Raw genomic sequence first — 869146 nt, forward strand, 5'->3', positions numbered from 1 at the left:
CTCAGAAACTGGGCATCATCTCCACCCTCGCCCATCGAGCAAGATGTCTCATTTCCACAGAAGAAGACCTTCAAACAGAGCTTAACTTCCTGAAAAACACCTTCTTAAATAATGGATATTCGTCTCGTAACATCACTAAACGTTTCAGACCATGCCAACATCCTCGACAAGAAGATGACTCCAATCCTATCACTCATATACAGTTACCTTTTATCAGCACTCTTACCCCAAAACGCTAAGATTCTGAAAAAAATTCAACATAAAGACCGACTATACTACGCTGCCAAAACTTCGTTCTTTTCTGAGTCGACAAAAACACAACCATCTGCATTTTCCTGGTGTTTATAAAGTTTTGTGCAACTGTGGTCGACCTTATTTTGGCCAGACAGACAAATCTGTTTCACTTCGTCTTGAGGAACATAGACGTGACATCTCCTACAGTAGAGCACGTGCGAGCGCCCTTTCCAGTCATGTCCTTTTCTCGGCAAACTCTAACCTTGAAGAACAGCCACATCAAGTTGATTGGGAACGCACTACTAATTTATATATATTTGCGAGGATGAATTAGAAAGAAGAATTATCGAATCAAAAGAAATAGTTCTGGACCCTTCACTAAACAATAATCTTAGCTACAATTTGCCTGATTCCCATAGCGCAGTAATCCAGTACTGGCGCTCAAAAATTAGCTGTCGCACACATTCGACTCATGCCAATGGTAGCACGCGGTCACCTATTCAAATATGACTTACTATTCTGCTTTTTATTAAGCTGTATAAGCTGTATAAAGTTCATTTTTTACCGTGTTATTTTATATCTTATGTTTTTATTTCTCACCTGAAGAAGTCGGAGCACCGATGAAACTAGTTGTGATGTATTAAAGGTTTTTGTTATGTTATACTTTCTCGGGTTCTAGTCGGTTAAATTTATTTTCATATATATATAGTATCTTCTCTCTGCATTGGGAAACTAAATATCACACACATCAAACTGCTACTATATATATATATATATATACACACACACACATATACACACACACATCCTTCTGGTATGCATATTCAAGAAACTGCAAGCTGTTAGTATATATATTATATATATATACATCCTTCTGGTATGCATATTCAAGAAACTGTGCAAGCTGTTAGTATATATATATATAAATGTTGACAACATAACAGCATTCCTGGCAGGTTTGCCCTCCATCCTGCAACCTCTCAGTTTGTCAGTTACAGAAATCTTATACCCCATCATCCATCTACCTGCAATTATTTAATACACACAGAGCAGCACACGCTGATTTCTTGCCGATCTGTACTGATGGTTCATGAACTAACACCTCTGTTGGCTGTGCTACTGTATTTCCTGACATTTCCAATCAGATCCCACCTGACTGCAGTAATTATCCTAGATGAGTCTTTGACTCCATGAGGTCTTGTTTAATAATAATAATTATACAGCAGACTTACATGCCATTCAGCTTGCACTTATGCAAATGCATATAAATATAAAAGAAAACTGCTACAAAAAGGGTATAATGTATAATTTATACAGACTAATTGAGCTCTTTACAGGCTATCTCTTCTCCTATATGTATAATCCTCATCCAGTACTTTATGAAGTGATGAAATTCCTTAAAATTTCAATGTTAAGTTCTGCTGGATTCCCAGCCACATCGGAATCAGGAAATGAGGCTGCAGATGCAGCTGCTAAATCAGTCCATACCTTCTCCACATACTAATTGACAGTTTCATATATATATATACAGTATATACACACAGACAACTTATAAGATCAAAGGAAATTGCTCAGTGGCAGTTAACATGGCAAGAAACATCAACGAACAAATTATATAACATTAAACCTGAAATTAAACACTGGCATTCTAGTCAACATACAAAGAAAAGAGAAGGAAGGAGGTTGTCCTTGCTAGGCTGCATAGGTCACAGTCACATTATGCATTCTCATTTACCGAGGGCTGATGACCCTACCATATATATATATATATACACACACACACCAAATAAATCGCGTTATGGGACTCAGATCACATAGAAAAAGTAGGATTAGGTTCCGAAATAGTTTTTTTTTTTAAATTATATAAATATAAACAACGACATAGCCAACAAAAATATTATTTTTATTTCAGGTAATTCATGTAAGTTAAAACAAATACATAGTATATAAAAATTACAAATTGTACGTCAACATCATTGCACATAATGCATAAATGTTTTAGGCAAAATAAAATAAAGTACAAATTTTATTTTAATCTTCCTCGCTCTCATACAAACGATTGGTTGGTTTATAGTTTATTTGGCACAAAAACTACAAAGGTCATACTGTGCCATACTAAAGGTTACGATATTAGCATTTACAGAAAAATAGTTTTTTGAGAAAAATAGTTTCACAAAGCAGCATCTCTAGCTAAACAGAACTGCTGCAGAGGGCACAGCAACACACAAGGTCAGCGGTTATTACAGTAGTGCAAAAATAGTTTTGCAGTATTTATATATATGTATTCTAAATTCTGTTTCTACTGCATTGCTAAATTTAATTTTCATCCATGCATATTGTATAAGAATCCCTTTTTGTCTATTTTTGTACTGCTATAAAGGCATCTATTATCTTACATGTATGTAAGATAATAGATGCCTATAAACTATAAACCAACCAATCGTTTGGATGAGAGCGAGGAAGATTAAAATAAAATTTGCACTTTATTTTATTTTGCCTAAAACATTTATGCATTATGTGCAATGATGTTGACGTACAATTTGTAATTTTTATATGTTTATATACTATGTATTTGTTTTATAGTTTGTTTTAACTTACATGAATTACCTGAAATAAAAATAATATTTTTGTTGGCTATGTCGTTGTTTATATTTATATAATTTAAAAAAAAAACTATTTCGGAACCTAATCCTACTTTTTCTATGTGATCTGAGTCCCATAACGCGATTTATTTATATATAACGCGGCATTTTTGTGTAACCTAACATCCACATATACGAGGGTTACCTATATTTTTCGAACGAGTCCCTTGGTAACTCGTGCGACGGACAATGCGGTATGACACCATGTTACGGTGTTTGGTAATTCCGTGTTTCCATAAGACGAAATGACAGCAAAATAGGAAAGATTCACCCCTAGCCCTCGACTACTCTAATAGCATTCAGGGGAAGGAGCAAGAAGAGAAGAAATAAAAGGAAGGAAGAGGAGGGACCAGTCTACAGATAATATAAAACTTGTATGTTACATGGAGTAAGGCATAGTCCAGCCTCAGGTCCAGGGCTTTGCCGAGCCCCTACTCGCTGAAGTGATCCCCCTGGGCAATCTGGGACAAATCAGAACATTTTTAGATTCTATGGCGAACGCGAGACAAGTAGAATCTAAGGAAATTGTCCTGCATCCATTACATCTGAAGACGTCTCAACGTGTAATTAAAAATATTTTTTTTAAAAAAAAATTACAGATCACAGCACAAAGAATAAAACCCTATTCAACTTACTTATTATACTTATTATTTTTTCAACAAAAGGACAAACATTTCCAGCAGATACAATAACACCATGCACTGTGAGGTTACTATGTGGTTTCATATACACTTCTGGTGTACTGAATAATGATCTTCACCACAGTTAAGAATATTCCTTGGATTTTTTATTTTATAAATAAAAATACATGTAACTTTTTTTTTACCTAAACTGGTAACATTAACCACACCCTGAACTGGACAAGCTAATTACCGCATCTTTAAGAAGCTACCTCAAGTAAATGGAGAGCCAGTGCCTGGGGTATATAGTCACGTCTCCTTCAGGTGTTGAGCAAAGAGCTAATCACCCACTCCCTGAAAAAAATTATTTCATTACAGAAACTGCAAATCTGGATGAACTCAGAAGATGGTTATCTAGCCTGGTGTGATGTGGATAATGTATATATATATTTATATTTGAGGGCGGTCTGAAAAGTTCTGTGAATGGTCCAATATCTCAATGACAACATGGGCCAGTTGCGCGCGCATGCACATGACTATCTAGAAACACGTCGAGAAGCGCCACCTAGCGTGGAGTACACCTGACGGTCAGGGTTAACCCACTGCGGGCAGTCAAACATAGTCAGTGTGAAAGGTAGGGTCACAGTGCAATGGAACAACGAATGAACAAGTTCTGCCACAAATTGGGGAAAACAGCGATGGATATGCAAGAAATGTTGGTACAAGTGTACGGGACAAGCCGTGAACAGACAATGTTTTTATGACTGGTTCAAACGCTTTCGCGACGGAAAGGAAACGACTGAGGATGAGCCACGTTCTGGTCGGCCGACAACGAATTGGTAACTGGTAACTTTTATGGCTTGATGGACCTCAATCCCATGGATTATTATCCCTTCATCTCTATGAAAAATGGTTTAAATTAATGAGAATTTATCGAGTACTTGGCTCACCCATTTTAGGGCAGTGTGGGAGCATCTGTATCTATCAGCAGAGCCGCTTTCGGACGCTTGTGTTTCCACCTATCGTAGTTAGATTACTCTCGAATGAGTTGATTGGGATGACTAGCTGCTTTGGTGAAATAAGTAATGGCAATATCACGGAGAAACGTGAATGTCAGCGTCTCGGAGGAGGAGAGTATTCCCGACAAACCACGGAGCATTGAATATCATATGGAGACATTTGTTCTGGATGACCTGTAACTTTTTATTGTTGCCAGGAGGAGTGTGACCCCAAGCCGGTGATCCATAACTTAATGTGGGGCTAATGATTGTTTTGTAGATCTGTAGTTTTTTTTTCGGTGCTGACACTGCTTCCTCGGTTGAGAAGAGAGTAAAGCTGCATAATTGCGGAGTTTGCCTTGCTGCAGGCATAGTCAATGTGAGAGTTAAAGTTGAGGGGTTGTCTAGTTGAATACCTAAATATTTGGTGCTGGATTTCCATGGAATAGTTGTGTTGAAAAGTTTGACTTCTCTGTAGTGGGATGCCTTCCATCTTGTGAAGAGAATGGCAGTACTTTTGTTGGCATTCACAGCTATTCTCCATTTCCTGAGCCATTTTTCTAGGTTTGTAAGCGCTGTGTAGCTAAGTTCGGCCTGAGAGATCTACTCAAAATTGCCATGTCATCCGCATAGCAAGCTGTGGTGGTTGATGTTGTGTTAGGGGCGTCAGCAACGAAGATGTTAAAAAGCAGCGGATAGTGCAACGAGCCTTGAGGAACACTTGTGGTGATTCTTTTCAAAGAGGATTTGAGTCCTCTCAACTTGACCTGAAATTTCGGTTTTTTAGAATGGAGTCGATACGTTTGATAAGGTAGAGCAGAACTTTGGCCATAAATAATGTATAGATGAGGCTTTTGTGCCAAACCTTATCAAAGGCTTTTGCTACATCCAGAAAAACCTCCCCTGTATGTTGTCGCCAATTGAATCCAGTAGTGATAAATTCAACCAGTCTGTGAACTTGTATAGTACTGTGCCCGATTCGAAACCCAAACTGCTCTTTCGGTATTGTGTTGTTGTTATTCACCACAACTTGAAGTCGATTGAGGAGGATTTTTTCTGCAATTTTTCCCAAGCATGAAAGGAGACTGATGGCGCTTTTCCCGGCTTATGAATGAGGATTATATCTGCTTGTTTCCATCGGGTTGGAAAATAGTTTAGTCTGAGTAGTGCATTTATGATTGGTACCAAATACATGACAGCTTTGTATGGAAGGGCCTTGATTGTTTTGTTAATTTCATCTGGGCCAGGGACCTTTTCATTGTTAAGCTTCCTAATGATTGAGTAGACCTCTTTAAGCGAGGTGGGAACAGATATTTTCACGGCTGCTAGACTGTCGGAGCGCAGTACGAACTCGACGGTGAATTTTCTCAGTGAAGACCAAATCCGCATGCACATAATTAGGACCACTGAAGTTGAAGAGCTTCAGCAAGAGCTTCATCGTCCCTATAAACCATACATCTTTTTCCGTGAATGGACTGGATATTGGAACGTCCGTGCGGAGAGCTTTTGCCAATTTCCACAAGGAGTTATCTTTAGTTTTCAGGGAACAAAGTTTTCTTTCCCATTGTTGATTTCTGTGATCTTTTAGTGCATAGCGAAGTAAGTTTGATGCGCTGTTCAGCTCTTGGTGGTCTTGAGGAGATAGCGTGTTATGAAAGCGACGTCTGATTTTATTTTTGTTTCTGATTAGAGCAAGGATTTCTTCTGGAAGTAGGTTTATTTGAGCTGAAGTGGAAATAGAAGAGGCTGCAGTTAAGCTAGTTTGAATTTTTCTTTCCAGGTTGTTGACTGCTGCATGAATTTCTTCACAGGAGAATGAATCAATGATAGTGTTGATTGCAACCTTGAATTTTGTGAAATTAGTAAATGACTGACTGGGAATAAGTTCTGGATCCTCTCCCAGTTTTAGAAGTACTGGGTTGTAGTCCGAACTGAGGTCGTTAACTACTTGCAGCTTTAATTGATGAGATGTGTTTTTGAATATGGCTATATCCAATACATCAGGCCTGAAATGTGTTCCATAGTTGTGTTGGTTCAATCGGGCCTGCGATGATAATATTTCTCAGCTTAGCAAAATTGTGAAGGATTTTTCCATTGTAATTGGCACACCTGCTATTCCATAAGAGATGCTTTGAATTTAGATCTCCTGCTAATATTGTTGCTTCCGTAGTGTCAAGCAGCTGAGAAAGATCAGAGGATAGCAGAGTTCTGCCTGGAGGGTTATAAACAGAATATATTTTTAAATTGCCTGCATTAATGGTGTAAATTTCTATGCCAGTTTTTTCCAGATTAGTTGTAGGAATCTTTTTTATCTCATTGTAACGGATGTTTTTCTTGATAAAGATTGCAGTACCTCCACCTCTGGCATTAGGTCTATCATTTGTAATTAAGAAATCCCATTTCTTAGCTTGGGATTATCACAGGACCGCAGATGGGCTCATTAACTAACAGGATATCAATTTTGTAGTGGGCAGCAAATTATTGGGGTTCTAGAATGTTGCTGCTGAGTCCATTAGCATTCCAGAATGATTGCAACCTGTATAGAATTTATTGTGATGGCCGAATTATCCATTAATCAACGAGAATATGACTTGGCTATTTTTGAGAAATCTCTTTGTGTCAGCCTGGTTTGGATTTGATTGGCTAAAAGCTGATAGAATTTCTCCCAAAGTGGTTGAGCATTGCAGCATAGTTTTGGCTCCTTAGTATTATGGTTTCTGCCGATTTGTTGCGGGAGAAAACTACACAGGCATACGATTTCTCAGGTGTAATAGCCTGCACTTTAATTTCCAATTCAAGTTGTGTGACTCGCTTCTGAGTGGACTGGGCTACTGCCTCCCTAGTCCTTGTCAGGTTAGATGTGTGGAATGAACAGCCTTTGTAGTTAGCTGGATGTGGGCCGCCACAGTTGGCACACTTAGCAGGAGTGGTTTTTGGCTTGGCACGTGTGCGAGGGATGATTATTTCCGCACTTTACAAATTTGAATTCCGCCCTACAAAATTTCTGGAATGTGAAATGACCATGACCATACTTTTGACAGCGATGGCATTGTCCAGCAGATGTCTTCCTTCTGAGGGGTTCAGTCTTGATAACCAAGTTACAGACAGTCTTAAGGTCATAAATCTCTCGTTGGTTTTTACTGATCTCCACTAGGAACAGAGGCATGGGCCACTTATCTGCTCTGTACATGCGTGATATTTTTATTGGTTTTAATCCTTGCGATTTGAGATCAGTGGCTATTTCTTCAGATGGTATGGTTTCTATCAAACCTCTGATGACCAGCTTGAGGTTTTTTCAGTTTTAAGTTGAAAAGTGTGATATGGGACTTTCAATTCATCTAAATGTCTGGTGAGCAGATGGTAGTCCGATGCACCTTCAGGCTGAATCCGGACTCCTTCATCGGTGTTCTTTGCTGAATTGAATTTGATGTTATTGTTGTTTTTTACCAACTCAGTGATTGATGACCATTTTTCTTTGGATCATAAGATGACTGGTGAAATTCTCTCTTTAGACTGAGTTACCCTATCCTTCTCTATTATTCTTTCAGTGTGTGTATGTGCTGTAGTGTCCATTGGTGTTGCTCTCTCTGAGGTCTGAGGCAGCATTTCAGGTTCTAGAGACTCCTTTCGCTTCTTCCTACTGACTACTTGAAATCGTCATTATCCTATAGTGTTGAATATCATCAGCTGATGTGGCATTTTCTTTGCTGGAATCTTGAAGAGGGTCAGGGGGTTGGTAGTCCTCTGATTCAACCTCTTCTATTTGGTGAATTGCTACCTTTCCTGGCCATTTCCTTTGCAGCAGGCCTCATACATGTTTCATGTTTGAAGATTGCCAATAGCTGCTTGAAGTCGAGCTAATCATATGGAGAGTCCATAATTTGGCCTGAGAGAAAATAGCGGTTTCTCGGGTTTCCCGAGTAATCCTGTAGACTGAGAGTCTACTAGCTAATCCCATAGACAGCTTAGAGTAAGCGTCTACCAGCAAAAAGTTAGTTTATTATAGGTGACTATCCTAAAAACAAGGAAAACGGAGTTTCGGAAACTTACTTGGACACAGTGCAGAGACCTAACCTCTCTAAATTCTCTCTTTAGACTGAGTTACCCTATCCGTCTCTATTATTCTTTCAGTGTGTGTGTGTGTGTGTGTGTGTGTGTGTGTGTGTGTGTGTGTGAGTGAGTGTGAGTGCTGTAGTGTCCATCGGTGTTGCTCTCTCTGAGGTCTGAGGCAGCATTTCAGGTTCTCCCTAAAATACCATTCATCCACCACTGGTCTTCATTGCGGGTGGGGCCTGCCGGCCATTAGACCTCTGCATATTTCATACAGAGGGGGAGATAGTAGGCCTCGAACTGTGTTAGTTCCACTGCAATACGAGCTTTCCGAAAAACCTTATATAAAATTCAACTAGGCAGAGTCTAAAGGAATACGTCCGATCACAACGACTAACTCACGATCTAATTTGGCCGACAACGAGCAGAACCCCAGATATGATCGAGCGAGTGTGGCAAATGCTGGAGCACTCAATCGGCGACAGGCTACGATTTCTGGCGGAGGAATTGGGCATTAGCAAGGACACGGTTTTTTTTTTGAAAGCAAATAAAGGTAATTTGTATCATCTGTTTTGTTGGTTTCTGATACCATTCACTGAACTTTTTAGATGCACCTTATATATGTATACTCACATGAGAACTATATATATATATATATATATATATAACAGAAAGACCATAATTTATGCTGTCACAACTGATGAAGTCGGATTTCCGACGAAATTATTCATGTGATATATTAAGTTCTTAAAATACTTGGTGTTCAGTCGTTATAACAAAACGCGTAGAACAACTTTATTTCTGATGTACAATTTCACTTCTTGAAATCGGCGATCGTCAGTACACTTCAAAACATAGCTTAAGCATATGTTTAATGCAGGCTGGTTCTTGAATTCTGATGACTCCAAAGGGGGGGGTTCCTGCCCCCCCCCGAGTTCTGGATTGGTAGGCCGGTTCTCCTTGAATTCTGATGACTCGAATTTTGACGACCCAAAAGGGGGTTCCGTCTACTGCGCCTAACCCCACCGAATTCTGGACTGGTAAGCCGGTTCTCCTTGAATTCTGATGACTCGAATTTTGAAGACAAAATTCGAAAGGCGAAGCCCCACTGGCGCCTATAGCGTGCAATTCCCTGAGTTCCGGACTGGTAGGCTGGTTCTCTTTGAATTTTGAAGACTCTACACTCAGGGTAGCCCCTGAGCTTCAAAAAACGTGACGTAAAAAGGCTTATCATTTTATATGTATAGGGTAGTATAATACGTGATGGGAATGATGAGCGACCATTTTGAAATTAAAAAATATCAAAGTTAAACGTTAATAAGCTTCGTACTGTACTATTTTGTTTCTGCCCTACTAAGAAGGACTAGAAAAAGAAAGTGCATATTCATGTAAGCTTTGTACGATACTATTTTGGTTTTGATAGTCGTTAGAGCCCTACTATGAAAGACTACAAAAAGAAAGTGCATATTCATGTCTGCTAAGACAAGTGAAATTTTGTGCTTTTCTCTCAGTTGGAACATTCAGATTTGCCGTGCATAAAATGGAGTTTAATGTGAAAATATTTTGATATTTACACATTATACACATTAAATAAAGTCATTAGAACATTCAGATTTGCGTTAAATGGAGAAGAGAATGGCATTCCACCTTGTTTCTTGTCAGTCTTTTCTTTTTCATCAAATATCGTAGTAATAATAATATTGTACTCTTTGTCCTTTAATAACATTATGGTATATCCAGTTCATTGTCTTTTATACGTTGTCATACATTTTATACTTATATCTTGCATGCTATACATAGAATTACGTTTGTTCATGCAACAACTGTAAATTAAATATTGCCTAAATAAATATTTGTTTTACTGTGAAAAAAAGTTATTTTCATTAATTAAAAATTTATTCGTTGTGAAAAAGGACAAAGGAGTGCAACTTTCTGTGGAAAGATGACGTCACTGCACACGAAGAAAATCTCATGGCATGAGTATTATCGACTTCTCCAGTAATCGACAATATTCTCAAAATAAAAATAAATAAAAAAATCACTCAGCGAGAACAAAATAAGCATATCGAAAGAGTGGGGAACCCTTCTTGCCAAAGGATCACAAAGTTAGGCATTTTAGGGGGGGGGGGAGACCATGAAACTTTTTTATAAAAAAATTATCTTGACCACAATACTGTAGCTGTTTCAAAATTATTCTAACAATCTTTAAATAGATACTGGACCATAACACCATGACACACTTTTTGAATGCAATTAACTGCTGTTTTTCCATCTCTTTTTTCTCATTGTATAAATGATATAAATGATATTATTATTATTATTATTATTATTATTATTATTATTATTACTACTACTACGGGCAACTCCGAGGATACCCATAGAGTCATCGAGGAAGGCCCTAAACATTATGTCAAGCTATTCAACATTCGCACAGTACTGTGCGAATGCTGAATAGCTAGCAAGGTATACTTTGCTAAATATACTTTGCTTTGAACTCATTCACAGTCATGGCACCCACGAAGACTCCTGCAGATTATTCCACTCATTCACCAGTCTGCAAGTAAAAAACATAGTTATAACACATTTGCTAACTAAACTTGCTCAGTTCCCAGTTTCCTGGTTCTCCCACCACCACAACTGTTCTAAAAAGTTCCTCTGAATTTATCTTGTAAAAACCTCTCAGTAATTTGAATGTCTCAATCATATCTCCCATTTTCTTCCAATTAACTAATTGCTGAAACAGGCAGAAATCTTCGTCTTGTTCTCATAAGGTCCGTCCAAAACGTAAGGAACCTTTATCTGGTTCTAACTCACTCTTTCGACGAAAGGTGAGTTAGCCGATCTTATACGGAGATAGGGTTTTTCCCACCTGGAAAACTCTGATTTTTTCTATCCCCAAAACAGGCCAGTGAACACTCTCATCTACAAATATAGGATATGCCTATATCCTATATAGGATACAGGCATAGGACTAATCACCTAATCCTCGATACTGGGTTTTCCTAGTTTAGTATCATAGTAAAGTGGGTCATATAAGAAATTAACATTCTAATAAGTATGTGTCGACTAGATTTTGATCTGTTATCAACCGCTTTTGTGTAATCCATTTGTGATTCTTAACTTAAAATACATTATTTTTTTTAACTTAATTCATGAAGCAGTGCTATCAATTAATGTTATTATGGAAGTTACTTCAAAAATGCTTTGAAATTCGTATCACATAATCAACAGTCTCTTCGCATTTTCCTTAGATTTATAATGAGAACATTCTCGATCTCCTAAACCCTCCTTCTGGAGCTTCGAGAAGATGCCAATGGTAATCAATAAGTTGTAGGCCTTTCCGAAATATCCCCATCTTCCGAAGAGGTACGAAAGTTTGCTGTAAAATGCTAGAATCTTTCAAATCTAAAATTGAAAAATCCATATATCTAGAGAAATCTGTATTTGATTAATGATATACTTTTAAATAATGAAAATAAGCCAGAGTTCTTTATATCGTGAAGACAGGGAGTGGTGCTGCCATCTATGTGTCACTTGGAGATGTAAAACGTTCTGATTATAGCTTCACATAGAAGTAAAACTGAACTGCAGCTTTAATGTACGATGGCTGTGTTGTGTTCCAATTTATGATTATTATTCTAGCTAGTGAAATTCTGCTTATCTATTTACAAGACATCACCCCAAAATACAAATATTGAGCTATTTCTCCCCTTACTTTCTCCAATATTTATATTATAGTGCGCCTTTTGGGACATTTAGTTTGAGATATTAAATACAAAAACAAGGAGCAATCACCAAAATATGTCTGAATGTGAAACAATATTGCAGTCGTGAATATTGCCCGCGTGATTAGGTCCGTACGATTTCAAGTGGTGCATTGGGCAGCAATTTCAAAGAACTGTATTATCAATGAAGAAAGGTTTATTAAACTCATTAGCATGGTACAATTCAAATAATATATATAACTCATTTCAATACTAAGAAAATATTTACAAAATAACATTAATTAATCACAAGTATTTGGCTAAGATTCTATATGGGTATTGCGATCATGCCGCCATAACAATTTCAACACATACTATCATAAATATAATCCCAGATCTAATTAACACTTTAGTTAACCCTATATTAGTCTGAATATTCTATATGCTGTAGCACATGGACATATGTGATCAACTCACTCTATCTAAAACTATGTAGATTAAACTATCCTTTCGCTGTGCTAATTCCTAACTTTGACATTAAAAAAACTTTCCTATAAGTTACAATACACATGCATAAATCTCAGGATACATAATTACTTATATAATTAATATTAAACAAGCATACTCTCAGTATAATCAGTCATGTACTAAAGTCTTAGTATAATTTTCCTTAGTATCTTGAACTGTTCAGTAATAGAACAATGATTATAATTGTAGACGATTTTCAATTAACACGAGATTTTTTTTTTTTTTTTTTTAGTTTTCTATATTGGCCTCTACCTTTTTCCGATTGTACTATCCTGGTATGATCTCTCCTATGATCTATCACTCCTAAGTTTTTTTGGCATTAAACTGTGCTTACGCGATCTTAACTTTTCGTACTCGAATTAAGGATACACTTAGAATCATCTAAACAATGGCTGTGAAACTCACCACGTGGACACCGACTTTTTTACAGATTTCTTTTTCTCGTAGTTGTCACTGGATGATGAAACCCATAGATAATACCTTCTTTCCTTTAGCTAAATGGCATTCCTCGTTTCTTACCATAGGAAATACGGAATCGAAATCCCGCTCACCCTTGTTCCCTTGTTGTGTCGGACGGAGATTTAACTCCAACCCTGCCACTCAGGAAAACCGCGTGAAAAACCTATACGAAAAGCTTGTGAAGAAACTATCCAGGAAAAAGCCAAGCCATGTGTGTGTGTGTGGGGGGGGGGGGGGTTCTAACCCTTTTATACCTTGACTTCTACCGGCACCTTCTTTAATTTCTTTTCTCCGCCCCCTTACTGGATTCGACTTCACCGACTAATTAGGGTGGCGCTTTTCTGCCAAACATCCTGCAGGAGGCGAGCACGCGACTCACACTTGACGACATTTCAATTCGGGACTTGACCCTGAGCGATGGTCTTTTGCTTTTGCTAACCTCAAATTAATTCCCCTTCCAAAATTTTCTAAGAATTTACTTAATATTTTAATCTCTTATTTTGTTAAAACTAGCCTCTCACATACAATTTCTTATGACTAATCCTTTCTGTCTTACATAACTAATTTTTCCCATATCACAACTGTAATATAATCTACCTTTTATTATTTAGTTCAACAAACACAAAAAATACAAGAAATTCGAAACAGTAAACTGTACATGGTGCACTTGGCTGGTTCAGAGAGGGGCTGTTCAAACGCAGGTATGACGTCATTCCCAAATATTTTATGTTCCTTAATATGAATGCAGTTTAGGACAGTTAGTACTTATTTGATTTAGCGAGGAGTAGGTGGTCGTGTGTGTGTTCTTAGGTTGGTTTGCCTAATTTCAATGATGGTAATTAAATAAGCTAACTCAAAATTAAATTTTTTAAAAAATCCGGTAAAATATCAGTAGTATTTTAAAGAGTTATCTATAATCCTTTAAAAGGGACGTGGCTAATATTGTAATCCTATTTTTCAGAACACTGGGAAGAGGCTTGTGGAAGGTGCTCACATCAACAAGCCATTGTTAGCTCTGGGCAATTGCATCAATGCCTTAGGTAACTCGTCGTTTACAACCAAATTATTCTCTGATTTAAGTGTTTATTATCAAAAAATTGTTTCCCCCTCTTTTTACACGTTTCATTGTTCTATCCCCCTTTTTTTTTCAATTTTTATAATATTTTTATTTATATTTGTATTATTTTAATATTTTTTAGCCATTTTACACTTTGCTTATTTAAGTATCATTAAAACTAAATAAATCTACTCTCATCTTTATAGCTGAAGGAAGTTCGAGATACGTCAACTTCCGGGATAGCAAAATTAACACGTCTGTTAAAGGAACCACTTTCTGGTAACTGTCAGACTGTGATGATCGCCCACATCAGCCCTGATGACATCCACTTTGAAGAGTCTCGCAATACTCTCGTATATGCTGATGTGCCAAAAATATCACTAACAAGGTACCCACCCATTCATTCACTTACTTACCTAAAAGATTGTGAAATATATCATTTCGATGTTTCCAATTTTATTTTAATTAGTCACGATAAAAAATGAAATAAAATAAATAAAAATTGAATTATATTTAACAAACCTACGTTTTAGTTAACATTTACGGATAATATTTCATAAGTGCTAACAGTAAACATACCTTTATCAACAATAGTTTGCCAAAATACACCAGGTGTGCATCGTTAACTCCTTATATTCTAGTATAATGTCAAAACTAGATATATTATGTAATGTTCTCTTTATGTCATGTATGAAATATCGCCGTTACGTTAGAAAGAGTGATTTGTTTATTTTGTTTTTATTTCCATTTTATTAGTTTAGTTTATCTTTAATTAATTAATCGAATAATAAAAATAAAAATATTCTTATTTCATTAATAATAAATCCCGCCGTGGGCATGGATGTTTGTGATTGTCTGTAGAAATACCAGTGGTGGTCGGCAGTAGATGGCGTTGGTGTAGTTGTAGTCAGTTGGTGATTGAATGGTGGCGATGTAGTTGTAGAGCTCTCCCTCGATGAATCCTTTGACTCCCGGGAGGTGTTAAATAATAATTAATAAAATCACCTGTTATTTTTGAAATTTATTTATTAAAATTCTTTAGCTGAATATAAAATTAATTATTTATTCATTATTATTACTTATTTATTTGGCAATAGAAACTGCTCCTTATCTGCTGGGCTATGGCCACCTTTGAAATACTTCCTTTTCAATACAGTCTCAAAAAAGGATGTCATTAAATCTCGCTTTCTGTTTTCCATTCTTCTGGATATCAGTATTTCTTCCCATTCATTTTTTGGCATAAAAACACTCCCTATTCATGTTCATGCTGAAAGGTATATCCATGGATTGTAATCGGAGGCAAAAATGTTTTTACAATATATCTTTTGTCTTTATTGTCAAGTAAGAAGCAACATTGTCGATGTTTCCTTCCATGTAGCCCAGTACCAGACCATCATCTCTGAGCTTAGACAAGAAATTCAAAGGTTAAACCAAAAAGTAAAAAAAGAAAGATAACACAGGGAATGAAACTACAAGGAATATGATGGAAGTGGACCATAAGTAGAGTTCTAATATCGTTTGTTTATATTTTAATCGTTTTTTATTATGCAGAAAAATGCATGCTTAATAAAAATGGGAAAAAAAAGACTTTTAATGTGACAAAATGTACAAAATCAGCTAACGCCTTTTTTTTATTCCAGTATAGAGAGTAGGTGACGCCGTTTCAGCCCTATCTAACTTTTTTGGAGACTGAGTGGGCACTTCAATCTCCACTGGTACCAATCAGAGATAGCCGGCCCAAGGCTATCACTAATTAAACGGCACACAGTGAAGAGAGGCAGCACAACAAGTGCCGCCATCTCGTGGTCCTTAACTCTAACACAAAAATGTAAAAAAAAAAAAAACCTCTAAAATTTTAAATTAAAAAAAAAAAGATCATAATACCAAATAGTGCTTTCTAAGACTCCTTTTCACAGGATGGCCATGAGTCGAAAGAGTTTAAATATTTAATATTGTTTCGTTAGTAATTATTTTTATTCCTTTTTTGTTATGAATTACTCACATAACATTTTAAACTCCTATGGGCCACCCTGAGTGAAAAAAAAAGGGGGGGGGGGGAGGGATCTTGAATTTGGACAAGCAAGGAGTAAGGAATAATTCATTTACATCGTGTCTTCTATTTGTACAAAGAAATTAAGAATATAATAATTTATCCGTAGTATAAGAGATAAAAATCACTTACATAAATTCCGATAATGTACATAATAAATAATTTTGTTTTTTGTTTTCAATACAACAAACGTAATGAAGAAATAAAATCTTTTATTTATAAAACGTAATTGGACTTAAATAATTACAAAACGTTTTTATCAACCGAATGTCAGTTATACCGTATAACAATTTTATAAGGGGGAAATATCCATCGAATTTTATTTCTCAAAGGGTGTGTAGGTGAGGTAGTTTAACCCTAACTATTTTCAAGATTGGCAAGTAGTTATTCCTCGCCCTTCACTAACAGCCTATACTATCATTGATTTTGAAAATTTTCTGTGGAGGAGAGCACGCAGATAGCTGCTGCCATCTAGTGGTTCCTAACTCAAACATTATACTCGTATATTACTGTTATCTGAAATAGTGAGTTCTTTAGCTGTTTTTCTTAACTTACGGATTAAAACCCCGAATTTCCTGGAGAAAAATTCAATTTGTCTGTGCCAAAGATCGAATAACTCGGGAATCGGGAGAAAAAGTCCTTTCCTCTAGTCGGTTTTATAAGAATTATGAAAATTTTAAGTGGAGTGTAGTAGGTATGTCAGAGACAAATCAGACAGACGAGACCAATATCTTAACATCCAAAATGAAAGAATATTTTACTAGGGAAAAAAAGGTAGAATACATAAAAATCATAAACATAAAACTGTCAATAAAAAACGGAAAAAAGAATTCCTAAATGTAAAATCCTTAAAGAAAATAGATGTGTATTGTGATCACGAAATTCTATCAGCAAAAATAAAGCACAAATACAAAACAAATATCCCTAAAACTTCACACCTCAAAATTAAAAGACTCCAATACACAAAATGTGTTTCAAAAAAAGACCAAGTAAAATAGCTTTAACCCTAGATAACGCAAATAATTCTGAGAGAGGGGTGAACAAAGCGATACTAGATGCACTGAAATAATAATTACAGAAAATGGAAAGACTAATGAGAATAATTGCCTTACTAGTGAAACAGTAAACTTGTGACATCGAAAGAAAACGATTAAAAGAATATCTTTCCACTCAGAGAATCTGAATTACTAGAAAATCCTAAAGAGTTAAAAAAAATAAAATTGCATCTGAATATAGAGGATCAAAATCAAATTGGATAAGTCAAACAAGAAGATATGTCGGAATACTGATATTATAGCCATCATAATACAAAATGAGTATATAACACGATAAAAGAACGTAAATGTAAATCAGATAAGCGAAGTTTTTTTTAAAACATTGAAATATAGATTTTAAACGGTTTCAGGGCATTTCGCCCAATTCAAATCTCGTCCAATCTCTACATTTCGTCTATTACTTTTCTCGTCCAATACTATTTGTTGAATTCTTCATATTAGTCCAAGAAGTTATAGTAACTTGTGAACATTAATAATAGTCAGTTACACAAAAGAGAAGGGCGCAGGACTATACGCATGGTCCGCCATCACGCGTTAGGTTAGGTTACTCATTTGACACATTGGCTGGTCAGGTTAGTTGGCATAGTAGTAGATTAGTCAGTTGACACAGGTGACAATAATAGTCAGTTGACATTGATGGGACAAATTGAGAGTGGACGAAATATCCGACCGGACAAGTGTTCCGTTGGACAAGCTTATAAAATCACAAAAAATCTTGGACCATCTGCCTTCAAATCTTTTAAACAAATATTTGCCAAAGTTAGCACGGAAAATTATTTTAAAAGAAGACCGTCTATCTCTCCTTTGATAAAAGTGAGGAGACTCTAAAAATATTGAAAATAGGAATGTTTGACGCGATTAGACAAATGAAAATAAGCTCCAGGTAGATGTGGAATATTAATAGAGTTCTGGAAGTATGGAGGAGAAACAGAAAAGCACTACTTCGAGCAGTGATTCAACCAAGTCTTAAGTTCTGAAGAAATTTCTAATGATTGTAAATTGCGAAGAATAATTCTCATGCATAAAAAAGACAGAGGAATGTGCAGGTTATAGCCCAATAACCTTATTAAGTCACACATATAAATCATCTAGAGGGTGTCCCAAAATTCACGCAAGATTTAAACTTAGCGCCAATTTGTGCGGTAAAGTGTTGCCAACGAGAAAAAAAAGACAGCGTGACAGCTGAGAGTTTAGGGTTATTAAAAATGACCACACACAGCGAAGAGAGTTCGTTGAATGAATTATGGATCAACAACAAGTGGATGCTTATTTTTCGAACAAAATCATCTTCAGCGATGATGCTCATTTTCATCTTGATGGCTTCGTTAATCGACAAAATTGTCGCATTTGAGGTTCAGAAAATCCACGAGTGATTGTTGAGAAACAAATGCATCCACAACGTGTCACTGTTTGGTGCGGATTTTGGGCTGGAGGCATCATCGGTCCATTTTTCTTCAAAATGCGGCTGGTAAGGCAATAACAGTTAATGGTGCTCGCTATCGAGACATGATAATCCAGTTTTTTGTGCCTAAATTGCAAAATATGGATGTGGACGATGGTTTCAACAAGACGGTGCCACATGCCATACAGCCCGAGAAACAATTCAATTACTGCATGAGTCATTTCCTGGTCGTGTAATTTCCCGTTTTGGTGATCAGAATTGGCCGCCCAGATCATGTGACTTAACGCCGTTGGACTTTTTTCTTTGGGGTTTTTTGAAGTCTAAGGTTTATGCCAACAAGCCCACGACCACCCACGCCTTGAAGGAGGAAATTGAGCGCTGTATCAACGAAATTCGGCCACATTTATGCAAAACGGTCATGGAAAATTTCGACAAAAGAGTGCGTATGTGCCAGCAAAGCCGTGGAGGCCATTTACTCGATATGCTATTGCATGCATAACCCTATACTGTATACTTTATGAATCAATAAGAAATTACAATTATTAATTAAAAACCTGTGTTTTCTATCCAAATTACTTCTTGCGTGAATTTTGGGACACCCTGTATAAGAATTATATATAATGACATTAAAGCAACTTATGGGCACACTTAAAAGAGCGAATGGAACTGATGCAGTCTATCCTTCCGTTTTACGCCTATGCGTAGGCCACGAAGGCTTTCGAAACCAGATCCGATGGTTTACCTTGTATTATCCAAAATATGTAAATTGCGTGTATTCTTCTAGCCGGTTTGTCTGTATTTCGGGCTGAAAATACTGGGTTTCCGAGAGAGAAAATCCTGCCACCTCCGTATGAGACCGGCTAATTCACTTTCAGTTGAAAATCCTTGATAAAAGTTTTTCATTCCCTAGACAGGATTCGAACTCAGGTCTTTCCAACCAAAGGACATCGTTAAAAACGACTGAGGCTAAGCAGAATCTGTAACGCAGCCACACTCTTTTATGATTATCTTAATTGTTGGGGGATAAAAAAAAACAGAAATCTTTACTTTTACGAAACAAAAGTTTAGAAATTTTAGAACAAAAATAAAAGAAGAAAAAATTAATATCATACTCCAGTACTATAAAAATACTATGGCAACAATAAAATTAGAAGTTGAAACTTCTGAAATACAAGTTGAAAGAGGTGTCCTGAAAAGGTTTCATGAACTAGTAAAATTCTAGAATAATATTCTAGAAAACATGGGAATGACTGTGAATGAACAAATCTTTATTATAAAACATGTATAATATTATTTACAGATAATAAAGGACACGTGAAGTATATGATTGAATATCTACATAAAAACAGAGATAGGTTAAAATTGCGAACAAATTAAAAACTATATCACATTCTCACATGAAAATGGAGAACAAAAATGTACAAAATTATTCTTAAAGTTCTTAAAAGAAAGTTCAAGGACTGAGTCCTTCACTCTTTATCCCGTCATCTGAATGAAGAGAATCTGTGTGGATGGAGTGTTATTGAGCTAAAAGCTCTAGTCATGGCTGAGTAACGGCAATATCCGAGCCTCAGTTAAAGCTACATTGGCTACAGCAATGCCATCCGCTACCCTGAAAGTCCTGAAAAGGACTCTAAGTTAACCTCAATCCTCTCCGCTACTAAATTATTGACAATTGATTGACAATTGACATTTGTGTCTTTAGGGGTGAAGCAAGATGCTTTTCATATTCCCCGCTATCTGTTGTGGTTACAGTTAGGGTAAAATTTATGATCAGCTTGCTCGCCCTGAATGGGCATGGAGATTATGCATCGCTATAGGAGGCCAATATAGATTTTGGTCTTCTATATTTGAATATGTCCGTTGGATCGTATGCTGCAGCTTGCTGAACCAAATCGTTGGGGTGTGTGGATATATTTAGGAAAAACTTGGATGCTAAGGATTGAAGAAAAGAGAAAATATAGGGAATATTTGTGTCTCTATGAAGTTGATTGTTTCTAACATACCACGGGGCGTTCAGAATCATTCTCAAGCACTTGTTCTGCACTCGTTGTATCTTGATAATGTTAGTATTAGAGGTGTGGCTCCAGGCCGGAGATGCATAGGTGATTATAGGACGAATTGTCATCTGATATAGTTGCAATTTGATTCTATGGCTGAGCTTGCTATTTCTATTAATTAGTGGAGAGATCTGAGCTATGGCTTTAGATGCCTTTGCGCACGCAGACTTGATGTGTTGGTTGAAAAATAGCTTTTTGTCGAGAATTACACCCAGGTAATTTGTTTCTGTCTGCCAGGGAATTTTAGTATTGAATAGTAATGCATCTCCTGCAGGAGACATTGGCCTTTTTGAGAAAAGAACTGATGAGTTTTTCTCCAATCTCCACTTGGAGAAACAACCCTCCAGCTTTAGAAGGTTTTCTTGAACCTTTCTGGTAATGAGATGGGGTCTGAGAGATCTGATTATTATTTCCGTATCGTCCGCATACAGGGCCAAAATGGAAGTCATCGGATTGTGCAGGATGTCTGACATGTATATGAAAAACAGCAATGGAGCCAGTAATGATCCCTGCGGTATTCCAGCAAGGATATCGCGCTGGGACGATGAAGAACCATTGAATTTAACTTGCATTGATCTATTCTGAGGATATGAGTGGATTAGATGAACCATTTTTAGTGAGGTACCGGCTCAGATAAGATTGTGCAGGAGTCCAAAATGCCAGATTTTGTCAAATGCTTTGGATAAGTCTAGGAAAACAGCTCCTGTGCACTGGGCCAGTTGTAGCTGGTGGTGATGTATTCGACAATTCTGTGGATTTGATAAGTAGTGCTATGGTGTTGCCGAAAACCAAACTGTTCTTTAGGGAGGATGTTTAGGTCATTTACTGAGGTTTGGAGTCGTGAGAGGACGACCTTCTCTGCAACCTTACCCAGATTGGAGATAAGACTGATTGGACGATAATTTTGCAGTAGGTGTGGGTCTTTGTCTGGCTTATGTATAGGAATTACGTCAACCAGTTTCCAGGTGGAAGGAAAATAGTGAAATCTTAAAATTACATTTATTATACTGGGCAGGTGCACTACGGCATTTCGGGGAAGAAGTTTGATCACCCGATTAGTAATGCCGTCTGGCCCAGGAACTTTTTTGTGCTCTAATTTTTTAATAATGTCATATATCTCAGCAGGTGATGTTGGTGCAAAATGGTCAGTGCTGGTGATAGGAAGTTTGAGTGAATGTCTGACCTTGCTGTGAATCTTATATATGTGGTCAAAGTCAAGGTTTCCATACGAAGGCCTGCATTGCTCCTGTAAATTGTATGCTATAACCTGCTTTGTCTACATCTGTGTGAGCAAGGCCCTGGTCAGAGAATATTGGGGGAAGGGATCTGTCTTTGTTTTTGATATTTTTCAGTAGTCCCTAGATGGAGTGGTCAGTAAGTGAAATGGAGGCTAACTTTTCTTCCCATACTTGGTCTCTATGAGCTTTGAGCGCATCTCTTACTGCCCCATTTAATCTGTTTAGATTTGTTTTATCGTGTGGCGCACACGTGTTACGGAATCTTTTCTTGGCTCTGATCAAGTTCATGATGTCTTCAGGCAAACGATGTGGCTTGCGGGCAGATTTGTAGCAGGTAGCTACCGTTATAGAAGAATTAATTTGTTGTGTGAGATTTTTAACTGCAGTTTCTATTTCTTATTTTGTGCGTATGCTACAAAATTATTCCTTAAAGTCCTTATAAGAACTGGCTTACAGGGGCCAAGCAAGAATGCTTTTCATCCTCCCCGTTACCTGTAGAGGACATTGTAGGGATAAGGTGTTATCAAGGTATTAAAGCTCTGATCGTGGCAGGAGGGTAACAACAATAGCCGAGCCTCAGTTAGAACTTCATTGGCTACAGCATTGCCATCCATTACCCTCCAAGGGTATTCTTTCCACCCTCTACAAAATACAAAATTATTATTTAATTGTTAATTTAATATATTTGCTTTATGTGAGAGAAATTTTGGTGTATTGTTAAATTTAACCAACAACCTAAAAAAGTAGAAAATATTAAGAAAATAAAGCAGAAAAACAACTTAAAATTACAATTAAAAGTTTCTTAGTAAATTATATTAAATTATATAATAAATTCAAAAAAGTTTGCTATAGTTTACTAAGACCGTACATTGAAATATAATCCGTTATCTATTAATGATATAAAAAAGTGTTTTTTAAAGTCATTAGTATTAGCGTTAAATCCAAAGTATCGAAATAAGATTTAAGCCCTTGGTGGTTTCATATAACTATTCACAATAAAAGCCTTCTATTAAAGTAAATAAAAGAACTGTTCGCTATATATTTACGTTAACACGTACAGCCACAAGGGATTATCAGTTATACCAATTTTAATTTCCTTCAAATAAATCACAGACATAGCCAAACAGTACAAAGAGCACACGGAAACATCTAGGACTCTTCAAAGGACAAGACAACAACAACAATTTCCTTCAAATATTGTCCTGGAATTTGTTTCAAGGTATTTGCTGCTGGTCCAACTCCTAATATATTAGCACAACTCCTAATATAAAAAAAAATTTTAAAGTGCTGTAATTATTTTTGATAGAATTTTATATCCATTTTCGGGAAGTTTTCGAGCAAACATCTAATAATATTTCCTCTTAAACCGATAAGAAACTCAGTGAAGATGACATGAGGTAGCTGAAGCGAGAATTGATATCTTCTTTCAACGCACAGATGAAAATCAGGTAAGTAAAGAATATCCAAAACACATCCACAACGCACGCACAAATTAATCTTCTTTCTCTCCCGTAGTCCTAAATGGACCGTTGGGCCACTCATGGCTGGTAGGTGATATTCTTTGTTAGCCTCCCCTCCAATCATCTCGGTCTCTTGTTCTTGATGTCAGTTGAGAAAGGGAGGAATTTTTCCATTTTTTTATTTTATCAGTCCATTTTAATCGAGGTCGGCCCCTAACCCTTCATCCCGAAATGATTCCTTCCAGTGCTTGCTTTGGAATGCCATTAGCCCTCTCCACATGTCCGAACAATTTCATCTGTTGATGACTGTCAGAATATTTTCCATTTTTCTCCCATCTATTGATTCAATCAGTTTTCGGACATTTTCATTGGTTTCGTGTGCGGAGCAGGGAATTCTCAAAAGTCTTCTGTATGTTTTCATTTCGAAAGATAGGAGTCTCCTCTCATCTTCCCTCAATAAAGTCTAGGCCTCACAACCATACAAGAGGATAGAATTCACCAAGGTGTCAATTAGTCTCAGTCTGGTTGTGATTGCTATTCTGTTATCTCCCCACAATGGTTTTAACTTCTGTAGGGCCACGGTTGCCTTAGCAATTCGGTATTGAGCGGCCATCTTGACTGAACGTGCTTCCTAGATAAGAAAACTTGTTTACATTCTCAATTTTGTTATTGCTAATTTATATCTTTAAGAGTTCAATGTCTGATTTTGAGGTTATCATTGTTTTTGTTTTTTGTAAGTTTATGTATAATCCATATTTTTTTAATGTTCCGAAAACGCGGCTGGTTATCTCTTGTAATACTTCTTCGCTTTCTGCTAGAAGATCGATATCGTCAGCGAAACGTATTTTATTTATTCTTAGTCCGAAAACTACTATTCCAGTGTCATATTCATGAAGAGCTTCATCTATGACATACTCCAGAAAACAATTAAAAAAGGAGGGGACAAACTGCATCCCTGTCTTACCCGCGTTCTGCCCGGAACGGTTCGCTGCTGTAATTTTTAATTTCAATTCTCATATCAGATGAGGAATAAAGAGATTTAATAATCCTAATGATTTGGTTGTCAATTCCATAATGTTCTAACATTTTCCATAATGCCTCGTGCCATACTGAGACAAAAGCTTTTTCAAGGTCTAAAAAGTTGTGACAGATTATTATGATACATTCTATGTATTTTTCACCGAGTATTGTCTATTGTAAAAATATGGTCGATTGAACTTCTGCACTTCCGGAAACCCGCTTGTTCATATGACAGTCTGCTTTCAATTTTCTTTTCGATTCTTGACAATAATATTTTTAACAGGATTTTACTTGGATGTCTAATAAGGCTTATTGTTGTTTAGTCGCTATATTTATTGCTGTTTCCCTTTTTAGGAATAGGTACAAGGACAGAAGTCCGCCAATCAGAAGGCCAAGTCTCTGTGTTCCATACGTCCTGGAATAAATTTAGCAAGGTGTTTATGATGATGTCACCTCCTTCGCATATCAGTTCCATTGTAACACTATCAATTCCCGGTGATTTTCCTATTTTTGAGGAACTAACTGCTGCAATGACTTCTTTTAATATCGGATAATCTCCTTCCTCCGAACCTCCTGGCAAAATTCCGTCCAATCAGTCAGTTGATGGTCCTTTTAAAAAAGCTTGCTTGCGTAACATTTCCATCTATCAACTATATTCTGGTTATCCGTGATAGGAATTCCATCTTCATCTTCTATGCTCCAATTAATTGCAGTAAAAGGTTTGGATAACGTATTGATAATTTGAAAAGCACTTTTAGGATTTTTTATTTAATTCCTCTTCTGTATTTTTGCATTCATCTAGTATCCGTAAGTTTCTAGGATGTGTGATTACTTTTTTTAATAATCTTAGTAATATTTTTATACTGTTCTCTATTATCACCGCTAGTAATATGAGTTTTCAAATATCTTCTTCGGTTGCATAGGTCCAAAATATTTTCGGTTATCCATGGTTTATGACCTTCCTTTTGTATCCAAGAATTTCTTCAGCTGTCTCAGTTATCTTTTGTGAGAAGTATTTGGTTTTAGATTCGATATTGTTATATTTTTTGAAGCTTATGTCAAAAATTTGTATTTATATAATGTATTTATTTGGGAATCTTTTAATTTTTTATATTATATCTTTTACGAGTTGACTTTGTATGTAATAGTTCCCTCATTTTCATATTATCAGTTGTAATGACGATATTGTGGTCGCTGTCGATGTCGGCTCCAGGAAATGAGCTGGTTCTTGTGAGGTTGATGGAGTTTTTAAATATGCACAAATTAATACGATCAGTCAAAAGATTTTACGCTGATTATTAATTAATTTATTGTTATCATGTGACCACGGTAAAGCTCGTTTCCTTTCTTTTGCAGACGAAGACTGATGGAAATTGACAACTTGTTATTGGCTCAAACTAAATTTGATAGTCTTAACATCGTTATTATTATTATTTGACGCCTGCTAGGAGTCCAAAGACTCATCGAGGGAGAGTGTGCCAACAGCATCGAAGATTAATTCCCTTCCAACTACTAACCGCGCTCAAACTTACTTAACTGAGACGTTATTAGCAGAGGCTCTACCAGTGCTATAACTAAGCCAATGAGTATTTAATTCATAACTGTTTTCGCCATGCATGACTGTAACACATTCCCGTTCTTAATACACTTCTCCCTAAAGGGCTTTCCTATTCATGAAGGACACACGTTATAATTACTGCGAACTCATGCATGAATCAAGTAGATTGGCGAGGGGGGGGGGAGATCTCCTGCAGAAGACAGTTAACGAAATTAATAGAACCCTATTCAAATCTTTTGGTCTAGCCTACTCACTGATGAAGCCTCAAAAAAGGCTGAAACCGGTCTCGGTAGGGACCTCCCACCATAAAGTAATAACAGCATACATTTCCTAGGAAATAAGTTTTTACATTATGGAAAATACCAAGAATAGCGATCAGAACTTTACCCACCTTTCCAACGTGTTGCCCAAGATTGTACTACGTACTAGGACTACTTGCATTAGCTCACACTAGTCATCGCCGATATTTTTATAGTTTACTATATTCGGCATGAAACTCTCTGATTCCAATCTTTGAATTTCTTATTCGGTTTTGAAACAATGTGGAATTTAATATCCCCTTAATTTAAATAATAGAACCCTATTCTTCTGAATTAATGGTTCGGCTTAACCACACTTCATTTGCATAATGCCATAAGTCGTCCAAATAAAAGTTAAAAGTTGAGTTATGAGATCTAGATTAGAGGGGCCCAATTTATGACCCTGATAGAGTCGATACTGCATGCAACTTTTACTCGACCTGCCAAGAATAAACAGACTAAAGAAATGCATAAAAACCCAAAATTGAATAGAATTTTAAAGAAATATAATAGCTATGGCTCGAGAATGATATTACCATAGTTGAAGAATATTTAACAAGCAGAACTTTATAAGTTTGGAGAATATGCTTATACGTATACGAGACTATGTTTACAAAAATTAAACAAATATTTCGAAAGAGAAACGACATTGAGCACGACTATCTTTGAAAGTGTTTTGACACTTTTAGGCAAAGTTTGCAAGTAAAAAATATGCTTAGAAAAATAACCTTACGATTCACAACTTCGTACTTTTCTTAGAATTATTTTTCAAGCAACACATAAATATTTGTTGCTTGTAAAATTTGATTGATAATAATCAGATATAACTGTAATCAATAATTTGTCCATCGCTAAGTTGGAAATGACTATTATTACAATGTATGCGACTCCATATCACTTCATTTCTTTTTTCCAAAGTCCCGATTAATTATCAGCTTGGTTGCTGAGTGGTCTGTGTATCTGCTCTCCAAACTTCTACAGAAGAGTTTTCAGCAAGAATTATATAATAAATAATAAAGACAAATGAATAAATATTAAAAAGAATCAATTTTTATATATATATATATATATATATATATATATATATATATATATATATATATATATATATATATATATATATATATATATATATATATTACGGTTAAAGTGATAAATCCGGTTATTATTAATAATTACCGATTAAAGTGAATAATTCCTAGAGGAGTCTGGTAAATGTAATAAAAACATGTTTATAGGTTTTGTATATAGGTTTTCATTCTCAATATAAATTATGACAGCTTAGGTTAGGTTAGGTTAGTTTATAATGAAAAAGTAAGGAAAGTACTTTTGCACTCAGTGAAACCAGAAATCATTATAAACTTACCTGGATGTCGCACATCGAACCAGAGTGTAGTCGTAGTTTGTCGTGGGCAGATTAATGGGGATGAAAGATGAACGTTGTTGTGGGCCGAGCTTATTGATTGCGGACAGCTAAATGGGGATAACAAATAAAAGTTGTTGTGGGCAGATAAATTGGGATAATAGATAAATCAGAGAGGAACTGATCCGTGATTTTCTCTATTGATGAGGAAAGAGGTACAGAAACGACGTTCATCTATAAAATTTAAATAAAAAATTTAAATCTCAAAGACTCTGACAGAATGGTGAACTTTGACATTGTCTTGCATTTTACGAATGTGCCAACAGACGAAGTTCTGACTCTTCTTAAGAACAAGGTTTCCAAGAAAATGTTTACTCTACGAACGCACTGCATTAACTCCGGCTATTTCTGCTACGAAGGAAAAATATGTAAACAAGCCAGCGGCATAGCCATGGGCAGCTCTTTATCGCCGATCTTAGCTAATATTTTTTTTTAAAGATTTCGAAGAGAGAGCTATTTCTATCGCTACATTAAAACTTGAACTGTGGTTACGATACATAGATGACGTCTTCCTTATCTGGGAATATTGTCTAGACTCTAGATCATTTAAATAATCAACACCAGAACATCAAATTCACGTCAGAACTAGAGATTAACGGCATACTCCCCTTCTTGGATTTAAAGATTCAGTAGATTGCCTGACTGTTTTAAGTTTTCGATTTTTCGAAAAACCACTCACACTGACAGATACTTGCTTGCCTCTTCGCATCACTGCCCTCCACAGAAACTTGGCATCATTTCCACTCTAGCCCATCGTGTAAGACAGCTTACTTCAACAGAAGAAGACCTTCAAACGGAACTCAACTACTTGAAAAGCACCTTCTTAAATATCGGATATTCGTCTCATATCATCACTAAACCTTTAAGCCCACGTCAACAACCTCGACAAGAAGATGAATCCAACCTGATTACTCACATCCAGTTACCATTTATAAGCTCTCTTTATCCAAAACTAATTTAATTAAACATAAGGAAAACTGGATATTTTCCATAATGTAAAAACACATTTCCTAGGAAATGTATTTTTACATTATGGAAAATACCAAGAATAGCAATCAGAACTTTACCACCTTTGCTGCGAGTTGCACGAGATTGTACTACGTACTAGGACTACTTGCATAAGCTCACGCTAGTAATCGCCGATACTTTTATAGTTTACTATATATGGCATGATGCTTTCCGATTCCAATCTTTGAGTTTCTTATTCGGTTTTAAAACAATGTGGGATTTAATATCCCCCTTAATTTAAATAATGTTTATATTGCCGAAATGAAGCTTCTTGGCTCTTTATATTTAAATAAAAACGTTTATTATTGAAAACAATATGTGGGCACCCCAGAGCCTGTGTAGCTCAGTGGTTGTGGCGTTTGCACAACATGGCGCTTGACTGCACAAGGGAAGACTTTGTTTCGAATCTACTCGTCGAATAGAGGAAATTTTTCTAAGCCTTTATTCGACCGGTTCCCAAGTTAGTCGATCTCTGGGTCGGGCAAGCGGGATTGTTCTCCTGGAAACTGAGGTTTTTCGTCTCATAAACTGAAGAAAATCGTTCGTAGAACCCACGTTATTTCAGACATTAAATTTATTGTGTTAGGGTTAGGGACTACGAGATGGCGGCAGGTGTTGAGCCGCCTCTGTTCACTGCGTGCCATTTAATTAGTGATAGCCTTGGGCCAAACAAAGCTATCTTTGATTGGCTGCCAGTGGAGATTGAACTGCCCACTCAGTCTCCAAAAGTTAGATAGGGCTAAATGGCCTCGCCTACTCCCTATACGGGAATAAAAAGGCGTTAGCTGATTTTTTTTGTGACACCTCCAGGAAGTTTAAAGACTCATCGATGGAGAATGTGCCAACAGCATCGAACAATTGATCCCCTTCCATCTACTAACTGCGCTGAAACTTAACATTTTGGTGAGCCATTAGTAGCAGAGGCTCTACCAATCGTCCAACCTGGCTGTTACCAAAGCCTAAATATAATCCACTACTGGACTCACGTAAGGGCATTATAAATTTGTTCTTCATACAAATGAAGATTTTGGGAATTAAATAAAGGTTAGTACACCTTTACTAGATTCTCTTTCCAATGTGATTCCTGTGCTCGTATTTTCTTTGTGGAATGCAGTACTCAAATCGTTATATTTAATAACTCTTAGTCGTTCTATTCTACTTGCATTCATTTAAATTCATCTTCTCTCCAGATCACACATATCTCTATTTTATTTTTAAATCACTCCTCACTTTCCTGGTTAGTTCATATTTTTTTTTCCAAACTTATTGAGGACAAACAGGTAATGCACTACTCTACTTGAGCAGGTCATCAGAGTAATAGATATTTCCCTAAATATTTCAGCTTACTGACTATTACGTAACACAACCTTGAGTCATTAAATTTCTAAGATAGTCTCTGTATCACGTTGTGTCCTATATGCTGCTGTACTAAACACCATTATATGTATACGAACAAATTCCTAATCCATCTCAATAGAACTGGTTTGCTCATATGTGAAACACTATCAAGGCTTTTGTTTCAAGTTGAATAAATCAAATCAATCTACTGAGTGTTCCTTTCGTAAATTCATGGAAACCAAACAGATTTATCAGAGATGGACCCTTAGCGAAACATGTTTTGGCTTTTTCTCCTCAAAATGTGATCCTTAACAAGGATCGTTAGGGTACGAGTCTGATTATATGAGAAGTATGATCACAGGCACTTAATTTAGATCGTTTAAACTTTCACTAAGTTGATTCTCCTGCTCTCTGCATTCAGCATTACTCATGAGAAATCACGAAATGTTTTAATCTAAGTGAGCAAACCAAAAAATCCAATACCAGATTGGTACAAACTCTTAACTAGGGAACTAACAAGCAAAGTGCGTAGGATTTTAAGATTCAGCATTACTTCAAATCCGAATGTAGAAATTATGAATGTTTCGTAAGTTGACCAGAGAGCTAGTGGGAAAAATATCCCGAGTTGTCTCTGTGTGGACTACGTAAAACACATAGGCGCCGCCCAAGCGTCTATATATTCGCTTTTATTAGTACATTGGCCTGACAGCTGTTTCAAACTGGTTGGTTATCTTCGGAGACCAGGAAGAAACTTAAGAGAGCAAAATTTCTTCAGTAAAGAACTTGAAATGTCAGAGAAATGTGTTTTTCGTAAACGAATGCATAGGCAGCGCCTATTTATTTTATGGTCCAAACTAAGGCAACTCGTGGATGCACAGGTATGTATTCCCACAAACCATCTGGTCAACTTAGAAAGTTTTCATAGTTTCTATATTGTGCTTTGTAGTAATGCTGGAACTATTTTTTTTTTAATGTTAACTCCATAAATGAGAGGTGGTTGACCTACCTGTAGTACATTATTACCATGTGTGGGTGATGGGTTGGGAAAGAAGGTACTAGTTCACATTTGATTTGAAAGACTGTGTATTTTATTCCTTGGGGACACAGCAACGGGAAGGCTGTTCCATAGCACAGCAGTTGAACGATTGAGAAGGAGAAAAAAAAACGTTTGTTATGTGGGTTTCAAGGTGCATTGTGAAGGGATGTTGAGCAGCAGCTGCATGTGTTCCAATGAGTTCAGTATAAGCGGAGGATTATTGCTGCTATTTCAGATGAACATTTCCTTTGGTAATATTTGTAGAATACACAGAATGTGGAGCATTTTGCGGGAGCATTTGTGGGCCCCACCTTATATGTGACAGCACTATTCGATGGTAGGGCAGATTTGTGATTTGTATAAAGTTAACAACTGTTCAGGGGTGAACTCACATCTTGAGCGAAAGAGAAATCCAAGTTATTTAGAAGCTAAGAATAAAATTTTTGTAATGTGTTTATGCCAGGAGAGGCTTGATGCCAAGGTAATTCCAAGAAGAGAAATCTCAGATTGCCTGGAAACTTGGTTGTCAAAATAATACTGGGAGAAAATCGTTATTTTTTTCTGAGACATAAGATAGTACTGGGTTTTATTAGCATTCAATTTGACAGTGTTATGTGAATCCCATTGGAGGACGGCTTGGAGATCAGAATTGAGCGCACTGGTGGTTAAAGTAAGTTATGTGGAGTGAGATATTTATTAAAACATAGGGAGGAGTGCAGTGTGCTGTCGTCCACAAAACAATGTATTGGGTTGTAGGTCAGCTGAAGTAGGTTATTGATATATAGTAGGAAGAGGGTTGGTGAGAAGACAGAACTTTGTGTAACCCCAGCATTAGTTGGATGGTGAGAGAATACGGAACCATACCACCACACATAGTGATCGTCCAACTACAGAGATCTTCAGATAGACCAAACGATGGCAGCTTGCTTAGTAAGCCCTTGTGCCAGACCTGGTCAAACGCCTTGGAGATATCAAGTGCAACCGCTTAAGATTCGCCAAACTTCTACATGGCGTGTGACCAGAGAAGTTTGGCGAATCTTAAGCCAAACCACTGTCAGGCCCTGATGGCATCCCTCCTTTGTCCTAAAGGTTTGTGCACCAGAACTTACTCCTGTCCTATGTCGCCTATACATCTGTCTTACTCCACTGGTATCTATCCCACAGCCTGGAAATTGGCCTCTATATTCAACCCGTTCCAAAAAGTGTGACAAGTCACTGCCATTCAACTACCGTCGTATCTCCCTCAAACTACAGTCCTGTTTAAAATAATGGAAGAATCATCAATTCCAAACTCCTACACTACCTCGAAGCTACCAGGCCAATAAATGACCGTCAGTACGGATTCCGTCTGTGCCGATCAACAGGAGATCTGTTCACATATGTCACTTCCATTATTTTAAACAGGATTGAAGTATGAGGGAGATAAGACGGTAGTTGAATGGCAGTAAGTTGTCACCCTGTTTGGAACGGGTTGAATATAGAGGCCAATTTCAAGGCTGTGGGATAGATACCAGTGGAGTAAGACAGATGTATAGGCGACATAGGACAGCAGTAAGTTCTGGTGCACAAACCTTCAGGACAAAGGAGGGATGTATCAGGGCCTGGCAGTGGTGGACTCAGGATTTAATCTTCGAGGGGGCCGAGCACTCAAGATTTAATCTTGGGCGGGGCCAAGTTGAGTAGAGTATTTGAGAATACACACTTCACATTGAATACGACCTATGAGTGATTATCTGCTGAGATTGCCAATACATGATACCCGTAATCTCCTCTGGCCCTTGTTCTGCCTTAGCACTACTTCGTTCGCCTTGCGTTCACAGTGGCTGTGATTCCGAGAGCTATAGTGTATTCCCACCTTATGTGAGCGCTAATTCATAAGAAGTATAGAAATAGAAGACATGTCACAACATAAATATAAAAATGAATTTTAATTAGGAAAAGATATTTAGAACATTTTCGAGTATATATTTCCTCTATTTTTTCGAGGGGGCGAGGAACCCTTGGCCTCGCCTGGGAGCGCTACTGGGGCCAGAAGACGTTTATGTTCCTCTGCACAATAATCCAGGTGCCATCTTATCAAAGCCTTATAAAGAGGCAAAATATTTTGCTCCAAATTCTTGTTTGACTGCAAAATCTATGCAAAATCTGAAAATTTTCTTTCAGATAATAAATTCCACCATTTACGAAATTATGTTTATATAAATTTTTTACGACTCGGACATATATAGGGCATCAATATTTTACAATTGTATCAAACAGTGAGCTCGGAAATGAACGAAATAATAACTGTATCTTGAGCAGTATTATGACGTGCAAATATTATTATAAAATTCTGCGATCGCAAAGTGAAAAGTGTAATGAAATAATGAACAGACGTCACACTCTCCCAACAATTGAACGCGATGTATAAAAGAAAGCAGGCAATGCTCTGATCCCAGAGGTATCTATGGGTGTTTCCTATACCATTTCCGATACGGACTGTGGTTTATTGGTCTGATGTTTGTCAGGGGAAACACAGATATTAGCGTATAGCGGACGGGCTAGCAACGATAATACGATTTAGACGGGAAGGCGTCAGTAAAATATATATAAATATAAATGCGCAACATATGACATATTCATATGTTGCGCATTTATATATATATATATTTATATATATTTTATTTATTTATTTATATATTTATATATAAATATAAATATTTATATAAATTATTTATATATATTTATATATATTTATATATATATATTTTATTATCTCAATCGTAGTGGATAACATGAACTGAAAAGACAAGTTCAACTATGCTGTAGACAGGAAGGAGGAAGTTTTAACAACAGATGACTCGGAATAATATGGAGATGAAAACATAACTTGCACACGTCTAGAAAGAGTGATAAAGAGGGGTCGGACATAAAGCATAGTTGAATTTGTCTTTTCAGTTCATGTTACCCACTACGAAAATTCTTCATTGCATCGAAAAATCAGACATTTCCTTGTTCCAATATCAAACGTCAAAATTCAAAGTTTCCAAAATGTGGAAACTTTGAATTTTATCTATGGGTGTTTCCTATACCATACTCTTCCTCTAAAGATATATTCTACCTGTTAATCACACACAGATATATATTATGTCAAGCACATAATTAAGATTTACAACAGAACACAGAAATAATTGATAGTGGTTTATTGGTCTGAAGAGCTGCTCTTTTATAGTGTTTATAACGAGTGTTAACGGATAACTGGTTGTAACATCTGGAGATGGAATCATAATTCGAACACTTCTAGAATGGACCATAAGTGAGATTCGGTTATAAAGATTGTTTTCTTGAAATATTCGATACCATTGCTATGGTAATCATTTTTCCCAAAATATATCTCGATCAGTTTCCATACATCCTTCTCGTTCATCACCCTCCATTTTTTCATAAATTTCGAATAGATGGTTGAAACGTTCGTTCACATCAAAGAAATAAGTGGTGGCGGTATATTGTCTAACGACCTGTCTATGAAACTACAGTGTAATCATCCTGTTCTATTACTCACATTCATATGAACCTTCGTTTCAAAATTCAGTTTAATAGTAATTCTGCAAGCAACCTCTTTCACAGAAAATTCCTTAATGAGAAATATATCCTTAAATACCATTTTATTTACAAAAGTTCGAAATGTCTGATCCCAGATGTAAACCTATAACATACGTACTTAGTATTATGTAAAAATGAACACAAAAAGCAGATCGTCCTCAGTTTCTCGGTGCTTGTAGAGAACGTGTGCATATAAGCGTTGTCCTTTCCTCAATGACGTCACTGAATACTAGAGCGCAATCCGAGTATAGATCGCTAATATTGTGTCTTTGTGTTTTCATTGAAGACACAAATATTATCGAATGTGCGGATAGAGGCTAGAAAGGATAATCCGGTTAGTGGATGACAACGGATGGCTCGGTGTGATATTTGGAGATGGAATCGAAATTGCACACTTCTTGATTTCGTCACAGGTGAGGTTTGGTATTAAACTTTGAATTTTTAATTCGAGATCTGCTCGTTATATACAGATATTCTTCCAAGCGTCTACAACTCGTGTAACTTATTGTTTGAATTTCGAACTTCAATACAATCAAAATTTCATATTACGAAAGGGTTTCTTGGTACAATTCCGACCATTTTCACGATAGTTACGGTTTTCCAAAAATGAATCTCCATTTCTTTCTTCCCCTCAGGTTTCTTCTATTCCGTTCATTACCCTTCTTTTCGTGACTTTCGAAAATCGAGTCGAAATTTTCGTACAGAACACAGGAATAGGAGTTGGAGGTTTATTGTCGGACGACATCTCTATGAATCCATGTTATTCACTTCCCCTTCTAATACTCACATTCATATGAAGAATCGTTTCAGTTTTAGTAATTTCGCAAACAACATCTTTTCCAGATAAATTCACTAAAGACAAAAATATACTTGAATTCTGTCCTAGTAACAAAAATTCGAAATCTCTGTTCTGTGAAACGAACCTTCAATGTAATTTTTTAATATCACATAAAATATCCACAAAAAGGTTTGTCATGTATTCTTAATCTTTACAGTGAATCTGTGCATGTCAGCAAAGCCCATTCTTCAAAGAGGTCATTGAGTACTAGAGCGTAATCCTAGTACAGATCGCTAATGTTGTGCCATTGCGTTTATCATTGCAAACAGAAATATTAGCGAATGGCGGACAGGGGCTAGAAAGGATAATCCGGTTTTGGGGGAGTGGTGTTAATAACGGATGGCTCGGTGTGACATCTGAAGAGGGAATCTGTAACTTGCACACTTCTTAATTGGGTTATGGTGAGGTTCGATCATAATGTTTGAATTTTTAATTCGAGGTCTGCTTTCCCCATAGATATTCTTCCATGCGTCGACAACTCGTGGAATTTATTGTTCGAATTTCAAACTTCGATACACTAAAAAATTCACATTACGTAGGGGTTTCTTGGTACATTTGCTAATATTCTCATGATAGTTACTGTTTTCCAAATATGAATCTATAATTGTTTGTTCCGCTTCGCTTTTTTCCTTTCCTTTCATCACCCATCTTCTTTCATACATTTCGAATAGCAAGTTCAACCTTTCGTTCAGAACACAGAAATAAGTGATGGCGATTTATTGTCTGATGACCTGTCTATGAAACCAGGTGTAATCTTCCTACTCTATTACTCACATTCATATGAAAATTCGTTTCAAAATTCAGTTTAATAGTAATTCTGCAAGCAACTCTTTCACAGAAAATTCCTAAATGAGAAATATACCCTTAAATCCCCTTTTACTTACAAGAGTTCGAAATCTCTTATCCCTGATGTAATCCTATAACATACGTTCTTAGTATTAGGTAAAAATGTACACAAAAAGCAGATCGTCCTCAGTTTCTCGGTGCTTGTAGAGAACGTGTGCATATAAGCGTTGTCCATTCCACAATAACGTCACTGAGTACTAGAGTGCAATCCGAGTATAGATCGAAAATTTTTTTTCTCTTTTATTTCTAGACGCAGAGACTAAAATGAGTAAAATGCTCACCTCTCCCCCCACCCCAGAACAAGGACGCTTGGAATGGAGATACCAGGGTTGGAGGAACCCAGAATCCTCACAAAAGTATTAGAGGTGCTTATAGCAGCAGACAACATCATTTTCTCCTTCACCCCATACGGAGGAGGAAGATTCCTTGTTGTCGTTAAAACAACTGTTTCGAGAGACGTACATCTACAAGATTTCCCCGTCCAGGGGAAGCAGGTGATCCCCACCATGTTCGGGTCACAAGTGAGACAGCTGAGAATCGAGCGCTTCCCCATGGAATATCTTGAAGCCAGGGACGATGTACTGATTAAGACCTTCAGCAAATGGGGGAAAGTTTCTAACATCAAGTAGAGCTTCTCTACGGAGGACCCCGCTTGGTACTCCGGCGAGGTAATTTTCAATATGGACATGCGTCAACCAGTGCCCAACCTTGTCACCATCGGCACATCGCGTGTCATGGGAAACTACCCCGAGGTAGAGAGACAGTGTCTGCGGTGTGGCTCGACGGAACATCTGGGCAATGACTGTCCCCATGCCAAGTGCTTCAATTGCTTCGGAGTCGGGCACATCTCCAGCCAGTGCCCACACCCCTGCTGTAAGTGCAACAATATAGAACAAAATTCACATTGTGTCGTCTGAGCACGTTCGCAGCGAGGGCGCGGGCACCAATTGAACCACTTATCCCGCAACCTGTTAGATACAGCAGTGAATTTCCGGTGCTACTTACCACCAGCGGGGAGAACTCTTTTTGACAGGTAGTCTTGGGGAAAATTAAGAAGCGCTGCTCAGCCACATCATCAGCGGGAGGAATTGCTTCATCCTCAGCCATAACATCAGCAAATAAAACTGTTCTACCCATGGCCACAACATCGGCTGAAGACAGTGTTCCCCCCTCAGTTACTTCCACGTTACCACCAATGGAAGAAAAGGCAACAACTGAGCCAACAGAGGAAGACAAGGTCAGCACAACACCAGCGAGATGAAGACGTGACCCTGCCTATGAAAAAGTAGGGGGAAATCCCCACACAGTCACTGCGGGTTACAGTCAACTGGAAGTTCATCTAAGGAATCTCCAGCTCACTGACATCTGGAGGGCTCATAACCCATATCGTCGGGATTATACTTGGACAGGCCAAGGAATCGGTACAAGGCTCGACTGCTTCTACCTATCACTTTCCTTGTTTCCAAAGTCGAGACCATAAGGCACGTCAACATCATGAACATCATCTCCGACCACAAGATGATTGTGCTCACATACCATCTTCTTGAAGCGGTCGAAATTGGTCCGAGCCCCTTGAAATCCTGTTCTTGACATCAGATACCTGAGTAATACCGCATTCCATCTTAACAGGATTGTGCAAACCAACCATCCTTGCAGCTGTCCTGTGTGGTATTTCCTGGGTTTCAAGCTTCCCCAATTTGGGATCCCAGTCCATCAGGTCCCAAAGTGGATATTGTCCTGGAGGACTATAACAAACTCTGCCAGCTTATTCAACAACTCCGCTCATCGGGTATTCTTTAACAGCATCCGTACCGACGTTCCGGATTTAGGGACTAACAGCAGCATCCTGTTCGGCCACCTCGTCAAACATCGAGGCTGCCCGTCAAGAAAGGACCTGGTATGGAGGATAGCCTACGGACATCTTCCAGTCAACGTGATCATCTAGTGGTACCACATGAACAGAAACCCCCACTGTCACTTCTGCTGGGTCCTGGACACTGTCGGCACGCCTTCAACTAGTGTCCTATATCCAACACCATCTGAAGGAGGCTAAGCGACGTTCTCCACATTCCCACCTACTGCGGGAACAAATCCTCTTCCTGCAGTTTGCTCCACCATTCAACAACAAGCAGAGGTTACAGGTATTTATCATCAATGAGTTAAAGTACCACATCTGTAAGATAAGGAAAAAATTTTCTATTAATGCTAATCTTCCCAGTCTGTTAGAGCTCTCTCGAACAGTTTTTTATAAATTCTATTGCTCCTTGAGGTGCTTCTTACATCTAGAGAGAGGCTTTGGGTGATGCCAGATTTAACGTCGAATGGTGTACACCTCCCATCCTGTGTACTAACAGAAATAACACCATCGACTTCTGTTTGCTGCTGCTTTAACATCTCCATCTGCAGCAGCATCTCCGTTTCTAGCCATTTGCATGGTCTCTGCATCCTATATGAGTTTTGTTTTGTTCCCTGGTTTCCCACGGGGAGGAGTCGGACGAAAACCCAGTCAGCGCAGGCCTACTCGAGGTAGGTTGCCCTGAAAGGGCAGGTCACCTGAGCACCGGCTATCATCATGGTCTTTTCGATCATGTGAGCCAGCGGCTTGAACTGGAGGATGAAAAGTTATCAACTGATAGCGTGGAGCTAGCAAGATGTGTGATATGAGCTGAGGCCTACATTTCCTTTCCCTACTCCCCACCTCCCCACCTGCCCTTCCCATCCTATTTCCACTCCTCTCCTTTTTTTCCTCTCCCATCCCCCATTATTTCTCCCACCTTAACCTCTCTACCACTTCCCTTCCCTACTTTCTCCTTTCTACAGGGGCACTCTTACCATGCTATCTTTCAGTAGGCCAATAATGAGTTTGCCCTCTACTTTCACCCTGCCTCAAAATAAGGCTGAAACCGGTGGGTGGAGGGCTATAGGGACCAATTTGATTCTCCCGGGAAATCGTTCTCTGGCACGGCCCGGTGACGGGCTTCGTCGGTAAATGCTTCTCTTTCGAATTTGAGTGGTTCTGCTCGGTGGTGGTGGTGGTGGGTGGAAGGCTATCAGTGAGTGCAGCCAACGCTGAGATCGACGGGCTTTCGCCCACAATTGAGTGTCCTACGGATCGTCCGAATTTTCACAGACGGTTTTACTTATTCATAAGTCTGAAACTGGTCTGCATAGTGACCTCCTACCATAATGTAACAGCAGCATATTTCCTAGAAAATGTGTTTTTACATTATATAAAATAAATACCAAAAATAGCGATCAGAACTTTACCCAGCAACGAGTTGCCTGTGTTTGTACTATGTTCTAGGACTACTTGCAGTAGCTCATGCTAGTATTCGCTGATACTTTTATAGATTTTTATACTATACTCAGCATGAAACTCTCTGATTTCAGTCTTTGAGTTTCTTATTCGGTTTTAAAACAATGTGGGATCTAATATCCCTTTAATTTAAATAATGTTTATATCACTGAAATGAAGCCCGTTGGCTCTTTATATATTTAAGTATAAAAAAAATCAGCCAACGCCTATGTTGTTCCCGTATAGGAAGTTGGCCGGACCGTTTTACCCTATCTAAGTTTTGGAGACTGAGTGGGCAGTTCAATCTCCACTTGTAGCCAATCAGAGAGATAGCTTGCCCAGAGCTATCACTGATTCATCGGTACACAGTGAAGAAGGCGGCAAGCTAGTGCCGCCATCATGTCTGAAAATAGTGTGGGTTCGACTGTCAATTTTCTTGAGTTTACGGGACGAAAAACCCGAGTTTCCAGGAGAAAAAACCCGCTACCCCATGTCAGAGATCGACTAACTTGGAAACCAGCTGAAAAAGAGGCTTAAAAAAGTTTCCTGTGGTCGGCGACTAGATTTGAACCACCAAATCCTTTCTTCATGCAGGCAAGGGCTGTAGAGTGCAAACGACACTTCTACTGAGCTACACAGGCTCTATATATTTGCTCAACATGTTTTAACCTATTTAGAGGAGTTCCTCGATGCCAATTGTAATGAACAGTGATCATGGAAATATTTATAGAAAAATGGGTGCTCCAGAAATTAGTCTTTATAAAAGAGTGTGAAATGACAGGGGATTATTAATTAGTTGCCCCCTCCTTGTACTGAGTGAAGTAGTTTCAAAATGCTGTTAGGGGCTCCGTGCCAAATGTGAGAGTATTCAATGGTTGGATAGATTTGGGATTTGTAAAGAGTTAAGAACTGTTTAATGGTAAAGTAAGGCCTTCAGCAACAGATAAAACAAGTTCTTGCGTTATAGGGGGACAATATTTATAATATGCTTATGCTACCAAACGTTGGGTAATCACTGAATAAGTTACAGAAGATAGACTCCAATCTCCTTGGTTTCCGATACTTTAACTATCTTAATGAATTTGGAAATCCGTTTGGTGTTCTATACATCCAACAGACTTTCTCTCTCTGGAGGTTATTATTAAAATAAATAAATAAATAATAATATGCCTTGAAATTTGTTTTCAGTGCTATACAATGAGTACCTTTAAATAGGGCTGTTTTTCTTTTTTTCTGGAAAGACTTACACAATGGTGGGGACCGATGACAATCCAGGAATCATGGTGAGAGCTTTAAAGGATCTGTTCAGAGTGGTGGACAGGAACAAAGACAATAAAAACTACGAAGTCACCATGTCCTATCTGGAGGTTGGTATTCAATGCTAGCCCTACTTGATAATCTTTATTCACTCTAAAAAATTAATACAATTATTATTAGTCACATGTTCTTCCATATTCACTCTAAAATATTGTTATTATTATTATTATTCAGTATTCTTCTGATGTTAGGTACGGAGAAAAACATCCTCGCCACTGTTTTTCACACCCGAAATAAACATATATAAGTAAAATAATAAATTCATTGCTGTCTTTCTTCATCAGAAAACAAATGTACTCCAGAAATTACTAAATCATTAAAAGAAGTTTCCTACATGTAATTACTTCCTAATTGGTAATTACATGTGACATGCCTGTAGATAAATAACTGTGAATTAATTGTGTCCGAAGAAGGTATCCACGAAAATGTAGAGATGGCCGCCTATTGAAATATAAACAGTAGAGATAGTGAGAAAAGAATTTATATAATGTAACTCTGAATTGAATTGTAAGGCATTGAATTCGTGATTCATTTTACACTTCAATTGAAATTCAAAAGAGTCTATGTTTATATAAGTACACTTAGTACTGCTCTGAGAGAGAGTTGATTTCAATCTTACTAACTTGGATTGTGTTTGTATCCTCAGGTGTAACACAGCATGTATAAACATAGACCTTTTTGCCATTAAAGTTTACCATTATATTTACTTGGTAGGAAAGGCCTAGGTTCGATTCCCGTCCATAATGTAAGGAACCTTTATCTGGTCTCTTTGGACGAAAGGTGAGTTAGCCGATCTTATACGGAGATAGGGTTTTTTCACCCGGAAACTCTGAGTTTTCTTTCCCCAAAACAGGCAAACCGGCCAGTCAACACTCTCATCTACAAATATAGGATATGCCTATATCCTATATAGGGTATAGGCATAGGAATAATCACCTATACTGGGTTTTCCTAGTTTAGTATCATAGTTAAAGTGGGTCATATAAGAAATTAACATTCTAATAAGTATGTGTCGACTAGATTTTGATCTGTTATCAACCGCTTTTGTGTAGTCCATTTGTGATTCTTCACTTAAAATACATTATTTTTTTTTAACTTAATTCATGAAGCAGTGCTATCAATTAATGTTATTATGGAAGTTACTTCAAAAATGCTTTGAAATTCGTATCTCATAATCAACAGTCTCTTCGCATTTTCCTTAGATATACTTTTAAATAATGAAAAGAAACCAGAGTTCTTTATATCGTGAAGACGGGGAGTGGTGCTGCCATCTATGTGTCAACGGGGATGTAAAACATTCTGACAATAGCTTCACATAGAAGTAAAACTGAACTGCAGCTTTAATGTACGATGGCTGTGTTGTGTCCCAAATTATGATTATTATTCTAGCTAGTGAAAGTCTGCTTATCTATATACGAGACATCACCCCAAAATACAAATATTTCAGCTATTTCTCCCCTTAGTTTCCCTAATATTTATATTATACTGCGCCTTTTGGGACATTTAGTTTGTGATATTAAATAAAAAAACAAGGAGCAATCACCAAAATATGTCTGAATGTGAAACAATATTGCAGTCGTGACACTTTATCTCGTTACTCCTCTAAATATTCTCCCCTCCCGCGTGATTAGGTTCGTACATTTTCAAGTGGTGCATTGGGCAGCAATTTCAGACAACTGTATTATCAATGAACAAAGGTTTATTAAACTGATTAGCATGGTACAATTCAATTTCTAATATAATTCAATACTAAGAAAACATTTACAAAATAACATTAGTTAATCACAAGTATTTGACTAAGATTCTATATGGGTACTGCGATAATGCCGCCATAACAATTTCAAAACATACTATCATAAATATAATCCCAGATCTAATTAACACTTTAGTTAACCCTATGTTAGTCTGAATATTCTATATGCTGTAGCACCTGGACATATGTGATCAACTCACTTTATCTAAAACTATGTAGATTAAGCTATCCTTTCGCTGTGCTAATTAATAACTTTGACATTAAAAAACTTTCCTATAAGTTACATAAATCTCAGGACACTTGAATACTTATATAATTAATATTAAACAAGCCTACTCTCAGTATAATCAGTCATGTACTAAAGTCTTAGTATAATTTTCCTTAGTATCTTCAACTGTTCAGTAATAGAACAATTATTACAATTACAGACGATTTTCAGTTAACACGAGATTTTGTTTTACGGTACCTTTTTCTCTTGAGTTTTCTATATTGGCCTCTACCTTTTTCCGGTTGTACTATCGTGGTATGATCTCTCCTATGATCTGTCACTCCAAAGTTCTTTTGGCATTGAACTGTGCTTATACGATCTTACCTTTTCGTACTTGAATTAAGGATACACTTAGAATCATCTATACAATGGTTGTTAAACTCACCACGTGGACACCGACTTTTTTACAGATTTCTTTTTCTGGTAGTTGTCACTGGATGATGAAACACATAGATAATACCTTCTTTCCTTTAGCTAAATGGCATTCCTCGTTTCTTACCATAGGAAATACGGAATCGAAATCTCGCTCACCCTTGTTCCCTTGTTGTGTCGGACGGAGATTTAACTCCAACCCTGCCACTCAGGAAAACTGCGTGATAAACCTATACGAAAAGCTTGTGAAGAAACTATCCAGGAAAAAGCCATGTGTGTGTGGGGGGGGGGTTCTAACCTTTTATACCTTGACCGCTACCGGCACGTTCTTTAATTTCTTTTCTCTGCCCCTTACGTGATTCGACTTCACCGACCAATTAATTTGGCGTTTTTCTGATGAACATCCTGCGGTCGGCGAGCACGCGACTCACACATGACGACGTCTCAATTCGGGACTTGACCCTGAGCGATAGTCTTTTGCTTTTTCTAGCCTCAAATTAATCTCCCTTCCAAAATTTTCTAAGAGCCTCTCAATTACAATTTCTTATGACTAATCCTTTCTGTCTTACTTAACTAATTTTTTCCCATATCACAACTGTAATATAATCCTTCTTTTATGATTTAGTTCACACACTTTCTTTGTTATATATTTTACTTGGATGCAAGAATACTTTTCTTTCTTTAAATAATTTATGAATTAGCTCTTATACAGGGGTTTTATTTTATTTCTCTTCATGTTACACCATGATAACTGAAATTTCCACATAGTGAAGGTTTCAGGGTGCAACAGCTGTAAAGTTTTCATTATTTCATTTAGGTGATGACGAAAGGAAACAAACAACGCACCCAAGAGTCAACAGGTGCAAACAAAGCTTCATCACGAAGCTTCATTTGTCAAATGCTTTGGATAAGTCTTGGAAAACAGCTCCTGTGCACTGGGCCAGTTGTAGCTGGTGGTGATGTATTCGACAATTCTGTGGATTTGATGAGTAGTGCTATGGTGTTGCCGAAAACCAAACTGTTCTTTAGGGAGGATGTTTAGGTCATTTACTGAGGTTTGGAATCGTGAGAGGACGACCTTCTCTGCAACCTTACCCAGATTGGAGATAAGACTGATTGGACGATAATTTTGCAGTAGGTGTGGGTCTTTGTCTGGCTTATGTATAGGAATTACGTCAACCAGTTTCCAGCTGGAAGGAAAATAGTGAAATCTTAAAATTGCATTTATTATACTGGTCAGGTGCACTACTGCATTTCGGGGCAGAAGTTTGATCACCCAATTAGTAATGCCGCCTGGCCCAGGAGCTATTTGTTCTTAAATTTTTTAATAATGTCATATATCTCAGCAGGTGATGTCGTTGCAATATGGTCAGTGCTGGTGATAGGAAGTTTGAGTGAATGTCTGACCTTGCTGTGAATCTTATATATGTGGTCAAAGTCAAGGTTTCCATACGAAAGCCTGCATTGTTCCTGTAAATTGTATGCTATAACTTCTGCTTTGTCTACATCAGTGTGAGCAAGGCCCTGGTCAGAGAATATTGGGGGAAGGGATCTGTCTTTGTTTTTGATATTTTTCAGTAGTCCCCAGATGGAGTGCTCAGTAGGTGAAATGGAGACTAACTTTTCTTCCCATACTTGGTCTCTATGAGCTTTGAGCGCATCTCTTACTGCCCCATTTAATCTGTTTAGATTTGTTTTATCTTGTGGCGCACACGTGTTACGGAATCTTTTCTTAGCTCTGTTTTTGTCTCTGATCAAGTTCATAATGTCTTCAGGCAAACGATCTGGCTTGCGGCAGATTTGTAGCAGGTAGCTACCGTTATTGAAGAAATAATTTGTTGTGTGAGATTTTTAACCGCAGTTTCTATTTCTTATTTTGTGCGTATGCTACTAATAAGGACTGGCTTACAGGAGCGAAGCAAGAATGCTTTTCATCTTCCCCGTTATCTGTAGAGGACAGTGTAGGTATAAGGTTATTGAGCTATTATTAAAGCTCTGATCATGGCAGGAAGGTAACAGCAATAGCCGAGCCTCAGTTAGAACTTCATTGGCTACATCAGTGCCATCCATTACCCTCCAAGGGTATTGGATTGAATGAATCAATCACCGCATCTCACGGTCGATTGATCTTCTCCTCTACTACAAAATTATTATTTAATGGTTCATTTAATATATTTGCTTTATGGGTGAGAAATTTTGGTGTATTGTTAAATTTAACAAACAACCTAAAAACATAGAAAATATTAAGAAAATAAAGAAGAAAACCAAATTAAAATTACATTTAAAAGTTTCTTAGCAAATTATATTAAATTATATAATAAAATCAAAAAAAGTTAGCTATAGTTTACTAAGACCGTACATTGAAATATAATCCGTTATCTATAATGATATAAAAAAAGTGTTTTTAAAGTCATTAGTATTAGCATTAAATCCAAAGTATCGAAATAAGATTTATGCCCTTGGTGGTTTCCTATAACTATTCACAATAAAATCTTTCTATCCAAATAAATAAAAGACTGTTCGCTATATATTTACGTTAACTCGTACAGCTACAAGGGATTATCCGTTATACCAATTTTAATTTCCTTCAAATATTGTCCTGGAATTTGTTTTAAGGTATTTGTTGCTAGTCATAGCACAACTCGTAATATAAAAAAAAAAAATTAAAGTACTGTAATTATTTTTGATAGAATTTTATATCCATTTTCGGGAAGTTTTCGAGCAAACATCTAATAATATTTCCTCTTAAACAGTTAAGAAACTCAGTGAAGATGACATGAGGCAGCTGAAGCGAGAATTGATATCTTCTTTCAACGCACAGATGAAAATCAGGTAAGTAAAGAATATCCAAAACACATCCACAACGCACGCACAAATTAATCTTCTTTCTCTCCCGTAGTCCTAAATGGACCGTTGGGCCACTCATGGCTGGTAGGTGATATTCTTTGTTAGCCTCCTTCAATCATCTCGGTCTCTTGTTCTTGATGTCAGTTGAGAAAGGGAGGAATTTGTCCATTTTTTTAAGTTATCAGTCCATTTATATCGATGTCGGTCCGCAATCATTGATCCCGGAACGATTCCTTCTAGTGCTTGCTTTGGAATGCCATTAGCCCTCTCCACATGTCCGAACTATTTTATCTATCTTCTTCTGATTATTGTCAGAATATTTTCCATTTTTCTGCCATCTATTGAGTCAATCAGTTTTCGGACATTTTCATTGGTTTCCTGTGCGGAGCAGGGAATTATCAAAAGTCTTATGTAAGTTTTCATTTCAAAAGATAGGAGTCTGCTCTCATCTTCCCTCAATAATGTCTAGGCCTCACAACCATACAAGAGGATAGAATTCACCAAGGTGTCAATTAGTCTTAGTCTGGTTGTGATTGCCATTCTGTTATCTCCCCACAATGGTTTTAACTTCTGTAGGGCCACGGTTGCCTTAGCAATTCGGTATTGAGCGGCCATCTTGACTGAACGTGCTTCCTAGATAAGTAAACTTGTTTACATTCTCAATTTTGTTATTGCCAATTTGTATCTTTAAGAGTTCAATGTCTGATTTTGAGGTTATCGTTGTTTTTGTATCTTTATGTATAATCCATATTTTTTTTAATGTTCCGAAAACGCGGCTGGTTATCTCTTGTAATTCTTCTTCACTTTCTGCCAGAAGATCGATATCGTCAGCGAAACGTATTTTATTTATTCTTAGTCCGCCAACTACTATTCCACTGTCATATTCATGAAGAGCTTCATCTATGACATATTCCAGAAAACAATTAAAAAAAGAGGGGACAAACTGCATCCCTGTCTTACCCCCGTTCTGCCCGGAACGGTTCGGTGCTGTAATTTTTAATTTAAATTCTCATATCAGATGAGGAATAAAGAGATTTAATAATCCTAATGATTATGTTTTCAATACCATAAGGTTCTAACATTTTCCATAATGCCTCGTGCCATATTGAGACAAAAGCTTTTTCAAGGTCTAAAAAGTTGTGACAGATTATTTTGGTATATTCTATGTATTTTTCACCGCGTATTGTCTATTGTAAAAATATGGTCGATTGAACATCTGGACTTCCGGAAACCCGCTTGTTCATCTGACAGTCTGCTTTCAATTTTCTTTTCGATTCTTGACAATAATATTTTTAACAGGATTTTACTTTGATGTCTAATAAGGCTTATTGTTCTTTAGTCGCTATATTTATTGCTGTTTCCCTTTTTAGGAATAGGTACAAGGACAGAAGTCCGCCAATCAGAAGGCCAAGTCTCTGTGTTCCATACGTCCTGGAATAAATTTAGCAAGGTGTTTATGATGATGTCACCTCCTTCGCATATCAGTTCCATTGTAACACTATCAATTCCCGGTGATTTTCCAATTTTTGAGGAACTAACTGCTGCAATGACTTCTTTTAATATCGGATAATGTCCTTCTTCCGAACCTCCTGGGAAAATTCCGTCCAATCAGTCAGTTGAGGGTCCTTTTAAAAAAGCTTGGTTGCGTAACATTTCCATCTATCAACTATTTTCTGTTTATCCGTGAGAGGAATTCCATATTCATCTTCTATGCTCCAATTAATTGCAGTAAAAGGTTTGATTAACGTAGTGATATTTTGAAAAGCACTTTTAGGATTTTTTATTTAATTCCTCTTCTGTATTTTTGCATTCATCTAGTATCCATAAGTTTCTAGGATGTTTGATTGCTTTTTTTTAATAATCTTAGTAATATTTTTATATTGTTCTCTATTATCACCGCTAGTAATATGAGTTTTCAAATTTCTTCTTCCGTTGCATAGGTCCAAAATATTTTTGGTTATCTGGTTTATGACCTTCCTTTTGTATTCAAGAATTTCTTCAGCTCTCTGAGTTATCTTTTGTGAGAAGTATTTGGTTTTAGATTCGATATTATTATATTTTTTGAAGCTTATGTCAAAAATGTATTTTAATTTGTATTTATATAATATATTTATTTCGGATCTTTTAATTTTTTATATTATATCTTTTACGAGTTGATTTTGTATGTAATAGTTCCCTCATTTTCATATTATCAGTGGTAATGACCATATTGTGGTCGCTGTCGATGTAGGCTCCAGAAAATGATCTGGTTCTTGTGAGGTTGATGGAGTTTTTAAATTTGCACAAATTAATACCATCATTCAAAAGTTTTTACGCTAATTATTAATTAATATATTGTTATCATGTGACCACGGTAAAGCTCGTTTCCCTTCTTTTGCAGACGAAGACTGATGGAAATTGACAACTTGTTATTGACTCAAACTAGAATTTGATAGGCTTAACATCGTTATTATTATTATTATTATTATTATTATTATTATTATTATTATTATTATTATTTGACGCCTCCTAGGAGCCCAAAGACTCATCGAGGGAGAGTGTGCCAACAGCATCGAAGATTAACTCCCTTCCAACTACTAACCGCGCTCAAACTTACTTAACTGAGCCGTTATTAGCAGAGGCTCTACCAGTGCTATAACTAAGCCAATGAGTATTTAATTCATAACTGTTTTCGCCATGAATGACTGTAACACATTCCCGTTCTTAATACACTTCCCTCTAAATGGCTTTCCTATTCATGAAGGACACACGTTATAATTACTACGAACTCATGCCTGACTCAAGTAGATTGGCGGGGGGGGAGATCTCCTGCAAAACACAGTTAACGAAATTAATAGAACCCTATTCAAATCTTTTGGCCTAGCTACTCACTGATGAAGTTTCAAAAAAGGCTGAAACCGGTCTGGGTAGGGACCTCCCACCATAATGTAATAACAGCATACATTTCCTAGGAAATAAGTTTTTACATTATGGAAAATACCAAGAATAGCGATCGGAACTTTACTCACCTTTCCAACGAGTTGCCCAAGATTGTACTACGTACTAGGACTACTTGCATTAGCTCACGCTAGTAATCGCCGATATTTTGATAGTTTACTATATTCGGCATGAAACTCTCTGATTGCAATCTTTGAATTTCTTATTCGGTTTTGAAACAATGTGGGATTTAATATCCCCTTAATTGAAATAATAGAACCCTATTCTTCTGAATTAATGGTCCGGCTTAACCACACTTCATTTGCACAATGCCTTAAGTCGTCCAAATAAAAGTTATAAGTTGAGTTATGAGATCTAGATTAGAGGGGCCCAATTTATGACCCTGATACAGTCGATACTGCGTGCAACTTTTACTCGACCTGCCAATAATAAACAGACTAAAGAAATGCATAAAAACCCAAAATTGAATAGAATTTTAAAGAAATATGATAGTTATGGCTCGAGAATGATATTACCATAGCAGAAGAATATTTAACAAGCAGAACTTTATAAGTTTCGAGAATATGCTTATACGTATACGAGACTATGTTTACAAAAATGAAACTAATATTTCGAAAGAGAAACGACATTGAGCACCACTATCTTTGAAAGTGTTTTGATACTTTTAGGCAAAGTTTGCAAGTAAAAAATATGCTTAGAAAATAACCTTACGATTCACAACTTCGTACTTTTCTTAGAATTATTTTTTAAGCAACACATAAATATTCGTTGCTTGTAATATTTGATTGATACTAATCAGATATAACTGAAATCAATAATTTGTACATCGCTAAGTTGGAAATGACTATTATTACAATGTATGTGACTCCATATCACTTCATTTTTTTTTCCAAAGTCCCGATTTATTTATCAGCTTTGTTGCTGAGTGGTCTGTGTATATGCTCTCCAAACTTTTACAGAAGAGTTTTCAGCAAGAACTATGTAATAAATAATAAAGACAAATGAATAAATATTAAAAAGAATCAATTTAAAAAAAAAATAATAACATTAGCCCAACCAAGATAGTAATGTACTATATATATATATATATATATATATATATATATATATATATATATATATATATATATATATATATATATATATATATATATATATATATATATATATATATATATATAACTATATATATATTACGTACTTTAACCGTAATATATATATATATTACGGTTAAAGTGATAAATCCCTTTATTATTAATAATTAACGATTAAAGTGAATAATTCCTAGAGGATTCTGCTAAATATAATAAAAACATGTTTATAGGTTTTGTATATAGGTTTCATTCTCAATAGAAATTATAACAGCTTAGGTTAGGTTAGATTAGGTTAGTTTATAATGAAAAAGTAAGGAAAGTACTTTTGCACTCAGTGAAATCAGAAATCATTATAAACTAACCTAACCTAACCTAAACTAACCTGGATGTCGCACGTCGAACCAGAGTGTAGTCGTAGTTTATCGTGGGCAGATTAATGGAGATGAAAGATAAACGTTGTTGTGGGCCGAGCTTAATGATTGCGGACAGATAAATGGGGATAACAAATAAAAGTTGTTGTGGGCAGATAAATGGGGATAATAGATAAATCAGAGCGGAACTGATCCGTGATTTTCTCAATTGAGGAGGAAAGAGGTACAGCAACGACGTTCATCTATAAAATTTAAATAAAAAATTTAAATCTCAAAGACTTTGACAGAATGCTGAACTTTGACATTGTCTCGCATTTTACGAATGTGCCAACAGACGAAGTTCTGACCCTTCTTAAGAACAAGGTTTCCAAGAAAATGTTTGCTCTACTAACGCACTGCATTAACTCCGGCTATTTCTGCTACGAAGGAAAAATATGTAAACAAGCCAGCGGCTTAGCCATGGGCAGCTCTTTATCGCCGGTCTTAGCTAATATATTTTTTTAAAGATTTCGAAGAGAGAGCTATTTCTATCGCTACATTAAAACTTGAACTGTGGTTACGATACATAGATGACGTCTTCCTTATCTGGGAATATTGTCTAGACTCTAGATCATTTAAATAATCAACACCAGAACATCGAATTCTCGTCAGAACTAGAGATTAACGGTATACTCCCCTTCTTGGATTTAAAGATCAGTGGATTTGCTGACTGTCTTAAGTTTTCGATTTTTCGAAAAACCACTCACACTGACAGATACTTGCATGCCTCTTCGCATCCCTTCCCTCCACAGAAACTTGGCATCATTTCCACTCTAGCCCATCGTGTAGGATAGCTTACTTCAACAGAAGAAGACCTTCAAACGGAACTCAATTACTTGAAAAGCACCTTCTTAAATATCGGATATTCGTCTCATAGCATCACTAAACCTTTAAACCCACGTCAACAACTTCGACAAGAAGATGAATCCAACCTGATTACTCACATCCAGTTACCATTTATAAGCTCTCTTTATCCAAAACTAATTTAATTAAACATAAGGAAAACTTGGTATTTCCCATAATGTAAAAACACATTTCCTAGGAAATGTGTTTTTACATTATGGAAAATACCAAGAATAGCGATCAGAACTTTACCACCTTTGCTGCGAGTTGCACGAGATTGTACTACGTACTAGGACTACTTGCATAAGCTCACGCTAGTAATCGCCGATACTTTTATAATTTACTATATTTGGCATGATACTTTCCGATTCCAATCTTTGAGTTTCTTATTAGGTTTTAAAACAATGTGGGATTTAATATCCCCCTTAATTTAAATAATGTTTATATCGCCGAAATGAAGTTTCTTGGCTCCTTATATTTAAATAAAAACGTTTATTATTAAAAAAAAATGTGGGCACCCCCGATCCTGTGTAGCTCAGTGGTTGTGGCTTTTGCACAACACGGCGCTTGACCGCACAAGGGAAGACTTTGTTTTGAATCTACTCGTCGACTAGAGGAAATTTTTCTAAGCCTTTATTCGACCGGTTCCCGAGTTAGTCGATCTCTGGGTCGGGCAAGCGGGTTTTTTTTCCCGGAAACTCAGGTTTTTCGTCTCATAAACTCAAGAAAATCGTTCGTAGAACCCACGTTATTTCAGACATTAATTATATTGTGTTAGGGTTAGGGACCACGAGATGGCGGCAGTTGTTGAGCCGCCTCTGTTCACTGCATGCCATTTAATTAGTGATAGCTTTGGGCCAAACAAAGCTATCTTTGATTGGCTGCCAGTGGAGATTGAACTGCCCACTCAGTCTCCAAAAGTTAGATAGGGTTAAATGGCCTCGCTTACTCCCTATACGGGAATAAATAGGCGTTAGCTGATTTTTTTTTTGTGACACCTCCTGGAAGTCCAATGACTCATCGATGGAGAATGTGCCGACAGCATCGAACAATTGATCCCCTTCCAACTACTAAGTGCGCTCAAACTTCACTTTTTGGTGAGCCATTATTAGCAAAGGGTCAACGAATCATCCAACCTGGCTGTTACCAAAGCTTAATTATAATCCACTACTGGACTCACGTAAGGGCATTATAAATTTGTTCTTCATACAAATGAAGATTTTGGGAATTAAATAAAGGTTAGTAGACTTTTACTAGATTCTCTGTCCAATATAATTCCTGTGCTCGTATTTTCTTTGTGGAATGCAGTACTCAAATCGTTATATTCAATAACTCGTAGTCGTTCTATTCTACTTGCATTCATTTAAATTCATCTTCTCTCCAGATCACACATATCTCTATTTTATTTTTAAATCACTCCTCACTTTCCTAGTTAGTTCATATTTTTTTTCCCAAATTTATTGAGGACAAACAGATTATGTACTACTCTTCTTGAGCAGGTCATCAGAGTAATAGATATTTCCCTAAATATTTCAGCTTACTGACTATTACGTAACACAATCGTAAGTCATTAAAGTTCTAAGATAGCCTCTGTATCACGTTGTGTCCTATATGCTGCTGCTCTGAACACCATTATACGTATAAGAACAAATTCCTAATCCATCTCAATAGAACTGGTTTGCTCATATGTGAAACACTATCAAGGTTTTTGTTTCAAGTTGAATAAATCAAATCAATCTATTGAGTGTTCCTTTCGTAAATTCATGGAAACCAAACAGATTTATCAGAGATTGATCCTTAGCGAAACATGTTTTGGCTTTGTCTCCTGAAAATGTGATCTTTATCAAGGATATTTAGGGCACGATTCTGATTATATGAGAAGTATGATCACAGGCACTTAATTTAGATCGCTGAAACTTTTGCAAAGTTGATTCCCCTACTCTCTGCATTCAGCATTACTCAAGAGAAATCCTGAAATGTTTTAATCTAAGTGTGTAAACCAAAAAATCCAATACCAGATTGGTACAAACTCTTAACTAGGGAACTAACAAGCAAAATGCGTAGGATTTTAAGATTCAGTATTACTTCAAATCCGAATGTAGAAATTATGAATGTTTCGTAAGTTGACCAGAGAGCTAGTGGGAAAAATATCCCGAGTTGTCTTAGTGTGGACTACGTAAAACACATAGGCGCCGCCCAAGCGTCTATATATTCGCCTTTTATTAGTACATTGGCCTGAGAGCTGTTTCAAACTGGTTGGTTCTCTTCGGAGGCCAGGCAGAAACTTAAGCGAGCAAAACTTCTTTAGTAAAGAACTTGAAATGTCAGAGCAATGTGTTTTTCGTAAACGAATGCATAGCCAGCGCCTATTTATTTTATGGTCTAAACTAAGGCAACTCGTGGATGCACAGGTATGTATTCCCACAAACCATCTGGTCAACTTAGAGAGTTTTCATAGTTTCTATATTGTGCTTTGTAGTAAGGCTGGAACTATTTTTTTTAATGTTAACTCCATATAAATGAGAGGTGGTTGACCTACGTGTAGTACATTATTACCAAGTATGGGTGATGGGTTGGGAAAGAAGATAATAGTTCACATTTGATTTGAAAGACTGTGTATTTTATTCCTTGGGAACACAGCAACGGGAAGGCTGTTCCATAGCACAGCAGTTGAACGATTGAGAAGGAGAAAAAAAAACGTTTGTTATGTGGGTTTCAAGGTGCATTGTGAAGGGATGTTGAGCAGCAGCTGCATGTGTTCCAATGAGTTCAGTATAAGCGGAGGATTATTGCTGCTATTTCAGATGAACATTTCCTTTGGTAATATTTGTAGAATACACAGAATGTGGAGCATTTTGCGGGAGCATTTGTGGGCCCCACCTTATATGTGACAGCACTATTCGATGGTAGGGCAGATTTGTGATTTGTATAAAGTTAACAACTGTTCAGGGGTGAACTCACATCTTGAGCGAAAGAGAAATCCAAGTTATTTAGAAGCTAAGAATAAAATTTTTGTAATGTGTTTATGCCAGGAGAGGCTTGATGCCAAGGTAATTCGAAGAAGAGAAATCTCAGATTGCCTGGAAACTTGGTTGTCAAAAGTAATACTGGGAGAAAATCGTTCTTTTTTTCTGAGACATAAGATAGTACTGGGTTTTATTAGCATTGAAATTTGACAGTGTTTTGTGAAACCCATTGGAGAATGGCTTGGAGATCAGAATTGAGCGCACTGGTGGTTAAAGTAAGTTGCGTGGAGTGAGATATTTATTAAAACAAAGGGAGGAGTGCAGTGTGCTGTTGTCCACAAAACCGTGTATTGGGTTGGCGGTCAGCTGAATTAGGTTATTGATATATAGTAGAATGAGAAGACAGAAATTTGTGTAACCCCAGCATTAGATGGATGGTGAGAGAAAAAGGAACCATACCACCACACATAGTGTTCGTCCAACTACAGAGATCTTGAGATAGACCAAACGATGGCAGCTTGGACGAACAAGTGCAAGATATCAAGTGCAACCGCTTAAGATTCGCCAAACTTATCCATGGCATGTGACCAGAGAAATTTGGCGAATCTTAAGCCAAACCATTGCCAAGCCCTGATGGCATCCCTTCTATTGTCCTGAAGGTTTGTGCACCAGAACTGACTCCTGTCCTATGTGGCCTATACATCTGTCTTACTCCACTGGAATCTATCCCACAGCCTGAAAATTGGTCTCTGTATTCAACCCGTTCCAAAAAGGGTGACATGTCACTGCCATTCAACTACCGTCTTATCTCTCTCAAACTTCAGTCCTGTTTAAAATAATGGAAGAATCATCAATTCCGAACTGCTACTCTACCTCGAAGCTACCAGTCCAATAAATGACCGTCAGCACGGATTCCGTCTCTGCCAATCAACAGGAGATCTGTTCACATATGTTACTTCCATTATTTTAAACAGGACTGAAGTTTGAGGGAGATAAGGCGGTAGTTGAATGGCAGTGACTTGTCACCCTTTTTGGAACGGGTTGAATATAGAGGCCAATTTCCAGGCTGTGGGATAGATACCAGTGGAGTAAGATAGATGTATAGGCGACAGAGGACAGGAGTCTGTTCTGGTGCACAAATCTTCAGGACAATAGAAGGGATTCCTTCAGGGCCTGGCAGTGGTGGACTCAGGATTTAATCTTGGAGGGGGCCGAGCACTCAAGATTTAATCTTGGGCGGGGCCAAGTTGAGTAGACTATTTGAGAATACACACTTCACATTGAATACTATCTATGAGTGATTATCTGCTGAGATTGCCAATACATGATACCAGTAATCTCCTCTGGCCCGGCTCGGGCAAAGTAGCGCTTGTTCTGCCTTAGCCCTACTTCGTTCGCCTTGCGTTCACAGCGGCTGTGATTCCCAGAGCTATAATGTATTCCCACCTTATGTGACCGCTAATTCATAAGTAGTATAGAAATAGAAGACATGACACAACATAAATATAAAAATGAATTTTAATTAGGAAAAGATATTTAGAAAATTTTCGAGTATATATTTCCTCTTTTTTTTGGAGGGAGCGAGGAACATTTGGCCTCGCCTGGGAGCGCAACTGGGGCCAGAAGACGTTTCTGTTCCTCTGCACAATAATCCAGGTGCCATCTTATCAAAGCCTTATAAAGAGGCAAAATATTTTGCTCCAAATTCTTCTTTGACTGCAAAATCTATGCAAAATCTGAAAATTTTCTTTCAGATAATAAATTGCACCATTTCCGAAATTATGTTTATATAAATTCTTTACGACTCGTACATATATAGGGCATCAATATTTTACAATTGTATCAAACAGTGAGCTTGGAAATGAACGAAATAATAACTGTATCTTGAGCAGCATTATGACGTGCAATTATTATTATAAAATTCTGCGATCGCAAAGTGAAAGGTGTAATGAAATAATGAACAGACGTCACAGTCTCCCAACAATTGAACGCGATGTATAAAAGAAAGCAGGCAATGCTCTGATCCCAGAGGTATCTATGGGTGTTTCCTATACCATTTCCTATACCGACTGTGGTTTATTGGTGTGATGTTTGTCAGGGGAAACGGGAAACACAAATATTAGCGTATAGCGGACTGGCTAGCAAGGATAATACGATTTAGACGGGAAGGGGTCAGTAATAATATATATATATATATATATATATATATATATATATATATATATATATATATATATATATATATATATATATATATTAGAATGCGCTATCCCGTTTAAACTATTGAACTTGATTGAACGCGACGTTCCCATCAGACCAGATGTTAGATATAATCACGTGTTTCTTCCCTCTCTCTCGTCAGGTAAAGATTATTGGACAAATCAGATATTAATAACATATCTCATTACCAACAAAGAAAAAGGTAGAGTTGAATTATTCAAATCCCCTATCGGCTCATGTTAAATCCATTCTTGGCTGATAGGCCTGTTTATGAATATATTCCCGATATATTCTGATGCATATTTTTATGCTAACCAATCGTCTAATTTGGCAAATTATCATATGGAGTTCCTGTTGTTCCTCATCGTGTTAACCAACCTACTTTTCAAGAAGTTGGAAAGTACAAGTTGGACCTTTCTAATTTGAAGTGATATTCACAACAAAAGACAGAAAAAACGGACTGTGGTTTATTGGTCTGACGATATGTCTAGGTTCTATACAAAATCCTTTAAAAAGATTCAACTCTAATAAAGATGTCAATATCCACCTTCTCTGCAATATATCATCAACGCACATTGTTCGTTTTACAAGTAACTTCATTTTGCATTGCATTCTGAATTATGCGGAAAATCCTAAAATACAGGGAATATGTGGAAGGAAATGTTGCCGCATTGAAAATGTTGATTTCTAGTGCACAAACTGAATATGAATCGTTAATACTCGGCCATGGCGTTTGTCAGGGGAAACACAAATATTAGAGTAAAGCTGACGGCTAGAAAAGATAATACGATTTAGACAGGAAGGAGGAAGTTTTAACAACAGATGACTCGGAATAACATGAAGATGAAAACGTAACTTGCACACGTCTAGAAAGAGTGATAAGGAGGGGTCGGACATAAAGCATAGTTGAATTTGTCTTTTCAGTTCATGTTATCCACTACAAAAATTCTTTTTTTTTTCCTTTCCTTTCATCAACCATCTTCTTTCATACATTTCGAATAGCAAGTTCAACCTTTCTTTCAGTACACAGAAATATGTGATAGCAGTTTATTGTTTGGTGACTTGCCTATGAAACCAGGTTTAATCTTCCCACTCTATTACTTACATTCATTTGAAATTTCGTGTCAAAATTCAGTTTAATTGTAATTCTGTAAGCAACCTCTTTCACAGAAAATTCCTTAATGAGAAATATATCCTTAACTCCCCTTTGATTTACAAAGGTTCGAAATCTCTGATCCCTGCTGTAAACCTAAAATATACGTCCTTAGTTTTAGGTAAAAATGTACACAAAAAGCAGATCGTCCTCAGTTTCTCGGTGCTTTTAGAGAAAGTGTGCATATAAGCGTCCATTCCTCAATGACATCACTGAGTACTAGAGCGCAATCCTAGTATAGATCGCCAATGTTGTGTCTTTGAGTTTTCATTGAAGACACACATTTTAGCGAATGGCGGACAGCGGCTAGAAAGGATAATCCGGTTTTGGGGGAGTGGTGTTAATAACGGATGGCTCGGTGTGATATTTGGGGATGGAATCGAAAATTGCACACTTCTCTATTTCGTCACAGGAGAGGTTTGGTAATAAACTTTGAATTTTTAATTCGAGGTCTGCTTTCCCCATAGAGATATTCTTCCATGCGTCGACAACTCGTGGAATTTATTGTTCGAATTTCAAACTCAAATACACTAAAAAATTCACATTACTTAGGGGTTTTTGGTACATTTGTTAATATTCTCATGATAGTTACTGTTTTTCAAATATGAATCTCTAATTATTTGTTCCGCTTCGCTTTTTTCTTTCCTTTCATCACCCATTTTCTATCAAACATTTCGAATAGCAAGTTCAACCTTTCTTTCAGTACACAGAAATATGTGATGGCGGTTTTTTGTCTGGTGACCTGTATGTGAAACCAGGTGTAATCTTCCTACTCTATTACTCACATTCATATGAAAATTCGTTTCAAAATTCAGTTTAATAGTAATTCTGTAAGCAACCTCTTTCACAGAAAATTCCTTAATGAGAAATATATCCTTAAATCCCCTTTTATTTACAAAGGTTCGAAATCTCTGATCCCTGCTGTAAACCTAAAACATACGTCCTTAGTTTTAGGTAAAAATGTACACAAAAAGCAGATCGTCCTCAGTTTCTCGGTGCTTTTAGAGAAAGTGTGCATATAAGCGTCCATTCCTCAATGACGTCACTGAGTACTAGAGCGCAATCCGAGTATAGATCGCTGATGTTGTGTCTTTGAGTTTTCATTGAAGACATAAATATTAGCGAATGGCGGACAGGGGCTAGAAAGGATAATCCGGTTTTGGGGGAGTGGTGTTAATAACGGATGGCTCGGTGTGACATCTGAAGAGGGAATCGTAACTTGCACACTTCTTAATTGGGTAATGGTGAGGTTCGATCATAATTTTTGAATTTTTAATTCGAGGTCTGCTTTCCCCATAGAGATATTCTTCCATGCGTCGACAACTCGTGGAATTTATTGTTCGAATTTCAAACTTCAATACCCTAAAAATTCACATTATGTATGGGTTTCTGGCTGCATTTGCTAATATTCTCATGATAGTTACTGTTTTCCTAATATGAATCTATAATTTTTGGTTCTGCTTCGCTTTTTTACTTTCCTTTCATCACCCATCTTCTTTCATACGTTTCGAATAGCAAGTTCAGCCTTTCTTTCAGTACACAGAAATATGTGATGGCGATTTATTGGCTGGTGACCTGCCTATAAAACCAGGTTTAATCTTCCTACTCTATTACTCACATTCATATGAAATTTCGTGTCAAAATTCAGTTTAATAGTAATTCTGCAAGCAACCTCTTTCACAGAAAATTCCTTAATGAGAAATATATCCTTAAATCCCCTTTTATTTACAAAGGTTCTAAATCTCTGATCCCTGCTGTAAACCTAAAATATACGTCCTTAGTTTTAGGTAAAAATGTACACAAAAAGCAGATCGGCCTCAGTTTCTCGGTGCTTTTAGAGAACGTGTGCATATAAGCGCTGTCCATTCCTCAATGACGTCACTGAGTACTAGAGCGCAATCCTAGTATAGATCGCTAATGTTGTGTCTTTGAGTTTTCATTGAAGACACACATTTTAGCGAATGGCGGACAGGGGCTAGAAAGGATAATCCGGTTTTGGGGGAGTGGTGTTAATAACGGATGGCTCGGTGTGATATTTGGGGATGGAATCGAAAATTGCACACTTCTGTATTTCGTCACAGGTGAGGTTTGGTAATAAACTTTGAATTTTTAATTCGAGGTCTGCTCTTTATACACAGATATTCTTCCAGGCGTCTACAACTAGTGTAACTTATTGTTTGAATTTCGAACTTCAATACAAATCAAAATCACATTACGAAAGGGTTTCTTGGTACAATTCCAACCATTCTGTCGATAGTTACGGTTTTCCAAAAATGAATCTCCATTTCTTTCTTCCCCTTCGGTTTCTTCGATTCCGTTCAGTACGCTTCTTTTCGTAACTTTCGAAAATCGAGTTGAAAATTTCGTGCAGAACTCAGGAATAAGAGTTGCAGGTTTATTGTTGGACGTCATCTCTACGAAACCATGTTATTCTGTTCCCCTTCTAATACTCACATTCATATGAAGATTCGTTTCAGTTTTACTAATTTCCTAAACAAAATCTTTTCCAGGTAAATTCACTAAAGACAAAAATATCCTTGAATTCTTTCCTATTAACTAAAATTCGAAATCTCTGTTCTGTGAAACGAACCTTCAACGTAATTTTTTAATTTCACGTAAAATATCCACAAAAAAGGTTTATCCACGTTTTCTTAATCTTTACAGACAATCTGTGCATGTCAGCATTGCCCATTCTTCAAAGAGGTCATTGAGTACTAGAGCGCAATCCGAGTACAGATCGCTAATGTTGTGCCATTGCGTTTATCATTGCAAACACAAATATTAGCGAATGGCGAACAGGAGCTAGAAAGGATAATTCGGTTCGGGGAGGGGGGTGAAGATAAAAACGGGTGGTTCGATGTGATATCTGCAGAGCGAATTGTAACTTGCATACTTCTTGATTGAATAATAGGTTAGGTTCGATCACAATGTTTGAAATGTTAATTCGAGGATTTATTGTTCGAATTTCAAACTTCAATACACTAAAAAATTCACATTACGTACGGGTTTCATGGTACATTTGCTAATATTCTCATGATAGTTACTGTTTTCCAAATATGAATCTATAATTGTTTGTTCCGCATCGCTTTTTTCTTTCCTTTCATCACCCATCTTCTTTTATACATTTCGAATAGCAAGTTCAACCTTTCTTTCAGTACACAGAAATATGTGATGGCGGTTTTTTGTCTGGTGACCTGTATGTGAAACCAGGTGTAATCTTCCTACTCTATTACTCACATTCATATGAAAATTCGTTTCAAAATTCAGTTTAATAGTAATTCTGTAAGCAACCTCTTTCACAGAAAATTCCTTAATGAGAAATATATCCTTAAATCCCCTTTTATTTACAAAGGTTCGAAATCTCTGATCCCTGCTGTAAACCTAAAACATACGTCCTTAGTTTTAGGTAAAAATGTACACAAAAAGCAGATCGTCCTCAGTTTCTCGGTGCTTTTAGAGAAAGTGTGCATATAAGCGTCCATTCCTCAATGACGTCACTGAGTACTAGAGCGCAATCCGAGTATAGATCGCTGATGTTGTGTCTTTGAGTTTTCATTGAAGACATAAATATTAGCGAATGGCGGACAGGGGCTAGAAAGGATAATCCGGTTTTGGGGGAGTGGTGTTAATAACGGATGGCTCGGTGTGACATCTGAAGAGGGAATCGTAACTTGCACACTTCTTAATTGGGTAATGGTGAGGTTCGATCATAATTTTTGAATTTTTAATTCGAGGTCTGCTTTCCCCATAGAGATATTCTTCCATGCGTCGACAACTCGTGGAATTTATTGTTCGAATTTCAAACTTCAATACCCTAAAAATTCACATTACGTATGGGTTTCTGGCTGCATTTGCTAATATTCTCATGATAGTTACTGTTTTCCTAATATGAATCTATAATTTTTGGTTCTGCTTCGCTTTTTTACTTTCCTTTCATCACCCATCTTCTTTCATACGTTTCGAATAGCAAGTTCAGCCTTTCTTTCAGTACACAGAAATATGTGATGGCGATTTATTGGCTGGTGACCTGCCTATAAAACCAGGTTTAATCTTCCTACTCTATTACTCACATTCATATGAAATTTCGTGTCAAAATTCAGTTTAATAGTAATTCTGCAAGCAACCTCTTTCACAGAAAATTCCTTAATGAGAAATATATCCTTAAATCCCCTTTTATTTACAAAGGTTCTAAATCTCTGATCCCTGCTGTAAACCTAAAATATACGTCCTTAGTTTTAGGTAAAAATGTACACAAAAAGCAGATCGGCCTCAGTTTCTCGGTGCTTTTAGAGAACGTGTGCATATAAGCGCTGTCCATTCCTCAATGACGTCACTGAGTACTAGAGCGCAATCCTAGTATAGATCGCTAATGTTGTGTCTTTGAGTTTTCATTGAAGACACACATTTTAGCGAATGGCGGACAGGGGCTAGAAAGGATAATCCGGTTTTGGGGGAGTGGTGTTAATAACGGATGGCTCGGTGTGATATTTAGGGATGGAATCGAAAATTGCACACTTCTGTATTTCGTCACAGGTGAGGTTTGGTAATAAACTTTGAATTTTTAATTCGAGGTCTGCTCTTTATACACAGATATTCTTCCAGGCGTCTACAACTAGTGTAACTTATTGTTTGAATTTCGAACTTCAATACAAATCAAAATCACATTACGAAAGGGTTTCTTGGTACAATTCCAACCATTCTGTCGATAGTTACGGTTTTCCAAAAATGAATCTCCATTTCTTTCTTCCCCTTCGGTTTCTTCGATTCCGTTCAGTACGCTTCTTTTCGTAACTTTCGAAAATCGAGTTGAAAATTTCGTGCAGAACTCAGGAATAAGAGTTGCAGGTTTATTGTTGGACGTCATCTCTACGAAACCATGTTATTCTGTTCCCCTTCTAATACTCACATTCATATGAAGATTCGTTTCAGTTTTACTAATTTCCTAAACAAAATCTTTTCCAGGTAAATTCACTAAAGACAAAAATATCCTTGAATTCTTTCCTATTAACTAAAATTCGAAATCTCTGTTCTGTGAAACGAACCTTCAACGTAATTTTTTAATTTCACGTAAAATATCCACAAAAAAGGTTTATCCACGTTTTCTTAATCTTTACAGACAATCTGTGCATGTCAGCATTGCCCATTCTTCAAAGAGGTCATTGAGTACTAGAGCGCAATCCGAGTACAGATCGCTAATGTTGTGCCATTGCGTTTATCATTGCAAACACAAATATTAGCGAATGGCGAACAGGAGCTAGAAAGGATAATTCGGTTCGGGGAGGGGGGTGAAGATAAAAACGGGTGGTTCGATGTGATATCTGCAGAGCGAATTGTAACTTGCATACTTCTTGATTGAATAATAGGTTAGGTTCGATCACAATGTTTGAAATGTTAATTCGAGGATTTATTGTTCGAATTTCAAACTTCAATACACTAAAAAATTCACATTACGTACGGGTTTCATGGTACATTTGCTAATATTCTCATGATAGTTACTGTTTTCCAAATATGAATCTATAATTGTTTGTTCCGCATCGCTTTTTTCTTTCCTTTCATCACCCATCTTCTTTTATACATTTCGAATAGCAAGTTCAACCTTTCTTTCAGTACACAGAAATATGTGATGGCGGTTTTTTGTCTGGTGACCTGTATGTGAAACCAGGTGTAATCTTCCTACTCTATTACTCACATTCATATGAAAATTCGTTTCAAAATTCAGTTTAATAGTAATTCTGTAAGCAACCTCTTTCACAGAAAATTCCTTAATGAGAAATATATCCTTAAATCCCCTTTTATTTACAAAGGTTCGAAATCTCTGATCCCTGCTGTAAACCTAAAACATACGTCCTTAGTTTTAGGTAAAAATGTACACAAAAAGCAGATCGTCCTCAGTTTCTCGGTGCTTTTAGAGAAAGTGTGCATATAAGCGTCCATTCCTCAATGACGTCACTGAGTACTAGAGCGCAATCCGAGTATAGATCGCTGATGTTGTGTCTTTGAGTTTTCATTGAAGACACAAATATTAGCGAATGGCGGACAGGGGCTAGAAAGGATAATCCGGTTTTGGGGGAGTGGTGTTAATAACGGATGGCTCGGTGTGACATCTGAAGAGGGAATCGTAACTTGCCCACTTCTTAATTGGGTAATGGTGAGGTTCGATCATAATTTTTGAATTTTTAATTCGAGGTCTGCTTTCCCCATAGAGATATTCTTCCATGCGTCGACAACTCGTGGAATTTATTGTTCGAATTTCAAACTTCAATACCCTAAAAATTCACATTACGTATGGGTTTCTGGCTGCATTTGCTAATATTCTCATGATAGTTACTGTTTTCCTAATATGAATCTATAATTTTTGGTTCTGCTTCGCTTTTTTACTTTCCTTTCATCACCCATCTTCTTTCATACGTTTCGAATAGCAAGTTCAGCCTTCCTTTCAGTACACAGAAATATGTGATGGCGATTTATTGGCTGGTGACCTGCCTATAAAACCAGGTTTAATCTTCCTACTCTATTACTCACATTCATATGAAATTTCGTGTCAAAATTCAGTTTAATAGTAATTCTGCAAGCAACCTCTTTCACAGAAAATTCCTTAATGAGAAATATATCCTTAAATCCCCTTTTATTTACAAAGGTTCGAAATCTCTGATCCCTGCTGTAAACCTAAAATATACGTCCTTAGTTTTAGGTAAAAATGTACACAAAAAGCAGATCGGCCTCAGTTTCTCGGTGCTTTTAGAGAACGTGTGCATATAAGCGCTGTCCATTTCTCAATGACATCACTGAGTACTAGAGCGCAATCCTAGTATAGATCGCTAATGTTGTGTCTTTGAGTTTTCATTGAAGACACAAATTTTAGCGAATGGCGGACAGGGGCTAGAAAGGATAATCCGGTTTTGGGGGAGTGGTGTTAATAACGGATGGCTCGGTGTGATATTTGGGGATGGAATCGAAAATTGCACACTTCTGTATTTCGTCACAGGTGAGGTTTGGTAATAAACTTTGAATTTTTAATTCGAGGTCTGCTCTTTATACACAGATATTCTTCCAGGCGTCTACAACTAGTGTAACTTATTGTTTGAATTTCGAACTTCAATACAAATCAAAATCACATTACGAAAGGGTTTCTTGGTACAATTCCAACCATTCTGACGATAGTTACGGTTTTCCAAAAATGAATCTCCATTTCTTTCTTCCCCTTCGGTTTCTTCGATTCCGTTCAGTACGCTTCTTTTCGTAACTTTCGAAAATCGAGTTGAAAATTTCGTGCAGAACTCAGGAATAAGAGTTGCAGGTTTATTGTTGGACGTCACCTCTACGAAACCATGTTATTCTCTTCCCCTTCTAATACTCACATTCATATGAAGGATCGTTTCAGTTTTACTAATTTCCTAAACAAAATCTTTTCCAGATAAATTCACTAAAGACAAAAATATCGTTGAATTCTTTCCTATTAACTAAAATTCGAAATCTCTGTTCTGTGAAACGAACCTTCAACGGAATTTTTTAATTTCACGTAAAATATCCACAAAAAAGGTTTATCCACGTTTTCTTAATCTTTATAGACAATCTGTGCATGTCAGCATTGCCCATTCTTCAAAGAGGTCATTGAGTACTAGAGCGCAATCCGAGTACAGATCGCTAATGTTGTGCCATTGCGTTTATCATTGCAAACACAAATATTAGCGAATGGCGAACAGGAGCTAGAAAGGATAATTCGGTTCGGGGAGGGGGGTGGAGATAAAAACGGGTGGTTCGATGTGATATCTGCAGAGGGAATTGTAACTTGCATACTTCTTGATTGAATAATAGGTTAGGTTCGATCACAATGTTTGAAATGTTAATTCGAGGATTTATTGTTCGAATTTCAAACTTCAATACACTAAAATATTCACATTACGTACGGGTTTCATGGTACATTTGCTAATATTCTCATGATAGTTACTGTTTTCCAAATATGAATCTATAATTGTTTGTTCCGCATCGCTTTTTCCTTTCCTTTCATCACCCATCTTCTTTCATACATTTCGAATAGCAAGTTCAACCTTTCTTTCAGTACACAGAAATATGTGATGGCGGTTTTTTGTCTGTGACCTGTATGTGAAACAAGGTGTAATCTTCCTACTCTATTACTCACATTCATATGAAAATTCGTTTCAAAATTCAGTTTAATTGTAATTCTGCAAGCAATCTCTTTCACAGAAAATTCCTTAATGAGAAATATATCCTTAAATCCCCTTTTACTTACAAACGTTCGAAATCTCTGATCCCTGAGGTAAACCTACCATATTCGTTCTTAGTATTATGTAAAAATGTACACAAAAAGCAGTTTGTCCTCCGTTTCTCGGTGCTTGTAGAGAACGTGTGTATATAATTGCTGTCCATTCCTCATTGACGTCATGAATACTAGAGCGCAATCCGAGTATAGATCGCTGATGTTGTGTCTTTGAGTTTTCATTGAAGACACTAATATTAGCGAATGGCGGACAGGGGCTAGAAAGGATAATTCGGTTTTGGGGGGGTGGAGTTAATAGCGGATGGCTCGGTGTGACATCTGCAGAGGGAATCGTAACTTGCAAACTTCTTAATTGGTAATGGTGACGTTCGATCCTAATGTTTGAAATTTTAAATCGAGGTCTGCTTTTCCCATAGAGATATTCTTCCATACGTCCACAACTCGTGGAATTTATTATTCGAATTTCAAACTTGAATACACTAAAAATTTCACATTACGTTGGGGATTCTTGGTACATTTGCTAATATTCTCATGATAGTTACTGTTTTCCAAATATTAAACTATAATTTTTGGTTCTGCTTCGCTTTTTTACTTTCTTTTCATCACCCATTTTCTTTCATACATTTCGAATAGCAAGTTCAACCTTTCTTTCAGTACACAGAAATATGTGATGGCGGTTTATTGTCTGGTGACCTGCCTATGAAACCAGGTTTAATCTTCCTACTCTATTACTCACATTCATATGAAATTTCGTGTCAAAATTCAGTTTAATAGTAATCCTGCAAGCAACCTCTTTCACAGAAAATTCCTTAATGAGAAATGTATCCTTAAATCCCCTTTTATTTACAAACGTTCGAAATCTCTGATCCCTGCTGTAAACCTAAAACATACGTCCTTAGTTTTAGGTAAAAATGTACACAGAAAGCAGATCGGCCTCAGTTTCTCGGTGCTTTTAGAGAACGTGTGCATATAAGCGCTGTCCATTCCTCAGTGACGTCACTGAGTACTAGAGCGCAATCCTAGTATAGATCGCTAATGTTGTGTCTTTGAGTTTTCTAATGGCGGACAGGGGCTAGAAAGGATAATCCGGTTTTGGGGGAGTGGTGTTAATAACGGATGGCTCGGTGTGATATTTGGGGATGGAATCGAAAATTGCCCACTTCTCTATTTCGTCACAGGTGAGGTTTGGTAATAAACTTTGAATTTTTAATTCGAGGTCTGCTCTTTATACACAGATATTCTTCCAGGCGTCTACAACTAGTGTAACTTATTGTTTGAATTTCGAACTTCAATACAATCAAAATTTCACATTACGAAAGGGTTTCTTGGTACAATTCCGACCATTTTCACGATAGTTACGGTTTTCCAAAAATGAATCTCCATTTCTTTCTTCCCCTTCGGTTTCTTCGATTCCGTTCATTACCCTTCTTTTCGTGACTTTCGAAAATCGAGTTGAAATTTTCGTACAGAACACAGGAATAAGAGTTGGAGGTTTATTGTCGGACGTCACCTCTACGAAACCATGTTATTCTCTTCCCCTTCTAATACTCACATTCATATGAAGATTCGTTTCAATTTTAGTAATTTCGTAAACATCTTTTCCAGATAAATTCACTAAAGACAAAAATATCCTTGAATTCTTTCCTATTAACTAAAATTCGAAATCTCTGTTCTGTGAAACGAACCTTCAATGTAATTTTTTAATTTCACGTAAAATATCCACAAAAAGTTTGTCCATGTTTTCTTAATCTTTACAGAGAATCTGTGCATGTCAGCATTGCCCATTCTTCAAAGAGGTCATTGAGTACTAGAGCGCAATCCGAGTACAGATCGCTAATGTAAGTAATGTTGTGCCATTGCATTTATCATTACAAACATAAATATTACCGAATGGCGCACAGGAGCTAGAAAGGATAATTCGGTTTTGGTCGGGTGGAGTTAATAACGGGTGGTTCGGTGTGACATCTGCAGAGGGAATCGTAACTTGCACACTTCTTAATTGGGTAATAGTGAGGTTCGATCATAATGTTTGAATTTTTAATACGAGGTCTGCTTACCCCATAGAGATATTCTTCCATTCGTCGACAACTCTTGTAATTTATAGTTCGAATTTCAAACTTCAATACACTAAAATATTCACATTACGTAGGGGTTTCTTGGTACATTATCTAATATTCTCATAATAGTTACTGTTTTCCAAATATGAATCAATAATTGTTTGTTCTGCTTCACCTTTTTCCTTTCGTTTCATCACCTATCTTCTTTCATACATTTCGATTACCAAGGTGAACCTTTCGTTCCGAACACAGAAATAAGTGATGGCGGTTTATTGTCTGATGGCCTGTCTATAAAAACAGGTGTAATATTCCTACTCTATTACTCACATTCATATGAAAATTCGTTCCAAATTCAGTTTAATAATAATTCTGCAAGAAACCTCTTTCACAGAAAATTCCTTAATGAGAAATATATCCTTAAATCCCCTTTTATTTACAAAAGTTCGAAATTTCTGATCCCTGATGTAAACCTACAACATACGTACTTAGTATTATATAAAATGTACACAAAACGCAGATCGTACTCAGTTTCTCGATGCTTGTAGAGAACGTGTGCCTATAAGCGTTGTCCATTCCTCAATTACGTCACTGAGTACTAGAGTGCAATCCGAGTATAGGTCGCTGATGTTGTGTCTTTGAGTTTTCATTGAAGACAGAAATATTAGCGTATGGCGGACAGGGGCTAGAAAGGATAATCCGGTTTTGGCGGAGTGGTGTTAATAACGGATGGCTCGGTGTGATATCTACAGAGGAAATCGTAACTTGTACACTTCTTGATTGGGTAATGGTGAGGTTCGATCATAATGTTTGAATTTTTAATTTGAGGTCTGCTTTCCGCATAGAGATATTCTTCCAGCGGTCGATAACTCGTGGAATTTATTGTTCGAATTTCAAACTTCAATACAGTAAAATATTCACATTACGCAGGGGTTTCTTAATTAATTTGCTAATATTATCATGATAGTTACTGTTTTCCAAATATCAATCTATAATTGTTTGTTCTGCTTCGCTTTTTTCCTTTCCTTTCATCACCCATCTTCTTTCATACATTTCGAATAGCTTCCTACTCTATTACTCACATTCATATGAAAATTCGTTTCAAAATTCAGTTTAATAGTAATTCTGCAAGCAACCTCTTTCACAGAAAATTCCTTAATGAGAAATATATCCTTAAATCCCCTTTTATTTACAAAAGTTCGAAATTTCTGATCCCTGATGTAAACCGACAACATACGTACTTAGTATTTTGTAAAAATGTACACAAAAAGCAGATCGTTCTCAGTTTCTTCGTGCTTGTAGAGAACGTGTGCATATAAGCGTTGTCCATTCCTCAATGACGTCACTGAATACTAGAGTGCAATCCGAGTATAGATCGAAAATGTTTTTCTCTTTTATTTCTAGACGCAGAGACTAAAATAAGTAAAATGCTCCCCTCTCTCCCCCGCCAGAACAAGGTCGCTAGGAATGGAGATTCCAGGGTTTGGGGAACCCAGAATCCTCACAAAAGTATTAGAGGTGCTTATAGCAGCAGACAACGTTTACTCCTTCACCCCCTACGGTGAAGGAGATTCCTTGTTGTCATCAAAACAACTGTTTCGAGAGACGTACATCTACAGGATTTCACCGTCCAGGGGAAGCAAGTGACCCCCACCATGTTGGGGTCACAAGTGAGACAGCTGAGAATTGAGCGCTTCCCCATGGAATATCTTGAAGCCGGGGAAGATGTACTGATTAAGACCTCCAGCAAATGGGGGGAAGTTTCTAACATCAAGTAGAGCTTCTCTACGGAGGACCCCGCTTGGTACTTCGGCGAGGTAACTTGCATTATGGACATGCGTCAACCAGTGCCCAACCTTGTCACCATCGGCACGTCGCGTGTCATGAGAAACTACCCCGAGGTAGAGAGACAGTGTCTGCGGTGTGGCTCCTACCACCAGCTGGAAGAACTCTTTTTCACAGGTAGTCTTGGGGAAAATTAAGAATCGCTCCTCAGCCACAACATCAGCGGGAGCAATTGCTTCATTCTCAGCCATAACATAACATCTACCCATGGCCACAACATCGGCTGAAGACAGTGTTCCCCCCTCAGTTCCTTCCACGTTACCACCACCACCAATGGAAGAAAAGGCAACAACTGAGCCAACAGAGATAGACAAGGTCAGCACAACACCAGCGAGATGATGACGTGACCCGGCCTATGAAAAAGTAGGGGGTAAGTAAAGAATATCCAAAACACATCCACTACGCACGCACAAATTAATCTTCTTTCTCTCCCGTAGTCCCAAATAGACCGTTGGGCCACTCATGGCTGGTCGGTGATATTCTTTGTAAACCTCCTTCAATCATCTCGGTCTCTTGTTCTTGATGTCAGTTGAGAAAGGGAGGAATTTGTTCATTTTATTAAGTTATCAGTCGATTTTAATCTAGGTCGGTCCCCAATCATTGATCCCGGAACGATTCCTTCCAGTGCTTGCTTTGGAATGCCATTAGCCCTCTCCACATGTCCGAACTATTTTATCTATCTTCTTCTGATTACTGTCAGAATATTTTCCATTTTTCTGCCATCTATTGAGTCAATCAGTTTTCGGACATTTTCATTGGTTTCGTGTGCGGAGCAGGGAATTATCAAAAGTCTTATGTAAGTTTTCATTTCAAAAGATAGAAGTCTGCTCTCATCTTCCCTCAATAAAGTCTAGGCCTCACAACCATACAAGAGGATAGAATTCACCAAGGTGTGAATTAGTCTTAGTCTGGTTGTGATTGCCATTCTGTTATCTCCCCACAATGGTTTCAACTTCTGTAGGGCCACGGTTGCCTTAGCAATTCGGTATTGAGCGGCCATCTTGACTGAACGTGCTTCCTAGATATGTAAACTTGTTTACATTCTCAATTTTGTTATTGCCAATTTGTATCTTTAAGAGTTCAATGTCTGATTTTGAGGTTATCGTTGTTTTTGTATCTTTATGTATAATCCATATTTTTTTAATGTTCCGAAAACGCGGCTGGTTATCTCTTGTAATTCTTCTTCACTTTCTGTCAGAAGATCGATATCGTCAGCGAGACGTATTTTATTTATTCTTAGTCCTCCAACTACTATTCCAGTGTCATATTCATGAAGAGCTTCATCTATGACATATTCCAGAAAAAATTAAAAAAAGAGGGGACAAGCTGAATCCCTGTATTACCCCCGTTCTGCCCGGAACGGTTCGCTGCTGTAATTTTTAATTTCAATTCTCATATCAGATGATGAATAAAGAGATTTAATAATCCTAATGATTTTGTTGTCAATACCATAATGTTCTAACATTTTCCATAATGCCTCGTGCCATATTGAGACAAAAGCTTTTTCAAGGTTTAAAAAGTTGTGACAGATTAATTTGATATATTCTATGTATTTTTCACCGAGTATTGTCTATTTTAAAAATGTGGTCGATTGAACTTCTGGACTTCCGGAAACCCGCTTGTTCATCTGACATTCTGCTTTCAATTTTTTTTTTGAATCTTGACAATAATATTTTTAACAGGATTTTACTTGGATGATTATTAAGGCTTATTGGTCTATAGTCGCTACATTTATTGCTGTTTCCCTTTTTAGGAATATGTACAAGGACAGAAGTCCGCCAATCAGAAGGCCAAGTCTCTGTGTTCCATACGTCCTGGAATAAATTTAGCAAGGTGTTTATGATGATGTCACCTCCTTCGCATATCAGTTCCATTGTAACACTATCAATTCCCAGTGATTTTCCAATTTTTGAGGAACTAACTGCTGCAATGACTTCTTTTAATATCGGATAATGTCCTTCTTCCGAACCTCCTGGGAAAATTCCGTCCAATCAGTAAGTTGAGGGTTATTTTAAAAAAGCTTGGTTGCGTAATATTTCCATCTATCAACTATTTTCTGGTTATCTGTGATAGGAATTCCATCTTCATCTTCTATGATCCAATTAATTGCAGTAGAAGTTTGATTAACGTATTGATAATTTGATAAGCACTTTTAGGATTTTTTAGTTAATTCCTCTTCTGTATTTTTGCATTCATCTAGTATCCATAAGTTTCTAGGATGTTTGATTGCTTTTTTTAATAATCTTAGTAATATTTTTATATTGTTCTCTATTATCACCGCTAGTAATATGAGTTTTCAAATTTCTTCTTCCGTTGCATAGGTCCAAAATATTTTTGGTTATCTGGTTTATGACCTTCCTTTTGTATTCAAGAATTTCTTCAGCTGTCTGAGTTATATTTTGTGAGAAGTATTTGGTTTTAGATTCGATATTATTATATTTTTTGAAGCTTATGTCAAAAATTTGTTTTAATTTGTATTTATATAATATATTTATTTGGGATCTTTTAATTTTTTATATTATATCTTTTACGAGTTGATTTTGTATGTAATAGTTCTCTCATTTTCATATTATCAGTTGTAATGACCATATTGTGGTCGCTGTCGATGTCGGTTCCAGAAAATGATCTGGTTCTTGTGAGGTTGATGGAGTTTTTAAATTTGCACAAATTAATACCATCATTCAAAAGATTTTACGCTAATTATTAATTAATTTATTGTTATCATGTGACCACGGTAAAGCTCGTTTCCTTTCTTTTGCAGACGAAGACTGATGGAAATTGACAACTTGTTATTGGCTCAAACTAGAATTTGATAGGCTTAACATCGTTATTATTATTATTATTATTATTATTATTATTATTATTTGACACCACCAAGGAGTCCAAAGACTCATCGAGGGAGAGTGTGCCAATAGCATCGAACGATTAACTCCATTCCAACTACTAACCGCGCTCAAAATTACTTAACTGAGCCGTTATCAGCAGAGGCTCTACCAGTGAAATAACTAAGCCAATGAGTATTTAATTCATAACTGTTTTCGCCATGCATGACTGTAACACATTCCCGTTCTTAATACACTTCTCTCTAAATGGCTTTCCTATTCATGAAGGACACACGTTATAATTACTACGAACTCATGCATGACTCAAGTAGTTTGGCGGGGAGGGGGATCTCCTGCAGAACAGAGTTAACGAAATTAATAGAACCCTATTCAAATCTTTTGGTCTAGCTACTCACTGATGAAGCCTCAAAAAAGGCTGAAACCGGTCTGGGTAGGGACCTCCCACCATAATGTAATAACAGCATACATTTCCTAGGAAATATGTTTTTACATTATGGAAAATACCAAGAATAGCAATCAGAACTTTACCCACCTTTCCAACGAGTTGCCCAAGATTGTACTACGTACTAGGACTACTTGCATTAGCTCACTCTAGTAATCGCCGATATTTTTATAGTTTACTTTATTCGGCATGAAACTGTCTGATTCCAATCTTATAATTTCTTATTCGGTTTTGAAACAATGTGGGAATTAATATCCCCTTAATTTAAATAATAGAACAATATTCTTCTCAATTAATAGTCGGGCTTAACCAGACTTCATTTGCATATTGCCATAAGTCGATCAAATAAAAGTTAAAAGTTGAGTTATGAGATCTAGATTAGATGGGCCCAATTTATGACCCTGATAGTGTCGATACTGCAAGCAACTTTTACTCGACCTGCCAAGAATAAACACATTAAAGAAATGCATAAAAACCTACAAAATTGAATAGAATTTTAAAGAAATACTATAGTTATGGCTCGAGAATGATATTACCATAGCAGAAGAATATTTAACAAGCAGAACTTTATAAGTTTGGAGAATATGCTTATACGTATACGAGACTATGTTTACAAAAATGAAACAAATATTTCGAAAGAGAAACGACATTGAGCACCACTATCTATGAAAGTGTTTTGACACACTTTTAGGCAAAGTTTTCAAGTAAAAAATATGCTCAGAAAAATAACCTTACGATTCACAACTTCGTACTTTTCTTAGAATTATTTTTTAAGCAACACATAAATATTTGTTGCTTGTAATATTTGATTGATAATAATCAGATATAACTGTAATCAATAATTTGTACATCGCTAAGTTGGAAATGACTATTATTACAATGTATGCTACCCCATATCACTTCATTTTTTTTTCCAAAGTCCTGATTTATTTATCAGGTTGGTTGCTGAGTGGTTAGTGTATCTGCTCTGCAAACTTCTACAGAAGAGTTTTCAGCAAGAATTATATAATAAATAATAAAGACAAATGAATAAATATTAAAAAGAATCAATTTTTTTTTAAAAAAGTAATAACATTAGCCCAACCAAGATAGTAATGTACTATATATATATATATATATATATTACGGTTAAAGTGATAAATCCGGTTATTATTAATAATTACCGATTAAAGTGAATAATGCCTAGAGGAGTCTGGTAAATGTAATAAAAACATGTTTATAGGTTTTGTATATAGGTTTTCATTCTCAATAGAAATTATAACAGCTTAGGTTAGGTTAGGTTAGTTTATAATGAAAAAGTAAGGAAAGTACTTTTGCACTCAGTGAAATTAGAAATTATTATAAACTAACCTAACCTAACCTAAACTAACCTGGATGTCGTGTTTCGAACCAGAGTGTAGTCGTAGTTTATCGTGGTCAGAATAATGGGGATGAAAGATAAACGTTGTTGTGGGCCGAGCTTAATGATTGCGGACAGATAAATGGGGATAACAAATAAAAGTTGTTGTGGGCAGATAAATGGGGATAATAGATAAATCAGAGCGGAACTGATCCGTGATTTTCTCTATTGATGAGGAAAGAGGTACAGCAACGACGTTCATCTATAAAATTTAAATAAAAAATTTAAATCTCAAAGACTGACAGAAAGGTGAACTTTAACATTGTCTCGCATTTTACGAATGTGCCAACAGACGAAGTTCTGACTCTTCTTAAGAACAAGGTTTCCAAGAAAATGTTTGCTCTACTAACGCACTGCATTAACTCCGGCTATTTCTGCTACGAAGGAAAAATATGTAAACAAGCCAGCGGCTGAGCCATGGGCAGCTCTTTATCGCCGGTCTTAGCTAATATTTTTTTTCAAAGATTTCGAAGAGAGAGCTATTTCTATCGCTACATTAAAACTTGAACTGTGGTTACGATACATAGATGACGTCTTCCTTATCTGGGAATATTGTCTAGACTCTAGATCATTTAAATAATCAACACCAGAACATCAAATTCATCAGAACTAGAGATTAACGGCATACTCCCCTTCTTGGATTTAAAGATCAGTGGATTGCCAGACTGTCTTAAGTTTTCGATTTTTCGAAAAACCACTCACACTGACAGATACTTGCATGTCTCTTCGCATCACTTCCCTCCACAGAAACTTGGCATCATTTCCACTCTAGCCCATCGTGTAAGATAGCTTACTTCAACAGAAGAAGACCTTCAAACGGAACTCAATTACTTGAAAAGCACCTTCTTAAATATCGGATATTCGTCTCATAGCATCACTAAACCTTTAAACCCACGTCAACAACCTCGACAAGAAGATGAATCCAACCCGATTACTCACATACAGTTACCATTTATAAGCTCACTTTATCCAAAACTAATTTAATTAAACATAAGGAAAACTTGGTATTTTCTATAATGTAAAAACACATTTCCTAGGAAATGTGTTTTTACATTGGAAAATACCAAGAATAGCGATCAGAACTTTACCACCTTTGCTGCGAGTTGCCCGAGATTTTACTACGTACTAGGACTACATGCATTAGATCACGCTAGTAATCGCCGATACTTTTATAGTTTACTATATTCGGCATCAAACTCTCTGATTCCACTCTTTGAGTTTCTTATTCGGTTTTAAAACAATGCGGGATTTCATATCCCCCTTAATTTAAATAATGTTTATATCGCCGAAATGAAGCTTCTTGGCTCTTTATATTTAAATGAAAACGTTTATTATTAAAAAAAAAAAATGTGGGCACCCCCGAGCCTGTGTAGCTCAGTGGTTGTGGCGTTTGCACAACACGGCGCTTGACAACACAAGGGAAGACTTTGTTTCAAATCTACTCGTCGACTAGAGGAAATTTTTCTAAGCCCTTAATCGACCGTTTCCCGAGTTAGTCGATCTCTGGGCGGGCAAGCGGGTTTTTTCTCCCGGAAACTCAGGTTTTTCGTCTCATACACTCAAGAAAATCGTTCGTAAAACCCACGTTATTTCAGACATTAAATATATTGTGTTAGGGTTAGGGTCCACGAGATGGCGGCAGTTGTTGAGCCTCCTCTGTTCACTGCATGCCATTTAATTAGTGATAGCTTTGGGCCAAACAAAGCTATCTTTGATTGGGTGCCAGTGGAGATTGAACTGCCCACTCAGTCTCCAAAACTTAGAAAGGGTTAAATGGCCTCGCTTACTCCCTATACGGGAATAAAAAGGCATTAGCTGATTTTTTTTTTTGTGACACCTCCTGGAAGTCCAAAGACTCATCGATGGAGAATGTGCCGACAGCATCGAACAATTGATCCCCTTCCAACTACTAAGTGCGCTTTTTAAATCACTCCTCACTTTCCTGGTTAGTTCATATTGTTTTTTCCAAACCTATTGTGGACAAACAGGTAATGTACTACTCTTCTTGAGCAGGTCATCAGAGTAATAGATATTTCCCTAAATATTTCAGCTTACTGACTATTACGTAACACAATTTTGAGTCATTAAATTTCTAAGATAATCTCTGTATCACGTTGTGTCCAATATGCTGCTGCTCTAAACACCATTATACGTATACGAAGAAATTCCTAATCCTTCTCAATAGAACTGGTTTGCTTATATGTGAAACACTATCCAGGCTTTTGTTTCAAGTTGAATAAATCAAATCAATCTATTGAGTGTTCCTTTCGTAAATTCATGGAAACCAAACAGATTTATCAGAGATTGATCCATAGCGAAACATGTTTTGGCTTTTTCTCCTCAAAATGTGATCCATATCAAGGATCTTTAGGGCACGATTCTGATTATATGAGAAGTATGATCACAGGAACTTAATTTAGATCGTTGAAACTTTTTCTAAGTTGATTCCCCTACTCTCTGCATTCAGCATTACTCATGAGAAATCCCGAAAAGTTTTAATCTAAGTCAGCAAACCAAAAAAAAAAAAAAAACTAGGGAACTAACAAGCAAAATGCGTAGGATTTTAAGATTCAGCATTACTTCAAATCCGAATGTAGAAATTATGAATGTTTCGTAAGTTGACCAGAGAGCTAGTGGGAAAAATATCTCGAGTTGTCTTAGTGTGGACTACGTAAAACACATAGGCGCCGCCCAAGCGTCTATATATTCGCCTTTTATTAGTACATTGCCTGAGAGCTGTTTCAAACTGGTTGGTTCTCTTCGGAGGCCAGGCAGAAACTTAAGAGAGCAAAACTTCTTTAGTAAAGAACTTGAAATGTCAGAGAAATGTGTTTTTTGTAAACGAATGCATAGGCAGCGCCTATTTATTTTATGGTCCAAACTAAGGCAACTCGTGGATGCACAGGTATGTATTCCCACAAACCATCTGGTCAACTTAGAAAGTTTTCATAGTTTCTATATTGTGCTTTGTAGTAATGCTGGAACTATTTTTTTTTTTAATGTTAACTCCATAAATGAGAGGTGGTTGACCTACCTGTAGTACATTATTACCATGTATGGGTGATGGGTTGGGAAAGAAGATACTAGTTCACATTTGATTTGAAAGACTGTGTATTTTATTCCTTAGGGAACAAAGCAACGGGAAGGCTGTTCCGTAGCACAGCAGGTGAATGATTGAGAAGGAGAAAAAAAACGTTTGTTCTGTGGGTTTCAAGGTGCATTGTGAAGGGATGTTGAGCAGCAGCTGCATGTGTTCCACTGAGTTCAGTATAAGCGGAGGATTATTATATATCCTTAAATCTCCTTTTATTTACAAAAGTTCGAAATCTCTGATCCCTGATGTAAACCTACAACATACCTTCTTAGAATTATGTAAAAATGTACACAAAAAGCAGATCGTCCTCAGTTTCTCGGTGCTTGTAGAGAACGTGTGCATATTAGCGTTGTCCATTCCTCGATGACGTCACTGAGTACTAGAGCTCAATCCGAGTATAGATCGCTAATGTTGTGTCTTTGTGTTTTCATTGTAGGCACAAATATTATCGAATGGCGGACAGGGGCTAGAAAGGATAATCCAGTTTTGGGGGAAGTGGTTTTAATAATAACGGATGGCTCGGTGTGATATTTGGAGATTGAATCGAAACTTGCACGCTTCTTGATTTCGTCACAGGTGAGGTTTGGTAATAAACTTTGAATTTTTAATTCGAGGCCTGCTCTTTATATACAGATATTCTTCCATGCGTCTACAACTCGTGTAATTTATTGTTTTAATTTTGATCTTCAATACAATCAAAATTTCACATTACGAAATGGTTTCTTGGTACGATACCGACCATTCTGACAATAGTTACGGTTTACCAAAAATCAATCTCCATTTCTTTCTTCCCCTTCGCTTTAATCGATTCCGTTCATGGCCCTTCTTTTTGTGACTTTCGAAAATCAAGTTGAAACTTTCGTACAGAATACAGGAAAAAGAGTTGGTGGTTTATTGTCCGACGACATCTCTATGAAACCATGTTATTCCCTTCCACTTCTAATACTCATATTCGTAAGAAGAATCGTTTCAGTTTCAGTTTTAGTAATTTCGCAAACAACATCTTTTCCAGATAAATTCACTAAAGACAAAAGTATCCTTAAATTCTTTCCTCTGAACAAAAATTCGAAATCTCTGTTCTGTGAAACGAACCTTCAACGTAATTTTTTAATATCATGTAAAATATCCAAAAAAGGTTTGTCCACTTTTTCTTAATCTTTACAGAGAATCTGTGCATGTCAGCATTGCCCATTCTTCAAAGAGGTTATTGAGTACTAGAGCGCAGTCCGAGTGCAGATCGCTAATGTTGTGACATTGCTTTTTCCATTGCAAACACAAATATTAGCGAATGGCGGACAGGGGCTAGAAAGGATAATTCGGTTTTGGGCGAGTGGTGTTAATAACGGATGACTCGGCCTGACATCCGCAGAGGGAATGGCACACTTCTTGATTGGATAATAGGTGAGGTTCGGTCTTATTGTTTGAATTTTTAATTCGAGGTCTGCTCTCCCCATATAGTTATTCTTTCATGCGTCGACAACTCGTGGAATTTATTGGACGATTTTCAAACTTCGATACACTCTGAATTTCACATTTCGAATGGGTTTCTTGGTACATTTGCAACATTCTGATGATAGGTACTGTGTTCCAAATCCTCTTCTTTTGTGCATCAATCCGAAGATTGGAAATTATAGCAGCACATCAGAACATCCTGTCTTGTGATCTCCTTTTATCTCTTCATAATTCTTAGAACCAGTTAGTATCATTATGTTATTTATATATGAAATTCTTTGTCTTCCTCCTCGTCTCTTTCATTCTGCTGTCCCCTCCATCCTTTCTGTAATCAGCCTTGATGATTGTATCCTTCAAATGAGTCCATTTTTCCCCTATGTTTTTTTTTCTCTCTCTCTCCCATTTTGAAGCTTTCATCAGTTTGATTTTTATAATTTCTATGTTTTTCCTCTGTTTTCAGGTTGCTTATGTTCCATTTGGGCCTTTTTATTGGTTGTGACAGCTTTTTAAATTTCAGATTACATTTCAATAAAACCAAATTGTGGTCACTGTCAACATCAACTCCCGGTTAACTTTTGCATGATGTTACTTGATTTTTAAATCTATTTCTTGTCATAATATAATCTATTTGGTACCTTCCTATATCCCCTGGCATTTTCCAAGTATACCTCCTTCATTTTGGTACTTCATACCAGGTATTAGTAATGATCAGATTAAATTGGTGGAAGGGGATGATAGACTTTTGAAGTTCTGCCAATCTACTCTTTCATTTCGGCATCCAAGTCCGTACTTTCACACCTCTCTACCATCTTTGCCTTCACCAATGACTGCATTCCAATCACCCATGACAATAAGATTATCTTCCTTCTTGGTCAGTTTGATTAGATTCTCAATATCTAGGTATAGTCTCTCAACTTCATCACTGTGGTGGTCGCTAGTGGGCATGTAAACTTCTATTATTATAATATTTGTTGGTTTTGCTTCTAGTTTTATCATGATCAATCTGCTACTACATTTTACTGAGTTGATTACTCTTCTTCCCCATTCCTTATTGAGAACAAACGCAACTCCATTTTTTGCTGTCTCATCACTTGAATAAATGATTCTGTAATCACCACTCCAAAAGTCATAATTCTTCCATTCCATCTTATTTCACTAATTCCCAATATGGTTATTTTTAATCAATCCATTTCTGTCTTCAAATTTTCCAATTTACCAATTTGTAGGAGGGTTCTCACATTCCACTTCTCAATGAATGTACAAGGATTTCGCTGGTTTACGACCTGAGAAACCTTGCTTCTTCCCCTAGCTTGCACAAGTATTGAGCCATTGTGAACTTTACTATCTCTTAGAATGTCCATCCATACTGCTTTCTTACTAGGGAAAAATAGAACAAGGTAGTATCCCCTTGCCTTCCTTGTCAACAATAGCCTTCTAGAGATGCTCAGTGTGCTAGTCGTTTCTCATTCTTCAAGATTATCCGCCTACCACAACATCCTTTACACCGTTGTCACTTATGGTGATCTTCCATTGATCAGGATGAAAGTTGTTGCTGCCCCAACTTCCAGCGGGCTGTAACTTATTTAATGGCGGTTACATCTCGCCATATAACCGCCATTCAATATTTTCCTCGTCAGTGAAAATGTGTGACTTTTTATAGAGATAACCATGCCACTGTCTATCCACCACTTCCTGTTGGTAGATACCGTCCCATTGTCTGCCACTGCTTATTCACAGGTTTATTCGTAGCTAACCTCTGTATCCAGAGGCGATTCCCTTGTCCACGACATGGGGACGTGCTTGGTAGCATCGGACCCATGCACCAAGGTTTTCCAAATATGAATTTGTATTTGTATCTTCCCCTTCGCTTTCTTCATTCCCGTTCATCATCCTACTTTTTTTTTCATACATTTCGAATAGCAAGTTGAACAAAGAAATAAGTGATGGCGGCTTATTGCCTGATGACCTGTCTATGAAACTACGGTGTAATCTTCCTATTCTATTACTCATATTCATATGAACATTCGTTTCAAAATTAGGTTTAATAGTAATTCTGCAAACAACATTTTTCCCATAAAATTCAATAAGGACCAAAATATCCCTAAATCCCATTTTATTAAATAAAGTTTGTAATCTCTGTTCCCAGAAGTATACCTTTAACGGAATTTCTTAGTATTATGTAAAATTTACACAAAAACCAGGTCCTCTTCTTTTCTAAAACTTTGTAGAGAATATGAGCATGTTAGCGTTGCCAATTCTTCAATGAAGTCACTGAGTACTAGCGCGCAATCCGAGTATAGATCGCTAATATTGTGCCAATGAGTTGGTCATTGGAGACTAATATTAGCGAATGGCGGACAGGGGTTAGAAAGGATAATTTGGTTTTGGAGGAGTGGTGTTAATAATGAATGGCTCGGTGTGATATCCTGAGATAGAATGGAAACTTGCACACTTCCTGATTGGGTAATAGTTGATGTTCGGTTATAATGTTTGAATTTTCAATTCCAGTTCTTCTTTTCCCAGAGAGATATTCTTCCATATGTCGACATCTCGTGAAATTTATTTGTCGAATTTCAAACTTCAATACCCTCAGCTCTCAAAAGTTCACATTACTAAAGGCTTCCTTGTTACATTTGCTACCATTCTGATGATAATTACTGTTTTCCAAAAATGAATCTCCATTTCTATCTTCTCCTTCTCTTTCGTCGATCCTGTTCATGACCCTTCTTTTCCTGACTTTCGAAAAACGAGTTGAAACTTTCGTACATAACACAAATAATAGATGGTGGTTTATTGACTGACGACTTCTCTATGAAACTATGTTATTCTCTTACCCTTCTAATACTCATATTCATATGACGAATCGTTTCAAAATTAGGTTTAGTAATTCTGCAAAACAACATATTTTCTAGAGAAATTCATTAATGAGAAATATTTCCCTAAATTCGTTTCTATTGACAAACATTCGAAATCTGTGTTCTCTGAAATAATCCTTCAGCGTAATTTTCTAGTATTAGGTAAAATGTCCACATTTTCTCTATCTTTACAGAGAATATGTGCATGTCAGCGTTGCTCATTCTTCAATGAAGTCATTGAGTACTAGAGCACAATTCGAGTATAGATCGTTAATGTTGTGCCAATGAGTTTGCATTGGAGACACAAATATTATCGAATGGCGGACTGGGGCTAGAAAGGTTAACCCGGTTTTGGGGAAGTGGTGTTAATAACGGATGGCTCAGTGTGACCTCTGGAGATGTAATCGAAACTTGCACACTTCTTGATTGGGTCATTGTTGAGGATCGGTTATAATGTTTGAATTTTTAATTCGAGGTCTTAGAGATATTCTTCCATACGTCGACATCTCTTGGAATTTATTTGTCGAATTTCAAACTTCAATATCCTCACTCTCAAAAGTTCACATTCCGACAGGGTTTTTTGTTACATTTCCTACAATTCTGATAATAGTTACTGTTTTCCAAAATGAATCTCCATTTGTTTCTTCCCCTTCGCTTTCTTCCTTCCTGTTCATCACCCTTCTTCTTTTCATGAATTTCGAAAATCTATTTAAAACTTTCGTTCAGAACACAGAAATAAACGATGGAGGTGTATTGTCTGATGACCTGTCTATGAAACCACGATGTGTTATTCCCATTCTAAAGGGGCTAGAAAGGATAATCCGATTTTGGGGGAGTTGTATTAACAACGGATGGCTCGGTGTGACATCTGGAGAAGAAATGGTATCTTGTACACTTCTAGATTGGGTTATATGTGAGGTTCGGTTAAAAAGAATGTTCGAATTTTTATTTCGTGATCAGATTTTCCCATACAGATATTCTTTTATGCGTCGATCTCTAGTGGAATTTATTGTTTGAATTTCAAACTTCAATACTTTCAAAATTATACATTACGAAATGATTTCTTGTTACATTTTCTACCTTTCTGATGATAATGATGTTTTCCAATAATGAATCTCCCTTTGTTTCTTCAGCTTGCCTTTCTTCCTTCCCGCTCATCACCCTTTTTCTTTTCATGAATTTCGAATATCACGTTGAAACTTTCGTTAAGAACACAGAAATAAGAGATATCGGTTTATTGTCCAATGAGCTGTATATATATGAAAACACGGTGTTCTCTTCCCATTGCAATACTCATATCAAGATGCGTTTCAAAATTATGTTGATTAGTAATTATGCAAACAATATCTTTTCTAGCGAAATTTACTAATGACAAAAATATCGCTAAATCCCATTCTCTTAAGAAAAGTTCGATATCTCTGTTCTCTGAAGTAAACCTTAAACTTAATTTCTTAGCATTATGTAAAATGTACACAAAAAGCAGCAGGTCGTCCTCATTCCTATTACATTGTTCATAATATTATTTGTCAATCTTTGTAGAGAATGTCATGATGTAAGCGTTGCCCATTCTTCAAAGAAGAAACTGTTTATTACAGTGCAATCCGTGTATAGATCGCTACTGTTGTTCCATTGCGTATGTCATTGGAGACACAAATATTATCGAATGATGGACCGGAGCTAGAAAGGTTAATCCGGTTTGGGGGGAGTTGTGTTAACAACGGATGGCTCGGTGTGACATCTGGAGATGGAATCTTATCTTGCACACCTCTTGATAGGTTCATATGTGAGGTTCGGTTATAAGGAATGTTTGAATTTTTATTCGAGGTGTGCTTTTCCCCTACAGACAATGTTCTATGCATCTACAACTCGTAAAATTGTCGAATTTCAAACTTCAGTACTCTCAAAATTTCACATTACGAAAGGGTTTCTTGTTACATTTGCTACCATTCTGATTATAGTTACTGTTTTCCAAAATTCAATCTCCATTTGTTTCTTCCCCTCTCATCATCAGCATTCTTTTTTTCATGAATTTCGAAAATGAATTTGAAACTTTCTTTCAGATTACAGAAATAAAAGATGGCGGTTTATTATCTAATTACCTGTCTATGAAGACACGTTGTTCTATTTCCATTCTAATACTCACATTCATATGAAGATGCGTTTCAAAATTAGGTTAAATAGTAATTCTGCAAACAACATCTTTGCCACAGAAATTCACTAATGACGAAAATTTCGCTAGTTCCCATTCCAATAACAAAATTCGATTTCTAGGTTTTCCGATAGAAACCGGTTTTTTTTTTTTTTTTTTTTTTTTTTACAAAAAACATGTCGTTGCCAGAATTCAATGAGGGATCGACTGCGAAAGATGTAGTTCTCACAAGGGCCTCATTTTTATTGCATTGATAATAATATGGAGTGCGAATCGGTGTATTTAAGGTATGGAAATAAACGTTGCCGTTCTTCAATGAAACCACTGAATACTATTAGCATATAACACTAATGTTGTGCCGTGGCGTTTGTCAGTGGAAACACAACTATTAGCAAATGGCGGCTAAAAAGGATAATCCGGTTTTGGGAGAGTAGTGTTAACAACGGTGGCTCGGTTTGACATCTAGAGATGGAATCGTAACTTGGTAACTTCTTCTTTTCATGAATTTCAAAACTTTCGTAATTTGACCTTGAGAACTCAAAAATAAGAGATGGCGGTTTATTGATGACCTCTGATGACCCCTGTCTATGTAAAGCACGCTGTTCTTTTCCAATTCTTATACTCGCATTCATATGAAAATGAATTTGAACACTTGGTTTAATACTATTCTGGAATCAACCTCTTTTCCACAGAAATTCACTAATGATAAAAATTTCCCTACTTTCCATTCTAATAACAAAAGTTCGATATGTATCTTCTCTCCAGTAAACTATCGAAATACCTTGTTAGCATTATCTAAAATGTATTTAAAAAAATACAAAAACAGGTCGTTGATAGAATTCAATGAGGGATCGGTAGATCGGAAAAAAGAAATCGCCCAGTTCTCGCAATATCCTCATTTTTATTGCATTGTTAATAATATGGAGTGCCAATCGTTGTAGAGGATGTATAATTAAACGATGACGTTTTGAAATGAGTCACTGAGTAGTAGAGCTCAATCTGAGTACGGACCGCCAACGTTTTGTCATGACTTTTGTCAGCGGAAACACAAATATTACCATATGGTGGCTAGAAAGGATAATCCGGTTTTGGGGGAAGTGGCTAGAAATGATAATCCGGTTTGGGGGAAGGTTTGTTAACAACGGATGACCCGGTGTGACATTTGGAGATGGAATCGTTACTTGCGCACTTCTAGATTGGTTCCTAGGTGAGGTTCGGTTATAAAGAATGTTTGAATTTATGTTTCCACGTCGGCTTTTCCAATACAGAAATTCTTTGCATCGAAAACTGGGCGATTTCTTTTTTCCAATTTGAAACTTCAAATCTTTCGAAATTTAAGATTACGAAAGGTTTTTCTTCTTACATTCGATACTATTGCTGTTTTAATCAATGTTTCCCCAAAACAATGTGCCTTAGTTTGCTTCCTTCCCTCCCTCTACTTCATTCATGTTCATGATCCTTCTTCTTTTCCAACATTTCGAATATCAAGCTGAAATTTTCGTAAATTGTTCTCCAGTTCACAGAAATAAGAGATGGCGGTTCATTCTAGGCTTTGTATAAGCAGTAGCAATGATGGATGTCTGTTGAGTTGCATAGCGAAAGTTGAAGATAAGAATCTCACACTCGATTCTCTGCGAATATTTACTCCGAAAGAGAGGGTAATTAGTAATTAGCGAACGCTAGATAAAGTATATCAAGAATTCCTGTGCCGCACTTCAATATGAGAATTATATTCCAAATTTAATCTGATTTTTAATCTGCGCAGAGTTGGCATATAACATTGGAAGCACATAAGTGATACCAAATTTTACGAAATGAGTATTTACTCCAAAAGAGAGGGATCAGTAATTAGCGAACGCTAGAAAAAGTATATCAAGAATGCTTGTGCCCTACTCCAATATGAGAATTGCATTACAAATGCTACCAAAACGGAAGCGAACAATACAGATGTTGAAATCCCTTTAATTTCGACACAGATCCCTTTGATACGGTTCTCTTGATTTCATACCTCATTGAAGCTAAAGAGGAATTATCTGGTTTTTCTTTGAAATTGCAGGGATCATTCCTTTAAAAATCTATAACACACAATCATCTGGCCATTCGTTAGTTATCAGCTGAGTAATAAAAGACAATTTATGGCCACAAATTCTAACTGACACTCTGTATGTGCCATGCAAAAGCCTATATGAATCTTGTTACAGATGAACGTAAATTTTTTTGTCTTCTCCTTAGGTGACTCCAGTACAAGTTAATAAACACTAAATATTTCTCTGTAAATATGTTTACTGAGAAATATTTAATTTCTCGGTAAACAGTCATTTAATTGGACATGCAGTTGATAGACGAAAGCATGCAGAGAGAGAGAGTCAATACTCTGTCTCTTGCAAAACCATTCAGAATAATTTTTCTATCGCATCCAAAGTTTGTGCATGTAAATTTCCATGGTGCAGAATTGATGATATATCCAAAGAGCTTGTTATTAATCATAAACCCTTTAATTAATTCGTGGAACGACAATGAAGCAGCTTTAATTAAATCTCCATCTTTTAAGAACTTTGGTGTGGAATAATTTCTTTAAATCGGTTGCATTTATTGTTAAGGATTTCCACTTCTTGTGACAATTTCTTAATTGGAGATTATAAACTCCATTAAGAAATGAAAAAAGTTGGGTTTCAGTGCCAAAATAGGGTAAATTCCTGATCTTAAAAACATTCACCTTTCTTATTTAAGTTGAGGGATATTACATCCCATAATGTTTCATAGCCGAATAGGAAACTCGAAGAGTTTCATGCCGAATATAGTAACTATATAAAGTTCGGCGAGTCCAAGTGTAAGCAGATACCTGGATAGTATTACATCTGATCCCATTTGGGAGTGCAACACTGAGGCAACTCATATTAAGGGTGGAGCAAGCTCCGATCACTATTCTTGATATTTACCTATCATGTAAAACCCAGCTCCTAGGAGCTGTATTACTGTTCAACATTATGAGAGAGAGAGGGTCACTACCCAGACCGGTTTCAACCTTTTTTTTGAGTTCTCATCAGTGAGTAGCTAGACCTAGTAATACCAAGTTTGTAGCGAACAGAACTTACATATACCCTACTATGAGAATTGTCAAGAAGGTGTCCTAATAACTTATTAATTATATGAAGAGCTACAAACTTGGTATTTACTAGGTCTAGCTACTCATTGATGAGACCCCAAAAAAGGTTGAAACTGGTCTGGGTAGTGACCCTCTCTCTCTCTCATAATGTTGAACAGTAATACAGCTCCTAGGAGCTGGGTTTCACATGATAGGTAAATATCAAGAATAGTGATCGGAGCTTGCTCCACCCCTAATATGAGTTGCTCAGTGTTGCACTCCCAAATGGGATCAGATGTAACACTATCCAGGTATTTGCTTACGCTTGGACTCGCCGAACTTTATGTAGTTTCTATATTCGGCATGAAACTCTTTGAGTTTCCTATTCGTCTATGAAACAATATGGGATGTAATATCCCTTAACTTAAATAAGTTCATGTCACCGAAATGAAGCCTTTGGCTCTTCATATAATTAATAATTCACCTTTCTATTTCCAGCTTTATGCAAATTAACGTTTTGGGTCACTGTTCTCGTAACATGCGTTATGATACGCTGATGATATGTAGCAAAGTATACATGCTCTGCATGTATATCACAAATTACCTTCCTCTGAATTACAAAATTACCCCCCCACACACACACACATATTACAGAAGTAAGCAACAGAATAAGACTGATGCCGTTTAGAGTCTTCTTTTTAAAGAGAATCTTAACTGTGACAATGTTAAGAACATTATATTTCACCTGAATGCACGCTGTTATACAGTACGGTATATTAAGCTGTGGAGGAACATATCACACCGCACTGACATCATTAATCTCTTTACAAAATAAATTAACATGCATCTTAACCAACATTAAATAAAGAGGCATTTCAGTGAACACTGAATATTTGCTATTAAATATCGTTCCACTGATACAAATATTCGTATGGGGTCGCCCTTTCTTCCCGCCCCTTAGGTGAATGGGTTGAACCCTCCTAATGAGGGATTAAGTATAGTTTTGTGACTGTAGATGCGTGTGCATTCACGGGGCCAGTTTGCCTGTTCTTAAGAAAAAAAGCCGACCTTCCGTGGACAAACCCTCTACCCCGTTTGAGACCAGCTAACTCACCTTAGTCGACAGAAAGTAGATAAGGGTTCCACACGTCATATATGGGAATCGATCCCATGTCTTTCCGACCACATGATTCGTCTATACCGACGGAGCTACGGAGACTCTCAATACAAGTCACAAGATGCTACTTTTCCTAAAGAGTGATAACCAGTACGTAAGAATTATAAAAGATATTTACTTCTGCAGAAAAGCGAGCTTAAAATATTTTATTGAAAAAGAAATAATACAGAAACAAATATACCTGTTTGGCTCTAAAATTCTTCAACAACTTACTGCTCTAAATACGAAACGAAAACAACATGAACTGATGCATAAAAATTTAAGTACTTTAATCAGATTTATAAGAACATCGCAAATTTGTATAGAATAGTTTGAATAAAAGGAGAAATTAACCAATACAAAAGATTCAAGTAATTACTGAACTGCATTGCTCTTCTTCCACATCCACGTGAGTGTGTTCGCCTGTAAGTAAGGTTGGCAGTAAACCAGGTCTTGCGAGAGGATAAATCCGAGCATGTCAGACCTGGTGGGCTTAGTTCATTGTCTGAAGGGATAAATTTATCGGAAGATTAAAAAGGCTCGTCTTCAAGTACAAAAAAATATTAATGGTGCTTGAATAAGGAATAGATTAAGGTTGGCAGTAAACAACAGAAACACACTTTCCCTTCTAGTAGCAATTTTTTAAGGACTTTTGAATTAAAAGGAGAATTTTCCACTTACATAAAAATGATTTTTTTTTTTCGTAAAAGATTAACCAGCCGAAGAACTGAAATATGCAAACAAGCTATGAATGGACTAGAAGAATCCGTAGATATTCGACATGCCTGTAGTTTTATGATTATAGCAAAATAATTAACTTTAATTAAGTACGGGAACGCATTATAATTCTACAAACATTAAAAAAAAATCAAGAAATGCGCATAAAAGTGTGGTAAGAATAACTGGTTTTTGAGACGACACCTTCGCATGCTTTTGTCTTGTGTACTTTTGTTCGAAGGGAATTTGTTGGTTTATGAAGTTGTGCTCCTGCTGACACAACTTCATCGCCCTCTATTCAAGTAATCATCACTATTATACATGAAAAATTTTAAATCCTCCACTTTGTCTAATAATACTAAAAAGAAATGTGTTGCTGCAGAGTCACTCTTCGAAGATGTGTGGATGAATTCAGGAATTGTATAAACTGCGAACTTGCTTCAGGCGTCTTACACCTAGGAAATGAAAATCATTTAGTAAGCAATGTTTGAATCGAAACACTTCGTTCATTATTCTGTATATGGTAAAAGGGTATCCATAAAAAGGTTTCACACTTGTATAATACATCTCGTTTTTTTTTTTTTGAACAGCAAATACTTGTATATATTATTTGCATGCAGCATTTGAAATAAGAGATATTGAATTCTTCTGTTCTCTGTTTATTATTGGAAATATAAACTTTCATGTCTTTTAAAGTCAGACTTCACTTTTAGCCTTACCACATCTCCTTGACATTTGAATATTGCTATAATATTAGACGAATTAATTTTTACATTTTCATTAAGCATCTACCTCATATGAAAAGCATTTATAGAAGTTCCTGATGTAAACTCGAAGAAAAACAAAATTTATTCACGACTTCCATATGGATTATGGAAGTCGTGAATGGATTAATTTCTTGAATGGATTGAATGGAAGTCGAATGGATTATGGAAGTCTCGTATAATGGATTAATTTCTTACCAATCATTGATCGCAGTAATCTCGTGGGTGATAACGAAGTTAAGGAATGACACTAAGTATTTCCCCCAAAAAAACGTTCCAGAAGACACATTTAACTTAACCTTAGAGAAATTAAAATAAGAAGAAGAGCTATTTAAAAAGAAGAAAAGAGGTTTTGTTTTCTTCAAAACAAATTTTACAACCAAGTAGAAGGAACTGCTATGGAAAGTCCACTTTCCCCTGCTCTAGCCAACATTTATTTGGAGCAATTAGAAGACATCCTTTGTTTCACCTATATACCCTCAACCTTCATTTTGGTTAGATATATAGACGACATTGTTGCAGTGTGGCCTCAGAACAGAGATTCCTTACAACAGAGATTCTTTTTAGCCAAAATCAACACTTTACACCCTCGTATCAAGTCACGTTCACCATGGAAATTGAAAAAGACAACAAATTATCCTTTTCAGACGTCCTTCTCATTCGCTCACCATCAGTGAATTTAACAATATTTATTTACAGAAAACCCACTTTTACTGGACGTTACATTCTCAAACAATCTGCTCATCATCCTTCTCAAAAGACAGGAATCATAAAATGTTTAATTCGACGAGCTAGAACTAATTGTTCGACTCCCCATCATTTACAGAAAGAACTTTCTACTATAAAAAAATACATGAAACTAAATGGCTTCTTCGAAAGGACTACACAACATATGTTCGAATCCTACAAGCCAAACCAAACCAACAAAGAATTAACACGTCGAGTTCCAATCCCATATATATCCGGAATTTCAGAACCAATTTCAAGAATTTTGAAGAAATGTGATCTGACAGCTACTTGTATTCCTCTTAATAAAATATCCATCTATTTCCCGTCGTCTACAGATAAACGCTCAACTATATCTCTTCCTGGTGTATACTAAGTTCCATGTGACTGCAGTCTTTCTTACTTTGGACAAATTGGACGCTATTCTTCACAACAAATCTGATACTGGATTGGCGCAACATGGAATAGAGACAAACCTCACATTCTCTGGTCCAAACCTCTCCTTCTACACAGATGTCGGTATGAATTCGAACGCCTATTTAAAGAGTGCTGAGGCCTTTCTTCAACGCCCTAACTTGAATCGGAATGACCACCTATCCTTGTCAGAAATAGTGGAAAGTTTGATCCGAATAACACACTATTTTTTTTTAATTAAGACCTAGATATTACATCTGTCTAATGATATCTTTAAATGTACGAATTTATAAATTAAGTTTTTTTGGTATGACATTATAAATTTATACATGTAATTTAATCTACGCATTTATGTTTACCTCTATTCAGTGAAATGATGTCGTGATTAGCAATGTAGCATCACGCGGCTCGTTCTAATTTTGAATGATCAATTGTTTGTATTCTGCCTTGTAAAAGAACTCATATTCTCCAAGTGAATGTGGTTTGCTACGCTATTGTAGCATATGGTGATTATTTTTTATTGAGACTTATAAAATTGATTTAGCTTTTAATGGATACAAACGATGTTAACTGGTCAATTCTTCCATTAGTTCCTCTTACTAAAATATTTAATTATTTGGAATGGAATGACAGATTAAGTGCATCGCTTACGTGTAGAAACTGGGAAAAAATATTCCACGAACCACAGTTGTGGAAAAAAATGAAATTTAGCATATGTGGAAAACCGGTGACTTCAGGATTACGAAGAGCAGTGAAACTTTGTACTAGGTAAGTAAACTAATGTTTTTTTTAGTGAAAATTCGCACGTCATTATTAAATTATTCAACGAATTTTCTTCGTATCTTAATTTCATCATTAATAGGAAGGAATGAAATTTCGAAGTTAAACTGCAAATTAGCATATTATTGTTTATTTTATCGACATATATTTATTTAAATTTCCTAATTGTTCAATTGTGATATAAATTAATTAGGCGGTATTTGGATTATTTCACGCTTACCCGGCAAATCTGTTGATCATTAATTCTGTTTTTAGCTTTGCAATGGATTAGAAACGGGGTCTGCTCTTAATTGTCAGATAAGGAGGGATAATTGAGATTGTTTCCATTTTAAAAACAAATACGATAACACAGTATAATTGTATTAAAATAATTCAAAAATGGTGTAAGAACCACATAATGCATTACTTGCTAGTACTTAAAGAAGCCCAATGAAGACTCTTATCATGGTCTCAAAGACATCTAAAATATCACAGTTATACAGACGTTTCTTACATAGCAATTAAATGCCATCGAAAACGATGTCATTTCATTTATTCATGTGATATTCTTGTGTAGTTTCCTAGAATGTTCGTTTTTACAAATTATTGTGCATTTTGCGTATTAGAATATTTTGGATAAAAAGAGTGTTTCACTAAAATTATAAAGTTATAAATTTGACTATAAATCACAGTTATTTTGAACTTGAGCTACAGTCCGTGTTAAAGCTCTATTGTTATACCCTTGTGCGCGTGTGATTTCACGAGTGCGCCAGTATCTAATAGCACAGCTGAAAGAGTCAGGTAAATTATAGCTAAGGTTACTATTTATATGAAGAGGGTCCAAGGCAATGTCTTTAGACTCGATTATGCGGGTTCTACCTCATCCTGGCATATGTGCAGCTTTGAAGTTGTTGTCCAATTTACCTCATGTTGGCGGCTTTCGTTATTTGTGATTACCGAAAACAGGATATGGCCTGAGAGAGCAGTAGCTCTGGTTCTCTTGTAAGCAATGTCTCTCTGGTGTTCCTCGAGACCAGGAGGATAGATTTTTCTGTTTGGTCATAGTATGGTTTCCTGCAGTCACATGCGATTTTGTACACACCTGGAAATTGTAGATGGTTGTGAGCTTGTTTGTAATTGCTTAAACTTGATGTTATTTTGGGAAGAAGAGAGAAGCACGTTTTTATGTTAAACTTCCTTAAAATATTACTCAGTTTCTTGGAGAGTGTGCTGATGTATGGCAAGGAGATATAACCTTTGGGATCGTCCTGTGTTTCTACGTTGTTACGTTGACGGTGGTATAGTTGTTTATTGATACTTTTTGAAGAGTAGTCATTGTTTTTGAAGGGCCTTTTAAGATGTTGTAGCTCTTTCTTTAGTTCCTCTTCATCTGACAGTACAGATCTTGCACGATGCGCTAGAGTTGAGATAATACCCATCTTTTGTGCCGGATAGTGATGTGAGGACGCATGCAGGTATCTGTCTGTATGCATAGGTTTTATAAAGACTGAGATTTTTATCGACTGTAGCTCAAGTTCAAACTCATTGTGATTTATAGTCGAATTTATAGCTTTATATTTTTATCGTTTTATAGTGACTCAATGTTTCTTTTCAGTGTGTTTTATTAGCTTTCTATGTTCTTTAACGCCTGAAGAAGTCGGCCACCCTGACGAAACATGTGGCGTATTTAATAAATTTCATTTTTTTTTTGTTCTCATCCTCGGATCTGAGGCAGTATATAAAAGCATGAACATCCCAATTCCGAGTTAATAATACTAGTCATATATACAGGGTGTTCGGGATAAATTTGACAGTTTCGTAAGGAAAGAGAAAATCTTCTTTGTATCTATTAAATTTAATGAATTGACAAAAAAACATTACAGGCAGAGTTAATTACAATACTATCAACAAGATTTACTCAAAATAACCACCATTAGCATCGATCACAGCTTCAATTCTGCTTCGGAACCTCGAACAAGCTGATGCTACAGTCTCCCTGGGAAGGGCCGCAAAAACTGTTTTAATTTTATCCATTAACTGGGCTTTTGTATTACTGGAAGTGCGATTGGTGTCTTTTTCAACTGCGCCCCATACAAAATAATCCATGGGGTTAAGGTCTGGGGAGTTTGGAGGCCAAACATTTGGACTGGTGAAGTCGTAGAAATTTTCAGACAACCATTTTTGACTTTTCCCAGAGGTGTGGCAAGGGGCCGAATCCTGCTGCCATACATACGGCCTACCATTGGCTACCCTTGTTATCCAGGGCTTGACTACAGTTAGCAACTCCACGAACAAAGCCCGAATTCCAATGCCAGGGTTCTTCAACACCTGTTCCTGCAGATTTGCGAGGAATTCTGCTGTATGAACGCAATCAGATCGTCTGCTAGGGATCTTTCTTCTTGCTACATCCTCGTAGTCACCATTGCAAGTCTCTAGTTCATGCCTGATTGTTTTTACTGTATTCAGGAAGCATTGGGCAGCAGTCGTAATATCCTTATTTTGATGGCGGGCACGAATCATCATGATACAAGTTATTCTCTTCCATGATTCAGGTGGGTTCCAGCTATCCATCCTTTCTGACATCTTGTATATGAATGAAGAAGGGTCCAAACTTTTAAATGAAGAGAAGTGTGTGTTAATACATGTAACTTACGGAAAAATATAATTAATTATAAATATGTCAAATTTATCCCGAACACCCTGTATATATATCTTTCTATGTTTTTAATTCCTGATGAAGTCAATCTCGACGCGTTTCAAATAAACCTCATTTTGTTATAATTCTCGGGTTTTAAGTCAGTTAATATTAAAAATGAATATATATATATAAATTACATTTTGGAATAAACCTTTTATTACTGATTACTGAACTATTTAAGTAATTTGCATAAATGAAACAAATGAAAATGCCAAAAACATCGAAAGGATCTTATATCAACCCACAGCCAGTGTATACTTTTTCTTCGCAATGCTCAAGTGTCTGCAAAAGATTCCATTATCTGACTCAGAGTAAGTACACCCTAACCAATGTGAGATTACTTGTGTTTGCCAGAAATGGTTCAGCATTAGTCTTTAATTGTAAGTTCTTGTTAACTTTCTTCACAATTCGTTAAGTTTTTTAACAGTAATTTATCTGTTGTACGTGACTCGTTGTTAAGTCACTGTACTGTATAATGGTCATTACCATTATAATCATTACTCAAGAGCATATAGAAACTGCGCTGGCTTAAAAAATTACTTTAACTCACCAATCAAGAAATAACCCCCTCCACCTGTAAATCAAGAGGGATGCAAATAGTTAAAGATGAAATGAAAGAAACTGCGCAATACTTGATTCAGTTTAGTATTTTTATCTGCCTTCTGATTCCTATTGTCCGCTTCGTACATTTACGTAATCATTTGATTTCCTGATTTTTTTTTTCTGTTCTCACTGCGCTAACGAGCAGTGGTTCGATCAATATTTTATTTAATAACTTGTAATATTGTATATTACAATGTAATTTACAATGTAATTTACAATATTTTATTTAATAACTTGTAATATTGTATATTATAATGTAATATACAATATTACATTATATTACTGTAACATTGTATAAAACTAACTCCGCTAAAGAGACGTTTTTTTCAGTTTTTTTTTTTACATTTATTTTTTATAACGACATTTCTTCTAGTAAGGCTGTAAATTACTACAAATAAAGGAATTACAACTGGCAAAGACTTACTTCATACATTACGTTTATTAGTTGGTAGGTAGGTTAGCGTATCCGCTATCCTACCAACAGACTGCGAATTCGAATTCCTCCAATTTTTGTGAATGTTTTTAGGTGTGAGTGGATTTCATCACCTGGTGTCATGAAACACCCTTATTGGAGGCTTAAGTGATATGATAATGTCTCGTGAGTGCTTCTAGAGCAGGAGTATGTAAGAAATAAATAAATAAAAAAAAGCCGTATCCCACCAGCGGTACTACGAACGTATTATACTGTAGGTTTAAAGTACATTCTGTTCTATTAACCTCGAAGGTAGAAGCCTCAAAAAATGAATACGAGACCACCGCTCCGCTTACTGAAAACGGCCTGAATTGGCCCGAAGGAGCTTGAAAAAGTTCCTTGTTTTGTCTCTCAAATGCAGGGCTTCCAGATTAAATAAAAGTAATAAAATATATAAAATTAATAAAAATAGAAATAAAAATTCTTAGTCCATCCACAGTACGAAAGTACCACAAAACATTTTGTTGGTGGGAACCACATTAAAAAAAAAAAGAACACTAGAAATGGCCTTTTACGTGAAGCAGATGCATGAATTGATGTACTATGGATCATTTGTTAATAAATCATAAATCCCTCTGCACTCTGATAACCGATAAATAATGATAAATAAATTATCTTTCCTAGGTATTCTACTGCTATGCAGGATGTCACCATCAAATTTAGCCCTATAGGATACTATGGAGATCAATTTACAGTTAACAGGATTAAGAAAGTGTTTATGTTTCTAAAGTCATCCCATCTTAGAATTATGAAACTGCAAAACATAAAATTTTTGTACATGACTATGAAGGACGATCAGATGCTTGATATTATAAAGGAACTGCGAGATGCTGTATATGCACAGAAAATACTTAAAAATGTAACCTTTGAGCAATGTGGGTTTTCCTATAAATTAGGATATCACTTTCTAAAGACTATTGGAAGAACAACTAAGGTAGTAAATGATCTACACGTTCAGACAATGTTTTCGGTCGAAGACGAGGATAATTCTCAGTAAGTTGAAGCAGCTAAAAAGTAACCCCTCTGTCTGTCTGTCTCTCTCTCTCTCTCTCTCTCTCTCTCTCTCTGCAAACATTTTCGTGTTTTCTATGTTTATTTATCAATCGTACATATACTCGTATATTTTTGTGTACAGTTTTTGCTCTGTAAACAATTTCGAACAACAGTCCTTTAACAAAATAAAATACAAGGCGCATGTTAGTAAATAATTCATAAATATAAATTTTGAAATATCTTTGCAGGCCACCATGCTTGGAAACCAACATACCTTATTTTTCAAAATTGGAAAATTTGAGTATTTCTTTTGCATTTCTATCGGTGAATTTATTGAAAGCTTTGGCCGTAAATTGTCCTAATTTTAGAAATATGAGCGTATACTGTGGACCAACAGATTTTCTTAATCCAATAACAGACAAAGAATGGAAAACAGCTAAGATAATTTTACCAGAACTCCACGTTGAGTTAAATCTCCGTAAGTATAAACATTTCTTATTGTTTGCAATATCACTGCTCTATTTCTACTTGATAGTTTCGTTTTTGTTCCTCGTAGCCTTGGGTAGATCAGTAGCACGACCTCGCCTTGTATTTTCTGTTTCTTTCTCTTTTAGATAACATCACTGATGTAAGCATATTAACAAGAATATTATCTCCTGAAATACCATTAAGAAGGTTTTCTTATACGACAACGCTTCCTCACGTTTTGACAAGAATAGGACTGATTAGCCTTCTAGTGCGCCTCAGAGTGTATTTTGCACAATCTTTAGGTAAGTACTGATTACGTAATGTCTGATTCTGATGACAAAGTTCAAGTTTTTCTTTTCTTTGAGGTTAAGTTTTAAATACCGGTCTGGTTGGCTGAGTGGTTAGCGTATACGCTCTCCAGCCAAACGGCTGCGGGTTCGAATCACGCCGTGGGCATGGATGTTTGTTATTGTCTGTGAAAATACTAGTGGTGGTGGTTGGCGGTAGATGGCGTTGGTTTAGATGACGAAGGTATTGTTCTGGAGGTGTTAAGTAATAATAAAAAATACTATGTGAATCTCTAAGATGATTAACTGTGTAAAAACATAATAATTTAAAAGTGTGCTGACACAATATGCAAAAATGTTAAGAATATGCACGCACAGGCCAGAATAAAAAGCAACCAACAGCAGACCGAGTACTAAATAACATAATCTGACAATTATGATGATTTATTCTATGCTCTAAAGTTTACTGTTAGCCTAGGATGTTATGCGAAGCAAAAGAAACGCATCGTTCGACTACTTCCTTTACATTTTGGGAATTAATTACATTTTGACAATTTTTAGAAATTAGCATATTTGAAGGTGAAAAAAAAGATTTTGCAGATACTCCTTGGTTTATATATTCTTAAGAGTATTCTTCATCACTCACCTTCATGTTTTAGTGTAACTGAAGACACATAACTACAGGGAAATAAGTAACATGAGTTTATTTAATTATTAGAACTATGTTTCGACTTAGTGACCAAGATATCTTCAAAGGCAAAAAAGATAAGACTATGCACGTGCATGCAAGAATAGAAAGACAGTTAGCAGTAGACCGAGTACTAAATAGCATAATCTGACAATTAGGAATTCTATATTCGTGGTATCGAGACCTTGAATATTAGACTGTCTTATGATAATGGTATCTTTGATTTTTATTTGATTTTAATCTAAATAATCTTTGGTTATTTAGACTGGGGAATGTGTAGAGCTTTAGAATATTCTAAAATCAAGATCTTTGTTTTGAATTTACATTTATATAACAAAGTGGTTATTTCTTTTACTTTTCCCTTGAATACAATTATCTGAATGAATGGCATGATGTGCAACATCTGAAAACGCTTGTAGTAGAGCACTGCTCATATTTTTTTTAATGTTAATCAAGACAGGTGATGGCAGTTCTTCCGATAAAAAGATCTGCGAGTCGCGAAGAAGCTAGGATGATCAAAGTAATGGATATGATCTTTTGGTGAGCAATATGAGTAGCTTTGTTTTGGTCAGAAAGAAGGAAGTTAGGAAGTTAAATCCATTAATTCTGCTACTATTCTAAACGTGTGCCGATGTACGGAAAGCAAAAAAAAAATCGCCGTGATCTGAGTTCTGGTGGGGTTATGATAGAGTTTCATTAATTCGGATGAGATTATGGCCACTGGCTAACAGTGATCAATATTAATGGTAACACTAGTATGGTATGGTCCTAGCTCTTATTTCCTAATATTTTCATAATATGTCATCCATTTCTCGCCCGACGTAGGACTGAGCCTAATCATTAGGGGTTTTAGGCAAATAATGCAGCGCCAGCTTGCACACTCGGTTGCTGTATCCCTTAAGGGCAACTATTATATTAAGTAAGAAAATATATGGTTACAATCATATTGTAACCATATAAAATATATGGTTACAATATGATTAACTGCATAAACCATCCCAAATATGGTGGAAACATATATAAAAAATGACATTTCTAATTATAAGCTCTGTGAAACCTAACCTAACCTAACCATAGTGTATCTATTATAATATCTGGTTATACTATAACCAACGTGTATAAACCTCCCTTAGCTAAATGGTCTGATCAAGTACTGTCCCAACAACACCATCCAAGCATAATCCTGGGAGATTTTAATAGTCATCACTCCCTTTGGGGCTATAGGAAGGATGACCTAAATGGTACCCTACTAGTGAACTGGATGGAAAATCAGAACCTCTATCTGATCTTTGATGCCAAAGATAAACCGAGCTTTCTCTCCTCTAGATGGGAAAGAGTATATAACCCTGATTTGTGTTTCTGTACTGCAGACGATTATGGGGCCAAATTCCCATCTCTAGGAAAGTATTAGACAGTGTTCCAAATAGCCAACATCGACCTATAATCTATAAAGTAGGCTTAAATATTCCAATCATAAGAACAGTATTAAAACCTAAGTGGAACTTTTTCAAAGCTGACTGGGATTCTTTTAAGAAACAGGTTGACACTGTAATAAGATTTAAAAAGCCCAATGTAAACAATTACAATATATTTGTTGGCATTTTTATTGGTGCTGCCAAACGAACCATTCCAAGAGGTTTTAGGGGAGATTATATTCCCGGCTGGAATAGTGACAGTGAAAGACTGTATAAAGAATTCTTTACTAATAATAACCCTGCAGTAGCCAATGAGCTGCTGAAGTCTCCTGACAATGCTAGAAAAGACAAATGATTTAAAACCATAAACAATTTTAATTTTACTCATTCAAGCCTAAAAGCTTGGTCCCTGATTAGGGAGCTTGACCCTAATACAAGGACGTCTGGTAAACAGCCCGCCATAGATCCAAAACACATTGCAAAGCATACAGTATCAATGACTAAATATCCTCAAGATAGAGTAGCTACGAGAGAGAGGTGAAACAAAAACTAAAAAATTTCCTCAGGCTTTCACTTCCCAGGAACTTACCCAGGCAGTTAACTCATTGAGGACTGGGAAGGCGATAACATCTACCCTGAATTAATTAAAACTGCGGACCATAAACTGTTAAATGGCTTACTGCTATGTACAATAATATCCTGGATTCTGGCATACTTCCATCAATTTTTAAAAGATCTAAAATCATTGCTGTCTTAAAACCTGGCAAAGACCCTACAATTACTTCCAACTACCGTCCTATTGCCTTGTTAAGCATCTGCCTGAAACTTCTCGAAAGAATGCTATAAAACAGAATTTATCCAAGTATACATAACAGAACTCCACAGGAACAGGCTGGCTTCAAACCTGATAAAAGTTGTTGCGATCCAGTACTGGCCTTGACAACCTTTATAGAGAAAGTTATGAAAAACAATTGAAAACAATAGCGGTATTCGTGTACCACTCTGCTGCCTATGACACTGTGTGGGGATAGGGTCTTATCTTAAAATTCCTAGAAACTATCCTATCACCAAAACTAGCCAACCTAATTAATCAAATACTAGCAGACAGATGGATGCAATTATCTCTCAATGAATCCCAAAGTAAATTCTTTAAGATTAAAAATGGCCTACCTCAGGGGTCAGTTCTTGCCCCATTGCTCTTTAACTTATATATTAGTGATATCCCAAAGACAGCGTCACGGAGATTCATGTATGCTGACGATATTGCCATTGCAACTCAACATTCAACATTCCAAAATGCTGAGAACACCTTAACTGAAAATCTGGCTGTACTTGATAAATACTTTTGACGATGGCGATTACAATCTAACCTGAACAAAACTGAAGTAGCATCCTTTCATTTAAGTAATATCCAGGCCAACTATATCCCAAAAGTTTACTTCAGAAATAAACAGGTGAAATTTAACAATCATTCAAAATACCTAGGAGTTACCCTAGACAGAAGTTTGACATTTAAATATCATCTAGAAAATATTGCTGGGAAATTGAAAACTCGTAATAATATAATGCATAAACTTGCTGGTACTTCTTGGGGTGCTGATGCCAACACACTGCATACTACCGCACTCTCTTTGGTCTATTCTACAGCAGAGTATTGTGCTCCTGTGTGGTTGAACAGCGCACACGGGTCTTTAGTAGATTTCCAGCTGAATCAAACTATGAGGATAATCTCCGGAGCTTTAAAATCTACTCCTGGCTACTAGCTCCCAACTCTCAGCAGTATAGCCCCTCCCTCGCTCCGGAGGACCCAATCCTTAAGCAAACTATGGAAAAAATAATCGGAAACAGTTCATTGCCTATCCACCAAGATATTTCCTTCCATACTTCACAATGACTGAAATCCAGGCACCCTGCCTGGAGGAGTGCAATACAAATAAATAACCAGAACTTACCAAATATGACGACCTATGCGAGTCATGGGGAGAGTATTGGTTTCAACGTACCTCCAATCTTCAAATACCCATTTCAAATCTTGTCTGGAGTGCTTCAATCTCCCTAGATATGTATGGATCACTTTAAATCGGATCACAACAGGACATGGGAGATGTAAGGATCTCTTGCATAAATTGAACTGGTCCGATACTTTAAACTGCGATGCGGAAAGGGATCCAGACTATCAATCACATTGTGCTTGAGTACCCTATCTACTCATTCTCGGGTTTTAAAGAGGACTTTGTTAAACTGACCCCAGAATTCCCTGGAGTGGATCCGAGAGGATCACATCTCCTCTGACTCTTAATTTTGATATTTAATCATTTCAACCTAGTGTACCCGTTTTAATATGATTTTTATACTTGTTTTTATGCTGTTTTATGTAATTTGTGTGTATTATTCTGAGACCTGTACATCATATGCTAAATAAAAATAAATAAATATTAAGTAAGGGGAAAAAAACATGAGTTTTCCCGGAGAAAAATCTTCCATCTCATTATGAGACCGGCTAACTCATCTTTACTGGTAAAGCCCTGATAAGGCTCCTCTCGAGTCAGAGATGGGATTCGAATTCAGGTCTTTCCAAATAAAGGGTTCCTCGAAACCTTTATTTGGAAAGACTTAATAATTAAGCGAAACTCTTAATAATTAAGCGAAGCATTGGCTTACTCGCAAAATAAAAGTAATTACTCTTAGACACCTGTTTCTCCCACTGAACTAACGAAAGTAACAATTAGCTTCAAAGCATCCACAATAGATCAGCAACAGTCATTCACTAACATATAATTGTTGTTTGCTGGTAAGTCCAGAGATGATTGATTACATGGCAGCACCTATTTGCATCTGAGAACTTGTCTATAATGAATATGACCATTGCCGCCAATTAGTGAGAGAGAGATCATATGGTCTTGACCTGGGAGGTGGCTAAATGCGTGGAATTTTCTATTCAGAATTCCACGCATTTAGAGAATTCAACGAAAATTCGTGGAATTCCGTTAAGAATTTAATTCTTAACACAATTAAAATGCTGTTAAGAATTCCACGAAGATTCCAGCCCTGTAAATCGACGGATTTGTGGATTACAGGGCTGGTAAATATGACGAGCTTAGATTGCTTGGATCAGTGCCATACGAAACAGCAAGGGCTGGATTTTGGTAGTGCATGGGAAGTGGTAAAGGACTGTTTGGGAGAAGTAATGACAGATTGCAGACCTAGTCAGGAGAGTAAATCAAGTGGGAGTTAAATGAGTGAATATCATCATTAAGCAGGAGCAAAAAATATGGAAGGAATTCAAGGAGAAAGGTGACTAGCAGGAACACGAACAATACAAGGCACATGCCAGAAGGGTAACCAGTGTGGTACGAAAGACAAAAACAGAGTATGAAAGGACGTTAGCAATGCAGGCTAATGATACTCCCAAACAGTGTTTTCAATATGTTGCAAGTAAAAGAAACAATGTTTATTCATTAAAATCAACGTAGAATGATTTTAATGAATACCGATGGTAAGGATGTAACTGAATCAGTCGAAATAGTAGAATTACAAAGTAAACACTTTGCAAGAGCTTATCATGCAGGTAGAGTTATTGCAGTAAACATAGACCCGAAGGCTTGTTATGAGAAATGTGGTAAACGAAATGAGGTGAATGGCTTATTACAGAACCTGAATGTGAATACAGCTATGGGATTAGATGGTATACCAGCTCGAGTTTTACATGAAGCTGCTAGGGAATTATCAATTAAACAATGGTAGTTGTTTAATCTGTCTCATCTCTGTGTTATTTAGTTCCGAGGAAGTGGAATGAGGGGAAAATTGTTCCATTGCATAGAGGAGACTCCCAGAGTGATGTTGCTAATTACCTACTGATCAGCATATCAGGAGTTGTTGTCAATCAAGAGCAAAATACAGGAATGGATAGATGTAAATGGGATACTGTATGGAGGGGCGGGGAAACATGGTTTTGTGAAGGACACATCATGCCTTAGTAATTTGCTCACGTTTTATAATACAGTGAGAGATGAGTTAGATAATGGTAATGGTTTTACGATGATACTGCTGGACTTTGCAAAAGCCTTTGACAGGATACTGCATGAAATTCTAATCAGTAAACTTCAGCACATGGAGATGGATATAGCGTTGGTGAGAATTATACAACGATGGTTGATGGAGAGATATCAGAGAGTAGTTTATTCAGGAGAGAGTCGAAAAGAAGGTCTGACAAGTGGATGCTGCAGGGTTCTGTTCTTTGATCCTTACTGTTTAGTTTGTAAATTAACGATATAGAAAAGGATTCTGAGAGGAACTCTTCAGTTGTTTGGCGATGGTTCAAAGTTGGGTAGAGCAATAATTAATACAGATTGTGTTAAATTTTTGAAGGGTGATTTGAATAGACTGGCAGTCTAGGCTAGGAGAATGGATGTCAGTTTAATTTGGCAAAGTGTAAGGTTATGCATTTGGGGGTGAAAAGATTACCAGCTGTATATCACATTGGTGGAACTGTACTCCAGGAAATTGACGAAGCCAGAGATTTGGTTGTGTTGGTGGATAGGGAGTTGAAGTTTAGGAGGCACATTGCAAAAGTGGCTAAAGCAGCTCATCAGATTATTTGGTTACTGAAGAATATCAGGTTATTGTTCCTCTTGATTGAGCCTTGATAAGACCCCATCTTGACTACTGCGCGCAGATCTGGTCATCTTGGTTTCTTGGCGATGAAGAAGAGGTGGAGAGGATCCAGAGGGTAGCGGGTCTGTGCAATGAAACTTACGAGAACACGTTGAAGAATTGTAGTTTAGAAACTGGTTGATAGGTGGGAAAGGGATGATATGATTGAGACATACAAATTACTGATATACATACAAACGGTTTTTTACATGATTAATTGACATGAAATTTTTCAGAACAAGACTGGTGGTGGGAGAACTAGAGGCCAACCTTGGAAACTGAGTAATGTGTTAGAACTCGGTTTCTTCCTTGGAGAATGGTGAATGAGTGGAATAGGTTGCCAAAGCCAGTTGTGGGTGCTATGACTGTGAATGAGTTCGAAGAAAAGTGTGACAGATAATAAGCAAATGTTCGATAGTGATTGATATGATTTTAGGACCACGCTCAGTGGGTCTAAGGACTCCTCGGTGTAGCCTGTAATAATAATAATAGTATTTAGAAAATGCCCGTGCATGATTCAGCTTAATTTCCGTTTGCTACAACTTTCTCCTAGTACTCTTTGCAGATCGAAGCTTCACTTCCAGTGGCATGAAGAAGATTATTTGGATATCCACGTTCTTCTACAGACTTCCTCTATCATCTCTTTTGCCATTCAAATATAGAACATTTTCTTCTGTCCGGTCAGCAGTTGAGGTCATTTTAATTGTTTTTAATCCCAGTACCTCTTGTTGACCTTACCGTCTACATTTACCCTAGCATGGTACAACAATGGCATGAATACGTAAGCTTATCCACTACAAAAGGGTAACAGGTCATGGGAGGAGTTGGTAAAATTGTAAATAAAGTATTCAGTAGTTAAAGAAAATAAACATAAACGTAATAATTATTTTCAGAAAAAAAAATTTCTTTTGAAACGTATTTTATCTGAAAATAGAACAGCTTTGTACAATCAATATATTGATGCAGTGCAAATTCATTATTATCAGTTAGTCTTGTTTATTATTTGTTTTTTTTTCATGCAGAAAATGTCAAAATTATCTACTTAGGAGGAACAATGTTATCTCTAGCTCCACTACAAACATTGATGGAAGACTGTGCAGCTTTAAAAAGAATTACATTAGGAGGTGTCACCGATATTGATAGTTTATTAGCAATCTGTGAAAGCAGGCTGGAAGATTTCTCCCGTGAGTTGATGTGTTAAAAGCTCAGATGTTTTTATTTTTGTTATGGTTTATTTCATATATACTTTTTATAAACGTCCTTTTACGTATGATTTAAATAAGAGTCATTTATTTTCCAGAATAATTTCGCTTCTAAAAAAAAAAAAAAGTGATCAGTTGAATATTTTGCAAAATTAACAAATCATGTCTCCAACTGTCCTATAGTAATGTATTAATTAAACTGTAGAGGCTTTCAAAACAGAACACGGAAGCCTTGAGTCAAAGCAAATCATATAAAGAATATTCAGGATCTGATAATCTTCTACGCAGTCTCTATGTAGTTGTACAAAATGTCCATTGAGATACGGTAAGGAATAAAAGATTTTGTGCGTAAGTCTATTGAGTAGTAGCAGTAACAGCACATGCTACTGATGTTGGTATTGAGATCCCAGATAAAATCCATGCATAAGATTTTTTCGTGGAATTTTGTTTTTTTGTTGGATTTTCTGTGCATATGTTTTTAGTTTTTTAACATTTCTTGTTGGTTTTGGTGGGAGTTCATTCGGAGGACTCGAGAAGGGTTACTAACTACCAGTTGGCTTCGGTAAACACTGTTCTACTCTCGAATACAGAAACTTCTGGCTCGCTGGTTAATTACATTGTGGAAAGCGTGTACAATGAAGCCGTCATACACATTGTACAGGGTGAACATAAAATAACTTTCTCTTTGGAGGCATCTGTAGCTAAAACCAATAAACGGAATGAGACCAAATTTTATATAGACTTTTAAAGGCATAGGAAGATGATTTCAGAGAAAAAAAGATTTAGTATCAAAAGTCGCCCATGGGGGAAATTTTGGCGCTGGCGGAGCCGAAAGCAGTCAAATATTTGTAGTATGCAAATTTGACTGTGCATACATGAGAGAAGCCAAGTCCAATTAAAAAGGGATTGAGAACATAAAAGGGGCTGTTATGAACATCCAATCCGACTCCTTACGCTCAGCTGTAGAGCATGTCGCACACCGGATGCAATTTGTTGTTCACAAGAAAGATTAGCACATTGAAAATCTTGTATGTAGTCCAGGAAACCCTTATTCTGATGAATAAAACATCATTTCCTGTGAGTTCAATCACTACATTAATTTCTGTGTCTCTCGCAAGTCGTTGTTTTAGTTTAATTATTATTATTCTGTAACGCGCCACATGTCCAGCTGGAATGAGTGACGCAGCTGTCGCTTACACCGTCGAAATGTTATTATTCCATTTTATCTGCCTTTAATGTAATTATCCGCTTGTTTTCGGCTCCGCCAGCGCCAAAATTTCCCATACCAAAAGACTTTTAGTACTAAATCTTTTTTTTGCGGAAATCATCTTTCCATGCCTTCAAAAGTCTCAATATAAATATTTTTTCTAATTCCGTTTATTGGTTTTAGTTACAGATGCCTCCAAAGAGGAAAAGTTATTTTATGGTCACCCTGTATACGTGAAGAGGGGAGAAATCACAAAATGACAATAGCCACTTCTTTCCTACAATAAACCAGTCGGTGATATTTCACTGGTCACCTACCATGTCTATGTATATAGAGTCTCCGTAGCTCAGTTATTTCCCTGATCTTTTCAAAAAGGTCAGGGAACTGAAAGGGAAGTTAAGCGCCAGGGTGACATGAAAAGTAAACACAAAGGTTATCATACAGAAGCTGCAGACATCAAAGAAAGATGGAAAAAGTATACAGAATCTCTTTACAGAAAGGACTCCAAAATTACTGAGAAATTTGAAGATCAGGATTATACTCTTGACCCAGTACCACTGCAGAGTGAAGTAAGGTGGGCACTGCAACAGCTATCCAGTAAAAAGCACGAGGATGGGGATGGAATACCTTGAGCTGCTCAAAGCATTGGGAGAAGAGGCAGTAAAATTTTAACAGCTCTATTTCAGCGAATTTGGATCACAACTGTATGACCTAGGCATTGGAAAAATTAAGTTTATATACCTTTATTGAAGAAAGGCGATGCAAGAGACTGCGAAAATTACAGAACTATAGCACTGATTTCTCATACACGTAAAGTCTTACTTAAGATCATTCAGAAAAGACGGACCATTCATGAAGAGAGAAATGCCAGTGAACAGGAAAAGGATTTCGAAAAGGCAGAGGAACAAGAGATCAAATCGCCAATGTGAGATGGATAATAGAAAGAGCACAGGAATATCACAAGAATGTCTACCTTTGTTTCCTTGACTATAGCAAGGCTTTTGATTCTACAGATCATGTGAACCTGGGGAATGTGTTAAGAACAATGGAAGTACCAGAACATTTCATTATCCTTCTGAGGAATCTTTATTATGAACAAGAACCCACTGTCCGAAAAGATCTTGGAGAAACTGAGTATTTCACTATAGGTAAAGGGGTGCAACAAGGATGTATTTTATCTCCGTACCTGTATAACTTGTACAGCGAATACATTTTAAAAATGGCAGGACTAGAGGAGTCTTCAGCTGGAATTAAAATTGGTTGAAGAAATATTAATAATTTGAGGTATGCAGATGATACCACCTTCCTAGCAGAATGAAAAAAAAGATTTGAATTAACTTATTATGAACGTTAAAGCAGAAAGTGCTAAATATAGTCTTAAACTTAACCCTAAAAAGACAAAATTTATGGCAACATGTGAACTTAATGATTTTGAAGTAGATGGGGAGAAAATGGAAGTAGTTAACAATTTTGTGCTCCTAGGATCCAGAATTGATAAAGATGTATTGTATCGAAGAAATTAGAAGAAGATTATTACTTTGAAAGAAAGCAATGACAAATTTAAGCAAGATCTTTAAAGATAAAGATATTAGCCTCGCAACCAAAAGCAGAATAGTGAGTGCAATGGTATATTCCCTGTGGTACTGTATGAATGTGAAAGTTGGACCCTGAGAAAAAGTGAAAGAAGGAAGATAGATGCATTTGAATTATGGGTTAATTATGTGATTGGAGACGCTTACTAAGAATACCATGGACTGCAAAGCAAACCAATAAATCAGTGATAGACAGAATAAAGCCAGATTGCTCTCTCGAAGCTATGACCATCAAGCAAAATTTGTTATACTTCAGACATATTATGCGAGCAAATGACAGTCTGGAGAAGAAGATGATGATTGCTAAAGTTGATGGAAGCAGGAGAAGAGGAAGACCAGAAATTAGATGAGTGGATGGAGTTAAAGAAGCAACTGGAATGTGCTTGGAAATTCTGAAAGATGTGGCCAGGGGCAGATCTGAATGGAGAGTGTATGTTCATGGAATCACCAGGAGTCAAAAACAACTCGATGGAACATAACACACACACACACACACACACACACACACACACACACACACACACACACACACACACACACACACACACACACACACACACACACACACACACACACACACACACACACACACACACACACACACACACACACACACACACACACACACACACACACACACACACCTCAGTTGGTGCAGACGGAGTTCTTTGGTCAGAAAGACCATGGTTCGATTCCCGACCTAGACGTGAGGAACTTTTATCTGGTCTCCTTCAACTAAAGGGGAGTTAGTCAGTCTCATACCAGGAAACTGGGTTTTTTTCATCCCTTAGAACAGGAAAACCTCCCCCGTGAACACGTAGGCAAGCCGGTCCCGTGATGTTTTATTTATTTTTCTGAAACACTTGTCTTCAGTTTTCTCACTCTTCTTTCTTCATTCTGTATGATAACCCAGGTGTCTGCACCATAAAGAACTACAGGGAGAACTATTAAACTATATTCTTTGATTTTAAGTTTTCCATATATTTTTATGTTTGGTCATAGTACACCATCGTAGATTTATTCTGTTTAATACTTCCTTCATAAATTAAATACAAGTAATACATCACTATAGATAGTGATGTATTACTTGAGAAAATGAATACTTGTGTTGCTATTAATGAACACCTTGTTTTTTTTTCTAGACTTCACTGACCTTAAGTTCTTTATTCGGGTGAATGCATACGAAAAAGTTCAAGCCACAGAGGAAGCAGCCCAGTATATCCAAAGCAGATTAAGAGAAAAGGGAGTAAACTTTGTTTTTACGGTTGTAGCTCACGATTATATTGTGTAAACATTTAACCTGGAATGTGGGCATGTACATATGGCTGTTAATTTGATAAATTTATTCTGACTTGAATGTTAATGTTTTGCATTTCCTTAAAACTCAAGCAATGACGATGTTTTATTCTAAGATCTGTAAACAGTCTTCGTAATTTTTTGCATGTCCAATGAAATCGAATACGGAAGAGAATATATGTAATTTCTCACTTACATTATATTTTACTTTCATTCCAATTATTAGCTCGCGATAATCAATGCTCTCCTGCAGCTATATAGGAAGGCATACTCATTGAGTGCGTTCACGACTGAGGATCAGCATTTTCTGACCAGGAGAATAAAATGTTAGTGGCTCGCAGAGACCTGCTGAGTCGCAGTAATTGCGTTCCCTTTTTTTTTATTCTTAAAAATGCGTTTTCGACCAATTCAAGCCTGCTACTTGTCTACAGCTACACATCCCTACCCATTCATCTCTTAAATTATGGAAACAATTCTTGGTCATGAAGTACCATATAATGAGCAGGTAAGTGCTGACTGCTTATATAATACATCAAGTGGCACGCCAGATAAAAATATAGACTATACAGAAATAAGAAAAAGTGCGGTCCTGAAGATTATGCCATAGATACAAATGGATACGTGCATGCTTCTTGTAACTGAATGTCCCCACGTTCGTAAAATTTTACTCGTGTTTTAAATCATTACATATATTGTGAGGACAAAAGCCACGTACCCAAGTCCTTTTCATGCAGAAAGGGGAGAGACTGATACGTGATCTGGTTAATCGACTATTTTTTTAATCAATATGCAAGTAAACTGCTTATTTTATTTCATTTATATCACATCGTACTTCTCGAGTAACTGTGATATAAATTAAATACAATAAGCATCATCGATTGCAACCTCATCAAGTAGCTGTATATTGCTTATCAAATCCTTCACAATATCATTAATATAACGATTGAATAACAGTGAAACAAGGATTGATTTTAGTGGCAGAACTAGTTACTTTTAATCTTGCAGTCTCATATTATCTGTATACCAATTTTTAATATCTGTCAGTCAGCATTCTTCTTAATAAAGCTGCTATTTTATAATCCAAACCGATATTCTCCAATTTATTCAATAGTCTTCCCTGCTGTGTTCTGTCAAAAGCTTTAGCAAAATTCGAAAGAGTGATGGTGTATCCATTTCCCTTATCTAGTTCAATGGTAACATTTTTATGGAATGTGAGCAAGTTACTAAAACATGACCTTCCCTCAGTAAACCCGTGTTGCTCATTGCAATGTATAGATTCACTGTGAATCTTTTTCTAAATGCGAGCCCTAACCAATATTTTCAAAATCTTCACCACCACCCTGAGATACTAAATGATCGATAGTTGGATGCATTAGTCTTTGCACCACCCTTGTGCAATGTAATTACATATACATTATTTTCATTCCTGCGGTATCTTCCCTGTTCTGAGACTGAAATTATTATTAGCCTGGCCAAAGGAATAGCCAGTTCCGCAGAGCACTTTTTAGCACCCCTGCTGATATCCCATTAATCTCTGTTGTTGAATTGTTATTCAGTTTGTGGAAGAGATCTAATTCTTCCTCTTCATGCACCTGGGGTTCCTTTATTCAGTGAAGAGGAAGCAAAGAACTCAGTGTTGCATACACCAGGTTCATATATTTCAACAATATGGGCATTCGTTAGTTGAACAAACTCTTTTGCATCTATCGCTCTCTCATCACATACATTCAGAAATTATTCTAGACCAACTCCTCAGTTAGTCATAATTTCCTGCTTTCTAGTTCAGCATGTAATCTTTTCTGAATGGAACATTCAAAATTTAGTCACATCGCAAGTGATTATCGCATGATCACTGTTATCAGCCGGAGGCAGAATAGTTACTTCTTTAACTGAAACACCCTCTGACACTATAATCAAATCTAACACTCTTTGACCTTCGAGTTCCTTCTGTCACATGCTGCTTTAGGAAGTTGTCCCGCAACAGCTCAATAAATTCATTTTCATTCTTTTCACGAGATTCTACTGCTACCCAATCAATATTTGGATAATTAATGTCTCCCATTATGATTGCTCTTTTCGTGCTCACCTTTTCTATTTGGTGATACATTTCTTCATCACCAGCAACCGATCCACCAGGTCTGTAACAACACCCCGCTATGTAATTTGTCTTGTTAGATTCCACCTCACACCAGATGGTTTCAAATTCACTGCCACATGAAATAGTGTTAGTAGTAATACTACACTCATAGGTCTGAAGTCTAACTGGATTCAAGTTATCTAATATCATTAGCAGCAAGCCCCTCCTTTCCTATCGTTCCTAAAAATACTGTACCCTTTGCACTCAGTATCAGTTAGTATGTCTGATTCTGATAGCCAGGTCTCACTAATGCCTACAATCTGAGGTCCCAACGTATTGACCAAGGCAACAAACTCAACCTCTTTAAATATGCATATTCTCATATTCAAGGTATTCGCTTATTTAAGAAGCTTCAGCAATCTGCTAAGGCAATGTTTTGATAGCTTTACTTTACCTTGATTAAAATATAACTTAGTGTGCGATTTCTTTTAATGATAATTAACGAAAGACGTCACAAAGACGTTATATATTTCGTGCATACATGTCACAAAAACAGTTTTAGGTTCAAGTATTATGCTGGTGAATCATATTCACCTATTTTTGATTAGTGAATAACTCTACAGGAATAATTAACAATCGTCTGTTAATTATTCCTTGAAAAAATACGTATCGAGCAGGAATATTCCATTTAATTATGATAACTCTTCTAATGAATGTGGCATGAATATTAAAGTTTAACAATTTTCTGAAAGTTACGTATCTGTCGACATATGGCTCTACCACTTCAAAAAAGTGTATAAAGAAATAGTTTGATAAATCAAGGACAACTGGAGCTCATTGGTGTGCAGGCCTGCAAATGAACTCATTTTATAACTTGGATTATAATATACATAAACAGATGAAAGAACACTGATTAAATATCTTGAGTGAATTGCTTCAAGGGAATCATTCATATTATTAGTTATGCGTGTGGTCTTCTTACTAACTTGACATGGGATAGAGAGTTACCCAGCACATTTGGTTTAAATGTCACCTATTAAAACATTGTCAAACAAATTGCTCTACAGGAAATAAATTGATCGGACACTCGATGAAGAGTGCTTCTGTACATTCTAACACAATTAAATCTTTCACTCCTTCCTCACTCTTTGTGGCCTGATTTCTTCCAACGAAGTTGTTTATATTCGAATGCACTCCCTGAAAATGTGAGTGAATGCATTTAAGTCAAGGTGTGATGACACGTGCCTATTAGAGTGACATCTTCCACAATCAGTCTCTTGACTCCAAGTAGCTCTGATGATAATAATAGTAATAATTTGGATCACTGTTTATTTTCAGAAGTTCCACTATCACTATAATTTCTTAAATTGCTAGTCCTCTCGATTAATCTTACACTTTTCTCCAAACAGTATTACGTATTGTGATCATTTAAAGTAGGTTGATTCTTGCTTCTTTTCAGCGATATTTGCTAAGATGAAAACTCAACCTCTGATAAAAATGGTGGGGAGGAGGAGATTTGCTCTCTCAGCTAAACATTATCAATATAATGCCGCTGAAGAATGGTGGTGTAAAATTATGTTAAAACCCTATTCTTTCATTTTTGCACGTTTAAGGTATAGCCTTCATTACGTTAGGAAGCAAACGTCTTTATATCTCTCACCGACGAATATGGAACTGTTTGATACATACTTCAATCCAACTTTAATATAGGTTCAATCTTGAATGCGTCCAGTTGATTCTACAAAGGCCACCTGATTCGCAAAATTTAATTATAAGGCTTTGTATCTTGAGAGGAAACGTGCAATACTTCCATTGCCTTTTCCTCTCTCTCTCTCTCTCTCTTATAACTATAACGCACTATATAAATTAGTGTAATTACATGCCGTCTGCTTTAATATACGTATATACATTTAATGAAGGCACAACATATCCCACAATTTTCAAAACTATAATTAAGGTGGAATTTAATGTACCCATATACTGGACACATATTTCAGGAGCTTCGGATTTTTTAAGACAGTCTCGCTAACAGGAGTAGACTTAAACAATATCCTAAATCCAAGGTGGAATAAATGTTGTCAATCAAGAAGAAATTTGTTTTCTAGACAGAATACTGATAAATGAAGATTATTCTGAAGCATGAAAAATGCACTTAAGACCGAAACGGATTCATTTACGTACTAATGTCTCAAATGGAGCTGTTGAGAGAGGCAGAGAGAGAGAGAGATGGGTGGAATTACAGATGGTAATTCAGATGAACCATTCCATGGAAACATCTGTGAAAAAACGAGTGAATCGAAATTCGGAAACTGCTGCACAATCTGACTGCTCTATAGAATACAGGCTGGTTTTTAAATACGTTTCAAGAGTATCTCGAATCAGAATGTTATAATAAGTTCCGGATGAGGAATATAATATTTGTTTTAACATGTAGCGCAGATGTTTTCATACATGAACAAAAAAGAAATGTGGCCATATATGAAAAGGTGGGTTATTCGTCAATATTTCCAAGATAAGAGCAAATGAAGATTAAGAGGGGTTAAACAGGACCGAACCTTATTATCATTATGTAATCTCGTCCAAGGTTTTCTAGATTTGTCTAGTTTTCTTTAATTAAAGAGAACATGACTTGTGAAATAGATAAAATGTAGTGAATGGTTGTGGCAAATTACTCTCAAAGAGTCCAGAATCACGACTCTATATGCCCCATTTGGTTCTTCCGATGACATAACCGAACATTCTTCAGAACAGACGCTGATTTTCTTTTACTTTATGATGATTTCACTCTACGAAGATTGTAAACCTAGTGTGGACATTTGATACTGTGCGTTATCATCCGAAACCCTCTAATAGAGAGTGGAGTTAGAACCTTTCAAGCTTCTTCCAGAAGTTAGCAGTTGTGTTGTTTTTTCCACCTCGCCGGCAAGTAAAATTCATGCTATTCAAACCAATTAATTCAGTAACCACAGTAAGGATAAATAATGTACTATATTAAATAGGTTGATATCGCATGTGACGAAGAGGGGTGAAGAACGAAGAGAGTTTATCAGTGCCTATTTGCAAAAAAAGCCCTATTGAAATCTTTAATTTGCGTTATTTTGATTTTTGTATCCTCATAGAAAATCAAGACCAAACGTAAGGTTAAATATTGTCAGGTGCATGGAAGAGCAACCCCTTCCATGGAAATCAGAATCTGAAGAGAATCGCACAACTTCGGAATAAAGGAATGGTCTTGCTTGCTTATGTGTGTGTTGGAGTGGTCTGTGTTTACCATAAACAAAAGTTAATGTGCAAATGATTCGTAACAAACAGGTACAATGATATAGACAATTTCATCCTCTGTATATGCACTTCTCTACTAGGGAACAAATATCTGTCAAGGCAATTATGGTACATACGCGTTTCTTCATGTTTCCTAAGCGGATATTAGTTTCAATCCCGTCTCACTTATATTTATGAGAGCACTCCTAATTGGTTTTTACCATCACGAAAATATAAATGCACTTGAATTTCATCGAAATGTTTACTAATGTATTTTTAAGAAACTAAATGCAATATCTCCTTTACGTTGTTATAAAAGGCACTTAAAATATTTGACATGTGCTTATAATCAGTTCAAGAATTAAAAAGATATGGGTGGTTGAAATATATGACAAACTCTAGGTATTAGAAAAGTGATTTTTTTTTTTCAACCAGGAGAACATTCAACAGTCTTAGTTCATTTACAGTTTGTTGATCAATCTTGCTTAAGGAGTATTCTTGTTATACGAAAACAATTAGTTTTAAAAGTGTAGAATCTTTTGATTGAATTTGAAGAGAACTCTTAATTTAGTTGTTTCGTTTTAAGCAGCATATATTAGATATTTAAAATATATCAAGATTTCTGTATTAATTCAATTTCCTTGTTATTATCAGGCACATCGCAGTTTTGCTAACTGATGTATAAGATTAGTTAAACGTTTTTCTGGTTACATTTTGAGCAAATACAAGGCTTTAGAGAAATGAGCCTGAAGTCTAGAAGAGCATCCGAAGGATGAGTGGCGCATAGATTTTTAAGAGATCAAACTCGCGTGAAATATTCCAGATAAAAAGGGAATCCTGTATAGCCAACACAGCTGGTGCACAGGAATTTATATCGATATGGTGGATCGAATCTTGAGATATTTTATTCCTAGCGAAATAAATAAATTGAATTCTTCAGGGATTTAAGAAATAGGCTATTCAGTGATAAAAAAAGTTCCTTCTGGAAATAATCAACTAATAACACTAAAATAAATTACTGGAATTCTCTACATTGTCTGAATTGCTCATCTGAGATTCTACTGGTGAGTAATATTCGGGTTATCTCTCATTGTTTCAGTGCTAGTGATAATAATTTTAATTTGAAACAGGGCTTCAAGATTAACCTCTTCTAACTTGGAAGGATTTCACTTGACAATTAACTGTTTTCGTTTAGATTGCTATTTGTTGTACGAATTTGCGTGAATCCGTACAACAAATAGCAATTTTCTGCACAGATCTGTAGGGAATACTTTCAATAACTACTTCTGAATCTACAAGAGGATAAATAGTAATATAATTTTCCTGTTATATTAATTGGTCTCTTCCCTACCCTGGTATGCGAATTCTATTATTATTCATCATAAATTCACTGTAATATTTTGAAATGATTTTAAGAAACATTTTTATTAGTAACTCTGAGATATTATAAAAGCGAAGTAATTGAAGGGCTAGGACTTCTCGATTCATTTTGTTCTTTAAATATCTATTTGCCTAGAATGTTGTGAGATTGTTTTATAATTGATTTTTCTTCGTAATGTAGGTGGGAGATGGACTTCATCTTCCTGTGCAATACAACAGCCCCTGTTATGGGAAATCTGAGGTGGCTAAAAGTTCCATGCTTGGTCTCTAGAGCAGTGATACTACTTCTGGACCAATTAGAAACCATCAATAACACAGTCCAACACACCTTTTGCTGACTTTTATATGAGACTTGTTTTTTACTAATTTGGGTGCGCTGATTTCAAATGCCAAACCCATTTTTCTCTATCACGTCAGGTTTTTCCTCTATGGCATTTTCTTTTTGCTAATTTACAAGTTTTTGATAGTTTTAAGGAGGCAGTACTATTTATAGGATCAAAAAATCGATTTTTTTAATATTATTTTCTGAAAGTATGTACTTTTAAAAATCTGTTCCTAACTTTTCATCAAGAAATTCGAAAAATTCCCGAAGATATGGCCTATTATTCAAATTAAATTTTGATAAAGCCACTTCACTTTAATCGTTGAATACAATGATACAGGGATTATAGCCTTCTCACCGACCCGAATCGCTAACAAAATTAAAATGAATTTTAATTAAAGTTAAAATTTATTTGAACTAAAGTTTAAAAATTCTTGCATTTTACAAGTTACTAAATTCTTAGTAACTTGTAAAAATGTTTTAATAATTTTTATAAGTGGAACTATCTTTTAGAAAAATAAAAGAAACTCAAAATAGATGAGAAAATAAGAAAAAAAATTCAGGAATAATTAGAACATTTAATATAAGTATTCAAAAAAAATGACATCTTTACAGAATAACAGAAAATAAATTAAATTACATAAATATACTTGAAATTTTTTTATTAAAATTTTAAGGTTTTTGATTTCATATTCATAAAATAAATAATGGTCTTAACGTTTAATTCCGCACATATATCATTTTCAATAGCTTTAACGCCAAACTAACTAGCCTTTTTTTGTGACAAACTTGTTCTTAAGTAGGTTTTAATCAATTTCAACTTGGAAAAGGAATGTTCACCGCTCGCTACACTAACAGGTAAGGTTAATAGCATTCTTAAAGCTATTGAAAAGTTAGGGAAAGATAAATTATTGGACACAATAAAATTAAGAATATTGAAAGGGTTTTGAATATTTAAATTATCCTTCCGAAAAATATCCCGGAAAGCACATAACTCGTCATATAGTTCTATTTCATTTACGTCTTTATTGTCGCCGTCCATCAAGAGAGTCTCTAAATCGTCATAATTTTTTCTTAAATCTTCGTTATTAATTTGTAGTAATCTATACAATAAATTGAAATTATCATAATATGTTTTTAGTTGTTCAAAACGTTCTATTAACGAACACATTGCAACGTCTATAAGTGTATAAAACACACTCATTTGTAGTAAATTTATCTTCTGGCGATTGTGGCGTTTCGTCATGATGCTCGTAGTCAAATTGTCGTGTCTTCTTTCGTCATCGAACTTCCGTACCATTTTTAAATTCTTGTTCTCCATCCACCTCTTCACTCAGTTCTTTTGCCATTTTTAGAACTTCTTTAAAATTTGTATCTGATCGATACTCTTGTAAGATTATTTTTAAGTATTCGATAGATTCTAAAGCAAGTGTAATGTTCATATTTTTGTCTTGAAGCATTTTACTCACAGGCTTTATTCTGTTAAGCAAATCATGCCAAATTATAAGAGAATAAATAAATTTGTTGTCCTTCATTTTAGCACATAATGTTTGTGCTTCATGCTGAGTTTCTTTATTAAAATTTTTATTATTTAAACTTTCGAAAAGTGCATCGTAAATTTCTCCTAACTGATATCGTAGAGGGCGGATTGATTAATTTTACTTTCCCATCGCGTTTCTGATTGTTGTTTCAATGTTAAATGTTTTACAAACTTTAAAAGGATTGCCCAACATTTGTAAGAGAATGAAAAGAAATTATATATTTCTTGAATAATTGCAAAGAATCTAATTGTATTTGCATTCACTTTGGCTGCATCGTTAATGATTAAATTTAGAGTATGAGAAGCACATGGCACGTAAAAAGCTGGAGGATTTTTGTTTAAAAGCAAATTTTGGAGTCCATGTTTTTCCCCTTTCATATTTGCCCCATTGTCATACCCTTGACCATGCATGTCTCCAATGGGGATGTTCCATTTTTCCAGTTGTTCCACTATTGTTGCACATAAACCACGTCCTGTGGAATCTGATATATCTGCAAAACCTAAAAAGTTTTCCCTGATCTTAACAATTCCATTGTCACAGGAAACAAAGCGAATAATAATGATAATTGTCATTTCTTCTGTTTTACTTGCATCAGGTGTGCAGTCTAAAATTATGGAATAATATTTAGATTTTCGAATTGATAATAAAATTGTATCCCTCATTGCATTACTTAAAGTTTCCAATATTTCATTTTGACTGTCTTTACTGAAATAGTGTACTCTATTGTTTCTTTGTGGAGCCCTTTCAACATGATTTTCCATAACGGGATCAAACTTCGCAAACAGTTCGACTAATTTTAAAAAATTGCTGTTATTCCTTTCGTATAATTTATCAGATGATCCGCGAAAAGCTAAATTTTGGCTACCAAAGAATTTTATAATTTCAATCAAGTGTTCTAAAACACTCGTCCAATGTTTCTTTTCCATTTCATACATGCTTTGAGTCTGGCAATCAACAGTAGTTTTGTTTTTTAAATTTTTATCAAGTTCCTTCCATTTTAAGAAATTTTTCATGTGAGCTAAACTAGTCTCATGTCTATGCAAAGTTGTACTTACATTTCTCCAGTCGTTATAACTTTCTACAAGACTACTCGATTCAGTAGGTGCGAAAAGTTCGCAACAAAAGCAAAAAACAGAATTTAAAGTTTCTGAATAAATGAGCCATGTCCTTGGCACGAACTCCCCATTTTCCATTTTTCTATTATAATACATGTCGCCAAATTTACGACCATATGTATCTCTGTTTATTATGTTTTTCTTTTGAACAAGCCCCATTTCAATTAAAATAACTCGTAATTTTGCATCAATATTTTGCCATTCACCTGGATCTTCTAAATTTACAGACTAACAATATGTTAGTTTCATGGTCAACTACAACTAAATCTTCTCCTAACTGTTTTTCACTTAAATCCTGCATCTTGTTATCTTGTTCAATAGTTTTAATAGTACTTTCATTCAAACTGGAGGATGTACACGGTTCGTCAACTCTGATTTCTGATGTATCGAGTTGGTTACAATCTGCATCAGAATATTTTAATATTTTAACAAATTTATTAAGGGCCCCAGTTTGTTTCTTAATATCTGCTTCTTTCGCAGCATGACACTTACGATTTTGTACACTGGATAACTTTTTTTAATTTTTGATTCCATTTCTATTTTATACCCACAAGAAATTATTACACAACACGACACAGAGACGAAACAATAGTCCGCACTGCACTACTGTCAGTAGCCTATTGAGATACATACTGTTATAAATCTACTGTTACTATCCTGTCATTACTGCGACATTGTAAAATTTTATTATTATTTTAACTTTGTATACTTGTAATTTCTATTAATTACTTGTGATGTCTTTGTTCTTTACTTTATACTTTATTCTCCGTTATTCTAATGTAGCTGTGCGCACTTTCTCTCTCCCAGAATCTCTCTTGTTTATATTAGTACGTGCTATGTTTACAAGAAAGTCGAATATTTATTTACATTACTATGAAATGTACACGAATTTAAACATTAGTGACATTGCTTTCTCTATCCTTCTATAAAAACTCTTTTTTTTCTTTAACTTTAAAATACTTTCTTTAACACAAAACGTTATCTACTCTCAGTTTACAAATTTTACTCATTAAACTCCAAGCTTACTCACAAAGAGGTTACCTAAATCTCTCTGTTAAGTTATCTTTACAAATTTGATATCAACTTCTAATATGCCAATTGATTCTCTTAAGGACACTTCTTAACTTTATTAAACATATATCTTAAAAGTCTTTCTAATACAACTATAAGAGGAATTATATAAACGTTTTGAACTTACAAAGGCTCTGTATCTCAGAATTAGTCACAAATCTTTCACTCAAAGTTCTATGGCAATTCTTTCATCTCAGATCTTCATCTGGAACTTTGGCTTCGGCTATATTAATTGGGAATGTAGCGGGACTCGTACAGTTCTGGAAAAATGTTATTCTCCCACGGCGAAAAGAAAAACTTACGAGCGAAGGTACTTCGGGAAATTTGCCTCGCCTTTTCTCCTCTACTTGGGCTCGACGAAAATGCCTGGACGACTGCCGTCTCAAGTAGCTTGAATTGCCGCCTCTAAGAAACTGAAAATGCCACCTCCAAGAAAAATGAAATCTGTTGTCAACTGTCAATCAGGATACCTCTGGACTGGAAACTTTTCTCTTCTATGGCGTTTGGGACTTCTCCTTTTGGCAATTTGAAAGCCCTGTCTGTGTCCTAGAAGGCGTTTCTCTCTAGCGACGTCTCGAACCGAGAAGCTCCTTTCTGGAAGCGGGAAAACTCCTCTCTCAACCTACGTCTGGATCTGGGATGCTCTCTGAAGATGCCTGGAACCGAGCAGCTCTGTCTCTCTTCGGACCGGGCAGCTTTAGGAATGTCTGGAAACGAGCTGCCTCCTCTTTGTCAGCATCTGGAACTGGAGCATCCTCTCTTGTCTCTCTGTGGATGTCTCTGGAACCAGGCCCCCTCTACTTCTGCAGCAATCTATGGATCCATGCAGCTCCTTCTGTTTGCTTTAGTCCCTTTTTATTTTACCTCCTCTAAGACCTTGCATGAAGTTTGGCAACCCCCAAAGAAGTATGATTCTTTCATCTTAAGTTTCAAGTTCAGCACGCCTTTTGTTCTCCTCCGCTTTCTTTTAATTGTAAGTTGCCGGCCGTCGGAAAGTTGTTTGAACCTTTCTGACTGACTTAGCAGATATTTACACTTAGAGCCTGCAAGCCTTTCTCATACAAACAAATTTTAATAACAATCTTTCTAATGCTGCCATGTAGATCTATTACATGCAGCTTTGGCAATATAAATATTGCCTTTGTTTTTAACACTCTAACATATTCTTATTAAAGCAGTATATACAGTTAACTTCCAGAGTGTTATTTACAATAACATCTGAAACAAACTATACAGCGACAAACAAAGTTTATTTTTACAATATTCACATGGAACTTAACCTAAGTAAACAATCGAATGTGATGTGCTTTGGAATATTTAAGCTACAATCGAGTTTTTACAGTATCATATGACTGGTTACGTAGCAACAAAAAATTTTGTACGAAAATTCGTTTCTGTGCATTAAAACCATTCACCGTTTCACTTTAGATTCTGGAGGTAAGCATTTAGCCTGCTCTCGCTGCAAAATTGTAAACAGCTGGCAATATACAATTTTTTAAAAAATTTTAGTCTGTGTATCTGGCCTTATTTTAATATTGATCATTCTAAGAATTTTTGGTTTTTATGATAAAAATTTTGTTTCTTAAAAATGAACTTATGACCTGTGCCCCAGCGCCCCCTTCATTGCGACCCCCGCATGCTCTGCATGCCCGCTTCCGTCGGCCCTGCATATAAAATTCTAAGCAATTAATTCAGCAAAAGAAATAGTCTGCCGAAAAATAGGTTTCTGATCATTCACTCATCTTAAAGCAATACAGAAATAAATAAATAAAATAAAATAAAACGTAACGGAATAACTACACAAAGATGTAGTTATTCCGTTACGTTTCGTATAACTACATAAATAGCAAATTTAATCGTCTAAATATTTCATCTGTCATCACAGAGACATCTTCAGAACACAATGTTCAATTTGCAATTTATAAGTTTATTGATTTCTCAAATCTGCATCTTTGTTTTTTCCCGTTTCAGTGTTCAGTGTAGAATTCTTTGCGATTTTCATGGCCTACGATATCTCAAAACAACGAATTCTATTTTTATAATTATGTCATTGTCCTCCAACCGAAGACTTGGGAAAAGTAATTTTAGTTGAGAACATTCGCGTGGGCCAAAATAATCGAGGAAAGAAATAAAAGTATAAAACCCGTTTGTCTCTACTTATTTGAGGTCATCAGAGACCTAAATATATTGAAAACACACACAATATACATTATATACAAAACGCAGAAATTTCTCTTAGAATTTCAGGGGAAAAAATCTTATCAGTAGCTAGATTCGAGAATTTGGCAGACAAATAAATGGCCTGTGAAATTTTTCTTTCTTCAGACTAGATAAAGTTTTCTATCAAGAAGAAATTCCAAGATTTCTTTCTGGATCGCTCACTGCCATCGATCACTACTCAAAAGGTGAGTAGTGATCGTTTTTAAATTTTTTAAAGCGCATTTCGTATATAGAAAAGTGGCCAATGGAGAACTTTTTGCCACATCTTTTTTCCCTTAATTCTTCCTGCAAGTTTTCATCTCGCGTAGAGGCAAATCGGCCATCAGGAACGGAGGCCACTTACAGATAAAAATACTGTTAGTTATTGTGATAGCCAGTAATGACGTTGGGGTTAGTTTGGTGTATTGGGAGAATTAAGTAGTAGGGAGACGGTTAGACGTGTGTAGCGGAATAGAGTAAAGTGCTCTCCCTCGATGAGTTCCTGGACACGTTGGAAGCGTCAAGTAATAATAGTAATAAGCAATTTCGTCTTTCATGTAAGAAAATCCATGTGGTGTGTTCCATTTGTTATAAAAAATGCCGAATAATCAAAAAGTTGAAACGACCTACTTCAAAAAACGATTTTTTAAATAAACGCAAACCTCAAACTCATAGGCCTATAGAACTCCTTGAGAGCAGGGTTTTACGAACTGGATGCCTTATGAGGTGATTCAAACTCACAGCCTTTAATGTAAGTGATCATTGCATTAATTGAACTGTTGGGGCAGGCAGTATTAATGTCAAGGAATTTCATTCTTATGGTACTACTAGTATTGAAGGTAAGGATTACAACCAGTTCTGATAATTATATTGTTTGTCCTTCTCGAAATTAAATTCTTGTTACTGATTCAGTTTCAGCGTATTACGAAATTTGCATATGAAAATTAGTGTTTAAATGTATTATGTGTGTATTCTGAGGCAGGTTTGTTACTTTAAGAAACGAATTATGAAATCCAGCTAACTCACAAGATACGAGAACTCTCGTCTGAACCTCGATCTTCAGGAGAGAACATCATACAAAGTCAACGTTTTCTCTCACGCATTCTCTCTTGGAAAATTTTTAAAGTAACAAAATGAAAAATTTGTGAATATTCCAACCTAGAAGTAGCAGTTCTATTGATTGAATTGGGGAAAGCATCATCATAACTTATTCAAAATGTGTGCTTGGTCTAAATTTAAAGCTGTCGATCCTAGACAGAAAGGTGGAAAATGTTTTACATTTGTTTTCGAATAAGACAAACAACTGATTTGGGAGATTATCTATTTCCTTTATAAAACACTTCGGTTTAGTGTTATAGCAAGATATTCATCACAAGGATTATGTGCTGAGTAATCTATGCAAATATTATTTGAAGATAAAATTAAAGAGTTTCGTTATATAGATCCAATTTGATGCTACACAAACAAGATAATTTGTGTGAGAGAGAATATTAATATTGCACTTGAATACAATTAAGTTTGAAAATGTCGGAAAATACATGACGGAAGGGTTTGCTGCACATATAACGGAATCAGATAAAGGTAATTCTAATGCTAATTTGGATTTTGACAACAGCAAGATGATATTAGATGATAACTTATTAAAATGTTCAAATTCGTTCGAATATTGTGTAATTTATGCATGCCTTTTGGATAAATTAAGCGCCAATCCATCAGTAATTCCAAACTAATTGTCAAAGCGCCATTTCGCATTCATTGGAAAAGGCGCAGGCATCAGAGTATATGATGCGTGTAGAGTTCAATTATATCGTGTGTCACGCGTCAAATCTTTTATAGATAGCCGCTTATTATAAAAATCCGTGCAAAATCCCCCCCCCCCCCCAATCCTCTCTACAAACGCGTGGGTATCGGATCAATAGCTGAGATCTGCTCTACTGACAACAGTGAAGGAATTCGTTCCTAGGGAAACTGCGTCTCCTGGCCATGGTCATTAGGGCTGTGAATACATCCGGGAATAATCTTTGAAATGCCAGACATTTCACAACCTTGTTGTTGGTCTGCTTCTATGCTCCAGAAACACGAAAAATAATTCCTTCCAGGAATGTGTTACGAGCTTTATTAGCTATTGCGGTTCATCCACTTGTAGTTAAAAGGGTTTACGTGAAACGATTTTGGAGTTAGGAAGGTGTGATTTTGCTTAAAGTACTCCACGTGTGTTTATTATGAGTTGGGATTTGTTTTTTTTTTAATCTTTTCAAAGCAATACAGAATAATTTCTTGAAATGGAAAAGATGTCTTCAAGCAATTTGCATAATAACGGAAAGATAGTTGAAACTACACAGATTGCTGAACGTTTTCAGAAAATATATTAAGAAATACAGACTTTTAAATTACTCTTTCGAATATATTTACTTCACGGTCCATTTATTCGACCAATTTTAATAAATTTTTACATTTGAAAATGAAAGAGTGGAGATACAAAAGCAGTCATATCCTAAATTCAGATTCTTTTCAATGAGAAGCGATTTTAGGTTTACAAGAAACGCACGCTTTACACACTTTCTTGGGAAAGGAATATTACTTTCGTAGAAACTACATTAAAAATTGCTTATCCTTTAGGGGATTGCTGATAGTATGATATCGCTATACATGTGCATTGAAAAAGACTAAAATAGATACCTGAATGCTTCACTTAGAATTGATTAAAAGAAGGCGTACAGTATTTTATATTTTTGGAATATCCACGATAAAAACTGTACATTGTAAGAAAAAATCCTTAATCTCACCAAGGATTTTCCTTTCGAAAAACGAAACTAAACAAGTTAAATACTCTACAATATAGTTTAAAGGAATTGTACATTTTCATAAGCGTAATACACTTAAAAATTGGAAACTGTTATAGGATTTATTAACGCAAACATTTATATATTTTTCATGACTTAAATGTTAAATAATTATTCATTAAAGAAAATTTAATATATCTAAAGAACTAAAGTGTAAATTAGTAGATTAATAAACATTTTCTAATGCTATAGAGAAATAAAAACAAAAATTTCGTTTATGAAATTTATTTTCTTATTAAGATAAAAGAATAGTCGATGTTTATGTCTGTTATTTAATAGTTTCTGATGAGAAAATGAGGCTTTTGGAGCTTCTATTATCAACAGGTATTTCCATGAAGTCAAAAGTCTCACTCGCTTTGAATTATATTAGCTGATGTGAATAACTATTAAGTTTGATAAAAATGGCTTAAATATTTCAATATGATGTGCTCTTTTGGGCATAATGTTTAGATTCATTAATCTCAGATACTAAACTGAGCATTAATTTTCCTGAGCATTTTTCAAACGAGGAAATGTAAATAGGTCTCAGGTAAAGATGGTAGATTTTTTTCCACTCCGGAAAATTGAGTTTTCTCCACCCATCCAATTAGATTAGAATATGTACACAATTCAAGGCTATAAACAGGCACTGCTTTCAACAATCGCCAGAAACGAGAATTAGTAAGGCAAAGGATGGAACTTGTCTATGAAAGTAGAACGTATAAACAGGGGAACTAATAGTGAAGCGTTATTGTTATGTGAGATCAGAAACGACAGTTCCTTCTCATTTCCAGGTTGAGTCTGAAAAAAGATCACAAAAATAATTAAAAAAATAAATAAAAGTGTAATAGGCAATGAAAGTAAGAAAAAGAAAATTCAAATGACCCTCAAAACGAGTGGAAAAAATACTCAAAAAAAGCCTTAAAGCGAGTGGAAAAGACCCTCAGCCTTTTCTCATATTGTGGAATCACCAGAAATCACTAGGGAAATCGGATAACAGCGAACCCCCTTGATACGTAACCTCTGCTGAACTTGTTTATATACAAAAAAATAAAATTATTTCTGGAGGTGCAGAATTGATAGGCTAACAGCAATGATTACTTGCTCTGTTAGTGTACCAATCACTTTTCATTAAACGTTTGTTAGCGTAGCTCTTACACATCGATAGGAGCGATGTTCTTGGAGTCTGCTTTCAAAATTGTTCTGTGAAAGTTTTTAAATAAATGTGCGAGCCTGTTATATTTCTTAAGCAATCATCCCACGAGTATCGTCAGTATTATTTATCGCTACAATTCTTGTCTGGGGCATCTAAACAATCTCCGAAGTACGGCTTAACGGGAACTGGTGATGTTGACAATTTTCAGTATTCAATATTCCGACAATATTTTCTACAAAAATTGCGAACTGTAGCTGCCAAACCTTCATTATTTTTAAAATATTGCTCAACAATGAAAATGCGTTGTTCTTTCGTGTAGCGCTCCATTTTTAATAACCCTGAACTGTCAGCCGTCACGCTGTCTTTTTTTTTTTCTCGTTGGCAACACTTTACCGCACAAATGGCGCTAAATTTAAATCTTGCGTGAATTTTGGGATACCGTGTATTTTATACCAGCACCTTACTTCTTGTGCTCATAATAGTGTCAATTTATTAAGGTTTGTTAATTCTATTTTTCAAAAATTTATTTTTATTAATCTATGATAAATATTATCGATAAAATGCACTTCCTGAACTTTGTTTTGTTTTGCTCCTCCCTAAGAGCAAAATGTTTTTATCCTATTGTCTCGATAGCTATAAATAACATGGCGTTCGAATTTTCGAAGCATGTATAAAGTCGCTTCATTATTCTTATAAGGTTGACTTTGCTACTTTGGACTTCGTGTTTTTCTCGTGTTCAACACAATGGGATCGGTAATTGCGAATTTCATGTCTTCACTTACGACGAAGAAATTCGCGCAACCACTACCAGAGAATATTATGAAAGCCTTCTTAGCAGATAGAGAGAAAAAAGATGACAGAAATAGTTTTGCGAAAATCCACATATTAGTGACTTTTTTTTTGTTGGTTTCATCTCTTCGATGAAGCCAATAGAGTTGGGTTTAGTCAATGTAATAAGTCTTCGGAGTTGTTCTACCAAAGAAGCATCGCTAGATATGGTGAAACGTGATGTTGATAGCAATATAACTAAAGAATAAAATAAATTTATTTCGTGTTATATACTTCAATAGCAAGCAGAACTACGAGTTATTTGTGCTCTAGAATTTTAAATTCTCGGAAACAAGGGATAATTGTAATTAGTCTTTAATTATTAATATTATCATGGCTGCAGTAGAACGAACAGCATTGAGTTCCATCGCAGTGAAGTTGAGGAAATGCGGAGTACATCAGAAAATACTTCTCAGTATTTCCTCAATTCTTATAACCTCATTGAAGATTTCGGATTACAGATCTCAAACAAAAACAAAGCCACACATTTAGACTTATTTCAAATACTAACAAATATCACCGAATTATGCTTATGAAATAATGGGTCAGAGCTCAGACTAGGGTGAGAGACATAACAGCCATTAAAAGATCCAAATGGCAATACCTTAAGAATCGTCACGATTCTTAAGTAAATTGATTTTTCAGTGCTACGTTTTACGATCAATAATCTGGAGGGTGTATAATCTTACTTGGCTATTTTGTAAAACGATTATCCTGACAGAATGTTGACTACATTGTGTTCAGATGGAATTTGAAGTCATCAAATAGGAGACACATTACATTTTCCAATAATCTATTCATTTTTTCCCTGAGATTAGGAAGCTTTTAAGACAAAAAAGCTTAAAAGCATTTTTGTCTTAATGTTATCTCCTTAAAATGCATAAAATGGACACTTGACACTACCGCACCTTTTGATGCAAATGATCAACATACATGCGTGTGCGCAACACAAAATACCTCAAAAGCAAACAATAATTCAAGCGGATATATATTATCTATCATTAGAACATAAGCAGATCATGATAGAATGCAGTTAATAGTTCCGATTATAATCACAGCAATAATAATTGTGTTTTCACATCTCCAAAGAATATGCGTATCACCAATAAACAGAATATATAAAGATTTTAAATGTGTGTTTTACTTTATATTATTTTCTAACCGATTACGGGAAATAATTATGTAAATAAGGTAAAAAACAAAAAGCTGAGTTTAAGAAGAATCATATAGGAACGCCGAGAATGGCACATCTTACTTTTCAAATGATATCAATGCTCCGAGTGAAGCGGTCAACAAGTTAACAAGTTATGTTAACATAATTTCACTTATCGCAAGCAATAAATTAAATAGAAGTACCAAGGAACTCATGGGCTCCAATAGGGCAAGCAATTATCAAATTGCTGGAAAAGTAATGAAAGCTGAGAGCCTTAAATTAATATTTCTGAGTATGGTAATAGTCCGATGAGACCAGTTATCAAAGATACCTCCCTCCCATCAAATTGATTTTAAGAATTGCACATGACTCTTGCTCCTTCGGTGTGCAAAATTCAGATAAGATCTGGAAATAGAATCCATCTTCCCAACAACATGGACATTGTCACCGATGTAACCATACGATCCAAGAATACCAGCTAGTTAAATCTCTTGTACAGAGATTTAACTAGTGCAGGTGACACAACGTACTTGTCAAAATGCAGCTCACTCAAACAGGCCTTAATTTCTCAAATTAAGTGGATATTGAATCCCACATTATTTCTTACCGAATAAGAAACTCAAAGATAGGAAATATAATCTAAGAGTTTCATGCCGAATATAGAAAACTATAAAAGTTCGGCGAGTCCAAGCATAAGCCAACACCTGGTGCAATGTTAGGGCAACTCGTAGTAAAGGTGGTGTAAGCTCTGATCACTTTCCTTAATATTTTCCCATAATGTAAAACACATTTCCTAGGAGATGTATGCTGTTATACATTATGAGAGAAGGTCACTACCCAGACCGGTTTCGACCTTTGTATATGTGAGGCGGGCTCTAAAAATAAGGCGATCCGGAAAGATCACCCAACTCAGCATTGTTTCACTCAGTGACAGGCTCACTCTGTCACCGAGAAGAATTTCTCAACATTGGCTCTACCCCGTGGAAGGCTAACCCCACCACCAAGCAGAGCCATAATCTCAGCGGTGGCTCCACTCAGAGACAGGCAAAAACCTACCCCCCAAGCAGAGCCTCTCATAGTCAGGCCCGCACCGGTTTCAACCTTTTCTGAGGTCTCATCAGTGAGTAGGTAGACCATGTAAATACTGAGGTTACAGTAGTGCAAGAGCTTATAAAAAATAAATAGATTATAAACAGCTTATAAAGCTTATAGCGCCTCCGTAGCGCAATTGGAAGAGCGACGTTACATTGCGCCCTTCGATTGGAATAGGCCTAAGTTCGATTCTCGTTCGATTCCAATCCAAGGTGAGTTAGCCGATCTCATACAGATGTAGCAGGTTTTTCCCCCCCGTAAACTGGGGTTTTTCATCCCGCATACAGACAAATCGGCCCTTCAGAACACACGCAATTTACAGACAAAAAATACTATTTGTGGTGGACGGTAGATGGCGTTTTGATGAAGATGAAAGGTAGTAGAGGTTTGATGTAGTGGTCTAGACCAGCGCTTATCAAACTGTGGGCCGTTGGCCCCTTGGGGGCCATAGGTTTTGTTGAGAGGGCCTTGCAATAATGAAAACAAATTGAAAATGTTTCCAGACTAAGTAGATTTTTTTATCTTAAAAGAAACATATTTCATTTTTATTATTTATTATTTCATTTTTGTTATTTTTTGTATTTTAATGGAAAAATATCACATATTGGTGCGGGTTCACAAATTTTGCTTCCTGCGTATTTCGGCGCTTAATGAATATTAGTAAATATCTGCTTATTCATATAAGTTTCATTTCAAAGCACAAATCTGAGAATTGCATTTTCAAATATTTCACCTGATATTGACTTTTTGTGTAGCAGAATTGAAACACGTCCACCACATTAAATTGTTATTAAACTTCTTTTAAGTTTTTAATTCTTTCTTTATTTCTAATCGTTTTATTTCATGTGCTTGTTCTGCAAATGTACAATAACAATATATCTATAAAAAAATATGAGATAATGTGCCATGTCAAATGTGTATGTCATCATCATCATGAAATACCTGCCATGTACCCTCAAGGGGTGTACAGGATATGATAGTATTACATGAAAAATTTACATCATTACTAACTTCCTATCTACAATTTTCCTCCAAATCAGTCTGTTACTTGTCAAGACTCCAACATTATCAGATCTTATATTTCTATCGTCTAAGGTACTTTGAACCGTATCAATCCACTTATATCTTGGCCTTCCTCTGGTTCGTTTTGCTGCCGACCTGGCAGAGAACTATTGTTTTGCTCATCTTTCCTCACCTATTCTGTTTAAGTGACTATGCTAATATATTCCCGGATGCTGACAATGTCAAATTCTTTCCTAATATCCTCGTTTTTAATATGATATTGCCATTGATGCCATCTGTTCAAAGCTCTATTCTTTCTCAGGACTCTCATATCTGCAGTCTCTAGTCTTTGGTCAAGTGGTTTACTTCTGATCCAGCTCTCAGATCCATAAGTTAAAATTGGTTTGAAAACTGTCTTGTATACAGCTATTCAATTGACTTCAATGCTTACCAACTTTGTTGATTCTGTTGTCCATTTTCATATTTAATTTACCATCTTCAATAAAAGTTGAGCCTAAGTAGCTGAAATATTTTACTTCTTCCACAGGTTCTCCATTCAAAACACAGTTGACATTTTCAATGATTCTACCTATTTTCACTGTCTTTGTCTTTTTATTGCTCACCTTCATACCATATCCATTACAACAGTTATTCATTTTAATCGGGGAATCTTGGAAACTTGTAGCGGATTTATTCAGAACTATAACATCATCCGCATAAAGCAAAGAGCTGACATTAACATCTCTAATTCAGATATCATGTATAATACCGCTTTCCTTCACAATGTGATCCATATAGATAATGTACATCCTTGTCTCACACCAGATTCAACATTAAACCAATTCCTGTATTTCTTTCGATTCTAACTGCTGACCTGCAACTCAAATAAAGACAAAGTATAACTTGACATAATGCCCCATTGACACCATATAACTGTAGTATATTGAATGGCTTCTCTCTCTTGGCACCTTGTCATATGCCTTTTCCAGATCGACAAAACTTAAATACAGATCTTTATTATATTCCCATGCTTTCTCAACTATTTGTCGTAAAGTGAAGATCTGATCCTGACAGCCCCTCTATTTGGGCTGAATCCAGTTTGTTCTTCACCAAGCTTTTCTTCCACAATTCTTTTCAACCGTTTCTGAAGTATACTGGTATAAATCATGCCAGGAACACTCAGTAGGAAAATACCTCTGTAATTCTCACATTCAGTTTTATTTCCCTTTTTAATATGGGTACTATGAGAGCTCTACTCCAATCATCAGGCATTCGTCCCTCTGTCCACGCCTTCTGAACTATGCAGTGCAGCCACTGCAAGACTTTTATACCACCATACTTCAGCATTTCTGGTAGAATATTCAATGAATATTCTACCAGAAATGCTGAAATCCTGCTGCCTGTCCACATTTCAGGCCTTTGATGGCTTTTTCTACTTCAAGTATGGATATGTATTCCTGACTCATTGCATGCTGAGTGTTAATCGCTGATAGCACACTGTTAAAAACAGTGTGCTATCAGCGATTGTTTCACTTAGCAATTTTTCGAAGTAATTACTCCATACTTCAAAGATATCTTTTCCTCCGTTTTCATGTCACCTTTTCATCTCTAATTCCTTTTACAGCACTCTTTCCTCCATTTCTGTCCAGAATATTTTGCCACCTGCTTAATATTTATTCCCTATGTTCTTGCCAAAGTCCTCCCATGACTTTTGTTTAGCTAGTTTTACAGAGTGTTTAGCTTTCTTTCATTTGTCTCTGTATTCTCTAAGAGCGCAAGCTGACTTATTTGCCAGGAACTTTTGATGTGCTTTCTTCTTTTCCTGCACTGCCTCTTTAACTTCCTGTGTCCACCATGGAGTTCTGATTTTTCTATCCTTGCAGACAACCTCACCACATGCCTCTATTGCTGAGTCAATCAAAGTTTTCTTCAAGGCTTGCAACTGAGTCTCCAAGGTTTCACTCCTGTTCTCAAACCTTTTCATTTTTTCTTCAATAATCTTTGTGTATTTTAGTCTACGGTTCACATCTGAGAACTGTTCAACTTTCATTCGATTTAAAGCTTTCTTCCAAGTTATTCTTTTCAATATGAATTCAATTTTATCCTGCTCAAGAACAAATAGTGATCACTTCCAATTTCAAATCCTCTGTTTACTTTGATGCCTGCACCAGGGAGGAAACATCACTATCAGCAATAACATAGTCAATGAGACTTTTCTTATTTTTTGTCTCTTCTCTCCATGTGAATTTGTGCACATTTTTATGTTGGAATATGGTGTTAGTAATAACCAGTCCATGTCCTGAGCAGAAATCCAACAGGTATTTGCCATTATTATTAGCTTTGCTCTTTTCTCCACATTTTTCCAAAATATTTTTGCATGTCTGACATTCATTTCCTACTCTGCTATTTAGATCCCCAACAAGAACCAACTTTTCCTTTTTCATTGAATCTGTTGTTTTCTCTAAAGCCTTAAAAAATTCCTCCACTTCTACCTTAGTAGAACCTGCTGTGGGACCATAGGCACAAATAAGTCTCATTGTCCAGTTCCCCATTCTAATATTTGCCCACATCACTCTACTTGAGACTGCCTGCCATTCAAGAGGATTAGTCTCATATTTAGTGTTGAATACTATGAGTACTCCTTCTTTTCCTTGATTGTCATTGCCTGAATATAACATTTTGTATTTATTGCTTAGAAAGATCTCACCAGTTTTTGTCTTTTTTGTTTCAGTCACCCCTATTATGTCGATCTGGTACTTATTTAATCCCTCAGCTAGCTCCATTTCTTTGCCATTCAGGCTTCTTACGTTGATAGTACCGATCTTTAACTCTGGTGATATTGAGTTGGGGTGTACTTTTAGATTTGTTCCAGTAGCTGACGTTTCGCTGTTTGCCCTGGTTCCCTGGTTCCTTGTTTAACCGGGTGACGCCCCAGCTGGCATAAAATTCTGTCATGTTGTACCATCATTCTATATCTTGGTTTAAGCCAATAAGAATACAATTTGGTCGGCTAAATCCCAAATTGCCAGCCCATCCTCGTTTGTTCAGTATCCAGGTAGATACCCGACAGGGTGCACCACGAGAAGGTGAGGATTGGGCATTAGGTCAGAAGCCCTGATCGATTCTCCGCATTCCTTTAAAGGCTGGGTGGAGGTCTCCTCTCAGTTATACAGCTTTGACCCTTAAGCACCCCAAATGTGTATGTAAGATGCTAAAAATCAAATGCTATTTCATTTGATTTTTGCAATATTCGCTGTGTATGTTTTGTATTGAACATAAATACAATAAATATTATAATAATATTTCTCTATTACAATTTTTTTCGGGGCCCTGATATCCAGAAGTTTGGGAAGCACTGGTCTAGGCAGCTGTATTGTAATTATCCTCCCGCGATGAGTCTTCGGACTCCTTGGAGGTTTCACGAATAATAATAATAATAAATAAATAAAAATGCCTTAGTTTCTCCTTAACGCTTCGGACAATGTGCTTCAGAATATTATAGCTCTCTCAAAAAATAGTACAACATTAAGGAGGTAGTCTTCACTGAGATATGGGCCCAGCCGAAGCAGATGAAAATTTAGGAGTTAAATCCAAATTTAAGTTCACCATTAATTTCAGGTGGAAAAATATAAATAATTCTCGAAGTAATTTACATTTCCTTTTAATTGTTGAAACGATGGAACATTTTTCTAGGAATTCTCCTGTAAATAACCTAGGAATCTCAAAAATGATTTGGTGAAAAAGTTCAGTTTTATCTCTGATCACGGTTTCGGACTATAGAATTTGAGCTAATTTAAAGCTTACAAATATATATATCCTCGATGGGTTTCGTGTCATTGCACTACTTAAGGCAGGAATTCTAAGAGACATTTACAAACTGCAAGAATTGTTGTTCTTAAGTTTCAAATACAACATTTTCACCTATTATATTTGACATAAAATAATGAATATTCTTTTCTAAAATATTCATATTTAATATTTTAAAAAGCGATAGTTTCTCAAATGCTGCCCCAAATTCGAACGTATAAGCAATTCAATTTTTTTTCCATCAAAAGTAATACTTATTTTTTTTTAACAAACTTTATAATAAAACAAGTAAAACTAAAATTGTGTCGCATCATTCTGATAAATTCTGATCAAGTGCTGAGACCCTTCGTTCGCTATGCGGGCAGCCTTTGTGTCCGAGTTGTCTCCACGCTAAACCAGTTGCAATCCTCTTGTTAGCAGGCAGTGATCGATAATGGCTGTCTCAGGTTTTCTTAAATTATAATTAATAGCTGAGTTTCTGTTCGGATTTCTCATATTTGCCGGATTTCTCAGGCAAATATGGGAAAGCGACAATCTAAGGTAGGCTCATTAATTGTTTTCAATTAACCGAAATTGCATATTGTACAACTGTTAGGGATGGAAGATTAAAAATAATAACGAAAACTGATTGTAGAGGATGTGTTAAAGACTGCTGTGTTTATGAAATGTATCTCGATATAGCTAAGCGGGTCTGTTTCTGGTGTGACAACATTTACATGACAACAACAGATTCCGCTTTTCGTAGCTCAGTGATAAGACGTGCGAAACCATTCTGCTTACAACCCAATTATGTGAAGAATATTTGGAGAGGAATAATAAAATAAACAATCGTTAATTCCTTTCACTTTCTTTATTCTTTTGTGTGAGATCAGTATATATTTTTAATGGTCCCGCAAATAAAAAAGTAGGAAATTCTTGCAAGGAATTATAAACAAGTAGGTTTTGTAAACGTATTCCTCAATGGCGACACCATCCATTGTCACAAAAGAATTTGACATGGAAATAGTAACACCGTCAAAGGGAATGCAAAATAACAGAAATGAAGAAAATAGGAAAAGCTCTGATATGTGTAGAACAATGGGCCCTCGTTAATGCAATACTCATAAGTTCTAGATGAGTGAATTTTTAATCCTCAAAGAATTTTATCATTACAATATATTATACAAGACATTGCAGAGCCTATAGCAAACGAATACCTTAGGTTATGGCAAAAATCTCCATCTCCCTGGTGATTAAATCGAAACTCTGTTCTATCGCGTATAAAGCATTTCCAGTTTCGCATGCTTGTTATAGCTATAGTTCGCCCACCGATTACAGATCCTTCGACACTTCTGCGCATCTTAGAAAAAGGAGAATCCATTCCGATAATAGGGTAATCAGTGTCCGTATTGTGGGATGAGTTGTTTATTATTACCGGTCGGAAAATTAACTTCTCTTTTATGATGATTGTAGTTAACTATGTTGCTTGTATAACAGTTGGGAAATTTTACCTATAAAGCACGTGATTTCGCGTGTTGGCGACCAATTCGGACGTCCTTCGTTTTTTTCTCCCCTTCAGCATGAATCAACTATTCTTGGAAAGATGCAAAGCAGGGACCTACAAACGGTAGGCGAACTATATCAGGTGGAGTAATCAATTTAAAAATAAATGCCCGTGAATTTAAGTCTGAACAGTATAATATTATATGAATAGGTTTCCGAAACTATGAGCATAATGCCCTACTCTTATAATAAAATTTATTCAAAGAAATTAATCACAGGGCTTAAAAATAATTCTTTCTATTGTCAATCAGTTGTCCCCACCTACTTAAAAATTTTGAGATTTCTTATTTAATTATATGTTAATCTCACATGAAATAATACCGAACTTATAGCAGGCTACTTCACATGTAAACAAGAGACTTAAACGAGGGAAGGAGAGTACCCTACTGATGTTGCATTTTTGAAGAGCTGTAGCTTTCGAGTAATCTTATAGTACATCTAGGAGAAGTTCGATCGACGGGTTTGAAGTTGGAGTGATACCTGACGTTGAGCTGCTTTCCTTTTATAGGCTTACAGGAGATAAGTGGAATGACAAATCTGTCTACCTTCGCGGGGGGACACTGCCCTTGAAAATATCTGCAGAAACGTACAAGGGAGGAATTTGCGTATGGTGAGAGAAAGAGAGGCATCCATGCTGTACATTGCCCTCCCTTTTGTAGACAGCAAACAAGCATTCTAAGGGAGGTTTGATGCGCAATTCAAACGTGAGAATAGCGTTCGATAACTGGGGAGATTTTGCAGCTTACAGTGTTAGTAGTAGTGAATGAATAAGAACATCCCATTTGGGGGAAGGGAAGGCAGGAATCTATGGATGTGTTTCTACTATATGTGCCAGTGCTAAGAAAAGCTAGAAGTGCAAGTCAACCTAAAAATATAATATAAATCTTATCTTTATAATACATCTCAGTACTGAGAAGGAAAGTGAAATAGTTATTGCGAAAAGGTCACAATAGTGGCATGAGGATTACAAATACCTGTTGACATGCACTTATTCAGTATTAGATTCTTTGGAACATACACTACCTGTAAGAAATGACATCCCGATATATCAGATGTATTTTTAAAAAATATGGAAATGGATTGAAGCATAGAGTAAACGACAGGAAATCTATATTTCAGAAAGTTTTTTTTCTCCTGTTATTTTTGGTTATTTTGGGCATTGAAATCATTTCAGTGCAACGTGTGTGATATAACATCACAAAAAATCCGCAAATCTGTAATTCCAAAATAGCGCGTATTAGATGCAGGATTTTGAAACAAACGCTTAGACCCCAATCAGTTGGGTGTCTATTATTTGTTCAAACTTTCGAACTAATACTCGTTATTGGTCCTTTTTGGAGCATCTAAATGGCATGCGCAGCCTCCTCGAAACTCTGCAACCATCTTAATGTATAGATTTCCTCTATGACATCGTTACAACGATCCTCTTTCAAATGATTTTCAGTGAAGTATATGCTGCACAATGTTTCAATTTTCTAGTTCGAAAGTTAATCTTAACCTTTGTAAAGATTTTTGTCACAAAGACTTGCGAATTCTCTTTAAAACTGTGTACTTTGGCGAGGAGGCGCTGCAGTCGTGACAGAAGCAGACGACGCTTAGGACTTGATTAGCAAAGTTTCCGCTGTGTGTGGTATCCATTTTTTTTAAATGTGCCCGAAGTGAAAGAATAAGTACAACATTAGTGTTTGAAGGCAAATTATAATGTTTTTGTAGTTTCAAGAATCTTGTAAAGCAAGTTTGTGTCAAGTTTTTCAGAAATAAATAACATCACTAGAGTTACATCAGTGAAATGCGTATGAATGTGTTCTAAAAGTATACGTATAAGCGAGCATTCATTCTGCGTAATGATCAAGACTTTCACCAGCTTTACCACTCATCACAAGTCCGAATTTTACTGGCGCAGTCGATAGGATCTACAAGGTGAGAGCAATTCGTTATGTAAATGCATGCTCCCATGTTTTAGAGTTCTATTTTGATTATTTGGGCGAAAGTCTGTTTTAATACAAAACAAAAAAAAATAGTGTTCGGAGTTTGTTCCATCCTGGAACAGTAGTAGTTTTGATTTCTCGCCAGAGAAAGAATACGTCAGTATTCAAATTTTGTTCCATCCTGGAACAGTAGTACAACAGTTTGGATAAATGAAAAACACGCCAGTGTTCAAGCTATATTTTCGTCCCAGATAGTTCAGAATAGTTTTTTTTTTTTTCATTTTAAATTTATTTTGTTCTGCAGTTACTGATTTGTCCTGTTTTGCATGTTAGTTCCATCTTGGAACAGTCAGAACTTGTGATTTCTCGCCAGAGAAAGAACACAACAGTGTTATCATAGTTAATTTTTGCATACTGTTTTGATAGTTCTGTTTCGAGATTTCAGTTATTATATAGTAGCGGTGTAAAATCGGAACTATTTTTTTGTTTTTATATATCCACACATATATATATATATTTGTGTATTTGAAAGTGTAGTAAATTGTGTAGTTGAAGTTTTTATCTGATAATATTGTAAGATTTATCTATGTTTACAAATGATATGTTGAATTTAATTATGAGTCCCATAATCGCCAAATGTATACATCTCTTTTTGGGCTTTTAAAAAAAAAAAAAAAAGTGCAATTGATTCTTTTTTTTAGGGTGATTTTTTTTTTATCAGTAAAGAGAATTATTGTTTAGCACCATGGCTTATTTAACCAAAGGTAGAAAGGAAGATTTACGTAAATTGGCTGAAGAATTGGGAGAGAAGCCAACTGTTGAAATGAAAGTGATAGATCTTAAAATGATTATTACGGGAAGTAAATTTTATGAAGAAGAATTTGTTAAAGGGATGTTGGAGACGATTATTAGTACCAGACTCGAGGAAGAACTGATGAAGAAAGAAGAATTAGAAGCTCAACGGCGGAAGGAAGAACTAGAAGCCCAATGCCGGAAAGATGAATTGGGGGTCCAACAGAAAAGAGAACAAATGGAGTTCGAGTTGAAGAAACTGGAAATTGAAGCGCGTGTTCAACCAACCTCAACTCCAGTATCCAGTGACAATAAACCATATTGTCTTGAACTAATTAAGCTAATGCCTAGGTTTAGATTACAAGAGGATGACATTGTGATATACCTATCCCTGTTTGAAAGACAAGCTAAGAGAACAAAAATAGATGTTAAAGACTGGATATCATGTCTCTTGACTTTGTTACCATTTGAGATTGTCCAATTAATTGGTAGAGAGTCAGAAGAAAATTGCGAAGATTATGAATATATTAAAACAATTCTACTAAAGAGATTTAGACTGAATCCTGAAAGTTTCAGAAAAAAGTTTGTGATGCACCAAAAGGTTGCTGAAAAATCTTGGAGGGATTTCTGTTATGAAATAACTAATTATTTCGAAGAGTGGATTGGTGGCCTTGATATCAAGGATTTTGAAGGGTTAAAAGATCTAGTTATTACGGATCAACTGAAGAAGAAAGTACCACATGAAGTGAGAGAACATCTCTTAGACGACTGGACAAAATTCGTTTCTCCAACCAAGTTAGCTGACAGATTGGACGAATACGACAGTGTTCGTAGTACATCAAGGAAGCCCATCGGAGCTATTCCGAAGGACAAGGTTACTGAAAAGTTTAGACCTTATACTCCACCTGCTGAGCGAACATTCAAAAATAAGTTATCTCCCTCTCAAAGTCCACCGAGATGGTACCAGCCGTGGCGAAATGATGATTCATACAAGCCTCACTACAAACCAACTTGTTTTACTTGTAGAAGGGAAGGTCATATTGCCAAGTTTTGTATGAAAAATAGTCAATCAAAAGGTACTCCTACTACAGTAACCTAGTTCAAACGTCTACCACTGGGAATGACGATAAATCAGGTGTGTTGACTGCCAAAATTTCCATTCCAGTATCCAAATCAGTGGACATTGATCGAAATGTAGATGATTTGAAGGTGGTCAAAATCAAATGTGGAAGTAGGGTTTTAAATGGAATAATAGATACGGGAGCGCAAATATCGGTAGTGCGCGAAGATTTAGTGGCAGATACGCCCCATGATGGAGAAAGTAAGATAGAAATATCTTCTGCTTTCGGAGAAAATGAAATAACACCCTTAAGGATTTTTGAAATGAAAATTGATGATAATTTACATGGTAATGTTCCAGTCACATGTGCTGTCTCAAGAAAACTGGTTACCGATCTGCTACTGAGCTCCTCTGCCTATGAAATGCTGGTCGAAAGCGTCGAGCTACATGAGAGTAGTCATCATTGGGAGACACCGGTTCTGAAATCAAAAGATTTAAGTGATAAACGGTCAGAAGATGATGAAGATGAAGACATGCCTTCGAAAATAACCAGTACAGCATTGGCAGTAAGTACGATAGAGTCCCCACGAGGTGAAGAAAATGAGTGTATACCAGAAAAAACAAAATTCGAATTCGGCAAACTTCAAAAGGATGATGAGACGCTTCGAAGGTGTTTTGAATGGGCAAAAAGACAGAAAAATTCCTATGCGTTTGACAATGGGGTTCTGCTTCATAATGAACATATTTGTGGCGAGAATATTAGACAAGTAGTGCTACCGCGTGTGAAACGAGAGAATGTCTTAAAGATGGCACATGAAATCCCTCTTGCTGGCCATCTCGGCGAAAAGAAAACCCGTCAGCGAATCAAGTACTCATTCTTTTGGCCTACCATTAAACAAGACGTGAAAAAATATTGCGAAAGCTGCAAGGAATGTCAAATGAGAAGGACTGCTACATATAGAGATAGAATCCCCATACGACCTATCGTCAGACCAGAAGCTCCGTTTGAGGTATGGAGCGTGGATTGTATCGGACCGTTAGAACCCCCATCGGGAAGAGGACATCGATTCATAATATGTGCTGTTGATTTATGCACTAGATGGGCCGAAGCCATACCTGTCAAGGAAATAAGTGCTAAAACTACATGTAACGTTCTAATGAGGATTTTTACTCAGACTGGATTTCCTAAAATGGTCTGTACCGACCAAGGTACGAATTTCACATCTAAACTCACTCAAGCTTTTGAAGATCTGCTAGGCATAGCTCCACGTTTTTCCACTCCAGGACATCCTGAGAGTATGGGCGCTGTTGAACGTTGGAACAGAACTTTAAAAGAGATGATGAATAAGAATATACAGGAACATGGAAGAAACGGGGATTTACATCTTCCCTATCTTCTATTCGCATACCGAGAAGTACCACATAGCACTACTGGGTTATCACCTTTCAAGTTGGTATATGGAAGATTACCTCCAGGCCCCTTATCTTTGTTAAAAGAAATTTGGACTGGTGGACGAGTCATCCCAACTGCTGCCTCTCGCTCGGTTGAAAATTATTTACAAGAGCTTCTTGAAAATCTAAGAAAAGCTCATGAAATTGCATCCGAGAATGCCAAAGGGTCTCAAGAAAAATACTCCTCCAGATATAATCTTCGTTCCAAAGAAAAATCCTTCATGGTTGGTGAAAAGGTTTTAGTATTGTTACCTTCATCCTCTCATAAGCTTCTAAATACTTGGACAGGACCTGCTACAGTCGTCCAACTTACTAGACCACATTCTGCGAAGGTTGAGATGAAGGATGGAAGTATCAGGGAGCTCCACATAAATAAGCTTCGACCATATATTCAAAGAATTAATCATGTCGGTCTAGTTTTCGAACTAGATGAAGATTTCGGAACACTCCACTATGCACCTGCTGACAAGATGAATAAATCAGTTGAAGATATTAGGAAACACCTTGAGGATATGAAAGCTCTCTTGAAGGAAGAACAAAAACAAGAACTTTTTGACATCCTCCGGAAATATGCAGATGTTTTTAGTTCCAAACCTGGTCATGCCAAAGTTGATGGACACTCCATCAAAGTTACAGAGAACTGTTCCCCTAAGAGACTCAAACCCTATAGGGTGCCAATCACTCTACAAAAGGAAGTAGATCGACAAGTCAAAGAACTGTTAGATATGGGTCTCATTGAGCCAAGTGTCAGTGAATGGGCTCATCCCGTGGTTTGTGTGGCTAAGAAAAATGGAAGTGTCAGACTATGCATTGACTTTAGATTGCTGAATAGTTTTACTATTCCAGATGCTTATCCAATGAAAATAGCTAGAGATTTATTATTTGAGGTAGGACAAGCAAGATTTATCACTGTAGTTGACCTCACCAAGGGATATTGGCAAATCCCTATGGAAAAGGAAGCAAAGCCCTTCACCGCATTCGTGAAGCATTCTGGTCACTATCAATGGAATGTCTTACCGTTTGGAATGAAGAACGCTGGAAGCACATTCCAGAAATCATTAGATAAAGCACTAGCTCCTCATAAGGCATACTGCCGATCTTATATCGACGATTTGGCTATATTTTCTAAAACATGGTCTGAACATCTCACCCATATAGATGAAGTCTTCAAAACATTAAGAGAGGTGGGTTTAACAGTAAACCTAGAAAAATGCGAATTCGGGAAAAATCAAGTGAAGTTCCTAGGTCATTTGATTGGATCCGGTCAACATTCTCCAGACCCAGAGAAGGTCGAGGTTATAAAAGGTTTAGCGACACCAGCAACAAAGAAGGAAGTAAGAAGTCTACTTGGACTGGCTAGCTACTACCGTGACTACATACCACGATTCTCCCAAATTGTATTACCACTGACAAATCTGACTAAGAAAAGTGTCCCAAACAACATTCCTTGGACTACTGATGCTGATGAAGCTTTTACGAAACTCAAGGAAGAGCTTATAAAAATGCCTTCTTTGCATACTCCAGATCTCGACAAGCCGTTCCAATTGTATACGGATGCATCAGCAACAGCAATTGGCGCATGTTTAGCTCAAAACAACGAACAAGGAAAAGAATTGCCCATTGCTTTCTTCAGTAAGAAACTAAATTCCTGTCAAATGAAATGGTCAACCATTGAAAGGGAAGCTTTTTGCGTCTTGGAGGCGTTGAAAAAGTTTGACACATGGGTATTTGGTGCTGAAATACAGGTAATTTCAGATCATAACCCTCTGACCTATCTAACTAAAAGTGCCCCTCATGGTGCCAAGTTGTCCCGATGGGCTTTAGCCCTACAACGTTATAATCTGACTGTTACATATAGAAAGGGTAGTCGTCACGGTAACGCTGATGCCCTTTCCAGATTAAAAACTGATATAATTAATTAATGCTATTGGCTTGTTTCATAATAATGATTATATATTTTCTTGATGTTTAGTTAATGATAATTATATAGTTTTTTTTTTGTGTGTGTGGGAGCTGCATCGCACCATAAAGCTCTCACCTCATTTCTTGTATTTTAGAGTCAATTACTCGCCTGAGTTTTTTTTTAGATGCAACATCGACACTCCTGTGACGGATGTGCTTCCCCCAAAGGGAGATGTAAAGATTTTTGTCACAAACACTTGCGAATTCTCTTTAAAACTGTGTACTTTGGCGAGGAGGCGCTGCAGTCGTGACAGAAGCAGACGACGCTTAGGACTTGATTAGCAAAGTTTCCGCTGTGTGTGGTATCCATTTTTTTTAAATGTGCCCGAAGTGAAAGAATAAGTACAACATTAGTGTTTGAAGGCAAATTATAATGTTTTTGTAGTTTCAAGAATCTTGTAAAGCAAGTTTGTGTCAAGTTTTTCAGAAATAAATAACATCACTAGAGTTACATCAGTGAAATGCGTATGAATGTGTTCTAAAAGTATACGTATAAGCGAGCATTCATTCTGCGTAATGATCAAGACTTTCACCAGCTTTACCACTCATCACAAGTCCGAATTTTACTACCTTTTATATTAAATTATTCGTGTGCTATTGGGTTAAATTAATCACTAAAACGAATCACAATCCAATATCCAAAATTAATGCATCGTATTACAGTAAGCATTGAAGAGCAAACCTGCATCCTGAGCTCAGCGATTATTAAGTTTGGTGAGAAAAATATTCTGTCAGACAAGAAAAGTGATTGTATGTAGGTTGTGTACTTAAACGCTGAAAAATGACAACGCATAGAAGATAGACGTCTTCCTTAATCAGCTGACGGATGTCTTCACATTTAGAGAATCCAAGCACAGCCAAACCCCTCACTTTTTCCTTTTTCGCAACTCCTTAGAAGAAAACCATTACAATCATCGACTTCCTATTCTTTCATTTAATCTTATGTAGTATTCTGCAGAAATAGAGAAGAGCTGCTCATCTGCTGTAACCCTCTTGCTAGAGGATGCTACCGGACGACGACGACGAGTATTCTGCATATTTCTAATCCTCGAAATGCTGTTAGTATCTTATACCAATACTTTCATGAATACCTTGTTAAATTTTTTTCTTAAATTTTGGTTATGTTCATTGCTAATTTTAAGAGCACCTATTACCATAGCGAGAAGGACATCAGACATTTGTTTAATGACCTACTAAAACATCTTTCTCGAAATACTCTTCTGGATAGAAATATTAACCAAGCGGTTTTAAGTTGAAAACGAACGATAATAACTTTTTGTAGAAAGTTGTCACCGGATTGATCTTGCGAAGTCTTGGTTTTTCATCCCATAAACCAAATACACACAAAACTTATGGATATAAAAGACTGCCAGGATAAGGCCATGCTATCACCCTTTGAGGACCCCATTTTTCGTTGAAAATGAAAAATGGGGTCCTCAAAGAGGGGCTTCAATGAAAAGATGATATTGTGGTTTGTCAGTACTCGAATAGAGTATCTAATACTTGTCTTTTTTTAAGTATCACCTCCTCTGGATCCAGAGGAGATGGTTCTCTTTACTTAAAGTGACCACTACGGTGAACTGTTGATATAAAAATCTCAGATTGGTACCAATATTGAATGCTGTTTTCGCATTTGGGCTTCCTAGTGCATCCTAAACATCCTTCATCTGAAGGAGGCAAAAGGGCAGAGTGATAATAACTGTTCTAAGTTCACTCCACTTTTATGCAAGTTTTTGTTGTATGTGCATTTTATGGAGGCATTTCCACTGGATATTAAAGATAACCAGTTTTGAATTACATTAACCTTTTAGAACATTCATTCATTCATCTCTCTCTCTCTCTCTCTCTCTCTGGTATTTTCTAAGGAAAAGTATCTGCATTTCATAAATTTTAATATATTAATACGTTATGGAGTTCAAAAGAGTATGTTATGGATTCATTACCATACACGATTACTTCAGATATGTTTTTATTCCAAGCAAAACCAAAATAAACCTTATTTATATCGCAGTTCATATTTGACATTAAAATTCCAATTTTCTTTATATTATCTCAGAGTTGTCAGGCAGCAGCTTCAGAAGGGAGAAAGGTATTCAAAAAAGAGGAATATCCTTTTGAATAACTGGAAAAACCTTTTGAAAAACCGCCCTGCAAACTAAGAAGTACATAGCACATTCCAACTCGGCAACATGGGCAAGAAGCTACAAGAATAACCATTTAAAGTCTGTTTTAGACGCTACAAAACCCTTGATATGGTTACTTAGAGATAATGCTGAGTACAGTATATTGGGTCTATTAATAGAATGTACACGAAGTTAGTTTTTATTTTAATATTATTGTTTTGCGGCCTAAACCTTATAAATCTAGCCAAATTTAAAGTCCACACATCCTATGTAGTTCGAGTGATTTAATGTCTCCAACTAAAGAGTACCTATCATTCATCTAAATACACCATGGCCTTGGATTCCTTCCCGAAATATCAAAAATACAATTTTGATATTTTATGTATCATTTTTTCCCATTTACTTACACATTCCTTCAGCCTTCAGTTTCAGATTTTCATTACTTGTCTTTTGATATTTGATCAAATTTTTTAATTTGATCAAATGTTTTACATTTCATCAAATTAAAAATGCATTATTAAATTTGATCAAATTAAAACAAATTATTTGTTTTACATTTTTGTAGTTCGATGTTAATTTTCTTTTCAAAACCTGTGAATTTAAGATTATTTTTCTGGTTCAATTTCCATTTTTTACGTTTCTACTGAATTCACATGAACAGGTACATAATGGCAAATTCCGAAGGCAGAGAAATGGTCTTCGCCAAACCCTAAGAGGTTACAAAACCAACCGAGCACTGTGGGCAGACAAGAGTCACGTAATGTGCAGAATCCAAACATTAAACTTTTAAGCATTTTTAGGTCCATCTTGTTCAGTGGAAGCCTTAATAGGTTGTGGGTTCGAATCCGCCCATGATTGCCGATGGGTGAATGTCTTTAGGTGGAAAATGATTTTGATTTCTGGTGGGAGAAAAATCCACAGCTTGGCAAATGTTTTGCAGGAAACTTTAAAGTCAATTACGACTTACTTTTTTTTTTTGTTAGTTTTCCTTTAAACCGATTATCTACATTAGTTTTTCTTATATCTAAGAGCACAAAATTACCTTCTTTCACTTCGGAGTCTGATACTCATCGATAATTTGTCTCAGATATACGTAAGATTCAGAAAGAGAATTTTTGCGCCTTCACAAACTGATACAGGGAACATTTATGTACCACATAACTCACAGTCTGCTTTACTCTTATGAAACTTTAAGACATGAACTACAGGTAGACATTTTAGCCTTAGTAAATGCTAATAATAAAATTGATGGCTGCAACATGTTTTTATATCCACTTAAACAGTAGGAATGGCATCACATTTGAACATTGTTGATATTTATTTTGCGAACGTGCGTTACTGAGTTTGTAGTCTGTACGACATTTTAATATTCGGCTGATCTTACTGCATGCATATTGCATTGTAATTAGTTACGCAGTACTGAACTGCGCAGACGCACACTATTTCTGTTGTGGAAGGAGCTGAAGAAAGGGTGCCACTTTATGAATTTTGTAACATAATAAATTCTTTATTTCGGCGTATATGTTGACAATGTGTTTGTCTCGTGCGGAAGACGACAAAATGCAAAGACTTATAGTCTGAATTTATATATCGAAAGAATTGCTTTTCTCGAACTTCGTAGGTCCATTTCTTCCTAATCTCCTTTACGAATGATGATTTCTATGAAAGCTGTTCTCATACACCAATCGAGAGCATTGTTCGTGTTGAATGAAGCAAACTTAGTCCAATATTCAAATGAAACAATGCGTGTAGCTCAATGGATGTGGCGTTTGCACACCACGGCGCTTGTCCGCACGAAGGAAGGCTTGGTTTCGAGTCTAGTCGCCGACTAGAGGAAATTTTTCTAAACCTTTTTTCGACCGGTTCCCGAGTTAGTCGATCTCTGGCACGGGCAAGCGGGTTTTTCCTCCCGGAAACTCGGGTTTTTCGTCCCGTAAACTCAAGAAAATCGACCGTAGAACCCACATTATTTCAGACATTAAATATATTGTGTTAGGGTTAGGGACCACGAGATGGCGGCACATTTGAGCCATCTCTCTTCACTGTGTACTACTTAATTAGTGATAGCCTTGGGCCATCTATCTCTGATTGGTACCAGTGGAGATTGAACTGCCCACTCAGTCTCAAAAGTTAGATAGGGTTAAATGGCCTCGCCTACTTCCCGTATACGGGAATAAAAAGGCGTTAGCTGATTTTTTTTATAAAATCTGAATGGACATTAAAAAGAAATGTATCATTAAAATTGAGTTATATTCTTTTGGTTTACTAGTCGACCATAAATATTAAAAGATCTACACAATTGTCAACAAGTTTCACCAGCTATTCTGTCTGGTTTCTTCAAGACAAGAAAGTCGGTACAATACCGTTTACTAGTAAAAAAAACGAAGAATGGAGTAGCACAGTCAAAAACAAGTAAAATTAAAACTGACGCGTAACATCATACGTATGAAGCGTGGAGGTCATTGTTCGTTGAGCGTGTTGCATAGTTGAGAAAGAAATTATATAGGCAATAAGTACATTCTAGTAGCCATAGATATGTTAACTAGATTTCCTGAAGCAGTCTCAATGAAAGATCAAACGACAAAGACAGACTATTACAAGAAAGTTCTTGAATATGATAATTTGTAGATATGGAACTCCTCAGACCTTACTTTCAGATCAAGGAGCAAATTTCACATCTGAACTGTTGTTACAATTATGTAAATTACTTAATGTTAGGAAGATTTTTACTATACCTTACCACTCACAGTGTAATGATATGTGTGAAAGGCTGAATAAAAATATAAAGCAAATACTTTCCGATCTACCAAACAGTAAAAATGAATGGAGGTATCAGGAATAATAATAATAATAATAATAATAATAATAATAATAATAATAATAATAATAATAATAATAATAATAATAATGATTGGGACACATATCTTTCTCAACAATACAACACGCTCAACGAACAATGACTGAGATTCCACGCTCCATGTGTATAATAATGCAACGCGTCAGTTTTAATTTTACTTGTTTTTGACTGTGCTACTCCATTCTCGTTTTTTACTAGTAAACGGTATTGTATCGACTTTCTTGTCCTGAAGAAGCTAGGCAGAATAGCTGGTGAAACTTGTTGACAATTGTGTAGATCTTTTAATGTTTATGGTCGACTAGTAAACCAAAAGAATATAACTCAATTTTAATGTTAATTGACCAAATTATTTAACAATAAAGAAATATTATATCATCTTTAATGATTAACTATTGTGGAAGAAATTTGAACATAATAGATAAAATGAAATTATTAATAAACTTAAAATATTAATAAACCAAATAGAAATATTAATAAGCTTCGAGTACAATGGAGACATCGGGTATAAAATATTCATTATTGAATATGAGTGAAAACAATGGAAGTACTTTCGCATACAAAATTTAAAGAATGATGAAGTAATTAAAAATTCTAAAATATGATTAAAAATTTAGCTGTTTTAATGAGGGAAAAACGAAAACAGAATTGAGAAATGGAAGAAGATTTAAGCGATTTTTTCACTTAAATTCTAAGCCTTAAAAGCACCAAGGTTGTAAAATTTCTAATCTTCTTACATCTTTCCATATTCAAATTCTTTCTTTGGTCAGAAAAAAAAAAAGAGTTTATTGATTGCTCTTACGTGGAAGGGCAAAAGGAAAGTTCTTTGCAAAACCTCCACACACACACACACACACGGTAGAAGGGTCGTAGTGAAGAGCGTTCTTACATCAGTTTACAAATCCTTTTGCCTTCTCTGAATTACATCCTCTACAGTAGCTTCTTTCGATTCGGCATTAAAAAGAACTTACTTTGGTCTTGACAGAACTACTTGGGCATCTCAAAGGAGATGAACCAGAAATGCACATTCGACTTGAAAGAAAAATTCTGATCTTGTACGGATAGTAAATACCACCCACAAAATAAACCTCTGACAGATACTAGATACTATTTATGAAAGGGGAAAACACTTCAAACGGCTGCTTTGTAGATAAGTTTGCGAACAGAAATTAAAATCAGAAACACAAACATTCGCTGTTCGAGTCTTAAATTTCTTTGTAAACTCCATCGTCTTTGGATTTTGCAGTCTCGATGAAACTAAAATTCCTCAGGCAGTGTATTACGTAAATTCAGAGTATATGCTTAGAAAATCTTATTCTAAATAACTGCTTGTATTACTAGCTTCGATATGTCATTTACGATTTCTAGCATCCATATTGCACTTAGATCTTGAACTACACTGCTATGTTATAAGGATGCAAATATTTCTGCAACTAATGAGATAATAATAATTATTATTTTTTTTTTCACCTCCATGGAGTCCTAAGACTCATCCAGGGAAGGCACTATTCTACAATTCTCCGTCTCCACCACTCAACCTCAACCACAAACTTCCTCATCTACGCCAACGCCATCTACTGGTCCACCATCACTACTATTATTTTCACAGACAATCACAAACATCCATGCCCACGGTGGGATTCGAACCCGCAGCCTTTTGGCTGGAGAGCGGATACGCTTACCACTCGGCCAACCATGCCGGAAAGCAATCCAGTTAAAATATTTCGCTTGAAAACTACATTGAAAACTATTACAGATTGTAAATATTGTTTCTTTTTTAATCTGGTGTTAAAAATAAATGGATAAAATATTTCTTGTGGTCCCACATGAAAAAAAGAAAAAGAAATACTGCTTTTCGCCAAGGTAAATCCCCAATATCCAGAATTTCAAAGTATCACCATTGCGACACGTCTAAAACATAATGGAACGAAGGCGAAATTAGTTGGATCGAGGTTAAACAACCCCTTTTCTTTCCTTTATGAAAGGGCTAGTTAAAAACAGTGAAAAAATGTTCTCAGAAAAACGTAAAGAAAAGATTATACCGTAAGGCCTAAAAGAAAGAAAAAAATATTTTTAGAGCCGCTAATGATTAAACATCTGCCACCCATCGATTTTTGTCGTCTCCATACTGTCTACGTCTCCAAGCACGTGTCAGTGTATCGAGGCATTAAACAGTTAATAGCGTTTAGAACATGTGATTTAAGATGAACTGCATCCGTGAGTTCGAAGATCACACAAAAGCATAAAATACCAATCCAAGAATCGACTGATATAAAGAAAAATGTTTGTGTGCTGCAAGATTTTATGCAGTGTTGGTAAATATGCTAGCAAATGACTTCATTGTTTAATAATTAACGCGTGAAAGTGAAATAAAATTCTCGAGAAGTCACGCACAGAATTTAACTGAAACCGAAAGGCAGATGTTATTACTCGTGGAAAATCGATTGTTTTATTCATTTATAAAGGGAAATAAAGGGACAATGCATTTTCTTTATTTCTCAACTACAATGATACAATGCATAGTTTTAGCTGAAAATGATGTAGCTTTGAATATCTTAAAATATTTTAACATTCTAATTAATATCTTACGTATGAAGTGACCACCGTGTTATTCATGTAAAATTTCAAAAAAAAAAAAAAAATAAAACACTAAAAAGTACGAATAAAACAATTATAATGGGAAAAACAGGATTTTTTTTTTTTTTTTTGTCACTCGCAATCTTTTGCATATAACAAAAGGTTATATGCAAAACCTCTAATACATTTTGCCGTGGGTTGGACAAGGTTTTTTTCATTTTATTTTTTATTATTTAAATGTATTTTTATAAATTCCGGTAACAATGTTCTAGAAACCAAAATCCCACCTTTTGCAAGCCACTTCAGGCCTCCAATAAATGGCAGTGGTCTCTCTCTCACCGAGCGATGAGATTCATCTCCATAATGAAATTACTACAAGTTAGCAAAAATTGGTATACGGTTTGAAAAAAAAAGAAAATGAAAAACTAGAAGAAATAATAGAATTTACAATATCATGAGCATGCTTATCGTATTCCATATATTAAAAAAAAATAATAAATAAAGACGAGGAACTAAAAGTGATAGATGAAAGTGATAGATCCTGCCCTTCAATTCATATTCACCAAATTTGTCTCTAATTTCCTGAAGATACATTTTCAGAAACTGAAGAAGATTCATGGCAACAAGTATGCCCAATCTTTTGACTGCTGGAACGTACTTGTTTTGTTCTCTCTTTCAAGAATATCATTCCAAAGAATTGTCAGAAATATTGTTTCCCCCGTTCTCCGTTTTCTCTCAATCCTTTTGCCTCTCGCCTTGCGTTCACTTTCTGGTCAGTGTCAGCTGATACAGAATCAAGTGCATGTTTAATTTTCTCAAAACCTCCATGCAGTGCATGGGCAGCATCAAAATGTGATGACCATGTAATGTCAGACGGACACTTGACGACAACATCATCTTTTCCTAATGATGATGCCAGAACATTCCATCAGTATGTAGAAGCTGAAAAAAAGGAATACAGACGCTTAACAAAGTTAAAGAATTTTACAAACTGTAGACAACCCTCTGACGCTTTTACTCCCACCAAGTAAAGGATGTGTCCAGCACAGGGGACATAGAGGGCGAACTCATTCAGTTGACAGATCCCTGCTTGTAATAGTGACAGATCCCTGCTTGTGATCCAGACATGTCTGACATATTTGAGGCATTGTCATACAACTGAGTGCAGCAATTTGATAGCGGAATTTTGTTCTCATTCAGGAAATCCACAACAGTGTCTGCTAGATTCTTTACTCCATGAGAAAAGATGGGGATGAACTTGATGAAACACTTCACAGGCTCACATCCTGGAATGTACCAGACGGTAAATCTTAGTTGATCAACGTGTGAGATGTCTAGAGTGGAATCCACACGTATTGAATAATACTTTGACTCATTTCTTCCAGAATTGCACAAAGAACATGTTGTCCCATTAATTGAATAAATCCTCATAAATGTTTTCTGATAGATACGATAGATTCCACTTTTCAGTATTTGCATACAATTTCAGATACTCTTCCAAAAAAGGGTCACATTCAACAGCTCTAGAATACCTAAAAAGTTTCAATTTTTTGTCGATCCAATAGTTTGATTCTCTCCACGAAATGTCAAATCTCTGGAGGCAAGAAAGCAAATGAGAGAAACCACATGTTTCAACACTTTATACCAGTACTCCTGCTCTGAGCAATGATTTTGATTAATAAAGAATCTATGCATCCGATTTCTTTATGCCAGATCAAATATGACGTCATGCATTTGCGATGTTCTCCATTTTCGTATTCTACAATAAGATTGCTGTATTTCCAATCATTGAATCCTGATGCAGCAAAGGGAGATTCTTTCTTGCACAATAGGCGACATGCAAATCAGTATAAACGACCTTGGGATGGTGAATAGAGTAGCCATTTGCATTTTACACACTGTGGTGACATAATGGGACCTCCATGAAAAAAATGAATGAACAAAATAAAAATGTGCCTTATGGTGTAAGAGTAAAGGAAAGCTCATCATTGGCCTATTTAAATAAAACAGGCAGAATACCAGTGGCGGCTCATCCATAAGGGCTGCATTGAATGCAGCTCCAGCATTGAGTATACTCACCACTGGAGCTGCATTCAACGCAGCCCGTATGCCCTTATCTGCAGTCCCCACTGCAGAGCCCCCCCTAGAAAGTGGAAGATGTTGAAAATGCCATTTGTTGTTTGCAATAACAAGAGTGAACTAAATTGCTCCATTCCTCAAGGTGTGTGTCTTTGGAGGTCCAAGGTCCATCTGGAGGCAAGATCCAGATTTGTGAGTCCTCCCCCCTAGAAAGTGGAAGAAAGAGGAAAGGAAAGGTGTGGGAAAAGGAAAGAGAGAGAGAATAAGAAAAAAGGAAATAGGAAACTGAATGGAAGCTGAGAGGAAGACCTCAGTTAATGATTGTCTTTCTAGTTCTATGATATTAGGTGTTTAACTCTCACACTCATTCCCACAGGTTTACCAGGTGATAACGACCATGGAAGCAACAGGTCCCAGGTTATCAACCCATTCCATGTTGAATGCCTAGAGTTGGCCATCACTCCCTGGGTTAGTCTGAGTGAACTTCCATGATAGACCATGAACCAAGACTAGAAAATAATGGATCAAAGATGTTGAAAATGCCATTTGTTGTTTACAATAACAAGAGTGAACTTTATTGCTCCATTCCTCAAGGTGCATAGTCCATGTGGAGGTCCAAGGTCCATTTGGAGGCAAGATCCAGATTGGTTTAATTTCTACTCACCCAGAGTCCTTTCAATCATCTGGAAATGTGTAGAATCATAAAAATAGTAGAGAACAATCTGAGAAATATCTGTCATTTGTACATTTTTCCTTACCTTCTGGATGTGGAACTTTAACTCTTTGATGACGAAAATTAGTAACCTCTTCCTGTTGTTTGCTGTGGTGAAAATTGTAGAAATGTATATAGATTCTGCATTAGAGGGGAAATGCTGAGCATGTCATTCAGCCTTCTCCAGATGTGGGAGATTGCACACTTGTGAAAGGCATGCTCCATGTTGTCCACATGGGTTGAAGTCACAAAAGGGGTTCCTGGTGTTATGGAACCGCCAGATGTTAAAAATTGACTGGTTGCGGTATGCTATCTGCCATGCCAAGTTCTTTATCTGTGGGTAACCACAGTATCATAGAAAGAGACCAAAGGAATGTAAAGTACTTCGGCCAGATGGGCTGACAGTGGAATTTTTCAAGACAATGTGGAAGTTCCTATAGCCAATTCTGAAAAGCTCTGTTTAACAATATTTTTGAAATTGAAAATGTTACTTCTGAAATGTGTGCAAGCCATAGTCTTCCTACCAAAAAAAAAGGGGGGGGGGAAATCTAAGAGTAATTGGAGGCCGATTTCACTCGCCAATGGCAAATGCAAACTAACTATAAACAAAAGTTCTCAACAGGCTTAGATTACGATACAATGCATAATCACCAGCATGAAAACAAATGACATCCCTGGCGGGGAGATGGGCTTTAATCTTTTCCTGCAGCGGAATGTCTTACGGTTAGCCAAGGTAAAGAAATATCCTATGGCACTTATGTCCCTAGACATAGAGAAAGCCTTTGACAATGTGCATCATTTGTACCTGCATCATATCCCGAAACTGGAGTTAGTCGTCGAGATGCTGCAGAAAATCATAGAGAACATCTACGCAAATGCAAAAACTAGTTTAATAATCAATGGGTATGTATCAGGCCCATTAAGCTTGGAAAAGTAGTTCAAAAAGTTGTCTGTTGAGTCCACTCCTCTTTGCATTGGCTTTAGAACCTCTGCTAATAAAAATAAGCAAGTCCACCGAAAATAAGAATGATCACCTTACCAACACCATCAATGGTCTAAGACTATCACTTATGCAGATGATCTGATCTGCATACTGAGAGATAACTGCTCTATGGTTGTATTGTTCGGGCTGCAGCTCCCAGTTCAGAGAGGCCAGTGGACTCGATGCTTACCCAGACAAGATCATATTAATGACAATCACAGACTGGAACAATAGTGCCTGCCCAAGGAGCTAACACCCCAAGAAAACCCAGGAGAGCAAAGCTCTACTAAACGATTGAGACATAGGCCTGCAAAAGCAAATATTATTATTAAAGTAGTGGCAGTGCCACTACTTTAATAAGTAGATAGCAGAGATTACAGAAACCATTAAAGAAGCGCTGCAAACCATTGCTCTCTTTTTGGAATCACAAGTCTCATAAAGTAGAACTCTGGCATCTTTATTCTCCAGCAGTCAAAGTGTTGCTAGATTACTAATGCTTCAGCATTGTTATACAGTCAACAGCATTTGGATCATGAAGAATATGCTATCTCCAACCATCTGAGCAACAGTGTTTTGCAATACCTATTAGGTTTTTTGCTATCTGATTTTTTGAGTTTCTAATTATGGATAAAGGCCTAAAGCAGAAACGACACCAGATTATTATCAGGAAATCTGCACAGTTGTTAAGGAAAGTTTACGTAAGGGCATTAACATCATTACTGCCAAGGAAAGGGAGCGAGCTGGTTTTTGCCCAGCACCATTATCACCAGCAACCAGAAATGCAAGCCTTTTCTTCACCAATTTAAGTAAGATCCGGGTGTATCCATCCAAACAACACCTATCCTGGAGAATTGGCCATGGCAAGATCCCAGTGAAGTGGAATCTATTCGAGGGTAGGAAACAGACAAGCTGGCTTACCAAGCATGCAGCATTCTAGAAACAATAGGACACATTTTCTACACTGTCCAATTGCACAAAGGATTTGGCGAAGCGTGGCCATAACCTTAAAGTTCTGGACATTTACAGTCCAGGAAGTAATATTTTTATTCTTCCCACCCTCATTAAATACGAAAATTAAATTATGCATGTTCGTCATTTACTACCAGAGAATTTAATATCACATCTGAAAAACCAGACAAAGAAACTGGATTGATTCTCCAATTAAGATGCACAATGCCTCTATCGGTGCCTTTTCTCATTCTGATTTCAATTTCCTCATATTGGAGAAATCGCTTTTAAGCATATCAGAGTTTCGTAGAGTGGTGTGATCCGCCCATCTTGTGTCAACTAGAACAAGGTAAGATACAAATTCAACTTGCTCTTCTTTCTGTCTAAAGTACTGCAACGACACGATTAAATTCCAGTTTAAGAGAACAAGAGAAATTAAGGGGATAAAAATCCTTGTTGTTTTATAGCCAGTAAGCGAAACTTAAGATCGAGAACTACGATCAATGAGTTTCATGCCGAAAAACTATCGGCGAAGACAACCTTAAGAGAAATTAAGGGGATTTTTATCCCCTTAATTTCTATTAAGGTTGGCAGAAAACTAGCCGTTTGGCTTTTCATCTTAACTATAGAACAAGAGAAAGTGCAACATAAACCTGGGCTGCGAAGGCTAACTCCAGGTGTATTCTTGAAAGGGGGACTCGCATAAGTGTCGAGCCTTCTAATCTCCCCCCAGTAGTGTAGCTAGAGCTTTTGCCGCCTGGGGCAGTCCCCGAGTTTTCCGCCCCTCTCAATACACACCAAAAATACTACAAAAAGTCAAAACAATGTATAGGGAAATAAATTAAAACACTATGTTTGAAGTAAAACTTTAATTTCAACATTCTAAAATGTTATTTTTCTTGCTTTTCTGTTAGCAAAATCGTCGATGACATCGTCGAAGTCTATTTCATAGTAATGTAGGTAATTCTTAATCATTTTTAGAAAACTCATCTCAGAACAACTAGCAACACTTGCAGCAATTGTGAGGAAAATTCGCTGTAGTATTACAATAGTTGGAACTGAATTCTCGAGACTGTATTTTAGAATTAACTGCAAAAGTTCAAAAATGTTCAAAGTGCCACCCAGGGCGGACCTCCCCCCATCTAGCTATGCCTCTGTCTCCCCCTATTATACGAATTAAAATTTCAGCATACACAGATACATATACGAACCAGACCATGTAGGTGAGAGTACAACACAAAATGAAGTTATGCTTTAACTAGTTACTGAGATCTAAGAGAACAGTTCAGTGATTTATTTGTACATGATGTACGTCTCCTAAGTCAAACGGCTCATACATCGTAAGGCACATTTTTATTTTGTTCATTCATTTTTTCACGGTGGTCCTATTATGATACCACAGTATGCATTTCAATGATTTTCAAAATGTTCTGTATATCTTTAATCTTTACCTTATTTACTATTGGTGAAAATTTTTCCCATGCATTTTTAAACTCATTTTATGCTAAAGTTCGGTTTTAAATTCCTCTTATAATTTGTTATCCTTTTGTCAGTTCGACTCCCCTTGTAACTTATTATTCTTTTATGAGTTCAGGTTATGATTTCATTTTTACCAACGATGTCTCATCAACATTTATGTTCCAAGATAATTTTGAAGTTAAGAAGACAAGAACATGAAGCTCTTCCTCAAGGTATGTCTGAACGTACATCATTTATATCATTATGTCGATACACATATATATGTATATCATTTGCTTTAATTTTTATTGATATAAATCATAGGAAAAGCCAGTGTTTTTATAACAGTGTTTTTATACCCTTAAGAATATAAATATTTGCTATATTGCACTGATTTGTATTTTAGAGGAGGGACATAAAAAAATTTCAGAAAGATAACTTCTTTGGGAATTTTTAGTCCATATAAATGAGGAGTCCTTGCAAAATTAGTGCTTAACTTATACAAAAATATTTTGATCCCAACTAACAACTTCATCAAGCATCTTATTTAATTGATTCTGTTTTTGTAATGTTATAACTAATTCCTCGTTAGGTCGAAGTATCCTGAAAAGCAGGCCTGTACTTACACTTTTCTCAAGGCACTAGAGTGCTCCTGGGTTCAATCTCATTGTTTGGGGTACCTTAGATTGGCCCTAATTTTTTGAGGTACCCCAGCTAGAGCCTCGTGCTCCTGCACATAAGTATTGCCCTGTGTATAAGGCAGTTTATCTTCCTCTCATAATCGGCCTTATTTACCACTACAGCTTTTTCTTTATCTGCTTTCGAAATAGATATACGGTTCTTTGGTTTTAATGAAATCTGCACACGGAATTCAGTAGTAGATACCAGTGGCGGCCAGTGAAAATTTTAAGTGGGGGCGCTGCATATACAAAATAAAAATATAAATAAATAAAAAATTCATTTTTTCCTAATTAGTAACCAATTTATTAATAAATAAATTTACATATTCAAAAATTGATGTATTAAAAATATTTCACCCTCACCACGAACAAACACCAATAATAAAGGTTTCATATCTCAGAAATAACGCACGCAAGCATACAATACACTGCCCAAATGAGCAGTGTCGGAATCACTGGTAACATGCAATGAGAAGCGCAAACGAATATCGTTAAGACCAGCTACAATTGGACTAACGTGATAATTCCGACACTGTGTTAGATCACAGTGCAATCTAAAGCGTTAATAGAACAATTCCAATTATTAAGTATTCAATCAATATCAAAACATAAGCTGTAACCTTAAACATGTTGTATTGCATTTATATAACGTTGTAAGCATTGTAAAAAAAATCAGCTAACGCCTTTTTATTCCCGTATACGGGAGTAGGCGAGGCCATTTAGCCCTATCTAACTTTTGGAGACTGAGTGGACAGTTCAATCTCCACTGATACCCAATCAGAGACAGATGGCCCAAGGCTATCACTAATAAAGCGGTACGCAGTGAAGAGAGACGGCTCAAATGTGCCGCCATCTCGTGGTCCCTAACCCTAACACAATATATTTAATGTCTGAAATAATGTGGGTTCTACGGTCGATTTTCTTGAGTTTACAGGACGAAAAGCCCGAGTTTCCGGGAGGAAAAACCTGCTTGCCCGTGCCAGAGATCGACTAACTCGGGAACCGGTCGAAAAAAGGCTTAGAAAAATTTCCTCTGGTCACCGACCAGACTCGAAACCAAGTCTTCCTTGGTGCGGCCAAGCGCGGTGGTATGCAAACGCCACATCCACTGAGCTAAACACAAAATTTAATTTTGTCATTTTTTCCTTGGGGATGCTGTAGTGTCACAGCGCTTATGTATGAGCTGCCACTGATCTAGTAGATACATTACATGGAGGCATGTTTGCTTCTAAAGAGTGACACAGCAACGTCAGTTTATTAGCATCTTCGCTTGAAAGTCTCGATAAATTGCGTTCGATATTATGCAAAAGTTCAAGACAGAATGGATTTAGGTACTAGAGCAAAATCATGGCCTTAAAATACTAGTCTCCGCATCAGACAACGAGCGTCCATAAATTTTAATAACTCATTTATTAACAGGAGTGTTGTCAGCATTAAAACGATTCATATATTTGCATCAGTCTGTATAAATGTCTTTCATAAAAGCGAGTTAATGATTGTTTAGAAACACGTAGAACGAGATATCCAGTATTTCGTCGTCCAGAGTAGGCACAATAATTCTTTCAGGATCTAAAATAGATCACATATTAAATGTTAAATAATTTTTTAGCCACTCGAAGTTGGTTCCACACAGTGACGATCAGTGTTAATTTTAAGCTGCATATACAAAATAAAAAAAGAATTATTTTTTTTTCTAATCATTAACCAATTTATTAATAAATAAATTTATGTATTAAAACATTGCTTTACTAAAAATATTTCACCCTCACCATGAACGAACACCAATAATAAAAGTTTCGTATCTCACAGAAATAACGCGCGCATGCATACAGTTTATCCGTAGCGACACTGCTCAAACGACCAGTGTCAGATTCACTTATTACGTGCAATGACAAGTGCAAACGAATATCAGTGAGTCTGGCTGCAATTGGCCGAACGCGATAATTCCGACAGTGTTAGATTGCAGCATGTTTTGGGTAACGATAATTGAAAAAATATAATTCTTTTCATATTTTCAACGGTGACACTCGTCATAATTCAGCTTTGTATCTATAATAAATAAATAAATATGTTATTTTAGCAGAATAAAATAAGATTTATAGAAAATAGTTCACCCTCACCACGAACACGCACCAATAATAAAAGTTTCTTATCTCACAGAAATAATGCGTGCAAGCATACAATTTATGTGAGCGACACTGCTCAAACGAGCATTGTCGTATTCACTTGTTACATTGGAGGAACTGTACTCCAGGAGATTGATGAGGTCAGGGACTTGGGAGTGTTAGTGGATAGGGAGATGAAGTTTAGGGGGCACATTGCAAAAGTAGCTAAATCAGCTCATCAACTCACTTTGTTGTTGAAAAATACCTCGACGAGCAGAGACAAGCAAGTTATTGTACCTCAGTACCGAGCCTTGATAAGACCTCATCTCGGCTACTGTGCCCAGATTTGGTCACCTAGGTTCCTTCTTGATGGGGAAGGAGGTGGAAAGGATCCAGAGGCAAGTGACTAAGATGATATCAGGTCTATGGAATGAACTATATGAGAATAGGATGAAGATATGTGGGTAACAGAAATTAATTGATAGGCGGAAAGGGGGAGATATGATTGAGACATTCAAATTGCTAAAGGGTTTCTATAGGATTAATTCAGAGCATATTTTTGAGATCAGGACTGGTGGTGGGAGGAATAGGGGACACTGGAAGCTGGGCAAGAGTGTGGTTAGCAGGGGTGTAAGAGCTGGGTTCTTTACTTTTAGAGTGGTAAATGAGTGGAATAAGCTGTCAGAGTCTGTTGAGGGTGCTATGATGGTGAGCGAATTCAAGGCAAGGTATGATAGGTACTGGGAGAATGCCGTATGGTTGTGTGGACATGATGTTTAGGGCCTCCCTCGATGAGTCTAAGGACTCCCTGGAGTCGCCCGAAATAAAAAAAAAAAAAATCAGCTAACGCCTTTTTATTCCCGTATACGGGAGTAGGCGAGGCCATTTAGCCCTATCTAACTTTTGGAGACTGAGTGGGCAGTTCAATCTCCACTGGTACCAATCAGAGATAGATGGCCCAAGGCTATCACCAATTAAGCAGTACACAGTGAAGAGAGACGGCTCAAATGTGCCGCCATCTCGTGGTCCCTAAATAATAATAATAATACATTCAATGACAAGCGCAAACGAATATTGGCGAGTCAAGCTGCATTTGGCCGAACGTGATAATTCCGACACTGCGTTAGATCGCAGTGCATTTATTTTGCAATTAAAGCGTTAACCAAACAATTCCAATTATTAACTATTCAATCAATGTCGAAACATAAGCTGTAACCTTTAACATGTTGTATTGCATTTATATAATGTTGTAAGCATCGTTATTATTTATAAACACAAAAAATTTAATTTTTTCATTTTTTCCTTGGGGTACTGCAGTGTCGCAGTGCTTATGTACAAGCTGCTACTGGTTCCACATCAAAGAAAAACTTCGCAAACATACTGCGCTCCAAGCGACCGAATAATCTCTCTAAATATAGCAAACGAAGGAACAACTTTCGTATCACTGCATTTTTTTTAATCTGTACTTTCATTAATGAAAGTACAGATATTTCATACTGTTAATAACAGCACATCATCAGTGTGTAGCAGATCAAAGAACAGGAATACTAGGTACATGCAGCAATCGGTTTACCGATTAAAAACGGATGCCGCAAGCTAGAAATTAAAATTAATAAATAAATATTATTTATTAATAATAATATAATAAAAACAACTATTTTTGATGTTTACATAAAATGAGAATCTCCTAAACGTTTGGGGAAGAAAGAGAATCGTTGCAATTCAGATTAGGCTGATGAAAAGGGCTTCACAACTTTGAAAAGTCGTTCATATTTAAAACTCCTATGGAGAAGACAAGCTTCATCGTTCTGTGTAAAAAAAGAATCAATGAACATCAGTACTGAATACGTGAATTGTACATCAATATTTTTGATTAATATTTCTAGCTCACAGCAACCGTTTTTAATTAGTAAATCGATTGTATTATTATTACGTAACACCTCCAAGGTATCCTGTAATAATAGTCCACCGCCAAGGACTCATCAAGGGCAGGCACTCTACAACTCTCCGTCTCCACCATTTAATCCAACAACTGCAGAGAACTACATACAACCGCATCTACTGCCCACCGAACATATTTTTTGTTTGTAAATTGCATGTGTCCTCAAGGTCGATTTGCACATTTTTTTTTTTATATAAAAAAAAACCCTGCTACCTTTGTATGAGATCAGTTAACTCACCTTCAGTTATAAAACCTATATAAAGATTCCTCTCATTACGACAAGAATCGAACTTAGGCCTTTTCCAACCGAAGGACACAACGCAATGTTGTTCTTCCAGTTGAGCTACTTTTTTTTATCACTCTTGAGTCTGGCACCTTAAGACCGTTCAGCAATTTTTTTTTTTTTTTCAGCATAGTTTTATTATTACAATTGTAGCAATTACTTACATTGTAATGAATTATATATACAATATATACATTGAATTAGGATTGTTTTACAATCATTTATAGAGAAGTTCCATCTGGTATATTATTACGTGACACTTCCAGACTCACCGAAGGAGGGCACCTATTCCACAACTCTCCATCTCCACCACTCAAGCCACCAACTGCAGCAAACCTACATCATCTGCACTAACGACATGTACTGCCCACCACCACAACTAGTATTTTCACAGACATCCATACTCACAGTGGGATTTGAACTCAGAGCCTTTTGTCTGGAGAGCGGATACACTAACCACTCGGCCAGCAAAAATTACAATGCAGTTGTTACCTTACTGTTCACTTCAATGTTTTGACTTCCTTTTTCCTCACATTTGTTGGGTGTAAGCACTGTTCTTTATTATATATACAGTATATATATATCCACCTTTGCCACGAGTTGCCCTGGTCCTGCACTACCTGTGGGATCAGTTAGGCTTGCATCAATTGCAGGCGCAAACTTGACTTTTAGTCTGTTTGCTTACTTGGGAAATGGAGTAAAACCAGGTTTAAAATTGCTTGGTATCTTTAACATATTTATACCCAAGGTAAAAATACTTTCTACATATATATATATACAGGGTGTTCGGGATAAATTTGACATATTTATAATTAATTATATTTTTCCGTAAGTTACATGTATTAACACACACTTCTCTTCATTTAAAAGTTTGGACCCTTCTTCATTCATATACAAGATGTCAGAAAGGATGGATAGCTGGAACCCACCTGAATCATGGAAGAGAATAACTTGTATCATGATGATTCGTGCCCGCCATCAAAATAAGGATATTACGACTGCTGCCCAATGCTCCCTGAATACAGTAAAAACAATCAGGCATGAACTAGAGACTTGCAATGGTGACTACGAGGATGTAGCAAGAAGAAAGATCCCTAGCAGACGATCTGATTGCGTTCGTACAGCAGAATTCCTCGCAAATCTGCAGGAACAGGTGTTGAAGAACCCTGGCATTGGAATTCGGGCTTTGTTCGTGGAGTTGCTAACTGTAGTCAAGCCCTGGATAACAAGGGTAGCCAATGGTAGGCCGTATGTATGGCAGCAGGATTCGGCCGCTTGCCACACCTCTGGGAAAAGTCAAAAATGGTTGTCTGAAAATTTCTACGACTTCACCAGTCCAAATGTTTGGCCTCCAAACTCCCCAGACCTTAACCCCATGGATTATTTTGTATGGGGCGCAGTTGAAAAAGACACCAATCGCACTTCCAGTAATACAAAAGCCCAGTTAATGGATAAAATTAAAACAGTTTTTGCGGCCCTTCCCAGGGAGACTGTAGCATCAGCTTGTTCGAGGTTCCGAAGCAGACTTGAAGCTGTGATCGATGCTAATGGTGGTTACTTTGAGTAAATCTTGTTGATAGTATTGTAATTAACTCTGCCTGTAATGTTTTTTTGTCAATTCATTAAATTTAATAGATACAAAGAAGATTTTCTTTTTCCTTACGAAACTGTCAAATTTATCCCGAACACCCTGTATATATATATACACACACAAAATATAAAAATGTATATATTATTATTATATGACACCTCCAGGGAGTCCAAAGACTCATTGAGGGAGGGCTTACTCTACAACACCAACTACAGTGAATCATAACTACACCAGCGCCATCTACTGGCCACCACTACTAATATTTTCACAGACAATCACAAACATCCATGCTCACGGTGAGATTCGAACCCACAGCCTTTTGGCTGGAGAGCGGGTATGCTAACCACTTGGACAACCAGGCCAGCAATATTATGATATATATATATATATATATATTGCCAGCAATATTGACAATTATTGCTGGCAATTATTGTATTATTATAAAATACATAGCTTTCATGTACTGTATATTACATAAAATTATATCTTTTATTTTTTCAGTTAAATATGAGACTATTGTTTATATAAGGTGTACCATTCACATGATTGCCCACTTGAAGTGTTATTACAATGAATAGGTAGTCATCACACTGACATTCACTAAAACTGTAGGAGTTACTCTATTGTCAGAGAAATTTTTGAGCTTACATTTCATTTAACCCAGACAGTGGTATGTAGACTGGAGTTGTAGATATCACATTGCTTTGGCTACAGGATGTAAGTTTACTGTTTCTGTTGTGGTCGGCGATCTGTTTCACGTGACTCCACTGAAGTAATGATGCCGTTGTTCTATTCTTGATTGGAGGGTTTGTCTGATGTAAGGTGGGAGGATAAGTGGGCCCATTCCTCTGTAGTCATTCTTCTAGTTTGGACTGAATTTGTCATCACATTCGGAATGTAGTGATGTAGTTTCAATATCGTATGGTGCCCGGACTGACTTCTCTTCCATAAACTCAGTTTCACCTGTGAGCCCAAATTGTGTACATCGTTAGGATGAGAATGATTATTTGAAAAAAAAAAAAAAAAAATATATATATATACATATATATATATATATACATGGGGTGTTTAAGGGTCAAAGCTGTATAATTGAGAGGATACCTCCACGAAATAGAGGAAGTATTAAATTCTGTTTTAATCCTTTCTGAGTGTTGCTAAAAATCCTCTAACATGTTATCCTCACAGCACTTAAGACTCTACACATGGAGGAAAGGAATGCGGAGAACCGACCAGGGCTTCTGAAGTAATGTCCAATCCTCTGTGTGTAGAGGCTTAAGTGCTGTGAAAACATCATGTTGGAGGCTTAATGGATTTTTTACAACACTCAGAAAGGATTAAAACAGAATTTAATACTTCCTATATTTCGTCTCAGTCACTGAGACATCTTCAGGGATTACAAAAAAACTAATGTAACATAAACACAAATAACAAACAATACTAAGCCCAACCACGTGGGTGACACTAAAGTCCTAACAAGGTGGAGTGCCCGCTAAGGGCCATCGTAGGTTGCCTGGAATGTAGGGTGGGACCTCTGGTGATAAGTGTTTCCCAAATCTTAGGAAGCTTAATGCAACCATATTTATTAAGATTTAGTTGATTTCTGAGAGCTGCTGCTGATTCTAAGAATAGTCTCTCTTTTTTGAATTTGCTGTGTTGGAGCATGGTGGCTTTTTTTCAAGAGATCCTATGAGTTGTATCCAAGACATGGTCAGCAAGGCCTGACTGACCATAGTCGTGGTTGCTAATGTATGACCTGTGTTCCTCCAGGCAGATGGTTGCTGATCTGCCTGTTTGTTGAAAGTACATCAGCTTACAGGAACAGGATACTTTATAAACTCCAAGCACTGAGAGAGGAGGGAGCTAATCTTTTGTAAAACAGATAAGGGTAGCAAGTTTGCGATGGGGCTTAAATGCTGTGTGTAGTTGTTTAAAATCTTGGCTATTTTTTTGGATGTGCCACAGATGTAGGGTATGGTGATGACATTTCTAAACTCTTTCTGACGAAAAGACCAGGGAATGGGGGAGGAACTGATTATTTTTTTTGATACTGATTGCTGTAGCCATCAGAGAGGAAAGTGTTGTGCATGTGGTCAAGTTCAGTTCCACTGAAACAAAGATTGTGGGCTCTCTTGGTAAGTTTTCATAATGCCATATTGTTGAGCAGGGTGGTGGTGGGAGAGTTTGTGAATGTATCTGTGTGCGCGTGTAGATTTTCTATATACAGTGAAGGAAAGTGTACCGTTAAGAAGGTGCGTAACTAAGGTGTCTAGGAAGGGTAAACAATTGTTCGTTTCCTTTTCCATCGTAAATTGGATTCTTGGATGTAGGCTGTTGAGGTAACTGAGGAAGGAGTCTAGTGTGTCTGGGCCATGAAGCCAAATAGAGAACACATCATCGACGTATCTTAGCCAGATAGGTTTGAGAGGGACTGAGTCAATGGGTCGTTATTCAAAATTTTCCATATAAAATTTCGCAAGAGGGGTGAGAACCCATAAGCTGTAAGCTGGCATACTTTGGACAAACAGGCAGATCAGCAACCATCCACCTAGAGGAACACAAGTCATACATCTGCAGCCACGACTATGGTCAGTTAGGCCAGGATGACCATGTCTTGGATGCAACCCACAGAATCTCATGGCAAAAAAAAACACCATGCTCCACCACAGCAATTCAAAAACAAGAGACTACTTTTAGAATTAGCAGTAGTTCAGAAATCAACCAAATCTTAATCAATACAGTTGGATTAAGCTTCCTAAGATTTCGAAAACACTTATCAGAGATCCCACCTTAAATTTCAGGCCACCTCCCCCCTTAGAGGGTGCTCCACCTAGACAGGACTTTAGAGTCACCCAAGTGGTTGCGCTTAGTATTGCATGGTATTTGTGTATATGTTACATTAGTTTTTTTGTAATCCCTGAAGATGTCTCAGTGATTGAGACAAAATATAGTAAGTATTAAATTCTGTTTTAATCCTTCTGAGTGCTGAATACAATGCATTAAGTCTCAAACATGATATCCAATCCTCACCTTCTCGTGGTACACCCTGTTGGGTATATACCTGGAACTGAACGAATGAGGATGGGCTGGCAATTTGGGATTTAGCTGACCAAATTGTATTCTTATTGACTTAAACCAAAATTCAAAATAATGATACAACATGATAAAATTTCATGCCAGCTGGGGGCATCGCCCGGTTAAACAAGGCCCCTGTTGTTTTCGCCAGGGAACCAGGGCAAACAGCGAAAAGTCAGCTACTGGAACAAATCGTAAAACACATCCCAAATCAACATCACCAGAGTTAAAGATCGGTACTATCAACATAAAAAGCCTGAATGGCAAAGAAAAGGAGCTAGCTGAGGAATTAGATAAGTACCAGATCGCCATAATAGGGGTGACTGAAACAAAAAAGACAAAAACTGGTGAGATCTTTCTGAGCAATATATACAAAATGTTATATTCAGGCAATGACAATCAAGGAAAGGAAGGAGTAGTCATAGTATTCAACACTAAATACGAGACTAATCCTCTTGAATGGCAGGCAGTCTCAAGTAGAGTGATGTGGGCAAATATTAGAATGGGGAACTGGACAATGAGACTTATTTGTGCCTATGGTCCTACAATAGGTTCTACTAAGGTAGAAGCGGAGGAATTTTTTGAGGCTTTAGAAAAGACAACTGACACAAAGAAAAAGGAAAAGTTGGTCCTTGTTGGAAATCTAAATAGCAGAGTAGGAAATGATTCTGAGACATACAGAAATATTTTGGGAAAATTTGGAGAAAAGAGCAAAGCTAATAATAATGGCAAATATCTGTTGGATTTCTGTTCAGGACATGGACTGGTTATTACTAACACCATGTTCCAACATAAAAATGTGCACAAATTCCCATGGAGAGAAGAGGCAAGAAATAAGAAAAGTCTCATTAACTATGTTATTGTTGATAGTGATGTTTTCTCCCTAGTGCAGGACATCAGAATGTACAGATGATTTGAAATTGGAAGTGATCAGTATTTAGTCTTGAGCAGAATAAAATTGAATTTCATATTGAAAATAACATGTAAGAAAGTTTTAAAGTGAATAAAAGTTGAGCAACTCTCAGATGTGAACTGTAGACTAAAATACACAAAGATTATTGAAGAAAAAAACGAAAGAGTTTGAGAACAGGAAACAAACCTTGGAGATTCAGTAGCAAGCCTTGAAGAAAACCATCATTGATTCAGCCAGAGAGGCATGTTGTGAGGTTGTCTGCAAGGATAGAAAAATCAGAACTCCATGGTGGACATAGAAAGTTAAAGAGGCAGTGAAGGAAAAGAAGAAAACACATCAAAAGTTCATGGCAAATAAGTCAGCTTGTGCTCTTAGAGAATACAGAGACAAATGTAAGAAAGCTAAACACTGTGTAAAACTAGCTAAACAAAAGTCATGGGAGGACTCTGGCAAGAACATAGAAAATAAATATCAAGAAGGTGGCAAAATATTTCTGGATGTTGTTGGAGAAGCTGAGAAATGGAGGAAAGAGTGCTGTAAAAGGAGTTAGAGATGAAAAGGTGACATGAAAACGGAAGAAAAAAATATCCTTGAAGTATGGAGTAATTACTTTGAAAAATTGCTAAGTGAAACAAGTGCTGATAACACACTGTTAAAAACACTCAACAGGCACACAGTCAGGAATACATATACATACTTGAAGTAGAAAAAGTCATCAAAGGCTTGAAATGTGGACAGGCAGCAGGAGTATATGATATTTGACCAGAAATGCTGAAGTATGGAGGTATAAAAGTCTTACAGTGGCTGCGCTGCATAGTTCAGATGGCCTGGACAGAGGGACGAATTCCCGATGGTTGGAATAGAGCTCTCATAGTACCCATATATATATAAAGGGAAATAAAACTGAATGTGAGAATTACAGAGGTATTTCCCTACTGAGTGTTCCTGGTAAAATTTATGCAAGTATACTTGAGAAACGGTTGAGAAGAATTGTGGAAGAAAAATTTCGGTGAAGAACAAACTGGATTCAGGCCAAATAGAGGGTGTCAGGATCAGATCTTCACTTTACGACAAATAGTTGAGAAATCATGGGAATATAATAAAGATCTGTATTTAAGTTTTGTCGATCTGGAAAATGCATATGACAAGGTGCCAAGAGAGAAGCTATTCAACATGCTACAGTTATATGGTGTCAATGTGGCATTATATCAAGCAATACTTAGTCTTTATTTGAATTGTAAGTCAGCAGTTAGAATTGAAGTACAGGAAGATGGTTTAATGTTAAATCTGGTGTGAGACAAGGATGTACATTATCTATATGGATCACATTATGTAGGAAAGTGGTATTAAACATGATATCAAAATTGGAGATGTTAATGTCAGCTCTTTGCTTTATGCAGACGATGTTATACTTCTAAATAAATCCGCTACAAATCTGCGAGATTCCCTGACTAAATTGAATAACTGTTGCAATAGATATTGTATGAAGGTCAGCAATAAAATGACAAAGACAATGAAAATAGTCAGAATCGTTGAAAATGTCAACAACATTGTGATCGGAGAACCTGTGGAACAAGTAAAACATTTCAGCTACTTAGGCACGATTTTTACTGAAGATGGTAAATTAAATATAGAAACAGAGAACAGAATCAGCAAAGCTGGTATGATAGGAAGTCAATTGAATAAATTCATATGTACAAAGTGCCTGAGACGATAGAAATATAAGATTTGATAATGTTGGAGTCTTGACAAGTAACAGACTGATTTAGAGGAAAATTGTAGACAGGAAGTTAGTAATGATGTAAATTTTTCGTGTTGTACTATCATATCCTGCACCCCCCCTTGAGGGTACATGCAGGAATGTGATGATGATATATATATACTTATTTTAATTTTTAAAGTGATCTCTATAAATATCCAGTAAATTCTTAACTTCAGATTTTTTATAGATTTATATAGATTTATATAGCATTTTGTAGTATTCTGTTCTCGATTTCTGACCAATGGTGTAACTAGAATGGCATTAAATCCTGCAGTAGAGGAGAGGCTGAAAGATTAGCGGGACCAATGAATGTTTGCTCTTTAGAAAGATTAGCGGCATGAAAAGATGGTATCAATGGCAATATCATATTAAAAACGAGGATATTAGGAAAGAACTCGACATTGTCAGCATCCAGGAATGCGTTAGCAGAGCTAATCTTAGGTGGTATGGTCACTTAAACAGAATGAGCAAAGAAAGATTAGCAAAACAAGTGTTCTCTGCCAGGTTGGCTGGAAAATAATCCAGAGGAATACCAAGATATAGGTGGATTGATACAGTACAAAGTGCCTGAGACGATAGAAATATAAGATTTGATAACGTTAGAGTCTTGACAAGTAACAGACTGATTTGGAGGAAAACTGTAGATAGGAAGTTAGTAATGATGTAAATTTTTCGTGTAGTACTATCATATCCTGTACACCCCTTGAGGGTACATGCAGGAATGTGATGATAATGATGATATATATACTTATTTTAATTTTTAAATAGATCACTATAAATATTCAGTATATTCTTAACTTCAGATTATTTATATATAGATTTATATAGCATTTTATTCATTTTGTAGTATTCTGTCCTCGATTTCTAAACTTTCAGAAGATTTTTTCACCTCACAATATATGTAAAGTGGAGAAAAGTTATATTTATTCTCAATTTTCCAACAGTTTTGCTTAATTTAACTGTAGAAAGGGTACAAAGGTAAATAACAAAGATGGTTTCAGGACTGCACAATGTTAATTATGAGGATCAGCTGAGGGAATGTGAACTGCAGAGTTTGGTATTTAGAAGGAGAGGTGATATGATTAAGACTTTTAAACTGTTGAGAGGTAGTTACAGGGTTGACACACAGTGTGGAACAGTGGGAAGGAGTGATGACAAGGGACCATCCCTGGAAGTTGCAAAAGGAAGCTGTGAGCAAGAGGGTGAGGAGTGGTTTCTTTGCATGGAGGGTGGTTGAACCATGGAATGCATTGCCTGATGGAGTGGTGAGAGCAAGAACAGTCAGTGAGTTCAAGGAGTGGTATAAGAGACTTTGTTTCCTAGGAAGGACCTCCCACGATGAGACTTTTGGCTCCATGGACAGCTGAATAATAATAATTTTGCAAATGACCAATGGTGTAACTAGAATGGCATTAAATCCTGCAGTAGAGGAGAGGCTGAAAGATTAGTAGAACCAATGAATGTGTGCTCTTATTTTCTGGAACTATATTTAACTTCCTGAGTTCATTATAGTGTTTTTATCAGAGAAATCATTTCATTCCATTGCTCTGAGTTTATCAATGTTTTCTTTAGTTCTTTCTTGTTTTCAGAATTTTGGCTTTTATTATCAAAAAGATTTGAATCTTCAGCTGTTCAAGTTAGATTATTTTTAAAACTTATTTCTCATTTTGATATGATACTTAACTCTATGCTGCTTAAAACTATATGACAATGTAATCACGTCCCATTTCAAATTCCTGATAAACTTTGGACCAATATGCATGTATTACTTTCAAGAATTATGTAAAATAAGATTTATATTTATTTACATTAAAAATAAAGAATTCTTGATTTTTCAGTGGTATGACATCACCATATTTGGTATGATTATATTCTAGAAAAATTTTCTCTCCCAAATATGCATGTACTTTTTAAAAAAAAAAAAAAGTGCATAAATTTATAGCATAGCAGCAATTGTAATATTCTTCCCCTTTCCTTCAGCAAATAGAGAGAGAATTCACCTTAGTTTTTTCCCCTCATATACAAAAACATGTCAAATATATTAATATCCCCCCCCCCCCATATGAGAGAATTCAAGCTATGTATTAAAGAGTGAAGATATAAACAAATGATGTAGGCAGGAAAGACCTGTGACTAGCATTGTATGGGGAATTTGATTAGTAGTTTTGTGGTAAATGAGAAGATACATAATGTTTGTTTTCCTGGAGGTAAAATTAAGAGTGATTGGGCATTGGATATGAGGGGGTAAGCAAGCAAAAGAGTTGATAATGGTAATAGGAACAAATGACTTGAGTGGGTACAAGGAGCATGTAGGACTGGATATCAGGAGGTTGTGTTGAGAAGGATAAAAGATAATAGTGTGATAGGAAAGGCAGTCAGTGGTTGCCCAAATATAACAGTGATGAAATGAAGTGGAGAGTGAAGATTGTGAATGATATGTTCGTGGAAATGTTGAAGAGCAATTTATTAATGTGTGGAATGAAATTCTGATAGATTACTGCATGATAAGTTGATAGTCAAACTAGAGCAGCTAGGGTTAGATATTATTCTGGTGCATTGGATCGAACATTGGCTAGCTGATAGGTATCAGCAAGTTGTGCAAGGGTGGGGGGGGGGAACAATATCCTGGAAGAAGAAAGTCATAGTGGTGTGCATCAAGGCCATTGCTCTTTAACCTGTGTGTTAATGATATTGAGGAAGATATTCAGTTGATTACTGATGATGGAAAGTGGGGCAAACTATAAAGAAATAGAGCAGATGTTTTAGCATTATAAGAAGACTTGAATAAACTGAATAAATTGGTGAGGGAGTGGGAATGTCAGTTCAATGTTGCAAAGTGTAAAGTTTTAAAATTTGGGAAACAAAGATGGGATGCGGAATTTATGCTTGGTGGGGATATATTGTCAGAGGTTGAGGAAATAAGAGTTCTTGGAGGTGATGGTGGATAAGGATCTAAAATTTAGAGAACACATTGTCAAAATTGTGAGGACAAAACACAACGAATTCTGGGTATGATGCATAGGACACTGACTTGTAGAGGTAAGGCGATTCTTGCTCCATTGTATAAGGCCTTGATTACCACATATGGGCTACTGTGAAAAGATTCAGTCACCTGATTTTTAAAAGATGAAGATATGTTAGAAAGGATCTGGAGATGAAAGTAGTTTCTGATCTTTGGAATGTTGTATATGAAGAAAGATCGAGAAGATGCAATTTACAGAGTCTCGTGGATAGGAAGCAAAGCGATGATATGATAAAGATGTACAAGTTGGTAAGGGGTTGTTATAGGATGAATGTTGAAGAGGTTGTTCATAAAATGATGGGAGATCAGAGGAAAACAAGAGGTTATCTCTGTAAGCTCTATAAGGAGGGTGTGAACAAGGAACTGAGAAGCAGGTTTTTTGCATGCAGGCTCTGCATGTGAATGATTCGAATACTTTGCCTGAGAGTATGTCTGCAGAAAATTTGAATGTGTTTAACGCAAGGATGATTATTATTATCAACACCCAACCTCCATGGAGTCGGAGACTCATCGTGGGAGGTACTCACTATTGCATACAATGCTCATCCAACTGAGTCTTAATCACGCTACCGGCCAGAATGTATATATACGTCCACATTTCCATGGATGCGAAATGCATATTAAAATTGTAATATCATTGATATTACATTGAAATTTATGATGGATACGAAGCTTTTGAGGGTGCATATTTGATCTTTAATGGCCAGTAAGGTGGTTAAACTGATTCAATGTGTCCAACATCCACAACACACTCAGGCAATGCATTCCACTCACCAACCACACTCCATGCAAAGAACCTGCTTCTCACTCCTTTGCTCACACCCTCCTTATGCAGTTTCCAGCAATGGCCTCTTGTTCTACTCCCCTCTCCAATTCTATGAAAAATCTCTTCCATGTCTACCTGATAACAACCTGTGACCAGTTTATATGTCTCAATCATATCCCCCCCCCCCACCCTCTCCTCCTATTCACAAAGATCTGCAACTTACATTCTCTCAATCTGTCCTCATACTCCACATTCCAAATACCGACTACCTTTTTGAATCTTCTCTGTATCCTTTCCAACATATCCTCGTCACCATGAAAACTCAGTGACCAAATCTGTGCACAATAATCCATATGAGGCCTGATCAAGGCCTTATACAATGGAATCATAAACTCTCTATTTCTGCATCATTGCCATTATTCGATGTGATGTTTTCACAACTTGTGCAATGTCGTCCCTGAATTTCAGGTCCTTGTCCACCATCACTCCTAGATCTCTCTCATCTCTACTTCTGTTTAAAGTTTCCCCACCAAATGTATACTTTGCATCCCATCGTTGCTTACCAAATCTCAAAACCTTACACTCGGCAACATTGAACTGACAGTTCCACTTACCTGCCCATTCATGCAATTTATTCAAATCCTCTTATAAAGCATTAACATCAGCCTGACTGTGCATCGATTCCCCAGTTTTGCATCATCTGCAAACAGCTGGACATCACTAGTAAAACCCAACCCAATATCATTAACAAACAAATTGAACAACATTGGCTCCAAAACTGACCTCCTGTGGCACACCACTGGTGATCTTTCTCTTTCCAGATACTGCACTCCCCATATACCTCCCTGACAGCCAGTCACTGATGAGTTATGTGTATGCCCTACAGCTAATCAGGTAGTTTCTGATCTCTAGAATGTTATATATGAGGATAGTTTGAGAAGATGCAATTTCCAGGATGTGTCCAATATATTACATTACATTAATATCATGTTAAAGCTACCAAGCAGTTTTATAAGCAAGGTTTTAATCTTTTACCCAAGTAAGCAAACAGACAAGAAAGTCAAGTTTGCACCTGAACATAGTTCAAGTCTGAGGCAACTCGTGGTAAAGGTGGAGTAAGTACTGATCACTTTCCTTAGTATTTCCCCCTAATGCAAAGCACATCCCCTTACAGAGATGTATGATGCTATGCATTAAAGGCAAGGGTCACTACCCAGACCGGTTTCGACCTTTATTGAGGTCTCGTCAGTGGGAGCCAGGCCCAAAAAATGCCAAGATTGAAGTAATGCAGAGCTTATAAATTTTACCTAAACAAGTTGCCACAAGGTGCTTTGACCTTATTAAATAAGAATCTCAGGATGAGAGCAAGATGTAGGAAGTTTTTTTTAACTTGGGTATACTATGTTAAAGATACCAAGCAGTTTATAAGCTAGGTTTTAATCCTTTTTCCCAAGTAAGCAAACAGACAAATAAGTCAAATTTGCACCTAAACATAGTTCAAGTCTGAGGCAACTCGTGGTAAAGATGGAGTAAGCTCTGATCACTCTCCTTAGTATTTCCCCCTAATGCAAAGCACATTCCCCTTACGTAGATGTATGATGGTATGCATTAAAGGCAAAGGGCCACAGTATCCAGACCGGTTTCGACCTTTATTGAGGTTTCGTCAGTGGGGGGAGGAGAAATATTAAGGAAAGTGATCAGAGCTTACTCCACCTTTACCACGAGCTACCTCAGACTTGAACTATATTCAGGTGCAAACTTGACTTACTTGTCTGTTTGCTTACTTGGGAAAAAGGATTAAATCCTAGCTTATAAAACTGCTTAGTATCTTTAACATAGTATATCCAAGTTAAAACACTTTCTACATCTTGCTCTCATCCTGAGATTCTTATTTAATAAGGTCAAAGCACCTTGTGGCAACTTGTTTAGGTAAAATTTATAAGCTCTGCATTACTTCAATCTTGGCATTTTTTGGGCCTGGCTCCCACTGACGAGACCTCAATAAAGGTCGAAACCGGTCTGGGTAGTGACCCTTGCCTTTAATGCATAGCATCATACATCTCTGTAAGGGGATGTGCTTTGCATTAGGGGAAAATACTAAGGAAAGTGATCAGAACTTACTCCACCTTTACCACGAGTTGCCTCAGACTTGAACTATGTTCAGGTGCAAACTTGACTTTCTTGTCTGTTTACTTACTTGGGTAAAAGATTAAAACCTAGCTTATAAAACTGCTTGGTATCTTTAACATAGTATACTCAAGTTAAAAAACTTTCTACATACATTAATATCAATTCATAATATTATTCATAAAATTGTTCTTAACATTTGTAAAAATCAGCTTAAATTGTTTCATAAAAGTGCAAGTTTGATATCTAAGCAATATATAAACCATATAGCATTTAATTGCATAACACTGTCTCGCATACAGTCTGAGTTGAACATTTTGTAATGCTATTTTTAAATTATTATTTCCCCCCCCCTCAGAAAATTTCCAGTCTCTGGTCCTTGAAGACTTCCCACAAAGGCATTAATATACTGTATATGCAACATAATACAGTATAATGCATGTATGTATGATCTATTCCCACATTACATCATAAGTGCATATTGTACAAGCAGCTTCTTTCTAGTATCTGCAGCTAGCATTTCCTTGATTCATAAACACTGAATGCATAAGTTAAAACACATTTTAAGTATGCTTTATTTATACTCAGTGACATCACAAAAATAGAATAATTTAACTCCTAGAGAACAAGCTGCTGTTATTAATGTCTTGGTAAGATTATCACAAAATGCAATATCAAAGAAGTATTGGATGTCACAAATTGATTTATTCAAACTGTAGTTACTTATATAAAGTATTTGTGTTTTTGTTTCTTGAATACATGAAAAGACAGGAAAAATGTATTTATTTATCTTATAAATTTAATAACAGATCATTATATAAACAAATCTCTTATGTACACGAATATAGAAGATATTCGTACGGCTAAAATCTGGTGCCATGATACTAGATGTCCAATCTTTACAGGGTTCACTTTACACCTTACAGGGTCAGTGACCCTGTAAGGTCTGTCCTGATAATTGTATATACAGTATTACATATTACTCAAATACTACTTTGAAAAATATCAACATGCAATTAAGCAGTATGGTCTATATTTAGAATATTGTAAATGTTCCAAGTATGTCTGAGATAGGCAAGAACAGAACACACACACAAATTGTTAAAACTGATTAATTTAACAACAGGAAAAAAAGTTTTAAAATTTATCACCCAAAGTGGTTTATATTTTTTTTACAAAAAATATAATGTAATTTCAACATTAGCACAATTTTATTTAAAATTCAACAACAGAATTTTTGAAAAATGCATTCTGTACAAAACAAAACTATAAAAGCAGATTAACAGAATACAACAATGGCTACTATACATTAAAAAGCTCATTATTACAATGATATGAAAATTTAAAAAAATCAAAATTTCAAAAAAAAAAAAAACATTCATTCATTATATAATGTAAAAATTTTAATCAAGAAAACAAAATTTTTACAAATCAAAATTGGTTTTCTTTTAATCAGATATCTATCATGGAAACAACAGACTACAGACTGTGGTTAAAGATTTCAAGGATGGTTTCATTAAAAAGAAAGGATGGAGATTTTATCTCCATTTCATTTTATCTATTCATCTCAATTTATTCGGTGCTGGTATTTTTGCACATTTTGAACTAGGAAAATAATTTTTTTTTGTTTTGTTTTGTTGGGGGAGAGAGAGATAGACAATGCATCTAACTGAAAGAGAAATAACTTTAGTGATAAGAAATTTAAAAATGTTTTTATAATTATGATTATTACAACCTCAATGGAGTTGGCAGACACACTGTGGGAAGTTCATTCAAATGACAACATATTTATCATACTGAAACTTAAAATCCTTAACACTCCTTGCATTAACAACAATTTTTGGTGAGTGATATGTATTATCTGTCCTCTTGTTACTCAAATATGAGTCTTGACAGACTTTATGTCTTAGGAAGGACCTCCCTCGATGAGTCTTTTGACTCCTTGGAGGCCTGAATAATAATAATAATAATAATAATAATAATAAAATATTATATGCACACAACAGAAATGGCTAGGGACAAAATAAATATATACATATAGAGAGAGTATTGCAAAATGGAACTAAATACATTAACAGAAATTTTTATAATTATTACTATTACATGACACCTCCAAGGAGTCCAAAGGCTCATCAAGGGAGGGCATCCACTCTACAGCTCTCTGTCTCCGCCACTCAATCTGCCAACTAAAGTAAACCACATCATCTACACGAACACAATCTACTGCCCATCACCAGTGGTATTTTCACAGACAATCACAAACATCCATGCCCACGGTGGGATTTGAACCCGCAGTCTTTTGTGCTGGAGAGCAGATATGCTAACCACTCAACCAACCAGGTCAGCTTGGTTTTTGATAAAAGTACAATGCAGAATTAAAAAAAACTTCTACAAAAATTCCTAAATGAGATTTCAAGAGTAACAATGATTGCAAAAATAAGGACATCAAATATCAAATAATTTCATAGATTAACCAATTTGGAAGTGTAAAGAAGAAACTGAAGTTTCTTTGGAAATGATATCTTATACAAATGCTAAAAAAAAACTGCATAAAAAGCAAATTTTATCAACAGCAATCCATTTCAGTCTGTGACATCTGAAATATGAGGAACTACTTTACATCTAAAAAACAACAACAAAAAAAAAAACAGGAAGCTTTTCCTAGCTTGTCTGTCAAAACTTGGTGTTCAATTAATAGAGAGAGAGAGTTCAGTCAAGTTGCACTGCAGACTATCTTGTGTGTAATTTATTTATGTATTTAATTTTTTTCCTGGAATATTACTGATAAAAGGAACTGAATATCAGAATAAAGAAATTTTTATTTTTTTATGTCATAAACCATTTAAAACCAACATTACTTTTTTCTTTTTCCTTTGGAAACTATTTTCTATTCTAAACTTATTAGTTAACACACTGCAGAGGGGGATGAGTGCAACTGCACAGCTAACTAGGTAAGCCCTGCAGTTGCACTCATCAATATGACTAATAGGTTCTGTACCCTCCATCAACAGGCTGTGGATTTCAAACTCATTGGTATGGATGTTTGTGACAACTGTAGATAAGAGTCAATTTTCTTTGCTTGGTGTGGGATTTGGAAAATGTACCATGCTTGCTCTCTAGAGTATGGTTCCCAGACTAATCCTTGGACTACAAACAATGCAAATGTCCTTTACAATCTTTTTGGAAAAAGTTCATATATTAAAACACTTGTGCCCAACCCCAAGGTTTCTATTTATATTTATAATAAGTTAGAGAAATTGAAAACGACATGTTTCAAGAAAATAGAGAGAGGGGGAACTACATAAAGGAAAGGTAACATGAAAATTCTAAGAAGAGTTTGGAGAGTAGACTTAACAGATGGCATAAAATGGTAAGAATATAAAACAGGAAAAAAAAGAATAATGAACAATATCAACAACATGGTGGGACTGGATGAGATTTCATAAAGGAAGGTAGTAAGGAATTTGAAGCCACTGACTTGGTTGTTTAATAAAAAGTCTTGCAAGTGGTCAACTCCTTATGTGTTCCATAAAGTTAATCATAAAAAGAAAGCAAAAGGTTATATACCAGTTTGCATTTCTTCAGTGGTAGTTAAAGTTTTGGAGAAATTGGTATGAGCTCATATACAGCAAAAGAGTCAACAGAGGCCAGCATGGGTAAGTAAAAGAGCAAACTTGTTTTAGTAATCTGGTCACATTTTTAAGTTGCTATTTAAATTGCAGCAAATGGATTTAGATAACTCAGGCTAGATGATTGGTGACCGGCTCTGAGAGACATCAGAGAGTTGTAATGCAGACAGCAGTATTGAAGGAGGAGGTAACAAGTGGATTCTGCAGGACTCATTACTAGAACTAGGACTCATTGCTATTCAGTCTATGTTAATGATAATGGTGGTTGCTGAGGATATGAAGATGGGAAGAGTTATTAGGATTCGTTTTGATGTAGTGGCTCTTCAAGATGATTTGAATAGGCTAGAAATGTGAGCAAATGAGAGAAAATAACAGCTTATATGACTAATTGTAAAGCTTTATCCTTTAAGATTCAGAAATGAATAGCTGTTTTCTACGTGTGGAACTACATAGGTATATTAGAGGAAGTGGAGAAGGCACAGAATCTTGTGATGAATAAACAACAGGAGGAAGTTGATGTTCAGGAGATACATTGCTACAATGGTGAGAAGAAGATACAAGGATGTCATGGCATTGATAAGGAGATAAAGATGTCGTGGTTCTATTGAATAAAGCCTTGATCAAACTGCATTTGGATTATTATGGATAGATCTGGTTACCTGGAGACAAGGGAATGATGAAACTTCAGAAAAGGTGAAAAGGGTAAAGTGGATGACTAACGATATCAAACAGGAACTGCAGATTAAAAGGAGGCGATGAAAAAAGTATAAGGAGAGGGGGTGGAGAGCAGTTGTATGAGGAATATAAGACTCTAGATTGGAAAGTAACTAGCATGGTAATGAAAGCAAAACTTGAATATAAGGAGATTAACCCTGAGATCCGAGGAAAATCCAAAGGGATTCTTTTGTTATGTGGTCAGTACAAGGAGAAATAATTGCAGAAGAATAATGTTATATGAAAATAGGAGTAGATTGACCTGATATAGAAGACCTAGTGGAGTTCTTTATTGGGGTATTTCATCCTAAAAAAAAAAAGGGCTTCATTGCTAGAGGGCTGGGGAGGGTTCAAGGTTTGGAAGTGCAAGAGAAGCGTATGTTACAAATACAGGGTTCTCTGGATGTCAATAAGGCATGGGATTTTGACATGTTTTAACCACCTTACTGGCCATTATGGATCAAATACGCTTCGTATTCATCATATATTTCAATGTAATATCAATGGTATTACAATTTTAATATGCACTTCGCATCCATGGAAACTTGGATGTATATATACATCCTGGCCAGTAGCGTGGTTAAGAGAATGTGCTAGGAATTAACAGCTTCACTGACTTTGCTTTTCAGTGAGAATCTGGCTATGGGAAAGGTGCCCAAGAAGAGGGAGGAGGATAAGATTGTTCTATTGCATAAGCCCAGTGGTAGAATGGAAGGCCAGTCATATCATAGGCAAATCATAGGCCAGTTTACATTTCTTCTGTAGTTGTTAAGATTTTGGAGAAATTAGTAAGAGATCAAATACAGCAATGGGCAGATGAGGGTAACATTATCTGTGAGGGTCAGCATAGATTTGTTAAGGGTCACTCTTGTTTTAGTAATCTAATTGCTTTTTATGATAAAGTAACAAAGGCAGTTGATGTGGGCATATGCTGTGATTTTTTTGGATTTTACAAAGGCATTTGACAGGATGCCACACATGATAAGCTGATAATTAAGTTACAGCATATAGGTTTGGATATCAGGTTTGTGAACTGGATTGAAAATTGGATGTCTGATAGATAGTGTTGTGTATGAGTGAGCAGTATCAAGGGGACAGAAGGTTACAACTGAAGTCCCTCAGAGCTTAATTATTGGGATCGATATATTTTAATTTTTATATGAATGACATTGTTAATGGATTGCATGGAGATATTCGGCTGTTCGTAGATGATGTGAAGCTGGGAAGGATTATTAGTAACAGTGCCAATGTGGTAGCCCTTCAGGAGGATTTAAATAAGCTGGAAATGAATTGGGGATATCAATTTAATGCCACTCAATGTAGTATCTCAAAGTTTGGGATTCATAGATGGGAAGCTGCATATTCTGTTGGAGGGAACTGTACTAGAGGAAGTGGAGAAGGCAAGGGACATCGGGATGATGACTGATAGAAACTTGAAGTTTAGAGTGACATATCATGAAGGTGATGAAGGTAACTAAGAGGGATGCTGCAATACTGAAGATACTCCAGCAGAGATAGAAGAGTTGTGGTTCCAATTGTATTAAGCCCTGATCAGACAACACATGAATTATTGTTCTCAGATTTAATAGATAGGATTTGAAGGGAAGGGGATAAATTAATCTTGTAAAGCATGCAAAGGCAGATAACATAAAAAAAAAAAAGATATCAGGACTATACACTGTTAAGCTATGAGGATAGACCAAGGACATGCAAGACTACAGAGTTTGGCTGATAGAAAAAGGAGAGGATAAAATTGAAACATTACAGTGTTGAAACTGGGGAGTACTTTCATATGGTAAATCAAAAGGAAGGAGCAAGGATAAGTGGGCCATCCCTGGAAATTATAAATGAAAGTGGTGAGTACAGAGGTGAGGAGTGGCTTTTTTTTGCATGCAGGGTGGTTGACCTTGGAATGCACTGTCTAATAGCATAGTAAGAGCACAAACAATAGATGAGTTTAAGGAATGTCATGATAGATTTTGTGTTGTTTCAGATGGGCTTCCCACAATGGGTCTAATGATTCCATGGAGGTCCTGAATAATAATATAAAAAGATAGATGAGAGTTTGACTAAATTGTACTTACCGGGTGCGAAAATTAAGGATGTAAGTGAGGGTATTAAAGAGCAAAAGCAGAGGGTGAAAGAAATGATAATCGTAGCAGGAAATGATTTGAAAGGTTCTCATATCAAATCTGAAATTTGATATGAGAGAGGACTTAAAGGAATTATTAGAGATAGCGAAAGAGTGATAGAGTTAGGATAGTGAGTCTGTTGCCACGGTATGACAGAGAGGAGCTCAGAAGGAGGACTATAATCGCAAATGACTTTATGCACAGGTTTTGCAGACAGTGTGGTGTGCAGTGAGTTTGATGGGCGAAAGGATTTGTACAAGAGGGATGGCTTGCATTTGAATGGATTTGGTGTGCGAAGACTGGAAAAAGTGTTGCTGAGTGAAGTGAGAGTGGATGTGCAAAATCAGGGAAACTAGAACTATTAAGGAGGGGAGAAAGTGGATATACAGCCATCAATGAGGCAGTTGAGTATAAGAATGTATATAATAAGCCAGAACCAGTATGAAGGACAGGAAATCAGAATGGGATAGTTAGTATAACGCATCAAGATAGGGTGGGACAAATGGACAACTGCATTTCATGTATACTAATGCCAGGAGTATTAGGAACAAGAAGGAAGAATGTTTGGCCTTGGTTGGCTCTTCCTGGCCACAGGTTATTGGCATTAGTGAAACATGGCTGACAGAAGATGATATAGTTAGTGGGATAGAATGTGTAGTGTGTTCAGGAGGGACAGAGAGAATAAAATGGGAGGAGGGGGAGGAGTGTTATTGATGATAGCTGATGAACTGAACCCAAGGAGAATAGAAGCTTTATGTTGGAGGTTTAATGGATTTTTTTACAACACTCAGAATGAATTAAATTAGAATTTAATACTCCTATATTTCGTCCTAGTCACTAGGACATCTACGGGGATTACAAAAACAATTAATGTAACATGCACACAAAAACTTACAATACTAAGCCCAACCACGTGGATGACACTAAAGTCCTATCTAGGTGGAGCGCCCTCTAAGGGCGGTAGTAGGTGGCCTGGAATGTAAGGTGGGACCTCTGGTAATGAGTGTTTCCCAAATCTTCGGAAGCTTAATGCAACCGTATTTGTTAAGATTTGGTTGGTTTCTGAGAGCTGCTGCTGCTTCTAAGAAAAGTCTCTCTTTCTTGAATTTGCTGTGGTGGAGCATGGTGGTTTTCTTCCATGATACTCTGTGGGTGGTGTCCAAAACATGGTCAGCCAAGCCTGAATGGCCATAGTTGTGTTTAACGATGTACGACTTGTGTTCCTCAAGGCGGATGGATGCTGATCTGCCTGTCTGTCCAAAGTATGCAAGCTTACAGGAACAGGGTACTTTGTAAACTCCAGGCAGAGAGAGAGGGGGGAGCTGATCTTTCGTAGAACGGATAAGGGTAGCAAGTTTGCGGTAGGGCTTGTATGCTGTGTGTAGGTTATACTTTTTAAGTATCTTGGCTATTTTTTCCGAAGTGCCTCAGATGTAGGGTATGGTGATGGCATTTTTAAATTCTTGTTGACGAGAGGGACGGGGAATGGGGGAGGAATTGATTATTTTTTTGATACTGTGTTCACTGTAGCCATTGGAGAGGAAAGTTCTGTGTATGTGGTTAAGCTCAGTAGTTAGGGTGGTTCCACTGGAACAAAGATTGTGGGCTCTCTTGGTAAGGGTTTTAATGATGCCATATTGTTGTGAGGGGTGGTAGTGGGAGAGTTTGTGAATGTATCTGCCTGTGTGTGTGTGTGGGTTTTCTGTATACAGTGAAGGCAAGTGTATCATTGGGCAGGCGCGTGACTAAGGTGTCTAGGAAGGGTAAACAATTGTTCCTTTCCTTTTCCATAGTAAACTGGATTCTTGGATGTAGGCTATTGAGATGACTGAGGAAGGAGTCTAACGTGTCTGGGCCATGAGGCCAAATGGAGAAAACATCATCTACATATCTTAGCCAGATAGAAGGTTTGAGTGGGGCTGACTCTATGGCTCGTTTTTTGAAATCTTCCATATAGAAATTGGCAAGGGGGGGGTGAGAGCGGGGAACCCATGGCGGTTCCTTCTATCCACTTGTAGATTTTGTTATTCCAAGAGAAATATCCTGAGTTGATAGCAAAGGAAAAGAGATCTAAGATTTCAGAGGGGAAAACGTTTTCTAAGAGAGATAAAGTGTCAGTTAAGGGAATATTGGTAAACAAAAAAGTATCGTCATCACCAGAGTGGATAAGGGTAATGCCACAGTTGTTCTTAATACCAGAGAATACAAACGTAAAATGAACACTATCCTCCACGATCGCGCTACCTACATCCCGCTAGAACACGACCCCACAAAAACACAAGTTAAGAAATTAAAAATCTTACTTAAAAAAGTAACCTCCTGGCCCCCTGACGTGATGAAAAAACTTAAACCTTTCCGCTCCCGTCCCCCCCGAATATACGGTTTACCAAAAATCCACAAACCCAATTCCCCACTCAGACCTATAGTAGATGCCACCAACAGCTGGCCAACTTTCTGTCCCCCCTCATCGGAAATTCAGCTTCCTATATAAAAAACTCGACCCACTTTAAAGCCCTCACAGAAAATTTAACCTTGAACAATACAGGCATATTGGTAAGCTTTGATATCTCCTCTTTGTTTACCAATATTCCCTTAACTGACACTTTATCTCTCTTAGAAAACGTTTTCCCCTCTGACACCTTAGATCTCTTTTCCTTTGCCATCAACTCAGGATATTTCTCTTGGAATAACAAAATCTACAAGCAGATAGAAGGAACCGCCATGGGTTCCCCCTCTCACCCCCCATTGCCAATTTCTATATATTATTATTATTATTACGTAACACCTCCAGGGAGTCCAAGGACTCATCGAGGGAGGGAACCTGCTCTACAATTCTCCATCTCCACCCTGCCACCCACCACCTTCATCATCCATACCAACGCCGCCGACCACCAGCACTAATATTTTCACAGACAATCACAAACATCCATGCCCACAGCGGGATTCGAACCCGCAGCCTTTTGGCTGGAGAGCGGATACGCTAACCACTCGGCCAACCAGGCCGGCAGATTTCGAAAAATGGAAAAAATGGAAGATTTCGAAAAATGAGCCATAGACTCAGCCCCACTCAAACCTTCTATCTGGCTAAGATATGTAGATGATGTGTTCTCCATTTGGCCTCATGGTCCAGACACGTTAGACTCCTTCCTCAGTCATCTCAATAGCCTACATCCAAGAATCCAGTTTACTATGGAAAAGGAAAAGAACAATTGTTTACCCTTCCTAGACACCTTAGTCACGCGCCTGCCCAATGATACACTTGCCTTCACTGTATACAGAAAACCCACACACACAGGCAGATACATTCACAAACTCTCCCACCACCACCCCTCACAACAATATGGCATCATTAAAACCCTTACCAAGAGAGCCCACAATCTTTGTTCCAGTGGAACCGCCCTCACTACTGAGCTTAACCACATACACAGAACTTTCCTCTCCAGTGGCTACAGTGAACACAGTATCAAAAAAATAATCAATTCCTCCCCCATTCCCCGTCCCTCTCGTCAACAAGAATTTAAAAATGCCATCACCATACCCTACATCCAAGGCACTTCGGAAAAAATAGCCAAGATACTTAAAAAGTATAACCTACACACAGCATACAAGCCCTACCGCAAACTTGCTACCCTTATCCGTTCTACGAAAGATCAGCTCCCCCCCTCTCTCTCTCTCTGCCTGGAGTTTACAAAGTACCCTGTTCCTGTAAGCTTGCATACTTTGGACAGACAGGCAGATCAGCATCCATCCGCCTGGAGGAACACAAGTCGTACATCGTTAAACACAACTATGGCCATTCAGGCTTGGCTGACCATGTTTTGGACACCACCCACAGAGTATCATGGAAGAAAACCACCATGCTCCACCACAGCAAATTCAAGAAAGAGAGACTTTTCTTAGAAGCAGCAGCAGCTCTCAGAAACCAACCACATCTTAACAAATATGGTTGCATTAAGCTTCCGAAGATCTGGGAAACACTCATCACCAGAGGTCCCACCTTACATTCCAGGCGACCTACTACCGCCCTTAGAGGGCGCTCCACCTAGATAGGACTTTAGTGTCACCCACGTGGTTGGGCTTAGTATTGTAAGTTTTTGTGTGCATGTTACATTAATTGTTTTTGTAATCCCTGTAGATGTCCTAGTGACTAGGACGAAATATAGGAGTATTAAATTCTAATTTAATTCATTCTGAGTGTTGTAAAAAAATCCATTAAACCTCCAACATAATGTCCTCACAGCACTTAAACCTATACACGAGAATAGAAGCTGTATTGCAGGATAGTGAAAAGAGTTCATTTGAGGCTATTTGTGTGAGATTAAGACTAACAGAACAAAATGTACAGTTGGGTGCTGCTATAGACCAGGTGATGGAATAGATGGTGGAGATAGTATGCATACACAAATTGATGAAATGAGTGGAAGGAGGGTAATTATTATGGGGGATTTCAACTATGGTAACATTGATTGGAAGGAAGAGAGGACACATGTGAGGAAGGAACTGGATTTTATTCAGTTACTAAGGGATAACTATCTGAGACAGTATGTAATGGAAAATACTAGGGTTCGAGAGTGCTTGACCTAGTAATAGTATCTGAGAATTTGACTGTAATGAATATGACCATGTTGCCACCTATTGGTGAGAGTGATCATAGGGTCTTGACCTGGGAGGTGGCTAAATGTGTGAAATTTTCAATTAAGACAGGGTACATGTGGAATTACTGTGCTGGCAAGTATGACAAGCTTAGGATAATGCTTGGTTCAGTGCCATGGCATGTAAAACTGCAAGTGCTGGATGTTGATAGGGTATGGGAAGAGGTCAAGGAGCATTTGTAGGAGGTTATGGTTGACTATATACCAAGAGTCCGAATAGTAATAAATCAAGTAGGGGTTAAATGGATGAATAACACCATTAAACTTGAGTTGCAAAAAAAGAAACAACTGTGGAAGGAATTTAAGGAGGAAGGTGACCTGCAGGCACATGACCAGTATAAAGTGCAGACCAGAAGGGTAAAGAGTGTGATAAGAAAAGCAAAAGCAGATTATGAAAGGAAATTAGCCATGCAAGCTAAAGAGAATCCCAAACAGTTCTTTCAATATGCTTCAAGTAAAAGAAAAACTGTACACAGCAGAATGATTTTAAGGAATGGTGATGGTAGGAAAGTCACTGAATCAGTTGATATAGTGGAATTACTGAGTGAATACTTTGCAAGAGTATATCATCCAGGTGGTGACATTGAAAGAATGAAGGACCCATTAGTTTATATGGGAATCGTGGTGAATGAAGTGGAGGTGAATAGTATTACAGAACTTTAATGTGAATACATCTGTGGGATTGGATGGTATACCAGCACAGGTCTTATATGAAGTGGCTAAAGAATTGTCAGTGCCCTTGACTATATTGTTTAATCTGAGTCTCAGGTCTGGTTTAGTCCCAAAGGGGTGGAAAGAAGGGAAAATAGTTCCACTGCACAAAGGAGGATCCAAGATTACTGTTGCAAATTACCAACTGAACAGAATATCAGGAGTTGTTGTCAAGGTCTTCGAGAAAGTAGTCAAGGGAAAAATACAGGAATGGATTGATGAAAATGAGATACTGTCAGGGGGATAGCATGGTTTTGTGAAGGATAGATCATGCCTCAGTAACTTGCTCAGGTTTTATAACACAGTGACAGCTGAACTTGATAAGGGTAAAGGGTTTACAGTGATACTGCTGGACCTGGCTAAGGCCTTTGATAGGATACCACATGGAATTCTAATCCATAAACTGCAACATATGGGAATGGATATAGGGTTGGTGAGATGGATAGGAGGGTGGTTGATGGAGAGATACCAGAGAGTAGTTTACTCAGGAGTAGAGTCTAAAAGACAGCCTGTGACTAGTGGTGTGCCACAGCGTTCTGTTCTTGGACCACTACTTTTCAGTTTGTTCATTAATGATATAGGAAAGGATCTGAGAGGAAGTTTTCACTTTCTTTTTTCCCAACATATCCAATGGAATCATAGCCTCTGATGATGCAAAGTTGGGTAGAGCAATAGTGAATGCAGAAGATCTGGATAGATTGGAGGTCTGGGCTAAGGAGAATGGATGTCAATTTAATGTGACAAAATGTAAGGTTATGTATTTTGGGGTGAAAAGATTAGCAACAGTATATCACATTGGTGGAACTGTGCTCCAGGAGATTGATGTGGCCAGGGACCTGGGAGTGTTAGTGGATAGGGAGTTGAAGTTTAGGGGGCACATCACAAAAGTGGCTAAATCAGCTCATCAAATCACTTGGATGCTGAAGAATACTTTGATGAGCAGAGATAAGCAAGTTATTGTTTCTCTGTATCGAGCCTTGATAAGACCCCATCTCGGCTACTGTGCCCAGATCTGGTCACCTAGGTTTCTTCTTGATGGGGAGGATGTTGAGAGGATCCAGAGGAGAGTGACCAAGATGATAGCAGGTCTATGGAATGAACCTTAGGAAAATAGGTTGAAGATTTGCAGGTTGCAGAAATTGGTTGATAGGCAGAAAAGGGGGTGATATGATTGAGGCATTCAAATTACTGAAGGGTTTCTGTAAGATTAATTCAGAAGATATTTTTGAGAATAGGACTGGTGGTGGGAGGACTAGGGGACATCCATGGAAGCTGGGCAAGAGTGTGGTTAGTAAGGGTGTTAGAGCTGAGTTTTTTTACTTTTAGAGTGGTGAATGAGTGGAATAAGCTGCCAGAGTCTGTTGTGGGTGCTATGACAGTGAATGAGTTCAAGGCAAAGTATGATAGATATTGTGTGAATGTCGAGGACATGTTTAGGGACTCCTTGGAGTCGCCTGTAATAATAATAATAATAATAATATCAGGACTTTGGAATGTTAGCTGTGAGGCTAGACTGAGGAGATATAATTTGCAAATTTTATACATACAAGGAGGAAGGCTAATATTATTATTATTATCATCAACATTTGACCTGCATGGAGTCAGAGACTCATCGTGGGGAGGTGGTCACTATTGCATACAATGCTCATCCAACCACGTCTTAAACTGATTCAATGTGTCCACATCCACAACACACTCAAGCAATGCATTCCACTCACCAACCATCGTCCAATTCAAAGAACTTGCCTCTCACTCCTTTGCTCACACACCCTCTTTATACAGTTTCCAGCAGTGGCCTCTTGTTCTCCCCTCTCCCATTCTATGAAAAATCTCTTCCATGTCTACCTGATAACAACCCCTGACTAGATTATATGTCTGAATTGTATCCCATCCCCCTTTCCTCCTATTCATGAGGGTCTTCAACTTACATTCTCTCCATCTGTCCTCATACTCCACATTCCAAAGACTACTGACTACCTTTGTGAATCTTCTCTATACTGTTTCCAACATATCCTCGTCACCATGAAAATAAGGCCTGATCAAGGCCTTATACAATGGAATCATAACCTCTATTTCTGCATATCAGGGTTCTCTTCATCATTGCCATTATTTGATGTGATGTCTTCACAACTTGTACAATGTGGGCCCTGAATTTCAGGTCCTTGTCCACCATCACTCCTAGATCTCTCATCTCCTCTACTTCTGTTAAAGTTTCCCCACCAATTGTTTACTTTGAATCCTATCGTTGCATACCAAATCTCAAAATCTCAAATGATTGAGACACAAGTTATTGGGTGCTTTGATATCTTCTAAATAGGAAGCACTAAGGAAAGGGAATGATTTTAAGATATGGTATGATCAGCAGCAAATGATTTTAAGATGGTGCAATAAACTTTGTTTGACACAAAGTGGACCTCTTATGGTGAGGCTCTTGTATTTGTGAAGTGTAGTCATCATAATAATGATAAAAAGCTAAAATCTCTATGAAGATTTTATTATTATTATTTTTTTTACTTTTAATTTTATTTATTTTACAGAGTCTGAAAACCCTGCTCTAGAGACCAAATGTTGTACTTTTTTAAGCCATTTCAAGTTTAGTCTTTCACCAAGTGATAAAATTCATTTCCCACCTAAAAATTTCCAAACATTTATGCCCATGGTGAAATACAAACTGACAGCCTATTGGTTTGAGAATGAACAGGCTAACCACTTAGCCAATGCCAACAAATAAACCAAAAACCTGTTAGATAAAAATTCAACATACCCTATACTGCTTAATGGCAGTAGATGCTTATACTATATTATTATTCACAAATATTCTTAGAGATGGCTATTTCACTTAATCATAACACTTCATTAAAAATAGTAATACAAATTATTTAAATATGTAATATGACTAATAATCTGCACCAAAAAGAATGAAACTATCATTTAAAAAACAAGTGATCATGCTTATTTTAATAAGTGAATAAACAAATACAGAAGCATCATTTGGAAATTATTACTAAACTAAACTAATCGGGATTACCGATCAAGGCAGAAAAATGTAATATGACCAAGTAATTCAAAATGAATGGTTACTTCTTCCTTTTATGCTATAAATGATGTTGCCATAGTGAGTAGCATGTTAAGAATAACACAGTACTCAAATGATGTAAAAATTTGATGCATTAAGAGATTCTAACGTCTATGTAGTTCTTTCCTGACCCAGATAAATACACATAATAATTACATAAAGAATAAAGATACAATTAGTCTGTCCTCGACTAACAATAGAGTTTTGTTCAGACGATCAGGATGTAAGTTGGTAATCATTATATGAATTTATACAATTTTATATCAATATTTTATATCATTACAAGGATATGTTAACAATTAATGTGCCTGAATGCTAAAATAGGTAAGTCTATTTTTGTTATATTTTAACTAAATTTATTCTTTGATTACCATGAAATAATACAATTTTTTCAAATTACAACATAAAATTATTGTATACAGTACTGTATTGTAATAAATAATGAGAATAAATAAATAACGAAACTTGTGTACTTACGAGTAAAATAATTGGAAACACATGGAGCAAGAGTAATTCTTCAGGACTGCTGCTTTATTAAATGGACAATTTATCAGAGGAGGCAAGAAAGGCACTTCAATAACAAATTTTTCCAACTGAGGAATTGCAACAAAGAATTCTGAGGCTCATTCACTGCATGAATAACTTCTGAAAGATTTGGCTCCTCTTCAGTGGAGGATGAGAGCAGGAGTAGGCTTCTTTAAAAATTTGTACATTACATCCAACTTAGTCTGAACAGTTTGCCTTGTTCTGCATAAATTGTTCTGTATAGAACAAATATATACTAATATATTATTAACAGCTTATATTAATCTGTCTAGTTTGCTCAGTTTTTCCTCTTCTCAAACAAATGGATTGCATTATTATTATTATTAAAGAGGCAAACGAATGCCAATTTTTTTAGTTTTTTTTTTCTTTTTTTGCAGGAGCTTGGTTTTTCTTTTTTTTCCTTTTGCAACTTTCTCTGTTTCTAGTTCTATAAGCTCTTCATTTGAGAGCTCTTCTACCTCAGCTTCTAACAATTTTTTTTTAATGCTCCCACCTATCAAAGATTATTTTCCTAACTATAGTGCATTTTGTTCCATGGGAAGGCTAAAGATATCTCCCCCTCCTCTATTTTAATCAATTTTATATATTTTTGTATTTTTTAAATTTATTTTAACATAGTCCAAAAACCCTGCTCTAGAGACCAAACATGGAACCTTTTCAAGCCACTTCAGGCCTCCAAATAAGCAGGACAGTTGTCTCACACTTGTAGATGACATACATCTCCCATCTAAAGACAATCACAAACATCCATGCCCAAGGTGGGATTCAAATCTGCAGCCTATTGGTTGGAGAGTAGGTATGCTAATCACTTGGCCAACCAAGCCAGCTAATCTACTCTATATCTTCATTGTCAATTTTCAACTCCAAACCCTTTATTTAGCAGCACTATCTCCCAAATATCTTCTAAGGCTTTGCCAAATTCTGTGACTATATGAACATATTTTCAGCAGCTTCTTTCAAATGTAGTTCACACAATTTGCTGTCCCCTCACTCTGTGCTGTATCTACATTCTTTGTGCAATGCAAGATATTATATTCATTCTCAAAAGTCTTTGAGGTTTTCTCATTTTCAGTAGTAGCAATGGCCTGAACAAAAGTATTTCTAAAATATGTCTTAAAGGCAGCAATAACCTGGTCTATGGACTCGCAGTGTGGAGGTATTTAATGAATGTGTTGATAGGATGGAAGTTGCAAGTACGAGTGGTCATAAGTGACATATGGTGGCAGGCTTGTGCAAGAATTCTCTGGGTTCAGATAAGTTTTTTGAGCAATTGTAGATTTTATGTGTAAAAAATGCTATAGAAGTTGTGTGCTTGCAGTGTTTATGGTACATGGGCTTGTCTGTTTGAGTTTGCATATAAAACTGTTAAACTTAGAGTGAGGTATACTGCCCAGCACTGAAAGCAAGATGGCAGCAAATTTGTCTATGCATGAGTTTAATTTTGATTTTAGTTGTTTCATGAAATGTGAAGCATGCTACATGTATTCATTTCATTATGTTGATAAATTATGGATTTTTCAGCCAGATTTCTGGGAGGGGGGGAAGAGAGAGTGTGTGTGCAAAGTGTGAGTTGAATGCAGAGTTGATGGGCAGTGATGTATCAGTGACTTCAGATGGTAGTAGTGAGAAATGTAATGAGAGGAATTGGTGCTAATCTTACAGCGAAGAAAGATACTGTGAAAGAGCAGTGGACGAGTAAGAAAGTTATAAAAAAAAATAGCAAATAATCTGGTGAAAGAAGCAATCAATGGTGGCATGATCACAGTGAAAGTCAATAATGTCAAAAACATAGCACAAAGGTGATGAATGACACAGCAGAGTGTAGTAAGACAGAGGAATATGCAAACGATATGAACACAGTGAGGATATTAGAAAAGAATTGGTAAGGTTGAGGAATGGATTGAGGCATTGTAGAGTGAAATAGGATATTTAGAGAAGAGATTGGTAGTTGGAAGTGTAAGAAGGAAGGTGACAGTGGCAAATGAGTCAAAAATGAATGATTGCAGTGGAATGGCAAAAAATTGTGCAGTGCTGTATGAGAACTCTAGTGAAAGATGTGAAGAGACTGAAGCTGTGGAGAGAAGAGGGAATGCAGAGGAGTTGACTGTGCTGGTTGGAATAAATGATTTGCAAGGAAGCGTGAATGAGTTAGTAGCACAGGATTTGCTAGTTTTGCTAGAGGCAGTGATGCAGAAGACTGTATGAGAGGAAGAATTGTGTGTTGCCAAGGCATGTTATTAGAGAGCTGATCGTAAATGTCTTGATATATAGAATGTGCAGAAGATAAGACTCTCTGCACATTCGAGTTTGTGAATGAATGTATGGGATAAATTTGAAGGTGAGAGCTGTTTGCTGCAGATGGTCAGCAATTGAGTGAGAGCAGCAGTGTGAAGTTGGCTAGATTGTTGATGAGAGGAGAAGAGTGTGTAGCCAGAGAAAAGGAGATTTTTTTGCTTAGTCAATGGTTAACGAATGGAATGCATTGCCAGAGTGGATGGTGAGTGCTCCAAGGCTTAATGTATTCAAGGCAAGTTATGACAGGTGGTCTGTGAGTGCTCAATCTCCTGTGATGAGTCTTCTTACTCAATGGAGACTTCGAAATAATATTAATACTATATTTGTATCTTATTTGTGTTACCCATAAATATATATATATATAAACTTACAAATCAGAAAAATAATAAGAGACTTTCATTAACATATAATCAACTGTCACTACAGCAAACTTTTAGTTACCAAAGAAATAGTTATACTGAATTTTATTTAAAAAAAAAAGGTTTCTCTACAGCTCTGCTGAAGTAGCCATTGTAGTTCACAAGATTACTTGGTTACTGTTACTGAGGAACATACTAACAAGCATAGATAAGGAAGTTATCACTCCTCTTTATAAAGCCTTGATACAACCACAACATCTGCATTGCTGTGCTCAGGCTGGTCACCTGGGTTTCTTAGGAATACAAATATGAGTGACCAGGATGGTCAGTGGTCTGTGGAATGCTCCCTATGAGGATAGATTAAGGGTTTGTTGATTGCAGATAGGTGAAGGGGGGGGGGGGATATGATAGAAACATTTAAGTTACTTAAAGTAGGATTTTATACGATTGATGTAGGACAAAATACCTCAGCACTTCAGACTAGAGAGGGGGCAGAACAAGAGGCCACCCCTTAAAGTTGGGTAAGAGTGTGGTTAACATGGGTGTGAGGACTAGATTTTTCACTTGGAGAGTGATGAATCAATGGAATAGGTTGCCTGAGTCAGTTATGAGTACTCTGGCTGTTAATGGTTTCAAGGAGGGATACGATAGATATTGTGGTTATAGTTTGGTTCTCCAATGATGAGTCTAAGGATTCCATGGAGGTGCGATAATAATAATAATATAGGTATTTATTTCTGGGAAAATTTCCATGTTACTGCTCTTAAAAAACTATTATTTTTACAGATATTATAGCCTGTTTTTGTTTAGGAGTGTCCCTTATTTTAAATACATTGGCTTTTTTCCTCCAGAAATTTTTAGGGCATTATAAGTGTATTTTAAAGGAAAATATAGCAGAATAATTTAGGAAGAAAATTTTGTACCTACTTTGTTTAGATGTTAGGATGACCTAATTTTCCATACTTCTGGTGTTAGGTTGTTAAAAAAAAGGGATGGGGGAGAAAATGTGGGGGGGGGGGGGTTGACACAAGGCGGGAAGAATAATTTTTTTGAAAACCCATTTTTTTTTTTTTAAATAATATATATATACAAATATGTATGTATATTATTATACTTAAGGGCGCTTTTTTCGGGAAGGGTTTTATGGGAAAACTGGGTTGGGGGAGAGCGTTAATGGGGTGCGAGTTTCGGTCGTGTGACCATCATCGGAACATTTTCGGATTCCAAAAATTCTTCCTGCCTTGTGTCAAACACTCCCCCCACGTTTTCTCCCCCACCCTTTTTTTTTAATAACCTAACAGCAGAAGTATGGAGAATGAGGTCATCCTAGCATGTAAACAAGGTATGTATAAAATTTTCTTCCTAAATTATTCTGCTATATTTTCCTATAAAATACACTTATAATGTCCTAAAAATTTCTTGAGGAAAAAAGCCAATGTATTTAAAATAAGGGACACTCCTAAACAAAAACAGGCTATAATAGCCGTAAAAATAGTAATATGTTTTAAGTTGAGGACCATACTTTTAACTATAATTCTGGCTGAGCTTTTATCGGTCACTTGACAGTGGCATCACACTACGTTAAAACTAAACAAACACGAAACAAGACTTTTAGAAGTATTACCCTATAAGTAACCACTTACAAATCAGATTCACTAGAAAACCAAAACAATAACAGACTCCCATTAACATACAGTCAACTGTCGCTACAACAAACTTTTTGTTACCAAAGAAATAGCCATACTGAATTTTATTTTTTTAAAAGTCTCTTCAGCTTTACTGAGAGTTCCAGTAGGTGGGTTATTATAGCATCTTTCACCTTATGTGTACACACACACATCCTGAGAACAGGCAGTGGCACAACCTGTAGCATACTGATGATGCTGTGTGTGGGCAAAACTAAGTTACCCAAGTAAGGTATATAGGCACTTACAATTACAAGGATTCATACTTCAAAGAAATTTGCAACTATAAAATTTCTCACCTGCAGCGTTGTTTCCTAATCTTCTAATGTTTAATGCTTCCATAAATTTGTAGACTAATGTTTTGCAATGAAAGTTGCTATAGTGATTTTAGAATATGATAAAGGATAGATGATAACTTGCAGGAATTGATGATGCACTTATAAATTGTTAAATAACATTTATAATTGTATTTAAAAAAATATATATAAAGTATATACAGCAGATTAATCTCTAACATTTTCTTTGCTGTAATTTCCAGAGAGGAAACTACTATGAATGAAATATGGAGTAATATACATGAATTGTTTTATGAAGATTCACTAATGTTAATTCACTAACTGCATTAAAAATTTAAAATTCTGCTAAACATATTATGAGTGTATAGTTGTAAAATGGATGGATATACCATTGTAAAATATATGATTTACATATGGCAACATGTTATTACCCACACACACATCCACACATAAAATGAATTGTATATTACCTATATATAGGTATATAAATTATAGAAGGATCACAGTATCTTTAAATACCTGTTAAAATCACCATGTATTTAACATGGCATTTCCTAGAATTTTTCCAGTTACAAATGTCATTCTGATTTAAAAAAACAAAACAAAACAAAAAAAAAACACATCTTAAAATTTGTGCTGTGTTTAAGACTCTACAACTCTCTGAGCACGAGCAAAGTTTAAAAATATTTGTTCTAGCGTAGTTTGTCCTATGGAATAATCCTCAATATTTAAAATATGCTTTGCCCTCTCCATTTCTCCAAACATCTGAGCCCAGCTCATTTTGGGATCTGGAATATGATAATGTAAAAGACTATAACCATCATGTATGCCTTTTAAAACACTTCCTACAAAAGTTCTCTGCACAAATTTTTTCACCTCATCAATATCTCTTTGTAATGTAATAGATTCTTTAGATGGTCTCAGACAATATTCCCTATCAATGAAGTTGAGGGTTGAAGGCAACGGATGAACATGACCAACTTTGATTAGCAGAGTAAATCCTTGGCCATACTTGCTTTTCAGATGTTGAGGACTTCCTAAACAACAAAATCGACCATTTACCATAATCACTAGTCGCTCACAGAGTGCCTCACATTCTTCCATGCTGAAAGAAACATATGCATTTCAATATATATGCTGCAAATAGAAAAAATTTCACATTATGAGCACCATTTTTTTTAACATGGGTATTTATAAATATGTGAAAAATTTTAATTTTAAAGAAAAACATTTGCTGGATTTCATTTACATAACACTTAATTTGTCTCTCTCTCTGGCAGTCTAAACCAGCTTTTCTGAAGCTTTTTTTTACCCTGTTGGAAACCCCCTTGAAAATAATCTTCAGGTATAAGGGAATCCCTGATAAAAATTATTATATCTTTCCTGTCCTGTCAGGTGTCTTCTCCCTCCAGGAGATTGACTACCATGTGTCTCCACCATGTCCTATTCTGTGCCTCTCTGATATGAGAGATTCCTCATATGAGAGATATAATATATAAAGATAAAGATATAACCTATCTTTATATATCATAATATATATATATATATGTGTGTGTGTGTGTGTGTGTGCAATGTTTATTTTTTTCATGAAACCGCTAGCGACACTATTCTGAGTAATCCTGGTTTAAATTGAATATACAATCACAAATTATTAATATTAAAATAACTTTCATGAATTACACATGCAACAAAAATTATATAGAATTTTATTAAAAAAAAACTCCAATATATTTCGTCCAGCATTACACAGACACTGTCATGGAGATACACCATTAACATTAACTACATTCAAAACATGAATGTAGTTAATGTTAACATGAATCACGCATATATCAGCTAATGTCTCAGTTGCAGCTGAAATATATGATATTGTACTATTCGAGTTCAAAGGAACAATTGTAGAAAGTTGTTCCTTTGAACTCGAAATTGTTCATACTTAAAAAAGTATGAACAATTAATAGCTATAACCTCCACAAATATTGGCTTGTAGTCTGATCAGTTCAGATGCTGTCTTAGCGTTTCACATTTCTAGGCAAAGACAATGAAATCTGAACTTGCTGGAATGACAAAGTTTTGTCTGGTTCCAAAAAAACTCAGTCTAGCGTCAATAGCATGAGAAGCAAAGCCAAACTTGTTGGCTTCTAAAAATGTAATATAGTTTCAATGTTCTTCAATTCTAATCAAGGCAGAATGGCCAGTCTGTCCAAAATAGGAAAGATGACATGAGCAAAGTACTTGATAACATCTGGTAAGGAAAGAGATGGTCATGCATCCTTTATAGATGCTTGGAAGGAAGACAGTTTCCAGGAAGGAAATTGTATAGATTGAATTTATGAAGAAATCATGCTATTTGTTCCGAGGTTCCTTTAAGGTAGGTATTGAAATTCTTTTCACATTAGACTGTTGCTGGGTAGAAGGATGATAATTATCAATATTTTTTGAATGATAGTCTGGCCTTGCTTCTCATACTATTGACACCAGGCACAGAGTTCTTTGGAACAAGACAAAACTTCTTCATTCCAACAAGTTCAAATTCAATTGTCCTTTCCTTGAAATGTGAAATTGTCTGAACCTGAATCCAGATTGCATCCAAGTTTTGGGAAGTGATCACTATTAATTGTTCATAAGTTTGTTTTTAATTAATAATTATTTAATTTTTTTTTTTTTGTAACCTGTGTAGCTCAGTGGAAGTGCTGTTTGCACTCCATGGTGCTTGATCACTCGAAGGAAGTCAGGTTCAAATCTAGTTGCCGAATGGAGTCACTTTTTTCTAAGCCTTTCTTCAACTGGTTCCCAAGTCAGTCGATCTCTGGCATGGGTAAGCAGATTTTTTTCTCCTGGAAACTCAATTTTTTTTTGTCCTGTAAACTCAAGAAAATCAACCATAGAACCACTATCCCAGACAATAAATATACAATGTTAGGATTAGGGACCATGAGATGGCCTCACTTGTCAGCCTCCTCTCTTTACTGGATGCTGGAAATTGTTAGTGACAGTCTTCTTGGATCAGCTATCTCTAATTAGCCTCCAGTGGAAACCGAACCCACTCCCCCATCTCCAAAAAGTTAGATAGGGCTAAAATGACCTCGCCTACTCCCTGTAAGAGAATCAAAGGTATTAGATTTTTTTTTTTTTTTTTTTTTTAAATCTATGCAACTACAGTTCAAAGGAATCGTTGAAGAAAGTTTCCTAAGCAGTGTAAACCATACACACTGCTTGAAAAAAGGTAACAGATATGCCTATAGTCAGGTTGCATCATGCCACGTATCATATTCCTCCAATAAATGAATGAGGAATATGATGCTCCCAAGTCAGTGCAACTGTGTCCAGGTGAACTGGCTGTGAGAAGGGAACTGATGGAGTTTGAAAGAGGCATTCTGATATGCCATGTTGCAGACCTATCTGTTTGGCAAACTGTTGACAAATGCTATTCCAGGTAAACAATCAATGATACCATACTGAGATGGAAGTGCAGTGTCAACTGTAAGTGTTATCTGCAGTGGATGACTCGCCCTAACTAAAGGTGGCGAGTCATCCACTGTTTGTAGGGTGCTACGAAGGATAATATGTAATAACCGCCATTTGGCGGCCAACACACTGAGTGCGGAATTCTGGGCATTGACTAGAACAGGAATCTGCACAAAAGCATTCAAAACTGAGACTCACAACATGAATTTTCCTGGTAGGACCACAATATGCAAGCCCCATTACCGAAACCAACGTACAGTATTATCTTCAGTGGTGTAAAGAGCGTGTGTGTGTGTGTGTGTGTATTGGGGAAGCTTGGAGAGTTGTGTTGTGAAGTGGTGAATCATGCTACTACCAAGGAGATGGATGGGTACAAGTGTGGCAGATTCCCAGTGAATATCTGTTACCAGAATGCATAACCCTAACTATAAAATTTGGAGGTGGTGGTGTGCTGATGTGGTCCCCCCCCCTGCAAGAGTTTAATATACATATGCATGCTGTCAACTGTAAAGAGAATTTATAGACTTTGAAAGAGATATTATCTGAACAGATCGACATCAGTGGCTATCTGTTTGTGACACTAGTAATTTACTTGCTACACTAAACTTGTAGCAAGTAAATTACTAGTGTCACAAACAGATAGCCACTGATGTCGATCTGTTCAGATAATATCTCTTTCAAAGATAAACACTTTCGATTGCCATAAACTGAACAGAAGTAGAGGTTGTACAGTCCTGCACAACCTCTGTTTCTGTGGATGGTCAGTAGCATTAAAAGTCTGTGATAGATGCAGCAGTGAATAATACCACAACCTTTTCCTATCAGAGAAGTGTAGGTAAAGCAGATGACAAGGGAACTCCTTATGTCCAAGTGTGAAGTCTTCCTGTAAAAGGTTTTTTTAGTCTTCCATGTGGTGGGAGACTGTTCCAGAGGGCAGCAGGAATAAACAAAGAAGTTGTTCAGTGAGTGGGTGCTGGTTAGCTGATGCACATGTTTCGATGGATTTGCAAGAAGGTGGGGGAATTATTGATGCCAATTCTGATGAACAGTGGCCATAGAAGTATTTAAGGAAGTGCAAGCTGCAGAGACTGAACACCTGTGCAAACGTGAGTAGAGTGTATTAGTTAGAGAGGGATCATCAATCAATCTAACTGCTCTTTTCTGTATAGAATCCATATTTTCATAGAGCTCTTAGGGGCACTACCCCAGATATGAGAGCATATTTGTGATTCATATAGAATTAAGAGATGTTCAGAGTTAAAGTAATGCCTCAAGCAAAAGAGAAAGCCTAATTTTTTGGATGCAGAAGAGACAATAGTTATATGTTTGTGCCAAGAGACATTTGAGGTTAAAGTTATTCCAAGAAGGTGAATCTCAAATGTATATGCGCAAAATGCAGGCAATGGGAGGAACTTGGTGATTTAGAAATGACCATAACTGACCTCGTTGAGACTATAACTGACCTCGTTGAGTCAGAGATGGGAGATTCTCCAAGTAGAGAGATGACGGGTATGATAGAAGGCGAGAGAAGTATGAGTAAAATAATAAGACTGGGGAGTATGGAAAGGTTGAATGATTCTGAAGTTTTAGGAGATAGTCTCAATTGGGAGGATGAATGGCAAACAAGAATGGCTGACTTACAGAGAGAGATAGATGAGCTGGAAGAGCAGGTGAAATGTCTGGGGAATGAGGAGAAGTGTGAAAGATGAAATTAAGCAAATGGAAGAAACAAATGCAAGGTGAATCAGAGGAGGAGTGAGAGAGAGAGTGTTATGGGAATGAGAGAAGAGGAGAGAATAGGAACAATAGTAGAGGAGAGGGATTGAGAGAGAGTTATGAGAATGGCAGAAGAAGAGAGAAGAGGAACAGTATAAGAGAGGGAATGAGAGAGAGTTGTATGAATGATAGAAGAGGTGAGAATAGGATAAGTGGAAGAGAGGGAATGAGTGTCAGATATAGGAATGATAGAAGAGGAAAGAATGGAAACAGCTGGAGAGAAGGAATGAGAGGACTGCAAGGGAGCACAGGGATTAGAGATAGAGTGATGTCAGGAAGGCAGGTAAGTAGGGGAGCACAGAGAGAAACTGTTACAAGAGAGAAAGAGTGAGGGATGCATGTGAGCTATCGAGGAATATGGTGGTAAGAGGTGTAATGTATAGGGACTCAATGATCCGTGGTGTTCAAGAGGAGTGTTTGCCAGGAGGAATGATAGAAAGTGTGGCTCTGGCAATTAAGAGAGGTGAAAGGGTGGATAAGATGATTGTGATGGTGGGAACAAATGACTTGAGTGGTGGTGTAAATAGGGCAGCGAGAGATATGAGATTCTGGCTTGAGGCTGTACGAAAGAAGACACAGAGAGGAAAGATAGTGTGTGTGTGTTGCCTAGGTATGATAATGTCCAGCTGAGCAGAAGAGCGGCAATATTGAATGGCACAATAGCAAGAATATGTCAGAAGAGAGGATTCGAATATGTGGATGCTTGAAGGGCGTTTGAGAGCAGAGAGGAATTGTATGCGAGAGATCGCCTGCATCTGAATGAGGAAGGATGTAGGCATCTGGTAGGCATTGGTGTTCTGAATGAGTCAGTGTATCCCAGTGTGGATAGTAGCAGGGGTGGCCTCTTCTGAAAATGGGTACTTAGGAGAAGGGGGACGACATCAGGTAACACTGAGCCCAATGGAGTCTATAGGGGATAATGCTGGGTATAGAAACAATGGCATTTTATGCTTTATACCAATGCCAGGAGTATTCAGAATAAGGGAGAGGAATTGGTGGCATCGATATCATCAGCCTGGCCAAAGATTATTGGAATCAGAGAGACGTGGTTGGCAGAAGAGGATATAATAACAGGAATAGAAGTTGCTGGGTATAGCATTTTTCGGCAGGATAGGAAGGGAAAGTGTGGTAGTGGATTACTGCTTATGATAAGTGATGACCTATGTCCTCTAAGAGTGGAGGCTTTGGAAAGCTGTGACACTAATGATTTTGAAAATGATTTTGTGAGGTGGGCAAGACAGGATATTTACTGGGATGTTCCTGCAAGCCAAGGAGCATAGAGGGTGGAGACCAGGAGATGTTGAGACAGTTGAGCATAGCAAGTGCAAAAAGAACGATTGTTATGGAAGATTTTAACTACAGCAGTATAGATTGGGAAAAGGAAGAAGCATGCAGCAATAAGGGAACAGAATTTCTAGAATTCTTGAGGGACAAATGTCTTAGGCAACATGTAACAGAGGTTCAAGAGTTTTGGATTTGGTTATAGCATCAGAGAGCTGATAATAACTGAGATGACATCTCTCCCACCAGTTGGAGAGTGTGACCATATAGTTTTGACTTGGAAAATGAATAGACATGCAGGAGTATCAAAGAGACGGGAACGTATGTGGAATTATAAAGCAGGTGATTATAATAGTCTTAGACGGCAACTTGGGGAAGTTTCGTGGAGGGAGGAATTGAAAGGCCAGGATATCATTAGTGCTTGGGAAATTGTGAAGGAATATTTGTTAGCAGCAATGGTAAGCTGTATTCCACCAGTGAAGAAGAGGACACAATTTGGAGTAAAGTGGATGACAAACAATAGTAAACAGGAGCTACATGCAAAGAAGAGGCTATGGAAGAGATATAAGGAGACAGGTGAAGAGAAGATGCATGAAGAATATAAGACACAGGCCAGAAGAGTGACTAGTATGGTAAGGAAGGCAAAACTGGAATATGAGAAAAGATTGGCCCTTAGATCCAAGGAAAATCCTATGGAATTTTTTAGCTATGTGGCCAGTTAGGAGGAGAAATGACTGTGGAAGAATGACACTGTGGGATAAAAATGGGAATAGATTGACTGATGCAGAGGACATAGTGGAATTGTTCAATGAACACTTTATTGGAGTATTTCATCCTAGAGGAGTCAATTTGTATACTAGAGGAACAGAGCAGGCTTGAGGTTTAGAGGTGCAGGAGGAGAGTGTGTTCCACATACTGAGTACTCTGGATGTTAGTAAAGCTGTGGGTCTGGATGGTATTTCACCACGAGTATTGAGAGAATGTGCTAAGGAACTGACAGCGCCCTTGACCTGGCTTTTCAATGAAAGTCTGGCTGTGTGAAAGGTGCCCATGGAATGGAATGAAGGTAAGATAGTGCCATTGCATAAGGTGAGAGCGGTAGCAGACTGGAAGTGTCTAATTATAGCCAGTTTGTGTTCCATCAGTAGTTAGTAACATCTTGGAGAAAGTAGTGAGGGACCATATACAGCATTGGGCAGATGAGGGTAATGTTATCAGTGAGAGTCAACATGTATTTGTGAAGGGGCGCTCTTGTTTTAGCAATATGCTAGCCTTTTATAATAAAGTTACAAGAGCATTAGATGAGGGAAAGGCATATACTGCCATTTTCCTATACTTAGCAAAGGCATTTGACAGGGTGCCACATGATAAGCTGATATTCAAGTTGCCACACATGGGTCTGGATGTCAGATTGGTCAGCTGGATTCAGGATTGGCTGTCTGATAGGTATCAGAGAGTTGTGTATGATGAAGCAATATCAAAGAGGCAGAAGGTTACAAATAGGGTTCCACAGGGCTCAGTACTGGGACCTATATTGTTTAACCTTTATATCAATGACATTGTCCGTGGATTGCAAGGGGATATTCGGTTGTTTGAAGATGATGCGAAGCTGGGAAGAGTTATTAGTAATAGTGCAGATGTGGTAGCCCTGCAAGAGGATTTGAATAAGCTAGATAGATGGGCAAATGAATGGGGGTGTCAGTTTAATGAAGCAAAATGTAAGGTCTTGAGGTTTGGGACACATCGATGGGACGCTGCATATCTATGGGAGGAGTTAAACTGGAGGAAGTAGGAGAGACCAGAGATCTGGGTTCGATGATTGATAGAAACCTGAAATTTAGGGGATATATTGCAAAGGTAGTGAAGGTAATGCAGAGGATTGCTGTAATAATGAGAAGGACACTGACCTGCAGAGATAAAATGGTTATCATTCCATTGTATAAGACTCTGATCAGACCACACTTAGACTACTGTTCTCAGATCTGGTCCCCAGGATTTGAAGGGGATAAATTAACTGTGGAAAGGGTACAAAGGCAGATAACAAAGATGGTGTCAGGACTGTACAATGTTAGTTATGAGGATCGGCTGAGGGAATGTGGACTACAGAGTTTAGTGGATAGAAGAAGGAGGGGCAATATGATTGAGACTTTTAAACTGTTGAGAGGTGGTTACAGGGTTGACACTGGGGAGTTCTTTCACTTGGTTGAACAGCGGGAAGGAGTCATGACAAGGGGGCCATCCCTGGAATTTACGAAAGGAAACTGTGAGAAAGAGAGTGAGGAGTGGTTTCTTTGCATGGAGTGTGGTTGAGCCATGGAATGCATTGCCTGATGGAGTAGTGAGAGCGAGAACGGTCAATGCATTTAAGGAGTAGTATGATAGACTTTGTGTTTCTTAGAAAGGACCTCCCACGATGAGTCTTTTGACTCCATGGAGGGCTGAATAATAATAACTATAATGATATATGTTATGGAGTAAATAGGTTTATTAGCAAAGAAATATATGTTTACACCCAGTCATCAAAATGAACACCTTGTCTTTGAATAGAAGCTTAATAGTGCATGCAAAAGTTTTCTGTCAGCTTGGAGAACAAGGGTTTAGGAGATCAGACATATTATGTAATTTTATCCCTTAATTCATCAAGGTTAGAAGGTGGGTCATGGTGGAATATCCATTCCTTCAACATACCCCAAACGAAAGCATCAAGCCATGTGAGATCAGTGATGGAAGAACGTGAAGGTACAGAAATTCTCTGATCTTTGAAATGAACCTCCCAGGGAAATGTTCTGATAAACAGGTTCTAGAACCACGTGATGTGTGACATCATCCTATGCAAATCTTGGGTGAAAGGGACCAACACCATCTCAATGTAGCATTCACTATTCAAGGTCAGACTTACACTATCCTCTTCAATGAAGTAGGGCCCAATTATGCCATGGCTGGAAACCGCACATCATGCAGTGGCCTAATCACTGTGAAGAGATTTCTCTTAGACAAATTCAGGTTTGTCTGTAGATTCATGCAGATTCATCTGTTCACATGACTGCTTAGATGATCTTTGTCCAAGAACCAGACATTATGGAGGAAGGACGGATCTTCATAGACATTGGCCAGCATGTGTGGACAGTATTCCCACCACGTAAAGTAATCAGTTGCTGTTAAAACAGTGACCCACCTGAATGACGTACAAAAAAGAACCCAGCTCTGTAAGGATTCTCTGTAGTGATCTCCTTGGCATCCCAAGTTTTACCACTGTTCGGCAATGACTACGTTTTGGAGACTGTAACACTTGTTCCACACACACACACACGTGATTCTCAATTGTGTTAACCGTTCATGGTCTCTCGAATGCCCTTTGCATTGTGGCAGACTGGTGTCGGAACCTGTCAATTAAGGCAATGATGATACCACTGCTTGTGTCTCACTTAAGACAAACAAACTGCTCACAAACATGTCGCAGACTCGGATCATTTGCTCTACCTACAGAGTTGGTAGAGCAATGCTCAGCAATAAACATCTTTTTCATCCAATGTCAACGCCATTGCTATGTTAAATGTAATGCAGTAGACTCTACATGCATTCTTTTATTAACATGCATGCAGTTGAACAGCATATCTCATACCACATGTACTGAAGAGAGTGCCGAAGTTCAGTACTGTTTTGTTTTGTTTTTTTGTTTTTTTTGCACCATACCGTATAATATAATATAATATTAACTTAATAATGAGTTAATTAATCTGAAGCACTTTTTCAGAATAACAGTTAACAATGGTGGTAAGACAAGGTCATCCAGATACATGGCATGGAAGGCAAGTGTGTTGAGTGGTGTGAATTTAACCTAGATCAGTGGTGGTGAGCCTTTTTATGTGCACGCGCCAAAAGTTTACAAATTGAGTTGCTGTCGTGCCGGCGCATGCCAAAAATTTACAAATCAAGTTGCCAACGTGCCGGGCAGTTTTTAGTAGGGGGAAAATTAATAGAAAATTAATTAATTAATTTATAATATTATATAATATTTTATGAATAATATTTATATATAAATTTATAATATTATTCAGCGTAAAGTTGATTATTGTATTATTAAATTGATTTTAAAGATGTTGGTTTAAAAAAGAACACGGTAGTGAGAAAAATATTTATGCACTGTAACTCACCATAGAAGTCAGCTGAGCAGGGGAAGCAGCAGAAGGATGTCAACTTGTAGGCGAAATGCTTACTGTATTTACTCGAATATAAGATGCCCTCTCATATAACTCGCACCCTTGATTTTACTTTATGAAAAAAGACATCAAAATGTTTTGCATATTACCTCGCACAAGAAAAACGTTTAAGCATGTTTATGTCGAGGCGATAGTAACTCGCTCCCCGCAGTAACAACATGCCCTCCCCAACTGTAGATGCAAGAAACAAGTTTAGTTTTATTGTATCCCTGAATAAGGTACAGAGGCTTTTGTAGTCTGTGTAATATATTTCTCAACAAATAGTGTGATTCATTAGTTAGAGCAGCTGTCTTTTATTCCGGCTGTCTCTATTGCACTATTATTGTCCCGTCCCACAGAAACTATGTTGTATAGACTCAAGCAAAACCGGATGTTGCACTTAAACACAGTATCTAACTAAAATCTATTGTCCAATTTTTCAATTACATGAAATAAGTGTTTGTTTTATTGCATTTTGAAATTCTCAGTCATTATGACAGATCACAAAGGCAAACTTCAAATAAAATTCTACCATGAATTGAAACATGCCATATAATTACGGTGCCCATACATCCTTATTTAAGAGGACAGTCCTTTATTTCACTGCTCTGTCCTTTAGATTTTTTTTTTCTTCTAAAAAGGCCATTTTGTCCTTTATTTTGTGAACATATTTAAAGATGCAATTCATAAATTTTACCAAGCCTGCATTGATTATTTAAATAACTGGGACAGCTGTTTCATGGAAATGGAAGTATTTGAATGGGTCCTACTACGAGAAATCCCTCTGCGGGTGAAGATCAAGGAAAGTGTTTTGTTCACTTACAGTCACTGGAACTTAAACATAAATGATGGCGAGCTATTTGATGAAGTTTCGTGTATTAAAAGTTATGTCACCAGTGAAAAGATCGAAGAATGGCAACAAAATAACGAGTCCTGCTGACGCAGATGGGTTGTAATTTTTAAATATTTCGCAGATAAATATGTATCTTTTAAAAACATTTTTAAAAGATACATATATATAGGATAAAGGGAAATAAAACCGAATGTAAGAATTACCGAGGTATTTCCCTACTGAGTGTTCTTGGTAAGATTTATGCAAGTATACTTGAGAAACGGTTGAGAAGAATTGTGGAAGAAAAGCTTGGTGAAGAACAAGCCGTATTCAGGCCAAATAGAGGACGTCAGGATCAGATCTTCATTTTACTACAAAGAGTTGAGAAATCATGGGAATATAACAAAGATCTGTATTTAAGTTTTGTCGATCTGGAAAAGGCATATGACAAGGTGCCAAGAGAGAAGCTATTCAATACGCTACAGTTATATGGTGTCAATGGGGCATTATATCAAGCAATACTTAGTCTTTATTTGAGTTGTAAGTCAGCAGTTAGAATTGAAGTACAGGAAGATGGTTTAATGTTAAATCTAGTGTGAGACAAGGATGTACATTATCCTCTGTGTTATTCATTATCTATATGGATCACATTATGAAGGAAAGTGGTATTAAACTTCTAAATAAATCCGCTACAAGTCTGCAAGATTCCCTGACTAAATTGAATAACTGTTGTAATAGATATGGTATGAAGGTCAGCAATAAAACGACAAAGACAATGAAAATAGGCTGAATCGTTGAAAATTTCAACTGCGTTGTGAATGGAAAACCTGTGGAATAAGTAAAACATTTCAGCTTAGTCACGATTTTTAGTGAAGACGGTAAATTAAATATGGAAATAGACAACAGAATCAACAAAGCTTTTATAGTAGAAAGTCAACTGAATAAATTTATATGGAATAAAAGAGAAATTAGCCAAAACACCAAATTAGCTGTATACAAGACAGTATTCAAGCCAATTTTAGCTTATGGATCTGAGAGCTGGATCAGAAGTAAAACACTTGACCAAAGAATGGAGACTATAGATATGAAGGGCATGAACAGATGGATATTAGGAAAGAACTTGACATTGTCAGCACCCATGAATGCATTAGCAGAGCTAATCTCAGGTGGTATGGTCATTTAAACAGAATGGGATAGGAAAGATTAGTAAAGCAAGTGTTCTCTTCCAGGTTGGCAGGAAAACAACCCAGAGGAAGACCAAGATATAGGTGGATTAATACGGTATCACGCGACCCAAAGACAAAGCAACCGACAAGTGTTGAGTTGAGTCTGCCAGTAATGAGAAGTTCTGTCGGAACAATAAACGACACCCCACGTTGAATGTGTTAAAAATAAGAAATATATAGTGAATGTTGTTATTACAGTTTCAGATGTTATGGACTTCGGTTGAAGAGAATTAGCATTTCAACTCAACACTTGTCGGTTGCTTTGTCTTTGGGTCGCGTGATCTTTTGTTCCGACAGAACTTCTCATTACTGGCAGGATCAACTCACACACACATTATATGTATAGTGACCATATTTTTTTTATCATCATCATCAAATTCCTGCCATGTACCATCAAGGGTTGTAAAGGATATTATAGTACTACATGAAAAATTTACATCATTGCTAACTTCCCATCTACAATTTTTCTCCAAATTAGTCCGTTACTTGTCAAGGCCCCAACATTATCAGATCTTATATTTCTATCATCTAAGGCACTTTATACCGTATTAATCCACCTATATCTTGCTATGAAGACATGCACCAATGATATGCATGTCTTCATAGCTGCTCTCTCGTGTAAAACAAAATTTAACTTGTAAGTATTGTAATAATAAAAAAAAAGTTGAATTTATAAGCGTATAAAAGGATATCACCTGTAAATCGTTGACATGCCAGCAAAATTCTCGGGCGTGCCACCTCTGGCATGTATACAATAGATTCACCATCTATGACCTAGATGGTTTGTTGCTGAGAATGTAATATGTATACATTAAACAAGATTGTTGAGAGATTAAACAAGTGAAGCGAGAGAGAGTGAGGGTCTATAGAGAGTGTGATGTGTTAATGGACTGTGGTGATTTGAATGACAGGAACTGGAAGTGAAGAATACCAGACAAAAGGTTAAAGGAAGGGATGAATGTAAGACTAAAACGGATAGCCAGAAGAGTGAGCATGAGAATATGAGACTGGAGAATGTGATTGTGAATATGGAAATAATTATAAAAAAAAAAGGAAAACCAAGCATAATTATGGAAGCAAAAGTGTGCTTGACTGACCAGGTAAGAGCTGGTGTGTGTATGGAAACAGAAGAAAGTCAGACTAACGAAGCTAGAGCAGAAGCAATTGCTAGCATGCTAGAATTGAAGAATGAAATGATTAAGATGAGAAATAAAATGAGGCATGTGCTGAATAAAAAGAAAGATAGTGGAGACAAAGAAGTAGCAAATGACTTAAGAATATGGATATATTCTTGCATTATATGGATATTCTATCATGAAAGGCATAGTGGATGAGATGGTGCACAAGGTATGTTTTCCAGGATGGAGAATGAACAGGGTGATTGAGGCACTAGATATGAGAAATAAGCATGCAAGGGAATTAGTGGTTGTAGTTAGAACAAATGATTTGATTGGGCATAGGAAGAATGTGAGATTAGATATCAGCAGATCACCGGGGAGAGTAAAAGACAACAGTGTGGTATAAAGGCACTTTTGTGTTGTCCAGATACGACAGTGATGAGTTGCAGTGGAGAGCAAAGATTCTGAATGGAATGCTAGTAGAAATATGTGAAGGTAAAGATAAACATGTGAGTGCAGTTTGTGAACATATGGGATGAGTTAGAAGGATGAATGGAACTGTATACGAGCGATGGACTGCATCCAAATGGTTTTGGAGCGAGTCATTTGGGAAGGTTGCTGCAGGGAAGTGTAATGAATAATGCAAACAAGGTATCAGTGGAAGTCAAAGATGATATGAATGAGCAGGAGAGTAGACTCAATGAGACTGATGTGGTTATGAATGGAGAAGAGAATGTGAGAACAGGCAAGCAAGGTGGACAGAGAAACTGGGTGAAGTGGAAGGTCAGAGGGACATGGTGTAAGGAGAGTGGATTCTGGAAGTGGTAATGAACACACATATGTGAATGGTCAGTACAGAAATGGAATGGCCAGGAATACATGGAGGATTGAGTCTAGGAGGCTATGTTTGGCAAAAGATGAGTAGACAGGAGCAGGTGAGAAGTCACAGATGGGGGAAGTGAAGCATGAGTAGAATTGGCTATAGATCAAAAAATGAATTATTTATGAATGCCAGGAGTGTTAGAAATAAGGGAGATGAAGTTATTTCATTGATTAATTGAATTTGTGTACCCAAAAATAGTTTGAATAAGTGAAACATGGTTGGATGAGAATGACATCTTGATGGAAATAGAAATAGAGGGATATGGTGTTTTTTTTTTTCGAAGATAGGAAAGGCAAAAAGGGAGGGCGAGTGCTGGTGATAACAGCAGGGGAATTATATCTGCACAAGATTGAGATGCAAAAAGAAAATAAGTGGTACTAGTTTTGAAGTAGTTATGGTGTGAAGTTGAGATTGATGGAATAAGATATTTGGTGGGGGTGTTGCTACAAGCCAATAAATGCACACTTTGAAGACAAAGAAATGCATAAACAGCTTGGTTTAGTGAGCAAACAAAGGGTGATCACTATGGGTGATTTCAACTATGGCAATACTGATTGAAATGAAGAGATAGAATCAAGGAATAAGCAGAATGAATTTATTGAGTTCTTAAGGGACAACAATCTTAGGTAGTAGTACTAATGGAGGCACATGAGGGTTAAGAGTCTTAGATTGGTTATATCATCACAGAATGTTATTGTGAATGGAGTGTCTAATCTTCCCCCAATTAGAGAGAGTGACTATGAAGTGATCACATAGGTTGCAGCCAGTCACATGAGAACTTCTATAAAGAAGGGATATATGTGGAACTACAAGGCTGGTGATTATGGGAAGCTCAAGAGAGAGATGCTGCATGGGCATTGACCAAGGGCTATGTAACAATAGCAATGTCTTCTGAGCGTATTCCAGAAATGAAATGGCTACACAGGGGTGGAGTAAAATGGATGAATGAAAAGATTACACATGAAATGTGGAAGAAAAAGGCACTGTGGAGACAACACAAGATGATGTGTTAATGATCAGTTGCATGAGGAGTACAAGGAGCAGGTCAGGAAGATGACTCGGTTGGTAAGGGCAGCAAAAGTGGAGTATGAAAAGCAATTAGCCAATCAAGCTAAGAAAAATATTAGGGAGTGCTTTTAATATGTGACAAGTAGGAGGAAAAATGACTATGGGAGGACGATGCTAGTTGATGTCAATGGTAACCAATGCAGAGGATGTAGTTGAATTATTCAACGATCAGTTTATCAGTGTATTTCATCTGCGTGAAGGCAATACCAGGAGAAACTAGAATGTAGAACACATGGTGTAGGAGAGACTGATGGAGAATGAGCAGAAAGTATACGAGGGATTAAGGAAACTTGATGTTAATAAGGTAATAGGATTTGACAGTATATCGGCACGTGTCTTGAGGGAATGCTCTATGGAATTAATAGTACCTTGGGCGAGTCTAAAAGGAATGGAAGATGCAAAAAATTATTAGGCTTCACAAAAGGGGGGGGGATAAGACTAAGCTACAAATTATAGGCCAACCTGTGTGCTTGGGGTTGTTAAGATATTAATAGGGGACCCCCCCTGCAACAACGTCTTTGACTCCATGAAGATCTTGGAATAATAAAATTGAAAAAAAAAAAAAATAGTTGCAGGACATTCTTATTTTGGACCTACAATAGTAATTCTGACAGGAACCAAATATATGACATAATTCAAAATTATAAGCATAAAAGAAGGAAATGAAAAAGAAAAAAATTAGAAATGAAAAGACAAAATAAAACAGTATTGGAAGTCCAAAGTGCTTGATAAAAGTTCCATGTTTAGTGTCTAAGGAGCAGGGGTTTCAGATTATATAAGAAATAAAAATACAAAAATATATTAAGTGAATGCATTAAGTGAATGAAAAAAAAAAAAAAAAAAAAATTGCTTACAATCTTTTGTGAGTGGAAGTCACATTAAAAAAATACATATAGTAAAAGCTTAAATAAAATAAGAGACATGAAGTAAATGAAAGAAAAACAATATTTAATGTGGATTAAGTAGGACAACATGATACCACACACACACAAAGAGTTTAAAGAATGTATAACAAGGAATAAAATTCATCACTGTCATAAGAAAAGTTTAACAGTGAAGGACTGTAATTACAGGTATCCCTTGATTAACGCAATTAATTAATCCCTCGATGTTACCGAGTATATCAAAATCGCATTAATCAAATATAATAATCAATGCTAAAAATTACAATTCGCCCATGATCAATTACTGTATTAATAATTCGTTTTATATGGTACTCTTTTAGGAAAGATAAAAAATGAATGCAAAGTAAATGTTTAATAAATGCTTGTACCTACATTAGTTACTGCAATTTGTTTTTATCAAAAAAAGTTATCAAGAGTCGTTTGAACAGTTTCAGTTTTTTCTTATCAGCATAAATTCTACGATAGCAAGCAGAATGACTCTTTGGACCTCGGAAAACAAGCATTCTTCAATTAACATCTGGATCCATATCCATTACTTGCTGCTTAAGCGATTCTAAACTGTGAAATATTCCATCCAGTTCTTTGATTGTTATCTCCTTTGGAAACCTCATCTTCACATTCCATTTGTTCATTATATCTTCATATGTGCATTGCTGTTCAATTTCAAAAAAGATAGTTGTCGCTGAAATCTTTTCAATTTTAATCCAATAATTCTTTAACATCTTCTGCATCAACACCATAAAACCAAGGTCTTCACTACTTGCAACGATTTCTTCAAACCATGTTGTTCACAGGATTTTGAAAACCACCTAAGTCATTAGCGCATTCTGGCAGAAAGTTTTTTCAAGCAGCTCTCATGCAGCTAGAAGACACTTGTTCCCACGAGTCATGAATGTTTTCAATTGCATGTTTAATGTTAAAATTTTCTCAAAATTCTTGGAGTAATCACATTTTCTCCTGTTGTTGTTTCTACTGCCATTGAGAATATCTTTTTAAGAAAATAGGCTCTGAAAGTTGCAATGATGTCCATGGGTTGTAGCAATGATGTCGTATTTTATAAAAAAAAAAAAAAATAAAACTTTCACATTCTCAAACAGATCGTTAAGAGAAATTAGATGAAATTCTTTTTTTGAATGAAAAAATTTACGAAGAACATAATTTGTAAGTACAGCAGAACAATTGGAGCCTGTAATATACCCAATCTTAATGCTTAATGGGAGAAATGACGTTATCATACTCACGACTTTTTTCTCTCAGCCAGGAAACACTCCTCGAGGCTTGCATGTTTTTGTGTAGTAAATATAAAGGCGCGTTAATAAAGGGATTGTCGCAATTCATTTCGCTGCTTTAATCAAATCCCACGTTAAGCAAGGGATACCTGTATATAAAAATAAGGGCACTGTTATATGGGTAATACAAAGCAATGTAAGATCGATGCTATTGTGATAAAAGATTATGCAGTACACTATGTTACCAAAAGTGTCTGAACAGCAACTGTTTGTATTTCCCATTGCTACAGCATTGCTGTCACTATGAGTTTCAACCTCCTTTCGCTGCTATTATAGACATTACCTTTTGGGGTAGGCTCTCCACTAAGTTCTGGTAAACTGCTGCTGGAATTAATTTCCATTCCTCCTGTAGTATGACAAACAGTTGATGAGCGTTAGTTGGGTGAGTAGGTTTAGCACGCGACCTTCACTCCAGCTCATCCCAAAGATGAGCAATAGGACTGAGGTAAGGGCTTTGGGCTGGCCATTATAGTTCTTCCACCTCCATGTCTTCAAACCACAGAGCTAGAGCCCTTGCTTTGTGAGTAGGTGTGTTATCATGCTAATACAGGAAAGGGCCTCTTCCAAATTGTTGCCACAATGTGGAAAGAATGAACTTGTCCAAAATGCCATGGTAGGCATCAATGTTTAACCCTTTAACTGCTGACTTTATATTCTATTGACATTGTCCCATATGCTGAATTAATTTTGCAAAAAATTTATAAATAAAATCAATTAAAATTCTTACAAGTAAGAAGTCTGCATTCTTGATATACACTTGTTCACTCACAAAAATGGCAACAATAGTGTTTTATAAAATTCACATAATAATCTGCAAAGGGTGTCCACTTGAGGGTGTCATTTTTTTCTGCGCTCAAGTTAACTCGACCATAGTAGTTAAAGATCCAGACACAGAAGCCAATAGGCCCAGTCAAAACCAGGAAAATCAGCCTCAGAACATTATGCTACCACTTCAGATTTTGGCCAATACAAGACATTCCTGTAACTATTGTTCCCCAGGCATCTGTCAGGTCCATACATATCCATCAGATTGCAAGATTCTATACTGTGATTCATTACTCTACAGGACCCTCTTCCATTGACCAGTTAAATGACGGTGTTGTTTACTATTCCAGATGATCCTGGGCATTGGTAGATGTAAGCCACAGCATGATCATAAAACACTGGCATTCATCCCAGAGCTCATGCTCTGGAATGGATGTCCAGTGGATGCATGCTCAAGTCGTTTGCTATGGTTACTAAGGCTGACTGAAGATTTAATGTGACAGCATGCTTGAGAGTTTGCCAGTCCCAATTTGTTAGTTTCTTGGGCCTAGTTCAGAATATGGGCCCGGCAGTTCCATCATGTTTCCACTTCACAATAACCTTGCTGACAATAGACTGGGCATGTGCAATGTGGCAGAAATAATGGAATGACCGAACTTGTGGACTTTGACTATCATACCATGTTTGAATGAACTCAACTCTTTTCATCCACTCATCCTAATGGTAAAGTGCATCTACAATGCTAATGCCCACATGCCTATGCTTATATAGCATTTTGGACATGTATTTGTCTCATACAGGAGAGGCAACATAAAGCTATGGGTGTCTGGACACTTTTAGCAACATGGTGTATGCAGCAATATAATTCTACCATCATTGAATGTAGATTAAGCTTTCTTCTGGAAAAGAGTGAGTTTTGTATTTACTATTTACTTTATATTGTGGTGTTTTATATTGTGGTAGTCTGCTAGGTAATAATGAGAAATGATAATATAGTAATAATAAATAATAATGAGTGAGATTAGCATAGTGATATAATAGTGAAATCAGCATTTATTATTTATGCTTTCATGTGATGTTTTCCATTTAATCTCCAAGGTAATAATGATAAATAATAATGTTGCAATATAATATCACATAATTATCACCTTACATAATTATGTAATTAGTATTATGTATAAAACTAATTATGTACAAAAAAAATAAATATTACCTATGAGAAGTAAGAATTATGGACTGTCCAGCTGCCATTACTTTAAGAAGAGCATCCCAAAGACAGCGTCTGGCTACAGGATCCATACCTGTTGTTGGTTCATCAAGAAATATTACTGGTGGATCACCAATCAGAGCAATGGCAGCACTCAATTTCCTTTTATTCCCACCACTGTAGATTATAAAACAAAGATTAATTTTTCGAGATGTGAAAAGTGATTTATATGAAGATGTTAATTTATTTATGCAAATATATATATTTTTAATTTGACTGAATATTCAATCAAAATTGAATTTTGATATATTAAGCAGTTTTATGTGTTATTCAAGGATAATAAATACAAAAGATAAAGGGTGATCTGTTTCTCATTCATTAACAAGGACAATAATTACTGCTTTTACATAAAGTTAAACAAAATGAACTGAGGTTGCTAAGTGATGGAAATGCCACTTCCAAATTAAAATTAGACATTTTACATCACAGATCAATTTGTGGTACTGATATATAATAATTTACATTTAAGTTACTATAACCCTCAGTATTCCTCTCTGTGGAGTATGACTATGCAAAGATGCAAAAACTAAATTTTCTCTGATAACTAATCATATGCTCTGTAGTCTCTATGCAACGTGATCAAGGCCTCATGTAAACGATCTGTGCTTCCTCATCATCATAACCATAATCAACTGTGTTATCCTCATAATTCTAGCAGAGTGAACCTCTAAATATCACACCACCCTCAAGTAACTTTTCTTCTTCAATACATACACATCATTTCATCTTTTCCCTTAGATTTCAAAACATTATATTGAATTATACGCGCCATTCATGTGCTCACTAAGCTTGTCTATATAAGTCCTTCAGAGAGCCACACATTCAATTTCATTCTCATGGCTCTCACCAACTTTGCATAATCTGCATACAACTGTACACCCTCATTTAAATCTCTCAATATATATTATAAGATATAAGTTGCACAGCAGTAGACCTAAAACAGAACTGTGTGACACAACTAATCACATTTCTTTTTTTCTGGACACAGCCTCTCCACACACATTTTGTATTATCAGTAAATTATGCTGATTGGTGATACCTATCACAGGCAATTTCTTATCTAGCTCACCAATCTATTTTTAACCTGTCCTAATAGAAGTCATGTAGCAATTTTATTAAAGACCTTTGCAAAATCTACTAAACGCAACCCCTTGTCTAATATATCTCTCACCTTGTACAATATAAGTAAAATGCTAACACATCCTCTTAACAAATGAATACTGATTCTCATAGAACATCATTTATCAATCCAATTCTGTATCCTAGTCCTCAACAACCTCTCTAATATCTTAATGCAACTCTGATACATTAAACAAGCTTAAATTTTAAGTCTCCATTTTCAGATCTCCTTTGTAAAACACTTTTGGAACCTTCCTGTCAAGGTTCTTGCTAAATAAACATGCAACAATATGGTATCAAGTTCTACAGTTGTACTGTACTGCTTTATTAAAACTGAGCTCACTTCATTGCATATACCTCCTACTCACAATTATAATCCCACCTTATTTGAGTTTTCTACAATATCACACCCACCTAGAAGAAATTCGAGTTTGAAGCTATATTGTGAAAGGTCAATTTGTTAAAACTCATGAGAAAGCTCTCCAAAACACTAAATGGTGTAAAAAGGACATTACACAAAGGAATACGTAGTTGATGTTTAAGTAGACAGTTAGAACTGAAGGAGATACATGAAGATACTTTGATATAAAATTAGGCATGAGACAAGGGTGCATATTATCTCCTTTCTACAGCCTTTGAGAATGTCTTTTTTAAGAAAATAGGCTTTGAAAGTTGCAATGACATCCATGTCCATGGACGTCACTGCAACTTTCAATGATTTGATCAACTTTCGTTGATTAAATCATTGCATACTAAAGAGAGACATACTAAAGAGAGACAATGATTTGATCAACTTTTGTTGATCAAATCATTGTCTCTCTTTAGCATACTGTGTGAAATGTAACTAAGCTTGTCCTTGTATATGCTCCAGATGATGATTTTAATATGAAAGTCGAAACGCTGGGAAATTAAAATATTATTTATAACACGGTTGTAAAGTCCATAATTTCTAAAATGAATCATATTGCAGGCCTAATGGATTTTTTACAACACTCAAAAAGAATTAAAATAGAATTCAATACTTACTATATTTCATCCTAGTCACTAAGACATCTACGGGGATTACAAAAACAATTAATGTAACATACACAAATATCATACAATACTAAGCCTAACCACGTGGGTGACACTAAAGTCCTATCTATGTGGAGCGCCCTCTAAGGGCAGTAGTAGATGGCCTGGAATGTAAGGTGGGACCTCTGGTGATGAGTGTTTCCCAAATCTTCGGAAGCTTAATGCAACCGTATTTGTTAAGATTTGGTTGGTTTCTGAGAGCTGCTGCTGCTGCTTCTAAGAAAAGTCTCTCTTTCTTGAATTTGCTGTGGTGGAGCATGGTGGTTTTCTTCCATGATACCCTGTGGGTGGTGTCCAAAACATGGTCAGCCAAACCTGAATGGACATAGTTGTGTTTACAGATGTAAGACTTGTGTTCCTCCAGATGGATGCTGATCTGCCTGTCTGTCCAAAGTACACCAGCTTACAGGAACAGGGTACTTTGTAAACTTCAGGCAGAGAGAGAGAGGAGGGAGCTGATCTTTCGTAGAACGGATAAGGGTAGTAAGTTTGCAGTAGGGCTTATATGCTGTGTGTAGGTTGTACTTTTTTAGTATCTTGGCTATTTTTTCGGATGTGCCACAGATGTAGGGTATGGTGATGGCATTTTGAAATTCTTGTTGACGAGAAGGACGGGGAGTGGGGGAGGAACTGATTATTTTTTTGATACTGTGTTCGCTGTAACCATTGGAGAGGAAAGTGTTGTGTATGTGGTTAAGCTCAGGGGACGGGAGCGGAAAGGTTTAAGTTTTTTCGTGACGTCAGGGGGCAAGGAAGATACTTTTTTAAGTAAGATTTTTAATTTCTTAACTTGTGTTTTTGTGGGTCATGTTCTAGCGGGATGTAGGTAGTGCGATCGCAAAGAATAATGTTCATTTTACGATTGTATCCACTGGTATTAAGAATGACTGTGGCATTACCCTTATCCGCTCTGGTGATGACGATTCTTTTTTCTTCCCTTAGTTTCAGGAGAGCATTGCGTTGGGCATGTGATAAGTTACTTTTTGGAGGCGAAGAATGAGTGAGGATGTTGGCTGCGTCAAGTCTGATGTTGTTGGTTATCGCCGCCGTTGGCTATTTTTTCGGATGTGCCACGGATGTAGGGTATGGTGATGGCATTTTTAAATTCTTGTTGATGAGAATTCTTGTTCCTCCCCCACTCCCCGTCCTTCTCGTCAACAAGAATTTAAAAATGCCATCACCATACCCTACATCTGTGGCACATCCAAAAAAATAGCCAAGATACTAAAAAAGTACAACCTACACACAGCATATAAGCCCTACCGCAAACTTGCTACCCTTATCCGTTCTACGAAAGATCAGCTCCCTCCTCTCTCTCTCTGCCTGAAGTTTACAAAGTACCCTGTTCCTGTAAGCTTGCATACTTTGGACAGACAGGCAGATCAGCATCCATCCGCCTGGAGGAACACAAGTCGTACATCGTTAAACACAACTATGGCCATTCAGGCTTGGCTGACCATGTTTTGGACACCACCCACAGGGTATCATGGAAGAAAACCACCATGCTCCACCACAGCAAATTCAAGAAAGAGAGACTTTTCTTAGAAGCAGCAGCAGCTCTCAGAAACCAACCAAATCTTAATAAATACGGTTGCATTAAGCTTCCGAAGATTTGGGAAACACTCATCACCAGAGGTCCCACCTTACATTCCAGGCCACCTACTACTGCCCTTAGAGGGCGCTCCACCTAGATAGGACTTTAGTGTCACCCACGTGATTGGGCTTAGTATTGTATGATATTTGTGTATGTTACATTAATTGTTTTTGTAATCCCCGTAGATGTCTTAGTGACTAGGACAAAATATAGGAAGTATTAAATTCTATTTTAATTCTTTTTGAGTGTTGTAAAAAATCCATTAAGCCTCCAACATGATGTCCTCACAGCACTTAAGCCTCTACACATGAACACTAAAAGAAAGGACTCTATCTTTCTCCTTCTCACCTTAATGGTTCACCTCAATCCCTTTCTCCTTGACTTTTTTTCTATCTATGCCTCTTCTGTAGATAACTGCATGGATGTTGTTCTACTGAACTGGCTTCTAGCTTTCCTTCACTTCCTCAAAGACTATAAAAATGTTAGCAGCTGCTTCAATGCTGACAATAATATACTAAATTCTGTTATTACACAATATGAATGAAAAAGCGAGGTGAATCCCTTTCTCTTCCTCTAGCTCATGGGTCTTCAACGCATGGCCTACCGGCCATTTTGAAAAAATAACTACTTAACACAATTAAAACACGATTAAATAAAAAATAATTTCGATGATGCCTGCGAGCTACTAAGCTATACTGTGGTATTTAGAATTGCAAGATGCTTTCCAGATTTACAAGGAACGCTGTACATTTGATACTTTACATAAAATCCTATAAAAATAACATTAAACAGACATGCTTCTTCAGCCATCTACCAGCACCAAGCAGTACTTAAGTACTAGTATTAACATCGCAGGTAGATTGAAGCAGTAGTTAACTAAGTGAAAAATAAACTCTCAACATCTTTCTCTGAATCCAGAGTAATTTATAATAAGGCTGCACACCCTTTGGCAACTCCTATAGGTTAGGATGACCTCTCATTGCTTCTGCCTTTGTATCTCCACTACTGGGGCTGGCTCCCACTGACGAGACGTCAATAAAGGTCGAAACTGGTATGGGTAGTGGCCCTTGCCTTAAGCATAGCATTACAGATATCTGCAAGGAGATGTGCGTTGCATTATGGGAGATACTGAGATAGGAGTAATGAGAGCTTTCTCCACCTTTGCAACGAGTTGCCTGGTGTTGCACTACCTTTCCCCAGTCCTGAAGATACTTTCAGGTGCAAACTTTGTTTGCTCACACTTGGATAAAGGATTAAACTAAACTTATTAAAGAAGCAGTAGTTTGCTGTCTAGATACATCTCAAAGGTTCTTGATACTTCGTTATTTTCATATAAATACAAGGGATCTCATCCACAGTCAGTCATGAACAGTGTGATATTTGTGTATAAGCACACGTAGGTTCGTTGTGTCAGCCATAGCCTACTGTGGTTTTATATTGCCAGACTTTTTTCATTAGTGTTCATATTCAGTGAATAATAACCGTTACATGGCCATTTTAGATCATTTTTTGGATTCACCTTCCATCACTATGGTGTCTACAAGTAAAAAGGATAAATCAAGTGATTCTTGTTGGGGTTTTTAATGAAAAGTGGACCAATTTGTACTTTTTTATGCTAATTGACGATAAGCAAGTGTGTTTAATTTGTTGTGAGTCAGTGTCAGTATCAAAAGAATACAATATAAAACGACACTATGAGACAAAGCATGCATCCAGTTTTGATCATCTTCAAGGGCACCTTTGTGTGGGCAAAGTGAACCATCTCCAAATCGATTAAAATGCCAGCAGAGTACATTTAAATAAAACGCAGAGGGAAGAGAACGAGGCGTGCATCAAAGTAAGTTATGTAATAGCTGAAAAAAAATACTAAAAAATCAAAAGCCTTCTTGGACGGCGAGTTTGTGAAAGTGTGTCTCATCGCTGCTGGGGATATTCTCTGCCCAAATAATAAGAAAGTGTTTAAAAAGTTGAGTTTGTCTGGGGTAACTGTAGCACGACGTGTCGAAAAACTGGTCAATGACATTGAAGGAACTTTAAAAAAAACAGTCGTCCGAATTTACATCATATTCACTTGCTTTAGATGAGAGCACAGATGTGAAGGATACAGCACAACTGGCTATCTTTGTCCATAGCATTGATCAACAATTCAATGTGACAGAAGAACTGCTTGCGCTCGTACCTATGAAGAGAACGACGAAAGGCACTGATATTCTTGAAGCCGCCAAGAAAATGCTCCAGCGTGTCGACCTCAGCTTAACAAACTTTGAGGGTGTAGTAACTGATGGTGCCCCTGCTATGGTGGGAAAGAACAAAGGGTTTGTTGCGCTGCTACGGAAAGAACTAGAACTAGAAGGAAAAGATTTCATCCATTGTCACTGTTTAATCCACCAGGAGAATTTGGGTGCTAAAACTATTGGATTTGAGAATGTCATGAAAGTTATTGTGCCTGTCAACATTATTAGGGCAGGAGGATTGAATCATTGTCAATTCCAAGAATTTTTGACCCAAGAGTGCGAAGCGGATCACGGCAATGTGGTTTATTATAGTGATGCACATTTGTTGAGCAGAGGGAAAGTTCTTAAAAGAGTCTTTGACTTAAGGAGCAAAATACAGCAGTTCATGCAAACCAAGGGGAACCTGATTGCAGAATTTAATGATCCAAAGTGGATGACAGACTTTGCCTTTGTGACCAACATCTCGTTGCATATGAATGACCTAAATACCCAACTGTTCATCTCTTGATGAATATGCTACAAAATTAGCCATGTTGTGAAGTGAGTTTGAAGAGAGATTTAGTGATTTTCGTAACCAACAGTCTTCTTTAGATTTATTTTTAATGCCATTCAGTGTCAATGCTGCTGAAATGCCAGGTTCAGTACAAATGGAGCTGCTTGAACTCCAAAACAAATCTTCTGTGAGAGAAATATTATTCAATGTGCCTTTGCTTATATTTTACAAAGACTACATTTCTTAAGACACATTCCCTAATCTTCGCTGTTATGCTTTAAAAATGTGCACTTTGTTAGGAAGCACATACTTATGTGAGTAGTTCTTCTCCAGAATGAAGCATGTGAGGTCCAAGACAAGAGCTCAGATTACGGACCAACATCTCAAGAATACTCTGCACATAGCAACTTCCAATGATGCCAACATCGACAAACTGGTCAAGTAAAAACATTGCCAAGTTGCCCATTGATTTTGTAAAAAATGAATGCTTTCTTCATTAAATTATCTTTTTTTCATGTATTGATTGTATTTACTTATCATGAACCCGACTCTTACCTATGCTCTTAAAGCTGAGTTTGTTTATTTTTATAGGATTTTATGTAAAGTATCAAATGCACAGCATTCCTTGTGAATCTGGAAAGCATCTTACAATTCTAAATACCGCAGTGTAGCTTAGTGGTCCGTGGGCTTCATTAATTTTTAATGCTGCTCGTACTGTCTGAAAGGTTGAAGACACACTGCTGTAGCGGTTCTGTTAAACATCACTTTCTCACAGAGTATTTCTTAAGGACAACAGTTTTCGGTTATTGAAACAAAATATAATTATTATATAGATATTCACACTCTTTCTATCTAAATTCTTGTATGGCACTGCTGAAACTGACTCCTCAGTTTGTCATAATCGCCCACTTTGCAATTCCATATATATATATATATATATATATATATATATATATATATATATATATATATATATTCCTTTTTAACAGAAAATTCTGCATGTATGTCAATTTCGCACATCAAAACTACATGATCACTTGGGGAAGCCCAAACAGACTGGTTACTGTTCTCTGATGCAACAAACAAATCCAAAACTATTGAATCCTGTGTCCCCTCCATTACATGCTGTCTCAGGTAATTATCTCTCGGTAGCTATAAATTCTATTTCCTTCCCTTCCTGTGACCATTCCTCCTCCCAGTCTATGTCTCCATAATTGAAATTACACAAGATAGTTTCTTGACCTGCACTTGTGCTAATTTGCCAATGCATGTTATCTACATGCTCCCTTATACTCCCAGGATTATAGTAGCAACCAATTACATATTTCACCCTGTTGGCCTCTATCACGCACCAGATAGCTTCAAATAAACTGTATTTCCACTCTTTTTGGCTTCAATTCTTCTGCTTTCATTGAAAAATCCTCCTCCCACTCCATCTATTAATTCTGTCCTCTCTGAAGATACTATATTCCTTGAATTATATCATACTCAGTCTACCAAGTCTCATTAATGCCCATAACTTTTGGCCAAGTTCAGCTAACCAATGCCAAATATTCCTTGCCTTTGTTCTGAGTACTTCTGGCATTAGCATACCTAAACTGCAATAACCCTTCGTCCCACAACCTCTCTTACACCTTGTATTACTTAGCCTGCTAGAATTAAGAACCTGGGGAGCTACACTCAGTATCATGTGATTACTTTTCCACTTACTAACTCCTAGGTTGCTTGGACTTATACTCACCTGCATTCCCTTAAACATTCTAGTTTCCTTGACCCTGCACTTCTGAACTCTCACTGAACAACACTTTCTCTTGTGCTCCAAAATCCATTGAAATGCAACCATTCACCTTATATAAATCCTTCCTTCCTTCCATCAAACTACTCCACACAACCACAAACTCCATACCATTCTTCCTGAACAATATGCACACTTACTCATTTGCAGTCATATAGCTCTCCATCTCAGCTCACCTCAATCGTACCAAGGGAACAGACTCAACTTTTATTTTCTCACTTTTTTTTTTTTTTTTTTTTTTGTGCAGGTACTAGAAAATCTTTCATACATTTTTGCATACTATGCCTTCACCTCTCTTTCCTAATCTTTGTCAGAGAGTGAATGAGCAGATTGATCACATAAGAAGTTGTAGATACCTGTCATGTATGAAATCAATATATTAAAAATAAATTTCATTAATTGGTGTGATATGCACATTGCTACTTTTCTTATTGAAGATCTGTAGGAAAACAAAGAATGAAAATAAGTAGCAGTTTTTTCCAGCTTTATTTCATTCTTGGCTCACTTATATGTATACTTATACATCTATGATTGAGCAACCATAGATCTCTCATATTTTAATTTTTATATCGTGTGGAATTTTCAATTAAGGCAGGGTATATGTGGAATTACAGAGCTGGTAAGTATGACAAGATTAGGAGATTGCCTCGATCAGTGCCATGGCATGTAAAACTGCAAGGGCTAGATGTTGATAGTGCATGGAAGTGGTAAAGGAGTGTTTGAGGGAAGTAATGGCAGACTGCATACCTAGGGTCAGGAGAGCAAATCAAGTGAGAGTTAAATGGATGAATAACACCATCAAGCTGGAGCTTCAAAAAAAAAAAAAAGAAACAATTGTGGGCGGAATTTAAGGACAAAGGTGACTAGCAGGCACATCGACAGTACAAGACATAGGCCAGAAGAGTAACTAGTGTGGTAAGAATGGCAAAAGCAGAGTATGAAAGGAAGTTAGCAATGCAGGCTAAAGATAATTATTATTATTATTATTAAGTGACACCTCCAGGGAGTCCAAAGACTCATTGAGGGAGGGCACCTACTTCACAACTCTCTGTCTCCACCACTCAAATCCATCAACAATAATGAACTGCAACTATCATCATCATCTACACCAATGCAACAATAGAACATGAAAAATCATAACAAGTGAATCAAGATTTTTCAGAAAAGTTCTATATGCTTATATGAGGAACAATCAAATCAACCTTGATAATTAGCTGGCCTAGTTGGCCCAGTGATTAATATATCTGCTCTCCAACCAATAGGTCACAGGTTCAAATCTAGCCATGGATGTCTGTGATGGTTTTCAATCGGGAGATTTCATTGCCTAATATGACACAGTTTTCTTGCTTACTGGAGAAGACCTGAAGTGGCGCAAAAATTCTGTTTGATCTCTAGAACAGAGTTTCAGGCCATGTAAAAAATAAATACAATATATATATATATATATATATATATATATAAAGAATAATAAAATCCTTAGTCCACCCAAAGCATAAAAGCACATTAAGAATAAGAAGGCTAAAATAGTACTACCCACCAAGGGTACATTCTAGAAAGGATAAAGATAACAAATGCAGACAGGTAATCAATGTGACATTTACTTCGTGATACAGTTTTTGCAACCCCACCCCATCTCAGTAATTTCATGAATGCCATTTAAACCTTGAAAACTGCATTTTAAAGTAATTAAACACCTCATCTAAATAGATTTTTAGATGAGATTAAACACCTTATCACCCATGCTTTACAACTTTTTGTGGGTGGGAGTCACATTAAAAAATAAATAAATAAAATTTGAAAATAAAAACTTTTTACCAGGATCTATTATATCCATACAAAGTAAGATGACTTGTTAGTTCTTTTTGCACATTTTGCTAGATATCCTCTTCATATATTTATAAAAAATCATTCTCAAGTGATATATAAAATTTACACTTTTAAGATGATCAGTGATTATTTGGACTTTCCATCCCATGTCTCTGTTTGGATTAGCACACGCACATACATATCTGTTAATTCGTTTTTTTTGCTTGTTGTTTGTTTTTTCCTGCTACTATATGAGCTTTCATTAGAGCAGATGCATTGATCTTATCAACACATTTGTGCTTTATTTTACACCAACTTTTTCTTCATCCCCTTGCCCTCAATTCACTTGTATTCAACTTGTGCTTGGCACACTTGCTCTGCTCACCATCCATCAGGTCCTTTACAATGATTGTAATTAAGATATTTCCAATTAGTAAGGACAAAAACTTCAATTTCCTGATTATTTTCCAGGATTGTTGTCAAATTCCAATCACCATCTTGTTCAGCCCAACAATCAAGCAGCTCACGGCTCCAACTAAGATCATAGAAGTTGTCCATCTGACCTGTGTACACTGTCACACAAACAACATGCTGACTAACCAAACACGATCTGACATGCCTCTTGTAATGCAAATACAAATTATGAACAGTTCCTTCGATATGCTGCAAGTAAAGGAAAGAGTGTATGTGGCAAAATGATTTTAATGAATGCTGATGGTAGGCAGGTAACTGAATCAGTCGAAATAGTAGAATTACTAAGTGAACACTATGCAAGAGTATATCATCCAGGTGGTGATATTGCAGGAACAAGAGAGAGAGAGAGAGAGCCAAAGGTTTATATGGGAAATGAGGTAAATGAAATGGAGATGCATAGCATATTACAGAACCTTAATGTGAATACAACTGTGGTTGGATGGTATACCAGCTCAAGTTTTATGTGAAGAGGTGGGAGAAATGTCAGTGCCCTTGACCATATTGTTTAATCTAAGTCTCGGCTAGACCCAAGAAAGATGGAAAGAAAGAGGGGAAAATAGTTCCATTGCATAAAGGAAGCTCCAAGACTGATGTAACAAATTACCAATTGATCAGCATATCAGTTGTTGTCAAAGTATTGGAAAAGTTGGTCAAGACAAAATAGAGGAATGGGTAGATGGAAATGGGATACTGTATGGGGGGGGGAGCATGGTTTTGTGACGTGTAGGTCGTGCCTCAATAACTTGCTCACATTTTATAATATTATTTATAATATAATTATACATATAGTGACAGCTGAGTTGGATAAAGGTCATGGGTTTACAGCGATACTGCTGGACTTTGCAAAGGCCTTTGACAGGATACTACATGGAATTCTTATCAGTAAATTGCAGCACATGGATAGGAGGTTGATGGAGAGATATCAGTGAATAGTTTATTCAGGAGTAGGTTCCAAAAAAAGGCCAGTGACTAGTGGAGTGTCACAGGGGTTCTGTTCTAGGACCATTACTGTTTAATTTGTACATTAATGATTATAGGAAAGAATCCGAGAGGAACTGTTCAGTTATTTGCTGATGATGCAAAGTTGGGTAGAGCAACAGTTAATACAGATGATGTCAAAATTTTGTAGGATGATTTTGGATAGATTGGCAGACTTGGCAAAGGAGAATGGATGTCAGTTTAATGTGACAAAGTGTAAGGTACTTTGACAAGCAGAGACAAGCAGGTTATTATTCCTCTTTATAAGACCCCATCTTGACTACTGCATGCAGATGAGATGCAGATCTTGGTTACTGAAGAATACTTTGATGAGCAGAGACAAGCAGGTTATTGTTCCTCTATATAAGACTCCTTGATAGGACCCCCATCTTGACTACTGCATGCAGATCTGGGGACTATGATTTCTTGGTGATAATGAGTAAGTGGAGAGGATCCAGAGCATTGATCATGATGGTAACATGTCTATGGAATGAACCTTAGGAGAACAGATTGGAGATCTGTGGGTTACAGAAACTGGTTGATAGGCAGAAAAGAGATGATATGATTCAGGCATTCAAATTACTGAGGGGGTTTTTACAAGATTAATTCAGAGGAAATTTTTCAGGTGTGGTGGGAGAACTAGGGGGCAATCCATGGAAACTAAGTTAGATGTAGTTAGCAAGGGTGTTAGAACCAGGTTTTTTTTGTTTGGAGAGTAGTGCATGAGTGGAATAGGTTGCCAAAGTCTGTTGTGGGTTCCATGACTGTGAATGAGTTCAAAGAAAGTAGTATGATAGATACTGCACAAATGTTGGATAGTTATTGATATGATGTTTATGGCCTCCCTTGATGAGTCTAAGGACTGCTTGGAGTAGTCCATAATAAAAATAATATACATGCAAAAATAAGAGAGAGAGAGGAAAAAAAATCCATTTAATAATCATAACATTCAGCTCTCATTAAAAAAAAATTGAGAAACATGTTGTTAATAATTAGTAACATGCTTTAAAGGATGAATACCCTTCATTTTAAATTAAGTAGTAAAGATATACAATTTTTTTTTTTACCTTTTTTTCATTGTAAATCCTTAAACAGTGCCATCAAATGTCATTAAATGTAAGTGCATTCAAACTTATAACAAACTAATGTCAAAATAGGTATAATGATTCATGTGACATTTTTGAGTAGTTACCTGTATTCTTGTACTTGCTTGTCAATATGCATATCAAAGTATAGCATTGTGCTAAGCTTATGAACACGAGATGAGATAAGTGGCTCAGGAATACCTCGAAGGCGAGCGTACATAACAAGAGTTTCTCTTCCTGTGAGCTGATCAATAAGACCATCAAACTGTGGACAATAACCTAACCCTTGTTGAACCTTGTAATTTAAAAATATATATACATATTAGAAATGCATAAACAGGATGAAAAAAAAAACTTTAGCAATAGATAATCAAGTAAGAAATGGGTAAATTTACTTATCTGATAGTCAGTATTTAAACATCAAAGAACAAGTCTATGATTAATTGATTCTAAGGTAAGAATCTGTAATGATCTAAAAAATTGAACAATGCAAAGTGAAAAAAAAAATTCATTAAAGTTCAGAGTAGCACACAACAGTGATGTCACTGATGCTGCTTAATATACTTTAATACTAAATATACTTTAATATTAGATGCTAGAGAATTATTATATTTATTGTTATTGCCATCAGTCCTCCATGGAGTAAAAAATATCACAGGAGATCTTTACTAACAAATAATGCTCATAAAAACATGCCTTAAACTTACTGTTTCCACACTCCCAGACAATACATTTTACTCAGTCACTGTTCTCCAAGCAAAAGACAAACAAAATTGCATTGTATTTGAAGAAATGTAAAATACATACACAGTGGAAAGATATTTAATTAACTGCAATTAAAAACAATTATTCCAAGGAGGAATCAGTGGGATCTGTTCTTGCAAGTCCCTTTACTGGGGTTCAAAAATGCATTTAGTGAAAGGTCAGTTTATTTAGCCAAAGTAAATGAACATGCAATTACATGGAGTTGAACAGACTATGTAGCAGCAATGGTTGTACTCTTTCCTTAGCAATTTGCAACAAAAAGCTGATTGGATTAATAAGTTTAAATGTGACTGAAAGATAACATTTCTTAAAGATATAGGAAACACATTCAAAAGTACCTCTTGATATAAGAAAGATGGAGATTCTACAGGGCCATCTCTTCTTATGGAAGCAAGAAATAAACAGCTGATTATATTCTCAATAATCTTTAGGTCATAGCCATTGAGAGTGGCACTTTGTTTGATGGCTGAAAATCTTTCTGAAGCAGTCTGGATGAAGAATAGAAGACATGGCTTTTGATAGTAGGCATTTAATAACAACAAATTTCTGAGAGGGCTGATCTGCCAATATGTGATGAATATATTAACCATAGAAAAACTATCTGCAGTAGACTGAGGTCGTAGTTTTAAAAAGAGAAACAGATGGTTATTTATCCATTTCAGTCTATCACAAAGTCCTCCTACAGTTGATACATTCGTAAAACATCATCTCACAAATTTGGTATTACTAAATGCTTACTGCCAGCCTGGTTGGCCGAATGGTTAGCGTATCCACTCGCCAGCCCAAAGGCTGGAGGTTCGAATCCTACTATGGCATGGATGTTTTTGATTGTTTTCCACCCTCACACATTCATTCAAGTGTATAAATATAAATACTCTCCCAAGATGGAATGGATCACTGTGGGAGAAGTAGACACAAAAACCTCCCATAATGGGAGAGGCTTTACCCAACAGTGGGAAATATATAGATTAAAAAAAAAAAAAAAATTGCATACTATCAGTAATCCATGTTGTCTGTTCTTTATTCAAATAGCTACAGAAATAAATTTCAAACATAAAAACATGTCTTAAACTTACTGTTTCCACACTCCCAGACAATACATTTTATTCAGCCATTGTCTGAGAGTGTGGAAACAATGTCTGGGATTGTAATTATAATTACCCAAACAAATCACCATTCTCAATGACTATGGCCCAAAAATTAAAATTATTGAGAAAATTGTGAGAGACATTTTTCTCCTACTTCCACAAGAAATGAAATGATGGTTCCTGTAGAATTTCCATCTTCCTTTCTTTTAGTGTTACATGGGGATCAGCATTCATTTTAGAAATTATGGACTTTACAACCGTGTTATAAATAACTCTTTTTAATATCCCGACGTTTCGATCTTCATATTAAGATCATCATCTGGAGTATATACAAATATACAGGACAAGCTAGGTTACATTACATACAGTAAGCTAAAGAAACAATGAACTGATCACAAATTATTCTACTGGTATGACCTCTAGGAAGAATTTCCATCTCTTATACCATTATACTACATACACACCATTCTCCATGCACCTACATTATTGTTGTTTGAATTCTCCAAATTCTATTTTGCTACACTGATGATGGCTTAAGATGCTTACACCAAAATATTTGTATAATTAATTTCAGTTAAATAAACATCTTTTCACTGTGTTCACATATATTTTATGTTTCTTTCTTTTATGGATTCTCAGTTGCTACTATTTCTGTGTTAAGAGCAATAACTTTAACTCCCCAAGTTTCAACCTTCATATTAAAGATCCCTTGGAGTGCATGCACACACATGCACAGTGAAACAAGTTGCATTGTAACTTGTTTCTCACATTTGGTGGGGAAAAAAAAAAAAAAAAACCTATATCAAAGCTTCAGTTCCGTTTTACATGCGACCATAGCTTTGATGTAGTGATGGCATAATCAGTATTTAAAGGAAGTGCCATGTTTGTTATTAATGAACTTGGCATTTTCTTTAAAATGGTTTATTAACCAATATGACTAAGATCCTAGAGTACTACAGTTCTAATTACAATTACCCTGTTAGAACAAAAAACTATGTGGGTTGAATATATGCCATCCATATTCTTAAGATTTTTAGGCCATCATGATTATTGAGATTAGGGTGGTTGATTAGAATTTGTCAAGCTCCTTTAAATTTTCACTCTTATCAGGTTTTGATGTGATGTAAAGAAAGGTGTCTTTCCTGTCAGTTCTGTGTAATGTATCAAGGGTGATCAGAAAGGCCAGATTTACCATAGTTATTAAATTTAATGTATTGTATTGTTTGTGTTCCTTTTCCTGAATAGGAAAAGGAACACAAACAAGTTTCAGCTATATATATGGAAAGTTACTGGTGCAGTGAATATAGCACATTTCTGAGTGGGCCAGAGAATGGAGATCCTTAGAGTAGTTGAACAGGCTTTTTTTTTTTTTTTTTTTTTTAAATTCTGCAGGAATTTAGGGAAGAATTCAGATTGTATTTGTGTAGTATTTATTTATTTTTATCATTATCTGATATCCCTTTAAATGTAGAGAATGGCTACAGTTTCATTGATATCTAATTTATTTTTTATTTTAGGTGCAGTATTGCAAAAAATTTTATGGATAGTATTTTTGTTATAGTTATTTTTTTGGAAAGCATTGCTGATAATTTGTAATTCATGCTTAAGTAATTGCTCATTGGAGCAAATATTTATAGCTCTGTTTTTGAATGTGTTAATGACACTTCCGTGTGGATGGCAATAAGAATTTACATATATTTATCAGATGGTCATGTAGGCTTGCAATAAACAGTGAAGGTTATACTGTCAGAAAAAGGATGTGAGAGGAGGAAAATTAGATTGTAGTTGAAGTTAATTATGGATCCTAAATTTAAATTTTTTAAAAAATAATTCTCTTCTGTGATCTTCCTTTATTGCATTAAAAAAATCAGTTTTTTTTAATGTGTCAGTCCTGATGGAACTATTCCTGTTGCTCTTCACTCAACTTCCAAAATATAGCAATGTCAAATGTACAAACTGATCTGTTGGTGAAAAATCAGCTTAAGCTCATGCTGTACTAAAATTGTTGGATTTTGTCAAATAGGTTTTTCAATGATTCTTTTCTGCAACTTCCACTCAATTCCAAACATATCAAACCGACTTTTCATCCTCTTCTTTAAAAAATTCTGCCTGTGTGCTTTGGAACAGTCTTCTCCAGACAGCTTTACTTAAGGACTACTACTACTTCCAGTTTTTCAAAACATATCAGAGGTTCCTTCTTACTCCTTTACCACTTACCCACATAATGGCACTAATGCAACACAGGTTCTGAAATGTCTTGTGTGTAGGTGTAGACACAACAACACCCACAAAAATTGAGATGATTTTTAGTTTTTTTTATGATTATTATTATTGTTATAGAAGCATTTCCTGGAGATACTTTGTCATGGTAAACATTATTCACACAATACCTCTGTCCAATACCACCATAATACCTCTGTTAAACTCATTCACACAGAGGGGGGGGATGCTCATGACTATCTCTGCAACCCATTCCATTCATTCTCCACTCTCTAGGCAAAAAATCTAGTCCACACACATGTTTATCATGCTACTATAAAATTTCCAGTGGTAACTCATTATTCTCCCCCCCCCCCACCTCTTGTATATAATGAAAAATTTCTTCTCTATCAATCTTATAAAAACCCTTTAATAACTTATGTTTCTACTATGTCCCATGTTTTCGACCTTACTGATCAAAATTTGTAACCCACAAAGCTATCAGCATTTAATTAACAAACCTCTGGATCCTCTCCATCACTTCCCCATCCACAAGAAATCCATGCAGGCAAATTTGTGCATAATCGTATAGATGTGATCATACCAAAGTTTTATACATAATAATCTCTTTATTTCTACTTTCAAGTGATATTTTAAACTTCTGCTACTTTTGCAATATACCATCTGAACTTCAACTCCCTGTTCGCCATCAATGACCTCAGAAACTTCCTGCAGTACAGTTCTGTCAGATAACACAGAGATTGTAATCTTTTTCCCAAAAGTACATAACATTACACTTTGCCACATATATGTTTAAATCATCCTTGGATCTAAACATTATCTTCATTAAATTTATTATCTGATCAGTTGGATATTCCCCATCAAGTTAAAGAGGGGTGGCCCAAATACTGAGCCTTGTGATTCACCATTCATCACCTGTCTTCTCTAAGGTTATACTATACCATCTATTACTCTCTCTCTCTGATTCTGTAAATCAACCATCCTCCTCTTATCCAGTTCATCAGATTCATATCTAACCCTGTTGTACCAATTTACATAATAAGGTCCCATGCAATATTCTGACATGCGTTTTGCAAAGTGGCTGCCACTGACGAGACCTCAATAAAGGTTGAAACTGGTTTGGATAGTGACCTTTCCCATAATGCATGGCATTATACCTACCCATAAGGAGGATATGTGCTTTGCATTATGGGATACTAAGGCAAGTGATGTGAAGTTATAAGCTTCTGTATATGAGTTACTCCAGTCCTGAAAATATTTCAGGTGCAAACTTGTTTGCCTACACTTGGCTAAAGGATTAAACCAAGTATATAATTTCTTGGTATCTAATTTATTTCTAGTGGTATCACTGTATAACAATTTCTTTCATTCAACGTAACTGTAAACTTTACTAGACAAAGTAAGTATATTACTTAGGTAAGATCTATCCTTCACAAAGCAATACTAACCTTCCCTATAGTACCAACTTGGAAATTCTGTCCTCAACAAACTTTTCCAATATCTTATCCATTACTCATGGTACTTTTTTCTTTGCAACAGCACTATTTTCCACTTCCTTGGGACCCTGCCAAAACAAAGATGTAAATAGTGGCCTGGTCAGGAGCATGTGCAATACAACCTGCTCATGGTTGTATTGCTCATCAACATCTTATAATATCCCGTGTCTCCAATTTACGTACATCTATTCTCACATCAATCCCTGTCATATCTATTGTTGCATTATCTTCTTCTGGATAATACACTCTTCACAGTGTATTATCCAGAAGTGCATTATCCTACATCTATATGCATTACATTAGCTCTTCCATAATGATCATATCTTTTATTTACTTATATAACTCTTTGGAATTTTCTTTGGCCAGTTTAGTCAATTTTCTCTCATAATCCGATTTTACTTTTTCCAATACCATAATAGTCATTCTTCTTTCCTTTGTTTTGTACTACTTGTTAGCTTGCTGGATCATTTTTATCTTTATTACCTTATTAATTTACTATTTTTCTATAATACAGTGACAGTTGAGCACCATGATATTTGACAGGATATTTTTTATCATTATTTATTATATGGTTAAAAATACAAGAAATGAATAAGCAAAACTATATATTTATTGACAGTGTTTTGTTGACCAATGGATGACACTATTTGGGAGTAAGTGCAAGTTCTTGAGGCCTCAAAGGTGTGTGTGTGTGGGGGTCATCAATGATACAATGCATAGTCTGCACAATACCACACACATCCATACACCCACAAAATAATGACTGCGAAATTCTTCAAAGATGTAGTAGTAGTAAGTGAGCACAGTGGTCTTGTCTAGTTCTAAATCTGTTTAGCTGGATAGAAGAGTGTTGAGATAGATTAAATCCTGACGGTTTGACAGTTGGATCTGTGATTTGTATTCATTCCAGAGTATTCTCTACCAATTTTCCTTGGGGACCATCATCATCTGGTATCTTCACAAGCCATATGAGAGATCTGGAGGCAAGGTAGCAAGCTGGAGAAATATCTTGATGTATGGAAAGGTTGATGTTATATCTGATTTTATTTATTTCTTTGATGTAGCTTCTTCTCTTCTGAAGGATGGAAGAGTGATGTGAAAAGAACAGTACCTTCTTTTCACATCACTCTATCTCTAGAACCATCTCTAGTACCTTCAGTAGACCTGAAGGTACTAGAGATGGTTCTGTCCACAAGAGATGATGTGTCCACAAGAGTCATGTGGTGATGTCAGCTCTCACCAGTTTAGAGCTGTCATGTGGTGATGTCAGGTCTAAACTGGTGAGCAGTTTTCTGCCATTAGGAAGACTAGAGCTAGGGCTGCTATTCTGAGAGTTGAAACAACCCCAGTTTTGCCTGTGACCTTGTTTATGAAGTTGTTCCTAAGCAATATCTTTAACTTAGTTTTTTCCAAATGTTGTTGGTATATGAAGCTGTAATCAAGTGTGTAAAACCAAGGGAGTAAGGGTTGCTTTCATGAATTAGAGTCCTGTTTCAGAGATTTCTTTTCAGTTTTTTTATGAGCCTCATGGTTCTTCATGGGTGGAAATCTGAAACAATAGTTTTAATGGGGTTAGGGGACAGTCCCCAGGTTTCAAAGTAGTTATGCAATGAGCTCAGATCCTCGCTCAATGTTTCCTCAAGGCCTTGGAAGGGTAATGGCTTGAGTGGTGATTGCTATGTCACAGTTCTCAGGATTTAATCTTGGGGAGGGGGGAGCAAGTTAAGTATACAACCTATGACTGAGCATCCATAGTGATCGCCAATATCATGATCACTTATCATGAATACACCATGATCCCCTATGGCCCGGTCGGGGCAACGAAGTAGTGCTCGGTCCTGGAGCAATACTTCATTTGCCTTGAGTTCACCAGTGGCCATGATTCCTGAGAGGTATAGGATATTCTCACCTTATGTGACTGCTAATTCATAAGTAGTATAGAAATAGAAGACACAACACAATATAAATAAAAAATAATTTTAATTAGGAAAAGATTTTAACATTTCCTAGTGTTTTTTCCTTTTTCTTTTTTTTTTTGGGGGGGGGGCAGGGCCCCTTAGCACCCTCTGCTATGTCATCAGCAATAGATAAACTTTTGATTAGCAGTTAGAGGGATATCATTTGTGTGCATGTTGAATAGAGCAGGGGTAAAGACAGATCTTCGTGACAGTCCACCCTGTAGGATCTGCTTTTTTGTGAATTCAGGTGAATTTTTATTTTTCTATTGGAGCACATTTGTTCTAGTAGTTTTAGTTTTTTGGTAGTTTATTATTTTGGCCACTTTATACATAAACTGATATTAGGTCTATGAAGGCAGTACTTATTTTTAAATCCTTTTAGTGCCCAGCTTCTGGGTGAGTTGTGAGGGTTGTCAGGACGTGGTTGCAGAAGCCTCTGGCATATCTAAAGCCCAGCCTGTTCACTGGGTAAAATGATTTCTATTTTTGGAGAAATCCTAGAAAGGATAATCCTTTTGAAAAGTTTGTAAAGAGTATAGAGCAACCCTATATGGTGGTAGTTGTCAGGGTTATCTGTTGACTTGTTGGATTTTGACAATGATATTATCTTTGATTCATGGCCAAGTTTCGAGAGTCATTTCTTATTGAGGAGAAGAAATTAGATAGCCATAAATTAAAGATACCAAGAAGTTATATACTTGGTTCAATCCTTTATCCAAGTGTAGGCAAACAAGTTTGCACCTGAACTATTTTCAGGACTGGGGCAACTCGTATATAGAAGCTTATAACTCTACATCACTTACCTTAGTATCCCATAATGAAAACTAGATAATGAAAATTAGATAGCCAATCCTTTCTTTTAGGCTTGCATGGTGATCAGAGTACATTTTTGAAAATTATGGAGCCAGCTACCATGTTTAAGTAACACTTTAGTTTAATATAACTAAACTCTACATTCGACGTTTCGACCTTTATATCAAGGTCATCTTCTGGAGCATATGCACTATATACAGAGAACAAGCTACACTACAATCTATCTGGTTTGTTAAAGTTACTGACCAACCGTTACAACAACTGTTGAAATGACCTCCTGACCTTTAACAATCCAGATATGTAGTGTAGCTTGTTCTCTGTATATAGTGCATATGCTCCAGAAGATGACTTGATATAAAGGTTGAAACATCGAATGTAGAGTTTAGTTATATTAAACTAAAGTTTTACTCAACCACGGTAGTTGTCTCCATAATTTTCAAAAATGTAATTAGATAGCCAAGTTTTTGCTTTTTAGGCCAAGGTGAGTAAGAAAATCTGTAAGGATACTATCAACACCCAGGACTTTACCTGTTTAAGTTAGTTTGAGGGCTGCATCAATTTCATTTGGAGTTATTGGACTGAAGTTTGCTGTAGATGTAAGCTGATGAGAAAATGTTTTTGTAAAGACGATGAATCTTTTTTTTTTTTTTTGGTGTCTGTGGGAATTTTGGGTTTAGCTTTATGTGCTAAGATTTTTGTAGTGCTATTTGGATTTACTTTTCCTTTAGTTCTGTTTGGAGTACTAGTGCACCAGTTGATGGAGACAAAACCAAGCCTTACAACTTGACCTGGTACAATTGAGATTGTTTGTTTATTCATGCCTACAATCTCTCTTCTACCATCATCTGAGGAGCTTAAGAGGACAGAAGCAGTATTTAGATGGTGCCATTGACTAGCATTGTATATAGCACTTTCTAAATCCTCTGGGGGATGCATCTTTAACAGATGCAACAATGAGGTTAGTGAATCTTTCATAATTATCAATTTTACATGGAATTATGTTGAGGTTATTTTCAATGCATTCAGTGAATTTTAGCCAGTCTACTTTCATGAGATTCTATCAGGAAGCTATTTATTCTGGGGAATTATAAGTCCTATCGTAATCAAGCAAGGTCTATGCTGGCTGTAGCAAAAAGGAGGAAGCACTTGATTAGGTTGAATGAGAGGAGTTCCTTCCTCAGTGGTAGTAAAGCAGAGGTTAAGAGTTGTCTCTGGTCATCATCTTTCAGATTTAAGGTTGATTCCAAGTTACAGGTTGCTTGTCGTCATAGAGGAGGTGGAGGTTGTTTGTCAACATCTAGTCTGATAGTTGCAGGCCTGGGTTGTCATCATTATTGTAATCTCATAATATACTGTGTGAGCTGAAATCCATGAGGAGATGTCAGGATTGACTGGTTGAGGAAGTGCACGGTTTGACCAGGTGAGTAGAGGAGGCTTATAAACATTGTAGACTGAAAGGCTGCTCAAGTGGATACCAACAAAGCAGTTATTTTGTGAATGTCCCAGGGATTCAGAGATGCTTTCCAGATTTGCTTTTGTGTACATCGAATTCAACAGTATATCAAATGGAACTGCATTATGTAAATTGGAGCAAATGAGGATTTATGAAGCTGGTGACATGGGTAAGAAGATGGCTAAAAGAAAGATATAAAAGAGTAGCATATCATACAACAGAATTCCAATAGAATGAAATAAAGAATTCCAATAGAATGCAATAGTGGCACCTGCCACAACACTATTACTGTTTAATTTCCACATTAATGATTTGGTGGGTCAAATCCAGTTGTTTGCTGATGATAATGATGGTAATACAAAACTGGGGAAGACATTAGTTAATAAAGGTGATCTAGCGATCTGAAGAATCATTTAAATAGACTGACAGTATGGGCAAAGATAATGCTTACAGGCATAATGTGGTAAAGTGTAATGTTATGTGCATGCTAACATGAAAAGAATATGAGATTTGTATTACATGATGGAGAGGTTTGTGAAGCTCAGTGGGCCCACTGCAACAGTGAACAAATTGCAGGCCAATAATTATCTTAGCAATGTGGTTAAGATATTGGAGAAGTTGGTAAAAAATAGAATTCAGTACTAAGTGGAGAGAAATATGATACTTTGTAGATGCAGCATAATGTTGCAAAAGACAGGTCTTGCCTTAGTTATGCTCTTTTAAAATAAAATGACAATAATGGTATGGTAGTGGACTGTAATAATGACTGCAATGTACTGGCAAATTAGCACAATGGGTACAGAATGGGTATTTATTAATTGGGGAAGGGGCTTCAACTATGGGGATAGAGATTGAAAGGCAGAATAATCATAGAGGTGAGAAGGAAATGGAATTTATATAGCTGCTTATAGAAAATTACCTATGTTGTGTCGGAAATAATCGGCCCACTATCAGTCAGCCATTTATTTCGGACCCAACACGAGAAGAAATTGACTTACGATAAAAACATGCTTATACTCTCAAGAGCAGGGATAAAGAAATAATAAAAGAATTGTAATCAAAGAGGGTATATCAATTTAATTAGTAAGATTGTTATAAAATAGTCCAAATTGTATTTTAAAATCATGCCCAGTGTGGGAAAATTATGTTAAGGAGATCAGAATCATATGTCAACCAACCAACGGAAAGTCAAATCACTACGTAAGAGTCCACAGTGACACAGCAGAAAAACAGTATAGCCATCTGGTAACCTCAACTGTAACAGTTTCGTCAAGAGAGGCATGGAGCAAAGAATGTGACATCATCAATACCTGATGAATCAGAGATAGCTAAGTAGGTGACGAAAGCAGAGAAAAAGGGCGCTTGCGAATGAAATATAAGGAGCCGCGCATACTTTAAACACTCTCGTGTTCCTGTATTTCCTGTGTTCCGGTTCAGGCCGCGAAATTTTTCTTCTCATGTAAAGGCTTCATAGTTTATAGGATTTATTACTAATTTTCGTTGCATTTACTAACTTGTTGTTTGTTTGTTTTTTTGTACTAATATTCTAACTGTTGGTAGCACTTCATTGAGAAGTGCTATGAGATCCTTCTTACTCTAATTCACACTCTAATTCTTTTTTATTTTTTTTCTACACGCAGAGACCAAGAATGAGTCGAGTGATCCCCCCCCCCCAGGACCTCAGGAGTAGAGATTCCAGGTTGGAAGACCGTAGGATTCTAACAGAAGTTCTAAAGGAGCCATAGGAGCACAGAATATCTTCTCCTTCACCACCTATGGAGGGGATAGATTTCTGTCCGTCATTGAGAATGTGACGCCGAGGAATAGACGTTTAGAGGGCTTCCAAGTCCAAGGGAAGCAGGTGACCCCTACCATGGTTGGGTCCCAAGTGCACACAGCTAAGAATCGGCTACTTCCCTATGAAGTACATCAAAGCTAGAGACGACGTGCTCATTCAAACGTTCAATAAGTGGGGGAAAGTGAGTAACATTAAGAAGAGTGTCTCCCAGGAACACCCTGCCTGGTATTCTGGTGAAGGTGACTTCACCAGAATACCAGGTGAGAAGGAATTGGGGAAAATTAAGAAGCATCCTGCTACAACACCAGCAGAAAAGACTGTTCCCCCCCCCCCCCAACAACAACATCTGCTGAGGAATCAGTGCCCCCCTCAGCCACTTCTACTACCGTTCCACCACCACCACTGGAACAAGAACATACAGCCGAGGGTAATACAGAAGAAGCAATGGATAGCACAACACCAGCTATTCCCCCCCCCCCCCAACAACAACATCAGAGGCTTCTTCTGTTCACACTTCCCAGACCTCCCTTGCCACAGCCAGCATTCCTCTCCCTACAGAACAAAAGACACAGGAGGGGGTACAAGACCTTCCACCTCCTAAAGAACTTCCCAAAAAAAAAGGAAGGACGTGGCCTCCCCAAAAGCAGAAAAGAAACACCATCGAAGCCACTCCAAAAGAAATATGCACTCAACAACATCTGAGTCTGAAATGGAGGTGGAAACCCCTTCCATACATAAAGTGTCAATTCCAAAATCAAAAAATTTACTGGCTCCCAGTTTAATCTATGATTATGAAACTAAAGACAATAAGATCATCAGTTTCAAGATTAAGAACAATTCACCATGAGTTCGAGGTCCTCTCGAGCTCATGTGTTAAACTGGAAGCTGGTCTGCAGAGAGCTGGATATTCCACCTCCCACCTACAGATTGACAACTTAGTCAAATATGTAAAACAGCTGCATACAAAGATCTAGGCTGGCTATAAAATCATCATAATGCCGCCACCCCCTTCTGTGTTGCCTCCCTCAACACCGGAGGGCTCCGCTCACCATCTAAGCAAGAGGGTGTGGAAGCTCATGCTAGCATTCAACATCTGGCTTTTGTTCCTGCAGGAAACCCACTTTTTCCATTATAGGGACATGTAGGAACTAAGCCATAAGTACCCCATAACATCTTTCTGGAGCTTCGGCACAAGTCACAGTGCCAGGGTCGAGGGTACTTATGCTAGCTCCCCCCCCTCCTCAGAGCCTTCCATAACATCCAGAGGGATACAGAAGGGAGAAGCCTCGCCATCGACTGGAAGTACCGGGGCTGTACCACCAGGTACATTAACATCTACGCCCCGGCAGACCGCCCATCCAGGCCAAGATTCTTCCAGTCGCTACGCAACTATCTATATGGTGCTCATCATGTCATCCTGATGGGGGACTTTAACTGTGTGGTGGACCCGGCCTACGATAAAGTAGGAGGCAATCCCAACACAGGTACAGCTGGCTACAGGAAATTGGAAATTCACCATAGGAATCTCCGGTTGACAGATATCTGGAGGGCTCACATCAAGAACTATTCTATGGCATTGTTGACTATAGATCTCAACCGAGCATTTGACATTCCTTTCTTTTTAACATCCTGGAGAAAGTCAGGGTCAGCAGTGGACTCCTCAACATCATCAGAGGAGGCTACAACAACAGCTCCACTCGCCTCCTCATCAACGGACACCTATCTGACCCCATCACCATCACTTTTGCACTAGCCCTTGAACCATTCCTGTGGGCTGTCAATAACTCTCATGCGATTAGAGGAATCCCACTTCCTCTCACCATGGATGATTCCAAGGTAATCACCTACGTGGATGACATGGTGGGCATTCTTAGGGACAACGACTCCATACTAAACTTTTATAACATTTTAGACAAGTTCAAAGTGTCAGGGCTAACATCCAACCCCGACAAAACCAAGATCAAAACGTATGGAGTCTGGGACCTGAACAGCATCCCTGCAGGTCTTGTCCCTACTGCCAAACCCCCCCTCACCATCTTGGGGGTCCCATTTGAAGAACAGACCGTGCTCAACATAGAACATCTCGATGACAGCACCATCAAGAGTCTCAAGGACTGGAAAAATGGAGAGCTGTTGCTCTCCTCCAGGGACTCTGTCATCAAGACCATCATATGTGCTGCGCTCCAGCACATCCTGAACATTACCAACATCAGTGAGGATCAGGAAATCTGGCTTTACAGGAAGTCCCCTGAAGTTCTTCTGGGGTAGTCTACGCCAGGAAGTTGACATTAAGATCCTCCAACTTCCGGAGAAGCTGGGGGGGGGGCTTCAGCCTCCCCTCCCTTAACATCAGATACCTAAGCAATATACTGTTTTCCATCTAAACAGGGTACTGCAGACTACACATCCCTGCAACTATCTTGTGCGGTATTTCTTAGGTTTCAAGCTTCCCGTTTTTGGGATCCCAGTCCACCAGGGTCCCAAGGCGGACATTGTTCCAGAAGATTACAACAGACTGTGCCAGCTTATGCAACAACTCCGCTCGTAGGGTGTGAACATCACCAGGATCTGGAACAGTTACACATGGTACAAACATTTCTTCAACATCTTTCGTACCGATGTTCCGGATCTGGGGATCAACAACAACAGGATCCTCTTTGGCTACCTGTTGAGAAAGGACCTTTCATGGAGGATTGCATATGGACACCTTCCAGTCAACATCAACGTCTGGCGGTTCCACAACACCCAGAACCCATTTTGTGACTTCTGCGGGAGCCTGGACACCGTAGAGCACACCTTCTACTGGTGTCCCATTTCCATCTTTATCTGGAGGAGGCTAAGCGACATGCTCCGCATCCCCTCCTACTGCAGGAGCAAGTCATCTTCCTACAGTTCACTACCCCAGCTAACAACAAGCAGAAGTTAGTGGTATTTGTAATTAATGAGCTTAAGTACCACATCTGGAAGGTAAGAAAGAAATTTTCTAATCCTACTAATCCTTCCAATCTGTTGGATCTCTCCCGGATCATTTTTTACAAGTTCTATGGTTCCTTAAGAAGGTTTTTACATCTCGAAAAGGAGGCTCTGGGTGACACCACATTTACGAACAAGTGGTGTTCACCTCCAATCCTGTGCAATGTCAGAAATGACACCATCAAGTTCTGCCTGGTGCTGCTTTAAGATCTCCATCTGCAGCAGCAGCTCCACTTCTAGTCATTTCCTTGGGCTCCCACGGAGGTAGTTCGGAGGAAAAACACAGGCAGCACAGGCCTACTCGAGGCGGGCTGCCCTAAAAGGGTGGGTCACCTGGACACCGGCTACCTCCATGGGCTTTTCGATCTTGCGAGCCAGGAGTGCTAGCATCTTGGAGCTAGCAAGATGACATCTTGCTAGCTCCAAGATATCATCTATCAGATGATATATATATATACAAGATACCTGACAGAACACCAGTAGACCAGTAGACAGAGCCACTGGTAAATCTGCTACCAATGTGAGGACGGCGAGAGAGATCTTTCGAGGAGAAAAGAAAGCAACAGACAGCAGAGTGACAAGAGAATCTTGCCACATCCGATTAGAACCTGAGATTAGAGTTAAGGAACCCGCTTCACTAAGGAAATAGCCAGTAAGGTGCAAAACTTTTATTTTCATATATCTTAAGTCACATAGAAAGAGAGGAAACAGAAGGAGAGAGAACTTTCAGCATAGCTCTGCTCGTGCCATCTAAGTGATCCATTTGGACTAATCGTCTGTGATAAAACCTTCCTATGGTAGTTTAATCTTTTGTGTAAAAGAGACATTATAGTAGAACAGTTATGAGATGATTCAGTATTTATGATAATGTGTGAAGGCATTGTTCTTTATATTGAGCCTATAACTTATGCGAAATTTACAAGGAGTTTTAATCCTCTGAATAAGATAGTGACTATTAATTAAGTGAACATATCATGGCATTTAGCTAAAGTTGTAATATTCAAGAATTGCATAACCATGAGAGCATTACTTAATCCTACTGCGAGAAACAGAAAAATGGATGATTAACTAATGTTCTTGACATAGAATTATATGAGCTTGTGTGATAAGTGATACATAAGAGAGATCTTAACGATTAGAATATTTGAGTGATTTTATTACAGTAGTATGAATATTTGTGCATGAGTTTATCTTTATATTTATGACATATCATTTTAGTGTAAATGTCATTAGTTCAAATAAATGTATTCTTTTAATCTAAAACTTGTGAGTTCTTGTGTCTGAGACTGAACTACCGCTTAGAAAAGTTCGAACCTGTATAAGTAAGGGTAAACCGTATTAATAGGGGAAACTGTATAAGTATGGGAAAAGGGAAGCCACAACTGCATACCACATGATCTCTAACCCAAGACAAATTGTCGATATATTTAGTAGTTTAAGCTTTAGTATCAGAAACTGGTTTCTGACTGGTGCAGTCGATCTTAAATAAATTTGTCAGGAACTGATTTTGTGTACATGTAATTTCGTAAGAAAGGGGAAGTAAAGGACGTTACAATATACGTGGGCTGTTCAATAAGTAATAAGATTAATTTTACTGTGGCGAAACCGCTCATCACAATATTAATTTCTGTGGAATAAAGAAATGTTGCTGTATGTATTAACAAAAGAGGTTGATAGATGGCATATACAGGCTGATGTGCTAGTGTCACGTGACTAAACACAAATGCTTATCGGCACGCCTATGAGGCGCGACCAGTCTTCTAAATGGAAGTGTCCTTGGAACAGTGTTATGCGATTAAATGTTGTGTGCATTTGCAAAAATTGGCATCGGACACTTTTAACATGATACGTGAAGCTTTCCGCGATGAAGCAATGTCGAGGGCAAGTGTTTTTTGCTGGCATAAAACTTTTAAGGAAGGAAGGCAAAATATGGAAGATCTTGAACATGAGGGAAGAGCTTCAACGTCCATCACAGAGACAATGATCAACACAGCAGAGATTATCATCAAGCACATCAACAAAAAGCATCCATTGCTGAAGAATGACTTCTTATTGCACCAAGTAAAAGATAAGGCCACATATTGCTGGTTGTGTAGTGGATGGTTTGCAGAAGAACAACACAGATATCCTACCACACCCTCCATACAGTCCTGATCTCGCACCATGAGATTTCTGGCTGTTTCCTCAGCTCAAGAAACCACAATTTCGAAAGCAACAAAGCATGTGTAAAAGCTGCGGAGGCGGTTTTGAAAGAACTCTCAAAAAACGGACTCTCACATGTGTTTAAGAAGTGGATGCAACGTTGGGACAAATGCATTGCATCTCACAGTTGTTACTTCGAAAAAGACCATGTAAATGATGACAATTAAAGGTAATGTGTTTTCTGTATAAATATAGTCTTATTACTTATTGAACAGCCTACGTATATAAGGGATAAAAGAGGAAATAAAATAAAAGATAGAAGAACAAATATAACACCTAAGACAATATCTAATAGAGGAGATTTGAGTTTTCAGTACTAGATCTATCTGGTGACTGCATCAGAGAACTTTGCACTAACCAAGGCAACCACCACAGTGATTCCAACTTGGGAAAAACAATCATGTGGCTGTGAACTAGAAAACATCCAGACAAGTAAATATTTCAGCTAAGAAGGAGTATATGTGGATTACAAAGCAGGAGATAACAAACTGAGGAGTCAGCTTAGAGCATTGCAATGACAGCAGTGTATGGGAGATGGTCAAGAGGTGTTTGAAAAAAGCAGTATCAGACAGTATACCCTGAGTCACTAGGAATAATCAAGTAGGAGTTAGATGGAAGAGCAGAATCATTAATAAGGATTGCAGAAACAGAACTGTGGAAGATATATAAAGAGGAAAGGTGATTAGTAAGCTTAGAAAGTAGTACAACAGAGGCAAATAAGGGTGACTATGGAAGTAAAGCAAAAAAGTAAATTATGAGAGCAAGTTAGCTGATAAGGCTGAAGGAAATTACAAAGAGTTCTCTCATTATGTGGTGAGTAAAAAGAAAGAATGACTAACAAGTGCTAATAGTAGAGAAGTAAAATAAGCAAATGAAAAAAAAAAAGAGTTACTGAGTGATCATTTTGCAAGAGTATACCACCCAAGTGGAGGTATTGCAGTTCTAGATGTGACAGTAACTCATGTGAGAACAAAGACAAATTGGAGGTACTTATGCAACTGCAGAACTTTAATGCAAATACAACCATGGATTAGAGGAACCCACGTATTATGAGAATGTGCACTTGAAATGGCAGCTCCTCTGAGCAAGAGCTGTTTAAGCTTCGGTTCTGGGAAGGCAGTTTGGCAGTGGAGAGAAGGCAAGTTCCAGTGTACTCCAAGACAGAGGTAGCAAACTGCAGTCCAATCATTATCTTAGCAATGGTCATTAAGGTATTGGAGAAGTTGGTAAAAAATAGAATTCAGTACTAGGTGGAGAGGAATATGATGCTTTGTAGATGCAGCATAATTTTGCAAAAGACAGGTCTTGCCTTAGTTATGCTCACTTTTAAAATAAAATGACAACTGATTCGGATAAATCAGTTGTCATTTTATTTTGCAATGCTGGGCTTTGCAAAAGCATTGACAGGACACCACATTGAATCCTATTACATAAACTGGAACAAAGAGATAGATACATGAAGATTAAAGAATATTATAAATAATATTCTTTAATAGGATATATATTATAGAATAAATAATCAAAGAGCTAGATACATTAAGTCATTCTGCAGGATCTCTTCCTGCAGAATGACTTAAATAGACTGGCAGTATGGGTAAAAGATAATGGCTACCAGTTGAACACAAACAAATATAAGGTCATGCACTTTAGGATGAAGTGACCACAAGTTGTGTACTACACTAATGGAAAAGAACTGCAGGTAGTTGAATGATCAGGAATTTGCAGGTGACTGTGGACAGAGAGTTGAAATTTAGATGTCATATTGCAAAGGTGACCAAAATAGCACATAAGATTATTGGTTGTTGAAGAAATGCTAACAAGCAGAGATAGAGAAGTTATTACTCCCCTATAATAAGCCTTAAATAAAGCCACACTCAACTAATACATGCAGAAGAGGTGGTTGTCTGGAAATGAGAAAGTGGCAGTGAAGATCCAGAGGTGAGTGGCATGATTGTGGCTTATCCATGGAATACATCCCTATGAGGATAGTGGCTCTGTGGGTTTCAAAGACTAGTTCAATAGGCAAAAAAAGGAGGATATGATAGAAATATATAAGTTATTAAAGAGAGTTTATTGTACATAATATGGAAGACTTTTTAATGCATAGTTAAAAGAGAAAACAAAGGGCAAATCCTGGAAACTGCATAAGGTTAGCAAGGGTGTTGGAATTAGATTTTTTTTTTTTTTGCTTGGAGGGTAGCAAATGGGTTACCAGAGGTAGTTGTCAGTGCTTCACTGAAGAATGAGTTGACTGAGATGTATGATAAGTATTGTGTCAACTGTTAGTGTGAGCCTTTCATGATGAGTCTCCATTGAGATGCACAAGAAAATAATAAGAAAAAGAATAACTCAGAATACTTAGAAAAATATAACTCAGAAAAATATATACAAATCACTTCTGTATATATTTTTCCAAGAAAATCATATGAACAGAGGCTTAAGTTATTGTTATATAGTGCTGGAATGGTCAGAAGACATCGAAATGGCTGTGGAAGAGCAGCGAGGAGCTTCCAACAAAGTTAACAAGAATGATGAAGCTGGATCAAAGCTTTCTGAAAGTTCAACTTCTGAAAGAGTTAATCTCAGAAGATGCCTCCACTTTACTGATTTACATAAAATAGGAACATGGAACGTCCCTATTCTATGTAAGACGCATGCATCAAGGAAAACTAGAACTGATAAAGATAGAAATGAGAAGAACTCCAGTTAAAATTTTAGGAATCAGTGAACTGAGATAGGAATGAGTCACTTTGATAACAATGATTTCATGATGTATTACTCTGGACATGGAAACCTCAAAAGAAATGGAGTAGCATTCATATTTAAAAGAGAATACAGAAAATACATTTTGGGTTACAACCCAGTATCCGATAGAATAATTCTAATCAGAATAAAGGCATATCCAGTGAATGTTACACTCTAAAAATTAAAGATGAAAAGAAATATTCTTGGTACCATCCTTTATCAAAGTGTAAGCAAACAAAGTTTGTGCATGAAGTAACTTCATGACTGGGTTATTGTATATGGAGACTAACACATGACTGGCAGACATAATACAGTGTCCTCAGAGTATTAGCTGCTTCTGCCATAATTCAAATAATAAATCCCAACCATGACTGAGTAAGTTGGAGAACATAAAAAAAAAATGCTGAATATAGTTGTTTCTCAGATCCCAAAATTGAATGGAATTATTATTATTATTATTATTCAGGCCTCCATGGAGTCAAAAGACTCATCGTGGGAGGCCCTTCCTAAGAACATAAAGTCTGTCAAGATTCATCGAGGGGAGGTTCCCCCTAAGAAACACAAAGTCTATCATACCACTCCTTAAACTCATTGACTGCTCTCACCCTCACCACTCTATGAGGCAATGCATTCCACAGCTCAACCACCCTCCATGCAAAGAAACCACTCCTCACCCTCTTGCTCACAGTTTCCTTTCGTAACTTCCAGGGATGGCCTCTTGTCATCACTCCTTCCTGCTGTTCAACCAAGTGAAAGAACTCCCCAGTGTCAACCCTGTAACCACCTCTCAACAGTTTAAAGGTCTTAATCACATCACCTCTCCTTCTTCTATCCGCCAAACTCTGCAGTCCACATTCCCTCAGCCGATTCTCATAACTATCCTTGTACAGACGGATGACAAAGACCATCTTTGTCATCCGTCTTTGTATCTTTTCCGCAGTTAATTTATCCCCTTCAAATCCTGGGGACCAAATCTGAGAACAGTCACACCATGTGTAAAAGTGGTTGTGACTACAAGGACATACTGCAATTTATGCATTAATAATGCACATCAAGAATAAGATAGAGAAATTTCTGGCTTGGTTAGTTCAACTTGGCCAAAAGGTATAAGCATTAGTGAGCCTTGATTGATAGAGAATGATATCATTCTCTATCAATGATAGAGGCATAGGATATAAGAAGTATAGTGTTTTTAGAGAGGATAAAATGAACAGGATGGGAGAGGAGGTTTTGCTAATCATAATAGAAGACCTATAGCCTACCTAGAGGTAGGCTATAGGTCTTCTATAGCTTCTTGCAGAAGGACAGAGAAGCAAAAGGTAGTGTATTTGCAGCAACTGGTGTGAGGTAGAGATCAATGTGATGAAATATTAGTCAGTTGCTGCCCTATAAGCAATACACAACTAGCAAATTAACACAGTGAGTGTAGAAGGGTGGGCAATTAATTATTATGAGAAAAATCAACTATAAGAATATATATCAGAAAATTGAAGGATCACATGGAGGAAAAGAAAAGGAATATGTACAGCTAATAAAAGGTAATTGCTTGATATAATATGTGATTGAGAGAATTCACTGATTGAGAGTGCTGGTTCAGGTGACAGCATTAGAGGTGACCAAGGAAGACAAACTGCTTCTGATTTATGCAGAATTAATACGTGGAAATAAATGGAATGACAGAGCAGAAGGTGATTAGGACAAGCTAAGGAGACAGACTGAAGAAATGCGAAGACAAAAAGCTTCATGAAAAATATCTTAGCAGAGTATAAGAGATGGTCAAGGAATATTTGAAAGATGCAGTATTATTAATATTACATGGGTATCTCTGTGAAGTCAGAAGACTCATTATTCACACAGTACCTATCATTTCTCTCCTTGAACTCATTCACTAATTAATTGAGTGAAAGGCCATTGAAAGTTTGCTGTTGAAAAGATAAGTTTTATTTTTTTTGTGTGGTAAATTAGATTTGGATTTGCATTTTGGGGTAATCTTTTCATTTAACTGTGTGATTTGGAGCTTTCTGTGTTTGAAACATATACCATTACTATTTTTTGGAGAATGCAGTGAATGACAACAAAATGGCATCTGAATAATATCTGCACAATGCACAGCACAAAAATCAAACATAATTAGCACTGTGGACTTTTCTAGATTGGTTTGTTGTCATGAGCGTAACATGCATAAGCAGAAGTATGTTGAGATTGTGCTTGTGGAGAGACCGAATAGGAGAGGGGGGGGACCAGTATGTATATGTAGCAAGTACGATATTCTGTTGGACTAAGAATTATTGATAAATGTGAAATTAACTGATTGTAGTAAAGAGAGCGTAATTGCTGAACAAATGACATACAAACCATGGAACAGAAGCAAGCATGACACTGTGGAATGAAAGGAATACAGGAATGAGGAAATGAAAGAAACAAATGACAGACTGACAGATAGTGTAATTGCCAGGATGCAAGACTTGAAAGATGAGATGATCAGATTGAGAAGTTTAATGGATAAGAATGAAAGCGTGCAAAAGGACAGGATGATGGAAAGCAGAAAATAAGAGGTGACAAATGACCTGAGAATGATGATTCCGTTATTAGAGATGTGGTAAATGAGAGATTCCATGAAGTGTGTTTCCAGGAGGTAGAATTAGCAGGACAACCCACAAGAATTCTATCGATATGCTGCAAGTAAAAGAAAGCATGAACATGAAACAATAACTCTTTTGAATGAAGATGGTGTGAGGGTGACAGATGCAGAAGAGGTTGTTCAACTAATTATTATTATTATTATTATGGGCAGCTCCAAAGAGTCCTTAGACTCATCGAGGGAAGCTGAACATCATGTCAAGAACAACTATTCAACATTCACACAGTATCTATCATACTTCACCTTGAACTCATTTACAGTCATAGTCATAGCACCCACAACAAACTCTGGCAGCTTATTCCACTCATTTACCATTCTCCAAGTAAAAAACCTAGCTCTAACACCCTTGCTATCCAAGCTTCCATGGATGGTCCCTAGTGCTCCCACTATCAGTCCTATTCTAAAATATCTTCTGAATTAATCTTATAGAAACCCTTCAGTAATTTGAATGTCTCAATCACATCACCCCTTTTCCACCCATCAACCAATTTCTGCAGCCCACAAATCTTCAACCTATTCTCATAAGGTTCATTCCATAGTCCTGCTATTATCTTGGTCACTCATCTCCGGATCCTCTCCACCTCCTCCCCCATCGAGAAGAAACCCTGATGCCCATATTTGGGCACAGTAGTCTAGATGGGGTCTTATCAAGGTTCGATACAGAGGAACAATAACCTGTTTGTCTCTACTCGTTAAAGTGTTTTTCAGCAACCAAGTGATTTGATTAGCAGATTTTGCCACTTTTGTGATGTGTCCCCTAAACTTCAACTCCCTATCCACCAACACTCCCAAATCCCTGGCCTCGTCAATCTCTTGGAGTACAGTTCCACCTATGTGATATACTACTGCTAATCTTTTCATCACAAAATGCAAACCCTTACATTTTTCCACATTAAATTGACGTCCATTCTCCTTAGCCCAGTCCTCCAAACTATCCAAATCATCTTGTAAAATTTTGATATCCTGTGCACTCACTATTGCTTACCTAACTTTGCATCATCAGCAAACAAATAAACACTTCCTCTCAGATCCTTTCCTATATCATTAATGAACAAATTGAACAGCAGTGGTCCAAGAACAGAACCCTACAGCACACCACTAGTCACAGGTCATCTTTTGGACTCTACCCCTGAATAAGCCACTCTCTGATATCTCTCCATCAACCACCCTCCTATCCATCTTGTCAACCCTATATCCATCCCCATATGCTGCAGTTTACTGATTAGAATTCCATGTGGTATCCTGTCAAAGGCCTTAGCAAGGTCCAGTAGAATCACTGTAAACCCGTTACCCTTATCCAGTTCAGCCGTTACTGCGTTATAGAACATGAGTAAGTTACTGAGGCATGATCTACCCCCTCACAAAACGATGCTGTCCTCCATACAGTATCCCATTTTCATCTATTCAATCTTGTATTTTCCTCTTGACAATTTTCTCCAAGACGTTGACAACAATTCCTGATATGCTGATTGGCTGGTAATTTTTAACAGGATTCTTGGAACCTCCTTTATGCAGTGGAACTATTTTCACCTCTTTCCACCCCTTGGGACTAACCCAGACCAGAGAGTCAAATTAAACAAAATGGTCAAAGGCACTGACGATTCTTTAGCCGCTTCTCATATGACACGAGCTGGTATACCATCCAATCCCACAGATGAATTGACATTGAGGTTTTGTAATAGACTATTCACCTACACTTCATTCACCACAATTCCTGTATAAGCTGTTGGTTCTTCCATTTCTGCAATGTCACCACCTGGATGATATACTCTTGCAAAGTGCTCACTCAGTAATTCTACTATATCAACTGTCGGTTACCTCCCCACCATCGGCATTCTTTAAAATCAATCTGCCATATACATTTTTTCTTTTATTTGCAACATATCGAAAAAACTGTTTGGGATTCTCTTCAGCCTGCATGGCTAATGTTCTTTCATAATCCGCTTTTGCTTTTCTTGCCACACTTGTTACCCTTCTGGCCTGGCCTTTATACCGTTCATGTGCCTGCAGGTCACCTTTCTCCTTAAATTCTCTCCACAGTTGTTTCTTTTTTTCAAGCTCAAGCTTAATGGTGTTTTTCATCCATTTAATCCCTACTTGATTTATTATTTGAACTCTAGGTATACAGTCAGCCATTGCCTCCTGCAAACACTTCTTAATAAGTACATATTTTTCTAAAAGCTATCAACCTGGTGTATGCAACATTGAGTTCACTGCTACCTCTTCACTGAATAAAGAGCTGATGCACAAACTGAATAAGAATTCTATAATATAAGCACATACACACACAACAAAGATATTTAATTAGCCAAATATTTCGGTCTGAAAATTGCAGACCATCTTCAGTGGCAATACACAAACAGTTTTAAAATACAAGGTCGAATACTAACAATAGATCATTTATAAATAGAACGAGCCACGTGATGTTATATCACTAAGTATTAAAGAGAAATATTTTTAAGCAGAGACATGATTGAATTAAAAATATTAATTAATAATTTCGATAATTTTAAATAACATAAAATTAATATGAATTAATGAGTTATCCTGATTAGACTTTCCCAGATTTTTGATACAGATATACAGTCATTCTGATTCAGGTTAGGACGATGGAGTAAGGCCTCTACACTTTCTTTGAATAAACATTCAAATTTATAGCGGGATCTATGTAAGAGGTGAGTTTATGACCAAAGGATGTTGTGGTTAGTTTCTATCCCATGCTGAGCCAATCCAGATTTTTTGGGTTTGTTGTGATGAATGGAGGATTGATGTTCTTGGATTCTTTTTTCTAGAGAGCATCCAGTTTGTCCAAAATAGGTGAGATCACAGTTGCAGGGAATTTGATAAACTCCTGGAAGAGACATAGTTTAGCATTTGTCTTTAGAAGAAGGAAAATGGGAAGATAATTTGTTAATAGGTGAATAAGTAGCTGTTAACTCAGCTATTAGGTCATCATATTCTTAAAGAATCTGCCCATCACCTTTGTCAAAAAACAGGAATCATAAAATGTCTAATCAGAAGAGCCCAAACTAATTGTTCTACTTCTAATTTTCTACAGAAAGAACTTTCTACTATCCAACAGCACATGAAACTCAATGGCTTTTCTGAAAAGAGTATACAACATCTTCTCAATTCTTATAATCCACCACTAAACAACAAAGATTCAATAAGTCGAGTTCCAATTCCATACATCTCCGGGATTTCAGAACCTATTTCAAGAATTCTGAAGAAATATGAGTTAACAGCTACTTATTCACCTATTAATAAATTATCTTCCCATTTTCCTTCTTCTAAAGACAAACGCTAAACTATGTCTCTTCCTGGAGTTTATCAAATTCCCTGCAACTGTGATCTCTCTTATTTTGGACAAACCGGATGCTCTCTAAAAAAAAGAATCCAAGAACATCAATCCTCCATTCATCACAACAAACCTGAAAAATCTGGATTGGCTCAGCATGGGATAGGAACTAACCACAACATCCTTTGGTCAAAAACTCGCCTCTTACATAGATCCCGCTATAAATTTGAACGTTTATTCAAAGAAAGCGTAGAGCCCTTACTCCTTCATCCAAACCTGAATCGGAATGACTGTATATCTGTATCAAAAATCTGGGAAAGTCTAATCAGGATAACTCATTAATTCATATTAATTTTATGTTATTTAAAATTATCGAAATTATTAATTAAAATTTTTAATTCAAATCATGTCTCTGCTTAAAAATATTTCTCTTTAATACTTAGTGATATAACATCACGTGGCTCGTTCTATTTATAAATGATCTATTGTTAGTATTCCACCTTGTATTTTAAAACTGTTCTTGTATTACCACTGAAGATGGTCTGCAAATTTCAGACGGAAATATTTGACTAATTAAATATCTTTCTTGTGTGTATGTGCTTATATTATACAATCTTTATGTCACAAGTATCCTTTAAAATATAGAATAAGAATTCCGCAATTCGAACTTATGGGATATCAGAACAGGTGCTAAAAGAGTGTTCAGCTGAACTGGTTATTTCTTTGACCAGGCTATAAAATTTGAGTCTCAGAACATGGAAGATTCCTCAGATATAGAAAAAATGTATGGTAATCCCATTGTACAAGGTAGTGCAAAGACCAATGTATCCAACTATTGATCAATCAGTATCTCAGGAGTGGTGGTGAAGATTTTGGAAAAACTGGTTAGGGCCAGCATTCAGAAAGGGTTGACAGTGAATCTCTACTTTGCAATGAACAACATGGAATTACTATGGGAAGGTCATGTTTTAGCAACTTACTCACATTCTATAATAATGTCAATTTTGAACCAGACAAGGGAAATGGATATATCATGACACTTTTGGATTTTACTAAGGCTTTGACAGAATACAGCATGGAAGACTGTTGCATAGATTGGAGAATATGGGTTTGGATTATAAAATATTAGCATGAATAAGAGGATGGTTGACTGACAGATATCAAAAAGTGATATACAGGGGATTTGAGTCTACATGATTTAAGGTAACTAGTGATGTACCACAAGGATCAGTCCTTGATTCACTGGTATACAATATGCACATTAATGACAATGGAAAGGATTTGACAGGCGACATAAGCAATTTGCAGATGATGCAAAGAGAGGTACGGTAATCAGGAATGTGGCTTCTTCTTCTTTCACTATGCCTTATTCCATGTTAAACGGGGTCAGCGCACTGATCGTTAACCTTCCTCTTCCAAGTTCTCTGGTCCAGGGCGTCCTTTGGACTCCATCCTTTCTCCCTAAGATCCTCTGTCACCTTATCCCTCCACCTGAGCCTGCCTCTTTTCCTCCTTCCCTCCAACTCCATATACTCCACTCATTTACCAACATACTCCTCACCCTTCCTCTCTACATGTCCAAGCCACCTCAGCCTACTTTCTTGTATCTTCTTGCCAATTGGTCCCACCTTAACCGTCCCTCTGATATAGTCATTCCTTATCCTGTCCTTCTTTGTCACACCACTCATCCATCTCAACACCCGCATCTCCGCTACCTCCATCTTCCTCTCCTGTGCCTTGGTTATAGGCCACGTCTCCGCACCATGGAGCATTGCCAGCCTCACCATCATCTTATACAGGTTTCCTTTCCTCTTACAACTCACTCTCCTGTCACACAGAACCTCGCTCATCTTCCTCCAATTCATCCAACCACATGTTATTCGGTGCTGTATTTCCTCATCCAAGTCACCATTCCTCTCGACAACCAACCAAAGGTACTTGAATTTCTTCCCTGAAATTAGCCTTTCACCCTGGAGTCATATGGCCATATCCTCGTCACTCCCCGTTGACATATATTCAGTCTTCACCCAATTAATTCTCATGCCTCTCTCCTCCAATGCCTTTCTCCACTCTTCCAGGGTATTTTCAAGCTTCTCTCAAGATGATTCGCATAGAACAACGTCGTCAGCAAACAGCATGCTCCATGGTGCCTCCTTCTTGACATCCTCCACTAGTACATCCATGACCAGGTCAAAGAGGTAGGGGCCCAGAAATGTGGCTGATATACAGTTTTTTTGCAGAATGATTTGAATAGGCTGGAATTGTGGGCATGGGAAAATGGATGTTAGGTCAATGTTAGTAAATGTAAAGTCACGTACTTTGGCATGATTAGATACCCAATATCGTATTATATTGGTAGCATTACGCCAAAAGAAATTGATCAGGCTAGAGATCTTGGAGTGTGAGTAGATAGCAAGTTGAAGTTCAGGAGACATGTAGCAAAGATTGCAAATACAATTCAAAAGATAACTGCAATGCTGAAATGAACTTTCACATGTAAGGATGTCATTTTGCCTCTTTACAAGGCCATTGTGCACAGTTCTGGTTTCTGTTGTGATTCTGATATAGTGGAGAGAGAGTGCAATGATAAAAAACAATTTTTTTTTTTTTTTCGTGGAGAACTGATTATGAAGACAGATTGAGAATTTGTAGATTGCAGACACTAGCAAACAGGAGACATAGAAAAATATCTGATGTGTCTGGGCCATCAGACCAAATAGAAAAGACATCATCTACATATCTCAACCTGATAGAGGGTTTAAGAGAGACTGAACCAAGAGCTTATGTTTCAAAATCTTCCATAAAAAGTTGGCGGGGGGGGGTGGGGTGGGGGAGATGGGAGATCCCGCAGAGCTACCCTCTATGGATAGCAAAGGAAAAAGAGATCAATGATATCAAGTGGAAAAACTTTTATTAAAAGCAATGAGGTGTCATTTAAGGAATGTTAGTGAATAATGAGGTCAAAGCCCATTAGGATATCAATACCATGAACAATTATATTTTCAATAGAACTTTTAAAATAGGAAACTTTTTTTATGTATGATGTGGTATGACCAGTAATAAGGACAAGAGATTTTGCTGTTTGGATAATTTATAGCAGAAAGAATCAGTGGTATCTATTATGGGTCTTAGGGGAAGGGGATTGAGTTAACAAATCTTAGGCAAGCCATATATCCAGTGGAGTGACAGTGGCTGAAGAGTTTGAGTTTTTTTGTGATGTCAGGAGACCAGGAAGAAACTTTTTTTTTGGAGTAAGCTCTTTAATTTCTTGATTTGTGATTTAGTGGGTTCATAATCTAAAGGTCTGTAGGTGGAGCAGTCTCTAAGAATGATATCTATTTTCTTATTGCCTTCACTACCGTTCAGGATAATGGTAGCACATTCCTTGTTAGGCATAATGATGACCATACTGATATCTTCACATAGTTTATTGAGGACATTAAGCTTGATTTCTTTTGAGAGACAATGATCTAGGAAGTGAACTGACGACATCAAGTCTAATGTTATTAACTATTTCAAGAGCTTAAGTTATGGATACCATATTCAATGTTGAGCATTAGGTCCAATGGTGGTACTTGTCAAGGTGCAACAGCAAAATTGTGGCCGAGACTTAGGATGCTAACAGCAGCTTCATTGAGCCTTTTTGGCGACATGTTAACTATAGTATGAAGAGGTTGCAGTTGAGGAATGGGTTTAAAATCTAGAAGTCTGTTGTACTTTTTGATATGCTTATTTTTTATTTTCAGGAATTCTCTTTGAGCTGAAAATTCTGAAATATTATTATTATTACCCAAGATCCCATGGAGTAAAAGACTCATCTGGGAGGTACTTTTATCATATATGCAGCTCATCATACCATGTTTTAAATGCACTCAAATTCTCTGAAGACACCACACACTCAGGCAAGGCATTCCAATCATTCACAAATATTAAACAGAATAGTACAGACTTCCTTGTTGAGAGCTCATACTGTAAAGAGCTGATGGCTGTGTGTTATATGTCTCATTTTGTACTCCCTGACAATGTCTCTATAACTGAGATAAAATACTGGAAGCATTAAATACTATTTTTAATCATTTCCTAGTGCTGTTTTACTCCATTAAACTTTTATCATGAGTTTTTCCCATCACTTAAGCCTTAACACATGGATGGAAAGGATATTTTGGTAAGTAAATAAAGAAAGCTAATTTTTGGTATAGCTTGAAGGAGATCTATATGTCATACCTTTTTGTAAAACACATTAAAATTTTCCGAAGTATCCCCAGATGTAGGGAACAGCAATGGATTTTTTTGTATTCTGGATTTTAGGGGAATCTGGGTTTGGGAAATGTAGATTTTGTGAAAGGAAAATCCACTGGATAAAAAAAGTGTTGCAAACATGATTATTTTCTGCAAATAGACTAGCATGGTCCAAGAAAATGGTTGGTTCTAGCATGATTTGCTAAGAGTTTGATAACACCATATTGCTGGGATGAGTGGTATTCTGACAAATGATGAATGTACCTTCCAGTCTGCATAGGCTTTCTGTAGATAGAAAAGAATAAGGATCCATTGGTAATCCCGGGAGATAGGGGCATCAAGGAAGGGCAGACAATTATTGTTTTGTTTCAATGGTGAAATAAATCATTGGGTGTAAGCTGCTGAGGTATGTTAAAAACATTTTCAACATATCCCAGCCAAATGGAGAACATGTTGTCTACGTAGCATCATAGCCATTTCGAGGTTTTGAGAGGGGACAGAGTTTAGGACTTATTTTCAAAATGTTCTATGAAAAGGTCAGCAATAGAGAGTAAGCCCATAGCTATGCCTCTAATCAGCTTGTATTTTTTTTCCTTGCTACATAAAGTAGCCTGAGTTTGTGGTACAAATGATAAGCGATGCTATGTCAGCAGACATAGAGTAATCTGAATTACTTCTGAGGTTTATTTCAGGGCTATTCACTAATGTATCCCTAAATGGAGATCTTCAGAAAGATTCCATCACCACACTAACAAAGGATGTCAGCTAGGACTGTAAGGATGATCCTCTCAGTCTGTTTTTGCTTTCCAGCTAGTGTGTTTTGCCTAGAGCATTTTTTGTGTCCATGAAGATACCTTAATGGCCAAGGCAAATACTGGAATATTAATTTATTAGCTAAATAAATTTAGTTACTAATTATTATTTCTAGGTGCATTTTCATCATTAAAAATTAACGAGTGATAATCAACATCCAAGTATCCAACCATTTTGAAAACAGAAGAACTTATATTGTTTTGCATTGGAATGGATTCAGAGTTAGGGAGTCTTGAGAAAGTATTGCTCAGTGAAAGCATGTATTCAGAGAAAAAACTAGAATGTTTAGACTGGATGCAGGTGAGCATGGATCTAGGCAACTGCGACATTTATGAGTAAATGAAGAGTGATCATATGGTGCTGAATGTAGAGCATGAGGTTCTTAACGTTAGCAGGACTGGTGGAATAATCAATATGAAGTTGAAGGAGGTTGTGGGAAGAAGGGGTACTGCAGTTTATATATATTATTGTCAGAAGTGTTGAAATTAACAATGAGAAATTTTTGGCATTGGTCAGTTCAACTTATGCTAAAAATTCCTTGTTAATTGAAAATTCCTCATTGTTAATATATCATAGAAATGGAATTCAAGGGTATAATATTTTCAGAAAGGACAGAGAGGAACAGAATGGCAGAAAGAATTTTGCTAATGAGAGCAGAAGAACTGAATCCAAGAAGGGGATGGAAGTACATCAGGAAGACAGGGATGCAGAAAGCAGTTCATTTGAGGCTAACTGGTGTGAGATATAGGTTAAAAGGATGAAACATAAGAAATAATGTAAATGGCATGCATTAGCAAATTAGCAAAATGAGTGCAAGCTGAATAATTATTATGGGAGACTAACTATTGAGACATAGATTAGAAGGAATAATGGTCAACAGGGATGGAAAGAAATGGAATTTATACAGCTTTTAGAGATATTTACCTGATACAACATGTAACAGAAGGAACATGAAGTTACATGTTGATATAGTTACTGTATCAGAAAAGCAGTAACCAGTGTACCTGCACTGCCTCTACTTTGGAAAAGCAATCACATGGTCTTGACCAGGGTGACTGCCAGATATGCAGAATTTTCTGTTAAGAAGGGTATATGTGGAACAGAAAATTGCAAATATAGTGATTATCACAAACTAAGGAGTCAGCTTAGAGCAGTGCCATGGCATAAGAAGTTGGAATGGAGAGAAGTTAGCAGTACATGGGAGATGGTCAACAGATGTTTGAACAAGGCAGTATCAAACTGTAAACACAGATTCAGGGTTTATAGTTTCATATAAAGAAAAAGGTAATTAGCAAGCTCATGAGTAGTATAAAGGCATAGGCAAGAAGTGTGGCATGTATGGTAAGGAAGGCCAAAGAATCTAATTATGAGAGGAAGTTAGCTGATGAGTCCAGAAGAAATTGCAGACTTCTTTTACTATGTTGCAAGTAAAAGAAAGAATGAGTATGGAAGAGTGACTTTAATAAGTGTTGTGGTAGGAAAGTGACAGAAGAAAAAAAAATAGTTGAGTTACTGTCTGATCATTTTGCAAGTATGTACCATCCAGTTGGAGACATTGCATTGCCAGATGCAATACTGACTGATTAAGATAGTACAAAAAGCTGTTTAAGATAGTACAAAACTTTAGTGTGATCATTGCCATAGGATTAGATACCATATCAGTCCATTTATTACAAGAATGTGCCAAAGAAACTGCCACCTTCTTTGATCAAACTGTTTAATTTAAGCCTTGGTTCTGGGAAGGTACCAAGGGGTGGAACGAGAGCAATAGTTCCACTGCATAAAGGGAGGCTCCAAGACAGAAGTTGCAATTATAGGCCAATCAGTATCTCAGGAATTGTGGTTAAGGTATTGGAGAAGTTGATAACAGACAAAATGGACAAGAATAGAATAGTAATGGGGGAGGGGAATGACATGGTTCTGTAAAGCAGTACTTCCCAAACTTCTGGATGTCAGGGCCCCCTTTGCAAAAATTAAAATATTTCACGGCTCCCCTCGAAAAAAAATCATAATAGAGAGATATATTATTATAATATTTATTGTATTTATATTCAATACAAAACATACACAGCGAATACTGCAAAAAATCAAATGCATATATTACATTTTTTGCCTCTTACCATTTGGTTCTGAAGACGATGCGGGCTGTTCTGGTAAAATATGAAATACTGTCCTTTTTTTGGAGTCTGTTTCTGCTTCTTCTGATTGTTCGGGGGAATTTTTTTTTTAATTTTTTATCAGCCACTTATCCATCTCAGAGTTAAATTTTTTAATGTAGAATAGATCAAATAATATCACCACTTACCGATACTGGCACACCACAGACTGATAACATGAAATTAGTGAATATTACCTGAATAAGGGAATCCCTGGACCAGGAACATTTTTCTCTTTTGTGACTTTTCTCCCTTTAAGGTAATTAAGCCTAACGCGAAACAGACAGCAAAGGCAGGTTATTAAAACGTGCATATGATTGGTGCGGTATTAACAAAAGATTGCGCAACCGAAAGATAAAAGCATAGCTGGCAATTGAGTTGAAATGCTAACTCTCTTCAACCGAATTCCATATGTGAAACTGCCATAACATTCATTATATGTATATATATATTACTTAGTTTTAGCACTTTCACGAATTTTAACACGTTTGGTTGAATTTTATTGCTGCCTTGGGAAATCGAACTCACACACATCTAATTAATAACAATAGTTTTTAGTTAGATACTATGTTTGCCCATGCAACATATGGTTTTGTTTCAGTCTATACAGCATAGTTTCTGTATGAGGGGACATGTGATTCATAATTAGTGTGTTTTTATCCCAGTTGTCTCTAATTGCACTATTTTTTGAGAAATATATTACACAGACTCCTCATACCTTATTCACTGGCATAATAAAAGTACTTGCTTTTATTGCCTCTGCAGTAGAGTGGCTGTTAGGGAGGGCATGTTGTTTACCACTGCAAGCGAGTTACTATCTCCCCACATGAACTTGTTTAAGTTTTTTTTTCATGTGTGAAGTATATGCGAAACTTTTATTAGCTCGGATGACAGTGATAATATAAAACGAGTTTTGATATGTATATGAAGTCAATATCAACAGTCCCTAATTACGAACGCGTGATGAAAGGGACAGGAAGATTTGGAGCTTCCCTGGAGAGCATTCGAAGTAAATACAATTAACCACCGCTTTGAAATGAAACATATGAATAAGCAATATTTACTAATATTCATTAAGTGCCGAAACACGCAGGAAGCAAAGTTTGTGAAACAACACCAATGTGTGAATTTTTCCATTAAAATATAAAAAATAACAAAAAAGAAATAAATAATAAAAGTTAAATACGTTTCTTTTAAAATAAAAAAAATCTACTTAGTCTTAAAACATTTTAAATTTGTTTTCATTATTTCACGGCCCCCCTCAAAAAGGCTATGGCCCCAAGGAGGTCACGGCCCACAGTTTGGGAAGCGCTGCTGTAAAGGGCAAGTCTTAGCTTTAGTAATTCGCTTACTTTTCATAATGAAGTGAATAACTGAGTTAGATAAAGGAAATGGCTATTCAAGTGATGCTGCTGAACTTTGTAAAGGCATTAGATGGGATTCTGCATGTTTCAATTGCATAAATTGGAACAAATGGGAATTTGAAACTTAATTTGATTAAGAGGGTTGTTGATGGACAGTTATCAAAGACTGGTGTGTATGTGTGAGGTGGGGGTTGAATCCAGGAGATGGCAAGTAACTATAGCATATTACAGTACTTGGTACTTTTATTATTACTATTATAATTTGCACAATATCTATCATACTTTGCTTTAAAATCATTCATGGTCATGGCACTTATAACAGACTCTGGTAACTTATTCTTAAGAATATGGTTGCTGCTTAAGTCATAGATCAATGATACAGGAAATGATTTAAGGGAAAATATTCAGTTGTATGCTGATGACAGAAAATTGGAAAGAGCAATAGTCAATAAAGATGATGTAAGATCCTGCAGAATGATTTTAATAGACTGACTATACAGGCAATGTTAAATGGCTGCCAATTTAACGTAGCCAAGTGTAAGTTAATGCACTCTGGGATGAAGAGACCACAAGCTGTGTACTATATTAATGGATCTGATTGCAGGAGATGACAGGGAGTTGAAGTTTAAAGAATATATAGCAAAGGTGGCAAAAACAGAACATCAGATTATGTGGCTGTTGACAAACACACTGACAAGCATGGATAAGGAGGTTAATATTATTATTCCTTTTTATAAAGCTTTAACATCTGAACTATTGCATGCAGATTTGGTCCCCTAGTTGCCTGGCAAATAAGAAGGGATGTCATAGAAGCATATAAATTCTTAATGGGATTTTATAGGATTGATACCAGACTTTTTTCTGTACATAGCAGGAAGGGAAAGAATTGGGGGAGTCACCCCTGGAAACTGCATAAAAATGTAAGAATGTGGTTAGCAAGGTGTTAATGACTAGATTTTTTGCTTGGAGGTTAGAGAACTGATGAAATGACATGCCAGAGCTGATCATGAGTGCTTCATTAGCAAATGAGTTCAATGCAAGATATGATAGGAATTGTTGAATATTGGTTACGGTGGTTGTCCCACAATGAGGTTTTGAATCCATGGAAAGGACCATGAGAAATAATATTCTCACAGGATATCTATATCACTTTATTAGCTACCAGCTCTGGCATGTCATTTCGTCACAAAAAATATATAGAATTTAATTTAAAAAACCCAATTTATTTTGTCCAACATTATGTGGACATCGTCAGGGAGACAGACTGTCAACTACATTCAAAACATGAATCACAATAATCAGTCATAAATCATGCATTACTAGCTCATGTCTTGGTCACAGCTGAAGTATATAATTAATATAATTATTAATTAAAAAAACTTATAAATAATTTATAGTGATGCTTCCCAAAACTATCTGACTTCTTATCTTTAAAGCTTGATTTTATACAAACCAAATTTTCAAACAGTGTTGTCATCCTTCTTGATTTCCTTGTCCATAATTCTAACTGGCTCCCTTTTTGCAAATTACACTGACTAGCTAGAAGAGAGGAAGAGATTTTTGCTGTAAGCAATGACTTAAAATAGATCATTCATCTCCCTACCCAAATTCCTGACAATTCTCTTCACTAATTCAACACTCTAGATCTTTTCTTAACTAGTTCTCCTTCTAGGTACTCTGTTCAGGTGACTGCTCCTCTTGGCAATTCAGACCACAATCTTATCCAAGTTTTGTATCCGACGGAACTTCCTTCCTTCCTTCCTTCCTTCTGCCATTCACAAACTAGCTTGCTCTGGCATTATGACAATGCCAAGTGGAGGACTGGTGTGAGTTTCACTCCACTTTTCCATGGTTCATTAATGTTTGCATTCTTCAGATCCAGATACCTGTTGAGATATAGTTACAGAAATAATCCATATTGGCATGGAAACTTTAATTCCTAACTCTTAAAATTCCTCAACCCATATCTAAACCATGTTTCTACACAAAGCATGCCATTACTGTCCAAGAAAAGCAAACAGCCTTTCACAAGTGGCTTACAGGGATTGAATGTGAAGGATTTGGTATTTTCAGGGAAGATAGGATGGGGGAGGGAAGTACTTCTAATGATAGCAGATGAATTGCAACTGAAAAGGAATAGGAGACACACTGAAGGGTGGCTGTTCATTTGAAGCAATCTGGTATGAGATTAAGGCCAGTAAGGCAAAATATACAGTTGGTTGTTGCCACAGGCCAGAGAGTTCCACAGATGATCTGGAAGACATGTATCACCAAATTAGTACAATGAGTAGAGATTGGTTTATTATTATGGGGGACTTCAACTGTGGAGATATAGACTGGAAGGAAGAAAGATCACATTCCAGGAAGGAAATGGAATTTATACACCTGCTAAAAGATAATTACTTAAGGCAACATGTTATAGAAGGGGTTAGGGATGCGAGAGTATTGGACCTGGTCTTAGGATCAGAAGAGTTATCCATAACCAAAGTGACCACACTGCCTGTAATTGGTGAAAGCGACCACAGTCTTGACTTGGGATATTGTAAAACATCAGGAATATTCTATCACGAAGGGGTATTTGTGGAACTACAAGGCAGGTGATTCTGATATGTTTAGGAAAAGCTTAAATCAATGGCATGGCATAAAACACCCCAGGGTAATGATGTTAATAATGCATGGGATATAGTTAAGGGTCGTCTAGATGAAGCAATATTAAATTGTATAGCTAGGCTATGGAGGGTTATTCGGGTAGGAGTCAGATGGATAAGTAATACCATTAAGCACAAGCTGCAGAAGAAGAAAATGCTGATACAAGGGAGTGGAAAGAGGGCAAAATAATTCCTTTGTCTAAGGGAGGTTATAAGACTGCAGTAGCAAATTATAGACCAATCAGTATTGCAAGAGTACTAGTAAAAGTACTAGAAAAATTGGTAAAAAAGAGAATTTAAGAATGAGTAGATAAAAATATGATACTGTATGAGGGTTAACATGGCTTTGAGATGGGTCGGTCATGCCTTAGTAATTTACTAACGTTTTAAAATAGAGTAATAGCTGAGTTGTATAAATGAAATGGTTACAAGTTGATTTTATTGAACTTTGGAAAGGCATCGGACAGAATACAACATGGAACACTGTTATGAAAATTAGAAGAAACTGATTTGCTTAAGTGATTTCAGATATCAAAACGTCGTATTTGGAGGGGCAGAATCGAGACGAAAACAGATAACTAGTGGTGTGTCATAACGTTCAGTGGTGGGACCATTGCTGTTTAAGATTTTGCATAAATGATACAGTAAATAACCTGAAAAGAAATATTCAGTTGTTTGCTGATGATGCAAAATTAGGTAGAGTAATAGATAATCAAGGTCATGTGGAAAGCTTGTAGGATGATTTAAATAGGCTATCAGTATGGGCAAAATTTAGTGGGTGTCAGTTTAATGTCAAGAAATGTAAATTTATGCATTTTGGGATAAATAGATTACATGTCGTGTATCACATTGATGACACTGTAATCCAGGAAATAGATGAAACTAGAGATTTAGGGGTGGTGGTAGACAGAGAGTTAAAGTTTAGAGGGCATATTGCTAAGTTAGCCCATAAGATTACTTGTATATTGAAGAACACATTAACAAGTAGAGATAAGGAAGTTGTTATGCCTCTTTATAAAGCTTTGATATGCCCACATCTGATTTACTGTGTTCAAGATGGGGATGAGGAAGCAGTGGAGAGGATTCAGAGGTGAGTGAACAAGATGGTGAGTAGCCTTTGGAATGTTCCCTATGAGGATAGATTGAAGATGTGTGAATTGCAGAAGTTAGTTGCTAGGAGAAAAAGAGGGAATATGGTAGAAACATTTAAGTTGCTTAAAGGATTTTCTAGGATAAATGCAGGGGAAATGTTTCAGCACTTGGCTAGCGGGACCAGAACACTGATCCTACTCATAAAACAAGCCTTGCAATGATCAAACCGCTCAAGCTTCAAGATCATCTATTTATTTATTCTTAAGACAAAAAGAATACAAAACGCTATAGGTCGATGTCTAGTCCAGAAAGTCAATCCAGGGCCTCATCCATCACCTCGTGGATGTCTTGGAAGTTACCACGAAATTGGCACCTTGGGCAGTCATTCATAATATGCATCATTGTCTGGGCTAAGAGGGAACAGTTGCAATAAGGGTAGTCTGACAGTTTCCATTTGTGCAGTAGGTAACCACATCTGCCCTGGTTAGTTCCACTATCATCATCATCTATAACAAGTGTCCCACACATCTATCCCCACAGTATTCTTGATTAGGGTGAAAATAACCTAGTCAACTTCAATGCTTCCAAAAAGAAGTTTTGCTTTGATTAGAATTGAAGAACATCACAACTATATTATACATTTGTAATCCAAGTCTGGCCTTACTTCTCATGCTATTGGCACTAAACACCAAGCTCTTTTGAAACAGACAAAACTTCTTCATTCCACCAAGTCCAAATTTGATCGTCTTTTCCTTTAAATATGTCAATTGCCCCAAAATCATGAGAATCTCAACCAATCAGACTGCATGCCAATTTCTAAGTTTTGATATCACTATAAATTGTTCATACCTTATTTTTTTAAATTAATAATTATATGAAATTATTTTTCCCCCTTTTGCAATTGTTCCTTTGAACTCTAATAGTATAATCATATACTTGAGCTATGTCCAAGACATGAGCTAGTATATGTATGATTTATGACTGATTATTGCAATTTGTTTTGAATGTAATTAAAGGACACTCTTCCTGATGATGTCCAAGTAACACTGGATGAAATGGAGTTTTTTAAATAAAATTCTATATATGTTTTGTTATATGTGTAAGCTGTGAAAGTGTTTACATAAGTCTAGAACACATGTCACATTAAAACCACATACTACTCTTTAATGTTTACCCATCAGCTATTTTCATAATGTATATAATTAGCTTCACATCTATTTCCAGACCAATTTGTGTTGAAGAATTCAAAGCGGTATCTTGTCAAATGCTTTACAAATTCCAGAAGTATTATCATATAGCTATTTCCTTCATCAACCACAACTGTCATTTTATTATTTCTTAAAATAAGGGATAATTACTAAGGCAGGATCTGTCATTTGCAAAACTGCATTTTCTCCACAAAGCATCATACTCCAATTCATCTGTTTCCAAATTCTGCACCTTAGCCAACTATCCAATATCCTAACCATCATCCCTGTCAAACTAATCAGTCAAAATTTGATATCTCTAACTGGAATGTCTGCAATGGAACCAGCTCACTCTCGAACTCTCCTGACATCCTATTATTATTATTACTAGTACGGGCAACTCCAAGGAGTCGGTAGACTCATTGACGGAGGCCCTAACATCATGTCAAGAACAACTATTCGACATTCACACAGTATCTATCATACTTCACCTTGAACTCATTTACAGTCATAGTCATAGCACCCACAACAAACTCTGGCAGCTTATTCCACTCATTCACGACTCTCCAAGTAAAAAACCTAGCTCTAACACCCTTGCTCAGCTTCCATGTATGGCCCCTAGTCCTCCCACCACCAGTCCTATTCTCAAAAATATCTTCTGAATTAATCTTACAGAAATTAATCTTACCCCCTTTTCTGCCTATCAACCAATTTCTGCAACCCACAAATCTTCAACCTGTTCTCATAAGGTTCATTCCATAGACCTGCTATAATCTTGGTCACTCGTCTCTGGATCCTCCCCATCAAGAAGAAACCCTGGCACCCATATCTGGGCACAGTAGTCTAGATGGGGTCTTATCAAAACTCGATACAGAGGAACAATAACCTACTAGAGTTAAGCCTTAAAACTGAAAAAGTCTAGTTACAGGCATTGCAATTCCTCTGCACATTCTTGAAACACACAGGCTGACATCCCATCTAATAACATGGCTATATTCACATTAAGATTTTGCAATATACCAAGCATTTTCACATCTCACATCTGTCAATGTCCTATCTACACTTGGCTAGTACACTCTTCCAAAGCGTTCGCTCACTCAACCATTTAGTCTATCTCTGTTAACTCCTTACAATCAGCACTCTTCCATAGTTGCTCCATGCTTTATTATTATTACTATTGTTATTATTACCCCAAGACCCCATGGAGTCAAAGACTCATCTAGGGGGTCTTTTTTATCATACATACAGCTCACCATACCATGCATTAAACACACTCAAATTCTATGCAAGGCATTCCAATCATTCACAACTCTGCATGAAAAACACCTACTTCTCACTCCCCTACTCACACGCTATTTATACAGTTTCCAGGGATGACCTCTGGTTCTCCCCTGATCTTCCACTATTCTCTGTAGAACTTCTCCACCATTGATCCTATAACAACCCCTTACCAACTTGCAGGTCTCTATCATATCTCCCCTCTTCCTTCTCTCCACTAGACTCTGCAAATTACATCTTTTCAATCTTTCCTCATAGTCGACATTCCAGAGGTCAGAAACTATCTTAGTCAGTCGCCTTTGGACCCTTTCCAACATCTCTTCATCCTTCTGAAAACCAGGTGACCAAATGTGTGTGAGATAAATGGACCTCCTAGATGAGTCTGACTCCATGAGGTCTTGTTTAATAATAATAATAATAATAATAATATAATGAATGTGTGAGTTTGCCTGCCACCTCAAATGCAAACAAGAAGCCATAAAATTCAACCAAGGGTTGAAACATTTGTGTGATTTGAGCCACTCAGTACTGAGAAGTTCCATTGGAACAATAAATGACACCCTGTTGTGAATGTGTTAAAACTTATAGTGAATGTTGTTATGACAGTTTCAGATGTTATGGAATTCAATTGAAGAGAATTAGCATTTCAACTCAACACTTGTCAGTTGTCTTTGGGTTGCGCGATCTTTTGTTAATACTGCACCAATCATATGCACGTCTTTATAGCTGCTGTCTTGTGTAAAACAAAATTCAGCTTGTACGTATTGTAGCAATTAAAAAAAAAACTTGAATAATTTATAAGCATATAAAAGGATATCACCTATAAATCGTTGCCATGCCAGCAAAATTCTCAGACGTGCCACCTCTGGCATGGGTGCCAGAGGTTCGCCATCTAGGGTTTACTCTATAAAGTGTTTATTTTTGAAAATTGTCTTCGTTTTCTGCCAGGAAAGTGCATTTAAAATCATAAGTGTGTTAATCTCAAGCTGAGCAGTTTATTTTCTGGTGAGTTACATACATATGAGAATTATACAAATGATATCCAAGAGATTTCAAGTGCTGACGACCTCCGTCCACTTAAAGAACATCTACAAAATGTTATTTCTGAAGACAGTGATGATTATTAAAATATGTGCTTTATTTTATTGTGTCTAAAACATTTATGCATTATGTGCAATGACATTTATGCACAATTTGTAATTTTTATTTTATACTACGTATTTGTCTCATAATTACATGAATTACCTGAATTAAATAAAAATATTGTTTTTGCTGGATATGTCATTGTTGTTTATATAATTTGGAAAAAAAAAAACGATTTCGGAACCTAACCCTACTTTTTCTATGTGATCTAAGTCTTGTATAACGCAATTTATATAATGCGGCATTTCTATGGAACCTAACATCCACGTTATACGAGGGTTACCTGTATTTATTTTTTTTTAAGGTTGTTACCAGTTATGGAGTTTCTCTGTGTACAGTATGCCAAGAAGATATCAACCATATCACTATCTTATATTTCAAAGGTGTCTCTGAACAAATCTCTAAACAGTTTATATCACTGGCTTCAAAGTAGATTCTGCTATTTTCTAAGCTCTGCAAAGGATAAACTATGCTGTTTAGAATTTGCTATTGCTTATCAAATTCCTTGCATCTGTTCTTCATAATAAATATATAGACCATATTATATTCTGTAAGATGAAACTGCATAGACTTGATGAATGTGATATTTCCTTCAAACATAGGATTCCTTGCAAAAAATGGAGCATTTGTGTAAAGAAAGCTGCAACAACCCAATCTAAATATATCTGAATGGCTTATGTTATCCTCTTTACGGGAAATTGGTTTTTATTCACACAGTTCTCTCCAATTAATTTTCTTTTCTTTTTTTGATAACATACATAAAAATATTATGAACTTTAAAGCAGCTTTATCCATTAGACTCTATTTACACATAGCTGATATGTATCCTACTAAAGAGTGTTTGTTATGTTACTAGTGCCTTGTTTAATTTTGAATTCATACTGAAGATGCCATACTTCTTACTTGGCAAACATTTTATGGAATTAAAATTCTAACATAAGTGTTCTTATGGCAACTGACACAATGAAAAATCAAAAGTTGGTCCTTGTTGGAGATCTAAACAGTTGAGTAGGAAATCATTGTCAGACATGCAAAAATATTTTAGGAAAATTTGGAGAAAAGAGCAAAGCTAATAATAATGGCAAATACATGTAGGATTTCTGCTCAGGAAATGGACTGGTTATTACTAACACAATGTTCCAACATAAAAATGTGCACAAATTCACATGGAGAGAGAAGAGGCAAGAAATAAGAAAAGTCTCATTGACTATGTTATTGTTGATAGTGATGTTTTCTCCCTGGTGCAGGACACTAGAGTGTACAGAATTTTTACTATATAATTTAAGGAAATTACAACAAACTAGGATATACATTAAAATAAATTTTAATATATTTCAATATTTCGGCAACGTCACGTTGCCATTTTCAAGAACTTAAGTACAAGACATGTGCACGCAGGCACAACAAAACAGTAAGTGAGGAAGAAGTAGGAAGCTATTATTTCTCCTAAAGTCCTGATTGTGCCCTCTAGCGGGCAATGTTGGTATTTTTGGGCGATTGGGCTGAAGGTCTTCTGATGTAGGTTTCCCAAATTTGAGGGAGTCTCGTGCAGCCAAATTTGTTGAGGTTTGGATCGTTTCTTAGGGCTGAAGCTGATTCCATGAAAAGCCCTTTCATATCTGTATTTGCTACGGTGTATTATCCTGGCTTTCTTCCACCGTATTCTATGGCAGGTATCCAGTGCATGGTCAGCAAGACCAGAGTGGCTGTATTAGTGAAAACGGATGTAGTCCTTGTGTTCTGAAATTCTGATATTTGCTGTCCTGCCTGTTTAGCCAAAGTAGGACAGCTTACAGCTGCAAGGGACCTGGTATACACCAGGTAGGTCTGGGGGGGGGGGGGATTGGTCTTTAGTAGAGCAGATAAGGGATGCCAATTTTTTATATGGTCCGTAACAAGAAGTTAAGTTATGTTTCTTTAAGATTTTTGTGATTTTTTCCGAGGTGCCCCAGATGTAGGGTATGGTGATGGATTTAGAGTAATCCTTGTTGTGAGGGGGGGGGGGAGGTTGTGGTTTACTGGTTTCAATATTTTTTGGATTTTTTTTTGGGGGGGGGGGTAGCCATTGGTTGAGAAAGTGTTGAGAATGTGGGGAAAAAAAAAAAAAAAAAACAAGAAAATAATAATCACCAAAGCTGACAAAGGGAATGCCACAGTATTGCTTAACCAAAAAGATTACACAGGTAAGCTGAAATCTCTATTGTTAGATCGGGCCACTTACCTCCCTATCCAGTATAATCCCACCAACTCACAAATTAGAAAACTCCACAAGCTCCTTAAGAAGGTAACTTCTTGGCCTGTGGAAATCACTAACAAATTAAAACCATATAACTCCATACCCCCCCCCCCCAATATTTATGGACTCCCAAAAATTCACAAGGAAAATGTGCCATTACGTCCCATAGTGAATGGCATTGATTCCCCCACATGGAAACTAGCTAAACATTTGGCCAAAGCTCTCTCACACTATACTGGCAACACACCTTCATACATAAAAAACTCAGCCCACTTCAAAGCTAGCATAGAAAACCTTACACTCAAACACACTGACATAATGGTCAGTTTTGATGTCTCCTCCTTATTTACAAATGTCCCACTCAAAGAATCCTTAGAGCTAATCCAAGCTAAATTTCCTCCCGATATCACAGCCCTATTTCAGTTCACAATGAACTCAGGCTATTTTGTTTGGCAAGGAAAATTCTACAAACAAATAGAGGGGACAGTCATGGGTTCTCCACTCTCCCTGCCCTTGGCCAACTTTTGAAGAGAAAGCCTTAAACTCTGCCCCACAAAAACCAACCGTTTGGCTTCGCTATGTAGATGATGTATTCGCTATTTGGCCACATGGCTTTGATGCGCTCCTCTCCTTCTTAACACACTTAAACAACCAACACCCCAGAATCAAATTTTCCCTGGAAAAGGAAAAAAACAACTGCATTCCTTTCTTAGACACACTAGTCACCCGCCAGCCTGATGGAACCTTGGTTTTCTCAGTATATAGAAAACCCACCCATACAGGCAGATACATTCACCAACAATCCCATCACCCCTCCTCACAACAATATGGAGTCATTAAGACACTACGCAACAGGGCTAAACTTATCTGCTCGAATGACAATGCCCTAACCACAGAACTAAACCACATTCTCAACACTTTCTCAGCCAATTGCTACACCCTCCCTCCAAAAAAAAATCCAAAAAATATTGAAACCAGTAAACCACAACCCCCCCCCCCACAACAAGGATTACTCTAAATCCATCACCATACCCTACATCCGAGGCACCTCAGGAAAAATCACAAAAATCTTAAAGAAACATAACTTAACTTCTTGTTACAGACCATATAAAAAATTGGCATCCCTTATCTGCTCTACTAAAGACCAACCTCGCCCTCCCCCCCCCCCAAGACCTACCTGGTGTATACTAGGTGTCCCTTGCAGCTGTAAGCTGTCCTACTTTGGCAAAACAGGCAGGACAGCAAATATCAGAATTTCAGAACACAAGGACTACATCTGTTTTCACCAATACAGCCACTCTGGGCTTGCTGACCATGCGCTGGATACCTGCCATAGAATACGGTGGAAGAAAGCCAGGATAATACACCGTAGCAAATACAGATATGAAAGGCTTTTCATGGAATCAGCTTCAGCCCTAAGAAACGATCCAAACCTCAACAAATTTGGCTGCATGAGACTCCCTCAAATTTGGGAAACCTACATCAGAAGACCTTCAGCCCAATCACCCAAGAATATCAACATTGCCCGCTAGAGGGCACAATCAGGACTTTAGGAGAAATAATAGCTTCCTACTTCTTCCTCACTTACTGTTTTGTTGTGCCTGCGTGCACGTGTCTTGTACTTAAGTTCTTGAAAATGGCAACGTGACGTTGCCGAAATATTGAAATATATTAAAATTTATTTTAATGTATATCCTAGTACGTTGTAATTTCCTTAAATTATATAGTGAAAATGCATAACCAACGTCTAAGCCTTTCCACGAGAATAGAGTGTACAGAAGATTTAAAACTGGATGTGATCACCGTTTAGTCTTGAGCAGGATAAAACTGAATTTCATATTGAAAAGAAGAACATGTAAGAAAGTTTTGAAGCGAATAAAAGTTGAGCAGCTCTCAGATGTGAACTGCAGACTAAAATACACAAGCATTATTCAAGAAAACACGAGAATTTGAGAACAGGAACCAAAGCCTGGAGATTCAGTGGCAAGCCCTGAAGAAAACATTGATTGAAATATTGATTGATTCATAGAGGCACATGGTGAGGTTGTCAGCAAGAATAGGAAAATCAGAACTCCATGGACACAGGAAGTTAAAGAGGCAGTGAAGGAAAAGAAGAAAGCTTCTGATGAATAAATCACCTTGTGCTCTTAGAGAATTCAGAGCAGAGATAAATGTGAGAAAGCTAAATACTGTGTAAAACTCTAGCTAAACAAAAGTCATGGGAAACTTTGGTAAGAAATTTTAATTTTTTTATTTTATTATCCCATGGTATTATTACACCAGATCATAGAGGTCAAATTCATGTATTTTATACAGCACCTTTTCTGTTGTTATAAAGTTCACATTTGGAAATATTCATACAATTTAGTAAATGCATTGGTGATGCTTCCTCAATTTTACAGATTTTGCAAATGGGAAAGACTTTTATGCCATTGCTAAACTTGACTGGTCTTGAGGAAGGAAGATCATGGTAGTGGCACAGCGATTAAACTTGGAGTTGATGGTAGATCCTGGTTTTAATGCTGAATACCAGTGGTGAGTCATGTCCTTGAGAATCATTCTTTTTATGTTTTCTTTTTGAGTGGTTTTAAAAAGATCAAAAGCTATTTTTGGTACTTCATCTGCAGTTTCATTTCCCTTTAATCCCACATGGGATGCAATCCATTGGAAAATTATTTCGGAATCCTTATGTAGTTTATGTTTTTGCTATATCTCTAATTATTTCTTGATGACTAGTGTAGCAGTTCTTAATAGCTTGAAGAGCTGCTAAGGAATCAGTGAAAAATATATAAATTTGTTTTGGTTTTGTTTATCCAAATGTTGCAGTGCTGGCTATCAATTATGCGTGGTATGAGTTGCATCTAATACTGTTAGTTGTTTTTAGTTCTATATTTTGAGAGCCATAGATAAGTACTCCACTCCCAGAATTGCCATTTGGATTTTTGGAGCCATCTGCGTAGATCTTTATTGAGTCAGGTCCATATTTCATTATTTTTGAAAGAGCTAATAATCTCAAGATTTCAGGGTTTTCTAGGCTGTTTTTCCTCATGTTTCCATATTTCAAAATTGATAACTATATTTTTCTTGTCTTGATTTGAAGGAAATGATGGATTATTTTATGTGGACAATCCAAGGGAATTTTATTTTCCACGATTTCATGCATTGTTGATTTTTTCTTTATTCTGTTTGTTGGTTGCCAATTTTCAAAAAGTTCACTTATTCTATGATGTGCAAGGTTGGCTCTTTTTTCTACAAATTTAATAAGATTTTCTTGCCACCTAATTTTTAAAGGAACAAGATTGGATTTGAATTCTGCTATTTTTCTAGGAGTTGTGTTCCTTAGTCCGCATATGATTTTAGCTGCATTTTTCTGAATTTTTATATGCTTGTCTAATCTGGATTGTGATGTTTGCATCCAGATTTGCAAAGCATATTCCATTATGGGACGGATAATGGAGGTGTATGCGACTTTTAAGGTTTTAGCATCGGCTCCCCCACTCTTTACCTGAGATACTTTTCATGATATTTAGTCTTCTTTTTGCTCTGACTGCAACACTGTTGATATGTTTATTGAAGTTTAGTGATGGATCCAGAGTAACTCCAAGGTATTTGGAGTTTTCATTAAATATAGTTAGTTGACTGTTTAGCTTAATATTTGGTCTCCACTTTCTGAGGTAGTTATTAATGGTAAATATACAAATTTCTTATCAAGTATGTAGATAAACTTTCAATTGCTTTGTTTAATGACCTTCTGCTGTTTCTTTATTTATATTTTTATCTAAGTCATTTAAGTAGATGGAAAAAAGGACTGGGCTCAAAATGCCCTGGAGGGAGTCCCTGTCTTATTTTCACTTTCTTGGAAAAGGTATTATTTGTTCTAACTTGAGCTGTTCTATTTCTTAGAAAGTCATAAATCCAGTTTAGAACTTTCCCTTCTATTCCGATATGACAAGGTTTGGAAAAGAGTTTCTGCCTCCACACCTTGTCAAAGGCACTGATAAAATCTATAAAAGATGCAATCGTGGATTTGGTAGGTTTGGTCTGGAAGTTATCTTGAATTGTCTGGGTTAAGTAGAAAAATTGATCAGTTGTTGAGTGATTTCTTCTAAAGGCAGCCTGAAAATGTGGTAGTATACTATTTTTGTTTAGATAGTAATTCAAACGTTGGAGTATCATTTTTTCGATCAATTTTCGAACATGGAAAATAAAAAGGTAAAAACATAGAAAATAAATACCAAGATATTCTGGTATTTTACAGACTCTTTCCTCCAGAAATGGAGGAAAGAGTCTGTTAAAGGAACTAGAGATGATAAAGGTGACATGAAAAAGATATCCTTGATGTATGGAGTAATTACTTTGAAAATGTGCTAAACGAAACAAACAGTGACAGCGAAGTGATAAAAAACTGAGGTAAAAAACCAGGCATGCAATCAGGAATACATATCCATACTTGAAGTAGAAAAAGCCATCAAAAGCCTGAAATGTGGAAAGGCAGCTGGAATAGATGATATTCGACCAGAAATGCTCAAGTATGGAGGTATAAAAGTCTTAAAGTGCACTGCATAGTTCAGAAAGCCTGGACAGAGGGACGAATTCCAGATGATTGGAGTAAATCTTTTATAGTACCCATATATAAAAAGGGAAATAAAATTGAATGTGAGAATTACTGAGGTATTTCTCTACTGAGTGTTCCTGGTAAGATTTATGCAAGTATACCAGAGCGATGGTTGAGAAGGATTGTGGAAGGGACACTTGGTGAAGAACAAGCTAGATTCAGGCCAGATAGAGGCTTTCAGGATCAGATTTTCACTTTGTGACAAATAGTTGAGAAAAATAAAATTAATATAAAATGTGAATATAAAAAAGATCTGTATTTAAGTTTTGTAGATCTGGAAAAGGTATATGACAAGGTGCCAAGAGAGAAGCTATTCAAAACCCTAGAGTTGTATAGTGTCAATGGTGCATTATATCAAGCAAGACTTAGTCATTATTTGAGTTGTAATCCAGCAGTTAGAATTGAAGGATGTAGAGGAAGTTGATTTAATGTTAAATCTGGTGTCAGACAAGGATGTACATTATCCACTCTGTTATTCATTATCTATCTATACATGGTGGTGGTGTGTATTAATGATCAGATATCTGTTTGTGTGTGTGTGTATTTTCTGTGGATAGCATAAAAGAGATAATTCTTTGGTTTATCTCTCTTATACCACTTTGGTAACCAATGTATCTAAGAGGCAAACAACAGTTATTTAAAATTTTTAAAGTAAATTTTACTGTAAAGTTTTATAAAGTAAAGTGTGCTTACAATCATGCATCCAATATGTTGTAGCTGTATGACCAAACATCAAACAAGTCACAACATAATGCAGCTAGGAGGATTTTAGTTGAGGGGATGTTTGGGTAATTGGTCAGAGGATGCACACAATTATAGACAAAAATACTAAAATGGGGCTGTAGATGGAAGATCAAGTACTTATGTATTTATGAATAGTAAATGAGGCTCTAGCTGGGGACCCCAAAAATTATGCACACAATTTAATATGGCCAATTTAAGGGCACAAAACAATGAGGGGGGGGGACCCACAGAGCACTCTGTCTATTGCCTTGGGCCTCACCCACCTCAAGAAAAGTGTAAGTACAGCCCTGAGTGTGCATGGTAGGTTGTGGTATGAAGTGCCTCCCCATGGTGAATCCTTAGATTCCATGAACAAAATATTGCAAACAGCAGTGAGAGTGTGCAATGCCTTATCTATGTCTTCACTCCTTTCTGATGCCTCTGACATAACTTGCACTTCTGGTGCTCACTTCTGAAACAAACACTTCATGCACACTCTTCTCTTGCTACTGTCATATTCATTACACTGTCCATTTATCCTTAGTAATGACTTTTTTCCTAACATCAGCTAAAATCTCTCAAGTGGAACTCCTTGAACAAAGATGACCTAGGTACCACTGCTCTAGTATGCACCAGAGTCATGTGCCTATGAAACTTCAATATATCATAATGCAAATATCACTAAGTCTGAAACTAAACTGAACTCAACTTATAAACAATATTGCTATTCTTTTTTTTTTTTAACAAAAAGATTGCAATGCATTTTAATTAATATTTATCATGCACCACCTATCACATTCACCCAACTTCAATAACTGTAAGAAGTGGATGCTGTTTTTTTATATTGCATAATATATAAACAATCGTGGAGTGGCCATACATAATTACATTTCTGGTAAAAAGAACAAATTCTTGAATATACAATTTATAGGCTTACCATGCGAGCATTTCTTTTAATACTATAGCCATTTAGATAGGCATCTCCATGAGATACTGCTTCATCTCCAGTTAACATTTTGAATGTTGTTGTTTTTCCAGCACCATTTAAACCTAAGAGGCCAAAACATTCTCCTTTGCGGATTCCTAGAGTCAGCCGGTCTACTGCCATAAAAGAATCATACTGCTTTGAGAGGTTACGCAAAATTAAAGTATCTGTCTCAAACAGAGAATGCAATGGAGTATTCATTATTCTTATACGCTCATCATAAACATCACTATCTTCCCTTTCAAGCTCTGAAATGCCAACTAACTCTTCATTTGGCAACACACGCTTGGACTGTTTTTTGCAAATTAAATATTTCAGTATTCGAAAACAATTCCTTTCACATGCTATCAAAATAATAAAGTAGACAACGGTTTGTATCCCTAGGAATGTTAAATGCCTTCCTATACCAGGCGAATTCCATGCCAAATCATTTGCTTCCCAGTCGATGCATACATCATCACAGGCACCTATATGAGGGAAATATGAATAAATAGCTTCATTCTGAAATGTATATAAGGAAATAAAACTAAACTAAAAATATTTTTTTTGTGTGTTTGAAGGATGAATGCCAATAGACTAGCATGATTTGATGCATTTCAAGTTGTTAAGTAAAAAGAGCAATTAAGTAAAAACTGTGGGAACAAGACAAAATTCTAATGGACAAAAGATCTAATGGTATTTAGGACTAGATATAAAGTGGTTTACAATTACAAAAGATGGTCTTAAAATGACTATCTCCCACACATTTTTGAAAATACATACACTCACATTTTAAGATATTATTCTAGCAATTAAATTAAGGAAGTCACTTGCACTGAAAATAAATATTTATTATGATCAAAATTTTCAGTCTAGCTGACACCATTCCTAATGCATACATAATTATACATAATACAATAGTATATAATAGTACATAATACAATAAAATAAAATTATAGTACATGATATTTATAATAATACCTTTAAATTAATTAATTTTCATAATTACTTTCTGTAACTTTCTGTAATATACATTTTGAGATTTGAGTAGTGCTTCAATGTTCATGCTTGCTTCAAAAAATAATCTTTCAGACTTGTAGCAGCATCTTTGTAGTGGATGCTGCTTCCATTCAGTGCTGCTTTAAGAAGTGTCAAATGTGTGATCTGCTAATCCTGACTTGCCATAATGTAGCACATGTATTTCTTATGTGTTTCAAGGTGGATATTAGCATATATCTTTCTCTCTATCTACTCATATAGTAGGACAAGTTTAAGGCACAAGATACACTATAAACAGCTGGATGTTTTCAGGGTTAATGCTTTCCCTAAAGAAAACAGATGACTGTCACTAGTTCTGATGCACTGTTTAAAAGTGAATGCAGAATATATTTATTTTATTTTCACTAACTTTTCAGATGTATTTTTTTTATTACAAAAAATGTTTACAAAAAATCAACAATATGGAGGTGTCACGCTGTAATAATATTAATATAATAATAATTATTATTATTATCCTAAGACTCCATAGAGTCACGGACTCACCTAGGAGGTTCCTTTTGTCATATACACAGTTCATCCTACTGTGCTTTAAACATGTTCAGATTCTCTATGGACACCATGCTCTAAGACAATGCATTCATGACTCTCCATGCAAAAAATCTGCTTCTCACAACCTCCTTATACAGCTTCCAGGGATAACCTCTTGTTCTTCTCCCATCTCTCACCATTTTATGAACCCTCTTCAACATTAATCCTATAACACCCCCTTACCAACTTGTGCATGTCTATCATATAACCCCTCTTTCTCATATCACTAGATTCTGCAAATTGCATCATCTCAACCTTTCTTCATATTCTTTCTTTTTTTTATTATTATTATTACAAAAAATCAACAATCTACATCCTTGAATTAAATTGACATTAACAAAAGAAACAAACATCAAGAAGAATTTCCTTTCTGGATGTTCATATCTAATGGAACTTAGATGGATCACTTTTTATTTCTGCCAACCAAAAAGTGATCTTTATAAGATGTTATATTCACCACATATCAACATACCATCTAGCTCAACAATATAGCATCATAAAATACTTAGTGAACAGAGTACACAAGATTTGTTCTTCCGAGGGATTGCTCAAACAGGAACCATCAAACAAACAAACAAAGAAACAAAGCTCGACTGACTGAATACAACTAGCCCAAGAACAACACAAAAAACAATTAATACCACTTCAAGACAACATCCAAGAGAAGAAATAGAACTCCACAGAATTCCCATCTCTGAACAAGTAGCAAAAAATTAATGAAAAAATACCAACTTATTGCTATCTTCAAACCCATTAACTAAATCACAATCTGTTACCCTCTCCAAAAGACAAACTCTCAACAAAAATAATGCTACCTGGAGTAAATCAAGTGCCATGTTCATGCAATCAGTCATACTATGAGCAAACAGGAAGATCAGTCAGTAAACATATTTCTGAGCATCAAGACAACATCTTGCACATCAAACTGCACAAATCTGACCTGGCACAGTATGGAATTGAAAATCCATACCATTTGCAAAAGTTCTGTGTTTTCTCATTGGATCCTAATGGGAAAATGCAATGCTTTTGCACAAATCTATGTGCATATATGAACATCTATTCAAATAAAGTACTGAAGCTCTACTTCATTGCACTGAATGCTTTACCATTCCCAAAGTTTTGGAAATTGTTATACTCAACTACATAAATAGATTGTATTAAAAATAATGAACTTAATTATCATTTTCAGCCAGTTTTAACTTCACAAACACGTAACTACATGTATGGCTAGATTCCTATTTGGCACTGTGCTGTAATGTTCTGCTATTCAAATTCATTACCATTTGCTCTTTATTCCTACTGATGATGTCTTACAATACATAAGACAAAATATTTACAAAATAAATATAATTTTCTACTGTAGCATATGTCTAATTGTTAAACATAGAAAACATTAACTACCATATTTGCCGGCGTATAAAACGCACCGGCCTATAAGATGCATCCCCTTTTTTGTACACATTTTTCAGGAAAAAAACTTTATCACTGAATATTCTAATGAATTTATTTCAAATATAAAGTAATAAATAGGTCTACTTTCAACAAATACCTAATCTAACTAGGAAAGAGTACCCACCTTTTAATCTTCTTCGTCAAAACCCAGAACTTCACCTCCAGAGCTAAATAAGAGACACTAAACCTCTTCTAAATCAGAATCTGAGTCCTCATACAATAAATTGTCCTCTGTACCACCCAGTACATTACTAATGCCACACTTCTTAAATTATTTAACCACTGTCTCAGTTTTCACAGCATCCCATGTAGCTTTGACCCACTCACAAACTTGCGGAATGTTAGGCCTCTTCGTTCTTCCTGATGAGTAACCCCAAAATCTGAAGACTGTATCCAGCAGTCTTCTGGATGCAGTGTTCCACTTCTCCTTCATAAATCCCTGAAATGGTTTATTAATATAGACATCTAAAGGTTGAAGCTGACTAGTTAGACCTCCTTGAATTACAGCTGATTGAGTTTTCAATTCCTTGAGTTTATTTTTAACATCTTCTGTTCTGTGAGAACGAAACTGATCCCATAATAGCAGGGCAGGCTTCTTCAACAGTCTGCCAGAGCGTCTAGACCAAATGTTATCCATCCATAACTAGAATACTAGAATGTATTCCAGTAACTGGAATACATAACTAACGTAACTAGAATACTCTCACACACCGCAAGGAAGCAAAAAAGAAATCACGTAATTCAGAACAGAGAAAATTTCCAGAAATGAAAGTAATAAAAAACTGAGTATCGGCGTATAAGATGCACCCTGTTTTTCAGACCTATTTTCAAAGAAAAAAGTGCATCTTATACGCCGGCAAATACGGTATCTAAATGAAGAACATACAAAACAATATCAATTAAATATTTTAACTGCCTAAAATTGCAGTTACAAAGAAAATTATACTTGTTTAATCCTGTATCCACGTGTAAGCAAATAAGGTTTGCACGTGAACTATCTTCATGACTAGGCTACTTGCATACAGGCTGTGGACTTCATATCAACTGCCTTAATATCATTTGGTCATAATGTAAAGCACACTTCCCTCTGCATTACTATGTTGGTATCTTTCTAAGTCTGGCTCTCACTGATGAGACCTCAATAAACATCAGTACTCTCTGGATAGTGACTTTCTCATAATGTATAGCAATGTAAGTGTTTGAAAGGAAGTGTGCTTTGAATTATGGGCTACTATGGCAATCAATATGAAGTGAACAGCCTCTATATATAAGTTGAACAGTTGAGAAGATACTGAACAAACACTCAGATAAAGGATTAAACAAGAATATATCTAATAGAAAGGGGGATGGTAAATCCTTTTATGTTTTTATAGCTGGGTACGAAACTCGGATCGAAATCCATAGAGTTTCATGCCGAAAAAACTATTGGCGAGCCCAAGTGTAAATTATCACTTGGGTAGCACCTTTCGGCTTATTAAACAGGAATATACCTGTCAAGTAAAATGGATAATATAAAAAGAAGTTGATAAGGCAACTAATAAATTTGCATGGAATAAGAGAAATTAGTCAAAACACTAAATCAGAAGTATGGACAAGTGTTTAAACAATTTTAATTTAAGGTTTAGAAATAAATAGGTTCTAGGTTGAGGCTGCATTGCGAATGGTCGGTGTATTTCACACTTGCCTAAAATTATTGATTTTTATCTATTTTATTGTGTCCCCCACCTTAGAAAATCGGGTCTTTACAGTACAAAAAATAGTACATTATAGTAGATGTTCATGCTTTTAGAGTATTTAGTGTTTTCATAAAATATTTTTATTGTGATATTGTAATATTAAATACAGCTGTTAACAAGAGCTAAAAACATACAAGAAATTAAATTCTAACAAGAATAGTGAAGTAGAGAAAACGAAAAGACTTTCCCTGCTAAATCCTGCTCATCATCAGTAGGTATCACACTGATATGATCGTCGGCTTGTCGAGAGCTCCTGAAAAGATCAGTAGTATTTTATGTTATCATTGGCAATTTTACTAAAATTTTACGTAGTATTGTTTGCTTTTTGTATCTTAGTTTGTCTGTGCGATTTTTGTGTGTTTTCTGTGTTATTTCAATTATTATTTTTAAGATACAATAGCGTCAACATGGCACCAATTAAAAAAAATAGAGGCCAGGTCGGCATGTTTGTTTAAGAATTTGGATATAAAAGAATTTCTGAAATGCGCTGTCTGTCTGTGAGATGTATGCTTTGCAGAGAGCGGTTGGAGTCTGGTTAGATGGTAATAGTGGAGTGAATATGTGCAGAAAGTGTAAGGAGAATGAGGATCTAAAATGTGTTTTGGGTGGCGAGAGTGATATCGTTAAAGAAAGTCAGAATATAGAAAATAGTGATGTGATAAGAAATTGCAAGGTAGTACCAGATAGGTGTGAGAATGACGTTGAAAGTGTAATTGAAGGTAAAAATACAGAACGAATGGATGATTTAAATGATAATGAAAATGGTGAGATAGATGCAAGTAGTGAGATCGCACAGTTGAGCGGAGCGATACATAGAGCAAAGCAGCTGCTGGAGCGTATGCAAAAATGTGTACCGAACGTACCAACTAATAAATGGCGAAAGTCTGATACGAAAAATAAGAGAATGTTCGTAAATGTAAACAAAATAAAGGAGCGAGTGCTGAACGGAGATTCGTTATTAAGAGGTGTGATAGTTGAGAGTTTGACAAAATCGTACCATCCGGGTGCGAACATTAAGGACGTCAGCGAGCCTATTAGAACACAAAAACAGAGGGTGAAAGAAATGATAGTCATGGCAGGAACAAACGATTTGAAAGAAGCCAAAATGGAAATGATAGAGGATGTGAGGGAATTACTTGAGTTAGCAAAAGTGAAGAGTGAGAGAGTTACGATGGTAAATATTTTGCCGCGGTATGACAGTGAAGTGTTTAGAAGGAGGGTCATAATTGCCAATGACTTTATGCGCGGGTTATGCATGGAGAGTGGTGTGGAATTTGTGGATGTGTGGAGTGAGTTCGATGGGCAAAAGGATTTATATAAGCTGGATGGTTTACATTTGAATGGATTTGGTGTATGGAGGCTTGAAAAAGTGTTGATGAATGAAGTGAAAGTGGATGAACAGACTCAGGGAAACTAGATTTATTAAGGGGGGGAGAAGTAGATATGCAGACTTTAGGGAGGCAGTTGAGTGCATGAATGAGTATAATATGCTCGAGCGAGTATGAAGGGCAACAAATCAGAATGGGATAGTTAGTATAATGCATCAAAGTAGGGATAGGACTAACGGGCTTCTACAATTCATGTACACTAATGCCAGGAGTATTAGGAACAAGGAGGAGGAGTTTTTGGTCTTGATTGGCACTTCCAGGTCACAGGTTGTTGGTATTAGTGAAACATGGCTGACAGAAGATGATAAAGCTAGTGGAATTGAATGTGATGGATATAGCATGTTCAGGAGTGACAGGGAGAATAAAAAGGGAGGAGGAGTGTTATTGAAGGAGTATAGAAGTTGAACTGCAGGATAGAGAAAAAAGCACATTTGAGGCTATTTGGTGTGAGATAGAGGCTAGCAGAACAAAATATACAATTCAGTGCTGCTATAGACCAGGTGATGGAAAAGATGGTAAAGATAGTATGCATAGGTAAATAGAAGAAATGAGTGGAAGGAGGGTAATTATTATGGGGGATTTCAATTATGGTAACATTGACTGGAAGGAGGAGAGGGCACATGAGAGGAAGGAATTGGATTTTATGCAGTTATTAAGGGACAACTATCTGCAACAGCATGTAATGAAAAATACTAGGGGGCAGAGAGTGCTTGACCTAGTAACTGCATCTGAGAATGTGGCTGTAACGAACACGACCATGTTGCCACCAATTGGTGAGAGTGATTATAAGGTCATGACTTCAGAGGTGGCTAAAAGAGTGGAATTTACAATTAAGACAGGGTACATGTGGAATTACTGTGCTGGTAAGTATGACACGCTTAGGACTATGCTTGGCTCAGTGCCATGGCATGTAAAACTGCAAGGGCTGGTTGTTGATAGTGCATGGGAGGTGGTTAAGAAGTGTTTGCAGGAGGCAATGGTTGACTGTATACCAAGAGTCCGAATAATAAATCAAGTAGGGATTAAATGGATGAATAACACCATTAAGCGTGAGCTGCAAAAAAAGAAACAATTGTGGAAGGAATTTAAGGAGAAAGGTGACCTGCAGGTGCAGAAACGGTATAAAGCTCAGGCCAGAAAAGGTAACAAGGGTGGTAAGAAATGCAAAAGAGGATAATGAAAGAATATTGGCCATGCAGGCTAAAGGGAATCCGAAACAGTTTTTTCAATATGTTGCAAGTAAAAGGAAAAATTTTCATCGCAGAATGATTTTAAAAAAATGCTGAGGGTAGGGAGGTAACCGAATCAATCGACATAGGAATCACTGAGAGAGCACTTTGCAAGAATATATCATCCAGGTTGTGACAGTGCAGAAATGGAAGAACCAACAGCTCATACTGGAATTGTGATGAATGAAGTAGAGGTAAATAGTCTATTAGAGAACTTCAATGTCAATACATCTGTGGGATTGGATGGTATACCAGCTTGTGTCGTATGAGAATTGTCAGTGCCCTTGACCATTTTGTTTACTTTGAGCCTCGGATCTGGGTCAGTCCAAGAGGGCAGAAAGAGGGGAAATAGTTCCGCTGCATAAAGGTGGTTCCAAGGCTGCTGTTGAAAATTACCGGCCAATCAGCATAACAGGAATTGTTATAAAGGTCTTGGAGAAAATAGTCAAGAGTCAAATGCAAGACTGGATAGATGGAAATGGGATACCATATCGGGGACAACATGGTTTTGTGAAAGGTAGGTCATGCTTCAGTAACTTGCTCACGTATTATAACACAGTGACGGCTGAACTGGATAAGGATAATGGGTTTACAGTGATTCTACTGGACCTTGCCAAGGCCTTTGACAGGATACCACATGGAATTCTAATCAGTAAAATGCAGCATATGGGGATGGATATAGGATTGGTGAGATGGATAGAAGGGTGGTTGACGGAGAGATATCAGAGAGTGGGTTATTGAGGAGTAGTCCAAAAGACGGCCTGTGACTAGTGGTGTGCCACAAGGATCAGTTCTTGGACCACTGCTGTTTAATTTGTTCATTAATGATATAGAAAAGGATCTGAGAGGAACAGTTCATTTGTTCGTGGATGATGTAAAGTTGGGTAGGGCAATAGTGCATACAGATGATGTCAAAATTTTGCAGGATGATTTGGATAGATTGGAGGTCTGGGCTAAGGAGAATGGATGTCAATTTAATGTGGCAAAATGTAAGGTTATACATTTTGGGGTGAAAAGATTAGCAGGCAGTTTACTACATTGGTGGAACTGTACTCCAGGAAATTGATGAGGCGAGAGATTTAGGAGTGTTGGTGAATAAGGAGTTGACATTTAGGGGCACACTGCAAAAGTGGCCAAATCAGCTCATCAAATTAGTTGGTTGCTGAAGAATACTTTGACGAGCAGAGACAAGCATGTTATTGTTCCTCTGTATCGAGCCTTGATAAGACCCCATCTCGACTACTGTGCCCAGATTTGGTCACCTAGGTTTCTTCTTGATGGGGAGGAGGTTGAGAGGATCCAGAGGCAAGTGACCAAGATGAAAGCAGGTCTGTGGAATGAACCTTATGAGAACAGGTTGAGGATTTGTGGGTTGCAGAAATTAGTTGATAAGGAGAGGAGGGGAGATATGATTGAGACATTCAAATTACTGAAGGGTTTCTATAAGTAGATATTCAGTAGATATTTTTGAGAACAGGGCTGGTGGTGGGAAGACTAGGGGATATCCATGGAAGCTGGGCAAGGGTGTGGTTAGTAAGGGTGTTAGAGCTGGGTTCTTTATTTTTAGAGTGCTGAATGAGTGGAATAAGCTGCCAGAGTCTGTAGTGGGTGCTGTGACAGTGAATGAGTTTAAGGCAAGGTATGATAGATACTGTGTGAATGACGAATAGTTGTGATGAACATGATTTGGGACCTCCCTCGATGAGTCTAAAGACTCCTTAGAGTTGCCCATAATAATAATAAAGATAATATCAAAGAGGATACAGAAAATTAATTTAACTTCTGAAATCGCTAGGTGAAAGCAGATTATCATACAGACACCATGCAGGAATTATAGAAAGTTGAGTGACACTTAGTACGCAATGAAAATCAGGTAAGTAAAGCTGTGTGTACACAGAAGGATGTTATTTGGTATGGTGACTATCATAAGTCTTGACAGACTTTGTCTTAGGAAGGACCTCCCTCGATGAGTCTTTTGACTCCTTGGAGGCCTGAATAATAATAATAATAATAAAACATGCAATTGAAAAAAAAAAAACAACATCACAAATCAAGTAAGTACAAATGAAGCAATAATTTGCTTCATTTGTACTAAACTTGCAATAATTTCAGTATGAGAGAGGATATGAAAAGATTGTTGGAAAAAAGAAAGGCCATGTTGGCAAATGATTCGATGCATAGGCTGCATAGAAGGAGTGGATGCGAGTTTTTGAATGTGTGGAGCAAGTTTGAAGGAAGTATGGATTTGTATAAAAGGGATGGCTTACACTTGAATGCATTTGATATCAGGAGTCTTGAAAAATTATTAACTGGTATGAGACCTAACACAAGAGAGTCAGGAAAATTGAACTATGATGAGAGGAATGGTGAGAATCTGTGTAAGAGTGACAATGTTATGTCACTGTGTTAATGATGGGAATGAGTATCACCATAGAATGATTATGACGAGAGAACGATTTTGTGTTCATCTGGTTCAGACCTAAGCATGTGCAAAGGTGTCTGCATAAGTAAGGCATTAGATAAGAACAGAGATCTGCAAGTTGTTGAATTGTGCTATGCTGACTATAGACAAGAATATACAAAAGAGCATGCAGGTAACATATTATGTCTGTACATGAATACTAGGCATATCAGAAATGAAGGAGTAGAGTTTGTTGCTGTGGTCAATGCATCGGGAGCTTATACTGTAGAATTAGTGACACTTAGCAATCAGAAGCAGACATACTAACTAGTATCGAGATAAAAATATGATACTGTATGAGAGTCAACATGGCTTTGCAAAGGGTCAGTTATGCCTTAGTAGTTTACTAACTTTTTATAATACTACTTTAACCTATATGACAGACACTAATGTGGGAACAGAGGTGGATGAATTAGAGGTTCTTAGGATATTGCAAAATCTCAATGTAATTAAAGCTGTGGGATTAGATGGGATATCAACTAGGATTTTATGAGAATGTGCATGGGAACTGGCAATGCCTTTGACTAAGTCTAATTTAAGTCTCAGCTCTGGTAGAGTTCCAATGGAGTGGAAAGAGGGTAAAATTATTCCTTTGCATAAATGAGGTTCTAAGACTACAAATGATAGCTCAATTAGTATCTCAGGTGTGGTGGTAAAAGTACTGGAAAAATTGGTAAAAAAGGGAATTCAAGAATGGATAGATAAACATGTGATACTGTATGAAGGTGAACATGATTTTGTGAAGGGCGAGTCATGCCTTAGAAATTTACTAACTTTTTATAATAGAGTAACAGGTGAGTTGGATAAAGGAAATGGCTAAACAATGATTTTGCTGGATTTTGCAAAAGCATTTGACAGAATATCACATGAAACGCTGTTACACAAATTAGAACAAATGAGGATGGATATGACATTGGTTAAGTGGATAACAGTGTGGCTGCTGGACAGATATCAAAAAGTGGTATGTGGAGAGACAGAATGGAGATGAAAACAGGTCACTAGTGGTGTGCCACAAGGTTCAGTGCTGGAATAATTGCTGTTTAATTTGTACATAAATGATATAGGAAATAACCTGAAAGGAAATATTCAATTGTTTGCTGATAATGCAAAATTAGTAGAGTAATAGTTAATCAAGGTGATATGGAAAGCTTGTAGGAAGATTTAAATAGGCAAAAGTTAATGGGTATCAGTTTAATGTGAAGATATGTAAATTTATGCATTTTAGGATAAATAGATTACAAGCTATATATCACATTGATGGCACTCTAGGTACTCTAGGAAATAGATGAAGCCAGAGATTTAGAGGTTGTGTCAGACAGAGAGTTAAAGTTTAGAGGACATATTGCTAAGGTATCTCATAAGATTACTTGGCTATTGAAGAACACATTAAAAAGTACAGATAAGAAAGTTGTTATTCCTCTTTATAAGGCTTTGATATGCCCCACATCTGGATTACTGTGCTGAAGTCAGGTCATCTGGGTTGCTTGGGGATGAGGAAGTGGTGGAGAGGATTCAGAGGCAAAGTGATCAAGATGGTGAGTGGCCTTTGGAATGTTCCCTATGAGGATAGATTGAAGATGTGTGGATCACAGAAGTTGGTTGATAAGGGTATGAGGACTAGATTTTTTGCTTGGAGTGCTGTGAATGAGTGGAATGGGTTGCCAGAGTCAGTTGTAAGTGCTCTTTCTGTTAATGGGTTCAAGGAAAGGTATGATAGATTGTGTGGATAGATTGGGTCTACAGCGATGAGTCTTCTGACTCCATGGAAGTGCCATATAATAATAATAATAATAAATGTGTTTTTAAGAAGGAAACAGAACAGGAGAGGAGGGGTGTGCTGCTAATGTCAGTAGATGACTTGAATCTCATGACTGTAATATTAGTAACAGTTTTTCATGTAGCAGTGAGTTTGAAGTCATCTGGTGTGAGGTGGAGTCTAACAAGATCAAATACATATTGGGGGGGGGAGGTGTTGTTATAGACCTAGTGGACCTGTTGCAAATAAAGACAATGTGTGAGAAATTGGGAACTTGAATTATTTGAATATTGAGTGGGTGGCAGGAAAATCTCACGAGAAGAATAAAACTAAATTTATCGAGCAGTTGCAAGACAACTTTCTCAAGCAGCATGTGACAGAAGGAACTTAACATCAAAGTGTGTTAGAGCTGATTATAGTGTCAGAGGGTTTTATTTAAACATATCACTATTTTTCCTCTGGATTTCAATTAATATGCCTGTTTTAAAGAACAGACATATTAATTGAAAACAGACTAATCAAATACAGAGCGTCCCAAAATTCATGCAAGATTTAAATTTAGTGCCATTTGTGCGGTAAAGTGTTGCCGAGAAAAAAAAAAGACAACGTGACAGCTGACAGTTCAGGGTTATTAAAAATGGAGCACTACACGAAAGAACAACGCATTTTCACTGTTGAGCAATATTTAAAAAATAATGAAGGTTTGGCAGCTACAGTTTGCAATTTTTGTACAAAATATGGTCGGAATAGTGATTTAACTTCATCAACTGTGAAAAGATTAATTAAAAAATTCAAGGAAACTGGATCAATTAGTGATTTTATACACTCTGGCCGTCCTTCAACAAGTGGTTCAACAGAAAACATCAAAGCAGTTCATGAGAGTGTTGATGAGCATCCAGGAACATCAATTCGGCACCATGGTCTTGAATTGGACATTTCGAGAAGCTCTCTACAGCGTATTCTCACGAAAGATTTGCATCTTTATGCTTACAAATTTCAATTGACTCAAGAACTGAAGCCTACCGACCACACACAGCGAAGAGAGTTCGTTGAATGGATTATGGAACAACAACAAGTGGATGCTTATTTTTCGAACAAAATCATCTTCAGCGATGAGGCTCATTTTCATCTTGATGGCTTTGTTAATCGACAAAATTGTCGCATTTGGGGTTCAGAAAATCCACGAGTGATTGTTGAGAAACAAATGCATCTACAATGTGTCACTGTTTGGTACAAATTTTGGGCTGGATGCATCATCGGTCCATTCTTCTTCGAAAATGCGGCTGGTAAGGCAATAATAGTTAATGGTGCTTGCTATCGCGACATGATAATCCAGTTTTTTGTGCCTAAATTGCAAGATATGGATGTGGACGACATGTGGTTTCAACAAGACGGCGCCACATGCCATACAGCCCGAGAAATAATTCAATTACTGCATGAGTCATTTCCTGGTTGTGTAATTTCCCATTTTGGTGATCAGAATTGGCCGCCCAGATCATGTAACTTAACGGCGTTGGACTTTTTTCTTTGAGGTTTTTTGAAGTCTAAGGTTTATGCCAACAAGCCCACGACCACCCACACCTTGAAGGAGGAAATTGAGCACTGTATCAATGAAATTCAGCCACATTTATGCAAAACGGTCATGGAAAATTTTGACAAAAGAGTGCGTATGTGCCAGCAAAGCCGTGGAGGCCATTTACCCAATTCCATACATAACCCTATATGCTATTCCATATATAACCCTATACTGTATACTTTATGAATCAATAAGAAATTACAATTTTTAATTAAAAACCCGTGTTTTCTATCAAAATTACTTCTTGCGTGAATTTTGGGACACCCTGTATAATAACCTATGAATAACCTAAGTATAATTCGTTCCTCAAATTTCTTTTTTGCTCATCATCATTATTAGTATTATTTTTTTTTTATAAAAGAATTAGGAAATGTCTCAGGGCCTAGTTAAAGAAAAACCATGAAGCTGAAACACAATAAAACATATTCAGAATATAAATTTATTATTCTACTTCTTAACAAAGAATTGAGCTAACGTAGTTTGGCAGGAATTCTGTTTCTTTTTTTTCATACAACTGGTCATATAGCCCTATTGCCTTTTTTTACTTTTCAGCAAATTTCACCACTTCTCTCTTCATCAGAGTCAGCCTCTAAGCATTGATGCTTAAAAATTATGATTGTACGAAAAATATTTTCAAATTGTTTCTGTAAAATCTCTTTTGGCTCACTGTCAGTGGTTTAGTTTTCTTCATATTATTTGGGATTTTCCTGCCGTGCTCCTAAATTTAGCAGGTCAGAATCACTGAATTTCTCAGAATGAGATTTAACCTCTCTACCGGCAGAGGTGGATGAAATAGTGAGACCAAATTGCATTTCTTATCCATTTATTCAGCAGGTGTTACAGAATTGTATCCAGATTTAGTTGGACGTCTATAGACGTCATGGCTGGTTGGGGGGGGGGGGGGTAATTAATTCTTGGAAGTTATCACTGTCACTCCTCAAAACCTAGTTCATGCCTGATGTTGGCAATTTCCTCAACAACATTAACCATTTCATTTGAAAAGCCTCTAAAATCATTTGCACAATGTGGAAGATAGTGCTTCCAAATGGCCTCACATATTGCTAGCAGTAATTTCATTCCAAGACTGATGAATATTTTCAACAGTAGATTTAACATTAAATTTCTTCCAGAATTCTACTAATGTCACAGAATTCTCTCCAGATGTTGCTTTTATTGCCTGTTTAAATGTTCTTCTCAGGTAGTATGCCTTAAAGGTTGAGATAATCCTATGGTTCATAGGTTATATGAGAGAAGTTGTATTTGGCAGTAAAAATATCACTTTAATGTTCTCACACAATCAATGAAGAGAAGTAACATGACCAGATGCCTTGTCTAAAATAAGCAGAGCTTTAAAAATCAAGATTATTTCATTTCCAAAAATTCTCAACTGTTGGATGAAAATAACTTCTGAACCATCTTTCGAATAAAGCTTTAATAATCCATGCTTTCTTGTTAGACTTCCAAATGAAGCTTGATTATTGTGGGAGGGAAGCTTGATTAATGTGCCCTATAAAGTACCATGGGTTTTAACATTAGATCAACCTTTGGCATTGCCACCTAATAGAAGAGTTATTCTATTCTTGGTGACTTTATTACCACGCTGAGATTTATCTCATTTGGCCAGAAAATGCCTTGGAAGGCATTTGCTTCCAAAAAAAAAAAGGCCAGTTTCATTTGACATTAAATATTTGTTGGTCACAATAGTCCCTCTTCTTCTACAATTTTCTTCAAAATCTCTGGATAATTTGCAGCCAGACTAGATGAAAAAATTCATGAGAAAAGGCCCGGTTTGCAGAAGAAAAAAAAATCTTTTTTCATTATGACAACGGACCTACCCACAAAGGTGCTTTGGCAATGGGAAATTATGGGCTCTGCACTATGAATTGTTGGAACATCAACCCTTTTCCTCAGATTTGGCTCTCTCTGACTTCTATCTCTTCCCAAAATCCTTTCTTTCTGGTCAGCGTTTTTCTTTGAATCAAGAGGTGATTGCAGCTATAAAGGGGTATTTTGCAGATCTTACTGAGAACCATTACAGGGGTGGGAAAATGACGCTGGAGCATCACTGGAATAAATGTATTAGGCTTAAGGGAAATCATGTTGAAAAATAAAAATAATTTTGAAATTATAAATTCGTTTTTTCATTGTTAGGCCAAGAACTTTTCAAACCACCCTCAGTCCACCAACTACAATGAAACCACAACTACCATCATCATCTACACCAATGCCATCTACCACCCACCACCATCACTAGTATTTTTGCAGACAATCACTAACATCCATGCCCACGGGGGGGGGGGGGTTGAACCTACAGCCTTTAGGCTGGAGAATGGATATGCTAACCACTTGGCCAACCAGGCCAGCATAATTAGCAGACAACATAAATTTTGGAACATACTGTACATGGAAATAGTGCAGTATACCATTAAAAATAATTTTGTAAAATGTTTTAAACTGGGAACTAAGTTATTTCATCCTACTGAGTGATTTTTTAAAATAGTTAGCCATAAAAAATGTACAGACAGAAAATTTTTAAAATCTATAACATTTATTTTTAAGGTGTATATAGGCACACTAATCGAATTTTAGAGGCGCATTAATTGTAGCTGGGTATAGAAAAAAATAACGCACTAATTGGAGAAGCATTAATCGAATGATTCCTGTAAACTTAAATGACACAATATCAGAATGTGTTCCTAGAGTTTGAAGAATAAACAGGGTAGGAGTGAAATCTAATTAAGCAAGACAATCATGAGAAAAAAATGATGCAGTAGGAATACTGTGGCAAATGGTTAATGTAAGTTATGAAAATTATACGCAGCAGGCAAGAAGAGTCACAACTGTAAAAGAAGAAAATTAGAGATAGCTTACAAATAAGCTATCTCTTATGCTACCGACATAGCAGTGTGGCCACTTACTATTAATGAAAAGTTTATCGAGCATATTTTAATAAATATACCTCAGAATGTTGGTAAAATCAAAAATTTAAAAAAAGAATACACAGAACACAATAGAATATATGTCAGAAATGTAAATGAATCACATTTTACTGTAAAAAGGCAAATGGAACAAAGGAGAAACGAGAGTGGCTAATTTTTTCAGAAACCAGCAAAGCAAGTTACTGCTTTGTTTGTAAATTGTTTTCTAATTCAAATAATATCTTATACGAGCGATGTGCACATATCACAAAAGAAAATCAAGTTCTGTAAATAGTCGAATTGATTCTGAATTGATCAAACAAATACAATCTGAAGAAAATTATTGGAGAGAGGCTTTAAAAGAATAATAGCTACCATTAAGTTACTGAGTAAACTAGGGCTAGCATTTAAAGGCAATACAAATGATATTTTTTCTGATTCTTGCAGAAATTATTTATCATGTTTACATTATTTAAGTGAATTTTATAATTTTTTAAAACATCACATGAAAATGTACACCAACTGTGGTTCTGGCAGATCAAATTATCTTTCTTACCACACTTGTGATGAATTCATAGCGTTAATAGCTAAAAAAAAAACAAGAGAAATATTAATATCAGAAATTAAGGAAGCTGCTTATTTTGCAATAATACTCGATTTAATGCCAGACATTGCACATAATGACCAATTAGCTATGATATTTAGTTATGTTGCCGCAAATTCTGACATTAGAGAAACATTTATCGGGTTCATCAGTATTTCACAACATAATTCCTTATATTTAGAAGAGGCAGTATTAAAAAAATTAGAAAAATTATCTTTGGATATAAAAATGTGCAGAGGGCAAATCTATGATAACGCTGCCAATATGAAAGGTATATCTATACAAGTTTACAAGCTAGGCTGAAAAAATATAGTCCCTCTGCACATTATATTTATTAAGACTAGATTTATTAAGGTGGGGGGGGGGGAGTAGATATGCAGACCTTAGGGAGGCAGTTGAGTGTATGAATGAGTATAATATGCCCGAGCTAATAAGGACACCAAATCAGAATGGGATAGTTAGTATAAGGCATCATGGTAGGGATGGGACTAATGGGGGTCTCAAATTCATGTACACTAATGCTAGGAGTATTAGGAACAAAAAGGAAGAATTTTGGGCCAGGGTTGGCACTTCCAGGCCACAGGTTGTTGGTATTAGTGAAACATGGCTGACAGAAGATGATAAAGCTAGTGGAATTGAATGTGACGGATATAGCGTGTTCAGGAGTGACAGGGAGAATAAAATGGGGGGAGGAGTATTGTTGATGATAGCTGATGAGCTGCATCCAAGGAGAATAGAAGTTGAATTGCAGGATAGAGAAAAGAGCACATTTGAGGCCATTTGGTGTGAGATTGTGACTAGCAGAACAAAATATACAATTGGGTGCTGCTATAGACCAGGTGATGGAAAAGATGGTGGAGATAGTATGAACAAGCAAATAGAAGAAATGAGTGGAAGGAGGGTAATTATTATGGGAGATTTCAACTATGATCGCATTTATTGGAGTGAAGAGAGGACACATGGGAGGAAGGAATTGGATTTTATGTGGGTATTAAGGGATAACTATCTGCGACAGCATGTAATGGAAAATACTAGGGTTCAGAGAGTGCTTGACCTAGTAACTGCATCTGAGGATTTGGCTGTAACAAATATGACCACATTGCCACCAATTGGTGAGAGTGATCATAGGTCTTGACTTGGGAGGTGGCTAAAGGTGTGGAATTTACAATTAAGACAGGGTACATGTGGAATTATCGGGCTGGTAAGTATGACAAGCTTAGGAGTTTGATTGGTTCAGTGCCATGGCATGTACAACTGAAAGGGCTAGAAGTTGATAGTGCATGGGAGGCAGTTAAGAAGTGTTTGCATGAAGCAATGGCTGACTATATACCTAGAGTCCGAATAATAATTCAAGTAGAGGTTAAATGGATGAATAACACCATTAAGCTTGAGCTGCAAAAAAAGAAACAACTATGGAGAGAATTTAAGGAGAAAGGTGACCGGCAGGCACATGAACGGTATAGAGCGCAAGCCAGAAGGGTAACGAGCATGGTAAGAAAAGCAAAAAAGGATTACGAAAGAACATTGGCCATGCAGGCTGAAGAGAATGCTAAACAGTTTTTTCGATATGTTGCAAGTAAAAGAAAAAATGTATATGGCAGAATGATTTTAAAGAATGCCGATGGTAGGGAGGTAACTGAATCAGTTGATATAGTTGAGTTACTGAGCTAGCACTTTGCAAGAATATATCATCCAGGTGGCGACATTGCAGAAATGAATGAACCAATAGATTATACGGGAACTGTGGTGAATGAAATGGAGGCGAGTAGTCTATTGCATAACCTCGATGTCAATACATCTGTGGGATTGGATGGTATACCAGTTCATGTCATACGTGAAGTGGCTAAAGAATTGTCAGTACCCTTGACCATTTTGTTTAATTTGAGTCTCAGGTCTGGGTTAGTCCTGAGGGGGTGGTGGAAAGGGGGGAAAATAGTCCCACTGCATAATGGAGGTTCCAAGACTGCTGTTGTAAATTACCGACCGATTAGCATATCAGGAATCGTTGTCAAGGTCTTGGAGAAATTACTCAAGAAAAGAACACAGGATTGGATGGATGAAAATGGGATATTGTATGGGGGACAACATGGTTTTGTGAAGGGTAGATCATGCTTCAGTAACTTGCTCATGTTTTATAACACAGTGACGGCTGAACTGGATAAGGGTAATGGGTTTACAGTGATTCTACTGGACCTTGCCAAGGCCTTTGACAGGATACCACATGGAACTCTAATCAGTAAACTGGAGCAAATGGGGATGGATATAAGGTTGGTGAGATGGATAAGAGAGTGGTTGATGGAAAGATACCAGAGAGTGGTTTATTCAGGAGTTGAGTCCAAAAGACGGCTTGTGACTAGTGGTGTGCCGCAGGGCTCTGTTCTTGGACCACTACTTTACAATTTGTTCATCAATGATATAGGAAAGGATCTGAGAGGAAGTGTTCACTTGTTTGCTGATGATGCAAAGTAGAGCAATTGTGAGTGCACAGGATGTCAAAATTTCACAAGATGATTTGAATAGTTTGGAGGACACTGGGCTAGAGAAAATGGATGTCAATTTAATGTGGCAAAGTGTAAGGTTATGCATTTTGGGTTGAAAAGAATAGCAGCAGCATATCACATTGGTGGAACCGTACTCCAGGAGATTGATGAGGCCAGGGATTTGGGAGTGTTGGTGGATAGGGAAATTGAAGTTTAGGAGGCACATTGCAAAAGTGGCTAAATCAGCTCATCAAATCACTTGGCTTCTGAAAAATACTTTAACAAGCAGAGACAAAGAAGTTATTGTTCCTCTGTATCGAGCCTTGATAAGACCCCATCTAGACTACTCTGCATAGATATGGGCACCAGGGTTTCTGGAGCTGGAGTGGATTCAGAGACGAGTGTCCAAGATGATAGCAGGTCTGTGGAATGAACCTTATGAGAACAGGTTGAAGATTTGTGGGTTGCAAAAATTGGTCAATAGGCGGAAAAGGGGTGATATGATTGAGACATTCAAATTACTGAAGGGTTTCTATAAGATTAATCCAGATGCTATTTTTGAGAATAGGACTGGTGATGGGAGGACTAGGGGCCATACATGGAAGCTGGACAAGAATGTGGTTAGCAGGGGAGTGTTAGAGCTAGGTTTTTTACTTGGAGAGTGGTGAATGAGTGGAATAAGCTGCCAGAGTCTGTTGTGGGTGCTACGATCGTGAATGAGTTCAAAGCGAGGTATGATAGATACTGTGTGAACGTCAAATAGTTGTTCTTGACATGATGTTAGGGCCTCCCTCGATGAGTCTGTCGACTCCTTGGAGTTGCCCAGAATAATAATAATAATATACCGTGCTCTAGTCATTCCTTAAATTTAATTGGCAACTATGCCGCGGAAACTTATCCGAAAGCAATGCAATATTTTGGTTTTATTCAAAATGTATATACTATAATTACTTTTCATCTTCAACAAGAAGATGGGGTATACTCCTTAAACATTTAGAAAAAAAATCTTTAACAGTTAAAAGACTAAGTGAAATGAGGTGGTCCGCAGGAGCTCTATATTGGCTTTGAAACGTGGATATAAACAAATTAAAGACACATTACTTGAACTATCCATTTCTCCTCATGAAAAACCTATTTTTAAATTAGAGCTCATCATTGGCTGAACATTAGTGACAAACCAGAAACAGCAATTTTAACAGTTGTGTGGGACAAAATTTTACAACGAATACTACTGGTAAATCTCTACAAGATCCCAATATGGATTTGTTTTTAGTTAATAATTTGTTAGAGTCTTTAGTTGGTTTTATTTTAGATATAAGAAAGTTTTGCTGCTGTAAATGAAGAAGCGAATTTATTAACATATGAGACAAAATTTAAATATGAAAAGTAAAGAGTTAAAAAACAAAAAAAAAAAGAGTGATGAAGTTTCACAATCTAACAATGAGATTATATTACATGGGAAAGAAAATTTCGCTGTGAGCACTTTTAATGTCATTTGCGATAAGCTAATTTTGGAAATTAATGAAAGAACAAAAAGCTATTTCAACATATTAGATATGTTTGACATTTTTTTGAAGAAATATATAGATCAAGGTACAAAACTAGTATTAATAAAATTTTACAAACTTATTGGACTGATATTGATGCAGAAAAATTTACTGATGAAGTTAAGCAATTTTTAATAATGATAAAGAAAGAAAATTCTTCAATTAAAAATATGTACAAATTTATAAACGATGGGTCAAGGTCTACTTTTTCTGAATGTAGAAACAATTTTAAAAATATTTTTGACGATGCTTATTTCAAATGCAAGTGCTGAATGCTCATTTTCAGTGTTGAAACGAATAAAAATTATTTAAGAAGCAACTTGCACCAAAATAGAACAAGTGACCTGTTGTTATCATGCATTAAATCAGATATAATGGACTCGATTAATTATGATGCCATTATAGATATATTTGCTAAAACCAAAGCAGAAAAAAAAACTTTTAGTTATTATTAATTTTTTTATTTAAATTTGAACTGATTTATTTTCATACTTTTTTTAAAATGCAAATATATATATACCAATGTTTTATTGTGTTATTAAAATGAGTTATTATGGAAATGTTGACTTTTATTTTCAATACACTAAAAAAATGCTTATTTTTGAGGCCTTATAATGATGTTGTGCCTACGGCCTCCAAAAGTATAAATGCAGCCCTGGTCGCGCCCACTATTAGGGAACCAAGATAGTGAAGGCGAAAAATATGCTATTGGAACAAAACATCACCTAATAGACAGGAAAAACATAACAAGCATACGAACATGTAATGTAAGAATTCTTCACCAGGAAGAAGCATTGGAAATACTACTGCATGAATTAGACAACTACCGATGGGAAGTGATTGGACTCTGTGAAGCCAGATGGATTGGAAAAGGAGAATTCCACCATGGACAGTGCAAAATCTTAACTTCAGGCAGGGAGGACAACAAACACCAATAAGGAGTAGCACTTATATTAAAACCAAAGGCTCAAAACTCTTTATTATCCTACAATCCTATCTCACCTAGGATAATTAAAGCAAGATTTAAAACATCAATGAGATCACTAACTATTATTCAAGTATACTCACCAACTTCGACATCATCAGAAGAAGACATTGAGGAGTTCTATATAGATTTGCAAAAAGCAGTACAGCAGACATCAAGTCAAGATCTCCTAATTGTAATGGGGGACTTAAATGCAAAAGTAAGCAAAGACTGGGATACCTGGCCAAGAGTAATCGGAAAGTTTAGGTATGGAGAAAACAATGAACGTGGTGAAAGACTGCTAAACTTCTGCTCAAATAATAGACTAACAATAACCAACACTCTCTTTAATCATCCAAAACCCCAAAGAAAATGGGCATGGATATCATCAGACAGACAAGCCAAGAATATGATAGACTATATTATTGTAAACCAAAGATGGAAATCAAGTATCCTAAACTGCAGATCCTTCTCTGCAGATTGTGGATCAGACCATAAGCTAGTATTAGCAAACCTAAGAATAAAGTTAAAATCTGGAAGCACTTTTAGAGTCAAAAGGAGACAATGTAAAAAAACTACAAGACAACAATATTCTAAGAAAATATCAACAAGAACTAGATAAAAACTTGAAGGAACTACCAAAACAGAATATAAACATCGAAGAACACTGGTGTAAATTAAAGGAAATAATATTAAATTCGACAGAAAAAACAATAGGTTACACAGAAAGAGAAAGTAAAAAGGATTGGATCTCGAATGAAGTAAAAAGGTTAAGCGATCAAAGGAAAAGCATGAAACTAAAACAGAACTATAACAGAAATGAATATAATAGATTAACCAGAGAAATTAGAAAACTAGTTAAAAGAGACAAGAATAACTGGTTAGAAAAAAAATGTAAAATGGCAGAAAAACTATCAAAAGAAAATAACCTTCATGGATTATATAAACAAATAGACCAAATTAGTAAGACACGGATGACAAAAATTATAATGATCAGAAACAAAGAGGAACAACTAATTGAAAGTAAAACAAAAAGAATGGCCAGATGGGAAGAATACTTCAAAGATTTATATAATAAAAACAGCTCCCAGGATATTACAATTCCAGCCACTGAAATGGAAGAGGAAACAAATATCTTTACCAAAGAAATAATAGCACACAGCACAGAAAAACTCAAAACTAGGAAAGCACCTAGCATTGATCAAATACATGCAGAATTCTTAAAAGCAGGAAAGGAACAACTTTTGGAACCATTAAAAACATTATTTGAAAGGATCTACCAAAACGAAGCAGTGCCTACCTGATTGGACCAAATCAGTCATAACTCCTATATACAAAAAAGGAGATAAAATGAATGCAATAATTACAGAGGCATTAGCCTCCTCAGTATTCCAAGTAAGGTTTTTACGAAAGTACTCCAAAAACAAATTAAGCCATATATAGAACTGGCACTAGGAGAAGAACAAGCCAGATTCAGACCAAGGCGAAGTACAATTGATCAACTATTCACCTTAAGACAGCTAATAGAAAAGACACTAGAGTACAACCAAAGTTGCTACATAAATTTCATAGACTTTCGTCAGGCATTTGATTCAATCTGTAGAAGAGAACTATGGAAGAATTTGGAATTCCCAACAAAACCATAAGAATAATAAAGAATCTATATGAGAAATCTGAAAGTGCAGTATGAATGGAGGACACCTTAACCAACTGGTTCCACACAGAGAGCATAGTAAGACAGGGATGCAATCTGTCACCAGACCTGTTTAATCTTACACTGGAAGAAGCAATCAATAAGGCTTTAAACAATGAAGCCTTATTGGTTGCAGACGACATTGCATTACTTGCAAGCACAGAAGAAAATCTACACTGATAAAATAAAGGAGGAGTGTATAAAATCTGGATTAAACATAAATATAGACAAAACAAAAATTATGCAAATAGGAAAAAGAATCACCAATCTGAAAATTGAAATTGATAGTAAGAATCTAGAGCAGGTAGAAAACTTCACCTACCTTGGAGGAGTTATTGAGTACAATGGTGAAATTATAAAAGATATAAACAGACGAATCAGTCAAGCATCCCAAATTTTTGGGCGACTTAATAAAATATGGAAGTCAAGAGACATCAAGCAAGTAACAAAAGTAAGAATCTATGAAACAATGGTCTTCCCAATACTTCTCTATGAAAGTGAATGCTGGAATCTCAAAAAGACTGAAGAGAAAAAATTTTATTAGTTACTGAAATGGGTTGGCTAAGAAGATTACTTGGAGTATCTCTGCTGGATCGACTAAGAAACAACTAAAACAAGAAATAACAATAATAGACAAAATCCAAGAAAGAAGACTGATAGTTTGGCCATGTGACCAGAATGGGAACAGAAAGACTACCATCTAAAGTCCTGAATACAACAATGGAAGGTAAAAGATCCAAAGGATCGCCTAGAATTAGATGGATAGACAAAATAAAAGAGGACCTGAAAACCAAATCAAAACAAGTGACACCAAACTGGACGGAATTGTTCGGACTCTCCCAGGACAGACAGAAGTGAAAAGAGTTCATTCGGCCTCATCATCATCCAAATAGATGATGGAAGAGAGAAGAAGAAGAATACTATAAATTAAAGATACCAAGAAATTATATACTTTATCCAAGCGTATGCAAACAATTTGCGCCTGAACTATTTTCAGGACTCGGGCAACTTATATTTAGAAGCATATGACTTCACATCACTTGCCTTAGTATCGCATAATGCAAAACACATATCCTTAAAGGTATGTATAATGCTATATATTATGGGAAGGGTCACTGACCAAACTGGTTTCGACCTTTATTGATGTTTCATCAGTGGGAGTCAGACCCAGAAGTGATACCAATGATGAAGTAAAGCAGAAGTCATATTTTCATATACGAGTTGCCAAACGGCATCACACCTTATTATTAGAATACCACACCAACAGGCAGTGAGCCCATGGTTTGTGATGATGATGATCGCTTCATCAGGGTCAGCCTCTAAGCATTGCTGCTTAAAAACTTCGACTGTACAATCCTTTCCTTCAGGCTTACACAGTGATCAGAATAGATTATGAAAAATTATGGAGACAACTACCCTGTTAGAGCAAAACTTTAGTTTAATATAAACCAAAATGAACACTTGATGTTTCAACTGTCATATCAAGGTCATCATCTGGAGCATACGCATATATACAAAGAAACAGCTGCACTACGATACACATGGTTTGCTAAAGTTACTGACCAACCGTTACAACAATTATTGGCCTGACATCTGGTGAAAAAAAACTTTACTGCATCAAAGCTAGAGTCCTATTATTATTATCTGATAGGTTACAAAATTAAATTGTGCTTTAGAGCATCAGGGTCATGTTAATATATACAAGTTTATATTAAAAAAAAAAAAAACTAAGTATACATATAAATTCCAACCAATTGGTATGGAATAGTTCCCAATAAAAGCTGAAAATTGCTTCAAGTCCTAAAGTATATGCTGAAAACTAAGTAGGCTGAATATGTGCCATCCAAATTCTTCAAATTTTTATGCCACTATTATTATTGAGATTAGGGTGATTAATCAGAATTTCACAGGCTTCTATAAATTTTTGTTCATATACCTAAACGAAAATTTAAAGAAATCATTGATGCTGTAAAGAGCAGGTACTTTTCCAATCAATTTGGTATAGGATGAGAGCATGATCTGAGAGGCCGGCTTCACCAAAATTGTTATATTTAATGTCTTTTTGTGTTCTTTTTTATGTACAGGGATTGTACGTCCAGTTTCACCAATATAAGGTAAATTACAGGTGTAGTAGATGCAATTAACTCCAGGATGTGCCAATGGGAGGAGAGGATCCTTAGAGGAGTTGGATATGTTTCTTAATTTTATAGGTGGTTTAAAAGTGGCATTAAGATTATAATGGTCTAGGATTCTATTGACTTTTTCTGATAGCCCTTTAATGTATGGGATGGTTTTACTGTAATCTATATTCTTTTTTGGATGAAGTTTTATGAAGAACTTTATTAATAGTATTTTTGTTATAGCCATTATTTATAAATGTGTTGCTAATGTTTTTTAATTCTTTTAAGAGCTTGCTGATTAGAGCAAATTGTTATAGTTCTGTTTTTAAGGGTGTTAATGATTCCAAATTTCTGCAGAGGGTGGTGATACGAATTAGCATGTATATATTGGCCAGTATGTGCCAGTTTGCAGTAAACTGTGAAGGATAGACTGTCTGAGGGAAGACGTGTAACCAGCGTGTCCAAGAATGGGACCGAGTTCTGATTTTCAATTCAATAGTAAATTGTATGCGTTCATGCTGCTTGTTCAGGTGGCTAAGGAATGTGTTTAAAGTTTATCGGCCATGTGGCCAGATAACGAAAACATCGTCAATGTATCTAAGCCACACTGCAGGTTTTGGAGTAAAGGAATTGAGAGCACTTTTCTCAAAAGCTTCCATATAAAAGTTAGCAATTGGGTGGGATAGTGGTGAGCCCATGGCTGTACCTTCTTTTTGTAGGTAAAATTTATTTTGCTACACGAAGTAATCAGAACATAGTACATGGACAAAGAGGGCCATAATGTCGGGCAAAAATTTGTTCTGTAGGAGAAGAATTGTCACTGATTGGCCAGAAATTGTAAAAAGGGCAGAAACATCAAAACTGACTAATAAATCATCTTCACCGAGCATTATGTTTTTAATTTTGTTCATAAAGTGTTGTGTGTTCTTTATATAGGAGGGAGAATGACCTACCAACTCCTAGAGTGTTGATGCTAATTTCTTGGCTAGGTGATAATTAAGGCTGTCTATTCCTTCAACTATCGGCTGAAGCAGAACATTTTATTTGTGTACTTTAGGAACACCATATATTCTGGGAGAACAGGCATAATTTCTCAGTTTATTAAGCTGATAGGTGTTGTTATCAGAGACTAGTTGATTCATCTGATGGATGTAATTTGATCTTTCAAAGATGGCAGTGGCATTACCTTCATTCGATTTTGTTATAATTAGATATTGATTAGCTTTTAATGATTTGATTGCTGCTAGTTCTGTTTTTGTAAGATTGCTATATAAAAAAACTTAAGGCCAAATTTCATATTTTAAAACAACAGCAAAATTTGAATGCCAATCATACAAATCCAACCAATCAGGATATCTCTTGTCTGGTAAACAGCTCCAACACTGAACAACAAACAAATGAGACAAGGAGTGACCAACCACCTGCAAGCAATAGTCATGTGATCAACTTATCGAGAGTCACACCTTAAATAACGGTCACCTTGCATTACTTGATAAAGGCCTTAACTTTGCAGTAGCACCTAGAACTGTTAATAAACTGGATTTTATATACCACATAAAGAGAGGTATTAAGTCTCTTCCTATTAATATAGCTTCATTATATTAAACAGAACTAGCAGCAATCAAGTCATTAAAAGCTAATCAAGATATAATTATAACAAAATCAGACAAAGGTAATGCCACTGTCATCCTAGAGAGATCAACTTACATCCATCAGATAAATCAACTAGTCTCCGATAACAGCACCTATCAGGTTTTAAACTATAACCCAACTAACAGAATAAAGAAAAAACTGAGAAATTACTTGAGGACTTTAAGCAATTTTCAGCTTTTATTGGGAACTATTCCATACCAATTGGTTGGAATTTATATGTATACTTACATAGTTTTTTTTTTTTAATATATATTTGTAACCTAATAGATAATAATAATAGAACTCTAGCTTTGATGTAGTAATTTTTTTTTTTTTTTTTTTTTTTTTTTAACCAGAGGTCAGGCCAATAATTGTTGTAACGGTTGGTCAGTAACTTTAGCAAACCATGTAGCTTGCAGTGCAGCTTTAGGATTCTTCAGGATCTTCCCACTATACATCTAAATTTAGCAGGTCGGAATCACTCAGTTTCTCAGAATGAGATTTAATTAACTTAGATTCATTTGAAAAGCCTCTTAAAATCATTTGTACAATGTGAAAGAATGTGCTTCCAAATGGCTTGCCTATCGCTAGCAGTAATTTCATTCGACTTTGACAGTTTATAACCAGGCTGAGATTTCTCTGATTTGGCAAGAAAAGTCTTGGAAGGCATCTGCTTCCAAAAAAGGCTGGTTTCATCAACATTAAATATTTGTTGGTCACAATAGCTCACTTCTTCCACAATTTTCTTCAAAATCTCTGGATAATTTGCAGCCACCTCCTTACCTGCACTTGCAGCTTCGCCTGTGATTAGAACATTATGTATGCTATTTCTCTTTTTTAAACACTCAAACCACCCATTACTAGCATGGAATTATTTTTCATGATTGATACCTCATTCTTTCAAGGTTGCAAAGAGACTTAATGCTTTTGACTTAATATGGACAGTGCTTAGTGGGATCCATTTTTGGTTACAATCTTCGATCCAGGTAGAAAGAAGTCTCTCTAATTCAATCATTATAAAACTTTGATTTCGAGCGGTCTGCATGCATGATGAACTTGAAGCAGCCTTATCTTTCTTTTTGTATTCAGTGGTTTTGCTTAAAATTGCTCTTATAATTGGTTCACCATATTTGTGTTCTTGTCCTATCTTTGCTTTGGACTCACCTTGTTCGTTTTTCTTTATTTTTGCAAGTTTTTCTTCCAATGAGGTTACTTTTCAAATAATTTTTACACTTCCACTTTTTTGCTCAGTAATTCTTTTACTCACGATTAAAGGTTTGGAAAATACTTTAAAATAAAAAGGTAAGGAAAACAATTGCAAAGGAGGCACGAGATATGATCAGCAAAATGCTATGTAATTGGTAGACGACATAAATTTTGGCAGTAAATTTGGAAGATAGTGTACATGGAAATAGTGTCATATGCCATTAAAAATTAACTTTATCTTCTTCTTCTTTTTAAGATGGATTTTAGGCCAAGTGGCTTGTTCTGGTCTCATGCCATCTCTTTTTTGGTCTTCCGATTCTTCTTTTTCCACTTATTTTGCATCTGTATAATATTTCTGCTGTTATCGATTCCATTTAAATGATCTAGCCATTTTTGTTTATACTGTCTTATGTAGTAATTAATTGGTTTTATTTTCAGCAATTGTAAGATTCTTCATTTCTTTTATGGTCCCACTTGGTATATCCAACTGTTTTTCTGAGAAACTTTATTTCTGCTATTTGAATTATTTTTTCATCTTTCCTTTTTATGGTCCATGTTTTGCTTCTGCATAGTAGAGTTGGTTTTGATAAGACATTATATAGTCTGATTCTAGTAGGAAATTCTATTCTTCAGAGGTGAAAGCTGGAAGTTTTGAATCGGTTTCATAGAGGTGAAAGTAGCATTGACATTCAAAGGGCCACATCTTGTAAATTGGTTGATACAATTTACAAGAGTGCTCAGTTGTCTACAATTAATAACAAAATGTTGATGTCATGCAAATGAGAAAATGGAGAGAATGCTGGCTATATGGATCAAGAATCACAACCAGCAGAACTGGCCTTTGTCTGGGGCAGTCATATGGGAGAAGGCAAAAGATTTATATGAAGATCTCACAAAAGATGAAAAGCAACCAACACCTTTTACTAGAAGTTATGGGTGGTTCAACCATTATAAGAGTCACTATGCTTTCCACAATCTCAACATGACTGGTAAGTCTTCAGCTGCAGATCACGTTGCTGCTGAAGAATTTCATGAATTTCTCTTCAAAGAAAAGCTAAAAGAAAGAGGTAACACACTGAGAGGTTATAATCAGAAGTTGAACACTGCAAGTTAGGTTTCCATTGAGAGATTCTTGAAAAAGCAGCCTTCGGCCTCCTATGAGTCTTCAATTTCAGCATGCCAGATAAATAAAATGTGGTTACAATTCATTAACCCTTTAACATACAAAGACGTCTGTGGCACGTCTTTTGTTTATTGCACCAAAATTGATTTTGACATATCACAGACATTATGAAGTTCACGTCAATTTCAAACAAATTTAGAGTTAAAATATAATTTATATGTCAAAGGGTTAATCATGAAAATAAAGAACTACTTTAAAAGTTATTTCTTTTATACTTACAAAATATTTTATTCACTACTCGTATGCCTTAACATGTATAAAAAATAGGAACATTTTTGATTAAATTATCTTGAAAAATTGGAAGCTTGTTTGCTTGGGAATGCAACCTCTATAATCCCATGCTACATGTTTTTTGATATATGTGGTGATTCTCAAGAACACAACTTCCACGTATAACGACAGTTACCTGTATTTCCAATTTAATAAAATATATCTATTTTGTAGAATTTATAAATTTTGCAGATGGCATTTCCTCCAGGTTCAAAGAGATTCCCAAGCATACTGCAGATGTTGAGGAGGAGTGGGAGCTATTCAGAACTGCTGTCACTGCCTCTGCACTCTCATGTTGTGCCAGAAAGTGGCTCGGAGTGGCGATGGTCAGTGAGAAAAGGACATCTTGGTGGAACCAAGAGGTCCAAAAGTTGTCCTGGCAAAAAAGGAGGCCTACCTAACATGGCTTAGGATCAGGTCACCTGAGATGCGTTTCCGGTACGCTGAGGCATGAAAAAGGGAGACCAGAGAGATTGCAGCAAATATCGTGGCATCTCTCTGCTCAGCTTGCCTGGGAAAGTATATGCTAGGTGCTTGGAAAGGTGCAGGAGCATAGTTGAGTCAAAGTTCCAAGAAGAACAATGTGGCTTTCATCCTGGTAGAAGCACTCATCTCATCTCATCTTCCTTATACCCTCTTTTACCTTGCGGTGTCGAGGGTCCATTGATCATCGGACCTCACTCCGTTTACAGGATAAGGTGGTCAGCCTTATGCCCCGGTGTAACCTATGGATAAGGTGGTCACAGCCTTATGCCCCAGTGTATCCTATGGCCTGTAGTGTTGAGTTCTCAAGGCCAGTTTGCCTGCTTTGCGGGATGAAAAACCCCAGAATAAACTGGGGGAAAAACCCTGCTGTCCATGCCCAAGACTGGCTAACTTGGCTATGGCTAAGGAAGATCCTTCAGCTCCTCACGTCACTGACGGGAATCGAACATAGGACACTCCTTCCCCAGGCATATGGTTGCGAAGCGCATAGCCACTAGGCTAACCGCGCGGACAATAATATTTCATAATATGGTAGAAGCACAACTGACCAAATCTTCACTTTAAGGCAAGTCTTTGAGAAATCTTGGGAATATGCCAAGAATATCCACACATGTTTTGTGGACTTGGAGAAGGCATATGACTGGGTTCCTCGGGATAGGCTTTGGCAAGTAGTACAGGAGTGTGAAGTGGATGGCCAACTATTAGCTGCCATCAAGTCCCTGTATGAATGCCCAGAGTTTTGTGTCAGGGTAAACAGCACAAAATCTGAACCTTTCACAGTTTCCGTTGGCCTCTGCCAAGGGTGTGTTCTGTCACCCCTCCTTTTCATAATATTTATGGACTGGATTGATAGGCACAGCCAAGGCAGTGAGTGTGTCAGAATTGGAAGATGTGGCATTGGGTGTCTGCTTTTTGGCAGATGACCTAGTTCTGCTTAGCTCTTCCACAGATGACCTCCAGCAGACCCTGGATAGGTTTGCAGCTGTTTGTGCAGAAGCTGGAATGAAGATCAGTGTGGCCAAAACTGAAACATTTGTGGTCTCAACACAACCATCCCAGTGCACTCTACATGTGAGTGGAGTCCAACTGAGGCAGGGAGAAGAAGTTTAAATACCTTGGGTCCATATTCATGAGTGATGTAAAGTGGGACGTAGAGTTAGATACTCAGATTTGCTCAGCAAGAGCAATATTGCAGGAGCTTGGCTGTTTGGTAGTATTGAAGCAGGAGTTAAGCCAGAAGGCAAAGCTGGCTATCTTCAATACGGTCTATGTCCCCATCCTCACCTATGGTCATGAGAGTTGGGTAATGACTGAAAGAATGCAGACACGAATCCAAGTGGCTGAAATGAGGTTCCTTCAAGGGGGTTGCAGGGTTGACAAGACTCAACGGAGTCAGAAGCTCTGCAATTCGGGAAACCACTAGAACCACTGCTTCTCTGTGTTGAGAGATCAGAGTTACGTTGGTAGTATGGGCACCTGGTCAGAATGCCACAAGAAAGGCTCCCCCAGCAGGCCCTATTTGCTAAGCCAGGGGGTGGGAGGTCACGTGGAAGGCCAAGGACTCGCTGGAAAGATTATATCCAAAACCTTGGGTGGACACATTTGGAAGTCCCACCAGAACGCCTGAGCTTGGTGGCAGAGGATCGTGACCATTGGAAGTTCCTCTTGCAGATGCTTCCCCCACAACCCAATTAGGAAAGGCGGACCTTGAAGATGTATGTGTCTATTTTGTTCTTGTTTTCATTTTTTCATGAATATAGCTGTCTTTTGTTTGCTATGCTTGGATAAAATATATAGATGATAAAAAGAATATAATCTTGTCAAATATAATTCACTTTTTAACCTCGAAAAATTATGCCATGACTTGTAAGCAGCACATATTCATTTTATATATTTTAGGATGAGGGGGATTTTGAAAGAGTAGACTTGGAGGAGTTTTTAAATAGTAGATGAACATCACTATAAGAAGCATAAGAGTAGTATATATCACTATAAGAGTAGTAAGGCCAGTAAATAGAGTAAATTACAGGAAACAAAACAAAGAAAATCATGGGAAATCCTACATTAACAACAGAACACCAAAGAATGGCAGGAACCATACATAAAGTACACTAAACAAAAACATGAAAAATTACAAAAATACAATAAGGGGAGAATATAAGAAAGAAGAGAACTACAAGAGTATGGAATTATAACAATGATGATGGTCTGCACCTTTAAAATAAATTTCATGACTGAAAACTTGGGCAGTAGACAAACTTTATAATTAGTAACTTTCAACTGCAAAAAAGGGCAGGAACACAAGTGAAATTAAAAATCAGCCTTAGCTTAAGGGAAGGGAAAAGTGATTAGCATAGCTGGTATGAACAGTCAACTTCTTAAAGTAGACATAGACCTAATGTTAAACATTAGTTCTCTATTTGGTATTTTGCCATTTCCTCTGTCAATCACTGCCCTTAGGATGATTAATGCAGACTAACTGTTCAATCACCAAAAATAACTAAGTATAAAATTGACTAACTGCTACAGTTTATGGTTATTTTTGATTTCAATGGGACTGACCACACACATTTAATTCACTATGAAGATCTCAAATAAGAGACATTAATTTAAGATGGCGGCAGGTCTATGGAATGTTCCCTGTGAGAATGGATTTAAGTTATTAAAGGGGCTTTAGAGGATTCACACTAAAGACTTTTTTCAGCACATGCCAAGAAGGGAGAGAAAAAGGTGTCATCAGTGGAAGTTGTGTAAGAGTGTAAGATATGTGGTTAACGAGGGTGTTAGTACTAGATATTTTGTTTGGAGGGTGGTGAATGGGTTGCCAGAGGTAGTTGTCGATGCTTCATTAGTGAATGAGTTATTAAGGAGAGGTATGATAGGTATTGTGTGAATAATGGATCTCCCACAATGAATCTTCTGACTCCATGGAAATACCTGTTTAACAATAATAATGATTAAGGTAATGTAATATTTAGAAATTCAAATGCTAATTCTGAATTTTCATTTGTATATTTGTATAACTATCTTAGGCAGCATGTAAAGAAGAGCATGTGAGGATCAAGAGTTCTAGATCTCATCATTTCATTAGCGGATGTAATTATTAGAGGGATTTCACATTTTCCTCCAGTTGGTGAAAGTGATCATGAAGTAATCACCTGTGTTGTGGCTGGTCATATGCAGACTCTGGTGAAGAAGGACATATGTGGAATTATAATGATGGTGATTATGACAGGCTTAGAAGACAGCTTGGAGCTATAACATGGAGCAAGGAGTTGAGCGGTAAGGAAATAAATACTGCATGGGAACTCACAAAGAAATACATAACAGCATCAATGTGTGAATGTATTCAGAAGGCCAAAAAGCTGAATAAGGTAGCTGTAAAATGGATGAATGTGCAGCTTAAGCATGAAATCTGGAAAAACAAAGTACTTTGGAGGAAGTACAAAGTGAATAATGGTAATAATCAGTCACGTGAAGAATATAAAGAACAAGCCAGGAGAGTGACTCAGTTAGTAAGAAAAACAAAAGTAGAATATGAGCAGAAATTGGCAAATCAGGCAAGAAAAACTCTAGAGAGTATTTAGATATGTGGCAAATAGAAGAAAGAATGATCACGGTTAAATGAAGTTGAGGGATGAAAGTGGTAGAACGGTAACTGCTGCAGAAGACTTGTTGAGGTATTCAGTGATCAATTTATATATGTGTTTCATCCTGATCAGGATGGAATCATGAGGAACTTAAGTGTAGAGAACAATAGGAGGGAATAGCTTAATTATGAGTGAACAGGAGGTATTTGAGGAAATAAATAAATTTGATATCAATAAGGTGATAGGATTTGATAACATGTCACCATGCATCTTAAGGGAATGTTTCAGGGAATTGGCAATAGCATTGGCATGCCTGTTTAATATGAGTTTACAACAGCACAGGTTCCAAGGGAGTGGAAGGAGGGTAAAATTGTTCTACTGTATAAAGGTGATAAGGCTGTAGCATCAAATTACAGGCCAGTCTGTGTATCTGGAGTTGTGGTGAAGGTCCTGGAGAGATTGGTGAGAAGTAGGATACAGAAATGGGTTGATAATAGCAGTATTCTCTGTGGTTATCAGCATGGCTTTGTTAAGGGGAGATCATGTTTTTCTAATTTACTTATGTACTGTAACAAGGTGATAAATACCTTGAATAAGGGAGATGCATATACAGTGGTGTACTTAGATTTTGCAAAATCTTTTGATAGACTGCCACATGACAAGCTCATAAATAAATTGAAACAGATTGGATTGGATAACAAAAAGTTGTATATGGGGGTGCAGTATCCCAAAAGAGAAAGGTCACCAGTGGTGTGCCACAGGGGTCAATTTTGGAGCCCTTATTGTTCAATTTGTATGTTAATGATATTGGGTTTGGTTTAACTAGTGATATCCAGCTGTTTGCAGATGATGCAAAACTGAGGAGAGCAATGCAGAGTCAAGTGGATGATATGGCCCTACAAGAGGACTTGAAAAGATTGCATGAATGGGCAGGTAAGTGGAACTGTCAATTCAATGTTGCAAAGTGTAAAGTTTTGAGATTAAGTAAGGGATGTAACTTGGTGGGGAAACTTTAAAGGAAGTAGAGGAGATGAAAGATTTAGGAGTGATGGTGGATAATGACCTGAAATTCAGGGGCCACATTGAACAAGTTGTGAAGACAACACATCGGATAAATGGCAATGATATGGAGGACCCTGGCATGCAGAAATAAAAAGGTTATGATAAAGCCTTGATCAGGCCTCATATGGATTATTGTGCACAGATTTGGTCGCGATGTGTTAGAGAGGGTCCAGAGCAGATTCACAAAGGTAGTCAGTGGTCTTTGGAATGTGGAGTATGAGGACAGATTGAGAGAATGTAATTTGCAGAGACTCGTGAATAGGAGGAAGAGGGCAGGGGATGTGATTGAGACATATAAGCTGGTCAGGGGTTGTTATCGGATAAACATGGAAGAGATTTTTCATAGAATCGGAGAAGGTAGTAGAACAAGAGGCCATTGCTGGAAACTGTATAAGGAGGGTGTGCAAAGAACCTGCTCCTCTGTTCACACCCTCCTTATACAGTTTCCCTACCTTACATCAAAACGCCTTTGATGTAAGGTAGGGGAGTCTTGTGTAGTTCTACTTCTTCTCTTTGCTGTCTTGGAGTGGTGTCAACTATTTTTTGTGTTATTCTTGGGTTGAATCCATTTAGTAGAGCTTTCTTTAATGGTTTTCAATTCCTGTTTGAGCAGTCCTTTGGAAGGATCCTGTGTGCTCTGGTCACTAAGGATTTTATGATGTCATATTTCTGAGATGAATGATTCACCGATGTATTGTGAATATAGCATCCTGTAATCAGTTTTCGGTATATGGTAGTAGTAAGTGATCTACAGGGATTACATTGGATATGAATATTAGGAAAGGAAATTCCACATGATATTTCTTTTTCTGATGTGAATTTAATTTGGGGATGTAGATTATTGATTTATGTAAAGATATATGGCATTGTGGCTCTGCAATTTGTAAAATAAATATTATTTTTTCTGTCTCATGTGTAAATGTTTAATTATCATTTTGTGTGCCTTATATATATGTTTCCTTCCAATGAAGGAAGGAACAATATATAAGGTGTGCTCTTGCACTTGTACACACACAAGAATATAAAAGAGCAGTGATTCTGCCATATATACAATCAATCAAAAATAAAATAGCAAGATAGCTTTGCCAAAAAAAAATCCCCTAAAAGTTGCTTTCTACCCAATCAACAAAATCTCCAATCATCTGAAACCTCCTAAACCTTCACATCTGCTGCTTAAAAAACTAGGTGTCTACAAGATGAGGTGCAGTTATGGTCTACACTACAGAGGAAAAACTGGCAGATCTGGTGACATATGCTGATCAGAACACTTAAAGGACATTGAGAATGAAAGAAACCACAAATCAGGGTGGTCAGCACATACTAGTAGAATAGCAACAAACTAAAATGCTCTGCATTGATTACTGCTTTTACTCAAGAGATTTCAAAGAATCAGCTGAAATTATGAAAAATCCTCTACAGTGTAACAAAAACAAGGGTTGATTTTACATCAAGTCTGGTCTTCCTTAATCTATCATGACACACTTACATCTACCAGTAGCATATGGCAATCCACAAACCAGCAGCCAGTGTCACAGTGAATGCACACTTTCCATTAAACATTTTCAAATATTTTTCTGTAGAAATGTTAGCTGTTATTACTTTCCTTCCATTTTTTTTAATATATTTGTGCTATTTCCTGATGAAGGAAACAAAGTTGTACATGTGGTAAACTGTTGTAAAACAGTTTACCACATCAGGTCAACAACAGTTGACCTGATGTGCATATCGCTATACTCACTCTCTCTCCATAAATGATCTACGAGAGGAAATGGCAGATTATTCTACCACACTTTACAGTTAATATCCCATTAAATATGAAATAGATATTGATACTTATTTTCTTAAATGTTCATGATACTTATTTTCTTAAATATTCATTAACTTCAAAAAGGAAGAAGAAATTACCTTTGCAGCATGGCTTAAACATGCCATATGGAAAAATTTTACACATCATTTCCACTATAGGTAGTCCACACACAGATTTCACTTTAGTGTTTTTGTAAAGATTTTCAATTGATCGTCCCAAGCAATAAGTGGGCAAAAAAGCAGAGAATGCCCAATCAAATCCTTTGGACAGATACTGTAATTTCAATTGGGGAATTTCCAACACTGATACTACCAGCAAACAAGCAATTCCTGCAACACACACACACACAAATATATATAACACATATTTCAGTCACAAGGTATAAACAGGTAATAATAAATCAAATAAAATAATTCGCAAATCAAAAGATTTATATTTATATACAAAACTATATATACTATAAAACCTTTACTTGTATTGTGTGGAATTTGTGAAGTTTTATTAATTAGGGAAAGAATCTCCTTTCTGGAATAAAAATATTGGGAACTGAATGTGCACCCTTATCTCACACCTGATTTCACATTAAACCATCTTCCTGTATTTTCTTCAATTCTAATTACTGACTTACACCTCAAATACAGACTACTGATATAATGTCCCATGTTACCATATAAATTCAGAAAGTTCTAAATGATCAAAACAGGGTTCTTCTTTCAGTAGACATATATAATTTGTAATGACTTATAATTAGTAACGTGCATCATAAAATGATCAAAACTCAAATCTGCAAACTCAACTTTTCAATATTAAGTAGTAGTGGAGAGGATGCGATGTATTTAGCAAAGTAGAGCAGAGTGTCCTCCCACGATAAGTCCTTGGACTCCCTGGAGGTGTCACGTAATATTATTATTATTAGAGGCACTTTGTTTCTATTATTTCATTGCATATATATGCAATATATTTTATTTTCTATTATTGTTCACATAGTTAACTTTGCTTTTATTCTTTATTTCATTGTATATACACAATTACACTTATCTGTTTTAATAATGAGAATGTATACTTGTACAGAACTATGCAAAGTGTTTTGCTATGAAAAGTTTCATACATCATGATGCACCTGTGATGTTGCATGAACAAATTAGCAACATACTAATTGTGGCATGCCTTCAATTATTTTATTATGTGATTCTATTTGAATATAGCAGGTATACAGACACCTGCTACAGCAGTACACAGTAAGCAGTAGAAGGCAGTCATTGGGAGTTTTACGTAGGAAACTTTGATAATTGCTTCACTGTGAATCCAGATCAAAGACTAGTAGTATTCATTAATCTGCCAACTATTAAGTCTTCCTAATTATTTGACAAGGAGCATGGATTCCAGAAGTAGGAAACTGACTCTTGCCATTTCAGTATGACAACATATTACAATCATAAAGCAACAATAGCTGGTACAGTTGATTACTATATGTTATATTGTAATGCAGTTGAAATACCAAGCATTTCTCCTTTCAGTATCATATCATATCACAAGTATTCCTTTCCACAACTGCTTCTATGACATGATTTATCATTGAACTGAGTGGAAATTCATTTACTATGTCGTGTTCTGTAATCAACTATTTGCAAGAGAGTTATGAAATTCTAACTTTACTTCACTGGCCAAGATACCCTATTTTTTTTATCATCTATATGTTATATTGTAATCAGATGGCATCCACCATACAGCATGGAAACGAGCCCATATACATCCAATTAAAAGACATGAAAAGAGTCTTCCTTCGGACTATCAATCTACTGCTTTCATCTCAGTGTTGTCTAAGGTAATGGAGGAAGTTATTAGCTGTCAACTTCTTCAATACTGTGTCAACTAATCAGTGACCACCAACATGGATTTCATCAATCAAATCCACAGCAGATCTCTTCATAGATCCCCCCCCCCCCCCTCTGGACAAGCACCACAGAAAGTTTTGGAGAAACCTGTGCTGTTGTACTTGTCATTTACAAGACATCTGATATAGTTTGGCAATGAGGGCTTCTCAGCAAATTTCATATTATGGCCTGCCTCCCTTTGTAACCAGACTGTCGATTTTCTCTTAGGTTGTTTGCTACATGTAATGGTGGATGGTGTTCTCTTCAGACTTTCCTAGTAATGCAGCTCTTCTTCAGAGCTCTATTATTTATCCACCATCATAAACATAAACAACCTACTCTCTCTTTCTGACCTCAAACCTTATTCATAGTTTAGCTAATGACAGTACTATCTACTCATCCTACTCATATAACAAATCTTGAAGTGCTGAAGCATCTCAAGTTTCAAGACATTCAATAAGTGGCCTAAACACCTCTCTACACCATCTCTACACCAAAACACAATTTTTTTTTCCTGCAAAAAAGACCTTAGTTCTTCTCTCCTTATCTTCATTGACAAAACAACTAAGGTCATATTTGTGTTCTTGGCTTGACTTAGCCTTTTCTAGCATAATCTTATTAATTTTATAACATCCTCAGCTTCCAGAAAACTTGACATCTTTTGTTCACCACATTATTTTCATCTGTCCAGTTACTTACTCTGTAGAAATCTGAAATACACCGCTATTTGAATCGCTATTTGGCCACATGGCTCTGAAACACTCCTCTCCTTCCTTACACACTTAAACAACCAACACGCCAGAATCAAGTTCACCCTGGAAAAAGAGGAAAACAACTGCCTCCCTTTCCTAGACACACTAGTCACCCGCCAGCCTGATGGAACTTTGGTTTTCTCAGTTTACAGAAAACCCACCCATACAGGCAGATACATCCACCAACAATCCCCCCCCCCTCACAACAATATGGAGTGGTAAAAACACTATACAACAGGGCTAAACTAATCTGTTCTAACGACATAGCCCTTAACACTGAACTAAATCACATCCTCAACACTTTCTCAGCCAATGGCTACCCCCCCCCCCAAATATCCAAAAAATATTAAAACCTACAAACCACAACCCCCCCTCTCCACAAAAAAGATTACTCTAAATCCATCACCATTCCCTACATCCGAGGCACCTCAGAAAAAATTACCAAAATTCTAAAAAAACATGACCTCACCTCCTGTTACAGGCCTTACAGAAAATTGGCATCCCTTATCCGCTCTACCAAAGACCAACCACTTCCCCTAGACCTACCTGGTGTATACCAGGTCCCTTGCAGTTGTAAACTGTCGTACTTTGGCCAAACAGGCAGGACAGCGAATATCAGAATTTCTGAACACAAGGACTACATCCGGTTTTACAAGTATAGCCATTCTGGTCTTGCAGACCATGCTCTGGATACTCGTCACAGAATACGGTGGAAGAAAGCAACAATAATACACCGGAGCAAATATAAATTCGAAAGATTATTTATGGAATCAGCCTCTGCCCTAAGAAACTCTCCAAACCTCAACAAATTTGGTTGTGTGCGACTGCCCCAAATTTGGGAGGCATACATCAGCAGACCTTCTGCCCAACGGCCAAGAACACCTACTTAGCCCTCCAGAGGGCACCATCAGGACTTCTAGGAGAACGATAGCTTCAAATCTTCATTCTCAGTTACTGTATTGTTATTGCCTTGTGTGCACCTGCCTTTTTGTAAGTTCCTTTTGAAAATGGCAATGTGACATTGCCGAAATATCGGAAATATCTATTAAAATATAATTTAATTTATATTCGGATCTACATTGTTTCAATTCCCTAAGTTATTTAGAAATGCATAACCAACATATAAGCCTGTCTACGAGAATCAGTATTTGCTACAGGCTATGTAATCTTTCATGTGGGAGTGACATAAAAACAATGCAGCCATATTTGGGTTTCTGATTTAATTTTCTAGATTTCTTTTCAAAAGATTCTATTAATGAATGGGGAGAAATGGACCCACATCAAGGCTGTATGTTTGTTCAAAGTATTTGTCTTGAAACCAGAAGAAGGCATTTTCTGGGCAATATTTGTATAAAGTATACAATTTTTATTTATTTATTCATATTGAGTTTCCTCCCTTTTCTCTCCCCATCCCTATTGGGGACAAGTTGAGCCCCATGATGGGGCTCAACTCGCCCCTGGTTAGGTATTTATGGCTGTAGATCCATGTGTGTTCACAAGGCCAGTTTGCCTGTTTGCACTGGCCTTGTGAACTGGCCTTGCAAACTTGTGGCCTTGCAAACTGGCCTTGTCTCTCAAAAAATCAAGAAAATGAATTTCTCGATTTTTTCAGAGACAACCATCTTCGACAGTTTGTAAAGGAGGGCATGCGCAGATTGAGAGTTAGATCTGATCATTCCATCAGAGGATGTGATTATGAGTGGTGTTTCACACTTCCTTCCAGTCAATGAGAGTGATCACGTAGGTTGTGGCTAGCCATATGAACACTTCTGTAAGGAAATGATATATGTGGAATTACAAGATCAGTGATTATCACAAGCTTAGAAGACAGCATAGAGAATACATGCTCTCCTCACCATTATGCTTTGATTCTTTTTTAAAACTTTCTTTCAAGACTTGTTTTTTGATATTTATTTTATCCTGTTCAAAATTGATGTTTACTTCCTATTTCAAATTCTCTATGCACTTCTGCACCAGAAGATATCACTATCAACAATAACACTGTCAATGATACATTTTTTATCATTTATGATTTGTATCATAAAAGATACAAATCATAAATTGGGGTGCTTAAGGGTCAAAGCTGTATAACTGAGAGGAGACCTCCACATAGCCTTTAAAGGAATGTGGAGAACCGACCAGGGCTTCTGACCTAATGTCCAATCCTCACCTTCTCGTGGTGCACCCTGTTGGGTATCTACTTTGATACTGAATGAATGAGGATGGGCTGGCAATTTGGGATTTAGCCGATCAAATTGTATTCTTAATGGTTAAACCAAAATAAAAAATGATGGTACAACATGTCAAAATTTCATGCCGGATGGGGCGTCACCCGGTTAAGCCCCCGTTGTTTTCGCCAGGGAACCAGGGCGAACAGCGAAAAGTCAGCTACTGGAACAAATCTGAAAACAAACCCAAATTCAACATCACCAGAGTTAAAGATCGGTACTATCAACGTAAGAAGCCTGAATGGCAAAGAAATGGAGCTAGCTGAGGAATTAGATAAGTACCAGATCGACATAATAGGGGTGACTGAAACAAAAAAGACCAAAACTGGTGAGATCTTTCTGAGCAATAAATACAAAATGTTATATTCAGGCAATGACAATCAAGGAAAAGAAGGAGTAGCCATAGTATTCAACACAAAATACGAGGCTAATCCTCTTGAATGGCAGTCAGTCTCAAGTAGAGTAATGTGGGCAAATATGAGAATGGGGAACTGGACAATGAGACTTATTTGTGCCTATGGTCCCACAGAAGGTTCTACGAGGGTAGAAGTGGAGGAATTTTTTGAGGCTTTAGAAAAAGCAACTTACACAATGAAAAAGGAAAAGTTGGTCCTTGTTGGGGGATCTAAATAGTAGAGTAGGAAATGACTGTGAGACATACAAAAATATTTTGGGAAAATTTGGAGAAAAGAGCAAAGCTAATAATAATGGCAAATATCTGTTGGATTTCTGCTCAGGACATGGACTGGTTATTACTAATACCATGTTCCAACATAAAAATGTGCACAAATTCACATGGAGAGAAGAGGCTAGGAATAAGAAAAGTCTCATTGACTATGTTATTGTTGATAGTGATGTTTTCTCCCTGGTGCAGGATACCAGAGTGTACAGAGGATTTGAAATTGGAAGTGATCACTATTTAGTCTTGAGCAGGATAAAATTGAATTTCATATTGAAAAGAATAACATGTAAGAAAGTTTTAAAGCGAATAAAAGTTGAGCAGCTCTCAGATGTGAACTGTAGACTAAAATACAGAAATATTATTGAAAAGAAAATGAAAGAGTTTGAGAACAGGAATCAAACCTTGGAGATTCAGTGGCAAACTCTGAAGGAAACATTGATTGATTATGCCAGAGAGGCATGTGGTGAGGTTGTGTGCAAGGATAAAAAAATCAGAACTACCTGGTGGACACAGGAAGTTAAAGAGGCAGTGAAGGAAAAGAAGAAAGCATATCAAAAGTTCCTGGCAAATAAGTCAGCTTTTACTCTTACAGAATACAGAGACAAATGTAAGAAAGCTAAACAGTGTGTAAAACTAGCTAAACAAAAGTCATGGGAGGACTTTGGCAAGAATATAGAAAATAAATATCAAGAAGGTGGCAAAATATTCTGGAGATTGTTGAAGAAGCTTAGGAATGGAGGAAAGAGTGCTGTAAAAGGAATTAGAGATGATAAAGGTAAAATGAAAACAGGAGAAAAAGATATCCTTGAAGTATGGAGTAATTACTTTGAAAAACTGCTAAATGAAACAAGCAGTGATGACAGCACAGTGATAAAAAACACTGACCAGGCATGCAGTCAGGAATACATATCCATACTTGAAGTAGAAAAAGCCATCAAAGGCTTGAAATGTGGAAAGGCAGCAGGAGTAGATGATATTCGACCAGAAATGCTGAAGTATGGTGGTATAAGAGTCTTACAGTGGCTGCACTGCATAGTTCAGAAAGCCTGGACAGAGGGACGAATTCCCGATGATTGGAGTAGAGCTCTCATAGTACCCATATATAAAAAGGGAAATAAAACTGAATGTGAGAATTACAGAGGTATTTCCTTACTGAGTGTTCCTGGCAAGATCTATGCAAGTATACTTGAGAAACGGTTGAGAAGAATTGTGGAAGAAAAGCTTGGTGAAGAACAAGCTGGATTCAGGCCAAATAGAGGCTGTCAGGATCAGATCTTCACTTCTTTATGACAAATAGTCGAGAAAGCATGGGAATATAACAAAGATCTGTATTTAAGTTTTGTTGATTTGGAAAAGGCATATGACAAGGCCAAGAGAGAAGCTATTCAATATGCTGCATATGGTGTCAATGGGGCATTATATCAAGCAATACTTAGTCTTTATTTGAGTTGTAAGTCAGCAGTTAGAATTGAAGGAAGTACAGGAAGATGGTTTAATGTTAAATCTGGTGTGAGACAAGGATGTACGTTATCCCCTCTGTTATTCATTATCTATATGGATCACATTATGAAGGAATGTGGTATTAAACCTGATATCAAAATTGGAGATGTTAATGTCAGCTCTTTGCTTTATGCGGATGATGTTATACTTCTAAATAAATCCGCTACAAGTCTGCAAGATTCTCTGACTAAATTGAATAGCTGTTGTAATAGATATGGTATGAAGGTAAGCAATAAAAAGACAAAGACAATGAAAATAGGCAGAATCATTGAAAATATCAACTGTGTTGTGAATGGAGAACCTGTGGAACAAGTAAAACATTTCAGCTACTTAGGCACAATTTTTACTGAAGATGGTAAACTAAATATAGAAATAGACAACAGAATCAGCAAAGCTGGTATCGTGGGAAGTCAATTGAATAAATTCATATGGAATAAGAAAGAAATTAGTCGGAATACTAAATTAGTTGTATACAAGACAGTGTTCAAACCAATTTTAACTTATGGATCTGAGAGCTGGGTCAGAAGTAAAACAGTTGACCAAAGACTAGAGACCGCAGATATGAGAGTCCTGAGAAAGATTAGAGGCATGAACAGATGGCATCAATGGCAATATCATATTAAAAACGAGGATATTAGGAAAGAACTTGACATTGTCAGCATCCAGGAATGTGCTAGCAGAGCTAATCTCAGATGGTATGGTCACTTAAATAGAATGGGAGAGGAAAGATTAGCAAAACAAGTGTTCTCTGCCAGGTTGGCAGGAAAACGACCCAGAGGAAGACCAAGATATAGGTGGATTGATACGGTACAAAGTGCCTTAGACGATAGAAATATAAGATCTGATAATGTTGATGTCTTGACAAGTAACAGACTGATTTGGAGGAAAATTGTAGATAGGAAGTTAGTAATGATGTAATTTTTTCATGTAGTACTGTCATATCCTGTACATCCCTTGAGGGTACATGGCAGGAATTTGATGATGATGATGATGATTTGTATCTTCTGTCCATGTAAATTTGTGCATATCTTTATGATAAAAAACATGATATTAGTAATTGAACTGAACTGAAATTGAGCCAGCCTTACTATTATGATTACCTTTGCTCATTTCTCCAGATTTTCTGAAAACATTTCTATATGTCTGATATTCATTTTCTAGTCTTCTGTTGAAATGAACAAGAACTTTCATTTTTTGTTGTGCCTTCTCTAATAACTTGAAAAAAAAATCTGCTTCTTGAGTAGAACCTTCTGTGTGACCATGGGTATAAATAAGTCATATTCTCCAATTCCCCATTTTAACGTTTATTCACATCGCTCTACATGATATTTCCTACTGTCCAAGAAGATTATTCTTGTGTTTCATGTTGAATAATAAAGCTGACTTTTCACTGTTTGCCCTAATTTACATGAAAATAGCAGTGGCCTTGTTTAACCAGGTGGTGCTCCAGAAAGCATGATAGGAAGTTAGTAATGATGTAATTTTTTCATGTAGTACTGTCATATCCTGTACACCCCTTGAGGGTACATGGCAGGAATTTGATGATGATGATGATGACATTAGCTATAACGTATCTTCGAAGTTCAAGGTCCGAAATAAGATTGCTTGGAATAATGTCTACCTTGATTAGTGCCTGCTGTGAATTTAAACATTAAGTACAACTGATAGATGTGTGTAGACTGATCAAATGAGAAGTTTTGTTTTATTAACTTGAGTTAAGAATATTTATAATTTTGAAGCAGTGAATTGTATGTTAAAGTTTAGAACATTGAATTGTAATGAGTGACTTAGCAAGATGTAGTAAGTTATTTGTATTGTTTCATTTAAAAGTAGAATTCATGTATTTGCTATATATCGTATATTAAATGTTTTATTTTGTTAATCTAAATATCGTGTTTGCCTGAACTCCCTTTTATTGCACCGTTCATAAAAAATTCGAATCTTGCGGGTGCCCCAAGTAGAATAATAAATAATTCGGCCTAATGAGAAGACTCTTAACTTAATTAAGGATTGATCCTACTGTTTTATATAGACTAATCTAAAAATAGGGTGGCGCAGTATAATTATAAATTTCCCTACTTTTGGATCGGTGATCAATTTGCAATTAGTTATTTTATTTATAAGAGTGACTTGAAACAAGATGGTAAATTAGAACACAACATGAAAATAGAACATCACGACACTATCAACTTATTATGTGGTAATCTATCAAATGCCTTTGCAAAATCTAAGTACACTACTGCGTATCCCTCTCCTCTGTACAATCTTATATATAGCTAGTTTAGTTATTTTGACTAATTTCTCTTTTTTTCCATATAAATTTATTCAATTGACTTCCTAACATATCAACTTTGCTAATTGTATTATCCATTTCCATATTAATTTGCCATCTTTAGTAAAAATTTTGCCTAAACAGCTGAAATGTTTTACATGTTCTATAAATATTTCACCATCCAGGATGCAGTTGATGTTTTCAATATTTCTGTTATTTTCATTGTCTTCTCTTTTTCTTTGTTATAATCAATTTCCATTAAAATAGCATTATTGCTACAAGCTTATGAATAGCTTTTCTAATAACTTGTCACAGTGAGAAAAGGTGTCAAAGGTCATTTTCTTTTAAATAAATATAATATATTATAATATAATCTAATACAAATATAATATCATCATATAATTATCTGCTTACCTGCAACAATATTATAGAAGCAGAGGCGTATGTAAGCAGTAGCTGGCACAGAAAACATAAATGACAAGCAATAAATGAAAGGAATGGCAGCAAAGCCATGAACTAAAAGCAGAAGAAAAATCTGACCTAGGTTGAGGAAGAAAAAAGAACAAAAAAATGCCATTAGTTTTCCTGTAACTACTACATAAAGGTTCAGAATATACAATTAAAAGGAAATTCACTTAATTTTTATAATGCATCACAAGTAACAACAACAATAATCCTCAGATGACACTCTGAAATAGATCTTATGTTCTCGCTCCACAAACAACCGAATCATAGTAGAGGTTAGGACATCATTGTTACTGTAAGAAAACTATCTATAAGAAAGAATGTTTCTCTCATGTTATCTTAAATAGACTTTAGCTTTGATGTAGTTTCTAAATGATTAATTTGTAATTTTATCTGTATTTTTTTTTTTTTTTTACTACAGGTCATGCCAGTAGAATAACCAGTGATCAAATCATTGTTTATTTAGCTTACTGTGTGAAATGTAATTCTGCTTGTCCTTGTATATTTGTATATACTCCAGATGATGACCTTAATATGAAGGTCAAAACATCGGGAAATTAAAATAGTAAAATAAAATAGTTATTTATAACACGGTTGTAAAGTCCATAATTTCTAAAATGAATGCTGATCACCATGCAACACTAATGAAAGGATTCTAAAATGAGAGCATAGTAGAGGTTATTGTCAACAGTTTAATATAGATTTCAGAGTGTCATATCAATGAAAAGATTGTCAAGAAATGTATAAACTTGTGTATGTCGATCTAGAAACTAATCTTTTGGAGTAGCAACTAATGTCAATGAAAATGTCAGAAGCACAGATTTTTGGAGTTTTGCTGGTCAATGGAAGAAGGGATAGCATTGAGAAGTGCTGCCAAATATTTATGGCTGTAAATTTGTTATAGTACAGAAAATCCCACAAGCAATCAACCTTCAATTGGTCAAATGTTTGTTCTTGTAACTAAGAGAAATATAAATAAAGTAATACAGAATTTTATTTATCCATATTCAGCGATAGAAGGATTCCCTTTTCACCCATAGTTAGTAAGATACTCACAAACATGGTGGGATATGAACCAACAGCCTCTTGGCTAGAGGGAAGATATGCTAACCACTCAGCCAACTATGCCACCACAACTCAGGTACCTAGTTTAAAAATCACTGATTTTGTGATAATTCTGGACATAAAAATTACATTAAACATCACAGGTGAGTCATGATTTCAGTCAACTCACAAATCATACTAAAAATCTGAGGTTTGGAATGAACTTTAAGAGAACAGAATTTGACCCTTATGTAAAGGCAACAGAAAATAGAGTTCATGAAATAACTAGACTACAACTGCACACTCAAGATAACTTTAAAATAAAATATTTAAGGAAAGGCTACATTACATACACTACATTACATTAAAAGTAAGTCAGCTAGGCCATGGCTGAGTGGTTACATATCCGCTCTCCAGCCAAAAGGCCGCAGGTTTGAATCCCAGGTGGGCATGGATGTTTGTGATTGTCAGTGGAAATACTAGTGGTGGTGGTGGTGGTGGTCGACAGTAGATGCCGTTAGTGTAGATGATGAAAGTAGTTGTTGGAAACAGAGAGTTGTGGAATAGTCCCCTCCATCGATGAGTCTTTGGACTCCCTGAAGGTGTCATGTAATAATAATATCTCAAAGTATGCAGCTAGAATCAACACTTTTTTCACAAATCGATTTTCCTTAATGCATCTCTGCAAGTATGTTATATGTCTCAAAAATTGGTTCACGATGCCACCACTTTTCATATATGCTGCTTAGTAAGGCTCATTTTACATGACATTGAACAAAGAGCAGCAGACCATGTGTATAAAATATAATGTAAAAAAAAAATAAAAAATAAAAAATTAGAATATTAAAATTAACAAACTTCCATGGACTTGCACATTGAAGGAAGTGTCACTGAACTAGGACCATATGTATCATCCTGTCATGAAGGAAGAATGATTATGGTAAGATAATGTTAATGGATGAAAATGATAGAATGGTAACTGCTGCAGATGACATTGTTGAAGTATTCAGTTATATAAGGGTGTTTCATCTTCATCAGACTGGAATCATTACAAACTTAATAATCCTCAATGAGCAGGAGGTATTTGAGGAAATAAATAACCCTGATCTTAATAAGACAATAGGATTTCATGATATATCACCAAGTGTCTCAAGAGAATTAACAGTAGCATTGACATGCCTGTTTAATAAGAGTCTTACAACAGCACAGGTTCCAAGGGAGTGGAATGAAGGTAAAATTGTTCAACTGCATAAAGGTGGTGATAAGGCTGTGGCTACAAATTATAAGCCACTGCACATCTGGAGTTGGAGTGAAGGTATTAGACAGATTGTTGAGAAGTAGGATACAGAAATGGGTTGATAACAGCAATATTCTCTGTGGTTATCAGCATGGCTTTGTTAAAGGGAGATCATGTTTTACTAACCTACTTATGTACTACAAGATGACAAATACCTTGGACAAAGGAAATGCATATACAGTGGTGTACTTGGATTTTGCAAAAGCTTTTGATAGACTGCAAAACGACAAGCTGTTAAATAAATTGAAACAGATGGGATTGGATAACAGACTTCTGAGTTGAATCAGTGACTGGCTGTAAGATAGATATTAGAAAGTTGTATATGAGGGTGCAGTATCCCAAAAGAGGAAGGTTACTAGTTGTGTACTGCAGGGGTCAATTTTGGGACCATTGTTGTTCAATTTGTATATTAATGATATTGGGATGGTTTGAACTAGTGATATGCAGCTGTTTGCAAATGATGCAAAATTGGGGAGAGAAATGCAGAGTAAAGCAGATGTTATGGCCTTACACGACTTGAACAGATTGCATGAATAGGCAGGTAAGCAGAACTGTCAGCTCAATGTTTCAAGTGTAGGTTTTGAAATTTCATAAGCAATGATGGATGCAAAGTATACTCTTGGTGGTGGAACTTTAAAGGAGGTAGAGGAGATGAGACATCTAGGAGTGGTGGTGGTGGACAAGGACCTAAAATTCTGGGGCCACACTGCACAAGTTGTGAAGACGTCGCATCGGATAATGACAATGATGTGGAGGACCCTGGCATGCAGAAATAAAGAGGTTATGATAAAACTGTAAAAAAACCTTGATCACACCTCATATGGATTATTGTACACAGATTTGGTCATTGGATTTTCATAGTGATCAGGATATGTTAGAAAGGGTCCAGAGAAGATTCACAAAAGTGGTCAGTAGTCTTTGGAATGTGGAGTATGAGGATAGATTGAGAGAATGTAAATTGCAAAGCTTCATGAATTAGGAGGAAGAAAGGGGATGTGATTGAGACATATACACTAGTCATGGGTTATCAGGTTGACATGGAAGAGATTTTCATAGAATGGGAGAGGGGGTTAGAACAAGAGTCTATCGCTGAAAACTGTATAAGGAGAGTGTAAGCAGAAAAGTGAGGAGTAGGTTCTTGGTATGGAGAGTGGCTGGTGAGTGACTGCATTGCCTAAGTGTGTTGTGAATGTAGACACATTGAATAAGTTTAAGACACAGTTGGATGAGCATTCCAAGGTCAAGTATATATATTTATTATTAACCTTAAACTCATTCACACTCTACATCCTAGCAGTTAATTTCACTCATCTAAATATTAAAATTGCAACACTAAACCAAATTGGAGTAACAAGAGAAGTAAAAAAAATTTGTATAATTAAAAATCAATGATCCAACAACAGGTACAATTAAAAGAGAAAAGAAGTAGGGAGGAAAAACAATTCATCCTGAACTCAGCATATGAAGAATGCAACATGTGACAGAAACATCTCATAGTTTCAAAGGACTGAATGCATTTTGCAAATATATGTGCTCCTTTTGGGGACTTTTCTTTTTAGTAATATAATACCAATGTTACAATAGATATAATTTATGACCTTTGGATTATAAGTATTTGATGATCAGAGGGTTGCAGAGCTGTGAGCATTAATGTATGCTAAACTTTTCTAAAATGATAAATGACATACTAGAATATATAGAGTAGAATACTTAAAGAAAAATTGAAAATACAGTGAAAAAACATTATTAAAGGATGCTCTACAATGGATATGAGTTTGAAACAGCTGTCAGAACAGTGAAATCGTACCAAAATGAACCAATAGGAGGCAAATATACGGGTGCTTTGCGCATTCATGGCTCCTTGAAGGTTGGGCTAGGGCAACTTGTAGTATGGTGGAGAGTGTATTCCCGCAAGCTCTCTGGTCAATTTTCACATAAAACTTTTATAGTTTCTGTATTCGGCTTTGAAATGATGTTGGATTTAATATCCACGTAATTTATATACTTTTGCATCGCCGAAGTGAAGCCTTTTGGCTCTTTTTCTTAGTAAATACTTTACGCACTGAGTGAGAGTTCGCTTACAGAAAATGCACCTCTCTGACACTTCAAGTTTCCTAGTACTGACAGTTTTTGCTCTCTTCAGTTTCTGCCTGGTCTCTGACGAAAACCAATGAGCTTTGAAACAGCTGTCAGACCAGCAAAACCTTATCAAAATCAACTAATAGGAGGCGAATATACAGGCCTTTGAGTGTTTGTGGCTCCTATAAGGTCTGGCTTGTAGTATGGTGACGAGTGTATTCCCGCAAGCCCTCTGGTCAATTTTCGAAACAAAACTTTTATAGTTTCTGTATTCGGCTTTGAAATGATGTTGGATTTAATATCCACTTAATTTATATCATCTTTTTTATGAAAAAAACATTTGACAAAGTAAAAAGATATATACTGTTTGATATATTACAAAGAATAAATATCCCTAATATTTTACTACATGCAATATTAAATATATACAAAGATAATGAAATTAAAAAAAAAATGAAAAAATGCCTGAAAAACAATCTATAAACCAAGGAGTAAAACAGGGATGCTCTCTGTCTCCAACAATTTTTGATATTTATACCAATGAAATATTAATACGGTGGAGCACCTTAAATAATCCAGGAATATTATTACTAATCCAGGAATATTATCAGTAATATTATTACTGACCATCTGCAAATAATAATCCATTATTATTTGCAGATGGTCAGTAATAATATCAGATAAGGAAGATAACTTACAAAGTGCAATATATAATTTAAACATTACAGTTGAACAGTTTGAAATGAAAATATCCATAGATAAAACTAAAACAATGACATTTTGTCAACAACTCCAGTTAGAAGTAAAATAGTCATTAATCTGTAAAAACTTCAAAGTTTTTACAGATTATAGGTCTGATACATAGAACACTCAATCCAAATATTGTACAAAAAAAAAAAAATGTTTGGATATATACAATACTTAGCAGTGCCTACATATTATATGGCAGTGAAATTTAGGCAATAAACAAATAAGATAAATAAAAAATAAAAAGTGAAATGAGATTCATGAGAAGAACTGCAAAATGAACAATATTAGACAAAAAAAGAAAATAAAAATAATTTAAAAGAATTAAAAATAAAATCAATAGAAGAAATACTAAACAAAAAATTGGATAGTACATGTAAATCGAATTGCTAGCATCCAATATCCTAAACAATTAATAAAATATATACCAGTTAGAAAGAGAAAGCCAGATAGACCTCAAAACAGGATATTAGATGGATAATGAGACCATGAACAGATCAATATGGGCTATATCTATAATTAGTAAGTTTTAAAAGAGGTAAACCGTGGGTAGACATATCGGTACACAATAAATAACGGAAAAAACTCATGTAGAAAGATTATTTATTAGTATAATTTTCGCCTGTGTGTCACAGGCATCTTCAGTACATTAACTGAATGTACTGAATACCTCCTGCTCATTGAGGATTATTAAGTTTGTAATGATTCCAGTCTGATGAAGATGAAACACCCTTATATAACTGAATACTTGAACAATGTCATCTGAAGATGCCTGTGACACACAGGTGAAAATTATACTAATAAATAATCTTCCTACGTGAGTTTTTTCCGTTATTTATTGTGTACCGATCTATAATTAGTGTTATGATGATGATAAATTACAAGAAATTGTAGGATCAAAATGAAATGTATTATGCTTATTTATTCCAGAATGAAGTTGTAGTTAAACAGAATATACTGCATTTTGAAAACTAGCCAGCTAAGAAGTTCAAAAGAGGTAATTTTATAAATTTCATTTAATCTTCTCATTATGCTAAGCTTGGTGGTCTTTCAGAATCTAAGTAATTATGATATGCCAATATCATAATTACTTAGATTATGATATGCCAATATATCTGTTAATTGCATGCATTTTTCTGCCTCATATGTCTTGATGAAACCCTCATGTCTGGGAGAACAAAATAAAATAATATATATGTGTGTGTGTGTGTATTCCATAGACTTTATTATTTAATTAATGATTGTAATTTTAATCTGAGACCACAAATATTAAAGTGATGATGTATTGTATTCTTACCTTGCGCACTTGGAGAACTGAATCCATCAGTTTGAAAGCAATAGAATATCAACAGTATAAATAAACAAGGTACTAGGTAGTTGATAAAATCCCACAAGAATGTAGCAAACCAGAAAGTGATTAAATTAACACCACTCACTCTTTGCAGATGTTTTGATTTACTAGATCTCTCTCTTACAAGGAAAACTGCAAAACTAGACAATAAAAATGACATTCCAAACACTATATTTTGGGCTATTTGGTAGGCAGCAGCTCCTTCATTCTGTTCAACTAAAACCTAAATTAAAAACAAAAATAAAATTCGGTTATAAATAACTAATTTCAAGAATATAGAACATTATAAATTAGTCATATTGGTTATGACAATAATTATATATTCTATTAATGACTTTTGATAACTATAAGGAGACAAAGAAGTACAGTTAATTTCAAAAAAATTTTCTAACGAATCATGCACATTTTGAATTAGACATACTTAGGTAGAGTTAGAATGCCCAATGTTTTGATTTTACTCAAAATGAGCAATATGGAATTCTGACTATTTTTGTTTAGATAATAATCTGTTCAATTAAATTTTATAACAATGTTATTTTACAAGAACATCTTATAATAAAGGTGAGCAATACAACAGTCAAATGATTTAAGGAATGTATTACTTACAATAATGTAAATAACCAACCATATAAAGTACTTACTAATAAATGTTCTTTGATAATATATAAACGATAAACTGATCTAAATTTGGTGTAATGCTTATAACACAGGCCCAAGAGGCATAAGTAAATTCCAATAATGAACATTAATAGCAAGCAAAGCAGGATGGGAGAGAGATAGAGAGAGAGAGCATAATTCTGAATTATATCTGTAGCTGTGAGGCATCTGTTGTCTGTGTTAACTTGTGTGTGTTCTTGGGCTGATTAAAAAAAAAGGCATAAAAATATCAAAAAAAATTATTAATCGCTAAAAATATTAAAAATTAACAGTAGAAAATTATTATACAGTAACTTCTTACTATTGCTAACTCAAAACAGAAACCAAAGAAATATTTTGCATAGTGAGCAAATTCATAATAATGGTGTTTGCTGGTGAGCTGATTAAAAAACTTTCAGAATAAGCAGAAAAATGAGTAAATATAATAGACAACAGAAAGAAGGCATACATTGTGGAAGATTGGCGAATGCATGTTTTAAATTTATACAGTGACTGCCAAAACAAAGTGAACTTGATGCAATGTCAAACATTCCTCAACTTATTTACTGTCTTCACACTTACTATAATCTCGAATCAAAAACTTCATTCTCTTTCTAAATGGCAGAGATGGCCTATTCTTCTGCCCTTATTTTTCTTCTACTCTATTTTAAAAGTCTTCTATATTCATATGTTATGTGCCATCCAGTCATTTTCAACACTTAGTGATCTTCTGAACAAAGGCAGTCCATCCCATTCAGCCTCTTATCTGAATTTCAGTAACTGTAAGTTCAAGTTGATAAGTTCATTTATGTTGTCCATCCAACTCTTTTGAGATCTTCCTCTTCTTCTCATGCTCTCAATCTTCCCCAACATAAAACTGCCTTTTCCAATGATTAATCTGCTAGCATAATATGTTCCAAGTACATCAACTTCTGTTTAGCAATCATTGCCAAGGAGCATTATGTCTTTATATGCTAAGCTTTTCTTATAGGTCATTCTTGCAGTCTATGGGATTTTTAATAGTCTCCTCCACACTCACTCATAATTCAAATGAAGTAATTCACTTTGTCTTTCTTCTTAATAATTCAGCTTTCACATCTATATATCACAGATATAATAATAATAAAAAGAAGAAGAAGAAGAAGAAAGACAAAGTGAATTGATTCATTTGAATTAATAATAATATATCACTACTAGAAAAACATTACTTTGACAATTAAACTTTTGTGGTCTTACACATCTATCTTTCATAATTTTTGTCAGGTTTAACATAACTTTTTTTCCAATGACTATCCTTCTTTTAATTTTATCTTCAAATTTACCATCCTTTCTGATTCTGGACTCTAGTAAATCATAATTTTCAATGATTTCTGTTTTATCTCCATCTATTATGCAGATTTTATGCAGGATGCAGAATTTATGCTTGGAGAGGATATATTGTCGGAGGTGGAGGAAATAAGAGATCTGGGGTGATAGTGGATAAGGATCTGAAATGTAGGGGACACATAGCCAAAATTGTGAAAACAACACAAAGGCTTCTGGGAATGATGCAGAGGACACTGACTTGTAGAAGTAGGGAGATTCTTGTTCCATTGTATAAGGCTTTGATTAGGCCACACAGACTATTGTGCCCAGATTTGGTCACCTGGTTTTCAGAAGGATGAAGAGATGTTGAAGAGGGTCCAGAGGCGACTGACTAAGGTAGTTTCTAATCTCTGGAATGTCGAGTATGAGGAAAGATTGAGAACATGCAACTTGCAGAGTCTGGTGTACAGGAGGAGGGGAGATATGATAGAGATCTATCATATCTCCCCTCTGGAAACTGTATAAAGAGGGTGTGAGTAGGGGAATAAGAAGCAGGTTTTTTTCATGCAGAGTTGTGAATGATTGGAATGCCTTTCCTGAGAGTGTGGTGTCTGCAGAAAATTTGAGTGTGTTTAAAGCATGGTATGATGAGCTGTGTGTTTGATAAAAGGACCTCCTAGATGACTCTTTGACTCCATGGGGTCTTGGGTAATAATAATAATAATATAAATTCATCTAAACTGCGAGGAGCCATCACATTTGTTTTGCTGATGTCTAAATTAAGCCCAGCTTTGTAACTTTCCCTCTTAACAATAGAATCAACTGCTCCACATCTTCCTTAGTTTCTGGTATGAGAGTTGTATCATCTGCATATCTTAAATTATTATTTTTTTGGTACCAATCTCAATTCCAGCTATGTCTTTGTCTAACACTATAAATATTAAAAAGATAGGGTGATGTATACAATCCTGCTGCAACACTTTTTTCCACTCGAACATTGTTGTGCGAGGGGAAAAAGGAAATATAGATTCTTCTATATTAATATAGAAAGAGTAGAATACATAAACCTCAATGACTTATATATCCCAATCAATGTGCACAGCTTGGAGGGGGGGGGGGGGACATTGGTCAAAAAGGGAGTGCACATACCTAGTAACTGTACACAAAATTTTTTGCTTTGACAATTTCTAATTTACAATTAGTAATCTTTGAACATACTACAAAAAATTATACGATAAATCATACCTATCGCTTATTTTATTTAGTAATTTCTCCCAATGTCTCCACTCTAATATTAATCCAACCCATTCAAACTTAATATACTCTAATTTGTTACTTTTAACTTGCATGGATTTGCTAAACGGAGGTCATGTTTTAGTAATCTACTTACTTGTTACAATCAGGTGACTGTTTTCTTGGAGAGAGGAGAGGGACACAGTAATATACTAGGATTTTGCAAAGCTTTTGATAGATTAACGCATGATAAGTTGATGGTCAAACTAGAGATGATGGGGTTGGAGATTAGTGCATTGGATTGGAGACTGGCTATCTGATAGGTATCAGCAAGTTTTGTATGGGAGAGCAATATCCGGAAAAGGAAGGTCACTAGTAGTGTGCCTCGGGGGGGGGGGGGGACTGTTTTAGGACCATTACTGTTTAATTTGTACATTAATGATATTGATGAAGATTTTAAGATTTGGATGGAGATATTCGGTTGTTTGCAGATGATGCAAAGTTGGGATGAACTATGAAGAGTAGAGAAGATGTTGTGACCTTCTTACGAGAAGACAAGAATAAATTGAGTGAATGGCCATGGGAACGGGGATGCAAGTTTTCAATGTTGCAAAATGTAAAGCTTTAAAATTTGGGAAACAAAGATGGGATGTAGAATTTATGCTTGGTGGGGATATACTGTCAGACTCAGAGGAAATAAGAGATCTTGGGGTGATAGTGGATAAGGATCTGAAATTTAGGGGACACATTGCCAAAATTATGAGGCCAATACATAGACTTCTGGGAATGATGCAGAGGACACTGACTTGTAGAAGTAGAGAGATTCTTCCTTTCTTTTAGTGTTACATGGTGATCAGCATTCATTTTAGAAATTATGGACTTTACAACCGTGTTATAAATAACTATTTAATTTCCCGATTTTTTGACCTTCATATTAAGGTCATCATCTAGAGCAGGGCTTCCCAAACTATGGGCCGTGGCCCCCTTGGGGGCATAGGTTTAGTTGAGGAGGGGCTGTGAAATAATGAAAACAAATTTAAAATGTTTAAAACTAATTAAATTTTTTTTTAATCTTAAAAGAAACATATTTAATTTTTATTATTTATTTTTTATTTTTTATACTTTAATGGAAAAAAGAATCACACATTGGTGTGGGTTGACAAATTTTGCTTCCTGCATATTTTGGCACTTAATGAATATTAGTAAATATATGCTTATTCATATAAGTTTCATTTCAAAGCAGAAATCTAAGAATTGCAGTTTCAAATATTTCACCTGATCTTGACTTTTTGCGTAGCAGTATTGAAACATATCCATCGCATTAAATTGTTATTAAACTTCTTTTATGTTTTTAATTCTTTCTTTATTACTAATCGTTTTATGTTTCATATGCTTGTAATGCAAATGTACAATAATAATATATCTATCTATATAAAAATATGAGATAATGTGCCACGTCAAATGTGTATATAAGATACTAAAAATGCAATATTTGCATATGATTTTTGCAATATTCGCTGTGTGTTTTGTATCGTATATAAATATAAAAAAATATTATAATATATTTCTATATTACGAATTTTTTTTGAGAGAAGCCATGAAATATTTAAATTTTTCCAAAGGGAGCCTTGACATCCAGAAGTTTAGGAAGCACTGATCTAGAGTATATACAAATATATACTCAGGACAAGCTGAGTTACATTTCACACAGTATGCTAAAGAAACAATGATTTGATCAATGGTTATTCACCTGGCATGACCTCTAGTGAAAAAAAAATTACAGATAAAATTAAAGATTAATTATTTAGAAATTACATCAAAGCTAAATTCCATTTAAGATAACATAAGAGAAACATTCTTTCATATAGATAGGTGTTTCTTACAGTAACAATGATGTCCTATTTTTAACATGACAACTATTATATTAGATTTAAGATTATGGATTATTTACAGTCTTGTTTATAGTTAACTCTTATGGAGAAAGGTTCCGTAGGTAGAATATGTGCCTTCCATATGCTGGGGATTTTTAGACCATCATTATTGTTCAGATTAGGGTGGTTGATAAGAATCTCACAGGCTTCCTTAAATTTGCGTTCATACCAAGTTTTGGGTGTGATGTAAACCATGGAGTGTGGTGTCTGCAGAGATTACTACAGAAATACAACCTCAAAGCCACATTTAAACCTCCTGCAAAATTAAAAAGCTTACGCAACTCTTCCAAAGACCCACTCCCATTGCTGACCCACCCTGGTGTATGCTGTATTTATTGCACCTGTAATTTACCATATATAGGGGAAACAGGACACACAATTCCTATCAAACAAAAGGAACATAAACGACACATTAAATATAATAACTATGGCGAAGCTGGCCTTTCTGATCATGTCCTGAACACTATACATAGAACTAACTGGAAAAGGAAAAGCAGCAGTTGTTTACATCACACCAAAACATGGGCTGAACATAAATTTAAGGAAGCCTGTGAGATTCTTATCAACCACCCCAATCTGAACAATAATGGTGGTCTAAAAATCCCAAGCATATGGAAGGCACATATTCTACTCACGGAACCTTTCTCCCGAAGAGTTAGCTATAAACAGGACTGTAGATAATCCAGAATCTTAAATCTAATATAACAATCGCCATGTTAAAAATAGGACATCATTGTTACTGTAAGAAAACTATCTATATGAAAGAATGGTTCTCTTATGTTATCTTAAATAGAATTTAGCTTTGATGTAGTTTCTAATTAATTATTCTTTAATTTTATCTGTAATTATTTTTTTTTTAATATTTTCACTAGAGATCATGCCAGCAGAATAACTGTTGATCAAATCATTGTTTCTTTAGCATACTGTGTGAAATGTAACTGCTTGTCCTTGTATATTTGTATATACTCCAGATGATGACCTTCATATGAAGGTCGAAACGTCGGGAAATTAAAATAGTTATTTATAACAAGGTTGTAAAGTCCATAATTTCTAAAATGAATAGAAAGATCCTTGTTTTCCATTGTATGAGGCTTTGATTAGGCCACACATGGACTACTGTACACAGATTTGGCCACCTGGTTTTCTTAAGGAAGAAGAGATGTTGGAAAGGGTCCAGAGGCAACTGACTAAGACGGTTTCTGACCTCTGGAATGTCGAATATGACGAAAGATTGAGAAGATGCAATTTACAGAGTCTAGTGGATAGGAGGAAGAGGGGAAATATGAAGAGACCTACAAATTAGTAAGGGGTTGTTACTGGATCAATGTTGGAGAGGTTATTCCTGGAAACTGTATAAAGAGGGTGTGAGCAGGGGAGTGAGAAGCAAGTTTTTTGCATGCAGACGTGAATGATTGGGATGCCTTGCCTGAGAGTGTGGTGTCTACAGAGAATTTGAGTGTGTTTAAAGTGCAGTATGACGATCTGTGTGTATGATAAAAGGACCTACTAGATGAGTCTTTGACTCCATGGGGTCTTGGGTGATAATAATAATCTTCACTGAAAATCATGCCTAAAACAGCTGGAATGTTTTACTTGTTTTATAGGTTCTCCATTCACAATGCAGTTGATATTTTCAATGCCTTTGTCTTGCTATTGCTGCTTTTCATATGAAATTTATTACAACTGTTATTCAATTTAAGTCAGGGAATCTTGCACACTTGTTCTGGATATATTTAGAAGTATAACATAATCTGCATAAAGTAAATAGCTGAGATTAAGATCTCCAGTTTTAATACCACCACTTTCCTTCATATTGTGATCCATATAGATAATGAATAACAGAGGGGTTAATGTACATAACAGATAATATACATCCTTGTCTGTCACCAGATTTAACATGAAACCATCTTCCTGTACTTCCTTCAATTCTAACTGCAGATTTACAACTCAAATAAAGACAAAGTATTGCTTGATATAATGCCCATTGACACAATACAAATATAGTGTTTTGAATAACCTTTCTCTTGGTACCTTGTCATATGCTTTTTTCCAGATCTATCTATCTCTCTCACCCTTCCAGCTGATTCAGACGGGTTGGGTCTCCTCCTAATGAGGAATCACGGCAAAATAATGCAGCTGGCACGCCACTCCTCTGCTGCATCCCTAATGGAGATATTCATGACTGTAGTCCATGTGTGTTCACGGGGCCGGTTTGACTGCTTGCGGTATGAAAAAACCCCAGCTAAACTGGCTGAAAAACCCTACTGCCCGCGCCCAATACCGGCTAACTTGGTTTGGCTTAGGAAGATACTTAAGCTCCTCACAGCTCTGATGGGAATCAAACCTAGGACACTCCTTTCCCAGGCATATGGCTGTGAAGTGCACAGCCACTAGGCTAACCGCATGGACTTTCCAGATGTACTAAACTTAAATACAGATCTTTGTTATATTTCCATGATTTCTCAATTATTTGTCATAAAGTGAAAAATCTGATCCTGACAGCCTCTATTTGACCTGAATCAGCTTGCTCTTCACCAAGCTTCCTTTCCACAATCCTTCTCAATCATTTCTCAAATATCCTTGCATAAATCTTACCAGGAACATTCAGTAGGGAAATACCTTTGTAATTCTCACATTCAGTTTTATTTCCCTTTTTGTATATGGATACTATGAGAGCTCTACTCGAATCATCTGGAATCCATCCCTTTGCCCAGGTCTATTGAGCTATGCAGTGCAGCTACCTTTATCATCTCTAATTCCTTTTACAGCACTCCTTCCTCCATTTCTGAGATTTTTCAACAGCCTCCAGAATATTTTGCCACCTTCTTGATATTTATTTTTTTATGTTCTTACAAGTATCTTCCCATGACTTTTGTTTAGCTAGTTTTACACAGCGTTTAGCTTTCTTACATTTGTCTCTGGTTCCTCTAAGAACACAAGCTGACTTATTTGCCAAAATAAGTCAGCTTGTGTTCTAAACATTTGATCTGCTTTCTTCTTTACCTTCACTGCCTCATTAACTTCCTGTGTCCATCATGGAGTTTTGATTTTTCTATCCTTGCAGAGAACCTCACCACATGTCTCTCTGGCTGAATCAATCAATATTTTCTTCAGGATTTGCCACTAAATCTCCAAGGTTTGGTTCCTGTTTTCAAACTCTTTGTTGAATAATGTTTGTGTATTTTAGTTTACAGTTCTCATCTGAGAGTTGCTCAACTTTTATTCACTTTAAAATAATTTTCTTACATGTTCTTCTTTTCAATATGAAATTCGATTTTATCTTCCTTAGGACTAAATGGTGATCACTTCCAATTTCAAATCCTGTACGCTCTAGTGTTCTGCACCACCAAAAATTTCTTTTCTTAGTTCCTTGCCTCTTCTCTCCATGTGAATTTGTGCACATTTTTATGTTGGAACATGATGTTAATAATAACCAATCCATGTCCTGAGCAAAAATTCAACAGGTATTTGCCATTCTTATTAGCTTTGCTCCTTTCTCCAAATTTTCCCAAAATATTTTTGTTTGTCTGACAATCATTTCCTACTCTGCTATTTAGATCCCCAACAAGGATAACTTTACCTTTTTCATTGTGTCAGTTGCTTTCTCTAAAGTCTCGAAAAATTCCTCCACTGCTTCCTTAATAGAACCTTCTGTGGTACCACAGACAAAAATACGTCTCCTTGTCCAGTTCTGCATTCTGATATTTTACCACATCACTCTACTTGATATTGCTTCCCTGATTATTATTGCCTGAATATAACATTTTGTATTTATTGCTCAGAAAAATCTCACCAGATTTTGTCTTTTTTTGTTTCTGTCACCCCTATTATGTCAATCTGGTACTTATCCAATTCATCAGCTAGCTCCATTTCTTTGCCATTTAGGCTTCTTATGTTGATAGTACCAATCTTGAACTCTGGTGATGTTGAGTTAGGGTGTCTTTCAGGATTTGTTCCAGTGGCTGACTTTACACTGTTCACCCTGGTTCCCTGGCAAAAACAATGGGGGGGGGGGGCTTGTTGACTAACCTACCTTACATAAAGAAACAGGATGCACCATCCTGATTAGAAAAGAATAACACAAACCCTGCATTAAATATCTACATTATGTTAAAACAGGCATGTCAGACCATGCATTCCAAATATATCATAGAATTGACTGGAAATACATCAATTCCTGAATGCTGCACCCTTGTTTGAAAGAAAATTTAAAGAAGCCTGTGAAATGCTTAAACATCATCCAAATCTAAACAAGAATGATGGCTTAATTATTCCAAGAATTTGGAAGGTGCATCTTCAACCCATACAGCATCCAGAATAACCCCCAAACAGAAGAAAATCTTAATATGAGAGATCTTTAAAAATTGTTTAATGTATTTTGTTTTTTTTTCCCACCAGAGGTCAAACTAGAGTAATGATTAATGAACATTTAGATTCATTTTACTTTTGTGTAATTTAGGGTCATGTAGCTTGTATCCTGGACATATGTATGTTTTCCTGATAATGACCTCAATACCGAGGCCAAAACATTGAATGTTACTTTCTTAATGACAAGTAAAGTAATTATTCAAACAAGTGTGCTGTGTCTCCTTAAATTCTTCACTATGAATTCTACCACAGTGTAACCCTAAAAAAAATGTAATCAAAGTGACCAGCATGGTAAGGAAGGTAAAATCAGATTATGAGAAATTAATTGAAGAGGAAAGAAATCTCACTGAGGTTTTTTTTTTGTTGTTGTTGTTATGTAGCAAGTAGGAGAAAGAATGATTATGGAAGGATAACTTTAAAACTTTAATAAGTGCAGATAGTCAAGAGGTAATGGAGGTACATGAAACTGTTGAGCTATTGAGTTACCATTTGGAAGGGTATATCATCCAAAAGGTATTAAGGGCAAAGGAGACAGGAACTGATGCAAAGACAGTGGTTGATAAATTGCACACTGCAGAATTTGAATTTTCTGAATCTGAAAGCAAATACAGCTGTCTGATTGGATGGGATTTGGCTTGCATTTTAAGAGAATGTGAAGGGATACTGGTGATGCCTAGACTATTTAATTTAAGTCTCAGCTCTTATAAGTCCCAAGAAAGTGGAAGGAGAACAAAATAATTCCTTTGCATAAAGGAAGATCAAATCTGTGGTAGCAAATTATGGACCAAACAGTATTTCAAGAGTATTTGCAAAAGTACTGGAAAACTTAGTCAAAAAGAGAATTCAGGAAAGGGTGGATAAGAATATGGTACTCTAATGAGGAGTATCATACCCTGGCTTTGTGAAGGGTAGGTCATGCATTAGTAATCTATTAACGTTTTATAATAGGTGATAGCTGAGTTGGATAAAGGAAATGGCTACAAGATGATACTGCTGGATTTTACAAATGTGTTTGACAGGATACTATGCAGAACTCTATGCAAACTGCAAAAAATGGGAATGGATATGAAAGGATGGCTGATGGACAGATATAGTAGTATATAGAGGAGAAAATCCAAGAGAACACAAATAATTAGTGGTATGCCACAGGGTCCTGTGGCATTGCTCCATTATGAAGAATTTATGTAGACAAAAATACATGTACATTTATTTTCATAATTATAAAATAATTAAAGTAATTACTTTACATGACAATACAGCAAAGTAAGATACATCTGCAGGCTTTGTTAATCATTTATCCTAGCCTGGTGAAAAAAAAATAAAATAAATAATTATACACAGACATAAATTAATCCATAAACAGTACAGAAATTGTGTACAGTTTGTGAATTAATTCACAAACTGTACTCCCTTTTCTCACACAGCTCCACTAGAATACCATTCATGATTCTTGCTCTCTGTCTCAACTCATCATTGTCATACCTTGACAACACACTCCCATCCTTTTCCACTATACTGTTATCTTTCACTCATCTCAATAACCTCCTGATATTCACCCTTACATGCTTCTTATAACCACTTAAATCATTTGTCCCCACAATCACCATTAATTTTCTTTCTCGTTTTCTCTTCATGTAAAACACCTGAATTATCTTACCCATTCTCTCTCTCTCTCTTTCTCTCCTGGTTAGCAGATCTTATGGACTCTCTCATTAACTAATCCTTTAACTATGGAATCTCCATTAACTGCTATCCTGGAATCACTCTTCACTTCCTTTACCCTTTTTTCTTTCATTGTATTATTTTTGCACACTTTCATTAGTTTCCACTAAGTGCCTAATATCACTCTGCATATACCTCTTTTCATTTTCAATAACTGTTTCATAAATTCTTGCATTCCGACAATTTAACTCTGTCACTCCCATAGTCATCACCTCTCATTCTGCTGCATCCTTATTGCTCCCTAACTTTTGCTTTTACATTCTTGCATTCTTTCACTCCCTCGGTTTCGCTAGCTTTCGTTCCATTTCCATTTCCTTGCCATCTTTTATTTCTTCGGTCTGTTTCATATATTGCACTTCCTACAAATCCACACTTTCTCTCATCTCCCGTTCAGCCTCTCCACAAACTCATCTCTTACATTCCATCATGCATACATATTACAATCGCAACATTGAACCATTTTTGAAAAGTCTATGTTGTTAATGCCACTTGATTTTCATGGCACTCACGTGGTTGACCTCGCACCTCTACTGTGGTGAACTAGAGTAAGATTTATCTTACTTTTGTGTAATTTCATGTATCTTGTGTTCTGTGCATACGTACATTTTCCTGATAATGACCTTGATACAGTAGTCGAAATGTTGAACATTATTTTCATAACTATAAACTAATTATTCCAACACGTGCTTTTTTCTCCATAACTTTACAATGACTACCGTGTTACCTTAAAAGAAAGAATTAGACCATTGCTGTTTAATTTGTACATAAATGATATAGTAAATAATTTGAAGGGAGATATTCAGCTGTTTGCTGATGATACAAAGTTGAGTAGGGCAATAATTAATCAAGATGACATACAGAGCTTCCAGGATAATTTGAATAGGCTGACAGTATGGGCAAAATACAATGGATGCCAATTTAATGTGGGAAAGTGTAAAGTTTTGTATTTTGGGATAAAATGATTACAAGCTATGTACCACATTGAACAGAGGGAACTATGCTTTTGGAAATTGACAAAGCCAGGGATATGGGGGTAATACTAGATAGAGAGCTTAAGTTTAGAGGGCATACTGCTAAAGTAGCCAGGGTAGCTAACAGAATAGTTTAATTATTGACGAACACACTAATAAGCAAAGATGAAGGAGTTATCATTTCTCTTTATAAAGCCTTAATACAACCACATCTGGATTAGTGTGCTCTAGTCTGGTCACCTGTGTTTCTTTGGGATGGGAAGTGGTGGTGAAGATTCAGAGGCAAACGACCAAGATGGTGAGTGGTCTATGGAATATTCTCAATGAATATAGATTGAAGGTTTGTGGATTGCAAAAGTTGGTTGACATGCAAAAAAAGGGGAGGGAAATGTGATAGATGCATTTAAGAATTTTATAGGATTGATGCAGGGGAAATGTTTCCACACTTGGCTAAAAGGAGCAGAACAAGAGGTCATCTCAGGAAGTTGAGTAAGAGTGTCGTTAGCAAGCACATTCAGGACTACATTTTCCTCTTCGAGAATGGTGAATGAATGGAAAGGATTGCCTGAGTCAGTTGAAGTGTTTTGTCTGTTAATGTTTTCAAGAAGAGGTACATGGATATTATGTTGATAGTTTGGATCTTCCAAGATGAGTCTTAGGCCTCCATGCAGGTACTAGCGCAATAATAATAATAATAATATATGGTGGTTGGGGGGGGGGGGGAATAGTATGATTCTGTGAAGGAAAAATCATACATCAGTAATTTACCTTTCATACCAGAGTGACAGCTGACCTGGACACAAGGGAAAGGCTATGTGATAATAGTAACAAAATAGAGTATTAGCAATGTTAGTGAGGCTATTAAAGTACAAAAGGGTAAAGTGAAAGAGTTGACTGTTTCAGCTGGAAGGAATGATCTGAAAGGAAAAAGTTTTGTATGAGGAAGGACATGAGAGTTATTGAAAATAGCAAAGGAAATTTGCTGCTTCACTTTTTAAAAGCAAATTACCTCCATGTAATTTATCTAGCTGAAGCCCATGTGCTGTTTTCATTAAGACAAACGAGCAATATATCTATTTCGAAAGCAGATAAAGGAAAAGCTGTAGTGGTAATGGATAAGGCTGACTATGAGAGGAAGATAGACTGCCTTTTACAGGATACTTCCACCTATCAAGAAATTAGTTATAACCCTATAAAAACACAAATTAAACAACTTCATCAAGCTGCTTGATGAAGTTGTTAGTTGGGATCAAAATAATACAGACAAGTTGTGCACTCATTTTGGAAGAACTCATTTATATGGCCTCCCAAAAATTCATAAAGAAGGTTATCCAGTAAGACCCATCGTGAATTGTATTGACTCTCCAACCTATAGAATTGCTAAATTTCTGTTGCATTTATTAATTGCCCATACTAGACAATCCAGATCATTCATCAAGAATTCCACACATTTTCTTGAGAAAATCAAGGATATTCAAATGCAAGAGTCCGATTTGTTAGTCAGCTTTGACATTGTTTCCCTCTTTACCAACATTCCATTATCTGATACTGTTAACTTACTATATGATGATTACCCTCCTAATATTGCAAAGATTTTTAAATTTGTTATAGAATCAGGATATTTCAGCCGGAAAAAAACAAGATCTATACACAAGTTGAAGGTACTGCCATGGGTAGCCCTCTGTCTCCACCTTTGGCAAACTATTTTTTGAACCATCTGGAAGACACCTTGTTCTCATTCATTCATCCCCAACCCTCTCATTTGTTTCATTATGTTGATGACGTCTTTGCTGTTTGCCTCATTCTGAAAATGAACTTACCACTTTCATACTACAGATCAATAGCCTTCACCCATGCATTCAGTTTACCATAGAAAAAGAAAAGGCTGGTAGTTTACCATTCTTGGACAGCCTTCTTACATGAACAGCCTCCAGTAATTTCTCAACCAGTGTTTATTGAAAACCTACCCTTACTGGCAGATACATTCATCAAAAGTCTGCTCATCACACCTCTCAAAAAATTGGTGCTATCAAGTCTTTAATTGAGGAGCATACCTTATGTGCTTATTAATGAGGAAGAGGAGTAAAGCTTAAGCCTCAAGCTTACAACAAGAACTTCTCACTATCAAAATGTTAATGGAATTTAATAGTTACAGCTCTAATCAAATCCAGCAGATAATTGACTCCTATGTTCCAACACCTCATGATTCTTCAACAGACCGCAGGGTTCCATCCCTTTTATTTCTAGCATCTCTGAACCGATTGGTAGAATTTTGAAGAAGCATCATCTCATTCCCATATAGTTTCCTATCAACAAAATTTTTCATCTGTTGCCATCTGCAAAAGATAAACTGTCACCTCTATCATTAGCTAGTGTTTACCAGATACCTTACAAGTGTAATCTAATATACTTTGGGCAGACAGGCCGTTCTGTGGAAAAAAGAATTAATGAACATTAATATTATATCGAATATATGAAACCTCACAAGTCTGGTCTGGCACAACATAGTATCGACACTAAACACAGTATCCAGTGGGATGAAGTTCGTCTTCTCCATAGAAGTAGGTTTAAATATGAACACCTTTTCAAAGAATGTTGCAAAACCCTTTTACATCGGCCAAATCTAAATCAGAGCGATTTGCTCTCTCCCCAAAAGTCTGGGAGATTCTTATCTTATATAAATCATCAAAAATAGTTTTAATAATGTTATTTATTAATATTAATTTCTAGCACATGGCAACAGTTTTTAATTGGTAAACCATCAACTACTGCATGTACCTTGTATTCCCATTCCTTTGATTTGCTTGTTTCTACACACTGATAATATACCATTATTTTCAGTATGAAATATCCATACTACTTCTTCTTTCACTATACCTTATCCCATGTTAAATGGGGTTGGCTCACCAATCTTTAACCTTCCTCTTCCAAGTTCTCCGGTCCAGGGCGTCCTTCGGACTCCATCCTTTTTTTCCCCTAAGATCCTCTGTCACCTTATCCCTCCACCTGAGCTTAGGCCTGCCTCTTTTCCTCCTTCCCTCCAACTCCATATACTCCACTCGTTTACCAACATACTCCTCACCCTTCCTCTCTACATGTCCACACCACTTCAGCCTACTTTCTTGTATCTTCTTGCCAATTGGTCCCACCTTAACCATCCCTCTGATGTAGTCATTACCTTATCCTGTCCTTCTTTGTCACACCACTCATCCATCTCAACATCTGCATCTCCGCTACCTCCATCTTCCTCTCCTGTACCTTGGTTATAGGCCACGTCTCTGCACCATGGAACATTGCCAGCCTCACCATCATCTTATACAGCTTTCCTTTCCTCTTACAACTCACTCTCTTGTTGCACAGGACCCCACTGATCTTCCTCCAATTCATCTAACCGCATGTTATTCGGTGCTGTATTTCCTCATCCAAGTCACCATTCCTCTCGACAACTGACCCAAGGTACTTGAATTTCTTCCCCGAAATTAGCCTTTCCCCCTGGAGTCATATGAAATATCCATACTACAAAACAAAAAGAATAGAAAAATATGCGTGGGGAAAATCAAGGTGAGCAACAGGCATATGAGCAGTACAAAGCATATGCCAGAAAGACAGCCAGTGGTAAGAAAAGTAAAAGCAGAGTATGAAAGGAAATTAGCAGTGCATGCCAAAGATAACCCCAAAGAGTTTTTGCAGTACGTATATATATCTTTTTATGGAGAACCTATCCATGAGAGGTTGATCAACCTATAGTGCATTAGTGCTGCGGATGAATGGTAAGGAACTTATTCACATTTGATATGAAAAGCTGTGCTTTGTATTCCTTGGGAAACACATGTGGCAGAAGTCTGTTCCAGAAAGCAACACTCGAAGGGATAAACGAAGAAGAGAAGAAATTTATTCTGTGGGTTTGGAGTTGAACTGTGAGAGGGTGCTGGTTAGCTGCTGCACATAATAAAGTCATAAATAAATTCTCCTGTCATAAATAATTTTCCCACCAAGAGAGTGGGAGAATTATTTATGACAACTCCAATGAACTGTGGCCATAGAAGTATTAAAGGAGATTCGGGCTGCAGAGACTGAATGCCTGTGTGAAAGTGATTGGAGTGTATTAGTGATCAATCAATCTAACTGTTCTTTTCTGTCTAGAAAAGAGCAGTATTTTCATTGAGCTCTTCGGGGCATCACCTGGTTATGAGAGCAATATCAATGGTCAGGCAGATTTGTGATTTATATAGAGTTAAGAGATGTTCAGAGTTAAAGCAACACCTTTAGCAAAATAGAAAGTCTAATTTTTTGGATGCAGAAGAGGCAATAGTTGTGATATGTTTGTGCCAAAAGAGATTAGAGGTTAGAATTATTCCAAGAAAATGAATTTCATCTTCATTACAAATTTAAGTATTGTCAAGGGTAAAATTGGAAGAACAGGGTTCTTCTTTATGGGAAATAATGCAGAGCTGTGTTCTGCTAGCATTGAAGTTGACAAGGTTATCCAAACCCCATCGATGAATGTTTGAAGATCAGAATTTAAGGCAGTTGAGGTCAGTGTTCTACAATTTGTGGTAATTTGTGTTTTGCAGTGTTTGTCACACGAAAAGGAGCAAAACTGTGTACTGGACTGGCAGTCACCTGCAATAGATCATTTATGTATAGAAGAAAGAGAGTGGATGCAAGAACAGAGCCTTGTGGACTCCAGCATTCGTAGTATAGAGAGACAGAAGAAAAGGAGCCATCTACCATCACTCTAAGTAACCATTCAGATAGTAAGCTGGCTGCCCAATTGCAGAAGCCAGAGAGCAGACTGAATGAAGGGTGTTTTCATTAATAGGTCTTTATGCCAAACTCAGTCAAAAGCTTTGGAAATATCCACCACTTGAGATTTGCCAAACCTTTCCAAGGTGTTTGTCCAGAGATGGGATGTAGGTTTTTAGATCCCCTGTTGATCGACATCAATGTTGTCTGTCATTTATTAGATAAGAGTCTTCAAGGTAGTGTAGGAGTTGGCCATTGATGGTTCTTTCCATTACTTTAGAAAGAATTGAGGCAAGAGAAATTGGACAGCAGTTTGAAGGTAAGGATTTGTCACCCTTCTTAGGAATATAAGGATATAAATATGGGCTAGTTTTTACCCCAAAGGATAGAAATGGTGGAATAAGGAAGTGAACATAGGCAACATAAAGTAGGAGTCAGCTCTGAGGCACAAATCTTTAGGACAAATGGAGGGATACTCAGCATCAGGAGATTTTTTTGATATCTAGTTTCAGCAAAATATTTCTGATCTCTTTGTGATGAAAGATGAAATGCAGCACTGAGTGTTGGGTGTTTGGAATGGTTAGGGGACATTTACCATGATCAGCTATGCAAGAGTTGAAAGAGAAGTAGGAAGCCAGGAGGCTGGCTTTTTCTATGGGAGATGATGCAATAATACCATCTGGGTGTAATAGTGGTGGGAATAGTATTGGGCAGAGGTTATGGTCAATAGCTTTAGCTAGTGTCCAGAAGGCCTGGCTGCCATTGGGTAGGATGCAAGTTTCTTGCTTTTAGCTATCTGAAAACCAGTTTTCGATGCGGTGATAATTTTCTTGCAGCTATTCTAGGTTTTGGTGTAGACTGTAATAGGAAGATGGGGTTTTTGGATGCAAGCCAGTTTTGGTATGCCTAACACTATTTTTTTTTTTTTAATATCTGATTCACACACAAAAGGCTACAAGACCTATAGCACACTAGTACCATGTGTGGGCAAGAGGAATAGAAGAAAGGAGGAGTCTGTTCACATTTTGCTTGAACAGCTGAGGGTTGTAATCTTTGGGGAAAGCAGAGTGGGGGAGACTGTTCCAAAGGACAGAAGTACATGGAATAAAAGAGGAAGCAGTGAAGTTGGTTTGGTGAGTTTTAAGATTGACTGTAAAAGGGTGTTGGTTAGCAGTGGCTCTCGTGTTAATGATTTTGGAGGAGAGTGGAGGAATAACAGTGGTCAATTCAGCAGCACACTGACCATTAACAGCATCTGTAGAAGAGGCAGAAATATTCAGTTTATGCCTTGTGGGATGTGAGAGAGGAATTGAAGTGGGACTTTTACAGAGGGATCATTAGTACCGCTTTAGCACACATGTGGGAGAACCAAGGCTTAGATAGGGGATGAGAATTTAAGATGGAGTGGAGAATAAATGTTTCCATTCCAAGATGAGCATTATTTCAGTGATTGTGTTCTGCACATAGGTTTGATTCAGATGACTGGAAACAGTAATCTGACCAAGGAAATGAGGAGTAGAAGTTGTGAAGATCATTCCATTTAGCTTTGTGGTAATGCCATACAACACACAGATGCGAGTGTTTGTGTATGTGTTGCTCCGTGGAGGAAGATATCAGCACTACATTGTGGTCTGAGCTGCCTAGAGGGCAGAAAGAATTCAGTGTACTTAGATGGGTCACTAGTGAGGAAGTGGTCCAAAGGGTTTGAGAAGTGGGAATTGTGTGGTATTCTGGTGAGCATGTAGAACAATTTGTGTGAGATCATTTGTAATTGCAAAAGGCTTGGTCTCTCTCTACCAGCTTGATCTGTGCAATTGGAAGGGGACAGCCAGCTAGTGTTATGGACACTGAAGTCCTCAAAGAAGATGACTTCACTGTTTGGAGAAAATCAAAATTAAAAAAAAAAAAAAAAAAAAAGATGATTGAAGAGTTCAAGGTGGTTGTTCGCATTAGGAGAGCAGTAGAGGCATCATATAAATTTAGTAGAATGGGACCAAGGGTGATTTTTAGCCAAAGTAGATCAAAATTGGGAGATTCCAAGTTGGATACTCTCTGGCATGGTATGTTGGAGTAAACGTATGCAAACTCTACCTATGATGCAAAAGGAGTCAAAGAGCGTGTAGTTAGGAAAGCAGAAATAGGTAGCATCTGAGGAGGTTGAATTTCGGTCAGGAAGAGTAAGTGAGGTTTTGCAGACTGAAGATGAAAGTGAACTTCATTAGAACCGAGGCCGCATATATTTGTGAAATGGATCTGGAAGGTTCTGTGAAGTTTGTTTTTGACTGCATGGGTCCCACAAATTTCCTATGTAGTGTTTGGGATCATGTTTTCACACTGGTTGTTTACAGAGTTTAATTTTCTCATTAGTATTCCTTCTTTATAATTGATTGTCCATGTTTCTTCTCAATTGTGCCATGTCTCTTGCAGTTTTTTTCTTAATTGTCGCCATTTTTTTCACTGTGCATAGATCTGGATTGGGCTTGTATAAGTGATGCTGGGCTGGTGCATTCTGAATTGCTGTTCACAGCCAAAATGAATGCCGACTGGCTTGCTAAGGTATCATAGGTCACAATTATTAAACATGAGAAGTTCCTTCCATCTCTCTATGAAATCATGAGCCTGAAACAATGACACCTGACAATTTTCTTGAGGTCAAAGTTGCACTGTTCAGTGAGCCTGCAAATGTTGTCATTCCGAATTGTATCAGTTTCCAAATGTAAGTTTAGGATGATGGCATGGCATGGCATGGCACTTCTTATTTTCTGACTCAATTGTGTCTTGAACTGATAAAGCAATGAGATTGCAAAGCTTGCTGGAGTTGTCTGTGGTAGGCATGTTGGCTTTGAGATGCGAATTGGGGATTGGTTCGAGCTTTTTTTGATTGTGTCAATTTTCCAGGAAAGGTTTCATCAAGCATGATAAGTTGCTGTTCCAGGAAATCCATTTGCCAAGGTTTAGGAATTGTTTAATGGTTTGGAGGCACAGAGAACAGAAAAACAGCTGGCTAACGATGCTTAGTAGTCTGAGTGCTGATTCTTCAATTTTGGCACAATTGGCATGAATCCGTTGGCAACAAAAATCGCAAGCAGACTCTTTTTCTTATGTGTAATGTCTAGTTTGCAGCTTCAGCAAACTCTTAAAGCTTCAAGAGTTCCATCTACAGCAGCAAGACTCGTAGCACTTTGTTGTCACTCTATTATGTTACTGCCATCTTTGATTCATGCTGCAGGCATGGCTATACATTGCCTGCTAAAGATTGCTATGGCCAATATTAACATACAGGAAAACTTTTTTGAAATGCTTAGAGTACTCAGGGTTGGTTTAGCAACCTTCACTCCATCGATAACTATTGCTGTACTTTGTTTTGGGGCAGAGGATAAAGTGAAATCACTTTTGAAACATTATAATAATACAATCCAAAATGCTACCTGATGTTGTAAGTAATAATGTGCAGGGTAGAATGATTTTTAATGAATACCAATTTTTAATGAATACCAATTTTTAATGAATAACTGAATCAGGCAAAATGGCAGAATTACTAAGTGAACACTTTGCAAGAATACATCATTCAGGTGGAGATATTGCAGTAACAAGAGGGGCAAAAGCTTATGTGGAAGCTGAGGTAAATTAACTGGAGGAGCATAGCATATTACAGAACCTTGATGTGAATACAGCTATGGAATTAGATGGTATACCAGCTTGAATTTTACAAGAAGGCATTAGGGAATGGGAATTTGCAGTACTTTTGTTGGATTCTGATTATGTAGAGATTAGAGTAATTATTATTTGCTTCAGAATCCAACATGATCTTCCATCACAAAGGCTAGACTTGTAAATATTATTTAATGTATATAACTTATTTTAAAATTTAATATTCATATAACTACCTTAATTTTGTCTAATATTTAATTATTTAATCAAAGATATATGTATGAATAATGAAAAGACTGTATTAAATATTAATAAGTTATTTTATTTATTGTTATGTCAATATTATAGGAATTTGTATTTGATAAATTAACTGCGTATTATTTGAAATGTAAATATTCTCTATTTATTCCTGTTTGTAAAGTTTAGCGTTATGTAATAGCTCAATTTTATTATATTTTGTTTTATTGTCATGGAAATGTATGTAAGTGAGCGAGCACGTTTTGGAACACCACGTGAGGTTTATTGAAAAGAGTTTAGAAAGAAATGACGTAAGCAATTTAGGGGAAAAAACAGATATATAAGCGACGAACACTGGAATTATTAATTAGCTAGGAAATTAGAGATTAGAGATTTATTAGAGAGAGATTGGCATTAGGTTGGAATCGGGCATTCGGGAATCACAGTGCGATAATAGCGAGTCGGCAAGTCACTCGAGCAGCTAAATAAATTCTACTAGTCGAGAGGCGGTTAGCTAATAAGTTGTAGAATAACAATTATAGCAATGGAAGATAGCATCAGTTTAATGTAGCAAAGTGTAAAGCGTATTCTATGATGAAGAGATTACCAGTTGTGTACTGTATTGATGGAAATGCACTACAGAAAATTGATGAGGCTAATGATTTGGGAGCAGGGCTGGTGAAGAGGGAGTTGAAGTTCAGAATGAATATTGCAAAGGTGGCTAAAATAGCTCAAAGGATTTATGGATGCTTGCAAAGGATGAAGTAATTTATGGGTGCACCTTTTTTGACAACTTGTATAGCGAAGTATATAAGTTCTTTTCGCTATAACTTCAGCATTACCTGGTCTACCTACTCACTAATGAGACCTCAATAAAGGTCAAAACCGGTCTGGGTAGTGACCTTCCACCATAATATATAACATCATACATCTTCTAGGAGATGTGTTTTACATTATGGGTAATACTAAGAATAGTGATTCAGAACTTTACCCACCTATGCAATGAGTTGCCCTAGTGTTGAACTATGTGTTTTAGCTTACACTACAATCTGCCAAAATTTTTTTCCGGTTCACTATATTCGGCATGAAACTTTGATTCCGATCTTTGAGTTTCTTATTCGGCTTTGAAATAATGTGGGATTTAATATCCCCTTAATTTAAATAATAGCTCAAAGGATTACCTGGTTATTGAAGAACACATTCACAAGCAGAGATAAGGTTATCATATTCCTTTATAAAGACCAGCCACATCTCAAGCACTGTGTACAATGTAATCAAAGTAGTGACAGTTCTATGGAATGCTTCCTTATTAGAATAGACTGAAGATCTGCAGGTTACAGAAATTGGTACTCTCAAGCACTGTGTACAATGTAATCAAAGTAGTGACAGTTCTATGGAATGCTTCCTTATTAGAACAGACTGAAGATCTGCAGGTTACAGAAATTGGTACTGATAGGTAAGAAAGTGGGGGAGGGAATAATGTGATAAAGACATATAATTACTAAAAGGATTTTACAAGATTGATACAAAGGACATTTTTAAGCCCCTGACAGGAGGGGAGAGAAGAGGTCATTTCTGGAAATTAGGTAAGAGTGTGGTTAACAATAATAGGATCAGATTTTTTGGTTCAGAATGTGACGAATGAGTGCAACAGTTTTCCTAAGTCAGTCATCAGTACTTCATCAGTGAACAATTTCAGAGAGAAGTATGACAGGCGTACTGTGTAAATCAGTGGTCTCAAACTGGCAGCCCGTGGGCTGCATCTGGCCCCCAAAGCAATTTTACACGGCCTGCGAATACATTTCAATTATGTATTTGTTGTAAATATGGTGTTTATAGTTTTAGAGACATAGAGATATGGACTGAGCTTATGTGTGCATAAGTTCAGTCCATATCTACAATTTACAATCAGTAAATTTAGTTCGCCAGCCGACAGTTGGTGGCGCTTCAGCATTCTGGTGTTTCCGATGCACAGCTGCGCAGTTCATATTGCAATATAGATGGAGACAAACTAACATTCGGCTTATAAAACCTGTTTATTTGTGCTTGTTGTTAGATCTACATTATATCAATACCTACTGTTTAGAATTGTGCATAACTTTTTGAGTGTTGCTTTCATACGAAAATTCATCTTGTTGAATTAAAGTTGTAAATAAAATTATAATAGTGATTTTAATTAAGAGATTAAACTGCAAGCCATGTCTTTAACAAAGAGTAAAAGAAAAGCGGATGAAGAAGGACGTGTTTTTCAAGATAAATGGGAAATTATGTACTTTTGTGGTGTTGTGCGCAATAAAATTGTATGTTTTATTTGTAATAAGGGAATATCAGTTCCAAAAGAATACAATTTACGTTGCCATTACGAAATAAATCATGAAGAAAAATTTGAAATGTTGGAAGGCAAATTGAGGGAAGAAAAGTTACAGTTTCTGAAATCTGGCTTACGACGACAATGAAATTTTTTTACTGAAGCAAATAAATCCAGTGAAGCAACAGTTCACGCAAGTTTTGCTCTCAAGCACATTATTGCAAAACGATGAAAACCATTTACTCATGGTGAATTCCTTAAAGATTGTTTAATTACGTATGCTGAACTTCTTTGTCCTGACAACAATTATTTAAAAATATTAGTTTGTCAACCATCACGGTAGCGGAACGTATTAACAAAATAGCTAGTGATTTATGATGTCAGTTAAAAGAAAAAAGTATAGATTTTGCAGCATTCTCAATAGCAGTTGATGGCGCAACTGCTATTGAGAATATAGCACAACTTGCCGTTTTCGTACGAGGTATTACTGATGAATTTGAAGTAATTGAGGAATTATTGGAAATAATTCCTATGAAAGGAAAAACTGATGCACAGGATATTTTTTCTGAAATAGAAACTGTAATAGATAAATATAAATTCAATTGGGATAAAATGGTTGGATTTGCACGTGATGGTGCAGCTGCTATGGTTGGCAAAAAAATGGAGTAGCAGTAAAATTAAGAAATATAGTGAAAGAAGAAAAATTTAAGAATAAATTTTGCACTATACATTGCATTATTCATCAAGAAGCACTTTGTGGCAAAATTTTGCAGATGGATAATGTTATGGAAACAGTAAACTTTATCCATGGACAAGCTCGAATCATCGAGAATTTGTTGCATTGCTTGAAGAAATTGAAAGTGAGTACAGAAAAATGATTTATTATAATGAGATGAGGTAGTTAAGTGGAGGAGCTGTATTAAAACGGTTTTTTGATTTAATAAATGAAATCAAAATTTTCATGACACAAAAAAATAAAACCATCGACAAGCTACATAATGATACATGGATAACAGATTTAGCATTTCTTGTTGACTTAACTGGCCATTTAAATATTCTCAATAAAGAGTTGCAAGGAAAGAATAAACTTATCACTGACATGTATGCTTGTATTAAAGCTTTTAAAGTTAAATTGCAATTATGGGAAACACAAGTGGAATCAAAAAATTTTGTACATTTCCTACATCTTAAATCCTGCCCTATTATTTCAAATGAAAAATCTCAAGAATATGCAAGAAAAATAGCATTATTAGACAAGAATTTGAAGAAAGATTTAAAGATTTTAATGATTTGGAGTTCGATTTTACATTATTTTCATTACCATTAAAATCGAATGTGAATAATGCACCAGAAAATTTACAAATGGAGCTAATTAATTTACAGTGTGATATAAATCTTATTCAAAGATTTGAAGATACAGATTTGATTAACTTTTATTCGTACTTGTCAAAAGATAAATACCCTCAGTTACGAATTTTTGCAATAAGAATAATTGCAATAAGTTGAAAATTAATAATTCTAAGAAAAGAACCCGATTGGCCGATGAGCATCTACAATCTGTGATGTAGATAGTATCTAGTAATTTTTCTCCAAGGCTACAAACTATATCAGAATTGAAACGCCATCAAGTGTCAAGTTGCAGTAAGAAATAAAGAAGTTTATAATTATTTATATACAAAGATATGTATTTTTTCTGTATGTGTCGAAGAAAAATTTAATAAATAAAAGAAAGAGAACAGGTTGTCATTATTTATTCTCGAGTTATAATGGTTATAAAAGGATTTCATAATTATAAAGGGGGAGCATCCATACATTAGGGGTAAGTACGGTTCAATATATATATATATTTTTTTTCACTCTCATTTTGTTAAAAAAAAATCCAGCCCATCAGCTGCTTTCACATCGTGCATTTGGCCTGCATGCAATTTGAGTTTGAGACCATCATCATCATCATCAAATTCCTGCAATGTACCCTCAAGGGATGTACAGGATATGACAGTACTACATGAAAAAATTACATCATTACTAACTTCCTATCTACAATTTTCCTCCAAATCAGTCTGTTACTTGTCAAGACATCAACATTATCAGATCTTATATTTCTATCGTCTAAGGCACTTTGTACCATATCAATCCACCTATATCTTGGACTTCCTCTGGGTCGTTTTCCTGCCAACCTGGAAGAGAACACTTGTTTTGCTAATCTTTCCTCTCCCATTCTATTTAAGTGACCATACCACCTGAGATTAGCTCTGCTAACGCATTCCTGGATGCTGACAATGTCAAGTTCTTTCCTAATATCCTTCTTTTTAATATGATATTGCCATTGATGCCATCTGTTCATGCCTCTAATCTTTCTCAGGACTCTCATATCTGTGGTCTCTAGTCTTTGGTGAAGTGTTTTACTTCTGACCCAGCTCTCAGATCCATAAGTTAAAACTGGTTTGAACACTGTCTTGTATACAGCTAATTTAGTGTTCCGGCTAATTTCTCTCTTATTCCATATGAATTTATTCAATTGACTTCCCACCATACCAGCTTTGCTATTTCTGTTGTCTATTTCTATATTTAATTTACCATCTTCAGTAAAAATCGTGCCTAAGTAGCTAAAATGTTTTACTTGTTCCACAGGTTCTCCATTCATGACACAGTTGACATTTTCAATAATTCTGCCTATTTTCATTGTCTTTGTCTTTTTATTGCTGACCTTCATACCATATCTATTACAACAGCTATTCAATTTAGTCAGAGAATCTTGCAGACTTGTAGCGGATTTATTTAGAAGTATAACATCATCCGCATAAAGCAAAGAGCTGACATTAACATCTCCAATTTTGATATCAGGTTTAATACCACTTTCCTTCATAATGTGATCCATATAGAGAATGAATAACAGAGGGGATAATGTACATCCTTGTCTCACACCAGATTTAACATTAAACCATCTTCCTGTACTTCCTTCAATTCTAACTGCTGACTTACAAATCAAATAAAGACTAAGTATTGCTTGATATAATGCCCCATTGACACCATGGTGTGAGACAAGGATGTACATTATCCCATAGAGGGGATAATGTACATCCTTGTCTCACACCAGATTTAACATTAAACCATCTTCCTGTACTTCCTTCAATTCTAACTGCTGACTTACAACTCAAATAAAGACTAAGTATTGCTTGATATAATGCCCCATTGACACCATAAAACTGCAGCGTATTGAATAGCTTCTCTCTTGGCACCTTGTCATATGCCTTTTCCAAATCGACAAAACTTAAATACAGATCTTTGTTATATTCCCATGCTTTCTCGACTATTTGTCGTAAAGTGAAGATCTGATCCTGACAGCCTCTATTTGGCCTGAATCCAGCTTGTTCTTCACCAAGCTTTTCTTCCACAGTTCTTCTTAACCGTTTCTCAAGTATACTTGCAGAGATCTTGCCAGGAACACTCAGTAGGGAAATACCACTGTAATTCTCACATGCAGTTTTATTTCCCTTTTTATATATGGGTACTATGAGAGCTCTACTCCAATCATTGGGAATTCGTCCCTCTGTCCAGGCTTTCTGAACTATGCAGTGCAGCCACTGTAAGAATTTTATGCCACCACACTTTTATACCACCACATTTCTGGTCGAATATCATCTACTCCTGCTGCCTTTCCACATTTCAAGCCTTTGATGGCTTTTTCTACTTCAAGTATGGATATGTATTCCTGACTGCATGCCTGGTCAGTGTTTTTTATCATTGTGCTGTCATCTTTGCTTGTTTCATTTAGCAGTTTTTCAAAGTAATTACTCCATACTTCAAGGATATCTTTTTCTCCTATTTTCATGTCACCATTATCATCTCTAACTCCTTTTACAGCACTCTTTACTCCATTCCTAAGCTTTTTCAACAACCTCCAGAATATTTTGCCACCTTCTTGATATTTATTTTCTATATTCTTGTCAAAGTCCTCCCATGACTTTTGTTTAGCTAGTTTTACACACTGTTTAGCTTTCTTACATTTGTCTCTGTATTCTGTAAGAGTAAAAGCCGACTTATTTGACAGGAACTTTTGATATGCTTTCTTCTTTTCCTTCCCTGCCTCTTTAACTTCCTGTGTCCACCAGGGAGGTCTGATTTTTTTATCCTTGCACACAACCTCACCACATGCCTCTCTGGCAGAATCAATGAATGTTTTCTTCAGAGTTTGCCACTGAATCTCCAAGGTTTGATTCCTGTTCTCAAACTCTTTCATTTTTCCTTCAATAATCTTTGTGTATTTTAGTCTACAGTTCACATCTGAGAGCTGCTCAACTTTTATTCGCTTTAAAACTTCCTTACATGTTATTCTTTTCAATATGAAATTCAATTTTATCCTGCTCAAGACTAAATAGTGATCACCTCCAATTTCAAATCCTCTGTACACTCTGGTGTCCTGCACCAGGGAGAAAACATCACTATCAACAATAACATAGTCAATGAGACTTTTCTTATTCCTAGCCTCTTCTCTCCATGTGAATTTGTGCACATTTTTATGTTGGAACATGGTATTAGTAATAACCAGTCCATGTCCTGAGCAGAAATCCAACAGATATTTGCCATAATTATTAGCTTTGCTCTTTTCTCCAAATTTTCCCCAAATATTTTTGTATGTCTCACAATCATTTCCTACTCTGCTATTTAGATCCCCAACAAGGACAAACTTTTCCTTTTTATTGTGTCAGTGGCTTTTTCTAAAGCGTCAAAAAATTCCTCCACTTCTACCTTAGTAGAACCTTCTGTGGGACCATAGGCACAAATAAGTCTCATTGTCCAGTTCCCCATTCTCATATTTGCCCACATTACTCTACTTGAGACTGACTGCCATTCAAGAAGATTAGCCTCGTATTCTGTGTTGAATACTATGGCTACTCCTTCTTTTCCTTGATTGTCATTGCTGAATATAACATTTTGTATTTATTGCTCAGAAAGATCTCACCACTTTTGGTCTTTTTTGTTTCAGTCACCCATATTATGTCGCTCTTGTACTTATCTAATTCCTCAGCTAGCTCCATTTCTTTGCCATTCAGACTTGTTACGTTGATAGTACCGATCTTTAACTCTGGTGATGTTGAGTTGGGGTTTGTTTTCAGATTTGTTCCAGTAGCTGACTTTTCGCTGTTCGCCCTGGTTCCCTGGTGAAAACAACGGGGGGCCTTGTTTAACTGGGCGACGCCCCAGCCAGCATGAAATTTTGTCATGTTGTTCCATCATTTTTTTTTATTTTGGTTTAACCATTAAGAATACAATTTGGTCGGCTAAATCCCAAATTGCCAGCCCATCCTCGTTCATTCAGTATCCAGGTAGATACCCAACAGGGTGCACCATGAGAAGGTGAGGATTGGACATTAGGTCAGAAGCCCTGGTCGGTTCTCCGCATTCCTTTAAAGGCTATGTGGAGGTCTCCTCTCAGTTATACAGCTTTGACCCTTAAGCACCCCAAAAGTTTGAGACCATTGATGTAAATGATGGTTAGTATTTGGTGAAAGGTTTAATGGCATTGAGAGATGTGTCCTGAGACTCAATGGAGATGTCCATGTAATAATAATAATAATAAAACTGCTGCTCCATGAGAAGAATTAAGTTACCAAAATTTTGAGTCTTCATAGAGTTTTTTTTTCACATTCTGGGTGGGATGTCAACTGAGATCATTCCAGAAAATAGAGTAAATGTTGCTCTCCTCAACTGTGCTACAATAGCACCAAGATCAGCTAATGTTAATGTAACCTAAGTTTTGATGAACTTCTTTAACAGTGCCATCAATAGAACTATATTGTTTTTTTATGTCAATCCTGCCACAAAAGATCAAAAATTAGACAAATTAGCCAGGGGAGGGCTAGAAATTGCACAATCTAGGGGCATTTACAACCAAATATGGAGTTTTTTCAAGAGATTTCAGAAGAGTCAGTCAAACCAGGATCTCAATAATATTGGGAAATGGAAATTATCTAGGCTTAGGTATTCACAAACATCCATGCTACAGCTGGATTTGAATACAATGCAGGTTAATGCAATGGCACTGTTAAAGAAGGATGAACTTCTTTAACAGTGCCATCAATAGAAACCTATATTGTATTTTTTTATGTCAATCCTGCCACAAAAGATCAAAAATTAGACAAATTAGCCAGGGGAGGGCTGGAAATCACAAAATCCAGGGGCATTTACAACCAAATATGGAGTTTTTTTCAAGAGATTTCAGAAGAGTCAGTCAAACTAGGGTCTCAATAATATTGGGAAATGGAAATTATCTAGGCTTAGGTATTCACAAACATCCATGCTACAGTTGGATTTGAATGCAATGCAGGTTGGAGAATGAAAATATTAGATATGCATGCATAAATTAAAAATCAGGTTGCATTTTATGCCAAATTTAATTTATTATGAAATTTGATGCTAATATTACATGCTACACTGGTGACCAAAACCTAAGGATGAACACTACTTTTGAAGATTACAACCATAAATTCCGATGTATCAGCTTGTGGCAATTTGTAAAACTGATCATTTTGAGTGGAAAGTGGGTACACATTCAAATTTTTGAATTATGCGCAAAAGGGTCACTTGGTAGCACTCAACATGATAAAGACAAAAGGCTGCAATAAGCTTGTTTTTCTCTTTTTAGGGAAGGAATAAAGTTGCAAGCTTGGATGTCTTGTAATGTCTAAAAACATCATTTAGATGATTTCATGTAGGGAAGAATTATTGAATACTGTGAATAGGAGAAGAAGGGTGAGAATATGATTGAGACATACAAGCTAGTTAAATGCAGGAATTATCAAGTTGTTATAAAGCTGACATGGAAAGAGTCTGGAAAGTGTTTTTGGTATTGAGGCCACATTATAATATAAATAAGGAGTCAAATAAAATTAGGCAATTCAAACCCAACAAATTTCATATGTCATAAGACTTACATCATCATCAGGGGTAGTGGTACATAAGTTTTACACAACAAGAGCCTCTTAACAATTAATTATATATATTATATGTTTTTGATAACTTCAGAATTGTTAAAAGTTATACATATCTGTAAGGAGATGTGTTTTACATTATGGGAGATGCTGAGATAGGAGTGATGGTAGCTTGCTCCACCTTTGCTGCGAGTTGCCCAGTGTTGTACTACCTCACCCCAGTCCTGAAGATATTTTCAGGCACAAACTTTGTTTGCTCACACTTGGATAAAGGATTAAACTAAATTTATTATAGTCTAACCAAATGAAAAATAAACTTTCAACATATTTTTCTAAATCCAGAGTAATTTAATAAAAAGGTGGCACACTGTTTGGTAACTCCTATAGGTAAAGATGACCTGCCATTGCTTCTGGCTGGTATCTCCAGAAGCAATGGAGATACCTCTGGGCCTGGCTCCCACTCAAGAGACCTTAATAAAGGTCGAAATTAGTCTGGGTAGTGGCCCTTCCCTTAATGCTTCTGGCTGGTATCTCCACCTCTGGGCCTGACACCCAACTCAAGAGACCTTAATAAAGGTCGAAATTAGATAACATTATACATATCCATAAGGAGATGTGTTTTGCATTATGGGAGATACTGAGATAGGAGTGATGGTATCTTGCTCCACCTTTGCTGCGAGTTGCCTGGTGTTGTACTACCTTACAACAGTCCTATAGATATTTTCAGGCACAAACTTTGTTTGCTCACACTGGGATAAAGGATTAAACTAAATTTATTATTCAGGATTGTTAATTATAATTGATAAACCAGAATACAAATTTGTACAAATCCAGATTTATATTCTGGCTTATCAATCATATTTAACAGTTGTGAAGTTATCAAAAACATCTAATATGTGTAATTAATTATTAATAGGCTCTTGTTGTGTAAAACCTTTATGTACCACTAATGGTGATGGTGTAAGTCTCAGGACATACGAAACTTATTGGGTTTTAATTGAATATTTTTATTAAACTCCTTATTTATATTATAACGTGGTCTTAATACTGAAAACTTCACACAGAACTGCTAAACCACAAAAACTTACATTTATATATGGAAGAGGAGGGGGGGGGGGTTTGAACAACAGATCATTGCTAGAAACTGTATAATGAGGGTGTGAGCAGAGGAGAAGTTCTTTGCATGGAGAGTGGCTGGTGAGTGGAATGCAATGCCTGAGTGTATTGTGAATGTAGACACATTGAATAAGTTTAAGGCAAGGTTGGATGAGCATTGTATGTAATAGTGTGTAGCTCCAACGACGAGTCTCTGACTCCATGGAGGTCAAATGTTAATAATAATAAAATAATAATAATTTCAAACTTCTAAGGCACTTATCCAAAGATGTGTATGACTGAAGTGACAAAAAAGGATCCTCTGTAGAGCACAAGTGATGAATCTACACTGGGAATTATTTATTACTTAGGTTTCCAGAAAGTTGACAAGCTTACTATTATAGAAATTCTCCATACTTTAGAAAGAATTGAAGATTACAATATGAAGGTACAGTGGTAATAAAAATGTCACCCATCTTAGGAATAGATTGAACACCAGCTAAGTGCCAAGATGCTGGATGAATACTGGAATAAAGGTGCATAAAAGATAACACAAAAGTAAGTCAACTCTGGAACACAAAATTTCAGAACAAATGGAAAAATAGCAACAAAATTAGAAGACTTTTTGAACACTGTCTGGATTGGAAAAAATTTTTCAAATCATTTTCTAGCAAAAAATCAAAGCAGCTTTGAATATAAGTTTAGAATGGAAAGTTCACTGAGATCTTCAGTGTGAAAACAGAAGGGAAATGTGCATGTGTGCGTGTGTGTTGGGGGGAGCTAGTAGACTAACATTTTCAGATAGAATGAGTGCAACAGTACTATGTGTATGCAAAAGAGGCGGAAGCATCTTTAGTTGAAAATTAGGACCATCACCTGTGGCAAGAATACAGAAAACAAGACTGTTATTTAAACACGATGCAAGTTTCCTGCATTTGGCTCACTTAGTCAACTTTTGAATGCAATTACTGGCTTGCAAATATAGGCAAAACACAAAAATGCATGGAGATTTTGATTAAAGTGTATAATATGCTTTATTGTACACTTTCACTTACTTTCTTAAACAATCTTACTAACCTCTTATAAAAACAAAGCTTAGATAACGATGAGAATATAAAATGAATGGAGAATAAATGGGGAAATAGTGGCAATGGTTATGAGGCAGTGTGGTGTAACGTGGAGGTTGAGAGGAAGAGATATTTAGCTGGATGTTGCTATAGGCCTCGGAATGTGGAAGGTCGTGATGAAGAAATGTATAAAACTTGGATTAGTGAACAAAGGAAGGGTAATTATTATTAGGGAGAATTTAATTATGGTGGTATAGATTGGAATGAAGAGATAGCAATTGGGAATAAGGAAAATGAATTTCTCGAGTTCTTGAGAGAGAATCATCTCAGGCAGCACATAAAGAAAGGCATGGAGGATCAAGAGTTCTAGATCTCATCATTTCATCAGAGGATGTAATGGTTAAAGGAGTTTCACATTTTCCTCCAGTTGGTAAAAGTGATCATGAAGTAATCACCTGTGTTGTGGCTAGTCATATGCAAACTTTTGTGAGGAAAGTATATATGTGGAATTATAATGCTGGTGATTATGACAAGCTTAGGAGGCAATTTCCAGCTATAACATGGAACAGGGAGTTGAACGGTAAGGAAATAAATGCTGCATGGGAACCTACAAAGAAATACATAACAGCATCAATGTATGAATGTATCCCAAAGGCCAAAAGACTCAATAAGGTAGGTGTAAAATGGATGAATGTGCAGCTTAAGCATGAAATCTGGGAAAAGAAAGTACTTTGGAGAAAGTATAAGATGAATAATGGTAATCAGTCACATGAAGAATATAAAGAACAAGCCAGGAGAGTGTCTCAGTTAGTAAAGAAAACATAAGTAGAATATTCGCAGAAATTGGCAAATCAGGCTAAGAAAATCCCTAGAGAGATTTTTTTTACATATGTGGCAAGTAGAAGGAAGAATGATCATGAAAAATGAAGTTAAGGGATGAAAGTGGTAGAATAGTAACTGCTGCAGAAGACATTGTTGAAGTATTCAGTGATCATTTTATAAGGGTGTTTCATCGTGATCAGGGTGAAATCATGGGGAACTTAAGTGTAGATGACATAGGAGAGGATAGCTTAATTGTGAGTGAGCAGGAGGTATTTGAGGAAATATTTGAGGAAATAAGATTTTTGGAACAGCACAGGTTCCAAGGGAGTGGAAGAAGGGTAAAATGGTTCCACTGCATAAAGGCGGTGATAAGGTTGTAGCTTCAAATTATAGACCGGTCTGTATATCTGGAGTTGTAGTGAAAGTCGTGGAGGGTTGATGAGAAGTAGGATACAGAAATGGGTTGATAACAATAGTATTCAGTGTAGTTATCAGCATGAGTTTGTTAAGAGGAAATCATGTTTCACTAACTTATTTATGTACTATAACAAGGTGACAAATACCTTGGACAAGGGAGATGAATATACAGTGGTGTACTAAGCTTTTGCAAAGGTTTTTGATAGACTGCCACATGACAAGCTCTTAAATAAATTAAAACAGATGGGAAATGTGCAACTGGATAACATATTTCTGTGTTGGATCAGTGACTGGTTGTCAGATAGGTATCAGAAAGTTGTATATGGGGGTGCAGTATCTCAAAAGAGAAAGGTCACCAGTGGTGTGCCGCAGGGGTCAGGTTTTGGGGCCATTGTTCTTCAATCTGTATGTTAACACATTCGCTGCCAACTACAAGTATACTCGTAACTGGTAAACCAGCCACACAAGCCAGCTACAAGTATACTCGTATCACGCTTACCGCTGGCAATGAGATTACTGTACTGACCTTGAAGAAGTGAAAATGCTTGGCTTGTGGAGCTAGAATCAAAATTGTGTATTCTCATAGATGGTATATGCTCTGCACAAGCCAACTATGAGTATACTCGTATGATGCTTACCGCTGGCAACGAGATTACCGTACTGACCTTGAAGAAGTGAAATTGTTCGGCGTACGGGAACAGACTATGCCGAAGTAGCGTGACAGCGAACGTGTTAAAGATATTGGGTTGGGTTTAACTAGTGATATCCAGCTGTTTGCAGATGATGCAGAACTGGAGAGAGCAATGCACAGGCTGATGTTAATGCCTTACAAGAGGACTTGAATAGATTGCATGAATAGGCAGGTAAGTGGAACTATCAGTTCAATGTTGACAAATGTAAGGTTTCGAGATTTGGTAAACAACGATGGGATGCAAAGTAAACAATTGGTGGGGAAACTTTAACAGAAGTAGAGGATATGAGAGATCTAGAAGTGATGGTGGACAAGGACCTGAAATTCAGGGCCACATTGCACAAGTTGTGAAGACATCACATCGAATAATGGCAATGATGTGGAGAACCCTGACATGCAGAAACAGAGGTTATGATTCCATTGTATAAGGCCTTGATCAGGCCTCATATGGATTATTGTGCACAGATTTGGTTGCCGGGTTTTCATGGTGATGAGGATATGTTGGAAAGGGTACAGAGAGGATTCACAAAGGTAGTCAGTGGTCTCTGGAATGTGGACACGAAGATAGATTGAGGGAATGTAAGTTGCAGAGCCTTGTGAATAGGAGGAAGAAGGGGGGGGGGGTATGATTGAGAGATATAAGCTGATCAGGGGTTGTTATCAGGTAGACATGGAAGAGATTTTTCATAGAATGGGAGAGGGGAGTAGAACAAGAGGTCATGCTGGAAACTGTATAAGGAGGGTGAGCAAAGGAGTGAGAAGTAGGTTCTTTGCATAGTGGATGGTTTGTGATCGGAATGCATTGCCTGAGTGTGTTATGGATGTGGACACATTGAATCAGTTTAAGAAGCGTTTGGATGAGCATTGTATGCAATAGTGAGTACTTCTCACGATGAGTCTCTGACTCCATGGCTGTCAAATGTTAATAATAATAATAAATGTTTGAAAATCAATATAATAACGCAACCAAGAAAAATGAAAATCTCAGAGACCATCCTACATGGCATTCTTGTAATGCCAGACAGCAAGATGATGATGGGAGATGGCTGTGTAAACATTGATGCATAACAGAATTATTATTATTATTATTATTATTCAGGCCTCCATGGAGTCAACAGACTCATCACAGGAGGTCCTTAGGAAACACAAAGTCTATAATACCAATCCTTGAACTCACTGACCATTCTTGCGCTCAACACTCTCTCAGGCAATACACTCCACAGTTCAACCATCCTCCGCACAAAAAAACCCCCTCCTTATCATCTTGCTCACAGCTTCCTTTCGTAACTTCCAGGGATGGCCCCTTGTCATTGCTCCTTCCCACTGTTCCACCAAACGAAAGAACTTCCCAATGTTCACCCTGTAACTGCTTCTCAACAGTTTAAAAGTCTCGATCAGATCGCCTCTCCTTCTATCCACCAAACTCTGCAGTCGACATTCCCTCAGTTGATCCTCATAACTGATATTGTACAATCCTGAAACCATCTTTGTTATCTGCCTCTGTATCCTTCCACAGTTAATTCATCCCTTTCATATCCTGGGGATCAAATTTGAGATCAAGAGTCTAAGTATGGTCTGATCAGGGCCTTATACAATGGAATGATAACTCTTATCTCTGCAGGTTAGCGTCCTTCTCAGTATTGCAGCAATCCTCTGGGTTACCTTCACCACCTTTGCAATATGCTCCATGAATTTCAGTTTTCTATCAATCATCACCCCAGATCTCGTCTCCCCTACTTCCTCCTGTATAGCTCCTCCAATCAAGTATGCATCCTCCCATCGATGGTACCCAAACTTCAAGACTTTATATTTTGCTGCATTAAACCGACATCCCCTATTCATTTGCCCATCTGTCTAGTTTATTCAAATCCTCTTGCAGGGCTACCACATCTGTACTATTACTGATAACTCTTCCCAGCTTCACATTATCTGCACGCAACTGAATATCTCCTTGCAATCAATTAACAATGTCATTAATATTGTTGAACAATACAGGTCCCAGTACTAAGCCCTGTGGAACTCCACTTGTAACCTTCTCCTCCTTGATATTGCCTCACCATACACAACTCTCTGATACCTATCAGACAATCCTGAATCCAGTTGACTAACCCAACATTTAAACCCATGTGTTGCAACTTAAAGATCAGCTTGTCATATGGCACCCTGTCAAATGCCTTTGTAAAATCCAAAAAATGGCAGTATATGCCTTTCCCCTCATCAACTGCTCTTGTCACTTTATTATAAAAGGCAATCATATTAGTAAAGCAAGAGCTCCCCCTGAACAAATCCATGTTGATCTCACAAATAACATTACTCTCAATCAGCCCAATGCTGTATATAGTCCCTCACTAATTTCTCCAAGACCTTAACTACTGATGACACACACACACAAAGTGGCCTGTAATTAGACATTTCCATCTGCTACCACCCTTATGCAATGACACTATCTTACCTTCCTTGCATTCCTTGGGTACTTTTTCCATAGCCATATGCTTTCATTGAAAAGATAAGCTAATGGAGCTGTCAGTTCTTTAGCACATTCTCTCAAAACCCATGGTGAAATACCATCTAGTCCCACAGCTTTACTAACATCCAGAGTACTCAGTATTTGGAACACACTCTCCTTTTGCACTTCTAAACCCTGAACCTGCCTGATCCCTCTAGTATTAAAATTTACTCATCCAGGATGAAACACTCCAATAAAGCACTCATTGAACAACTCCACTATGTGCTCTGAATTATTCACTCTATTCCCATTTTTATCCCACTATGTCTTTCTTCCACAATCATTCCTCCTCCTACTGGCCACATAGCTAAAATATTCCCTAGGATTTTCTTTAAATCCTAATGCCAATCCCTTCTCATATTCCAGTTTTGCCTTCCTCACCATACTAGTCACTCTCCTGGCCTGCATTATATTTTTCGTGCATCTGCTCTCCATCCTTCTCCTTATATCTCTTCCATAATCTCTTTTTCAACTACAGTTCCTGTTTGATATTAGTTGTCATCCACTTTACACCAAATTGTGTCCACTTCTTCACTCATAGAATACAGCTTACTATTGCTGCTAACAAATATTCCTTCACAATTTCCCCAGCACTAATGATATCTTGCCCTTCCAATTCCTCCCTCCATGCCCCAAGATAGTCTTAGATATCAACTGCCCCAAGTTGATATCTAAGACTATTATAATCACCTACCTTATAATTCCACATACATTCCCTTTTCTTTGATACTCCTGCATTCATCTTCCAAGTCAACACATGTTCACTCTCTCCAACTGGGGGAGGGATGTCATCTCGGTTATTATCAGGTCTTCTGATGCCATGACCAAATTCAAAACTCTTGTACCTCTTGTTTCCTCTATTACATATTGCCTAAGATATTCTCATATTGCCTAATGCATTTTCCTCTTTCCAGCTTATACTGCTGTAGTTAAAATCTCCTATAACAATCATTCTTCTTGCATTTGCCATGCTCAACTACCTAATCATTTCCTGCTCCCCATCCTCTGTGCTCCTTGTTTTGTAGCAACACCCTACTAAATCTCCTGTCTTGGCCACTTCTACTTCACACCATATGCTTTCAAACCCATTAATGTCACTGCCTTCCAAATCCTTCACTCTTAGAGGACATAAGTCATCACTTATCATAAGCAGTCCTCCACCATGTTTTCCTTTCCTATCCTGCCAAAAAATGCTGTACCCTGCTACTTCAATTCCTGTTATTATATCATCTTCCATCACCCATGTCTCCGAGATCAGATCTCAATAATCTTTGGCCAGGCTGATGCTATCAGTGCCACCATTTCATCTCCTTTATTTTGGATACTTCTGGCCTTAGTATAAAGCATAAAAATGTCATTTCTTCTATACCTATCATCTGCTCTAGATCCCACTGGACTCAGTGTTACTTGATGTCATCCCCCTTAACTTAAAGTTGCAACTTGAATGCATAGAGAATAACAGTCATATTACACTTTAAAGAATCAATGGTAAGAATGAGATCAAGACTGGAGAAATGGTAGTATTAGTATTCTGGTAAGCATATAAACCATTTCTGTGATTTTACTGATGTTCCCTCATACATATGATGATTACTGTGGGAGCAAATGCCTCAGCATTTACCAATGGATTAGTGCATCAGACCAAGGGAAGCTATCTGCAGTTGATAATGTTAAAATCAGCAAGAAAGAAGACTTCATTATCAGGAAAGTTAGACTGAAGAAAATCAAGATTTAACAAAAAGAAAATTAAAAAGTTCAGAATGGTCGGTAACCTTAAAAGAATAAGAAAACGAACAAACTGATAGTATGGTGGAAATATTTATTTAGCCAAAGAAACTCAAGAATGCTAGATTCCAGTTTGAACATTCACTACCATGGTATAAGAGAGGAAACATATGATGCATTAATGCCACCATCAAGACAAAAACAATCAAGAGTGTGTAATTAGAAAACAGGGGAGATCAGCAGCAATCAAAGAACCTGATATTCTTTTTAAGGAACAGTAGTTGTGACTAACAGACAGGAAATGGAAATTGACATGACAGTCTAGAACAAGACAGCTACTATATTTGTGAAGTATATCTACTGGAAGGTTTGCTTTTTTTTTCAGATGTGATATATTCCTCTTTTCTTGACTTTTCATAATTATTGTGTAAGGTAAGGTGAATTTGGGAGTAAAATGGAATATAGAGTAATAGTCTTTGCTAAACTACAAAGAAGTTGAATTTCACCTTATACTCCTTTATAAATCATAACTTTAGTAACATTAGCATAGACTTCCTTATACTTTCTCTATGCATACCCAGCTGAACAGTATTAGTATCTCCAGGCCTCCAAAGAGTCACAAGACACTCTGAGAGGCTAAACCTCCTTGCAGACCACAATTTATAAACAACCTCACCTTGAATGCAAGTCAGGGTTGTACTCACCATCCAGTACATTCCATTTTTTCAACACTGTCCCCATGCAAAACTCTTTACTTTTCACTTCCATACTCATATGAATTTTATGCAACTTTCAAAGATGAACTTTTTTTCCCTCATCATCTATTATCCTAAGCTATAGATACAGGAGAGAAATCTCATAAATTTATATCTAGATAGGCTTCTCTAACAGAAGAAGCAGTGATATGTCTAAACATATCACTCCTCCTTCTCAGATCTCTCATGCTTAGTAGAACACATTTCTTCCATTTGTCCTCATACTCAAAATTCCACAATCCTGAATACTTTCACTCAACCACCATGGGAATCTCTCCAATGTTTCCTTATCACTTATATTCTATCTATCCTCATACTCATGAACAGTCTCAGTGGTGCACCTTGGGAATTTTTGTTTTCCTTCAGGTAACCAGATCTGTGCAGAAACCCACATATGTAGCCTGATCAGCGCCTTACTGACAATTAAGAATAAAGAATGGTATACTCATCAGTATCATTAGCATTATGGAAAATTTCTCTAGGGAACTTTGCACCTTTATGATGTGCCTCTGAACCTCAACTTTTATCTATACTCCCAGATACTGTACCTTGCTTCTTTCATTTCTGGATTGGAGTTCCACCAATGTACCTTATTTCATTTCAGCTATCAAAGTACATGACTTTACACTTGGTATAAACAACATATTATAACCACTGCATCCTCTGCTTCTAAAAATCTAGGATTTCTCTTTCGTTCAAGATGTTACTTCACACCTGAACAGCTGTTAACACACGTTCGCTGCCACGTTCCTCGGACATAGTTTGTTCCCACATGTCAAGCGCGTTCACATCTTCAAGGTCACTACAAGTAATCTCGTAGCCGGCTTATCAGACAGAATTTTGTTTCATATGCCAACTAAAAGTAATCTCGTATTATCCGCACCCATATATTACATGCACTGATGAATGTGTTCATTGCGTCTAGTCTCTAAAAACCTTCAGTTTCACAATGACCAGTAAAAGAAAACTTACTGATAAAGAATTAGAAGCTTCCGCTAATATGAGCGATAATGAATTCATCATTGCAAATGGAAGGATAAGAGGGAAGTTCTTTCCATTTCAAATATGCACAAATTTGAAAGGTTGAAGCAAAAAATTGGAATGGTAAAATTCAATTAAAACCAAATATCGTTAAGGACTGTAATTTGGGTATGTCAGGCATCGATCTTTCTGATCAAATGCTTTCTTACTATTCCCCCCTTACGAAAGATAATTAAATGGCCAAATAAATTGGCAATACGCATTTTTGATATATATATTCAAAATGCGCATAAATTTTATAATATAATTACTGGAAACGCAATGACTGTGTTAAAATTTAGAGATCAATTTATCTCAGTTTTTGTTGGAATGGATGAGCTTACAGCATCACAGAATATCAACAGGATTCGGGATCTTCATTATTTGGAAATTTTACTACCTACAGAAAAAAAGAATCGTCTGACAAGGCCATGCCAAGTATGTACACGAAACAAACAACGATGCGAAACACATCGTTATTGTCCTGTTTGCCAGGAAAAACTGCGTGGAAAATTGTTTTAAAGTGTATCATTCGTAATTTGAATAAACTGGTTTTTATTTTATTGATTTCATTTTATTATTTTTATTGATTTTAAATTGATTTACAAATTACGTGTTACACTAAGGATTAACTCGCGCTTGGCATAGGAGGTTGGTAATCGACATACGAGTATATTCATATTGGCTTCTGAAGCACATATATAATATACTATATTTTAGTTGAAATTATTTCCCTTCTACCAAGCCCCCACACATACACACCGCTTTATTCAGAATCCAAAGGTCCAAATTAAGGTAATTATACTAAGGGTTAACTTGTGTTTGGCATAGGAGGTCAATAAATCGACATACGAGTATACTTGTAGTTGGCTTATGAAGCTCATATACGAACTACGAGTATACTCGTAGTTGGCTTGTGAAGCTCATATACAAACTATGAGTATACTCGTAGTTGGCAGCGAACATGTCAACTTTATACAAATCCCAATCTTTCCAGTTACTGAATATTGATCTCACATATAGGGTGAGGGCCCCTAAAAGCTCTCTCAAAATTGACAATACAGAGGGGAGCAATTAGACTTATTAACAATGCATCTCTTACTAACTCACTCTCCCCCCACCACTTTCACACAAATTTTGGTTTCTGCACTATGTGTATTCTACAAATATTTCCATGGGAAATGTTCATCTGAAATAACATCAATAATTCCCTCACTTAGCACTAAGCTCGCTGGAACATGTGCAGCTGCTGTTCAACATCCCTTCACAGTGCATCTTGAAACCCACAGAACAAGTTTCATACTCCAGGAAATAGATGAGATTTAGGGATGGTGATAGTAAAAGAGTTAAAGTTTAGAGGCCATATTGCTAAGGTTGTCCATAATTGCTTGGCTACTGAAGAACATTAACAAGTAGAGATAAAGAAGTTGTCATTCCTCTTTATGAGGCCTTGATATGCCTACATCTGGATTATTGTGCTCAAGCCTGGTCCTCTGGGTTTCTTGGGGACAAAGAAGCAGTGGAGAGGATTCAGAAATGAGTAACCAAGATGGTGAATTGCCTGTGGAATGCTCCCTGTGAGGATAGATTGAAGGTGTTGGACTGCAGAAGTTGGTTGATAGGAGAAAAAGAGGGGATATGATAGAAACATTTCAGTTGCTTAAGGGGTTTTATAGGAAAGATGAAGGAAAAATGTTCAGCACTTGGCTAGAGGGACCAGAACAAGGGATCATCCCTAAAAGTTTAATAAAGGTGTGGTTATAGGGGGTGTGAGGACTAGATGTTTGGCTTGGATAATTGTGAATGAGTGGAATGGGTTGCCAGAGTCAGTTGTAAGTTCTTTGTCTGTTAATGGGTTTAAGGAGAGGAATGATAGACTGGATCTCCTGCAATGAGTCTTCAGACTACATAGATGTGCCCTTATAATAATAATAATATATAACACTATGCATCTCCTCTTGTCTACTGATAACTGCAGCAGGAATCAGACACTGCTATTTACCTGATGCTCTTTTTCCTAGCCTCAAATGAACCTCATACATTTCAACCATTCCTTTCACATCGAGCACACTCACACATACTAATGCCCATTCTCTCACTACTGTTTTAACCTTCAAAATCTCTGTTCATTCAGCCAACCTCATCTCATATTTCTCTTCTGCTCTTTTAAATTTCCTTTTCTTCCTCTTTACTTTTTCAGATCTCTCATTCAACTATAACTCTATCATGACTTTATCTCCTAAAATAGCTTTCCCAAATGAATCACAGAAAATTCTTCAAATAAACTCAAATGTAATCCATATATGTTAAATGGTTCCATAAATCCATCAAATCTCTTCTGCAGATTCACAAACTGAACTTCCACTCTCATAACTTTGGATGCCAGAGATGATGTTATCTCTGGCATCATATTTGTACAGTGCCTCAATCCATTTTCATTTGACCTGGGCAGCATATTGCTCATCTTTCCTACTACAGTATTATCTTACAGTATTCTCCATAACCTTCTGTACATCCAAATCATTTACTTCTATAACCACCTGTAATGTTCCTGCTTGTTTACTCCAGATGGAGAATGACATCAATAATGATGTTCATTCTCCATCCATAACAAAAGGAACTCTCTCGTGATGCCATTCATTCACACCTCTTTCACATGATTGTTTTGAACTCTCCTATTTATATTCACCAATCATCTGATCTTATGATTCATATTATTATTATCACACCTTCTAAAGAGTCTGCAAATCCATCCTGGGAGGTTCATTCAAATGGCAACATATTTATCATACTGAATCTTAAAATACCCCCTGCATTAACAACATATATCAGTAATGTGTCTCAGTCACACACAATTCTCCATGTAAAAATGATACTCCTCACACTTCTCTTCACCACATCCTTACACAACTTCCGGAGATGGCCTTTGGTTCTTCTGCTTTCATCTTCTACTCTTTTGTTTCATCTGATCAAGTACAACAACAACAAAAAAAATAAAAATAAAATAAAATAATAATAAAAGCTGAAATTTCTGCTCTGGAGACTAAGCATAACATCGGCACTGCAGACTTTCTTATGAACAAGGTTTAAGAAGCAATGGGATTATCACTTAGCAGGTGTCTATAATAAATTTAGTTTAATCCTTTATCGAAGTGTGTGAAAACAAGGTTTACGCCTGAAAGTATCTTCAGGACTGGGGTAAGGTGGTACATCATAAAAAAAAAAATAAAAAAAAAAATTAAAGCAGGCATCTAAATAGCATTCCCTGCAACTAGGATGATATCCCTTTGTAGCAGGAATACTCACTAAATATCAAAACTTGTTCCTGCTAAATGAAACATATGCTAAACAGTGAACAAAGAAGTTTCAGAAATTCTAAATTTTATTGGAGAGGAAGTAATGTTCAAATATGCATAATATATTTTAAATGGCTTGTAAAGTATTATTATAAGGCAACTGATCTTTTTCTTTAAGTAACATAATTTAAAATTTCTCTGATTTTGTGTATTTCTCAATTTTATATTTAAGAGGTCCCTTCAAAAGCATAAAATTTCACTCTGTGTGCATGTATGTGGAATAAAATTACTACCATTATTAAAATGAATTCATTTCATATAATTTTAATAAATATATTGATAAATAGCATTACCTGATCTTTAGCAGTTCGTGGAAAAGGATGGTTAGTAACACATATTTGAGATGTATTCCTGTAGTATTTTAGAATAGCATTATCCATGGCTAATAATGAAATAGCTGGTGTATGCAAAGCTTGATCATTGAAAAGTGCCAGGAACTCAGATTTATTAGATGAGGCACTATAGTTGAAACTAGCCCCAATCATAAAATGGAGGTTATAATTCCCAATATTTTCTTCACCCTTCTTAATTAAATAAGCTATAATATCTTTATCTGTTGTATTCACAAAATCAGGCTTATCTTCAGGAAGCAGCTGTGCAACATAATGCTCCACTGTTTCACTTATAAATTCATTTCCAGAGGTACTGTTACTAAGTGCATATGTTACATAAGTTCCTCGAAAGGGTTTTAAATTTAACTCTAATGGGGGAGAATCTGCATTTTGTGGTAATGTTCTGAGAATAACTAAACCAATTAATAAAAAGAGTGGGGGCAAAATAACCTGGGATAGAGTCAAAATTCTATTGCGGAAAGTATACAGTATTCGTTTCAATAATAGTGCCCACAGCTGTTGAAAAAACAGAGAATAATTTTTGTTCCTTATATCTGGTGCATGGATTCCAACAGAGTCACCTTCATCAGTTAGTCCTGTAAATACAAAACATGCTTAATAAATAAATAAAAATAAAAATAAATATTAAAAAATAAATAAATAAAAAAGTGACCAAAATTATAAAAAAATCACAAATGAAATGTTATTATATATCAACACTAAAAGAGTATTTTTTTACATATATCAGCATCAAGTCTATCTCTGTATTTCTCAATTATACATTTAAGAGGTCCCACTAAAAGTATCAAATTACACTCTATGTACTTGCATGTGGAATAAAATTATTACCTGTTATTAAAACTGTATTTATTTTTGTATAATTTTAAATAAATAAATTGATAAATAGCATTACATGATCTTTAGCAGTCTGTGGAAAAGAATGGTTTGGTTAGTAACATATTATTATTATCATCCCAAGACCCCATGGAGTCAAAGACTCATCTAGGAGGTCCTTTTATCATACACACAGCTCATCATACCATGCCTTAGACACACTCAAATTCTCTGCAGACACCACACTCTCAGGCAAGGCATTCCAATCATTCACAACTCTGCATGCAAAAAACCTACTCACATCCCTCCTACTTATACAGCTTCCAAGGATGTCCTCTGGTTCTCCCCTGATCTCCAACTGTTTGCTGTAAAACCTCTCCAACCCCTTACTACCTTTGCAGGTCTCTATTATATTTCCCCTCTTCCCCCCTATCCAGTAGATCACAGTGCTTCCCAAACCTATGGATGTAAAGGCCTTTTTGGAAAAATTAAAATATTTCATGGCCTCATCAAAAAAAAAAATCATAATACAGACATATATTATTATAATATTTATTGTATTTATATTCAATACAAAACTTACACAGCAAATATTGCAAAAATCAAATGCAAATATTACATTTTTAGCATCTCACATACACATTGGCCATGGCACACTTAGTCATAAAACATTTTAAATTTGTTTTCATTATTTAATGGCCTCCCCTCAACAAAACTAACAGCCCCTAAGGGGCTACAGCCAACAATTTGGGAAGCGCTGCACTAGACTGTAAATTGCATCTTCTAAACCTTTCCTCATATTCAACATTCCAGAGATAAGAAACTACCTTAGTCAGTCATCTCTGGACCCTTTCCAACATCTCTTCATCCTTTTGAAAACCAGGTCACCAAATCTATGCACAGTAGTCCATGTGTGGCCTAATCAAAGACTTATACAATGGAACAAGAATCACCTTACTTCTACAAGTCAGTGTCCTCTGCACCATTCCCAGAATTCCTTGAGTTGTCCTCACAATTTTGGCAATGTGTTCCTTAAATTTCAGATCCTTATCCACTATCGTCTCAAGACTGCTTATTTCCTCTGCCTCCAACAATATATCACCACAACCATAAATTCTATATCCCATCTTTGTTTCTCAAATTTTAAAACCCTTTACAATATGCAGCATTGAACTCTTATCCCCATTCCTGTGCCCATTATTCAAGTCTTCTTGTAAGGCCACAGCACCTTCTCTATTCTTCATAGTTCGTCCCAACTTTGCATTATCATCGAAACAACTGAATATCAACATCCAAATCTTTGCCAATATCATTACCATAGAGGGTAAACAGAAATGGCCCTAAAACAGGTCCCTGAGGCACACCTCTAGTGACTTTCCTCTTCTGGGATATTGCTCCCCCATATACAACTTGCTGATACCTATCAGATAGCCAGTCTGATCCAATGCACTAACCTAACATTCAACCCCCCCCCCTTTGCTCTGGTTTGACTATCAACTTATCATGTGGTAATCAAAAGCCTTTGCAAAATCTAAGCGTACTACTGTGTATCCCTCTCCTCTGCCCAAGGAAGCCGTCACCTTATTGTAATAAGTAAGTAGATTACTAAAACATGGCCTCTCTTTAGCAAATACATGCTGTCCATCAAAGATAATACCATTGTTGTCAACCCAATTCCTGTTCCTAGTTCTCACCAGCTTCTCCAACAACTTAACCACAACACGTCATACACAGATAGGCCTATAATTTTATACTTGATTTCTATCACCTCCCTTATGAAGAGACACAATCTTGCCCTCCTTCCACTCCTTTGAAACTCAACCCAGTGCAAGACTCATTTTAAAAAAATATATCAAGGCAGAAGTCAACTCTCCCTGACACATTCCTTCAGATATGATATATTTTCATTCACAAGAATGAAAGACCTTTATGATCTTCTCATTAAGTATCTCCACTATATCTTCCACAGTAGTAGTTATATTTGAATTACTTATATTCTCAAAATATTTGAGAAGCATTTCTGTAGAATATGAGAACAGCTTTGTCCATAGCTAATAAAATATAATCTATATGTGAAATTCCTACAAGAGTACTATAGAATAGTGCTCTTTTGTGGAATTCACATAACAGAACTATAGAACAGAATTATCTGCCTAACTCATGCATTTCAAATCTTTGCATAAATATATCCTCACATCTTCACTTTTCTCTTTGATTTTGGAAGTTGACTTCCATCTCAATCACATCTTTTAAAATGAATTCAGCTAAATGTTCTTTCCTGATACCAATCACAATTAAGTTTCTGAAAATTTGTTAGTAGAGGGACAGTGGAATGCATGACTGAAAGAATGTGTGCTTTGCATTATGGAATACTAAGGCAATTGACATGATATCATCTGCCACTATATACAGGTAGCTTAATTGTGAATATATTTCATGTGCAAACTTTGTTTGCTTACACTTGGATAAACGATTAATCAAGAATTTCTTGGCAAGCATAATTTACTTAAAACTTTCTATATCTGTCTGTCTCTGATCCACAGTATTTTAATAATAAGGTGATCTACTTTTTATTACTTCTATATGGGAAATACATGACATCTGCATTAATTAAACCTTGGTATCTTTCTCAGTCTGGCTTCCACTGAACAGAGTTGGGAGTAGAGAGTTCTACCTAATATAGTAGGTTTTGTCTGTCAGTGAGTGGAGCCACTGTTGAGTCTCTTGTCCTTCAGTTTAACAGGTCAGGCGTCATGAGTTGAGTGATCCATTTGGGTTGCTCAGTGAAATTTAGAGTAATATTGTAAATCACTTAGAGTTTCTGGAGAGGTACCACTATGCTTCAACAGTACCTCAATAACGGATGAAACTGGTTAGGGCAGTGACCCTTCCTTAATGCATAGTATTATGCACATCTGATAATGTGCTTTGCATTATGGGATACTAAGGCAACAGTGAGCTCATCAGTGTCTTTATACAAGTAGACTAGTCATCTTCATGTGCAAACTTTGTTTGCTTACTCTTGGATAAAGTATTAAACAAGAATATGATTTCCTGACAAGTATAATTTACTTGCTAAATGGCTACCATGAACACATTAGATATACACATTTTTATGGACCCAGTCATCTAGAACAGCGCTTCTTAAACTTTTCCATTCACAACCCCATTTTGCCCAAGAAATTTTTACGTGACCTCCAGGTATAGAGGTATATAAAATAGGTATACAAATCAAACATTTACTGAGAATAAATCATAAAGACATTTATTTTAAAACAATTCTTTGGTATACATAAAATTTTACCATTTACATAAAGAATTACCAACAATAGCCTCGAATCTGAATTAATTTTTGGTCATTGCAAGTTCAGAAACCTTTACTGTTTTTCGCAAACCTCACATTTGGTTACACGACCCCATTTGGGGTCACGACACACAGTTCAAGAAGCTCTGATCTAGAGCTTCTTGAAGCTCTGATCTAGAGGACTGAAATTAATAACTGATCTGGTGATAGCAGATCAGTTATTAATTTATATTTTTTGTAATTTATTTTGGTAATTGGGATTAAGTAATTTGGTATTAATTAAACCATACACACACATAGCTCATGGCAAAAACATGCTAAAAAAGAGAATCATGATGTCATTATATATTAACAGGATTGAAGAATTTTAAATATTGTAAGTTAAGAACTGAAGGAAAACAGATCTAATTCAAGGAATTGAAAAATAAAAATAAAAATAAAATAAATAAAAGTTAAAATAAAAATTAAAAGTCTTAATATAGAAAATAAAAGTTAAAAGTAAAAGTCTTAATATGTTTGCGATTGTCTCTGAAAGATTGCGATTGCCTGTGAAAGTACTAGTGGTGGTAGTCGGCGGTAGATGGCTTTGGTGTTAGATGAAGGTTGGTGGAGCAGTGAGACGAAGAGTTGTAGAGTAGATGTCCTCCCTCGATGAGTCCAAAGACTCATCGAGGGAGGTGTGATGTAATAATAATTTTAATAATGCCATAATAAGAAAAAAAAAATATCATTATAAACTGAGATCTAAATTTGTAATCCAGGCGTGATTGAGTTGGATCACTCAACTCATGGCATGAGTTGAGTGATCCAGTTGGGTTGCTCAGTGAAATTTAGAGTAATGTTGTAGATCACTTAGAGTTTCTGGAGAGGTACCACTATACTTCAACAGTACCTCAATAACAGATGAAACTGGTTAGGGTGGTGACCCTTCCTTAATGCATAGTATTATTAGATAGCTTGGAGCCGCTTGTAAAAAGTCATTCCAGTCATTCTGATAAGCACGAAAGGTGCATTCTTTTACAATATGTTGCACAGTCTGTCATGGAGCACCACAGTCTCACATATTGGAGATGAATGTCTGTTCCATTTATAGAGAGTATCTACACATAGGCCATGGTTTGTCCGAATTCTATTTAGTATTGTCCAGGTTTTGCCATGTAGATCCAATCCTTTAATGATTTGATCACCTTTAAAGATGTTATATGTTATGTTAAAGGATGCTGCATACTCTATTGGAGGAGCTATACTGGAGGAAGTAGGGGAGACAAGAGATCTGGGGGTTGATGATTGATAGAAACATGAAATTCAGAGGAAATATTGCAAAGGTGGTGAAGGTAACACAGAGGATTGCTGCAATAATGAAAAGGACGCTGACCTGCAGAGATAAAAGAATTATCATTCCTTTGTATAAGCCCTAATCAGACCACACCTGGACTATTGTTCTCAGATTTGGTCCCCAGGATTTGAAGGGGATAAATTAACTGTGGAAAGGGTACAAAGGCAGATAACAAAGATGGTTTCAGGACTGTACAATAATAGTTATGAGGATCGGCTGAGAGAATGTGGACTGCAGAGTTTGGTGGATAGAAGAAGGAGAGGTGATATGATTTAAACTGTTAAACTGGTGATACTTTTAAACTGTTGAGAGGTGGTTACAGAGTTGACACTGGGGAGTTCTTTCACTTGGTTGAACAGCAGGAAGGAGTGATAACAAGGGGCCATCCCCGGAAGTTATGAAAGGAAACTGTGAGGCAAGAGGATGAGGAGTGGTTTCTTTGCATGGAGGGTGGTTGAACCATGGAATGCATTGCCTGATAGAGTGGTGAGAGCGAGAACGGTCAATGAGTTTAAGGAGTGGTATGATACACTTTGTGTTGCCTAGAAGGGACCTCTGACGATGAGTCTTTTGACTCCTTGGAGGCCTAAATAATAATAAAAATAATAATTATGCAAATATTCTTTCGTATTTTCCTTTCATGTTTCCTCCCACTTTTGATAAAGGATTAAAATTATTTAGAACTAGTTCTTCTGCTGCTCGTAGTGATGGATGGTAAGATTTCAATCTGTTGACGTTAAGAGTTGGGAGATCCTGATGAATAGGGAATAGGTAAAAATTGCTGGTAATTGGATTACGAGCAATTTTTTGAAAGCCCAGGACTAAAGAATTCAATCTACATACTTCTGTAGGAATTATGCCTGCTAAAAGAGGAAATCAATGAGTTGAAATCGATCTAATAGAGCCTGTAATTAATCTTAAGGTATTATTCAATTGGAAATTGATAATCCTTGTGTGAGGACTATTTAGACACGCAGGGGCACAATATTCAGCACTTGAGAATACCAAAACAAGGGCTGTTGTCCAAAGAGTAGAGGCTCTTAAACCTCAAGTAGTGCCACAGAGTCTCTGTAGAATATTATTACGTGTCCTTAGTTTGTATGCCAAATTTGATTGTTGTTTTGAGCATAATTCCACTGTTCATGGTGACTATTAAAGTTTCCAATATAAATTGTGGGATGTTCAGCAATAGGAATAATTTTTTCTGGCCAAGATGATCCAGGTGGCTTATAAATCTGCGTGATTGTTATATCTTGAACTTTTATCACTACTGTATGCATGTTTTCCTCAACATTTTGAGAAATAGGTAAAACTTCTTTAAGACAATTTTGCACATACATTGCTATTCCATATACTTCGTGATAAGTTGCACCAATAGCAGTGTAACCTAGAATGTGACCTCTTTTAAGAAACTGTTCAGGATCAGCAGAACGTGTTTCCTGGACAGCAATCACATCAACATTGTTGGTTAACAATAATTTCGATAAATAATTGTATTTGGCTTTGCTAATAGATTCAATATTTAATTGATAAATAAATACTGTATGGGCCAATGTTTCTAAATTTTGGTTTCTGCAAGTCACTATATTCAGTAGACATCATGAAATTGGCTAAGAGATCCTTAGGATGGACTGCTGCCTATCGCTGTTGCTCATTTAGCACTACCCAGGGGGGACACACGTATAGTTTAAGGATCACTATGGACGCGAGCAACATTGCCTCCATTAATTAATGGGGGACAATATACTATATATAATTAATTAATACCAAACAAGAGAAAGAGAAGAATTACAATAGTACAATGTTTAAAAGTGTTTTGTGGAAATGAATGTGAGACTGATTAGTATATGGTGATAAGTAAAACTGCATGTCCCATTAACATCTGGGAAACCCAATGCCTCATAACAATGGCAGAGCTATAATAAATTTAGTTTAATCCTTTATCCAAGTGTGAGCAAACAAAGTTTGTGCCTGAAAGTATCTTTAGGACTGGGGTAAGGTAGTACAACATCGGGCAGCTCTTTGCAAAGGCGGAGCAAGCAAACATCACTCCTATCTCAGTATCTCCCATAATGCAAAACACATCTCCTTGCGGATATGTATAATGTTATGATTATACATATCTGCAAGGAGATGTGTTTTGAGAAAGATGTTGAAAGTTTATTTTTCACTTGGTTAGACTATAATAAATTTAGTTGAATCCTTTATCCAAGTGTGAGCAAACAAAGTTTGCGCCTGAAAGTATCTTCAAGACTGGGGTAAGGTAGTACAACATTGGGCAACTCATTGCCAGTCCTGAAGATACTTTCAGGCGCAAACTTTGTTTGCTCACACTTGGATAAAGGATTAAACTAAATTTATTATAGCTAACCAAGTGAAAAATAAACTTTCAACAATGGCAGAGCTATTGAGATGTCTAGATACAGAAACTACATTTAACAAAAAATTATATTCCATTTGCAATTATAATCACCACATTATAATTTTAATATAATTATATTAATTTTATAATGTGGTGTAACATTATAAATTTAATATAATTAATTTAATATAATTATAACATTATATTACAATGTTATAATTATAACATTGTAATATAATACAATAAGTATTATATTGCAGACCTGACAATGACTGACAATAATTGTGTGGATATCCCTTATGTGTGAAATTTCTCATGTATATCAATTCATCTACAAGATGGGAAGTCAAAGCTTCTAAGAATCATAGGAGAATAAGTGTCATGTGTTCAGTTAGCAGGATATTTATCTAAAATGTCATTATCATTAAATTCCTGTTATGTACCCTCAGTGGGGGGGGGTATAAGATATTATGACAGTGCTACATGAAAAGTGTATATCATCACTAACTTCCTATACACAATTTTCTTTCCTATAAATCTGTTATCTGATAAAACTCCCAATATTATTATTATTAATTTGGTAACCTCTATGGAGTCAACACTTATGGTGGGAAGTACAATCAACCAGTAATATGTCTATTATAATGAGCTTTGAAGTTATTTACACTACCTGCACTCACTAACAACTCTCCACATAAAAAATATACTCCTCATGCCCTTCTTCAACACATCTTTATACAACTTTCAGGGATGACCTCTGGTTCTTCCCATCTTAACATCCACTCATTTCTTCTGTATTAATCTGATAGGATCCCTTAACTAACCTGAAAGTCTATCATATCTCCTCTTTATCTCCTATTCACCATCTAATTCACATACTCTCAAATGTTCTTCATAACCAATACTCCAGAGTCCACATCACAATGAAAAACTAGATGATCAAATCTGAGCACAATAGTCAATATGTGGTCTGACCAATGATTTATATAGAGGCACACCACCACTTCCCTATCCCTACATGTTAATGTACTTTTTTATCATAGCAGCAATATGATGTGCAGCAAGTTAAACTTTCGTATCAAGTTATATTTCTTTTTATTTGCAACCACTGCAGCTTTGTTGGATGTAATTCTGTCAATGCTATCCCATAAGTCAGATGGTAGCAATGTAGCTAATCTTGATCTATCTTTGAAAATTCTGATCTTGTGGCAGTGATCCATTCCATTAAGATAGCTAGTTCTGTTTTTTCTTAGATTCTGTTTGCTTTGGCTGAATGGAATGCATGTTTAATTCTTATAAATTTAGATACAATATCATTGTACTGTTTACTGTCCATAGTAAATTAGCTAGTAAATCAGCAGTTGCAAATAAAAAGAAATATAATTTCACAAGAAAGTTTAACTTGCTTCAACAAGAAAAATATCTAGATCAGTCTAAAGTTGTCATTAATCTTTCTCATGCACTGTCAACATCTTTTCTACACAATTCATCAACCCAATATATTGTATGTTAACTATGGAATTGATTATGGAGTGTCTGATAATCACCCACCTTATAATTCCACATATAGACCTTCTTGAAAACAACTTTTTCCTGTTTGACTACCTTCCAAACAAATACACCATGAACACTTTCACCAAGAAGTGGCAGTGTTGGTACCTCATTCACAACCACATCCTGTGAGAATAACACCAAATCTAACACTAATAAACATAGTGTTGCTTCCATCACATGCTGGCTAGTTATCCAGTGGAAACTCAATAAATTCACTCTTCTTGTTAATATACATTACCTCTCTTCTTTCCAATCCATATTCCTATAATTAAAATCTCGCAAACATATTAAGGTAGTGTATTAACATACATGATCTTAATACCAAGTACTTCACAATTTTTCACTTAGGGACAGCATACGAAGGTCCATGTCTGGCAAAATATGACCTATAGGTGGAGTTAAAGGACAGTGGGTGAGCTGGTGAGTCACATTTTGTCGAAGCAGCCAACATGCAGAAGAGTTTGAAAAACACTATTCTAAGGCACTTCTTTATCAATCCATGATTTTGGTCTTACTCTGGGTCTTTTTTTCTGATATCTTGGCAATAAACACTTGATTTGCTAACCTTTCCTCTCTTATTCTGTTTAAGTGACATCATGAGATTAAGGAAATTACGATGTACAATAGAATATACATTAAAATAAATTTTAATACACTTCCAATATTTCGGCAACGTCACTTTGCCATTTTCACAGGAACTTAAAAACAAGACGTGCGTGCAAGCACAACACAACAGTAAACGAGGACAAAGCAGGAAGCTATTCTTTCTCCTAAAAGTCCTGATGGTGCCCCCTAGCGGGCAATGTTGGTATTCTTGGCCGATTGGGCTATCAGCCCAATCGGCCAAGAATACCAACTCGTTTACTGTTGTGTTGTGCTTGTGTGCACGTGTCTTGTTTTCAAGTTCCTGTGAAAATGGCAAAGTGACGTTGCCGAAATATTGGAAGTGTATTAAAATTTATTTTAATGTATATTCTACTGTATGTTGTAATTTCCTTAGGCTATTTAGTAAGAATGTATAACCAACTAAGCCTTTCCCCGAGAATCATGAGACTAGCCTGTTCACACATTCCTGAAAGCTAACAATGTCAAATTCCTTCCTGGTACCCTCATTTTTAATATAAGTCTGCCATTAATGCCACATGTTCATTCCCCAATCTTTTTCAGAACTCTCATATATATGGTCTCTAATCTCTGATCAAGTGCTTTATTTCTGACCCAACTCTTAGACTTAAAACTGTTTGAACACTGTCTTGTATACAACTAGTTTAGTGATTTGGATAATTCCCCCCCCCCTTCTCTCTCATCCTACATAAATTTATTCATTTGACTTCCTATGATACCAGCTTTGCTAATTCTGTTGTCTATTTTTATATTTAATTTGCTATCATCATTCAAAATTATGCTTCAATGGCTGAAATGATTTACTTGTCCTATAGCTTCTCTATTCATTGTGCAGTTGATGTTTTCAATGTTTCATTCTATTTTTGTAGTCTTGTCTTTTTATTGCTGATTTTCATACCAAATTTATTACAGTCAAACTGGGAATGACAGAACTGAATTCAAGATATTTTTGTTAGTATTCAGTTTCATGTTTGAAGCTCTTCACATGACTGAATTCTTACAAATCAATTTACATTTGAGAGATCTGCAAGATCAGCATACTGATGTTATGTCACACTTTTGATGATGTAATATCAACATGCATAAGATGAATAAATGTAACAGATTGTAACATGAACTGGAACAAGTTGGGCAAAATAAATCTAAATGGTAGGAGAAGACTGGTCTTGAAAAAAACCTGTCCTTGTAATTTAGCAAAGATAACTGCGGTAGGCTTAGATGGAATATCAGCTCGGGTGTTGCGTGAATGTGCAAATGAATTGTCAACCCCTCTTACCTGGATATTTAATTTAAGTTTGAACTCTGGTATGGTCCCTAGGGAGTGGAAGTTAGGCAAAGTGGTTCCTTTGCATAAGGGTGGCTCTAAAACTGCAGTATTGAATTACAGACCAATCACCATCTCAGGAGTAGTGGTAAAAGTATTGGAAAAGTTGGTTAAAGACAAAATTCAAGAATGGGTGGATCAGGATATGATACTCTATAGAGGCCAACATGGTTTTGTTAAAGGTAGATCCTGCCTTAGCAATCTATTAACTATCCATAATAGAATAACATCAGAGTTGGACAAAGGAACTGGCTACACAGTGGTACTTCTGGATTTTGCTAAGGCTTTTGACAGGATACCCCATAGAACACTGTTACGCAAATTGGAGCAGATGGGAATGGATATTAAATTGGTGATATGGATAGGAGAATGGCTCAGGGAGAGATACCATAAGGTGGTGTATGGAGGAGCCGAGTCCAGAATGAGGCAGGTGACCAGTGGTGTGCCTCAGGGCTCTGTGCTTGGGCCAATGTTGTTTAATTTGTATATAAATGATATAGGAAACGGCTTAAAGGGAGATATTCAGTTGTTTGCTGATGATGCAAAGTTGTGTAGTGCAATAAAAAATCAAGCTGATGTTGAAAGTTTGCAGGAGGATTTAAATAAGCTGGTAAAATGGGCAAAAGAAAATGGATGTCAGTTCAATGTGGAAAAGTGTAAAGTCTTGCATTTTGGGATTAAAAGATTACCAGCTGTGTACTACATAGATGGAAAGGTGCTCCAAGAGATTGATGAGGCTAGGGACTTAGGGGTATTGGTAGATAAGGAGATGAAGTTCAGAGGACACATTGCTAAGGTGTCCAAGATTGCACATAGGATTACTTGGTTGTTGAGGAACACACTGACATCCAGAGATAAAGAGGTTATTATTCCCCTTTATAAAGCATTGATACTTCCACATTTGGATTACTGTGCTCAGGTCTGGTCACCTGGATTCCTTGGAGATGAGGAGGCTGTGGAGAGGGTTCAGAGAAGAGTGACCAAGTTGGTGAGTGATATAAAAAATGCTCCCTACATTGATAGATTGAGAGCTTGTGGATTGCAGAGATTGGCTGATAGGCGAAGAAGAGGGGATATGATAGAAACATTCAAATTACTAAAAGGTTTTTATAGGATTGATGCAGGGGAAATGTTTCAGCTGTGTGATAGTGATGGAAGAACAAGAGGTCATCTCTGGAAATTAAAGAAGAGTGTGGTTAACAAAGGTGTCAGAACAAGGTTTTTTGCCTGGAGGGTGGTGAATGAGTGGAATTCATTGCCTGACTTTGTTGTGAGCTCTTCATCTGTAAATGAATTCAAGAAGAGATATGACAGATATTGTTTTGCTAGTTTGGGTCTCCCGCGATGAGTCTACTGACTCCATGGAGATACCCGTAATAATAATAATAAATAATAATAATAATAATAATAATAACAAATATATAGCAAATATTACAAATACAACTTGTCCTTACATGTGAATGTTAAGGAAGTAATTATGCCCCCATAATTATCTTTAAAGCCTTGATGTGACTAACTTGGATTACTGTGTGCAAATCTGCTTTCCAAGATAGTAAGGAAGATACATAGGTAGGTGAAAGGAAGTTTTAAAGATGATATTCCAGATAGTGGAACATATATTTTAAGGACAGATTGATAATGTATATAATATACACTGGCAAATAGGTGAAAAGATGATTTACAATTTCAGTAGATGGAATTTTTAATTTTATGGGGGGGGGGAGAGGATAAGAGGAAATTCATGGAAGTTGAGAATGAATTCATGAAATGGATGCGACTCTTCTCTCAGAGAAGTGCATAATGACTTGCCTTTGGAGATGGTGAGTACATGTAGTGTGAGTGAATTCAAGAAAGACATGATGACAGCTAGTGCAAGTGATATGTGACCTCCCTCGACGAGTCCCTGACTCGCTGGAGGATGATAATAATTTAAGGTACCAAAGAACTTGAGGGGGGGGGGGAGAAAGTTGAAACCATTATTGGAATTCAGTTCCATTTCTGAAGTTACTTCCATATGACTAAATTCTAATGAATTAATTTTAACATCATTGAATAAAAATTGACAAATCACATCTGGTGATGGTTGTCAGAAGCACAACAGCACAACCTAGGATAGAAAATTTGGCATCATATTCAAAATAGGTCACCTGATCTATTAGAATGAGATAGGAAAAAAAAAAAAGCCACAATCCCACAAAAAAAGGATGAGAGAGCAAGTAGGGAAGGGGGGGGGGGTGAGAGAGAGAGAGATGTTCATTTCAGACAAGGGATCTGCAAGAAGAGATCAATCATTCCTTCAATGGAATCCAAAAGGGAGTACTCAAGGAGGAGGTCTGCAGAGGATAACAAAGGAATGGACATAATAGAAGAGAGAGAGAGAGAGAGAGAGACTGGCTAGAATTCATTACATAGCAACCAACTAATTAGCAGTTACAGTCATAGTGCCTAATACATAGATACATCTAGGCACTTCTTGCAGTTGAATGACTAGCTGCAAGAAGTTAAAGTGTCTATTTCCAAAAATGAAAATTAAGCTAATGTTTTCCCAGAACACTAGCTTAGTTTCAGCTAATCTCAGCCAGTAAAGTTTCAACTCATATAAAATCTTTAAACATGCTTGTGGCATAGCTATAAAACAACAAAATTACATGATAACCACAGTAATAAACTTGAATGAAAATACAGATATTTCATCCTGGAAATAGCAGTACATCATCAGTGTGCAGAAACAACAAGTGAATCAAAGAGCAGGAATACAAGGAACATACAACAATTGGTTTATCAATTAAAAATAGTTGCTGTGTGCTAGAAATTAATATTAAAAAATGTAAGTACTTTGTATTCCTATTCCATGATTTGCTCATTTCTACACAGTCATGATGTACTGTTATTTTCAGTATGAAATATCTGTACTTTCATAAAAGAGAATCATTTCTCTCTCAAGGTTCCTATGCTATTTTTTGGGAGATGTTGCTCAAGGAAGCATCTATGCAAAGGAGACTACTGCCCGAAACTTATGCTAAAGAGAAGGAAGTGAAATATGACAAAAGTTGAGCAAAGCAGATAGAAGAATAAACACAACTATTCATAATTACAGAAACTATTGATCTCTAAGGAAGTTAAACAGAAAAACAATTTGTTAAGTGAGACTGTTTGATATCCTCGAATTAAGACATGCATACTAATTTCTAAAATAGAAGGTCAAGAATAAGTTGCCCTGTTAAGGAAAATCCAGACTTAAAGTTGACAGTTTCCTGCTTAACACAGCAGTATGCTAATAGACTAAGTATCCATGCTTGAACACTTATGCTCCTCCTAGGATTATCCTTTCCTTTCTGAACTATAGCTCATCAGGTGTTTGTATTTAAGGTAACTAATACATTTTGTATGAACTGTTAACCAGCTAGGATTTTAGATGTCCCTTAAAATTTTTTAAAGCTAACAAGAAAGTGTTTATCCCACTCAACACAGCAGTATGCTAATTGATTTAGTGTCCATACTTGTGCAGCTATGTTCATGCTAAGAAATTACTCCTGCTTTGTAAACTGTAGTTTGAGTGTCTGTGTTTAAGGCATATGATGCATTTTGTATGAACTGTTTAACCAACTAGAACTATAGGTAAGCAATTGTCTAAAGTTAGTGTTCAAGTAAAGATACTAAGTATATTTTATTATTATTATTAGTGACACCTCCAGGGAGTTCAAAGACTCATCGAGGGAGAGCGTGTCAACAGCATCGAACGATTGATCCCGTTCCAACTACTAACCACACTCAAACTTGCCTAACTTTCTACATGAGGCATTAGTAGCAGAAGCTCTACCAATCGACCAACCATTGCTCTATTTCATCATGCACATAATGGAGACCATCCATCTATTAGATGGAAAGTCACCATTACTTAAGTTGTATGAATAAATGCTTCTTGTATTAGCCATTCTACATTAATCTTTTGTATATGATGCATTAACTATCATCATTAAACTGCTATTGTTATAGGTACTGTATCATTCCTGAATTCTAAATAGTCACACTACAACATCTACTGTTCAGCAAAAGAAAAATCCTCTTTTACATTCTCTGGGTATTATAGCCATTGTTAAGAAAGTGTGATGCAAGTAACTGAGTTCATTAGTAAGAGCATTGCCATTAGAACAAATAGCACTGGCTCAGTGAGTTAGTGTTTTTAGGATACCATACTGTTGAGCTTGATGATGTGAATATTTGTGCAAATATCCCTGTATGCGTGGGTTTTTCTATAAACAGAAAAAGATAATGAACTATCAGGAAGCCATGTGATTAGTATATATCTATTCCTGTTCCACTGGGAAATGGATTTTAGGATGTTGGCTATTTAAATACACTAAAAATGTATCCAATGTACCTGAACCAAGTGGCCAAATAGTGAACACATCATCAACATAATGCAGCCAAACCAATGGTTTGAGAGTGGATGTGTTCATCGCTAGGTTTTCTAAGTATTCTAGGTACGAGTAGAAATTGGCTAAAGGGGGAAAAAGGTGGGCCCATTGCTGTCCCATCTAGATGTTTGTATATCTTCCCTTTCCATGCAAAATAGCCTGCATATACTGTACATTTAAATAATTCAAATATATCTGGGGGTGAAATGTAAATAGTAAATCTGCAAAAATATTTATATATATAATTTATACTTTATAATTTATACCATTGCTGTCCCATCTAGATGTTTGATATCTTCCCTTTCCATGCAAAATAGCCTGCATATACTGTACATTTAAATAATTCTAATATATCTGGGGGTGAAATGTAAATAGTAAATCTGCAAAAATATTTATATATATAATTTAACCCATTCACATTTTCTCCTCATCTTCATAATTAAATACAGAAACATCAATTACTATCCATAACAGTGAATTACAAATCAGTATAACATTATCCACAAAGGAGGCAGATTAGCCACTTCTGGCTAGTGAAATAACTCAGGTAACTAAGGTTAAATGAATAGGCATTATCAAACCAGAATAACACTATTTACAGCTTGGTGGTATAACAATGAATTAAACCTTGGTTAATAAACAGCAATGTTATAACTTTTCTTTTCTCACAAAACTTTTATAGTTTTGTGTGAAAATTGACCAGAGAGCTAGCAGGAATACACTGCCACCATATTATGAGTTGCCCTAGCCAAACCATATAGGCGTCTGTATATTCTCGCACAAAACTTTTACAGTGTCTGTATTCGGCTAAATGAATGTCGGATTTAATATCCACTTGATTTAGATAATTTTGCATCCCTGAAGTGAAGCCTTTTGGCTCTTTATTTTAGTAAATACTTTACGCACCGACCAAGAGTTCACGTACAGAAAATATACCTCTCCAACACTTTGAGTTCCTTAGTACTAAGAGTTTTTGCTCTCTAGGTTTGAAACAGCTGTCAGGCTAGTAAAACCTTATAATGAACCAATAGGAGGCGAATATATGGATGCTCACAGCGCTCGTCATCACCTATACCGTTTGGCTAGGACAACTTGTAGTATGGTGGCGTTGTATTCCCGCTAGCTCTCTGGTCAATTTTTGCATGAAACTTTTATAGTTTCTGTATTCAGCTTTGAAATGATGTTGGGTTTAATATCCACTTAATTTATATAATTTTGCATCACCGAATTGAAGCCTTTAGGCTCTTTATTTTAGCAAATACTTTACGCACTGAGAGTTCACTTACGGAAAATACACCTCTCCAATGCTTCGTTTCCTTAGTACTGAGAGTTTTTGCTCTCTAGGTTTCTGCCTAGCCTCTGACGAAAACCAATGAATTTGAAACAGCTGTCAGGCTAGTGAAACCTTATAATGAAACAATAGGAGGTGAATATACAGATGCTCACAGCGCTCGTCGTCACCTATACAGCTCGGCTAGGGCAACTCTTAGTATGGTGGTGGTGTATTCCCGCTAGCTCTCTGGTCAATTTTCACATGAAACTTTTATAGTTTCTGTATTTGGTTTTGAAATGATGTTAGATTTTTTCTTACCTCTTTTAAATACAGTAACAAAAACTAACTGTTTTGTGTACTGTTAGTTTAGTATTTTGGCAAAATTCTATCACATTCTATACAAATTTATTCAAATGGCTCCTGATCGTACCAGCATTGCTTATTCTGTCTATTTCCATTTAATTTGCTACCATCACTAAAACTGTGCCTAAATAAATAAATACAGGTGGTCCAAAGGTTACGGACGACCCGACTTATGGCATTCCATATTTACGAATGGACTCCAAGACTCCCCATAAGGATAATTAATAATTAAATCAGTGGTTCTCAAACTGTGCACTGCAAAATATTCCAATATTTTCACTAAAATAACCGCATCAAGTGCATACTGCAACTGTTAGGTAGGTCTATTCTGACTTTGGGCACAATGAATGAATGAAAAAAAGTTTGGGAACCACTGAATTAAATAATTAAATTAATAATTCGGGAAACTAGTTTCTTCCACGCATGTAAACAAACCTGCATGTATGAGTTTGTTTTTCTGTTTTGTTTGTTTGAATTAAAAGAAAGAGCACAACAGTTTCTGTAACTTATTATTACAGTACAGGGATATTATTAGTAGTAGTATTACTACACTGTATTATTATTGCCACATAATGAGGCATTATAGTATTGATTATTATTACCTTATCTATATGTGCTGTTCATCAGGGATCCTTGTTACATATAAATCCAACCTAAAGACGTTCTTAGGAACGTATCTCATCTGTAACCCATGACTGCCTGTACTTGTTTTACAGGTTCTTCATTGAGAATTTTCCTCCTATTTTCATTGTTCTGGTCTTTTTATTGCTAATTTTCATGCCAAATTTGTTATTACATTTGTTATTCAATTTAGTTAAAGAATTCTGGAGACATCATCATCATCATCTGGATGAAATAAAGAGCTAAGCTTGATATATCCAATTCTGATATCAGGTCTAATGCCACTTTCTTTCTTAATGTGATCCATGCAGATGACAAATAAGAGGATATAGAGTGCATATTTGTACAACTGATTTTATATCAAACTACCTCCCTGCATTTCTTTCAATTCTAACTGCTAACTTACAACATAAAAATAGCCTATATTGCTCTGTTCAACATTTCATTTTCCCTAAATAACTGTAGCATTCTGAATAAATTTTCTCTTGACATCATTCATATGCTATTTCCAGATCTATAAAACTTAACACGTTGACCGCCGTATGAATCAAATACGATTCACACTACATTTGTTCAATGCGTTGCGTGAATCATATTTGATTCGCATAAAGATTTTTCTTTCAGGCCGTGTAGTTCACCCGTGATTCGTATCTAAATGAAATGCTTATGGGTAATGGAAATGTGGGGCCTGGTAAACAGGTTTATATGGTTAGCACAGTAGAATTTCAACTACACGACCTATTATAGGGGTTTTATTTTTACCTGATTTAGGCCAATTTCTAATGTTGAATAAAACAATAACAATGGTGCTAAATATTTATTTATAATATATGTCATTAGAAATGTTACAAATCATAAATTTTTCTTCTAAACAATTGAAAAACTAATAAACAAAAAAATGTCAAATAATAGACAAATTGATATGAAAAAAATAATTAGGTGAAATTATTATTAACAATTACAAACTACAGTTATGCACAATAGTAAAACAACGAACACAGTAAAATTTTTTGCACTGAACACATTTCCACCGTGTTTGTGTCGCCTTAGATGTTGCATATTTTCTATTATGTTCTTCGGTTAACTTTTTGTAGCAAGATGTACATCTTCTCCTATTACTGGTACCAACCTCTTCTAAAATATGTTTTTCCTTGTCTGAAGTCGAAGCGACATTATTTTCCTTTGGTGTAATTCCTAATAACTCTTTTGCGATTTTTTCTCTAAATTCTGTGATGCTAATGTTTTTATCAGTAACTCGCTTATATACTATAAAAGCGTTCACCACAGCAGAACCTAAAAGAATTTCAACTGCGAGTTTTCGATACCATTTCACACTTCTTCGAAGACAAGAAGCATAGGCTTTTATCTGATCAGATAGATCAATAAAACTTTTGCTTTTGTTATAGTCCATAATAGCTTCCGGCTTTTGCACTTCATTACCATTTCTTGCTGTAAGGGATTTCATTTTGTTTGTGTGTTTTGTTGATAACATAAGCACTTCACGTTTATCGCACCATTTTATTACCACCACCCCTGTGTCACTTTCTTTACCAATTATTTCACCCTTTTTCAATTTCTTCTGGGTAACATCCTGTGGAATTCCCTTTCGATTTTTTCTCAAAGTGCCTACAAGGTGTGTTTGTCTATTCAAAAGTTTGTGCGCTAATTCAATACTGGTATAATAATTATCTACAAATATTGTGCGTCCATGGTCAAGAAGATTCTCACAAAGTCCCATAACAATTGAAGTTGGAACACTATTAGTAGCATTGGTCTTTTCTGCGCCGCAGTATATCTTGAAATCATATGTATATCCATCTTCAATACACAATTTGAATAGTTTTATGCCAAATTTGTGTCGTTTATTCTTGATGTACTGTCGAAAGGCAATACGACCTCGGAAAGGAACTAAAGTTTCATCAACGCAAATATTACTCGAAGGCGTCATTATTTTCTGGAAATTTTTTCTTATATGATTTATGAGAGGTGTAATTTTATAAAGTCTTTCAGAAGTATTTCCACCCTCGTTGTCTGTGAAGTGCCAGTTACTGAGAAGAAGATCGAACCGATTCCTTGACATAACTTGTTTGATTTCTGTAGAATAGAGGATGTTATTCGACCAATAACACTCTAATTTTGGCATCTGCACTAAACCGAACCAAATTTGCAGACCCAAAAATATCTTCATTTCATTGGGATTTGTGTTTTTCCACTTTCTTATCCTTGCTTTTGGTAAACTTCTCTTACTGAGTTTTTGAAGAGCGTATCTGTTAGTTTCTTGCACCATTAGGTCCAGCAGTCCTTCATCAACAAACATAAAAAAGAAGTCTACAGGCTGTTTATCATGCATTTCTTCAATAACATTTTGTTTTATTCCAAAATTATTATCCACAAACTGAAAATGTTTTAGTTTATCACCTGTAATTTCATTCCATTGTAGGTCGGTTGAATTCACATTTCCAAGTATTTCATCTGAGGAATTTCTTATAACATCATCAATTGTTTGGTCTACAGAATGAGCAGCAGTAAACTGAGATGTACTAGGAGCGAAAACTTCGGTATTACCAGTTGTAGATACTTTTATTCTCTTCCTAGCAATGAGAGAATCAGAATCTGAAGACACAGAACTAAGATCACTTCCGTAGTAACTTTCCGTAGAATATTCATATGGTTCGTCATCAGATAGAACTTCATTTATCAAGGCTTCTAAATGACGTTGCTCTTTTTCGTAGTCTCCCATATTAGGGCAATTTATAACAATATTTATCACTATAACAAATTTATTCCACCGGACAAAACACTCAACACATATAACTGTTCGTAAGCGTCATATATATCCAAGTTTGACCTTGTGTGAAGTGCGAATCACGTGTGCACCGCTCGGCCCAGCAGTAAAAAAATTCTTCTCAGGCCGCGCGGTGCACACGTGATTCGCACTTAAAAAATCTATTTAGCTGCATGAAATAAATAAAAAATTATAAAATATGATTATTTTATGTTACTTTAAGCAAATTGTAAAACAAAAAGAAGTTGGCCTGGGGATCAAAAAATTTTTTAACATTACGGCAGCCAACGTGTTAAATACAGATCCTTTTTATATTCCCACAATTTCTCAATTATTATTGCAAAGTGAAAATCTGATCTTGCAACTCTATTTGGTCTGAACCTAGCTTGCTCTTGTCCACTCAGTCTCTTCCCAAATAAGTTTGCATAAATCTTATCTGGAATGCTTAGTAGAATAATCACAAGACATCTGTTTTCTAACCACTCAGATCACACACTGTGAGGTTTACAATCCACCAGGTCAGGACAGAAATTTGTGTTGAAACTTCTGTGTTCTAACTCATCTCTCTCTCTCTGATCTATAAGTTAAGATTGGCTTGTTTCACTAGTTAGAGATGGGAACTCTGAGAGTTCTACTCAAAAATTTGGCCTTCTAAATTATACAGTGAAGTCACTGTAAAATCTTTGAGCATTTTTGGGTTGAATGATATCTATTCCAGCTACTATTTTGCATTTCAGACTTTTGATAGCTTTTTTTTTATTTTTTTAAATATCGATATGTATTCCTGATTGCATTCCACTTGAATAGTTTTTTACCAATTTTCTATCACTGCTTGTTTGATTTAACAGTCATGCAAAGTAATTATTCCAGATATTCAAAATTCTTTCATTTCATTGTTTTTTACCATGTCACCTTTATCATTTGCTCTTTTTTTCTCCATTTTTGCTGGGAACTTTCAATTTGCTTTCTTCTTTTCTATGACTGCCTCTTTAACTTGTACATCACAGAGTTCTGATTTTTTTTATCCTTGCAGATAACTTCACCACATGGCTCTCCAGCTGAATAAATCAATGTTTTCTTCAGAGTAATCCAGTGAGACTCAACATTTGGTTCTTGTTTACAAACACTTTAATTTTTTCTTGCATGATGTTTGCATAGCAGAGTCTACAGTTCAGTTCACCTGCAAAAGCTACTCACATTTAATTCTTTATAAAAATATGTAAGAAATTTTTCATATTCAATTATTATTATTTTTTTTTATATTCAATTTTATTTTGCTTGAAACTAAGTAATATGATCACTTCTAATTTCAAATCTTCTGTAACCTGAACCAGTGTGAAGGTATCACTGTCAATGATATTACAATCAATACGAATTTTCCTTGATTCTTGTATATTCTCCACATGTGAATTTATGCACATTTTTATGTTGAAATTATATTCAAGCAGTGGTGTTAATAATGACTAGCCCATGTTTAAACAAAAATCTAGAAAATACTTGTTAACATTATTAGCAATACCCTTGTCTCCAAATTTTCCCAAAACATTTCTATGTGCCTGAGATTTCTTTACATGCTGTTTAGATGTTCAAAAACTTTTCGGTTTTCTTTACACCAACCATCTTTTCTAATGACAAAAAAATTCTCCACTTCTTCCTTAAAAGAACCTCCTGTGATTTTGAATGCTATCACTACAATTTCCTTTCAATGTTCATTATCATCATCATGAAAAAATTACCTCACTATTAACTTCCTATCAACAATTTTCCTCCAAATTAGCCTGTTATTTGTCAGCATTTAAATATTATCAGATCTTATATTTCTGTCTTCTAAGGCACTTTTTACTGTGTCGATTCACCTGCACCTTGGTCTTCCTCTGAGTCTCTTTCCCACCATCCTGGCAAAGAACACTTGCTTTGCTAATCTTTCCTCTCCCATTCTGTTTAAGTGATCATACCACCTGAGATTAATTCTACTAACTCATTTTCCCGAATGGCAAGTTCTTTCTAATATCCTTATTTTTAATGTGATACTATCATTGATGCCATTTGTTCAATCTTTCTCAGAACTCTCATATCTGCGGTCTCCAGTCTTTGATCAAGAGTTTTATTTCTAACCCAGCTCTCAGATTCATAAATTAAAATTGTTTGAACACTGTCTTGTATACATCTAGTTTAGTGTTTTACTAATCTCTCTCTTATTCCATGTAAATTTATTCAGTTGACTTCCTATCATACCAGCTTTGCTAATTCTGTTGTCTATTTCAAAATTTAATTTGCCATCTTCATTAAAAATTGTGCCTAAACTGCTGAAATGCTTTACTTGTTCTGTAGGTTCTTGAATGTAGAACCTATAGATCTTGTAGATCTATAGGTTCTACATTCAGGATGCAATTGATGTTTTCAATGTTTCTACCTATTTTTGTTGCCTTTGTAACAAAGATTTTCATATAAAATTTACTACAGCAATTATTCAATTTAGTCAGGGAATCCTGCAGACTTGTCCTGGATTTATTTAAGAGTATAACACCATATGAATAAAGAAGAGCTGAGATTAAACTTCCAATTTTGATATCAGATTTAATACCACTTTCCTTCATAATGTAACCTATACAGATGATAAATAATAGTGGAAATAATGTACACCCTTGTTGCTGACGTGATTTAACAAAAAACCATCTTCCTGTAACTCCTTCAATTCTAACTGCTAATTTACAACTCAAATATAGACTAAGTATCGCTTGATATAATATCCCATTTTCACCATTTATAACTGGAGCTTTGTTTGGCCTGAAAAGAGTTTGTTGTTCTTCAAGCTTCTCCTCCACAATTTTTTTCAGTTATTTCTCATATACAGTTGCATAAATCTTACGAGGAACACTCAGTAGGGAAATACCTCTGAACAGGCCTTATGAATTATGCAGTGTAAGCCACTGTAAAACTTTTATACCTCCATATTTTAGTTTTTTTGATCGAATAACACTTCAGATGCTTTACCACATTTCAGATAGATCTGAGTACTGATATATATTCTGAATGGCATTCCTGTTGAGTGTTTTCTACCACAATGCTATTACTGCTTGTTTCATTTAGCAATGTTTGAAAGTAATTACTCCAAACATCAAAATATCTTTACCTTCAGTTTTCATGGCACTTTTATAAATCTTTGATTCCTTTTACAGTACTCTTTTCCATTTCTGAGATTTTTCAATAGCCTCCAGAATATTTTACCACCTTCCTGATATTTACCATATTTGCCAGCATATAAGATGCATTCCCTTTTTTGTATACATTTTTTAGGAAAAAAACTTTATCACTGAATATTATAATGAATTTACATAACGAAATTCAATAATTTTTTCTTCATATTCAGCTGGCATCTTTTGTGATATTTTTGTTTTAGTCCACATACATAGCTGGTTTCTCTTCATGAATCTTGAACACCATGATGCTGATCCAGTAAAGTTGGCGATCCCTCTGTTAGTAGCTATTGCTTTCACTTGATGAATAATCAAGTTTGTAGACACTGAAATTCCCGCTTTTCTGTGGTCTAAAATCCAAGTATTCAGTTCTGCCTCAAGTTCTGGCCATTTTGCAGTTCCACTTTGTATTATGTTTACTGTGAGTTGCTTTTTTTAGATTCTCTTCCTGATTCCACCAAGTTCTTATCATTTTCTCAGTTTGGGGTGGCCCAAAATGCCTCTCTGCAGCCCTGTTTCCATGTTCTTTAGCATACGCAACGTTAACTTGTATGTAATATTGTAGCAATGCCGACATTTTTCACCCATAATTTACCAAGAAATTTAGAGAAAATTTAACAGCATATCTGTGATTTAACAGCTGCGATCGTCGATGACAGTGCATACGCATCCACTGAACTGTACGTAACTGGGATGCTCTCACACACCGCAAGGAAGCAAGAAGGAAATCGCATAACTCGGAACTTCCGAGTCACGTGAGTTCCGAGTCGGAACAGAGAAAATTTCCAGAAACGAAAGTAATAAAAAACTTAGTATCGGCATATAAAATGCACCCTGTTTTTCAGACCTATTTTCAAAGAAAAAAAAGTGCGTCTTATATGCCAGCAAATACGGTAATTTCTATGTTCTTACCAAAGTTTTTTCATGACATTTCTTTAGCTACTTTTACACACACAGCTTAGCTTTCTTACATTTTTTTCTGTATGTTTTAGGTCATCTACTAACTTACTTGCCAGGAACTTCTTTCTTCTTTTCCTTGACTTCTCTAACTTCCTGAGTCCACCATGGAGTCCAGATTTTGCTTTCCTTACAGATTACCTCACCACATGCCTTTCTGGCTGAATTAATCAATGTTTTCTTCAGGATTTCACAGAATCTCCATGGTTTGGTTCTTGTTTTCAAACACTTTCAAGTTTTTCTTGAATAATGTTTGTGTATTTGTGTCTAAAGTTCAGATCTGATAGATATTCAATTTTAATTTGTTTCAAAACTTTCTTACACACTCATCTTTTCAATATGATATTCAAATTTATCATACTGAATACTAAATGGTGATAACTTCCAATTTCAAATTCTCTGTATATTCTTGTGTACTGAACCAGTAGAAAAACATCACTGTTGACAATAGTATAGTCAAGCAGACTTTTCCTTGTCTCTCTCCATGTGAATTTGTGCACATTTTTATGTTGGAACAATGGTATTAGTAATAACAAATCAATGTCCTGATCAGATCATATTGGAGGCTTAATGGATTGTATACAGCACTCAGAAAGGATTAAAACAGAATTCAATACTTCCTATATATTTCATCTCAGTAAATGAGACATCTTCAGGGATTACAAAAAACTAATGTAACATCAAAAACAAATAACACACAATACTAAGCCCAACAATGTGGGTGACACCAAAGTCCCATCTAGGTGGAGCGCCCTCTAAGGACGGTTGTAGGTGGCCTGGAATGTAAAGTGGGACCTCTGGTGATAAGCATTTCCCAAATCTTAGGAAGCTTAATGCAACCATATTTGTTGAGATTTGGTTGGTTCCTGAGAGCTGCTGCTGATTCTAAGAATAGTCTCTCTCTCTTTTTTGAATTTGCTGTGGTGACATTTCTACAGCCAAGCCTGACTGACCACAGTTGTGTTTGCAGATGTATGACTTATGTTCCTCCAGGCAGACAATGGCTGATCTGCCTGTCTGTCCAAAGTATGCCAGTTTACATGAACAGGATATTTTATAGACTCCAGGCACTGAGAGAGGAGGGAGCTGATCTTTTGTAGAGCGGATAAGGGTAGCAAGTTTGCAGTGGGGCTTAAATGCTGTGTGTAGGTTGTACTTTTTTAAAATCTTGGCTATTTTTTCTGATGTGCCATGGATGTAGGGTATGGTGATGGCATTTCTAAACTCTTTCTGAAGAGAAGACCAAGGAAAGGGAGAGGACCTGATTATTTTTTTTAATACTGTGATCACTGTAGCCACAACAGAGGAAAGTGTTGTGTATGTGGTCAAGCTCAGTTGTAAGGGGCGGTTCCACTGGAACAAAGATTGTGGGCTCTCTTGGTAAGAGTTTTAATAATGCCATATTGTTGAGTGGGGTGGTGGTGGGAAAGTTTGTGAATGTATCTGCATGTGTGTGGGTTTTCTATATACAGTGAAGGAAAGTGTACCATTTGGAAGGCGTGTAACTAAGGTGTCTAGGAAGGGTAAACAATTGTTCTTTTTCATTATAAACTGGATTCTTGGATGTAAGCTGTTGAGGTGACTGAGGAAAGAGTAATGTGTCTAGGTCATGTGGCCAAATAGAGAACACATCATCTACATATCTTAGCCAGATAGAAGGTTTGAGAGGGGCTGAGTCTATGGCTTGTTTTTCAAATTCTTCCATATAAAAATTGGCAAGAGGGGGGGAACCCATAGCAGTTCCCTCTATCTGCTTGTAGATTTTGTTCTTCCAAGAAAAATAACCAGAATTAATGGCAAAGGAAAAGAGATCTAGGATGTTAGAAGGAAAAACGTTTTTTAAGAGTGGTAACGTATCAATTAAGGAAATATTGGTAAACAATGAGGAGATGTCAAAGCTTACTAATATGTCAGTGTTATTTAAGGTTAGATTTTCTACGAGGGGTTTTAAAATGGGTAGAGTTTTTTATATAGGATGTGGAAAGACCATTGACGGGGGGGTCAAAACAGCTGGCCAGCTCTCTGATCCTCCTCACTGGACTTTCCACATCCAACAGTAGTTACAGGGATAGAATATGAAAGGTTTAGTATTTTCAGAGAAGACAGAATGGGGGAAATGATACTGCTAATGATAGAAGATGAAATGCTGCCAAAAAGAATAGGAGATAAGTAGATGTTCATTTGAAGAAGTCTGGTGAGATCAAGGCCAATAAGACAAAATATGCAGTTAGTTGCTGCTATAGGCCAGGAAGTTCCAAGGATGATCTGGAAGACATGCATCATCAAATGAGTAAAATGAGTGCAAAACACACTTGTCCTGCACTCATTTTTATTTATATTGTCTATAAAGTATGAAAATGATAAAAGTTTGTTTAAAAGAGGAAGTGAAAATTTATTCTCATCTGTGAATGTGAAAAAGGCTAGCTACATCAGTTTACTAACTTCAGTAGTTACACTCTTATGATATTGAATTAGCTGTCTCTAAATATTATTATTATCCTCAGACCTCCATGGAGTCAAAGACACATCATGTGAGGTCCTCCTGTCATGCACACAGCTCATCATACCATGCCTTAAATATATTCACATTCTCTGCAGACACTATCTCAGGCAATGTATTCCGATTTCACTACTCCCCCATGCAAAATATGTGCTTCTCACTCCTTTGCTCACACCCTTCTTACACAGCTTCCAGAGATGACCTCTTGATTTCTCTCTCTCTCCCAGCATTCCATGAAAAACTTCTTCAACATTAACCTGATAAGAACCCCATACCAACATGTCTTTATCATATCATCCCTCACCACAGTTTCCCTTAGAACCTGTAAATTACATCTTCTTAACCTTCATACTCAACATTCCAGAGATAGAAATTACCTTAGTCAATTGCCCTGGACTCTTTCCAGCATATCTTCATCCTTTTGAAAACCAGGTGACCAAATTTGTGCAGAAGTAGTCCATATGTGGCCAAATTGAGGTCTTATACAATGGAACCAGAATCTCCTTACTTCTACAAGTCAGTATCCTCTTCTTCATTGCCAAAATTCTTAGATGTCTGGATCTAAGTATTATACACACAAAGCATATCAATACCTCTCCTTAAACTTCTTCACTGTCAGGGAACTCACACTAATTCTAACAATCCATTCCACTCATTCACCACTCTCCATGCAAAAATTCTGGTTTGCACATCCCTGCTAACCACACTTTTACAAAAATTACACAGATAGCATCTAATTCTCTTGATTACTTGTCATTTATTCAAAAATTTTCTTTGCATCAATTTTATAAAACTCCTTTAATATCATAAAAATTTCTGCCAAGTCCCCTCTTTTCAGCCTATTAACTAAACTTTGTAATCAGAAAACCTTCAATCTATCCTCATGAGAAACATTCTGCAGTCCTGTCACCAGCTTAGACACTCATCTCTGAAATCCCTCTACCACCTGCTTATCCCCAAGAAACCCAAGAGACTAAATCTGTGCATGCAGCTGAATCATAGCCTTATAAAGAGGGATAACTTCCCTATCATTATTTGTTAGCATATTTTTCAACATCCAAGAAATCCTTTGAGCTATTTTACCAACTTTTGCAACATGTGCTTTAAACTGTAGTTCTCTGTTGGCCATTATTATTATTTTTCGTGATACCTCCAGGGAGTCCAAAGACTCATCAAGGTAGGGAACCTACTCTACAACTCTCCATCTCCATCACTTCCATCCATCACCCATCATCTACAGCAATACCATCTACTGCCCACCACTACCACCATTGGTATTTTTTTGTCTATAAATTGTGTGTATCCTGAAGGCTGATTTGTCTGTATCCAGAATAAAAAAAAAACCCAAGTTTTCAGAAGAAAAATCCTGCTGCCTCCATATGAGATCACTTAACTCATCTTCAACTGAAAAAATAAAAAAATAAAATAAAAAATTCCATCCATCATGACGAGAATCAAACTTAGAACCTTTTTCCAATCAAAGGGCGCACTGTATTATTGTTCTTCCAATTGCACTACAGAGGCATAATTATCTCCAAGTCCCTAACTTCATCAATTTCCTGCAATCCAGTACATCAATATGATACACCATATGCAATCTTTTCAGCCCGAAGTGCATAAACTTTCATTTTGCAACATTAAATTGACAATCATTAACCTCTATCCACAATGCCAATTTATTTAACCCCCCCAACCAGCCATGACGCCTATAGAAGTCCAGCTAAATCTGGATACAATTCTATAACACCCGTTATATAATGGATAAGAAATGAAATCTGTTCTCACTATTTCATCCACCTTGGCCAGTAGGTAGGTTAAATCATCCTGCAGGATGATTTAACCTACCTACTGTTTTGCATCATTAGCAAACAACTGAATCCCTTCTTAAATCTTTCCCTATATCACTGATATACAAATTAAAGAGTAGTGACCCTAATACCGAACCCTGAGGTACTTCACCATCAGTCTCCTACATTCCACTCCACCATATACTACTCCCTGGCATCTGTCAGTCTTCCCCACTTATATCCATGCTAGTAGCTTCATATTCATGTGGTAATCTGTCACACACCCTTGCAAAGCCCAGCAATATCATGGTGTAGCCATTTCCTTTATCTAATTCTGCTGTCATTTTATTATAAAATGTGAATAAATTACTAAAACAAGACCTACCCTTTTACAAAACCCTGCTGTCCACTACAGAGTATGACATCCACATAATGTTGGATTTTATCTTTAACCAACTTTTCCAATACTTTAACAACCAATCCTGACATATTAATTAGTCTGTAGTTTGCTACCTCTGTCTTCGAGCCACCTTTATGAGATGAAACTATCTTATCCTCTTTCCGCTTCCCTGGAACCCTGCCAGAGCTGCACTTTGATTGAACAACAACTTCATCAGAGCCAATGCTAATTCTCTCGCACATTCATGCAATACATAGGCTGACATGCCATAGAGACCGACTGCTTTATTCTCATTGATATTTTTCAATATACCTCTATTCGTTTACCTCAATTTTGATATGCATCTATCACATCAGCAACTGTAAAATCTCCATATGGTTGATACACCTTTACAAAATGATCATTTAGCCACAACTATTTCTTTTGCCTCTGTCACCTTCCTACCATGAGCATTGTTTAAAGCCATCCTACCATAGTCATTTTTTCTCTTATTTGTTGCTTTTATTCTTCTTAATTTGGCTTGCTTAGCTAATTTTTTCTCATAATCTGATTTGGCCTTTATTACCAAACTAGATAACCTTCTTGCTAGCACTTTGTGCTGCTCATGTGTATTCTGATCAGCTTTTTCTTTATAATCCCTCCCCAGTGTTTTTATTTTATTTATTTATTTATTGTTTTTTGCAGCTCTTGCTTTATATCTCTACTCATCCACTTTATTCCAACTTGATTTATCCTCCTGATCTTGGGTATCAGTCTGATACCACTTCTCTCAAACAATCTCTGACCTCATCCCATGCACTACTGATGCTTTCTTTGTGGGCTCTCAAGCCATGGCACTGCTCCAAGATTATTCCCAAGTCTGGTCCACCCTGAGTTTGCCCATTTCCTTGTCTGTCTCGCATACCTGTTCTCTAATTCTCTACGCCCATACGATCCACTTCTTCATTCAAAACCATTACTTAATCCTTCCACATTGTTTTTTATGACTCTTATGCTATGTAACCATCAAAAATACTTTTTAATAATATTATTTATCAATATCAATATGCAACAACAGTTTTTTAATTGGTAAACCACCAACTACTGTATATACCTTGTATTCATTTTCCGTTGATTTGCTTGTTTCTACGCACTGATGATGTACTGTTATTTTCAGTATGAAATATCTGTACTTTCATTTCATTAAAGTTAATTACTATGGTTATCGTGTAATTTATTGTTTGTAGTCATGCCACAGGTACCTTTAAAGATTAGACTTTATAACCTCTTCTGATTAATTGAAAAACTTCTCTAAGAATATATATATATATATATTGGCTATTGTCTTCTTCTTTTTCTTTTCCTGGTATCTTTCCTTCCAATATGCTTATTATTCATTCATTATGTCTCCATACATGTTCAAGAAATTTCATCTTTCTTTCTATGATTGTCTTTTTCCATATTCAGTTTTATTTCATGCAAGACTTCTTCGGTGTTTTTCTTTCTCTCCAGTTACCTGTAGCAATACTTTCCAATAGTGCATTTCAAATGTTTCAATTCCTTCAAAGTCTTCTGTTATTATAGTCCAAGGCTCAAAACCATATAAGAATATGCTCTGAACAAATGTCTTTACAAATTTTTTCCATATATCTTTACTTATCTTACTTGTAATAAATGATCTCTTCTTCTTTAATACTTCTTTTGCCATAGCAATTCTTTTTTAGATTTCATCATCTTAAATAGTTTTTCTAAAATATATGAACAATTTTACTCATTCAATACACTTACCTATAATCACTGTTTTATCTATTTCATTTTGTTCCTCTGAATCTGCTACCATTATTTTAGTTTTTATTATTATTATTATCCTATGACCTCATTATCATGCCTTAAACACTCAAATTCTCTGCAGACACCACCCTCGTAGCAAGGCATTCCAATCATTCATAACTCTGCATGCAAAAATCCTGCTTCTCAAATTCCCCTGCTCATACCCTCCTTATACATCTTCCAGAGATGACCTCTGGTTCTCCCACCATTTTCTGTAAAACCTCTCTAACATTGATCCTATAACAACCCTTTATTAATTTATGTCTCTCATCATATCACCCCTATTCCTCCTATCCACTAGACTGTAAATTTCATCTTTTCAACCTTTCCTCATATTCGACATTCCAGAGATCAGAAACTACCTTAGTCAGTCGCCTCTGGACCCTTTCCAACATCTCTTCGTCCTTCTGAAAACCAGGTGACCAAATCGGTGCACAGTAGTCCATGTGTGGCCTAATCTGAGCCTTATACAATGGAATCTCCTTACTTCTACAAGTACGTGTCCTCCACATCATTTTGCTACTTTTAAGTCCATAATTAGATAAAATAAAACGTCATCTATCACAGACAAATGTTTATTTTAAATCCTGTTCATTCTCAGCAACAGCTATATCTTCAGCAAAGCATATTATATGTATCTGCACTCCACCCACAGTTATCCTGTTCATTTCCTTCTTTTGTTAATTTTATTGCATTTTCTATATACAGGTTGAAAAGTAAGGGTAATAACCAGTGGCGTATTTAGGTATAGGCCTGGGCCTAGAGCGGCAAATGTTGAGGGGCGGCGGAAATTTCCAGGCTCTCATTTTTTAGTTATAACATGTTCCTTATATGCTGCACCTACTCACAAGTAGAGAAATATTTTTCTTTTCCTCATTGTAAGTTTAGTCTGCAAGCATATTGGCATGTAATCAGATTCTGCATAACTATACAGACTGAGGCACGTGCATAGAATGCTACTGAATTGATGTCCGTAACTTGACACAAAGGCACTAGGGATTAGTGAATTTGATCCCTTTCATGCTGAGCACATTGCCAAAATCGGGGAAAAAAAAGGAAAAAGTTTCGTTTCCTATCTTTCCTTTGTCACGCATGAGGAATTTATTAAAATAATGGGCGAGATAGTAATCAAATTTATTGTGGAAGAACTTAAAATAGCGTAGTACTATTCCATAAGTGTTGACTCAACCCTAGACTTGTCTCATGTTGATCAGCTGTCCTTCATTGTACGATATGTGAAAGAACATGGAACTTCTGTGGAGTGTTTCTTTCATTTCATTCCTGATGCAAGTCACAAATCTGAAGAGTTACAAGAGGCGGTATTGACTTCACTAAACGAGCTTGGAATTGATGTAGCAAATTGCAGAGGGTAGGCATATGATAATGCTAGTAACATATCAGGCAAGCACACAGGACTGCAAGCAAGAATTCTTGAAATAAATCCATTGGCAGAATTCATACCGTGCGCTGGATATTCTCTGTCTCAAATTGGTACTTGCGCTGCCCAATCCTGTCCATGCTCTTCTGCATTTTTTGATGTCCTTCAGAAATTGTACGTATTTTTCACATCTTCAACACATTGGTGGAGTGTTCTAAGAAAGCACCTGGAAACTTTTGCAAAAGTAATCAAACGTCCTTCGCCTATTCATTGGTCAGCTTGTGACAATGCCTGTCGGAGTCTTCATGAGGGATGGACGGAAATAATTTCCACTTTGTCCGAAATTGAAAATGACACCAACCAGAAGAAAGTTATGTGATGTGAAGCAAGTGAGATTCTATAGCTCAACCCAACCTCCAGTCACTGGAGGTTGGGATCATAACCTGCCTATGGGCAGGTCATGAGGGACGGCACTTTCTGCGGGCCTAGGGGCAGCAAATACCTAAATATGCCACTGGTAAAAACGCACAACCTTGCCTTACACTTTTCTTTACTTCTACAGTTGTTTCATTTTCCTGTATTCATATCTTTATTTTTTAGATGGTATACAATTTCTCAATTAGTCTCTATCTCTGCTGTCTATTTCAATTTCCTTCATTATTTGGAAGAGCTTGTTCCATTGTACATGTCAAATGCCTTTTCTAAATCTATAAAGACAATGTATGTAGCTTTATTTACTTCAGTTCTTCAGTTTATTATTGTTCTTATGGTGAGCATTGCTTCTCTAGTTCCTTTATCATTCTAGATTATCTAAACTGATTTTCATCTAAATATCATTCAATTTTTGATTTTATTCTATGCTTTGCTATATTCAAGTATGATCTTTGAGGCATGATTGAGTAAACTTAATGTCCAATAATTTTTACATTCTGTTGCATTCCCTTTCTTGAGTATTATTACCATCAGACTTTCAGAGAACTCATATACTTCCTATCAATCTTAATGGATTAACCTAAACTTTAAATAAAGCTTCTTGTGTTGCATCTCCCAGATTTTTTATTTTTTTTAAAATTCAGGTATTAAATACAGGTATTTCATCTACTTTTGGATGAAATACACTATTGACCAATAACTGTCTGGACAGCCCTATTATTTGAAGTTATAGAACATTCAAGGTTTGTTAATAACATAAAAACCAGTGTACAGATAGCAGGAAACAGTATTTCATCATAGCAGTTGGATACAGGTAGTATGGCAACACGACATAACTCAGCGACTTTGAGAGAGATATCATCATGGGCTGTCACATTGGTGACATGTCCATACATGCCATTGCCACTCAACTGGAGCATCTAAAAACAACGGTTGGCAGTGTGATCAACAAATGGAGATGTTCTGGTATCATCTGGTTTCCTGTTCTCTAGTACAGGAAAACAACCAGGGTGGGTGCTGCTAAAAATGACTGACCAGACAGAAGTGTGTTAAAATGTGTGACACGCAAAAACTAGCTACAATCGACACAGACTATCCGTGATGAGTTCCAGAGTGCCAGTAACATCATGGCAAACACTATTACTGTACAAAAAGAACTCCATTTACTGGGTTTCCACAGAAGAGCATTCAGCACACAAATCAAATATCACAACAACGAACAAGGTAGCTCATCTGGTCTGATGAAAAGAGCTTGTGAACTGCACAATTGACCACTGGTCAATTGTCCAGTTCACAAGTTAATGATGAATCAAGGTTCTCCTGTTTCCAAACTGATGGCAGGGTGTGAGTATGGAGGCAGCCTGTGGGTACTGTGTTGTACCCACAGTAAAGTATGGTGGTGGAGGAGTAATGGTGTGTAGGGTGCATTAAGCTGGTTTGGAGTGAGACCATGAAGGCAGCTCAGTACTTTGATATTCTGGATAATCAGGAGTTTACTGTGGAGTTTTTATGGAACAGATCCACGCTACTATCAAGACAACAATGCCCCATGCCACAAAGCTGCAGCTGTTATTATTATTATTATTTCATGACACCTCTAAGGAGTCCAAAGACTCATTGAGGGAGGGCAAATACTCTTAAAGTCTCCATCTCGATCATCTACACCAACGCCATCTACTGCTCACCACCATGACCACTAGCATTTTTTTGTCTGTAAATTGCGTGTGTCCTAAATGTCGATTTGTCTGTATGCAGGATGAAAAACCTGTGTTTCCAGGAGAAAAAACCCTGCTACTTCTGTATGAAATCAGCTAACTCACCTTCAATTGAGAAAAAAAAAAAAAAACGTTAAAGATTCTTCCCATCACGACGAGAATTGAACTCAGGCCTTTTCCAATCGAAGGGTGCAACATACCATCATTCTTCCAATTGCGCTATGGAGGTACTTTGTTATGGAATGGTATGAAGAGATAGGTGTTAAACAACTGTCCTGGCCTGCACAGAGTCCTGACCTCAACTCCATCGAACACCTGTGGGAAAAATTGGAATGGCGATTGAGGTCCAGAGCAGCATGTCCTTGATCTGTTGTTGAACTCAGTACTGCTTTGATGGAGGAATGGAGGCAAATTCCATCTGATATCTGCTGCACATTGGTGGAAAGCCTCCCTCATATGGTGCAGGAGGTGATCAAAGCAAAAGGTGGACATATCCGATATTAGGGTTCGCCTGCTGGTATCAATTGTAAATTGCTAAAGTGTCCAGATAATTATTGGTAAATAATGTATATTGCAGCAAATTTTATGTGTCAGTCACTTTTAAAATGCAATATATGCCTATGGATGTTCCTTTAAAATGTCTAGTTTGGTATATGTTATTACTTCAACATGGTAATCTATGATTTTTGATAATGGGTAATTATGTGGAAGCACATTAAGTTTTAAAGTGGCACAACATGATTTAAACAATACCCATCATAGCTGTAAACTCATTCACTAAAAAAACACTCAACTATCTCTGGCAACTCAGCCCCATTCAATTCATGAGAAGCAAAAATCTAGTGGTCATGCCCTTGCTAACTACACCTTTATGCAACTTCTAGAGGTAGCCTCTTATTCTCTCCCATTCTGTCATGCACTGAAAAATCCTTCAACATCTACTTTACAAAAAATCTTCCAAAACTTATACATTTCTGTTATATCCCTTCTTTTTCACCTATCAATTTAACTTCATAATCTACAAAGGGATGAACCCTGAAAAAAATCACTCACCATCTTGGACACAAAACTCTGGAATCCTTCTGCCACTTTTGCATCTCCCACATTATTGGATTTGTCTACCTCTAGTCTCTTGTCACATCTAAAATATCTTGTCACATTAAAATATCTTGTCACGTTAAAGTTATCTTTCCACAGTCATTATGCTTTTTACTCATGAATAATGAAAGAATTCTTTGGAATTTCCTTTGATTTTCTAAGCTAATTTGCTCTCATAATCTTGTTCTGCATAGTTACAGTCCACTGCATTTGAATTTACCATTGTTCTCTTAGTTTTAATGCACCGACAATGTTTTGTGATACTTAAAACATTTGTTAGTGCTCAGTTAAACAGTTTATCCTTTTCTCTGTTTTCTTTTTCTTTTCACATTTCTTTTAATATAGAAATATCCCAGGTTCCTTTGTATCAAAGAGTAATTTAATTATTTCTGATTCTGTCACCTTCTTAGCATTTGCATTTAATTAAGTTATCCTACTATATGTTTCTTCCTTTTATTCATCACATAACCAAAGAATTTTTAAATTTCCTTTGGTTGCTTGGCTAATGTCCTCTCACAATCTGATTTTTGCCTTCATTATCATTGATTTAGCATTCTTACCTGTGCTATTTGTAAATTTGCAGATTCTCTTTCTTATTTACCATTCACAATATTTTCTGTTTCTGTAGTAAATGATGCTAACCTATAGCAGCAACTGACTAAATATTTTGACCTGGTGTCTCATATGAGATGGCTGCAAATGTACTTCCAAACATTCAGTGAACAACACTTTCTCCATGTATTTAACTCTAAATCCATTCAATGTAATCTATCATATATACAGATTTTTTCATCCATCATTCATTCCACACATCCACAACTATACACCATTCCTCCTGCACAACCTATGCATTGACTCATTTGCAATCATAGACCTTCTCAATTCACTTGTATCATACTGTGGTAGAACACTCACAATCTTTACTCTGTCATTCTTTTTTGTCTTCCAGTAACACTTTCATACCTTCTTCGCATGTCACAATTGTCACCTATCATGATGAATGATGTACAAATGATCATTCATACCTGCCAAAAAATCATTTTTTAACTCTGTTTCCTTACAGTCTCATCAACATCCTTAATCTTTTGGCGCCTGGGAAATATAATTCCAACCATTCCTTTATCATAAAATTACCATACAAAACCCCTACTCCCCTATTCCTCTCCCACTTTCATACTCTGCTTTCACTTATTCTAGGAATAAGTTCTCTGCTGTACCACTCACCAGACATTTTCCCACTCATTTGGATTCATACTTTTTCCTATGAAAGATGCCACAGAAAACACTATCTCTCTCATCACCACCATCTTGCAGTTTTCCTTATCTTCACAACTTTTTACTCACTCCCACACTTTTCATGCCCACTTACCAAACCCTGGAAACATAATCGCTAACCAGTCTTTCCTTCCACAAATACAAGTAACTACAAGTGAACCTAATAGTATTGGTTATCTTTGAAACATAATTCATCTTTAGCTCTGTGGAAATCTATGACTAAACAAACCATCATCTGCTGGCAGCAAAAGGAACCTGATTCGAAGGCCAAATATTGAATGATTAGAGTAGATCTCTTAAAATCTCATTTACAAAAAAGAAAGTGAATGTGAGAGTTACAGAGGAATTTTTCAACTAACCGTTCCAGGTAAGATTTATGTAAATATATTTGAGAAGAGGAAAATAAAAATTATGCAAGAGAAAACTAGGGAAAATAACAAGGTAGGTTCTAGGCCAGGACCAAGTTTTAAACTTTAACTGAAGAAATCAATATAAAAAGGACCTGTATATTTAAGTTTTGCAGAAACAGAAAAGATGTGATGAGATATATAAGTGCAATTATATGATATAAATAGGACAATACATAGCTGAGACATATTCGGTAGTTAGAAATGAAGGATGCACAGGAAGATAACTGATGCTGGTGTAAGATAATTTTTTTTTCCTTTACAAAAAGGAAAAAAAAAAAAGATCAAAATCAGTTTTAACACTGATGTCAAATGTAGAAAGTATTTTACCTTGGGTATAATAAATGTTAAAAATACCAAGCAATTTTAAAGCTGGTTTTACTCCATTTCCCAAGTAAGCAAACAGACAAACAAGTCAAGTTTGTGCCTGCAAGTGATGCAAGACTAGCTGATCCTACAGGTAGTGCAAGACCAAGGCAACTCGTGGTAAAGGTGGCATACCACGAGTTGCCTTGGTCTTGCACTACCTGTAGGATCAGCTAGTCTTGCATCACTTGCAGGCGCAAACTTGACTTGTTTGTCTGTTTGCTTACTTGGGAAATGGAGTAAAACCAGCTTTAAAATTGCTTGGTATTTTTAACATTTATTATACCCAAGGTAAAATACTTTCTACATTTATATCTCCTCCAGAGATTTTTATTTAATAAGGTTATAACACCTTATGGTAACTTGTTCTGGTAAAATACTTAATAAGCTCTGTATTACCAAATCTTAGTATTTCTAGCCTGGCTCCCACTGATGAGACCTCAATAAAGGTCGAAACCGGTCTGGGTAGTGGCCCCTTGCCTTTAATACAAAACATCATACATCCCCTTCTTGGAGATGTGTTTTGGCATTAAGGGTAAATATTAAGATTAGTGATCAGAGCTTATGCCACCTTTACCATGAGTTGCCTTGGTCTTGCACTACCTGTAGGATCAGCTAGTCTTGCATCACTTGCAGGCGCAAACTTGACTTGTTTGTCTGTTTGCTTACTTTGGAAATGGAGTAAAACCGGCTTTAAAATTGCTTGGTATTTTTAACAATGTCAAATTTGAACTATCAATCTCTTTATAATTCTGCTTATCAGCAATAAAAATCATGATAATGGTGGGACATGGAGAACATTAAGTGCATAATAGACACAAATATTAGATGTCAAATTAAATAAGGAAATAGATAAAACAATATGCAAAATTGGTATAAAGGAGAACCAGATGAATAAATGTATATGGATTTAGAGAAAAGTAGACAATGAACTGAATAAGTAGTTTAGAAGGCAATGTTGCTGATAATTTTGTTGCTAACTAATTTTAACTTAAGGGACTGATTAAGGCACATTATGATTAAGATGCCTTCAGAGTAATGAGAAAAACATTATGAATCCAATAGGTAGATTAAAAATACTTTTTTTTAAAGACTAGTCTAGAGGTTTTTCAAAGATTAGTCTTTGATCAACTGTTTGTTGATTAAAGACTAGAGATCACAAATATGAGTAGTGGAAATAAAATCAAGGGTGGGGGGGGGGACATATGCATCAGCATAAGTGTCAAAATCATATTAAAAATGAAATATTAGAAAGAGAATGAAGATATTAGCATTCCATAATGTGTGAGCAGAGATGAGTGATAAAGTCACTTAAATAGAGAAGAAAGGTTAGCAGAATGAAATTTAAGTTGCAAGTTTTCCACTTGGTTATGCTATAAATTAAAGATGAAAAAAAATTATATTCTTTGTTTAATCCTTTATCTAAATGTAAGCAAACAAAGTTTGCACATGAAGTAATGCCCCAACTGGGCAACTTGTATATAGAGGCAATTGAGTTCGCTAAGCAAGTGACGTGAACTCATTAGCCTCTATATATGAGTTGCCCAGTCGTGACGTTACTTCACGCACAAACACTTTTTGCTTACACTTGGATAAAGGATTAAACCAAGAATAGAATTCTTGGCACCTTTAATTTAAAATCTGACAAAAACAGATTAATTTGTGAGAAAATTATTGATAGGACGCTAAGAATAATGTAAACTTATATCAGGAATTAATGATATGCCAAATCAATTACTACAATTATTTTTTAATGCTTTAGTTTTTAACCCATTATGTGAGGGAGCACTTAGTCTAGTAAAAAAGGATACCTACTTACCTCCAACCAGCACAGTAGTTACATTCTGAAGACAATCTCTTGAAATGGCTAGAGTATTTATACCATGCCTAGAATATTCGCCAACTCTGTATAAAAATATATTAGTCACACAGTATCAAACATATCTACTTCTTATTTTAATATATAAAATAAGTTTTTTCATTTTCAATTATTCAGCAATTTTCCTATAATCCATCATTTAACTCGTAACCAAAGTTAACATTATTCAACCAAATGGAAGAGGTGAATCACTTCACTGAAGGTGTGTTAAGCTTTGTGTAATTCTTAGAGCTTAGGCTGACTTATCAGTATCACAGAAGCTCCACATACATTTATCACTTGGTGGACTCAATTCCTTCAAAAGGAATTAATTTTTTTATGCTTGTGGTGTAACAAAAACAGGGAGGAGTAAAGTGAACTAATAGATCCTCAAAAATTTCCAACTGGAGAACAGAATATGGTGCTAGAAAATGAAAATCTCTTAAAATATTTTATCATAACTAGAATAAATGAAAGAAAGGATATGCTCTTGTCAAAGCTAGTTCAATGTAGTGCTGTAAAAAGTCACAAATAAGTAGCATGCAACAATGTATGGGAGTATGTACTCTTGTATGGGAGTGGCTTTGTAAGCCACTCCCATACAATAGTAGTTTGGCATTATAACAGTGCCATGTGAGACACCCCTCCATGACTACTAATGCCTCATTCCTATGGTTAGACTATTGCTTCTGACCTTGCAACCCAAACATATACACCAAACTTATCACCAAAGTAATCCTCACTAGCATGGAAACATTCCCCACACTACTCTAAACTACTATTCCTTAACTAAACCTGGTTCTCCAAAAGATGTGCCAAGTTTGTACAAATGAAAAAACAAACATAACATAACTGGCTCACATCAAGAACTCCATCCTCCTTTAGAGCTTATACTCAAGCCCAAAATAGATGCAAAAAAAACTATCAACGCTTCCAAAACAGAGTTTGAAAGAGCAAAAAGCAGGAAACTAGCAGCCTCTCCAAATAGTAGCCGAGCCTTTTGTCTCTCACCAAAGCAACTGGTCATAACTTCTGCCAACACTATTCCCACTCCTATCATACAAAGATGGCTCTACTGCATCATTACCCCAGAAAAAAGCCAATCTCCAGGCTCACACTTTGTTTCCAATGTATGCATAACTGACAATGGTAAATATCCTCCCCCAACTATTCCAGATGTCCAACATACAATGCCCCCTATATCCTTTTGCTTATACTCCAAATTAGACACAAAAGAAGTCTCCTGGACCTGATGGCATTCCACCAATTGTTCTGCAAGTTTGTGCACCAGAACTGACTCCTATCCCATATTGCCTGCATATGTTCTCTCTTACTCCACTGGTATCTATCCCATAGCCTGGAAATTGGCTTATATTCAACCAATTCCCAAGAAGGACGACAAATCACTGCCATCTAACTACCACCTATCTCACTCACCTGAGTTCTGCCTAAAGTCTAAAGTGATGGAAAAGGTCATCAATCCCCAACTCCTATACTACCTTGAAGGTCCCCACCTAATAAATGACCACAAACATGAATTCCATCGCTGTCGATCAACAAAAGATCTGCTCATATATGTCACCTATCTCTGGGCAAATGCCATGGAGAAGTTTGGTGAATCTCAAGTGGTTGCACTTGATATCTCCAAAGCTTTTGATCAGGTCTGGCACAGAGGCTTACTAAGCAAACTACCACTGTTTGGGCTGTCTCAGGACTTCTGTAGTTGGACTGCTAGCTTTCTGTCTGGATGCAAACTATGTGTGGTGGTGGATAGTTCCTTATCCTCTCACCATTCAACTAATGCCAGAATTCAACAAGGTTCTGTCCTATCACCAATCCTCTTCATATATATCAATGACCTACTTCAGTTGATCCAATACACAGTTTTGCAGATGACAGCACACTGCACTCCTCCCTTTCATTTGATAAACCTTACACTACACAACTCTCCTCAACCTACAGAACATCAACCAGCACTGCCCTCAATTCTGCTCTTCAAGCCATCTTCCAATTGGGGTTCAGATAACCTTGTCAATTTGAATGCTAACAAAACCCAGTTCCATCTTATTTCTCACAAAAAAAGGACCATTTTCTCCCAGTATTACTTTTGACAACAGCCAAATTTCCAAACAAGATGAAATGTCTTTTCTTGGAATTACCCCCTGACATAAACACATCAGAACCAGTGCATCCTCAGCTTCTAAAAAACTATGATTTCTCTTTTGCTCAAGACGTTACTTCAGCTCTGAACAGCTGCTAACCGTATACAAATCACAAATCTGCCCAGTTATTGAATACTGCTCATGCATTTGGAGTGGGGCTCCCAAAAGCTCCCTGAAAATGCTTGACTCAATACAGAAGAGAGCAATTAGACTTATTAATGACCCATCTCTTACCAACTCACTCATCCCATTTTCACACAGACGTTTGGTTTCTGCAATATGTGTATTCTATAAATATTTCCATGGAAAATATGAACATTTTCCATGGAAATATTTATAGAATACACATATTGCAGAAACCAACATGAGATATGAACATGAGATAACATCAATAATTTCCTCACTTAGGACTAAGCTCATTGGAACACATGCAGCTGCTCAACATCTCTCTCCACAGTGCATCTTGAAACCCACAGAACAAGTTTCTTTTCCTCCTCCTCTTTCATCCCTGCTACTGCTGTATTGTAGAACAGTCTTCCCTCTGATGTGTTTTGCAAGGAATATAATATATAGTCTTTTAAATCAAATGTAAAGTTCCTCCTTTCCCAACCCGCTACCCATATGCAGTACTAATGTAGTATAGGTTGATCACCCAACCTCTCATGTATGGGCTCAACTTCAAAAAAAAAAAAAAAGTAAGGATGCAGATAACATCAATATTACAAAGGATTGATTAAAGCAACTGTTTAAGATGCCTTCAGAGAAATAATGAAAACATTATTAACATAGAATAGACCTCCATAGATCATGAGACTAATCACAGGAGATCTTTAGGTGCTATAAAGTTTATTGGATGACTTCAACCATTTATTTTATCAACCAAACTCTGCAGATCACATGCTCTCAATCTACTCTTGTAGCATAGATTGAGGATATTTAATTCTGCTCTTGTTCAATAGTAATATCATGTTAGCTATCTATTTTTGTCTCTATTCTGGTTTAGTAGAATTTTGGAACTATTTTGGCAGAGATTCCTCTTTATATCTATTTATTTATAAGCAGCACAAAAAATTATATGAAAATGGGCAAATATAAAAATGCACTGTCCATCTCCATGGGCAATGCACAATGTTCTTAAATGAATGAAGAAACGTTGATTATCTCTGTGTGTGTATGTATAAGAAACATTTCAATGTTCCTACAAAATTAATCATATCAGTGCTATTACAGCTGCAGTGAACAATAATTCATGAAATTATCCACAAATATTTTCAACTGGCTTCATGCAAACTTCAGCTTCTTCTTCAGAAAGCATAATGACAAGCTTCAACAGCTAACACTCATTCTCAACATGCTAAATAATTTTGAGGATGATAATTGCTTGAAGAAGACTCCATTTTCAGATGAATCCACTTACCATGTTTCTGGAAAAGTTAACATGAACCATGTGCTTTATACAGTGACACAACCACTTCCATATCTTTACATGTTAGAATACTTATCCTCAGGGGACGCGACAGTAGTGTCTGGTGCCTGTGTGCAAAACTTTAGTAGCGCCCCTATACCCAGTAGTGTGTCTGGCACCTGTGTGCAAAACTTTAGTTGGTGCCCCTATTCCCCTCCCCCTCCAATAAAAAAATCAATATGAAATACTTACCCCTGAGGATAAGTATTTCCTCCTCTTTGGTGCCTGTGTGCATCGCACACATTGCACATATGGTCGGCACGCCCCTGATTATCCTAACATCACTAAGATGTGCTTTGATGTGCTAAGAGCCTTTGCAACTTTAGCAATATGCCCTCTAAACTTCAGATTACTGTCAACCATCAAGTCAAAATCTTTAATCTAATCCACTTCCTGCAGTAGGGCACCATCGATATAGTACAGTCTTATATTTCTGCACTCTAAAATGCAACATATTGCACTTATTAAAACTACAACCCCACTCTTTTGTCTAAGCAAAAAGTCTACTCAAATCTTTCTAAAAGGAATTAACATTAGCAGTGCTACTTATAATTCTTCCCAACTTTGCATTGTCGGCAAACTGAAGATCCTCATTCAGTCCACATGATATATCATTTACAAACAAGTTAAATAGTAGGGGGCACAAGAACAGAACCCTGGGGCATGCCACTGGTTACCCACCACCCCCATTTTGAGATACTGCTCCATCATACATAATCTGCTGGTATCATTCAAAGAGCCAATCTCTGATCCATCTAACCAATATACTATCTATTCCCATCCTCTGCAGCTTGTACATCAACTTATTATGTGGTAATAAGTTGATTGTGATGGTAGGGCACGTGGCGGTTAATTTGAGCTGTGCAGAAGAAAGTGATTTTTAATCGGTGAACAGTATGCTTTTTTCCCCTTTTTTCTACGTTTTTGAGTGCTAAATTATTTCCCTGAATACAAGTGTACTTCAGTGGTTGTTTTTTGGAAGTTAGTTGCTGTCGCGTTATAATATATTTTGCTACCGTCGGAATCGAACGAGTAACGGTGGAAGACAAAACGAAGCTAAGTTACTGTATTTAGTTATATTTCATTTTATTTAATTATGTTTAGTACTTAAATGTTCTGATGTTTGTACTTTTTTCCCCTCTTATTTATTAATTGAATAATTATTAAAGATTACGCTACTCGGCAGTAAGGAATGATGGTGGATTCAGCAGCAGTCGCAAGTGGCGTAACGCCAAGTCCTCCGCCATTTAAGAACTCAATTAATAGCAATATCATAAGGGACTTTGTGGCATACAGTACTTGCAGCATGTATGCGTCTCAGGAATTACATATGTGGCTTGTTAAAGAGAGTGGAGAGCGTATGTGCGCAAAATGCAGGCAGTTGAGGAAATAAGTACATTAGATATATCGATATCCGACTTTGTTGCTCCAGGAACGGGGAATGAATGTAGGAAGACAAGTAGTGTGATAGGAGAGAATGAGAAAATAATAGTTGATAGTGTGGAAGGTGTGAGTGACTGTGAAAGTTCAGGAGATGATTTTGTTTGGGAGAGTGAATTTAGATTAAGAGTGACTGACCTGCAGAGGGAGATAGACGAGTTGAAAGAGGAGGTGGAATGTCTTGTGAATGAGAGCAGAAGTATGAAAAATAAGATTAGGAGAATGGAAGAGATAAATGCAAGGCGAATCAGAGTAGGAGAGAGAGAGAATTTAGGGAGTAGGAGTGAGAGGTATGGGGATGCTAGAAGAGGAGAGAATGGAAACAGTAGAAGAGAGGGAATGAGAGAGAGGTATGGGAATGCTAGCAGACGAGAGGATGGAAACAGTAGGAGAGACGGAATGAGAGAGAGATATGGAAGTGCTAGAAGAGGAGAGAAAAGAAACGGTAGGAGAGATGGAATGAGAGAGAGGTATGGGAATGCTAGAAGACGAGAGGATGGAAACAGTAGTAGGAGAGACAGAATGAGAGAGGGATATGGAAGTGCTAGAAGTGGAGAAAATGGAAACGATAGGAGAGAGGGAATGAGAGAGATGTATGGGAGTGCTAGAAAAGGAGAGAATGGAAACAGTAGAAGAGAGAGGAATGGGATTGAAAGAAGAGGAGAGAATGGAAACAATAGGAGCGAAGGAATGGTAAGAGGTATAATGTATGGCGACTCAATGATCCGTGGTGTTCAAGATAGGATGCGTGAGGAGTGTTTGCAAGGAGGAACAATAGAAAGGGTGGCTATGGCAATTAAGAGAGGTGAAAGGGTGGATGAGATGATTGTGATGGTAGGAACGAATGCTTTGAGTGGTAATGAAAGTCGGGCAGCGAGAGAGATATGAGATTTTTGCTTGAGACTGTATGGAAGAAGCGTTTGAGGAAAGAGAGGCATTGTATGCGAGAGACCATTTACATATGAATGAGGAAGGACGTAGGCATTTGGGGAGATTGCTGTTCTGAACGAGTCAGTGTGTCCCAGGGAGGATGATAGCAGGAGTGGCCTCTTGTGGGAATGGATACTTGGGAGAAGGGAGACAATGTCAGGTAACACTGAGCCCAGTGGAGTCTAGAAGGGATAATGCTGGGTATAGAAACAATGGCATTTATATGCTTTATACTAATGCCAGGAGTATCCGGAATAAGGGAGAGGAATTGGTGGTGCAGATAGCATCGGCCTGGCCAAAAATTATTGCGATCACTGAGATGTGGTTGACAGAAGGGGATATAACAACAGGAATAGAAGTCGCTGGGTATAGCATTTTTCGTCAGGATAGGAGGGGAAAGCGTGGTGGTGGGGTACTGCTTATGATAAGTGATGACCTATGTCCTCTAAGAGTGGAGAATTTGGAAGGACGTGAGACAAATGATTTTGAGAGCGTATGGTGTGAGGTAGAGGTAAACAAGACAGGATATTTAGTGGGGTGTTGCTACAGACCCAGGAGCACAGAGGATGGGGACCAGGAGATGTTTAGACAGCTAAGTTTGGCAAATGCAAGAAGATTGATTGTTATGGGAGATTTTAACTTCAGTAGTATAAATTGGAGAGAGGAAGTTGCATGTAGCAATAGGGAAATGGAATTTCTAGAATTCTTGAGGGACAAATATCTTAGGCAACATGTAACAGAGGGAACAAGAGGTTCAAAAGTTTTGGATTTGGTTATAGCATCAGAAGAGTTGATAATAACTGAGTTGATGTCTCTCCCACCAGTTGGAGACAGTGACCATATGGTGTTGACTTGGAAAATGAATAGACATGCAGGAGTATCAAAGAGACAGGAACTTATGTGGAATTATAAGGCAAGTGATTATAATAGTCTTAGACGTCAACTTCGAGAAGTTTCATGGAGGTAGGAATTGGAAGGCCGGGATATCACTAGTGCATGGGAAATTGTGAAAGAATATTTTGTTATCAGCAATGGTAAGTTGTATACCAGGAGTGAAGAAGAGGATGCAATTTGGAGTAAAGTGGATGACAAACAATATTAAACAGGAATTGCATGCGAAAAAGAGGCTATGGAAGAGATATAAGGAGACAGGTGAAGAGATGCATGAGGAATATAAGACACAGGCCAGAAGAGTGACTAGTGTGGTAAGGAAAGCGAAACTGGAATATGAGAGGAGATTGGCCCTAAGATCCAAAGAAAATCCTTGGGAATTTTTTTTAGCTATGTGGCCAGTAGAAGGAGAAATGACTGTGGAAGAATGATAGTGGGATAAAAATGGGAATAGAGTGACTGATGCAGAGGACATAGTGGAATTGTTCAATGAACACTTTATTGGAGTATTTCATCCTAGAGGAGTCAGTTTTAATGCCAGAATGAGAGGACTGGTTCGAGGTCTGGAGGTACAGGAGGAGAGTGTGTTTCAGATACTGAGTACTCTGGATGTCAGTAAAGCTGTGGGACTGGATGGTATTTCACCACGAGTTTTGAGAGAATGTGCTAGGGAATTGACAGTGCCTTTAACGTTGCTTTTCAATGAAATTCTGGCTTTGGCAAAGGTGCCCAGGGAATGGAAGGAAGGTAAGATAGTGCCATTGCATAAGGGTGGTAACAGACTGGAAGTGTCTAATTATAAGCCAGTCTGTGTGTCATCAGTAGTTGTTAAGATCTTGGAGAAAGTAGTGAGGGACCGTATACAGCATTGGGCAGATGAGGGTAATGTTATCTGTGAGAATCAACATGGATTTGTGAAAGGACGCTCTTGTTTTAGCAATATGCTAGACTTTTGTAATAAAGTTTCAAGAACATTAGATGAGGGAAAGGCATATACCGCAATTTTCTTAGACTTGGCAAAGGCATTTGACATTGTGCCACATGATAAGCTGATATTTAAGTTGCAGCACATGGGTCTGGATGTCAGATTGGTCAACTGGATTCAGATTGGCTGTCTGATAGGTATCAGAGAGTTGTGTACGGTGGAGCAGTTTCCAGGAGGCAGAGGGTTACAAGTGGGGTCCCACAGGGCTCAGTACTAGGACCTATATTGTTTAACCTTTATATCAATGACATAGCCAGTGGATTGCAGGGGGATATTCAGTTGTTTGCGGATGATGCGAAGCTGGGAAGGATTACTAGTAATAGTGCAGATGTGGTAGCCCTGCAAGAGGATTTAAATAAGCTAGGTAGATGGGCAAATGAATGGGAGTATCAGTTTAATGCAGCAAAATGTAAGGTCTTGAGGTTTGGGAAACATCGATGGGATGCTGCATACTCCATGGGAGGAGTTATACTGGAGGAAGTAGGGGAGACAAGAGATCTGGGGTTGATGATTGATAGAAACCTGAAGTTTAGGGGACATATTGCAAAGGTGGTGAAGGTAACACAGAGGAGTGCTGCTGTTATGAGAAGGACACTGACCTGCAGAGATAAGAGGGTTATCATTCCATTGTATAAATCTCTGATCAGACCACACTTGGACTATTGTTCTCAGATTTGGTCCCCAGGATTTGAAGGAGATAAATTAACTGTGGAAAGGATACAAAGACAGATGACAAAGATGGTTTCAGGACTGTACAAGGATAGTTATGAGGATCGGCTGAGAGAATGTGAACTGCAGAGTTTGGTGGATAGAAGGAGAGGTGATATGATTGAGACTTTTAAACTGTTGAGAGGTGGTTACAGGGTTGACACTGGGGAGTTCTTTCGCTTGGTTGAACCACTGGAAGGAGTGATGACAAGAGGCCATCCCTGGAAGTTACGAAAGGAAACTGTGAGCAAGAGGGTAAGGAGTGGTTTCTTTGTGTGGAGGGTGGTTGAGCCGTGGAATGCGTTGCCTGATGACGTGGTGGGAGCGAGAACAGTCAGTCAGTGAGTTTAAAGAGTGGTATGATCGACTTTGTGTTTCTCAGGGTGGGGACCTCCCCTCGATGAGTCTTAACAGACTTTATGTCTTAGGAAGGACCTCCCTCGATGAGTCTTTTGACTCCTTGGAGGCCTGAATAATAATAATCTATCAAACAGTTTTGCAAAAGTCCAAAATATCACTGTATATGATTGTCCCTTATCCAACACACTTGTTATATTATCATAAAATGCAAGTAAATTGCTAAAACATATCCTTTACTAATCTATGCTACCATCATAAAGAATGCTATGTTCATAAACCCAATCCTGTATTCTATTCCTTACCAATCTCTCCAGCACCTTGACCACAACTACAGTTACACAGACTGGTCTATAGTTGTAGACTTCTGTCCTAGCGCCATGCTTGTAGAATGGTACTATTTTTGCCTTCTTTCCACTCCTTAGGAACCCTACCCACTACAAGACTTTAATTAGATAACCAGGTCAAGGGAATAATCAAACTGTGATGCACATTCATTAAGAATAAGTCTTGATATGTCATCCATTCCCACAGCCTTATTAACATCTAACTCAACCAACATCTAATATACCTCTGATTCTTTCACTTCCAATTCTCCTAATACTTGCCTCTCTTCTATATATTGCACAGCATCATTTACATCAGTAAGATATATGCTGATAAAGTGCTCGTTCATTAATTCTATTATATCTTTTGCAGCTGTTATTCTGCTGCCATGACTATCCACCAGTGTTAACCTGCCATAAATATTCTTCCTTCTGCTTGCCATGTAGCAGAAAAATTCCCTTGAGTTAACCTAGGCCTGACCAGCCAATCTCCTCTCATACTGTAATAACTTTTCTTTCTTTACGATGCTTGTTACCTTTCTAGCCTGCACTTTATACTCTTCATGGATCCGATCACCACCAACTGTCTTGTACCTCCATAAGAATTTCTTTTCCAGCACAGCTTGCTTGATTTCACTGTTCATCCTTCATTATTTCACTCTTACTCTATTTACTTGTTTAACCCTTGGTATGCAGTTATACATTGCTTTTGTCAAATACTACCTTTTGAGTTTTCATGCTCAGCTCATTAACATCAGTACACTGAGTAGATGATGTTAATCTTCCACATGTACCCATTTTCAACCTTTTCTTGTTTCATCGCTTCCCAAACAAGTACCACATGATCACTCTTACCAACCAGCTTCAGTGTCAACATCTCATTAACAACCATATTTTATGAAGTAATCACCAAATCTAAAACATTAATGCCTCTAGTTGCTTCAATCACATGCTGCTTGAGAGATATTTCTCTCTTAGAAATTCCACAAATTCACTCTCTTTGTTTCCCCATACACTATCTATTCCTGTAATTAAAGTCTCCCATCAGGATCATCTTCTTTTTACATGCCCAACTAATTTGGCTAAACATTTCATGATCAGTATTTTCTGCATTCTCTGACCAAAAACACAGCATCTTATCAGGTATACTAACCTGTTTATTTCAACTTCCCACCACACAGATTCAAAATCTGTGTATGCACTATCAACTTCCACACTTTGCAGATGCAATTCCTCTGCAATCATTAACAGCACCCCTCCTCTTCTTTTCACATTTCTATCCCTTACAGAAAATTATATATCCTTCTATTTCTATTCCCAACATCACATCCTCCTCAGACAACCAAGTTTCACTTATTCCAATTTAGGCATACTGACTCAGTCGATGCAACAAACTCAGCTCTCGTTTCGAATGCTCCTTACATTTGTGTACAAACATAACAATCCCAGTGTGTTTGCAGCCATTCTACCAGCACCAACATTCTCTATACTCTATAGCTGCTATACCACACCTCTCTCTCTCTCTCTTCAGTCTGACCACTCCTGTTTCCCTGATCCACTCTGATATCCATTAGGCATTCCATCATCTTGCGCTGCTGCAACCACGTCTTCAATCTCACACCCATCTTCCTCCTGTAGTACAATCTTTTTAGTTGTGCTATCTTGCTCCACAGTAGACTCTGATCATTTACTGCATTAACTTCTTGATTCTGTGCCTTCTCAGAAAATAATAGCCTTTCTAAATGCCCAACACCAAACCCATTTAAATGCAATTTATCAACTTTAAACCATTCCAACTTTCCTTCAAATTCACTGATTTACAAACTGAATCCCCCTTTGCTCACACAACTCAGTCATCTTACTATTCATATTCATTATCTCTGCTCTCCTTCTCAATTCGCTATTGTCATATCTAGGCAACACACTTACGACTTTCCCAATGACACTATTCTTCTTTACCTGCTGCAAAAACTTCCCCAAGTCTCTATCAACATTCTTTTCTCCTCAACTAAGTCATTTGTGCCCATGACTATCACTAATTTTGATGTTGGGTCTTTTCTTTTCTGCAACACATCAGTTACTTGCTTCATTTTTCCACCAGGAAAGCATGCTTTGTGCACTTCATCAGTCATCAGACCTCTAATGATTTGAGTCTCAATAGAATGATATACAACTATCCTTTGACTCTTTCTTTAATATTAACTTCCTCCTCATTATCATCAGCCAATCTCTTCTTTATATGTTTACTATCCTCTTCCAGATGTTTCATTTCACTTTTCATTTTCACTAACTCCTGCATAAGCTCTTCTACTACAGTTCCCATGCTTTCTCCCATTTCTAATTGCTCTAATCTATCAAGACACTTTTCACATACATTAATGCTTTCCTTCTTTTTGTTTCACAGAACCCAAACAGTCCACAAATCTTTAACATTTTTTGTGACATATAGCAAATTTTTGCAATGCATCCACTGCGAAAAAACCAAGGCAGAGCCAGGACTTGAATGTGGATGGCACATATTTGTTCCCCATAACTTTTGGAAGGAAGAGAGTAATGAGTGCAGAGAATGAATCTGAGAAAGTAAGAAGCAATGTGAAAGAGCAGAGAATAAGGAAGAAGAGATTGACGTGGTACTTCAATCTCTCCTTAATTCTTAATTCCGAATTAAGGAGAGATTTTAGACTTAATTCCGACTTCATAATTCTACTTTGAATTAAGAAGTCGGAAGCATGAGTGTAGAAAATAAGAAAACAAATGTGCATGAGAAACAGGGAAACGGGGAGGCTCATGGTGGACATAGTGTGAGAAAGGTTGATGCTCCAAAAGGATGTGAATGTGCTTATGTGTAGACAACAAGGGAAGGGGATGACCTGGGAAGTAGGGAAAACAGTTGGATTTCAAGATGGTTCTGGGACAAATAAGGAGAAAAAGCAATGGCTTAAAGAAAGTGCAGAGAAGTCACATCTAATAAGTGGTATCAGTGAAACTTGTTATTGATCCAAGAATGAGCTTTTATGGTTATATACGAATGCCAGAAGTATCAGAAACAAGGGAAATGAAATGGCTATATTGATTGAGCTTGTTCCCAAAATTTATTGGCATAAGTGAGACATGGTTAGATGAGGATGACATCCTGACAGGAATAGAACAGTACGATATATTTCGTGAAGATAGCAAAGGTAAAAAGGGAGGTGGAGGTGCTATTAATGACAGAAAAAGAGTTATGTCCATATAAGGTAGAGATGCAAAGGGAAAATAGTGGTAATAGTTTTGAGGCAGTATGGTGTGAAATAGAAGTGAACAGAATGAAATACAGAATGAAATCGATGTTGCTAGAGACCTGGTAATGTGGAGGGTAGTGACCAGAAAATGTATAAGCAATTAGCCAAGAAAAAATGTGATTCATATATGAACGCTCGTGTTTGTATATGGATCGATGTAATAGCTTGGTGTGTTGCCATTGGATCCTGTGGTTGGCATTTTCAACTCCATGTTGTGCGAGACAAGATGTGGTCTTGATGTTCAGAGATGATTTTATTTATAGTTCTTCCTGGTAGCATGAGTGTAGAAAACAAGTTAGAACATGGCACTTTGTATACACCAGGTAGTATCAGCGGTGAGTTTGTCTTTTGGAAAAGGTAACAAATTGTCAATTTGGTTTATAGGTAGAAGCAAGTTTGTATTTCTTCAAAATGTTTTGACAAACGTTCAGAGATGCCTTTGATATATGGTATAGGAGTCCTGTGGACTTCTTGTCTAGGTTGATGTTTTGGAAAGTGGCTAATAATATTCTGAGTTGTTATTGGATTAAATCCATTTAGTAAGGCTGTATCTTTAATAATTTCAAATTCTTGTTTTAAAGATTCTACAGAGGAACAAAATTTGTGTGCTCTGGATACCAAAGATATTATAATGCTCTATTTTTAAGATGGATGGTAAGCCAATGTATTGTTGCTATAAAGACCTGAAAAAGTTGGTTTTCGATAGTCAGAAGTGGAAATGGAACCATCTTGATTACATTGGATGTGTACATCTAGAAAGGAATTGTGGAATTGAGGAGACCTTGTGATAATTCCTTTTCTAATGTGAATTTGATATGAGGATGTAGGTTGTTGATATTATTTAGAAATGAGTAACGTTCTTGTTCCGTGTGACTCCAGACTGCAAAGATATCACCATCATATCATAGCCATATTGTTGGTTTCGGGTCAAGAGCAAAAATTCTTTCTTCTAAGTGTTCAAGAAAAACATTAGCTCAGTTAGATGATAAGGGTGAGCCCATTGCTGTTTCCTTCCTCTTGTTTATATATTTTATCTTTCCTGATGCGATTGTAAATTTGAACAACTCCACAATATCAGATGAAAATTTTTTGGGTTAACAATTCTATGGTCTCTTTTTGAGAGATATTAGAATTTTTTGAATGTAATTCCTATTGTTGTTTAATAACTGTTCTAATGATGTTTTATGGTACTTAAGGCAAAATAATTACATGTTATTGAAAAGTTAATTACTGTGGCATATGTGTGTGTAATGAAAACAAAAGAAATCCCTGGGAGTTCATTTGATATGTAGCCAGCAAAAATAAGAATGATTATGGTAGGATGGCGCTGATCTTTGATGGATAGCAAAGATCATATTTTAACTATCTACAGAAGACTTAGCAAAGGCTTTTGATAGATTACTGCATGACAAGTTGAGAATCAAACTAGAGCAGACAGGGTTGGATATTAAACTATTGCACTGGATTGGAGATTGGTTGTCAGATAGGTATCAAGAAGTTGTGTATGGGGAAGCAATATCTCATAAGAGGAAAGTCACTAGTTGTGTGTCTGAGGGGGGTTTGTTTTAGGGCCACTGTTGTTTAATCTGTATGTTAATGATATTGGGAAAGATTTGAATGGGGATAATCAGTGGTTAGCAGATGATGCAAAGTTGGGATGAATTTGAGGAGCAGAGCAGATGTTATGGCCATAAAAGAAAACTTAAATAGACTGAGTGAATGGGCACTGGAGTGGGGATGCCAGTTCTATATTGCAAAATGTAAGGTTTTAAAATTTGGAAAACAAAGATAGGATGCAGAATTTACTCTTGGTGGGGATATATTTCTGGAGGTGGAGGAAATAAGAGATCTTGTGGTAATCGTGGATAAGAATCTGAAATTTAGTGGACATGTTGCCAAAATTGTGAGGACAACACAATGAATTCTGAGAATGATGCAGAGGACACTGACTTGTAGAAGAAAGAAGATTCTGATTCAACTGTCTAAGGCTCTGATGAAGCCACATATAGACTACTGTGCACAGATTTGGTCACATGGTTATCAAATGGATGAAGAGATGTTGGAGAGTGCCGAGGGGTGATTGACCAAAAAAGTTTATGATCTCTGCAATGTTGAATAAGAAGAAATTAATTTCCATAAACTTATGGAGACTATAACCATGTTAGGAATAATTACTTTAATTTCCCAATGTTTCAACCTTCATATTAAGGTCATCATCTGGAGTATATGCATATATATACAAAGACAAGCTATATTACATTTCAGAAAGTATGCTAAAGTGACAATGATTTGATCAACTGTTATTCTACTAGCCTGACCTCTAGTGAAAAAAAAAAAAAAAACTACATCAAAGCTATATTGTTTATATCATCATCAGAGAGAAAATTCATACAGATCAGTGTTTCTCAACCTGTGGTCTGCAGGCAGACTTAAATAAATAAATATATCTTTTTTAATTATCCAAACAAAACAAATTAAAATGAATAAGGAAAAATTATTGAAATAAAATGGATACTTAAAAAAAAACAAATAGAAGCAGGGTGTTCGTTCCATGAACATTCTACTGCTACAATAATTTGTAATGGCAGAATGACGAGTAATAAAAGAGGGGTGAAGTGAAAAACAATATGGTTTTATTGCTTCTGCCTTCCCTTGCTGTTTTGTCAGATTTGAAGTGAACATGTGTTATCCACATTTCAACCAATTGCTTGTTGTTTATTGATTTTTATTATTGAAAGTTTTCCTCCTTCAAACAAGGCTCAGTATATCTTCAGAAGTGCTCAGTGATACTTGGACAAAGTGTGTCATGAGTTAACCCCCAGTATTTATATATTTTTCGGAAACGTTTTTTAATAATGGAAAAGTCCTAGTTGGCTTAGAACTAGGACATTGAAAACAAAAGCAAACGAAACAGGTGATGCTAACCCTAATTCTGATACACGTGTTGTAATGGCAAGTAAATCTGATACTATTAAAGTAGACGAAACAAGCAGTTCAAAGAAAAAATACATTAGAAAATATTTTTTATTTATTTATTTTTTTTCTCTTTAAATCATGAACTGTGGTCTATTCTACATGATATCTCGTGTACCACTGCAGACAAAGAATTTGAAAAAATACAAGGCTGACAGATGAAAAAATTCGAAAAATTAAAAAATAATTCTACCATCAATCCAAAACTAGCTACCAACACCGTAATCAACCTTTCTTCAGTCACCCTGAAGCACTCAATGCGCTTTCATGTGGCCACAACTTCGTCATTGCACCCAGAAAAATACCTAGTGAGGATATTATGATCCAGATCGAAAGGGGAATCCGCCACCTTCTACATCAAATTGCCAACAGTGCGAGACTGGATGTAGCTTGTGTCATTTCCAAAGCAAGACCACCAAAAACCAACATATCCAACAAAGAATTTAAAGCTCTACAGGAAATGAGGAATAATAAAGAATTAGTTATTACCAAAGTGGATAAGGGAAATGCAACTGTAGTACTTAACGAAAAGGACTACAAAGGTAAGCTTAATGCTCTTCTATTAGATCGGGCTACTTACCTCCCTATCAATTACAATCCCACCAACTCACAAATCAGAAAACTTCACAGGCTCCTTAAGAAAGGTCACTTCTTGGCCTGTAGAAGTTACCAACAGATTAAAGCCGTTTAACTCTATACCCCCCCCCCTGTATTTACGGACTCCCAAAAATACATAAAGAAAATGTGCCATTACGTCCCATAGTGGATGGCATTGATTCCCCCACATACAAATTAGCTAAACATTTGGCCAAAGAGCTCACACTATACTGGCAACACACCATCACGCATAAAAAAACTCAGCCCACTTCAAAGCCAGCATAGAAAACCTTACACTCCAACATACTGACATAATGGTCAGCTTTGACGTCTCCTCCTTATTCACAAATGTCCCACTCAAGGAAACTTTAGAGCTAATCCAAGCTAAATTTTCTCCCGATATCTCAGCACTATTTCAGTTCACAATGAACTCAGGCTATTTCGTTTGGCAGGGAAAATTCTACAAACAAATAGAGGGGACAGCCATGGGTTCATCACTCTCCCCACTGTCGTGTCAACTTTCCCTTAAAATTACCTATTCTTAATTGTCAATAACCCTAACAGTTCACTGCTTTGTCTATAAGAAGTACCACTGATGTTACTTCTCCATGCCTTCCTTCAGCCAGTCCTGTCTCACATTACCCATTCCAGAAACCTCTTTAGAATCAAATATTCCTCCCACATTCCAGTCGATCCCATACCTTTCTTGTCTACTCACACATATGGTAACTCTTCGAGCATCAACCTTTCTTGTGCTGTGTTCTCCTGTCCACCCTTGACTCCACATGTTTCCTTATCTGTCTTGCATTCCTGTTCTCTTACTCTCCACACTCATGCTACTCTCTTCATAAGCTTTCCTTCAATCTCTCTTTCCTTACTCTTCTGTTCATCCACATCACTTCCTACTTGCCTAGATCCCTTCCAGTAGCAGCTTCTACATATGACATACCAAATCCATTCAAATGTAAGTTTGTCACTCTTATACAATTTCATTTGTCTTTCAAGCTCATGCACATTCACAAACTGCACTCCTTCTCTTCATATATTTTCACTAACATATTATTCATAATCCTTGCTCTCCACCTCATGTCATCACTGTAATACCTGCAACATGCTGACTACCTTTCCTACAACACTATTGTCCGTTATTCTTCTCAGCAACCTCGTTTCCCTTGTTTCCAAACAAGTCATTCATTCCTACTACCACCACCAACTCTTTTGCTCACTTTCTCCTCATATCCAACACCTCAATCACTATTTATTCTACCTCCAGGAAAACAAACCTTGTATATATCTCTTCATTCACCACAACTCTAATAATCAAATTTCCATACAATGCCACTCATGCAATGAATCTACATACAGCATAACACTAAATGAAAGGATGCAAAAAAGCACTAGTGTACTGAAAATAATTGTTAATGCTTCACTTTTATAAGTGAATATGCTGAGGTATGGACATTCCCTACGTTATAAAAAAAAATAAAAATAAAATAAAAAAACTGAAATTTCCTCTTCTGCAATTCCCTTAAAGAAATTTTTTTTTTTATTAAATTATTCTCTTAGTATTATAAATATTAGTACTGTAAACAATAATCAACATAATTCAATATTTTAATGAAAACAGATTCTTCTTGTTGAAAATGTTCCAAATTGTTAATTTATCTTATAGTAAGCCAAATGTCATTTACTTTAAGAAAACTTCTTCCATAGTAGTAATTGATGCCCCATAACTAGAAATTCCAAGTTCATTTTTTTTGGCTTCTAATTCCATGAAGAGCTTTTCAAATGAAGAACTTGATTCATGTGGCAATTCATAAGCTAAAATAGAGCCCACATTACTTTCAATTTCAGCATTTCTTGAAAAGGAGTGGACGAGGTTAGTGATGACACTAACATTGCAATCTGGTTCTTTAGTAATGACAAGACGATAACCAGCACCTAAATTAATAAAAAATATTTTAAAATTCTTTCTACCATATTTTCAGTAATGTGTGTCTGTACACATAAAAACATACATACTTTAAGAATTATATCAAAAATAAATGAACTCTTGTGAAAAGATTTTTTTTTTTTTTTTGGTATATTTTCAGGATCATTTTAGTCTGATGGTCAATAACCTTTTCTCACTATCATAAAAGAACTGATTAATTAACTGAACTTAGACTAATAAAACCACCTGCCCAATTAAAAATAGCACTATATAAATCCAGCATCTGTACGTTTCACCTTCTAATTCCTGTTCCTTAAGTTAGCAATTTCTCTCTGAAATTAAAAAAAAAAAGTCTGAAATAATCATGTGTGATGTCTGAAATAATGCAAAATTTAATGATTGTGGTTTATGTACTTTAATAGCTCTCAGGCTAAACAGAAGGAAGTGCAAAACTCCAGTTTTTGATTGCATAAAATTCTCCTGAAAGCTCCTTAATGCATGGAGTGGCAATTCTATAAATAGTTTCTGAATTTTTAAAACTTTTTTTCTCTAAGGAGCAATTAAACCCTACTGAAAGAGAAATCACTCTAGATCTGATCATATTTCTTGGATGAGCATGGAAGAAAAAGTGCAAATAAATTTATTTATTGGGGTCAAAGTTTTGATAATGATTGCTTTTGGCATTGTAGATGAATGTGAGATCTGATGAATGTATTTACCAGATCTCATATGGCTAATGGAAGATGAGCCAAGTCCAAGAAAGCTAAGTTGCTTGTTTCTTTCTCAATGAACAAAATTTAAAAACTACACGCCTAAACTGCCCTTTCCATCTCTCTTACACCATATCTGTTGAACTTACAACATATATGCAACAAGAGAATTTCAGACATTCCCCTCCTCAAAATTTCAGTTCTACAATTCCATTTCTCCAGTCCAAAAGCAATCCTCTTTCTTCTTCTTTACCAAGTACAAAATTCATCCATGGTCACTCCCAGAAGTGCAGAGCAATCCTTGTTCCTGTTCCCTTAAATATTAAGGCGAGTCTCGATGTTCAGCTGAAATCCACACAGAAGAACACAAGAACCACATTAAGTTCCATAAAGAATCTCCACCTGGATTTATCAATCATACCTTTGTCACCTACCACAAAACAGATGACCCTCTTTCATCTAGCTGAAATTGCAAAGAAATGGGGATCAGATCAACAGATCAAATTTGAACAATCTATAGCAAGAAAAAGAAAAAAAAAGCATTATTAGACTATATACTGACTATGTTTACATAAAACTTTTATATAGTAACTGTTTTATATAGTAACAATTCATACCAAGGGTTGTTTCCTCTGAAAACTTGAATACTCTGTGCTTCCTGCATGATATATCAAAGTTTACCTCTATTCTTTTTCTTACTCTGATTATTGTAACTGCAGCTACACCAACACATTAGCTCAGACATATAACTTTTACTAAAATACTATCTCTTGTCTCATTTATTAAACCCACAAATCTTCTCCAAAAGAGCTCAACACCATGGAAGTGGATAAGCTTCTTCTTCTTCCTTTCCAGGCTTATAGGCCAAGTGGCCTGTTCCGGACTCAATTCCATCTTTTTAAAGGTCTTCCTCTGCATCGAGTACCTTTTGGGTGGTAATTTAGAATTTGTTTAGGTATTCTGCTTCTATTCATTCTTAGTATGTGTTCTTTCCATTTTTCTCTATAACAAATCACTGTTTCATTTAGGGAGGTTGTAATTGCAAGTGTTTTCTGATTTTGCTGCTTTCAATTTTGTCCATTATTGTGACTCCTTCAGTTCTGAAATTTCATTTCGGATGATTCAATTCTTCTTTCATCTGTTTTTTTTTAATCTGTATTTTTCATTTGTATTTTTTTATTTCATATCTCACTGCCATAAAGTAAGGCTGGTTTAGCAACTGTATTGTAGATTCTTATTCGTGTGTGTGTTTTTGTACATAATTGGGTTTAAAAATTTTATTTATAATGCCTGTTACTTTTAAAAAGTTTGATTTCTTTGGTTCTATATCAGCTTCATTTTCATAGGACATTGTGCAACCTAAATATTTGAATGTATTTAATTGCTCTATTATTTTGTTGTTTACTACTATTTTGCTTCTTATTGGATTAGCACCTTTGAAGGCCATGACTTTTGTTTTGTCTGTTGATATTTCCATACCATATGTTTTTATCAGATTATTTAGACTGCATAATGGAAGTGGATAAGCAATGGAGTAAAAGTAGACAAAAAACAAATGGTGGGAAGAGTTTACAGCTGTCTTAGCAGAAAACTGGGTATTTCGGTCATGCTGAAGTGATTACATGTGCAACAATGGGAGTTTCACTAGATTTAGACTTAGTTGACTCTAAAGGCTAACCTAATTATTTTGTAAATAATCTTATTCATACAATACATTTCAAGTTTTTTCTTATTTCTTATGAATGTATTTACAAGATCTCACACAGCTAATGGAAGATGAGGCAAGTCTTTTTGTATGGTGGGACAATAGAAAGAGTAGCTTTAGTAATAGAGGGCATGATGCAGACAAGATGATAGTTATGGTGGGTACAAATGACCTGAGTGGTGGTATAAATCGGGTAGCAAAAGATTTAAGAACATTGTTAAATGTTGTGAAGAGGAAAAGTGTCAATGGGAGGATAGCATGTGTGCTGCCTCGTTTTGACAATTGCAAGTTAAGTAGACGAGTGATGATAATGAATGATATGACTGCAAGAATGTGCAAAAAAAGAGGTCTGGAATTTGTTGATGTCTGGAGTGTGTTTGAAGGAAAAAGAAAGTTGTATGCTAGAGATGGGTTGCATCTGAACATGGAAGGACATAAACGTTTGAAGAAGTTACTGTTTTCTGAACAAGTTGAAGTAATTGGGCAGGGAAACTAATATTGAAAAGGTTGAGTGTAAGAGAGAGAAACTTTAGCTGTGATTGTATATTTATTGATCCTTATTTGCAGAATAAATTGCAGAAGAGAGGGAATAAAAATCAGCATGGGACTACTGAAATCAGTGACTTGTATATCAGTTCTAAAGCCGGTACAAGATCTAGAGGGAATCTGCGATTTTTGTATACCAATGCAAGAAGCATTTGAAATAAGAGAGAAGAATTTTTGGCATTAGTCAGTGCAATCTCACCAAAAGTTGTAGGCATTAGTGAAACTTGGCTGTCAGCAGAAGATGTGGTCCCTGGAATTGAATGTGATGGGTACAGTATTTTCAGGGAGGATAGAGAAGATAGAACAGGGGAAGGAGTACTGTTGATGATAGCTGATGTGTTGCAAAATCTGTAGAAAGAAAGTAGTATATCAAGATGATAGACATGTGAATGAGAGTTCATTTGAGGTGGCCTGGTGTGAAATAGTGACCAATACAACCAAATATACAGTTGGATGCTGCTATAGGCCAGGGGGTACATATTGAATTCATGCATCAGCAAATTAGTGCAATGAGTGCAGGGTTAGTAATTATTATGGGGGATTTTAATTATGGTGATATCAATTGGAAGGAGGAAATATCACGTAGCAAAAAGGAAATGGAGTTCATACATCTTCTACGAGATAATTACTTGAAACAGCACATAACTGAAGGGACACGTGGTGTGAGAGTGTTTGACCTGTTATTGGTTCAGAGGATATATGCATAAGTAAGGTGTCCTCGTTACCTCCAATTGGTGAAAGTGATCATGTGGTATTGACTTGGGAGGTTGCAAAATCTGTAGACTTTTCTGTTAAGAGGGGGTATATACGGAACTACAGGTTAGGCAATTATAACAAGCTTTGAAGTGAGCTTGCAGCCATCCCATGGCAGAACATACTGCAGGGGAAAGATGTTAGCAGTGCATGGGATAAAATCAGCAGACATCTGAGGAAAGCAATATCAGATTGTGTCCCCATGGTCAGGAAGACAAACAAGGCAGGCGTTAGATGGATGAGCAGTAGTATCAAGCTTGATCTGCAAAAAAAGAAAATGTTATGGAGAATGTATAAGGAGAAATTTGATCAGTACACCCATGAGCAGTACAAGGCTCAAGCTAGGAAGGTTACCAGCATAGTAAGAAAAGCTAAATCAGATTATGAGAAGACCTTAGCCAATGAGATCAAGGGTAATGCCAAGGAGGTTTTCTGCTATGTGGCAGGTAAAAGGAAAAATGATTTCAGAAGGATAAATTTAGTGGGTGCTGATGGTATTGAGGTGACAAAATCAGATGTAATAATCGAGTTACTGAGTGATCACTTTTCAAAAGTCTATTACCCAAGTGAGGATATCTCTGTACCTGAAGCAATAACTAATGTGAGAATTGAAGCTAAGAAATCAGAGGTATTTAATATATTGCAAAATTTAAATGCAAACACTGCTGTAGGTTTAGATGGAATATCAGCTCAGTTGTTTCATGAATGTGCAAAGGAATTGTCAATCCCTCTTACTTGAATATTTCACTTAAGTTTGAACTCTCTGAATTCTGTTATGGTCCCTAGGGAGTGGAAGTTAGACAAAGTGGTTCCTTTGCATAAAGGTGGTTCTAAAACTGCAGTAGTTAATTACAGACCAATCACCATCTCAGGAGTGGTAGTAAAAGTATTGGAAAAGTTGGTTAAAGACAAAATTCAAGAATGGGTGGATCAGGATATGATACTCTATAGAGGCCAACATGGTTTTGTTAAAGGTAGATCCTGTCTTAGCAATCTATTAACTTTTCATAATAGAATGACATCTGAGTTGGACAAAGGGACTGGCTACACAGTGGTATTTCTGGATTTTGCTAAGGCTTTTGATAGGATACCCCATGGAACACTGTTACGCAAATTGGAGCAGATTGGAATGGATACTAAATTGGTGATATGGATAGGAGAATGGCTCAGGGAGAGATACCAGAAGGTGGTGTATGGAGGAGCTGAGTCTAGGATGAGGCAACCAGTGGTGTGCCTCAGGGCTCTGTGCTTGGGCCATTGTTGTTTAATTTGTATATAAATGATATAGGAAATGGCTTAAAGGGAGATATTCAGTTGTTTGCTGAAGCAAAGTTGTGTAGCACAATAAAAACTCAAGCTGATGTTGAAAGTTTGCAGGAGGATTTAAATAAGCTGGTAGAATGGGCAAAAGGTAATGAATGTCAGTTCAATGCGGAAAAGTGTCGAATCATGCATTTTGGGATTAAAAGATTACCAGCTGTGTACTACGTTGATGGAACGGTACTCCAAGAGATTGATGAGGCTAGGGACTTAGGGGTGTTGGTAGATAGGGAGATAAAGTTCAGGGGACACATTGCTAAGGCATCCAAGATTGCACATAGGATTACTTAGTCGTTGAGGAACACACTGACATCCAGAGATAAAGAGGTTATTATTCCCCTTTATAAAGCATTGATACTTCCACATTTGGATTACTGTGCTCAGGTCTGGTCACCTGGATTCCTTGGATATGAGGAGGCTGTGGAGAGGGTTCAGAGAAGAGTGACTAAGTTGGTGAGTTATGTAAAAAATGTTCCCTACATTGAAAGATTGAGAGCTTGTAGATTGCAGAGGTTGGTTGATAGGCAGAGAAGAGGGGATATGATAGAAACATTTAAATTACTGACAGGTTTTTATAGAATTGATTGAGGGGAAATGTTTCAGCTGTGTGATAGTGATGGAAGAACAAGAATTCATCCCTGGAAATTAAAGAAGATTGTGGTTAACAAGGGTGTGAGAACAAGGTTTTTTGCCTGGAGGTGGTGAATGAGTGGAATTTATTGCCTGACTTAGTTGTGAGCTCTTCATCTGTAAATGAATTCAAGAAGAGATATGACAGATATTGTTTTGCTAGTTTGGGTCTCCCGCGACGAGTCTACTGACTCCATGGAGATACCCATAATAATAATAATCACCAAATACAAAACTTTATACTTATAATTTTCTTTCTACTTTGTTTATTATGGCCATGTCAGAAAAGTCAAATGAGCTGCATCATAATGAAAATGTCTGTGAAACAAATTCCTTCACAAGCTATTTCAGATTGCCTATAAAATCAAAAAGAAACTAAGCATTATGGTTCTTTTTTGATATTTATAACAGGTTTAATACTGTCACTTAGTTCCTTTTAGACATAATGGTTCTTTCCTTATATTCAATAATGCATCAGAACTTTTCTTGGTTCCTTTTTGCTTTTGACTATAGCACCCTGTTTTGCCAGTTTTCATACATATCCACACATGTGATCTTAAGAACATGTCTCATGTTCATTTTTCTAATTTTGGTGTTGTGAATGTTTGACTAGTTGACTAGCAAAGCAAAAAAAAAAAAGTAGAAAATTCTGAAAATGGTCCTTAGTGATAGAAAAGAACAAGAGCTGCACAAGAGAAAAAAAGGGTAAGAAATTAGCTGTGAAAAAACCTTGCTCAATTGTTACATTTTATTGCAATATGCAACTTTTTTTTAAAAAAAAATAGATATACCTGTAAGTGCTAAGGAACAACTCAATGTCATTTTAGAACAAAATTACATGGAATACAGACACAACTGATCTCAATCATATCACTAGATCTGACTAACCATTATTATAAATTATTTTCCTGAAGAAATCAACACAACAAATAAATAATTTGGAAATCTAAATGCTGATCTTTTTCATTTAGAAAGCACGGAAATATTATATGACACAAGCACATGTTGTCCAAATGCATTATTATTCGAGCACGGGAACTAATATGGATATTCCTGAATCTGCAGTGGAACTTTCTCTGTGGAATTTGTAAAACAGTAGTCATTCATTTAAGATTAATAACAGCTACAATCAATCCAATGTTACATGTGAGACTAATTTATTTTATTGAGAAACAGTGGTTCACTTCTGTATCCAGTAATCAGAAAGAGAAGGAAATCAGCAAGAGAAATTAAAATATCGATAAAAATCAAGAAAATGAAACTCATTAACCAAAGAAAGGAAGAGAGTTTAAAATTTAATGATTAAACTTTCATAACAAGGAAAAAAAGCTTCTTTTCACTCTAATAAGTCTTATTATACAAATTATAAGAAGGAATGCACTGAGTTTATTTGGCAGTATTAGTGCAAATAAACAAAAACAACTAGTTTTGCTGCATATACTCATGGCTTATTCTGGATTAGGAATTCTTTCTTATAATTGATTTTGCTGGTCAAAAATTAACATATTCATCTTATTATACAATTGAAGGAAAATTCAAGAGATCAAAGCATTTACTAGAAGAATATATGTGTCTTTGCAAGTAGGAATGTCATAAATTTGTGTCTGAAGAAGTAAGAAAACATTTTTTTTTTTTTTTAAAGAATTCTATAAACAAAGAAATTATGATACACAAACTGCTTACATCTCCTTAAGTTTCTGAAATCCCAGTGAAACATTACAGAAGACTCAGAAAAAAAAAAAGTTTTATATGAAGACACAAAATCAAGACCCATACAGTTTGTAAAGTTATTTTCAAAAAATTTGAAAAAAACTTTATTAACTGTATGCGTCTTGATTCTTAAAAACTTTCAGAATTTATTTTAAATGTATCAATATACATTGTCCTTATATTGGTTTTTTCAATTGAAGATGAGTTAGTCGATTTCATATGGAGGTAACAGGGATTTTTTTCTCCTGGAAACTAGGGTTTTTCATCCTGCATAAAGACAAATTGGCCTTCAGAACACACGCAATTTACAGACAAAAAATACTGTTGATGGTGATGATGGGCAGTAGATGGCATTGATGGTGGTAGTACTAGTAGTCATAGTAGAAGAAGTAAGCAGTAGTGGAGAGGGCAAGATGTATTTAGTGAGGCAGAGTTGAGTGCCCTCTCGTAATGAGTCCTTGGACTCCCTGGAGTTGTCACATAAAAATAATAATAATAAATAATAATGCATCAATACCATTTGAACAAAATTTAGAGATGGGAAGATTAAAGACAAATGTGGTGAAAAGAAGGTGGAGAAATAAGCTGTCAGAAGAAATTATTGGTAAGATAAAAAAAAAAAAAAAATCCAACGTACAAGCCACTTTATTCTAGTGATCAAATGAGTTTGTATTTATTATTATTATTATAATAACAAATGCAAACTGTATGGGCCTTGATTCTTAAAAACTTTATCCTAAACATAAAATATATAAACCATCATTTAAGCACACTGAGTTTTGGCAGTCCTAATATTAGAACCAAATTTCAAATGACTGTCAGCAATTACTTCTGCCGCAATTATTCAAACTATACTCTGTGTGTTAAGGCGTATGTGCTGGGAGCACATCATGTTGGAGGTTTAATGGAATATTTACAGCACTAGGAATAAATTAAAAACTAATTTTAATGCTTCCAATATTTTGCTCAGTCATTGAGACATCTTCAGGAATTATAAACACGCACGCACACGCACACAAAAAGACAATACAATACTAAATGAAACGTGGGTGATGACTAAGGTCCTGTTACGATTATTTTTCACAAATTTTGGGAAGTTTCATGCATCTATATTTGTTAAGATTAGGTGGATTTCCGAGTACTGCTGCAGATTCCAAAAATAGCCTTTCCTTTTTTGAATTTACTATGATGAAGCATGGTGGTTTTCTTCCAAAAGAGCCTGTGGATTGTATCCAATAGAAGGCCTGCAAGGCCAGATTGAGCATACTTGTGATTACAGATGTATGATTTGTGTCCTTCTAAACAGATGGTCTCAGATCTACCTGTCTGTCTGAAGTAAGCCAGCTTACAGAAACAGGGTGCTTTATATACTTCAGGCAACAAGCGAGGAGGGAGCTGCTCTTTCGTAGAACAGAAAAGGGTAGCAAGTTTCAGGTAGGGCTTAAAAACTATGTAGAGGTGGTAATTTTTAAAAAGAACTGGCTGTTTTTTCATATGTGCCACGGATATAGGAGATAGTGATAGCATTTCTGAAATCCTTCCGAAGAGATGGCCAAGGAACCGGGGAAGAACTGAATATTTTTCTAATTCTGTAATGACTGTAGCCATCGGAAAAGGAAGTGCTGTGTATGTGGTTGAGAGAGAGGTTACGCTGGAACAAAGATTATGGGCTATATTGGTTAGAGTTTTAATAATGCCATATTGTTGAGAGGGACTGGTGGTGGAAACGTTTGTGAATGTATCTGCCTGTGTGAGTGGATTTTCTATATACAGTGAAGAAAAGGTTACCATTAGGCAGGTATGTTATTAGGTGTCTAGGAAGGGTTATAAACTATTATTATTTTCATTTTCCATCATAAACTGAATTCTTGGATGAAGACCATTGAGGTGACTGAGGAAGGAGTCTGTGTGTCTGGGCCATGAGGCCAAATAGAGAACACATCATTTACATATCTTAGCCAGATAGAAGGTTTGAGAGGGGCTGAATCTGACACTCGTTTTTTCAAAATTTTCCATGTAAATTTGGCAAGAAGGGAGTGTGTGTGTGGGGGGGGGGGCATAGCAATTCCCTCTATCTGTTTGCAAATTTTGTTTTTTCAAGAAAAATAACCAGAATTGACGGCAAAGGAAAAGAGATATCAAATGGAAAAACGTTTTTTAAGAGTGCTGAGTTGTCGTTCAAGGGAATATTGGTAAACAGTAAGATGATACATCACCATCCCCTACAACTGTGGCACATAAGAAAAAATAGCCAGGTCTTTAAAAAAGTACAACCTCTATGCAGCTTTTAAGCTCCACCAGTAACTGGCTACCCTTATCCAATTTACCAAAGATCACCTCCCCTCTTCTCTCCATGCCCGCAGTATATAAAATACCCAGTTCCTGCAAGCTGGCTTACTTTGAACAGACATGTTGATCAGTAACCATCTATTTAGAAGAACACAAATCATACATCTGCAATCAAGACTATGGCCAATCTGGCCCTGCAGACTACATATTGGATACAATCCACAGGATCTCCTGGAAGAAAATCACCATGCTCCATGTAAATTCCAAAAGGAAATTACATGTAAATGCTCCAGTAAATTCCAAAAGGAAAGACTGTTTTAAGAATCTGCGACAATACTCAGAAATCAACCGAATTTAAACAAATATAGATGCATAAAACTTCCAAAAATTTGGGAAACAATAATTGTCACAGGTCCCACTTTACATCCTACGCCACCTACAAATGCCCACAGAGGGCACACTATCTAGATAGGCCCTTAGAGTCATCACCCACATGTTTCGTTTAGTATTGTGTTATTTTTATGTGTGTGTTACAAGTTATTTGTAATCCCTGACGACTTCTCAGTAACTGAGATGAAATATCATCATCAAATTCCTGACATTCACCCTCAAAGAATGTACAGGATATGAAAGTACTACAGGAAAAATTTACATCATTACTAACTTCCTATCTACAATTTTCCTCCAAAACAATCTATTACCTGTCAAGGCTCCAACATTGTCAGATCTTATATTTCAATTTTCTAAGGCACTTTTTACTGTATCAATCCACCTATATCTTGGTCTTCTTCTGGGTCTTTTTCATGCCAACCTTGCAGAGAACACTTGTTTTGCTAATCTTTCCTTTCCCATTATGGTCACTTAAACAGAATATTGGTAAACAGTGATTAGCTCTGCTAACACATTCCTGGATGCTAACAATGTCAAGTTCTTTATTAATTTCCTCGTTTTAAATAAGATATTGCCATTAATGCCATCTGTTCTTGCCCATAATCATTCTCAGGACTCTCATATCTGTGGTTTCTAATCTTTGATCAAGTGTTTTACTTCTAACTCAGCTCTCAAATCCATAAGTTAAAACTGGTTTTGAACACTGTTTTGTATACAGCTAATTTAGTGTTACAACTAATTTCTCTCTTATTCCATATACATTTATTCAGTTGCCTTCCTACCATAGCAGCTTGGTTGATCCAGTTATCTATTTCCATATTTAATTTACCATCTTCACCAAAAATCATGCCTAGGTAGCTGAAATGTTTTACTTGTTCTATAGGTTCTTCATTCACAATACAGTTGATATTTTCAATGGTTCTGCCTATTTTCATTGTCTTTGTCTTGTTATTGCTGACCTTCATACCATATCTATTACAACAGTAATTCAATTTAGTCATGGAATCTTGCAGACTTGTAGCGAATTTATTTAAAAGTATAACATCATCCGCATAAAGCTGACATTAACCTCTCCAATTTTGATATCAGATTTAAAATCACTTTCCTTCATGTGATCCATATAGATCAGTACTTCTCAAAGTGTGGTACATGCACCCCCCCCCAGGGGGTATGCAAAAGGTCTTCAGGGGGGTACATGGCAATTTTCGGCTATGCATCATTGATGCATGGAATGATTATTAAGAAAAAAAGAATTATTTTAAACGTATATATTTCTCCATGAATTATATATTATGTATGAATTCTCCTACTCAAATTGCGAGTTACTATCGCCATGACGTTCAAGTCCTGGCAATAGTAACTCACTCCCTGCAGTAAACAATACCCCCCTCCCCAACAGAGTCACTATACTGAAGATGCTGAAAAAACAAGTACAGTAGTTTTATTGTATCATTGAATAAGGTACACACATTTGCAGTCTGTGTAATATATTTCTCAACAAATAGCGCAATTAGAGACAACTGGGAATATAAACGGCACTAACTAATGAATCACATCTCCCTTCTAACAGAAACTGCTGTAGAGACTCAAGCAAAACCATATGTTGCCGGTGCAACATATAGTTTTGCTTTACACCACCCCGTTGTGAACGTGTCAAAGCTAAGAAATATATAGTGAATGTGTTTCAGATATTATGGAATTCAGTTGAAGAGAATTAGCATTTCAACTCACCTGTTGGCTTGTCTTTGGTTAACGTGATCTTTTGTTAATACCGCATCAATCATATGCACTTCTTCATAGCTGGTCTATCTCTACTACCATTGCTGTGTGTTTTGCACTCTGCTTTTACTTCTCAGTAGTTATTTGTGAAAGATTGTTCATTACATATCTTAAGTCTCGTAAATTACTGGTAATTTTTTGCTTGAAATAATGACAAAGAAGATGAAGCTATTTGGGTAGATGACTTTGACGATGCACACAAGGAACCTGTTCTCAATGTCAAAAGTAGCGATAGAGAATAGGAGCTTTTTGGTAAGTCACACCATTTTCAGTTTTTTTTTTCTCTGAAAACTTAAGTTTTCAGAGAAAAAATCCCCGTATTTATCTCGCACCACGATTTTTTAGCTTTCATTTTGGAAAAAAGGTGCGAGTTATATTCGAGTAAATACAGTAATTTTTTTAGCTTTCAAATTTTTAAGTATGGATCATTGTTTAAAGACTGGATTTATAAAACACACAAGAGAGCAATATAGCAAATACACGTAGCTGTAAGAAACAAGAAAACGCTGATATTGTATCTGGATCATATGAAATTGATAAGGGAGTGTCGTCTGGCATCTCTAGAGAACCAACTAAGAAGAAGAAGATGAAAAATCTTCATAAGTATGACATGAATTACTTGAATTGTGGATGGGAAATGAAGAGGAACCTATTCCAAATTTTGTTCTATTAAAAATAAATCATATTTTTTGTTTACATGAACATATAAATTCAAATGAAATAGACATTTACGATGAAATTATTATTATTCAGGCCTCCATGGAGTCAAAGGAATCATCGTGGGAGGTCCTTCCTAAGAACATAAATTCTGTCAAGACTCATCGAGGGGAGGTCCCCCTAAGAAACAAAGTCTATCATACCACTCCTTAAACTCATTGACCGTTCTCGCTCTCACCACTCCATCAGGCAATGCATTCCACAGTTCAACCACCCTCCATGCAAAGAAACCACTCTTCACCCTCTTGCTCAAAGTTTCCTTTCGTAACTTCCAGGGATGGCCTGGAATTACGAAAGGAAACTGTGAGCAAGAGGGTGAGGGAGAGGAAACTGTGGCCTCTTGTCATAACAACCTCCCGCTGTTCAACCAAGCGAAAGAACTCCTCAGTGTCCACCCTGTAACCACCTCTCAACAGTTTAAAAGTCTCAATCATATCACCTCTCCTTCTTCTATGCACCAAACTCTGCAGCCCACATTCCCTCAGCCGATCCTCATAACCAAATTTGTACAGTCCTGAAACCATCTTTGTCATCTGTCTCTGTACCCTTTCCACAGTTAATTTATCCCCTTCAAATCCTGGGGACCAAATCTGAGAACAATAGTCTAAGTGTGGTCTGATCAGAGACTTATACAAGAGAATCATAACCCTTTTACCTCTGCAGGTCAGTGTCCTTCTCATAATTCCAGCAATCCTCTGGGTTACCTTCACCACCTTTGCAATATGTCCCTTAAATTTCAGGTTTCTATCAATCATCAACCCCAGATCTCGTCTCTCCTACTTCCTCCGGTATAACTCCTCCTATAGAGTATGCAGCATCCCATCGATGTTTCCCAACCCTCAAGACCTTACATTTTGCTGCATTAAACCGGCACCCCCATTCATTTGCACATCTATCTAGCTTATTCAAATCCTCTTGCAGGGCTACCACATCTGCACTATTACTAATAATCCTTCCCGGCTTCGCATCATCCGCAAACAACTGAATATCCCCTTGCAATTCACTGGCAATATCATTGATATAAAGGTTAAACAAAATAGGTCCTAGTACTGAGCCCTGTGGGACCCCCACTTGTAACCCTCTGCCTCCTTGAAACTGCTCCACCATACACAACTCTCTGATATCTATCAGACAGCCAATCCTGAATCCAGTTGACCAATCTGACATCCAGACCCATGTGCGGCAACTTGAATATCAGCTTATCATGTGGCACGCTGTCAAATGTCTCCACTAAATTTAAGAAAATGGCAGTATATGCCATTCCCTCATCTAATGCTCTTACAATTTTATCATAAAAGACTAGCATATTGCTAAAATAAGAGCTAAAATAAAATAAAACCTCAAACTGCCCTATCCCTCTAGCATTAAAACTGACTCCTCTAGGATGAAATACTCCAATAAAGTGTTCATTGAACAATTCTACTATGTCTTCTGCATCAGTCACTCTATTCCCATTTTTATCCCACAATATCATTCTTCCACAGTCATTTCTCTCTTACTGGCCACATAGCTAAAAGATTCCCTAAGATTGTCTTTGGATCTTAGGGCCAATCTCTTCTCATATTCCAGTTTCGCCTTCCTTACCATACTAATCACTCTCCTGTGTCTTATATTCTTCGTGCATCTTCTCTTAACCTGCCTTATATCTCTTCCTCTTTTTCGCATGCAATTCCTGTTTAATATTGTTTGTCATCTACTTTACTCCAAATTGTGTCCTCTTGTTCACTCGTGGTATACAACTTACCATTGCTGCTAACAAATATTCTTTCATAGTTTTCCACGCACTAATGATATCCTGGCCTTCCAATTCCTCCCTCCATGTTGTTCCCCAAGTTGACGTCTTAGACTATTATAATCACTTGCCTTATAATTCCACATATGTTCCCGTCTCTTTGAGACTCCTGCATGTCTATTCATTTTCCAAGTCAAAACCATATGGTCACTCTCTCCACCTGGTGGGAGAGATGTCACCTCAGTTATTATCAACTCTTCTGATGCTATAACCAAATCCATCCTGGGTCTGTAGCAACACCCCACTAAATATCCTGTCTTGCCCACCTCTACCTCATACCATATGCTCTCAAAATCATTTGTCTCACTGCCTTCCAAAGCCTCCACTCTTAGAGGACATAAGTCGTCACTTATCATAAGCAGTACCCCACCACCACGCTTTCCCCTCCTATCCAGCTGAAAAATGCTGTACCCAGCGACTTCTATTCCTGTTATTATATCCGCTTCTTTCAACCACGTCTCAGTGATCCCAATAATTTTTGGCCAGGTTGATGCTATCTACGCCACCAATTCTGCTCCCTTATTCCGGATACTCCTGGCATTAGTATAAAGCATATACTTTAATTGTTTATTTATTTATTTATTATTATTTTGATAAGGGGGTACTTGGTAATAATGAAAATTTAAGAAAGGGTACGTGGATATCTGAAGTCTGAGAAACACTGATATAGATAATGAATAACAGAGGTGATAATGTACATCCTTGTCTGACACCAGATTTAACATTAAACCATCTTCCTGCATTTTCTTCAATTCTAACTGCTGACTTACAGCTCAAATAAACTAAGTACTGCTTGATATAATGCCCCACTGATGCCATACAACTGTAGCGTTTTTTTGAATAGCTTCTCTCTTGGCATCTAGTCATATGCTTTTTCCAGATCTACAAAACTTAAATACAGATCTTGATTATATTCCCATGATTTCTCAACTATTTGTCGTAAAGTAAAAATCTGATCCCGAAAGCCTCTATTTGGCCAATCCAGCTTGTTCTTCACCAAGCTTTACATCCACAATTTGACAATCCTTCTCAACTGTTTCTCAAGTATACCGGAATAAATCTTTCCAGGAACACTCAGTACAGAAATACCTCTGTAATTCTCACATTCAGTGATATTTCCCTTTTTATATATGGGTACTATGAGAGCTCTATGCCAATCATCTGGAATTTGTCCCTCTTGCCAAGCCCTCTGAACTATGCAGTGCACCCACTCTAAGACTTTTATACCTCCATACTTGAGTATTTCTGGTTGAATATCATCTATTCCAGCTGTCTTTCCACATTTTAGACTTTTCATGGCATTTTCGACTTCAAGTATAGATATGTATTCCTGGATTGCATGCCTGGGCAGTGTTTTTTTTTTTTTATCACTGTGCTTTTGTAATTACTCCATACTTCAAGGATATCTTTTTCTCCAGTTTTCATATCACCTTTATCATCTCTAATTCCTTTTACAGCAGGAAACATTCTTTTCTCCATTTCTGAGCTCCTTCGACAACCTCCAAAATATCTTGCCACCTCCTTGACATTTATTTTTTATTTTCTTACCAAAGTTGAAATATTGGAAGAATTAAAATTAGTTTTTAATCCTTTCCTAGTGCTGTAAATATCCCATTAAACCTCCAACATGAGGTCAAGCTATACTCCTTCTATCATAAGAGTGGTATATCTGTCAGATCTAAAATCCTGTATCAAAGAATATTATACTGTTGCTCATAACTTTCCTGTCACACTAAGAAGCACTCATTTGCTGTCTTTATTGGTTTCCATATTTCTGATAATCATTATGACCTCTGATTATTTATTTTAATTTTCTTTAATATCAATTTTATCGATATCAATATAAATTTAATATAAATGAAACAGAAACAGTGACAATGCCTTGATTCTTTATACTAATGCTAGGAGTATCCAGAATAAAGGAGAGAAATTGGCATCACTGATAGCATCAGCCTATCTAAAGATTACTGGAATTTCTGAGTCATGGTTAATGTAAGAAATATAGTGACAGGAATAGCAGGGTATAGCATTTTTCAACAGAAAAATGCTATACCCTGCAGTGCTGGAGTATTGCTTATGATAAGTGATGACTTATGTCCTCTTGGAGTGGAGGATTTAGAGGGCAATGGCACTAATGGTTTTGAAAGCATATGGTGTGAGGTAGAGGTGGGCAGGATAGGATATTTAGTGGGGTGTTGCTACAAGCCAGGGAGCATAGAGGGTGAAGAGCAGGAGATGTTTAGGCAGTTGAGCTTGACAAGTACAAGAAGAATGATTGTTTAAAGTATACATTTTTGGTCGTTTTATAATAGGAATACAATTTTATTAATACAGACCAGTATTTTACAATAAAAAACATTTATTAAAACCTACCAGTTTCACAAGCAAACTGTCTGGCTTTTTCAAGGCATTTCGGAGATATGAAAGTTAGTAAATGCAAATAAAAGGAACATAAAAAACGTTGTAAACCAAACTAGTATCTATGGTTACACGTTTCGCGTGACAGAGATGACTTATTGTTCTTATTCATTATCACGCATGCGTGTTTGTTGTAGACTTGTAATGTGATTACTGGCTAGCTGTAGTTCAGATTGATTGAGAGAGAGGATCAAGTTTTTCCACGAACTGTTTAGAATTACACCCTGATTTCTGTTGAAGTTTCCACCGGTTATTAGTACTATTGTGGCTTCCTTAAATACACGATGCCTGTAGTGGTCATCGAGATATGGCATGGAGCTGTTTTGCCAATCTATCGTGTGGTTAGACGTGCAGAAATGATGTGAAGAGATGCTTGTGTTGTGGTTTACATCACCAACATGTTCTTTTTGTCTAATTTCTAAACTTCGTGAAGTTTGTCCGATGTAGGCAAGACCACAGGAGCAGGGAATGTAATATACTCCAGGATATTTGTAGAACGGAACTTTATCTTTTGGAGATCCTAAAACTTGTCTGATGTTGGTGGTTGGTTTGAAGACCACTCTGATTGAAGAATTAGATTGTAGGCAGTGTCTAAACATCTGTGTGATGTCTAGATGAAAGAGGTCTTGCACCAACTGACATGCTAGCCAGCCTAGATGTTGTATCCCTTTTCACCAATGTTCCAGTAGAAGAGGTAATAAACATCATCCAAGACCTCTTTCCTCTAGACATCACACAGATGTTTAGACACTGCCTTCAATCTAATTTCTTCAAGGTTAACAACACCATATACCAACAATTAGAAGGCCCAGCAATGAGAAGCACACTATCACCATCTTGTGCAGACCTTTTCATGGAAAAACTTGAAAAAGAAATTCTCTCTGCAATCTCTCCGAGACTATCTACATGGTGGAGATATGTGGATGATATATTCATCATATGGCAAGACAGCTTAGACAACCTTAAATCGTTTGTGGATAAAATCAACTCAATACATAGCAAGATAAAATTCACTCTGGAAGTAGAAAACAACAACCAACTGCATTTTTTAGATATTTTGATAAAAAAACAACCTAACAGTGTCAAATTATCCATTTACAGAAAGCCCGCAGATACTGGAAGATATCTTCGCTATACTTCAAACCATCACGAGTCACACAAACTGAGTATTATCCACATGTTGAAACATAGAGCCAAAAAGTTTATATCAGAAGAGGAGGATACACAGAATGAACTCCCACTAATAGCCAACACATTATCACAAAATGGATATCCTCAAAACATCATCAAAAAATATCTATACAATGACAACCCCAGACAAGAAGAATCCCACCGTCAGCACATTTCTACTGTAGTGATACCTTTCATCAAGTCAATTTCTTATCAAATAGCAAGAATACTAAGAGCCCACAATATCAGAGTGGTCTTCAAACCAACCACCAACATCAGACAAGTTTTAGGATCTCCAAAAGATAAAGTTCCGTTCTACAAATATCCAGGAGTATATTACATTCCCTGCTCCTGTGGGCTTGCCTACATCGGACAAACTTCACGAAGTTTAGAAATTAGACAAAAAGAACATGTTGGTGATGTAAACCACAACAGAAGCATCTCTTCCAGCTTAGCACATCATTTCTGCACATCTAACCACACGATAGATTGGCAAAACAGCTCCATGCCATATCGCGATGACGACTACAGGCATCGTGTATTTAAGGAAGCCACAATAGTACTAATAACCGGCAGAAACCTCAACAGAAATCAGGGTGTAATTCTAAACAGTTCGTGGAAAAACTTGATCCTCTCTTTCAATCAATCTGAACTACAGCTAGCCAGTAATCACATTACAAGTCTACAACAAACACGCATGCGTGATAATGAATAAGAACAATAAGTCATCTCTGTCACGCGAAACGTGTAACCATAGATACTAGTTTGGTTTACAACGTTTTTTATGTTCCTTTTATTTGTGTTTACTAACTTTCATATCTCCGAAATGCCTTGAAAAAGCCAGACAGTTTGCTGGCAAAACTGGTAGGTTTTAATAAATGTTTTTTATTGTAAAATACTGGTCTGTATTAATAAAATTGTATTCCTAAGAATGATTGTTATTGGAGATTATAACTATAGTAGTATAAACTGGGAAGAAGAAACTGCATGTAGTAATAAGGGAATGAAATTTCTGGAATTCTTGAGGGGAAAATGTCTTAGGACATGTAGTAGAAGGAACACGAGTTCAAGAGTTTCAGATTTGGTCATAGATGAGAAGAGCTGATTATAATTGAAATGGCATCTCTGTCCCCAGTTGGAGAGCATGACCATGTTGTTTTGACTTGGAAGATGAATGGACATGCAAGGGTATCAAAGAGAAAGGAATGAATGTGGAATTATAAGGCAGGTAATTATAATAGTCTTAAATAATAACTTGGGGAAGTTCCATAGAGTGGAGAATTGGAAGGACAAAATATCACCAATGCTTGGGAACTTGTGAATGAATATTTATCAACAGCAAAGCCAAGCTGTATATCACGAGTGAAGAAGAGCACACAATTTGGTGTAAAGTGGATGAGAAACAATACCATACATAAACTGCAGGTAAAAAAGAGGTTATGAAAGAGATATAAGGGTGGAAAGCAGATGAATGAAGAATATAAGACTCAGGACAGGAGAGTGAGTAGTATGGTAAGGAAGGCAGAACTTAAATATGAAAAGAGATTAGCCCTGAGATCCAAAGAAAATCCTAAGGTATTTTTTTGCTATGTGGCAAGGAGGAGGAAAAATGATTGTGGAAGAATGACATTGTTAAATAAAAATGGGAATAGAGTGAATGATGTGGAGTTGTTCAATTAACACTGTATTGGGGTATTTCATCCTGGAGAATCAGATTTTAATACTAGAGGGACAGAGCAGGTTTAAGGTTTAGAATGTGCTAAAGAAGTGACAGTTCCGTAGACCTGTCTTTTCAATGAAAGTCTGGCCATGGGAAAGGTACCAAAGGAGTGGAAGAAGAATAAGATAGTTTATTTATTCTTGTGGGGCTTAACCCTTTCCTCCACCATCCCTTATGACTGGTTGGGCACTCCTAATGAGGGGTTAATTATGTATTTTTATGACTGTAGACCTGTGTGTGTGCACAGGGCTGGCTTACCTGTTCTAGGGGATGAAAAACCCCAAGTTTCCAGGTGAAAAAAAACCCTCTGACTCTGTATGAGACTAGCTAACTCACCTTTATCGAAAGAGACTAGATAAAAGTTCCTCACATCTTGGACAGGAATCGAACACAGGTCATTCCAACCAAAGAGCTTTGTCTACACTGACAGAGCTATGGAGGCTCGGTAAGACAGTGCCATTGTATAAGGGGGGTGGTGGCAGAATTGAATGTCAAACCATAGACCAGTTTGGTGGATTTCATCAGTAACTGTTACGATTGTGAAGAAATTATTGAGGGATCATTTATAGCATTTGGCAGATGAGGGTAATGTTATCTGTCAGCAGGGATTTGTTAAGGGGCACTCTTGCTTTAGTAATGTGACCACATTTTATAATGAAGTGACAAGAGCAGATGATGAGGAAAAGGCATCGTCAGCCTTTTTTTTTTTTTTTTTTTGGGATTTTACAAAAGAATTTCACGGGTAACACATGATAAGCTGATATTTTTAAGTTACAGCACATGGATTTAGATGTCAGGTTAGTGAACTGAATTTTGATCGGATATCTGATAGGCATCAGAATTGTGTATGGGGAGAGCAGTATCAAGGCGGCAGAAGATTACAAGTGGGAGTCCCACAAGGCTGAGTATTGGAACACGTATTGTTTAAGTTTTATATTAATCACTTGTTAACAGATGGTGTGAAGCTGGGATTATTAGATGGATGAGTCATATCATTAAGCACGAGCTGCAGAAGAAGAAAATGCTGTGGAGAGTATGTAAAGAAAAAGGTAACCAGCAAACTCATGAACAGCACAAGGCTCAGACAAGAAAGGTGACCAGTATGGCAAGAAAGGCAAAATCAGATTAAGAGAAGAATCTGGCTGAGCAGACAAAAGGAAATCCCAGAGTTTTATCATTACATGGCAAGAATGACTATGGAAGATTAACCTTAATGAGTGATGATGGTCATGAGGTGACAGAAGCAGATAAAATAGTTGATTTACTGATTGACCACTTCAAGCATATATATTCCTAGTGAGGTTACTGCTTTAACCTATGTGACAGACACAAATGTCAGAGCAGAGGTGGATGAATTGGAGGTTCTTAGGATATTGCAGAATCTCAATGTAAATACAGCTGTGGGATAAGATGGGATATCAGCTAGGATTTTGGAGGAATGTGCAAGAGAACTGGCAATGTCTTTGACTAGGCTCTTTAAGTCTCAGCTCTGGTAGAGTTCCAAGGGAGTGGAAAGAGGGCAAAATAATTCCTTTGCCTAAGGGAGGTTCTAAGACTGCAGTAGCAAATTATAGACCAATTAGTATTTCAGGCACAGTGGTAAAAGTACTAGAAAAATTGGTAAAAAAGAGAATTCAAGAATGGGTAGATAAAAATATGATACTGTATGAGGGTCAACATGGCTTTGTGAAGGGTCAGTCAAGCCTTAGTAATTTACTGTTTATAATAGAGTAGCTGCTGAGTTAGATAAAAGAAATGGGCACATGATGATTTTGCCTGGATTTTGCGAAGGCATTTGACAGAATACCACATGGAACTCTGTGGTGCAATTTAGAACAAATGGGGATGGATATGACACTGGTTAAATGGATAAAAAGGTGGCTGCTGGACAGATATCAAAAATTATTATATGGAGGGGCAGAATCAAGGTGAAAACAGGTGACTAGTGGTGTGCAGCAAAGTTTAGTGCTGGGGCCATTGCTGTTTAATTTTAGCATAAATGATATAGGAAATAACCTGAAAGGAAGAATTTTTTTTTTTGGTTCGAGAATACATAGTGATTGGTCGGAAAATTTAGAACTCCTGTAAAGTTGGCGATTTTTGTCTGTTTTTATTGTTTTCTCTTATAAAATTAGTGTTTTGTAGTATACTAGTATAGATTTTAGTGTTTTATAGTGTATTTGGTATTTTATCATATATTTTTATTAAGATATTTTAATATTTAGTATATGTTTAAAATGGCACCAAAAAAGGGCAAAAAAAGGTAATGCTAAAAAAAAGCACTGCAGGCGAGAACAATAAGGTTAGCCCTGCCAATGAGGTTATTATGCACATGCAGGAGGTTAGCGAAAATGAATTAACTGCCAAAATAGCGAAGTTGAAGCAGATCATCACAGAGACAAAGCAGGAATTGCAAAAAGTTGAGAGACGTTTGAATGAGCATAGGGAGAAAAAGAAAAATGAAAGGGAAAATAAGAAACAACAAAGCAAGGAAACAGGTAAGTCAGGAAATAACAAAAAGTTGAGAGACGTTTGAATGAGCATAGGGAGAAAAAGAAAAATGAAAGGGAAAATAAGAAACAACAAAGCAAGGAAACAGGTAAGTCAGGAAATAACAAAAATCAGGTAAGTTAGTAAAAAGAAAGAAGTTATTCAGTATGCTGACTCTATAATAAAACATGCTATAGACGAGAGAATTATAACATCGAGTTTTCCTGGAGCGAAAATTAAAAATATAATGCAAGTAATTCAAAAACAGAAAAGTAAAGTAAACAAAATCGTAGTTGTAGTAGGTACGAACGATTTAACTGATGATAAGCTGATAAGCTTATCGCCTTTCATGTCCGATGACATGAAAGGGTTGCTGGAAGAGGCAAGAAGTGAAGAGTGAGAAAGTGAAAATCATTAGTATTTTACCTCACTAAAAATGAATTAAAAATAAGGGCTATGATGGCAAATGATCTGATGCATAGGCTATGTAGAAGGAATGGATGTGAGTTTTTGGATGTGTGGAGTGAGCTTGAGGGAAGATTGGATTTGTATAAGAGGGATGGCCTACACCTGAATGCGTTTGATATCAGGAGTCTGGAAAAACTAATAACTGGTATGAGACCTAACACAGTGTCAGCAAAACTAAATTATACAGGGAGGAATGGTATGAATGCGAGTATAAGAGTGACAATGTTATATAACTGTGTTAATGACGGGAATGAGCTTTGTCATGGAAACGTTGACGAGGTGAGAACGATTTCGGGTTTGTGTTCGTCCGGTTCAGACCCATCACATGTGTGTAAAGATGTCTACGCGTGTAAGGCATTAGAGAAGAATAGAAATCTGCAAGTTGTTCAACTGTGTCAGGCAGACTGCAAACAAGAGTATACAAAAGCTCATGCAGGTAGATTATTATGTCTGTACACGAATGCTAGGAGTATCAGAAACAAAGGGGTAGAATTTGTTGCCTTAGTCAATATGATGCAACCTCAGGTAGTAGGAATTAGTGAGACCTGGCCATCAGAATCAGACCTACTAACTGGTATTGAGTATCATGGGTACAGTATTTTTAGGAAGGATAGAGTGGATAGGAGAGGAGGGGGTGTGCTGCTAATGATATTGGATGACTTAAATCCAGTTAGAGTTGAGACCTATGAATGTAGTAATAATACTAACAATATTTCATGTGGCAGTGAGTTTGAAGCCATCTGGTGTGAGGTGGAATCTAACAAGACAAATTACACAGTGGAGGGTTATTACAGACCTGGTGGATCAGGTGCTGGTGATGAAGAAATGCATCGCCGAATAGAAAAGGTGAGCACAAAAAGAGTAATCATAATGGGAAACTTTAATTATTCAAATATTGATTGGGTAGCAGTAGAATCTCATGAGAAGAATGAAAATGCATTTATTGAGCTGTTGGGGAACAACTTCCTCAAGCAGCATGTGACAGAAGGAACTCAAGGTCAAAGAGTGTTAGATTTGATTATAGTGTCAGCGGGTTGTTTCAGTTAAAGACGTAACTATTCTGCCTCCAGTTGGTGACAGTGATCATGTGGTACTCACTTGGGAAGTGACTAAGTTTATGAATGTTCCATTCAGAAAAGGTTACATGCTGAACTAGAAAGCAGGAAATTATTACAAACTGAGGAATATACTGAGTTCAATGGAAATGGAATTGGTTGATGGATGGAAAGAATATCAACAGTGCATAAGAAGCATTTAAACAATACTTAAATGATGCGATATCAGAATGTGTCCCAAGAGTTTGAAGAATAAATAGAGTAGGAGTCAAATGGATGTGTAATCTTATTAAGATTACACATCCCTAGATTCATAAGAAAAAGACGATGTTGAAGGAATACCGTTTGCATAAGGATGACGTCCGTTATGAACGTTATAAACAGCAGGCTAGAATAATCACAACTGTTGTACAGAAAGCAAAGTCTGATTATGAAAAGAAACTAGCTGTGCATGCTAAAGACAACCCACAAGAATTCTATCGATATGCCGATAGTAAAAGAAAGAATGAATATGAAAGAATAACTCTACTGAATGACGATAGTGTAAAGGTGACAGATGCAGAAGAGGTTGTTCAGTTAATGAGTGCCCATGTCATTAAAAGCTCTCAACCTGGTGAACGCAACATTGAGCTCACTGTTACCTCTTCACTAGATGAAGACGTGCAGGTGTGTGAGGTCGAGGTATTAAAGCTCTAGCACAAACTGAATAAGAATTCAGCAATTGGGACTGATGGAATATCAGCATGTGTGCTAAAAGAGTGTTCAGCTGAACTGGCCATTCCTTTGACCAGGATGTTTAATATGAGTCTCAGAACAGGGAAGATTCCATAGGAATGGAAGGAATGTATGATAATTCCATTGCACAATGGTGGTGCAAAGACCGATGTATCCAACTATCTACCAATTAGTATCTCAAAAGTGGTGATGATTTTGGAAAAATTGGTTAGGGCCTGCATTCAGAAATGGGTTGACAGTGAATCTCTACTTTGCAATGAACAATATGAGTTTACTAAGGGAAGGTCATGTTTTAGCAACTTGCTCACATTCTATAACAACGTTACCATTGAACTAGACAAGAGGAAGAATGGATATAGCATGATACTTTTGGATTTTGCTAAGGCTTTTGACAGAATACAACATGGCAGACTGCTACATAAATTGGTGAAAATGGATTTGGGTTATATAATATTATCATGGATAAAAGGATGGCTGACTGACAGATATCAAAAAGTGGTATATGGGTGATCGGAGTGTGCAAGGTTTAAGGATCATATAGGATTTCAATTGATGGAATTTTTCAATTTATGGAGAGTGGGAATAGGACATTCTTGGATGCTGGGAATGAAGGCTGCCAAGAAGGGTGTGAGGGCTAGATTTTTCTCTCAGAAGGTGGTGCGTGATTGGAATGGACTACCATTGGATGTTGTGATGGTGTACCACAAGGATAGTGCTTAGTCCACTGTTATTCAATCTGTACATTAATGATATTGGAAAGGATTCGACAAGCAACATACAGTTATTTGCTGATGATGCAAAGATAGGTATGGTAATCAGGAATGCTGCTGATATGCAGTATTTGTAGAATGATTTGAATAGGCTGGAATTGTGGGCATGGGAAAATGGATGTCAGTTCAATTAGAGTAAATGTAAAGTCATTCACTTCAGTGTAATTAGATATCCCACGAAATATTATATTGGTGGACTTGGTAGAATTTATAGACTGTAGACACTAGCAAACAGTAGAAAGAGGGGTGATATGATTGAGACTTACAAACTTCTGAAAGGATCATACAGGATTTCAATTGATGGAATTTTTCAATTTATGGAGGGTGGGGATAGGACAAGAGGACATCCTTGGAAGCTGAGAATGAAGGCCACCAAGAAGGATGTGAGGGCTAGATTTTTCTCTCAGAGGGTGGTGTGTGATTGGAATGGATTGCCATTGGAAGTTGTGAGTGCAAGCAGTGTGAATGAATTCAAGAATAAGTATGATAGCTGGTGTGTGTAGTATATGGCCTCCCTCGATGAGTCTCTGACTCCCTCGAGGTCTCTCTTAATAACAATAATAATATTCAGTTATTTGTTGATGATATGAAATTAGGTAGAGTATTATTTAATCAAGGTAATGTGGAGAGCTTGCAGGACAATTTAAATAGACTGTCAGTATGGGCAAAAGTTAATGAGTGTCAGTTTAATGTTGAGAAATGTAAAGTTATGCATTTTGTGATAATCAGATTACAAGCGGTGTATCACATTGACGGCACTGTACTCCAGGCAATAGATAAAGCGAGATTTAGGGGTGTGGAACACAGAGAGTTAAAGTTTAGAGGATATATTGCTAAAGTAGCCCATAAGATTACTAGGCTATCAAGGAACACATTAACAAGTAGAGATAAGGAAGCTTTTAATTTTTCAGGAAATGACAACGTATACTAGAATATTAATTAAAAACTTTAATCAGTACCTTCCTATATTTCAGCAATGTTGCATTGCCATCTTCAGGGAAACACAAAACAATGATATGTGCACACAGGCACTAAGACTAAGTAAATGAGGCTGAAGAAAGCAACTGGAGTTGGTCCCAGAGTCCTAAAGGTGCCACCTAGCAGGCTAAATTGGATTGTCTTGGCTGATGGGCTGATGTTCTTAGAATGCAAGCTTTCCAAATTTGAGGCAGTCCCCTACATCCAAATTTGTTGAGGTTTGGGAAGTTTTTCAGAGCTGAGGCTGATTCCAGGAATAATCTTTCATACTTATACTTGCTGCAGTGTAATAAAGTGGCCTTCTTCCAGCATATTCTGTGCCATCAAATCCTGAATGGCTGTATTGGTGGAACCAGATACAGAACCTCAGCAAATTTGGGTGCATGAGACTGCCCCAAATTTTGGAAGCTTGCATCCAACAGCCAAGGCAATCCAATTTATCCCACTAGACGGCACCTTTAGGACTATGGGACAGACTTCAGTTGCCTTTCTTCAGCCTCATTTGCTTAGTGTTAGTGCCTGCGTGCACATATCATTGTTTTATGATCCCTGAAGATGGCAATGCAACATTGCCAAAATATATGTTGTAATTCCTGAAAAATTAAAAATTATGTATAACCAACATATAAGTTTATCTATAAGAATTGGAGATAGGGAAGTTGTTATTCCTCTTTATAAGGCCTTGATATACACACACACACACACATCTGGATTACTGTTCTCAAGTCTGGTCCCCTGGATTTCTTAAGGATGAGAAAGCAGTGGAGAAAATTTGGAGGCGAGTGACCAAGATGGTCAGCAGCCTGTGAAATGTTCCCCATGAGAATGGATTGAAGGTGTGGATTGCAGAAGTTGGTTGATAGAAGAAAAAGAAGGGATATGATAGAAACATTGAAGTTGCTTAAAGGGTTTTATAGGATAGATGCAAGGGAAATTTTTCAGCACTTGGATAGAGGGACTAAAACAAGGGGGTCACATCCCTGGAAGTTGAATAAAGGTGTCATTAGGAGAGGTGCAAGGACTAGATTTTTTTGCTTGGAGAGTTGTTAATGAGTGGAATGAGTTGCCAGAGTCAGTTGTGAGTGCTTTGTCTGTTAAAGGGTTCAAGGAGAGGTATAATAGATTGTGTGGATAGATTGGTCTCCTGCAATGGATCTTTGTACTCCGTGCAGGGTGCCTGTATAATATTAATAATAAGCATACTGAATAACTTAACATAACAGAAACTTATTTCTCACAAATAATAATTTCTCATCAAACAAAACTTGTAAAAACACACATATTAAACAAGACATTTATGTGAGATTTTACAGTAGCACGGATGAACAAAAGATGCACCCAACAGCTTTGCCAAAGAACCAGGTGTGACCACCAGTAGTACAAGCAGCAAGTTTTCTATATTTATGCTTCTTTGCCCTTTTGATGATAGTTTTATAAGTGTTGTGGGCAACTGGCAACACAGTGTTTTGGGCTCAAGCCACTTGTGATAGGTTTGTGCTTTTTTTGAACTTCTCTTGCACATTTCTTGAAGAACCATGGCTTAGATATGGTTTGAGAAATTTTAGCAGAGTGAGGAATGAATGCTTCCATTCTAACATGGAGTAACAGTAATCTGACCATAGAAAGTAGAAGTAAAAGTAACATAAGTCCTCTCACTTATCATTGCTGAAATGATATAGTAACGTGAAGTTAATTTCATTCTACCAGAAATGAAACCCGAATGAGATTATGAACTTAATTACCTACAGGAGCAATCACCTGAACAGAATATCTGGAAGGAAGAGATCCAGAGTGTTGAGTGAGTATAGAAAACTGGAATTCTGGTATGGAGATGAATGATCTGTATCAAGTCACTGCTTACAGCAAAAATCTCTGCCTCTCTTCCAAGCTTAGTCAATGAAATTTGAAAAAGTGGGCAATTAGAATTGCGGTCATTGAAATCACCAAGAAAGATGACTTCTTTCTTGGTGATTTCGGTTTGGAAAATTGGACTGAATAAAATCAAGCTTTGAAAATAGGAGATCAGATTGTTGAATCAATAGGAGGAATGGAATGTACAATCATCAGCAAAATTGTGGATAGGATTAGTGATGATTGATGTCATTGGTGGTGAAGTTCAAAGAGTAAAAGTTATCCAACCCTGATATGCAGTGAATGATTGCAATTTTGTTAACTTTCTGGCTACTAAAATTGCAGAGGATGAAAGGTAAACCAAAGAATTCATCAAGCAGAATTCAGTGATAAATACAATCACAAGCTGTGGAAATGTTAAGAGCTATGTTTTCTCCAAATCTTTCTATGGTAAATGTATTCCAAGTGTGGTTTGTAAGAGCACTATTGTACAGTGGCCATTCATTATCACAATAATGGAACCTAGAACCAATTTTAGCAGATATGTTATAGATATAATTTTATTTAGTCTAATTTTTCTATTAAAACAATCCATTTGAAACAACTCTATAAATTTTAATAGATTCTAAATTCCAAATTTCATTAATTTATATCCAGCTTTTCTTTTGAAGAATAGTTCTCAAAAGAATAGTTCAAGACAGGAACAATTATCAGAAAGTATTTTTGCATCCTTTCAGATCATCAACCACTAAGCACCATCCTACAAATTGACCAAAAGGAGGGAAAAAATACGAGCAATCTCAAACCATGCAAAGTGACCCAAACATTTAGATCCTGATTTGTTCAAGAAATCTGTTGATCATATAAAATGGAATATTATCAAATATGACATTGACAAAGATTATGACATGCTCCTGGAAAATCTATCTAGGTGCATGGAAAATTCTAAAATCAATCAGAACACTCAAGAAACAAAAGTCAAACAAGAACATTCAAAACACTAAAGAACACTCAAAAAAAGAAAGACTCTCCATACAAACCTTGAATTTTCTAAAAAAGAGAAGAGAATCAAAAGATAAACTCACAACTTGAATATAAAATTATTTGCAGAATATTAAGAAAGAAGATCCCAGAGGATTATCAAACCTACAGGGAAAAAAGGCTGAGAAATGCTGCTGAATCTAAAAAGAGTTTAATGAGAATTAACTATGAAAAAGTCCAATTCCAACAGTACTACTAGATGGAAGAAGACACACAAATATACCAAAAATGGAAAAGATAGTACAAGACTTCTATAATGATCTTTTTGCGTCAAAATATCTTTTACCCAAACCAAAACTTGATAATATATATGTCGTACCAGAAGTGCTCCCAGATGAAATAGAATCATCATTGGTTCTAACAGGCACTTAAGTGCCCACGATCTTCCACCTATTCTTGGACTTTGCAATCCAAGGATAAAATGGTTAGCCCAATGTCTCCTGGTGTGTCCTATGTCTATAGATGTGCGTGTTCACGGGACTGGTTTGCCTGTTCTGGAGGACGAAAACCCCAAGTTTCCAGGTGAAAAAAAACCCTACCTTCATATGGAATATGAGGGTGATTTGACACCTCATTTATAATTACATCTGCTGATGAGATGATCAAATCCAAGACCCTCAATCCTTACATACTGTCTGAGGTCACTGTCCCTCAAAAACTCAAGAAACTCATTTTCTTTAATTCCTGTTGCTATCTCATCATCCCAGTCTATATTGCCATAATTAAAATTGCTTATGATGATTACCCTTTTCTTATTTGCTTGACTAATTTGATTATACATTTCATAGTCACTACCATCCACATTACCAGGTGTATAACAACATGCAACCAAGTATTTCACTCCATTCACTTCTATCTCACACCATACTGCCTCAAAACCATGGCCACTATTTCCTTCTTGCATCAACGGCACTTCCCCCTCCCCTTTTTACCTGTTCTATCTTCATGCAACATCATACCCTTCTAATCTCTATTCTTGCCAGGATGCCATCCTCATCCAACCATGTGTCTTATTCCAACAATTCTTTGGTGAACAGACTCAATTAATAAAGCAACCATTTTTTGCCTTGTTTCTTACACTTCTGGCATTTGTATATAAAAACAACAGCTTATTCTTGGACCTATAGCTAGTTTCATTGATACTACTTATCTAATGTGACTTTTACATGCTTAACTCAAGCCATTTCTTTTTCTCCTTATTCATCTTAGAACCGTCTTCAAATCCAACTGTTTTCCCTTCATTCCAGGTTTCACCTGGAATGAAGGGAAAACAGTCCTTCCCTTTTTGTCTACACAAGCATTCACATCCTCTTGGAGCATCAAACTTTTTCATGCTGTGTTCCCCCTCTCCACTCTGTACCTCCCTGGTTCCTGTCTTTATTTTTTATCTAATTATATTTATACCTATATTATATTTGATAATACTCAGTTCAGTAGTCAAGACCCGATCTCTCTTCTTTAGCTTGACACTTAACTCTAACCTTTCCTGAAACAAACACTTCTATAGAATGCTCAGTCTCCAAAAAAATTAGCATCTCGTTTGCTAAAGGCATCATTTTTCATTTATCCACTTTAAAACTGTACAAATCCAAAATATGCCCACCCTTAGAATAATGATCTCACATTTGGGGTGGTGCATCAAATACTTCTCTAAAATTTCTTGATGCCCTCCACACAGGGAAATTCAGATAACTGATGGTCTCTCTCTCTTGCACGTATGCTCACCAGGTGTTGTCATACAATAGTTTCCACATTGTGTCTTTTCTACAGATACTTCTATATTTGAATTGTAAGTCAGTAGTTACATTATACGAAACATAGAAAAATGTCTGAGGTTAAATCAGGTGAGAGAGAGAGACAAGGAAGCACACATTATCTTTACTCTTATTCATCGTTTATATGGATCGCATTATGATGAAAAGTGGCATCAGGGCTGACATCAAAATTGGTGATATTCAACTCAGCTCTACTTTATGCAGATGATGTTGCACTCCTAAACAAATCCAGCAGAAGTCTGCAGAATTTCCAAACTAAATTGAATAACAGCTATAATAATTTTGGTATGAAAATCAGCAATAAAAAAAAAAATATGAAAATAGGCAGGAATGTTGAAAATTAATTGCATCCTGAATGGAGAATTTAAGGAACAAGTAAAACATTTCAGCTATTTAGGCACAATTTTTAGTGATGATGGCAAATTAAATATGGAAATAGACAACAGAATTAGTAAAGCTGGTATAGTAGGAGGTCAGTTGAATAAATTTATATGGAATAAGAAAGAAATTAGACAGCATTCAAACCAATTTTAATTTATGGATCTGAGATATGGGTTATAAATAAAACACTTGATCAAAGATGGAGACTACTGATATGAGAGTTCAAAGAAAATTTAGGGGATTTAATAGGTAGCATCAATGGTAAAACTATATTAAACATGAGGATATTAGAAAGGAATCATACTGTTAACATTGAGGAATGTTGTTTGGCAAAAAGAAAAAAAAAAAATCCCCCCCCACTAGGAAAAAGACCAAGATCTAAGTGAATTAATACAGTAAGAAGTGCCCCTTTTTTGATTACCAAAATATAAGATTTGATGACATTTCAGCTCTGCCAGATAACAGATCAATTTGGAGGAAAACTGTCAACAATAGGAAGTTGGTAACGATTTAAACTTGTCATGTAGTACTAATATAATATCTTATACATACAGGGTATACATCAAGAATTCAATGATGATGATGACTTATATGGACACTGTTCATCAGAACTAGCATTCATCATCCTCACCACACTATTTCTCCCATACTTATAATATCACAAGCAACAGCTGCTCAACATCCATTTGCAGTTCAACTGTTAACCCACTGAACCTGCTATTCCCATTTCATCTTTTACAAATCAGTTCTCAGAAACAGCCTTTCCCATGAAGTACTACTTCCCAAAGACTGCAACCTAAAGTTCTTCAAAAACAACATCAATAGATTCCTTTTCTCTTGTCATTTCCCCACACAGCATTAATATGCCACAGGTACTTCAACCTGTTCATATGTGAGGATTATAAAGTGATGTTTTTTTCAGAACATGTTATATTATATCTTTCTCATGAAAAGGCTTAGACATTGGTTATGCATTTTTTACTAAATAATTTAAGGAAATTACAATGTCAACTAGGATATGCATTAAAATAAATTTTAATATACTTCGATATTTTGGCAACGTCACGTTACCATTTTCAAGAACACTTCTCAGCCAATGGCTACCCCCCCCCCAAAAAAAATCCAAAAAATATTGAAACCAGTAAATCACAACCCCCCCCCTCTCTCACAACAGGGATTACTCTAAATCCATCACCATATCCTATATACGAGGTGCCTTGGAAAAAATTACAAAAATCCTAAAAAAACATGATTTAACTTCTTGTTACAGACCATATAAAAAATTGGCATCCCTTATATGCTCTACTAAAGACCAAACTCTCCCCCCCCCCCAAACCTACCCGGTGTATACCAAGTCCCTTGCAGCTGTAAGCTGTCCTACTTTGGCCAAACAGAAAGGACAGCAAATATCAGAATTTCAGAACACAAGGACTACATCCGCTTTCACCAATACAGCCACTCTGGTCTTGCTGACCATGCGCTGGATACCTGCCATAGAATACGGTGGAAAAAAGCCACGATAATACACCATAATAAATACAAATATGAAAGGCTTTTCTTGGAATCAGCTTCAGCTCTAAGAAACAATCCAAACCTCAACAAATTTGGCTGCATAAGACTACCTCAAATTTGGGAAATCTACATCAGAAGACCTTCAGCCCAATCACCCAAGAATACCAACACCGCCCACTGGGAGGGGCACCATCAGGACTTGAGGAGAAATAATAGCTTCCTACTTCTTCCTCACTTACTGTTTGTTGTGCCTGCATGCATGTGTCTTGTTCTTAAGTTTCTTGAAAATCGCAGTGTGACGTTGCTGAAATATTGAAGTATATTAAAATTTATTTTAATGTATATCCTAGTTGATGTTGTAATTTCCTTAAATTATTTAGTAAAAAAAAAGTTATATTATATCGATATTATATTCATAGAAACCTCTTGGAAGTTTTTCATGTCCTACAAAATTCTGGAAATTGTAAAGAACTAATGGATCAGTTTTAAACAAATTAAAACTGACAAATTACCTTTTTTCTCTCTCTCTCTGTCCAAAAATACTAATTATATGAAACTGCCAAGAGGAGTACAAGGCTGACATTTAACTTTGTTCATTTCAGTGTGTTTTCATAAATTGCTGCGTAGATAATGGCAACCTGAGCTACAAATTTGATTAGTAATTAAACAATTGACATAACAGTTATGTCATAACATAAACATAGCAGTTACAGTTATTATAGAAATTTGAATATGGAAATACATTATCATCTTTTATACCTTTAGTGCAAGTCTTACAGAACTAGGACTTGGATAAGGAATGAATATTTAAAGTTTAATTAATTAGTAAAAGAGTTTCTGCAGCTATAATAAGACCTGTTTCGGTGATTTGATCAGCGAATAGATTAGAATACTAAAATAACAAATTCAATGAAGGAAATGAAGAGTGAATATTATTGATTATTCTGCATTTGCATTCTTATAATGCCAGATAATATGATATTAATAGTGGATGCATGAGTAATGTTTCACAGTAGAAAAAATCAATGTCAAATTCTGATCAGAAATGCCTACGGGACAAATAATATCTACAACATGCTTAGTCAAAGAGAAAAACATCAGGGGACTTTTGTAGAATTGTCAAACTTCTCTAGTATAGTGAAAGGTATGGAAACTATTTCTGTGATATCACTGATGGCAGCATTTGGGTTTTTGGCATCTCTACCTACTACACTGATACAACAAGTACAGATGGCAGGACATTTGCTGTTGACAGAAATAGTTTGTATGCCTACCAGATAATCTGAACCACTTCCAGAACTTATAAAAATGAACAACAATATAAATGAGTTTCAGAGCATGAGGAGAAAAAACTTTAGCCAAAGATCAAAAGAGTAGAATTCAACTTTTGGGATACCACTCCTCCATACACAGCCTGCTGATACCTATCTGACAGCCAATCAGCCATCCAACTTACTAGTCTGTTATCTAATCCCATCTGTTTCAATTTAGCTACCAGCTTGTCATATGGCAGTCTATCAAAGGCCTTTGAAAAATCTAAGTATACCACTGTATGTGCACTGTCTTTATTGAGTGAATTTGTCACCCTGTTGTAATACATAAGCAGATTACTAAAGCATGACCCCTAACAAACCCATGCTGACCATCAAAGAATACTGCTATTATCAATCCCAATTCTGAATCCTAGTCCTCACCAATTTCTTTAACACCTTAAAAAACTCTAGACGCATAGACTGGTCTATAATCTGAGGCCTTAATCTTATTCCCAGTCCCCACCTCTGATTCCTTTGGGATTTACCCTTTAACAAGATTCATGTTAAAGGTGTGCCTCAAGTGCCATGAATTTTCTATAGCATTCCATCGATACATGAAATATATATTATCAAGACCTAATGCCTTATTAACATCAAGTTTACTTATTCCTCCTATACCTCCTGCCCATTCACCATCAGTCCCTCCTCCATCATACCCTCTACATTGCAGGTTTTCATGACGATGCCTTTATAAGGATGAAATACACTGATTAAATGCTCATTGAATACTTCAACTATATTCTCTGAACCAGTTACAATTCTAGTGTCATCAACTAGCATCATCCTCCCATAGTCATTCTTTCTTCTCCTTGTCATATATTGAAATAACTCACTAGGAATTCTTTTAGCTTAATTGATGCACTTTTGTTGTCTTTACCAGCAAAGTCACCTTCCTGGCCTGCTCTTTATACTCTTCATGAAACTGATTATTACCAACATTCACCTTTTGTGTCATACTCCATATAGTACCTTCTTCCAGATTTCATGTTCAATCTCTTTATTCATCCATATTACTCTTACCTTGTTTAGAAGTGCTTTTCATCTTTGGAATACACTCTGAGATTGGTTAAACTCTTGATCAATGTCCAAGCAGCATCTTTTTCTTTCCCACACTATAGCTGCAAGTTGTCTCCTAAGGTCTTCATAATCACCAGATTTGTAGTTTCACATATATTCCTTCTTTATAAAAGTTTTCATATGACTGGCTACAACCCATGTAATTACTTCATGGTCACTCTCACCTGCCAGGGAAAAATTAGACACTCCATTCACAAGCACATCCTCTGATAGTATAACTGGATCTAAGGCTCTTAACTCTTGTGTGCCCTCCATTACATACTGCCTGCCTAAGAGTGATGTCTCTTAAGAACTTGAAAAATTCATTCTCTTTATTCCTTGATGCTATCTCTTCATGCCACTAAATACTGCCATAATTAAAATTACTCGTAATGATCACCTTTGCTCACTAAGCAAAGTTACCTATTCATTTCTTTGTCTCCACCTTCCACAGTCCCTGGCCTGCAGCAACACCTAACCAAATATCTCATTATATTATCCTCCACCTGACAATATTGTGCTTCAAAACCAATGCCACTTTTTCCCTCTGGTATCTCAATCCTGTGTGAACATAATTAACCCATTATCATCAGCAGCACTTCTCCCTCCCTTCTTACCTATCCAATCTTCATGAAAAACATTATATCCTTTCATATTATTTTTATGGCTAATATAGCCTACTTTCATTACTAAATCACTTAAGGAATTGACAACGTAGATATGAATATAAATTAAATTACACTTTAATAAATATTTCTGATATTTCGGCAACGTCACGTTTCCATCTTCAAAAGGAACTTACAAAAAAAGGCAAGTGCACGTAGGCACTACAACACAGTAACTGAGAATGAAGTGATGAAGCTATTGTTCTCCTAAAAGTCTTGGTGGTGCTACCTAATGGGCTAAGTAGGTGTTCTTGGCCACTGGGCTGAAGGTCTGCTGATGTAAGCCTCCCAAATTTGTTGAAGTTTGGAGAGTTTCTTAGGGTTGAGGCTGATTCCATAAATAGTCTTTCGAATTTGTATTTGCTACGGTGTATTACTGTAGCTTTCTTCCACCGTATTCTGTGGCGTGTATCCAGAGCATGGTCTGCAAGACCAGAATGGCTGCACTTGTGAAAACGAATGTAGTCCTTGTGTTCCAAAAATTTTGATATTTGCTGTCCTGCTTGTTTGGCCAAAGTAAAACAGGGTACAGCCACAAGGGATCTGGTATACACCAGGTAGGTCTAGGGGAAGTGGTTGGTCTTTAGTGGAGCGGATACGGGATGCTAATTTTCTGTATGGTCTATAACAGGAGGTCATATCATGTTTTTTTAAGATTTTGGTAATTTTTTCCGAGGTGCCTCGGATGTAGGAAATGGTGATAGATTTAGAGTAATCCTTGTTGTGGAAGGGGGGGGGGGTTGTGGTTTGTAGGTTTCAATATTTTTTGGATTTTTTTTTTTTTTTTTTTGGGGGGGGGTAGCCATTGGCTGAGAAAGTGTTGTTGATGTGATTTAGTTCAGTGTTTAGGGCCATGTCATTAGAACAGATTAGTTTAGTCCTGTTGTATAGTGTTTTCACTACTCCATATTGTTGTATGGGGAGGGGAGATGTAAGAAGGAGAGGAGTGTATCAGAGCCATGTGGCCAAATAGCGAACATATCATCAAAGTAGCAAAGCCATATGGTTGGTTTTTGTGGGGCAGAGTTTAAGGCTTTTTCTTCAAAGGTCTCCATAAAGAAATTGGCCAAGGGTGGGGAGAGTGGTGAACTCATGGCTGTCCCCTCTATCTGTTTGTAGAACTTTCCCTGCCAAACGAAATAGCCTGAGTTCATTCTAAACTGAAATAGGGCTGAGATATTCAGAGAAAATTTAGCTTGGATTGGCTCTAAGGTTTCCTTGAGTAGGACATTTGTGAATAAGGAGGACACGTCAAAGCTGACCATTATGTCAGTATGTTGGAGTGTAAAGTTTTCTATGCTGGATTTGAAGTGGGCTGAGTTTATGTGTGATGGTGTGTTGCCAGTATAGTATGGAAGCGCTTTGGCCAAATGTTTAGCTAATTTGTATGTGGGGGAATCAATGCCATTCACTATGGGACGTAATGGCACATTTTCCTTGTGTATTTTTGGGAGTCCATAAATAGAGGGAAGGGGGGGAGTTAAAAGGCTTTAATCTGTTGGTAACTTCTACAGGCCAAGAAGTGACTTTCTTAAGGAGCCTGTGAAGTTTTCCGATTTGTGAGTTGGTGGGAGTACAGCCATTCTGGTCTTGCAGACCATGCTCTGGATACACACGCCATAGAATACGGTGGAAGAAAGCTACAGTAATACACCATAGCAAATGCAAATTCAAAAGACTATTTATGGAATCAGCCTCAGCCCTAAGTAACTCTCCAAAGCTCAACAAATTTGGTTGTATGAGACTGCTCCAAATTTGGGAGGCTTACATCAGCAGACCTTCAGTGCACTGGCCAAGAACACCTACTTAGCCGGCTAGGGGGCACCATCAGGACTTTTAGGAGAACAATAGCTTCATCACTTCATTCTCAGTTACTGTGTTGTAGTGCCTATGTGCATGTGCCTTTTTTTGTAAGTTCCTTTTGAAGATGGAAACGTGACATTGTTGAAATATCGGAAATATTTATTTAAGTTTAATTTAATTTATATTCATATCTACGTTGTCAATTCCTTAAGTGATTTAGTAATGCATAACCAACATATAAGCCTGTCTATGAGAATAGCTTACTTTCATTTTGGAGTGCCCCTTTTTTACAATGTCATTGACTTTTTACTCAAATCTTAGAGCATTACTGATGTGTTATAAAACTAATATATGAAGAATAATATAGGAGGAAAATTCAGACATGCCTTTTTTGGATGTTGTCGGCTGTCTCCTTATCCTGGCGATATGTATTCATCTGCTGTTAAGCTGTTAAAAGGAAGGGTGATTGGGAAAAGTGAGGATAGAGCAATGTGGGGGAATTATTTGAAGAATAATTAATTGCCAGCCTGGCTGGCTGAGTGGTTAGCGTATCTGCTCTCCAGCCAGAAGGCTACGGGTTCGAATCCCGCTGTGGGCATGGATGTTTGTGATTGTCTGTGGAAATACTAGTGGTGGTGGTTGGCGGTAGATGTCATTGGTGTAGTAGCGGTCAGTTTTGAATAAGTGATGGAAACAGAGTTGTAGAGCAGATGTCCTCCCTGGAGGTGTTATGTAATAATAATAATAATAAAAATTAAGGATAAGGAGACAGCCAACAACAACCTAAAAAGGTATGTCCGAATTTTCCTCCTATATTATTCTTCATATATTAGTTTTATAACACATCAGTAATGCCCTAAGATTTGGGTAAAAAGCCAATGATATTGTAAAAAGGAGGAACTCCTAAACGAAAGTAGGCTATATTAGCCATAAAAAAAGGAGTAACATGGGAATTTTCCCAGAAATAATACCTTATATCATTTCATTTTTATTATCATCCTCATTTAATTGTTGAAAGATTATTTTTCACTTGGTTAGACTATAATAAATTTAGTTTAATCCTTTATCCAAGTGTGAGCAAACAAAGTTTGCACCTGAAAATATCTTCAGGACTGGGGTAAGGTAGTACAACACTGGGTAATTCGTGTTGTACTACCTTACCCCAGTCCTGAAGATATTTTCAGGCGCAAACTTTGTTTGCTCACACTTGGATAAAGGATTAAACTAAATTTATTATACTCATTTAATTATGTTCACCTATTCCAACAATTTTAGGGAGAATAAACTCAATCATTGAAACAATTTCGTCTTCCTTATTTCTGATGCTTCTGACATTTTTAAATAAATACAGTAATTGACTTTAAGGTCTATAACCAGTCCTACCCAAGCTCCCTGTTTGTTGTGATTTCCACACCACACATGCCCTTGCCTAATCACCTTTATCACTGCTTACCCCATATATCTCCTCAGTCTCAACCCATCCCCCTCACATCCTAATCAATTGTGATGATCATCCTCATACGTTTACTACAACATCCTGATCCACTCTCCCTATGCCATTTGTCCCTGTCCACCCCAACTCCCTCATTCCAATGTTCCTCTGCATTCCGTTCTCTTTTCATCTTCCACATTACCAAACACTTCAGTTTCATCCAGTCCACTCTCCTGATATTTTACTTCACATCTTACTTCCTCTGATCTCTTGCATCAGACATTACACTTTCTTCTAGCAACAGTTTCTCCAGTTCACTCACTTCAAAGCTTTTCAAATTTAATCACTCACTTTTGTACAAATCCATTCTTCCTTCAAACACATGCTATACATCTAGAAACTGCAGTCTTTACTGTTCTCCTTACACAGCTATGCCAGCAAATCATTCATGATTCTTGCTCTCCATCTCAACTCATCATTATCATACTTCAGCACCACTGACGACCTTTCCCACTATACTGATATCTTTCCCTCTCCTCAATTATCTCCTGATATCTATCCTTAAATTCTCTACATGTCCAACTAAATTCTTGTTCCTACAACCACCATTAATTCTCTTGTTTGTTTCATTCTCATATCCATAGCATGAATTATGATGCTCATTCTCCTTCCTGGAAAGCAGACCTTATGGACCCTCTTGGCACTCTTTCATTTGTTTCCACTGAATCTCAACTATCACTTTGCATATTCCTTATTTTATTTTTCATTTTGAAAAACTCTTTCTTCAAATCTTGCATTCCATCAGCTTCATTCTGTCACTCTCTTTCGTTTTGCTATGCCTGTCTTCTATTTCTTATTCCTACTTCCCTTTGCTTTCATATCATTTATTTTTGTTTTTTCATTCTCAAGTTCCTTCACTCCCTCAATATCATACAGAGTGTGAGATTAAAACAGGGTGACAAAATTATTCACAGAATCTTTTGCACACATATTTACGTTAATTTTCATTCCTCCAGGTTATTTTTTTTTTCCCCTACATATGCTGATAGTTCATAGTCTAACAAAATATTACACTTTCTATAAACCCATATCACATCTTTCACATTTTGCCATACATACATATTTCCCTCACAATCAAATCATTTTCATAGTCATTAACAGAATTTGATATTCATGCTGCATGACATGTAGATCCTGTTCATGCCACCATTCTGTTCTGTTCAAGGCAAGATTCACAAATTTTGTAAAAAAAAAAAAAATTCATTAATAAATCCACAAAGCCCAAGAATCACAGCTACACTAATATATCAAAAATAAACATCACACTAAAATGCAAGCAATATTGCAAATTATTTTTCCTGAGCTCTTTAACAATGAACCTGTACATTGAGGCCCATCTAGCATCCCAATTTGTCAGTCTAGTAAAAAAAGAGTAATCCTAATGGACAATTTTAATTATGAAAACATGGGTTGGAAAGAGATAGCATATAAAACTTTCAATAGTGAAATACCAAGAGTAGGCATATTTAAAATAATTATAATTAGAGGAAAACTCAATTAAAATAATTAAAATACTCGCATAAAAACAGGAGTTTTCCTCTGGTATTATAATTATTTTAAATTAAGCACATAAAAGCTTCTTGACAACTTCCGTGAAATAACCATCTTAGGCAGCATTCACTTGGATCAATGCTAAAGTCTTATTGTTGGATTTATTATTATAAGACATCCAGGCAGTCAAGGGCTCATTGAGGGAGACCATATATCACTCACCAGCTGCCATATCTTCTGTTAAACTCATTCACACTAAATGCACTCAGTTTTTCAACAGGCAGAGTATCTGCAATCCAAATACTCTCAATCCATCCTCATAATCAACATTCAATAATAATCCCAGTATCATCTTTGCAACTCTTCTTTGCAGCCTTACTACAGCTTTTTTATTCTGTTGTAACTTACTCTGTTCACAGTACTCTGGGTGTGGTCATATCAATGCCTTGTAAAGAGGCAAAATAACTTCCATATCCTTACATGTCAACATTTCAAATTCACACTTACCCTCCAAGTTCTATTCACAATTTCTGCTATGCAGCCTTGAACTTAGACTTCCTCACCAAGAAACTCCAAGCTCCCTAGCATCTTCAGTTCTTGAAGCATAATCAAATGAATATAATATGCTGTTGAATCACACCAAAGTACATAAATGATAATCAATGTCAATCAATGTTAGTAAATTACACTTACTTGATAGCCATTAATGTTTGCACACACACTTTCAGACTGACTATTCAAATCGCCTAGTAAATGCTAGATATCATAGCTTCTTTAAGTAACCTGCTTATCTTTGCATCATCAACAAATAACTGATGATCTCTTGTCAGTATCATTAATATATATATTAGATAACAATTGTCCAAAGAATAATTCCTGAGGCACTCCACTGATCACCTGCTGGTGGATCAACACTCCTGCCCTCACCCCAAGTAGTGACTAAGCAAAGAAAGTTTTATTCAAGAACAGATATAGGTGAAACTATAAAACAAGTGATTATGAAATCACTATGTCAACTTACATGAATGCCATAAGGTAATGAGATGCAAGGAAATGAGAATGATAAAGCATGGCAATTGTTCAGGGCGTATCCAAAATGGGCATTGTAAAAATGCACATATATGTGCATTGTCAGAAAATTGTTGTGTCTGATTAATTCAGGGGTCAGCAAACCTTTTAGACCATTGACCCCATCATGGAATCCTTGATCCCTCATCGACCCCCCCCATCATGTTAAATAATTGAACAAATGTTATCAATAATACATTTCTCAATATTCAAAATAATAATTCCTTCACCCTTTTACTTCACTACTGCTTCTCGATAAGAAATATTTAAAGAAATTTATAAAGAACATTAAAAATTTGCTTACATTTTATTAATTTACTTGTAATGGTTAATGACAAAGATGCGTTTGATGAATAGTAGCCATTGCATCAATATTTGGTTGGATATTGGTGAGTTTTAGCCTAAGGTCACCACACTCTTCCAGGTTCATTCTGTTCCTCTCCTTCTGTTCATTGCGTTCCTCTCCGTTAAAAGTGAATTTGCATGGCTAAAACCTGCTTCAACCATGTATGAACTTGAAAATGCAAGTAAAAAGGGTTCAACTGCTGCACTAAGCTTGGGGTATTTATTATTAGTATTTAGATTGCTCCAATAGTCACCGAGGCTTTTGTTTTTAAACAAGGATTTAGCTTCAAGATCTACACACATATAATCAATGAGCTCATCTTGTAAGTCAAATTCAATGTCTGCATTTTTCTATTTCCAAATCAAATGGTGTAACAATCCAGTCAGATATGTGCATTTTCTCCAAGTCCTCAAAAACATACTTTAAAGTCTTCCTTTAATTTTTCTAGGTGATTTATGTATACCTCTAGGTCACAGTCTGAAATTTTATCCTCTTCTTCATCTTCTAGTTGCTGTAAGTTTTAAAAATACCTGTGATCTTTATGTGCCAATGAAGATTTAAATAGGCCTATTTTAGCTTGTAAGTCTATTAGAATTGTTCGGGCTTGAATAATTGTAACATCTTTACCTTGCAGTTGTTTCTGTATTTCGTTAAATTTTGAATATAGGTCTGCCAAATAGAAAAGATGATTTTTACACTTTTTTAACTCGTTACATAGTGATTGGGCCACATCTGGAAAAACTCGACAGTTGAGTCATACAAGTCAACAAGTCTTTGCAAGGAATCACCTCTTGACAACATCTTACTCCTATGTGCAAAAGAAGTTGGTTAAAGGTTTCATCATTTTTTTCACACAACATTGCAAACAGTTGCAAATTCAGAGGATGCGCATTAATTTTATTCACTGATCTGATACACACTTTTAAGGCAGCATGCAGTTCACCACTTAGATTCTTGACTACAAGATGGTTCCTGTTTAATACACAGTGAACAGTATGCACATTGGGAACTTTTTTCTTAAGTAAGGATGCAAATCCTCTGTAATGGCCAGCCATTGCTGGTGCACCATCAGTAGCCACTGCAGTATTATTTTTGAGGGGAACATTAAGTTTCTTCAAATAATCCTCTAGGCATCACAAAATTGTCTCACCTTTTGCATCAGCTTTAAGGTAGATGGCAAACAAAACCTTGTCAACAATGCACTTTAGGATTTGACTATTATGCCTGACATAGGCCATGAGAATATTTGAACTACCAAACATTGATTCATCGAATTGGATGGAAAACTTGCAATGTTGAAGCTCTGACCCCAAAGTTTTCTCCACATCATTAGCCATTTCATCAATATGCTGGCTCACTGTCCTTGCACTTAAAGGTATACATTTTAAAATAGGTTGAGAGTCTTTCTTCATAACAGTTTCAATCACATCTTTAATGGCTGGTATGATGATCTCCTCATCAATGGTATGTGATTTTCCTTTCTTTGCTATATTAAGAGAGATACTGTATGATGCCTTCAGTCCTCCTTCATAATCTCCACTGACAGGTGCTTTTAAAAACATCTTTAAATTTGGTTGTTTTATGATCTTTTCCTTTCAGTGCCTTAAAAAAATTAAGATCTGTTTTTATTATCAGAGTGAACCCTTTTAAGATGGCCTTTCATTTTTGCAGGCTTCATGGCATCATTATTGAAAGTCTTTTTCCATAATAGGCACATCAGCATTGTTTCATTGGTAAATGATAATATAAATCCAAATTTTAAATACTCTTGCGAATACTGTCAGCATTTCTCCTTACAATCAGGAGTCACCATTATGGGCACTATAAGTTTAAAAAATTACACAGTATATTCAAAGTTATCAGATCACTGAACACTACTCAGATAGCTATGTGCAATAAGTGCACACTAGCCCTTACTGTCTCTGTTCTAGATGTTTTCATCGGGGAGAGCATGCGCTTCTCCTTCGTTGGCTCAGCCAGTTGGCGTTGCATTACTAGGTGTTACTCAAAACCATTTTAGGTGTTTATTGACCACTTTTGATCCCTAGACATTTATTGACCCCTTGGATAGTCACATCAGCCCCCAGGGGTCGATATCAACCACTTTGCTCACCCCTGGATTAATTCATCTGTCAGGAAATAGGTTAACAAATAAGGCACAGACAAAATGGAATGGATGATGAAATTATGTAATCAGTGGGGGAATGAAATTACAAAGAAGATATAGGGTATCAGGCTATGACCACATGCAGATAAAAAAAAAAGGTGCGAAGCATAAAAAAACAAAAAAAAAAGATCTTTTCCTTCATGGTTACATGGTGATCAGAATTCATCATAAAACTTATGGAAATAACTACCATGTTAGAGTAAACCTTCAGTTTAATATAAACCAAAATAAAAGCTTGATGTTTTGACCTTCACATTAAGTTCATCATCTGGAGTATACACACACACACACACACACACACACATATATATATATAAAGAAACACGAAAGAAACAGTTTACATAGTATGCTAAAGTTACATTGATCTGATCAACAATCAAAACTATTGGCCTGACCTCTAGTGGGGAAAAAAAAACACCTTACTACAACAATGATAGAGTCCTGTTATTATTATTATCTATTTGGTTACAAAAATAAATTAATCTAGAGAGCAACATGTTCACACAAAGTTACTAATATAAGTAGACATATAAATTAAAACAAAATAGTATGGATGGTAGTCAATAAAAGCTGAAAAATTGCTTAGAATCTTAAAGTGGGGATTTGCTGGAAAACTTGAAGAACTAACTGTGCTGAATGTGTGCCATCCAAATCCTTAGGACTTCTATGCCATCATTATTGTTGAGATTAGGGTGGTTAGAATTTCACAGGCTTCTTTAAATTTTGTTTCATACCAGGTTTTTGTATGATGTAAAGAGCAGGTACTTTTCCAATCAATTTCATTAAATTGTTTTTTTTTTTTTTTTTTTTTTAACGTATAGGGATTGTACATCCAGTTTCACCAATATAAGGTAAGTTACAGGTCAGTAGATCCAATAAACTCCAGTATGTACCAATGGGAGGAGAGAATTCTTAGAGGAGCTGAATATATTTTTTAACCATATATTCTTGGTTTCATCCTATATCCAAGTGTAAGCAAGCAAAGTTTGTGCATGAAGTCACTTCACAACTGGGTTACTTGTATATATAGATTAATTACTTGACATCAATTGCCTTAGTGTCACATAATGCAATGCACATATCCTTACAAACATGTATAATGCTATGGATTATGGGAAGGGCCACTGTGTGTGTGCATGTGCGCGCACACTTTGCATTAGTGATGTCAAGTCATTAGCCTCTATATACAAGTAGCTCGTCGTGAAGATAGTTCACATGCAAACATTGTTTGCTTACATTCGGATAGAGGATTAAACCAAGAATATAAATTCTTGGCATCTTTAATTTATAGTATATCAAAGTGGAAAAATTTTTAGACCTCCTAGGTTTAAAAGAAGTAATGTAAGATGCACAGATTCTTGACTATCTATAGAATATCTGCTCTATTTATAACTCATTGCTGAGCACTTCTTAGGTATTCCCAATACTATACTTATTTATGTTACCTTGCCCTTCTACATTTCTCATTCCATATTTTGCAAATCAAAACAACCACAGTCCACAACCCTCCTCCCCTCCACTTCAAATATCAGATTTTGCTTCCATATGCCCGCTGACCACCATATTTGCCAGGCTGTGCATACACATCAATCAAAGGATGGATGCAAAGTGCACAGAAGTACTGAGATAGCATGAATATGGAGTGTAAAATACTTGGTTAAAAGAGGTCAATGTTTATAAAAAAAAAAAAATTAAAACAAAATACGATTTTAGTAAATTGAAAAGAGCAAACATATATTTTGGTAATGTAGCTGCTCCTCTGTCCAACATAAACTACAACTAAGATTTGAACTAAATAAGATTTATTATACTAAAAGTATTATTAATTTGATATACCTGTATATATTATTATTATTATTACGTGACACCTGCAAGGAGTCCAAAGACTCATAGAGAGCACATACTCTACAACTCTGTCTCCACCACTCAATCCCCTAACTACAGCGAACATCATCTACACCAACGTAGTCTACTGCTCACCACCACCACTAGTATTTTCACAGACAATCACAAACATCCATGCCCGCGGCAGTATTCGAACCTGCCATCTTTTGGCTGGAGAGCAGATATGCTAACCACTCTGCCAAATGTATTTTTGAAGGTAAGGATGACACAGTACTTTTTTTTAAATGTGATGATAATTTAAACAAAATCAGCAGTGCACCATCTTAATGCTGACTTGCTGTGTACTTAACAGGTTTTTTTGTTCCTTTTTGTACTTTAAAACTTTAAATTCATAGTTTGCTTAATTCATTTTCTTCATTATTTGTTTTGTTCATGTATTTTTTTTTTTTTTTCTGTTTCATAAATATTTATATGCTCAGTTATTGATTCTTCATCTTCAACCCTATTCCAAATTATATGCCATCGCAGATCAATAAAGTACTGTTCCAAGTAATATGGCATTCTTATGTTCAAAATTTACATATACATATATGTCAAATTAAAAGTATTAAAAAAAAAATCAGGTGATGCCTTTTTATTCCCATATAGGGAGTAGGCAAGGCCGTTTTAGCCCTATCTAACTTTTTGGAGACTGAGTGGACAGTTCAATCTCCACTTGGTACCCAATTAGAGATAGCTGGCCCAAGGCTATCACTAATTAAGTGGCACGCAGTGAAGAGAGATGGCTCAACAAGTTTAATGTCTGAAATAATGTGTGTTCTATGGTCAATTTTCTTGAGTTTAAAGGATGAAAAACCCGAGTTTCCGGAAGAAAAAGCCCGCTTGCCCATGCCAGAGATCGACTAACTTGGGAACTGGCTGTAAAAAAAAACTTAGAAAAATTTCCTCTAGTCACCAACTAGATTCAAAACCAAGTCTTCCTTCGTGCAGTCAAGCGCTGTGGTGTGCAAATGCCATATCCACTGAGCTACACAAGCTCTCAGTTATATTAAAAGTATTTTTTAATATACAAAATGAGATCATTTAGTTCAAATTTTATTTTTATGTAGCTCCATTACCAAAATAGTTTTGCTCTTTCCCATTTACAAGTAAACATCAGGAATAGTATGAAATTTCTCAGAAATATTATTATTATAATGGGCAACTCCAAGGAATTCTTAGACTCATCGAGGGAGACCCTAAGAATCATGTGGAGAACTATTCAGCATTTGCACAGTACCTATCATACTTTGCTTTGAACTCATTCACAGTTATGGCACCCACAACAGAGACTCTGGCAACCTATTCCACTCATTCACACTCTCCAAGTAAAAAGCCTAGTTCTAGCACCCTTACTAATTACACCCTTGCTCAGTTTCCATGGATGGCCCCTATTTCTCTCACCACACCTGTTCTGAAAATTTTCCTCGGAATTAATCTTGTAAAAATCCCTCAGTAATTTGAATGTCTCAATTATATCATCCCTTTTCCGCCTATCAGTCAGTTTCTGTAACCCACAAAACTTCAACCTGTTCTCGTTCGAACAGGTTGAAGTTCTGTCCAGAGGCGAGTGACCAGCGATCTTGGTCATGCCTCTGGATCCTCTCTACCACCTCACCATCACCAAGACATCCTGGTGTCCAGATCTACAAGCAGTAGTCAAGATGGGATCTTATCAAGGCTCAGTAAAGAGGAACAATAACCTGCTTGTCTCTGCTCGTCAAAGTATTCATCAGTAACCAAGTGATCTGATGAGCTGATTTAGCCACTTTTACTATGTTCCCCCTAAATTTCAACTTCCTATCCACTAACACCACTCCAAGTCTCTGGCTTCATCAATTTTCTGAAGTACGGTTCCACCAATGTGGTATACTGCTGATAATCTTTTCACCCCAAAATGCATAACCTTATCACTTTGCCACATTAAACTAACATCCATTCTCCTTAGCCGAGTCTGCCAATCTATCCAAATCAACCCGCAAAATTTTGACATCCTGTGCACTCACAATTGCTCTACCCAACTTTGCATCATCAGCAAACAAGTGAACAGTTCCTCTCAGATCATTTCCTATATCATTAATGAACAAATTAAATAGCAGTGGTCCAAGAACAGAACTCTGCGGCACACCACTAGTCACAGGCTTTCTTTTGGACTCTACTCCTAAATAAACTACTTTCTGATATCTCTCCATCAACCACCCTCCTATCCATCTTACCAACCTTATATCTATCCCCATGTGCTGCAGTTTACTGATTACAATTCCATGTGGTATCCTGTCAAAGGCCTTTGCAAAGTCCAGCAGTATCACTGTAAACCCATTACCTTATCCAATTCAGCTGTGACTGTATTATAAAATGTGAGCAAGTTACTGAGGCATGATCTACCCTTCACAAAACCATGCTGCCCCCATACAGTATTCCATTTCCATCTACCCATTCCTGTATTTTTCTCTTGACCCACTTCTCCAATACTTTAATAACGACTCCTGATATGCCGACTGGTCAGTAATTTGCTACAGCAGTCTTGGAGCCTCCTTTATGCAATGGAACTATTTTCCCCTTCTTTCCACTCCCCTCAGGATTAACCCAGAGCTAAAACTTAGATTAAACAATATGGTCAAGCACACTGACAATTCCTTTGTCACTTCACATAAGACTCGAGTTGGTATAGCATCCAGTCCCACAAATGTATTCACATTAAGGTTCTGTAATATGCTATTCACCTCCATTTCATTCACCTCAGTTACTGTATTAGCCATCAGTTCCCTCATTTCTGCAATCTTGCAGAAATGAGGGAACTGATCTAAGAAAAGTGTTCACTTAGTAATTCTACTATTTCGACTGATTCAGTTACCTTCCTACCATCGGTATTCCTTAAAATCATTCTGTTTTTTTTAAAAAAAAATTTCTTTTACTTGCAGCATATTGAAAGAACTGTTTGTGATTCTTTAAAAATTTAGCCTGTGTTGCTAACTTTCTTTCATAATCTGCTTTTGCCTTTCTAGCTACACTAATCACCCTTCTGGCCTGTGTCTTCTACTGTGTTTGTGTGCCTAGATGTCACCTTTCTCCTTAAATTCCCTCCACAATTGTTTCTTTTTTTGCAGCTCCAGCTTAATGATGATATCCATTTAACTCCCACTTGATTTACTCTCCTGACTAGGTATGCAGTCAACCATTACCTCCCTCAAACACTCCTTTACCACTTCCCATGCACTATCAATGCCCTTGCAGTTTTACATGCCATGGCATCGATCCAAGCAATCTCCTAAGCTTGTTATGATTACCAGCCTGGTAATTCCACATATACTCTGTCTTAACTGAAAATTCCACACATTTAACAAAGGAACTATCAAGATCATACGGTCTTGACCTGAGAGGTCAAGACTGTTTGATCACTCTCACCAATTGGTGGCAGCATGGTGATATTCGTTATAGACAAATTCTCAGAAGCAATTACTAGATCGAACACTCTCGAACCCCTAGTATACTCCATTACATGCATGTCAGGTAATTATTTCTTAGCAACTGCATAAAATACATACAGTTCCCTTCCTTCCATGTGTCCTCTCCTCTCCTCCTTCAATCAATGTTACCATAGTTAAAATCTCCCAAAATAATTACCCGTCCTCCACTTATTGAGTCTATTTGCTGATACATACTATCTCTAGCATCTTTTCCATTCCCTGGGTCTATAGCAGCATCCAACTGTATATTTTGTTCTGCTGGCCTCAATCTCACACCAGATAGCCTCAAATGTGCTTTTTTACTGTCCTGCAGTCAAACTTCTATTCTCCTTAGTTGCAGTTCCTCCCCCCACCCCCAATATCCAAAGAATAATTACAGGATTTAATTTATATGGGATGCTTAAGGGTCAAAGCTGTATAACTGAGAGGAGACCTCCACATAGCCTTTAAAGGAATGCGGAGAACCGACCAGGGCATCTGACCTAATGTCCATTCCTCAACTTCTCATGGTGCACCCTGTTGGGTATCTACATGGATACTGAACAAACGAGGATGGGCTGGCAATCTGGGATTTACCCGACCAAATTGTATTTTGTATTAAATCAAAATACAAAATGATGGTACAACATGACAAAATTTCATGTAGGCTGGGCATCACCCGGTTAAACAAGGCCCCAGTTGTTTTCGTCAGGGAACCAGGGCGAACAGCGAAAAGTCAGCTACTGGAACAAATCTGAAAACACACCTGAACTAAACATCACCAGAGTTAAAGATAGGTACTATCCACATAAGAAGCTATGAACATGAAACTTAAGATGAAAGAATCTCACCAATTCTTTGGGGGTTGCCAAACTTCATGCGAGGTCTCAGAGGAGGCCTAATAAAAAGGGACTGAAGCAAGCAGAAGGGGTCCCGGTTCCAGAATTGCTGTTAGAGAAGAGGCCGCCCGGTCCAGAGTCGCCATCAGAGAGACTGCCAGGATCTACGTTGCTTGAGAGAGGAGTTTCCCACTTCCAGAAAGTTCTTGGTTCAAGACGTCACTACAGAGAGACTACTTCTGGGCTGCAGATGAGGTTTCAAATTGCCGAAAGGAAGAGTTCTAATTGCCGGAGAAATGTGATCCACATGAAAGACATTCAAGAAGGGTAATAACACCAGAAATCATTGATCAAGTATATGATACAATACTGGGGCGGCAAGTCAAAATGAGTGAAAGTGCCAAGACTATAGGCATTTCAAAAGAACGTCTAGGATATATTTTGCATGAAGAATTACAAATTAAAATGCTTTGTGCAAGATGGGTGCCGTGCTTGCTCACAGCAGATCAAAAACACACGCACATGAAAATCTCTGAACAGTGCTTGGAGCGTTTTAACAAGAATAAATTTGTTGAAAGTTTTTCACTTGGTTATATTATAAATTAAAGATACAAAGAAATTATATACTTGGTTTAATCCATTATCCAAGTGTTTGGATAGTGTTTGGATAATGGATTAAACCAAGTATATAATTTCTGTGTATCTTTAATTTATAATATAACCAAGTGAAAAACTTTCAACAACTATCTATCTCTAATCCATGGTATTTTTAATAATAAGGTATGACACCTTTTGGCAACTGGTATATGGAAATATGACTTCTCCATTACTTCCACCTTAGTATTATGGAGTGACCGGCAAGTGATATTTGTTGTCAATGTGTCCTCAACACCACGCCATTATATATCAGTGCTCCTACCAAAAAATTCTGAGTCCTGCATAAGTGATGGTAAGGCTTCAACCTGCACAGTAAGCGTTTTTTTTTTTTTTTTTTCCCCAACTTGAGATACTTCACATTGATAGTCATGGAAAAACAGCTAAATGAGACAATATTCGAGGAGGTATATAGAGAATTTATAAGACTAGGTGAACTACTTAACATCAATTGGCCGGAAAAAGTAAAACTTTATGACACGTTTCCCCTGGAAAGTGTCACAGATGTTGTCGCAGAAGATCAGTTAGAATTGGTGCCTTCTACTCCTTCAGACTTTGTAGAAGTGCCTGCACACAAAAAGCGAAGAACAACAGAAGAACTGCACAAAGACAACGAAATGGAACAGGATGCTCAGGGTTCAGACATCGCTATTTCTCCCAAAGAAAAGGTGCCTCCGATTATCCTTAGAGAAAAGCAGAAATGGGCAGCTTTAAGATCCACAATTCAATCTGCACATGGGCTTCATTAAGGCCAAAAACATGGATGAAGGCAAAAAAATACAGCCAGCAACGGTGACAGACTATAAAAGGTTGACCAAAGAACCGGATGATAGAGGTATCCAGTGTCATACCTTTGTGCTCAGCTTGGAAAAAAAACTTAAAAGTGGTCCTTCGTGGTATCTGTGAAGACATTGACACTGCAGAAATTGCTGCTGACCTTAATTCTCAGGATCTGCCTCCAGTCAAGGTCAGCAGAATGTGCAAAGCAGGCAAGACTCCCATGCCATTAGTTCTAGTAGAGATTGATAAAATTTACAAAAATATCTAAAATTTAAAAACAGTCTGTGGTCTCATTGTCACACTAGAACCACTCTGGAAAAGATCATCTTCTGGGCAGTGTCACAGGTGCCAGAAGTTTGGCCATGCCCAGAATCTATGTGGAGCTGAATATAGGTGTTTAAAATGTGGGGACAGCCACCCACCCAACCAATACCTGCACAAAGCCGAGGACCACCTCAGCCAAATGTACCAACTGCGGTGCCCCTCATCCTGTGAACTACAAAGTATGTACTCAGCACCCAAAGAACAGACGGATGGAGGCAGTCAATCAGCCCTCCTCCTACAATATAAGAACACCAGAGGCCCAGGCATCAAAACCAGACACTCAGCGGCCACAGTTGGAGACCTCCAATAATAGAGACACCCAAAAACAAACAAGAAGTTATGCCGATGTGACCCGTACAAATAGACCAATACCAGAACAAAATCAACCAATAGCACCTAAATATCTGACAGCTGTTATTACGGCTTCACTAGCAAACATTGCTACAAGATTTCAGCCTGTTAAACCCTACTGCAACCTTCACTAAAAGATTTCTTCATGAAACGCAGGTCATCCTCACAGTTAAACCCTACTGCAACCTTCACTAAAAGATTTCTTCATGAAACGCAGGTCATCCTCACAGATCTCATAAATGAATAGTAACAAACTCATTCCAGCATCTCTTCAGATTGTTGCTTGGAATGCAAATGGTCAAAAACAAAATTCTGGAACTTCGAGATTTCACATATAGGTATCAACCCCAGATGTTATATTAATCAGTGAAACTCATTTAAGACCCTCAGACAATCCTAAAATAAGGGGTTATCGCCTATACAGAAATAATAGATTACTCTACAGAGGCGGCAGCACTGCCATCTTCATTAAAAATTACATTAAGCACCACTCTGTGAGCAACCCTTCAACCACTAACCTTGAGATCACAGGCGTGGAAGTAGTCATCAGCTCTGCTGGCAGATTGAAAATCTACTCAGCTTACAACCCTCCCCAAAAATCTCTGCTACACTCTGACCTAAATGCATCTCTTAAGCATCAGAGAGCCCACCGTTATAGCCAAGGATCTGAACTCCAAGCACCCTGCATGGAATTGCACAACCACCAACAAGAATGGTTGCATCCTTTCTAATTACTTAGGATCAAGCAATGCTGTTGTGACAGGCCCTACCAAACCAACTCATCTCAGTAAGTTTGGAACTGCTGACATCCTGGATATAGCTATCCTGCAGGATATCAAACTTCAATACAGTATTATATCTATGGATGAACTATCATCCGATCACAACCCAATTCTACTACAGCTGGGAAAACAAGAATACCTATCTCCTCCTTCTCACTCAATACATAGCATGGGAAAGACTGTCAACAGCACTCGAGGATTATATTGGACCTGTTCCTCATATACGCACAAAAGAAGAAGTAGAAACTGCAGTTATAAATCTCACACAACAAATTAATTCTGCTATAACAGTAGTTACCTCCTACAAATCTGTCCGCAAGCCAGATCGTTTGCCTGAAGACATCATAAACTTGATCAGAGACAAAAAAAACAGAGCTAGGAAAAGATTCCGTAACATGTGTGCACCACAAGATAAAACAGCTCTAAACAGATTAAATGGGGCAGTAAGAGATGCACTCACTCAAAGCTCATAGAGACCAAGTATGGGAAGAAAAGTTAGCCTCCATTTCACCTACTGATCACTCCATCTGGGGACTACTGAAAAAATCAAAAAGAAAGACAGATCCCTTCCCCCAATAGTCTCTGACCAGGGCCTTGCTCACACAGATGTAGACAAAGCAGAAATTATAGCAAACAATTTGAAGGAGCAATGCAGGCCTTCGTATGAAAACCTTGACTTTGACCACATATATAAGATTCACAGCAAGGTCAGACACTCACTCAAACTTCCTGACACCAGCACTGACCATATTGCACCAACATCACCTGCTGAGATATATAACATTATTAAAAAATTAAAGAACAAAAATGCTCCTGGGCCAGACGGCATTACTAATCGGGTGATCAAACTTCTGCCCCAAAAAGCAGTAGTGCACCTGACCATAATTATATATGCATTCCTAAGTCTTCACTATTTTCCTTCCATCTGGAAACTGGCCAATGTAATTCCTATACATAAGCCAGGCAAGGATCCTCACCTGCCTCAAAATTATCGTCCAATCAGTCTCATCTCCTACCTAGGTAAGATTGCGGAGAAGGTCATCCTCACACGTCTTCAAGCCTCAATAAACGAACTAGACATCCTTCCTAAAGAGCAGTTCGGCTTTCGGCAATACCACAGTACTACTCACCGAATCCACAGAATTGCGGAACACATTACTACCAGCTACAACTGGCATCAATACATGGGAGCTGTTTTCCTTGACCTATCCAAAGCATTTGACAAAATATGGCACTTTAGATTGCTACAAAAATTTATCTCAGCTAGCATCTCAATGAAATTGACAACTTTAGTTAGTTCATATCTGCAAAACAGGACCATGCATGTCAAGATTAACGGTACTACCTCATCTCAGTGACCCATCTTGGCCGGAGTGCCACAGGGATCACTACTGGTCCATTGCTGTTCTCTGTATACATGTCTGATATCCCGCACAACCCAATGACATTCATCATGGCCCTGTATGCAGATGACACAGAATTATTAGTCAGATCTCTCCGACCACATTTAGTTACTAGAAAACTTCAAGAAAACCTTCTAAACTTAGAAAGATGGTTCTCCAAATGGAGATTGCAAGTAAATCCCCTAAAAATTTCAGCTATTCTCTTCACAAAAAGGTCGATATCTCCTGTAGGAGACATCGTATTATTCAACGCCAAAATTCCCTGGCAGACGGAAACAAATTACTTAGGTGTCATCCTCGACAAAAAATTAACTTTTAACCAACACATGAAGGCTACATGTACAAAGATATCTAAAGCCATTGCTCAGATCTACCCCCCCCCCCTAATAAACAGAAGCAGCAAGCTAAACATCAGAATCAAACTTCTTTTATACCAGCTGACGATTCATCCTATAGTTACTTATGCTTCTCCAGCCTGGAGCCACACCTCCAATACAAATATCATCAAATTGCAACGGGTTCAGAACAAACTTGAGAATGATCCTAAATGCTCCATGGTTCGTCAGAAATCATCAACTTCACCGAGATACAAATATTCCTTATATCTTCTCCTTCCTACAAACTTTAGCTGCAAAGTTCTTCCTGAAGATGTCCACTCATCCCAATGATCTAGTTCAGTTCAGCAAGCTGTAGCCTATGAGCCTACGGATACATTCAAACACAAAAGACCAAAAGGCATTTTAACTTCCTTCTTGATGAAAGTTTATTTTTCACTTGGTTAGACTATAATAAATTTAGTTTAATCCTTTATCCAAGTGTGAGCAAACAAAGTTTGCACCTGAAAGTATCGTCAGGACTAAGGCAACTCGTGGTAAAGGTGGATCATGCTCTCGTCACTTGTCTTAGCATCTCCCATAATGCAAAACACATCTCCTTGCAGACATGTATAATGCTATACATTAAGGGAAGGGCCACTACTTTCGACCTTTATTTTCAACCACTACCGAGTCCTGAAGATATTTTCAGGTGCAAACTTTGTTTGCTCACACTTGGATAAAGGATTAAACTAAATTTATTATAGTCTAACCAATCAAAAAATAAACTTTCAACATCTTTCTCTAAATCCAGAGTAATTTAATAAAAAGGTGACACACCTTTTGGCAACTCCTATATGTAAAGATGACCTCACCATTGCTTCTGCCTGGTATCTCCACTTCTGGGCTTGGCTTCAACTGAAGAGACCTCAATAAAGGTCAAAACTAGTCTGGGTAGTGGCCCTTCCCTTAATGCATAACATTATACATATTCACAAGGAGATGTGTTTTGCATTATGGGAGATACTGAGATAGGGGTGATGTTAGCTTGCTCCACCATTGCAATGAGTTACCCAGTGTTGTACCACCTTACCTCAGTCCAGAAGATACTTTCAGGCGCAAACTTTGTTTGCTCACATTTGGTTAAACGATTAAACTAAATTTATTAACTTCCTTCAGTGATGTATAATCTCCATGCCCATTCTGGGCAAGCAAACTGCTCATAATATTTTCCCTCACTGTGACTGTAACAGACAATGGGGAATATGAAAAGCTTTTCGTTTCACCCCATAAGTCATAACTGTCAATTGTCTTAGTATTACCACCTCTGGGTTTGGCTCCCACTGTAAACCTCAATAAAGATCTCAATAAAGGTCGAAACCGATCTGGTTAGTGACCCTTCTCTTAATGCATAGCATTATACATGTCGGCAAGGAGATGTGCTTTGCATTATGGCATACTGAGGCAAGTGATGAGAAGTTAAACCACCTTTGCACGATGTGCTCCAGTCTTGAAAGATACTTCAGGAGCAAACTTTGTTTGCTTACATTTGGATAATGGATTAAACCAAGTATATAATTTCTTGGTATCTTTAAGAATAAAACTGATTTTGTGCATAGATTTATTACTATGGATGAGACTTTGATTCACCATTAAACACCTGAATCCAAACAGCAGTCAAAAAAGGACAGAAGCTGGCTGTTCAGTGCCAAAGAAGGTAAAGTTTGTTCCATCAGCAGGCATGGCATCAGTGTTTTGGGATGCTAAAAGCATTTTGTTTATTAATTATCTTGAAAAGGGTAAAACAATAACTGGGGAATATTATTCTGATCTTTTAACCAGACTAGATGAAAAAGTTCATGAGAAAAGACCTAGTTTGCAGAAGAAAAAATCATCTTTCATCAGGACAATGCACCTGCCCAAAAGGCAATATGAAAATTAAGGGATCGACACTATGAATTGTTGTAACATCTACCCTATTCCCCAGATTTGGTTCCCTCTGACTTCTATCTCTTCCGAAAACTAAAACTCTTCTTCATTTTTCTTTGAATCAGGAAGTGATTGCAGCTGTAGAGGGGTATTTGGAAGATCTTACTGAGAACCACTACAGGGACGGGATAATGGTGCTAGAGCATCGCTGGAATAAATGTATTAGTTTTAAGAAAGATTATGTTAAAAATAAAAATAACTTTGAAATTATAAATTTGTTTCTTCATTGTTAGGTCGAGAACTTTTCAAACACCCTCTGATATATATATATATATATATATTCAGTAAACACAAATAATGAAGGTTGCCAGCATGAGATAAACTGGACAACAACTTCAAACCTTCACATATGCCACGAGGTGGAACGCCACATAGTCAAGTCTAGAGAAATTTCATGGACCCTCTTCATATAAACAGTAACCTCAGCTACAATTTACCGGACTCATTCAGCTCTGCTGTCATATATTGGTGCACTGGTGAAGCCACACGTGCACAGGTGTCTAACAATAGAACTTTAACACGGACTGTAGCTCCAGTTCAAAGTTAACTGTAGTTTTATAGTCGAATTTATAGTTTTATAATTTATAGTTTTATAGTGACTCAATGCTTCTTTATAGTGTTTTTATTTGCTCTATGTTCTCTCACACCTGAAGAAGTCGGCCACTCCGATGAAACATGTTGCGTATTTAATAAATTAAATTGTTTGTTCTAAATCTCGAAACCTAGTCAGTATATAAATATGAACATATCCCAATTTCGAGTTAATACAACAAAAGAACTCTTGGGCCCAACTTTAAGGGGTGATAGAACACACCCAAACAAGCACTTTGTCATACAATGCATGGTCCAAACTCAAGGGGTGAAGCACTAGAGGGTGCTTTCCAGTGAACACTTATAAGCGCTGGTTTTTTTGCAGTCATTATTTCTACCGTGGAGTGCAAAAAGGATGGATTCTTTCACAAATCAGGATGATATGCATTTCATTTATGGAGCTGCGGACAGGAATGCAAGGAGTGCTTTCCGACCAGGCGCATGCCTGATCGTAAAACCTTTCAGCGATTGCACCGGTATCTGTGTGTACACTGGTATCTGGCTCCTTTGTCAGCAGCATGCAAGATATAGGGTGAGCAAGACACCATGTGTTACAGAGGAAATTCTATGTAGGGTTGCAGATTGTCCCGAATGTGATACGCGAACAATTTCCCATACCATACATGTGCCCCAATCGAAGGTGTGGCAAGTTCTACGACACGAACAATTACACCCCTACCATGCACAGAGGGTGCACACCTTGACACCTGAAGACAACCGGCCTCATGTGGATTTTGCAAATGGTTCCTGCAGCAGACTACAGTGCAGTCGGACTATGATGCACGCATCTTATTCACTGACGAATGCACCTCTGCACGTGAGGGCATTTTTAATATCCACAATTATCATGTGTGGGCGAGCAGAAATCCGCATGCCACACTTCCACATTCGTACCAGTGGCGTTTCTCCATAAATGTTTGGGCTGGAATCCTACATGACCATTTGATTGGCCCATACCTTCTGCCAGCACGACTGAACGTACCTCGTATTTGTACAAGAGGTCTTTCCAGAATTACTGAACCCTGTTCTAGCAAACATTCAATATGTGGTTCCAACACGATGGAGTGCCACCCCATTTCAGCGTGGATGTGCAGAATGCCTTGGATGCAAATTTCCAGGACAATGGATTGGTCGGGGTGGTCCCATCGCTTGGCCGCAACGATTGCCCGATCTCTCATATCTGGACTTTTTCCTATGGGGTCATATTAAAAGCCTGATCTATGATAGCCCCATCGATTCCAATGAGAACCTTATTGCCAGAATTTCTATTGCCACTGCCACTGTACGAGAAATGCCTGGTGTTTTCGCCAATGTACGCTAATCACTACATCGAAGGTGTGAAGCCTGCATTAATGTTGGCGGTCACTCTTTTGAACAGTTTCTGTAATTTGTTCAATAAAATTCTTTAATTTATATTCTATAATTTCTGCAATTGTTTCAAATCTCCTCTGTCAATTTTGTGTTTCTTCATTTCCTGACACAGTAGTTGCTAATCCCTAGCACTTCGCCGCTTGAGTTCAGACCATGCATTGTATGATGAAAAGTGCTTGTTTAGGTGTGTTCTATCAGCCCTTAAAGTTTGGCCCAAGAGTTCTAAATCACCCTGTATATATATAATATTCATGCAAACTTGATTTGCTTCCTCAGCCTTAAGTAAAAGGCTGGCTATATTCCACAAATTTGAGCCCTGCCCAAGGGCCTATGAATTGTGGAAATATCTTCTGAATATGAATGCTATGCCATACAAAGAAGCCTTTTGCAACTGTCTGGTTTTTAATCCATCTAATTTGAGTGCCTCTAAGTGTTTTGGGGATTGTGCCTAAAGCACCTATTATTATCGAATGAATTTGCCAAAAGAACTTTCATTTTCTTTTGGCAAATTCATTCAACTACAACTTGCGCTCACGACAATTTGTAATTTTTTTGGTTTCTTTTTCGTCAATTCAGCTATCTCCTGGTACTGATATTTCGATAAACTGAACACCCTTGTTTTCACTTTTTTCAACCACTGTTATATTAAGTGTATTACATTCTAAACTTTCATCAGTCTGGATTTTGAAATCCCATAATATTTTAGCTTTTTCATTCTCAATCACATTTTGGTCAACTTCATGCTGTCAATAGTCTTTAGATACTTTAAACCCATACTATTTACACAAATGCCAGTGAATTATCTTAGCTACATTATCATGTCTTTAACGTTACCCAATTTTCGTGATTTTGCTGTACCCACTTATGTGGTCGACTGTTTTCTTCCTTCTCTTTGCACAATCTGCATTCACTGTCCTCTTGAATTTTTTGTATTTTTGACTTCATAGTGTTGGTTTTAATGGCATGTTCTTGTGCTGTAAAAATTACCAACTCTATTTCTCTCTTTAGCGCTCCATTTCTCAACCATTGGCCGGTCAAGTTGCTGTCAGCACTGTCCTCTATGGTATGACAGTTCTTTCTATGCAATGCGTTATTTTCGCATCTTTGAGTTCTCACTTTAACTTGGTCTTCTACACCAATATTGTCTCCATGGGTTTAAATAAACCCTCTTTCCTTACCTTAACTTAAAAATTTTTCCATTTTGGCTGCAGATAATCACTAAAATTTCGTTTTTATACTTCAATGACTTGCTTTACTTGTAGTAATCCTCTGCCTTCTTTTTTTGCATGATAAGTAGAGCCTATCAATGTCACTGCAAGGATTGAGGGCATGGTGCATTTTCATTAATTTTCAAGTTTTTCAGTCTAAGTCCTCCAACTCTAACTGGAGGACTTAGACTGAAAAACTCGAAGTCCTTCCAAAATTGGTATATAATTTATACAAAGTATTTTGATCCTAGCTAAAAACTTCATCAAGGAGTTATTTAATTGTTTAATCTGTGTTTTTGTAGGGTTAGAACTAATTTCTTGATAAGTAGAGGTATCCTATAAAAGGCAGCCTATTTTCCTCTCATAGTCAGCTTTATCCATCATTCACTACAGTTTTTCCTTTATCCACTTTTGAAATAGATATATGGTTCTTTTGCTTTAATGAAAGCTGTGCACAAAATTCAGTAGAAGATTAATTACGTGAAAGCAATTTGCTTCTAAAGAGTGAAACAGCAACTTCAAAGTATAGTTTATTAGCATCTTTGCTTGAAGCTCTTGACAAACTGTGTTTAATATTATGCAAAAAAAAAAAAAAAAAAGCAAAATGCTGAATTGATTTAGGAACAACAGAAAAATCATAGCCTTTAGCTAACACACTAATCTCAGAATCAGACATGTGTGATGTAAGCAGATACATTTATCAAAAGTCTGCTCATCACAACTCTTAAAATATTGGAGTTATCAAGCCATTAAAACACATAATGTGTGTTCCTCTCCCTCAAGATTTCAACAAGAACCTCTCACTACCAAAACTTTGATGGAATTAAGTGGTTACCAACTTCATCATCGAATCCAACAGATAATTGAACCCTACGTTCCAACAACTAAAGGTTCTTTGACAGGGTTCCAATCCCTTATATGTCTGGTATCTCCGAACTTTTTTTTTTTATTTCATGGTGCTCTCACCATGAAAGTTTATTTGCAAACCTATAGCACATTTTGTTGGTAGATTTCTGAAGACGAATCACCTTAATCCCACATATTTTCCTATCAACAAAATTTTTGATCTATTACCACACACACACACACACACACACACACAAAATGTCACCTCTATCTTTAGCTGGTGTTTACCAGATTCCTCATGAATGCAATTTGACATACTTCAGAAAGATAGGCTGTTCTGTGAAAATAAAAAAAAATTACTGAACATGAATACTACATTGAATACATGAAACCCCAAAAGTCTGGTCTGGCAGCATAGTACTGATACTAAACACAGCATGCTGTGGGATGAAGCTTTGTTTTCTCTATAGAAGCCATTTTATATATAAATGCTTTTGTTGTGAATGTTGCGAAACCATTTTACATTGGCCTAATCTGAATTGAAATGAATGTCTCCCCCTCCACTCCCCACAAAAGTGTGGGAGATTCTCATTTTATGTAAGCATCAAAAATAGTTTTAATATTATATTAATATTCATTTCTAGCATATGGCAAATGTTTTTAACTGGTAAACTGATTTGTATGCATCTTGTATTTCTGTTTTTTGATTTGCTGGTGTACAATGGTGATGCAATGTTATTTTCAATACAAAATATCTGCTTTTCATTAAAGTTTATTACTGTGGTTATTGTGTAATTTTGTCATTTTGTAGTTATGCCACAGGTATCGTTAAAGATCAGAATTACATGTAGAAATCGATCTGGGAGAAAACTAGCAATCAATTTACATAATGACAAAGGCAGTCAAAATGATGATAACCTGAGGAGAAGTCCTCGATGCCACATCCTCCTATCAAAAGCCATGGAAATGTCAAAAACAATGGCATAGGTTTCGCCAAACCTTTTCCCATGGATTTGGTCCAATGGTGCATGAAATTGGCCAGGAGATTTCCTGTGGATCTAGATTATTAGTTATCTCAGTAATTCAATTTTTTTTTTAATTTCATTCTCCAGATGAAATGTATCATAATGTATGTGAAATTAGTAGAGGTTTAAACCCAGTAAAATACTTCAACAGTTTCCATGTGGAATTTATATCAGACTTAAATGTTTAACATGTTCGCATCCATAAAAGCCTTAGATTCAAGATTCTCTAGAGGTGATTCATAATAACTCCACTTATAGTATTTTATCAAAATATATTATTTTCAAGAGCGGCACTTATTTATAAATGCATTTCACACTGAAAGAATTACAGAAAATTGTGGAGGTTGCTGATGCTACTGAAAATAGGATTATTTTCCTATTTCTCTTAAACAGCTGGACTTAGTAGATAATATTGCTGTTCTTCAACAAGCAGGCTGCAGACTCAAATCTCAATGTGAGCCTAAATGAATGAATATAAAGAATGCTTTTAGGTGGTAGATGAATATCACTATTCTACTTACTGGAAGTCTAAAAATGGCTTTAAAAAGTTGAAACTTTTCTCTCAAGCTTGGTTCCATCATATAAATAAATAAATAAAAATCTTTATATGAATCCCACCAAAAAAAAGTTTTCTAAACCTTTTTCCCACAGGATTCATATCATTTTTTTTTCATACTTGTCATCATTACTCTGATTTTCACCAAATTAAAATGCAGTAGACAGTATACATAAAAAGTTATATACCATATTTCTTTTTAAGGAAGAGGGGTGAACCATAACATTGTAGCTTGCCATCTGCCATAATAGCAATCCTATCGCCTAGAACATCAGCTTCTTCCATGAAATGAGTAGTTAGTAAAATTGTCCTATCTTCTTTTTCAGCCTGTAGAAGATCCCAGGTAAAACGACGGGCTGAAGGATCCATACCTGATGTTGGTTCATCTAGTATTACAACCTATAAAGGCAACACAACACAAATGTGATAAAATGTAACATGTTATTAAAAATATTTAACAGGCACTCATGTAAATGAATAATTATCTTATGCAGTAAAAGAAAATGACTGTAGATATTCACTGTGAGAAATCCAAAACAGAACATATGATTTTTTACTATTTAACTTCTTTCACAGTGGAATGCAGAGCCACTCCCAATCTCATATTCTCATGGTTTTATAATGAATCTCAGATATCCAATCAAAACAACTTCAATGGAAGCATCACTGAAATTTAACAATCTTTACATATGTGAAAACATGTACTCTTTGTTCTAGTTTAAATGCTTCCCATTTTCTAAGCTTTCGTTCTCAAAGAAGTTTGGCATAGTTGTATTATATTCATTAAACAGGAGAATCAAGCACATTACAATTGGCTTTCATCAAACTTACCAAACACATTAATATTATCAATGCACAGAGAACAAAGACTCACTGTGAAAGAACCACAGTATCTGCAAAAGCTATCATACCACCTCCTGAATATACTGACTGACAAGCATTGACAATAGACGCAAGTAAACCATTCTATTCTTTCACCACTCTTCAAGTGAAAAATCTAGTCCTTATAACCTTATTCTAACACCAAATGCTAAAATATTTTCCCTACATTCTTCCTATAAGATCCTTATAACTTTCTATCATATTCTCCCTCTTTGCTTTTATTGAGTACCTCCATAGCACAATTGGAAGAATAACAGAGCATTGGACTTTTGACTGGATAAGAGCTGGGTTCAATTCTTGTTGTCACGAGTGGAATCTTTATATGCAATTTTTCAATTGAAGGTGAGTTAGCCAATCTCATACAGAGGTAGCAAGGTTTTTCTCCTGGAAACTCGGGTTTTTCATCTCATGTATAGGCAAATCGGCCATCAGAACACATGCAATTTACAGACAAAAAAAAAAAATGCTGTTGATGATGGGCAGTACAACAACACTACTATCATGGCACTGATGATAGTAGTGTTGTTGAACATAGGTGGAGAATTAAGTAGCAGGGGAGAAGGAGAGATATGCATAGTGGAGAAGAGTGCTCTCCTGCAATGAGTACTTAGACTCCTTGTAGAAGTCACATAATAATAATGATAATAATATCCGCTCTTTTCTTCTTACCAATCAAATTTTTCAATTCACAAATCCATCTATTGTTATAGGGAAGATCCACAAACAAACTTACTATCTTGATCAGTTGCCTATGGATACTCTCCATCACTTCCTCATCCTCAAGAAACCCAAGTATCAGACCTGAGCAGCTGTATCAAGGCCTTTACGCTTTTCCTCCATACTACTTACTTGGATATATATATATATCCATCAGCCACCCTCATAGCTATATCATCAGCTTCATATCCATTCCCATTTGTTTCAATTTCTGTAACAGTGTTCCATGTGATATCATATTCAAAGACTTCCCAAAATCCAGCAATATTATTGTGTAGTCATTCTCTTTTAAAGTTGGATAAAATCACAGCCATCATTATAAAAAAAGTTGTTAGCAAATTACTAAGGCATGACCTATTCTTCATAAAGCCACTCTTCGCCCAAATAGAGTATCATATTCTCATCTTCCTCTTCCTGAATTGTCTTTGATCAATTTTTCCAATACCTTTACCACTAATGAGATACAGATTAGACTATAATTTCCTGCTGCAATCTCGGAGCCTACTTTATGCAATGGAACTATTTTGCCTTGTCTTGATCTTGGGTATACATTGTAATACTGCTTCCTCCAGATATCCCTTGATTATCCCCCATGCACTATGAACATCCTTCCTTTGCAGATCTTCAGGCCATGGTACTGCTTCAAGCTGCCTCTTATGATACCCCTTAGGGGGGCTTCGAGCTGCCTCCTAAATGTATCATAATCATATGCCCTTTCATAACTGGAATTTACACATGCTTTGGTACTTATCAAGTCAAGACACATGATTTCTTTCCCCAACTGGAGGCAATGTGGCCACCTTGGTTATGGACAGGTCTTCTGACCCTATAACAAGATCCATCACTCTGATACCCCAAATCCCCCCCCCCGTCTCATTCTGCTTCCAGTAATTATTTCTCAATAAGTGTATAAATGGCATTTCCTTCCTAACATGATCTTTCCTCCTTTCTATCTATGTTTTCAAAGTTGAAATTCCCCATAACAATTACTCGACTTGCATTCATTCATTGTATTAATCTGCTGATGCGTATCTTCCACATCATCCCTTTATATTTTGTCCAGTTGGCTAAATCTTACACCAGATTGACTCAAAAGAACTGCCATCTACCCAACTGACTCTTATTCTTGTTGGCTGGAATTCATCTGTTATCATCAGCAGTACTCCAACCCCCTGTCCTGTCTACTCTATTCTCCCTACTCTATTCTATCCTCCATCACATTCTATCTCTGTAACTATGTCATCTGCTGTTAGCTAAGTCTCACTAATGCCTATTACTTTTGGTGAGATTACACTAACCAACAGCAAAAACTTTCCCACTTATTGCTGAAGCTTCTGAAATTAGTATACAGAAACTGTAGCATCCCCTTAGACCCCCAACCATCTTTACATCCCAAATTGCCTAGCTGTTCAATATTGCTGCCCAAGAGACTAGATTCTGCTTTTTTGTTGTTGTTCATTCACACATTCATTTGCTTCATGGATGCCTTCATGCACTCATCTGCATCCACCCTAATTGCTTTAGCTTTCCTGACTTTGCACTTCCATTCTCTCTGTGAACAAAGCCAAAGTTCTCCAGACACCCAACTTCAAATCCATTAAAGTGCAATCCACAGGTCCACAAACTATATCATTCCTCCTATATATTCTTTATATATTCTCTTACACACACACACACACACACACACATTTATATTCTTTGAAAACAGCAGTTAAGTTTAAATCTACATATTCCCAATGACATCAAGTTATTCAAAACAGCTTACCTTTGAACCACCAACAAGTGCTACACCTACTGATAATTTTCGCTTCATGCCTCCTGAGAGTGTCACTGCTAAACTGTGACGTTTATCCTCTAGACCAAGAGCAATAACCATACGATCAACCTCTGAATTTACAAGATCTGAGAGATAATCCTTGAGCTATAATCATAAAATACTTTGAGACACTTTTCATCTAGATTTAAAAAACTAAAAAATAATAAAAGTGAAGAAAAATCCATATTTTCAAATCAATTACTGTAATGGCAAAAGAAAATTTCCTTTAGGCAATGAAATGTTTTTGATAACATATATGTTTACATATAAATATCTCCTAAGAAACCTTCTAGTTTCAAATGACAAATTTTATGTTATTTCTGAGATACAATATAAGAATTATAAAAATGTACACAAACAACGTATAAAAAAATAAGCAGAAGATATCAGACTGAAAGTCTCAAGTTCTAAGAGAGGGGGAGTGAGTACCTCTGTGGGTGTTGGCAGACCATCTTGGCTGTTAGATAGGAGATCTAATGATTTTTCCATGAGAGATAATGATGCCAATTGTTGCTTTGTTATCCATAGGCTAAATATATGGCATTTTTATCCTTCTCTCTATTTTTTTTTTTTTTTGTATTTACAGTAACCTCAAAGTCTACAAGTTAGAGCCTCAAAAATGTTGTGCTAATCAGCAATCAACTAAATATCTCACTAATCAGGTGTCAACTTGGGTGGAGTGCAACTTTTGCCTAAATATATCATTGTCGCATGTTCACTCGTGGGACTGGTCTTTTGTTAATGCTACAGCTAATTTTAACCCTCTAACTCAATGTTTAATGGAATAAACAAAAAGATCTTATGTTAAAAGATCTACTGGGCTGTAAAAAAAGTTGACTAAGTGGCACACAAGTGAACTTTATTACATTCCAAGATATGCAAGTAGATGATATTAATCCTTCAGAGAACTGGTTCAAGGTTTCTATTTGGATGTATGTGGTTAGAAAGTGCATGAAGATTTTTTCTATGAAGAATTTTAGCTATATTTTCAGATGCATCCTGGATAAGAGATAGGAATAGTTTTGTTATGATCTTGTATGTCAGTAGAGGGAGGCATGGGGGGGTATGTAGGAGTTTGTCTATTATAGAGGTTGCGACCATTGACTAGTAAAAGATGTGATTATGGCATCCTGTGACAAGAGCTATGTCATTAAAACAAATATCTTTGGCTTGTCTATGTTTTGAGGATCCATACACAAATGATGTGACTACTTATATAAGTACCTTTCAGTGTGAAGAGGATTTTTTGTTAATAGAAAAAAAAAAAGATAACTCTAACCATTTCAAAGAATAACTATCATGTTCAGAATAAGGAGATATGTTTTTTGTTTTTGTTTTTTCTGTTGTAAAGAGCATTTTTTATGGTGGATGTTTAAATACTCAGTATATAGCAGTATACTTAGGCTATATAGTAGTATACTTGGCTCTCTAGACATTTTAAATAGAAATTGGGGAACACAGGGGAAGGAGAGAAATCCACTGCAAGTCCATCTTAATAATAAATTTAGTTTAATCCTTTATCCAAGTGTAAGCAAACAAAGTTTGCACCTGAAGTATCTTCAGGACTGAGACAACTCGTGGTAAAAGTGGACCAAGCTCTCATCACTCGTTGTCTCAGTATCTCCCATAATGCAAAGCATGTCTCCTTGAGGAGATGTATAATGCTATGCATTAAGGAAAGGGCCACTATCCAGATCGGTCAAAACCGGTCTGGATAGTAGTATTAAGGCAGAATCAACGGAGAGGTCATATTTACCTATACGAGTTGCCAAAAGGTGTACTACCTTATTATTAAATTACCCTGGATTTAATAATAAGGTGGTACACCTTTTGGCAACTCGTATAGGTAAATATGACCTCTCCATTGATTCTGCCTTAGTATCACCACTTCTGGGTCTGGCTCCCACTGACAAGACCTCAATAAAGGTCGAAACTGGTCTGGGTATTGGCCCTTCCCTTAATGCATGTCATTATACATGTCTGCAAGGAGATGTGCTTTGCATTATGGAAGATACTGAGACAAGGAGTAATGAGAGCGTGGTCTACCTTTACCATGAGTTGCCTCAGTCCTGAAGATACTTCAGGTGCAAACTTTGTTTGCTTATACTTGTATAAAGGATTAAATCAGTCTAACCAAGTAGAGAATAAACTTCCAAGTTCATCTTAATGTCTGTATATTTTCCCTTTCCATGAAAAATAACCTGATGTAGTGAAGTTAAACAATTCAAATATGTCAGGGCAGAAAATGTGGCTTATTCAGGTCAAGAATTTCTGTTAGTGTTACACTGACAGAGTTGAGGAGGAGTAATATCAAAACTGACTTTGATATCTGAATTTCTGAGGAACAAATTTTTAAGTTCTGAAGTGAATGAAATTGTTAATTAAGGGAGGAGAGTTGCCTGCAATGGGAGAAAGTGATTTTCTTAACTGTGTGGCAAGTTTGTAAGTGGACTGTCTTATGCTATCAATTAATACAGGATAAAGGGAGAGGGGGGCTATTGAGATTATGAATTTTTGTGATCCCATATATCTGGCATTATTAACATAGTACAGTTAATATCATTAAGACAGGATATACTTTTTTTTTTTGCTAATTTATACATCCCCCCCCCACCCTTCCTGGATTGAGACCTTGACTAAAAACCATAAGCAGAACAGCCTTATAACAGATTCTTCATTTTTCTGTTGTATTGGATTTGATCCCTTATGCTAGTGGAATTATTCTTCTACCTGGTTGGCTAAGTGATTAGCATATTTGACCTGCAACCTGTTGGGTGGAGAGCAGATATGCTTCATTATGCTGAACTTCAGATTTGAGGTCTGAAGTTCAGCATACTGAAGATTTGAAGTGGCTTAGAAAAGTTCCACATTTTATCTCTAGGGCAAATGTTTTAAAAATGAATAAAACCAGGTAAAAAGGAACAAGAAAAAAAAAATGTTATAAATATATACATATAGAACAGTGGTTCCCAACCTTTTACCACTTATGTATCCCTTTTAAACCCATTTCTATAAATTGTATCCCTTGTTTTTAAAATAGCTGTTTTTTAAATACTGACATTTATTGCTCCATAACTAACATTTTGCATTTTGTTTACTTTACTCATTTTTCCGCCATTACTGATTATTTTTCGTGTAACCCCTGAACGGTCCAAGACATACCCCCAGGGGTATGCACATCACTGGTTGGGAACCGATGATATAGAATATATAATTAATAATACAAAACTTAGCACCTATGGCACACACAAAAGGTTGTAAACCTTTCATGTGGGCAGGACACGCATAGGAAAAAATTAAAATACTCAGTGTTACCCTATTTCCTACTTGTATATGAAAATATCACTTCTACCATTGACTTAGTATCTTCACAGGCCTAGCTCCTACTGATAGAATTTCAATAAAGGTCAAAACCAGTATGGTAATTACCTTTCCCCATAATGAATGGCAATATACACGAATCCAAAAGAAAGTGTGCTGTGCATAATGGTACAACAGAGTAATTTAATTGCAGTCATCAGTCTTTACATACAAGTCGTATAGAAGTGAAATTACTTCACATAAAAGCAAGAATATAATTTCTTGTTAAGTATAACTTAATTTCTAACCAAGTTAAATAATAAATAAATAAAAATAATAAATTCCATAACTTGGCAACACAAATATACACAAGGAAGTGTTCTGTGAATTATGGGATACTAACACAATTTGATGTAAAATCATCTGTCTATACGCAATTAGCCTAGCTGTGAAGATACCTCACATGTTCAAGCTTGGGAAATAACAAAAACAAGAATGTAAGGTTTGGTCGATGAAGTAGAGCTTCATTAACCAAACCTTAATTATGATGACTGTCTTACCATCTCAGAAGTTTTGGGAAACTGTTAATCTCAATTGTGTTGAATAGATTGTACTGAAATAATTACCTTAATTAATTATAATTTTCAGCTGAATAGTTTTTACCTTAACAAATCCACAATTTGTTAAGGGTAAAAACCACATGTACAAAGTGATTCAACTTTGGCACATGTGCTATATATTGCTAAAATTCCCTACTTCTGTTTTTCTCTCACAATGATGATATCCACCCATCTATTCATTGGACATCATCAGATACCAAATGGTCATTAAGTTGCTCAGTGATGTGCCACACCAGTGATTGCCACATGTTCCTTTGTACATTTTGTATGTTACTCCAAACACTATTCATCCATCTCATCGACGGTTTGTCTGATCCCAACTTTCATCTGTCAATATCCTTGGATGGGTGCTAGGAAAGCCTTAAAGTTCTGTCAATCCTTTCTAGCACCCATCCATTTGTCTGCCATTCAGTACATGATATCCTGAACAGCCTTCTATAATACCAACTCTCAAAAGCAGCTATCCTTTTCCTATCAGACTTTTCTGGAGAAAAAAAAAAGTCTCACATCCATAACTGGCTGTTGAAAATACAGCTGTATTCAAAATCCTCAGCTTTGTTCTTGTGGAGATAGATCCATCCTTCCAGATTTTATAGTCTCTGACTGTTGTTTTAGCCATTCCTAATCTTCTTCTGTCTGCTGAACAGCAATTCTTCATATTAATAATAGATCTCAGGTACTCAAATTTGCTTACTTCCTCAATTCTTTTTCCATTAAAATACACTTGTTTCTCAGAAGCTTTCCTGTTTGTATCTCCTTTGAGAACTAAAATCTTTGTCTGGCTAGAACAGAGCTGAAGTCCTCTGTTCTTAAAGATATCATTAACTTTTCAAGGATTTGTCCTAGTTCTTCCTTGTCATTACAAAGGAGTACTGTATTATCAACACACCTCAGATTACTGATCAATTTACCATTTATCCCAATTCCTGTCTTAAGCTCATCCAATACCACATGCATGGCATCCTCAGCATAGATACTGAACAGGTGAGGAGAAAGTAGGCATCCTTGCCTAAATCCTGCCAACCTGAAGCCAATCAGTTAATCCAACACCTGTTCTTACTTTGTCTTCTTTCTCATTACAAGTTAATTATCAACCTGATAATGTGTTGAGTAAAACCCATTACTTCTATTACTTTCCAAAGTTGTACATGCTAAACACAGTCAAAAACTTGAGAGTAGTCTATGAAACACATTACCGTAGGGAGTCTAAATTCTTTATACTTTTCAATGATCTGTCTAAGGCAAAGGATCCAATCTCTGGTATCCTTACTTTTCCTAAAAGTTGCTTGTTTCTCAAGTATCTCTGCCTCAATTTTGGATTCAATCCTATTTAGAATGATCTTTAATAAAATCTTGCTTGCATAACAGATTAGACTAAGTTCTATAGTTCTTGTAATCCTTCATATCTCCCTTCTTGTGTAGTGGTATGAAAACTGACTTCTTCCAGTCCTCTAGGTTATGATCCTGTCTCCCATATCCTTGTAATTAATCTATGAAACACTCTTATCCCTTCATCCTCTGTGGCCTTAATTAACTCTATTCGGATTTCATCTGTACCCGGGGCCTTACTGTTGTTAAGCTGTTTAATTTCTCTTTCAACCTTATGCCAAAGTGGAGGAATTTCCAAATCAAAATTTTCCTTATCCTCTCTGCTGTACAGTTCCTCACAGTATTCTTTCCATTGGATTTTGATTTCCAGTTCTTCTGTTAGCATTCCTGTCTTTTATCACATTCAATTTGGACTTAAATTCTGTTTTAGGACTAAACTAAACTAAACATACTCTTATAATTGTGCCTCCTCATCTGGAACCCTTCTCTCTTCCCATTTAATAGCATAAAACTTTGACTTGTCCAGACTGATGGTGCTTCCGACTTCTCTATGTAATCTCTTATATTTTTCAGTCTGTGTCCCTTTGTTTCTCCAACCACCTTACTTCTGATTAGATCCCAGGTTGAATCTAATATCCATTGGGCTTTTGGCCTTCTAAATGGGCCTATATACTTCTTGGCTGTATCCTGTAATATAACCTCGACTCCTTCCCAGAGCATTTCTGGTGAGTTCTCCACAAGATCATCTAACCGAGTTGATGTTTCTTGTGTGAACCTATTAAGGATTACTCTGACATCCAGTCAAGTAGGAAGGGCCTGACTTGGAAGGTTTTGGAGTCTCAGTCTCTTACTAGTTGGTGGTCAGTACCACAGGCCGCTTCAGAACAAGTATGCTTATCAGAGATACTTGTCTTCCACTGTTGGAGAGCCAGGATATAATCAGTCTGGTGCCTCAACCTACCAATTAGACATCCAAATATGTTTGTTGTGGATGAGATAACACATCTTATAATACATCTCATGTACATCATGAGATGTATTATAAGGCACAACCATATTAGCATTTTGAAGTGAAGTCGCTGCAAGAAAAAAAGTGGTAGGTTGCAGAGGCCATTTCCACATATCTTGGAAGTTTTGGTCCCAATTTATCTCACACTGGCCAGGTAGATTAGGACTTCAGCCTACTAAGAGAGGCAAATACTTAGGAAATCTTAGGGATCAGTCTACAGATAATATAACAGATGTATATTACATGAAGTAAGGCATGGTGAGGCATCAGGTACCTTGGGTTTGCCGCTCCCATAATCGCTAAAGTGAGCTCTTGAGGAACACTAATGATAAGTAAGATGAAATATTTGTAAAATAAATATCATTTTATACTGTGAATATCTGAAGGTAGCTAGCTACTTGAAAGGTTTTAAAAGTGGTGATCATATTATTATGGCCATCATATTTGCAGAGAACTTTGGCTATTTTTTTCAGATGTAAAAATGTAGGAAGCGAATAGTTTTGCCATGATCCTATGTGTTGATATAATATTTTATAATAATAATACATAATATTACATATATTATACATAATATTACATCTAATAATAATAATAATAATTTTACAATAATACACTTTAAATCATTAACAGAAAATCTAACTTCGACTGATTCTGACATCAAGGTCAGTTTCGATATCATCTCATTTTTCACTAATGTGCCTTTGACAAAGAGCCTCAACCTTATTAAGCCACATTTTCCACCCGACATAATCGAATTATTCAGATTCACCATATACGAAGGTTATTTCACATGGAAAGAAAAAATATACAAACAGCTATATGGGATTGCTGTGGGTTTCCCCTCTTCCTCCACTCAACCCTCTAGCAAACTTCCATATGAGCCATTTTGAAAAACAAGCACTAAACACAGCCACGCTTAAGCAGGCAGTTTGGCTGCACTAAGTTGATGATGTCAACATGGTGCAGCCAAAGGTGTTTGCCATTTGGCCTCATTGTTTAGACCAGGGGTGGGGAACCCTTGGCCAAACGTGGCACACCAACGAGTTTTTTCCAGCACACAACCCAGGGTTCACCTTAAAAAATAATTAAATAAATAAATACATATCCAACATCTTTGCTGAGTGTATATTTTAACTTAAGAGAATACAATTTTATTAAATAGAATGATACCAAATAAAAATGCAATAAAAGAAAAAAGTTAAGGATAGAATAATTAAATTGAACAGTACTATGGAGAACACAAAACTAGAGAGGTCTACAAATTTATAAGAAATGTCAATAGGAAGTGGCAAACAAGATCAGTAGCAGTCAAAGATGAAAATGGTATGGACAAGACAGAAATCATATGTAGATGGACAAGATATTGCAACGAACTATATAAAAATCAACTAAATGATACTGCAACAGAAATAATCAAAGAACTAAAAGCAATCTCTCCACCAGAAGAAATCTTTGAAAATGACATCTTGGAAGAGGAGGTGAATAAGGCTATAAAACATCTCGAGAACAAGAAGTGTCCTGGAAATGACAACATAAAAGGCAAGATGCTAAAATATGGGGGGGGGGGATCAGTTGTAAAAGAAATACATCAGCTATGTAATGAAATATGGAGATCAGGATATGTCCCCGAAGAGTGGAAAAAATCAGTCTTGGTTGTTCTTCATAAGAAAGGCAGTGCTTTATGAACAAATACTCACACTAAGATTAATAGCAGAGAAAACTCGAAGAAAGAACAAAACGATATATTGCTGTTTGGTGGACTTCCAAAAAGCATTTGATAATATTGACCAAAATATAACATGGGCTGTCTTGGAATCCTATGGTGTGGACAATAAATTGATCTGCCTGCTGAAAGATATAAACGGCCAAGAACAAGCAAAAATCAGGATAGCAGGTGAGACTGGAGATTGGTCTGCCACTAGTCAAGGCACAAGACAAGGGGACCCAATATCACCAATCATCTTCATCACACATCTGGGAAGAACACTAGATAAGATTAAAGAAGAAGGTGGAGGCATTTCAATAAATGTCATGAGAATAAACTACCTCTGCTTTGCAGATGACATTGTCCTGATTGAAGAAGATGCAGCAAGGCTGGAACAGACATTGCAAACACTATACACAGAAGGAAAAAGATATGGACTAAATGTCAACTTTGAAAAAACTAAAACAATGATATTCGGACAACAGGAGTTACTGAACAGATTATGATAGACAGATTTCAACTGGAAAATGTGGAACACTTCACATTGCTTGGATGCCATATGATGCATTACTTGGACCACAAAAAAGAGACAAAAATTAGAATAGCCAGAGCAACAACTATTTTAAAAGCCATGGACAAAATATGGAAGAGCCGAGCTATAAAGATGCAAACTAAACTGCACATTGTAGAAACCTGTATCTTCACCAGCATGCTCTATGGATGCGAGGCCTGGGTACTCCTGAGAGAATCTTAAAGGAGGATATTGGCATTTCAGAGGAAGCTATAGAAAGATCTTGAGAATAAGCTGGATACAAAAAGTGAACAATGAGAAAATCTACAGACGAATACAACCAAAAGAAAACCTGATCCAGAAAATAATCAAAAGGAAACTACATCTATTTGGCCATATATGTAGAATGAATGATGAAAGAAAACTAAAAACGTTACTGTTTGGAATAATTGATTAAAAGAACAAATGAGGAAGGCCAAACAGAGAATGGGGCGATGATATTGTCAAATGGTGCAGAAACTCTATACACAAACTGAGTCATCTTGCACAAAATAGAACACAATGAAAGAATCATATCAAGATAGTGGCAGACACCTACAGGCATTGGACCCATGGTTGTTGATGATGATGAATTAAGTTGGAAAGGAATACAACAGAACAATTAACAATAGAACTTCATGTAAGTTCTTTTATATTTGTGTTGATGAGAGAGTACACATATTACATCATCAGCTAGGCTTGCAATCTTTGCTCGATTTTGTAGGGTGTTCACGAAATATGATTAACCTTGTAACACTACCTGAGCGTACAACTGGGGTTGAAATATGTAAAGCAATTAAGAACAAATTATCTATGCAGCAAACTGATATTTCAAAAGTGGTATCCATCACAACAAATGGTACACCCAGCATGATTGGAAGCAGGATTTGTAAATCTGTTTGCAAAACATGTTGCTCATCCACTTATAGGTTTTAATTGCATCATACATGAGGAGACTTTATGTACAAAAGCTGGTATACAGGAACTTCAACAATTGATGTAAACAAATCTTAGAGTGAACTGCTCAACAATTGACACAGTGAAGTTTAAAAATAGCTTTTTAGTAACCAAGGTTGTTAATTACATTTCTGCACGTACTTTGAATTAAAGACAAGTTCAATATTGAACGAGGTGGACTCTGTGTACAAAGGACTAATTATTATTATTATGGGCAACTCCAAGGAGTCGACAGACTCATCGAGTGAGGCCCTAACATCATGTCAAGAACAACTATTCGTCTTTCACAGTATCTATCATACCTCGCCTGAAACTCATTCATGGTCATAGCACCCACAACAGACTCTGGCAGCTTATTCCACTCGTTTACCACTCTACAAGTAAAGAATCTAGCTCTAACACCCCTGTTAACCACATTTTTGCCCAGTTTCCATGTATGGCCCTTAGTCCTCCCACCCCAAGCCCTATTCTCAAAAATATCTTCTGGATTAATCTTATAGAAACCCTTCAGTAATTTGAATGTCTCAATCATATCACTCTTTTTCCGCCTATCAACCAATTTTTGCAACCTTCTTGATCACTGGATCCTCTCCACCTCCTCTACATCAAGAAGAAACCCTGGCACCCATATCTGGGCACAGTAGTCCAGATTGGGTCTTATCAGGGCTTGATATAGAGGAACAATAACTTGTTTGTCTCTGCTCGTTAAAGTATTTTTCAGTAACCAAGTGATTTGATGAGCTGTTTTAGCCACTTTTGCAATGTTCCCCCTAAACCTTAACTCCCTATCCACCAACACTCCCAAATCCCTGGCCTCATCAATCTCCTGGAGTACGGTTCCACCAATGTGATATATTTCTGCTAGTCTTTTCACTCCAAAATGCATAACCTTACACTTTACCACATTAAATTGACATCCATTTTCCTTAGCCCAGTCCTTCAAACTATCCAAATCATCCTGAAAAATTTTGACATCCTGTGCACTCACAATTGCTCTACCCAACTTTGCACCATCAGCAAACAAGTGAACACTTCCTCTCAGAGCCTTTCCTATATCGTTAATGAATAAATTGAAAAGTAGTGGTCCAAGAACAGAACCCTGCGACACACCACTAGTCAGAAGCCGTCTTTTGGCCTCCACTCCTGAATAAACCACTCTCTGGTATTTCTCCATCAACCACCCTCCTATCCATCTCACCAACACTATATCCATCCCCCATCTGCTCCAGTTTACTGATTAGAGTTCCATGTGGTATCCTATCAAAGGCCTTGGCAAGGTCCAGTAGAATCACTGAAAACCCATTACCCTTATCCAGTTCAGTCGTTACTGTGTTATAAAACGTGAATAAATTACTGAGGCATGATCTACCCTTCACAAAACCATGTTGTCCCCCATACAGTATCCCATTTTCATCTATCCAATCTTGTATTTTTCTCATGACTAGTTTCTCCAAGACCTTGACAATGATTCCTGATATGCTAATCGGTCGGTAATTTACAACAGCAGTCTTGAAACCTCCTTTATGCAGTGGAACTATTTTCCCCTCTTTCCATCCCCTTGTGACTAACCCAGACCCGAGACTCAGATTAAACAGAATGGTGAAGGGTACTGACAATTCTTTAGCCGCTTCACATACGACACGAGCTGGTATACTATCCAATCCCACAGATGTATTGACATTGAGGTTTTGTAATAGACTACTCACCTCCATCTCATTCACCACAATTCCCGTATAAACGTTTGGTTCATTCATTTCTGCAATGTCACCACTGGATGATATACACTTGCAAAGTGCTCGCTCAGTAACTCAACTATATCAACTGATTCAGTTACCTCCCTACCATCGTCATTCTTTAAAATCATTCTGCCATATACATTTTTTCTTTTACTTGCAACATATCGAAAAAACCGTTTAGCATTCTCTTCAGCCTGCATGGCCAATGTTCTTTCCTAATCCTTTTTTGCTTTTCTTACCACACTCGTTACCCTTCTGGCCTGGGCTTTATACTGTTCATGTGTCTGTCAGTCACCTTTCTTCTTAAATTTTCCCTCCATAGTTGTTTCTTTTTTTGCAGCTCAAGCTGAACAGTGTTATTCATCCATTTAACTAATACTTGATTTATTATTCAGACTCTAGGTATACAGTCAGCCATTGCTTCATGCAAACACTTCTAAACTGCCTCCCATGCACTGTCAACTTCTAGCCCTTGCAGTTTTACATGCTGGCACTGTGCCAATCAATCTCCTAAGCTTGTCATACTTACCAGCCCGATAATTCCACATGTACCCTGTCTTAATTGTAAATTCCACACCTTTAGCCACCTTTAGTAGATGCAATTACTAGGTCAAGCACTCTCTGACCCCTAGTATTTTCCATTACATGCTGTCGCAGATAGTTATCCTGCATAAAATCCAATTCCTTCCTCCCATGAGTCCTCTCCTCCTTCCAATCAATGTTACCATAGTTGAAATCTCCCATAATAATTATCCTCCTTCCACTCATTTCTTCTATTTGCTTATGCATACTATCTCCACCATCTATTCCATTACCTGGTCTATAGCAGCACCCAACTGTATATTTTGTTCTGCTAGTTTCAATCTCAGACCAAATAGCCTCAAATGTGCTCTTATCTCTATCCCGTGGTTCCACTTCTATTCTCCTTGGCTGTAGCTCATCTGCTGTCATCAATAACACACCTCCCCCCATTTTATTCTCCCTGTCTCTCCTGAACACACTGTACCCCTCACATTCAATCCCAATGTTCGTTAGCATTCTGAAACGATTTGTTGAATGCCTGGATGAGATAAATCTCTTTTTGACTAATCAACAAATGTCTTATAAAGAAATGTATGACATTGTGTGGGTTTGTAAACTGATGTTTTCTGCAGATTTTTGCAAACATTTAAATGATTTGGACCTTACACTACAGGGCTCTGGTAAGGCTCTTGATGTTATGTTTGATGACATAAGGCATTTGAAATGAAACTAGGAGTTTTTGAGAGGGATGTAGACAGTGAGAGATTTAGATATTTTTAAAACTTAAAGAAATAAATCAATGAACAAAGCTATTTTTAAACATCACTGTGTCAACTATTGAGCTGTTCACTCTAAGATTTGTCAAGTTCAGAGAATTAGAAGAGACTGCAAAATTCATCAAGTTGCCAGATACCATAAAACTGGATGAATTAAACTTGCAGATGTTTTCATGGATAAATATGGATGATTTTGAAATGCAGTTGATTGATTTTCAAAGTAGCTCAATTTGGAGGCAGAAATTTATTGACCTCAGAGTTGAGTTGGAAAATATTGAAAAGGAGCGATTAGAGATGGGAGTAACAGAGAGAAGTGTGGAAAACGAGGTACTAAGGACTTGGACTACTATTCCAGAAGCTTTTGTATGTTTAAAAACCCTTCCAACAGCATTACTATCCATTTTTGCATCTACATATTCTTGTGAATCATTGTTTTCAGCGATGAACTTTGTTAAGTCTAGTAATATTAGTAACATTACAGATGAAACTAGTAGTGCAGCATGCATATCTCTAAAGGTTACAAATTATAATTTATATTAATTTAAAGATAACTAATAAATTATCTGTCATCAGTGATGCAGCAGCAGAAGTCTCATTGATGCTAAATAAATATAACATCCACTATTTTTCTTTCTCTAATTATGATTCATGTTTTCTGCTAAAGAACTGTAAAGATTTACTTCTGTTTAATATATTATGTACGTAAAATAATGGTTTCAGGGCAGTTCGTCCTATCAAAATCTCGTCCATTTCCTTGATTTCATCCATTACTTTTCTCGTCCAGTAGGACATTTCGTCCAATCCTATTTTGTTCATTACTTTTCTTGTCTAGTGGAACATTTCGTCCAGTGCTATTTATCCAATTGAAAATAATTGGATGAAATGCCATGAAAGCACCTGGGTTTGAGGTTATTCGTCCAATCCTATTTCGATTTGAAAATAATTGGACAAAATGTCCTGAAAGCACCTGGGTTTGAGGTTATTTGTCCAATTCTTCATATTAGTCCAAGAAGTTATAAGTAACTTATGATCATTAATGCTAGTCAATTGACGTTAACATTTCTTTCCTTAAAATTTGGCAGTGCTGAATGTGGCAGAAATTGTGATGAGTGACATGTGTAAACCAATGTTTTATCTACAAAATTATTGTTATCATTTTCACTCTTATAACAAGAATAAGACTAGACGGTATTGGCAATGCAAGATTCGTGACAGTTGCAATGGTAGGTGCATCACAACTGCCAGTTAAGACAACATTCTGGTGTATAAAGACGGCAAGGCCGATCACCAACATGAATCAGGCATGGATGAAGAGGGTAGGAAAGTTAAAAATAATCTAAAGAGAAGGGAGCAAGACAATATGCATGGGCCACCCTCACACGTTATGCGTATGGTTAAAGGACAAGTTCAGCAAGATGAAGTATTACTTATGTTGCCAGAGAGGAATAGTTTACGGAGACAAGTCAATAGATGGCAGAACACTGTGAGGCCTCGTACTCTCACAAGTTTGGTTGGCGTTGAGATACCGGAAGAATATCAATTAATGTTAAATCATGACAGGTTTCTTTTTTATGATTCTGGTGTACATGACGAGGATTGTCTTCTTGTTCTTGCCACAACAGAGAACCTAAGATTACTTAGAGCATGTGACATTATCTTCTCCGATGGCATATTTAAAACTGCTCCCTCACAATTTGCTTCATTGTTTACTATGCATGAAATATTTGGAGAGCATGTCATGCCTCTGGTGTATGCTCTTACTCCTGCAAAAACTGAGACTACATATCGGTCAATATACTAGCATGTTGTCAACACTGTGAAACAAGCAGGAATCATTGTGAATCCACATACTGTTATGATGGATTTCAAGCTGGCAAATATGAATGCTACACGGGAGATATTTCCTAATGCAAATATAAAGTGTTATCTATTTCACTTTTCTCGGGCCTTTGGTGACATATGGCAGCTTTGGGTCTGTCACAGCAGGAAGTTGCAGGAAGTCCTATATGTAAAGAAGCATCAATGCTGTTCAGCTTGCCATTCGTGCCGATCAACGACATACTCTGGGTATTTGACTACATCGCAGAGAGTGTTTCGGAAGACCTGGAAGGAATGATTGAGTATGTTGAATGTGTTTACATCAGAGGGCATAGGGGAGCGGAAAACCCTCGCTTTCCACTCGAGGTATGGAATGTTCATGATTTGATCATCAGTGGGACACAGAGAGCCGACAATTCTGTAGATGGTTGGCATAACAAATTCTAAAAGTTGATCTCCTCCTATAGGAGCTGCCATCCTATAGGAGCAGATGACCTTGCTAATGCTTCTGCCTGGTATCTCCACTTGGGCCTAGCTCCCACTGAAGAGACCTCAATAAAGGTCGAAACTAGTCTGGGTAGTGGCCCTTTCCTTAATGCATAACATTACACATATCCACAAGGAGATGTGCTTTGCATTATGGGAGATACCGAGATAGGAGTGATGAGAGAGCTTTCTCCACCTTTGCAACGAGTTGCCCGGTGTTGTACTACCTTACCCCAGTCCTGAAGATACTTTCAGGCACAAACTTTGTTTGCTCACACTTGGATAAAGGATTAAACTAAACTTATTATAGTCTACCCAAGTGAAAAATAAACTCTCAAGGGAAAAGTTCCAAAAGACTGGAAGACAGCCACAATCGTACCAATCTTAAAGCCCAACAAACTGCAAGACCAACCAGGAAGTTATAGACCAATTTCACTGACTTCAATTGCAGGCAAATTAATGGAAAAAATGATACTCCAATGTTTGAATTACTATCTAAACAAAAATAGTATACTACCACATTTTCAGGCTGCCTTTAGAAGAAATCACTCAACAACTGATCAACTTTTCTACTTAACCTAGACAATTCAAAATAACTTCCAGACCAAACCTACCAAATCCACCATTGCAGCTTTTATAGATTCTAGCAATGCCTTTGACAAGGTGTGGAGGCAGAAACGCTTTTCCAAACTTTGTCATATTGGAATAGAAGGGAAAGTTCTTAACTGGATCTATGACTTTCCAAGAAACAGAACAATTCGAGTTAGAATAATAATACTTTTTCCAAGAAAGTGAAAATAAGACAGGGACTCCCTCAAGGTAGCATTCTGAGCCCACTCCTTTTTTCCATTCTACTTGAATGACTTAGATAAAAATATAAATAAAGAAACAAAGATAGCTATGTTTGCTGATGATTTGGTCCGTTTCTCAGCTCACGACAACCTAGAAACATCAGAAGGTCACTTAAACAAAGCCATTGAAAGTTTAGCTACATACTGTGAAAGTCAAAAAATCAAAATTAACCCTAATAAATCAGAAATCTGTGTATTTACTATTAATAACCACCTCAGAAAGTGGAGACCAAAGATTAAGCTAAACAGTCAACTAATTACATTTAATGAAAATCCCCAAATACCTTGGAGTTACTCTGGATCCATCGCTTAGCTTCAATAAACATATCAACAATGTTGCAGTCAGAGCAAAAAGAAGACTGAATATCATGAAAAGTATCTCAGGTAAAGAGTGGGGAGCCGATGCTAAAACCTTAAAAGTCACACACACCTCCGTTATCTATCCCATAATGGAATATGCTTTGCTAATCTGGATACAAACATCATAATCCAGATTAGACAAGCTTATAAAAATTCAGAAAAATGCAGCTAAAATCATATGTGGACTAAGGAATACAACTCCTGGAAAAATAGCAGAATTCAAATCCAACCTTGTTCCTTTAAAAATGAGGTGGCAAGAAAATCTTACCAAATTTGTAGAAAAAAGAGCCAACCTTGCACATAGAACAAGTGAACTTTTTAAAAACTGGAAACCAACAAACAGAAGAAAGAAAAAATCAACAATGCATGAAATCATAGAAAATAAAATTCCCTTGGATTGTCCAAATAAAATAGCCGACTATCCAGCATTTCCTCCAAATCAAGACAGGAAAAATATAGTTATCAACTCTGAAAAAGATAAACATGAGAAAAAAAAAAGCCTAGAAAACCCTGAAATCTTGAGATCATTAGCCCTTTCAAAAATAATGGAATATGGACCTGACTCAATAAAGATCTACACAGATGGCTCCAAAAATCCAAATGGCAATTCTGGGAGTGGTATATTGATCTATAGCTCTCATAATATAGAACTAAAAACAACTAACAGTATTGGATGCAACTCATACCATGCAGAATTAATAGCCATTAACACAGCACTGCAATATTTGGAAAAACAAAACCAGAAGGAGTTTATATTTTTCACAGATTCCTTAGCAGCCCTTCAAGCTATTAAGAACTGCTACACTAGCCATCAAGAAATACTTATACACATAGCAAAAAACATAAACTACATAAGGATTCCGAAATAATTTTCCAATGGATTTCATCCCATGTGGGATTAAAGGGAAATGAAACTGCAGATGAAGTAGCAAAAATGGCTGCAACATCAAGTGATAGCACAGATTTTGATCTTTTTAAAACCACCCAAAAAGAAAACAAAAAGAACAATTCTTCAGGACATGACTCACCGCTGATACTCAGCAGAAAATCCAGGAGCTATCTGCAAAATCTGTAACATCGAGGAAGCATCACCAATACATTTGCTAAACTGTATGAATATTTCCAAATGTGAACTCTATAACAACCCAGGAAAGGTGCTGTATAAAATACATGAACTTGACCTCTATGATCTGGTGTAATAATACCATGGGATAATATTAAAAAAAAAAAATCTAATACATGTATCATAATCATGAAATATAATGCAATTAGAAATATTCCTATAAATACAAATACATTTTTGTGACTGCATGTTTATCAGAGCACCGAAACTGTTATAGGTAGGTACAAAAAACATTCACTGCAACAAACACTAGTAAAAACCAACTCACCAACTACTAAGAATGTCCATACCACAGCTCTGTAGGCATAATGATAAAGAAAGTTCTCAAACTACAGCCTGGTTGGCCAAGTGGTTAGCGTGTCCACTCTCCAGCCAAAAGGCTGCAGGTTCGAATCCAAATGTGAGCATGGATGTTTATGATTGTCTGTGGTAGTGGTGGGCAGTAGATGGTGTCGGTGTAGTTGGTGGAGACAGAGAGTTGTAGAGTAGGTGCTCTCCCTCAATGAGTCTTTGGACTCCCTGGAGGTGTCAGATAATAATAATAATAATAATATAAAGCTATCCACACAGAAATAATCCCATTTCCTTATGTGTTTGCTACTATAGAGAATTAACTGTGATAAGCCATACATCACCCACACTAGCTGTCATACCTTCTTTCAAACTCATTCACACTAGGATGCACTCACCACTTCAACAGGCAAACTGTTCCACTCACTGCTCTGTGAGAAAAATCTAGTGGTTACCCCTTTCTTCTTATTATTACGGGCAACTCCAAGGAGTCCTTAGACTCATCGAGGGAGGCTCTAAACATCATGTCCATCACAACTATTTGACATTCACACAGTATCTATCATACTTTGCTTTGAACTCATTCACTGTCATAGCACCCACAACAGCCTCAGGCAGCTTATTCCATGCATTCACCACTCTAAAAGTAAAAAACCCAGCTCTAACACCCTTGCTAAACACACTCTTGCCCAGCTTCCATGGATGTCCCTAGTTCTCCCACCACCAGTCCTCTTCTCAAAAATATCCTCTGAATTAATCCTATAGAAACCCTTCAGCAATCTGAATGTCTCAATCATATCTCCCCTTTTCCGTCTATCAATCAATTTCTGCAACCCACAAATCTTCAACCTGATTTCATAAGGTTCATTCCATAGACCTGCTATCATCTTGGTCACTCGCCTCTGGATCCTCTCACCCTCCTCCCCATCAAGAAGAAACCTACGTGACCAGAGGATCTGGGCACAGTAATCAAGATGGGGTCTTACCAAGGCTCGATACAGAGGAACAATAACTTGCTTATCTCTGCTCGTCAAAGTATTCTTCAACATCCAAGTGATTTGATGAGCTGATTTAGCCACTTTTGCGATGTGCCCCCTAAACTTCAACCCCCTATCCACCAACACTCCCAAGTACCTGGCCTCATCAATCTCCTGGAGTGCAGTTCCACCAATGTGATATACTGCTGCTAATCTGAGCAAAAACTTAATTTCCATGGATGTCCCTGTGTTTACTCCCTACTTTCCATATAATGAAAAATTTCATTACAAGATATCATGATCCCTTTCAGAAGTTGATACACCATCTCTCATATACTCTCAATCTATCCTCAATCTGCATTCCATAATCCTGATATAATCATAACTCTTCTTTGCAGCTTTTTTATCTCCCCTCCAAACCCAGGAGACCACATCTTTGCACAGTAGCTCTGGTGGGTCATATCAAGGTTTTGTAAAGAGGTAAAATAATTTTCTTATCCTTAAGTGTCGATGTTTGTTTCAAACCTCACAATTATCCTTTCAGGGACATTTTCTTTTCTATCTCTTCTTGTTCTGATTCTTTTTCTTATCCTAAGTTCCTTTAAACATTTCTCAACATTTTTCAATCCTATGGTTGATTTTCTAATAATTTCTTTGAATCAGGATATTTCAAATGTCAAATTTTCCTCACTTATGTTATCAATATTACTGCTGCAATGTTTTTGCTCAGCAGGACAAAGATTCTCTGCATCAGCAACTATGTTAACTTGTGCTTTTAACATAGCCTTATTGTGGTGAGTTTTTGAGATCAATGTTTAAATATTAAAAATTAACAAAATTTCTACAATTATATTATTAAATGCACTGCCAAAATAAATCCACTAGAAAACTACATTACTTAATATATGAAAATACTCAAAAAATAAAATATAAAAATCTTGCATGGGCATGCTGTTACAAGAGGTTTGTAACAGCATGTCCATATTGAAAGTTTATTTTTCACTTGGTTAGACTATAATAAATTTAGTTTAATCCTTTATCCAAGTGTGAGCAAACAAAGTTTATAAATTGTGCTTGAAAATATCTTCAGGACTGAGGTAAGGTAGTACAACACTAGTAGTACAACTCTCAGCAAAGGTGGATCAAGATCTCAACTCCTTATCTCCCATAATGCACAACACATATCCTTGCGGACATGCATACTGCTATGCATTGGGGGGGGGGGGGGGGGGGGGCACTACCCACACTGGTTTCGACCTTTATTGAGGTCTCGTCAGTGGGAACCAGGCCCCTAGCAGCATAGTAGTTTAGCAGTATACATGTCTGCAAGGAGATGTGCTGTGCATTATGGGAGATACTGAGACAAGGAATTGAGAGCTTAATTCACCTTTGCAATGAGTTGCCTGGTGTTGTACTACTTTACCTCAGTTCTGAAGATATTTTCAGGCGCAAACTTTGTTTGCTCACACTTGGATAAAAAATTAAACTAAATTTATTATAGTCTAACCAAGTGAAATATAAACTTTCAACATCTTTCTCTAAATCCAGAGTAATTTAATAATAAGGTGGCACAAATCTTGGCAACTCCCATAGGTAAGGATGACCTCTCCTATTGCTTCTGCCTTAGTATCTCCAACTCTGAGCCTGGCTCCCACTGACGAGACCTCAATAAAGGTTGATACCGGTATGGGTAGTGTCCCCCTTAATGCATAGCAGTATACATGTCCGCAAGGAGATGTGCTGTGCATTATGGGAGATACTGAGACAAGGAGTTGAGAGCTTGATCCACCTTTCCTGCGTTGTACTACCTTATCTCAGTCCTGAAGATATTTTCAGGCACAAACTTTGTTTGCTCACACTTGGATAAAGGATTAAACTAAATTTATTATAGCATGTCCATATCACAATAACCACATGTGCTGTTCAATAGGATAAATGATCAAATCAAAGCAGATACTACTCTGATTTGATTATTTGGATCTGATCAGATCAGATGCTTACCAAATGGAGTGAAATAACTAGTAGTGATTACCAATTAAATAACTTTTTATAGTAAATACTACCATCAGAGAATAAAAAAAAAATACAAAAATGCAACAGAAGAGAAAATGAAACATTAAAAAAAAAACTACATGTAATTTATTGCAATGTTTATTTACTTACTTTACAAAAGAAATACATGTGTTCCTCAACAGTGAGGTCATCAAAAAGTACATCATGCTGTGGACATACACCCAGTTCATGATGAATCTCAGAAAATTCTTCATGTATGTCATAACCATTTATTTTAGCTGTTCCAGAAGTTGGAGGGAACAAACCTATAAACAAAAATTTCATTTTTATAACTGTTAACTTCTCTGATTAAAACAAATCAGTTTTCAAATAGTCAAATATATAATCTTATCCCAGATTATATCAATTTTTAATATAATCCAGAAATCATCAATGCTCTTTGACTATTTGTTCTCTAAGGTTTTTATTTTAAAAAAAGATTACTTGGCCTTTAAGTGGCCATTTATTTTTAAGTGTTGTAGTGTTCTGTCATCAGGGGATAAATTCATTCTCTGCCTAAAGACTATCAAACACAGCCATGCCACAGCAGCACTCAAACTCAAGAGCTACTGGTTGGAGAGCAAACAAGCTAATCACTTTGACAACCATACCAGTAGACTAAGAATAATCTTAAAAGTAATATTTCAAGTTATTTCAAAATAGTACTGTGGTGAGCTGATAGATAACAAACTGATTTTTCCAAATCAGCCTTTTATCTATCAGGATTCCACTACTGTCAACACATATATTTCTTTCTTTTAAGGCACTTATAAATGCATCAATCGACCTCTTTCCTGCATCCTGTTATCCACATTTGCTATCTTTTTCTTGCATTTCTGAATGGTAACTATGTCAAGATCCTTCTTAATATCTTTATTTTTAATATGATTTCACCATTCATGTCATCTGTTCACTCCTTAATTTTTTACAGAAATCTCATATTTGTGCTTTTCAGTTTCTGAACATTTTATATATATATATATTATTGTATAAACTGCAAGACCTATACCACAGCAGTGCCATGTAGGACAACAAAGTATGGAGGGGAGAGAATTTGTTGACATTCTTCTTGTATACCTGAAGTCTTTAAGAAAGAGAGTGACAGAGGCTATTCCAAAGAACAGAGGTAGATGAAAGAAGGAAGAAAAGAAGTTGGTTCCGTAAGTTGGGCAGTTAGATAGGAAATGAATGTTGACCTGGTCTGGCAACAGAATAAAATATGAGGCAGGAGCTGGATTTCTTCTCAGTAAATGAGGAAGGGAAGCATTATTAGGATACCAAACCATTAAATGAAAGTATAATGGTAAGATTTGGCAAGACCATTTAACATCACAGTGGTCCAGGTCTATTCACCCACTTCAGAAAATACTGTAAAAGAAATAGTTATTCTATAGCAACTTGGAAATAATCTTGAAATCATAATAAATTTAGTTTCATCCTTTATCCAAGTGATTCACTTGGATAAAGTGAATATCTTCAGGACTGAGGAAACTCGTAGTAAAGATGGACAAGCTCTCATCACTGCTTGTCTCAGTATCTCCCATAATGCAAAGCACATCTCCTTGCAGACATCTATGCATTAAGGCATTAAGGGAAGAGCCACTATCCAGACTGGTTTCGACCTTTATTGAGGTCTCATCAGTGGGAGCCAGACCCAGAAGTGGTGATACTAAGGGAGAGGTCATATTTACCTATACGAGTTGCCAAAAGATGCACCACCTTATTATTAAATTACTCTGGATTTAGAGAAAGATATTGGAAGTTTATTTTCCACTTGATTAGGCTATAATAAATGTAGTTTAATCCTTTATCCAAGTGTAAGCAAACAAAGTTTGCACCTGAAGTATCTTCAGGACTGAGGCCAACTCATAGTAAAGGTGGACCAAGCTCTCATCACTCCTTGTCTCAATATCTCCCATAATGCAAAGCACATCTCTGGACATGTATAATGCTATGCATTAAGGGCCACTACCCAGACCGGGTTTGATCTTTATTGAGGTCTCATAAGTGGGAGCCAGACCCAGAAGTGGTGATACTAAGGCAGAAGCAATGGAGAGGTCATATTTACCTATATGAGTTGCAAAAAGGTGTACCACCTTATTATTAAATTACTCTGGATTTAGAGAAAGATGTGCTTTGCATTATGGGAGATACTGAGACAAGGAGTGATGAGAGCTTGGTCCACCTTTACTACGAGTTGCCTCAGTCTTAAAGATACTTCAAGCGCAAACTTTGTTTGCTTATACTGGATAAAGGATTAAACTAAATTTATTATAGCCTAACTAAGTGGAAAATAAACTTCCAACATCTTTCTCTAAATCCAGAGTAATTTAATGATAAGATTGGTATACCTTTTGGAAACTTGTATAGGTAAATATGACCTCTCTATTGATTTTGCCTCAGTATCACCATTTCTGGGTTTGGCTCCCACTGACAAGACCTCAATAAAGGTTGAAACCAGTCTGAGTAGTGGCCCTTCCCTTAATTCAATGCATTATACATGTCCACAAGGAGATGTGCTTTGTATTATTGGAGATACTGAGACAAGGAGTGATGAGAGCTTGGTCCACCTTTACTACGAGTTGTCTCAATCCTGAAGATACTTCAGGATTGAGACACCTGGATGGACAGAGAGAAAGATGAATAAAGCATCAGAATCAGACACTAACAGGCATTGGGCTTATGGACATTAATGATAATTCTTGGCATGGGAAAGGTGAATGAAATGTTTGGTAACATTATCTGAATTACTGTTAAGGCCAGGAAGGTTGGCAAAGCAGATATGAAAGGTTTTTTTATTATTATTATTAGTGGTTCTTTTGATTGCACTTTTATTACTTTTAATTTTTTTTTGCAGAAAATTCTTTGTAATCTACAGTAAAAATGAATTTGAGTATGTTGTCTTTCATTGTTGGTGTGGAGGAAGAGTTAAACAAAAAGCTGTACACATGCAATGGGAAGTGAAAGACTCACAGGCTTACTACCTAAACTAAGGGAATCCAATCTCCTGTGCATGTGTACAGCTTCAAAAATTCCCCCTGAATACTCATAGCCAGACTCCCTCCAGGCAAAATCAGGAAGAATAAGTATCAGTATGTTTATTCACTAGCTAATTAGGAAATCTTCAGTTTCATTACTTCCTATATACTGACTAATGGCTGCCCTGCAGACTTGTTTAACTGCTGTATCCTTGCATGGGAAAAGGTCAGGATCCTACATTTATTTGGCATGTCACTGAAGAATTAATTATTCTTTTTTCTACATGTTGAAAGGACTCTCAGGGATTTTTTTCCCCAATTTTCTCCCTTTCCAATTGGCTAACTTCTGCTCATACAGCACTTTTGTCTTTGTTACCAACTGAACTGCCACCCTGTTCATCATCATATTCCTCATGTAATTCATTATTGCATCCCACCTTAACTGCTTCCATGATACCCTCTTTGTCCAAATTGCATGCTAATCACACTACTACTCACCTATTTTAGACATGTCTTATTTAACCACTTGACCTTTGGAACACATTTAGAGATGGCTGTGATTAAATATTATTTGACAAGTATGCAAGTAAAATTAAGCTTCTTTCCACTGACTCCTTATTCCATGGTATTTCTCCAAGCTGTCTCCTGAGCTTTTCATGCCCTTGAAGTTCCAAATATATCCTTTCCACACAAAAGCCCTCATATAAACTGAGTGGCCACTTGATTAAGAACACCTTCCATTCAGGAAAATGGGGGAGGTGTTCCACATTTTCCACATATGTGGACTTCATAATCACTTTTCCCAAATGGAGTAAAATTCAACACCTCGTTCATAATAAAATAACATCCCCTAACAGGGGGAGGGGGGGGAACCCAAGAATTTTGAATTTCTTCAGTTTCTTCAGAACAGCTATACATCATTAATTACTAAAATAAAGAGCCAAAAGGCTTCAGTTCAGTGATCCAGCATTATTTCAATACCAAACATAAAAACTATGAAAGTTTCATAAGTTGACTAGAGAGCTTGTGGAAATACAGTGGAACTTCGGTTGTCAAATGCCTCTGTTCTCAAACGATTCAGTTCCCGAACAAAAAAACGCCTGGTTTCCGAACAGACAAACGGCAACTACGTGCTGAGCCGTAAGGCGGGAAAGCCTCAGTTACGCGGCAGCCTTCATTCAGTGCAGATGCCTGCTCGAATTTGTAGTGAGTTTTCTTTCTGTTGTGTTTTTTTTTTTTTTTTTTCATAAATTATTAATTAAGCCACCATGGGACCGCAGAAGAATAGGGATAGCAGCAAAGTGGAAAGAAAAGTTGTTAGAACCATGATAGAAATGAAAAAAGAAATCACATCCAAACATGAAAATGGCATTCGTGTCTTGAATATTGCTATGCAGTTCGGTATGGTGAAATCAACGATATGTACAATATTCAAAAATAAATAAAATAAAAAATAAATAATGTTTTTATGGAAGGGGCCTCCCCTTACTCACCTCCTTCCACTTACGTCATCGACTCTCCTCCATATGTATAGTTAAAGTGAAGTTAAATTTTCGTTTTTATTTTATCTATTTATTGTGTTTATTCTTTTTGTGTAAGATTTTATGCATTTTTATTATGTTTGTATACGATTTTATGCATAAAGTACTGTTGTAAAGGTTTAAATAAACAATCATCTGGGGTTCGGGAACGGATTAATCCATTTTACATTAATTCTTATGGGAAAATAGTTTGTTTTCGAACAGCCTTTGGGAACGAATTAAATTCAACAACCAAGGTTCCACTGTACATTCCTTGTCATACCTGGGTTGCCTTAGTGTGGCCTACTTAAAAGACATAGGCACTGCCCAAAAATCTATATATTTGCCTTTTATTATCCATTTTTATAAGGTTTCACTGGCCTGACAGCTGTTTCAAACTGGTTTGTGCTCTTCAGAGACCAGGTAGAAACCTTAAGAGAGCAAAAACTCTCATCCAGTACTGAGGAACTTGAAATGTCAGAGAAAATATATTTTCCGTCAGCAAACTCTTGGTCGGTGCATAAAAGGTGAATATATAGACACCTGAACAGCACCCATGTCTTTTAAGTAGTCCACACTAAGACAACTCAGGGATGCCAAGGAATGTATTCCAGCAAGCTCTCTGTTCAACTTATGAAACTTTCATAGTTTCTACATTTGGCTTTGAATAATGCTGGATCTAATAACCACTTCTGCTTATGTAGCTATACATCATCATCATCAAATTCCTGATACACCCTCACGAGATGTACAGGATCTTATGATAGTACTACATAAAAATTTGCAATTACTAACCTCCTATCAACAATTTTCCTCCAAATCAGCCTGTATCTGTCAACATTCCAATATTATCAGATCTTATATTTCTGTCTTCAAAGGTACTTTTTACTGTACACCCTCTATCCAAAAAGAAACAGAACTTTTCGAAAATAGAAGAAACTAGTGGGGCCACCAGTTGCATCTTTTTCTTGTCGAAAGCGGCAACCTTCATTAGCGTTCTGTCAACTGTTCGACATTTGTTTCATTAAAAGCTGAGTTATAATGCCAAGAGTGACAGTGTGTTTTGATGAACAGGCAGATAATGAATTTCAAACAGAGCTGCAATTGACTCGTGTTAAACTTGGTAAAAGTTTTACCGAAACACATCAAATGCTTCAAAAAACATACGGCGATGAATGCTTATCCAGTACTCAAGTTTATGAGTGGTTTAAGCGATTTCAAAGTGGTCGTGAGACACTTGAGGACGACGAAAAGCCAGGCTGTCCAAAAAGTGGACTTAGCGAAGTTAATATCCATAAAGTGTGTGATTTCATCAAAGAAAACCTGAAATCGTCCATGAGATAGATTGAAAATGAACTGGGGATTCCAAAATCACCTGTGCACAACATTTTGACCGAGAATTTGGGCCTTCGTAAATTGAATTCGCGATTTGTTCCCCACAAGTTGACCGATGACCAAAAAATGTATCAAATTGAACACTGCAAGGACCTCATTAAAACTGCTCGTAAGGACTCAAATTTCTTGAAATGATCATTACTGGTGACAAAATGTAGTGTTTTGAGTATGAGCCCAAAACAAAGCACCAGAGTGCTGAGTGGAGACCACAGAAGAGGGGCATCCAAAAAAAATCGCTTGGAGAAGTCAAAAGTAAAGACAATGCTGATTTGTTTCTATGATTCCAAAGGCATTACCACAAAGAATTAGTTCTGCCTGCCCAAATGGTCAATGGTGAGTTTTATCTCGAAGTTTTGACGCGATTGGTAGTAAACATTCATCGCGTACGGCATGAATATTGTGATGACCGACCGTTAGTCAAAACACACTGTCACTCTTGGCACTATAACTCTGCTTCTAATAAAACAAATGTCATAAACAGTTGACACAACAATGAAGGTTGCCGCTTTCGATAACAAAAAGATACAACGGGTGGCACCACTAGTTTTTTCTATTTTCGAAAAGAAAAGTTGGTTTCTTTTTGGACAGAGGGTGTATTAATCCCCTACATCTTGATCTTCTTCTGGATCTTTTTTCTGACATCTTGGAAAAGGACAACTGTTTAGCTAATTTTTCCTCTCTCATTTTGTTTAAGTGTCCATACTACCCAAGATTAGCTCAGCTAACACATTTCTGAATGCTAAAATGTCAAGTTCTTTCCTAATAGTCTCATTTTTAATATGCTACTGATATTGATACCATATGTTGAGTACCTAATCTTTCTCAGGAATCTCATATCCATTGTTTGCAGTCTTTGATCAAAAGTTTTATTTCTAACCCAGCTCTGAGGTCCATAAGTTAAAATTGGTTTCAACACTGTTCTGTATAGTGGCAGCTCGTACATAAGTACTGCGACACCCCCAAGGAAAAAAAATGAAAAAATTAAATTTTGCGTTTATAAATAAATAACAATGCTTACAACATTATATAAATGCAGTACAACATGTTAAAGATTACAGCTTATATTTTGACATTGATTGAATAGTTAATAATTGGAATTGTTTGATTAACGCTTTAAGATTACAAAACAGATGCACTGCGATCTAATGCCGATATTAGTTTGCCCTTGTCATTGCACGTTACGTCATTCCCAACTGTAACTGCTCATGCGGCAGCGTATTTTTAGTATGCTTATGCGCCTTATTTCTGCGAGATATGAAACGTTTATTATTGGTGCATGGTGAACTATTTTTTGTAAATCTTATTTTATTTTGTTAAAATAACATATAATTATTTATTTATTATAGATACAAGGCTGAATTATGACGAGTGTCACGGTTGAAAATATGAAAAGAATAATATTTTTTCAATTATCGTTACACTATAACAAATGCACAGCAATCTTCTTTTGCTGTCGTTACACGTTATCATTAGATACACTGCCGTTTGGGCAGTAAATAATTATATTTTTTCAATTATCATTACACGAAACAAATGCACTGTGATCTAATGCCGATATTCGTTTGCCCTTGTCATTGCTATTGATACAAAAATTTTATTATTGGTGTTTGTTTGTGGTGAGGATGAAATATTTTTAATAAAGAAATTTTTAATATGTAAATTTATTTATTAATTATTAGCAATATCATAAGGGACTTTGTGGCATGCAGTACTTGAGGCACGTATGCGTCTCGGGAATTACATATGTGGCTTGTTAAAGAGAGTGGAGAGCGTATGTGCGCAAAATGCAGGCAGTTGGAGGAAATAAGTACATTAGATATATCGATATCCGAATTTGTTGCTCCAGGAACGGGGAATGAATATAGGAAGACAAGTAGTGTGATAGGAGAGAATGAGAAAATAATAGTTGATAGTGTGGAAGGTGTGAGTGACTGTGAAAGTTTAGGAGATGGTTTTGTTTGGGAGAGTGAATTTAGATTAAGAGTGACTGACCTGCAGAGGGAGATAGATGAGTTGAAAGAGGAGATGGAATGTCTTGTGAATGAGAGCAGAAGTATGAAAGATAAGATTAGGAGAATGGAAGAGATAAATGCAAGGCGAATCAGAGTAAGAGAGAGAGAATTTAGGGAGTATGAGTGAGAGGTATGGGGTGCTAGAAGAGGAGAGAATGGAAACTGTAGAAGAGAGGGAATGAGAGAGAGAGGTATGAGAATGCTAGCAGACGAGAGGATGGAAACAGTAATAGGAGAGACAGAATGAGAGAGGGATATGGAAGTGCTAGAAGTGGAGAAAATGGAAACAGTAAGAGAAAGGGAATGAGAGAGATGTATGGGAGTGCTAGAAGAGGAGAGAATGGAAACATTAGAAGAGAGAGGTATGGGAATGAAAGAAGAGGAGAGAATGGAAACAATAGGAGCGAGGGAATGGTAAGAGGTATAATGTATGGCGACTCAATGATCCGTGGTGTTCAAGATAGGATGCGTGAGGAGTGTTTACCAAGAGGAACAATAGAGAGGGTGGCTATGGCAATTAAGACAGGTGAAAGGGTGGATGAGATGATTGTGATGGTAGGAACGAATGCTTTGAGTGGTAATGTAAGTTGGGCAGTGAGAGATATGAGATTTTTGCTTGAGACTGTACGGAAGAAGACAGAGGAAAAATAGTGTGCGTGTTGCCTAGGTATGATAATGATGAGCTGAGCAGAAGAGCAGTGATATTGAATGGCATAATAGCGAGAATGTGTGACAAGAGAGGACTGGTATATGTGGATGCTTGGAATGTGTTTGAGGAAAGAGAGGAATTGCATGCGAGACCGTGTACATTTGAATGAGGAAGGACGTAGGTATCTGGGGAGATTGCTGTTCTGAACGAGTCAGTGTGTCCCAGGGAGGATGATAGCCGGGGTGGCCTCTTGTGGGAATGGATACTTGGGAGAAGGGAGACAATGTCAGGTAACACTGAGCCCAGTGGAGTCTAGAAGGGATAATGCTGGGTATAGAAACAATGGCATTTATATGCTTTATACTAATGCCAGGAGTATCCGGAATAAGGGAGAGGAATTGGTGGCACAGATAGCATCAGCTTGGCCAAAAATTATTGCGATCACTGAGACGTGGTTGACAGAAGGGGATAAAACAACAGGTATAGAAGTCGCTGGGTATAGCATTTTTCGTCAGGATAGGAGGGGAAAGCGTGGTGGTGGGGTACTGCTTATGATAAGTGATGACCTACATCCTCTAAGAGTGGAGAATTTGGAAGGAAGTGAGACAAATGATTTTGAGAGCGTATGGTGTGAGGTAGAGGTAGGCAAGACAGGATATTTAGTGGGGTGTTGCTACAGACCCAGGAGCACAGAGGATGGTGACCAGTAGATGTTTAGACAGCTAAGTTTGGCAAGTGCAAGAAGAATGATTGTTATGGGAGATTTTAACTTCAGTAGTATAAATTGGAGAAAGGAAGAAGCATGTAGCAATAGGGGAATGGAATTTCTAGAATTCTTGAGGGACAAATGTCTTAGGCAACATGTAACAGAGGGAACAAGAGGTTCAAAAGTTTTGGATTTGGTTATAGCATCAGCAGAGTTGATAATAACTGAGTTGATGTCTCTCCCACCAGTTGGAGAGAGTGACCACATGGTGTTGACTTGGAAAATGAAAAGACATGCAGGAGTATCAAAGAGACGGGAACTTATGTGGAATTATAAGGCAGGTGATTATAATAGTCTTAGACGTCAACTTCGGGAAGTTTCATGGAGGGAGGAATTGGAAGGCCGGGATATCACTAGTGCATGGGAAATTATGAAAGAATATTTGTTATCAGCAATGGTAAGTTGTATACCACTAGTGAAGAAGAGGACGTAATTTGTGGTAAAGTGGATGACAAACAATATTAAACAGGAATTGCATGCGAAAAAGAGGCTATGGAAGAGATATAAGGAGACAGGTGAAGAGATGCATGAGGAATATAAGACGCAGGCCAGAAGGGTGACTAGTGTGGTAAGGAAAGCGAAACTGGAATATGCGAGGAGATTGGCCCTAAGATCCAAAGAAAATCCTAGGGAATTTTTTAGCTATGTGGCCAGTAGAAGGAGAAATGACTGTGGAAGAATGATATTGTGGGATAAAAATGGGAATAGAGTTACTGATGCAGAGGACATAGTGGAATTGTTCAATGAACACTTTATTGGAGTATTTCATCCTAGAGGAGTCAGTTTTAATGCCAGAATGAGAGGACTGGTTCGAGGTCTGGAGGTACAGAAGGAGAGTGTGTTTCAGATACTGAGTACTCTGGATATCAGCAAAGCTGTGGGACTGGATGGTATTTCACCACAAGTTTTGAGAGAATGTGCTAGGGAATTGACAGTGCCTTTAACGTGGCTTTTCAATGAAAGTTTGGCTTTGGCAAAGGTGCCCAGGGAATGGAAGGAAGGTAAGATAGTGCCATTGCATAAGGGTGGTAACAGACTGGAAGTGTCTAATTATAGGCCAGTCTGTGTGTCATCAGTAGTTGTTAAGATCTTGGAGAAAGTAGTGAGGGACCGTATACAGCATTAGGCAGATGAGGGTAATGTTATCTGTGAGAATCAACATGGATTTGTGAAAGGACGCTCTTGTTTTAGCAATATGCTAGCCTTTTATAATAAAGTTTCAAGAACATTAGATGAGAGAAAGGCATATATCGCAATTTTCTTAGACTTGGCGAAGGCATTTGACATCGTGCCACATGATAAGCTGATATTTAAGTTGCAGCACATGGGTCTGGATGTCAGATTGATCAACTGGATTCAGGATTGGCTGTCTGATAGGTATCAGAGAGTTGTGTATGGTGGAGCAGTTTCCAGAAGGCAGAGGGTTACAAGTGGGGTCCCACAGGGCTCAGTACTAGGACCTATATTGTTTAACCTTTATATCAATGACATAGCCAGTGGATTGCAGGGGGATATTCAGTTGTTTGCAGATGATGCGAAGCTGGGAAGGATTATTAGTAATAGTGCAGATGTGGTAGCCCTGCAAGAGGATTTAAATAAGCTAGATAGATGGGCAAATGAATGGGGGGTGTCAGTTTAATGCAGCAAAATGTAAGGTCTTGAGGTTTGGGAAACATCGATGGGATGCTGCATACTCTATGGGAGGAGTTATACTGGAGGAAGTAGGGGAGACAAGAGATCTGGGGTTGATGATTGATAGAAACCTGAAGTTTAGGGGACATACTGCAAAGGTGGTGAAGGTAACAGAGAGGATTGCTGCTATTATGAGGAGGACACTGACCTGCAGAGATAAGAGGGTTATCATTCCGTTGTATAAGTCTCTGATCAGACCACACTTGGACTATTGTTCTCAGATTTGGTCCCCAGGATTTGAAGGGAATAAATTAACTGTGGAAAGGATACAAAGACAGATGACAAAGATGGTTTCAGGACTGTACAAGGATAGTTATGAGGATCGGCTGAGAGAATGTGGACTGCAGAGTTTGGTGGATAGAAGAAGGAGAGGTGATATGATTGAGACTTTTAAACTGTTGAGAAGTGGTTACAGGGTTGACACTGGGGAGTTCTTTCGCTTGGTTGAACAGCGGGAAGGAGTGATGACAAGAGGCCATCCCTGGAAGTTACAAAAGGAAACTGTGAGCAAGAGGGTAAGGAGTGGTTTCTTTGTGTGGAGGGTGGTTGAGCCGTGGAATGCATTGCCTGATGGAGTGGTGGGAGCGAGAATGGTCAGTGAGTTTAAAGAGTGGTATGATAGACTTTGTGTTTCTCAGGGGGGAGACCTCCACTCGATGAGTCTTGACAGACTTTATGTCTTAGGAAGGACCTCCCTCAATGAGTCTTTTGACTTCTTGGAGGCCTGAATAATAATAATAATAATAATAAATTCGTTATTGATTAGGATTTTTTTTTTTTTTTATATATGCAGCACCCCCACTTGAAATTTTTACCGGCCACCACTGGTTTTGTATACAGCTAGTTTAGTGTTTTGACTAATTGTTCTCTTATCCCATATAAATTTACTCAGTTGACTTCCTGCTATACCAGCTTTGCTAATTCTGCTGTCTATTTCCAAGTTTAATTTGCTCTTCACTAAAAATTGTGCCTAAATAGCTGAAATGTTTTACTTGTTCTATAAGTTCACTATTCAAGATACAGTTGATGATTTCAATGTTTCTGCCTAATTCCACTGTCTTTGTCTTTTTAATACTGATTTTCATACCAAATTTATTACAGCAGTTATTCAATTTGGTCAGGGAATCCTGTAGACTTGTCTTGGATTTATTTAGGAGTATAACATCATTTGCATTAAAGTAAAATTTGAGACCAAGATCTCTCATCTTGATATCAGGTTTAATATCACTTTCCTTCATAATGTGATCCATATAGATAATGGAATAACAAGGGAGATAGTGTACACCCTAGTTGTACACCTGATTTAACATCAAACCATCTCCCTGTACCTCCTTCAATTCTAACTGTTGATTTACAACTCAAATAGAGACTATGTATTGCTTGATATAATGTCCCGTTTGCACTATATAACTGGAGCATTTCGAATAGCTATCATCATCATCATCATCATGTGTATCAAGGATTTACGCCTTGCATGGCCTGTTCCGGCCTTAGAAGTCATTTGTTGAATCGTTTAAGAGGACGTCCTGGTTTTCTTTTTCCTAATGGCTTGTACTTGAAGGCTTGTTTTGGTAATCTTTCTGTTTTCATTCTTTGAACGTGTTCCATCCATTTATGTTTATATTTTTTTAATTTTTTCTATTACTGGTTCTTGGTTTAATTCTTTCATAATATCTTCGTTTCTTTTGTGATCAAATAGAGAATACTTTGCAGTTTTTCTCATAAACTTCATTTCTACTGTTGTTAATCTTTGTTTGTCTTTTTGTTTTATTGTTCAGATTTTGACTGGTAGGGCTAATGTATTGTATACTTTTAGCTTGGTTTGTTTTTGGACCAGGTTTGGTTTAAATATAGAGTTAATTACACCTGTTATTTTTAAATATTTTGCAATTTTCACGTTTATATCTTTTTCATATGTGATCGTACATCCTAGGTAGTTAAATGAATTCACCTGTTCTAAGATCTTGTTATCTATTACTATTTTAGTTCTTGCTGGATCTTGTCCTTTAAAGGCCATAGTTTTTGATTTTTCTGTTGATATTATCATACCATAATCTTTGGATATCTCATTTAGATCTAAAATAGATTTCTGTAAGTTATCTTCAGAATTTGTAATTATTATTTGGTCGTTGGCAAAGAGGAGCGTGTTTAAGTTTACTGTAAGAGAAAGTTTAATTCCTTGATGTAAATTTTTATTCCATTTTATTATTATTTCATTTAACTATATATTAAAAAGTGTTGCTGAGAGGGGACATCCCTGTCGGACCCCTTGGTTTATCTCTCTCGCATATGATAGCTCGTGATTTAATCTTATTTGTATTTGATTATTTTCATATATACTTGTGACGGCTTTTAGGATATTATTTGGTATTTGTCTTTCTTTTAATATGTTAAATAATATGTTTCTTTTAACTTTATCAAATGCTTTTTCAAAGTCAATAAATGCAATATTCCCTCGATGAGTCTAAGGACTCCCTGGAGTCACCCGTAATAATAATAGTAATAATATGCGTTTCTAAATTGTATTCTCTTCTTTTCTCTATTATTAATTTTAGGCAAAAGGCCGGGTCTATACATGATCGTCCTTTTCTAAATCCAGTCTGTACTTCTAGCATTCCTCTTTGCACCTTGTCATATGCCTTTTGCAGATCTACAAAACTTAAATATAGATCTTGTTATGATTTCTCAACCATTTGTCTCTTAAAGTAAAAATCTGATCCTGACGATCTCTGTTTGGCCTGAACACAGCTTGTTCTTCTCCAAGCTTCTCATCCACAATTTTTATTAGCCGTTTCTCAAGAATATTTGCATAAATCTTACCAGGAACACTCGACAGAGAAATTCCTCTGTAATTCCCACATTCAGCTTTATTCTCTTTTTTTAATAGATGAGTACTATGAGTGCTGTAATCCAATCCATCTAGATTTCGATTCTCTGACCATGCCTTCAAAATTATGCACTGTAGCCTGTGTAAAACTTTTATACTTCCATATGTGAGCATTTTTGGTCAAATATCATCTATTCCAACTGTATTTCCATATTTTGGGTTTATGATAGTTTTTTCTACTTCAAGTACAGATATATATTCCAGATGGTATTCCTGTTGAGTATTTTCTACCACCATGTTGTCACTGCTTGTTTCAATTAGCAATCTTTCAAAGTAATTACTCCATATATGAAGAATATGTATCTTCAATTTTCATGTCCCCTAAATTATCTCTAATTCCTTTTACAGTATTCTTTCCTCCATTTCAGAGCACTGTTAATAGACTCCAGAATATTTTACCATCTTCCTGATATTTATTTTCAATGTTCTTACCAAAGTCTTCCCATGACTTTTGTTTAGCTAATTTTATACAATGCTTTGCTTTCTTACATTTTTTTCTGTATTTCCTAAGAGCATAAGGTAACTTACTTGTGAGGAACTTTTGATATGTTTTCTTCTTTTCCTTGACTTCCTCTTTAACTTCTTGATTCCACCATGGAGTTCTGATTTTTCTATCTTTCTATTAAAACCTACTTCTCCAGGATGAAATACTCCAAGAAAATGTTCATTGAACAACTCCACTATATCCTCTGCATCAGTCACTCTATTCCATTTTTATCCAACAATGTCATTCTTCCAGAATCATTTCTCCTCCTACTGGCCACACAGCTAAAACATGGTGGTAAGAGTACAAATGGTGAAAGAGTCCTAGGAGTGGTATGATAGACTTTGTGTTGTCTAGAATGTACCTCCCATGATGAGTCTTGTAACTCCATGGAGTTCCTGAGTGATAATAATAATTAGCTTATTATTTATTCTTCATAAATAATAAGTTTATATGAAAATAGTGCTTGAATTTCCAATTATTAAAGATTTCAATTTTTAATAAGCACTGTTCAACATGAATAAACTATTATATTTATGTCGTTGAATCATTGTACAACTGAATAGACTTTGCTCAAATAAGTACTAGGATGCTCTTGCTTTAGAGCAGTGGCTTTCAAATTTTATATATCATGAACGGCACACACACACATACATACACACAGAGAAGATATTATGAACTTTGAAGGAAAGTTTACTGTCATATTTAGTGTTAAATACTATAGCTACTACTCCCTTTCCCCTGATTATTACTGCTTGAATGTAACATTTTGTATTTGTTGCTTAGAAAGATTTCATCTGTTATTATCTTCATTGTTTCTGTAACACATGTTATGTAGACTGTTACATATCCAATTCTTCTGCTAGTGACATTTCTTTACCATTGAGATAGAAGTCTTCACATCAAAATAACATAACTATACCAAACATTACAACCGAAGAGTCCCACTGTAAAAGGATTACTCTGCTTGCAACATTCTGTCATAATGATTTTTAATTTCATTCACAATATATGTCACGTAGTAATAATAATAGTCTGTGGGGTTAGCCTAGTGGCTATGCCCTTCGCAACCATATGCCTGGGGAAGGTGTCCTAAGTTCGATTCCCGTTGGTAACGTAAGGAGATGAAGGATCTTCCTCAGCCATAGCCAAGTTAGCCGGTCTTGGGTGTGGACAGTAGGGTTTTTTCCCCAGTTTATCCTGGGGTTTTTCATCCCGCAAAGCAGGCAAACCGGCCTTGAGAATTCAACACTACAGGATATAGGATACATCGGGGCGTAGGGCTGACCACCTTATCCTGTGAACAGTTTGAGGTCCAATGATTAATAACCCCTCGACACCGCAAGGTAAAAGAGGGTAAAAAGAAGATAAGATGAGATGAGTAATAATCATAATAATATACAGGCAATGAATTCCACTCCCTCATCACTCTCCACAAAAAAACATTTCTTATTCTATTATTCATCATATCCTTGCACAACTTCCAGGTGATAGCTGCTAGTCCTCTCCATTCCCCTTATTCTGCTATTTGAAACATTTCATTCCATATCCATCTGGAAATAACTTCTCAACAGCTTAAGCATCTAAATTGGATCATCCCCTTCATCTTCTAACCTAATGTGAAGACTTCCATATCGATGACATGCCTTCAATCTATCCTCATAACTGACATTCCCCAAACCTGCAATCATTTTAATCAATTGCCTTTAACCATCTTCAAAATCTTTTCATCCCCTCTAAATCCTGGTGACTAGATCTGAACACAATTATTATTATTATGATTCAGGCCTCCATCGAGTCACAAGACTCATTGTGGGAGGTCCACCCTAGAAAGTACAAAGTCTATTATTATTATCACCCAAGATCCCATAGAATCAAGGACTCATCTAGGAGGTCCTTTTATCATACACATGGCTCATCATACTGCACCTTAAACACACTCAAATTCTCTGCAGACACCACACTCTCAAGCAAGGCATTCTAATCATTCACAACTCTGCATCTCACTCTTCCCCCTCCCCCACTCGCTCCCTCTTTATACAATTTCCACGGATGACCCCCCCCACGATCTCCCAATGTTTTCTGTAGAACCTCTCCAACATTGATCCTATAACCACCCCTTTCTAACTTGTAGGTCTCTATCATATCTCCCCTCTTCCTCCTATCCACTAGACTATGTAAATTGCATATCCTCAATCTTTCCTCATATTCGACATTCCAGACCTCAGAAACTACCTTAATCGGTCACCTCTGGACCCTTTCCAACATCTCTTCATCCTTTTAAAAACCAGGTGACCATATCTGGGCACAGAAGTGCATGTGTGGCCTAATCAAAGGAACAAGAATCTCCCTACTTCTACAAGTCAGTGTCCTCCACATCATTCCCATAAGTCTTTGTGTTGTTTTCACAATTTTGGAAATGTCTCCCCTAAATTTCAGATCCTTATCCACTATCACACCAAGATCTTTTCAGATCTCAGAATTTCCTCCACCTCCTACAATATATCCCTACCAAGCATATTTTGCCACTATCTTTGTTTCCCAAATTTTAAAACATTACGTTTTGCAAAAATGAACTTGCATCCCCATTCCTGGGCCCAATCACTCAATTTATTTAAGTCTTCTTGTATGGCCACAACATCTTCTCTAACTCTTCATAGTTTGTCCCATTTTGCATCATCAGCAAACAACTGAATATCTCCATCCAAATCTTCACCAATATCATAAACATACAAGTAATGGTCCTAAAACAGACCCTGTGGCACACTACTAGTGACCTTCCTTTTTCCAGGATATTGCTCCCCCCATACACAACTTGCTGATACCTATCAGATAGGCAGTCTCCGATCCAATGCGCTAATGTAATATCCAAACCCATCCGCTCTAGTTTGACTATCAACTTATCATGCGGTAATCTATCAAAAGCCTTTGCAAAATCTAAGTATATTACTGTGTGTATCCCTCTCCTATGTCCAACGAAGCAGTCACCTTTTTGTAATAAGTAAGTAGATTACTAAAAATGACCTACCTTTAGCAAATCCATGCTGTCCAAGATAACACCACTGTTGTCAACCCAATTCTGGATATCTCCATCCAAATCTCCATCCTAGTTCTCACAAGCTTCTCCAACAACTTAACCACAACACCTGACATGCAGATAGGCCTATAATTTGATGCTTAAGTTCTATCACCTCAAGCATCAAATTATCACATTAAGTTCAAAAAGGTTTTTCAGTCTTGTGATTGTGACTTCATGGAGAGATTGAGAGCAGTCGATGATGGGGAGGAGAGACTGACTGTAAATGAGCAGGTGTATGGGGAGTTGAGCAAACTAAATATTAATAAGGCTATGGGACTTGATAATATATCACCACGTATTCTGAAGGAATGTGCAGGGAGTTGGCATCTGCCTTGATATATTTTTTTAATATGAGTCTTGCACTGAGTCAAACTCCTAAGGAGTGGAAGGAGGGCAAGATTGTGCTGCTTCATAAGGAACTTGATCCAGTGCAAGACTCGTATTAAAAAAATATGTCAAGGCAGGTGTCAACTCCCTGGCGCATTTGCATTCCTTCAGAATACTTGGTGATATATTATCAAGTCCCACAGCCTTATTAACATCTAGTTTGCTCAACTCCCTATACAGCTCTGCTCACTTATAGTCAGTCTCTCCTCCCCGTCATCGACTGCTCTCAATCTCTCCATGAAGTCACATTCATGGAGAGATTGAGACTGACCCAGGTAAAAGCTATCACAATAATCTAGATGTAATCTGATTAAGGCCTGACAGTGGAATCCTGCCATTTTATCTCTGTTGACCAATGTCCATCTTAGCACTGTAGTAACTTTCTGAAGTGCTTACAAGTTCTGGTATTTGTCCTATATGCAATATACACAGTGTACCCATTAAGTAAAGAGATTGATTTTTTACAGAACAGCCCTTTGAATAAAAATAACAAACATGTTTATAGTTTTGACTGCTAGAGTGTGTTGTAATCACAGATGCAACTTTGAAGTCGAGTGATGCAACAGTTTTCCTGTGACAACCATTGAAGTAAGAATGTGTGAGTGGAGTGTCAGAAGTTGCATTATGGAGCAAAGAGCTGTGATAAAATTTTACTGTAAATTACGAAAAACTGCCACAGAAGTATAAAAAGACCTAAAATAAGTTTACATTGATGACTGTCTGAGCTGTGCACAAGTGATCCGCTGGTTTTCAACATTTAAAGAGTGGGAAAGGGGGTGAGTCCTTAGAGGATGAACCATGCTGTGGATGGCCAGTTTCTGCATAGGAAAATGAAAATGTGGTGAAAACAAGGGAAATTGTTGCCCATGACAGGCAAATAACCACTAGGCTACTCGCTATACCAGCTTGGTGTCGGTAAGTAAACAGCCAGATTAATCTTAAAGTCAGTGAGGTCAGTTAGAAAGAGATTTGCATAATTCTAGGTTTCTGCCACACATGCTGACACACAAACAGAGAGAGAGCACTAGGTTGCATGTTGTCAAAATTTCATCCATTCAGTTGATGAAGATTGTGATTTGTTGCAAAGAATTGTCACCAGTGATGAAAGTTGGTGCTTTCAGTTTACTCTGGAAATGAAATGGCAGAGCATGGAATGGCATGGAACATCTGTCTGGCAGAAGAAAGTTGGGTTGCAAAAATCACGTGTCAAGACAATCTTTTGTTTTTTTTTATGTTGCTGGAATTATCCACCACAAATGTGTTCCTAAGGGCACCACAGTGAATGGTCAGTATTATTTAAGAGTAATGAAATGTCTGTATGCTAACATGCAATGTGTCAAGAAAGACCTGCTCCACAACAAGAATTGGTTTCTTTTTGCACAATCATGGACCTTCACACATGCACTGCTTGTGAAGCAGTTTCTGGCTTCGAAATCGATCTGTGTGATCAAACATTCTCTCCCACCCCGATTCATCAGATTTGGCTCCAGCAGACTTTTTCCTCTTCCCAAAGAGGAAAAATAAGAGTGCCTCGAAAAGGGAGCACTTTAGCGACACTGAAGTCATCAAACACAGTGTGACCCAGAGACTGAAGGAAGTTCCCGTTCAGGACTTCCACAGTGCCTTCCAACACCAGTACAACAGATGTAAACATGTGGAGGCAGAGGGAGATTATTTTGAATCTATATAATCGACTATTTCAAATATAGTTTTCTGTTTTGATATGATAACTATTCTCATTACATAATGGGCACACTGTATAGGATAAATACAAATTTACGAGGTGTGGCTATTAAATAATGAGACTGGTTACAAAAATGTGGTTTATTATTACAATTGTAGAACTTAATTGTTATCCCCTTCAACATACTCCCCTCCTCTATCTATACACCACTGCATACAAATTTTCCATTGTTGGAAGCAGTGCTGCAAGTCATCAGGTGTTATCTGAAGATTTCTCCTTTACCTCATTCACTGAATTACTGATGCTGATTTTTGTTTTTTAATCAATTGCGTGGTAATGGTTGAATGAGTACTAGAGGGTCACACAGTTAACCAATATTATTATTACCTTGAGGTTCTGGCCAAGTTAAGAGAACGAGTGAGGAAGAAGAGACCCAATCTGTGGAAGAACAAAGCTTGGATTCTCCATCAGGACAACACTCCAGTCCACAGTGCACTGTCTGTAAAACAGTATCTGGCTGATAAGAAGATCCTAGTGTTGAACCATCCACCTTACTTACTCGCCAGACTTAGCTCCATCCAACTTTTACCATTTTTCCAAAGTTGAAATCTGCATTGAAGGGCACCCATTTTCAGTCAGTGGATGAGGTAAAGGAGAAAACAGCTGTGCTACTGAAGCAGATAACACCTAATGACTTGCAGCACTGTTTCCAACAATGGAAAATTCATATGCAACAGTGTATAGACAGAGGAGGGGAGTATGTTGAAGGGAATAACAATTAAGTTGTACAATTGTAATAATAAACCACATTTTTGCAACCAGTCTTGTTAATTAATAGCCACACCTCATATATGTCCTTTATATTTCAAATTTCTATCCCACCCCAATATACACCCCTCTTCCACTTCATCCAGTATGGTTCCATAAATAAAGTATGCAGTCTTCCATCTGTGGTGGATCCCAAATATAGCATACATAATTCCTCAATGAAAATTTACTTCAAGAGTTCCTTTATTTTACTTCTGGTGTCCTTCTTCAAATATTCAACCTCAAGTTTTCCTTCTCAAATGCTCCTCACTTCACTACTTCTCTGTCAATCTTAACAATGACATCTCCCTTTTCTCTTTCATGCTTCTTTTTTCCTCATCACATGATTCCTGACCAATCAAATTTGCTGGTAAACAAATTCTAAACAAAATGGCAGATAATGATTATTACATAACATATATTACCACATGCAGAACACACAAAAATAATAATAAAAACATTATTTCTACAAACTCTAGACAAAGAGAAAATTTATTTCCAAAATACATACATATACTTACTTGCACATATTATTAATAACTAAATGTTGTTTAGTTATGTACATATACATATATATATATATATATATATATATATATATGAATGGGTTAAATTCCTTCAGGCTTTAACATTTCAGTTTAGAGAAATTTACACTAAGAATATTTTAATATTCTTTAATATTTGGGGTGTTTATGGGTCAAAGCTGTATAACTGAGAGGAGACTTCCACATAGTCTTTAAAGGAATGGGAAGAACTGACCAGGGCTTCTGACTTAACATCCAATTCTCACCTTGTCGTGGTGCAACCTGAGAGGTTGCACCACGACAAGGACGAGGATGGGCTGGCAATTTGGGATTTAGCCAACCAAATTGTATTCTTATTGGCTTAAACCACAAATAAAATGATGGTACAACAGCAGAATTTCATAACAGCTGGGGCATCGCCCAGTTAAACAAGGGCAACTGTTGTTTTCGCCAGGAAACCAGGGCAAACAGTGAAAAGTCAGCTACTGGGAAAAATCTTGAAAAACACCCTCAACATCACCACCATTCAAGATCAGTACTATAAACATAAGAAGCATGTTTATAGTACTGAATGGCAAAGAAATGGAGCTGGCTGAGTTGGATAAGTACCAGTTTGATATAATAGAGGTGACTGAAAAAAAGACAAAATCTGTTGAGATCTTTCTAAGCAACAAATACAAATTGTTATGTTCAGACAATAATAATCAGGAAAAGAAGCATTAGCTATAGTATTCAACACTAAATATGAAGCTAATCTTCTTGGATGGCAGACAATATCAAGTAGAGTTATGTGGGCAAATATCAGAATAAGGAACTGGACAATGAAACTTATCTGTGGCTATGGTCCCACAGAAGGCTCTACTAAGATAGAAGTGGAGGAATTTTTGGGGGGTTTAGAGAAAGCAACTAACACAATGAAAAAGGAAAAATTGGTCCTTATTGGAGATCTAAACAGCATAGTAGGAAATAATTGTCAGACATACAGAAATATTTTGGAAAAATTTGAAGAAAAAAGCAAAGTTAATAATAATGGCAAATACCTGTTGGATTTCTGCTCAGGACATGGACTGGTTATTACTAACATCATGTTCCAACATAAAAATGTGTACAAATTCACATCGAAAGAAGAGGCAACGAATCAGCAAAGTTTCATCAACTCTGCTATTATTGATGATGATGTTTGCTCACTGATGCAGGACACTAGAGTGTGCACAGGATTTGAAATTGGAAGTGATCAGCATTTAGTCTTGAGCAGGATAAAACTGAATTTCATACTGAAAAGAGGAACATGTAAGAAAGTTTCAAAGCGAATAAAAGTTGAGCAGCTCTCAGATGTAAACAACAATACACAAATATTATTCAAGAAAAAATGAAAGAGTTTGAAATGAAACAAGAACCAAACCTTAGAGATTCAGTGGCAAACCATGAAGAAAATATTGAGTGATTCAGCCAAAGAGATATATCGTGAGGATGTCTGCAAGGATAGAAAAATCAGAACTCCATGGTGGAGTTCTGATTTTTCATGGAACTCCATGGTGGAGTTTCTAGAACACCCAGTTCTAGGAACTGAGTGTTCCTAGGAAGTTAAAGAGGCACTGAAGGAAAAGAGGAAAACATATTGAAAGTTCCTGGCAAATAAGTCAGCTTGTGCTCTTAGAGAATACAGAGACAAATGTAAGAAAGCTAAATACTGTGTGAAACTAGCTAAACAAAGGTCATGGGAAGACTTTGGCAAGAACATAGAAATAAATATTAAGAAGGTGGCAAATTTTTCTGGAAGCTGTTGAAAAGGCCCAGAAATGGTGCTGTAAAAGAAATTAGAGATGAAAGTGACATGAAACTGGTGAAAAAGATATCCTTCCTGTATGGAGTAATTACTTCAAAAAATTAATAAACAAAACAAGCAGTGACAGCATAGCTCAACAGGCATTCAATCAGGAATCCATATAAATATTGAAAGCAGAAAAAAACCATCAAAAGACTGAAATGTGGAAAGACAGTTGGAGTAGATGATATTTGACCAGAAATACTTATGTATGGAGGTACAAAAAGTCTTTTTTTTTATTATTTTATGTTGGGCCAATACACTGGAGGTTGGTTGGTCAACCTATAGTACATTAGTACCATGTATGGGTAGCAGGTTGGGAAAGAAGGAATTTGTTTATATTTCATTTGAATTACTTTAAATTGTATTCCTTGGGAAACACAGCAGGTGGGAGATTGTTTCCACAGTGTAGCAGTTGCAGGGATGAAGGAAGAGGAAAAGAAATTTGTTCTGTTTGTTTCTAGGTGTACTGTGAAGGAATGTTGTGCAGTAGTTGCACATGTTCCAATTAGTTTAATACTGAGCGGAGGAATTATTCATGTTATTTCAGATGAGCATTTCCCATGGAAATATTTGTAGAATATACATACTGCAGAGACCCAACGTCTGTGTAAAAGTGGGGGAGAGAGTTGGTAAGGGATGGATCATCGATAAGTCTAATTGCTCTCCTCTGTATTGAGTCAAGCATTTTGAGAGAGCTTTTAGGGGCCTCACCTCATATGTGGGAGCAGTAGTCAATAGTTGGGAGGATTTGTGACTTGTATAATGTTAATAGCTGTTTGGGGGGTGAAGTTACATCTTGAGCGAAAGAGAAATCCTAGTTTTTTTGAGGCTGAGAATGCAATGTTTGAGATATGTTTGTGCCAAGAGAGGTTTGATGTGAGGGTGATTCCAAGGAGCGAGATCTCTAACTGTCTGGAACTTTGGGTACCATCAAAAAGGATACTGGGAAAAAATGGTTCTTTTTTATGGGAAATAGTACAGAACTGGGTTTTATTGGTGTTGAAATTTATGAGGTTATCCAAACCCCATTGTAGGATGGCTTCATGATCAGAGTTGAGGGTGGTGGTTGATGTTCTATAGGTTAAGGTGTGTAGGATAAGGCTTATCAAATGCAAGTGAAGAGTGTAGTGTGCTGTCATCTGCAAAACTGTGTATTGGATTGGAGGTAAATTGCAGTAGGTCATTGATATATATAGCAGGAAGAGGGTTGGTGAGAGGATAGAACCTTATGGGACCACAGCATTAATTGGGTGGTGAGATGTTGAATTTTGAATGAATAAAATTCATTAGGAATTTATTCAATCACAATTTAACACGTTAAACCCTGAAAGGATATGCTTGCATCCTAGTATATATTATGTATATCTTGATAAATATAGGATACAGTGATTAAGAAGAAAAATTGTGCATATTTCAGTGTAAAAGAATTTCTACCAGATTGTATATTTGATAGTGAAGTTTGGTAAATTTTATATTACTTGTTAAGATTGATACACAAAGAATTGCTTATAAATTGCATGTAACAAAGTGAGAACACAAGGTCATGGTACAAGGGCAAACCATCGGATTAAGAAATTGCCCCAAGCAGTCTCGCACGAATACAGCCCGTGGAGACCTAAGCTGTTCGGAGAAGACGCTGTGGAAGTGAGACCCACATGTACAAATAAAAATGTGACGCAGAGGGTACTGGTGGGGGGTTGGTATAAAAGAGTTAGGAAACCCCCCCATGGGGCTTTTTTTGTGGTTTTCTCTTCTCGATCATCTGGACGTGTAGTTCACAGGGAGTTCTGCTCTCACTCCCGGGTAGTAGCATTCGGAGATGCCGCATAGCAGTTGAAAAGATTGTGGGTCTCAAGCCCTATGATGAAAGGATATATGTTTTTTACACATATAGTAGGCAACTCGTGGGAAAGCTCAGTGACTCGGTAGCATGCTACGCAAATGCAGAATCACCGTTCGCCAAGTTGGTCCACACGTTGCTATACTAGCAACGTGTGGACCAACCAATGATTGCAGGAATCTCAGCCATAAAACCGACGGAAAAGAAATAGTTAAAAGAAAAAGAATCAGGAATTGAAAGGACAAGTATAAACGATCATCAAGTACAGTATTGTAACCTTTTTGTGTGTGTGAGGAAGAGAAATTAACTGTAATTTAAGAATTAGGGACTCTGATTAGAATAAAACAGGACTATAGTGCTTTGATAACAGACAAAAGGAATGTTTACATGTGCTGATTGATAATTATGTCTTAAATGGTATTGAAGTGTCTTTATTTGAGTAATTTAGTCAACGTCTGAAGTTTCAATTTTGTTTTATGATCTAAGAATGCTAGATTATGATTCTTTTAGAAAAGTGTTTCTATGATATTCGTATTTGTTTAAAAATGTATGTGTTGGATCTTGAATGAAAAGAATTCCTTAAAGAAATAATTTATTCAGGATTCAAACAAGTTTAAGCCAAACAACAACAAAAATGCTTCTACATAGGTAAAGATATAAATTGTTTAATGAATCATATGCTAGTACTACTTTTTGTAATATTACTTAAAGGTAAACAATGTCAATTTTTGTAAGAATTTATAATGGAAGAAGTATTCTTTGTAAGATATATGTTAAGGCATGTAACAGAAGTTCAAAGCCCACTAACGAAAACCTAGGTTGAATTGCGTAGCCTATGGCAAATTGTCTACGTGTGGAGCGGCACGGGCTCGGTGTTTTCCAGGAAGATGTGGCACGTATACGGAATTCTCCAGGAAGATGCGAATAGAAAAAAACGACATGCGCAAAAAGAGGGTGCCGGGCAGAAAGGTATGAGAGTGAAGAGGGCGCCAAAGGTAGTGGATATAAAAGAGGTTTGTCCCCCTTTCGACAGGCTTTTTGTCTTTGGCTTTTTTTTTTTTTTGGTCTGTTTTGCTTGGGATTTTCTTGTGAAGTTGGGAAGCGTTCGAGTTCGGGATCTTATCAATAGCATGTAGTTATTCACGGCCATTGTTTCAAGATGTCATACGGAAGGAACTGACAAGGAGATAATCAGCAGCATTCCGAGCAAGCTTGAAGGAACTGACCACCATATACATCCACGTGGATCGATCCGAACCATGCTGTTTCTAGTCCATGATGGGAAAGGCAGAACAATGAAGTCCAAGCCTAGCCTGTGAGACAATTGTCTAGAAGAAGACCGGACATTCTGTGGGACGAAGTAAGGATAAGATGACAGAATGAACATACTTTAAGAAATATGGTAATGTTAAAACCTTTTGTAATTCTTTGTTAAGAAAGAGAGAGATATTGTCATATAAAAGAAAAGAGATATAATGTTTCAGAATTCTATATGTGTAGGAAAAGGACTATAGCGAATATTGGATGGCAGTGTTTTAAGTCTTAGGGCTATTTCTCAAGTAATTAATTGAATGAATTGTAGTTTGAATTGTTGTGAGTAATGATCTATAAAGTGGTCGATGTGATCGAATTAATTTGAGAGAATGTGTAGACCAGTAAGGATATTTGGAAGATGCTAACAAAATTTTGTGCTATGGAATTAACCTATGCTTAAATTGTTGTATAAGATACTTAACCTTCTTAGTTAGGATACCTATATTCCAATTGAGTTTATTCTTGTACATGTGTAACCTTAAGAATTTAATAAATGTATCTTGAATATCTTAACCTGGTTTGTGCCTTGAATTGAATCGAATGCACCGCTTGCTAATATCTGAATCTGAGCAGGATAGAATTATTTGACAGAGACCACGACTGCAAACTAAAGTAAATTAAGTGACATAGATAAAACTGAGATAAGAAACAATTAGTAAATTGATTAGCTTAGTTTATTTTCTGAGGGTTACTCCTTGGTTAAGTGAAATTTCTAACCTGAGGATCTGGCTGGCACAGCTTGATCAAATAAATATTGCCAGAACCTGATTTAGGAGGTAACTCCAAACCATTATTACTAAGGATAGGGTTCCTTTCAGAGATCTACCCTTTGTTAATTATTTAATATGCTTAATCATTCTAAGAATCGGCCAATTGTCAGGATAGATTATACAGGAAATGCGAGAGTGCAGTGTTATGTTAGTTTCATGCGTATAGACCACAGAAGTACATAGTTAAAGTGATAACACTACACAGTGATAATTTGAGACTAATAAAGTAGGAAGCACAACACAATAAGAATATAAAATTAAGGAAATGTCACGATATAACATATGTAAGTTAATTTGTTTAACATTCTAATAGTAATGATTGATTTTTTTTTTTTTTTTTTTTTTTTTAAATGTTGGGCCCATACACCAGAGGTTGATTGGTCAACCTATAGTACATTAGTAGCGTGTGTATGGGTGGTGGGTTGGGAAAGGAGGAATTTGTTTACATTTGATTTGAATAACTTTAAATTGTATTCATTGGGAAACACAGCAGGTGGGAGATTGTTCCACAGTGCAGCAGTTGCAGGGATGAAGGAAGAGGAAAAGAAATTTGTTCTGTTTGTTTCTAGGTGTACTGTGAAGGGATGTTGTGCAGCAGCTGCACATGTTCCAATGAGCTTAGTACTGAGTGGGGGAATTATTCATGTTATTTCAGATGAGCATTTCCCATAGAAATATTTGTAGAAGAATATACATACTGCAGAGACCAAACATCTGTGTGAAAGTGGGGGAGGGAGTTGGTAGGGGATGGATCATTGATAAGTCTAATTGCTCTCCTCTGTATTGAGTCAAGCATTTTGAGAGAGCTTTTAGGGCCCCACCCCATATGTGGGAGCAGCATTCAATAGCTGGGTGGATTTGTGACTTGTGATGTTAGTAGCTGTTCAGGGGTAAAGTAACGTCTTGAGCGGAAGAGAAATCCTACACAATTCGTTTGGCGAATCTCAACTTGAGATTCGCCAAACCTCTCCGTAGCATTTGTCCAGAGATGGGTGACGTATGCGAGTAGATCTCCTGCTGATCGTCAGTGGCAGAATCCATACTGATGGTCACTAATTTGGTGAGTGTCTTCAAGATAGTGTAGGAGTGGGGAATTGATGATTTTTTTCCATTACCTTTGACAAGACTGAGGTAAGCAAGATAGGGCGGTAATTGGATGGCAGTGACTTGTCACCCTTCTTTGGAATGGGCTGAATATAGGCCAATTGCCAGTTTGTGGGATAGATTCCAATGGAGTATGAGAGTATATATAGGTGACATAGGATAGGGGTCAGTTCTGGAGTACAACCTTTCAGAACAATTGGGGGAATGCCATCAGGGCCAGGAGACTTTTTTGTGTCTAATTTGGACAGTATTTTTCTGATCTCATCCTGGCAAAAGGATATAGGGGGAATTGTATGTTAGGTGTCTGGAATGGTTGGGGGACATTTACCATCGTCAGTTATGCATGCATTTGAAGCAAAGTATGAGGCCAGAAGATTGGCTTTTTCTGTGGGCGATGATGCAGTAGAGCCATTGGGGTGAAGTGGGTGTACTGCATAGTTCAAAAGGCCTGAAAAGAGGGACAAATTCCAGATGATTGGAGTAGAGCTTTCATAGTACCCATATATAAAATGGGAAATAAAACTGAATGTGATAATTAGAGTTATTTCCCTACTGAGTGTTCCTAATAAGATACAAGCAAGTAAACGGCTGATAAGGATTGTAGAAGAAGCTTAATGAAGAACAAGCCAGATTCAGGCCAAATAGTGGCTGTCAGGTTCATATTTTCACTTTATGACAAATAGTTGAGAAATCGTGGGAATATAACAAAGAATATTTAAGTTTTGTAGATCTGGAAAAATGCATGTGACGCAATGAGAAAAACTATTCGAAACGCTACTGATATATGGCGTCAATGGGGCATTATATCAAGCAATACTTAGTGTTTATTTGAGTTTTAAATCAGAAGTTAGAATTAAAGAAAGTACAGAATAATGGGTAGATATTAAATATGGTGTCAGACAAGGATGTACATTATCCCCTCTGTTATTCATTATCTATATGGATCACATTAAGAAGGAAAGCTGTATTCTGAAGGAAACCTGAATCTCAGCTCTTCACTTTATGCAAATGTTATACTTTTAAATAAATTCAGTACAAGTCTGCAAGATTTCTGAGAAAATTGAATCACTGTTGTGATAAATTTGGTATGAAAATCGGCAATACTAAGACAAGAACAATCAAAATAGGCAGAAACATTCAAAATATCAACTGCATCATAAATGAAGAACCTTTAGAACAAGTAAAGCATTTCAGGTACATTTGCACAATTTTTAGTGAAGACAGTATATTAAATATGCAAAGAGACAACAGAATCAACAAAGCCTGTATTGTAGAAATTCAGCTGTATAAATTTATATGGAATAAGAGAAAAATTAGTCAAAACACTAAATTAACTGTATACAAGACACAGTTCAAACCAATGTTAACTTATGGATCTGAGAGCTGGGTTAGAAATAAACACTTGACCAAAGACTAGAGACCACAGATATGAGAGGTTTGAGGAAAATTATGTGTGTGAACACCAAGATACAGAAAGATCAAGGTATAAGTGGATTGATACAGTATCCTTAGAAGTTAGAAATATAATATCTGATAATGTTGGAGTCTTAACAGATTGATTTCGAGAAAAATTGATTTGATAGGAAGTTAGTAATGATGTAAGTTCTTCATGTAGTACTATCATAATATCCTGTACACCTCTTGAGGATACATGTCAGGAATTTGATGATGAATATTTTAATAGAAATTTCTCTAGGTATTCAACTATTTTTCCTTATTTTTGATTAATTACTAATAAAAAATATTATTCCTGCATATACATCTTGCATGCATCAGATAATGTTATAGTTCCTGGCACCATTAACTTAGTATACTTTGGATAGACCAGTAGATCTATTAACAATTACCTTGAAGAGCACAAAAACTACATTCATGTTTCTATGTATGTCAAGTTGGGACTGGTAGCCCATGCTTGGAATACTTGTTCACACAGCATTAAATTAGAAGACAATTGTGATCCATAGAACTCACTATAAGTCTGAGAGACTATTTTTAGAATCAGTATCAGGTATGAAACACTCCTCTAACCTAAGATCAGGGATACAGACACCATACTAAACACTGGTGTAGTGTTGTATAGCAATGACTTCTCTGAATTCTAAATTTTATCTGGTCCCTAGAGGGAACCCAATAGGATATTGGTTCTTTTCAGTTACAATTTGAATTGTTTCTCCAACTTTTCAATTGAGTGCTGTGTTACTACATTGTAATTTGTGCTTTAAAAACATTGGCTTGAAATCCTGCAAAATATATGTAAATCGATAACACACTTATTTTGTAGTTCTAATGTTGTTTATACCATTCAGTACTATTATGAACCATTTTTTATTTTTATATTAGCTATTATAAATCAGATTCATTTTTGTGAATTCATTTTCTTAAGTGATAATGAATTCACAACTTTACAAATATACATATTCCAATGGTGGTCTAAAATGTTCTTGGCCTTGACCATAGATGGCAACAGTATTGGCAAGATTTTTTTTTCTAAGTTGGTACATCTGTCATAAGCATCCATGTGAAATTGCAAGTCATTCTATCAAGTAGTTTGTTTTATACAGCTTCCTGATTTCTGAAGCAAAAGTGTTGTGTCTGTATTTTTTGAAATGGATAAAATTGAGTATCATGCAGTTATAAAATTCTTTGCAAAAGAAGGTTTAAACCAAAAGAAATTCATTTGAAGTTCATGAAAGTTTATGGGCACTCTTTTCGTTTGTTTTTGACAATTAAGAAATGGGCTGCTGAGTTTAAACATGGCTGTACCAGCCTTGAAAATGATTCACGTGAAGGATATCCAAAAAAGTGTAACACTACAAATCACTGATCAAGTGCACGTATGGAATTGGATGACTGGCAAGTCAAAGAGAGTGAAATTGCTGAGACTATTATTAAGCATTTTAAAAGAATGTGTAGGATTTTGCATGAAGAATTGCAAATGAAAAAGTTTGAGCAAATGAAAAAGATGGGAGCTGCACTTGCTCACAGCAGAAAAAAAACACACTTGCATGAAATTCTCTGAACAGTGCTTGGAGCATTTTAACGAGAATAAAACTAATTTCCTGCATTGATTTATTACATGGATGAGACTTGGATTCACCATTACACACCAGAATCCAAACAGCAGTCAAAACAGTAAACAGAAGTCAAAGTCAGTTCCATCAGCAGGAAAGGTCATGCCATCAGTGGTTTGGGATGATAAAGGGCATTTTGTTTATTAATTATCTTGAAAAGGGTAAAGCAATAACCAGGGAATATTATTCTGATCTTTTAATCAGACTAGACGAAAAAATTTGTGAGAAAAGATCCAGTTTGCAGAAGGAAAAATCATCTTTCATCAAGACAATACACCTGCCCACAAAGGTGTTTTGGCAATTGGAAAATTAAGGGTTCTGCACTATGAATTGTTGGAACATCCATCCAATCCCCCAGATTTGGCTCCCTCTGACTTCTATCTCTTCCCAAAACAAAAAACTCTTACTCGCTGGTCAGCATTTTTCTTCGAATCAAGAGGTGATTGCAAATGTAGAGGAGTATTTTGCAGATCTTACTGAGAACTACTACAGAGACGGGATAATGGCGTTGGAGCATCGCTGGAATAAATATATTAGTGTTAATCGAGATTATGTTGAAAATTAAAAATAATTTTGAAATTATACATTCGTTTTTTCATTGTTAGGCAGAGACCTTTTCAGACCACCCATGTGTATATATATATATATATATATATATATAGGGTGGCCATAAATGAACTTTCCCTCTTTGGAGGTATCTGTAGCTAAAACTAATACACGGATCGAGACCACGTTTTATATTGAGACTTTCGAAGGCTTGCGGAGATGAATTCCACGAAAAAAAGATTTAGTACCAAAAAGTCGCCAGTAGGGGAAATTTTGGTGCTGGGGGAGCCAAAAGCAATCAGATATTTGCAGTAAACATAGGTAATAAGGATTATGCAAATTTTACTGTGTATACGTGACAGCAGCACTACCAATTCCACTTAAAAGGGGATTGAGAATGTTCATGCAGTTATTCGAATGACTGACAAATTGTGCTCCATATGCGTCCTATCTTGCCTCAGCATGCTTTACTTGTTAAGTTGTTTTATCTTAAACAGGGCAATGCCGTAGCAGCCCTTCAGGAATTTAGAAGGCTTCATAACCTGCATACAGGTCCTTAATGTAGTGATTGAACTCACAGGAAATAATGTTTTTTTTGGACCAGCGCTTGGACCAGTGCTAGTCCCACTTTCAGTTGTACTGAGAGCTATGATTAAGAAGTTTGAAGAAATGGATCACTGGGAGTTAGACTTGGCAGAGGGCGGAAAGCAGTCAAGAAGAGATAGCAACAGACGTTGCTACTGCGGTATTCAACGACACAGGGACCAACACTGGTCAAAACATTATTTCCTGTGAGTTCAATCACTACATTAATTTCTGTGTCTCTCGCAAGTTGTTGTTTTAGTTTAATTATTATTATTATCATTATAACAAGCCACATATTCAGCTGGAATGTAGTTGTTGTCGTTTACACCGTCAAAATATTATTATTCTATTTTATCTGCCTTTAATGTAATTATCCGCTTGTTTTCGACTCCACCAGCACCAAAATTTCCCCTACTGGCAACTTTTGGTACTAAATCTTTTTTTCGTGGAAATCATCTCCACATGCCTTCAAAAGTCTCAATATAAAATTTGGTCTCGTTCAGTTTATTGGTTTTAGCTACAGATGCCTCCAAAGCGGGAAAGTTATTTTATGGCCACCCTGCATATAAATTTAATAAAAGCTTCAAAACACACCTGTCAGCAATGATATTGTTGTTGTTTTTCCTGCGCCATTGTGACCAAGAAGAACTGTAATTTGTCCCCGAAACATGTTCATATTTATTTCAGATACAGCAGCTTTTTTTTTTTTTGAAAAGACCTAAGACATGAGAAAAAACAAAACCTAAAAAATATAGATCACAATAATATTTGTGTTGCACTTACCATATTTCATTATTCACACTTCCTCTGATGATTTAATAAATAAATTTTAATACTTTTAACAATTTTAATATAATAAATATCAATTTATTTATTCATTTGTGCGGGGGTTCCCACACGAATCCATTGACTAACCTGACATCTAAACCCACGTACTGCAACTTAATTTCTCCTCTTACTTGCCACATAGCTAAAACATTCCCTAGGATTTTCTTTGGATCTTAATGCCAATCTCTTCGAATATACCAGTTTTACCTTCCTTACTATATTAGTCACTCTCCTGGCCTGAGTCTTATATTCTTAATGCATCTGCTCTCCACCCCTCTCCTTAATTTCTTCCATAACCTCTTTTTCACTCGCAGGAATGTCATCCACTTTACACCAAACAGGAATGTCATCCACTTTACACCAAATTGCGTCCTTTTCTTCACTCATGGAATACAGCTTACTATTGCTGCTAACAAATATTCCTTCACAATTTCCCAAGCACTAATGATATCCTGGCCTTCCAATTCTGTCCTCCATAGAACTGCCCCAAGTTGATATCTAAGACTATTATAATCACCTGCCTTATAATTTCACATACGTTCCCTTTTCTTTGATACTCCTGCATGTCTATTCATCTTCCAAGTCAAAACCACATGTTCACTCTCTCCATCTGGGGGAAGGATGTCATCTTGGTTATTATCAGCTCTTCGGATGCCATAACCAATCCAAAACTCTTGAACCTCTTGTTCCCTCTATTACATGTTGCATAAGACATTTGTCCCTCAAGAATTCTGGAAATTCCATTCCCTTATTACTACATGCATTTTCCTCTTCCCAACTTATACTGCTGTAGGTAAAATCTCCCATAACAATCATTTTTCTTGCACTTGCCAAGCTCAACTGCCTAAACATCTCCTGCTCCCCACCCCTCTGTGCTCCTTGGCAGGTAGCAACATCCCACTAAATATCCTGTCTTGCCCACCTCTACCTCACACCAAATGCTTTCAAAACTACTAGTGTCACTGTCTTCCAAAGCCTCCACTCTTAGATTATATAAGTCATCACTTATCATAAGGAGTACTCCACCACTGCATTTTCCCTTCCTATCCTGCAAAAATATACTGTACCCTGCTATTTCTATTCTTGTTACCATAACATTTTCTATCAACCATGTCTCAGAGATCCCAATAATCTTTGGCCAGGCTGATGCTATCAATATCACCAATTCATCTCCTTTATTCTAGATACTCATGGCATTAGTATAAATTTCTCAAGCACTAATGATATCCCGGCCTTCCAATTCTGTCCCCAATGGAACTGCCCCAAGTTGATATCTAAGACCATTATAATCATCCACCTTATAATTCCACATACATTCCCTTTTCTTTGATACTCCTGCATGTCTATTCATCTTCCAAGTAAAAACCACATGTTCACTCTCTCCATCTGGGGGAGGGATGTCATCTCGGTTATTATCAGCTCTTCTGATGCCATGAAATATATATTATTAGTATAAAAATACCTATCATTATCCCCTCAAGACTCCACTGGACTCTGTGTTATCTGATGTCATCCCTCTTCCCTCAAGCACCCATTCCCACAAGAAGTCACCCCTGTTACCATCAACCCTGGGAATTCTAGTTTCCCTGCATTGGCACATCAACTCGTTCAGAAAACACCAATCTCTACAGATGCTTATGTTCTTCCTCAATCAAATGTAAGCAATCTCTCTCATAAAGTTCCTTTCTGTCCTCAAATGTCCTCCAAGCATCCACATATTCCAATCCTCTGTTCTGACACATTCTGGCTATTATGCTATTCATTATTACTGCTCTTCTGCTCAGCTTGTCATTATCATACCTTAGTAACACACACAATCTTTCCTCTCTATGTTTTCTTTTGCACAACCTGAGGCATGAATCTCAGATCTTCCCCCACCTGATTTGCACTACCTCTCAAATCATTAGCACCCACAATCATCTCATCCACCCTTTCACCCCACTTAATTGCCATGGCCACACTTTCTATCGTTCCTCCAAGCAAACACTCCTCTGGCATCCTATCTTGCACACCACAAATCATCAAGTCTCCACACATCATGCCTCTTACCAGTCTGTTGCTTGACTGCTCACCTGCATCCCTCACTCTCTCTCTCCTCTAACCCTTTCTCTCAGTGTTCCCCTATTTACTTGCTGTCCTGCTGTCATTCTATCCCTGGTTCCAGCACTCCCTCACATTCTTCTCATTCCCTCTTTCTGACCGTTTCTATTCTCTCCTCTTCTATCATTCCCATAATTCTCTCTCACTCCTGATCTGATTCGTCTTGCATTCATCTCTTCCATTTGCCCAATCTCATCTTTCATACTTCTCATCTCATTCGCAAGACATTCCACCTCCTCTTTCAGCTCACATCTCTCTCTCTCTGCAAAGGTAGCCACTCTTGCTTGCCAATCATCCTCCCAATCAAGCCTTCCACACTCCCATTTTTTCATTCATATTTCGCTCATTATTCTCACCCTCTTATCACACTACTCGTCTCTCTCTCTAGGTTGAGATTTTCCCACCCCTGACGCAAAGAGATCGGTTTATGGTAATTTATGGTAATATGGTAATTATGTTTTTACATTTTCTTACTTATATTTCAAGTTTTAAAATTTCTTAAGTTTCAATAAAGTTCTATCTCACTATTTTACTTGTCATTAATATTATATTCATTCATTACCATTTACATTTACAATTTTGACTTCAACTTCTAAAGATTCTAAGATTACAGTTGCCAAATACAGCAAAGGTAGGCAGTGATACAGAAATATGATCACTTCATTAATATGTTTTTATTTTTTAGTATTTTCTTAATTTAAAAAGAGCTGCAGTCATAAAACATGTTTTGATAAAAGGGTACTCCATTAAAATAAAGCTTTGCTTATCTCTTTATAATGAAATATTTGCTCATTCATGTAAATGCTTCTATAACTGAGATAGCTATGAAAGATAAAGAAATGTAACAAATAACGTGAAATGTTAAAATATTCAGAAAAAGCTTTTTTTCCCTAAATATTTCAAATACATGGGCTAAATTTTTAAAGTCCAGGGAATTATTAGGACTTGAAAAAAATCTTGCATCCTGGCCCCAGAAAATCTAATGCGACTCAGTAACCTTAATCCAGTTAAATGCATTCAAATGGTAATGCAAGAGGAACAAGGAAGTGGGAGAAGGGCGAGTCAAGAGGACAGGGAGACATGGCATAGGAAGAGTTGGAAGTACGAGTGAATAAATTCAAGAGGATGATTATAGGAATGGAACAGATTTGGATGTGAGTGGGGGTAGTTGAAACAGCAGATATATGTGGTAAGCAGTAAAAAAGGTTATTGGGCAAGGGCAGGTATGAAGAGGAAAATCACAACCAACAAGTGGCTTAGGTAGGAGTGGTTATAGACCTAAAAGTGAACTGCTGTGTTTACTTACAAATGGCTTATCAGAAATAAGTGAGATGAAATTGTTTCACTGATTCACTTTATTAGCCCAAAAATCACTGGAATAAGTGAAACATGGTTAATGAAGATGATATCCAAACAAGAATAGAAATGGAATAGTACAGTGTTTTTCTCAAGGAGAAGAAGGAAAAGGAGGGAAATTATGTTCACATAAGGCAGACATGGTTTTGAGGAAGTGTGGTGCGAGGTGAAGATTGACAGGAAGAGATATTTAGTTTGATGCTGCTATAGGCCAGAAATGTAGAGGATGGTGATGAAATGTATCAGCAAGTTGTGTATGGGGGGGCACTATTTCTAAAGTGGAAAGCCATAAGTGGTGCACTGCAGGTCAGTTTTGGGACCACTGTTATTTAATCTGTATATTAATGATACTGGAATAGGTTTAATTGGTTATATATACAACTTATACAACTGTTTACAGATGATGCAAAACTGCGGAGAGTGATGAGGAATCAAGTAGATGTTGTGGCATTACAGGAAGATTTGAATAGATTGTATAAGTGGGCAACAGTATGGAACTGTCAATTTAATGTTGCAAAGGGTAAGGTTCTGAAATTGGACAGGCAACAACAGGATGCAAAGTATACACTTGGCAGGGAAATATTGTTGGGAGTTGAGGAGATAAAAGACCTTGGAGTGGTGGATGTAGCATCCAACTAAATATCTCTTCTTATCAACCTCCACTTCACACTATACTGACTCAAAACCATTACTACTATTCAGTGGTGGCCAGTACATAAGCACTGCGACACTGCAGCACCCCCAAGGAAACAATGAAAAATTTAAATTTTGTTTGTGTTTATAAATAATAACAATACTTACAACATTATATAAATGCAATACAATATTAAAGGTTACAGCTTATGTTTTGACATTGATTGAATAGTTAATAATTGGAATTGTTCGATTAACGCTTTAGATTACGAAACAAATGCACTGCGATCTAAAGCCGATATTCGTTTGCGCTTGTCATTGCACATTATGTCAATCCCAAACGGCAATGTATCTTTAGTATGCTTACGCACATTATTTCTGTGAGATACGAAACGTTTATTATTGGTGCATGTGCGTGGCGAAATATTTTTTGTAAATCTTATTTTATTTTGTTAAAATAACATAATTATTTATTTATTATAGATACAAGGCTGAATTATGACGAGTGTCACTGTTGAGAATATGAAAAGAATTATATTTTTTCAATTATCGTTACACGAAACAAATACACTGCGAACTAATGCTGATATTTGTTTGCGCTTGTCATTGCTATTGATATGAAACTTTTATTATTGGTGTTTGTTCGTGGTGAGGATGAAATATTTTTAATAAAGTAATTTTTAATATGTGAATTTATTTATTAATAAATTCGTTACTGATTAGTAAAAAAAAAGTTTTTTTTTTTTTTTGTATATGCAGCAACCCCCCCACTTAAAATTTTCACAGGCCATCACTGCCACTACATCTCTCAGCTTCACTTTATGTGGACATAATTTGCCTGCTATCATTATCAGCACTCCCTCCTTCCTTATTATTATTATTTTGGTAACCTCCATCGAGCCAACAGACTCATCGTGAGAGGCCCACTCAACCCCCAACATGTATATCGTAATGAACTTTGAAGTTATTTACACTACTTGTGCATGCTGGTACCGCATTCCACTCACCAACAACAATCCATGCCAAAAATATACTCCCCGCACCCTTCTCCACCATATCTTGTCTTTCTATTCTCACAGAAAACTCATATCCTTCCATTTTCATTCCCATCGAGATATCATCCTTATCTAACCATATTTCACTTATTCCAATAATTTCTGGGTGAATAAACTTGTAAAAATAATCGTAATTTAAAATTCTGAATATTTTTACATATTGTTTATGTTAGTCTATTTATTAGTTTTAGTTTCATAACATGCATTGTTGGCATTTGCGATGTGCCCATTACTGAAGTTATTTTGTTAAATTGAAATGTAAAGCAGTTAAAAAATTGATGTACTTACTGGATTTGATATTTTTATTACTTACAGAAATTTTATATAGTTTAAAATATTAAGTTGTGTTTTGAGAAGACATTCTCTTGTCGCTAACATAATCTGCATGTCAGCCATTATACCTAACTTCTTACTTGCCAGTTTCATGGAGTGTGCATGCTCGCCGAGAAGTTTGATGTGTGATTGACAGCTGACATGAAGAGCGTTCAGTATCAAAGTAACAGGAGTAAACAAGAGAGCGTTCGGCAAGAAATCAGAACACAGGCCAGCATATATTTAGATTCAGAGGAACTAAAGTTTTTTTTTTTTTTTATGTGACAGTCAGAGGAAAATTAATAGTATATTCCGAAAAAGGAATCGCGGAACTATGAAGTTTCAAAGTGGAATAAGTATTGATAAATAAAAGAAAATATTGCTATAGATGTTTTAAAAGGAATATTCGAGGAAACGCTAATTGGAAGATTAATAGTAGATTCTGAAAAGGGAATCATGGAACTGTAAGTTTTTTAAAGTGAAAGAGTTAAGACTGTCAATAAGGATTAGTGAATAAAAGAAGAAGTTGCTATTTACGTTCTAAAGGAATGTTTGAGAACACTCTGATTAGGAAGTTTCATCTGTAATAAGGATGCCAGAACTATTATTATTATTATTATTAATACCACGGGCTACTCCAGGAGTCCTTAGACTCATCGAGGGAGGCCCTAAACATCATGTTCACACAGCTGTTCAACATTCTCACAGTATCTATCATACCTTGCCTTGAACTCGCTCACTGTCATAGCACCCACAACAGACTTTGGCAGCTTATTCCACTCATTTACCACTCTAAAAGTAAAGAACCCAGCTCTAACACCCCTGCTAACCACGCTCTTGCCCAGCTTCCATGGGTGTCCCCTAGTTCTCCCACCACCAGTCCTGATCTCAAAAATATCATCTGAATTAATCCTATAGAATCCTTTTAGCAATTTGAATGTCTCAATCATATCTCCCCTCTTCCGCCTATCAACTAGCCTCTGCAACCCACAAATCTTCAACCTGTTCTCGTATGATTCATTCCATAGACCTGTTATCATCTTAGTCACTCGCCTCTGGATCCTCTCCACCTCCTCCCCATCAAGAAGGAACCGAGGTGACCAAATCTGGGCACAGTAGTCGAGATGAGGTCTTATCAAGGCTCGGTACAGAGGTACAATAACTTGCTTGTCTCTGCTCGTCAAGGTATTTTTCAACAACCAAGTGAGTTGATGAGCTGATTTAGCTACTTTTGCAATGTGCCCCCTAAACTTCATCTCCCTATCCACCAACACTCCCAAGTCTCTGGCCTCAATCTCTTGGAGTACAGTTCCACCAATGTGGTATACTGCTGCTAATCTTTTCACCCCAAAATGCATAACCTTACATTTTGTCAGATTAAATTGACATCCATTCTCTTTAGCCCAGAACTCCAATCTATCTAAGTCATCCTGCAAGACTTTGACATCTTCTGCATTCACTATTGCCCTACCCAACTTTGCATCATTAGCAAACAAATGAACTGTTCCTCTTAGATCCTTCCCTATATCGTTAATGAACAAATTAAACAGCAGTGGTCCAAGAACAGAACCCTGTGGCACACCACTAGTCACAGGCCGTTTTTTGGACTCTACTCCTGAATAAACTACTCTTTGATATCTCTCCATCAACCACCCAGCTATCCATCTCACCAACCCTATATCCATTCCCATATGTTGTAGTTTACGGATTAGAATTCTATGTGGTATCCTGTCAAATGCCTTTGCCAGGTCCAGCAGTATCACTGTAAACCCATTTCCCTTATCCAGTTCAGCCGTCACATTGTTATAAAACTTGAGCAAGTTACTGAGGCATGATCTACCCTTCACAAAGCCATGCTGTCCTCTGTACAGTATCTCATTTTCATCAATCCATTCCTGTATTTTTCCCTTGACTACTTTCTCCAAGACCTTGACAACGACTCCTGATATGCTGATCGGTCGGTAATTTGCAACCATAGTCTTGGATCCTCCTTTATGCAGTGAAACTATTTTCCCCTCTTTCCACGCCTTCGGGACTAAGCCAGACCTGAGACTCAGATTAAACAACATGGTCAAGGGCACTGATAATTCATTAGCCGCTTCATGCAAGACCCGTGCCGGTATACCATCCAATCCCACAGATGTATTATTCCCACAGAACTATTATTTCTACTGAAGAGAAGATAGAATCGAGTCAGGAAGAATTAATATGTGGTACATGAGTGATGAGAAAGGATCCTATGAAAATGAAGAATAAAGGTCATATATCTTCAGAAAAGGGCCTTGACAGAGAGAGAAATTGGCTATGAAAATTCTGTCATTGTACAAACAAAGTGTTAAGTCTAGTCTTAAGTATAAGTTTATTTTTAAAAGGCCTTGGATCCAATTAATTCTGTAGTTAGTTATAGTTATGTAAAGTTGTCGGAAGTGTATATATATATATATTGTTTTATTAAATGTGCTTATTTTGTATTTTGGTCTTGAGTCAGTGATTTTTTTGGATTCTGAAAGCAATATTAAAAAAAGAGGTCATTGCACCAATTGACGTGAACCCTTATGCATATATAGGTACACTCGGAAATAAAAAAAATAATTGTTAGAAACAAAGAGATCAAATAAATATAGTAATCTTTTCTTTTTACAAACTCAATGAAACCATTTTATCTTCCTAATTACTGATGCTTCTTCCATTTGTAAATAAACACAGCAATTCACATTAGGTCTATAATCAGTCCTGCTCATGCCACTCATAGGTTGTGATTTCTCCACACCTAACCATTATCAATTGCCTTTATCCTTTATTCCTAACTGCCACTTACCTATACCTTGTACATCCCAGGCCATACCATTCCCATACTGATCATCCTCATACACACATTCACTATTACTTTCAACATCCACTCTCCTCATATTGTGTCTCCTTGTCCACCCTGACTTCCTCTATTTCCTTGTCCATATTGGATTCTCATTCTATCATTATTTAATCTCACCAATTCCTCTCTCCTGATCTTTTGTTTCATTCCTTACTTTCTCTGCTCTCCTGCTCACATCATTCATTGCTCCTCCGTGCAGCAACAGTCTCTCTCTGTCTCACATCAAATCCATTTAAATGGAACCCATCACTTATCGTTCACTATCCTCAACAATCTCCTGATATTCAACCTCACATTTTCATTATTTCCAACCAAGTAATTTGTTTCAACAATTATCCTATCAATTCTCCCTCCTGGAAAACTGCTTGGAATCTCTCATTTACCACACCTCTAATAATGGAATCTCCATACATAACTATTCTTGATCACTCTTCACTTCTTTTTTGCACTCTTTCATTCTTATCCATCTAATTTCTCATCTCATGCATATTTTTCATTTCACTTCTCATTCTGATCAACTCATTTTTTCAATTCTTGGCAATTACACTATCTGTCAGTCTGTCTTTTGTTTCCTCATTCCTGCTTTCCTTTGTATTTTGTTTCATTAGCTATACTTTCTTTCCCTTCCATAGTCTCACTCACTTCTGTTCCATGTTCATATAGACACATTTTTTATAGTCATTTGCTCCTTTAATTATGCTTGCTTCCATTCCATAATTAATAGTCATTTGATCCCACAATTATTCTCACTTCCATTCCGTGACTCATGCAGTCATTTGCTCCTACAATTGCATGCTCTTTCAGTCAATTTTGCATTTAATGATAACGCATAATCCAACAGAATACTGCACTTTCAAGATATCCATACCTTTTCTTGTCTCCTGTTCAGTCTCTCCATAAGCACATTCTCCATATTCTGCCAGGTATACAAATTGCATTCAAAACAACATATCATTCTCAAAAAAATCTATGATTTAATTACATTTGATTTTTGTGCTGCACAACATACAGATCTCATTTGGACCATCATTTTGTTATCATTCACCATAAGCATAAAAAAAAATAGTGAAAATAAATGTCTGTTTCAAGCACAAAGTTCCACAATTGCTCAGTTATGCTAAGCTATGAAACATAAACTTCACCAAAATCCAAATTGCTACTTTACTACAAAAAAAAATAAATAAACCATCTTTTTAACAGCAACTTTCAATGGTCTTTCACTAAGTGGCATGCTAGCATCCTCTTTATTAATATTGCAATCATAGCTACCTATCCTAACTGGACTCTAAATCATTTTATTATTATTATTCGTGACACCTCCAAGGAGTCCGACAACTCATTGCAGGTGGATACCTACTGTACAACTCTCCGTCTCCACCACCAACTACACTGAACCTCTACTCCCAATCATCTACATCAACGCCATCTACTGGTCACCACCACAGTTAATATTTTTTCTGTAAATTGCGTGTGTTCTGAAGGGCCGATTTGTCTGTATTCAGGATGAAAAACCCGAGCATCCAGGAGAAAAAAACCTGCTACCATCATCCAATATCATTAGCATCACACCTCCTCCACTCCTATCCTTCCTAAAAATACTGTATCCTTTACTCAATACTGAATCTGAGAGCCAGGTCTCACACTAATGACAATAATCGGAGGCCATATCATATTCACTAAACCAACAAATTAAATCCCTTTGTTCTTTATACTCCTGGTACTTGCATTTATGTCTGTATGCAAATACAGTATGTAAACACAGACTGTATGCAAATGAAGTCTGGGCTAACACTAGTATACTTTACCTCTGTAGTCTGCAAAACCAAGTCGTACAACTTTCAAATATCTGTTCATGTATAATGTTTCATTTAAACAGACATCCTTGCACATACTTAAGTCCAAATCACAGAAACATACAATCATCTTTTCACCATAATCACCTCCAGTACTGATCACATTTTTATCATTAATATAGTTGCCTAACTTGGTCACTCAAGTGCATACATTCTCACCATTCCTCCTATCATAATCCCCCTCTCTGTATTATTATTATTAAGAGAGCCCTCCAGGAAGTCAGAGACCCATCAAGGGAGACCACATACTACATGCACCAGCTATCATACTTATTCTTGAATTCATTCAAACTGCTTGCACTCACAACATCCAATGGCAATCCATTCCAATCACGCACTACCCTATGAGAGAAAAATCTAGCCTTCACACCCTTCTTAGTGGCATGCATTCTCAGCTTCCAAGGATGTCCTCTTGTTCTATCCCCACCCTCCATAAATTGAAAAATTCAATTGAAATCCTGTATGATCCTTTCAGAAGTTTATAAGTCTCAATCATATTATCCCTCTTTCTACTGTTTGCTAGTGTCTGCAGTCTGCAAATTCTCAATATGTCTTCATAATCAGTATCCCACAATCCTGATATCAATTTTAACACACACATTCTCTCTCTCCCTCCACCGTATCAGAATCACAACAGAAACCAGGAGACTAGACCTGCTCACAATAGTCCAAGTGAGGTCTTATCAAGGCCTTGTAAAGAGGCAAAATGACACCTTTATCTTTACGTTCATTTCAGCATTGCAATTATCTTTTGAGTTATATTTGCAGTCTTTGCTTCATGGGCCCTGAACTTGAACTTCCTACCTTTAACACTCCAAGATCTCTAGCATCATCAGTTTCTTCTAGAATAATCCCACAATTATAATATGACATAGGATATCTAATCACGCTGAAGCGAATGACTTTACATTTACTGACATTGAACTGACATCCATTTTCCCATGCCCACAATTCCAGCCTATTCAAATCATTCTGCATGTACTGCATATCAGCAGCATTCCTGATTATCCTACCTAGCAATTTGCATCATCAGCAAATAGCTGTATATCGCTTATCAAATCCTTCCCAATATCATTAATGTACAGATTGAATAAAAGTGGACCAAGCACTGATCTTTGTTGTACACCACTGGTTAAGAAACTAGTGGTGTGCCACATTCCGCCATCCTCTTATTCACACTAATATTCTATAACCCAAACCCATATTCTCCAATTTATGCAACAGCCTACCATGCAGTATTCTATCAAAATTCTTAGCAAAATCCAAAAGTATCATGGTGTATCCATTACCTTTGTCAAGTTCAATGGTAACATTGTTATAGAATGTGAGCAAGTTGGTAAAACATGACCTTCCCTTAGTAAACCTATGTTGCTCATTGCAAAGTAGAGATTCACTATCAACCTATATCTGAATGTGAGCCCTAACCAATTTTTCCAAAATCTTCACCACCACCTTGAGATACTAATTAGTCGATAGTTGGATACATCAGTCTTTAGTCGATAGTTGGATACACCAGCTATGTTTATTGGAATTACCATACATTCTTTCCATTCCCTGTTCTGAGACTCATTAAAAAACCTGGTCAAAGGAATAGCCAGTTCAGCTGAACACTCTTTTAGCATAGGTGCTGATATTCTATCAGTCCTTATTGCTGAATTCTTATTCAGTTTGCGCAACAGCTCTAATACCTCGTCCTCATAAACCTGAGTGTCTCCATTCAGTGAAGAGGTAGCAGCGAGTTCAATGTCGCTTACATCAGGTTGATAGCTTTTAACAAAATGCACTCATTAGTTGAAAAACCTCTTCTGCATCTGTAACCTTCATGCCATTGCATTTAGAAGAGTTATTCTTTCATATTCATTCTTTCTTTTGCTTTCAAGCATATCGATAGAATTCTTTTGGGTTGTCTTTAGCTTGCAGAGCCAGTTTCTTTTCATAATCAGACTTAGCTTTCTGTACAACAGTTGTGACTCTTCTAGCCTGCTGCTCATAACTTTCATAATGGACACATTCCTTATGCACACGATATTCCTTCTACATCATCTTTTTCTTTTGAATCTCTTGCTCAATAAGATTACACATCCATTTGACTCCTATTTATTCTTTGAACTCTCGTGACAAATTCTGATATCACATCTTTTAAGTAGTGTTTAAATGCTTTCAATGTAGCATCAATATTCTTTTCATCCATCAACTGATCCCATTCCACTGAACTCAGTATACTTCTCAGTTGGTCATAATTTCCTGCTTTGTAGTTCAGCATGTAACCTTTTCTGGATGGAACATTCATACACTTAGTCACTTCCCAAGTACCATATGATCACTCACCAACCAGAGGCAGAATAGTTATGCCTTTAACTGAAACGCCCTCTGACACTATAATCAAATCTAACACACTTTGATCTCGAGTTCCTTCTGTAACAAGCTGCTTGAGGAAGTTGTCCTGCAACAGCTCAATAAATGCATTTTCATTCTTCTCATGAGATTCTACTGCTGCCCACTCAATAGTTGAATAATTAAAGTCTCCCATTATGATTACTCTTTTCATGCTCATCTTTTCTATTTGGTGATGCATTTCTTCACCATTAGCAACTGATCCACCAGGTCTGTAACAACACCCCACTATGAAATTGATCTTGTTCCACCTCCAACAAGATGGCTTCAAACTCGACCACATGAAATACTGTTAGTAGTACTACAATCATGGGTCTGAACTCTAACTGGATTCAAGTCATCCAACATCATTAGCAACACGTCCCCTCCTCTTCTATCCTCTACTTCCTAAAAATACTGTATCCTTTACACTCTATACCAGTTAGTGTGTCTGATTCTGATAGCCAGATCTTACTAATGCCTTCAAGTCTCATACCAATAAATTATTTTTCAAGACTCCTGATACTACACAAATTCAAGTACAGGTCATCCCTGTTATATAAATCCTTTCTTCAAACTCATCATATATCCAAAAATTTATATCCATTCTTTCTACATAGCCCGTGCATTGAATTGTTTGCTATCATAGCCTCTCTTCTTAATTCTGTGTTATCATGCTAGGTAATATGCTAGCTATTTTCACTTTCTCATTCTTGCTTCATCCAGTGGAACTTTCCAATCCATTCTTATGCTGTATTTTTCATTTTCATTTCACTTTTGTTTCTACTAATAAGTAGCATTCAACATGGGGGACCATGTCTTCAACCATTTTGATAACATTGCTAACTGCAAAGAACATTTCTGCAAGACACTGAATTGTTTAACTAGCTCTCCATGTTTCTCTTTTCCCTCTTCTGCAACACATTCTTCCTTTGGTTCGACCAATTCTTCGTTGGTCAACTCTTCAGGGGAACTTTCTATGAGTTGAATTATGCATCATCATTCACTTCGAGATTCAGATTGTTTGCTAGGCCCACTATTACAAACTTCCAAAATCATGCACAAACCTTTTTAATGTATTTTTCCATATGCCACTCATACATTGAGATGTCACTTCATCCCAAGCCATAGCAATATTTTTAATAGCATGATAAATATTGAATGTGTTTCCAGAATTGCATGAGAGTCTGGTCGTTTCCTTCAGTGGCATAAATGGCTTGTAAAAAAGTTGTCCGCAGATAATAAGCCTTAAAAACCTGCAAGAACTCCCTGATCCATCGGTTTGATCAATGAAGTAGTGTTTGGAGGGAGAAACATAATGAACTTGGTGAAGATCACTGCTATAATACTTACATGACGGATGACCTGGAGCGTTATCTAGAATTAATAAAATTTTTAATTCTACATTTTCTTTCACACAATAGCTTTTTATTTCATTCACATAACAATTGATTAAGGAATCCTCGAACAATTTTTGAATCATCCACGACTTCTTATTGCTCAGATAATGAACTGGGAGTATGCTTCCTGATGTTTTTGAAGACTCGTGGATTCTCACTGTGCCATATCACAAATAGTTTCAGCTTATATCCAGTCACATTACCCATAACAGAATCATAATATGGGCATTAAGAGCTTTGAAACTAGGTATAGATTTCAGCTTTTTGTGGATGAATGTCCGTTCGGCATTTTTTTTTTTTTTTTTTTTTTTGGAACAAGGACGTCTCATCCATATTAAATAATTGCTGTGGCAAATAATTTTCCTCCGTAATAATTTTATCCAATTATCAAACTCCTTGGCAGCCTTCTTAGCACTTGAAGATTCCCATACATTTTCATATTATGCAGCGGAAAACTGCTTGAATCTCATGAACCAATCGGAAGAAGCGTTGAATTCGTAGTCATAATTGGGTTCTACTTTCTTCTTCTTCAACATATTGAAGAGACTTAGTGCCTTAGCAGTTATAGTGACAGTGCTAAGGAGTATGCACTTTTGGTTCAGATCCTCTATATATAGCCGAAAATGTTATTTATTCCCTTATGGGATCACGGACGTATCTTTAAAAGGACGCGACTTGAACGGACGTAAATTGAGGGATGACTGTATTGGCAAGTTTCTGTTGTTGTGATAAACTTTATTATTTGTCTTTCTATTTGAATTATTTTTATGGGTCATTTATATAAATTCACTCTCCATGGAGGGGAAGCAGTAAAGTGTGCCAGAGACAAGATATTTTATTACTTAGCGAAACTGTCACACCAAAAACAAAAAAAAGTACATAACTATGAATTTGTCAAGAATGCCAAAAACCTAATAACATCACTGCCCTTCATTATGGAGAATAAATGAAAGCAAATGCAAAATACACTTTTTAGTTTTGTAAAGTATGAAACTGAAAGCAAAGGTAAGGGACTTGAAAATATTAAGAACACTGGAGAAAAGAGTTCTGTTGTGTCATCAACTAAAAACAATTAAGGTGTGCTTTCAAGACAAATGGCTTGGGGAATTCAAGTGGTTATGCTACAAAGTTGCATTCTGTAAAGTATAAAAAAAAACCTGGGACTGCTGACAGAAATTCTTGATTGCCAACAAAGTTTTCAGGGACTTTTTAGAGTGGAGACAATTAGGTTTCATGAGGCATTTAATTTTTATAAAAATGTTGTGATATAGACATGGCCAGAAAATCACTCAGGAAACATATCTCAGGTCACTTTTTCAAAGAAAAATGGATCATAAAATGTTTGAACACCTAAGGTGCCTTTTTAATTCAGCTTATTATAAAGTTAAATTCGATAAACTATTTATTGATTTCAAAAACTTCAAATCAAAATGACATGAAATATAAAAAATTTGTGGCAGTTACTGCTGATGTTATTAAACAAAAATTAATTAAATCAAAGGAAATCAAAGACTCCATCAGGGAGTCTTTTTCTAGATGTTTCTACAGATATTTCAAATGAGGAGAAATTAGTCCATTAAATGGGATCCATAGATAAAAATTGAAAGAGGCATTTATTGCCATAATTCTTCTCCAAAACTCTGCAGTATAGACACAGATGAAAATGAAAGCAAGTTCTTCTTCTTTTACAAATTAAGTGGATATTGAAACCAACATTATTTCAAAGCTGAATATATAGAAACTAAAAGAGTGTCTATATATTCAGCTTTGAAATAATGTTGGATTCAATATCCACTTAATTTGTATAATGTTGCACTGCCGAAGTGAAGCCTCTTGGCTCTTTATTTCAGCAAGGTCTTCTTGTCATGGAAGGCTGGTAACTATTTGGCAAGCAGTAAAACAAAAAGAGAATGTAACATGCTGAAAGAAAAAAAAAAAAAAAAAACTAGTGACAAATTTAAAAAGAGAAATATCAAAGCTTACACATTATTGTGCATAATTTGAATTTGGCTGTTTTAAATTCTATTAACCATTGACCACAGTTTATGCTACTAGTATTTCTGGAGCCCTCTTTATGAGCATTGGTCAGACTTTGTTGACAGATAATGTAGTTACAAGAATAACTTATCCTTGCAACTACATTATAAGTATCTTCTGGGAAGATATCGACAGAGAGAGAGATAAAAAAACAGGGTGTGTGACAGCACTGATGATGATGTTAAATGAACTGCTGCTGAAAAAAGAGGCAGAAGGCAGTTCATTTAGGAAATCTGATATTGGGAGGGGGGGGGGGGCATTAGGACAAAATATACAGTCAGCCTGCTGCTAGTAGCCAGGGGTGCAAGGAATGATGTGAAAAGCATGCACTGGAAAATTGGCATGAGAAGTGCAAGTTAAGGAACTGTTATGGAGAAGTTCATCTATAGAAACATAGACTGGAAGGAAGAAAGATTACACAATGAAAAGGAAGTGAAATTTATTTATGTACTAAGAGATTGTTGTCTGAGCAATTTAGGTATAGGCTTTTTATTTTTATATCCAGTTCCTGCTCTGCAGATGAAGTTGATCTTTCCATCTTAAGCTTGGATGTCCATGGTCTCTTCTTCCTGTAGATATTTACATTCTAGTTTGGGAATCCTATTGTTATTCATCCTTTCTATGTGGTATAGCCAATTTTGCTGGTATTCTTCTATTTTTTGTATCTATTCATTCTCTTATTTCTGTGCTTTTCTTTTTATCTAACCTAGTGAGTCCCAGGAGAGGTCTTAGTAACTTCATCTGCACTGCTTCCAATCTTTGTCTGTTTTTTTTTTTTTCTGTTTTAGAATCCAAGTTTCACTTCCAAATTTGAGAGATGTTTAGAGGTCATGTTATGTAATCTTAATCGAGTTTCTTTAGTCATTTGTTTTCTAAAATTTCTTTTAATTATGCCATTCATTCTATTGTAAATTTGTAGTCTTGTTTCCAATTGTGAATCAGTATTGTATTGTGAGATTATATTTCCTCCTAAGTATTTGAATTCTGTAATTTGTTCTATTATTTTATTGTTAAGCGTAATTATGACTTTTTGAATGGTGTTTCCACACATTGCCATAGCTTTTATTTTTGTTTCAGAGATTTTCATTTAAAATTTTTTTGCTATTTCATTTAGATGGTTAGTTGCAATTTGGAGTTTATCTTCTGAATTTGAGATTAGTACTTGATCATTTGCATAAAATATTGTATTTAACTGTATTTTATTTGTTAGTTTAATTCCATCTTTAACAGTTGTTTTTCTTTTAGGATTCTGTTTATATAAATGTTGAATAGGATTAGGGATAAGCCACAGCCATGTCTTACTCCTTTATAGTTATAGGTTCTGATAATGTTCCATCTGCAAATTTTTGTTTCTCTGTATAGACTTTTTTTATTGCTTTAATTGAGGAGGTATTTTATCATCTTGTAATATTTTCCAGAGTAGATTTCTGTTCAAGTTATTATATACCTTTTCATAGTCAATAAACAGAAGTGGGCAAGTTAATTTTTTTTCTTTTTTCTATGATCTGTTGCATTGTGAAAGAGGCATCTGAATCTGTGCATCCTCTCCCTCTTTTAAAACCACACTGTTCTTCTTCTAAATAATTTTCTGCATATTTAACTAATCTGTTCTTTAAGATGTTTGCATATAGTTTAGATGCTGTTATTAAGAGAGTAATGCCTCTGTAATTTCTACATCTGTCCTTGGGATCTTTTTTTGTGAATATTTATTACTACTACTAGTTTCCTATTCTTTTGGGATCATTTAACATTTCCAGATATTACTGATGAGTTTAAGTAGGTTTTCTTTTAAGCTCTTTGTCTGCATATTTAAAGAACTCAATGCATATTCCATCCATTTTCTATTTCTTGAGTTTTTGAATTCTTTTTCTAATTCCTCAATTACTACTTCTTCTGTACTTTCCTGTGTATTGATATTTTCAATTTTGTGAGTTGTGTCATTGTTTTCTATTTCTTGTTTTTCATTCCACAATTTTTTATAGTGTTGTTCTATCCAATCCTCTTTGGAAATTAGATTATTCCTTAATTGGTCATTTTCTGCTGTTTGTAGTTGCCTGAAAATTTTAAAACCTATTCTTTGAGGGCCAGTGATATCCTGCTCTAATGATTTAACATTTACTCCAATCTTTTCTGCATATGCTTCTGGAAAGCTTTCTGACTTCAGCCCATAGTTTCTTATATTGCATATAGTCAGCAGTGATTTTACTCTGCAGACATATTTTAAAAGCCAGTTTTCTCCTTTCAATTAATTCCTTTAAGTCTTCATTCCAAGTTATGAGTCTTTTTTTTTTTTTTTTTTTTTGCTTTTCCTTGATTTGTAACCTAAACTTTCTTAATGACCTCTGGTTCTTCCCTCTCACCTTCTACTCCTTTTATAATCCCTCTGGATTAATCTGATAAAATCCGGTCAGTTTCAATATTATTTGTGGCTGGTTTTATTTTATCTCTTATTCTGCTTTTGTATAAGTATCTAATACTCTCCTGTTCTAGGAGGTGAATTTTAAACTGCTTATTAGATGTTGGTTTGTTATCTTTTTTCTTTTGAAGTATGTGATTCTTTTAATGAATTCAAATATGCTTTCAACTAGCATGTAATCACTATCAATTTCACTACCTCTAAAAACCCTTGTATTCTTGATAGTATTATTTAATTTGTTGTTAATAATAATAATAATAATAATAATGTAATCTATTACTGATTTAGTTCCTCTTGATTCCCATGTGTACTTATGTATATTTTTATGCCTAAAGAAAGTTACTAAGGTAGAAATGGAAGGTTCTACTAAGGTAGAAATGGAGGAATTTTTTGAGGCTTTAGAAAAAGTAACTGACACAATGAAAAAGGAAAAGTTGGTCTTGTTGGGGATCTAAATAGAAGAGTAGGAAATGATTGTGAGACATACAAAAATATTTTGGGAAAATTTGGAAAAAAGAGCAAAGTTAATAATAATGTGGCAAATACCTGTTGGATTTCTGCTCAGGACATGGACTGGTTATTACTAACACCATGTTCCAAAATAAAATGTGCACAAATTCACATGGAGAGAAGAGGCTAGGAATAAGAAGTCTCATTGACTATGTTATTGTTGATAGAGATGTTTTCTCCCTGGTGCAGGACACCAGAGTGTACAGAGGATTTGAAATTGGAAGTGATTACTTCCAATTTCAAATCACTATTTAGTCTTGAGCAGGATATTCACTATTCACTATTCAGTCTTGAGCAGGATAAAATTGAATTTCATATTGAAAAGAATAACATGTAAGAAAGTTTTAAAGCGAATAAAAGTTGAGCTCTCAGATGTGAACTGTAGACTAAAATACACAAAGATTATTGAAAAAAAAAATGAAAGAGTTTGAGAACAGGAATCAAACCTTGGAGATTCAGTGGCAAACTCTAAAGAAAACATTGATTAATTCTGCCAGAAAGGCATGTGGTGAGGTTGTCTGTAAGGATAAAAAAAATCAGAACTGCTTGGTGGACACAGGAAGTTAAAGAGGCAGTGAAGGAAATGAAGAAAGCATATCAAAAGTTCCTGTCAGATAAGCCAGCTTGTGCTCTTAGAGAATATAGAGACAAATGCAAGAATGCTAAACACTGTGTAAAACAAGCTAAACAAAAGTCATGGGAGGACTTTGGCAAGAATATAGAAAATAAATATCAAGAAGGTGGCAAAATATTCTGGAGATTGTTGAAGAAGCTTAGGAATGGTGGAAAGAGTGCTGTAAAAGGAGTTAGAGATGAAAAAGGTGACATGAAAACGGGAGAAAAAGATATCCTTGAAGTATGGAGTAATTATGATTTGAAAAACTGCTAAATGAAACAAGCAGTGATGACAGCACAGTGGTAAAAAAACACTGACCAGGCATGCAGTCAGGAATACATATCCATACTTGAAGTAGAAAAAGCCATCAAAGGCTTGAAATGTGGAAAGGCAACAGGAGTAGATGATATTCGACCAGAAAGGCTGAAGTATGGTGGTATAAAAGTCTTACAGTGGCTGCACTGCATAGTTCAGAAAGGCTGGACAGAGGGACGATTTCCTGATGATTGGAGTAGAGCTCTCATAGTACCCATATACAAAAAGGAAAATAAAACTGAATATGAGAATTATTTCCCTACTGAGTGTTCCTGAAAGATTGATGTTAGTATACTTGAGAAACGGTTGAGAAGAATAGTGGAAGAAAAGCTTGGTGAAGAACAAGCTGGATTCAGGCCAAATAGAGGCTGTCAGGATCAGATCTTCACTTTACAACAAATAGTCGAGAAAGCATGGGAATATAACAAAGATCTGTATTTAAGTTTTGTCGATTTGGAAAAGGCATATGACAAGGTGCCAAGAGAGAATCTATTCAATACGCTGCAGTTATATGGTGTCAATAGGGCATTATATCAAGAAATACTTAGTCTTTATTTGAGTTGTAAGTCAGCAGTTAGAATTGAAGGAACTACAGGAAGATGGTTTAATGTTACAAATGGAGTGAGACAAGGATGTACATTATTCCCTCTGTTATTCATTATCTATATGGATCACATTATGAAGGAAAGTGGTATTAAACATGATATCAAAATTGGATATGGTAATGTCAGCTCTTTGCTTTATGCGGATGATGTTATACTTCTAAATAAATCCGCTACAAGTCTGCAAGATTCTCTGACTAAATTGAATAGCTGTTGTAATAGATATGGTATGAAGGTCAGCAATAAAAAGACAAAGACGATGAACATAGACAGAATCATTGAAAATGTCAACTGTGTTGTGAATGGAGAACCTGTGGAACAAGTAAAACATTTCAGCTACTTAGGCATGATTTTTACTGAAGATGGTAAATTAAATATAGAAATAGACAACAGAATCAGCAAAGCTGGTATGGTAGGAAGTCAATTGAATAAATTCATATGGAATAAAAGAGAAATTAGTCGGAAAACTAAATTAGCTGTATACAAGACAGTGTTCAAACCAGTTTTAACTTATGGATCTGAGAGCTGCGTCAGAAGTAAAACACTTGACCAAAGACTAGAGACCGCAGATATGAGAGTCCTGAGAAAGATTATAGGTGTGAACAGATGGCATCAATAGCAATATCATATTAAAAACGAGGATATTAGAAAAGAACTTGACATTGTCAGCATCCAGGAATGTGTTAGTTAAGTGACTATACCACCTGAGATTTAGCAGAGCTAAATCTCAGGTGGTATAGTCACTTAAACAGAATGGGCGAAGAAGGATTAGCAAAACAAATGTTCTCTGCCAGGTTGGCAGCAAAACGACCCAGAGGAAGACCAAGATATAGGTGGATTGATACGGTACAAAGTGCCTTAGACGATAGAAATAAGATCTGATAATGTTGGAGTCTTGACAAGTAACAGACTGATTTGGAGGAAAATTGTAGATAGGAAGTTAGTAATGATGTAATTTTTTTTATGTAGTACTATCATATCCTGTACATCCTTTGAGGGTATATGGCAGAAATTTGATGATGATGATGATGAGAAAATGTTACTGATTTTTAGATTGTTAAATATGCAGAAGTCTCTTAATAAAATTCCATTGTTATTGATTACTGATTCTCCCTCTGATCCAATGTATCCTATTATTGGGTTACTTTCCACTCTAGCTTTGAAATCCCCTATCAAGATTGTTGCTTCATTTTTTATTTGTTTCATCAATACACTCCTGAAGTTTTCTGTAAAATTCTTTTGTCTTTTCCTCTTTTCCATCTATTGGTGCATAAATTCTGAAAATATTGAATGTTTGAATCATAATTTTCATTCTAACTTTCATTATTCTTTCTGATACCCAAGTATAATACAAAATTTTGTTTTTCCATTTTTTATTAATCCAAATTGCAACCCCAGATGAAGCCTATTTGTCATCTGGAACTCTAGAGAAGATCATGACATAATCTTCCAGAATTTGAGATCCCTTCTATTTCTTTTTTGTCTCAGTTACTGTTGCTATATCAATGTTTCTACTTTTAAGTTTTCTGTTTAGCTTGTCAATTTTGTGTGCGATTGATGATATTCCAAGTAGCTATTTTTAATTTTTTGAAGAGAAGTCCCTGTCCATTAGCCAGGTCAATTCTGATAAATCCATCATATTTTTCTTCTTCAGAGCTTTGGGAGTAATTGTAAATTTCCTCTGGATAGGCTTCCAAACCTTTCGCAGGGTGAGTTTGGTGGTAGGGCTGCCACCTTAAGGCCTCTGAACCTGCCTTTTGAGAAGGAAAGCAGACTCCCACTGCATGAGATGGAAAAAAATATAGTGTAATAGGAAAGATTCACCTAAGCCCTAGACTACTGCAATAGCATTAGGGAGAAGGAGCAGGAGGAACAACAAGAAAGAAAGAAGAGTATGGCCCAGTCTACAGATAATATACAGATGTATATTATATGAAGTAAGGCAAGGTCTATCAGGTACCTTGGAATTGCCATTCCCATACTCACTAAAATAAACCCTTGAGGGTTGTACTAAGAGATAATTACTTGAAATGAAATGTGATGAGGAGGACTCTGGGTTTGAGAGTGCTGAATTTGGTCACAGAATCAGAAGATCAGTCCATAACTATGGTAATCAACATTGCATCTGACTGGGGAGAGAGTGATCATGTGGACTTGATGGGAGGATGCAAAATGTGAAATTTTCAGTTAAGAAAGGGTATGTGTGAACTGTAGGACAGGTGATTATGACAACCTTAAGAAGCAGCACCATGGTGAAAGAATCTGCAATGGAAGTACGTAAGCATACTGTTGGGCAGATGGTCAAGGAGTGTCTGAAGGAAGCAATATTCAGAGTGAGGAAGATAAATCACGAATGAAAAGATGGTCAAGGAGTGTCTGAAGGAAGCAATATCCAGAGTCAGGAAGATAAATCACGTAGGTATTAGATTGATGAGCAGTATTGTTAAAGCAAAATTTGTAAAAAAATGTTGTAAAAAGTATATGAAGAGAAAGTTGATCAGCAAGTCAATGAGCAGTACAAGATTTAAAATTTCTTGTTCTTTTAAATAATCTAGTTTCCTCCGGTCATAACATGTTAGGCTTAACACACCTGTTGCTATGTGGATAAGATACTTGGCATTATCATAATATTAATTAGTTTTTTGTAGAGTAATTAATCCTATCTATATAGTCTGCTGTTCAATTCTTTATTTGTCAAAGAATGTATTCTTTAGCCAACTTATCTGTTTTAAAGAATGAAAACTCTTGAGTTTCTAGGAAGTAAACTGCGCTATCTTCATATCAGGTGTTCACAACCAGATGGGATTCAAAAGCAAGCTCAGATGGACAGGGAGACATGGCATAGGGAGAGTGGATGTTGAAATTGGCAGTGAACGTGTGTATGAAGATGAAGTATTTCTCATGGAAAGGCTTAGACGTTGGTTATGCATTTGCATTTTTACTAAATAGCTTAAGGAAATTACAACGTATACTAGGATATGCATTAAAATAACTTTTAATACATTTCAAATATTTCAGCAACGTCACGTTGCCATTTTCATAGGAACTTAAAAACAAGACACTTGAACGCAAGCACAACAAACAGTAAATGAGAATGAAGCAGGAAGCTATTCTTTCTCCTAAAAGTCCTGATGGTGCTCCCTATCAGGCAATGTTGGTATTCTTGGGCGATTGGACTGAAGGTCTTCTGATGTAGGATTCCCAAATTTGGGGCAATCTCATGCAACCAAACCTCAACAAATTTGGATTGTTTCTTAGGGCAGAGGCCGATTCCATGAAAAGCCTTTCATATTTGAATTTACTATGGTGTATTATCGTGGCTTTCTTCCACCGTATTCTATGGCGGGTATCCAGTGCATGGTCTCCAAGACCAGAGTGGCTGTATATTGGTGAAACCAGATGTAGTCCTTGTGTTCTGAAATTCTGATATTAGCTGTCCTGCCTGTTTGGCCAAAGTAGGACAGCTTACAGCTGCAAGGGACCTGGTATACACAAGGTAGGTCTGGGGGGGTTGGTCTTTAGTAGAGCAGATAAGGGATGCCAATTTTTTATATGGTCTGTAAAAAGTAGTTAAGTCATGCTTTTTTTTAGGATTTTGGTAATTTTTTCTGAGGTGCCTCGGATATGGGGTATGGTGACGGATTTAGAGTAATCCTTGTTGTTGGGGGGGGGGGGTAGTTTATTGGTTTCAATATTTTTTGGATTTTTTTTTTGGGAGGTAACCATCGGCTGAGAAAGTGTTGAGAATGTGGTTTAGTTCTGTGGTTAGAGCATTGTCATTTGAACAGATAAGTTTAGCCCTGTTGTGTAGTGTCTTAATCACTCCACATTGTTCCAAGGGGGGGGGGGGGATCGTTGGTGAATGTATCTGCCTGTATGGGTGGGTTTTCTATAGACTGAGAAAACCAAGGTTTCATCAGGCTGGCAGGTGTTCTCTGTGGGTTCTCCACTCTTCCCACCCTTGGCCAACTTTTATATGGAGGCTTTTGAAGAGAAAGCCTTAAACTCTACCCCACAAAAACCAACCATATGGCTTCGCTATGTCGATGTTGTGTTCGCCATTTGGCCACATGGATCTGATGCACTCCTCTCCTAACACACTTAAACAACCAACACCGTAGAATCAAATTCACCCTGGAAGAAGAAAAAAACAACTGCCTTCCTTTCTTAGACACACTAGTCACTGCCAGCCTGATGGAACCTTGGTTTTCTCAGTCTATAGAAAACCCACCCATAGAGCCAGATACATTTACCAACAATCCCCCCTCCTCGCAACAATATGGAGTCATTAAGACACTACACAACAGGGCTAAACTTATCTGTTCAAATGACAATGCCCTAACCACAGAACTAAAAACCGCATTCTCAACACTTTCTCAGCCAATGGCTACCCCTCCCCCCCCCCAAAAAAATCCAAAGAATATCGAAACCAATAAACATAAACCACAAACCCCCCCTACACACACACACACACACACACACACACACACACAACAAGGATTACTCTAAATCCATCACAATACCCCATATCCGAGGCACCTCAGAAAAAATTACCAAAATCCTAAAAAAAAAACATGACTTAACTACTTGTTACAGACCATATAAAAAATTGGTATCCCTTATCCGCTCTACTAAAGAGCGATCTCCCCCCCCCCCCTAGATCTACCTGGTGTATACCAGGTCCCTTGCAGCTGTAAGCTGTCCTACTTTGGCCAAACAGGCAGGACAGCTAATATCAGAATTTCAGAACACAAGGACTACATCCGGTTTCACCAATACAACCACTCTGATCTTGCAGACCAAACGCTGGATACCCCATAGAATACGGTGGAAGAAAGCCACGACAATACACCGTAGTAAATTCAAATACGAAAGGCTTTTCATGGAATCAGCCTCAGCCCTAAGAAACAATCCAAACCTCAACAAATTTGGTTGCATGAGACTGCCCCAAATTTGGGAAACCTACATCAGAAGACCCTCAGCCCAATCGCCTAAGAATACCAACATTGCCCGATAGGGGGCACCATCAGGACTTGATGTTGGTAATCAAGTCCTGAACAAAGAAAGAATAACTTCCTGCTTCATCCTCATTTACTGTTTGTTGTGCTTGCATGCAAGTGTCTTGTTTTTAAGTTCTTGTGAAAATGGCAATGCAATGTTGCTGAAATATTGGAAGTGTATTAAAATTTATTTTATTGTATATCCGTTGGAATTTCCTTAAGCTATTTAGTAAAAAAGAAGATGGAGTATATTGCAATGTGGGTGGAGAAGATGAGACTGAGCAGATATATGTGGTGAGTAGTGCTAAAGGTGGTTGGGCAGGTGTGGCGAGGAAATCACAACAAATCCATGGCTTGGATAGGATTGGCTATAGACCTAAAAATGAACTGCTGTGTTTGTTTACAAATGCCAGAAATATCAGAAATAAGGAGGATGAAATGGATTCGGTGATTGAATTTATTCACCCCAAAATCATTGGATTCAACCAAGTGAAACATATCATAACGGGAAGAGAAATGAAAAGATACAGTATTTTTCGCAAGGATAGAAAGGGCAAGAAGTGGGGGGGGGGGGGGGAGAGTGCTGCTGATGATAGCAGGGGAAATGAGTCCAGATAAGGTAGAAGGAAATAGAGGCAAGGAAAAAGGAGAAAATAGTGGCAATGAGGCAGTGTGGTGTAACCTGGAAATTGAGAGGAAGATATATTTAGTTAGATGTTGCTACAGGCCTGGGATGGAGGGTGGTGATGAAGAAATGTATAAACAACTTGGAATAGTGAACAAAGTAAGAATAATTATTATGGGCGATTTTAATTATGGTGGTATAGATTGGAATGAAGGGACAGCATTTGGGAGTAGAGAAAATGAATTTCTCGAGTTCTCGAGAGATATCTCAGGCAGGACATAAATGAGGCCACATGAAGATCGAGGGTTCTAGATCTGATCATTTCATCAGAGGATGAAAGTGTGAAAGGGGTTTCACACTTTCCTCCAGTTGGTGAAAGTGATCAGGAAGTAATCACCTGTATTGTGACTAGTCATATGCAGACTTTTGTGAGGAAAGAATATATGTGCTATTATTAGGCTTATGATTAAAACAAGCTTAGGAGACAACTTGGAGACAACTATAACATGGAAAGAGGAGTTGAGCAGTAAGGAAATAAATGCTGCATGGGAAATGACTAAGAAATACATAACAGCATCAATGTATGAATTCATTCCAAAGGCCAAAATGCTGAATAAGGTAGGTTTAAAATGGATGAATGTGAAGCTCAAGTATGACATCTAGAAAAAGAAAGTACTTTGGAGGAAGTACAAGATGAGTAATTGTAATAATCAGTTATATGAAGAGTATAAAGAACAAGCCAAGAGAATGACTCAGGAAAACAAAAGTAGAGTATAAGCACAAATTGGCAAATCAGGCAAAGAAAAACCCTAGAGAGTTTTTTTTTTTTTAGATATGTGGCAAGTAGAAGGAAGAATGATCATGGAAAGATGAAGTTAAGGGATGAAAGTGATAGAATGGTAACTGCTGCAGAAGACTGTTGAGGTATTCAGTGATCAATTTATAAGATGACACAGGAGAGGATGCTTAATTGTGAGTGAGCAGGAGGTATTTGAGGAAATAATACTTGATATCAATAAGGTGATAGGATTTGATGACATATCACCATGCATCTTAAGGGAATGTTCCAGGGAATTGGCAGTAGCATTGGCATGCTTGTTTAATAAAAAGCTTGCAACAGCATAGATTCCAAGGTAGTGGAAGCAGGAGATAAAATTGTTCTGCTGCTTAAAGGTGGTGATAAGGCATTAGCTTCAAATTATAGGCTGGTCTGTATATCTGGAGTTGTGAAGGTACTGAAGAGATTAGTAAGAGGTAGGATACAGAAATGAGTTGATAACAGCAACAGTCTCTGTGGTTATCAGTATGGGTTTGTTAAGGGGATATCTTGTTTCACTAACTTACTTATGTACTACAACAAGGTAACAAATATCTTGGAACAGGGGAGATGCATATACAGTGGTGTACTTAGAATTTGCAAAGGCTTCTGATAGATTGTCACACGACAAGCTCTTAAATAAACTGAAACAGATGGGATTGGATAACAGACTTCTGAGTTGGATCAGTGACTGATGGTTGGATAGGTATCAGAAAGTTCTATATGGGAGCGCAGTATCCCGAAAGAGAAAGCTCACTAGTGGTGTGCCGCAGATGTCAGTTTTGGGGCCATTGTTGTTTGAATTGTATGTTAATGATATTGGGATGGGTTTAACTAGTGATATGCAACTGTTTGCAGATGATGCAAACTGAGGAGTGCAATGCAGAGTCAAGCAGATGTTATGGCCTTACAAGAGGACTTGAATAGATTGTGTGAATGGACGGCAAATGAAACTGTCAGCTCAATGTTGCAAAGCATAAAGTTTTGAGATTTGGTAAGCAATGATGGGATGCAAAGTACAGGAAAACCTCACTTAATGTGATTAATTAATCCATCAATTAATACAGACTAAGTGAAATCGCCTTAAGTGAATGCAATAAATAATAAGAATAATTATAATTCATTCATCAGTTAACATAAATTTGAAAAAAAAAAAAAATAAGCTATATTAGAGGATAAGATGATCAAAGTTAAAAATCAGTTGCTTAAATTTTTATTTAATGTCTACACATTTGATTGAGCTACTTTTTTTTTTACAAAAAAATTAAGTAAAGATGTTTGAACAGTGCTTGACTTTTTCATCTTGTCCTGCAATTTGCGATAGCTTTATCGAGATTTTGGCAGACTTCGAAGCTGCATTCCATATCAGGATCAGCATCATTTTCCTTTTGAAAATTCAAACAAAATTTAGATATCTAAATTAAAGCAAAATGAAGGAAAAGTGATTGAGCAAGAGAACAGAGTTTGCACGTGCGCTTGCGATGATAGCTTTGAGTCATATGCCAAGTGTTGCCGGCCACTGACTGCAGCAATGCCACTGCCCGCTACATTGACAGGCGCTGCTGCTCGCTGCAGAGTGGCAACAAAAAATTTTGCATAAAGTGAAAAAAATCACATTAACTGATTAATCATTTGCTTAAAGTGGGAAATAGTATCATTTCACTCAATTGCACTGACTGATTATTGCACATATTGCACATATCGAATTCGCATTAAGTGAGGGTTTTCCCTGTATACACTTGGTCGAGAAACTTTAAAGGAAGTAGAGGAGATGAGAGATCTAGGGGGTGATGGTGGACAAGAATCTGAAGTTCAGGAGCCACATTGTACAAATTGTGAAGACATCACATCAGATAATGGCAATGATGCAGAGGACCCTCACATGCAGAAATAGAGAAGTTATGACCATTGTATAAGGCCTTGATCAGACCTCATATGGATTATTGTGCAAAGATTTGGTCGCTGGGTTTCATAGTGATGAGGATATGTTGGAAAGGGTCCAGAGAAGATTCACAAAGTGAATCTTCTCTGGAGTCACTGATCTTTGCATCACTGCAAAGATCAGTCACTGATCTTTGGAATGTGGAGTACGAAGACAGATTGAGAGAACATATATTGCAGAGCCTCATGAAGAGGAAGGGGGGGGGAGATATGATTGAGACATATAAGCTAGTCAAGAATTGTTATCAGATTGATATGGAAGAGATTTTTCATAGAATTGGAGAGGGGATAGAACAAGTGGCATCACTAGAAACTGTATAAGGAGGGTGTGAGCAGAGGAGTAAGGAGAAGGTTCATTGCATGGAGAGTGGTTGTGAGTGGAATGCATTGCCTGAATGTGTTGTGCTTGTAGACACATTCAATCAGTTTAAAGCACAGTTAGATGAGCACAATGTGTAATAGTGTATACCTCCCATGATGAGTCTCTGAATCCATGGAGGTCAGATGTTAATAATAATGTTTTTGCAATCTAAGAATTTTTTTTTTTGACAGAGAATAAGATTAGGCCATGATTCAGATACTAAATTAATTTCCATTCTTACTATGGTTATATCTAACCCATTCCAGCATAATCTCTGCAATCACAAACTGATGGATTTTAAATAATTTCTAGTAAATGTGCATATTTATAACCATTTTTCTGATATCACGTTGGTCTACTTATTCCACTAGAAAAATAAAGTTAATGTTAAATACATCAACTTTGCTAACCTATGGAATCATCTGAATTCTATTATGCAGTACCTTCTAAGATAATGTTTCTCCAGGGCATAATTCCTTATGTCATATGAGAGAGGATGTGAAAGAGTCGCTGGAAAAGCAAAATATGAAGAGCAAGAAGGTGAACATAGTAAGTCTCCTGCCATGTTATGATAGAGGTGAATTGAGGAGTAGAGTATTGATAACAAACAAATCAATATGCAAGTTGTGCAGAATCAATTCAGGATGTAAAGCTGGTTGGGGACTTAAAAGGATGCTGCAGTTTCTATATACCAATACCAGAAGTATCAGGAACAACAGCAAGGAGTTTTTAGAATTGATTAGTGCAACCTTGCCAAAATTTACAAGCATTAGTGAGACTTGGCTAAAAGCAGATGTGGTCGCAGGAATAAAATTTGAAGGGTTTAATATTTTCAAGGAAGATAGGATGTGTGTGGGGGGGGGGGAAGCTGATAGAAGATGAAATGCAGCCAAAGGAGATGGACAAGGGGGGTGGCTGTTCCAAGAATGATCTGGAAGACATCCATCAACAAATTAGCGGAATGAGTGCAGGTCAAGTGATTATTATGAGGACTTCAACTATGAAGATATAGACTGAAAGGAAGAATGATCACATGGCAGGAAAGAAATAGAAATTATACAACAACTAAGAGATAATTACTTGAGGTAGCATGTAATGGAGGGGATTCATTGTTAGAGATTACTGAACCTGGCCATAGGATCAGAAAAGCCATCCATAACCATCGTAGCCACATTGCCTCTGATTCGGGAAAGTGAACATATGGTCTTGACTTGGGAGATTGCAAAACATGAAAAATATTCTGCCAGGGAGGTGTAACTACAAGGCAGGAAATTATGACAAACCTAGGAAGAAGCTCAAAGCTGTGCCATGACATAAAATGCTGCAAGGGGAGGATGTTGATAGTGAATAAGAGATAGTTAAGGGTAATCTAGAGCAGGGTTTCTCAAACTGTGTTCCATGGAAGATGAATAGGTGTTCCGCGAGAAGTTCTGGAATTTGTCATTTTAGTTTTATGAGCATTTTTCATGAATAAATATTTTATAGTGGAAATATTCTGAGGAGAATAATATTCGTGAATATGTCGAAAAGCTCAGACCCAGAACGCCTAATAACATCTGCAACATCTGTGTATCATTAATTTTCACACACAAAAACCTTTCAACATTTCAGAAAGGGAATACCGCTGTTTATGACAGGTCATAAAAATTGCCTGCAAGTTGATTACAACAATGGGTGGCATGTTTTCAAAACTGAACGAAATAACATCTGTGTTGCAGTCAGTGACCACTCAGCAAGGAAGTATAAAGAAAATTTTTCCACTGAAATTGAAGATCAAGGTAGTCTGTATGTGGTTCTCAAATCTATTAATACTGAATACTTTCTTCGCAAGTTCGTAGTGCTTGTTCTGAAACCGGAATGCTGTGATTTTTTTTAAAAGTAATAGGAATACAGATTTAATTTTAATATGAATAAGAGACAAGGGACTTTGTTTAATTTTGGTATTAAGAAATCTCTTATTGAAGGTGTTTGTGATGGAACAGACAGTGAGTCATCCACCTCAAGCCTACAAAGCGATCTCCAGGATGTACAAAAGGAGGGGAAAACTACCAGCACACAGGAGAAAAAGTCTGCATTCACTCGTAAGTACTTATAATATTCTAAATATATTTGGTGATCAGAATAGGATATATCAATGAAAATCAGCATAAATTAATTTAATGATGGTTTATTGAAGAGCTTTAATTAAAACAATTAAATTAAACTCTAATTGCTGTTTAATTAATTATTAATGAATAATAAAAATCAGCTAAATTACCAATTAATTATTAATTAATACATTACAAAATAACCAAGGTGTTCCGTGAAAATTTCAGGATTTGTGAAGTGTTCCGGCGTAGAAAAAGTTTGAGAAACTCTGATCTAGAGGAAGCAATATTAAACTGTATACCTAAGATATGGAGAGTAATCAGGTAGGAGTTAGATGGACAAGTAATATCATTAAGCATAAGCTGCAGAAAAAGAAAATGCTGTGGAGGATATATAAAGGGAAAGATGACCATCAAACTCATGAACAGTACAAAGATGAGGCAAGAAAGGTGATCAGCACGGGAAGGAAGGCAAAATCAGATTACTGAGAAGAAACTAGCCAAGTAGGCCAAAGGAAATTCCAAAGTTATTTTGTTATGTGGCAAGTAAGAGGAAGAATGAATAACAGTTTTTGTAATAACAAAAGCTGTTATTACAGCTACTGGCCTGGTTGGCCGAGTGGTTAATGTATCTGCTCTCCAGTCAAAAGGCTGCGGAGTTTGAATCTCGCTGTGGGCATGGATGTTTGCCATTATCTGTGAAAATACTAGTGGTGGTGGTGGTGTTCAGCAGCAGATGGTGTTGGTGTATATGATGAAGGTTGGCACAGACTGGAAGACAGTTGGCAGAGACTGAGAGTTTTAGAGCAGGTGCCCACCTCCCTGGAGGTGTTACATAATAATAATAAGGGAAATGCAAGTTATCATGGATCAAGATGATTATAACAAAAAAATACAAGATCCCCTATGTGATAGTTCTATATACCAAATTATAGATCGAGACCCAACTATGTCTCAAAGGGAAAAAGTCTGCAAATTATTGAAAAAAGTGACTTCCTGGCCAAAAGAAATTATCAAAAAAATAAAACTGGTTCATGTTAAACCACTCCGCATTTATGGATTACCAAAAATTGACAAATCTAATATCTCCCTATGCCGTATAGTTGATAGCATAAATAATCCCACGTATAAACTTGCCCAACAGTTAGCCAAGTCGCTTTCCCCCCCCCCCCTTTCCCTCAATGCCAACTCATCTACTTTTGTAAAAAAAAAAAAAAAAAAAAAATAAAAATAAAAAAAAAAAAACCAGTCCATTTCAAAGCACTAGTTAAAATTCATATCCTTAAAATTTCCGACATAATGGTTAGTTTTGATGTGACCTTTTTATTTACCTATGTACTACTTATAGACAATTTTGATTTGAATGAAGTCTAAATTTCCCCCTGATATCTTTGAATTATTCAAATTTACTATGTATTCAATTACTTTACATGGGGAGGAAAAATCTACAAACAGATTAATGGTAAGGCTAGGGGTTGTTCCCCCCCGCTTTAGCAAACTTAAGTAACCCTTTCCCATAATGCATAGCATTATATATGTCCATAAGAATATGTGCTTTGCATTATGGGATACTAAGGCAAGTGATGTGAAGTCAACTCTATATACGAGTTGCCCTGTGCTGAAAATACTTCAGCCCCAAACTTTGTTTGCTTACACTTGGATAAAGGATTAAACCAAGAATATAATTTCTTGGCATCTTTAATTTTTTACATGGAACACTTTGAAAACAAAGTACTTATCTCAGCTACATACAAGTATGGTTATGCTATGTTGATGATGGGTTTGTCATTTGGTCTCATGGACAAGACACTTTGGATGCATTTGTCACCTACCTAAACAGCCAACATTCCAAAATCCACTTCACATTTCATGTCAAAATGACAAAGGTTGTTCATTTGTTTTGATATACCGACTAGCAATTGGCCCTAAAGGATTAAACTAAATTTATTATAAGTGGACTTCCTAAAGTCCACAAGCTGCACCACATGTTAAACATAGCAGTGAGGCATTGGATGCCAGTGATGATGGTCTAGTTAGATTAGGTCAGAATATTAAAAAAATACTCAAGAGAAGTACAGCAAAGAATACAGGAAGAACAGCATAGTAAAAGAATAAGAAAGAAAGGGTCAGTATCATCTAGGATTAAATCTATAATTTATAGTCTAACCAAGTGGGGAAAAAACTTCCAATAACATAAAATTTATTTGACTATTCAGAACAGAATGTTTATATTAAATATAATGGAAAATGTTATACTTAACATGAACATTTAACACTGAAAACATAATAGAGAGAATGTCTGCAACCAAGTTTAAATAAGTATATTTCATATAGCAGGAAAGCAATAAAGAAATTTCAAAAATAAATAATATATATCACAAGTATTTATTTGAACGAATAAATTCAAGAAATACAAAGTAAATTTTTCTTATTGCAAGTAGGGAGTGAACAGAATGCGCTGTCTAATGTGAGCACATTGACTGAATAAATTTAAGGAGAAATATAATAGACACTGTAAATGGGTAGTCTCCCATGATAAATTCTGGAGGCACCCAAATTAATATTTTAAAAAAATTCTATTAAACATCCAATACTTACTTTAGTAAGTCCAGATATTTGAATACCAGGAAGAAGGCCACTAGGTTCACTCTCAAAATAATCCAAATGCTTCGTGTTAGGAGTTATGCTTGATATTTCTACATATGAGGACTGTGTCTTGTACCAATAGGAGATCTACAGGGAAGAAAAATGCATTATGCTATTCAGCAGCAAGTATTCTGTTTCAACATAAATCGCTATTAGATTTAAAAACTATTCTCACACTTGGAATGATACATAAAAAATCTTCCTAAAATGCTGTTCAGAATGAGGCTGAAGAACTTGAAGTATATTACTGCTTGATGTAAACATGAGTTTCGAAGGAAGGAACTTGTTGACATTCTTGAAAAGCTGGAGACAGTAGGTCTTAGGGAATACTTTGAGGAAAGTTGGTCAAGAGAATAGAGAAAGAAGAGAAGGTCTGATAAGTTTGCAGTTTAACTGTGAACTGTGGACAGCTATTGCTCATGCTTTAATTAACAAGGACAGTTGTCAAACTATCATGTTTTAATGATAAAGACAGGAATAATGTATGCTAGTGGAACTACCCATGGATAAGATAAAGCAGAAGCAGAAATAGATCACTCATGAAATAGCAGTTGAAGTGAGTCAGTTTGATGGGATCATTAATTAGACTATACTCTTCTTAGCAGTCAAAAATCCTAAAGAAAGTATATCCTCTAACATATTTTATTCCCCAAAAAGCCACACACACACACCCATAACATTTATTTGTATAGACCTGGCCTCTTCTAGTGGATTTGATATATATATATATCAAATCAACAACCTTCTACAATTCCCAGGTGTATACAAGGTCACTTTGAATGCGGAAAGCCTTACTATGAGCAGACAGAGAAATCTATCTTACTACGTCTCAAAGAACACCAGTGCGACATTGCTTATAAAAGAACCAGAGCAACTGCTCTGTCAAGCCATGTCCTGTTTTCAATAAACACGAACAACGAAAGCCACCAACATGAAATAAACTGGACATCAACTTCAAACCTACACATCTGCCATGATGAAGTAGAGCGCCGCATTGTCGAGTTAAAAGAAATCACCTTGGACCCTTTTCACATGAATAACAATCTTAGCTATAATTTGCCTGACTCTTTCAACTCTATCTATTAGATACTGGAGATCGCGTGATTCCACACACAAACAGGTGTACAACAATAGAACTTTAACTCAGACTGTAGTTCAAGCTCATAATAACTGTAATTTACAGTCGAATATTATGGCTTTATAATTATATAGCTTTAGAGTGTGTCAATGTTAATTTCGTGTCTTTTAATATCTTTCTATGTTTTTATCGCCTGATGAAGTCATTCTTGACGACACATGTTGCGTTTTTTCAAATAAATGTCATTGTGTTATAATTCTCGGGTTTTAAGTCAGTTAATTTAGAAAAATGAATATATATATATATAAAGTAGACCTTTCATTCTGAGTAGCTTTTGGAAAGTAACTAAGGTTAATTGCCATCAATTTTTGAGACTAATTTGGGGCAACAGTAGGCAGTTAACTTTTTCTTTTGCAGCTTGTCTCACCTAAGTAGGGTCACTGTTTTCAGTAAGTCTCCTTCAGAACTACATCCAAGTTCTTCATCCTCAAGCCCTCCTCTGCCAGCTCCCTCTATCTCTTCTTTGTACACCCGGTCCCTCCTCCCCTGCACAGCCATCTGAATGACCTTTCTTCCCACATACTGGTCCTTCCTTCTCATCACATGACCAAACTATCCGGACCTTGCCTCCTGTATCTTCACTCCTAAGTTCATAACTTTTACCATTCCCCTCACACAGTCATTTCTCAGACAATCCTTTCTGGTCACAACACACATCCACCTAAGCATTCTCATCTCTGCTACCTCCATTCTGCTGATATTATTTTTCCTCAGAGCCACAGTTTCCATAGCATACATCACTACTGCCCTGTAGATTTCACCTTTTAGATTGATCAGCAGCTTCTTATCGCATAGCACTCCAGCCATCTCTCTCCAGTTCCTCCATCTCACTTGTATCCTGCATCCCATTTCCTTCTCAGCCTCTCCATCCTCTTTCACTGTTTTAACCTAAGTACCTAAAGTCCCTAACCTTATTGATGACATTTCCTTCCAGCTCCAGATCTGTCTCCTGGCTGCCATCCACTTTGCAACACATATACTCTATCTTACTTCTGCTCAGTCTCATACCTCTCTCTTCCAGTACTTTCCTCCATCTTTCCAGTTTAGCTGCCACTTCTTCTCTTGATTCTGCACACAGCATGATGTCATCTGCATACAACATTGTCCAAGGTGAGTCCCCTCTCACCTCCTCCTTCACCACCTCCATCACAATAATAAACAGGAACAGACTTAATACTGACCCTTGATGCAAGCCAACTGTCACTTGAAAACTTTCTGTCTCTCCCAGGCAGGTTTGTACTCTTGTCTTCACATTTCTGTACATCTCCTGCACCAACCTGACATATTTCTCCAGTACCTTCTTCTACCTCAGACACCTCCAGACTTCTTGCCTTGGCACTATCGTACACTTTTTTCAGATCAATAAACACCAGATGTAGCTGCCGTTGTTTCTCTCAAAACTTTTCCATCATCTGCCATAACCCAAAGATAGCATCTGTCGTCGATTGACCAGGCTTGAAGCCAAATTGCTCCTTTGCAATCTCCACCTCCCTCCTCAGTCTTCCATCAAGAACCCTTTCTAGGATGTTCATTGTGTGGGACATCAACTTTATTCCTCTGTAATTCCTACAGTCTTGTGCATCCCCTTTATCCTTGGAGATGGGAACAAGAGTACTTTCCCTCCACTCCTTGGGTATATTTTCCTGTTGGCAAACTTTTATGAACAGGTCCCACAACAGGTCAATTCCCTCTTCCCCCCCCCCAGTGCCCTCCATGCCTCCACTGGGATCCTGGCAGGGCCCACTGATTTTCCATTCTTCATCCATTTTATAGCCTCCTTCACTTCCACTCTACTGATGTTCTGCACCATTCCCTCATAAGGCTGCCCATCTTCTCTGAGTCCTCGCATTTTCCTCATTCAAAAGCAGTTCAAAATATATTCTCCATGTGTTTCTTATATCCACATCCCTCCTCAATACTCTTCCTCCAGAGTCTTTGATCTGCCTCACATCTAAGATGTCCTTTGATGTCTTATTTCAACATTTGGCCATCGATAAATTTTCCCCTGTCTTTCCTTTGTTTCTAATTGATCATAAAGATCTTGATATGCCATGGCCTTTGCCTGCACAACAACTATCTTGGCTTGTTGCTTTCTCTCTCTCTCTCTCTCTCTGTTCTCTTCCACTGTTGACTCATCCCACTTCTGCTTTGCCTTCCTCTTAGCTGTCACTTCTTCTTGTACATTATTATTCCACCAACAACCCTCCTCCTGCTCTCTAATCTTTCCAGATGTTTCACCAAGCACCTTGATTGCACAGCTCAAGAATTGCTTTTGAATTATGTCTCCACCAATGTTGTACACTTTCTAGTCCATCCAAAATCCTCTCTAACACCCTCTCCCTAAAACGGTTCCTCATACTCTCTCTTCTTTTAAGCAAAGCCATTTAAATGTTTTCATTCCATGGCTTCCAAAGGTTCTTATTGTCGTCCTTATTTTAAAGTCTGCACACAGCAGCCAGTGTTGCTATGCCACTTGATCTGTTGGGATTACCTTACAATTTGTTACTTCCTTAAGATGCTTTCTTCTAGTCAAAATGTAGTCAATCTGTGAACTGTTGTTGCCACTTTTAAATGTTATTGAATGTTCTTCCCTCTTGCAGAAAAGCGAGTTCAAATGCAGATCAAACGCTAACGTGAAGTCTAATGAGCCAGGAAGGAGAGAGGATCATCATTCCCACTCCATGGCTGCCATGCACCTTTTCATAGTCCCTATACTGTCTTCTTGAGTCCATTCAAGTCTCCTCAACAATCACCATCTCATTTTCTTCCAGTTCCCTCATTTCTTCATCTAGCACATTCCAGAACTCATCTTTCTCCTCTGCTGTACAGCCAACTTGTGGGGTGTATACACATAAGACAACCACTTGCTCTTCTCCAAGATCCAGTTTCATTCACATGATCTTGTCGTTCCTCCTACCCACTTCCAGTACTTTGCCCTTCATTCTGCCACACCACAATTCTGACACTATTTCTTCTCTCTTTATTCGCTCCAGAGTAGAACAATTTATACCCGTCTCCCAGTTCCTTCGCCTTCCCTCCCCCTTCTACCTTGTCTCCTGCACACATAAAATGTCCAACTTCCTCTTCATGTCTGCCACCTCTCTTCCCCTTCCAGTCATGCTTCCAACATTCAACATTCCCACTTGCAACATTCTCTCCACCCACTGGGCTTGCTTCTTTAACCATATCCACCCTTGATCCGGTAACCCTTGTCCACTTCTTGCAGCTGTAGGCCTATGTAGTCGTGTGTCGCCTAAGGGGGTATGCCCTAGCCCTTGTATCACTTTCTTTTCGACTCATTTAATCATAGGAGAGATGGCAGTGAAGTTTTATGACCAGGTTCCCTTCCTAATGTCAACCTTTGCCATTTATTTGGACCTCGGATTGTTGGTGATAGCTTGCCCCCATCGGTGGCTGCATAAGATGAAATGACATAACAAAATAGGAAAGATTCTTCCCCTAGCCCTCAAATATTCTAATAGCATTGGGGAGAAGGAGCAAGAAGAAAAGAAAGAAGGGGATACAGATAATATAACAAATGTATATTACATGAAGTAATGCATGGTCCAGCATCGGGTACCTCGGGTTTGTCATGCCCGTACTTACTAAAGTGAGCCCTTGAGGCAAACAATAGGCAGTTAACACCATCTTGAATTTCTGAATCCTAAATGGCATATTACTGCCAAAAAAGCAACTTTTATAGGTGATTTTTCTGAGTTGCAGGTTAAAAATTGAAGTTACCAAGAAAATTAAAAAAAATATTTAAAAAAATAATTCTTCAGGAATTATATAAGTCAAGTGGATATTAGATCCAGCATTATTTCAAAGCTGAATGTAGAACCTATGAAAGTTTCGTGAGGTAAGTTAACCAGAGAGCTTATGGGAATACACTCACTGGCATTCACAAGTTGCCTTAGTATCAACCATGAACATAGAAGACATAGGCACTACCCAAGGGTCTATATATTTGTCTTTTATTGGTCCATTTTGATAAGGTTTCACTGACCTGATAGCTGTTTCGAACTGGTTGGTTCTCCTCAGAGATCAGGTAGAACCTTAAGAAAGCAAAAACTCTCATTTTGTACTAAGGAACTTGAAATGTCAGAGAGGTGTATTTTTCGTAAGTGAACACTCAGTCAGTGCATAAAAGTAAAGCCAAAAGGTATCAGGTCAGTGAAACCTTATCAAAATGGAAAAATAAAAGGCAAATATATAGATGTTTGGGCAGCCTATGTCTTCTATGTGGTCCATGCTAAGGCAACTTGTCAACGCCGGGGAATGTATTCCCGTAAGTTCACTGTCAACTTACCTTATGAAATTTTCATAGTTTCTATATTCAGCTTTGAATTAATGCTGGATCTAATATCCACTTGACTTATATAATTTTACATCGCCGAACTGAAGCCTTTGGGCTGATATTCCACTCATCATGAATCCTTAGGGAAATTTTCACTGAATCACCCCAAACAGAGGAACAGTATATTCTAAAGTGAAGCAGATTTTATATTAATATTATGTGAAGTCAGATGTACTCTCTTGAATGCAAGTGAAAACCAAGATTTTGAGAGGCAGAGAAAGCAACTTGTGTGCTGTGTTTGTACCACAAAAGGATAGAGGTAAATGTCCATCCAAGAAGAGAAAAACAGATTATCTTGCCTGGTGATCTGTGTATTATTATAGGAAAAAGAATATGAATTGAGGTCCTTCTTGCCTATAGACATGTGTCCATGCTGTGAGCTGACTATATAAAAAAATGTAGGGTTGATACAGGATGATTGCCTATTCAGAACAATAAGGGAAATTGTATCTTGTAGAGAAGCCTTTTTATATCCAGGTTATTAAGGATTCTCAAGCAAAGTAGACATGCAAGGTGCTCTTTCTATGAATGAAGATGATTTGTCGTGGTCATCTATAGAAGAGATTTGAAATAGAAAATTTATGCTAGGGGGGTTAGCCTTGCATTTAGGAATTGTTATAGTAGTATACCATCTGGTTTATAGAGAGAGAGAGAGTTGGAAGCAGAGGAGCTGCACCAAATGGCTTTTATAAGAGATCGGAGAATACAAAAGTTGAGTTTATAGCATTAAGCTCCTCTGAAGTCTGATATGGATTTATGGATGGAATGTTTTGCATTTTTTGCTTTAGGGGTGCTTAAGGGTCAAAGCTGTATAACTGAGAGGAGACCTCCACATAGCCTTTAAAGGAATGCGAAGAACCGACCAGGGCTTCTGACCTAATGTCCAATCCTCACCTTCTCGTGGAGCACCCTGTTGGGTATCTACTTGGATACTGAACGAACGAGGATGGGCTGACAATTTGGGATTTAGCCGACCAAATTGTATTCTTAATGGTTAAACCAAAATAAAAAATGATGGTACAACATGACAGAATTTCATGCCGGCTGGGGCGTCGCCCGGTTAAACAAGGCCCCCGTTGTTTTCGCCAGGGAACCAGGGCGAACAGCGAAAAGTCAGCTACTGGAACAAATCTGAAAACAAACCCCAACTCAACATCACCAGATTTAAAGATCGGTACTATCAACGTAAGAAGCCTGAATGGCAAAGAAATGGAGCTAGCTGAGGAACTAGATAAGTACCAGATTGACATAATAGGGGTGACTGAAACAAAAAAGACAAAAACTGGTGAGATCTTTCTGAGCAATAAATACAAAATGTTATATTCAAGCAATGACAATCAAGGAAAAGAAGGAGAAGCCATAGTATTCAACACAAAATACGAGGCTAATCTTCTTGAATGGCAGTCAGTCTCAAGTAGAGTAATGTGGGCAAATATGAGAATGGGGAACTGGACAATGAGACTTATTTGTGCCTATGGTCCCACAGAAGGTTCTATTAAGGTAGAAGTGGAGGAATTTTTTGAGGTTTTAGAAAAAGCCACTGATACAATGAAAAATGAAAAGTTGGTCCTTATTGGGGATCTAAATAGTAGAGTAGGAAATGATTGTGAGACATACAAAAATATTTTGGGAAAATTTGGAGAAAAGAGCAAAGCTAATAATAATCGCAAATATCTGTTGGATTTCTGCTCAGGACAACATAAAAATGTGCACAAATTCACATGGAGAGAAGAGGCAAGGAATAAGAAAAGTCTCATTGACTATGTTATTGTTGATAGTGATGTTTTCTCCCTGGTGCAGGACACCAGAGGGCACAGAGGATAAGAAATTGGAAGTGATCACTATCTAGTCTTGAGCAAGATAAAATTGAATTTCATATCGAAAAGAATAACATGTAAGAAAGTTTTAAAGCGAATAAACGTTGAGCAGCTCTCAGATGTGAACTGTAGACTAAAATACACAAAGATTATTGAAGAAAAAATGAAAGAGTTTGAGAACAGGAATCAAACCTTAGAGATTCAGTGGCAAACTCTGAAGAAAACATTGATTCTGCCAGAGGGGCATGTGGTGAGGTTGTCTGTAAGGATAAAAAAATCAGAACTCCCTGGTGGACACAGGAAGTTAAAGAGGCAGTGAAGGAAAAGAAGAAAGCATATCAAAAGTTCCTGGCAAATAAGTCAGCTTGTGCTCTTAGAGAATATAGAGACAAATGCAAGAATGCTAAACACTGTGTAAAACTAGCTAAACAAAAAGTCATGGGAGGACTTTGGCAAGAATATAGAAAATAAATATCAAGAAGTGGCAAAATATTCTGGAGGCTGTTGAAGAAGATTAGGAATGGAGGAAAGTGCGCTATAAAAGGAGTTAGAGATGATAAAGGTGACATGAAAACGGGAGAAAAAGATATCCTTGAAGTATGGAGTAATTACTTTGAAAAACTTCTAAATGAAACAAGCAGTGATGACAGCACAGTGGTAAAAAACACTGACCAGGCATGCAGTCAGGAATACATATCCATACTTGAAGTAGAAAAAGCCATCAAAGGCTTGAAATGTGGAAAGGCAGCAGGAGTAGATGATATTCGACCAGAAATGCTGAAGTATGGTGGTGTGAGAGTCTTACAGTGGCTGTACTGGATAGTTCAGAAGTCCTGTAGGGACGAATTCCCGATGATTGGAATAGAGCTCTCATAGTATCCATATATAAAAAGGGAAATAAAACTGCATGTGAGAATTACAGAGGTACTTCCCTACTGAGTGTTCCTGGCGAGATCTATGCAAGTATACCTGAGAAACGGTTGAGAAGAATTGTGGAGGAAAAGCTTGGTGAAGAACAAGCTGGATTCAGGCCAAATAGAGACTGTCAGGATCAGATCTTAACTTTACGACAAATAGTTGAGAAAGCATGGGAATATAACAAAGATCTGTATTTAAGTTTTGTGGATTTGGAAAAGGCATATGACAAGGTGCCAAGAGAGAAGCTATTCAATATGCTGCAGTTATATGGTGTCAATGGGGCATTATATCAAGAAATACTTAGTCTTTATTTGAGTTGTAAGTCAGCAGTTAGAATTGAAGGAAGTACAGAAAGATGGTTTAATGTTAAATCTGGTGTGAGACAAGGATGTACATCATCCCCTCTGTTATTCATTATCTATATGGATCACATTATGAAGGAAAGTGGTATGAAACATGATATCAAAATTGGAGATGTTAATATCAGCTCTTTGCTTTATGCGGATGATGTAGCAGATTTATTTAAAAGTATAACACGTCTGCAAGATTCTATGACTAAATTGAATAGCTGTTGTAATAGATATGGTATGAAGGTCAGCAATAAAAAGACAAAGACAATGAAAATAGGCAGAATCATTGAAAATGTCAACTGTGTTGTGAATGGAGAACCTGTGGAACAAGTAACACATTTCAGCTATTTAGGCACAATTTTTACTGAAGATGGTAAATTAAATATAGAAATAGACAACAGAATCAGCAAAGCTGGTATGGTGGGAAGTCAATTGAATAAATTCATATGGAGTAAGAGAGAAATTAGTCGGAATACTAAATTAGCTGTATACAAGACTGTGTTCAAACCAGTTTTAACTCATGGATCTGAGAGCTGGGTCAGAAGTAAAACACTTGACCAAAGACTAGAGACCACAGATATGAGAGTTCTGAGAAAGATTATAGGCGTGAACAGATGGCATCAATGGCAATATCATATTAAAAACGAGGATATTAGGAAAGAACTTGACATTGTCAGCATCCAGAAATGCGTCAGCAGAGCTAATCTCAGGTAGTATGGTCACTTAAACAAAATGGGCAAGGAAAGATTAGCAAAACAAGTGTTCTCTGAAAGGTTGGCAGGAAAATGATCCAGAGGAAGACCAAGATATAGGTGGACTGATATGGTCCAAAGTGCCTTAGACGATTATTAGAAATTAGAAGAATCTTATATTAGAAATATAAGATTTAAAGTATACATTTTTGGTCGTTTTATAATAGGAATACAATTTTATTAATACAGACCAGTATTTTACAATAAAAAACATTTATTAAATCCTACCAGTTTCGCCAGCAAACTGTCTGGCTTTTTCAAGGCATTTCGGAGATATGAACGTTAGTAAATGCAAATAAAAGGAACATAAAAAACGTAAACCAAACTAGTATCTATGGTTACACGTTTCGCGTGACAGAGATGACTTATTGTTCTTATTCATTATCACGCATGCGTGTTTGTTGTAGACTTGTAATGTGATTACTGGCTAGCTGTAGTTCAGATTGATTGAGAGAGAGGATCAAGTCTTTCCACGAACTGTTTAGAATTACACCCTGATTTCTGTTGAAGTTTCCACCGGTTATTAGTACTATTGTGGCTTCCTTAAATACACGATGCCTGTAGTGGTCATCGAGATATGGCATGGAGCTGTTTTCCCAATCTATCGTGTGGTTAGACGTGCAGAAATGATGTGCTAAGCCGGAAGAGATGCTTCTGTTGTGGTTTACATCACCAACATGTTCTTTTTGTCTAATTTCTAAACTTCGTGAAGTTTGTCCGACGTAGGCAAGACCACAGGAGCAGGGAATGTAATATACTCCTGGATATTTGTAGAAAGGAACTTTATCTTTTGGAGAACCTAAAACTTGTCTTATGTTGGTGGTTGGTTTGAAGACCACTCTGATGTTGTGGGCTCTTAGTATTCCTGCTATTTGATAAGAAATTGACTTGATGAAAGGTATCACTACAGTAGAAACGTGCTGACGGTGGGATTCTTCTTGTGTGGGGTTGTCATTGTATAGATATTTTTTGATGATGTTTTGAGGATATCCATTTTGTGATAATGTGTTGGCTATTAGTGAGAGTTCATTCTGTGTATCCTCCTCTTCTGATATAAACTTTTTGGCTCTATGTTTCAACATGTGGATAATACTCGGTTTGTGTGACTTGTGATGGTTTGAAGTATAGTGACGATATCTTCCAGTATCTGTGGGCTTTCTGTAAATGTATAATTTGACACTGTTAGGTTGTTTTTTTATCAAAATATCTAAAAAATGCAGTTGGTTGTTGTTTTCTACTTCCAGAGTGAATTTTATCATGCTATGTATTGAGTTGATTTTATCCACAAACGATTTAAGGTTGTCTAAGCTGTCTTGCCATATGATGAATATATCATCCACATATCTCCACCATGTAGATGGTCTTGGAGAGATTGCAGAGAGAATTTCTTTTTCAAGTTTTTCCATGAAAAGGTCTGCACAAGATGGTGATAGTGGGATTCCCATTGCTAGGCCTTCTAATTGTTGGTATATGGTGTTGTTAACCTTGAAGAAATTAGATTGAAGGTTAACAACATCTTCTTTTTGTCTAATTTCTAAACTTCGTGAAGTTTGTCCGATGTAGGCAAGATCACAGGGAATGTTCCAGTAGAAGAAATTAGATTGAAGGCAGTGTCTAAACATGTGTGTGATGTCTAGAGGAAAGAGGTCTTAGATGATGTTTGTTACCTCTTCTACTGGAACATTGGTGAAAAGGGATACAACATCTAGGCTGGCTAGCATGTCAGTTGGTGCAATCTTAATGGCTTGGAGTTTATTTACAAAATGTTGACTATTCTTGATATAGGATTCTGTTGATCTTATTTTATTATTTAATAAGTTTGCAAGATGCTTTGCCAAAAGGTAGGTTGGTGATGATCTTCCATCAACTATTGGACGGAGAGGTATATTCTGTTTATGTATTTTAGGTGTTCCATATAGTCTTGGGGTGATAGGATGTGAGGATTTTAGTGTTCTCTTCACTTCTTCTGGCCAATTGTTACAATTTCTGATTAGTTAGTTTGTTTCATTATGATTTTTAATTGTGGGGTCTCTGTCTAGGATTTTATAAGTTGAGGTGTCTGATGGTAATACGTTTAACTTATCATAATAATCTTTAGAGTTGAGGATAACTGTAGAATTTCCTTTATCAGCTTTTGTAATAATGATATCTTTATTTTTCTTCAAGTTGAGAATTGCCTTTCTATCATAAGGAGACATGTTGAGAACAGGTTGTTTTGCTTTGGCAAGGATTATTGTACTTTTGAATCTAATAGTGTCGGCAACGTTTTTTGGTAGTGGATATAGGCCTTTTTCAATTCCACACATAAAATCCATTTTAGGAATGTTTTTGGGCGTAATCGCGAAATTAAAACCTTTTTTGAGAATATCAGATTCATTTCTTGTGAGGCTATGATTTGACAAATTGAAAATCACTTTGTCATTTGGGAGGTTGTTTTGTGTCCGATATTTTTTCTTGTAAAGTTCGTTGAATTTCCTAATTTGTTTATCCTTATAAAGTTTGAAAGTTTTTTCTTAACTGCGTTGTATCATTTGGTCTAGTTGATTCCATATGGTGTATTCTACTTTGTTGGAAATTTCATCAAAGAACTTGCGACAATTAATATCACTTTTATTAAGTTCGTATCTCGTGTGTTGGATTTAAAGAAGCCACAATAGTACTAATAACCGGTGGAAACCTCAACAGAAATCAGGGTGTAATTCTAAACAGTTCGTGGAAAAACTTGATCCTCTCTCTCAATCAATCTGAACTACAGCTAGCCAGTAGTAGATACTAGTTTGGTTTACAACGTTTTTTATTTTCCTTTTATTTGCATTTACTAGCCTTCATATCTCCGAAATGCCTTGAAAAAGCCAGACAGTTTGCTGGCGAAACTGGTAGGTTTTAATAAATGTTTTTTATTGTAAAATACTGGTCTGTATTAATAAAATTGTATTCCTAGAAATATAAGATCTGATAATGTTGGAGTCTTGACAAGTAACAGACTGATTTGGAGGAAAATTGTAGATAGGAAATTAATAATGATGTAAATTTTTCATGTAGTACTATCATATCCTGTACACCCCTTGAGAGTACATAGCAGGAATTTGATGATGAGCTCCTCTGAAGTCTGATATAGATTTATGGATGGAATGTTTTGCATTTGTTGCATGCTTCATTATAGACTGAAAATGAAACAGGAGTTCATGTCTCTAGCTATTTGTAATATGCCAATTGTTTGTTTGCTAACTCTTTGGCACATTTTGATACAATAACATCAAAATCGGGGCATTTTGATGTCAGAGTAATTTGGATACTGTCTGTCTCCAGGACTCAATCGATTTTTCTGCTTTGTTTTCATGTTCATTAGAGTGGAAAAATCTTTGTTCGCAAAGGTAGGTTGTTGCAAAAGGCAGCAACTTTCTGACTGCCTCCTCATGTGCAATTTTGAAAGCCTTTGCAGCTATTGACATCCAAAAATATGACAGATCTGCTTTGTTTTCAAATTCAACACGTGCTTCATTATTGGATTGAAGTTCAAGAAGTGCCTCTGCCAACCCTTGAGGCACTTCTGGTACATCAGCAATTTCACATTTAAAAGGATCTACAACCCAACTGACAGTATGTGAATCAAGATCTGGAAAGTAATCAGAGAACCGCTCTTTGAGTTTGGTAAGATGCCTTATAACCGTATCCTTGATGTCATCAAAAGTAATATTTTCACAATCTTCCAAAAACAAAGCTAACTTTGAAAAGGCAGCTATCTTGTTTTGTTCTGCTTTCTGTCTCCAACATAAAAGCTTTGATCCAAATGCTGAAATCTTTTCTCTGGCTGAAATTATATTGATGTTTTTTCCTTGCAATTCTTTGTTCAATGCTTTGTTCAAAAATATCAGCTAAATATGCGAGATGTGCAACCCACAAGGAGGTTGTAAACTTATCTGTGAGAACATGCTTTTGATCAACCATAAAAATTTCAAGTTCAGTTTTGAGAGCCCACACTCGGTTCAGAATATTTCCACGTGAGAGTGACCTCACTTCTGTATGATAAAGTAGGTCTGTGTATTCAGCCTTGCCATCTTTACATAATTCACAAAATAGTCACATGTTTAGTGTATGTCCTTTGACAACACAACCTTGATAACATCATGCGTGATGGCTTCCAGTGCAGGTTCCAAATGTTTCACAAGCAGTGCATGGCAATGGATCATACAGTGTTAACTTCAATTTTTGGATTATTCTCTCTTGCCAAAGCCGAAAAACCACTTACATGACCCAACATAGCTGGAGCTCCATCAACAGACACAGCAATGCAGTCTTCCCACTTTAAATTAACATTATTAAAGTATTCATTAACTTTATTGAATACATCAATTCCATGAGATCGCAACTTGAAATGAGAACAAAACAACAATTCCTCTTCAATTGCATGTAAACCTTTGTAGTGAACATACACCATCAGCTGCGAATACTACTGACATCTGTAGTCTCATCAGGCTGAATAGCAAAGCATTTACTCTCTTTTATTGAAGAAATAACTTGTTCCCTCACATTTTCTGCTAAAATAGAAAGTCTTTCTTTCACAACTTTTGCAGAGAAGGGCCTGAATTTAGTTTCATGGCTTCTTTCTGACCACACATAATCTCTGCCATTTTCAAAGCTGCTGGTTTAACCAATTCCTCACCAATAGTATATGGTTTCTTGTTTCAGGCAATCAACCAGGCCACTTCAAAGCTAGCCTTTGATGCTGAACTTAGATTGAATGTACCTCTCAAGTTGCTGTCCAATCTTTGTCTTTTGACAGTGCAAATTATCCAAATGTTTCTTCAATTGACTCTTTTTGAAAGATTCTTCAGCAGTACTTTCAAACAGACAACACACTGTGGTTTCATTATTCCTTTGTCTTCTATTTGTGTAAACCCATAATTGAGGAACTCTTCCTGGTATATTCTTTTGCTAGTTGATGTCATCTGAAGGGTAAAAAATACAGTGATTGAATTTAAGTTTTTTAAAGTTCATTTAAATTTACAATAATTTAATTGGTAAACATGGCACGAAGACATGTCCTCAAGATGAAGGCAGTATTTAATTATTTCATCGAAAATTAATCGAACAAGGAGAAAATATATTAATCAAATTATCGAACTAACATAAAACTAAAATATGGTTAATAAATTAAAATCTTACACTTAAAATAGAACTATTGAAATAAATTAAATTAAATAACTACTTAAATCGACTTAAACAAAGCAAAAACGTGTGTCAAAAAATAAGCCTTAGCAAAAATTTCTGTCATAAGAAGGAACACGCTTTTTTATATAATTTTATTTATGTCTATTGTGTCCTCATTATCCCCAAGAATTTCATTTTTATTCCACTTGGGGTAATTTACCCACTTCGCCGACCCCTGATCTAGAGGACACACAGGTGAGAATGGCTGACATAAGAGTGCACCACCACAGCAGATAAAACTGTAGTTTTATCTGCTGCGGAAGAGAAGAAGTGACTTCTACAATATACATGGAAGGAGAACTGGTCAAGAAAAGATAAAAATTAATGGGTAATGGTTAGGGTTATCTGGCATTCTAGTTGAAAGACGGACAATTTGTGTCAGATCATTACTCTGAATAAATACTTGTCTCTCTTTCACTTAGTCAGTAGAACTGGAAAAAGAAAGTGAATTGATGCAGTGGATATTAAAGTCACAAAGAAAGATGAGCATTTGGATGGAAAGTGTAAGAAAGGAAATCAATTTGATTTATTCATAGATAAGAAGTCAAAGAGGTGTAATTGATTTTCAGAATTAGAGGAAAGGCAAAGACAACAAATGAATGATAGAGAATGGGACAAGTAAACTTTAAGCCAAAGAAGATCAAAATGACAAGTTTGAATATTAGACATTCCAAATAAAAGTGTCATCCTTGTGGCAGAAGGAATCAGACAGAATGTAATTTCAGCAATTAAGATATATAGGGTGTTGGAACTGCTATTTGAGATGTCAAATAGGACAAGTTGATGACAGATGTTTTATATTTGCCATGAAAACCTGATCAATTGAATATGGAAATAATTTTTGATAGTTTTTTTTGGATTTCTTTTATCACTGTTATTTTTCAAAGGAGGTTTTTTTTTATTATTATTTTAACTGCCTATAATTGATTGCAGTGAATAGTTAATTACAGAGTAGGGCCATACAGTTAGAAGAAAAAACACTCTTGCATATTTTGTCTGTACAAAGAGTACTAGTCTACTAGTCCTGAATCCTGCCATGGGCATGGATGTTTGTGATTGTCTGTGAAAAATACTAGATGTGGTGGGTGGTAGATGGCTTTGGTGTGGTGTGTGGATTGAGTGGTGGGGGATGGATAGCTGTAGAGTGGGATTCCTCCCTTGATGAGTCTCTGGACTCCCTGGAGGTGTCAGTAATAATAATAATAATAGTCCCTTTACCATAATGTCATCTCAATGATCCCTCACCACATGTTACTACTCAAAGTCTCTTTCAGGCACAAAATAACCCTAACAGCAATAGTATTAGTAATACTTCCAAGCCTCCTATGGAGTCCAAAGATTCATCACATGAGGTTGAATATAGTTATTGTGGTCTGTGAATACTCACAGACCACAATTATCATACCTTGCTTTGAACACATTCAATGTTGGAGCACTCACCACCCATTCCAACTATACCATACAATATTATACTGCCTGACTGTTGGCCAATGGAATTACTCTTTACTGCTGTACCCTTAAATGGAGGAGGTTAGGACTTGAAGTGATTTACTGACAAACCTGAAAAGAGAAGTGAAAAGAGTAGAAGCTGAATCCTTGTTCTAAAGGGGATTCCAGAGCTGGTTGGTCAGGTGTTTCATTGAGTGATGAAGGTAATCTACCACCTAAAGGATCAAACTGGCATTCTCCCAAAAGGGTGAATGAAATGCTGGGGAGTATGATAAATTTATTAGATGGTTCAGCATTTGTATTAGGGCATTATTGAGGAGCACATCCTTTTACACCATATACATCACTTATTTTTTAACGGAAGATGAATCACTGCAAAACATAAATACTAGCTATAAGTTCTTCTTTCTTCTCAACTTTCAACTGTACTACTAAATATGCAGTAATGTGTGCCAAACACAACCCCCTCCCCAAAGTTTTAATAATTTAAAATATATAACAGATACATACCATGAAAGGAAAATAAATTGGAAGGGGGATTCCATATTCTCCTGGCCATACATTATCTAGGTACCATGCTATGATCATATACAATACTGAATCTGCAGCTAACATCAACAATAGCATCTGAAGAGTTATAGTATCATCTGGTGAAGCTGGTTCAGATATTGTTTTCCATTGAGCCCCTGCACCTAACATAATGAATACAAAATATACATCACATAAAATGCAAAAAAACTGAAAAATATTATATAATACAAACTATTAGTCAGACAACCATCTTAAAATGTTATAGAATGGGTTTCTTACTCATAGCCGATTTAACTGAAATAGAATCTCTGAATAACAATTGCTACTTGTCTTATTAAAATAATTTCATGATCTTTGTATACCTTCCTTCCTAAATTAATATCACAGTAGAAGAAAATTATTAATTCAAAGACAAAGAAATGAAACATTCAGAGCTCTAACAAATTCAAGCAAGGTGTTGAATCTGGAACGGAAAATTTTATTCTTTAATTTGGTTTATTCAGGATTCAACAAGAATTGGAAAACAATTAAGAAATACTTGAGCTTTAATATAGAAACTGATTGTGAAGGAGGTATATAGAATGAATAATTTATATAATGATACAAAGCATGAATCAAAAATGGCAATTATTCTGTGTGAAGAATTACGTTTAAGTTAATTGTAACGGCCATAATATGTTCTATGTGAAACGTATGTAATCTAAAGTTCAAGGTGCTTGGGCGAGCGTTACGCTTGTGGCAGTGTAAATTATCAGAAAGCGGCTCCGCTTGAATTCGCAAACTTAAGGAAACGCGGTGACCCGGATGGATTAGCGGGAAAAGAAGGTGTGTGTCAGGTGAAGATTCATAAGAGAAAAGAAGGCACTAAAGGTGCAAAATAAAAAGGGTTAACCCCCCCCCTTGCAGAGGGCTTTTTGATCGTGGCACTTTCACCCTTGCTTGAGTCATGACAGTTTGATTTTTGACCTGCTCTTCTCAAACGAGCGGTTCTATCTCACCTTGTGATGGATCCAGGATAGCCCGTAGATGTTCTATATTGGCAGCCGTAGTTCTCGTATTCGTGACCGCAATATGGAATAGAATCACCGCAAACAGAACCAGACCAACATGGACAGATCAACAGCCATGCTGAACAGAGCAGATGAGGTGTACACCATGTATGACCAAAGGTAAATCTACGATGTTCCAAACTAAGTTTTCAAGGAAGGAGAACTCAGTACTGTATGCAGAAAGTGGACTATCTTGGTTAAGTAATGTTTTCTTCTCCCTTATGTTAGAAGAGAAGCATGCTGTAAAAGAAGCGTGAATTGCAGTTAAGTATTCAGTGTGAACGAACATTCTAGTGAGGAACTTTAGGTGATTAGCGTTAACTGCAAAGGTCTAGCTCTATAGGTATCTTTGTCTCAGATTGTGAATTAGGTAGAGTGTAATAATTATGATTTGTAGCCTTTAACATAGCTTGATAGGATAAACTGAGAAGATGAGAGTTTTGATATATGTATTGTGTACAGTCAAATGAGTGGAATCTTAAAAGGAGACTATGTTAAATTTCCAATTAAGTTCTAAATATCAATGATAGCTCCTCACCTGAGTATGACTTTAATCTAATAGCGAGAATTAGATTAAAGTCATACTCAGGTACAATTTAGTGATCTTAATAAATGTCCTTTATGTTTTAACCTGAAATTAGCCTGTGCCTGAATTCAACTCATCGCTCATAAATTCGGAACCTAATGTGAAGAATAATTGAATATTTGTAGGTCACGATTGCAAACATCATTGAGTATAACTAGTTAGATAATTAGGTGCTGAAGGATAAGTGTAGGGATAATCCCCTCTGTATAATTTCTGAGAGAAGTTCCCTGGTTAAGGATTCCTCCTAGGGATAGTGGCTGGCACAGCAGAACAAATAAATTTGCCAGTACCTGACAGGGAAACAACTCCCGACAGTAATTACAAAGGACTTGTCTCCAACAAGGAAATAGGCCCTTTGTCTGAGAGTTCAATACACTTGGTTACTCTAAGTAGTCGGCCAAGTAGATAGATAGGCTTCGTAGTTTAGCATCATAGCTTGTGTTAAGATAGGATTATCAGGGTAAACAGTTTAAGGCAGCAATAAAGTAAATTGATTAACACAAGGACAAGATATTGAATAAAATATAAATACACTTAAATATTACACAAGGCAAGAGAAATGGTCTTGTGCTTTGTGTATGAGTTTTTGGCAGGCCTCTGACAAAGTATGGCATGTGCTAACTACAGAAACCAAAGTTATCTAAGAAAATTCACGTATAAGGTCATCATAAAAAATAAAAAAAATTAATTAAATATTACAAGAAATTATTCTTGGATAAATCCTTTATTAAAGTAAGCAAACAAAGTTTGCATGTAAAATATCTTCACAACTGGGCTACTTGTATATAAAGGTTAATGACTTCACATCAATTGGCTTAGTATCTCATAATGCAAAGCACATCTCCTTTCATCAGATGTATAGGATGCTATACATTATGGTAAGGCCAATATTCAGGCTGATTTTGACCTTTATCGAGATACCGTTAAGGAGTAAGGGGATACCATTCTCCAAAAATTCTGAGTGATCTACAAGATCACTTTAAATCTCACTGAGTAACTCAAAAGGATAACTCCTAAACTCGTCAAATTCTTATCGGCCATTCTACTCAGTGACAGGCCAACAAGCAGAACTGCTCTGCTCCCCGGAATCAAGTCCAAAGACACACACATCAGTGGGCCAGACACCTTTATTGAGGTACTGTTCAAGTGCAGGTACTTCTCCAAAAACTTTGAGTGATCTATAAGATGGCCCTAAATCTCACTCAGTGACCCAAAGGGATTACTACTAAGCTCCTTACTCCAAACCTGAATTACTTCAGGGCAGGAAACTCATTGGTGGCTCTACTTGGTGACAGGAAAAAGCCTGACATTGAACAAAACTGCTCTACTCCCAAGAAAAGAAGCTGCCATCAGCAGGAATCAGACCCAGAAGATATGACAACGTTGAAGCAATACAGAAGTCATGTATTATCCATATACAAGTAGCAAAAAGGTGTATCCCCTTATTATTAAAATACTCTGTATCAGAGAAAGATGTTGAAAGGTTTTTACTTGGTTATACACTAAATTAAATATGGCAAGAATTATATTCTTGGTTTAATCCTTTGTTATCATCATTATTATTATTATTATCCAGGCCCCCATGGAGTCAAAAGACTCATCGTGGGAGGTCGTTTTTAGGAAACACAAAGTTTATCATACCACTCCTTGAACCCACTAACCATTCCCACTCCAACCACTCTCTCTCAGGCAATGCATTCCAAGGTTCAACCACCCTCCACGCAAAGAAACCACTGCTCACCATCATACGCACAGCCTCCTTTCTTAACTTCCGGGGATGGCCCCTTGTCATCGTTCTTTCCCGCCGTTCCACCGAGCGAAAGAACTTTCCAATGTCTACCGTGTAACTGCCTCTCAACAGTTTAAAAGTCTCGATCATATCATCCCCCTCCTTTTTCTATCCACCAAACTCTGCAGTCCACATTCCCTCAGTCGATCCTCATAACTCATATTGTACAGTCCTGAAACTATCCTTGTTATCTGCCTCTGTACCCTTTCCACAGTCAATTTATCCCCTTCAAATCCTGGAGACCAAATTTTAGAAAATAGTTTAAGTGTGATCTGATCAGGGCCTTATACAATGAAATGATAGCACTTTTATCTCTGCAGGTCAGCATTCTTCTCAGTATTGCAGCAATCCTCTGAGTTACCCTAACCACCGTTGCAATATGCTCCCTGAATTTCAGTTTTCTATCAATCACCACCCTTAGATCTCTTGTCTCCTCTACCTCCTCTAGTACAGCTCCTCCAATTGAGTATGCATCCTTCCCATCGATGGATCCCAAACCTCAAGACTTTACATTTGGCTGCATTGAACCAACACTCCAATTCATTTGCCCATCTGTCTAGTTTATTCTAATCCCCTTGCAGGGCTGCCACATCTGCACTATTACTGATAACCCTTCTCAGCTTCACATCATCTGCAAACAACTGGATTTCCCCTTGCAATCCATTGACAATATCATTGATATAAAGGTTGAACAATACAGGTCCCAGTACTGATCCCTATGGAACCCCACTTGTAACCTTCTGATTCCTTGATATTGCCCCACCATACACAACTCTCTGATCCTATCAGTCAGCTAATCCTGAATCCATTTGACTAACCCAACATTTAAACCCATGTGCTGCAACTTAAATATCAGCTTATCATGTGGCACCCTGTCAAACACCTTTGCAAAATCCAAACAAATGGCAGTACATGCCATTCCCTCATCAACTGCACTTGTCACTTTATTATAAAAGGTAATCATATTATTAAAGCAAGAGCACCCCTTAACAAATCCATCTTGAGTCTCACAAATAACATTACCCTCATCTGTCCAACGCTGTATATAGTCCCTCACCAATTTCTCCAAGACCTTAACAACTACTGATGTCACACAAACAGGCCTATAATTTATACTTCCAGTCTGCTACCGCCCTTATGCAGTGGCACTATCTTACTTTTCTTCCATTCTCTGGGTACCTTTCAGACAGCCAGACTTTTATTGAAAAGCCAGGTCAATGGAGCTGTCAGTTCTTTAGCACATTCTCTCAAAACCCGTGGTGAAATACCATCCAGTCTAAAAGCTTTACTGGTATTCAGAGTACTCAGCATTTGGAACACACTCTCCTCTCGCACCTCTAAACCCTGAACCTGCCCTATCCCCCTCTAGTATTAAAACCTCCTCCAGGATGAAATACTCCAATAAAGTGCTCACTGAACTATGTCCTCTGCATCAGTTACTCTATTCCCATTTTTATCCTGCAATGTCATTTTTCCACAATCGTTTCTCTGCCTACTGGCCACATAGCTAAAAAATTCCCTAGGATATTCTTTGGATCTTAGTGCCAATCTCTTCTCATATTCCAGTTTTGCCTTCCTCACCATTCTGGTCACTCTCCTGGCCTGTGTCTTGTATTATTCGTGTAGCTGTCCTCCACCCCACTCCTTATATATCTTCCATAATCTCTTTTTCAACTGCAGTTCCTGTTTGATATTGTTTGTCATCCACTTTACACCAAATTGTGTCTGCTTCTTCACCCATGGAATACAGCTTACTATTGCTGCTAACAAATATTCTTTCACAATTTCCCAAGCACGAATGATATCCTGGCCTTCCAATTCTACCCTCCATGGAACTGCACCTAGTTGATACCTAAGACTATTATAATCATCCACCTTATAATTCCACATACGTTCCCTTTTCTTTGATACACTTGCATATCTGTTCATCTTCCAAGTCAAAACCACATGGTCACTCTCTCCAACTGGTGGGAGAGATGTCATCTCACTTATTATCAGCTCTTCTGATGCTATGCCCAAATCCAAAACTTGAACCTCTTGTTCCCTCTATTACATGCTGTCGAAGACATTTGTCCCTCAGGAATTCCAGAAATTCTATCCCCCCCCTTCTTACTATTTGCATTTTCCTCTTCCCAGCTTATACTGCTGTAGTTAGCTACAGCAGTATTAGCTGTAATACTAATTGGCCACTTCTTCAAAACCACCTGTGTCACTGCCTTCCAAAGCCTCCACTCTTAGAGGACATAAGTCATCACTTATCATAAGCAGTACTCCACCATCACGTTTTCCTTTCTGATCCTGCCGAAAAATGCTGTACCCTACCACTTCAATTCCGGTTATTATATCATCCTCCATCAACCACGTCTCAGAGATCTCAATAATCTTTGGCCAGGTTGATGCTATCAGTGCCACCAATTCATCTCCTTTATTTTGGATGCTCCTGGCATTAGTATAAAAGAGCATAAAAGTGTCACTGCTTCTATACCTATCATTGTCCCCCTCTCAACCCCCTGGGCTCAATGTTACATGATGTCATCCCCCTTCCCCCCAAGCACCTATTCCCACAAAGAGGCCACCCCTGCTAATATCCACCCTGGGAATTCTAGTTTCCCTGCATTGACACACTGACTCATTCAGAAAACAGCAATCTTTCCAGATGCCTTCATCCTTCTTCATTCAAATGCAAGCAGTCTCTAGCATACAGTTTCCCATCTGTCCTCAAATGCCCTCCAAGCATCCACGTATTCCAATCCTCTCTTCTCACAAATTCTGGCTATTATGCGATTGAGTATTGCTGCTCTTCTGCTCAGCTTGTCACCATCATACCTGGGCAACACACATACATGCAATCTTCCCTCTCTGAGTTTTCTTTTGCACAACTTCAAGTAAGAATCTCAGATCTCTCGCCGCCCAATTTACACTGCCTCTCAAGTCATTCGTGCCCACCATTACAATCATTTCATCCATCCTTTTACCCCTCTTAATTGCCATAGCCACATTTTCTATCGTCCCTCCAGGCAAACACACCTCTGACATCCTATCTTGCACACCAGAGATCATCGAGTCTCCATACATCACACCTCTAACCACTCTGTTCCTCGATTGCTCAACTGCATCCCACACTCTCTCTCTCTCTCTCCTGTAGCCCTTTCTCTCCATGTTCCCCTACTTACCTGCTGTCCTCGCATCATTCTGTCCCTGATTCTAGCACTCCCTCGCATTCTTCTCATTTCCTCTCTCTGTTTCCATTCTCCCCTCCTCTATCAATACGTCTCTCTCTCATTCCCTCCCCTACTGCTGCTATTCTTTCCTCTTCTAGCATTCCCATAACTCTCTCTCCTTCCCTCTCTCCTACTATTTCCATTCTCTCCTCTTCTGTCATTCTCAAAACTCTCTCTCCCCTACTCTGATTTGCCTTGCATTTATCTCTTCCATTCTCCTAATCTCATCTTTCATACTTCTCATCTCATTTGCAAGACATTCCACCTCCTCTTTCAGCTCATCTATCTCTCTCTGCAAGTCAGTCACTTAATCGAAATTCATTCTCCCAAACAAAACCATCTCCGAAACTTTCATAGTCACTCACGCTTTCCATACTATCGACTATTATTTTCTCATTCATATTTTTTTCTTTATTCTCTCTTATCACACTACTCGTCTTCCGATATTCATTTCCCGTTCCTGGAGCAACTAGGTCAGTTATCGATATATCTATTTCATTTATTTCTTCCCTCTGCCTGCATTTTGCGCACATACGCACCCCCCCCTCTCTCAGCAGTTACATATCCAACTCCCGAGATGCATACATGCCGCAAGCACTGCATGCCACAAAGTCCCTTATTATATTACTTATAACTGAGTTCTTAAATGGCAGAGGACTTGGTGACACGCCATTTGCGATTGCAGCTGACTCCGCCATCATTCCTTACTGCCGAGGAACTACTAAAGTAATAGTTAATTATATATAAATGCTATATAAACACTGTATTATGTGTATATCTATAAATGCTAAATGTATATATACATAGATATAAATGCTATATTCATCTATACCAAATAACTTATCTTTTCTTCAGCTGCCAATACTCCCGACTGACTGCGACCTTGCGTTCTCGGTAACCCAAAAATAATACAACATGCAACAATGAAACTGTAAAGCAGAACCACTAAACAACACTTGTGTTACTGAGAAAAAAATGGAGCACAATTCACAAAAGAATTCACACTATACACCTTTTATAAAGACTTTTAACAACAGGTCAATTCCACTGCCGCGTGCTCCTAGCGCTCCGAGTGTAAGCAAACAAAGTTGATGCATGAAGTATCGAAGCTAATGACTTCACATCAATAGCCCAAGTATCCCATAATGAAAAGCACAGTCCCTTTCATATGTGTGTATTATGCTATGCATTATGAGTAACCAACAATTAAGATAATTTCAAGAAGCAATCCTTTTCTTGAAAACCCACAGATTTTTTTTTTTTTTTTTTTTTTTTTTTTTTTTATGAATTTCTGAATAAATAAAATTTTTACTCAATGAGAATATGTATGGGGGGGAATAAATATCCTTCCTCCCCTTTTTTTTGTAGAGATCATAAAACTAATGCCATATTACACCATCAGAAAAATGAAATGAAACTGACTGTGTATAACAAAAAAAATATTTCCTTTTCAATACACAGATAAACAAAACCAAATAGACTGCAGCAGTAAATGCAATATAGTTTGCTAACAATTACTTCAAAATATCTGATAAGGGAAAAATCATTCTGAGACTTTTTCAAAAATCTCAACAATCTATGCTTTTAACTGAAAAACAAAAGGACTTCTTTTAGTTTTCAGAGATTATTTCTAAGAAACCCCAAGAAAAAGCCTTGCTAATCCTTTAATTTCATTCTGTTTCAGAGTTAAAAGGTGGAATATGGAACTTTATTCCATATACACAAATATAAACAGTGGGTCCACATTCCTATCATAAACTTTAAAGACATATTCTACATCTCAAAGCTAAATGAAAAGGTCCCAATAAACATGCATCTAGAAATGTCTTGGCTGAGATACATCCATAAGTAGTAATAATATCAAAAACTCACAACATGCAAAGCAGACAGATGCAACTCAATGAATCACATGATTGTAAACAAACAGAATCACATGCAAAACATGCTTGGAGTTGCAATTCAGTCTAACACATTTGTCCTGAGCAAATGGCAGATACTCTTTGTTTTAGCATTTCCAAATCACATGTTGGTGTGTGCCGATGGAAATGCACACTAAGCACATGTTGACTTTATTAAGAAGCTTTCCCTGGTCAATGAATTTCATTCTCTTGAACATGCACCTGTCTTCATCATGTATTTTTAAGCAAGGTACAATTTCTGCAGCATAAAATGAAAGAAGATGAAGAATCAACAGGATGCCAAAAACTGAAGAAAATAAACTGCATCTAGTGCCATGGCATCCATGCACTAGTACACAGGAGATTGCAATGGAAGAGGATGCTTCCCAAGCAGTTGTATGGATCTGGCATTCAAACTGACTTTACACATACCATTTAAAGCAGCTTCAAGGATTTTTATCAGATAATCATCTTCGTTGATTGTTATTTTGTTAGTTGTTTCTTCAACAATGTGTGCAGAACCAATGATTTTTCTTTTGGGTACTTTAACAGACAAAGTGATGTTCACTCCACTCAAGATGGCAATTTCAATTATCACAGCAATTACATGTGGGTCAATCGAAACCCATAGGCTTATAATCAGTTAATACATCAGAAAATCTCCATCCAAATGGGCAAGCATCTTTGGAGATAGATGATTAATAGGGCCATATGTTTGACAAACATACAGAACCTTTGGATGACACTGATCCCTTGGTATGAAGGAGAAACATGGTTCATGTATAATGGACCACCACACTTCAAATCATAAGGCTGCTCAAGGGTGTCTTGATTAAAGGCTTTTAGAATGATAGAGTGATTGAGGCAGACCAATTACAGGGCCTTCTCAATCACCATACCTAAATCTAATAAATTTTTATTTGCAGAGCCATTTGAAATCATTGGTGTACCTTAGTCCAGAGAGAGCATGTTGATAAACTGTAGGAATGTGTTGAACATGCATGTACTGACATCAGAAACAGACAGTAACTTTGAGTACATGAGGCTGTTAATGGTGAGATGTCTCAATGGCTTCATGACTGGCAACCGATGTCATTTTGAACACGTGCTATGAGGGATATTCATCCTATGTTTCTTTTTTGCAATTACCAAGTGATCTGTGGTCATTTCTTGACATTTTGTCTCTTCTATCTATTGCAAGTTGTCAGCGTCCCTTTAAACAAAATACCTCAAAAAAGTATATGATGATTTTATAAAAGTAACAATGACTGCAGTTTTCTGTTTTTGCAAATGCTGGATTTATTTGCAATTGCTACAAGGGAGAGAAATAAGAATGGAAACTATTCCTAAGTTTAACATTAGCATTCAGCTCTAGTATATAAAGTACTTCATAAGCATTGGTGCATTGATCAGTGAACAGATCGATAGTTAATTGATAATTGAACACGCATAAATTTCTCTTTCCAAGTATCTAACCCTTTCTCAAAGCAACTTTTTTTTTTACTTGAAATTTAATATAAAAAAAAAAATTTAGTTGTAGAAAATGTGTATATATATATATACACACACACACACACACACACAATATATATACACACATTATATATATATATTATCGTTCATATTTACTCGGTAGATAATGTTATAAAAAATTAGTTTGAATGACTATATACTGATGTTAAAGATACCAAGCAATTTTAAACCTGGTTTTACTCCATTTTTTCCAAGTAAGCAAACAGACAATGTCAAATTGCTTGGTATCTTTAACATAACTATACCCAAGTTAAAAATACTTTCTACGACTATATACTGAGAATAAAAAAGAAAATGTTTAATGTTAAGATACTACTAGTTTTGTTGAATAAATCAACTTCTTCAGGCAAAGAATTATATAAAATAACAGAGACATGATAAAATTGCATCAACAGATCTAGTATAAAACACAAGTGCATTTTAAAACAGGAATGTATGCTGCAGTTCCAATTGAAGTTGATTACATGCGTGAGCTGTCACAAGTGCGCCAATACTGGACAGTGGCAATTTGTGCGTCAGAAAGATTTGGTAGCAAAAATGTGTCCGAATGCATTTTGGATACCAAACGTAGTCTAACTGCTTATTTCTCTAAGAAGACCTCTCTTGAAATCCGTTTATCTAATTCTCTAGATCTTCACTTCATCTTAGAACAATTTAAAAGAAATTAGTGCTCTAAATGCTTCTAAAGCCCAGAATGCAAATAAAATTAATCTCACCAGAAAATATGATTCTGTAAAATGTATGCAAGATCGTCCCATCATAATTCTACCTTTTTAAAAAAAGTTGTAATAAATAATTCTTCCCAATCCACTTTCATCGGCAGAAGAAAGTGTACTTGCTAAAGGTCTCAATTTTGTTATCGCTCTTACTTCCATACCTCAAGAACTATTCTTAATGAAGATAGAAAAAGCAGCATCCTTATTACCAAAACCAAGAAGCAAACCTTCTTCGTATGGAAGCTATATTCACCATAATATCATGCAAGACTGCCATCTGACAATATTTCTCATTCTGAAAATCAGCTATAATAAACTTATAGCGATCATCTTAAACAAATCTGATTACCATAACAAAATTTTGGAACTACCAAACACTGATGCTTACTCTGAACTAAATAGTGACCCTACAAAAGAACTGCACAATAGGACCAACAATTAACTGAAAATCACCTCAGAGTTACCAAGAAACATCTGTCTTTCCCTCAAGTCGATTCATCCACTAATCCCATGATTATGTGGACTCCCAAAGATCCATAAATTAAACTCTCCACTCAGACTAACTGTTGAAGGTATAAACTCCCCTACTTACAACCTATCTAAATACCTCGCATCCTTTTTATAAAACCTATCTGGAACTTCCTTTTCTCATATAAAAAATTCAGCTGATTTTGTATCTAAAATCAAAGACATCAAACTCAACAAATCAGATTCAATGGCAAGTTTCGATATAGTTTCTCTCTTCATGAACGTACCTACTCAAGAAGTCCTCCATCTTCTCCAGAACAAACTATCCAAGAAATTCTTTTCCTTACTTTCTCACTCTGTAAATTCAGGATACTTCAAATACGAAAATAAGATTTACAAACAGAACTCAGGATTGGCTATGGGCAGTCTGCTCTCTCTGATTCTTGCTGACATATTTCTTAAGGATTTTGAAGAAAAAGCAATTAATTCCTCGACTCTTAAACCCAAAATATGGTATCGTTATATAGACAATGTATTCCTCATCTGGGAACATGGTGTCAGCAACCTCAATTTTTTTCTAGACCACCTCTACAAGTTTCATGAGGGACTTTAAAACGTATGAGATGCACTGAAAATATCAAAATCTCCATTTTCAGAATCCCCCCCACACACACAGACAGATACCTTCGTGCTTCTTCCGATCACTACCCTCCGCAAAAATTTGGTATTATTTCAACCCTGGCAACATCAAGCCAGATCTTTACTAACAGAAGAAACAGAAATTGAAAATGAACTCCATTTACTAAAAAGGACTTTTGTCAACAATGGTTTCTCTCTTAAAAAGATTGATAAATTTTTCTCTTTCCATCACTCAACTGCTATTGAAGATTCTTCTCCCCCAAGAGCTTTTATATCGTTGCCATACATCAGCTCTCCCCCCCGCCAAAAAAAAACTGGCAAAAATTCTTAAAAAATTCAACATTAGAACTTGCTTCACTACGTTTCCAAAACTTTGCTCCATACTAAGTAGACCTAAAGCGAAATATCTTCCTATTCAGTATCCATTAGTCTACAAGATTTTGTGTGTGTATGTGGCAAACCATATTATGACCAGACAGCTAAATCCATCCTTTCACATATGGAAGAACACCAAAGAGACATATCCTACAACAGGACCAGGGCCAGCACTCTCTCTCTAGCCACGTTCTCTTCACTTTCAACTCAGATGAAGGCCGCCAACACCTTGTAGACTGGCCGCAAACTTCTAATATCCATGTGTGTTATGATGAACTCGAAAGAAACATTATCGAATCTAGAAAAATATCACTCGATTCATCCCATATTAACAACAGCCTAGCTACAATCTTTCTGACACACACATTGCCACTGTCCAGTATTGGCACACTCGTGCTCATGCACGTAGTCAACTTCAATTGGAACTCCAGCACACATTCCTGTTTTAAAATGTACTATTGTATTTTATACTAGATCTATTGATGTAATTTTATCATGTCTCTGTTATTTATATATAATTCTTTGCCTGTGATACCTGAAGAAGTTGATTTATTCAACCAAAAGGCAATGTCAAAATTCATTGTGTTATGGAGCCTCTTATGATACAAACATTTAAATTACTAAATTACTAAAACTTTTATATATCGATACATATGGTACACTCATTGCATAAATTAACCCATATATATATATATATAAAATTAGTTTGAATGACTATATACCGAGAATGAATTTTGACATTGCCTTTTGGTTGGAAAGACCTGAGTTTGATTCCTGTCTAGGATGTGAAGAACTTTTATCAGAGGTTTTCAACTGAAGGTGAGGTAGCCAGTCTCATAGGGATAGCAGTTTTCATTCCACACCCAGTCAAACCAGCCATAAGAAAACGCATTCAATTTACGTACAAAATATATTTATAGACATAGGACTGACCACCTCATCCTGGAATTATGGTTACGAAATTCAAGGATATTTGGAAGGTTGGGCACTTAAGGGCCTATTAGAACCACTGATGATGAGGAAATGTCTGTATCACATCCCCTCTTTTCCTCCTACCACCTGAACTTTATAACCCACAAACTTTTAATCTGTCTTCATAGGAAGCACACCATGGACTGGTAACTATTGTAATCACTTGTTTCTAGATCCTCTCTCTAACACTTACTTCCACATCCATAAGCAACTCAAAGGACAAAATATGTGCACAGTAAGCTCTGGCCATATCAAAGCCTTATAAACAAAAATAGTAATTTTCTTACTATGCAATGAACCATTTTGCTCACTTTTGCATTATGAACATTATCAGCCTGTCAATTCCCTATCCATTAGCCTTTTTCCCACACTATTATTCCGTTTAAGTCATCCTACAGAATCTCTGCATCATCTTTATTAACTACTGCCTCTCCAATTTAGCATAATCAACAGACTGTTGTCTAGCAAACAACCATCATATCATTCCTTATTAATCTATCAATTAAACAGCAGTGGCTCTAGTATGGAGCTCTATGCTCTATGTTTTTGATGTTTGTCTATCCTCTTGGAATGGTAGTTTAAATTATTTATTTATTTTTATTTTTTTGTTGAACTTTCGTGTAAAAGTTGCTTGTGAAGTGCCTCAATGGCACAAAAAAATTACAAAAATAATTATTAACATTTAATAATTATTTTTGTAATTTCATAGAGGTGATTATGCTGGGTATAGAAACAATGGCATTTTTATTCTTTATACCAATGCCAGGAGTATTCGGAATAAGGGAGAGGAATTGGTGGCACTGATAGCATCAGCTTGGCCAAAGATTCTTTGGATCACAGAGACGTAGTTGACAGAAGAGGATATAATAACAGGAATAGAAGTTGCTGGGTGCAGCATTTTTTGGCAGGATAGGAAGGGAAAGCATGGTGGTGGAGTACTGCTTATGATAAGTGACGACCTATGGCCACTAAGAGCGAAGGCTTTGGAAGGCTGTGACACTAATGATTTTGAAAGCATATGGTGCAAGATGGAGGTGGGCAAGACAGGATATTTAGTTGGGTGTTGCTACAGACCAAGGAGCACAGAGGGTGGGGACCAGGAGATGTTGATTGAGCATGGCAAGTGCAAGAAGAACAATTGTTATAGGAGATTTTAACTACAGCAGTATAGAATTGAGAGAAGAAGATGCATGTAACAATAAGGGAATGGAATTTCTAGAATTCTTGAGGGACAAATGTCTTAGGCAACATGTAACAGAGGGAACGAGAGTTTTGGATTTGGTTATAGCATCAGAAGAACTGATAATAACTGAGATGAGTGACCATTTGGTTTTGATATGGAAAATGAATAGACATGCAGGAATATCAAAGAGACAGGAACATATGTGGAATTATAAAGTAGGTGATTATAATAGTCTTAGACGTCAACTTGGGAAAGTTTTGTGGAAGGAGGAATCGGAAGGCTGGGATATCATTAGTGCTTGAGAAATTGTGAAGGAATATTTGTTAGCAGCAATGGTAAGCTGTATTCCACAAGAGAAGAAGAGGACACAATTTGAGTAAAGTGGATGACAAACAATATTAAACAGGAGCTACATGCGAAGAAGAAGAGGCTATGGAAGAGATAGGAGACAGGTGAAGAGAAGATACATGAAGAATATAAGACACAGGCTAGAAGAGTGACTAGTATGGTAAGAAAGGCAAAACTGGAATATAAGAAAAGATTGGCCCTTAGATCCAAGGAAAATCCTAGAGACTTTTTTTTAGCTATATGGCCAGTAGGATGAGAAATAACAATGGAATAATGACATTGTGGGATAAAAATGGGAATAGAGTGACTGATGCAGAGGACATAGTGGAGTTGTTGAATGAACACTTTATTGGAGTATTTCATCCTGGAGGAGTTAATTTGATTACCAGAAGGATAGAGCAGGTTCGAGGTTTAGAGGTGCAGGAGAAGAGTGTGTTCCATGTACTGAGTACTCTGGATGTTAGTAAAACTGTGAGAGACTGGATGGTATTTCATCACGAGTTTTGAGAGAATGTGCTAAGGAACTGACAGTGCCCTTGACCTGGCTTTTCAATGAAAGTCTCGTCAGGGCACCTTTCCATGGGAAAGGTGCCCATGGAATGGAAGGAAGGTAAGATAGTGCCATTGCATAAGGGCGGTAGCAGACTGGAAGTGTCTAATTATGGTCCAGTTTGTGTGTCATCACTAGTTAGTAAGATCTTGGAGAAAGTAGTGAGGGACCGTATACAGCATTGGGCAGATGAGGGTAATGTTATCTGTGAGAATCAACATAGATTTGTGAATAGGTGCACTTATTTTAGCAATATGCTAGTCTTTTATGATAAAGTTACAAGAGCATTAGATGAGGGAAAGGCATATATTGCCATTTTCTTAGACTTAGTGAAGGCATTTGATAGCGTGCCACATGATAAGCTGATATTCAAGTTGCAGCACATGGGTCTGGATGTCAGATTGGTCAACTGGATTCAGGATTGGTTGTCCAATAGGTATCAGAGAGTTGTGTATGGTGGGGCAGTTTGAAGGAAGCAGAGGGTTACAAGTGGGGTCCCACAGGGCACAGTACTGGTACCTATATTGTTTAACCTTTATATCAATGACATTGTCTGTGGATTGCAAGGGGATATTTGGTTGTTTGCGGATGATGCAAAGCTGGGAAGGGTTATGAGTAATAGTGCAGATGTGGTAGCCCTGCAAGAGGATTTGAATAAGTTAGATAGATGGGCAAATGAATGGGGTCGGTTTAATGCAGCAAAATGTAAGGTCTTGAGGTTTGGGACACATCGATGGGATGTGTTGAACTGGAGGAAGTAGGAGAAACAAGAGATCTGGGTTTGATGATTGATAGAAACCTGAAATTTAGGGAGCATATTGCAAAGGTAGTGAAGGTAATGCAGAGGTTTGCTGCAGTAATGAGAAGGACACTGACCTGCAGAGATAAAATGGTTATCATTCCATTGTATAAGACTCTGATCAGACCACACTTAGACTATTGTTCTCAGATCTGGTCCCCAGGATTTGAAGGGATAAATTAACTGTGGAAAGGGTACAAAGGCGGATAACAAAGATGATGTCGGGACTGTACAATGTCAGTTATGGGGATCGGCTGAGGGAGTGTGGACTGCAAAGTTTGGTGAATAGAAGAAGGAGGGGTGATATTATTATTATTAAGGGAGACCTCCAGGGAGTCAGAGACTCATCGAGGGAGGCCAAACACTACACACACCAGCTATCATACTTATTCTTGAATTCATTCACAACATCCAATTGCAATCCATTCCAATCAAACACCACCCTATGAGAGAAAAATCTAGCCCTCACAGCCTTCTTGGCGGCCTTCATTCTCAGCTTCCAAGGAGACTGCTAGTCTGCAGTCTACAAATTCTCAGTCTGTCTTCGTCATCAGTATTCCACAATATTTTGATATCATTTTAACACTCTCCTTTGTACTCTTTGTACTCTCTCCAATATATCAGAATCACAATGGAAACCAGGAGACCAGACCTGCACACAATAGTCCAAGTGAGGTCTTATCAAAGCCTTGTAAAGAGGCAAAACAACTTCCTTGTCTTTACATGTGAATGTTCATTTCAGCATTGCAATTATCTTTTGAGTTGCATTTGCAATCTTTGCTACATGACCCCTGAACTTCAAATTTCTATCTATTAACACCCCAAGATCCCTAGCTTCATCAGTTTCTTCTAGCTTAATCCCACCAATATAATACGATATTCAATATCTAATCATGCCGAAGGGAATAATTTTACATTTACTGACATTGAACTGACACCCATTTTCCCATGCCCACAATTCCAGCCTATTCAAATCATTCTGCAAAGACTGCATATCAGCAGTATTCCTGATTACCCTACCTATCTTTGCATCATCAGCAAATAACTGTATGTCACTTGTCAAATCCTTCCCAATATCATTAACGTACAGACTGAATAACAGTGGACTAAGCACTGATCCTGGTGGTACCACCATCACAACATCCAATGGCAGTCCATTCCAATCGCGCACCACCCGTAAAACGTGCGTAACAACACACGTTACGCACGTTTAATGAGATTCTATTGTAATCATGCGCCCTAACTGTATGTTATTCTTATTATTGTTTTAAACTACTGTACTGATGATGTCCTAAGATACTTAGGATGAAATATTTACAATTAAATAATTTTCACTATGGTTAATACGTGTGTTTCTTTTAATTATGATCTCACCACAGGCTTCGTTATTTAAAAAAAAAAAAAAAAAATTCATATAATGTATGTGAATGAGGCGAGATGTAAAGGACAAAGGTATTCCTTTGTGGTACAAGGGGTATGAGGCACTGGCCAGGGAGATGACTCGTGTAATGAAGGAGAAAGTAGCTGAAGCAGCAAAGCAAAATCCTAGAGAATTTTACATTTATGTAACTAACTGAAGAAATTCTGAATATGAAAGACTGACTAATTGCTGGAGAAGGAACAATGGTCACACCCATGGAAGATATAGCAGAAACCTTCAAATGGGCATGTTGTTAGTGTATTTCATGTTAGGAAGCTGAGTAGTGTTGAATAATAATACAATGGAGGACAAAAGACTACGTTCAGAAAGGTAAAGTGCTTAGAATTTTAAGCTTGATGTAATAAGATATCACAACACAAATAAACAAAAAATCCTATAAGAAAAGGAATCAGATAAGGCAATTCTTTAGGTTTATGTTTATTTAACATAATTATAGATGAAATAATAACTGAATTTAAGAAACTGATATTAAATGACATAAAAATCAAAAAATAGAATTTAAATCCGTTTGGATAAGCAGATGAAGATATTATTTGCAGGAAATGAATATGATTTCGAACTACAACAGATATGCTGCAGTTTTATCATGAAAATCAACAAAGAAATCAAAAACAGTGGTAATTATAAATGAATGAATAAGATATAAATCAGAACTAAAGGGGAAAAAATACTATAACTTTAAGTAATGAAATTTAAATAGCCAGGAATAATTGAATAGCAAAATATAACACAATGAAGTAAAAGAATAATCCCTGCAAGATACTAAAATATCCAGATGTCTAAATTCAACTACATGGAAAATGAAATATTTATTAAAAAGTAAGAAAGAGTGCAAATCAGTAGTCCAACCAATACTACCTTATGTATGTGAAACAAAAATAGAAACATCAAAAATACAACATTAAGAAAAATAGTTAATAAAATAAAATTGATAGAGTAAAAAATGAAAAGTTTATGAAGAACACCAGTTACAACCCATAAATGAATGAAAAGAAAAAAAAAAAAAAAGAGAGAGATCAGAATGGAATAAGCATAATAATAAAATGGGCCCATAAAGAATGAAGTAGCAAACAAAAACAAACTGAAAACCAGATATAAAACACCAGTTGGCAGACCAAGAAAACAATGGACAGACTGCCCACATTGATGAATTGTAGATGTAACAAGTTGAAGCTTAAAGCAAGAAGAAGAATAAGGAGGTGAAAAAAATAATTTCTGCAAAGTGAGCAGTGAATGAATGGAATGTAGTGCCAGAGGGTGCTGAATTCTCCGTTGAATGTTCTCAAAAGCTAGGTACAATATCTATTATAGTCTAAGAGTCTGACATCCCACAATGAATTATGATTTCATGGAAGCCTGGAAATAAAACTAATACTAAAAATGTCAACAGAAATGATTTTGTGAGAAGACATAGACTGGGGATGGCCAGGTTTCCTACACCCAAGAACTATTTAGGCCATGTTTCAAATGTTTGCAAGTTGAAAGATATTTTGTAAAAAATTAATTATTAAAAACACACACAGATACATATAATTATACTCAACATTAATAGGCTGTTTAATTACTGCTAAGAAGCCTTAGATTTTCATTTTTAAAGTGGAGAAAATTAACAGTATTTCATCTTAGAAACCATTTACTCATCACAATCCAATATTTACAGGGCAAGTGAAGAACACTGCTAGAATATGGTGAGTGGCAACTGGTGTTAATTACTTTATTCCACTGGTGCTTGTCAGGCAGAACAAAATATTATGCATGGTATATTTCAGAAATGCTGTTTGCACAGCTGCAAAATGAAAATTAACCCTCTCAGTGGAATAAACTACAAGCAGCTATCATATTATCTGCTAAAAACCACATCAATAAACATGAAAGAAAGAACGGTTCAATGCAGCAAAATGTAAAGTCTTGAGTTTGGAATCCATCGGTGGGAGGATGCATACTCGATTGGAGGAGCTGTACTGGAGGAGGTAGGGGGGAACCGAGAGATCTGGGGGTGATGATTGATAGAAAACTGAAACTCATGGGAGCATATTGCAAAGGTAGTGAGGGTAACTCAGAGGATTGCTGCAATACTGAGAAGGACGCTGACCTGCAGAGATAAAAGAGTTATCATTCCATTGTATAAGGCCCTGATCAGACCACACTTAGACTATTGTTCTCAGATTTGGTCCCAGATTTGAAGGGGATAAATTGACTGTGGAAAGGGTACAGAGGCGGATAACGAAGATGGTTTCAGGATTGTACAATATGAGTTACGAGGATCGACCGAGGGAATGTGGACTGCAGAGTTTGATGGATAGAAGAAGGAGAGGTGATATGATCAAGACTTTTAAACTGTTGAGAGGCAGTTGCAGGGTGGACATCGTTGAGTTCTTTCACTTGGTGGAATGGCAGAAAGGAGTGATGACAAGGGGCCCTCCCTGGAAGATATGAAAGGAAGGTGCACAAGACGGTGAGGAGTGGTTTATTTGCATGGAGGGTGGCTCAACCTTGGAATGCATTGTCTGAGAGAGCGGTTAGAGCGGGAATGGTCAATGGGTTCAAGGAGTGGTATGATAAACTTTGTGTTTCCTAAAAATGACCTCCCACGATGAGTGTTTTGACTCCATGGAGGCCTGGATAATAACAATAATAATTAAAATTTTCTTCTTTTTTTTTATATTGGTTTGACAATGTGAAAAAATATATGCATTTATAAGCATTTCTATGAAAAATATGTATCACAAATGTATAAATTTATGCAAGCAAATTTTTTTTAATCAAATATTAACATACATACCACAGTATTTCTCTAGTGCCAATTAATCAGCAAGTATATATATTGCTCATTAATATATATGTACATTTTATTATATATAAATATTCCTCTGATAAGTTTTTATAAATAATCTGTTTCTGTAAATTGAATGAATTGTTTTTGTGTCTGTAAGCAAATAAATTTTCCCTCTCTGATTCAAATTGAGCTGGGATGAATGTTGATACATTTCCTAAATAAGATGGCAAGGAAAAAATTCGTTTTGTATTACACTGATATTAGAATGTTACAAGGACTTTAAAAAAGAGAAATCATAAATAAGAATATATACAACAGTTTTTACCTGTTCCCTCCCACATTGCAATTATAACAGCAATAAATCCCATAGCAGTATTTGAAAAAAAACTTCCACCAAGCTTCTCTGCACGACTAAGTTCTTGATATCGATAGTACATAAAAAAGTATGGCACAAACGTTAGAAAGAAAATTATTCCTGTTCCTGCTGTTGCAGAATTAGCTGAAATGGGAAAAGTTACAGGAATTAATCAGTTAGTAAACCACATATCTATTATGCCACAACATTCAGCATGATAAAAACTTTAAATGAATAATTTATAAAATATCAGATTGTATAAAGAGAATACTTCTAATAGCATATATCCAATATTATACAAAGGTCTGACTCTCAAACATTCTCTGGTAGCCTGTAAAATGCTAATAATTCATAAAAAAATATCTTCCATTGCAAAATAACAATATAAATGGAAACAGTCACAGCACAAGATATGATTTAAAGGTCCCAGGAGCTCATACATTCCATATCAAGACCTTCAGATGTTAAAAAAAAAAAAAAAAAAAGTTGGATTTCGAGAATAAAGTTAGTACTCTTCACATGGAAAATGTTGAACAAAAGTATATCACAGGACTCCAATTTCAATGGTTATCAATTCATTCCAAAGCAGTTATTTTAAATGTATTCCAGTAGAGCAAAAACAGCCAGCCATTAATTTTCCTTGAGAAAACTACTCATTCATAGTGAAGAATTTATGGAGACATAACATATGTGTTAGAATAATTACTTTATTTAACATTAAGCAAGTAACAATCGACGTTTCAACCTCTGTATTGAGGTCATCATCAGGAACATACACATGTACAATATACAAACTACATGCACTGCATTATACAAAAGTAAAATTAATCTAAAGGTCTGTTAATCAATAGTGACCAACACAACCAAATATACAGTTGGTTGCTGCTATAGGCCAGGGATAAAGGGGATGATATTGAATTCATGCATCAGCAAATTAGCACAATGAGTGCACGGTTAGTGATTATTGGAGGATTTTAATTATGGTGATATCAAATGGAAGGAGGAATGATCAAGTGAAAAAAAGGAAATAGAATTCATACCTTCTAAGAGATGATTACTTGAAACAGCACATAACTGAAGGGACTCGTGTTGCGAGTGTGTTGGACCTGGTCACTGGCTCAGAGACATATGCATAAGTAAAGTGTCCTCGTTACCTCCAAGTGGTGACAGCGATCGTGTGGTATTGACTTCAGAGGTTATAAAATTTGTGGATTTCTCTCTTAAGAAGGGGTATATACGGAACTACAGGTTAGGAAATTATAATAAGCTTTGGAGTGAGCTTACAGTTGTCCCATGGCAGACGATATTACAGGGGAAAGATGTTGGTAACAGTGCATGGGATAAAATCAGTGGGTATCTGAGGAAAGCAATATCAGAACATAGCCCCATGGTCAGGAAGCCAAACAAGGTAGGTGTTAGATGGATGAGTAGTAGTATCAAGCTTGATCTGCAAAAAAAATAAAATCTTATGGAGAATTTACAAGGAGAAAGGCGATCAGTATACCCTTGAGCAGTACAAGGCTCAAGCTAGGAAGGTTACCAGCATAGTAAGAAAAGTTAAATCAGATTATGAGAAGACCTTAGCCAAAAAGATCAAGGGTAATCCCAAAGAATTCTTCCACTATATGGCAAGTAAAAGAAAGATGACTTCAGAAGGAAAACTTTAGTGGGTGTTGATGGTATTGAGGTGACCAATTCAGATGTAATTGTAGAGTTACTGAGTGATCACCTTTCAAAAGTCTATCACCCAAATGAGGATATCTCTGTACCTGTAGCAATAACTAATGTGAGAATTGAAGTTAAGAAATCAGAGGTACTTAGTATACTGCAGAATTTAAATGCAAACACTGATGTAGGTTTAGATGGAATATCAGCTCAGATGTTGCATAAATGTGCAAAGGAATTGTCAGCGCCTCTCACTTGGTTATTTAACTTAAGTTTGAACTCTGGTATGGTCCCTAGAGAGTAGAAGGAAGAAAGGCAAAGTAGTTCCTTTGCATAAAGGTGGCTCTAAAACTGTGGTAGTTAATTACAGACCAATCACCATCTCCAGGGTGGCAGTAAAAGTATTGGAAAAGTTGGTTAAAGACAGAACTCAAGAATGGGTGGATCAGAATATGATATTCTATAGGGGCCAACATGGTTTTGTTAAAAGGTGTCAATCCTGCCTTAGCAATTTATTAACTTTTTATAATAGAATGACATCTGAGTTGGACAAAGGAAATGGCTACACAGTGGTACATCTGTATTTTGCTAAAGCTTTTAAGAGGATACCCCATGGAATACTGTTGCGCAATTGGAGCAGATAGGGATGAATACTAAACTGGTGATATGGATAAGAGAATGACTCAGGGAGAGATACCAGAAAGTGGTATGGAGTAACAGAGTCCAGGATGAGGCAAGTGACCAGTGGTGTGCTGGGCTCTGTGCTTGGCCCGTTATTGTTTAATTTGTACATAAATGATATAGGAAATGGCTTAAAGGGAGATTTTCAATTGTTTGCTGATGATGCAAAGTTGGGTAGTGCAATCAAAAAAAATCAAGCTGATGTTGAGACTTTGCAGGATGTTTTACATAAGCTGGCAAAATGTGCAAAAGATAATGGATATCAGTTCAATGTAGAAAGTGGAAAGTTATGCATTTTGGGATTAAAAGATTAATTACCAGCTGTGTATTAAATTGATGGAATGGTACTCCAGGAGATTGATGAGGCTAGGGACTTGGGGTGTTGGTGGATAGGGAGATGAAGTTCAGAGGAAACATTGCTAAGGTGCCTAAGATTGCACATAGGATTACTTGGTTCTTGAAGAACACACTAACATCCAGAGATAAAGAGGTTATTATTCCCCTTTATAAGGCACTGATACTTCCACATTTGGATTACTGTGCTCAAGTCTGGTCACCTGGATTCCTTGGAGATAGGAGGTTGTGGAGAGGGTTCAGAGGAGAGTGACTAAGTTGGTAAATGATGTAAAAAAATGCTCCATACATAGATTGATTGGGATCTTGTGGATTGCAAAGATTTTTATAAAATTGATGCAGGGAAAATATTTCAGCTGTGTGATAGTGATAGAAGAACAAGAGGTCATCCCTGGAAATTAAGGAAAAGTGTGGTTAACAAGCGTGTGAGAACGAGGTTTTTCACCTGGAGGGTGGTGAATGAGTGGAATGCATTGCTTGACTCAGTTGTGAGTTCTTCATCTGATATTGTTTTGATCGTTTGGGTCTCCCACGATGAGTCTACTGGCTCCATGGAGATACCTGTAATAATACTTTATCCTAGCCTGACTCTGAGATAAAAAAAAAGGGGGGGGGGGGAAATGGAACCACATTAAACAGTTTCTACAGTCTTTTCATAATGAGATTTTCTTCTGTCTGGGGTTGTTCTGGTTGGTACACGGGTTGAAGATGGATCCTCCACTTTCTTGGAATAATTAATCCATCATTTTTGTTCATATTTTAATGATGTTTTAGCATTTCATAAGCTTCTTTGAATTTTCTTTCAAACTAGGTTTTGGTGCGGTGTAGGGACTTAGTGCCTTTCCAGTCAATTCTGTGGCATATTTAGAGTGCAAGGTCTGATAGTACTGTCTTAGTGCAGGTATTTAATGTGCCATTTGTATTCATCTTTTCTGACTGGAATGGTGCACCTTGTTTCCCCTATGTAAGGTAGGTTACAGATACATGGAATTTTGTAAGAGGATCTTTGGAGAAGCTAAGTAAATTTCTTAATTTTGCCAGGAGTTTAAAGATTGTCTTGATGTAGTAATACAATAGTGTTTTATCGATTTTTTCTGAAATGTCCCTCATGCAGAGTATGGCTATAGCATTATTGTAATATTTTTTGCTTTTAATGGTATTTTTATGGAGAATCTTGTGAACTGTTTTTTGTAGCCATTTTTTAAAATGTTTGGTTCATGATTTCAAATTCTTGGTTCACAGCTTGTTCAGTGGAGCAAATTGTTAGGGCTCTGTGTTTGAATATGCTGATGACTCATAACATTTGTGCTGGATGGTGGTATGAATTTTTATATATGTATTGGTGCCACCAACAACCAATGGACCACAGTTAAGTGATCAACAAATCGAGCTACAACCTTAACCCCTGGGAACTCACACTTCTAGAGAAAGGCCTGAACTATGCCATTGCACCAAGGTCAGTTAATAAATTAGATTTTAGTTATCACATTGAAAGAGTTTTAAAATCCCAACCCTCCAATTTAGTGGACAAATTACAAAATGGAAACATTAAACTCTAATATAATAACTAGGGGGTGCTTAAGGGTCAAAGCTGTATAACTGAGAAATGACCTCCACATAGCCTCTAAAGGAATGCGGAGAAGAGACCAGGGCATCTGACCTATTGTCCAATCCTCACCTTCTCGTGGTGCACCCTGTTGGGTATCTACCAGGATAATGAATGAATGAGGAATGGCTGGCAATTTGGGATTTAGTCGACCAAATTGTAATTCTTATTTGGTTTAAGCTTAAACCATTCAAGGCTTAAACCAAATTGTATTGTAATTTGGTTTAAGCCTTGAATGGCTTAAACCAAATTACAAAATGATGGTACAACATGACAAAATTTCATACTGGCTGGGGCATTGCCCGGTTAAACAAGACCCCCATTGTTTTCACCAGGAAACCAGGGTGAACAGTGAAAATTCAGCTACTGGAACAAATCTGAAAACAAACACCAACTCAACATCACCAGAGTTAAAGATCAGTACTATCAACATAAGAAGCCTGAATGGCAAAGAAATGGAGCTAGCTGAGGAATTAGATAAGTACCAGATCGACATAATAGGGGTGACTGAAACAAAAAAGACAAAACTGGTGAGATCTTTCTGAGCAATAAATACAAAATGTTATATTCAGGCAATGACAATCAAGGAAAAGAAGGAGTAGCCATAGTATTCAACACAAAATACGAGGCTAATCTTCTTGAATGGCAGGCGGTCTCAAGTAGGGTGATGTGGGCAAATATGAGAATGGGGAAATGGATAATGAGACTTATTTGTGCCACAGAAGGTTCTACTAAGGTAGAAGTGGAGGAATGTTTTGAGGATTTAGAGAAAGCATCTAACACAATGAAAAAGGAAAAGTTGGTCCTTGCTGGGGATCTAAATAGCAGAGTAGGAAATGATTGTCAGACATACAAAAATATATTGGGAAAATTTGAAGAAAAGAGCAAAGCTAATCATAATGGCAAATATCTGTTGAATTTCTGCTCAGGACTGGTTATTACTAACACCATGTTCCAACATAATAATGTGCACAAATTCACATGGAGAGAAGAGGCAAGAAATAAGAAAAGTCTCACTGACTATGTTATTGTTGATAGTGATGTTTTCTCCCTGGTGCAGGACACCAGAGTGTAAGGATTTGAAATTGGAAGGGATCACTATTTAGTCTTGAGCAGGATAAAATTGAATTTCATATTGAAAAGAATAACATGTAAGAAAGTTTTAAAGCGAATAAAAGTTGAGCAGCTCTCAGATGTGAACTGTAGACTAAAATACACAAAGATTATTGAAGAAAAAATGAAAGAGTTTGAGAACAGGAACCAAACTTTAGAGATTCAGTGGCAAGCTTTGAAGAAAACCTTGATTGAGTCAGCCAGAAAGGCATGTGGTGAGGTTGTCTGCAAGGATAGAAAAATCAGCACTCCATGGAAGACACAGGAAGTTAAAGAGGCAGGGAAGGAAAAGAAGAAAGCATATCAAAAGTTCCTGGCAAATAAGTCAGCTTGTGCTCTTAGAGAATACAGAAACAAATGTAAGAAAGCACTGTGTAAAACTAGCTAAACAAAAGTCATGGGAGGACTTTGGCAAGAATATAGAAAATAAATATCAAGAAGGTGGCAAAATATTCTGGAGGTTGTTGAAGAAGCTTAGAAATGGAGGAAAGATTAATGTAAATGGAGTTAGAGATGATAAAGGTGACATGAAAACAGGAGAAAAAGATATCCTTGAAGTATGGAGTAATTACTTCGAGAAATTGTTAAATGAAACAAGCAGTGATAGCACAGTGGTAAAAAACACTCAACAGGCATGCGGTCAGGAATACATATCCATACTTGAAGTAGAAAAAGCCATCAAAGGCTTAAAATGTGGAAAAGCAGCAGGAGTAGATGATATCCAACCAGAAATGTTGAAGTATGGTGGTATAAAAGTCTTGCATTGGCTGCACTGCATAGTTCAGAAAGCCTGGAGAGAGAGAGAGACGAATTCCCGATGATTGGAGTAGAGGTCTCATAGTACACGTATATAAAAAGGGAAATAAAACTGAATGTGAGAATTACAGATGTATTTCCCTACTGAGCGTTCCTGGTAAGATATATGCAAGTATACTTGAGAAACGGTTGAGAAGAATTATAGAAGAAAAGCTTGGTGAAGAACAAGCTGGATTTCTGCCAAACAGAGGTTGCCAGGATCAGATCTTCACTTTACGACAAATAGCGGAGAAATCATGGGAATATAACAAAGATCTCTATTTGAGTTTTGTAGATCTGGTCCCACAGATCTACAAATGATAAGGTACCAAGAGAGAAGCTATTCAATATGCTACAGTTATATGGTGTCAATGGAGCATTATATCAAGCAATACTTAGTCAGCAGTTAGAATTGAAGGAAATACAGGAAGATGGTTTAATGTTAAATGTGGTGAGAGACAAGGATGTACATTATTCCCTCTGTTATTCATTATCTATATGGATCACATTATGAAGGAAAGTGGTATTAAACACGATATCAAAATTGGAGATGTTAATGTCAGCTCTTTGCTTTATGCAGACAATGTTATACTTATCAATAAATCCGCTACAAGTGTGCAAGATTCCTTGACTAAACTGAATAACTGTTGTAACAGACATGGTATGAAGGTCAGCAATAAAAGGACAAAGACAATGAAAATAGGCAGAATCGTTGATAATGTCAACTGCATTGTGAATGGAGAACCTGTGGAACAAGTAAAACATTTCAGCTACTTGCGCACGGTTTTAGTGAAGATGGTAAATTAAATATGGAAATAGACAACAGAATCAATAAGGCTGGTATAGTAGGAAGTCAATTGAATAAATTCATATGGAATAAGAGAGAAATTAGTCAATACACTAAATTAGCTGTATACAAGGCAGTGTTCAAGCCAGTTTTAACTTATGGATCTGAGAGCTGGGTCAGAAGTAAAACACTTGACCAAAGACTAGAGACAACAGATATGAGAACCCTGAGAAAGATTAGAGGCATGAACAGATGGCATCAATGGCAATATCATATTAAAAATGAGGATATTAGGAAAGAACTTGACATTGTCAGCATCCAGGAATGAGTTAGCAGAGCTAATCTCAGGTGGTATGGTCATTTAAACAGAATGGGCGAGGAAAGATTATCAAAACAAATGTTCTTTGCCTGGTTAACAGGAAAATGCCCCAGAGGAAGACCAAGATATAGGTGGATTGATACGGTACAATGTGCCTTAAGAGAAAGAAATATAAGATCCGATAATATTGGAGTCTTGACAAGTAACAGACTGATCTGGAAAAAAATTGTAGATAGGAAGTTAGTTATGATGTAAATTTTTCATGTAGTACTATCATATCCTGTACACCCTTTGAGGGTATATGGCAGGAATTTGATGATGATATAATAACTAAGTAGTAACTTAACCAGAACAGAAAAATTAGCACTTAAACACTTAAAAAAATAACCCGGACATCATGAATACAAAAGGAGATAAAAGTAATACTACCGTTGTCCTTGACTGGACTGCATACCTAGAAAAAATGAACCTATTGGTGTGGGAAGCATTATGTGTTCATCGTACATGTCGATTAATTTTAACGGTATAGATGAGAACACAGAGTGATAAGAAAATAACTTTTTATTAACTTATTGCTGATATTTCGCTGGTATTCTATCCAGCATCTTAAGAGAAAAAAAAAACAGTTTGTCACAATACCCAAGACAACAACAAAAATCCAGCATAACAATGGGACTAGTGTGAACTATTGTAATGTACAACACAAAGACTGAAGTCCTAATTAGGTGCCATCTACATTTAAAAGAGAGAGAGAGAGAGAAAGCAGGTACTAATTAGATCTTAAGATGACTGTCTCCCAAATCTTTAGCAAGTTTATACAGTCATACTTGTTCAACAAGTATGTCTGTTTATTTTATTTTCCAATATAGAAACTATTGGTATCCTACCACAACACGTATTAAAATGCAGTTTGATACGTGTTGTGGTATCCTACCACAACACGTATCAAACTGCATCAAAAAGAAAACAACAGAATTAATCAAATTGGTGATCACATGGCCAGAGGAAACAACCAAAAAATTTATAATGCATTACCCCTGCACTCCCAGAATTTACAGCTTGCCAAAAATACACAAAACAAACGCCACTACGACTGATAGTTGAAGGAATCGGCAGCCCTAATTATCACTTAGCCATGAAATTAGCAGCGTCACTGAAGGAGTTGGTAGGTCATTCCCCCTCCTACATAAAAAATACACAACACTTCATAAACAAGATTAGAAACATCACACTCAACAACAAAGATTTATTAGTCAGCTTTGACATAACTGTCCTTTTCACTAACGTACCGACCAATGATACTATTCATCTTTTACAAAAGATATTTCTACCTGATATCACGGCCCTCTTTGACAACGTACTCTGCTCCATGTATGTCGCGTGGCAAAATAATTTTTACCTACAAAAAGAAGGTATGGCCATGGGCTCACCACTTCCTCCCCGCCCCAATAGTTAACTTTTACATGGAAGACTTTGAGACAAGCTCTAGATTTAGCAACCTAAAACCCAAAGTCTGGCTCAGGTATGTTGATATTTTTGCCATTTGGCCCCATATTAAATACATTCCTAAGCCACCTGAACAAACAACATAAACGTATCCAATTCACCATCGAAATTGAAAACAACAACTCTCTTCCTTTTCTAGACACACACTCATCACACATCTTCGCTCAAGCTGCCTCTCCTTCACAGTCTACTGCAAACCTACACATACAGGCCAATACTTATATAAAAATTTATACCACCATCCAACACAAAAACTATGAGTCATCAGCACACTCAAACACAGAGCCCTAACAATTTTCTCCAATGAACGAGATCTGAACCAAGAATTTGAAATCATTAACAAAACATTTGTAAAAAAATTGCTACAAAAAACAGTTCACAAGATTCTCCATGAAAATGCCACTAAAAGTAAAAAAGATTACAAGCATGCCATAGCATTACTCTACATGAGGGGTATTTCAGAAAAAATAGATAGAACACTACTTAAATACAACATCAAGACAATCTTTAAACCCCCAGCAAAATTAATAAATTTACTTAGCTTCTCCAAAGAGAAGCTAAGTAAATACCTTGCCCACCCAGGAATTTACAAAATTCAATGTATCTGTAACTTACCTTATATACGGGAAACAGGATGTACCATCCCAATTAGAAAAGATGAACATAAATGGAGCATTAAATACCTCCACTATGGTAAAACAGGCCTATTAGACAATGCACTCCAAGCATGCCACAGAATTGACTGGAAAGGCACTAAGTCCCTACACCACACCAAAACCTGGTTTGAAAGAAAATTCAAAGAAGTTTGTGAAATGCTAAAACATCATTCAAATCTGAACAAAAATGATGGATTAATTACTCCAAGAAAGTGGAAGACCCATCTTTAACCCTGTACAACCCCAAACAGAAGAAAATGATTAATAAACATTTAGATTCATTTTACTTTTGTATAGTGCAGCGGCATTTAGCTTGTATATTGTACATAGGCATGTTGCTGATGATGACCTCAATACAGAGATCAAAACGTCCATTGTTATTTGCTTAATGTTAGGTAAAGTAATTATTCTAATACGTGTTGTGTCTTCATAAATTCTTCAGTATGAATGCAAAAATTAGTTTTGTTGTGATCTCTTCATACAAACATCCGCAATTTCTATTAGGACAAAATTCTCATATGCTGGAATAAAAAGCATAATATATTCCATATGTGATCCATGGGTCTTCTATGAACATATCCAACTTTTATAAAACATTGTATTTTCCAAAGTGAAACATAAAATGATGACATGAGGATGACCTGTACCTTTTAGGCACTCATAAGTGCAATCCTAGAGCCACAAGTTGTTTATTATTTTAAAGGTATAATAGAACACAGAAACTAAGTAAATAATTAATTTATTAACTTGATGCTGATATTTTGCTGGTGTTATAATCAGCATCTTCAGAGCACAAAAACACTGTTTGTCACAATACGTGAGACTAAAACAACATGGTGTACTTAAACAAAATTGTAGCAGCAACACAAAGACCAGAGTCCTGATTTTGGTGCCCTCTATCTGAAAAAAAAAACTATCATATATTACTAGAGTCCTAGAAAAGTGCTAGTTTTTTCTTAATATGACTGTCTCCCAGATCTTCGGCAAGTTAATACAGCCATATTTGTTGAGATTTGGAGTGTGTTTTAGGGCTTCTGTCACCTCTAAGAACAATCTCTCTGATTTATATGGGTTTCTGTGTAGTACTTGTGTTTTTCCAGTTGATCCTATGTGCAGGGGTATCCAGAGCATGGTCTTCTAGGCCCGACTTCCCATAATGATAATTTCGGACATATCTTTTATGTTCGCTGATGCGGATGTTCACAGTTCTTCCTGTTTGACCATAGCAGGCTTGATTGCATGAGCAGGCTACTTGGTAGATTCCTGGATGTGATAAAGGAGGAATGCTGTCCTCCTCATATAAATCAGAGAGATTGTTCTTAGAGGCGACAGAAGCCCTAAAACACACTCCAAATCTCAACAAATATGGCTGTATTAACTTGCCGAAGATCTGGGAGACAGTCATATTAAGAAAAAAATAGCACTTTTCTAGGACTAGTAATATATGATAGTTTTTTTGTTTTGTTTTTTTCAGATAGAGGGCGCCAAAATCAGGACTCTGGTCTTTGTGTTGCTGCTACAATTTTGTTTAAGTACACCATGTTGTTTTAGTCTCGCGTATTGTGACAAACAGTGTTTTTGTGCTCTGAAGATGCTGGTTATAACACCTGCGAAATATCAGCATCAAGTTAATAAATTAATTATTTACTTAGTTTCTGTGTTCTATTATACCGTTAAAATAATAAACAACATGTTCGACGAACACATAAGTCTGTCCACATGCCTAGAGCCACAAATTCATAATATGAAGCTATTAAAATACATTCTTGAAAGAGCCCATATATTATCCTTTTATTAGGTCTTGCAAGTCAGTATATTATCGCGCTACAGATGTAATTCAAAATTGGAATCTTAAAAATGAAGTAATAAAAGTCAATTATATTATAATTGGTGGAGTTGGAGTTATGATCAATAAAAAATTGAACAGCATAATAGAATTTGACAGCAGATCTGATCGAATAGCAAGTATTGTCGTTCAAATCTCAAAAAGATACACTCTTAAGATCAACCAAGTCTATGCACCAATAATAAGTCATACTGATAAAAAAATTGAAGCCTTCTATCATGGTCTCTCCCAACTCTAAAATAAAGGAAAACATCATTTCAGAATTGTAATGGGAGATGTTAATGCTAGAATTGGTATACAACATTCAGATGAAAGCTCAATGGGAAATTTTGGATATGGAATGAGAGATGATAGAGGAGCAAGGTTAATAGAATTTTCAGAAAAAGAAAACCCGTATATCATGAATTCCTTTTTCAAGAAAAAAACACATAGGAAGTGGACATGGAAAAGTCCAAATGAAAAAAACTAGTGAAATTGATTTTATCCTCAGCAATAAGAAAAGCATCTTTCAAGACTGCTGTGTTATAAACACCTTCAACATTGGAGGTGACCATCATATGGTATGCAGTAAAATTCAAATAAACTGCCAAAAAGAAAGAAGAAAAATGTTTCAAAGATCAAAGTAAAGTATACATGTACACAAACTCAACATTAAAAAAGATAAATTCCAACATGAACTAAACAACAGATTTAAATATTTCATTATAGATGACAATGCTGATCTATCAGAAAGTAATGACGTCATTACTCAAAACCTTTTTACAATGCTCGCTTGAAATAGCTGGTACCACAGAACAAAAACAAGACAAAATTTCTGAAGAAACAAAACAGCTTATGAAGAAACGAAGAGAAATGAAACAATCGATTAACCTACAGAATAAAATTGAATATACTGAATTGTGCAAAATGATCAGAAATCATATCACAGAAGAAATAAGAAACTTCAATTGTAAATTCATACAACAAACAATTGAAAACAACCGTAATCTCAAAAAAGCAAAACAGCAATTGATGAACAGCAATAAACAGATGGTTGCAGTCAAGCTACAGGACCCATCACCAGAGATAGATATGCCATAGCAAAAATAGTTGAAGAATTTTACTCAATATTATATCAGGATAATGAATTAAATGAAGAAGAAGACAACTACAAAAAAACAGCTGAAGTATCACAGATTCTACCAGAAGTAGTTACGTGGAGCACCCAAAGCTTGCAAAATGAGAAAGCTGCAGGTGAGGATGGAGTTATCGTTGAACTTCTAAAAATAGGTGGAGAAATAATCTGCAAACTCTTAATAAAATTATTTACTTTATGCCTGAAGAAAATGATGTACCAAGAACATGAAAGAAGGCTACCTTAATTCTGATACATAAAAAAGATGAGGTAGAAGACTTGACGAACTACCGACCTATTAGTCTACTATCAATGGTTTACAAAAGTCTTAATTCATAAGCTTTGTGCGACTCTAGACCTAGCACAACCTGCCTGTTCTTTTGATTGTGCTAAGTCTAGAGTCACACAAAGTCTATGAGTTAAGACTAAAGTCCCTTTTGAAGGGGCTTTAGTACAATGGACCATATTCAAGTTGTACAGCAAATTATTGAACAGTGTAATGAATATCAATTACCACTATGTCTTGGTTTTATTGACTATGAGAAAGCCTTTGATTCACTTAAAACTTGTGCAATACTTAAAGCATTACGAAACCAACAAGTGGAGGAGCCATACATCAGAACCATCAAACCAACATACACCAATGCCACAGCAGCAATTCATTTCAGTGAGAACATCTCTACTGTGGAAATACAGAGAGGTATAAGACAGGGTGACACAATATCTCCAAAATTATCCATAGCATGCCTAGAAGAAATATTCAAATTTCTTGATTGGGAAGGGAAAGGTCTGAAGATAAATGGATATTTAAGCCATTTATGCTTTGGAGATGATATAGTTTTATTATTACAGGTAACTCTAAGGAGTCCTTTGACTCATCGAGGGAGGCCTTAAACATCATGTCAAGAACAACAATTCAACATTCACACAGTATCTATCTTACTTTGCTTTGAACTTATTCACAGTCATGGCACCCACAACAGACTCTGGCAGCTTATTCCACTCATTTACCACTCTCTAAGTAAAAAACCTAGCTCTAACACCCTTGCTAACAACACTCTTGCCCAGTTTCCATGGATGGCCCCCTAGTCCTCCAACCACTAGTTCTGTTCTCAAAAATATCCTCTGAATTAATCTTATAGAAACCCTTCAGTAATTTGAATGTCTCAATCATATCACCCCCCTTTTCTGCAACCCACAAATCTTCAACCTGTTCTCATAAAGTTCATTCCATAGACCTGCTATCATCTTGGTCACTCGTCTCTGGATCCTCTCCACCTCCTTCCCATTAAGAAGAAACCCTGGTGCCCAAACCTGGGCACAGTAGTCAAGATGGGGTCTTATCAAGGTTCGATACAGAGGAAAAATAACTTGCTTGTCTCTGCTCATCAAAGTATTCTTCAGTAACCAAGTGGTTTGATGAGCTGATTTAGTCACTTTTGCAATGTGCCCCCTAAACTCCAACTCCCTTCAACTGCTAATTCATTTGCAGTTGAAGGGAGTTGAAGTTTAGGGGGCACATTGCAAAAGTAACTAAATCAGCTCATCAAATCACTTGGTTACTGAAGAATACAATGAATTACAGACTCATATCCATGAACTCCAAATTGCTAGCAAAACAGCTGGCCTTAAGATAAGCCTAAAAAAGACCCAAGTTATGTTCAATAGCTATGTCCAACCAGAAATAACAAAAATCAATAATGAGGAAATTAAACAAGTAGATCATTACATATACTTAGGACAACAGATATCAATGGAGTAAAATATCGTGGACAAAATTAAAAGGCACACGATGCTTGGGGAGGAAAGCATTTGGAAAATTACATTCGATATTCAAAAGCCAACTACCATTATGCCTGAAGAAAAAAGTTTTTAACCAGTGTATTCTTCCTATATTAACATATGGCTGTGAAACATGGACACTAAATGCAAATGAAATTCAGAAATTAAGAACACCACAATTTAGTATGGAAAGAATGCTTGGTATTCAAAAGACTGGATCACAAAAGGAATATGTGGATATGAAACCAAACCAAACTCTCTGACATCATAGGAAGAGTGAAACATCTGAAGTGGCAATGGGCTGGCCATATTGCTCAAAGATAAGATCAACGATGAACAAAAGAAGTTCTGGATTGGATTCCACAAGAGGAAAAATGACCATAACGTAGACCTAAATCACGGTGGTTAAGAGATCTGTCTCCTATCAGTTCTGTAGTACAAATAATAGAAAGTTAACATGCATCAATACTGGAAGATTTCCATGGCAATATGATTTTCTTCATATTTAAGATTTTAAAAAAATGCTAAATAATCTCATATCTCTTGGTATCTCATATATGGAATATATTATGCTTTGTATTTCAGCATGATGCTTTTGTCCTAACAGCAATATAAAGAATTTCACAAATATCACTCTTGTTTTGCTGATGTCACACATAGTCCATTACTTGCATGTTGCTAATATCATACAGGTTTCTATCTGTGTGATATTAGCAACTATCTGTGTTTCTATCAACATTCAAAACAGTGCTATTTGGTAGGAGAACTTAAAAAATGAATTAACAAAAAGTGATTATGCAGGCACGTAGTTGACCACAGTTGCAGTGATAATATCATTTTACATTACACAATGTATAATTTTTAATATTTATAGGACTTTCTTTTTCTCTGTGGCTGGTATTCACAATATCAATATAAAAATGCCACTGAGATGTTCTTTCTTGCATATCCCTCCTGAACAGTTCATCTGCTCAGCATTACAATTATTCATGAATTTTATGTACATCTGGTTTTCCGAGAGGTGGAAAAGATGCTTAGTATTAAAGAATTAAAACATAGTATTAAAGAAATCTTTTCTTTTTCATGTATGAATGCTCCTTTAAGGTTACCATTTGTCAGTACCAAAGCGATTTTATAATGTAATAAATATATATTACATGTAATACATAATTGTGAATGATTTTATGTGTGGGTTATGTATGACAAGTGGTGTGGAATTTGTGGATGTGTGGAGTGAGTTTGATGGGCGAAAGGATCTATATAAGATGGATGGCTTGCATTTGAATGGTTACAGCATAAGAAGACTTGAGAAAGTGTTGCTGAATGTAGTGGATGTGCAAATTCAGGGAAACTAGATTTGTTAAGGGGGGGGGAGTAGATATACAGTCCTTAGGGAGGCAGTTGAATGTAAGAATGAATATAATATGCCAGAGCAAATAAGGACAACAAATCAGAGTGGGATAGTTAATATAAGGCATCAAGGTAGGGTTGGGGCTAATGGGGGTTTTAAATTCATGTACACTAATACTAGGAGTATTAGGAACAAGGAGGAAGAGTTTTTGGCCATGATTGGCACTTCCAGACCACAGGTTATTGGTATTAGTGAAACATGGCTGACTGTAGATGATATAGCTAGTGGGATTGAATGTGATGGGTATAGTGTGTTCAGGAATGACAGAGAGAATAAAATGGGGGGAGGAGTAATGTTGATGATAGCTGATGAGCTACAGCCAAGGAGAATAGAAGTTGAATTGCAGGATAGAGAAAATAGCACATTTGAGGCCATTTGGTGTGAGATTGTGGCTAGTAGAACTAAACATACAATTGGGTGCTGCTATAGACCAGCTGATGGAAAAGATGGTGGTGACAGTATGCACAAGCAAATAGAAGAAATGAGTGGAAGGAGGGTGATTATTATGGGGGATTTCAACTATGGTTGCATTGATTGGAGTGAGGAGAGGACACACGGGAGGAAGGAATTGGATTTTATGTGGTTATTAAGGGATAACTATCTGCGACAGCATGTAATGGAAAATACTAGGGATCAGAGAGTGCTTGACCTAGTAATTACATCTGAGGATTTGGCTGTAACAAATATGACCACATTGCCACCAATCGGTGAGAGTGATCATAGGGTCTTGACTTGGGAGGTGGCTAAAGGTGTAGAGTTTTCAATTAAGACAGGGTACATGTGGAATTATCGGGCTGGAAAGTATGACAAGCTTAGGAGTTTGATTGGTTCAGTGCCATGGCATGTACAACTGCAAGGACTAGAAGTTGATAGTGCATGGGAGGTAGTTAAGAAGTGCTTGCATGAAGCAATGGCTGACTGTACACCTAGAGTCCGAATAATAAATCAACTAGGGGTTAAATGGATGAATAACACCATTAAGCTTGAGCGGCAAAAAAAAGAAACAACTATGGAGGGAATTTAAGGAGAAAGGTGACCGGCAGGCACATGAACGGTATAAAGTGCAGGCCAGAAGGGTGACGAGTGTGGTAAGAAAAGCAAAAAAGGATTACGAAAGAACATTGGCCATGCAGGCTAAAGAGAATCCTAAACAGTTTTTTAGATATGTAGCAAGTAAAAGGAAAAATGTACATGGCAGAATGATTTTAAAGAATGCCGATGGTAGTGAGGTAACTGAATCAGTTGAGATAGTTGAGTTACTGAGTGAGCACTTTGCAAGAATATATCATCCAGGTGGTGACATTGCAGAAACGAATGTACCAGTAGAGCATACGGGAATTGTGGTGAATGAAGTGGAGGTGAGTAGTCTATTGCATAACCTCAATGTCAATACATCTGTGGGATTGGATGGTATACCAGCTCGTGTTGTACGAGAAGCAGCTAAAGAATTGTCAGTACCCTTGACCATTTTGTTTAATTTGAGTCTCGGGTCTGGGTAAGTCCCGAGGAGGTGGAAAGAGGGGAAAATAGTTCCACTGCATAAAGGTAGTTCCAAGACTGCTGTTGTAAATTACCGACCGATTAGCATATCAGGACTCATTGTCAAGGTCTTAGAGAAATTAGTCAAGAAAAGAATACAGGATTGGATAGATGAAAATGGGATATTATATGGGGGACAACATGGTTTTGTGAAGGGTAGATCATGCCTCAGTAACTTGCTCACGTTTTATAACACAGTGATGGCTGAACTGGATAGGGGTAATGGGTTTACAGTAATACTACTGGACCAAGGCTTTTGATAGGATACCACATAGAAACCTAATCAGTAAACTGGAGCAGGGGATAGATATAGGGTTGGTGAGATGGATAGGAGGGTGGTTGAAGGAGAGATACCAGAGAGTGGTTTATTCAGGAGTCGAGTCTAAAAGACTGCTTGTGACTAGTGGAGTGCCACAGGGCTCTGTTCTTGCACCACTGCTTTTCAGTTTGTTCATCAATGATATAGGAAAGGATTTGAGAGGAAGTGTTCACTTGTTTGCTGATGATGCAAAGTTGGGTAGAGCAATTGTGAGTGCACAGGATGTCAAAATTTTACAGGATGATTTGGACAGTTTGGAGGACTGGGCTAGGAAAAATGGATGTCAATTTAATGTGCCAAAGTGTAAGGTTATACAATTTGGGGTGAAAAGAATAGCAGCAGTATATCGCATTGGTGGAACCGTACTCCAGGAGATTGATGAGGCCAGGGATTTGGGAGTGTTGGTGGATAGGGAATTGAAGTTTAGGGGGCACATTGCAAAAGTGACTAAAACAGCTCACCAAATCACTTGGCTTCTGAAAAATACTTTAACATGCAGAGACAAACAAGTTGTTGTTCCTCTGTATCGAGCCTTGATAAGACCCCATCTGGACTTCTGTGCCCAGTTATGGGCACCAGGGTTTCTTCGTGATGGGGAGGAAGTGGAGAGGGTCCAGAGACGAGTGACCAAGATGATAGCAGGTCTGTGGAATGAACCTTATGAGAATAGGTTGAGGATTTGTGGGTTGCAGAAATTGGACGATAGGCGAAGGAGGGGTGATATGATTGACACATTCAAATTACTGAAGGGTTTTAATAAGATTGATCCAGAAGATATTTTTGAAAATATGACTGGTGGTGGGAGGACTAGGGGCCATGCATGGAAGCTGGGCAAGAGCATGGTTGACAAGGGTGTTAGAGCTAGGTTTTTTACTTGGAGAGTGGTGAATGAGTTGAATAAGCTTCCAGAGTCTGTTGTGGGTGCTACGACCGTGAATGAGTTCAAGGCACGGTATGATAGATACTGTGTGAATGTTGAATAGTTGTTCTTGACATGATGTTAGGGCCTCCCTCGATGAGTCTGTCGACTCCTTGGAGTTTCCCGGAACAACAATAATAATAATAATAATAATAATAATAATATTTCATGAAATTAAAAAGTTTGGAGAAGACTGGAAGAGAATTAGAAGAACTATGGAGAGAAACAATATGTACAGTCATAGAAGCAGCAAAGAAGACTAAATAAAACAACAAGAAAGAAAGATTGTAAATGGTTGTCAGAAGAAGCTATTCAAATAGCAGAGGAAAGAAGAAAATGAAACTTCTGAGAAACAAAGAAAGGATTAGACAACTGAGTGCAGATTTCCAGAGACAGTCTAAGAAAGATAAGAAAAACATCTAAACAAAAGCTGCAAGGAAATTGAAGAAAGCAACATTGCTGGGGAGAACAAGAGATCTGTTTAGAAAAATAAATAATGTTACAAGGAAGTTTATCCCTAGATTACAAGGTGTAAAAACTAATTCAGGAAGATGTCTGATGGAAGAAGTGATAAAAAGATAGAGATTCAGAATTTGTACAAGAAAGACAATAATATTAAAGGAGAATTTGAAAGGAGAGTTTGTTGGGGAACCCATGATAATGAAAAGTGAAGTGATATCAGCAATGGAACAGCTGACAAAAGGAAAAGCTCCTGGAGTTGGAGTGCCAGTAGAATTATGAAGAGCAGCTGGAGATGAAGTAGTGAATAAATTGACTGAAATTTGTCAACAGGTTTGGAAGAAAATATACTGGCCTAGAGATTGGAAAATATCAGTATTCATCCCAATTCAAAAAAAAAAAAAAAAAATCAAATCAGAGATGGTCAGAGAATTATAGCACCATTGCTTTAATTTCACATGCAAGTAAAGTTATGCTGAAAGTAATCCAACAAAGGTTGGGGCCATATGTGAAGAGAGAAATGTCCCACAAACAAGCAGGTAGAGGAACCAAATAGCAAACATGAGATGGATTATGGAAAGAGCAAGAGAATTTCAGATGGAAATATTCATTTGTTTTATTGATTATAAGAAAGCTTTTGATTGCATGGATCACAGACTGTGGATTGTAATGAGATCAATGGGAATAACTGAACATCTAATTCTCTTGATAAGAGAGCTGTATGACAACCAAGAAGCTTCAACAAAAGCAGTCTTTGGAGAAACAGACAGTGTTCGAGTAGAAAAAGGGGTATGGGGGTTGTATACTGTTGCCCTATCTTTTTAATATTTATAGTGAATTTATTCTGAGAAAGGCTAACTTAGATCCAGCTGGGATTAAGACTGATGGCCGAAAAATACATAATTTAAGCTATGCAGACAATACAACCTCATAGCAGAAACTAAGGAAGATCTGGATCAGTTGATTCTATTGGTTAAGAGGGAAAGTTTCAAAGTTGGCCTTAATTTAAACATCAACAAAATAAAAGTGATGGCTTCTGGTAATTCAAATGAATTTATAACAGAGAGAATTAAAATAGAAATCATTGAAAGTTATGATTTACTGGGGTCCAGAATCAGAAAGGATGGTAAATGTGAAGATGAAATTAAAAGGATAGTCACTGGGGAAAAAAAAAAGCTATGTTAAACTGAGCAAAAATTATGAACCATAGTGGTGTGAGTAAGGCCATGAAAGTTAGAATTGTCAAAGCAATGGTATTGCCAGTAATTATTTATGGATGAAAGCTGGATTATTAAGAAAAAAGACAGAAACAATTTGGTTCATTTGAATTATGGGTGTGGAGGAGACTAAGAATTCCATAGACTGTAAGAATGACCAATAAGAAGGTTTTAGAGCATAAAGTATAAAGACAGAATGCTCCTTGGAGGTGATGATCACTAAACGGGAGTTGATGTACTTTTGACATATGATGTGAGCTGATGAATCATTGGAAAAGGCAGTTATGTTGGGGAAGACTGAGGGAATGAGAAGAAGACCACACAAGAGTTGTGGTCTACCTATGACATAATACAGTCATATTTCGCATTCTATATGATTATCTTAAGTGGTTATCTTACAATAGCCACATTTTCAAAGAGAAAGGGTCAAAGCTGGATAACTGGGAGGAGATCTCAACGTTGTCTTTTAGGGAATGTAGAGAATTAACTAGAGCTTCTGACCTAATGTCAAACCATCAGGTTCTCATGGTGCAACCCTGTTAATAGATATCTACTTGGATAATGAACAAACGAGGATGGGACAATTTGGGATTTAGATGACCAAATTGTACTCTCACTGGCTTAAACCATAATACAAAATGATGGTACAACATGAAAGAATTTCATGCTGGCTGGGGCTTCCTAGAGTTAAACAAGGCCTCCATTGTTTTTTTTTTTAAGAGAACAAGGGCAAATAACAAAAAGTCAGTTACCAAAACAAATCTTGGAACACATCCTAATTCAACATCAGCAGAATCCAAGACAGACACCATCAACATAAAAAGCCTCAACATAAAAGAAATGGAACAGCAGAATTACTGTTCATAAGTACCAGATTGACATATAGGTTACCAAATGATAAGATGGAGTACAAGCTGCAGAATAGGAATAGATAGCATATTGGAATATTGGTTAGATGGATTGGAGATTAGCTCTCTGAACAATACCAGCAAGTTATGTATGATGGAGCCATGTCTCAGAAAAGGAAGGTGACCAGTGGGGTGCCTCAGGATTCTGTTCTTGGGGCCGCTACTGTTCAACTTATTTGTTAATGATATTTTGCATGGATTGACAGGATCTTCAAATGTTTGCTGATGATGTAAAGTTAGATAGAATTATCAGGCGTAGTGCTGATGTTAATTCTCTATAGGAAGATATGAATAGACTTTAACTTGGATAAATAAGTAGGGTTGCAGTTTTAATATTAATAAATGTAAGATTGTTACACTTTGGAATATGGAGATATAAGGCTATGTACTGTATTGGTGAAGCTGTATTTCAGGAAGTGGATGAGATTCAGGATCTTGGAATGATGGTAGACAGTGGACTGAAGTTCCAAGGTCACACCACGTTGTAAAGTTATTTAAGGGAGTCTGTCAGATAAATACAGAAGAAATTATAAAAACAGTAGATGTTAAGATGGGAAATATAAAAGGCCATTCCTGGAAGGCCCTGGTTGAGTGGGCCTCCCACGATGAATCTGTTGACTATATGGAGGTTACAAAATAATAATAATGATGATGATGATGACTTCTTCACCTACAGCACCAAGGAACATGACACTGAAAAACTTCATTGCAATATCATTCACCAGTCATAGTCCCTTTTCCAGCACATGTAAGTTGGTGCATCCATTATGCATAATGCCTCCCAACACCATCTGAAATTATTGCTTATATAAACCAAAATAATCACTTGATGAAATAATAAGCAATAATTGCAGCTCTTTTCAGATGGTGCTGGGAGGCATTACACTTAATGGATGGACAAAAGCTATTCAAAAGACAACAGTTATATGGTAAATGGAATATTATATAGAGCAGAATACAGTCTATATTTGAGTTGTAAATCAGTAGTTAGAAGTGAAAGAGATGTTTGATGTTAAATCAGATGCAATACAAGGGTGCATATTATCATCACTGTTGAACATCTATATGAATCACATTAAAGGAAAGTGGTATTAAACCTGATATCAAAATTGGAGCTGTTAATCTCAGCTCTTTAGCTCTTTAGTTATACCTCTAAATAAATGCAATATGAGTGTGCAGGATTTCCTGACTAAACTGAATAAGTGCTGTAATAATTTGGTAATAATTTAACATAATTTAACACGTAACTTAACTGTAATAATATAATAATATAATAATTTAACTGTAATAATTTAACATGAAGATCAGCTATAAAAAAAAAAAGACAATGAAAACAGGCAGAAACATTGCAAACCTCACCTACATCCTGAATGGACAACCTATATGATAAGTAAAACATTTCAGCTATTTAGGCACAATTTGTAGTTAAGATGATAAATTAAATATGGAAATAGACAACAGAATTAGCACAGCAGGTATGGTAGGAAGTAAACTGAATACATTTATTATATGGAATAAGAGAGAAATTAATCAAAAAATTAAACTACAGTAGCTGTATACAAGATAGCATTCAAACCAATTTTAACTTATGGATCTGAGAGCTGGATTAGAAATAAAACACTTGATCAAATACTGGACACTGCAGTTAAAAGAATTCTGAGAAATATTAGGGGAGTGTACTGATGGCATCAATGGCAGTATCATATTAAAAATGGGGATATTAAGAAAGAACTTGACACTGTTAGCATTCTGGAATGAATGTGTTAGCAAAGCTAATCTCAGATGGTATAGTCACTTAAACCAAATGGTACAGGGAAGCTTAGCAAAACAAGTGCTCTTTGCCAGGATGGTGGGAAATAGACCCTGAGGAAGATAAAGATCTAATTGAATTGATATAGTAAGAAGTAACTGAGAAGGCAGAAATATAAGATCTGATAATACTGGAGACCTGACAGATAACAGATTCATTTTGATGAAAAATGTTGAGAGGAAGTTAGTAACTTTTTTGTGTACTACTATCATAATATGCTGCATGCCCTATGAGGGTACATGTAAGAAATTGTTGATAATGAGTTGCTGTAATTCCCTATGTTGTTACAATTTCTTAAACAGTAAGTTAAGGCAATTATGAAACTATGCTAATAGTCATTAGTAAAATCTCTGAACATTTAACTGAAAAATATCCAGGTATATGCAAAACATCTAGGAAATGTAGTGCTAGTATCACCGTAGCACGTGGCAGTGAATTTGAGCTGTGCAAAAGAAAGTGATTTTTAATCGGTGAATACTCCATTTTTCTACATTTTTGAGTGCTAAATTGTTTCTCTGGAATACGAGTGTACTTAAGTGGTTGTTTTTTGAAGTTAGTTGTTGTCGTGATATTGTGTAATTTGGTTACTGAGAAGATGTGGTCGGATGCATAACAGTGGAAGACAAGATGAAGCTAAGTTTTCATTACTGTATTTAGTTTTATTTCATTTTATTTAGTGTATTTAATGTTTTGTTTTGCTTGTAATCGTTTGTACTTATTTATTTATACTCCCTAATATTTATTTACAGTTTATTTTTGACACTAATTAGCGGCACTATTTTGAATAATTAACGATTACGCTAGTAGTCCCTCGGCAGTAACGAATAATGGCGGATTCAGCTGCAGTCGCAAATCGCGTGTCACCAAGTCCTCTGCCATTTAAGAACTCTATTATAAGCAATATAATAAAGGAGTTTGTGGCATGCAGTACTTGCGGCATGTATGCGTCTCGGGAATTCGATATCTGGCTTGTGTGAGAGAGAGGGGGGGGAGGGTGCGTGTATGCATAAAGTGCAAGCAGTGGGAGGAAATAAATGCAGTAGACATCTCAATAACTGACCTTGTTGCTCCAGTAACAGAAAATGAATATTGGAAGACGAGCATTGTGATAGGAGAGAATGAAGAAAAAATATGAATGAGAAAATAATAGTTGATAGTGTAGAAGGTGCGAGTGACTGAAAGTTTAGGAGATGGTTTTGTTTGGGAGAGTGAATTTCAATTAAGAGTGAGTGACTGAGAGAGCGAGAGAGAGAGGTATGGGAGTGCTAGAAGAGAAGAGAATGGAAAAAGTAGGATAGACGGAATGAGAGAGAGGTCTGGGAATGAAAGAAGAAGAGAAAATGGAAACAATAGGAGAGAGAGAGAAAATGGTAAGAGGTATAATGTACGGGAACTCAATGATCCGTGGTGTTCAAGATAGGATGCGTGAGGAGTGTTTGCCAGGAGGAACGATAGAAAGTGTGACTTTGGCAGTTAAGAGAGGTGAAAGGGTGGATGAGATGATTGTGATAGTGGGAACAAATGACTTGAGTGGTGACCTGCAGAGGGAGACTGAGGAGCTGAAAGAGGAGGTGGAATGTCTTGGGAGAAGTATGAAAGATGAGATTAGGAGAATGGAAGAGATAAATGCAAGGCAAATCAGAGTAGGGGAGAGAGAGAGTTCTGGGAATGATAGGAGAGGAGAGAATGGAATTGGGTGTGGAAATGGAGAGAATGGAAACAGTAGGAGAGAGGGAATGAGAGAGAGGTATGGGAGTACTAGAAGAGGAGAGAATGGAAACAGTAGGAGAGAGAGAGAGGTATGGGAGTGCTAGAAGAGGAGAGAATGGAAACAGTAGGGGAGAGAGAGGTATGGGAGTGCTAGAAGAGGAGAGAATGGAAACAGTAGGAGAGAAAGGTATAGGAGTGCTAGAAGAGGAGAGAATGGAAGCAGTAGGAGAAAGAGGTATGAGAGTGCTAGAAGAGGAGACAATGGAAACAGTAGAAGAGAGGGAATGAGAGAGAGGTATGGGAATGCTAGAAGAGGAGAGAATGGAAACAGTAGGAGAGAATGCTAAGAGGTATAATGTATGGGGACTCAATGATCCATGGTGTTCAAGATAGGATGCGTGAGGAGTGTTTGCCAGGAGGAATGATAGAAAGTGTGGCTTTGGCAGTTAAGAGAGATGAAAGGGTGGATGAGATGATTGTGATGGTGGGAACAAATGACTTGAGTGGTGGTGTAAATAGCGCAGCAAGAGATATGAGATTCTTGCTTGAGGTAGTACGAAAGAAGACACAGAGAGGAAAGATAGTGTGCCTGTTGCCTAGGTATGATAATGACGAGCTGAGCAGAAGAGCAGTAATATTGAGTGACATAATAGCTAGAATGTGTGACAAGAGAAGACTGGAATATGTGGATGCTTGGAGTGCGTTTGAGGACAGAGAGGAATTGTATGCGAGAGACTGCTTACATTTGAATGAGGAAGGACGTAGACATCTGGAGAGATTGCTGTTCTGAACAAGTCAGTGTGTCCCAGGGAGGATGGTAGCAGGGGTGGCCTCTTGTGGGAATGGGTACTTGGGAGAAGGGAGACGACATCAGCTAACACTGAGCCCAGTGGAGTCTAGAGGGGATAATGTTGGGTATAGAAACAATGACATTTATATGCTTTATACTAATGCCAGGAGTATCAGGAATAAAGGAGAGGAATTGGTGGCACAGATAGCATCAGCCTGGCCAAAAATTATTGGGATCACTGAGACGTGGTTGACAGAAGAGGATGTAATGACAGGAATAGAAGTCGCTGTGTACAACATTTTTCGGCAGGATAGGAAGGGAAAGCGTGGTGGTGGAGTACTGCTTATGATAAGTGACGACCATGCCCTCTAAGATTGGAGGTTTTGGAAGGCAGTGAGACAAATGATTTTGAGAGCATATGGTGTGAGGTAGAGGTGGGCAAGACAGGATCTTTAGTAAGGTGTTGCTACAGACCCAGGAGCACAGAGGATGGGGACCAGGAGATGTTTAGACAGTTACATTTGGCAAGTGCAAGAAAAATAATTGTTATGGGAGATTTTAACTACAGCAGTATAGATGTGGGAGAGGAAGATGCATGTAGCAATAGGGGAATGGAATTTCTAGAATTCTTGAGGGACAAATGTCTTAGGCAACATGTAATAGAGGGAACAAGAGGTTCAAGAGTTTTGAATTTGGTTATAGCATCAGAAGAGTTGATAATAACTGAGATGACATCTCTCCCACCAGTTGGAGAGAGTGACCATATGGTTTTGACTTGGAAAATGAATAGACATGCAGGAGTATCAAAGAGATGGGAACGTATGTGGAATTATAAGGCAGGTGATTATAATAGTCTAAGACGTCAACTTGGGGAAGTTTCATGGAGGAAGGAATTGGAAGGTCGGGATATCATTAGTGCGTGGGAAATTATGAAAGAATATTTGTTAGCAGCGATAGTAAGTTGTATAAAATGAGTGAAAAAGAACATAATTTGGAGTAAAGTGGATGACAAACAATATTAAACAGGAATTGCATGCAAAAAAGAGGCTGGAGACAGGTGAAGAGAAGATGCATGAAGAAAATAAGACACAAGCCAGAAGAGTGACTAGTATGGTAAGGAAGACAAAACTGGAATATGAGAGGAGATTAGCCCTAAGATCCAAAGAAAATCCTAGGGAATTTTTTAGATATGTGGCCAGGAGGAGGAGAAATGACTGTGGAAGAATGATATTGTGGAATAAAAATGGGAATAGAGTGATTGATGCAGAGGACATAGTAGAATTGTTCAATGAACACTTTATTGGAGTATTTCATCCTGGAGGAACCAGTTTTAATACTAAAGGGATAGGGCAAGTTCGAGGTTTAGAGGTACAGGAGGAGAGTGTGTTTCAAATACTGAGTACTCTGGATGTCAGTAAAGCTGTGGGACTGGATGGTATTTCACCACGAGTTTTGAGAGAATGTGCTAGGGAACTGACTGTGTCTTTGATCTGGCTTTTCAATGAAAGTCTGGTGACGGGAAAGGTGTCCATGGAATGGAAGGTAAGATAGTGCCATTGCATAAGGGCGGTAACAGACTGGAAATGTCTAATTATAGTCCAGTTTGTGTGTCATCACTAGTTAGTAAGATCTTGGAGAAAGTAGTGAAGGACTGTATACGGCATTGGGCAGATGAGGGTAATGTTATCTGTGAGAGTCAACATGGATTTGTGAATGAGCGCTCTTATTTTAGCAATATGCTAGTCTTTTATGATAAAGTTACAAGAGCATTAGATGAGGGAAAGGCAAATATTGCCATTTTCTTAGACTTAGTGAAGGCATTTGATAGCGTGCCACATGATAAGCTGATATTTAAGTTGCAGCAGATGGGTCTGGATGCCAGATTGGTCAACTGGATTCAGGATTGGCTGTCCGATAGGTATCAGAGAGTTGTGTATGGTGGGGCAGTTTGAAGGAAGCAGAGGGTTACAAGTGGGGTTCCACAGGGCTCAGTACTGGGACCTAAATTGTTTAACCTTTATATCAATGACATTGTCAGTGGATTGCAAGGGGATATTCAGTTGTTTGCAGATGATGCGAAGCTGGGAAGGATTATTAGTAATAGTGCATATGCTGCAGGCCTGTAAGAGGATTTGAATAAGCCAGATAGATGGGGGTGTCGGTTTAATGCAGCAAAATGTAAGGTTTTGAGGTTTGGGAAACATCGATGGGACACTGCATACTCTATGGGAGGAGTTGTACTGGAGGAAGTAGGGGAGACAAGAGATCTGGGGTTTATGATTGATAGAAACCTGAAATTTAGGGGACATATTGCAAAGGTGGTGAAGGTAACACAAAGGATTGCTGCAATAATGAGAAGGACACTGACCTGCAGAGATAAAACCGTTATCATTCCGTTGTATAAGACCATGACCAGACCACACTTGGACTGCTGTTCTCAGATTTGGTCCCCAGGATTTGAAGGGGATAAACTGTGGAAAGGGTACAAAGGCGGATAACAAAGATGGTTTCAGGACTGCACAATGATAATTATGAAGACCGGCTGAGGGAACGTGGACTGCACAGTTTGGTGGATAGGAGAGGTGATATGATTGAGAGTTTTAAACTGTTGAGAGGTGGTTACAGGGTTGACACTGGGGAGTTCTTTCGCTTGGTTGAACAGCGAGAAGGAGTGATGACAGAGGCCATCCCTGGAAGTTACGTAAGGAAACTGTGAGCAAGAGGGTGAGGAGTGGTTTCTTCGCATGGAGGGTGGTTGAACCATGGAATGCATTGCCTGATGGAGTGGTGAGAGCGAGAATGGTCAATGAGTTTAAGGACCTAGGGGGGACCTCCCCCTCGATGAGTCTTGATAGACTTTGTGTTTCTTAGGAAGGACCTCCTACGGGGAGTCTTTTAACTCCATGGAGTCCTGAATAATAATAAAATGTGAAAAAACTTACATAACAGAGATCTAGCTAATCTGCAGAAATCCACATCAAAGAGTAGATTAGATTAGATGATATGCTATCCACTGAATTCATGGCATGTTCAGTGCAGAGAGGAGATGCTGTCCATTCAGACATCTAGGCTGACATTAGGAGATGAGATGAATTAGGAGATAGAATAAAATGAGAAGATGGGAATAATAGTCTAAATCTTTTTAATGTGTGCGTTATTCACACATTCTTAATCTGCATCAAATGCTATTATGGAGATTTAAGTACAGTTCCAACTATTACATGGCATCTAAACTCATCTTCGGTAATTATTATTTTATTTTTATAGAGGGAAACTATTATAAAATCCAACTAATACAATTTTCATTCTACAACTCATTTAAAGTTAAATGTGCTCAAACAATTTACTACATGTTATTGATAAAATAGAAATTAATCAAAAAGATTAAACATGGGCTACTATAACACGCAGGTATTTTTACCTTTTGAAAATAATGTACTCATGAGAAATGAGAAGGATATTGTGCTCAAAAGATACATCAGTAAGATTACAAAAATAACTGAGGCATCACTGTTGTTAATCACAGCCATGTTGGATTTAAAACGAATACATAACAGCAGTGTGATCATAATCACTGGCATTAAAAGAAACAAAAAGTATTTTAAAAACCAAGCACTCCAATGAAGCCATGTATTTAATCCCATCATTTTCATCGTCTCCTGCAAATAAAACGAGAGAAGTTAATTAGAGCATGTCATTACACAATATTATATATCAGTATTGAGGACCACTCCAGAAGTTTCCTGTATGGTGCTATCACTGAGAATTGAGACTAATGGTGATTAGTGGCAAAAATATTAATAACCTAGATCAATGTTCTCAACATATTTCCGTAACATTCTGTCAATAAACATTAGTCAAGTAACGCTAAAAAAGTTAGTGACAGCAGCATGTCAGATAAATGTTGTGTGAAGGAGGAAAGTTTTCAAAGAGCAGAAGGAGTATGAATGAGAGATTATCCCTGAAAACTGGACAAATGTGTGATAAGTAATGGTGCCTAAAGTAGGTTTTTGAATGAAACAACTGAGTGATGAGAATGCATTTCCTGTGAGTGTGTTACATGTGTGACATGACATTTTCATAATCAAATTCCTGATATTAGGAGCTGGTCTGTAAGATATGACATGATGCATGAAATTTTCACTTGGATAAAAGGATTAAACCAAGAATATAAGTTCTTTGCATCTTTTATTTATATTATAACCAAGGGGTAAAAACTTTCAACATCTATATCTGATCCAGAGTATTTTTATAATAAGGTGATAGATCTTGTATATCACTCAGAGTTTTTGGAGGTTTTCTCACACTTTAACATACCACAATAATAGTCAAAAATGGTCTCAGCAGTGGCCCACCCCATAATGCATACATTATACACACACAAAAGGATTGTGTGTATATGCAATTTCCTGACATCTTTAATTTATGCCACATGACAAGTTTACATAATTACTAACTTTCAATTGCCAATTTTCCTTTAAATTAATCTGTTATATGTCAAAACTCCAACATCATTTGATTTTACATTTCGATCTTCAGACACTATTTCCTGTATCAATCTTGGTCTTTCTGTGAGTATTTTTCCTGCCATAAAGACCACTCAGAAAAAAAAGTCTTTCCCTTGTTGCACAAAGCTTCTTTTTTTTTCTTTTTTTTTGGGGGGGGGGGGGGTTCTAGATGTTTATCAGAACTTTTCAGCCCTGCCCCCCCATATTAGCTCTGCTTACATACATTCCTAAATGCTAATATTGTCGAGCTCCTTAATATCTTCATCTTAACATGGCAAGTAAAAATTGGTTTGAACACTGTCTTGTATACAACTAGCTTAATTTTTTGACAAATTTTTCTCTTATCCCACATAAATTTCTTCAGCTGACTTCCTACCACACCAACTTTGCTAATTCTGTTCTCTATTTCCATAATTTAATTTTCCATCTCCATTAAAAACTGAAATATTTTCCTTGTTCTTGTAGATAAGCTTATACGTTGGTGATACATAATTGTTAATTTTAAGGAAAGAATGATGTAATTATTATATTAACTAAATAACTTTAATTAATACTTCCAATATTTCTGCAATGTTACATTACCATCTTCAGGGAACATAAAAATTAATGAAATGTGCACACAGGCACTAACACTGAGCAAAAATGGCTGAAGAAAACAACTGAAGTCAGTTCTAGAATCCTAAAGGGTGCCACCTAGTGGGCCAAATTGGATATTAATCTTGGCTGTTTGGGCTGATGTTCCAAGAATTCAAGCCTCTCATATTTGGGGTAGTCCCATGCATCCAAATTTATTGAGGTTTGGAGAGTTTTTTTAAGGCTGAGACTGATTCTAAGAATAATCTCTCATATTTAAACTTGCTGCAGTGTAGTAAGGAAGCTTTCTTCCAACGTATTTTATGGCAGGTGTCCAAGGCATGGTCAGCAAGTCCTGAGTGGCTATAACGGTGGAAACGGATATAATTCTTATGTTCAGATATCCTGATATTAGCAGTCCTGCCTGTTCAGCCATAGTAAGACAGTTTAAAACTACAAGGGACCTATGCTCTAGACCAGGTAGGTCTAGAGCATAGGTTCCCAAAGTGGGTGGTACAGCCCCTCCCAGTGGGCACTGAAGCCTTCTAGTGGAATCAGAAGCATTTGGGAGCGTTCAGGCGGTCTAGGGGTCGGTGGCTCTTTATAGAAGAAATTAGTAATATATATTTAAAAATTAATTATTTTCGTGATTTTGCGATTAGATAATCATTTAAAATGATGTAATTTTTTCGTGTAGTACTGTCATATCCTGTACACCCCTTGAGGGTACATGGCAGGAATTTGATGATGATGATGATGATAATCATTTAAAATTTAAATGTTGCATTAATTCATCTTATGCCCATCTCACACGATCAATTTTTTTATCAATTTTTTATTTCAATTATTTAATCATTTGAAAATTTACCATGTCAGATAGAAATAGATGTCAATTTTCTATGTCAATGAGAAAACAGAGCATGTATATGTGTGTTATACTGTAAATGTATAACACACTGCTCTGTATAACACACATGTATATGTGTGTGTTATACAGAGCATGTATATATGTGTGTTATAATGTTATTTGCTACTGTAAACATAACCTATAATAGGTTATGTTTACAGTAGCAAATATATTCGTTATATTTCATTTCAAAATATATATAAAACCACTTTTATATATTATACTGTTTTCTGTGGTTATGTTTTGTAGGTTTGTTGTTTATATCTTGTGTAATTATTTTATTTATTAATTATTATTTATAATTATTCGGACAAAACACAGAAAACTGTTATCAATGGGGGGGGGGCGTTAGGAAATTTTTGTCTTGCAAAGCGGGTGGTGGCCTGAAAAAGTTTGTGAACCTATGGTCTAGAGGAAGTTTTCCTTGTTCTATAGGTTTCCATTAGGATGCAGTTGATGTTTTCAGTGTTCCTACCTGTTTCACAAACTTTGTCTTTTCATTGATTACAGCTTTAGTTAATTTAATGTGGAAATTATTATTATTATCTAACTTCCATGGAGTCAAAGGACTCACTGTGGGATATCCATACTCTCTGATGCAAAAAAAAAAAAAACATGATTTAAACCTATACACAGTTTCTGTACTCATCACACTTTCATGCAATGCATTCATACCCACAATCACTCTCCATGCAAAGAATCTGCTTCTCACTCTCCTGCTCACATCCCATTATACAGCTTCCAGGGATGGCCTCTAGTCTACTCTTGCTTCCCTCTACAATATGAAATATCTCCTCCACATTAATCAGGTAACACCTCACAAACTTATATGTCTCAATCATATCCCCTCTTTTTCTATTCACATCTCTCTGTAAGTTGCATTCCCTCAATCTCCCCTTGTATCTGACATTCCACAGACCTGACGCTAACTTAATGAACTTTATCTGGACCTTCTCCAATATATCCTCATCCTCCTGAAAACCAAGCAACCAAATCTATGCACAGTAGCCCACAGTAGTCCTGATCAAAGCTTTATAAACAGTGGCCCATAAGTCATGGAGCATGGCATAGAAAGGGCCTGTCTTTGTGAAGCAAATACACAAGTTTTTAACATCACCAGTTTTTTTTTTAATAGTTATGAAAAACAACAGCACATATCTGCCTTCCATTTCTGGCTTCACAAAGATGGATTCTTGTTATGGAATGTTCCATGACTTATAGGACACTGTACAAGAGAACCAAAACCTCTGTTTTTGCACATCAATATACTTCTCATTATTGTTGTAATTCATTGGGATGTTCTTACAATGTGAGCAATGTGGCCCCTAAACTAAAAGTCTCTGTCCACCATCACTCCCAGTTCTCTCATCTCCTTCACCTCCTTCAAAAATTTCCATTCAGTATACACTCCACATCCCAACCTTGCCTGCCAAGTTTAAAAATCTTGTACTTTGAAAGTGAAGCTATCAACAAACAGTTGCATACCTCCAGTTAAGCCAGTCCCAATGTCATTAACATACAATTTAAACTATAACTGTTACAAAAACAGTAGCACAATTGGAAGAACAATGGTACATTGTGCCCTTCGATTGGAATAGGCCTAAGTTCGATTCTCGTCGCGACGGGAGGAATCTTTATCTGGACGTTTCAATCGAAGGTGAGTTAGCCGATCTCATACGGTGGTAGCAGGGTTTCTTCTCCCGGAAACTCGGGTTTTTCATCCCGCATACAGACAAATCGGCCCTTTAGAACACACGTAATTTACAGACAAAAAAAAAAAATACTAGTTGTGGTAGTGGTGGAGGCGGGCGGTAGATGGCGTTGATGGAGACGATTGTAGTAGAGGTTCGGTGTAGTGGTTGAGACAGTTGTAGGTGTCCTCCCGCGATGAGTCTTCGGACTCCTTGGAGGTGTCACGAATAATAATAATAATAATAATAAAAACAAATCCTTGTGGAATTCCACAAGCAACCCTCCTCTTTTGGATACTACTCCTCCATTCACAACTTGGTGATACCTGTTCCACAGCCAACGAGCTATCCAAACTCGCTAGTAAATTATTTAATCCCATTTCTTTCAATTTAGTTACTAGCTTGTCAAGTGGAAATCTATCAAAGGCCTTTAAAAAATCCAAATACAGTGAATTTGTCACCCTGTTGTAATATACGTAGGCTGTTCAATAAGTTATAAGACTATATTTATACAGAAAACAGATTACCTTTAATCGTCATCATTTACATGGTCTTTTTTGAAGTAACTACCGTGAGACGCGATGCATTTGTCCCAACATTGCGTCCACTTCTTAAACACATGTGAAAGTCCTTTTGTTGAGAGTTCTTTCAAAACTGCCTCCGCAGCTTTTACACATGCTTTGTTGCTTTCAAAATAGCGGCCTCTTAGTGGTTTCTTGAGCTGAGAAAACAACCAGAAATTGCACAGTGCGAGATCAGGACTGTATGGAGGGTGTGGTAGGATATCTATGTTGTTCTTCTGCAAAACATCCACTACACAACCAGCAATATGTGGCCTTGCATTATCGTGGTGCAATAAGAAGCCATTCTTCAGCAATGGATGCTTCCTATTGACGTGCTATACCACTGTCCGTAAAACATCCGCATAGTATGAGCCATTTACAGTATTCCCGGGTTCTACAGCGTGTTGGTAAACAATGCCTTCATAGTCAAAAAACATTATGGTCATAACTTTACCAGCCGATTTTACAGTTTTTGCTTTCTTGGGAGTAGGCGAAGACGGATGCTTCCATTCATTGCTTTGTTGTTTCATTGTAGCATCATAGTGATACAACCAAGCTTCATCTGCTGTAATGATGTGTTTTAAGAAGTTGTCACCTTCTTGTTCCAGTCTTTCTTTCCATTCTGTGCACACATCCACTCGATGCTGCATTTGCTCCGGTGTCAAGAGTGTGGGAATCCATTGGGCGCAAACACATTTCAGTCCCAAATGTTCAGCCATTATTGAGTGAACGGTTCCCACAGAAATATTCAGGACAACATGCTGCTGCCGTACTGTAATTCTGCAATCCTCCTTGATGATAATCGCTGCTGCGTTGATCATTGTCTCTGTGATGGACGTTGAAGGTCTTCCCTCATGTTCAAGATCTTCCACATTTTGCCTTCCTTCCTTAAAAGTTTTATGACAGTGAAAAACACTTGCCCTCGACATTGCTTCATCGTGGAAAGCTTCACATATCATGTTAATAGTGTCCAATGCCGATTTTTGCAAACGCACACAAAATTTAATCGCATAATGCTGTTCCAAGGACGCTTCCATTTCGACGACTGATCGCGGCTCGTAGGCACGCCGAAACAAGCTTGCGTTTAGTCACGTGACACTCTGGCACATTAGCCCGCATACGCCATCTATCAACCTCTTTTGTTAATACAGACAGCAACATTTCTTTATTCCACAGAAATTAATATTGTGATGAGTGGTTTCGCGACAGTAAAATTAGTCTTATTACTTATAACAGCCCTCGTATAAGCATATTGCTGAAACATGACCTCCCCCTAACAATCCATGCTGACAATTACATTATCAATCCACTTCTGAATCCCATCAACTTCTTTAATAGCTTAACAACCCCAGACACAGATTGTCTGCGGTTGAATTGAATGGAAGGTTCCTAAATTTGATACCTTTTGTGAAATGGAACAAATTTAGGAACCTTCCATTCCTTTAGGATTTGTCCTGTTGCGTGCTTAATGATAAATGGGTGCCATTAATATCACTGAGCATTCTCTCAAGACACATGATGATATACTATTAAATCCTATTGCCTTATTATTGCTATTATTATTATTATGTGGCACCTCTAAGGAGTCCAAAGACTCATGAGGGGAGGCACCTACTCTATAACTCTCCATCCCCACCACTTAATTCACCAACTACAGCAAACCGGCACTACCATCATCACCAACACCATCTGCTGCCCCCACTATCATCACCACCACTAGTATTTTTGTCTGTAAATTGCATGTATTCTCAAGGTCAATGTGTATGCATGTGGGATGAAAAATCCTTTTCCAAGAGGGAAAAAACCTGCTACCTTCATATGAGATTGGCTAACAGACCTTTAATTGAAGAAACCCTTTTGAAGATTCCTCTCGTTATGACAAGAATTGAACTTAGGCCTTTTCCAATCAAAGGGTGCAACATACCATCTTCCAATTGTGTTAATTAATTCTCTTATTAACATCAAAAGTGCTTAATTCCTCATAAATCCCTGCTCATTCACCATATTCTCTAAACTCAAACTTCTCATGAAGCAGCATTCACAAGGATGAAAATGCACTGATAAACTGGTCACTGAATACTTCAACTATATCTGCTGCATTGGTAACTAATCTGCCCAGTTCATTAACTAGCATCATCCTCCATAGTCATTTTATCTTCTACTTGACACATATCAAAATAACTCAATAGGATTTTTTTTTTAGCTTGATTGGCTGATTTCTTCTCATACTGCACTTTTGTTGTCTTTATCAATTGAGTCATCTCTGTGGCCTGTTCTTTGTACTCTTCATACAACTGATTACCAACATTCATTTTGTATTGCATCCACAGTGTCTTCTTTTGTATTTCATGCTTAATCTCTTCATTCATCCATTTTACATCTACCCCTTCGTTAGACTTTTCACCTTTGTAATACATGCAGACATTGCTGCTGTTTAAATAGCTCTTGATCCATGTCCATGCAGTGTCTGTCTCCTTTCCACTCAACTCCTCTTTCTACACTATAGCTCCCAGTTCTGTCCTAAACTTTTCATAATCACCATCCTTGTAGTTCCACACATATATATCCCTTCTTTATAGATGTTCTCATATGACTGGCTGAAACCCAGGTGATCACTTCATCGTCACCCTCACCAACCAGGGAAAGATTACACCTCATTCACATCCTTTGATGATATAACTGGATCTAAGATTCTTAGCCCTTGTGTGCCCTCTGTTATTACAATGCCTAAGATTGTTGTCCCTTAAGAACTCGAGAAATTCATTCTTCTTGTTCCTTGACACTATCTGTTCAATATTGCCATAACTGAATCACCCGTGATGATCACTCTTCACTTGTTCATTAAACCAAGTTGTCTCTACAGTTCTTTGTCTTCACCTTCCACAATCTCTGTCCTGTAGCAACACCCCACCAAATACCTCATTATATCAACCTCCTCTTCACACCATACAACTTCAAAACCACTGCCACTTTTTTTCCCCTTCTATCTCACTTTTGTCTCTGCTTTCATCAGCAGAACTCCCTCCCCCCCTTCTATGGCTATCTTCATGAAAACCATCATATCCCTCAATTTCTATTCCCCATAAAGATGTCATTCTCATTCAACCATGTTTCACTCATTTCAACTATTTTCGTGCACATAAGCTCAATGATATCCTGCAAACAATCAAATCCTGCAATCTCTTTCCACATCACTCCTTCACATCATCTCTCCACTCTCAACTTGGCAATCCTCTTCTGATTATACTGTCCATTGTACAAAATATCAAGAGTTTGATCTTTCTACTGTTATTCATGCTGCAAATATGTCTAAAACACTTAAGTGTTCTTCAAATTATTTCCTGCATTAGATTCTCTTTTGCAGTTTACTTTTTAAGATGTTCTTCGTTTGATAACTTTTGCATCCATCCAATTCATAGAATCTTTCTATAACATGTTCTTTCAAATGTCAACATTCACCTCACAGTGTCTTTCATCATTACTCATGTATCAGCTTTGTGGCAAGACTTTTTTGTTAGAAAATAAGCATTTTTTGCTTCAGCCCATTTTTGTTTTTGTTTTTTTGTTAGAAAATAAGCCTAAGGCTTATTTTCTAACTTTTGTTATATGAGATCATATCTCTCTTTTTACATTAAATCATGCATCATTTTGTTCCCTAGATATACAAAGCTTCTAAACTCACATTCATTGACCTTGATTTGCTTTACATCCTTTCTATCCAAATATCATAATTTGAGTTTTTTCGATGTTCATAATCACCCATATCTCTTTCCTTGTTCACTTGAATTTGGTGCTGCTGTTTCCAGTTCTTCATCTTCTTCAACAATGAATGTCATCTGCAAATTGTAAATTATTGATTTTTGTACATGAACTTAAATTCCTGTTATATTTTCCTTTACGACAGCCATTGTTCTTTCTAACAGCATGATAAAGATGCTCAAGTCTTGTGTTGTCTGGAACCATCTTTCTGATTCACCACAATTTCTCTCAGCAGCCATTGCATTATCATTGATATTCTGCAATAAACATATCAGGTTCCTGTCTACTCCATAAGTTTCGAGTACAGCCCATAACCACACCCTGCTCTATACTGCTGAACGCTTCTGAAAGTGAAAAAAAAAAAAAAGTTGGCATGAATATATTTATATTTCACAGAGAATATATCAATCTTAACATTAATATTTGGTGCATAGTACTCTCACCCCCCCCCCTCTCTCTCTCTCAAATCCATCTTACTCATTTAGATTTTCTTCCATTAGTTTCCTTATTCTTTCTGTTAATATTATCATCTTACTTTCCACACGACTGTTGAAGCAACTGTTTTATAGTTTTTGTACTACATTTTGCTTCCTTTTGTGAGAGTGTATTAGAATTGATCTTGTCCATTCTTTTGGTGCTTTTCTTTAATCCCACATAACATTACATAACCAGTGTAGTTCATCTATCATCACCTTGCTGCCATACTTCAATATCTCTCCAGTGATCTCATCAGTCCCAGGGCTTTTAATGGGAATGATGAGAACCATGATTTTTATGATTCTTCAAATGCTTTACTACCTTTACAACCTTGTCCCTCAATGCGCACGTGCGCACACACACACACTGTGTGTGTGTGTGTGTGTCTTGCGTCTCCTTTTGTGCATGTCATGGGCAAAATTTCTTTCAATTCATCAATTAACCTCTTCTGGACCTCAAGATATCCCTGTGTCTTTTATAACTCTGAGCAGTATCTCATCCATCTCTGTCCTATTTCTTCTTTGTTTTCATCACGATTCCAACATTTTCACCCTTTTCATCCTATATGTTTCTGATCATCTTGTATGCTTCTCTTGTTTTGTATTCACCATAATATTTATTGATATTCTTGCACTGTTCCTCTTATCACTGATTTGTCTCTTCTAACTGCCCTCTCCACATCACTGCATTTTGCTCTATACCGTTTGTCTATTTTCACATGTTTGTTACCCTGCTGTCTTGACTGCAAACACCACTTTATTGTCTTTATATCTGTTTGATTCTGAAATCCTGCCTTCACCTGTCATTTGAGTTCCAACTTGATACTGGCAATGACTAAGCTATGATTCAATTCGATGTCTGCTCCTTGAAACATTCAAAAGTGGGGACTGATGTAGCCCATCTCTTGCTTATAAGTGTCATGTCAAGCATGTTATTTTCTTCCATCAAGTGATTGCTATGTCCACTTTCTGCAGTCTTTTTTTGTTGGAAGTTTATATTACAAAGTACCATGTCATGCTTCAAGGTAAACTCAAATCTTCAAAACTTCATTAGAATCTCCTCCAATGATCAATATATCTTTCTTTCTTTGTTACTGATTTCAAGATTACTTCTAAGTTGGTATACAGCTGGGCCACTGTTATGTTAAATCTAACTGCCAATTCTAACTCTAATTCTAAATCTGTCAACTCTAACTAATGACTTACAACTCAAATATAGACTATGTACTGCTCAATATAATGAGCCATTTACATCATACAATTGAAGCATTTTGAAAAGCTCCTCTCAGTACCTTGTCATGCCTTTTCTAGATGTACTAAACTGAAATATAGAGCCTTGTTATATTGATTTCTCAACTGTTTGTCTAAAAGGTCAGTGTTTCTAATATGACTTTTGAATCATGCAGTGTAACCATTTTAAAACTTTTATGCCTCCATACTTGAGCATTTCTTGTGTGAGATATTGATTATAAATCAGTACTGATTGATTTATAATCCTGACTGCATTCATTTTGAATATTTTCTATCACTGTTCTGTCAGTTACTGTTTCATTTAACAATGTTTCAAAGTAATTACTTCACATATCTAGAATATCTTTATCTTGGGTTTTCACATCACTCTTACAATTTACAATACTGTTTACTCTATTTCTAGGCTTTTTCAATAGTGTTCAAAACATTTTACCAATTTCCAGATATTTACTTCTATATTAGTACCAACATCTTTCGTTACTGTTCTTTAGCTCCTTTTACACAATGCTTTGCTTTCTTACATTGTTCTCTATATTCACGGAGTGATTTACCTGATAGGAACTTGATATGCCTTTTTCTTTTCCATGACTGTCTCTTTAACTTCTTAAGCCCACTATGGTGTTCTAATTTTTCTATCTTTGCAAACAAATTTACCATATGCTTCCCTGGCTGAATCAATCATTTTTCTTTTGGGTATGCCAGTGAGTCAACAAGATTTGATTCTTGTTTTCAAACTCATTTTTAATTAACATTTATACATTTGAGTCAATATCACACTTCAGAAAGCTACCCCCACTGATTCTTTTTAATTTTCTTTTCAATACAATGTTCAGTTGTGTACTGTTCACTTCTTATATCTAGTCTCTGTCATGTCACATTAAAATATGACAAACTTCAAATATATAAAAATAATTTCATAAATTTGTAATATTCAGGAAAAAAACAAACTATCATCATCAAATTCCTGCCATGTACTCTCAAGGGGTACAGGATATGATACCACTACATGAAAAATTTACATCATTACTAACATCCTATCTCTAATTTTCCTCCAAATCAGTCTGGACTCCAACATTATCAGATTTTATATTTCTATCTTCTAAGGCACTTTTTACATCAATCCACCTATATCTTGGTCTTCCTCTGGGTCGTTTTCCTGTGAATCTACCTGGCAGAGAACACTTGTTTTGCTAATCTTTCCTCTTCCATTCTGTTTAAGTGACCATACCATCTGAGATTAACTCTGCTAATGCATTCCTGGATGATGCTGACAATGTCAAGTTCTTTCCTAATATCCTCATTTTTAATACAATATTGCCACTGATGCCATCTGTTCATGTCCCTAATCTTTCTCAGGACTCTCATATCTGTGGTCTCTAGTCTTTGGTCAAGCGTTTCATTTCTAATCCAGCTCTCAGATCCACAAGTTAAAATTGGTTTGAACACTGTCTTGTATCCAGCTAATTTAGTGGTTTGACTAATTCCTCTCTTATTCCATATAAATTTATTCAATTGACTTCCTACCATACCAGCTTTGTTGATTATGTTGTCCATTTACATATTTAATTTACCATCTTCACTAAAAATCATGCCTAAGTAGCTGAAATGTTTTATTTGTTCTATAGGTTATCCATTCACAGTGCAGTTGACATTTTCAATGATTCTGCCTATTTTCATTGTCTTTGTCTTGTTATTGCTAACCTTCATACCATATCTATTACAACAATTATTCAATTTAGTCAGGGAATCTTGCAGACTTCTAGCAGATTTATTTAGAAGTATAACATCATCTGCATAAAGCAAAGAGCTGGCATTAACATCTCCAATTAAATCTGATATCAAAATTGGATCAAAAGTGTATAACTGAGAGGAGACTTCCACACAGCCTTTAAAGAAATGCAGAGAACTGACTAGGACTTCTGACCTAATGTCCAATCCTCACCTTCTCGTGGTGCATCCTGTTAGGTATCTACCTGGATACTGAATGAACAAGAATGGGATGGCAAATTTGGGATTTAGCTGACCAAATTGTATTCTTATCGGCTTAAACTAAAATATAAAAAACTATTCTTTTTTTAAAACTATCATGTTTGTTACTGTATGGTGATAAAGATGTCTGTCACTGATACAAGACTTTTTCAAGAATTTGGTAGGATTTTTTAATTTTGTTATAATTTCAGATATTGAATACGTTTACTTAAAAGTAGAATTGAAATGTACTTTAATTCCACTGATCAAATGTTTGCCTGAGGAGACCAGTTGCTTCTGAGGCAATGTGTAATAGTGGATTGAATACACAACTACAATGATCAATTCAAAAATGATAAAGTGAACAAAAGACTCCAACAATGAATATCTTTAAATTGATTTTTTATAATGAAATCCTATTGAATGTGATGTCTTTTATGTTGAATGTAACACTACATTGCCTTTCAGCTGACAGGTACTGAAAAAAAAAGCTCTTCCATCATTCCACAAATATTAGCGATTTAAAAATAAAAAAAATAAAAAATTAAAAAAAAAGTTATTAAATCTAACCCTCATCATGAAGTTTCCAGGACCAAACTAAAAATTGACTATGACAAAACTTTAAAATTGGGAAGTTTCAAAAACAATCACAAAGTAAGCTTATATAAAGCTGAAACTGATATTCATATTAAAATTTTCATTAGCAAAAACTATATGAAAATAAAAGGTTCTTGAGAGCGAACTAACTCAAGCAGCATGTAAAGAAGGAAGAGTTTTAGATCTGATCATTTCATCAGAGGATGTAATTGTGAGTGGGGTATTGCACTTTCCTCCAGTTGGCAAAATTGATCATGAAGTGATCACCTGGGTTGTGGCTAACCATATGCAGACTTCTGTGAGGAGAGGTATATGTGGAAGTACAAGGCTGGTGATTATGACAAGCATAGAAGACAGCTTGGGCCATAGCATGGAATGAGGAGTTGAGTGATAAAGAAATAAATGCTGCTTGGGAACTGATAAAGAAATACATAACAGCATCAATATGTGAATGTATTCCAAAGGTCGAAAGACTGAATAAGGTAGGTGTAAAATGGATGAATGAGAAGCTTAAGCATGAAATCTGGAAGAAGAAGAATGCACTTTAAAAGCAGTACAAGATGAATAATAGTAATAATCAGTTATATGAAGAGTATAAAGAACAAGCCAGGAGAGTGACTCAGTAAGGACAACAAAGTGCAGTATGAGCAGAAATTGGCAAAGATCATGGCAAGATGACGTTAATGAATGAAAATGGTAGAATGGCAACTGCTGCAGAAGGCATTGTTGAGGTATTCAGTGATCAGTTTATAAGGATATTTCATCCACATCAAGGTAGAATCATGAGAAACTTAAGTGTACAGGACATAGCTGAGGATGACTTAACTGTGAGTGAGCAGGAGGTATTTAAGGAAATAAATAACCTTGATGTCAATAAGGCAATAGGATTTGATGACATATTACTACACATCTTAAGGAAATGTTCCGGGGAATTGGCATGTCTGTTTAATAGGTTTTACAATGACATGGGTAGCAAGAGAGTGGAAAGAAGGTAAAATTGTTCCACTGCGTAAAGCTGGTGATAAAGCTGTGGATTTGCATGGATTTGTTAATTAATCATGTTAAAACATGATCAGTTTGTTAATTGATCATGTTTTACTAACTTACTTATGTACCGTGTGGAAAGGCTTATGTGTTCGTCACACATGTTGAATTGGATTTTAACGGTATTGATGCGAACACAGATTGATAAGAAAATAACTATTTATTAACTTAAGCTAATATTTCGCTGGTATTATATCAGAGCACACAAACAAAGTTTGTTACAACAGCAAGACAACCACAATCCGTGTAACAGTGGGACTAGAATAAGTAATTGCAGCGTGCAACACAAGACTAAAGTCCTAATTAGGCACCATCTAAGTTAAAAATAATAAATAAATAAATAAAAAACAGTAGTCTGAAGTTAGGAAAAATAGTAGTTCAAAGTTTTGAAGGAAAAAAAAAATTAAAATTAATTTGGTCTTAGGATGACTGTCTCCCAAATCTTTGGTAGATTTATACAGCCATACTTGTTGAGGTTTGGAGTATGTTTTAAGGCTTCTGTTGATTTCAAGAACAACCTCTCTGGTTGTAGAAGCTTCTGTGTACTGCTTTTGTTTTTTTCCAATTGATCCTGTGTACAGGGGTATCCAAAGCATGGTCTGCCAGACCCGACTTGCTATAGTGAAAGTGTCGAATATATTTTTTGTGTTCACTAAGGCGGATGTCCACAGTTCTTCCTGTCTGTCCGTAGTAAGCTTGATGGTAAGAACAGGGCACTTCATAGACTCCTGGATGTGATAAAGGAGTGAATCTGTCCTTAGGTGAACGGATGAGAGTTGCCAATTTCACAAAAGGTTTAAACACGGTGCATAGTTGGAGTTTGTTAAGCACCCTAGATATCTTTTCAGATGTGCCTTTAATGTATGGGATGGTGATAGATTTGTTGTAGTCTTCTGTGGTAGATAGTGGGGGGGGGGGGATTTTGGGGTAGCATATTTAGTATTTTATCTATCTTATGGGGGTTATAGCCATTGGTCAGGTGTGACGCAGGTGAGAAAGTTCAGCAGTGAGAACAACATCATTGGAACAAATTGCTCTAGCTCTACAAGTTAGTGTTTTTAAGATACCATATTGTTGAGAAGGGTGATGGTGTAATTTTTTGTGTAAATATCTCCCAGTATGTGTGGGTTTTCTATAAACCAAGAATGATAAGGAACCTTCTGGAAGACGTAATCAGTGTGTCCAGGAAGGGCAGGCAGTCATTGGCTTCTAATTCCATTGTAAAATGGATTTTAGGGTGCTGGCTATTTAGATGCACAAAAAATGTATTCAATGTGTCTGGGCCATGTGGCCAAATAGCAAACACATCATCAACATAGCATAGCCAGAGACTAAGTTTGAGAGAGGCTAATTCTACTAATTCAACTATTAGAATTAGTAGTATTTTTCAAAACTTCAGACTGTTTTTTTTTTGTTTTTTTTTTAAACTTAAATGGCGCCTAATTTAGTCTTGTGTTGCACGCTGCAATTACTTATACTAGTCCCACTGTTACACCGGATTGTGGTTGTCTTGCTATTGTAACAAACTTTGTTTGTGTGCTCTGAAGATGCTGGATATAATACTAGCGAAATATTAGCTTTTAAGTTAATAAATAATTATTTTCTTATCAATCTGTGTTCGCACATCAATACCGTTACTTATGTACTATAACAAAGTGACAAATGCCTTGGACAAAGGAGATGCATGATACAGTGATATACTTAGATTTTGCAAAATCTAAGATAGACTGGTACACAACATGCTGTTAAATGAATAAGAATGGATAACACACTTCTGAGTCGGATCAGCAACTGGCTATCCCAAAAGTGGAAGGTAGTGGTGTGCCACAGGGGTCAGTTATGGGCCCATAAATTTGTAAATTAATGGTATTGCAATTGGTTTAACTAGTGATATGCAAAATTGGGGAGAACAATGCAGAGTCAAGGAGATGTTATGGCTTTAGAGTAGGACTGGAATAGATTGTATGAATAAGATTATAAATATGATTGAGAGAGTAAGGTGCAAAGCCTTGTGAATAGGAGGAAAAGGGGGGGGGGGTATATGACTGAGGCATATAAGCTACTCAGGGGTTGTTATCAGGTTGGCATGGAAGAGATTTTTCAAAGAATGAGAGGGGGGGGGGTAGAACAAGAGGCCATCACTGGAAACTGTATAAGGAGGGTGTGAGCAGAGGAGTGAGGAGAAGGTTCTTTGCATGGAGAGTGGTTGGTGAGTGAAATGCATTGCCTGAGTGTGTGTGTGTGTGTGTGTGTGTTGTGAATGTACACATCAAATTAGTTTAAGGCACTGTTGGATGAGCATTGCATGCAATAGTGTATACCTCCCACAATGAGTGTCTGACTCCATGGAGGTCAGAATGTTGCATTGGCATGAACAATTACCTTATTTCAGTTTCTAGCTATACTATGAAAGACGCTTATCACTTAGTTTTATTATGGTGAAAATAATATATATATGAAAAGCATAACAAGAAACTTTTTAAATGGTCCTCATATCTTAAAAATCAATAAAAAAAAAACTTTCATTTATTTATAATTATACAGGAGCGAATTCTCCATGCTTGCTATGCTTGCTGTGCAAGCTCATTACTTGAGAAAGAAGTAATATTTATTTGTTAATAAATGCATGCATTTATAAGCGTCCCATTTAGGCTTTTATTTTTGTAGACAGAAGACATCTTAAGCTTGCGTGGCAATAATTGAGATTTGCATTGTGTATCGAAGGTCAATGGTTGCTCATCTAATCAAAGCTACCTTGGCTTTCTCGGTTGTTGGAGCTTCCAGGTCCTCACTGCAGCACTGCGATTTCATGCACGCGCATAACCAGTTCCGCTCCCTTCATGCTGTCTTAAACAAGGCCATACACAGTCAAAGTAGCTCTAGCCAGTGAGCTTCAGCCAGCCTTTACAAGTGTGCGTGTTGCTTGGGAAAATTAAGTTACAATCAACTTTTTATGATGATGTTATTGACCAGTTCATAAAGAACCATAGGGTAGAATTTGTATTCAAGTAGCTAAATTGAAAAAGATAGAATATTATTTGTAAAATAAATGTTATATTTGTATGATTAAATGTACATAAATTTCTAAATATATAATTTTAAATGGTCAGTAATTCATTATTCCGCTAATCAGACTTCAATCACACCTCTCACTCCCTGAATGATAACAAGAGCAAGCACGAATTTCAAGACCAGCATTCGCCCCTGTAATTATATCAGCAACGGAGCTTTTCTTTTGTTTCCCTTGTTTATCCTTTGGTAAACATGAGAAAAAAAATTACACATGAGGTACAGAGAAATAATCTATATAAGTTTACAAAAAAATATTAAAATATCAACATACTTTGCAAGTAACGTAGTTGTGCTCACTATAGCAAACATCATTACAATGAAATGAAATGTCATAGCAAATTAATACAAAAGTACTAACTGAAACCCTCATCATGACAGTGCTACATTTACCTCAACAGTGCAACACATCAGATTCAAAAATTTGTTACAGTGAACTATGTTTACTCTTGCAAAACAGCTATGTTTGGCCTCTGGAACAGAATTCCCAATCATTTAAACCTTGGCCTACCAAAGTACTAAATGTACTGCAAATTACCATCATCTGTAGGGTGGAGGAGTTGGCTTACATGGTTGAATGGATAGCATCTATGCTCATCAACCTACAAACTGCGAGTTGAAATCCAACTGCTGTTTAGAATGATGTCCAAAACAACTAAGTTTATAAAGGGAGATGAATTATTTATGTCTGCTAATTGTATGTATTTCTGGCAGCAGTTTGCCTGCACTGCAGAATGAAAAACTTGAGTTCCCAGGAAGAAAAAATCCTGCCATCTTTATATGAGACTAGATAATGAATTTCGCTATTAAATACAGATGTTTGTAAATGTCATTAGGTGGTAAATAATTTTCAGCATTTGATGTGGAACCACAATGATGATTCCTAAAGACCTGAAGCAATTTGAAAAAGATTCCATGTTTGGTGGATGGCATAGGTGTATATATTAACATAATTCTTTATGAATTCACAGTGCTAATGTGACAAAGGTTTATGATCATTCGTGGATGGAAGTAATATAAAAAATCCCATGTTCAGAATTGGTTCGCTTGCTGAATGCAGGCAAATTTCTTTCCAACTTAAATCTAAAAAAAGCATAAACAGTCATACTGAAAAGCTATAATGCCATTATGACAACTCTTCAGTGAGAGGAAAGGAAGTGCTTTGTGTTTGCAGTGCTTGGCTGTTAAAATCCAAATACTCAAAAAAAAAAAAAAAGTTTGATTGTGAGCATGGCTGTTTTTTTTATTTATTTTGCTTAATGTCAATCCCACCCATGGAAGATTAATAACTTATAGCACATTAGTGTTATCTGACAGAAATAGAGTTGGAGGGATATGTAGTCTTTTGTGAAAACAGGCAAAGAAGAAAAGGGCAGAGAAGTATCATTATGATGGCAGAGGAGTTGTGCCCATCTAGGGTGGAGATGCCAAGAGCAAATAGTGACAGTGGCTTTTAAGTAGTATGGTGTGAAGTAGAGGTGAACAGGATGAAATGTTTGGTAGGACTAATTTGTTTAAACATTTCCTTCTCACTGCTTTCTCCATTACCTGCTATAGACCAGGTAATGTGGAAAGCAGTGAGAAGGAAACGTTTAGACAAATTAGTCTGGCTAATAAGAAAAGGGCAATCATAATGGGCAATTTCAATTATAGTAATATAGACTGGAATGAAGAGACAGCATCAGGAACCAAAGAGAATCAATTTCTTGAGTTTAAGGGATATCCATCTTAAGCGGTACATAACAGATGTCATATGTGGATCGAGGATCTTGGATTTGATTATCTCATCAGAAGATATTGTTGAAAGTGAAGTGTCACATCATCCTCCAGTTGGTGAAAGTGACTATACATTGGATAAGAGGATGTATATACAGCAGTATATTTAGATTTTACAAAGGCTTTTGATAGATTACCACTTGACAAACTAGCAGTTAAATTGGAACAGCTAGGGTTGGATAGTAGATTAATGTGCTGAATTGGAGGAGATAATAAGACTAAGACTTCAAATTATATGCCAATCTGCTTGTCTGGAGTTGTAGTCAAGGTGTTGGAGAAGCTAATCAGGACCAGGATTCAGAACTGGGTGGACAGCTGTAGAATTCTCTTTAATGGCCAGAATGGGTTTGCTGAAGGAAGATAGTGTTTTAGCATGCTTACTTATTATAACAAGGTGATGAATAAATTGGACAAGGGTATGCATATACAGTAGTATTTAGATTTTGCAAAGCTTTTGAAAGATTACCACATGACAAACTAGTAGTTAAATTGAAACAAATGGGGTTGAATAGTAGATTAGTGCGTTGGATTGGAGATTGGGTGTCTGTTGTGTATGGGGGGAGGGGGGTGATATCCCAGAAGAGGAAGGTCACTAGTGACATGCCCCAGGGGTCTGTTTTGGGGCCAATGTTGTTTAATTTGTATATAAATGACACTGGAAAGGGCTTAAATGGTGATATACAGTTATTTGAAGATAATGCAAAGTTGGGGAAAGTTATGAGAAGTAGAGAAGATGTTCTAGCTTTGCAAGAGGACCTAAATAGGCTGTCTGAATGTCTGAATGGGTCCTGATATGGTGGCCACCACACAACCAATTGGGTGGTGGCCACCATATCAGGACTTTCATGAGAAAGAGTTATTATTATTATTTGTGACACCTCCAAGGAGTCCGAAGACTCATCGCAGGAGGAGTACAACTCTCCATCTCCACTACTACACAGAAACTCTACTACCAATCGCCTACATCAATGCCATCTACTGCCCACAACCGCCACCACCACAGTTAGTATTTTTTTGTCTGTAAATTGCTTGTGTTCTGAAAAGCCAATTTGTCTGTATGCAAGATGAAAAACCCTAGTTTCTGGGAGAAAAAAACCCTGCTACCTCCGTTTGAGATGGGCTAACTCACCTTCAATTGAAAAAATCCATATAAAGATTCCTCCCATCATGACAAGAATTGAACTTAGACCTTTTCTAATCGAAGGCCGCAATGTACTGTCGTTCTTCCAATTGCGCTATGGAGGTGAGAAGGAAATCAATGTTGCTTGTTCTTCACTAAGGAATTATCTGGCAGAGGCAATGACTGAGTGTGTTCCTAAGGTCAGGAGATTAAATATGGTAGATGTAAAATAGATGCCTGAAGAGGTGAAGCATGCAATCCCAGAGAAAAAGCATTTTGATGGCAGAACAAGATGAGTGGAGATGATCAGTTAAATGAAGAGTACACAGAGCAAACAAGGAAAGTGACTCACTTAGTAATGGTAGCAAAAGTGTAGTATGAGCAACAGTTAACAAATGGTACTAAAAGAAATCCTAGGGAGTTTTTTTTGATATGTGGTCATTTTGAGGAAGAATGATTATGGGAGGATGATGTTGGTCAATGATGATGGGAGAATGATAAACACTGAGGAGGATATGGTAGAGATGTTAAATGAGCAATTCATTAAAGTATTCCATCCTTGTGATTGTAATATAATGCAGAACTTGAAAGCAGTGGGAATGGGAGAAGAACCAATGATGTTGAGTGAGCAGGAGCTATATAAGAAATTGAGTAAACCTGATGTCAACAAGGTCACGAGACTCTATAGTATATCACCACGTGGGAGCCAGACCATGAAGTGATACTAAGGTTGAAGTAATGAAGAGGTCATATTTCCATATACAAGTAGTCAAAAGGTATTATACCTTATTACTAAAATACTCTGGATTAGAGATAGATGTTGAAAATTTTTTTCACTTTTTTATACCATAAATTTTAAGTGTTATTTAATTTAAAGTGTTATTAATAACACCCAGGACATTCTAGATCGAATAGAGGAAAGAAGAAAATACAAAACCTCCCTAAAGGAAGAAAGCAAAGACAAATATAAACATAAAAAATATGATAAATAGAAAGGGTAAAGAAGCAAAAGAACAATCGTATATAGAGAAATGCAAAGAAATAGATCTAACAAAGACTGGAAGAATTGATAAAGCTTATAACATTATAAAAGGAATAAGCCAGCAAAACAAGACAAGAAGTATAATTATCAAAAATAAACAGGGGAACATACTTATAGATAAGGAAGAAATTTCAGAAAGATAGAACGAGTATTTGGAAGATCTATATAGTGAAAAGGTCTAGATGCCAAGACTATAGAAGATGAGAGAAGACTTGATGTGGAAGAAATTGGTCCAACTATATTAAAAGATGAATTCGAATGGGCACTGAATGAATTGTCAGCCAACAAGGCACCAGGCACTGATAACATCCCTTCAGAATTAATAAAATACTCAGGAAACATAACTAAGTCATACCTTTTCAAGATCAAAGGATATTTATGAAACGAGGATCATTCCCAAAGATTTTACACAATGCTCTATCATACCCATTCCTAAAGTAAATAATGCAAACAAGTGTGAAAATCATCGAACAATAAGCTTAATATCACATGCTTCGAAAATACTACTCAAAATTATACAAAAAAGACTAACAAAGAAGGTTGAAGAATATGTTGGCAATGATCAGTTTGGATTCAGGAAACAGCAGGGGACAAGAGAAACAATCATAGCTCTAAGAACAGTTATTGAAAGAAGATTGGAGAAGAATCAAAATAATCCGATAGTCTTTCTTGACTTGGAGAAAGTCTTCAATAGTATTGACTAGAATCAAATGTTTCACCTCCTAAAAACAATAAAAGGTAGATTGGAGAGATAGAAGGCTCATATTTAATCTTTACAAGCATCAAGAAGCCCTAATAGAAGCAGCCAGCAATACAACAAAAACTGCAATAGCAAAAATACCTAGAGGTGTAAGACAGGGGTGCTCTGTCTTACACCCATATTGTTTAATCTGTACATTGAAGATGCAATAAATAAACTGAAAGAACTAATAGAAACAGGAATTAAGATAAATGGAATTGATATCAACTGGCTACAGTTTGCAGATGATATAGCAGTTATAGCTGATAACGAAAACAAACTGAAAGCCACCCTAACAAAGATGGAAGAAATCTTCACACAGTACAGCCTAAAAATTAACTATAAGAAAACAAAATTATTAATTACAAGTAAAGCAAATCCAATGAAAATAAACCTGGAAATAAATAATAACCTATAAAGGATGAAACCGAGAATGTAATTTCTTGGCATCTTTAATTTATAGTATAATCAAGTGAAAAAACTTTCAACAAAGAATAGCATCATTATGCAGCTGCAGAAAAGAAAAAGTTGTGGAGAAATATAAAGAAAATGTGATTCTTTTTGCCAGAAGTGGCACCTCTGTCTTTGTGAAAACTGACAGAGCCCATTAGAGAATGATGGCCAAATACTGCTAACTACTCCGACCTCTTCACATTCCTTATGAAATTTTACCACATGCAATCCAGCTATACAAATAGTAAGGTCATTTTTTTGGAAGACCTCAACATCCAGATTCCAACTAGCTTCCCTATTCCAACACCATAAACCTAGCCAGATGAGAAGCAGAAGTCTTTGCTATAAGTGACCTAACACAAATGATACATCTACCTACTCAAATTCTGGATAATCCTCTTCACTCCCCAAATACTCTGGATTGCTTTTTAAGCAAATGTCCTTCCAGATACACTGTAAAGATCATCTATCCTCTCGGCAACTCAAATTCTCTAGCCTCATCAATCACTTGCAATCCAGTACCATTAATGTGATACACAGTATGTAATCTCTGCAATCCAAAGTGACCAGAATTATCCTTTGCCCATAATACCAAATTATTTAAATCAAGTTGCAGGATATCTACATTGCCTTCATCAATTGTTGAAAGTTTTTTTTTTTTCACTTGATTATAAATTAAATTAAAGATGCAAAGAAATTATGCTCTTGTTTAATCATTTATCCAATTATAAGTATACAAAGTCTATGCATGAAGTAGCTTCACCACTAGGCTACTTGTATATAGAAGCAAATGACTTTACATTAATCACCTTAGTATCCCATAATGCAAAGCACAGATTGTTTGGGTATAACGCTATACTTTATAGGAAGGACCACTACCCAGAATGGTTTCAATCTTTATTGAGGTACTGTTTAAGTGACTAGTACTTCTCCAAAACCTCTGAGTGATTTTCTGATCACTCCAAATCTCACTGAACAATCCAAAAGGACCACTACTAAAATCATCATTCCTGACCTGAATTACTCCAGGACAGGAAATCCAGCAGGGGCACTACCCAGTAACAGGCACAAGCTTGCCTCTAAGAAAGAACCACTGTACACCTCACCATCAGTAGTCGCAAGACCTGGAATAAATGTAAAGAGCACATGTTTGCAGATGTATATAATGCTATGCATTATGGGAAAGGTCACTATCCAGATCTGTTAGGACCTTTATTGAGGTGAAAAAGTAAAGGGGTGTTCATCATAGGCCTAGAATTGTTAACCACACAACCGGCCAAGACGTATATATACATTCAAGTTACCATGGATGTGAAGTGCATATTAAAATTATAATATCATTGATATTACATCGAAATATATGACGGTACGAAGTGTAGAGGAGTGATGTATTTTATCCATATTGAAGGCGATGTGGTTAATATAAGGATGCAAGAAAGCATGGGTGGTATTAGAAGAAATAAAAGACAGATTGGCAGTATAAGAGATGTGGTTTATATTAACCACATCGCCGATCATTTGAAATTAGAGCACAAAGATGACATACCCAGGTGGTTAAGCCTATCTAAGCTAACCACCTTGAGTTGGTTTTCTCTGCCTAGGATTGCTCTCCAATCATCCCAACAATTGACCATAAGACCAACTCAAGTTGGTCTTAAGGTCAACTAACTAAAAGGTCAGTTAACTAAAAGGATGGAACCAGTTAAAAAGCCTCTAATAATAAAAGACAGAATTTTATCTCCTCCTCATGAATATTGCATGATGCGGATGGTGCACACCATGTAGCCAAAATTTGGCATCTCTTGGAATGCTTTTTTCTTTCTAAATAGAAAAATGGTCGGACTTAACAATACAATTTCCATAATACAATATTATAAAACATTTGTAAGTAATATTGCATTGCTGGTTTTCAAATCCATGTTCTTTCCTAACTTTCCATAAATAGTATTTTAATTCATTAATTATGAAAATCTTAATTAAATCTTAAGTACATGATCTTTTATGTCTACTTTATCTAATATATTGAACATTTTATTATTAATCTCAATTAATTATTAATAAATCCCCTGAGTGTGATAATATTCCTGCTGAGTTACTGAAAGCTTTGACTGGCAATAATAACTATTTAGTGGAATCCATTCAGGACATCTATAAAACAATACAATTACCTGAAGTTTTTACATCTATCTGCATACCAATTCACTCAATTCACCATTTATTAACATAAATGGTGAATTGAGTGAACAACAGAAAGACTTCAGAAGAGGAATAGGAACCATTAATACTATCCTGGAACTAAAAATACTAATAGAAAGATCACTTGAAAGAAATAGGAACATTTACATATGCTTCATAGACTTTCAGAAGGCTTTTGACTGGGTAAAACATAATAAAATGTTCAATATATTAGATAAATTAGACATAGAAGATCATGTACTTAAGATTATAAAAATGATTTACACCACACAGAAAATGCAGCTATTTAACAATGAGACTTCTGTAGTGAAAATAAAAAGAGGAATTAGACAAGGTTGTATCCTTTCACCAAATCTATTTAATATCTATAGTGAGACAGTGATGAAAAAGATTGAAGAACAAAAAATAGGAATTAGTATCAATGGTATAAAATACAACAATCTTAGATATGCTGATGATACCATTCTAACAGCAGAAAACAGAAACAAATTAATCAAATTAATGCAGCTACTAATTGAAGAAGGTAAAGAATTTGGATTAGATATCAATGCAAAAAAGAACAAATTTATGAAAATCTCAAAAGAAAACAAATCTGAGCAAGAAATATTCATAAACAATATGAAAATTGAACATACAACAGAATACAAATATTTAGGCACCTACTTTACTGTAGATGGAAAGCAAGATAAAGAAATAAAAAATTGAACAGTCATATCTAAAGATGCATTCTGGAAAAATAAAGATCTACTCAGACGTTCTGTGAGTATCGAGGCAAAGAAAAGAAAGATAAGAACACTAGTGTGGCCAATTTTCACATATGGAAGTGAGATGTGGATATTCAAGAAGAGAGTAAGGCAACAGATAATGGCCTTTGAAATGTGGTGCTATAAGAGAGCTCTGAAAATCCCATGGACAGAACATGTGACAAATACATATGTCCTACAGAGAATGAGAACACAGAGATCTTTATTACAGGAAATGATCCAGAGAAAGATGAGATTTGCAGGACATGTACTGAGAAAGGATAACAGAAAGGATTACATGTACTGAGAGGTTCAGCAGGACAGAGGATACTAACAGTTTTAGAAGGAAAAATTATGGGAAAAGGATCGAGGCAAAAAACGAAGAACATGGCTTGAAGATATAAGATCATGGACTGGATCACATGGCTATGCAGAAACAAAAAGGAACACCACTAACAGAGAGAACTGGAAGAACATGGTGCTGCACCCTCTCACTGAGGAAGCTACATGAAGAAGAATTATTAAAATCAAAATTCTCTTCACATTGTTGACAGGTGTGTGTGTGGCAGAGGGGATTATCAAAAAAAAAAAAAGAACCTGCTGTGTTGTAAGTAATGGAATGCCCAACACATCACAAAGTCTGTTCCAAATATACAGAGAGCAAGAGAACAGAGCTGCAGAATGCATGCTCTACTCTTTTTAATCTGTAGTACATGTCACAGATTGGATCTCCAATGTTAAAGACATTTAATGACATTAACTGGAAGGTGACCATATGCAGTTCTCCAAGCATGATCCCTTCTGCTAGGATATCCTTGGAACTTCAGTAAGTTATGAAACAACATTATTGTCCATATCCAACTGTAAGGAAGTTCATGGGGGGAAGAGGTTAAAGATTCCTTTATACGCAAGTTTTACTTTTATTGTGATATGTTGGACATTCCATTACTTACAACACAGCAGGTTTTTTTGATAATTAAATCCCCCCCCTCATACCAGATCAAGCAGGTATATGTATGCCGATGACCTAGCGATCTTACATCAATCCACCTCCTTTATCAACCTAAAATCAACCTTGAATACAGACCTGAACGCTCTGGAAGGGTACCTGAAGCCAAATCCAATGAAAACAGTGTCCTGAGTATTTCACCTGTACAATGCAGAGGCAAATCGACAACTCAACCTTTCTTTCTGTGGAAAAATGCTAAAGATCCTCACCCAAAATACCTTGGAGTAAGCCTGGACAGAAGCCCAGAAATCATATCATTTCAAGGCTTGCTGGAACAACCTGGGATTGTGGTGGTGCAGAAGTCCTAAGGCTGTCTGCACTAGCCCTCGCATTCTCTGCAGCAGAATATTGTGCCCCTGTCTGGGAAAGAAGTACACACTAACATTATAAACGCCCAGCTAAACTCTACCATATGCACAATTAGTGGGACAGTAAGAAGCACCCCTCTCTCATGGCTGCCTGTTCTATTTAACATTGTTCCACCACACATATGGAGAAGACAAGCCTCGATTAAGGAATTTAATAAAGCAATGAGCAACACACTCCTGCCCCTACAAGACTCTCATAAACCACCTAGTCTTCGGCCTCAAATCTAGAAAGCCTCTCTGGTCCATGGACGAACTCTCTTCAGCTGCACTGCCATCAATATCTGACATATGGAGAGAATACTGGTCCAACAATCTCCCAACAAACGGCTTCCTGGTGGAAGATCCTTGTGCTCCGCAGCCTGGTTTTGATCTTCCTAGGAAGATTTGGTCATCAATAAACAGGATCAGAACTCGTCAGGGCAGATGTGGCTACCTTCTACATAAATGGGGGGCTGTCAGATCACCCTTATTGCGATTGTTCTCTCGTGGCTTAGACAATTACTCATATTGTGTATGACTGCCCAAGGCGCAAATTTCACGGTGGTGACCTACAGGACATCCACAAGGTGATGGATGAAGCCTTGAATTGGCTTTCCAGCCTGGACCTTGACCTGTAGTTGGTATGGTGGTGGTGGCGGTGGTTATGGAGGAAACAGAAGATCACGGTCATGTCTCACCACGAAGACTTTATTCTCGTAGTCACTCTCATAATCCTCGTCATGGTATCAGCAGAACTCCTCCTCACGTTAGAAGATGATGATACAATGTAAAATGGGCCTCCTCTGGATCAAGTTTTCTCACACAAGACACAACTGCTCTCTAATTAAACCTCGGATACATCTACATTTATGTTGTAAAGTGTTGTGAGAACATGCAGCTTGTCATTCTTGTTGCAGCAGGACGATAAGCGTCCCTGGCTTGATTATGACTTTTGTTTTATTTTTTAAAAAAAAGGAAAGACTTAGAAAGCAGGTTGTGCCTTTTATGTAATGACCTTTTATATGTTAAAATTTTCATCAATTGTTTCTGGAAATTGTGATTGTACTTTTCACTTACCAGTTTCATGTAGCCATAAGCATAAATAAATAAATTAATTAAAGGAAAGAATGTTAATGCCAGAATGTTATAGAAATCGTATTAAGACTAATACAACATTCTAGCATTGACATTCTTTGTTGATAGTATTCAGGAAAAATCTCAGCTTTAGGATCTCATCTTCATTAAATTCCTGCCCTGTACCCTAAAGGTGCACATGATATGATAGTACTACATGAAAAATTTACAACATTACTAACTGCCTATCTACAATTTTCCTCCAAATCAGTCTGTTACTTGTCAAGACTCAAACATTACCAGATCTTATATTTCTATCGTCTAAGGCACTTTGTACCGTATCAATCCACCTATATCTTGGTCTTCCTCTGGGGCGTTTTCCTGTTAACCTGGCAAAGAACACTTGTTTTGCCAATCTTTCCTCATTCATTCTGTTTAAGTGACCATACCACCTGAGATTAGCTCTGCTAATGCATTCCTGGATGCTGACAATGTCAAGTTCTTTCCTAATATTCTCGTTTTTAATATGATATTGCCATTGATGCCATCTTTTCACATCTCTAATCTTTCTCAGGACTCTCATATCTGCAGTCTCTAGTCTTTAGTCAAGTGTTTTACTTCTGACCCAGCTCTCAGATCCATAAGTTAAAACTGGTTTGAACACTGTCTTGTATACAGCTAATTTAGTGTTCCGACTAATTTCTCTCTTATTCCATATGAATTTATTCAATTGACTTCCTACCATACCAGTTTTGTTGATTCTGTTGTCTATTTCCATATTTAATTTACCATCTTCACTAAAAATCTTGCCTAAGTAGCTGAAATGTTTTATTTGTTCCACAGGTTCTCCATTCACAACACAGTTGACATTTTTAACAATTCTGCCTATTTTCATTGTCTTTATCTTTTTATTGCTGACCTTCAAACCATACAACAGTTATTCAATTTAGTCAGAGAATCTTGCAAAGTGTAGCGGATTTATTTAGAAGTATAACATCATCCGCATAAAGCAAAGAGCTGACATTAACATCTCCAATTTTGATATCCTGTTTAATACCACTTTCCTTCATAATCTGATCCATATAATGAATAACAGAAGGGGATAATGTACATCCTTATCTCACACCAGATTTAACATTAAACCATCTTCCTGTACTTCCTTCAATTCTAACTGCTGACTTACAACTCAAATAAAGACTAAGTATTGCTTGATATAATGCCCCATTGACACCATATAACTGTAGCGTATTGAATAGCTTCTCTCTTGGCACCTTGTCATATGCCTTTTCCAAATCCACAAAACTTAAATACAGATCTTTGTTATATTCCCATGATTTCTCCACTATTTGTCGTCAAGTGAAGATCTGATCCTGACAGCCTTTATTTGACCTGAATCCAGCTTGTTCTTCACCAAGCTTTTCTTCCACAATTCTTCTCAACCGTTTCTCAAGTATACTTGCATATATCTTACCAGGAACACTCAGAAGGGATATACCTCTGTAATTCTCACATTCAGTTTTATTTCCCTTTTTATATATGGGTACTATGAGAGCTCTACTCCAATCATCTGGAATCCGTCCCTCTGTCCAGGCATTGTGAACTATGCAGTGCAGCCACTGTAAGACTTTTATACCACCATACTTCAGCATTTCTGGTCAAATATCATCTACTCCTGCTGCCTTTCCACATTTCAAGCCTTTGATGGCTTTTTCTACTTCAAGTATGGATATGTATTCCTGACTGCATGCTTGGTCAGTGTTTTTTTTTTTTATCACTGTGCTGTCATCACTGCTTGTTTCATTTAGCAAATTTTCAAAGTAATTACTCCATACTTCAAGGATTTCTTTTTTCTCCAGTTTTCATGTCACCTTTATCATCTCTAATTCCTTTTACAGCACTCTTTCCTCCATTCCTAAGCTTCTTCAACAACCTCCAGAATATTTTGCCACCTTCTTGATATTTATTTTCTATATTCTTGCCAAAGTCCTCCCATGACTTTTGTTTAGCTAGTTTTACACAGTGTTTAGCATTCTTGCATTTGTCTCTATATTCTCTAAGAGCACAAGCTGACTTATTTGCCAGGAACTTTTGATATGCTTTCTTCTTTTCCTTCACTGCCTCTTTAACTTCCTGTGTCCACCAGGGAGTTCCGATTATTTTATCCTTGCAGACAACCTCACTACATGCCTCTTTGGCAGAATCAATCAATGTTTTCTTTAGAGTTTGCCACTGAATCTCCAAAGTTTGGTTCCTGTTCTCAAACTCTTTCATTTTTCCTTCAATAAGGTTCACATCTGAGAGCTGCTCAACTTTTATTCGCTTTAAAACTTTCTTACATGTCAATCTTTTCAATATGAAATTCAATTTTATCCTTTATAATCATTTTCTTTAAATAGCAGGAAATGAAAACTCAGGTAGTACTGGAGAAGACTGAAGGTGTGATTGGTTTGCAACATTTTATGGATTTTTGAAGCTATATATATTTAAACAGAAAAATCTTAACACTGAAAGAACTAAGTTTCTTTGATATTGAAGAAATTCCTTTTTAACTTCTCAGTATTAGCTGGATCAAAAATATTGCGCAGGTTTACTATATAATTGCTTTTCTTCAGTTTCTGTGATGCCTGTAATATTTATAGACAGACATTACAGAAGTCGAAGAAAGCAATGTCTATAATATTTATTATGTACAACTGAGTAGGGAAGATTATGATTTTAAGTACTACGGCTTTAGAAGAAAAGGAAGGTAGGCCAATTTTCCAGTCTTCTAAGGTTTCAATGTTTTTGTATATATGTATTTTTGAACTGATAATATTGGATAAGGGCAGAAGGAAATTCCAAGTATAATGAGAGGTTCTCTCTTATGGGTTAGTCCAAAGGGAATGCTTCTGAGATCCCACTTTCCAAAAACTTACCATCTTGTCAGAATTAGCAGTTAATCCACTGGTTTTGCTGAATTTTTCAAAAACACCAAAAAATGCAAAGTGCCGACTATATCATTAGCATATGCTAATACCTTATTTTTCTTCATACTTGAATTAAGTGTTATTCCACGCACAGCACATGTATTGTTGACATCCTACAAGAAAGGTTCAAGAACCAATGCAAAGAGCAATGGACTAAGAGAACAACCTTGCTTGACTCCTTTTTGAATTTTGACTTTTGTCTAATAGGAATCCATTAACTAGGAGGCAGGTAGTTGAATTGGCATAGGTTCCTTTAAAACAGATAGCAGCATTATACCTACACCAATTTGATGGAGTACATGGAACAGGAAGGGGTGCTGGACATTATTATACTGTCATCGCCTGCTTTTTTTCATACTAATTAGGCGGAGTAGATCACATAGCAGAAACAGATTAAATGCTACTGCTTGAGATACATAATTAAAAGCACATCTGTGTACTTTTAATTATGCATCTCATTCCTACTTTGAGACTTGTTTTTATTCAGAATTAGATAGAGAAATAGGCCTCCAGCTGCTGATTAAATATGATCTCTATTAGGTTTGGAATGGGGGTGGTATGGAATGGTATGGTATGGTATGACTTGCTACAAATTCACATGGTATGTGTCCTATAGAGGGAAAAGAATTAAACAGTATAACTAGAATGGAAAAAATAAAATCTCAATCCTCACAGTAAAGTTCTATTCCTAGGGGTTTCTTTGTCTGGCATTCTTTATAGGCTGTGGTAACTTTAGCTGCTGTAATGGGTCTGCCGAGCTCATTTTGGATATGAACAGGAAAGCCATTAGCATTCCAACAGTTATAATTTCCCACAGTACTACTGTCTTCAAACAGATTTTTATACTGTTTTTGGAAGGAGTCAAGGATGTCTTGGGTGTTGGACATGTCTTAAACATCCATACAAATTCAGGTGATAGTGCTTTCTTTGCAAAATTTGGTGAAACTGTCTATTGAAGAATGCAGATGAAGGAATATCTGCTAGGTGCTGCGGCTATATTCTTATTTTAAAATTTCTTTCTTCCACTTGTTGCTGACTTTCCACTTCTATCTCTATGTTGATGTTTCTAATGATGTTGCTATATTACATGCCATTGCATTTGTTTGCAATGAACTGGCATCTCTCTTTATACAGATCTTTGAACTTTTTTCTTTTGAGGAAAGTCTGTCCCCATTCAATCATATTTTGTTTTACTGCTTGTTTGAATTTTTAACCATGTGTCCCAGTTCCAGGCAAAATTATTCCAGATTTAACAGAGAGTCTGGAGTTTGGTTGAAAAGATCAACCAAACTCCAAACTGTGGAAGTCTCCATGGTTCAGAACAGATTTCTACTTTTGACCTTTATTCAGATCTCATCCATGAGAGCCAGACCCAGAAGAGATACCAAAGTTGGCTATTCTGGTAAGATGGATTGATTGGACCTGTGATTGTTTATCACTTTGTTGGATATGCAACAAAATTTCTGGATTAAGAAATATTACTGAGCACTTGACTCACCCATTGTGATGATGACGACCAGTGAATTTGTTTTTTCCTTTCCCCTCTTTTTTTAGTCAAGGAGAAAAAAAATTACTTGTTCAGTATGATTTTTGGGATGTTTGTCCTGAGATATTTGTTTTAGTCTACTGCTAGGTGGTAAACTGTAATGAGCTTGGAATATTATTGAGCCTTTGGCTCATCTATTTTGGGCTTCTGGCAGTGGGTTTAATAAAGCTTACCTGTTCAGTATAGTTTTGAGGTGTTTGTGTTTTGCAAGGTCATGCTCACTATAGTTTACTGCTTGATGAATTAATGGGTCAGAGTGGATGGTCAAATTTGCAAAGAATTTTGGAGCTTCATGTAGGAAAATTTTGATTTTAGGGATATCGACTTCTAAGTGTGTGTGTTTTTATAAACAATAATTTTATAAAAATTACTTGTTCAGTATGATTTTTGGGATGTTTGTCCTGAGATATTTGTTTTAGTCTACTGCTAGGTGGTAAACTGTAATGAGCTTGGAATATTATTGAGCCTTTGGCTCATCTATTTTGGGCTTCTGGCAGTGGGTTTAATAAAGCTTACCTGTTCAGTATAGTTTTGAGGTGTTTGTGTTTTGCAAGGTCATGCTCACTATAGTTTACTGCTTGATGAATTAATGGGTCAGAGTGGATGGTCAAATTTGCAAAGAATTTTGGAGCTTCATGTAGGAAAATTTTGATTTTAGGGATATCGACTTCTAAGTGTGTGTGTTTTTATAAACAATGGTGCATAAATGCTACTCCTAAGCATTTGTTTTGGATTATCTGTAGTTTACTAACATTTGAATCTACTATGTGGGTCATACTGCAGAACTGGCCTGATCAGTACCTTGTATAGGAACAGTTTAAGTTGTATGCTTAGCTGGCTACGACAATTAACAGGCATAGTTGTCCTATTTGCTTTTGAGCAGATCGATATGAGTCGTGAAGCAAAGCTCTTAATCTATTTGTATCTCCTAAGCATGTCTGAACAATTCATCTCGGAGAAAATTCATCACGCAAACTACTGGCACTGAAAATATTTGCTGAAAATGTTATTTTCTAGAAAATTGAAATAATATTGCATTGATACCGATATATGAAAAATAAATGCAGTGCAAGATAAATTTCACAAAATATAATTTTATTATGTATCCATGTATTAGTCCGCGCAGTTAGCCAAGTGGCTGGTTGCTTCTCAATCGTATACCTGGGAAAGGAGTGTCCTGGGTTCGATTCCCATCACTGAGGTGAGGAGTGTAGGATCTTTCTCAAACATAGCCAAGTTAGCCGGTCTTGGGAAAGGACTGCAGGGTTTTACTCCCCAGTTTATATGGGATTTTTCCTCCTGCAAGCAGGCAAACCAGCCTTGAGAATGTAATGCTTCTACAGACATAGGATACACTGGGAGGCATACGCCAACCACCTTATCCTTGTATAACGGTTGCGGTTATAAAGGAATAGAAACCCTCGACACCGTAAAGGTAAAAGAGGGACAGATCTATGTATTATTTATTTAGATTTCCATATTTTTTATTCTTATATAGTGAAAGTAATATTTTATTGATTGTGAGTTTCCTAATTTCTGTTTCGTCTTAAAATGGTATAAATATTCTTTCTTACTTTGATACTACAGATTCTGTTGATGGAATATCAATATTTACAAAATTATAACCCCAACTGTTATACGATGATGAAGTGGTTGGTCCTGTGCCTCCCAGTGTATCCTATGTCTGTAGAAGTGTTATCTCCTGAGGGCCAGTTTGCTGTTTGCTTGCTTGCTTGTGGGAGGAAAACCCCACATAAACTGGGGAGAAAAACCCTGCAGTCCTCGCCCAAGACCAGCTAACTTGGCTATGTCTGAGAAAGATCCTACACTCCTCATGTCAGCGACGGGAATCGAACCCAGGACACTCCTTTCCCAGGCATATGATTGTGAAGCAACCAGCCACTCAGCTAACCATGCGGACTAATACATAGATACATAATAAAATTATATTTTGTGAAATTTATCTTGCACTGCATTTACTTTTTATATATCAGTATCAATGCAACTCATTTCAGTTTTCTAGCGAATAACATTTTCAGTGAATTTTTTCAGCGATCAATAGTTCAAGTGCTGAATTTTCCATCTTTTTTTATTTTATTTTTTTATTTTGGTTTAACCAATAAGAATACAATTTGGTCAGCTAAATCCCAAATTTCCAGCCCATTCTCATTCGTTCAGTATCCAAGTAGATACCCAACAGGGTGCACCACGAGAAGGTGAGGATTGGACATTAGGTCAGAAGCCCTGGTTGGTTCTCCGCATTCCTTTAAAGGCTATGTGGAGGTCTCCTCTCAGTTATACAGCTTTGACCCTTAAGCACCCTGCTGAATTTTCCCTGCGATGAATTTTCCTCACGACAAATTGTCTCTGCGATAAATTGTCCCCTGCGATGAATTTTCAGTGGGGAATTGTCTGTGAACCCCTCCCAAGTATTTGCCTACTAGTTGCCATAGTATGGCGGTGCCAAACATGACCACTTTTCCCTCAGGGACACTAGTCTTCTTGTGAATAACACTGCAGTACTCTTGTGTGCATTAATATCAATTTGCCATTTTTTGAATCATTGTTCCAGTACTGAGACTAAATTTTGCAGTTTTTCAATTGCCAATCTAGGATGCAAGGAGCAGAGGCCATTAGTGCATATTATCTACATATAGAGCCATTGTGGTAGAAGTTGTGCATGGGATATCAGCAACATAGAGAAGAGATAATAGCAAGGAGATGCCTGCAGTGATGACATGTTCAGACAATCTAATTCCTTGTAGATTCACTCTGAGTGTGTAATCACCGAGATATGATTTGGTAAGTTTGACCAGTCCAAGTGGCAATTTGGCCTGCAGGAGTTTGAAAAGACCATCGTGCCATATTTTGTTGAATGCTTTGGCCAATGTCCAGGAAGATCATCCCTGTGCTGCTTCCAGTTGAACTCTTAGCCACAACTCTGAGAACTTGTTGTTCTGAGGAGTAGTTCTCCCAGAATCCAAATGGGATGAGATTTAATTCTTTAGTGCCTTTCTGCAGACCTAATAGTATTACTCTTTCAGCTATTTTTTCTATGCAGGAAAGTGAGCTGATCGAGTGATAATTTGGGTAAGATTTGCTGCTTTTCCTCATTTGGTAATAACATTACATCTGCTAATTTCCAGTGTGCAGGGATGTGGTGACATCTTAATATTGCATTAAGAATAATACTGATGTGCATTATGACTTTATATGGCAGGCATTTGATGATTTTGTTAGAAATCCTATCTGGGCCTAGTGCTTTCCTTTCTTAAGTTTGGTGATGATTTCATGTACTTCAGCGAGTGATGTCAGTTGGATGGAGTTTACGTTCTCTATGTGTTTCAGCATACAGCATAATCAGGTGTGTACTTTACTGATGAAGTCTAGATCAGTATGAGTATTGTTTGGACTACACTCTAAGATATCGGAAAGGCTTCAACTTTGTCCATATCAAGATAAAGAAGACCACATTCACCATGGACTGGTGGGAGAGGATTACAGTCTATACATAGACCTTCATTCATTTTCCAGAACATCTGGTCCTCTGTGTTTAAGGACTGAACTTTAGTCTCCCACTGGATTTCAATAGTTTTTAAGCACATATTAAACTTCCTTTGTAGCCCTATCGAGCACTTGATGTTCTGGGGCAAATATTCTGTGATATTTGTGTCTAGCTCTGTTCTTTTCCTGGATCGGGTTTTCAGTCTGAAGTCAGTTAATGCAGTTGCTATCTACTTTTCTAAGCTTGAAATTGAGTCGATTTTTTTTTCCTTTGAGCTGATGCCAGAAATGAGCCAAAAGATTGTGTACAGTGGTTGTTAGTTTTGTCCAGTTGACAGTTTGAACCCGATCTGGGATATTTTCATGTCATAAGCCCAGTTTTAGTAAAACTGGTTTGCGGTCAGAGCTGAGGTTGTCCATCACACTTAGTTGGTATTAGTGCCTGATATTTTGTAGTAGTGCTAAGTCAAGGACATCAGGAAGTCCTGCCACATTGTAGTATGTGGGTTCTGAAGGTCCTATGTTTACTGTGTTCCTGATGACAGCAAAGTCATTGAGGGTTCTACCATTTTGATTTGTAATCTTGTTGTTTCAGGCTATGTGCTTAGCATTCAGGTCTCTGGCTAGTAGTACTGCTTTGTTTGTATTTAGAATTTCAGTTAAGTAAGATTCCAGGATAAGTTTATAATAAATTTAGTTTAATCCTTTATCCAAGTGTAAGCAAACAAAGTTTACACCTGAAGTATACATGTCCGCAAGGAGATGTGCTTTGCATTATGGGAGCTACTCAGACAAGGAGTGGTGAGAGCTTGGTCCACCTTTACCATGAGTTGCCTCAGTTCTGAAGATGCTTCAGGCACAAACTTTGTTTACTTACACTTGGATAAAGGATTAAACTAAATTTATTATAGCCTAACCAAGTAGAAAATAAACTTCCAACAGGATAAGTTTGTTTGGAGAGTTATATACAGAGTATATTTTCAAGGGACCTGCATTTCAGTTCTGACCTCCACTCTTGTGATTTCTATGTTGGCAGTGGCAGGATTTACAATTTCATTGTATTCTATACTGAGGGTGACAATTATGGCTGTGTTGCCCCCCCCTCTGCCATCAGGTCTGTCATTTCAGTACAGAACATAGTTCCTGAGCTTTGAATTGTTGGTTGGTCGAAGATGCATTTTGTTTATAACGTTTACCACACTACAGTGAATCATAAATTCTTGTAATTCGTGTATTTTGTTTCCTAGACCAATGGCATTCCAGAACCAGTCTGTAGACAGTTTGGCCTTCCACATTTGTTAATCATCAACTGGTGCAGCAATTTTTTTTTTGTATGTATGCCTCACAGACTTGTTTATAGAGTCCTGGCTGGGGTTAGATTTGCTGAACTCAATTAACATTTCACCTAGAGTGGCTGTTACAACTGTAGCTTTGCAGGATTTGGTTGGGCATAGGGATTCAGTTTTTCCTACAAGTTGTGAAGCCACTATCTCTGCAAAGAGGCACACATTTGGTGGTTTGTACCATTTGGATATTATCAGCATTTGTTGTGTGTGTCCATGAAGTTGATGGGGCTTTTAGGCCTTCTTTTGTTGATTTGGGAGAGGGGGAACAAGTATTGCTTGCACCCTCTATAGTTGACACAATGTGATTTACCACAGTTGGTGCATTCAACTGGCTCTGTCTGCGATTTTTTGCAGAAAGCCACTGCATGGTGTTCTCTGCATTTAATGTAGTAGAAATCTACCTTGAAGCTGCATTGCGAGTAGCCAAATTTTTGACAATGGTGGCATTGTCCAGCTGATGCTTCCATCATAATGGTTCTGCTTTTACAGGCAGGTTGCAAACTGTTTTTAGGTTGTAGATTTCTCAGTTGCTCAGTTTTCTGATTTCCATTATAACAAAAGGTATTGGCCATTTATCTGCTCATGAGTCCACAGTTTTGGAGTTCTCTTGTGACTTTCTCAGTGGTGACGGATTCTGTAATACCACATTCTGTATGTATGTCTCACAGACTTGTTTATAGAGTCCTGGCTGGGGTTAGATTTGCTGAACTCAATTAACATTTCACCTAGAGTGGCTGTTACAACTGTAGCTTTGCAGGATTTGGTTGGGCATAGGGCACACAGTACCACTTGAAGTTGTTGTTTTTTTCATTTTATAAAGTGAATGTGTGGTATTGGACAATTTTATCATCTAAAATTTTAGTGAGTGCGCAGTAGTCAGCTATGATCTCTGGATGTATTCAGATCCTGTCAACCGTGTGCCTAGCTTTTGTAAATTTATTTTATGGTTTTTGAGGGCCATGACCACTTCTATCCATTTTTCCTTGGCTCACAGAATGACAGGAGGAACTCTTTCCTTATGGTGGCTTGTTTCTGCTTCCATGGGAGCTGCAGTTTCATTTGATGCTAATTCCATGCATTATTTTTTTTCTTTCTGACTTCAGAGAACTCATCTTGTTCCTCAAATGTTTCCTGAGTTTTAAATATAAGCCAAATTGTGAGTACCAAGTCTGGGATTCCGGTCTGTTGACAATGACCAGAGTGGATGTTGACCTCTCAAGCTCAACCTGGAGTCAATTGGGCCATGTCATTTGCAAGGAATCATAAAAACTTCTGAATTGTGCAAATGACTGCTCAAACTCTAGGCTCTCATACTGGGGATAGTCCATTTAAAGTTCGTAAAACAATCCTAAATTCTAAGTTTAGAGAAGAGAGAAATAGAATAAATTTGATAACTTGCTGGAACTTACCTCTGGAAAAGTCTCAAACCTAAATTCACTAAAGACAGAATGAATAACTCTCAATGAATCACAAGTCACCTAAGGCAGATCAGTAAACCAATCATATTAATCTTACACTCCTCAATGAAATGAAAATCCAAAATCAGATACAAAGGTTGAAGTAATGCAGAAATCATATATTTTCCACATACATGTAGTGAAATGGCATAAGACTTTATTAGAAAAATCCTCTACATTAGAATTAGTTATTGAAAGTTCTGTAATAACACACAGTACCACTTGATTTTTTTTTTTTTTTCATTTTTAAATGAATGTGTAGTATTGGACAATTTTATCATCTAAAAGTTTAGTGAGCTTGGTTATAAATTAAAAGATGCAAAAGAAATTATATTCTTGTTTAATCCAAGTGTAAGCAAACAAAGCTTGTACATGAAGACAACTAGGTTACTTGTATATAGTGGCTAATGTATATATGTATATAGTGGCTAACTTCATTAGCCACTATATACATATTAATCAAGATCCACCTCAATAAAAGTCAAAACCAGTCTGGGAAGTGGGCCTTTCCATAATGCATAGATTATACACACCTGAAAGTGTGCTTTGCATATGGGATACTAAGGTAATTAATGTGAAGTTAATAACCAAGTGAAAAAACTGACAAAGATGATGTACATATCCTGCAGTGTGATTTAAATAAATTATGCTGCAGGATATATATACAATATTTAACATCACCTTGCATCATGAGTGAATGATAATGATAGTCAATTTAATGTTGCAAAATGTAAGGATATGCACTTCAGGTCATAAAGGTTACATACTGTGTATCACATTTGTGGTATTGCATTGCAGGAGATTGCTTAAGCTAGGAACCTGGGGAAAATGGTGAACAGGGAGTTCTAATCCAGACCATTTAATAATAAGGTGTTACACCTTTTCACTACTTGTATACAGGAAATATGATTTCTGTATTATTATTGATTATTTGTACCGAAAAAAAAAAGTCCTTTTTAGGGCTTCCAGGGTAACAAATGGTAATGCTGTAGCCAATGAAGTTTTAACTGAGGTTCAGCTATTGCCGTTACCCAGCCATGACTAGAGCTTTTTAGCTCAATAACACCCCATCCACACAGATTTTCTTCATTCAGATGACGGGATAAAGAGTCAAGGACTCAGTCCATCGCCCAGTTCTTTTAAGAACTTAAGATTATTTGTACCTTGTATCTCTTTTGGATCTGGCTCCAAACAAAGAGACCTGAATAAAGGTTGAAACCAGTCTGGGTAGTAGCCCCTCCCATAATGCATAACATTATATGCATTATGCATCATATGCACTCAAAAGGATGTGTGATTTGCATTATGGGATACTATGGCAATTAATGCAAGTCATTAGCCACTGTATACAAGTAGCATAGTTGTCAAGATACTTTAGGCACAAACTTTGTTTGCTTCACTTGAATAAAGGATTAAATAATATCATTTCGTGGCATTTTTAATTTACTTTTATGAATTATTGCCCTCCTCAGTTAGGAAACAATTGAATACTTCCACTTAAATCTTTTGTTATGTCATTAATATACAAATTAAAGAGTTGTGTTTCTAGTATAGAACCCTGAGGTACTTTGCTAGTCACCATCATTCTCCTAAATTCCACTCCACTATATATTAATAACTCTCTGATGTCTGTCTGTCATCCCCTCCCCTCATCCATGCTAATAGCTTCATATTCATCACCATTTGCTCCAACTTTTTGTAATAGCTTTCCATGTTATATTCTGTGGCAACCAACAAACAGAATAAAGAAAAAAATCAACAATGCATGAAATCATAGGAAATAAAATTCCCTTGGATTGTCCAAATAAAATAGCCAACTACCCAGCATTTCCTCCAAATGAAGACAGGAAAAATATAGTTATTAATTTTGAAATAGGAAAACATGAGAAAAAAAGCCTAGAAAACCCTGAAATCTTGAGATCATTAGCTCTTTCAAAAATAATGAAATATGGAACTGACTCAATAAAAATCTACACAGATGGCTCCAAAAATCCAAATGGCGATTCTGGGAGTGGCATACTCATCTATGGCTCTCAAAATATAGAACTAAAAACAACCAACAGTATAGGATGTAACTCACACTATGCAGAATTAATAGCTATTAACATAATACTGCAACATTTGGATAAACAAAACACAAAGGGATTTATATTTTTCATAGATTCCTTAGCAGCCCTTCAAGCTATTAAGAACTGCTGCACTAGCCATCAAGAAATACTTATACACATAGCAAAAAACATAAACAAACTACATAAGGATTCCGAAATAATTTTCCAATGGATTTCATCCCATGTGGGATTAAAGGGAAATGAAACTGCAGATGAAGTAGCAAAAATGGCTGCAACATCAAGTGATAGCACAGATTTTGATCTTTTTAAAATTACTCAAAAAGAAAATGTAAAAATAATGATTCTCCAGGACACGACTCACCACTAGTATTCAGCAGAAAAACAAGCAGCTGCCATCAACTCCAAGTTTAATCGCTGTGCCACTACCATGACGTCTCACCTCAAGAGCAGCCATACAAGACCAATCAAAGTTTAGCAATAGCATAAAAATCTTCCCCACCTGCAAAATCTGTAACATCGAGGAAGCATCACCACTGCATTTACTAACTTGTATGAATATCTCTAAATGTGAACTTTATAACAACCCATAAAAGGTGCTGTATAAAATACATGAATTTAACCTCTATGATCTGGTGTAATAATACCATGGGATAATAAAAAACATTCTATAATTCACCACTTCAATCATGGATCCTCCTTTGCTAGCCTGGTTGGCCAAGGTGAAAAACTCTCCACTTTAATATTAAAAATGATAATTATTATACACATGACAACTGCTTATTCGAAATCTTGTCTGTGATCAAGTTAAATTCTACTTCTAGATTTGTGGATAAATCTCCATATTTTATAATAATTTTTAATCTAAAATAGAATATTAATAAAATGAATATTAAAAAACTCTATAATACAAATATATGAACAACATACCTTCATCCTTGATTCTTTCTCCTTTACAATATTTTTGGCTATATTTAGTGCAGGAAATATAAAACTTAACAGAAGAATTATAGGGAAAAAGAACTGAAGTGCCACTAAAAACTGGTCATCATCATATGAGGGATAAGGATATCGCTGCATAGAAACCTCAAATGAATTCCAAACTGGTCTCTTCATGACAGATTTCATAATACTTTCATCTAGTGCATGCTGAAGAGAAAGAAATCCTGACTGCATATAGCCTGCAATAATTTTTTTAATTTATTAAATTATTACTAATGTAACCAGAAAACTACAGCAATCACCTTACTATTTAAGACATCAAATTTTGTATTTCAGAGTTCACAAATTCTTGAATATAATAATAACTTATCCTGTATTTTACTATAATGTAAAATATGCAAATCAGCAGCTACGACAAAGCGTGAAAAAGAATGTCTCGACATGAAATTCCAAAATTAGCACATGTCATGCTGAGACATTTTCTTTCCATAGATACCCTGGATTCTCAACTTTGGCAAATCTTAAGACTGTCACTTATGCAAATCTTGATGTCCAAGATAAGATTCTCTTTATCTTGGACATCAAGATTTCCTTAGAAGATTGCCTGTCCAAAAATCCTAAAGAAATATAACTTTATGCCTAAGTTGTTTCCCACCAACAAACTGTTTACCTTCTTGCAGTCCAAAAATTTGATGGCCTAGTTAAAAACTAAGCTAAGCGCCTTCATTTTCTGCTAATATAATTCTCCCCCCAACATACACATTTCATGTCAATGCATCAAAATCATCAATGTCCTACTGTTAAGTTACCACTCATAATGGAAATGCTGTTGTGAATATACTGTGTATTCTAACAGCTTGACAGCCATTGATCTACCACTTATGATAAACAAAATTAACTGATTTATGTTTTTATCTTTAAATAATTTTATATAGTTTCCAGACATATTACAAGGAATGTGGAAAAGTTACCAAGGATTCTGACCCAACATCTGATTCTTGCATTCTCATGATTTACTCATTATTAGGTATCGACCTGAATACTAAACAAATAAGAATGAGCTGACAACTGAGGACATAGTCAACCAATTGTATTATGTACTGCCTTAAACCACAAACAAAACCAATGACACAACATGATAAAATAAAATGTCATGCTAGTTGGAACATCACCTAGTAGAGGTGATGTTAGAGGATGTAGAATTGGTGTTCTTAGTGGTTCTTTTTTAACCATCCACCAAATTTTTGGACTGTAAGAAGGTAAACAGTTTGTTGGTATAACAAATGGGATGGGTAGGTGGGTGGATGATTCATTATGGATGATGATGTGACTGCATATGTATTAACATTATTATTACGTGACACCTCCAGGGAGTCCAAAGACTCATCGAGGGAGGGCACCTACTCTATAACTCTATCTCCACCACTCAGTCCACCAAAAACAACGAACCACAACTACCATCATCAGCTGCACCAATGATGCCATCTACCACCCACTACCACCACTAGCGTTTTCACAGACAATCGCAAACATCCACGCCCACAGCGGAATTCGAACCCACAGTCTTTTGACTGGAGAGCAGATACATTAATCACTCGGCCAACCAGGCCAGCATATGCAGTCATACCATCGTCCATCCCAACAAGTATGTATCCTCAAATTACACAGAGAAAAAGAGAGAGCTTGTGTTCACAGCTGTAGCCACAAAACTTAGACATTTTTGCAACACTTTTATAGTTACCACTGAAAATCACTATAAAACAGAAAAAATACAGCCCTTTCTCGCATCCTTCCTGCAACCAACACAAGATCACTGCAGAACTTATTCTCCTTGATTGAGGATACATGTGAAAATATAGCTAAAATTCTTCACATAATCTCCATGCTACTTGGAAACCATGCACCCCCTTTACCCATTTTTCATCCTCTTGAACATTCTGGAGTATATAAAATTAAATTGTATCTGCAACTTAACTGACATTGAACAGACTGGTATATCTGTTAACATCTGCGTAAAGAACATAAAAATTACATTTGTAATAATCTGTATGGCAAGTCTGGATTTGTACATTTGTACACATGATCTGAATACTTCACACAGGATGAAATAGAAGAAGATAACTGTACTGCCTAGACATAACTAAAAGTCTGAGACTATTTTTGGAATAAGTATCAGCTCTGAAACTCTTCTCTAACTCAAGAAGTATTGCTGCATCAATTTTCCAAAGATCTGAGATACAGTAATTCTAAGACTACATTTAGTCTAAGAATATAGTCTTAGAATTCTCCTGACTTTTCTGGATTATCTTCATTTTTATCTGTGTCCCATAGTACTTTCATAGGATATAATTCATCATCATCATCAAATTCCTGCCATGTACCCTCAAGGGATGTACAGGATATGATAGTACTACATGAAAAACAATTACATCATTACTAACTTGCTATCTACAATTTTCTCTCCGAATCAGTCTGTTATTTGTCAAGACTCCAACCTTATCAGATCTTATCTATTGTCTAAGGCACTTTGAACCGTATCAATCCACCTATATCTTGGTCTTCCTCTGGGTCATTTTGCTGCCAACTTGGCAGAGAACGCTTGTTTTGCAAATCTTTCTTCGCCCATTCTGTTTAAGTGACCATACCACATGAGATTAGCTCTGCTAACACATTCCTGGATGTTGAAAATGTCAAGTTCTTTCCTAATATCCTCATTTTTAATATGATATTGCCATTGATGCCATCTATTCATGCCTCTAATCTTTCTCAGGAGTCTCATATCTGCAGTCTCTAGTCTTTGGTCAAGTGTTTTACTTCTGACCCAGCTCTCAGATCCATAAGATAAAACTGGGTTGAACACTATCTTGTATATAGCTAATTTAGTGTTTTGGCTAATTTCTCTCTTATTCGATATAAATTTATTCAGTTGACTTCCTACCATACCAGCTTTGCTGATTCTGTTGTCTATTTCTATATTTAATTTACCATCTTCAGTGAAAATCGTGCCTAAGTAGCTGAAATGTTTCACTTGTTCCACAGGTTCTCCATTCACAACACAGTTGACATTTTCAATGATTCTGCCTATTTTCATCGTCTTTGTCTTTTTATTGCTGACCTTCATACCATATCTATTACAACAGCTATTCAATTTAGTCAGAGAACTTTGCAGACTTGTAGCAGATTTATTTAGAAGTATAACATCGTCCGCATAAAGCAAAGAGCTGACATTAACATCTCCAATTTTGATATCATGTTTAATACCACTTTCCTTCATAATGTGATCCATATAGATAATGAATAACACAGGGGATAATGTACATCCTTGTCTCACACCAGATTTAACATTAAACCATCTTCCTGTACTTCCTTCAATTCTAACTGCTGACTTACAACTCAAATAAAGACTAAGTATTGCTTGATATAATGCCCCATTGACACCATATAACTGTAGTGTATTGAATAGCTTCTCTCTTGGCACCTTGCCATATGCCTTTTCCAAATCCACAAAACTTAAATACAGATCTTTGTTATATTCCTATACTTTCTCAACTATTTGTTGTAAAGTGAAGATCTGATCCTGACAGCCTTTATTTGGCCTGAATCCAGCTTGTTCTTCACCAAGCTTTTCTTCCACAATTCTTCTCAACGTTTCTCAAATATACTTGCATAGATCTTGCAGGAACACTCAGAAGGGAAATACCTCTATAATTCTCACATTCAGTTTTATTTCCCTTTTTATATATGGGTACTATGAGAGCTCTACTTCAATCATCAGGAATTCGTCCCTCTGTCCAGGCTTTCTGAACTATGCAGTGCAGTCACTGTAAAACTCTTATACCACCATACTTCAGCATTTCTGGTCGAATATCATCTACTCCTGCTGCCTTTCCACATTTCAAGCCTTTGATGGCTTTTTCTACTTCAAGTATGGATATGTATTCCTGACTGCATGCCTGGTCAGTGTTTTTTACCACTGTGCTATCATCACTGCTTGTTTCATTTAGCAGTTTTTCAAAGTAATTACTCCATACTTCAAGGATATCTTTTTCTCCCATTTTCATGTCACCTTTATCATCTCTAACTCCTTTTACAGTACTCTTTCCTCCATTCCTAAGCTTCTTCAACAACCTCCAGAATATTTTGCCACCTTCTTGATATTTATTTTCTATATTCTTGCCAAAAGTCCTCCCATGACTTTTGTTTAGCTAGTTTTACACAGTGTTTAGCATTCTTGCATTTGTCTCTGTATTCTCTAAGAGCACAAGCTGGCTTATCTGACAGAAACTTTTGATTTGCTTTCTTCATTTCCTTCACTGCCTCTTTAACTTCCTGTGTCCACCAAGCAGTTCTGATTTTTTTTATCCTTACAGACAACCTCACCACATGCCTCTCTGGCAGAATCAATCAATGTTTTCTTCAGAGTTTGCCACTGAATCTCTAAGGTTTCATTCCTGTTCTCAAACTCTTTCATTTTTTCTTCAATAATCTCTGTGTATTTTAGTCTACTCTTCACATCTGAGAGCTGCTCAACTTTCATTCGCTTTAAAACTTGCTTAAATGTTATTCTTTTCACTATGAAATTCAATTTTATCCTGCTGAAGACTAAATAGTGATTACTTCCAATTTCAAATCGTGTGTACACTCTGGTGTCCTGCACCAGGGAGAAAACATCACTATCAACAATAACATAGTCAATGAGACTTTTCTTATTCCTTGCCTCTTCTCTCCATGTGAATTTGTGCACATTTTTATGTTGGGACATGGTGTTAGTAATAACCAGTCCATGTCCTGAGCAGAAATCCAACAGATATTTGCCATTATTATTAGCTTTGCTGTTTTCTCCAAATTTTCCCAAAATATTTTTGTATGTCTCACAATCATTTCCTACTCTGCTATTTAGCTCCTCAACAAGGACCAACTTTTCCTTTTTCATTGTGTCAGTTGCTTTTTCTAAAGCCTCAAAAAATTCCTCCACTTCTACCTTAGTAGAAGTGGAGGAATTTTTTGAGGTTCTACCTTAGTAGACTTCTACCAGAGTCTACTAAGGTAGAACCTTCCCACAGAAGGTTCTACCTTAGTAGAACCTTCTGTGGGACCATAGGCACAAATAAGTCTCATTGTCCAGTTCCCCCATTCTCATATTTGCTCACATTACTCTACTTGAGACTGCCTGCCATTCAAGAAGATTAGCCTCGTATTTTGTTTGAATACTATGGCTACTCCTTTTCCTTGATTGTCATTGCCTGAATATAACATTTTGTATTTATTGCTCAGAAAGATCTCACCAGTTTTTGTCTTTTTTGTTTCAGTCACCCCTATTATGTCGATCTGGTACTTATCTAATTCCTCAACTAGCTCCATTTCTTTGCCATTCAGGCTTCTTATGTTGATAGTACCGATCTTTAACTCTGGTGATGTTGAGTTGGGGTTTGTTTTCAGATTTGTTCCAGTGGCTGACTTTTCGCTGGTTCCCTGGCGAAAACAACGGGGACCTTGTTTAACCGGGTGATGCCCCAGCCAGCATGAAATTTTGTCATGTCGTACCATCATTTTTTATTTTGGTTTAACCAATAAGCATACAATTTGGTCAGCTAAATCCCAAATTGCCAGCCCATCCTCGTTCATTCAGTATCCAAATAGATACCCAACAGGGTGCACCACGAGAAGGTGAGCATTGGACATTAAGTCAGTAGCCCTGGTCGGTTCTCCGCATTCCTTTAAAGGCTATGTGGAGGTCTCCTCTCAGTTATACAGCTTTGACCCTTAAGCAACCAGGATATAATTCATTGTAAATGAAAGGAACCGTTTTCTACAAAATCTAATCAAGTGATGCATATTTAACTGTAGTTGTAATTTGTGTTCTGAATTTAGTGTGCTTATTAATATTTTGGTTGATTTCAAACCTTGAAACGTTAAGTAATAATTATTTTTAATGAATTTAAATTTTTAACAATAATTAATACTTATTTATTTTCTTCTAGTGTTGTTTATACTACACTAGCACTGTTATGGATAAAATCCACAAAAGTTGTCTAATAATTACTGAATGCAATTTTTTTTTCTACCGAAGGTCAAGCACTGTAGGTGATAATGCTGCTAACACCATTTTATTACTAAGGGATTAAGGAAGATTATTTTAGCCCTGGCTAACTTTTGTGAAAATCAATGGCCAGTCAATCTACCTTTGGTCATTACTGACAGCTGATCCACAACTATCAACATTCCAAGGGGATCAAGTCCACAATCGCCCCTAAAATCCATGACCTTATCAATTCTGTAGAGTTCAATTCCATCATAGTACATACCAAAGTTCATGACCTTACACTTGGCCCCATTTACTTAGCCCATACTGCCACTCTACTTAAGTCATACTGCAGGATCTCTACCTCATCTTCCCTGACTATCACTCTTCCTTCCTTAGCATCATTAGCAAACAACAGAATATTCCTTTTAAATCATTCCTATATTATGCTATAAAAATTAAACAGCAAAGGATCAAGTGCAGCAATTCCTCAATTAGTGCACCAGTCTTTTCTATACCCAAATGCAATTAATGCTCCTCTAAAATTCGATTAGTGTACCTATATACATCTTAAAAATAAATGTTACAGATTTTAAAACTTTTCTATCTATACATTTTTTATGGTTAACTTTTTTAAAAATCACTCATCAGGATGAAATAATTTAGTTACATTTAAAACATTTTACAAAGTTATTTTTATAATGGCATACTACAATATTTCCATGTACACCATGTTCCAAATTTACCACCAAAAAATATGTTGTCTGCTAATTACATAACAAATGAGTAAAATATTTTACTAATTTTGTGAAATGTAAAGTGTGCTATATGTATTTGTTAGATTATGTCAATAAATTATGGATATTTAAGGCAGATGGAAGGAGGATGTGTGCGAAGTGTGAGCTAACTATGGACTTGATGGGTGGTAATGTATCAGTAACTGAAGGTGTTAGTAGTGAGAATGCCATGAGAAGGATGAGTGCCCGTCTGATATCAAAGAGAGACACTGTAAAAGATCAGTGAAATATTGGTAAAAAAAAAGTTTTGAAAAAGCAAACAAATGGTCTGCTGAATGCAACGGAGCTCTCTGAAAAAAAAATTTTTCTTTTTTCGGAGAGCTCCCAAAAGCTAAGTATAATTTTGAGTGAAATGGAATATTGGTTTAAATCTTAACGTAGTATTGTTTATTTTTGGTAGCTTTTTGTGTCTGTGTGATTTTGGTGTGAATTCCATTTTATTTAACTTAGTATTTTAACGATACGTTTCATAGAATAGCACATGGCACCAATGCGACGTAAGATAATAGCGTCCAAAAATACGACACCTTTGTTCAAAAACTGTAATGTGAGGGAGTTTGTCCAATGTGATGTGTGTGGGATGTATGCATTCCCGAAGGACACTGAAGTCACTGTCACCACTATCACTTTCCATCACTGGAGTTTGGATGGAAAGTGATAGTGGTGGGAGAATGTGCAGAAAGTGGAAGCAAAGTGAGGAATTGGAGTATGTGTCAGGTAGTGAGATAGTTATTGTTGAAGAAAGCCAGAATGTGAGTGAAAATAGTGGCTTGATAGGGAATTGAAATGTTGTACAAGATGGCAATGAGAACAGTGATCAAAGAGAGAGTGAAAACAACTATACAGAGAGAGAAAATGGTTTAAATGATGAAAAAATGAGGAATTATTTGTAGAGAGTGAGATCGCTAGGTTGCGTGCAGTGATACACAGTGCACATCGGCAGTTGGAGCACCTGCAAAACTCTTTCCAGAGTGCCTCAGCTAATGGAAATAAACAAGTTTGAAAGGAAAAATAAGCGTAAGAGTGAGAGAGTTTCTGAAATGAAGGAAAGAGTGGTGTATGGTGACTCGTTATTAAGAGGAGTGATAGATGAAAGTTTAACTAAATCGTACTTACCGGGTGCGAAATTTAAGGATGTAAGTGAAAGTATTAGAATGCAAAAAAAGAGGGTGAAAGAATTGATAGTTGTCGTGGGTACAAATGAATTGAAAGGAGATGAATTTTTTATGAGAGAGGACTTTAAAGTATTGTTAAAGGTAGCGAAAGAAAAGAGTGACAGAGTTAGGATGGTGAGTCTGTTGCCACGGTACGACAGAGAGGAGTTTAGAAGGAGGGCCATAATCACAAATGACTTTATGTGCAGGTTATGCAGACGGTGTGGTGTGGAATTCGTGGATGTGTGGAATGAGTTTGATGTGCAAAAGGATTTATACAAGATGGATGGCCTGCATTTGAATGGATTTGGTGTGACGAGACTGGAAAACTTTTTGCTGAATGAAGTAAAAATGGATGTGCAGAACCAGGGAAACTAGAACTACCAAGGAGGGGAGGAAGTGGATATGCAGACATCAGTGAGACAGTTGACTGTAAGAATGTATATAATGTACCCGAGCCAGTACTAAGGACAAGAAATTGGAATGGGATAGTTAGAATAACTATCCCATTAATAAATAGGATCAAGATAGGGGTGGGACCTCTGCATTTCATGTATACTAATGCCAGAGTATTAGGAACAAAAAGGAAGAATTTTTGGCCTTGATTGGCTCTTCCTGGTCACAGGTTATTGGCATTAGTGAAACATGGCTGACGGAAGATGATATAGTTAGTAGGATAGAATGTATAGGTTATAGCGTGTTTAGGAGGGACAGAGAGAATAAAATGGGGGGGGGGTATTATTAATGATAGCTGATGAACTGCAGCCAAGGAGAATTGAAGTTGTATTGCAGGATAGTGAAAAGAGCTCATTTGAGACTATCTGGTGTGAGATTGAGACTGGCAGAATAAAAGATACAGTTGGGTGCTGCTATAGACCAAGTGATGGAATAGATGGTGGCGATAGTATGCATAAGCAAATAGAAGCAATAAGTGGAAGGAGGGTAATTATTATAAGGATTTCAACTATGGTAACATTGATTGAAGGGAAGAGAGGACACATGTGAGGAAGGATCTGGATTTTATTCAATTATTAAGGGATAACTATCTGAGACAGCATGTAATTGAAAATACTAGAGGTTTGAGAGTGCTTGACCTAGTAATAGCATCTGAGAATTTGACTGTAATGAATATGACCAAGTTGCAACCTATTGGTGAGAGTGATCATAAGGTCTTGACCTGGGAGGTGGCTAAAGGTGTGGAATTTTTGATTAATGATATGAAATTACCATGACTGGGAAGTATGACAAGCTTAGGACATTGCTTGGTTCAGTGCCATGGCATGTAAAACTGCAAGGGCTGGATGTCGATAGAGCATGGGAAGTGGTCAAGGAGCATTTACAGGAGTTTATGGCAGATTGTATACCTAGAGTCCGAATAGTAAAACAAGTAGGGGTTAAATGGATGAATAACACCATTAAGCTTATGTCAAAAAAAGAAACAACTGTGGAGGGAATTTAAAGAGAAAGGTGACCTGCAGGCACACGAACGGTATAAAGTGCAGGCCTTAAGTGTCTTATTTCCAAACGCATCATTCAGTGATGAATGTCCATTAATAGGAAAACAACATTATTTGAATAGCAGATCATAGTAAATATGTCAGAACACCAAGTTTTGCCAACTTCCATGTTCTGAACATGACAGTTTGGGCAATGTAGCATAATGAAGGACTGTATCCATACCACACTCAACAAACTCAACATCTTAAATCTGTCATCAGACTTAAATGGTTGGAATTTTGATGCTGGTTTGATGCACAATCCCACTATTACACTGCAACATCAATACACTTGTTCACTTATGAAGAATAATTTATTTGTGATGGAGTAAATAAACAAAATGAGAAATTTCTTTTTATTGACTAAGACAATTCACTTGGCAAAGCAGAAAATAATTTCTAGCATCATTTTACTGTCAATGAGTGGTATTATTGATAACATACTGATTGAAACATAAATCTTCAGACAGTGATATTTGTGCTGGAATTTTGCAAAATGAACTACCATCTATAATGCTAGATAATGTTCTGCTTTGAACATATTCCTCACTAATGACAATGGGGCATAATGCACTTATGGCTTGATGTCATTCCAGATGATTATCATGTTGAAAGTTTTTCTACTTACCAAGAAATTATATTCTTGGTATAATCCTTTAACCAAGCATAAGCAAACAAAGTTTGTGCATGAAGTAACTGTACGACTAAGCAACTCGTATATAGAGGCTAATGACTTCACATCACTTGCCATAGCATCTCATAATGCAAAGCATTATAGACATATATAATGGTAGGCATTATGGAAGGGCCATTACTCAGACCAGTTTCAACCTTTATTGAGGTCTCATCTGTGGGACCAGACCCAGAAGTGATATCTAGGTTGAAGTAATGAAGCAGTCATATTTCCATATACAAGTAACCAAAAGATGAAACACCTTATTACTAAAATATTCTGGACTGGAGATAGATGTTGAAAGTTTTCCACTTGGTTATACTATATATTAAATATATACATATTTTTTTCCAGCCTGTAACTTTTCCCCACTGCTGGGGTAAAGGCCTCTCCCATTATGTGTGTGTGTGTGTGTGTGTGTGTGTGTAAGGGGGGGGGGTAATCTACTTCTCCCATGGTGACCCAGTCCATCTTGGGAGAGTATTTACTCACTTGTATGAATGAATTTATGAAGGTGAAAGACAATCACAAACATCCATGTCTAGGTGGGATTCGAACCCACAGCCTCTTGATTGGAGAGCAGATACATTAACCACTTGGCCAACCAGGCAGGCATATTAAATATACTATATATTAAATATATTAAACATACTAAATATTTAATAAATATATATTAAATATACTATAAATAAATATAATTTAATTTTTTAATTTATATTTTTAAATTTATCTGACAGTGCAGACAAACCACTTGGGAGAAATCAGGATGGGTGAACTTATTCAAAGATATTTAAAAAAAAAAAAAAGAAAAGAAAAGAAAAAAAGAAATCACATAAATTGGGATGTTCTTCCTTACAACAAAGGAAATACATAATGTAATCTAACAGCAGACCCAGATACCTTATATTTCATAAGAGTTACAGTTACCTTGGAAAGTTCCAAACAGCAGCCAAAATGATTCACATCCCCTGCAAGTACAACAAGAACCACCAAAAGTCTTGATAATGAATTATTACATGGACAGCTCTTATCACACAGTTCAATTTAGCAGAGATGATATATGGAAAACAATATATCAATCAGACTACAATGACATGCATTTGACATTGTGGATCATACTAATCCTAGAATATTAGAAACTTATTACCAAGCTGTCCTATTGTGAGTGATGTAAAATCAGTCTGTTTAATTATATAACATCTACTGTATACAATTTCTGGGTTTTTTTTTGCTTAATCTTATTAAAGCAGACCACCATTTCAGCAAAACCAGTTGAATGAAGTAAACTTAAAGTTCACTGTAGACATATTAGTCATTGATAAGGTATGAAAAGCATCCACAGAAGGTTACAGACATTATTCATTTGCTTCTAATACTATTTTTATACTTTGTAGAAAGTTTAATTATTCTTACCTGGATCTCCACCCCATGCACTGCTCTTCTCTCTTGGACCCAATGACTGAAATCTTGGGAATGTAAGATCCGTACTCCAAGAATGTAAGTTTCCTACTTTTGATAAATCTCTTTTACTTAATGAAGCTGCTCTAGGACGTATCTAATTGAAATAGCAATTAAAAAAATTGGAATATGGAAAAAAAAAAAATCGAAATGCAGTACAACCCCATTGTGAAAGCAAATTATCATTATTCATTGTTTTATAAACCTTTAAAAATTTGTTAATAAGTTTGGATATTCAAAATCTGATGTGAGGATTACTATTTTATCCTGATTTTGTGCCCGGATGGCTCAGTTGGTTGAGCATTAGGCTTTTCACCTAAGGGTCCAAGGTTCATATCCCTGTTCTGGAGTTAGTTTTTGAGTGCAACAATGGTATAGTGGTTATCATAGCTGCCTTCCAAGCAGTTGACCTGGGATCGATTCCCGGCCATCACAAAGATTTTTTTGAGGGGGCGCTAGTGTTGCTAGTAAACATGGCAGTCGTGTTGAGTTATGCTATAAAACATGTTTTTAAATTAAAGTATAGTGTGGCTTTTTGTTTCAGATTGTGCTGCAGTTGTGCTTCAGTTGGATACAAGTGTCCTTCAGTGGCGTTATTCTTTGAAACTCTGTTGTATATATTGTGTTTCCGCTGCTGTTTGTTTCACTACTTCAGCGTCTAAAGATGGCATCCAACAAGAGACATACGTCAGCGGCTCAGAGGACTTCTATACGAAAGTCTGATTCTGCATTGGATTCTTCGCAACAGATGTGTTGCAGAAACTGCTATATGTATGAGCTGAAGAATGTGAAGGATCTGTGGACTGTTTGGCTAAATGAGAAGAATGAAAATGTCGATGTATGTGAGAAGTGTCGGGATAGGCTAGAGCGATTAGGAATGGAAGCAGACATTGGGACCGTAGCAGAAGAACTTTGGCAGGAGTTCATGAAAATGAAAAGTGACCTTCATCTTCTGCAAGAGGAATTTGAAGTGCTCAGTAAGGAGGTTCTGGAAATTAAAACTGAGTTAAATGTGTTGAATAGAGAAATTAGGACTATGGAGATTACTTTAGCTGAAGTAACGAACAGGATTAAGTATGGGAGAGTCTTTGGTGATTGATGATGTAATAAATAGTATGAGAGTGATTGGGAGTCAACAGAATGAAAGCACAATTGGTCTAGAAAAAATGAGATGTCATGAGAGTGAGGGAGTAAGTAAAAGAGCATTGAGTAATGAAACTGAGAGAGTCATGCTGAATAGCATAGAAAATGAGGCAGTGAGTGACGTTGGTTTGGACTTGAATGAAGTTATGAGTGGCAAAATATATGGCGATTCAATGATTAAGGGTATGGAGAGCGGCATGCCTGAGGAGTGCTTGGCTGGTGGAACAATAGAGAGTGGCCTTAGCAATAAAGAGAGGGCATGATGCAGAAAAGATGATAGTTATGATGGGCACAAATGACCTGAGTGGTAGTATAAATCGGGTAGCAAAAGATTTAAGAGCATTGTTAGATATCCTGAAGAAAAAAGTGTCAATGGGAGGATTGTGTGTATGTGTGTGTGTGTGTGCTGCCTCATTTTGACAAGTATGAGTTAAGTAGACGAGCAATGATAATGAATGATATGATAGCAAGAATGTGCAAAAAAAGAGGTCTGGAATTTGTTGATGTCTGGAGTGTGTTTGAAGGAAAAAGACAGTTGTATGCAAGAGATGGGTTGCATCTAAACATGGAAGGTCATAAGCGACTGAAGTTACTGTTTTCTGAAGAAGTTGAAGTAATTGGGCAGGGAAAATAAAATTGAAAAGGTTGAGTGTAAGAGGAAGAAACTTAAGCAGTGATTGTATGTTTGTTGATCCTTATTTGCGGAATAAATTGCAGAATAGAGTGGATAAAAATCGGCATGCAACTACTGAAATTAGTGACATGTATATCAGTTCTAAAGCTGGTACAAGAACTAAAGGGAATCTGCAATTTTTGTACACTAATGCAAGAAGCATTCGAAATAAGAGAGAAGAATTTTTGGCATTAGTCAATGCAATCTCACCAAAAGTTGTAGGCATTAGTGAAACTTGGCTGTCAGCAGAAGATGTGGTCACTGGAATTGAATGTGATGGGTACAGTATTTTCAGGGAGGATAGAGAAGATAGAGCAGTGGGAGGAGTACTGTTGATGATAGCTTATGAGTTGCAGCCAAAGAAAGTAGTATATTAAGATGATAGACATGTGAATGATAGTTCATTTGAGGCAGTCTGGTGTGAAATAGTGACCAATGCCAAATATACAGTTGGTTGCTGCTACAGGCCAGGGGGTACAGGGAATGATATTGAATTCATGCATCAGCGAATTAGCACAATGAGTGCACGGTTAGTGATTATTATGGGGGATGTTAATTATGGTGATATCAACTGGAAGGAGGAAATATCATGTGGCAAAAAGGAAATGGAATTCATACATCTTCCATGAGATAACTACTTGAAACAGCACATAACTGAAGGGACACGTGATGTGAGAGTGTCGAACCTGGTCATTGGTTCAGAGGACATATGCATAAGTAAGGTGTCCTTGTTACCTCCAATTGATAAGAGTGATCATGTGGTATTGACTTGGGAAGTTGCAAAATTTGTGGATTTCTTTCTTAAGAAGGGGTATATACGGAACTACAGGTTAGGTAATTATAACAAGCTTCAGAGTGAGCTTGCAGCCATCCCATGGCAGAACATATTGCAGGGGAAAGATGTTAGCAGGGCATGGGATAAAATCAGCAGGTATCTGAGGAAGGCAATATCAAATTGTGTCTCCATGGTCAGGAAGACAAACAAGACAGGCGTTACATGGATGAGTAGTAGTATCAAGCTTGATCTGCAAAAAAAGAAAATGCTATGGAGAATTTACAAGGAGAAAGGCGATCAGTATGCCCATGAGCAGTACAGGGCTCAAGCTAGGAAAGGTACCAGCATAAAGAGCTAAATCAGATTATGAGAAGACCTTAGCCAAGGAGATCAAGGGTAATCCCAAAGAGGTCTTCCACTATGTGGCAAGTAAAAGGAAGAATGACTTCAGAAGGAAAACTTTAGTGGGTGTTGATGGTATTGAGGTGACCAATTCAGATTTAATAGTTGAGTTATTGAGTGATCACTTTTCAAAAGTCTATCACCCAAGTGAGGATATCTCTGTACCTGTAGCAATAACTAATGTGAGAATTGAAGTTAAGAAATCAGAGGTACTTACTATATTGCAAAATTTAAATCAAAATCTAATTCATGAATGGGTGAATCAGGATATGATACTCTATAGGGGCCAACATGGTTTTGTTAAAGGTCAATCCTACCTTAGCAATTTATTAACTTTTTATAACAGAATGACATCTGAGTAGGACAAAGGAAATGGCTACACAGTGGTACTTCTGGATTTTGCTAAGGCTTTTGACAGGATACCCCATGGAATACTGTTGTGTAAATTGGAGCAGACAGGGATGGATACTAAATTGGTGATATGGATAAGAGAATGGCTCGGGCAGAGATACCAGAAGGTGGTGTATGGAGGAGCAGAGTCCAGGATGAGACAGGTGACCAGTGGTGTGCCTTAGGGCTCTGTGCTTGGGGCATTGTTGTTTAATTTGTACATAAATGATATAGGAAATGGCTTAAAGGGAGATATTCAGTTGCACTACCCAACTTTGCTGATGATGCAAAGTTGGATAGTGCAATAAAAAATCTAGCTGATGTTGAGAGGTTGCAGGATGATTTAAATAAGCTGGCAAACTGGGCAAAAGGTAATGGATGTCGGTTCAATGTGAAAAAGTGTAAACTTATGCATTTTGGGATTAAAAGATTACCAGCTGTGTACTACATTGATGGATTGGTACTCCAAGAGATTGATGAGGCTAGGGACTTGGGATGTTGGTGGATAGGGAGATGAAGTTCAGGGGACACATTGTTAAGGTGTCCAAAATTGCACATAGGATTACTTGGTTATTGAAGAACACACTAACATCCAGAGATAAAGAAGTTATTATTCCCCTTTATAAAGCGTTGATACTTCCACATTTGGATTACTGTGCTCAGGTCTGGTCACCTGGATTCCTTGGAGATGAGGAGGTTGTGGAGAGGGTTCAGAGGAGAGTGACTAGTTGGTGAGTGATGTAAAAAATGCTCCCTACATTGATAGATTGAGGAGTGCAGAGGTTGGTTGATAGGGGGAGAAGAGGGGATATGACAGAAACATTTAAATTACTAAGAGGTTTTTATAAGATTGATGCAGTGGAAATGTTTTTTCAGCTGCGTGATAGTGATGGAATAACAAGAGGTCATTCCTGGAAATTAAGGAAAAGCGTGATTAACAAGGGTGTGAAAATGAGGTTTTTCACCTGGAGGATAGTGAATGAATGGAATGCATTGCCTGACTCAGTTGTGAGTTCTTCTGTAAATGAATTCAAAAAGAGATATGACAGATATTGTTTTGATTGTTTGGGTCTCCTGCGATGAGTCCGCTGACTCCATGGAGATATCCATAATAATAATAATATTTAGTAATACTAAAAAAATGTGCATGCAAGATGCCCTTGCTTAAGTAATAATTGGTGTATCTACTGAATTCAAAGCCATCAACTAATATTTGTCTGTATATCCATTCAACAATATATTTAAAAATTTTATTGCATGCTTTATCTTACACTGTTTTATTATTATTGTGATCCACAATAAAGCCTCATCTTATTATGAGGTGTGCTATATGTATTCATTGTAAACTGTAATTATTTAAATCAAATGTCATTACATTTCCTCTTTCTCTCTCTCTTGTTACAACATTTACCTTTTTCATGTTAATTATCACTAGAGATTCTAAACTTTCATATATGTAACAGATAAAATGAAATATAAATGTGTAAATTTGTTTTCTTAAAAAGTAACAATTTATGAAATAATGAAATACAAAATATTAAGTAATTTATGAAAACCATAGTTACCTTATATGAAATGGCATCAGAAAAAGTAGCATTTTCTAGCACTTCACTAGTAAAAATAACACCAGCTAATACTGATGACTGTCTACTTATGTTACCAAGGAAATAATCCAAAATATCTTTTTCAGATTTAAATGCTAGGCAGAAACAGGCAAAAATATTACTTCATAACAAATGAAAATATATTTTTCATAAAATAAGTTATTAGATAAAACAGACATGCTTCTAATTAATAAATCTTAATAGCTATTCAAATATGAAATACAGCAATATATTTTACATAAATACTAACTACCCACAAATTCTAATAATATGGCAACAAGTCCATACTTTCTATGTAACAAAGAGACTTCTATGAATAAAAATGTTAGAACTTGTTATAACCCACCTGAAATGATCATAATCAGCATTAATTCCTTCCAATTCATTCATGCATTCATTAACACTCAAGTTCAGGTGGGTTATAACAAGTTCTAACATTTTTAAGCATTTAAACCAAAATATTCATATGGCTGTTACCATTTATTTATTTTGTGTTCTGGGTGTGATGTATGATGAATTTAGATTATTGGTAGAATTGTGTTGATGGCATGACATGTGAGAGAGACATAGGTATGAAGCTGTCTTTTGTCATGTAGAGATGACAATTATAGTTATTTTCTCTGATCTGAAATGAAATGGAAAGATAATTCTAGTTGATTTTGGTTATGTGATTCTGCTTTCAACAGTTCATTCATCTCAAATGAAAGAATGCCAATGTAGGTGCAAAGCTGTTGTTATCCCCACATTGTAGTTAATTATAATAATACAATGGCGAGGGAGGAGGTTGATCACATTGATAAGACTATCAACATACCCAATATAAAGAAACATGGGAAAGAAATATTACAAGAAAATAGTTTTCATCTTTTGGAGATATGGCCAATCTAAGAAGCCTATTGATTTCAGAATGGAATTAACAGACCTCCTTGTTGGAAAATACAAATTATTTGTGAATACTTGTTATATTGGAATTAGTCATAACTCCTTTTAGGCTTATTGCCTATCATTTTCCAGATGGCATTCCTTCCACTTAAAAAGAAAACCAACCTGATGAGAATGTGTGCTTATGTGCAAAGAAAAAAAGATGCAAAAGGAAAAAAAAAATTTTTTTTTCTTAACTTGTCATGAAAGAATTGTTACTTCTAAAATAAAATTAATAAATTATCATTTTATTTTGTACCCAAAATACCTAATAATGAAAAATTAGGTATTTTTTGTTCAACTTTCTCTCATAAAATTAGTTAAGAGATAAAAAAAATTAAAATTAATAACCAGTTCATCAATATTTAAACAAGCAACATATTGTCTTCAGGACAAATGAGTGTTACAAGAATGTATTGAAAATCAAGAATTTTATTTCAGATACATTCTTTATGCTATGACAGAATATACTGTACAGTATATATGAGTTCAGACTCACCTAACAATCAGATAACTGTGATATAAATTTGTTGTAAAATCTGTCTACAATAGGACTCATTATCTACAATAGGACAATACAATAGAATGGATAAACAGCAAGATTTTAAGAATCATTCAAGTTAATGTAGCAATGCTAATGAGTATGAGTAAATAATTGTATACTATATTCTCATGGATATATTGCTGATTCTTTTGATTTATCAGCAGAATACTAATGTGATTTTACTGTCAAAAACACAACCTTTAAAGCCAAACTGCTATGTATACAGAAAACAGAACACACTGATATACATTATAGTAAAAGTTTGTTGAAAGTTTATTTTTCACTTGGTTAGACTATAATAAATTTAGTTTAATCCTTTATCCAAGTGTGAGCAAACAAAGTTTGCACTTGAAAGTATCTTCAGGACTGGGGTACGGTGGTACAACAACAGGCAACTCGTTGCAAAGGTAGAGCAAGCTCACAACACTCCTATCTCAGTATCTCCCATAATGCAAAACACCTCCTTTTGGATATGTATAATGTTATGCATTAAGGGGAGGGCCACTACCCAGACCAGTTTCAACCTTTATTGAGGTCTCTTCAGTGGGAGCCAGGCCCGAGTGGAGATACCAGGCAGAAGTATTAGCAAGGTCATCTCTACCTATAGGAATTGTCAAATGGTGTGCCATCTTTTTATTAAATGTGTGAGCAAACAAAGTTTGCGCCTGAAAGTATCTTCAAGACTTGGATAAAGGATTAAACTAAATTTATTATAGTCTAACAAAGTGAAAAATAAACTTTCAACATCTTTCTCTAAATCCAGAGTAATTTAATAAAAAGATGGCACATCATTTGACAACTCCTATAGGTAGAGATGACCTTGCTAATGCTTCTGCCTGGTATCTCCACTCGGGCCTGGCTCCCACTGAAGAGACCTCAATAAAGGTTGAAACTAGTCTGGGTAGTGGCCCTTCCCTTAATGCATAACATTATACATATCTGCAAGGAGATGTGTTTTGCATTATGGGAGATACTGAGATAGGAGTGTTGTGAGCTTGCTCCACCTTTGCAAAGAGTTGCCTGGTGTTGTGCCACCTTACCCCAGTCCTGAAGATACTTTCAGGTGCAAACTTTGTTTGCTCACACTTGGATAAAGGATTTAACTAAATTTATTATAGTAAAAGTTTATATTCCTGTTTTCATCCATAACTGATCTAAGCACACTAAAACAGAAGTCTGCACATGAAATTATATTAACCACGCTACCAGCCAGAACGTATATATACGTCTACATTTCCATGGATGCGAAGTGCATATTAAAAATTGTAATACCATTGATATTACATTGAAATTTATGATGGATATGAAGCTTTAGAGGTTTTGAAGTTTTTCAAGGATGTGGTAAGGTGGTTAATGATTGTGCTTGTTAAATACTGAGGAGCAACTGCAAGCTAACTAAAGTATCCACAACTGGAAAGCATGTTCCTTAAGGAAGAACTGGAAGTTGCAGTCTTTGAGGAATACTTTATGGGGAAGTCTTTCCAGAGAACTGAGATAGACGGAATGAACCATGAATGAGATAAGCAGGTTCAGTAAGTCTGAGGTTCAACTGTAAAATGATGTTTGACAGCTTCTGATCTTATTATTATAGGTTTAGAAGAAATGCAGGACATGATGAATGCCAATTCTGATAAATAGAGCCCATGGAAATATCTGTAGAAGAGACACAATGCAGAAACTGATTACCTATGAGAGAGCAGCTGAGGAGGGTCTACTGAACTGCTCTCTTTTGAACAGTATCAAGAATTTTTTAAGAGGTTTTTGGTACACCAACCCAAATATGAGAGCAATATTCCAAGGTTTGGTAGATATGGGATTTGAACAGAGTAAGTAACTAGACAGAAAAGTAATGCCTTGAGTTAAAAAAAGATGTCAAGTTATTTGGAAGCTGAGGATGCTACAGAAGTGATGTTATGTCAGGAAAGGCTAGAAATAAGTCAGTCTAAGAAGTGAGTGATCTGGTTTTTACTGTCAAGTTTAGCATTATGAATGGGAGAAGAAGAACTAAGATCTTTTTTGTGATTATGCCTTGTGTTTCATTATAGAATATTAAAAGCACAAAAATTACTGAAAATATTAAGTATCAAAAGTATTGGAAATATTAAGAGTATTATTCTATGCAAATATACTGGATTTTGAGAAGATCTTATTGGGATCTCCTCAAGCAAGAGATAAATCCCTGAAGATAATTTAAGTTAACAAAGGAATCACCTATAAGCAAATAAAATCAAATGGTGTATCACTATATTCTAATCAAATTATGAAGATAATAGTGAAAGTTGAGAAACAGCTACCTTAATGGCGGATCTGAATAGGATGGAAAGATGACAAAGCTGGTTCTGAGATGCTAGTTCCATGTATAAACCACCTACTAAATGTAGGTATTCTAATGGCAGAATTATACTAGAGAAATCATGGAATTATAGACTGGTGGTAGACAGGAAGTGATTCAAGTTTAATGGATACAATGAAAATAGTGATAAAGACAACTCTCAACCTATTGCAATAAGAGAAGGACACTGACCAGATGAGATAAGGATGTGGTTGTTCAATTATAAAAATACCTGATCAGACCATGAGAGCCTCCATAGCTCAGTGAGTATAAACAAAGCCCTTTGGTTGGAAAGACCTGGGTTTGAATCAAGTCTACAATGCAAAGAACCTTTATCAGGGCTTTTCTAATGAAGGTGAATTAGATGGTCTCATATGGAAGTAGCAGGGATTTTCTTCCCAGAAACTTGGAGTTTTCCATCCAGCAAACAGGCAAACTAGCCCCCATGAAAATAGATGATAAGTTGATAGTCAAACTGGAGTGGATGAGTTGGATATTTAGATTGGTGCATTGTATTGGAGAGTGGCTATCTGATAGGTATCAACGAGTTGTGTATGGGGGAGCAATATCCAGGAAAAGGAAAGTTACTAGTGGTGTACCTCAGGGGTCTGTTTTAGGGCCATTGCTGTCTAACTTGTATATAAATGATATTGGTAAAGATTTAGATGGAGATATTCAGTTGCTTGCATATGATGCAAAGTTGGGACAAACTATGAAGAGTAAAAGATGTTGTGGCCTTACAAGAAGACTTGAATAAATTGAATGATTGGGCACAGGAATGGGGATGCGAGTTCAATGTAAAATTTGGATAACAAAAATGGGAGGCAGAATTTATGCTTGGTGAGGATATACTGTCGGAGATGGAGGAAATAAGAGATCTGGGGTTGATAATGGATAAGGTTCTGAAATTTAGGGGACACATAGCCAAAATTGTGAAGAAAACACAAAGACTTCTGGGAATGATGCAGAGGACACTGACTTATAGAAGTACGGAGATTCTTGTTCCATTGTATTAGGCCACACATGGAATATTGTGCCCAGATTTGGTCACCTGGTTTTCAAAAGGATGAAGAGATGTTGGAGAGGGTCCAGAAGTGACTGACTAAGGTGATTTCTGACCTCTGGAATGTCGAGTATGAGGAAAGATTGAGAAGATGCAACTTGCAGAGTCTGGTGGAGGAGGAGGGGGAGAGATATGATAGAGACCTACAAGTTATTAAGAGGTTGTTATAGGAGAGGTGGAGAGGTTCTACAGAAAATAGTGGGAGATCAGGGGAGAACCAGAGGTCATCCCTGGAAACTGTATAAGAAGAGTGTGAGTAGAGGGAGTGAGAAGCAGGTTTTTTTTCATTCAGAATTGTGAATGATTGGAATGCCTTGCCTGAAAGTGTGGTGTCTGCAGAGAATTTGAATGTGTTGAAAGCAAGGTATGATGAGCTATGTGTTTGATAAAAGGACCTCCTAGATGAGTCTTTGACTCCATGGGGTCTTGGATAAATAATAATAATAAAATAATAATAAATCTACAAACATAAAATACTTATCACTTACAAGGATGTAGCAGACTAATGACAAGCCAGCTGCATTAAACTGCCTGAAATCCCAAATTATGGGACTCAATCCATCTTAGATGGATGATAAACAGACTTCAGACCTCGTTTGAAACTATTGCACTGTGTTATGTCTCTGTATTTTCATTTCTTTATTAGAGTACGTATTTAGTATGATCTAATTTTGATCCAGTTCTCTCTATATCCTTCTATCTTAATTTTATACCTTTCTCCTTAATATATAACCCGGTTTGGCTCCTAGGGATATTTCCTCTTCAGAAAATGGCAAATTTATATTTTAACTGTGCCAGCCAGCTTCCTATAACAAGAATATAATTCACGCTCAGGGAATTATTCCTAGGTTTTAGGCATATACGTTAATCTAGAATTCACATGCGAGTATGTAGATCTCGGTACCTTGCAGTCGTGTCATAAGATCTAATCTCAATTATATAGTTATCTAAACTCCTTCCATTTGGTTCCATTTTCACAAGTGGTAGTTTGACACTGCGAATTCAGGCAAGACTCAGGTTCAAGTAACAAAACATGTTTATTAATGCTAAAAGACAGGTACATTAAATCTTATATTAAGTTATCAAAACTTCTGAATTGCTAGGCTAAGTGAATGTCTTATGCTAAGCTATACAAATGGTTCAATACTAATCTAACCTTCTTACATAAACTGACATGCAAAATCATGTAATATAAATGGATAATTAAACAATGTCACACTCAAGTGGAGTTCTTTCATTCACATTTACTTTAAATAGATATTTAACAACTCATTTCTCTCTTAGCTAAATTTTACTCAATTAAAAAAAGGGTTTTCACTACTTCAGTCATATACAAGTTAGAGATTTGTCCTATACAATTCTTTGTCTAATAGAATTGGGCGTATTAATTACTCTATCCTGCCAAAGTTCTCTAAAATGTCCTCAGTCTTGCTTTATCAAGACGCAAATTCTACCTTCAAACAGTCTCAAGATATAAAACAAAAGGATCTTTACTTTACCAAGTCACTTCACTTCGAAGGTCTATTAGCTGCCACATGTTGCTCGGGTCATCCTTCATCTTGGCTGATTCTGGGTCAGGTCTCGTGATTGAGTTGTTCCGTTCTCTGCTACAGGTCACAAATCAGGAAATGGCTGGAACTACGAGCCTTCTCCTCAGCATTTGGCACCATTCTGCATGAGTTGTTGATTCTCGTACGGGTCTCCACGGAATACCTCTCAGCGCAAGTCATGAACACGGCCGACTGTCCGTCGACATAGCACCCTCGGCATGTCCTATCATCGATCTCTCGTCGAGAGTCCTTGATCTCCAAAATCCCGGAAGAAACAGAAAAAAGCCTAGAGCTTGGCATGTATTGCCTTAAATATTCTTTCTCAGTGCCCTCTTTTTCTGTATTGTTTTTTCGCACAATCCATAACTTACCTCGCCCTAAGGTTGATCCCTTGCTTTCCCTCCCTGCTATTAGGTGTTGTTTTCGAGGAAAGGCTCTTACGTCAGCCTTCCCCATAAGCTGCAGCCTTTGGCATTATCATTACGACAGGCACTTGCGGCTTAGATGTGACCGTTGATCCTATTAGTCATTTCTTACCTGGCGACTTACAATTTTTTTGATAGCTTAATAATACATAAGTTAAGCTATTATTCCTTTACATGAAATGCTAATATGACATAATTCTTGATTTTAGTTTTCCTTTTGACAATAAATAATTCCAATACGTTACACATACTGCTATACACTTTCAGATACAACAACTTAGGTGTTTCTCACCTTCCACTGATAAGCAGGTATTATGCAAATTTCTTTGTTATTTTGTAAAGCTTACATGTTAGATCCTGAATGAATAACTTGTCAAGAAGTTCATTCAGTATCTAACAACTGTCTTAGTTACTGCATTTTGAGATGAAGATGCTTTAAATTTTTGCGCTCTCTCTCTCTCTCTTTGAAACCTCTTTAGAGAGAAAATGCAGGTAGCAAAAATAAAAAAGAACGACTTTAAGACTGTTATATATCAGCTATCAAATAGATAGAAAATGTGTTATCTACAAAGTCTGATGAACAGAATGATCTTGGATACTAGAGTAAAAAATCAGTTTTACTTTTATCCTCCATTTCTTTCAAATGATGTATTTAGAGCTGTATCAGATATCATCGTGAAAAACATTTCTTCTTTTTGAGCTGTTGCTTTAAAATGATCATTCTACAGATGAGCAGTATATCAGATCAAATTACAGGAAAACCCCACTTAATATAAATTCGATATGCACGATAATCAGTTAGCGCAACTGAATGAAATGATACCATTTCACGCTTTACGCGAGTGATTATTCAGTTAACGTGATTTTTTTACATCATGCAAAATTTTATGTTACTCAAAATTTTTTGTCGCCAATCTGCAGTGAGCAGAAAAGCTGGAAGTCATTAAGATAGCATAGGAATACAATGATTGTGCGAGACCTGGGACACAGCGAGTCTACAGTTTGAACTATATTAAATAAGAGCAAAGAATACAAAGAACAAGAAAAAGTTGCTACTGCTTCTTTAAGCATGCAGATCACCCGAAATAGAAGGCATTTACTGATCAAGATGGAGCATCTTCTATCACTCTGGATTGAGGATTACAACCAAAAAAAAGAATACCTCTTAGTACAGAGAATATTAAAGCAAAAGCTCTCAATTTTCACCTCATTGAAAGAGACCAAATTTCAAGAGGAATGTGAAAGCTTTACTGTGAGTTTAGGATAGTTTGACCGTTTTAAAAATTGAACTAGACTGCATAACATAAGAATAACTGGGGAATCTGCTAGTGCTGATAAAGATTCTGCAGCCAAGTTTCTTGAAGAATTGCAAAGGATAATTCAGGAAGGTAATTATGATGATTTGCAAATATTCAATCTCAATGAAATTGGTCTCTTTTGGAAGCATATGCCAACAAAAACTTTCCTAGATAAAACTGAAACATCTCAACCAGAATACAAAGTATCTAAAGATTGTCTTATGCTCTATTAGGAAGCAATGCAGAAGGCAACTTTAAACTCAAGCCTATGTTAGTCTGTCATGGCCAAAATACAAGATCTAACATTACTGAAGAAATCAGAACAATTGGAAAGGTGGATAAATGAATGGGGATGTCAGTTTAATGCAACTAAATGTAAGGTTTTAAAATTTAGGATCCACAGATCAGATGCTTCATACTCATTTAGTGGAGCTGAAGTGGAAGAAGCGAGGGATCTTGAGGTGACTGTGGGTTGAAATTTTAAGTTCAGAGGACATATCGCAAAAGTTGTGAAGACATCTCAGAGAAGTGCTGCAAAATTGAGAACACTGACCATGAGAGATGAAAGTGGTGGTTCCATTGTATGAAGTTTTGATCAGACCAGATCTGGATGTCTATGCTAATATCTGGTTAATCATGGAAAGGGTGCAGAGACAGATAATAAAAATGATATTAAGACTGTACAACTGTACAATGTTGATTATGAGAATAGACTGAGGGCATGCAGACTGCAAAGTTTGGTGGATTGAAGACAAAGGGAAGATACAAATGAAACGTTTAAGCTATTGAAGGGTTATTATCATATTAACATTGAGGAGATTTTTCATATGGTAAAACGAGGAGAAGGAAATCAAGTACAAGGGGACCAATCCCTAAAAGTTACAAAAGGAAGTAGCAAATAAAAGGGTAAGAAGTAAGTTTTTGGCATGGAGAGTGGTAGGAGCATGGAAAGCACCACCTTCCCAATGCATTGAGAGGGTGGTGAAAAGGCAAAAAGTGGATGAGTTTAAGGAGTGGTACGATAGACTTTGTACTGACTAGTGTTGTTCACCTATAATGAGTCTTGTGACTCCATAGTGGTTAAGAAAATAATGATGATAATAATTTCCTTTCTGTTTGTAATCCAGAAATGATAAAGTAATGAGATACAGTAATGCTTCAATTATTTGACCACAATAAGAAAGAAATTTGCCAATTAGATGATAGAAGGATTGGATAACTGAAGGTTAACATATAACTGATAAATTATATGGTGCTGTACTATAAGTATGTTGACACCAACCCAATCAAAGATCAGTTAACTGAAGGTGTGGTCATTTGAAAGTCAGATAGTTGAGAGATCACTGTATTAATTCTTAAAACAGAGAAAATTCAAAGACAATTTTTATACTGCTTTATTTTTCTATTTATTTAAGATATAAATGATGGCTGTAGAAATTTTATGAATGAGAAAGCAATTCTGAACAGAGTAACAAATCTTTGCAGAAGTGCAGTATCATATAAAGAAAGTCAATGCCTTTCACTAGATAGATTACATTGCCTTATCTGAATAAATGTATATTAATTTCATATTCATAAGCACAATAAATAAATTCCTCCTCCTCCAACTAAAGAGATAAAAGAGTTCAATATTTGCATGAGATCGAATTGTTGACAGCTATGAAACTTTTCAAGAAGCTACTCTGTTTATAAATATTTTTTTTCTTTATTCAAATTAAAGGGATATTAAATCCTACATTGTTTTAAAACTGAATAAGAAACTCAAAGATTGGAATCAGAGAGTTTCATGCCGAATATAGTAAACTATAAAAGTATTGGTGGCCACTAGCGTGAGCTAATGCAAGTAGTCCTAGTACGTAGTACAATCTCAGGCAACTCGTTGCAAAGGTGGGGAAAGTTCTGATCGCTAATCTTGGTATTTTCCATAATGTAAAAACACATATCCTAGGAAATGTATGCTGTCATTACATTATGGTGGGAGGTCACTACCCAGACCGGTTTCAGCCTTTTTTGAGGCTTCATCAGTGAGTAGCTAGACCAAATAGATACCAAAGGGTATAATGGTTGCACCTGTTTGACAACTTATATAGCAGAGTATATAAGTTCTTTTCACTATACCCTTTGGTATCTATTTGATCTAGCTACTCACTGATGAAGCCTCAAAAAAGGCTGAAACCGGTCTGGGTAGTGACCTCCCACCATAATGTAATAACAGCATACATTTCCTAGGAAATGTGTTTTTACATTATGGAAAATACCAAGATTAGTGATCAGAACTTTCCCCACCTTTGCAACGAGTTGCCTGAGATTGTACTACATACTAGGACTACTTGCATTAGCTCACGCTAGTGGCCTCCGATACTTTTATAGTTTACTATATTCGGCATGAAACTCTCCGATTCCAATCTTTGAGTTTCTTATTCGGTTTTAAAACAATGTGGGATTTAATACCCCTTAATTTGAATAATGTTTATATCACCAAAATGAAGCCTATTGGCTCTTTATATTTAAGAATTTTTTTTCTTATTTAAACAATACAAAAATAGACTAAAAAATTTCCAAAAATCACTCATCCTTTATTTACTTAATAGGATTAGTTGAATTCTTGAATATAGCTGTTCCTGATATGTAAATGATCAATAACACACAGAAGATATTTACATCTGAAGAATAAAAATTTCAGAAAAAAAAGAATATGCTTAATTATTTTATGAAATATATAAAATGTGTTATGAACATCTATCTAAAATATTACACATACCTTGTACTGTAATCCCAAGTTTTTTCTCTACATGAGACATGACGTTTTCAATACGAGCAAAATCTGGTGCATACAGCACGGTCCATAAGTTATCACTGAATGCTTGTGAATTAGGAGTTAAATTTTTTGGCAAGTGATCAATATCAAATGGTTCATAAATAGTTGCATTTGTAATAAGATCAGGTTTGACAGATATGCGAACTACAAGCAAAAGAATAGAAAATACTGCAGGTAACCCAAATTCAAATATTGTGACCAATGGGTGTCTCAATTGGAGCATGAAATTCTTCCACAGCAAAAGTAAAAACTGTTTTACAACAGTCATCTTGGTTTTCAGGATTTACCTACAAAAAAAAAAAAAAAAAGTGATTAACATTAATACCATTTTACTTATACTGAATGCAAAAAATAATGTCAATTAGATACAAGCTGTTTATATCTAGTTGACATTTATATCTTATATCTATACAGTAGTTAAGTATTTATTTTTAACTTACAATATTTATACAATGACAGCTCCCTTTGAAGAGAAGTTGATTACCTCGATGGAACTGTGTTTCACTCAGGATTTCTCCATGAGTGCAAGTCACAAAGATGCCTCCTAAGATCTTTATCTTGAGCCTCTCTCTTCCATGTTATCAGGTAACACTGAGCCCAGTGGAGTCTAGAGGGGATAATGCTGGGTATAGAAACAACGGCATTTATATGCTATTATTAATGCCAGGAGTATCCGAAATAAAGGACAGGAATTGGTGGCACAGATAGCATCAGCTCTTGTTTTAGCAATATGCTAGCCTTTTATGATAAAGTTACAAGAGCATTAGATGAGAGAAAAGCATACACTGCCATAGACTTAGTGAAGGCATTTGACAGGGTGCCTCACGATAAGCTGATATTCAAGTTGCAGCACATGGGTCTGGATGTCAGATTGGTCAAATGGATTCAGGATTGGCTGTCCGATAGGTATCAGAGAGTTGTGTATGGTGGGGAAGTTTCAAGGAAGAAGAATGGGGTCCCATAGGGCTCAGTACTGGGACCTATATTGTTTAACCTTTATATCAATGACATTGTCAGTGGATAGCAATGGGATATTCAGTTGTTTGCAGATGATGTAAAACTGGGAAGGATTATTAGTAATAGTGCAGATGTGGTAGCCCTGCAAGAGGATTTGAATAAGCTAGATAAATAGGCAAATGAATGGGGATGTCAGTTTAATGCAGCAAAATGTAAAGTCTTGAGATTTGGAAAACATCGATGGGACACTGCATACTCTATGGGAGGAGTTATACTGGAGGAAGTAGGGAAGACAAGAGATCCAGGGTTGATGATTGATAGAAACCTGAAATTTTGGGGACATATTGCAAAGGTGGTGAAGGTAACACAGAGGATTGCTGCAATAATGAGAAGGACACTGACCTGCAGAGATAAAACAGTTATTCCATTGTATAAGACCCTTGTTGTGTCGGAAAAAGTGATGAGTCATCCCTTTTTTCCACCCAACGTTACATTACCTCAGAAGGAAGGGATAAGGACATGCTTATGCCTCCTGATGGGAAATGTACCGAACAATGTCCCAGGAAAATGTAAATAACCAGATGAGTAAATTCCAAACATTGTTAAGAAAGCCCGTAAGTTTATTAAGATAGTAATTGTGAATGAATTAAAGTAGAAAGTCATGTAGTATTAATAAATAAATATGTATAAGCTAAGTACAAGTTTAAGGCATGTAAACACAGTTCGTAGCCACGGCGTCCAATCGGCTGCCGCCGTATGCATGACGACACTGCCGAGTGAGGGAGCTGTTCCGAAGTATAAAAGTTTCGGCGGGAGTTCAAATCGCTCTCTTATCTCTTGTCTCTTACCTCTGATCGCTTGTGTCTGGTCTCCGAGTTTCTTCGGCACCAAGTTTCCCGTAGGAGAGCTATGTAGCGCTTGCTGCCACGTGTAGCAAGGATCTCCCCTTGCTATGCATGTTACATCAGTCAAAGCTGCAACTACAATGTGTTCAAACACATAAGGAGAAAGAGCCACTGATGAAATCCATGTCAGCGTACAGATCTGTGCCCGAGTGTTTTCGGTTCGTGTAGAACAAAGCCCGCCATCAGAGGAGGTACAGTGAACAGATCAGAATACCTAGTCAAAGCAAGAACGGTAAGCGAAGATTTTCTTATATTAATGTAGGATTAAAGTATCCGTGGAGTAAAGAAACAGAAGTTAAGAACACACGCCATTTGCGTGTTGTGCCACAAGAACAGTCTACAATTTGGACACTTGTGTCTACTGTTAAGAAGAAAACATATTAGGCTCCAGCCGAAACAGGAGGCCAAACTCCGGACTGTTTAAGTGATTTAAGAAAAGTAATGTCATATGTTCAGAAAGTAATTAAATGTTAACAGATATTTTGGGGGAGAGAATTAAGTAGAATTGAGTACTATTGTCCTAGTGAATTACATGTCAGATTTATTGAATTGTCTAGTATTTATATGTAATGTTTCATGTATGATATTATCAGGTAACTTGATTGTGAGAGTCTGAGGATAGATATATGTTCAGAAGTGAGGAATTTATGCCCAGTAAGAGATCATAGTACAGAAGTTTAAACGTGTTTAATTAAGTAAGAGGAACCCAGACTCCTTTAAGGTTAAGAATTTAAATAACATGTATACTTGTCTTTGTGAAATAATAAATGTGTTTCTTTTTACATAATCAATTGAGTTTGTCATATCTTCTGCGGATTTGAATTACCGTTTGGAAAATTTCGTACCTTGCATTTAAAGGGGAAACCAATAGTGATATGAGAATAGGGACCACGGCTGCATATATCTTGATCCCTACAATTTTCCTTAAGTATTTTAGATAGTGTATCAGAATTTAGTTGCCGGCTGGCGCATTCTTAAATCTATACAAATTTGTTGGCAACAGAATATCTGATAGTAAGAGATACAAAGTTTAATGTTAACTGCAAACTGCAAAGTAAAATTAAAGATTAAAGATAAAACGACAAAGAAAACAAGGATATAACACCCTGATCAGACCGCACTTGGACTATTGTTCTCAGATTTGGTCCCCAGGATTGGAAGGGGATATATTAACTGTGGAAAGGGTACAAAGGTGGATAACAAAGATGGTTTCAGGAATGTACAATGATAGTTATGAGGATCGGCTGAGGGAATGTGGACTGCACAGTTTGGTGGATAGAAGAAGGAGAGGTGATATGATTGAGACTTTTAAACTGTTGAGAGGCGATTACAGGGTTGACACTGGGGAGTTCTTTTGCTTGGTTGAACAGCAGGAAGGAGTGATGACAAGAGGCCATCCCCGGATGTTACAAAAGGAGATCGTGAGAAAGAGAGTGAGGAGTAGTTTCTTTGCATGGATGGTGGTTGAACCATGGAATGCACTGCCTGATGGAGTGGTGAGAGCAAGAACGGTCAATGGGTTCAAGGAGTGGTATGATAGACTTTGTGTTTCTTAGGGGGGGGGGACCTCCCCCTAAGAAACCCCCCCCTTTATATCAATATTTATCGGTGAGTCTCGATAGACTTTGTGTTTCTTAGGAAGGACCTCCCATGATGAGTCTTTTGACTCCATGGAGGCCTAAATAATAATAATACAGTAATAATGTTATGCCCATAGATTTCACTAGTGGATCTTCCCATCTTGTGGTCTTCCTGGTTTTCTCTTTATTCTTGGTTGCCAGTTGAGTATTCTACATGTCCATCTATTATCCCTGAGTCTGACTATGTGACCTGCCCATCTCATCTTGCTTTCATATACTGCAGTTACCACATCTTTTATGCTTAATCTCTTTCTTAGTTCTGTGTTTCTGACATGTTCTATTTTGCTGATGTTACAAATCCTATGTTCCATTGCACACTGAGTTATTCTGCAGGCTTCTTCTTTTCTTGTCGTGTTCCGTGTTTCTGATCCATATGCAAGTGATGGAAGAATATCACTGTTAAATAGTTTTGCCTTAGCATTGATGTCAAGATCTGGATCAGTATAGAAATGATCATTATAGATCAGTATTTTGGATCAGTTTCTTTTAGTCTGTCGAATGATAGCCATGCAGCTTTCTTTCTTTTTGCTATTTCTTCAGATAAATCGTTATTCATTTTTATTGTTTGTCCTAAGTAATTGTAGGAGTAAACTTGTTCTATAGGGATATTATTAATACATAGGTGACTGTCACTTGTGTAGATGTTTTTGATCCATTTTGTTTTTTCTAGATTCATTTCTAAGCCTACCTTACTGCTGTTTTTTGTATATTTTTTCCCCATTTCTTCTAGGTCTTTTGGATTGTGGGATATCAGTACTAGAACATCGGCAAAAATAATGATTTGTAGTTTTTCACCATCTATGCTTATTCCTCCATTTAGGTCTATTTTTTTCAGAATGAATTCTAAAGTGCTGGTAAATAAATTGGGGAGATCACATCACCTTGGCAGATCCCTCTCTTTATATCAATATTTATAGCTTGATCAAATAGGGTTATTTGTGTGGTATGATTTTTGTTAATTTCTTTTATCATGTGGATATAAGTAGGTTCCACATCTATTTCCAGTGAGGCACCGATGACTGCATTGTGTTCTATGGTATCAAATGCTTTATTAAAATCAATAAAGAGGAAATATAGAGGGATTAGTTATTCTCTGCATTTTTCCGTTTGTTGTGAAATGACCTGGATATAATCTATTGTGGAGAAGCCTCTTCACAATAGATTATGAATAATGAGTAATGCTGTGAATTACTCTTCTGAATCCTGCCTGCTCTCTACTGGAGTTGTCTTCAAGAGTGTTTTGTATTCTGTTCATGCTTTTATATATGTGAAAGAGTAGACAGATTAGACGACAGTTTTTTTTTTATGTCTTCCTTGTTTCCTTTTTTGAATAGAAGTATTGTTTTTTTTTTTTGAGGTCTTCCATTCCTCTGGAATATTTCTTTCTTTGAAGTACCACATGAATCTGGCAGCCAAGGCTTTGAAAATAATTAGCCCACCTTGTTGAATTTCTTCAGCCTTAATATGATCAAGTCCTGATGCTTTACCTTTACTCGTTTTCTTAAGGGCATGTTCTGTTCCTTCTGGAAGTATATTGCTTGATTTTGGAATGATAGGTTCTGAAGTTCTATACAGTATTTAAGTATTTATTTTTAATTTTATAATATTTTATATGACAGCTCTCTCTCTCTCTCTGAAGAGAAGTAGATGCAACATAGAAAGTCCACTGGCATATGTCATATTGTACCTTAAATTCAGTCACAAAACAAACCTGTTTGGTCAAGTGGATAACACCTCTGCTCTCCAATTAATATGCTACAGATTTGAGTACCACGTTGGCATGGATATTTTGTGAATGTTCTCAGATTGTAAATGACTTTCATTGCTCAGAGTTAGGCAATCATTCTACATACTGAAGTGGCTTGGAAAAGTTCCTGGTTTGGTCTCTAGATCAAACAAGTTCCTTGTCTAGAGACCAAATAAGTTTCATTTCCAAGTTTCTGTTCCTTTGGTCTAGAGACCAAACAAGTTTCATTTTCAAAAGTTCCTTGTTTGCTCTAGAGCAAACAAGGAACTTTTGAAAATGAAACTAAATATATATGTACACACACACACACACACACATTGAGAGGCTCAATATTACACATCAGACTGCCACCATACGTCATTTTCATGTGTGTGTTACAGAGATTATGAAAGCTATTGGTAAATGTTGACAACATTACCTGCACCAAACATAACAGCACCTCTCCATGGCAGGTTTGCACTGTATCATGCAACCTCTCACTTTGTCAACTACAAAAGTCTCATATACCATCATCTCTCTACCTTCAATTGTTTAATGCACACAGAGGAGCCCCACTCTAATTTCATGCCCATCTATACTGACATTCTATTGACTGTGCTGCCGTGTTTCTCGATTTTACTATCTCCAACCAGATCCCACCCCCCTCGGTAATTCCAAATATTCTGGATGCAATTTCCATGTCTTTATTGGATATTGACATGGTCTATTTGGTTAAATGTATATCCATCTGATTTCCATCTGTTTATGTATATTCTTCCTCATAAACACAGTATTACTCATTATTAAATTTACAGATGCACAAATCACTCCTTCCCCATTAATACTAGTTTCTTCGTGAGAGCTTTGGGCTTCCAATAATATTTTTTATATATTTCTTCCTTTCCAATTTTTGCATTGAAATCTTTTAATAGGATACCACATACTTGTAGTATCCTATTAAAATCCTTGAAAAAATAAAACATACTTGTGGTATTTTTTCAAGGATTAGTTCCCACGTTATTTGGGAACTTCATCTTTCTGTTTTCTTCTTCTACAGCTTCTGTGGGTGCACAGACATTAATAAAAGTTACCTTGAACAATTTTGTTAGTATTCTTAGCTAGCTTAATCTTTTATAAAAAGCTTCAAATTCAATTAAGTTTCAGGTTCTGTTTATGTAAGAGGTCATCTTTCTTCAAATTACTTTCTCCTATCCATCTCATCTCTTGTATTGTGCTACTATATCCATTTAATTTTCTTTCCATATTAATCTGTTAAAATCCCCTCACTAACAGAAAAATGTCGGTATCATAGCATATCTTCACCAATTATCCAAAGCTCTGTAGTATTCCTTCAACTTCCCCCAACAATCAATTGACGTAGGAATACAATTTTATTAATACAGACCAGTATTTTACAATAAAAAACATTTATTAAAACCTACCAGTTTCGCCAGCAAACTATCTGGCTTTTTCAAGGGCATTTCGGAGATATGAAAGTTAGTAAATGCAAATAAAAGGAACATAAAAAACGTTGTAAACCAAACTAGTATCTATGGTTACACGTTTCACGTGACAGAGATGACTTATTGTTCTTATTCATTATCACGCATGCGTGTTTGTTGTAGACTTGTAATGTGATTACTGGCTAGCTATAGTTCAGATTGATTGAGAGAGAGGATCAAGTTTTTTCACGAACTGTTTAGAATTACACCCTGATTTCTGTTGAGGTTTCCGCTGGTTATTAGTACTATTGTGGCTTCCTTAAATACACGATGCCTGTAGTCGTCATCGAGATATGGCATGGAGCTGTTTTGCCAATCTATCGTGTGGTTAGACGTGCAGAAATGATGTGCTAAGCCGGAAGAGATGCTTCTGTTGTGGTTTACATCACCAACATGTTCTTTTTGTCTAATTTCTAAACTTCGCGAAGTTTGTCCGATGTAGGCAAGACCACAGGAGTAGGGAATGTAATATACTCCTGGATATTTGTAGAACGGAACTTTATCTTTTGGAGATCCTAAAACTTGTCTGATGTTGGTGGTTGGTTTGAAGACCACTCTGATGTTGTGGGCTCTTAGTATTCTTGCTATTTGATAAGAAATTGACTTGATGAAAGGTATCACTACAGTAGAAACGTGCTGACGGTGGGATTCTTCTTGTGTGGGGTTGTCATTGTATAGATATTTTTTGATGATGTTTTGAGGATATCCATTTTGTGATAATGTGTTGGCTATTAGTGAGAGTTCATTCTGTGTATCCTCCTCTTCTGATATAAACTTTTTGGCTCTATGTTTCAACATGTGGATAATACTCAGTTTGTGTGACTTGTGATGGTTTGAAGTATAGTGAAGATATCTTCCAGTATCTGTGGGCTTTCTGTAAATGAATAATTTGACACTGTTAGGTTGTTTTTTTATCAAAATATCTAAAAAATGCAGTTGGTTGTTGTTTTCTACTTCCAGAGTGAATTTTATCTTGCTATGTATTGAGTTGATTTTATCCACAAACGATTTATGGTTGTCTAAGCTGTCTTGCCATATGATGAATATATTGAATATATCATCCACATATCTCCACCATATAGATGGTCTCGGAGAGATTGCAGAGAGAATTTCTTTTTCAAGTTTTTCCATGAAAAGGTCTGCACAAGATGGTGATAGTGGGCTTCCCATTGCTAGGCCTTCTAATTGTTGGTATATGGTGTTGTTAACCTTGAAGAAATTAGATTGAAGGCAGTGTCTAAACATCTGTGTGATGTCTAGAGGAAAGAGGTCTTGGATGATGTTTATTACCACTTCTACTGGAACATTGAAAAGGGATACAACATCTAGGCTGGCTAGCATGTCAGTTGGTGCAATCTTAATGGCTTGGAGTTTATTTACAAAATTTTGACTATTCTTGATATAGGATTCTGTTGATCTTATTTTATTATTTAATAAGTTTGCAAGATGATTTGCCAAAAGGTAGGTTGGTGATGATCTTCCATCAACTATTGGATGGAGAGGTATATCCTGTTTATGTATTTTAGGTGTTCCATATAGTCTTGGGGTGATAGGATGCGAGGATTTTAGAGTTCTCTTCACTTCTTCTGGCCAATTGTTACAATTTCTGATTAGTTGGTTTGTTTCATTATGATTTTTAATTGTGGGGTCTCTGTCTAGGATTTTATAAGTTGAGGTGTCTGATAGTAATACATTTAACTTATCATAATAATCTTTAGAGTTGAGGATAACTGTAGAATTTCCTTTATCAGCTTATGTAATAATGATATCTTTATTTTTCTTCAAGTTGAGAATTGCCTTTCTATCATAAGGAGACATGTTGAGAACAGGTTGCTTTGCTTTGGCTAGGATTATTGTACTTTTGAATCTAATAGTGTCGGCAACGTTTTTTGGTAGTGGATATAGGCCATTTTCAATTCCACACATAAAATCCATTTTAGGAATGTTTTTGGGCGTAATCGCGAAATTAAAACCTTTTTTGAGAATATCAGATTCATTTCTTGTGAGGCTATTCATTTCTGTAAGGAAGATCATCACCAACCTACCTTTTGGCAAAGCATCTTGCAAACTTATTAAATAATAAAATAAGATCAACAGAATCCTATATCAAGATTAGTCAACATTTTGTAAATAAACTCGAAGCCATTAAGATTGCACCAACTGACATGCTAGCCAGCCTAGATGTTGTATCCCTTTTCACCAATGTTCCAGTAGAAGAGGTAATAAACATCATCCAAGACCTCTTTCCTCTAGACATCACACAGATGTTTAGACACTGCCTTCAATCTAATTTCTTCAAGGTTAACAACACCATATACCAACAATTAGAAGACCTAGCAATGGGAAGCCCACTATCACCATCTTGTGCAGACCTTTTCATGGAAAAACTTGAAAAAGAAATTCTCTCTGCAATCTCTCCGAGACCATCTACATGGTGGAGATATGTGGATGACATATTCATCATATGGCAAGACAGCTTAGACAACCTTAAATTGTTTGTGGATAAAATCAACTCAATACATAGCAAGATAAAATTCACTCTGGAAGTAGAAAACAACAACCAACTGCATTTTTTAGATATTTTGATAAAAAAACAACCTAACAGTGTCAAATTATCCATTTACAGAAAGCCCACAGATACTGGAAGATATCTTCACTATACTTCAAACCATCACGAGTCACACAAACTGAGTATTATCCACATGTTGAAACATAGAGCCAAAAAGTTTATATCAGAAGAGGAGGATACACAGAATGAACTCTCACTAATAGCCAACACATTATCACAAAATGGATATCCTCAAAACATCATCAAAAAATATCTATACAATGACAACCCCAGACAAGAAGAATCCCACCGTCAGCACGTTTCTACTGTAGTGATACCTTTCATCAAGTCAATTTCTTATCAAATAGCAAGAATACTAAGAGCCCACAACATCAGAGTGGTCTTCAAACCAACCACCAACATCAGACAAATGTTTTAGGATCTCCAAAAGATAAAGTTCCTTTCTACAAATATCCAGGAGTATATTACATTCCCTACTCCCTATTCTGTGGTCTTGCCTACATCGGACAAACTTCACGAAGTTTAGAAATTAGACAAAAAGAACATGTTGGTGATGTAAACCACAACAGAAGCATCTCTTCCGGCTTAGCACATCATTTCTGCACGTCTAACCACACGATAGATTGGCAAATCCCACCGTCAGCACGTTTCTACTGTAGTGATACCTTTCATCAAGTCAATTTCTTATCAAATAGCAAGAATACTAAGAGCCCACAACATCAGAGTGGTCTTCAAACCAACCACCAACATCAGACAAGTTTTAGGATCTCCAAAAGATAAAGTTCCGTTCTACAAATATCCAGGAGTATATTACATTCCCTACTCCTGTGGTCTTGCCTACATCGGACAAACTTCACGAAGTTTAGAAATCAGACAAAAAGAACATGTTGGTGATGTAAACCACAACAGAAGCATCTCTTCCGGCTTAGCACATCATTTCTGCATGTCTAACCACACGATAGATTGGCAAAACAGCTCCATGCCATATCTCAATGACGACTACAGGCATCGTGTATTTAAGGAAGCCACAATAGTACTAATAACCGGCGGAAACCTCAATAGAAATCAGGGTGTAATTCTAAACAGTTGAAAAACTTGATCCTCTCTCTCAATCAATCTGAACTACAGCTAGCCAGTAATCACATTACAAGTCTACAACAAACACGCATGCGTGATAATGAATAAGAACAATAAGTCATCTCTGTCACGCGAAACGTGTAACCATAGATACTAGTTTGGTTTACAACGTTTTTTATGTTCCTTTTATTTGCATTTACTAACTTTCATATCTCCGAAATGCCTTGAAAAAGCCAGACAGTTTGCTGGCGAAACTGGTAGGTTTTAATAAATGTTTTTTATTGTAAAATACTGGTCTGTATTAATAAAATTGTATTCCTATTATAAAACGACCAAAAATGTATACTTTTAATTAATTGACGTCTTGATTAGGTATAGCTAATCAAGACGTCATACAGTGGAACATCTATGATATCTCCTCATCACTGATGCCAAAGACGAGGATGTAATTAGTCTTACTTCTCATAGTAGCAACACACTGTATAGTCTTTAAGAGTCTTACAATGAATCCCATAAACTGAGGTTGCTATTATCTACTGCCTCAGATCCCAAATCTCATTGACTTCTGGGGCACAGTTTTTATGAGACTCATCATTATATATATATATATATATATATATATATATATATATTGAAACATAGATTTAATGACATTAAAAACCGAGATAATTCATAAAGATTTTAATGAGAATAATACAACTAGTTTTGGCTTATAACAGCCTTCCTCAGAGTATTCATAAAGGAAAAGAATAGTAATAAACATTGAAGTATCTAAAAAAAAACTGGAAATTACAGGTAAAAACTGCCACACATAATTGATACATAAAAAACGTTGTATTTTTTCAAGTTGTTCTAACAGGCGTACCATCGTTTATTGCATGTGTGCATGCAGGCTCACGTGAACGCCAATATTGAATAACTGCAGCATGGCTATCTGGGATGTTATAACTCAAATTGTTGTTTAAGTGGACAGGGTTCAGCAGGATTTCCTTTGATTCTACAATTTTTCTCTCAAACTCATCATCACAGTGAAAAATATTTTCTGATCTATCCCAGCAAACAGAGTGGCTCTATTGATCATCATTAGGATTATTTGAAAAAAGAACATGACTGAATAATGCAGTTGCATGAGATCTTTTGTAAGAGATGTCTCTCTTATGCTCTTCTATACGTTGTTCAATAGATTTGTTAGTTTGTCCAAAATAAGGGATAACGCAATCGCACCATAATTTATATACACCTGGATATTTTAGGTTGTGATGAGTAGGCTTTGGATGGCTGATTAGAGAACGGATTTTAGGAAGTGTGGTGAAGAATGTCCTGATATTGTATTTTTTAAGGACTTTAGATAATTTTTTAGAGACTGTGCTAATGTATGGAATGGAGATGCTACCTTTAAAATTAATAGTTTCTGTTATGCACTGCCTAGGAGGACCCAGAAGAAATTTCTCAATCGTTTTTTCAGAGTATCCATTTTGTTTAAAGATAGAGTGAGGTGATTTATTTCTTTTTGTAGTTCATCTGGTTCATTCAAGAGAGAGAGAGAGAGAGCATGCTCTGTGTCCTAAGGAAGATATAGTTCCAAGTTTTTGTGGTGGAAAATGATGAGAAAGATTATGCAGATATCTATTGGTATGAGTAGGTTTTCTGTATATTGAGATTTTTAATCTTTCAGAGCATCATGTAAGCATGACATCCAGGAAAGGTAAGGAGTTACTATTTTCTAGATCAGCAGTAAATTTTATATTAGGATGTTGGATGTTTAGATGATGAAGAAAATCTACGAGAGATGTGTGCCCGTGATTCCAAATAATAAAAATATCATCAACATATCATTTCCAAACTTTTGGTTTAAATGAGAAGGAAGATATGGCTTTCGTTTCAAAATCTTCAAGGAAGATGTTAGCTAAAACTGGGACCAAAGGATTGCCCATTGCCAGTCCTTGTTTTTGTTGGTAAACGGAGTCCCAATATCTGAAATAACCAAAATGAATGCAATGTTTTGATAAAGCAAACATTTTTTTGGATAATTTGTCCTTTAGTAATGTAAGTGCCTCGTCTGCAGGAAGAGAGACATCTCTTACAAAAGATCTCATGCAACTACGTTATCCAGTCATGTTCTTTTTTCAAATAATCCTAATGATGATCCACAGAGCCACTCCATTTGCTGGGATAGATCAGAAGATATTTTTCGCTGTGATGATGAGTTTGAGAGAAAAATTGTAGAATCAAGGGAAATCCTGCTGAACCCTGTCCACTTAAACAACAATTTGAGTTATAGCCATGCTGCAGTTATTCAATATTGCCGTTCACGTGAGCCTGCACGCACACTTGCAATAAACGATGGCATGCCTGTTAGAACAACTTGAAAAAATACAAAGTTTTTTTATGTATCAATTATGTGTGGCAATTTTTACCTGTAATTTCCAGTTTTTTTTAGATACTTCAATGTTTATTACTATTCTTTTCCTTTATGAATACCTAAGGAAGGCTGTTATAAACCGAAACTAGTTGTATTATTCTCATTAAAATCTTTATAAGTTATCTCGGTTTTTAAATTCATTAAATCTATGTTTTAAAATGTATCACAACAACTGAGTAAAAGCCTATGATCACTTATTAGATATATGAAGAGCTAAAGGCTTCAATTCGGCAACATATGACTTGTTTAAGTTAAGGGATATTACATCCCATATCATTTCTTAGCCGAATATAGTAGAAACTATATAAAGTTTGGCAATTCCACGCATAAGCAAATACCTGGATACTGCAGCAACTGACCCTTAAAGTAGTGCAAGCTGAGGCAACTCATGTCAAAGGTGGAGCAAGCTCCGATCACTATTCTTGATATTTACCCATAATGATTTACCCATAATTTAATTTTACGGGTAAATATCAAGAATAGTGATCGGAGCTTGCTCCACCTTTGACATGAGTTGCCTCAGCTTGCACAACCTTAAGGGTCAGTTGCTGCAGTATCCAGGTATTTGCTTACGCTTGGAATCGCCGAACTTTATATAGTTTCTACTATATTCGGCATGAAACTCTTTGAGTTTCTTATTCGGCTAAGAAATGATATGGGAAATAAGAAATGGGATATAAGAAACTTAAACAAGTCATATGTCACCGAATTGAAGCCTTTGGCGCTTCATATATCTAATAATTTATTAGGACACCTCTCGGCAATACTCATAGAAGGGTTGTAAGTTCTGTTCACTACAAACTTGATATTAACTAGGTCTATCTACTCACTGATGAGACCTCAATAAAGGCTGAAACTGGTCTGGGTAGTGACCTCTCATATGTAGAACAGTAATTCAGCTCCTAGAAGCTAAGTTCACATTATGGTTAAATATCAAGAATAGTGATTGGCACTTGCTCCACCTTTGACATGAGTTGCCTCAGCTTGCACTACCTTAAGGGTCAGTTGCTGCAGTATCCAGGTGTTTGCTTATGCTTGGAATCGCCGAACTTTATATAGTTTCTACTATATTCGGCATGAAACTCTGAGTTTCTTATTCGGCTAAGAAATGATATGGGATGTAATATTCCTTAACTTAAACAAGCCTATAATCACTCACACACACATATATATATATATCTCTTGCTTTTTTTATTTTATTTTATTTTTTTGCATAGTCCAGAAACCCTGCTCTAGAAACGAAACATGGAACTTTTCAAGCCACTTCAAACTTCCAATAAGAAGAGATGGTTTCGTGCCAAACAATGAAATTTGTCTCTCACTTGAAACAGTTCCCCCAGTAAATTACAGCCTTGTGCTTCTGCACTCCAATGTGTAAAACCTTGCATACAACAACACATTAAAGCTGCAACCTCACTTATTTATGCAAGCTAAACAGCCTATAACAAATATCTTCCAGAGAAAAAAATAAACACTTGAGTGATCCTTTTCAGGGTTCACTTAAGGATAATCAGGAGACCCCAATGATACTGTATGGCCATTTGGAATTTAATTGGCCAAACTGCATTCTGTACTGGTTGGAACTACATACACATGAATATACAGCAAATAATATTAAGCCAGCTATTCCAAATTTTTCGAAGCTTTTGACCATGTGTGGCACTGCTAAACAAATTGCAATCCTTTGGTCTCACTGCCACCCTCTGTAATTGGATAGCCAGCTTTCTCTATGCTTGTTCTCTGCAAGTCATAAGAGATAGCTCCCCCCTCTTCGAGTTTCACCATCGATGATAGAGTACTTACAGTGAAACCTCTATCCTATCACCTACTCTCTTTCTCCTGTTGATAAATGACCTACTCACAATCACTATTACTCCTATCCCCAGATTTGCAGAGGATTGTACTTTCCACTCATTCTAATCATATGACATACTATGCAGTACTCTGACATCCCAGGTTACAAGATCATCTACAACCAGTGCCTTAAACATTGATCAACACAATCCTTCAATGGTGCAAAGTCAACCTTGTCATGTGCCACTGAAATAGAGTCTTGGATTTTCTATTACAAGCAGTCTCAGCTTACCTACTCTTACCCTCAGTAATGCATAAATTACCAGACAAGATCAGATTTTTCTGCTTGGACTAACATTTATCACCAGTCTCACTTTGCATAAACACATTACATCAACAGCCTCCTTAGCATCCAAAAAAATAGGCATTCTCTTTCGTTTAAGATCCTATTTCACACCCAACCAAGCTTTGAATGGAGAAGACTATTCCTCCTGTGAAATAGCTAAAAGGGTGTTCTATAGTCAGTTTACTGTGGCATGGCTGCTGTTGAAAGTGGAAGAAACTGGATCTGCTGAAAGAAGAAGGGAACAAGAAGAAAACCGCTGTCTACACCATGCCAAGACCAGGTTCTAAAGTCCAAAGTTCCTCATTTTCTACTTTTTCTTTCATGCTATCATTTACACATTATTCACTGTTCATCCTCACTCACTTTTACCACTATACCTTAAGGAGAAATGTGACTAGAAAACTCATGAACATTCATGGGGGTATGAAGTTCCTTGTGACTGGGACTTTGCCTACTATGGGGCAGACAAGAAAATCTGTTAACATCTGGCTTGGAGAGCATAAAAAAATACATTTGCTACCATTATTATGGCAAGTGAAGACTGACAGACCATGCTTTTGGACAGCCCTTTAAACAGGATTAGATGAAAGAAAACCAGTGTGCTATTTAGAAGTCATTACAGGTCAGAAAGGTTGCTATTTTTAGAGCCAACCATGGCTATGAAGAATTCTAACCTGAACAAGTATGGTTGCATTAATTTGCCAAAAATTTATGAGACTGTCATCTTAAGATCAACTCCTACATAGCCATAATACTACTGTTTCTTTAAATAAAAAAAAAAAACATTAAAGGGGACCAAATTAGGACTTTAGATCTTTTGTCTGTTACAATTTTGAATTGTTTCACTTACTCACTGTCATGGGCAAACTGTTTCATTTTGCTTTGTGCTCTGAAGATGCTGGTTTGAAATCCATAGAAATATAAGCCAGTTAATAAACATCCTTGTTATAAAATAGTTCATTTGGTATTGAACTGTTAAATTAAGTTATGAATCATGACCCAGAAGTGATACCAAGATTGAAGTAATGCAGAAGTCATATTTCCATATAAAGTAGCCAAAAAGTGTCACACCTCATTAATAAATACTCAGGATTAGAGATAGATGTTGAAAGGTTTTCCACTTGGTTATACTATAAATTAGATGCCAAGAAATTATATTCTTGGTTTAATCTTTTATCCAGGTGTAAGCAAACAAAGTTTGCACATGAAGCAACTTCATGACTGAGCAACTCATATATAGAGGCTAATGACTTCTCTAATCCAGCATATTTTAGTAATATGGTGTGACACCATTTGGCTACTTAGAGTAAACTGATGTAAGTTTCCTTCACATTATGAAGGAAAGCAGTAGTAAACCTGATATTAAAAATGGACATGTTAATCTCAGCTCTTTACTTTATGCAGATGATGTTATACTTTAAAATAAATCCAGTACAAGTCTGCAAGATTCCCTGACTAAATTGAATAATTGTTGTAATAAATTTAGTATAAAAATCAGCAATAACAAGTCAATGAAAATAGGCAGAAACATTGAAAATATCAACTGCGTTGTGAATGGAGAACCTATAGAACAAGTAAAACATTTCAGCTACTTCAGCACAATTTTTAGTGAAGACAGTAAATTAAATATGGAAATAGACAACAGAATCAACAAAGCCAGTACGGTAGGAAATCAACTGAATAAATTTTATATAGAATAAGAGAGAAATTAGTCAAACCACTAAATTAGCTGCATACAAGACAGTGTTCAAACCAATTTTAACTTATGGAACTGAGAAGTGGGTTAGAAATAAAACACTTGACCAAAGATTTCTAGTGTTTGGTCAAGACCACAGATATGAGAGTCCTGAGAAAGATTAGGGGTGTGAACAGATGGCATCAATGGCAATATCATATTAAAATTAGGATGTTATGAAAGAACTTGACATTGTTAGCATAGCTAATCTTAAGTGGTATAATCACTTAAACAGAATGGGAGAGAAAAGATTAGCAAAACAAGTGTTCTCTGCCAGGTTGGCAGGAAAAAGACCCAGAGGAAGACCAAGATATAGGTGGAATGATATAGTAAAAAGTGCGTTAGAAGACAAAAATATAAAATCTGATAATGTTGGAATATTGATTTGGAGGAAAATTGTTGATAGGAAGTTAGTAATGATGTAAGCTCTTCATGTACTCACTTATCCTCCTCACTCCCTACAGAGCATAAGGTCGCAATCAATGCTTTCCATCGGACTCTGTTTGCTGCCTCCCTCTTGAGTTCATTCCAGGATCTTCCCAACCGATTCATCTCCATCTCAGGCTGTCTCCTCCAGGTCATTTTGGTGGCAACCCCTTTTTCCCTGTGCATTCCACTCCATGGCTGTCCTAGCTATGTCTTTATCAGGTTTTCTGATAGTATGTCCCATCCATTTTCATTTCCACTTTTTTATTTCTATTGCAATATTGGTTTGGTTTGTTCTTTCCCATAACGCCATATTTGAGAATTTATCTGGCCAGTATATTCACAATATTTTTCTTAGGAATTTATTTATGTATACCTGTAGTTTGTATTTATTATTATTATTACACCCTCTATGGAGACAACAGACTCATCATGGGAGATTCATTCAACTGACAATGTATTTATCATATAGAACCTTAAAGTCCTTAACACTCCTTGCATTAACAACACATTCTGGTAATGCATTCCATTCATTGACAATTCTCCATGTAAAAAATCTACTCCTCACACCCTTCAGAACCACACTTTTACATAACTTCCAGGAATGATCTCTGGTTCTTCCCCTCTCACCGTCTGTTCTTTTTATAATCCCCTCTGGAATAACTAGATAAAATCTTCTCACTAACTTAAAGATCTCTATCATATCACCTCTCTTCCTGCTATCTGCCAAACTCTGCAATCCACATCTCTCCATAGCCATCATTTCAAAGTCCTGATACTGTTTTAGTCACTCATCTCTGGACCCTCTCCAATGTCTCCATATCAGATTGAAAACCAGGTGACTAGATCTGAACACAACAGTCCAAGTGTGGTCTGACCAGTGCCTCATACAGTGGCACAACCACTTCCATATCCTTGCATGTTAGAGTACTTCTTATCATAGCAGCACTATGATGTGCAACCTTTGCAACACTAGCAATATGCCCTCTAAACTTCAGTCTACTGTCAACCATCACTCCCAAATCTCTAATCTCATCCACTTCCTGCAGTATGGCACCATTGATATCGTACACAGACTTATATTTCTGCACTCCAAAATGCAATACCCTGCACTTATTGATATTAAAACTACAACCCCACTCTTTTGTCCAAGTAAAAAGTCTATTCAAATCTTCCTGAAGGGATTCAGCATCAACAGTGCTACTTATAATTCTTCCCAACTCTGCATCATCAGCAAATAACTGAAGATCCCATGTCAGTCCACATGATATATCATTTACAAACAAGATAAACAGCAGGAACCCAAGAACAAAACCCTGGGGTATGCCACTGGTTACCCTTCTTTTTTTGAGAAACTGCTCCATCATTTCAAAGTCCTGATACTGGTATCATTCAGAGAGCCAATCTCTGATTTCTCTAGCCAATATACTGTCTATTCCCATCCTCTGCAGCTCTTGTACACCAACTTATCATGTGGTAATCTATCAATTGCTTTTGCAAAGTCTAAGAATATTACTGTATATGATTCTCCCTTATCTAACACACTTGTCACCTTATCATAAAATGCAAGTTTACAAATCCATGCTGGCCATCATAAAGAATGCTATGTCCATCAACAAAATTCTGTATTCTATTCCTTATCAATCTCTCCAACACCTTGACCACAACCGCAGTTATACAAATGGGCCTATGGAGACTTCTGTCTTAGAAAGATGTTTGTAGAGTGGTATTATTTTGCCTTCTTTCCTGTCCTTAGGAACCCTACCCACTGCAAAACTTTCATTAAATAACCAGGCCAAGGGCATAACCAACTTGGTGCACATTCCTTAATAATATGGTGGTGGTGGGATACTGCTTATGATAAGTGATGACCTATGTCCTCTAAGAGTGGAGGCTTTGGAAGGAAGCGAGACAAATGATTTTGAGAGCATATGGTGTGAGGTAGAGATAGGCAAGACAGGATATTTAGTGGGGTGTTGCTACAGACCCAGGAGCACAGAGGATGGGGACCAGGAGATGTTTAGACAGCTAAGTTTGGCAAGTGCAAGAAGAATGATTGTTATGGGAGATTTTAACTACAGTAGTATAAATTGGAGAGAGGAAGATGCATGTAGCAATAGGGGAATGGAATTTCTAGAATTCTTGAGGGACAAATGTCTTACGCAATATGTAACAGAGGGAACAAGAGGTTCAAGAGTTTTGGATTTGGTTATAGCATCAGAAGAGTTGATAATAATTGAGATGACATCTCTCCCACCAGTTGGAGAGAGTGACCATATGGTTTTGACTTGGAAAATGAATAGACATGCAGGAGCATCAAAGAGACGGGAACTTATGTGGAATTATAAAGCAGGTGCTTATAATAGTCTTAGACGTCAACTTCGAGAAGTTTCATGGAGGGAGGAATTGGAAGGCCAGGATATCATTAGTGTGTGGAAAATTGTGAAAGAATATTTGTTAGCAGCAATGGTAAGTTGTATACCACGAGTGAAGAAGAGGACACAATTTGGAGTAAAGTGAATGACAAACAATATTAAACAGGAATTGCATGCGAAAAAGAGGCTATGGAAGAGATATAAGGAGACAGGTGAAGAGAGGATGCATGAAGAATATAAGACACAGGCCAGAAGGGTGACTAGCGTGGTACGGAAAGCAAAACTGGAATATGAGAGGAGGTTGGCCCTAAGATCCAAAGAAAATCCTAGGGAATTTTTTAGCTATGTGGCCAGTAGGAGGAGAAATGACTATGGAAGAATGATACTGTGGGATAAAAATGGGAATAGAGTGACTGATGTAGAGGACATTGGATTGTTCAATGAACACTTTATTGGAGTATTTCATCCTAGAGGAGTCAATTTTAATGCTAGAGGGATAGGGCTGGTTTGAGGTTTAGAGGTACAGGAGGAGAGTGTGTTTCAGATAGTGAGTACTCTGGATGTCAGTAAAGCTTTGGGACTGGATGGTATTTCACCACGAGTTTTGAGAGAATGTGCCAGGGAACTGACGGTGCCTGTAACCTGGCTTTTCAATGAAAGTCTGGTTTTGGCAAAGGTGCCCAGGAAATGGAAGGAAGGTAAGATAGTGCCATTGCCTAAGGGTGGTAACAGACTGGAACTGTCTAATTATAGGCCATTCTGTGTGTCATCAGTAGTTGTTAAGATCTTGGAGAAGGTAGTGAGGGACCATATACAACATTGGGCAGATGAGGGTAATGTTATCTGTGAGAGTCAACATGGATTTGTGAAAGGGTGCTTTTTTTTAACAATATGCTAGCTTTTTATAATAAAGTTACAAGAACATTAGATGAGGGAAAGGCATATACCGCAATTTTCTTAGACTTGGCAAAGGCATTTGACATTGTGCCACATGATAAGCTGATATTTAAGTTGCAGCATATGGGTCTGGATGTCAGATTGGTCAACTTGATTCAGGATTGGCTGTCTGATAGGTATCAGAGAGTTGTGTATGGTGGAGCAGTTTCAAGGAGGCAGAGAGTTACAAGTGTGGTCCCACAGGGCTCAGTACTAGGACCTATATTGTTTAACCTTTATATCAATGACATTGCCAGTGGATTGCAAGGGGATATTCAGTTGTTTGTGGATGATGCGAAGCTGGGAAGGATTATTAGTAATAGTGCAGATGTGGTGGCCCTGCAAGAGGATTTGAATAAGCTAGATAGATGGGCAAATGAATGGGGATGTCAGTTTAATGCAGCAAAATGTAAGGTCTTGAGGCTTGGGAAACATCGATGGGCTGCAGCATACTCTATGGGAGGAGTTATGCTGAAGGAAGTAGGGGAAACAAGAGATCTGGGGTTGATGGTTGATAGAAACCTGAAGTTTAGGGGACATATTGCAAAGGTGGTGAAGGTAACACAGAGGATTGCTGCAATTATGAGAAGGACACTGACCTGAAGAGATAAGAGAGTTATCATTCCATTGTATAAGTCTCTGATCAGACCACACTTGGACTATTGTTCTCAGATTTGGTCTCCAGGATTTGAAGGGGATAAATTAACTGTGGAAAGGATACAGAGACGGATGACAAAGTTGGTTTCAGAACTGTATAAGGATAGTTACGAGGATCGGCTGAGGGAATGTGGACCGCAGAGTTTGGTGGATAGAAGAAGGAGAGGTGATATGATTGAGACTTTTAAACTGCTGAGAGGTGGTTACAGGGTTGACACTGGGGAGTTCTTTCGCTTGGTTGAACAGCAGGAAGGAGTGATGACAAGAGGCCATCCCTGGAAGTTACGAAAGGAAACTGTGAGCAAGAGGGTGAGGAGTGGTTTATTTGCGTGGAGGGTGGTTGAACCATGGAATGCATTGCCTGATGGAGTGGTGAGAGCGAGAACGGTCAATGAGTTTAAGGAGTGGTATGATAGACTTTGTGTTTCTTAGGGGGGGGGCCTCCCCTCGATGAGTCTTGACAGACTTTATGTTCTTAGGAAGGACTTCCCACGATGAGTCTATCGACTCCATGGAGGCCTGAATAATAATAATAATAAATAATAATATGTGATAATGTCATCCATTCCCACAGCCTTATTCACATCTAACTCAACCATCTTCTGATACACCTCTGTTCCTTTCACTTCCAATTCTCCTAATACTTGCCTCTCTTCTATATATTGTGCTGGATAGTTTATACCAATATGATATACTTTGATAAAGTGCTCATTCAATAATTCTACTATATCCTTTGCAGCTGCCATGACTGTCCACTAATGTTAGTCTGCCATAATTATTCTTCCTCTTGCTTGCCATGCAGCAGAAAAATTAATTTAGTTAACCTTGGCCTGACCAGCCAATCTCCTCTCATACTGCACCTTTTCTTTCTTTACCATGCTCGTCACTTTTCTCGTCGGCACCTTATACTTTTCATGGATCTGATAACCACCAAGTGTCCTGTACCTCCTCCATAACATTTTTGTTGAAAAGTCTTATTTTAGTTTTTAAGTTTCATTCTATAATTCTAGATATGTTTTTCATCATATTGAAGATATTTTGGGCTTTTCATATTCTGCTTTTTTATATCTTCTTCTTCTGTTCCACCCCTGTGATAATTACCACTGATCTCGGACAAAAGTATCTGTTCCAGTGGTTCTTCTATTACTTTAAAAGTTAGGTTTTGTTCGGGGTGTATCTTCATTCTTTTTTGTCTTTTTACTATTTATTTTTCAGCCACATTTAGAGGTTTCCTGATTTAAATTATCTTTTTTGTGTGTGTGTGCATATGTTGATGCTTTTGAGCTAGCAGATATATGTCAGTAAAATCTAGATCATTTATTTTATTTGTCTATCCCCATTGCATATTTATATTATCATTCTGTTGTGTTTCTCATTGCCCAATCTACTGCAATTAAAAATATTATGGGGAAGAGTATACATCCTTGTCTTACATCTCTAGTGGTATTGATTTCTTCGGTTAATTTTTCATTGCATAGCATTTTAATTTGGCGGCTGTGATACAATTTCTTCACCAAACTTATTATGTTTATATTTCTGGAATTCTTGAGGGACAAATGTCTTCGGTAGCATGTAATAGAGGGAACAAGAGGTTTGGTCATGAAAGAATATTTGTTAGCAGCAATGATAAATTGTAAACCACGAGTGAACAAGAGGACACAATTTGGCTTGGGAAATTGTGAAAGAATATTTGTTAGCAGCAATAGTAAGCTGTATTCTATGGGTGAAGAAGCAGACACAATTTGGTGTAAAGTGGATGACAAACAATATCAAACAGGAACTGCAGTTGAAAAAGAGATTATGGAAGATATATAAGGAGCGGGGTGGAGGACAGCTACACGAAGAATATAAGACACAGGCCAGTGTCTTATAGTGTGTCCGCTCTCCAGTCAAAAGGCTGCAGATTCAAATCCCGCCGTGGGCATGGATGTTTGTGATTGCCTGTGGAAATACCAGTGGTGGTCAGTGGTAGATGGCATAGTTGGTTGTAGTTGCAGTCATTTGGTGGATTGTGAGTGGTGGAAGCATAGTTATAGAGTTGATGTCCTCCCTTGATGAGTCTTTGGACTTCCTGGAGGTGGCAAATAATAATAATAATAATAATAATAATAATAATAATAATAATAATAAGAGGTCTTAGGGTGATAGTGGATAAGGATCTGAAATTTAGGGGACACATTGCCAAAATTGTGAAGACAACACAAAGACTTCTGGGAATGATGCAGAGGATACTGACTTTTAGAAGTAGGGAGATTCTTGTTCCATTGTATAAGGCTTTGATTAGGCCACACATGGACTATTGTGCCCAGATTTGGTCATCTGGTTTTCAAAAGGGCGAAGAAATGTTGGAAAGGGTCCAGAGGCGACTGACTAAGATAGTTTCTGACCTCTGAAATATCGAATATGAGGAAAGATTGAGAAGATGCAATTTGCAGAGTCTAGTAGATAGGAGGAAGAGGGGAGATATGAGAGAGACCTACAAGTTAGTAAGGAGTTGTTATAGGATCAATGTTGAGAGGTTCTAGGGAAAACATTGGGAGATCAGGGGAGAACCAGAGGTCATTCCTGGAATCTGTATAAAGAGGGTGTGAGAAGCAGGTTTTTTGCATGCAGGGTTGTCAATGATTGGAATGCCTTGCCTGAGAGTCTTTAACTCCGTGGGATCTTGGGTAATAATAATAATAATAAAGGGGTACTCCTAAACAAAAATAGCCATAAAAATTAATAAAATTTCATATCCACTATTAACTTTGCCCACCTTTGCATTTGCATCTCCCGTAAGCAAAATTATGTCTCTTCTACTGGTCATATCTATCTCATTCTGTAGTAATTCATAAAAATCTTTCTCTTCCATTAAATCAGCATTGTTTGGGTGGGGGCTTATATATTTATTATTCTAACATTTTTATATCTTGTTTTAAATCTGGCCCTTATCATTCTTTCTGATATTGGTTTTCATTCCAACAATGCCTTTGATGTCTTTGACATCAATATAGCAACATCTTTACTATGTTCCTCATTTTCTGGATTGCCAGAGTATATGATGTTTGTTTGAAGACAATTTGACTTTACCAATTCCATTCCATCTAGTCTCACTAAGTCCCTGGATTTGTATGTGGATATCTGTCCGTTTCTCTTGCTATTTGATGTACTTTACCTATGTCATGCATTTTTCTGATGTTCCAGCATCCAATTTTTGTCACATGTTTGGGTGTGAAGATAGCCCTTCCAGTCTTCTGCCTGTCAGCTTCTCTAGATGAGAGGAGATGATACCAGCATGTATCATCTCCTCTGGAGGTTCTTCAACAATATAAGTCGATTTTCTTTCATTTCTTGAGGTTTCCGTAGTAATGTAGTACTATCATAATATCCTGATGGGAACAGTTACTGCTGATGTAGTAACTTCCCCCACGATCTTTGGAATGAGAAAGATGCCAACAGGAAAATATACAGTGCTGCTATATAACTACTATAATCTGCGTGCATGGGGGGGAGCAAGGTAGGATGCAATATCAGTATTGCATCATATAGGAATATTAGTAAATTAGTACAATGATTACAAGTCAAGTAGGGGACTTTAACTATGAAAACACAGGCTGGAAGGAGGAAAGATCACATGGCAGGAAGGAAATAGAACTTATACACCTACTGTGAGATTTTCTTGAAGTAGCATAGATGGAGAGGACTAAGGGCATGAGAGTGCTGGATAACCATGGTGGCCACATTTAATTGAGGAAAGTGATCATGCAATCTTGACTTGGAAGATTGCAAAACATTTGAAATTCTCTGTTAAGAAGGGGAATGCGAAACTACAAAGCATGTGATTATGACAAACTTAGGAGGAAACTTGAAACAGTGCCATAGCATAAAAACATGCAAGGGAGGATTAGTAGTGAATTTATTAATTCACTACTAATTTATAATAGTGAATTATTAATAGTGAATAGGAAATAGTCAAATGGTATCTGGAGAAAGCAATATTAGACTGTATACAAGGTCAGGAGGATTAATCAGGTTGCAGTTAGATGGATGAGTAGTATCATTAAGCAGGAACAAACAAACAAAGAAAATGTTGTAGAGGGTATATAAAAAGAAACATAACTAGCAAGCTTAAGAACAGTACAAGGTTAGAGAGAAAAGTGACCAGCATGATAAGGAAATCAAAATCAGATTATGAAAAGAAATTAGCTGAGCAAGCCCAACAGAAATCCCAATGAGTTCTTTCATTATGTGGCAAGTAAGGGGAAAAATGACTATGTGTGGATAACTTTAACAAGGGAGGCAAGAGAAACAGATGAAATAATTGAGTGTCTGAGTGACCACTTTGCAAGGATCTATCATCCAAGTGAGGATATTGCTGTGACAGATGTAACAGGAACTGATGTCAGAATAGAGGTTGATGAACTGAAGGTACTTAGGATACTGCAGATTCTCAATGTGAATACATCTGTAGGATTAGATAGAATATCAGACTAGGCTCTTTAATTTAAGTCTCAACTCTGGCAAAGTCCCAAGGAAGCAGAAAGAGGGGGGAAAATAGTTCCTTTGCATAAATAAGATGCCACAACTGCAGTAACAAATTATAAAGCAATCACCTCAAGGTTGTGAAAGTACCAAAAAAGTTGGTCAAAGAGAGAATTCAGGAATGAGTGGATAAGAATATGATACTCCATGAAGGGTTGGTTATGCCTTCGTAATTTACTAACTTTTTATGATACAGTGACAGAATAAAGGGAATGGTGACATGAAGATGCTACTGGATTATTTAAAGGTGTTTGACAGAACACCACATAACTCTTATGCAAATTGGAACAAGTGGGGATGGAGAGGAAACTATTCGTATGGATACAAGGATGGCTAATGGACAGATACCAAAGAGAAGCATATGAAGGAGCAGAATCCAGGAAGTGACTTGTGGTATGCTACAAGGCTCTGAGTTTGGACTACTACTGCTTTAATTTGGATATAAATGATATAGGAAGTAATTTGAAAAATGAAATATTTAGATGTTTGCTAATGATGAAAAAATGGGTGTTAACCAAGGCAATGTGGAGAAGTTGCAGGTGATTTAAGGCTGTCAATATGAGAAAAAGATAATGCATGTTAGTTTAATATGGAGAAATGTAAAGTTATGCATTTTGAGATAAACCGATTACAAGCTGTGTACTACTCTGATGAAATGCACTTCAGGAAATTGATGTAACTAGGGATTTGGGGGGTGGAGAGGTAGCACCTTAGTATCGATGTCAGCCGCTGATCTCATGGTCAGTATGTTGGGCTCTGGTCCTCACATACACTCAACTCTCACTTATGGCTTCAAGAAGTTGGTAGCGCACACCAGCGGCCACATCCCAGTAAACCGCCTTGGCTGCGGACTAAACTAAGTGAGGGTATCAACAATATAGAATGCTGTAAATAGGGAATGTGCACAAAGTCTGGAATGGCCAAGATGGCAGAAGAATCAACATTGACTGATCAACGGCATAACAGCAAGATGTATGGCACATTGAGGGCACACTCCTGACATCTAAGGGACTTGTGGCCAGCCATTGTGAAAGAGATTGGAGCCTCACCACGTATTTATCCATTGTCAACCATGAAACACACCATGTCACAATATGAAGTTAGAGATGTGGTTGAGACCCCTGCAACCATCAGCTCTTATGGCTACAGGGAAGAAGAGCTTGAAACCAGGAATTGTAAGATAAGACCTACTAAGGTAGTGTATGAAGATAATATCCCAAACCCTGGGGAGGATATTCTCAGATGTCCCTTGTCTGAAAACCAGGAGCAATCTCTTGAAAGCAGTGTGTTCTAACATGGAATGTCAAAACACTCTACGAGGTGGGCAAATAAGACAACATACTAAAGGAATTAGAAGTGATGAATGCTAATATTACAGATATCAGTGAAGTGAGGCGGATAGATACAGGCATAATAAGAAGAAAAAAAATCACATTATAATCTACTCTGGCAGTGATTTACACCTTAACTGAGTAGTGCTTGTCCTAAGTGATAGAACTACAAAAACTCTACATGGATATTGGCCCATAAATGGCAGAATCATAACAGCCAAAATAACTGCACAACCATTCAACCTGTATATTATCCAAGCATATGCACCAATCCAAAACCACCCAGATGAAGAGTTGGAACAATTTTATGAAGACATCCAAACTGCAATCTCTAGTGCTAAGTCAGATGATATCATGATAATGATGGGCAACCTAAATGCAAAAGTGGGTTCAAAAAAATCTCATTTTGCATGGGAAACCAAGGACTTGGAATCAGAAATGAAAGAGGTGAAAGATTAATCAAATTCTGTGAAACCAATGACCTAATAATTAACAACACACTATTTAAACATCCTGCCAGAAGACTATATACATGTAAAAGCCCTGGGGACATCTATAGAAACCAAATTGACTATATAATAATAAGCAAAAGTTTCCAAAATGCAATAACAGAAACAAAAACATATCCTGGAGCAGACATAGGATAGGACCACAACCCACTGATTGCAAAAATCAAAACAAAACTTAAGATACCAAGCAAACCATTCATATGAGAAACTTATAATTCACTCTCACTTAACAACAAAGTTAAAGACTGCTTTATAAAAGATTTCACAAAATCCCTTAACAAGTTGGACACCACAACTCGCACAGAAAATAGAACACCAATTGATGAAATTAACATGAAATGGCAAACATTCAAGAATAGCATCACCAAAGAAGCCAAAAATGCATTCCCACAATTAAAAAGGAAAAGGAATAAACCTTGGATAAATGAAAAAATACTAACGTTGATGGAACAAAGAAAAAAGTTATAGAACAAACCTGAATACAAAAGCATGAATAAAGAAATAAAAAAAAGAATGGAGGAAAGTTAAAGAGGAATGGATTAAGAATAAATGTATAGATAGAGAAAAGCTTGGATAAGAAGCAGAGAAATGTATGAAAAGATCTGAAAAATGATAAGCAGGACGAATACAGTAAATCATGCAAGTGTCATTAGAGACTCAAGAGACCATATTCTAATAGATAAAAAAGAAATCATGGAAAGATGGATTGAATACAAAAGGAAATTATACGAACAACAAAGAAATAATATTCCTGAACAGATCGATTTAGAAGGACCACCCATTTTACTCTGTGAAGTTCAAAACGCCGTCAGAAAACTAAAACCACATAAAGCTGCAGGAATAGATAATATCTTGTCAAAATGGTTGAGGGCTCTCGATGAAGGAGGACTGAAATTTCTAACAAAATTATGCAATAAAATATACGAGACTGGATTTCTACCCAAAGATATGAATCACTCAATTTTCGTTCCAATTCCCAAAAAAATAAAAGCTACAAGATGTGAAGAGTTCAGGACAATTAGCCTCATCAGTCAAATATCAAACGTCCTCCTATATGTTATTTTTGAAAGAAATAAAAGAAAAATAAACATAAAAATAAATGATATACAAAGTGGCTTCAAGGAAAATGTTGGTACAAGAGAAGGTATTTTCATTGTCAGAACCATCATAGAAAGATATCTAGAAAAACAAAAAGATGTATACCTCTGCTTCAGAGATTACAAAAAGACATTTGACAATGTTTAACATGAACAATTAATTGAAATCCTTTCAGAAATAGGCATGGATGGAAAAGACATTAGGCTAATAACTAATCTTTACTGGGAACAGATTGTATCTTTGAGAATAAACAGAGAGAGACTTCAGAAGAATTCCCAGTTAACCTGTACATAGAAGAAATATTTAATAAAATTAGTAACCTCAAAGGGATCACTGTAGGGAGCAGAAATATTAATAACCTAAGATATGCAGATAACACAGTTCTTCTAGCTGAAAACAAATATGATCTCAAGACTCTTATAGATGAAACACTAAAGTACAGCAAACAGTATGGCCTCAGTTTCAACTTTAAAAAGATAAAAATCATGATAATTTCAAGAGAAAAAGAAATACCAAAAATATGCATCAATATAAAAGGAAATAAATTAGAACAGATACAAACATACATATACCTCAGACACTTGATCACTGAGAATGGCAGGACAGAAGATGAAATTAGAAAAAGGATTGAAATTGCAAGGTCGACTTTCAACAGTACGAAAAATCTTATGACATCTAGAGAATTAAATCTGAAAACAAGACTAAGAATCTCCAAATGCTACATATGGTCCACATTATCATACAGAGTAGAGACATGGACACACTCCAATCTGAGTGTGAAAAAACTGGAGGCCTTTGAAATGTGGATGCTGTGAAGAATTATTAGGATATCATGGAAAGACAAAAAGACAAATGAAGAGGTACTAGAAATGGTAGGCATAAACAGGAGCCTGATGAAAGAAATTAAAAAGAGAAAAGTCAGCAATTTTGGACATATTCTGAGACATAACTGCCTATAAAGGACACTTCTTGAAGGAACTGTTGAGGGAAAGAGAAGGAGAGGAAGACAAAGACTGGAGTGGATGAAAAATATAGAAGACTAGACCTATCTCTCATATGAGGAATGCAGCAGAGAGTTGCAGAACAGGACATGGTGGAGACACATGGTAGTCAATCTCCTGGAGGGAGAAGACACCTGACAGGACAGGCCAGTAGACAGAGAGTTGAAGTTCGGAAAAAACATACATATAAGACTGCCAAGATAACTCATGATTACTTGGTCAATGAAGAACACACTAACAGAAATAAGGAGGTAATCATTTCTAAAACATTTATATGTCCACATCTGGATTACTGTGCTCAGGTCTGGTCAACTGGGTTACTTGAGAGATGAGGAAATAGTGGAAAGAATCCAGAAGCACATGACCAAGATGGTTAGCAACCTGTGGAATGCTTCCATAGATAGAATGAAGGGTTATATTATATTGATGTAACAGATTAATGGGAATTGATTAAGCCAGAGATATGAGGGTGACTGTGGATAGATTACTTGGTTTTGAAAAACGCAACAACAAGCATGTATAGGAAAGTAATTATTCCTCTTTATAAGGCATTAGCAAAGCCACATCTTGTGTTTAATTATTTTTTCTGTGCTGTATTCATTCCATCAAACTTAATTAAAGCTTCAAACCAGCACCTAAGCTTAAATATTCCCCTCATGGAATAATAAAACTTTTATCAAATTGCAGCAGCTGTAATAATTCCGTTTTCTTGCTTCAGTGAGGCTCGGAATCTAAAGTAGATCCAGATTCTAATATTTTGGGGGGAAAGAAAAATACCCTATTTTATTTAACCAGTTTTTATTTCAAAATTATTATTTATATTACCTTTACATTATAATTCATATATCATCATGATAATAATAATATGCTTATCTATACAAATATATATTTGTTATATAACTGAAAAGTTGCAATAAAGTTTTTTTTTTTTTTTTGGATCTCATTTGTTGAGCATAGGGTAACTGGCAAAGTAAATTTGCCAATGCCCTGCACCCATGTTCAAATACAGCGGCAGGACCAAAAAAAAAAAAAAAAAAAGCTGTTTCGTACACTTCGTGAAGTAATCCGAAAAGTGCACGCAGCGCTCAGTCAGCTGGGTATTAAGACAGAAAAGCTAATAACACCGTCAGCTGAAAAATGTAAATTACGTTAACAGAAAAATTCTACCAAATTCAGGAATGTTAAAATATCACTAAAGTTTACTAGTAATCGACTTTATTCAAATTAAGACTGATAGAAAAGTGTTTAAAGCAGTTACTTACGTTACTGCCGTGCTTTGCTATGACTAGCAACTGCGACAGTATTTTCATAAAATACACAGCATATTGAGCTTAATCACTTCTGTCCCAGAGATTCGTACTGACACCTCATCCGCTATCACTACTGTTGAAATGACAATCGTGGTATGCAATCATTGATAACATCGCTTCCCCCTTGCAATATCTGTAATAAAAATAAGCTGTTTGATAATGCAGCTGCTACTAAGACGCTGTCAATCATTGATAACACACTGTACTTAACATACAATGAAATATAACAAATCGTATTATGGCTAGTATTATCAAGGAGAATTCCAAATGATTAAAATATTATCGTTGCTTATGGAAGGTCAGTTACCAGAATAAGGAAGTTTAAGATTGGAACGATCAATATACGAAGGATCAAAAAGAGAGGGCAAAGCGATTGCAAAATTACAGAAATACCATACTGATATAATTAGGATTTTTGAGCTTCAAGACTACTAGAAAAACAGGTAAGAGATTTAAATAATAACTAAAAGCCGGTTTGTATAAGGAGATTATGGGTAAGGGATTGAACAGGTTCTACTTATAGAGAGAGGTTGTTTATTGAGTGGAGTGAGGAAACGGTGAATGAGTTGAAAAGAGAGTTCCATGGTTTGTGTGTGATAGTGGGGACTTTCCGCGAAGTCTTTTGAATCCAGAGAAAATAAATATTAATAACAATAAATAACGCATATTTTTCTCCAGGAAGATCGAGTTTTCCATTCATTCCATTAAACTTAATTAAGAGTTCAAACCAAATTTTTCATCCCACGTATAACCAAATCAGCCAGAGTACACACGCAATTTAATGATAAAATTACTATTGGTAGACAGTAGATGGCACTGTATGCTGAATGGATGTGTGAGTGTGTGTGTGTGTGTGTGTGTGTGTGTGTGTGTGTGTTTAATGATTAAGTAGTACAGATGGTAGAATGCTTCCTCCTTGAAAGTATCGAATATAACCACGGTGGCCAAACTGCTGCTCGCGAGCCGCATGCGGCTCTTCTTAAGTTTTATTGCGGCTCAACTAACAAATAAAAAATATTTATAATTTTTCTTAATTTTCTAGCATGGGGTAATCAACTAATAAAGTTTTTCTGAATTATGATAATAATTTTAAAAAAGTCGAGGCAAACCAAACAAAAGGGGAAAAAATTGATGTTTTTTTCTAAAAATCATCGATGTTTGTTTGCCATCCCTAATAAGCTGTATTTTGCTGCTCGATTGGTAAATGTTTTTGAGTGGCTTGATGAAATTTGCTGTTCGGCAATGTAGTTATATTTATATTACCTTGTCAGAAAATTTAAAAAGATACATTACTGAATTTCGTACTTCTTATATTAATAAAAAGATTTAAAAAAAAACAGCTAACGCTTTTTATTCCCGTATACAGGGAGTAGGTGAAGCCATTTAGCCTATCTAACTTTTGGAGACTGAGTGGGCAGTTCAATCTCCACTGGTACCAATCAGAGATAGATGGCCCAAGGCTATCACTAATTAACCGGTATACAGTGAAGAGAGACGGCACAAATGTGCCGCCATCTCGTGGTCCCTAACCCTAACACAATATATTTAATGTCTGAAATAATGTGGGTTCTACGGTCGATTTTCTTGAGTTTACAGGACGAAAAACCCGAGTTTCCGGGAGGAAAAACCCGCTTGCCAGTGCCAGAGATCGACTAACTCGGGAACCGGTTGAAAAAAGGCTTAGAAAAATTTCCACTAGTTGCCGACTAGACTCGAAACCAAGTCTTCCTTCGTGCGGCTAAGCGCCCTGATGTGCAAACTCCACAACTACACAGGCTCTAATAAAAAGGTAATAATTTAAATTCCAAATGATTTAAATATTAATATTTTATTGTTAAAATTTTATTATAGAATATTTTGCAACATGACTCTTGAAAATAAACAGAAGCGGAAGTATATCGACGAACATAGAATTTTTAAGGAAGAATGGCTAGAATACTATGCTTTTCCGCTTTTTTTGAGAAAGAATACTATACTGAAGAATACTATGCTTTTCTGCTTTTCTTAAGAAAAATGGTAAAGCTTTTTGCCTCATCTGTAGTTCAACAGTGAGCAATTTCAAAGTAGGGAATTTTAAAAATTGCATCGCGAGTTTTCGTCTCAATGTCCAGAAAAATCTGAAATACGAATTAAAAAGCCTAAATCGTTGAAATCTTCAGTTAATAACCAAATTAACTTCATGACAAAATTTACTGAAGAATCTAAAACTGTAACAGAGGCTAGTTTTAAAATATCATGGAGCATGTGCAAAACGGCCTTATACCGAAGGGGAATTATTAAGCAAAACATTCTTCATACAATTGAGTCACTGGACCCTAATAATTCAAAACTTTTAAAGTTAATTACCGAAATTCCTGTCTCACGACATAAAATTGAATGTAGAATTTCAGAAATAAACGCGGATTTATTATCAAAATTAGAAAACGATATAAAAGATTGTGTAGCATTTATTTTGGTGCTTAACGAATCAACTGACATTACAGACCAACCACAATTAGCAGTTTTATTCGTTTCGTTTTTGAAGACAGAGTGACACAAGAAGAATTATTAGATTTAATAGCATAAAAAGAAAGTACACATGGCGTTGATATTAAGGAAACTTTTAATGTTGCCCTTAAAAAAATTAAAACATAGTACTTGTGTAGCTCAGTGGAAGTGGCGCTTGCATCTTTTGCACTTGGTCACTCGACTTACGTTCAAGTCTAGTCGGCGACTGGAGGAACTTTTTCTAAGCCTTTCTTCGACTGGTTCCCAAGTTAGTCGATCTCTGGCACGGGCAAGCGGGTTTTTCCTCCAGGAAACTCTGGTTTTTCGTCCGGTAAACGCAAGAAAATCGACTGTAGTACCCATGTTATTTCAGACAGTAACATATCTTGTTAGCGTTAGAATACCAAGAGATGGCAGCACGGGTTTGCCAGCCTCTTCATCCTTGGCTAATTAGTAATAGACATGAGCCAGCTATCTCTGATTGGCTACCGGTGGAGATTGAACTGTCCACTCAGTCTCCAAAAGCTAGACAGGGTATAAAGGCCTCGCCTACTCTCTATAAGGGAATAGGAGATTGAAAAATGGCGTATTGCCTAGTGCTCATACATATGATTCGCGATTCTGATATTTGATATAAAATGTGATTTAATGAACTCAACAAATATTTTTACTGGCAGTGAATAGTCCTACTGGAATAGTCAACCGGGTTGGTTCTTGAATAGGCTCATAAAAACTAATTCAGTAGGTAAGTTAACCTTTTTCGAAACAACGGCGATACGCTAGGCTTACTGCCATCAGCATCGCCATTGTTTCATTGCATCAGTTATTATTTTCGAAACTATCTATTATCACAATAAGCTAGAAATGGAAAGCATGTCCTGTTCTCCAGAACAAAACGTGGGTCCAACCACAGACCTGCCGTACTAGGAACTCACCTTCAAACAGCTCCTGGCTATTTTTAAGCATATTGGAAATCTGCTACACACAAAATGGCCAGGTAAGGTAGTAGTTCATGAAATTCAAGAAGTTGATACAGACGACGTTCAACTTCTTGAACTACTCCAAGACAATGCTACTGAAAAAACAACAACGGCTGAAGATCATTCCCGTACTGACCACACTGATTTTCAGGAGGTTCGTGCAAGCAAAAAGCGCAAAACTGCGACCTCCGAATCACCAATTATAGATGTCATGGAAGAAGATGGCTCTGCCCCAGACTCACCTACCTCCGCAAGGGAAAAGATCCCCCCGATTATCCTGCGTGAGAAGAACAAATGGATGACTCTAAAGAACATAATGAACAACCTAAAGATCTCATATAACAATGCAAAGAATATCACAGATGGTGTAAAAATTCACCCTAAAACTGTCACAGACTATCGTACGTTAACAACTGAACTAAATTCCAGAGGAATTCAGTACCATACGGTTTCACTCGGTTCCGAAAAAAATCTCAAGGTTGTGATTAGTGGCGTACCTGAGGATGTCTCCACCGACGAAATCATCACAGACCTGCACTCGAGTGATTTACCACCAATCAAGGTCAGCAGGATGACCAGGAGGGACAAGACTCCAATGCCATTAGTGCTGATCGAGATCAGTCAAACCTATAAACACATATATGACTTGACAACCATCTGTGGATTGAAAATCTCGGTAGAACCGTTAAGGAAGAGAGCTTCTACTGGGCAATGCCATAAATGTCAAAAATTTGGGCATGCCCAGAAAATGTGTAGGGCCGAATTTAAATGTTTGAAGTGTGGGGTTGGTCACCCAACGAACACCTGTTCTAAACCAAAATCTACCCCGGCCAAATGTGGCAATTGTGGCAGTCCTCACACATCCAACTACAGAGGATGCTTGTACAATCCACGTAACAGGAAATCTGAAGACGGAACATTCTCTCCTTCCATCAGTTCACCTCCATCTGCGGTTACTTCACAGCCACCTAAAGTTCAGAATAAAGACTCAGAAGCCCATCTGCTGAAAACTGAGGTCCCTCCAAAAACGACTCTAAATTGGCAGTCCAGGACATATGCGGATGTAACCCGCCCTGAACAGACATCTCTAGAACAGTCACCATCACGTCCAAATTTGACAGCTATCATTACCGCGTCCCTGGCAAATATGCTATTAGATTTCAGCAGATCTAATCCTTCACAAAGTTCTACTAACAGATTTCTAAAAGACACTCAAGTCATCATTTCAGCGCTCACTAATGAACGGTAAAAAATTAAAACCAGAAGCCCTCGAGATAATAGCCTGGAATGCAAACGGCTTAAGGAATAAGATACTAGAACTCCAAAATTTTGCCCACAGACATCGGCCAGATGTTCTATTAATAAATGAAACGCATCTAAGACCAGCGGACAATCCCAAAATTTATGGATATCAGTCATATAGAACTGACAGATCAACCCACAGAGGTGGAGGCACGGCAATTTTCATCAAGAATTTTATCTCTCATCACTCCATAAACATTCCTTCTACCTCCAATCTCGAGGTCACTGGCATCGAGATTCTCACGAGCTCAGTAGGCAAATTAAAAATTTTTGCAGCATACCACCCACCTCAAAAATCATTGCTACCTTCTGATTTGAACGCTATATTTGATACTGGAGAGCCTACCATTGTGGCATGTGATTTAAATGCCAAGCATTCTACCTGAAATAGCCACTCCACTAACAAAAATGGACAGATACTACAGAACTATGCTGATTTCAACAACCTTCACGTAATAGGCCCTGCTGATCCCACCCATCACAACACCTATGGCACAGCTGATGTATTGGACATAGCCATACTGCAGCACATCAGACTCCAATACAATTTAATGACAATCAATGATTTATCATCAAATCATAATCTAATACAGTTAAAATTAGGAAATCTTGAAAAATTATCCCCATCCTCTCACTCATTTATTCCTTGGGAAAGGCTCTCCAAGGTGCTTCCAAAATATATTGGTCCTGTTCCCATCATATAATCAAAAGAGGAAATTGAGATAGCTGTCAAAAATCTAACAGAACAGATTACAGCAGCCTGTGCAGCAGTTACTACCCCTGCAACCACCCGCAAATCCAATCACCTGCCTGAAGATACTATGAATCTGATTAGGGGAAAAAATAGGGCTAGAAAAAGATACCATAACACTAGGGCGCTACAAGGTAAATGGATCTTAAATAGGTTAAACTCTGCAGTGAGAGATGTACTCGCAGCTCATAGAACTCAACTCTGGGAAGAAAAACTGACCTCCATCTCCACTGACAGCCACTCTGTATGGAATCTTATCCGAAAGATCAAGAACAAAAATAAACCTCTTCCCCCTTTGCAAACAGATTCAGGTCTCATCCACACTGATGCTGATAAAGCTGAGGCAATAGCTAATCACCTTGAAAATCAATGCAAACCCGCATACGATCACCATGACATTAGTCATATCTACAAGATACACCGTAATGTCAGATATTCGCTCAAGTCTGCCCCCACACATTCTACTCAAATTACACCCACCTCACCTGCTGAAATATATGCTATTATTCAGAAATTCAAAAATAAAAAGGCTCCTGGACCCGACGGTATCTCCAACAAAGTTACGAAACTTCTACCTCTCAAAGCTATTGTTCATTTGGCAAACATAATCAACTCCATACTTCACTACAAGTATTTCCCTTCCTACTGGAAATTGGCGTACATTGTTCCAATTCATAAACCTGGAAAGGATCCCACTTTGCCACAGAATTACAGACCAATCAGTCTCATCTCTAATCTCGGAAAAATTGCTGAGAAGGTAATTCTCACTAGGCTTCAAGATTCTGTACTCCGGTTAAACATCCTGCCTGAGGAGCAGTTTGGCTTCAGACAGTTGCATAGTACCACACAACAAATACACAGATTGGTGGAACATATCATTACGGGTTTTAACTGGCGTCAATGCACTGGGGCTGTTTTCCTAGACTTAGCCAGTGCATTTGACAAGGTTTGGCATTATGGCTTGCTATACAAGCTTATATCATCCGGTGTTCCAATCGGAATCATTCAATTCATCAAGACGTACCTCTGCGATAGACGCATGCAAGTTAGATTAAGTGGAGTAGTGTCCTCACAGAAACACATCTTGGCTGGAGTTCCACAAGGGTCCTTACTAGCACCAATCCTATTCTCCTTATACCTGCATGATATACCACACAACCCATTATCTTCAATTAAAGCTCTTTACGCTGATGACACATCGATATTGGCCATATCATTGAAATCTCACTTAGCCATCAAGAAACTGCAAGAAAACCTACTGCAAATAGAAAAATATTTTGCCAAATGGCGACTCCAGGTGAATCCTCAGAAGAGCGTAGCCGTCTTATTCTCTAGAAGATCAATGCTTCCCAAAGAAGATATTCTCCTCCTTAACACAAAAATTCAGTGGAAAACAGAGATCAAGTATCTCGGTGTAGTAATGGACAGTAAATTGACTTTCAACTCCCATATCAAGACTCTCTGTGCAAACACATCAAAAACCATAGCCCAGCTCTATCCGCTAATAAACAGAAACAGTAAACTGAGCACCAGAATCAAACTTCTCATATACAAACTGATGGTTCGTCCAATACTCACCTATGCCTCACCGGCCTGGAGCCATACTTCAAACTCAAATATCATTAAATTACAACGCATTCAGAACAAGTGTCTTAGAATGATCCTGGACGCTCCATGGTTCATCCGAACTGTCCAACTGCACCGCGACACGGAGGTCCCCTATATCTACACCTTCATGCAAACTATAGCAACCAAATTCTTTTCAAAAGCAACTGTGCATCCTAACAGACTGATCCAACTGGCCGCTGACTATGATGCAATGGACTATTCTAAGCACAAAAGACCTAAAGCCATCCTCAACCCCCTCACTGAGGATTAATCTCCTAGCCCACTCAGGGCGAGTAATATAGCTCATAAACTCTTTCTCCTCATAGTCTATATTAAGATAGCCGGGAATACGAAAAGCTTTTGCTTCACCCGTTAAGCCAGAAATGTTACTAGTTGTTACTATAAGGGAATAAAAGGCTAGTGAGTTTTCACTGATACGCTTGTGAACTTTCTTCTCTGTAGAACGTGGTAATTAAATATGATGGTTTTGAAGTGTAGCTGCTAGATTAACTAGCAGAGACGCGTTTAACGTCACTAAATTGCGGATTATACTGTATTTAAGAACATCAGCAAAGGTAAGTGGACGGTAATTGCAACGAGAGCGATTCGTTAGGCCTAACAGCCGATAGAATCGCCATTGTTAGCATATCTATTCCAGATACATTTACTTGCGTTTATACGCAAACTGTCAATAATGAATATGTCAGATTTGGACGCCCTCACAGATTCGCTGGATGAAGAGCCAGCGCTCATACTTGTAAATAAACTTCAAAGGAAATTTAAACTCAAATGGCCATTAAACTTGATAGATCCTGATACAATTATAGACTCTCTAGATAAAGGATTGGCTTTCAGCTTCATAAAGAAACTCCTTAAGAAGTTCTGGCGTGAATGGCCCGGCTTCCTGAATCTTTACTCTTCACCTGAGACTGACGATGATCAAAATGAAGACACTCCTCAAATGGAGGAAAATTTAAATCCAGTCACCTCTGACTCTACTCATTCAGATCAAGAAGAGAGGTACGTGCGTAAAAAACGCAAAACTCTCGCCTCGGAGTCAGCAAACGAAAATGGCATGGATGAAGATGCCCCCAACATAGATTCCTCTGCCTCCACCAATGAAAAGGTGCCTCCAGTCATTCTTAGGGAAAAACAGAGATGGACAGCCCTAAGAATCACCATGGCCAACCTGCAAATAAATTACTCCACTGCCAAGAATACAGAGGAGGGCATCAAAATTCAGCCCACTACAGTGTCTGACTATAGAAATCTAACCAAGGAGTTGGACACAAGAGGTATACAATACCATACCTTCACACTTACCTCGGAGAAAAATCTTAAAGTGGTACTCCGAGGAGTATCTGAAGACATTGAAACAGCTGAAATAGCTGCTGACCTCAACATGAAAGATCTGCCTCCCATCAAAGTCAGTAGAATGTACAGATCTAACAAGACCCCTATGCCTCTAGTATTGGTAGAAATACACAACATCTATAAAGATATTTACGATTTGAAGACAATCTGCGGGCTTAAGATCTCACCAGAGCCACTTAGGAAGAGGGCCTCTTCTGGGCAATGCCATAGATGCCAAAAATTTGGTCATGCCCAGAAGTTGTGCAAAGCCCAATACAGATGTCTGAAATGTGGTGACACCCACCCCACATATACCTGCTCCAAGCCAAAAACCACCCCGGCTAAGTGTGCTAATTATGGTAGCCCCCACCCTGCAAATTACAGACAAACTGAGATAATCAGTCATTCTACCTCACTGTCAGAAACGAAATCCCCAGAAGCTCAAGTTCATCAGGCTCCTATTAGCTTGAACAAGATGACAGGTGTTCACCCACCATCAACTGAGCCCCCTAAGAAAATAAATCTTCAACACCAAACAAGAACATATGCTGATGTGGCCCGCCCCAAAAAAGCAATCCATGACCAGAATATGACAAATCCACATTCAAATATAACAGCCATCATCACCTCTTCTCTTGTAACTATGTTACAGGATTTCAGTAACGCAAATCCATCACTGAGCACTACAAAAAGTTTCCTGCAGCAAACACAGCTCATTTTATCTGCACTCTCCAATGCATAGGAAAATATTTACCCCAGATTCTCTAATGATTATCTCATGGAATGCCAACGGCCTTAAAAATAAAATACTAGAAGTGCAGGAATTCAATGACAGATATAATCCGTATATATTATTAAATAATGAGACTCATCTAAGACCTGCTGACAGTCCTAAATTCAAAGGATATCAACTCTACAGGAATGACAGACTGGATTACAGAGGTGGTGGCACAGCCATCCTCATCAAAAATCACATCAATCATCATGCTGTAGCCATTCCTACAACCACCAATCTCGAACTTACAGGTATCAATGTCATCACAAACTCTATCGGAAACATAAAAATATATTCTGCTTATAACCCACCATCAAAAACATTGCTGACCACAGATCTGGATGCTATCCTCGGCATTAAACTGCCGGTTATTATTGCTGGCGATTTTAACGCAAAACATCACGCCTGGAGCAGTAGGTCTATAAATAGGAATGGCTGCATCCTCTATAACTACACAAGCTCAAATTGTGCAATTGTGGCTGGTCCCTCAGTGCCAACTCACCACAGTAATACTGGCTCATCTGACGTTTTGGATATAGCTGTCCTTCAGAATGTTAACCTACAGTACTCCCTGGAATCATTGAATGAATTATCTTCAGATCACAATCCTATTCTGCTCCAACTGGGTTATCAGAGGGATTTTCCCCATTCGCCTCACACCTTCATTCCCTGGGAAAAACTATCCAAAATGCTTCCAAACTACATTGATCCCATCCCTCATATTAATTCCAAGGAAGAAATTGATTCTGCAGTCAATAAACTTACTGATCAAATCAACACAGCCATAGCATCTATCACCTCAAATTCAGCTGCCTTCAAGCCTAAACGATTACCAGATAACATAATGAACTTAATCAGGGAAAAAAATAAAGCGAGGAAAAGATACCACAACACCAGAGCACCCCAAGACAAAAAATATCTCAACAACATGAACAGTGCAGTGAGAGATGCACTCAAAGCCCATAGAAACAAACTATGGGAAGACAATTTAGCCTCCATATCACCTGGTGATCAATCCGTTTGGAAGTTCCTGAGAAACATCAAAAACAACAACAAATCTCTTCCTCCTCTCAAATCTGACCTGAACATTGTTTACACAGATGCTGAAAAAGCCGAAGCTATAGCAAAAAATTTAGAAAAATAGTGTAGCCCTTCGTACAAAAATCTAAATTTCAATCATATTTACAAAGTCCACCGCCACGTCAGACACGTGTTAAAACGGCCTGATACCTGTACCAGCCAACTCACACCTACTTCCCCAGCTGAAATTTACGACATCATAAAGAATTTAAAGAATAAAAAAGCTCCAGGGCCTGACGGCATCTCCAACAAAGTTATTAAACTGCTACCCCGAAAGGCCATCGTATATCTCACAACAATAATAAATGCTATGTTCAGGTTTAAGTACTTCCCCTCTGCATGGAAGTTGGCAGATGTAGTTCCTATATACAAGCCGGGCAAGGATCCTCAGCAACCTCAAAGTTATCGTCCCATAAGTCTGATTTCTAATTTGGGCAAAATACCAGAAAAAGCTATCCTTTCCAGAATTCAACTTTCAGTAAAAAAATTAAACATCCTTCCTTCAGAACAGTTTGGTTTTCGCCAATTTCACAGTACCACCCAACAAATTCATAGACTAATAGAATTCATTATCACAAGTTATAATTGGCATCAATACACCGCAGCAGTTTTTCTTGATTTAGAGAAGGCGTTTGACAAGTTATGGCACTTTGGACTACTATACAAGTTGATTTTAGCTGGCATTCCACTAGATCTAGTTCAAATTATAAAGTCATTTCTTAGTGACAGACGAATGCAAGTCAAACTAAATGATATATTATCTACCCAACGACGCATCTTGGCAGGAGTTCCTCAAGGGTCCCTTCTGGCACCGATACTTTTCAGGATTTACATGGCGGACATTCCGCACAATCCAATGTCATCCATCATTGCCCTGTATGCAGACGACACAGCTATACTAGCCAGATCTATTAAACCGCACCTTGTCACCAAGAAACTGCAAGAAAACTGCAGAGATTAGAGCACTGGTTCTCTGAATGGAGACTGCAAGTAAACCCTCAGAAGAGTATTGCCATGCTCTTCACTAAAAACTCAATATTTTCCAAAGATGATATCTTCCTATTTAATACCAAGATTCCCTGGAAAGCAGAAGCCAAATATCTGGGTGTACTGCTGGACATAAAACTAACTTTCAGTTCACATATAAAAGCCTCATGTTCAAAAGCATCAAGAGTCATTGCACAGCTTTACCCTCTTATCAATAGAAATAGCAAGCTGGATACCTAAATAAAACTGCTCCTTTATCAACTGTTGATTCGACCCATTATTACTTATGCGTCCCCAGCCTGGAGTCACACCTCAAGTACAAATATCCTCAAACTACAGAAAGTGCAAAACAAATGTCTCCGCATGATATTAAACGCACCATGGTACGTCAGAAATGTCCAACTTCACCGGGATACAAATATTCCCTACATCTACTCTTTCCTGCAGTCTTCAGCAGTGAAGTTCTTCTCAGTGTCCTCTTCACATCCAAATGAATTAGTGCAACAAGCAGCCAATTATGATGAAACAGACTTCTCAAAATATAGGAGACCGAAGGCCATCCTACTTCCAAATGAAGATCTCTGAATCGCACCCACTCAGGCAGAGCTCTTAGCTCATAAACTTTTCCTCACACAGTAATCCTTATCAGATAGCAGGGAATAAAAAAGCATTTTACTTCGCCCTTGTAGTCAGCAACGTCTTGCGTCATAAGGGAATAAAAGGTGTTAGCTGATTTCTTTTTACTCGTGGCGTTGCTATTAAGAAAGCTTTTGATGTTGCCCTTAAAAATGTTCCAAAAAGTAAATTAGTAAGTCTGGCTATTGATGGAGCAGCAGCAAAGATGAGTAAGAATGTAGAATTAATTGGACTTTTAAAAAAAGATGAAAGCATTCCCGATTTCATTCAAATTCATTGTATTTTGCATCGAGAACATCTTGTTGCAAAACACTTTATTTATGATCACGTGTTTACACACTCATAAAAATCGTAAATTTCTTTCGGACCAATGCGAAAAACCACCGTCAGGTTTCGAAATTTTATTGATGAACTTGATTTGAATGAACAAATAAATGATTTATCGTTGTACTGCATAGTGAGATGATTATCTACGTAAGATGTATTGAACAAATTTGTAACTTTATTGGAACCTATTATCGAATTCCTAGATATAGAAAAGCAATCATATCTGCAATTAAAAAACAATGAGTGGATTGATGGTTTTTAGGACTTAATGTTTTTTACCGATATAATGGAACATTTACAAAATTTCAATGTGTCACTGCAAGGCAAGGACTAGAATATTTCAGAATTCAATCAGAACATTTTTAGTTTTAAAAATAAATTACAACTTTTTCAAAAAGAAATATAAGTGAAAAGACATTCAGTCACTTTCCAAGTTTGAAAAAAACGACTTCAGGATGTGATATTCTTCCTACAGCCATCAGTAACTATCGAGCAAAATTAAACAACCTGTTGAACGATTTGTAGACTTACAAGTATTAAAACCCTCTATTGCATTTCTATTAAATCCATTTGAAATTGATATAATTAACAACGGTGTCCCGCTTTTAAAAAGCTTACCTCCTAGAACGGCATCAGGAGAAATGGAATTAATAGAAATGCAAGAAGATGAAGGTCTTAAAATGTTACATAAATCAGTAAATTCAATCAATGAATTTTGGAAATCTCTACGTACCGTAAAGTACAGCCATTTGAATAATGCAGCATATCGTTTATTATCAAATTTTGGATCGACGTATGATGTTGAATCACTGTACTCAACGATTGAATTTGTAAAATCCAAGTATTGTTCTCAATTAACAGACCAACCAGTGGCAGCCGGTGAAAATTTTAAGCGGGGGGGTGCATCATATACAAAAAAAAAAAAAAAAAAAATTCTAATCAGTAACGAATTTATTAATAAATAAATCTACATATTAAAAATTGTTTTATTAAAAATATTTCATCCTCACCATGAACAAACACCAATAACAAAAGTTTCATATCAATTGCAATGAAAAGCGCAAACGAAGAATATCGGCGTGAAGAATATCGTAGTGCATTTGTTTCGTGTAACGATAATTGAAAAAATATAGTTCTTTTCATATTTTCAACAGTGACACTCGTCATAATTCAGTCTTGTATCTATTAAATAAATAATTATATGTTATTTTAACAAAATAAAATAATATTGACAAAAAATAGTTCACCACGCACATGCACCAATAATAAACATTTCATATCTCACAGAAATAATGTGCGAGAGGATACTAAAAATACCTTGCCGTTTGGGCCGTGTTTGAATTGAATGATATAAATTGCAATGACAAGCGCCAATGAATATCGGCGTTAGATCGCAGTGCATTTGTTTCGTAATCTTAAGTGTTAATTGAACAATTCTAATTATTCACTATTCAATCAATGTCAAAATATAAGCTGTAGACTTTAACATGTTGTATTGCATTTATATAATGTTGTAACCATTGTTATTATTTAGAAACACAAACAAAATTTAAATTCTTAATTTTTTCCTTTGGGGTGCTGCAGTGTCGCAGTGCTTATGTACGGGCCGCCACTGAAATCAACATTTGAAAGAATTAATAAGAAGTTCAATTACTGTTACAAACCAAATTATCAAAAATTAGTTGCTAACTTAGAAATCCACAAACCTTCTACTAGTAAAGAGTTAATAAAAAATGTAAATACATGTAAAAAATAGGTAATAATAAATATGATGTTTCAAAAACTTTTTTCCTTATTCCAGTAGTAGGGTAGTCACTTTGAACCAGATCAAGATAAGATAAGGAATCGTGACAGCATTGGTTGTTGAGATGATGACGTCATTGTGGGTGTGACGTCATGTGATTGGAATGTTTGGAATTTCCCTGGGGGAATATGTGTCAGTGACGTCAGTTCTTGTATTTTGGTTCACATATGGAATTATGGGTGATGGTAGAGATAAGAATTTGTGTTGTGATTGGTGGGACACTTTGAACCAGATCAAGATCAAGATAAGATAAGGATCATGACATAAATGTTTCTTGTTATCAGCTGAAGATAAGTGATGTCATTTGTTAGTTGTAAATAAGTGACATCATTTTAGTTGTAAATAAGTGACGTTATTGTTTTGAATGGAAAGGAAGATATATTAGTGTAGGGTAGTCACTATAAATGAGATCAAGATCAAGATAAGATAAGATAAGGAATCTTGACGTGATTGGTTGTTCATTTGATGACGTCATGAGTTTGAAATATTTGGAATTTCCCTGGGGTATATGTGTGTGTGACGTCACATTGTTTGTTTTGTTCGCATATGGAATTATGGGTGATGATTAGAGATAAGGGTTCGTGTCGTGATTGGTGGTGCACTTCTGACAAGATCATGATCAAGATAAGATAAGATAAGGAATCGTGACGTGAATGTTTGTTGTTATCAGATGAAGATAAGTGACGTCATATGTTAGTTGTAAATAAGTGACGTTATTGTTTTGAATAAAAAGGGAGATGTATTAGTGGATAAGGAATAATGTCGTGATAGGTGGGACACTTCTGATAAGATCAAGATAAGATAAAGAATCGTGACGTGGATGTTTGATATTATAGATTTTGGAATGTTTGAAATTTCGCAGGGAGCCCTCATCTGTCAGGGACATCACGTGATGTATTTGGTTCGCTTATTGCCTTGTGGGTGATATTTAGTGATAAGAATCGTGACGTTATGTATTTGGAAATTTCTGGGGAACATATGTCTTTCTGTGATATTGCATGGTGTTTTGGTTTGGCTATGGAATTCTGGGCGATGTTTTTGAGATAAGATATCTGGGAAATTTCCCAGGATGACACTCATCCATTATTATCGTCACATTTTGTGTTTGGTTGTCTATAGATGGGTGTACTAATTTTCCAATACATTTTGGGGTATTTATTCCCTGTTGAAGGGTGGGAATTCTTAGAGTAGAGTAGAATCGTGATGGCGGTCGTGTTTAGGGTTTTTTGAACAATTTAATTATATGCTAATGTCACTCAAATATACAGTTTTTTTTTTCTTCTATAGATGGCTGTAGTAATTTTCCAATACATTTGGGGGTATTTCTTTCCTGTTAAACAGTGGGAATTCTTAGAGTAGAGTAGAGTCTAGTGTTTCGAGGTTTTCTGAATAATTTAATTATATAGTGTCCCTCAAACATACACTCTTTTATAGATGGCTGTACTAATTTTCCAATACATTTTGGGGTATTTCTTTCCTCCTAACCACGCTACCGGCCATGACGTCTATGGACGTCAAAGTTATCATGAATACGAAATGCATATGAAAACTTTAGTACCATTGATATTACATTGAAATATTTGATGGATACGAAGCATATGAGGATGCGTATTTGATCCATAATGGACGGGAAGGTGGTTAAATGGTAGGTATTCTTAGAGTAGAGTAGAGTCTAGGCAGCAGTGTTTTGAGCTTTTCTGAATAATTTAATTATATGCTGGTGTCCCTATGGCATTTAAAAATTAATTAAAAGAAACGGACAGTTAAATAGATTACAAAACCTTTTGTATGTATTCTAGAAATTCTAATGATAATTTAAATTACTTACAGTTTTCCAGAAGGGCTCTTCTAAATGCAAATATTCCAAAATAGTTGAATTTTATATCCACAGCACGACACAATCACAAAAACCATAAAGAACGAAATTTCTGTAAATACTGTAACCTGAAGTAGTTGAATACTTCTTCCTTTAGATTTCAGCCCATGGGATTTTTCATAAGTAATATCCGCCAGCGAGTGATTACTTGAAATTGTGGTTTTTGCATTCACATGATTCCTTCATTGTAACACACATATCCTAAGTCGTGTGTTTTTCATGAGTAATATCCGGCACCGAGCGGTTACTTCAAATCGTGGTATTCACCTTTTTCATGACTCATATTCTCCCTGCGATGTTTTGCACAAGTTTATCAGTTCAGGGAAGTACGACTGTTTTCGAAGGGTAAAATTCTTATGACACATATCCTAAAATAATTCATTTCTGATTAAGGATTTTATACACTTATTGTTTTCAAGTAGATGGCTTGTTTCTTTGTTTGTTTGTTTACATTTTGTGTAGCTAGGAAACTGGAATTAATTTCACATGAATATTAGCTCTGTAATATATATACTTGTTAATTTCTATGTTACCTTTTATTTGACTGTAATATTATTAACAAATTGTATTTACTGAATTTAACATACAGAAATTAAATAAAGTGAAAAAGACAGTATTTTCTTTCTTTCTTATTCTTCTGATTTAACATTGTGCTGATGTTCATAGTGTATGATTTGCCACTGGTGCATATGTATATTTCATGTGTTTTTTTCTCCATGTGACATTTCAAAACAAGTCGAAGTATGGTTTTTACATAGTTCAACTATGTGAAACTCATTTCCATTAGTCCCAATTGAACGTTGACCTCTCAGCCCTATATTTATTTCCCAGTACGGATATTTACATATATATTTTAACACAATTATTTTATTAGATATTCTTTCCAATACCAATAAGTAATTATTCATTCTTATTTCAAATGAAAATTACTCAAAAAGAAAGAAAAAAAAACATCTCCTTTTGCTTCCAATAGTTGACATAGTTTCACTGAGTGAATTTTCAAAAAAAAACAGTCTCTGGTTAGTTTGTGCATGAAATTTTACAAGGAGAAAAAAACATGTTATGATCTTATATTTGTATAGGGTGTATTGGGACACCCTATATTTGTATAGGGTGTCCCAAAATTCATGCAAGAAGTAATTTTGATAGAAAACACAGGATTTAACTAAAAATTGTAATTTCTTATTGATTCATAAAGTATACAGTATAGGGTTATGAATGGAATAGCATATCGGGTAAATGGCCTCCACGGCTCTTCTGGCACATTCGCACTCTTTTGTCGAAATTTTCAATGACCATTTTGCATAAATGTGGCTGAATTTCGTTGATACAGCGCTCAATTTCCTCCTTCAAGGAGTGGGTGGTTGTGGGCTGGTTGGCATAAACCTTAGACTTCAAAAAACCCCAAAGAAAAAAGTCCAACGGTGTTAGGTCACATTATCTGGGCGGCCAATTCTGATCACCAAAACGGGAAATTACACGACCAGGAAATGACTCATGCAGTCATTGAATTGTTTCTCCTGCTGTATAGCATGTGGCACCGTCTTGTTGAAACCACATGTCGTCCACATTCATATCTTGCAATTTAGGCACAAAAAACTGATATCATGTCGCGATAGTGAGCACCATTAACTGTTATTGCCTTACCAGCTGCATTTTCGAAGAAGAATGGACCGATGATGCCTCCAGCCCAAAATCTGCAGCAAACAGTGACACATTGTAGATGCATTTGCTTCTCAACAATCACTCGTGGATTTTCTGAACGACAAATGCGACAATTTTGTCGATTAACGAAGCCATCAAGATGAAAATGAGCCTCATCGCTGAAGATGATTTTGTTCGAAAAATAAGCATCCACTTGTTGTTGTTCCAATGCGATGTTCTTTTGTGAAGCGCTCCATTTTTAATAACACTGAACTGTCAGCTGTCACGCTGTCTTTTTTTTTCTCGTTGGCAACACTTTACCACACAAATTGCGCTAAATTTTTATCTTGTGTGAATTTTGAGATACCCTGTATAACACATCAACAACAATCAATTTGTTCATTTCAATTTACACATTTTATTTGAATGAAATATTTTTTACAAATTGTATTTACTGATTCTAACACACAGAAAATAAATAAGTGAAAAATACGATCTATTTTTTTGTTCATTAATCTTCTTATTGTTAAATTTGCACTGTTGTTCAAAGGTTCTTCCCATGTTTGTGGAATCTCCATCATGTGGTTTTTGACAACGTGACTCTCATCTGAAAGTTAATTTTCATTTGGTGATCATTGCAAATTTATTACTGTAGTAAAATTAAGGGTTGCATATTTATTTTTTTGAAACCGATACATATACTTCTGAGAATTATTAAAAGCAGAGAATCTTTCGTTATGTTTCCAAAAGCATTTAAATGTGCATGTTTTATATTACCTAACACAAAACACCACAACACAAAACAGCAGCTGCAGTGGATGAACGATTACCTTAAATCCAAAGTCACTCAACTCTATGGTTTTTTCTCATAGTACCGTTTACCCTTACTATGAGCCCTTCCCTGACCGTTCCTTCAAAAATGAACCTTTTGTGCAGATGATTCAATGACATGTTTTCACATGCTGTTGGATTTACTGTTGGAGTGTTTTATCTTACTTTGTGTGCAGAAAAGTAAAATTTGTATATGTGTTTACTGGAGAGTACATATTTTTTCTATACCAAACTTTAAGAGTTTAAGTCACGTTTTTTGGTTAATTATCTGCAGGCTCTCTGTAAAACAACCAAATTCTAACAGTTCGGATTTTTGATTATGTGAACGAATTGTTTTCAGATAACTCAAACAATGTCAATAGGTAGCATTAGACAATTTCTAAAATAATCAAATACATGGATATCAGTTTTCAACATCCCCCCCCCGATCATGGCATTAATTTCACAGTAATGATTTTTTTACAATAATTAAACAGAATGTCTTAGGGTATAAAGTCATGGATATAAATATCAAATTCTACTCAGAATAACTGAGTAAAAAATTCACTGTGGAAAAACACAACAACAAAATCTTTGTTCATTTGGGTTTACAAATGCATATTTTATTTTGCTGAAATACTATTTACAAGTATATTCAGTGAGAAAAAAATCGAAATTGTAATTACCTAAAAATATTTCACAATATTTAGTTTACACTTTTAACATTTTCCAAAGAGTTCAATGAATAAATTTTTGTTACTCACTGTTTCTTGCTTACATTACATCAATATAGCTGGTCACGCAAAAGAGTTTATAAATCAGATACCATGGTAAGCACACCACCATACATTTGATATTGCGTGAGTCTGGAAATGACACCATGCCTCCCAAAACATTCTATATATTCGTTTTGCCACCAAATATACACAAAACAGTTTTTGTAAAATGTTCATAAATGTCGCAAAATAAAGAATCTTTATCGAATTGGATAAAATCTAGAAAGTCTAATTTTCCCATTGATGAATTTAAATGATTAGCGATAATTTTCCCCATGATACGAATAGCTGGTAATTCAGTTTCCAAAAATAGTAAATGATTATCAGTGTCATACATTTTTGGTGAAAATCTCTAATCTTCTTCACAACTAATAGAAAAAACTTTATTTCCATCAGCTCCTGTATCATCAAGTATTAGTTCCCCATCTTGGCATTTCAGAACATAACAATCACCGAGGTCTATTTCGTAGTCAACTCTTCTTTGCAAGTAGCCGAGGATATCAGACCACTTGCTGCATAACTTTTCCCAAGTGGTCCTGGATAAATACATCACAATGTACGTGTCTTCTAATATAATAATCTGTTTCCATCCTTTTAGAGCTATGTGAAGAGTTTTGTCTTGTGCTATTTTCCTGAAGAAAGAAAATTTCAATTACTTTTCTGTCTCACCCATTATTTTACTTTACTTTCCTGGATACAAAACACCACAACATAATACGATAGCTGCACTGGATGAAGGAATTGCTGTAACTGCAAAGACATTTGACTCATTTGTTTTTCCTTATATTACTGTTTACCTGACCCTTAACCCTCATTATTATTATTGTTATTATGGCGACTCCAAGGAGTCCTTAGACTCATCGAGGGAGGCCCTAAACATCATATCCATCACAACTATTCAACATTCACAAGGCAAAGTATCTATCATACTTTGCCTTGAACTCATTCACCGTCATAACACCTACAACTGACTCAGGCAGCTTATTCCACTCATTCACCACTCTAAAAGTAAAAAAACCCAGCTCTAACACCCTTACTAACCACACTCTTTTCCAGCTTCAAAGGATGTTCCCTAGTCCTCCCACCACCAGTCCTGTTCTCAAAAATATCCTCTGAATTAATCCTATAGAAACCCTTCAATAATTTGAATGTCACAATCATATCACCCCTTTTCTGCCTATCGATTTCTGCAACCCACAAATCTTCAACCTGTTTCATAAGATTCATTCCGTAGACCTGCTGTCATCTTGGTCACTCGCCTCTGGATCCTTTCAACCTCCTCCCCATCAAGAAGAAACCTAGGTGACCAGATCTGGGCACAGTACTCGAGATGGGATCTTAACAAGGCTCGATGCAGAGGAACAATAACTTGCTTATCTCTGCCCAGCAAAGTATTCTTCAGCATCCAAGTGATTTGATGAGCTGATTTAGCCACTTTTGCAATGTTTCCCCTAAACGTCAACTCCCTATCCACCAACACTCCCATGTCACTGGCCTCATCAATCTCTTGGAGTACAGTTCCACCAATGCGATATACTGTTGCTATTCTTTTCAACAAGAATCTTATTGCCTCATTAAATTGACATCCATTCTCCTTAGCCCAGATCTCCAATCTATCCAAATCATCCTGCAAAAATTTGACATCTTCTGCATTCACTATTGCCCTAGCCAACTTTGCATCCTCAGTGTACAAATGAACTTTTCCATTCAGTTCCTTCCCTATATCATTAATGAACAAATTAAACAGCAGTGGTCCAAGAACAGAACCCTGTGGCACACCACTAGTCACAGGCTGTCTTTTGGACTCTACTACTGAGTAAATTACTCTCTGGTATCTCTCCATCAACCACCCTCCTATCAATCTCACCAACCCTATATCCATTCCCATATGTTGCAGTTTATGGATTAGAATTCCATTAGGTATCCTGTCAAAGGCTTTAGCCAGGTCCAGCAGTATCACTGTAAACCCTTTACCCTTATCCAGTTCAGCCATCAATGTGTTATAAAACCTGAGCAGGTTACTGAGGCATGATCTACCCTTCACAAAACCATGCTGTCCCCTGACAGTATCTCATTTTCATCAATCCATTCCTATATTTTTCCCTTGACTACTTTCTCAGACCTTGAAAATGACTCTGATATGCTGATTGGTCGGTAATTTGCAACAGTAGTCTTCGATCCTCCTTTATGCATTGGTTCTATTTTCCTCTCTTTCCACCCCTTCAGGACCAAACCAGATCCGAGATTCAGATTAAAAAATATGGTCAAGGGCACTAACAATTCATTAGCTGCTTCACGTAAAACCCCGTGCTGATATACCATCCAATCCCATAGATGTATTCACTTTAAGATTCTGTAATAGACTGTTCACCTTCACTTCATTCACCACAATTCCGATATAAACTAACGGTTCCATCATTACTTCAATGTCACCACCTGGATGATAACTTTTGCAAAGTGCTCACTCAGTAATTCCACTATATCGACTGATTCAGTGACCTCCTTACCATCGGCATCGCTTAAAATCATTCTGCCATGTACAGTTTGGGCTCTCTTTAGCTTGCATCGCTAATTTCCTTTCTTAATCCGCTTTTTTTTTACACCACGCTCGTTAACCTTCAGGCATGTGCTTTATACCAGTCTTGTGCCTGCAGGTCATCTTTCTCCTTAAATTCCTTCCACAGTTGTTTCTTTTTGCAACTAAAGTTTAATGGTGTTATTCATCCATTTAACCCCTAGTTGATTTACTATTTGCACTCTAGTTATACAGTCAGCCTTAACATCTTGCAAATGCTCCTTGACATCTTCCCATGTCCAAAAAAAGTCGCAGGTGACAGGATTATTAGTTCATTATTACATACTCACTTCTGGCGATAATTTCTACAGCCATGTCCTCCATATTTTTATTAATATCATATTACAGGAGTGACTAGAGTTTTTGCAGCAAGAGGCATAGTTACCTAACAGAAATTGTTAAGAGCCACATCTCACAGGTCTATGTCACTCATATACGTACACATATAAATACAATATCGTTTATAAGGAATAAGTAGCAGGGTGGTCACTTTGAATCAGATCAAGATCAAGATATGATAAGAATCGTGACGGGATTGGTCGTTGATATCATGACGTCATTGTGGCCATGATGTCATGAGATTGGAATGTTAGGAATTTCCCTAGGGGCATATGTGTCAGTGATGTCAGTTCTTGTGTTTTGGTTCGCGTATGGAATTATGGGTGATGGTGGAGATAAGAATTTGTGTTGTGATTGGTGGGACACTTTGAACCAGATCAAGATCAAAATAAGATAAGGATTGTGATCTGAATGTTTGTTGTTATCAGATGAAGATAAGTGACGTCATTTGTTAGTTGTAAATAAGTGACGTTATTGATCTGAATGGAAAGGAAGATATATTACTGTAGGATAGTCACTTTGAACAAGATCAAGATAAGATAAGGAATTGTGACATGATTGGTTGTTCATTTGATGACATCACTGTGCATGACGTCATGAGTTTGTAATGTTTGGAATTTCTTTGGGGGCGTGTGACGTCACGTTGCTTGTCACGTTGTATGGAATTATGGGTGATGATTAGAGATATGGATTCGTGTTGTGATTGGTGGTGCACTTCCGACAAGATCAAAATCAAGATAAGATAAGGAATCGTGACATGGGTGTGTGCTGTTATGAGATGTAGATAAATGACGTAATTTGTTAGTTGTAAATAAGTGACGTCATTTGCTAGTTGTAAATAAGTAACGTTATTGTTTTGAATGGAAAAGGAAGATATATTAATGCATAAGGAATCGTGTCGTGATTGGTGGGACACTTCTGACAAGATCAAGATAAGAAAAAGAATCGTGACTTGGATGTTTGCTATTATAGATGTTGGAATGTTTGGAATTTCGCTGGGGAACCTCGTCTGTCATATGACTCTCTATGATATCACATGGTGTTTTGGTTTGGCTATGGAATTGTGGGCGATGTTTTTGAAATAAGATATCTTGGAATTTTCCCAGGGTGACACACATCCGTCATTGTCATCATGTTATGTGTTTGGTTATCTATAGATGGGTGTACTAATTTTCCAATACATTTTGGGGTATTTCTTCCCTTTTAAAGGGTGGGAATTCTGAGAATAGAGTAGAGTAGTGATGGCGGCTGTGTTTAGGGTTTTCTGAATAATTTAATTACATGCTAATGTCACTCAAACATACAGTTTTTGTTCTTCTATAGATGGCTGTACTAATTTTTGCAATAAATTTTGGGATATTTCTTTCCTGTTAAACGGCGGGAATTCTTAGAGTAGAGTACAGTAGAGTCTAGTGGTGGCACTGTTTCGAGGTTTTCTGAATAATTTAATTATATGGTGTCCCTCAAACATACACTTTTTTTATAGATGGTTGTACTAATTTTCCAATACATCTTGGGATATTTCTTTCCTCTTAAAGGCTGGGTATACTTAGATTAGAGTAGTGTCTAGTGGCGGCAGTGTTTCGAGCTTTTCTGAATAATTTAATTATATGCTGGTGTCCCTACGGCATTTAAAAAAGAAATTAAAATAAACCTACAGTTAAAGATTACAAAACATTTTGTATGTATTCTAGAAATTCTAATGAAAATTTAAAGTACTTACAGTTTTCCAGAAGGGCTCTTCTAAATACAAATATTCCAAAATAGTTGAATTTTATATCCACAGCACGACACAATCACAAAAACCACAAAGAACGAAATTTCTGTAAATACTGTTACCTGAAATAGTTGAATACTTCTTCCTTTAGATTTCAGCCCATGGGATTTTTCATGACTAATATCCGCCAGCGAGCGATTACTTGAAATCGCGGTTTTAGCATTCGCATGATTCGTTCATTGTGACACACATATCCTAAGTCGTGTGTTTTTCATGAGTAATATCCGGCACCGAGCAGTTACTACAAATCGCGGTATTCATCTTTTTCATGAGTCATATTCTTCGCGCAACCGCGAAGAATATGACTCATGAAAAAGGTGAATACCGCGATAATTTATAACTGCCCAAAATATCCTTTGATGTTTTGTGCAGTTTTATCAGTTCGGGGAAGTACTACTGTTTTTCAAGGGTAAATGGTAAAGGAAAATATTAGGGGTCAAAGAGTGCTTGACCTAGTAATTCCATCTGGATTTGGCTGTAACAAATATGACCACATTGTCACCAATTGGTGAGAGTGATCATAGGATCTTGACTTGGGAGGTGGCTAAAGGTGTGGAATTTACAATTAAGACAGGGTACATGTGGAATTATCGGGCTGGTATGACAAGCTTAAGAGTTTGATTGCTTCAGTGCCATGGCATGTACAACTGCAAGGGCTAGAAGTTTATAGTGCATGTGAGGCAGTTAAGAATTGTTTGCATGAAGCAATGGCTGACTGTATACCTAGAGTCCGAATAATAAATCAAGTAGGGGTTAAATGGATGAATAACACCATTAAGCTTGAGCTGCAAAAAAAAGAAACAACTATGGAGGGAATTTAAGGAGAAAGGTGACCGGCAGGCACATGAATGGTATAAAGTGCAGGTGAGAAGGGTAACGAGAGTGGTAAGAAAAGCAAAAAAGAAAGAACATTGTCCATGCAGGCTAAAGAGAATCCTATACAGTTTTTACGATATGTTGCAAGTAAAAGAAAAAATGTTTATGGGAGAATGATTTTAAAGAATGGCAATGGTAACTGAATCAGTTGATATAGTTGAGTTACGAGTGAGCACTTTGCAAGAATATATCATCCAGGTGGTGACATTGCAGAAATGAATGAACCAATAGATTACATGGGAATTGTGGTGAATGAAGTGGAGGTGAGTAGTCTATTGCTTAACCTCAATGTCAATACATCTGTGCGATCGGATGGTATACCAGCTCGTGTCGTACGTGAAGCAGCTAAAGAATTGTCAGTACCCTTGACCATTTTGTTTAATTTCAGTGTCGGGTCTGGGTTAGTCTCAAGGTAGTGGAAAGTGGGGAAAATAGTTCCACTGCATAAAGGAGGTTCCAAGACTGCTGTTTTAAATTACCGATTGATTAGCATATCAGGAATCGTTGTCAATGGTTTTGGAGAAATTAGTCAAGAAAAGAATACAGGATTGGATAGATGAAAATGGGATATTGTATAGGGGACAACATGGTTTTCTGAAGGGTAGATCATGCCTCAGTAACTTGCTCACGTTTTATAACAGTGACGGCTGAACTGGATAAGGGTAATGGTTTTACAGTGATTCTACTGGTCTTTGTAAAGGCCTTTGACAGGATTCCACATGGAACACTAATCATTAAACTGGAGCAGATGGGGATGGATATAAGTTTGGTGAGATGGATAGGAGGGTGTTGATGGAGAGATACCAGAGAGTAGTTTATTCAGGAGTTGAGTCCAAAAGACAGCTTGTGACTAGTAGTGTGCTGCGGGGCTTTGTTCTTGGACCATTACTGTACTTTTCAATTTTTTCATCAATGATATAGGAAAGGATCTGAGAGGAAGTGTTCACTTGTTTGCTGATGATGCAAAGTTGGGTAGAGCAATTGTGAATGCACAGGATGTCAAAATTTTACAGGATGATTTGGATAGTTTGGGGAACTGGGCTAGGGAAAATGGATGTGAATTTAATATGGCAAAGTGTAAGGTTATGCATTTTGGTGTAAAAAGAATAGCAGCAGTATATCACATTGGTGGAATCATACGCCAGGATTTTTTTGTTTAAAGGGGAGACCGTTGTTACACCTGATATCTTAAAAATGTAGAATTCTCAGCTATCATGGTGTAACATGAAGAGAAATAAATTAAAAACCCTGCATAAAAGCTAATAGCTAATTTAAATGAATTATTTAAAAGAAAAGGAAATATTCTTGCATCCAATAAAATATAAAGGTGTTTGGTTGAACTAACTAACAAACAGAAAGAATATATTAATGTTGTAATATGATATAAAAGAGAAAATTTAACTAAATAAGACAGAAAAGGATTATTCATAAAAGATGGTATGTGAGAGGCTAGAGATTAAAATATTAAGTAAATTCATAGAGAAAATTTGAAAGGGGATTAAGTTAGAGGCTAGCACAAGAAAAACAACAGAAAATCTCTTAGGGCCGATTCTCGGATTGAGACATCGTTTGGCTTGCCGACCAAAGGACGTTTGGCAGAAAAACGCCACCCTAATTGGTCAGTGAAGTAAAATCAAGAAGGGGGCGGAGAAAAGAAGTTAAAAAAGGTGCCGTTAGGAGAGCAGGTATAAAAGGGTTGGAAACCCCCCCCCCCCCGAGGCTTTTTGGTTTTTGTTTTGGTTCTGTTCCTGGGGAGTTCTCTATGAGCTCCGTGGCATAGGTTTCACGTAGTTTTCCTGCGTGGAGATTGGGGTTATATCTCCGACGTCACAACATGGAAACAAAAGTGAGCGGGATTTCGATTCCGGATTTCCTATGTAAGAAGCGAAGAATGCCATAGTCAAAGAAAAGGAAACAAATTCTTTGTCTTTCATCTTCAGTGACAACCACGAGAAAGGGAAAGCTATAAAGATATCGATATCCCCGTCGCGAGTCGCACAGCCGTCATATAGATGATGATTCAAAGTGTGTCCAGAATTACGAAAGTTAAGACCGCGTAAGCCTAGTTCAATTCCAAAGGGAACGCAGAAGTAGCAGATTATCGGAGAGGTCACACCAGATAGTTCAATCAGAAAAAGGTAAAGGCCCATGTGGAAAACTCAAGAAAGAAAGGAACTGTAAATTATATCTAATGTTAACTAAAATTTGTCTGTAATAGGTATCATTATTCTAATACGGAACTGTGGAAGTGACCAAGGAAAAATTATACTAGGACTTTAGTATCTGACAGAATATATTAAATGTAAGCTGGCTAGTGTTAATGTTATATGAAAAATTAAGTCTCCTGAGAATTTTGCATGTCTATTATATTGTATAAGAAAGTTTAAATGTCATGGTTAGCTCAGTGGATGTGGCGTTTGCACACCACCGCGCTAGGCCGCACGAAGGAAGTCCTGGTTTCGAGTCTAGTCGGCGACTAGAGGAAATTTTTCTAAGCCTTTTTTTGACCGGTTCCCGAGTTAGTCGATCTCTGGCACGGGCAAGCAGGTTTTTCCTCCCGGAAACTCGGGTTTTTCGTCCTGTAAACTCAAGAAAATCGACCGTAGAACCCACATTATTTCAGACATTAAATATATTGTGTTAGGGTTAGAGACCACGAGATGGCGGCACATTTGAGCCGTCTCTCTTCACTGCGTACTGCTTCATTAGTGATAGCCTTGGGCCATCTGTCTCTGATTGGGTACCAGTGGAGATTGAACTGCCCACTCAGTCTCGAAAAGTTAGATAGGGCTAAATGGCCTCGCCTACTCCCGTATATACGGGAATAAAAAGGCGTTAGCTGATTTTTTTTTTTTTTTTACTTAAGTTTGGACATTTGAATAGTGTGAATTAAGTAATTACGTGTCCTGAGAATTTTGAATGTCTATTGTAATGTACAGGAAAGTTAAAATGTCATATTTGTGTGTTAGTGCAGTAAAAGGTTTAGTTAATCTACTTAAGTTTGAATAGTTAAATAGTGTGAATTAATCTTATATGTCCATGTCACATGAAGTTATGTGTTGAATTGTTATGGCGGCATGATCGTAATACCCATTATAGGATCATAGCCTAATTACTTGTAATAAGTTAATGTTAGTTTGTAAGTATTTAGTTTAGCATTGAATTTAGTAATAACAAAAATTGAATTGTACCATGTTAAAGTTTTTAATAAACCTTTGTTCAATGATAAGAAACGTTTTCTGAAATTGCTGTCCAATGCACCACTTGAAAAATACGGACCTAATCACGTGGGAAATTAATGTGTTAAGAAACGAGATAAAATGTCACGACTGCAACATTGTTTCACTTTCAGACATATTTTAGTTCTTTCTCCTTGTTTTTGTATATAATATCTCAAACTAAATATCCCAAAAGGCGCAGTATAAATACAAATATTAGGGATACTAAGGGGAGAAATAACTTAAGTATTAGTAAATTTTTTGGTGATATCTCGAGCATAGATAATAGTAGAACATAGAGGAGAGTAAATTAATAGACAGAATATAAATCATAAATTGGGACACAACAGTATGATTTGCCACTGGTACTTACGTGTAATTCATGAGTTTTTTCTCTATGTGACATTATGTGACTCTATGTGACTATATATATATATATATATATATATATATATATATATAAGAAAGTATATATATATATATATATATATATATATATATATATATATATATATATATATATATATATATATATATATATATATATATATATATAAGAAAAAAAATATGTATATATATATTATTTTTAACACTATTATTATTAGATATTCTTTCCAATACAAATGAATAATTATTTATTCTTATTTCAAATGAAAATTAACTCAGAAAGAAAGAAGAAAAAAAAAACTTCCTTTTGCTTCCAATAGTTTACACAGTTTCATTGAGTGGATTTTCAAAAAAAAGTCTGGTTAGCTTGTGGCATGAAATTTCACAAGGAGAAAAAAAATGTTATGGTCTTACTTATATTTGTATAACACATCAACGACACTCAATTTGATTATTTAAATTTACACATTTTATTTGAATGAAATATTTTTTACAAATTGTATTTACTGAATCTATCATATAGAAAATAAATAAAGTGAAAATAAACAATCTATATTTTTCTTCCTTAATCTTCTTATTGTTAAATTTGCACTGTTGTTCAAAGGTTCTTCCCATGTTTGTGGAATTGCCATCATGTGGTTTGACAATGTTACTCTCATCTGAAAGTTAATTTTCATTTGGTGATCATTGCGAATTTATTACTGTAGTAAAATTAAGGGTTGCTTATTTATTTTTCTGAAACCAATTCATATACTTCTGAGAATTATTAAAAGCAGAGAATCTTTCGTTATGTTTCCAAAAGCATTTAAAAGTACATGTTATGTTTTCACGTTTTGGGCACCCAATTTTATTTAAATCAAGAACAGGCCTCCCTATTAACCTCGTTAATGTTTTTGATTTTTCTCTTCCTTTGGCGAGTAATATTTGATATATGCATGTTGATTCTCTCATCGAATTTCTTAGTTTGTCCAGAGATATTGAACCAATTTTCCACTTCAGCTGATGGTTATATTATATTAACCGAGAATTCTGTTTTTTAACTCTTTCAGGTAATTCTTTCCAACTACAAGGTGACTTTCATCAGAAATACAAATTTCTTTAGAAAATAAATTTGAAGTATTATTCAAAACAAATTGAAAATCAATTATAGCAATGATAACCGAAAATTCCTATTTTTCACCCATTGTCGATTTTTCATAAACGTTTTCCTTTATTCTTCTTCTTCTTCTTCTTAGATTACTTCATATGGCACCACAAATAAATAGTTATTTATTATTATTATTATTATTATTATTATTATTATTATTATTATTATTATTATTATTATTATTATTATTATTATTATTAGCCCTGATCTTATATTTTATATTAACTTGCTGTTACAAAATTCTAAACAATTAGAACTTTTCGTGAAGAAACTTTCAAAGAATTTTGTGGCTCACCCATTATTTTTACATTACCAAACACAAAACAGCTGCAAGGTTTTTGCAAAAAGCATTTGCAAAAACCTTGCAGCCCTTTACCGTAGGAAAGTTGTTCTCAGCGATATCGGACTTCTCATTGAAGCTGTGTTTCTTACGAACAATGCTGTTCCTAAGCATTTGTTTTGGATTATCTGTAGTCTGGTAAAGTTTGAACCCACTGTGTGAGATTACTTCAGGATTGGCCCGTTGAGCATCTTGTATAGGAACTGTTAAAGTTTCATTCTTAGTCGGCTACGATGATTGAGTAACGGGCAATGCTATCCTATTTCCCTATTTGCTTTTGAAACCGACATGATCGATATGAGTTATGAAGGGAAGCCCTTTATTTAGTTGTACCCTTAAAGGGCTTCCCTTCATAACTCATATTAAGCTACTGGTTGCCATAGTATCAGGGTGCCAAACATGACTACTTTGCTCTCGGAGGCACTTTTCTTCTGATTCACAATACAATACTGTTGTCTGCATTAACATCGATTCGCCATTTTTTGAAGCATCGTTCTTGTTCTGAGACTGCGGTTTACAGTTTTTCAGTTCTTAATCTAGTTCGCTGGGAGCGGATCGTGATTGCAGTGTCGTCTGCATATAGGACCACTGTGGTTGCAAATGTGGATAGGATGTCAACCACATAGATAGCAAAGAGCGGAAATGATAGCAGGGAGTCCTGAGCCCTGGAGAAACCTGCAATGATTTTGCTTTCAAATGATCTAATTCCCTATAGCTTCACCCAGGTTTGTGACCGATGAAGTACGATTTGGTAAGGTGAACCAACCTAGTGGGAATTTGCCTGCAGGATTTTATAAAGCAACCCATTCTGTTATATATTTTAGAATGTTTTGAAAACTTCCAAGAAGATATCCCTCTGTGTGTCGCTTCCAGTTGAATCATAAGCTGAACTTGTCGTTTAGTGAAATGATTCTCCCGGAATTGTTCATCAGGATGAAATTTAATTCTTCAGTGACTTTCTGCCGTCCAGTCTTATCAGTATCACTCCCTCGGCTATTTTTCCAAGGCAGAAAACTAGGCTAATTGGGTGATAGTTTTGGGGGAAGGTATGTTGCTTTTCCTGGTTTGAGATAAAGATTACATCTGCTCCTTTCCATCGTGCTGTGAAGTAGTGATATATTAATATTGGATTAATAATATTGATAATGTGCATTATAGCTTTATGTAGCAGTATTTGATGATTTTGTTAGAAATGCCATCTAGAACTGATGTTTTCATACTCTTAAGTTAGGTAATAATTTCATGTACCTCAACAAGTAATGTCCGTTGGGTGAGATATATATACTCTGTGCATTTTAGCGTACAACATACCCAGGTATGTACTTTACTAATGAAGTCTAGATTCACATGGGTGTAGTTCGGAATATGCTGTTGTCAGCAAAAACTTCAATTTGTCTCTACGTCAAGGTAAACTAGACCGCGTTCACCATGGATTTGTGGGAGAGGTTTATGGTCTGTGCATACAGCTTTGGTAATTTTTTACAGCGTCTGGTCCTATGTGTTTAAGGACTGAAGTTATGTTTCTCACTGACTTCAATCGTTTTTAAACGCATATCGAACATCATTTGTAGTTCTGTTGAATGCTTGTTGGTGTTCTGAGGTATTGGTGCCCGGCTCAGGTTTCTAATCTCACTCAGAGGTGGGTCGGTGTTTGTGCGTAACACATTCACTTTTTGGCGGCTGTTAATGGAGTTATTTTCTTCTCAAAAGCTCGAAATTGGGCGTTGATTTTTTCATTTGAGTCTGTAGTTGAAACTAGGCTCACAGATTCATGCACAACGGTCGTTAGTTTTGTCCGTTTGGCAGTTTGGTCCCGATCTGGAATTTCATTTTGCGAGTTCAGTTGGAGTATGTGAGGTGACTATTCTTTCGTTTCGATTTGCAGTTTTGCTATCAAGGCTGTGTGCTTAGCGTTCAAGTCTCCTGATACTAGCATTGCTTCGTTTGTGTCTGGAATTTCAGTTAAATCTGTTTCCAATAACTGTTTGGAGACATATATACGGAGTATATTTTCGGGGGTACTCGCATTTGCAGTTTGGACCTTTATCCCCATGATTTCTATATTTTTGTCATTGCAGTACAGAAAATAGTCCCTGAGCATTGTGTTGTCAGTTGGTCGATGATGCATTTCTTTAACAAACCTTACCTCATCAATGTAGTGAGAATTCCTTCTGTTTTCCTGCAAACCAAGGAACAATGGATGGAAGTGGCTACAGCCTTCAAAAAGCATGAAAGAAATTTCACAAACAATCATCCTCACTGCACTACTCGATGATTAACAAAGCTAGAAGGCCAAACTCTCTACAGAGTATTGCAGAGAGTTTGTATTCTGGAATGCCAATGGTTTATGAAGTCCTGGCTGGTATTTGCTTTGCTAAACTCACCCAAAGTGGTTGCTACGATCACAGCTTTACTGGATTTTATTGGAAGTTGGAGATCGAATTTCTCTGCAGGTTTTGAAGCCAACACCTCTGCATATGAGGTGCACGTGATTGGTTGGTTTGTTGTGCCACCAGGGGTTATCAGCATTCGTGGTGTTTAGCAATGCAGTTGTCAGTGAGGATATTTTGTTTTCTTTTGCTGATTTTTGGATGCCGAAATATTGCTTGCACCCTCTGTAGTTGTCAGATGTGGGCCTGCGTAATTGGCACCTTTAGCTAGATTTGAATGCAGAAACTGTTTCGTTTTTTTCTCTTCAATTAACGCAGCCGAAATCAGCCTTGCAGCAGCGTTACGAGTGGCTGAATTTTCGACAACTGTGGTATGGTCCAGTTGATGATTTCCGTTGTAATTGTTTTACAGCCAGTTCGCAAACAGTTTTTTGGCCGTAGATTTTCTCGGTTTCTCGGTTTATCTGCCGTTTATCTGCTCGAAGCATACGGCTAACAGGGGTTAATTTGATGTTTTGGAGGTCTCTTGTTATTTCTTCGGTAGTAACGGATTCTACTGTATGTTTCATAGCACTACTTTGGATTTTTATTTTATTTCTTTTTTATTTATTTATTTATTTTTTTTTTTTAAAGCGAACCTGTGGTAGTGGTCATTACTGTCTCTGGCCGTATTCAGACCCCTCGTCCGTATTCCTGGCTTTTGTGAAATTTATTTTATGGGTTTTGATGGCTGCAAACACTTCCGTCCATTGCGTCGTGGTTTACAGAATAACAGGAGGAACTTTTTCTTTATGTTGGTACTGTAGGGGTTATAGTTTCGTTTGATGTTTCTTTCCTTTTTTTTTTTTTTTTTTTTTACTTTGCAGAACCCGTCTTGTTTCTGAGCTGTTTGTTAAATGTAAGCTAGATTGTGTGTATAAGTCTAAGACTCTGGTCTGTTCGATAATGAGTGGAATGATTATTGAACTCTCTAGCTCAATCCGCAGTCGATTGGACTATTTCGTTTGCACGAACTTGGAAAGTATGAAATAAATTGATTTGGCTTATACTACCATCGAAGGTCCGAAGACTAAAGAAGTAGAGAATTTTTTTGAGTCAGTGTACCAACAAACAAAACAAAAGAAGAAAAACTGTCAGGAGCTAAATACAAACGTCACAAATTAATTCATTCAAGACTTAAAGCAGGAGTCGCAAACTGGCGGTCGGCGAGCCGGATATGGCCAGCGACCTTAATGATTTATTTTCTAAAAATCAGTGTTTCTAACATCCTGCCGGGATTAAAACAGAAAAAAATGCAAACTTCTAAATGTTTTATGACAGCTTTAAACAAAAGTAAAACTTATTACTATAATTCTTTGTACCATGTTTCTATCATGAAATGTTGCCAACATTGAATGGAAGTTACTTGTCACGCAGCCATTTTAAGCCACGTGATACAATGTGAATAAGCTACAGGTTACCTTATGTTATATTTGTAATATGATAGTGTGTTAATAAAAAGTAACCTCAATAAGTAACCTCAGTAACTTGTTATGGACCAAAAAAAATATTTTTTTTTGTCCATAACAACGTCTGAATTTAAAGTTAAAAAAAAAGTAAAATAGATCAAGAAGGTAGAACTTTTCAAAAAAAAAAAAAAAATGGTAGAAGGCATATTTCTTTGAAGACATATTTTTTCATATTGCAACACGAAATGAAAAAGCAGATATTGATATGTTTGTACAAAGGAAAACATGTCAGGTTTCAGGATCAAAATCAAATTAAAAAAGGACTCCTAGATAAAAATCTTTATGTTTGTAAGTCAAGATTATGTATTTAAATAATTTTCTTAAAGTATGAATAAAATGTAATTGAACTTATATTTTCTAAACTTGTTATATTTTTAAAATTTAAAAATAAAAATGGTTATAAATTTAGAATTTAAATGGTGGTGTAACTATTTACGTAAGTGGTAAAGGCCGGCAACAAAAGAGCCTTTGTTATAGGCTTTCATTTTTTAGTTTATGTTTTGGTTCACAGTATTGATTACGGCCCACGTCAGATATGCATATAATTGACTGGCCCTTTGCTGCGTTTCAGTTTGAAACCCCTGACTTAAAGGAATGTTTTCGGAAAGTGTACTGAAATGACGGCTAACTATAATGGCAAATTTATTCTAGATTTCTTTTATGGACATGACTAATCTTTTTAACACGATGTTCTTGTTAGAAACTTAATTGAGTTATATAGCACTGAGAAAGGATTTAAAATATCTAATTCTTCCAATAAATAGACTCGGTCAGACATCTTCATGGAATACTTGTGTAACTTGTAACACAAATATAACATAAGACTAAGTACCCTACATACAGTGATAACTAGTAAGACGCCCTCTGTGGTCTTCTGTAGGAGGCCACAGTTGTAAATTGCGATTTATGTGGGTATACTAATGCTCGAAGTATTAGGAATAAGTGTGAAGAATTTTTGTCATTACTTAGTACAACATGGCCAAAAATTATAGGAATTAGCGAAACTTGGTTAACCAAGAATGATATAGTTATTAGGATTGAATGTAAGGGGTACAGTATTTTCAGGCAGGACAGAGATGACAGAATGGGGGGAGGGGTTTTATTAATGATAGACGAAACATTAAAGCCAAAAAAGATAGAAGTACCTCACTGTGACAGGCATGTAGAGGGCAGTTCATTAGAGGTTGTTTGGTGTGAGATAGAGATTAACAAAGCGAAATATGTAATTGGTTGTTGCTATAATTCAAGGGGAATAAGGGAGAATGTAGATAGCATGTATTGGCAAATTAGCACTATGAGTAAAGGTCAAGTAATTATTATGGGGGATTTTAACTTTGGGGACATAGATTGGGGGAAGGAATGGTCACAAGAAACAAAGGAAATGGAGTTTATACAGTTGTTAAGAGATAATTACCTGAGACTGCATGTGATGGAAGGGACAAGAGATTCTAGAGTGTTAGATCTGGTCATAACATCGGAGAACATATCAATAAGTAATTTAGTTACAATGTTTCCACTTGGGGAAAGCGATCATGTGGTCTTGACCTGGGAGATTGAAAGACGTGCTGAATATTCTATTAAGAATGGGTATATGTGGAATTACAAGGCTGGTGATTATGGCAAGCTGGGAAGTCAGCTTTCAGCTGTATTATGGCATGAGAAATTCAAGGGGAGAGGTGTTGATGGTGCGTGGGAGATTCTCAAGGAGTATTTGAAGAAAGCTGTATCAGACTGTATTCCCAGAGTCAGAAGGAGAAATCAAGTAGGAGTAAAATGGATGAATAATACTATTAAACAGGAGTTGCAGGTAAAGAAAAGGTTGTGGAGGACGTATAAAGAAAAAAGTGATGAGCGTTCCAATGAGCAATATAAGGTACAGGCAAAGAGAGTAACCTGTATGGTAAGGAAAGCCAAAGCTAATTATGAGAGGAAGCTAGCCGATGAATCCAAAAGAAACCCTAAAGAGTTCTTTCGCTATGTGGCTAGTAAAAGGAAGAATATCCATGGAAAGATTACTTTAAAAAGTGTTGATGGTAGGGAAATTACTGAAGCTAATCAAATAGTTGAGTTGTTTAGTGATCATTTCGCAAAAGTGTACCATCTTCATAGTGATAGTGCAGTGTCAGATGTGCCATTGACTGATGAGAGTATAGAGATAGATGAAATTGAGGTGCTTAATATATTAAAGAACCTTAATGCTAACACTGCCATTGGGTTAGATGGCATATCGGCCCATGTGTTACGAGAATGTACAAGAGAATTAGCAACTCCTCTAACCAGAATGTTTAATTTAAGCCTCAGTTCTGGTAAAGTGCCAATAGAGTGGAAAAAGGGGAAAATAATTTCATTGCACAAGGGAGGCTCTAAGACTGAGGTTGCAAATTATAGACCAATCAATATATCTGGAGTGGTGGTTAAGATTTTGGAGAAATTGGTTAAAATTATAATTCAGGACTGGGTGGACAGCAATATGATACTTTATAAGGGGAAACATGGTTTTGTGAAGGGTAGGTCTTGCCTAAGTAATTTGCTTACGTTCTATAATAAAGTAACAGTGGAGTTGGATAAAGGAAATCCTTACTCAGTGATACTGCTTGGCTTTGCAAAGGCTTTTGACAGGATTCCACATGGAACTCTGTTACATAAATTAGAGCAAATGGGTTTGGATCCGAAGATGGTGATTTGGATTAAAGGATGGCTGGTGGACAGATATCAAAGAGTGGTTTACGGAGGAGCTGAGTCCAGGAAAAGGCAAGTGACTAGTGGTGTACCTCAGGGCTCAGTTCTTGGTCCTCTATTGTTTAATTTGTACATCAATATTGGAAATACCTTGAATGGAAATATCCACTTGTTTGCTGATGATGCAAAGTTGGGAAGAGCGATAATCAATTCAAATGATGTGGATATTTTACAGGATGACTTAAATAGGCTGACGGTATGGACTGAGGTAAATGGCTGTCAGTTCAACGTGGCAAGTGTAAGGTGATGCACTTCGGGAGGATGACATCGCATGCTATTTACTATATTAACGGAACTGAACTGCAGGAAGTTGATGAGACAAGAGACTTGGGAGTTATTGTGGACAGAGAAGTTTAAAGGGCATATTGAAAAGATTGCCAAAACATCACATCAAATTACATGGTTGTTGAGGAACACACTAACAAGCAGGGATAGGGAAGTTATTGTTCCACTCTATAAGGCATTAATAAGGCCGCATTTGGACTACTGTGCACAGATCTGGTCGCCAGGATTTCTTGGTGATGCGGTAGTGGTGGAGAGGATTCAGAGGCGGGTTACAAAGATTGTTGCAGGTCTGTGGGATGTTCCCTATGAGGATAGATTGATGATCTGTAGGCTCCAAAAACTAGCTGATAGACGTAGGAGAGGAGATATGATAGAGGTATTTAAATTGTTAAAGGGATTTTATAGGATTGATACTGATGACTTAAGACCAGTGCAGCATGTGAGAGAACGAGGGCCATCCCTGGAGATTGTGTAAGAGTGTGGTTAACAAGGGTGTTAGGACTAGATTTTTTACTTGGAGGGTTGTGAATGGGTGGAATGCTTTGCCAGAGGTGGTTGTGAATGCTTCAACTGTGAATGAATTTAAGGAGAGGTATGACAGGTATTGTGTAAATAATGGTTAGTGTGTCAATGTCGGGTCTCCTGCGATGAGTTTTTTGACTCCATGGAGGCACCGTTAATAATAATAATAATAATAATAATAATAATAATAATAATAATAATAATAATAATAATAATAATAATAATAATAATAATAATAATAATAATAATAATAATAATAATAATAATAATAATAATAATAATGTTTTCAATATTTCCAGAAGTTTCTTGCATCCATATTTATTTAAATTATACTGATTTCAGAGAGAAGCTGCAGATTCTAAAAACAGTCTTTCTCTTTTAAATTTACTGCGATGGATCATGGTGTTTTTTTGACAATTGATTCCACTATCCAAAGCGCTGCTTATTGTCTGGTCTGCAAGGTCCGACTTCCCATAGTCTTGACTGTATGAGTAGATGTATTTTTATGTTCTTCCATGTGGATGGTGGTTAATCTTCCTGTCTGTTCATAGCAGACCAACATATTGTAAGAGAACTATGCACTCCAGAAACTGAGTTCGAATTGATTCTTAGTGGAGCAGATTAGAATAAATAGTTTTACCTGGACCTTGATGATGTTCAGATGTTGGATTTCTTTAAAATTCTGACTTTGCCAGACAAATGGCATGACAATGCCATTACTAAAATCTTTCTGAAATGAAGGTCGTGGACTTGGTAAAGGAGTGATTATTTTTTTCGATGCTGTGGGAACTATAACCATTATATAGAAAGGTTTGGTGTATATGATCTACAACAAGAGAGGTCTGATTGGAACAAAAGTTATATGCCTTTGGTGAGTGTTTTAATGATACCATATTGTTGAGAGAAGGGAAGTGATTGGAAAGTTTGTGAATGTATCTGCCTGTGTGAGTGGGATTCCTGTGTACTTAGAAGGACGGATTACCATTAGTAGGGGCGTTACCGAGGTGTCTAGAAAGTCTCGGTTATTATTACTTTCCTCTTCCGTTGTAAATTAGATTCTATGGTTTAAGACTTGAGATGACAGAGGAACGACTCTAATGTGTCGTTCCTCTGTGATGAGGTATGTTTCACTCCATTAAGCCTTCTAACATGAGTTTCTTCCAACACTTAAGCCTTAACAGAAGGGAATACATTGATTTTTTGCCATCTTTGCAAACAAGAAATGTCTGGTTGATTATTTTATTCTTCATAGTGATATCGTCAATGATACATTATACAATAATAACAGGAAATATGAGATAGGGAAAAACCACTATTTTATTATGAACAGACTAAAATGGATATTACACTAAAAAGGGAACTTTATAAAGACATTTTTAAACATAAGTGAAATCCAACAGTTTGAATACAAAAACAAATAATCATTCTTGGTGAAACACGTCAAGTTTTAAAGTATTTGAAAACTGAACTAAAGTTTGGAGATCCAGTAGAAAACAATAGTCAACTAGGCATGGCTAAGGAAGTTGGGAATGAGCCAGCTTCTGAATTGGAATACATGTACATGGAGTGACCCATGAATTCCAGTTAAGAGGTTTACAAAATAGCGTTTCAGTTTTATTATTTTTTTTTCATAGAAACTTTTTGTTTGTTTGTTTGTTTTTGCCATCATTGGAATGTTGAGATTTTTTGGCAGTGTGCCAGTTTCCAATTAACCGAACTTGGGCATCGGCTAGTAGACTTAGTGCTTTTGTTCATCCAGAAATTCAAGTTATTTTAGATTAATAATATGCACACATCAGCCAAAAATTATGACTCCATACTTATTATTATGGTGGGTCTAGTTTGGCCAAGATAACAACTTGCATCCGTCTTAGCATTGACTGCACTAGACCAGGAAAGGTGTCCTGAGGTATTCTGAACCAACCAGACAAAATAACAGGGAAGGAGGTTCCCTTCCTATACATCATATCTGAATTAAAATATAAAATACCAAAATCGTTTTCCTTACAAGTAGTACATTCAATAAACAGCGCTATGCGGCAGGCGAAAATATGTTTTCAAAACCAGTTAACTGTTTGTCTGACACAGGATACAATAATCACAGGAGATATTCAAACCCCTCGTTCCACGTGAGTGGAACGACAGGTTTGAAAAATTGTACGCACGTGCACTCAATACGATTGATACAATAATGTACTGCATTTCACGCCGAATATCTCGTTAGCGTGTTAAATCCCGGAAAAAGTCTTACAATGTAACTACATCAAGTGCTCTTCGTCGTGAGCGCACCTACTATTGGTTATTTTAACAGAAAACGAAATGTAGAAAGAAATATTTATCAAATTGTCATTAATTTCGATTAAGAAAGCATCAAGAAGAGTCCAGTGTTCCATGATGCAGTTATATTTTTTCTGCCAAAATCCAATGTATAAGAGCACTCTAAGATGTAGGAAGCAGAAACGTGTGGAGATGATTATCTTATGTAAGCCTCAAAAGTGTACATTTCTATTTTTAATTATCTAGAAATATATTTAAGTAGAGTTGTGTGCATGTTCCCACAAACTGAACTGAGGTTAACACTTTGGTAAAGGCCATGCTTTGACGCTGCAAAATAATGTCCCTAAGGTCAGTGACGGGGAGAAGCGCTAGCGTTCACCAGCCGATATTGCGTTCCACATGATCCCACAAATGTTCAACGGAATTCAAATCAGGAAAGGCAGTCAGTGAAGTACACAGTGAAGATGTGGACTTCTAACAAAAATTTCTCAAACTTTTTTTTTGCGTGTGAAGCAACTGAAAGTTCAAAATTTGACAAGATATTTTCGCATTAACGAAATTTGACAATTTTCTAATTAAACTAAATCCAGCACAGAGCTGGATTTAGTTCAATAAATTTTAATGTGCACTGTAAAGCGTGTCATATACATTTTCAATTTTAGTTACATTTGGAGTATATTTAAAAGTAAAACTTTGGCAACTAAACAAATTTTGGGAGCAATATAGTGATGTTCAAACAAGTGCTAAATGTTATCTACTAACCAAAGGGGTAGACAGTATTCCCTCCAACTAGAAAAATAATTCAATTTTGATATCTCGCTAGGTTCACCAAAGCTTCTATGTGAGAACATTTGTGGGAATTGGCTATACATAAGAAGGTATGACTAGCTTGACTAGGAAAGGTCAGTACCATAACTTGACTGCAGCAGTTATGGTACTGATCGAATTTCAGAGTGAAATTTCTTTTCTCAACAACTTAAACAATGTCAACCAAGTAGACATTCTATACAACATCCAACCTGCCTGCCATGTTTAATCCAGCAATTAAGAAAATTCGAACACAAAACCATCATTGCTTTAGACAATAATACTAGGTTTACGAATACGAGAATGGTGAAACTGTCTGCTGTGCTATTCTGAAATTTTCACGCTCATCGGTAGTCATGAACTGAACTATTGATATCGATTAATAAGTAAAGACCTAATGGCTACCGATTTCCACCAAGTCAGCGATCCACTTCTTTAAGGGAAATAAAAGCCTTCAGAGGATTTGTTTTATTTATGTTTTTAAGATAACTGTTCTTTAAACGAATCGGATAAGAAATGTCGACGAATAACCAGTAACCGTAAGTTAAACTATATGACCTGTAGATGTATATGTGGCCTTTTTCTTTCTTGTTCCTGTATTACAACCTTTCCCTCCATTTAGATTTAACTATGCACCCAAATTGTCAAACGAAGATGCAATTTTTTTTTCCAAAAGCTAAAGACGTTTGAAAACATGATGAAACATGTAGAGGCACTTGTAGAGGAAGCAACTATCTCTACACTACGTAAATACACACTTGAAAAAATAAATTAATAAATAAAATCCGCTAGTGTCTTTTATTCTCCAAACGAAGTAAGCAAGGCCGTTTAGCTCTAATGTTTGGAAACTGTGGTAGCCAGTCACAGGTTGCTGTCCCAAGACTATCAATACACGTTTCATTCAGGTAAGTTGCTCAGAAATCCTTCATCAAATGAAGAGACAGCTATTTGCCGGATTTAGTAGAAATCATTTGAGCAATTTGACTTGTAGATTGGGCAGAATGGAGAGGAGGTGAAATAGCGGAATGGAAGAGCAGGAAAGCCAGCTATAGTTTTTTGAGGATTTTTGCTAATTTCAAAGTGATGTAATTCTTTAATTAATTGAACTTAAAATTGTCCTCCTTACTCTTGTACATATCTGTCAAATAAAAGTTGGCGGCAAATAATGTTCTGTGTAGAACTGGAATTATAGAAAATTAAATTATTGCCTTAATCTTCTTATAAGAAGAGTGCTTAATAGCTTACTACAATCTTAGCTTCGTCGTGACTTGCCATAAACAAATAATTAAATGCATGTTATAGATTTAATAACGCCTTATTGGATTACAGGACAATATTATTAAATATTGTCCTGTAATCCAAGACATATTCAAACATGGTGTGGTAGAGTCTCAAACCAGCTGGCTCAAGCTGATTGTTAATGTTTCAAGAATTTTACGAATCGGTTCTTAAACTGACAATGGCTATAAACTGTACAACGGGCGCACTTCAATTCCCAATATGATAGCTAGCGGCATTTAGGGGAATAACTCGTATTTGAACACGGGAAATCAGTAGGAACTCGTTTATTGCAACACCCTTTGGTGTCTTTCTCCTTCTCCCTTCCCTTAGCAGCAGCTTGTGTAGGGATTGCGGAGAAAAGGAAGCGTGAGTAATGCTGTTCACACCATAACGGTCTGTAACATCATGGCTGATTGTCTGAACAATTCTCCACTGAGGAGTATGGTAGTTTCTGGGCGAAACGTTGGAGAGTAGTACCTTTGGACTCGACTTAACAATCACCCCGAGAGCCATCTGGAGGCGAGGATCTTTGGAAAAAGCTGGTACTATAAAACATGAATCTCAAATTGAAGATTTAGTTAAATCAAATAAGTTTAAATATATTCCATTTAATGGAAAATAATAAGCTCATTCTTAATTTATTCTTATTAAGAATAAATTATTAGAAAATATAATTCAACACATGAATTAACACATTTTTTTCAGATAATAAAAACACTTTATATTATTTCGATTTATGAGAAATCTCTTCATCACGTCATCAGGTTCTTCATCACGTATATTTGATATGATGAAGAACTGACCAACATAGACAACTGGTAAAAGAATATGTACCATTTAAGTGAAATTTTATGTATATTTTCCCAGTTGATAAACATGACAATTAACAAGAATGCCTTAGAAAATCCAAATATATGATTGAAACTTCATGCATCTAATTACTTAATAACGGTATCATAGTAACTAAATAAGTTTACCCTTTAACAAGAGTACTGAAATTTGCTTATATTAAAAAAAATCACCTAACGCTTTTATTCCCTTATAGAGAATAGGCTACGCTGTTTTAGCCCTATCTAACTTTTTTTTGGAGACTGAGCGAGCAGTTCAAACTCCTCCAGTAGCCAATCGGACACTATCCAGAAAATCCACCGAAAATCATTCATCGAAAGACAGTTTATCGGACGGCAATTTATTAAAACGCAATTTATCGAAAAAATAATTAATCGCATAAAAATAATAAACAAATAGTTCATCGAACAACAATTAATCGAAAAAGCAATTCATCGAAAGGCAATTAATCGAAAACACAATTTATTGAAAGGCAATTAATTAAAAACCAACAATTCATCAAAAAATCACATTTCACCGAAACTGCAAATCATCGAATGAACAGTTCATCGAAAAATTAATTATAGGACATGTGAAGTGTATTTATCAAAAACAACTGAAGTTTTTAATAGATTAACTTGTGCTTAATATTTAATAGATTAGCAAGCTGTTCCCTTTTATATGTTATGTAGACGTGTGTGTTGGTAGGTTGGCAATGCTATTTTACTAGGGAACAATTAGAGAATTGTTCGTTGTTTTCGCCAGGGAACCAGGGCGAACAGCGAAAAGTCAGCTACTGGAACAAATCTGAAAACAAACCCCAACTCAACATCACCAGAGTTAAAGATCGGTACTATCAACGTAAGAAGCCTGAATGGCAAAGAAATGGAGCTAGCTGAGGAATTAGATAAGTACCAGATCGACATAATAGGGGTGACTGCAACAAAAAAGACCAAAACTGGTGAGATCTTTCTGAGCAATAAATACAAAATGTTATATTCAGGCAATGACAATCAAGGAAAAGAAGGAGTAGCCATAGTATTCAACACAAAATACGAGGCTAATCTTCTTGAATGGCAGTCAGTCTCAAGTAGAGTAATGTGGGCAAATATGAGAATGGGGAACTGGACAATGAGACTTATTTGTGCCTAAGGTCCCACAGAAGGTTCTACTAAGGTAGAAGTGGAGGAATTTTTTGAGGCTTTAGAAAAAGCAACTGACACAATGAAAAAGGAAAAGTTGGACCTTGTTGAGGAGCTAAATAGCAGAGTAGGAAATGATTGTGAGACATACAAAAATATTTTGGGAAAATTTGGAGAAAAGAGCAAAGCTAATAATAATGGCAAATATCTGTTGGATTTCTGCTCAGGACATGGACTGGTTATTACTAACACCATGTCCCAACATAAAAATGTGCACAAATTCACATGGAGAGAAGAGGCAAGGAATAAGAAAAGTCTCATTGACTATGTTATTGTTGATAGTGATGTTTTCTCCCTGGTGCAGTACACCAGAGTGTACACAGGATTTGAAATTGGAAGTAATCACTATTTAGTCTTCAGCAGGATAAAATTGAATTTCATAGTGAAAACAATAACATTTAAGCAAGTTTTAAAGCGAATAAAAGTTGAGCAGCTCTCAGATGTGAAGAGTAGACTAAAATACACAGAGATTATTGAAGAAAAAATGAAAGAGTTTGAGAACAGGAATGAAACCTTGGAGATTCAGTGGCAAACTCTGAAGGAAACATTGATTGATTCTGCCAGAGAGGCATGTGGTGAGGTTGTGTGCAAGGATAAAAAAATCAGAACTCCCTGGTGGACACAGGAAGTAAAAGAGGCAGTGAAGGAAAAGAAGAAAGCATATCAAAAGTTCCTGGCAAATAAGTCAGCTTTTACTCTTACAGAATACAGAGACAAATGTAAGAAAGCTAAACAGTGTGTAAAACTAGCTAAACAAAAGCCATGGGAGGACTTTGGCAAGAATATAGAAAATAAATATCAAGAAGGTGGCAAAATATTCTGGAGGTTGTTGAAGAAGATTAGGAATGGAGGAAAGAGTGCTGTAAAAGGAATTAGAGATGATAAAGGTGAAATGAAAACAGGAGAAAAAGATATCCTTGAAGTATGGAGTAATTACTTTGAAAAACTGCTAAATGAAACAAGCAGTGATGACAGCACAGTGATAAAAAACACTGACCAGGCATGCAGTCAGGAATACATATCCATACTTGAAGTAGAAAAAGCCATCAAAGGCTTGAAATGTGGAAAGGCAGCAGGAGTAGATGATATTCGACCAGAAATGCTGAAGTATGGTGGTATAAGAGTCTTAGAGTGGCTGCACTGCATTGTTCAGAAAGACTGGACAGAGGGACGAATTCCCGATGATTGGAGTAGAGCTCTCATAGTACCCATATATAAAAAGGGAAATAAAACTGAATGTGAGAATTACAGAGGTATTTCCCTACTGAGTGTTCCTGGCAAGATCTATGCAAGTATACTTGAGAAACGGTTGAGAAGAATTGATTGTGGAAGAAAAGCTTGGTGAAGAACAAGCTGGATTCAGGCCAAATAGAGGCTGTCAGGATCAGATCTTCACTTTACGACAAATAGTCGAGAAAGAATGGGAATATAACAAAGATCTGTATTTAAGTTTTGTCGATTTGGAAAAGGCATATGACAAGGTGCCAAGAGAGAAGCTATTCAATACGCTGCAGTTATATGGTGTCAATGGGGCATTATATCAAGCAATACTTAGTCTTTATTTGAGTTGTGAGTCAGCAGTTAGAATTGAAGGAAGTACAGGAAGATGGTTTAATGTTAAATCTGGTGTGAGACAAGGATGTACATTATCCCCTCTGTTATTCATTATCTGTATGGATCACATTATGAAGGAAAGTGGTATTAAACATGATATCAGAATTGAAGATGTTAATGTCAGCTCTTTGCTTTATGCGGATGATGTAATACTTCTAAATAAATCCGCTACAAGTCTGCAAGATTCTCTCACTAAATTGAATAGCTGTTGTAATAGATATGGTATGAAGGTCAGCAATAAAAAGACAAAGACAATGAAAATAGGCAGAATCATTGAAAATGTCAACCGTGTTGTGAATGGAGAACCTGTGGAACAAGTAAAACATTTCAGCTACTTAGGCACAATTTTTACTGAAGATGGTAAACTAAATATAGAAATAGACAACAGAATCAGCAAATCTGGTATGTTGGGAAGTCAATTGAATAAATTCATATGGAATAAGAAAGAAATTAGTCGGAACACTAAATTAGCTGTATACAAGACTGTGTTCAAACCAATTTTAACTTATGGATCTGAGAGCTGGGTCAGAAGTAAAACACTTGACCAAAGACTAGAGACCGCAGATATGAGAGTCCTGAGAAAGATTAGAGGCGTGAACATATTGCATCAATGGCAATATCATATTAAAAATGAGGATATTAGGAAAGAACTTGACATTGTCAGCATCCAGGAATGCGTTAGCAGAGCTAATCTCAGATGGTATGGTCACTTAAATAGAATGGGAGAGGAAAGATTAGCAAAACAAGTGTTCTCTGCCAGGTTGGCAGGAAAACGACCCAGAGGAAGACCAAGATATAGGTGGATTGATACGGTACAAAGTGCCTTAGACGATAGAAATATAGGATCTGATAATGTTGGAGTCTTGACATGTAACAGACTGATTTGGAGGAAAATTGTAGATAGGAAGTTAGTAATGATGTAGTTTTTTCATGTAGTACTGTCATATCCTGTACACCCCTTGAGGGTACATGGCAGGAATTTGATGATGATGATGATGATGATGACAATTAGAGAACAAGATGGTCTCCCAATTTCTTCTTTGTCCGGCAATTGTTTTATGTCCGTAGATATGTGTGTTCATGGGGTTTGCGGTATGAAACCCCGAGTTTCCGACAGTAAAATCCTGCCATCTCCATATGAGACCGGATAACTCACTTTCAGTTGAAGAGGACTGATAAAAATTCTTCACGTCATGCGAACCCAAGTCTTTCCAGTTAAAGGACTTCGTTTATACCGAGTGAACTACGGAGGCTCTATTATTATTATTATTATTAAATGAAAATGATAAGCTCATTGATCTTATTGAGAATAAATTATTAGAAAATATAATTCAACACATGAATTAACACATTTTTTTCCAGATAATGTAAACACTTTATATTATTTCGATTTATGAGAACCGTCTATTTGACATAATGAAGAACTGAACAACATAGACAAATGGTAAAAGAATGTGTAAGTGAAATTTTATGTATATTTCCCCAGTTTTATACAAATAAAACACGGTGTTTCTCGAGGCGCCATATTATCACCCACTCTATTCAGCATATACATTAACCATGTTCATAACATGGCCATAAGAAGTCAAATATTTCAGTATGCAGATGACACCGCACTACTAGCAATCCACGCAGACATCAACACGGCTCTCTCCAAAACACAACAAGACCTAAATGAAATCACAGCATACTTCTACCAAAACGCAATTCTAATCAACGGCACCAAAACACAGATGTTGATAATACACAATCCAAGAATCATGCGCCCCGCACCACTGTCGATACTCTATCACACATACCACTGCACTGCAACAAAAATACCTGTTAATGTCCCGAAATCAAACCTGTAACACACAAAATACCTTTGTCTCTATATAGATTGCCACCTTAAATGGACAAAACATATAAAATACCTACATACCAAACTCCGGATCATCGCAGCAAAACTCTTCCAAGTAAAAGACATTATTCCATTCAACATAAAAAAAAAAAACTACTATATACGGTATCTGCGAATCCCTACTCAGATACGATATAACAGTATAAACACATCAAACAGCCACCTAACAAAATTAGAAACATTACATAGGAAAATTGTGTCAACAGTGATTTGGATACCTTACACGCAACAATCAATATCTGACCAGAACGTGGCCACACAGAATCCTGAGCATAAAAAACCTGAAACACTATATAACATTAAAAAGGAATTACTTCAACATCACCTATCGAAACAACAGAGACACATATCGTATAACACGACCTATGACAACTCTCTACATCTCTACGCCTTTCAACAAGTCCTACGGCTCTTTGGTGAGATCACATCAGATACCCATGCAACTCAACAACCTACCAAGAAATTTAAAACACATAGATAACTACAAAGCATTAAAACACTAACTCTGGAAAATATACCAACAAAGTTAATATACAATTAACACTAATATACACATCACAAATCACCAGCATCCAATGCCTATATCCCATACATCAGGAGTCTCAAACTCAATTGGACCGTGGGCCATTTGCTATAAAAGTATATTTCAAGTGGGCCCCAAAAAAATTTCGACTAAAAAAACCTGCACTAATTAGAATCGAAGGGAAGTGAAAAATTGAGTATAAATAAATTGCAGAATTAATAACAGAAATTTTATTTATTCTAAGTCATTACAAGACATGTATAATAATAGTATAATGATTATGACAACTCAAAAAAAAATAATATAAAGGATATTTTTATTATATTAATATTTACAATAGATAGCATTAAATCCAAATTAAACTGAAATCAAATTTAATTTGAATAAATCAAATATTTATATATTTTTACATTCTGAAAAAAGTATAAACTCTCATTAATAACTATCAGAAAAATTTACAGAGCCTCCTGTTAGCTTGAAATTTTTTGCGATTGTGTTGAAATAAAATACTTCTATATTTTTTTTGGGGGGGGGGGTCTCTATTTTGGGGAATTTTTTTAATATTACTGAAAATGTTTTGGGGAAAAATAATATTTTCGGAAATATATATATAAATCAAAAAAATCAGCTAACGCCTATGTTGTTCCTGTATAGGGAGTAGACAGGGCCGTTTACCCTATCTAACTTTTGGAGACTGAGTGGGCAGTTCAATCTCCACTGGTAGCCAATCAGAGGGATAGCTGGCCCAAGGCTATCACTGATTCATAGGTACGCAGTGAAGAAGGCGGCAAGCTAGTGCCGCCATCTCGTGGTCTCTAACCCTAACACAATATTTTTAATGTCTGAAAATAGTGTGCGTTCTACGGTCGATTTTCTTGAGTTTACGGGACGAAAAACCCCAGTTTCCGGGAGAAAAACCCGCTAGCCCGTGCCAGAAATCGACTAACTCGGGAACCGGCCGAAAACAGGCTTAGAAAAAGTTCCTGTCGTCGGTGACTAGATTTGAACCACCAAATCCTTTCTTCGTGCGGCCAAGCGCTGTAGAGTGCAAACGCCACCTCTAAATTTGACAGTTTCGTAAGGAAAAAGAAAATCTTCTTTGTATCTATTAAATTTAATGAATTGACAAAAAAACATTACAGGCAGAGTTAATTACAATACTATCAACAAGATTTACTCAAAATAACCACCATTAGCATCGATCACAGCTTCAATTCTGCTTCGGAACCTCGAACAAGCTGATGCTACAGTCTCCCTGGGAAGGGCCGCAAAAACTTTTAATTTTATCCATTAACTGGGCTTTTGTATTACTGGAAGTGCGATTGGTGTCTTTTTCAACTGCGCCCCATACAAAATAATCCATGGGGTTAAGGTCTGGGGAGTTTGGAGGCCAAACATTTGGACTGGTGAAGTCGTAGAAATTTTCAGACAACCATTTTTGACTTTTCCCAGAGGTGTGGCAAGGGGCCGAATCCTGCTGCCATACATACGGCCTACCATTGGTTACCCTTGTTATCCAGGGCTTGACTACAGTTAGCAACTCCACGAACAAAGCCCGAATTCCAATGCCAGGGTTCTTCAACACCTGTTCCTGCAGATTTGCGAGGAATTCTGCTGTACGAACGCAATCAGATCGTCTGCTAGGGATCTTTCTTCTTGCTACATCCTCGTAGTCACCATTGCAAGTCTCTAGTTCATGCCTGATTGTTTTTACTGTATTCAGGGAGCATTGGGCAGCAGTCGTAATATCCTTATTTTGATGGCGGGCACGAATCATCATGATACAAGTTATTCTCTTCCATGATTCAGGTGGGTTCCAGCTATCCATCCTTTCTGACATCTTGTATATGAATGAAGAAGGGTCCAAACTTTTAAATGAAGAGAAGTGTGTGTTAATACATGTAACTTACGGAAAAATATAATTAATTATAAATATGTCAAATTTATCCCGAACACCCTGTATATATATATATATATATATATATATATATATATATATATATATATATATATATATATATATATGGGAATAAATTTTTAACTTGGGTATATTGTATATTAGGATAACCAAGCAATTTTATATGCTTGGTTATTTTAGCTCCTAATCCCAAGTATGCAAACAATTAAGTTTGCGCCTGAAACAAAGTTCAAGTCTAAAGATGGTACAACACCAGGCAACTCACTGTAAAGGTGGTTAAAGCTTTGATCACTATTCTTAGTATTTTCCCATAATGTAAAGCACATCTCACTAGAAGATGTATACTGCAATGCATTATGGGTGGGGTCACTACCCAGACCGGTTTCGACCTTTTTTGAGGTCTCCTCAGTGAGTAGCTAGACACTAAATACCAAGGTTTTAGTAATACAAAGCCTTATCAACTTTACCTATATAAGTTGCAACAAGGTGTATTAAGTTTTAATAAAAATCTCTGGAGGAGATATTGATGGGAATAAATTAGGAGCTAAAATAACCAAGCATATAAAATTGCTTGGTTATCCTAATATACAATATACCCAAGTTAAAAATTTATTCCCATCAATATCTCCTCCAGAGATTTTTATTAAAACTTAATACACCTTGTTGCAACTTATATAGGTAAAGTTGATAAGGCTTTGTATTACTAAAACCTTGGTATTTAGGGTCTAGCTACTCACTGAGGAGACCTCAAAAAAGGTCGAAACCGGTCTGGGTAGTGACCCCACCCATAATGCATTGCAGTATACATCTTCTAGTGAGATGTGCTTTACATTATGGGAAAATACTAAGAATAGTGATCAAAGCTTTAACCACCTTTACAATGAGTTGCCTGGTGTTGTTCCATCTTTAGACTTGAACTTTGTTTCAGGCGCAAACTTAATTGTTTGCATACTTGGGATTAGGAGCTAAAATAACCAAGCATATAAAATTGCTTGGTTATCCTAATATACAATATACCCAAGTTAAAAATTTATTCCCATCAATATCTCCTCCAGAGATTTTTATTAAAACTTAATACACCTTGTTGCAACTTATATATAGGTAAAGTTGATAAGGCTTTGTATTACTAAAACCTTGGTATTTAGGGTCTAGCTACTCACTGAGGAGACCTCAAAAAAGGTCGAAACCGGTCTGGGTAGTGACCCCACCCATAATGCATTGCAGTATACATCTTCTAGTGAGATGTGCTTTACATTATGGGAAAATACTAAGAATAGTGATCAAAGCTTTAACCACCTTTACAATGAGTTGCCTGGTGTTGTTCCATCTTTAGACTTGAACTTTGTTTCAGGCGCAAACTTAATTGTTTGCATACTTGGGATTAGGAGCTAAAATAACCAAGCATATAAAATTGCTTGGTTATCCTAATATACAATATACCCAAGTTAAAAATTTATTCCCATCAATATCTCCTCCAGAGATTTTTATTAAAACTTAATACACCTTGTTGCAACTTATATAGGTAAAGTTGATAAGGCTTTGTATTACTAAAACCTTGGTATTTAGGGTCTAGCTACTCACTGAGGAGACCTCAAAAAAGGTCGAAACCGGTCTGGGTAGTGACCCCACCCATAATGCATTGCAGTATACATCTTCTAGTGAGATGTGCTTTACATTATGGGAAAATACTAAGAATAGTGATCAAAGCTTTAACCACCTTTACAATGAGTTGCCTGGTGTTGTACCATCTTTAGACTTGAACTTTGTTTCAGGCGCAAACTTAATTGTTTGCATACTTGGGATTAGGAGCTAAAATAACCAAGCATATAAAATTGCTTGGTTATTTTAGATTTTAGGCAAATCCCAAATCCTAATATATATATATATATATATAGCTATATATATATATATATATAGCTATATATATATATATAGCTATATATATATAGCTATATATATATATATATATATATATATATATATATATATATATATATATATATATATATATATATATAGCTATATATATAATATATATATATATATATATACATATATATATATAGCTATATATATAGCTATACACACTATACATAGCTATATATATATATATATAGCTATACTATATATATAGCTATGCACACACACACACACACACACACACATATATATATATATATGTGTGTGTGTGTGTGTGTGTGTAGAAAGTATTTTACCTTGGGTATAATAAATGTTAAAGATACCAAGCTATTTTAAACCTGGTTTTACTCCAAATCCCAAGCAAGCAAACAGACAACAAGTCAAGTTTTTGCCTGCAAGTGTTTCAAGTCTAGCTGACCTTGCACGTAGTGCAAGGCCAAGGCAACTCATGGTAAAAGTAGAATAAGCTCTGATTACTAATCTTAATAGTTACCCTTAATGCAAAGCACATCTCCTGGAGGAACTGTATGATGCTTTGTATTAAAGGCAAGGGGCCACTACCCAGACCGGTTTCGACTATTATTGAGGTCTCATCAGTGGGATCCAGGCTAGAAATACGAAGATTTTAGTAATACAGAGCTTATAAGTATTTTGCCAGGAATTAAACCTGGTGTAAAACCTGGTTTAAAATAGCTTGGTATCTTTAACACACACACACACACACACATATATGCCAAAATTTGGACACAAAGATTGTGAGCATACGACCTTCATTATGGCAGAAAGGTTGATGTCAGTTAATCTTGATTGTTTTGTTACCTTTCATACATGAGAATAATTGTTCACATAAATAGGTGCTTCCAAAATAACATAGAATATTTGCTGCAAACTTTTTTATTTCCGGATATTATTGACCTGAATAACTGTATATTTTTGGTACACCAACTTCTTGGTATTTCGCTATTAGAATAGAATCATTTTGGAAATCAATAAGTTCCATTTGAATACAAATAGGAACTTTTTCGAAATTAAAGGAAACGGATCTGAAAAAAGCAAAAAAAACTTCTTCTTGCTCCTTAAAATATGTAAATCTCCTATCAAATTCTTTTATCTTTTCTAGTTTGGGACAATATTGAGAAAAGGTAAAACTTTGATTCTTATTGTTTAACTGTTCACACATAGGAAAGTAATTTAGAATATTCTCTTTTAAATGATTTTGAAACAAAACTAACTTACATCTAAAACTTGCCAGTGCATCATACATGTGTGTTATAAACTGATCTTTCCCCTGAAGTCGAAGATGCAATTTTTTTTTCCAAAAGCTAAAGACGTTTGAACATTATGAAGCATGTAGAGGCGCTTGTAGAGGAAGCAACTACCTCTACACTGCGTATATACACACTTGAAAAAATAAATTAATAAATAAAATCCGCTAGTGTCTTTTATTCTCCAAACGAAGTAAGCAAGGCCGTTTAGCTCTAATTTTTGGAAACTGTGGTAGCCAGTCACAGGTTGCTGTCCCAAGACTATCAATACATGTTTCATTCAGGTAAGTTGCTCAGAAATCCTTCATCAAATGAAGAGACAGCTATTTGCCGGATTTAGTAGAAATCATTTGAGCAATTTGACTTGTAGATTGGGCAGAATGGAGAGGAGGTGAAATAGCGGCATGGAAGAGCAGGAAAGCCAGCTATAGTTTTTTGAGGATTTTTGCTAATTTCAAAGTGATGTAATTCTTTAATTAATTGAACTTAAAATTGTCCTCCTTACTCTTGTACATATCTGTCAAATAAAAGTTGGCGGCAAATAATGTTCTGTGTAGAACTGGAATTATAGAAAATTAAATTATTGCCTTAATCTTCTTATAAGAAGAGTGCTTAATAGCTTACTACAATCTTAGCTTCGTCGTGACTTGCCATAAACAAATAATTAAATGCATGTTATAGATTTAATAACGCCTTATTAAATAAACGCCTTATTGGATTACAGGACAATATTATTAAATATTGTCCTGTAATCCAAGACATATTCAAACATGGTAGAGTCTCAAACCAGCTGGCTCAAGCTGATTGTTAATGTTTCAAGAATTTTACGAATCGGTTCTTAAACTGACAATGGCTATAAACTGTACAACGGGCGCACTTCAATTCCCAATATGATAGCTAGCGGCATTTAGGGGAATAACTCGTATTTGAACACGGGAAATCAGTAGGAACTCGTTTATTGCAACACCCTTTGGTGTCTTTCTCCTTCTCCCTTCCCTTAGCAGCAGCTTGTGTAGGGATTGCGGAGAAAAGGAAGCGTGAGTAATGCTGTTCACACCATAACGGTCTGTAACATCACGGCTGATTGTCTGAACAATTCTCCACTGAGGAGTATGGTAGTTTCTGGGCGAAACGTTGGAGAGTAGTACCTTTGGACTCGACTTAACAATCACCCCGAGAGCCATCTGGAGGCGAGGACCTTTGGAAAAAGCTGGTACTAGAAAACATGAATCTCAAATTGAAGATTCAGTTAAATCAAATAAGTTTAAATATATTCCATTTAATGGAAAATAATAAGCTCATTCTTAATTTATTCTTATTAAGAATAAATTATTAGAAAATATAATTCAACACATGAATTAACACATTTTTTTCAGATAATAAAAACACTTTATATTATTTCGATTTATGAGAAATCTCTTCATCACGTCATCAGGTTCTTCATCACGTATATTTGATATGATGAAGAACTGACCAACATAGACAACTGGTAAAAGAATATGTACCATTTAAGTGAAATTTTATGTATATTTTCCCAGTTGATAAACATGACAATTAACAAGAATGCCTTAGAAAATCCAAATATATGATTGAAACTTCATGCATCTAATTACTTAATAACGGTATCATAGTAACTAAATAAGTTTACCCTTTAACAAGAGTATTGAAATTTGCTTATATTAAAAAAAATCACCTAACGCTTTTATTCCCTTATAGAGAATAGGCTACGCTGTTTTAGCCCTATCTAACTTTTTTTGGAGACTGAGTGAGCAGTGTTCAATCTCCTCCAGTAGCCAATCGGACACTATCCAGAAAATCCACCGAAAATCATTCATCGAAAGACAGTTTATCGGACGGCAATTTATTAAAACGCAATTTATCGAAAAAATAATTAATCGCATAAAAATAATTAACAAATAGTTCATCGAACAACAATTAATCGAAAAAGGAATTCATCGAAAGGCAATTAATCGAAAACACAATTTATTGAAAGGCAATTAATTAAAAACCAACAATTCATCAAAAAATCACATTTCACCGAAACTGCAAATCATCGAATGAACAGTTCATCGAAAAATTAATTATAGGACATGTGAAGTGTATTTATCAAAAACAACTGAAGTTTTTAATAGATTAACTTGTGCTTAATATTTAATAGATTAGCAAGCTGTTCCCTTTTATATGTTATGTAGACGTGTGTGTTGGTAGGTTGGCAATGCTATTTTACTAGGGAACAATTAGAGAACAAGATGGTCTCCCAATTTCTTCTTTGTCCGGCAATTGTTTTATGTCCGTAGATATGTGTGTTCATGGGGTTTGCGGTATGAAACCCCGAGTTTCCGACAGTAAAATCCTGCCATCTCCATATGAGACCGGATAACTCACTTTCAGTCGAAGAGGACTGATAAAAATTCTTCACGTCATGCGAACCCAAGTCTTTCCAGTTAAAGGACTTCGTTTATACCGACTGAACTACGGAGGCTCTATTATTATTATTATTATTATTATTATTATTGTTATTATTATTATTATTATTATTATTATTATTATTATTTAATGGAAAATAATAAGCTCATTGATCTTATTAAGAATAAATTATTAGAAAATATTATTCAACACATGAATTAACACATTTTTTTCAGATAATGTAAACACTTTATATTATTTCGATTTATAAGAACCGTCTATTTGACATAATGAAGAACTGACCAACATAGACAACTGGTAAAAGAATGTGTACCATTTAAGTGAAATTTTATGTATATTTCCCCAGTTTTATACAAATAAAACACGGTGTTTCTCGAGGCGCCATATTATCACCCACTCTATTCAACATATACATTAACCATATTCATAACATGGCCATAAGAAGTCAAATATTTCAGTATGCAGATGACACCGCACTACTAGCAATCCACGCAGACATCAACACGGCTCTCTCCAAAGCACAACAAGACCTAAATGAAATCACAGCATACTTCTACCAAAACGCAATTCTAATCAACGGCACCAAAACACAGATGTTGATAATACACAATCCAAGAATCATGCGCCCCGCACCACTATCGATACTCTATCACGCATACCACTGCACTGCAACAAAAATACCTGTCAATGTCCCGAAATCAAACCTGTAACACACAAAATACCTTTGTCTCTACATAGATTGCCACCTTAAATGGACAAAACATATAAAATACCTACATACCAAACTCCGGATCATCGCAGCAAAACTCTTCCAAGTAAAAGACATTATTCCATTCAACATAAAAAAAAAAAAACTACTATATACGGTATCTGCGAATCCCTACTCAGATACGATATAACAGTATAAACATATCAAACAGCCACCTAACAAAATTAGAAACATTACATAGGAAAATTGTGTCAACAGTGATTTGGATACCTTACACGCAACAATCAATATCCGACCAGAACGTGGCCACACAGAATCCTGAGCATAAAAAACCTGAAACACTATATAACATTAACAAGGAATTACTTCAACATCACCTATCGAAACAACAGAGACACATATCGTATAACACGACCTATAACAACTCTCTACATCTCTACGCCTTTCAACAACTCCTACGGCTCTTTGGTGAGATCACATCAGATACCCATGCAACTCAACAACCTACCAAGAAATTTAAAACACATAGATAACTACAAAGCATTAAAACACGAACTCTGGAAAATATACCAACAAAGTTAATATACAATTAACACTAATATACACATCACAAATCACCAGCATCCAATGCCTATATCCCATACATCAGGAGTCTCAAACTCAATTGGACCGTGGGCCATTTGCTATAAAAGTATATTTCAAGTGGGCCCCAAAAAAATTTCGACTAAAAAAACCTGCACTAATTAGAATCGAAGGGAAGTGAAAAATTGAGTATAAATAAATTGCATAATTAATAACAGAAATTTTATTTATTCTAAGTCATTACAAGACATGTATAATAACAGTATAATGATTATGACAACTCAAAAAAAAATAATATAAAGGTTATTTTTATTATATTAATATTTACAATAGATAGCATTAAATCCAAATTAAACTGAAATCAAATTTAATTTGAATAAATAAAATATTTATATATTTTTACATTCTGAAAAAAGTATACTCTCATTAATAACTATCAGAAAAATTTACAGCGCCTCCTGTTAGCTTGAAATTTTTTGCGATTGTGTTGAAATAAAATACTTCTATATTTTTGGGGGGGGGGTCTATATTTTGGGGAATTTTTTTAATATTACTGAAAATATTTTAGGGAAAAATAATATTTTCGGAAATATATATATAAATCAAAAAAATCAGCTAACGCCTATGTTGTTCCTGTATAGGGAGTAGGCGGGGCCGTTTACCCTATCTAACTTTTGGAGACTGAGTGGGCAGTTCAATCTCCACTGGTAGCCAATCAGAGAGATAGATGGCCCAAGGCTATCACTGATTCATAGGTACGCAGTGAAGAAGGCGGCAAGCTAGTGCCGCCATCTCGTGGTCTCTAACCTTAACACAATATTTTTAATGTCTGAAAATAGTGTGCGTTCTACGGTCGATTTTCTTGAGTTACGGGACGAAAAACCCCAGTTTCCGGGAGAAAAAACCCGCTAGCCCGTGCCAGAAATCGACTAACTCGGGAACCGGCCGAAAACAGGCTTAGAAAAAGTTCCTGTAGTCGGTGACTAGATTTGAACCACCAAATCCTTTCTTCGTGCAGCCAAGCGCTGTAGAGTGCAAACGCCACCTCTACTGAGCTATATATATATATATATATATATAGCTATACACACTATACATAGCTATATATATATAGCTATACTATATATATATATAGCTATACACACACACACACACACACACACACACACACATATATATGTGTGTGTGTGTGTGTGTGTGTGTGTGTGTGTGTGTGTGTGTGTGTGTGTGTAGAAAGTATTTTACCTTATAATAAATGTTAAAGATACCAAGCTATTTTAAACCTGGTTTTACTCCAAATCCCAAGCAAGCAAACAGACAAACAAGTCAAGTTTTTGCCTGCAAGTGTTTCAAGTCTAGCTGACCCTGCACGTAGTGCAAGGCCAAGGCAACTCATGGTAAAAGTAGAATAAGCTCTGATCACTAATCTTAATATTTACCCTTAATGCAAAGCACATCTCCTGGAGGAGTTGTATGATGCTTTGTATTAAAGGCAAGGGGCCACTACCCAGACCGGTTTCGACCATTATTGAGGTCTCATCAGTGGGATCCAGGCTAGAAATACCAAGATTTCAGTAATACAGAGCTTATAAGTATTTTACCAGGAATTAAACCTGGTGTAAAACCAGGTTTAAAATAGCTTGGTATCTTTAACACACACACACACACACACACACACACACACACACACACACACACACACACACACACACACACACACACACACACACACACACACACATGCCAAAATTTGGACACAAAGATTGTGAGCATACGACATTCATTATGGCAGAAAGGTTGATGTCGGTTAATCTTGATTGTTTTGTTACCTTTCATACATGAGAATAATTGTTCACATAAATAGGTGCTTCCAAAATAACATAGAATATTTGCTGCAAACTTTTTTATTTCCGGATATTATTGACCTAAATAACTGTATATTTTTGGTACACCAACTTCTTGGTATTTCGCTATTAGAATAGAATCATTTTGGAAATCAATAAGTTCCATTTGAATACAAATAGGAACTTTTTCGAAATTAAAGGAAACGGAACTGAAAAAAGCAAAAAAAAACTTCTTGCTCCTTAAAATATGTAAATCTCCTATCAAATTCTTTTATCTTTTCTAGTTTGGGACAATATTGAGAAAAGGTAAAACTTTGATTCTTATTGTTTAACTGTTCACACATAGGAAAGTAATTTAGAATATTCTCTTTTAAATGATTTTGAAACAAAACTAACTTACATCTAAAACTTGCCAGTGCATCATATATGTGTGTTATAAACTGATCTTTCCCCTGAAGTTTGATATTACAGGACATTTAAATCATTCAAATGTCCTGTAATATCAACTAAGAATGCTAGATCTTGTACCCATGTCTGATCATTAAGAAATGCAACATCGTGATTTTTCGTTTCTAGGAACAATTTGATCTCCTCTAAAAGTAAAAAAAATGCTTTTTAGAATCTTATGATAAGATAACCAACGAATCTCTGTGTAATAAGGTAGCGCTTCAAATTCACTCTTCAAGTCTTTTAGAAATTGTGCAAACTGGTGGTGATTGAGGTCTCCGGATCGGATGAAGTTCACAGTATTTGTCACAGGCTTGAGAACGCTGCTCATTTCCAATACTTTGGAGCACCGGACCTGCTGATGAATGATGCAGTGGAAAGATTGCAGTTTTGGAATGTCTGGATACATTTCCTTTAACTTTGCTGCAAGACCTTTGCTGCAAGACCAACACAAAACCTTTATTTTTGCCTGTCATTGCTGGAACACCATCGATTGTCACTGCTACGAGCCTGTTCAGAGGAAGTTGGTATTTTTCAAAAATGCTCCACATGGTGTCAAAAATGTCTCCCCCTGTAGTGGTTCCATGGATGGGAAACATTTCCAAGAACTCTTCAGTAATATTCATATTGTCGTCGCAAGCCCGAAGAAACAAAGCAACTTGAGCCACGTCGTGAATATCGAAACTTTCGTCAAGTGCAATTGAAAAGCACTGCACGTTTGCGGATATTTCTTGCAACTGGTCGTGCAGATTATCTGCCATCACAGTACTTCTGGACAAAGAAATATCGTGAAATACTTGCACATTTTTGGGACATACACTCCTTAACCAAGGAACCGTCACTAAAAGGTTTGGAATGTTTCGCCAATAAATAGCTGATTTCATAACTGGCTGTCAGTGATGATTCATTATCTTTCATAATTTTTGAAATTACATGTTGTTGACTTTGAAGTGAATTCTTCATACTTCCTAATTTTTCTTCTCTCAGTTTACCCTCAAAGCGTGAATATTGTTCTCAGTGAATTTTATTGTAGTGCCTTTTTATATTATATTCTTTGGCGACACTAATTGTTTCGTTACAAATAATGCACACAATTTTGTCCTTTGTTTCAGTGCAGAAGAAATTTAATTCCAATTTATCTTAAAATAAATTTTATCCTCTCATCAGCAATTTTTCTTTTTACTTGTTGGCTTGGAAAGCGACATTGCCTCGGTGAATAAATATATTATTAATCTTATTAACAATTTTTTATAAAAATGTTTGAATAAAAACGCACAAAACCAGTACACGATACTATTACAAATAAAAATAATAATAAAAGGGAATTCTCTCACTGCTAGGTTGTCGTTGAATCGTGCGCACTGAACTTCAAATATCACTGATTGACTGTAGCAGGCAATTATAAACTCATAGCTGGATTTCCATGAGTGCGTGTGCTGCGCATCACGTGAACAGCTATAGCCAATAGAATTCAACTTTTTCAGTACGCTACCAGCAGCGTGCTATAAATTAACAATGAAAGCATAAATATAGTTTACGATGGATGATAAAATAGCTTTTTGCCTAGTGCTTATACATATGATTCGCGATTCTGATATTTGATATAAAATGTGATTTAATGAACTCAACAAATATTTTTACTGGCAGTGAATAGTCCTACTGGTATAGTCAACCGGTTTGGTTCTTGAATAGGCTCATAAAAACTAATTCAGTAGGTAAGTTAACCTTTTTTTCGAAACAACGGCGATACGCTAGGCTTACTGCCATCAGCATCGCCATTGTTTCATTGCATCAGTTATTATTTTCGAAACTATCTATTATCACAATAAGCTAGAAATGGAAAGCATGTCCTGTTCTCCAGAACAAAACGTGGGTCCAACCACAGATCTACCGTACGAGGAACTCACCTTCAAACAGCTCCTGGCTATTTTTAAGCATATTGGAAATCTGCTACACACAAAATGGCCAGGTAAGGTAGTAGTTCATGAAATTCAAGAAGTTGATACGGACGACGCTCAACTTCTTGAACTACTCCAAGACAACGCTACTGAAAAAACAACAACGGCTGAAGATCATTCCCGTACTGACCACACTGATTTTCAGGAGGTTAGCGCAAGCAAAAAGCGCAAAACTGCGACCTCCGAATCACCAATTATAGATGTCATGGAAGAAAATGGCTCTGCCCCAGACTCACCTACCTCCGCAAGGGAAAAGATCCCCCCGATTATTCTGCATGAGAAGAACAAATGGATGACACTAAAGAACATAATGAACAACTTAAAGATTTCATATAACAACGCTAAGAATATCACAGATGGTGTCAAAATTCACCTTAAAACTGTCACAGACTATCGTAGGTTAACAACTGAATTAAATTCCAGAGGAATTCAGTACCATACTTTTTCACTCGGTTCTGAAAAAAATCTCAAGGTAGTGATTAGAGGTGTACCTGAGGATGTCTCCACCGACGAAATCATTACAGACCTGCACTCGAGTGATTTACCACCAATCAAGGTCAGCAGGATGACCAGGAGGGACAAGACTCCAATGCCATTAGTGCTGATCGAGATCAGTCAAACCTATAAACACATATATGACTTGACAACCATCTGTGGATTGAAAATCTCGGTAGAACCGTTAAGGAAGAGAGCTTCTACTGGGCAATGCCATAGATGTCAAAAGTTTGGGCATGCCCAGAAAATGTGTAGCGCCGAATATAGATGTTTGAAGTGTGGGGTTGGTCACCCAACGAACACCTGTTCTAAACCAAAATCTACCCCGGCCAAATGTGCCAATTGTGGCGGTCCTCACACATCCAACTACAGAGATGCTTGTACAATCCACGTAACAGGAAATCTGAAGAGGGAACATTCTCTCCTTCCATCAGTTCACCTACATCTGCGGCTACTTCACAGCCTCCTAAAGTTCAGAATAAAGACTCAGAAGCCCATCTGCTGAAAACTGAGGTCCCTCCAAAAACGACTCTAAATTGGCAGTCCAGGACATATGCGGATGTAACCTGCCCTAAACAGACATCTCTAGAACAGTCACCATCATGCCCAAATTTGACAGCTATCATTACCGCGTCCCTGGCAAATATGCTATTAGATTTCAGCAGATCTAATCCTTCGCAAAGTTCTACTAACAGATTTCTAAAAGACACTCAAGTCATCATTTCAGCGCTCACTAATGAACGGTAAAAAATTAAAACCAGAAGCCCTAGAGATAATAGCCTGGAATGCAAACGGCTTAAGAAATAAGATCCTAGAACTCCAAAATTTTGCCCACAGACATCGGCCAGATGTTCTATTAATAAATGAAACGCATCTAAGACCAGCAGACAATCCCAAAATTTATGGATATCAGTCGTATAGAACTGACAGATCAACCCACAGAGGTGGAGGCACGGCAATTTTCATCAAGAATTTTATCTCTCATCACTCCATAAACATTCCTTCTACCTCCAATCTCGAGGTCACTGGCATCGAGTCTCACGAGCTCAGTAGGCAAATTAAAAATTTTTGCAGCATACCATCCACCTCAAAAATCATTACTACCTTCTGATTTGAACGCCATATTTAATACTGGAGAGCCTACCATTGTGGCAGGTGATTTAAATGCCAAGCATTCTACCTGGAATAGCCACTCCACTAACAAAAATGGACAGATACTACAGAACTATGCTGATTTCAACAACCTTCACGTAATAGGCCCTGCTGATCCCACCCATCACAACACCTATGGCAGGGCTGATGTATTGGACATAGCCATACTGTAGCACATCAGACTCCAATACAATTTAATGACAATCAATGATTTATCATCAGATCATAATCCAATACGGTTAAAATTAGGAAATCTTGAAAAATTATCCCCACCCCTCACTCATTTATTTCTTGGGAAAGGCTCTCCAAGGTGCTTCCAAAATATATTGGTCCTGTTCCCATCATTAAATCAAAAGAGGAAATTGACATAGCTGTCAAAAATCTAACACTAACATATGCTATTATTCAGAAATTCAAAAATAAAAAGGCTCCTGGACCCGACGGTATCTCCAACAAAGTTATAAAACTTCTACCTCGCAAAGCTATTGTTCATTTGGCAAACATATTCAACTCCATACTTCACTACAAGTATTTCCCTTCCTACTGGAAATTGGCGTACATTGTTCCAATTCATAAACCTGGAAAGGATCCCACTTTGCCACAGAATTACAGGCCAATCAGTCTCATCTCTAATCTCGGAAAAATTGCTGAGAAGGTAATTCTTACTAGGCTTCAAGATTCTGTACTCCGGTTAAACATCCTGCCTGAGGAGCAGTTTGGCTTCAGACAGTTGCATAGTACCACACAACAAATACACAGATTGGTGGAACATATCATTACGGGTTTTAACTGGCGTCAATGCACTGGGGCTGTTTTCCTAGACTTAGCCAGTGCATTTGACAAGGTTTGGCATTATGGCTTGCTATACAAGCTTATATCATCCGGTGTTCCAATCGGAATCATTCAACTCATCAAGACGTACCTCTGCGATAGACGCATGCAAGTGAGATTAAGTGGAGTAGTGTCCTCACAGAAACACATCTTGGCTGGAGTTCTATAAGGGTCCTTACTAGCACCAATCCTATTCTCCTTATACCTGCATGATATACCACACAACCCATTATCTCCAATTAAAGCTCTTTACGCTGATGACACATCGATATTGGCCAGATCATTAAAACCTCACTTAGCCATCAAGAAACTGCAAGAAAACCTACTGCAAATAGAAAATTATTTTGCCAAATGGCGACTCCAGGTGAATCCTCAGAAGAGCGTAGCCGTCTTATTCTCTAGAAGATCAGTGCTTCCCAAAGAAGATATTCTCCTCCTTAACACAAAAATTCAGTGGAAAACAGAGATCAAGTATCTCGGTGTAGTAATGGACAGTAAATTGACTTTCAACTCTTATATCAAGACTCTCTGTGCAAACACATCAAAAACCATAGCCCAGCAAACTGAGTAAACTGAGCACCAGACTCAAACTTCTCATATACAAATTGATGGTTCGTCCAATACTCACTATGCCTCACCGGCCTGGAGCCATACTGCAAACTCAAATATCATTAAATTACAACGCATTCAGAACAAGTGCCTTAGAATGATCTGGGCGCTCCATGGTTCATCCGGACTGTCCAACTGCACCGCGATACAGAGGTCCCCAATATCTACACCTTCATGCAGACAGCAACCAAATTCTTTTCAAAAGCAACTGTGCATCCTAACAAACTGATCCAACCGGCCGCTGACTATGATGCAATGGAGTATTCTAAGCACAAAAGACCTAAAGCCATCCTCAACCCCCTCACTGAGGATTAATCTCCTAGCCCACTCAGGGCGAGTAATATAGCTCATAAACTCTTTCTACTCACAGTCTATATTAAGATAGCCGGGAATACGAAAAGCTTTTGCTTCACCCGTTAAGCCAGTAATGTTACTAGTTACTAAATATAGTTTACGATTGATTAGGATCGGATCTAACGTTGAAATTGCGATATAAATTTTTATTACCGCGATGACATTGTAGCAGGTCGTTGCATCCATATTGTAACTATAAATGTCGTATGAAAACGAATAAATCGATATTGTATTTATTCGAATATAACTCGCACTTTTTTCCCCAAAATTAAAGCTAAAAATTCATGGTGAGAGATATATGTGGGGATTTTTTGAAACTCAAGTTTTCAGAAAAAAATCTGCAAATGTGGATGACGTACGAAGAATCTCCTCTTCGTTATAGCTACTTCAAGCCTCAAGTGCGGTTTCCTTGTGTGTGCATTGTAATCTTCTTTCCCATTATTCCAAGTAAAAATTACAAGTAATTTACAAGATTTCAGATACATAATGAACACCCTTCACGAATGTCTGAGAAGTGAAAGCAGAACGTATAATAGACAGCAATGGTAGGCCAATAGAAATAGAACAGCTATGATGATGTGGATATGATTGGTGCGGTATTAACAAAAGATAGCGTTACCAAAACACAAAGTCAAGCCGACATTTTTGAGCTGAAACGCTAATTCTCTTCAACCAAATTCCATATTCTCTGAAACTGTCATAACAGCATTCACTCTATATGTCTTAGTTTTAATTTTAACACGTTTACGAATTTTATTGCAGCTTTGTGTTGGACTTAGTAGGGCACTCACACACATCTAACTAAATACAATAGATTTTAGTGAGATACTGTGTTTGCCGGTGAAACATATGGTTTTGCTTAAGTCTAAACAGCATGGTTAATGTGTGTGTGTGTGTGGGGGGGGGATGTGACTCATCAGTTAGTGCAGTTTTTATACCAGTTGTCTCTAATCGCACTAAAGAAATATATTACATATGTTGAGAAATATATTACACAGACAGCAATTGTCTCTGTACTTTATTCAGTAATACAGTAAAACATGCGTTTTTCATGCATCTGCAGTAAAATGGCAGCTGGGGAAGGCGTGTTGTTTATTATCGCGGGGAGCGAGTTATCATCCCGAAGTGAAAGTGGTTAAACTTTATTTTCGTGTGCGATGTACAGTACATGCAAAACTTTTTAATTTCTTTTTTCATAAAGTAAAATCAGGGTACAGGGGTGTGAGTCATATGCGAGGGCGAGTTATATTCGAGTAAATACGGTATTTCTGTTTTATTATAAAAAGCAACCATCTTTTTTTTTTTTTTTTAATCTTTCCTTGAGGAGTCGGGGGCCGCACGAAATTGCTTTGGGAGCCGCACGAAATTGCTTTGGGGGACGCACGCGGCCCGCCAGTTTGACACCCCCTGCCATACATAAACAGTAACAACAACAACATAAATAGTGAAGGCTAATCCCACTTTCTTCATAAAAGCTAACCGAAGCTTCGAAGGTAGGTGGGATTAAAATGCCTCACTCATCTACACGTAATCCTTATAATCAAAGAATGCAGATTATGTAACAAAGCAGTCAGTAAAGTGTATAACAATGATGAAGATACTGATATTAAAAAAATGCGTATATGTTAATATACTATATAATAAGCTATGATATTGATATTGAAAAAAAATTGTACATTTATATTTAAAAAAATCACTGTACTCTACATTTGTACTGAACAGAAAATGTAATAGTATGCTTTATTGTATATATGTAAGTAATTTTATGATGATAAATAAAATATTATTACAATTTTTTTAAAAATGTATTATTATTATTATTATATTAGTAGTAGTATTAGTATGTGACGTCCGCGCGCGCGCACACATACACACACACACATACCAGTTATATGGTATGAATGTTACTCCGATTTGGTCTTTGAACCTTTTAGAAATATTTTCCGAACCGAACCAGTTTTCAGTTCAACTATATTCGCGGCTACAAAGAGACAACATGCCAACATTTTATATTGCATTAACTCTCTAACTTAGTGGAATATGCGCAAACGTCGGAATTTGTAAGCTGTACAAGAAGTCTGTGTGGTTCAGTTTTAGTTCCAAAGAGGTCACTTTTATTAGAAAATTTGAGTAAAGAAGTTTCGAAATTATATTAATAAAAAAAATCAGCTAACGCCTTTTTTATTGCCGTATACGGAACTAGGCGAGGCCATTTAGCCCTATCTAACTTTTGGAGACTGAGTGGGCAGTTCAATCTCCACTGGTACCCAATCAGAGATAGATGGCCCAAGGCTATCACTAATTAAGCGGTACGCAGTGAAGAGAGATGGCTCACATGTGCTACCATCTCGTGGTCCCTAACATAATATATTTAATGTCTGAAATAATGTGGGTTCTACGGTCAATTTTCTTGAGTTTACAGGACGAAAACCCCGCTTGCCCGTGCCAGAGATCGACTAACTCGGGAACCGGTCGAAAAAAAGGGTTAGAAAAATTTCCTCTAGTTGCCGACTAGACTCGAAACCAAGTCTTCCTTCGTGCGGTCAAGCGTCGTGGTATGCAAACGCCACATCCACTGAGCTACACTAATGAAATAATGAAAACTTATAGTTAAAGTCTATATTTAAATTTGTCAGCTTTGAATTCAATCTGATGATTGTTGTTGTGGAGAAATTAGATAGAACGAACTTTTTTGTTTAGAGATAAATCACTATTTACACAATGAAGTAGCAGATACGCCTACAGAATAATGTAAAAAACAACAAAATAATTATAACATCTCAATGACACCTACATGATGATTTGAAAATGATTTGGCTAAGCAAGTTGATTTTACTGACATTATTGATAAATTTGTCGATAAAAGCTAGAAAATATACTTTGAAGTAATTTTGAATATTATTATTAGTTTGTATTATGTACATGTTGGTATTTTTTAAAATAAATATCACTTTTGTGTTATCATTTAAACTAATTGATCCTAAACCCTGTAGACTGTAGTGCAATGCGTTGTCCTTAACCTGAGCGACAGGTAGGGGCCCTCCAAAAATCCTGGCCTGGGGGCCCGCCTCAGAATTTGAGGGCCATGATCAGGGGGTCTCAAACTCAAACGCAGCAAAAGGGCCAGTCAGTTAGATGTACAGTATATCAGACGCGGGCCGTATTCAATATTATTCTGTGAACCGAAACATAAACTAAAGAAAGAAAGCCTCTAACAAAGCCCTTTTGTTGCCGTGCCTTTACGACTTACGTAAACGGTTACACCACCATTTAAATTTTAAATTTATAACCATTTTTATTTTTAAATTTTAAAAATATAACACGTTTAGAAAATATAAGTTCAATTACATTTTATTCATACTTTAAGAAAATTATTTAAATGCATAATTTTGACTTAAAAATAAAGATTTTTTATCTACGAGTCATTTTTTTAATTTGATTTTGATCCCGAAACCTGACATCTTTTCCTCTGTACTAATATGTCAATATCTGCTTTTTCGTTTCGTGTTGCAATATGAAATATTGCATTTAATCTAGAATCTTTTATCCGTGAGCTGAACTTTGACTTATTAAGTTTCATAATCGAAAATAATTGCTCACATACATTGGTGCTTCCAAAGATTAACAACAATTTTGCACAATAAATTTTATATTTGGAATATTTACTGCGGAGATATTTATAAAAATTTGTTATGCCAACTTCGTTATATTTATTTTTTAGTTCAGTATTGCACTGGAGTTCAATTACTTTCATTTGTAATTCTTGGTCAACATTTTGAATATTAATCTTAAAAAAGGTGAACTGAATAATAATAATTCATTTTCAAGCTGGTTGAAATCAGAAAATCTTTATTTTTTAAATCTTTAAGTTTGTCATCACGCATCTTTTCTGTATATTTATCACAGTTCTTATGGTTTGTTTCATAATGGCGTTTTAGAGTATATTCTTTCACGGCGACTCTTTGTCTACATATCAAACATGTTGGAATATTTTTACTTCCACAAAGAAATATGCCTTCTCCCATTTTTCTTGAAGGGTTCTGCCTTCTTGATCTATTTTTCTTTTTTAACTTTAAATTCAGACATTGTTATGGAGAAAAAAATATAAGTTATTGAGGTGACTTTTTATTAACACGCTATCATATTACAATGGTAACCTGCAACTTATTGACATTGTATCACATGGCTTAAAATGGCTATGCGACAAGTAACTTCCATTCAGTGTTACCAACATTCATGATAGAAACATGGTACAAAAAATTATAGTAATAAGTTTTACTTTTGTTTAAAGCTGTCATGAAACATTTAAAAGTTTGATTTTTTTTTTTTTTTTTTTCTGGTTTAATCCCCGCAGGATGTTAGAAACATTGATTTTTAGAAAATAAATCATTAAGGTCGCGGACCGGATACGAAACCTTTGCGGGTTTCGTATACAGTCTGGGGACCGCGTTTGTGTCCCCTGATCTACATCTTAGGTGAAGTAGAGTATTCTTACCGAACACTTTAAAACAATAGTTTTCAAGAAAATTCGTCCTTCGATGAATTATGAAAGAATTTATCGAAAAATTATTGTGAATTGTTTTATCGATTATTTGCATTTGCGAAGAATTGTCATGAGATCAACTGTCGTTCGACGAATTGCTTATTCGATTATTACCATTCGTTAAATTGTCGTTCGATTAATTGTTTATTCGATGAATTGTCTTTCCATGAATAGCCATTCGGTAAACTGTCGATGAAAGTTCGATGAACTTTCATCGAACCGCAGGAGTCGGCATTGATTTGAAAATTGTTTGAACGCTTTTCGGGATTTTGTAGTTAATAATGTCAAATCAAAAAAAAAAAAGGTTTCATGCCTTGCAACTGTTTAAAAAGCGTAAAGATAGTTAGCACTGTTGCAATCAGTAGTACTAAAGGCAAAGAGGTTTTAATTAAATGAACATAATTTGTACATGAGCTAAAAATATGTAACAATATATCACATATCGGATTTAATGAAAATAAATTTACTGAGAAAAGAGTTAACGGAATGGGATGCAATCCCATTTTTCAAATCATAGTTGAATTGCAACCATAGATTTATATGGTCTTTTTCAATTGAAGGTGAGTTAACCGATCTCATGCGGAGGGAGCAGGGTTTTTTCTCCCAGAAACTCGGGTTTTTCATTCCTTGTACAGGAAAATCGGCCAGCAGAACCCACGCAATTTACAGACAAAAAATACTGTTGTTTGATGATGATGATGATTGGTGGATGGCGTTCATGGGGGGGGGGGAAGTTGAGGTGTGTAGCAGAGTGGAGTAAGGTGCCCTTCCGCAACGAGTCCTTGGACTCCTTAGAGTGTAATAATAATAATAATAATAATAATAATAATAATAATAATAATAATATGTAAATTACAGTAAAAATAAATATTTTATTATTGTTTGAAATTTTTGTATTTCAGATTATTGTAAATCAATAAACTTACAAGAAATATATACTTTTTTAACGAATTGGTTCTTAAAAATTTACCAGTACACCTCTAGATTCGAACCAGAAGATACAGAGTGTTCTAAAAGTGTGTCCAAAAGGCTTGAGAATGAGTAGCTCGGCGAGTTAATATGAATGATTTAAATAAAACACAAGGGAAATTTCGATTAAACCAAATTTAAAAATAGTTGTTTTCTGTTATTGCTTGGATAAATTATTTATCTGAAGAATACGAGGAAGAAAAGTATAAAAGAAAGATACTTCACTGATACGCTTGTTTTGAAAGTTCCTGATAAGATTATAAATTCTTCCATATTAGTTATCAACAAATAACATTATAGAAATATCATGCTTACTGATATTCGTTAACAGTTATGCATTCTATGGAGATTTTTATGTGTTCAACGATTATTATTTATTTATTCATTCATTATGCATAAATGCCATGTAAGCCTGGTTTGACTTTGTTTTATTATTTATTTATTTGCTAGTGTACTTTTCAAAGCCTTGATCAGTGGCGATTTTTTTGTGACGTTGACTCACTAACTTATTGATCAAAGCAAGTGTAATTTTTTTTCTAGAATTCAATCCTTTGTTTAAATTTTTTACGCTGTCAGATTATAATTTATTAAGCTGCGAGTTTCTCCGAAAATCAAACAAAAGGTCGACAATAAACTGAGAATATATATATATATGTATATATATATATATATATATATATATATATATATATATATATATATATATATATATATATATACAGGGTGTTCGGGATAAATTTGACAGTTTCGTAAGGAAAAAGAAAATCTTCTTTGTATCTATTAAATTTAATGAATTGACAAAAAAACATTACAGGCAGAGTTAATTACAATACTATCAACAAGATTTACTCAAAATAACCACCATTAGCATCGATCACAGCTTCAATTCTGCTTCGGAACCTCGAACAAGCTGATGCTACAGTCTCCCTGGGAAGGGCCGCAAAAACTGTTTTAATTTTATCCATTAACTGGGCTTTTGTATTACTGGAAGTGCGATTGGTGTCTTTTTCAACTGCGCCCCATACAAAATAATCCATGGGGTTAAGGTCTGGGGAGTTTGGAGGCCAAACATTTGGACTGGTGAAGTCGTAGAAATTTTCAGACAACCATTTTTGACTTTTCCCAGAGGTGTGGCAAGGGGCCGAATCCTGCTGCCATACATACGGCCTACCATTGGCTAACCTTGTTATCCAGGGCTTGACTACAGTTAGCAACTCCACGAACAAAGCCGAATTCCAATGCCAGGGTTCTTCAACACCTGTTCCTGCAGATTTGCGAGGAATTCTGCTGTACGAACGCAATCAGATCGTCTGCTAGGGATCTTTCTTCTTGCTACATCCTCGTAGTCACCATTGCAAGTCTCTAGTTCATGCCTGATTGTTTTTACTGTATTCAGGGAGCATTGGGCAGCAGTCGTAATATCCTTATTTTGATGGCGGGCACGAATCATCATGATACAAGTTATTCTCTTCCATGATTCAGGTGGGTTCCAGCTATCCATCCTTTCTGACATCTTGTATATGAATGAAGAAGGGTCCAAACTTTTAAATGAAGAGAAGTGTGTGTTAATACATGTAACTTACGGAAAAATATAATTAATTATAAATATGTCAAATTTATCCCGAACACCCTGTATATATATATATATATATATATATATATATATATATATATATCCGATCTTACCTGAGTCAACCTAAAGAAAAACACAACCTTCTTCAGTTCCCAGGAGTATACAAAATCATTTGCAGTTGCGGCAAACCATATTATGGCCAGACAGAAAAATCCATCTCTCTCCGACTAGAAGAACACCAACGTGACATTTCTTATAACAGAGTCCGTGCTAGTGCCCTATCCAGCCATGTTTTATTCTCGGCCAATACCAATGTCGAAGGACGACAGCATCAAACAAACTGGAACTCAACTTCAAACATCCGTAATTGCTGCGATGAATTAGGAAGACGTATCTTGGAATCCAAAGAAATAATTCTCGACCCTGCGAATCTAAACAGCAATCTCAGTTACAACCTGCCCGATTCACATAGCGCTGTAATCCAGTTTTGGCGCACTCGTGATATCGTTCACACGCACAGTGCTTCACGCCAGAACTAACGCTCGGACTCAATTTGAAACACAACTACTGTTTGTTCTAAACTCTGTTTTGTCTAAAGTACAATATATTTTTAAGATGTTGTTTTCTCCATGGTACTGTATTCACCTGACGAAGTCGGCATTTCCGATGAAACTAGTAGTGAAACCTTATTAAATATCTTGTATTTTTTTCTCGGTGTTTTAGTCAGTTAATAATTTATAACGTATATATATATATATATATATATATATATATATATATATATATATATATATATATATATATATATATATATATATATATATATATATAATCTCTTTCGTGTCATTTTCCTGAATTTTAATATTTTCTGGTTGTCATTTCCGGTATTTTATTTGTTTGTACAAAGACTCAAGAATTCATTGCAACTACAGCAATATGTGGAGGAGACTGGACATAAGTACAATATGTACAGTTATCCTTGTGACTATTTTAGAATTTCGTCATTTATCTTATCCGTTGTCTGTTGTCTTTTTGCATGTAAGTTGCGTCTAAAATTTTAACGGAAATGTAAAAAAAACAAATTCACAATAATAAGAAGCGGTATTAGAGTAACACACACACACACACACACACACACACACACACACACACACACACACACACACACACACACACACACACACACACACACACACACACACACACACACACACACACACGCACACGCGCGCACGCACGCACACACACACACACACACACACACGCACGCACGCACACACACACACACACACACACACACGCACACACACACACACACACACACACACACGCACGCGCGCACAGAGTATGTCATTGAATAACAAATTTCATTACATCGTTCATACAAATATTGGAATCACTGCTGGTAGGTGTCTTAAGGTATAGTGTTGAGTTCGGCGGTCATACTCTTAAGGATGATCTCGACGGAGTCAAATAGGCGTAGTTGGAATTTCTGATTTCGTTAGAGAGGGGAAAAAAAAAAACTGTGGGTACGAAAACTGCAAATACGGCTAGTGTTCAAGCACTGTGGTAAATCTGAAACCTGTATCACGAATAATGCAAAATGGGCAAGCGCAATGTTGTGCAACAACAACCACATTTTTTTCTGTACTGCTCCTCTCTCATTCATCCCATGTGATTCGACGATCGTTTTTTTAATGAGCTCACAAATTTTTTCCACACTTTCATCAGTCCAAACCAAGACATCGTTTCCTGATCGTGGATGGTCTTCTGTTGAATCCTTTACCATCTTAAAATCATGTGAACCAATCAAACACTCGTGCACACCAAAGTTAGTCAACCCGTACACTAGTTTAAAATCATGAAATGCTTCTATGGCGGGTGGTCGAGTTTGAATAAAATATTATCACCGTCGTTGTTCTGTTTTCGAATTTTTGCAACGAGGCATTAACGCCTCACACAAACGGTATCTAATTGAGAACTAATAAAGCTATCGCACGGCGCATACGCTCGTTGGAACGAATACACTCCAGCAGTTAAAATGATATATTACTTGCCAAATTCTCTTTACAGTACGCCCGAAAAAATCTGTCTAATTCTAATGATATAACTGGCACATTGTGTGTGTGTGTGTGTGTGTGTGTGTGTGTGTGTGTGTGTGTGTGTGTGTGTGTGTGTGTGTGTGTGTGTGTGTGTGTGTGTGTGTGTGTGTGTGTGTGTGTGTGTGTGACAGAGAGAATGAGCATCCACAGTGTTAAATTCAGAAAAGATATCTCTACAGGCGCAATTCTTACCCTTACTGCAAGAACTTTGTTTAGATTCTTTTTTTTTTTTTCGCAGAACGCGAATTAATCCGACAATAATAAGCAGTAATAGTGTAGGAATAGAAGATGGCGACAGTTTCTGTCATTTTTCCGTTATTGATATATTGATAGATTTTAAGACTGCAATCCTCGCAGTTAGATGATCGTTGGGAGCATTCATTTAGGGTTAAAGTATTTTACCTACTATCTTTCGAATTATAAAGCATCAGTAGATTTATTAATTCTTATATTGTTTATATCATTTGAAGTTTCAACAAAAATAACACTACTTAAGAATCAGGAGCCTCACATTTGAAATTCCCTAAATAATATTATCTTTAGGAAACTTCAAATTTAAAAATATTACATAAATACATCTAAAAGGAAGAAGAAGAAGAAAATTCTTCTTCTTATTATTGTTATTTATATGTGCACTCCATGGAGTCAAAAGACTCATTGTGTGGAGACCCGTTTTATCCATTAACACAGTAACTATCATACATCTCCTTAAACCTATTCAATGTTGGGGTGTTCACAACTACCTCTGGCAATCCAGTGCACATAATCACCACTCTCCAAGTAAAGAACGCAGTCCTAACACCCTTATTAACCACACTCTTAGACAGCCTTCCAAGCGTGACACCTTGTCTTTACCCTCCTCCACATGTATTAAAAATGGTCTTCTGTCTCAATCTTATACTATCCGTTTAGTAACTTGTAAGTTTCTATCATATCCACTCTCCTCCGCCCGTCAGCAGACCTCTGCAACTCACACACCTCAATCTTTCCTGACATGGAACATTCTGCAGACCTGTCACCAGCTTGGTCGCTTGTCTCTGAATCCTCTCACCACCTCCCGATTCCCCAAGAAACGTAGGTGACCAAATCTGTGCACAGTAGTCAACATGTAGCCCAATGACAGCCTTATAAAGAGAGATAATAACCTCCCATCTTTATTTTTCAATGTGCTCTTCATCATCCAAGTAATCCTCTGAGCTATTTTACCAATTCTTCCAACATGTCCTCTGAATTTCAAATCTCTAACCACCATCATCCCAATATCCCAAGCTTCGTCAATTTCCTGGAAACTATTACCAGTGTGTAATATTTTCATCCTGAAGTACATTGCTTTACATTTTACAACAGTAAATTGATAACCATTGTCATTTGCCCACACTGCTAATTTATTTAAATCACCTTGTAAGATATATATATTATCTTTATCAACTATTGTCCTCCCTAGTTTTGAATCATAGGCAAACAACTTTTGCTATATTATACATACATACATACATACATCTTCAAGGCCCACTCTTCCTAATTGGGTTGTGGGGGCAAAAGCTGCAAGAGGAACTTCCAATGGTCACGATCCTCTGCCACCAAGCTCAGGTGTTCTGGTGGGATTCCCAAACGTGTCCACCCAAGGTTTTGGATATAGTCTATCCAGCGAGTCCTTGGCCTTCCACGTGGCCTCCCAACCCTCTGGCTTGGCAAAGAGGGCCTGCTGAGGGAGCCTCTCTTGTGGCATTCTGACCAGGTACCCGTACCAGCGTAACTGTGATCTCTCAACACGGAGAAGCAGCGGTTTGCTATATCATTAATGTACAAATTAAAGAGTACTGGTCCTAGTACAGAGCCCTGAGGCCCTCCAATAGTTACCCTCTTTTGGTTTGATTCCACTCTACCATACACCACCCTCGGATGTCTATCAGACCCACTGTATCCATGCCACCAGCCTCATATCCATTCCCATTTGCTCTAATTCATGTAAGTTTTCCATGTGATATTCTGTCAAATGCCTTTGCAAAGTTCAGTTTTGTGAAGACTATCAAGGTATAGCCATTTCCTTTATCCAGTTCTGCTGCCACCTTATTATAGAATGCGAATAAATTACTGAGGAAAAACCTGCCTTTTACAAAGCCATGCTTCCCACTATAAAGTGTCATAATCCTATCCACCCATTCCTGAATTTTACTTTTAACCAACTTTTCCAATACTTTTACCACCACTCCAGAGATACTAATTGGTCAGTAATTTGCTACTTCTGTCTTGTAGCCACCTTTATGTAATGGAAATATCTTACCTTCTTTCAACTTTCTGCTCTCTTAGAACCTTGGCAGAGCTGAGATATATTAAACAACTCCGTCAAAGGCACTACCAGTTCACTTGGACATTCTCGTAGCACACAAGCAGATATACCGTCCAGACGCACTACTGCATTCACATTGGCAAAATGTGTGGTCATAGTGATTATTAATTTTTAGTCCAATTAGTCCATATCATATACTTCCTCAAAGGCTCACTTTAGTGAGTACGGACGTGGCAAACCCGGGGTACCTAATGCTGGGCCATGCCGTACTTCATATAATATACATCTGTTATATTATCTGTAGACTGGTCCCTCCCCCGCTTTTCTTTTCTTCTTTCTTCTCTTCTTGCTCCTTCCTCCAAATGCTATTAGAGTATTCGAGGGCTAGGGGTGAATCTTTGCTATTTCGCTGTTTCCTTTCGTCTTATGCAGCCACCGAAGCTAGCCTCAACAAGTGCCGGTCTGAAGCCCGGATAAATGATGACAGTTAACATCAAGAAGGGCATCCAGTCGTAAAACTTCACTGCCATCTTTAACTAATGAGTCAAATGAGTCAAGAAAGTGATACAAGGGCGAGATCATACCCGTTATGTTCCCGTCAGCTACATCGCCTTACAGCTGCGAGAAATGGTTGAGACCTACAGCATCAGGTCCGGATGCGGAGAAGCTGGCGAAGAGAATGTTGTGAGTGGGAACGTTGAATGCTGGAAGCATGACTGGAAGGGAAAGTGGCAGACATGATGAGGAAGAGGAAGTTGGGACATTCTATGTGTGTGTGCAGGAGACAAGGAGGAAGGGAGAAAGGTGAAGGAACTGGGAGACGGGTCTAAATTGTTCTACTCTGGAGCGAATAAAGAAGGAAGAAATGGTATCGGAATCGTGGCGTGTGGTAGAATGAAGGACGAAGTACTGGAAGTAGGTAGGAGGAACGATAGAATCATTCCAATGAAACTGCGTATTGGAGAAGAGCAAGTGGTCGTTCTTATGTGCATGTGCCTCACAAGTTGGCTGCACAGTACAGGAGAAATATGAGTTCTGAAACGTGTTAGATGAATAAATGACGGAATTGGAAGGTGATTGTTGGAGAAGACTTGAATGGACATGTAGGAAGACAGAATAGGGAGTGTGAACGGGCATGGAGAGGGTACGATGATCCAGAAAGGAGAGGGGATTGTGAACTTCGCGGTAGCGTTTGATCTGGCAATTGTGAACTCCTTTTTCTGCAAGAGAGAGAGAAGTACATTTGATAACATTTAGAAGTGGTAACATCAGTTCACGATTGACTACGTTTTGACTAGAGGAAAACATCTTAAGGAAGTAACAAATCGTAAAGTAATCCCAAGCGATCAAGTGGCACAGTGAAACCGGCTACTGTGCATAGACTTTAAAATAAGGTCGAAGATAAGAACTTTTTGATGCCATGGGACGAAGACAATTAAGTGGTTTCGCTTAAAAGAAGAGAGTGTGAGGGAACAGAAAGAAGCTTGGTGGTGCAGGAAGCAGTGAAGTTTAAGAAGGAGGTAAAAAAGAAGTGGGACGAGTCAAGAGTGGAGAAGGAGGGAGAGGAATACAGAGAGAAAAAGCGAGAATCCAAGAGAATTGTTCGTGCAGGCGAAGGCAATGGCATATCAAGATATTTATGATCAATTAGAAACAAAGGAAGGACAGAAAATTTTATCGACTATCAAAATGTAGAAATAAAGCATCAAAGGACATCTTTCGTGTGAGGTGGATCAAAGACTCCAAAGGAAGAGTATTGGATGTGGATGTAAGAAACATATGGAGAATATATTTTGAGGAGCTTTTGAATGAGGAAAATGTGAGGACTCACAGAGAAGATTCGCAGCCTTATAGTGGAGAACATCAGTAGAGTGGAAATTGAGGAGGCTGCAAAGAGGATGAAGAATGGAAAATCGGTGGGCCATAACAGGATCCCAGTGGAGGCATGAAAAGCACTGCAGAAAGAGGGCATTGACCTGCTTTGGGATCTGTTCATAAAAGTTTGCCAACAGGATAAAATGCCTGAGGAGTGGAGGGAAAGTGCTCTTGTCCCTATTCACAATAGTAAAGGGGATGCACAAGACTGTAAGAATTACAGCGCAATAAAGTTGATGTCCCACACAATGAAGATCCTAGAAAGGGTTATTGATGGAAGAATGAGGAAGGAGGTGGAGATTGTAAACGAGCAATTTGGCTACAAGCCTGGTCAATCGACGACAGATGCTATCTTTGGGTTATGACAAATGACGGAAAAGTTTCGAGAGGAACAACGGCAGCTACATCTGGTGTTTATTGATCTGTAGAAAGTGTATGATAGTACCAAGGCAAGAAGTCTGGAGGTGTCTGAGGTAGAAGAAGGTACTGGAGAAATATGTCAGGTTGGTGCAGGAGATGTACAGAAATGTGAAGACAAGAGTTCGGACCTGCTTGGGAGAGACAGAAAACTTTCAAGCGAAAGTTGGTTTACATCAAGGGTTAGCATTAAATCCGTTCCTGTTTAAAATTGTGATGGAGGTGGTAACAGACGAGATGAGAGAAGACGCGCCTTGAACAATGATGTACGCGGATGACATCGCGCTGCGTGCAGAATCAAGAGAAGTGGCAGGTAAAGGAAAAATGGAGTAGAGTACTGGAAGAGAGCGGTACAGGGATGAGCAGAAGTAAGACAGAGTACATGTGTTGCAAAGTGGATGGCAACCAAGAAACATATCTGGAACTGGACGGAAATGGCATCAAGAAGGCTAGTGAGTTTAGGTAGTTAGGTTCAACAGTGAAAGAGGATGGAGAGGGCGAGTAGGAAATGGAATGTAAGATACAAGCTGGATGGAGAAACTGGAGAGAGAGAGAGAGAGAGAGATGGCTGGAGTGCTGTGTGATAAGAGGGTACCGATCAATCTAAAAGGCAAAATCTACAGGACAATAGTGAGACCAGCTATGACATATGCTATGGAAACTTTGGCCCTGAGGAAAAATAACATTAGCAGGATGGAGGTAGCAGAGATGAAAATGCTTAGACGGATGTGTGGTGTGACCAGAAAGGATCGTCTGAGAAATGACTATGTGAGGGGAACGGTGAAATTCACGAACCTAGGAGCGAAGATACAGGAGCCAATGTTGAGATGGTTTGGTCATGTGATGAGGAGGGAGGACGAGTATGTTGGAAGAAAGGACATGCAGATGAATGTGCAGGGGAGGAGGAAGCAGAGACAGCCAAAGAAGGGATGGAGAGCTGGTGGAGGAGGAGGACTTGAGAATGAAGAACTTGGATATGGATACAATCCAAGGTAGGAGGATGTGGAGTTAATGTGTGTGCATCATGCTGTTATTAGTACTCCTCTTGCAGAGTGCTCTAGGTGTGAACGTATGGTGGCTTCTAGGGACTGGTATTCAGGTTTAGGATGATGCAATTGCTGTTGTTGATGTTGTCGCAGATTTTGTAGGACTCGCTGTTTATTCAAATTCCCTTGGTGACTATACTTTTTGGTAAATACCCTGACTTTGGCCTTAACGAATGACCCCCCAATCAGATATTGATTGGGAAGTAGATATGTCTCCGATGAGAGTTGCGATATAGTTTTTGGAGGTTCTAAGATATTCTGTGTCCTGTAGTAGGCTGTTATTAAATATCCAATATTCTCCTCCTTCGTGTCCAGCGTTTTTAGCAATGCATATGCTCAGAAGGATGGAATCATGGTCTGATGCATGAGATTAATGTATATGACTCTCCTTACGAAGGGTATTGTGTGCATGGATGCACAGTACCTATCGAGTCATGCCTAGTGTAAAGTTCTGGTAGGATTACCTTTGGCCTTCCAGGAGAACAATTCTTTATGTGGGCACAGGTATTAGTCATTAGTTAGCTCGTAGTCATTGAGTACATCCTGGAGAAGCTGAGCTAGTGAGTGTTCGTGTTCTTGGTATTGTTGTGTGTCCATTGCAGGATCCAGAGTGCAGTTGAAATCCTCTGCGATTAGGAGATAGAATTGGATTAACTCTAGTTCCTGCACTGCAAGCTGTTCGCTTTGTGGTATGTATACATTAACAATATCTGTCTGAGTTGTAATGAGTACATACATTGCATACCCAGGAAAAGTATCGATGATTCCTAATTTTAGGGTGATTTTCTTTTGGATTCCTGATCCATGAAGTTGTATGGCAGGACAGTGGCGCATGGTATATGGCCAGTTCTTCCAGTGCTTATCTGAAGCTTTGTTAGTGGAATGGAGGTTAGTTTAATGAAGCATAATTATTTCTGTGAATGGGCAAGGATATGCTGCAGGACGAGCCGTGAAAGCAGGTTCGTCCTGCAGCACATCCTCTAACGTTTAGTGTGAGAACGTTTACTGAGATTCTCATTATTTTATGGTTTATTTTATTGGCGGAATGATTCTCACTAACTTTAGCAATAGTTACGCTGCTGCTGGGATTCAAGCCAAATTTTGATCAGGTACTATATGGAATGAGCCCCTTTTCTGTTATGCTATCAGGCTTAGTAGTTTGAAAAGGAGATATTCACAGTGTTTATCTGGTCAGCCTGATTCCCGTATTCCAAATTGGCGAGTAATTTTGGAAAGTGCTAGCTGAGATTCGGAGAAAGAATGCCACCCAAGACCCTCACGTCACGTCAGCTCCATTAAGGGAAAAAAATCTCTTTCTGAGTGATGGGGTTCCTTATCATCGTGTTGTGGAAGATGGTTTTCATGAGGATTTCAGGACGTGATGTCGTTTTCACTATGTGCTGAAGGTTTACCTTCTTACATCTTCGAATAGCATCTTTGTAGAAATTTGTTAGATTCACAGACATGTGTGCTCTTGTCATTTTAAAGGTTGTGGAGAATGAGAGACCTCTATTGGCAGAACAGAAAATATGGGGTGGTGCGTTTGTGTGCCATTTCCTGTTGTAGGGTATTAAGGAGAAAGCGAGTGCGAAACGTTGTTATCCTATTGTCAGTGGAGGTCAAGTTTTGTCCTCCATCTTTGAGAGAAGTACATAGCTTGGAGTAGGAGAGCCAGTTTCTTTGGTTCCATATGAATCGATAGATTGTTGGCTGTATTTGTTTGATAAATTACACTGGTGGCGTGAGAATTGTTAGTGCATGCTAAAGGACACTGGTACCATTGGAATTATTGCTCTCCTTCTTGTGGAGGCAGAGGCTCATATTGCTCCCCCTTTCCTAGTACTTGCTTGAAATGTTTAATTAATGTTTTCCAGTTCTTATCCACGTAAGAGGGCGTGTTTCCTAGGTAAATTGCAAGGTATTTGTTTCCCCCTTCGGACCAGTGAACAGACATTCGGCAATTGGCTCGGAATTTCCATTTGTCACACCACAGTCCTGTAGTTTTATGTTATTGTTTTATGGATCCTGTGGCCGCTTGTTATTGTTGGTATGCTGTTTGTATGTTATAGAAATCCCCTTCTTTGCGGGCTATAACTGTAACATCATCAGTATATGTTGTTAGGGTTATTTGGTAAGAACGTTTAGGAGTGGTTGTCCTAAGCAGCGTACTTACTTTACACAAAAAAGGGCTCTATGTCAACTGTGTAAAGAAGACCGAAAGTGGACAGCTTTGTTTAATACCTCTGCTATATGGTATAGATATGGTGAGCCTGTTGTTTTTTGCATATAACATCTTAATGGATTGAATGATGCTTGAGCCAAAACCGAAGACTTTCAAGCAGTTGAATAGGTAGGGATGTCCAATGCTGTCGAAAGCTTTTTCTTGGTCTAGTGTAACAAGACCCATTGTTTCACTGTTGTTCTTGGCTATACTTATCAGATCACTTATGAGGTGTAAGTTTCATGGATAGATCGTCCAGGGATGGAATAGCTCTGATGCCTATTTATTATTTAAGTTTGTTGGCAATGGTTTTTTATATGGTTTTCCTTCGGTGTTTATGATGTAGATAGGAGGCCAGTTTCCTAATTTTGTCGCGTCTTCTTTCTTTGGGATAAGCATAATAATAGATGTCATATTGGGTGGGAAGCCATTGGCTTTGGCTTTGACATATACTCTGTAGAGGATAGGCCCAAGCTATTTACAGGACTGGTAGCATTCAGTGCAGAGCCCGTTTATAGCAGGAGATTTATCTTTTGGTAACGAGTTGCAGGCAGTTCGCAAATCGTGTAGCTTGATGAGGAGTTCTGTCTTATGCTGCATTGCTGGTGAGAGTCGTTTCACATCAGACAGAATTATATGAGCAGCGTCCTTGGATGTTGAGTTAACTTGGTATAAGATTTTGTAGTACTGCAAGACATATAAGAGGATTTCATCATGATTTTATATGATGCTTCCACTATCTGTTGCTATAGTAGAAATAGTAGTGCACACTTGTTGCCATCTTTCCAGTGAAAAGAAATACTTTCTGGGTGCGTCATTCTCTTATTAGTGCTAGTTTTTGCAGAGTGCTCTATATGTGAGCATATAGTGTCTTCTAGGGACTGGCATTCCTAAGATTCCGGATGATGTAATTGCTTCAGGTTATTTAAGACTCTATTCAAATTCATCTGCTGACTATACTTTTGAGTAAATACCCTAGCTTTGGCCTTAAAGAATGATCCCCAATCAGAAATTGGTTGGGAAGTAGGCATGTGTCTGATGAGAGTAGCACAGTTTTTGGCGGTGTTGAGATATTCTCTGTCCTTGTAGTAAGCTGTTATTGAAGGTGCCATATGCTCCTCCTTTGTATTCCACTGTGTCAAGAGATGCAGATGCTGTGAAGGATGGAATCATGGTCTGATTCATAAGATGGATGATATCTGACACTCCATATGAAGGGCGCTGTGTGCATGGATGCATAATATCTCTCGAGCAGTGTTAGGTATGGAGCTCTGGTAGGATCACCTTTCGGCCTCCAGGAGAACACTTTTTCATGTGGGTGGAGGTTGTCTGAAGATATCAGTCAGCTCGTAGTCATCGATTATATACTGGAAAAGCTGAGCTAGTGAGAGTCGATGTTCCTAACATGGCTGCCTGTCCATTGCATTGCGGGATCCAGAGTGCAATTGAAATCCCCTGCCAGAATGAGGTGGTCCTCATTGACTTCGCTGAGATTGTTTGAATGAACTCTTGAACGTGCACTGCAAGCTGTTTTTGTAGTATGTATACATTAATTATATGTAATTTCTTTCCTGTCTGAGTACTAACGAGTGCATATATTGCACAGCCAGGAATAGGAGGGTTGTAAACTGCATACAATTTTAGACTGCCTGTGTTGCTGGTGTGTACCTCCACGCCGATCACCTCTAGGTTCATAGTTGGGGGGTTGGGCACTGTATTGTGATTTAGGTAGCCTTTGATATAGACGGCTGTTCCTCCGTCTCTTGCGGCAAGTCGATCATTTCTGTACATGGTAAAGCCACAGAGTCTTGGGTTCTTTACTGGTCTTAGGTGCGTCTCGTTAATTAGAATGATGTCAGGTTTGTATCTGAACGCAAATTCTTGGAGTTCCAGGATTTTGTTTGTTAATCCATTTGCATTCAAAGCTAGAATCTTCAGGGAGTTTGGTTTGAATTTTCTTCTCATGGTAGAGGACTATCAAGATAAATTGGGTTCCTTGTAGGAATCTCTTTCGGGAGGATGGTGAGAGGGGCTTGTCCTGCTGAATTCTTGCAGCATGGTGGCAAGCGAGGCGGTTAAGATTGATTCTAAGTTGGGGCCATGCTGTTCGTAGGATGTGGGGGTTTTAGGTCGTACAGCCTCTGCATACGTTTTTGTCATGATGGTTGGCAGTATTCTCTCCTGCGTTGTTGGGGTGATTTGAAATTGGGGTGAGTTGCTTTCCTGGTAGTGGAGTTGTTGCGGGGGAGGGTGAGGTTAGATCTTGCTCCCGACGATTTTTCGGATGGGAAATGCACCCCCATTGTAATTGGCGGGATGGAATCCTCCGCAGTTAGCACAGCGTGACGGTGTTGTTTTCGGCTTGGTGCAGGTGCTAGTCTGATGTTCCTCTACACATTTTAAACATCTGTAGGCTGCGCTTTGCACAGTTTTTGGACATGCCCATACTTTTTGGCATCTATGGCATTGTCTTACCGATGCTTTCTTTCTTAGCGGCTCAGTTGTGATTTTGAGCCTGCATATATTTCTTAGTTCGTATATTCTTTTTTGGGGGGTGTTAGTTATCTCCATCAATACTAGTGGTATCGGTTTTCTCTCAGATCTCAGCATTCTACTCACTTTGACTGGGGTCAGGCCTTGGTTGACGAGATCGGCAGTGACCTCATCGTTCGTGATTCAGGTTCACCACTTTCAGGTTCTTTTCACGCCAGTCAAATGTGTAGAAAGGCAGCATATGGAGTTGTCCAGCATTTTTTATCATCATGTGGTAGTTGGTGACTGTTTCATGCTGGATCTTTACCCTCTCATCTGTGTTTCTGGCCCAGGCGAAGTTGATGTTTTGTTTTCTGAGGGATGTCGAGACTGAGGTCCACTTTTGTTTGTCTCGGAGGAATACCGGGGGAACCTTTTCTTTATTTCCCGAGATTGTTTTTATGGGCGCGTCTTCTTCCGTGCGGTTGTTCCCGTCCTGCGCCTTTTACTTGTGTGTTCTTCTGTGGGTTCTGTCTGTCTGTGGTCCTCGGGTGAGGACCGCAGACAGGCAGAATGTGGGTCGTATTGTTTCGTTGTGTGATATCGTCATCTTCCTCTTCGGGTTCATCTGCCAGTGTATACAGTTTAAGGAATCCCGGCCATTCAGCGTCGAACTTTTGTAGTAGTATTTTAAATAGTTCTAAAGCTTGGTCTCTATTCACGTGTTGCAGAAAGTCTTTAACGCTCTTCATTTCTAGCGCGTGTATATTTTTGTCGTTAGGATGTTGTTGCAATTTGCTATAACATCTACAGAGCTTAAACTGAATTCGTTAAAACTTACCTTGGTAGGTGCATTCATTGCACTTTTAGTTCTTGATCACTGCAGTCCCTTGCTGTTCGGGTTGATAGTAGCTGTTTCTTCAAGTTCTCTGCTCTTTAGAAATCCATGATCTGCTGCCTGAAGAAAACACTCTCTGCACTTGTTCACTATTCTATATCCTAGAAACCATTCCGCTTGATCCCACTAAATCAATGCCCTCCTCTCATCCATCTAGTAACGGACAAGGGGAATCATTATATCAGCTTTTTCAATAGAAGGTGAGTTAGCTGATCTCATACGGGGGAGTATCAGGGTTTTTTCTCCCGGTGACTCTGGTTTTTCATCCCGCATATAGACAAATAGGCCTTCCGAACATACGCAATTTACACACGAAAAAAAAAAAAACTGCTGTAGGTGGTGATGATGTGCAATAGATGGCATTTAGGGTAGTGGAAGTGTCGTAATGAGAGAATTAAGTGGAGAGGGTGAGATGTATTTAGCAAGGCAGAGTAGAGTGTCCTCCTGCGATGAGTCCTCGGATTTCCTGGAGGTGTCACGTAATAATAATAATAAAGTTTTAAGTGAAATTTTGGTGTACTTTTTCAGTAATCATTAAGTCGAAGAACTAAAGAAATTATAAATTTCTTCTATAGTGCTAAAAAAAACACTGTTTCGCTGTTAACTCTAGCAGCATCAGCGATCACCAAATTTAATGTGTGTGCTGCGCACGGGACCAAGAATGCTCGAGGTTAATATTCCATATGTGTTCTCTAAACGCCACTGTTTTCCTCGCATGTTCGCTCCGTTATCGTATCCTTGTCCCCGCAAATTTTTAATATCTAACTGGAAATCTTTTAATTTATCTATGAGGTATGCGGATAAACATTTTCCTGCTGAATCAAAAACTTCTATGAATCCCAAAAAAGTTCTTCCATAGTAATTATAGTTCTTTCATTTTTATGGACAAACCTGGCAATAATTGTCATTTGTTCAAATTTGGAATTAGTTATAATTTGAACAATTGACCGAAAAATTTGATTTGAGATTAAAAATATTAATTCATTTTGAATATTTTTACCTAAATAATGAGCGGTTTGGTTTTTTTGGTTCTGAATTTTGGCCAAATGATTTGTAGTTACAATATCAAATAAGTTTCAGTAAGGAAATACCGTGAGTAGACATATTATCAACTATTATAATAACGGAATTAACTCACGTAAATTATTCTTTATTCGTAGAATTTTCACATTTCACATCCAGACATTGTCAAATTATTTGAATTTGTAATAAAGTCCGGTTATTTTTCCTTCAAAAACCAGTTATACCAACAAATCGAAGGGACAGCAATGGGTAATCCAATATCTCCTGCTATTGCGAACTACTTCATGGAGCATTTCGAACAGCGTATCCTTGACAACATTACACCCAGACCTAACATTTGGTTCAGATATGTGGACGACATTTTTGCCATATGGAAGGGCACCTCAGAATAACTACAACAGTTTCTCTCAAAAATTAATGCACTTCATCCAAGGATCCAGTTCACCCTAGAAGTAGAAGTAAATAAGCAGTTAGCCTTTCTAGACCTCTTGATTCTTCACCAACCAGATGGTTATCTACAATTCACAGTCTATAGGAAAGAGACTCATACAGGCCAGTACATCCATGCTGAATCACATCACCATCCCAGCCAAAAGGCAGATACTATAAAAACACTAGTTCATAGAGCCCACTCCTTTTGTTCTTCATAAGAGCTTTTACAAAAAGAATTACAGTACATTAATTCCTCCTTTATATCCAATGGCTATAAGTAGTCCTTCATAAAAAGGGCTTTAAGTAGTCATGCTCCAGCATCCTCTTAAAGTACAGAAGAACCTACACGTATACCTATCCCCTATGTACACAGGGTTAGTGAACAGATAGCTAATGTGCTAAAACCACTAAATATCTGTGTGGCTTTTCTACCCATAAGAAAAATCTCCACATTCCTAATGTCTCCAAAGGACAAGCTCCCACATCTCAGCTATCCAGGTGTCTGCCAGATTCCCTGGTCGTGTGGATTATCATATTTCGGACAAACAGGAAGATCTGCTCAGGTCCGGTTAAAAGAACATCAGTTGTACATTCAGTACCTTTAACCCGAACAGTCTGGAATTGTAGAACATGCCATCAACACCAGACATAGAGTTAAGTGGAACAAGACAAAAGTCGGTTCCTAATGGAACAGCTATACAAAAAAACATGTGAAACATTACTTCACTCCCCTAACCTAAACAGATCCGATGGTCTACGTCTTTCCCCCTTGTGGGAGATAGTACTTTATAAAGCAGCAAATCTTTCCTAACATATATATACACAATATATGAACACATATATATATTTATGTATATATAAAATAAATAAATAAATAAATAAAATGTTTAATTATTATAATTGAATAATTAAATAACTAAATAATTAAATTTAAATAATTAAAAATAAATAAATAAAAAATACATAATTAAAAATAAATAAATAAAAAATACATAATTAAAAATAAATAAATAAATAAAAATAATAAATAAATTTAGGAAATTTAACCTTAGCTATTTAGGTGGCGCTTTGTGAATATAACAGTTATTGTTTAATTAGCCTTTTACCTGTACTGATGTTGCCTGTGATACTCAGGTGAAAATTCTATGAATAAAGGATAATTTATGTGAGTTAATTCCGTTATTATAATAGTTAGTAATACAATATCAAATTTTGAAAATAATTCTACCAATTATTTTAAAAAATTGCCGTTGTGTTTCTCATAAATAATATGCCATGAAAAACTAGACGCTGCCATGTAAGATATTTTACTATCGGGAACAGCACACCGATGTCATTTCTCAACTTCATATGCTTGTTCAAGTTTACAGTCTATTGCAGGGGTCAGCAACCGGCTGCCCGCGGGACGCATGCGGCCCAAACGTGCATTTTTGGCGTCCCATACCGTACTTACATGGCATGTGGCCCGTATGGTGAATTATTTAAATAAGACATTTTATAATATGAATAATAAATTAAAAATAATTTTTAAGCCTATACTTCGTGATATCGCCGTGCAACTTGGCGCGAATCAACCGTGTCAGTCATCATGAGTGGGGATGACAAAGGCGACTTCATCCGACATTTTGGCATACTTTTGCAGTCGCCAACTATGTCTGTTGAAGGAACATAGGATGAAAGAAAATCTACATCATTATACATGTTGAAAATCTGCATTTACAGTTGGATGACAAACACAAAAGTAAACTTTTGTTGGTATTATTGAAGATTTACAAACGGAATTTTCAACAAGATTTGTGGATTTTCATAAAAAATAGCATCGAAATGCGATTATTTTTGAACCCTTTTAATGTCGACATTGATGACGTACCAAACGAATTACAGATGGAAGTTTTGGAATTACAACACAATGAAACATTAAAGAACGCATTTTCATTAGAAACTATCCAAAACTTTTATCGATGCTTACCAAAATATTTGAAGGATTGATCAGTTTCTCAAAGAAGATGATAATCGCATTTGGAAGCACATACATTTGCGAACAAGCATTTTCTGCCAAAAAATAAATTTGCTTCTCGACTGACTGATGAATATTTGCATGTTTCGATTCGAATTTGCACCTCAAGTTATAAAGTGGATATAGACAATTTGGCTAAGGGAAAACAATCACATTAAGCAGGGAGACACGTATTATTATTATTATTATTATTATTATTATTATTATTATTATTATTCGTGACACCTCCAAGGAGTCCGAAGACTCATCGCGGGAGGGCACCTACTATACAACTGTCTCCACCACTACACCGAACCTCCACCAATCATCTCCATCAACGCCATCTACCGCCCACGACCACAACTAGTATTTTTTGTCTGTAAATTGCGTGTGTTCTGAAGGGCCGAATTGTCTGTATGCGGGATGAAAAACCCGAGTTTCCTGGAGAAAAACCCTGCTGCCTAGATATGAGATCGGCTAACTCACCTTCGATTGAAAAAGTTCACATAAAGATTCCTCCCGTCGCGACGAGAATCTAACTTAGACCTATTCCAATCGAAGAGCACAATATACCTTCGTTCTTCCAATTGCACTTCGGAGGCGCTTATGATGCATAAACTATATAGCTTTGTTTTTACGTGAAAATAATTTTTCGTTGAGTTTCAATTTTATGCTTGTTTCATATCTGGTAATTTAAATATTTCTGTGTTTTTTAAGGTAGGTATTATTTCTGGGAAAATTCCCATGTTACTCCTCTAAACAAAAATAGGCTAAATAGCCATAAAAATGATCATCTTTTTTTTTAAGATTGATATAATAAAAGTTGATAACTAAAGCATTTTTTTCACTCACTATTTTCTCTTAATTAAACGCTTGCCGCCCGATTATTGAAAATAAAAGCTGAATGTTGCCCGCGAGTCAGAAAAGGTTGACGATCCTTCAATTGTTTTTTTAAGTTCCATCCACTTTGATGGAATATTTTAAACGTGATACACTTCATTCATGAGTAGTAATAATTTTCGATGAATTTTGTCAATTTAGAATAACCATCGGTTGTTAATTTCTGGTTTCTTTCATTTGAAAATACTTTGCAACAAAAACAAAAAAACGCGTTTTACAGAAGTGGAATATATGAGCCATGTTCTTGGCAAAATTTCATTATTTATTACTTTATGGCAGTGGCGGCCCGTACATAAGCACTGCGAGACTGCAGCACCCCCCCGAAGGAAAAAATGAAAAAAAAAATTTTGTTTGTGTTTATAAATACTAACAATGCTTACAACATTATATAAATGCAGTACAACATGTTAAAGATTACAGCTTATGTTTTGACATTGATTGAATAGTTAATAATTGGAATTGTTCGATTAACGCTTTAGATTACAAAACAAATGCACTGCGATCTAACGCCGATATTCGTTTGCTCTTGTCATTGCACATTACGTTATTCCCAATTGTAATGCTCAAACGGCAGTGTATTTTTAGTATGGTTACACGCCGTATTTCCATGTGAGATATGAAACGTGTGCCTGGTGAACTATTTTTTGTAAATCTTATTTTATTTTGTTAAAATAACATATAATTGTTTATTTATTATAGATACAAGGCTGGATTATGACCAGTGTCACTGTTGAAAATATGAAAAGAATAATATTTTTTCAATTAACGTTACATGAAACAAATGCACTGCGATCTAACGTCGATATTCGTTTGCACTTGTCATTGCTATTGATACGAAACTTTTATTATTGGTGTTTGTTTGTGGTGAGGATGAAATATTTCCAATAAAGCAATTTTTAATATGTAAATTTATTTATTATTAAATTTGTTACTGATTAGGGGACAAAAAGTTTTTTTTTTTTTATATGCAGCACCCCCACTTAAAATTTTCACCGGCCGCCACTGCTTTACTGTTATAATAAATATTACTAAAACTTCGACCACAATCATCACGTAGATAAAAATTATTTTTAGTTTGCTTTGGTCCTTCTTTTATGAGAAATTTTCGAATATTAGCATTAATAATTGCAGGCCAAGTTGCCGAATCGTTTGAATTAAAACTGCTTTGGAAATTTGTAGTGTCGCTTATGGCTGATCAACATGGTTCTAATAAATCAAAATCGGAAGTGGCATTTGATAGCTGCCTAGAAAGTTCCGCAAAATATGTGGAATGTTGCCTTCGCTTCATCATTTTCATCTTGTTGTTTGCTACTTCTTAACGCTATTTTCGTATTATCTTCTTCTTCAGCCTTTTTGAAAAATTCAGTTAGCTTCCCTTTCTCGTTCAGTTTTTCAAGTTCTTTTGCTGCTTTTCTTTTCTTTTCTTTTTTTTTTTTTTTTTTTTTTTTAGCTCTGGATAATTTTTTTCCCGTCTCCATTATGCCCAAATTTATTCTGAAATGCATAATTTTTTCTTTGATTTGTTAAAGCCTTCCATTATATTTTGAATCTACTTACCTAAGTGTGAATTAACTGAACATTCACTGTGTGTTTAGCAATCAATAATTCGATGATTTACAAACAACGCCCAAATATCATTTCGTAATACAGTTTAAGCTGGGTACACGTGCGCGCCTCACGTCCTAATTGCCGAATGCCCATTGCATGGAGGAGGTGGGTAGTATAATAAAAAAAAAAGGAAGTGGGTAGTATAATACGCGCCCTGTAACACGACACCCCTGGAAAGTGCCTGGCATGCCTAGTGTTTCCTCCAGCTCTATACTGTATATAGCGAAAAACGATTTGCAGTTTTTGTTAAATGTTATGAAAAGTCGTAGTATTTATTACAATATATGTAGTGCATATCCACATTCAATAAATGCTAATATATAAAATGTGTTTTTATTTTACTTTCTACTCACTTAACGGCCCTTTAAGAAAGCGCTCGATGCGACGCACCGTCTGCTTACCGTGCTAAGCTGACCCGGGTTCCAGCAACTCTTGAAATGTGGGGTTATATTTTTCCGTGGGACATGCTGTGCTACTACATCTAGATATTTCTCTAGTAGCATATTCTCGATTTCGAGGATTACTATTCCATGGTCTCGGGAAACACGGTTGGTTGGTTGGTTGGTTGGGCATTTGTACGCGCAGTAGTAGCCCCAGTAGCAGGAATTCGCGCAGGGGTATTAACTACAATATTGGCATAAGAGAGAGAGAGAGAGAGAGAGAGAGAGAGAGAGAGAGAGAGAGAGAAAAGGGATGGAGGTGGTGACTTTTGTAAGCTGCTTTCGGCAGGGCTGAGGCTGATGTCTTCTCTTAGTCAGTAGTTGTCAGAGAGTGGCTGGCATCTTTTCCATGGTTGTTGGATTCCTTCTACCTTTGACTAAATCCTGCTAGTGGTGAAATATCACTGCTGTTTGAACTTTTGCTGGCCATTGCCTCGGACGAATCCAGATAAATCGTACGCTACTTTGTTCTCTGTTATTTCCCATAACAGAGAACGAAGAAAATTTTAAAAATTCAAATAACTTTTTGTAACTTCGCGAATTTAAAAAACTAGTTTTATAACGCGACAGATCGGGCATTCACGCTAATGCCGGTATATAACTTGAAGTTAATTGAAATATAAAAACGCACAGTAACCAACTTTAAGCATGAGCGACCTTTGACACGTCGGTTCCAGACATCGAGACATCTGAAGAAATTCCAAATCTATTTAAATTTAGCAGCTAACAGGGAGACTAATTTATAGATCCGGACTATACAGAGTTATTTTTAACTCTAAAGAATCTATAAATGCGAAGCATGCTCACATAAGACATGAGCTTGTAAAAAAAAAGAAGCCCGCACTAGTTGTGTTCGTATAGCTTATTGAGTTATTAGTTTTATTTTTATTGCTAAGATTAAAGGTAAATATCAGTAAAGACAGGCCAAAGCAAATAAGTCTAAATGATTTATGTCTGTTAATTAACTCTCTGTGTGTTCTTTGGCTGGATTATCTGCTTGGGAGATGAAAAACCCGTTTTTTTTTTTTTTTTTTTTTTTTTTTCAGTAAAGGAAACCTCCCCATCTCCGTATGAGACCAATAACTCATCGTGAGTTGAAGAGCCCGTAGGAAGATTCTTCGCATCCTAGGAACGGGAGGGATTCAAACCCAAATTTTTCAAATTTGCATAACAATTAAATCCACATATGTTTTATTTTCTTTCAGTTTTTATAGGCAATTTTCCAGTTTACATCTCTCCTCCATTAGACCGCGCGGTTAGCCTAGTAGCTTAGCGCTTCGCAACCATATGCCTGGGGAAGGAGTGTCCCAGGTTCGATTCCCGTTGTAGACGTGAGGAATTTGAGGATCTTCCTCAGGCATAGCCAAGTTAGCCGGTCATGGGCGCGGTCAGTAGGGTTTTTTCCGCCAGTTTATCTGGCGTTTTTCATCCCGCAAGCAGGCAAACCGGCCCGTGAACATACGCCTCTACAGTCAAAAATACATCTCCCCCCCCCTCCCCCAGCGGCAGACCAGGCGACGGGTCGGTTGGGAGTAGTACTAACAAGATGTCGCATCTAAGTAACACGCGGACCCTACATAGGAAGCGGGAATAACGCGAAGAAGAAGAAGAAGAAGAAGACATCGCTCCTCCATTCTCTGACCGTGGGAGCGGAACCTTTGCACCACTGTTAGGTATTGTTGCAGGTAATTTGATGCCTGATGCTCCTCAGCAGCATGTTTTCTACAGAAGTCTTCCGTATAAACCTTCACATCGAGCGTCTTTAATGTACAAACAGCCAAAAGACGAAGTTTCATTTTCCGAAGAGATTGAAAGAGACAACTGAGATATCGAGAACTTCCGGATACCGAGTGCCATCGATTATACACATCTTAAGAATTTTAACTCGGTCGACAACGACAAAAGACCAGAAGCGAAAGTGTCGGGATACAATTATCCTATAATGAACAACTGGAACGCCACCTGGAGAAAACACAGGAGACGATTTCCGCGTAGACGGTAGTCGAGATTGAGAACCAGAATGAGAATCAGAATCAGAACCCTCGTAATTATTCGAAGAAAGACCGGAAAGAGGTGCTAATATTAAGGTGTAGAATGCAGAAAATCTATCGGAATTCATAGCGAATCTAACTGTGTCTGGAAATGAATCTCACACGGGGAATATTGAAGAGCAACTGGCTGAAAAGTTATGCTTGGACTGGTTCAAGTAATTGCCGTAGAATTAGGAACATCATCTGGCGATGGTAGTGATTCAAAAGGAAGAGGAAGAATTGGAGAAGCAGGTCGACATCAGTATATAGAGCTACTGCCATTGGTGGAATTAGAAGAAGAAAAATAAGCGCTTTTTTATAGGTTTATAATTTATCTGACTCCTTAGTAAATTTCTTGATTTTCCAGGTTGGCATTACTTGTATTTATCATTGTATCGATAGTTCACCTAGGTAATGAGTGACATCATTATCTTGATTTCATTAAGAAGGTACAGCAATCCCTCGATTAATGCGTTCTTTAAAACAGGCGCATTAATCGAAACCACACTAATCGAATATAATAACCTATGGGAAAAAGTATAATTCGTTTCTCAAATTTCTTTTTTTGACCCTTAATTTTTTTTTAATAAAAGAAATAAGATATCTCAGAGCCTATTTAAAGGAAAATCATGAAGCTGAAAGACAATAAAACATATTCAGAATATAAATTTATTACTCTACTTCTTAACAAAGAATCGAGCAGTAGTTTGGCTGGCATTTTGTTCCTTTTTTTTCATATATATATATATATTTTTTTTTTTTTTCATACAACTGACGGTATGGCCCTATTGCTTCTACTTCTGCAAATTTTACTGCTTCTCTCTTCATCAGGGTCAGCATCTAAGCATTGCTGCTTAAAAACTTCGATTCTAAGAAAAAATATTTTCACATTGTTTCTGTGAAATCTCTTTGAGCTTGTCAGTGATTAAATTTTCTTCATATTCTTTAGGAACTTCCCGCTGTGCATCTAAATTTAGCAGGTCGGAATCACTCAACCTCTCAGAATGAGATTTAGTTAACTTAGATTCATTTGAAAAGCCTCTAAAATCATTTGCTCAACGTGGAAGAATGTGCTTCCAAACGGTTCGTATATTGCTAGCAATAATTTCATTAGACTTTGCAACTTTATAACCAGGCTGAGATTTCTATGATTTGGCCAGAAAAGTCTTGGAGGCCGGTTTCATCGACATTAATTATTTGTTGGTCACAATAGCCCCCCCCCCCCCTTCTTCCACAATTTTCTTCAAAATCTCTAGAAAATTTACGGTCACCTCCTTATCTGCACTTGCAGCTTCGCCTGTGATTAGAACATTATGTAAGCTATTTCTCTTTTTGAAATGCTCAAACCATCCAGCACTATCGTGAAATTCTTCTTCTTTTCCATCATTGATAGTCCTTTCTTTCAAGGTGGCAAAGAGACTTAATACTTTTGATTTAATAAGGTCAGTGCTTAGCGGGATCCGTTTTTTGGTTACAATCTTCGGTCTATGTAGAAAGAAATCTCTGTAATTCAATCATTATAATACTTCGATTTCGAGTGCATGCATGCATGATGAACTTGAAGCAGCCTTACCTTTCTCTTTGTATTCAGCAGCTTTGCTTAAAATTGCTCATAGTTGATTCACTCATTTTTGTGTTTTTGTCCTATCTTTGGACTCGCCTCTTGTTCATTTTCCTTTATTATTTCAAGTTTTTGTTCCATTGAGATTACTTTTCGAATCATTTTCACACTTCCACTTTTCTGCTCACTAATTCTTTTACTCATGATTAAAGGTTGGGAAAATACTTAAAAAAAAAAAAAATAAGGAAAACTATTGCAAAGGAGGTTCGAGATATGATCATCAAAATGCTATGTAATTAGCAGGCGACATAGATTTTGACAGTAAATTTCGAACATAGTATAAAAGGAAATAGTGTGGTATGCCATTAAAAATAACTTTGTAAAATGTTTTAAATCGGTAACTAAATTATTTCTTCCTGGTGAGTGATTTTTTAAAATAGATAGGCATAAAAAATGTATAGATAGAAAATTTTTAAAATCTGTAACATTTATTTTTAAGATGTATATAGGCGCACTAATCGAAAACGCATCAATCGGAGACGCATTAATCGAGGAATTGCTGTATTTGGAAACTGTCTCTTTCGTATATGTATAATTATTCTTAACATCTCTCTCTCTCTCTCTCTCTCTCTCTCTCTCTCTCTCTCTTCCCTCCCGAGCAAATACCTTCTCACGTACATACATCTATTCGTTGCTATTTTTTAAGTAATGAATATTAATTATTTTCTTGTTTAGGGAGCTTTTAGAAGTCATGCCTGGAGGTGAATGTGATTTTTTTTTTTTTTTTATGTAGATAGAAGAATGTGTTGGTATGACTGATCTATTGGAAATTCCCTGACGTTATATGTGAAATTTAGCAGAGAAGATATAGGAAAAGAAAATGCTTTGGTTTTCTGGCAACAAAAAAATGGTTAAAGACAAGAACGAATCGCTATTCGTGGAAATTGAACATGGTCAGTGGCACATTAGAAAAAAGAAAAAAAAACGCCAATTATATCATAAGCAATTCTAATAGTTTTTTTTATTTTTATTTTTATTTATTTCTTTTTTATTTTATTTTATTTATTTATTTATTTTATTTATTTATTTATTTTATTTATTTTTTTTGAAAAACATCTTTTAGTTCGTGTATTAACAGTAAATGCATGCCAAAAAAAACAACAAACAAAAATGCATCCAAGAATTGTTGAACTAAACAGAAATCAGCAATACGAGTTATTTTTATTAATTCAAGTTTATACGAGAATCATTTTCTCATTTGTTTAATTTTTCTCACAATAATCCGTTAATCAAGCCAACTTTTAACAATGCCTCACGCGCTCGAGTCTGCGCAATGTATCTCGACAAGTATCTTTATCTTTAATATTATAATTACCGTATTTACCGGCGTATAAAACGCACCCCCCTTTTTTTTTGTACACATTTTTTAGGAAAAAAAGATTTTTTACTCTTCCTAATTCCGCGTAGTTCTTATCATTTTCTCAGTTGAGGTGGCCCGAAATGCCTCTCTGCAGCCCTGTTTCCATGTTCTTTAGCATACGCAGTCACACGTAGCTTGTATGGAATATTGTAGCAATGCCGACGTTTTTCAGCCATAATTTGCCAAGAAATTTAGAGAAAATTTAACGGCAGAAATTTATTACCGTTCACAACAACCGCGACAACAATTGGAAAGTTTAAACGAACAGGAACGCAGCTGTGATCGTCGATGACAGCGCATGCGCATCCACTGAACCCTACGTAACTGGAATGCTCTCACACACCGCAAGGAAGCAAGAAAGAAATCGACTAACTCGGAACAGGGAATCCAGAAATAATGAAAGTAATAAAAAACTGAGTATCGGCGTATAAGACGCACTCTGTTTTTCAGACCTATTTTCAAAGAAAAAGAGTGCGTCTTATACGCCGGCATTACTATGAAATACGGTAATTTCATAGTAATATTACGCTGAAGTTAATTCTATAATTAATTAAGACTTTTTTATATAGTAGAATTATACGATATATGATTATATAGAAGGTAATATAGTAGAATACATTCTACTATATTATTTTATTGAGGCAATGACGGATTGATAATGCATTTCAATTATCGTGTAACGATAATTGAAAAAATTTTATTCTTTTCATATTTTCAACAGTGACACGCGTCATAATTCCGCCTTGTATCTATAATAAATAAATAATTATATATTATTTTAACGAAATAAAATAAGATTTACAAAAAATAGTTCACCATGCACAAGCACCAATAATAAACGTTTCATATTTCACAGAAATAAGACGCGTAAACATACTAAAAATACACTGCCGTTGGAGCAGTTACAGTTGGGAATGACGTAATGTGAAATGACAAGAGCAAACGAATATCGGTGTTAGATCGCAGTCCATTTGTTTCGTAATCTAAAGCGTTAATCAAACAATTCCAATTATTAACTATTCATTCACTGTCGAAACATAAGCTGTAACCTTTAACATGTTGTATTGCATTTATATAATGTTGTAAGCATGGTTATTATTTATAAACACAAACAAAATTTAAAATTTTCATTTTTTCCTTGGGTGTGCTGCAGTGTCGCAGTGCTTATGTACGGGCGGCCACTGGATGACTATGTAATTGCATAGGGATGACTGAATGCGATATTTCTGGGTTGATTTTATCACGTTTTCATTGTAGATCTGGACGAGTCTATTCCGGAGAAGATATTACAGTTAATGTAGATAGTTTATGTTATGTTACTTGCAGAAGGAATGGTATTCGAATGGCGAAAAAACTGATAAAGTAAGCGACCTTCCAAGTAATATGAAAGTCAGTCACTTTCCGTAACCATCAGAGAACTAAGAAAGGAAGAAGGAGGAGTAATTTCGTGTTCATCAACCTATAGATGGAGTCTATAGGTTGATAGAAGAAATGAGTAAGTAATCGTTGATATTTTAACCTTGGAAAGTTTTAGGTTTTTATAAGAAATGCTATTTTCATTAATTATTATAAAGTTATAGCTAATTACACTTAATAATTAAAATGACATATCGGCGAAAAATTAGGAAGTATATTAATAGAACACTTATGATCAGAAAACATATTTAATATGTAAGGTGGTGGACGTAACGATTTAAAAAATTACTAAAAATTACGGAACAATGTAAGTGCAATTTATTCAAATTGGTTTGACTTTTATTTTAATAAGCATCAGAATATTTCATTAGCATGGTATTGTTATAGTGGAATTTATGATGAGACTATACACTATTTATGGACTTTTACTCAACATTTCTCCTATATCTATAGGCAGCATTCCAGAAATATCCAGTCGTGTGCCTGGAACAGAAGTTACAGCCTTAAAAACAATAATAGCAGAAGTAGAAAAACATAACACCGTTGATTCTAATCTTGCAGCAAAAAGAAGATATCGTACTTTAAAAGAGGACCAAAAAAAACTCCGATCAAAAAATTTCTCTCCGGTAGCGCCATCTATAGGTTGATGAACCAAATGAAGCCATAAAAATTCCCAAAACCGAGAATAAAGGGAAGGATTCGCAGATGTCCTCAAGAAATTTAAATTCAAAAAAGTCCACAAGAAAATCCGGGAAAAGAATATGAATACTCGGATGATTTTCTTTTCGAAGGCAGTGAAGAAGAAGATATTTATATAGGAGAAGTGGTAGATGAAACTGCAGAAGCATTAAACGAGACTGCTGGTAAGAAGAAGAAGAAACCAACAAACACCAAAGCGCCCTCCCGTGGTGGAACTGCTATATCTCCAGGTATCCGGCACCAAAACAAAAGCCAGCTACCGTATCGTATTTACATCTTCCTACTACAAGGAAAGTACATTAATGAAATAACAAATCAAGAAATGCAGGAAAAGACTGATGATCAAGAAAAACCAGCCGATTCCAAAAGCCAGCCAATGTAGAACTTCGAGAGCGTCAAATTGTTTCTATTTGTACTACTAGCCATGAATGCAGTACGCATGGAGATTGCATAGTTCTTCAAATAGCGTGGGATACGCAAACTCGGTTTCCATGGAAATGGAATATTTTGTTTGGAAGATGTTAATTATATACCGTAAGCCATTAGTTCTTTTTATGGAGTTTATGTTCACTACTGAATTCTTTCTTTCTGGTGTATTTAAAAACTACATTATTTGTCTAAATAAAGGGTAGTTTCTCGTTGAATTTGTTTACAAAGTCTTTGTCAGATGTAGAAAACATGCAGTGTATCGGTAAATATTTACTTAGCCAATAAAAATTTTACATGCCAAATATTTCAAGTAAGTAGTAAAATCCGTATAATTTCAAGACATCTAATTTCATTTACTTATTTGTCTTTGTTATTCTGTTGCCAATTGTTTTGATTCTACAATTATAAATGCTGAAGTTCCGGTTACCCTTGCCCTCCTTCTGGACTTTGGAAATCTTTTTCACAAAAGATAACTCCTCAGTTATGTTTTAAATTCTTTACTACTGTTAATAATAATAGTAATGATAATGTTTAGTTATGATCACTATTTACTGTTAAAACTTGATTGAAACTAATGATAACTACACTACCTCCTGGATCTTCCCTGTTTTTCTTTAATCATATTTTCTTTCGTTTATTTTCGTAAACCTATCTTTTGTGGTTTGCTTGATCAGTGGGTTTGGATGATTGCTTGTCTTAGTGAAGAACTTTTCTGCTAGATCATAAAGGAGGGATGTGATGTAGGGAATATTGACTTCTCTGTGAATCTGGGAGTTTCTAATGAACCATGGGTTGTCCAGAATCATTCTCAGGCATTTATTCTGTATCCTCTGCAGTTTTTGAATGTTTGTATCTGAGGTATGGCTCCATGCAGGAGATGCGTAAGTGATGACTGGGCGTATTACCATCCTGTATATGAGTAGTTTGTTCCGAGTATCCAGTATGCTGCTTCTGTTGATCATGGGTAGAGTTGCGCGATTACTTTGGATGTCTTCGAGCTTATGTGTTGTATATGACTGGTGAATTGGAGTTTTTTGTCAAGCATCATGCCGAGATATTTGACTTCGGTCTGCCATGGAATCTTGACTCCTAGTAGATGTATGTCCTCCTTGGTCTGGATCTTCTTTTTGGAGAACGTATGGCTGAACTCTTCTAGGGGTTTGCTTGGATCCTCCATTCCATCAGTCACTTCTCCAGTGTATGAATACTGCTTTGGAGTCTTCTGATAGCCAGTTTGGGGCTGAGAGATCCTGCTAATAAAGCAGTATCATCTACATATAATGCAGTGATTGTTGAACTAGGGTTTTGAGGGATATCAGCTATGTAGATAGAAAATATCAGGGGTGGGCCAGAAGTGAGCCCTCTTGGCACACCTGCTAGGATCTTGTGTCTGGTTGATACAGTTTCATTTATTTTGACCTGCATGTATCTGTTTTTGAGGTATGTGTCAATTATTTTTATTAGATTGATTGGTATATTGAATTTGATGAGTTTGTAGAGAAGACCCTGATGCCACACCTTATCAAAAGCCTTCACAGCATGTACAAAGACCACAGCTGTGTGGAGATTCCAGTTGAAACCTTTTGTGATATATTCGCCCAGTCGGTGTATTTGTTGTACAGTGCTATGGATTTTTCTGAATTCGAACTGCTCATTTGGAATAATACCTGATTTATCCGTTGCTGATTGAAGCCTTGTAAGGACAACTTTTTCTGCAACCTTTCCAAGGCTGGATAAGACTGATAGGTCTGTAGCTTTCGGGGAGTTGAGAGTTCTTTCGAATCTTTTTGATCGGCATGATATCTGCTGTCTTCCAGGTTATAGGAAAATGCTTGAATCTGAGGATGGCATTGGTTATGTTGACTAGATGCATAATGGCTTTTCTGGGGAGTAGTTTGATTATTCTGTTTGTGATTCCATCTGGACCTGGAGCCTTGTTGTTATTCAGATGGGTTATGATATTTGTAACTTTTACTAGAGAAGCGGGTGTAATAGGATCTGAGTTATCCTTTTGTTGTCTTAAGACCTGCTTGACTCGGCGGTGAATCTTGTAAATAAGATTGATGTTCAGATTTTCATAAGAGGGGGTTACGTTGAGTTTCCAAGCTGTCAATTAGCTTCTGCTTTTTCTTTATCTGTGTGAGAAATTCCTTTCTTGGTCTGTATTGGGGATATAGGTTGGCATTTAGTGCAGAGAGTTCTCAAGAATTTCCAGATGGATTTGTCCTGTGGGTTTAGATTAGTCAGTCTGGTTTCCCAATATTGGTTTAGATGTTTTTGCGGAACTTCACGGACTTGTCTATTTAAATTATTCAGAGTTGTTTTATCTTGTGGGGCTCTTCTATTATGGTACCTCTTTCTGGCTTTATTTTTTAATCTGATTAGGTCCATGATTTCCTCAGAGATCCGACCGCTAGGTTGAAAGACTGTGGTTAGGGTAACTGGTGCTATCGCTTTTTTGATTTGGCTGGTATCCTGTTTATTGAGGATAATAGGTACTGGGCCAATATGATCTGAGAGAGTTCTGAAGAGCTTGTCCCAAGATATAAAGGAGTGCGAAGGAGAGAATTGCTCTTGTGTACTGAGCTTAATCAGAATGGGGTTGTGATCAGAAGATAACTCGTTTAACGTTTTCAGCCGATACTGGTATCGGTGGAAACGTTAACCGGTTTAACGTTCTCAGTGGACTGGTGGACCGGTTTAACGTTCCCAGCCGATATCGCCATTCTCAGAAACATCTCTGATGTTTCTGAGAATGGCGATAATGGAATGCTGGGTGGATTGTATACAGCATAGATTTTGATACTGCCAGCATTGTTGGTATAAACTTCAATACCTATTATCTCTAGATGTTTGGTTTGCGGATTGGTCAGGACGTTGTGGCTTAGACAGTTTTTAATGTATACGGCTGTACCTCCTTCATTGATGGTGAGTCTGTCTGTTTTGTACAATATGTAGCTCCATAATTTAGGGTTATTAGCTGGCCTGAGATGTGTTTAATTTATTAAGATTATATCAGGATTGCATTTGTGAGTGAACCTCTTGCAGTTCCAGAATTTTGTTGCTCAGTCCATTTGCATTCCACGCAGTTATGATAAAGGAGTTAGGCTTATATTTCCTTTCATTGATGATTGAGGGCTTTCAGAATTGAAGGGGTACCTTGCAGGAATTTCTTCATGGAGGATGGCGTAGGATTTGTTTTGCTGAACTCCTGAAGCATGGTAGCTAGTGAGGCAGTTAGTACTGATGTTAGGTTCGAGCTTGTGGGTTCGTTGAAGGAAGTATCCTTGGATCGTGCAGCCTCGGTGCATGTTTTGGTCCTGGTTTCAGGTTGTTGTTTTCATTCCTGAGTTGTCAAAGTGGAGGTTGTTTGGACCGGATGGTATGTACGATGGCCCGAAGTGTCACTGCTGGGCGGATTTTGCTGACCCGCGGTTTTTTGGGTGTGCTACGTACCCTTTATAGTTGGCGAAATGGGGACCACCGCAGTTTGCGCACTTAACCGGCATAGATCTTGGCTTGGTGCATGTGATGGTCTGGTCGCCTTTGTCGCATTTTAAGAATCTGAAGTTGGCTCGGCATAGTTTTCGGACCTACCCAAACTGCTGACATCTGTGGCACTGTCCTGCTGACGCTCTTAGAGGTTCTGTAGTAATTCTGAGGCCACAAATAGTAGTCAGTTGATATATCTTCTTCTGAGTCTGAGTGTTATCAATCTCTACAACTACTAAAGGCATTGGCCTTTTGTCAAACCTGAGCATTCTGCTCACTTTGATTGGGGTTAGGCTCTGGTTGTTTAGAACAGCGGAGATTTCTTCAGGGTGATTCCTTCTTTGACAACACGTATCACCACTATTAGGCTATTTTCGCTTGGTAAAACAAAGGTATGGTAGGGAAGATTTTTGTTATCTATTAGCCTTTTCATCTGTGTAGTTAGTGATAGTATCTGGCTGGATTTTGACTCCCTCATCTGAGTTTTTTGCTCAGGAGTATGTGGTGTTGTACAGGGCTGACATGACAGAAGTCCATTTCTCCCTATCCCGTAATATGACTGAGGGAATCTTCTCCGAATTTTTCGGAGCGTCCTGTGTGGGTGAGTCCTCCTCCAAAAGATCTTCTGTTGTTCTTCGCCGTTTGTTTGAATGCTCCCCTTGTGAGTTTTTATGGCAGGGGGTTTTAGGTGGCTGAACAGTAATGAATTCCCCTTGAGATTCCTCAACCTCTCCTTCTGCTTCGCTTGTTTGGGCGTACAGGTTTAAATAACCCGGCCAGTCAGTCTCAAACTTTGTCATGACTAGGCTGACCATATTTCCTTGAGACAAAAACGGGACATTGGGATAGCATAAACGGGACTGGGGTTATGTAATATTTTGTATTCATGAAAAGACGATAAAAAAGTTTTATTACATAAACATATTGAGCTTACCATTATTCTTCAGTGACAGAACCCATACAAAAATTTAGGTAGACGTAGAGAGGATATTTCACCACGATCGAGCCATGAATATTTCTCCGACAAGTGATCTTACGCAGCAAATTTTGGTCTTTCAACAGCTTATGATAAAACTTCTCACACTCCATGATACAATTTTGTGTCACTTTAACAGAAAATATTCTCTCAACAGGTTCTGTATTTCCTGGAAGATAAAGAATAAACTCTACAATATTGTCTTGAGAGTCTAGGCGTTTTTTGCTCATTTCAGAAAAAATCTGTACGCGTCCATCAGATACAGGAATGTTTTCTTATTCCTTGTATCCAAATGTCTCGCAATTATAGATTTTATCAGGGTCCACTGATCCACAAACGATTGTAGATTATGAATAATAATTTATTATTGACCAATATTAAAGTACAGTATATATATATATATATATATATATATATATATATATATATATATTTTATATTCATGAAAAGACGATAAAAAAGTTTTATTACATAAACATATTGAGCTCACCATTATTCTTCAGTGACAGAACCCATACAAAAATTTAGGTAGACGTAGAGAGGATATTTCACCACGATCGAGCCATGAATATTTCTCCGACAAGTGATCTTACGCAGCAAATTTTGGTCTTTCAACAGCTTATGATAAAACTTCTCACACTCCATGATACAATATATATATATATATATATATATATATATATGAAAAAAAAACTGTACTGTCCCGTTCAAAACGGTACATATGATCAGTTTAGTCATGATGAACTTTAGCACTTCTAGTGACTCCTCCTTGTTTAGAGTCCGGATCTCTTCCTCGATGCCGTCCATGTCAGTGGGGCGTCTCTTGGAGTTATTTCAGGGCTGTGAAAGACTTGGTACTAAAGTAGGACGGTGAGTCTACAATTATATTCTCGCAGGCCTAAGGACCTGACAGCACAGTACTGTTGGCTGGAAGAGTCAACTAACAAAGATCGAGATGCGGTGTTGTGGGAAGAGACCATGAAACTGCTTGACTCAGCTCGGATTTTCTACCTCCCTAAAACCATACATCCACCACTGGTCATCAATTGCAGGTGGGGCCTATGCGGCCATTGACCTCATATACATTTCGTGTATAGGAGAGATGGGAATTCGAGTAGGGTTAGAGCCAGTGAAATGCAAGATTCACGGAATACCTCCTTAAATTGTGTAGTACAGCCTAAAAGAGTGCGGTTTTCAAACACAGTAAGTAAAACACGTCTATCCGCATCGAGATTCAATCAATCGCCTAATCTTGATTACGGGAAGATGCTAAGATTGAATTAATGGAGATGTATTTCTCATATACATGTAGTAAAAAGGTGTATATACTTATTAAACTTTTATTATTAATATGTTATGAAAATAATATCATTGTTTTATCCTTCATAATTTCTTAGCAAACATAATTTACTTTGCAATCCATTCCGGGTCGACAGCCTTGCGTTAACCTTCGCTGCCTGAGTTCATCTCCTAGTTAATCCCCGTGGAAGACCATGAAACAGAACTAGAAATAAACGGACCAGAGGCGTTGAAAATGTCATTTTGCTGTTTGCAGTAACAAGAGTGAATTTTATGGCTCCGTTTCTCAATGCGCAAATGATGGGAAGAGAGTACCAGATGGTCTTGAATATCTGCTCACCCAGAGTCCCTTTTTCGATTATCAGAAAATGTCGAGAGTCTACATGACATTTTCTGATAATCTGAGCTTACGGTCCCTAGCACCAAAGAAACAGTAGGGAACAATTCGAGACATCTCTGAAGCTTCAAGGATTGAGGATTAATGATATTCATACTTTTTTCCCCTTACCTTCTAGATGTGGAACTTTAATTAATTGATGATAAAAAATTAGTAATCCCTAACAGTTGCTTGCTGATGGTGAAAACTGCAGGAAGGTGACTCGATATTGTGTTAGGAGAGGGGGGAATGCGGTGCACGTCACGTAATCTGGCCCAGATGTTTCGAGAGACTGGACCCCCGAAAAAAGATTGCTCCACGTTGTCAAGACAGAAATCACAAAAGGGGTTCCTGGAACCGCCAGATGTTAAAGTGACTGGAAGGTTACAGTACGCTACCCTCCACGCCAGGTCCTTTCTTGACTGGTAGCCACGATGTTTTAGTAGGAGACCAAATATGTTACTGGTCCCTAAATCAGGGACGTTTATATGTAAGATGTTAAATGGGGGTTGCTCCACTTGATACTTCCCCAGGTGTTCATGTCTGTAACCAAAGAAAGATTCTGGCAAAACTGATTGCAGTACTCTGAGACAGTTTTCGCTTTGGATCCTTCGTGATTTATAATTCCAAAGAGAGAAGAAGCTTGAAAACCAAGTAATACTAAGTAATACCAAAGTAATACCAAACCAAGTAATACCAAACAACACAAAACCAAGTAATACCGAACAACCATATTACTAAGATGGTTGCATTGCAGTATCCTGTTCAGATTAAAAGCTGCTGTATGACTTAGGTATCTTATTTTGAGGACATCGAGACCGAATCCCCCAGCTTCAACTTCTGTGGAAGGATCATGATGTTAACTTCTTTATGTAAGTTGCCCCAGAAGAACTTTGAGGGTTTCTTGTACAGCCGGTTCACTTGATGTTCTGAGATATCGGATAACAACGACGTATTTGTAGGTTGGGCACACGTTGGTCTTGATTACTGTTGCCAAGGAGGAAAGTGAGAGACTGATTCTCTAGTCCTGCTCTCGATGGTCTCAGCGATGATGTTTCACGTCGAGTTCAGACTGTGCTGTAAAAGAAGTCCCTAAGATGGTAATCAGGTCTTCCTTAGGAACTAGACCCAGGGGGATCATAACAGGATCCCAAACTCCATAAGTGTTTAGCCGTGTCTTGTTGGGGTTTGTTTGTAGACCCCCGAGACTTTAAATTTAAGATGAGAGATTGATGATGGAGTCGTTGTCCCTAAAAGTGCACACTACGTCTTCCACATAGGCAGTTATTTTGGATTCCTTCATGATGAGCGGATTGGGTAATCCTTTAACGGCATGGGAGTTGATGCCTGTAAGAAAGGCTTAAAGACTAGAGCAAAAAGAAGGGCGCTTGGGGATCCTTGTTGGACCCCCTTTTTGAATGGTAATAGGGTTTGATAAAAATCCTGTGATTTGGAGGAGAGTAGAGCTGTTGTTGCTGTTGTTGTTGTTGTTGTGATGGTGGTGGTCTCTAGAGAATGAAAATTAGGTCCATGCTGACCCTGATTTCCTGGAGAATGCAGAACAGGAATGTATAGCAGACACTTTCAAATACAATTTCAATCGATAGAAAACAATGCCATTAGATATTTTTTGATGGATACTAGATGGAGTAGGTCTCCAATGAGGAACAGACTGAATTCTATCGATCGGCCTGGGATGTCATACACTTCGGTGAGTTGGATGACATATCACATCCCCCCCTCTTTGAATCTGTTGTCAATGACTCAAATCTTTCAGTTTGTGTTAGACTGATAGGTCGCACGTACTTGATCATGGATGAGTCTCTGTCAGCAATAGGGATGAATACCGTATGGTACTTCACAAACTCGTCTCGCACGTTTCCGATGGTGAGGAAGGTGTTGTAAAGAGCCAGAAGAATGGGGAGAATAAACTCCTATGCCTCACGATAAAACTCTTCCCAGTCCGTCTGGACCAGGCGTTTTCTTGGCACGGCATTACATAAAGGCTGTTGTTCTTCTGCCGTAAATGGACGATCCAACCCCAGTGAACGTGTGCAGAGGACAGTAATATTCCAGGATGAGTAGTGTGGATAGGCCCTCTCATCTTTGTACAGTTCTTTTTAATGCCTTTGGAAGGCTTGAATAATGTCGGGAGTTGTGGTGATGTTGATGGTTCGCTCCTCCTTGAGATTCTCAAGGAGGAGCGAACTGTTCTAAATGGCGGCCGATGGCTTATCTTCTGAGCACAGGTGAGTTCGGACCTTGAAATTTCTTTCCTCCGCTAACTTTTACTTTGAAGATAACTTTTACTTTGAAGATAACATTCATTTCCTGGATGATATCACATGGCATTCTTTGGCTGGTTACAAACCTACACCTTTCTTTGTAGAGGAGTCATGGCCAGGATCTGAAGAGGTAGACACCTTTTTGTTCCCCTGTAATTTTTTACTTGATAGTGAGTTTGAAGTGCACTGATGTAACCCCATCCCACCCAGCTTTATTCCAGGTGGTACAAAAACGATGAAGCTTAACTGAGAAAAGGAATGAAAAGTCTGGTCATAGCTCCGAGGAGATCAGACTAATTTCTACTTTTTCTACGAGCCGGTATGAGAGCGCAATTATTTTATGGTGCGAAAAGTTACTGCTGATGTCGACTCGGCTTGACCTAACCAGTCGAGCTGGGTACTAACTCAGTGTAGTCTCAGATGTACTGTTGATCGCCATACGTCACTGAGCTGAGCATTATTTAATCATCATCATCATCATCATCATCATCAAATTCCTGCCATGTACCCTCAAAGGGTGTACAGGATATGATAGTACTACATGAAAAAAATTACATCATTATTAATTTCAAATCTACAATTTTCTTCCAAATCAGTCTGTTACTTGTCAAGACTCCAACATTATCAGATCTTATATTTCTATCGTCTAAGGCACTTTGTACAGTATCAATCCACATATATCTTGGTCTTCCTCTGGGTCGTTTTGCTGCCAACCTGGCAGAGAACACTTGTTTTGCTAATCTTTCCTCGCCCATTCTGTTTAGGTGACCATACCACCTGAGATTAGCTCTGCTAACGCATTCCTGGATGCTGGCAATGTTACGCTCTTTCCTAATATCCTCATTTTTAATATGATATTGCCATTGATGCCATCTGTTCACGCCTTAATCTTTCTCAGGACTCTCATATCTGTGGTCTCTAGCCTTTGGTCAAGTGTTTTACTTCTGACCCAGCTCTCAGATCCATAAGTTAAAACTGGTTTGAACACTGTCTTGTATACAGCTAATTTAGTGTTCCGACTAATTTCTCTCTTATTCCATATGAATTTATTCAATTGACTTCCCACCATACCAGCTTTGCTGATTCTGTTGTCTATTTCTATATTTAATTTACCATCTTCAGTAAAAATCGTGCCTAAATAGCTGAAATGTTTTACTTGTTTCACAGGTTCTCCATTCACAACACAGTTGACATTTTCAATGATTCTTCCTATTTCCATTGTCTTTGTCTTTTTATTGCTGACCTTCATACCATATCTATTACAACAGCTATTCAATTTAGTCAGAGAATCTTGCAGACTTGTAGCAATTTATTTAGAAGTATAACATCATCTGCATAAAGCAAAGAGCTCACATTAACATCTCCAATTTTGATATCATGTTTAATACCACTTTCCTTCATAATGTGATCCATATAGATAATGAATAACAGAGAGGATAACGTACATCCATGTCTCACACCAGATTTAACATTAAACCATCTTCCTGTACTTCCTTCAATTCTAACTGCTGACTTACAACTCAAATAAAGACTAAATTGAATAGCTATTCAATACGCTGCTTGATATAATGCCCCATTGACACCATATAACTGCAGCGTATTGAATAGCTTCTCTCTTGGCACATTGTCATATTCCTTTTCCAAATCGACAAAACTTAAATACAGATCGTTGTTATATTCCCATGCTTTCTCGACTATCTATCGTAAAGTGAAGATCTGATCCTGACAGCCTATATTTGGCCTGAATAGAGGCTGTCTGGATCAGATCTTCCAGCTTGTTCTTCACCAAGCTTTTCTTCCACAATTCTTCTCAACCGTTTCTCAAGTATACTTGCATAGTTCTTGCCAGGACACTCAGTAGGGAAATACCTCTGTAATTCTCACATGCAGTTTTATTTCCCTTTTTATATATGGGTACTATGAGAGCTCTACTTCAATCATCAGGAATTCGTCCCTCTGTCCAGGCTTTCTGAACTATGCAATGCAGTCACTGTAAAACTCTTATACCACCATACTTCAGCATTTCTGGTCGAATATTATTTACTCCTGCTGCCTTTCAACATTTCAAGCCTTTGATGGCATTTTCTACTTCAAGTAAGGGTATTCCTGACCGCATGCCTGGTCATTGTTTTTTACCACTGTGCTGTCATCACTGCTTGTTTCATTTAGCAGTTTTTCAAAGTAATTACTCCATACTTCAAGGATATCTTTTTCTCCCCTTTTCATGTCACCTTTATCATCTCTAATTCCTTTTACTGCACTCTTTCCTCCATTCCTAAGCTTCTTCAACAACCTCCAGAATATTTTGCCACCTTCTTGATATTTATTTTCTGTATTCTTGCCAAAGTTCTCCCGTGACTTTTGTTTAGCTAGTTTTAAACAGTGTTTAGCATTCTTGCATTTGTCTCTATATTCTATAAGAGCACAAGCTGACTTATTTGACAGGAACTTTTGATATGCTTTCTTCTTTTCCTTCACTGCCTCTTTAACTTCCTGTGTCCACCAGGGAGTTCTGATTTTTTTATCCTTACAGACAACCTCACCACATGCCTCTCTAGCAGAATCAATCAATGTTTTCTTCAGAGTTTGCCACTGAATCTCCAAGGTTTGATTCCTGTTCTCAAACTCTTTCAATTTTTCTTCAATAATCTTTGTCTATTTTAATCTACAGTTCACATCTGAGAGCTGCTCAACTTCTATTCGCTTTAAAACGTTCTTACATGTTATTCTTTTCAATATTAAATTCAATTTTATCCTGCTCAAGACTGAATAGTGATCACTTCCAATTTCAAATCCTCTGTACACTCTGGTGTCCTGCACCAGGGAGAAAACATCACTATCAACAATAACATAGTCAATGAGATTTTTCTTATTTCTAGCCTCTTCTCTCCATGTGAATTTGTGCACATTTTTATGTTGGAACATTCTGTTAGTAATAACCAGTCCATGTCCTGAGCAGAAATCCAACAGATATTTGCCATTATTATTAACTTTGCTCTTTTCTCCAAATTTTCCCAAAATATTTTTGTATGTCTCACAATCATTTCCTACTCTGCTATTTAGATCCCCAACATGGACTAATGTTTCCTTTATCATTGTGTCAGTTGCTTTCTCTAAAGCCTCAAAAATTTCTTCCACTTCTACCTTAGTAGAGCCTTCTGTGGGACAATAGGCACAAATAAGTCTCATTGTCCAGTTCCCCATTCTCATATTTGCCCACATCACTCTGCTTGAGACTACCTGCCATTCAAGAAGATTAGCTTTATATTTTGTGTTAAATATTATGGCTACTCCTTCTTTTCCTTGATTGTCATTGCCTGAATATAATATTTTGTATTTATTGCTCAGAAAGATCTCACCAGTTTTGGTCTTTTTTGTTTCAGTCACCCCTATTATGTCGATCTGGTACTTATCTAATTCCTCAACTAGCTCCATTTCTTTGCCATTCAGGCTTCGTATGTTGATAGTACCGATCTTTAACTCTGGTGATGTTGAGTTGGGGTTTGTTTTCAGATTTATTCCAGTAGCTGACGTTTCGCTGTTCGCTGGTTCCCTGGCGAAAACAACGGGGCCTTGTTTAACCGGGCGACGCCCCAGCCGGCATGAAATTCTGTCATGTTGTACCATCATTTTTTTATTTTGGTTTAACTAATAAGAATAAAATTTGGTCGGCTAAATCCCAAATTGCCAGCCCATCCTCGTTCGTTCAGTATCCAAGTAGATACCCAACAGGGTGCACCACGAGAAGGTGAGGATTGGACATTAGGTCAGAAGCCCTGGTCGGTTTTTCGCATTCCTTTAAAGGCTATGTGGAGGTCTCCTCTCAGTTATGCAGCTTTGACCCTTTAGCACCCCAGCATTATTTAATTGAATTTCTAATTCTCTGTAGCCTGCCGTTCCTGATGTTGGATTCCTTGTCTAAAACTAGGTTTGCCACACAATTGAAATCACCTATCAACAAGACGTGATAGGCGCCATAGAAGTAATTGTGGAGTCTAAAGAACGATGGTGTTGCAAATGCGTAAGCCATGGCGCAGTTGTTAAGGAACCTGGTGATGAAGCCCCAGTACATTCAGTCTTCTATGGCGAGAAGTTTCCTTCTGCATCCGTTTGGATGTTGTGAGAGGCTCCTGTGGGGGGATAACATAAGTCCCCCAACTCCGGTACTGAATGGTGCTGGGCTGAATCTCCTGTTTGATGTTAAGAGATGCTTTTGGCTAAGTTCCTGTCTCTATAGTGACAGAAGTGCTTCTCTTGCAGGAGAAATAGTTTGAAGTTATATGCTAGCATTAATTTCCATACCGCCTTCTGTTTGAATGGTAAACGGAAGTCTCTGATGTAAAGCGAGGTGATGCAAAGGAACGGATAGCATTATTGGTTGTTTATAACCGATCTATGTCCTTGATTCTAAGTTGTTTATTCAATCTGAGTAAGGACTCGTTCTTGTTGTTGTGGTCTTGTCCTTTGAAGAGTCTTAGATGTTTCCGTGTGCTCCTTGTACTGCTTTGACTATGTCGATGATTTTGTTTGTATTGAGCCGTTGTTCCGGATCAGGATCTATTTCTTGCAAGGCTGCTGTAATTGCTGCACAGGTAAAGATGTGAGTGGGTGTCAGTTCAGTATTGGGGCAGTTGTTGCAGTTTCTATATGTTCTCGTTTCATCTGTATCGATCTTCATTCCTCCGTAATGTCCTGTTCGTAGTCTTGCTATCGTGGCAGAGGTCTTTCAGTCAGCACTGATTTCGGGAATTTGATGTTGTATCACTGATTTCAGTGGAGTTAGTTTATCTTTTGCTAGTGCATTGGTATCAGCAAGAGTTATCATGTGAGTTTCTTGGTTGAGCACTCTGGCCTCTTTTGCTAATTTATCAGCTGCTTCATTGTAATCAATGCCTACATGAGCAGGAACCCACTGTAAAATGCAACTTTTTCCTAAACACTTTAGTTGATTTAAGGACTCTGTTCGTAGGGGGGGGGGGAGTGTAATATTTTTGATTTTGCTCTTAATTGACTTCCCTAGAAGTGTGGGAGTGTTCCATTTTCGATTCCATGGTTTCAATGGTGGATTTCCTTGCACTGGATTTTTGCATTTTTCCTGTTTCGGAGTTGGATCATCTTCTTTCTTGGCTACCTTTGATGGTTCCGTTGGTGGCGGAGGCAACGTATGTTTTATTTCACTCTCTTCAGTTTCTGCAGGGGGGGGGGGAGGTTCACTGGCTACAGTTTGGAAAGTCTTGTTCTCGACGTTTCCCGTTGGTGCTGTTGCCGACAGCTTCTGCGGAACATCTGGATAGCAAATGCCGGTTCCGTCGTAGCCGCTGGTGTTGTTACGGCGAAAGCAGTTATAAGGGTGGTAAGTGTAGCTACTTTCTTAACTTTACCGAGAACAGTTTTTGTGAAAGTTTTCTCTCTGGTAGATTTGCTAACAAGTTCAAGAAATTCAGTAGTGACAATGATTAGTTGCTTTTTGAATGGTTCCACCCCTGCTAGCGCAGCGAATGTACGATGTGAGCAGCTAGTATTCAGATATTCTGGATTGTTACATTTACGGCAGGGGTTCGGGTACTGGCTGGAAATGTGATCGATACTCACATAGTTGAAGCACTTGGCTCGAGGAAATGTTTGCCTTGGTGGTCTACCGAGCTGCAGTGTAGGCATTGTCTTTGCACTTCGGAGTAGTTGACCATAGTTCTCTTTGTGCCGATGTTCACTAAGATGAACACTGGTAACTTCATATCCATGTTTAAAATTACCTCCCCTAAGAAACAAAGTGAGATCTTCCTTGAATATGTTTCTTTGTATATTCCTCGCTTTCTCCCACTTCGCAAAGGCTTGTACTAAACTGCCGTCTCTGGCCTCAATATATTCCATAGGGAACCTTTCGATTTTGACGGTCCTCAGCTGGCTGAAAACTATGACAGTTATGGCCCTCTAGAAGTTTCTCTCGAATCCGTGTTTCTTACGACAATACCTTACACCCTGGCACTTTTACACCTGAATTCTAGTCCTGAAGGGAGTGGTATCATTCTACTCATTCTGTTTTATCTCTGCATTTTTTTTAAAAAAAAAGAAAGAAAAAAAGAAATAGAGGTTAACTCTAATTCAACGACTTAGAGTGAAGGTAATTTGTGTTATGATGCAAAAGGAGTGCCTATTCGGCTGATATCCTGTTCTAGTGTGTGTATGTGTGTGTAGGGGAGGTGAATGTATCCACTAGAACCAGTCAGTTATTAAAAAGAATAAAGCGGAACAAAAATCAGACCTTTATCTAATATATTTATCTAACCACTGAACCACTGATATGATTACACAAAGTTCAAAGAAACGATTGTGAAAGTTACATAGATAATTAAAAAAAAAAAAAACATTGTGAACAAATAATAGTAATAGTTTCGCAAAACTTGAACAATACTTAGAGCGAAGTTAATTTGTGTTATGATGCAAAATGAGTGCCTATTCGGCTGATATCCTGCTGTAGTGTGTGTGTGTTGGGGGAGGGGGAGGGGAATGTATCCACTAGAACCAGTCAGTTATTAAAAGGGAATCTTTATCTAATATTATCTTTATCTTAACTTTATCTTTATCTAATATTTATCTTTATCTAACCACCGAACAAGCCAAAAAATTGGGAATGAAATCATATAGTCGCAAACTGTGTTTTTATTGGCATGCGTAATTTGCATTGTGTGCAGACCTTAAATGGTAGATCTATTTGCATTGGAGAAATTTACATGCCGCAATGCCTGTTATATTAAATATTCTCCTTGGGACGCTGTTAAAAACAACATATTCACGAAAAAGGTTTTGTGTGTTAATTTTGTCGCTCATTGTAATATTGATATTCATGTGTATTTTGTTTTTAATTTCATTTCTGTTACCCCCTTTAAATAAAAGAATTTAGCAACCTTTAAGGGTTCTATAAATTTCCCATGTGCAGACGATTTATTTATAATACATCATATGTAAAGAACTTTATGTTAATCATAATATGTAGTTTTTGGACATTTATATTATCAAATTCCATCCCCCTTCTCTTTATGCACTTACTATATTGTATACGTCAGCCTCCTTTACTACATACAGGTGCATCGAATGCTTTGTCAATGAAAGTTACGCCCAGACTTTGTCTTATCTCAAGGATCAAACACCAACGGTTATCACAACTGTGGTGTCAGCAGTGTTAATGGTGCAGGTGTACTAGCTATATTTATACAAACTATCACGACTTTAACATGTAAAAAAAAAAAGAATATACATATAGAATTTTTTGAAAAACTCCAATATATTTCATCCAACGTTACATGGACATCATCATCAGGAAGACAGATCGGTAATTAATTGCATTCAAACATGAATCATACGAATGACTCATAAACTATGTGCCTATTATTATTATTATTATGTGACATTTCCAGGGAGTTCAAAGACTCATCGAGGGAGAGTGTGCCAACAGCATAATGATTGAACCCCTTCCAACTACTAACAGCGCTCAAACTTGCTTCACTTTTTGAGCCATTAGTAGCAGAGGCTCTACTAATCGATCAACCTTTGCTATTAGCACGTGTCTCGGTCACAGATGAGGTGATATGATTACACAGAGTTAAAAGAAAAGATTGTAAAAATTGCATAGATAATTTAAAAATAACACATTGTGAACAAATAATAGTAATCTCTTCTCAAAACTTGAACACTGGAATGCAGTCTGAGACGTTATCGGGAGGGACAGCCACCATCTCATGAGCTTTAGCCGACTATTTCATGAAGCATCTAGAAAATCAATTCTTTTGTCCCTAGTACATGATTATGTTTGCTGATGATGTATTCGCAGTCTGGTCTCAACCTCTAAGTTTTTGGGCAGTGATTATTATTAATTTTTCATAATATTTACAGGCATATCGGCCTTCAGAACACATGCAATTTACTAAAAATACTGTTAGTGGTGGTGATGGGCGGTAGATGGCGATGATGATAGTTGTGTGTAGTAAGAGAGAGAGATAGTTAGATGTGGGTAGCTGAGTGGAATGAAGCAGAGTGCCCTCCTGCGATGAGTCTTGGACTCGTCTAATAATAACAATCAGAAAGGAAAAAAATCAGCTAGCGCCTTTTTGTTCCCGTATAGGGAGTAGGTGAGGCCCTTTTTTTTCGAACGGCGACTAGATTCCAACGCCTTTCATCGTGCGGTCAAGCGCTGTAGAGTGCAAACGCCACTTCTATTGAGGTACACAGGCTCTCGTTTACTACTACTACTACTACTAATAATAATAATAATAATAATAATAATAAACAATGACACAGTGGACGCCATTGATCTCCTTCGCATCGGTGCCATGTGCACTCTATGTAACTTACCATCCAATTTTTTCTAAACTAAACAACTTCACTTTCCAGCTCTCCAAACATAGGCCTTTTTTTTTATCTCTGCAACTTTTGCAATTTTGCAATTGTTGATTTGAACTCTAATAGTGTAATCATATCACTTCAGCTACGAGCTAGTAGGCACATGCTTTATGACCCATTCTTATGATCAATGTTTTGAATGCGGTTACCAATATGGCCTCGTCCGCGCGGTTAGCCTAGAGGCTTTCCGCTTCGCAACCATATGCCTGGGGAAGGAGTGTCCTAGGTTCGATTCCCGTCGGAGAAGTAAGGAGCTGAAGGATCTTCCTCAGCCATAGCCAAGTTAACCGGTCTTGGGCGCGGGAAGTAGGGTTTTTTCCGCCAGTTTATCTGGTGTTTTTCATCCCGCAAACAGGCAAACCGGACCCTTGAACACACAGGGATACAGTCAAGAATACCTTGAGGCATAGGAGTGACCATTCTATCCTCGTATTTCGGTTACGAAATCCAAGCATGCTTGGAAGGTTGTGGGCCTTAAAGGCCTGTTAAAGCCATTGGGATAGATAGATAGTATGGCCTCTCCCCCCTCCCCCGATGATGTTCACGTAGTGTTGGATGCAATATATTGGAGTTTTTGAATTAAATTCTATATTTTTTACGAGTAAGCCGTAAAAGTTTTTATAAAAAACGCGACATGATTGTCCTCTGGGAATTCACGTGATTGTTGCTTTGTACTGATAATTTGACCGTATAATCTGCACCCGATAATCTGCGCCTTTATCATTCACACCAGAAAGAAACAAATTTCGTTACAAAATTGTTTCATTTTTCTTACTTTAGTCCTTTAATACTTTAAGAGAAATTTTTATAGTTTTCAATAGTAAAAAATCAGGGATTCTTTCCCTGCTTATTTATTTGTAATGCGGATTAGGCGAGGATCCCTTTTCATGCTAATTTTTTATTATTATATATCATGATTTGCTGTCTGCATATTTAATAATATTATTGAATTCTCGTATAATTGATTTACAGCTTACAGATTATCACGTGGTAGTTGATATTTATCATCATCATCTTCTTTATATCCTCTTTTACCTTGCGGTGTCGAGGGTCCATTGATCATCGGACCTCAATCCATTTACAGGATAAGAAGGTCAGCCCTATGCCCCCGTATATCCTATGGCCTGTAGTGTTAAGTTCTCAAGGCCAGTTTGCCTGCTGTGCGGGATGAAAAACCCCAGAATAAACTGAAGAAAAAACCCTGCTGTCCACGCCCAAGACTGGCTAACTTGGCTATGACTGAGGAAGATCCTTCAGCTCCTCAAGTCACCGACGGGAATCGAACCTAGGACACTCCTTCCCCAGGCATATGGCTGCGAAGCGCATAGCCACTAGGCTAACCGCGCGGACTATATTTATATATATATATATATTTCTCAAATCTATTATAATTGATATCAATATCGAGTTTTTCATTACTACCTTCGCAGTTCATGTCAAGATAGATTCAACGGCACTGAGTGATGCTGTGTTATATTGCTAAAATAGACTGAGGAGGATAACCTCGTAGGCCACTTTGAGTATATAATTTACTGAATTGTTCTTTCTCTCTTATTGCCATCTATGTATAGAAGAAACCCATGTGGAGATAATATATATTTTTATATACTTCAATTTTATAAATAAATTAATAAATAAAAAAATAATAAATAAAATAAATCAGCTAACGCCTTTTATTCCCCTTATAGGGAGTAGGGCCTTTATGCTCTATCTAGCTTTTGAAGACAGTGGGCAGTTCAATCTCCACCGATAGCCAATCAGAGATAGCTGGCCCATGTCTATCACTAATTATAGGCAGCCACCGATGAAGAGGCTGGCAAACAAGTGCTGCCATCTACTAACCCTAACAATATATGTTACTGTCTGAAATAATGTGGATACTGCGGTCGATTTTCTTGAGTTTACGGCATAAAAAACTCGAGTTTCCTAGAGGAAAAATCCGCTTGCCCGTGCCAGAGATCGACTAACTCGGGAATCGGTCGACGAAAGGCTTAGAAAAAGTTATTCCAGTCATCGACTAGACTTGAACTTAAGTCTGACTTCGAGCGACCAAGCGCAGAGGGCGCAAGCGCCACTTCCACTGAGCTAAATTAATAAATAAACTTTATAAATAAATTTATATGAAACCAAGTTCATACTCACTCGTATAACGTTCTCCTATTATTTTATAATTGACATGAAATGATATTCTTGTTTAATCTTTTACCCACGTGTAAGGATATAAAGTTTGAGTGACGATAATGCTTCTTCGTCGAGTGAAGCTTCTGAACCAATCTCTTCATGAAGAGACTATCGCACGTATGGACTGATCAGCGAGATCTTAACTCTTTTGA

General features: G+C 36.7%; 2 protein-coding genes across 2 annotated transcripts; one reads left to right on the forward strand and one right to left on the reverse strand.

Annotated features, from left to right (window-relative positions):
• The first annotated feature begins 70325 nt into the window (after positions 1-70325).
• Positions 70326-109542, forward strand: LOC150097298 (F-box only protein 39-like). The gene is made up of 7 exons (XM_090407638.1): positions 70326-70433; positions 91759-91982; positions 96371-96739; positions 96988-97217; positions 97354-97509; positions 105273-105434; positions 109394-109542. Exons 1-7 carry the CDS (start codon positions 70326-70328, stop codon positions 109540-109542), a joined length of 1398 nt encoding a protein of 465 aa, XP_090263764.1.
• An 86300-nt stretch (positions 109543-195842) lies between these two features.
• Abca3 (ATP binding cassette subfamily A member 3) lies at positions 195843-720814 on the reverse strand. The gene is made up of 25 exons (XM_090407639.1): positions 720490-720814; positions 709557-709690; positions 704564-704705; positions 692997-693247; positions 651698-651935; positions 622941-623114; positions 602252-602433; positions 585702-585836; positions 551589-551712; positions 519184-519338; positions 498560-498715; positions 495384-495594; positions 432485-432734; positions 414640-414725; positions 393844-394163; positions 381326-381614; positions 374663-375297; positions 330822-331098; positions 324307-324432; positions 314683-314913; positions 277811-278325; positions 228037-228224; positions 215224-215394; positions 196192-196305; positions 195843-196134 (listed from the first exon to the last, which is right to left on the reverse strand). The coding sequence occupies exons 1-25, from the start codon at positions 720812-720814 to the stop codon at positions 195843-195845; spliced, it is 5721 nt and encodes a 1906-aa protein (XP_090263765.1).
• Positions 720815-869146: the final 148332 nt, after the last annotated feature.

Source organism: Typopeltis vanoorti, chromosome 17 (assembly GCF_054136105.1).
Source record: "Typopeltis vanoorti isolate ZY-2024b chromosome 17, IOZ_Tvanoo_1.0, whole genome shotgun sequence".
NCBI classification, from domain to species: Eukaryota; Metazoa; Arthropoda; class Arachnida; order Uropygi; family Thelyphonidae; genus Typopeltis; species Typopeltis vanoorti.

What these genes read in the sequence shown, in the direction of transcription:
- LOC150097298 (XM_090407638.1), top strand. Translation starts at nt 70,326, where the DNA reads ATGGCCACAACATCGGCTGAAGACAGTGTTCCCCCCTCAGTTCCTTCC. An exon ending in AGCCAACAGAGATAGACAAG is followed by an intron (nt 70,434 to 91,758) that starts GTCAGCACAACA and finishes AAATTGATTTAG; the next exon opens with CTTTTAATGGATACAAACGA. An exon ending in GTATTTTGCACAATCTTTAG is followed by an intron (nt 97,510 to 105,272) that starts GTAAGTACTGAT and finishes TTTTTCATGCAG; the next exon opens with AAAATGTCAAAATTATCTAC.
- Abca3 (XM_090407639.1), bottom strand. Translation starts at nt 720,814, where the DNA reads ATGACTGTTGTAAAACAGTTTTTACTTTTGCTGTGGAAGAATTTCATG. An exon ending in AGAAAGAATCAAGGATGAAG is followed by an intron (nt 651,936 to 692,996) that starts GTATGTTGTTCA and finishes TTTTATTTGCAG; the next exon opens with GAGACGATGAAAATGATGGG. An exon ending in CACGAACTGCTAAAGATCAG is followed by an intron (nt 331,099 to 374,662) that starts GTAATGCTATTT and finishes TTTTTAATTTAG; the next exon opens with GTTTTAGTTGAACAGAATGA.